At 30.1% G+C, this 1,153,433-nt stretch overlaps 5 protein-coding genes across 11 annotated transcripts; 1 reads left to right on the top strand and 4 right to left on the bottom strand.

Moving 5' to 3' along the window:
• Positions 1 to 124,726: 124,726 nt before the first annotated feature.
• On the bottom strand, positions 124,727 to 141,235 carry LOC142331656 (uncharacterized). Its single transcript, XM_075377677.1, has 5 exons — positions 141,231 to 141,235; positions 137,946 to 138,045; positions 136,366 to 136,467; positions 130,093 to 130,248; positions 124,727 to 124,803 (listed from the first exon to the last, which is right to left on the bottom strand). Exons 1-5 carry the CDS (start codon positions 141,233 to 141,235, stop codon positions 124,753 to 124,755), a joined length of 414 nt encoding a protein of 137 aa, XP_075233792.1. The 3' UTR covers positions 124,727 to 124,752.
• Positions 141,236 to 244,817: 103,582 nt separating this feature from the next.
• Positions 244,818 to 315,393, bottom strand: LOC142331575 (uncharacterized). Of its 2 annotated transcripts, none has more exons than XM_075377577.1 (3): positions 314,457 to 315,393; positions 249,902 to 250,057; positions 244,818 to 244,968 (listed from the first exon to the last, which is right to left on the bottom strand). In XM_075377577.1, the coding sequence occupies exons 1-3, from the start codon at positions 314,619 to 314,621 to the stop codon at positions 244,918 to 244,920; spliced, it is 372 nt and encodes a 123-aa protein (XP_075233692.1). In that variant the 5' UTR covers positions 314,622 to 315,393; the 3' UTR covers positions 244,818 to 244,917. The 2 variants fall into 2 exon arrangements, with proteins under 2 accessions (XP_075233692.1, XP_075233691.1); XM_075377576.1 differs by lacking the exons at positions 244,818 to 244,968; positions 249,902 to 250,057 and adding exons at positions 268,881 to 269,026; positions 273,862 to 274,017 and having other exon boundaries at positions 314,457 to 315,392.
• Positions 315,394 to 403,170: 87,777 nt separating this feature from the next.
• On the bottom strand, positions 403,171 to 796,247 carry LOC142331571 (uncharacterized). Its single transcript, XM_075377567.1, has 6 exons — positions 795,809 to 796,247; positions 717,828 to 717,889; positions 608,794 to 609,008; positions 504,953 to 505,948; positions 411,658 to 412,608; positions 403,171 to 404,846 (listed from the first exon to the last, which is right to left on the bottom strand). Exons 3-6 carry the CDS (start codon positions 608,974 to 608,976, stop codon positions 404,088 to 404,090), a joined length of 2,889 nt encoding a protein of 962 aa, XP_075233682.1. The 5' UTR covers positions 608,977 to 609,008; positions 717,828 to 717,889; positions 795,809 to 796,247; the 3' UTR covers positions 403,171 to 404,087.
• On the top strand, positions 517,019 to 1,139,771 carry LOC142331572 (calcium uptake protein 1 homolog, mitochondrial-like). Of its 5 annotated transcripts, XM_075377570.1 has the most exons (17): positions 517,019 to 517,075; positions 744,318 to 744,383; positions 749,791 to 749,886; positions 870,593 to 870,700; positions 1,019,087 to 1,019,216; positions 1,052,083 to 1,052,244; positions 1,057,073 to 1,057,227; positions 1,060,571 to 1,060,715; positions 1,068,248 to 1,068,422; positions 1,076,521 to 1,076,558; positions 1,099,348 to 1,099,462; positions 1,118,553 to 1,118,713; positions 1,121,776 to 1,121,892; positions 1,124,447 to 1,124,571; positions 1,127,974 to 1,128,101; positions 1,133,609 to 1,133,698; positions 1,136,817 to 1,139,771. In XM_075377570.1, the coding sequence occupies exons 6-17, from the start codon at positions 1,052,116 to 1,052,118 to the stop codon at positions 1,136,969 to 1,136,971; spliced, it is 1,533 nt and encodes a 510-aa protein (XP_075233685.1). In that variant the 5' UTR covers positions 517,019 to 517,075; positions 744,318 to 744,383; positions 749,791 to 749,886; positions 870,593 to 870,700; positions 1,019,087 to 1,019,216; positions 1,052,083 to 1,052,115; the 3' UTR covers positions 1,136,972 to 1,139,771. The 5 variants fall into 5 exon arrangements, with proteins under 5 accessions (XP_075233685.1, XP_075233684.1, XP_075233686.1 ...); XM_075377569.1 differs by lacking the exons at positions 517,019 to 517,075; positions 744,318 to 744,383; positions 749,791 to 749,886; positions 870,593 to 870,700; positions 1,019,087 to 1,019,216 and adding an exon at positions 1,022,554 to 1,022,711; XM_075377571.1 differs by lacking the exons at positions 517,019 to 517,075; positions 744,318 to 744,383; positions 749,791 to 749,886; positions 870,593 to 870,700; positions 1,019,087 to 1,019,216 and adding an exon at positions 1,050,706 to 1,050,815 and having other exon boundaries at positions 1,052,083 to 1,052,238.
• Positions 1,105,341 to 1,116,025, bottom strand: LOC142331574 (carbohydrate sulfotransferase 10-like). 2 transcript variants are annotated; one of them, XM_075377575.1, is made up of 5 exons: positions 1,115,717 to 1,116,025; positions 1,113,065 to 1,113,296; positions 1,109,765 to 1,109,978; positions 1,108,491 to 1,108,873; positions 1,105,341 to 1,106,911 (listed from the first exon to the last, which is right to left on the bottom strand). In XM_075377575.1, exons 2-5 carry the CDS (start codon positions 1,113,254 to 1,113,256, stop codon positions 1,106,666 to 1,106,668), a joined length of 1,035 nt encoding a protein of 344 aa, XP_075233690.1. In that variant the 5' UTR covers positions 1,113,257 to 1,113,296; positions 1,115,717 to 1,116,025; the 3' UTR covers positions 1,105,341 to 1,106,665. The 2 variants fall into 2 exon arrangements, with proteins under 2 accessions (XP_075233690.1, XP_075233688.1); XM_075377573.1 differs by lacking the exon at positions 1,115,717 to 1,116,025 and adding an exon at positions 1,115,285 to 1,115,583.
• Positions 1,139,772 to 1,153,433: the final 13,662 nt, after the last annotated feature.

The raw sequence follows: 1,153,433 nt of genomic DNA, 5'->3' as shown, positions 1-1,153,433 counted from the left end.
GCACTGTTTAGACTGGAAAGTAATAAACAAAAATTATCATTATGAATTCTAAAATCCGATAGGCTAGTTACCTTTTTTCTAGAAATATCGATGCGGCTTATTGGGTGATAAAGGACGATATCGTAAATCCAAGTTTAGGGCATTTTATGTTCCAGAAATCAAAAAGGATAATACTAACTCGTTAAAAAAAGGCCAACTACTTTTGCATGGAGAACGCATTAAGGACAGGTATATATTTACCCAACGATATTTGCAAAAGAGGAAAACAAATTAACAAGTTGGAGTAGTGCAGGTTTTAAGTAGCACATCTTTAAAAAAGCCAAAGTGAGGATGCTAAAGCGTTGCTAAATTTACATTTTAGAAAACAGCGGCAGAATATGGTTGAACTCAGATTTTATAAAGATATTTTTCAGTCTAATGATTCGCTATTCCTTTGGACCATATGATTCTGATTGTGACTTATTACAACATGATGAAAATAATACTAACATTTGATGTAGTTACAATTTTTTAAAGTCATTTAAAAACGTATTTTCATCTAAATTTATCATTTAATTCTATTGTTAAGGTGGTGTTATTATTGACTACAACCTACTCTCAAAAATAAACCAAACATTGGCAAAACATGTTTTGTCTCATCAACATTTTCAAAACGTTTTGTCTTCAAGTGGTTTTTTGTAATTTTATCATAGTTTTTGCTAATTATATTTTTCTAAATGTTGAACCTAAATTCTATGAATACTATCTAACAAGAAATATCACCACCATTTCAAAACTTTCTTTGCTTTACTTGTGACAGTTTTTTTCTCGATAGCTAAAAATTATTTAACGTGGACATAACACATTTTGAAACTGGACAACTGTATATAGTAATTCACAATGTTTGGTTATTGTTAAAGTAATCACTGGAATATTAACAAACAAATTCTAATAATCCTGCGCCGATAATAAGTCCTGTGTAAAATAATGAAAACTGCTTAATTCTATAATTTGCTATTATGTATGTAGATGTAAAAATTTACATAAATGTAATAGTTTTGTATAGTTCATTTTTATTTTCTTATATTTTTTAACAACCTGATGAATTATATGTCTATTTAGATTTTATAAATAGTTTTTACTTACGTTTACCAAGTTTCCTAAATTAACTACGTATAATCCAAAAGGTTTTATCTGAAACGGTGCTGTCGATCTGAACATCATTATAAGTAACATCTTTTTAAACCATTGCGGTTTATCCACCCAAGAACACTCTCCCAAACATCTACGCACTTCATCGTACTGAAAAATGGATATACCTGTATTATTCAAAGTACAATTTGTATGTACTCTGTAAAGTTTTAGATGGCAACAAGCATTAAAATTTGTGAACAAAGCTCAATTATAAAATATTGTTTTGTATGCAGATTAATATGACTTCACAAATTTACCAATTGTTTGAGTCTACATACATGTTTGATTTATAGTATTATTGGTTGTTTCAATTCGTTATCGAATGAATTAGCAATAAAAATATCCCATGTACTCTTATCTAATCTGGTCAACATATGCATTCGTTGGTTGTATCGCTAAACTAAATCTTTTCAGTTAGGTTTTACTCAATACATCCTAAATCTTATTTAGTATTAAATTTGGTTAAAAATTCGTTTAAATATAAACAATTTTGCTATTATAAAACAAAAAATAATAACTGGAAAATCCCGATTGGTAGGTATCCCTATGTTTAGGGAAAAATGCGATTATAGATGTAAACTTGATAGGAAACGATAGATTCATTAAAAAAGACTGTTTTTGTAACAATCGCTAACTGATACCAATTACGGTCTAAAAAAGTTAATAAAATACGCAGGTTTCAAACGGGTAATAAATGAGAATAATGATTCTTAAGGCAGATATTTAAACAAATTATTATTACAAATAATATACCGTTACATACCATAATTGTAATATGGAAAACTTACCTCATCGATAATTTTTTGTCCGTCGTTGCAATAATAGTATAACACAACACATTCAATTAGAGCTAGACAAATGCATGCGACTTTTATTATATTATTATTACCCTGAAAAAGTAATGATTTTATTACTACGGATTTCGAAATTTTCCACGTATTAAAATCAGATTTCGTGTTAGAAAATTTTCCTGAAAAAGAAAAATCACTGAAAATGCACCGGATAACTGCAGATACAGTTACATACATTGGCAAATATTTTACCAGCTTTATCATCTTTAGTTTATTTGCAATTAAAAAAAAAAAATTCACATTTTATTCTTATGTATGTTTAGGTTTACGACGTCGTTTATCAGTCCGAGTTCCACCATATCTTATTTTTTAGAATTCCGTTGTGTTACTTTTTTCCAGAGATCCAGAGTTTTATTAACCAAAAAGCTATATTTCATCTATAAGGTATTTATAATTTTTTTTTAATCAATCTTTTCTTTTTCTATAAATATTAAAATAGTATGATTATAATCCGATTAATTTTATAATTAATGATCACTGCCCAGAATTAATTAATTTAGTTCCCTATTCTCATTGATCAGTGCTTTTCAATAAAGTATAAATTTTAGATTACAATACTAGTTACATTTAGTTATGTATTTACTGTCTGTTGCCCCCTTATGTTGGTGTTACATAACGGTATCTAAATTTTACTGACATACTAATCTGGAAGACTTTTTCCCTTAAATTACTTTTAACACTAAAATAGAACCTTTGATTTTGTATTTAATTTCTTATACAGTAATAAGGAATATAATACTAAGTTTCAAGAACATTACAGGCAGCAATTAACTAAAAGTTTTTTTTAACCATAATTTATACAAATTATACGCAATTTTCACATTTAAAAATGAATATATAAAATATTTTATACAGTATTTCATTACTTACTCTATTTTATATACATTAACTTTATTTTAATTTTACTTTACGTTCATTTTTTTGGGAAACAAATTTGCATGAAGTTGAGTAATTTATTCCTGCCAAGGTTTAAAACATGCATGTATATTATAGAAATATTTTTACGTAAGTAGGAAATCTGAATCATATACGCCTTGTTTTTAAATTTGAAAATAGACCTTTGTATATATAATAGTCGTGTTGATTTTTTTCAACAAAGTTTTTCGTTGAACAGTTTTCTTGATATTTTCGTAGAGCCCATTATTATCCTATATTACTTATATTTTTGTATAAGCAGTTTATTATTAATTTAATTCACCTTTAATTTTAAGTTCTCGTTCGCCGCTACCATGACACACGGCTCTCAGAAATCTTTTCTTTTCCATACAAATTTTGTTTTTTTTGTAAATATTCTACTAATATATATGAATGTCAGTAAAAAAAAAAACAATTAAAAGAAGGATGTATTTTCCCGAAGTTCAAAAGAAAAACTTAATTGTTAATATCAAATTAACCAAATAATCGATTTAAAATACACAATCAAATATGCGACGCCTAAATCAAATTTACATCAAATAACAACTTATGCTATTTTTCTGTAGAAAGAGTAAGCAACGTTAAAAATTTTATTTTATTGTAAATATTTGACCCAAGTGGAATCCGTACATTGAATGTGTACAAAAATTTGAGTTCTTTATCGTTGAATTTTTAAAAAGATTATAGTTAAATAATATTTTTGTATGCTTAATTTTTGTTCGTTATCGCTTACCAGACTTAGAAGGTACTGTAGATAAATTATTTACTATTAAATAATACTTATATGAGGGCTTTGGTTTACCAAGTTTGTTTTCTAGTAAATCCTTTTCGAAACATCAGAAGTCTATCATTTTTGACAATTCGTCCAATTTTTATCCAAAGCTTAAATTTCACAGTAAATTTTACACTTCGTCTTAACACAGTAATTATTCCTTTTCTCCTGTGTTCTGTTCCACGTCGAGCCGTCCGGTGCTGCGATCTAGTGGGTGCTACAGCTCACCGGAGAGTTCCGCTCTACTAGCATTCGGCGCTAGAATCTGATCCAAGGCGGTCACGTGATACTCTTAGTCCGGATGGACTCCATTCTTTGTTCGGATGAACGTTAGCTTTAATGTTTTATTTAATTTTTTATTTTTACGTCAAGTATTACGTTATGTTACAATTCATTTCATTAACTGTCAAGACGACAATTCATTAAACCATTATTCAACAAGCAACAAGGCGTTGTCTTCATTCATCACCTATTAAAATATACAGTCCCAATCTCGCTCTAAAATGTACCACCCTGTTATAAGTAATCCTTATAACCAATATTTTTGACTAATTTTCGATCAAATGCTAATTAATTAACATAAAATAAAGTTAGAATAAAATATTAATTTTTGAAATAATTTGCTTAATTACATCTCAAAATACACTCTGACATTTTATTTCCAGTTGATGATGATTATTTACATGAAAATAGCCTTTAGATTTTTTAACGATATCCATTTATTTTAACTATAATTGTGTCCGGTTTATCTATACAATTAAAATGTATACTAATAAAAATATTAGTGATAGTTATTTGAAAACTGATAAAAGATAAGGTTATTGTATCACTCTCTATAAAAAATGATGTTGTGTAATCTGTTTGTTTGATATATGTACTCACATTTTTATTTTAGCTGCTATTGGTGCAGAGCGAACCACGTGGTGCGCCGAGCAGGTGGGCAGCTGCGCGCAGCGCACGAACGATTGATTCGTTGGAACGATTTATCTAAAATTATATTTATGTTTTGGGGATAAAAAAGGAAAACATTGTGGTTAGAGCTATATTAAAATATCACAACTCAAGAAACAGCTAAAATTGTTCAATATTTTGAAGCTTTTCGTTGTAAAAGTTTTTTTGTTGTTAGTACGCCAAATTCATGATCGTTATTTAGTTATAGTTAACAAAATCATCTGTAATGAAACATAAACCATGTAACATTTTTGCGGTGAGCCGTAGGCCCGCCTTTTTTCTAATTTTTATATTAATTACCTCAATGCTCAAATATAAGAAGATACACAATTGAAAAAAGATGCACTGGTTTGCTGCTGTTATGCCCAGCTGGATGTTTTTATTTATATTTACCATATGCCTTGATTTAAACACAAAAACAATACATTATATTAGTTTAATAAAAAAAAACCTTTTAGAATGTTAGTAATTCACATATATTTCAGTGTATATATATATATATATATATATATATATATATATATATATATATATATACATACATATATATATATATATATATACATACATATATACGCACACACACACACACACACACGCGCGCGCTATAGATATATATAATGTGAATTTATTTATACGTTCACACTCCATTGAAGTTATAGATACTTATTGGAAGTTTTATTACTGTACTATATTTTTATAGTGGCATGTATTTTTACCGAATAAATAATATGTTTTATTGTACTAAACAATAAATACGTCGAACCGTTTACATTTGAATAACGTTTGAATCTCTTACAAAATTTCTAAAGTGAGACTTGTAGAAACATTTTTTTTAAATGTTACTTACTTTATAACACCAAAGAATTCTAGCGATTTAATCTTAAGAAAATTCATATATTTATAAAAAATCGTTTATAAGTAAAATTATATTTATAGATTTTTATTATTTTCACATAAATTTTATGAAATTATTATTATAACAATCTATTAAATTACACACTAAACTTATATAAATCTTACCAATTAAATCTCACACTTTTTGGTATAAGTTACATCAGAATTATAAAAATTAAGAAATAGGATTAAATTATATAGAAGTATTTAAATAACAACTTTAAATAACTTACTATCGAATATTTTGGATGCGGTGAGAAATAAAACAACTTTTTATTACTTACGTTTGACGTATTCTCGTGCACTTGTTTAGAACGGATGTCCTGAATTAAGTGGAGATTGAATTTTTTTCCTAAAGGTAATATATGATCCACTTTATAGCGTTGCATGTTGATACTTGTCCATTATAACTTTTATACATTACATATACATAAATTTACATATTACTTTATCTAACAGATTTAATCATAACGAAAGAATGCGTACTGATTTGTTAATCAGTTGATTTATAATGTGATCCGATGTTGACTTACGGCTTGGACAACAAATAAAAGGACATTCTTCATTCATATGCGTTGTTTAGTTCGGTTTTTTATTACATGTTTTAAGGATGTTACAAGATATAGTAAACATATAGAATATGTATAATATATTAGTGTTAGTAATACTAATTATTTTTAGTATACATTAAAATTTTTTAAATTTATTTTATGAAATAATATATACTTTACTAATATTAGTATTAATTATCCCCGTAGGGGAAAACACCCTCCATGTGACACTTACGGTTGTCACGCCAGTCCCTCCGTACCTAGCACTTACGGGCTTTAACGGAGGTCATCTTCAAAACTTCGGCATTGTCATCTTTCAGTCTAGCCTCAGCCAGGATGCCGCCGATGCAATTGCCTCAAGTGACATTCCCATCGGTGTATTACTATCATGCACTCATAAACAAAGCACAGCATCTTTAATAAGAATGAATGGACTACACGGTAACGATGGAACTGAACTACCTACCCGTTATAGGCAAAAGTGAGTTCAGCCCACAACACGATTATCAACATAACGCCTAAAAAAAGAACTAACAAGCCACTAAAACACAGTAACAGCAATAACAATGACGCTAAACAAATAAACAAAATCAACAACAAAACATAAATAATATAACATAATAACAAAAAAACTTAAAGCGGGAAAATACAAGCAGAACCGTAAAAACCTCCTCAGCAATCCTTTCCTGCACAAGATAAGTTATAACATTTTTCACAATCGCCCATTCGGTCCGGTACTTCCAATTAACACGGAGATCTAACGCCAAACCGATGATATCGAGCCGACAAATAGTCTCTGCTCTCATCAGCTCGTATTTCGCACATTGATATAACATATGGTAAGCATCATCTAGTTGTTCGCATTTCGGACACTGTCCGGAGACTTACCTGGCCGAATTTCTGCAGTATGTCCTGAAAAGCGTGATGGGCAGAAAGAAATTCGGACACATACATATTAGGATGTTAGGGTGTACCAAAGAGGCGTTCCGCAAATCAACATTTGGGAAGAGATGACGCGTATAACGCCCACCCTTTACCTCATCCCATCTGGCCGGCCACAAGGCATCGCCATGTTGTTCAATCTCTCAAATTTTCTCTGAAGTCAGCTCACCGGACTTCTTTGCAACATAACGCCGTTGCTTCTCTGACGCAATTAAATCTATCGGTTTCACCCCTGCAATTACCAAGGTCGCCTCCTTTTTTTTTTTCCTCTCAGCTCTCCTGGGCCGGACCGACTTGTTGGTATTACGCCGCCCAGGGGAGTGTCTTTAAACTCAAATAGGCCTCCCCACCTACCGGCTATATACCGGCATGGCAGGTCGGCCTACCGGTTAGCTCTTTTTGAGAGTTCTTTATTAATATTGCCCTTTTGGACACCACGCCAGACCCAGTTCGCCACGACGCGGCGCCGGGTCCCTTCAGTATTCAGTGTGCTGTTACCTGACTGTTACCCGTGGAGTCCTTGGTGGCTCATCAGTACCAACACACCGCAGCATGCTGGACCTCACCAGCAAGGCTAGCCAACACCACTGTAGAATAGGACCCAGTCCTATTCTAGCCAACACCTTGTCTTCTCTCATCGGAGTATTTCTGCAGAACAACTTGTCTAACAAAACTAGCAAAATTATTCCAGTTTGACTCGTTTCTTAGCATGTAGTCTATTGTTGTCTCTGGAGTTATACCTGTGAGTGCCTTACTATGTCTAAGTGTGTCCCACCTATTGCACTCAAAAAAGGTGTGCTCAGCATCATATATCTCGTTGCAGTAGTTGCAAATTGGCTCTTCTCTCTTGTCAGGTAGTTATTGAAGGAACCATGTCCTGTAAAAAACTGCGATACGTGATGATCAACCTCACCAAATCTTCTCGACAACCATGGCTTGATGTTGGGGATGAGGGTTCTCGTCCATCGACCCACAGCTTCCTGCGACCATCTTTCCTGCCAGATATTATAAACGGCATCCCTGACCTCTTGTTCTGGCTTGCCTTGTGCTCTCTCCACCCTCTTTTTTGCGATTAGGTCAATAGGAGGTGTACCCGATAACACGCACAGGGCGGCATAAGACACTATTCTGTATGCGGACACAACACCTAGGAGCACACACCTGTGCGTCCTCGCCAGTCTCTCTTTGTTGCGCCTGATGGCGATAGAGCGCCACCAGGCCGGAACGGCATACATAAGCGAAGACACGACGGTGGTCGCCAGTAAACGGCGCTTTGAGGCCCGAGGGGCCATCTGCTATGACATAATGATGTTTAGACTTTTTATCATCCTTTCTGCCTTGTTGCATACATTGACTATTAGTAACTATTAGTTTTTCTGGAGGATAACTCCTAAGTACTTGATGTTATTCGCTTCTTCTATAGCATGACCGTTGATGGAAATATTGAACGGTTCTAGCACTCTTCTACCCGTATAGGCAATACACCGGCATTTTTCCGTAGGCAGTTGCAGACCCCTGGACCTCAACCACTCCTGTATAGTGTCGATGGCCGCATACACCCTCTCCTGCACCTCCAAGACCGTCCTTCCCTCTACGAGGACTGCAAGGTCATCTGCATAAGCCAGGACCTGGACGCCGACAGGAAACTCCTTCTGAAGGAGTTCATCTATAATCACCAGCCACAACAACGGCCCCAGAACAGAGCCCTGTGGAACTCCACCGTGCATTTGAAAATGTACTGTTTCTTCCTATGCTTCTACCAGACATCCTCTGTTGGACAAGTAACATTCAATTTGCCTACGCAGGTAGGGGCTGAAGCCCCTAGCCGCAATTGCGTCATTAATGTGACCCCAACCAATAGCCCCGAACGCGTTTTTTATGTCTAGTGACAGCATCAGTGGAATTCTCCTGTTTCGCCAAGTACCTCTCTTCACCTCATCGGCCCATCCCAAAATTCGGCAGATAGCCTGCACGGTGGATCGCCCCCGCATAAACCCGTACTGGTTAGGACTGATTCCGGCTCCCTCTTCTAGTTCTTTGATGATGCGGCCAGCCAGTATCTTTTCTACTAGCTTCCCCATCATGTTAAGGAGGCTCAGGGGTCTATAAGTTATATCTTCCTCCGAAGAGGTGCCTTTAGGTAGGAATACCACTCTGGCCTCCTTCCAGCAGTCGGGGAAGTCTCCGTTCTCCATGCCGTGGCTGGCAATCTCGAGCATCTCCCAGGGAGCCTTCTGAACCAGCCCCTTGATCACTGCCGCGGGAATCTTGTCCGGGCCAGGTCGCCTCCTGTGAAAATTTACGGTAACCACCCGTTACCGATAACAATATGAGGCGTTGAGCCCTCAATAAAATATTCCGATAGCTTCTAAATTATAGCCTATTCACCCAAACTGGCGCCGTATATAGCATAATAGCCTCGCACACGCCCTTATATAGAATACTCATAGTCTTGAAATTAAGACCGCAAACAGGATTAACTACACGTCTAATACCAAAGAAGGCAGTAAAGGCTAGTATTAGTTATATAAAATATTAGTATAATTTTTTATCGTTTTACTAACATATGCATTTCGAGCCAGCAGAAACAAAATTCTTAATTACAACAGTCTAATACAAATTGCTGAATAGTAATAGTTAATCCAAGCGCCTAGTGCTTTTTTTTGGATGATACCTCACCTATTTTGTATTTGGTGGTGTTGAACTAGTAAGTACAAAAGACTTCATTGTTATTCAGATGTCAATAAAAACTATTTTACTAAAATTACAACTTAATGAAATAAAGTTTAATATTTCTTAAACAACTGAATTATCATGAACTGAAGAGGTGCAGTATTTGATTGTTCATTCTCTATTGCCTGGGCAACGCGTCAAGAACTTTCACGGTTCATATAAATAATTCGGGTTTATTAATAAAATTCTTTCAATTAATACTTCACTTACTTGCAGATTAAATCATGTTGAACTACTAAATATTTTGCATATAATTTTAATTTTCTTGAATCAAGTTTACTTTCTAAAACACTTGATTTAATGGAATAGAATATTTCATCTTTACCCTCGTCAACATTCATCCTATCATCTCTGGTATATTTGTCATCATTAAAATGGTTAATCGTACAATATTTATCGATTTCTTTTAATGTAACACAATACAATTTTAAATCAATAATAATCGATCGCGTCGTAGCGCTAAAAGTACCCACAAGAAAAACACCGTGGTAAGCTGCTAATATAAAGTTTAATGAAGATATAAAATCAATCAAAACAAATATAATTAAGGAATGATCGAACTTTTCAGGAATCCAAAATTCAATCGGTAACGGTATCTCTTGATAATTTATGAAATCACTTACATTTTTTGTGAAGTATAAATAAACAATTTTAAAATTTTCTGCAATAAAAGTTATCTTATAAGCAGTAATGTTAAAGTTCATTAGTACAAAAATATGTTTGCCAACGCTTCATAGTCCATAAAAACAAATAAAAGCCGATAAACGAATAAATAGTCAATAAATAATGAAGCAAACAAAAAAATAAGTGATAGCTATCGAAAAAAGAACAAAAAGACTTGTGGTTTAAATAAAACAATATAAATAAAGAAATAACCAAAAATAACATAACTAGATTTATCGATAGTTAACTGCAAACTGTCATTCAGTAGCTCCTAAGTCAAGCACATTGAGACGTTTCAACCTTTGGACGTCCCCACTGTTATCGAGCAGATTGATCGGTAAGTAGATGGCGTGATTTTCAAAACGTTGTTGCTATTTAAGAATGTGTTATCTCACATCCTCACGAACCGTCGGAAGCTTCAGATGTTCGTGAATCTCATCATTCCGTGTGAACAAAGGCGCCGCTGAAATCGTTCTCATTACTTTGTTTTGGAAGCGTTGTATGATATATACGTCACTGTTACTTGCTGTTACCCAAGCTACACGCCACATGAACAGATTATTAGTAGGATAACTTTGTAACTTAAAACTTTATTGGACATCGTAAGGTGAGACTTTTCTCCGCTTCAGCCACTGCAGTTACCTATCCTTCGTGTTCAGTTGTTTTCTTTTCATTCTCACGTGACACTTCCAGGTCAAACGCCGATCTAAGTGAAGTCCTAGGTACCGCATACTCTATTTGTGGAACTAAGACACCATTAAAGTTCACAATGGGACAGTCACCCCTTCCATGGCGAATGTGACGTGGGAAATGGAAGATTAAAGTTAATATTGATATTGAGCCTTTATTTATAAACACCTTCTGTTAAGTCTACGTTTACTTTATTGTCAATAAATGCATGAATTATTTTTTATATCTACAAAGGAAAATGGTTTCTAAACTACAGTCATATAGTTTGATTTATCAGAGGAACAGTATAACTGAAACTATATTTAAGGAAGTGTTCTAAGAAAATAAATCCTTTTTCTAAGTTATGTAGTATAATTTAATGATTCGTAGTATATATTAATAAATTTTATTTTACGCATTTATAAGTTTTATTTTATTAAAACTTATGTATAGATTTAATTGAATGTCTTTTATTATATTTTTATTCTAATGATGTGCAAAAAGTAATTGACGAGGTAAGTTTCAGATTTACAATTGTGGAGTATAAACGTATTTTATTGGTAATTTTTTTTTAATATCTTTTTATGAAACGTTTTATCCTACAAAAAGGTAAATCTAGGCAAGAAAAAAGATTAAAACTGTAATTGATGTCCAATTTTGTAATTTAATTTCTTTCATTAGTTTAAATTTGGAAGTCTTTTAAAGAAATACAATCGACTAAATGCGTAATTTTAGTTTTTTTTTTGTCACGGCTACACTCTTGATGCACCTGAAGAACCCGACGTAAAATTATTGAAAAAATAATGCCACGCTGAAAATACGGCATTAAAAATGTATTAAAATATAAACCGGTATTTAAAAATATTTTTCTGTAAAATATCAATGACATGCATAGAAACTCAGTAATTCAGCATTATGGTAAACCAAAAAAAAAAAAAAAGTTACGCAATCCCAAACAAAAAATAAAATTAATAAAGAGACCTTTATGTCTTAAGTAAATATATTGAGGCAACGAAGCGATTTATTAACTGTTTAACTTTTAATAAATTATTCTATCTTTTGTAGGAATTAAAGATTTAACTTTTCATTGTTTAATATTTCAATCTTTATTACACGTAAACTTTAGAACGTTTGGAGTAAAACCCTCAAACGAACAACATTATTCGATGTAACTAACGGAAGTATAAAAGGGCAAAAAACTGAGATAAGATGTGAGATTTCTGGAATAACAAGTCTTTAAAAAACTTAATCCCCTTGTAACTACTTAAAGGTTTAAAAGGGAAAACTAATGTCATATTAAACCTTTTTGCAAAAGTAAATTCCTTAAGTGTTGCTTTCTCGCCGTGCAATTGTACTACGCATGTATAACAATCTAATTGCTTTATCAAATAGTGTTTATTAAAATTACACTTTGAACAATAAGAATCTACGTTATTTTTCAGTACGTTGAAATGCGAAGGTGTTTGGGAGAGTTGTTCTTGGATGAATAAACGTCAATTGTTTAAGATGTTACTTATAATGATAACAAGGACTAATGCACCTTTTGGATTGTACGTCATAAATTTAGAAAATTTCGTAAATGTAAGTAAAAGATTATTTATTTTAAAAGGAATAAAACACTCATTAGTCTGTTAAGAAAAAGTAAAACAATGAAGAAAAGCGATATATATATATATAAAGGGGAATAATTTACAAAGAATTAGTGTTTTCCCATCCAGTTTGATTAATTTTCATTCATTATTAAATAAATATATAGTATTGTTAAATACGTTATTTTTATGAAATTTTGCTGTGAAAAATGTTATATTTATTTTACCGCGCCCCAACAATTACCCTACCAAAATACAATCATACATATTATATTGTGGGGAGTCAACAAATAACGATTCTGTAACTAAAGGAAACTATAACAACTGCAGAATAAAACCCGATATTATCTTACTACCCGCGGTGTTACATTACGTGTACTATCGTGTGTTACATCGTGTAAGGCAGATTTTGATTTGATGTTTGATTTGTTGAACAATATATTCTTTTTACCCACACGAAGTACAAACATGAGACAAGCATGTTATTTTTCCCTTATTAAAATATATATTATTAATTCATTAATTATAATAAATTATATGAATATGACATACGATATATATAATAATTATAAGTTGGTGCACCTGTCTATCATCTAATTAAAACAAGCGATACAATTAAATTTCTACATATAGATTTATTTATTGTGAATTCAATGATTTAAGAAGCGGCAGAAGAAATAATAAAAACAGTTTAAGGGTAATGCTGTGAAATTTCGTAGGGGAATCGGTAATAAATTGAACTAGTATATGAAAAAATCATTCAATTTGATCCGAAATCTGATGGACAGCTTTATATTTGTAGAGCCTCAAGTATTCCAGTGGTCAGCTTTTTTTGTCATTAGTAAAGTATTTCCTCTATTAATCACATCCTTACCTCTAAACCATAATCAAATTTTTTTCGTGATGCCATAATATACAATGATGGATATAACCATTTCGTAGAATGTACAAAAGATTTTAAAAAATTACGAATAGATTAATTTTGTTGTACTTCATATCAGCTTCTGCAAAACTGAAATGAATATTTTGCAATACATTACTTTTCCCAGTTTACACTCGAGAATGCGAGGTAGCTAGGCAATTCTTCTTCCTGTGAAAATGTTACATTGTAAGATTTTTCACGTTGTTTTTCACCATGAACCACGATAAAACTAAAATGTAACGCAAGTTATTCAAAAGGCAGAAGAAATTTAACCATAGTAAACATATATAACACATTAAATTAATAAGTTGGCACACCTGTCTATCATCTAATTAAAACAAACGATAAAATTAATTAAATTAAATTTGTATAACTGTCACCAGCAGTGAAAAATGGTAGGTCTGATTTAACAGTTCATTATTTAAAATGAAAGTGTGAAGAGATTACTGGTTTCCAAGGATAATGAACAATCCGAAGTTTAAAAAAAAAAAAGATCAACAATGATAAATAAATCGTGTGCCAACGTTCACGTTGTCTGGGCTGTCACAGTGGCAGTCAGTCAAGTTGCGTTACTGAGGAGTTTAGGCTGCACAGCTGCGTAGTATGTTGAAGGAGTGCCACTGTCGGCTAAGTAAGGAGGTTTCCTTTGTGTTGCATCGTATCCCCGTTCTTAGGTTCGTAAGGCCAATTATCTATTCGAACCTCTGGCAGGTTTGGAAAGCGATTTTCACTCCAACCTCCCTGGTGGTCTGCTCTAGGGACTTTTAGCTTTTGACGATTCGAGCGGGGCTACGTGAGAAAAGGTGGCCTTGCTTGAGATAGTTCACTGCTAGACGCTCACCTTGCCTTGTTGTGCAAGGTGACAAGTACGTTTAGACTGTTACTTATTGTAGTGTCTGGCAGTACAGTCGGAGATTGCTTAGAGGACCTTGTTGGCATAGCCAAGGATCTGGTTGCCCCCTTCCTGCCTAGAAGGTCACTTAGTAGGTCTCCACGAAGGCAGTACTGCGCCCGAGTACACCGCGGATTGCACTAAAAATCCTGCCGAAAACTCCGCTACGAGCTGTGTGGGGAAAGATACAGTAGGAACCGTGCACGGAGTATGCAGTAGTAGAGAGAGAAAGTGCAATGGGATCCAAGGCGCTAACCTTGCCTTGGATTCAATCGTTTCGCGACTGTCAGGGAAGGTCAAGCAGGTTGTGGAGGGAGTTTGGGGTTACAAACCGGTGACGGGTGAGGCTCTGGGCGAACTACAGAAATCCATTCAACGATTGAAGGAGAAGGTTAGGAAGCCTGTCTCTTTCGTCTCAGTTTCTGCGACTAAGCGGGTTAGTCCACCGCCGCCACTTCAGGCGTCAGCGGCCAAAATTAGGCGGCCTAATGTTAAGGCAGTCCCGCTTAAATCTGGTCTGGAGGTTTCGTCAGTAGCGACCAAGCTAACCCTTAAAAAAGTTCTGGACCCGCGGATAGAAAGGATCCAAGTCTCCTGGGTCACGAAAACAAGGGACTATGGCGTGATCTTGAAAGTGTTTAGTGAGCGGCAGGCGAAGCAGTTGCTGGAGGCCGACGTTCTGCAGAACAACGGGCTAAAGGCTCACTTGCTGGCCGAGCGGAGGCCATAGATATTGGCATATGATATGCCAAGGGCGATAAGGGTAGAGGAGCCCGAAATCTTCAGGGCCGTGCACGGTCAAAATTCTACCTTGGATATGGCCGTCGAGGACGGAAAGAAAAAATCCCTAAAGAGTCACTGAGTTTTAGAGACCTCGCCTAAGATCTTCCGGTGGACGTCTGTTTCACCCTGCATCATGAGGTGAACCTCATGCAGAGTTGTCAACCATACAGAAGTCGCCCAATGCCGCAAGTGTCAGGGCTTTGGTCACACCGCTCTCCGCTGCAGAGCGCAGTTGGAGATGTGTGATCACTGTACTCTTCCGGGGTCTGCGCCTGCCAAGTGCGTCACCTGTACTTTGGTGAAAGGCAACGATGCTGGACACCGAATCGGGGTTAGACAGTGTATTGCTCGGGTGATAGCTGTAAAGAATACAGCTTTTGGCAACGCCTAAATTCGGGGAAGCCTTTGAGGACGGACTCCACCATATCGAACGCTTGCGCGTAGGGCAGTTAAACCTGCATCATTCCAGGGCGGCCACCAATGAACCCATGAGACTCCTTGAGGAGTGCAACCTTGAGGTCCTCCAGGAACCGTACGCAGTTGCGAATAGGATGGTCGGGTTCCGAGGGGTGGATGTTATTCATTCACGTAGGGGACAGCCGCTCTCCACGAACGTGATTGGCTCAGATTAATTTGGTGTCTTCTGGATGCCCCATTGGTCTGATGAGCAATTCACCGTTGTGACAATCACTAGGGGTATGCTCGATGTCGTACTGGTGTAGGGATACTTTCAGCTTGGATGGAGTATCAATGACTTGCTGATGAAGTTGGGCAGCATTTTGGACGGTATCCCGCGCATTAGAGTGATGGTTGCTCTGGACGCTAACACTTAGTCTCCCGCCTGAGATTCACCACTCACTGACCCTAGAGACGCTGGTTTCGAACAGTTCTTCGAAGCCAGGAACCTCTACTTGATTAACGACGCAGAACAACAGCTAACTTACTCTTCTGAACTGAGAGAAAGTTACATCAACGTCACTTTAGTGATGGGCGACTTGCTACGAAGTAAAAATGGTTGGACTGTCTGGCCCGAGGCCAGTGTGAGCGATCATAGGCTTATAACTTATGAAGTCGTTTACAGAGGTGGTCTAAGAGCCCCAGATTCGGGTTGCTATAACCTTAGGAGCCTGAATTAGGATAGACTACGGCGCGAGTGTGCAGCTGTACGGGTTGGAATAGCGCATGGAGCACAGGGTGGAGGTGAAATTAATGGCTGAACAATTCGGCCGAGCCATCAAGACTGGCTGCGGGACCTACGCAGCCATCTGCTGTCTGTCATAAGAGAGCCGCTTCGCATGCTGTTCTCGGTTTGCCTATGCTGGGGCTGTTTCCCGACTTGTTGGAAAGTAGCTTTGGTGAGGGTACTCTTAAAACCAGGAAAGGATCCTAGTGAGGTCAGCAGTTCTCGACCCATCAGCCTCTTGCCGGTAATCGGCGAGTTGCTTGAAAAGTTGGTTGTAGAACGGCTCTGGGAAAGAGTATTCAGGTGAACTCTTTTCTAAATCGAGGCCAGTATGGCTTGTTGGCACCGAGGATTATATCTTAAATGCTCTTGCCGAGGTGAAAATCACTTACTGTAAATATGTTTTGGTAATTTTTATAGACATAGAGGAAGCATTTCCTTCCATGTGTTGGAATTCTGTCCTGTGTGAGTGGAAACGCCGCAATGTTCCCATATCCCTGCTGGCCGTGGTACGTGACTATTTTTCTAACCGTACGGCGGACCTAGTTGTGGAAAAATCTGTTACTAGCGGATTCCCATAGAGTTCCGTTCTCGGTACCCTGCTGTGGAACCTGAAATTCGACGAATTTCTGGGATTGACATTTCCAGAAGGGGTTGCGGTCCAGTATTTCGCCGATGACTCTCTCCTTTTAGTTCGCGGAAATTCACGACCACAGATAGAGGACCGGATGCAGTCGGCCTTGTCAGGCAAGAGGACTTGTGGACATTCAAGATTCCTGTGCCCAAGACAACGTTTATGCTTTTTAAGGGTGGAGACAAATTATTGTACAGTCGTAACACTTATATTAAATATAAAAGCTGAGTAATCATCCGAGTTAGAATTCAAAAGTACCTAGGTTTTTTGTTTGATGAAAAGTTGCTGTTTAGCAACCACGTTAAGCAAGTAGCGGCGGACGCCTTCTCAGTGATGTACAAACTTAGGAGAATTGCTCGGAAGACTATGGGTTGTCGGGCCGTCAAATGTACATGGTACCGAGATGTATTCGAAAGCATGACCTCTTACGCGGCGCCCGTTTGGGAGCTTAGGTTGGATATGAATAGAGAATTTATTCAAAAATTTAGAAGTACTCAGCCAGAGCCTTGATTGTATGAACTGGTGTTTTTAAAACAACCTCCTGTGAGGCTACCAATGTATTGTGAAAGGCTCTCCCAATCGATTTAGTGATGAAAGTTTGAGCAGCCATGTGGAAAATTTAAAAAGGGCGGGAGGCCGAGGTATTTGGGATGCGGTTTTGAGCTGGGCTAGTACCAGAGCGAAACAGTGTTCACAATGCACCGGATCTAAATTTCGTTCAGTTTCCCATCTCCCGCCTGCGGAAGAGGCTGCACAGGCTCGCGAAGGAAGCATGGCAATTGGAACGGGACACCACGACTAAGGAAAGATCCTTGTATATGTTTATACAGGATTTGAGGGAAGGTATGCCTCGAGCTCGTTTTTAAAGACAACCGTTGTCCGGGTGCTCACCAATCACGCTAACTTGAACCAATATCTGTTTCGGTTTCACCTGACAGCTGATGAGCTGTGCGTCTGCGGGGAGGTCCAGTCAAATGAACACCGGATGTTTGACTGCCCTGCTTTTTGGAGGGCCAGAGACCGGGCCACCTGGAACTTAGAGGTCAAGGGGAAAATTTGACACTCACAAGCGCCGAGTCAATGTGGCGAGAGCCGCATTGTCGGACCGTGTGGGAGTTTATAGATGCGGTTGCTTTGTTCAACCGGCATCCGTAGTTTACTTAAGGGAAAGACTATTACCGCATTGCCGTGGAAAGCTATCCCTGAGTATGGCTGACCACCATCTCAACCCCGTAGGAGGAAGACACCCACCTTGTGACGTTACCGGTCGCCACACCATCGGGTTTGTTCCAAACCCTGAGGGGATTTACCGGAGGTCGTCTTTAAACGATCTAAGTGATTACATCTCACAGTCATCAATGGCTGACCAACAGCCAATTATTATGCCTCTAAGCTCTGTAAAATGGTGGACAGGTACTTGCTGGCATTCAGCGAGCTAGGTGTGGCAACGAATTGCTGCCTAGACAAAATAAATTTTTATGTGTCATATATATTTTTAGTAGTTGACGGGTGCGCCTAACCATTTTAGTAAATACATGACATGTGAGTGATTGGAAAAGGTATGCCGGTTGTGTTTGGCACCGCGCTGTTGACGGGTGCGCCTAACCATTTTAGTAAATACATGACATGTGAGTGATTGGAAAAGGTATGCCGGTTGTGTTTGGCACCGCGCTTAGTCCGCTCTTGCTGTTAGGTAAGCTCTAGCAGCTATTTAGGACAATGGTTGCTAAACTGCTTCGAGTGTCAGTAGCCGGTTGTGGCAAAGACATTCGATCTTATGCTTTAGGGAGACCGAATGGGGTGGTGGCGGGAGAGACGCTAAGCAAACCAATCCCCAAAGTAACGGCATGTCGTCGAGTAGAAAGTCTTAGCGATTGCTAGCTCGCTGCTCTCACCAGCTGCACATTTTCTGGTGTTCTGATTGATCTGCGTCGATCATAAGTATATCTTCTTAATGTGCCACCGGTTTCCTCAACTGCGTAACCCAGGAACGAATTGTGTTTGCATTAGGAAAGGCAATGTTTAACCGTCGCCGAAAAGCTGTTTGCGTCGTGATCACAGATCGGTTGTTTTGAAAATACGCGTGGAAGGCAAAACCACGATGTCCTCTGGACCATACTATTTTGACTACTGACATTTGGTTACCAACGGAATAGAAGGAGACCATGTACACCTGCCTACATCCATCACTATCCAAGTATTGACCCTCCAAACCGCGTACTTAGTTCTGCCGCACCTGTGTGAGACTAATCGACTAGAAAGTTACGAAGACATATATTTTAATATAAACATTGCTTTTCATTTGGATTATTAACAAAGTTAGTTTAAATCATTATTCAATTATTTCTTTGAAATGTTCGTTTCTTGTATCTACTCGTACATTTAATATAAGAAAATCGAATACAAAGACTGTATTGTTTTAGCAAAGGTAGTGAAGGATTACTATTAAATTTGTATTGTATATTTTCAAAAGAAAACACTCTAACCTTTTTGTAACAATAATATATATATATATATATATATATATACACACACATCATAGATGATTTCATAGTTAAAAAATTATGTGATCATCAAAATTAATTATATCAACTTAATATTTTTTGTTTGTTAACAGATTCTGAAGACATTTTACTCATATTTCAATTTAATCCGTTTTAAAATGAACTACAAATGTTAACTTGAATACTGTAAATAAACAATTAAAAGTTATTTAATTGAAACATACAATATATTACGAAGGTTGTAAAAGTAGTTCCAATTAAATATCGCCTGTTAAATTATGTAATACTATTAGATTAGTTGACGGGAAAGATATTTATATGAATTATTTTATTTGTTAAGTAAATTTCGGTTAAATAATTTGTAATGAATTAAATTATTTTGTAATAATTTAAAAGCGAATATGTTTTTAGCATAGGTAAGATATTCCTTTAACAGGACTGTAAGTGTAAGTGGAACAATATGCTGTGTGCTTGCTTACCAGTTTGCGAGCGTCCACAAATTAGGAAATTACTTTCTAATTTTGATACTGCTAAATTTATTTAATAAACGATTGAGTGTGCTCTCTCTTTTTTCTGATCATCCTCCGGAACCACCTTAAGGTATTAATTTAGAGAATGAGGATAATGTGTATGAATGTAAATGAAGTGTAGTCTTGTACAGTCTCAGGTCGACCATTCCTGAGATGTATGGTTAATTGAAACCCAACCAACAAATAACACCGGTATTGTATATTCTAATTGGTAATAACTGCCTATATTATTACGATTATAATAGTTATTAATACTTTATAATTATTCTCTTTCACTTTTAAAATTATTTTTATTTTTCATCATAATTCTTTGTATTTATTTAGTTGTTCTGTTTGAATTATGTTCGTTTGTATTTCAAATTACGAGCAAAATTGTGTAATTTAAGTTGCATTAATATGTGTAATTTTCATGTCATTAATTTTGAAATTTTGTAATTTGAAAAATTTGATGTGGACACCACATGACTTCCTTGTACCACTATTAAATTACATATACACAGTTTTAAATTAAAAGTACATAAAACTTTTATTCATTAATATCTCCTGATATTTTTTCTTATTTTTTTTTTTTAAATCAGACGTTAAAAAGTATTAATAAATCAATATATTTAAATTAAAAAAAGTTAAAAAAAGGAGATGAAGTCCGATGTGTCTTCTTGTAAAATCCAAATATTTCAATAATTAAAATTTTCTTTGGCTGTAACTCTGGAATCGATGAAAATAAGTACCACTTATGATGTATCGTTGATAGGCTCTCAATACAGGTTATTACTGCAGTTAAGAAAAAGTCCAAAGTCCAAATTTATTTGGATTTTAGATGGGGGTGTGTGTTTAAGTATATTATGAAAATCTTATTACAATTATTACATTGATAAAAAATAAAAGAGTAATGATAAAATATAACTGATGGGATTTGTAGTAACAATGTTTAATTGCCAAGAGATTTTTTTGCCAATATTACATATACAAGTCTATTGAATCAATGAAAATAAACTATAAAAAACACGATTAATTTCAAAAAAGGAAACAATTTAAATTATAATCTTAATATTAAAATTAAAAATATTTCTTTTAAAAATACGAATTAAAAAATGAATAAGAAGTGGCTTGCCGTTGAGGTTGAGCGGATTAATGGTTCCGCTAGCGGAAGTGGCTAGCGGTTGAGGTATTACCGGTGAAACTATACTTGTGACAGGAAAATTTTGGATGACAAAAAAAAGTCATTCAGATAGTCGCCTGTCAAAGTCGGTCAGGAACGGTATTAGTGTAATGCAGGTCCTTGGAACAGTCGGATTCAGAACTGCGTTAATATATTTAAATATAAATTACTTACTACACTCGTGACTTTTTTAAAAAGTAATCGCAAATTACTGAATTTTATTGCTTGTTTCTTTTTACAACTAACAATACGTAATTCTTAAAACATCTGATAAAATTGTTTTGATTATGCTCTATAAAAATCGCAAAGAAATTTTAGAATATAGTCGCGTGTTCTCGGCTTAATTAGGACATTGAGAAATTTACAATTGAAAATGTTTATGTAATTACAATTTATTAGTTTAAGAACAAAAATAAAGTAATGCAAACCAATAAGAATAATAAAGGACGATAATAAACAAATAATAATGATAGTAATCACAACCACGATGATAATAATAATAAATATCATCAATAATAATAATAGTAATATTAATAAATAGTGATCATAAATAAACTAGAATTTAAAATTATCGTCAGGATTTTTTCCAGGTCGTTAAGTATTGAAAAGCAGAATTCAGTCCCATTGGCAAAAGACATTAGCATGACCGCTAGTATTAAACTTTTAACCACTAGTCTTGTATTAACGACAATAGTACAATAGATGCAAGTATAAATTTATTTTACTGTAAATACCTTTGCTGTTCACAAATAAAATTACCCCAACAATAACGAATGAAATTTAGTAATCTCTTTTACTTACAGTCTAACAGTAAGTCACCGAACCAATTCTTGTTTTCATGTACTGGAATTACTTGTGACGTCACCTTAATCGCGTTGAACTTTGTACACACTAGAAATTCGCCTTCACTGTCCTCGCAGAATACCCTCTCGGAGAATCTTCTCGCCGACTGACATCTCTCAGTACTGATTTTAACTGCTCTTCCCCGGAGTATTTATACTCCTATCCTCTTTACCTGCAGAACCAGACTCAACTCGAAACATGAGAACGATTGATCGAGTCCTATCATTCCCATGCATTCCTAACCTGTGTCCGGTAACTCTTCTCATGCAACAACATCTGTTTAGGTGTGTCAATGAGCACTATTACAAAGGACGATAGTTATAAGGACCTGTTACCTTAACTAAAAGGGTTTCTTTTAGCCTTTGTCTGGATTCCTCCCATTATTATATTTTCTACTAATTTCTTCTTAATTGGTAGGAATCTGTGATTCAGGCCCGTTATATCGGTTTGTTGCAATATATTTATTAATTATAAAATTCAGTATATATTGGAATCATTGTAAACTACGCTATACTGAATTAAATGTTGCACAAGGAATAAAAGGATTTAATTTAAAATCGGTCCTTTTCTTTATGGAAGCTCAACCAAATCAAGGGTCAATAAGACGTTTTGTTTTGAAATATAAAAAGAAATTCAAGATATATTCAGAGACTCCATGAACACATGAATCATATACTTGGTCTTTAAATACACTGAAAGGTTTTCCGGAATTATTCATATTTAAGACTTCAAGTTTCCATATATATATATATATATATGTATTTTTTTTGCTTTCAAAACAAAAAACGTGTTTCCAATATTATAGCATTATACTTTATAAAAATATTACAAAAAAAAAAATCATTTTGAACGAATTGTTGAAAATTAAATTTGTATTTTAAAGCACGCGTAATAAATTTTTTGGTCTGTTATAATTCTGAAATAAGAGTTATGCTGCTATATTTATTTAAATTCGTCGTCTGCCTCTTCCTCCCCCCACCAGAAAAGATGAAATTAGGGAGCACAGCTCGCAGCAGCTTCCGCTCTTTCTTTTACTCTAACGAAACATCCTGATTCCTTGATAGGAAGGAGATAGGTCGTTAGCCGCTATGAGTAGGTGGGTGTAACACTCTTTTACTACTCGTCTAGTACTGGTATTGGTCTGTATCAGATCATGAAGGCCCCTAATCTCCACTATCATGCCGGAGATAACATCATAGAAACCGCCTAAGAGGTTGAACCCAGGCGAAAACTAGCTTGATTGGCCAGGTTGGCCAGGTCTCACTTTGCTATATTGAAAAATTTATTTCAAATACTTAATTTTTTTAAATTTTATTCAAATTATTTTATTTTGTTTAATTTTGCTTTAAATTTATTAATTATTATTATTTTTTTTTTAATTTGATTTTATTTAATTTAATCAATTAATTCTATTCAAATTAATTTAAGTTTATTTAATTACAATCCTAAATTTATTTATTAGAGTTTCAAATTTGTTAATAATTGCCATTCAATTGTATTAAAAATTATACCCCCTATTCCACGGATAAGTCGACTTGAATTAACAAATGAGTAGTTGTTTAAAAGAACTGTAAGTCATTTGGTAACCAACCATATCAGTAATGTATCAGACATTGAACATTCCAGAAATACAGTTTTTCTTAATCCTAGAAAAGCTTAGGGTTCATATCCTAAAGCAGAAAATGTATATCGATTTATTCCTTGTGATTTATTTACTGTTTTTTTTCTCCGTCGATTTCCCCGCCTCTTGAAGGCGGATTCACAACTAAGTATAAGCTCAACTGTAACTTTCATCATTGAGGCTCAACTATCATCATTGAGGTAATCGTCTCAAACTACCTCTGAAGTGCACAAGTGCCGTCCAGGAAGCCGGTACTCGGTCTTCCTTGCTTGCTATGCCTCAAATGATGGGTTCATAAAAGAGTTCCGTTATTTACTGTTTACCATCAAAAATTTAAACCTCTGCATTTGTAATTCAGAATTCCACTACAATATCAATAAACATCAAATATTAACCTGTTTTATATTTATTGTCAAGCGATACCGTTTATTTTCTATTCTTTACATTTTTCTTAACTTATTTTTAGAAACATGTTTATTTCTATACAGAGGTATTTGTAATGTATTCTCGACCACTTTAGAAAATACGAACAATACTATCCTGTCAGATAGAGAAAAAAAAAACTATTTTTAAAAGTACTTTATATATTCTGTTGGTGTGTGGGCGTGCACGCGTGTGTGGGTGTGTGTGTATGTGTGATGGGTGAGAGAGAGATTATATATGTATGTTATTAAATACAAAAGCCTTTTTAAAAGTGAGCACTCAGTATTGAAGTATAGTATATGTTTCCTTATACATCCAGCAACAACACATACTTCTTATACTGCATATTCCTGTGACAAAACGTCTTTTCTCAAATACATCAATAATTGTAACAATTTCTCGTACTGTACTCGAATCAGGCACATTTTATAGATTTGGTTGCAACAGTAAATATTTTGTTTCTCTTTATATTATATTTTAAAGTCAAATTTGTCGGTTGGATTTGTAAACAGGTAAATACTAATTTACATTACATTTGCATAAAAAGGTTTTATCTCGCTTGTAAAGTGTAATTAAAACGTGTGGTTTATAACTAGCATAAAAATTTATTTTTTATTTTTTTATTCGTAAAAAGCTTTCCTACGAATCGCATATCACTTAAATCTAAACTTATAATTTGTAGCAAATTCATCCGGAATATTGAGAGGATTTATTTGTTTATTATACTATTATTATTGTTATCATATTTATGGATAATCAGTTCCAGGCATACAGAAGGAATCTCATTATGAGTAAAGGAACATCTCTTCAATGATATGTCGAATTTAATACTAAATGGCTTAAAAAATTGTTTATAAATCATTCTAAATTTATTTCCTGTTATGGGCTAAGGGTTAGGCATTAACTACAACTAATTTTTTGAAACATAATCTGTAAAAAATAGTTTTTTCCAATTGTTTTTTGCACTAAGTCTCATTCATGCTCGTGCATAATCTGTTCTAATAAAAAAATTATACACTTATAAAATCCAATCAATAATGGAACTAAATTATCAGTAAACAAATAATGATGTGGGAAATAACGTTTTTATGAACGGTGAAAGTTATATGTGTACCCTAATTAATAAAATTATGAAATGTTTAAGACTATGTAATTGTATTATAAAAGGGTATTTTATGAACTAAAAGTATTTTGAATAGTATAATGTATAGAAAAATTACTGCTATTCTATATCCTCAAATTTGATGTATTAATTAAATAATTGTGACAGCAGTTTCAAAATTTCAAATCTGGGTCTCGTTAAGGTCATAACAGGTACACAAGGAAAAGTTATAGGCGAACCGAAGTGACTTACTACAGTGCAGACATTTCTTAAAGAAATAGTGAATTATCTTCAAATTTTTTTTTATTTTTATTTTTATAAAATCTTCACTGAATTTTTTTAATGATTTTCCTTGATCATACCTCGAAATCCTTGATCATACCGTGAAGGAACATAAAAACGTAAACGTAAACGTAAAGACGTAATATACATGAAGTTATGTGGCGACAAAGATACAAGAAAAAATATCCAAGGCAAGTTTCACTACAATATCGATTAAATTCATGAACATTAAATATTAAATGGTTAAATATTACATCACCATTAAATATTACGTGTATCGTCACGCCGTCATATTTTTCTTACATTTTTTATCGATCACTTACAGGAATATGGTATATATTTTATATAACCGCTATCATATTCGTGGTAATATATACATTTTTTTTGTGTTGTCAACAGTTTTTTTCAATTCGGACAATATAAAAAGTCGGATATAGAAAATACATTTTTAAATATATGTTTTATAAATGTATTTCAGCTGTGAGTGTGTGTGTGCGCGCGCGCGGGGGGATGTGTGTTTATATTTATATACTTGGATATATATGTTAGAAAATACAAGGATTTTTTTTTATCTTACGAGTAGCAGGTAAAGAATTAAGGTAAGAATTGGTTTCTTTTTTTTTAAATGTAAAAATATTTCTGAAAAATTCAAAATATATTTACGAAATAGGTACACTGTTTTTTAATGAATAAAATGTATTAGAAGCATCCACAATTGTAATTTTTAATTTTCATTCTTACAAACAATAAAAACTTATGATTGTAATACTTCCTTACATTCAATCGTTATACTCATGAAGCAGTTACAGACGACTTATCTTATTTTTAACAGTGCTGAGATCAAGCCCAGCTTGACGTATAAAATCATTGTGCGATTCAATAGATATGTAACCAATTTTGTATGAAAAATTTTCACAAACAAGAAAAATAAAAACTTTACGTCGAAGTAATTCTTTGTCCTTACATATATAATTTTTTAATAGAAATATTTATTAGTTCTGTAGACATGTAACATTTCTTCTTGAAATCAGGGACGTTTTGGATTATGCTAACGTGAAAACGACGTCTTCTTTGCCAATAACAAATGAAAAATGGTGTAGAAGAAAAGTATTCCCATTAAATCGTAAACTCTTTGCTATTAAACGTAGGTAGAATCTAAGAATGACAATTACCAATTAAATCTATTTCTTTTTTATTCTTGTCAGAATATAATAAATATTATTTAAATATAAATCGGTATGTGAATCAAAAAGGCCATATTTATTTCCTCGCTTTTAAATTATTTTTCGGATCTAAAAAAAACAGTTGCAGATTATGTAGCCAAAAATGCAATTTTCATCAATTATATAAATGTATCCACAGAAAATAAAACTGTACACGTATAAAAATTTTTGTTTATCATAAATCTTTTACTACAATCGAAATAGAAATCTCTTAACTTTATTTTTAATAGAAACTTTTCATTATGTTTTAGCTTTTTTCACCACTTTATTAAAAAAAAATTATAATTTGGAATCAGAAATCGACAATTTTATCACGGCCCTGGGCTACGGATAGATACACGATAGGAAAGAATTATAAGACACAAATGATATCTACGTGTGGTATCGATACGGGTCTACTTAGTCCGATGGAAATTCAGTTTCTTATAAATCTCCTCATAACATATAATATAACAAAATTCGTTAATTTTTCATCAAATTGGGGTTATTAAAATATATTTAAAGTAACTATTAATACTTATATGGAATACAGCGCACCGGGCTGGTCTAGTGGTTATCTCGTCGTCGGTAATCATTTGTTTAACACATGATTATTGAAATCTTTTGTTGAAAAGTTATTAAAAGTTATTTTAGGGACACTAGATATTTTTTATTGAATACTAAACAGTGGATACCGGTGTACTTTGGTAGTTGGGGTTCAATTAACTATACCTCAGAAATATCGGCCTGAGTCCGTACAATAGTAGAACTCATTTACATGTCACACATATCATCCTCATCTCAGTGGTCCCTGGGAGGATTGCTTATTGTTCACTGGTTGAACAGATTGGAACGAAAATTAAGACAATAAATCTTGAATAATTTAAACAAGTTATAAAAAGTTAAATTTTTTTTAAATTTAATTAGCAGAACTTTTAAAAAAGTATAATTTAATAATCTGAAATAGATTATTTCTGGTAATTAAATATCATCAAAGTAGATTTTCAAAGAAGTAGCGCAAGAAAAAAATAATGTGCGAAGTAATAAATTATCCGATAAACAAATTTCTCACTTTCGAAAATGAAAAATGATATTCTTCCATGAGCCACCATGGACGACTAGACATAGATTTAAAATTAAAAAAAAAATAATAATTTAATAATCTACAACTCATAACTGTATACTTAAACTAATACTCTGCAACACATTTTAGATTATATTGTGCCATTAGGATTTTTCCAAGGTGGTTCACTGTTAATCATTTCTAAAACACATAAAATTCTCTAAAACATAACAGTATTTACACAGTGCCCATAACAACAATTTAAAAATAAAAATACGCGTGCATTTTTATAAAGAAATAAACATATCTTTTAGGATATTTTGAAACCAATTACGAGTAAGGTAATAGTACTCCTAATTTGTGTTTGTCAAAATAAAATACTTTGGAGATTGATTTCCCTCTCCAGCTTTGCTTCCGCTTCATTGCATATTATGATTTTTGGGACTAATGTAGTAACAGAGATAGATTACCGAAGGCCATAAAATGATATTGTTTTGATTAAAAATGAAATAAATAGTTGTGGGACAAATACGAATATATGATAATATTCTAAGGCAGTTAGAAAACTGGTTGTTAACGATTTTCAATCGTTAGAATACAATTTTTAACGGGCACTCATATAAACACGAAGGAGGTAAAAGATAAGTGCTAAAACATTATATAAAATCACATCAGGATGCTTACGTATTCTCTATTAACCCTTCCTTTAAAGGACCCTTAAAGGACAGTTAAAGGACCCTTCCTTTAACTGTTAAAGGAAGGGTCCAAAAATCAGCCGGGATGGATCAGTGGAATACGTGGTAAATACTACAGCATCAGAAAACGCACAAACGATCAGAAAACAAAATAGATGTAGTTAGCAATTTATTAGTAGACTATTCAATCCTTATATCTTAACGAGTAATCTTCTACTCGTATAAAAGACCGGTTTCTTCCGAGTATGGATATAGTTATTGAGCTAGGTCTTCGTGCAACTTTCTACCCTCGCTGTCCCCTTAGTGTTGAACTAGACAAAGGCCTACTGCCAAACTTTTATTCCTAGATTTCGTAATCTCAGACGCCAAATGTTAGAAATAGAGTTAGTTTTTTTTAAAGAGCTGTCACAACCGATATATTTAAGCACAATAGAAATATATCGCATAATAGTTTATTTTGATTCTGCTATTCAGTACTCTCCTTGATTCATTTGTACTAAATATTGTCGTTAAATTAAAATCAAATCTTGAAATCTCAGCTGTAATGAAAACTAGTAATAAGCTAGGATTTCCAATATTCCAATATAACGGAAGGAAAACAATGCTTTCATATCAAACAGAGCCAACAAAAAGTAGTCTTTTGTTATCCATTAGTCATGACAAAGGATATTATTAGTGGCAGAGGTGAACCAAATGTAACTGAATTTTATAACGAGAAAAAAAAATTTTTGTAAATCACTTACACTGTAAGATTTTTATGAATAAATGACATTTTTTTAAGAAATACTTTTTTTCACCTTAACACTCATTATAAATAATGTATAGGGTCTTATCGTTATAATTCTAGGGTTAACTATGACCGATTAAATAAGATATTAATAAATAATTAGTAAGGCTAAAAAATCCGTTTGCTTTCTTGGAACTGTAGCAGAACAATTGGCCTATTTTCTTATTAAATTTTACAGTTCTCATTAATCTGCATTTAAGATATATAGTTTGGATAAAAGATTTAAGTTTTTAATACGGACAACTTTCCCACTTTCAATTCTAGTTCGTAGTTAAGTTAACTTATGAAACTTTTCATATTACAATCTGGCAGTTCCATTGCTGAGGTAGTACTATTTCTTGAAGTGCATAAATTTTTACACTAAGTGGTTGAAAATAATGTTAATAAGAAGCAAGCACAATATCTTATTATAAAGCGAACAAAATATATATTAACAATTTAAAATGAAAGCACGGTACAGCCAATCCATTACGCACTCGGATGCACACACACACATATATATATATATGTGCGAAATCATAGGGAATTTTAAAAGTGTATGCATCTAATGTTTTACACGGAAATATAGCATTCCCTCGTGCTATTTAAACATAGTTTCCAACCACGGATTGATAAAATGTCGGGCTTATCAATCCGAACAACGCTCGGATAAGCTTGTTTCTATCAAAGGCCTATCCAGAATAACATGGTTTTTGACTACCCCGATCTCGATCGCTTCATTTTAAATACAAAGTAAGTAGAAACAAAACGTTTAAATTAATTTGTAATTATTACTTTCTATTGCGTTCTAGGTAAACAGAAAGAATAGTACTACTATGACAGAAACTAACTTATTAACCAGTGTCTTACATGCGCTTGGATTTACCAAAGAAAAAATTTCTTCCAAAACTATAATTTTTAGAATAACATCGACTCTAATGTTCTGTGGAACGATAATGGAAATTTATAAATCGTGGAACGTTGATCTAATCAAACTATTTACTGCGATAAAGGATTTAAATTTTGTATTATCGACTTTTCTATTACATTTGGAAATGATATTAAAACCGCAAACCGTATGGTCGTTAATGGAAATAATCGATAAAGATTTTTATAAAACAGAAACTATCGATAATAGATTAAAAATAAAATTATCAATTGCAAAAGTCAATGTTATAATTTGTAACAAAATCACTCAAAAATTTTATTTAAATATTGTACTGTACACGCTGTCATCGATCGTAATCGTGTCAACAATTCTACCGTTCCTTATAATGATTTATTTATATTTCTCAACAAGAGATGGAGATTCGATAAATTATCAAGATGTACCACTACCGATTGAGTTTTGGATTCCAGAAAATTTCAGTCATTCCATAATTATATTTCTAGTGATAGATTGTCTCTCCTCGTTAAATTTTTTATTAGCAGCTAGTTATGGTTTTATTGGTCTCGGTGGCTTTAGTGCTACGACACGATCAATTATTATCGATTTAAAATTATATTGCCTATCGTTAAAAGAAATCGATAGGTACTGTTTAATTACACAATTTAATAACGATTGTAGTGATGAAAGTAGTGATCCGTATGAACGTGGAAGATCGTCTTATATAAAATTTAATTTGTTTAAAAGTAAAATTGATTCAAGAAAATTAAAATTATATATGAAGTACCTAATAATTCATCATGATTTAATCTGTAGGTAAGTTAAATATTAATTTAAACTTCTGTTAGTAAAAACGAATTAATCATATAAAAGAAAATAATCATTACTCCGGCATTATTTCATGATTAATTAAATATGGTATTGTATAACAAATCAGTATACTTATTACGTTTTACTCGTACAATGTAAAATATTTTTTTTACAATAAATGCTATTATTATAAATAAAAATTAAATATTTTATTGTGTAATTTTTTTTTAAATATTATACCGCTTTAAAACGGATATACACTAACGTTAGTGTAGACTACTGATAAACCAAACACCAATAAAATACAGATAGTCTACTTACATTACTTACATACTTACATACTATTCCAAAACTTAAATCGTAAAAATGTATTTTTAAATGTTACGTTGCAAGACAAATGTTGAAATCAAACAGCGGTTTCAGAACTAACTAGCGAGAGGTGTATAGCGAGTCCCGGGGTTTGCTGAAAACAGTGAAATGCACGAATATTTGGATATGTGGTAAGTCAAGGAAGAAATACGTTTCAGTTTGAAATATGATCTTCGGCTAAATGACTACATTAACCGCTGAACCGTGAACCTTCAAAACAACGGTGAGGATGTTAGAAGACTTAAGCAGCTGCAGGTTCTGAACCTTAATAACTCTGTAGTTAATTACACCTGTTGACGAGATCGTATCCTCATGTTTCTGAGAATATTTTACAGAAATATTTTAAGAAAAGAAGTATTAATTCGTAGAGAATATTTTTCTGAACATTTTGTTGTTTTTATATTGAAAATAAGCTTAAGAAGTGAGTAAGTATAGAATTTAATAGTTTTTAATAGAAAATTATGTTAAACCCTAGCCATATTGATAATGGGGAGTTGGCTCTTTGTTTAGTCTTACGTGTGTTCGTGTGAGGTTGTGTTAGTTGCCGGCCCAGCTGCTATTGGTGCAGAGTAGACAACATGACGCGCCGTCCAGATGCGCGCCATCGACTCTCTTCCGCTAAATAAAGAATCGTTTTTCTTCCTACTAAATATTAACTAATAATCCTTTCCTTTTATTAATAAAATTAAATAAATAAAAATAGAAATATAAAATATAAATAAAAATAACCTACGCTACGCTTAGAAATTAAATTAAATAATCTATAAATTAGTTGATAACGGACTGCTTCTAGGGGAAGAGAGTCGGCTGAAAAAAAGTCGCCGAGCGCAGCCGTCCGGCGCACCACCAAAGCAGCCAAATCCGCTCAGATCCGCTCTGCGCCAAAAGCAGCTAAAATAAAATAAAAATAGCAGCTTAAATAAAACCCATAAATCACCTTTTTTTTGGGAGAAAGGTAGTTTTTTTTTGTTCCTTGAAATAGCAATAAAAACGAGTAGGTATTTAATTTTTGTTTTATTACAGATGTAATTATAATCAAATAATAACGTAAGAAAAAAATGTAATTTTTTTATGTCAGCAATACATGATGCAATTGGTTTTATAAAAAAAAATGTATATATTACTTTTAACGTCTTTTTTTTATTAAGTTTTATAGATTTGTTACAAGTTGTTTTACTGCTGTATGTTACACATTCGAACACCTTAACAGGTTCTGTTGGCCGGCTAGAAAGGATGATGGTTTTTTTTTGTTTAAATTATCAAAATATTCGTATTATTTTGAAGATGTAGAAAACATTTATCTTTTATTTCGTTTTTATTTATATTTTTTTTAGTTAAAAATACATTTTATTGAACTAGGGAGAGTACTTTCTGCTTGTTGTAGGACATGTGCACATATACAAGTGTGTCATTATTGTAATAGAAATTATACTATCAGAGCAATAACCGGCGAAAAATAACAAGTAACAATAAGCCGTGAAGATAAATTTTTCACGTAATATTCAAATTTGTCTTACTGTTTTGTCACTAAAAATTTTTGGTAATAAAAAAATTGGAATTCATTTTTATAAAGAATGGAAAATTTAAAAGAAATTTTTCTTTGCGTCATACAGTTTCAATTTTTAAAGAGGTTCTTTCTTCTATAATGCTTAAAAGATTTTACATTCTCCTAATTCTCTACGGTCAATTCTTTCCACGACCATCTTCTTGTTATTTTTTTTTTAAACTTGTGATTTATAAATGCCTAACTTACAAAAGAAATACCTGTTTAAAATATCATTTTCTGCAATTTCGATCTCTTGGAGTTCATCCTTAATAACAGAATCTATTTTTTTTTTTTAGTATTCTATTTTTACTCACTAAAGGTACGAGAAAAGGAACAAGTCTTCATTTTCTGCGTGCCTGGGAGAAGTTTTCTCAATTTTTTATTAATTTGTTTATTACTTTTTGGGGTGCTGTTATTATTTCTAACATCGGACCAATTATTTACTTCTCTTAACATTTCTCTTTCTTTTTTCGATAATTTTCTCTATTTCCCCCTTTAACATTTAGAATTAAATATCCTGATGGATATTAAGTACCTGTTGTTATATAATATTACCGTGCCTGCTTTGGAACTGAAATTTGCCAACTAACATATATATTCTATTATTCAAACATATTTGCAGAAATTTTAAAAAAATGTGAAAATTTCGCATCATATAACCAACGTATTTTTGGTCCCGTAACTCGTGAACTATCTCCTATTCTGTTGAACATCTCCAACATGGTGTATGTATATGTATATGAATCAGTAATATTATTAAGGTTTAATTTCTTGTATTAGAACTTACGTATTTTACCGTTTGTTTTTGTGTTTTATTTAAGGAATTTGGCAAATGTAAATGAATTCACCCAGCTTACCATAACAACAGCAAACCAGTGTATCTTCTTTCAAGTGTGTCTCTACTTATATCTAAGCGTTGAGGTAATGAATGTAACAATAACAGTATTTAATATAAGTTATCAAATAAGAGTTCATTAAAACTTTTGTCAGAATCAGAATATATTTTAGTCGGATCATTTAAAATGCTATAATTACGTATAAATCAATGAATTTCTTTAAAAATTCGAAATCTATTTCCGTGTGGCTAATAATTACTAGAAAATAAATGCATGATTATTTATTTTAGCATGTATAATTCCTGCAAGATTATGTATTTTACATTCTTAAAAATTAAATGGATTTCAATTTAAATTACATTAGTATTTATTTAATACACAATGTTGTTCTTATTACTGAAAATACTTTATTATAATACTATTAAATTCCAAACCGTCCAGATAAATCTATGTATTCCTTTATTTATTATTTTTTTTTTACAAATACACATTAATATATTAAAATATAAAAAAATCGTATTATAAAACATAATTTTCTGTAAACATTATCTCATTTTATTTGGTAAATAAATCTAGCAGAAGCAAGGCCGTGCGCTGTCGGAATAGAAAAATACAATGTAAAATGGAATAAACAAGAATGTTGGTTCATATCTACAAGAAAGAAAGTATAAACAGAGAAAAAAGAAATACAAGAGAACAATAAAAAAAGTCGAGACTTCATAATATATAGAGTGTTTTTTTAAAAACCGTTATAAGAATTGAAGGGGTGGTTCTGCACATGGAAATAAAGAAAAAAAATTATATATCAGCATATGTCCGGAAACGCTTAGTGGTCAGCTAAGCGTTTCCGGACAGTATGTTATAATACGGTATTAATATATTATTACATTAATGATATAATAATTTAATAATATTGTAAATATTACAATAAAATAAAATATTATTTAACATTGCGTGACTAGGTAACACTCGATGTAAATAATAAATTACATTTTTACGATATTATAAATTATAATAATTAATATTACTGAAAGTATTATAATAATAATAATCAATTAAATAATGGCGCATATTAGCATATTATGCTTTTTTACCTGTAAACAACTGGATAAAACCTGGAAGGAATGGTTTCTAAAATATGTGTTAATACTCCTAAGTATCCTTTTCAGTTTGATAAATTTTTTTCAGAAATGTTTCTCTTAAAAGAAAACTTTTTTGAACTTGTGTAATTTTGAAATCAATAGTAATTCATCTTTTTTTTTCAGGGTTATAATAACAGAATAAAAATTGTATGCATATGTCTAGCGTTAATTGACTGCCTTGTGTTATATTATTATTGTATTGATGGACAAAAGATAATTGATGAGGTAAACTTTGAATATTATAATTATGAAATGCGATGTTACTTGTTATCATAATTTATTTTATATCTGCTTTATGTATTATGCTATTATTTTCATCTACGGCCAAGTATATTTACCTTTTATTTTATTATTTCGTAATTTAATATCTTTTTCAGTCGAATTAAGCTCCTGTCTTTTTCTAGTACAGGACAACAATTTATTTTATGATCTGAGTCAAATTCTCTCATAACCCGCTTCGTAGTTATATAAGCACTGCCGATTTATAAAAAATCAACCATATAATATGTACATTACGTTCACATTTATTGTGGCTTCCTAAAGAGACCATGAGTTAACTGAGCTGAAGTACGCACGACATACGAAAAAATGTTTGTAAAAAAAAATTTTTTTTTTAAATTAACACTTAAAAAAAAGTGTTTCTAAAACAAAATCCATCGTTTTCAGTCAAATATAAATGAATTTCTACACATTTTATTTTAAAAATCAATAAATATCTAGAAAATTAGCTTTTTCGGTACTGTGATGGTGGCTTACTCCTTGACAGTTCGGAATGCATTTTGATCATTTTAATTTATACATGAAAAAAAAAATAAAAAAAATAATATGATATATATATATATATGAGACAACGTCGAATTAATTTTAACCTTTTAGAATCTATTTTATAATTTTTTTAGTAGTAAAAAAAGGTAATGCTTAAAAGTTTAGTATTACCAACTGAAAATTTACGAGGTTTGGACTAAAAATCAAACGAATAAGATTATCCAAAACAACTAGCGGAAGTAAAATTAAAAAAACGTAATAGAATAAGATTATGTGTGAGTTTTAACTATTATCAAATCGCTAAGAAACTTTAGCCACCCATTTTAATAAACAAACACTTGTTTGGACTCAAACGTGAAGCAAAAAATCTTGTCATATATATTTAGAAATAAAATTCCTTTTATAGTTGATTATCTAACACAAAAATGAACTTTAGAAGCATATATCACATTTTATAGATTTTATTAAAATTGCACTTTGAATAATGCAAAGCAACTCTAATTTCAGTACGATGAATTGCGAATGTGTTTGGGAGAATGTTCTTGGGTGGATAAACCGAAATGGTTTAAAAAGATGTTACTTACAATGATGATCAGATCGACTGCGCCGTTTCACTTAAAACCTTTTGGGTTATACGTCATTAATTGTGAAAACTTCATAAATGTAAGTAGAAGCAAGTAAATGTAAACATGTAACTGTGAGTAAAAAAATAATTTGTTATGTACATTTTTAAAAATCGATACAGACCTCATCAGTTTAAGAAATAAAGAAAAAATTGAAAAATCATGTCATGTAAAATTATTATATTCGTTTATATCTCTACATTATCGTACTCCTAATCTTATTTTAGACCGGTTAACGACTACGGACACAGAATTGTTGTAATCTGTCCGTTAATATTGTTGTTGTTAAGATGTTCTGCTAACATCACTATAGTTTTCATGTTTAGTACTGCTTACCTTTCTTAGCTTCATTCATTTATCTCTTGTTGACGTATTTCGGAACCACTTCATTGTCAAAACTTCTTATAATGATATTTTATATTTCTGTTAATCTTTATATAGCTTTTACTTAACGCCGCTCTCTATACTTGACGTCATCCCTTATCCGGCCTTCTTCTTGTTTATTTTTTATTAATGATTATACTTATCTTTTAATTTTATTTATCTATGTCCTGCTTTCAATAAATTAAGGTTCTTGAAAAGGACATCCATTTGATTATTGATCTGTTCAATTCTGATCGAACAAGAAATGTAGTTTAGAAAGAAAATGTTTTACTTTGTGGAAAATACTTTTCTAGAAAGCGGTTGTGAGTTTTGTTGTAGTTTGTTCCTTCTCTTGTTATCTTAACTACATTGAAGTATACTGAGCAATATTTCAGTTAATTTTTTTTGTTTAGTGTGTTATTTACGTATTTGTATTGCTTATGAACAGTACAATATTTTATTAGTTTGTTTTAAGCAATATATTTTATCAAGTTGATTTTAACCTCACTGAAACGTTCAATATTGTATGGGATTGTAGCCTGTTACATTGCTATACCTTGTTTTAGTATGGAAAGTTCTGAAACCAGTGAGAATATAATGCTAAAATCTAGTATTAATTCTGAAACTGAAGAGAAATAGAAAACGTTCCAGAGATGTTGAAAGCTGGAAAAAAACAGTAGCGAAAAAGCAGCGTAATAATCCAAAAAAATTATCAAAAACTGCCAAGTGCTCACATACTTCAAGCAAGTTTAGTTGTGGCAATTTAACCGTGTAGGATATTTGTAAATTTATTCAGAACTTTTATAAAGAATGAAATAAGTAGAATGAAGACAATTTCATTCTTAATAGTACGACCAGTCAATCTCTTAATGGAAGAAAAATAAGAGTAGAACGGGAGCAGGTAACACGGTATCAATTCTTCATTACACATACAAAATTAAAATGGATAAACAAGGCAAATTAAGATATGTCAGAAAGCTTTTTCTAAAATACCAGGCGTTAGCGTTACAGAGAAAAAAATTAAGCGTGTCTGCAGAAGACATTATTAGGGAAGTCTTGCTTCTGAAGTTAAAGATAGTGTCCGCAGATTCCATCTTTATGAAAAAAAAAAAGGCTGCAGTAAACTTTTTTATCGAAACACTAATTCCATTAAAAAAAAATTACTGCGGAGCCTCATGTAAAACACAGAAGTATCTGCCCGGTTAGCTAAATGTTCAAAGCTACATATAATTTATAACAATAATGATGAAAAAGGACCTTCAGTTTCAAGTTTACTTTTATAACGCTTTTGTCACTATAATTTAAGTTTTGGCCCTTCAACAGTGATAAGTAGTCTAAATATTGTGAGTTAAACTAAAATAATAAAGATAAGCAACAAAAGTCAAGGTTAATAATTATTAATGGACTGAATAAAATACTGCAAAGAGCTCTTCAAATAACTTCCACAATATTTCCATAATTACACACCAATAATTTTGAAGGATGGACTACAATAGGCCTGTTTTCAGATGAATGTGATGGGCCGAACCATATTAATTAGTTCAAAAATAATAAGAATTACGGGAAAAGTTACAATTTATTTATTGTAACCGAGTAAAATTTTAGGGTTATATTTTTGTTAAGAATGGCAACCAAAGGGAATAAAATCTGAAAAAAATGGTTTATCAAGACATTTGGAAATGTTTATCAGTTATGATGTACAATAAATTATTACACCCTTCTGGCAAAATTATAGTAAAAACTAATCTGCTTGTCAATTTCGTAGATGGAAATAAAAAATAAACAACGGTTACCGCTTCGCCTAATCGCAAAATTATATTTTAATTATCACTTTATTTCATTAATAATGCTAAGTTTTTGTAACTAGATTTAATGCTATAATTTGATGTATAACTGAACAATGTAATGTTTTAACAAGGATACTGAGCAATTAGAGCTATATTTTTTTAATATAAACGTTTTAGAAGAGAACTCTTAACTTTTTTTTAACGAAAAAAGTTTAGCACAAATCGCTTTCATAATTATGAATTTGCGTGATAAAACATTTGTATCATAGATAGCCTTAATTAATTATGTGCTTCTTTTTTGATGACAGGTATTAAAGACATCCTATTCTTACTACAATTTGATCCGAACTTTAAAGTAAGTTGTAAATATAAAGAAGAATATTGTAAATAGATAAACAAAAGAAAAGGATTACCGTTATAGTAAGGATATAGTTAGAGTTTTGCAAGGAAGGCATCAATAAATGACGCAAGTTTTAAGGAAGTCATTAAAAATTAATAAGAAAAGTAAGACCTGAGAACACTTCACCGTGATCAATTCCCATTTTACATCCTGAAGTGAGAATGTATACTTTCTACAGATATTCTTATCAAAAGATGAAGTTTCAACTCCTGTGGTTACTAACATAAGACTAATCAATTTTACAGTGCTTCTCTAATACCATAGCGATTAAGTGTTTCATCAGCAAAAAATGTGAAAATAAATCGAAATGTTTATTGTAATCCCAACAAAATTGAAAATTGAATATTTTTTCTATCTAAGAAATTGAAAATATTTTACAAATTGATTTATTACAATACGGTTCTCAAATTTGTACCTGAATGATAATCGATCGTGCTTTTTAATGATTAAAACAAATCATTATCTCGTCGGATGTTTTCATATATAAATGATGCTATTACAACCGTAATGAAAGACCGAAAAATCTAGACGTAAGATTGAAAATTTATTTTATATAAATTTATTAAAATATTTTTCTATAATAATGGCCGGAATATGATAATTTTATTTACCAAGGAGATTATAAAATATATTAACCTACTAACAAAAACTCAGTAAAAAGTACATTTGGTATATTAAAAGAATGGTTTGGAAAAAAAATGTTAAATGGATATACACAATGACGTTGGGTTCGTTAGGAACCTTGAGAAAGTTTTTAATAAAACCAGACAATCTATAATTTACCATTAATATTATTTTTAGACTGTCATTACATTTTACAGGATTCATAAAAAATTTTGCCCACCAATACAAGATTATTTTTAATTCTATTAAAATGTATTCCTTAATAAAAATTGAGACTTCATCATTTTTATGCGATTCCCTCATTCGTGTGTAAAAGCTTAAAACTAACTTGTTCAAAAATAGCTTAGCTAGTGCTCCGAAATATTCAAAATCTGATGACACATTCGAAAGAAATACTTCAACTTTTTTGGTTTATTTCTTAGTCATGTGTTTTCAGAACGGCGATGAACCTGGTTAAACGAGTAAGAGCATTGAAACGATTTATTTAACGAGCTTTAAACGGCGAGAATCGAGGTTGGTTGAAATCCATATTTCAACATAATTATGAGAAATTTTAGCATAATTAATAGAAATTCATGTATTATAAATGTGATCTTATTTTCAAAAAAAAAAAATTATTTTAAAATATATTTTCCTATCGACAGTCATCATTAAAACTGAGGTTACTAAGGAAGTTTCATCGGGGAATTTGCTCAACTGAATCCCAGTTCACCTTAAAACGATTAAATAATATTTAAAACTTAAAATGAAAAATTTAGGAAAATATTAAATGCTAAAAAAAATATAGTAATGAGTCAAACAATTTTTTTTTTGTTATACTCAATAATATGTGTTAATAAAAATGTCTGAATTCTTGTTTTCATAACGAAATCACGCATTTGATAACATAATATAGTAGGAAAATAAGTTTAAAGAATGTAAATATTAATAAAGATTATGTAATGTAGGTTAGCAGTACTGGTAATCTTAGCTGTAGAGGTAAGGATTTATGTAAAACGAAAAGTACTTGTGTTATTTAAATAAGTAAATAATAACAAAATCATTCTAACTAGACGGAAACTAAATTTTCACTTTTTATTCTGTAGTAGATTTTACGGCGTGTAAAATCTACTACAGAATAAAATGTTCTCTGAAGCAGTACCTATTGGTGGTCCCGGAGGTTAAAAAATATATATAAATAAATTTTACATATTTGTGTGCATTAGTTAAACATTTTAAATAACCATGATTTTTTGAGTATAAAATGACACTTATATCGGAAATTAGAAATGTGTCTGTATGTATGTCACACATGAATTCGTATCTGCTCGTTTTTACAATGACTAATTAAAAATGAAGCGATTGAGCATTGTAAATGACGATAATAATATTAATATTTCAGGAGTGCAGTTTTAAAACTTGCCTTGAGGATCAGCTATTGTGTGAAACTTAGTAGGAAATTTCACAATAATACTTTTCAATAAAATCATTCGTTTATTTAACGAATTGTAAATAAACGAATGAATAGTTAATTTAACGAATGTTAAATTTAAATTAAAAATTTAAATCATCTTTACAAAGAAATCTTTACATCTTTACAAACTTTACAAAGAATATCAGAAATATTTGTGAATGGATATAAGTTATTACATACTTTATTTTGGATAAGTTTTGGAAGAGTCGTTTTGTAGTAAAGCATTCAAAATAGAAGTTTTATTAAATAATTCAGTTACATTTTGATAATATTACTAAAATAAAAATAAGAAAAAACATTTTGTGAAGAATCCAATTTTTTTAATTCTGTGTAATTTCCTTCTACGTCCAGAAGCTGCTCCTCATTACCTTCAAAAATAAAGTTTTTCACATCACGTTGTTTGCCATCTTTGTAATATGTTAAGAAGGATATTCTCGTAAGATATTGCCAAATGTCTTTTAAGGGAATCGTCTATATCACTCAACTTTCTAGGATTAAAAATAACCAGCTTCCCATTGAATCCATTATTACGAAATGCTTACTTTTTTGTTTATTCCTTGGAAATTACCTCTATCTGAACACACACACTTCATTTAATTATATCAAGGGCTAGATTTTGTTTTCTTAAAGAAAATTCGTTTAGTAGGTTTAGATATAAAATGCCATTTTCGTAGAGGCTTTATTTTTTCAGCGGTAGGAGATTTCCAGTTGGTACAATTATTTTTCTCTTTCCAAACTGATGAACGCTTCAGCCATCCTAAAAGATTGTCAATGTATTCTTTTTGACTAACTAAGTATCTACGCTGTTAGTTATGTTTTCAATGTGGCCGAACATCCTACCTGTAAATTCACCCAGCATAATTAAAGTCAATACGTTCCTTTAGCCTCTTTAAGCCTCTATAGAAATTAAAAAAAATTACTTCAGTTAAATATTTGTATTAAAAATTTTGTTCACTTTTTTTTGGATGTAACAAGTTTTAAAAATAAAATAACAATTTTGGAAAAGATGTACATGTGGAAAAACAAGGATTTTGGACGACAATTGATATTTTTCCGTTAATATATTCAAGTGAACGGACGTTTTTGGGGGATCCTATTAATAAGTTTCATTCAGATTTCATTTAATTTATTTTGTTTGTCTTTTATAACTGCACTCGTCATATTGCTTTGTTATGGTTATTATTGTTATTATTCGTATTATAATTATTGTACTTATTTTATAATATTTCTTTTTTGTAAAAAGTAATTTTTTTTGTCATTATTCGTTTGTATTTTATTTTTAATATTTTACCCGGAATTAATACCTAATAAACGTAATTAAAACGGTAAATCATTTGTATTTTGCATTTTAATACTATTTATTTAATTCATTTGTAGATTACAAAATAACTTTTAATTCAGTGAAAAACAGCAATTATAAATATATATACGATACTTTAAATAATTTTATTATTAATTAGGCTTTCCGTTGTATTATCTGATTTTGTCTTAAAATCATTCTTCCTGTTATACTACTTCGTTATTACCATTCATTTTTCTCACTTCACTACTTCTATTTTTCATACACTCAGACATCTATCTATACAAAACCAGAATGTGTATTTAAATAAAATTAAATATTTCCTTAAGCTTAGAAATAAATTTTTCACCTAATTTCTTACATATCTTTTTAAAATGCATTATTTTATTGCAGTTCTGTCAATGTAAAACAATCATTTCTTTATGAACACTAAAATTGAACAATTAGTGTTTGGTAAAGAAATCTTATGAAAAAATGATTATAGGATAAAAACAAACGAAATTCAAATCTAATTTTGTTTTCTGGATCCCAATTTTCGTACAGCAGTTATTGTAATTCATTAAATACATACATTTATTCTTCGGTTGTGAAATATCCCAATTCATCATTTTCATATTTCTGGTTTTAAATAAATCGCTCGTGTTTGAAAAAATGTTAGTAGCTAGATCATTAGTTAGGCATTAATACAGCTTAATTTTACACAAGGTCTAAATCAAAAACTGAATTTAGTTAAAATTATATTATTTTATTATAAATGCAAAAACAATACAAAAAATGTCTCGAGTTGAGATATAATAGATCTTAGTAGAAATAATTTCATGAGTACATCGGTTGAAAAACCCATTGAGCAACCCTCATTACATATATTAACGTTGACACTCAAATTTTCTTCTTGGACACATTGTTATTTGTACATTGGCTTATGACTGCAGTACCTCCAAGTCACGCTAGACGTTTCGTTAAATGAGTATGTTGGAAAACATTCATTTCAGAATAATAAACACCCCGTCATCACCGAACTCATTTGCGCACAAAATACAAAATAATTACATTTTGAATATGTAGCCGAACACTGAAGATTGTTCGTTTATATTATCATAAGAGCTAAGAGAAATTACTATTCATTGTGCAATTAAATAATCTAATATTACTGACAAATATAAGAAGAAATACTGCAATTAATATTTAAAGGACTCAAATAAAAATCTGTGTTTAGATAAAATATAATAAAATATTTTTAGAAACATCCTATTATTTCTCAAAAAACTATTTTGATGTAATGGTATTTTGAAAGTTATAGGTTATTGAAACATTTTGTGTATAGACTTAACAGTGACTCATCCAACCTCAAATGTTGGGCAAGTTACAGATCAGGATAGGCATATAAAAAAAAATATTCTGAGACTCAATGTGAAGAAGTTATTAAGAATTATAATTTATCCCCTATAGTAAACTATCCTTCATCACGATGTCAGTGCGGTTGACATGGGAATGTAGTTTTATGGCGGATTTTGGAAAGAAAATTTGAAGTAAGGTGATATTACAATTCTATTCGACGAGGTAAAGGTGAAATTTCTGAAATGTTGAAGTGTATAAAATTATATATACGTATATTTGTCTCAAAATAAAATATACAATCTGTTAAATTATTTCAGAAACTATAAGTAAATACGATCACATACAATGACATGTAGAGAGAGGTTTTATCGAAGCTCCTCAAAACTTACACGCTAGTATTCCTGTACAGAATATTAAATGTTGGTTCACACATAAAGTTAGGTCAGAGAACAGTAGTACCATTGGTAGTTGAGCACAAAAAAACCCGATCATGATAATTCATAAACATGAAAAAATGAAAATAAAACTACAGTTAATATTTAAAAGAAAATAACTAACATGGAAAAAAGTAAAATAACGGGATGATGGGTAACACTACGTTGATACAGTTTCACCTCAAATCACATCAAGGTCAAACACATGGAGTCGTTTTAGCCTTCTAAAGTCTTTACTATTGTCTAGAAGTTTAATAGCTAAATAATTCACGCAGTTGTATAGGCGAAAATTATATTTCATACTGAATCGCTGTATTTCTTATCAAACATACGGTAAATCCAGATATTAGTGAGTTTCACAGTTTCTTACGAACCAAGGGGAGTCTGTGGTGCTCCTCAGTAATTTGATTCAGCTGAATAGATGAATAGCTGTATAATCTCTTGAGTGATGCTGATTGCTTGCTGCGTTTAAACTAGTTAATGAAATAACATGTCTTTAATATGTTAATATTAAAGAAAATGACTGAATGCGAACGATAAATATTTATTTACATCGATGTTTAACTGGTAATAAATTGATATCACAGAAAGTATTTTATGTTAAAAATACCTGCAAAATCCGTTTCACCTAATTCAAGTAAAACATCCTTCAGAAAAAAATATATCGATTAAATTTTTGGGATTCTTATACAGTTCATTATTAATACTTTATGTCCACGGTTACTGTACTTCAGAATGTCCCATGTTATCGATTAAACTCGTACTAATGAGTGTATGTGGAACTATTGACCTATTTTATTAGCATCACGTCATACTAGTTGGTTTTTATTTTTAACATTTCATTCATCGATAACTTTGAGAAACGCGTTCATTAATAGCAACATGAAATTTTTATTTGTTGTTGACTACTTACTTTTACTTCAAAAAAATTGCAGCGAACGAGTTATGGGAAAAACCTTTAAGAACAGGTTTTATATACTAATATGAATGTTTGCGTGTGCGCGTGTGTGTAAATAAATATGATAGTAGATATAAGACTCTTTTAAAAATGCTTCATCATTGTTGAAGTCTATCATCCATTTTTACATATGTATATTTGTATCTTTTATTTAGCTATATAATCTATGTGGATATAATTCCAAATGTTGCGTTGGAGCGTTTGAGATAAAACAACCACGTGGCAAAACGGTTGCGTTACAATTTGAGATGTTGAAGGCGTAGATATCAAGTTATGTTTTGTCACCCTTCCTTATATATTTAAACAGCGTTTAATGAAAGCCCTTCTCGGGTCGGCTTAAAAAGTAACCATAAGGACCGTGTTATCGTCAACAGGGAGAGAGTCAACAAATTTAAGTTTTTGAAGCTAATTTTATAAAATTTGTACTATTCATCTACGAACATCCGATCTGTAATTTATGTAAAATGAACTGTGTTTAGCGATCGGATTTTTTGTATGCGAGAAAATAGCAATTAACTATAATAAACATTTTTTCTAGCATTTTTGTAATTGTTTTTCAGCACGTAAGAAATAACCAAGGTATCTATTTATGTCGGGTCAGATGGATTGAATCGTCCGATGGTCGTTACAAGTATGGTATTTTTCCTGATTTCAAAAGCACGCCGGTTATTAGGTGGATTTTTCCCAGTTGCATATTACACAGTTTTTTTCTGGACATGGTGTTTATCGACATAGATTGGTCTGAATTGGCTTGATTAATTCAGGATTATGTCCGGATTGGCCCTACAATCCGGACATAATCCTGAATTGACGATGTGTGCCGTGTCTAATATGTTTAACCGATGCGAAGATGAACATACCATAATAGTTATAATAGATAATTTACACATGTATTAATTTCATATAACTTATCTAAATATGTAATAAAATTTTCTTTATTGTCTGTTGGCTTCTGCAGCCATATTATAATTAGCTTATGTTAGTTTTTTAAATCTTTCAATAATTAGGTAATAATTGAACTAATAGCCGATTAGATAACTTGCACAAATAATTAAACAGTCAATCAGTTATTGTTTTAACACTTATCATAAGAATTGAATTGCTGGAAAGAATCATCCTTGACAAATTTCGTGTTAAAGAAATCACATGAGATTGTTAGGAAAACGAGCCTGCTCATTAGGTAACATTTTTAGTTGCATCATCAAATTATCATTCTAAAATTCTTTCAATGGTTTTTATTTTACTTATTCCCAGAAAAGTAGAGTTTTAAGGTATTTTATCTAATTTTTTTCAGATTTAACAAGGATTCACATGAAAACACAGTCAGAAACAAATACGTTTTTAAACCATAATATTTTTTTTACAATGTAAGAAAACTTATACTTTCTATTTAAAAAAACTAACTCCAATAACGGTCTAGGAATTTTTCATTTGCTACCAAAAGAACAGCAGATTAGAAATCAATAAATTAATCTGTAATAAAGCTAACATTATTATTTTTAATAGGAAATTTTTTAATGGTTTGTAACAGATATTTTTTCATTGAGATATTGGTTCAGCTGTTAAGTAAACTGATCGAATAAGCGAACCAAATATTATGGATTCTTCTTATATTTTCAACGATCTCTTCCAGCACTACGTTTTTCTTAGGCATCTAGCTTTTCCTTTCTAGTTTTTCTATTATACAGACTATTTTTAAAATAGGTCGCCAAACTACTGCACTACTTTTATTATATTAAAATAAAGAAAAAAGGTCCTGTAGGTATGGGACCGGAAGTGCTTTTGTTCCTCGCTAGTCGCCATTTTGTTTTTTTCAGTAAATAATATTTATCTCCGGAATGCTTTGACTAATTACCTTAAAATTTAGCATTGTACTCACTAAGATAAAGATCTACTGTTAGAAAAATAAATAAATAATCGTATCTAATAATAATTTTCAAAATGGCGGCCATTTAAATTTTTAAATCCAAATCAAGCTAAGACGATAAATTTTATTATAAAACTAAAAGAGTGAAAAACATTTTCGTTTTTAATTTTGAACATCTATCTAATTTCATACAATCTTTTATATCTTTCACATTTCATTATCGTTGTTTTATATTCTTTATTTTCTAACTGAGCTTCTCTCCTGGTAATATATCTGTGCCATTCATAATTTCATACAAATCATTTACTGTTTATGCCAAAAAGAACAATACGGTCAGCAAATATTTGTATTTATTCTTTCTACTTGGAAAGTTACACCACTTTTTGAGATATATTTTAATTTCTGTAGTTACTTCTGTATATTAGTTGAAAAACAAAGGGGAAAGACTAAATTCTTGTCTTTATTCAGAAGTCTTTCTAACAGTATTTAAACGCAATCTTTTTTTAAATATTAAGTATTTGGTTCCATTCTACATCCCTATCGATGATTTTAAGTTTCAGAAGAAAACTAACATATTCTTAGAAATATTTTTACAACATAAGTAGTTTTTTTTTTTTTAAATAGACATACATTAGACATCAAGCAGAAAGTTCTCCCTCTCCTGTCTCAATGTGATTCTAATAAATTAACAGCTAGACTCCATGAAAAAAATAATGCTCTGCTACCTTAATACAATATACCAAAATGTAACTAGCACTACGATAATCAAAAGCTTGAAAATAGTTATTCTCTAAAGTACTCAAACTTAGACATTTTTTTTCATGTATGAAAATTATATTTGTTGAGAATTAATTTTTATTAGATTTTTATTTTGATAAGAATTTAGTAAAGTAATTCGATCTTTATTTGTTTTTTATTTATCAGTTGGACTCAACTTTATTTAAATTGAAAGGATGTGTATGATTCATTACTTATATTAAACAATAATAATTGTGTCAATAAAAAGATATGAAAATATAAATATACCACCTTATAAATGTAACTTCAAATCGTATAATTTCAAATTTTACAGAAAAGTAACCAAGCTTGAATGAATAAATTACATTAATATTTTTTTTTAAATTAAAAGTTTACAAAAAGAATAAGTATTTAAAGTGACATTTTAGAAATGTAGTCAAACTTCATTAAAATTATATTGTAAAATAAATATCGATTTCCGTGGCCGTGTGGCAGAATCACGGACATTCGTCCGGGAGTCTCGAGTTCGAGTATTGGTTAGGCATGGCGTATGTTGTACGATTAAAATTCTATTGCCAAGTACGAGCTTCAAACAAAGCTTCTGTCCTGATTTCTTTCATCAAAGCAAAAAAATAATAATGATAATAATAATAAAAAGTAATGTTTAAAATAATTTTAATTTTATTATAATTTATACGTCATATAGACGTATGGCATCTAATTATTCCTAGGTTATGATTGATATAACAATTATAATTATTGATATGAGTATTACTAATAAGCTAGGAATGAAATATTATTTTATGTCACCCAACAACAATATGTAGAAAAGTTTAATGGACTATTGATATAACTATGTATATATATAAGTTAAATTTAATTAACCTACCTTATATACATAAGTTATATTAACTTACCTATTCAGGTTTTCTAATTGTACACTAAAACCTATACTGTTTTTAAATAATATTCAAACCGACCTTAAACACTAAAATTATATTATATTCTCTAAATTTGTTTAATAAATATTTTACGTATTCTTCCCTAATTTTAGGTGATCAATTTCCACTTTTTGTTGTACGCATATATTTATCTCTTTATAACTGTCTTCCTTCATTTTATGTAATACTTACTTTTTAACAATTACTTGATTTTATACAAAACTGAATTTGAAAATATTTGAATTTCTTTACGAAAAAAAGAGGAATCGTTGAGTTAAAGGACACATTTAAGCTGGAATGAAAAGAAGAATCAAATCGACGTACCATAAATTTAATATATTGCGGACGTTCCATTCCATTTGGTATTACATTATTCCAACAGTTCATTCCAATAGGCGAAATTTGGCTAAAGTTATTTATTTATAATTACACGAATTACACTTATAATCTTTACGGTCATTTAGAATTTTTTTAAATTCTAAATGAACGAATATGTAGATCCAGATATGCTGGTGGCACCGCAGAGCAACTGCGTCAGGAGATCTATACAAAGGTGGAAAGCGCAACCACAATCTTGGCGGGGAGAGTGGTCGGAGGGTCCAAATCCTGGTTAAGGATGTGGACGTGCTGACCGCAAAAGAAGAATTCATTGCGGAATTTTGCAAGCTGACAAGGGAGCCGGTTACGATAGTTATGGGAGCCGGTTACAATATGCATGCGGCTGATCTATGTCGCAACGCAGATGGTCACCGTAGCGATGTCGCCCATCCTTACGGAAAAATTGTCAGATGGGCGGATCCGTATTGGGTGGGTGACATGTAGAGTCACACGGCGCAATTTCAATGATCTACTTTTTCGTGCTAGAGTCCGGGCCATAGGTCTCAATCTTGTTGCCGCCTGCACAGGAGTGACCACTGCTTTACGTGTGGAGAGACCGGCCATCTGCGGAAGGACTGCAAGCGGGATGCTCGCAGTCCCTCTTGCATGTTGCATGGACATTCACGCAGGGGTCGAGGTTCACCCGTGTCATGAGTCGGCGGTGCCTGTCCTGGTATGGTGTTAGTGAGGGACAGACTCTTCCAGGATGGGTGGGAGGCTCCGGCATCCCATCATCAATGATCGGGCGGGGACTCCCTTGCACCTTTAGAGGGGGAAGGTAAGACCGTAGTCCCGGTGGGGAAACCTCTGGGGCCCCTCATTAGAGGCATGGCATGACAATAAACGACCGAGTCCTGGCTGCATGGGTTGGTAGGGCTTAGTTCCTGCCGAGGTAGTTTGAGGCAATGGCACCTCTCGGAACTGAGGTTATGTTTGACTGCGTGTCCGGCACCGGATGGCAAGGAAAATAAAGATGCGACGTAAAAAAAATCATTGAAATTGTCTAACATTGGTGATAAATGGTTATTTTTTTTTCTTAAAATTCATTTAATACTTAAAAATAGTCCATGTACTTCAGTAATTTAGTGCTGCAAAAGTTTTAAACTTTGTAATTATGTGACGCAGGAGAAAAATTCTCTTAGATAAATATTTAATGTCTACCTCAAATCATTCAAAATAATTGTAAAATACTTAACGTTTGAAAATTAAGTTTCAACCTTTTTAATTAGAATTCCATTCGTAATAATTTTAAGGTTTATGTGAACAATATTACATGCCATAATTGGGATGTATTATAAATTTTAGCATAATTATACACTTGTAGTTAATGAAATTTATTCGTTATTCCTTTTTTTTATTAGAAGATTCCTTTGATTTTTTCTGTTATGCACCTGCACTTTTTTATACATTATTTATGAATTGTTGATTTATTCCCTACATGATTTTGGAAACTGCGATTATACTAATACAAGAGTTACGACTTGGTTTAGTTATAGTGAATCTAATTTCAATCTTAACTTAATTTTACTGAAACCAATTTTGTCCGAAAAAAATATACTACATATCTAAATTGTTGATTTATGAAATATTTCATGAGGCTGTCTATCTTACGACGGACGTACTCGGGTAAAAGGCGTTTTCTACGAGTAATTTAAGTTGTAACGAATAACTCAGGTTCGAAATAAGGTACGGTAAATTCCAATTTCCAAAAAAATTGGAGCTGAGTTTACAGTTGTATATAATTACCCAATGTAAATCAGAATTGAATGAAAGTAAACAAAACTAAATTATCTGAAAACAATCTATTTTTGGTATGAGAACATCGGATTCCAAACGTCCAATGGGCAACCATGTAGAGCGAATTTTAAAAATGTTTAATTAAAGGGTAGTAGCATTGTTGATCATTATTTTAAAGGACATTGAAATAAAAAATTGACTTAAAAAATTCGATCTTCAGTTCGAATTTTTTAAGTCAATTTGGAAGCCGAATCCAAAATGTAAGCCATTTAGTATTATTTTACAGCTACTTTAAAAAATGGTACATGTTAAATAACTTCTTTGAAATTGTTCCTTCCTCATATCTACTACTTCACATCAGGATACTTTTGAAACAAAGTTTTGAAAACTATCAAATGGCCGCCATTTTTTTAGAGTGATCGTAGCATGATATTTTTTAAAAGTTGTTTCCATGCCGTTTAAAATGATAATGATCCTACCCTTTCCATTTGAAATTTTGAATTGCTCCCCCTCAACATAGGCTTCCTGGGTGGTTGGGTGTGCTAGCCTCGTATGGAATACTATTTTTAACTACTTTTGTACTATTGTTCTATACTTTTTACTACAGTACAGTTATTGAAGAGATAGATAACTTTTAAAACTATTTGAGAAAAATAATAAATGGCTGCCGTTTTAGTTAGGCTATTGAACCCCGCCACTTTTTAATGAAAAATTTTTATTTTTTAATATCCTTTAAAATGATTTGCCACAAGCCTCAACTTAAAATTTACGAATTTTCCCCTCACTGCGTGGAAATTGGTGCTTGGAGTGTAGTGGCTACTGCCAAAAGTTTTCATTTAAAAATTTTTGTTCAAACCACCCCCTAACAAGCCTTTTGGAATCTTAAGATGAGATGGCTACTTAGCGAAAAATCAATTTCCTCGATGTAGAATCATTTACTAATTTTTTCTATTTACATAAATATATATATATATATTTAATGGGAAACAACAATGGTAATAACAAAATTAAAGTATAATTGCCGATAGCCAAGATACCATGTCATAAATTTTACATCGTAAAATCGAACGTAACCAGTTTTATTTTAATTTTATCTGTATTCTTTTGAAATAAATAATTTTGATGAAGTAGTTAAAAGAAAAAAAAATGAAACATATTTTAAAATTTAATGTAATAAACAGGTAAGTTCCTGTTCTAAATATTTTATTGTTTAATACAGACTGTTATTAAGATGCGTAAGACTTGTTTCGTTTTAAAACGAACACGTTCAGACTTGTACAAAGGTAGTTGTTTACTACACCAGACGGCGTCAGCTAGATGCGTCGTTTTCTCTTATTACAGCGTTTCGGCGCATGTTATTCGTCAACTCATTTCTAGTGCGTCAGTCAGGTAGTAGGCTGTTGTTCTAACCTGCGAGTTGTTGGGAAAATAACTTTGTATTAATTAGTGTTGTTATTAATCTAGTATCAGTTAACATATTTTGTATAATTGGCAAGTATATTAAGCTAAATGTTATAGGTACGTACTACGTGTTTGTATTACAGTTGTTTTGTGTTATTTATTTTATTTTTCATGTCCAAAAACAAAAAATTTATAGAAATTTGTAAAATATATTTGAATGTACGTTCATATCGTCACGATATCCATATATCATAATTTTAACTTATTTATTTTTTATTAGTAAACCGTAATTTTTTTAGTTTTGTTGAATAATATTACACCAAATTATTGAAGTAAATCATTACTATAATAAAATAATCTTTTAATCTCCAAATAGCTAGTGGCTTATGCGGCAGAAACTTTTTTTTATTTTAAAGTTTAATTTTTGCTGAAATCTTTTTTCGTAGATACAACAAACTGAAATTAATATTAACCATTAAATATGAAAACGAGTGGACGTACTTTTCGTTTTTTATTATTTTATATACCAACAATTCATTTCATTCTTACATGGTGTTTATTATTATTTTATTATGTTTTTACTTTCCCGCAATATATAATAATTTTGCTACATGGCTTATACAACTAGTACAGCTACTCAAGGAAAAATATAGTTATCTATTTCCAAAAATAATCAAATATCAGTTTTTGTAAAATCAAGGAGACATTTTAGAAAAAAATAATTTTTTTCAGAAATAAAATTTTAATTTTTTATATTAAATTGCAAAAATTATATATATATATATATATATATATATATATAATTATATATATATATATATATATATATATATATATATATATATATTTTAGGAAAAAATCTAGTTTAATTTCTATTTTGCTCAAATATTGTTTTCTTTCGTCTGTTAGGTAAAAATATTTAAATGCATCTTTGATTACTGGTTTGGAATGTTGAATAATATGTAAATGTTTTTCTTATTTCAATGAATTTTATGAAATAATAGTGTTTTGCTTTATGGTGAAAAATCCCCAAATTTCTGATGCATGCTCATTTACACTACGATCTGAAATTTTATATTGTAATTAAAGAAGTTATAACTTTCTAAGGTTTGTAACAAGTAATAATTACATTTTAATTTTACTCGGTTACTTTTATTGAAATAAATTTATGTATTTATGTAGAAGTACAGCCGTAGCTGCATTTAAAAGTTGTGCTCTTCGTTTAATCTTTTAATTCATAAAAAAGAGTCGATTAGCATTCGAGCGGTATGTAAAGTTCTTACGTCAATGAATAACAGCAGCCACGGATTGCGGTTATTGCAGACATGTTCCGCAGAATGTGGAGTGAGGTGGATTATTGGGTTGACGTCTGTAGAAGCGTAAAAGATTCTCGTATTGAGTTATATTAATCGGTAAAGAAAGTTTTAGGCTTTGTATTTTTATGTATTAAAACACATAATTTTAAAATTCTAAATGTAATAATGAAAGTGTAATTAAACCGGAAGTTATTTTCGGGCATCCGGTATTAAGTCATTCAGCCTAAATTAACAATCCTCTCAAAGTATTTCATAATTTCTTTTCATCATTCTCGCATGAATCATTGATTTAATTTTTCACCCTTTGCAGATTTCAGATCCAGTTCATAAGTAAAATTTTAAAATTATAAAATTAAAATATATGATTAATAAAAATATTTTTTTAAATATAATTTATGGTAAAATATTGTTCATTGTATGCGATTGGTTTTTTTCTTGGTGTACGACGTCTTTTATACGTAGCCCAAAAGAAGAAATCCATCGACGATAAATCTGGACTTGGCGCTAGCCAAGCGAAGTCTTGAATATTCTTTTTATAACGATTAGCATAATAAAATTTCGGATTTATGAATTAAGAGATATACATTTCGAATGTCGAGAAGTTTAAGAAATCAGTCACCATGTAGATATAAACTGGGTGAAATCAGTATGAGCAGATTATACTGCCCGTCGGCTTGTTTAAAAGGTATATATTAAAAATGTATAATCCATTATGATTACTGTTTAATTACGTAAAATGACCGTACAGAGTAAAGATCTAATCTTTTACAAATAAGATAGGATTTTTTTTTTAATTACTTTCGTTTTGGAAAACAGAGATTTTTTCCCGTACAAATCTTGTAACATACAACAATTTATATATATATATATATATATATATATACATACCAATTTATATTGAGATCGTTATAATTATTTACTTAGAGTGAATGACTTATTTTAAAGTCCGAATTAAATTGAAATAAGAATAAGATGCTTTTAATACCTGTAAACAAAAAACAGTAAAAAATGTAATATTAGCTATTTGCGGTGAAAATATTTTAATTTGAAAATGTTTATAATACAAAGATTAATTTGCTAAACATACATATATCGGAACAAAATTACCAAAATATTTCTAATCACATCCATCATTATAAAGAAATTGGATTCAAAATATATTAATTAGGTAATTCTAAGGAAATTAAATTAATTAGATTGATAGAAACAAAAGGCGCTATTAAAAACAAAAGTTTAAAGCTGGTACCAAACGAAAAGTATTGAATGAATTATTTTGCCATTCACAAAATACACTATATTATTTTTACGAGGATAATATTCTGATTTTAAATAATAATTGTTAACCACCTTCTGAAATTAATAATACTCTTACTTACGTTTATGAAGTTTTCTAAATTAATTACGTACAATCCAAAAGGTTTTATATGAAACGGTGCAGTCGATCTGATCATTATTATAAGTAACATCTTTTTAAACCATTGCGGTTTATCCACCCAAGAACATTCACCCAAACATCTTCTCAGTTTATCGTACTGAAAAATAAAGGGTCGTTAAATTAATTCGTGTAATTTTAATGAATTCTTTAAATTTTTACAATTAGTTATATATGATTTTGTATCGCATCTTCTTTTAAAATAATTTAAATTTTAAATCATTAAGTTTTTTGAAAAACGAACTCCATAAGAAAACCTGCGTTTCATAACAATCGAAAAAAAAATTAAGTAATCTCTTATTTTTCCTTCATAATTTCTGTTTTTGGTTTCATATTTATAATTAAGTGTAAAATTCGTACCTATCTAATTTCCAATCAAATCTATGCCGGTTTACATTGTGTTATTTTAAAATTGAGTCAGTCGTGTCAGATTATTTGGTTCATTTAATATTCTAGATACAGCTTCTAGGAATATACGTTACTAGAAATAGTTTTAAGTAGAACGTTTAATTTTTTTTTAAATGTTCATTAGTACTTAGTTATTAATTAAAAAAACCTATTCATTTGGGTAAGGTTTCTGCCGTGTTACGGGAGAGCTGGAAGCTGTATACCTAATAATTGGATGAATAGGTATTGAGGATTTTAAAAATTAAAGAGTATTTTGAGAAAAAAAAGTGTATCTTTTGATTATAATTGATCGAGACTCCATTACAAACATGAATTATTAAAACATATATCCTTACAATAGACATTTTTCCTGCTAAATTCGTCGCAATGATTAACTTAAATTTTTTTCCGAAGAAAATAAAAAAATGTTTTTATTTATATTTCTGTTTTTATTTTATCACTGAATATTAAATTTTATAGCCTTTTTAAGGCACGTGTTCTCCAGAAAACCAAAATAACGTTATTGTTATATTTTTATGAATCCAACACTTACAGAAAGTGGCGAACTGGAGAGATTTTATGAATTAAAATACAAACGTTTGCTAGGAAAATTTTAACCAACAAAGAGGTTTAATTTACCCATTTTATTATCTTAATAACACATTAAAATAATATTATCTAAGTGAGATACTGTTAGAAAATTTATAAAGCTCGTAACTTTAGATATCGTAGTTACAAATTTCAAATTTACCTCATCAATTATCTTCTGTCCATTAATGCAATAAAAATAAAATGCAAGAGATTCGAATAAAACTACACATATGCATCCGGTTTTCATTAAATTATTATTACTCTGAAAAAAAAAATTGGCATTTATAAAGGAATTATTCACAAAATGTCGAATGTAATTTTTTAAAAATTCAAACTTTATTAAAAACACAATCTTTTTATTAAAATATTTTTAAGATTAAAGAAAATCTCTGTTATAAATTCGTTGCAAATAAGTCTGTATGTAATCCTAACCTAATGAAGGGCATTTATATGTGTATCTGTGTGTGTGCGTGTGTCCCTTATCTTAGCACATAAAACACCAGTAGTCCGAGTGATGTCTTTCGGTACAAGAAGTAATAATGTGCTCGTATAACATGCACCAGAATGTACTGATCACTAGCGGAAAATACCGATTCGTTAGTACATGTCTCGTAGTGGTTAGGTGTAATACTTGTTATCTTATTATTTATTTATTATTTGTACTTGCTATTATTTATACTTGAAATAAGTATTTTTTTCTTTAATCGATATATATATGCGAAATATATAATAAATGGTGGTGTTGGCGAGGACGGTCGGGTACTAACTAAACTAATGTAATTTCAAGATTTAAGTAGAACAAATTTCGCTAGTTCAGTCGGCAGACTGGTGTAGCTACGTCGCTTAACGCACCAGATACCTAGTCACCGGCGATCGAGTCATGAACTCGATCGCCGTTGACTAGGATAAGATCCAACCAGATCGAGTTAATAATATTTAAAGTGTAAAAAAGTAACTGCTGTTTAAAAAAGTGTGAAAATTCTGTTGTCTGCTATATTAGGACGTCACAGGTGAGCGGTTGAATTACGTAAATGAATAATATTTAAAGTGTAAAAAAGTAATTTATATAATTCTACCGCTGACCTGTGACGTCACAACATAGCAGACGACAGCAACAGCAATTTTCGTGCGCGGGTGTGATTTTGTAAAAATCTATTTTGCAAATATTGTTATTTTTTAATTGTTAATTAATATTCCTAGGAAAAATATGCGAAATCTCGCCTATACTGAAAGTTACTTTGCTCTACAGCCTCACCCTTTTGACCTTTTAAGTTGAAAATGTAATGGCATCAATGACGCATATATAGAAGTAATCTGATAAAGTTTGGTCAAAATCGCTGCAGTAGTTCTGGAGATATAAGGGGATTTAGAGGCCAACATCAAACACACACGTTCTTACGAACATTTACATCCGGGAAATTTCTATCATGTTTTTTTTTTTTGTTTTTGGTTCTTAGGTGTCAGTAAGTCAAGAAAAGAAAAAAACCGCGTATGTTAAATTGGACCGATTACAATAATTTCCCTTCTAGATCTATAGCTCCTTTATAGCGCTATCTAAACGGGAAAGTAATAATGATCACTACAATATTTAGAACTAATATATTTATAGATTATTGTGCCTCACTGAATTTACATTAGTAGATGGGATGCGAACTAGCCCAGAGTAAGTTGGATGGATAAACCAAGATTGTCGATATCATGACCATAACCAAATGGTTTTATATTTCTTGATGTAATCATATCATATCACAACCAGTATTGTACTAGTTCGTAGAATTCTTGTGCGATAAGACAATATGTTTATACACTTTACATTGTTTACGTACATCGTCCGTAATTTTAAAGATGATGCCAATAAAAAAAAAAAAAACATCATTTTACAAACTCACCTTTAGAAGGCTAGAAAAAGATCGTTGTTTAAAATTGTTTCATATGGATTAGGTTTTTTTCCAATCGGTGCCGCCAAGTACGAGAGATATGCAAGTTAGAAATCTAATAAGAGAAATGTATTATTTTTTCTTGGAACTAAAAAATTCCTAAAGTTATTTTTCTTAATTTTAAATAAGGAAAAGAGTTTTATGAATCTGTAGATATAAGTTTTTATAAAGTTACATAAAAAAATTAGTTAAATTTTAGAGTTGAATTCAATGTCATTTTATTTTAATGAATGTAAGTCTACTTCATATTTTTATTACTAGACATCAGTCACAATTGAAACATGAAAGCGTAATTATTAATACAAATTGCAATAAATTTATTTCAATTCTTTTTAAATTTAAGAAAACATTGTATAACTCCTAAAGATCAATGCAAAGATTCGCAACGTTAAATTCGTTCACAATAGCACAGAAAAATCCAGTGCACGTGGCGGGTTATGTTCTTCAACCGATCAGCGTGACTGTTTACGGCTGAAAATGGGAATTTGCAAAACTTAAATTGCTGATGATTTAGTTTGCTCTCAATAGCTTTTTCTTCATTATGGATATTTTCGGTTCTAAAGAAATCTTGTTTAAAAAAATAATGATATAATTTTTTTGAAATGTTAATAGAAATTGCAGTTAATATTTAATTTTATTTGATCGTATTTGCAATTCAAAGGTGTAAGATAAAACAAGGGTACTTACATATTAACGCACCCACAGTCAATTGGATTTCGTTGGAAAATGGGCCGATATAGGGTTTAACATAAATTCAAAACAGTCTCTATTAATTTTAATAAATGGTTATTTATATTAATTTATTTTAGAAATATAATTTAACCAAACTTAACCTACGCTCGCTTCGCTCGCTAACCTTAACTAATATACAGGAGTGTTTTGATTATTTAAATAATAAATAATTGCAATAATTACTGAATTTATTAAATAAATATTCAAAAAATTACGGTGTTAATTAGTCAATGTTAGCGAGCAAAGCGACCGTAAGTTAAGTTTGGTTGAATTATATTTACATAATAAATAAATATAAATAACCATTTATAAAAATTAATAGACTGTTCATTTCCACCGAAATCCTATTGACTTCTTTGTTTTTAAATAAACCTGTAGCTGCTGTGGGGTTAATACGAGAGTACCAAAACAAGTACTAATGTTTACGATAATATTTAGAATTTCCTCAAAAGAGGCACTGTTCATTGAGTATATACTTTGTTACTTGCGGTATCAATTAATGAAATTCTCCATATTCCTTTCTCTTTAGATTAATATAATGGATCCGCTTTCGTTCATTTGTTAAAAAAACGAAAAAATATCGAACGTTTTCTATAATACTAGTGACGTTGGTGTAAATAAACTTGACGATTTCGTTGCCCCTAAATGCAAATATTTTGCTCCTGTTTGTCTTAACTATACCAAAAACAATTTAGTTTATATACTTTTACATTTGAACGTAAAAAATTTAAATCATTAAATCATATGTTGATGTTTATAAAAGGTAATCGGCGAAGGTATATTAATTTGTCATTCCTTCATGTCAGAAAAAAACTAAAAATGTCTCAAACCTTTCATCTGCTTTGTTCATTTTTTTAAATACAAACAAGCCGATTCTTACGTTGATTATTTTTCCAGTCTTATCTTCTTGCGAATTGCCTAACGAAGACATATAAATACAGAACTGTTTAAGTGAGATAAGTAAGAAATCCTTATTATTTCTGAGGATATGCGAAAATAAGTAGCATTTTTTTTCAGTAACTAAATTCACTCTTAATGTATTAGAAATTATACTGACTTTTATATATATGGCGTACATATAAATACTAGAAAAAGATGTGTATATATATATATATATATATATATATATATATATACATATTTGAACAATATAACTTTCAAAATATGTTACTGTTCTAAACTATCTATACTATTCCGATTAATTATAGACTGTTGGAAGTGCTTGAAAATTTAACAGGACGACAAAAATGTTTCTATAGTGGTCGATAAACTATTTTTACATTGCACGAAAAAAAAATTGTTGCGTCACTGGTAATATTTTTCCGGGATAAAAACTTTTTCATGCCCATGAATAACAAAAACCTCTAAAATATTAAAGTACTACTCGTTGCATTAATTTTACGGTGTTCCGTAAAAATGGATTTCTGTTTCCTTTCAGTTTTTCTATTTTTGCAGTCTGAATCTTATTATTTATAATTCTGAACCCTCATTTTTTACGAGAAGAAAATAGAGTGAGCAGCAGAGAATACAGTAGGTACAACAGATGTTAAGTCGCATCATCAATGGACTGTTCCAGGATGTTCAAATTATCGGTTAAGATGATGCTAAAATTTGATGTTATCAGTCTAACTTATTAACTTGATTGATTACCGCTTATTTAAGAGATGTTAAGAAATTTAATTTCCGGTATTGACTTGACTAAAAATCCGTAGGATATTTAGATTAGGGTTTCGTTGATAAACGGTTTCCGTTTCCAGGAAACCGGCCTTGAACACTTTTTCTCAATTACCGTTGACAAAAACGAGCGCGATGCATGAAAATCTACATTCTAGCCTAATTTTTATATTTTTATTTTTGAAATAGTGAACAACGATTAGCCCTCATTTCATTAGCCTGCAATTCATCCCAATTGGGATGAATACGCGGGACTACCTTAATAGGTAATGAATTTTTTGCAAAAAACTTTATTATGAGAACACCAAATCTTGAAGTATTGTCATAATGAACGATCCAATTCACAATTCAGGTTTTTTCTGAACAAAAGCTGGTAAATTATTTTAGTCAGACGTAGATAACTACTAAACAGTTTTATTAAACTGTGCTGAATTTCGTGTATTTCGTCACTTCATCACTTTATTTAAAAGTTTTATTTCATAAATCTCACTTTCCATTAGCTACTGTATCTTTCAATGTACTTTAAAATACTTTACTTTTTTTAACCACCCACGTACTACATTACCTGACAACTTCAACCTCAGAAACAATTTTGTTTCAATTTTCGCTTAAAGTTTTGTGTTATTGGATACTTTAGATTTTGATAACACATTTTCAAACAGAAGTTTAAACGTACATTTTTCTCAAGTAAATAAACTCTTTGTTCTAATCGATACATAATAATACATTAAAAAAAAATTTACAAAAATATAAAAGGTTTTGGTTAATTTTTCTTTAAAATATAAATACATAAATATTAAGAAAACTATATGAAGTTATGAAATATAAGAAATAACTACTTTAAAAATTAAAATTCATAGGGAAATAGAGAAAATTGTTTGAGTACATAGTTACGTACACCTTGAACGGGGAACAGAAAATTCCGAATTATTTTCGATTTTTTAGTTGTTGTTTAAAAATTTATGGACAGAGTAGTACTGTTCGTAAAAAACATAATCTTTTAATTGTATTTATATAAATCAGTGAGAATTTTCTTAATTTTTCGGTAATTTTTGAAATACAGAAATGAAACATTAATATATAATTTTTCTTTATGCCAAAGTATTGTATCAGGTTTCATGAAAATTTTTCTGTTGTCTGTATTTATAGAGGCAGATTTTTCAAGACTTAATGACTACTTTTAGTATGAAAAATCGGGAATTCATAGTGTAAATATAAATAAATTGATAAATTAACATATTTCATTTTATAAAAATCACTCTACTATTTATATACTTTTGATCCAAAAACAATTATCTGAGAGCGCATTTGTATATCTTGAATACGCGTTCTGACTTTTTGATGGTGACAGAGAATGTTATGGTAATTAAGTCGGGAGTGTACGTAAACACAATAAAAGTATATAATTGATAACGTACTTAGCGTTTTATTAAGAGAACCTTTTCTTTTTTTTTTACGTCAGAGGAGGGAAAAGCTATACCAGCCACCGTCGGCCGCACGCATGATAGTGTCGGGCCCTCTCCGACTAAACCCCCTCTGCCCGCCATCTCTGACAAACACAAAAACTGGACCAGCGAGAAACAAAACACAGTCTCCAATTGGAATTGGAGGATCGACTACCAAAAGGAGACAGTTCTACGGAGATCGACTGAGAAATGCTAATCTCCAACCAGACGCGGACCGACGAAACGCACACACCCACCGTAAACTGTTCATCCATACACAGTTTCCTCTCCACCACTCAAATGATGATCATTATCACCAGTCGAGGAGCATGGTCGTCATTCAGATAGTGTCGGCAGGAACTCTGTGGAGTGCCACGGGCATCAACGAACATACAGTTCGATATGCGGACGGGCGCCACTTACAACCGTAGAATCTGTATATAAAGTTAATTTTTAACGTAAATTGATAGTGTGACACAATTTTACAGTTCGTATAATTTATCGTGAATTTAGCAAAAGAGTGTAAAAAGAAATTCTCTATTTAGAAACGAAAAAACCGCAGGTAGTTTTAAAGATATTATTGCGTTAATAGGAACATCATTATTATGAAAAAAATATAATAATAAGATACGACAAAATTGAACTGTATATTAGAACTTTATACGTATAATGAAATATTTTTTTTAACCCACTGACTGGTATTTGGATTTCAGACAGAAGACATCTTTTTTTCAGTTCCATACAACATACAACATTCAACATACATAAAAGATGTTAAAAAGTAAAAAAAAAAAACACATTCAAATTCTCTAGTAGGCAAACAAGGTGGTAAAATCTACTTCTGATGTCAGTTACAATGTTTTCAACAGTGCTAACACATGAGTTTGTTTAAATAAATTTCTTAGTTGATTACGTTAAAATTATCGAAATAAATTTTTATGGTAAAACGTAAAGCTTCAAGAGGCATTTGCAAAGTAACACGCTTTGCGTAACACTACCGTACAAAAGCTAAATCTTTCCAAATTCAACGTCAATCATGTGAACTTTTTTCTGATATCCTGTATGATTCAAATAGAGTAGTTTTATAAACTGAAAAATGTATCTAAAAATTTCACTAAGAATGAAGTTTGATCTACTTTTCGACAAAGAATAATACTGCATGTTTCAATTAGAATAGTTATAGAAAGGTATCCAATAATAAACTTTCTACAGTTATGATATTAATGAATGATTACGACATGTTTCCTAATTTAAAGATTTCTGTGCCCAAGACGGGTTTATCCATCTGACGTGTGCAGAAAATCATCGTACAGTTAAAATTTCCGCATTAAGTGTAAAGGCTCCAAATCGATTTAGTGGTGAAAGTTCGGGAACCATGTGGAGATTTCGAAGAGGCCAGAAGGCCGAGGTATTTGGCTTGGCCAATACCGGGCCGGAACGGTAATCACAATGTATCAGATCTAAATTTCGTTCAGTTGTCCATCTCCCGCCAGCGGAAGAGGCTGCTGATCCTTGGGATGAATGAATTGCAGTTGGAATGGGTCATCCCGGCTAAGGGAAGATTCCTGTACAAGATTTACGGAATCTGGGGAGATGGTAAGGTCGTGAAGTTCCTTGATGCGGTTGCTTTGTTGAAATAAATAAATCACATTGTATTTTAAAACGATGAAGATCTTACGTAAGCAGCCGCTTCGTTCCATTGTTAGTGGATGAATATTATACGGATATTCATTCAATAACTAGTTAGATGTAACAATACTTTTATGGTAAAAAAAAACAAAATAAAACAAAGATTTTGAGCAGTTATTTAAGGTTGTGCTTTATTTATATAAATCGGTTTTCGTATTACACTTACAATAATGATACATGCTAATAATAATTTCAACCACTTTTTTTATATATATAGCAGCTTATTTTAATGTGCGCATCAAATTGAGATAGGAATAAGACACCTTTAATACCTGCAAACAAACAATAATAATTTAATCTATGTTACAACATGTTTAGCTTTTAATTACATAAAACAAATTATGTTCTAATTTAGACATTTATTGAAATAATAAACCAAGATTTCCTTATAACGTCGATTGAATATGTAAAAATACAGGAGTTAAAGGGGAATTCCTTTTGTTACTAATTCAAAGGTAGTGGTTGTTTGTTTATTTGTATTACACGTATGTAACGCAAAATCAAGATATGACTAAGTAAAAATAATAGGCCACATAAAAATATCTTTGGTGCTGATGAGGAGCAGAAATTAAGTTTCCTGTTTCTTGTTTTAACAGTCGTATCAATTGTAATGTCATTTTTCATACACTATAAAATTTGGACTTTTTATTCCTATGCATAGGCTTCGACATTTATGGTGATTTAACCAAAAAACAAAGCTGACATTACAGTTGTAGGTCTTTCCTGCTACGCGGCCTTTTTCTGAACCACGATATACATAAAAAACTTATTTAATATATTTATCATTTTATTTAAATGTAATATTTTTTTTTTAAATTTATTTACACATAGAGTGATCATGCGAGCTATGCATCACTCGGAAGATAAATATGTAAACATTCATGAAATGACGAAGTTAGAAGGCCACGAAGTTAGAAACGTTAATAACATTCTACATCGTCAAACAAAGGAATATATGCCAATTTATTTTGTAGATTTGGAGCCTAAATCTAGTAATAAATACATTTTGCCTTCAGATATCTCAAATACACGCGTGCAAGCTTTAAAGCTCCGTATGTTAAAAAAGAAGTGGTCGAATGCAAACGTTGCCAACGCTTTGAGCATACCTAAAACCTATGCAATCGCCCGCACCATTGTGTAACTTATGGAGCAGATAATGTTAAAATAGTCTCTTCTAAGGCACCACAGATTCCAGCTTCCAGCGTCAAATGCGGCGATCAACACCCAGCTAGTTACAAAGTGTGTAAAATTATAAGCAATATAAAACTAAGGTCTATAATCCCCAAACCAGCTTTATCTTCCAGAGTGGTAACAAATAACAATTCTACTGATAATAATAATTAAACTAACGACAACAGTAATAATCTAAGTGATAAAAAAGGAGATTTTCGTGTACCTAACTCAGTACACTACACGTGTACAGTAACAATAGTTTTCGTAATTATAATAGTAGTAGGCAGGTATAATAGTAGGCAAAATTAAGAACGAATATAATAATAGGTTAAATATTTCTGGCTTTTCCTACGTTGAAAAAAATAAAATGGGTAGTTCCTATGTTCAACAACCAATTGATAACCAAATTTACATGGGCTCATGATTGTCGTGATCATATATTTCAAATATTTCAGCGAGTGCTTGAGAAACAAAAATCATCAACAAAACATGTGTTTCAGACTAGCAATCTGGAATGCTAGCGGATTGTGTGATAAAATAGTAGAATTATCGGCTTTTTTAAATATTCATAAGGTAGAAAAAATGTTTATATCTGAAACAAGTTTTATTGATTGAGATGTTATCAAGTTTCATGACTATATTGTTGCAATATAGCCATTTCAAGTATGGTTGTAATATATTGCAACAATCCCCTATCAGGTCATTCAAACGGCGGTACCGATTTTTGTTATTAAAAGAATGTTTTCTTACTTTATATCGCATGAACACGAAAACAGCTTTTTACAAGCTACTATCGTGGTTGTCCAAGATGAACGATTACAATTTTCCGTCTCATCCGTTTATTGTAATCGTAAAATTCTAAGCTCCTACACTGTGGAACTTGACTAACAAAAGGCAGGCAACTTTTCAGATTAATGACTGAAAATATTATGGAGCGTTGTCTTCTACAGAACCAACCTACTGACCTACAGATCTTAATAAAATTATAGATCTAGATTTTTTAATTTTCAAAGCTTTTTTAAATTCACATGTTGAACCATATTTTGACTTGTCAGATCATGCAACAGTTTTTCTTACGATATCTGTGACGTTATGCTAACTGCTCGATCTCCCACTCCAATTAATAAATTGACCAGTAAACGACGTTTTCAAGAGTTTTTGGAGGAAAGTATAATGTTAGATGTGCATTTAAAATCACCGACTGATATGGACCAAATTGATTAGTCAGAGACCTGTGTCTCCACACCCAATTTGGACTCTGTTCCTCCAGCTCAAAATACATATACGGTCTTCATCAGAGAAAAGATCGCTGAAGACTACGACACGTACGGCAGCGAACTTGTTACCCTCCTGATAAGGGAAGATTTAACACCGCTTCAAAAGAATAAAAAAAGATTAATCAAACTTTAAAAAAAATTCGGTTTCATTCTTCTATTGAAGACACACCGATATTCAGTCTCCAGAATATTCTTTACGAAAAGCTAAAAAGTCGTTCAAGAAACCTCAGCAGTCTATTCATCCCCTCCTTCAAAATAACAAAAAGTGGGCGAGATGTTTTCAAGAGAAGGTGAACTTATTTGCTGAGCACTTTTCCGACGTGTTCCAGCCCAATGATATCGAAACGAATCCAAAACAAATTAAGAGATTTTCTGAATATTTTATTTCTCCTTTTCAAATTTCCTTGCCAATTAAATTCTTTACAATTCACGAGCTTTCTTCAGTAATTAACAAGGTTTTCTTCAGTCAAACAATGGCGCCGGGATATGACTTAATTACCGGTCCGTTTCTTTTGTTACTAGAATTGATAATTTTCTTGGTCCGTGAAAAATGTCACATAAAATTTGTATACCAAATCCGGGAAAGAACCAATAGATGTTAAATGTTATAGGCGTATTAGCCTGCTTCCAATGTTGTCCGAAGTGTTTGAAAAGCTCTTTTTAAAAAGAATGAAGAATTTCGTATATAATCAAATTCCAAAATACCAATTTGGGTTTACAGAGAAACATTCCACTCTGGAGCGAGGAAATTGAATTTTTACCGTTTTAATCGTATTAGGACAACAAAACACTAATGTTCAGCACTTTTCCTCGATTTCAGTTAGGCTTTTGATAAAGTTTGGCATGTAGGCTTGCTCTATAAATTAAAAAAGGTGTTTTCTATGTAGTCCTAAAATCTCACCTAGAATATGTATATTTTCAAGTTAAAGGTAATGACGTTTTAACGAATTGGTCCTTATAAAATCAGGGGTACCTCAAGGAAGCGTTCTCGGTTCTATTTTAAACCTTCTGTTTACGGCCGACTTGCCAATTACGGCATATACAACCGCTGTAGCATTTGCTGACGATACTGCAATCTTGCTGGCAGTGAAAATCTAGCTACAGCATCTCATGATATTGAAGATTATCTCTATCTTCTCTAATCCTGCCTCGCAAATTGGAAAATAATGATAAATGAAACAAATTTGAAGCCCGTCATATTCACCCTTCGAAGGGAAAATTTCCCAACTGTTTCTTTCTTTAACATTCCAATTACAAGTTCACAAGAAAGTAAACCTTCAGCTTTTCATGTTGACTGGTGCCTTACTTAGGTAAAACAAATCAAATCTAAGTGAATGGAGTTAGACCTAAATTTTCAAAAACCTTTACTGGTTAACAGGAGACAGATCTCGGCTCTCAATAGAAAATTAATTATTGATTGATAAATCCATTTTGAAACCAATTTGGATTTGAATTTGGGCTACAGCAATCAATTCCAATAATGACATATTTGAATCTTATCAGAGAAAAACACCGCAAAAAATATTAAATATACCTTAGTAAATAAGCAATCATAACCTCATATATAATAATTTTAAATTACGAACCGTTAGGCAAGAAATTTCTCTGATCAGTCAACGAAGTCAAAATCGTTTGGATCGGCATCCAAATTTTATGGCAGTTAATTTATTGGATAACACTATCAGCGATTATTCAACATTAATGAGAAACAATATTTTCGATTTGATAATCGATTCACTTAAGTGCTTTTATAAACCACTGCGTCTGTAGCTTCTTAATCTTCATTACAACTTTTGCTTATTTACTTATTGTTCAATTTTAATTCTGAACAGTTTTTAAAGTTACTGTAACGTTATAATACAGAAAAAAAATTAATTCTACCACTTATTCTGTCTAAATGACAAACATACTTTATTGTATTGGTATAACATCAGTAGGGTATTGTTTTTCACCACCAAGAAGTTTAACTTAAAATCCTAAAACTTTGATCACAATTTAAAACTTGAAAAAAATTTGAATATATTTTAAAACTTAGAATATATTTTATAATCAATGAAATTAACATATATTATTTTAAATATTATAATTATTTTAAATTATATTTTATAAATTTATACTATTTTTCAAACAATGCTTCTTTTTCTAAGCTTTCTTTCTTCTTTTTTTAATCATTTTTTGTAAATCTTTTTTTTGTGCTAATTGTTTAAACTCAACATACAAATTAAATCACGTATTGTTAATTTTTTTATATATCCCTGTTGTTGTCTTTCTGTCCGTTATTTATTATCTACACATCCCTCTATCACAAAATTAAATAAACCTGTATACCTTCGTGAATGGCTTTTCAATTTGTTTCGTCTGCTATATCATTTTACCATAAATTTTTCTCTTCAGGTCTTAAGACCTCATTTCAAATTTTATCTACCCACCTCATTTTTCAAATTCATCTACATCTGATTTAAAGGCCTCTAGTAATATCCGTTCTATTTTTCTAATCGCTATGTTTTAGTGCCATAAAGTTCTGCATCCCACATACAAATACTTTCAAAAATATTTAATTCTCTGATTCGTTTACTCATGAAAGCTCTTCTTGCTTGTGCTCATCTGTTAATGGCTTTAATGCTTGTATATCCTTTATAAATATTCTACGTAAATAACAAAGGTTCTTTAATGTATTGGTATAACACCAGTAGAGTATTGTTTTTCGACATCTAGAAGATTAATTTAAAATCCTAATATTTTGATTACATTTTACAACTAAAAATGCATTTTTTAATATTTTTAATACGTATATTATATTTTATAAACTAATGAAATTAAATGTTACTTTTTTAACTTACGTTAATTATGTTTTCTAAATTAAGTATATAAAGTCCAAACGGTTTTATGTGAAACGGTGCTAATGATCTTATCATCATTATTAGTAGCATCTTTTTAAACCACTGCGGTTTATCTACCCAAGAACATTCTGCAAGACACCTTCTTAGTTCATCGTACTGAAAAAACAACATATATTCTAATTAATAATATTAAATATTGAATTATATATTGTTTTAATTTTGGTTTCATTAATTTTATGAGTAAATGTATAATACACTGGTAGATAAAAAAATTGTTTAATGTTTCTTTAGTGTGATACCATTCAATAAATTTCTTTTTGCGTACCCCCTTAGCTTTGAATAAATTAAGTTCATAAAAAATTGGGGAAAATATAGTTAAAATTTATAAAAACATATAATTTTTTCGTGGCCATACCTGTGTTAGAATAATTTTGCTGATCCTTTTCTTTTATAAATTGCCCCAGCCACATCCCGAATTATTCCTTCATCATTGTTGTTTATAAAATTTTACATTAGTCCTTGATTGATATCGAGAGGGGTTAAACATAGTTTTTTTTGCGTTCAAATATGGGCTCATGAATAATATTTTTCCGATTTGGAGTTAACTTATCTAGTTTCTTCCACTCTTTGGTAACATAATGTTTATCCCTAGCTCGCCTCTCCCATTCTCCAAGAAAACACATGTACTTAGTATAGCCTAACTGCATGCTTAACAAAATAATTATAATTTTCATTTCACCACGTCTGTTCTAGCTATGTTTTTTATAATTTTTTTTTCAACGACATCTTTCGTACCATCATATGTCTCTTTCAAATTAATATCATAAGCAATTTGTACCGAAGGATATTTGTTATTATTGTGTGGTAGAACCACTTTTAAACTATACATGAACGAATCTATAAAAAACGCCAGTCCTCACATTAATGAACTTGTCCTAGGTGCAACATAAGCTCATCAATATTTGTGTAATAAACCAAATTATTTTCATTAATAAAGTACTGAGAAAGTTTTTTTTGTCGGCTTCGAAAGCCTGAAATTTTTGTATTTTTTAAAAGTAAATTCCAGTCTTGCAGTTTAATCCTAACAGTTCAACTTGATTTTTGATAAATTTAAATTCCAAACCAAGTCGTTTAATTCACCTTGTTAAGTCTTTTAATAAAACCGTTAAAGGATTTCAAAAGTGGTGAGTGATATAAATATTTTCAGTTCATGTTCATTTTCAGCATCAAAAACTAGATTAAAATCATTTATCTCGTGTAGGAAACAAAAGTTATGTTTATCAGTATTAATTTTAGTGTTATTTTTTTGCTTCTTCAGGTAAGCTTGTGGCTTGTTGAATTGCAAATAATTATTTCAGAGTCACTGGTAAGTTTTAACATAAAACTATACTACAATTTTTTAAACCTTTCCTAGCAAAACGATAAATATAATTTTAGAGTATGTTGTAATGTTGAGTCGCTTTCTCTCTCTTAGTATTTAATAGAGATGAGTCTTGTGTGAATTCTTCTAAAGCTATCTAGTGTGATCATTATATTTCTCATCATATCCTCTTTGTGCAACTCATTTTACTTCAACGTGTGCAACACATATGAATTTAATTGTTACATTTTACATAAATAATCTGTCGTGAATTAGTCAGACAATTGTCTCATCTCAATTTAATACTTTTTAGAAAGATAAGCCTTTCTAGTAATTTATATGTCACTGATGGCAATACTATAGGCCAGTAGCCCATAGGTAAGTTTGCTGGTTTCCCTGGTTTTAAAATGGCTACTACCTTCGATCTGTAGGCACGCTACCGGTCTGCATTACGTCAGTGAACAATCTGGCCAGCCAAAGTTTTGTGTATTTTACGCAGTTTAAAAATTCCGAATGGATATCATCTAACCCTGCTGCTTTCCCTGGAGCAACATCTTTGAACGCAGACTCAATCTCTTCAAGTGTAAAAGGGTGGGCGTACTCAGTCTCTCCTCCCTTCCTCATCAAGTTTCTTGGTTCGCGTTTATCTCGATTGTGTGCGCCGAGTCTCTTGGTGCTCTGGATGTTGACACTATGCGGGATGCTACGGCGTTTGTGGAGACACCGTAGCATCAATTGTAAATAACAATTCCTGTTATTACTATACATCTTTCCTCAAAAGAAAAAAGTGAATATCCGTCTCTACGTCTCAATGGAAGCCTGTTATAATTTTTCTGATTAAGAAAATACTTATGCCAGAAACAAATAAAGATTATAGATGTATAAATATTTATGTTTTACAGGATAAGATTTTGATAAATTAATGTTTAAACATATAACAATTATGTTTGAAAAAACGAATGCTCTCTATTTTTCAGTCATTATACAGGAAACATCTTAATAACCAGACAGCTTCAATTAGAGTACTTGATGATTGGATTAGTGCTATGGACGAGAAATTAGTATTCCTTTTTTTGATTTATTTCAAACGTGCATTTAAAATAACTTAAAATATTTAACTGGCTCACTTTTAATTATTTAGTTCTGAATATTGATACATTTGTATGTATCAATATTTACATATCATTAGGTTATAGTAAATTACTGGACTTTGACTATGATTTACTTTCATACATACTGTTTCATAATAAACTCTTAGACAAGAGTAACAGTAATTAGAAATTTGGGATTACACATTGAAGGCTGAATCTGGGGGATTCAAATTACTCACGTCTGTAGGAAGGTATGTCCGGTATTGTTATCACTTACGAAGTTTATCATGTCTCGTGACAAGTTAAAGAAGAAATTGATAAATGTCCAATTATTTCCTCTTTTCATTATAATATCACTGCTTATACCGATTTTGGAAATGAACAAATTTCTGTTATCCAAAGAGCGCAGAATGCTTGCGTACGTTTTATTTATAGTTTGTCACGTAACAACATAGAATAAATTTATGAAGTGGTTATATGCTGTAAGATGAACGGTTATAAGATGAACGCGTTGAGTATTATTTTGCTGTCTAGGCTTTTCATATTTTACTTAATGAGCCGCCATTTTCTTTATTTGTATATTATCAAAAACTTTAGGATTTAAATCGAATGTTGACACGAGCACCTTTTCACTTATTGCAAGTTCCTCATTATTTAACAAGCATTAATAATTAGGTAATTATAATTATATTCATTATTACTATTTATAATTACACGTTTATTCTGTGAGATATAAATAAATTACGACGTATATTGATAGTTTGAAAATTGGTAATGTTAAAAGACTTATAGTTTTCTATAATGAATTATTAATAAAAATAATCGATGTATCTTTTATGTAAAAACATGACATTACATTCGTTAATTTTAGTAATTTCCCTTATACTGTAATTTTGAAAAAAGCATTATTTAGAAAACGAATTGTTTGTATTGTGATGACTATCATGTACGGAGATATTTTGGCTAGTTTTACACATTGATAAATTGATTCCTTTATATTTTTATATGTAGGCTATTTTTTTTGCAATATGTATTTTTGTATATTATAATGTTTGAGTTTGGTTTGGACACTGTATAGGATTAATTTTTCATATACAAAATGTATTTCTAAGGTAACTGTAATAATATTGGATTTCTGTTCTAAGGCTGTATGATTAGATTTGAGGTATAATATTTAATTTAATATTGAAAAAAAAAGTATAAATAAAATTTGAGCATTTTTTCAAAATAAGTAATTTTTATATTTGCATAAAAAAAGGAAAGTTAAGGATAATTTTGGGGTACATAAATTAAAATCTAATAATGTGTTAAACAATGATGGTACACCAATATATAATACGAAAGGTAAAGTCGATAGATGGGTGGAATATATTGAAGAGTTATACGGAGGAAATGAATTAGAAAATGGTGTTATAGAGGAAGTAGAGGAAGTTGAGGAGGATGAAATGGGAGAAACAATACTGAGATCTGAATTTAAGAGAGCATTAATAGATTTAAATGGCAGAAAGTCTCCTGGAATAGACGGAATACCTGTAGAATTACTGCGCAGTGCAGGTGAGGAAGCGAATGATAGATTATACAAACTGGTGTGTAATATTTATGAAAAAGGGGAATTTCCGTCAGACTTCAAAAAAAGTGTTATAGTCATGATACCAAAGAAAGCAGGGGTAGATAAATGTGAAGCATACAGAACACCTAGTTTAACTAGTCATGCATCAAAAATCTTAACTAGAATTCTATACAGAAGAATTGAGAGGAGAGTGGAGGAAGTGTTAGGAGAAGACCAATTTGGTTTCAGGAAAAGTATAGGGACAAAGGAAGCAATTTTTTGCCTCAGATTAATAAAAACAAACCTATGATTAAAGAAAATTAAAGAAAAACAAACCGACATACTTGGCGTTTATAGACCTAGAAAAGGCATTCGATATCGTAGACTGGAATAAAATGTTCAGCATTTAAAAAAAATTAGGGTTCAAATACAGAGATAGAAGAACAATTGCTAACATGTACAGGAACCAAACAGCAACAGTAACAATTGAAGAACATAAGAAAGAAGCCGTAATAAGAAAGGGAGTCCGACAAGGATGTTCCCTATCTCCGTTACTTTTTAATCTTTACATGGAACTAGCAGTTAATGATGTTAAAGAACAATTTAGATTCTGAGTAACAGTACAAGCTGAAAAGATAAAGATGCTACGATTTGCTGATGATATAGTAATTCTAGCCGAGAGTAAAAAGGATTTAGAAGAAACAATGAACGGCATAGATGAAGTCCTACGCAAGAAATATCGCATGAAAATAAACAAGAACAAAACAAAAGTAATGAAATGTAGTAGAAATAACAAAGATGGACCGCTGAATGTGAAAATAGGAGGAGAAAAGAGTATGGAGGTAGAGGAATTTTGTTATTTGGGAAGTAGAATTACTAAAGATGGATGAAGCAGGAGCTATATAAAATGCAGAATAGCATAAGCTAAACGAGCCTTCAGTAAGAAATATAATTTGTTTACATTAAAAATTATTTTAAATGTCAGGAAAAGATTTTTAAAAGTGTATGTTTGGAGTGTCGCTCTATATGGAGTGAAACTTGGACAATCGGAGTATCTGAGAAGAAAAGATTAGAAGCTTTTGAAATGTGATGCTATAGGAGAATTTTAAAAATCAGATGGGTGGATAAAGTGAAGAGGTATTACGGCAAATAGATGAAGAAAGAAGCATTTGGAAAAATATAGTTAAAAGAAGAGACAGACTTATAGGCCACATACTAAGTCATCCTGGAATAGTAGCTTTAAAATTGGAAGGACAGGTAGAAGGAAAAAATTGTGTACGCAGGCCACGTTTGGAATATGTAAAACAAATTGTTAGGGATGTAGGATGTAGAAGTTATACTGAAATGAAACGACTAGCACTAGATAGGGAATCTTGGAGAGCTGCATCAAACCAGTCAAATGACTGAAGATAAAAAAAAAAAATTATATTTTTATAAGATATTTGAATCGGTATAGACTTAAATAAAAATTTTTTCATCAATTGTGCATATGTAAGACAAATTGTTAACAGATGTATTTTTGAGCGATTATTATTTCTGTCTCTATCTATACTATTAAATAAACAGGAAGAGGGTTTTTGTTTCTTCGGTATAAAAAAAAAAATTACTCTATCAATCGCAACAAAATTTGTACCCATATCTCTAGCCATAGCTGTGTATATCCAAGTTTTTGGATATATTTAATTTCGAAAAATCTCGAAAAAAGATATACACATAGTTGTAGTGGAGATTGCCGGTTGAAGCACAAACTAAAATAAATTGAATTGATGAACTGTTAACTGTGAGTCCGTATCACTGAGTGAGCTGGGTTTGAACTGCTTGTTTCGTTTCAATCGAATGAATTTTATTCCAAAAATATGGAATTAAATTTTGGTTGATAAAATTGTATTACATCAATTTAAATATTTATATTTAAGAATAATGGTCTTTTCATGCGGAAATCGTGTTAGGCTAGAGTAATGAGGTATGCAAGCACGTCGTAGGAAGCTATACCAATCACCACCATCAACTGGTAACAAACTAGCTGCCCCAGAAAATGTATAGGGAGGTGCAATGGGGTGCTGGTATAATATCTCTGTATACAACCGTCTGATTTTCAAAATTCAAACGGGGTATTTGTTAGTGGGTTAGTTGTTGAAGGCTAACTTTTGCACGCATCAGGTTCGTTCTCGATCTAATAGATCACGATTATTCGTAAATAACAAAAATCCATTACTGGACTTCTCATTCGGGCTATTAAGTGGCGAGCTGCTAAATTCTCATTCTCCTTCATAGAATGAGCCGCTCCCAAGATATTTTTCAGTTGAGATATTTTCAATAGAGGTCGTATTGAAATTGACGACAACATATAGTGACAAAATACTGAATCATAATCAACGCCAACCAGAAACTACTGAAGATGAGTAGATGAAAATTTGTACACGTGGTCTTCTTTTGGTGAAGCTGCGCAAGAAGGAAGAATTTTTTGAAATTCCTAGTTTAAAGTGGTAAAATGGAGTAAAATGAAATTTATTATTTTTTAAAATTTCTTTTTGGTGAGTGTAATATTCATGTAAATAAAGCAGTCTCTAGATTTTTGCAATTCGACCTTGGAAAGGGGTGAAAAAGAGTAAAAAAAATTATTCGAGCAATGATGGTAAATTTTCCTAATTCCGACTATACTGAACGAGATATTCAGTAGATTTGGGCTTGCAAATACTCTTCAGACAAATAAAGACTAACACTTCAAAAAAATTATAAACCATGTTCGGGTTTCCACCCACGGCCACCACACTCACTGGGTTAGTCTATTGGTGAACGCGTCTTTACAAATTATCTGATTTCGAAGTCGAGAGTTCTAACTTTGAAATCCTAGTAAAGGCAGTTACTTTTATACGGATTTGAATATAAGACAGTGGATATCGGTGTTCTTTGGTGGTTGGGTTTCAATTAACCACAAATCTCAGAAAGAGTTGATCTCAGGCGGTACAAGACTACACTTCATCTACACTCATACATATCAACATCATTCATCCTATGATGTAATCCTGACGGTGGTTGCGGAGGCTTAACAGAAAAAAAAAATCCACTGCCGCCGTTATTTTATATATGACTGGCTGCTTCTGCCACCGGTTACTTAACTATAAAACATAAAATAAAATGATTGACCGCTACGGAAACACTGTAGCGCCGGCGAAGCTGCGACGGGGAACTAGTTTTTGTGTATAATATTTGTGTTTTATTTAGACTAAGTATTTTATATTTTGAATATTTGTAAATTAATTGATAATAGATGGATATTTTGTTTTGTTTGTTAATTTAAAGTTTATGTTTTTTGTATTACCACTATAAAATTACGGCAGTCGTGTAGGTGTAGGTTTATTCCAATAATTTGATAGTTAGTTTCAGATTCTAAGCAAAGAGTTTCTAATGAAAACCATAACCACTACCATTAAAAAAAAAAATTTCTTTTCAAGGTAGAAAATTTGTCTGTTAGTTCTTTGTTTTCCGCCAATAAATATGATTCTTATATAACAATATTAATGAAATTAATAATTGTAACTTATTTGTGGTTTTATGAATTGGCCACCTTACTAAAAACCATATTTATTTAATCTTAAATAAAATATTCCAAAAAATAAATATTTAACTGAAATAATATTTCTATTTGGATGAATTTCTAAATAAAACTAATGTACAAAACGATATATTTTTTTTAACGAACCTGTGTGTGCATATAAATAAATACGTGCTCAAATGATTTTTGTTATTGGCTTCTGAGTTATTTATTTACCAGTTACTTTATTTATTTATTGAATATTTAATTTATTACCCTTTCATTTGAGTATATTTTAAATTATTAAACTGAAATTTTACCACTTTTAGATTTTTAATTTATAATAAATTTAAAAAATAAATGTCAAAAGATATATTAAAACCGTACACTACATCTCATTCTAAACAAGTTTTAACTACGGTTCTATTGATATATCTAGAGTAATGCTGAACTAGTCCCATTCTTATACGCATTGGGATAATCAGTAGGTACTTAACATTTTAATCCGACACGATCGAATTAAAATGTATATTTATTTGTTTATAGTGAAAAACAGTTTTCTTTTACATATAAAAGTAAATAAAATATATTGGAATTTACCTCATCAGTCAGTTTTTGTCCACTAATGCAATAAAAATAAAACACAAGACACACAAATGTAGCTAATAATAGGCATCCAGCTTTCAATAAATTATTATTTAACTGAAAAAAAAATACATTAATTGCAGTACAACAAAACATTAAGTGATATTGTAAAACAGAAAAGTAAAACACTGTAGATTTTTCTAGCAAAACCATCATAGGAAGAACAAAATTTCTCTTCACCAAATGAAAGAAATTCAATTTCAACCTCACTACGAATAACGGAGACTAATAAGATTAAAGGGGAGATGTAAGCCACTAACGCAAACAAAAAAAGAAAATCGATCTTCGTATTGCAGTATAATAAATATATCTATAAGATTTCCGTAGCTACATCCAGCAAACCATCACCTATTATAGGACAGTATTGGTTTCAAAGGTGAAATAAAAGCTACCGAAAGAGCTGTCATTTAAAATTAGATTTTTTAGGAAAATATATGTACTGCAGGACACGTAGAGTAAATTAAAATATTTGACTAAAATAGTAGACAACTCTATCAATAAATAAACAAACATTTTTGGAAATTTGCGGTAGACTTTGATTGTTTGAAAACGAGTAACAAAATTAGTTTATTATTTATAAAATTTAAAAATGTTTCAAAAATGTCCATTAGAAAACAGGAAAACACGGTTTTGATAATGCTTAGTGAAATGATACATAAACGTTAAACTTCGTTGTTGAGAAGAAAGATTTCTAACAGTCTTTCAGATTTTAAATTTATTAAAAGCCATTTTATGAAAGTGTTCAATTATATGAACATTACACGGTTATTCTGTTAATAAAATTTTGTTATATAGAGGGCATAACTGTTCGATTTTTTTCATGCTTTTCAATCTGTTTTAGAAATAACTTTTTAACTTCTTAACAATGTTAATATTATTATACTAATCATAATGAAAAATTTAAGATGAAGTTTCAGTAATTAGGTCGGTTTTAATGGTAGGTAGGCTTTTTGTAAAACCATTGGAATGATAGAATATTCATTCAGCCCCTTAGATAGAATCTCCCCTCCCACATTATAACAAGCGAATTTGACGGATGGAATAATGTTAACGTTCTCTTGACCGTAGGTATAATTGAATAATAAAAAAAGTAGTAATTTATCATCGTTCTTACCGCTGGCAAACAAAAACACTTTATGGAGTACCTAATATTATCTCTTAAATATGTACCGAACTTTATGAATTTAAAGCAATATATCCTTTCGATTCATATCCTTGAATAGAACTTGGTATCTATGACTTATTACTGCAGCTTTAAGTTAAAAACCAACGAGTTTTTGATGACTAATATAAATGAATACTTAAAAAATATTTATATTCCTCAAGATCCGTGAGAATAGCGTTGAAGCTCCCTTTATGAGAACTATTGTCCACGCTTAGTATTTCGCAACTAGCAAAAATTTTCTATTAAATTATTCATAACACTCAACTATTCCTTCACTGTAGGTTCGAATTAAATAATGATATATTATTTTAAATATATTACCTCAATGCTTAAATATAAGAAGACACATAGTTGAAAGGTAACACCCTGGTTAGATGTTGTTACGGTTAATTGAACAAATTTGTTAATATTTATATTATTCCTAAAAGAAAACAAAAAGCTATGAAAACGTATGTTTCATCAGAGATAATGAAAATGTTACAATCTTACACCTACACAATTGCGTGCGCACGCGTGCACACACACATACAGACACACACACAAGCACAAACACAGAGAGAGAGAGTATGAGGCACGCGCGGGCGAACATACAAACACACAAATACATACACGTGAGTAAAAAAGATATGCAACAGCTAAAAAAAAAATATTTGGTTTACCCTAAAATGAACATTTTTCTTAATTTAAATTTAAACTTAAAATTGGTTGCTCATTTTTTTTATAAATATAATGTTTTTTTTTTTTAGTTTTTTAGTTTAGTTTATTTTTTTGGAAAAAAGGATACACTATTTCCCGTCCAAGTTTTGAGCCCGAATTATTTCAATGTAGACTCATTTTAATTTTGGAATGAAATTAGGATGTATTTTTTGTCAGAGATAAATCACAAACATGACGTTTCATGATTAAATTTTTCCTCGTAGAAAATATATCCCATTTTTTTTTTTTTTTTTTTGATATGTCTATAAAGAATGGGGGTGCTTACAAAACGTCAAACAAGACTTCCGTAAATGATTTAAATGTAGAACTGAAGTAATAATGTCCATGTAGATAAAAAAACAATTTATCTCCTGCAGTTAAAATATTTTTAATATAAATTTAGTATACGATTTTTTTCATGAGTTTAAATAGTATTAAAAATAAATCATTAGTAGTCTTTTAAAATCTTTAATGAATAATTTCTTCCAAGTAAGTCATTTATCAACGTAAAACATTGAGTTTCAATGCATTTAACAATATAGTCATTATTTTTAATAATAAAATAAAGTTCAATCGACTTGGAAACAGTGTAATCTGTGTTATAAACCGTCCTGATTGACTGAACCACCATCCCACAGCTCAAACAGCTTAAAGAAATCTTTTATGGTATATAGGTTTTACAGAGTGATATTTAGTCCTGTTACCCAAATTAAAATGTAATTTAAGAAAGGGAAATTTAGGTGGAATAAAAAAAATGGATTTGTTATTTACAAAAGAGATTTAATAAAAAGCTATTACTTACATAATTGTTAAATAATATGCACAAAATGCCCACACCTTGCGGTTATACGCGCACGGACACTTTTCAGCATATTAGCATAAACTTTTTTAAGAGTCGCATTGGAAATATTCGTGATTAAGTCTGTAATATTTACTTTAAGTTCATCAATAGTGTGAGGATTGTTTTTGAAGGCCTCGGATTTAATATAGTCCAACAAAAAGTAGTCAGGAGATGTGAGGTCTGGGGACTATGGAGGCCATTAGCCCTTGTTTATTATTCGATCATCAAAAAACTCTTGCTGAATATCTCAATGGTTTCTCGAGACGTGTGGCATGTAGCGGCGTCTTGCTGAAACCAGCAATACCGTTCTTGAGGTTCCAGGAGGGACACAAATTGGCGCACAATATTCCTATATACTTCACCATTTACTGCCTGTTCGAAGAATATGGGTCCGACTATACGATGACGAGATATCGCACACCACACACAAATTTTTTCAGAATGCAAAGATTTGTCTTGTAAAGCGTTGGGATTTTCAACCGCCCAAATTCGACAGTTTTGACTGTTCACATAACCATCCAGATGGATCCAAGCTTCATCACTAATGAACATGTGTTTAAAAATTCGATTCCGTTATCATTTACGAGAGACCTAAACCAACGGCAATATTGCAAACTCTTTGCTCTATGGTAAAAGAAATTCTATTCGTAACACGAACGGAAACGGCACAAAAGTTTACACAGCTCAAGGAGAATCAACTCACACTGCCGTATCTATACCGGTTGAGTAGCGCTATCAACTTCGTGTGATAAAACAAAATTTCCCTTTCTTAGAAAAAAAATACCAGACATTAACAATTGGGTAACAGGACTAAAAAATCACCTGTATAATGTAGGCGGTCATACAAGGACTTTTAAAAATTCCTTCTATAACGAGTGAAAAAGGAAGCAAATTTTTTAATGAAAAACAGTTTACCCCCAAGACTTGATCAACTTTAAAAGTAAATAAACAAATTTACCATTATGCCCACTAAAACATCAACCTTCAAATTACTGTATAACTAGCAGACCCAGAAATGCTTCGCTATTGCTAGATTTATATATATATATTTATATAATTATATTAAATAAACACAACTGAAAGTTTGATATTTTATTAAAAAAGTGAACACTTTTTTAATATTATTAAATATTTATCAAATCTATTACTTTTCACAGCGCGTATATCGCTCCAGACATTTTTTAGTCTGTAGTGAACAAACACACAGTCATTGCCTATTATATCTATTGAAGAAGAAAGTTTATTTGTATATTATTTATTACGTAAATATCTAGACATCGGCGCCACTTAGCGGGTATAGTTTTTGCAAAACTTTTGCATTTCACGTAACTTACATGTTTAGAATATGAGCAAAATTAGACGAAAAAATATATTTTTTTTTTAAATACCTCGACCTCATCACCAACTAACGGGTTCAAACTAATTCAGAAAACTTCACAGACCTCTACACAATGACTCGCAAAAGTTTCATCGCAATCGGAATAATGTTATAGGAACGCATACGCAAAAAACAAATAATGTTTGTTTATTTGTTTTTTCTGCTTTTTTATATTTATATACAATTTTAACAAAAATTTAAAGATACTCATGAAAACGTATTCCAAAATTTAAGCAACCGAAGGCGTAGCCAACAGGGAGGATTATATAATAATGTTATTTTTCAGGAAGTTGAGTAAATTTCTATAATTTTTTAAAGGACTGTACTTTCTGTACTTAAGTCGGCGCTCATTGTCTTCTTATCTCTATCGACTACTGCTTTTAACCGATAATATATACACTTTTGATATGAGTAACTAAATGAGGAACTAAATGGATTTTTTCATGTGTAAAAAACCATTGAAACAGTTTTTATTATTCATTTTCTTTTTATTATTATAGCAGTCTATTCATTTCTAAAATACTTTAAACTTTTAACTATTTTATTTTTTCTAATCAGTCTCGCGTAAAAACATTCACGCTAATATAAATTACGAATGAACTTATACTACTTCAGTGATACACAATAAAAATTTAATATGCATCATCTAATAATTTTTTGTTGCTGACACAACTAAATCCGTAAAATCTGTCCCTCAAATCAATGAACGGATAATGATAATGAAATAATTTTTTTTCGTCGCTTGTGAAAAACTGCTAAGTCTGAACGGGATCGAACGCAGAACAACCAGATAAAAGGGAATGAAGTTACCAATCTGCAACGAAGCTCGGCATTTAATACGTAATCGATAATCTATAAATTCATAAGAATTTTTTACCGCCTGTTTCATTTATAGTGATTATTGAAAATTATTTACTTAAATAAATATTCAATGAAATTTACTTTGTAAATCATTTACCGGTAACTTGTACGTAAGTAATATAATTTTTTTTTACTGATGAATTAATTCATTAAAGAAGCGTACAAGGAAGATTTTACGTGGCAAATTGAAAATAAAAATTTGTAGCGTGTGAAACGTTCCATGCCTGATCGGGATTCAATCCCGGGCTAAATAGCCGAGACGCTACCACTCCGCCAAGGATCGGCGATTTAACTGTCGGAGATTTATTTTACTATCCCTACTGATGTTAATACAGTTGACAATGCATTTGTAAGATGTATATTTTTCAGTTCTTCTACTCATTTAATAATAAATTATGGAATGAAGGTTTTTTGCCCGTTTTGAATTTTGTCGAAATCCGTTGCAGTATTTTTTGTTAATAGAACTTGGTCGTACGTCTTAAGTATATTCTTTTAATTTATTAATCAGATCGAATAAAATGAAAAAGGCTTAAAAATGTTCAGTTGGTCTAGATTAATTGTAATGTATTTCTTAGTATTTTTTTTACCCCATTTATTTCTATACAAGAGTATTTAACTTACCTGCAAATTAAATCGTGTTCAGATATCAAGTATTTTACGTATAGTTTTAATCTCTTCAAATCTATGTTACTTTTAAAATAGTTTGAATCAAAATAAAATGATCCCTCTTTTTGATCCACATTATATTTACTTTCACAATAATTAATTACAACGTTCTCATCTATTTCTTTTAACGAAACACAAAACAGTTTTATTTCGAGTATAATTGTTCGTACTGCACCAGTAAACCCACCGAGTACAATAAAAGCATAAATTCCTATTAACATTAAATTTATCGACATCAATATATATATCGTAATAAATATTGTTAAAGAATTATTATATTTTTTCGGTATCCAAAATTCAGCCGGTAAAGGCAATTCATGTATATTTATACTTTTTCCACCATTTTCTGATAACATTATATAAAAAATAATACAAAAAGGTGCGAATATTAATGTGCTTATAGTCGATGCAATTAAATAAAACAAATTGTTTAATAAAACTTGCTGTGATTGTTTATTACTTCTTATTATATTAAATTTTTCATTTGACAAGTGTATTCGTAAACTGTTATCAATTATTACATCGTTGTAAAAATCTTTTTCAATTATTTTTATCAAAGACCAAATATGACGCGGTGCGAATATAACTTCTAAACAAATCACTAAATGTGTTATATTAAGATTTAAATCCTTCACCGCAATAAATAGTTTTAATAAATCGCCATTCCACATTTTTTAATTTTCATTATATTTCCGCAACATGTTATTACAGATATTAAAGTGAAAATTATAACTTTGGATGAATTCTTTTCATTTTTATGTCCAAGTAAACGTAATTGTGTTGTTATTCTATTATTTTTCTGCATAATAGTTTTATATTTTCTTTACTTAAAATAAATCTTAAAAAACAAAAAACAAAAGAAATATTAAAGCAGATACTGTTATATGTTTACTAACTTTACAATTTCTGTGCGGTAGTATCTCTAGCACCTATGGGCTTGTTGGTAATAAAGCCCATGGGGCTGATCAATATGTGAAGAGTAATGAAGGATTCTTTGTCGGTTAAACGATTAATATATATATATGTGTGTGTGTGTAAAATAATGACTAAACTTTATTCTTTGGTTGTACAAAAATAAAAAAAAATAAATAAGAAAATAAAATTGTCTAACGAATTCATGAGGTCAACAACCTAACAAAAAAAAAAAAAAAACAAAAAAAAACCTAAAGCAGAAAACTTCAAAGTTTCGTCCAAGATGTAGGACTTTATAAAGTACGACACAAATGACAATTGGGATACATGGGTCCCATATCTTGGGCGAATTTTCGAGGTAAAACATAATTGACACGTAATGAATTACATTAGAAAATTTTATATTAATTTGGATAATTTTCTAACTTACTAAGTTTACTTATATATATAAATATATATATCCTTGTTGGATAAACCCAATCCTAGGTAACAGGAACTCACTGGGAGAATTCCATCATCTGCACAACTGGTTAGAGAAAAATCTCCATAGTTCTTTTGATTATTATTGGTTGAAACCAGAGGTGTTTCAATGTATTTTGAATGCTATAGAGCTATCAACACCAATAATTTCTATTTCCTGGGAGACAATAACACCTGTAGAACGCTTATCTCAAACTCTTTGGTAAAAATATCTATTATTTCTTTAAAACGTTATTATTCATAAAATGTATGAGTGCAAACTGAAATGTAATAATTATTTAGGACATTCAATGAACACTGAAAAAAAAGTTAAATTTAAAAAGCATTATGTATAGAAAAAACTTCCAGTGTAATCGGGAAAAAGGTTGTTCCGTAGCGTACGAGTATTTATAGTAATCCGTAATCTATTTAATGTAGAATTTGGAAAAAACTAGTTTTTACCTTAATCTTCCAGACTTAACGCGTCGGAATTGGGCTACAGATGATAATATTGCAATTGATAATTGTTGAAAACATAACAGAAACAGAAATGTAGAAATGCTTATATTTTTTTCTATTTAGTATAAAATTGCAGATGTAAGCTCGTATTCTGTTATTTCTAACGCTGAAGAAAAGAAGTTAGGTATTTCAAGTGAAAATGAAGGCTCTCTTGAAAGTAGTTTTATATACAATTACAATATATTTAGAGATTTTTCAAAATAATACATATTTTACTTTCTTGTTACCTTTCCAGTTCATAAAAAAAAAATTGTTGACAATTCATAAAAATTCAATACGTTTCTAAAAGTGAACCATGAAAAAAACTATTGTAAGTAAAAAAATATATCGCTTGCGTGACTGATGAAACCATCGCATGACAAAGAAATAAATTATTAACGCTCACGAATAAAGCTTACTCAAAATATCGATTTATCACACTGTTACGTTAGGTTTAACTCTAAATATAAATTCTATAAAGGAAAAAGGAATCTATAGGCTTTTATTATTATTATTTACCTTTTCTGAAAACATGTTACGTTTTGGTCTCCCTCTTTAGTTCATCCCGGCTTACGTAATACCAAAACTCATTCCAGAAGTCAGTTCACTACTGACTTCAGTCTGACTACTGACTTGTAACTGGCAAGATGCCAGTTACAATCCTGATATCACTTAAACGTTAATTGACATTTGCTTTAATTAACATTTTAATAGAATCGGCTAAATATAAATGAAAAAAATTATTCTGAAATTTTTTTGCAATATTTATTGGAAAGGTGACGAAGGATATATTATAATTTTTGTGCTATCGTGTCGGCCTAACCGAACAAAGCAGTCACAAACTCTTTTATTCCCCTTATACACCCTTTTGACCTTTTAAGTTGAAAATCTAATGGCATCAATGACGCATATATAGAAGCAGTCTGATAAAGTTTGGTCAAAATCGCTGCAGTAGTTCTGGCGATATAAAGGGATTTAGAGGCCAACATCAAACACACACGTTCTTACGAACATTAACATCCCGAAAATTTCTATCATGTTTTTTTTTTGGGGGTTTTTGGTTAGTAGGTGTCAGTAAGTCAACAAAAGATAAAACCGCGTATGTTAAATTCGACCGATTACAATAATTTCCCTTCTAGATCTATAGCTCCTTTATAGCGCTATCTAAACGGGAAAGTAATAATGATCACTACAATATTTAGAACTAATATATTTATCGATTATTGTGCCTCACTGAATTTACATTAGTAGATGGGATGCGAACTAGCCCCGGGTGAGCTGGATGGATAAACCAAGATTGTCGATATCTAGACCATAACCAAATGGTTTTATATTTCATGATATAATCGTATCATATCACAACCAGTATTGTACTAGTTCGTAGAATTCTTGTGCGATAAGACAATATGTTTATACACTTTACATTGTTTACGTACATCGTCCGTAATTTTAAAGATGATGCCAATAAAAAAAAATCGTTGTTTAAAATTGTTTCATATGGATTAGGTTTTTTCCAATCGGTGCCGCCAAGTACGAGAGATATGCAAGTTAGAAATCTAATAAGAGAAATGTATTATTATTTCTTGGAACTAAAAAATTCCTAAAATTATTTTTCTTAATTTTAAATAAGGAAAAGAGTTTTATGAATCTGTATATATAAGTTTTTATAATGTTACATAAAAAAATTAGTTAAATTTTAGAGTTGAATTCAATGTCATTTTATTTTAATGAATGTAAGTCTACTTCATATTTTTATTACTAGACATCAGTCACAATTGAAACATGAAAGCGTAATTATTAATACAAATTGCAATAAATTTATTTCAATTCTTTTTAAATTTAAGAAAACATTGTATAAAGACTCCTAAAGATCAATACAAAGATTCGCAACGTTAAATTCGTTCACAATAGCACAGACAAATCCAGTACACGTGGCGGATTATGTTCTTGAACCGATCAGCGTGACTGTTTACGGCTGAAAATGGCAATTTGCAAAACTTAAATTGCTGATGATTTAGTTTGCTCTCAATAGCTTTTTCTTCATTATGGATATTTTCGGTTCTAAAGAAATCTTGTTTAAAAAAATAATGATATAATTTTTTTGAAATGTTAATAGAAATTGCAGTTAATATTTAATTTTATTTGATCGTATTTGCATTTCAAAGGTGTAAGATAAAACAAGGGTACTTACGTATTAACGGACCCACAGCTACAGCTTTATTTAAAAACAAAGTAGTCAATTGGATTTCGTTGGAAAATGGGCCGATATAGGGTTTAACATAGATTCAAAACAGTCTCTATTAAATTTAATAAATGGTTATTAATATTAATTTAATTTAGAAATATAATTTAACCAAACTTAACCTACGCTCGCTTCGCTCGCTAACCTTTACTAATATACAGGAGTGTTTTGATTATTTAAATAATAAATAATTGCAATAATTACTGAATTTATTAAATAAATATTAAAAAAATTACGGTGTTAAATAGTCAATGTTAGCGAGCAAAGCGACCGTAAGTTAAGTTTGGTTGAATTATATTTACATAATAAAAAAAAATATAAATAACCATTTATAAAAATTAATAAAGAGACTGTTCATTTTCCACCGAAATCCTATTGACTTCTTTATTTTTAAATAAACCTGTAGCTGCGGTGGCGTTAATACGAGAGTACCAAAACAAGTACTAATGTTTACGATAATATTTAGAATTTCCTCAAAAGAGGCACTGTTCATTGAGTATATACTTTGTTACTTGCGGTATCAATTAATGAAATTCTCCATATTCCTTTCTCTTTAGATTAATACAATGGATCCGCTTTCGTTCATTTGTTAAAAAAACGAAAAAATATCGAACGTTTTCTATAATACTGGTGACGTTGGTGTAAATAAACTTTACGATTACGTTGCCCCTACCTGCAAATATTTTGCTCCTGTTTGTTTTAACTATAGCAAAAATAATTTATTTTATATACTTTTTCTATTGAACGTAAAAAATTTAAATCATTAAATCATATGTTGATGTTTATAAAACGTAATCGGCGAAGGTATATTAATTTGTCATTCCTTCACGTCCGAAAAAAACTAAAAATGTATCAAAACATTCACCTGCTTTGTTCATTTTTTGTAATACAAACAAGCCGATTCTTACGTTAATTTATTTTTATGGCGTAAATATAAATACCAGAAAAAGATGTGTGTATATATATATATATATTCATACATATTTGAACAATATAACTTTCAAAATATGTTACTATTCTAAACTATCTATACTATTCCGAATAATTATAGACTATTGGATGTGCTTGAAAATTTAACAGGACGACAAAAAAGGTTTCTATAGTGGTCGATAAACTATTTTTACATTGCACGAAAAAATAATTGTTGCGTCACTGGTAATATTTTTCCGGGATAAAAACTTTTTCATGCCCATGAATAACAAAAACCTCTAAATTATTAAAGTACTACTCGTTGCATTAATTTTACGGTGTTCCGTAAAAATGGATTTCTGTTTCCTTTCAGTTTTTCTATTTTTGCAGTCTGAATCTTATTATTTATAATTCTGAACCCTCATTTTTTACGAGAAGAAAATAGAGTGAGCAGTAGAGAATACAGTAGGTACAACAGAGGTTAAGTCGCATCATCAATGGACTGTTCCACGATGTTCAAATTATCGGTTAAGATGATGCTTAAATTTGATGTTATCAGTCTAACTTATTAACTCGATTGATTACCGCTGATTTAAGAGATGTTAAGAAATTTAATTTCCGGTATTGACTTGACTAAAAAGCCGTAGGATATTTAGATTAGGTTTTCGTTGATAAACTTTTGAACACTTTTTCTCAATTACCGTTGACAAAAACGAGCGCGATGCATGAAAATCTACATTCTAGCCTAATTTTTATATTTTTATTTTTGGAATAGTGAACAAAGATTAGCCCTCATTTCATTAGCCTGCAATTCATCCCAATTGGGATGAATACGCAGGACGACCTTAATAGGTAATGAATTTTTTGATAGAAAATTTTATTATGAGAACACCAATTCTTGAAGTATTCATAATGAACCATCCAATTCACAATTCAGGTTTTTTCTGAACAAAAGCTGGTAAATTATTTTAGTCAGACGTAGATAACTACTAAATAATTTTTTAAACTGTGCTGAATTTCGTGTATTTTGTTTATATTAAACTTCATAACTTTTTTTAAAAGTTTTATTTCATAAATATCACTTCTCATTCGTTACTGAATCTTTTAATATACTTTTAAGATACTTTACTTTTTTTAACCACCCACGTACTACATTACCTAACAACTTCAACCTCAGAATTAGTTTTTTTTCAATTTTCGCTTAAAGTTTTGTGTTATTGGATACTTTAGATTTTGATAACTTATTTTCAAACAGAAGTTTAAACCTAGATTTTTATCAAGTAAATAAACTCTTTGTTCTAATCGATACATAATAATGCATTACATAGATCACGTCAAAAAAGGACAAAAGAAATGCCTCCTCGGCTAAAGAAGGAACAGTCCAGGTGATTCCCTGATGTATTAATACAAAACTTGGTAAATGCATTATCATAAAATAAACAAAAATTTACAAAAATATAAAAGGTTTTGGTTAATTTTTCTTTAAAATATAAATACATAAATATTAAGAAAACTATATGATGTTATGAAATATAAGAAATAACTTCTTTAAAGATTAAAATTCATAGGGAAATAGACAAAATTTTTTTAGTACATTATTACGTACACGTTGAACGGGGAACAGAAAATTCCGAATTCTTTTCGATTTTTTAGTTGTTGTTTAAAAATGTATGTACAGAGTAATACTGTTTGTAAAAAACATAATCTTTTAATTGTATTTATATAAATCAGTGAGAATTTTCTTAATTTTTCGGTAATTTTTGAAATACAGAAATGAAACCTTAATATATAATTTTTCTTTAAGCCAAAGTATTGTTTCAGGTTTCATGAAAATTTTTCTGTTGTCTGTATTTATAGAGGCAGATTTTTCAAGACTTAATGACTACTTTTAGTATGAAAAATCGGGAATTCATAGTGTAAATATAAATAAATTGATAAATTTACATATTTCATTTTCTAAAAATCAGTCTACTAATTATATTCTTTTGTCCAAAAACAATTATCTGAGAGCGCATTTGTATATCTTGAATACGCGTTCTGACTTTTTGATGGTGACAGAGAATGTTATAGTAATTAATTCGGGAGTGTACATAAAGATAATAAACTTATATTATTGATAACGTACTTAGCGTTTTATTAAGAGAACCTTTTCTTTTTTTTTACGTCGGAGGAGGGAAAAGCTTTACCAGCCACTGTCGGTCTTACGCATGATAGTGTCGGGCTCTCTCCGACTAAACACACCCCCACCACCTTTGACAAACACAAAAAACTGGACCAGCGAGAAACAAAATACAGTCTCCAATTGGACTTGCAGGATCGACTACCAAAAGGAGACAGTTCTACGGAGATCAACTGAGAAATGCTAATCTCCAACCAGACGCGGACGAAACGCACCCACCCACAGTAAACTGTTCATCCATACCACATTTTTCTCTCCACCCCTCCAATGGTGATCATTATCAAAGTCGAGGAGCATGGTCGTCATTCAGAAAGGATTGGTAGGAACTCGGTGGAGTGCCACGGGCATCAACGAACATACAGTTCGATATGTGGACGGACGCCACTTACAACCACTGAATCTGTATATAAACGTTAATTCTTAACGTAAATTGAAAAGACTGAAATTTATTCTGAATTTAGCAAAAAAGCGTAAAAAGAAATTCTTTATTTAGAATTTAGAAACGAAAAAACGACAGGTAGTTTTAAAGATATTATTGCGTTAATAGGAACATCATTATTATGAAAAATATATAATAATAAGATACGAAAAAATTGAACTGAATATTAAAACTTTATACGTAAAATGTAATATTTTTTCTAACCCACTGACTGGTATTTGGATTTCAGACAGAAGACATCTTGTTTTCAGTTCCATACATACATACAACATACAACATTCAACATACATAAAAGATGTTATATGGTTAAATAATACATAAGTATTTTATATGGTAAAACGTAAAGCTTCAAGAGGCATTTGGAAAGTAACACGCTTTGCGTAACACTACCGTACAAAAGCTAAATCTTTCTAAATTCAACGTCACTCATGTGAACATTTTTCTGATATCCTGTATGATTAAAATAGAGTAGTTTTATAAACTGAAAAATGTAACTAAAAATTTCACTAAGAATGAAGTTTGATCTACTTTTCGACAAAGAATATGCGATAATAATGCATGTAACAATTAGAATAGTTAAAGAAAGGTATCCAATAATAAACTTCCTACAGTTATGATATTAAGGAATGATTACATATTCCTTAATTTAAAGATTTCTCCGCCCAAGATGGGTTTATCCATCTGACGTGTGCAGAAAATAATCGTACGGTTAAAATTCCCGCATTAAGTGTAAAGGCTGTGTAATCAGCCGAGTGAAAGTTCATAAGTACTTAGTGTTTTGTTTAATCCACGGGTTGGTCTAACAAACCCACTGGTGTTTTGTAAAACAATCTCCTACAAGGCTACCAACGTATCTCGGAGAGCCTTTACGGCTCTCCAAATCGATCTAGTGGTGAAAGTTCGGGAACCATGTGGAGATTCCGAAGAGGCCAGAAGGCCGAGGTATTTGGGATACGGTTTCGGGCTGGGCCAATACCGGGCCGGAACGGTAATCACAATGTACTAGACCTAAATTTCGTTCAGTTTCCATCTCCCGCCAGCGGAAGAGGCTGGTGATCCTTGCGATGGATGCATTGCAGTTGGAATGAGTCATCACATTAAGGGACGTTTCCTGTAAAAGATTTACGGAATCTGGGGGGATGGTAAGGTCGTGTAGAAGTTCCTTGATGCGGTTGCTTTGTTCAACCGAGATCACTAGTTTACTTACGGGAGAAATGCCAAGCAAACCAAATAACATGTCCCGTTTCAACATAATCCTCTAGAAATTCGTCATTCACCGGGGCCCTATGAAATCTGTGCGAGCGAATTGTTCTTCTGTTAGTCTTAACTTAAGACTAACAAAACGTAATAACTTGACTCCATTTTGAACAAACTGTATCGTATAAGAATTTTTCTTCCATTTTAACTTGGCCGGGGGCGATATAACATTTTTGTTGAAATAAATAAATCACATTGTATTTTAAAACGATGAAGATCTTACGTAAGCAGCCGCTTTGTTCCATTATTGGTGGACGAATATTATATGGATATTCATTCAATAACTAGTTAGATGTAATAAAGATTTTATGGTAAAAAGACTAAAATAAAACAAAGATTTTTGAGCAGTTATTTAATGTTGTGATTTATTTGTATAAATCTCTTTTCGTATGACACTTATAATCATGACACATGCTAATAATAATAATTTCAACCACTTTTTATATAGATATCTATAACCAGCTTATTTTAATGTGCGAATCAAATTGAGATAGGAATAAGACACCTTCAATACCTGCAAACAAACAATAATAATTTAATTTATGTTACAACATGTTTAGCTTTTAATTACTTAAAACAAATTATGTTCTAATTTAGACATTTATTGAAATATTAAACCAAGAGTTCCTTACAATGTCGATTGAATATGCTACGATACCTGCAAACAAACAATAATAATTTAATTTATGTTACAACATGTTTAGCTTTTAATTACTTAAAACAAATTATGTTCTAATTTAGACATTTATTGAAATATTAAACCAAGAGTTCCTTACAATGTCGATTGAATATGTAAAAATTCAGAAGTTAATGGGTGTTCTTTTTGTTTTTTAATCATAGGTAGTGAGTGGTTGTTTGTTTATTTGTATTACACGTATGTAACGCAAAATCAAGATATGATTAAGTAAAAATAATAGGCCACATAAAAATATCTTTGCTGATGAGGAGCAGAAATTAAGTTTGCTCCATCTTGTTTAAACAGTCGTATCAATTGTAATGTCATTTTTCATACACTATAAAATTTGGACGTTTTATTCCTATGCATAGGCTTCGACATTTATGATGAGTTAACCAAAAAACAAAGCTGACATTACAGTTGTAGGTCTTTCCTGTTACGCGGCCTTTTTCTGAATCACGACATACATAAAAAACTTATTTAAAATATTTATCATTTTATTTAAATGTAATTTTTTTTTTTACATTCATTTAATGATTGTTACTAAAGCGCGCGCGCACACCGTATTTCATTTAAGCCGGTGTGGGGTACTAGCGGCCACTTTAAATACTTGCTTACACTTTACACTTTATTCATTTATTAAAATCTACTTACATAAGTGACTTTTCAAGAAGCAGGAATTGAAAGTGATATTACGGATTTTAGTGAGAAAACCCTCCCAGCCAAGCAATACTCGTAGCTCACATACGAAACTAAAGTGTGAAATTGTATTGGCAAAAATACGCTAACGCAAAAATTTAGAGAAACTAATATTCGCGTGCAATCAGCTGGTCCATATACTTTTGCTGGTACTACGACAAATAACTTAGTCTTCTATAAGAAATTTTGACAACGAAGATTTTAATGCAGAAAAATTAAAAACTGAGCCTTTTTTTGTAACAGGAATTAATGGAATAACTAAATTGAAAAATTTTCTGTGACAATTATTTGCTAACTGTAATGTTATTAAATACAAACTGACGATAATTAAATCGCAGTAAACAATTTGCCAGCTGATATTGAAACGCATAAAATTATTAGGTAAAAAATGGTTGAAATCAATATTCGTCACTACACATATAAACTTAACTATGGAAGAACAAATAGAGTGATCATGCGAGCTATGCAGGACCCGGAAGATAAATCTGTAAACATTCATGAAATGACGAAGTTATAAGGCCACGAAGTTAGAAACGTTAATAACATTCTACATCGTCAAACAAAGGAATATCTGCCAATTTATTTTGTAGATTTGGAGCCCAAATATAGTAATAAAAATATTTTGCCTTCAGATCTCTCAAATACACGCGTGCAAGCTTTAAAGCTCCGTATGTTAAAAAAGAAATGGTCGAATGCAAACGTTGCCAACGGTTTGAGCATACCTAAAACCTATGCAATCGCCCGCACCATTGTGTAACTTATGGAGCAGATAATGTTAAAATAGTCTGTCTCTTCTAAGGCACCACAGATTCCAGCTTCCATAGTCAACTGCGGCGATCAACACCCAGCTAGGTACAAAGTGTGTAAAATTTATAAGCAATATAAAACTAAGGTCTATAATCCCTAAACCCGCTTTATCTTCCAGAGTTGTAACAAATAACAATTCTACTGATAATAATAATTAAACTAATGACAACAGTAATAATCTAAGTGATAAAAAAGGAGATTTTCGTGTAACTAACTCCAGTAACAATAGTTTTTATAATTATAATAGTAGTAATGTTAGTGGCAAAATTAAGAAAGAATATAATAATAGGTTAAATATGTCTGGCTTTACCTACGTTGAAAAAAATAAAATGGGTAGTTCCTATGTTCAACAAACAATTGGTAACCAAATTTTACATGGGAGTATGATTGTCGTGACTATATAATTCAAATATTTCAGCGAGTGCTTGAGAAACAAAAATCGTCTTGAAAAACATCTGTTTCAGACTAGCAATCTGGAATGCTAACGGATTGTCTGATAAAATAGTAGAAATAAAGGCTCTTTAAAATATTAATAAGATAGAAATAATGCTTATATCTGAAACAAGGTTTATTCATAGACATTTTATCAAGTTTCATGGCTATATTGTTGCAATATAGCCTTATCAAGTATGGTTGTAATATATTCCAACAATCCGCTATCAGGTAATTCAAACGGAGGTACCGATTTTTGATATTAAAAGTACGTTTTCTCACTTTATATCGCATGAACACGAAAACAGCTTTTTACAAGCTACTATCGTGGTTGTCCACGATGAACGATTACAATTTTCCGTCTCATCCGTTTATTGTAATCGTAAAATTCTAAGCTCTTACACTGTGGAACTTGACTAACAAAAGGCAGGCAACTTTTCAGATTAATGACTAAAAATATTATAGAGCGTTGTCTTCTACAGAACCAACCTACTGACCTACAGATCTTAATAAAATTATAGATCTAGATTTTTTAATTTTCAAAGCTATTTTTGAAAACTATTCACATGTTGAACATATTTTGACTTGTCAGATCATGAACAGTTTTTCTTACGATATTTGTGACGTTATGCTAACTGCTCGATCTACCACACCAATTAATAAATTGACCAGTAAAAGACGTTTTCAAGAGTTTTTGGAGGTAATTATAATGTTAGACGTGCATTTAAAATCACCGACTGATATGGACAATGCAGTTCACAAATTGACCAAATTGATTAGTCAGCGTCCTGTGTCTCCACACCCAATTTGGACTCTGCTCCTCCAGCTCAAAATACATATCCGGTCTTCATCAGAGAAAAGATCGCTGAAGACTGCGACACGTACGGCAGCGAACTTGTTACCCTCTTGATAAGGGAAGATTTAACACCGCTTCAAAAGAATAAAAAAAGATTAATTAAACTTAAAAAAAATTCCGTTTCATTCTTCTATTGAAGACACACCGATATTCAGTCTCCTGAATATTCTTTACGGAAAGCTAAAAAGTCGTTCAAGAAACCTCAGCAGTCTATTCATCCTCTCCTTCAAAATAACAAAAAGTGGGCGAGATGTTTTCAAGAGAAGGTGAACTTATTTGCTGAGCACTTTTCCGACGTGTTCCAGCCCAATGATATCGAAACGAATCCAAAAGAAATTAGGAGATTTTCTGAATATTTTATTTCTCCTTTTCAAATTTCCTTGCCAATTAAATTCTTTACAATTCACGAGCTTTCTTCAGTAATTAACAAGGTTTTCTTCAGTCTAACAATGGCGCCGGGATATGACTTAATCACCGGTCCGTTTCTTTTTTTATTAGAATTGATAATTTTCCTGGTCCGTGAAAAATGTCACATAAAATTTTTATACCAAATCCAGGAAAAAACCAATAGATGTTAAAAAACCAATAGAATGTTATAGGCGTATTAGCCTGCTTCCATTGTTGTCCGAAGTGTTTGAAAAGCTCTTTTTAAAAAGAATGAAGAATTTCATATATAATCAAATTCCAAAATACCAATTTGGGTTTACGGAGAAACATGCCACTCTGGAGCGAGGAAATTGAATTTTTACCGTTTTAATCGTATTAGGACAACAAAACACTAATGTTCAGCACTTTTCCTCGATTTCAGTTAGGCTTTTGATAAAGTTTTGCATGTAGGCTTGCTCTATAAATTAAAAAAGGTGTTTTCTATGTAGTCCTAAAATCTCACCTAGAATATGTATATTTTCAAGTTAAAGATAATGACATTTTAACGAATTGTTCCTTATAAAATCAGGTGCACCTCAAGGAAGCGCTCTCGGTTCTATCTTAAACCTTCTGTTTACGGCCGACTTGCCAATTACGGCATATACAACCGCTGTAACATTTGCTGAATATACTGCAATCTTGCTGACAATGAAAATCTAGCTACAGCATCTCATGATATTGAAGATTATCTCTATCTTCTCTAATCCTGCCTCGCAAATTGGAAAATAATGATAAATGAAACAAATTTGAAGCGCGTCATATTCACCCTTCGAAGGGAAAATTTCCCAACTGTTTCTTTCTTTAACATTCCAATTACAAGTTCACAAGAAAGTAAACCTTCAGCTTTTCATGTTGACTGGTGCCTTACTTAAGTAAAACAAATCAAATCTAAGTGAATGCAGTTAGACCTAAATTTTAAAAAACCTGTACTGGCTAGTAGGACACAGATCTCGGCTCTCAATAGAAAATTAAATATTGATTGATAAATCCATTTTGAAACCAATTTGGATTTGAATTTGGGCTACAGCAATCAATTCCAATAATGACATATTTGAATCTTATCAGACAAAAACACCGCAAAAAATATTAAATATACCTTAGTAAATAAGCAATCATAACCTCATATATAATTATTTTAAATTACGAACCGTTAGGCAAGAAATTTCTCTGATCAGTCAACGAAGTCAAAATCGTTTGGATCGGTATCCAAATTTTATGGCAGTTAATTTATTGGATAACACTATCAGTGATTTTTCAACATTAATGAGAAACAATATTTTCGATTTGATAATTGATTCAGTTAAGTGCTTTTATAAACCACTGGGTCTGTAGCTTCTTAATCTTCATTTCAAATTTTGCTTATTAACTTATTCTTCAATTTTAATTCTAAACAGATTTTAAAGTTACTGTAACGTTATAATACAGAAAAAAATTTAATTCTGTCTAAATGACAAACATACTTTATTGTATTGGTATAGCATCTGTAGGGTATTGTTTTTCACCACCTAGAAGTTTAACTTAAAATCCTAAAACATTGATCACATTTTAAAACTTGAAATAAATTTGAATATATTTTAAAACTTAGAATATATTTTATATCAATGAAATTAACATATATTATTTTAAATATTATAATTATTTTAAATTATATTTTATAAATTTATACTATTTTTCAAACAATGCTTCTTTTTCTAAGCTTTCTTTCTTCTTATATTAATCCTTTTTTGTAAATCGTTTTTTTGTGCTAATTGTTTAAACTCAACATACAAATTAAATCACGTATTGTTAATTTTTTTATATATCCCTGTTGTTGTCTTTCTATCCGTTATTTACTATCTACACATCCCTCTATCACAAAATTAAATAAACCTGTAATATTCAATTGAGGTTTTAAATAAAACCTCAAAAATATTTAATTCTCTGATTCGTTTACTCATGAAAGCTCTTCTTCCTTGTATATCCTTTATAAATATTCTACGTAAATAAAAGAGGTTCTTTAATGTATTGGTATAACACCAGTAGAGTATTGTTTTTCGACATCTAGAAGATTTATTTAAAATCCTAATATTTTGATTACATTTTACAACTAAAAAAATTTTAATATTTTTAAAACTTATATTATATTTTATAAACTAATGAAATTAAATCTTACTTTTTTAACTTACGTTAATAAAGTTTTCTAAATTAAGTATATAAAGTCCAAACGGTTTTATGTGAAACGGTGCTAATGATCTTATCATCATTATTAGTAACATCTTTTTAAACCACTGCGGTTTATCTACCCAAGAACATTCTCCAAGACACCTTCTTAGTTCATCGTACTGAAAAAAGAATATATATTCTAATTAATAATATTAAATATTGAATTATATATTGTTTTAATTTTGGTTTCATTAATTTTATGAGTAAATGTATAATACACTGGTAGATAAAAAAATTGTTTAATGTTTCTCTAGTGTGATACCATTTAACGAGTTTTCTTTTTGCGTACCCCCTTAGCTTTAAATAAAATATGTTTATAAAAAATTGGGGAAAATATAGTTAAAATTTATAAAGAATTATAATTTTTTCGTTGCCATACCTGTGTTAGAATAATTTTGCTGATCCTTTTCTTTTATAAATTGCCCCAGCCACATCCTGAATTATTCCTTCTTCATTGTTTTTTATAAAATTTTTCATTAGTCCTTGATTGATATTGAGAGGGGGTAAACATAGTTTTTTTTGCGTTCAAATATAGGCTCATGAATAATATTTTTTCAGATTTGGCGTTAACTTACCTCGTTTCTTCCACTCTTTAGTAACATAATGTTTATCCCTAGCTCGGCTCTCCCATTCTCGAAGAAAACACATGTACTTAGTATAGCCTAACTGCATGCTTAACAAAATAGCTATAATTTTCATTTCACCACGTCTGTTCTAGCTATGTTTTTTATAATTTTTTTTTCAACGACATCTTTCGTCACATCATATGTCTCTTTCAAATTAATATCATAAGCAATTTGTACCGAAGGATATTTGTTATTATTGTGTAGTAGAACCACTTTTAAACTATACATGAACGTATCTATAAAAAGCGCCAGTCCTCACATTAATGAACCTGTCCTTGGTGCAACATTAGCTCAACAATATTTGTGTAATAAACCAAATTATTTTCATTAATAAAGTACTGAAAAAGTTTTTTTTGTAGGCTTCGAAAGCCTGAAATGTTTGTATTTTTTAAAAGTAAATTCCTGTCTTGCAGTTTAATCCTAACAGTTCAGCTTGATTTTTGATAAATTTATATTCCAAACCAAGTCATTTAATTCACCTTGTTAAGTCTTTTAATAAAAATGTTAAAGGATTTCAAAAGTGGTGAGTGATAAATATTCTGATTTCATGTTCATTTTCAGCATCAAAAACTAGATTAAAATCATTTATCTCGTGTAGGAAACAAAAGTTATGTTTATCAGTATTAATTTTAGTGTTATATTTTTGCTTCTCAGGTAAGCTTGTGGCTTGTTGATTTGCAAATAATTATTTCACAGTCACTTGTAAGTTTTAAGATAAAACTTTACCACAATTTTTTAAATCTTTCCTAGCAAAATGATAAATATAATTTTAGAGTAATTTGTAATGTCGCTTTCTCTCTCTTAGTATTTAATAGAGATGAGTCTTGTGTGAATTCTTCTAAAGCTATCTAGTCTGATCATTGTATTTCTCATTATGTCCTCTTTGTGCAACTCATTTTACTTCAACGTGTGCAACACATATGAAATTAATTGATACATTTTACATAAATAATCTGTCGTGAAATAGTCAGACCTACGTTGTCTCATCTCAATTTAATACTTTTTAGAAAGATAAGCCTTTCTAGTAATTTATACGTCACTTATGGCAATACTATAGGCCAGTAGCCCATAGGTAAGTTTGCTGGTTTCTCTGGTTTTAAAATGGCTACTACCTTCGATCTCTAGGCACGCTACCGGTCTGCATTACGTCAGTGAACAATCTGGCCAGCCAAAGTTTTGCGTATTTTACGCAGTTTAATAAAAATTCTGAGTTGATATCATCGAACCCTGGGGCTTTCCCTGGAGCAACATCTTTGAACGCTAACTCAATCTCTTCAAGTGTAAAAGGGTGGGCGTACTCAGTCTCTCCTCCCATCCTCATCAAGTTTCTAGGTTCTCGTTTTATCTCAATTGTGTGCGTCCAGTCTCTTGGTGCTCTGGATGTTGACACTATGCGGGATGCTACGGCGTTTGTGGAGACACCGTAGCATCAATTGTAAATAACAATTCCTGTTATTACTATACATCTTTATTTCCTCAAAAGAAAAATGTGAATATCCGTCTCTACGTCTCTATGGAAGTCAGTTATAATTTTTCTGATTAAGAAAATACTTATGCCAGAAACAAATAAAGATTATAGATGTATAAATATTTATGTTTACAGGATTAGATTTTGATAAATTAATGTATAAACATATTAACAATTATGTTTGAAAAAACGAATGCTCTCTATTTTTCAGTCATTATACAGGAAACATCTTAATACCCAGAAAGCTTCAATTAGAGTACTTGATGATTGGATTAGTGCTATGGACGAGAAATTACTATTCCTTTTTTTTTATTTATTTCAAAGGTGCATTTAAAATAACTTAAAATATTTAACTGGCTCACTTTTAATTATTTAGTTCTGAATATTGATACATTTGTATGTATCAATATTTACATATCATTAGGTTATAGTAAATTACTGGACTTTGACTATGATTTACTTTCATACATACTGTTTCATAATAAACTCTTAGACAAGAGTAACAGTAATTAGAAATTTGGGATTACACATTGAAGGCTTAATCTGGAGGATTCAAATTACTCACGTCTGTAGGAAGGTATGTCCGGTATTGTTATCACTTACGAAGTTTATCATGTCTCGTGTCAAGTTAAAGAAGAAATTGATAAATGTCCAATTATTTCCTCTTTTCATTATAATATCGCTGCTTAACCGATTTTGGAAATTAACAAATTTCTGTTATCCAAAGAGCGCAGAATGCTTGCGTACGTTTTATTTATAGTTTGTCACGTAACAACATAGAATAAATTTATGAATTGGTTATAAGCTGTAAGATGAACGCGTTGAGTATTATTTTGCTGTCTAGGCTTTTCATATTTTACTTAATGAGCCGCCATTTTCTTTATTTGTATATTATCAAAATCTTTAGGATTTAAATCGAATGTTAACACGAGCACCTTTTCACTTATTGCAAGTTCCTCATTATTTAACAAGCATTAATAATTAGGTAATTATAATTATATTCATTATTACTATTTATAATTACACGTTTATTCTGTGAGATATAAATAAATTACGACGTATATTGATAGTTTGAAAATTGGTAATGTTAAAAGACTTATAGTTTTCTTTAATGAATTATTAATAAAAATAATCGATGTATCTTTTATGTAAAAACATGACATTACATTCGTTAATTTTAGTAATTGCTCTTATATTGTAATTTTGAAAAAAGCATTATTTAGTAAACGAATTGTTGGTATTTTTTGTTGTATTGGGATGATCATAATGCACGGAGATATTATGGCTAGTTTTACAGATTGATAAACTGATTCCTTTATATTTTTATATGTAGGCTATTTTTTTTGCAATATGTATTTTTGTATATTATAATGTTTGAGTTTGGTTTGGACACTGTATATGATTAATTTTTTATATACAATATGTATTTCTAAGGTAACTCTGTAATAATGTTGGATTTCTGTTCTAAGGCTGTATGATTAGATTTGAGGTATAATATTTAATTTAATATTGAAATAAAAAATATAAATAAAATTTGAGCATTTTTTCAAAATGAGTAATTTTTATATTTGTATATGATATTTGAATCGATATAGACTTAAATATAAATTTTTTCATCAATTGTGCATATGTAAGACAAATTGTTAACAGATGTATTTTTGAGCGTTTATTATTTCTGTCTCTATCTATACTATTAAATAAACAGGAAGAGGGTTTTTGTTTCTTCGGTATAAACAAAAATTTAATCTATCAATCGCAACAAAATTTTTACACGTATCTCTAGCCATAGCTGAGAAAGTTTTTGGATATATTTAATTTCGAAAAATCTCGAAAAAAGATAAACACATAGTGTAGTGGAGATTGCCGGTTGAAGCACAAACTTAAATAAATTGAATTGATGAACTGTTAACTGTGAGTCTGTATCACTGTGTGAGCTGGGTTTGAACTGCTTGTTTCGTATCAATCGAATGAATTTTATTCCAAAATTATGGAATTAATTTTTGGTTGATAAAATTGTATTACATCAATTTAAATATTTATATTTAAGAATAATGGTCTATTCATGGGGAATGCGTGTTAGGCTAGAGTAATGAGGTACGTTCTCGATCTAACAGATCACGATTTCTCGGAAATGTTATCTAAATATGAAAAGTTATCTATTAAAAGTTGTAAATAACAAAAATCCATTACTGGACTTCTTATTCGGGCAACTAAGTGGCGAGCTGCTTAATTCTCATTCTCCTTCTTAGAATGAGCCGCTCCCAAGATATTTTTCAGTTGAGATATTTTCAATAGAGGTCGTATTGAAATTGACGACAAGCTATAGTGACAAAATACTGAATCATAATCAACGCCAACCAGAAACTACTGAAGATGAGTAGATGAAAATTTGTACACGTAGTCTTCTTATGGTGAACTGCGCAAGAAGGAAGAATTTTTTGAAATTCCTAGTTTAAAGTGGTAAAATGGAGTAAAATGAAATTTGTTATTTTTTAAAATTTCTTTTTGGTGAGTGTAATATTCATGTGAATAAAGCAGTCTCTAGATTTTAGCAATTCGACCTTGGAAAGGGGTGAAAAAGAGTAAAAAAAATTATTCGAGCAATGATGGTAAATTTTCATAATTCCGACTATACTGAACGAGATATTCAGTAGATTTGGGCTTGCAAATACTCTTCAGACAAATAAAGACTAACACTTCAGAAAAATTAAAAACCATGTTCGGGTTTCCACCCACGGCCACCACACTCACTGGGTTAGTCTATTGGTGAACGAGTCTTTACAAATTATCTGATTTCGAAGTCGAGAGTTCTAACTTTCAAATCCTAGTAAAGGCAGTTACTTTTATACGGATTTGAATATAAGACAGTGGATATCGGTGTTCTTTGGTGGTTGGGTTTCAATTAACCACAAATCTCAGAAAGAGTTGATCTCAGGCCGTACAAGACTACACTTCATCTACACTCATACATATCAACATCATTCATCCTATGATGTAATCCTGACGGTGGTTGCGGAGGCTTAACAGAAAAAAAAAATCCACTGCCGCCGTTATTTTATATATGACTGGCTGCTTCTGCCACCGGTTACTTAACTGTAAAACATAAAATAAAATGACTGACCGCTACGGAAACACTGTAGCGCCGGCGAAGCTGCGACGGGGAACTAGTTTTTGTGTATAATATTTGTGTTTTATTTAGACTAAGTATTTTATATTTTGAATATTTGTAAATTAATTGATAACAGACGGATTTTTGTTTTGTTTGTAAATTTTAAGTTTATGTTTTTTGTATTACCACTATAAAATTACGGCAGTCGTGTAGGTTTATTCCAATAACTTGATAGTTAGTTTCAGATTCTAAGCAAAGAGTTTCTAATGAAAACCATAACTACTTAAAAAAATTCAACTTTTATCTTCCAAAAAAAATTATTCATCTTCGTCTGAGTATCAATAAGAAAATGTTTTAGTATTTTTTTAAGACATTAAATATTTTTTCAATAATATGATATTTTTATATTTTTTATATGAATAAATATAAAGATATACACAAAAAATTTGATTAAAAATTAATTTATGTTAAATAGTTTTGTTATTAAAATTAAATAAACAAATTTTGTTATTTTAATATAGCAGAATTTAGAATAATTAAAAATAGTGCGATTGTTAAATAACAACTACCATTAAAAAAAAAATTTTCTTTTCAAGGTAGAAAATTTGTCTGTTAGTTCTTTGTTTTCCGCCAATAAATATGATTCTTATATAACAATATTAATGAAATTAATAATTGTAACTTATTTGTGGTTTTATGAATTGGCCACCTTACAAAAAACCATATTTATTTAATGTTAAATAAAATATTCCAAAAAATAAACATTTAACTGATATAATATTTCTATTTGGATGAATTTCTAAATAAAACTAATGTACAAAACGATTTAATTTTTTTAACGCTTCTGAGTTATATCTGTTGTGCATATAAATAAATACGTGCTCAAATGAGTTTTGTTATTGGCTTCTGAGTTATTTATTTACCAGTTACTTTATTTATTTATTGAATATTTAATTTATTACCCTTTCATTCGAGTATATTTTAAATTATTAAACTGAAATTTTACCACTTTTAGATTCTTAATTTATAATAAATTTAAAAAATAAATGTCAAAAATATATTAAAACAATACATTACATCCTATTCTAAACAAGATTTAAGTACGGTTTTTGATACATCTAAAGAAATGCTGAACTAGTTCCCTTTCTTATACCCGTTGGGATAACCATTAGGTACTTAGCATTTTAATCCGACACGATCGAATTAAAATGTATATTTATTTGTTTATAGTGAAAAACAGTTTTCTTTTACATACAAAAGTAAATAAAATATATTGGAATTTACCTCATCAGTCAGTTTTTGTCCACTAATGCAATAAAAATAAAACAAAAGACACATAAATGTAGCTAATAATAGGCATCCAGCTTTCAATAGATTATTATTTAACTGAAAAAAAAAGTACATTAATTGCAGTACAACAAAACATTAAGTGTTTTTGTAAAACAGAAAAGTAAAACACAATAGATTTTTCTAGCAAAACCATCATAGGAAAAACAAAATTTCTCTTCACCAAATGAAAGAAATTCAATTTCAACCTCACTACGAATATCGGAGACTAATAAGGTTAAAGGGGAGAAATAATCTACTAACACAAACAAAAAAAGAATATCGATCTTCGTATTGCAGTATAATAAATATATCTATAATATTTCCGTAGCGATATCCAGCAAACCATCACCTATTATAGGACAGTATTGGTTTTAAAGAAGAAATAAAACCTACCGAAAGAGCTGACATTTAAAATTAGATTTTTTAGGAAAATAATTGTACTGCAGTACACGTAGAGTAAATTAAAATATTTGACTAAAATAATGGACAAGTCTATCATTTAATAATCAAAAATCTATGGAAATTTGCTGTAGCCTTTGATTGTTTGAAAACGAGTAACAAAATTAGTTTATTATTTATAAAATTTTTAAATGTTTCAAAAATGTCCATTAGAAAACAGGAAAACACGGTTTGGATACTGCTTAGTGAAATGATACATAAACGAAAAAACTTCGTTGTTGTAGAGAAGAAAGATTTCTAACAGTCTTTCAGATTTTAAATTTATTAAAAGCCATTTAATTAAAGTATTCAATTATATGAACATTACACGGTTATTCTGTTAATAAAATTTTATTATATAGAGGGCATAACTGTTCGATTTTTTCATTCTTTTCAATCTGTTTTAGAAATAACTTTTTAACTTCTTAACAATGTTAATACTGTTATACTAATCATAATGAAAAATTTAAGATGAAGTTTCAGTAATTAGGTCGGTTTTAATGGTAGGTAGGCTTTTTGTAAAACCATTGATATGATAGAATATTCATTCAGCCCCTTAGATAGAATCTCCCCTCCCACAATATAACAAGCGAATTTGAAGGATGGAATCATGTTAACGTTCTCTTGACGGTAGGTATAAATGAATAATAAAAAAAGTAGTAATTTATCATCGTTCTTACCGCTGGCAAACAAAAACAGTTACTGGAGTACCTAAAATTATCTCTTAAATATGTGTCCATAACTTTATGAATTTAAAGCTATGTATCCAATCGATTCAGTTCCTTCAATAGAACTTGGTATCTATGTCTTATTACTCCAGCTGTAAGTTAAAAACCAACGAGTTTTTGATGAAAAATATAAATGAATACTTAAAAATATTTATATTCCTCAAGATCCGTGAGAATAGCGTTGAAGCTCCCTTTATGAGAACTATTGTCCACGCTTAGTATTTCGCAACTAGCAAAAATTTTCTATTAAATTATTCATAACACTCAACTATTCCTTCGCTGTGGAATCGAATTAAATAATGATATATTATTTTAAATTTATTACCTCAATGCTTAAATATAAGAAGACACATACTTGAAAGCAAACGCACTGGTTAGATGTTGTTACGCTTAATTGAACAAATTTGTTAATATTTATATTATTCCTAAAAGAAAACAAAAAGCTATGAAAACGTATGTTTCATCAGAGATAATGAAAATGTTACAATCATACACCTAAACAATTGCGTGCGCACGCGTGCACACATACACACACACAGACACACACACATGCACAAACACAGAGAGAGAGAGTGAATTGAGGCACGTGCGCCCGAACACACACACACACACACACACAAACAGAGAGAGAGTGAGTGAGAGAGAGAGTATGAGGCAAGCGCGGGCGAACACACAAACACACAAATACATACACGTGAGTAAAAAAGATATGCAACAGCTAATAAAAATTATTTGGTTTACCCTAAAATGAACATTTTTCTAAATTTAAATTTAAACTTAAAATTGGTTGCTCATTTTTTTTTAAATAAAATGATTTTTTTTTGGTTTTTTAGTTAGTTTATTTTTTTTTGGAAAAAAGGATACACTATTTCCCGTCCAAGTTTTGAGCCCGAATTATTTCAATGTAGACTCATTTTAACTTTGGAACGAAATTAGGATGAATTTTTTGTCAGAGATATATCAAAAAACATAACGTTTCATGATTAAATTTTTCCTCGTAGAAAATATATTCCTTTTTTTTTTTGGAAATGTCTATAAAGAATGGGGGTGCTTAAAAAACTTCAAACAAGACTTCCGTAAATGATTCAAATGTAGAACTGAAGTAATAATGTCCATGTAGATAAAAAAACAATTTATCTCCTGCAGTTAAAATATTGTTAATAAAAATTTAGTATACGATTTTTTTCATGAGTTTAAATAGTATTAAAAATAAATCATTAGTAGTCTTTTAAAATCTTTAATGAATAATTTCTTCCAAGTAAGTCATTTATCAACGTAAAACATTGAGTTTCAATGCATTTAACAATATAGTCATTATTTTTAATAATAAAATAAAGTTCAATCGACTTGGAAACAGTGTAATCTGTGTTATAAACCGTCCTGATTGACTGAACCACCATCCCACAGCTCAAACAGCTTAAAGAAATCTTTTATGGTATATAGGTTTTACAGGTGATATTTAGTCCTGTTACCCAAATTAAAATGTAATTTAAGAAAGGGAAATTTAGGTGGAATAAAAAAAATGGATTTGTTATTTACAAAAGAGATTTAATAAAAAGCTATTACTTACATAAATGTTAAATAATATGCACAAAATTCTTATCCCTTGCGGTTATACACGCACGGACACTTTTCAGCATATTAGCATAAACTTTTTTAAGAGTCGCATTGGAAATATTCGTGATTAAGTCTGTAATATTTACTTTAAGTTCATCAATAATGTGAGGATTGTTTTTGAAGGCCTCGGATTTAATATAGTCCCACAAAAAGTAGTCAGGAGATGTGAGGTCTGGGGACCGTGGAGGCCATTAGCCCTTGCTTATTATTCGATCATCAAAAAACTCTTGCTGAATATCTCAATGGTTTCTCGAGACGTGTGGCATGTAGCGGCGTCTTGCTGAAACCAGCAATACCGTTCTTGAGGTTCCAGGAGGGACACAAATTGGCGCACAATATTCCTATATACTTCACCATTTACTGCCTGTTCGAAGAATATGGGTCCGACTATACGATGACGAGATATCGCACACCACACACCAATTTTTTCAGAATGCAAAGAATTGTCTTGTAAAGCGTTGGGATTTTCAACCGCTCAAATTCGACAGTTTTGACTGTTCACATAACCATCGAGATGGATCCAAGCTTCATCACTAAAGAACACCGTGTTAAAAATTCGATTCCGTTATCATTTACGAGACACCTAAACCAACGGCAATATTGCAAACTCTTTGTTCTATGGTAAAAGAAATTATCTTCGTAACACGAACGGAAACGGCTCAAAAGTTTACACAGCTCAAGGAGAATCAACTCACACTGCCGTATCTATACCGGTTAAGTAGCGCTATCAACTTCGTGTGATAAAACAAAATTTCCCTTTCTTAGAAAAAAAATACCAGACATTAACAATTGGGTAAAAGGACTAAAAAATCACCTGTATAATGTAGGCGGTCATACAAGGACTTTAAAAAATTCCTTCTATAACGAGTGAAAAAGGAAGCAAATTGTTTAATGAAAGATTTATATCACAGGAACGGAAACGTTACATCCGTGAAAGTTCGTATTTGAATTTTTATTTAATAAGAAATAAACACGTGTTTCACCATTTTTCCAAAATTAGTTTAGGAGGTCAACGACAAACTAAAATTCTGTATGAAAATTCTAAATCTCAAACGTATGCAAGGAATAATTATTGTATTTTAAGAGATGACTTTGGTCCTTTCTTTTCATTTTTTCGCATTGTTTTCTGCTTAAAATTGGTAACTGCTTAAACTTTTACATTTCACGTAACTTACATGTTTCGAATATGAGCAAAATTAGACGATAAATATATTCTTTTGAAATACCTCGACCCCATCACCAACTAACGGGTTCAAACTAATTCAGATAACTTCACAGACCTGTACACAATGACTCGCAAAAGTTTCATCGCAATCGGAATAATGTTATAGGAACGCATACGCAAAAAACAAATAATGTTTGTTTATTTGTTTTTTCTGCTTTTTTATATTTATATCCAAAATTTAAGCAACCGAAGGCGTAGCCAACAGGGAGGATTATATAATAATGTTATTTTTCAGGAAGTTGAGTAAATTTCTATAATTTTCTAAAGGACTGTACTTTCTGTATTTAAGTCGGCGGTCATTGCCTTCTTATCTCTATCGACTACTGCTTTTAACCGATAATATATACACTTTTGATATGAGTAACTAAATGAGGAACTAAATGGATTTTTTCATGTGTAAAAAACCTTTGAAACAGTTTTTATTATTCATTTTATTTATATTATTATAGCAGTCTATTCATTTCTAAAATACTTTAAAATTTTAAGTATTTTATTCTTTCTAATTAGTTTTGCGTAAAAACATTCACGCTAATATAAATTACGAATGAACTTAGGCCATTTCAGTGATACACAATAAAAATTTAATATGCATCATCTAATAATTTTTTGTTGCTGACACAACTAAATTCGTAAAATCTGTCCCTCAAATCAATGAACGGATAAAGATAATGAAATAATTTTTTTTCGTCGCCTGTGAAAAACTGCTAAGTCTGAACGGGATCGAACCCAGAACAACCAGATAAAAGGGAATGAAGCAACCATTCTGCCACGAAGCTCGGCATTTAATACGTAATCGATAATCTATAAATTCATAAGAATTTTTTACCGCCTGTTTCATTTATAGTGATTATTGAAAATTATTTACTTAAATAAATATTCAATGACTTGTAACTTGTACGTAAGTAATATAATTTTTTTTTACTGATGATTTAATTCATTAAAGAAGCGTACAAGGAAGCTTGTACGCGGCAATTTAAAAATAAAAATGTGTATCGTATGAAACGTTACATGCCTGATCGGGATTCAATCCCGGGCTGAATAGCCGAGACGCTACCAGTCCGCCAAGGATCGGCGATTTAACTGTCGGAGATTTATTTTCCTATCCCTACTGATGTTAATACAGTTGAGAATGCATTTGTAAGATGTATATTTTTCAGTTCTTCTACTCATTTAATAATAAATTATGGAATGAAGGTTTTTTGCCCGTTTTGAATTTTGGCGAAATCCGTTGCAGTATTTTTTGTTAATAGAACTTGGTCGTGCCTCTTATGTAATTTCTTTTAATAGTAGTTAATTTATTTATCAGATCGGATAAAATGAAAAAAGCTTAAAAATGTTCAGTTGGTCTAGATTAACTGTAATGTATTTCTTAGTATTTTTTTTTTTTTTACCCCATTTATTTCTATAGAAGAGTATTTCACTTACCTGCAAATTAAATCGTGTTCCGATATTAAGTATTTTACGTATAGTTTTAATCTCTTCAAATCTATGTTACTTTTAAAATAGTTTGAATCAAAATAAAATGATCCCTCTTTTTGATCCACATTATATTTACTTTCACAATAATTAATTACAACGTTCTCGTCTATTTCTTTTAACGAAACACAAAACAGTTTTATTTCGAGTATAATTGTTCGTACTGCACCAGTAAACCCACCGAGTACAATAAAAGCATAAATTCCTACTAACATCATATTTATCGACAACAATATATATATCGTAATAAATATTATTAAAGAATTATTATATTTTTTCGGAATCCAAAATTCAACCGGTAAAGGCAATTCATGTATATTTATACTTTTTCCACCATTTTCTGATAACATTATATAAAAAATAATACAAAAAGGTGCGAATATTAATGTGCTTATAATCGATGCAATTAAATAAAACAAATTGTTTAATAAAAATTGTTGTTTGTGTTTATTACTTCTTATTATATTAAATTTTTCATTTGACAAGTTTATTTGTAAACTGTTATCAATTATTACTTCGTTGTAAAAATCTTTTTCAATTATTCTTATCAAAGACCAAATATGACGCGGTGCGAATACAACTTCTAAACAAATCACTAAATGTGTTATATGAAGATTTAAGTCCTTCATCGCAATAAATAGTTTTAATAAATCGACATTCCACATTTTATTAATTTTCATTATAATTCCGTAACATGTTATTACAGATCGTAAAGTACAAATTATAACTTTGGATGAATACTTTTCATTTTTATGTCCAAGGAAACGTAAAAGTGTTGTTATTCTATTATATTTCTGCATAATAGTGTTTATATTTCCTTTACTTAAAATAAATCTTAAAAAACAAAAAAAACAAATGAAATATTAAAGCCGATACAGTTATATGTTTACTAACTTTACATTTTCTGTGCGGTAGTATCTCGAGCACCCATGGGCTTGTTGGTAATAAAGCCCATGGGGCTGATCAATGTATCAAGAGTAATGAAGGATTCTGTGCCGGTTAAACGATTAATATATATAAAATAATAACTAATTTCTATTCTTTGGTTAGACAAAATAAAAAAAACTAAATAAGCAAATAAAATTTTCCAACCAATTCATGAGGTCAACAACCATACAAAAAAAAAAAAACAAAAACAAAAACCTAAAGCAGAAAACCTTGAAGTTTCGTCCAAGATGTAGGACTTTATCAAGTACTCCACAAATGACAATTGGGATACATGGATCCCATATCTTGGACGAATTGTCGAGGTTTTCTTCTTTGGTTTCTGTTTCTATTGTTTGTTTGGTTGTTGACCTAATGAATCACTTTAGAAAATTTTCTATTAATTTGAATAATTTTCTAACTTACTAAGTTTACTTATATATATAAATATATATATCCTTGTTGGATAAACCCAATCCTAGGTAACAGGAACTCACTGGGAGAATTCCATCATCTGCACAACTGCTTAGAGAAAAATCTCCAAAGTTATTTTGATTATTATCGGTTGCAGCCAGAGATTTTTCAATGCATTTTGAATGCTATAGAGCTATCAACACCAATAATTTCTATTTTCTTGGAGACAATATCCCCTGTAGAACGCTTATCTCAAACTCTTTGGTAAAAAATTTCTATTATTTCTTTAAAACGTTATTATTCATAAAATGTATGAGTGCAAACTGAAATGTAATAATTATTTAGGACATTCAATGAACACTGAAAAAAAAGTTAAATTTAAAAAGAATTATGTATAGAAAAAACTTCCAGTGTAATCGGGAAAAAGGTTGTTCCGTAGCGTACGAGTATTTATAGTAATCCGTAATCTATTTAATGTAGAATTTGGAAAAAACTAGTTATTACCTTAATCTTCCAGACTTAACGCGTCGGAATTGGGCTACAGATGATAATATTGCAGTTGATAATTGTTGAAAACATAACAGAAACAGAAATGTAGAAATGCTTATATTTTTTTCTATTTAGTACAAAATTGCAGATGTAAGCTTGTCTTCTGTTATTGTTAACACTGAAAAAAAGTTAGATATTTAAAATGAAACTGAAGGCTCTCTTGAAAGTAGTTTTATATACATATACATATATATTTATACATTTTTCAAAATAATACATTTTTTTACTTTCTTGTACCGTTCCAGTTCATAAAAAAAGAAATGTTGACAATTCATAAAAATTCAGTACGTTTCTAAAAGTGATCCATGAAAAAAACTAGTTTAAGTAAAAAAATATCGCTTGCGTGACTGATGAAACCATCGCATAACAATGAAATAAATTATTAACGCTCACGAATAAAGCTTACTCAAAATATCGATTTATCACACTGTTACGTTACGTTTTAACGCTAAATATAAAACTTCATAAAGGAAAAAGGAATCTATAGGGATTTATTATTATTATTTATCTTTTCTGAAAACATGTTACGTTTTGGTCTCCCTCTTTAGTTCATCCCGGCTTACGTAATACCAAAACTCATTCCAGAAGTCAGTTCACTACAGACTTCAGTCTGACTACTGACTTGTAACTGGCAAGATGCCAGTTACAATCATGATTTCACTTACACGTTAATTGACATTTGCTTAATCGAATCGGCTAAATATAAATGAAATAAATTATTCTGAAATTTTTTTTTGCAATATTTATTGGAAAGGTGACGAAGGATATATTCAAAATTTTGTGCTATCGTGTCGGCCTAACCGAACAAAGCAGTCACAAACTCTTTTATTCAGTGATGTGAAAGTAAAAATATGTTTTATATTCTGTTCTGTTTTCATGAACAGTCGTTTTACGACATTTCATTGTTCATACAAAACGCTCAGAAGTAAGAAGTCGATTACATAGATTATTAAAACTGTCTTATTATTTTTTTTTCATTTATATTTTCTCGGTGGAACTGAAATAAAATAACCGAAATTAAAGTAGATTTAAATTTTACATAAAATTTTCTTTAAAATACAGTAAAAAAATTATCATTATAGAAAAACCGATAAAAATTAGACAAATGAACAAGACTATTTCTCTTCCCTATCTCAGATTACATTTATCTTTTAACGCCGTTGACGGTTATTATGTAACAATATAATCAGAATAGAAAAGACGATAAAATTTAATCCCATGTACAAGATTTTGTCTCTTCCGTAACTCAGTTTACAGTTTTCATTTAAAGCTCCCGCCAGATTCTACGGTAACAATAAAATCTGAATTGAAAAGCCGTTAAAAATACACCAATGAACAAGACTTGCCCTACTCCGTATCGCAGATTACTGGTATCATTTAACGACATCGCCGGTTACTACGGTAACAATATAATCTGAACAGAAAAGCCGATAAATATTAGTCCAATGTACCAGACATTTTCCCTTCCATATCTCAGATTTCGCCCTCATTTAACGGCCCCGCCGGTTACTACGGTAACAATTTAATTTGAAAACAAAAGCCGCTTAATTTTAAACTAATGAAAAAGGATATTTCTCTATCGTATCTCAGATTACATATAATATTTAACGACCTCGCCTGTTGCTAAGGGAACAGAATAAACTGCTTATAAAAACCGATAAAATTTAGAACAATTTAAAAAGATATCTTCTCTTTCATATCTCCGATTATAGTTATCATTTAACGCCCTTGCCGTTTACTACCGTAAATATATAATCTCTATACAAAAGCGAATAAAATTTTGCCAATGCACAAGAAAAATTTCTTCCGTATCTCAGATTGCAATTAAAATTTAACGCACTCGCCGTTTACTACGGTAAACAAATAAACTGACTAGAAAATCCGATAAAAAAACAGTGAAAAAGAATTTTTCTTCCGTATCGCTGATTGCAGTTACCCTTCTACGCTTTAGCCGGTTTTTACAGTAACAGTTTAATCTGAAGAGAAATGCCGATAAAAATTCGACCAATGAAAAAGAATTTTTCTTTTACGTATCTCAGATTAGAATTGTCCTTTACAATCACCAAATTCTACAGTAACAATAAAATCTGAATTGAAATGCCGATAAATATTACAGCAATGAAAAACACTTTCCTTATTCCGTAACGCAGATTACAGGTATCATTTGACGACCTCGCCCGTTATAACGGTAAAAATAGCATCTGAATAGAAAACCCGATAAAAATTAACCCAATGAACATAGGTTTTTTCTCTACTGTATGTAAGATTACAGTTATCATTTAACGCCCTCGCCGGTTACTGCTGTAACAATATAATCATATTAAATAGGCGATAATAATTAGACAAATGAAACAGAATATTTCTCTTCCCTATCACAGATTGCAGTTATAGTTTAACACCTTCGACGGTTATAACGATTACGATATAATCCGTGTAGACAATTCTATAAAATTCAAGAAATCTTTCCTCCGTATCTTCTATTACAGTTATCATTTAACCCCCCTGCCGGATACTATGGTAACCATACATTCCGATGAGAATAGCTGATAAAAATTAGAAAGATGAACAAGACGTTTGCTCTTCACTATCTCAGATTACAGTTATCTTTTTTTACGCCGTCGGCGTAACAATATAATAAAAAAAGAAAAGCCTATAAAATTTAAACCAATGTACAAGACAATTTCTCATCCATACCACAGATTACATTACAAATTAATTCCCTCATTGGATACTACGGTAACAATATTATCTGAAAAAAAAACCGGTAAAAATTAGCCCAATGCACTAGACTTTTTTCTTCTGTATCTCAGGTTACCGTTATCATTTAAATCCCTCGTCGGTTAATACGGTAACAATATAATCTGAATAGAAAAGCCGATAAAAATGAGACCAATGAACAAATTTTTTCTCTTCCGTATCACAGATTACAGGTATCATTTAACGACCTACCCGGTCCCTACGGTAACAATATAATTTAAATAAAATGCCAAAAAAAATATCACCAACGAACGATAACATTTTAGATTTAAAATAAACCGTTTAACTTGAAAAAGAATTGTGTTACAAGATTTCTTCCCAAAATTCTAGCCATTGCCCAAAAAGAAATTCCATGTTGCGGTCTCTTACCGAAATCGTTTTAAGGAATATAATTTTCTTTCTTTTAAACGGGAAGTAGCGTGGCCTCCTGTTGTTATATCATTGATATGTAGGTAAACCTCTTCCAAAAAATGTTTTATTTCAGCTCTTCGATGAATAAAAATATTTTTAGAATAAAATAAATTAGTAAATAAAAGTTTAAACAAAATTATTTTACAATTTTAAATCAATAATTTATTTATAAAATCTATTGAAATGTTAAAATTCAAACTTATACATTTCGTTACAGTCTATTTATTTTATTATATCTATCAAATATATAATACTGAAAGAATAAATCATTAAAATAAAAATAATATCAATTTTTTATTATTGAGAAGCATCGATCACGAAGTTTGAAAGAACTTCGACGGTAAGAGTCCGCAGAACTGGTCGGACGGTGAAGTCAGCGAACTAAGTTTACAGTACTAAATGACCTAACCAAAAAGTGAAATGAAAAGGATAAAAAAAAAACATACGCACGAAAACATTAAATATCAGTTCAGTTAGATTTGTAATAAAGAATACATTCAAAAAATACTTCTAATTATCTTAGACAACGTTTGTTTTCTCATTTGATGAACCGCTGGATTAGAATGTCATTTTTTTAAAGTGACCTAACGAAACGCGTCGCTAGATGGTAGTGCTTTATAATAGTAGGTACCGTACAAAAACTTTTAATGTAGATGAAATAATAAAATACTACAGCTTGATTTAATAGAAAATGCTCTTGTGTAAATGAAAGTACAGAACATGAAACAATTTTTTTTAATTCCCGTCACTCCTTTAAAAGAAATAAAAATATTAATTTACTAGAGATTATAGCTGCAAATAAAAACACAAATAAACAGGAACAGTAGGAAAGTGTTGCAAATCTGGCAACAAAGAGTTGTTGCATAAAACAGAAATAAATTCGATCGGTAAAATTTATATTCTACAAATAGAACTATTTGAATTAATTGATGGAAAAAAAAGGTTGATTTAATCGTAATTAGTTGATATATAAATATGTTTATATTTTGTTTCGCATGCGTTCCTGCACCATTTATCCGATTGCGATAAAATTACGTGAGTTGTGCGCATGCACGCGAAGGGTTATAAATTAGATTGTACATGCTAGGTGGCGCTGGGAACGAGATGTTTCGAAAAATTGTATGGCCCGATTTGGCACATATTCAGAACACATATTAGTTACGTGAAAAGAAATACTTTTTGAAAATATGGACCCGCTAGGTGACGCTGGGTTCGGGATATTTCGAAAAATTTTATTCAAGCCCCGATTTGACTCATATTTAGAATATACATTAGTTGTGAAAAGAAATATTTTTGCTAAAAAGGGAAGAAGGGAAAAAGGAGAAGTCCCACTGTGGTCTCTCTCTTCTGGATAGCCCATTCATCAGCTGGAGTACTACCTTTCCCGTCCCGAACCTACGAAGCACCATGTTTGCCTTGCGCACATCCGTGCTTACCCCACGAAACCCGTCCCATCATACCTTGAAGGTTTAAATATGTCTTTTATTTTGCAAAGCGTACCGACTAATTTTTGCTTGTGTTTCGTCAGCAAAATTTGAGATAATTCGTAACTGATGAACCAGTTATTCCTCCAGGTTTTGAAATCGGAACAATCATTTTTTAACAGTGCCATCTGGTTTATTACTAATTTTATATGGACCATTTCGTTGTTGTCCATTACACACTTCTAATATTTAAGTATAAAATATCCTGGAATCTACTACTGTAAAACCCTTTATGTCGTATTTATCTGGTTTGTTTGTCATATACACACAGAAGGAGCAACGTCATCTGCGAAAACATTCCAGTCTTTATCTATGTTACAGTACTTACCAATTGAGTAGTGCATTTGATAGTTACAAAAAATTTATTTAAAATTTCTGAAATAGGTGCAAATTAATCATTTTCTTTCCTACTAAGTCGTGTATTTCGATCATCAAAACGCAAATATTTTAGAAGGAATATAAAACGCTGAAGAAATATTGTAGGTCGGAACTAATCAATTTCGCTAACGTCTGCAAACCACAGTTCTAAGTTAGCACTACTAATTTTACGTATCCCTGATTAGTATAAGAGTCCAAATACTAAAATTTCAGTATTTGCTGCAGGTTTTACAGCATACAGTGTGCATAAGTATCTTCTTTAGGATAAGTTTCAATGTTGGAGCAAGTTACTATACTACCAACCAATCATATTAGGTGTTATGAATGGATCGAAACGCACTTTTATTGTCTTGCTACTCTGACAGAACCAAAAACACCAGGTAAACCGTAATTATGATCAGTCACATTTTATTCATAGACAAAATATAGGTAATTAATAAAAAAAAACTAACATTTGATTTAATCGCCCTCCATTGGTTTAAACGAGTATGCTATTATCAAATACAACCACTAAACGTATAAAAATGATTACGATATATGATATATACATTTGCTAAATTCTAATTAACCCAATAATTTTCAATAAGTTATTTTCCTAAATAAATACAAAACTTTTGGCAGATAGTCAAACTGATCAAAAGGGTAAAGGATTAAGACTGTATTAAAATCGAACAAACGTTTCAGTTAGTTGTATTTTATTCAAAATAAAACCGTCGTGTGGGCTAAATTTAACCGATCGTATGACATGAGAAACTAGAGATAACAGCATTTTAAAATTTTTTCTATTGTAAATCGAAGAAAAATATCATCAGAACATCGTACCAATTTCGATACATCTTAAAATTGTAACCCGTACTCGAAAGCGAAACATTTTTCGAACAAAATTTAAGATAAAAAGATATAATTTTAACCGACCAATTAATATTCAGAATCGATTGACCAATTATGTAGGTTTAGGATTCATTCATTCTGTTAAATTCAAAAGATAATTCTAAGTTAAAAGAATATTTTCTTATAGAGTAATAAAATTAAAATACTGAAAGTCGAGGTACTTGTTATCTCTACATGATTTCTCCTTATTTTGTAGCGTATAAAAAAGCTATGCTTGACTTGTATTCAGTCAGTCATTTTTCACTTATTATTTAATCCAAGTCGTCATTAAAAAATTAAGATTCTCTTCAAAATTAAAGAATAATAGAAATGTTTGAAGCGTTTTGAACATTCAATGTAGAAGCATTTTTATTAGCTTACATATTTTTTCTTTTATTCGCAGTGATCTACGTAAATCAAGTGAACGTAGATCACTTGATTTCTTACGGATGTAGTTGTACACTCAATTAATTTTAGAAAAGGCAAATTATTTGCAGTAAATTTAATTTATTTTGCATTTAATGTAAAATAGTTCGTCCACAAAAATTTTTCATAAGACCAGCATGTCAAGACAAAACTTTATATGGCAGGATTGCAAAAGAACGTTCCACAACAACTTATAACAGCCGAAAGTAGCAGTGATTCACTTCTAAAGGTAAACAAAAAAAACCCACTTTAGCAAGGATTTATGTAAAGCATTGCTTACAAATAATATTCCTCTTCACAAACTTACAAATCCTATCGTCAAAAATGTTGCTGCTTAGATTTATTGCATGATAAGTTATTGGTTGGGACACGTAAGCAGGTGGTGTATGGCACCTCGGTTAGTGCGATCACGCTGTTACGTAAGCTCACTTGAAGCTATTGGGTTATTGGTCGCTAAACGTTTGAGGCTGAGTAGCTGTTTTTGGCACGGACATTTGGTGATATGCTCTAGGGAGACCGAATGGGGTGGTGGCGGGAGAAATGTCAGTTAACCAAACAATTACGAAACTACCGACGGTGGTGGCCGTCGGTAGTGGGTTATCCCAATTTGATTCATCGTCATATGAATCAAATTGCTTTGCTCACAGAGTACATCGACTCGCTGAATAAGTACGATTCACGTTTGGGTATGTAAATAAACTAATTTCATCAACAAAGAAAGTATTTCTTAAGGCAATTGCTCGCAATAAGGCCTATAAAGAAAACCTACAAAACATGCTTTTACCTCTCGAACCATTGCTAACTCGATGGGGAACATGGATTGCAGCTGTGTATTTTTACAGTGAACATTTCGAGGGTTTCAAATGTGTATTAAACAACTTCGATTGTGCAGATGCTATAGCGATTTGTTAGTTAAAGGAACTATTTAACGATTTAGTATTGAAAAACATAGCTGTGATTCGCATTCATTCCCACATGCCTGTGTGTTTAAAAGCTTGAAATTCAAGGTTTGGCGTTGACTGAATCTATTCAGTTACTGAATAAAATCCGCCAAATTTCGCATTTTCTAGATGTATTCCCATGTAGACAAGAAAAATATGAAAACATTTTGAAGAATAAACCTGGCTTTGAACTTTTGTGTCAAATTGATAGTTTTATTAATGGGATTTGTGAAGTGTTATCAGAAATAATAAGTGGTAATACAGCACCCAAATTCAAATACTGTCCAGTTACCTCAGTGGATGTGGAACGATTCTTTTCTACTTACAAAATATTTCGAGAGATTGAAGACACAAAATTACTACTAAACATTGAGAACAGTACCTGATTACTTACGATTACAAAAGTGACAAAATTTTATATAATTGTTAATTATTGAATTTATAGATATGTTATTAATCTACTTACTAATTGTAAGCTGATTTTGAAGTAAAAACCCTAAAAACTACTTTTTTTTATTTTTTAAAGGTTCATATTTGACACTTTTCTATGTTGCTAAGCTTTTTATGTTGTATATAATCTCTAATGGTAATAGATTGCTAATATAAAACAGCGTTTATGTTATTAACTACAGTATATTCACAAGACATCAATTTGGTCGAAATTGGGTAGATAAATAAAAAAGACGTAGCAATGCTGAGGACGTTTTTAGTCCATCCACATGCAAGAGTAGTTGGATTAGAGCGCTCCGATGAAGCATTACGACCCTCAAGATATGTGAGGTGGGCGCGCGATTTGGGGGGGAGGATTGCGTAGGGTGCATACCCGGACTGCGATTAGGGTATAGGAACAGGAGAGGTAGCCTTTCTGCGAAGGGGCGTCGTGGCAATCAAAAGTGGTGGTCATGATGTCACGCCATCAGGGCCGACCGAGGCAGCGTCTTCTAGGCGATTACCGGTTGCCCCTGAGTGGTTAAAAAGGTCCAAAAAAAGATAGAAAAGCGCGTAAAGTTATTACGTAAACCCAAGACTGTTTCGGAAAACTGGAATATCGTTTGGAGTATTTTAATTCATATCATTCAACAATTTTAACCAAAAAAAAACAAAAAAAAAAAAAAAAAACAGAAAAACAGAAAAACTAACATTTTTATTACTCACTGGCAGTGCAGTTGGTGTTTTTCCTTATCAAGACGCTATGGAGTAGCAATCTGGAGGAGATTGCCTGGACGATTTGATTGGCTTAGTCAAGGACCTGGTGACCTGTACATTTGTAAATGTACATTTTCAGATACACCAGTACAGCATATCTAAATGTTTATTTGATGTTATTTTGTAGCTTTGGAAATTTTTAAGCCATAAAGTTTTGTACACATAAACATATATCTAAAATAAAGGATTATATAAGAATTATATTTTACATTACTGGTATATTCGTAATCCTTATTTTATCCAGGGTTTCTGTTAAATGCTGCAGGAATATCTACTCTGTGATGCTGCTCACTTGCACGATATGATCTACAAAAAAAAAGGTTTCTGTATAAAAAGAAAACCTGGAAACATTTTCAATGGGGGAATTTATTTAGAAATTACAGATTATTAAATAAACAAAGTGAAAGATGAACTAATATAAAAGCTTAATCAGAAACAATTTCGAGAAGCAAAGTAAACTGGGTGGGATACATCATCGAAGGAGAAGCGATAATTAAATTTTATAGGAATTATAAAAATAGGGAGCTTAGACAGATTTTAAATTTGTAAACTTTTAAAAAGGGGATTGCAGCTACAAGAATTTCATAAACTTAATCACGACTAGAGATGAGTGGGGACAGATTTGAGACGGACTTGAAAGATTTAAAAGGGCAGATAATAATTTTATTTATATTAATTGATTTAATAATTTGCATCTTAGATATTATTTCCCTTTTAAGTACATAATCTATTCTTTTATTGTATATACAAACACTATGAAAAAGTCGAGAACTGAGATAATATTATTGCACTAAATAGTAGTCATTTAACTAGAGTAATTTTTTATCGATGTTGAATAGTAGTTCAAATTATGTTGGACTCTTAAGTACTTGATAAGTAATTTTAATTTATTCGTGTCGGTTTTTCTGTTACAAAGTTTTGAAACAAAGTAAAATAATCTTTCACAATGTTCCACGTTATCGTTTTGGTAAGTGTTAAATTGACGTTCATTAAAATTATTAATTACATCGTATTTATCGAAAATTATCCAAAATTCAATCGGTATTGGTAGTTCAAGTAAATTTATATTATTACTGTGTTTTACGATACATATAAAAATATTATTAAAAATCGGTGTGAAAATCAATATGATTACAATAGTCGACAATAAATAAAATGTACTTTTCAAATAAAATCGTTTAGATAGTTTATTATTTATTATTATGAATTTTTTTTTGTCGACAACTCCATCTTAAATCTATTGTCAATAGTTTCTTTATTATTAAAATCTTCATCAATTATTTTTATATGTGACTACATGTGATGCGCTACAAACACAATATCTATTAAACAAAGTAATAAATAAATCATTCCGTTTAAATCTTTCACAGCTGCAATTATTTTTATTAAATCGGTATTTCTTTTTTTGTAAAATTTCATTAACTTCCCGTAAGACATAATTATGGATATTATTGGGCAAATAACAGCTCTGAATGATTTTTTTTTGTTTTCAATTCCAAGGAAATGTAGTACATTTATTATTATGTTACATTTATTCATAATTGTATTCTGTTTGCTTTTTTTGATCTAAAAAAATGTAATAATGAAGAATAAAAAAAGCCGAACACACAATCGTAGGATTGTGTGTTCACAATCCTACAATTTCTCGACACACGGCTAAAGCCGCGTCCCGGGAAAGTCCTACAACTGTGGGTTGTTTCTAATATACGACAACACACAATTTAAAATATTTATCATTTTATTTAAATATAATATTTTTCGTTTTTTTAATTCAAAGGTTCTATCTAAAGTGCGCGCGCAATTATATGTAATCCGCGCGTGAGTGGAGGTGTTAGCGAGGACGGTCGGCACTAACTAAACTAATGTAATTTCAAAACTTAAGTAGAACAAATTTCTCTAGTTCAGTCGGCATACTGCTGTAGCTACGTGGCTTAACGCACCAGATACCTCGGCGATCGAGTTCATGACTCGATCACCGGTGACTAGGATAAGATCTAACCAGATCGAGTTAATAATATTTGAAGTGTAAAAAAGTAATTTATTTAATTCTACCGCTGATCTGTGACGTCACAACATAGCAGACGACAGCAACAGTATTTTTAGTGCGCGGGTGCGATTTTGAAAAAAAGTTTTTTGCAAATATTGTTATTTATTAATTGTTAATTAATATGCCTAGGAAAAAAAGGCGAAATCTCGCCTATACTGAAAGTTATTTTGCTCTACAGCCTCACTCTTTTGACCTTTTAAGTTGAAAATCTAATGGCATCAATGACGCATATATAGAAGCAGTCTGATAAAGTTTGGTCAAAATCGCTGCAGTAGTTCTGGAGATATAAAGGGATTTAGAGGCCAACATCAAACACACACGTTCTTACGAACATTAACATCCGGAAAATTTCTATCATGTTTTTTTTTTTTTGTTTTTGGTTCTTAGGTGTCAGTAAGTCAAGAAAAGATAAAAACCGCGTATGTTAAATTGGACCGATTACAATAATTTCCCTTCTAGAGCTATAGCTCCTTTATAGCGCTATCTAAACGGGAAAGTAATAGTGATCACTACAATATTTAGAACTAATATATTTATCGATTATTGTGCCTCACTGAATTTACATTAGTAGATGGGATGCGAACTAGCCCCGAGTGAGCTGGATGGATAAACCAAGATTGTCGATATCATGACCATAACCAAATGGTTTTATATTTCATGATATAATCATATCATATCACAACCAGTATTGTACTAGTTCGTAGAATTCTTGTGCGATAAGACAATATGTTTATACACTTTACATTGTTTACGTACATCGTTCGTAATTTTAAAGATGATGCCAATAAAAAAAAATAAACATCATTTTACAAACTTACCTTTAGAAGGCTAGAAAAAGATCGTTGTTTAAAATTGTTTCATATGGATTAGGTTTTTTTCCAATCGGTGCCGCCAAGTACGAGAGATATGCAAGTTAGAAATCTAATAATAGAAATGTATGATTTTTTCTTGTAACTAAAAAATTCGTAAAATTATTTTTCTTAATTTTAAATAAGGAAAAGAGTTTTATGAGTCTGTAGCTATAAGTTTTTATAATGTTACATAAAAAAATTAGGTAAATTTTAGAGTTGAATTCAATGTCATTTTGTTTTAATGAATGTAAGTCTACTTCATATTTTTATTACTAGACATCAGTCACAATTGAAACATGAAAGCGTAATTATTAATACAAATTGCAATAAATTTATTTCAATTCTTTTTAAATTTAAGAAAACATTGTATAAAGACTCCTAAAGATCAATACAAAGATTCGCAACGTTAAATTCTTTCACAAAAGCACAGACAAATCCAGTGCACGTGGCGGATTATGTTCTTGAACCGATCAGCGTGACTATTTACGGCAGCGTCAATCATGTGAACTTTTTTCTGATATCCTGTATGATTAAAATAGAGTAGTTTTATAAACTGAAAAATTTAACTAAAAATTTCACTAAGAATGAAGTTTGATCTACTTTTCGACAAAGAATATGCGATAATAATGCATATATCAATTAGAATAGTTATAGAAAGGTGTCCAATAATAAACTTTCTACAGTTATGATATTAAGGAATGATTACATGTTCCTTAATTTAAAGATTTCTGCGCCCAAGACGGGTCTATCAATCTGACGTGTGCAGAAAAATAAACGTACAGTTAAAATTCCCGCATTAAGTTTAAAGGCTGTGTAATCAGCCGAGTGAATGTCATAAGTACTTAGTGTTTTGTTTAATCCACGGGTTGGTCTAACAAACCCACTGGTGTTTTTAAAACAATCTCCTACAAGGCTACCAACGTATCTTGGAGAGCCTTTACGGCTCTCCAAATCGATTTAGTGGTAAAAGTTCGGGAACCATGTGGAGATTCCGAAGAGGCCAGAAGGCCGAGGTATTTGGGATACGGTTTCGGGCTGGGCCAATACCGGGCCGGAACGGTAATCACAATGTACTAGACCTAAATTTCGTTCATTTGTCCATCTCCCGCCAGCGGAAGAGGCTGGTGATCCTTGCGATGGATGCATTGCAGTTGGAATGAGTCATCACGGTTAAGGGACATTTCCTGTACAAGATTTACGGAATCTGGGGGGATGGTAAGGTCGTGTAGAAGTTCCTTGATGCGGTTGCTTTGTTCAACCGATATCACTAGTTTACTTAAGGGAAATATTCTACCACACTGCTGTCGCAAGCTAACTTAGAGATATATGGCTGACCACCACCTAATTAAGACTCCAAACTCATTAATTTGGTGGACTGGTACTTGCTGGCCTTCAGCGATCTAGGCGTATCAGCGAATAGCTGGGTAGACAAAGTAAATTTCAATTTATAAATGTCATCTATATTTTTATTATTTGACGTGGTAGGCCTACCATTTTACTAAATGCATGACAATTAAACGGTTGGAGCACGTAAACCGGTGGTTTGTGACACCGCGCTTTGTCCGGTCACGATATAGGTAAGCTCTAGGAGCTATTTAAGACACTGGTAGCTGAACTTTTTTGAGGCTCAGTAGCCGTTTCTGGCACAAACATTCGGTCTTATGCTTTAGGGCGACAGAACGGGGTGGTGGCGGGAGAAATGCCAAGCAAACCAAATAACATGTCCCGTTTCAACATAATCCTCTAGAAATTCGTCATTCACCGGGGCCCTATAAAATCTGTGCGAGCTGGAATGTTCTTCTGTTAGTCTTAACTTAAGACTAACAAAACGTAATAACTTGACTCTATTTGGAACAAACTGTTTCATATAAGAATTTTTCTTCCATTTTAACTTGGCCGGGGGCGATTTAACATTTTCGTTGAAATAAATAAATCACATTGTATTTTAAAACGATGAAGAACTTACGTAAGCAGCCGCTTCGTTCCATTGTTGGTGGATGAATATTATATGGATATTCATTCAATATCTAGTTAGATGTAATAAAAATTTTATGGTAAAAAGACTAAAATAAAACAAAGATTTTTGAGCTGTTATTTAATGTTCGGCTTTATTTGTATAAATCTCTTTTCGTATGACACTTATAATCATGACACATGCTAATAATAATTTCAACCACTTTTTATATGTATAAAAGGAGCTTATTTTAAAGTGCGCATCAAATTGAGATAGGAATAAGACACCTTTAATACCTGCAAACAAACAATAATAATTTAATTTATGTTACAACATGTTTAGCTTTTAATTACTTAAAACAAATTTTGTTCTAATTTAGACATTTATTGAAATATAAAACCAAGAGTTCCCTACAATGTCGACTGAATATGTAAAAATCCAGAAGTTAATGGGTATTCTTTTTGTGTTTTAATCAGAGGTAGTGAGTGGTTGTTTGTTTATTTGTATTACACGTATGTAACGCAAAATCAAGATATGACTAAGTAAAAATAATAGGTCATCTAAAAATATCTTTGGTGCTGATGAGGAGCAAAAATTAGGTTTACACCATCTTGTTTAAACAGTCGTATCAATTGTAATGTGATTTTTCATACACTATAAAATTTGGACTTTTTATTCCTATGCATAGGTCTTTCCTGTTTCGCGGCCTTTTTCTGAACCACGACGTACATACAAAACTTATTTAAAATATTTATCATTTTATTTAAATGTAATATTATTTTTTTTAATTCATTTTATGATTGTAACTAAAGCGCGCGCGCATACCGTATTTTATTTTAGCCGGTGTGGTGTACTAGCGGCCACTTTAAAAACTTGCTTACACTTTACACTTTATTCATTTATTAAAATCTACTTATATAAGTGACTTTTCAAGAAGCAGGAATTGAAATTGATATTACGGATTTTAGTGAGAAAACCCTCCCAGCCAAGCATTACTCGTATGTCACATACGAAACTAAATTGTCACTTGGCATAACGATGAAATTGTATTGGCAAAAATACGCTAACGCAAAAATTTAGAGAAACTAAAATTCGCGTACAATCAGCTGGTCCATATACTTTTGCTGTTCCTACGACAAATAACTTAGTCACTTTAAGAAATTTTGACAACGAAGATTTTAATGCAGAAAAATTAAAAACTGAGCCTATTTTTGTAACAGGAATTAATAACTTGTACTTAATGTTATTAAATACAAACTGACGACAATTAAATCGCAGAAAACGTTTTGCCAGCTGATATTGAAACGTATAAAATTATTAGGTAAAAAATGCTTGAAATCAATATTCGTCACTACACATATAAACTTAACTATCGAAGAACACATAGAGTGATCATGCGAGCTATGCATCACTCGGAAGATAAATCTGTAAACATTCATGAAATGACGAAGTTAGAAGGCCACGAAGTTAGAAACGTTAATAACATTCTACATTGTCAAACAAAGGAATATTTGCCAATTTATTTTGTAGATTTGGAGCCCAAATCTAGTAATAAAAACATTTTGCCTTCAGATCTCTCAAATACACGCGTGCAAGCTTTAAAGCTCAGTATGTTAAAAAAGAAGTGGTCCAATGCAAACGTTGCCAACGCTTTGAGCATACCTAAAACCTATGCAATCGCCGGCACCATTGTATAAATTATGGAGTAGATAATGTTAAAATAGTCTCTTCTAAGGCACCACAGATTCCAGCGTCAACTGCGGCGATCAACACCCAGCTAGTTACAAAGTGTGTAAAATTTATAACCAATATAAAACTAAGGTCTATAATCCCCAAACCCGCTTTATCTTCCAGAGTTTCAACCAATAACAATTCTACTAATAATAATAATTATACTAATGACAAGAGTAATAATATAAGTGATAAAAAAGGAGATTTTCGTGTACCTAACTCCAGCAACAATAATTTTTATAATTATAATAGTAGTAATGTTAGTGGCAAAATTAAGAAAGAATATAATAATAGGTTAAATATTTCTGGCCTTATCTACGCTGGAAAAGTTAAAATGGGTAGTTCCTATGTTCAACAACCAATTGATAACCAAATTTACATGGGCTCATGATTGTCGTGATCATCTATTTCAAATATTTCAGCGAGTGCTTGAGAAATAAAAATCAGCTTTAAAAAGTTCTGTTTCAGACTAGCAATCTGAAACGCTAACGGATTGTGTGATAAAATAGTAGAATTAAAGGCTCTTTTAAATATTAATAAGGTAGAAATAATGCTTATATCTGAAACAAGGTTTATTGATAGAGATGTTATCAAGTTTCATGACTATATTGTTGCAATATAGGCATTTCAAGTATGGTTGTAATATATTGCAACAATCCCCGATCAGGTAAATCAAACGGCGGTCTCGTTTTTTTTTTAAAAGTACGTTTTCTCACTTTATATCCCATAAACACGAAAACAGCTTTTTACAAGCTACTATCGTGGTTGTCCACGATGAACAATTACAATTTTCCGTCTCATCTGTTTATTGTAATCGTAAAATTCTAAGCGCTTACACTGTGGAACTTGACTAACAAAAGGCAGGCAACTTTTCAGATTAATGACTGAAAATATTATGGTGCCTTGTCTTCTACAGAACCAACTTACTGACCTACAGATCTTAATAAAATTATAGATCTAAATTTTTTAATTTTCATAGCTATTTTTGAAAACTATTCACATATTGAACCATATTTTGACTTGTCAGATAATGCAACAGTTTTTCTTACGATATCTGTGACGTTATGCTAACTGCTCGATCTCCCACTCCAATTAATAAATTTACCAGTAAAAGACGTTTTCAAGAGTTTTTGGAGGTAATTATAATGTTAGACGTGCATTTAAAATCACCGACTGATATGGACAATTGACCAAATTGATTAGTCAGCGTCCTGTGTCTCCACACCCAATTTGGACTCTGCTCCTCCAGCTCAAAATACATATCCGGTCTTCATCAGAGAAAAGATCGCTGAAGACTACGACACGTACGGCAGCGAACTTGTTACCCCCCTGATAAGGGAAGATTTAACACTGCTTCAAAAAGAATAAAAAAAGTTTAATCAAACTTTAAAAAAAAATCCGTTTCATTCTTCTAATTAAGACACACCGATATTCAATCTCCTGAATATTCTTTACGGAAAGCTAAAAAGTCGTTCAAGAAACCTCAGCAGTCTATTCATCCTCTCCTTAAAAATAACAAAAAGTGGCCGAGATGTATTCAAGAGAATGTGAACTTATTTGCTGAGCACTTTTCCGACGTGTTCCAGCCCAATGATATCGAAACGAATCCAAAAGAAATTAGGAGATTTTCTGAATATTTTATTTCTCCTTTTCAAATTTCCTTGCCAATTAAATTCTTTACAATTCACGAGCTTTCTTCAGTAATTAACAAGGTTTTCTTCAGTCTAACAATGGCGCCGGGATATGACTTAATTACCGGTCCGTTTCTTTTGTTATTAGAATTGATAATTTTCCTGGTCCGTGAAAAATGTCACATAAAATTTTTATACCAAATCCGGGAAAGAACCAATAGATGTTAAATGTTATAGGCGTATTAGCCTGCTTCCAATGTTGTCCGAAGTGTTTGAAAAGCTCTTTTTAAAAAGAATGAAGAATTTCGTATATAATCAAATTCCAAAATACCAATTTGGGTTTACGGAGAAACATGGCACTCTGGAGCGAGGAAATTGAAGTTTTACCGATATTAATCGTATTAGGACAACAAAACACTAATGTTCAGCAGTTTTCCTCGATTTCAGTTAGGCTTTTGATAAGGCATGTAGGCTTGCTCTATAAATTAAAAAAGGTGTTTTCTATGTAATCCTAAAATCTCACCTAGAATATGTATATTTTCAAGTTAAAGATAATGACATTTTAACGAATTGTTCCTTATAAAATCGGTGCACCTCAAGGAAGCGTTCTCGGTTCTATCTTAAACCTTCTGTTTACGGCCGACTTGCCAATTACGGCATATACAACCGCTGTAACATTTGCTGAATATACTGCAATCTTGCTGACAATGAAAATCTAGCTACAGCATCTCATGATATTAAAGATTATCTCTATCTTCTCTAATCCTGCCTCGCAAATTGGAAAATAATGATAAATGAAACAAATTTGAAGCGCGTCATATTCACCCTTCGAAGGGAAAATTTCCCAACTGTTTCTTTCTTTAACATTCCAATTACAAGTTCACAAGAAAGTAAACCTTCAGCTTTTCATGTTGACTGGTGCCTTACTTAAGTAAAACAAATCAAATCTAAGTGAATGCAGTTAGACCTAAATTTTAAAAAACCTGTACTGGCTAGTAGGACACAGATCTCGGCTCTCAATAGAAAATTAAATATTGATTCATAAATCCATTTTGAAACCAATTTGGATTTGAATTTGGGCTACAGCAATCAATTCCAATCGTGACATATTTGAATCTTATCAGACAAAAAACCGCAAAAAATATTAAATATACCTTAGTAAATAAGCAATCATAACCTCATATATAATAATTTTAAATTACGAACCGTTAGGCAAGAAATTTCTCTGATCAGTCAACGAAGTCAAAATCGTTTGGATCGGCATCCAAATTTTATGGCAGTTAATTTATTGGATAACACTATCAGCGATTTTTCAACATTAATGAGAAACAATATTTTCGATTTGATAATCATTCAGTTAAGTGCTTTTATAAACCACTGGGTCTGTAGCTTCTTAATCTTCATTTCAAATTTTGCTTATTTACTTATTCTTCAATTTTAATTCTGAACAGATTTTAAAGTTACTGTAACGTTATAATACAGAAAAAAAATTAATTCTGTCTAAATGACAAACATACTTTATTGTATTGGTATAGCATCTGTAGGGTATTGTTTTTCACCACCTACAAGTTTAACTTAAAATCCTAAAACATTGATCACATTTTAAAACTTGAAATAAATTTGAATATATTTTAAAACATGGAATATATTTTATATCAATGAAATTAACATATATTATTTTAAATATTATAATTATTTTAAATTATATTTTATCAATTTATACTATTTTTCAAACAATGCTTTTTCTAAGCTTTCTTTCTTCTTTTATTAATCCTTTTTTGTAAATCTTTTTTTTGTGCTAATTGTTTAAACTCAACATACAAATTAAATCACGTATTGTTAATTTTTTTATATATCCCTGTTGTTGTCTTTCTGTCCGTTATTTACTATCTACACAACCCTCTATCACAAAATTAAATAAACCTGTAGTATTCAATTGAGGTTTTAAATAAAACCTCAAAAATATTTAATTCTCTGATTCGTTTACTCATGAAAGCTCTTCTTCTTTGTATATCCTTTATAAATATTCTACGTAAATAAAAGAGGTTCTTTAATGTATTGGTATAACACCAGTAGAGTATTGTTTTTCGACATCTAGAAGATTATTTTAAAATCCTAATATTTTGATTACATTTTACAACTAAAAATGCATTTTTTAATATTTTTAAAACTTAGATTATATTTTATAATCTAATGAAATTAAATCTTACTTTTTTAACTTACGTTAATAAAGTTTTCTAAATTAAGTATATAAAGTCCAAACGGTTTTATGTGAAACGGTGCAAATGATCTTATCATCATTATTAGTAACATCTTTTTAAACCATTGCGGTTTATCTACCCAAGAACACTCTCCAAGACACCTTCTTAGTTCATCGTACTGAAAAAACAACATATATTCTAATTAATAATATTAAATATTGAATTGTATATTGTTTTAATTTTGGTTTCATTAATTTTATGAGTAAATGTATAATACACTGGTAGATAAAAAAATTGTTTAATGTTTCTCTAGTGTGATACCATTTAATGAATTTCTTTTTGCGTACCCCCTTAGCTTTAAATAAATTATGTTCATAAAAAATTGGGAAAAATATAGTTAAAATTTATAAAATATTACAATTTTTTCGTGGCCATACCTGTGTTAGAATAATTTTGCTGATCCTTTTCTTTCATAAATTGCCCCAGCCACATCCCGAATTATTCCTTCTTCATTGTTTTTTATAAAATTTTTCATTAGTCCTTGATTGATATCGACAGGGGGTAAACATAGTTTTTTTGCGTTCAAATATAGGCTCATGAACAATATTTTTCGAATTTGGAGTTAACTTACCTCGTTTCTTCCACTCTTTAGTAACATAATGTTTATCTCTAGCTCGCCTCTCCCATTCTCGAAGAAAACACATGTACTTAGTATAGCCTAACTGCATGCTTAACAAAATAGTTTTTATAATTTTTTTTTCAACGACATCTTTCGTCACATCATATGTCTCTTTCAAATTGATATCATAAGCAATTTGTACCGAAGGATATTTGTTATTATTGTGTAGTAGACCCACTTTTAAACTATACATGAACGAATCTATAAAAAACGCCAGTCCTCACATTAATGAACTTGTCCTAGGTGCAACATAAGCTCATCAATATTTGTGTAATAAACCAAATTATTTTCATTAATAAAGTACCGAGAAAGTTTTATTTGTCGGCTTCGAAAGCCTGAAATTTTTGTATTTTTTAAAAGTAAATTCCAATCCTAACAAAAATTTAATCCTAACAGTTCAGCTTGATTTTTGATAAATTTAAATTCCAAACCAAGTCGTTTAATTCACCTTGTTAAGTCTTTTAATAAAACCGTTAAAGGATTTCAAAAGTGGTGAGTGATATAAATATTTTGAGTTCATGTTCATTTTCAGCATCAAAAACTAGATTAAAATCATTTATCTCGTGTAGGAAACAAAAGTTATGTTTATCAGTATTAATTTTAGTGTTATATTTTTCCTTCTTCACGTAAGCTTGTGGCTTGTTGATTTGCAAATAATTATTTCACAGTCACTTGTAAGTTTTAAGATAAAACTTTACTACAATTTTTTAAATCTTTCCTAGCAAAACGATAAATATAATTTTAGAGTAATTTGTAATGTCGCTTTCTCTCTCTTAGTATTTAATAGAGATGAGTCTTGTGTGAATTCTTCTAAAGCTATCTAGTCTGATCATTATATTTCTCATTATGTCCTCTTTGTGCAACTCATTTTACTTCAACGTGTGCAACACATATGAAATTAATTGATACATTTTACATAAATAATCTGTCGTGAAATAGTCAGACCTACGTTGTCTCATCTCAATTTAATACTTTTTAGAAAGATAAGCCTTTCTAGTAATTTATACGTCACTTATGGCAATACTATAGGCCAGTAGCCCATAGGTAAGTTTGCTGGTTTCCCTGGTTTTAAAATGGCTACTACCTTCGATCTCTAGGCACGCTACCGGTCTGCATTACGTCAGTGAACAATCTGGCCAGCCAAAGTTTTGCGTATTTTACGCAGTTTAATAAAAATTCCGAATTGATATCATCGAACCCTGGGGCTTTCCCTGGAGCAACATCTTTGAACGCTAACGCAATCTCTTCAAGTGTAAAAGGGTGGGCGTACTCAGTCTCTCCTCCCTTCCTCGTCAAGTTTCTTGGTTCGCGTTTTATCTCAATTGTGTGCGTCCAGTCTCTTGGTGATCTGGATGTTGACACTATGCGGGATGCTACGGCGTTTGTGGAGACACCGTAGCATCAATTGTAAATAACAATTCCTGTTATTACTATACATCTTTAATTCCTCAAAAGAAAAATGTGAATATCCGTCTCTACGTCTCTATGGAAGTCAGTTATAATTTTTCTGATTAAGAAAATACTTATGCCAGAAACAAATAAAATTATAGATGTATAAATATTTATGTTTTACAGGATAAGATTTTGATAAATTAATGTATAAACATATTAACAATTATGGTTGAATAAACGAATGCTCTCTATTTTTCAGTCATTATACAGGAAACATCTTAATACCCAGACAGCTTCAATAAGAGTACTTGATGATTGGATTAGTGCTATGGACGAGAAATTAGTATTCCTTTTTTTGATTTATTTCAAACTTGCATTTAAATTAACTTAAAATATTTAAGTGGCTCACTTTTAATTATTTAGTTCTGAATATTGATACATACAAATGTGGATATTTACATATCATTAGGTTATAGTAAATTACTGGACTTTGACTATGATTTACTTTCATACATACTGTTTCATAATAAACTTTTAGACAAGAGTAACAGTAATTAGAAATTTGGGATTACACATTGAAGGCTTAATCTGGAGGATTCAAATTACTCACGTCTGTAGGAAGGTATGTCCGGTATTGTTATCACTTACGAAGTTTATCATGTCTCGTGTCAAGTTAAAGAAGAAATGCATAAATGCCAATTATTTCCTCTTTTCATTATAATATCGCTGCTTATACCGATTTTGGAAATGAACAAATTTCTGTTATCCAAAGAGCGCAGAATGCTTGAGTACGTTTTATTTATAGTTTGTCACGTAACAACATAGAATAAATTTATGAATTGGTTATAAGCTGTAAGATGAACGGTTAGAAGATGAACGCGTTGAGTATTATTTTGCTGTCTAGGCTTTTCATATTTTACTTAATGAGCCGCCATTTTCTTTATTTGTATATTATCAAAATCTTTAGGATTTAAATCGAATGTTGACACGAGCACCTTTTCACTTATTGCAAGTTCCTCATTATTTAACAAGCATTAATAATTAGGTAATTATAATTATATTCATTATTACTATTTATAATTACACGTTTATTCTGTGAGATATAAATAAATTACGACGTATATTGATAGTTTGAAAATTGGTTATGTTAAAAGACTGCATTATAGTTTTCTATAATGAATTATTAATAAAAATAATCGATGTATCTTTTATGTAAAAACATGACATTACATTCGTTAATTTTAGTAATTGCCCTTATATTGTAATTTTGAAAAAAGCATTATTTAGTAAACGTATTGTTGGTACTTTTTGTTGTATTGGGATGATCATCATGCACGGAGATATTTTGACTAGTTTTACACATTGATAAACTGATTCCTTTATATTTTTATATGTAGGCTATTTTTTTTGCAATATGTATTTTGTATATTTTAATGTTTGAGTTTGGTTTGGACACTGTATATGATTAATTTTTCATATACAATATGTATTTCTAAGGTAACTGTGTAATAATGTTGGATTTCTGTTCTAAGGCTGTATGATTAGATTTGAGGTATAATATTTAATTTAATATTGAAATAAAAAATATAAATAAAATTTGAGCATTTTTTCAAAATGAGTAATTTTTATATTTGTATATAATATTTGAATCGATATAGTCTTAAATAAAATTTTTTTCATCAATTGTGCGTATGTAAGACAAATTGTTAACAGATGTATTTTTGAGAGATTATTTTTTCTGTCTCTATCTATACTATTATATAAACAGGAAGAGGGTTTTTGTTTCTTCGGTATAAACAAAAATTTACTCTATCAATCGCAACAAAATTTTTACACATGTCTCTAGCCATAGCTGAGAAAGTTTTTGGATATATTTAATTTCGAAAAATCTCGAAAAAAGATAAACACATAGTGTAGTGGAGATTGCCGGTTGAAGCACAAACTTAACTAAATTGAATTGACGAACTGTTAACTGTGAGTCTGTATCACTGTGTGAGCTGGGTTTGAACTGCTTGTTTCGTATCAATCGAATGAATTTTATTCCAAAAATATGGAATTAATTTTTGGTTGATAAAATTGTATTACATCAATTTAAATATTTATATTTTAGAATAATGGTCTATTCATGGAGAATGCGTGTTAGGCTCGAGTAATGAGGTATGCAAGCACGTCGTAGGAAGCTATACCAATCACCACCATCAACTCTGGTAACAAACGAGATGCCCCAGAGGATGTTTAGGGAGGTGCAATGGGGTGCTGGTATAATATCTCTGTATACAACCGTCTGATTTTCAATATTCAAACGGGGTATTTGTTAGTGAGTTAGTTAGTAAAGGCTAACTTTTGCACGCATCAGGTACGTTCTCGATCTAACAAATCACGAATATACGGAAATGTTATCTAAATATGAAAAGTTATTTATTAAAAGTTGTAAATAACAAAAATCCATTACTGGACTTCTCATTCGGGCAACTTAGTTGCGAGCTGCTAAATTCTCATTCTCCTTCTTAGAATGAGCCGCTCCCAAGATATTTTTTAGTTGAGATATTTTCAATAGAGGTCGTATTGAAATTGACAACATATAGTGACAAAATACTGAATCATAATCAACGCCAACCAGAAACTACTGAAGATGAGTAGATGAAAATTTGTACACGTAGTCTTCTTATGGTGAAGCTGCGCAAGAAGGAAGAATTTTTTGAAATTCCTAGTATAAAGTGGTAAATTGGAGTAAAATGAAATTTATTATTTTTTAAAATTTCTTTTTGGTGAGTATAATACTCATTTGAATAAAGCAGTCTCTAGATTTTAGCAATTCGACCTTGAAAAGGTGTGAAAAAGAGTAAAAAAAATTTTTCGAACAATGATGGTAAATTTTCCATTATCAGATATTCATTAGATTTGGGTTGCAAATACTCTTCAGACAAATAAAAACGAACACATCAGAAAAATTAAAAACCATGTTCGGTTTTCCACCCACGGCCACCACACTCACTGGGTTAGTCTATTGGTGAACGCGTCTTTACAAATTATCTGATTTCGAAGTCGAGAGTTCTACAATTCAAATCCTAGTAAAGGCAGTTACTTTTATACGGATTTGAATATAAGACAGTGGATATCGGTGTTCTTTGGTGGTTGGGTTTCAATTAACCACAAATCTAAGAAACAGTTGATCTCAGATCGTACAAGACTACACTTCTTCTACACTCATACATATCAACATCATTCATCCTATGATGTAATCCTGACGGTGGTTGCGGAGGCTTAACAGAAAAAAAAAATCCACTGCCGCCGTTATTTTATATATGACTGGCTGCTTCTGCCACCGGTTACTTAACTATAAAACATAAAATAAAAAGACTGACCGCTACGGAAACACTGTAGCGCCGGCGAAGCTGTGACGGGGAACTAGTTTTTGTATATAATATTTGTGTTTTATTTAGACTAAGTATTTTATATTTTGAATATTTGTAAATTAATTGATAACAGATGTTTTTTGTATTATCACTATAAAATTACGGCAGTCGTGTAGGTTTATTCCAATAATTTGATAGTTCGTTTCAGATTCTAAGCAAAGCGTTTTTAATGATAACCGTAACTACAATTGTCTGTTAGTTCTTTGTTTTCCGCCAATAAATATGATTCTTATATAACAATATTAATGAAATTAATAATTGTAACTTATTTGTGGTTTTATGAATTGGCCACCTTACTAAAAACCATATTTATTTCATCTTAAATAAAATATTCCAAAAAATAAATATTTATCTGAAATAATATTTCTATGTGGATGAATTTCTAAATAAAACTAATTTACAAAACGATATACTTTTTTTAACGCGTCTGAATTATTTATTTACCAGTTACTTTATTTATTTATTGCATATTTAATTTATGACACTCTCATTCTTGTATTTTTTTTAATTATTAAACTAAAATTTTACAACTTTTAGGTTATTAATTTATAATAAATTTAAAAAATAAATGTCAAAAGATATATTAAAACCGTACACTACATCTCATTCTAAATAAGTTTTAACTACGGTTCTATTGATAGATCTAGAGTAATGCTGAACTAGTCCCATTCTTATACGCATTGGGATAACCAGTAGGTACTTAACATTTTAATCCGACACGATCGAATTAAAATGTATATTTATTTGTTTATAGTTAAAAACAGTTTTCTTTTACATACAAAAGCAAATAAAATATATTGGAATTTACCTCATCAGTCAGTTTTTGTCCACTAATGCAATAAAAATAAAACAAAAGACACACAAATGTAGCTATTAATAGGCATCCAGCTTTCAATAAATTATTATTTAACTGAAAAAAAAGTACATTAATTGCAGTACAACAAAACATTAAGTGTTATTGTAAAACAGAAAAGTAAAATACAATAGATTTTTCTAGCAAAATCATCATAGGAAAAAAAAAATTTCTGTTCACCTAATGAAAGAAATTCAATTTCAACCTCACTACGAATAACGGAGACTAATAAGATTAAAGGGGAGATGTAAGCCACTAACGCAAACAAAAAAATAAAGTCGTTCTTCGTATTGCAGTATAATAAATATATCTATAAGATTTCCAAAGCTACATCCAGCAAACAGTCACCTATTATAGGACAGTATTGGGTTTAAAGGTGAAATAAAACCTACCGAAAGAGCTGACATTTAAAATTTGATTTTTTAGGAAAATAATTGTACTGCAGGACACGTAGAGTAAATTAAAATATTTGACTAAAATAATCTACAAGTCTATCATTTAATAATCAAAAATCTATGGAAATTTGCGGTAGCCTTTGATTGTTTGAAAACGAGTAACAAAATTAGTTTATTATTCATAAAATTTTAAAATGTTTCAAAAACGTCCATTAGAAAACAGGAAAACACGGTTTGGATACTGCTTAGTGAAATGATACATAAACGTTAAACTTCGTTGTTGAAGAGAAGAAAGATTTCTAACAGTCTTTCAGATTTTAAATTTATTAAAAGCCATTTAATTAAAGTATTCAATTATATGAACATAACACTGAGAACAATGTTATGAACATAAAAATTGTATGAAGAATAACACGGTTATTCTGTTAATAACATTTTGTTATATAGAGGGCATAACTGTTCAATTTTTTTCATTCTTTTCAATCTGTTTTAGAAATAACTTTTTAACTTCTTAACAATGTTAATATTGTTATACTAATCATAATGAAAAATTTAAGATGAAGTTTCAGTAATTAGGTCGGTTTTAATGGTAGGTAGGCTTTTTGTAAAACCATTGGAATGATAGAATATTCTTTCAGCCCCTTAGATAGAATCCCCTCCCACACTATAACAAGCGAATTTGAAGGATGGAATAACGTTAACGTTCTCTTGACCGTAGGTATAAATGAATAATAAAAAAAGTAGTAATTTATCATCGTTCTTACCGCAGAACTGGCAAACAAAAACACTTAATGGAGTACTTAATATTAGCTCTTAAATATGTACCGAACTTTATGAATTTAAATTAATATATATTTCGATTCAGTTCCTTGAATAGAACTGGGTACCTATGTCTTATTACTGCAGCTGTAAGTTAAAAAGCAACGAGTTTTTGATGACTAATATAAATGAATATTTAAAAAATATTTATATTCCTCAAGATCCGTGAGAATAGCGTTGAAGCTCCCTTTATGAGAACTATTGTCCACGCTTAGTATTTCGCAACTAGCAAAAATTTTCTATTTAATTATTCATAACACTCAACTATTCCTTCGCTGTAGAATCGAATTAAATAATGATATATTATTTTAAATTTATTACCTCAATGCTTAAATATAAGAAGACACATACTTGAAAGCAAACGCACTGGTTAGATGTTGTTACGCTTAATTGAACAAATTTGTTAATATTTGTATTATTCCTAAAAGAAAACAAAAAGCTATGAAAACGTATGTTTCATCAGAGATAATGAAAATGTTACAATCTTACACCTAAACAATTGCGTGCGCACGCGTGCACACATACACACACACAATACATACACACACACAATATTGTCGTGCGGTTATACGCGCACGACACTTTTCAGCATATTAGCATAAACTTTTTTAAGAGTCGCATTGGAAATATTCGTGATTAAGTCTGTAATATTTACTTTAAGTTCATCAATAGTGTGAGGATTGTTTTTGAAGGCCTCGGATTTAATATAGTCCAACAAAAAGTAGTCAGGAGATGTGAGGTCTGGGGACCATGGAGGCCATTAGCCCTTGCTTATTATTCGATCATCAAACAACTCTTGCTGAATATCTCATGGTTTCTCGCGACGTGTGGCATGTAGCGCCGTCTTGCTGAAACCAGCAATACCGTTCTTGAGGTTCCAGGAGGGACACAAATTGGCGGACAATATTCCTATATACTTCACCATTTACTGCCTGTTCGAAGAATATGGGTCCGACTATACGATGACGAGATATCGCACACCACACAACAATTTTTTCAGAATGCAAAGAATTGTCTTGTAAAGCGTTGGGATTTTCAACCGCCCAAATTCGACAGTTTTGACTGTTCACATAACCATCGAGATGGATCCAAGCTTCATCACCAAAGAACATGTGTTTAAAAATTCGATTCCGTTATCATTTACGAGAGACCTAAACCAACGGCAATATTGCAAACTCTTTGCTCTATGGTAAAAGAAATTCTCTTCGTAACACGAACGGAAACGGCATAAAATATTACACAGCTCAAGGAGAATCAACTCACACTGCCGTATCTATACCGGTTGAGTAGCGCTATCAACTTCGTGTGACAAAAAAAAATTTCCGTTTCTTAGAAAAAAAATACCAGACATTAACAATTGGGTAACAGGACTAAAAAATCACCTGTATAATGTAGGCGGTCATACAAGGACTTTTAAAAATTCCTTCTATAACGAGTGAAAAAGGAAGCAAATTTTTTAATGAAAGATTTATATCACAGGAACAGAAACGTTACATCCGTGAAAGTTCGCATTCGAATTTTTATTTAATAAGAAATAAACACGTGATTCACCATTTTCCCAAAATTAGTTTAGGAGGTCAACGACAAACTAAATCTGTATGAAAATTCTAAATCTCAAACGTATGCAAGGAATAATTATTGTATTTTAAGAGATGACTCTGGTCCTTTCTTTTCATTTTTTCGCATTGTTTTCTGCTTAAAATTGGTAACTGCTTAAACTTTTACATTTCACGTAACTTACATGTTTCGAATATGAGCAAAATTAGACGATAAATATATTCTTTTGAAATACCTCGACCCCATCACCAACTAACGGGTTCAAACTAATTCAGATAACTTCACAGACCTGTACACAATGACTCGCAAAAGTTTCATCGCAATCGGAATAATGTTATAGGAACGCATACGCAAAAAACAAATAATGTTTGTTTATTTGTTTTTTCTGCTTTTTTATATTTATATACAATTTTAACAACAATTTAATGATACTGATGAAAACGTATTCCAAAATTTAAGCAACTGAAGGCGTAGCCAACAGGGAGGATTATATATTAACAGTATATTACATTATATAAGAATGATATTTTCCAGGAAGTAGAGTAAATTTCTATAATTTTTTAAGGACTGTACTTTCTGTACTTAAGTCGGCGGTCATTGTCTTCTTATCTCTATCCACTACTGCTTTTAACAGATGATATATACAGAAGTGTATGGGGTTTTTATATGAGTAACAAAATTATGCACTAAATGGATTATTTCATGTGTAAAAAACCATTGAAACAGTTTTAATGATTAGTTTTATTTTTATTATTATAGCAGTCCATACATTTCTAAAATACTTTAAAATTTTAACTATTTTATTTTTTCTAATGTCTTGCGTAAAAACATTCACGCTAGTATAAATTACGAATGAACTTAGGCCATTTCAGAGATATACCATAAAATTTTAGTATGCATCATCTAATAATTTTTTGTTGTTGACACAAGTAAATCCCTAAAATCTGTCTCTCAAATCAATAAACGGATAATGATAATGAAATAATTTTTTTTCGTCGCCTTTGCAAAACGGCTTAGTCTGAACGGGATCGCACCCAGAACAACCAGATAATAGGGAATGAAGCAACCATTCTGCCACGAAGCTCGGCTTCTAATACGTAATCGATAATCTATAAACTCATAAGAATTTGTTACCGCCTGTTTCATTCATAGTGGTTATTGAAAATTATTTTTCAAAAATCACTACTTACTACTTACTTAAATATATATTCAATGAAATTTACTTTGAAAGTCATGTACCGGTAACTTGTACGTAAGTAAAATAAAATTTTTTTTACTGATGAATTAATTCATTAAAGAAGCGTACAAGGAAGCTTGTACGTGTCAATTTAAAAATAAAAATTTGTAGCGTATGAAACGTTCCATGCCTGATCGGGATTCAATCCTGGGCTGAATAGCCGAGACGCTACCACTCCGCCAAGGATCGGCGATTTAACTGTCGGAGATTTATTTTCCTATCCCTACTGATGTTAATACAGTTGAGAATGCATTTGTAAGATGTATATATTTCAGTTCTTCTACTCATTTAATAATAAATTATGGAATGAAGGATTTTTACCCGTTTTGAATTTTGTCGAAATCCGTAGTAGTATTTTTTTTTTTTTTTTTAAGAAGAACTTGTTCGTACCTCTTATGTAATTTCTTTTAATAGTAGATCATTTATTTATCAGATCGGATAAAATGAAAACGGGTTAAAAATATTGAGTTGGTCTAGATTAATTGTAATGTATTTTTTAGTTTTTTTTTTTTACTCCATTTATTTCTATAGAAGAGTATTTCACTTACCTGCAAATTAAATCGTGTTCCGATATTAAGTATTTTACGTATAGTTTTAATCTCTTCAAATCTATGTTACTTTTAAAATAGTTTAAATCAAAATAAAATGATTCCTCTTTTTGATCCACATTATATTTACTTTCACAATAATTAATTACAACGTTCTCATCTATTTCTTTTAACGAAACACAAAACAGTTTTATTTCGAGTATAATTGTTCGTACTGCACCAGTAAACCCACCGAGTACAATAAAAGCATAAATTCCTACTAACATCATATTTATCGACAACAACATAAATATCGTAATAAATATTATTATTGAATTATTATATTTTTTCGGTATCCAAAATTCAACAGGTAAAGGCAATTCATGTATATTTATATTTTTTCCACCATTTTCTGATAAACTTATATACAAAATAATACAAAAAGGCGAGAATATTAAAGTGCTTATAATCGATGCAATTAAATAAAACAAATTGTTTAATAAAACTTGTTGTGATTGTTTATTACTTCTTATTATATTAAATTTTTCATTTGACAAGTTTATTCGTAAACTGTTATCAATTATTACATCGTTGTAAAAATCTTTTTCAATTATTTTTATCAAAGACCAAATATGATGCGGTGCGAGTACAACTTCTAAACAAATCACTAATTGTGTTATATTAAGATTTAAATCCTTCATCGCAATGAATAGTTTTAATAAATCGACATTCCACATTTTATTAATTTTCATTATAATTCCGCAACATGTTATTACAGATATTAAAGTACAAATTATAACTTTCGATGAATACTTTTCAGTTTTAAGTACAAGGAAACTTAAAAGTGTTTTTATTCTATTATTTTTCAGCATAATGGTGTTGATATTTTATTTACTTAGAATAAATCTTAAAAAACAAAAAAAACAAAAGTAATATTAAAGCAGATACTGTTATATGTTTACTAACAATTTACAATTTCTGTGCGGTAGTATCTCGAGCTCCCATAGGGTTGTTGGTAATAAAGCCCATGGGGCTGATCAATATGTGAAGAGTAAGGAAGGATTCTGTGTCGGTTATACTATTAATATATATATATATATATATATGTAAAATAAGAACTAAACTCTATTCTTTGGTTATACAAAAAAATAAAAAATTAAATAAGAAAATAAAATTGTCTAACGAATTCATGAGGTCAACAACCAAACAAAAAAAAAACACAAAAAAAACCTAAAGGAGAAAACTTCAAAGTTTCGTCCAAGATGTAGGACTTTATAAAGTACGACACAAATGACAATTGGGATACATGGGTCCCATATCTTGGACGAATTTTCGAGGTAAAACATAATTGACACCTAATGAATTACATTAGAAAATTTTATATTAATTTGGATAATTTTCTAACTTACTAAGTTTACTTATATATATAAATATATATATCCTTGTTGGATAAACCCAATCCTAGGTAACAGGAACTCACTGGGAGAATTCCATCATCTGCACAACTGGTTAGAGAAAAATCTCCATAGTTCTTTTGATTATTATTGGTTGGAACCATAGATGTTTCAATGCATTTTGAATGCTATAGAGCTATCAACACCAATAATTTCTATTTTCTGGGAGACAATAACACCTGTAGAACGCTTATCTCAAACTCTTTGGTAAAAAATTTCTATTATTTCTTTAAAACGTTATTATTCATAAAATGTATGAGTGCAAATTGAAATGTAATAATTATTTAGGACATTCAATGAACACTGGAAAAAAAGTTAATTTTAAAAAGAATTATGTATAGAAAAAACTTCCACTGTAATCGAGAAAAAGGTTGAGCCGTAGCGTACGAGTATTTATAGTAATCCGTAATCTACTGAATGTAGAATTTGGAAAAAACTAGTTATTACCTTAATCTTCCAGAGTTAACGCGTCGGAATTGGGCCTACAGGTGATAATATTGCAGTTGATAATTGTTGAAAACATAACAGAAACAGAAATGTAGAAATGCTTATATTTTTTTCTATTTAGTACAAAATTGCAGATGTAAGCTCATATTCTGTTATTGCTAAAACTGAAGAAAAGAAGTTAGGTATTTTAAATGAAATTGAAGGCTCTCTTGAAGTAGTTTTATATACATATACATATACATTTATAGATTTTTCAAAATAATACATTTTTTTTTACTTTCTTATTACCGTTCCAGTTCATAAAAAAAGAATTGTTGACAATTCATAAAAATTCAGTACGTTTCTAAAAGTGAACCATGAAAAAAAACTATTGTGAAAAAAAATATATCGCTTGCGTGACTGATGAAACCATCGCATGACAAAGAAATAAATTATTAACGCTCACGAATAAAGCTTACTCAAAATATCGATTTATCACACTATTACGTTACGTTTCACTCTAAATATAAATTTCATAAAGGAAAAAGGAATCTATAGGCTTTTATTATTATTATTTATTATTTCTGAAAACATGTTACGTTTTGGTCTGCCTCTTTAGTTCATCCCAGCTTACGCAATACCAAAACTCATTCCAGAAGTCAGTCCACTACTGACTTCAGTCTGACTACTGACTTGTAACTGACAAGATGTCAGTTACAATCCTGATTTCACTTAAACGTTAATTGACATTTGCTTTAATTAAAATTTTATTCGAATCGGCTAAATATAAATGAAATAAATTATTCTGAAATTTTGTTTGCAGTATTTATTGGAAATGTGACGAAGGATATATTAAAAATTTTGTGGTATCATATATTGCCTAACCGAACAAAGCAGTCACAAACTCTTTTAGTCAGTGATGTGAAAGTAAAAATATGTTTGGTATTCTGTTCTGTTTTCATGAATAGTCCTTTCGCACGACATTTCATTGTTTCTACAAAAACGCTCAGAAATAAGAAGGCGATTACATAGATTTTTGAAACTGTCTTATTATTTTTTTTTTCATTTATATGTTCTCGGTGGATCTGAAATAAAATAACCAAAGTTAAAGTAGATTTAAATTTTACATAAAATGTTTTTTAAAATACAGTAAAAAAATAATCTTTATAGAAAAACCGATAAAAATTAGACAAATAAACAAGACTTTTTCTCTTCCCTATCTCAGATTACAGTTATTTTTTAATGCCGTTGGCGGTTATTACGATAAAAATATATCAGAATAGAAGGACGGTAAAATTTAAAACCATGTTCAAAATTTTGTCTCTTCTGTAACTCAGTTTACAGTTTTCATTTAAAGCTCTTGCCAGATTGTACGGTAACAATAAAATCTGAATTGAAACGCCGTTAAAAATTACACCAATGAACAAGACTTGCCCTACTCCGTATCGCAGATTACTGGTATCATTTAACGAATCGCCGTTTACTACCGTGTCAATATAATCTCTATACAAAAGCGCATTAAATTTTGCCAATGCACAAGAAAAATTTCTTCCGTATCTCAGATTGCAAATAAAATTTAACGCCCTCGTCGGTTACTACGGTAAACGAATAAACTGACTAGAAAATCCGATAAAAATACAGTGAAAAAGAATTTTTCTCTTCCGTATCGCTGATTGCAGTTACCCTTCTACGCTTTAGCCGGTAGCTTTACAGTAACAATTAATCTGAAGAGAAATGCCGATAAAAATACGACTAATGAAAAATAATTTTTCTTTTACGTATCTCAGATTAGAATTGTCCTTTACAATCGCCAAATTCTACAGTAACAATAAAATCTGAATTGAAATGCCGATAAATATTACAGCAATGAAAAACACTTTCCCTATTCCGTAACAAAGATTAAAGGTATCATTTGACGACCTCGAACGTTATTACGGTAAAAATAGCATCTGAATAGGAAACCCGATAAAAATTAACGCAATGAACTAGGTTTTTTTCTACTTTATGTAAGATTACAGTTATCATTTAACGCCCTCGCCGGTTACTGCTGTAAAAATATAATCGTATTAAATCGGCGATAAAACTTAGACAAATGAAATAGAATATTTATCTTCCCTATCCCAGATTACAGTTATAGTTTAATGCCTTCGACGGTTATAACGATTACGATATAATCCGTGTAGACAATTCGATAAAATTAACACCAATTAACAAGAAATCTTCTCTTCCGTATCTTCTATTACAGTTATCATTTAAACCCCCCCTCCCCACACCCCAACAAACCGGTAACTATGGTAACCGTATATTCTGAAGAGTATAGCCGATAAAAATTAAAAAAAAAAACAAGAAGTTTTCTCTTCACTATCTCAGATTACAGTTATCTTTTAACGCCGTCGGCGTAACAATATAATAAAAAAAGAAAAGCCTATAAAATTTAAACCAATGTACAAGACATTATCTCATCCATATTACAGATTACATTACAAATTAAGTCCCTCGTTGGATACTACGGTAACAATATTATCTGAGAAGAAAATCCATAAAAATTAGCCCAATGCACTACACTTTTTTTCTTCTGTATCTCAGGTTACCGTTATCATTTAAATCCCTCGTCGGTTAATACGGTTACAATTAAATCTGAATAGAAAGCCGATAAAAATTCGATCATTGAACAAGCTTTTTCCTCTTCCGTATATCAGATCACTGTAATCATTTAAAATGCTCGCGGGTTACTTCGGTAACAATATAATCTGAATAGAAAAGCCGATAAAAATGAGACCAATGAACAAACCTTTTTCTCTTCCGTATCAAAGATTATAGGTATCATTTAACGACCTACCCGGTCTCTACAGTAACAATATAATTTAAATAAAAAGCCAAAAAAAATATCACCAACGAACAATAACATTTTAGATTCAAAATAAACCGTTTAAATTGAGAAGGAATTGTGTTACAAGATTTCTTCCCAAACTTCTAGACATTTAATTTTTGTCACAATTGCCCAAAAAGAAATTCATGTTGCGGTCTCTTACCGAAATCGTTTTAAGGAATATAATATTCTTTCTTTTCAACGGGAAGTAGCGTGGCCTCCTGTTGTTATATCATTGATATGTAGGTAAACCTCTTCCAAAAAATGTTTTATTTCAGCTCTTCGATGAGTAAAAATATTTTTAGAATAAAATAAATTAGTAAATAAAAGTTTAAACAAAATTATTTTACAATTTTAAATCAATAATTTATTTTTAAAATCTATTGAAATGTTAAAATTCAAACTTATACATTTCGTTACAGTCTATTTATTTTATTATACCTATCAAATATATAATACTGAAAGAATAAATCATTAAAATAAAAATAATATCAATTTTTTATTATTGAGAAGCATCGATCACGAAGTTTGAAAGAACTTCGACGGTAAGAGTCCGCAGAACTGGTCGGACGGTGAAGTCAGCGAACTAAGTTTACAGTACTAAATGACCTAACCAAAAAGTGAAATGAAAAGGAGAAAAAAAAAACATACGCACGAAAACATTAAATATCAGTTCAATTAGATTTGTAATAAAGAATACTTTCAAAAAATACTTCTAATTATCTTAGACAACGTTTGTTTTCTCATTTGATGAACCGCTGGATTAGAATGTCATTTTTTTAAAGTGACCTAACGAAACGCGTCGCTAGATAGTAGTGCTTTATAATAGTAGGTAGCGTACAAAAACTTTTAATGTAGATGAAATAATAAAATACTACAGCTTGATTTAATAGATAATGCTCTTATGTAAATGAAAGTACAGAACATGAAACAATTTTCTTTAAGTCCCGTCACTCCTTTAAAAGAAATAAAAATATTAATTTACTATAGATTATAGCTGCAAATAAAAACACAAATAAACAGGAACAGTAGGAAAGCGTTGCAAATGTGGCTACAAAGATTTGTTGCATAAAACAGAAATAAATTCGATCGGTAAAATTTATATTCTACAAATAGAACTATTTGAATTAATTGATGGAAAAAAAAGGTTGATTTAATCGTAATAAGTTGATATATAAATATATTTATATTTTGTTTCGCATGCGTTCCTACACCATTTATCAGATTGCGATAAAATTACGTGAGTTGTGCGCATGCACGCGAAGGGTTATAAATTAGATTGTACATGCTAGGTGGTGCCGAGGTCGAGATGTTTCGAAAAATTGTATTGCCCGATTTGGCACATATTCAGAACACATATTAGTTACGTGAAAAGAAATACTTTTTGAAAATATGGACCCGCTAGGTGACGCTGGGTTCGGGATATTTCAAAAAATTTTATTCGTGCTCTGATTTGACTCATATTTAGAATATACATTAGTTGTGAAAAGAAATATTTTTGCTAAAAAGGGAAGAAGGGAAAAAGGAGAAGTCCCACCGTGGTCTCCCTGTTCTCCACTGGATAGCCCATCCCTCAGCTAAAGTACTACCTTTCCCGTCTCGAACCTACGAAGCACCATGTTTGCCTTGCGCACATCCGTGCTTACCCAACCTAACCCGTCCCATCATACCTTGAAGGTTTAAATTTGTCTTTTATTTTTGCAGAGCGTACCGACTAATTTTAGCTTGTGTTTCGTCAGCAAAATTTGAGATAACTCGTAACTGGTGAACCAGTTATTCCTCCAGATTTTGAAATCGGAACAATCATTTTTTAACAGTGTCATCTGGTTTATTTCTAATCTTATATGGACCATTTGATTGTTGTTCAATACACACTTCTAATATTTAAGTATAAAATATTCTGGAATATACTACTGTAAAACCTTTTATGTCGTATTTATCTGGTTTGTTTGTCATATACACATAGAAGGAGCAACGTCATCTGCGAAACCAATGCTCACCAATTGAGTAGTGCGTTTGATAGGTACAAACAATTTATTTAAAATTTCTGTAATGGGTGCAAGTTAATCATTTTCTTTCCTACTAACTCGTGTATTTCGATCATCAAAACGCAAATATTTTAGAAGGAATATAAAACGCTGAAGTAATATAGTAGGTCGGAACTAATCAATTTCGCTAACGTCGGCTGCCCACAGTTCAAAGTTAGCACTACTTACTTTAGGTATCTCTGAATAGTATAAGAGTCCAAATACTAAAATTTCAGTATTTGCTGCAGGTTTTACAGCATACAGTTGTGCATAAGTATCTTCCTTATGATCAGTTTCAATATTGTTGCAAGTTACTATACTACCAACCAATCATATTTGGTGTTATGAATGGATCGTAACGCCCTTTTCTGTCTTGCTCCTCTGACGGAACCAAAAACACCAGGTAAACCGTAATTATGATCAATCACATTTTATTCATCGACAAAATTTTTATTAATTACCTATGTAATTAATAAAAATAAACTAACATTTTATTTAATCGCCCTCCATTGGTTGAACGAGGATGCTATTATCAAATACAACCACAAAACTTATAAAAATGATCACGATATATGATATATACATTTGCTAAATTCTAATTAACACAATAATTTTCAATAAGTTATTTTCCTAAATAAATACAAAACTTTTGGCAGATAGTCAAACTGATCAAAAGGGTAAAGGATTAAGACTGTAATAAAATCGAACAAAAGTTTCAATTAGTTGTATTTTATTCAAAATAAAACCGTCGTGTGGGCTAAATTTAACCGGTCGTATGACATGAGAAACTAGAGATAACAGCATTTTAATTTTTTTTCTATTGTAAATCGAAGAAAAATATTATCAGAACATCGTACCAATTTCGATACATCTTAATATTATAACCCGTACTCGAAAGCGAAACATTTTTCGAACAAAATTTAAGTGAAAAAGATATAATTTTAACCGACCAATTAATATTCAGAATCGATTGACCAATTATGTGGGTTTAGGATTCATTCATTCTGTTAAATTCAAAAGTTAATTCTAAGTTAAAAGAATATTTTCTAAAGAGTAATAAAATTAAAATACTGAAAGTGGAGGTACTTGTTATCTCTACATGATTTCTCCTTAATTTTGTAGCGTATAAAAAAGCTATGCTTGACTTGTATTCGAAATCGGTACGCCAAAAAAAAAGAACGAGACGCTAAATTCAGCTACGGAGATAGACATTTTTCACTTATTATTTAATCCAAGTCATTATAAAATTAAGATTCTATTCAAAATTAAAGAATAAAAGAAATGTTTGAAGCGTTTTGAACATTCAATGTAGAAGCATTTTTATTAGCTTACATATTTTTTCTTTTATTCGCAGTGATCTACGTAAATCAAGTGAACGTAGATCACTTGATTTCTTACAGATGTAGTTGTACACTCAATTAATTTTAGAAAAGGCAAATTATTTGCAGTAAATTTAATTTATTTTGCATTTAATGTAAAATAGTTCGTCAACAAAAATTTTTCAAATAGACCAGCATGTCAAGACAAAACTTTATATGGCAGGATTGCAAAAGAACGTTCTACAACAACAATTTATAACAGCCGAATGTAGCAGTGATTCACTTCTAAAGGTAAACAAAAAAAAAACCCACTTTAGCAAGGATTTATGTAAAGCATTGCTTACAAATAATATTCCTCTTCACAAACTTACAAATCCTATCGTCAAAAATGTTGCTGCTTAGATTTATTGCATGACAAGTTATTGGTTGGGACACGTAAGCAGGTGGTGTATGGCACCTCGGTTAGTGCGATCACGCTGTTACGTAAGCTCACTTGAAGCTATTGGGTTATTGGTCGCTAAACGTTTGAGGCTGAGTAGCTGTTTTTGGCACGGACATTTGGTGATATGCTCTAGGGCGACCGAATGGGGTGGTGGCGGGAGAAATGTCAGTTAACCAAACAATTACGAAACTACCGACGGTGGTGGCCGTCGGTAGTGGGTTATCACAATTTGATTCATCGTCATATGAATCAAATTTCTTTGCTCACGGAGTATGAATAAGTACGATTCACGTTTGGTTATGTAAATAAACTAATTTCATCAACAAAGAAAGTATTTCTTAAGGCAATTGCTCGCAATAAGGCCTATAAAGAAAATCTACCAAATATGCTTTTACCTTTCGAACCATTGGTAACTCGATGGGGAACATGCATTGCAGCTGTCTATTTTTACAATGAACATTTCGAGGGTTTCAAAGGTGTATTAAACAACTTCGATAGAGCAGATGCTATAGCGATTTGTCAGTCCAAGGAACTATTTAACGATCTAGTATTGAAAAACATAGCTGTGATTCGCATTCATTCCCACATGCCTGCGTGTTTAAAAGCTTGAACTTCAAGGTTTGGCGTTGACTGAATCTATTCAGTTACTGAATAAAATCCACCAAACTCTGCATTTTCTAGATGTATTCCCATGTAGACAAGAAAAATATGAAAACATTTTGAAGAATAAACCTGGCTTTGTACTTTTGTGTCAAATTGATAGTTTTATTAATGGGATTTGTGAAGTGTTATCAGAAATAATAAGTGGTAATACAGCACCCAAATTCAAATACTGTCCAGTTACCTCAGTGGATGTGGAACGATTCTTTTCTACTTACAAAAGTATTTCGAGAGATTGAAGACACAAAATTACTACTAAACATTGAGAATAGTACCTGATTACTTACGATTACAAAAGTGAAAAAATTTTATATAATTGTTAATTATTGAATTTATCGATATGTTATTCATCTACTTACTAATTGTAAGCTGATTTTGAAGTAAAAACCCTAAAAACTACTTTTTTTTATTTTTTAAAGGTTCATATTGACACTTTTCTTGCATATTTTGACAATTTTTCATGCATATTTGCATACATATTTCAAGCTTTTTATGTTGTATATAATCTCTAATGATAACGGTCTCTAATGGTAATAGATTGCTAATATAAAACAGCGTTTATGTTATTAACTACAGTATATTCACAAGACATCAATTTGGTCGAAATTGGGTAGATAAATAAAAAAGACGTAGCAATGCTGAGGACAAACGTCCATCCTCTTGCATGTGGATGGACTAAAAACTTAGTCCATCCACATGCAAGAGTAGTTGGATTACAGCGCTCCGATGAAGCATTACGACCCTCAAGATATGTGAGGTGGGCGCGCGATTTGGGGGGGAGGATTGCGTAGGGTGCATAACCGGACTCTGATTAAGGTATATGAACAGGAGAGGTAGCCTTTCTGGGAAGGGGCGTCGTGGCAATCAGAAGTGGTGGTCATGATGTCACGCCACTCAGCGCCGACCGAGGCAGCGTCTTCTAGGCGATTACCGGTTGCCCTTGAGTGGTTAAAAAGGCCAAAAAAAAAGGATAGAAAAGCGCGTAAAGTATTATGTAAACACAAGACTGTTTCGGAAAACCGGAATATAATTTGGAGTATTTTAATTCATATCATTCAACAATTTTAACCAAAAAAAACCAGAAAAACTAAAGTTTTGATTACTCACTGGCAGTGCAGTTGGTGCTTTTTCCTTATCAAGACGCTATGGAGTAGCAATCTGGAGGAGATTGACTGGACGATTTAATTGCTTAGGCAAGGACCTGGTGCCCGGTGACGCCTTCTAGCCGAAAAGGTCAATCGATAGGTCTCTGCTGAGGCCACGGACCACCGTAAAGGAGATCGTGGAGGACTCCACGAGGGGAGCACCTTCTTATTTGTCACCGGCGGTTTTGTACCAAACATACGGTGAAAATGGTAGGAGTTGTGTGATTTATGATTTAAAATTACCCCATTTCTGAAGATATATGTATTCTGCAGTTTTGTCAAAATTTGTCACTGTTGTTTCACTTGTAAACGGTATAATAATTTGCACAGGTATTAATTTAAACCTAAGGAGAGTAATTATATTAAAATAAGTCTATTAAAAATATATAATTATAAAAAAAAACTCATGGTTTAACTTTTACTTTAAGATTCAGTTTGATAAGATAATTATACATATTAATTTATATATATCTACTTGATTTTTTAAATACAAATTAATTTTTTTTTTTTTTTTTTTTTTTGTCTTCAGTCATTTGACTGGTTTGATGCAGCTCTCCAAGATTCCCTATCTAGTGCTAGTCGTTTCATTTCAGTATACCCTCTACATCCTACATCCCCAACAATTTGTTTTACATACTCCAAACGTGGCCTGCCTACACAATTTTTCCCTTCTACCTGTCCTTCCAATATTAAAGCGACTATTCCAGGATGCCTTAGTATGTGGCCTATAAGTCTGTCTCTTCTTTTAACTATATTCTTCCAAATGCTTCTTTCTTCATCTATTTGCCGCAATACCTCTTCATTTGTCACTTTATCCACCCATCTGATTTTTAACATTCTCCTATAGCACCACATTTCAAAAGCTTCTAATCTTTTCTTCTCAGATACTCCGATTGTCCAAGTTTCACTTCCATATAAAGCGACACTCCAAACATACACTTTCAAAAATCTTTTCCTGAGATTTAAATTAATTTTTGATGTAAACAAATTATATTTCTTACTGAAGGCTCGTTTAGCTTGTGCTATTCGGCATTTTATATCGCTCCTGCTTCGTCCATCTTTAGTAATTTTACTTCCCAAATAACAAAATTCTTCTACCTCCATAATCTTTTCTCCTCCTATTTTCACATTCAGTGGTCCATCATTGTTATTTCTACTACATTTCATTACTTTTGTTTTGTTCTTGTTTATTTTCATGCGATAGTTCTTGCGTAGGACTTCATCTATGCCGTTCATTGTTTCTTCTAAATCCTTTTTACTCTCGGCTAGAATTACTATATCATCAGCAAATCGTAGCATCTTTATCTTTTCACCTTGTACTGTTACTCCGAATCTAAATTGTTCTTTAACATCATTAACTGCTAGTTCCATGTAAAGATTAAAAAGTAACGGAGATAGGGAACATCCTTGTCGGACTCCCTTTCTTATTAGGGCTTCTTTCTTATGTTCTTCAATTGTTATTGTTGCTGTTTGGTTCCTGTACATGTTAGCAATTGTTCTTCTATCTCTGTATTTGAACCCTAATTTTTTTAAAATGCTGAACATTTTATTCCAATCTACGTTATCGAAAGCCTTTTCTAGGTCTATAAACGCCAAGTATGTTGGTTTGTTTTTCTTTAATCTTCCTTCTACTATTAATCTGAGGCCTAAAATTGCTTCCCTTGTCCCTATACTTTTCCTGAAACCAAATTGGTCTTCTCCTAACACTTCTTCCACTCTCCTCTCAATTCTTCTGTATAAAATTCTAGTTAAGATTTTTGATGCATGACTAGTTAAACTAATTGTTCTGTATTCTTCACATTTATCTGCCCCTGCTTTCTTTGGTATCATAACTATAACACTTTTTTTGAAGTCTGACGGAAATTCCCCTTTTTCATAAATATTACACACCAGTTTGTATAATCTATCAATCGCTTCCTCACCTGCACTGCGCAGTAATTCTACAGGTATTCCGTCTATTCCAGGAGCCTTTCTGCCATTTAAATCTTTTAATGCTCTCTTAAATTCAGATCTCAGTATTGTTTCTCCCATTTCATCCTCCTCAACTTCCTCTTCTTCCTCTATAACACCATTTTCTAATTCATTTCCTCCGTATAACTCTTCAATATATTCCACCCATCTATCGACTTTACCTTTCGTATTATATATTGGTGTACCATCTTTGTTTAACACATTATTAGATTTTAATTTATGTACCCCAAAATTTTCCTTAACTTTCCTGTATGCTCCGTCAATTTTACCAATGTTCATTTCTCTTTCCACTTCTGAACACTTTTCTTTAATCCACTCTTCTTTCGCCAGTTTGCATTTCCTATTTATAGCATTTCTTAATTGCCGATAGTTCCTTTTACTTTCTTCATCATTAGCATTCTTATATTTTCTACGTTCATCCATCAGCTGCAATATATCGTCTGAAACCCAAGGTTTTCTACCAGTTCTCTTTATTCCGCCTAAGTTTGCTTCTGCTGATTTAAGAATTTCCTTTTTAATATTCTCCCATTCTTCTTCTACATTTTCTACCATATCTTTTTTACTCAGACCTCTTGCGATGTCCTCCTCAAAAATCTTCTTTACCTCCTCTTCCTCAAGCTTCTCTAAATTCCACCGATTCATCTGACAACTTTTCTTCAGGTTTTTAAACCCCAATCTACATTTCATTATCACCAAATTATGGTCGCTATCAATGTCTGCTCCAGGGTAAGTTTTGCAGTCAACGAGTTGATTTCTAAATCTTTGCTTAACCATGATATAATCTATCTGATACCTTCCAGTATCGCCTGGCTTTTTCCAAGTGTATATTCTTCTATTATGATTTTTAAATTGGGTGTTGGCAATTAATTATTATATTACAAATTAATTATTATATTAATTATTTTTATTCATTAGTTAGTTAAGGCTAACAAAACGTAATAACTTGACTCCATTTTGAACAAACTGTTTCATATAAGAACTTTTCTTCCATTTTAACTTGGCCGGGGGCGATTTAACATTTTTGTTGAAATAAATAAATCACATTGTATTTTAAAACGATGAAGATCTTACGTAAGCAGCCGCTTTGTTCCATTGTTGGTGGATGAATATTATATGGATATTCATTCAATAACTAGTTAGATGTAATAAAGATTTTATGGTAAAAAGACTATAATAAAACAAAGATTTTGAGCAGTTATTTAAGGTTGTGCTTTATTTATATAAATCGCTTTTCGTATTACACTTATAATCATGACACATGCTAATAATAATTTCAACCACTTTTTATATATATAAAAGCAGCTTATTTTAATGTGCGCATCAAATTGAGATAGGAATAAGACACCTTTAATACCTGCAAACAAACAATAATAATTTAATTTATGTTACAACATGTTTAGATTTTAATTACTTAAAACAAATTATGTTCTAATTTAGACATTTATTGAAATATTAAACCAAGAGTTCCTTATAATGTCGATTGAATATGTAAAAATACAGAAGTTAACGGGTATTACTTTTGTTATTTAATCAAAGGTAGTGGTTGTTTGTGTATTTGTATTACAACGTAACATGTAACGCAAAATCAAGATATGACTAAGTAAAAATAATAGGTAACCTAAAGATATCTTTGGTGCTGATGAGGAGCAAAATTTAGGTTTATACAATCTTGTATAAAATCCGATTCAATTTTTTTGGATGAATAAGGTGATATATTTATGTAGTTTATAAACATTTTCAAATAAATAAGATAAATTGTTTGACAGATTTAATGCCAAAAGTATAATATTCATTTTAACCATCGTTATGCAGAGAAACTGCTTGCTTCTATATTAAAAACCTGACATCAAAATTTGAAAACACGCGTAACACAAATTCTGTATCAAACACAATTCCCTTCTTTTGACTTTTTTGGCGTTCGTGCAACGTACCTGTTTTGACTATTATTCTATTAAGAGCATTTAACGAAAAATACGTAAACGATTGAGTTTAATTGGATTTAATCAATAACTTATCCCAATTTTAAAACCTACAATTTGGTTTTCTACCTGGTTCCTTACGCTAACTCCGTCTCCATCCATTAATATGTACACTCTTCATTTTTTCTCCTCGTGTATTTTTCAATCTTCACCTCAAATAATTTCACCGTCCTTCTTTTTCCTCATTTTCTTTCTTCTTTTACTGACCGTTTAAATAGTGTTTAGAGTCCTCATCCCCTAACCACACGACCTAAGCAGAATGCTTTACTTTTGGGATCTTCCCTAATAAGTTTAGAATTTACAATTAGCTTAAATTCTTTGCCTATTACTTCGGTAGTTTTTATATAAGGTACAAAGGATTTTCCACGGTAATCAGTAGTTTTTATTTATTTATGTTTATACTTTATCTTCACAAGTTTATGTAATAAATTTTTGAAATTAATAACAAAGAAATCCGGTAGAGCAAGGCTTATATTAATTTCATGTCTTCAGACTTTTTACGAGTTTTATTAATTTGCTTGTCGGTGAAATTCAATAAAGTTAAATTTCGGCAAAATGTTTAGAAAAATAATGTCAAATGTTCTGAATACATTATAATCGGCCGATCTCCTTTTCCGAGTTCTACCATCTCGGCTTTTCATACGGTAGTTCTAGGTTTGAATCCCGCTTTGGAATTTAATTTTTCAAACACTATAAAATTCGGATTTCTTTTTCGAATGCGTAAGTTTCAACGTGGTGGGTTAACTAAAACACAAAGCTTACAATGCACTTGTAGGTCTTTCCTATCACGTACATACATACATACAAAACTTAATTTAAAATATTTATCAATTTATTTAAATGTAATATTTTTTTAAAGTTTAATTTAATGATTTTAACTAAAGCGCGCGGGCATACCGTATTTCGTTTGAGTTGGTGTTGCGGTACTAGCGGCAAATTAATATACTTGCTTACACTTTACACGTTAATCATTTATTTAAATCGACTTGTATGAGTGACTTTTCAAGGAGCAGGAATTGAAAGTGATATTACGGATTTTAGAGAGAAAATTCTCCCAGCTAAACAATCCCAGTATCGTACATACAAAACGAAAATGTCACTTGGCATAACGATGAAATTCTATTGGCAAAAATACGCCTACGCAAATATTTTACAGAACCTAATATTCGCTAACAATCAGCTGGTCCATATACTTTTGCTGTTCCTACGACAAATAATTTAGTCTTCTTTAAAAAATTTTGATTTAAAAAATTGTAATGTTATCAAATACAAACTGACGACAATTAAATCGGGGTAAAGATTCTGCCAGCTGATATTGAAACGTATAAAATTATTAAGTCAAAATTGCCTGAAATCAATATTCGTCACTACACATATAAACTTAAATATGAAAGAACACAGAGTGATCATGCGAGCTATGCATCACTTGGAAGATAAATCTGTAAACATTGATGAAATGACCAAGTTAGGCCACGGGGTTATAAACGTTATTAACATTCTACATTGTCAAACAAAGGAATTTCTGCCAATTTATTTTGCAGATTTGGAACCCAAATCTAGTAATAAAAACATTTTGCCTTCAGATCTCCCAACTATACAAGTGTAAGCTTTAAAGCTCCGTATGTTAAAAAAGAAGTGGTCTAATACAAAAGTTGCCAACGCTTTGAGCATACCTAAAACCTATGCAATCGCCCGCACCATTGTGTAAATTATGGAGCAGATAATGTTAAAATAGTCTCTTCTAAGGCACCACAGATTCCAGCTTCCAGCGTCAACTGCGGCGATCAACACCCAGCTAGTTACAAAGTGTGTAAAATTTATAACCAATATAAAACTAAGGTCTATAATCCCCAAACCCGCTTTATCTTCCAGAGTTGTAACAAATAACAATTCTACTGATAATAATAATTAAACTAACGACAACAGTAATAATCTAAGTGATAAAAAAGGAGATTTTCGTGTACCTAACTCCAGCAACAATAATTTTTATAATTATAATAGTAGTAATGTTAGTGACAAAAATAATAACAAATATAATAATAGGTTAAATATTTCTGGCTTTACCTACGTTGAAAAAAATAAAATGGGTAGTTCCTATGTTCAACAACCAATTGATAACCAAATTTACATGGGCTCATGATTGTCGTGATCATATATTTCAAATATTTAAGCGAGTGCTTGAGAAACAAAAATCGTCTTGAAAAACATCATTTTCAGACTAGCAATCTGGAATGCTAACGGATTGTGAGATAAAAAAGTAGAATTAAAAGCTTTATTAAATATTATTAAAATAAACATAATATTTATATCTTCAACAAGATTTACCTATAGACATTTTGTCAAGTTTCATGGCTATACAATATATTGCACCAATCACTTATCCGCTAATTCAAACGACGGTACTGATTTTTGTTATTAAAAGTACATTTTCTCGCTTGAACACGAAAAGAGCTTCTTTTTACAAGCCACTATCGTGGTGTCCACGATGAACGATTCATATTTTCCGTCTCATCCGTTTATTGTAAACGTAAAATTCTAAGCGCTTACGCTGTGCATCTTGACTAACAAAAGGCAGACAACTTTCCAGATCAATGACTGAAAATAATATGAGTGTTGTCTTCTACAGAACTAACCTACTGGCCTACAGATCTAAAAGAATTATAGTTCTTCTAGATTTTTCAATTTTCAAAGGTATTTTTGAAAATTATTCACATGTTAAACCACATTTTGATTTGTTGTCAGATCATACAACTGTTGTTCTTACGATAACTTTGACGTTATGCTAACTGCTCGATCTCCCACTCTGTTTAATAAATCGATCAGTTAACGACATTTTCAATATTATTTAGAGGAAAATACATGGTCAGACGTGCCTTTAAATTCACCGGCTGATATGGATAATGCAATTCACAAATTGACCAAATTGATTCAGTCAGCGTCCTGGGCCTACACACCCGATTTGGACTCTGCTCCTTCAGCTGAAAATACATATCCGGTCTTCATCAGAGAAAAGATAGAAGATCGCTGGAGACTACGACACGTATGTCAGAGAACTCGTTACCTTTCTAAAAAGGGAAGATTTAACAGGACTTCTCAAGAATTAAAAAGATTAATTCAAACTTTTAAAAATATTTCGTTTTATTCTTTTATTGAAGACGCATGTGATATTCAGTATGCTGAATATTCTTTACGGAAAGCTAAAAAGTCGTTCAAGAAACCTCAGCAGTCTAATCCTCCTCTCCTTAAAAATAACAGAAAATGGGCGAGATATTTTCAAGAGAGGGTGAACTTATTTGCTGAGTACTTTTCCGACGTGTTCCAGCCCAATCATATTGGAACGGCTCAAAATGTAATTAGGAGAATTTCCGAATATTTTATTTTTTCCTTCTCAAATGTCCTTACCAATTAAATTCTTTACAAGGAATTTTCTTCAGCGATTAACAACGAAGTAAGTCCAACAAAGGCGCAGAGATATGATTTAATCACCGATCAGCGATTTAATTACCTCGAAAAGCGATTGATTAAGTCACTGTAATTTTTAATATTATTCAAATTGATCATATGCTGGTCGATAGAAAATTTCATATAAATTTCTTATACCAAAACTTTTACAAAAAGTTCGTAAATAATCAAATTCCAAAATACCAATTTGAGTTTAGGGAGAAACATGCCACTGTGGAGCAAGGAAAAAGAATTTCCATGTAATGCTAAAATCTCACCTAGAATGTGTATATTTTCAAGTTGAACATAATGACGTTTTAACGGATTGTACCTTATAAAATCAGGTGCACCTCAAGGAAGCGTTCTCGGTTCTATCTTAAACCTTCTGTTTACGGCCGACTTGCTAATTACGGCAGATACAACCGTTATAACATTTGGTGACGATACTGCAATTCTTACTGTCCATGAAAATCCAGCTACAGTATCTAATGATATTCAAGATTATGTCACTCTTCTTGATTCTTGTTTTATAATTTGGAAAAAAAAGATAAATGAAACAAAGTCGAAGCGCGTCACATTCACCCTTCAAAGAGAAAATTTCCCAACTGTTTCTTTCTTTAACATTCCATTTACAAGTTCTAAAGAAAGTAAATATTCAGCTTTTCATGTTGACCGGCGCCTTACTTGGGTAAAACAAATATAATCTAAGCGAATGCAATTAGACCTAAATTTTAAAAACCTGTACTGGCTAGTAGGACACAGATTTCGGCTCTCGATAGAAAATTAATTATTGTTTTATAAATCCATCCTGAAACCAATTTGGACTTATGGATTTGATTTGGGCTACAGCAAGCACTTCCAATATTGACATATTTGAATCTTATCTGACAAAAACACTGCAAAAATATTAAATATACCTTAGTATATAAGAAGTACCCTCATATATAATGAAGTTAAATTACGAATCGTTAGGCAAGAAATTTCTCTGATCAGTCAACGATAACAAAATCGTTTGGATCGGCATCCAAATTATATGGCAGTTAATTTATTGGATAACACTATCAGTGATTATGTAGCTCTTAGTCATATTAAGACATCTTACAACTTATAGCTCTTCTTATTTCAAGAAAGTGAAGTAAGAATTTGATTAACAATATCGTAGTAATTGTCGGAATTTTGTTTGACGAGAAAAGTTTTGCAAACGTCTGTAAATGAAGCCCAAGCTGCATTATCTTCATTATTTAACATCAGTTAAATACATCATCATTGACCAACTCGGGACCAACAAATATTTCTTCTTTAATTTTTCCTTTGCTTACATTCGGCTCATGTATAATATTTTTTCCCATTTGAAGTAAAGTTGACTCCTTTCTTCTACTCTCGGGTAACATAATATTTATCCCTATCTCGGCTCTCCCATTCTCAAAGAAAACACATGTACTTAGTATAGCCTAACTGCATGCTTAACAAAATAGCTATAAATTTCAAATCACCACATCTGTTCTAGCTGTTTTTTATAATTTATTTTTTCAAGAATGTCTTTCACCACATCGTATAACAAAAGGCATACACAACATTTACACAATTTTGAGGCATTATAACACTGCACTGCTAACAAACTTAAGGCAGCAATAATACTGAACAACATTCAAAAATCCAGTGATTAATACAAACAACACAGCTGTGTTTTCAGCTGCATGTTTTGACATGCACAGATATGATTAATCTCGTCCATGAAAGCTCACCCTTCAGTATTGAATATGATATCATTATAGGTCACTATGATATGATTTTATTAGGTCAGATTTAGGCACCTAGGTTTTCTCATCAGAATTTAATATTTTGTGCTGTTAAGATTTATAATTATCGGAAGAAATTTAATGTTTTAGAAATACGTGATTTCAAAAATTTTAATTATATTTACTTGTAAAAGATACTGTAACGATTTAAGATTAAGAAGGATAATATTTATAGAACCCCTTATCTTGATGGTAAAGTTGTATATTTGTTAACTGTGTTACAGAATTATCAGATGCATATTCCATTTAAAAGGAATAAAATGAAAAGAACTGCAGTACCTCGGATTAATGATATTAGACATATGATGCATACAGTGATTGCGTACAATCAAGGTATGCATCCCAATCAAAAAATCTATTCTGAGAGTTGCTGAGAATTGGAATAAATAGTGAAAATTCAGAAATAAGTGTAAAGAGATGTTGTGAAATGGCTAAAGTAAGTTACTGATTAATCTTTTCAGTATTAATAGCTCACAAAAAATTGTGCAATGTAATTCCATGTAATCGGTTGTCAAGTTAGCTACGTCGAGCAGATAATAGTCTATTTTGATGTTATAGATTATTATTATTACGTAGTTAAAGTGATCAATCGAATGACTTCAAATGCTGTTGGAGTTGATGGAATTTCTACAAGAATATTTGCTTTTGTATCCTGTTTTATTTATTTATTTAGCATATGGCATCAAAACACAACACCAATTACAGTAAAAATTACTAACATAGATTCAGCAAATTTATATATTCGACTGATTCTGCAGTCGTCATCAGGAAATCTTCAGGATTCTCTAATAAGCTGTCCTAGGGCAAACTTCTGTGATGTGTCTAACAGTGTGATTTTCACCAAACTAAAAAGGGGCGTCGGTGTTTTACCCCATTTATACAGGATATAGGTGCACCTACCATTCTGAGTTCGTATTCTGTTTAGCGTTGACCATGTCTTATGTAACAAGTCAAAACACGGCGGCTTTTCAGTATACGTGGGATTTGGTTATTCTGTTGTGTGGCGTTCTAACTGACGCCAAGTTTCAGTTAGGTTAAATCCGCCCTCTGTGGCAGCAATTGATATTTTGATAGGAGGCTTTTTAGAGGGTCTTCCCAAGTCGAAGGCGACCACGATTGGCATTCTCAATGTCCTCATGTACAGGTAGGTTTCGATTGTCCGTAATCTCCTTGTACTCTATTACAAGAGCGTTCTTACGGCGCAGGTTTGGGGGTGGTATGTAGCTCAATACCGGGAGCCATTCCACGGGAGTAGACCTGATAACCCCGGCAATCATTCTCATAGTGTTATTAAGTTGAAGATCAATTATATGAACATAAAGGTTGTTAAACCACACTGGCACACAATATGCATCAGCCGAGAAGAACAGGTTCAGAGCTGATGTGCGCACTGTGGAAGTCGATGCTCCCAACGTCGTTCCGCAGAGCTTATGTATAATGCTGTTTCTCGCTTTCAATTTCCTTGCAGATTTCATTAGGTGCTCCTTAAAGGAAAGCGTTCTATCAAGTGTCACGCCTAGGTATTTCGGTGCCTCATTGTGAAACTGCCATGTATCCTCGAATAGAATTTTAAGCTCCCTATTAGCAAATTTGTTACACAGATTGAGCATGACACCTCTGTTTTACTAGCATTTGGTTGGAGGCGTCGTCTCCGGAAGTACATTTCCAGTTTCTCCAGGTCAGCCATCAGGACCACCTGAGACTCTTCAAATGATCTACATTTTATTGTTAGCACCCAGTCATCGGCGTAGCCATGCTGTTTAGATCTTGTCTCTGGTATGTCCACAACATAGAGGCTGAAAAGGAGAAGCGCAAGTACCGATCCTTATGGCCTTTTATTAATTTATATGTCACTGATAGCAATGCTATAAGCATTTAGCTCTTAGGTAAGTTTGCTGGTTTCCTTGGTTTTAAAATTGCTACTAATCTTCGGTCGCTTGAACTCTCTAGGCACGCTACCGGTCTGCATTACGTCAGTGAACAATCTGGTCAACCAACGTTATGCGTATTTTCCGCAGTTAATTAAAAATTCCGAATTGATACAATTGAAACCACGTGCTTTCCCTGGAGCAACATCTTTGTACGCCGACTCAATCTCTTCAATTGAAAAATGGTGGGCGCATTCAGTCTCTTCTGCCTTCCTCTTCAAATTTCTTAGTTCGCGTTTTATCTCAATTGTGTGCTCCATGTCTCTGGGTTCTCTCGATATGGTAACTATGTGGGATGTTACGGTGTTTGGGGCGACACCGTAGGATCAATTTTAGCAGTTCCTGTTATACTATATATAACATGTTCATATATATGTATATATATATATATTTTTTTTTTTCACATTTATATAACATGTTCATTCCTCAAAAAAAAAGTGAATATCCGTCTCTACATCTCTATAATTTTTATGATCCTACACGATTGGATTAAAATGTATATTTATTTGTTTATAGTTAAAAACAGTTTTCTTTTACATATAAAAGTAAATAAAACATATTGGAATTTACCTCATCAGTCAGTTTTTGTCCACTAATGCAATAAAAATAAAACAAAAGACACACAAATGTAACTATCAATAAGCATCCAGCTTTCATTAAATTAGAATTTAACTGAAACAAAAGTACATTAATTGCAGTACAACAAAACATTAAGTGTTATTGTAAAACAGAAAAGTAAAACACAATAGATTTTTCTTGCAAAACCATCATAGGAAAAACAAAATTTCTCTTCACCAAATGAAAAAAAATTCAATTTCAACCTCACTACGAATAACGGAGACTAATAAGATTAAAGGGGAGAAATAATCCACTAACGCAAACAAAAAAAGAAAATCGTTCTTCGTATTGCAGTATAATAAATATATATATAAGATTTCAGTAGCTACATCTAGCAAACATTCACCTATTAAGGACTGTATTTGTTTCAAAGATGAAATAAAATCTACCGGAAGAGCTGATATTTAAAATTTGATTTTTTAGGAAAATGAAATTACTACAGGACACGTAGAGTGAATTAAAATATTTGACTAAAATAATGGACAAGTCTACCATTTAATAAACAAACATTTTTGGAAATTTGCGGTAGACTTTGATTATTTGAAAACGGGTAACAAAATTAGTTTATTATATATAAAGTTTTATGTTTCAAAAGTGTCCATTAGAAAACAGGAATTTACGGTTTGGAGATGCTTAGTGAAAAGATACATAAACGTTAAACTTCGTTGTTGAAGAGAAGAAACATTTCTAACAGTCTTTCAGATTTTAAATTTATAAAAGACATTTTATGAAAGTGTTCAATTATATGAACATTACACGGTTATTCTGTTCATAAAATTTTGTTAGATGGCATAACTGTTCGATTTTTTCATTCTTTTTTACCTGTTTCAGAAATAACTTTTTAACTTCTTAACAATGGTAATATTAGTTTACTAATCGTAATAAAAATTTTAAGATGAAAGTTTCAGTAATTAGATAGATTTTAGTGGCAGGTTTGGCTTTTTGTAAAACTATTGGTATGATAGAATATTCATTCAGACCCTTAGATAGAATCTCCCCTCCCAAACTATAGCAAGCGAATTTGAAGAATTCAATTGATGTTAAGGTTCTCTAGACATTAGGTATTTATGAATAATGAAAAAAGTAGTTATTTAGCATCATCGTACTTACCGCAAACCTGGCAAACAAACACACTTAATGGAGTACCTAAAATTATCTCTTAAATATGTATCCATAACTTTATGAATTTAAAGCTATGTATCCATTCGATTCAGTTCCTTGCATAGAACTGGATATCTATGTTTTGTTAATGCAGCTGTAAGTTATAAACCAACGAGTTTTAAATAAATACTTAAAAAATATTTATATTCTTCAAAATACCTGAGAATAGCGTTGAAGCTCCCTTTATGAGAACTATTGTCCACGCTTAGTATTTCGCAACTAGCAAAAATTTCCTATTAAATATTCATACCATTCAACTATTGCTTCACTGTAGAATCGATCTTAAATAATGATATATTATTTTTAATTTATTACCTCAATGCTTAAATATAAGAAGACACATACTTGAAAGCAAACACACTGGTTAAGTGTTGTTACGCTCAATTGAACAAATTTATTAATATTTATAGTATTCCTAAAAGAAAACAAAAAGCTATGAAAACGTATTTTCATCAGCGAAAATGAAAATGTTACAATCTTAAACCTAAACACACGCACGCGCGCGCTCGAGCACACACACACACACACACACACACACACCAATGAGGTTGACCCTATAATGAACAATTTTTCAAATGTAAATTTAAACCTAAAATAGGTTGCTCATTTTTTAAAAATAAAATTTTTATTTTTTAACTATTGTTTTTAATTGACTTCGCATTTATTAATTTCATCGAAATGACTTTTTTTTTAGTAGTAATAATTAACAAATAATTTTCTCAGAAATTACAGGATAAATATTTTTCAAATGGAAAAAAGTATACACTATTTCCCGTCAACCATTTGAGCCCGAATTATTTCAATGTAGACTCATTTTAATTTTGGAACGAAATTAGGATGGATTATTTTGATATGTTTTTAAAGAATGGGTCCTTACAAAACGCAAAAAATTGAATTTCAATGCATTTAACAATCGAATGATTCATTTTTAATAATAAACTGAAGTTCAGTCAAATGGAAACAGTGTAATCTGTATTATAAAACATCCTGACTGACTGAACCACCAACCCACAGCTCAAACAGCTTGAAGAAATGTTTTATGGTATATATGTTTTACAGACTGATTTTTTAGTCCTGTTACCCAATTTCAAATGTAATATAAGAAAGGAAATTTAAGTGGGGGAAAAAATTTATTTTTTACTTACAGAAGAGTTTAAATAAAAAGCTATTACTTACATAATTGTTAAAGAATATGCACAAAATGCCCACACCTTGCGGTTATACGCGCACGGACTCTTTTGAGCATATTAGCAGAAACCTTTTTAAGAGTTGCACTGGAGATATTCGTGATGTAAGACTGTAATTTTTGCTTTAAGTTCATCAATAGTGTGAGGATTGTTTTTGAAGGCCTCAGACTTAATATAGTCCCACAAAATTTAGTCAGGAGATGTGAGGTCTGGGGACCTTGAAGGCTATAAGCCCTTGCTTATTATTTGTTCATCAAAGAACTCTTGCAGAAAATCCATGGTTTCTCTAGACGTGTGGCATGTAGCGCAGTCTTCCGAAACCAGCAATACCATTCTTGAGGTTCCAGGAGGAACACAAATTGTTGCACAATATTCCCATATAATTCACCATTTACTGTCTGTTGGAAGAATATGGGTCCGACTATACGATTACGAGATATTTATGCACAACAAAACAATTTTTTCAGGATGCAAAGATTTGTCTTGTAAAGCGTTGGACATTCAACTGCCCAACTTTTGATTGTTCACATAACCCTCGAGATGGATCCAAGCTTCATCACTAAAGAACTGTGTTTAATAATTCGATTCCGTTATCATTTACGAGAAACCTAATCCAATGGCAATATTGCAATCGCGTGTTTAAATCTGGAGGCTGAAGTTCTTGGACTAATCGTACGCGATACGGATAAAATTTCAATTTTTTTAGCAGCTTTCTGAAAACTTAAATATGATAAACCAACTTGCGTTTTCGTAAACTTACGAAATGTTTTTAACAATATCTGTCTCTCGAAATCGGTTTGCTAGTCTAGAAATTGACATTTTTTCTGGCGGAGGAACACCAACAAATTTAATTTGAAATGATTCTTTTACACTCGCGTACGATTTCGAAGCAAAATACAATATTTTGCTTCGCGTTTCACCATTTTCCCAAAATTGTTTTCTGCTTAAAATTTGTTGCAAAATATTGCTCATTTTTAGTTTACCCAATACTTGATCTACTTCAAAAGTAAATAAACAAATTTACAATTATTCACACTAAAACATCAACCTTTAAATTACTGTATAACTAGCAGACCCAGAAATGCTTCGCTATTGCTAGATTTATATAAATATATTATTATATTAAATGAACACAACTGAAACTTTGATATAATATTAAAAAGTGAACACTAAACTTCAGAAAATTTTACCTTTTACTTTTTTCTGTACCCCTTTTCACCGCCCGTTTATCGGTCCAGATGTTTTTTAGTCTATAGCGAACAAACACTCACGAACTTTGCCTTTTATATCTATTGAATAAGGAAGTCTGTTTTTATATTGGTTTTTACGTAAATATCTCGACACCGGCGCCACTTAGCAGGTATAGTTTTGGAAAACTTTTTCATTTCACGTAGCTAATGTTTCGAATATAAGCAAAATTCGACGATGAATACATTTTTTTGAAATACCCCGACCCCATCGCCACCTACCGGGTCCAAACTAATTCAGAAAACTTCACGGACGTGTACACAATGACTCACGAAAGTTTCATCGCAATCGGATAAATGTTATAGGAATGCATACGGAACCAACAAATAAACAAATATTCTTTTTTATATTTATATACAATTTTAACAAAAATTTAGTGTTTCTCATGAAAACGTATTCCAAACTTTAAGCAAGTGAAAGCGTGGCCAACAGAGAAGATTATATTAAGAGTATATCAGGTTATCGAATAATGTTATTTTCCAGGAAGTAGACTAAATTTCTATTATTTTGTAAAGGTCTGTACTTTCCTCATGGTTTTTGGCGAGCAGAGTCCTTGAGCCCATTTATAATGACCAAATGATTAACACTGCACATCTATTTCTATTTTATTTTTACTTTTAATATTAACATTATTTATAATATTAACACATCATAAAATATGAAATTATTAATCTAAAAAATATTAGTCGGTGGTCATTGTCTTCTTATCATTATCGACCACTGCTTTTAACAAATGATATATACAGAAGTGTTTGGGGTTTTGATATGAGTAACTAAATTACGCACTAAATGGATTTTTTAAAAAAACCATTGAAAACTATTTAAACTTTTAACTATTTAATTTTTTCTAATCAGTCTTGCGTAAATACATTCACGGTAATATAAATTATGAATGAACTTATACTATTTCACTGACACACAAAAATTAAATATGCATAATCTTTTAATTTTTTGTTATTGACACCACTAAATCCCTAAAATGTGTCCCTCAAATCAATGAATGGATATATTGAATGTCTGTAAATTACAAAGCTGAGAAAGTACAATAAAAATTAACTTCTCAAAGTACCGTGTCATTTTAGTTGGTATCTCGTAACAGATGCCGATCGATGATAATGAAATAATTTTTTTTCGTCGCCTGTGAAAAACTGCTAAGTCTGATAGGGATCGAACCCAGAACAATCAGATAAAAAGGGAATGAAGCAACCATTCTGCCACGAAGCTCGGCATCTAATACGTAATCGATAATCTATAAATTCTTAAGAATTTATTACCGTCTGTTGCATTTATAATGATTATTGAAAATTATGTACTTAAATTAATATTCATTAAAAATGATTTACCGATAACTTGTACGTAATTAAGTAATAACATTTTTTTTTTTTTACTGATGAATTAATTCATTAAAGAAGCGTACAAGGAAGCTTGTACGTGGCAATTTGAAAATAAAAAGTTATAGCGTATGAAAAGTTCCATGCTTGATGGGGGTTCAAACCTGGGCTGAAAGGCTGAGACGCTTCCACTCTGCCACGGATCGCCGATATAACTATCGGAGATTTATTTTACTATCCCTACTGATTTTAATAAAGTTGAAAATGCATTTGCAAGATATATATTTTTCAGTTCAAATGAATTTCTCGATATTGAATTTTGTCGAAATCCACTGTAGTATTTTTTATTTTTTAAGAAGAACTTGTTCGTACCTCTTACGTAATTTCTTTTAATTTAAGTTCATTTATTTATCACATCGGATAAAATGCAAAAGGCTTAAACATATTGAGTTTGTCTAGATTATTATTTAGCACTTTTTTGTACCCCAATTATTTCTATAGAAGAGTATTTCACTTACCTGCAAATTAAATCGTGTTCAGATATCAAGTACTTTATATACAGTTTTAATCTCTTCAAATCTATGTTACTTTTAAAATAGTTTGTATCAAAATAAAATGATCCTTCTTTTTGATTCACGTCATATTTACGGTCACAATTATTAATTACAACGTTCTCGTCTATTTCTTTTAACGAAACACAAAACAGTTTTATTTCGAGTATAATTGTTCGTACTGCACCAGTAAACCCACCGAGTGCAATAAAAGCATAAATTCCTACTAATATCAAATTTATCGACAACAATATATATATCGTAACAAATATAATTAATGAATTATCATATTTTTTCGGAATCCAAAATTCAACAGGTAAATTTAAATTCATGTATATTTATATTTTTTCCATTTTCTGATAAACTAATATACAAAATAATACAAAAAGGTGAGAATATTAATGTGCATATACTCGATGCAATTAAATAAAACGTATTGTTTAATAAAACTTGTTGAGATTGTTTATTACTTCTAATTATATTACATTTTTCATTTGACAAGTTTATTCGTAAACTGTTATCAATTATTACGTCGTTGTAAAAATCTTTTTCAATTATTTTTATCAAAGACCAAATATGACGTGATGCGAATACAATTTCTAAACAAATCACTAAATATGTTATATTAACATTTAAATCCTTCATCGCAGTGAATCGTTTCATTAAATCGACATTCCATATTTTATTAATTTTCATTATAATTCCGTAAGACATTATTGTAGATGTTATTGTACAGATTATAACTTTGGATGTATACTTTTCATTTTTATATCCAAGGAAACGTAAAAGTGTTGTTATTCTATTATTTTTCAGCATAATAATAGTGTTTATCTTTTCTTTATTTAAAATAAATCTTAAAAACAAAAAAAAAAATTATTAAAGCAGATACTGTTATATGTTTACTAACTTTACAATTTCGGTGCAGTAGTATCTCGACCTTCCATGGGCTGGTTGGTAATAAAGCCCATAGGGCTGATCAATGTATCAACAGCATAGAAGGATTCTGTGTTGGTTAAACGATTAATGCATATATATATATATATATATATATATATATATATATATATATATATAAACTAATAACTAAACTCTAATCTTTGGTTAGACAAAAATAAAAAAAATTATTAAATTAGAAAATTAAAACAAAAGCAGGAAACCTCGAAGGTTCGTCCAAGATGTAGGACTTTATCAAGACAAACCACAAATGACAATTGGGATACATGGGTCCCATATGTTGGACGAAAAGTCGAGTATTTCTCCTTTTGTTTCTGTTTTTATTGTTTGTTTAGCTGTTGACCAAATGAATCACATTAGAAAATGTTCTATTAATTTGGATAATTTTCTAACTTATTTAGTTTTTATATTTAGAAATATATATATATCCTTGTTGGATAAACCGAATCCTAGGTAACAGGAACTCTTTGGTAAAAAAAATCTATTATTTAAAAAAAAGTTATTATACATAAATATATAAATACAAATTGGAATGTAATAATTATTTAGGGCATTCAATGAACAAAAAAAAATAATTAAACTTAAAAATAATTATGTATAGAAAAAACTTCCACTGTAATGGGGAAAATGGTTGAGCCGTAGCGTACGAGTATTTATAGTAATCCGTAATCTATTTAATGTAGAATTGGGAAAAACTAGTTATTACCTTAATCGTCCAGACTTAACGTCTTCGAAATTGGGCTACAGGTGATAATATTGCAGCGATAATTGTAGAAAACATAACAGAAAATAGAAATGAAGAAATGCTTATAAATTTTGCTATTTAGTATAAAATTGCAGATGTATAATTCTGTAATATCGTAATCGTACTCTGTAATAACAGAATACGAGCTATTCTGTTATTGTTAACACTTGCTAACAGAAAGAAGTTAGATATTTCAAATGAAACTGAAGGCTCTCGTAAAGGTTTTTATATACAAATACATATACAGTTTTATAGGTTTTCCAAAATAATACTTTTTTTTTCATTTTTTGTTACCGTTCCAGTTCATAAAAGAAGAATAGTTGACAATTCTTAAAAATTCAATACGTTTCTAAAAGTGATCCATTAAAAAAAACTATTGTAAAAGAGTATCAAAGTATTATAAAAGTAATATTATAAAAGAGTATCGCTTGCGTGACTGATAAAACCATCGCTTGCGTAAGAAATAAATTATTAAAGCTCACGAATAAAGCATACCCAAAATATCGATTTATCAAACTTTTATGTTCCGTGTAACGCTAAATATAAAAACTCAAACGACAAAAGGAATTTATAGGCTTTTATTTTTATTATTTAAATTTTCTAAAAACGTGTTTTGTTTTTGCCTGCCTCTTTAGTTCATTCCAGCTTATGTAATGCCAAATATCATACCACAAGTCAGTCCACTACTGACTTCAGTGTGACTACTGACTTGTAACTGGGAAGATGGCTATTACAAGTTATGAATATTACCGTTAGTTTATTAAATTTGCAATCCTGATTTCACTTAAACGTTAATTGACATTTGCTTTAATTAAAATTTTAATAGAATCGGCTAAATATAAGTGAAATACATTATTCTGAAAAATCTTTTTGCAATATTTATTGGAAAGGTGACGAAGGATATATTAAAATTTTCTGCTATCAGGTCAGCCTAACAAAACAAAGCAGTCACAAACTCTTTTATTCAGTGATGTGAAAGTAAAAATATGTTTCATATTCTGTTTTGTTTTCTTCAATAGTTCTTTTCCGATATTTCATTATTCCTACATAAACGCTCAGAAGTAAGAATTCGATTACGTAGATTTTTGAAACTGTCTAATTATTTATTTTCTTTTATATTTTCTCGGTGGATCTGAAATAGAATAAACGAAATCAACATAGTCTAATGTAATTTTATACTTGTTATAGTAGTTTATATTTGTAACTTTTTAAAAATTTAAGTTAATATAAGATATTAAGTGTTGATAAAGTACTGAATCCTAAAATAATTTTTCAAATAATTTACCGAAATCTTTTTAAGGAAGATCATTTGCTTTCTTTTAAACGGGAATTAGTGTGGCCTCCTGTTGTTATATCATTGATATTTGTCTGCAACCCTTCCTAAAAATGTTTCAGCTCTTTGATTTTACAATTTTTAATCGATCATTTATTTTTAAAATCTGTGAAAAAATGTTAAAATTCAAAGCTTAACGATTCGGTACAATCTGTTTATTTTATTATATCCTTCAAACATTTAATACTGAAAGAATCAGTCAGTAAAATATAAATAATATGAATTTATTATTATTGAGATACATTAATCACTAAGTTTGAGAGCACTTCGACGGTAAGAGTTTGTAGAAATGGTTGGATGACGAAGTTAACGAACCAAGTTTACAGTACTAAACACCTAATACCTAACCAAAAAGTGAACAAAAATGAGAAAAAAAACAGAAGCGCCAAAAAAAGTATTTTTCAGTTCGGATAAATTTGTAATAAATTATACTTTCAAAAAATACTTCTATTTATCTTAGACAACGATATTTTCCCCATTTGATGAACCGCAGAATTAGAATATGTCATTTTGTTAAGGTGACTTTATGAAAGGCGTCGCTAGATAGCAGTGCTTGATAATACTAGGTAGCGTAAAATAACTTGATAATGTAGATGAAATAATAAAATACTACAGCTTGATTTAATAGTAAATGCTCTTATGTAAACGAAAGTACAGAACATGAAACAATTTTTTTTAATTCCCGTCACTTTTAAAAAAAAATAAAAGTGTTAATTTACAAGAGATTATAGCAACTAATAAAAACACAAAAAACACGAACAGTAGGAAAGCGTTGCAAATCTGGCAACAAAGATTTTTTACATAAAACAGGAATAAATTCGATCGGTAAAATTATTATTCTACAAATAGATCTATTTGAACTAATTGATGGAAAAAAATTGATTTAATCATATATATATATCATATATAAATAAATGTTTATATGCTTGTTCTGCATGCGTTCCTACACCATTCATCCGATTGGGATAAAATTTCGTGAGTTGTCCGCATGCCCACGTAGATTTATAAATTAGAGATGTTTCGAAAAAATGTAAGGTACGATTTGGTACATATTCAGATCATATATTAAGTTACGTGAAAATAATTTTTTTTTTTTTTCAAAAATTGGACCCGCTAGGTGACGCTTGGTTTTGGATATTTCGAAAAATTTTATTCATGCTCCGATTTGGCTCATATTTAGAATATATATTAGTTTTGAAAAGAAATATTTTTTGCTAAAAAGCGAAGAAAGGAAAAAGGAGAAGTCCCACCGTGGTCTCCATCTTCTGGATAGCCAGCCCATCCCTCAGCTCGAGAACTACCCTTCCTCTCACGAACCTACGAAGCACCAGGTGTGCCTACTCACCAATTGAGTAGTGCGTTTGATAGTTACAAAAAGTTTATCTAAAATTTCTGTAATGGGTCCAAGTTAATCATTTTCTTTCCTACTAAGTCGTGTATTTCGATCATCAAAACGCAAATATTTTAGAAGGAATATAAAACGCAGAAGAAATATAGTGGGTCGGAACTAATCAATTTCGCTAACGTCTGCTGTCCACAGTTCTAAGTTAGCACTACTTACTTTATGTATCCCTGATTAGTATAAGAGTCGAAATACTAAAATTTCAGTATTTGCTGCAGGTTTTACAGCATACAGTTGTGCATAAGTATCTTCTTTACGATCAGTTTCAATGTTGGTGCAAGTTACTATACTACCAACGAATCATATTTGGTGTTATGAATGGATCGAAACGCACTTTTATTGTCTTGCTCCTCTGACAGAACCAAGAACACCAGGTAAACCGTAATTATGATCAATCACATTTTATTCATCGACAACATATAGTTAATTATTAAAAATAAACTAACATTTGATTTAATCGCCCTCCATTGGTTTGAACGAGTATGCTATTATCAAATAATTAACCCGTAATCGAAAACGAAACATTTTTCGAAAAAAATTTAAGAGAATCGATATAATTTTAACCGACCAATTAATATTCAGAATCGATTGACCAATTAAATTCTGGTATATTAAAATGTTAATTCTAAGTGAAAAGAATATTTTGTTATAGAGTAATAAAATTAAAATACTGAAAGTCGAGGTACTTGTTATCTCTACATGATTTCTCCTTAATTTTGTAGCGTATAAAAATACCTATGTTTGACTTGTATTCGAACTCGGGACGCCAAACAAAAGAACGAGACGCTACATTCAGCTACGGAGATAGACATTTTTTACTTATTATTTATAAGTGAAAAATGTCTTTCATATCTAATATGAAATGCTTCCATATTATACTAATATGGAAGCATTTTTATTAGCTTCCATATTTTTTTCTTTTATTTACAGTGATCTACGTAAATCAAGTGAACGTAGATCACTTGATTTCTTACGGATGTAGTTGTACACTCAATTAATTTTAGAAAAGGCAAATTATTTGCAGTAAATTTAATTTATTTTGCATTTAATGTAAAATAGTTCGTCCACAAAAATTTTTCAAATAGACCAGCATGTCAAGACAAAACTTTATATGGCAGGATTGCAAAAGAAAGTTCTACAACACCAATTTATAACAGCCGAATGTAGCAGTGATTCACTTCTAAAGGTAAACAAAAAAAAACTCACTTTAGCAAGGATTTATCTAAAGCATTGCTTACAAATAATATTCCTCTTTACAAACTTACAAATCCTATCGTCAAACAGTTTGCTGCTTAGATTTATTGCATGACAAGTTATTGGTTGGGACACGTAAGCAAGTGGTGTATGGCACCTCGGGTAGGGCGATCGCGCTGTTAGGTAAGCTCACTTGAAGCTATTGGGTTATTGTTCTCTAAACTTTTGAGGCTCAGTAGCCGTTTTTGGCACGTACATTTGGTGATATGCTCTAGGGCGACCGAATGGGGTAGTGGCGGGAGAAATGTCGGTTAACCAAAAAATTACGAAACTACCGACTATCGGTAGTGGGTTATCCCAATTTGATTGATGTGACGCGCTTTGCTCACGGTGTACATCGACTCGCTGAAGAAGTACGATCCACGTTTGGCAATGTAAATAAACTAATTTCATCAACAAAGAAAATATTTCTTAAGGCACTTGCTCGCAATAAGGCCTAAAAAGGAAACCTACCAAATATGCTTTTACCTCTAGAACCAGTGGTAACTCGATGGGGAACGTGGATTGAAACTGTATATTTTTACAATAAACATTTCGAGGGTATCAAACGTGTCGTAAACGACAGTGCAGAGGCTATAGCGGTTTGTCAGTCCATGGAACCATTTAACGATTCTAGTATTGAAAAACATCGCTGTGATTAGCATTCATTCCCACATGCCTGCGTGTTTTAAAGCTTGTAATTCAAGGTTTGGCGTTGACTGAATCTATTCAGTTACTGAATAAAATCCGTCAAATAAACTCCGCATTTTCTAGAAGTATTCCCATGTAGACTTAAAGAAAAATATGAAAACATTTTGAACAATAACCCTGGCTTTGAAATTTTGTGTCAAATTGATAGTTTTGTTAATGGGATTGATGAAGTGTTGTCAGAAACAATAAGTGCTAATATAGCACCCAAGTTCAAATACTTCCTAGTTACCTCAGTGGATGTGGAACGATTCTTTACCACTTACAAAAGTATTTCGAGAGATTGAAGACACAAAATTACTACTAAATATTTGGAACAGTACCTGATTACTTACGATTACAAAAGTGACATAATTTTATATAATTGTTAATTATTGAATTTATCAATTCAGTAAAAAACCTAAAAACTACTTTTTTTCTATTTTAAAGTTGCATATTTGACACTTTCCATGCATATTTTGACAATTTTTCATGCATATTTGCATACATATTTTAAGCTTTTTATGTTGTATATAAACCGGTCTCTAATGGTAATAGATTGGTAAGATAAAAGAGCGTTTATGATATTAACTACAGTATATTCTCAAGACATCAATTTGGTCGAAACTGGGTAGATAAATAAAACAGACGTAACAATGCTGAGGACGTTTTTAGTCCATCCACATGCAAGAGTGGTTGGATTAGAGCGCTCCGATGGAGCATTACGACCCCTAAAGGTATGTGAGGTGGGCGCGCGATTTGGTGGGGAGGATTGGGTAGGGTGCATAACCGGACTCTGATTAAGGTATAGGAACAGGAGAGGTAGCCTTTCTGGGAAGGGGCGTCGTGGCAATCAGAAGTGGTGGTCATGATGTCACGCCACTCAGCGCCGACCGAGGCAGCGTCTTCTAGGCGATTACCGGTTGCCCATGAGTGGTTAAAAAGGTCAAAAAAAAAAGATACAAAAGCGTGTAAGGTTTTCACGTAAACGCAAGACTGTTTCGGAAAACCGGAATATCGTTTGGAATATTTTAATTCATATCATTCAACAATTTTTACCAAAAAAAAAAAAAATAATAAATAAATTTTTATTACTCACTGGCAGTGCAGTTGGTGCTTTTTCCTTATCAAGACGCTATGGAGTAGCAATCTGGAGGGGATTGACTGGACGATTTGATTGGCTGGAGGAGATCGTGGAGGTCTCCACGAGGGGAGCACCTTCCTCTTTGTGCACCGGCGGTTTGCACCAAATATACGGTCGAAATGGTACGAGTTGTTTGATTTATGAATTAAAATTACCCCATTTCTGAAGATATATGTATTCTGAAGTTTTGTCAAAATTTGTCACTGTTGTTTCACTTGTAAACGGTATAATAATTTACACAAATATTAATTTAAACCTAAAGAAAATAATTATATTAAAATAAGTAAAATATATAATATAAAAATATATAATTATAAAAAAAAACTCATGGTTTAACTTTTACTTTAAGATTCAGTTTGATAAGATAATTATACATATTCATTTATATATATCTACTTGTTTTTTTTTAAAACAAATTACTTATTATATTAATTATTTTTATTCATTAGTTTTAAATTAATTTATTGTTAATTTTATAGCAGATATGTTTTCAGTTATATTTTTTTTTAGCTGTTAAATTAAGTAAACTGATCGAATAAGCAAACAAGAGAATTTTATCGATTCTTCTTATATTTTCAACGTTCTCTGCCAACAGTACGTTTTTCTTAGGCACCTAGCTTCTCCTTCCTAGGTTTTCTATTAAACAGAGTATTTTTAAAATAGGCCGCTAAACTTCTGCAATGGTTTTACTATATTAAAATAAAGAAAAGGCTCCTGTAAATATGGGACCGGAAATGCTTTATTTGCTCACTAGTCGCAATTTGTTTTTTTCACAAAATAATTTTTATCTCCAAAATGCTTTGATTATTACGTTGAAATTTCGCATGGTATTCACTAAGATAAAGATCTATTGTTAGAAGAATAAACAATATTATCTAATAATATTTTTAAAAATGGCGGCCATTTAAATTTTTAAATCTAAATAAAGATAAAACGATAAATATTACTAAAAACCACATGAGAGAAAAACATTTTCTTTTTTAATTTTGATCGTCTATATAATTTCATATCATCTTTTACATCTTTCACATTTCACTACCGTTGTTTTATATTCTTTATTTTCTAACTGAGCTTCTCTCCTGGTAATATATCTGTGCCATTCATAATTTCATAGAAATCTTTTATTCTTTCTTCCAGAAAGAACAATAGCATCACCAAATATTATAGTATTTACTCTTTCTTCTTGGAAAGTTACACCATCTTTTGGTGTAATACGGGAATTACATTATTAATAGTACGGGAATTAGTTATTGGATATAATACGGGAACAATGGCAGGTGGCATAGGCGGGTTCAGCAGTGGCCGCATGGACCAGAAGAATTATCCTGGACCTGGATGCTTGGCTATATCCCTCTCATGGCGAATTAAATTACCACACAACGCAACTCATGTTGGTACATGGTGCGTTTGAACAATACTTGCATAGGTTTGGCAGGAGAGAGTCACCTATCTCCTGTTACTACGATGCGGTTGACGATGCCGAACACACTATTTTTGTGTGTAGACGACGGGAGGAACATCGTATAAATGCAGGACTGATGCGTACCCTACCGTAGCAACTCTCGGAATGGCATTTGGCTATGTCCGCAGACTGGCATAATTTTGCAAAATTTGCAAGAGCAGTCCTCAGAATAAAAGAAGATGAAGCAAGACGTTGGGATACTGAGGGTTTTAGTTTAAGACAGAGTTGGGCGGACAGCCCCGTTCCTGAGGGCCCTTATGCCCTGGTGTGTGGGCTCCCGTGATGGAGCGGGAACTCCTGGGGTCCGTTAGGTGTGAATGAATGAAAATACCGAGACCCGATCTCCGGTGGGAAGCTGGTAACGGCATAGCCGGGCCTGGTTTCTTCCGTTGGAGATTAAAGGCAGACAACTAAATGATCTGGAAAGGACACGTCGATTCGAGTATACTTAATTGGATGTCCGGCTCGGGGATGTAGGGGGAAAAAAGGATATATATGTTAAAAATATATAATCGATTATGATCACTGTTTAATTACGTAAAATCTCCGTACAGAGTAAAGACCTAATCTATTTACAAATAAGATAGGATTTTTTTAAAAATTACTTTCGTTTTTGAAAATGAGATTTTTTTCCGTACAACTCTTGTAACATAAAACAATTTATATATACGCATATATATATATATATATATATATATACCAATTTATATTGAGTCGTTATAATTATTTACTAATGACTTAACTTAAAGTCCGAATTAAATTGACGTAAGAATAAGATGCTTTTAATAAGCCTGTAAACAAAAAAAAAAACATAAAAATGTTGGTTAATATTAGGTATTTACGATGAAAATGTTTTAATTTCAATTTGTTTATAATACAAAGAATAATTTCTGCTAAATATACATATATGGGAACAAAATATTTCTAATCACATTCATTGTTATACAGAAATTATATTCAAAATATATTAATTACGTAATTGTAAGGAAATTAAATTAAGTAGAACGATAGAAACAAAAGGCGCTATTCGCAAAAATTTTGAAGCTTGGAGCAAACAAAAAATATTGAATGAATTTTTTTTCTATTCGTAAAATATATTCTATTATTTTCACAAGGATAATATTTTGATTTTAAATAATGATGTATTATCTATTGATTAGCGTTTATTACATATAACCTAACTCTAGTTCATTTTATCGTTACATTCAGGTTATTATTTATCAATCACAAGTTTCTTACTGAATTTAAAAACGTAACGTAATTTATAATAATTGTTAACCACCTTATGAAATTAATAACACTCTTACTTATGTTTATGAAGTTTTCTAAATTAATTACGTACAATCCAAAAGGCTTTACGTGAAACGGTGCAGTCGATCTGAACATCATTATAAGTAACATCTTTTAAAACCATTGCGGTTTATCCACCCAAGAACATTCACTCAAACATCTTCTCAGTTCATCGTACTGAAAAATAACGTGTCCTTCAATTAAATCGTGTAATTTTAACGAATTCTTTAAATTTTTACAATTAGTTATTTATGCTTTTGTATTGCATCTTCCTTTAAACTAATTTTAAATTTTAAATCATTAAATTTGCTGAAAATTGAGCTCCAAAAGAAAACCTGCGTTTTATAACAATCCAGATAAATTTAATTAATCTCTTATTTTTCTTTAATAATTTTTTTTTTTGATTCATATTTATAATGAAGTGTAAAATTCGTATCTATCTAATTTCCAATCAAATCTATGCCAGTTTACATTGTGTTATTTTGAACTAATGTTTGTCGTGTCGGAATATTTTAAATACAGCTTCTAGAAATATATATTACAAGAAATAATTTTAAGTAGTACGTTGAAATTTTTTTAAATATTCATTATTACATAGTTATTAATTAAAAAAACGAATACATTCGTGTAAGGTTTCTGCCGTGTTACAAGAGAGCTGGAAGCGGAATACCTAATGATTGGATGAGTAGGTATCTAGGGATTTTGAAAATTAAAGAGTATTCCGAGAAAAAAATGTATATCTCTTGATTGCAATTGATCGAGACTTCATTACAAAAACGGATTATTAAAAGATATATCGTTATAATAGACATTTTTTCGTACTAAATTCGTCGCAATGATTAATTTAAAAATCTATCCTAAGAAAATAATAATAAAAAATATTTATATTTATATTTCTGTTTTTATTTTATCACTGAATATTAAATGTTATATCCTTTTTAAGGCACGTTTTCTCCAGAAAACCAAAATAACTGCGAAAATTCTGAACATGACAACGTTATTGCGATATTTTTATGACGCCAACACTTAATGAACGTGGCGAACTAAAGAGATTTTATGAATAAAAATACAAACGTTTGCTAGGAACATTTTAACCAACAAAGAGGTTTAATTTACACATTTTATTATCCTAATAACACATTAAAGAAATATTATGAAAGTGAGATACTGTTAGATAACTTATAAAGTACGTAACTTTAGATATCATAGTTACAAATTTCAACTTTACCTCATCAATTATCTTCTGTCCATTAATGCAATAAAAAAAAGGCATGAGATTCGAAATAAAGCTACCCACATGCATCCAATTTTCATTAAATTTTTTACTCTGATAAAAAAATTGGCATTTATAAAGGAATTGTTCACAAAATTTCGAATGTAATTTTTTTAAAAATTCAACTTTATTAATAACACAAACTTTTTGTTAAATTATTTTTACGAATAAAGAAAATCTATGTTATAAAACCATTATAAATAAGTATATGTATATAATCCTACCCTAATAAAGATCATTTTTATGTGTGTTTGTCTCTCTCCCTCATACTCTCTCAAACTCTCTCTCTCTCTCTCTCTCTCTCTGTGTGTGTGTGTGTCTTTCTTAGCTTAGCACATAAATCACCACCAGTAGTCCGACTGATGTCTTTCGGTACGAGAAGTAATAATGTGCTGATATAACAGGCACCGGAATGTACATGATATACGAGACGTTAGTATACGTCTCGTATATTTATTCGTATACTTATTCGTTAAAATAAGTAGTTTTTAAATCATGGAAAATTTAATAATTCAAATTGATTTAATATAATTACATTTTTCATAAAAATATTTTTTTGAAAAAAATGACTAATACAATATAAGACTTAGGTATTGTGATAACAGGCAATGAAATTATCAAATAATAAAAAGTAAATATTTTATGAGAAAATTTTAGAACATGTAAAAATCTCATTTTTTGAAAGTTGCTTTTTCTTCTAATTTGTATTAAATCTGGAAAAGGTTTTTTAATCTCTTTTAATACAGTTACTACATTTGATTTTTATTTATTGAATAGAAGAATATACCAGTGTAAGCGGTTAGTTTTTTAAAAGTTGTTTTGGTTTTAGAAAGTGCGATGATTGTAACCCAACTTATTTCTTAATGAGGAAGGGTGCTGAACTGAACCATGACGATTTCAATGGCCCTCATTAGGATCTGTATTTTAAATATAATAGAAGAGTCAAGGTGTTTTGTTTGTATGTTTATTAATAAATTTCTTTGTGTTTTTGTTTGTCTGTTTGATTTTTTATATTAATAAATAGATTTAAATTATACTCTATAATATCATTTTGTAACTTATTCTTAATCCTTATTTTTACTTTTTTTCTGAGCCCCCTCCAAAGAAAAAAAAATTAAACTTCGGCTCCTATGCCTAAACCTATCTTAATAAAATTTGATTGGAAAGATATGCTAATATTTTTCCGCTTTTCTTTGATTAATTTTCGTCATTCAATAGAAAAAATATTTTTATACAAGTAATTAGTTTTGGACAATTAATAATTCCATTTCGAGACGCCGCACGCCAGAGCAACCGGCGCAGAGGGCCTTACTGCGGAGGGCATGCCGGAGACAAATATAAAAGTTGGTTTTTCCTATCTTTTTTAATGATATATACTCGTACTAATAAAAAGTGATAAATTTTCTTGTTTTAATTATTTAACACGTTTTTGATATTTTAACAAACAAAAAAGTTAAAATTACAATAAATTTTTAGCTAAATATACAAAAAACAAGGTTGTGTGTTTAGCTTTTATAATTATTTTTAATTCAAATTCTTAAACTGATAGACTGATTTTCATGATTATGTGTTTATTTTTCACTATATAGCTTCTTTTTTTTATTTCAAGTCGGAGATTTACAACACGCAACATTGTTCTGTACATGATTTGAAGATATTATTTTTTCTGTTAACATTACTTATTATTTGATTGTTATAACATAAAGATAAATCACATATCACTTTCTAGATCCACATCAAACGTTTCCAGATCATCGGGCAGAACTTAGAGAAGCCCGCATCTTGGAGCTTCCAGGTCTCCAGATTTATCTTTTATTATTATTTTTTGGGTAAACTAAAACATTATATATACAAAACTTTTAAACTTTAATGACGGTAAAAGGCTTGCAATTGACAAATCTGTACGTATACCTACAACATGACGCAAAAAGTTATAAACGGATATTATTTAAGGCAATGGACACACTGCCAAGCTGTAGTGGGGAAGCGTTTTGAAAAATTGTATGTTTTCTAAATTTATTGTATTAAATTATTTAGAAGCGAGAAAACTTTAAAACTAAATTTTAAAGGAAATAATATCAGTCAACGTAGCTATTTAATTTTTGTAGAAGTGATGCAGATTATTATTAATTGTATGAGAGAGCTTTTCTAGCAAGGCGCTTTTTCCAACACTTAGCCGTAGATCTACTCCGCTCCGTAAGCGCCTTGCTGTAACTGCTCAACAAGATATTATTATCGTTATTTATTATTATTAAGGTTGTTATTTTTAATGTTTGGTCGTTGATTCCAGCAGTAACTTTTTAGTTAATGAATTTAATTTTGAATGTATTACGAACTATAAAAGTTTAAACGGGGCGTTTTTTTACAACGTTTTGTATCTATCGCGATTTTTCCTTTTGTTAATTTTCTTATAATTTAACTTCCTTTATAGACCTTCCTTATAACTTCCTTTATAGAAATTTATCTCTAAAGGAAGTTTGCCTTCATTTTTGTTTTAAAATATTTAATTAAAATTATACATTACATGTTCACCTTTCTATTTGGAAAAAAAAATTGAATCAACGTAAGGGATCCAAGATCGCGTACAAAACTTTCAAACACATAATAAAGTAGTAATTTTTTATTAAGAGCGGATTTACGCGCTAACTTGCGGTAGCATTTCTAGTTCTTCTATTAGATTTTGAAAATAATAATCTGTACTTCGGTAATTAACATTAACAGGTATTTTTGCTTACAGGATTAGAGCCATTCATTATCTATCGATGATTTTTGTATCGGTTTACGTAAAATATGACATACAGGAAAACGTTTTACCTCCAAGTACCAGAATTATGTGAGAATATATGCAAATTATTCTCTTATCGTAAACCTCCTTTAACTCAAGTATGAACCCATCAAATTAAAATACACTAGCTATTATCAAATGAAGCGATACAAATATTTTAACACGATTTTTTTTTTGTGACGTTACGGGCATCGACTGCTTTGGTAACTAGCCCTATGAGAATGGAAATTTTTATCGTATGAAAGATGCTTCACCTGATCGGGTTTCAAAATTGAGAACCCCGAATGAAATTTTGAGAATACCACGCCACGGAGATCGGTATCATTGCTATTATTATAATTATTATTAACAGTATTATAGATATTATAAAACAGTATAAAGACTCCTAAAGATCAATACAAAGTATTTGCAGCAGAAGCAGTGAAATGATGCGCAACGTTAAATTCGTTCACAAAAACAAAGGCAAATCCAGTACACGTGGCGGATTATGTTCTTGAACCGATCAGCGTGACTGTTTACGGCTGAAAATAGGAATTTGCAACAGCTTAAATTGCTGATGATTTATTTTTCTCTCAAGAGCTTTTTCTTCACAATGGATATTTTCGGTTCTAAAGAAATCTTGTTTAAAAAAAAAAATCATATAGTTTTTTGAAATGTAATAGAATTTGCAGTTATCAAAAGTGTAAGAAAAAACGAGTACTATTGTTTACGATAAGATTTTAGAATTTCCTCAAAAGAGGCACTTTTCAATGCATATATACTTTGCTACTTGCGGTATCAATTAATGAAACTCTCCATATTCCTTTTTCTTTAGATTAGTATCATGGATCCACCTTCCTTCATTTGTTAAAAAAATGAAAAAAAATATTTTCTATAATACTGGTGACGTTGGTGTATAAAACTTGAGGATTTCGTTGTCCCTATCTGCAAATATTTTGCTCCTGTTTCTCGAAACTATACAAAAAACAATTTATTTTATATACTTTTTCTTTGGAACGTAAAAAAATTAAATAGTTGATGTTTATTAAACGTAATCTGCGAAGGTATACTAATTTGTCATTCCTTCATATGACAGAAAAAAAACTAAAAATGTATCAAACCATCCATCTGCTTTGTACATTATAAACAAACGGATTATTAAGTTAATCTCTTTTCCAGTCTTATACTGTGTAGCTGATATAAGTAATAAATCCTTATTATTTCTGGGGATATGCGAAAATCAGTACATATTTTTACAGTAACTAAAATCACTCTTAATGTATTAAAAGTTATACTAACTTTTATGTATATATATATAATATATACGCGTACATATAAATACCAGATTTGATTACCGCATAATTAAGTGATATGATGTAACTTCAATTCCGGCATTGACGTAGAAAACCATCGGATTTTTAGATTAGGTTTTCGTTGATAAACGGTTTTCCTTCCCAGGAAATAGGCCTTGAACAGTTTTTTTCAATTACCGTAGACAAAAATGAGCACGATGCATGAAAATCTACATTTTAGCCTAATTTTTATCTTTTTATTTTTTGGAATACTGATCAAAGAGAGCTGTAGAATAAGAAATAACTACTTTCAAAAATAAAATTCATAAGGAAATAGTGAAAATTGTATGAGTACATAATTACGTACACGTTGAACGGGGTACAGAAAATTCCGTTTTTGTTTCGGTTTTTAGTTGTTATTTAATAATTCATTACCAGAGTAATACTGTTTGTAAAAAATATATTTTAATCGTATTTTTACATAAATCGCTGAGAATTTTCGTAATTTTTGTGTAATTTATAAAATACAGAAATGGAACCTTAATATATAATTTTTCTTTAAGCCAAAATATTGTTTCCAGTTTCACGAAAATTTTTCTGTTATCTGTATTCATAGAGGCAGATTTTTCAAGACTTAAGACTATTCCTTATATGAAAAATACGGAATTCATAGTGTAAATATAAACAAATTGATAAATTAACATATTTCATTTTCTAAAGTCAGTCTGTACTATTTATATACTTTGATTCAAAAACAATTATGTGAGAGCCCATTTATATATCTTTAATACCCCTTCTGACTTTTTGATGGAGACAGAAAATGTTATAGTAATTAAGTCGGGAGTGTACATAAACATACATAATTAACGCATATTATAGATAACGTACTTAGCGTTTTATAAAGAGAACTTTTTTCTTTTGTTATTTACGTCAGAGGAGGGAAAAGCTTTACAAGCCACCATCGGCCGCACGCATGATAGTGTCGGCTATCATCGACTAAACCCCACCCCCCCTTCATTTGCAAACACAAAAACTGGACCACTAAGAAACATAACATAGTTTCCAATTGGACTTGCAGGATCGACTACCAAAAGAAGACAGTTTTACGGGGATCGACTGAGAAACGCTCATCTCAAACCGGACGCGGAAGAAACACACCTACCCACCAACCGTAAACTGTTCATCCATAAAACATTTTCTTCTCCACCCCTCCGATGATGATCATTATCACAAGTCGAAGAGGATAGTCGTCATTCAGATAGTGTCGGCAGGAACTCTGTGGAGTGCCACGGGCATCAACGAACATACAGTTCGATATGCGGACGGGCGCAATATTTTTTCTAACCCACTGACTGGTATTTGGATTTGAGACAGAAGATATCTTGTTTTCAGTTCCATATCATAATTTGTTATTTCGATGTCACATAAAGAAAAGTAAGTAATTTCGATGTCAGGTAAAGTAATCAACTTATATAAGTAGTAGAATGAAAATAATTCAAAATTGTATCGCAGTAGTTTTTTGTCTATAACATGTTAAATGGTAAAAAAAAACACCTTAAAGTTCTCTAGTAGGCCAACAAGGTGGTAAAATCTACTTTTGATGTCAGTTAAAAAATGTTCAACTGTGCTGATATAAATTTATTTTGTAAAAAACGTAAAGCTTCAAGAGGCATTTGGAAAGTAACACGCTTTGCGTAACACTACCGTACAAAATTTAAATCTTTCCAAATTCAACGTCAATCATCGAAACTTTTTTCTGATATCCCGTATGATTACAATAGGGTACTTTAGTAAACTGAAAAGTGTAACTAAAAATTTCACTCAGAATGCAGTTTGATCTACTTTTCGACAAAGAATATGCGATAACACTGCATGTAACAATTAGAATAATTATAGAAAGGTATCCAATAATAAACTTTCTACAGTTATGATAATAATAAATGATTACGACATGTTCCTTAATTTAAAGATTTCTGCGCCCAAGACCAAGTTTATGCTTCTGAAGTTTGCAGAAAATTATCGTAGTCGAAATTCCCACATTAAGTGTAAAGGCTGTGTAATCAGCCGAGTGAGAGTTCATAAGTATTAGGTGTTTTGTTTGTGTTTTTCCAACCAGATTAGGCAACTACTCGGCGGACGCGTACTCGGTGATTCACAAACTTAGGAGTATTGCTCGGAAGGAATACGAGTTGTCTGTCCGTCAATTCACATCAAAACATGGTGTACTGAGGTGTCTTCGAAAGCATGACCTCTTAAGCGGCGCCTGTTTTGGCGCGAAGGTTTGATATGAATAGAGCATTTCTTCTCCCAATTTAAGGAGTGCACAGCGTGGAGCCTTAATTGTACGCAATGTTCTTTTTAAAGCAATCTCCTGCAAGGCTACCACCGTATCTCGGAGAGCCTTTACGGCTCTCCAAATCGATTTAATGGTAAAAATTCGGGAACCATGTGAAGATTTCGAAGAGGCCAGAAGGCCGTGGTATTTGAGATGCGGATTCGAGCTGGTGCAATTTCCAGCCGGATCGGTGTTCACAATGTACCTGATCTAAAATCCGTTCTGTTGTCCATCTCTCGCTTGCGGAAGAGGATGCTGATTCTCGCGATAGATGAATTGCAGTTGGAATGGGTCACCACTGCAAAGGGAAGATTCCTGTACAAGATTTACGGGATTTGGGGGGATTGTAAGATCGTGTGGAAGTTCCTTGATGCGGTTGCTTTGTTCAACCGACATCAATCGTTTATTTAAGGGAAAAACTCCTACCGCACTGCTGTGGCAAGCTAAACTAGAAATAAGAAAACAAAAAAAAAAAAAAAAAAAAAAACAAATAACAAAACGTAAAAACTTGACTCCATTTTGAACAAACTGTTTCATATAAGAATTTTTCTTCCATTTTAACTTGGCCGGGGGCGATTTAACATTTTCGTTGAAATAAATAAATCACATTGTATTTTAAAACGATGAAGATCTTACATAAGCAGCCGCTTTGTTCCATTGTTGGTGGACGAATATTATATGGATATTCATTCAATATCTAGTTAGATGTAATAATACTTTTATGGTAAAAAGATTAAAATAAAACAAAGATTTTGAGCAGTTATTTAAAGTTCTGCTTTATTTATATAAATCGCTGTCAGTATGACCCTTATAATCATGACACATGCTAATAATAATTTCAACCACTTTTTATATATATAAAAGCACTTATTTTAATGTGCGCATCAAATTGAGATAGGAATAAGACACCTTTAATACCTGCAAACAAACAATAATAATTTAATTTATGTTACAACATGTTTAGCTTTTAATTACTTAAAACAAATTTTGTTCTAATTTACACATTTATTGAAATATTAAACCAAGAGTTCCTTATAATGTCGATTGAATATGTAAAGATACAGAAGTTAATGGGTATTCCTTTTGTTATTAATTCAAAGGTAGTGGTTGTTTGTTTATTTGTATTACACGTATGTAACGCAAAATCAAGATATGACTAAGTAATAATAATAAGTCACCTAAAAATATTTTTGGTGCTGATGAGGAGCAAAAATTAGGTTTATACAATCTTGTTTAAAATCCGTTTCAATTTTTTTGGATGAATAAGGTGATATATTTATGTAGTTTATAAACATTTTCAAATAAATAAGATTAATTGTTTGACAGGTTTAATGCCAAAAGTTTAATATTCATTTTAACCATCGTTATGCAGAGAAACTGCTTGCTTCTATATTAAAAACGTGACATCAAAATTTGAAAACACGCATTACACAAATTCCGTATGAAACAGAATTCCCTTCTTTTGACTTTTTTGGCGTTCGTGCAACGTACCTGTTTTGACTATTATTCTATTATGAGCATTTAACGAAAAATACGTAAACGATTAGTTTAATTGGATTTAATCAATAACTTATCCCAATTTTAAAACTTACAATTTGGTTTTCTACCTGGTTCCTTACGCTAAATCCGTCTCCACCTATTAATATGTACACTCTTCATTTTTTCTCCTCGTGTATTTTTCAATCTTCACCTCAAATAATTTCACCGTCTTTCTTGTTCCTCATTTTCTTTCTTCTTTTACTGACCGTTTAAATAGTGTTTAGAGTCCTCATTCCCTAGCCACACGATCTAAGCAGAATGCTTTACTTTTGTGATCTTCCCTAATTGTTTAGAATTTACAATTAGCTTATATTCTTTGCCTATTACTTCGGTAGTTTTTATATAAGTTACAAATTATTTTCCACGGTAATCAGTAGTTTTTATTTATTTAAGTTTATTTGTTATCTTCACAAGTTTATGTAATAAATTCTTGAAATTAATAACAAAGAAATCCGGTAGAGCAAGGCTTATATTACTTTCATGTCTTCAGATTTATTACGAGTCATTTTATTAATTTGCTTGTCGATCAAATTCAATAAAGTTAAATTTCGGCAAAATGTTTAGAAAAATAATGTCAAATGTTCTGAATACATTATGATCGGCCGATCTCCGTTTCCGAGTTGTACCATCTCGGCTTTTCATATGGTAGTTCTAGGTTCGAATCCCGCTTTGGAATGTCATTTTTCATACACTATAAAATTTGGATTTCTTTTTCCTATGCGTAAGTTTCGACATGGTGGGTTAACCAAAAAACAAAGCTGACAATGCACTTGTAGGTCTTTCCTATCACGTACATACATACATACAAAACTCAATTTAAATTTTTTATCATTTTATTAAAATATAATATTTTTTTTAAATTTAATTTAATGATTTTAACTAAAGCGCGCGCGCATACCGTATTTCGTTTGAGCCGGTGTGGCGGTACTAGCGGCCACTTAAAAAAACATGCTTACACTTTACACGTTATTCATATATGAGTGACTTGTATGAGTGACTTTTCAAGGAGCAGGAAATTAAAAGTGACATTATGGATTTTAGTGAGAAAATTGTCCCAGCCAAACCCAGTATCCCAGTATTGTACATACAAAACGCAAATGTCACTTGGCACAACGATGAAATTCTATTGTAATGTTATTAAATACAAACTGACGACAATTAAATCGGGGTAAAGATTCTGCCAGCTGATATTGAAACGTATAAAATTATTAGGTCAAAAACGCTTGAAATCAATATTCGTTACTACACATATAAACTTAAATATGAAAGAAAACATAGAGTGATCATGCGAGCTATGCATCACTCGGAAGATAAATCTGTAAAAATTGTTGAAATGACCAACTTAGGCAACGGGGTTAGAAACGTTAATAACATTCTTAAAAGTACATTTTCTCGCGTTATATCACCTGAACATGAAAAAAGCTTCTTTTTACAAGCTACTTTCGTGGTTGTCCATGATTTACGATTAATATTTTCCGTCTCATCCGTTTATAAACTTAAAATTCTAAGCGCTTACACTGTGGATCTTGACTAACAAAAGGCAGACAACTTTTCAGATCAATAGTGAAAATAATATGAGTGTTGTCTTCTACAGAACTACCGTACTGGCGTGCAGATCTTACTGTACTATAAAAAATTACTGAACTATAAAAAATTACCTCCTCTATGAATCATGAGACCTTGCCGTTGCTGAGGGGGCTTGAGTGCTCAGGGATACAGAGTAGCTGGACCGAAGGTGCAACCATATCGAAGAGATATCTGTTGACAGCCAGACTAAGGAATGATTCCTGAAAGAGGGCAGCAGCTCTTTCAGTAGTTGTTAGGGGCGTGAGACAGGACGACTTAAACGGCCGTATCAACATCACTCAGTCCTCTGAGTACTGCGCAGCTGAAAGCAATGGAAAACTACAGCTGCTTTTTTTCCAAGAAAATGTGGCTCTTTACATTTTCACATAGCAATAATGGAGGCGCCTTCCTTGGTAAAATATTCCGGAGGTAAAATAGTCCCCCGTTCGGATCTCCGGGTGGGGACTACTAAGGAAGGGGTCACCAGAAAATTAAAAAATAACATTATACGAGTCGGAGCGTGGAATGTTAGAAGCTTGAAAAAGGTTGGTAGGCTAGAAAATTTAAAAAGGGAAATGGGTAGGACAAATATGGATATAGTAGGAATTAGTGAGGTTCGGTGGGAAGAGGAAGGCGACTTTTGGTCAGGTGATGTTAGAGTAATTAACTCAGCGTCAAATAATGGGCAGGCAGGAGTAGGTTTCGTGATGAACAAGAAGATAGGGAGGAGAGTGGAGTATTTCAAAACGCATAGCGATAGAATCATTGTAATAAGGATAAAATCAAAACCTAAACCGACAACGATTGTTAACGTCTATATGCCTACAAGCGCCATGATGATGATGAGGTAGAGTGTGTATACGAAGAGATTGATGAAGCAATTAAACACCTAAAAGGAGATGAAAATTTAATAATAGTTGGAGATTGGAATGCAAGCATTGGTAAAGGCAAGGAAGGAAATATAGTGGGTGAATACGGGCTGGGCAAAAGGAATGAAAGAGGGGACCGACTTATAGAATTTTGCACGAAGTATAATTTAGTAATTGCCAACACCCAATTTAAAAATCATAATAGAAGAATATACACTTGGAAAAAGCCAGGCGATACTGGAAGGTATCAGATAGATTATATCATGGTTAAGCAAAGATTTAGAAATCAACTAGTTGACTGCAAAACTTACCCTGGAGCAGACATTGATAGCGACCATAATTTGGTGATAATGAAATGTAGATTGGGGTTTAAAAACCTGAAGGAAAGATGTCAGATGAATCGGTGGAATTTAGAGAAGCTTGAGGAAGAGGAGGTAAAGAAGATTTTTGAGGAGGACATCGCAAGAGGTCTGAGTAAAAAAGATAAGGTAGAAAATGTAGAAGAAGAATGGAAGAATGTTAAAAAGGAAATTCTTAAATCAGCAGAAGCAAACTTAGGAGGAATAAAGAGAACCGGTAGAAAACCTTGGGTTTCAGACGATATATTGCAGCTGATGGATGAACGTAGAAAATATAAGAATGCTAGTGATGAAGAAAGTAAAAGGAACTATCGGAAATTAAGAAATGCTATAAACAGGAAGTGCAAACTGGTGAAAGAAGAGTGGATTAAAGAAAAGTGTTCAGAAGTGGAAAGAGAAATGAACATTGGTAAAATAGACGGAGCATACAGGAAAGTTAAGGAAAATTTTGGGGTCATAAATTAAAATCTAATAATGTGTTAAACAAAGATGGTACACCAATATATAATACGAAAGGTAAAGTCGATAGATGGGTGGAATATATTGAAGAGTTATACGGAGGAAATGAATTAGAAAATGGTGTTATAGAGGAAGAAGAGGAAGTTGAGGAGGATGAAATGGGAGAAACAATACTGAGATCTGAATTTAAGAGAGCATTAATAGATTTAAATGGCAGAAAGTCTCCTGGAATAGACGGAATACCTGTAGAATTACTGCGCAGTGCAGGTGAGGAAGCGAATGATAGATTATACAAACTGGTGTGTAATATTTATGAAAAAGGGGAATTTCCGTCAGACTTCAAAAAAAGTGTTATAGTCATGATACCAAAGAAAGCAGGGGCAGATAAATGTGAAGAATACAGAACACCTAGTTTAACTAGTCATGCATCAAAAATCTTAACTAGAATTCTATACAGAAGAAATGAGAGGAGAGTGGAGGAAGTGTTAGGAAAAAACCAATTTGGTTTCAGGAAAAGTATAGGGACAAGGGAAGCAATTTTAGGCCTCAAATTAATAGTAGAAGGAAGATTAAAGAAAAAAAAACCAACATACTTGGCGTTTATAGACCTAGAAAAGGCTTTCGGTAACGTAGACTGGAATAAAATGTTCAGCAGTTAAAAAAAATTAGGGTTCAAATACAGAGATAGAAGAACAATTGCTAACATGTACAGGAACCAAACAGCAACAATAACAATTGAAGAACATAAGAAAGAAGCCCTAATAAGAAAGGGAGTCCGACAAGGATGTTCCCTATCTCCGTTACTTTTTAACGTAGACTGGAATAAAATGTTCAGCATTTTAAAAAAATTAGGGTTCAAATACAGAGATAGAAGAACAATTGCTAACATGTACAGGAACCAAACAGCAACAGTAATAATCAACAACATAAGAAAGAAGCAGTGATAAAAAAGGGAGTCCGACAAGGATGTTCCCTATCTCCGTTACTTTTTAATCTTTACATGGAACTAGCAGTTAATGATGTTAAAGAACAATTTAGATTCGGAGTAACAGTACAAGGTGAAAAGATAAAGATGCTACGATTTGCTGATGATATAGTAATTCTAGCCGAGAGTAAAAAGGATTTAGAAGAAACAATGAACGGCATAGATGAAGTCCTACGCAAGAACTATCGCATGAAAATTAACAAGTACAAAACAAAAGTAATGAAATGTATTAGAAATAACAAAGATGGACCGCTGAATGTGAAAATAGGAGGAGAAAAGATTATGGAGGTAGAAGAATTTTGTTATTTGGGAAGTAAAATTACTAAAGATGGACGAAGCAGGAGCGATATAAAATGCCGAATAGCACAAGCTAAACGAGCCTTCAGTAAGAAATATAATTTGTTTACATCAAAAATTAATGTAAATGTCAGGAAAAGATTTTTGAAAGTGTATGTTTGGAGGGTCGCTTTATATGGAAGTGAAACTTGGACAATCGGAGTATCTGAGAAGAAAAGGTTAGAAGCTTTTGAAATGCGGTGCTATAGGAGAATGTTAAAAATCAGATGGGTGGATAAAGTGACAAATGAAGAGGTATTGCGGCAAATAGATGAAGAAAGAAGCATTTGGAAAAATATAGTTAAAAGAAGAGACAGACTTATAGGCCACATACTAAGGCATCCTGGAATAGTCGCTTTAATATTGGATGGACAGGTAGAAGGGAAAAATTGTGTAGGCAGGCCACGTTTGGAGTATGTAAAACAAATTGTTGGGGATGTAGGATGTAGAGAGTATACTAAAATGAAACGACTAGCACTAGATAGGGAATCTTGGAGAGCTGCATCAAACCAGTCAAATGACTGAAGACAAAAAAAAAAAAAAAAAAAATACTGTTCTAGATTTTTCAATTTTCAAAGGTATTTTTGAAATCTATTCACATGTTAAACCACATTTTGACTTGTCGTCAGATCATATAACTGTTGTTCTTACGATATCTTTGACGTTATGCTAACTGCTAGATCTCCCACTCTGTTTAATAAATCGATCAGTAAACGACGTTTTCAATACATGGTCGGACGTGCCTTTAAATTCACCGTCTGATGTTGATAATGCAATTCACAAATTGACCAAATTGATTCAGTCAGCGTCCTGGGCCTCCACACCCAATTTGGACTCTGCTCCTTCAGCTGAAAATACATATCCGGTCTTCATCAGAGAAAAGATAGAAGATCGCTGGAGACTACGACACGTATGGCAGAGAACTCGTTACCTTTCTAATAAGGGAAGATTTAACAGGACCTCTCAAGAATTAAAAAGATTAATTAAAACTTTTAAAAATATTTCGTTTTATTCTTTTATTGAAGACGCATATGATATTCAGTATGCTGAATATACTTTATGGAAAGCAAAAAAGTCGTTCAAGAAACCTTCGTAAAAATAACAGAAAATAGGCGAGATGTTTTCAAGAGAAGGTGAACTTATTTGCTGAGCACATTTCCGACGTGTTCCAGTCCAACGATATCGGAACGGCTCAAAATGAAATTAGGAGAATTTCCGAATATTTTATTTTTCCTTCTCAAATGTCCTTACCAATTAAATTCTTTACAAGGGATTTTCTTCAGCGATTAACAACGAAGTAAGTCCAACAAAGGCGCAGTGATATGATTTAATCACCCGTCAGGTTTTTTCAAGTATTACATCGAAAAGCGATTGATTTAGTCACTGTAATTTTTAATATTATTCAAATTGATCATATGCTGGTCGATAGAAAATTTCACATAAATTTCTTATACCAAAACTTTTACAAAAAGTTCGTAAATAATCAAATTCCAAAATACCAATTTGAGTTTAGGGAGAAACATTCCACTGTGGAGCAAGGAAACAGAATATCAATGTTGTGCTAAAATCTCACCTAGAATGTGTATATTTTCAAGTTAAACATAATGACGTTTTAACGGATTGTACCTAATAAAATCAGATGCACCTCAAGGAAGCGTTCTCGGATCTATCTTAAACCTTCTGTTTACGGCCGACTTGCTTATTACGGCATATAAAACCGTTGTAACATTTGCTGACGATACTGCAATTCTTGCTGTCCACGAAAGTCCAGCTACAGCATCTCATGATATTCAAGATTATATAACTCTTCTCGAATCCTGGCTTACAAGTTGGAAAATAAAGATAAATGAAACAAAGTTGATGCGCGTCACATTCACCCTTCAAAGAGAAAATTTCTCAACTGTTTCTTTCTTTAACATTCCAATTACAAGTTCTAAAGAAACTAAATCAGCTTTTCATGTTGACCGGCGCCTTACTTGGGTAAAACAAATCTTATCTAAGCGAATGCAATTAGACCTAAATTTTAAAAACCTGTACTCGCTAGTAGGACACAGATTTCGGCTCTCGATAGAAAATTAATTATTGTTTTATAAATCCATTCTGAAACCAATTTGGACTTATGGATTTGATTTGGGCTACAGCAAGCACTTCCAATATTGACATATTTGAATCTTATCTGACAAAAACACTGCAAAAATACTAAATATACCTTAGTATATAAGAAGTAACCTCACATATATTGATTTTAAATCACGAAACATTAGGCAAGAAATTTCTCTAATCAGTCAACGATATCAAAATCATTTGGATCGGCATCCAAATTATATGGCAGTTAATTTATTGTATAACACTATCAGCGATTTTTCAACATTAATGAGGAAAGATATTTTTGATTTTATGATCGATTCAATTAAGTGGCTTTATAAACCAGTTTTACGAAGTCCTCTTAAATTTCATTTCTTTTCGTTATTTAAGTTTCTTTTCATTTCTTTTAAGTTACAAACCACTGGGTCAGTAACTTCTTAATGTTTATTACAAATTTTGCTTATTTACTTATTGTTTAATTTTAATTCTGACCAGATTGTAAAGTTACTGTAACGTTATAATACAGGGAAAAAATTAATTCTACCACTTATTCTATCTAAATAACAAAGTTACTTTAATGCATTGATATAACATGTAGGGTATAGTTTTTCACCACGTAGAAGTTTAACTTAAAATCCTAAAACATTGATCACATTTTTAAACTTGAAATTGATTTGAATATATTTCAAAACCGAATATATTTTATAATATAATGAAATTAAATCTTCCTCTTTTAACTTACGTTAATAAAGTTTTCTAAATTAACTATATAAAGTCCAAACGGTTTTATGTGAAGCGGTGCAAATGATCGTATCATCATTGTGAGTAACATCTTTTTAAACCATTGCGGTTTATCTACCCAAGAACATTCTCCAAGACTCCTTCTTAGTTCATCGTACTGAAAAAACAACATATTTTCAAATTATAAATGTTAATGAATAATATATGTTTTAAATTTTGGTTTTATTAATTTTATGAGTAAATTTATATTACAGTGTTATATTTTTTCTTCTGCAGATATGCTTGTGGGCTTGTTGATATGCAAATAATTATTGCACAGTCACTGGTATATTTTAAGATAAAACTTTACTATAATTTTTTAAATCATTCCTAGCAAAACGATAAATATAATTTTAGAGTATGTTGTAATGTTGAGTCGCTTTCTATCTCTTAGTATTTAATAGATATGAGTATTGGATGAATTCTTCCAAAGCTATCTAGACTGATGAGTTATATTTCTCATTATTTCCTCTTTGCGCAACTCTCTTGCCATAGCTGAGAAGGTTTTTGAATATATTTCATTTTGAAAAATATTGAAAAAATATATACGTAGTTGTAATAGTGAAGAAGCGGGTTGAAGCACAAACTTTAATAAATTGAATTGATGAACAGTTAACTGTGATGTATCACTGTGTGAACTGGGTTTGAACTGAATATTTCGAATCAATGGAATGAATTTTATTAAAAAATAATGGAATTAAATATAGGTTAGATAAAATCGTATAAGATAAATTTAACTATTAATGTTTAGGAATAATGTGCTTTTCATTGGGAGTTCGTTTTAGGCTAGAGTAATGAGGTATGCGAGCACGTCGTAGGAAGCTATACCAATCACCACCATCAACTCTGGTAACAAACGGGGTGCCCCTGAGGGTGTTTAGAGAGGTGCAATGGTGTGCTCTTTTAATATCTCTGTATACAATAGTCTGATTTTCAAAATTCAAACGGGGTATTTGTTAGTGAGATAGTTAGTGAAGGCTAACTTCTGCACGCATCAGTTACGTTCTCGATCTAACAGATCACGATTATTCGGAAATGTTATCTAAATATGAAAAATTATTTATTAAAAGTTGTAAATAATAAAAAATCCGTTACGGTGCTGCACTTGTCATTCGGGCCACTAGGTGTCGAGCCGCTAAATTCTCATTCTCCTTCTTAGAGTGAGCCGCTCCCAAGATATTATTCAGTAGAGATATTTTCAATAGATGGATTAATGAAATTGAAGACAACATATAGTGACAAAATCCTGATTCATAATCAACGCCAACCAAAATCTACTGAAGATTTTGTATTTGTACACATGGTTTCTTACGGTGTAACTGCGCAAGAAGGAAGAATTTTTTGAAATTCCTAGTGTGAAGTGGTAAAATGGAGTAAAATGAAATTTATTATTTTTAAAAAATTTATTTTTGGTGATAGTAATATTCTTGTGAATAAAGCAGTCTCTAGATTTTTGAAATTCGACCTTGAAAGGGGTGAAAAAGAGTAAAAAAAATATTTCGAACAATGATGGTAAATTTTTCAAATTCCGACTATACTGAACAAGATATTCAGTAGATTTGGGCTTGCGAATACTCTTCAGACAAATAAAGACTAACACTTCAGAAAAATTAAAAACCATGTTCGGTTTTCCTCCCACGGCCACCACACTCACTGGGTTAGTCTATTGGTGAACGCGTCTTTACAAATTATCTGATTTCGAAGTCGAGAGTTCTAACTTTCAAATCCTAATAAAGGCAGTTACTTTTATACGGATTTGAATATTAGACAGTGGATATCGGTGTTCTTTGGTGGTTGTGTTTCAATTAACCACAAATCTCAGAAAGAGTTGATCTCAGACCGTATAAGACTACACAACATCTACACTCATACATATCAACATCATTCATCCTTTAATGTAATCCTGGCAGTGGTTGCGGAGGCTTAACAGAAAAAAAAATCCACTGCCGCCGTTATTTTATATATGACTGGCTGCTTCTGCCACCGGTTACTTAACTATAAAACATAAAATAAAAAGACTGACCGCTACGAAACACTGTAGCGCCGGCCAAGCTTTGACGGGGAACTAGTTTTTGTATATAATATTTGTATTTATTTAGACTAAGTATTTTATATTTAGAATATTTGTAAATTAATTAATAACTAATGGATATTATGTTTCGTTTACTAATTTAAAGTTTATGTTATTTTGTATTACCACTATCAAATTACGGCAGTGTGTAGGTTTATTCAAATAATTTAATAGTTAGTTTCAGATTCTAAGCTAAGCGTTTTTAATGAAAACCATAACTACAGAATAAAATTCAACTTTTACCTCCAAAAAAGGAGTCTGAGTATCAATAAGAAAATGCTTGAGTATTTTTTTTTCTAAGAAATTAAAAATTCTTTCATATGGTATGAATATGATATCAATATATATATATTGAATATCAATAAGATATTTTCATATTTTTTGTATGAATAAATATAAAGTTACACACAAGAAATTTTATTAAAAAATAATTTATGTTAAATAAGTTTTGTTTTAAAAATTAAAAAAACACATTTTTTTCTTTTAATGTAGCAGAAATAAAAATATTAAAAAAACATGGTGTGATTGTTAAATAACCACTAACTTTAAAAAAAAACAATATTTCTTTTCAAGGTAGAAAATTGTCTTTCAGTTCATTGTTTGCCGCCAATAAATATGATTCTTATATCACGATATTTATGAAATTAATAATTGTAACTTATTTGAGGTTTTATGAATTGGCGACCTTGCTAAAAAGCATATTTATTTAATCTTAAATAAAATATTCCAAAAAATAAATATTTAACTGAAATAATATTTCCATGTGGATGAATTTGTAAATAAAACTAATGTGCAAAACGACATATTTTTTTTAACGCTTCTGAGTTATTTATTTACCAGTTAATTTATTTATTTATTGCATATTAAACGTATGACACTCTCATTCTTGTATTTTTTATAATTATTAAACTAAAATTTTACAACTTTTAGGTTATTAATTTAAAATAAATTAAAAAAATAAATGTCAAAAGATATATTAAAACCGTACACTACATCTCATTCTAAACAAGTTTTAACTACGGTTCTATTGATAGATCTAGAGTAATGCTGAACTAGTCCCATTCTTATACGCATTGGGATAACCAGTAGGTACTTAACATTTTAATCCGACACGATCGGATTAAAATGTTTATTTAATGTTTATAGTTAAAAACAGTTTTTAACATACATACAAAAGTAAATAAAACATATTGCAATTTACCTCATCAGTCAGTTTTTGTCCACTAATGCAATAAAAATAAAACAAAAGACACACAAATATAACTATGAAAAGGCATCCAGCTTTCATTAAATTAGTATTTAACTGAAAAAAAGTACATTAATTGCAGTAAAACAATACATTAAGTGTTATTGTAAAACAGAAAAGTAAAACACAATAGATTTTTCTAGCAAAACCATCAAAGGAAAAACAAAATTTCTCTTCACCAAATGAAAGAAATTCAATTTCAACCTCACTACGGATATCGGAGACTAATAAGGTTAAAGGGGAGAAATAATCCACTAACACAAACAAAAAAAGTTCTTCGTATAGTATAATAAATATATCTATAAGATTTCCGTAGCTACATTTACCAAATACAGTCACCTATTATATGATAGTATTTGTTTCAATGATGAAATAAAATCTACCGAAAGAGCTGATATTTAAAATTTGATTTTTTAGGAAAATAATTTTACTACAGGACACGTAGAGTGAATTAAAATATTTGACTAAAATAATGGACATGTCTATCATTAAAAAAAAAAAATCCATGGAAATTTGCGTTAGCCTTTGATTATTTGAAAACGGGTAACAAAATTAGTTTATTATATATAAAGTTTTACGTTTCAAAAGTGTCAATTAGAAAATAGGAATTCACGGTTTGGATACTGCTTAGTGAAATGATACATAAACGTTAAACTTCGTTGTTGAAGGGAAGAAAGATTTCTAACAGTCTTTCAGATTTTAAATTTATTAAAGCCATTTTATGAAAGTGTTCAATTATATGAATATTTTACGGTTATTGTGTTAATAAAATTTTGTTAATTGTTAATAACTGTTCGACTTTTTCATTCTTTTCTATCTGTTTTAGAAATAAATTTTTAACTTCTTAACAATGGTAATATTAGTTTACTAATCGTAATGAAAATTTTAAGATGAAAGTTTCAGTAATTAGGTCGATTTTAGTGGCAGGTTTGGCTGTTTGTAAAACCATTGGTATGATAGAATATTCATTTAGACCCTTAGATAGAATCTCCCCTCCCACACTATAACAAGCGAATTTGAAGAATGCAATTGATTGTAAGGTTCTCTAGACATTAGGTATTAATGAATAATGAAAAAAGTAGTTATTTAGCATCGTACTTACGGCAAACCTGGCAAACAAACACACTTAATGAAGTACCTAAAATTATGTCTTATATTTGTATTCATAACTTTATGAATTTTAAGCTATGTATCCGTTCGATTCAGTTCCTTGAATAGAACTGGGTGGGTATCTATGTCTTGTTACTGCAGCTGTAAGTTAAAAACCAACGAGTTTTTGATGACTAATGTAAATGAATACTTAAAAAATATTTATCTTCTTCAATATACCTGAGAATAGCGTTGAAGCTCCCTTTATGAGAACTATTGTCCATGCTTAGTATTTCGCAACTAGCAAAAATTTCCTATTAAATATTCATACCATTCAACTATTGCTTCACTGTAGAATCGATCTTAAATAATGATATATTATTTTAAATTTATTACCTCAATGCTTAAATATAAGAAGACACATACTTGAAAGCAAACACACTGGTTAGCTGTTGTTACGCTCAATTGAACAAATTTATTAATATTTATGGTATTCCTAAAAGAAAACAAAAAGCTATGAAAACGTATTTTCTTCAGAGAAAATGAAAATGTGACAATCTTAAATCTAAAAACAAGCGGGCGCGCGCCCGAACACACACACACACACACACACACACCAATACATACAGGTGAATATTTGGTTTACCTTACAATTAACAATTTTTCAAATGTAAATTTAAACCTAATATTGGTTGCTCATTTTTTTTTTAATAAAATTTTTATTTTTTAACTATTGTTTTTAATTGACTTCGCATTTATTAATTTTATCGAAGTTACTTTTTTTTAGTGGCAATAATTAACAAATAATTTTCTCAGAAATTACAGGATAAATTTTTTTTTCAAATGGAAAAAAGTATACACTATTTCCCGTCCACCAATTGAGCCCGAATTATTTCAATAATTCACCTATATACCATAAAGGTTTTACAGAGTGATTTTTTAGTCCTGTTAACCAATTTCAAATGTAATTTAAGAAAGGAAATTTGAGTGGAATAAAAAAAATGTATTTTTTACTTACAAAAGAGATTAAATAAAAAGATATTAGTAACATAAATCTTAATGAATATGCTCAAAATGCCCACCCCTTGCGGTTATACGCGCACGGACTCTTTTAAGCATATTAGCAGAAACCTTTTTAAGAGTCGCATTGGAAATATTCCTGATTAAGTCTGTTATATTCAAATATGGTAAAAAACATTCTCTTCGCAACACCACCCGAAACGGCACAAACGTTTACACAGCTCAAGGAGAATCAACACACACTGCCGTGTCAATACCGGTTGAGTGGCGCTACCAACTTCGTGTCACAGAACAAAATTTCCCTTTCTTAGAAAAAAATTCCAGACATTAACAATTGGGAAACAGGACTAAAAATCACTTGTATGATATAGGCGGTCATACAAGAAGAATTTTTAAAAATTCCTTCTATAACGAGTGAAAAAGGAAGTAAATTTTTAATGAAAGATTTATATCTCAGGAACAGAAGACGTTACAGACGTGAAAGTTCGTATTTGAATTTTTATTTTAAAAAAATAAACACGTGTTTCCCCATTTTCCCAAAATTAGTTTAGGAGGTCAACGACAAACTAAAATTATGTATGAAAATTCTAAATCTCAAACGTATGCAAGGGATAATTATTGCATTTTAAGAGATGACTCTGGTCCTTTTCTTTTCATTTTTTAACATCGTCTTGTGCTTAAAATTTTTTGCATAATATTTCTAATTTATAGTTTACCCCCAAGACTTGATCAACTTTAAAAATAAATAACCAAATTTACCATTATGCCCACTAAAACATCAACCTTTAAATTACGTGCTAACTAGCAGACCCAGAAATGCTTTGCTATAGCTTGATTTATGTATTTATTTATATATATATTAAATGAAGACAACTGAAAGTTTCATGTAATATTAAAAATGTGAACACTAAACTTCACAAAATGTTACCTTTTACTTTTTCCTTTACCCCTTTTCACCGCCCGAATATCGGTCCAGATATTTTTTAGTCTATAGCGAACAAACACACACGGACATTGCCTGTTATATCTATTGAAGGAAACTGGCGCCACTTAGCGGGTATAGGTTTGGAAAACTTTTTCATTTCACGTAGCTAATGTTTCGAATATGAGAAAAATTCAACGATAAATACATTTTTTTTTTAAATACTCCGACCCCAGCATCACCTAACGGGTCCAAACTAATTCAGAAAACTTCACGGACGTGCACACAATGACTCACGAAAGTGTCATCGAAATCGGATAAATGTTATAGGAATGCATACGGAACAAACAAATAAACAAACATGCTTTTTTATATTTATATACAATTTTAACAAAAATTTAATGTTTCTCATGAAAACTTATTGCAAACTTTAAGCAACTGAAGGCGTGGCCAACAGGGAAGATTATATTAAGAGTATATCAGATTATCTAATAATGTTATTTTCCAGGAAGTATAGTAAATTTCTATTATTTTTTAAAGGTCTATACTTTCTTCTTGGTTTTTGGCGAGGAGATTTTATTTTTACTTTTAATATTAACATTATTTATAATATTAACACATCATAAAATATGAAATTATTAATCTAAAAAATATTAGTCGGTGGTCATTGTCTTCTTATCTCTATCGACCACCGCTTTTAACAGATGATATACAGAAGTGTTTGGGGTTTGATATGAGTAACTAAATTATGCACTAAATGGATTTTTTTTAAAACCATTGAAACAGTTTTAATGATTCGTTTAATTTTTATTATTACAGCAGTCCATTCCTTATTAAAATACTTTAAACTTTTATCTATTTTGTTTTTTCTAATCAGTCTTGCTTAAATGCATTCACGGTAATATAAATTATGAATGAACTTATACTATTTCAGTGACACACAAAGATTTAATATGCATCATCTTTTAATTTTTTGTTATTGACACCACTAAATCCCTAAAATGTGTCCCTCAAATCAATGAATGGATATAGTAGAGTATTTCACTTACCTGCAAATTAAATCGTGTTCAGATATCAAGTACTTTATATACAGTTTTAATCTCTTCAAATCTATGTTACTTTTAAAATAGTTTGAATCAAAATAAAATGATCCTTCTTTTTGAGTCACGTCATATTTACGGTCACAATTATTAATTACAACGTTCTCATCTATTTCTTTTAACGAAACACAAAACAGTTTTATTTCGAGTATAATTGTTCGTACTGCACCAGTAAACCCACCGAGTACAATAAAAGCATAACTTCCTACTAACATCATATTTATCGACAACAAAATATATATCGTAATAAATATTATTAATGAATTATGTGTTTTCGGAATCCAAAATTCAAGCGGTAAAGGCAATTCATGTATGTTTATACTATTTCCACCATTTTCTGATAAACTTATATACAAAATAATAAAAAAAGGTGCGAATATTAATGTACTTTGAATCGAAGCAATTAAATAAAACAAATTGTTTAATAAAACTTGTTGTGATTGTTTATTACTTCTTATTATATTTAATTTTTCATTTGACAAGTTTATTCTGTTATCAGTTATTACATCGTTGTAAAAATCTTTTTCAATTATTTTTATCAAAGACCAAATATGACGCGGTGCGAGTACAACTTCTAAACAAATCACTAAATATGTTATGTTAAGATTTAAATCCTTCATCGCAATGAATCGTTTCATTAAATCGACATTCCATATTGTATTAATTTTCATTATAATTCCGTAAGACATTATTGTAGATATTAGTGTACAGATTATAACTTTGGATGTATACTTTTCATTTTTATATCCAAGGAAGCATAAAAGTGTTGTTATTCTATTATTTTTCAGCATAATAATAGTGTTAATATTTTCTTTATTTAAAATAAATCTTAAAAACAAAAAAAAGAAATATTAAAGCAGATACTGTTATATGTTTACTAACTTTACAATTTCTGTGCAGTAGAATCTCGAGCTTCCATGGGCTTGTCGGTAATAAAGCCCATGTGGCTGATCAGTGTATCAACAGTATAGAAGGAATCTGTGTCGGTCAAACTATTAATGTATATATATATATATATATATATAAAATAATAATTAAACTCTAATCTTTAGTTAGACAAAAATAAAAAAAATTAATAAGTTAGAAAATTAAAACAAAAGCAAGATACTCGAAGTTTCGTCCAAGATTTATCAAGACTTTTTCAAAACAAACCACAAATGATAATTGGGATAAATGGGTCACATATCTTGGACAAAACGTCGAGGTTTTCTCGTTTTGTTTCTGTTTTTATTGTTTGTTTGGTTGTTGACCTAATGAATCACATTAGAATATTTTCTATTAATTTGGGTAATTTTCTAATTTATTTAGTTTTTTTTATATATATCCTTGTTGGATAAACCGATACCTAGGTAACAGGAACTCTTTGGTAAGAAAAAATTATTTTTTCAAAAAATGTATTATACAAAAATTTATGAGTGCAAATTGGAATGTAATAATTATTTAAGACATTCAATGAACACTGAAAAAAAAGTTAAATTTAAAAAGCATTATGTATAGAAAAAACTTCCAGTGTAATAGGGAAAAAGTTGAGCCGTAGCGTACGAGTATTTATAGTAATCCGTAATCTATTTAATGTAGAATTGGGAAAAACTAGTTATTACCTTAATCGTCCAGACTTAACGTCTTCGAAATTGGGCTACAGGTGATAATATTGCAGCGATAATTGTAGAAAACATAACAGAAAATAGAAATGAAGAAATGCTTATAAATTTTGCTATTTAGTATAAAATTGCAGATGTATAATTCTGTAATATCGTAATCGTACTCTGTAATAACAGAATACGAGCTATTCTGTTATTGTTAACACTTGCTAACAGAAAGAAGTTAGATATTTCAAATGAAACTGAAGGCTCTCGTAAAGGGTTTTATATACAAATACATATACAGTTTTATAGGTTTTCCAAAATAATACTTTTTTTTACTTTCTTGTTACCGTTCCAGTTCATAAAAGAAGAATAGTTGACAATTCTTAAAAATTCAATACGTTTCTAAAAGTGATCCATGAAAAAAACTATTGTAAGTAAAAGAGTATCGCTTGCGTGACTGATAAAACCATCGCATGCGTAAGAAATAAATTATTAACGATCACGAATAAAGCATACCCAAAATATCGATTTATCAAACTTTTATGTTTCATGTAACGCTAAATATAAAAACTCAAACGACAAAAGGAATTTATAGGCTTTTATTTTTATTATTTAAATTTTCTAAAAACGTGTTTCGTTTTGGCCTGCCTCTTTAGTTCATTCCAGCTTATGTAATACCAAATATCATTCCACAAGTCAGTCCACTAGTGATTTCAGTCTGACTACTGACTTGTAACTGGCAAGATGCCAGTTACAAGTCATGAATGTTACCGTTAGATTTTTAAATTAGCAATCCTGATTTCACTTAAACGTTAATTGACATTTGCTTTAATTAAAATTTTAATAGAATCGGCTAAATATAAGTGAAATACATTATTCTGAAAAATCTTTTTGCAATATTTATTGGAAAGGTGACGAAGGATATATTAAAATTTTCTGCTATCAGGTCAGCCTAACAAAACAAAGCAGTCACAAACTCTTTTATTCAGTGATGTGAAAGTAAAAATATGTTTCATATTCTGTTTTGTTTTCTTCAATAGTTCTTTTCCGATATTTCATTATTCCTACATAAACGCTCAGAAGTAAGAATTCGATTACGTAGATTTTTGAAACTGTCTAATTATTTATTTTCTTTTATATTGTCTCGGTGGGTCTGAAATAAAATAAACGAAATTAACGTAGTCTAATATTTCGATAGTTGTAATTTTATACTTGTTATAGTAGTTTATATTTGTGCCTTTTTAGAAATCTAAGTTATTATAAGATAGTAAGTGTTAATAAAGTACGGAACCCTAAAATAATTTTTCAAATAATTAACCGAAATCTTTTTAATGAAGATCATTTGCTTTCTTTTGAACGGGAAGTTGTGTGGCCTCCTGTTGTTATACCATCGATATTAGGGTGCACCCCTTCCCAAAAGTGTTTTGCTCTTTGATGCATAAATATATTTTTACAATAAATAAATTAGTAAATAAAAGTTTAAAAGAATTTTTTTACAATTTTTATTCGATAATTTATTTTTAAAATCTGTTGAAATGTTAAAATTCAAAGCTTAACGATTCGCTACAGTCTATTTATTTTATTATATCCTTCAAACATTTAATACTGAAAGAATCAGTCAGTAAAATAAAAATAATACGAATTTATAATTATTAAAATACAATAATCACGAAATTTGATAGCACATCGACAGTAAGAGTCCGTAGAATTGGTTGAATGACGAAGTCAACGAACTAAGTTTACAGTACCTAACCAAAAAGTGAAAATAAAACGAGAAAAAAAAGCGCAAAAAAAATATTTTTCAGTTCGGATAAATTTGTAATAAATTATACTTTCAAAAAATACTTCTATTTATCTTAGACAACGATATTTCCCCCATTTGATGAACCGCGGAATTAGAATGTGTCATTTTGTTTAGGTGACTTTACGAAAGGCGTCGCTAGATAGTAGTGCTTTATAATAGTAGGTAGCGTACAAAAACTTGATAATGTAGATGAAATAATAAAATACTACAGCTTGATTTAATAGTAAATGTTCTTATGTAAATGAAAGTACAGAACATGAAACATTTTTTTTTAATTCCCGTCACTTTAAAAAAAAAAAATAAAAGTATTAATTTACAAGAGATTATAGTTTCTAATAAAAACACAAAAAACACGAACAGTAGGAAAGTGTTACAAATGTGGCAACAAAGAGTTGTTACATAAAATTGAAATAAATTCGATCGGTAAAATTTTTATTCTACAAATAGATCTATTTGAACTAATTGATGGAAAAAAAAGTTGATTTAATCTTATATATAAATATATATATATATATATATATATATATATATATATATATATATATATATATATGTAAATAAATGGATTTAAAGATCCATTTATTTATTTAAAGATCCAAGGAATGGATGTAAAGGATTAAGACTGTAATAAAATCGAACAAAAGTTTCAATTAGTTGTATTTTATTCAAAATAAAACCGTCGTGTGGGCTAAATTTAACCGGTCGTATGACATGAGAAACTAGAGATAACACCATTTTAATTTTTTTTTCAATTGTAAATCGAAGAAAAATTTCCTCATAACATAAGAACAGAGTAATAGAGTAATAAAATTAAAATATTTAAAGTCGAGGTACTTGTTATCTATACATGATTTCTTGTTAAATTTGTATAAAAAAAAGCTATGCTTGACCTGTATTGAAACTCCGGATCCCAAATAAAAGAACGAGACGCTACAATTCAGCTACAGAGATAGACATTTTTCACTTATTATTTACTCCAATTCTTCATTAAAAAATAAAGATTATATACAAAATTGAAGAATATACGAAATGTTTGAGCCGTTTTGAACTTTCAATGTTGAACCATTTTTGTTCGCTTTTATGTTTTTCTTTTTTTTACAATGATCTACGTGAATCAAGTGATGGTAGATCACTTGATTTCTTACGGATGTAGTTGTACGCTCAATTAATTATGGAAAAGGCAAGTTAGTTAGTTAGTCTTAACTTAAGACTAACAAAACGTAATAACTTGACTCCATTTTGAACAAACTGTTTCATATAAGAATTTTTCTTCCATTTTAACTTGGCCGGGGGCGATATAACATTTTTGTTTAAATAAATAAATCACATTGTATTTTAAAACGATGAAGATCTTACGTAAGCAGCCGCTTCGTTCCATTGTTGGTGGATGAATAATAAATGGATATTCATTCAATAACTAGTTAGATGTAATAAAGATTTTATGGTAAAAAGACTATAATAAAACAAAGATTTTGAGCAGTTATTTAAAGTTGTGCTTTATTTACATAATTCGCTTTCCGTATGACCCTTATAATCATGTCACATGCTAATAATAATTTCAACCATTTTTTTTATATATATATATATATATATATATATATAAGCAGCTTATTTTAATGTGCGCATCAAATTGAGATAGGAATAAGACAGCTTTAATACCTGCAAACAAACAATAATAATTTAATTTATGTTACAACATGTTTAGCTTTTAATTACTTAAAACAAATTATGTTCTAATTTAGACATTTATTGAAATATTAAACCAAGAGTTCCTTACAATGTCGACTGAATATGTAAAAATCCAGAAGTTAATGGGTATTCTTTTTGTGTTTTAATCAGAGGTAGTGAGTGGTTGTTTGTTTATTTGTATTACACGTATGTAACGCAAAATCAAGATATGACTAAGTAAAAATAATAGGTCATCTAAAAATATCTTTGGTGCTGATGAGGAGCAAAAATTAGGTTTACACCATCTTGTTTAAAAAGTCATATAATTTTTTTTGGATGAATAAGGTGATATATTTATGTAGTTTATAATATTTTCAAATAAATAAAATAAATTGTTTGTTTACCCTTAGTGCAGGTTGAGGTTGATCTCCCGACGGATTCCCTCTTGGATCATTGAGACATCACGACATTCCTCCCGGTTACCATGATGATTCTCCCCAACAGGTTTATCCTTCCCTCCCCTATCGTCTAGTCTTGTTCCGGGTATGGACCTCGCGTATTCCCTCGAAGGTCCTCAATGCGTCATCAGAACGTCCTGATTCAGCCGCACCCTCAGCAAAGAGGCTGCCTCTCTGACCTTGCACGTGTCCACGATTCGACCCTCTGACGACAGAACCTTTTTCGCCAGTTCCTCCCAAAAGTTTTTTTTTCAAATTCACATTAGTGGATTTTGATATCCACACAGTATAGTTTTATTAGCTCCAGTCAGTCGAAGATATATGTCATTGCCCTTCAGTGAGATGAGGTATAGCACCTCACTTATTCGTGTAGCAAAATTTATTTACCAACACAATCAGTATACACACAACCAAGTCACTTAACATTATAAAACAGATGAAATATAATTAATAAATACATTAAATTTATTATACAAATTTTCAATAGCACAGCTCTATTAGTAGGTCATATTACACAACACATAGTAATGAGTTTGCACCGTAAATGTTGTACACCAACATACGTAGCATAATAAAACAATATAAAAGTACAATGTAATGATGCTACAAATAATAATAATAATAATAAAACAACAGCAAAATTAATAAACAATGCTAGGTACCTAGACCAGCCCAGACAGTAAATCCCCACTACTCGCCAACATATATAATAATAGAAACATAATAATACTTGATAAAAAATCAATAAACAAGATACAATACAATGCAGTACATAACATCTTCATTACAAAGTATAAAGTTTAGGGACCCTCGTCCCTGACACATACGTCTGCGCCTACCCATGAAGCATTTCTGACGGTGGGATTCATCTCGTCAGGATGCAATATCGAATCACTTATGTATAATATATACAAAAAAAAATTCCAATAAGCATACGAAAAAAAGAGTAATTATACAAAACATCAGTAACGAAATAGATAGGATCCTTTAAACTACAACAAATTGAAGTACGCATAGATGTATATATTACCCTATATACATAACAGCAACACAAGTAACGTGATAGAAATTGCCCAACAAGGTACGGCACAATATATACATTTCATAACAAAGTATAGGGGTCCTTGTTTCCAGTTTAAACATTACTTCATAGACATGATACATGCTATATAGTGAGCTTCATTTCACCAAAGAGCGACAGTACATTTTTATACACAATACAAACAGTAGTAGATCGAACAAACATACAACAAATTTCAAGATACAAGAAGATATGTCACGAGAATTGATATACAAAATTATAAAATGCACTCGGATGAAGTAAGTATTTACAAATTAATTTACATCTACAAATTTCCTTCTCCCAGTACCTGACAGACTTGATGGTTGTCTTGCAGTCGTAAGTCTTGCAGTCTTGTTCCACCCGCTTTAGTTCTGCTTCTCTAGCATTCGTAGTCAAGATGCGGGAGGCCAGTGACGAAACCTCTGCCCATTGCTGTCTTCTCCGGAACATGTAATTTACTAAGTTATCAGGGGTAATCCATAGGTCCCTTAGGTGTCAGAATGTAAAAATACGGTGAATACGTCATATACCCAAAATGGACCTTTTACAATACTTTCCCTTCTAAAGCTACAGCTCTGCTATAGCACCAGTCGGGAACGTAAAAATTTATATTTTCCCTTACTATCTTTGTATTTCTGTACGTTATTTACTATCTACACATCCCTCTATCACAAAATTAAATAAACCCGTATACTTTCGTGAATGGCTTTTCAACTTGGTTCGACTGTTATAGCATTTTACCATAAATTTTTCTCTTCAGATCTTAGACCTCACTTTAAAATTTTTTCTATCCACATTATTTTCAAAATCTTACTACATCTCATTTAAGGCCTTTAGTATAATCCGTTCTATTCTTCTAATAGCTATGTTTTAGTGCCATAAAGTGCTGCAACCCACACACAAATACATTTAATTCTTCAATTATATTTAATTCTATGATTCGATTACTCATGAAAGCTCTTCTGGTTTGTGCTCCTCTGTTAATGGCTGCAATACTTGTCTATCCTTTATAAATATTCTACCTAAATAACAAAAGTTCGTTAATGTATTTGTATAACACCAGTAGGGTATTGAATTTCAACATCTAGAAATTTAATTAAAATCCTAAATTTTGATCACATTATATAACTTAAAATGCATTGGAATATATTTTAAAACTTAGATTATATTTTATAATCTAATGAAATTAAATCTTACTTTTTTAACTTACGTTAATAAAGTTTTCTAAATTAACTATATAAAGTCCAAACGGTTTTATGTGAAACGGTGCAAATGATCGTATCATCATTGTGAGTAACATCTTTTTAAACCATTGCGGTTTATCTACCCAAGAACACTCTCCAAGACACCTTCTTAGTTCATCGTACTGAAAAAAACAACATATTTTCAAATTATTAATGTTAACGAATTATATGTTTTTAAATTTTGGTTTTATTAATTTTATGAGAAAATGTATACACGGATAGAAAAAAATTTAATTTCTCTATTGTGATACCATTTATTGAATGACTTTTTTGCGTAAATTACTGTTCTGAAAATAGGTTTTTCTATCACCCTTAGTTTTAAATAAATTACTCTTCAAAAAAAATTAAGGGAAAATATAGTTAAAATTTTTTAAATTTATAATTTCGAATGACCATACCTAAGTTACAATGATTTCACCGATGCTTTTCTTTTATAAATTGCCATAGGCCCATCCCGAATTAATCTCCAAAAGTAATCGGCTAGGATGTTAGTATTCCATTTCGTTTTAGAGCGGGTTTCCATCACCGTAATGTCTTGGTGGAAATGTTCACCGTTTTCGTCACTTACGTGTCCGAGATTGTCCGGGAAAAAATCCAGGTGTGAGTGGAGGATATGTATTTCCTAAAACATACTACAATCCATAGCTCTTACTCACATTAAGACATATTATTGCAACATATTAACACATATTTCTTCTTACTTTATGAAAGTGAAGTAAGAATTTGATAAAAAATATCGTAGTAATTGTCGGACTTTTGTTTGACGAGAAAATTTTTGCAAACTTCTGTAAATGAAGCCCAAGCTGCATTTTATACATTATTTAACATTGAGTTAAATACATCATCTTTGACCAACTCTCTTATTTGAGGACCATCAAATATTTCTGGCTTACATTCGAAAATTTCTGCCTGATATTAAAAAATCCGGAACTATCCTTCTTTATTGCTTTTAATAAACATTTTCGTTATTCCTAGGTAGATATTGAGAAGTGGTAAACATATTTTTTGGGTTCAGCTAAGAATTCATGAATAATATTTTTTCGATTTGGAGTTAAGTTGTCTAGTTTCCTCCACTCTTTGGTAACATAATGTTTATCCCTAGCTCTTCTGACCCATTCGCAAAGAAAACACGTACTTAGTATAGCCTAACTGCATGCCTAACAAAATAGCTATAACTTTCAAATTACCACATATGTTCCAGCTATATTTTTTATCATTTATTTGTCAAGAACGTCTTTGATCACATCCAATGTTTTTTTTTCAAATTAATACAATACGCAATTGGTATCGAAGGATGCTTGTTACCGTTGTGTAGTAGAACCACTTTTACACTAAACTGGACGAATCTAAGAAAAGGCGCCAGTTCTAAGGTTTATGAATGTGTTCTAAGTACAACATAAGCATCAATATTTAGAAGAAATTTAACGTTTTACAAATACGTGATTTCAAAAATTTAAATTATATTTACTTATAGAAGATACTGTAACCATTTAAGATTAAGAAGGATAATATTTATAGAACCCCCTTATCTTGATGGTAAAGTTGTATATTTGTTAAATGTGTTACAGAATTATCAGTATGCATATTCCATTTAAAAGGAATAAAATGAAAAGAAAAGCAGTACCTCGGATTAATGATATTAGTCATATGATGCATACAGTGATTGCGTACAATCAAGGTATGCATCCCAATCAAAAAATCTATTCTGAGGGTTGCTGAGAATTGGAATAAATATTGAAAATTCAGAAATAAGTGTAAACAGATGTTGAGAAATGACAAAAGTAAATTACTGATTAATCTTTTCAATATTAATAGCTCACAAAATTTGTGGAAAGTAATTCCGTGTAATCGATTGTCAATTTAGCTACCCCGAGCAGATAATAGTCTATTTTGATGTTATAGATTATTATTACATAGTTAAAGTGATCAATCGTATGACTTCAAATGCTGTTGAAGTTGATTGAACTTCTACAAGAATATTTAGACTTTTGTATCTTGTAACAGTTCCTGTTATATTATATATCTTTAATTCGTCAATAGAAAAAAGTGAATATCCGTCGCTACGTCTCTATGTAAGTCAGCTATAATGTTTCCAATTGAGAAAATACTTATGCCAGAAACAGATAACAATTATAGATGTATAAATATTTATGTTTTACAGGAAAAGATTTTGATAAATTAATGTGTAAACATATTAATAATTATGTTTGTAAAAAACATATGCTGTCTATTTTTCAGTCATTATATATGAAACTTCTTAATACCCAGACAGCTTTAATTAGAGTCCTTGATGATGAGAGAAGTGCAATGGACTAGAAATTACTACTCTTTTTTTGATTTATTTCAAACGTCCATTTAAAATAACTTAAAATATTTAAACGGCTCACTTTTTATTATTTAGTTCTGAATATTGATACATACATATCTATCAATATTTTACATGATTTTAGGTTATAGTAAATTATTGGGCTTTGACTATAATTTCTTTCTTCCATACAGTTTCATTATAAACTCTTAGACAAGAGTAACAGTAATTAGAAATTTGGGATTACATATACATGAGGGCTTAATCTGGGGTACTCAAATTACTTGCGTCTGTAGGAAAGTATGTCCGGTATTGTATCAGTTACGAAGTTTATCATGTCTCATGTCAAGAAGAAATTGATAAATGCCCATTTATTTTGTCCCTTTCATTATAGTGTGGCTGCTTTAGGCTGCACATTGTAGTGGGCGACTTAGGAAATGAACTAATTTGTTATCCAAAGAGCGCAGAATTCTTGCGTTCATTTTATTTATAGTTTGTCACGTAACACCATATAATAAATTTATGAATTTGTTATAAGTAGACGAACGCTGTAATTATTTTTTTCCTGTATATGCTTTTAATATTTTACATAATAAGCAGCCATTGTGTTTATTTAAAAATTATCAAAAAAATTTTTAAATAAAAAATGGTTCGAATGGAGATACGTATTTATAGGATAGGATACGAATAGGAGTATTTATAATTAGGTAATTATAATTATATTTATAATTAACGAATATTTATAAATACACGTTTATTCTGTGAAATATAAATTAAATTACGAAACAAGATTTGATAGTTTGAAAACTAGTTATGTTAAAAGACTTAAAGTTTCTGTAGTGAATTATTAATAAAAATATTCGATGCATCTTTAATGTAAAAACATGAGATTCAGTTCGTTAATTTTAGTAATTGCACTTATATTGTAATTTTGTAAAGCATTATTTAGTAAACGAACTATTGTGGTAAATTGTTGTTATATTGGGATGATCTTCATACAAGGAGATATTTTGGCTAGTTTTATAATTTGATAATCTGATACGTTTTTATTTTTATATGTAGGCTATTTTTGAGCAATATGTATTTTTGTATATTATGATATTTGAGTTTGGTTTAGGCTCTGTAAATTATTAATTTTGCATATAAAATATGTATTTCTTAGGTAACTATGTAATGATTTTGGATTCCTGTTTTAAGTGACTAGGATTAGACTTGAGGTTTATAATTTAGTTTAATATTGAAATAAAAAATGTAATTAAAATTTAGAATTTTTTCAAAGTAAGTAATTTCTTTTTTTGTATAAAACATTTGAATTGGTTTACAATTAAAAACAAATCTATTCATCAATTGCACATCTGTAAGATAAATTGATAACAGACGTATTTTTGTGCGATAATTATTTCTGTCTACATCTAAACTATTATAAAAAGAGGAAAAGGGTTATTGTTTGTTCGGGATAAAAAAAAACTACTAGATCAATCGCAACAAAATTATTATCCATATCTCTTTCCGTAACTGAGAAGATTTTTCGATATATTTCATTTCGAAAAATCTCGAAAAAATGTATATATAGTTGTAGAAATGGAGATAGCTGATTGAAGAACAAACAGTAATAAATTGAATTGATGAAACGTGGACTGTCAGTCTGTATCACTGTGTGGGCTGGGTTTCAACACATTGGATTGAATCAATACAATGATTACAAAAATAATAGAATTAAATTAACGTTAAATAAAATAATACTACATGAATTAAATATTTCTGTTTAAGAATAATGGCTTTTCGTGGGGACTGCGGTGTTAAGCTAGAGTAATGAGGTATGTGAACACGTCGTAGGAAGCTATTCCAATCACCACCATCAACTGGTAACAAACGGGGTGCCCCAGGGGGTGTTTAGGGAGGTGCAATGGGTTGCTTTTATAATATATCTGCAAACAATCGTGTGATTTTCAAAATTCAAACGGGGTATTTTTTAGTGGGTTAGTTGTTGAAGGCTAACTTTTGCACGCATCAGGTACGTTCTCGATCTAACAGATCACGATTATTCGGAAATGTTATCTAAATATGAAAAGTTATTTATTAAAAGTTGTAAATAACAATAATCCATTACTGGACTTCTCATTCGGGCAACTAAGTGGCGAGCTGCTAAATTCTCATTCTCCTTCTTAGAATGAGCCGCTCCCAAGATATTTTTTAGTTGAGATATTTTGAATAGAGGTCGTATTGAAATTGACGACAAGCTATAGTGACAAAATACTGAATCATAATCAACGCCAACCAGAAACTACTGAAGATGAGTAGATGAAAATTTGTACACGTAGTCTTCTTATGGTGAACTGCGCAAGAAGGAAGAATTTTTTGAAATTCCTAGTTTAAAGTGGTAAAATGGAGTAAAATGAAATTTGTTTTTCATTTTTCGGTAATAAATTAAAAAATCTACCTGATTTTTCGTAGGTGTAATATTCATGTGAATAAAGCAAAGTCTAGATTTTTTAAATTTGACCTTGAAAGGGGGTGAAAAAAAAGTAAAAAATATTTCGAACAATGATTGTACATTTTCCAAATTCCAACTGTACTGAACGAGATATTCAGTAGATTTGGGCTTGCAAATACTCTTTAGATAATTATTTAAAAACATTTTCAGGACTTTTTTAATTTCGATGTTTTTAAGGGGTGAGAGGTATGCGGCGTATGATTCAACTAACTCAGCCACTACCACCTTAACCCACCGGATGGATCTAGTGGTGAATGCGTCATTGCAAATTTGCTGATTTCGAAGTCGGCAGTTCCAAGTTCAGTGCCTTTTTTCTTTTTCTGAAAAAAGCCACTGCCACGTTTACTGTATGTATTACTGGTTACCCATGCGGTTACTTGAATAAAAAACATAAAATACAAAGATAGACCGCTACGGGAACGCAAGTAACCATATAACGCGGGCGAAGCTGCTACGGGAAGATAGTTTTCGTTTATAATATTTGTGTTGGATTTAGACCAAGTATTTTATATTTTGTATATTTGTCAATTAAATAATAAGAGATGGATATTATGTTTTTTTTAATGGATTTAAACTGATTAGATACAAGAGGGGAGGGAACTTATGGTCACACTCTGGCCAATTAATAAATAAGTCTTCCCTTCACGTTTGTAAATGTGAGAAGGAAAATTATTTTTAAAAATTATGTTAATTGTGTAGGTTTATTCCAATAATTTGATATTTATTTTCAGCTTCTAAGCCAAGCGTTTTTAATGAAAATCATATCTACAAAATAAAATTCAATGTTTAGCTCCAAAAAAAAAAATTATCCATCTTCGTCTGAGAATCGATTAGAAAATACTTGAGTATTTTTTCTCTAAGAAATTATATTCAATAATATGATATTTTCATATCCTTTATATGAATAAACATAAGGATATACACATAAAATTTGATTAAACAAATAATTTATGTTAATCAAGTTTTCTTATTAAATTTAAATAGACAAATTTTGTAATTTAATATAGAAGAATTATACAATATTATAAAAATTATGGTTTTTAAATAACACGGACATTAAAAAAAAAAAAAAATTACAATTATAAATATTACGATATTTAGGAATTGAATACTTTTAACTTATTTGTGTGTTATGAGTTTGCGACCATGCTAAAAACCTTATGTGTTTATTCTTAAAAAAAAGTTCTACAAAAATAAATTTTTATTGAAATAATATTTCTATGTGAATGAATTTGTAATTAAACTTATTTAAAAAACGATATTTTTTTTAAAACAAACCTGTTATATACGTTGCACATATAATTGAATATGTGCTGAAATTATGTTCGTTAATACTGAGTTATTTATTTACGAGTTACTTTATTTATTTATCTTTGCCTATTTAATTTATTACTCTCTCATGTGTTTATATTTTTAATTATTATAATCAAATTTTACCACTTTTACCTTTTTAATTTAAAATAATAAATATAAAAAAACAAATGTCAAAAGATATATTAAAACAGAACTTTACATCCTATTCTAAACAAGATTTAGGTACGGTTTCCATTGATAGATCTAGAGAAATGCTGAACTAGTTCCCTTTCTTATAACCATTAGGTACTTAGCATTTTAATCCGACACGATCGGATTAAAATGTTTATTTATTTGTTTATAGTTAAAAACAGTTTTCTTTTGCATACAAAAGTAAATAAACTTTATTGGAATTTACCTCATCAATCAGTTTTTGTCCACTAATGGAATAAAAATAAAACACAAGACATTCAAATGTAACTATAAATAGGCATCCAGCTTTCATTAAATTGCTGTTACACTGAAAAAAAAGCACATTGATTGCAGTATTAGAGAATTTTAAACAAAAAAATATAATATATATTAACAAATATAAAAATGCACATAAAAGTAAAAAATAAGTTATATAAATATCTAATAAAAAACTAATAAATAAAAATTAAATAATTGTAATAATTTTTAAATCTTAAAATTAAAAGTAATGAAAATATTTAGTTAAATAAAAACGTGGCGCAGTTTTTATAATTTATTTAAAACAACACAACATTTATTTTTACAACAATTAATCTTCATTTTCATTTTCAATAACGACACGAGGAGGCGGAAAGGTCTGCTGGAACCTCTCCAGTTGAGACTGACTAGCTACAAGTAACAATCTGGGAAAATGCATCCACTCGCTTTCTTTGTTATGTGTTTTCACATAGTTCATCTTTAAATTCTGCTTGTAATCTATAGTTTCTCTTTAATCGTTTTTCTAAATTCGTTCCCGGTCCGCATTACTGAAATCCAGGAATTGTTGGTGGATGTGGTTGACGGGGGTGTAGTTGGAGGTGTTGGTGGGGTGGGCGTATATGTGGTGGTGATTTAGGTGTGTATAGGAAGGTAGATAGGTAGGTAAGTGTGTGTTGGTAGGTGGTGTGTGTGTGTGTGTGTGTATGTATCGATGTGTGTTTGTGTCTATGTATGTGTATGCGTGTGTGTGTGTATGTGTGTTAGTGTACAGACTGATATCACGCGTTAAGATTCACAGCTTATTTAGAACATATTTCACGATAAATCAGGGAGTCACTGCAGCCGATTGGTTTAAGGCGTTAGTCAGTCGCGTCCCGTCACGACCGGGTTTTCGAGTCCTAGCCGACCAAGTTTTTTTCCACTGCGAATATTATTTAGTTAATTCAAACCGACCGGTTATATGGCGTCCATATGGATGCCAAAGTGGCGGACGTCTACCAATTTGGATTTGGCTGCAGTTATGCCCTTTTCTGTACTACTACTAAACCACCTCATTAAACAAAAAATATATTCTAAAATACAGCAAATGTGTGTAAATACAACTTATTTGAAAAGATTGTTATAAAAACTGCGCCACAGTTTTATTTAACTAAATATTTTCATTACTTTTAATTTTAAAATTTAATATTTATAAAATTTATTTATTTTTTATTTATTGGTTATTTATTAGATATTTATATAATTTATTTTTTACTTTTCATTCTTATTGAACAATAAACTTTTTACATCCAAAAAAAATATTTTTAATAATATTTATATCTGATCATTATTGTTTGTTCAAGTTTTTTTTTTTTTTATCACTTTAAAGTAAAAATATTTATTTTTACACATGTAAGTTACATACGTGTACCAAATTTCACATGATAGTTCATGAGAAATGAAAATTTTCAACTAACGTATGAATTTAGCGTAGGGGTAGCGCTGGTCATATCACATTCCGAGATCGTAGTGCTGTATTGTCATCGAAGTTATACACGTGTAGCAAATTTCATTGATTTTCATACGATAGATGAAACGATATAGCAGTTGCAAGACTTGATTTTTCCTAAAGCTAGTTAAATAAAAGCTTTGTTTGTTTATTAAGACTAAAAAAAAAAGTAAAAATATTTATTATTACACATCGAAGTTACATATGTGTATCAAATTTCATTGATTTTCATATGATAGTTCATGAAAAATAATAATTATGGTAGGTCTTGGGGGGGGGGCTCAGGGGGGGGCTCATATCCAAATTCTAACACCGTAGTATTGAATTGTCATCGAAGTTACTTGCGTGTACCAAATTTCATTGTTTTTTATACGATAGAAAAAAGATATAGCAGTTGCAAGATTTGATTATAACTAAAGCAAGTTTTTAAGCTTATAAAAAGGAAATTGCTCTACGTATTACACTATAATAAATATATCTATAAGATTTCCGTAGCTAAATCTAGCAAACAGTCACCTATTATAAGACAGGATTGGTTTTAAATAGGAAATAAAACCTGCATTTAAAACGAGATGATTTTTTACGAAAATAATTTTACTAAAGAACACGTAAAGTAAATTAAAATATTTGACTAAAATAATGAACAATTCTATCATTAAATAAATAAAAAATCTATTGAAATTTGCTGTAGTCTTTGATTATTTGAAAACAGTAACAAAATTAGTTTATTATGTGTAAAGTTTAAAAATGTTTCATGAATATCCATTAGAAAACAGGAATTCACGGTTTGGATACTGCTTAGTGAAATGATTTATAAACTTTAAACTTCGTTGTTGAATAGGAGAACGATTTCAAACAGTCTTTCAGATTTTAAATTTATTAAAAGCCATTTTATGAAAGTGTTCAATTATATGAACATTTTACGGTTATTGTGTTAATAAAATTTTGTTAATTGTTAATAACTGTTCGATTTTTTCATTCTTTTTTTTTTAATCTGTTTTAGAAATAAAAATCTTTACTTCTTAACAATGGTAATATTGGTTTACTAGTCGTAATGAAAAAAGTTTCAGTAATTAGTCTGTTTTATGGCAGCTTTGGCTTTTTGTAAAACCATTGGTATGATAGAATATTCATTCAGACCCTTAGATAGAATCTCTTGACCGTAGGTATAAATGAATAATAAAAATAGTAGTGATTTAGCATCGTTCTTACCCCAGACCTGGCAAACAAAAACACTTAATGGAGTACCTAAAATTATCTCTTAAATATGTACCGAACTTTATGAATTTAAAGCAATGTATCCATTCGATTCAGTTCCTTGAATAGAACTGGGTATCTTTGTCTTATTACTGCAGCTGTAACTTACAAACCAACGAGTTTTTGATGGCTGATATAAATAAATACTTAAAAAATACTTACCTTCCTCAAGATACCTGAGAACCCTTCATGAAAACTATTGTCCATGTTTAGTATTTCGCAACTAGCAAAAATTTCCTATTAAATTATTCATAACACTCAACTATTGCTTCACTGTAGAATCGATCTTAAATAATGATATATTATTTTTAATTTATTACCTCAATGCTTAAATATAAGAAGACACATACTTGAAAGCATACACACTGGTTAGCTGTTGTTACGCTCAATTGAACAAATTTATTAATATTTATAGTATTCCTAAAAGAAAACAAAAAGCTATGAAAACGTATCTTTCATCAGAGAAAATTAAAATGTAACAATCTTAAATATAAACACGCGCGCACACACAAACACACCTATACATACAAGTGACTAAAAGAGATATTTAAGAGCTAAAAAAAATATTTGATTTTCATTAAAGTGTAAATTTAAACTTAATATTGGTTGCTCAATTATTTTTTAAATAAAATTTTTCGTTCTTAACTATTGACTTCGCATTTATTAATTTCATCAGAATTACTTTTTTTTAGTGGCAATAATTAACAAATAATTTTGTTAATTAAAATATAATTAACAAAAAAAAACTAGCGGATAAATTTTTTTCGATTGGAAAAGTATACACTATTTCCCGTCCATAATTTAAGCTCGAATTATTTCAATGTAGACTCATTTTAAATTTGGAAGGAAATTACGATGAATATTTTGTCAAAGATAAATCAGAAACATAACGTTTCTCTACACATGATAAAATTTTTCCTCGTAAAACATATATCTCTTCTTTTTTTTTGTTGATATTTCTATAAAGAATGGGTGCTTACAAAAAGTCAAACAAGACTTCCGTAAATGATTCAAATGTAGAACTGAAGTAATAATGTCCATACAGATAAAAAAAAAATTATCTCCTGCATGTAAAATATTTTTAAAATAAATTTATTACACGATTTTTTTTCATGAGCTTGAAATAGTACTAAAAATAAATCATTAGTAGTCTTTTAAAATCTTTAATGAATAATTTCTTCAAAGTTAGACATTTAACAATGTAAAAAATTGAGTTTCAATGCATTTAACAATCGAGTCATTCATTTTTAATATGAAAATAAAGTTCAATCAACATGAAAACAGTGTAATCTTTATTATAAAATATCCTGACTGACTGAACCACCAATCCGCAGCCAAACCACTTAGAGGAATGTTTGATGGAATATTCATTTTATAAAATTGGCGGTCATACAAGAAGGATTTTTAAAATTTCCTTCTATAAGGAGTGAAAAAGGAAGCAAATTTTTTAATAAAATATTTATTTCTAAGGAACAGAAGACGTTACAGCCGTGAAAGTTCGTATTTGAACTTTTTATTTAAAAAGAAATAAACACGTGTTTCACCATTTTTCCAAAATTAGTTTAGTAGTTCAACGACAAACTAAAATTGTGTATGAAAATTCTGAATCTCAACCGTATTCAATGAATTAATATTGTATTTAAAGAGATGACTCCGGTCTTTATCTTTTCATTTTTTCGCATCGTTTTATGCTTAAAATTTATTGCAAAATATTTCTAATTTGTAGTTTACGAAAGACTTCAACAACTTTAAAGGTAAATATAGAAATTTACTATTATGCCCACTAAAACATCAACTTTTAAATTATTGTATAACTAGCAGACCAAGCTGTGCTTCGCTATTGCTAGATTTATATATATATATATATATATATATATATATATATATTTACGTATAATAATGAACACAACTTCAAGTTTGATATAATATTAAAAAAGTGAACACTAAACTTTACCCCTTTTCACCGCCCGTATATCCATCCAGACGTTTTTTAGTCTATAGCGAACAAACACTCACGAACTTTGCCTTTTATATCTATTGAAGAAGAAAGTCTATTTTTACATTGATTGTTACGTAAATATCTCGACACCGGCGCCACTAAGCGGTTATAGTATTTGGAAAACTTTTTATTTCACGTAACTAATACATATTCTGAATATGAGCAAATTCCGACGATAAATACAATATTTTGATATACCTCGACCCCAGCCGCACGCAACGGATCCAAACTAATTCAGAATACTTCACGGACATGCGCACAACGACTCACGAAAGTTTCATCGCAATCGGAATAATGGTGTAGGAACGCATACCGAACAATCATATATATATAACTTTTAAGAAAAATTTAACGTTTCTCATGAAAACGTATTCCAAACTTTAAGCAACTGAAGGCGTGGCCAACAGGGAAGATTATGTTAACAGTATATTAGATTATATAATAATGTTATTTTCCAGGAAGTAGAGTTAATTTCACTTATTTTTTAAAGGTCTGTACTTTCTACTTTGTTCGTTGCGGGCAGAGTCCTTGAGCCGATTAATAATGATTGAATGATCAACATTGCTCATCTATTTCTATTTTATTTTTACCTTTAATATTAACATTATTTATAATATTAACACATAAAATAATAAATTGAGTACCTAAAATTTGCACTAAATGGATTTTTGTCATGTGTAAAAATCCATTGAAACAGTTTTAATGATTCGTTTTATTTTTATTATAATAGTAGTCCATTCATTTCTGAAATACTTTACACTTAACTATTTTATTTTTTCTAATCAGTCTTGCGTGAATACATTCACGTAATTTATATTATGAATGAACTTAGGCAATTTAAGTGATACTAAATGAAAATTTAATATGCATCGTCTAATAATTTTTTGTTGTTGACACATCTAAATCCCTAAAATCCGTCCCTCATGTAAATGAATGGATGTATTGAATGTCTATAAATTACAAAAGCTGAGAAAGTACGATAACAATTAACTTCTGAAAATACCGTGTCATTTTAGTTGGGATCTCGTAACAGATGTCGATAGATGATAATGAAATAATTTTTTTCGTCGCTTGTGAAAAACTGCTATGTCTGACCGGGATCGAACCAAAAAAACCGGATGAAAAGGAATGAAGCAACCTTTCTGCCACGAAGATCGACATCTGTACGTAATCGATAATCTATAATTTCATAAGAATTTTTCCGCCTGATTCATTTATAGTGATTATTGAAAATTATTTACTTAAATAAACATTCAATGAAATTTGCTTCGAAAATTATTTACCGGTAACTTGTACGTAATTAAATAATATAATTTTTTTTACTGATGAATTAAACATTACTCTGCCACAATCGGCGATATAACTAACGGAGATTTATTTTACTATGCCTACTGATGTTAATACAGTTGAAAATTCAATTGTACGATATATATTTTTCAGTTCTTCTATTCATTTCATAATAAATTATGGAATGAAGGTTTTTTTCGATTATGAATTTTGTCGAAATTCGTTGCAGTATTTTTTTTTTTATTAGGACTTGTTCGTACGTCTTATGTAATTTCTTTTAATAGTATTTCATTTACTTGTCATATCGGTTAAAATGAAAAAGGCTTAAAAATTTTCAAGCGGTATAAATAAAAATATGTTGGTTCAGTTGGTATAAATAAAATAAATGTTCAGTTGGTATACATATTAAACAATACATTAATGTTAATGTATTGTTTAGTATTTTTTTTTTTTTTTTACCCCAATTATTTCTATAGAAGAGTATTTCACTTACCTGCAAATTAAATCGTGTTCAGATATCAAGTACTTTATATACTGTTTTAATCTCTTCAAATCTATGTTACTTTTAAAATAGTTTGTATCAAAATAAAATGATCCTTCTTTTTGATTCACGTCATATTTACGGTCACAATTATTAATTACAACGTTCTCGTCTATTTCTTTTAACGAAACACAAAACAGTTTTATTTCGAGTATAATTGTTCGTACTGCACCAGTAAACCCACCGAGTGCAATAAAAGCATAAATTCCTACTAATATCAAATTTATCGACAACAATATATATATCGTAATAAATATTATTAATGAATTATCATATTTTTTCAGAATCCAAAATTCAACAGGTAAAGGCAATTCATGTATATTTATATTTTTTCCACCATTTTCTGATAAACTTATATACAAAATAATACAAAAAGGTGAGAATATTAATGTGCTTATAATCGATGCAATTAAATAAAACGTATTGTTTAATAAAACTTGTTGAGATTTTTTATTACTTCTAATTATATTACATTTCTCATTTGACAAGTTTATTCGTAAACTGTTATCAATTGTTACGTCGTTGTAAAAATCTTTTTCAGTTATTTTTATCAAAGACCAAATATGACGCGGTGCGAATACAATTTCTAAACAAAACACTAAATGTGTTATATTAACATTTAAATCCTTCATCGCAGTGAATCGTTTTATTAAATCGACATTCCACATTTTATTAATTTTCATTATAATTCCGTAAGACATTATTACAGATATTACTGTACAGATTATAATTTTGGATGAGTACTTTTCATTTTTATATCCAAGGAATCGTAAAAGTGTTGTTATTCTATTATTTTTCAGCATAATACTGTTTATATTTTCTTTACTTAAAACAAATCTTAAAAAACCAAAAAAAAAACGTATTAAAGCAAATACTGTACATGCTTACTAACTTATCTAGAGCTCCCATGGGTTTGATGGTAATCAAGCCCATGTGGCTAGTCAATGTATCAACAGTAATTTTGGATCCTGTGTTGGTTAGATGATTATATATAAATTAATAACTAAATTCTATTCTTTGGTTAGACAAAAACAAAAATAAAAAACTGAATAAGTTAGAATATTAACTAAATTAATAGAAAATTTTCTAATGCAATTCATCAGGTCAACAACCAAACAAATAAAAACAAAAGCAGAAAACCTCGACGATTCGTCCAAGATGTAGGAATTTGTCAAGAAACCACAAATAACCCATGCGTTCCATGTGACTGATTATGTCATTTGTGGTTTGTCTTGATAAAGTCCTACATCTTGGACGAAACGTCGAGGTTTTCTGCTTTTGTTTTTGTTTTAGTTGTTGACCTAATGAATTGCATTAGAAAATTTTCGATTAATTTGGATAATTTTCTAATTTCTAATATATATATTCTTGTTGGATAAACCCAATCCTAGCTAAAAGGAACTCACAGGGAGAATTCCATCATCATCTGCACAACGGTTTAGAGAAAGTTCCCCGAAGTTTTTTTTTATTATTTATTTGCTATATACAAACGCTAATAATTTCTATTTTCTGCACTTGAACGCTTATCTCTAACTCTTTGGTAAAAAATATCTATTATTTCTTTAAAAAATATTATTGGTAAAAAGTATGATAGTACAAACTTTAATGTAATAATTATTGAGGACAGTCCATGAACAAAAAAAAAAGTTGAATTATGCACAGAAAAACTTCTAATGTAATCGGGAAAAAGGTTGAGCCTTAGTGCATTTACAGTAATCCGTAATCTATTTAATGTAGGAGTTTGAAAAAGTAACTGATTCTCACCTTAATCGTCCAGATATAGCTTCTTCGGAATTTGGCTGGAGGTGGTACTATTGCAATTGATAATTATAGAAATATAACAGAAAACCGAAATGAAGAAGGGAAAAAGTAAAAAAACTGGCGTAGGTCGTATTCTGTTATTGCTAGCTCTTTAGAAAAGAAGTTAGATATTTCAAATGAAACTGAAGTCTCTCTTGAAAGTAGTTTTATATACATATACATATATATTTATAGGCTTTTTCAAAATAATACTTTTCTTTACTTCCTGTTACCGTTCCAGTTCATAAAAGAAGAATAGTTGACAATTCTTAAAAATTCAATACGTTTCTAAAAGTGATCCATGAAAAAAACTATTGTAAGTAAAAGAGTATCGCTTGCGTGAGTGATAAAAACATCTAGTGCCTAAGAAATAAATTATTAACGCTCACGAATAAAGCATACCCAAAATATCGATTTATCAAACTTTTATGTTGCGGTATAACGCTAAATATAAAACATCAAAAGGCAAAAGGAATTTATAGGCTTTTATTATTATTATTTAAATATCCTAAAAACGTGTTTCATTTTGGCCTGCCTCTTTAGTTCATCCCAGCTTATGTAATACCAAATATCATTCCACAAGTCAGTCCACTACTGATTTCAGTCTGACTACTGACTTGTAACTGGCAAGATGCCAGTTACAAGTCACGAATGTTACCGCTAGATTAATAAATTAGCAATCCTGATTTCACTTAAACGTTAATTGACATTTGCTTTAATTAAAATTTTAATAGAATCGGCTAAATATAAGTGAAATACATTATTCTGAAAAATCTTTTTGCAATATTTATTGGAAAGGTGACGAAGGATATATTAAAATTTTCTGCTATCAGGTCAGCCTAACAAAACAAAGCAGTCACAAACTCTTTTATTCAGTGATGTGAAAGTAAAAATATGTTTCATATTCTGTTTTGTTTTCTTCAATAGTTCTTTTCCGATATTTCATTATTCCTACATAAACGCTCAGAAGTAAGAATTCGATTACGTAGATTTTTGAAACTGTCTAATAATTTATTTTCTTTTATATTTTCTCGGTGGATCTGAAATAGAATAAACGAAATTAACGTAGTCTAATATTTCGATAGTTGTAATTTTATACTTGTTATAGTAGTTTATATTTGTAACTTTTTAGAAATCTAAGTTAATATAAGATAGTAAGTGTTAATAAAGTACTGAACCCTAAAATTTTTTTTCAAATAATTTACTGAAATCTTTTTAAGGAAGATCATTTGCTTTCTTTTAAACGGGAAGTAGTGTGGCCTCCTGTTGTTATATCATTGATATTTGGGTGCACCCTTCCTAAAAATGTTTTAGCTCTTTGATGCATAAATATATTTTTAGAATAAATAAATTAGTAAATAAAATTGTAACCCGTACTCGAAAGCAAAACATTTTTGAATAAAATTTAAGAGAAAAAGATATAATTTTAACCGACCAATTAATATTCAGAATCGATTGACCAATTATGTAGATTTAGAATTCATTGATTCTATTATATTCAAAGTTATATCTATGTGAAAAGAATATTTTCATATACAGTAATAAAATTAAAATAAGTCGAGGTACTTGTTATCTACACATGATTTCTTGTTTATTTTGTATAAAAAAAGCTATGCTTCACTTGTATTGGAACTCGGGACCCCAAATAAAAGAACGAGACGCTACAATTCAGCTACAGAGATAGACATTTTTCACTTATTATTTAATCCAATTCTTCATTAAAAAAATGGTATATATTCAAAATTAAAGAATAAACGAAATGTTTGAAGCGTTTTGAACTTTCAATGTTGAACCATTTTTGTTCGCTTATATGTTTTTCTTTTTTTTACAATGATCTACGTGAATCAAGTGATCGTAGATCACTTGATTTCTTACGGATGTAGTTGTACGTGAGCTCCGTGAGCAAAGCTCACGGAGTACATCGACTCGCTGAATAAGTACGATCCACGTTTGGATATGTAAATAAACTAATTTCATCTACAAAGATAGTATTTCTTAAAGCACTTGCTCGCAATAAGGCCTATAAAGAAAGCTTACAAAACATGCTTTTACCTCTCGAACCACTGGTAACTCGATGGGGTACATGCATTGCAGCTGTCTATTATTACAATGAACATTTCGAGGGTTTCAAAGGTGTATTAAACAACTTCGATAGTGCAGATGCTATAGCGATTTTTCAGTCCAAGGAACTATTTAACGATCTAGTATTGAAAAACATAGCTGTGATTCGCATTCATTCCCACATGCCTGCGTGTTTAAAAGCTTGAACTTCAACGTTTGGCGTTGACTGAATCTATTCAGTTACTGAATAACTTCCGCCAAATTAACTCCGCATTGCTAGATGTTTTCCCATGTAGTCTTAAAGAATAAAATTTGTACAATAACCCAGGCTTTGAACCTTTATGTCCAATTGATAGTTTTGTTAATGGGATGGGTGTTGTCAGAAATAATAAGTGCTAATATAGCACCCAAATTCAAATACTGCCCAGTTACCTCAGTGGATGTGGAACGATCCTTTTCCACTTACAAAATTATTTTGAGTGATTGAAGACACAAAGTTACTACCGAAAATTTGGAACAGTACCTGATTGCTTTGGATTACAAAAGTGACAAAATTTTATATAATTGTTAATTATTGAATTTATCGATATGTTATTCATCTACTTACTAATTGTATTTTGAAATAAAAAACCTAAAAATTACTTTTTTAATTTTTTTTAAGTTGCATATTTTTACAATTTTTCATGCATATTTGCATACATATTTCAAGCTTTTTATGTTGTATATAATCCGGTCTCTAATGGTAATAGATTGGAAAGATAAAAAGCGTTTATGATATTAACTACTGTATATTCTCAAGACATCCATTTGGTCGAAACTGGGTAGATAAATAAAAAAGTCGTAGCAATTAAAAAATCAATATATTAATTTTGTGTAATACATTAGAGTAAGACCAAAAAGGGAGTAGATGTTAGTCATCAGATTTCCTCATAACATTCTATTTGCGTAATGGTGTGAAATGGTTCAGGAATGTAACATTCGAATTACTTTTTGGAGTAGCATTATTTAATGCACCGATTATTTATAAGATATATCCGAGTTATATTATACTATTAAATACAATTCAAGAGAAGGTTAGTAAAGAGTTACTTAATACGGACAATAACAGAGAGGGAACAATCCGCCGGCAAGAGAACAGAACCTTGGCTTCATATTCTTAAGGCCAGATGGTCTGGGGTGAAGCAAACAAAGACACACAGAAGTTGCTACCAAAACGTAAAGGAAACTGTGGCTAGCAAAGAAGCAGGTACAAAAGCGCGTAAAGTTATTACTTAAACACAAGACTGTACCGGAAATCCGTAGTATCGTTTGGAGTATTTTAATTCATGTCAATCAACAATTTTAACAAAAAAAAAACCATAGAAAAACTAAAATTTTATTACTCACTGCTTTTCTATTTAGAATTATATAATTGTAACCATTGAACTAATTACCGGTGGGCGGGAAAATAAAGATGCAACGTAAGAAAAAATTCAATGAATTTTTTTAACATTGTTGATAATTTTTTTAAATTTATTTTCTTATTGATGATTCAGAATATATAATATAGTTTTTATTATATTATAAACTATAATATAATAAAAACACATTAAAAAATATAAAAATTAACGGAAGGTGGGTAAATAATATATTTATTTATTACTTTTATTAATAAAGAAATGATTAATAATTATAAAATAATTATTATTATAATAATGAAGTAAATAATAAATAATATTATATGTACTCGTATATATACTTAAAATTCATTTAATAATTTTAAAAAAATAGCTCCATGTACTTCACTAATTTAGTGCTGCAAAGGGTTTTAAACTTTGTAATTATGTGACGAAGGAGAAAATTTCTACTAGATAAATATTTAATGTTTATCTCAAATTATTCAAAACAATTTTAAAATAGTGAATGTTTGAAAATTAAGTTTCAGCCTTTTTAATTAGGATTCCATTCGTAATAATTTTAAGGTTTATGTGAACAATATTGCATGCCGTAATTGGCGTGTATTATAAATTTCAGCATAATTATACCCTTGTAGTTAATGAAATTTATTTCTTATTCCTTTTTTTTTTAGAAGATTCCGTTGATCTTTCCTGTTATGCGCCTTCAATTTTTATGAATTATTTGTGAATTGTTGATTTTTCCCCTACATGATTTTGGAACCTACGATCATACTAATACAAGAATTACGACTTAGTTTAGTTGTAGTGAATATAATTTCATTCTTAACTTAATTTTACTGAAACCAATTTTGTCCGAAAATAATATATACTACATATCTAAATTGTTGATTTATGAAATATTTCATGAGGCTGTCAAACTTACGACGGAAGTGCTCGAGTAAAAGGCATTTTCTACGAATAATTTAAGTTGTAACGAATAACTTAGGTTTGGAATAAGGTACGGTAAATTCCAATTTTCAAAAAAATCGGAGCTGAGTTTATAGTTCCATTTAAAATTTTAAATTACTTTTCCCCAACGTAGCCTTTCTGGGTGGTTGGGTGTGCAAGCCTCTTATGAAGACATAACGTTAAGTTTTCACAAACCTTAAGTTTTCATTAAAAAATTTTAGTTGCATCCCCTCTTAAAAGCGTTTTGAAACTTTAAAAGGTGGTGGTCACATACCGAAAAATCGGTTTCTTTGCGGTAGGATCAATTACTATTTCTTTATTTTTATTACAAAAATATATATAGATACAGTGGCAAACAACAATGGTAAATAAAATTAAAACATAAGAGCAGATAGCTAAGATACGATGAGATAAATTTTACATTGTAAAAGTCGAACGTTACAAATTTCAGATTAATTTTGCATGTATTATTTTGAAATAAATAATTTTGATAAAGTAGTCTAAAGAAAAAAAGGATGAAATATATTTTAAAATTTAATGTTATAAACAGGTAAATTCCTGTTCTAAATATTTTAATGTTTAATACAGACTAAGTATTAAGATGCGTAAGACTGTGTATTAGAACGCGTTCAGACTTGTACAAAGGTAGTTGTTTACTACACCAGACGGCGTCAGCTAGATGCGTCGTTTTCTTTTATTACAGCGTCTCGGCGCATGTGGTTCGTCAACTCATTTCTAGTGCGTCAGTCAGGTAGTAGTCTATCGTTCTTATCTGTGAATTGTTGGGAAAATAACTTTGTTTTAATTAGTATTGTTATAAATCAAGTATCAGTTAACACATTTTGTGTAAAAGTGAAGTGTATTAAGCTAAATGTTATAGGTACGTAGTACATGTTTGTATTATATAAGTTTTATGTTATTTATTTTATTGTTTTATGTCCAAAAACACATACAACTTACAAAAATTTAGGGAATATATTTAAATGTACGTTCATATCATCACATACCCATATATCATAATTTTAACTTATTTATTTTTTATTAGTAAACCATAATTTTTTTAGTTTTGTTGAATAATATTACACCTATAAAGTAATCTTTTAATCGCCAAATAGCAAGAGACTTATACGGCTAGCAATAAAATTATTATTTTTACAACATAGGACCTTAAAATTTACTTCCCCAGGGGAAAATTATAAAAAGTTGTCCGTGTTACAGTTCTACAGTCTGTGGCAACGAAAAATCTTATTATTTGATTTTTTAAAAGTTTAAAATTTCAACGTGAAATACCCATTGCGTTAAAAATGGCAACATAATAAAAATATTATCATATTATCATATTTGAATTTATTTAAAATTGTACCTGTACTTTTTATTTTTTTTAATATTTTTAAACTTGGTTTAAAAATTTTTTTATAAATTTAGTTACATCATTTTGGGGCTACGTTTACGTTACTCCAACACATTATTTCCCTTGGAGTAAGGCAGTCCTCTCAAACAATAATTATTTTTTACAATTGCTCTATTTAAATGCCTAAAAGTAAAATAAAATCCTCCTTTAATGTGTTGGGAGTTACTGTTTTTTTACAAAAATTATAAAAAGATTGTTGGGATTTCGATTTTAATTTTAGTGGCTATTTTTAAAGATGTTAGGTAACTGTCAAATTATTTCACTAAAAATTTTGATTCTTTTAATTTTTTTGTTTAGCTATTATAATTTTATTACAGTTTAATTTGATCAAAGTGGTGAAAGGGGATTAAAAATAATTTTTTTACAAATAATTTTTATTTTAATATTCTTTAATACTGAAAAGTTTTGGTTTTAAATTTTATTGCATGTGTTTTTTTTTAAAGCATCATTTGATGAAGGAAATTAAATCGGAGACAAAAATGTTTACTTAAAATTTTGAACTTTATCGCAATTTTTATCTATATATTGCCTAATTAAGTCGTTAATATTTAAAAAAAACTCAAATTATTAAATCCCCAAACGTCTGTGGGCAAAGCTGATTTTGTTTTTGCTTTTTATATTGTGATTGTTTTTATCACTTTACTTACGATTACCTTCAGATGGCGGTGATAAACGTCATATAATTTTATAACATTACAGTAGTCTGACAAAGAAGCATATATACTTTCTCTTACCCTGAAATCTAATTGTTTTTAAAAATGTATTTTTAAATTTATTAAGAAGAATTTTATTAAGAATTTTTAAATTTATTAATACTAATAAGAGTACCACTCGTGTTGGCCTCCGTGGTTTGAGTGGTAGCGTCTCCGCCTTGCAACCGAAGGTCCTGGGTTCAAATCCCGGTAAGGCATGGCATTTTTCATACGCTACAAATTTGCATTCGAGTTAAATAATCATAGCAGTCAATGCTCGCATATTTCATTAAAAAAAAAGGTAATTGTTTTTTATTCACGATTTTTATTGTATATTTACGTTTCGTTATATGTTTAAAAATGGTTGTGAATTTGTAATGGTTGGGTGGGAAGTGGAAATAATAATTTTTTTATTTCCCAAGATTGTGAAAGTGTTTTTTTTTTCTGCTATTAACTTTAAAAAAGGAATCCGTGATTTTAAATTAATTACGTATACAGGGATATTGAATATAACTTCTAGTATTACTGACAGCTAGAAGTTATAAAATTAAATGTTTTCAAGAACCAGTAATAAAATAATATTAAATATTATTTGACAGGATATCATTCGTGTTTGAAAACAGAGTCGCTTGAAGTTGATTAATTTAATGTTGCAAATTTGGAAAATCTAAATATGAGTTGTTGACATAAACAGTACCACATAAATATGTAATCTGAATCATTTGTGTCTTTAAAAATTTTTTTAAATTCTAATTGATGAATGAAAATTTGAACGGATGCCTTTATAAAGAAGAATTATATTATAATTAAAAAATTAATACAAACGTAATTGTAGTGTGCCAGAATTGGCAGGTATTCTAAACTGCATTATTCTGTTACGCTTCTCTTGATCTTTTTTAACAAGAAATATAATTCCCCGTCGTTGTTGGGTTAATATAATGGGACCCGATTATATGTCTACTAAGGTTAGTCTTTTTTTTATCATAATTAATAATAATCAACTGAAATTATTATTGTTTACTGTATGTTTATTCGCTTACACTGCCTTTAAGAACGTTTTTATTATCTTATTAGAACAAACCTTTTCGTGGTGTAAGCGTGCTTCATGTAACAATTTTCTTTAAATATTTAAATTTATAAAAAATAAATCATATTTTTCCTACAATGAAAAGAACAACCTAATAATTCATATCCAATAATTAAATTAATATTCGCTTCCGGACATGCGATGACTTCTTTCCATCTAATAACTGCTCTTGAATTATTAAATATTTTCATAACGTGTACTTGCAGTCTGTTCAATTATTAGTGAACAAAGATACCGGAATATGCTATATAAAATTCAAATTCGTAAAAAAGCAAATAAATTTTTCTTGTCTCCCCCGCCAAAATTTGCAACTTTTTCACCAGGAAGTAACTGAAAATAGCAGGAAATATTAATATTAACAATAACCAGGTTGGAGAAATAACCCAACATCCCGGTAACACACTAACAAAGCTGTTTTATGCCTGTCATTTTAAATATTCTTCATATTGACATATTTTACACATTAAAAACATAAGAATCATTAGATAAAAGATTATATATAATCTAACTACACTTAACCTACGCTCGTTTCGCTCCCTAACGTCGATTAATTAACAAGAATGTTTTGATTATTTAAATAAAAAAAAAGTAATTACGTTAATTAATGAATATTTTATTTAAATACTCAAAATATTACTGTTAATTATTCAAGGTTAGCGAGCATAAGTTATGTTTGGTTAGATTATATTTCTAAACCCTCCAGGTTGGTCTAGTGGTGAACGCGTCTTCCCAAATCAGCTGATTTGGAAGTCGAGAGTTCCAGTGTTCAAATCCTAGTAAAGTCATTTATTTTTACACGGATTTGAATACTAGATCGTGGATACCGGTGATCTTTGGTGGTTGGGGTTTCAACTAACCACAAATCTCGGGAATGGTTGAACTGAGAATGTTCAATAATACACTTCATTTTCACTCATACATATCATCTTCTGAAGTATTATCTGAACGGTAATTACCGAAGGCTAAATAAGAAAAAGAAAGAAATGAAAAGGTTATATTTGTAAAATAAATAAATTTAAATGGTTATAATAATAATAATAATAATATAAATTGTTATATCGGTAATTGGGATATTTCTTCAACATAATTATTGTTAATATCAATATATCCTGCTATTTTGAGTTTCTTTCCGGTGAAAAACTTTTGTCGTATATCGTACTTTGTATGTCGTTATTGTTAAGTATTATTTAATAGATTGATTATAAAATACCCAACTTACGTGCAAACCGCCAACTCATTCGTGTTTCCACAAACTCTACAAAACTCCAAAATCTATCCGACCTAAACAGGTATTTATTTTTTAAAAAGTGAAATTATTATCTGCCATCTTTAGGTTATATATTGGACGATTAAGAAAATTCCCTTGAGAAAACATTGTGTGGATAAAAATAGTCGTGCTGCACAAATTTTGTTTACGTTAATTGGTAACCTTGCGTAGAACTAGCGGGTACAAAATGTTGTGTTCCCCGATGAATATTAAGAATTTTGATATCTATGGCTTGAGAAAAGTGTAGCAATTATCATGTCTTGGATGTGTGACGTTTACTTTGCCGGAAAAACGTCAGGATGTTTTTAAACACATCCGCCAACTTTTTTCTTCGTTATGAGCGGACTCTATTAACATCTAATTTCCAATATCAACGTTAAACACCTCTGATTTATCAATGTTCCTTTTTCAATGTGTAGGTTGGTGGACGTTTGGCTGACTAATCATATAACATATTAATCTATCTTCAGAAGCAGTGAGATGTTCTATTAGAGTGTTCATTTAAAAAAGAAAAGAATACGAAAACAAACACGAAGTTACTAAGAAATTTCTTCCTCTCGTTTGGCTTACCTTCGTTTTACAAATTTAAAACGTGTAAAAATTGCCGAAGACTTTTTTACAAATCTGCCTTTGTAAGCAAAGAAAAAATATTAAGTGAAGCTTCAACCAGTGATAAAATAAATTGAACTATTTTTATGAAGAAAATTATGATCTTGCACTACGTGCAAATTATAACAAACAAATTTTAGGCTACTCTTTGGCTAAATCTAACCGATAAAATAATCTGCCATAAAGTTACACCTTAATATTTGTTTTTATTACTGTACTAATCTTGAATCATTCTTAACTTTATGAAGTTTTCTTAATTTCATAGATTGCGAAAAGTTTAATAAGAAATGGTTCATTCGATTTTCATTAATATAAATAACATATTTTTTAAACTATTGCGATTCATGCGCCCAAAATTAATTCTCCAGATGAATTTTATTAAAAGCTCTTAATAACTGGAGTTTTATTAATATATATATATATTTTAGATTAAAAATCTAGTTTCATATCTTTTTTTCAAATATTGTTTTCTTTAGCCTATTAGGTAAAAATATATCAATGAATCGTTAATTACTGGTTTGTAATTTTGAATAGTATGAAATAAATATTTTTTTTCATTTTTCAATGAATTTATTAAGAAAGAATTAATTGTGTTCTGTTTACGATGCAATATTCCCACATTTATGATGCATGCTCATGTACACTACGATCTAAAATTTTATGTTGTAATTAAAGATGTTATAATTTTCTAAGGTTAGTATTTTTTGTCTTCAGTCATTTGACTGGTTTGATGCAGCTCTCCAAGATTCCCTAACTAGTGCTAGTCGTTTCATTTCAGTATACCCTCTACATCCTACATCCCTAACATTTTGTTTTACATATTCCAAAGTTGGCCTGCCTACACAATTTTTTCCTTCTACCTGTCCTTCCAATATTAAAGCGACTATTCCAGGATGCCTTAGTATGTGGCCTATAAGTCTGTCTCTTCTTTTAACTATATTTTTCCAAATGCTTCTTTCTTCATCTATTTGCCGCAATACCTCTTCATTTGTCACTTTATCCACCCGTCTGATTTTTAACATTCTCCTATAGCACCGCATTTCAAAAGCTTCTAATCTTTTCTTCTCAGATACTCCGATCGTCCAAGTTTCACTTCCATATAAAGCGACACTCCAAACATGTACTTTCAAAAATCTTTTCCTGACATTTAAATTAATTTAAATGTCTCGTTTTGCTTGTGCTATTCGGCATTTTATATCGCTCCTGCTTCGTCCATCTTTAGTAATTCTACTTCCCAAAAAAACAAAATTCTTCTACCTCCATAATCTTTTCTCCTTCTATTTTCACATTCAACAAAGATGGACCTTGTTATTTCTAATACATTTCATTACTTTTGTTTTGTTCTTGTTAATTTTCATGCGATAGTTCTTGCGTAGGACTTCATCTATGCCGTTCATTGTTTCTTCTAAATCCTTTTTACTCTCGGCTAGAATTACTATATCATCAACAAATCGCAGCATCTTTATCTTTTCACCTTGTACTGTTACTCCGAATCTAAATTGTTCTTTTACATCATTAACTGCTAGTTCCATGTAAAGATTAAAAAGTAACGGTGATAGGGAACATCCTTGTCGGACTCCCTTTCTTATAACAGCTTCTTTCTTATGTTCTTCAATTATTACTGTTGCTGTTTGGTTCCTGATCATGTTAGCAATTGTTCTTCTATCTCTGTATTTGAACCCTAATTTTTTTTAAATGCTGAACATTTTATTCCAGTCTACGTTATCAAATACCTTTTTTAGGTCTATAAACGCCAAGTATGTTGGTTTGTTTTTCTTTAATCTTCCTTCTACTATTAATCTGAGGCCTAAAATTGCTTTCCTTGTCCCTATACTTTTCCTGAAACCAAATTGGTCTTCCCCTAACACTTCTTCCACATTCCTCTCAATTCTTCTGTATAGAATTCTAGTTAAGATTTTTGATGCATGACTAGTTAAACTAATTGTTCTGTATTCTTCACATTTATCTGCCCGTGCTTTCTTTGGTCTCATGACCATAACACTTTTTTTGAAATCTGACGGAAATTCCCCTTTTTCATAAATATTACACACCAGTTTGTATAATCTCTCAATCGCTTCCTCACCTGCACAGCGCAGTAATTCTACAGATATTCTGTCTATTCCAGGAGCCTTTCTGCCATTTAAATCTTTTAATGCTCTTTTAAATTCAGATCTCAGTATTGTTTCTCCCATTTCATCCTCTCAACTTCCTCTTCATCCTCTATTATCATTTTCTAATTCATTTCCTCCGTATAACTCTTCAATATATTTCACCCATCTATCGACTTTACCTTTCGTATTATATATTGGTGTACCATCTTTGTTTAACACATTATTAGATTTTAATTTATGTTCCCCGAAATTTTCCTTAACTTTCCTGTATGCTCCGTCTATTTTATCAATATTCATTTCTATTTCCACTTCTGAACACTTTTCTTTAATCCACTCTTCTTTCGCCAGTTTGCACTTCCTGTTTATAGCATTTCTTAATTGCCGATAGTTCCTTTTACTTTCTTCATCACTAGCATTCTTATATTTTCTACGTTCATCCATCAGCTGCAATATATCTTCTGAAACCCAAGGTTTTCTACCAGTTCTCTTTATTCCGCTTAAGTTTGCTTCTGCTGATTTAAGAATTTCCTTTTTAACTTTCTCCCATTCTTTTTCTACATTTTCTACCTTATCTTTTTTACTCAGACCTCTTGCGATGTCCTCCTCAAAAGTCTTCTTTACCTGCTCTTCATCAAGCTTCTCTAAATTCCACCGATTCATCTGACACCTTTCTTCAGGTTTTTAAACTCCAATCTACATTTCATTATCACCAAATTATGGTCGCTATCAATGTCTGCTACAGGGTAAGTTTTGCAGTCAACGGGTTGATTTCTAAATCTTTGCTTAACCATGACATAATCTATCTGATACCTTGCAGTATCGCCTGGCTTTTTCCAAGTGCATATTCTTCTATTATGATTTTTAAATTGGGTGTTGGCAATTAGTAAATTATACTTCGTGCAAAACTCTATAAGTCGGTCCCCTCTTTCATTCCTTTTGCCCAGCCCGTATTCACCCACTGTATTTCCTTCCTTGCCTTTTCCAATGCTTGCATTCCAATCTCCAACTATTATTAAATTTTCATCTCCTTTTAGGTGTTAATTTCTTCATTAATCTCTTCGTATACACACACTACCTCATCATCATCATGGGCGGTTGTAGGCATATAGACGTTAACAATCGTTGTCGGTTTAGGTTTTGATTTTATCCTTATTACAATGATTCTATCGCTATGCGTTCTGAAATACTCTACTCTCTTCCCTATCTTCTTGTTTATTATGAAACCTACTCCTGTCTGCCCATTGTTTGAAGCTGAGTTAATTATTTTAAAATCACCTGACCAAAAGTCACCTTCCTCTTCACACCGAACCTCACTAATTCCTACTACATCCACATTTATCCTATCCATTTCCCTTTTTAAATTTTCTAGCCTACCAACCTTTTTTAAACTTCTAACATTCTACGCTCCGACTCGTAGAATGTTATTTTTCAAATTTTCTGGTGACCCCTTCCTTAGTAGTCCACACCCGGAGATCCGAATTGGGGACTAGTTTACCTCCCGAATATTTAGTAAGGAAGGCGCCACCATCATTGCTATATGAAAATGCAGAGAGCCACATTTTCTTGGAAAAAAAGCAACTGTAGTTTTCCATTGCTTTCAGCTGCGCAGTACTCAGAGGACTGAGTGATGTGATATGGCCGTTTAAGTCATTCTGACTCACGCTCCTAACAACTACTGAAAGAGCTGCTGCCCTCTTTCAGCAATCATTCCTTAGTCTGGCTCTCAACAGATACCTCTTCGATATGGTTGCACCTTCGGTCCAGCTACTCCGTATCACTGAGCTCTCAAGCCCCCTCACCAACGGCAAGGTCTCATGATTCATAGAGGAGGAAGGTTAGTAAGAATTAATGTTAATGGGAGTTAGTAAGAATTAATGTTAATGTTAAGGTTACAAGATATCAGGTTAGTAAGAAGGTTAGTATAATATTAAAAATAGAATATTTTAAATTTGAGTCAGTTATTTTTATTGAAATAAATTTGTGTATTTTTATACAAGGATAGCAGTAGTTGCATTTACAAGTTGTCCTTTTTGTTTAATCTTATAATTCATAAAAAGAAGTCGATTACATATTTGAGCGGTATGTAAAGTACTTACGTCAATGAATAATAACAGCCGTGGATGCGATTACTGCAAACATGTTCGGCAGAGTGTGGAATCAGGTGGATTCTTGGTTTGACAGTGGATTATTGGTTTCTATCTCTCACCTGGGACGTCAAAAGATACCAGTCAACCACAACAGCATTTTTGGGGTGCTGGTGCAATTTTGCAAAATAAGATTTTGAAAATATTATTTTTTAATTTTTAACAAATATGCTTACAAAAAATATGACCTTAATTAGGCGAAATCTCGAGATACTGAGAGTTACCTTGCTCTACAGCCTCACCCTGTTGACCTTTTATGTTGAACATCTAATGTCATCAATTACGCTTATATAGAAGTAATCTGACCAAGTTTGGTAAAAATCGCTCCAGTACTTCTGGAGAAATAAGGTCCGGAACTTCCGAAAAATTTCTATACAAATTTTGGTTTTTGGGTTCTTAGGTGTCAAAACGTAAAGATCCGGTAATTGAACCAATTACAATAATTTCCGTTCTAAAGCTATTTCTCCGTTATTGCGCTATCTAAACGGTAAAGTATCAATGATCACTACAATATTTAGACCTAATTTATTTACAGATTTTTGTGTCTCACTGAATTTACAATAATAGATGTGGTTCGAACTAGCTCCGAGAGGCCTGGATGGATAAATCATAAAGTTATATAAATAAATCATAAAGTTATATTATGACCATAATCATATTGTTTAGTGGTTTTTATATATCATGATATAACCATATCGTATCATGACCACTATTGTACTATATCTTATAAATGTCGTGCGATAAACCAGAACGTTTATACACTTCATATTGTTTACATAGTTCATAATTTTAAACACGATGGCTGTCAAAGAAAAAAATATATATATTTACATAATTTTACAAACTTACCTATAGAAGGCTAGAAGATCATTGTTTAAAATCGTTTCAAATGGATTAGATTTGTTTTTCCATTGGTACCGCCAAGTATCAGAGATATGCAAGTTAGAAATCTAAGAAGACTAAAAATTCCTTTATTTTGTTGTAGGATTTAAAAAATTCCTAAAATTATTTTTCTTAATTTTGAATAATTAACATAATTTTATTGATCTGTACATATAAAATTCCTGTTTATATAAAATTACCTAACACAATTAGTTAAAAGTTTTTAAAAATAAAATCTTATAACAACTGTAGACGTGTCTTTATTTTTTTTAGTGTTAAATTCAATCTCATTCTATTCTAACGAATATGAGTCATCATAGACTTACATTATCATATTTTTATTACAAGATATCAGTCATAATTTAAATGTAAAAGAGTAATTATTAATACAAATTGTGATAGATTTATTTCAATTATTTCTAAATTTAAGGAAACACTGTGTTTAGGCTCCCAGAGACCAATACAAAGTAGTCGCAGCAGAAACAGTGAAAAGATTCGCAGCGTTAAATTCATTCACGATAGCACTGGCAAATCCAGTGCACGTGACGGATTATGTTCTTGATCCGATCATCGTGACTGTTTACAGTTGAAAATGGGAATTTGCAACAACTTAAATTGCTGATGATTTATTTCGCTCCCAAGAGCATTTTCTTCACTATGGATATTTTCGGTTCTAATGAAATGTTGTTTAAAAAAAATGATTTAGTTTATTGAGAGGTTATTAGATATTGTAGTTAATATTTAATTTTATTTGATAAATCGATTGTGCATTTCGAAAGTGTTAGAAAAACTACGTACTAATGTTGTTTACGAAGAGATTTAGAATTTCATTAAAACAGGCACTGTTAATTGCGTATATACTTTTTTAGTTGAGGTATCAAAGAATGAAATTCTCCATATTCCTTTCTCTTTAGATTAGTATCATTGATCCACCTTCATTTATTTATTAAAAAGAACGAAAAAATATCAAACTTTTAGTATAAAGTTGGTGTAAATAAGCTTGAGGATTTAGTTGTCCGTTTATCTGTAAATATTTTGCCCCCAGCATGTCTTAACTATACCAAAAACAATTTTATATACGTTTTCTTATGAACGTAAAAAAATTTAAATCATATATGTTGATGTTTATAAAACGTAATAGGTGAATGTATACTAATTTGTCATACTTTCATATGTCAAAAAACTAAAATGTATCAATCCTTTCATCAGCTTTGTTCATATTTTGAAAAAAAACCGATACCTACGTTAATTATTTTTCCACTCTCTCATTCTTCCGAATTGTCCAATGAAGACGAATAAATACAGGATTGTTTAAGTGACATTAATAAGAAGTTTTTATTATTTCTGGGGATATATGACAATAAGTAACATATTTTCACAGTAACTAAATTCACTCTTATTGTATAAGAAGTCATACTTCCTTTCATATAAATACGAGTATATATTATACAAACCGGAAAAAATATATATATATATATATATATATATATATATATATATATATGCAACATTAATGAACAGTTAATGTGGCGTTAAAATTATCTGTTGAGATGATGCTTAACTTCGATACTATCGATCTAACTTCTTAACTCGATTAATTAACGCTGATTTAAGAGACATAAAAAAACCGTCAGATATTTAGATTATTTTTGGTTGATAACGGTTTTCTCTTTCCAGAAAATAGGCCTGCATCTCTTTTTCTGAATTACTCTTGCCAAAATTGAGCGCATGCATGAAAATCTACATTTTTTCCTAGTTTTATTTTTTTAATTTTTTTGGAATAGTGATCAAAGAGGGCTAACTGCGATGAATATACAGGACAACCTTAACAGGTAGTGCAGTTTTTGCTACAAAACTTTATTATGAGATCACCAATTTTATTATTGGAGTATTTTCATAATGGACCATCCAATCCACAATTCAGGACTCTTCTTCCGAACAAAAGCTCGTAATTTTTGTTAGACAAACGTAGATAACTATCAAATGGTTTTATTAATCTGTGCTGAATTTCTCGTATTCTGTTTATATTAAAATTCATCACTTTTTTTAACAGTTTATTTCCTCGATCTCACTTCCCATTCGTTGCTGAATCTTTTACAGTAATCATCTTTTAAGATACTTTACTTTTTTAAACCACCCACGTACTATATCGCTTGACAACTACAACTTCAGTAACAATTTTGTTTTAATTTTCGCTCAAAGTTTTCTGTTAATGGATGCTTTAGATTTTGATAACTCATTTTTGTGCAGAAGTTTACACGTAGATCTTTATTAAATAAATAAATTTTTTATTGTGATCGATACATACTAATATATTACATAGATCACGCCAAGAAAGAGGAAAAAACAAACGTCACCGCGGCTAAAGAAGGAAGTGTCCAAGTGATTACCTGGATCGGATAATAAAAATCTTGATAAATGCATTATCATAAAAAAGACAAAAAATTTACAAAAATATAAAATGGTTTTAGTTTTTTTTAAAAAATATAAATACATAAATATTAAGAAAACTAGATGAAGTTATTAAATATAACGTTAAATAACTACGTTAAAAATTTAAATTCATAAGAAGTTAGTAAAAATTATTTGAGAACATAATTACGTACACGTTGAACGGGGTAAAGAAATTTCATAATTCTTTTCGATTTTTTAATTATTATTTGAAAAATCAACAGAGCAATGCTGTTTCTGAAAAATATAATCTTTAATTGTATGTTATATAAATCAGTGGAAATTTTCTTAATTTTTCGGTAATTTATAAAATATAGAAATGGAACGTTAATATATAATTTTTCTTTAAGCCAAAGTTTTGTTTCAAGTTTCAAAAATCTGTCTATACTACTCATACTTTTGATCCCAAAAAATGTGAGAGCGCATTTATGTATCTTGAAAACCCTTTCTGTGTTTTTGATGGTGACACAACGATGAAATAAAAATTAAGTCGGGAGTGTACATAAATATAATAAATATATATTATTGATAACATACTTAGCGTTTTATTAAGGTGTTCCAAAAAAGGATAGTAAAGTTTGAACTTGTTATAGATACTACCAATCGTAGACTGTCCATCCATATCTCATTTGCCTCTCCCCCCCACCAACATGAGGTGATGCTCATGATCACAAGTTGAACGGCTTGGTCGTCATTCAGAAAGGTTCGGCAGAAACTCAGTAGACTCCCACGGGAATCAGCGGTGAACGCACGTCCAGGTGGATAAGCGGACGGGCGCCCCCTATTCATGCAGAATCTGTATATAAGCGTTAATATTTAACGTAAATTGAGAGCGTATCACAATTTTACTGTGCATACAATTTATTGTGAATTTAGTGAAATAGTGTAAAAAGGAATTCCGTATTTCAAAACGACAAAACCGCAGCTACTTTTAAAGATTATAGTGAATTAATAGGAACATTATTACAATGAAAAAAAGAAAATAATAAGATACTATAATATTGAACTGAAAATTAGCACTTTACATGTAAGAAATATTTTTTTCTAACCAACTGACTGGTATGTGGTTTGGGGCAGAAAATATCTTGCTTTCAGTTCCATATCATAATTTTTTATTTTGGTAATCCATCTTCAGGTAAAGTGATCAAATTACATAAGTAGTAAAACGCAAATAATTTAAAATTATTTCGAAAACTTTTAATGACCATAACATGTTAAAAAGTAACAAATAACTTAAAATGCTCTAGTAGGCAAGCTAGGTGGTAAAATCTACCTATGATGTCGGCTGAAAAATTTACAACTGTGCTAATATGAATTTCTTGCCAACACTTGAGTTTGTTTAAATAAATTTCTTAGTTGATTGAATAATAATTTCCAAAATAATTTTTTTTGGTAAAAGGTAAGGTTACAAGAGACATTTGGAAAGTAATACATGTTTGCGCAACACTACCGTACAAAAACGAAAGGCCTTTCAAAATTCAAGGTCAATCTTGTTAACGTTCTTCTGATATCCCGTATGATTACAATGGATTAATTTTATAAAGTGAAAAATGTAACTAAAAATTTTACTATAATGAAGTTTGATCTACTTTTTGCCAAAAAAATATGCGATGATACGGCACGTAACGTTTAGATTAATTGTAGAAAGGTATCCAATAATAAACTTTCTACAGTCACAAGAAATCGATTATTTGGGGTGATTGCGGGTGATTTGATCTGCCATGTTGATGTATTTTTTAGACAAGATCGAGAAAATACAGTTAATGATATTCATGAATGATTATAACGTGTTCCTTTTCAACATAATTCTCGGAGACATTCGTTGTTCATCGAGGTCTTATAAAAAATGTGCGAACAGGATTCTTCAGTGGCTACAGTTAAGATTAACCAAACGTAACAACTTTACTCCTTTTTGATCGTACTGTTTCATATAGGAACCTTTCTCTCATTTTGACATGGTCGGGAGCTAATTAACCTTTTGTTGTAATAAGTAAATCACGTACGATTTGCAAGCGATGAAAATCTTCAGAAAGCAGTTTCTTCGTTCCGGTGTTGGTGGATGAATAGTACATAGATATTCATTCAATAACATATTAGATGTAATAAGAACGTTTATGGTAAAAACACTCCAAATAAAACAAAAATATTTTTGAGCAGTTATTATTGATTGAGTTTTATTTATACAAAGCGGAAATCGCTTTCCGCATGACCCTTACAATAATTACATATATGCTAACAATAATTTTAACAATTTTTTTAATAAATATATATAAGCAGCTTACTTTAATGTGCGCATCAAATTGAAATAGGAATAAGACACCTTTAATACCTGCAAACAAACAATAATAATTTCATTTACGTTGCAACAAGTTTACCTTTCAATTCCTTAAAAGAAAATATATTCTAATTTAGACATTTATTGAAATAGCAAAACCAAGAGTTTCTTTTAAGACCGTTTGTAGAATGTAAAAATCCAGAAGTAAATGCATAATTATTTTTGTCATTTAATCTAAATTAGTAGTTGTTTGTTTATATGTATTATACGTATATAACGTAACATCAAGATAAAAATAATAGGGCGCCTAAAAAAAGCCTTTGGAAATTAAGGTTACCCCATCTTGTTTAACAATTACTATGAATTTTTTTGGATGAATAAGGTCATGTTATCTAATTTGTAAACATTTTCAAATAAATAAGATTAATTGTTTGAAAGATTTAATGCCAAAAGTATAATATACATTTTAAACATCGTTATGCAGAAAACACCGCTTGTTTCTAGTCAAAAAAATAACGTTAAAAAGTTTTAAAACACGCATAATACAAATTCTGTATCTACCACAATTCTCTTAATTTGACTTTTTGGTGTTCGTGTTACGTACCTGATTTGACTATTGTTACACGATGAACATTTAACGAAAATAATACATAAAAGATTGATTTTAATGTGATTTAATCAATGAAGCTAACTCTTTACCAAATTTTAAAACTTATCATTTGTTCTTCTGGCTGGTTCTTTACGCTATCTCTGTCACCATCCATTTCTATGTATAGCCTTATATTTTTGTCCCCGTGTGGTTTTCAATCTTCACTTCAATCGTCCTTCTTTTTCTCATTTTCAATCTCCTACTGACTGTTCAAATAGTGTTGCTAAAGTCCACATCCTCTCACCACACAAATTAAGCAGTTTCCTTCACTTTGGTGTACTTGCCGAATAAGTTTAGAATTTAATCGTTAACTGAAATTCATTCTTCTTGAAAAAATGAAAAACTAGGATTTTCATGCAGAAACATTAACACCTGAGACTATTTTTATAACAGGCGTCAATACAATAACTGAATTGAAAAATTTTCTGTGACAATTATTTTTTAATTGTAATGTTATTTCATACAAACTGACAACAACGAAATCGGGGTAAATGTTTTGTCAGCTGATATTGAAACGTATAAAATTATTAGGATATAGTTAAAAACAATATTCGTCGCTATACTTATAAACTTAAGCACGAAAGAGTATATAGAGTGGTTATGCAAGGCATGCATCACTAGGAAGATAAATCAATAATCATTGATGAACAGACGAAGTTGGCAAGGAGATTAGAAATGTTACTAACACTTTGCATCATCAAACGAAGCAATCGCTGCCAGACATTATAATGCTTATATCTGAAACGAGGTTGACTGATAGCCTTTTTGTCTATTTTCATGGCTATACAATATATTGCGCCAAACACCCTTCAGGGAATGTACACGTCAGTACTGCTCTTTTATTATTAAAAGTACTTTTTCTTAATCTCTATCACTTGTACATTAAAAAGTGTTTTCTGACGCCACTATCGTGGTTGTCCACGATGAATGACCACGATTTTCTGTCTCTCTTCCGTTTATTGATCTTCAAGGCCTGCTCTGAAGGCGGATCAGTTTACATCATTCTTTAGATGCTTGGGTCCGAGATTCATCTGCGGTGGAGATTGGAATTCTAAGCACTTACACTGGGGATCTTGAATAATAAACGGCAGGCAACTTTTCGAATCGGTGATTGACAATAGTTGGAGTGTTTTCTAGTGAATCCACATGCTGGACTACAGTTCTTAATAAAATTCAAGACCTCCTGGATTTTTTCATTTTCAAAAGGTATTTTTGAAAAGTATTTACATCTTGAACCACATTTTGACTAGTCGTCAGATCAAACACCTATTGTGCTTACGGTATCTTTTGATGTTATGCTTTTCGATCCTTACTCTAATAAATTGACAAGTAAACGACGTTTTCAAGACTTTTTGGAAATAAATAGAAGGTTGAAGATGCCTTTAATATCACCGGCTTATATGTATAATGCAGTACACAAAATGACCAAATTGATTCACTCAGCGTCCTGGGCCTCTACTCCCAAATTAGACTCTACACCTCAATCTCAAAATACTATCGGTCTTCATCAGAGAAAAGATAGAAGATCGCTGGAAACTACGACGCGTATGGCAGAGAACTCGTTACCCTGATAAAGAAAGATTTAACACGGCTTTTAAAGAAATAAAACGATTAATTCAAACTTTGAAAACCATTTCTTTTCAGTCTTCTATTGAAGAGTTCTCTGTTAGGCAGTCTGCTGAATACACTTTATTAAAAGCTACAAAGGCGTCGGGATGTAATTTAATCACCGGCCAGGTTCTTCAATCATTACCTCGACATGCGATACGTTTAGTCACTATAATTTTTAATGCTGTTATTCGAATTGGTCATTTTCCTTGCCCGTGGATAATTTCACAAAACTTTTTATAGCAAAACAACCTAAAGAACCAACAGATATTAAATGTTATAAGCATATCAGCCTTCTTCCAGTGTTCTCTAAAGTGCTTTACAATTTGTTTTTTAATAGAATGACGCAGTTCGTAAATAATTAAATTTCAAATCACGAATTTGCTTTTTCAATGTAGTACTAAAATTTTACGTAGAATATAGATAATTTCAAGGTAAACGTAGAGAAGTTTTAACGGATTTGTTCCAAATAAAATCATGGTCACCTCAAGAAAGCGTTCTCGTATCCATCTTATATATTCTGTGTACTGCCGACTTGCCAATTACGGCAGTTACAACCGTTGCAACGTTTAGTGGCGATAATGCAATCCTTGCTTTTCATGAGAATCCAGTTACTGCAGCTCATTTTGTCAACATTATCTCACCCTTCTCTAATCCTGGGTTACAAGTTGGAAAATAAAGATAAATAAAACAAAGTCGAAATCTGTTAATATTACAAGTTCTCAAAACTGTAAATATATAGGTTTTCATTTTAACCGGCACCTTACTTGAATAAAACATATCAAATCTAAGCGAATGCAGTAAGACCTACAGTTTAAAAACGTGTACTGACTACGCAGGACACAGACATTTGATCTCAGTAAAAAATTAATTATTGATTTATAAATCCATCTTGAAACCAATTTGGACTTATGGTCTTGAATTATGTGGTACACCAAGCATTTCCAATATTGACATACTTGAACGTTTTCAGACAAAAACACTGCGAAAAATTTTAAACATATATTGGTTTATAAGCAATAACCTCATATATAATGATTTTAAAATACGAAACGTTAGGAAGGAAATCTCTCTGATCAGTCAACGGAATGAATATCGTTTGGATTGGCATCAAAATTATATGGCAGTAAATTTATTGGATAACACTATCAGCGACTTTTCAAGATTAATGAGAAACAATACTTTTGATTTGTTTATAGATTCAATTAACTGGTTTTATAAACCAGCTTTAGAAATTCCTCTACAATTTAATTTTTTTCGTTATTAACTGTACTTCTCTGTATCTTTGTAATGTTCATTCTAAATTTTGCTTATTTACTTATTGTTCAGTTTTAATTCTGAACAGATTTTAAAGTTGCTGTAACTTTATAATAACGAAAAAAAATTAATTCTGCCACTCACCTGTAACGGTACTGCATAGAAGACGACTGCAGCAGCTGTATGTCAATGCTGAAATTGCGCTCCTTGTATTTAAAGGAAGTACTAATGACGGAGTATTGGGGTGGGATGCGAATTTGGAAAAATGTTGTTTTTTTGCTAATATTATTTTTTAATTGTTAACAAATGTGCCTAAGAAAAATAAGACATTACATAGGCGAAATGTCAAGTTACTGAGAGTGACCTTGGTTACAGTTCCACCCCTTTCACATTTTATGTTGAAAATTTAATGTCATTAATGCCCATATAAAGAAGTAATCTGACCAAGTTTGGTTAAAATCCGTCGAATAGTTCTGAAGGTATAAGGCGATTTAAATTGCGACACCGATCACATACATGTACATACGAATATCCGGAAAATTTCCATCCAGTTTTATGTGTTCCATAGGTGTCAAAGTGTAAAGATACGGTGAAAAGCGCATATGCCCAAATTGGACCTATGAGAATACTTACCTTTCTAAAATTATAGCTCTGCTACAGCGCTAGTCGGGAATGTAAAAATTTATATTTTCAGTTGCTTTAATTTTTTTTAAATACTGCAATTATTTTAAATTATTTTATTTAAATATATATTTATTTAAGAAAAAGAAACATTTTTTACAATGTTTCTTTTTCTAAGCTTTCTTTCTTCTTTGTTTAATTTTTTCGATTAATTCATTTCATGTAATTCTTCACTCCTTTTTGTTTTGTAATGGTTTTTCTAATCGTTTAAACTCAACATATAAATTAAATCAAGCATCATTAATTGATTTATATAACCTTATCTTTGTATTTCTGTGCATTATCTACCATCTATACATCCCTCTATCAGAAAATTAAATAAATCTGTATACTACTATTATGGCCTTTCAACTTGGTTGGTCTGTTACAACATTTTACCACAATTTTTTCTTCTCAGGTCTTAAGACCTCATTTCAAATTATTATCAAAGTATTATTCTTTCCACTCTTCCAATTGTCTATGTTTTTGTGCCCTAAATTGCTGCAACCCACACACAAATACTTTCAAAAATCCCTTTTAATTCTTCAATTTATATTTAATTCTCTGATTCGTTTTCTCATGAAAGCTCTTCTTGTTTGTGCTTTTCTGTTAATAGCTGCATTACTTGTTTATCCTTTATAAATATTCTACCTAAATAACAAATGCTCTTTATTGTATTGGTATAACATCAATACGGTATTGTTTTTCACCATCTTGAAATTTAATTTAAAAATCCTAAAACTTTTATCACATTTTAAAACTTACATTATATTTTATAATCTAATGAAATTAAATCTTACTCTTTTAACTTACGTTAATAAAGTTTTCTAAATTAATTACATAAAGTCCAAACGGTTTCAGGTGAAATGGTGCCAATGATCTTATAATCATTGTGAGTAACATCTTTTTAAACCATTGCGGTTTATCTACCCAAGAACACTCTCCAAGACACCTTCTTAGTTCGTCGTACTGAAAAAATAATACGTTTTCGAATTACTAATGTTAACCAATTATTTATTTAACTTTTTTTAATAATGGTTTTATTAATTTAATGGGTAAATGATTACACTAATACACAAAAAAAAATTGTTAATGTTTCTATAAGTGTGATACGATTTCTTGAATTATTTTTATGCGTATATTACAAGTCTGGGAATTAAATTTTTCTATCACCCCTAGTTTTAAATAAATTATCCTACTTAATAATTAAGGCAAAATGAATTTAAAATTTGTAACATTTAAAATTTTGCATGGAATTAATGTCCAGCAGTAACCGGCTGGCATGTTAGTATATCATTTTTCTTTATAGTGAATTTCCCTTTCCATAAATGAAATGTCTTGGTGGAAACGTTCACCGTGTTCATCACTTACATCTCCGTGCTAGTCCTGGAAAAAATCCAGATGTGAGTGGAGGAAATGTATTTTCAAAGTCATATTACATCCCACAGCTCTGTATGAAGTAAAAAATTGATTAACACTATCGTGCTAATTGTCGGATTTTTGTTTGGCGAAAACGTTCAGCAAACGTCTTTAAATGAAGGCCAAACTGCACATTCTACATTATTTAACATTGACTTAAATACATCATCTTTGACCGACTCTTTAAATGAGGACCAACAAATATTTCTTCTTAAATTTTTCTTCATTTACATTTGGAAATTTCTGCCTGATGTACAAAAATCTGGGACTATTCTTCTTCATTGCTTTTGCAAAAAATTTTATTAGTCCCAACTTGACATGGTAAGGGGGTAAAAATATTTTTGGGTTCAATTAAGGGCTGATGAGTAATAGATTTCCCATTTTGAGTTAAGTTGTCCCGTTACTTCCACTCTTTGGTAATATAATGTTATTCCAAGCTCGGCTGTCCCATTCGCAAAGAAAACACATATACTTTCAGTATACCCTAACTGCATGTCTACCAAAATAAATGTAACTTAAATCACCACGTATGTTTCAGCTATTTTTTTTATAATTTATTTTTTCAAGAACGTCTTTCATCACATCGTTTGTCTAATTCCAATTAATAGTATAAGCGATTGGTATCGAAGGATATATGTTGCCGTTGTGTAGTCGAATCACTTTTAAATTACACTCGGAGGAATCTAAGAAAAGGCTCCAGTTCTCAGGTTTATGAACTTGTCCTAAGTGCAACATTAGCTCATTAATATTTGTGCAATAAACCAAAATATTTTCATCAATAAAGTACAAAGAAAGTTCTTTTTGTCAGTTTCGAAAGCCCGAAATTTTGTATTTTTAAAAAATAAATTCCAACCTTGTATTCCTGGTTTTAACAGTTTTTAAATCCCTAAGTCGTTTAATTTACCTTGTAAAGTAAGATGAGGCTTATTAGAAGATAATTCAAAATCGAAATCATTGTTGTCTTCTTCAGTACTGCCTGATTCTTCATCGCTGCATTCGAATCATACACTCACAGGTGGCTCAGGAACTGGAATAATTTCACTGTGACGAACAGGCCTGATTGCAGATTGCAATGAAGGATATTTTACAGTATGTGTAGATTTTTTAGAAATACCACACACACTTGTTAAATAAAGGTAACTATCGGTGACTTGATTTTTCGGTTCACGCCAGTCTTATCCTAATCACCAGTTTTACACTGAAAGTACAAATGATACGCTTTTTTAATTAAAGGTATTTTTTATTTGATTGATAACGGTAAACTCACCACATGCACAACAAAAGCATTCACATTATTTTCAATATTTAGAGTTATTATAACACCGCACTGTTAACAAATTTAAGATAGCAATAAGACTTAACAAAATTAATTCATTCCTAAATCCAGTACTTAATACAAACAACACATCTGTGTTTTCAGCTGCATGTTTTGTCTGCACAGACATAATTAATCTTGTCCGTGAAGACTAACTCTTCAGTATTACATATGATATCATAATATGTGACCATGATCTTATTTAAATCTTTGACTAGTATTGGTTATATGTTGCTTACAAATTGTGTTAAAAAAGTTAAACAATAAAAGTTTAGCTAACAAAATACAATGTAGGAACCTAAAATGTTAACTATACGTTGAAAAATGAAAAACTCCTTTAAATAAAATTTAAAAAATTTTCAAAAATGGTGAGTGATAGAGAGATTCTGAGTTCATGTTCATTTTCAGAATAAAAAACAACATTAAAATCACGTACCGCATGTTAGGAAACAAAAGTTATGTTTATCATTGTTATTTTTAGTGTTATATGTTTTCTTCTTCAGATAAGCTTGTAACTTGTTGATTTGCAAATAATTATTGCAAAATCACTAGTAAGTTTTAAGAAAAAAATTTACTGCAATTTTTTAAATCTTTCCTTGAAAAATAATAAAAATAATTTTAAATTATGTTGTAATATTGAGTCGCTTTCTCTCTTTTAGTATTTAATAGAGACATCAGTCTTTTGTGAATTTTTCCAAAGCAATCTAGAACGATCAGTTATATTTCTCATCATTTCCTCTAGGTCCAACTAATTTTACTTCAACGCGTGCAACAGATATTAATTTAATTGTTACACATTACATAAATAATCTTTCTTGATATAATCAGACTTAGGCACACACCTGGGTTGTCTCATCACGATTTAATATTTAGTACTGTTAAGATTCATAATTATAGGAAGAAATTTAATGTTTTAGAAATACGTGATTTCAAAAATTTAAATTATATTCACTTACAGAAGATGCTGTAAAGATTTAAGATTAAGTGAGATAATATTTATAGAACCCCCTTGTCTTGATGGAAAGTTGTATTTTCTATAAATTAGTTACAGAATTCTTAGTTAACTTATTCATATGATGATGATTGTGCAATCCGGCTATTCAAAAATCTATTCTGTGATTTGCTGAGAATTGGAATAAATATTGAAAATTCAGAAATAAGTGTAAACAGATGTTGAGAAAAGGCAAAAGTAAATTACTGCTTAATCTTTTAAGTATTAACAGCTAACAAAAATTGTGGAATGTAATTCTATGTAATCGATTTTTAAGTTAGCTACTCCAAAGTTATAAGTCTATTTTGATTTTGTAGATTATTTTTAAGTTGTATAGTGTTAAAGTGGTGAATCATATCACTTCAAATGCTGCTGGAGCTGATGGAATTTCTTTTGAATATTTAGACTTATGTAGCCTGTAACAGTTCGTTCCTGTTATACTATATATCTTTAATTTCTCAATAGAAAAAAGTGAATATCTGTCTCTATGGAAGTCGGGTATAATTGTTTGGATTAAGAAAATACTTATACCAGAAACAGATAAATATTATAGATGTATAAATATTTCTGTGTTGCTGGAAAAGAATTAGATAAATTAATGTGTAAACATATTAATTCTGTTTGTAAAACACCTATTCTGTCTATTTTCCAGTCGTTAAATAAACTTCTTAATACCCAGACACCTTCGGTTAGAGTCCTTGATGATGAGAGAAATGCTATGGACGAGAAATTACTATTTTGGTTTTAATTTATTTCAAACGTGCATTTGGATCGTTTGCTGGGACTGTGTTGCTTTAATTTTTTTGGAAGGAGCCTGCAAGTTGTTTGAATTACTTTTATCTGACAGATGGTAATGTGTTCTCGCTATTTACAAATTCGGTTACAAGAACGTTATCTACGGCACGATTATTAATGGTATTTGCTGATGACTTCCAAATATATTGACCGATTGGAAATCATTGTAAATAATATTAATGTTAAACTGACTAAAATATTTAAGTGGCTCACTTTTTATTATTTAGTTCCGAATAATAAATAATAAATAATATTTGCATTGCTACATGCAAATGCATCATATTGTACATGCTTTAAAGTTATAGTACATATTGAACGAGTTTGACTGTGATTTACTTTCTTACAGACTATTTCATAATACACTCTTAGACAAGCGTAACAGTAATTAAAAATTTGGGATTACACGTACATGAAGGCTTAATCTGGGGGACTCAAATTACTCGCGTCTGTAGGAAGGTATTTCCGGTATTTTATCAGTTGCGAAGTTTATCAATTCTCATTTCCAGTTAAAGAAGAATCTGATAAATGCATAATTATTCCCACTATTTCATTATAGTGTTGCTGCTTACACCGATTTAGGAAATGAATAAAATTCTCTTATCAAAAGAGCGCAGAATGCTTGTGTAAATTTTGTATGTTGTTTGTCATGTAACACAATAGAATAAATTTATGAATCGGTTATAAATACATGAGCGCTGTGATTATTATTTTGCTGTTTAGGCTTTTAATATTTTACGTAATGAGGAGCCGTTGTATTTATTTGTAAAAAAATATCATAAGACTAAGGATTAAAATCGAGTGGAGACACTAGCACTGGTTTACTTATTGCAAGTTGCCCATCATCTAACGAGTGTTTATAATTAGGTTTTCATGTTTATTCTGTGAGATAAATTAAATTGCAAAGCAGAATGATGGTTATGTTAAAAGACTTAAAGTTCACTATAATGAATTTTTTTTTTAAATATTCGTTGTTCCTTAAATGTAAACACATGACTTTACGGTCGTTAATTTTAGTAATTGCAGTTATATTGTAATTTTGTAAACCAATATTTAGTAAACGAATTATTCTGGCACATTTCAGTTATATTTGAATGATCTTCATGCACAGGAATATTTTGGCTAGATATATAGATTGATAAATAGATTCCGGTTTATTTTTATATGTTGGCTATTTTTGAGCACAATTTATTTTTTATATTATAATACTTGAGTTTGGTTTGGCTGTGTAAATTATTAATTTTACACATAAAATGTGCATTGCTATGATAAATATGTAATGATTTTGGATTTCTATGTTAAGGGTCTATGAATAGATTTGAAATAAATAATTTTATTTAATATTGAAATAAAAAGTATAATTAAAATTGGAAATTTTTTCAAAATAAATAATTTTTATTTTTGCGTATAATATTTTATTGGTTTAGAATTAAATATAAATTTATTCATCAATTATACATCGGTAAGACAAAATGAAAACAGATGTATTTTTGAGTGATAATTATTTTCATTTATATTTATGTTATTATATAAAGAGGAAAAGGGTTTCTGTTCGGGAACAAAAAAACAACTCGATCAATCTCAACTAAATTTTTACTCATATCTCTTGACATAACTGAGAAGGATTTTATATATATTTCAGTGTCTATCACTGTGTGAACTTGGTTTGAACTGATTGATTCGAATGAATTTTATTACACAAGTAATAGAATTAAATATACGTTAAATAAAATAATATAAAATCAATATAAATATTTTTGTTTATGAATAATGGGTTTTCGTTGGGACTGCGTGTGAGGCTACAAAAATGAGATATGCGAGCACCTCGTAGGAAGCTATACCAATCACCACCATCAAGTGGTAAAAAACGTGGTGCCCCAAAAACGAGGTGGGGGGGTGTTTTGGGAGGTGCAATGGGGTACTCTTGTAATATCACCTATAATAATATCTTCCGGCTGAATTTAAAATTCAAACGGGGTATTTGTTGTTAGGTTAGTTGTTGAAGGTTTTCTTTTGCATGTATCAGGTACGCTCTCGATCTAACAAATCGCGATTATTCAGAAATGTTATCTAAATATGAAAAATTATTTATTAAAACGTGTAAATAATAAAAAATCTGTTACAGTGCTGAACTTCTCATTCGGATCACTATTAGCGATCCGATAAATTCTCATGTTCCTTTCTTACTACGAGCCGTTCCAAGATATTTTTCAGTGGAGATATTTTCAATAGTGGCCTTATAGAAATTGAAGACAACCCAAAGCATAAACTAATGAGGATAAATTGATTATAATATGTGCACATGGTCTTCTTATGATATAATTGCATAGAAGAAAGGATTTTTTTAAATTCGTAGTTTAAAGTTATTAAATGGAGTAAAAGTGAAATTTATATTTTTTTAATTTCTCGGTAAAAAAATAGTAAAATTTTGGAAATATTTGGTGAGTATAACCCACCGGGTTGGTATAGTGGTGAACGCGTCTTTACAAATTATCTGATTTCGAAGTCGATAATTACAACGTTCAAATCCTAGTTCTTCAATGCAGATTCGAATGTACCCTTGATAACCGCGTTCTCTGGTGGTTAGAATTCAATTAACCACGTTTTTCATAAACAGTTGACCTCAGATTGTACAAGACTTCACTTCGTTTTCACTCATCCATATCATCTTCTGAAGTAATCCTGCCGGTTTCGGAAATGCGACGGAGAGCTAATTTTTGTTTATAATATTTGTGTTTGAATTAGTCTTAAGTATTTTTCATTTTGTATATTTGTAATAATAAAAGGTGGATATTATAATAAGAAAGATCTTTGATCTTTTTAAAAACCGGCGGCCTTGGCACTTCATAGCACTACCAACAGACCAAGTAGATCACGATCGAGATCGTTATCTGTAAGGAGATCGACTCCTCCCGCTGAGGACACAAGGGTGGTCATACACAAGGCACAAGGTGGTGCCTTCGCCGACCTACTTAAAACCATGAATAAACTATGTTTATTCATAGTTTTTCATACCTTTAAATGAACATGTGCTGAAATTGTTTTCGTTAATGACTTCTGAGTTATTAATTTACCAGCTACTTTATTTATTTATCTTTGCCTATTTAATTTATTTTTCTCTCAGGTGTTTATATTTTAAATCATTGAACTGAAATTTTCCCACTTTACCGTTTTAATATATAAAAAAATTAAATGTCAAAAGATATATTAATATAGTATATTATATCCTATTGAAAACAAGATTTAACTGCGGTTTCCATTCATCGATCCAGAGAAATATTGAACTAGTTCTTTTTCTCATACCTGTTGTGATAACCATTTGGTATTCAACGTTTTAATATAACACGATCGGAATAAATAGTTAAAAACCGTTTTCTTTTACATACAAAAGTAAATAAAATATATTGGAATTTACCTCATCAATCAGTTTTTGTCCTCCAATGCAACAAAAATAGAATAAAAGACATTCAAATGCAATTAAGATTAGGCACCCAGCTTTCATTAATTTACCATTAAACTGAAAAAAATGTACATTAATTGCAGTACAACAAAATTGCAGTGAAACAAAAATGATAATTAGACAATAGAATTTTAATGCGAAAACATCACAGGAAAATAATTTTTCTCTTCATCAAACGCAAGAACTTCAATTTCAACCTTACTACGAATAACGGATACTATTAAAATTAAAGTAGAGAAATAATCAACTAAAAAAACAAAAAAAAGGTAATCGCTCTTCGTATTGCAGTATAATAAATATATCTCTACAATTTCCGTGGCTACATCTAGCAAACAGACCCCTGTTATCAGACAGGATTAGTTTTAAAGATGAAATAAAACCTACCGGAAGAGCTGACATTTAAAATTAGATTTTTTAGGAAAAAAAATTTTACTTTAGGACACGTAGAATAAATTAAAAGATCTGACTAAAATAATGGATAATTCTATAATTAAATATACAAAAATCTATAGTAATTTCCGGTAGTCATTGACTACTCGAAAACAGGTAACAAAATTCGCTTATTACGTTTGAAAGTTTTAAAATATTTCAAAAATGTCCATTAGAAAACAGAAATTGACGGTTTTTATACTGCATAAACGTTAAATTACATATACGTTTCAACGGTAAATTTCTTAGTTGAAGAGGAGATCGATTTCTAACAGCCGATCAGGATTTTCAATTTTTTAAAAGCCATATTATGAAAGTGTTTAATTGTATGAACATTACACGATTATTATGTTAACAAAATTTTGCTCATGAGACGGGACAACTGTTCGATTTCTCATTCTTTACAATCTGTTTTGAAATAAATTCTGAACTTTCTAACAATGGTAATATTCTTTTAGAAATCATAATGAAAAATTTAAAATGAAATTTTCACTAATTAGGTTGGTTTTAAGGTCAGGTTTGGCTTTTTGTAAAACCATTGGAAGGATAGAATATTCATTCAGATCCTTAGATAAAATCTCCCCTCCAACACCACCACAATATAACACACGAATTTGAAGGATGCAATTAATGTAAAGGTTCTAAAGACCTTAGGTATAAATGAATAATGAAAACGGAGTGATTTAGCATCGTACGTACTGCGACCCAGCTAAACAAATTCACTTTACGGGGTACCTCAATACATCTGTTAAAGTATTTATCCATTACTTTATGAATTTAAAGCAATGTATCAATTCGATTCAGTTCTTTGAATGGATCTGGGTATCTGTCTCATTACTGCAGTTATAAGCGAAAAACCATCGAGGTTTTGATGACCAATAAAAATAAATAATTAGAAAATACGTATCTTCCTCAAGATACCTGATAATAGGTATGAAGCTCCCTTAATGAGAATTGTCCCTGCTTACTATTTCGCAACTTGCAGAAATATCCTACTAAACTACACACACATTCATCCAGACCTTCGCTGTAGAATCGATCTTAAATTATGACATATATTAAAGAATATATGTTAAAATGATATTAAATTTATTACCTCAATGCTTAAATATAATAAGACACATACTTGAAAGCATAAAATTTGGTTACATATTGTTAAGCTCATTTGAACATATTTATTCATATTTATTTTATTCCTAAAATATAAAAAAAAAACTATGTAAAGTTATGTTTCAACAGAGCAAATGAAAGTTTTAAAATATAAAATACAAACACCCATACCAAGTGAGTGAAAGAGATATTCAACAAATAAAAAACATATTTGGTTAAGCTTGGTAATTTTTCTACCAAAATTAAAATTGGGTTCGGTTTTTTTAAATAAAATTTTTATTTCTTAACTGTTTATTAATTTCAACAGAATTACTATTTTTTATCGGCAATAATTAACAAATAATTTTCTCAGAAACTAACGGATAAATTTTTTTCAAATAGAAAAAATATAGACAATTTCCCTTCCGTCATCTGAGCCCGAATTATCTCAATATAGAATCATTTTAATTTCGGAACGAAATAAGGATGTCAGAAATAAATCAGGCACGTTTGTTTATTTGTTACACTTGATTAAAATTTTCCATGCAGAACGAACATATATTCACATTTTTTTATGACATTTCTATAAAGAATGTGTACTTAGAAATGTCACCAAGACTTCAGTAAATGATTTAAATATAGAAATGAAGTAATAAGTAATAAAATATTGTTAATATAATTTTAGTATATGAATTTTTTCATGAGCTTTAAATAGTATTAAAAATAAATCAGTAGTAGTCTTTAAAATCAATAATGAATCATTTTTTCAAAGGTTGACATTTTACAATGTAAAAAATTGAGTTTCAATGAATTTAACAACTCAGTCATTCATTTTTATATATAATATATTTTTTCCGATATTTTTCGAAATATTTCGACCCTAGCGCCACCTAGTGGGTCAAATTTTGGCAAAAATATTTCCTTCACATAACTAATATTCTGAATACGAGCCAAATCGAACAATTAAATTTTTTTTTCAAATATATCAATCCCAGGACCACCTAGCGGGTCCAAACTAATTCACAGACCTTCGCGAGGGTGTGCTCAGCAACTCAGGAAATTTTCATCGTAATCGAAGTAGTAGTATAAGAATGCATACGCGACAAACAAATAAACATGAATTTTTATATATATATATATATATATATACACGATTTTAACAAAAATTTAATGTTAGTCGTGAAAACTTATTCCAAAATCTAAGCAACCGAAGACGTGGGCAACAGGGAATATTAAAATTATATGTATATTGGATTATATAATAATGTTATTTTCCAGGAAGTACAGTTAATTTCTCTTATCTTTTAAAGGTCTGTACTTTCTACTTTATTCGTGACGGGCAGAGTCGTTGAGCCGATTGATAATGACTGAATGATTATCACTGCTCACCCGTTGTGATTTATTTTTACTTTTAAAATTAACATTATTCATAATATTACCGCATCATAAAATATTAAATTATTAATCTATCGGTCTACGGTCGTTATATTCATATCGCTATCGACCGCTGCTTTCAACAGATGATATATACAGAAGCGTATGGGGTTTCTATATGAGTAACTAAATTTTGCATTAAATGGATTGTTTTCATTAACGATGTTAATGATTCATTTTATTTTTATTATTATACCAATCCATTCGTTTCTAAAATACTTTATATTTTATAATATTTTATTTTTTCTAATCGGTCTTACGTGAATACAGTCACGGTAAAATATTTTGCGAATAAACTTAGGGCATTTAATTGATACAAAATAATAATTTAATATGCATCATCTAATAATTGTTTGTTGTTGCTAAAACTAAAGCCCTAAAATACGTTCCTGGAATCAGTGAATGGGTGTGTTGAATGTCTATAAATTACAAAACTGAGAAAATACAATAACAATTAATTTCTCATCATTACGTGTCAGTTTAGTTGGCATCTCGTAACAGACGTCGATGAACGGTATGAAATAATTATTTTTCGTACGGTGTGAAATACTATGTCTGACCGGGATCGAACCCAGAACAACCGGGTGAATGGGGTTGACGCAACCATTCTGCCTTGAAGATCGGCATCTAATACGAAACCGATAATCTATAAATTCAAAAGAATTTGTTACCGTCTGTATTATTTATAGTTATTATTAAAAATTATTTACTGAAATAAATATTCGATGAAATTTATTTCGAAAATTATTTACCGGTAACTTGTACGTAAGTTATATAATTTATTTTTTTAATGATTTAATAATTCATCACAGAAGTGTGCATAGAAGCTTGTATGTGGCAATTCGAAAATAAAAATTTGTAGCGTATGAAAAATTCCATGCTTGATCAGGATTCAAACCCGAGCTGAAAGGCCGAGACGCTACCATTCTTCAAATGATCGCGGATTTAACTTACGGAATTGTATTTAACTACCTCTTCTGATTTCTTCTGACAAATGACGGAAAAGGGATTTTGTCGATTTTGGATTTTGTCCGTTGCAGTAATTTTTTTTTTAACAACTTATTCGTACCTCGTATGAAATTTCTTTTAACAGTAGTTAATTTATTTATCGGATCTATTACAAGTAAAAAGGGGTAAAAATATTCAGTTAGTCTATATTAATGTTATTGAGTTGTTAACTATTTTTTTTTTACCCCAATCCTTTCTATAGAACATTATTTCACTTACCTGCAAATTAAATCGTGTTCCGATATTAAGTATTTTACATACAGTTTTAATCGCTTCAAATCTATGTTACTTTTAAAATAGTTAGAATGAAAATAAAGTGATCCTTCTTTCTTATCCACATCATATTTTCGGGCGTAATGATTAATTACAACGTACTCGTCCATTTCTTTTAACGAAACACAAAACAGTTTTACTTCGATTATAATCGATTGTACAGCAGCACCAAACGCACCGAGTACAATAAAAGAATAACTTCCTACATATATTAAATTCATCGACAACAATAAATATATCGTAATAAATATTATTAATGAATTATTAAGTCTTTTCGGAATCCAAAATTCAAGCGGTAAAGGTAATTCATGTATATTTATACTTTTTCCACCATTTCCAGATAAAATTTTATAGAAAATAATAAATAACGGTAACAATATTATTATGAAAACAATCAATGCAATTAAATAAAACGTATTTCGTAAGAAAACTTGTTGAGATTGTTTATTACTTCTTATTATGTTACATTTTTCTTTTGACACGTTTATTCGTAAACTGTTATCAATTATTACAACGTTGGAAAAATCATTATCTATTATTTTTATCATAGACCATATGTGATGCGGTGCGAATACAATTTCTAAAGAAAACAGTAAACATGTTATAATAATATCTAAATCCTTCATCGCAGTGAATCGTTTGATTAAATCGACATTCCACATCTTATTAATTTCCATTATAATTCCGTAAGACATAATTACAGATATTAGTATACAAATTATAACTCTGGATGAATACTTTTCGTTTTTATATCCAAGCAAATGTAATATTGTTGTTAATCTGTTATTTTTCTGCATAATAACAATGTTATATTTTCTTTACCTACAATATAACAAAAAAACATTATTAAAGCAGATGGTGTTGCGTGTTTACTAACTACAATTGCTGTGCAGTGGTATTATCTTGAGCTCTCATGTGCTTGATTACCATCAAACCATGGTGCTAATCATTGTATAAACAGTAATTTTGGATTCTGTATGAGGTGACGATTAATATATATATATATATAATTCAAAACATTAATTACCACATTAAATCTCAAATGTCTAAAAATGTGCGCACACACACACACCCAAACACAAAGAGGGAGATTGAGTGTGAGTGCGAGAAAAAGTAAGTCCAAAAAGCATTAAAACCTTTTAAACCGTTTACTGGCCAATTATTAAACTTTGAGAGATAGTAATGAAAGATTTTAATTTTCGTACCTGGGAATGAAATTTTTTTAAGAGTTGGAAAATATATTGACAAACTTAAACAATATTGTGAACTGGTTGCTGCGCAGATTTACTTTTTAGACGACCCGTCGGAAGCAAACTCGTAAAAGGAAACATCGTTGTTAGATAAACCAATCGTAAGTAAAAGGAACACACTGGGGGAATTCCATATTCTGCACAACGGTTTGAAGACAGATACTCATAGTTCTTTTGATTTTTATCTATAATGTTTTAATCTATGATGTTTCACTGCATTCGAATGCTATATATTAAAGCAGTTAATTTTCTCCACCTGTAGAACGCGTATCACCAACTCTTTGGTAAAAAATATCTATTATTTCTTTGAACAGTTGTTATTCATAAAATGTAGGAGTACAAATTGGAATGTTATAATTATTTAGGACAATCAACGAACAAAATTGAAAAATTAAAATTAAAAAAGGATTAAGCTGAGAAAAATCTAAGTGTGTTGTCTGTATTTTGATTGATATATCAAAATTGACTAACAAATTCTTCCAAAGGACTCAAAAGATGTCTGTCTATATATAAATTATTTAAATTATGAAAAATAATGTAGTCGTTATAAATAATCATTAAAAACGTTTTTTGAAGAGGATAAATACACTTTCATATAGTGACTACCAAATTTATATCAAAGATAAATTTGTAGTAATCCGATATTTAATGTAGAATTTGGAAAAACTAGTTATTACCTTAATCGTCCAGACTTAGCTTCTTCGGAATTGGGATAGAGATGATAAATATTGCAGTTGATAATTATTGAAAACATAACAGAAACAGAAATGTAGAAATGCTTATAATTTTTTCCATTTAATAAAAAGTTGAAAATGTAAGCGTATTCTGTTATTGCAAACCTAAAGAAAAGAAGTTAGATATTTCAAATGAAACTGAAAGCCCTCTTGAAGTAGTTTTATATATATATATATATATATATATATATATATATATATATATATATATTTATAGGTTTCTCAAAATAATACTATCTTTTTAGTTCCTGTTACTCTTCAGTTCATAAAAAAAAAATTGTAAACAATTCATAAAAATTCAATATAATTCTAAAAGTGATCGGTGAAAAACTCTTTTAAGGAAAAAAAAATCGCTTGCGTGACTGATAAAAATATCGCATGCCTGAGAAATAAATTATTAACGCTCACGTATACACGTTATCAAATATCGATTTATCAAATTAAATATATAATATTATATATTATTTAATTAATTTTTTTACATCTTCACTTCCAAGAGAGATAGGGTCTCAGTTTATTAATTAAAAACTATCCTGAGATAACACGAATGCATTCGTCAAATTTGAAAGCAACCGGTCGGTTGGTTTTCGTATTCTTAGCGAACAAACAGATACATAGACACACAGACAGGCAAACAAACAAACGTACGACACTATATATATATGTATGTGTGTGTGTGTGTGTGTGTCTGTGATATGAACCCCAAACTGCTTTGCTTTAAACCAAAAATTTGATTATTAATCTCTTTGTAATTAAAAAAAATTTGAACAATTCTATACCAGAAAACGGTCTTTTTGTTACTTTATTTTTAAAACTTTGTATGTAAATTAAAAATACAAAAGTTAAATAAAATGAAATGAAAAAACTAAAACAGGGATATATTTTTTTTATTTAGTGTTAAATATATTTTTTGTTCGTAAGAAAATTAAATTATTATGTCATAAGTTGATGAAATAATAACACATTGTTTGTACATTATTTTAGGCAATGTTGTCTGCTTTGACTTTAAATTAAGCGTAACTAAATAACAGCTCAACCAATTTTCATAAAACATTCGTAAGTACCACTTCAGATACACCAGTACAGCATATCTAAATTTTTATTTGATATTGACCTTGTAGCTTTGGAGATTTTTAAGCCATGAAGTTTTTTACACTTCAACATACATCTAAAAAAAAGGATTATTATATTAAAATTATATTTTATGTGAGTGGTATATTCGTAATCCTTATTCGATCCAGAAGTTCTCTTAAAGGCTGAAGGAAAATGTACTCTGAGAAGGTGCTCACTTGCAAGATATGATCTTCAAAAAAAAACGTTTTCCTATGAAAAAGAAAACCTGGAAGCATTTGGAATGCGAGAATGATGTAGAGAAATTACAGATTATTAAATAAACAAGATGAAAAATGAACTAATATAGAATTTTAATCACAAACAATTTGGAAGAGGAAAGTAAACTGAATGTGATATATCATCGATGGAGAAGGGTTAATTAAATACTGTTAAATGCAATTTGTATCTTAGATATTATTTCTCTTTTAAGTACGTAATCTATTATTTTATTGTATATACAGACAGGATGACAAAGTCGAGAATTGAGATAATATCATTGCACTAAATAGTAGTAATTTAACTAGAGTAATTTTTTCTAATTGTCGAATAGTATTTCACTTACCTGCAAATTAAATTATGCTGGACTATTAAGTACTTGTTAAGTAATTTTACTTTTTTCGTGTCGGTTTTTCTGTTACAAAGTTTTGAAACAAAGTTAAATAATCTTTCACAATGTTCCACGTTATCATTTTGATTGGTATTGACGTTCTTTGAAATTATTACTTACAACGTATTTATCGATTTCTTTCAAGGTAACACGATGTAATTGTAGTTCGGCAATAATTGATTGTGCGGTTGCACCAATGGCACCGTTTAAAATAAATGCATAGCTTCCTTCTAATGCTACATTCAATGACAATATAAAATATTACAATAAATACTACTACTGAATTATTACATTTTTCCGGGATCCAAAATTCAGTCGGTAATGGTAATTCAAGTAAATTTATATCATTACTATGTTTTACGAGGCTAATATAAATAGTAATAAAAAGCGGTGTAAAAATCAATATGATTACAATAGTCGACAATAAATAAAATGTACTTTTCAAATAAAATCGTTTAGACAGTTTATTATTTATTATTATGAATTTTTTTATCCACAACTTCATCTTAAATCTATTGTCAATAGTTTCTTTATTATTAAAATCTTCATCAATTATTTCTATAAGTGACTACATGTAATGCGGTACAAACTGAATATCTATTAAACAAAGTAATAAATAAATCATTTCGTTTAAATCTTTCACAGCTGCAATTCTTTTTATTATATCGGTATTTCTTTTTTTGTATATTTTCATTACCGTCCCGTAAGATATAATTATGGATATTATTGTAGAAATAATAGCTCTGAATGATTTTTTTTGGTATTCATTTTTAAGGAAATGTCGGTCAGCAGAGTAGTGTAGCCACGAGGCTTAACGCACCAGGTACCCAGTCAGCGGCGATCGTGTTCGAGACCCGACGGGATCGAATTAATATTTAAAGTGTAACTGCTGTAAAAGCAGTACATGAAGTAAAGTGAAAATGTAAAAAATGGTGTTGTAGTCGACCGCTACGTTGTGACGTCACAGGTGAGCGGTAGAATTAAATAAATGAATTATATTTATAGTGAAAAAAAAATCATTTATATAACTCTACCGCTCACCTCTACCGTAATGCTTAAAAGTGTAATATGACGACAAAAAAGGTTCCTTAAGTGGTCGATAACCTATTTTTAAACTGCAGCAAAAAAAAAATTGTTGCATCACTGGTAATATTTTTCCGTGATAAAAAGAGAGTTTTCATGTCCATCCATAAAATTCATGTTAAAATCTTATATATATATATATATATATATATATATATATATATATGTATCTTAAAATTTATAATTGTGAACCCTCATTTTTTATGAGAATACAGTGATTTGAGTAGTGGATACTGCAGAGGTTAAGTAGTATCATTAACGAACAGTTAGTGTTCCACGGCGTTAAAATTATCAGTTAACATAATGATTAACTTCAAAATTATCAGACTTGCTTATTAACTCGATTAATTAACGCTGATTTAAAAGATGTGATGTAATGTAATTTTCGGAATTCACTTGAAAAACAAAAACCGTCGGCTTTTTAGATTATGTTTTGGTTGATACGGTTTTCCCTATCCAGAAAATAGGACTTGAATTCTTTTTTGGAATTACGCTTGCCATAAACGAGCACAATACATGAAAATCTTCATTTTGCACTAATTTTAATCTTTTTTTTTTTTTGGAATACTGACCAAACAGGGCTAATTGGGATAAATACGCAAGACGAACTAACAGGTACCGAAAATTAAAAAATATTTTCGACATTACATTATTATTTAATAATTCATCGACAGGGTAATAAATTTTCTGAAAAATCTTTTAATTGTATTTTATATAAATCGGTTGGAAATTTCTTAATTTTTGGGTAATTTATAAAATAAAAGAAATGTAACCTTAATATATAATTTTTCTTTAATCCAAAGAATTTTGTGACGTTTCAAGAAAACATTTCTTTTGCCTTTATTCATAGAGGCAAATATGGTTATTTTTCATGATTTAAATAACTATTCATTTTATAAAAAATCAGGCATTATAGTGTAAATAATAACACATTGATAAATTAAAATATTTCATTTTCTAAAAATCAGTATATACTATTCATACCTTTAATCCAAAAATAATCATGTGAGAGCGCATTTATATATCTTCAAAACCTTTTCTGACTTTTTGATGGTGACACAAATATGATACAGTAATTAAATCAGGAGTGTACATAAACATAATAAACATATATTATTGATAAAATACTTAGCGCTCAAATAAGGCTCAAATATAAGGCGCTCAAATAAGGATAGTAAAGTTTTAAATTCTTATTGATATCATAGATTTTATTATACCAAGAGAACCTTTTTCTTTTGTTTTTTACGTCAGAGGAGGGTAAAGCTTTACCAGCCAACTGTCGCCGCACAGATGGTAGTGTCGGAATCTCACAAAATAAAACCCCTCCCCACCCGACAAAACAGTCCATCGAGGACCGACGCTGAAACGCTAACCGCAACCGGACGCGGACGAAACGCTCATTACCGACCGTAGACTGTCCATCTGTCCAATATTAGCGTCCCCCTACTCAGGCAGAACCTGTATACAAACGTTAATTTTTAACGTAAATTGGTAGTGTGACATAATTTAATGTTCTGAAAATTTATTGTGAATTTAGCAAAAGAGTTTAAAAAGAAATCCTCTATTTAGAAACGACTAAACCGCAGCTACTTTCAAAGATTATTGTGAGTTAATAGGAGAATTATTATTATTAAAAAAAAATAATAAATAAGATACGATAAAATTAAACTGAATATTAAGACTTTACATGTAAGAAATATTTTTTTAACCAGCTGACAGGTATTTGTATTTTGGATTGAAGATATCTGGTTTTCAGTTACATATCATTATTTTTTATTTCAATGTCACATCTTCAGATAAAATGATCAAATTACATAAATAATAAAGTGCAAATAATTAAAAATTGTTTCGTAATAGTTTTCAGTCTATAACATGTTAAAAAGTAAAAAATCACCTTAAAGTTCTATAATAGGCAAACTAGTTGGTAAAACCTACTTCTGATAGCTGAAAAAATTTCAACTGTGCTAACACATGAGTTTGTTTACATAAATTTCCGAAATAAATTTATGCGGTAAAACGTAAAGCTTCAAGAGGCTTGGAAAATAATACATCTTTGCGCAACACTACCGAACAAAAGCGAAAGGCCTTTCAAAATTCAAGGTCAATCTTGTTAACGTTTTTCTGATATCCCGTATGATTACAATGGATTAATTTTATAAAGTGAAAAATGTGCTACTAAAAATTTCACTATAGTGAAGTTTGGTCTACTTTTCGCCAAAAAAATATGCGATGATACTGAACGTAACATTTAGATTAATTGTAGAATGTATCCAATAATAAACTTTCTACAGTCACAAGAAATCGATTACTTGGCAGTGATTGCGGGTGATTTGATTTGCCATGTTGATATATTTTTTAGACAAGATCGATAAAATACATTTAATGATATTCATGAATGATTACAACGTGTTCCTTTTCAACATAATTCTCGGAGACATTCGTTGTTCATCGGGTCTTATAAAATATGTGCGAACAGGATTCTTCAGTGGCTACAGTTAAGAATAACCAAACGTAAGAACTTTACTCCTTTTTGATCGTACTGTTTCATATAGGAACCTTTCTCTCATTTTGACATGGCCGGGAGCTAATTAACCTTTTGTTGTAATAAGTAAATCACGTACGATTTGCAAGCGATGAAAATCTTCAGAAAGCAGTTTCTTCGTTCCGGTGTTGGTGGATGAATAGTACATAGATATTCATTCAATAACATATTAGATGTAATAAGAACGTTTATGGTAAAAACACTCCAAATAAAACAAAAATAGTTTTTAGCAGTTATTATTGATTGCGTTTTATTTATATGAAACGGAAATCGCTTTCCGTATAATCATTACAATAATTACGTACATGCTAACAATAACTTCAACCACATTTTGTATATATAAGCAGCTTACTTTAATGTGCGCATCAAATTGAAATAGGAATAAGACACCTTTAATACCTGTAAACAAACAATAATATTTTAATTTATGTTGCAACAAGTTTACCTAATAATTATTTAAGGAAATTTTGTTCTAATTTAGACATTTATTGAAATATCATAACCAAGCGTTCTTTTGAAGACCGATTATAGAAAGTAAAAATCCAGAAGTAAATGCGTAATTCATTTGGTATTTAATCAAAATTAGTGGTTGTTTGTTTATTTGTATTATTACGTATATAACGCAACATCAAGACAAAAATAATAGGTCGCCTAAAAAGCCTCTGATGTCAGTGAGGAGTAGAAATTAAGATTACATCATCTTGTTTAAAAATTACTATGAATTTTTTTGGATGAATAAGATGTTTTATCATGTTTTCTAGTTTGTAAACATTTTCAAATAAATAAGATAAATTATTTGACAGATTTAATACCAAAAGTATAATATTGATTTTAACCATCGTTATGCAGAAAAAACCGCTTGTTTCTAGTCAAAACATAACATTAAAATTTTTAAACACGCATAATACAAATTCTGTATCAACCACAATACTCTTCATTTGATTTTTGGTGTTCGTTCTACGAACCTGTTTTGACTATTATTACATAATGAACATTGAAAGAAAATATACATAAAAGATTGATTTTAATGTGATTTAATCAATGAAGTTAATTCTTTACCAAATTTTAAAACTAATCGTTTGTTCTTCTGGCTGCTCCCCCACCTAATGATAACCAAACCTTTCATTGGCTCATAAATCTTGTGGACCATATGTTTCATAGATTTGAGCGAGTATATGAAAATATGATGGATAGAATGATTGGACTATTTATGAATCGTCTTGAGAAAAAATGAACAACCGTTTCAGACTAACAACCTGAAATTCTATCTGGTTGTCTGATAAAAAATTAGAATTAGAAGCTTTTTTAAACATTAATAAGAAAGACATAATGCTTATATCTGAAACGAGGTTGACCGATAGCCTTTTTGTCTATTTTCATGGCTATACAATATATTTTACCAATCACTCATCAGGGAATGTACACGGCAGTACTGCTTTTTTATTGTTAAAAGTAATTTTTCTCAATTTAACTCACTTAACCAAAAAAAAGGGTTTTCACACGTCACTATCGTGGTTGTCCTATCAAAATGTTCTATCTCTCTTCCGTTTATTGCCCATCAAGGCATGCTGTGAAGGCGGATAAGTTTACATCATTCTATAGATACTTGGGTCGGAGATTCATCTGTGGTGGAGATTGGAAATCTAAGCATTTACACTGGGGTTCTTGATTAACAAACGCAGGCAATTTTCAGATCAATGACTAACAATAATTTGAAGAGTTGTATTCTAGTGAATCAACCTACTTGCCTACAGATGTTAATAAAATTTCAGATCTCCTGAAGTTTTTCATTTTCAGGGGTATATCTGAATAAAACTATTTACATTTTGAACCACGGTTTGACTTGTCGTCAGATCATACACCTATTGTGCTTACGGTATCTTTTGACGTTGTGGTAACTTCTCGATCTCCCACTCTGTTTAATAAATTGGCAAGTAAACGACGTTTTCAAGATTTTCGGAAGAATATAATGCAGTACACAAAATGAGCAAATTGATTCACTCAGCGTCCTGGGCCTCTACTCCCAATTTGGACTCTACGTCTCCATCTCAAAATACTATCGGTCTTCATCAGAGAAAAGATAGAAGATCGCTGGAAACTACGACGCGTATGGCAGAGAACTCGTTACCCTTCTGATAAAGAAAGATTTAACACGGCTTTTAAAGAAATAAAACGATTAATTCAAACTTTGAAAAACATTTCGTTTCAATCTTCTATTGAAGATATCTCTGTTATGCAGTCTGCTGAATACACTATATTAAAAGCTACGAATTCGTTCAAGATCCCAGCAGTCTATTCCGCCTCTCCGTAATAATAACAGAACATGTGTGCAAAGTTTTCAAAAGAAAGGAAATTTTTTGCTGACTATTTTTCCGACGTGCTTTAGCCAAATAATACCGAAACGAATCCAAATTAAATTTGGAAAATTTCCGAATATTTGATTTCTCCTTTTCAAATGTTGTTACAAATTAAATGCTTCCCCGTTCACGAGTTTTCATCTGTGATTAACAACAAATTACATCCAGCAAAGGCGTCGGGATGTAATTTTAACCGGCCTGGTTCTTAAAGCAGTACCTCAACATGCGATACCTTTAGTCACTCTAATTTTTAATGCTGTTATTCGAATTTGTAAATTTCCTTGTCCGTGGAAAATTACACAAAATTTGTTATATCAAAACAGGATAAAGAACCAACAGATTTTAAATGTTAAAAGCGTATCAGCCTTCTTTTAGTGTTCTCTAAAGTGCTTGAAAATTTGTTTTTAAATAAAATGGCACAGTTCGTAAATAATTAAATTCCAAATCATGAATTTGGGTTTTCTATGTAGTACTAAAATCTTACCTAGAATGCAGATATTTTCAGGTTAAACATATTTTCACGTTTTAACGGATTTGTTCCAAATAAAATCATGGTCACCTCAAGAAAGCGTTCTCGTATCCATCTTATATATTCTGTTTACTGCCGACTTGCCAATTACGGTAGTTACAACCGTTGCGACTTTTCCTGACGATACTGCAATTCTTGCTTTTCATGAAAATCCAGCTAGCTACTGCCCATCATTTTATTCAAGATTATCTCACCCTTCTCTAATTTTGGCGTACAAGTTGGAAAATAAAGATAAATAAAACAAAGTCGAAGTCTGTTAATATTTCAAGTTCTCAAAATTATAAATATTCAGGCTTTCATTTTAACCGGCACCTTACTTGAATAAAACATATCAAATCTAAGCGCATGCAGTTAGACCTAATGTTTGAAAACATGTACTGACTACGCAGGACACAGATATTGGATCTCAGTAGAAAATTAATCATCGATTTATAAATCCATCTTGAAACCAATTTGGACTTTTGGACTTTAATTTTGTGGAACAGCAAGCATTTCCAATATTGACATACTTGAACGTTATCAGACCAAAAAAAAACCCGAAAAATGTTGAACATATATTCGTATAAAGACGAACCGTTAGGAAAGAAATATCTCTGATCAGTCAACGATATGAATATCGTTTGGATCGGCATCGAAATTATATGGCAGTAAATTTATTGGAAAACACTCTCAGCGAATTTTCAAGATTAATGAGAATCAATATTTTTGATTAGTTTATCGATTCAATTAAGTGGTTTTTTAAACGAGATTTACAAATTCTTCTTGAATTAAATTTTTTTCGTTGTTAACTTTACTTGTCTGCAGCTTCTTAATGTTCATTCTTAATTTTGCTTATTTACTTATTGTTTAATTATAATTCTGAACAGATTTTAAAGTTGCTGTAACTTTATAATACAGAAAAAAATATTAATTCTGCCACTCAGCTGTAACGTTACTGCATAGAAGACGACTGCAGCAGCTGTATTTCAATGCTGAAATTGCGCTCCTTGTATTGAGTGGAAGTACTAATGGAGAAGTATACCCACTTAGCCGCTGGTTTATTTAAAGCATTTTTTGGGGTGGGAATGCGAATATGGAAATTTTTTTTTTTTTTTTCTAATATTATTTTTTAATTGTTAACAAATGTGCCTAAGAAAAAAAGACCTTAAATAGGCGAAATGTCAAGTTATTGAGACTGATCTTGGTTTACAGCCCCACCGCCTTGAACATTTATATTGAAAATTTATTGGCGTCAATGCCCATATAATGAAGTAATATGACCAAGTTTGGTTAAAATCCGTCGAGTAGTTCTGGAGGTATAAGGTGATTTAAATTGCGACACCGAACACATATATGTACATACGAATATCCGGAAAATTTCCATCCAGTTTTATGCGTTCCATAGGTGTCAAAATGTAAAGATACTGTGAAAACCGCATATGCCCAAATTGGACTATGAGAATACTTTCGCTGCTAAAATTATAGCACTGCTACAGCGCTAGTCGGGGACGTAAAAATTCATATTTTCACTTGCTTTAATTTTTTTTAAATACTACAATTATTTTAAATTATTTTATATAAATATATATTTATTTAAGAAAAAGAAACATTTTTCACAGTGTTTCTTTTTTAAGCTTTCTTTCTTTTTTTAAAATTTTTTTTGATTAATTCATTTCATGTAAATCTTCACTCCTTTTTGTTTTGTGCTAATGGTTTAAACTCAACATATAAATCAAATCAAGCATCCTTAATTGTTTTATATATCCTTCTCTTTGTATTTCTGTACATTATCTACCATCTACACATCCCTCGATCAGAAAATTAAATAAATCTGTATACTACTAGTATGGCCTTTTAACTTGGTTGGTCTGTTACAACATTTTACCACAAGTTTTTCTCTTCAGGACTTAAGACCTCATTTCAAATTTTATCAACCAACCTCATTTTCAAAATCCTTCTACATAACAATGAAAGGCCTCTAGTATTATCCTTTCCATTCATCCAATTGTCTATATATTGCTCATAAATTGCTACAACCCACGCACAAATACTTTCAAAAATCCCTTTTAATTCTTCAATTTATATTTAATTCTATGATTCGTTTTCTCATGAAAGCTCTTCTTGCTTGTGCTTTTCTGTTAATAGCTGCATTATTTGTTTATCCTTTATAAATATTCTACCTAAATAACAAAGGTTCTTTATTGTATTGGTATAAAATCAGTAAGGTATTGTTTTTCACCATCTTGAAATTTAACTTAAAATCCTAAAACTTTGATCACATTTTAAAACTAAAAATACATTTGAATATTTTTTAAAACTTACATTATATTTTATAATCTAATGAAATAAATCTTACTCTTTTAACTTACGTTAATAAAGTTTTCTAAATTAATTACATAAAGTCCAAATGGTTTTATGTGAAACGGTGCCAATGATCGTATCATCATTGTGAGTAACATCTTTTTAAACCATTGCGGTTTATCGACCCAAGAACACTCTCCAAGATACCTTCTTAGTTCATCGTACTGAAAAAACAATATATTTTCGAATTACTATTGTTAACGAATAATATATTTATTTTTTTTTTTTATTTTGGTTTTATTAATGTAATGTGTAAATGGTTACACTGATAGACAAAAAAAAAATTTAATGTTATGTTAAGTGTGATACTTCTTGAATTATTTTTTTGGGTACATTACAGGCCTGGGAATTAAATTGTTTTTCACCCCTAGTTTTAAATATATTATGCTTATTTAAATTAACGGAAAATATACGTAGTTAAAATCTGTAAAATTTATAATTTTGCATGGCCATAGCTGTGTTAGAATGATTTCGCCGATTCTTTTCTTTTATAAATAGCCTCAGGCACATCCCGAATTCATATCCAGCAGTAATCGGCTGGCATGTTATTATATCATTTTTCTTTATAGGGAATTTCCCTTTCCATCAATGAAATGTCTTGTTGGAAACGTTCACCGTGTTCATCGCTTACATCTCCGAGGTTTTACAGGAAAAAATCCAGATGTGGGTGGAGGATATGTACTTTCAAAGACATATTACATCCCACAGCTCTGTATGAAGTAAAAAATTGATTAAAATATCAATTTTAATCGTATTTGACCAATTCTATAAATGAGGACCAACAATTATTTCTTCTTAAATTTTTCTTCATTTACATTAGGGAAGAAACTGATAAATGCCCAATTATTTCCACACTATCATTATAGTGTCGCTGCTTACACCGATTTAGGAAATGAATAAAATTCATTCTAAAAAAATATCATAAGACTAAGGATTTAAATCGAGTGGAGACACTAGCACCGGTTTACTTATTGCAAGTTGCCCATCATCTAACGAGTGTTTATAATTAGGTTTTCATGTTTTTTCTGTGAGATAAATTAAATTGCAAAGCAGAATGATGGTTATGTTAAAAGACTTAAAGTTCACTATAATGAATTTTTTTTTAAATATTCGTTGTTCCTTAAATGTAAACACATGACTTTACGGTCGTTAATTTTAGTAATTGCAGTTATATTGTAATTTTGTAAACCATTATTTAGTAAACGAATTATTCTGGTACATTTCAGTTATATTTGCACAGGAATATTTTGACTAGATATAAAGATTGATAAATAATTCCGTTTTATTTTTATATGTAGGTTATTTTTGAACCAATTTATTTTTTATATTATAAAAATTGGGTTATTTTGGCTGTGTAAATTATTAATTTTCCAAATAAAATATGTATTTCTATGATAAATATGTAATGATTTTGGATTTCTCTTTTAAGGATTTATGAAGAGATTTGAAATTAAAAATTTTATTTAATATTGAAATAAAAAGTATAATTAAAATTGGAATTTTTTTCAAAATAAGTATTTTTTTTTTGTATATAATATCTGAATTGGTTTAGAATTAAATATAAATTTATTCATCAATTATACATCGGTAAGACAAAATGAAAACAGATGTATTTTGAGAGATAATTATTTTTATCTATATTTATGCTATTATATAAAGAGGAAAAGGGTTTCTGTTCGGGTTAAACAAAAAAACAACACGATCAATCGCAACTAAATTTTTACTCATATCTCTTGACATAACTGAGAAGGATTTTATATATATTTCAGTGTCTATCACTGTGTGAACTTGGTTTCAACTGATTGATTCGAATGAATTTTATTACACAAGTAATAGAATTAAATTTACGTTAAATAAAATAATATAACATTAATTTAAAAATATTTGTTTATCAATAATGAGTTTTCGTTGGGACTGCGTGTGAGGCTAGAAAAATGAGATATGCGAGCACCTCGTAAGAAGCTATACCAATCACCACCATCAAGTGGTAACAAACGTGGTAGCCCAGGTGGGCTGTTTTGGGAGTTGCAATGGGGTACTCTTGTAATATCTTTTATATTAATATCTTCTGAATTTAAAATTCAAACGGGGTATTTGTTGTTAGGTTAGTTGTTGAAAGCTTTCTTTTGCATGTATCAGGTACACTCTCGATCTAACAAATCGCGATTATTCAGAAATGTTATCTAAATATGAAAAATTATTTATTAAAACGTGTAAATAATAAAAAATCTGTTACAGTGCTGAACTTCTTATTCGGATCACTATTAGCGATCCGATAAATTCTCATGTTCCTTTCTTACTACGAGCCGTTCCAAGATATTTTTCAGTAGAGATATTTTCAATAGTGGGCTTATTGAAATTGAAGACAACGCAAAGCAAAAACTAATGAAGGTAAATTGATTAGAATATGTACACATGGTCTTCTTATGATATAATTGCATAGAAGAAAGGATTTTTTTAAATTCGTTGTTTAAAGTAATTAAATGGAGTAAAAATGAAATTTATATTTTCTTAATTTCTCGGTAAAAAATAGTAAAGTTTTGGAAATATTTGGTGAGTATAACCCACCGGGTTAGTCTATTGGTGAACGCGTCTTTACAAATTATCTGATTTCGAAGTCGAAAATTACAACGTTCAAATCCTAGTTCTTCAATGCAGATTTCAATCTACCCTTGATAACCGCGTTCTCTGGTGGTTGGAATTCAATTAACCACGTTTTTCATAAACAGTTGACCTCAGATTGTACAAGACTTCACTTCGTTTTCACTCATCCATATCATCTTCTGAAGTAATCCTGCCGGTTTCGGAAATGCGACGGAGAGCTAATTTTTGTTTATAATATTTGTGTTTCATTTAGTCAAGTATTTTTCATTTTGTATATTTGTAATAATAACAGGAGGATATTAAAATAAGAAAGATCTATAATATTTTGAAAAACCGGTGGCCTTGGGTTTTCCTAGCACTACCAAGAGATCAAGTAGATCAAGTTCGAGATCGTTATCTGTAAGGAGATCGACTCCTAACATTTTAAAATTACGTTAATCGTGTAGGTTTATTCCAATGATTTGATATTTAGTTTCGGATTCTAAGCAAAGCGTTTATAATGAAAAAAATCAAAGAAAGAATAAAATACTTTAAATTTTTAGAATAATTTCAAATGTTTAACTCAAAATAAAAAATTATTCTACCTTCGTCTAATTATCAATTATAAAATGCTACAAATTTTTTTTCTAAGTAATTACCCATTTTTTTCAATAATATGATATTTTTATATTCTTCACAGGAATATAAAGATATGCAAAAAAAAATTTGATTAAACAAATAATTTATGATAAACACGTGTTTTTATTAAAATTAAATAAAAAAATTTGTTATTTTAATTTAGCAGTACTAAAACAATATTTAAAAAAATGGTGCGATTCTTAAATATCCGCTGACTTTGTTTGTTTATGAATTTGCGACCTTGCTAAAAACCATGTTCATTAATTCTTAAACAATAAAATATTCTACAAAAATATTTTTTTTTACTGAAATAATATTTCTATGTGGATGAATTTTTAAGTAAAACGTATTTAAAAAACTGTTTTTTTTTTTTAAACGAATACGTGTTATTATATATGTTTACATATAAATGAACATGTGCTCAAATTATTTTCGTTAATGACTTCTGAGTTATTAATTTAACAGCTACTTTATTTATTTATCTTTGCCTATTTAATTTATTTCTCTCTCAGGTGTTTATATTTTAAATTATTAAACTGAAATTTATCACTTTAAAGTTTTAATTTATAAAAAAATTAAAAATTAAATGTCAAAAGATATATTAAAATAGTATATTATATCCTATACAAAACAAGATTTAACCGCGATTTCCATTCATTGATCCAGAGAAGTACTGAACTAATTCTCTTGCTTATACCCGTTCTGATAACCATCTGGTACTTAACATTTTAATTTAGCACGATCGGAATAAAACGTAAATTCGTTTGTTTATAGTTAAAAACCGTTTTCTTTTACATGCAAAAGTAAATAAAATATATTGGAATTTACCTCATCAATCAGTTTTTGTCCACCAATGCAATAAAAATAAAACAAAAGACATTCAAATGTAATTAACAATAGGCACCCAGCTTTCATTAAATTACTATTAACCTGAAAAAACGTACATTAATTGCAGTACAACAAAACATTAAGTGTAATTGTAAAATAAAAATCAAAAACACAATAGAATTTTCTTGCGACAACATCACAGGAAAAATTATTTGTTTCTTCACCAAATGCAAGAAATTTAATTTCAACTTTACTACGAATAACGAATACTATTAAGATTAAAGTAGAGAAATAATCAACTAACACAAACAAAAAAAACATATTCACTCTTCGTATTGCAGTATAATAAATACATTTATAAAATTTATGTGGCTACATCTAGCAAACAGAGCCCTGTTATCAGAAAGGATTAGTTTTAAAGATGAAATAAAACCTACCGGAAAAGCTGACATTTTAAATTAGATTTTTTAGGAAAATAATTTTACTTAAGGACACATAGAGTAAATTAAAAGATCTGACTAAAATAATGGATAATTCTATAATTAAATATACAAAAATATATAGAAATTTCCGGTAGCCATTGACTACTCGAAAACGGGGAACAAAATTCGCTTATTAGATATGAAAGTTTTAAAATGTCCATTAGAAAATAGGTGTTCACGGTTTGGGTACTGCATAGTTAGATACTGCAAATGTTAGATAAACGTTAAATTTCGTAGTTGAAGAGAAGATCGATTTCTAACAGCCGTTCAGGATTTTCAATTTATTAAAAGCCATTTTATGAAAGTGTTTAATTGTATGAACATTACACGATTATTATGTTAACAAAATTTTGCTCATGCGATGGGACAACTGTTCGATTTCTCATTCTCTACAATCTGTTTTTGAAATAAATTTTGAACTTCCTAACAATGGTAATATTGTTTTAGTAATCATAATGAAAAATTTAAGATGAATGTTCCAGTAATTAGGTTGGTTTTAAGGTCAGGTTTGGCTTTTTGTAAACCATTGAAGGATAGAATATTCATTCAGATCCCCTCCAACACTACCACAATATAACACACGAATTTGAAGGATTAGATTAATGTAAAGACTCTAAAGACCTTAGGCATAAATGAATAATGAAAACTGAGTGATTTAGCATCGTACGTACGCGAACCAGGCAAACAAATACACTTTATGGGGTACCTCAATACATCTGTTAAAGTATTTATCCATTACTTTATAATTTAAAGCAATTTATCCATTCGATTCAGTTCCTTGAACAGATCTGGGTATCTGTCTCATTACTGCAGTTATAAGTCAAAAACCAACGAGTTTTTGATGACAAATACAAATAAAAAATTAAACAATACTTATCTTCCTCAAGATACATGAGAATAGGTGTGAAACTCACTTAATGGGAAGTATTGTCCATGCTTACTATTTCACAACTTGCAGAAATATCCTACTAAACTATGCATACATTCATCCTGACCTTCGCTGTAGAATAGATCTTAAATAATGACATATATTAAATAATATATGTTAAAGTGATGTTAAATTTATTACCTCAATGCTTAAATATAATAAGACACATACTTGAAAGCATAAAACTTGGTTACATGTTGTTATGCTCATTTGAACATATTTATTCATATTTGTTGTATTCCTAAAATATAACAAGAAAACTATGTAAACGCTCTTCAATATGTAAATGCTCTATCAACAGAGCAGATGAAAGTTTTAATATCTAAAATATAAACACACGCCAAGTGAGTAAAAGAGATATTCAACAAATAAAAAACATATTTGGTTTAACGTGGTAGATAAATGATTATTTTTCTGCCAAAATTAAAATTGGGTTTCTAATTTTTTTTAAATAAAATTTTTATTTCTTAATAGTTGTTTTTAATTCACTTTGCATTTATTAATTTCAACAGACTTACTTTTTTTAAGTGGCAATAATTAACAAATAATTTTCGCAGAAAATAACGGATAAATTTTTTTTCAAATACAAAAAATTTAGACAATTTCCCTTCCGTTATCTGAGCCCGAATTATTTCAATATAGATTCATTTTAATTTTGGAACGAAATTAGGATTAATTTCTGTCAGAGATAAATCAGAGACATAACGTTTCTTACAATTGATTAAAATTTAACTCGTAGAACATATTTCCCAATTTTTTAATGGCATTTCTAAAAAGAATGAGTGCTTACAAAACGTCAACAAGACGACTGTAAATGATTTAAATGTAGAAATAAGTCCAGCTAAACAAAAAAAAAAAGTTTACGTGCAGATAAAACATTGTTAATATAATTTTAGTATATGAATTTTTTCATGAGCTTTAAATAGTATTAAAAATAAATCAGTAGTAGTCTTTAAAATCAATAATGAATAATTTTTTCAAAGGTTGACATTTTACAATGTAAAAATTGAGTTTCAATGAATTTAACAACCCATTCATTCATTTTATTAAGAAAATAATGTATTTTGCTTCATTGAATTTAATTTAAAATACGATGACAAGTGTATATTTTAAAAAATAATCCTTAGTTCTTGTTTTTTTAGGTCATCTCATATAATAAGATTTTATTTTTCTATTTTCTAGAAGATTAAATATTACTAATGAACGTAATTTTAAAAACTATAATATTATTTTGTTTTATCGTTAAAATATACAATATTTTTGCCATACGGATTAAATATAAACTAAATGGATGGAAAATCATTAGAATGGTATTTTTTTAAGATATGAAGGCTAACGAAGTGTGTATTTTCAAATTTTTTACTATATGTTGATTATGAAGCTCAATAAACTAGGAAACAGTGTAATCTATATTATAAAAATAAAGTATAAATAATTTAATATTAAGTAATAATAATAATAAGTATAAATAAGTATAATATAATATTAAGTATAAATAAGTATAATATTCAGTCAGTATAATACTATTATACTGACTGAATTACCTATTGAATTGGTAATTGGTAATTGGCGTTGGCATCTCATAACAGATGCCGATGAATGGTATGAAATAATTTTTTTTCGTACCGAGTGAAATACATGTTTGACCGGGCTCGAATCCAGAACAACCGGATGAAAGGGGGTGATGCAATCATTCTGCCTTGAAGATCGGCATCTAATGCGAAACCGATAATCGATAAATTCATAAGATTTTGTTACCGTCAGTTTTATTTATAGTTATTATTAGAAATTATTTACTGAAATAAATATTCAATGAAATTTACTTCGAAAATTATTTACCGATAACTTGGACGTAAGTAAGTAATATAATTTTTTTTTTCTGATGAATTAATTATTAAAGAAGCGTGCAAGGAAGTTGGTACGTGCCAATTTGAAAATATAAAACTTTGTAGCGTATGAAAAATTCCATGCCTGATCGGGATTCAAACCCGGGCAGAAAGGCCGAGACGCTACCATACCTGAAATGATCGTGGATCATTTCTTCTCATGTTAATACAGTTGAACATAGATTTGTAAGATATATATATTTCAGTTATTCTATTCATTTAATAACAAATTACGGAAAAGGAATTTTGTCGATTTTGGATTTTGTCAGTTGCAGTAATTTTTTTTTTTTTTTAAGAACTTATTCGTACCTCGTATGTAATTTCTTTAATACTAGTTAATTTATTTATCAGATCGATTACAAGTAAAAAGGGGTAAAAATATTCAGTTAGTCTATATTAATGTTATTGAGATGCTTAGTATTTTTTTTTTACCCCAATCCTTTCTATAGAACAGAATTTCACTTACCTGCAAATTAAATCGTGTTCCGATATTAAGTATTTTACATACAGTTTTAATCTCTTCAAATCTATGGTACTTTTAAAATAGTTGGAATGAAAAAAAAAAGATCTTTCTTTCTGATCCACATCATATTTTCGGACGTAATAATTAATTACAACGTACTCATCCATTTCTTTTAACGAAACACAAAACAGTTTTAATTCGATTATAATCGATTGTGCAGCAGCACCAAACCCACCGAGTACAATAAAAGAATAACATCCTACTAATATTAAATTCATCGACAACAATAAATATATCGTAATAAATATTAATGAATTATTAAGTCTTTTCGGAATCCAAAATTCAAGCGGTAAAGGTAATTCATGTATATTTATACTTTACCCACCTTTTTCTGGTAAAACTTTATAAAAAATAATTAAAAAAGGTAACAATAATACTATGAAAACAATCGATGCAATTAAATAAAACGTATTTCGTAAGAAAACTTGTTGTGATTGTTTATTACTTCTTATTATGTTACATTTTTCTTTTGACACGTTTATTCGTAAACTGTTATCAATTATTACAACGCTGGAAAAATCATTATCAATTATTTTTATTAAAGACCATATGTGATGCGGTGCGAGTACAATTTCTAAAGAAAACAGTAAACATGTTATAATACAATCTAAATCCTTCATCGCACTGAATCGTTTGATTAAATTGACATTCCACATCTTATTAATTTCCATTATAACTCCGGAAGACATAATTACGGATATTAAGGTGCAAATTATAACTCTGGATGAATACTTTTCATTTTTGAATCCTAGGAAATGTAACATTGTTGTTAATCTGTTATTTTTCTGCATAATAACAATGTTATATTTTATTTACCTAAAATTAAAAAGAAAGAAAAAATACAATTTTAAAGCAGATGGTGTTGCGTGTTTACTAACTACAATTGCTATGCAGTGGTATTATCTTGAGCTCTCATGTGCTTGATTACCATCAAGCTGGTGTGCTAATCAATGTATCATCAGTAATTTTGGATTCTGTGTTGGGTGACGATTAATATATATATATATATATATAAAAATCAAAACATTAAGTACCCCATTAAATCCGAAATGGCTAAAAATGAGCACACACACGCAAAGAGAGAGAGTAAGTGTGAGTGTGAGTGGGGGAGTAAGTTCAAAAAGTATTGAAACCCTTTATAAACCGTTTACCGGTCAATTATTAAAGTTTTAGCGATAATAATGAATGTTTTTTAATTTCGTACCTGGGAATGAAACTTTTTTAAGAGTTGAAAAAGATATTGACAAACTTAAACAATTTTGTGAACTGGTTGCTGCGCAGATTTAATTTTTAGACGACTGTCGGAGGCAAACTCGTAAAAGGAAACATCCTTGTTTGATAAACCAATCGTAACTAAAAGGTAGTCAATAGGGGAATTCCATATTCTGCACAACGGTTTAGAGAAATATCCTCATAGTTCTTTTGATTATTGTCTGTTACAGCCAGAGATGTTTCACTGGATTTCGAATGTTATATATAAACGCAAATAATTTTTATTTTCTGCACCTGTAGATCGCTTATCTCTTTGGTAAAAACTAACTATTATTTCTTTAAAAGGTTATTATTCACAAAAAGTATGAAAGTACAATTTGGAATGTTATAATTATTTAGGACAATCAATTAACAAAAATTAAAAATTAAAATTAAAAAAGAATTAAGCTGAGCAAAATCGTTTAAGTGTTTTGTTCTGTATTTTGATTGATATCTCAAAATTGACTAAAATAAAGTCTTCCAAAAGACTCAAAAAATATTTGTCTATATATGGCTTATTTAAACTATGAAAAATAATGTACAATTGTTATAAATAATCGTTAATAAAAGTTGTTTGTAGCGGATAAATACACTTTCATATTGTGACCTCCAAATTTATATCAAAGCTAAATTTGTAGTAATCCGAATCTATTTAATGTAGAATTTGGAAAAACTAGTTATTACCTTAATCGTCCAGACTTAGCTACTTCGGAATTTGGATACAGGTGATAAATATTGCAGTTGATAATTATTCAAAACGTAACTGAAAACAGAAATGAAGAAATGCTAATACTTTTTTCTATTTAGTAAAAAATTGAAAATGTAAGCGTATTCTGTTATTGCTAACACTTGAGAAAAGAAGTTAGGTATTACAAATGAAACTGAAGGCTCTCTTGAAAGTAGTTCTACATACATATACAAATATATACAAAATAAATAATACATACATATATATATATATACATATATATATTTATAGGTTTTTCAAAATAATACTTTTTTTTAGTTCCTCATACTGTTCAGTTCATAAAAAAAATTGTTAACAATTCATAAAAATTCAATATGATTCTAAAACTGATCGCTGAAAAACTCTTTTATGTAAAAAAAAAAAAAAAATCGCTTGCGTGACTGATAAAAATATCGCATGCCTGAGAAATAAATTATTAACGCTCACGTATAAAGGTTACCAAATATCGATTTATCAAACTATTCTAATTATTCTTTTGCGCTTAAATGTTAAATATAATACATCATAAAGGCAAAATAAAAGGAATATAAAGGAATAAAATTAACATCATAAAACGAATTCACAGGCTTTTGTTATTGTTTATATTCCCCAAAAACTGTTTAATCTGGCTTGCCTCTTTAGTTATCCCGCATTGTGTAATACTAAATATCAATATAGGTAATTTCGCTCAAAATCATCAAACATATATTTCTTGAGTAAAAATAAATTTTTTTTTTTTTTTTTAATTATACACCTAGGATAAAATATTTTTTGAAAAATATTTTGTTGGCAATATTATATTGGTTCATATTCAAAACATGTATTAGGTACATCTAAATAAATAATTTTTGTAAAAAAAAGACCCGCAAGATGTCGCTGGGGTCGAGATATTTCGAAAAATTGTATTTATAGTTCGATTTGGCTCATATTCAGAACATATATTAGGTACAACTAAATAATTATTTTTTGTAAAAAAAGGACCCGCTAGATGTCGCTGAGGTCGAGATATTTCGAAAAATTGTATTTATGGTTCGATTTGGCTCATATTCAGAACATATATTAGGTACAACTAAATAATTATTTTTTGCAAAAAATGGACCTGCTAAATGCCGCTGGGGTCGAACTATTTTGAAAAATTGTATTTTTGGTCCGATTTGGCTACTATTCAGAACATATATTAGGTACAACTAAATAATTATTTTTTGTAAAAAAATGGACCCGCTAGATGTCGCTGGGGTCGATATATTTCGAAAAATTGTATTTATGGTTCGATTTGGCTCATATTCAGAACATATATTAGGTACAACTAAATAATTATTTTTTGCAAAAAATGGACCCGCTAGATGTCGATGGGGTCGATATATTTCGAAAAGTTGTATTTATGCTTCGATTTGGCTCATATTCAGAACATATATTAGGTACAACTAAATAATTATTTTTTTGCAAAAAATGGACCTGCTAAATGCCGCTGGGGTCGATATATTTCGAAAAATTGTATTTATGCTTCGATTTGGCTCATATTCAGAACATATATTAGGTACACCTAAATAATTATTTTTTGCAAAAAATGGACCTGCTAAATGCCGCTGGGGTCGAATTATTTTGAAAAATTGTATTTTTGGTTCGATTTGACTCATATTCAGAACATATATTAGGTACAACCAAATAATTATTTTTTGCAAAAAAAGACCCGCTAGATGTCGCTGGGGCCGAGATATTTCGAAAAATTGTATTTATGCTTCGATTTGGCTCATATTCAGAACATATATTAGGTACAACTAAATAATTATTTTTTGTAAAAAAAGGACCTGCTAAATGCCGCTGGGGTCGAATTATTTTGAAAAATTGTATTTTTGGTCCGATTTGGCTCATATTCAGAACATATATTAGGTACAACTAAATAATTATTTTTTGCAAAAAATGGACCTGCTAAATGCCGCTGGGGTCGAACTATTTTGAAAAATTGTATTTTTGGTCCGATTTGGCTACTATTCAGAACATATATTAGGTACAACTAAATAATTATTTTTTGTAAAAAATGGACCCGCTAGATGTCGCTGGGGTCGATATATTTCGAAAAATTGTATTTATGGTTCGATTTGGCTCATATTCAGAACATATATTAGGTACAACTAAATAATTATTTTTTGCAAAAAATGGACCCGCTAGATGTCGATGGGGTCGATATATTTCGAAAAGTTGTATTTATGCTTCGATTTGGCTCATATTCAGAACATATATTAGGTACAACTAAATAATTATTTTTTTGCAAAAAATGGACCTGCTAAATGCCGCTGGGGTCGATATATTTCGAAAAATTGTATTTATGCTTCGATTTGGCTCATATTCAGAACATATATTAGGTACACCTAAATAATTATTTTTTGCAAAAAATGGACCTGCTAAATGCCGCTGGGGTCGAATTATTTTGAAAAATTGTATTTTTGGTTCGATTTGACTCATATTCAGAACATATATTAGGTACAACCAAATAATTATTTTTTGCAAAAAAAGACCCGCTAGATGTCGCTGGGGCCGAGATATTTCGAAAAATTGTATTTATGCTTCGATTTGGCTCATATTCAGAACATATATTAGGTACAACTAAATAATTATTTTTTGCAAAAAATGGACCTGCTAAATGCCGCTGGGGTCGAATTATTTTGAAAAATTGTATTTTTGGTCCGATTTGGCTCATATTCAGAACATATATTAGATACAACTAAATAATTATTTTTTGCAAAAAATGGACCCGCTAGATGTCGCTGGGATCGATATATTTCGAAAAATTGTATTTATGCTTCGATTTGGCTCATATTCAGAACATATATTAGGTACAACTATATAATTATTTTTTGCAAAAAATGGACCTGCTAAATGCCGCTGGGGTCGAATTATTTTGAAAAATTGTATTTTTGGTCCGATTTGGCTCATATTCAAAACATATATTAGGTACAAGTAAATAATTATTTTTTGTAAAAAATGGACCCGCTAGATGTCGCTGGGGTCGAATTATTTTGAAAAATTGTATTTTTGGTCCGATTTGGCTCATATTCAGAACATATATTAGGTACAACTAAATAATTTTTTTTTGCAAAAAAATGGACCCGCTAGATGTCGCTGGGGTCGAGATATTTCGAAAAATTGTATTTATGCTTCGATTTGGCTCATATTAAGAACATATATTAGGTACAACTAAATAATTATTTTTTGCAAAAAATTGACCCGCTAGATGTCGCTGGGGTCGATATATTTCGAAAAATTGTATTTTTGGTCCGATTTGGCTCATATTCAGAACATATATTAGGTACAACTAAATAATTATTTTTTGCAAAAAATGGACCTGCTAAATGCCGCTGGGGTCGAATTATTTTGAAAAATTGTATTTTTGGTCCGATTTGGCTACTATTCAGAACATATATTAGGTACAACTAAATAATTATTTTTTGTAAAAAATGGACCCGCTAGATATCGCTGGGGTACTGATAAACTAATTCATTACAGACGATTAAAAAGATGCTTTGACTTGAGAATGAGAAAATGGTAATTTGTAGAGTATGAAAAATTCTATGCATAACCGGGATTCGAACCTGGCACCTCCGGATGATTGAATGTCGAGTCGATACTACTCCGCTTAGAAGATCGGCAATTATTGTATTTACACTATCTAAATCTTAACAATTAATACTACATCGTGTCTCAATAACTTGATGATCTGAGATAAAGCAATTTAGCAGGAAAAGTACGCTCAAATTTTAAGTTAAAATATAATATTATTACTATATATATAATAATATTATTAATATAAATAACAATAAATTAATCAAATTTATAATTTACGTGTACTATGTAAACTACTTTTAATAAAAAAGGTCATATGACGTATGTACTGTCCTATCAATGAATGCTGTTCGAAATGCGATATTGACACTATTATCAACCTCGATACTGTCAGAATGCTGAAATTTTGCCAGCTATTTAGTTGTTTCTCACTAAAAATTATTAATAGATTGTCACAAATACGCCGATTAACTATTACAACTGCCCCAGTACCAGTTCTGTAATCGGTATGAGTTAGTATAATAACTGTACTGTGTAATAACTGTCATTCTTTTTATCCTTTCCCTCATAAAAAATACTCTTAAATAATAATGTGTTATATCGAATGATATATAATGTACCTATAAATAGTCTAACGATCTCTAGTCTTGGCAAACTGCTTATTGGTAAAACTTGCCTAAATCTTTATTCATTATATTGATGTTACATATTTATATTAAAATATTCTTTTCTTTTGAGGAAAGGCTGTAATTGGATTTAAAAGAATGAAGTCAGAAAGTAGGGATAGGAAAAACTTGAAGAATAAATGCATTTTGAAATTAATTAATTACAAGGCTATAAGAATTTTATTAAAAATTTTAATTTAACATACAATATGTAATTCTCTTTTTTTTATGATCCGTAATCTGTATAGTAATAAGGGTTGCAATTCCTAACAAGTAACTTTTATCATTTAATTTAAAGTAATATTTACAAAAGTTAATTTTAAAGTTTTGAGTAGATTGAGGTAAGAGTAAGTGGCCTTTAATACCTATCAACAAACAATTATCAGAGGAAAAAATTATATACTTATAAATATACATATATGATAAGCACATTATTTTCATTCCCTCCCCCCAAGAAAAACAGTTTTTACACAATTTAAACATATTAATAAAATACAATAAATAAATTAGTATAACATAGTTATTTTAAGAATATTCTCAATTAGTAACATATGAATTACTTTTTTTTATTTTAATTAATATTCAATTCAAACTTATGCACAGGTCTTCAGAGCTGACCATCAGAAGTCTTTAAATCAACTGGAACTAATTGGTCAGAACCTGGATAAACTTTAGTGATAACCCCAAATTTCCTTGCATTGGTGAACAATTCTCCTTACAGATTAATACTAAGTCTGCAACAGACATTACATGAAAGAAAACGCCATTTATTTCTCTGCTGGAAATAAATAAGATAATCCCTAGACCATCGTTTCCAGATGGATTGGACAAATTTCTGGAGTAAATGCCAACTGCCAACGACCTAGGCGGTTAATTTGAATTTCTTTATAATCATGTTCAGGTAAAGATATAAGTGAACAACCAATAAGAAAATGTCAAGGCAATAGTGGTTCTGGGTCCATATGATCTGTAAAAATAGTAAAAATGGAACGAGAGTTAAGACACGCTTCAACCTGTGCTAAAACCACAAACAATTCTTCAAAGTTCAATATTGTTTGCCTTACAACACGATGTAGATGATATTTCCTGCTTTTAATTGAGCTCTCCCAAAAACCACCAAAATCGAGTGAAGAGGTGGAATAAATGACCATGATATATTTTGTTTGGATAAAAAGACTTGAATGTTTGATTTTAGATTTTCCAAATTTAAGAATTTAAATACGTCGTACAAAATATTGTTTTTGGCAGAACGGAAGTGGGAACCATTATCGGAAAAGATTTGGGTAGGAATACCTCTTCATGAAATAAATCTCTTGATTGTTGCTATGAATGACTGCGTACTCAAATCAAGACTAAATGAATTGCCTTAGTACTGAGGCATATAAAAGTTGCGATATAAGATTCACTTATGGCTTTAGACTGCTGCCTGACAAATTGAAAGTGAACCTCCATAGTCTATGGTACAGACAGAGAATGGACGGGAAGGTACTACTGTGAAAGGTGATAACTGACCTAATTGTTGCACTTGAGTTTTTGCATAAAAACAAAAACAATACAAACATTTATTAATGATTGATGAAATGTTTGATTTACTATTTAAGATCCAGTATTTCTGGTATAATGAATGATGCGTTATTTGTATACTAGAATGTAAAAGACGTAAATACTCAGCAATAATAATTAATTTAGATATATTTGTCTTTGAGTGTAAGAAAATAGGACGTTTAGCTTGATAATATAATAAAGAGTGTTGTAATCTACCTCCACTCATAGTAGTATGTCATCCAGAAATGGGTCAAGTGAAATGATTTTGCTTTGGTTAGAAATAATTTGATTGTTCTTAATTTGATTTATTTCATCACTATAATGTACATGTTGAGACTGTTTTATGAAAAAGGTAAGGATTTGATTTAATTCCCTTGTAGTTAAGCGACCAGTGATTCGTTCGGTCCAATTTAATTTAAGGTTGCCTTTACATTTAATGCCTTTATGTTTTTCTATATTTTGGATCCTTACCATAGATATTAAAGTCAATATGATGGTTTGGCCAATGAGATGAAAATTTTAAGAGCCAAGGAGTACTAAGCCACCAAAGCAACATATCAATTATTTTACTTGGATTACAACCCCTAGCCAATATGTCAGCTGACTTTCAAAAGATTTAATATAGTGCCATTTAGCATTTGAGATATCTCTTTGAATTTCAGTAATTCTATTACTAATAAATACCTTCCAAGCAGACGGATTTCCATGAATCAAAGACAGTACTATTGTTGAATCTGAATACAAATGTATTTCATCAATATGTATATTCAAAGTATTTATTACCTTACCTAATAAATGTGAGAGTAATAAAAAACCAGATAATTCAAGCCTTGGTAGTGTTATTCGCTTTAAAGGAGCAAGTTTTGATTTGGAACAAAGTAAGTTAGATGAAATTGTTTCATTAGAAAATAAAGTTTGAATGTAGATACAACAGTCGTAACCCTTTATGGAAGCATCTGAAAATCCGTGTATTTGGATTGAGTTAACTCAGCTCCATTGTTGAATTTTATTAGACAACTTATCTTAATTCAATTAAGTGCAACTGATTTTATAACTTTACTATTGAGAAAACATTGTTGTAGATAATATATCATCCCAATTAATTTTAAGTTGCCATAAAGATTGCATAAAACATTTATGAGAGAAAACAACACGACCAATAAGACCTAATGGGTCAAATACTGGTACAATAATAGAGAGAATAACTCTTTCAGTACAAATTTTAGTATCAATAAATTGAGCAATTTGAAATGACAATGTATCTGTAGAATTGTTCTACAAAATGCCTAAGGTACATAACTCATGTTCCTGGGCAAAAAGAATAGAACAATTATGCTCAGGAGTAACAATATTATGATTGTTAGAGAACCATTTATGAATTGGAAAACCATAATGGAGTAAATTAGAAACATCAGTTTTTAGTTGGAGAGCTTCATCTAGATTGTTAGAGCTCAAAATAAAATCAACATAAAAATCATTTCTAATAGCATTACTTGCTAATGAATCTCTAATTTTCATTTGATACTTGGATTAGACATCTAATGGCTAAGTATGGAGCAGAAGTGGTTCCATATGTTGTAGTTCTACGTGCAAGATGTTGCAGTTGTTGATCTGGAGATTCACACCACAAAACGCATTGTAAATTAGTGTCATAAGGTTTAACTAATATTTGACGATATATTTTCGCTATGTCAGATGTAATGACATAGTCGTGGATTCCAAATTTAAGTTTTATTGAGAATAAATCCTGTTGGACAACAGGCCCAACTAATAGTGTATATCATTAAGAGATAAACCATTAGAGGTTATAGCTGAGCCATCAAAGACAACTCGTATTTTAGTAGTTAGACTTGTGGGCTTAAATATTGGGTGGTGAGATAAGTAATATATATCTGATTCATTAGTTAATAAATCGTCAGAATTAAGTAAAGACAGGCAGAATATTCCTCTTTAAGATTAGGATTGTTAGATAATCTTTGTTTCAGATATAAGAACCTATTTTTAGCGTTAATGAAAGAATCACCTAGCCGGAGTTGATGAGATTTACATGGTAATGAGATAAATCTGCCTTGATTGTTCCTAGTGGTATGAAGTTGGAAGTGTGTTTCACAGGTAGAATTTTCATTAACTAAAACATCAGAATCAAATATAGTTCTACAAGTTATTGTTGCTTATAAAAAGGGATGTACTAGCATTCTTATGTTTAAATTTAATAGGAAGACAACTGCTAAGAATATATTCTAGCTTAGTCTCTTGAGTAATAGGATATCTTGAATCTTGAATAAGTTTTCAAGGCAAAATAAGATTTAAATAAAACTGAGCTCTGATTAAAATTAATATTTTTTTTTTTGTCTTCAGTCATTTGACTGGTTTGATGCAGCTCTCCAAGATTCCCTATCTACAGCTAGTCATTTCATTTCAGTATACCCTCTACATCCTACATCCCTAACAATTTGTTTTACATATTCCAAACGTGGCCTGCATTCACAATTTTTTCCTTCTACCTGTCCTTCCTATTTTCACATTCAGTGGTCAATCTTTGTTATTCTACTACATTTCATTACTTTTGTTTTGTTCTTGTTTATTTTCCCTTCTACCTGTCCATCCAATATTAAAGCGACTATTCCAGGATGCCTTAGTATGTGGCCTATAAGTCTGTCTCTTCTTTTAACTATATTTTTCCAAATGCTTCTTTCTTCATCTATTTGTCGCAATACCTCTTCATTTGTCATTTTATCCACCCATCTGATTTTTAACATTCTCCTATAGCACCACTAATCTTTTCTAATCTTTTTCTAATCTTTTCTTCTCAGATACTCCGATCTTCCAAGTTTCACTTCCATATAAAGCGACACTCCAAACATACACTTTCAAAAATTGTTTCCTGACATTTAAATTAATTTTTGATGTAAACAAATTATATTTCTTACTGAAGGGTCGTTTCGCTTGTGTTATTCGGCATTTTATATCGCTCCTGCTTCGTCCATCTTTAGTAATTCTACTTCCCAAATAACAAAATTCTTCTACCTCCATAATCTTTTCTCCTCCTATTATCACATTCAGCGGTCCATCTTTGTTATTTCTAATACATTTCATTACTTTTGTTTTGTTCTTGTTAATTTTCATGCGATAGTTCTTGCGTAGGACTTCATCTATGCCGTTCATTGTTTCTTCTAAATCCTTTTTACTCTCGGCTAGAATTACTATATCATCAGTAAATCGTAGCATCTTTATCTTTTCACCTTGTACTGTTACTCCAAATCTAAATTGTTCTTTAACATCATTAACTGCTAGTTACATGTAAAGATTAAAAAGTAACGGAGATAGGGAACATCCTTGTCAGACCCCTTTCTTATTACAGCTTCTTTCTTATGTTCTTCAATTATTACTGTTGCTATTTGGTTCCTGTTCATGTTAGCAATTGTTCTTCTATCTCTGTATTTGAACCCTAATTTTTTTAAAATGCTGAACATTTTATTCCAGTCTACGTTATCGAATGCCTTTTTTAGGTCTATAAACGCCAAGTATGTTGGTTTGTTTTTCTTTAATCTTCCTTCTACTAATAATCTGAGGCCTAAAATTGCTTCCCTTGTCAGTATACTTTTCCTGAAACCAAATTGGTCTTCCCCTAACACTTCTTCCTCTCAATTCTTCTGTATAGAATTCTAGTTAAGGTTTTTGATGCATGACTAGTTAAACTAATTGTTCTGTATTCTTCACATTTATCTGCCCCTGCTTTCTTTGGTATCATGACTATAACACTTTTTTTGAACTCTGACGGAAATTCCCCTTTTTCATAAATATTACACACCAGTTTGTATAATCTCTCAATCGCTTCCTCACCTGCACTGTGCAGTAATTCTACAGGTATTCCGTCTATTCCAGGAGCCTTTCTGCCAATAAAATCTTTTAATGCTCTTTTAAATTCAGATCTCAGTATTGTTTCTCCCATTTCATCCTCTCAACTTCCTCTTCTTCCTCTATTATCATTTTCTAATTCATTTCCTCCGTATAACTCTTCAATATATTTCACCCATCTATCGACTTTACCTTTCGTATTATATATTGGTGTACCATCTTTGTTTAACACATTATTAGATTTTAATTTATGTTCCCCAAAATTTTTCTTAACTTTCCTGTATGCTTCATCTATTTTACCAATATTCATTTCTCTTTCCACTTCTGAACACTTTTCTTTAATCCACTCTTCTTTCGCCAGTTTGCACTTCCTGTTTATAGCATTTCTTAACTGCCGATAGTTCCTTTTACTTTCTTCATCACTAGCATTCTTATATTTTCTACGTTCATCCATCAGTTACAATATATCGTCTGAAACCCAAGGTTTCCTACCAGTTCTCTTTATTCTGCCTAAGTTTGCTTCTGCTGATTTAAGAATTTCCTTTTTAACATTCTCCCATTCTTCTTCTACATTTTCTACCTTTTTTTTTTTTTACTCAGACCTCTTGCGATGTCCTCCTCATAAATCTTCTTTATCTCCTCTTCCTCAAGCTTCACTAAATTTAACAGATTCATCTGACACCTTTTCTTCAGGTTTTTAAAACCCAACCTACATTTCATTATCACCAAATTATGGTCGCTATCAATGTCTGCTCCAGGGTAAGTTTTGCAGTCAACGAGTTGATTTCTAAATCTTTGCTTAACCATGATATAATCTATCTGATACCTTGCAGTATCGCCTGGCTTTTTCCAAGTGTATATTCTTCTATTATGATTTTTAAATTGGGTGTTGGCAATTACTAAATTAGACTTCGTGCAAAACTATATAAGTCGGTCCCCTTTTTCATTCCTTTTGCCGAGCCCGTATTCACCCACTATATTTCCTTCCTTGCCTTTTCCAATGCTTGCATTCCAATCTCCAACTATTATTAAATTTTCATCTCCTTTTATGTGTTTAATTGCTTCATCAATCTCTTCGTATATACACTCTACCTCATCATCATCATGGGCGCTTGTAGGCATATAGACGTTAACAATCGTTGTCGGTTTAGGTTTTGATTTTATGCTTATTACAATGATTCTATCGCTATGGGTTTTGAAATACTCTACTCTCTTCCCTATCTTCTTGTTCATTATGAAACCTACTCCTGCCTGCCCATTATTTGAAGCTGAGTTAATTATTCTAAAATCACCTGACCAAAAGTCGCCTTCATCTTCCCACTGAACCTCACTAATTCCTACTACATCCACATTTATCCTATCCATTTCCCTTTTTAAATTTTCTAGGCTACCAACCTTTTTTAAACTTCCAACATTCCACGCTCCGACTCGTAGAATGTTATTTTTTAATTTTCTGGTGACCCCTTCCTTAGTAGTCCCCACCCGGAGATCCAAACGGGGGACTAGTTTACCTCCGGGATATTTTACCAAGGAAGGCGCCACCATCATTGCTATATGAAAATGCAGAGAGCCACATTTTCTTAGAAAAAAAAGCAGCTGTAGTTTTCCATTGCTTTCAGCTGCGCAGTACTCAGAGGACTGAGTGATGTTGATATGGCCGTTTAAGTCATTCTGACTCACGCCCCTAACAACTACTGAGAGAGCTGCTGCCCTCTTTCAGGAATTATTCCTTAGTCTGGCTCTTAACAGATACCTCTCCGATATGGTTGCACCTTCCGTCCAGCTACTCTGTATCCCTGAGCACTCAATCCCCCTCACCAACGGCAAGGTCTCATGATTCATAGAGGAGATAAAAAATATCAATATTATTTGATATGTTAAATTTGGGATCTGCAAAGAATAGACTTTGATATATAAACATAAGAAGTTTCAAATGTATGTAATGGAAGTTTTATTAGTTATGTCTGGCAAAACAGCACAATGCAATTTGAATGAAAAGTTTTTATATTGTGAATGCATGTAAGTACTACACTGTAATCAGATTTGACTAATGCATTATTTATTCTTAAATAGGCAAATCTACTTCATTGAGTTGAAGTTCCAATTTGCAAGCAAACTTATATGCGCAAAAGTTTAATTAGCTGCCTTAGTCTAACAGGACTCTAGACAAATGAGAATGACCAAAAACATCATCTACATTACACACAGCAGTAGACAAAATACATTTTTGTTTAATTGTGAATGCCTATCATTACTAAATTTATCATTACTTAATTTATCAGTTTTATCAGTATGAACGAGCGTGTTGTGTCTTTTTTAACATAAATCACATAAGTTATTTGAGTAACATTGCTACTATGATTTTTGTGAAAACATATAAGACAACAATTACGTTCTAAAAAGTCCCTTTTTTCATCACTCGATAAATTAAAAAATTTATAGAATCTTTGTAACTGATGACAGAGCTTATAAAATAAACAATGTTTAAAGTTAGATGTAGAATAATAACTAACATTGTGTTGTTTATGATTCTTGTTAATGGTTGAAGTGGGATGTTTACGATGAAATTTAAATGCATTGTTGTAATGTTGTCCTTTAACATTTCCAATATTGATTTGTGGGGTTGTAGTACTTAAAACTAAGATTTTCCCGGATGTGTCGTCTGGTCTCAAGAAATTCTAGAAACTTGAAAATTTGGACAGCTCTTAATTGTTAATCTTTCCTTCCATAGTCTGGCAGTATTATAATCTAGCTTTGAGGTTGGAAATTGAATTACAATGAATTCAAACATATTAACCGGATGTTTCATTGTTTCAAGTGAGTTAACAAATGAAGAAATGTCATTAATGAATTTAGATAGAAAATCTAATGATTTTCTTTTTGAACAATTTATTTTAAAAATATAATCTGCACTAAAATCATGAATTTATTATCAAATCATTTTATCAATAAATCTAATGCGATTCTATAATTTTAATTTGTTATTGGAAGATTTTTAACAATGGCTGAGGTTTCATCTCTTAGCGATGAATGTAAATAATGTAATTTTTTGAATATTTCTTAAATCTTTTCAAGTGTGGAATAAGTCAATAAATATATTAAAATTGTGAGTCCATTCAAGAATGTCACCTTTAAACAATGGTAAATTGATAGGTTGCAATTGTAATTGTTTAATAGTTGTGTCTACAGAATGTTCTTGATTACTTACTCTATGTTGACTGTCTAATAAATGTTGCAACTTATATTCTATGTTGCATAAATTTTCTTTGACTTGTTCTTGATCTAAAGCCAAACTATCATTATCAACATTCATTTTTAATTGTGACTGAATGGAATCATATTTGCAGTGCTATTCAAGCAGATTTTGTAATTTTATTGTAAGGCGTGGCTGTCACCTTGTTACGCGTCAAATTTGTCTGCGAATGTTCCAATTCTTGTAATAGAGGCTTTAATTGAGTTTCTTTGTCTTAATAATTGTTCTTTATACATAATGATTACAGTAATTAATATGGCCAATAAAAAAACAAAGTAAAACTAAATTACACAAATAATATTATATAGATTTAATTATTATTGTTGATGATCACCAATAAAAATTTAATTTCTAAGCTGTAGTATATTTATATATATTTAGAACTTCACATCTAACTGATATTTCACACAATTATTTAATTATTCGGTCTATCCATATTTTATAAGTATCCCACCTGGAGGACAAATTAATGTACAGCAATTTCAGCCACGATGTAATACATTGGTTGTGGTAATAGCATACACTAAGTAACTGCCGGATAAGTAAGCAATGAATAATTTACAATTCCTTTATTTCTATTTTAAATTACATTAAATTAGTTAGACATTATATTAAATTAAGACATAAAATATTAAAGGTTCTAGCTAGCACAAGTATACATCTTAATTTTGCTTAGATCACACCATAAAGGAAAGTAGTCATATGTTAATAATAATTAACTTTAGCTGGTTCACTATTAAAAAAAAAATAAGTATTAAGAAAATGACAGGATATGTTTACATTTACAAGAGTATGAAGAAAACACATGAATCTGAACATTGCACCACCTGAAGATATAACAAATGAAATTAGTTCTCCAAAATTACCTGAGTAAATCTTATGATGTAAATACATGATTTGCAATAGCATTTTTGCATAAGAACAAGACATATAGTGCTGTTGAAACATTTTCCATAGTCATGAACATCACTTCGATAAGTAAATAATCGTTTCATGACCACACTAAAAATGTTCACAGAGGTGTCTAAGTTTCTGGGATTCACAGTTTGGTGCATGCTAGTAAAAGAAACGGAATTTTATAAAGCTATTCAACCATCAGTAACAGATGATATGGTGTTGGATTTAGGAATCCAACACCATATTGGATATGTTTTGATGGAATCGGCATAACAGAGGTTTCACCTCAAATTATGGTGTAGGGACTGTAATCCATGTAGATTCAGGATTAGTAATAAATTACACTATTTTATCAAAATTTTGTCGGAGCTGTGCATTAAAAAAAAAGAAAAATGTTATCATTCAGCACAATTTAAAAATTTGTATAATAACCATGCAGTAAACTGCTCTTTAAATTATGATGGATCCTCCCCATAATGGAGACAAAACTGCAGAAATTATTTGGAAGAGATCTATTAGTTATAAATTTATATACCTCAATTTTGGGTGATGGTGATTCAAAGGTGTTCCTACATTTACAGGAATTAAACTTTTATGGGAGTCATCCAACATTGAATGAGAATGCATCAATCATATATCTAAGAGACTTGGTATATGATTTGTGCAAACTTGTTGAAACTTGTAAAAAAAAGTTATTATTCTAGTCGGTAAGACACCTGGTAGTCTGAAAATGAGTACTGTCAATAAATTAACTGAATACTATAAAAAAGCAATTTTAGTAATGTAAACAAAGATACTGACTCTATGAAAAGATCAATTTTAGTTACCCTTCACCACTGAGCAGCTACTGATGGACCACTTCACGCTAAGTGTCCATCAAAGATAGTTGGTGCTTCTATAACAGTGCAATAGTACTTAAAAATATACCTGGACTACACCTAAACCGTGTAGGACACCCTCTCGATATGTTAGTATTAAAATATTTTGTGTCAATGAGGTAGTAAAACATAGTCTCACAGGACAAACACAGAATGCAAACGAAAGCCTAAATAATTGTATTTGGAGACGTTGCAAAAAAAGTGGAGTTCTTTTAAAACTAATTGAAATGGCTGTAGATCAAGGAGTTGAAGAGTTTAATTTTGGGTACAGTAGTGTTTTAAATTCTATGTAGAGGGTTGGTATATCTCCTAATAACTAATGTTTTACGTCGGAGGAAAGACAAACGACGAAAGCATAAAATGTTGAATCTGATTGAAGAATTTCAAAAAAGTAGAAAAAGGATAAGGCATCATAAAATTATCAAAGAAGAAAAGAAAAAAGAAGATTAGGGCCTCACATATGGAATAGGGGAGTTTTAGTCAATTTGGTGAGTGGAAGTTTAGTACAATCGTCAAACAACGTTTTCTACAAATTTTGTTTTTTCATGTAGTGTATTGCTAGGAAGAATATATCATTTGAACCGTGATAGATAAGCTATAATTTTTTTCATATTGCTCACAAATATTTATTCTGTGATTTGATAGTCATATTTCCTACTTACTTTTTGTATAATTTTAAAGTAAGCATAATCAAAAAAATTCATGATTTTTTGTTATTTAAACATTTATTGTTTCTTAGCAAAAGTATTTTTTTAAACGCTTCTTACAGATCATAGAACTGAGCTTTGGCACTAGTTTGAATAACGTATCTTATTTATATCTAATTATCTTATTCTTAGATTTAAATTCATGAATATGCTATATTTGCAAAAAAAAGTCATTTTTCCTTAAAAATAATAACAATAAATTTACTTTTATCAACTCAGATATCAGAGTTATTTTCTTGTTAATTAAACACAATTCTTCATCTTTAAAAAAACAAGGATTATTATGTTTCTTGTTACTTTTTTAAATAAATTACTGACCCACCTAAAAAAAAAATTCCATAAATTTAATTTAAATAATTCTTTTTCAAAAATAATACTCTTCTGTCGATAAATTTTGAAATAATAATCATTAAAAATTAACAAAAAAAACTTAATTTATTGCACCTATGTATATAGGTGCAATTGGTACAAGTCACGTGCGTGTTTTTCGTATGTCTAGTTATATGTTTTGTATATCTGATGCATATATATATATATATATATATAATGTGTAGATATATAGATGTTGTATGTATATGTAGACTTCTGTCTATGACATATCTTTAGGTATATGTTTAGTTACAAATCACAAGAGCTTATATAATTTCTATTAATGCCCGTTCTAAAGTTTCTGTTTGTACCTACTCTATTTATTTAGTGTTTTAACCTTATTTTTTAAATATTTATCATTACATGTAACTAAATTTAATTTCATTCTAATTAAAAGAAATTCTTGTGTATTTTGCGGTGCTGTCTTGAGGAAATTTTCACTATAGTTTCCCTTTTTAGTTCCTTGTTCGAAGTAAAGTAAGTATTATGATCGCGAAAAATGTCGGTTTTCAGAATTCAATATAAACATCCATTTTGATCATCCCTGAATCTATTTTGACTAGTTTCGGCGTGACGTCTGTACGTACGTACGTATCTTACATAACTCAAATATGATTAGAAGCAGGACGTTGAAATTTTGGATTTAGGACTGTTGTAACATCTAGTTGTGCACATCCCCTTTTGATTCAATCGACTGCACCAAACGTATCAAAAAAAAATCCAAAATCCAAAACAACTTGGATTTTAGATTTTCTTTTAATTGCAGTAATAAGCCCTCATTGAGAGCTTTTAAATAATATAAGTGGTACTTATTTTCATTGGTTTCAAAGTATTAGCCAAATAAAATTTTAATTAATGAAATATTTTGATCTTACAAGGTGAAGGTACATCGGTTTGAATGCGACTTCATCCTCTTCTTTTTTTTTTTAATTAAATATATTGATTTATTAATAATTATTATTAACCTGTAAATGATTGTAAAAAAATTACAATAAATAATAATTCATTAACAAAAAATAAAACATAAAAAAATATGAAAAATATCAGAATTTATTAATGAAATAAAATTTTATGTACTTCTCATTTTAAAAAATGTATATATATATATAATTTAATAGGCGTACAAGGAAGTCATGTTGTGTCCACATCAAATTCTTTCCTTCCAGATAAATAGTGGGGAAATTCCTCTTTCTTATCCATGGAGTAGCAGAACTACCCAATTTTTGAAGAATTATGATTATTTACCGATTTGAATCTGCCGTTTTCTTTAAACTCTGTTATTTTAAAAAAAGAAAATTCTATTTCGCCCGTCATTAAAGATAGATATTGTTGTTTTTTTATAACGAGTTATGTCTTTTAACAAGTATAGTTAAGGTAATTATATTCTTTCATGATATAAATTATTACGGAATGGGAAACAGCGTTGATCCTGTAACTTTCATTTACTACAAATCTGATTAAATTTACTTGCAATCTCCTGTTAAAAAACAGTACAGTTGCATTATAGCAAAACAATTATACAGACGAGTACAAAGCGTTGTTCACCAAACAAACCTGAAATCTTTTCTAACATTACAAGTAAAAATAATTAGTTGAAAAGATATTTTCTTATATCATTAGTAAGAGCTTTTGTTAAACGGTTGCCAGAATGCGACCGCCATAGGGATACAAATATTTTAATGAAAAATAAACTCTTGTTAAATTTACTTGAACATAAAGGTAAAAAAAAAAAATTTTTTTATTTCTTCCTTTATTTTCCTGTTTAGCCTCCGGTAATTACCGTTCAGATAATACTTCAGAGGATGAATGAATATGATATGTATGAGTGTAGTCAACCCAACCACCAAAGAATATCGGTATCCACGATCTAGTATTCAAATCCATGTAAAAGTAACAATTGCGCTGCAAGAAAACAGGCATAAACATGGAGAAATAATTCTGTATAATTTTCTTAACTTCTGTTAATTTTATTTAAAGAAATCAAACTTTCAAGAATAACATGAAAAATAATAGGATTTAATATGGTATAAAACTTAAGTTTTTTCCACCAAGTGATTTGTAACAAATAGACGTCTTATATGCGATTTTTATCTTTCTTAATAAATGGTGTAAGAATTTATGCGAGAGGAAATCAGGTTAAATGTCACAAACAATGGTAATGGTTTAATAATGGTAGTGGAGAAATATGTGCAGAAATGTTTTATGATGTCAAATATATTTTGGATTTCTAAATATTTAATTTCATATTTATATAAATCCGATCTTTAGTCTAGTAGTTAACTGGTAGTCGCAAATCACCTGTTTAACAGCTGATTTTCGTAGTCGATGGTTCTCAAGTTCAAATCCTAGCAAAAGCTAGTTGCTCTTATGCGGATATGAATACTAGACAGTGAATACCGGTATACTTTGACGGTTGTGTTTAAATTAACTACACGTCTAAGGTATGGTCTGCCTGCGTCTGTACAAAACTATACCTCATTTACATGTCATACATATCATCCTCATCTGACTGGGCTGTAGGTTGGGTTACCTATTGTTCACTAGTTAAACAGATTGCAACGTATACATTAAGAAAAATAAAAATATTTATTTAAGGATGTTTTTTTTATTATTGTTAAATGTCACGAATAAATTTTACAAAAAAAAATGTCTATTTTTATACTTAATTTTTTTTTTCTTGAGACAAGTATTACGAATAGAAGATTCTAATATATTAAAAATGTTGTTAGTTTTATTTAAATTTTTATATATAGATTATATAAAATTTAGTTAGTTGATAAAATAAATACTTATAGCTTTCTCTATTTATGTAGAAAGAATACATCTTCACATATGTATAATAAATAACAAGACATTAATTTAAAATATATATAAGTATAAAAACAACAAGATTAAACGATCAGTTAATGTAGTGAAAGGATCATCGTTCGTTCAACTGGAAATAGTAAAATTTTAATGTATATGACACTTCTGTTTGGGTGTAACATAAATAAATAAATAATAGAAAATTAAAATAATAAATTTCTTGGCTAAAGTTACAAATAATTTAAACGACGTAGTCTCATATTCCCCATTCTTATTTCTACATGATATAGCAGTTTGTTTTATTATTTATCTTTTTTTTTACAATCGAAAATTTCTAATTTTATTTCTGATCTATAGCACAATTTTTAAGTTGGTTTTCTCTATATTTATAAGTATATAAATTTTAATTGAATTTGTCATTTGAATACAAGTAAAAGTAAGATAAAATCTTCTTTTTTTCATTATGACTGAAATATGAGAATGAATTTTTTATTAAATGTTAAATTATTATCATTATTTATCGGTACAGTTTGGCTTTTTTACTCAAAAAGAAAACTATGTATATATGTTAACAGTAAATAAACCTACCGAGTAATTCAAATCAAAATTTATTATTATTTTTTATGTATTTAAGTACGAATCTGAAGGTGGCAGTAAACGTTATTGTTTATTTTTGCTTACTTAAAATGTTTTCTCTTTTACATTATTAAGGAATAAATCTATTAATTTAACATAATATTATTTATCAATGATTTAATCTTAGAAGTTATTCATTCTATTTTAAATTCTTGAAATTTAGTAAAAATTATTTTATGAAATCAATAACATTGTACTTACAGGGTCCGGCATATAAACCAAACGATTTTTGAGGGATAATAATTAAACTGTGTTTCGTATTATTAAAACATTTAATATATCAAATTAAGATCAATTTTTGCAATTTATAGTGAATTACTTACATCGATTTTTTTATTTGAATATTATGTCGTCCAAATGTTTTCCATTACTCCTCACACACTCACTTAACCTCATTCTAAAATTTGACATTACTCGCTCAATCATCACTTGTGGAACCGCTTCAATTTGTCGTTGAATGGCCTCCTTGAGTTCTGCAATTGACTGTGGTCGACTACTGAAGACTTTATGTTAACTCCCACAGAAAACAATCACAAACAGCCAGATCGGGTGAACGCGCTGGCCAAGGAATGTCGCCAAATCGGGAAATCAAACGTCCAGGAAAGGTTACTCGCAGAACATCCATTGCGATTCTCGCCGTATTGCCGGTGGCACCATCCTGTTGAAAACAAATTTCATGTCCTTGAAAGTCATTCGGTTTCGGTCGCAGAAATTCATTCAACATGTTTACGTGTCGGTGAGATGTTACTGTTACTCTGCGATTTAACATAATATATATAATATAAATTTAATTATAGAATACAGTCTTTCTTTTCCACCCCTAGAATCTCATTATTTTCAGCTAAAAGTGAATTTATCTATTTAGATGAATGGCTTAACATAAGACTGATGTATAATATGAATGCAGAAAAATGTAAGGAAAAAAGGAGAAAGGGTTTGTCATTTGAAAATTACCATAATGCTTCAGAACTTACAAACTAAAATTTCACTTGCATAAACTAAAAAAACACTTATGCCAAATATGTTTAAAATTCAATGAGAGCAGCGAGTCTGAAAAAATGAACAAAAAATCTACGAGAATCATATAAATAGAAAAGAAGCTGCCAGAAATCGAAGAGATGAATACAATACAGCGGCAGCAGAAAAAAATAGTGAGTGATGTTCTGGCATTCAGTTTTGAGCTTGAGGCTGTCTTATATACACCAAAAGGTGCTGCTGTGCCATTCTTGTTTGTTCGAAAGCTGGTAGTCTATAATTTAACTATTTAAAATTTAGGAAACGCGGACGTCCACTGTTACACGTGGGATGAAATTGAAGGGAATCAAGGCAGTAATGAAATTCCTTCATGCGTTTTCAAATATACAATGTCGAAACCTGATATTGTCCGTGTCATAATGATGTCCGACAGTTGTAGTGGTCAACATAAGAATTACAATTTTAGTGGATTGTGCAGGTGCATGTTACTACATTCTGTAAACAGCCAAAACAAAAAAAAACTGCAAATTATAAATCATGTTTATTTTGAACCCGAACACTGTCAAATGGAGTGCGACTTGACCCACTTTAAAATAGAATTAAGAGCGAAGCATGTATCAGTTTATATTCAAGAAGATCGGGTACATATAATGAGATCGGCTTGAACAAAGCTTTGTCCGTTTGCTGTTACCAAATTATTACATGATGATTTCTTAAATTTTAATCCTACAAATTTCAGAATAATCGATCGACAAAAAAATGTGAAGAAGGGTAAAAAAAATAACTTCCAAGAAAACAGAGGATGAAGCAAATTCTCAATCTGATGCTCGATTTGATTTTAACGATTGTGTTTGGTTTCAATACCGGAAATCAGTTCAGAATAAAAAATTTGTAAAAACAAGATGATTAAGCCGAATTTAAAATACTAATTTTGAAATCTAAAAGACGACAAAAACAAGTAATCAAACCTGTTGTTGCACATAAAAATAAACTTACTATTTTTGTTGCAAAAAAAAAAGATTTGTTGCACCTATGCAAACAATATTTAATTTCCAAGTCGTACCACGTGTTTTACAAAAACTTCCAATTGTCAGAAGATAAAAAAAACAGGTTACCGGAACCAGATAAAGCCGAGAAAGAAGAAGAAGATAAAAACAGAAGAAGAAAAACAATGGTTTTTAAAAATAAATATTTCAAGTGTCAGTTTTATTCATGTTAATTTTTTATATAGATTTTTAATTTTTTATTACCTTAATTTTTATTTTATTTTTTTAATAAATTTACCAGTACTTACATAAACTATATTAAAAAAGGAAAAATGGAAAATATTATGTTGCACTTAAAACTTTATTATCACAAACGGATGAGTAGTTACCTTTATACGGTAACATATTTTTTAAAGTAAAATTGTGTAACTGTAATTTTTTACAATTTTATTTTTTCTGACAAATTTTTATAATTTTTGGATATTTTAGTATGTCAATTTACTTCTTATAATTTTATTCTGCTTTAATGTTTTTACTTTTATTTAAATTTTCATATTTTTTCAAATATCTTAATAAACTTATCAATGCGAAGAATAAATTCAAATTATTTTATGATTCCCGCAATCCTTTATCAATACTCCTCACTAAACAGAATAATCTTAGCTCCCAAAATGCAGAAAAAAATTGTTTACGAAGTAAATTAACGAATATGGTACATTCGATAGTTTATACTTTTCAATTTATTAACAGATTAAAGTTGTCGCATTAATGCAGATTATTGAATTTTATTTTAATTTACTTTTACAACAATATTAATGTCCGATTAAAGACCGACAAAAAATGAGGTAAGGAATCAGACAAGTCTTCAATAAAGTGAATAAAAATGATGGGCCTATTTAAAATTTAACATTGAAACAGTTTTTTTTTTTGCTGTCTTGAAGAGTAGAAATTTTCACATTCGTTACTTTAGCGTGGTAGGGACGAAATGACAGAGAATATATTATTATAATTATAGTAATAATTTTATAAAATAATTACAATTTAAGGTCATATGTAACGATAATTTATTACATATATATAAAGTGTGTGCTAATAACAAGGCCTGTTGTAATATAAAATGGTGTAACATGATTAGTGGCATTTTAGATGAAGTGTACATGATGTATAGAAATAGTCAGTTGTCGGCTGTAGCAATATAAAAATATGTGTGTGCGCGCGTGGGCACGGGCGCACTTGTGTGTTAAATATCGGTACTATTATGATGACCTTATCTTTTAAAGTAATAAACACTAACGTAACCGATAAAATATAATTTGAAAGTTACAGGTCCCTTTTTAACGACTCGCGCGTCTGATTGAAAAAAACAGTTTTTTAATTTCACAGTATTATAACATTTATATGGCCTTCCTTTCTTCTTCATCCTGTCTGTACCTTTTGCGGGTTCGAGCTGCTGAGTAATTTTAGTATTAAAAACTGTTTAATAGTAGTCACCATCTAACTCGTTAATCCATTGTTTGCGCGGGCGCGCGCGCGCGTGTGTGTATGTGTGTTAAAATTTTAATTTAATTTTCATGTTATATGTTACATTAGTTATTTAGTTATGCATATTTCTTATTCCGTGTTATATCACTGTATAGCCTAATGGATATTTAACATTTTCTTCGATATACAATTTTTTATTAGATTATTTATAATTAATTATTTTTTAACCTTATCCCCTAATTTTTAATTTCACGGTACATTGTATAATACTATTATCATTTAATTTTAAAATGAATTTATTAAAGATATATTTATAATAGTTTTATTGGTTATATCATTTGCATTATTTTATAAATATTTTCATTTTTTTCGAACATAGTAAAAGTAGTTTAGTAAAAAGGCTAAAAAATATAGGTCTGAAACAGGAGTCTTGCATGTCCCCGATTATTTTTAAGTTTTATATAAACAGAGTTTTAAATGACTGGAGACGGAAATGTAAGACAACTGTTGCTATTGATTTGGTTGATAGGAGAGTTGTAGTTTTTTATTCGCTGCTGATCAATTAGTTTAACCGGAAGATAAGGATGACTTAACTATATTTTTAAGAAGCTGAAAGAAAAATATACAAAAAGTGGGCTTTAGAAATAAATACTGATAACGTAAAGGTTTTGGTATTAGGTGAACAAAGGAAGGACCTGAAAGCGGGAAAGGAAATGATTAATGTGTAAATTGATTTGAGTATTTTGGGATTACGTTAACATCAAACGCAAGAGATGAGATTTATATTTTAAATAGATTCAAGGTGGGAAAATTTAAAAATGTATTATTTGCAACTGCATTTTATTCTCTGAAATTCCTGCATATCTTAAAAAATGAAAAAATAGGCTTCATTCAAAGAGGATGATGTTGCGTACGGTGCGGAGTTTTGCAACAAAAACAAGAAACAAAGAATTGCAGCGACGGATGTGGTGTTTTGGAAGAGATGTTTCAGAAGATTATGATGGATCATTCAAGACTCTAAGGGATTAGGAAAGAAACTGTAATAGAGCCCATCGTTAGAGTACATCTGAAATAGAACCACTTCTATGATAAGAGGACATGAGTAGAATGTATGATGGTCAACTGCCTCAAAACATTTTGGAGTGGAACCCACAGTGAAGAAAGGAAAGATTTCGTCAAAAATAAGACAGTTAGAAATTGTGGGTGACACAATATACAGAAAAAGATTAAATGATAAGGGAATCTTTGATAAAGTAAAATTGAGATTAGAATTCGGTAAATTGTCGCAATATAACTCGATAAGTAAATAATTGTTTTCCAACAGATGTTACTTTAATATTGTGAATTGTATTCATCTTTTAAATATATTATTATTTATTGAATTATAATTTGTTATTAGAATGTATCACCTGGACTAAAAGTTACTTTCCCCGATTACTAATAACGTTTTGTTAGTGAAAAACATTTGTTTTTGATTCACGAAAGAAAATGTTTGTCTGAAAATGTATATTTTATAAACTACTTAGTTTAAAACTTGAACTCTGTGTGTGTGTGTGTGTTTGCGATTGTGAACACGTGTGTATTTATTTACATGACAATTCAATGAAGATGTAAGCGACCTTATAAAAAGGGTCATAAGGAATATATGTATACCTTGAAAACCACTGATCCATGCCAGCACGATCTAAAATTTATCCGTAAATTTCATTTATAGTTAAGTAAGCGATAATAAAAAAATAAATAATAATGTAATATTGCTGTCAAGTTTGTAATATAAATACTAATTTAATGTGATATTAAGCAAATAATGGTAAGAATCAACTTTTTGAACATAAATCGCGTTAACAAATTAAATATATTTTCAGCTATTAAATATAGAAAAAAAGAATTTACAAAATGTTCCTACCACAAAACTATCTATTTTTCGGTATGAGACCACTAATTTGGGTGTACTGCAGGCCGAGTTTGAAACAAGCCGAAAAAAATATTAAATGGCCATCAATTTGGTTAGGGTTTTTCGTAAGACGAAGTTTTGTATATCATAATTTTGCTTTTTTTTAATTTCATTAAAATTACATTTTCATTTTTATAATTTTTAGTTGCTCACTGTAGGGGCTTGAGGGTTTTGTTAACTCTTTACGAAAATTTGAATGTTTGCAGATACGAGTATTTGCTCATTTTTTTTTTCATTGGTGATCAGTTATTTAAGAGATATTGTAGAACATTTTTTAAACTGATTGAAAAAAAATAAAAAATTAAATGGCTGCTATTTAGTTTAAGGTTGACGTATCCCGCGTTTAATTTTTTTTTTTTGTATTTTCAATTTCCTTATAATGATGAATCACAAAATTTTTGAGTTGCATTCCATGAAAGCCCCTGGAAATTTGAGGTATATCATATTTAAAAATAGATAATTTCGAGATTGGAATACTTACTAAATTTTATTTTTCTCTCCTTAAATGGTATAGAAGTTATTTAAAGGTTTCTTACTTTTTTAACATACACACACATTTATATATATATATATATATATATATTTATATTAAGCCAGATCAATCTGAAAACTCAAATTTAAAAGGCTGAAGAAAGGTTTAAAGTAAACCATAAATAAGTATTATGTGCAATTAGTAATTTATATATAATTAACGAAGTCTTAATGTTTTGAGATTTGTTTTTACTGCACAAAAAGACTGAATACATCTGGATAAAAATCATTTAAATTTCATTAATGGTTACTGCTATGTACTTAATTAAATATTTTAAAAATAATATGAGAAGATAATAAATCATTAAAGTATTATTTAGCCTACCGAGCAAAATAATAGAATAATGGGCATAATAATAACGGTCTAGTGATTAACTCGTCACAAATCAGTTGTTTAACAGCTGATTTTCGAAGTCGAGAGTTCTGAGGTTCAAATCCTAATAAAGTTAGTTGCTTTTATATGGATTTGAATACTGAACAGCGGATACCGGTATACTTTGTTGGTTGTTGTTATATTAATCACACATTGTAGGAATGGTCGACCTTTTTCCTGTTTAGCCTCCGGGAATTACCGTTCAGGTAGTACTTCAGAGGATGAATGAGGTTGATACGTATGAGTGTAAATGAAGTGTAGTCTTGTACAGTCTCAGTTCGACCATTCCTAAGGTGTGTGGGTAATTGAAACCCAACCACCAATGAACACCGGTATCCACAATCTAATATTCAGATCTATATAAAAGTAACTGCCTTTACTAGGACTTGAACGCTGGAACTCTCGAGTTCCAAATCAGCTGATTTGGGAAGACGCGTTCACCACTAATCATCCCGGTGGAAAAATGGTCGGCCTCAGCCTTACAAGATTACACCTCATTTCATGTCATACATACTATCCTTATCTCATTCTTGGTTGGGGAGATGTTTGTAGTTCACTAGTTGAACAAATTCCAACGTACAAATTAGGAAAAACATAAATAAATAAACATTATTTAAGGTTTTAATCATAAGGAAAAATTTAAAAAATAAAACAAGTTGAAGCTAAAATTATTTACCCTATAAGTTTTGTTTTTATTTTTGGAATGATCGTAATAACTGAAATCGAAATTTTGTTAATATTATTAATTTAATGATCAATTGCTGGATTATTAATTTTTTGAAAAAAACTGTTACGATAATTGAAACCATAAAGTTCATCAATTATATAGTTGTATTGAAAAAAAATATTAGTTTTCACTTGTTGGAAACAAGGAAAATGATTTTCTTTTTTATTGCTATTGTTTTACTATTTGTTAAACATTTTCGGTATATCAAATTTTAATACTAATTCTTAAGATTACCTTTTATCTTCCTAATGAGGGTAATTCTGAGGCAGTTAAAGTCTTCGCGATGTGAATCTGAAGAATAACGTTGATTGTGTTTACGAATAAAAAACTCAGAAGAATTAATAGGTGAAAACTATGAAATTGAATTATTTGAAGAAAATAACAACAAATTCTACATCTTATAATTCAGGGTAAAATTAAAAACGTTTTCCGCAATTGATTTAAGAAAACTATTGACATCAGTTGAATCATTTCCTGTTATGTTTGTCTAGTGTAAAATTACCAATAATTAACGCTTTTTACATTATGGCCCCAAAAGAAAAATGAAACTTCGGAATGAGATTTTACGTAAAAAAATTTGTCGGCTTTAAATTTTTTTTTCCTTTTAATAGCTGAATTGATATACCTTAAAATTTCTGACCATTTACTTAATCATATATAATAATAATAAAGGTAAAAAAAAAAAAATGATATACATATATCAAACTGATTTTATTCTCCTTATAAGCCTATAAAGAAGGATTTTTGATATATTCTTTGCAAATTTCAATGACAGTATTTTAAAATGTTAAAATTTTATTTTAGAAGTCAGACATACTTTATTGAGTAAAATGAAATAGAATATGTTGTTTGATTTTTATTTTGTTGTAAATATTTTAGAATTGTATTTAAAATAATATTTTAATAGAAAGATAAAAATATAATATTTATAATTAATCAAAATATTAAGTGTTTTTGGAAATTTTTATGCCTAAATTTAATTGCTGGACAATTTATGGTTGGGTTGCTTAGTCACGTTAAGCATTTATACTTGGATTTAAATTGTTTCCATTTGTACTTTTCTAGTTATATGATTTTTTTTTTAAACTGATAAATCATTTGCATTTATAATAATGTAATTGTAGATAGATATCTTTATTATTACATTATTTTGTACTTGCGGTTACGATATTTATGCACGTGTAAGGTTACGCGAATAAATTTTTTCTTAATTGTCATGTTTTTCTCATGTATAAATAATGTAAAATAAAAAAAAAAGATTTATTTTATTGACTTGCCTGCTGTAGATACAAATACATCTTTCTATGTAAATATTATGTATTTTGTTCGGATATATGTCATGGTTTTTTTTTTTTTTTTTTTTTTTTTTTATTATAAAAGTAGTTTGTCATGGTGAATAAAGTGCAGTGTTTCATATTGAACTCTTGCCTTTATGATTATTACGATAAGAAAATATTTTTAAATTACGATGTTTAAACCTTTAAATATTATGTTTGCTCAAGTATACACGTACCTCCATTATGAGCTTGAAATAAATCTGTGTTGTGCGTAAATTTTTCACGTGCATCTTAAAAAATATAGGTTGATTATTAGTAGTTGTACGATTAAAAATTAATTTAAGCGCACTGATTGATAGTTATTCAAAATTGTCAATTGCAAGAAATTGCTAATGTAAGCAGTTTCATAGAATATTTGACATCACGTACTAATAATCTTTGCATTTTAATTTTATAGTTTACTGAGCTTATGTTAAAATCATTTAAGCGAGATTAGCACTGATGATTTCAGTAAATTGCCCGTTGAAACTCGTCTGCCATCATCATTATAAAAAGCTGTCAAAACGTAGTCACGTGGCGTGAAAGTCCTACAACTGTGAATTGTTTCTGATGCACGGCTTACACACACAACTTAATTTAAAATATTTATCATTTTATTTAATGTAATATCTTTTCGTTTATTTAATTCAGTGATTCTAACTAAAGTTGGCGCGCAAATCGTATTTAATTCGTGAAGGTGGAGCGGTGTTTGCGCTAATTAAAATAATGTAATTTCGCAACTTACAAAAAACAAATTTACGGTTAGCAGAGTAGTGTAGCCGTGAGGCTTAACGCACCAGGTACCGAGTCAACCGGGCGATCTAGTTTGAAACCCAGCCAAACCGAGTTACTTTTTTACGTTTTAAATACTATTCATTTATTTAATCCTACCACTCACCTGTGACGTCACAAAATAACAGATGACTACAACAGCATTTTGTAAAATGGGGATGCGGTTTTGCAAAAATCTGTTTTTGCAAATATTGTTATTTTGTAATCGTTAATAAGTGTGTTTAAGAAAAACATAACCTCAATTAGGCGAAACCTAATATTTCTTAGTTCTGGAGATATAAGGTGGTTTAGAGATCAGCACCGAACACACACGCATACATACGAACGTTAACATCCGGAAATTTTCCATCCCGTTTTTTGGTTATTTAAATTTCTTAGGTATCAAAACATCAAGTTCCAGTGAAAACCGATTACAATAATTTCTCTTCTAGAGCTGTAGCTCCCCTATACCTCTATTTAGAAGGGAAAGTAAAAATTGAATTGTTTAAATTCGTATCAGAATTAAACTTTTTCAAAACTTATTATTTATTTACACTGAAAACTTATAATAGAAAATACAAAATAAAAAAAACTTAATAAAATTGTTTTTAGATTTAAAAATATGTTTAAATGTTCTCGCTTTATAAATAATGTGACCAGTTTGATGCTATTCTACGTTCCTATTTCTGCTCTAATTTTCAACACATTTATTTACTATATTCCTCAGTATTTCATCAGTAAACCTGAATTATATACAGCCGATCAACTTCGTTCAATTTTTAAAAGATTCATTAGAAAATTATCTAAGTAAATTTTCAACAACCTCCTGTAACATCGATTTTTAAAAACCTCTAATCCTTTCTTTTATGTTTTCCTATAAATTTTGCAACATTAATCATAATATATTTTAAGAATAAGTTCCTAATTCGTAGATTTATATTTCATATTAGGAGAGTTATTACATATTAATCGTACATTCGTCGCAATAACAGTAACCGGAGGTATTTTTTTTTTTTAATATTGTGTCAACACTATACTTTTAAAATTAAGCTTACTAAATTAAAAATATATATTTATATTGCAGCAATCTGATAGATATAAATATAAAGATAAAATAAGAAACCAAAAATCTATATTCTATGTTTTATTTACGAATATATTGTTTCCATCGTAATTTTAGAATTTTAAAATGAAACCAATACTTCTTGGCGTGAATTAATTAAAAAAAAGTGAATTTTTATGGAAAAAGTTTGATTTATATATAGAAAATATTATAGGTTTATAGTATGTATTATTATATTTATATAATAAATATTTTATTATACAGTAGTATTACTGTATCTATATTTTCAAACATTAATAAACACCAAATTTTAAAAAAAAGATTGAACTAATGAGCATCCGTAGTTTTTACAAACGTCTAATAAATAAACTAACTAATTTAAATAATTTTATAAATTATATATATATAATCCACATAAATCTCTACAACATTTATGAAAATCTTCAGCTTTTTATTGGACGTATTGTATCACATTTTATAAAGCTTCTTTATTTTTATAAGCATCTCCGTCATCTTTGTTCGTTTCTCGTCAGATTACAATGAATGTTTTATCAACATTTTGCTCAGTGAGTTTGGCGCTAAAGTTACATTTTCATTTCACCGATTTATTTTTAATATTTATTTTATTCACGTATTTGTCTTAATATTCGACCTGAGACTGTAAAAGACCACTTGATTTAAACTCATACATATATTATCCTCATTAGTCCTCTGAAGTAATACCTTACGGTAGTTCCGGAGACTAAACAGAAAAAACAGATAATAATCCTGAAGTAAAAGGTTACATATATGTTGTTTATATTCTAATGTCGACATATTACAAAATAGAACTATAAATATAAGTTTCAATTAACCATACATCTCAGAAATGGTCGAACTGAGGCTGTACAAGACTACACTTCATTTACATTCATACATATCATCCTCATTCATCTTCTGAAGTAATACCTTATGGTGGTTCCGGAGGCTAAACAGAAAAAAGAAGCGGGGAAGAAAAAGTACCTCTAAATGAATTAATGTACACGATGAACAGGATGCAAAAATTTTTTTTTTGTTTTTTTAATCAGTGGTTTTTTAAAAATTCGGGGCATAGAAATATTTTTTCGGTAAAACAAACGCTTTCAATTTCTTCTTTTTTTTTTTTATTTGGAAGGTGTTTTAAATAATTTACTAAAAATGGCAGCGGAAGCATTGTAGAAACTATCGGCAGGTAAGACTGCAAAAAAATTATTAGCATTCCGCAAACATTTGGCAAGGTACTAGGCCGATGAAAACATTGTCAGATTAATATACATAATATTTATAACCAAAAATGCATACGATGTTATTTAGTTAAAACTAGTTTAATATCCCAAAACAATAGACTTATTTTAAAGTACTTTAAATAATTTGTTTTCTACTCACTTTATTGCTGTAGCTCGCAAATTCCGAGTCGCTATCATCGGTAAATTCTAAAAAGCTCGTGTCCGATTCTAAATTCACATTTATCACAAAATTTTCGATATGCACATCACATAAATGTACAACTTCAATGTATTTTTTCAACGTTGAAAACATGTTTTCAGACATTGTTCCACCTCAGCTTCAGACACTTTATGAAATTCCTCTTCAGCTAACTTAAGAACGTGCGACATGTTAACAGTTGTATTTCTTTTAGCTACTTCCCCTTTTACAACACGAAAATTTATCGTAGAAATTTCATTCTTGCATTTTAATGTCGTGCCGTTCTATCAATATTTTCCGGTTGTTTTCTGGTTTTTTCATCTAAATCGCATTTTACGTAGTATTATCCTGTAAGATCTTTCACTCCCTTTGAAATTAATTTCACTTTCGCGGTCTTTTTGCACAAATTTCTTCACTGTAGGAACGCATTTTTCGGTTGTATAAAATTTTTTTATTAACTGCCTGTAAGCATCCGTGTCAAACGAATCTAAATTGCACACAGTACTGGGGCGATTTACACGTTTTCTCGGCGAAACGAATGGCTTCTCAGTTCTCTTCTGCCATAATTCTTTGTACCGTTCGTTTTGATACTTTTGCCGCTTGTACCACACTTGTATGTTGCACTTTGATTTACCTCACTATTCCGGTTCCGGCATTGTTTTGTAGAAAGAAATTCTAAACATTGAATACAATTTCCCTCGCCTGACTACGAACTACTGTACCTTTTCCTCCTAACTTGGGTATTTTAAAAGAAAATAACCGTATTCAAATATTAAAAATTTAAATGACTAAATTTATGACAAAGCCTTAAATGAAAACAACACAACAATTAGTAAAAATAAATCACTAACAGCTATTCAATTAGCTATTCAAGACATATGATGCTTCACAGCGCAATGATAAGAATAGATTAAAAATAAGGAAATGAAATTCTTAGCTTGCGTGTTGTGTTTACAACAATTCATCAATAACATAATAGTAATGTATGATTCACGAACGATTCTATTATTAGTTGCTATACAACAGGAAGTAGGTCTACATCAGAACACCGATATATAATTTAGAATAAAACTCGGCAATTACATACGCTTCAGCAAGTTTATGAAACCTGTTTTTTTTGTATATTATCATACCACGAAAGAGGTATAATAGAAACTGACAGTAATTTTCATTTATAATTAATAAATAATGCAAAATGCTAGTACATAGGCTTTCAGTCACTTCCCCAACATATGTGCCGATAACACTTTAAAACCCTTTACTGTAGGCTCATGTATTGAGTTGTATTGCAAGAAAATAATCCTGTTATTTAGTTTGACAGACTTGATATTTTTTTTTTTTTTAATAGAAAAAGTGACTATTCATTTTAGCCAGTTAAGAATTTTATAAATAATTTCTATAGTTCTCAATAATTCATTTTTGTATTAATTTTTAACGAATTTATTATTTACGTACTTGTATTACTATTTATATATTTTCTTTTAGACACGGAGCTAATTAGAAAATTCGGTTGAGTGTATTTTAATGTAGTAATTGCTTCTTACTTATTTTTAACTATTCAAAATCAGCTAAAACTATTTGGTTTAAGCTCAGTAAAATAAAAAGAATTAACCTTCATGTAAGAATTACTTTAAATCTATTTCTGCTTCGACCCTTCATAATGCTAAATTACAGATATAAAATTCATTGGTAAAGAGCAGTACTTTTACTGCGGTCTATTCTGAGTTATCCATGGTATTTGTACATAGATTCCTTGCCAAAATGAATAAATTCAGAGTGACAGGCCTGGATCACAGAATCCACTCCAATCGATTATTTTCTACGTTATTTCTATCTCAAAATCAGATTTTCCAATACCGAACCTCAAAGTATAGATAAACTGAAACATCTAATAACTGAAAGGTCGTTGATTTATGTCAGTGGAGAATATAATGGAACATAACATTAGAGGAAACATTTTAGAACAATCTGCATGAAGTATTAATAAAGTTAGATAACTTTACAATGTACTAGCGATTTTATCTCTCATTAATTAACCAATATATATTACATACTTTATATTTTGGAATTTTGATATTAAAATTATTTAAAAAGAAATACAGTTAGTGAAACTTTTAAAGTAAAAAAAAATTGTAGCACGTTTTCTGTCATTATTATTTTTATAATCGGCTATACGACCGGATTTAATTTTTTATAGAGGTAGAAAAAAAATCACCAGTTTTCATATTTTCCTTCATTAAGTGAGAAATTTAAAATCATTTTGGTTATTATTCGATTGGGGTTTATATTTTTAACAGTTATTTTTGTTGCTTACAGAAAATTAATTAATTAATACGTAGAAGGAATTTACCTCATCTGTCAAAATATTTCTTATAAACACTTATAAAATTACAATTTTGTACCTTTATCGGTTTATAAATGATTTATTACTGTTCTAAAATTTTATGGACACGTTATAGTTTTATAACGTATAACATAATATACTCTCGAACACATTTATGGAGTATGAGATAAAAACTAAGGCCTATAGAACAGAATTTTTTGAACCGCCTACAAAACAGAAAGGAGATGAACCGATTGTGACCTAGCAATAACTACTATTATCCTTGGAATATAGAGACTGGCATAAACAATAATTATATATGTTTATTTTCTAAATACAGTTTTTTTTTTTTTCATTTTTCTTTCTATCAAAAATTTTTACAGAAAAAAGAATTTGTTATGAAACCATAATACAAGGTTGATATAAGCATATCGTAAAATATAGATTGCCCTTTTATAATTTTACTATCTTTTCTTCTCGAAAATTTTAGTATAATTAAGAAAATTTATGATCTCCGAACTGTATATTTTTAATTACATCTTGTTAGACCAGCTAAAATTACTGAGATAAATTCGCAAACTTTATCTAATAACAATGATCTAACTTGGTATATAAATATATATGCTTTTTATATAAAATAATAACAGTGTTATTATGTGTTTGTACATAGGCCACGCTTTCCTTGTCGATCTTCCTACAATCTTCTCTACAATCAAAATCATTCCCTCCATTCTCTCAACCCATCTAAGAATTCGGCTATCTAACCATGTAGTTTTAGGACGCTCTTTTCTTCACCTATTAATCAATCCGACTGTAACATTTTCCTCTCATTCCGTCTCACAAAAGATACGCCCATTTAATTAATTCTGTGTTTCTGAGGCTTACGTATAGGTTTCGTTACAACCGTTCTTTTACCCCCGCGTTTCCCGTTGATTTTTAAAACCGCGGGTGGAACTAATAATCCCACGCCTAACCCTTAACCTGGAGAACCAAGCTTTTTGTGACAGGGCAGGGATTTTGTTTACTTAGCCAAAAAGCGCTCGCTTTAAGGTACCAGACCCCTGGACCACGGTCAAGTCAAGGACTTTAAAAGTAAGGTTTGCTGGGACTGATGGTCAACTATTATATAATAGATGCTTTGTTCCGTTCGACAGAAACAATTACCGTTAACCGATATTTAATAGTGGAATCTATCAAACCGATATAAATTCCTCGGCCATTGCCTTTTACCGGGCTTTAACCACTATTTCTGTATTTTTTTTTAAAGTTTCAAACAAATATCGATGAGATATTATGAACGAATCTTGTTAAGTTTTTGAATGTAATTATTTGAGATATTATACGCTTAGTCAGTAAGACTTTTACTTTTTAAGTTGGTCTTTATAGAATTCGTATTACAGGTCTTACCTTATTTTGAAAAGACTATTACAAGTTTTCGGTATTCTTTAATTGTTTAATCAATTAACTGAGAAGTGAAAATCAAATATGCTTCGTTCCGATTAAAGATTGGATCATTTGTAAATACTTTTTAACTTCTTTGATAAATAAATTTGAGATCACTTCATTATTTTCTACAAAGACCAGCAACTTAAAAATTATTGGAACTAGTCTATTATACGAAGCGTTCCAAAGGTTTTACATTAAAAAAACCCGAATGGTGTCCAGAAATATACGCTCATACAAATAAATTATTTCTAGAATCGTTTATAATTTTTTGTGTTGTTTCCAATTCATGATGAATATAATTAATTAATCTGTTTGTCTAAAACGTTAAGTGTACAGGAACGTTTCAAACACATTGAGTAGGTTTTTTTTTGCAGTACATAATGGAATGCATTAAAATCACAATGTATGCAATATTATTAACCACAGAAGTAGTCGGAATAATAGCGTCTTACCTTACATCGATAAGATTCTGGGTTTACCTAATCAAGCGTATAATTTTTAATAAAATTCATACGAAATTCATGTATTATCAAGAAACTGTAATTGAGCTTCAGCCTGTTATTTCTGAAGTAAATAAATAAACATAATCATTTTTTTAATTTTCATCATTTGTTAGTAAAAAAAATGTATGGAATTTTTTTCATACATTTTACTTTAGCTAACGAACTGTAGCCATCCCCTTGTTTCACTTCTGTTTTCTTTTTATTATCTATCAATATGCAGATTTAAAGGGTTTAATTTTCTTTCAAATCTTATTTTATTCATACGAGGAGAAGGTTTTTTGTAGGCCTCCCGAATTTCAAATAAAAATAAGATTTAAAAATGCATACTTTTAAAATGTTTTAAACACAACCAGCTTAAGAAGGCTGGACTAAAAAAAAAAAAAAAAATAACGTGACAAAAAGTTATTGTACTTTTCCTGTTACTTATGTTTTTATTTATTTAATCATATGTAGTACAAAAGTAATCATACACAAAGAAAGTTTTCAAAAATTGATAATTTTAAACTTTGATCGGCTCTCCCATCCGTAATATTAACCTAAAAGTTTTTTTTTTGTTCACTTGCGCTACTACTTCTATGCTTAGGAAGACATAAAAAAAATCGGTTAAATAATATATAATAAATAAAAAGAAAGCTTTTTCGAATTTTGGGAAATGGAACGAATTTGGGGGACAACACTTTTTTTTTAAAATGGCAAGATTCGCATGTACACATGTACTGAGTTTAAAATAAAGTAGGGTTGTGTTTGCAAAAATGTTGAGAAAATTAACTGAAGAAACTGTCTACAATATAAACGAGTCACCGCACCAAATTTCATCAAGATAGGTTTATCTTGTCAATGTTCGTGTACGTACGAAAATTGCCCTACACGTTCTTTTGTTTTCGGTTCCCTGGATGGTGAAACGTCGAGAAACACAAAAAAAACCAGTACTCCAATTTTTGATTGATTACCAAACTTACTTTCTTGCAGCATAGAAGTATGATGCAAGGGTAGTAAAATTATAATATTTTTAAAATTTATTTAATTTTTATTTTTTTAAGCGTGAGGGAGAACATGTTTACCTTCAACTTCTTTTACTTAGGGAACCTGTTGAATTATCTACCCGGATTAGATTTTTAGGATTTTGGTTGACGAACGACTGACAAGTAACATGTTTAAAAAAGCTGAAGATAAAATGATTAAAAATGCTAGATGTGCTGAGAGTTCTATCCACTTTTCGTTGGAGGCTGAGCCAGTACGCATGTTGCGCTTCTACCGACATCTGGTCCGTTCCTACTTGAACTACGGCTGCGTGTCTTATTCACCGCACGGGCCACACCGCTAGTAGAATGCTAGATGCAGTCCATCACTTATTTAAATGATCTGCTCCTACGTAGCTCGAATTAAAGCGTAACCAAATCATCCGACCTTCGACGCAGTATTCTCTAACCCCCACCTTAATCAATGCGAGGAACAGCCGAGATCTATTACCCCGCTAGGCATCAGAGCTGAGCGCCTTTCCTTACTCTAATTATATAATTGCTTCCAGTTCTTACCGTTATTTAATGACATTACCCCCCTTAGCAGAATTCTCTCGTAAATTATTGCTTTAGTCTTTGTCAACATCAAAAACGAACACGATTACAGTTATCATGAAACAAAAATTTCGTAATATTGTAAATAGCATAAATCCTTATGCTGCAGTTTAAGTAGACGGCTCTAAACAAAATAATAGTTCTGTTTTATCGTCGGAAGTAGAACATATATGTTTGGCCTTCCCAGTATCGTCAGCGTTTTCGTCACAGAGCTGTATGCTACTATTAAGGTCTTAAATATAATTATCCTAACATATCGACACAAACCTTTCTGTCTAGATTCCATGAGGCCTTGCAGACGATTAGAGAAATGTACTCCAGATACCCCGTTGTCCTTTAGACACAGTCTATTATATCTGAGATGACTGGGCGTAGCAGAAGAGTGAGCTTCTGCTGGATCCCCATCCATATTGAAATTTTACGGAATGAGCGCGCTGATAGAGCGGCAAAAAATGGTTGTTTCCAGGCTCCTTTCACTTAACACGTCGTTTTGAACGAAACTCTTGTCTACTTTTTGAAGAGGGATGTTGGTGAAGAGCGGCAAAGTAAATGGAATGCTACTATCAACAATAAATTTCGTTCGGTTAAGAACACAGTGTCACCGTGGAACTCCTCATGCAGGAATAACCAACGAGAGGTGGTTATTATCTGCCGTTTGCGAATAAGGCACTTTAGATACTCGTGGACATCTAAAGACTCAGAACAGATACACCTGTTTGTGTTCGCTGCGACTGATAACTGACGATATACTACAAAATGATGTGTGTCTGTTATTGTATCGGAAATTTAAATTATGGCTAGCATTAGAAATAATGTAAGGAAAAAATATGACGATACTATCCAATGTCTTGATGTTTTCCAAGGTCACGCGACTGTATTCGAATATTTAATAATTACTGTGATTTTTTTTTTTCAGAATTTTATAATGTGTTATAGATTTTGGTTATTTTTCCTGTGCTATTGTGTGTTTTGGATTGTTAAGTTTATTTGTTTATATTATTGTTATTTGTTTTATATGTCCCCTAATACGTTCCGTTCGTGTTGTTGCACTAGTTTATTATAGAATCATTGTTTCCGGGGGCTAATAACAAATATTCTTTCTGCGCCCCAAAAAAAAGGGTGTGTGTGTATATATATATATATATATATATATATATATATATATATGTATTTCTAGTTATAAAACAAACAGAAATAGTTACTATTTACTACTACTATTACATTATTTATATTAGTAGTTTTCCTCATTTTACAGTAGTATGGTATAACATGATTGTACCAAGGTTCTCTCTAATATATTTATTTAGCTTATATTAACCTACATTTTTCTTGTAATTTCCTGATGAATGGTGCATTTTGAATCGCTAAATAAATAACTCATTACACACAAGTACTGGTTAAAGTGTTCATTATAATTAGATACTAAAAAATAAGTATTTTTGGGATGATTAATTCACTAAATAAGCTAGAAGCTTGTACTTGAGAGTATGAAATGGAAATTATGTAGCGTACGAAAAATACCATGCCAGACTGAGATTCGATTCCGGGGCTTCCGGATGAATGGCCGAGACCCTACCGCTCTACTCCATATGATGGTACTGTTTTTCTACTGAAATACCTTTCTCCAATCTCTTTTTAATAGTTAATCTGTTATTAAATGTAAAGTAGTATACGTCAAATAAAAATGCCAAATTAAATGATTAAAATTTTTCATTTTAGTCATTATCGCAAGCCATTTCTTACCAAATACTTTGGTAATATATTTCAAATACTGTGTATAATATATTTTAATAGTAATGTAGTTGCATACTTAATTTTCGTAATAAAAAACCGGTTTCATATTTAAAAATATGTAGTATGTTTTAATTACTATTATTAATTGAAATTATTATTTATTATCAGTTTTGGTTAACCTTGTTCAAATAACACAATTTATACAGGTTAAGTTGATAGACTTTATTTTTGTCTCTGTCTAAATAAAATTAAAGAAATACAATTAATGAGGAATAAAAAAGTCATGCAATGAAATAATTACATTTCACAACAAAATTCGAAGAGCGGCTAAAAATTGTCGTGAACTTAAAATTTATTCGTGAAATTATAAGAATTTCATTGAGAAATAGCATTAAGAATGAAAATAAGTAGAGCAACACGTCTATAAATAATATTTTAAAAAAATTTGACAACACAATTGTTGGACTTTCCCGTCACGCGGCTATTTATAAATAAATATAACTAATATATTAATGACATTGAAAAATTCCCATATTATAATTACAAGATAATAATACTAGCTTGAGGGTTTTAAATTTTAAATCTGGTATTACTAAAAATGCCCACCGTGTTGGTCTAGTGGTGAACGCGTCTTCCCAAATCAGCTGATTTGGAAGTCGAGAGTTCCAGCGTTCAAGTCCTAGTAAAGGCAGTTACTTTTATACGGATTTGAATGCTAGATCGTGGATAGCGGTGTTCTTTGGGGTGGGTTTCAATTAACCACACATCTCAGAAACGGTCGAACTAAGACTGTACAAGACTGCACTTCATTTACACTCATACATATCATTCTCATTCATCCTCTGAAGTAATACCTGAACGGTAATTCCCGGAAGCTAAACAGGAAAAAAAGAAAGAAGAAGAAAGTATTAGTAAAAATAAAAAGCTTCTATATCAACAACTTTAAATTTTAAAACCGTTTTTAGCGCCCTTGAAAATAAATTGGTACTTCACACGACCATATTTGTTTCGTTTTGTGTGACCTCAAAGTGGAAGTCAAAGTTAAATTTTATAAAAAAAAAACTTTTATTAAAAGTATTTTGATTACAATAAAATAAAGGGAAAGAAAAAGAATGTTAAAAAATGCATGACATGTTCGGGTCCGGCCACTTGGTAGGGCTTAGGGCTCCCGATTTAATAAAGATTAATTTATTAAATTTATATGCGTAATTAGGCGACAATAGAAGAATATAATGAAAACCAACCATCAAAGCAACCTTCAAAGTTTAGTGCATTTTTTGGGGTGGGGATGCGATTTCAAAAAAACGTTTTTGCAAATATTGTTGACCATCTTGACCGTTAAAGTTGAAAATTTATTGGCATCAATGCCCCATATACAAATTTATATGATCAACTTTGATAAAATTCGGTTCAGTAGTTTTGGAGATGTAAGGTGTGAAACATCGAAAACACACAAGTACATACGAACATTAACACCGGAAAATTTGCATCCGGTTTTTTGGTTCTTAGGCGTCAAAATGTCAAGATCCGTTGAAAACCGTATATGCCCAAATTGGACCAGTTACAATACAGCACTTTCCCTTCTAGAGCTATAACTCTGCTATAGCGCTATCTAGACGGGAAAGTAAAAATAATGCATAAATCTTGCTCTATATGGCACAACAGTTTTGAAATGATACATATATTATTATTATTATTATAATGAATAATATGTAATAATAAATATTAACGGATTAGAGAGAAGTGATGGAGGACCTTTACTAAGATAAAGGATGTTTAGGAGATAAGTAAGCACAAGAGGCCATGCATTAGAAAAAAAAATTATTAATTATAACCAGTTTTAAAGGAATTTTATTATCAATAATATTATTTTATTGATATTATTAGCTGCAGAGCGTGCCTCCGGGCGGGTGCCTTGGCAGGCGACGTCACGGAATGCTATTAGTAGGTATCCAAAATTGAGATTACTTCTTGTGTAAATTTTTTTTTTTTAATGATGTAAATTGATCCAGGTAAAGCGAAGAAAATCAGCAAATCTTCCCAATTAAATTTGGTTTGGATCGGTTTAGGCATCTTTTAATGATTGCACAATCAACATTTCATCAAGATTCATAATATACATATGCAAATTCACCCGATACAAGAGCTGGAAGCTTAAATATAAATAAAATTAATTAATTTATTATTTATATGTTATATTTGATTTATGAAACAAACCATCGTATTACGAAACTAACCTTCCTTGACACAATAACAAAAGAGAAGTTGGCTGCAAAATCAATAAATCGATAAGAAGGATATATAGGATTCAAAATTCTTCTAATTTTGATCTTTATTGTTTACAATTTGATTTGATCTATGTGTTTTACCTTTTTTTTATGTTTTTAGTTTAACTTGCTGGACCACTGCTTATAGCTTCAGAGGATGAAATGAGTGATTTGTAGCGTGTGTGAAAATGCCATTTCTGACTGGGATTCGAACCCGCGATCTCCGGATGAAAGCCCGAGACGCTACCACTCACACAACGGAGGCCGGCACGTGTTTTTCCTATATGTATGTTTAATAAACATATGTACATACTATTTTACGCCTGTATATATGTTCTCGCTTAGGTTTCATTATTCTGCCGGCCTCCGTGGCGTTAGTTATAGCGTCTCGGCCTTTCATCCGGAGGTCCCGGGTTCGAACCCCCTTCAGGCATGGTATTTTTACTTGTTACAAAAATTGACATTCATCTCATCCTCTAAAGCCAATAACTCTAATGGTGGTCCTGCAGGTTAAAAAGGAGAAAAAAAGGTTTAATTATTCTAAATATTTTATTATTCGCTGGTGTATTCAAATAAATTTAAAAAAATCTTTATTTCATTTACGATATAAATTATTTTACAGCCGTTCTGGAATTAAATCCTGAAAAAAAAGATAGAAGATTTTTCTAGTTCACTGCTCTCCTTTTAAAACTGGTTATAATCATTAACCTTTTTTACATTCATTGTATCATGAAAGAAATACAACAATTTCGTGTTAATTACTTAATTACTAGTCGGTGATATTGGAAGACTACATGGAAGACCATGCACAGCCTCTCGCGCTACGTTCCTCCTAAACATCCCGTTTCTTAGTATCCGTCTTCCATCTCTTCTCTCCCATCCTTCTCAAATCATTTCATATCTTCTAACCATCTCTTTCACTGTTTTTTCTCCTTCTTCGCTATTCCGGTTTTCCAGAAAATATTTTTCTAACTGCTCTGTCCTTCGTAATTTTTTGGACATAACCAATGCACCTAATTTTGTCGTGTGACAATAAAAGCTGCTCCAACTCTGTAATAGTTTTCATATCCATTCATTTCTCTCTTTCATTGAGATGTCTAATTTCATTAAAATATTTCTGCTGATCTCCGCGGCGGAGTGGTAGCTTCTCGGACTTTTATCCAGAGATCTCGGGTTCGAATCCCGGTCAAGCATGGCATTTCTCATACAGTAACTAGATTCCATTTCCATATCCTGTTGACAAGCTTCAAGCTTATATGTACCGAGTTTATCAAGAAAAAAAATTTTTCTCTCACTTTCGCAGATAATGCTTATCATTCAGTGTAATTTTTCATGTTTCTGATCCATATACGAGTATAAGTATATGGATCTTTTTATATATATATAAATACTTTTTTTTATATATATTTCAATTTTCCTACTTTAGTTAATGTTTTTTTCGTTCAAAAAGTCATGAAGAAGATAATAACAACAATTTATACTTTCAATGTTTTCCTGTATACCCATTTTGATCTTCTTCTGCTTGGGAACTATTGCATCGAAATATTTAAATTAGTTCACTCTTTCAAACGCCTTCTTATCCACAGTTAATAAATCTTGAAAATTAATTAATTCCTTACGAAAAAAAATAGATGGAAACATGCATTAATACTTATATGTAATCGGTTACATATATATATATATATAATGATCAAATATCTATATCACTGTCCTGTATAAAAAATGACCTTTCATTTAGTAAGCTCTGGGTTCAAAACCCAGTCAAATGTAAAACATTTGGCCCTGTTAATTATTTATTAAAATAAACGGTAACTATATCTGTCAGTTAGCTTGTAGTTAGTTCATAAAAAAAATGAATTTAGCCAATATGTTTTCCCGTTAGGAAACTTGTTTTTTTCTGAAACTGATCCACAAATCAAAGGAAATAATTTATAAAAGAGAAATTCATAAAAACTTGAATCCAGGAGTTCTGTATTTTATGGTAATATAGGAAAGCGTTTTATTAAATCTATTTTCTGCATATAACAAAAGGTGAAGTTAAATTCCAGTGGAGGTAAATAATCAGGAAAACAATTACTATCTTACAGTTCACTATCTTAATTACTCTTTAGTAATTTGTTTATTGTGTGATTAAACTTAAAAAAAAAAAAAAAAAAACATTAAGAAGGCGTTTTTTTCTTTGGTTTTTACTTTAGTAAATTGATAAAATTTTTATAATAGAATCTGTTGTTATTTTTACTTTTATTGAAATTTAAAAATAACAGGTTTTTATTTTATTTTATTATTATCATTCATCAACTCATGTTCTTTTCATTAATTTGTACCTTATTTTATTGTTAATTTTTGTTATCGTTTGATTCACCACATAAGCTCGAAGATTATGTGTGACAATATATCTTGAAATTCGGTAGGAAAAATTCTTACAGTGACTGACTGGGATTTGAACCCAGAACATTCTGGATGAATAATTTTGTCTTGAATCACTTCGTCACGAAGGAATTTGAGGTGATATCAGTATGTTATTTAATTTTACCAATACATTAATTAACCGTTATTATATATATTTTAACCATAAAAATGTGTCCTTTTTCATTTTTTTTATATTCTGTGGAATTAGAAAATAAATCTTGTTAGGTAATTAAGCATATGAGATCTCATGATAAAACATAAAAAAATTTTAAAAAAAAGTTAAAATAACTGAATTATTTGGATTTATGTTTACTGGATGTGATATCGAATAAAAGAATATAAATTAAGTTAAACATAGAATAATATCCCAAAAATTTAGTTAGTTTTGACATGCTGGAAAATAATAATATATTAACAATTAGTGTTATTTAAAAATAAAGAAATTCTTTGCATTTTAATTTCAGTTCGTATTTAACAGTATTAAATTTTTTAATTAACTGCTTTATTAATCTAAGGCGTATAAAAGTTAATTCTAAGAAAAACCGAACTTGCGACTTTTACAGAATTGTGTTTCACTTTACTTGACGTATCCGTACATCAAATTACAGACCAAAATATCTGAATTGCTACATCTACGAGTATATTTTATCGAAATATATGAAAAATGTTACGTACATAACTTGATCTTAGCGATTCTGTACTGAGTTTCCAATTCTCTTCAATGTTTAAATTTAGCTAAAACTTCAAATTTTTAGTCCATCCTTAAAACTCGTGTTGTATAAGGTTTTAGCCTTATTATATTACTGGTACAGCAGACACCGAATGTCATATCTGCTGAAATACAATGTTTTATTTTAGAAATAAATTGACTAGTAGCACCATAATTTCAGTAATCAACATAGAAATCATAGTGTTGTTAGTAGAAAATATATTAATTTAGCATCATATTTAACAATTTAGCATCATATTCTTTCAAGCGATGAAACAAATAATACAATTAGGCTTATATATCACAAAATAATATTACCAAAACTTTAATGATCTTTCCGGAATATACATATATTTATGAAGACGCTGCCAAGTGTTTTTTTTTTTTTTTTACTCTGTTAACTACATTTTTTTTAACGTAAGAATAATCAACGGTTGTTTTGACAAATCGGTTGGAAAAATATTCAGGTTAGGGTGATTGTGATGCTTGGGAGGTGGATCGTGAATAGCTACAGCTGGGCTGCATGACGTGTGTGGATGTGGGAACGAAGTTTAGCCTCACATGGAGTTGCCGTCCGTCCGGGCTTCCTTGGTTGGGTGGTGGAGAAAAAGTGTGAAGACATTGGATCCTTTGAGTCTTCCTGCTCAATAGTGATTTTTTTACATTTACATCTACACAGGTGGGGCAATCTGCAATGACTCTTCTTACTGCAGTAGGTAAATCAAATAACAGAAGATCCAACCGGCGGCCTGACATGCCATGCAGGACGTTATGCCGGTTGGTGGGGAGGGCCGTTTGAGTTAAAGGACACGCCCCTGCGTAGTGCAATATTTTGCTGTTGGTCCCACCAACAGCGGGGGTGTAGGAAGGGCCGGCTTCCGTGGCGCGAGTGGTAGCGTCTCAGCCTTTCACCCGGAGGTCCTGAGTTCAAATCCCGGTCAGGCATGGCATTTTTCACACACGCTACAAAGCATTCATATCATCCTCTGTGGGAAAAAAAATGCTTAACTGCGGACCCGGAGGTTAAAACAAAAAAATAAAAAAAAGGAGTGTAGGAAGATAAGGTTAATGCGATTGAATATTTTCTGGGTTTAAAAGAGATTTTAATTATAAAGAAAAAATTAATAAAATTTGCTTTTATTAGTGGACTACATAACTCTGCTAATTTTTATCGAGGCTTATGATATTTCTCAAATAATAATTTTAGAAAATTACTGTTTATATATAAAATATATGGTTACAATAAGTTATACACCCTCTTAACTATCTCTTTCTTTTTCCTGTTTAGCCTCCGGTAATTACCGTTCAGATAATACTTCAGAGGATGGATGAGGTGATGTGTATGAGTGTAAATGAAGTGTAGTCTTCTACAGTCTCAGTTCGACCGTTCCTGAGATGTGCGGTAAATTGAAACCCGACCACCAAAGAACACCGGTATCCACGATCTAGTATTCAAATCCGTGTAAAAATAACTGACTTTACTAGGACTTGAACGTTGGAACTCTCGACTTCCAAATCAGCTGATTTGGATAGACGCGTTCACCATTAGACCAACCCAGTGGGTTTAAGTTATACATCCTATTGTTATAAAACATTACTATACAATATTGCTGTGAAATTTTTTGCATTTCCCCTACCAACTTTAATTATTTTGCATGTGAAAAAGCCTCAATGTCAGTTAGAATTATAAAAAACAACTAGCTTCCAGTAAGCTGTTTTTTATTCGACATGATTCGCATAAGTAGTTTTTGTTTCAAAAGATAGATGACATTTCTTTTTGCACTAATGTTTGCTTTTTAATGAGAAAAATACAAAAACCCAAGAACAAGCGTTTCTTTTTATGGGCAGATACTATCTGTTAAAATTAATTATAACCGTTTTCAGTAGGTCTTCTGCATCGTAAAATAGTTAGAAGAAAAAGTACATCTCTCTTTCATAGAAAGTAAATTTTAAAAATGATATTTAAAAAAAAATTAAATGAAGGAATAAAATTTAAAAGATTATTCGCAGTCTCTAACATGCTAATTTTAAGTTTATTGTTGTGGGTTGTGTGTAGTATCTCTGTGTGTGCATGTGCCCGCGTACGTATATGCTCTGGGTGCACGTGTTTGCAATGCAGTTACCGTGAAATAAGCAATAAGATTTGAAATTAGGACATGACTTTGTAAGATTGCAGAATTCTTATAAGTGAATCGAGCAGGTATTTATTACAGCAGAATAATAAGACACATAGTCACATGGTTAATTGACCATGAAGTCATAATATGACCTATGACCTCTCATGAACACATAACACTGTCACGTGACGTATTTCATCATTTTTCTTCGCCGCTTCTCTTTATATATATATATATATATATATATACTTATTTTCCTTTTTGTTGCACTCTTCCTTTTGTAAATTTTCATTCTTTTTTACATTTATGTCACGTAACTTATGATAACTTTACTTTTATTTATTGCTGTACGTTTTGATCTCTTTCCTTCCTCCCACTATCTCACATACACACACACACACACACACACACACACACACACACACACACCCTAAACTTTTTCATTTCCCTTGGCCTTTATTTTTTTTATTCCATTTATTTTTTTATTTTTTTTTATTTTAACCGATATTAATATCAAGTATCACCTTCCATTTAACGATTTTGAATGTAAACGTAATACGTTTTTGTGGATTAAATTTCAATCAGGTTTTTTTCATTACCAATGAATTACAAAGTCAATAGCTCATTTCCATTATAACACATCCAGAATTTTTTGTCCACAGATAGTTTTCTAATCTATATACTCGTGTGTATATATATATAAAAATGAATGTTTGTCTGTCTGTATGTCTCTTATGTCTTCCTAAACCGTTCATCCGATAGCGATGAAACTTTGGGGAATGGTTGGACGCATGCCAGGGACGATTTCTGAATTAGTTTGGACCCGCTAGGTGGCGCTGGCGTCGAGATATTTAGAAAAATTATATTTATGGACAGATTTGGTTCATATTCAGAATTTGAATAATAGTTACGTGAAAAGAAATATTTTTTGTAAAAACTATACCCGCTAGGTGGAGCCAGTGTCGAGATATTTACGAAACAAACAAACAAATATGCAAACAAACTTTTTTATTCTATATATATATATAATATATATATAAAAGGCATGTTCGTATGTGTGTCCACTAAAGACCAAAAAACTAATGGACCGATTTACGCGCGGGCAAAAGGGAAAAAGGGGAAAATAGAAAACGGGGTAAATGGGAAAACGCGGATAGGGGCGAGGGAGAAGGGTGAAAGGGAGAAGTTGGAAAAGGAAAAGGGGAAGGATAATAAGTGAAAGATAAAATTTAGAAGTTCAGTTTTTTAATTTTTTATCAAATTTTAAATTGTGTTCATTTATACGCGCTCTCTCCCACTCTTCGGCAATAGAGAAGCATTGCCCAAGAGTGGGAGAAAATTTGATTTAAAATTTGATTTCATGGATGGTATTTGTCTTTGAAAACAATAAACTAAAGAAAATTGAACCGTTTTTTTTTTTTTTGTATTGCTATTTAACAAAAATACATATTTTTAATTAAATATAATATTTTTTTTTTTAAGCTGCACGAGAGAAAAGCCATTTTGGCAACTTCCTAATAAGTATTTTTTTTCTTTTATATGTATATATATACCGAAATAACAATATGATATATAATTATATACCATACTGATAATTCAGTCAGTAATGTAGAAAATGTTTACGTTTGTTTTATTATTTTTATTTTTTTAATAAATATTTTATTTATTCACATGTTATTTTTACATTCGCATCAACAATTGAACAATATTACAAGTCATTAGCGACTTGTAACTGTAACGGTAAATGTGTAGTCTTGAACAAACTCAGGCCGAACATTCCTGAGTCGTGGGATTAATTGAAACCCAATAACCACCAAAGAACACCGGTATTCACGATCTAGTATTCAAATCCGAATAAAATCAATTACCTTTATTAGGATTTGAACCTGTAAACTTCGACTTCGAAATCAGCTGATGTACGACGACGAGTTTACTACAAGACCAAGACGGTGGTTTAAATTTTGAAAATTGAATAATTATCAGCGATACAATAAAGAATTTTTTTTTCATACGTTAATTCATTTATTAAAACGAACGTACCAGTTCAGTAAATTCTATAATTTTATTCCTGACTGAAATTGCTATAATGTAATGACTGAGTGTAATACTATCGGTTGAAAAGCGTTTAAATTAGACGAGGATAATTAGAAAATATTAGTTACTAAGTATTTAGAGTGTATTTTTAATTGCGATTCAAACCGATGTAAAGCTCATGTGATAAATCGTTAAATTATTTAAGTAGTTAAAAATGGATACCTTTCTTTATTTGTAATTCAAATTCCGATCAAATGGTTTTAAATTAAATAAAATTGTGTAGAAAATAAATTTAAGAATAAAATTTGACTGTTCTGAAATTTCTAATCTTTATTATAAAGCAATTAAGCTGCAAACATAAAAATATTTTTTAAATCCCCCATTTTATGTAATTTTAATTTCACTACATTATTTTTTTCAGCATTTGAGAAAGACCCTAAAATCTAATATTCATTTGTCTGGATTTCTTTTAATTTATGTATTTCACATAATTTACCAATTGTAAAAATAGTATTTAAATTTATCCTTTTTCCAAGGAAAAAGTACTTTTAAATTAAATTTTTATTATTATTTTTACATCTATTTAGTTATTTGCGTTTTATTACTCGTATAAATTTAGGTTTTAAACGTTTGGCGGGAGATATAGACATATCAGTTGGTAATTTTTATGGTTTGTAGTGAAACTCCTACTGTTTTTTTAAGTCGAAATATAGAGTTCATTGCCATTCTGATGTTAATAATCTATATAGAAGAGAAGGAAGTAGTTAATTGATTTTAAAAAATTACCCCCTAGAAATTTTTACTTTTTTTTATTTGCCGAGTAAAAAATACTGAAATATATATAATAATAAAAAAATAACCCGCCCGAATTATCTAGAAGTAAGTAAACTTGTCATCGTAAATCAGCTGATTTCGAAGTCGAGAATTTTTAGTTCAAATTCTAATAAACGTACTTTCTTTTATCCGGATTTGAATAGTAGATCATAGATATCAGAGTTCTTTAAATATTAGTTTTCAATCAACCAACTGTCTCAGTATTGGTCGGCCTGAGTTTCTTCATGTTTATACATTTACCGGTACAGTTACATTTCACCGATAAGTCGCTACGGACTTTAGTAATTGATGTGTCTATAAAAAAATATATATATATGTATGTGTATAAAATAAAAAACAATTACCAGAATGTTTAATCTAAAATATTAGATTTACTGTATGGTGTACTGCACATAAGGAGTTAATTAATATAATTTTTTTTTTAAATATCAAATAAGAGGTTAGGAAGGATATGGAGCTGTAGTTTTGGTTTTATGTTAATTTATACTCCTTTGTCTTAGTATGTAAAATAAAATATCATTAAAAACACCACTGAAATACCGTTGGAAATATTTTCACGAAATAAAAAAACCTTTGATTACACTGATCAACATAATTTTTGTTTCCTAACATGCTATACATAATTTTAATCTGTTTTTTGCTGCTGAAAACGAATTTGAACTCAAAATCTTTGCATCATCTACATTTATGAAAAAATTGAAATTTTAAGTAAAGGATTTTTTTCATTTTTCAACGTATAGTTAGCATTTTAAGCTCCTATTTTATTTTTTGTAAGCTCATTTTTTATTGTTTAACTTTCTTAACATGATTTTGACTCGATTGCAAAGTTGGAATTTACTTCAAAAAAATACAAAACTTTCGGGCTTTCGAAGCCGATAATAAGAACTTTCTCAGTACTTTATTGATGAAAAAAATTTGGTTTATTGCACAAATATTGATGAGCTTTTGTTACACTTAGGACAAGTTCACCAACCTGAGGACTGGCACCTTTTCATAGATTCGTCCAAGTAAAGTTTAAAAGTGGTTCTAATACACAACGGTAACAAACATCCTTCGATACCAATCGCTTATGGTATTAATTTGAAACAGACAAACGATGTGATGAAAGAGGTTCTTGAAAAAATAAAGTATAAAAAACATAGCTGAAACATATGTTGTGATTTGAAAGTTATAGCTATTTTGTTAGGCCTGCAGTTAAGCTATACTAAGTACATGGGGTTTCTTTGCGAATGGGACACCCGAGCTAGGGATAAACATTGTTACTAAACAATGGAAGAAATGAGACGACGTAACTCCAAATGGGAAAAAATATTATTCACGATCTCTTAGTTGAACACAAAAAAATATTTTTACTCGTAAATTAAGATAATCTTGCAATGCTATAGTCGTCTGCTATGTTGTAACGTTTCAGGTGAGCGGTAGAATTAAATAAATTAAAAATTTAAAGTGAAAAAAGTATTTAAAGTGGTGCTAATACCACCACCACCCATGCGAATGAGATACGGTATGCGCGCGCTTTAGTTAGAATCACTGAATTAAATAAGCAAAAAATATATTTAAATAAAATTATAAATATTTTTAATTAAGTTGGGTGTGTGTTTGTGCGCGCGCGCGCGCGTGTGTGTGTGTAAGCTGTGCATCATAAAAAAGCCGCGTGACGGGAAAGTCCTATTACTGTTTTATCAGATTCTTTTCTTAACTATCCGTAGAACCACAACTTGTTATTAATAATTTTATTTGTATGTCAAGTCTATTTTTTATCGTTAAACTATGAAATGTTTGGGTGAAAGAAAACTACTTCAATTATCATAAATTGTCACTTCTGTAAATTAATCAATTAATTTATTTTCCTTTTTCCTTGTCCAGCAGATTAAAAAACTCCCTCAAGCTAAAAATTCTATATCTAATTTATTAATTCAATTAGCTCTAAGTTCTTTATTCTCCTTTCCTATAATCCTTTTTCATGAGATCTTTTATATACCGATTCTCTAATAACTAATCTTGCTCTTTAATTCTTGTTTTATTTCTTTCGTTGTCTTTGGCGTTTGACAGCTGTCCGCAACTTTCTGATTTGACCATCATTATAAGTTACTTTCAGGTTTAATTAGTTAACATTCCACGTACTGAAGTAAATATATTACTTATACTATGCTTTACTTTAGCGTATAACTTGTAATAGTTACTGCGTTAATATTATGTGTAACGTACTCTACCTTATTTCTATGAACTTGTTTTACGTTGTAATTATAAATTAGTTGACCATCTTCACCGCCTACCTCCTTCTGTCTTCTGTTGATCTTATCAGTATTTCTTCTTCAGTAATTACTCCTGAACGTCCTTTTGTTAATATAGACTATTTCATGTATGTATCGTGTGTGTGTGTGTGTGTGTGTGTGTGTGTGTGTGTGTGTGTGTGTGTGTGTGTGTGTGTGTGTGTGTGTGTGTGTGTGTGTGTGTGTGTGTGTGTGTGTGTGTGTGTGTGTGTGTGTGTGTGTGTGTGTGTGTGTGTGTGTGTGTGTGTGTGTGTGTGTGTGTGTGTGTGTGTGTGTTATCGCATGATTAATGTTAATTATTATAATTAATTTCAATTAAATTATACCAGTTATAATTGTGTTATGTTCAATTTATTATTAAACTGTAAGTGGATTTTTTAATTTCATGTTGTTTCTATAATTTATCTTATTTTGTAATTTATTAGAATAATTAGCAAAAGAAGAAAAAAAGTAAATATGTTTATATTTCCTTACGAAATACGTGATCCAATTAAGTTGTTTTTTTATCATGACAAACTAATAATTATTATTATAATTAGTATTATTTATGCGTTAAAATACGCAGAGCATACCTGTCAAAATATGATTATTTATAAATATCTCCTTTTACGTTTAGCTGTACATTTATTAATTTGTAATACATTTTCATTACTCTCTTGAAAATCGAGAGTATAATCACATTAAATATAAGACTGTAACATTTGGTATTATTATGGCAATACATTTACATTTTTTAATAGCGGAGTACAAATTTTGATTGAATGGGATGGTCCAATTAATCAGTTCCTCGGGTTGAATCTATCAGCAGGAATCTGATATTTTTCAGCAAAATTTTATCATTTTTAGACTATGTTTATAAAAAAATTATTCTAAAATATAATAAATTATTTTTATTCGTTTTTTCTTGTAAAAATCAAAATATCTTAAGATCAAATGAAGAGATTTACCAGAAGTTTGAAACAATTACGGATTGTATAAGAAAAAGAACATTAGAATTTTGTGAGCATTCTTTGTAAACTAAAAGCTAAAAATAACTGGTGTTAAGAAATAACAAAAACGACCTAAAGGAATTAAATATTAAAGTAGAAAAAAATTTGGATCTAAATACTTTCAAAGATAGAATAGAATATTTCAATAGTTTTCAGGAAAAAATAAGAGGAAAAAGAGAAGAAACGCTTTCCAGAGAGAGAGAGAGAGAGAGAGAGTGATGGAGTTTGTCAACAATGAAAGAGTACAGACAGAAAAGGAAACCGAATACATAGTTTTTTTTTAACTGATTCATAGATGGTCTAATTTTTTTTTTTTCACTTGAATGATGGGTTTGGAAATAATTTATTATAAGTATAAGCATAGTATTCTAAAAATTAGTTTCTTCTGTATGAAGATTTAAGTTCTGTTATAGCTTGGAAATATTAACTTTGTAGTGTACTAAGAAGCAAATATCTTTCAATTTTATATCCGTTTTGATAATAACTAATGGCATTTAAGTAAACAATACAAAAGTTTTTATTGCTTAAATGTTACTGAAAAATTAATGCTACTCCCTTATAAGAAAAAATTTATGAAAATTTCCAAATTATTTCAACATTTTATGATATAGCGAAGTCATTGGAACATTTTGTAGTTTCTCTTTTGAAATCAGAAAAATTATTGACATTTATAAAGGACCTTCATAAATTTCGTGAAGATGATTTTGAGAAAAGTGTGGAATTTTGTGAAGAATAAATGAGTTGTGAAGGAGATCATCAATTCTGAAGCTAATTGCTACGATCTGATCAAACGCGCTTCAAATGAAATGACCTAGGATATCGTTATAATTATTTTTATCGGCATGATATAAATCCTTGTAAAATTACGAAGGGATTTAATCTTTTTGACCTCAAGTTTTGTGTTCGATTGCCAAAAAAAAAAGGAATATTTTAACCTTTTTCTTTAAAGGAAGTATAACAGATGATTCAATCTTAAAATATATTATTTCAAAGTTATTAAACAATCATTTGATTTTGACAGAAATTGAGGAATTATTCAAATTAGAGAATTAATCAATAAAACAACTATATGAACAAATAGGACGTCGAGAAACAACTACATGACTACCACGATTAAATGATTTGACCTCTTGCAATTTTTTGTTCCGAATAATGTTTAATATAATGATTTTTCTATAAATTTTATTGACTTCATTTATCTCAAACGGTCAATTGAAATTAAAAACTAGAACAATATTTTATTTTAATGAATTAAGTATTTCAATTGTTAAACGCTGCTTATATGCATAAAGAACGATAGTTTAAAGACTTCTTTTCACGTGCGTTTAAAAGTTTTTATCGAAATTTATATTAATTTAACTTCTTTTGTAATTGGTTTCTTACTAGTGGTTGACGAAACCATATTTTTAGAACATCTGATTTAGAAGAAAAAATTACCAGTTATAAATAGTTTTATATTCATTTTATTATTCATAAACTTAAGTATCGTATAATTAATTTATCTTCATTTTTATACTTTATACTACAAGACTTCTTCGGATATGAATTAAATGCAAAAATTCTTAATTACAGTTTCGTTAATGTTCTCAAAAGAACTTATAATAAGTAACTCAATAATCTATTTATTTCAAAGTAACTTTAATCTCATGATAATTTACATGTCTCTTTTCTAATGAGCTGTGGTTTTTTTTAACATTACTTCTTATTTTGATATTATCCTCAAGTATCGGGCAAGTAGCCTTTCACAAATAAAACAATAATGAACACGGATATCTCAAGCTATTTTATAAAAAAATAAGAAGTAAACTGACAAAAATATTTATAATCACTTTAGGTTTTAGTCAATATTTCGTTTTATTATGCATTGTCCCAAATCTATAATAGATAAGAATATTTATAAATATGTTATAGATGTATTTAATTTTTATCTGTAGAAATGTATAATAGTAAACAGACTATCGATGTTCACGTGTCAGATTTACCGAACAAGAACTATTTAGACTTAAAATTATATATATATATTCGCTCTATTCAACGCAGAGACTGGCTATTTAATAAACATAACATGTTCAAAGAAAGAAAAACTTTTTTTTTTAAATATTTTTCAGCTTTTCTAAAAGCTTTGTGATTTTAGGTTATTTCATAAGAAAGCTACCTATTGTAATGGGTACCATGATTCGACCTCCGGAAAATTTCGACATATCTTCGTGTTTCACATCCCCCAGACCTCAAAACCACCGTCAGGTCAAAAGTTTATATATATATTTTAAAAGTTTTACTTTTTTATTATACATTTAAGAAAATCAAACATAAAAAAACAGAGTTTTTTACACAATTATTGGTTTTGGTACCAGTATTTTATTCGTTTTTTCAGTTTATGAACAATACGGAGTCACTAATTTTGCTCTCTAATTAAAATCATAAAAATTTCAGTACCATTCATTTCTCCGGGATAGCTGGACAAAATTTATCATTAGCCTTAACTCGCAAACGAAATTTGTTAGGACGTATTTTTATATAAACGTTTCCCAAAATTTTCACAAGTAGAGTAGGTTGTGAAAGTGCTGAGAGAACTTCGCGATACACTCTGTATTATATTTTCACTTTCAACTTAACGGACCAACAGAATAAATGGAGATCTAATTAGCATATCCAAATCAAGCTGAGCATTCGTTAGTAATATATTTCTTTTTAGTTTTAAAATCGATCAGAGTTAGCTCCGAGGTATTGTTAAACACAGGTTTTCTCCTACAATAATAATTATATAAATTCTTTATTAAAATTTTTTTAAATTTTTTACACGTTATCAAAATAAAGAATAAAAAAACATTCATACGACTTTTATGATTTTTTACTTTGTGTAAATAAAAAAAGTCAAATATATATTATATATTAAATTATGTGATTGTTATATCACATTTTGTTTATCATAATTTATTAGAAGTATAACATTGACGTACCTTACTAAGATGCTGCGTTAATTTTTATCTTATTTTATAACGTAGTTATATAGTATCGGTTCTACGAATTTTTCTTTTGGGAAATCCACTGAAGATCTTAGCGATATGGTTATCCTTTTATTAATTATTTTTAGTTTTAATTTAATTTTAATGATTGTATTCGTATTTTTTTTACATATTTCAAAGTAATAATAAATCTCGTTCAATTCTGATTTATTTACATTACACTCGTATTTTTTAATATGATTAATTCAAAGAATTCTTGTAATTATACGTAAGCAAAATATTATTTTAACGTATTTTTTTTAATATATTTGTTTCCTTGGTGGCAAGATTTTTTTTGACCTTGTTACACATTGATATGATCCAATGCGAGTGATTTCTCCTTGAAATATAAGTAGTTATTATTTATTATTTTATATGATTAAATAAAATGCCTGTCCACTTAAAAACCGGCTGCTGATTACAATCAAACGGAAATAATACACGAATTGTAAAAATTACAGTTTTACAGTAATTAAATTAAATTATAGTAATTTTATTATTTAAATTATTTTAGATAAATTAATTAACGAGGTGAATTTATCAATCTATTTTGCAAAGAAAAAAATTATTTTTAGATAAAATTAAACAAATTTATGAAAGTTTAACAAATTTCTGAAGACAGAGCTTATCATTTTGACTCAGATTTTGTCTTTATTTTGAAATATATCTATGCTTTATGGTTCACCAAATAGACTGATTACAATAGTTCATATTTTATTTTGTGACAAAAGTTTGTCTGTGTTCGCGTAATAAGTTTTTTCATATAATTAATAGGAAGATTTTTTAAAATAGACATTTGCATTATCTAAATTAAATGTGAGGATAACATATTTTTATTATTTTGCCATCATTATTTCTTACAACATTAAAAATATTTGTATTCATATAAACCTGAGTTGATCTTGGATTCAAGTTGGAAAAATTAAAGTAAAAAATCCGGCAGAGGATTGCAAAACTTTTCAAAAGTAGACCCTTTAGTTATACAGAATTAAGAAATATAAAATAAAATTAAGTTGTTAATTAAAATTGATTTAATTTTATTATTATTATTTTTATTAAATATTTAATGGCACGAAGTTAATTTAAAAAATATAAAAAATGTGACAGTATTCAACCAGATGAAGAAGTATGGTTTGTTTGCTGTATGCGATTACAATTTTATTTTGAATGAAGCGCTTCTTGGCAAAATGCAACAAAGTAGCAAATTGAAAAATTAGCAAATACTTTGCAAAGTAGCAAAGTAGTAAATAGTATCTTGCTTTATTTTTTTGGAAAATTTTCTTTTTTGTGTTGAAGAAATAAAGCAAATTTATTGCAATGCTTTTTATTACTTTTTCATTGCTGTTGCAATTTTTTTTTTTAAATTATTGAAGCTTTACGTTGTAAATGTTTTTGTTGTTAGTATTCTAAATGTATGAACGATATTTAGTTACAATTGGCAAAAACATTTAACAAAATCATGCGTAACGAAACATAAACCAAGTAACATTTTCACGGGGAAAATTTTATAGTTTCTAGTTAAACATAAGTTATTGATATCAATTATCATTTTTATTAGTGAAAATAGTGGTTTTATCACTTTTGTTGGCCGTACAGGAAAAGAGATTTGATCCATAATTGTGAAAAAGATCTAAATATTCAGAACAAATATTTGCGTGCAATTTAACGTTGTTGATCAAACGACTGTTTACCTTAAGAATTAAAATTCAAAATGTTTTAATAAAAATTGTTATTTTTTTCTCATTTAATTATACTTTTAATACTGTATAACTTTTAATTTATAAATTCATAATTTATCTCTTTTAAACCCAAGAGAATCAAATAAAACCAAGTTTTTTTTAGGAAAACTTTTATCTTTCTCGCACTAGTGACTAAGTAATGCTCTAAATAATTAAAAAGTCTTACGGCATATTTACAATAAAAAATTTCTCAAGTCCAAAGCCGGGAAAGTTATACTGTGAGTTCAGAAAATCGGTGTGCGTTATTCTTTTGAATTATGCGGTGATGCGTTCTGTTCTTTCGGCATTAAATTGTCCTGTGAGTTCATTGGGCGTTGCTCAGTAATAAACCAAGACGTAAGTTGTTGGGTTGTGATTGAACGTGTCTATTTTTGTTTCGTTGTTTCATTTATTGAAATCAATAGTTGCTTCTTTCGGTAGAGGAACGCATTTTTTCGATAGTGATGTCTATCGTGAAGGTGACAAGTATACTGATTTAGTGAAGCTTTCTGTAGTTTCCAAATATTCCTGTTCCACCCCGCAATGAAGTTTGAACCCTTATAAAAAAATTTCGGGCAATAGGCTCTGTTAAAAACGCTGATCAGAGTGGAAGGCCACCTAAACTAAACGAACAGAAGCTGCTTGATATTTCGGATGCTATGACCGAAACTCCATCAAAGTCAATATGCAAATTAGCACTCCCCTAGATGATGTTTCAAATGGCTTCATGATTTTCAACCGGGCCCGGGTATGCTGTTCCCGGGACCCTGCCCCGTCCGCCGGGACTCGGTCTTTTCTCCAATTTTTTTTTTTTACCCTGTGATTTGGAAGTCCCCATGCCTCCTCACCGCTGCACAGCCGTGCAAGCACGGACGAACGACAGCTCAGCAGGGGGGGCTGTCCTTTCCCTCCCCCATCGACTTCCAATCGGGATTCAGTCTGTCCCCATTTTCTGTAATCCTTTTCCTTCCTTTTTAGGATACCTACAGTCAGCTTCTCCATGTGCTACATACTACCTAAAAAGATTTATAAGATGCTACTTAAGAATGTTTTTTTTAATTCAACGAAAATTTAATAAAATTAAACATTAAGAAATCCTAGAACCTAAATTTAATGGAAACCGGGATCTAATGCACATTAACCATATATTCCTATCGTGTAAGATAACAAATTAAAAGCTGTTGTGACTTTCTCTATAAAAAAATTCCATTTATTCAGTATTACTACTTTTAACATTTTAAAGTAAACGATTTAAAAAAAATAAATAAATAAAAATATTTTCTTAGGTTCCATATTTGAAATTACTAAAGCATTTAACCTTTAAAATTTAATGTGTTTTTGGATCTATGTGTGTGTACGGTAGTGTTTTATGTGTAAACATTAAAAAGTGTATATCATTTCACGTACTCTAATACATATTAAATGGCGACGAAGTAATATGAAGTGAACGTCAATTTATTTTTTAAATGGAATGGGTGGAGTTAAAACTTTTAGTACTCCTGAACAAAGTAATGATGTGAAATTTCTTAAGATGCTAATAATAAATATAATAGTAGTAGTGATAATGTAAGAGAAGAATAATTGGTGTAAATTATTTTGACCTTCATATTACAAATCATATTTAGTTTCATACGAGTACACCGTACACCCATTTGTTTATGTACAGGTGTAGAGATTATGATTATTTGCTATTTTATAACAGTGATCGTAAGTTGTGGAGACGTTTGGTATATGTTATTCACAGTAATTGATCTAATATTGCTTAGTTTGTATCGATATTACTTTGATTAAAGTTTAATGTAAACATGTATAGACTAAAGTTAAAGTATAGGATATAACTAACGGAAAAAATATAAAAATTTTATCTTATGTACATGTGCAACAAAAAGGTAACTGTCACAAATTTTAAGATATCATATATACGATTATATAACATTATAAATTAAAATACACACCGATACCCGGTTTAAGAATTGATTTATTAAACCTCCAAAAGTAGATTACATAAGTACTACATATATATATATATATATATATATATATATAAATTTACATATATATTTTTTTAAATTAATAGAGAATATTTCACATGAAAGGTACATTATGTTAACGATCAAATACATTATTATAGCATTTTTGACAATACGATGGGATTTTCACGTGAGTATTTTCAGCAGAGAGATTTAATTTAATTAAAAAAATTAAATTAATAATTAATTAAAGGAAAAGTAACGTCGCTCATTTTATAATTGTTTAAATAAATTGATTTTACACTGAAATTAGATAGAATTAAAAATTAAATAGAAGTGAAATACTTAATCATAATAATTTGTTGTAGAAGATTTAGTGTCAAAAAAGTAATTGTGATTAACAATTTTTTTTTGTAAATAAGTTTTAGAAAGAAAAAAAAGATAATATATAAATTCATCAAGAAAATAAATAAATATATATTTAAGAGTAACCCTTTTTTCCTGGGCGCACAACGAAGTGTCGTTGTCAGCGCCCGGAAACAAAATTACTGTAGAAAATAATTTAAACTACCACCAAACTTAAAAATTAAATACAGTAATAAAAAACAAATAAAACTCCCAATAACATAACGAAAAATATTCCTCATATTAGATTACATTTTATTTACGGCACTGATGTAAATAACGATAACAGAGAGCACGAGACGGTACTGTTCTATACTAAACAGTAATAGGAGAACGATATCAGAAATAAGTTTTATCTTTAAAGACTACAAAAAAGGAAAAAGTAAAGAAACTAAATATTTAGCTGCTGATAGACAGGATATGATGAGAGACTTATCAAGCAGACCGCGTCAGAAGAAGAGGATAGATATATTGATAAATACAATCGAAACTTACCCTTTTTCCCACTTTCCTATCCACCGGATCTAATAAAAACTGTTATCACATTTTGAAATTAAAAATTATACAAAAATTTATCATTCAACTGTCACTCTACCTTATGGCAAAGAACCTTGGTATAAAATTTCATGAAAAACAGAAATACCGTTCGCACGTAATTGTATAAACAACGCACAAACAGATGGAATGGGAAATGGTCGCGTTTAAGTATAACCTCAGTCAATTACAATTAGTAATCGTTGATGTACTCACAGCCAAGTTCAAAAACCTTATAAAACTTCTACCTCTTTGTTTAAATAAGAAAAACAGCAAAAAGCACGATGACTTCTCCGTATGACGAATAATATTTCAATGTTCTGTTTCACTACAGAAAGAGATACATTAATTTCTTACTCAATAACATTTGTTCTCGATTATCTTACGGCTTTAATATGTATAAAATATCTTAAAATACCAATGATAATAGTCACAGTTGATTTGTGTAATTGTAATGCCCGGTATACAGTTAACTCGTATGAAGTACGTAGTAGCATGAAGGTATTACATGTAGGGCTAAATACCACTTCTGTTTAGGCAACCTCCTCCCCAATTTAACAGTCTAAATTTTAAAATATCTCTTGAATAACTTGACGTATATAAATACTACCATTTTGTTTTGTAGTTTAGTCCAATACTTTTTCATTCCATTTTCTCTCAGAAAAGAATTAGCTCATGAGTTTTTTTTAGGAAATCTAATATTTTATTAGGAGAATGTTAAAAATCAGATGGGTGGATAAAGTGACAAATGAAGAGGTATTGCGGCAAATAGATGAAGAAAGTAGCATTTGGTAAAATATAGTTAAAAGAAGAGACAGACTTATAGGCCACATACTAAGGCATCCTGGAATAGTCGCTTTAATATTGGAAGGACAGGTAGAAGGGAAAAATTGTGTAGGCAGGCCACGTTTGGAGTATGTAAAACAAATTGTTGGGGATGTAGGATGTAGAGGGTATACTGAAATGAAACGACTAGCACTAGATAGGGAATCTTGGAGAGCTGCATCAAACCAGTCAAATGACTGAAGACAAAAAAAAAAAAAAATATTTTATTAGCAACCCACTAAAGCAAAAATCTTTTTTCAGAAATGCGATGACCGATATTCTGTTTTAAATTTATCGAAGACATTTCTGTGATAATAAATTGTAGCTGATAAAGAGTTTTACTGTCTGATTTAAATATTAGAGATCAGCATAAATATTTTTGATAACGTGTTCATCTTATATCAGTCAGTCTTGGTTTCAGTTTGTCCTCTCTTTATAAGTATTCATTTTTTCTTACACATGATTCCTCATAGCCCTCATAAATTAAAAGCAATCTTAAATTATTAATTGTTTGTTTAAACACTGAATGATAAAATTCTATGCATTGAGAAGAAGCATATAGAAGAAAACTTTATTTGCTCATATAAGAATACAAAGTGTTAAATATTCATACGTAAATGAATTTAAAAAATATTAAATTCAGATTTTGTCACATTAAATATAACTTTTTATTCGGGTTAAGCGACGTTAATCTACAGACTTATACATTCGTGTACACGTTAGCCATCAGTAAGTTTTCGCCAATTACATACAGTTCTCTTTTAATATTTGTGTTTTTACTTTATATTATTTGAGTAAAGCAATACAGTTTTTATTTTTTATTTATTTACACTTTCATATTTCTATATGTAGGACTTGTATTCTATATATTGTAAATAAGATTTAATTTTATAATAATATTTCTAAGAGTATATTTTACTCACTTTTACGTGTCTAATAATATACGTAGTATAGTAGTGCAAGATTTTAAACCAAATTAATGTTCTGTGATATGTAACTGACCTCAACTAAACACCAGTGATGCGGTTTTTAAAGTACATTACTTTATTATTTCTCTCCCTTTTTTAATTTAATTTTATGTGTTATCTATTTTTTTCATAATTTCTTTCACCTAACAGTTACTTGCGTATGCAAATATATATAGTACTCTTTGTATTAATATACACCTACACCCACATGTTAATTAATGTCTTCAATTTCACAGTTTATTTGGTTGTTTGTAAAGCTATCGGTTAAAATCATTTTAATAAATAATAAAAGTAACATGTTTTTTCTTTGCCTATTATATTATCCACGTTTGTTGATGAACATATTATTATTCGTATATTATATTTTGCTGCTGTAGTTTCAAGGTGAATTTATATACACATAGATGTAGAAAATATATGTATTCTAAAGAATAATATTATATTATTTATATACTGTAATATTACTTCAAAAGAAACTACGGTAGATTATTTCAAGGACATCCTTTAATATATTTTTATTTTTACTATAGTTAAATTTTTTTTAAATTTTATTCTCATATCTATTAAATATTTTTTTTCCGTTGTAAATATAAATTTGTAAGTAAAATATGTATTAAATTTACTTTTTTGTGTTTTTTTTCGTATGTTAATTTGTTCCAGTTTATCTGTACTTAATAATTATGATGAATGAATTCTCCTTCCTGCAAACCAGTTACTTTGGAAGATGAAAACAGATTATTATCTTACAAATAAACCGGTTACCCAGTCAAAATTGTTTTCTTTTTTTTAACCTCCGGAATCACCGCTAGGTATTGCTTCAGAGGATGAGATGAATGAAAATATTTATATTTCCCGGTCCCGGGATTCGAACCCGGGACCTTCTGAAGGAAGGCCGAGACGCTACCACTCGCGCCACGGAGGCCAGTAGTAAACTTAAATTATTTTTTATGGTACATAATAGTGATTTTCTTATGGAAACGTTTGGTTTTATTATTACGATCAATGATGTATTAACATCTAAACATTTATTATAATAAAATTATAAAAACTAATGAAAAACTGAAAAATGTTTGCGCAGTTCTGAACAAGAATATCGAAGTTTCGTTTTCGATGCCCTAACCATTTTACAGTCAGAAACGCTCTGATTTTGAGAATACAATGCACTACATACGTTCGATTAAAGAGTAGACCCTTCATACAAACATCAAGTTTCACCTCTTTCACTACTGTGATTCATTACATAAGCGCGTATGAAAATTACACCACTACACAGTCAACATAACCTCAAATTGAGGTTTGTCGGCCTTCAATTGAGTGCAACTCAGGAACGACTTAACTAATTTTCATCTAATTTCCTTATGCTCAACTTAAGATATACTACTCTGCTACAGCCCATTTAAATATCAATGAAATTGATTTAGTAGTGTTGGAGATGTTCGAACCAAAAAAATTTATACATATGCATAAATAATATATATATATACACGCGTATATCAGAAAACCCGATTTTAAGTGAATGGTATTTTCATACTCCTCATACCTCAAAACGTAAAGAAAACCATTTTTACCCAATATGCAACCGAAAGTAGTACCGTACTTTTCTACGAAAATTTGGTAAAAAAAATTGTCTTTTTTGACTAATTTATAACAATTTGATTATAACGTTCATGTAAACTTACAAATAAATAGCTCTTATATTTATATAAAATTACCGAGACTTATTTTGCGCATTTCAAACTGAGGTAAAGTCGAATATGGTGAAAAGATTGACAGTAACGACGATTCTTCCTTTATACAATGAAATTAAATTAGAAATAATAAAGCAAACTGTTGTGGAATAAAACAATGCGAACTTTAATTTTTTATTACTCTTTTCTTATGAAGCGATTTATTTAGCTTAAATTCATCATCAAAAATGTAAAGTAACTCATAAAATCGGGTTGTATTCATACTTTTCGGGGTAGTTTAATGCTGTCTGATGACTGAAGAAAAGTCACGCGATTCTGTACTTGTATGTGCATCGTAGTGTAACTAAAATAGGCAAAATTATTATCCTTAAGAATATTAAATAAATTGGTAAACAATTCGCAAAAACAATGTTACACATTCCATTTGAAAATGTTGAGTCACCACTCATGTGAACTCCCGGAAATCTGTGGAGGTGTTAATGATCTCTTACCAAAAGAAAAAAAATGGATTGTTTTGAAGTAGGAGAGTTTGTAATACACACAAAACAAAACTTATATTTCTTCTTTTAAAGGTTGAGAATTTATTTATGAAATCCCATTCTTTGTTAAAAACCTAAAATATATGAGTTTTCATCGGGCAAAAATGTAATATGATGTCGTAATATCCGATGAATATTTTCGGTTAAATCAGAGCTACGGTTTTGACCCTCCTCAAAAAATTATAACTTTCATTGATATTATTAAATTATAATAATTATTATTATTTATAAATCTTTGTATACATATCGTTTTGTATAATAAAATGTATATCGGTATAAAAAATGTTATGTCAAATTATTGTTTATTTTTTATTGTTTTAATAATTATTTTAATATCTTCTAAAATTATTTAATATATATATTTTTGAATCAAAAATAAACCTGGAAAAATTGAGGTGATAGATCTCAAAAGTTAACTTTTAAACCGCAATAATAATATCTTATTTTATAATGTTAAACAAGGAGTAAACCAACATCCCAACATTACCCGTTTTGGGATTAAAAAAAATGTCTTTTTAAATGTTTAAATTAAGCATGTTACTTTCTTAATAATGTAAGTTAATAAAAGTGTTTGAATTACATTCAAAAAACCGGTTACTGAATAACTTATTGAATTGTTCATAATTCTTAAAAAAAATTAAATTATGTGGGTATTTCGGTTTAATTGGATGCTAATATACATTTACATTAGTATTCAAATATCATATTTCCTACGTTATAAAAAGCAGGATTTCCTACGTTTTTACTTAATAGCTGTTACTTAATATCATATTTTTACGTTCGAATAACATATGATTAATGTAAAGGCTTTCGTGCACTTTTATTTTAAACATACACCAATAATTTTAGAGTTAAAAAAAAGAGCTCTTAAAATCATTTATGTATAATGATTTTCTGATTTATATGAAGATACAGATTTTTATAACTTAGACGTTTCTTGTGGTCTACTTTTTTTTATACAGAATACGTTTGTTTCAGATATATCCGTATTTCATAAAAATATGAAAAAAAATTTAAAATAAAATAAATCTATAAAAAAGACCCGAAAAAATTACCCGAAATAATAGTTTTTTCTTTTATTGTAAAAATCTATTGGATAATGAAAAGTTAATAGTTTGTTAATAGCAGGTACTTTCCTCTTTCCTCATCGTATATACAGTAACAGTGGCAGTGTCCTGAAGAGTTTTTGCACGCCCAAATCTATTCTCGTTTAGTACTGTCGAAAATGGGGAATATTTGCAATCATTGTTCAAAATGTTTACTTTGTTCTCCCTTTCAAGGTCAAATTTGCCTATTTTGCACTTTGTCGTCTTAAGTTGTAGCTGTAATTAGAAATGTTATATAAAGTAATTTGCAAGGGGGTTAAGTGGGACTTGAATGTTTTACCAAACATTTTTTTATTTTTTTCAGAATTATATTCTACATATTCTTTTCTCTCTGACTATATTCTAAATACAGTATAATATTTTTACGGTAAAAAAGACATTTGTTAAAGAGATCTGATGGAATACAGTTTTTATTACTTTGAATTTTGCTTTTTTTTCAATTATGCTTTATAAGCATAATTGAAAATATGGAATATTATGGAATATTAAAAATTATGGAATATTATAAATATTCCATAATTTTTCAAGTATAAACATCTTTCGTTCAAATGGGTCAAATTTAGCCCAAATCTTTTTTTTATTGAACATATGTTTTATATTTCGCAGTTCTGGGTCAATTCTATTTCCGTTGCCCGGTCAGCGAAGCCAATAAAAACTACTTTCGTTATTAAAATATAATAATAACAATAATAATAAAGTCCTCCATTTGAAGCAAAAGGGATGTGTAAAAGCCGCGACGGGTAGCAAAAAATAAATAATCATACATACGGTAACCACGCAATAAGCCCGATACACTAAAAGAAAGTTTTAGATGGTCTATATAGACTATAAAAAGGCATTCGATTATGTGCCGCACTCGTGGCTGACGAAGGTCTTAGAAATCTATCAAGTTGATGAAAAGACGATTAGGTTCTTGAAGCAACAGTGGAACAAGAAAAATACGAACAGGACCCATAAATGTAAGTAGAGGAATATTTAAAGGGGACGCCTTGAGCCCGCTCTGGTTGTATATGGCTATCAACCCGCTCTCAAGCATGCAAAAGGAGGCAAGATACGGTTACAATATAAAATCGCGAGCAGGAGATTACAAACTGGCACACCTATTCTATATAGACGATTTAAAGACTTATGGAGGGACTGGACATCAGTTACAGCAACTGCTCAATCTTGTCGAAATGTTCAGCAAAGACATTAAATGGAGCTAGAAATAAGTAAATGCAAGATAAACGCCATTATGAAGAGAAAGTTCCACCAGACGCAGAATTACGACCTGCAGGCCTAGGGTAGCATAGAAGCAATGAAAGAAGAGGACGTGTACAAGTACCTAGGATGCGATCAAACGATAAAATTGGAGCACAAAGCCATTAAAGAAAAATTTAAGAAAACTTATGAAAAGAAATTAAAATTAATTTTAAAATCGCAACTTAATGGGGGAAATAAACTGAAGGCAATGAACACATATGCAGTACCAGTACTCATGTATGAGTTAAAATGTAGTAAAGCAGAGTTAGACGAGTTGATCAGATTCACTAGAAAAATATTCTACCAAGAAAAGTCCCACCACATCCACTCGTCGAAAGAAAGATTCACGCTACCGAGAAAGCGAGGTGGAAGGTGGTATACTCGATATTAAAAATCTACGCTACGGCCAGAACGAAAACTTAAGGGATTACTTCCATAGCAGGCAACACCCCTTCCATCAAGCCATCGTAGCGACAGACCAAAACTATACGCCATTAAACCTAGCCAACAGTTCTAACAACGTAAAACACAAGAAAGAAAGCAACGCAGATAAAATTCTACATTGGGAAATCAGAGAGCTGCATGGGAGATATTGACACCGTCTAGAGCAGGAAGGAGTCGACAAAGCAGCTTCAAGTAATTGGCTTGTGCAAGGAAAGTTACATTCTGAGACGGAGGGGTTTATATGTAGCATACAGGATGAAGTAGTAGCAACAAGAAATTTTAAGAGAGTTATTATTAAAGAAAATAACAACAACAAATGTAGGCTATGTATGCAACACAATGAAACAATAGACAATATAATCACTGGCTGTCCAATTCTAGCTCCGATGGAGTACACCAGGAAGCATAACAACGTGCCAAAAATTGTACACATAGAACTCTGCGATAGATACAAGTTAGAGCTTCAAAAATACCATACTATACTTATGAGCCAGCCTCCTTTTTGGAGAAAAATAACACAGAAATTTTCTGGAACCAGAGAATTGTAACAGCAAAACTCGTCAACTGTATTAAGCCAGATATAGTAGTAGTTGATAAAATGGAAAAAATAACTTACCTAATAGACGTAGTCATCCCATCAAGTAACAATATCAACACTAAACACAATGAGAAGCTGTAGAAACATACAGATCTTGCTTTTGAGAAGAAAGAAAGAAATGTGAAATCAAAAAGAAGTTTATATAATCGAAATAATTATATCTGCGGAGTGAATAATACCATCTGCTTTGCACGACAGTCTTGAAAAACTGAAGATGCAGTGGAAGACCCACGGGCTAATGCAAAGGAGCGTGATAATCGACACCTGCCATGTTGCCCGGAAGGCAGTTAGTCAACAATAGCAAGCCTAATCTCGTTGGTATAAATTACTCCGAGTTTAAGGAATGTCACCGGCAAAAGTAAAATCTGTGAATGTGTGGGTTTTTTGAGGAGTGAGGTGGAAATGCATTTACGCACGGAGTGTCGGGCTCCCGCTGATGGTATTATTCAATCACTATCAGCAGGACTACCGACTAAAACCACCCCTCATTCTATCAGGGCTCGACCCGGAACCGTTTAACACATTACTTCCGGTCGAGTCCTCCTATACTAGCCTGTTAGGTGCTACCTAATTTTCAGGACTATCCAGGTCAACCTTTTTGGCCCTGAGTATGTTGCCGACGAATCGGGCTACGCTTTCCCAGTTGCTCAGGTCACGGAGCATCATCGCAATCACGTTGTGGGAACTCAGTGCTCCGTGATCCGCCTCTAGTGTCCCTCGATCTGCCGCCCACCGAGCACATTTGCAAAAGGTGTGCTCAGCGTCGTCCCGTACACCGGGACAATACAGGCAGTCGGGGGACGGCGCTTTCCCTATGACATGGAGGTAAGCGCGGAAGTACCCGTGACCCGTTAAAAATTGGGTCATGTAGTACTCCACTTCTCCATGCCATCGCTCCGTCCACGGTCTGACCAGAGGAATAAGCCTTGCGGTCCATCGTCCTCTGGTCTCGTGGTCCCAGGTCTCTTGCCATGCGAGGAACGTGCGAGTGCGTTCCTCGTTGGCAATGGTCACCCCGTCTTCGCCTGCCCGTCGCCTCCTGTAGATCGCCTGGCGCTCCCTTGCTAAAGTAGCAATGGGTATGTCACCGGCGACCACAAGTACTGCAGGCTCGGAGACCGTCCGATACGCGGAAGCGACTCGCAAGGCTGCGGTGCGTTGCACCTGCGCGAGCCACTTCCGGTTTCTCGCAACTCTTAATGCCTGGGCCCACACTTCCGACCCGTATAACAGGATGGAATGCACCGTGGACATCAGCAATCGCCGTCTGCTGGCCTTTGTGTGGGATATGGGAATGTGTGAGATAATAATAATAATAATAATAATAATAAACAATAATGAATAACATATATTTAACAATATCTTTTTCAATTTTGTTTTTATTTATTTTTTTTTTTAATTTTATTTTATTCATTCATGTTAATTCATTATTAATTCAATTTAACTTCATGGCATTAAATGTTTAATAATTACATTCATAAAAGCCAAACAATAGTAATTATAAAATTTACAATTTTTATTTAAAATTAAATGAATCCTACTTAACAACTAAATTTTGTTCTGTTATTGCCATTTTGAAATTTTATTGAATATAAGTAGTCCAACCTAATTATACTTAGTGAAAAATAAATTGTTACCAGGACTTTTATAAGTGGAAATGGTAAAGGGCTTAAAATAAACTTAAAAAAAATAATAAGTGCCCGGAGGTGTTGATGGGGGATTTGGGAGACTGGTTGTTGAAAAAAAAATTTTCCAAAACAAAAGTTGTAGATCACGAAAAAATCAACATTTTTAGAGGTTAATTTTTAATATAACTTCAAAATTTTCTGAGAAATGCGAAAAATCTTCTTTTTTTTCATTTTTTATTTTTCATTTCCGCAAAAATAATTTAATTTTGATAAAATTTGGTGAAAGTATAACTTCTGTGTTTTAAATCACCATATATTTTAGTGACGTCAACTTTCGCCGGATATCGCAATAATACCATTTTTCACCCCTTTTCAACCCCCTAAATCAACCTTCCACCACCGTCCGCTCACGCATTTATTTTTCTTACATTTATTATAAATCCCTTTACTATTTTCACTTGTAAAAGGTAAAACTATTTTCCCCTCTAAATGAGTTATTTCGATCGGTTTAAAGGGGCACGGTAGGGAATGTTTCGTAATCTTTTGTCGGGTTTTTTTATTCACCATATTTTAGGTATTAAAATTTTAACCCACCGGGTTGGTCTAGTGGTTAACGCGTCTTCCCAAATTAGCTGATTTGGAAGTCGAGAGTTACAGCGTTCAAGTCCTGGTAAAGCCAGATATTTTTACGTGGATTTGAATACTAGATCGTGGATACCGGTGTTCTTTGGTGGTTGGGTTTCAATTAACCACACATCTCAGGAATGGTCGAACTGAGAATGTACAAGACTACTACTACACTTCATTTACACGCATACATATCATCCTCTGAAGAATTATCTAAACGGTAGTTACCGGAGGCTAAACAGGAAAAAGAAAGGTATTAAAATTTAAGATTTTTCTGACATTTTTGTTGAAATGATTTTAAAATAATATATAAATTAGAAAAAAATTTCGTTTGAATTCTGAACTTTTCTTTCTTTGCTGTAAGTTGAAAACTGTATTTATTATCAATTTTGTATTTATGTATTTATTCTGTTACAGTTGTGAAAAATAAATGATTGTCAGTTGAGTACTGTACGTTATTTTATATAAGGAATAAAATTGTGAATGTCAAGATTAACTGATATTGTGTAAAATTTATCACCTTCTTGTATGAATCGAAAAAAATCAGTATTATTGTATCGATTAAAAAAAAAAGAAAAAGACTATTTAGTCTATATTTTACCTTTTTATCCAACTTTATAAAAAGAATAGATCTAACCTCGTCTCACATTTGTTTTATGTGTCGATATATACTACGGAATATCGAGATATTATCAGAATTTTATTCTGTAGACCTGTCAAGTACACGATTTATTTAGATATACGTTCATATCTGGTAAGAATCTGTTACTGGTGATTTATGTTGTGTCATTTATGTTGCCCAATTAATTTATTGGTTTTGTGTTTTACATAAATTGCAACACTAAGTGCGTGTCAAATGATAAATTATAAAATTAGATTCACTCTTTTAAAAACACTTATAATTAAAACGATTAAATAATTTATGATTTTTTAGAATTTTAAAAGCAAAGATTATAAACAAAACTGATATTTTTTTATGAAATTACTTTTAATGAAGTTTTGATGATAATTTTTTCAGCTGTATTATTTATTTATGTCAATAATAGATGTAAATTAATTCTACCTGACAAATTATGATAATTTTTTTATGATTACTTTGCATTTATTATTTTTACAAACTGAATCAAATGAACAAACTATATCGTGCTTTTTTATTTTGTATTGATCCCAAAATAGAGTGTGAAGTAATACTATAAAATTACCAACCGTGTTCTTATCGTGGAAAAATGTTAGCATCTCTCCTCTTCATCCGGTAGGTAATTGGTTTGAGTCCCAGGTAAGTTTTGCATTTTTTACAGGTTAAGAATACATCTTTTATCAGCGCCTTTAAATGAGTAGTTTGAATATAGTACTTAAAAAATGATAACAGTAAATAAATAATTAAGATAATTTGTTGTCTTAGATATTACTCATGAATAAAATTATCTAACGACACACAAAAAAAAAAAACGAAATCTCTTTCAGCGTAATATCTTTCAGGTGACGATACAATCACTCTACCACGATGTGTGGCCATGTAATAAATCACATTTTGTTTTTATTTTAAGGAATTACCTTCATGGAACTTTACCTTATTTTTTTGCTGTCTGATTTTAATATCTTACAGAATTAAGATAATTGGTCAGATTTGGGAATGGGGTCGTTAATTAGCAACCTTGAATAACCAGACCAGATCTTAATTAGCCGTTTAACCTACCTGTACAGCTATTATAATATTTTAAATACAGTATTTACTCAAACCCCGACAAATACGATAAAATCATATTATTTACTTTTTTATATCTCTAACATTAAACAAATATTTCAGTAATAATAATAATCACTAATACCAACTGTACGTTGTAAAAACAATAAAATATTAAAAATAAATAATAAAAAAAATATAAAAATAATTATAAAAAATTAATTTTATAATTATTTTTAATTATAAAAATATTATTATAAATAATTTCATGTAACTTGCTATTTAAGTAATTCGTATCTATAACTATCATTAATACTTTCTTTTTTTTTTGTAGGAGGTTACGGGCATCGACATAGCCCTTTTTTCAAACAAAAAAATAAAAAAGAGGGAAGAGGAAAAAACTTTACCATCCTGATAATAAAAATTAACCGCTTAAAACATTTGTGAAAATAAAATATATGAGATGCCTCGGACACAGTATCTTCATCCTTCTCCGATACCAGGGACGTTCTCGGCCAGAATCAGGTGATAATGAACTAAATGGAGCGGTTAGCAGTATCGTCAAAGTGTTCAAACTTGATACGTTCTCCAATAACATCTTGGGGGGGTGAAGCTCTCTGTTGAGCTCTCAAAGTTTTTGGAAGACCCATAGCTGCACGTTGTACATACTCTGTCTTCAAGGCTTCTCTGATTTGAATCTAGATCGTAACAATCTCAGATTTATTCTGCGCCCTTGCTACACCTTCCTTCGCCTTATGACCGGTCGAAGGACTGGTGTTTTCGATGTCTCCTTTATATCTTTAAATACGACTTCCATCGGAGTCTATTTCGTAGATTTTACTGGATTTTCTGCTGAGGAGATTCCATCCTAGAATTCTATAATTTTCTCAATCGTAGCACCAAAACTTGCCACCAAGAGCACAAACCAACTGCTCCATGTTAAATATGGATAAATAAGGGGAGTAGCCGCATCTGCATAAGTCGATGCAGGGTTTTAAACTCCTGAATCGCCGTTTTTATTTTTTAAACCAGAGTTTTCTTAAACGGAAATTACGGTGCCTTTTACAGTTCGCACAAACTGGAGGGTTTATGTAGTGATCGCCTTCATGAGTTTCCGCCCCACAGACGCAGATTTCTTGCCTTTTACAACTGACTAAAGTGTGTAAGGAAACACTGGCACTTAAAACATCGCATGGGCACCTGCACGAGAGCTGGCACCGCCGGATTGTATATACTAGCGCACACTTCCTCCAGCAGGGTAGGTTTATTAAAAATGGGGATATGAGAGGCAGAAGGTAAAACTTCACCATTCCTTCTCATGATCAGCCTTCGGCACTTTGTTACTCCCTGCGGTGATAACTGCTTCACAATTATCTACTCAGAACAGTTAAGTAGGTCGACCAACCGCAACACTATTTCAGGTACTGAGAGTGCTATGAGCATCGACGCGTACAGAAATCTCACAAGTTTGCTTGAAACAAGAATCTTATGTGACTGGTGTCTGTTGTATTGACGTACAGACTGTTGAAAATTTTCCGTATTTCTTTTCCTGGGACATAACCACAATTTCTTATTTCACAAACGATAAGAAAAGAACTTACGTTCAAGAAATTTCCATCTTCCTTTGTAATCACCAGGTCTGTAGGTCTCGTTTTTTTTTCTGTTTAGTCTCCGAAACCACGGTAAGGTATTACTTCAGAGGATGGAATATATGAATGTAAATGAAGTGTAATCTTGCACAGTCTCAGGTCGACCATTCCTGAGATGTGTGGTTAATTGAAACCCAACTACTATAGAACCGGTATCCACGATCTTATATTCAAATTAGTATAAAAGTAACTAACTGCCTTTAGTAGGATTTGAATCTTAGAACTCTCGATTTTGAAATCAGTTGATTTGCGATGACGAGTTCACCACTAAACCAACCCGGTGGGTTAGATCTGTAGGTCTGGGTGAACAGTTCTTGACAGTAGCTCTCTGTAGGCTCTTAAAATTTCTACGAATTCTTCCTGTTTCAAAACTTTTTTTTCTATTCGGCTTCCTGTGAAACGACCGGTTCTACGAGGATGTTTACGTAAACCCTCTGCAAAAAGGTTGTTTTTATTTTTTTTTTTGTTTTAGAATTTGGATTTCAGTTGCTTTTTTGGTTTCTCTTTATACATTTTATTGTTTTGATTTTTGTCTAATTTTTATATTTTTTGTTCTCAGTTTTTTTGTTTTTTGTTTTTTTAATTTGGATTTTATTGTTGTTGATCTTTCTTTTGTTCATATTGTATGATGAATTAATTCCTTCTGTAGCAACGGTAGGCAGCAGGGTAAACCCCAAACTCGTCAGCTACCAACCCTGGAAGTTCAGTCCGGTACTCCAGTGGAACCGGCATATGTCTTGGCACAAAGCGGATGCATAATCCCATAATCCACTGAGTTCAGGCTACTATTCACGGAAGCTCTCAGGGCTTCCATGCACCCACCGAAGTACATGGTACCGTACCTCATGCTTGCTATGATGGGAATCAGTGTCAACGAAAGGATCTGTTATGATAACGTCGACCCTGGCCGCCACTTCGCCAGTTCTAAAGGTGATATAGGTCTATTTCTAAAAACGTTTGCAAATGTATATGTTCTGCACACGGTCGACAAATCGAGTCCTTATAGTGATCTGATGATAGAAAACAGGTCGAAAAAAATGGTCACATTTCCAAGAAAAGTTTTCAGGGCCCGTTAGCAACCTGTATATATTGTTCTTATGTACAGCTACTACTACCGTCCTGGACCTGGAACGTAGATTGTATCCGGATGTGGAGATTGTCTTAGGTAAGGCCATTAATTATTATTGTTTTTATTATTATTTTATGTACCTATATAACAATAGTAAAGTACAAAAAACGTGTGTACGTATAACAGTTGAGTTGCTGATAAAAATAAGGCAATGTACATAAGATAGCCTACATAAATAAATGTAAATTTCTTTACGTCTATTTGAACCCCTGTATGAGATATATAATATATATATATATATATATATATATATATCCATATTTATATATGGAATCAATTGATTTATTACAATTTAGCCTTCGTTTCACTTTCTCTCCTCAGGAAGATTATATGTATTACAGATTATATAATATTATTATTATTATATAAGTTTAAACATATTATATACTGAATTATGGAGTATTTCGTTAACGCAGTTCAATATGTTTAAATGTAACGTAACATAATTTCGTAATAATTGATTATTCCGTATTATTATTTATGTAAGGAATTAAAAATATATATATTTAATATTTTTCTGTACTTGCCAGAATCTTTTGTCCTGATTTTGATGTATAATTTGTTGAATTCATATAATTTGTTGGCCCACTCACAACTCACTTTCTTCTACGATGTATATATATATATATATATATATATATTTATTTATTTGTGTTTATTACAGGGCCATCAGATACGTGCTGTACGATTGATAACATATATATATATAAGAGAGAGAGAGAAAGAGAAAGGAAAAAAAAGCAATTCTCATGATAAAATATTTCTGTTACATATATGTATTTTTTATTATACGTTGTGTAATATATATCCCTTGTGATAAATCATTGGTTTTGGATTAAGTTATTGTAAAAACAATTAGTGGTATTTTACTTTAGGCTAAAACGGATATTATTATCTGTTATATATTATTATTATTTTAAAGGATGTTTATATTTTATTACGTGTCTAAATAGTCTTATAGTTCAGTTTACGAATGAGAAAGCCTGAGTTAGAATAATCATATTTTTCTAAAAAAAAAAATTATAAAACCTTTTTAAGAAAATAAATCTTGTGTAATAAAAAAGTTAAGCTGTTAAAAACTCACCTGTTATGTATGCAATAAGAAACGATGTTGATTATATTTTTATAGAAATAATAATAATATATATATATATATTATGTAAAATTATTACGCTCTTTTTTTTGTATATTTCCTTTGAAAAACAATTCAAAAAGAAAATGAGTAACATGTATCTAAATACGGATCTTTTTCTACATCTTTATAAAATGTTGCGTGTGTTTTGATGTTTTACAAAATAATTAGTACCTCAGAACGGAGGTATTGAACTTTTTCACTGCAATAAACTTTTTTATTTCTTATAAAAAAGAATATACAAAACTGATTAAAAATTTTGCTGTCTGTGTATTTGAATTGTAAAACACTTAATCTAAAAGGAACCCAGTAGAAAAATGTCTGTTGTTCACAAAAAAAAAGTGGTATCTCATTTACTATTTTTTTATTTTTTTTTTATGGTTTACTGTTGAATCTGAAGGCATTCAGGAGAAAATTAACAAAAAAAAATCCTGTGAGTTAACCAGAAAATTCAAAGCATAATATATGCGTATAAATATTGCTCCAATGACCTTCAATAATATAGAAATAAATGATAACATCGGAATATGTATTCAGTAGAGTAAACCGTGTTTGTCGTTAAGGTTTACACCCCTGAAATAGAAAATATCAGCTGTTCGAACGAATTTCCATTATTATAGCTCTTTTGTTTATTTAAAAATGTCGGCTCCATTTGAAACGCGTACCGTGGAAGAACAACGTGCTTTGATAAGATTTTTATTTTCAGAAAGTGTAAAGAGTATTACAGAAATGGCGGTTGTGGTGCAACCTGGATCATTGACTCCTGAGTTTAGGGTCATAGGCCGGCGGGGTCATAGGGTATAGGTCAAAGGTCACCGGTATAGGTTTGGGTCCGGAAGTGATGGTGTAAGCGATAAGTTAGTATAAAGAGGGAGCGGTTTTCATCGGTAGCATGCATTGGAGCAGTAAAAACAGGTGAGTGACTGAAGGTGAGTGAAACGATTTGGATGCGGATAGTTGCGGTGCTAACTAAGCACTCTAGTTTCTTTTAGTATAAATGTGAGTACTCCATAGTTTTTAGTATGGGTGCGGATATCTGGCGGTGTTAACTAAGCGTTTACTTGTTTATATGTGTAAACGTGATAAAGACTAAATGAGCCATATTTTTTCAGATGATATCAATCAACATCTGTATTGGAAAGCGATCGATAAAGATAGTCCAAGAGAAGGGGTCAGATGACTCCCCAATCAATGTGATCAGAAATCGTTCCGTAAATGAGCGCTTTGAGGTAAACAGTCTCACGTTGAGCAAATCATTTGTAAACTTGAATAAAGCTCGGTGACGTTGTAGGGATGTGACTGTGGTAGATGTAGCACCACATCAGCCCGAACGACCCGGGTGGGTGTAGTTTTACCTCTTCTGAAAGAAACAGGTGAGTGACTGAAGGTGAGTGAAACGATTTGGATGCGGATAGTTGCGGTGCTAACTAAGCACTCTAGTTTCTTTTAGTATAAATGTGAGTACTCCATAGTTTTTAGTATGGGTGCGGATATCTGGCGGTGTTAACTAAGCGTTTACTTGTTTATATGTGTAAACGTGATAAAGACTAAATGAGCCATATTTTTTCAGATGATATCAATCAACATCTGTATTGGAAAGCGATCGATAAAGATAGTCCAAGAGAAGGGGTCAGATGACTCCCGAATCAATGTGATCAGAAATCGTTCCGTAAATGAGCGCTTTGAGGTAAACAGTCTCACGTTGAGCAAATCATTTGTAAACTTGAATAAAGCTCGGTGACGTTGTAGGGATGTGACTGTGGTAGATGTAGCACCACATCAGCCCGAACGACCCGGGTGGGTGTAGTTTTACCTCTTCTGAAAGACGTTGAGCTGGATGTAGGAGTTAGCTCTTTAAATAGCTCCTCATTACCCCCACAACCCCAATCTATGCTCCCTCAGTACAGTGAAATTATAACTTTAAGTTACCATCGTCCCATCAGCGCTATGAGTGAACGCTTATGTATATATTATATTATAATATTATGTAAATTTCATATCCGTCCAAATTTGATGTGATTTTTGTTCATGATGCGTGGGGTGTTGCGCATTTTTAATAATTTGACAAATAATGACGGGGTGTCATGGTGTCACTCCAGGGAATCATCGAGCGCGGATTCCATCGAACGGAGGGCGAGTGCTTCCACTGGGTGTTCATGATCGATGCATAAATAAGATCGCCGTATGTGATCCATCTCTGCGAGTGTGGTGAAGTCTCTACAGTTAAGCGTATTGTGCGCCTTGCCGCCAACGAAATGAGTGAATCGTCCAATGTTGACATGACCACCACCTCAGTATTCGATGCGGGAGATTATGAAGAGACGATCAATATAATTGTCTCTAATCCATTTCTCACGAGTACCAGTGCGCTGCAGGGCGGCCAAATTGGCATCCTTGCTGGAGCAGAGGATGATTACAGTGATTGGGATGAATCTGATTTTTAGTAAATCTGATCATTTCTATCTGAAAGTGTGTCGCAGTTTCCGGGCTCGATCAGATTACATAATAGATACTTTTCCTTTCTTTTTCCTGTTTAGCCTCCGGTAACTACCGTTTAGATAATTCTTCAGAGGATGAATGAGGATGATATGTATGAGTGTAAATGAAGTGTTAGTCTTGTACACTCTCAGTTCGACCATTCCTGAGATGTGTGGTTAATTGAAACCCAACCACCAAAGAACACCGGTATCCACGATCTAGTATTCAAATCCATGTAAAAATATCTGGCTTTACTAGGACTTGAACGCTGTAACTTTCGACTTCCAAATCAGCTGATTTGGGAAGACGTGTTAACCACTAACCCGGTGGGTTAACCCGGTGGGTTTACATAATAGATACTGTTTTTCTTTTATATGCCTCGCTGTATACCATTCATATGAGCAAATAGAGCGTGAAAAAGTTTGAAAAAACGTATAAGCTTTTCCAAAAACCTGAAAAAAGCGTGCACGCTAGCGTACGCGCTTTTTCAGGCTTTATGAATAGTCTGTATGCTAGCCTGTGGAAAATATTACTAACAGACTGTATGCGACGGTCTGTTTCAGGATGGATAATTTACCTCGTTCAAGTAAAGAAGATGATGGATGTGTTATACATCCATACTCTACATCTAAATTTCTCGAATATATGCTAGATTCATCATCTGCGTAGCTTTACAGATTGGCCCGCCTCTACATTGACTAGACCTGAAAATCTTGTAGAGACAGGATTTTTCTACAACGGCAAAGGTGATAAAGTTACATGTTTTTACTGTGGTGGTGGTTTGCATAATTGGGGTGGTGATGAAGACCACTGGATTGAGGACACCCGATATTTTGGTGATTCCTGCCTTTTTACACAAGTAAAAATATGTTTAGACAATATTGCGAACGTACAGATTCAGTTTAAGGAAATGTTGGATAAAGTAAACAACTTAAGGATTGATGAGAAGGATAGGATCGGAGGATCTAGTCACCACTAGAAAGTGATCACCATCGCTTTCAACAGAATAATTTGTTGTGCGAATGAGAAGAATATAATTTTCCTGCCATGAGGCCATTTAACTGTCTACAAATCTTGCTTATTCTCAGTGACAAGTTGTATTATAAGTATAAAATCTTTTAAGTAGTTTGTAGTCGTCTCTACCGACTTAGCGATTAACGATAAGGATATTGAAGGAGAAAGTTTATCATTTCGGGCGAATACAAAAGTCAGAGTATAAAATGGAAACATTCAAATTTACCCGCCAGGAAAAAATTCAAAACCTACGCTTCGACCCGTAAAGTACTGTTAATTGTTTTGGGACAACAAAGGCCCAATTTATTACAGTTATTTGGAAGAATATCTAACAGCGAGTACTGTTGTGAAAATAAAGGGAAAGTTTATTATATTATTATTATATAATTATATAATTATTATTAATATAAGGAAGAAATATCCTGGTTCCCTCTCAAAAGGGCGTAATTCTTCTTCATGATAACCCTCGCTCCACATGTTTAAAAAATACAGGAAGCTATTTAAAAGTTTGTCAGGTGGTGTGCCACATCCAACTTAGCTCCGCTCTCAAATTATCAGGTTATTTTTTGTTTTGGTTCTTTCAAAATGTGGCTCTGAAATCGACAACAAAAAGAAACTAAAAAATAGAGAATTTAGAACGTGAAAAAAGAATGCCGAAACTACTAGAATGAGAAAGGTTACAGTCAGAGGGTCTTGTACTTAAATGTAGTCGAGGACTATGTTGATAAGTAGCGTTGGTTTTATTGTCGTTTGAATAAATAATACTTTTTTTTTTTTTACTGTCATTTGTCTTTTTAATTATTGAACGACTCATGAATATACAAAACAACTTTTAACTAATCTCTTAAGCATATCTTTAGTTTATTTATAATTTTAATTAAATAAATTCACCAGTAAGGATTTATTTACATTTTTTTTTAATAATAAAAGAAGCTACGTTATTTTAAACATATATTTTGTTTCGTAATTTGCAATAATCAAGCATTATTTTGTTATTTAGCTTGCGCAGACTGATTGTTCGCCGTCGTACAGGGAAAAATTGAGGGCAGCAGGTCACGCGGAAGACTGCCGAAAAGATTTTGGACCAGATTGAAGATGCGACTGGAAAAAGTTTAGACGCATCGATTCGATTATCAGAGGACCGTGAGCTATGGCGAGAAATTGTCAGCGGTATATGAATCGGGTCACCGGCTCTCAGACATGAAAGGAAGGATCATTCTTGAGACTGATTGGAGGTTAATAAAATGATTTGAATGCATAAATAAATGTCGGTGAGGTAAGATTTTATGATATTGTTGTACAAACATCTTGTATAACGTAAGTATACTATGATAAAATTATTAAAATGACACCTTAATTAAATTTCAAATAGTTTTATCTAATATTTTCGAGATGGTAAACGTTTTATAAATATATTGCCGAGTACTGGAATCGGTGTAGTTATTAGTTGAAAGCTGGATTGATAAAGAGCAAAGCTATTAAATGAAAGAAAAATAACAGAATAACAGAATGGCAAAATAAAATCTAAACGATCACCAACAAAAATTTATTATCATAAAAAGTAAACTAATTTTAAATTGTTCCCGCTTAAGTATCGTCATGAGTATAGCACATACTCAATACTAGTAATGATTCTGGCGATCATAAAGTATTAGGGACATTTTTATAAATAGGCTTTGCCTAAAATATTGTGACAATTTATGCTGTTACATACGTCGTCTATCTGCATGGTTACCTTATTACGCTTTCCTTTAAAATCTAAAGCTCAAAAAATTGTGAAATTATATTTTCGGTGTTAGTTTTAATTATGATTTTAATATTACCGGTAATCAAATTTTTAATTTGTATTGAAAATTGATTACGGTTTGAGTACGCGGGGTATGGAAATGGAATTATTTAGGATATGAAAAATGCCATTCCTGACCGGGATTCAAACCTAGAATCTTCGGTTGGAAGGCCGAGACGCTACCACTTCGCCACGACGAGCGGCAATTTATTTATAAAACGTTTACCATCTCGAAAATATTAGATAAAACTATTTGAAATTTAATTAAGATGTCATAGAAATAATTATATTTTTAAATATATATATATTTTTAAAAAATCGTTTTATTGAGGATACAGAACAAGCTTAGAAATCATACTTAATAAAAAAAGAGTATGTAACAGTTGTGTTATTGTAAAAATTTAATAATTACGTTTCTTCTTGCTTATTTTTTTTTTTACAAATACATTTTAATAAAAAAATAATTCATTTTTTAATTGTGTAATTATATTTTTTAAAAATCGTTAAAAAATGTGGTAATTTTGCCTACACATATACTTATATAGCGTTCATATCTGTTAGTGACCTGATTTAATAATTAATAGCGTCTAAGATAATTTTGATTTATAATCGTATCTAAATACTAAAAATTATTTTTTGTTAAAAGATTTAATTGAGCTTTATTTTTTTACTAAACACGTATTCGGCTGTCAAAAAAAAAGGTAACCTAATTTATTAAATTTTATTATTAATAAAAATTATGTAAAGGTTAAACCAAGGCGAAAATCTTAATTTTTTTTTTTTTTTTTTTTTTTTTTTTAATTAAGTTTTATACTACTTAAATCTACCGTTCATATGAGTATGTTAAATACATGGATGGAAGGTCGAGTGATATTCTAAATAAAAGAGCTTTGAGCTAACAACAACCTTTTTATCTTAATCGATATAAATTATATCGGTAACATTGTTTTCCGACAGATATATATACTACTTTACTGTATATTACTTTGTACCGATCAAATTATATTAATGCAGAGTCGAATAATACTTTCGAAAATCTAATATGGGTTTAAATATTCAGGATGATTCTGACGAGCCGTAATGAAATCGGTAAGGAAATTCAAAAATGTATACGATCAGGAACCACGTGGATTCACTACTTCATTAAACTAGCTCCTGATTACTATCAGAACTTATAAAATTAGGCTAAATAAAACAACGGGTTTTACACTCTTATCGTTGTAAAACGTGGTCGTTATTTTAGCGGAAGTTTACAATATTTACAAATAAAATTCTGAATTAAATATTTACTCCAATATTTAACAAACATACCGGACAGTAGAGAAAGTGCCATAACTTTGAGCTGTTTAGATTGTATTCGAGTTTGGATAATACAAGTAGAATGATTAATAAGAGTGATAGACTGCGGTTGGTGGGACACGTTATGCGATTGGGGAATGAAAGATTAGTTGTCAGGGTTTTACTCTGCAGACCCAATAGAACCAGACTTTTCAGTAGAATCAAACGTCGTTGGGAAGATAATATTAGATGAAGTGCAGAAACTGCGATCGGGTTGGTTTGGCTGATTATAGGGAGAACTGGAGAATCTTTGTTAGAGCGGCATTGAATTTTAGGATTTTTGGAACAATTGAGTAAGTACCCGTTTAAGTGATATGTTTACTTGAAAACAACTCCTTTAATTTTATGAAATAAACATCGTAAACTCATCGTTTCACTATTACAAAATATTATTTTTCATTAAAAGTTATTCCATTCACGTTACTAATGATCAGGATTGAAAAATTATTTTTACACCCTTAACAAGGAATCCTAGCATTATTTTACTGGGTTTTATTCCTATGTCATAGATAACTATAATAATAATCGTATGATAAATAGAATTGTGATTGATTTAGTGTGATCTATTTTATTAAAATCCTTCATTCTAGTCGTGCTTAAGTAGTCATTAAGTTATGTTTGAGTTAATGTTTTCTGTTATACATTGATATAACTTGTTCTTTCTTTTCTCATTTAAATCAATTCTTAGCAAAATGGAAAAAAAATACAAAAAATGTAGTTATTTGATATTTATTTTACACTGAACGTTTACAAATTCAATTTCAGGGATTTTTTTTATTACGTTATATTTAGATGTATATTTGGCTCTTGATATTAAATTTTCTTTTATTCTAATCATTAATTTAAAGGTCACCGGATGAAGCGTATGCCTTGTTTCCTAAACCAAAAGAAAAATTTTACTTGCTATTAGATTTACCTTAAATAGGAATTATATATAAAAACTTGCATTTTTACTTGTTTTTATGTGTTTGTGTATAAATATATATAAATTAATAAAATTAACGAGACAACACACTCTAGTGATGATTAATGCTTGTAAGAAGAAAGAAAAATAATATCAGTATAAAGTTATTTTCCTAAAGTACTATTAATTGTCTTTATTTTCATCGCTTAATTAATTAATTTTATCTACATGTTTATAAATCGCTCACAAATCAAGAGCGCACGAGTATAAAAACTAGATTGTGTTTTTTTATGTAAAAACATAATTGGCAGTCAATTATGTAATAAATGAAACAGTTCACCGTCTTAGATATCACTTTATTATAAAATTGGTTATTATAACATTTATTAAATGCTCTCTTCCTACTTTAAATAAGATTTAAGCGAGGTAGACATCTAAAGTAAAATGCGTAATTCCTGTTCACCGACCATATGGTTGTACAAGTTTTGGAAAATTCCATTTGACATAATTGCGGCGTAATAATTGATTGGCTATTTTTGGAAAAAAAGAACGATACGTAGAATTTCTTTGAAATAATCATTAATGCGACTCGCGATGAAGGAGTTATTAATCATTTCTGTCTTTAAATCACATGTATAACTTAGGATTAGACAGTGGTATCTTGTCTGATCCGTCTTTTTCTATATAACTGCCTCGTGTATGGATTGTGTAGTAATGCTATATTGTGAACTAATAAACAATTTAACATTTAAGGATCTGTAAATTCAATTTTATTTTTAATAACGATACTTTAACTTTATTAAAGCCAACTTCCGTGGCTGAGTACGTAGGGTCTCGGCATTTCATGCGGAGATCCCGAGTTCGAATCCCGGTCATGCATGGCATCTTTTCATACGCTACCGATTTCCACCTGGCTAATGACCGTAGCTGTTGATGTCCGTACTTTGATAACAAAAAAAAACATTATTTAAATACTATTATTAATATTTTTTAATATTGATTTTTGCTCTCTATGTAATATTACACAAAAAAGTATCTTAACTTCCAAAAAACAAATATTAATTATTAGTATTATTTTACACAGCTTTTTTTGTGGAAATATTAGTGTTCGTGTCGATTTTCTATTTTGAATAAGAATTTTATGCTATTTTTTGAAATTAAGAAAGTAAATGAAGTAAAAGAAAATTGATTTAAAGATTCAGGAAATTGAATTTAAAATTGAACAAAGAAATTGGGTTTAAAATGTAAGTTTTTGTGGCGATTTCAATGATGTAGTGAAAATTTATATAGTTTTACGGTTCTATATTATAAAATAATCTGCCGATGTAATTAGATGTAAATTCTGATTCTAATGTTAGCCGACAATCCACTATACCTTTTTTTCAGCAGAAATTTTAAAATAGATGTAACTGGAAATATTTGAAACGATTTTCCATTTCTTTTAAAAAAAAATTCTTCCAGCCGTAAATTTTTTAAATTATTCTACCGACCTTATCACCACATAACATTGACACATTGGACTTCAGTGCAAAATCTTGATGAAGGTTTACATTATATATAAATTAGCTTTTAATTTACTGAATCTGTTTGAAAAAAGAACAAACGCCCAGTCACAAGCGAATTTTCAGTGACCAACCGGGAGGAAAGCTAGAATAATAGATTCGTCCATACCAGTTATATTTTATTGTTTAGGTAGCCTAAAACAATATTATTTTTGTTCTAAGACACATAATTATTTTCATGGAGGAATAAGTGTTTTTACCCATTCAAAATTGTATACATTATTAAAAAAGCAGATACAAAAATTGTTTACAATAATTAAGTTCTAGTTATTCTGTAGAAAAACGTATCTTAAATTCCATCATATAATATACCACTGTGAAGGTACACAGCAGAATTTTTAAAAATAATTTTTTCTCCCATAAAGTATAAAAATGACAAAAAAGCAAACTGTAATGTTCAGAAAATATAAAATTAACAGAATATGAAAAAATCCAAAATTACGAAAAGTTTTACCCACTTTCTGAATTTTCACCCTGCTGTAAAAGTTTGCTGCTGGAAGTTTAGATACGTTTTACTACCCACCAGGTACCACCGGCTACCCACAAGGTAGTGGTGAACGCGACTTTGCAAATCAGCTGATTTCGAATTCGAGAGTTCAAATTCTAGTAAAGGCAGTTACTTTTATAAGGAATTGAATACTAGATCGTGGATACCGGTGTTCTTTGGTGGTTGGATTTCAATTAACTACACATATCAGAAATGTCGACCTAAGACTGTACAAAACTACACTTCACTTACACTCATTATATATTTATAAATAAATATTTTCTTACCGGCTAAGACTGCTCTATTTCTAGATAAATATCTTTATGCTTTTTAACATATCTCGATTTTTCTATATTTATAATTTTTAAATTTTCGAATCTGTATTTAATAAACTAAACCGCATGAATTATATTAATTCCATTTAATACTTTTTTTCACATCTTAATATAAAATAAACGTGGAACCTTCCCTTCTCCTTTCATTTTAAAGAAAAATATTTTTTTTTTATCATTTACTTTTTCTTGTTACAATTTTACAAAAAAAAATTAAAACATGCAAAATTTGTAAATACCTTTTCTTAAGATTCTTTTTAAATACATTTAAAATCATCCCCACTTGAGTGGATTGTTTTTTGACAAACTAAACGAAATTAACTGACTTTTTTACTTATGTCAAAGTGCTTCAAATCGCTTTTAACATTTTTCTCAATGACGTTAGGAACTAATCAATGGTGTCAGTTGAAATAACCTGCATTTCCTATAACTGAGGAAGATATTTATTTAGAATATGATCGAAAATATAAGTTTTTAAAGCAGCGGTGTTGTTTTTGTTGGTAATATATATTTTGTACAGAATATTGATAAGAATTAATACGTGAAACTTTTTACATAAGAATTCTTAGAATAACAATAATTGTGAATTGTTTCTATATAAGAAATATTGTCCTTCCATACTTGTTTCTAGTTACGACAGTAAATAGTTAATATTTTCTTATGTAACTTAGCCTATCTTTTGAGAAGTGGCTCAAATATTTTAGAGATTAAAATAATTTTATCCTTATCACATGATAAAAATAAAATATGGAAAAAAATGTTAGTAATTCTAGAAATTAAAGTAAATCAAAATTGTTATATCTTTACTAAAATTAATTTTTTTCAGTTTTCGAATTTATATTCCTTTGGAGTGAACGGATAACATTAGCCTTCGGGAATCACCGTCATGTATTACTTCAGAGAATGAATGAAGATGATATATATGAGTGTAAGTGAATCATTCAAGTATTATCTGTTATACAATCTTTTTCTATATTTCAATTACTGTTTATAGGAAAACGTAATTTAATAATTTGTCTTTTTATGACTTACTAAACCGGATTTTAAATAAGAAAATATACACATTTATTTCAAATTTTTCAATTGGTGAATGCTGCCTAATGACACTCTCAGTTAAATGTTTTATATATTTATAGATCTATTATATGCACAAAAGATAATAATAACAGCAAAAAAAGTTATCGTAACTATAGCCATCGGATTCCAATCGATGTTTAAATAAAACTAAATGTCAATGAAATCTATAATTAATTTGCCGGCTTCCCACCTCTTTCTCCCACCATTATCACCAACTCCACGCAGCACTGTTTCTATCTCTTTCAGTAAGTCAATACCTGTTCATCAAAGTCTACTATTACTGTAATTATACTACCATATGGTATATTAACTGTCAGTTACGTACTTCAAGTCTACATGTTCCGTTCCTTTCTTGAATTTGCTATAATATTGTACAAGATTCTTAATTTGGATATATGTCAATGATATATATATATATATATATATATACATATGAAATAATTAATTAAAATTTAAATCTACTAGCTTAATAAAGCGCATTGTTATCGATTACGGTAATTAATAACATATTATTTAATTAGTATTACTTTTGTACCATCATAAATTCTGATTTTAGAAGATATCCAGTCTCTGAGCTACTTGATATTTTATTTTAACTTCATTAGTTCCCGTTTCTTTTTAATCCAAAAATTCAATTTCCTTTTAATAATTGTTCATTTTTCATATTTTGAGTTCGTCGAGTAATATGCTCCATTTCACATTTTCTAATAGTTTTACTTTACCTTTCTTTTTACTGAAACTGCACTTTTCTACTAGATATACTTTGCTCCAAAAAAAAAAATTATTCTCTTTCTTACGACCTTGTTTGTATACACTCATACTTCCGTTTAACCGATATATTTACTAATCAATTTATATTGTCAAGTTTTTTTTCTCATTTTTATTAATTTATATTATTAAATTTTTTTCTCATTTTATTAATTTTTTTTTTTAAATTGACCATGTAGAATAAATATTATTACTGATTCTGACCTTGTAAAAATATATAAATTGGACTAACTGCTTTAGAATTTATTTGATTTTAACATAACCTAAAAAGTAACGGATTTCAGGAAGCTATTAGTTAGTTCTTAAAATTTTTGATATATATTTTAGTCGAATTTTTTATAATAAAAATCATATAAGTAAATAGTATATATAAATATGAGTGATAACGAAATGTTGTCAAATTGGAATCCACAGAACAGAAACTTCTGTACCAAGTTTTTTTTTTTTTTTATGTCAAACGGTTATCGGATTTGACACCTGCAACCCCAAAAACCCCGCAAAGCCGTTTTTTTCAAATTTTAAAACTTTTAACACCCGCATTCTCAATTTACTACCGTTCGGGGTGATGTTTGCAAAAGCAATAATGGAATATTGTATTGTCACCTGACCTTAGTAACTGCAAAATTTCATTAATCGGCAATGTCAGAAAGTATGTTAAATTAAGGATGCAGGATTTGAGAACAAAAATGAAAAAAAAGAAAAACATTCTGAGTTAAAAAAAGCAAGTAAAGATTAAATTTAGCAAATGCTCCAACCTTTAAGCGATCTATTTTTTTCGATATGAGATCACTGTTATACTCAAATCTCCTAATGGTAGCTTACTCAAAATCTTTTAAATAAAAGGAGATGGAATACGATGCATCATTTTAATGAGCATTATGAAACAAAAATTTTTCCCAACAAATAGTGGGCAACCCTAAAAAAATTTCTGTCATCTAATTTTTTCTCAACTAGTTTCAAAAATAATCTACAGTTGCTCTTAAATAACTGTACAGTAAAACTATAATATAGATGAAATCTACTTCAAAAAGATCTATTTTTCAGTATGAAACACTAAACGTTTAAGCCTGATGGGGGAGTCAACTCAAACACTTCAATTGGAAAAGGCAGGACTGTGACCTTTTTTAAAAGTTTGAAAAAACATTTGACAGTAAACCTTTACGCTACAATAATGCTATTCAAACTGGAGGTTATTTAATATTTTTCACAGCTTGTTTCAGAAGTAGTTTATAATGTAACCCAAGCAATGATTTCATACAAAATGTTTTATCATTTCGTCGTAGGAACATTAGCTAAATTTCATTTTTTAAGTTAAATTTTAAAAATTTATAGGTACCTTTAAAAAGGTTAAAATAATATTCCTCCTGTTATATTGTATTTTCAGGAAATTTACCCTGAAATCCTTTTGAAGTCATTTTATTATAAATTTGTGAGATTCACTCGTATTTATTTGTCACAGCGATTTGATTTAAAATGTAGTAATTAAAAAATCTTTGTAATCATCTAAATATTTTTAAAAAATGCTGTTTTTGGTTTTATTACCCTAAGGATTAAATTCAAACCGGTGTAACTCATGTGTTTTACATGAAGCACTAATATAATTAAACACCTATTTTATTATTGCTGAGATCATTATTTTTCTTACTTAGTGTGTTAATTTTGATGTAACGTTTCCACAAATCTTAAATCATTTGCTTGTTCTACTTTTTTTGACCATTTTTATCTTCTTTTTTTTCATGGATTAGGCCTGCTCTGGCGTCCATTTTTTCCTTGGTAATTTTTTTAAAACTTTTATTCTAATTCTTGATTTTTTATAGTATACCAAAAACTTTATTTAATTTTAGTTATATTCAATATCATTCAACCTCTTTTTCTTTCAACTTTCTTGTTAATTTCTTTTCATCGTTCTATACATTTTTTATTGAAACACAATAAAATGGAAATTTAAATATTTATTTAGTTGAATTCTTCTTTCTCTGATTTCAGTATTTGTAATTTAACTATTGAAATGTAATAATCGATCTTGTAGACAGTAACAAACGTTTTAAAAAACTGAGGTATAGAAATTAAAAAAAAAAATTACAATTTTTGCCAAGACAAATAGATCATTTCTGAGATAATCACTATTAATTATACTCTAACGATAAAAATTAACGTTCAATACGAAAATTTACATCAAATAATAGTAAGAAAATTTAATTTAATTTACACGGCAGATCTAAAATGAAATCTTCAGTTCACCGGCCGTATTTTATGTACTAAATATCGTGTACTCTAATGAGGTTTTATTATATTGTTGATATTACTCCTCTAAAATACGCTTATTAACCTTACGGAATTGGTTTGTTAAATCCATCTTTAGACATCAATAGTTGCGTTACGTAAAATAAAAAAAAGATGCATCATCAGTAGTTTAATTTTATATGTTACTTAATTTATAATTACATATCATTAGTAAGATAATTAATTGAATGTACAATTTTTAATTACATTTCATATTATTAGCTACCTGTATCCTATATATATATATATATTTATGATTGATGAAACGTTGAGAGAAAATATTAATTTAATTTAAGGGAAAAGTTTGATTACTACACTGTATATAATATTAATTATAAAATAGAATATGTTACCTTTTCCTTTTTATATTATGATAGACTGATCTAAAATATAACTAGTGAGAGCTCATTAGTTTTCTTGTTACGTATCTTTGAAAGAGGTTTATAAATTAATATCTAGCAAGGTCAACTTCGTTTCTATGAAATGTTTTAAAACTCTACCTATGCCTATTTAATTATTTCGTCTTTCATTAATATTTAACAGTAAATAAATTATATCAAATTGAATGCGTAGACGAAAAATTTGATTAATGTATTGTTTGAATAAATTATTTATTATTTTTTTAAATTTAATGATTTAGAGCGTTGCATTTATGTATCACATTTATGTAAATCAATATATTTGTTCATCCTACAATACATTGTGTCCTGTTTTATTTTACTTATGTCCTCCTTTTCTAAATATATATTGATATATATTTAGTAATTAAGAATTCAATCTTAAATCTTAAATAATAGTACCAAAAACACTTAAATTTATGAAAATTTATTCATTCAATTTACAATCTCTTTTAAAATACTTTGAGCTGTTATTAAAATGCATATGAATGCAAGAGCAAATGGTAGGCATTTAAAATTTTCAAGAGATTAATAATGTTGAATTTAGTTTTGTACAAAATATTTAACTTTCTTAGTGCATTTTTGACGCAATTAAATACTATAATACCGTTTGGCACGTAACCGTTATGTTAAACTTGTTTAGATTTTAGATTAGCCACCCACCGGGTTGGTCTAGTGATGAACGCGTCTTCCCAAATCAGCTGATTTGGAAGTCGAGAGTTCCAGCGTTCAAGTCTTAGTAAAGCCAGCTATTTTTACACGGACTTGAATACTAGATCGTGGATACCGGTATTCTTTGGTGGTTGGGTTTCAATTAACCACACATCTCATGTACGGTCGAACTGAGAATGTACAAGACTACGCTTCATTTACACTCATACATATCATCCTCATTCATCCTCTGAAGTATTATCTAAACGGTAGTTACCGGAGGCTAAACACGAAAAAGAGAGAGAGAGAGATTTTAGATTAGCCGGTCTCCGTGGTGCGAGTGGTAGCGTCTCGACCTTTTATCCGGAGATCCCGGGTTCGAATCCCTGTCAGGCATGGCATTTTCACGTGCTACTTGTCATTCATCTCATCCTCGGATACAATACCTTACGGTGGTCCCGAATGTTAAAAAGAAAAACAAATTTTAGACTGCAATCTTGAAGTTATTTTAGAGTATTCATTAAATATCGTCGTTAGCACGTAATTCACGATTAAGTAAACGTCAAGTCACATACTGACTTTTGATGTAGCCTCAGTATAAGCAACAACTAACTGTGTAGAGAAGAAAACTCCTTTTCTATTTTCAAGAAGGAGAATAGAATTATTAAATGCTGAATTTCAAGAAAAATAACAGACACGATTTCCAGGCTTTACGTCAGTGGACCATTTAAAGTCGAATGTTTACAAAGCCCCTAATCAGATATTGAAAATCTGTATACTATAACTAATGCTATCAGTTTCTTTTCCTTGATATATTTCTTATCCATATCCTTGACATGGATTTTATTATTTACTGATGAAAATTCGGACAGCCATGTGGAGATTGTGAAGAGGATAGGAATCCAAGGTATTTGGGATGCGGTTTCGAGCCGGGCCAGTACCGCAGCGGAACGGTGATCACAATGCACCGGATCTGAATTTCATTCAATTGCCCATCTCCCGCCTGCGGAAGAGGCTGCAGAGCCTGGCGATGGAAGCATGGCAGCTGGAATGGGACACCACGACTAAGTAAAGATCCTTGTATAAGTTTATACAGGATTTGGGGGGGTTGTTATGCCTCGAGCTCGTTTTTAAGGGAAACGGGACTCGTATACTTATCAACCACGCTAACCTGAACCAATATCTGTTTCGGTTCCGGCTGGCAGCTGATGATCTGTGTGTCTGCGGGGCTTACCTGTTAGGTAAGCTATAGGAGCTATGTTAGAATACTGGTCGCTGAACTGTTCGAGGGTCAGTTACCGTTTGTGGCACAGACATTCGGTCTTGACTTTAGGGCGACCGAATGGGGTGGCGGCGGAAGAAATGCCAAGCAAACAAATACTTGTTATACTTACAAATGTAAGGTAAGTATTTCAAGGTAGAATACATTATTGCTACCTGGAGTGGGATGATTCTGTTTTAACCAACTGTACTGTAATTAAGATTAACAAACTAAAATAATTTGTTCAATTTTATTTTTTTATTAACTTCAACTATAAAATTTAATAAAAAGTAATTTAAATTTCAGAAAATTATTTTTATTTATTTATTTTTTTTATTTTTATTTATTATTAGTCAAAATATAAGTATTTAAAATTAATATATAAGCATCTTCAATCAGAACGCTTTTAATAGGTGATATCCTGAAACCGGTTTGACGGTTAGGCGGTGTCTGCCATAGATTTTTTCGCCACATTTTACATGAAATGGATGTCTCATATGAACATTCCAAAATTTAAAAATCAAATATGACAGCAACAAAATGGTGCAAAAATTTTTTCAACAAGTTAAAAAATATAATTTATGTTCAAAATAGACACGTCATTAATTAGAATTCTTTAAATTAACAGTTGCTGAAAAAATTAAGGGGGATTTACTTTTATACGTCCTGTTAAGTACAGAACTCCCCCAGTAGTGGTCTCACAGTGAAAAGATCGTTACAAGGAAAGAGAATTTGTTTAATTTTATTTCTTTCTTACTTTAATGGTAAGGTGTTATTTAAGAGACACCATAGATCACCTAAGTGTTAAAAACATTAAGCGGTAACCAGTTAGATAAGATCATTTTATTCCATTTTTCACTGCCCTTTAAAATGATATGATACAAACCCTATTTTCTGTATTTCAATTCTTTTTATTTACCTCTATCGTTGCTTGACATGCGTTAATTTCAAATTCAAAAAAATGGATCGAATTTTCAGTAACTACTGATGACAGTTGCTTATTGTTAAAAAGAGCCTTTTAAAATAGTTTACTTTTACATTTAAGTAAAAATTTTATAAACGTTGAATTTCTTTTTTCCAAATTATAAAATTAATTATATTGAATCTACAGATTTTCTTGCATAAACTCATAAAATTAACTCTTTATTATTTAGTGTATTATATTTAAACATATTAATTATAATAATAAAAATGATAAGTACTTTTCTAATTGCTATCTCAAGTTCTGGTATCATGTACTACTACCGGTTTTAGAGCCTAGAAGGTATATTACTCATTATTTCATTTATCACACTATTAATGATAAAAATGTAACGTTAGGTTAAAAGACTAAAAATTTAGTTGGTTTTTATGCACTCGGTCTTTGGGCCTTTACAAGTGATAATATCTTAATAACAGCTTTAATTTAATCGGTTTTTTTAGTCGAAAATTTCACCTTGTCTCTTACAAAATCTTCCTTTAAGCAGGTGAAAGGAAGTTGGCCCAAATATAGAATGGACTAGTGAACGGTAAAAAAAAAAACACATTACTAGTAAAACATGTTATTACTAATAACATCTCCGTTTTTATTACATCTGTAGTCAAATAATAATATTAGTAACCGCTCATTTAGCGAATCATCCTTTCTCACCTTCGGAATATAGGGAAATTTTTATCCAAATTGGAGCAGAACATTAAGGATCAGTTACTACTACCTTAAATATATTTACAAGAAAACTAAATATCCATCTCCTCTAAAAAAAAATGTCCATTCGAGAAGAGTTAAAAGATAGCTCAAATTTTCGAAAATTTATATCTTTTTTTTTGGTCATCGGTCAGTTGACTTGTTATGTTTTAATTCTTTCTGTTGTATGTCAATTTTTACTTTAATATATTTACTATTTTCTAATATCCTCAATTATTTGTTTTATATATTCCAATCTTTGTTTATTTTTCTACTGTTTTTACATTATGCATTCAATCTTTTCTTTTTGACAAAATTAGTATTCTTTGAGCGCTTATATATATATACACCTTTTTTTAACCTCCGGGACCACCTAGGTATTGCTTCAGAGGATGAAATGAATGATTTATAGCGTGTGTGAAAACGCCATGCCTGACCGGGATTCGAACCCGAGACTTCCGGATGAAAGGCTGAGACACTACCACTACAATGACCTTTTTTTTTTTTCTCTCAGCTCCCCTGGGCCGGACCGACTTGTTGGAATTACGCCGCCCAGGGGAGTGTCTTTAAACTCAAATAGGCCTCCCCACCTACCGGCAAGGCAGGTCGGCCTACCGGTTAGCTCTTTTTGAGAGTTCTTTATCAATATTGCCCCCTTGGGGATCCAAAAGGGCAATATTAATACACCACGCCAGACCCAGTTCGCCGCGACGCGGCGCCGGGTCCCTTCAGTATTCAATGTGCTGTTGCCTGACTGTTACCCGTGGAGTCCTTGGTGGCTCATCAGTGCCAACACACCGCAGCATGCTGGACCTCACCAGCAAGGCTGTCCACCCAGTCCTATTCTAGCCAACACCTTGTCTTCTCTCATCGGAGTATTTCTGTAGAACAACTTGTCTAACAAAACTAGCAAAATTATTCCAGTTTGACTCTCTTCTTAGCATGTAGTCTATTGTTGTCTCTGGAGTTATACCTGTGAGTGCCTTACTATGTCTAAGTGTGTCCCACCTATTGCACTCAAAAAAGGTGTGCTCAGCATCATCTATCTCGTTGCAGTAGTTGCAAATTGGCTCTTCTCTCTTGCCTATTTTGTGCAGGTAGTTATTGAAGGAACCATGTCCTGTAAAAAACTGAGGTAGGTGATGATCAACCTCACCAAATCTTCTCGACAACCGTGGCTTGATGTTGGGGATGAGGGTTCTCGTCCATCGACCCGCAGCTTCCTGCGACCATCTTTCCTGCCAGATATTATAAACGGCATCCCTGACCTCTTGTTCTGGCTTGCCTTGTGCCCTCTCCACCCTCTTTTTTGCGATTAGGTCAATAGGATGTGTACCCGATAACACGCACAGGGCGGCATAGGACACTGTCCTGTATGCGGACACAACACCTAGGAGCACAGACCTGTGCGTCCACGCCAGTCTCTCTTTGTTGCGCCTGATGGCGATAGAGCGCCACCAGGCCGGAACGGCATACATAAGCGAAGACACGACGGTGGTCACCAGTAAACGGCGCTTTGAGGCCCGAGGGGCATTCTGCGATGACATAATGATGTTTAGACTTTTTATCATCCTTTCTGCTTTGTTGCATACATTGACAATGTGCTCGGTGTATCTACCGTTTTTCTGGAGGATAACTCCTAAGTACTTGATGTTATTCGCTTCTTCTATAGCATGACCGTTGATGGAAATATTGAACGGTTCTAGCACTCTTCTACCCGTAAAGGCAATACACCGGCATTTTTCCGTAGACAGTTGCAGACCCCTGGACCTCAACCACTCCTGTATAGTGTCGATGGCCGCATACACCCTCTCCCGCACCTCCAAGACCGTCCTTCCCTCTACTAGGACTGCAAGGTCATCTGCATAAGCCAGGAGCTGGACGCCGACAGGAAACTCCTTTTGAAGGAGTTCATCTATAATCACCGGCCACAACAACGGCCCCAGAACAGAGCCCTGCGGAACTCCACCGTGCATTTGAAAATGTACTGTTTCTTCCTGTGCTTCCACCAGACATCCTCTGTTGGACAAGTAACATTCAATTTGCCTACGCAGGTACGGGCTGAGGCCCCTAGCCGCAATTGCGTCATTAATGTGACCCCAACCAATAGCCCCGAACGCGTTTTTTATGTCTAGTGACAACATCAGTGGAATTCTCCTGGTTCGCCAAGTGCCTCTCTTCACCTCGTCGGCCCATCCCAAAATTCGGCAGATAGCCTGCACGGTGGATCGCCCCCGCATAAACCCGTACTGGTTAGGACTGATTCCGGCTCCCTCTTCTAGTTCTTTGATGATGCGGCGAGCCAGCATCTTTTCTACTAGCTTCCCCATCATGTTAAGGAGGCTCAGGGGTCTATAGGTTATATCTTCCTCCGAAGAGGTGTCTTTAGGTAGGAATACCACTCTGGCCTCCTTCCAGCAGTTGGGGAAGTCTCCGTTCTCCATGCCATGGCTGGCAATCTCGAGCATCTCCCAGGGAGCCTTCTGAACCACCCCCTTGATCACTGCCGCGGGAATCTTGTCCGGGCCAGGGCTCTTTTTGGTTGCCAAACTCCTCGCCGCAAGTTGTAGCTCTTCCATGGTGAATCTTCTATTGTCGCAAGGATCTCACAATATCAGGCACTGTATGCGGAAACAACCTGGCTACCTCCCTTGCAACACTGGTCTTATTGAGGTTAGGCATACGTCTCCGGAACTATTTGGTCACAATACGATATGCCTGGCTCCAGGGATTGCTGTCAAGCTCTTCGCAGATCCTGATCCAGCAATCCTTTTTACGCCTCTTAATAGCGTTATTGAGCGTTCTTCTTGCCTCGATGTATCTATTGGCTATTTCCTGGTACCCTTCTCTGTTATTTCTAAGAATACGTTGTTTCCTTCTCGTAAGGGCCTGGAGCTCTCGTCTCATTGCTTCAATTTCAGCAGTCCACCAATATATGGAGCGCCTCCTTGTATTGATAGCTGCCATTCTGTCCATTTCCTGCTTTATTATATTAGATAAAGCCTCAGGTGATTGTTGATGTCTATCAGACAGTCTACTTGCAGTCCTGTTGACGATTTTTTCTATTTGTACTGATGAGAATCTCGGTGGGGGGGGAGTGCACTTCACGCCTGAAATCTACGTCTTTCAGATCCAAGATAGAGGCGCGGTGATCGCTCGCTATATCTTCTGAGAGAAACATCCACTGGTACTGATTCTTCCTCCACCTACAGTCCAGGATGGTGAGGTCAAGCACCGACCGATGACCTCTCGCTACGTACGTGGGCGTATCGTCATTAATGCAGATGCAGCCGGCAGTTTCCAGGAGATCGGCAAGGATCTGTCCCCTCCTGTTGATGTGTCGACTGCCAGCCGCCACCATTTTGCTGTTAAAATCACCCAACATCCTCTTGGTTGAATTGGTAATCACACCTTGTAAAGTGTCGATGAAGTTAGTAAAGTCCGCGATTGCAATGTTGGGCGAAATGTACACACCCACGAATAGAGTTGTTTCGGTCTCAACAGACACTACCTCTAAACTTGAAATTCCATTGTATACTATGACTTACGTCCATAATGGCAACATCTCCCGACATATCAACAGTCCATCCAAGTTTGGCAGCTTCATATTTATTGGCTTCGGTGAATACAAGGAGGTCTACGTTCTTGTCTGCAACAACACGTCTAATTAAGTCGTGAGCGAGAATACTCCTATTGGCATTCGCTAACATAGTCCTAATCATGCAATTTTTTCTTACATTGCCATGCTCCAGTCCTGTGTTCACCGCTCTTACAATCAAGGCATTGCTTAGGTTCAAGACAATCCGCTATCTTGTGACCTCTGCTACCGCAGTTGAAGCACAAATCGAGCCTATCTGGGCCCTTACATTCGTGCCTTCTTTGGCCCGTGCCCCAACAACGGTAGCACCTGTCTTCATCTTCCCGGATGTACGCCCGGCAACTAATCCATCCGATTCTTATTCTTTCCTCGACCAGTTTGCATGCCGCTCTGTAAGAGGTCATGACCGTAATATTTTGTGTTTCGCCAAAACCTTTCCTCATGGATGTTATATTGACTTCCTCGCTAGAACCCACGTGATTTATAATGGCAGCCATAACCTCTTGCTCTGTTGTGTCATGCTCGACATCTCGGATGTGCACAACAGTTCTCCTTCCAGCTCTGCTTTTTATATCAACGTGAAGGTCAGCAGCCTTGTCCCTCAGGATAGATGTAAATTGTTCCGCTTTCTCGGCACCCTGTATCCTAACGTGGAGCTCCTCATTACGGCCCTTTCGCAATGAGATGACGTTATTTTCCTCCTCGCTGGTGACAGCATCCTTCATGGACCGGAGGAGCTCCGCGTACATTTTTCCTTCCGCCTTAACAATCACTGTTCGGCTTTGCTCCGCCGGTGGAGTAGCCTTCTTTATCGGGATTTGATTATTACCGATGTGCCTGGTCCCACCATCCCCTTGGAGAGTTAACACATATGCAGGTGTTTCCCTTGCTCTGAAGATATAGGATATGATCTTCTTGGAAAAATTTCCCATACTGCCCGAAGGCAGTATGTACGCTGAATTTGGTGACTGTATAGCTATCTTTTTGAACGCCTTCAATAAACAAGAAAGGGTTTCCTTTTCCGGGGCTCCCGAGTCATAATGTATCTTAAATTTCTTCTTCTTTTCTTCAACGGTTTGGTCTCCTATTAGAGTTATTTCGTGTTTTATGATGTCACCAGCTGCGAGTTTGTTACACATATCCTGTTCACCTACTCTCCTTAAATCTCTAAGAGTACAAGTGTCTTTGACTTCAGGTGGAAGGTCAGTGACCCGCTTTAGCTTGCCCCTAAGTGAGTTAGGCCACCTTTTAGGGAGGAGCTAAATGAGTTCTTCATCACTCGAATCGCTGGTCAAAATATACTCCATGTAATCGTCACCCGCAATAGGGTCCGTTTGGGTAGCTTGGGAAGTCTTTGTTTCTGGAGAGGACAGCTCGGAAAGCGCATTCAGTCCCTCGTATACTCGCCTTAGATCCTGTTCATGGGTCGCAATGTACTTATTCAAACCTGGGCCTAAAGGCTGTTTCAACGATATCAGTATCAGACCCAATTGGTATGCTAGACTGCTCACTGTATCGGGTGCCTCTTCTTCCTCCTCGGAAGATCGTTGACGGAGCCTCTTCTTCCCTTTTAGATGAGTTTTCTTGACAGTCGCCGATTTTGTCATGCTGCTGCTACTTTGGGCGGATGTCCCATCCATAGGGAGTGAACCACGTCTTCGCATGATATAGTACTGTACTCAGGGGGCCGTCCCAAGTTCTACGAATACCCACTCGGGGGAGGGGCCCCAAAAAAAATGGGGGAGGGTAAGAAAAATGTATGTGACCGAAAATGGGGTCAAAAAATTTGGGGGGGGTCGTGGGGGTAGGGGATTAGGGAAGGTTTTGGGACGAATTTATGTCCAGGTAGGAAGGAAATCGAGTGGGTAGTTCTCGAGATATTAGTAGAAATGTAATTCCCTATTAAAACAGCTCTGAGGACTTAGAAAAAATCTCTACTAGTACGACGGTAATACGAGAGAATAATTTCAAGTCCTTGTTTACTACAATAAACATGCCTGTGTATTAACTTAGAAAAATTTCGCTAAGAAATATTATAATATTATACTATTATAACCTCAATAGTATATAATGAAACACTCTAAAAAAGTATCTTCTACTCACTCTTCTAAATTGTATGTAAACTCAGTTTATACTTCTTCACTATTGATAACTTAAATCACTTCAACACCTTATAAAAAGTAAATTATAGCTATTTTAATTCACTAAAAATTCACTGAATAGTTTGAAAACTAAAAAACACTAATAAAAAAGTAATTCCGTGTCCAAAACTCTTCAAAATTTTCAGATGTAGTCCATTAACCATAACACTTCAACATCCAATTAACAAATCAATGAAAATACCGAAAAAACCTATCAAAAAAGCGACAAAACGCGAAGCAATAATAAGACGTCCTCTCAGTATGAGTATCCAAACTCGACTAAAAAAAAAAAAAATACAATGACCTAGTTCGTTTCTTCTTTACAAGGTTTTGCAATAAAATTCCTTTCTGTATTATTCGTGTTTTAACCTCTTCATTTCGAATTTTATTAACCATCCTATTTTCACCATCTTTCTATTAAATTATATTTCATTTTTCTATTTTATTTGTTTTGTAAATATTTCACTTTCAAAATGCGGAACTCTTCACCTAAATATTTTCAAGAATTTTTTTTTTAATTTAAATTTTATATTTGATACAAAAGAAAGATCTACAATGAAATATCTCCTTTTATATATTAATTTTCTTGATGTTTGCAGAATTCTTTATCCAAGCAAAAACATTTTCGATTTTTTGTAAAAAAAAAGAAAATAGAAAAAATTTATTTTTTTCTGCATCTCACTCAATGTGTACGTAAATACGAGTATGTATTCAAATCGTTTTCAATAGCTCCTTTGAATCGTCAATTATTTTGTACTAAACTTTACCCTTTAATGCATTTTAACTCAACTTTATTTCGTGTGCTTGTATTTAAATAATTAATATCGACTTCAATCATATTTAATTTTTCTTATATTTTAAATTAATTTCAACTGTATAAATTTTATTATTGTGTACCTATCGAATATAAATATTTATTTATTGTGTTTCCTAGCATTTAATTTCTAATTATCTATCTTGTTTTCTCAATTTTTTTTTGACTTTCTTGTCACCTTTTACTCTTCTTTACTTTTTAATTAAATTTATTTTCCAAAAATAAATCAACATTTCTACTAATTCATCTTTGTCAAAAGTATTATGTCACTAAATCACCTAATTTTAATTTGGATTACCTATTATCTTTTCTCTTCTTGAATAGTTACTCTAAACTCAATTTTTTACTTCAATTTTTTGTATTCCCTCTTCTACGTACAAATTGAAAAGCCATGTAGAAAGACGACATCCATTTCTAAATTTGCCTGATTTTCTTCATCTTCTATTCCTATAACTTATTCTTGCTTCTTGTGTACATTATACATACTTTTCTAATATTTAAGTCACAATTTTTTATAATTATAAAAACATTTGTATATGTATAAAACCCAAAAATCTTCCGGTTTGCATATGTTATGCGGTCTTGCGTCGTAAATTTAAATTGACTAGGAATTTTCGTGAAATCCTGGGCAAAAACAAAGAAGTTTTGAACCCGATAATTTCACTTCTAAGTATTAGTATTTTGCATAGCTTTAATAGTGTTGTCAAAATTGTTTACAATAGTTGTATGTTTTTTTAACATTTTAGTTTTTTATTTTGTCTATGTTTTTAATATTTTAGATTAAGTTTTAATTTTTTTTTTATTTTTACTTTTGCTCATTTTGTTTTAATTTTTGTTGCAGTTTTATTAGATTTTATATTTTATCTTTATATTTCTTTTTGTTTTCCAGGCGATGATAACACAAAAATTATTTTCGCCCAAAAAGAAAAAAAAAAATCTCCGTGGACTTTTTAAAAGATATTTTTGGGAATTCTTCTTTTTAAATATCTTGTAAAATTAATTTCACAGTAACAATCGCTTCCTTTATTGGCATAATTTTTCTGAAATCATTTAACATATGAAATTTCCACCGGTTATTTTAATTAACGAGTGAATTAATAATTACCGTAATGTTTTACCGGGGTCTTTGTAAAAAAAGAAAGATTTAATAGTAGGCTGGATCTTCATGAGAATTGTTTTTGACAGAGAATATAAACGAAAATATTCTTAAAGCCATTTATTGTTTTTTTTCTCAAACCTGATTAAGATGTGAATAACGTATATTTAATTTTTAGGTATGTTGTCGGAAAATAATAACCGAATTTGTTTGTAGTGAATATAATTTAAAAAAAAATTACTTCTTAATTTATAAACAACCTTGCTTCTTCATAGTTCTTTTTCTGATAAAAATGTACAAATTTTCATTGTTTTTTAAAAAATTTTTTTTTTCTATACTTGTATTAAAGTATTATTAATAAGATTAAACAAGTTCTGATATTTTTCCTCGTAAGATTTAATACAAAAAAACAAATTTTAATGTTAGACCTTAATATTATTAAAATATATATATATTATAGTAGTTAATTTATTTTGTACCCTGTCATTTAGATAAATATATGTTCTAGCTGGTTGTTATTATTAAATATTTGGTGAATATATATATATATATATATATATATATATATATATATATATATATAATGTCCATTTGGCCTTCATCTATGTCGTAAATATGTATCAGGTTGCTATTTGTTGTAACTCAAATGTGTAATTTAATACGTTTGATGCATTGACTTAGTATGTAATTTTACAACATTAAACTGCTGTATGTGTATCCCTTTAAAATGGTCTTATTTTATTAATTTCTAATTGATATTAAATAGTATTATTTTTATGTGTTTTTAATCGTTAAAAAGGTTTAAGGCATACCTACTATTTAATAAGTAAGATACATGTCTCATAATCTTTGATAATACCGTAAAAAATTTAAAAAAATTATTATGAATATATTTATCAGCACTACAAGAAGTTCAACAAATTATCTTATTTTAATTTAAATTGACTGAATAAAATGCTTATTTTGGTATTAAACTCCTATAATTAGTTGAACATATTAAAATTATAAACATTAATATAAAGCTTTATTCAAGGAAAAAGTAAATTTTTTGTAATAATTTTATGTATCCCCTTATATTAAGTGCCCTTATATTTAAAAAAACAAATTAAATATATTCATAGGCACTTGACGGGAAGGAATACAGGGTCATCAACTTTCCAAAAGTTAGACCATAGCACAAACGGAATTAATTTATTATATTAATAAATAATATTTTTTTTATATTCGATTATTAAACAGTTTACATCAAAATTTATGTCATATTTAATAAAAATAAAATCAAATAATACAGGCATAATTAATCTTTTATTTATTTATTTATTTTTTGAGCAGCTGACATAATGTAGATAATTTGTTTATTCCATTAATTTTTAAGATAATTTGTTTATTTTTTTTTAAGAAAAAGCTAAGCATCTTTTTTAAAGTAAACACATGGAAAATATGGGAACAATTTAAGAAATAGTGAATTATGAAGATAGAGAAAAAAATTGAAGTTTATCAACAATAAAACTCTCATAATATTATAATAGAATGCATGATAAACGACTTAGATGAACAAATCATTTTATCCATATGCCTTCTGATGGAATGTCTTATATTTTATTTAAGCGATCGCTAACTGAACGATAACTTCTTAAACTAAATGAGAAATAATGATTAAGTTTGGGTATTGAGATAATTAACGTATATTAGCTATGGGCTTCTGGGGATGTTTGATAGAATTAGCTCAAAATAAGAGTAGGAGATGTAGCGTAATTTTTTCCCATGGTACTAGTGTATACATCAAGGTATAATAAAATCTAATTATTCGGGAACGGATAACGCTGGTCGACATGATTTTTGTCTCACGAGTACCAATAGGTACTTAATGCAGTTTTTTTTTATCTTGTTTTCAAATATGTATTCGGAATTTCTCCATCACCCACAATTTTAAGTATTTTTTTGTTTTTTTAAATATTTTAAAACGTTTTTTGTCCATTTGTCCATTGTCAAGTAAAAGCTTCTAGATAATGTAAATGTGATGGAACGGAATGAGCTAACTCAAAGGGTAGCGTTGCTACTGTTATGCTAGTTTAGACGTGTGTAGACATATACAAACGCGATCTCGTGAAGCACACATTCATCAGAACGATGCCAGTTGTGAGATAGTAGTGACCCAGTAAACAAGTCGTGCTTTGTGTGTCTGAATTATTCTGTACTAAATATTTGCAAATTTATTTCTTTTTATTAGTCGTTAATTACAGAATGCCTAGAATTTTTTTAAATAACCATACAATTTCTGTTATGTATGTGGTGAAGTGACGCTCAAGTCCCAAAGGCGAAACCTTACTCCGTCAGTAAAAAAGTGTTATGAACTTTATTTTGGGTGTAAAGTCGGAAACCAAACAAGGATCTGGGCCCCAAATATCTGTTTTTTAACGTATTCTAGGCATCTAACTCTATGGAAAAATCGCACACGGCACATACTAATTGCTATCCCTATGATTTGGAGGGAACCTAAGATCACGCTTCTGAATGTTATTTCTGCTTAACAAACATTAAAGGAGTTATATCAAAATTAAAACGTACAGTGGTTTAATCTAACTTGCAGTCTGTAATGAGACCAGTTCCACACTGCAAAGAATTGGGCATACAAAAGCCTCCAGAACATGCAAAATTAGATGAAGAGAGCTCAGAGTCTAATGGACGATGAAAAGTTTGAGGAACTATTGAATCCACTGGAGAAAGTAGCTCTACTTGCATTCAAAAATGTTACTCAGAGATTTTTTTGGGAAATCGAAAGGTGGAAAATTTACCTTCTATAATTGTCAACGATCTTATGACGTCTTGTAAAATTTTGGGTTATATGTCCTTAAAAGTACACTTCCTGCACTGGCACCTAGATTTCTTCAAGGTAAATCTTGGCGCAGTGAGCGATGAGCACGGGGAACAATTTCGTCAGGAAAGATTTCAGCTATGGGAAAGATGTATCAAGGCAAATGGAATGCTAATATGCTGGCCGATTTTTGTTGAGCCATCAAGAGGGGTGCTCCACAGGCGAAATATAACAGAAAATCGTCATTTCTTACTTTCTAGGCGAGTCAAATGTTTGAATATTTTATAGTTAAGAATGCAGAAAGTATTAAAATGTTTGAAATTTTGAATTCCTGTCTATCAGAAACCTTACGTGATACGGAAAAACTGATATCATATTTGAATTCAGGAGAAAAAATACCGCCGGCTTCGTGGGGCGAGTAGTAGCGTCTCGGCCTTTCACCCGGAGGTCCTGAGTTCAAATCTCGGTCAGGCATGGCATTTTTCACATACCTAAAAAAACATTCATCTCATCCTCTGCGGAAAAATTAATTAACTGCGGATCCGATGGTTAAACAAAAAAAAAGAGAAAAAAATACTATCAGAATCACATGTTTTCTTCCTGAGGAAAAAAAAAATTTTTAATTTCCCATTTCAATCAAGCTTAGAATTAAGTCATAAATATTAATATTCAATGGAAGCTGAGATATTTATTCCTGATGATGTATATCAATAGTTATATTACTCTAAAATTGGATTTTTTCAAAAAGCAGGCTTATTTTATGATTTTAGTATTTATCACGTCTTACTTGAAAATCTTGGTGTTCACCTTCATCTCTTTTTACAACTACCGTCCTGAATGAAGCCGGGGTATTCTGGAGAAAAAATTCACAATTCGATCCGATTTTGACCACTATTAATGAAATTACCCTGGTAGGTATATTGACCAGAAAGACTCCTTGTTTTCATTCTGCAACTCGAATTACTTGTTCTTAAGCAATCAAGAGTTATTCAACACAGGTACATTCTTAGAGTTCACATTTCTAAAATAGGCCGCCAAACTTCTGCAGTGGTTTTCTTATATTAAAATAAAAAAAAAGGTACGTAAAAACGTGAGACTGGAAACGCTTTGTTTCCCCGCTAGCCTCCATTTTGTTTATTTTCACTCAATAATTATTTTATCCACAATGGTTTGACTAAATAAGATTTAAATTTGGCACTGTATTTACTATGATTAACAAATTTCAACGTAATCAGTCAAACCATTCTGGAGACAAAAATTATTTAGTTAAAAGAAAAAAAAATGATGGCTAGGAGAAAAACAAAGCATTTCCCGTCCCACGTTTACGTAACTTTTTTCTTTATTTTAATATAAGAAAATCAGAGCAGAATTTTGGCAGCCTGTTTTAGAAACACTCTTTGTATTTGAGATCTGATAAAAATTGCAATCAATTTCAAATCAATGAATTCAAATAGCTTATTTTTTAATCGATGTAATGGGAAAAAGTAATCGAATTTGAAAAATATTCAATTCAAATATAATATTAAAAATAATGTAATAATTTTGGAACCAATTTTTCTAGACGTAACAGAAAATTAATTGTGTGCCTCGTAATAAGTAATAGAACATGTATACAAAATTTTAAAAAATTTGGTCAAATAATTTCAAAGAAATTTGTCCCAAGAATGGTAAGTCTGATTTCATTAAACTCTGCTCAGTTAAAAAAAGATAGATGTTATTAAAGTTCATATTACTAATTGTTAATTTCATAAAAAGATTCTACATTAAATACTTGAAAATAAATAAATAACTTACATTTTTTTATCTCAATATAAAATTTTCAGTTGGTTACAATATTACAGAAATCATAAGTAAATATGATCACATATTCATTCACATGTAGAGAGGGATCCATTGAAACTCCTCAAAAATTATACGCTAATATTCCTACACAGAACATTTAATGTAAAGTATACACATAAAGTTAGGCAGAGAATACTACAACACAAAACAAGAATATTCGACAGAATGTATAACAACTAAACTAGAAAGAAATGGATATAATAGTTATCATAAATTGATGCAGTTTTACGTCAAATCATCACGTAGTCACCAAGATTCAACACATAGAGTTTTTGTAGCCTTCTAACGTCTTCACTATTGTCTTGAAGGTTAAAAGGTAAATATTTAACGTTGTTTTTTAGCCGCAATTTATATTTTGTATTGAATCGTGTATTCTTCTCGAACATACGGCAAACACAGATATTCGTTTATGTCTCTGTTTCTTTCGAATCAAGGCGCCTCTGCGATGTCCTCTCAGTAAATTTTGTTTTTGGAATTTACTGAGATCCCATAGATTCAAATTGATTTCAGGATCGTAGTGTAAAATAATTGCTTGTCGGTTAGTGAAAGCTACGACCTCTTGCTCAACAGTCAGTAGATTTCCTTAAACTTAATATCCAATTTTTTTCTCTTTTCACTTACACGGATAATCTACGTTAGACGACGATGAAGATGAAGACCAAGGTACCATACACTTTGAGCACGTGGTATAAGAACGCCATCGAGATGGACCGTGGGCAGTCTCTTCTTCTCATTGCGAACGTCACATGACTGAGTGGATTTCGTTTGATTAGCTCTAATTTTCCATCTTGACCCCCAACCGTTGATTTCGTCCAATTCAGACTGTTGTTACTTGGTAGAGGTGGGTTAACATCGACAGCCAGGACAGTCGTTTCATTGACAAATGAAGCGTTAGTGGCAGTGCATAATCAGAAGTTCTGCTGTGAAGTTATAATAAAAAATAGGTACTAAAACAGATTCTGCGAAACTCCCAACATAGTTTCAAAGAATGCAGACACTCCTTATTAAATTTCACCTTTGAAATCCTTGCCGAAGGATTCCTGAACATCCAACAAGGCAGCCAAACAGTATTTCTTCTCCTCAAGGCATTTGCTGAAAACCTCAAGTCTATGCGTTAGCTCATTACTAGAGTGACCACCTCGGTAGCTAAATTGATGATTAGGAATAACATGACCATTTCCAAGAATAGCCACAGCCTCTGAAGAAAAAGTCTCTCAAACATTTTAGAAAAAATGAATAAGAAATTGAATCCTGCGTATCGGGTTTACGGACTATAACCACTTGTGAAACTTTCCACTCGGTCGGGAAGCACTTCTTGCACAGTATGCCATAACAGTTGTATTATGTTTATGATGGCTATGAAAGGAAGTATAACTAGCACTTCATTAGTATAATTAAGGCAAAGCCTTGTGCCTTCTGCGAATCCTGCTACTTCCAGAACCTCTGTGACAAAAGTGACTTAACAGGAAGACTAGGTGGAATCAGGCTGCTCAAGAATTCAAGAATTTCAGTTTTAACCCTATCCAACTTCTTCTAAGGAGGAAAAATATAACTGCAAAAAATTATTTTAACATTAATTCTGTAAACGTTAGATGCAGTGCCGAAAATTCATTGTTTTATTTATATTTAATTTCATTTTTATTAATGTTTTTTTAACTCGTTAACAAAGTAATACTGTTTCTGTAAAGCTAAATCTTTTAATTTTATACAAATTAGTCGGTCGATTCTATAAATGTGTTGGTAATTAATAAATAATGGCGAAGGATGTGTAATAAGGCCTTTTTTCACGTAAGCCTTAGTATTATGTTGAGTTTGATAGTTCTTTAGTTTGACATAAAAGTTCTGTTGTCTGGTTTGATAGATGGGTAACGTTTTAAATGCGGTTTTTTTTTAAGTAAAGTTTGAACATCCATAAATATTAATATTTTTAATTTACTAAATATCGGTGAACATAGTTCATATTTATGGTGTCCAACCAGTTATCTGACCGCCACTCTTTTTTTAATTTGCTACTATATATAAAATCCTAAACTACTTAGGCCATGTCATTAGAGAATAAGAAACACCTTTCAGATTCAAATAAATCAACATTTTGACACTAAGTCAAACGCTCAGGTATATCATTAAATAGATGACTTAAATACTAGTTTATAATTAGGCAACTTTTATCAATATTTAAATCAAAAAAAAGCAAATTGCTTTGATCAATAATTAAAGTGTTCTTTAATAATTATACATTAAAACATAACTTATGTACAACCTGCAACAACTTTTTACTATTTATTTAATTTTTTTGATGTAGAATGTAAAACCAGTTTGGTAGAATTAACCTGATGTGTAGTAATCATACGATATTAGTTTAAATTAATATAAATCACTATTTATGTGTCAATATTTATTTATTTAATAAGATATATTATTGTGCGTGAAAATTTAAAAAAAATAAGCGTTTAGAAGAAAAATAAAAGTAGATAAAATGTAAAACTGAACTCGCCGATGACTGTTTTTTCTTAGGTGCAAGTATAAATAAGGGAGATAAGTATTAAACAGGAGAGTGTAATAAACACGTTTCATCCTAAAATAATTATTTTTTTGTTATTTTACAGGTTTGATCCAATCTCTATGTTCTTTCTTTTTATATTCCACTAATCTTTTAATGAAATCATGGCTCTAACATCCTAAAATATTTATAAAGAATTATATTCTGACCTTCGTGTTCCGTTTTCTTTTTTAACCCTAGACATTTTCATTTACAAATTAAGACATCTATCCTTGATTACGTTAATATGTTCTTCTTCAACTTCTTTCTTCATTTTATAAGATTATTATTTTATTTCTCTCTTTTTTTAAAATTTATTCGTATTTTAAAATCACTTCATTTTATACTTTAGAAAAAATTTTAATCACTAAATTTTTAATGCGGTTATGGCAAACCGGGTTTTCATGGATTTTTTGGCGTCTTATTATGCTCCTATAAATATTTATCTGTCGATTAACGATTTAATAAATTTTTCATGACTGTTTACCTGATACAGCGATAAATTATTTAAATTAAAATATATAAAATTCCTAATAGGATTATAATGTCGATAAAATAGATTTATTATTTAAATTTTTAAAAATTCTTTCATATCTCTAAATGTTAGTATAGCGTTTTGTCCTTTTTAAGACATATTTTGGCACTTCGTTGGAAGAAAGATTGCGAAAAATTAAAACAATATTTATGCGGTTAATACTATTATATCCATAAGATATAATACATTAAAAATTTTATGTAGCAGAACTAGTTTAATGAGGGAAAGTTGTTAATTGAGCAGATTGTTTTATAATGCGTAAAATTAAATACGGATTATAAAATAAATCAATAAATTATTTTATTCGCTTACATTAAAACATCACTTGATATATTGTAAATAAAATTGGTCCTATAATCGAATATTGTATGATACCTCGTTCCAATTAAATTATGAAATTTGTACCTTTTTATCCATTGCTAACGTATTAAACACACACACAAAGTCATATATGAACAGTTACCTGCACTGGATGTTCAAGAGAAAACCGTTGGTTTGATTGTAAAACGTTTTACTATTTCTTCTTATTGTAAAATTTTATTATTTTGGATGACCGATTTAAAAAATATTTATTATTGATTTTTAATGCATTATTCTTCTTTGTTTCTGGTGTACGAATAACAATACCCTTTTTTTTATATGCCTATTATTTTGCAATTCAAATATAAATGCGCTTTGCCTATTAAAAGTGATGATATCATAATTATAATGGTATTACGGTAGTATAAAGTTCTCGGCCTAATAAAGAAATTCTTTTTCAACATAGTTACCTTGAAATTCAATTCATTTAAAAATTTAGATCAACGAATTTCCAAATTTGTAATACCTTCAGTGCAATGTGATTTGTCCAAATCTACAAAATAAGCGGTTGTTTCAAATTTAGACTTATCATTTGATTTGAATTTTCGTCCAGCGAGACATTTCTTCAGGTTTGGAAACAGGAAGTAATCTCTGGCACCCAAATGGCGCATAAGAGAGCTTATCGAGTTGGAGATTGAGACCCACTCCGCTGAAGTAGAAATGACTTAATGGCTTCATCAGTGTCATCACTCCCTGAGTTGTCGCTAGCCACCGGCGAATAGGCAAGTGAGACAATATCCAAGAGTGAGCTAAGCCACGGGCAGCAGGTAGTATGTATATACACACACAAACTTGTACCTAAATAGTTTTTTTAACAATCATTTAGAAACTTCTAAGACCCCTAGATCAATCTGCAATTTCACACCACATTACCTCTCTTTATTGTTGTCTGTCAGATCAGTTGTTAAAATAATTTATTTATACATCGTTAATATTCTTTTGTATAAATCTTCTTAACGAAAACCCACCGGGTTGTTTAGTTGTGAACGCGTCATCCCAGATCAACTGATTTGGAAGTCGAGAGTTGCAGCGTTCAAGGCTTAGTAAAGCCGGTTATTTTTACACGGATTTGAATACTAGATCGTGGATACCGGTGTTCTTTGGTGGTTGGATTTCAATTAACCACACATCTCAGGAACGGTCGAACTGAGAATGTACAAGGCTACACTTCATTTACACTCATACATATCATCGTCATTCATCCTCTGAAGTATTATCTGAACGGTAGTTACCGAAGGCTAAACAGAAAAAAGAAAAAAGTCTTCGTAACGAACAAAAATCTTTAGCTTTAGCAACTAACTATCGCTACAAAATTAATAGCATTATAGTAATTTATACATTAACTAATAATTCAATATTAATATTGATATGTTTGGTAAATAAAATAATGATTTAATTAACAAAAAACAAATTTATTTAATAAAATAACTTACAAAAAAAGAAAATAATAATAAAGTAAAAATAACAATATTAACAATAATGTAACTTAATTTCTCTTTTTTTACACGTGATAATAAACTAATATACTACGAAATATACCACATAACATAACATATAAATGAAATAATCATAACAAATTAATTTATAAATGAAAGATATAACAAAACAAAACATTTATTTATTAAAATATGTACACTGTAAGTTATAATATCATATACTACTCTAATAATATTTGTAATAAATGCTGCGTGTTAACAATAAATAAAGCTGAATAATAGGATTATATAAAATTAAAGAGATAATTAACATTTACTTTAATTAATGCTTAATGAGCGATTAAAAGTTAATACTGTCTGAGACAAACCTCAGTAGAATTATAAGAGAAAGAGGTGGATGAAAGAGTAAACACTGTATTATTAAGAATTGATTGGACTATGAGGCGGTGACGGGGATGTACTTGTATACCGCGCTGCACAGACGCGTAGAGGCGAGTTCCGAGGTAGTAACATAGTTTTTTTTTTAAGCCTAATCTTTTTATTTCACTATAGAATTTAGTTTATAATACTTTGCTTCGGATAAACAGTTAAAATATATTATATATTTAAAATTCTGATAATTAAATTTTGCTGCGCAAGTGTTATCTAGAGTAGTCGACCTAGAATTCCTAATGAACACTACAAGAAAATGGAAATTAACTAAGTATAAATAAATTTTATGTAGAAGTAATTGTAAATACTTATAACCAACCTGTTTTGCGATAATTATTATCATTATCATTTGCGATTATTTTCATTAGTTTATTTCTTTTTTATTAAAATAAAATAAAAAATGGATAACCAAGCGTGAATCCCGGAAATTTTATATATATTATATCTTAATTTGTTTACTTATAAATTATTTTTATAAGTCTTATTGCCTTTATAAAATTGTATAATAATTTAATAAGTGTGTTGATAATTATTCATTAAAGATATCAATTTTATTAGTTCGCGGTATTTTGGAAATAATCTTGCCAAATTCCTTTATAATAGATTAACACTGACGACATGGTTTAGGTGAGGTACATAGACAACGGGATAGATAGATAGAGAAAGAAAGAAAGTAAGAGAGAGAGAGAGAGAGTAAGAGAGAGATGCTTCTTAAATTGTAATGTTCTAGAATCCAGAAAATTCTGTTATGTGTTTTGAGAGTATCATGTGATTAGATACTCTATAAATTGTTAAATAAAACTTCCAGAAGACTATACAAAATAATACTTTAGTTAGTGAATAGTATTTGAGAATTTTACATAAAATTCGAAGAGAAAGGGTGCATTTTTAATAGTTCGTGAAATGGCCAGACGGTGGCGAGATATTGTAGACAATCGTAATTCACATTTTATGAAAATTATACTATTCATACAGTATGATAGTATGATTTCTCATTTCGGTATTTTAGACTGCTTATCGCTCTCTATCATATCACACGCGCGCGCGCGCACGCATGCATATGCGTACATGCAAAATTAAGAAGCAGTTATTTTTCAGCAATACATATAGAATTCTTGGTATTTATTTAATTTTACATTCATTATAGCTTGCATAATAAAAAACCAGGAGTACAGTATGTTGAAAAGAGCTGTTTTATCCAAATGGTTATAATTAATTATACGCTTTCATGTTACTAACTCCATAGTTAGTTACGACAGATAACAGAGAGTATGATGTTATGCTGCACTTTGGTAATTCTCTCTCTTATCAATACAGAATTTTCAAAGAGGATGTTTGGAAAATTGTGTTCTTTCAAAGAGCGGTTCCAAGAGCATTTTTTAGTTAACAATATTCATGCTTTAACATTTCGATCGCGAATTCAATACGCACAGAGTAGTAGGTAGGCTTTAATACCTGTAACAGCTGTAAACGGTATAGTCGTATATGTAAGCGCTTTCTTAAAATATTCACGTCATCACCGGCATTGCTAGTTCGCAGCTGGCCTTAACGTATTTTTTAGGACTATGCAGAAAAAACACTTCTGACACCCACGGACTTCCCGGATTCTTCCCTTTATACAGATATTTGGCCGTTTCAAACCGGTTATGCCATCAACAAATGTTAATTGGATAGTCATTTCAAGGAACACAATTAATTTTCTTTCGTTGTCAGTAACGATTACTTTTCACGAAAGCGTTAATGGTAACGATTATTTATTTTCGTTACCTAATTATTCTTAGTTCGAATGAATTAGATTTTAGTCAGAGGTAAAATTAATGTATATAAAGTTCATAATTATTTAGAAATAAGGAATCCCGGATGATATTGGAGTCTACGATTTTTTGAATCTGATTGTAAACATTCAGTGTAATTTAATGCAAAATTAAATCATTAGGTCATTCTTTGTTTTGTAAACTCTTCATTAAATTATTCGAACTGAAGAAACATATAAATTAATTGTACCTTTAAAATCTTATTAAGGATTTCATACGGTCCATGTTAACGAGATTCTACTTTATATTAAATAAATATATAAAAATATAATTTGAAATGACTACTGCACTTTGAAAAAATTTCAATTTTTTGAAAATTAAATGCCTCATTATTTTCACTTTTTTCATCTAATATCACAGAACAGTTGTTTTAATGCCGGTTTTTAAAGAAAATAAAAATATTATTGAAAAATTTCAACGGCTTCTAAAAGGTACTAAATTCTAAAAACTTTAACAATATTTAATCTCAGTTTTAGATATTGATAATATTGTTAAGATTTTAAATAAAATACCCCTTAAATTAAGCTCTATTCTTAGAAGTTTTTTATTTTTATTTTTTATTTAAGTCAAATCAACGTAAGAATAATATCCTCATCATAAATCAATAAAACCATTTTTTTCTGTGTTTTAATCAGAATACAGATAGTTCTTTGAGTCAAATATTATCTGCGATAATAATTAAAATTAATATTTAATAAGCATCCAGGAACACTTACTTCTGAGGATGAAGAGTGTGAGGATCATATCAGAGCTATGGTAGATAGCTATAGATTTCTCAGGGAAGAGCGGTGATTCGGAAATTGAATACCTTACTCTGGTCATTAAAGGTAACAGACAGAACTAAACAGTTGTGTAATGTGTTAGTTGAACCTATTGTGACTTATGGATCAGAGTGCTGGTAGGTCAGCGAAAGAGAACGTTTAGAGGCTTCGGAAATGGATATTTTATAAAAGAATAAAGAATGAGGTAATTAGAGAGCGGGTAAAAAGGACAACTTCCGCAGTTAAAAGAATCGAAGAAAAAAATTAGTTTGGTGTGGACATGTTGAACGGATGAGTGAGGAGAGGTGGCCAAAAGGGATGTTAGATTATTGTACTAGTAGAAGAAGGAAGACAGGTAGTTCCAGTAGACGCGGTTAGAAGGGGTGCAGAGGGCGTTGGAAGAGAGAGGAATGACGGAGGATGACTAGATGGGCAGAAAAGTATGAAAATCGTTATGCCGGGATGCGGAGCAATCTGTAGGAACCCCGCTTAAAGTGAAGTAAGGATATTTCAACTCGGTTAAATTTAAAATTAATAAGTATTTATTTCTGAGTCTCCGCTTATAAGTAAGTAAATTTCCATTTTAGATAATTTATTTTGATATCTACAAAATAACAATAGCGATTGACTAATAATGAATAGACGATTCGTTTTTAAATAAAATTACATTAATTTTTTTTTAATTAATGAAACTAATATTGATTTCAGGATTAAGTCATTGAAAATCATTGTTTCCAGTGCAACGGTCATCAGCAGTCATAACATGTTTGAAAATGGTTTTTAATTTTTGGTTGAAAATATATTTCCTTGGAGGGGTTAGTACAAATATTATGTAAATAAAATATTTCATCAAAGGATTCCAGATCGGAATACTGTGCGAAATTTTATCATTTAGTTTTTAAAAGAAACTGGAGTGTCAAAGAACCTCCTGAGCGCGGAAGGTTATCCATCCTAATAAAGGAAAAATTGGATGATATTTCTAATAGCATAGTTCAAAATCAAAAAATACAAAAGGAGTAGTATGCACAGAGCTTTGACTGTTTAAGCAATTAAAACTACACGCGTATAAAGTAGTAGAAGCGCATCACATACACTACACTAATTTACCTTAAAATTTTTAAAATTGCCAGTGGTTCTTGAATTTTATAAATGAAAAATGAGAAAGAAAACTTGATGTCACAATATATTTTTTTTCAAATTTTGATGTAGTGTAACTGAATTTATAAATGCAATTTTTTTTACAGAAGCGTGAATTTTGAAACATGTTGAACCGTGTTCAGACATCCATGGATTATAAAAATAAAAATTATTCCTGTGTCTGCCATATATATATGAATATAATAAATTAAATTTTTTTAAACATTGGTGCGCAATTTCATTTAAGACATCCATTATATCAATAAAAACTAATTAATATATTTTAACTCTAATCTTAAATTTTATTCAACAGAAATTACAGCCGAATTATATTTCGCTCTAAGGTATAAGACCTTAATTAAGTAAGGCCATAATACATAAGACCTTGAGTCTTATGTGAAAGTATATTGACTGAAAAAATATTACGATTTTAAAATGAAATTAATTTTTAAAAAAGTATGTATTAAATATCCAATTTTTGAATAGAGAAGACATTCAAGACTATCAAAACCAACAATATTTTGCATGAATTTTTCACCCATTATTACCAATAACAGTAATAAAAAGAGATTTGTAAGTAGGAAACGTATAGGGTAACAAATAAATATAGAGTAAATGTTTTTATTATCATTTACAACAATTTTTTTTATTTTTTTTTAAGAACTCAAAGAATATTGCAATTTTGTGGACAGGATTTCCTTATACTATTTACTATTATATACTAGCAGATCCGGCAATGCTTCACTATTACTAGATTTGAATATATAAATAGATTAAATGAACCAACTTGAAAGTTTGATAAAACATTAAAAAAATAAGCATTATGGAATTTCATAAAATTTAACCTTTCCCCTTTTACCCTATCACCCTTTTCCGTTTCCGCACTTTCATTTTCCTTTTTTCCTTTTCCCATTTTCTTTTTTTACCGTATTCCCTTTCCATTTCCCTTGTTCCCTTTCCCAATTTGCCCCGTTCATCCCTCTTTCCTTTTTATTTCCCCCATGTTTCTTCCCCCTTATTTCCCTTATCACCTTCATCTTTCCCCATTTCATCTTTTTTCTCCTTTCCCCTTTTTATTTTTTCCATGTTCCCCTTCTTCCCTTTTACTTTTTTAGATTTTCCCTTTTATCCCTTTTCCCCACGGGTAAATCGGTCCAGCAGTTTTTTGGCCTATAGCGGAAACATTGAAATGGAATCGTAAAATATTTAGTATATCGTGTCTTGCTTTCCGTCCTACAGATACCGCTGTTTTTAAAAAAAAGCGTGTTTTTACCTGTCACAGGTGTGACATATTAGATATATAAATGGTTGGTATATAAAAACACGCGCGTATTTGAATGCAACGTTATGTTAAAATTTCAAAGCAATCCGTGAAGAAGTTTTGGAGATTTAAGCTTTTGAACCAACATTTACATTTTTATTTATATCGATTTTTTTTTTCTTTTTTGATGAATTTAAATCAATCCGAAAATTTTAGACTTGTTCAATATTTAAACCAGTATCGTATTAAACTGGTTTTAATTTTTTTTAAACTGCATAGCTAAGTCATTATTATAAGTCATTAGATTATTATGCGTAGAAATTTTGTGTAATTTTAAATAAATTATTAGTTTTTCTTTTTTTTTATGATCAATTTAATTTTTTGACAATCAATGCTCTAATTTTTGTGTAATTTCCTCATGTTACTCGATCTCATTTATAATCTGGTAAATGTTAAGGGTTAGAGGAATATGAATTATTGTAAAAAATATCATTTTTTTGGAAAAAAGGTTTTCCTTTTTCTATAAATTATTTCCTATGTATACTAGATGTATCTTATATAAAAATAAATATCGGTAGGCCAATATAAATAAAATAACGCGCTTAAAAAATATAAAAAATGTATTATTTTATTTATTTTTATTTATTTTTTTTTTTTGAGTAATTATTTTTGTTAAGAATTGGTATTTAATTTAATACAGGACGATTTACAGGAAATATGTAATAAAATCTGTGATCTGATATTCAAAGTCAATTAAAAATTTACATATAATAACTACATTTTTTAATAATAGTTATAAAATTATTGTATAATTTATATATAATTTGTTTCGTAACTTCCTGAGTTTTATGCACATTAAAATCTTATATAAGTAAGCTATAATTTTTTTTAACGTAATATAAAAAAATTAAATATACAAACTAAATATATTTCCTTATATCTTATTAATGTCTTAAAGCACTGTTAAAATATATAAAACATAACGTATTTCTATTTATTTTCTTTATTTCCATTCCATCTATATTTTATGAGTTAATTCATTGCATTGTATAATTCACTAATTAATTTATTACCTCTGCTGTTTGGGATGTCTTGAGTATAACACGAAAAATCGTGGTACTATTTACCTAGACGAGGCAGTACCATTTATACTTATTTTATATAAGAGAGAAAATATCTTATGAAGAGTGGTTCAGTCGTCGTAACTGAATGTTTAAGATTATATTGTATTTTGATTATTATTATTTTATGTTATAGATTACAATAATTCTTGCAATAGAAATTATCGTCTAGACACAATTTGCTTTTTCTACTAAGAGATTCTTTTGCTCTTTAGTTTAATTGATTGTTTAGTAATTATTTTTAAGATTGCTAATTGATAGCGTACCGATGCTTACAATGTACCGATTGGTATCCCTTTAGTTCAGTTGATAATTAACAAATAATAAATTGGTATTTATATCGTAATAATAACAATATTAGTGCATTGTATGTAATAAAACGATCTTAAAATAATACAATGAAATAATGTTTCTATTAAAAATACATGCATATATTACACATACATGTATTAAAAGTACACATAATTAATATATAGTATTTCTGAAAACACTACACATTGCAATAACTATCGGGTAAAAAATAATTAAATTATAAATTGTGACTGAATTAAAAGACAACACATTCAAAGATATTTATAACGATGTATTTATCACGAGAAGATATTGTACTGTACAAGTGTCATCAGATTCATATCTTATAATCACGTCTAGTTCAACAAAGAGCCGGTTGTTGATTGATTTTGTCAAGTATACTTTACGCTCTACAACTTTGCTTAATGACTTGCCCGATGTGGAAATAGTAGATCTAGTTTTAAATAAAATAGTCCATCTAGTATTAAATATTAAATTTTGTCAAAACGGTTTTCTACTCTTTTACATATATAACATGCTCAATAAATTGCTTCATAAATACAATAAAAACAAATAAGATTTTATTTTACTTAAAGATCACGCTTCATTAAAAAGAAAAAGCTTTCTTTTGACTACTTTTAACTTAATTTAATTTTACGCCAATTTTGAACAAGGGTTTACCAAGTAAATTATATTGTTTCAAATTAATCGATGGAGATAAATCGTTCCAAGTATAATACAACAACATCGTATCAGTTAACGAACTGATAATTCAATTTATAAAGAAGTGGAGGGTACATAGATGAAAATACACCGACGAAAAAGTGAAATTTGTTCACATTTTGAAAGATGATAGCAGGAAAATACAGTATTTAAATTAGTTAAAATTATTTTTCAATGGTAATAAAAAAAACTGTGTTTTGGCATGAGCATTTTCATTATTTTATACTGCATATTAGGAAAGAATAAATAAATGTTTCTTAGAGAGGCAAGGAAACCATTTTTTATTAAAATAAAATAGATAAAAATAAAATAATTTTGATACTCAATTTTTATTAATTATTACTAAGTTAAACTTGTACTATATCTAATGATCTATAATTACACTTTAATATATTCGTCTCATGTGACTTAGAACAGACACCATCACTCAGTAGTTTATACTAAAATGCGTGTGTTGGTATGACATGGGTAATATATTGTGGAAGATGTTGGTACTACTGAAGCTGGAGTGGGAAGAACTGTTTAGTCCCAGGGTATTAGAGTATTGCTATGTCAAGCGTTGGCTACTGAACAAGGTTGCGTAATCGTGTGTTGTTGTTAGGTAGATTTCATAAGAAAGCTACCTAAACGAAAGAATGGGTATCATGATTCGACTTGCAGAAAATTTCGACATATCTTCGCGTTTCACATCTCCCAGAACCCAAAACCACCGTCAGTTCAAAAGTTTGTATATAAATATATATATATTTCAGTTTCTTTTGGACACGATAACTGCCGTAATTTTGCGCCAGTCACTTTCAAATTGATACGTAAAACATAACGACCAAAAATCTCGGTCGAGTTCGTTAATGGCCAAACTAGGATCATCGGGTTGGAAATGGGGGGCTTTTTCAACAAAAAAAAATATATCGCTATAACTTTCTTATTAAGTAAAATATCGAATTTGTTTAAACATCATTATCAACATCTGCAAATTATTATGTAAGCGTTTGACTATCTATGCAATAAACTATTATGTATAAACTAAACTAAATACAGGGGGGTCTCTTTTAAGTTGAATACCCTCTAACAGGTGGGATTTAGCTCTGTAAATCTACATATCCTTGGAAATGAATTTCATATAATATTAATCCTAGAGAAACAAACATGTGAACTGATGATTCCAGAACTTTTTCAGTCATAGAATAAAAAATATAACGCGTATTTTTTACCACTGTTTTTATAAAATAGTTTTATTATTGTTCTTTTACTCTTATCCCAAACATTATACTAATTTTATAATATTTCGTAAATAAAGTACTATTACTCGTCTTTATTATTATTATTTTATTTATATTTTTTCATGATTATTTACCGCATAAGCTCGAATTTGTACCATGGGAATATAAAATGGAAATTTTTGTACCGTATGAAGTATATTTGCTTGACCGGAATTTGAACACGGGACCTTTGAATCAAAGGTCTAGATCCTACCCTTCCTTCTCAGAGACCGGCAGATTTATTACTTATTGTACGTACTATTCTCTTATTAACAATTAATGATAATAGTTTACACTGTTTATTTAGAATAGATATGTCCTTCTAATTTTAGGTGTTAAAATTTTTGTAAACGTTTGCAAGCCTTTTAATATTATATAGCGTAAAGAGTAAGCTACTTTTATTTTAATTTACAATTTTTATATATATATATATATATATACTTTATAATAATTAACAGACAATAGTAGTTCTAATATCACAGTAATATGAAAAAAGTTACTAACACTAGTTTTAATTTGTTGGCACAATCTATATATATATGTATATATATAAAACAATTAATAACAATAACATAAATATTCATAACAATACGCATTCTTAAATAAAATATTGATTATAGATAAAACAAACAATATATTCTGTACAGTAATTATTACGTATAATAATCATTAAACTCTATCATAAAATATATTTTAAAAAAATAACGTATACATTTTTATATGTTGTTCTACATTTACAAGACTATTTACATAACAGAAAATGAAGCTTATTAACACAGCGTATTTTTTCGTAATTAGATTATAATTAAGCTGTTAGTGTTTCTATAATGAATAACAAAGTTTATTTAAAGATTAAAACCTCCAAAAATGTTTTTATTCTGGCTATTTTTATTTATAGAGCAGAAGTTCAGAGTCATACATCAATGTATTTATTAATCTTTCATAAATTCTCATGAATAACTAATGGATATGATATTCAGTATCAAACAATAGTTTTCTTTTCTCTACTCTTACGATTCTAAATAAATTTCTTTTGATTTATTTTATATTATTAAATAATTGGTTTTAGAAAATTAAATTAAATTTTATTCCTAAGAAAAGTAATTTATTCAGTGTAAAAGTAGATCATGTACTCACTATGGTGTAAATTTGATTGTAGAGTTATCGGTTATCATAGTCAATTGAAAACAAAAGAAAAAAATATATATATAAATATTTTTAAGTCATGCCACTGTCTTAAAGTAAATTATATATGATTATACTACGTATTATAAAAGTAAACAATTTTCATTTTTAAAATTGATAAATAATTACTTTAATTTACTTATTTTGAACTAAAAAATATTAAATAAAATGAATAATATTATTTAACAATGGAGTGACATGTTTCTCACAAAAATGTTTTTTTTAAATTGATAGCAAGTGTTACTTTGGACGATGTTAACAAATGTTTTCGGTTAGGCGCGGTAGTTATATCATACAAATAGTCTACTACGACATAACTGATTAGATTCATTTAAGTGTAGCTTCATCTTTAATTTTTTGTAGTGTCGATGAAGGGCACTGCGATTCATTCGTGCTGTTGTTTACTGATATCTCTTTGTTACTCGTATTATTGTTCGTAACTTGATGAGACTCTTGCGTTTGCGGTGTAGACGAACATTTTTTAAAATGAGTACGCATATTACTAGACTGACTAAAACGTAGACCGCATTTCGAACACGCGTACGGTTTTACGCCCGTATGATAATTCATATGGGTTTTTAGATGATGTTTTTTGGTAAATGATTTTGAGCATATGTTACAAGTATACGGTTTTATTCCGGAATGTAATCTCATATGTAATGTCATATTCGATCGATCGGCGAAAGCTTTTTGACATACGACACACGTGAAAGGTTTCTCACCCGTATGAATTCTTAAATGTTGTTTCAGTAACATTTTTCTTGAAAATGATTTCGAACAGTGGGGACATACGTGCGGTTTAACGCCCGTATGTATTCTTACGTGCATATTATACGCTACTCTTTGATTGAAGCATTTACCGCAATATTCACACCCGTATTCTTTTCGATTTCTATGTATTTTCATATGCGAACTTAAATACCCGCGATCGTTAAAATATTTACCGCATTCTGGACACGTCGCTGCAAACTCTTTTGTACCTTCGTGTACTGATCTGTGATATTTATAATTTCTAAGTTGACTAAATTGTTTTCCGCATTCATTACAATGGAATGGTTTCTCTCCTGTGTGTGTTCTCAAATGTACCTGAAAATAAAATGAAAATTATTATTATTAACATTATTATTACATATTTACGTACGGTAAAAACCAAGGTTTCAATAAGTAACAATGATGGTTTTAGAAAGAGCGGTAGTAAGGTCGGTAATTATTGCCGTTAGATTAATATTAGAAGACAGAATTTGAAGAATAAAGCTGCTTATATATAAATTGTAATTCGGATAGAAAATATTTAATAATGCAAAACAGATTAAGATGTTAAAAATTTTAAAGAAAATTAGACTGAAATAAAGGAGGAGAGGATTTATATATAATCTACAGAAGAATAAAATTGTTACTTTTAAAAGAGTAGAAAAATCATGCATTCTTTCTGATTCAGAAAGGGGTCAAATAACTAGTAGTATTTTTTCTAATTTATGTTCAGTTTGTTTATAGAACAAGCGATACAATATTTCAAAGAAAACTTTCAGTAGAAGAAACAAGGAGCAGAAATAACAACCTTAGGTTTCGCCAACTACATTGTTCTTTAGACAAAAAGAAACGTGAATTAGAAAATATAATGAATAATGTACGTTAATCATTAGGAAATAATTTAGCTTGGAAATAAATAAGATCAAAAAAGAAAGAAAGAAATGAAGGGAAAAATTTTGTTAATTTGGGAGTAGAATTACAAAGGATAGAGGTTATAGGATAAAAATAAAAATCAGGTTGGCGGAAGCAACACAAAAAAAATTAACGAACGATCAGCATTCACTTCCTTCTTTCATTTCTCAACGAATCCCTTCGAATCCAAATCCAAAAACCGAAAAAAGTTTAAACGTGATTTTTGGTATGATTACCATACTTTCATACAAATTTAAATTAATAATAAAAACTGTAATAAAAATAATAAAAACTGTAAATTATTATGTTGAAACAGTTAAGATGGTTTAATTCATATTTAAATTAAACGATTACAATCTATCTTGTAAATAAGTTTTTGGACTGCTAACTTTGAACTTTGTATCTTTAATACACGATTAATAATCGGGAAAATAAAATGTCATTCATCAATAAGCTGTAGTTTAAATAAATGAAATTTTGAAAAGATTTAGGGAAAAAACAAAATGTATATGGAAAGTCAAACAGGGCGCTATCATTTTTGTTACGCCAGAGAATACATCATAACTTTCGAAATATCATCAAAACTCTTATTCAATTAAATTATATAACAAAATTACTTATAAAATTTATAAAATTAAATACTTATTAATTAATTATAGCAAATTATATAAAAGTGTCCGTTGGAAATTTTGGGTTTGAGATAAAAATCACTTTTTAATGTACTTAAATATTCATTTTTTTATATTAATTCAGATAGAAGTATACAACAGTCTCTTTTTAAATTAAAATTACTTAAGGAACTTGCAAATGTCATTAGATGTTTAATTTATCACTATACAACTTCTGTTGATTGTGTCAAACCTTAACTGCAAATAATCTGTGTAAACGTTTTGGGAACAAGGTAAGTGAAATGCATCTGACAAGATTTTAAATGTCGTTTACCTTTGTATTGCCTAATTGTTAATAGATCAAATTTTTACTCACATATGTTGTAACACATATCTATTCAATTTATTTTTCAAAATATACAAAAAGGTTATAATTAAATCATCGTTATTGTTGCAGTTGATTTAATTTATTAAATAAAACTGCTTAATAGTTTTTATGTATCCCATAGATGCTGTAGGATTTTTAGTTCTATTGTAAAGGGAATTCAAACTACGTATTACTGCAAGTTAGATTTCATGATAAATATGTTCTTATAAAATTATTAAACTAACAGTAATAATTTCAATAGTATTTCAGATAATAATTCAAACGTCTTCGATATCACTCCCTCAGAACGACTGGATGTTAAGTTTAACACTATTTAAATGTCAAAACCCCTTCATCTGTATTGCAAATTATTCACATTATCTTCCTTTTTCTATTTCTGTTTTTCTAATAACTGGTTAAAATTAATTAATAAAGGGTTAAAGGGATATTCATTATGGAGGGATCAATCGTATCGTTCAATCACAAGGATACCCGGTTTGCTGTATACAATGGTTCAGTTTGTTTTAGTTTTAGCGTTTTATTATTATTAGTTAGTATTTTTATAAATATTTCATCGGAATGTGTATTCATGGTTCGTGCATACGCGTATGGTATATAATTATGGAGACTAGAACCAGGAGTTATTAAAGTATTATCGATTAAAAGCGGTTTGTACAAACTGTCATTGAATTTGCATTAATAAATTTCAACCTGTTTTGAAAAAAAAATACCGGATTAAAATTCAAACCTTTTTTACCGATTTTACAAAGAAAATTACGGTATTATTTTTGGTCGTACGGTGGGGACTGAAACTTACGTTTTGAGGTATGAGAAGTATGTAAATACCATTCACTTCAAATGTAATATATATATAAACACACACACGCTATTATATAAAGAGGAAAAGAATTTTTGTTTGTTCGGGATAAACAAAAACTATTCTATCAATCACAACCAAATTCACTAATGTTTCTTGGCATAACTGTGAAGGTTTTTAGATAGATATATTTCATCTCGAAAATTTTCCAAAATATTTACACATATAGTAGAGGAGTTATGCTGGTTGAAGCACAAACTTTAATGAATTGGGTTAATGAACAATGAACTGTAAGTCTTTGTCACTGTGTAGCTGGGTCTCAACTGAATGATTCGAATCGATCGATTACAAAAATAATAGAATTAAATTTACGTTAAATAAAATAATATTAAATCAATTTTAAAAATTTCTATTTGACAGTAATGGATTTCCCGTGGGGACCGTGTGTGAAGCTACAGTGATGAGGTATACGAGCACCTCGTGGGAGGTTAGACCAATCATCACCAACAAATGGGGTGCCCTGGGACGCTGTTTTGGGAGGTGCAATTGTATACTCTTGTAATATCTCTGCAAACAATCTTTCGATTTTCAAATTTCAAACGGGGCATTTGCTGTATGTGAATATATAAAATTGGTCTGTTTGTTTGTTCTTGCATGACGCGATAACATATAGATCGATTGCTTTCAAATTTGCAGAATTTATTATCTCAAAAACGGTTTTCATTCATGGAATGAGCCCGTAGCTTCCTTGAAATTAAGATATTAAAAATATTCATTATTTTTTCACCCCCAAGAAGAATGAATTATGAATTAAAAAGATATTCATTACTGAAAACAAAAGAAGATTAATCCTTTTATTTTTGCCACATGACAAAGAAGTAAGTCATGAATTTTTCATTGTCAAAGGTGTGTGTACTTTAAGTACCATATTAACTACTATTCTGTCTTTTAATATCAGATTACTTTTCAGATTTCTGTAAAGCCTGAATACTGCAATTGCTGTTTATTAGCATTATTCTCACACCCATGAGGATACGAACAGTGCGAGGGTCCAGGGGCAGAGCCTTTCATCTGAGTACACAAAAATGGCGACCGAAGCGAGCTCTGCGGACCTGTGGTAGACCCCGTGGCTCCGGGAGGTCCCGAGAAGCCCCTAAATTAGATCCAGCGTACGCCTGGGCCGACCACGGCCCCGAGGGTCAGGTTCTGGCTAGACGGGACCTATATATATATTACCTATATATATATATATATAAAATAAGGGCCTATATATTAATTTTTGGCTCGAAAAAATTGATAATTTAAGTAAACGATAACTACTTAATCAAATTCTTTGAAATTTAGATAAGCTGTAGTACTGTATCTGAAGATGGAAAACGGTTTTTGTAAGCACTCCGTGTATAAATATATATTTTATTTCTCCTTTAACCTTTATTATTCTGCTTTCGTGAAACGATGAAAATTCCCTATTAAATTATTATCTCGAGAATAATTTTTATTAAATGAAATATAAAAATAAAATAAGAGGTATTTTCTAAACTTCACTTCCGAGTTATTTAAATATACACGTTTTACAAAATATTCAATTATTTACTAAAATACTTCTCCTCGAATAATGACGTTGTAAAATACAATACCGCCTTATTTTAATCCTGACTGTTCACCTAATAACGAATAAATTTATTCCTAAAACTATTCAGAGATTTTAGTATAAACAGTTATAAAAAAGTCATCTCGAAGAATCTTTTTTCTTTCTTTATCGTATTCAGCCTCTGAAAATTACCGTTCAGGTATTACTTCAGAGGATGAATGAGGATGATATGTATGAGTGTAAATGAAGTGTAGTCTTGTACAGTCTCAGTTTGAGCATTCCTAAGTTGAAACCCAACCACCAAAGAATACCGGTATCCACGATCTAGTATTCAAATACGTATAATGCCTTTACTAGGACTTGAACGCTGGAACTCTCGACTTCCAAATCAACTGATTCGGGAAGACGCGTTCACCACACGATCAACCCGGCTGATTATCTCGAAGAATGTGGGGCGTTTTAAGCAAATTTGATTTTGTACGTACAAAGAAATTACTATACACATGAACATGAGTTTTCTTTGAAAATAAAGAACTGTTCTGTTTCATTTTGTATCACACCTGTCCTAGAAAAATATAATCATCCATATTCCAACAAAAATTTATAAAAACACCGTTCTATATTATTCATAAAAAAATTAAAAGTTTGAGGAGGGGAGAATACCTTTAGTAATCAAATTGTACAATATTTTACTAAACAGGTTAATCGACTTGTATAACGTGAAAAAACAGAAAGAATAATAGGTAAAACCTTTCTTTATTTCATACAGCGATATATTATTTTAAGTAAACTGTATGCAACCAGCAGTATTAAATGATAAGGTAACATTATTATTACGATATTACGAAAAAAATTTCTGTTCAACTAACATTCTCACGCTCGCGCTCGCGTTTGAAATCATTTATCTGTATTTATTATTTGTAATTATGTTATAGTCAATAGTTTTATAGTCAGAGTTAATGAAAATTTATGATTTTATTCTTCACGGAAGTTACATTTCAACTCTTTTAATATTTTAGTACATCCTTTTTAAATTGTACATACTTTTAGATTTAGCTCTTTAATGAACATTTTACGTCGTAAAAAATTTTATAGATTAATAAAAAAGTCGTAAATTTTAAATTAATTTACACTTAAACACTTGTAAGTATAACAAAAAAATAAAATATGAAGCAATCACACTTCCACCTCATTTAATAAAATCGTCAAGCATAAAAAAAACTGGTTGATTAGAACAACCGTACAGTATGTTTAAAATGAAATTATCCATTATTATTGTAGAAAATCTTTAAAATAGTATCACTAATTTACGGGTAATAGAGTCCCTCTTCCATTCAAAGAAGAAGTTCTATAATTTTTTTAAAAGTTTTATTGTTTTAAACTACCCACTGTGGAGATTTTTTTCATTTTTGTTTCAGGTTTTATTAGACGGAAATATAATTTTCTATATTTATTTTAAGAACAATAATTAAAGATATAAAGTTTGTTCTTAAAAATTAATTTTCTTTTCAAATTGCTTGAAAATATCATAATTTCATGGTTTTTAATTCCATTTTCTTATTTCTTTTAAACCGTTTTTTTTTTTTGTATTAACCATAAACTTTTCTCCTGGTTTAACAAAGAAATAAATTTACAACAGTTTGTGAACTGGTTTTTACAAATTATCAGGGAACTCTTTTTTCTTTTGATAAGAAAATCTCCTACATATAGAAATTATCTTCAACTTTAATGTTGTGGGAATAATGAAGCTATAAGTTTTATTCAAGTGTTCAGGAAATTACACCAATATTTTTGCCAGCTTTTATTTTTAAATCATTTATTTTTACCATAATTATATATTTTTTAATATTTCCTGTCGTTATTATTACTTATCTTAATTTGGGAATTTTTTTATCTGCGGATGGTCCTTCAACGACCACGCAAATATCATTTCATGTGTTTAACTTCTTTTTCTTTAGAACATCTACATTCTTTCGTACTATTTAGATCTTCTTTCTTTAGTCCGTTCTCCTGTTGAGTTTTTCTATTCACCTATAAAAAACTTTAATTCAAAAACTTTTCTTCTGTATTTTTTCGATCTAAACAGTCATTTTCTATTTTGTTGAATCTTCTGATCTCTTCTTTCATATCTTTAACATAGACACCTTGACCTTCCTAACTCCAGAGTTTATAGGAAATCTGTTTGTTTAGCCTTGACCGTTTCATTCGGATCATGTGTCCATAGAATTTTAGTCGTTTTCTAATTTTTACTTAGGTTTTCAATTTTTTCATATACCTCTTTATTTTATCTCAGTCTCTGGACTTCTAGTGTTTTTCTTGTACCGTAAATCCATTTTTCTATCTTGCGAAGGTTTTCTATTCCAGTTATACTTGTAATTTCCATGCCGTACAAGATTAATGGACTTAATGATGTATTTACAGAAATGTTCTTTTTATTGTAAATATTTTTTGTGTAAAAGTTTACTTGTTCTAATTTGTGATTTTTTGCCTCGATTACTAGTTTTTCTGTTTCGTTTCTATTAATTATTTCTCCAAGATATTTAAAATGGTCCGTGATCTTTATTTTGTCATACTTTGTTTCTATTGTCTAATTGAGATATTTACTGGCACTTGTCATTTTTGTCTTTAAAAATGAGATTTATAAGCCTGTTTGAGAATTCTTTCTATTAAAAAAAAAAAAAATTAACCTATGTGGATCAAAAAACGATCCAATTATTATAATTTTTATGAAATATTTAATTTTTTAAGTTTTATGAAAAACTTTGGTTTTTTTATCTGTGATATGGAGAAATGAAATTTCATTAAAAATATTAAAAATCTGAAAAAAATGATAAGTTAAATGTTTTACATACCTTTAAAGATGCTTTGGTGAGAAACGCTTTACCGCAGTGGCTACAAGAATGTTCCGGATTTTTGAATTCATGATGTAATTTATGATGAGTTGTCAACTGATTTTTTTGTAAAAAAGATTTCTTACATATTGTACAGATAAATCCCGACGATGATGTAGGTATAGTTGTGGTAAGTTTTGTTGTTTGATGTTTGTTATTACCACTGTTATTTTCAATTGTTATTTGCGGTGTTATCGTTGTCGTTTTTAATAATTCTTTATTCTTATTTGAAAATTCTGTATTACAATCATTACATCCTTGCCTGATATTACTATTATTAATGGCACATAATGATGAAGATATGTCTTCATTATGTCTATAGCTGTTGTTATTTCTATCGTTGATTGCTGACATTCTGGTATCATTTACATCCTGTCGTATATTCTGCTCTGGTGTTATTTTATTATTTTCTATTACATTATTACTACTATTATTCATTAATATTTTCGTGTTATTAGTTTTAATATTATTATTATTTATTAATAAATCTTTCTCTTGTTTTTCATAATTCCAGTCGCTGTCGATTTTTAGACTTTTATTAACCGTCGATATTTCTTTGTCATTATTATTTTCATTTAACGGTGGGATATTTAAATTGATTTTATAACTTGGTGATAACGCTTCATCTGGTTTGTAATTCATTCCTTTTGGTGATATTTCAATATTTTTTTGTTCTCTGTAAAATTCTTGTAATCTTCTTTCTTTTAATTTACATAATTTTATTATATTATTTTCGTTATTTTTATTCTGTTGTTTATTTTCATCGTTTTCTAATTTTGGTTGCGATATCGGTACAACCGGTAATGTTATCGGTGGGGTTATTGGTTTTGTTATTTGATGGTTCATTGATAATTCAATTAATCCTTGGTTAATTTTACTTAAATCCTTTACTTCATTCGTATTATCTGTCATCTGTAACAAAAGAAACAGACGAAGTTTTGTAATTATTAAACTTTTAACATCAAATTAAATTAAATTCTATAAAATCTAATTATTGAATTATTTACAATCGTTATCATTTATTTAATAGATTAATAAAATTGGTAGAGTAGATAATGAAATAAGTAAGAATATCGTAGAAAAAAGTGAGTGAAGTCAAAGATTGATTAAACTAAATTATGATCACCAAAATTTTAGCTCGATAGATTAATTCATAACATCGATAAATAATCGATATGTTCTTTCCTATCTCATTCCTATTGCCAAGAATGTAATGGATAAATACGGTGTTAGAGGAAGTGTGAAAGAAAGGGGATGTTTTGAGAGTACTGGAAGAGAGGTGGTTAATGGATCGAGGCAGGTGGAAAAATTTTTGAAAAGATCCAGACCGAGGAAACTTGGATTAAAGGAAACTGAAGATGATAATAATGAAGCTACGTTTCATGTAACGTAACAGTCCTAAAATAAACATGTAGTATATCCTAACACATGATAGAATAATAATAAGTATCATTTCAAAACAGACATTTTTCTTTATCTAATTTAGGATTGTTTAAATTTTGTGAAATTAATACGTTCAATTCATATTTACTGACTTAATTTGAATCAGATGATCTTTGTTTTTCCAATGTTAATAAAGAATTTCGTGTGATGGAATTTAAATAGTATCCTGATCCCCCCGTAGGGGAAGACACCCTCCGCTGCCTTTCCGTTCATAGCATTTACGGGCTTTACCGGACATATTCCAGAAATATTGACATATTCCAGTCCGCCTCGGTCAGGATGCCACGAGTGACATTCCCATCGCTGTACTACTATTTAATGAACTCAAAACAAAACACATCTTACTGAGTCTGAAGTAAGACTGAAAGACCTAACTACACAAAGGAACTTAACTAGCTCTATTTAAATAGTACGGTTAATTTTTCAAAAAATGTATGTTTTTTTAATAAATCGTGTTAAAAACTTACGTTTATAGGTGACTGGCATGTTACTTCCAAAAACTGTATAGTCAGTTTCCTATAAAAACTAAGTCCAGTTCAAGACTTATCGAAACTAAAGGATGAAATTGTTTTCCCTTACTTTTTCACGAAAAAATGTCAAAACTTTATAAAAATCCTATATATACAGAGTTAACTAACTAAATATTAAATTAGAGTTATCTAAACTATATACAGGGCTTATTATGCATGTATGCTCGGTATCAGATTATTAGGTATTTAAGGACAAATTAACGTACAGGACGAGGATGAAAATGGGGACATTCTATTATGAGTTCAAGTTGTAAAAAATTGAACGTGCTGTTCATTATATATATATATATATATATATATATATATATAGTGTTTTATAAAGTTTTGGAACCCTTAAATATGTAAACTGTTTATAAATTAACTTCCGGTTGGGTTAAACAAACCGGTTTCCATAGTAACATAGTGCATCGCAATAGATATCAGTTAAGCTTGTCATACACACAATCAGTCGCCATTTTATTCTGTGCTGCTCGAGATAAACAGGAGAAGATCAATTTGGAGATAAACATATGGAGACCAATATGGGTAAATATGTAGACCATATGTAGACCATTCTTGGGTAAACCAAGAATGTAATGGATAAATACGGCGATAAAGGAAGTATGAAAGAAAGGGGTTGTTTTGAGAGTACTGGAAGAGAGGTGGTTAATGGATCGAGGCAGGTGGAGAAATTTTTCAAAAGATCCAGCCCGAGGAAACTTGGATTAAAGGAAACTGAAGATGATGATGAATATTCAATGACGAGGCCACATTTGATGTAACGTAACAGTCCTAAAATAACACATAATAGAATAATTATTTCTTTTTTTTCGGAATTAACTTCAACGGCATATAATTTATTAGCAGACTGTATTTTATATATATTTTTTTTTTTTTTAGTATTTTGGTTTTCAAATAATTTTAAATTGATGTATCACTCGAGATGTTAGATATATTTTTGGTCTTTAAAAAAACAAAAAACGAAGTGGTTCTTTAAATATTAATAAACATGTTACTTGTGTGATGGAGAATATAGTATGATATTAATTTAATTAAAATTGGTGTAACCGTTCTGGAATTAGGGAAGGTATATAACATTCAAAACGGTAACCAAAATTCGGATGTAGTCTGATATTTTTTTTTAACTCGCAATTTTTTTTCATGTTTGTCCTCAAATCTTGTATCCTTAATTAGGATACTTCCTGACAATGCCGATTGATCAAATTTTGCACAATTACTAAGGTCGGGTGACAGTACAATATTCTACCATTAATTTTGCAAATATCCTCCCGTTCGGAGGTAATATTTGTAAAATATACGAGTACACACACACACACACACACACACACACACACACACACACACACACACACACACACACACACACAACACACACATGTATATATATACGACAAAAAAAAGTTTTGTTAATTTACAATTGTATTTAAGTAATCATAAACTTCACCATGTTACTTTAAATAGTAAATGTTTGAATGAAAAATCTGTTTGATATTTTATAAATACGTATATTACAAATTTTAATATATGATGTTGTCTTTTGAAATCCAAATTAAACTCATGCAGTGTATGATAATAATTTGATTAAAGTATAAAGCAAGTTTTCAAAAACTTTTTGTAATATTATTTTTAAAGAAAATTGGATCTTTTTCTTCATTAAAATAGAGATATTGTCGGATGACAATACAGTATTCAACCATTACTTTTGCAGTCATCCTCGTGCAGGTGTAATAATTTAACATACTTATTTATATGTTTATACTATACTATTTGTTAACTACACTATATATATATATATATATATATATATATATATATATATATATATATATATCTTCTTTTCGCGTGTATGTGACTAAACTCCTCCTAAACGGCTGGACTGATTTTGATGAAATTTTGTGTATGTGATTGAGTTTATTCGAGAATGGTTTAGATTCACAATTTGATCCGACAGACAATGTTTTTTAATTAATTTATTTATGTGTTGTTGTTGATCTTGGGATGGTTAAGGTTCACAATTTGATCCGGTATACAGCGTTGCGATCGCGTTTAGAACTGCACGCTTATTGAGAATATATATTATTATAACGTTTTAAATTGTATTTAAAGAATACACATTGTGCAAATTTGTAAGGTGCAGTATTGAAGAGAGTATTTTACATGATTTTTCATGAATTTTAACTATGTATACAAGTGCATTCAAGAACAATCAACTTAACCTACAAATTTAAATTGTCAGTTCTCATTTGATTCTATGCAACTTATGCAGTATTGAACGGTTCTTTGAAATAAAAATGTAAGTTTGTAAAATAAATTATAACATTTATAAAATTAAAATATAAGTTACTTACAATAATTACAGTTAAAAGTATATTTAAAAAAATTAAAGTTATAATTTTTGTAGCTGAATAATTTTATAAAAAATTTTCAAAAATTGTTTTAATATACAATTATCTAAAATTTGATCAAATCGATATTAAAATAAAGAATGAGAAAAATTATAAAAATTTCTACTAAAATTTTAACTACGTTGCCTTTTTTTTACAGTGCTTTAATTTTTTTATTAATTGATTAATTAAGCTATCATGTGGTTATGAAATTTCAAAATTATTAAATAAAAAAAAAAAAAGTAAAGGATGTACTTTTTTAGAATGATCTTAAGTGAAAATTAGCAGTAATGTGAATGAAAATTTATTATACACTAATTATTAATATTACGGCGGTGCACAAATAGTCCATAACCGTCGGTAGAAGATCAATTGACAATGTAAATTTAAGAGACCAGGTTTCAAACACACGTATAAATGATAGTCAAGATAATCACAATGAACGTCTTTGAGCTGATGCATTCAGACAAAGAGAGGTAACACAACGAGTCACCTACGCACACAGAGCACATGGTCGACAGCGCGTGCAAGAACATCGCGCATTGACACGTGCATCACTTTACCGCCTTGCGTTCGAATATGAGCCGAAAATAAACTATTCGTCACATGCACTAATTGTCATCGGTAATATGGACAAAGAATGCCAACACTGTCATACATTTAAATACAAAGGTGAATCGGCCGGTCTTTGCTGCGCAACAGGAAAAGTTTCACTTCCACCATTTAATTCGCAGCCAGAACCATTGAAAACACTATTGGTTGGAGCCACATCTCAATCGAAATTGTTTTTGCGTAAAATTCGTAAATTCAGTTCTTGCTTCCAAATGACAAAAATCGTTCAGAATGAGGACGGTCGTAATTTTGAATCAACATTTAAAGATTCAAGGCCAAGTGTATCATTAAATCGGTACTTTGTTCTCAATGCCTGATGCCGATCCAAATTTTTTGCAAATCTACTTCATAGGCAATGAGAAGAAACAAATTAACACACGCTGCCAATACAACCACATCGAGCAAATGGAGGAGCGAGAAATAGTGGCAACTTTGGAAACGTTTTTACGTTTGCAATTGCTTAATCAGGCATTGCAGCGACCTTGCTTGATGGTGGGCGGACTGCGCATTTAGCACTATTCGAGTTGCTATTGCACATTCACACACAAACGCAATGCTTAACATAAATAAGCATTCAGGCATGACTGAAGTTTTAAGAAAATGCAAAATTATTATCTGGGGCGAATGCACTATGGCTCGCAAGCATTCACTTGACGCATTCGATAGAACGCTGAAAGATCTCATAGGTCGAGTTGTGATAACTGTACGCGTGGTGGCATCAGGTATTTAAATTTTTTTTTACATATTTTTTCATCAAAGCGGTCAAAACAATTTATAGTTTATTTTAATTTTTGGATTTACAACGTTTGAAGAGGACAACGTCTGTCGGGTCCGCTAGTATGCTATATGTTTTTTTTTCTTCTTTTTGCTATAAAAGAGTAGGAATCAGTAGCTATGGTCATTAACACGGTGGAAATTTGTAGCGTATTGAAAGATGCCATGCCTGACCGGGATTCGAACCCGAGAACTCTGCACGAAATGCCGAGACGCTCTTCCTTAGCCACGGAGGTCAGCCTATCTTTATACTAATTTAAGTCTTTAAAGATTTCTTATGATTATTTTAGTGTTCTTTTTTATGCGTTATAAGCTTCTGTTTGTTGTACAATTTAAAATATCTTTTTCTTGTTTTGAACTAACATGGAAAAACCCTTTATCAGGTTCTTTCTTTCTTTTAAAGTAATAGGCATAGAAAATATTTATATGTAATATTTGTACTCTTCTTTTGCATTTGCAGCCTACCTAGAGTTGGATTTCCTGGATTACTATCAATCTATTTTTAATGTGTCATTTCACTGAATGCGCGTTTTCTTCTTCTTTTTGATTCTATCGTATTATTTATTAACCATGACATTTTATAACACATATAACTTTTCATGCGTTTTACGTGATAGTTTTACAGCACCAAACATGGTGAATTTAATTATCATTACCACTTTATTAATGTACAATTTTAAAAATCTTTAATGAGTAAAATGTTTTATTTATTTTAAAAGATAGATTGTGTTCCTCGTTCAGAAGATGAATATGTTATTATTATTATTATTATTATTATTATTATTATTATCGATGTTGTTGTTAATTTATATTAGATGATGTAATTTTTTATTTTAATCTAAAAAAGCTTCTGCCCACTGCACATGATGTGTATAATTTTTAGGGTAGAGATTAGAGAGACAGAGATAAATGATAATGATAATTTTTTCATCCAGTAGAAACCGGCTGATTCGTATTATTGTTAAACTGCGTATACTTGAGTAGTAATCTGATTTTAAATTATTTAAATTAAGCAGTATTAAAATGTGCAAGTTGCGTTTATTTTATAAGATTTTATCCTCTTATATCCAACCTGTTTTTTATACATTTAGTTTTATTCATTATTTATGTATATAATATATATATATATATATATATATGAAATAGATTATTATCATTGAATATATATATGTAATTTATGTTTTTTTATGTTATATATTATTTACATTATTTATGTAAATATATATTGTTATTTTTCTGTTATTAAATAAAGCATTATTTGTTTTAATATTGTTTTAATATGTATGTACAATGTAGTAGATTATTAATAAACTAGCCAATAACGCCTCTATTTGTGGCTATTTAACATCCACGTGGCTGTTAAATGTTATTTATATTAATTTGTCTACGCATTCAACTGCTTTGTACGTGTGGCGTTTCCAAGAATTTTTTTTTACATTTTGTTGCGGAGTTGAAATTTTTTTGTAGCAGTTATGTGTTTAATACCTCTGATATCAAATCATAATATGTTATGGTTAATACATTAATACCGGTAATGTATATTAAATTTAACCCTCTCCGTGTTGAAAAGGGAATAACAATATTAGTGAGGGGGAAGAAACACTTATATAACAAAAAAGAAATAAAGATAAAAAATATTTTAAGTATTTTTATTAATTTTTTTCGTAAAAGTACCTTAATAATTTGAATCCAAGTGACTCTTATACACATAGAACAACCGGGGTATATTTGGCAACAATTTTAGTACTCATGTATACTATTCGTAAAAAAAAATTCCCATCTTTATGAGTTATGCTACATTTGTATGTTAATTTTGTTTATTACATAAATACAGTTATAATAACATATTTATGTCAGAGTCAAATAACATTTATCTAAATTTAATTTGTAAAACATTATCTACCTAGGCAAATAATATTCTAGACCTTATTTTTTTGTAACATTTGCTTAAGCAGATAATATTTGACTTAGCTGATCACAAGCAAATATAATCATTTAATTACTTACCTGAAATCACTATAGCTAAAGTCTGTCTGTTTAATAGATTATCATATTAAGTAAAAACAGAATCTGAGAGAATCTAGCGTAATATTTACCTAGCAAATATACTCTACCTTTGATCTGATTGAGTTTTGCAAACGAACCAGCTTGTTTATACAATTTTTTTTTACTGTTGCACATTGTATGTAATGGGTGAACATTATCTATTGCAATAAGAGGAATCCAGATACTTGTTATCTTCGTACCAGTCGCCTAATGTCGTTCACTAATAATATTTAAAAAAAATTAAGAAGGTATAACGTGTTTGTAAGTCACTATTCGTGCTCTTTCTTCTTTTTTTAAAATAATTTTTAACATTTAGATATTTTAAATAATTCATCTTTTCAGTACTTATTTGAAGACGAGGTGTCAGTTGTTATTTTCCGTCTTAGTTATCGCATTACACTACAAAGTTCATCGGTTTCAATATTTCCTTTTCATTAGAATTCATTTCAACTAATATTTATTTCGTAATCTCACTCTGTTGTAAATTTAAAGATGACAACGATCATAAAACTGTTTAAACGTTAACGACCGTTTCAGATTCAGAATTGAACATGCTATTCATCAATCCATTCCAAACATTATTACAACCGACGCTAAAAAGTGAATTAGAAAGCATTTGAAAGCGGTTATTTGGAGTTTTTCGATTACGGAAGAATAACTATTGGTTTGTTACAACCAAATAGTATTTCACCGATTACCGGCGAATAAATTACACCCTAAGGTCTATACATGAAATTATATTACCGTGATCGCTTACAATGGTGTTTTAATTTAAATCAGTTTCATATGAAAGTTAACATACGCATTAATATCCAGCTTAAAAATTCACGAATTCGATTGTTACCGTCAAAAGATTCATGTACTATTAGATTGTAAGTCTTACGTCTATACCCAGGTATGAAAATCCAGCGTAATTATCAATGTAATTGAATTGAACAGCTATATTCGAGACGTGTGTGAGTGCATGAGATGTCATTCCAAAAATGATATTTTCAATGAAAACTTACATTCGGAAAGAACAACACGGAACGTATGCTACTTCTTCAATGAATTTTCGGTTGTTTGTTGAAAAACAAAGCTTTGTTTTCTTGTTCTCCAACAAAAAATATTAATCAAGACACAATATTCTAATCCATTGCCGCCAATATTGCAATTACAGATCTACCATTTAGTTCTGGTTAAAATAATTTCGATATTTTTACAAGCACTCTTATCGCTTATTTCAAATATGCGTCAATAGCAACAATAACCTCGTCTGTTAAAAACAAAAACATCCAGTAAACATTCAAGAGACTGCTGTCGTTATTAACGGTTAGTAGCATAACCGGCATTTTTTGCCTTTTTAACAAATAACATAGAAAAAGAATTTGTTATCGATCGGCTTATCATATAGCGTGAATAAACTAACCGTCCTGCCGCGGCAGTGAAATACTTGTTTTGCCGTACAAAGCGGCCTCTCCTTAATAATCTTTGTGCGGTATTGATTTAAAAAATAATGCAGTGAATTTATAGGACAAAAGTGGTAATTTACACGTTATGTCTTTTTTAGTAACATCCACAACAAGTACTTCTATGATTCCGAGAAACATGATAAAGGAACGTTTGATTGCCATTCCATATATATATATATATATATATATATATATTCATGAGCTAACGAATACCCTTAAAAAACACATTTTTTAGTATTTGTAATACTTGAAGTATGCCGCACTTATAGCTCCACGGAGATAATTTTCAGTACATTATTTAAGAGCTCAATCATTCCGCCATGCAAATACAGATTTAAAAAAAATGTATTCTAAAAATTATAAAAATCTTTTTTTATAATGTTTTGTAAATATTTTTCATTTAACAACAACGTTTTATATATGAATACTTTAATTTATTTGTTTACTTTTTTCTTAGCAGTATCTACTGATGATAATTTTTTTATAACGGAAATATTCATTTCAGTAAATAGTTTTCGATCTTAATTTTATTTTCCAATTTACATCGGAATCGTTAAAAATAGAAAGAAAATTGCATGTATTTATTCTTTTACCAGTTAAGAAAAATCTATTTTATTTTACAGTAACAATTGCACTTACTTAAAGTTTGGAGGAACAACAATTATTTATTTATTTTAAAAACTAAGAAACTTTATTTATTTTAGAAGTTGTAGATATTTAAAACCATAATACAAACAATACCAGCACGCAAAGGAAGTCCAAGAAAATGAAAAAAAATTTGCGACTGGTAGAATAAGATATTACTGTTTAGATGACTCGTTTCTTTTTATTGTTTTATTTCTAAAATGAGAATTATATAATTATAAAAATTGCTTATAAAATCTAATGTTCGCTCCGTTTAGGAGCTGTATTATTTAGGTAATTAAAACTCTAAATATTTTCCAATATTATCTGTAAAACGTTTACCTAAAATTTTAAGTTGTTCAGGTGCCATGCATACATACAATTCTCATACCAAAATTTGATCCATTAAATCGAAATAATAATGAAAACATAAAACGCAGCTGGAGGTCACTCACTCTCTTATTTGGCATAGAGCTTAAACAAATGGTATTTTTCTGCTATTTTTCTACTATCATGTTTATATATATGTACGAGGTGATGGGTTTTCTGTGTTTTAAATTATGAAAGGATTACGTTCCGCTTCTCTTGTAGATCGTGATTTAAAAATGTTGATTTAGAGTGGTTCCTGTGGTAGAAAGGTCTGTCTCTTAAGAGATTTTCCTTTTAATTAATTCTTTCAAAATTCATTGAAAATCTTTAAGATGCTTGGATTGAATATGATCCAGCGGGAATGCGTTCTGTGAAAATCATTGATTCTAATTGAGTACAATCTCTCCATATAAAGATACATGTAACGGTTTTAGGGGAGATACTAACTTATCAGTGTTGATGTGAGTAGATTGTGAAAAGTAAACAAAAAATATACTACTCTATAAATATTCTTGATCACAAATATTCCTTCTTATCCGCCCTTCAGAATCCTAGGTAGATGAGAAAATTTGAGAATGCTATTGGCTTATCACTTTACGACTATTTACTGTCCGACTTGTGAAATATAATCTTGCAACACTTGAAACTGTATATAAAAATTCACTTTTATAAAACAGTCTCGTGAATTTTATTTTATCCTACACGTCAATGCCGGTCTGGCCCCGTACGGGGGGAATTGGTGAGGGGGTTAATGTTTAGTCTTTAGGGCGCAGGAACAAATACGAACTTTAATTAACACCTTGCAGAACCTGTGGCGAGTCCGAAATTGCCCCTTTTGGGGTGTACATAACTGGTATTCCCTCTCCTACACCAAAAAAAAAAAATCTGTTATAATTGATTTTTGTAATTTTTATGCGATTATTTTCATGTTTCGGTGTAAATTAATACCTTTTTGTTACTAATACTGGGTTTTTGTATTCAACATTTTCCATTTACTAATTTAAAACTGTATTTTTTCTCACTAACAGTATTAAAAGTGCAGTAACTTCATTTCTTCTGAATTTGTAAATTTATACGGTTTTTTTTGTTAATAACTTTTTTATATTCTTTACCTTACAATCCTCATTGTACATTTTTTTACTAAGTCTTCCTAATTCATCAGGCTTATCTTCAAAATTATGATTACGTGGATTCAATTTCGCTTAAATAATCGATTTTCATAAATATTTCCTTTCTTTAAACTTACTCTTTTTGTCCCATAAAATTTATAAATCTATTTGCTAATCTAGTGAGGTGCCATTGAAGGCTAACATAACCATAACAAGAGGAGGCTAGTAGCGCTTCACTTAATTTTTTTGACAAGGGATGTGGACCTACTCAAATATTTAAATAACATACAACAATGAAAGTAAAATAGTTAAAAGTTATTGTCAGTAAATATTTAATATATAACTTAACAATGCAAATCATTTCATTTTACCTAGAATGTGCCAGATACATTCTAGATATGTTGGTCAACCATCTGGTAATTGTAATCTAATAAAATTAAAAAATTTAACCAATAACAATATAGTGGTATTGCTATAATTAGGTCATATAAAAATTAAAACTCGTGCGTTTATTGATCAAAATTAAACCTCATCTCTTTTTTTTAATATTGCATTTAATAACTGTTACTTGTAAGCAGCAATGCGTTTTGTTGTTTACTTTTTAAATTCTGATAAAACAGATATTTGATAAGTAAATAAAAATAGGCTGACAACAAAGCTGTAATACTTTCCTGGCATTGGTTATTTATTCTTATATAGAGAAAAAGTAATTATAAATGAAAAGTTACCTAAGAAGTATTTTTTTAAGTTAGGGGTATTTTATGATGAAGTTTTATTGTAAAATTATCATTATATGTTTAAATAAATCGAAAGAAGTTTAAAAAAATCGAATTTCTTTTTATTTTCTCTGCTCCATCACCTTCAAAATCACGTTCCAAGAACTTTTTTCAATTTTTCTAAATTTACGGTGTTAAATGGACGAAACTGAAAAAAAAATCCACTGAAGTATGTACAACCAATAAAAAGTTACGTAAAATTTATTTTTGGTAATGGTGGTGAATTATGAAGAAATTTTATTGTAATATTGTTATTAAAAGTTTAAATAAACAAAAAACGTTTTAAAAAATTCGATATTTTAAACTTTCCTCGTCACCCCACTTCCAATATTGCCCCCAAAGTTTTTTTTTTTGGGTCACTTGCACTACTACTATGCTTGGAGAGACTTTAAAAAAATCGGTTAACAAATACACAATAAATAAAAGAAATGCTTTTTTCGATTTTAGGGGAAGTAGGAAATCTTAGGACAGTTTTTTTTATGGTAATATAAACATGTTCGCATGTACTAAGATTGAATATAAAGTGGATTTTGTTAGCAAAATTTTGAAAAAAATTGACCCCAAAAAAGTATTCACTTCACCTTCTGGAGATATTGACCCCAAAACTTTACCAAATAATTGCCCTATATATGTGAGTTTCTGGTCAAAATCATCAAAATCGGTTTATCATGACAAATGTTAAGCTTCAGAGACGCCAACACATGTATATATGTACGAACATTACCCCCCCACTTTTTTTTGTTTTTTTATGACCTTGGGCCATTAAACGTCGAAAATGCAAAAAAACCTACTCCATTTTTTGACCGATTATCATACTTACCTTCTTGCACCATAGCTCTATCTAGAGCTATGATACTAGGAAGGTAAAATTATCGCTTTAAACTTTATCAATCCGTATTTTCATTTTATCTATAGATCCAGAGGGCGCTAAATAACTAAGTTTTAATTTATAGTGAAATAATGATAACTGATTGTAGAAATCTTACGAAATGAAAAGGATGATTTGAGTTTTGCGTACAATTGAGAAGGGGGTTAAAATCGCTAAAAAAACGTGGTGTTCAATATAATCTAATAATATTTGGTGTATCATTTAGTTTTTTATTACAAGTTAAGTTATAATTAGTGATAAAACGCATGACCATACAATTTTTTTTCTTTGTTTCTAGTTATTAACCTTGAAAAAAAAAAGTTTTTTTTCCTTTGTGCAATTAATATTTAATTTTATTCATAAATATCATTATTATTGTTATTAAATGTTATTATTTTTATTTTTTCAGGATAATTATAATGAAATTCATAATTATTTTAATATTAAAGCAAGCTACAATATTAGTGTAGATAAATGACGTTGCTTCTTTGCATGAAAATATAATAGATAAGATGGAAACTGACGATATATAGAAAATAAAATAAATAGATAATATGGAAAACTAACCTCAAAAGCTCAAGAGTTGAATTGTAGTAGAAGTATTTTTTTTATTCTTGCAACAAATATATAATTCTTTCCATGATTTATGCTAATGTTTTCAAAATGTTAATTGAAATCTATTCAGTTGTTACCGGAAAAATGTAAGTATTAACAAACCACAAATTCTGAGATGGTAAGCTGACTTTAAGCTAAGAAATGTAATTTTACTTAGTGCAGAGGTTTAATGATTATTAAACATTATATAATAGAGAAAACACCAATTTACAGGAAAAATGCTTATAGTTTGCCCGTAAATCCGAACCAAGCAGTATCTTGCTCTTTAAACGAGTTTTAAATAAAATTAGAAAACAGCCTTCGATTTAGTTTTCTTTCTTATTATTATTTTACGAAATCATAACAACGGAAATTCAGTGCTTTCTTTCAATAACCAAACTATAGGATTCAATAACAGAAAACAACATTCAGCCGGGTGGGGAAATCCGGAAGACCGCTTCTCCAAGAACTCAACACATTCGACTTATGTAGCTAGATAAGGCTACAGATTTATAATCCGAAATGGGAAAACGGTAACAAATTTAAAGGAGGTTGATATGAAAGGACGATATACCCTCGTAGAAACGAAAATATAAACACCTTGAGAAAAAGCTGAAGACCTCCTCCTGGTAGCGGATATTCAGCCCACCTTTAATCCTTTAGGCCTTTTCCCTCAAATTTGACTAGCAACATTAATGATCCATAATTTTTGTTGATTTTAAAACATATATGGGCTTCAAAAATATATTTTCCTCAAGAATGTAAAGACCCTCTTAAACATTTATCTTTAGATACATTATTTGTGAGTAAATCACTAAAAAACTTACATCTATAAAATTCAAATTGTAAATTATTATAATTACGTAAAAATAGGTAAGAATTTGTGAAATTAATGAAATGAAATTTTTTCTTTCGATATTTAAAGTTAAGACTTAATCTTAACTTCAATAGAAAATACATTTTTCATGCAAGAAAAATAAAGTTTCCATATTTGGAAACGGTTCTACTGTTTTTTTTTTTTTCATTTAAGATCATAAGACAAATTGGTTAAAAAAATGGTTTTATTCTAATCCTTGTGTTATCTTTACTTTTTTTTCTGTTTAGCCACCGCAACCACCGTAAGGCATTACTTTAGAGCATGATTGAAGTGTAGTCTTGTACAGTCTTAAGTCGACCGATCCTGAGATGTATGGTTAATTGAAACCCATCCACCAAAGAATACCGGTATCCACAATGTAGTATTCAAATCCGTATAAAGGTCTTTACTAGGATTTGAACCTAAGAACTATCGATTTCGGAATCAGCTGAATTGCGATGACGAGTTCACCACTAGACCAACCCGGTGGATAGCGTTATCTTTACTTAGAGATATTAATGCATATTACTTACTTAAAGCGATATTATTAATTATTTTTCAAAATATTAAAGACGATTTTAATTAGTATTATTAAAATATATATGTATACATTATTCGCAATAAATTACTATTTATTAAAAAATCTGATGTGGAGACCACATGAGTTTCTTAAACGCCTATTAAATTACATATAACACATTTTTAAAAATACATAACATTTTATTTCATTCATAACTTCTGAGTTTTTTATTTTGTTTTAGTTTTTTTATTGTTATTTATTGTATCTTTTTTTATAAACGAAGGTTAATAATTATTAATAAATCAATACATTTTTATTAAAAAAAAAAAAAGAAGGAAATGAAGTCTGATTCGAATCGATGTGCCTTTCCCTTGTAAGATCCAAATATTTCATTAATTAAAATTTTATTTGGCATAACTCTGGAACCAAAGAAAATAAGTACCAATTATGATAAATCGTTGAAAACCTCTATGAGGGATTATTACTGCAGTTAAGAAAAAGTCTAAAATCCACTTTTTTGGGGAATATTGAGCTTTTTTGGACAATTTTTGTCCAGTAGATTGCAATCAAAAGAGGGAAGTGCACAAGTAGATCTTATAACAGTCCTAAATTCAAACTTTCAACATCGTACTGCTAATCGTTTTTGAGTTATGCGAGATGCATACGTATGTACGTGCAGATGTTACGCCGAAACTAATCAAAATGAATTCAGAGATGGTCAAAATGGATATTTCCGTTGACATCTGAAAACCGAAATTATTCGCGATCAAAATACTTCCTTTACTTCTTACAAGGAAGTAAAAAAAAATAAAACTTTTAGTATATCGCTTAAAAATTATTTTTGCTATAAGAGAGATTGTAGTTTAAAAATTAAAGATTTAGAACTTCGAGGTCATATATGTTATTATAATCTGTATGTAAGAATCATTTTAAACCTAACCTGTAAATTTATTTTATGTATTACGTTCTTTAGTATAATAATAATAATAATAAATAATATCACATTATATGACAACAATAATAATGAAAAAAAATGAAAGATTGAGTACTCTACATATTTTCAATGGAATACACATTATTTTGATTGTTGTGTAATGCGTTGGTTGCATATCTTATATTTTTTGCACGTATTATTATTATAATTTATAGTTTGATATTCCTTTTTCTATAATCTTGGAGGTATATTTATACGTATAATTTTTTTATATGTTCCTTGCCAAATTTTGTAGCACAGTGGATATGAATTTTATCCTTTTTGTTAGTGTTCCTTTTCCGTTATGTTTGTTATGTGTTTATATTATTATTTATGCGTGAGCGGTAAAGAATGCATGAAGTAGAATAGATAAATACAATGTCGTCTAGAAGTGGCAGGTTGTTTTGTCACGTGCTATTTCTGGCTAGATTTGTTCATTGTTGCATTCCATTTTTTTTTTTTTTTATTTGTGGTTTGTGTTATTTTGTTCGTGTCTGTTGTACGGTGTATCTTGTCTTTTTTGCTATACATTCAAAATCTATTATTTTCGGATAATGCTACACACTCAGACATATACACTCGCATACCTCTATCTAACCCAAATTGGTATTTCTTTAGAATTACTAGCCCAGCCCAGTTTTTATATAAAAAACCGGTTTTTAATACCAACTGAGTTATATTGTATTGGACTAAATATTATTTTATTATATTCAATTGTAGTTTCTTACATATTTTCTATCTCTTCAATCATACATTCTTTTCCTTTTTAAACTGTTTTTTAAATAATATTCTGTAATATATAACGGAAACTTTTCCAATACTAAAATTAATCTTGTTTCGGTTTAAAATTATAATACAATATTTTTCTACCGTGATTCCGGTCTGTTTTGTTTTTAATAAAAGACAAATTTTTAAAACTCTTCTTCATGTTCAGTTGATATTATTTAATACATAGATTACCTCAGAATTAAATTAACTAATTTCATTTTTTACTGGCAATTTAATGAAATTATTGCACCTAAAAAATCTTTTCTTTACAAAAATTACTAAAGATGCAGTACTAGAACTGTTTTATTCATTTTTTCAGATAAAAAACCATATGAAACTATAAATTTGACCATTTAATTTAAGCTCCAAAATATGAATATGAATTGTTTTTAATTTTGGAGAAGAAATCAAGTCAATATCTTTCGCAAGATATAACTCGAAAACAAAGCGCGTTTACACCCTCATGTTTATAATGAATCTTTTCCTTTATTAAAAATCTTGTAGAACAAGTCCTAAAGTTATTTTCGTTTCTTCGTGAGACATTATGAATAAATATTTCTTGTAATTAAATTTGAAAAAAATATGATAATTCTAAAATTTTAAAAACATTTGAATTTATTTAAAAAGTACATTCAGCAGATGTTAAATTCAAATTTAAAAAACATAGATTTTTACATTAAATTATTATAATTTAGTAAAAAAATGATTATAAAGAATTTATTACAATAAATGTTTGATTAACTGGTGATGTATTATTTGAAGTGATGAATTATTTAGTGTTTAAAGTTTGTCTGTGATATTATATAAACACATTATGTAATAAAACCGATATGATTTAATCATATAACTTATTTTTCTTTTTCTTGTTTAGCCTCCGGGAATTACCGTTCAGGTATTACTTCAGAGATGAATGAAGATGATATGTATGAGTGTAAATGAAGTGTAGTGTTATACAGTCTCAGTTCGACCATTCCTGTGATGTGTGGTTAATTGAAACCCAATCGCCAAAGAACACCGGTATCCCCGATCTAGTAATCAAATCCCTATAAAAGTAAGTGCCTTTATTAGGAATTGAACGCTGAAACTCTCGACTTCCAAATCAGCTGATTTGAGAAGACGCGTTCACCACTAAATCAACTCGTTGGGTCTAATCATACATCTTAACTTATTTAATATATTACTCTAACATCCACTTACAGTCTTTTGAAATAGAAAATTGAAGCAAAGTTTTAATTTTTTTAATTTTTATGACACTTAATCAATAAAAAATTGTGAATAAATAATTAAAATTTAAAGTAATTGTACCAAATTATAGTTTTATTTTATGTTACTAACTTATTACAGTTTGTAAAAAATAAAAATTTTATTTATCATATATTATCTATGAAAAAAAACATAATAGAATTATTTGTTTTTGAATATTCCAGCTTTTATGTTCAGCGATTGAGTATATTATATTAATTTATTTGATAATTAAAATATTTATAGACTTAAATGTATTTCTCATTATAAACTACCTTGTTTATTATAATAAATTATAACGCTGCATAATTATGCAGTAAATTATTTTATATTTTATGACTAAAAGTTAAATAAGATATAATCTGTTTTTATTGATTTAAATAAATGAGATGTTGGTCTGTTAACATTTATTACTTTTTACGGTACGGTTTTTTAAATCGATATGTTCGTCCGTTTTCATTTTTAACATCATAAAAATATTTTTAAATGTTTTGATTTTTCTCTACTTATTTCTTAACTATTTTTTAAGCTTTATATAATAACATACATAATCAATTTTTCCATTTGTTTCTTTTTTTGATCTTTTGATGATATCGCCACATAAGCATGAAGCTTGTGCGTGGGAAATGTTTCTTTTATTTTGCAATTTTGTCTTTTTTTTACGTTTTTTAATTTAATGAAAACTTCTTTCTTATAAAATTACACTAACTCTGTTTTTCCGTCAGTTATGATACAATAATCTAATTCGATCACTCAATGTGATACTACGGATTATTTCTGAAACCAGCTATAAAAATTTCACATGTTCGCCCTCCTACAGCCATCATGTGCGGCTTCAGGAAGGGGGTTCATTGGACCCTCCACAAAACTAGGGCCCCATCAGGCGCATTCCTGCTAAACCGAAAGGCACTAGCACCGAAAAAACTATCCACCGAAAGTGGATAGACTGAAGGGGTTTAGCGTCGGAAGAAAGACGCAATATTCTGCTAATCTCCCAAGGAATAACCGGATAAATCGTTTTTAACAAACACAGTTTGCAAAGGATCGGAACGCAATCTCAAATTCTGTCCATCTTAAAAAAAATTAACTCAAAAATAGATATATAACAGTAACTAAAATATTAAATACCTGCCAGGAAAATATAAAGACGCTACAGCAAGGAACTGATGTCCCGGTTCTGTAATAAATAGAGTAATAAAACATCGCTCGTATCCTTGAGTTACGTTCCAATGTCCGTCATTTTTTATTTACAAGTCTAATTCGTCGTTGTAATCTGAAGGATTTTAAGTCAAAAAGTTTCAGTGCTCTTTAAAATTATGCATCCTACTCTTTCCGTTTTAAACTCTTTGAGTTACCCCCCTGGGTGTTTGGAGTTCAAAGATTTCTTACCGAAAAATGGATCGTTTCAAGGTACATTTAAGATTACTTTGTTTAACAGTGGAACATTTATTTAAGGCTTTCATTACTCTATGAACATGTTTCATCGGTATTGATGCAAAATCTTCATCGTTAATGATGATAAAGGACTAATCTAATAGTATTTTACAATTTTGTATTTATCAGAATATGTTCCTGGAAGTTTTTAATACTATAATTATTATTAAATGGTCATTAGTCTCCTTAAATTTTATTCATTGGAACGAAGATTAGTTCAAGTTACATCCTACCACCATGTTTGTTGAAATAAATTCTTATTTCCTCAAACCTTATTAAGAAACGTATGATAGTAGAAAATTTGGTAAAAAAATTTTAGCTTAAATAATTGTAAGCGAAGATTTTGCATTCGACTGAGATTACCAAAAACGACAACAGTTGTTGATATTTCTTACTTTTATTCTACGAACTGTTAAATGTAAAAAAATAATTATATAGTTTTTCGTTAAGCACTAGTTATTTATTAATTTAATTTTTCTGCAGATTTCGGTGGCGGAGTGTAGAGCCTCGCCTTTAAACTGATTCTGAGTCGGAGTTTTGGTTAGGCATAACATTTTTAATACATTACAAAATTCGTTATGATCCATCAGTAACTATTGTTAGACGTCAGCCTATAGCTGTATAACTAGTCAGCCTGAAGATGTGTAAATAAATAAATAATTTATTTTTATAATTATCTATTTTTCGTTTATTAATTTTTTTAATAATAATTATTATACAAATATTATACTTCACCTATAATATTAATGATGACTATTTAATAATCAAAATTACCAACTAATTATAGATTTAAAGTAACTCTTTTTTAACGGATTTAAGCTGTATTTTGTTTTCCAATTTTTAAGATCATGGGATGTATTAAATATTTACAAAAAAATGAACACGGAAGAGAAAAAGTTATGAAGATATCTAACACATCAGTAAAATAGGATGACACCCCTTCCCACCCCAAAACAAATTCCGTTTCGGCATGCCGGAAAGCAGAGGGTAGATTTTACCGATGCTAAGTAGGGGGGATAAAAAAGATTGCCACCTTAAAGTTAAGAAAAACTTCAAATTTACTCAATACGATAATGGTTGAATGTGAAAAAAGTTTCACATGTTTAGCGTACGACAAGTCCCATATTCTTACAATTCCAGCAACATTTTGGTCATCCCTTGCCGTAATAGTTGGTTATATCACAGATTGTTTCAGAAAAAAGTGTTAGATGATGTTTACAGGACCAACGACTACTTTAAACCGATTCGATACTGTGCCCATTAAGGGAGGTATGATTTTTTTGTCTTCGAAACCCGGTTTTTCCTCCCCTGGGTCAATGGTAGGTGATATCAAAAAAACTTTACTTAGATAAGTTTTAGGCCCTTATGCAAAGAATAACTTTAAATTGAACTTTAAATGAATTCGATATTTTACTTAATAAGAAAGTTATAGTGATATTTTGTTTTTTTTAAAAAGACCACCCCATTTCCACCCCCCATGGCTATAATATACCCCCAACGGTCCCCGTGGGGTATATGTAATATACCCCCAAATCCTACTATTCTTTGAATAAGGGCTTAAAACTTACATAGGTAATTTTTTTTGATATTATCAACCATTGGCCCAAGGGGTAGAAAAAACCGGGTTTCGAAAACAAAAACATTGTACCTCCCTTAATAGGCACAGTATCGAATCGGTTTAAAATAGTCGTTAGACCTCTAAACATTACCTAAAGCTTTTTTCTGTAACAATTTTTGATATGACCAACTGTTACGGCAACGGATGACCAAAATGTTACTGGAATTGTATGAAGATGGGTTTTGTCATATGCTAAACATGTGAAACTTTTTTCACATGCAACCATTGTCGTATCGAGTAAATTTGAAGTTTTTCTTAACTTTAAAGCGGAAATCTTTTTTATCCCTTACTTAGCACTGTTGAAATCTACCTCCGGCTTAAGGCGTGCCGAAAGGGATTGTTTAATGAAATAGAGGGAATAGTTCCGTGACAGGACGTAGTAAATAGCAAGAATCCAGTAGTCGGTCTAGGAATTCATTCACACCACCTCGGTTGAACTTTCTAAACTTTACAGAGTATGAAGTACAAATAATTTAAGTTTTCAAACTTATATTTCAAACTTGAAATTTTGTTATCGTAAAGAAATATGAGTTTTCTTATAAACATTGCTAATCCCAACAATCCTTTTTACATCAGTGTTCAGTGACAATAGTAAACATACCACTCTATCACTTTAGTATTATAAATTGTGTAAATAAATTTAAAAAAAAAAATGATGGTAAGAATATGGAAGGAAAAATCATACTAGTAAGTGAAAACATTAATTTTGTATATATACCAGGTGGCTGAAACCTAAATTACACTCTTTTCTAACGTTTTTTTTTATAATTTGATGCGTTTTGTAGTATTCTTTCTTGCACCAACGGGCTACTTCAATGAACGTATACTTCACTCTTTTTCATTTTTGACGGCTGGGAGCAGGAGGACAACTCAAAAATTTCAAACGAAACCAAAGTGAATCTGATACGAGAAAAATCATACAATTAATACGAAATTCTGAACGCCCAATCCAAAATGGTCAACAATGTGTTTCTTTCTGTTAGCTAAAATTACGGTTATATTCTCCCTTATTTTTTTTATTATTTGACATATCCCGATTCTCTCTTAAGAAATCTTCTCCGATAAGAGGCGATAACTCAGTAAACTTCAATTTAGAGTATTCGGCTTTCAAAGGGACGGCGGACAGGGACGGCTTAAAAATTCTATCATCATAAAAAAGTCGTCATACGACTTGTTTCTAAAGGTCTTTGTGAGACTTTCAAAATAATTAAATTCTGACAATTTAAACCTAAATGATGCCGGCCTCCGTGGCACGAGTGGTAGCGTCTCGGCCTTTCATCCGGAAGTCCTGGGTTCGAACCCAGGAATACTGTTGTAGCGTATTTTCACACGCTACAAAAGTTATCATTCATATCGTGCTCTGAAGCAATATATAAGTGGTCCCGGAGGTTAAAAAGAAACCCCTAAATGGTGCCCATATGTCATGTCATGTTAATGAAATATTGAAAAATTATTTTTATTAATAAAAAAAACCACCCCCAAACCTGCGCCGTATGAACGCTTTTGTAAGAGAGTACAAGAATATTATGGAAAATCGAAACCTACCAATACATGAGGACATTGAGGATGCCAATCGTGGTCGCCTTCGATCTAGAAAGCTACCTATCAAAACAGCAATTGCTGCCACAGAGGACGGATTTAACCTAAGTGACGCCTGGCGTCAAGAATGGGCCACAAAGCAGAATAACCAAAGCACAAAGCAGAATATGTATTACTCAAAGGCCGCCGGGTTTTAACTTGTCACGTAAGACATGATCAACGCTAAACAGAATACGAACTCAGCATGGTAGGTGCGCTTATTTCCTGCATAAATGGGGTAAAACACCGACGTCTCTTTGTGAGTGTGGTAGTAATCAAACTGTTAAACGCATCACAGAAGTTTGCCCTAGGACAGCTTGTGAAGGGAATCCTGAAGATTTCCTGATGGCGACTCCTGAATCAGTAGCATATATTAGTTTGTTAAATCTTTGTTTGTAATTTTGACTGTAATTGGTGTTGTGTTTTGGTATCATACGCTAAATAAATAAATTAAAAAAATTAATTATGTGTATGTATATATATATATATATATATATATATACGACATATAGGTTTATTTTTAGCGGTCAGTCGTTTTATATTTTCGAAGAAATGAATTAGAATTAAAAGAAAATTAACCGGATAAATTTTTTCATTTATGTAACATTTAATAAAATAGTTTTTAATGCAAATGAAAAATGATGCATTTATGTTGTAAGAAAATAAATTTTATGCTCATTTAGTATTCAAATTGATATGATGGTATAAAGTGAATATTGTAAAAGCGCAGAATAACATTGAAGAAGTGGTATGTAGAATTGCAGTGGAAAATTTTATCCACTATAATCAATAATCATAATTGTTTTCATAAATTGCGTCATTCTGGGACTCAAGGTTCCGACAAGTCAGTAGGATGAAGATCAGAATAATTGAACGGTATGTTTATAAAATGTAAAACGTATACTTTATTCCTATTATTGACTGTGGGTGTGATGGAAGATAATATTACGTTTTTGTAAATTAATGATTTTCTTGGGCTTTCTTTTCTATCCTGTTTTAAATATAGTGTTTTATTTTTATTACCTTACTTCGCTGTGAAACTTCTAAATAAATCAAAGCTACGGTATCTGTTATCACTAAATATTTAATACCCTTATACATTACTAGTATTGTATAAAAAGTTAAATTTACTTTTCATTCAGTTCTTCAAATATCTTTAAATACCTTTTGAATTGATTCCCATATTAGAATTAATAATTTTTTTATATTTTTTTCTGCTGATTCATAAAACTAAAAAAATTAATATTTTATTTTACATTTTTTCTTTACAGTTAGTTAGGAGATTAACTGAAGAAAATTTGTTGGTTTACGGAGAAGTAAGTAACCAAAATATTACATCTTAATGATTATATGTAAGAATTTTATTTATTGTAATCTTAAATATCACGTTTTTTGGGATTCAAATGCCATAAATATTTTTGATAACAATAAATAAAATTGTTAATAAAATCACAGAATACTTGTTCAGTATTATTTAGTAATTTTTTATTAAAATTTTCCGAAGTAATGATATTGGCTATACGTACAGTAATCCTATAATAAATGTGTTTTGTTTAATTCAAGTATTAAATCAACAATTCCCCCCGCCGATATATTCTGCCTCTTTTAAATTAACGCTCCTCATTTGATTTGCTTATAGAACTTATCAATCGATTGTACGTGTTTTAAGTTGTTAAACAATTTAAAACGATTTCGTTTTTAACTCTTTTAATAAATATACATTTTAAGTTTATATTATTACCTCGTATAGACAGATATTAATATTATTGTGTTGGCAAGAAACTAATTTCGGTTTTTTAGTGTGAAATAAAACTCAGTTTTTTTTTACAAAGAGTGAACTTTAATCGATTATATTTTCCATTTTATCCGATAATATTTTGCCACCTTTCTGACAGCTTCATGGTTCTGTGGACGTTGAACGTCTGGTACTTATCAATAAAATACTGAACCGAGTGTTATCTCAGGTTAATCGTCATTTGTTAAAGTTTAACCGTTCAAAGACTTTTGTAAATTTCAAAAGGAATCATAATCAATTGGTGCAAGATCAGTGCTACAAGGGGGATGAAACATCCCTGCTGAGTTCTAGTAATTTTCCACAACTTACCATTGATGTGTGAGGCCTTGTTTTGTCTTGGTGGAACACGCATCCTTTGCGATTTGCCAATTCTAGCCGTTTTTCTTTGATTGCTTTCTCTAGTTTCTTTAGTTGTTATCAGTAAACATTCGAATTCATCGTAATGGTTCCTTGGAAGCTCAAAATTTGCAAAACCTTTGCGATCCCATGGAATTTACAGCACGATCTTTTTTCGACGCCGCTTGTGTTAATTCATCACGCTTGGACCGTCATCGTTTTCGATTGATGTTATTGTAAATGATTAATTTTTTATCGCCGATGATGATGATGATAGTTTCAAAAAGTATCCACTTCATTACTTTTCAGATGCTTATCGAAGATATTGATCTGTTATATTAAGTGAATCTATTTCGATTTACGCGAAACCCAAATATCGAACTTCTTAACTAGTCCAAGACATTCGATGTAATTTTCAATTGTTTTTTGTAATACATTTAACCTCTTTGCAATCTTTTGCACATTTATACGACGATACGGTTCAATTATGACTTTGATTTGATCTCTGTGGACTTCGGTAGGTCGACCAGATTGTTTGTCATCTTTGAGTGAAAAATCTCCAGAACTGAATTTTTAAAATGAAAAATAATAAATGTAAAATTAAACTTTTAAAATAGAAGGGATATGACTAATCATTTTAAAAGGCTTTGAAAAACAAAAATGTTAATGAAAAAATATTAAAGTTAAGATAAGGCTAACCAAACTAGTGTGAATTAATTGTTTTTACCGATAATATCCAAATTGGCCTACCGTTTACTCCAAGAAATGGTCTCAGCGAAAAAAGTTAGACTGTTAGAGTTAAGAGCAGCATTTGCTCAATTTTATTTATTCATTTATTTCGTGTTTCACTGTAGGGCTGTTATTTAAGAGGTATTGTTAACCACGTTCGAAATTAACTGTGAAAAGTATTAAATGGTCACAATTTTGGTTTGGGTTATTGAAGTCCAAATGTTTTGAAGTATAAGTTTTTGTTTTTTAATTTTACTTTAATATCTCGCAATCCAATTTTTTTCATTTGGAAATTGATGTTACCGAATGTCAAATGCGCACAGCCACATAGTTTCATGAACATATATTTCTAAGATCTCATAACAATAAAGGTTTAATTAATTACAAATATGCACTAAAATTTGATAAATCCTACGTTTGAAATTGTCCCTCATTGGAAGCACCCTGACTACTTTGGGGGAGTAGTGGTTTTATTCCAAAAAAATTTTTTGGAGACAGGATTATATGGTAAATTCAATGTTTAAAATTTTTATTACCGTTGAAAGGTTTATTTAAAGGTTCCATGCTTTATTAACACCCTATTTACATATAATAAAAGAAATTTATGAAATGACTACTCCCCTACATACTCTTCTAGTACTGGAGAATCCAAAATAAATAGCGATGTAACTGGAGTACTATTTTAGGTAGATTTCATAAGAAAGCTACCTATTGTAATGGGTACCATGTTTCGACTTCAGAAAATTTTGACATATCTTTAGCGTTTCACATCCCCCAGATCCCGGAAAATCACCGTCAACTCAAAAGTTAAGATATATATATATATATTATATACATATTTCACTTTCTTGTGCACCAATCACTTTTAAATTGTTTCTTAAAAATAACTCGTCCCAAAATCTCGGTCGATTTCGTTAATTGCCTAAATCGGACCATTGGGGTGGAAATGGGGGACTTTTTTGAAAAATCAAAATATCGCTCTACTTTCTTATTAAGTAAAATATTGAATTCCTTTAAAGTTTCTACTATTCTTTGAATAAAGGCCTAAAACTTACGCAAGTAAAGTATTTTGATATCACCAACCATTGGCCCAGGGGGTGGAAAAAACCGGTTTTCGAAGAAAATAAGAATTTTACCTCCTTTAATACGCACAGTATCGACTCGGTTATCTAAACATTATATAAACTTTTGTTTGAACAGTTTTTGATATGACCTATCCATACGGCAAGAGATGACCAAAATATAGCTTGAATTGTAAGATGGGGCTTGTCGTATGCTAAACATGTGACATTTTTTCACATCTAATCATTGTAGTATTGAGTAAATTAAAAATTTTTCTTAACTTTAAGTTGGAAATCTTCTTTATCCCCTACATAGTACCGGTGAAATTTACCTCCACGTTCCGGCGTGCCGAAAAGGATTTTTTAAATTAGGGCCTCCTTTTTTCTATAACTTTTTTATTTTGCTATGGTTTATTTTTGTTTTTCAAAAAATTTGACTGAAAACCGAGCTTATATGAGCAGATCGAATTTTTATCAAGATAATAAGTACGACATTAATTCTATATCTTGATTATAAAAAAGGAGGTAATTATACATTTTATATCTATTTTATTCCAAATTTATAAATTTTAATTATGTAATTTGTTATGAATTAAATTTTAATAATTGGTTTTATATATATATATATATCTTTTAATATTGTTTAAATCATTGAAAAAAAGCTTTTTTGGAGTTGTATAATACATTGTAAATTATGCAGTGTAGTAAAAAAAAAAAAACAGTGTTACTAAATGTCGAATAAATACGTCATGAATATTCAAGTATAAAATAAAAATTTATGTATTAAAACATACTGTTATTATGTCTGCTGAGAGGTTTTTATGTCTCGGTATTTTATAGCTCGGAATAAAATTGTTATTATAATGATCACATAACAATAACATACATTTTTTTTTATTATATCGTATTTGTATATGCTGAAATACAATCCCATACGTTTTTATAGTCTCCATTTAATATTACTTGGAATATACTACTAATGACCGTTGACACAGGAAAGTATGCAGAGTTTAATCTTCAGTGCGCAAGCTCAGACTAGCACTTTTAGCAATTTAGCTGATCTATACCTATGAAATTATGTAAAAAAATGATTCAAGCTATAATATACAATTAAGGGATTGTTTATAATACTGATGAGTATATTTATCTGCATTAAGATTGAAAATTATTATTTCTCACCAAACATACAATTTTTATTTTACTTTTTTTATATCCTTGAAAATAAAATATTTGGCGAGTTAATGTATATGTATATATATTATGCCAAATACTTTTGGTATAGATTATATACCAAAGATTAGTCTGCTTGTGTGTGTATTTATATTGAAATTTTTTGATAAATTAAGTAGTATGATGCAGTTAAAAGTTTAATAGGTTACCAGCTGGGAGCCCTCCACGAAGAATGCCTGTTTACTCTCGCGACAGTCGTGTCCAATGAATTATCTTAAGTGGGCCAACGAACCCTGTCGTTATTCTAAAAGAATAATTTTTTTACAAACTAAAAAAAAAAGTATAGAAAAGAATAAAAAACGGTTATAGATTTTTATTAAATATAACCTTTAATAATATATGACTGAGGAATACTCATAATGTTTAATGAATATTTTATACCTATAATGAAAGAGCTGTGCTTGGTAAATGAAATGAAAGGGATTTTAATATTAAATCATACATAAATAATGAATGAGGAAAAGTACAATTTTCATTTATAAAAATAATATTATGGCAGAATGTTTCCCTTCAAACTTTTCGTTCTGCGCAGCTGATCGATTTGCCCATCTATATTTACCGTTAGATCAACACCTAAACAAGCTATTTCTGTTAGTTGTATTAATTTTTCAATGATTTACAAAATGTAATGATTTTAAACCAACCTTTATTAAAAATAACGGTAAATTGATGAGATCAATAGTTATATTATGCATTAATAATTTTTCACTTAAAATAGTTCGAATTTTTTAGTCAGATTATAAAAAAGTAGAATTTAAAAATAGATTTTAGGGTAAATAATAAAGATATATTAAAACTGGTAGAGATAAATAAATATGATACCTCTCTGTCTTTTTCCTGTTTAGCCTCCGAGAATTACCGTTCCGGTATTACTTCAGAGGATAAAGAAGGATATATATATGAGTGTAAATGAAGTGTAGTCTTGTACAGTCTCAGGTCGACTATTCCTGAGATGTGTGGTTACTACCCAACAACCAAAGAACAACGGTATCCACGATTTAGTATTCAAATCGAAGTAACTGCCTTTACCAGGACTCGAACGCTGGAACTCTCGACTTACAAATCAGGTGATTTGGGAACCACTAGACCAACGCGGTGGGTAAATTTGAAATCTATTGGCTATCTTTAAAGATCTATAATTAATGATGTTTTATCGTCATTTATTTATGGTGCAATAATCAATTTGATGCAGATAAATTTTTAATTCCGTGATAAGATTAGCAAATGAAGAGCTTTTATGCAAAATATAAGTAAAATATCATTTTTTGTAAATCACACGTTTAAATTACGTTGAATTTATCAGATCGTTCTTATCTCCATTGCTTTGCAATCTATATATAGAAAAAGTTGTAAAGAAATAGAAAAACAAATTTAGAGTGAAGAAAATATCCAAGGAAAAGTGGGGAAAAGATTAAGATTTCCTGATAGTACTGTTCTTTTTGCACAAACCATAAATATATTAAAATTAATTTTAAACGGTAAATATTTATTACTAGAACAGAATTTTACTTTAAAAAATAAATAACAGAAAGAATGACAATAGGAAATATTATTAAGATACATCAAAATAATGCATAAAAAGTTATGCAACATTGTAACCTAGGTACTTGAATTACGCCAGCCTCCGTGGTGCGAGTGGTAGCGTCGGCCTTTCATCCGGAGGTTCCGGGTTCGAATCCCGGTCAGGCATGCCATTTTCACACGCGCTACAAATCGTTCATCTCATCTTCTGAACCAATACCTAACGGTGGTCCCGGAGGTAAAACAAGAAAAAAAAGTACTAGAATTACAGAGGATGATCGAAATAAGGTAGGTATCAAAAGCAGACTGTTGTAAGAAAGGAGAACTAATCTTGCAAAATGAATTCTGCTTGTGTAAAATATACATTGTGATTTAAAAAGTATTTTAAAGTTTGAAGATGTTTAATATTTAACCAGAATTTCAGCAAATTCGATTGAGTTATAATTTTATAGAAAAATATGTCAATTTTCTCATAAAAGAGTCACTTTAATTAAACATGAGTTCATCGGTAATGTGATACCATTCGATTTGAAAACGATTTTTACCCAATCTCAGTTCACCAAATCAGGAGTTACTTCGGCAACTGAATAGCGATCTAATCATTAATTTATAAAATTGAAAGATGAAAGGGGAACCTTTAATGAAATCCAGTTTGAAAAAATCGAGTGTTATCAATTCCGGACTATAAGAGTAACCATGGATTGACCGTTCCTTTGATCTAAGAAACAGTTATCAAAGAAAATTTCTTTTTTGTGGTAATACACTGTCTAGACGAAAGTCTAGACAGTGCAGTCTTTTCAGTTCTCAATCGTTTACAAGAACTACGAATGGAATTATTTTCTAACACATCCAAAAACAGGATATAGTTTTTAGTATTCTCAGTCAAAATGTACAAGCAGTTTCTGGCTAACAGCACAAAAAGACATTCATCTAAAACCAGTGTCAGTCATCTGACGACAACGGCAAACAACGAACAAGTTTTTCTTTTATTAGTTTTGGCCTTGTTCTTCTTTTTTAACGTTTAGTAATGTAATGATTTTTTTATTTATTGTTATAAAGAAAAATTAATCGTACATTACGATAAAAAACTTCAATTCATTTCAGTTCAATATTTTTGAGTTGATACGAATATCTTCAAAGATTCGAATGAATTTTCGCTATCCCAGATTCTGCTATTGGGGGTGTCACCATTACTGCTAACGTAAGGAATAATTTTTCCAAGAACGCTTCGTTTCGCTTTATCCGATTTAACTTTTCTACACACTTCATAACTAACTGGCTTACCTGAAACAAATTTCCTGTACAATAGTGTATATGTATGAAATCAAGTTCAAACATTAATGTAACACAAGTAAAAGGGGATTTGTTGTATGACTGATTTCACAAGAAGAATATCGCGTTAATTTATGAAGACTACTCATAAACATTCCATAAAAGCGTCAGAAATAAACGGGCGACTTGCTATTGTTTAATGCCAATCAGAACAACCGGTCTAATATAATTTGGTTTCAAGAAGAAACTATAGATTTGCTAGGAGAAATCTTACTCCGCTGGATGTCAGAATGACTGACTTACAATCGCGGATTTCGTTTTATGAAACTAAAAAACTAAAACACACACCGAATACCCCGCTTGTAACAATGAATGTAACTATCTCGATAGCTAAAGTATTTTCATGGTTAAATACATCGCTAGCTTTCGTGGTGAAGTAACCGCAAATCTTCTTGTTGAAGGGCACTAAGCGAGTCAAACTTAACGACATCATAACCGATGCTTTATTCACAATGAATGAACTACGTCACGCTATTAAAGTTATAAAATATTTTTTCCTTATTTTATAGATTTAAAAATTAGAAAAATATATGAGCCCAGCTGTTTTTAGTAGTGAGAGGTGGAGAATAGAAAAATCAGATAAAACGGACAGACGTCTTTCAAATATGCTGATATAGGTATGGAAAATTAAGTGTTTGGAGAAAGACCTAAATGAACAGGTCATAACATGAATAGGTAAAAAGAGAAAATCGTGTTAAAATTTTCATTAGAACATTCCTCTTTAGAATTATTGTTGTTTAGATCTTTGTTTAGTGGAAGACTAAGTTTTGAATATAAAAACAATAGATTTTGGATTATGTACCACGTAAAAATTTAAAGAAAAAAAGAAATTGAGAAAAGTACCAAACCAGTCCAGTGACTCAAATAAAATCCTTCAAAATAGGATCTCAGCCAAATTTATAAAGTTATTTTTATTCAGAAAAGGTTCACCAAAGACTTGATTTAGCCCAAACTTTCTAGAAAATTAAACACACAAAACAAAGACTACTATACCAAATGCATTTTTCTCACAATGTCTGTTATGTAGTTAAATAAACAAATCAAAAATTATTTTGATTATGAAATCAATTTAACCTCATAAAATCCCAAAAAGTAATATGAATAAATTATACATAACTACAGTACCCCCGTCGCGGCTACGCCCGGGATATCAATACGGCTTCATCCGTTATATTTTTTAAATAATAAACTTATTTATTCGTTTATAAAACAAATTATTTAATCAAGCATATTGTTTTTAGATTAACCTTAAATCTTGATAAAACGGTCAACAGAAATATTTATTAAAAACATAAAATTAATACACGATAAACAACGAATTGTTGTCCAACGCTTAAATACGAGGGTGAATCAAATATAAACGAGCTAAAATTTCCGCGGGTTTTACGCCTTCATTCGTCAAAAACTTTATAATTACACGTTGTGCGACAGACAAAAACACTTCTTGCTCGCTCATGGCTGTACTGACGACAGAATAGAGCAGAAGAGCTAACCAAACTGGTTCCCCCTCTCTAAAACACGGAACGTTAACCGACCACCCGCCATCCAGCTCGGAATCTATTGCTACCTAGAATAGCAAAATTACCGTTTAAATTTGATTTACCCAAGAAAAACAAAAAAAAAGGAAGATAACACTTAACAATATTTTTCGACCAGTCCATCTTATTAATGAACTGAAATAAACCATTATAAACTGATAAGCAAAAGCTCAGTAAAGATTAAAAAAATGTATATTACAATCCCCAATTTATCATCACCACCGCGGTCAGGGGACATTTAGCCGGTAATGGCTCGCTTCGCTCGTTCTTCCCATCTAGCCAGAAAAATCTGTCCTTTGACCTCCATGTGTTCATTAAATTTATGCTTGTGAGAATAATAATGATTAATAAAAATTAATGCCTGTTAAATTTATAAAAACTATCAGTGAATTGTAATTTCTTCTAAGCAACGGTTTGGTCAGTACAGGACACGAAACTTTGATTGATCTTAGAATGTAGGTTTCAGAACAGTCCGCCTCTATCTTAAAAATATTAGTTACAATTGGTTACCCGAACTTCGTACTAGAAAAAATGTATTTTACTCGGTGTGTTATCCGACAAGCACCACTAGGAGGTGACCGTACCGTTTCTCATTTCTTTTAAAAAATGTTTAATTACTTTTATTTTATTTGTTTTAGTCAAGTAACCGAAGGCACAGTCGCGTTGCACGTACAGTAAAAGTGGCTGTATCGGTTGAACCGCCGTGCCGTACACCACCGCATCGTTAAATATCGAAATTTAAAAAAATCCGATTATGGTTTTTAGATATTTATTTGCAGAGTGTTTGCAAGCCCCAATCTAGTGAATATCTCGTATATTACCTAATTTAGTATCTCGTATAGTCGGAAGTGAGGAAAATATTCATACATTTTTCAGTTTTTTTTTTTACTTTTTCTTCACCCCTTTCAAGGTTGAATTTTGAAAAATATAGAAATTCGTTTATATATGTCTACATGGAAATTACATACACACCAAAAATCAAGTTGATATCTTCATTTGTTACCGATAAATTAAAAAGAGATTGAAAATTTCATCTTTACTCATAAATTTTCACCCATTTTAACCCTTTAAACTCGGAATTTCAAAAAATCTTTTCTTAGTGGCTATTTACACCGTAAGAAGAACACGCATACAAATTATAATCAATTTATTTTCTGTTGTTTTTGCTGGGCGTTAATGTATGAGTCAGTCAGGACAAATTAATTTATAGATACAGCTGAATTAATGTAACTAAAGTTATGAATAATTTTTATCATAATCATGCTTTATTCAACATGGTCATAATGTCAAGGTGATAATGATTAATTATTATTTATTTTTATCTTAATTGTATACCTAACAATGATTGTAAATTTTATATTATTATTATTATTATTATTATTATTATACAAATATAAAAAAAACAAATGTGCTCACGGGTTTGCATGCTTCTAAGGTTTTTCCATAGTTAATATGTTAATTGAAAAAGAAATTATTCACTGACGTCAAGTGATAAGATGTTTTGGTTGATTTCCCGGAATTTTCATAAAAATTAAAATGTAATATTTTCCCCAGTGATAAATTTTAAAATTGGTTTAGTCCTACTGTTAATGTCCTTTACTAAATATTAATTACTTAAAAAGAACCTACACAGTTTTCTTAAAGTTGTAATAATTTATAGTTATTATTCCAAATTTAATCCTGAGCCGAGTTATCAATTTCAAATAGTTTTAAAAATATTCTTAAATTTCTTAAACAATAAGGATTAACGACCGTATCGTTTTGTTTATTTTTATTTATTTATTTTTTAATAAGTAACATTATTTACTCAAGAAAAGGTTTTGAATTTTTTTAAATTTTCTCTTTACGACAGAAAAGTTGGAGAGTATTTCCATCTAACAAGATGAGTCGTTAACAAACGCCTCATTAAAATAAATAGATGAAATAAACTTTTTATTATAACTGAATTGGTTTAATAAACGAACAAAAAAATAAAAATAAAATGAATTCTCAAAAATCCGACTAGGTCGTTTGTTAACCTTCCTAGAGTTTAATAACCCTCAATTTTTTGGCATCGACTTCAGCCGAATTTTTTTATGATAAGCCTAAAAAATTGTTGTATTAAAGAAAGGGAATAATTCCCTAAAACTATGAAAACGAATGAACGAACCTGTACTAGGATATCTTAAATTGTGAGAATGTTTTCTTTTTTTTTTGTACCAAGCTTACATAAACTGGAAAACAAGATTATACCCAAAAACTGTTTCAAAGATTTTACTTGAAATATAAAGCTAGAGTCTCAAATGTAGGGAAAAAAGATTAAATAGTTTAAAATACTTTAATTCAAGGCGAAAAATAATAAGACCCTTGTTTCTGAAAAAAGTATGGATGTTGTCGTCTACCCAGAAATTATTCAGTAATAAACTGCCCGGGATGAGAGTGACTGCTGGTTGCAACAGCATCAGGTCCGCGCGACTTACCATATAGTTCACTCTACAACGAAGATGCTACAGAATATGTTCAGCAGAAGAACAATTTGTAAAGTATTGTGGCCACCAAGATCCCCCAAGGAAAGAACTTCTTGCTAACATTCAAGAGTTGAAAAATAAAATTGTGAGAGCATTTAGGGATGTAACTAAAGCAACTTTAATAAAAGTTAGACGTTAATTTCATCAATGAATTTATTATTGTTTACAGGAAATTGGGAATAATTTTGAACAAATGATTTAAAAATTGATGCTTTTATTTTATTGAGGTAAAAAAAAAAAAGTTTCATTTATTATTTCTTAAGGAATGCTATTGTTAAAAACCGTCAAAAAAAATTAACTAATGAATGATTTAAGCATTATTTTTTGATTAAAAATTATTCATTTATGAATTAATTTATATTTAATTATTTAATCATTAAGTTTATCAGGTAATAGATTTTTCAACACGTTACCAGCAAAGAATTAAGTACTTTATTATTGGTTTTTCGTATGTTTAACTGATGCTATAATTTTGTGTTTACTGGTACATTTTTTCAATGTTGAAGAAACCTAAAACCGACATTCTTAAGAAGAACAGACGATTTCAGACCTAATGCTTTGGGTCAGTAATATCCTTTCCCAACATAAAAAAAAAAAAAAAAAAAAAAAAAAAAAAAAAACTGATTTTTAATCATAATTTCAATAACGGTAAACCAAATTTTATTTTATTTGTACCAAATTACTTGTGATCCAAAGGGCCTTCTAATGAATTATTACAAGCTATATCGCCTCATTTAAAATAAAATACGTGTTCAACCCTTGAAACACATCTAGAAAACATTTAAGGATGAAATTTTGTATTGGTAATTTAAAAAATAATTTTCACAGATTATGATTATTTCAAATGGTTTAAGAAGTAATATCATGTAATTATATAGTTATTTTTGTTGGACCGAAATTAAAAAAAAGTACTACCCTCGGTAGGTTTTTCGCTCCTACCAAGCGAAGGGGTGGGCGGATTTAAAATTTTTTTTTCACCGAAATTCATATTTTTTTCGGGTTGTCAATTAATGTAACTAAATTTTACCATTGCCATTTAAGATTTTTGATTTGGGATAGGTGTAGCGGAGTGCCGACCTCCGTGGCGCAAGTGGTACCGTCACGGCCTTTCATCCGGAGATTCCGGGTTCGAATACCGGTCAGACATAGCATTTTCACACACGCTATAAATCATTCATCTCATCCTCTGAAGCAATACTTAACAGCGGTCCCGAAGGGTAAACAAACAAACAAAAAACAAAAGTGTAGCTGAGTGGGTGGGTTCCACCCCTTTGAAAATTATTTAAAAAAATGCTTCCCCCGGGAATGGTAGTTACATGCCTGCAAAAAAAAATACGATGGAACTGATAGCTGTTGAATAATAAATGTGGTAACTTTTCAAATGATCTTTTTTTGTAGGCTCTATATATATATATATATATGTCGTCTACAAGAATTAGCTAATTTGGTAACGGTTAATTTTAACCATCTGTAGATGGTTAGGAAATAATTCCTAGAATATAAACAAAGAAACATAATAATAGGATGTAAGATGTAAAGAAAGAATTATAAAACTGTATCGTATTAAATTACTGAAAAATGAGGAAATCAATTTAAACTTGACAGCCAGATGAGAAAAAAATTTAGCTTCTGTTTCCAGTTAATTATTGTAGTAATTGTCTCATTATCTTGCTTTTCTCTTAGTCACGAACTTTTAGGTATTTAATAGGTGATTAGAGAAATACCAATGAAACAGATGTGAGCAGCATTATAAATACTTAAGTTATATCGCCTAATAAAAAGATCGTTTTACTTTCGGTAAATACATAGTTTGAAAAAAAATATATAAAAAAAATATTATTATAAATTTACTCTTATACGTCAATTTAATTTTTGTGTCTTATCCAATTTTTTAATAATGTCATCAACCAACATCTTTTATGAAAAATAAAAGATTTTTTTTTCTTTATTAAATAACAAATGAATAAACCATATATCCAGTATTTTAGTCTCTTTTCTTTCAGGAAGATTAACAGTCGTTCATTAATTAAACTGCATCTGTGTAAATTTATAAATACAATATTGTTTTTATTTTCTAAAAGTTTTTTTATTAATTTCTGAAAAAATAAACCGTTAAATAAATAAAACTTCAACTTTATAAAAGGATAAGTAAAAGAAAAAACTTGCCGAATTACAAACTCAATTTAATACTAACTTAAAAAAATTTTAAATCTAATTAATTTTTTTTTATTCGAATTTAGTTTGATATTATTAGGACTTAAAAAATTTTTCCTTTTGTAAGAAAACATTTTTTTAAAGAAAAAAATAACATCTTATCGGTTCATTTTTTATTATTTATTTTATTTTATTTTGAACGGAATCCAAATATGGGGTACGACAAGTGAGGGTAACATGGAAGTAGTACAGCGATTCCAGAACAAACTTTTGAGCATTACAACAGAAGCACCTTGATTTGAGTAAAACACTGAAATACACGATTATCTGGGCTTGTCTACCGTTCGAGAGGAGATTTGGTACAAGATACAAATATGACAGCAAATATGTGAACTGGCTCGCGGTCAACCTCCTGTATAACAGCAGTAAGTTAGGCGCCTAAGTGACTGCATAAATTAGATTGTAATTAATCATCTACTCTAGTTTGTTGTGCATCGTTAAAATTCTTCATTTCGTTTCACCGTTTACTTTTATTGGTTCTTTGATTTCTTTCACTGTTTCTTTGTTTTTTATATTCTTTCTTTCTTGTTCCTGTTTAGCCTCCGGTAACTACCGTTTAGATAATTCTTCAGAGGATAAATGAGGATGATATGTATGAATGTAAATGAAGTGTAGTCTTGTACATTCTCAGTTCGACCATACCTGAGATGTGTGGTTAATTGAAACCCAACCACCAAAGTACACCGGTATCCACGTACTAGTATTCAAGTCCATGTAAAAATATCTGGCTTTACTAGGACTTGAACGCTGGAACTCTCGACTTCCAAATCAGCTGATTTGGGAAGACGCGTTAACTAGACCAACCCGGTGGGTTGTTTTTTATATTCTGAATTTTATCAATGTTCCTTGCACTCGCATATGTATGTACTTATTTTGTTTATTTTTTATTTATATATATTGTATAAGATATGTATACATATACAGTTCCTTGAGGGATTTCAGTGGAACCTCCACTTTGCATCTAATTTTTCTTTTGTATTCAAATTTACTTATGATTCCGATAAATTGGAAGCGATTGTAAATTAAACACTAAGGCGAAAAAAAATTGTAAATTCATTCCTGAGCGATTAAATGCATGACCAAAATAAGCTAATTTCTCACGTCTCGTTAAATTAATATGTTATTTCATTCATACATATTACTTTTTTCAAGATAAACCATAAAATTTTGTATTTAAATCGTTAATATCTCCATAACAGTTTATCCTATTTTAATAAATGAAATATAAAATATAATTCGTTGTTTGTTTTTCAAAATTTAAGTCACGAGAACAGTATAGCTGCGCTTTGCAGAACCTAATGAATAAAATATATTACTACACATTAAACGAAACGGTAAAACATTACATACTGTTAATTTATTCTTCACCCAGAAACGGAGTTAAATGTTTAAAATAGCTCCTACTGTAAGCCCACCCTTGGTACTCTCTGAAATATTTCGTAAATGAATCAATTATTCAGTTCAGCCCTGTAGTTCTTGAGTTTTAACTGAACATCGGTAAACAGGAACAACAACCAACAAACAAGCGCACGCGAGCGCGCGTGCGTGGTACGTACGCACGCGCGGACACGACCATTCTGATTTATTTATAAAGATATATTTTTCTTTTCTTTATTCGGTTTTTAGTTTTTTTTTCTGTAATTGTGCAGATGATCTTAAAATGGAATCAAATTAATTTTTTAATTATTATAGTGTTTACTTTAGTTCAAATATTTAAAAAATTTTTAATTTATCTTAGAAAATTACAAAGCAATATTACTTAATTTAATATTTAGTATTTTTTTTTATAAAAATCTAGTTAAAGAAAGACAATAAAGAGTTGAATATCTTTCCTGTCTTTCCAGATAAACGATAATTATTTGACCAAAGAAAATTTCTTAATGAATTCGTAAATTGAATACATAAATAGGTAGTCATACAAGAGTAGGCATTAAAGGGAGATAGCTTGAAAAGAATAGAGAACTTAATTATGTACTCACAACTGGAAAACAAAAAAAAAGATCACTACCGATTTGTCTTTTTAAAAAAATTTTGATGAATTGCGCATTTCATCCGTATACTGAGGCTACAATTAATTAATAGTGAAAAAAATAAAATTTCAACCAGTAGTGTTTAAAACTCCTAAGAGATATCGGTAAAAGGATGTAACTAATTGAGTCAGAAAAGACAATAAAAGAAAAAGTATTTTTTCCCCACCGCTTTTGGGAGAGGGAGGTTTAAATATGAGTTAGCTACCTAAGATGATATTATGTGAAAAAGATGCCCTACCCTTAGAGTAAAAATGATGCAGAACCCGTAAGTCCGATGTAATAAAAATTAAAAGGCAATAATGGCCCATGTACAGAAACCATTGCCCCAAATCTCTTCCAAATTGATCCGTCCTGTCTGGAAATATTAGAAAAAATAACAGGCTACAAACATAATCCTTCAGAAATTTTTGAATGTTAAAATTGTATTTTTTTTTTTTTTAGTTAGATGGGTAGACATGAAAGTCTAGATCTGCAAAACCACCTCTCTCCTTTTCTGTTTAGCCTCTGGAACTACCGTAAAGTATTACTTCAGAGGATGATATGTATGAATGTATATGAAATGTAATGCTGTACAGTCTCAGATTCACTCCTGAGATGTGTGATTAATTGAAAGCCAACCACCAAAGAACACCGGTATCCACCATAAAGAATTAAAATCCGTATAAAAGTATCTGCCTTTTCTAGGATGAAGAACATCCTGGCATCTAAAATTTTATCCGGTTAGTTTACTTTCCCGTTCATAGTATTTTATGTATTTATTTATACAGCTACAAAGTCAGGGAAGTAACAATTAAAACCCTTATAAAATTGTTAAATAGAAACTTCACGATTTTTTCTGGAAGATTTCAGTGACAATTAATTATTCAGCATTGTCAATAAAACCCCGAAGTTTTCTCATTTTCATAAGAGAAAAAGAAAAGATAACTTAAATTTTTAGCGTTGTGCAAACTTATTATTTTTTTTAATTTTATTGATTCGAGTAGATATCTTTAACTATTAAATTAAATATAAGTGCTAAATAAATATTTTTATAACAAATGAATTTATTTAATAGAGGACTTTTATTTAATTTTACGAAATAAAAGTTTTGTTACCTTATTAGGTTATAATTTATATTTATTAGAGTTATATTCTCTTCGTAACATCCTTTAACCTATTAACCTGTGTTTATGTAGTATGTAAGGTAATAGGACACTTCTCTACTCCATTAACATTTTTATTCCCTATAGGTTACTGTATGATAACTTTTTATTTACTATTACATTGATCATAGACTATGTAATTTCTTTACCTGGGTTTTCTATAAAAAGAGTGCGTAAAAATCTTATATTTTTTTACATTTTTTTTTTATTCAATAAAATAACTTAGGTTTGCCCAAGAATTTTTTACTTGAAATAAAAATGTACTACTAAATGCGCATTTTGTTTATTTCATCAACCGGTATTGGTAGGATCATAGTAACTAAAAGATATAAATAATTACAATTTAATAACCAATCAAAAACGAAATAAAAAGGCACAAATTATGAAGAACTACAAAAGTTTAGTTTCATGTGTAAGAAATAAAAATAAAAAATAAATCTTGCTTTGTGTAGTCCAAGTGAAAGCAAAATTTAGTTAACAATAAGAAAAGTTTATACCGCTTAAAAAATAGAAAAATAAAAATAGAAGTACAAAGCCTAAACGAAAATTGAAATTTAACCTTATCATATGATGTAAAAATCATGTATATTATTACTAGCTAAAATATGTGCTGTTTCTCCAGATATCCAGTTTATCAATTAGCTGTTAGAGAAATACTTCAAAATTATGAAAAATATTCTTATAGATGTTTTAGATTTATTCAGTTTATTTCCTGCTCCATGAAAAGTTTTCCTAAAATGTATACGTTCTTAGTTAGATAACAAAAACTGTTTTTTTTTTACCGAGGGTCATAGAACTTCAGTTTGTAACTTTATAATATATCCCCGTCTTAAAAGTCGTTAAAAGTCTCTTTGCCTATATAAAAATAAAGGGATAAAAATTTCTTGAAATTTTAAGCAACATTTATTCATCATTCATGAACAAGTAAATCAAAAAATGTAATTTTATCCTGAGAGAACTAGCTTGCTATCGAAATAAATATTTCCAAAGAAAATTTTTTAAAAGAATTATTTTATTTTTACTTTTTTTTGTGAATACAAAAAAATTATTTTTATTCCCAGAGCGGGACGGTATTCTTATTTGAGTATTTTTTATAAAATGAACTTTAAAAATAATTAAAACCAACTTTTTGAAAACTGGTCTAAACAATAATTTTATTTGCTTTCTTTTTTTAAGATTTCGACATTTTGAAATTCGTATCTTAAATTAAAATCGATGACAACAGTTTAATAACCCTTGATTTCACACTAATTTCAAAAAATTGAATCTTTTTAAATTAAAAATATCTACTGGATTGCAAAAAAGATGTTAGAAAGAAACACAAAAAGGTTAGAAATCTACTTTTAGAAAAAGTAAGAAAAGGAATGCAAACAAATTACGTAGACTGCCACAAAGCGTTAGCTATACCGTCCCACTGGTTCTATGAAGATGTGTAATTTTCTGTTGGTATATTTTAGTTTCAAATAAAAATTAAAAAAGTAATCAATAAAAATGAAAAAAAATATTTAAATTGTCTATCTAAACGATATCTTTCGTTTACAAAAACTTTTACATTTATACAGTGTAATGTGTGTGTAAATGTGAAAAAACTATCAGAGGAACTTCCTTCGTAAAATAAAATAGAGCAAATATTTTTTTCAGAATTTTCCTCAATAGGAAATTTTCTTATCCGTCAAAAATGTTAAAATGAAATTATGTTTGAATCAGTACTAAATGAGACTTATTTTTGTTTGCGGATATTTTAATAAAAATGTGTAGTTATACGTAATAAATACAAAGTAGTATAATTTTTAATACTAAAATGATTCTTGTCGAATGATTCGATATAGTAGACTAGAATAAAATGTTCAGCATTTTAAAAATGTTAGGATTCAAATACAGAGATAGAAGAACAATTGCTAACATGTACAGGAACCAAACAGCAACAGTAATAATTGAAGAACATAAGAAAGAAGCCGTAATAAGAAAGGGAGTCCGACAAGGATGTTCCCTATCTCCGTTACTTTTTAATCTTTACATGGAACTAGCGGTTAATGATGTTAAAGAACAATTTAGATTCGGAGTAACAGTACAAGGTGAAAAGATAAAAATGCTACGATTTGCTGATGATATAGTAATTCTAGCCGAGAGTAAAAAGGATTTAGAAGAAACAATGAACGGCATAGATGAAGTCCTACGCAAGAACTATCGCATGAAAATAAACAAGAACAAAACAAAAGTAATGAAATGTAGTAGAATATCAAAGATTGACCACTGAATGTGAAAATAGGAAGGACAGGTAGAAGGAAAATTTGTGAAGGCAGGCCACGTTTCGAATATGTAAAACAAATAGTTAGGGATGAAGGATGTAGAGGGTATACTGAAATGAAACTAGTAGCACTAGATAGGGAATTTTGGAGAGCTGTATCAAACCAGTCAAATGACTGAAGACAAAAAAAAATTCTTCGTCTACAGTTGACGTTACCTATATAAATTTTATCATAATTAAAGTTTCTACAAATCTAACTGAAAAATTATATTTGTTTACTTGCAATTTAACAAAGTTATTGTGCTTCAAACTTAAAAATAGTGTATTTAGGAAGAATAATTTTTTTTGTTTTACAATAATTATCTCAAACATTACTTTGAATACAGTTCCGAGATCTATTTTATTCAGTTTTTTAAGTAAAAAACCTCATGAAACCGTCAAATTTAAGTTCCAAGAATTTTAATGCGGTCTCATTTTTTTCCAGGAGATAAAAATTAAGGAGAATTTTGGACAAGCTATCCAATAAATTTTCCCGATAAAATTTTCCTATTCTTAATACTTTCCAAAAATTACGTACTCTATAAGAATAAAGTAAAAAAATCATCGAAACCGTTACATTTGGCGATCAAGTAGTCAATACTTACGGATCGAATTGAGAAACTCCTCCTTTAATTTATAATTTATTAAAAAATTCATTAAAAAAATATTAATAAGTTTTTTTTTCTTTAGGGAGCTGCTCCTTGGAAACGGATTAATTAAAAACTTAACCAAGATAAGGCACCATTAAAATACGTTTATCCATTTAAAAACAGTCTAAATTTAAGTGATTCTGAATAGCTGATCACAAATTATTGAGATAAATCTGTTTGCTTAACGCTTATCGATAAAAAACACAATTTCTAAACTTTTGTATAAATGCTACAGTAAGAAAAAAAGACGAAACTCAATTTAAAAGTTTTTCATGAATTAATCCTTTCAGTAAAACCATATATTTTAGTAATTCATTTATTTAATCATACATATATATCCAAATGAAAATCAGCTGATCAGTTGTTCAGTAATTTATATCCTGCAGGTATTAATAGATAATAGAAACCACGATTTTTATCAGAATAAATTTTAACCCTTTAAACTTTATCTTCCGGCATTTTTATGAAATAAATGTAGTAAAAAATCAACCAAAATCAATACTGTTACACTTAGGATAAAATAAATTACGTGAAGACTAATTTGCAATAAGAGTGATCCAAGTAACGGGTCGGCTGTGTATTATGAAACGGAAAACCCTACCGGATCGATAGTTTGATGTAACAACTTCATATTTCGTAATATTGTGGTCTATAGTAAACTTAATGTTATAAATCATATGTAACTTTACAAAAACAGTATTTCTTTATAGGACTACAACTTTTTGCCTAATGAGGGTTTTCCCCGCATGTTTTAGCTGCGTATTATTACTATTATTAGAATGACCTTTTTTATTAATTTATTAATAATCCATGCCATTGGTGATTTCAATGAATCGGTAATATGTAATTTGTTTTTTAATAATTAAACTACCAAGGACAGGTGTATAATAAACGGTTTGTGTAACCAGTTTCAGCCGATTGAACATATATTTTTATGTTTAAATGAAATGCTTCAACTGTACAAGTAAAATTTCAAAATTTCATTTTATAAAAATTGCTCATAAGTCTTTGGTATGATTTTAATAATTTATTTTTTTGTAATTAACCTACTTCAAAAAAGGAGGGTATGTATTCGACCTAGGATGTTGAATATATATTTTTTTTTTATGTTTGTTTGCGCATAACCTATTAATCCGATTAAACTAAATTTTGTTGCAATCGACGCAGCTACCTTTCGCGGTGATACCACAATGTTGAAAAAAAATTATAGACAAAAAATAGTTTTTCACCGTCCGGGGAGGTTGTTGGGAATCCTGATATTCCTATATATATGCGTCACGTTAGATGATGTTATACAGTCTTCTGTAGAAAAGATTATGTGAGTTTCTGCACGAGATATTTAACACCGTTAATAAAATCATTAAAAATCGAGATATCTCTTCTTAAACCTTTCAGAACCAATATATATTATACAGCAACGGTAGGGACAGTGGGAATCTTATAATTCTATTTACGCGCATCATACTGCATGGTCTTGATATATCGGTTCCATTTTTTTAAAAATACTTATTGTAAAGTTTCATATGTTTACTACATGAAATTAATTTATATAAAAGTATTGAAATATAATAATATTTTCTGATTCGTAAAAATTATAAATCTTAGAAATGGATTTCTTGTCAACCTTGTAAATAACTTCTCTGAAACTTTATAATTTTTATTATTGTATAATTATATATTATATTATTTTAAAAATAATAAAGTTTTGATATTTACTGAAAAAAAGTGTATATATATATATATATACAGCTCCTTCGAGTTTCATTATAGCTGACCCCAAAATTACAAAACTGGTTCCCAAATTGTGAGCCGAGATACTCAAGAAAGTCATGGCCACTGAAATTAACTACTGTTTTATTAAACGTTTGTTTATAGATCTCCCTCTTAACTTATAAAAATAAATAAATAACAGTTTGATGGAAACATCAAACTGTAATGGATAGTAACTAATGCAGTAGATCCAGATCCATATAATAACTTCTAGTTAGTACTTTAAAGCTTTTAATACGACGCAAATGTATTTTCAGGTACACGTTGCTCAATTGTCGTTGATCGCTTAGATGATAAACATACATTTTAGCTGTTCTGGATTTTTTAGTACATTTTGGATATTATATATAATTTTTTGTTAGCGGGTTATCATCGTCGTTGGTCAACGATTACAGACAATACAGATAGTAGCAATTATATTTTTTTTTAGATTTTGACCACTTTTGGACTACGTTCCAGCCTCCTCCCAGTACCTCTTCATTCTCCCCGTATTTTTGTTGTATGCGTTCTTTCAACCGTTTAATTTTAACAATTTTTCCTGATTTTTCATTTTCCTTTCTTTTCATTAGATATTCTTCTCTATCATCCATTTTCAGATTTTCCTTTTGTTCTTAGAAACCGTCTAATATTATAATTTTTGTAGTAATGCATCTATTTTTTATTTTTAACGCATTTTATATTTTATTTTTTTCTTATCAAGGAAGAAGTCAAAGATTTTCTTAGTTAACCTACGTTTTTACTCATTCTGACAAAAAAAGATTTACTGACACAGATTATTAATCTTATTTTATTCAAAGTGTACATTACTTTTTTTATATTTTCAAATATATTCTTGTTTCTAAAAGATTAAGTGTGTTTCTGTTCTTTACAGGGCCAATATTTTTTTAATCATTCTCTTTATTCTCTGTAATTTCGGTGTTTCTGTTCTTGTTTGGCTCAACTCTAGTTTTATAATTGTATTATTACGTCTGATTTTCAGGATTTTTGACAAGCATGTTTTATGAATATTATTTTTTTATTCGTTAATATTATAATTATGATATCTACACTGAAAAAATGTATATGTGCGTACGAGTAAATGAATGCAAGTGAATTCAGGACGAGAAGCGAGGGGGTTATAGACAGCCCCCTGCGGAGCCGCTGTTCGCCTACGCATGCGCAGGTGGGCAGAGTCTATGAGGCATGTTGATTCCGGAACCCCTGAGCGTTAAAAGGCCACAGTCCTGGCTGGGACACCTCCTGTTGGATATCTCAGTTAGAAGCAAAGGCATCAAGACCAAATCCCGGCTACTGGGATAGGCGAACAGGGTCGATATAGACGGACCTGGAAATCCCAGCTCAGGGGTTAGAGGCAGGCAACCCCAAACAGCAAGATTTGATCGGCGAACTCAAAGACATCTCCCGGAGTTGTGTAATACTTGACTACGAGTCCGGCCTCGTGATGGAAGTTGGTATAATAAGTAAAAAAAAAGAAAAAAATGAATTCATGTAGAAGCTCAAAGGAGTTGTGGGACATAAAGTTTTGGGAGAGTATCTTAAGAGGTATGCCGCAAGTTTTTATTTCTAAATTTCAAATATTTTAAGTTTTTATATCTATAAATTTCATGAAAGATTTACAGATATTTATGAAACTTTTATTATTTTGTAGTTGTTTTTCTAAAAATTCTCAGATTTAAATATAGTATGTTCCCTAATTCATTTTTTGTTTTTTTATTTATTCTCAGCATATTTATTGCTTGTTTTACTCATTCCAGCCACAAACGCTGATGAAATATAGTTCATCCTCTATTCAGAGGTTCTCACTGATAACGAATCCATACCGATTAAAGAAATATAATTTAAAAGTGAGATAAAAATATTTTTGTTTTATTAATCTGTATGAGCGACGTGCTGCGCAAAGTAGCTTGAAAACTTTAAATTAATTAAATTATCGATTACATACTTACAATTAATCAATATAGTATATTGACTACGTTTACCAAAATATTACAAGACCATTCAAACAAAAACAATTATTTAAAGTTGCAGAAAAGAAAATTGGTGATTTAACCAGTATAAAAATTTATGTACTTTGTTGATAAATAACAGAGATCTATTTTTCGAATTCCATTAATATTTTTATATGGAATTTTAAAATACTTCCGGTTGATATGAATATATATATGAGTATGTTTGTTAATTTTATTGATGGTCGAGTCATATGTTCATTAAAATAAACTTCTAATTAGTTTTTTTTTTTTTTTTTTAATTTGTTTATCAAAAACTTGAATCTTTCTTGCAGATATCTGTCCTATGACCACATTTGCCGATATTTTTATTTTTTAAATTCTTCCCTAAGAAGAATTTAAAAAATAAAATCTCCTGGGTCTGCAGAATTACAGAAAAAACATATTATAACAAATGTTTTGTGACCTTGAAAACCGTGCCCTTGATCAGTACTCGTTTAGCGTATCTGTTATTAATTCAGAAATTAGCTTATAACTCCAGCTTTATAATTATTTACGTGATTCTGCAATTTAATTGATTATAATGCTTAAGAAAGGCTAATGTTTTTATTACTATTATTATTTATCAGTATTAACTTAATCCGATGGTTTTGGTAAAAGATGTTACGTATTCCCTTCTTAGAATTGTATTAACGTCAGTGGTATTTTCCAATCACGTTTTATTTTATTTATATCTAATGTGTTTCAAGTTCATTATTTGATTTTCTTCAGTCGCTTTCTATACTCGGTTTTATTTCTTGATTTAAATTCTGTTTGCGTTTTTCTTTATTTAATACTTCAAGATTTTTCTCTATATTCGGGCGATATTTATTACACCACATTTTAAAAAAAAAAAATATATTTATTGGAATTACGGCATAAATAAGATCAGCGCTTTCATGTATATTGATGTATTTAAAATATATGTACGTATAACATATATGTTTTCATAAAAAGCAAATAAATAGATTTATTTAAAAACGTCTAATTTTGCTAATTCTGTTAAATTGGTGTATATACTCGTATTTTAGCGCACATGTACACAGAAATACAGATTCTTAGTAAGTACAGAAGTACAGATCACTTAAGTTCCGAATAATTCGAAGCATATTTTTAAATTTATCATCTTCGAAAACGTTTCATTTTTTAATCCCGAATAAAAACTGTGCTAGAAACTCTTAGGTATATCGTGGAAAAATAATTGATCGGCATACGTTTTAGTCAACTTCAGTAAAATTAGAAAGATATCAATTCGACTCGAATATTTTGTTTTTGTATATATGTTTACATCATACTCATCCTCAAGCGAGCTGATTATAGTGATTCTGTTTTGTGTTATAAAAATAATTCTCTGGGAACTCTTATTTTTACAGATAACGTAGATGAATTTTTTTTAATCAAGATATTAAAAGTTCTACATTAGTAATTTTCAAGGTAGTTCCCATATCATTGCTTAGTATTGTATTGTGATAACGGAATTTACGTTTATAAAAGCCATTTGATATTTAAAGAATTTTAAGGAAAAATTTAAGAAAATTGATTAGCAAACATATGGTAAAGTAATTATATTTATTACTGTTATCTACTGATTCTCAGTAAAAACAATTTACGTCATTTCTTTGATTTCATTTTCTTAGTTTGCTAGACACACGTTTCATTGCATTAGTTATGAACGTTTTTCTTTCCTCGTTTTTTTTTTTTTTTTGAAGGAACAATTACAAAAATTAGAATCATTCGAAGCAATGAATGCGAAAATAAAGAACTAATAGAAACCATTACGTAATTTTCTTTATAAAAAATTTATCTTTTTATTTTCATATCGTACACTCATTGTCATTCTTCAAATGAGATTAAATATTTGTAATGAATTTAATGGAAATCTGTTCAACCGATACAAAAATACACGGGTATAAATATGAAAGGAGAAAAAAACATAAAATAATACACGCTATCCAATTCCTGGTGTAATGGATGAAATGTAAAAATGAAAAGTATGTATTCCTAGATTAAAATACGAAAAATTATGAATTTAGACTCTAATCCCTGATATGTATATTAATTTAAAATTTAAATTTTTTCTGCTTTCTTTTAAGTTGCGTTTTTAATTTTTATTAAAAATAATCCGGAATACAAATATAACCTTAGGCTTGTAATTCAAGTATACTTTAATTTTTTTAATAATATTAATTTTTGAATATATTAATTTTTGAATTTTAATTAATTAATTTTTGCGGTTAATTTTTGAATATATTAATTATATCGGCCTGTTTCATTAAATTCAACTTTCTTAAATTTGGTTTGGTGATTAAACAATTTTTTAACGATAATTATACTTCTCTAAAATTATGCTATCGGATAATTTTACTCTGTTGTAAGTTATAATGCCACGGTTTTATAATCCCAAGTTTTAATGTTGGTTTTTGTTATAACAAAAAAATTTTATTGCAATAACGACTTTTTTTTTAGAAAAAAGTATATAATAAATTTTATACGTAACATAAAATCATCCTTAAAATAAATATACTGTGTGCAGAGTAGGCTGGATTTTATGAAAGACAAAGGCCAATATTATCATTGTTTTTTTCTGATCACTTAGGAGAGATTGTTGTTTATCCTACATAAGAAATGAAATTTGGTTTTAAAAGAACGAATCGAAGTCTTGTTTAAACTTACCACATTTCTTCATTTGTTTGTGTTTGTATCGTAATTACGATGAAACGCATTTTCCCATTTTTATAAAACTTTACACTAAGGTTTTTTTTCTGTTAAGTGGAGTGACGTTTGTCTTACGTATTTTATAAAACATTTTCCGTTTTACAAAGTGGTTACTATTTATTACACAGGAATACGGGGAAAGTTGCGGTACCGGGAATGTTTCCAACAGAAAAGCCACCAATCTCTCCTGATGCAAACTACTGACGTCATTGAACTATCTTATAACGTCATTAACTATTGTATATCACTGTGGCTAAGGTTGGATATTTAACTCCTTTAGCTTTGTTCTTTTTAAGTCATTATTTTTTTGCCGTTCTTTTCCTCCTACTATTGTATATTATTAGGCCTTTCCCACAACACTGTTAAGTACCGATTCTAACGTTGACTTTTGCTAGTATTTTTCCTTTAAATTAAAAAAAGAAAAATCTGATGCGGACACCACATGTCTTCCTTGTACGCCTATTAAATTACATATAAACATTTTTTTAAAATAAAAAGTATATAAAATTTTTTTCATTAACAACTTCTGATATTTTTTCTTTTTTTTATTGTTATTATTGAATTGTTATTTATTATGATTTTTTTTTTACAATCAGTGTTTAATAATTATTAATAAATCAATATATTTAAATAAAAAAAAGGAGATGAAATCTGATTCTAACCGATGTGCCTTCCCCTAAGATCCAAATATTTCATTAATTAAATTATTATTTTGTTATAACTTTGAAACCGATTTAAATAAGTACCACTTATGATATATAGTTGAAAAGCTCTCAATGAGGGCTTATTACTTCACTTAAGAAAACATCCAAAATTCAAATGTTTTTGGATTTTGGGCTTTTTTGGACACTTTTGGTCCAGTCAATTGCAATCAAAAGGGAAGGTGCACAGCTAGATATTACAACAGCCCTAAATCCAAAATTTCAACTTCCTACTGCTAATCGTAATTGAGTTATGTAAGATATGTACGTACGTACGTACAGACGTCACGCCAAAACTAGTCAAAATGAATTCAGAGATGTTAAAATGGAATTTGCGTTAAAATCTGAAAACAGAATTTTTTTGCGATCACATACTTTCTTAACTTTGTACAAGAAAGTAAAAATATATAGTGGTGTAGTTAAAGCAGCTCCTCAGTAGCTTTCGATCAGTGATGTCCGGTAACCCTGGAAACAGCGCCTACGATACTATTGTTTTATGTTGAAGGGCTAGCTACAGCTTTCACCGTTAATTACGATTTAAAATGTCTTTGTACAGCCCAATATGTTAAGTTCAATACAAAATTAGTGTGTTCCAATTTTTCACAAAACTACCAATGTTTATGAATTAGATATAAGTTTAAAAGAAAACAATGGATACAATGTTGAGTACATTTTTATTATAATTAACCCTAAATTTAATAATATAAAATAAAATAATAAATAATAAAAATTAAAAAAAACTCTAAATTTAATAAATCTTTTTATAGTAACATTACATTACCTCGATCACAAATAGAAAAACGCTAAAATATCTGCTGGATAGACTGAAGGTCAGACGGATTAATTTCCAGGAATTTGATTTACAGTTTTTTAAAACAATTTAGATTCAAATACAGAGTCAACATACATGAAAAAGTTTCAAGGTTATCTGTCTAATATAACACATGTAGTTAATTTCAAGTATAAAAGAATTTATAAATGCATTAGTTATTACCTTGAAATTATCTTGAAAAAACAATTGGAAAACCCGAATTGCTTATTTGATTCCCTGAATTGGCTACCGTTGATCTTTTGAATTATTTAAAATAGATTTCCTTTTCGGATTCATAAATTTTAACTTGTATATCACATTGTAAAAGTTACAATTTCTGGTATCTTTAAGTTTTTTAAAAGAATTTTGTTCAGGTTAATAAAGAAACTTGCTTACCTAATGCACGATACAATATCACCTCAAAGTAGACAAGATTTCCCTAGTTTTTGTAATATGTATATATATTATATATACATAATGTTTCAATGGTTGTCTTAATATCTACTTGTAACTTTAAAAACATCAATCCCTTTACTAATTTAATTTTGTTAAATAGAAAAAATAAATGAAAATCAATAAATAAACCACATTTTCGAGTATAGAGAAGAGACAGATCGATAATTTTATAAAGAGTGGTACAGTCGTTTTTACGGCATGTGTACGATTTGATACATTATACTATGTCCGTTTCCACTCTGTTCTATTCCTAACTAAAATAACTCATATTTTCTTACAGAATATTTATCACTTTTAATTCATTACTCATTTTTTAAAACTAAAAATATTTTTCTAATCTTGATTTCACTTTAATGAAGCGTACAAATATTTTCTAAAAATTCCTTTTATCAAATTCACAGAATTTTATTTGATATTTGCAGATTTGTTTGATTAAAAATGTTTCTTGCTCGAACATATCTTCCTTTTAATGTCTACATTCTTCATCCATCGTTTTTAAATTTATTATTCATTGTAATTTTTTAAATAAAAAAATACGAGTATATACTGTAAAAGATAACGAAATTGCAACTCCGAGTGATTATTGTACTGTGCATTAGGTAAGAAAATTTCCTTGTTAGCCTGAACATAATAAATTTTAATTTTAAAAAAAATTTCCAAATTATGGTTTATTGTGTTCTTATTATCTAATTCTTCATCATCTTTATTTCATATTTCAGAACCTTTTTTTTTTATTTTTTAACTTTTCTTTATTTTCAAGGTAAATCTTTTACGTATTGATATCTGTATATAAAATTATTTTTGACTTCCTAGGGAGAGTTTTACCATCACTGTCTTTCATCTGAAGAACAGAATTCTTGCTAGGCATGATTTCTTCATACACTTAAAAATATTAGGATGGGAATTCAGTCGTAATAATCCAGCCAAATCTCTCCGGTTTAACCTAAAATTAAAAATTTAAATACGTATTCTTAAATCTACTGTAAAAAAAAAACGTGAAAAGTAAATTTATATTTCACTTAATTTTGATGCTTTTGAATTGTAAATGATATAGCCCAGCCAGTATTTTACTTTTTATTTTATAATACTTTTTTTGTTTTGTTTCTTATATTTTTATACTATATTTTTATGCACGTAAATAATAGTGTAAGTTTTGAAATAAAATGAAAGATCAGATATGATAAGAATTAGTTTGTGTAAAACAAAATTATATCTTTGAATTAGGTATTATAAAACAGGTCAAATTTTCCAGTGTTATTTATTATAAAGATATTTATTATTAATGGACAGAATAATTTAAAATAGAGTGCTACATTGTAGCACAATGCAGCACCTATTTAGATCTCTACTATATAACATACGTGTAAGGTACATAAATTATAGTATAACAGGTAGACAGGCGATAATATATTGGTATATGCATGTTCATATGCGTACGTGAATTGTAAGAGAAGAATACTTATGGACTATTTTTTAACCTTACCTTACTTTATGTTTTAGTATGTTATAGATTACATGTAAATTACAGCGGTTGAAATAAAATAATTATATAAATTGTTAGTAAGTTAATATAATTGGAAATGTAATTCTAGTAAATTAGAATCAAGATATCTGAAACACCATCTAGGGTATAACGAAAATTATCTTATTACATTTATTATCATTTCAATATATTTATTACTTTAATTTTATCATAGAACATTATAGCGACATTGACTTGGAGTTACGGCAACATAATCTAATAATTATATTATTATTTTAATTTGGGCATAAAAGAAGAAATACAGAAATTGAAGGAAAAAATTGGGTGTAGAACTCTTCGAACAGAAAAAAATAAAAGAATCGATAATGATACTGTTGTTTTGGCAGAAACCAAAAATTGGTTAGCAGAAATATCGAAGAGGAGAGAATTTCTATATGGAATTAAATAAGAGTAAAACAACAGTAATGAGATTGCGATAGAAAGTAAGGTAATGATGAATTAAATATTAAGGGGAAAAAAAGAGTTCAGTATACCAGAAGTAGAGGAATTTTATTATCTGTTTATTAAACTTAAAGAGAATTTACGGAGTAATGTAGACATGACAAATAGTTGATGTACGTAAGGAAAGGTTTCATACCGAAAATAAATTCAAGAATTATTTATTTATTTATCTTCGTTTGCAATACCAGGTTACATAGTAACAGCATAGTGACATGATCTCTCAACAGGACTCTGCAGATGCCAAGGCATCTGTTCGCAATCTGGAGTGTAAATGTACCGGTAAGTGTGCAATCTTGAACAGACTCAGGCTGACCACTCCTGAGACAATGGGTTAATTGAAACCCGACCACCAAAGAACATCATTATCCATAGTGTAGCATTTCAATCCATATAAAAGCAACCGCCTTTATAAGAACTCGAACCTTAGAATTCTCGACTTAGAATCAGAAAGGAAATCTCAAAAATATAACGTCGTTTAATAACGTAAAAAAAGAAAGGGAAAACGCAGAGGCTTTTGAAGTATAGTGTTACAAGAGGATATTAAAAATAGTCGGGTCGATAAAATTCGAAATAAACAGGTCTTAAGATGGGTCAAAGAGGTTAAAGAACTGTGACAGAATCTTGTAATGAGACGGACGAACAAAGTTGGTGAACTATGTGTTAAGATATCTAGGTTTACAGTCAATTTGTTAACAGAGGAATATGTAGATTATAAAAACTTTAACGAAAGACAATATTTGAAATATATGAAACATATAATCGGAGATGTAGGATGTAACAAATATATGAGGTTAAAAGATTAGTACAGAAAAAAAAATGAATGAAAAATACATCAAATCGTGCAATTTATTAATAAAAAAAAGGATCCAAATCCCATTATTTTAATTTATATTCATTATAATCTCCCAAACCATTATCTTGACTTGTTTGATATTTTTTCTTTTACAACAGGATCATAAATGAATCACAAGCCTGGTTTAATTAAACTTGCCGAATGAACTTATTCTCACCATGAACTAATTGGTAAATAGTTCAGATGAACACAGAATTTCAATGTTATTATGTAAATTACTTATTTAATGAGAAATAAAAAAAATTTTTACTTTTAAAAAACCAGCTTTTATCGTTATTTTTTTAAAATAATAACAAAAACAAAATTTATATTCTATTTTATAACCTGGATTATGAGTTTCCATTATTATAAATTATACCAGTCGTTTATAGTTAAATGAGATGATTACTGTACATAAATTTTAGAAGGTAAATTTACACTACTTATATTATAATCCGGTTCCACAGCGATCTGATCTATTCATATTGAATCCACAGCCAAAATCGATTGCTACATCTTATCGATTCAGCTCCTTTCATCCAGATGATCCCCTTGTATCTCCAACAATTTATATATAAATGTACTATATTAAAATAAAAATATATGAAATTAACAATAGAATATTGTACTGTCATCCGATTTATGTTGCTGTGTAAACTTTCACCATCGTATGAAGTCGGGAAGTGAGCTTTATTAATTAAAGTTACAAAATTTATCAACACGGTTGAACCATTAAGTTAAAGGAAAGCATTTAATAATAATAAAAAGATTTTTGTGATTTCTCAGGAAGATGTTAAGTAAATACCATACGAAATTTAAAAATTAAAACCCGCTTTGTTTTTAAAACTTTTTATTTACATAATAATGATATATTTTTTAAAAATATGCATTTTTCAAAAAGGAAAAGTATGAAAACCTTCCTTGGACGGTTTTTTTCCATTTTTCGGTAACTTTATTTAAAATAATTTATTTAGTATATAAGCTTGCATTTGAGAGACAAATTTAATGATAAAATGATTAAAGCAAATAGAATTTAAAGAAAAACTTAGAATTTATTTTTGAGATTTTCTGCTTTGTTTGTTCTGCAACTTTAATGATTTACTACTACAATTTGTATTTGTATTTTGGTAAAAGAAGTCTTATGCTCATAAAATATAGAAAATAAAATTTGACACACTCTCAAATGGTACGTTGTTTAACCTAAGGATGATTCCGTTCTTTATCATAAATAGATCTTGTACTTTAAGAAAGTCGGTATTTATATTTTCATCTGTACAGAGTTTAAACATCAAATTTTATGTTTTATTTGCTTTGTAATAAAATTTATTGCTAAACTATGTTATTATTTCTAACTAATCATTATTAAAATCAAAATTTGTGATAATTTACTGTATACTTCAACGAACTATGAACATAAGATTGTATTTTTATGAGACAAATAAATTTTAGTTATTAGGTTATTTTAAAAAGAAGTCGAGACCTTCATCTTTCAACCGACTGATTTTGGTTTGAATCCTAGCCTTGAATTGTACTTTTCACAATATGTATACTAGTTCCCCGTCGAAGCTTCAACCGCGCTAAATGCTTACTTGCGTTTCCCGTGACGGTCAATCTTTATATTTTATGTTTATCAGTCAACCAACCGGGTGCACGTGCAGTTAGTCATACATACAGTGACAGTGGCAGTTCCTGTGGTGGTTTAGCCACAGCGCCGTTCAAACCTCTTAAAAAAATCGGAATTAAAAAACTCCGAAAATGGTTTTTCAATTACATTTTTCAAATATTTTAAATATTAAGTGTTTTAAATGCTTATCTGAAGAGTATTTGCAAGTCCAAATCTCCTGATTATCTCGTTCAGTATAGTCAGGATGGGAAAATTTACAATCATTCTTTAAATTTTTTTTACTTTTCTTCGCCCCATTTCAAGATTGAATTTCAAAAATCTGGTTTATTGATATGAATATTATATTCACCAAAAATCAAACTGATTTCTTTATTTTTTAACGAGAAATTAAAAAATATCAGGGTTTCAAAAAATAATTAAAAAATCAATTTTTAATCATGAAACTCAAAAAATCTAGAAATTGATTTTTAGATACTCATAATCAATGAATTCAAACCCAGAGACATTCTTCGAGATGAAATATATCAGAAAACCTTCTCAGTTATGCCAAGAAACATGGGTAAAAATTTTTAGTAGCGATAGATCGGGTAGATTTTTTTTTTGTTGTTTATCCCGAACAAAAAAATTCTCTTTATATAATAGTATATATACATATTACTTCCGTATAGGAGGGCAGAACTCTAAAAGAAGGAAACGATGGAATATGTAAAACAGATAATTGAAAATGTAGATTTCAGTAAATGTTGTGAGAATAAAAGAGTAGCATTGAACAAAAAAAAAATGGAAAATAGCAAAAAACTAGTCAATTGTTTGATAACTCAAAAATTTATGAGCAGATGTCAGTGCCGTACGGAGTTAATAAATGTTGATTGCAATGAAAAAAGTTTTTACTTAATACTGATTGGTGGATCTGACGTTATAGTTTATTCAATTAAATATAGGATGCTCTGAACATAAATATGTAAGAATGGAGAAAGTTTATTTAATGAGGACAGTTAATAATATTAATGCTGTTGTTTTTGCTGTTACAAGTAATATTATTTGCTATCTGATGATTAAGGTAGAAAATGTTTACGTGTAAAATATTTTATTCGAATTCTTCGTGAACGTTTTTTAGGTAAACAAATTTTAATCATTACATCCATAAAACATTCATTTTTTTTGTTATATTTTCTACTTTTACGATAAAACTGAACGCATTAAATTAAGTTTATTTTTGTATTTTTAATTTTATTTATTAATATTTATAAAAAAAAAATTGACCGATTTCGATTATTAATTTTTATATTGTAGAGAAAGTTTGTCTGAAAGACCTCATTTATTATTATTATTTTTTTTTTTCAGATAACCTGAGTTGTTTTAAAATCATAAGATGACTTTTAAAAAATTATACCTCCATAGACAATTTTAAATTATTATAATCTAATCATAATTTAGAATCGGATAATTATAATATAAATTATAGCTTGATATAATTCTGATATACAATATGCAAATTATTTTTACACTAAATTTCAAAAATATTTGTTGGAAAACACGAAATAAATTTAAAAAAAATTATTCAGAAGCCATTAGCTCCCGCTTATTTGAAGTTATTTAACTTCTTTTATATTCATTCCTTTTCTATATTTATATATAGAAAAGGAAAAAAGAAAATATATATATATTCTTTGTTTTTTATCAAGACTGGTTTCTTGATTGCTTTTTTCTGAACTACATTTTTTCATAGGGCGCCATATTGTTTCAGAGTCATTTATATATTTAATACAAATAAAAAAATATGCTATAAGGTTACTAAAATAAATTAAAAAATAAAATTTCCGATCTTGATCGGCGGAGTGGTTTCGTCTCGGCCTTTCAACCGAAAGTCCCGGGTTCGAATCCGGGGGAATGTTTATACGCTACAAGTTTCCATTCGGCTAAATGACCTGCCCATAATCTCATTAAAAATAAAAACAAAAATACGCTCATAAATATATCATTTATCTTTAGAAAAACGTTTCTTAAACTCTAAACATAAATGGCTACTTCGATTGCTAAATGTCATCATCTAAGGGCACTGAGAAAATAGTATATATATATATATATATATATATATACTATTTTCTGAATTTATGTTGTAAATAATGTTATCGGTACAGTTCTACTTGCATGAACCAATGTGTAACAGATCGAAATATAATGGTCGATTAGTTCAGCTTTATACAAAACGGTAATATACGCAGGAAAATAAACGTATTATGATCTATTCACTAACCAAACACGTCTTTTAAGTTCATAAATTTGTCCCTCATATTTATATTTAAGGTTATAATCAATTACCTTTTATTAATATCTTTGTTAAAATGATTAGTCGTTACCTTGAACCTGTCTGATTCGCTTAGAAATGACGTATGTTTTATAAAATGATGAATTGTGTGACACAAATATTCTTTTATGTACTAGTATATAATACTAAATATAGTAATAATAATAAAAAAATACCAGTACAATCAAAGAGGCATTGCCACAGACATTCATTTATTTCATATAGACCTATAGGTTACCCTTCAACTTTTTTTTTTAATTTATGAGCTTTGCTGAGGTTAACATATTTCTATCTTAGCTTAAGCAATAACAATTTTTATGTATTGTTCAATAAATATCTGTTAGTTTTTTGTCTTGATTTATAATTTCTTTTTCTTATCTCTTCAAGGAATAAAAACGAATACAATTATATAAAATGATTCAACGATAATAATAATGTAATATATAATCGTTCTTTGGTATAGCTAGTCAATTTAAATGATTGATTTAATAACAAATAACGCATACACTTTAGATAATACTTAAATCTATAACCTACAAATAATATAAAACACGCAAACCCTCCTATATAATACGCTACTTGTTTAAAACTTTCATATGGATCCCATTAAATACAAGGCAAACAAGTAATATATCGCAAAATTATAAGGCAATTTTTTATTCAATATATATATATATATATATATTAATATGCACACATTTTTTTCTAATTTTGGCCGTTCATAGGTTATAAAATTGTAAATCAGTGATTTCTTTTAATGACTGATTTTTTTATATTGAATAATTTGTAATTGTGTGCTATTATTGAGTTACCTTCGACTTAACTCGCATTGAAATACGTTGCAGTTTAATAGGTACTAAAAGTGAGAAAAAATTGTTTACGATTAAAGATTGTAATTATTCCATCATTTTTAATTTGATACTTAAGAAATAAAACGGAGGTTGAATGATGTTATTTAAGTAATAATTTTTGTATAAAATCAGAAATACAAAAAAAGAACTATTTTAAACCATTATTGGAATAAATTGAAAAACAAGAAATGTTTATAGAAAATGTTTTTTTTTGGTCGTTTTGGAACTCAAAGTCATATTCTTATATTAATTAGATTTATTACTCCATCACATTAAACTCGATCGCCCGGTTGCTCGGTACCTCGTGCTTTAAGCCTTGCGGCTATATAATCTACCCACCATACAAGCGAAATTTGTTCTATGTAAGTTGTGAAATTACATTAGTTTAGTTAGTGCTGACCGTCGCCGCTAGTACCGCCACACCTTTGCGAAATTAAAGACGGTATGTGCGCGCGCTTTAGTTAAATCTTTGACACATTTTTTTTAAACCTTCTGTTTTTTTAATATTAACTAATGAATTGAATTCTCAAATACAATTTAGATTTTACACAAAGATTTAAAAAAAATGTTTTTACCTCTTATCTCGAAAATGGATGACTAAAATAAGCTGAAATTCGACACAAATATTTCATGTTGGGCTATCTCTCTCTCTCTCTCTCTCTCTCTCTCTATATATATATATATATATATATATATATATATATATGTATCCAAGCCAACTTCAGTTATTACTTTTTGTAAGCTATAATTTTTGTTAGCCTTGTTTAATAAAATTTGCAACAAATTGAGCCAATTAATTCTACTAAATAAATCTGTCCAAAACAGTAAATGGGGTGCTAATTTAATTTAGAAAATTTAAATCTCAACTGTATGACAATATAATTTTTAAGGTAAAATGTCACTTGATCGAGGACGTCAAATTGAACCTAATTATTTAATTAACATTTTGTTTTTTTTTTAATTTGACTGTAATATAACTTGACATACAACATATAATTTAACTAATATAGCATAATTAAGTCATTACTATTTTAAAATTCTATAGCATATTAAAAATAAAAAACCAGTTCAGGCCAAAGCCAGGAAAGTAACACGACCCGTTGCAAATCTTTTTTTCATACCTACGAAAATTGATAATAAACGTTAAATTTGAAATACAGAAAATAAACTTCGAAACATTACATATATTTGGCGGTTTTTTAATTTATTAAAAAATAATTAAGTAAATTAAAATACTAATTATTAATAATTTAAAATTTTCCGTTCTCAACTATGAATGAGTGAAGAATTCTTATTATTATAGGAAAACCATAGAATCTATTAAATTCTAGCAGTTACAAAAAACCAACAATTTGTTTAATTTGAAACGAATAAAGAGACATAAATACTATATACAAATAAATAATTGCGTACCAGCTTTAATTTCATTTTCTCTATCGCAAATATTTGAAGTTATCTCCCTCCACCGTTGGTGGTCATATATATGAATATTAAATTACCACCAATATTTTAATAGCAATTAAGTGAACAAATCATTTTTCAGATGAATGAGAAAATTTTTTTAATATAAATCTAAAAGCTTTCTTTTTTAATTTGCATAAAAACATATTTTATTCATCTATATATACTAAAAAAGACTTGTTCATGAATTCCTTTCTTCGCTGGGTACCCGTTTAACAGCAGAAGGTGAGTGAATGCGAAGCATTCTCTCCGGAGCTGTCTGCTCATCACTACTCTCCCTCGAGTAATACAGCTAAGGGACTTTTTTCTTTTTCCTGTTTAGCCTCCGGGAATTACCGTTTAGGTATTACTTCAAAGGATGAATGAGGATGGTATGTATGAGTGTAAAGGAAGTGTAGTGTTGTACAGTATCAGTTTGACCTTTCCTGAGATGCGCGGTTAATTGAATCCAACTACCAAAGAACACCGGTATCCACGATCTGGTATTCAAATCCGTGCAAAAGCCTTTACTAGGACTTGATCGCTAGAACTGACGACTTTCAAATCGCGGGAAGACGCGTTTATCACCAGACCGACCCAGTGGGTAGAGCTAAGGGAATGTAATTTCTGAATATTTCTGTATTTCACCTGAATATAATTTCTGGGATGCAGTCCATATATTTCGTCGGATCCGACAAAAGTCTCAGACTTACTAGATTTCTGTCATCTCGGGTATTTCGCCGATGTACATTGAAGTAAGGAATAGCTTTGATTCGACATCTGATAATTAAGCCGTACTTCTTACCATTAGGAAGAACCTAATGCCTGTGTTACACATTACAGGACCGACTGATACTCATATCAGAGCTGGATTGAGGAGAAATTAAGTGTACCTGTTCCTTTGGAAAGTAGGAGAAGGTTATGGATCTTATCTCTACCAAAAGGACACTTAGCAAGAAGTGGCAGCATTACGGAAGATCTGAGTCTAGAACATCTTTCGTTCGTAGATTAAAAAGAGTGCTGAGGTCTTTTCAAAAAAGATATTTTGAAACTTTCTTGAGAATCTCTCTCCTTTGCAAAAGAATTATTACTCACTATGAAAGGTCACGAAGGACTTCAGTAGATCACCACCTTTGAAAACATTGGATGGGTCTTTCTGTTCATATTTATCCATTTTCATTGTATTCTGTTTATATTTTAATTGAATGTAGGTTTTTAAAAAATAACATTTCATTCAGTTCATTTTATCTGCCTTTCTTAGCTTATAATAGCCTAGATAATCCTAGTATAGCTTAGTTAAATGTATTCAATACAAAAATATTGACGATCTTAGCAGAAAATCTATTTATTTTGATAGTAATTTAAAAAAAATTAATATATTAAAAAAATTAATCTTTGATTTCATCAATTTGAAATTGGATTTGACGTTTAAACCGAGAGAAAAATTATTTATTCTACGTCTTCAATCTATTATTCGTTTAAAATAATATTACGGTTTAGTTTCTCAGTCAAATCAATAATTCATACGTCATAATAATAAAAAAATTAGGTTTCAAATACAGAGATAGAAGAACAATTGCTAACATGTACAGGAACCAAACAGCAACAATAACAATTGAAGAACATAAGAAAGAAGCCCTAATAAGAAAGGGAGTCCGACAAGGATGTTCCCTATCGCCGTTACTTTTTAATCTTTACATGGAACTAGCAGTTAATGATGTTAAAGAACAATTTAGATTCGGAGTAACAGTACAAGGTGAAAAGATAAAGATGCTACGATTTGCTGATGATATAGTAATTCTAGCCGAGAGTAAAAAGGATTTAGAAGAAACAATGAACGGCATAGATGAAGTCCTACGCAAAAACTATCGCGTGAAAATAAACAAGAACAAAACAAAAGTAATGAAATGTAGTAGAAATAACAAAGATGGACCACTGAATGTGAAAATAGGAGGAGAAAAGATTACGGAGGTAGAAGAATTTTGTTATTTGGGAAGTAAAATTACTAAAGATGGACGAAGCAGGAGCGATATAAAATGCCGAATAGCACAAGCTAAACGAGCCTTCAGTAAGAAATATAATTTGTTTACATCAAAAATGAATTTAAATGTCAGGAAAAGATTTTTGAAAGTGTATGTTTGGAGTGTCGCTTTATATGGAAGTGAAACTTGGACAATCGGAGTATCTGAGAAGAAAAGATTAGAAGCTTTTGAAATGTGGTGCTATAGGAGAATGTTAAAAATCAGATGGGTGGATAAAGTGACAAATGAAGAGGTATTGCGGCAAATAGATGAAGAAAGTAGCATTTGGAAAAATATAGTTAAAAGAAGAAACAGACTTATAGGCCACATACTAAGGCATCCTGGAATAGTCGCTTTAATATTGGAAGGACAGGTAGAAGGGAAAAATTGTGTAGGCAGGCCACGTTTGGAGTATGTAAAACAAATTGTTGGGGATGTAGGATGTAGAGGGTATACTGAAATGAAACGACTAGCACTAGATAGGGAATCTTGGAGAGCTGCATCAAACCAGTCAAATGACTGAAGACAAAAAAAAAATAAAATAATAATAATAATAAGTCATATTAGAAACTGACAATTATAATCACAGTTTAATTTATAGAAAAAACTAATAAATGTTACTGATAATAATAAAAAAAAAAATATATACGAGTATTTATTTTTATATAACATATACGACACATCCGGTCTACATTTAGTGTTTACAAAGAAAAATACATAAATTTAACTTACTTTTATTACCTCTTAAGAAATTTTTGTTCAGGTAAGAATTTATAAATAAAAACAAATTTCATTAGTATTTATATCGTTATATAAAACTTTCTGTTCTATTGTTTGATAATATTTTTTTTCACAATTTGTAATATCTGAAATTGAATTTAAATTATTTAAGAATTTTTCCGGTTAACCGGGGTCTCTTATTACTATATTTGAATTGAACTCAATTGTTTCTTTATACTTCAAAAAATAGTTTTTTAATTATAAAATAATGTAGATTTAACCTTTTTTGCTCATCCGTAAACACATGAGTGTGTGATATTCAATTTGTTTTATAAATTAATAATAATAAATAAATAAATAAAACAAATAACTAGAGATTTTAACAAAAATTTATTCTATAAAACACGTATATTATTCATTCACACATAAATACTGTAATAAAATCAAAACGTAGTGTTGTTCAAATATTTATCTGTTTTTTCATAACGGTAACTAGATATTTTTTTTCTGAAAAAAGTGCTAATTTAGAAAAGGCTCTTAGTTTTGTTTATTTTATTAAATGCCTTATACATATGTATGTATTAAAAAAATTTTTTCTTTTTACTGTTCATTTAGATTATAGATGCATTTCTATTATAATTTCTGCAAATAGAGGCCTGTGTATGTATTTCTACTCGTTTGTCTATTTGCAAATAAAGTAAACGCGTATTTTAATTTTTTTTTTTACTTTGCTATTTTTCTCTACAATTATTTGTTTTTGAACGGCTTGTTTTATTCAGTAGTTATTTGTTAAATGAATTTTAAATAATATTTCAACCGTATATTAGTCGTGTTGGTAACAAATTACATCTCAGTATACAATAACATGTAACTAATAATCTATTTACACCGATGAAACGTAATCAAAACATTTCGGATGTTAAAAACTATAGTAAATAATACGGTATTTGTTGTAAATTTATCTTTCTATAAAATTTAAACTGGTAAAATGTATGGTATTAGAAAAATCTTATGCTTTCATAACAGCATTTCATTTCATTTCGAAAATTTTTAAGTTTTATCTTGAATACTAAATTAATTGAAACTAGATTTTAATATTTTTCGAATTTTAAAAATCAATCCACTACAGAATGAACTCAGAATACTACTTAAATATTGTAAATAATAATGTAAAGGAACATTTCATATTGAAGTTTCTGGAGAATCTAAACATGGATTTAGGTAAAACCCGGTATGAAAAAACTGCAGTTATTGACTTAAAAGGGAGGGGATGAAAATGTAACATTTGAGGAATGAAACAAGGTTGCCCACTAACAAAATTATTATCTGATTGTTTCCTAAGTAGTAGACACGTCTTTAACTCAAGAAGTTAAAACCTCTGTAATTCGAAATAAATATAAATAGATTCTGCTCATCTAATCTCAGATTGATTGATGATATTTTTTTGTTTGCAATTTCGAGTACGCGAGTCTTAAGAAATTTTAAAGGAAATGGCTAATATAAGCAGAAAGAAAAGGTTCCTGATAATATCAAAGTGATATCGACTCTGAAAAGTTCCTATACTGACGATGAAATTAAATTTTGAATATGTAGTGGACTGTTGAATAAAAATTTATTGTTTTTTTTTTTTTGAACAGAGATGTAATAATGAGATAGACAACAGAAAAAATTATGGATGGAAGAAATATTGGTTCTTATTGAAAATAATAATAATAATATTGAAGCTCAGACCTAGGTTAGGTACCTAACCTCAGAAAGGTTCTTTTTCCCTACATCTGTCACCATTTTCTTCTTTATTTCCGGCTAAATATTTTAGTTTCCGGCAATTCCCGTTTGCATTTTTCATCATTTATAGATTTAACAATTTAAATCTTGGAATTTTTAAATTTTAAGCTATATGCAAATGCTGAAAATGTTGAGCAACAAGGTTTTTTATTTATACTTCCCTTTCCAGCTTTTTTAAAGAAATATTTGCCTTTCATTTTAAACTATTTTTAATTCCTTTTACGAAGTAAAGGAAGTATTGTGATCGCGAAAAATTTCGGTTTCCAGATTTCAATGGAAATATCCATTTTGAACATCCCTGAATCCATTTTGACTAGTATTGGTGGGACGTCTGTACATACGCGTATGTATGTATAACTCAAAAACGATTAGGCGTAGGATGTTGAAATTTTGGATTTAGGACTTTTGTAACATCTAGTTGTCCACCTCCCCTTTTGATTTCAATCGATTGAACTAAAAGTGTCCAAAACAGCCCAAAATAAAAAAAAATTGGATTTGGACTTTTCTTAACTGCAGTAATAATCCCCCATTGAGAGCTTTTCAACGATATATCATAAATAGTACTTTTTTTTTTATTTTCATGAGTTTCAGAGTTATTGCCAAATAAAATTGTAATTAACGAAATATTTGGATCTAACAAGAGGAAGGCACATCGATTCGAATCAGACTTCAGCTCCTTTTTTTTTAAATTTAAATATATAGATTTATTAATAATTCTTAACCTCTGATTGTAAAACGTTTTTTCGAATAATAATAATAACAAAAATAAAAAAAATATATGAAAAAGTATCAAAAGTTATTAATGAAATAAAATTTTATGTACTTTTTATTTAAAAAAAATATGTATATGTAAATTTAATAGGTGAACAAGAAAGTCATGTGTTGTCTACATCAGATTTTTCTATTCTTTCCTAAAATTTACGTTTTTTTTAATCTGCCTATGATTCCGCATTTTTTAAATTTATTTCCATGTTTATTTAAGAGATATGCTTGGTTGTTCAAGCTACTCAAATTAAAAAAAAACTTTTTTTTTGTTTTATGATGTCATAACCCTTCATTGCGTGAAGACACACAATTACTATGTAGGTATATTTATTTGTTGACAGCTAGTACTGTATTTTTTTTTGTTATTAGAATAATAATTGCCATTTAAGAAGACAAAATAATTTGTAACTAAGACAAGCCGGATTTAAATAATTATTTATATAATATGAATTTTGAAATTAAATGTAGTAAACAACGTTTAAATGATAAGGTAAGCATATAAACTGTTGGCTAACATGAAATCTTTTTGAAATAGTGTTATTCCTCTGGTGTCGGTAAAAAGAGAAGATTAATAATAATAATAATAATAATAATAAAAATAATAAAATAATTATAATAATTCCTTATAATAATAATTACCAGCAAACTGTTTTTAGTTTATTACCACCATAGGTTATTTATGTATTTAAGAAATTTAATAGTTTTACATACAGAATGTAGATTATATTTGTTATTTGTTTTATATTTTAATTAGTTGTACACTTATTAAAATTAATTAAATGATACTTGTTTAATAGTTATTCAAATTCTAGCGCAATTTTTATTTTAATTAATTTTTTATTTCTATTCTCAAACTACAAATTTAATTAATATTTCATGATTTGTAATAAAAATACACAAACACATACACACATATATATATATATATATATATATATATATATAGTCTTTTATAAATTTGTTTTAATATAATGCAAATTATTTTCGTTATTTATTAGTTTTACGTTAGCAGTTATTACTTTTTTTTATGACTAGTTCCCCACTTAAATTCAAAGCTTATACGTTGCGATACGTTATGAAAAGAATTTTGTAGTGAATGACATGATGCAAACCCTGACCGGGATTTGAACGTGGTACTTTTGAAGATATTACCACTATACCACGTCAGTGAAGTGGCATCAGATTTAAGCGATTAAAGACTAATGAAACTTAAAACTACTTATTAAATGGCTAGTCGTAACTTTAATCCAATATAAAATTATTTAATTACTACCTCTCATTTTGGGTTTGTGTGCGAGTGTGGGTGCACACGCACACGCACTGGCACACAAGTTACACGCACACTCGCCGGTAGAAGTAACAGACTGTTCTAGGTGGATATCGGATAGCTATTGTGTAACGGTGTATGCTCATAAATAAAGAAATATTCCACTATCGGTTCATTTTTTGCACTATTTTTCAAATATTACAATAATAAAAATATTATTTGATTAATAATTCGGGTAATTGTCTTGGTTACCTTTAGATTTTCAAGGTTAATAAATACCAGTTTATTTTTATTCTTTGTAATTTCAAACTTAGAATAGAGAAAAAACAAAATATTTAAACCGAGTTATAGTCATACATTACGGTATTCTGGCTCCCATTCTGCTACATTTTACCGGATTGTTCCTCCCCATATTTTTCCGAATTCCTCCTCCCAGAAAATTACCTATCGGTCTTCCTATGCTTCTTCTTAATTGAATCGGATATCAATCTATTATTTTCTTTCACCACCTATAATATAATCATGCTTAAATGGCCTGCCCAGTTTCACTTTCTTATATTTCCTTTACGACACCTTTTATTTTGATTTCTTTCTCGATCCACAACTTAGACCTTTTCTCCCTCCTCTTTATCATTCTAAACAAAGTTAGCGCGCAAACTTAATTTAATATTTCGTTATTTTATTAGTTTATTTTTAAACATCTCATAAATAAAAAAATATATATATTTGCCATTATGAGTTATTGTGAATTTCCTTTTTCACGACCTCAAATAAAAATTAAGAAAAATATAACTTCGCACAAATTCTACGCAGTTTTTTTTCTATTGGTGGTTCCTTCGTTTACAGGCTCGTGTAATTTATTTTGTAACGATTATTTTAACAAAAAGTTTCAAAAGACAAGAAATAAAATTTAAATGCATTTATTGTTTACGGAATTCTTCTTCTGTAATACCTTTGTTGATTTTTACTTCTGCATTACCTTTTATTTAGGTAATAGACAAGAACTTGTACCGAGATAAATATAAATAATTTAGTTTGTTTATTAGAATAAATTAAATAAATTTAAAATAAAGGAATTTAAGGAAACCAGAAATATAATTGACACCAATCGCAGTACAGTGATTCTATGAATATGTATTATTTTTTGTTAACAGAAATTTCAAAATTTAATTAACTATGTAGGTTAATATTTGTTATTAAATTATTTACTAAGGTTGCACCGTTACCGTATTTGGCAATGAAACTGCTATCCTTGCCGTTAACGAAGACCCTGAATTAGTCTCCCGGGAGCTATAAACGGCATTGGACCTTATCTGAGCATGGCAGAAATTAGAGTTAATTAGGATAAATCGAAGCACGTCACATTCTCTATGAAAAGAGGTGACTGTCCAGTGTGAACGTGGATGTCACAGGACGTGGTACCTAGGACTGCCACTAGATCGGCGTTTGAACTGAAATTATCATATAAAGGTAAAAAGAAAACAACTAATCGCGGAGTATAGAGATTTTCACAGGCTGTTACGGATGAATTCGTAACTCACATTCTCCAATAAAGTTCTGATTTATAAAATTATCCTACGACCAATCTGGACTTACGGTGTGGAGTTGTGAGGACAAAAAGTAATAGTAAAGTAGATAAAGTAGTAATAGTAAAGTAGTTACCTTGTTTAGGAAGCGTAACAAGGTAACGAGGTGATAAAACAAGGTAACAAGGACAATTGTGGAGGCGCCATGTTTTACAAGGAACGATGAGATTCACGAATATCTGGAAATTCTGACGATTCGTAAGATTGTGAGACAGTACAGTGTTAAATAACACCTAGAAAATCACGTCAACTACCAAGCGATTAATCTGCTTGGTAACAATGGGAACGTCCGAAGGTTAAAACATCTCCATGTGCTTGATTTAGGAGCTACTCAATGACTGTTTGCAGTTATTATCGCCAAATCTAGTTAAGTTATTTTCGTTTACTTCTTACTTTTACTTTCCCGCCTAGCGCTATAGGAGAATTATAGCTAAAGAAGTGAAAATACGGTAGTCGGTCCAATTTGGACACATGCAGTTTTCACCGAATCTTCACTTTTTGACAGCAAAGGGACCCAAAAAACAAAAGGACCGGATGGAAATTTTGCGGATGTTCTCATGTACGTGTGTATATTCAGTGTTAGGTGTCGCACCATAAATCACCTTATATCTCCAGAACTACCCGGCCGATTTTAATCAAACTTGGGCAGATTACTTCCGTATACGAGGCATTGATATCATTCAAATTTCAACTTAAAAGGTCAAAGGGGTGAGGCTGTACAGCAATGTCATCCTCAGTATCTCTAGATTTTGCCTAATTAAGGTCTTATTTTTCTTAGGCACATATTTTAACCGTTAAAAAATAATAATATTTCTAAAAAAAGTTTTGCAAAATCGCACCCTCACCCCAAAAAATTCTCTAAATAAACTAGCGGCTAAGTAGATATAGTGTGTCATTAGCATCCCCTATCACGACAAGGAGCTCTAGAGTAGCACTGACGTACAGCTGCTGTAGTCGTCGTTGTATAGTCGCAGGTGAACGCTGGAATTAAATAAATGAATAATTTTACAGTGTAACTAAATATTTAAAGTGGTCGCTAGTACCGCCACACCCGCGCGAATGAAATACGGTATGCACGCGCGCGCGCTTTTGTTAGAATCATTTAATTAAATAAACAAAAAATATTACGTTTAATTAAAATGATAAATAATTAAATTAAATTGTGTGTGTATGTGTGAGTAAGCCGTGCATCAGAAAAAAGCCGCGTGTCGGGAAAGTCCTACAACTGTTATCAGCTTTTTTTTGTTTGTAGTTACAATTTGTATTCTTCTTCTCAATTTCAACATGTGTCTTATCGACTCGCATCGCTTGATTATTTGTTTATTTTTATTAACTATTTATTTGTTTATTGGTTATTGTTTGTTTAATGGTCGATGACATGAAGGCGGTATATAATTTTAATAATGAGTTTTAAGAGTATTGCTTACTGATAGCTTTTGATACGTATCAACTTATTATCGGAGTTCCTTAATAGCCCCGTGTTATGTTATTATAAAAAAATTTACTTATGGTTCTACTTTAGGATCCGATTATGAATAAACAGTTGTGGAAAAAATCGCTTATTTATTTATTTTCTTAAATTAACCAGCTGAATCCTCTAATAGTATTTAAATATTTTGATTGACATAAAAAGAGGAAGTTCTGAAACTGAACCGCTCTTTCTGGACTATAAAATATTGAAATGTGAAAGTAATTATTTTCTGATTCAAAAGACCATGAACGTTGTAATAAAAAACCGCTTACTTAAATATAAATGTATTTATATTGACCTCCATTTCGCTTAATACTTCAAAAGGAAGAGGTCGACTTAGATTTAAAATTTTATAGAATGACTTCTATATATGGAGAATTGATGAAATTAAATATCTTTTCTAAAAACATTATAGTGGTAGGGTTGTATATCTCATTCATTTACACTTTTAGGGGGTGGAGTTTCATATCTCAACATAAGATTCAAAGGATAAATCTGTTTCTCATATCTATTTACTACTTTTCAATACCATTAATATACGTACAAAAGCATTCTATCAATAAAAAACACATCCTCTAAAAAGATTCCAAATACGCCAATATCAATGAACATCTTTTTATTTACAAATTTTATTGTAATTTTTAGTTAATTATTAGTGTAAAATATGTTTTATGGATGCTAAAGTGTTAATCTTGCTAAATATTTTGAAACAGGTAACAAATTTCAGTAATCATGATAACCTGAATTTTTATAGGGTAACGTTCATATTTTTTTTTTTTTAAATTCGTTGAGAGGATGGAGTGGTATTTTATCTCAATAAAAATATCTAAAAACTGTTTCCTACCTGTTTCTTGTCATTTCCTTACAAGTAATATTTTCAGATTAAAAAAAAAAAAAAATCGCCCCTCCTTAAAAAATGTTAAATGTGCAAATTTCAATTGACCTTGATTGTTACTAATGCTATGGTAGTAGTTTGTTTTAGAGGTGGAGCCACGAAAGTTATGTATGCAGCTTGCTGCAGTTTTTTTTTTTTTTTAAGTATTTCGATTTCTTGCTACTTGAAAGGTCGTATTAATTATAAACATTCTGTTATTGAATAAATGATCTAATCATCTGGCGGTATAGGTATTTAAATGTTCTTGTTCGAATGATTTTTTAAAGAAAAAAGTTGATTGTTTATTAGGGCATATTTTTCAAATTTTTTTATGTCGAGGTCATTATTTAGTACTGGATATTTATAGCTTAATGACAAATAATCTGAGATCGTTTATTATTCAAAATACGTCCACGGAAAAATTCAAGAAGATTAAATGGAAAATGTGATGTAAAAGAAATATTAATATTTATTTCTTAAGTTACAAATTGCATGCGTGCTCCATACTTCTCTTTACATCATTTCTTTGCTCTCCTTATCCTGTCGCTTTGCTTTTGAAGATGTAGTTTCATATCCTTTATAATCGATAACAACGGATTTTTGTTCGTACGAAAAACTTTATTTTATATGGGTACTCGCATTTAAAAATGAAAATAAACTAAAAACTGTATAATAAAAAAAAACTTGGAAAATTGGTTCAAAATTAGTAAGAAATACAAACGAATTGTTTAAAAATATTATAATCTATTTTTTATTGCTTTATTTTGTTCGTTTCTGAAGTCAGTCTATTATTTTTTACGGTTATTTAATTTCGATGGTACCTAAATATTTAGGGTGTGAAAAATGCGAAACGTGACCGGAATTCGAACCAGAACCTTCTGGATGAAAGCCAGTTGTGCCACTACACCGCTTTGCCAAAGCAAAGGGATATTGGTAATTAAATTTATTAATAACCTATATCAGATAATAATAATAATAATAATAATAATAATAATAATAATAATAATATTGTTATTTAAAAAATAAATAAAAACAAATTAATTTCTTATAGAAATTTATTAAGGATTTATAATTATAAGTTCAACTTATAATGGACCTTTTAGTTGAATTAGTTACACAGATTACTACAAACTAATTAATTTTTATTAGAATTGCTTGTTTTTATCTAATTAACACTATTTACTTTCTTTCATAACTTATTAGCTACAGATTCCAATTTTAAAAAACTGGCTCAATGTAATGGATACTTGTAAATTGTTGTATGTTAATAAATCAAGAATATGGCTGATACTTTTACTGCTTTCTTGTTTCTAATTATGTGTAAAGGTTTAACTTGTTAAGTATAAATTTTATAGCGTAGTAATTTGCAATTGAACATTTTTTATCAACTATTATCGAGGTAAAATATGTTATCTTATCTTACGAAAAATCCTTTCCTCTTTCTTTACCTATGCCAGAAAACATGAGTGTCATAGATAATATAATTTTCGAGATATAGTTCCCTTGACCCAAATAAAAACAGATGAAGAACAGCTGGCGCCAAGTACTGCTTGAATTTCCCAGCTATGCTGATCAACTCGTACAATAACTTTAACAACTACTTCATTGCAAATCCTTTGCACGTCTTTTTCGACGAAAGTCTCTGCAATTCAGTTATTGAAGCCTTATTTTTATTATCGTTATAAACGTTCAATAGAAGTAACAAAAAAAATTTTCCGAATTTTTTAAGATTTCGGATCTTCTATTAATGATTTTTATTTTTATTAATTATAATGAAATTTAAGTATTCACAAAAAAGGTTTGAAGCATTAATAAAAAAAAAACTGTTTAAAAATATAATGAAAAAAATTAAGTAAAACATTTATGATATTCGTAGTATGAAAAGAAAATTGCTTCTAATTTTGGGTACTGGGTATTTTGTAGGGGTCAGAACTACTTAAATTTGAATTGCCATTAAAAAAAGAAACATAAGAAAAAAAGTGTTTAATTGATAAAAGTGTTTAAGTGATAGAGGCAAAAAAACAACATATTTAAAAAAGCACAACACGATATTTCATTTTTTAGAGTTGGAAAATAAAGTTAAAAAAATATTTTCTAAAAATATTCATATATAGATTAAGACCAACAGATTTGTTAAAGTAAATTTTTTTCTAAATCTACCAAACCCTCTGATAAAGACTAAAACAAGTACGTAAAAATTAAAAAAAAATGTTTCTGTATTTAAGGACTAGTTTTAATTTTGAAAAATTATTGAAATTTTTTGATAATTCTGTACATGATGTATAAATGACAAAAAAAGAAAATTAATATTAAAACCAAAGAAACATAACATTTAATTTTAAGAGGCGGGAATTGATTTTTTGCAAAAAGGTTTTTTGATTATTTATATGTGCAGTTTAGATAACAAATTTCCCAAGCATAGTTTTTTCTAAAGTACACTGAAGAAAATCGAAATTGTTTTTCATGATAACTAAAATTGTTTTTCCCCCTTAACGAATTTTGAAAAAATCTGATGTGGACATTACATGATTTCTTTGAACGCCTATTAAATTACATATTTTTTTAAAAGGAAAAATCAAAAAAATTTATTTCACTAATAACTTCTGATATTTCTTAATTTTCTTCTTTTTTTTATTGAATTATATTCATAGTATTTTTTTTTTTTTTACAATCAGAGGTAATAATTATTAAAAAAAAAAAAAAAAATTAAAGAAAGGAGATGAAGTCCGATTTGTACTTCATCTTCTTCTTCCCCACTCCCCTAACATCGAAATATTTCATTAATTAAAATTTTATTTGGCTATAACTCTAGAACTAGTGAAATAAATACCACTTATGTCATATAGTTGAAAATCTCTCAATGAGAGCTTATTAATACAGTTAAGAAAACGCCCAAAATCCAAATGTGTTTGGATTTTGGCCTTTTTTAGACACTTTTGGTTCAGTCGATTGCAATCAAAAGGGGAGGTGCACAACTAGATGTTACAAAAATCCTAAATTTCAACATCCTACGGCTAATAGTTTTTGAGTTATGCGAGATACGTTCATTCGTACTTACAGATGTCACGCCTAACTAGTCAAAATGAATTCAGGGATGGTCAAAATGGATATATCCGTTGAAATCTGGAAACCGAAATTTTTCGCAATCAAAATACATCCTTTACTTCGTACAAGGAAGTAAAAATATATATGATCAATATTTAAAAATCAATATACAAAAGTATTTTAACTATAAAAAAAAAAATCGGTTCGGAAAATCCTGAAGTACAAGGACAGAAGCAGTGCGACACACATACATATATGCATATACTTCTTGGTGTTGATGAATTAGACCTTTAAATGTAGTGATTTTCAAAAAAATTCAATACTCATTTTTTGATAGATTATCATACTTTTCCTTTTTTAATATATGTCTTCTAACTAAATTACCAGGAAATCAAAATTAAAAACAAAAATAAACTAAATAAAATACCATGAAATTGATTAATGAGAAGCCTAAAATAAAAATCATGTGAGGTCTGGTAGAAAACCTCAATGAGGTATCCACATCTAAACATAACATCAGCTTACAAATACGAGGAGTGAGTTAGTCACGAAATATCACTAAAATGGAAGATAAGACAATCTGAAAACAGATTAAATATCATAAAAATTCGGGTCGAGTAATGTGGTTCGTAATGTCATCTTCTTGGAACCATAGTTCTTGGTAGTTTTTCATTTCGTTAAATTGATACTGTAAGTTTCCCTCATATCATAGGGTAACGATCTGCTACAACAAATATGGCTCGTCCATCATCACTCTCAAAGAGATTTTCACTTACTACAATAAATGCTAAAATTTTCTACCATACTATGACTTCTGTGAAGAAAATGGTTTTTATGAATTTATTGTGGGTTGTTTGTATCCTAGTGTAGATAATTTGTTTATTCACGTCAACGTTAACAGAAAAATTAAATTCATCATTTGGAGAAAGTCTTTTGTAGAAATATTCGTAATCACGTCTTGCGATTCAAAAAGAAATTCTGAAAAGATTTAGAAGGTTATTCTAATTACGGTTACTAAATTCTTGTGCGGTTGTTGTCTTGGATAGATGCACTTTTAAATCGTGAAATGTAAGCCAGACAGTAACCTCTAATAACTTAGGAGCGCGTTTTTTTTAATTGAGTGTTATGAATCTTTACGAAGAATTGGAGATTTCCAGTTCGTGGTTTTCACGACGTCCAGAACTGAACCACAAGAACGAATTTTTTTTACCCGCAAAATAATTGAATTACGACTCATTGCACTAAGGGTATTAAAAAACACTCTAAACTACTTTTCTGTTGTAATTTATATTGTGAAAAATTCGACACATGTTACTCAATGATTTCTATTCCACCGACCTACACTGATGATCGACAAACGTGGCTTTTCAATAACTCCCATACTGAGTTTTCATCCCATCTACTTCATAAAACAGTTTGATCAGCCATACTAAAATTAACATCAAAAAGAAAAGTTTCAGTTATTTTTTATTGATATATTTGTTTATTTTTCACAAAACTGACCGTTGCATAAAAAATTAAAATATTTGCACGTTGTATAACAAAAAATTAGTCCCATCTCAGCTTTAAACAAAGAGGGGGATGTACCTCTTATTTTCGAACCAATTTTTATGTTTATTTATGACTTAGTACGGAAAATTTAAAACAAAATTATTTTCTTTAGAGCAGGCTACATACAGGTGGAATTTAAAAAACATTCTTTTACTTTCAGCCAGAAGTTTCTTGTTGAAATTATCACCAAAATTTACCTAAGTCTCATAAGAATATTGAAAAAAGTATAAACCACTTTTTTCAGAAACCACTTTGTTTTAGACTGAATAAAAAAAAAACTTTTGCTCATATTTTTGTTCTAATTATCAAATACTGCTACGGTTAAGTTCTACGGAAAACAATTTTAAGCAAACTTAATAGTTTCATATGCATCTTATATGGAGGACTGAAAAAATAAATTCCGAAACTATATATCCTTTAGTTTCTGATAAAATTGTTGTAAAAACCAAAAAATTACAATGGAAAATTAATCTTATTAGATTTTGTTTATATTTACTTTGCTAATTTATCAATAACCAACAAAAATTAAGGGTTGATATATTTAACAGGAAAATGACGTAATTAAAGCCAATAAAACCCCTAATGTATTTTTTGTTTAAATCGATTTTTATTAAAAATCCTGAATAAAAAATAATTTCTGTAATATCATAAAATAACTGGTAGAACAAATTTTAAATATGATAAATTATTGATAAAACGATAGCAATTTGGCTGGTAAAAACCGTGGTTTTTATCAAATATTGCACATTTGATTATAAAACGAAAAATAAAAGTAGTTTATTGAGAGTGTAGAAGACTACACTTTATTTACATTCATACATATCATCCAGATTCATCCTCTGAAGTAATACCTTACGGTGGTTCCGGAAACTAAACAGAAAAAGAGAAAAGGTATATATATATTAATAATTAAAAATACAAACCCGTGAAATAATAATAAGAAATTACATAATTTGATGAAGCTAAATAAATAAATGAAAAAAATAATAACATTTCTGTAGGTATCGATAAAAATTAATCGGAAAAATATTTATCTATAAGTTAAAAGCAGATAAAGTTCAGGGTTTTGTTTTAATTAGTACTATTTAAGAATTTATCGGCGAGTATTATTTTTTTTGTAAAAGAAAACTTTGTAATTATAATGTAAATAAATTAATAGGAAGATCTTGTTAAAGATGATAAAAAAGGAGTTTCTCAAAAGTACCGTGTAAGTCACACAAAAAAATCTGTTATCTGATTTGATAAGGTGGATATTGTCATTTTTTAAAGAATTTTTTTTTACATGATTTATATATATTAGAAATTCGTGGACGCTTCAAAAAATGTTATTGTATTTCAAGCGGATAGGCATAAAAAAATATTTAATACTAACATGATATTTGTATTTCATTAATAGGCATATCACAGTGAAAAGTAAAACATGATTTTACTTTTTCAAAATGATAAATGGTAAAACATTATTAGCCTTATTTGTATAGAATTACATATAATAATCTCTAATAACAATGTAATAATAGTTCAACGGGTTTTATTTTTTGTTGTGTTTTTAATAAATTTACTCTCAAGATTTCACAATTAATGAATAATGTTTAAGTATTTTTGTTTGTAAGTGTAATATAACTGTAAACAGTGGTATGTGTAGTTGTTTTTATAAATAATTATAAACCCAATTTACAAGAAATCTATGAGTTAATCCTTAAAATACTGTATTAGAATTCTATTAAAACACCTTCGGTGTAACTAATTAAATAAAGTAATAAATTCAAAATATTATTAATATTAAAATACAAGTTTGTTAGTTTATTTAAATAGTAAATTTATTTGACGTGTAATACGGTAATAACTAAACGTGTAGGACGCACACGCATATATATATATATATATATATATATATGTTTTTTCATATGTGAACTTGAATTTTATGTTATATTGAATGTTTTTATTAGCCTGCTTAAACATGGTAATTAAAATTCATATATAAAATTATGATTGCTTTTGAAGTAATTAAAATCATATTATTTTTAAATTGAAAAGTTATAATACATATAATAACTGTTTGCTGCCTATCTAACACGCTTAATTTACTCCTTACTATATAGGAGCTGTACATAGTTTAAAATTTATTATCTATTAAAATACAAGTGCATTTAATTTTATTTCAGTAATGCATATTGTTGCAATTTTAATGAATTTCACACCTACATCAATGTGCATTTCTATTTCTCTTTCTTGACTATATCGTTATATCCTTGTGGGTGTTAAGAGATGTTTATTGACTTGTACTTAATAAACAGGAGTGGAGAATTCGCCTTTTTTGTTTTGTTTTAATTCAAGGTAAATTTCATGTTTCCTTTAAGATCTCTTTTCGGCCAGTCTTTTCAACGCTTTCTATTAATCTTTGTAGTACCGATTTAATCGATCTTTATCTCTTTATGATATGTTTCAGCAGGTTAACTATCCTATACCGAACCGTTGTTGCCAACAAGTTTCTATTCTCGTCAATTCTTTTTTCACTTGGTTTGCCCATTTAATCTTCTCAAATCTTTTCTGTGCCTACATTTCAGCTGCTTTTATTTTTACGTATTTCTTAACCTTCCTCTTTCATTAATTGAATATTTTAACGACTCTTTTTTTTTATCGACACCGTTCTCTATAGATTCAGGAATTATAGATTCCCTTATCTTAATCTGTTTTCTTTTGTTCCCAGTACTTTTTCATTTTGCTTCAGTATTTTTTTCGCCTTTTCTGGGTCCATCCCGTTTTTTTTCTTTTCTTCTATAATCGTTTACATGTTTTGAGTTTTTATCTAAACATAACTCTGTCTCTAATTTCTTCTGTGATACGAAAGCACATCTACCTTTCCTTCTTATGGATCTTCTATAACCTGTTTGAACCATTTTTGGTAGTTGTTTCCGTTGTATCCTGTTTAGTTTGTTTTCGTCAATTCTACAATAGTTTGCCTACCTTCCCGTAAAATTCATCATTTCTTCATAATCTTCCAATCATCGTTTGCTTTTCTGGGTCCAGTGGCTGCTCATAGCTAAAATTAGTGGTGCTGTTGCTCCAGAAAATTTTTTCTGGGTCTTTTCAAGGCCACAGTTAAAATTTTCTGTGAAATAAAAGAACGGAAAAAATGAATCAAATGGAATTGCTGGAAGCAGGATAATGATTTAATTCTACACTTTATCACATTCAAGAATATGGTACATGATCTTTAAGCACATTGTGCTTAAAAACCGTATTCGGTTTAACCGAATAAATAATAAAATGTCAATACAGATAATATTTTTTAGTATTATTAGATAGATAATAAACTTAATAAAATGTCCGCTTAAAAACACTATAGCCCAACAATGTTTAATTTAAATTTCTATGTACAAAGAAACAAACAGATAATTAGTTTTTACTTCTCTTTCGTCCTTTCAGCGTGTTTTTGGACAGATTTGGCGATCAAATAGCCCCTACTTTCCGCTATCTTTTAATCCCTACTGAAAAAACAGGTAAACCGCTTTTATATTCCTTCCACCGACTAAACTAGAAAAGAGAACGAACAAGTAACGTTTCATACACATGTGGAGTAAAAAAAAAACAACCTTCCACCAGCACGCCAGGGTTAGCACTGCGGGAGCTACAGTGCTCTCTCTCACTCTCTCTCTCTCCCCCGCAGTCTCTAGTGCAGCTTCTTATGTGCGCATGCACACAACAACCAAACTCCACACCGCTGGAACTGTGAAGCGCACAAAGATACAAATATTTTTGTATCTTTTTCATAAACTGGGAAGCTATTGATATTAAACTTAAGGATATTGTACAAGTATAAAGAAGGAATTAAAGAAAAAAATGATACATTGTATTCGATAATAAAAAGTGGAAATAGGTGGTGCTGCAGTTCCACAGTGTCTATACGCGAGCCGCCACTGTCTGGGTCGTAATATTTTCCTAATTATTTTTTTTTAATGTTTTCAAGATTGTTTAAACGATAATTTTTTTATTTAATTATACGTTTATAATAGGGTCCAAAAAATTTAAATTTATTTTTGTTTGGGTATGAAAAGGTTTCTGCTCGATGGTGCCACGTTTTTTAACAGTTAACCAAAAAATCATTCTTATGAATACTTCTCAATAAATATGTAAATACATGTTTAAACGTAACTCAGATAAGTTTCTTCAACGTGTTATATTAGTAAATAAAACATACATTCACCATGCTAGAAATCAAACACAATCCAACAGAAACCGAAATGGTTCCAACCGCAGGAAAAGTTTTTGGATTCTCGTGGTGCGGTGCTTATAGACAACCTGGAAAAAAGCACGATCATCATCGGGAAGTATTTTATTTTCCGAGTGAAACCGATTGAAGGGTTCTGTTCAGGCAAAAGTCCACATATGGCAAAAAGAAAGAAACGCCCTCGGTAAAAGAAAGTGATAATGCAAACACACGATTCGGATTTTTGATATGATATAATTATTATTACTAATTAAATTGTGAAGTAATTTTCATAAATAAATATAATTTAAACTTCCAAAATTTCAATATAACCAATCGATCGGAAATTTAATCGTTAATTTCTGTTGAAGGTCATTTTAAAATTACTTAACTGTACATATTATTATTATTATCTGATTGTAATTTACTATTACGCATTTTGTGGTTGAACTCCTCCTCTTTCTAAGATTATTATAATTTTCTTTTTTAGATTGTTAAAAAAATGCTATTTTAAAAACGTACACTTTTTTTACACGATTTAAAACTGGATCGATAATAATAGACTTGTAAGTCGGTTAATGTATTATTATGTATATCAGTTTGTTTCACCATTATTTTATTTTCATAAATAGAAAAAAAATTGTTAAAAATCATAACTGTAGGCAGATGCTGAGTATAATCTTGGAAACCCGTTTTAACTAACGGTCAGCACAAAAGTCGTCGTTCGCTTTTATTTTTATGTACGTAATTTTTTTCCGTTGGCTTGCATATTTGTGTAAGCATGATACGTTACTTTTGATTTCATACTCCTATCTTTGTGGTTCTTAAAGAAAAAAAAAATATTGCTATTACGGTCGAATATTGCCTATTTTCTTTTGTTACATGTTCAGTCGGTGATCAATATAGAAATGTGTATGGAAATATCGTTATATAGATTACATTGCAACGTATTTTTGTGGTTATTAGACCGTAATCTACATGGGTTTTTTAATATCAAATAATTTTTGTTATATTTTTTTAACATTTTCATTAAATTTGAATATTATTTTCAAAACGGTTTTTCTTCATAAATATAACCAATACCATGTTATTTTGTTGCTTTTTTTCTAATTCTAATTTTATAAAGGAATTCAAAAATCACTTATACGAACTTTTTTGTTTCTACTAGCTACTCCTTCTTTAATAAAAATTTTTTTAAACTATTCTCTGTTAATACAAAGAAAGAGCTACGCTAAACAGTTACTAAAATAAAATTAAGAAAGTACGAAAATCGTTTAGAAAGATACTACTTAAAATCTAAATACCGTATTTATTCGAGTACTCCCCGCACTTTTTTTCTTGGAATTGGAGAGAAAAAATAAGGATGCGGACTTACTTGAAACATAGCCTTTAACCAGGATAATTTATGTAAAGTAAACGTTTTTTAGAAGTACCTAAAATCAATCGCATAAATATAGTTACATTAGGCTTTCGATTATCCATACCGGATGCCGCTTATACAGAATACATCCTTAATTATTAACATCCTGTTCATATTATCGATAGGAACGAAGTTACGGTATTTTTATAAAACCGATTCATTCTGTATAGGCTGCATCCGGTTCTAACGACACTACAGTTACCCATCGTCGTCTTGTCAATTCGCCATAGTCATTGTACTGTTTGTATATGTGGACGGTTATGTGCATTTTATCTGTTTAGTTTATCTTGTAAAGTTTAATACGGTGATTTATTTTAATTAGATCATTAAAATGAATACAAAAGGACAGCATCTACGATCTTTTGCAGTAAATAAAAAACTGCGCGTTATATAAGAGGCTGAAAATTGGAAATCGGGCGGCAGGAAGATAATCTGACATAAATGAAAGCTTCATTCGAGACTGGCGTAAGAATAAACAACTTCTGGTAAAAGGCACTGGTAATAAAAGGGCTTTTTGTAGCTTAAAACCAAAATACACAGACATAGAAAAAAAATTGTATGACTTTGTTGTGGAAAAAAGGAAATGCGGTTATGCTGTCACGACAGAAATGTATCAATCATATGCTCGTGAAATCGCTAAATCATTGAATAAAGTTTTAAAGTAAAGATTTAAAGCAAACCGTGGATGGATAACACGATTTTTCGTACGAAATAATTTGTTAATAAAACGAAAGACGACCATTTCTCAACGACTTCCAGATGCTTATGAACAAAAAATACTACATTTTCACAATACATAATAAATCTTAGAAAAGTTAAACACTATTTGCCTTTCACATAGGAAAGGCTGATCAAACCCCCGTATATTTTGAAATGTCATTTGACAAAACCGTAAACAAAAAAGGTGAAAAAAGTGTTACGACTCGCACCGGTGGTAATGAAAAACAAAGGTGTAGTGTTATGCTTTGCATTACTTCTGTTGGATCAAAATTACCTCCGTACATTGTTTTTAAAAGAAAAACTCTTCCTACCGTACAGGTAAATGGAGTTATTATCAGAGCACAGGAATCAGGTTGGATGGACGAAACCTTCATTTTAGATAGATATGTATGGCAAAAGCGATCAGAAGATTTACTTAATAAAAAAAATACCGTTATGTTGTAATGGATAGTTATCGGGAGCATACGACTGATAAAGTGAAAGACATTTTAAAAAAGGGTACGACAGACCAAGTAATAATTCCAGGCGGATTGACATCTCTATTGCAACCACTAGATGTCTGCATTAATAAACCGTTCAAATCTGCATTAAAACAACTGTACAGTAAATGGATGGCTGATGAAAATTTATTTCTCACGTCTAGAAGAAGAATCAAACCCCCAGATTTTAACCGGATTTGTGTTAGGATAAAAGATGCTTTGGCATAGCGATGTGGAGACTACCGGTAACTCTTCTACAGACATTGACAGTGAAAGTGATTAATTAAAAATAAAATCCCATATTAAAAAGTGTATTGAAATGATCCTTTTCAACATGATACTTTCTTCTCGTTTTACTGGCCTACTGATTCTGAACTAAACTAGTACTTACGGTAATTAATTATTAATGTAATATTAATATTGTAATTTAAATTAACGAATTAAATGCTTTACTTTCTGAATATTTTCGTATTTACGTATTTTTTTATCGTATCTGTTGCACTTTAAAATACCGGTATATACCCGATTTTTTTGTTAGATCTTCTGTCCGGAAAATCGCGGTGCGGGGGGTTATGCTGGGGCGGGGGTACTCGAATAAATACGGTGTATTGATAATGTTTAATAATCATTTCGATAATTAAACATTTATCCTCTGTAGATACTACGGAAAAAGTGTATTAAAATAAATAATAAATTTTAATAATAGTTGAGGAAAAAATATAATAATAATCATTAACAAATATCCCAACAGTAGTTTTGTATTTAATTTAAAAATATGCAAATTTTTCTAAATTGAAGATTTAAATAATTTTTAAACTAAAATAGGCCTTCATTGATTACTTAAAAAAAACATCCTGAGAACAGGATAAGAAAAAATTCGTTTTATCATACTTTGTCTATTAATATTGTCTATTAATATTAGTTTAAAATACACGTGCAATATTGCGATTAAACAAATTGAGCTTAAAAATATAAACTTTTAATCTAGAATCAGAATTCTAGATTAAACAAAATTTTTATTGAATTTAATTATTTTTGGTTATTCTAAGCTATCGATCTGAAATTATTACTTTATTAAAATTTTATTTGGTTGTAACTCTAGAACCAATGAAAATACCACTTATGACATATCGTTAAAAACCCCCCGATGAGGGCTTATTACTGCAGTTAAGAAAAACTCCGCAATTCAAATGTTTTGAATTTTGGGCTTTTTTGCACATTTTTGCCCAAGTCGATTGCAATTAAAAGGGGATGAAAACAATTAGATGATACACAGACCTAATTTCAACATTCTGCGCATAATCGTTTTTGAGTATGGGAGATACATACGCAAATACTCGTACGTACGTAAAGACGTCACGTCGAAAATAGTTAATATGGATTCAGGGATCAAATGGAAATTTCCGTTGCAAACTGAAAAACGAAATTTTTCGCAATCACAATACTTCCTTTACTTCGTACAAGGATGAAAAAATCGAGATTACAGTTAATTATTTTAATCGGTCCCAAATTATTTTTTATTGGTAACCGGTTATTGAATTCACTGCTGTAGCAGATCGCGATTTCGCAGATCTTGTATGGTAGCAGGCTTAATCGGTAAACCCACCGAGTTGGTCTAGTGCTTACTCGTCATCGCAAACCAGCTGATTTCGAATTCGAGAGTTCTATGATTCAAATCGAAGCAAAGGCAAGAATATCTTTTTTTACGGATTTGAATACTAGATATTGGATACCGGTGTTCTTTGGTGGTTGGGATTTAATTAACCACACATCTCAGGCAGGAATGGTCGACCTGAGACTGTACAAGACTACGTTTCATTAAATTCATACAGATCATCATCCTAATTCATCCTCTGTAGTAATACCTTACGGTATTTCCGGAGACTAAACAGAAAAAAAGATAATAATCCTGAAGTAAAAGGTTACATATATGTATTTGTTGTTTATATTCTAATGTCCACATATTACAAAATAGAACTATAAACGAGTGTTCCGGTCTAAAGTAATAAAACATATTATTACATTTGCTATTTAAAAATTAAATTATCTATATAAAAATTAAAGAGATAAAACATTTCATTTAATAGAACATAATAATATTATTATAAATATGTATCTTATAAAAACAAAATTTATGAAAAAACCCCAAAAAAATAAACTAATAATACACGTGTAATGATACGTTTATAATAAATTATAATATAAGACAAGGTTAGATTTAATATTATATTCTATTCTAATACGATACGAATAGGATAGGGAAGTTTACACATTAATTTCAATGCATCAATTTATATTTAAATAACTTGAAATTAATGACATGATATTTAATAATTAAAGGTCCAATGTTTACTCTAACATAAACGAGGCCATGGACTTTTATTCAAAATCAATAAAAGATCTTTAATAACTAAAAATAAATTATTGGTTTTATTTTTATTTAAAATATTTATTTTTCAAATCGAATGAATTATCAAATTTTAAGGGGTTGTAAACGGGTAAAATCTCTCAAATTACAAAATATTAATCATATGTACTTTTACTTTTAATAAAATGTTTCCTTGATATTTTAAAAAATCCAAGTGACGTAATCATTTCTAATGTCACCTTCATACTAAAGTATCATAACTACCAGTACTGCCTCTAATTGTGTATTAATTAGCTTGCAAAAAATTAACTTACTGAATAAAAGTTATTAAAACACATTTCAATTTTGTGAACGAAATTTTGTTTCGCTATTTTGAAATTATACAACATGTTTTCTAGAATTGAATTAATTTTTGAAACAAATTACGAACCGTTAATATATTTCCAGCTAATTAATTAATTATTTACAACGATTGAATCATTTGATACCGTAATGAATTTAGAATTACAGAATGATCACTCATATGTTTTGCACTGTGAATTGTCTTTCAAAAGCAAGATAAATAGTAGAACACTCATTTAGGGATCATGAATTATTAGAATTTGTGAAGTTGTTTAAAGTATGAAATCGAACCGGCAAGAGTTTTTACATTTTCAATCAACATATTTGAGAAAATTTGACGAATTTTTCATTATATTATTTGTAGAAGTATATAAAAACATTGTTTATATCCAATTATTTCTCCATGATTACGTATTTGTTTTATATTAAAAAAAGTCTATCATTTAGTTTCAACAGAGAGCAGAAGAAAATATTGAACTATGTTTCTGTGTATGAGAAAACAAAGTAGGAAAAATATATAACAGTTATTATCACGGCTTTCATACATATCTGTACTTTTATGATTCGGACAATTTCATTTTGAAGAAATAAATAAATAAATTGTTGAATTTTGATTTTCGGTTATTGATGTTTTCAATTTTCGATTATTAATGTTAAGGTTTCGGAGAGAAACCTTAACAATTTTATTGTTTTGGGGGTTTTGATAAGTGTATTCACGGAAAACAACAATGACCATAAAAACAAAAAATCCACTTCGGTACGCCGGAAGGTGGAAGTAGATTTCACCGGTGCTAACTAGGGAATAAAAAAGATTTCCGCCTTAAAATTAAGAGAAACTTCAATTTACTCAATAAGACAATGGTTTCATGTGAAAAACAATTTTCACATACAACAATTACAGCTTACATACTTACAATTCCAGCAATATTCTGGTCATCCCTTTCCGTAAGGGTTGGTCATATCAAAAATTGTTTCAGACAAACGTTTCAGGTAATGTTTAGAGGACAAACGGTTCTGGTTAGAGAACTAACCATTTTAAAACGATTCGATACTGTGCCTATTAAGAGATGTACGATTTTTAGCCTTCGAAACCCTTTTTTTCACTCTTTGGGCCAATGGTTGGTGATATAAAAAACTTTACTTAGATAAGTTTTAGGCCCTTATTCAAAGAATAGTAGGAACTTTAAAGAAATTCTTTAATTTACTTAATAAGAAAGTTATAGCGTTTTTTTTTCTAAAAAACCCCTCCATTTCCACCCGCATGATCCGATTTTTCCCATTAACGAAGTCGACTGAGATATTGTGTCGTTATATTTTATTTATCAATAGCAACAGCAACATAACGGAAGCTGTCGTGTTCACAAGAAAGTGAAATATATATATATATATATATATATATAAATGTATATATATAACCTTTGGAGCTGACGGTGTTTTGGGGGTCTGGGGATGTGAAACGCGAAGATATATAGAAATTTTCTCGAAGTCGAATCATAGTACCCATTACAGTAGGTAGCTTTCTTATTAAAATCTACCTAAAATTACATTGACAGCACCCGTGATTAACAACAGTAAAACCGAAAATACATTATAAACAACGACGTGCTTCGTTATTTATAACATAATTCTTATGATTTGCTGGAGGCACTGTGCAGGTCTTTCCCGATCGTCTCCTCGTGGGCAAATTTTAAATTGTTTCTTTATTAGGACTGATTTATTAAAACAGGATAGGTACAAAGTGTAGATTTAAAATGTCCTCGTAAATTTAATATTTTAAACCGTCCACACACAGTTATTTGTTGTGAGAGAGTTCCTTTACATCAAGCCCTCTAATTTTTCCATGGTAAGTCTTCTAGCCTCTCTTTGTACTTTTTATAAATCTTGTAGAACACTTTTAACCAATTCTCTCGCGATTAGTTTAAACCTGTTACGATTAGTTTAAACATTTATAAATAAAAATAGTTTAAATAGTTTACACTATTATAATATTTAAACTTTTTTCTCGTCATTACTTCATTAACTCTCCTCATTACTTCATTTTTCCCTCTGTATTTCTAATTAATTTTCTCCAATTCTCTTCCACACTCGCCTTTCAAATGTCTCCAATCTTTTTCTTTTATTTTTCAATACAGTAAGTTCACTTCAATCGTAACACCTCACAAAATGCTTCTTCGACTATTAACTTCATCTTACCGCATAATAACTGTTTCTTTCTGTTGAATAATTCCTTAGCCATTACAATTTTTTATGTATTTATTTTTTTTTAGATTAATAAAGTAGATGAGTAAGAATTCACCACAAAAGTATTAATCATGTCTGGGATAATGGAACGAACATTTTGTAGCTTACGGAAAATGCCGTGCCTTACGGGATTCAAACCTGTGACTTCCGTATCAAAGAGGAAAACGTTAGCTATACTACAGTGATTAGGGTGATATTTACGTATAACATATAACATTAACATATATACTACATAACATATATACTATTAACATACATACTATTTATAATTTAATTATCCACAAAAAGGCAATTGAGAATGGTTTTGATGTTTTGTCGGCACGGGGACTGAAGCTCTGAGGCCTGACAGGGTCATCAAAACACCAGGAAAGGCTCTCATTGTGGATGTCTCCGTTCGCTTCGAGCAGGGCGACTCCCTCAAGGACGGGGCGAGAGAAAAGCGTAAGAACTATGACAAGATCGCTTCGACTGTTACGGAAAGTATGCGAGTGGAAGATGTGGTGGTAATACCCGTGATTATTGGCGCTAGAGGAGGGTTGATTAGCCTTACGGAGGGCTAATCAGCCCTCCTGCCTCGGATTTCTCGGCCTATACGGGTTGTGGGTAATGGAGGAAATAGTGATGGATGTTGTCAGAGGCTCCATTTCTATCGCTCGGGCCTACATGGACTGTGATTAGCGTCTTGAAGATGGAAGAGAAGGATTGGGACACCCGGTATACCTCCGCCGTGACAGAGAAGTAAGTTACCACATGATAGGGAGGCTCCGCACCAGTAGCACTGCTGGTGCGCCCTATGAACTGGAGTTGATCTCGTGACAGGTAGTGAGTGGTTGTTCTGGTAAAGGACAGCCCTGACAGCTGAGCATGGTTGATATCCTTGTCGATTGTGCAGGGGTGACTTCGGTGCAATGAGGTATTGGGGACTCTCGAGCCGGACGCGGATTGGATAGAATTGGATCGTCATACCATCGAGTTACCCTCGTACAAGGGGAATTTAGTTAACATCTTTTCACCCATTTCTGAGCATTGATGGTTTAAACCAACATCTTATAATTAACTATTCGTATAATTAAACATAGATTATAATACTAAATTTAAGTACTAATATAGTAATTACGTAGATAATTTATATACAAATGCTAATATATATGTAGGTTCCACTTTTTTACAGAATTTTCGAATAAAAGTACGGTAAGTACGGTATTACTTTCTTTCGTATAGTGGGATTGGGGGGAAAAATAAATTTTCTTTACGTTACGATAAATGTTAAATAGCATTTATATATAAAATTGTGTGGCTCAGAAATCTCAAAAAAAAACTATTTATAAAATTTTGTGGCTGGAAAATCTCCAAAACTACTAAATCAGTTTCACTGAAATTTATATATACTGTAGAACAGTACCTGTAGTCGTGCATGTGAAAATTCGATGAAAATCGTTAACGCTCAGTAATGGTCGATAATAGACAACATAATCTCAATTTGAGGTATGTCGACTTTGTATTGGTGAAGTTTTCATACGCGCTAATGCAGTGAATCACAATAGTGAGTTAGTTTAAACTTGATGCTTTTGTGTAGGATCTACTCGTTATTTTAAATTATTTCATCAAATTACGGTTATAAGCAATTAAGTTTATTATAAGTAGGAATTATATTTGAATATTAAATTTTAAAAAATATATATATATTTTACCTTTTCTGATTACCCAGAATTTCGAATAATTGTTTTTCAAATTTTCGGGGTTTTAGTGTACTTTTCTTTTGATAAAAGGTCTAAAGGTTAACAACAATTTTAAATTTTATCGCAAGAATAAAGTGTAAATTTTATGTTATATGTAAATATAGGAAATTTCAACAAATCGTTTACCTTGTTTTTTTAAAATATTAAGTTGCCAATCTCTTGTATTTTTCTTAATTTTATTTATTTATGCCGTATTGTATCTTTTGATTCTAAGAAACTTTTGAACATAAATGAGTCTGTTAAAGATCTTTCTTAATTCTTAAAGATATATTTACAACAAAAGGGAACTATTATGTAAATTTTTAAATGCGTGATAATTTTAAAAGTCTTTAAAAAAAGGTGAATGAGGAATATTTTCTTTATTTTATGAATGAAAGAGCTTAGCCTGAAGATATAACATTATATATGTAGTGAGTAAGTAAATAAATATATGCAGACATTATATTCGTTTTACTACTTGAATGTACAACACGTTGTATATGTCCTGTAGCGTACTACGTGTGGTATGACGGGGCGGCGCTTAACTTGGCAGGCAAGTTGAAGCACGGCGTATAGTAAGGAATTTTAATATATATTTTGAGCAATAATTTTAAACAACCACACTTTCATTTGACATCACAATGGATAAATTATTGTATTCTTATTCATACATACATTAAGAATTTAACATTCTTTGTACACCTCTTCACTTACGAATTACTTTGTACTCTGTAGCTGGCACACGTTGAGTGGGATTTTTTTATACGTTTAACCTAAATATTTATGATACCTCTGAATTTGTTTAATACCTTGTTTGAAAGGTTGCATTATATAGCTAATTTAATTATTTATTACTCTTTTTTTTATTTTATATATATATAAAATAACAGATAATAATTTTTAATAATTTTCATGTTCAGAATTCAGATTAAAAAATTACAGTGATGAATTTTAATTTTTCCCTTAAAAATCCCTTAAAATTTAAAATCAAAATATTACGCGACCGTTGTTCCCTTGATCATCTAAATCATGACATTTCTGAAAAATGAATTATATATTGTTCTCATTTTCCAATTTTTGACTATGTATTTTCAACTAGTAAAGGTATCATATATCAATTATTATTTTATTGAATGATGACTTTTACAGTAATTTAAAACAGTAAAATTTCATAATTGAATTTGTTTCGTTCATCAGTTTTCTATATATTATTAGAGATTTTAATTTTCATTTACCAACGATTCACTTCTGCTATTGAATACGGTTGCTGAATTGCAGCAGAAAGTTAATCTATATATTAAAAACAAAATATTTTAATCTTACTGTGATAAAATTATAATAAATTTACGAAATAATTTCATATCTTTTTGATTTAACAATAAAATAATAGACCGTTATCGTTTACATTTAAAAATTAAAAATAAAATATTTTCGATTGAGGAGTTAGTAAATTTAAAGTACTATTCAATTTCATTATAGTGGTAGAAATTAAATTATATATATTTTTTTTAATTTTATATCTTGATCAGAATTTTTTAGTACAAGGTTAATATATTGTTAATTTTTTGTCCCTTTTTATTATTTGGTCATTTTAGAAGTTTTTTTGTTACTTTCTCTCTTCTTTTATTAGAAAGTAAGGTCATTGTTGTATTAAGAGTTAAATAAAACTTTTATTTCTATTTGTAAATATTTTATATTTTAAGATTGAACTACATTCATGAAAATGTCAACATTGATTCTTTCTTCTTTTAAAAATCGTTCTAATATAACCATTTTTAGTCTAAACGTCATATTTTTAGTTACCATTTTGAACGATTTCAAGAAAAAAGTAGGTTCTTACTTCAACCCGTATGTACTTTTATGTATATTCATACATTTATCTTTCCTAAATGGACAGATTTTAAGGAAACTGTGAAGCTCGACTCTTCGAATTAAAAACAAGCAATAATACCGTGTTTGAAAATCGTACAGATCGTCCGTCTACCTTGTCCGAAGCTATGGCTCGAGCTTCTCCAGCCGGAGGTTCTGAAATCTATAGAAATCTACAAAGCTTCACGAGCTGCAGATAAATTATCGTCGATACTATTAGTCTGTGCGGCAACTCCGTCTTGAGAAAACACATTTTTTGTCGGCGATATATCCCTAGTGGACGTGAAAGTCTAAGCTCATCCATATATATATATACATCACAAAGCGTCGGTCGAGGATGTTATATGTAGTTATTAATCGCTCCTGCCATATTCAGCGAACTTGACAAAATTATTACCAACATCTCGACCAGACTTTGAGACTCCGATCGTTCTCTGTGGCGATTTCAGTAACGATCCACGACGCAACACCTTCATCTTTTACTTGAAGAATAATTCCGGCTCAACTACGCGCCCACAGAACCAACAACACTGGGCATCACCCCTATCGATTGTACGTTCATCAAGGACATTGATGTTGATATTATGACTTATGTCTCTTACTTCTCATATCACTGACCAGTGTTGAACAAAATGGTCGAATATTAGTCGAAAAAATATCATGTACCAACTAGTGTCTTTTTTGTGTTAAAAGTAAATTTAGTACGCAATCAATGTCTCGTTTTTATTTCAAACCAATACATAAAAAGTGACTCGCTGACCGACCAATTTATCTGTACAATTGGCCTAAAGAAGAAACTAAAATATTCCATTGGAGGCTTTCAGTTCTGTTCAAAACAAAATACGATGGTGGCTCTCCCATTTAACTCTACAGATAAGTTGGTCGGTCTGTAGCTCAGAGGAATTTCATCTGAGGTACGTAATGTTTTACGTTAAACACCGTCCTTGCGCTCTGACACAGCCCCACCCGATTTTGTCCTTAAAGGTCTTTTTTTACATTACATTACTTGTTGCAGTTATGCCGATAAGCATCGGTTGCGTGTTATAGTTATTTTATTATTGTTATGTAAAACGGAATAATTTTAAATACGTGTTGGTAAATATCCCTATTATCAGGACGTTGATGACTCATTGAATTTTACGGCTGTAATAAAGAAAAATAGTTCTCCATGGTTTTGAGGTCCATACTCTACAAAGATGCAGGTTTCTTATATTTTCGCGTTGGTTATCGTGTAGTATCGTTTTATATTTTCAATAAAAATAAAATTTAAGTAAAGTTGATTTTTTTTTTAACCGCAACAAAATGCCCTAAAAATAAAAATAATAATATTTCAATTCTTTTTAACTACTTTTAACCGAGTTTTGTTTTCTTCTATTCGTTTAAACTTTTGGACAGCTCTTTACACTCCTTCCTTATATAATAATGATACATATACGTAATTTATCTTTTTACAAATTTATATATTACACAATTTATTTTTCATTATCTTGTATTTTCATTCGATTTAGCTTTCAAAATTATTGACGGTACCTTTACGACTTCTATGTTCTTTACTTTAATAAAACCTACTTCATTATTGCTTGAATTTTATAAAACTATTTTTTGTACTATATTTTGATAGCCCACCTAGTGATTAACTCGTCGTCACAAATCAATTGTTTACAGCTGATTTTTAAAGTCAAAGGTTCTGAGGTTCAAATCCTATTAAACGTCAGCTCGTTTTTTCGAATTTGAATATTAGACAGTAGATACCGGTGTATTTTGGTGGTTGGAATTTAATTAATTACATCTCAACAATGGTCGGCCTGAGTCTGTACAAGACTAAATTTCATTTACATATGATACGTTTCATCGTCATCTCACTCGAACGTGAGGAGCGGATTGCTTATTGTTCATTAGTTGGACAGATTGCAACGTACACATTCGTAGGAAAATAAAATAAATATTTTGATAATTTATTTTATTGGTTTTATATGCCCTTCACTGTTTTTTTTTTTTTTTTTAAATGCTATTAACGACTTTCATAGTAGTTGAGTATTTCTTGTGTTTATCAGGTAATAAATAATAATATGTGTGGATATTAGCCAACAAAAATAAAATTAATTTTGAGTTATTGAAGTCGGGACCAAATTAAAAGTAAGATGTTAAATTTTTCGTTGACTTCAAAAATATCAAATTTAAAGAAGAATTACAGAAAGAAAATTTTAAAAAAGTACGTTTTTTCTACTTTTTTATAGAACTACACAGTTTTTAAACATTGAAGAATGCCGGCCTGGAAATATTAAGAGGTATTCCTTACGAATTAGGTTTAAGATTTTTCTTTAAAAAAAATAAAAAATAAAAATTGTACAGTAATAATAGAAAATTAAATTATGAAATTTTCACTTACCAAATTTTTTGGTTCCGAGATATCAGTATTGCTCAGTCCATCGGATGTTGTTAAAGACGATAAAAGTTTTGTATCATCGGCGGGTGGTTTTCTAGGTGCACCGACAGGAGGTCTTCCGTATTGTGACCACGGTGATGGTGTGAGAATACCGCCTAACGAATGTCTTGAAGAATAATACCTGGTCGTTCTATGTGTCGACGAATAAATTGTAGGCGGTGAATTTATTGAATTTATATTCATGTTCATATTAATAATAGTGTTCGGATGATTAACAACCGGTATAAGTGAAGGGAGCGGTCTTAGCCATTGTTGTTCTAAATCGGATGATGAAGTATTGTTGATAACGAAACGTTTATTATCATCTTTATCTGGATGGTGATGATTATGATTATGGTGTAGATGATGATGATGGTGATGATAAAGGCAACGCAAATCTTCTTGTTTTGTTTTTACATCGTAACAATACGATGGTGAATTCAGTACTTCTAAACCGGAGTCGATCGATCGTCTTTGACTATCTTCCGAAGAATCACTATAACTTGAACATCTACTTGTTGTGGTATCCATTGCGGTTTTTATATCTAAAAACGGTTTCATATCGTTTATATTATTATTGTTGTTATTATTATTATTATTATTCTGTTGTATCGCTAAGTAATCAGGACTGTATTTCATTTCTTCGTTTTGTTTTGATAAATCGATATCTATCGATCTGTTGTTCCATCTATTCGAGCTATCCATTTTTATTAGCGGTGGTACCGATTTATATGCTAATTGCCATTCTTCTGTTGCAGGTATCGTTTTATATAATTGTTTATCAGTTAATACTGTTATATTTAATGCTTCTGCCGCAGATAAAAACGACGGTAATCTTTCTTCAGGTATGATTACACCGCCTGTATAAATGAAATCAAGTAATGAACGCATATCGTCGTACTGCACATCGTGCAATATTATTGTAGTCTGTTCTGTTGTCGGATGGGCTAATAGTAATGCCTGTAACAAACAAAAACAGAAAAAAAAATTAATCGGTTAAATTATTATTAAAAAAATTGTCTGGTGTATATAAATTTTTGGTGTAGCAAAACGTTTTAATATTTTATTTACAACTTCATCTTTTTACAAAGATTAACCAAAGATGCGTTAAACTTTTTTTTTTTTTTTTTTGTCTTCAGTCATTTGACTGGTTTGATGCAGCTCTCCAAGATTCCCTATCTAGTGCTAGTCGTTTCATTTCAGTATACCCTCTACATCCTACATCCCCAACAATTTGTTTTACATACTCCAAACGTGGCCTGCCTACACAATTTTTCCCTTCTACCTGTCCTTCCAATATTAAAGCGACTATTCCAGGATGCCTTAGTATGTGGCCTATAAGTCTGTCTCTTCTTTTAACTATATTCTTCCAAATGCTTCTTTCTTCATCTATTTGCCGCAATACCTCTTCATTTGTCACTTTATCCACCCGTCTGATTTTTAACATTCTCCTATAGCACCGCATTTCAAAAGCTTCTAATCTTTTCTTCTCAGATACTCCGATTGTCCAAGTTTCACTTCCATATAAAGCGACACTCCAAACATACACTTTCAAAAATCTTTTCCTGAGATTTAAATTAATTTTTGATGTAAACAAATTATATTTCTTACTGAAGGCTCGTTTAGCTTGTGCTATTCGGCATTTTATATCGCTCCTGCTTCGTCCATCTTTAGTAATTTTACTTCCCAAATAACAAAATTCTTCTACCTCCATAATCTTTTCTCCTCCTATTTTCACATTCAGTGGTCCATCTTTGTTATTTCTACTACATTTCATTACTTTTGTTTTGTTCTTGTTTATTTTCATGCGATAGTTCTTGCGTAGGACTTCATCTATGCCGTTCATTGTTTCTTCTAAATCCTTTTTACTCTCGGCTAGAATTACTATATCATCAGCAAATCGTAGCATCTTTATCTTTTCACCTTGTACTGTTACTCCGAATCTAAACTGTTCTTTAACATCATTAACTGCTAGTTCCATGTAAAGATTAAAAAGTAACGGAGATAGGGAACATCCTTGTCGGACTCCCTTTCTTATTAGGGCTTCTTTCTTATGTTCTTCAATTGTTATTGTTGCTGTTTGGTTCCTGTACATGTTAGCAATTGTTCTTCTATCTCTGTATTTGAACTATCGTATTTACTATCTGTATTTAAACTTTTTAAAAGAAGTAAAAGAGGGAAATTCACAATACGATTATCAAATTTACCTTCGGTGAATTTTGTTTATTAGTTGGGTTGATTTGAATGATATTTTCTTATTTATTTATATACGTAAAGAAATTCCTTTCTCTAATTCCGTATTAAGTTTTTCAAAATAGCTTAAGAGAATTTTAAACGGTCTGCATAAAGAATAAGACAATTTTTTTTTATTCATCATCGCTTAATACTGATTTGAACTACGATGTAATTTGATGACGTTAAAAATTAATTTACAAGAAAATTATTGTAAATCTTAAATATATACGCGTACGATTAAATGTATCTGGTATATATAATTTTCTCATTCAATAAGGCTTTATCTCATGCTTTGTATTCTTTTTGAGTTGTTCTCTTTTAGCGATTATTTATTAATAAGGGTAAAACTTTTTTAGGCATATCTAAATTTTAAATCCGAATAAAATTAAATTCTGAAACAAATCATAAAATCTATTATTTATACAATAGAATTTTATTTGTTTAAAAATGTATATTTTATTCTAAGTTTCGATATTTAGAATTCGACTCTAAATTAAGGATTTTTACTCTATTTTAAATTTTTGTTTATTTACCGCAAACACTAAAAGTTGAAATTTAAAGACTTACTGAAAAACTTTCATTTTTTAGTGCAGAATTTTTTTTATATTCGATTTTATTTTTTTTATAAAGTGCATTTTATAATAAATGAATCATATTGATTTTTATTCTTTTATTTTATATAGTTTGTTTCTTTTTGTAATTCCGTAAAAGGTTTTTCACGAACGTCTTTTTAAACAAAAAATTACACAATTTTCAAAAAATGACACGATAACATGCAAATAATATTATTTCTGTGTTATCATCGTTTAAAATAATTCTATTAAATTTAATTTTTAAACAGAATGTAGTATAGTCTGTAGCCTACAGTATAGTCTGTAGTCTAAGCATGAGAACCGCTTACAAGTTATGAAAGGAAAGGCAACCACTTCTTAAATTGTATAGTTGTTATCGATGAAACATGGATACGTGATTCTTAACCTGAACTGAACTCGCAAAGTGAATTTACGTGGTAAAAACTTGATCAAAGCAACATCAAAAATTACACAGTTAATTAATTATAAAGTAAAAAAATGCGATTAAAGCCCATGAATTCTGAATTCACAATTCCAAAGTTGTTAAACAAAAGTAGTTCTGTAGTTTCACTTTCTTGAAGACACGATAACTTCCATAATTTTGCGCCAATCACTTTCAAATTGATACATAAAATAAAACGACCCAAAATCTCAGTCGAATTTGTTAACGGGCAATATCGGTCTGTAGGGGGAACGTTTTCTAAAAACAAAAAATATCACTATAACTTTCTTATTAAGTAAATTATTGAATTCATTTAAAGTCCCTACTATTCTTTGAATAACTGCCTAAAACCTATATAAGTAAAAGTTTTTTATATCACCAACCATTGTCCCAGGGGGTGGAAAAAATGGACTTTCAAAGACAAAAAAAAAATCAAACCTTCCTTAGTATCGAATCGGTTTAGATGGTCGTTAATCCTCTAAAAATTATCTAAAACTTTTGTCTGAAACGATTTTTGATATGACCAACCCTTACGACAATGGATGACCAAAATTTTGCTGGAATTGTAAGAAGATGGGGCTTTTCGTATGCTAAATATTTTAAACTTTTTCTCACATGCAACCGTTGTCGTATTAAGTAAATTTGAAGTTTTTTTTATCTTTAAGGTGCAAATTTAATTTTATCCCCTACTTCGCACCGGTGAAATCTACCTTCGCCTTCCGGCGTACGGAAAGGGATTTTTTTTTAAATCATCGATAGAGCGATATTTTATTTATTAATGAAAATATTTTAATTTTTTTTCAAATAAATTGGTGAGAAATTATTTTTTTTAATGATTCTGCAATTTATTAAAAATGATAACGGAAACATAATAAGACCCTTTCTAGTAAGAAGAAATATTATGTTGCCAAACGATAATGAATTAATTGAATAAAAATAAAATATAAAAACTAACAAAGAGAAAATTTTTATTATTTTTTCCCCTGCATGTATTGCATTCTGTTCAACTAGTGCACAATAAGCAACCACCCCACGATCCAATGAGATGAGGATGAAATAATGACATGCAAATGAGATGTACAGATTCAGGTCGACAATTTCTGAGACATGTAGTTAATTCAACCCCAACCACTAATGTACACAGGCATTGTCTAGTATATAAATCCGTATAAAAGAAACTAACTTTTCCTAGCATTTGAAACTCAGAATCTTCGACTTTGATATCAGCAGCCGATTAGTGTTTACCACTTGATCAGCCCGGCGGGCTATTTTTAAAAAAATTTAAATCTATTTTTTTTTTTACTCGTACGTATCTATGAAATGTATACGTTATAGCTATATAAACTTCCCCACAGCTCATTAAAAAAATTATTTGACATTTACTGTAGTAGTATTACCTACAAATACAAATAATTCTGTACGTGTTGTATTATCTACAAACAATTCTGTACTTTGTGTATTTTTCTTTTTTATTTAACTACAAACATGATGCTCACATTAATATTTATAACAGCTACGTTTATGTAACTACAGTACCAAACTGCATTTTAATTTGATTTTATAAACTTTTAAAGTCCTTTTATGTAACTAGTTCATATATTATTTATTTATTTATATTGAATGTTTTTCTTTATTTAAAAAATGTAAAAAAAAAAAAAAAAAAAAACTTTTTATGATGGGAGAATGGAGTAAGAGAAATAAAACAAAAAAGCTTTGTTGATAAAGTAGAGTGGAAACAAGAAAAAACAAGAGGTTGGTAGGGATGGAATTTCTTTTGATTGTTACATTGGTACCGCCTCCAATACAAACGTAATTAAATGCCTGCAGCTGGTCAGTAGATAATAATAAAAGGTAATAATAAAATTAATTTATTACTATAACCTTCGTATCTGGTAACAACAAAAACAAAACGATTATCACTTAAATACATCTGTATTTTATATATATATATATATATATATACGCACACAAACAAGTATCACGAAGTTCTCCCGGTGGTTTCATAATCTACTCTAATCGCGAAAATAATGGAAAAAATAACATAAGCATACGTATTAAAATGCTTATTCGCGAGTTACAGCTAGCGAATATTTTCGCTCGGATTTCAGCTACTCGGTGTTGAATGCCTTCCGCCGTTTCATGAGGATTTACTTCTGCATATGTAAGTTTGTTCCGTAAATTATTGACGCCATCTCGATTGAAATTTGTTTCATCAGTAAAAAAAATATACTTGCAGAGTTGTCGATTTGTATTCCACCAATTACAGAACTCCAAGCGACCCTCTCCTAAGAGTAGATGTTGAACTGGCTGTTAATGAGATGAATAAAACTTGTTTTGTTTAAGTGTCCTCTAAACTGTCGAATGCGAAACTCCGATCCGCTTAGAAAGTCGTCGTATTCTGATGTCTGGGCTACCCTAAATTGTATCGATAATAATTTCATCAGTATCAGCGTTGTTTTAGAAAGATCGCTCGTAGCTGGTACGAATACTAGTAGTGAACCTATTTCCCGATGATTGCGAAAAGTCGCGTTAATTGTTTTGACGACAGCACATTTCACACTATCCTATATACTTAATGTACCTTACAAAATGATTTAAACATTAATACATTATTGCGCTTTGTAGATCAGGTGTTGTTATTTTATTGCCAACTTTGCAATAATAATTTTTTAAATAATTTATTCTAGTTCTGTTGTTAATAAAAAAATAATTTTCTAGGTAATTTCATTTTATTTATTTTTATTTTGCAATTGTCGTATAATTTCCTTTTTTAAATTCTTTAACAGCAACTTTTAACAGAAAATTTTATTTTTACAAATCTATCACATCACCAAAATTGAATTTGATTTTGTTTAAATTAAATAAGTACTTTTCTGACAAATGTAGAAATGTACTATTTCGAAATGAAATTCGAATGTTTAACTTTTCTTTATTTAACTTATCTTAGATCATTTTGTTCAGAAGTATATTTTCTACAAGTATTATTTAATAATATTATGTGTTTATTACCAATTTAGCAAAGTAATTGTGCGGCAAACATTGAAAAAAATGGTTTTTTAACCCAATTTATTGGATTTCTTCCCTTCTCAAAACCTACTGCAATTACGGTTCTGGGACCTGTTTTATTATATTTTTCAGGTTTAAACCATAAAAAGTTTCTAATTTTGTTCTTTAATTATCGTCCTAAAAATTTCATACAACGACATTTCACCGGGATAGCTGAAATCAGAGTGAAATCTTTCACTAACCGTAACTCGCAAAAACGAAGCATTTTTAGACATATATTTATATGAACGTTTACCAGTATTTTCTTGAGTAAAATAGGTTATGAAAGTTTAAGGACAACTTCGTGATACACCTTTATATAACTATTGTAAGTCTCTCCCCCCTCACTCTCTCTCTCTCTGTGTGTGTGTTTGTTTTTTTTACATAGTATTTTGCATCAATGGCGTTTTAATTTTTAATTTTTTTCTTATTTTATTAATTCTATTATCCAATATGTAATGTGGACAGGATAGCAGAATATGTATTTATTTATTAACGCATTTTTTTATAATATTTTCAATCGTTGCTTGATGATAGTCTATAAGGCGTTCATTGAAATTCTAATGTGTAATTTAAAAAAAAAAAAACGAGAAAACAGAATAAAAAATAAATAAATGAATTATTTATGCTCTTATATGAAATAACAGTTGAGTAAATTGGAATGCAATATTGTATTCTGCTCGAAAGAAGTATGAGTATCAGTGTATACACACAATCATTCCGCTTTATGCAACCCCAACACGAGCGAAATTACTAAACCGCTTATTTTTAATTCTAGGTAGCTGTAATGAGGATTTTAAATTTAAAGTTACAAATTACTTTACCGACGAAGATGGGAACGTTAACTATAACCACAATTAAATAGCATCAATTATCCATATTCAGAAGTCAACGTAAAAAAAATTCAATAAAAACCATTTAATCCAGTATGAAAAGATGAAGAAAAATTATAATTTATGAAAAAGACTAAACTAGTTAGACGTGTTATTCCCTTACTCTGAATGAAGTTGTGCAAATACATAAGCATAGTAACTTACTATAAAAATAGAAACTTCTACTTAGTACAAGAATTTGAATTTTATCCAGAAACTAAGAAAAAAGAATAAAGGATTTCTTGCCCCCAACCTTTATGGGTATAAAGGATATATTAAATATATATATATCATATATCCTTTACGAATATATGATATAGTCATATATATATATATATATATATATATATATATATATATATATGCTAGAAAAAAGGCGGGCCGATGGCCCACCGCAAAAATTTTACATGGTTTAAGTTTTATTACACATGATTTCGTTAAATGTTTTTGCCAACAGTGGCTAAATAACGTTCATGAATTTAGCGAACTACAACAACAAAAATTTTACAACGAAAAGCTTAAGTCCTGAACATTTTTAACTGTTTCTTGAATTGGGATTTTTTTACCACACCTCAAACCCCAATGTTTCCCTTTTACTTCCTTGCACGAAGTAAAGGAAGTATTGTGATCGCGAAAAATTTCGGTTTCCAGATTTCAACGGAAATACCCATTTTAGCTGAATCAATTTTGACGAGTTTAAGCGTAACATTTGTACGTTCGTATGTATGTACGTGCGTACGTATATATCTCGTATAACTAAAAAACGATTAGCCGTAGGATGTTACAAATTTGGATTTAGGACTGTTGTAACATCTAGTTGTGCACCTCCTATTTTGATTGCAATCGACTGAACCAAACGTGATCATAAAATCCAAAAATCTAAAAACATTTGGATTTTTAACTTTTACTTAACTGCAGTAATAAGCCCTCATTGAGAGCTTTTCAACGATGTATCATAAGTGGTACTTATTTTCTTTGGTTCCACAGTTATAGCCAAATAAAATTTTAATTAATGAAATATTTGGATCTTACAAGGTAAAGGCACATCGGTTCGAATCAGACTTCATCTGCTTTTTTGTAATTTAAATCTGTTGACTTATTAATAATCATTAAACTCGGATTGTAAAAAAATTTACGATAAATAATAATTCAATAATGACAATAAAAAAAAATTGAAAATATCAGAAATTCTTAATGAAATAAAATTTTATGTACTTTTCATTTAAAAAAAAAAATGTGTGTGTAATTAATATTCGTACAAGGAAGTCATATGATGTAGTTTTTTATTCCCAAAACATAAATATTATTTTAGGTAATCGTTCGTATAAAGAAGTATAAATCATACGAACGAATGAACCGTTCGTGCGCTGGGCGCAGCTGCCTGGCGTTCACGTGGTCCGCCCTGCGCCAATAGCTGGTAAAATAAAAATATGAGCTCATACGTAAAAAAATCTGATGTGGACTACACATGACTTTCTTGTACGCCTATTAAATTATTATATTTACCCATTTTTATTAAATTAAAAGTAGTTACATGAAATTTTATTTTATTAAAAACTTCTGATATTTTTTCATATTATTTTTTTGTTATTATTGAATTATTATTCATTGTAATTTTTTTTTTTACAATGAGAGATTATTTATGAAACAATTAAATATTAAAAAATCAATATATTTAAATTCAAAAAAAGGGGAAAAAAGGAGATGATGTCAGATTCAAACCGATGTGCATTTCCTTTCTAAGATCCAAATATTTCATTAATTAAAATTTTATTTTGCTATAACTCTGGAACCTATAAAAATAAGTACCAATTATAATGTATAGTTGAAAAGCTCTCAATGAGGGCTTATTACTGCAATTAAGAAAAAATCCAAAATCCAAATTTTTATGGATTTTTTGGATAATTCTGGTTCAATCGATTGCATTGAAAAGGGGAGATGCACAACTAGATGTTATAACAGTCCTACATCCAAAATTTCAACATCTTACGGCTAATCGTTTTTGAGTTATGCGAGATACGTACGTATAGACGTCACGCCGAAACTAGTCAAAATGGATTCAGTGATGGCGAAAATGGATATTTCCGTTGAAATCTGTAATCGTAATATTTCGCGATCACAATACTTCCTTTACTTCATACTAGTAAGTAAAAAACGAACATTCAATCAAAACCACGCATCAACGTTTTTGAAAGACACGAAACGTTTTCGAAAGATACGAAAAAGTATAAATAAAAGTAGTGAAAACAATCCATTTGGGGAAGAGTTAAATTTGCAAATACTAACAAGTTAATGCCTCTGTGAACAGAAACGCAACTCATCAAAAGATGCTTTTAGAAGTAGGATTATACCGCGTCAAGAAAATCACGTTAAAAAAAAATTAATTATTTACAAGCGACTGTAATTAAATTAATTTGTGAAATAATCTTATACATCTGTATCGGTTTAAATTAGTTACTACTCGTAAAATAATTAATACATTACATCTACTTAACATTTATTTTCATTTTGTAAGCTATTTTATAGCAAATTTTCCCTTTGTGACTTTCATTCATTAATTTTTCATTTCTTAAATCAGAAATTATAGGATATTGCCACAGTAATTCAATCTGCTGTTCGACATTTATATTTATATTAATTAATAGTATTTCTAATGTAGGAAATAAATAAAATAAGTAATAAACGTAGACGATAATAATATAATACTTAAAATATATAGAGTTATTAAAAGTATATAGTTACGTAGTAAAAGTATTACGACAGTGAAAATAAAAAAAAAAATGTGGTTGCCAACTATTTTATTTTTACTGTTTGTTTTCGTTCTATGTACACAGCAGCACTGTACAGTACTATCACGGACTAGTTTGAACATGTGGATTGCAAAACAAGAAAACAATATTTTTTATCATCGGCATAGGTGGAATTTCACAGTGATGTCACTGTCGTGTCTGACCTTAAAAATACTGTATAGATAAGTAATATTATTTTATTTATTTTTTCATAAAAGAAGTCTTTAAAATATTACACGATTTTTTATTGAATTATAGTTTTGCCTGAATTTATAAATATATTTATGTCTAATCCTATATTTATTAAATAATAATTATTATTTTAAAAATTGGAATTAGGAATTAAAATACAATATATTTTCTTTTGTTTTTCATTAGTTTTTAAAGAGATGTTTTTAAATATTTTGGGTATCCATTAGTATACAACAAAATAATTAGTATAATAATAATATATTGTGTATATATTGTGTAATGAGCCTATATTCATTGCCATTAATGCAAGAGTGCGAAGTAAGTTGTGACACAAGCCATGTCAAGATTTGTAGAGAGATATAGAGATTTGCATTTTATCTCTCATTACAGAGATTAGGCGTATATTTTTACAGGTAAGAAAATATCGGGATTATTGATTTAAATCAATGACAGAATACATCGTTTAAGTAATACTTTTTTAATTTTTTTCAAAAAATACATTAATCAATATATTTCTGTGGCGATAGATTATTAGTCATTAGTTTTATCTTTTCTTTAATATCGATCGGCGTTACAGACATTTCTTCCTCAGAATCCGACTTAATTAACAAAGGGATAAACAGTGTAATGTAGAGACTTCGTTACCGAATGGTACACTTTCAAATTAACCTCTGCCGGCCAATTACAAAATCAGATTAAAATTAAAGTTAAAGAACAGCTGATACATTTAACAATATCCGCTTCTGATAGTTCAGGGGTTGAAAAGAGTAGGCTTTTGACTAGTTGCCTGCGGGACCGTCGTTAGGTATTGTTTCAGATGATGAGATAAATGACAAGTAGCGTGTGAAATTGCCACGCATGACCGGGATACTGGTTGAAAGCCAGTCTCAGATTTTCATCGTGATACAGAAATCTGTTACATAATAACCCTCATTATGAGGTTCCAGCCAATTAAAACATTATAATATAAATAAAGTAATTTAAACGTTATAATAAAACCGTAGGAAAAAATTACTTTAGATTTTTATTTGCATAAACAGTAAATTTATTTGCTTAGTTAAAAATTAATTTTTTATGTTGTTTATTATAATTAATCGATATGTAGATAATGGTGGAGACATGCATTATAACAGGACGTTAAGTCGACACAATTTTAACACATGACGACCACCTGTATATATTTTACACACTTTACATAACAATTCTACTCATGGCGACAAAGTTTTACTTAATAAAAATATTTTAAGTTCCTGATGATGGAATTCGTTTCTGTAAGCGTTACGACGCATTAAAAGATTGTTGGTAAGTGGGTTTTATATTTTAATTATTTATTGTATAATCATACAAACGGGCCATGTTTGATAAAATTATTAAAAATTAATTTGTTTAAAGATTTCACATACAACATGTAAGTTTGACTGGATTTATTAAAAAAAAAAAAAAAAAACTTATAAAATTGTAACCTGTTCGGTATAATTAAAAATAATGAATTTAGTAATATATTTGTTACACATTTGTTTTTTTTATTTATTATTATACATAATATAATATATATATATATATATATATATATACACACACACACACACACACACACAAACATATGTTTAATATTTTCTATCCGGTTAAAAAGTATATGTTAAATTTATTTTTTATAAAACTGTTTTATTCTTAGTTATACTGAATGGTATGACTCATGTTGAAATAAAAAGTGCAGGTGTTCACTTATGTTGAGTATGATAGAAAGATGGGTATAATCGAGACCCCTTCGTAAGTAACGAACGGGTCCGATTATACGCGGAAATTTCCGATCGCTTTTAGTTCATCTCTTGCAAGTAAATCACGTACATGCTCCGTAGTTTGTTAGTAGTGCAAGTTTTTTTTATGTAGTATTCTCAGTATAAAACTGTTTTACCAATGATTTTATATTTATTCAAATGGTAAGCTATATGTGTATATTTGTAATAGATATTAATATTTTATTTTACTTGTAAATTATTGATAATAATTATAATTTTATTTTACTTACACAGAATTAGTCAATAGATTACGACTACGGAAACGAATCTAGACTAGTACACACTTTTTATTTTTACTTCTCATTTATTTCCAAAAATGTATTTAACTCTTAAAATAAAAGCTTAATCGATTTACATGAAACTTAAAAGATTTCTACCCGTTACCTAATATTTAATATAGGCTTCTACGTTTACCTGAAACGTTTTTTTTTCGGAGTATAGGTTAAGGAAAAAAAATATATGCTAATATAACTAAATTATAAACTATATGATATTTATTAAATTTTCAAATGTTTACATGTTTTTATTAATAATAATAATAATAATACAAGGTTCCGAAAAATTTGTTAAGCTTTTACCAATAGAAACGCTGGTGAATTTTGTAAATTTAAGCAATGTATATTTGACTATAAAATTGTTTTAAAATATATAATTTTTTAAGCCTAGTTATAATTACAACTACGAAAATAATTGATATTACTGTTTTATTAGTTAGAAGTTAATTTAGTGTGAGATTTGTTGGAAGGAGATGAATCACAACACATAATTTTATTCTATAACAACGTTAATTTACGTGTAATTTCAATGGATTTGGGGAATACTGTTTTTATATTTTCAATTTCGGCTTATATAGAGTAATAAGAAAATGTTGATTCAAAATACGACACGTTGTAATATTGTGTTTAGCGTTTGTTAATTTTAAAAGTACTTACATTTTGTTAAAAATAGTGTTGTATTCTCGTCAAGGTGTGTATTTCTACAAATATATATATGCCTTAGAACTATTTCTTAAGTTATACAAGTTCTGTATTGACATTTCGAGTTACCTTTTAAAATTTCTTGATCGACTCGTGGAAAAGTTTAACGTTTTCAACTTTAGAAAATTATTGTTAATGTAAATTTATTACAATGATTACATATTTTAGTGCCTATGGATTGTGTAAAAAATAATTTGGTATAAATTCTTTCATATCATAAAAAGAGCTTTTCAAAAGTGTTGTAAGGATAATAATTTTTTCTTAAGTTTTTTAAAATGATTTAAAGAAGCCTTTTAAGGAAGTAAAATAAAAAGTAATGATGTAGGAAATATAGGTTTTTGCTAAAAACTTTTGGAAGTCTAAAATGTGGGGACAATATTTATAAATATTAAAAAAAATAAAATGTGACTGTATTAAATCAATGACTGTATTTTTCTAATATAAAATGCAGTTCCACTTACCAACAATTTTAAAAGTATATATCCGAGTACCGTTACTTCATCATCAGGGATTCCCAAAAGATGTTAATTCATACTCATATGTATAATTGTATTTAAATTAAATAAATTAAGTTAAAGATTAAATTAAAGATTTAATATAGTCGCAAACATCTTACGAACATGACGTTATGGTCTTATTGACGTACAATTTAATTTTATTTCTTGACGACCGACTATTATGAACGTAACAAGTTTAATTTAAATACAATTATACATTTGAATTTGAATTAACATCTTTTGGGAAATTCCTGATGATGGACTAATGCTCCAAAAGTACTCGGATACCTACTTTTAACTTTATTTTATACAATTGTATAAATACCAACGGTACCGAAGTGGCTTAGTAATTTATATTATACTTATTTTTAACATTGATATTTATATATCTTTTTATTTTGAAATTTATTTTGATTTGGAATAATAAAATATAAGATTTGAGTAGAATTAATGTAAGGCAATAGATTATTTTATATACAAATTTTGTATATAATTTTTATTTTTAGCGCTAATTAGACGAGGTTAGCGAGTGAAAAGCGTAGGTTATGTTTTGTTAGACTATGTTGATATACTTACGATTAGTCAGTACACGGAATCAACATAATCTAACCAATCATAACTTAAGCTCGGTAGCTTCGTTTAATTAACGTTAAATATATAAATAATATAAAACTTATTAATAATAAAAGTAATATTTACACTACATACATTAATTAACGAACAAAATAGCAACGAAATCCGCGATTTTTAGTATACATTTTTTTGACTGTGAAATTCGGAAAAAGTGCCTTGATAATATCATTAATCATTAAATTCAAATGTATTTTTATTTTATATGTAATTAATTACAATAGCACACTCTCTTTTAAGTGATGGTCTACATTTTTAATCGATTTAAAAAAAAAAAGAAAGGAACAATTCCAGTTTTTTATATATACACTAATATTTATATATATATATATATATATATATATATTAATGTTCGTTCGTTCGGTCATATAAATAACCTTAGGATATTTTTACTTTCATAAAAAATTAAAGGGTTTTTTTATAGTCATCATTGCTTAGGAATAGATTTTATAAAGTATCGAAGTATAGCCTAAAGTCATTCTGTTTTTTATTTATTTATTTTTTTTGTAAACTCATTTGACTGGTCTTCTCAGTTTCTTTTTGTTTTGTACTAATTTCTTTAATATCAACATAATCACTGTATTCTGCATCCTCGGTAAATTTCAGTTTTTGCGTACATTTATAATTCCAGTTTTTTACCTTCCTCGAAATTTACCTACTGCACCCTGTGTTACCAAATTAAAACTTGAATTATATTAATATGTATGACCAACACCAACCAAACTACTTGATCTCTTTAAAGAATTTAATATAAATATTTCTCTTCATTTATCGTAAAATTTCTCCAGTTGGATATCCTAATATTCAACATCCTCCTGTTACGCCGCATTTCAAAGGTTCTTATAACTTTTATTTCTATTTTTTCCTGTTGAACATATTTCCATATAGTGCTACCTTACACAAACTTATTTATGTTTTTTTACTAGAACAAATTTCAATTTGGAAGTAACGTTTCCTTGCTTGTGTCAGCTTGCTTTTAACCTTTATCTTACCTCTTACTTTTTTACAATTTTACAACATAAGTAAGTAAATTCCCTACTTTAGGTTTATCGTAGGCCTATCATTCGTACTTTCTTCTAGCGACATGAACCATGAATATCCTTTAATAACTCTTTGAACTTACGTAATCCACGATTTTTAACTCTTAAAAACCGGATAAATTCTTAAAAATAACTGTCAAGTATTTTCCGATGGATGCCATATATTTTCTTGTTTTTCATCTTTGTCATACCTCTTACGTTTGGAATTTGCACTTGTGTTTATGGATCAACAAAGTTCGCTTATGATTACAAAATCTGTCATCAGATGACTTTATTACATGAGTCTACAAAAATCTCAGATAACATTTAAAGTCGACATTGTCTCCTTTGTCTTTGTAAACTCCTCTGAATACCCTTCTTTTTTCCCCGTTTAGCCTCCGGTAACTACCGTTTAGATAATTCTTCAGAGGATGAGTGAGGATGATATGTATGAGTGTAAACGAAGTGTAGTCTTGTACATTTTCAGTTCGACCGTTCCTGAGATGTGTGGTTAATTGAAACCCAACCACCAAAGAACACCGGTATCCACGATCTAGTATTCAAATCCATGTAAAAATATTTGGCTTTACAAGGACTTGAACGCTGTAACTCTCGACTTCCAAATCATCTGATTCAATCTGATTTGGGAAGACGCGTTAACCACTAGACCAACCCGGTGGGTTCCTCTGAATACCCACTTTTGTGGGAGAACACGCCTTGATTGTTTCTCCACCTGCTAAAAAGATTTTTTTTCAATTTCCAGTCATCTGTTGTCCCCTGATTGTTGCTGGATTTCTAACAACAACTTAGTACAAATTTTCCGAAGATAACAACTTCAATCAGCAATGGTATCGGGATAATTTTTTTATTCTCGTTCATATAATGTTACGGGTGCGTGATAGTGACTCCACCAGTACCTGAATTTCACGAAAAAGATAATTTTTGAAAAAATCATAATCGACTGTTTATGCTGACCTCCTTAAGAAAATTATATGTTTACCATCAAAATTACACTGTATATAATGTAAAAAAAATTCTAATAAAATATTTACTTCACATTTGACCTCTCGGCAGCTTCATCAATTAAAATCTTTAATAACAAATACAACTTGCAAAACAAATTATAAGAAATTATTTTATATTTTAAAAATCCCTATGAAACCCATTTTTTTTTAATTTTCTATATTTATATAATACTAGACAAATTAATTTTCAATCATGAAAAAAAAAATTGTAAAAAACTGGTATTTTAAGTTTTTTAGGCTTAAAATTTATTATTTATGAGTAAATTATTTACTTCAATAAGTCAGCCCAATTTGGTGCAACATTTTTCAAGAAAGACTAAAAAATTATAGTTTACTATATAAAAAACAAATTCGATACGCTGACGATCCTTTGTTCATTTGGTCAAAAATCGGACCAAAGCTAGAATACACACACACACACGCGCGCACACACACACACACACACACACACAAATATTTATTTTTTTATTTTTTTTTTGTCTTCAGTCATTTGACTGGTTTGATGCAACTCTCCAAGATTCCCTATCTAGTGCTAGTCGTTTCATTTCAGTATTAATTACTCTAAAATCACCTGACCAAAAGTCGCCTTCCTCTTCCCACCGAACCTCACTAATTCCTACTATATCCACATTTGTCCTACCCATTTCCCTTTTTAAATTTTCTAGCCTACCAACCTTTTTCAAGCTTCTAACATTCCACGCTCCGACTCGTAGAATGTTATTTTTTAATTTTCTGGTGACCCCTTCCTTAGTAGTCCCCACCCGGAGATCCGAACGGGGGACTATTTTACCTCCGGAATATTTTACCAAGGAAGGCGCCTCCATTATTGCTATGTGAAAATGCAGAGAGCCACATTTTCTTGGAAAAAAAGCAGCTGTAGTTTTCCATTGCTTTCAGCTGCGCAGTACTCAGAGGACTGAGTGATGTTGATACGGCCGTTTAAGTCATTGTGACTCACGCCCCTAACAACTACTGAAAGAGCTGCTGCCCTCTTTCAGGAATCATTCCTTAGTCTGGCTCTCAACAGATACCTCTCCGATATGTTTGCACCTTCGGTCCAGCTACTCTGTATCCCTGAGCACTCAAGCCCCCTCACCAACGGCAAGGTCTCATGATTCATAGAGGAGGACACACATATATATATATATATATAGCCACATTTCAACGTTTTTGGTCAACGAGTTTCTTACATGTGAAAAAAAAACTATAGAAATAATGCTCATATTACATTATCTCTAAATCCGCTTGACTTAAAACGTTTTGAATTTTATACAACTAAATTATCTACGCCCAGTGAAAAAAAAACTAAAAATGACTGAAGATAACCTTCCTTCCTTTTTTTTTTTAAATTTTGCTCAAGATTTAATACCATCATTTTTTTCAGAAATTTTCAAACAATGCGTGTTGAGCCAGTTCAGATATAATAATTAAAATACATGGAAAAACATTTACATCTTCCGGAAATGTCTATAACTATTTTTACTTTCGCGTACGAAGTAAAGGAAGTATTGTGAACGCGAAAAATCTCGGTTTTCATATTTCAACGGAAATATCCATTTTGACCATCCGTGAATCCATTTTGACTAGTTTCGGCGTGTCGTCAGTACGTACGTATTATTTATATACGTACGTACTGAACGTACGTATATAGGCGTATATTTATATACGCCTAACGACCTGAACTGCGAGTGCGGTGAGATTCAGGACTCTGAACATCTCCTAAAATGCACCCTCTGCCCAACCAAATTTCACAATAGAAGATCTGTGACAAGGAAATGCTTCTGGTGTTTCGGTGGCACAATACTGGTCGCAAAACTTTAATGTCTCATCGCTCGGACACGAAAAAGTAAAGTAAGTAATTATATACGTACGTATGTATCTCGCATAATTCAAAAACGATTAGCCGAAGGATGTTGAAATTTTGAATGTAGGACTGTTGTAACATCTAGTTGTGCACCTCCCCTTTTGATTGGAATCGACTTAAGCAAAAGTGTCCAGAAAAGCCAAAAATCAAAAAAAAACATTTGGATGTTGGACTTTTTCTTAACTGCAGTAATAAGCTCGCATTGAGTACTTTTCAGTGATATATCATAAGTGGTATTTATTTTCATCGCTTCCACAGTTATAGTCAAATTACATTTTAAATAATGAAATATTTGATTTTAAGAGGGGAAAGTACGTCGATTCGAATCGGAGTTCATCTCTCTTTTTTTATTTAAATATATTGATTTATTAATAAAATTAACCTCTCGTTGTTAAAAAAAAATTACGATAAATAATAATTCAATAACATTAAAAAAAAAATTATGAAAAAATATCATAACCTATTAATGAAATAAAACATCATGTACTCGTACCTTTCATTTTAACAAAATATGTATATGTAATTTAATAGACATGCAAGGAAGTAATGTGGTGTACACATCAGATTGTTTTTTGCCGTTTTGGATTATGACGGTCGACATTCGCAAAAACTTTTATAATCAAAATTTTTTCCGATCGCTACACTTTATGCCTGCAGCAACAACAGAAAATTACTAACATAGAATAATGAGGAACATGATACTAAGCAAAAGCGGTTCATATAAAAACTAATAAAGAAAATATAAAAGATTTTTTATTTATCTACTTTTTAACGGTAAACGACTAATAAAAATTAGATTAATAAAAATTTATTTATTTTTTTTCTATCAATAGTCAACATTTTCTTTCTATTTAATATTTTTTATTTGTTTGTATTTGTCATCTTTAAAGAACGTTTGTTCGTTAGTAATGTCTTGTAGTTTTACAGTAGCTTGTTGTTATCAATAATTTATCTTTGATGTAGCAGGCGGTCTGGTTCAATAGAAACTAACGTTTGTTGTTAATCGTCATGTCCGAACTTTAAACCATACCAGTTTATGTTTACTTACGGTGTGTGTGAACACGAAAATAAAATATTATATTAATAAATTTTTTTACCGTAAACATAAATTTGATAAAATATTTTTGATAAATATTTAAATATAGGGTAATAATTTAAAAATATTTATTATTGTTGGTAAAAAAGCGGCAAAATTTACACCGAAATGCTTAACGTCTTATTAAATTTATCACCTACAAGTTTATTAATCATTAAATAAATTTATTTTGCCAGAAAATTATATGTCTTGTGTTTCTATTTATGGTTATTTTATTCAAAATTTTTTTAATCAGACTTACAAAAGGAGGTTCTTTATTCAACCCGTAAGCATTTTGTTCCTTTAATGTTTTGTAATCTCTTACTCTTCACTTAATGAAGTAGAGAAATTTTATATAAAAGAAGTTTCTTTTGCGATCCCATTCTAAGTTTTCCAGATAACTTAAATAATATTGTCTAGGTATATTTTTATCAGTTTACTTTTTTTTTTGCTCGTGCTTTTTTAGTTAGTGTACGATTATTATAGTGATATTATTATTGGATTTTTAAAATTACGATTATGCAGAGCTACGTTACATCTATGTAAATTGTATTTTATATAATTACACTAGCAGATTAACTATAAAAAAATGAAATTTTTTAAACGGTTAAAGATAGAAAAATGAAATTTTACAAATGCTCATATCTCTAAAGATTTATTTTTCGGTTGGGTCTACCACACCTCCAGCACTCAAAAGTCCTCATGGAGACAAATATTCAAACAGAAAAGCCGTTCTGAAGTTATAAATATTATTTTTTTAGCGTATAATTGTAAAGTAATTATTTAAGAGGTAGTGTGCACCAGCTTGAAACTAAAAAACTGAAGCAAAATATTATTACTCGCCATTATGGCTAGAATTGTTGTAATCCGAAGATTCTTACAACTTTTTTATTTTTACGCACTTAAAAATTATTTACTACAACCGTTCCTTTTTATTTAACATTTTTGATCGGTTCGTGATAGAAGCACTTGCTAAAATTTCATTTTATTCTACTTAACTGTCGAAAAGTTATTAAGAATTATCATCTCATATTTGTGTATTATTATAACTAGAGATGTTTCCTAAAAATTTAGGAACTCCTGGACCGATTTGAAAATTTATTTTGGTTTGCCTTTATTAAACCTCGAAAAAGGAAAAGACAAAAAACGAAAAATAACTCGTACCGAAAAATACATCTTTTCCAGGAAGGAGAATTTTTGATAAAAGTTCATTTCTCAATGTTTGATTGTTTAAATAATACAATTATAAAGCTTTAATTAGAATAATATTTCATCCTCTGAATAAAACTCTCTGTCGGAAGATAAAAAATAGAATTTTAAACAGTTAAATATAGAAAAATTAAATTTAGCCAAATGTTCCTACATTGATGTCGAGATATTTTTCTATATGAGATCACTATACCCCCGAGTACCAATGATGAGCATTTTAAAATTTTATTTATTTATTTATTATCTTCTTTAGCGTCTTATTTTCGAACATATTTAATGGTCGCCACTTTGGATCGTAGTTGTACTTTTATGGGAATTTTTTTTTTTTAGAATATTAACAAAAAAATCGCTCTCCTGTAACAGGTAGTTGGAGGAATGTCGTATAATTCAGTTTTATTGCGTGTCAATCTAAACACCCGGGTTCATCTGCATTCCAATCGAAAGCAGTCGATGCAAATTATATAACGTAGTAGGAATAAATTACAGATTCTTTAAAATCTGATGACCCTGGAAAATATTCCAAAAAAACAAAAAAAAAACACTAAAGCTTATTTCGAGATTACACTTGGTACCGTCGTACCACTGGTTGCAACCGACATTGAAGCCTTTTTGGTTACCATCTCAACTTACCACTCCCGGATCCATTTACAGCAAAGGTAATTATTTATTTCAATCCGTCCCGATAGCGTGGCTGCAGTACCCAAGTAACGAGAAAACAAAATATTTTTGTTCGATTTTTTTGGACCCTCCTTAAAATATCATGGCTAGAAGTGAACTAAATCTTTCGGAGGATATTATTACATTCATTTATCAAATTTTCTGTTGTCGGTTTAATAATTAAGAAAAACATATTAATGTACCATTCGTTTTATTTGTTTATGGTCGTTGATTTTAATTAATGGAATAATAAAATGTGATTAAAAATCAACTTATGTGACAAATGTATGAAGAAATTTGTGTATAAGGTTGTTTTGTAGTATAAACTTATTACGTTTTGTTATCGTTATACGTTAGGTGTGTATTGTAATATTATTTACGTATTGAAATAAAAAGAATTGTGTAAATATTTTTTTTTTTAATAGTTTTTTCCTTATTTATTATTGTGATTTGTTTTACAAACACGTTTTTTAAATTTATAATGTTATGTTAAATGAATAATTATGAAACGTTACAATTTTTTAACTGATAAATAAAAAGATTTCTATTTCATAAATATCTTCTAACCTATACAATAAATAAGTTTGTAAGTTATAAATAGTTGTATATGTATTGTATTTAAGAAAAGATTATCGTTAGTCCTTGGCATTTTTCCATATCGAATGCTCCACCTGTTTGTTGCATTAGTAATTTTTAACTTCCTACATTTTTTGATTTAAAATGCTAAAATAGAAATAAGACGTAATCCTATGTTATTTTATAGATAACTAAAATGTCAAACTTGTAACACAATTCCTTAAAAAAACTTTTAACGTTTATTTGTGTTATAATGATTACTTAGTTGTCAACTACATGCGCGTAAGCGATATTAAAAATCGGTCAATGTATTTTATAATGTACTAGTAAAATGTTAAAATCCGATGTGGGCAACATATGACTTCCTTGAACGCTTCTTAATTTACATTTACACATTTTATTAAAATGAAAAGTACATAAAATTTTATTTCATTAAAAACTTCCTATATTTTTTCATTTTTTTTATATTTTTTTTATTGAATTATTATTCGTCGTAAAAGTTTTTTCACGATGAGAGGTTAATTATGAAACAATGAAAGATTAATAATCTATATATTTAAATTAAAAAAAAAAAAAAGTTAAAAAAGAAGAAGGTAAAGTCTGATTCGAATCGATGCCACATTGGGTATTTGATTAAAAAACCTTTCTTTTTCTTGTTTAGCCTCCGGTAACTACCGTTTTTAGATAATACTTCAGAGGATGAATGAGGATGATATGTATGAGTGTAAATGAAGTGTGGTCTTGTACATTCTCAGTTCGACCAATCCTGAGATGTGTGGTTAATTGAAACCCAACCACCAAAGAATACGATGATTCAAAAACCTGGCCAATATTATTTTTTTGATAAAAAACCTTCATAGGACAGACTAATTTAACTATTTATTAGTTAAAATGTGTTGCAAAATACTTTTTAACTAATAAAAAGTGTTGAATAACAAACACTAGGTGTTGAAACACCTAGTGTTTTAAACACTAGGTTTAAAATAATATCAAATAGGTACTTTAATTACAAATGAAATTTATTAGGTACGAGAATTGCTTGCCTGAACGTCCTGAATCCTAATCTTTTTCAAATTGAAGTATGTTGAAAAATATTTTATATAATTAATAAAAATACAAGTTTCAAAAGTCGGAAGAATGAAATTACCTCATTATTCTTCATCAGTTAACCCTTACTGAAGTCCAATTTTTTGCGTATATAAAAATAAAATCATCTATACGTATAACTTGTTGTATATAATATTCATTTTTAACGTTAATCAGACGAGGTTAGCGAGCGTAGGTTATGTTTGATTAGATTATGTCGATTCCGTGTAATGACGTATCGCGCACTATATCAATATAACCTAACCAAACATAACCTACGCTCGCTTCACTCGCCAACTTCATCTAATTAATGTTAAATACACAAATTATATATATATATATATATATATATATATATATATATATATATATATTACCTATTTAGGTGGCCAGTAGACAGCATCATTGTATACTGACTATGTGATGAAGTTGCCCAAAACAGTTGTTAACAACGCTACTGCCATTACAGATTCTGAGGAAGAATACTAAGGTAATTGCACCCTTCCGACTTTTGAAACTTGTATTGTCAATTATTAATTATGTAACATATTTTTCAGCATACTTCAATTTGAAAAAGATTAGAGTTGAGGACTTTCAGGCTCATAATTACCATTTATTACAAATTAAATAACAAAAAAAAATGTCATTAATCTTATGATGACATCCATAGTTCAACTGAAGATTCTTGTGCACCTTCTGCAAGGTCTTCATCATCAAATGAATCTGTTTGACCGCGGGAAGAAGCATTTCGACATTTTCTTTGGGACCGGGTTTCTCATTTTTTTCGGAGTAGGTCGCATGTCTGTTATTACAGAATCCGAGCTAAGTGACAATCTATTTATAACGTCTAGATTGCAGAACTCTCTGCTGAACATTCGAATCAAATCTTGACAGTACGAGCAAAAGTATTTTTTTTTGAGCCGTAGCAGCCTCTTCTGTCATCATTTCTATGGGTAATAAAGCCTTTTCAATGAGGATTAATATTTTTGAAGAGTAGATATCAGTGGATGCTATGGATATAATTCCACGTACAATTTTGCCGTGTTTAAACAAAAGTCTTTGAATTTATCAGTATCTATTTTATGGCCACTATATATAGCCTCTAAAATTAGTTTTTGACGATATATTGGTCTATAATCTACACCACTTAATGCCGCTGATGGATCCATAAAAAATCTTCTACTCGCATTTCCGTCATTTCTATTTCCAAATCGTGCTTTAGGAACATCTTCTATTAAACCCAATTGTGTTCTAAATTCCTCTTGTATCTCCATTTTTCTTTGTTGAACGATTTACTTATCACTTAGAGTTCTTATTTGCCATTTTTCTACTGGCAATTTATACGCAAGAATAAGCAATCCTTCAAACAATCTTATTCTCTGGCATGCAGTATCGATAAGTCGAAATTCAAAGAATCTTCATTTATCTGTTTTGTCATTGTTAAATCGTTAAAATCCTTGGAAGAAGCTTCACAGATGTAGCGTTTTATCACTTATTTAGTGTAAGTCTCAGCATTGCATACTTTTGCGTGAACCACTGTCAGCATCATGACATGTTTTACCAAAAATGTTTTGTTTATTAGTGTGATTCGAGTTGCTTCCAATGAATTTATTTTTTTTTTAGATAACTAATTTCTTCTTTCATGATATCTGTTGTTTCTCTTACAAATCCTATTCGAATTGATCTGCAAAATCGTGGTGATGAAGACAATAAATTGCGCCGTATTATCTTATTTTTCTTTGCTAGAAAACAACTGCAATGGGACAAATGAACTTTGAAAAATGTTGCCATTTGAATCTGAATTGTTAGATTTTTGCTTAAATGTTGCTTGCTGGAACCCATCATATCCCCATTTGTCCACTAAAGTTAATGCGGTCCTTTTTCTTCAATATTCAAATGCTGGACAACTTCAGTCAAATAGAACAAAACCGCGAAGCAATGTGATTTAAAAGATCTTGGATTGACTTCAGCACAAGTATCTTAATTCTAAATGATTCTTTCACAGAATAACAGTTTTTTTTGGTCTTCTATAGAGCTGTATAGCATGAATAGATTTTTTTTTTATTGGAGTTCCTTATAATTCCGTACTGTTTCCTTGACAGCTCAGCTTCATACAACATGAACAATGCTTCTAACGATGTTAATCGCTACTTTTGGTTTCGTTCCTCGTTTTTTGAAGTTTCAATGAAGGATTTTCTATATTTTTTTACGTGCGTTGGAGATTGTGTTAAATCTTTTACGACATTTGAAGCATCCGTCTTGCCTTCATATAAGTGGCCGTAGTTAACTCTGCAGAGGTCACTTCATTTCGAAGAGCTTCTGTTTTTCTTCTTTTGCTCCGTTCACTGGCTTCACTAAAAGACTTCTGTGACGCCCCGTTCGAGTTCTCGTTTGTGGTACTTGAAATGTCCCTTGAAGCCAACTACCATTTCTTTTAAGAAAAAGATTTCTTCCGTAATATGAAGCGATCCATCTACGTTTTATTTCTGATTTTTTGTGTGATAATTTGTGTTTAATTTCTTTTAGTTGGTGCTTTGTATAATCCTGGGAATCCAACAAAGAAGATTCAGCATGATCCAATTTTTTGTTTATATCTTCACCCGGGTGCTCTCTCATATTGTCGTAGAAACGTTTTCGAGTCATAATTTTGACTCCGGAGGGTCAGAAAAAATATAAAAAAATGATTTTTTTAAAGTTTTGTGTTTCATAATAAAATATGATACTACAAAAATTAGTAAAATGTGCTGTACTTACCTGTCTCTGAGACATCCACAGTCTATAATTGGTTAACACTTCGTTAAAACTTCAGAAATCACTTTGATATATATTTGCTCTTGGAACAACCGTCTAGAACAGTCACGTATACAATGATTAACAATCGAATTCCGACTGAAAGTGCTACGAAATGGTGAGAAGTGGTGGCACGAAAAAGATTCGGCTCTTTGTTTACTATCTATTCAATTATCACAGGTATAAGGTGTTATTTTATGATACGGGTAATTCTGTTATATCGACTTTTGGTCAGGTTTTAGAATCAAATACTCCTATGTGCGATGTGCCTTCCTCTAAGATCCAAATATTTCATCAATTAAAATTCTATTTGGTTATAACTCTGGAACCAATGAAAATAAGTATCACGTATGATAAATACATCGTTGAACAGCTCTCAATGAAGGCTTATTATTGCATTTAAGAAAACGTCAAAAATCCATTTTTTTTTGGTTTTTGGAGACTTTTGGTTCAGTCGATTGCAATCAAGAGGGGAAATGCACAACAAGATGTTATAGCAATCCTAAATCCAAAATTTCAACATCCTACGGCTAATATTTTTTTTATTAATGCGAGATACATACGTACGTACAGATGTTACGCTTAAACTAGTCAAAATTGATTCAGGATGGTCAAAATGGATATTTTCGTTGAAATTTGGAAACCGAAAGTTTTCGTGATTACAATACTTTTTGTACTTCGTACAAAGACGTAAAAATCGGAATACTTCCTAATGATAAATAACATTCCTGTTATATTTAAAATCATACTTTATTTTAACGATAAAAAATATAAATTACATTATAAAAAGAAGTGGAATTCAATTCAATTCCTCTTTTCTAGAATTTATTTATAGCTGTAAAAATAAATGAAACAGAGAGAATCTAGTTACGTACAATTAACATGGCTTTAAATGGCTTTGAGTAGGCTGTTCCTCAGCGATTGTGCTCCGACATGGACTTAAACGTTAATTAATTTAGATAAACGAACAAGTTTTAACGCTACATGCTTTATGATACCGCTTTTCCAATGACCTTTCAGTATTCAAACGGTTATTGGTTTGGTCTAGTGTGTCTATGCCGATAATTAATCGCATTGAATAACAATTTAATTTATTCTTTACTTGTACGTTTACGTAAATAAATATCTTCGTTGACGTAAATGGGATACGTAATAAGTGAGTGTAATGAATTGTCTGATTGTTACTAGTTCTCTTGCTAGTTCACAACTGATTCATATCCAGAACTTTCCGGATGGAAGATTGGTGACGCTAACAAATTGACTGAGAGCAGGTTTTTTTTTCTTAAGCAAACGTTTTTCCACGACCTAAAAATTATTAGAAATCTCAAATAATTTAATGGACATAGGCAACCTTAGGAAACAAATACCGGAAAAAAATGATCAGGCTTGCATTATGGTGGCCAAGCGTACTGTCTGGTTAATTGTCTGCAGTGCTTAAATAACTAATGGTTAAAATGCTTAATAACTTTTGCAATAAGTAAAGATTTGATCAAACAAATAATTACAAAGATATTGAAGAGTAAAAGTTAAGATGGACGCCATTTTGACATTTTGAAGGTGACCTTTTTCAAAATAATATATTTTATTTTGTAGAATAAGACACTAGTCTTAGATTTGCCAAATTTAATTAAAGTAAGTTTACCCGTTCCTGAGAAATAATTTTTTTGTTGAAAACCACAAAATGGCGTCCACAACGAAAACAAAGCAAAGTAGGACTTATGTCGATATGGACTTTTTTGGTCTTTTTGGTGTTTTGAATCGGTTCTTAAAGTTACGTCCTGGAACATATATAAAACAAGACTTACTTTACTAAAAAGTATTTTCTTTATTAATTTCTTAGCTTAAGCAATCAACTATAAAAACTTATAAATTAAATTCATTACGTTTCACTTAGAATTCTCTAAGCTTCCTCAGTTGAAAATACACCTTCATACACACTTGATACAAAATTCTCTTGCATGCTGTAGGCAAGAGAACTGTGCATGATGTATTTATGAATGTGTGTTGTCACCTGAAAAGCACAGAATTCTATGTGAAACGTAGTGAATTTAATTTATAAGTTTGTATTTTTGATTGGTTAACGGGAGATTTATAAAGATAATATTTTTAAGTAAAATATGTCTTATTGTATTTAATTTTATCCAATCAAGAGGAAAATAAACTTGAACAAATTACATTTAAGTTAATATTCGCGTATATATATATATATATATATATATACATAAATCATTACTCCAAGTCTACTTAAGTTCAAGTAATATTCAGACTTACTATGACAGCTTTGATCTATTCAATCCTGGTACTAGCTGTAAAATGATAATCATTACTCTAAGAGAAAAATGCTGGAAATGTTAAACAAATATAGAATACAGTGTATCATAATATTTTATATATACTTAGTAGGCAAAAGTTTCTTTTTAGTTCCAAATTATATTGTGTTTATTAATTTTTGTATCTTTAATAGTTTCTCAGAGTTAATCGTTACCGAGTTAAATAATAACTAAAACATTTTCCGTGGAAAAAGGTTGATCTCTTTACAAACAGCAGTCTTTGAAATTTTGTTATTGTTTTCATGTAAAAAACCAATACAGCATCAGTAACAGTATTTTTTAACCGACTTCAAGGAGATTCTCAATTCGACCTGTATATTTTCTTTTTTAGTTTTTTGGTTTTTCCAACATAACTATTTACCAAGTAAACCAGTTTAGGTACGTTTAGGTAAACTTTCTTTTTAAACAATACTTGATGATTCCATGGTAGTTCCACATCATTGCCGATTCGTACTGGACCATTAGTAAAGTGATAGATATAGAAAAATTCCGATCTATCTAGTAGAACGTATCTTTTCGAACGTACGCTTTTCGAAAAGTTTCCGCATTGAATAAGTACATTAGATTATTCTATATTTACGCATTCTCTGAATATGTCGTTCATTGGTTCTTTTGTTTCGCTAGTATATACTAGCAAACAACAGTTCCTTCTGTGATTATTGTTCTTGAATCTCACTTGAAAAATACTTGCATAATAAATTATGTCACCGTTTCTTTTCAGAGTGCGTTTATTTTGATGATATACTTTTCATATATTTCCCCATTTAGACATCCTCTTGTAATATACAATATTAGACCTTTGATTTCAAAACCTACGCATCCTTTCTCTTAGATTTTTAACTCGTCCTGAATGAGATTCTTTTCTCTTACGAGCAGTCATCGATGAACCTTGCTCATAATTCCGCTTCAAATAGATTACAAAACTAAATATAAAAGATAATCAAATGTTTGAAAAAATATTTAATCGACTTCAAAAATAATAATAATATATATACACACGCGCGCGCGCGCACTAGCCGGTCGGGGCTCCGCTCCCTAGATTCCCGGGGTTCAGGTCGGATCAGATGAATCCCGGAGCCGACTCAGGGACCTACCGGGGCACGAGGCCTAACCCAGGGCCGTAAACCTTGGTTCAATCGCTATTCCCGTCTAGCCAGAGGGCTTCGTCCCCTGGTTCCCCGCAGTGTTCGTTATCCTCACGGATATGACTAATACTGATAAATAACAACTAAAGTACTCAGGCTTTATAGAAGCCTGAAAAACAAACTAAATTTCAAAAGATACAAGAGTAGTAACTGTGGTAACTAAACTACACACACCTCTGACGACGAAAAATTAAAATTTTTTTCTGTTGCACAAATATAATAATGAAATAAAATGATTAAGCTTTTTGTCTTTGAGGAATATCTTTAATTGATAAATTCATTCCCAAGGGGGGCTAGGTCGTCGTTATATGGCTTAAAATCTTCTCTGGGATAACACGTAAGTATCCTGCAAATTTGAAAGCAATCGATCGGTTGGATCTCGTGTGTTGCTAGAACAAGAAACAAATGTACAAATAAACAGATAGACAAACTTTCGGCTTTATATATATATATATATATATATATATATATATATAAGATATATTGCACAGAAAAGATCAAAATAATTTTTCCACTACGGTCCAATATAATATTAGAAATTCATTTTTTAAATTCAGCTCCATATTTTAGAATTAATCTGAAATCTGAATTCAAATAAATTTTGTAATCCGAATATCTTGCATTAATAATTCATTTAAAATTTAGCGGCAACTTCAAAAAATAAATTTCAAAAATTGTAGTGCGGATAATTTTTTTTCATTTTCAGTGCGATATGTAAATATATTTTGGAGTCGGTTCAGTTTTTTCAAAAGATTTTTACTATTAAGTTATATGTTTAATTTCACCACAGAAATTCCCCATCAAGAAAAACTGAAGATTCCGTAATTTGTTTTCACTCTATTTTTCTCTCTATCTATCTCTGTCACATATATATATATATATGATGTTGAATAAGCAACTTGAGAAGGAATTTGTCCTCGAAAACTGCATAATACATTTAATTTTATTTACTATTTTCCAGTATTTACGCAAAATAATATGCAATAACTTGTACATACATATTTTACAAGAAAAAAAAACTTAAAAGAGGTCGGTAAACGTAACGTACATAAATAGCACTACGTAATAACACAATGTTCCAGTAAGAAAATGCGTATCACAATAAAATGTAATGTAGTACTGAGTATGGGTGTCTGTCTGTGTGTGTGTGTGTGTGTGTGTGTGTGTGTGTGTGTGTGAGTGTGTGTGTGCGTGCGTGTGTGTTCATAATAGCGATTTGTACAATAAAACTAGATACAGTTTAATTATTATCGTTATCTAATGATTAGGTGGACGAATGCGGGCGTTTACTAACATAAACCTGCCTTAAATAAGTAACCGTTACCAATACATGTAATAATATTCTGTGTTATTTTTCTTTTATCTTAACTATTTGTTGCTCTTAGAATACGTTCATACCATAGTCTACTGAAAATTTATAGAAGAAAGGTAGTTTATGAAACCTGTATGCCATAATTATACTTTATCAGGTAGTTATAATAGGCATATATAATTTATGAATAGAACAAGAAATAGATAGTTATAAAAAGGGAGCAAAGAGAATAATGAAAACTATAGAATGGATATTAAATGAATATACAGTAGTATTTCAGATAGATCAAAATTAAAAAAAGTAATAAAATAAATACCGTTTTCTGTTTATCAGACCAACATATAATAGAATTATTACTATAAAATTGTAACTACATAAAATTTTTTGTTGTAAATATAAATATTTAGCACAGTAGGGGTAATATTCCGTACGTGCTTAAACCGTTCCTACTATATAAGATGAAACCGTTCATCTTCATTATCTTGAAGATAATGAAGATGAACAATAAAACAGAACATTATATTACAAGATTATCTATCATAAACTAATAGTTATATTTCCGAGCTATTAAAGACTATTATATAGATATAGTAATGGGTATCTTTTGATAGTTTTTTAATTCTACTTCCCTGTGTTTTATCTATTTATTTCTTTAACATTTTTTTTTTCATTTCATTATTTTTTTATAATCATAAATTCGTTGATGACAGTTCAAACACAAGTTTGATACCGATACTTTTTTCTTCAGCTTCTCCGCAGACCGGATCCACGTGAAGCATAAGTACGACCCGGAGGAGTGTCCTTTACTCTAACGAGCCAACCCGTGTACCAACCCGTGTAAGGTTGCCAGTCATGCCGGTAGGATCTTGAATTCCTTGCCTGTTTCTAACTCCCAATGTGAAATCATCAGGTCCGACAAAGTCGTGTTCGACCACCTACCCCGGGAGCCGGGACTCGGTCTTGCATTACCTGTCTCAAACAGGCAATCCAAAGATCACCGCCGCTGGGACTCGGTCCTTCAAGTACTTGCCTCTAACAAGCGCAACCCACAAGCCGCACCTGCCGGAACTCAGTCTTACCAGCTCCGTGGCACCAGAGTCCCCATGCTTCACCGCTGACGGACACCCGCACAAGCGTGGACAGACGCCGACTTCATAAGGGGCTATCTAGCACCCCATCGCTACCCCACCTTCACGGTACTAAAATCAGAACGCCTCCATTCAGCAGAAACCAAAGAGCCAGAAATTTAACAGCAACCCCCTCTCCACAACCCCTGTAAACACCAGGACAGCAACTCACCCGCGAGCAGCACACTCCTCTGTCCGATGATCCGAGTTCCCACAAATAACGTATACCCGCGGGTTCCCACAATTGGCCCGCTGATGACCAGGCTGTCCGCAGTTGTAACACAACCCCAATTGAACAGTCCCGCGACAAGTCAAGTACATGTAGCTCCGGGCCCCAACAGCAATAACACGTATCATCAGGATCCTTCACGGAAGCCCGAAAATTCAGCCAGCCGATCCTAATCCGGTATTCAGTCAGCTTCCTCCAACACACGTATTCACAATATTAGCGTTCTGTGTCGCTCCATAAGCCGGAAGAATGAAGACACTCGTAAATCAGCTGTCTCACCAACCACCTAGCGTATGGCCTCAGTAGTCTCCTCCTCAGTCGTGGTATATTTAATATCCCGCATCCCAACTCCGAAGGGAAAGACACCCGCTTTGTGACGCTTCCGGTCGCCAACCCCCCCCCCCCTCCGTGCAAAACCCTGATTGGCTTTAACGGGATTAGATAACCCGCAGGTGAAACACCGACCTGCAACCACTTCTCGTCTTCATGTCGACGAGCAAGTCCTTGGCCTTATCCTGAAGAATGCCTTCGATACAGCAGCCTTATCAACCCCCTCAACTCGAATACGCAAATCTCCAGCAGGCCCCTGTTTCACTGACAGCACATTACCCACTTGAGCATCTCGGTGTAAGCGCGCCCATCCGCCTTAACCACAACAGTACCGCTGTCAACAATCGCCGGGGTGGAATCCCGTGATGCTTGCACTATTTTTTCATGTTTATCACCAAAGAACTAGGGCAACAACACCCGGACCGGGGACCCCATTCGTTCAAAAACAAGTAACACCATACGTTCCAGGCAGGAGCCAATCCGGCTTCCCGGTAAGAAAAACAGCCGACGTGGAATTTCGCTGTCACAGAGACGTCAAAAAATCACCCCCAACGTGGCACGGACATTCATTGAGGAATCATAAAACAAAAAAAAACCACCGATCGACTGAAGGATCGGCGACCTTCACTAAACAGTGGGAGGTGTCCTCCAACACATCCCCGGCTGAAGCTTAGGGAGTCACGACATATATTCTGAGGATAAGGCTCTGGTAAATCTGTAAAACGACAAGTAAGGGCCTTCACACCCAAAGGATCTTCAACACGGACAAGCTTCCTCATGAACCAATCTGGCCAGGGCCTAGTTACTACCTCAAAGTTGCTCATCAGTCATATCTCACTCCAGTAACGGCGAAAATCATGATGTTCCACCGTAATCTGTGTGAACGCCACCCGCGACACCACCTTCGTACGTGTACCCGCATTCACCGCATCAGGCACAGATCCTCCCAAACATCTGTATATCACTTAAACATACTGTATTCCGAAAATCGATCGAATGACGCTGAAGCTCCGGTTCTGCATTAGGATACTGGCGAACAAGATTCCTACAGTCCTGACTTGGCAAATAAATTTCTCTATGACACTCCAGAAGAGTTCTCGACGAATAAAGGAGCCTAGTCCGGCCCTAATCCATCCGGACCAGCCTTCCCACCGCAACTTCCATCCCAGTTGATCCGCCACCGACCCGGACAGACATCCTCTCAAACAGCACTCATAGTAAGCGATTCTGAACCCCGGATCCATCCCGCAACTTCTTCGAGTCTTGCCCTCAATGGGAAAGCCACTCAACTGCCTCTTCGCAGAAGACTCCTCCTGTGACCACACCACGGTAACACTCAACCCTACAACCCATCTGTGATTCCAGAGATAGGGACGGAAGGTCCTCCTTCAAAGTTTCCCCACAGCCTTTATCTTCCGAAGAATCCTTTGGTCACCCATCAACAGCCGGCTCCACCTGAGGTCGAGCAGTACGAGCTCCTCTTGCTTTCCAAGAGTTAGTACCTCGATGAATTACTGATGGCGCAGATCTAGTGCCGCGTGAAGATCCACTCTTGAACTTCCTACCCCAAATAGATTTCCCACCCACGATCGGGGGCCGAGTACGATCACCGCCAGAATAACTTTGCCCAGAACCAGACATCTTCATACAAAAGAATACATAATAAACAAACAGAAGTTCGTAAACAAACCAAAAAATCCAGTTACTTGGGTAAAGGCCTTGGCTAAGACCACAAAGAAACGTAAAAATTAAGTAATAACAAATTGTCTCCAAAGCACACCAGAAAAACTAGAAAATTCTCAAGATCGAAAAATTTTCTAAGGCCGAACATAAACAAACAGCGAACAGCTGATATAAACAAACCTTTCTTTCCACTAATTTTTCGACAAAAAGCAAGTGAAAAGTACCAAAATAGGTCAAGAATAATTATGAAAGTAATGAAATATCTGAAAATAGCGTCCAAAGCCACACAAATTAACTTTTTGGCGGAAAATTGCTAAAAACCGTAGTTATCCTAAGGTTGCTAGGCACAAATTTCGTGCTAACAAAATCGTTAAAAAAAAGTCCCAAGCCTCTAGAACGACACAAAACAGGTCGGAACGTGACGGAACGGCTGTAATATTGTCCACAGGCTTTTATTGTCAACTTCGCTAAAAACAGTCCAATATTAAAAAATAAATACCTTAGCTCACCATTGCTAAGGCAAGAGTAGATTAGCCTCGGGAGGCTTTGAAAATAAGATGTAAATAACATGGAAAACAAACAATTTAAACGAACAACACAACAAAAACACAGGAAAATGAATAAAACGCAACTAACGAAACGGAAACAAGAAGAAAAAACCAATAATAGTAAAAACTGAAAGCGAGTTGTTGCAGACACGTAGAGACTCCATAAGACCTCAGCTGACTTTCTGATACCGGTATTGAGTCGTAACTTAACTAGGCTGCTGCATAAACCAACATTACTCTATGTTTTGTAGATCTGCTTTACAAATATACAGTACACTTGTTCTATTACATGTTTGTCTTGTTTTAAAATGTGCACACTGTATTTTAAAATCTTATTATTATTATGTTGTACATTTTATTTATTATTGTATGATATAAACGAAATTTCTTCTATTTTTCTAAAAAAAAAAAATAAGCAATTCATTTAAATATAGATTGTTTAAGATAATATACCAATATTTAGACAGTATATTAAAATAAAATTACTTAATCAAAAAGGTTGTAGACGATTTTACATAATTTATTACTTTTAGTAAATTTAGAACATTTACATAATAATTACGTACGAAATTAGCTTAGCCATTTCAAATTATCTCATATTAGAATCTTCAAGGAAACTGAGGATTCAGATGGTTTCTAGTTACTTTTTTCTCCGAGCCAAAATTACAAACACCGCTCAAATGAATATTCAAATATTAAACACTAAACTTAATTGTTGATCAGCTGCTATTACCAACCTTTTAAAAAATAAAATTTTTAATATGTTTTAGAAAGATATATTTCAAATTTATTTTTATAAATTTTAGCATTTGTATGTAAATTATTCTATTTAAAACGGTATCACTTTTCCGATTCAGTTGGTGTGTTTTTTTTTTTTTTAATTAAAGTTGAACCTCTCAAATTATCTTTAATTTTAATAGACGTTATCTACATCAATTTTTTCAGAATTAAATTCTCTACAAACTTTTATTTAGAAATTATTAATTTGTTTATTGGTAAATTAACAACGTTATTTTATCTCGTACCTAAAAAGTGTATTTTATGACAAAATAATACCATGTTTTTCTTAAAACTTAAGTAAAATAGAAGTGTAGAAGCATTTTTATTCAGTTACATAGATCAAAAACTACAAAGAAGTATCAAATATACCCCTCGATTTTTAAATTAAGAATTTTAGAACGGTTTTATGTCACACAGGCCAGAAAGCAGGACTAAATGTTTCGCGAGCCGAAACTCGCTTACGAACCATTTTCTGACCTATATTTATATGAACGTTTTTTTCTTATTTTTGGTTATAGAATCATTTCCTGAGAGATTTCCGAGCAATTTAGAATCACTTGTTTAATGATCTATTGATATTACAGTGTCTTAAGTATAACTTACAAGTGCAAGTGTAAATGCTACTTGCCATAAAAGTTCTTTGTAATACTAATGTGTAACTTTTTAGGAATTTCGCTGGAAAATTATCATTTGAATGCAATGTGTTTAAATTTATCCAAGGTTAATGTAAATGTAACTGTGCAAATAAACTTTGAAACCAAAAAAAAACATTTTCTATTATAAAAAAAAAATCTGATGTGGACACTACACAACTTCCTTGTACGACTATTAAATTACATATACACATTTTTTTTAAAATGAAAAGCATAAAATTTTATTTCATTAATAACTTCTGATATTTTTTTCTTTTATTATTATTACTGAATTCTAGTTTATCGTAAAAATGTCTAATAATTTTGTTATTTGTTATAATTTTTTAGTTTTTTTTTGTTTTACCAAAAAAATAAACGAAATAATGATCAACTCCGACTTAGAGAGAATATTGTCGGACAATATCAGAGGAGTAATGATAAAAGATGCAATTTATGAAAGATAAGGTATGCATGCCTCAGTGTATGTGTTGTTCTTGTGAGAGTCTATTTTTCAGTCACTTTGTAGTTAACCTTAATGTAGATAAAATTAAACAGAAATACCAGAATAATTAAATAAGATTAAACAGAAATTAAACTGGAAATCCCAAAATAATGCGATTCTAAATTATAATTTTCTGTTAAAATTAAATAATTACATGTTTCCCCAACTGTATTACATATACACATATGTTGTAATAATGCTTATTAAATCACATATACACTTTTTTTTAAAGTACATAAAATTCTATTTCACTAATAACTTCTGATTTTTTTCATATATATATATATATATATATATATATATATACATATTTTATAGAATAATTATTTATTGTATTTTTTCTTTTCAATCACGGGTTAATAAATATTAATAAATCAATATATTTAATTTAAAAAAAAAAGTTAAAAAATAAAAAAGGAAATGAAGACCGATTCGAATCAATTTTCCTTCCTTTAATAGATCCAAATATTTCATTAATTAAAATTTTATTTGGCTATAACTTTGGAACTAATGAAAATAAGTACCACTTATATCGTTGAAAATCTCTCAATGAGGGCTTATTATTGTAATTAAAAAAAAGTCCAAATATACTATTTTTTTGGATTTTGGGCTTTTTTGGACAGTTTTGGTTCAGTCTATTGCAATCAAAAGGGGAAGTGCACAGCTAGATGTTACAAAACATCTAAATCCAAAATTTCAACATCCTACGGCTTTTTTTTTTTGAGTTTTGCGAGATACAATACATACACTCATTTGTACGTATGTACGTACAGACGTCATGTCGAAACTAGTCAAAATGAATTCCGGGATGGACAAAGTGGATATTTCCGTTGAAATCGAAAACCGAAATTTTTCACCATCAAAGTATTTTCTTTTCGTCGTACAAGGAAGAAAAAAATTAAAGGAGCAACTAAACAAAAATACAATTAAATTTAAATCAATTAATCATCTTAAGAGCTATTACTAAGTTTTGCCTTTCAATACTTTTTAAAATGATGTGTCATAACATTACCGATTTATTAAATGTTTGACTTGTCCTTATAGGTTTAGAGGGTGTGGTGAACTTATATATAAAAAATGACTGAAAAATGAGTAGAAATCTTTGCTTAATTTAATTTGTCTACGTTAACTGATAGAAAAATTTAATTTTTATAGTATACCAAACCGATCCCAATAGACTGTGCTATCAGGTTGCGTCCAAATAGTTGTGGCTTGACCTTTGTTGGTCTGGTTGGTGATTGAGAATAACATCGTTTTCGGGCGTTTCTTTCATTCATTACATTATCACCGTACACAGCAACCAACTGCCTATGAATTTCAGCCGGCTTAAACGTTTTGATGGTTTAAAAAACGTATGACTTCACGTATTTCATAGTCGGGGCTAACATCGATTTTCTATTCATTCCATAACGTAGTAACTTAAACGTAATCAAAGAAAATACAACGCGACAAGTTACAGACAACAGTGCAGTGTGTACATTACTAACGTGGCCATGAACGACACAGGTTCGCCAACCTTAAGGAGAGAAATTTTCCAGCGGTTTTTAATTTATAAATATCCCTCTTATATTCTGCTGGTAAGATGAAATTTATTAAATTATTTGTTCTGATGGGTTTATACGGGAAATTAAGCCGTCACAACTTGCTTTTAGTTGATGCTGTTTATTAGAAAATAGGTCTGCGTAATATATGGTGGAATTTTTGTGGTAACTGGTTGGACACGATCAAAAATCTGTAAGAGTACGGTGGTTTGTAAAACATTAAACTTGTGTAAAGAAAACCGGTACGCATTAAAACTTATACGTAAAGAATAAAAAAAATATTTGGGTTTGATCGGCTACTCAGTCCATTATAATTTCCAGTCTTCTTGATTGCACATAGTGCGCTGATCGATAATTGTATTAAATTGCCTGCCGATCTTCGTGGCGGAGTGGTAGCGTCTCGGCCTTTCATCTGGAGGTATCAGGTATGAATCTGGTTCAAGCTTGGAATTTTTCATACGCTTCAAAATTTCATAATAATTTATTATATTCGATCTTCATGCATTTATATTTTAAATAATTAATATGGACTTAAATGAGATCTATTTTTTATCTTATTATTAATTGTCTTCTCTGATTCTACTCAGATTAAGAATTTGCTACAATTTTCTTTAATCCATTCAGGTAAATGCTGGAGCAGTCTCTTTTTTTAATATGTAGATTAGAATATCTATACATTTCTGATTGAGCTATATCAATAATATGTATTATTACACTGTTCCAATCAGAATAAAAGATATACAAGGACAGTACTTATTTTACCGAATTTTTTTTTTTTAATTTATAGATAAGCTAAAATTCAATCAACTAATAGAATTCAAGAAATTGTTATCTGTGTTATGGCATAAGATTAAAATAACCAACCAACCGGAGTTCAGAATCGTAAAACTGGTTACATAGGTTGAGATTTTTTTATATTATTTTATTCTAGGTGTCAAATCAGATAGAATTTTCTTTTCTAGTATAGAACGTGATAGAATGAAACTATATTAAGTGGTTAAACTTGTTTTTAGCTGCGTTATTATGTTCTCCATGATCATGTCTATAAAATTATTATACCATAACACAGTCATCAAAATTAAATACTCCATTAAATTTATAGAAGCCGATAGGCTATTATTAAATTTAACCGAATTTTAAAACTCTTATAAAATCACTATTTCAAAAGAGATTTTTAATTTAACATTTTTAGTATTATAAGAATTTCCAAATCGGCCAATCGATATTTGGAATCTGAAGACGATGTATTTCATATAAGATATCTTTTTTATAAAATTACCGGTATATACGAATCGTAAACCATCACAAAAACTCTTTTTTCACAATTAGGTCTGAATATAAAAACCTGGAAAAAATCGGTTACGCTATATCTTTCCTCTTTCCAATATTTAGTTTATTTTATCCGGGTTCTTAAAGATTACTCCGTACGCCGCATCTCATCTTCATATTTTCCTGTCCATCCAGTCATCTTCCACCATTTCTTTCTCTTCTCACCATGTCTTTCTGGGTTTGTCTCTCTTACTTCTTTTTTCCTGTTTTTTTAGCCTCCGATAACTACCTTTCAGACAATACTTCAGAGGATGAATGAGGATTTTATGTATGAGTGTAAATGAAGTGTAGTCTTGTACATTCTCAGTTCGACCGTTCCTGAGATGTGTGGTTAATTGAAACCCAATCAACGAAGAACACCGGTGTCCACGATCTAATATTCAAATCCGTGTAAAAATATCTGACTTTACTAGGACTTGAACGCTGAAACTCACGACTTCCAAATCAGCTGATTTGGAGAAGACGCTTTCACCACTAGACCAACCTGGTGGGTTTCTCTTTAACTTCTTGCGACAGTAACACCCTTTTTGGCCACCTTTCTTCGTTCATCCGTTGAACATGTCCGTGGCAAGCTAATTGTTTTTCATTGACTTTTTTTTAATTACGGAAGTTGTATTTTTTTTTACCCTTTCTATAATTACTTTATTCCTTATTCGGTCCAGTTTTGAAAGGTGGCAAACTCTTTGCAAAAAATCAAATAGAACCAATGCCTCCAAACGCTCCCTATTCCTTTTGCTCACATACCAGTATTTCGAGCCATAAGTCGCAACAAGTTCAACCACCACAATATATAACATAAGTTCAACAATTCCGATCGTTATCTTTGCTGACCCCAGTAATCTATTTAATCTCCAAATCGCCGCTCTTCTCTTCCCAATCATAGCTCTGATATCAAATTTATACTATCCACCTTCAGAAATAAGTGTTCGCCGATACCTTTCGAATTCATAATGCAGCAATTAATTTTTAAGATATAATTTTTTCAAACACCAGTTCTTCTTTGTCATAATAACATTACTTTTTATTAATTACTTAATTTTTTATTTATCTTGGGAGTGAAATAGTATTACCTTAAAATATAAAAAAGTACTATTTTAGTTTTTGAAAAAAAAAGATTAATAATGAAATTAAGTTGCAGACAGAAATACAAAATAAAATCTGACACGGACATCACATGACTTCTTTGTACGCTTATTAAATTACATTTGCTGCACTTCATTTAAATTTATTTCATTTGAAAGTGAGATAAGATCCTCCAATTCTTTAATAAAAAGGACAGTTATACAATTGCACTAAGGTGGACACCACGCATCACATTTTATATTAGTTTATATATTAATTTTGTTTCACGTTGCTCAAGCAGTTACGCGGTGTATGTGAGAACGTGTCTAATCCCTAATCATGGATACATCGGTTAGAATATGAAATCATATACATATATTTTTTTAACTTTTTTAAATTTAAATATATTGATTTATTAATAATAATAATCTTATTATTATTATTGTTATTGTTGTTGAATTAAAATGAAAAGTACATAAAATTTTATACTTCACTAATAACTTAAATTTTTTTTATATCTTATTTATTTATTTATTTTTTTTGTTATTGAATTATTATATATCGTAAAAATCTTTTTACAATCAGAGGTTAAAAATTATTATAAATCAATATATTTAAATAAAAAGTTAGAAAAAAGGAGATGAAGTCGGATGAACCGATGTGCCTTCCCCTTGTTAGATCCAGATATTTCATTAATTAGAATTCTATTTGGCTATAAGTCTGGAACCAATGAAAAATGTACTACTTATGATATATCATTGAAAAACTCTCAATGAGCGCTTATTACTACAGTTAACAAAAAGTACAAAATCCAATTTTTTTGGATTGTGGGAGTTTTTTGACTCTGGTCGAAAAACTATATGAGTTTTGGTCCAGTGGATTGTAATCAAGAGGGGAGGTGCACAACTAGATGTTATGACTGTTCTAAATCCAAAATTTCAACTTTCTACAGCTAATCGTTTTTGAGTTATGCGAGATACATACGTACGTACAAATGTCACGCCGAAACTAGTCAAAATGGATTCAAGGATGGTCAAAGTGGATATTTCCGTTGAAATCTGAAAACCGAAATTTTTCGCTATCACAATACTTCCTTTACTTCGTACAAGGAACTAAAAATGATAATGAGAAAATATTGTTCTCGAATTTGAATCGCCATTGTTGTTTGAATCCACTCAAGTCTCCACTGAAAGGTTCAATCTGGGTTAGACCTTTTAGCCGTGTTGTTAATTTTTCAATTTTATTTTCCACTTCATTGAAGAAATGGAAAATAAAGATCGATCAAGCGAAATCGACTCGAATGACATTCACGAGATGCATTACATAGGCGCCATGTTTCGTACGGAACAGAGAAATTCACAAGTACTTAGGGTGACTGCGTGTTCGAGAGGAAGTCGATCGATTTGCAGATCAAGTACGAAATAAGACTTTACGACCACGTAAAGTATCTAACCGTTAACATCTTAGATAATGGTGAAAATGTAAGGCGATTAAAGCGAGTACTGTATTGGATCTTGGTAATAGTGATACTCAGGATGAGGCCTTTCTTTGCAAGTTTTATGCCTCATCGAAGTGTTTATATTATTTTTATGATCATTTATGTTTCTAACGTAATTTGTTCCTTAGCTACTACTTTTCTTTTTATGTTGTTGTTTTATTCGTAGTACTAGACATTATTATGATTTCCAGTTCATTACTGGCGAGGCTTTATCAACGCTTATGCTACCTTTGATTTACTGTTTATGTCAGAATGTATTTAATTAAGGTGTTTCAAGGAAAACTGCTTTATAAGTTTATTATTGTCATAAAATTTACTTATGGATTTTAATCTACAAAATCGATTGTAAATATAATTTGAGATAAAAGAAATTATTATTTGAATTAAGTTATTAAACTTCAATCTCTTTAAGCTACAATATGAAGTGCTCTGTGATTGTTAGAATTTTTTACCAAATGTTTAAGTTATATCAATTTTGAATAGTGTCGGAAATACCAAATTGAAATAAATTTATGTTATATTATAAAGAAGTAGTAAACTTAAGATTTCAATAAATTATTATTCATGTATTTTAAATGTTAAATGAAAATATTCCAAAAAATGTCAACAGGTGAATTAATTTATTTTAAAATTACCATTTTTAGTACGTAACATTATAACATTTTATTGTATTTATTACATTTATAAATTATTACCTACTACACACAATTTTTGTTTGTTGAATGCGTGACTGAGTTATATTTGTAAAACTAGACTATAATGCAACTGCTCGTTTATAAACCTTTCATAGCTTGTTCGTACCTGTAAAATACAAATTTGTGTCAAGTTAACGAAGCTGTTTAAAATTTATGTGACCCTATATGTAATATAGCCTACACAATATTAATTTGGATAACATTTGTTAAAAACATTCGTTAATATTTTTTTCACTTCTAACACAAAGTCGATGGAATCTTGTTGCCGGTAGCAGATGTAATCTAGTTGTTTGCGTTACTGAGAAAAATTAGAAACTAATGTAATTAGATCCCCTTCTAATTGTGTTACTGATTTTCATAAATATATTATATTTAATATAGTATATTTACTGAATTCGCTAAAAAAATAATGTATCGATAACCAGAATTCATACTCATTTTAAATCTAAGTAATGTTTAGTCGAATTAACATAAAAAATTATATAGGTGATAAATAACAAAGTGATAACCTGGCACGCCTATTATGGGCGTAGTTTTACACAAATGAAAAATTAACCTTCTCTAGTAATAGTTTGCCATATAGAGTTAATATTTTTTTTTTAATCGGTTATTTTCATTAAGTTGCGTCTGCCTAAAAGCATGATGATTTGGGATTATTTTTGAAGATCTTAGTTAAATAATCTAGTTACGTTTTATTATATACTTCTTTTTTTTTGTTAAATTATAAAATTTAATTTCGTTAATAAAATTTACCGTTAATAAACTTAAGGAAAACTAAAAAAACACGGTCTTTTTTATACAATTTTAATCTAATTGAAAACACACAAAAATTATGTTTGCAGAAAATTTTCGATTACTGGAAAACAGTTTCTACAAGACTCCAAAATTTATTGAATTCAATGGGAAAAAGAGTTAATCGCTAAATTATTAATAAAGGCATATTTTTAGAATTTCGTTTTGTGTCTTATCAGACATTATACGATTAAGTTTAAAATACGTCAAAATTGCACTTTTTTATATTATATTTGAAGAAAAATTTCAGTAATGAAATTAAATTACTTTATGTTAACAGAATAATTATCTATTTAATAACGCACTCCAGAATAATTTATTATTGTTGTTAAAACTTAAAGCTTAAAGTTGTTAAAGCTTAAAGTTTAATGAGATATTTGTTATGATTATTGATGTTACGTTAATATAAAATAATCGGAAATCAAATTTCATTTTGTTTTAACGACATTATGTACATTTTTGTTATTCTTAAATAATAATAATATCATATTTAGAAATGTACTATAAAAAACAGAATTTATATTCAATAATAAGAACTGTGTAGAAGAAATAATTTTTGAAAAGGGTGAAAAAATACACAAAGTAGGCAAATCTAAGTATGTTGTGAAAATAATTACACCAACCGTAATTGGAAAAACAGGAATTAAAAGTAGGATTAGTAAAATGGAAACGGCTTATAAACAGCGGATGTTTACAATAATAAATTCTTAAGTTATAAAACTACGACGCTACAAAACAGTAATTTGCTCAGAAGTCTTATATACAAGCGAGTATTTATGAAGATTTTAATGTGAGAAATCTTTTAAAAGAAGAACCCTAATGACGATTATGAACCCAAAAATACATAGGAAGGTTATAGGCTAAAATTTAACAAAGAAATAAAAAATTTATAAAGAGAAATGCGAAAAAGAAGAATGAGGTCTTTGGCCATATTTATAGAACGAGTGACAAAACAATTACTTAACTTTTAAAAAGATAGTAAAACAAAAATAGGATGGCACTGGGAAATAAACCAAGACCTGTAAAAATTAAACAAAGATTGGAAAAAAATAGATCGAATAGAGTTTCAAAATAAAACAATTTAGGGTTTCAAACTAGACGAAAAGGAAAAACCAAAGAACAGTTACGTAAAATTTACAGAAGAACAAAAACAAGGACTCTCGCAAAGAATGAAAAAGTACTGGAAACAACTGAAAGAAATGGAAAATAAGAAAGAAATACGAGATATAAAAAGATCTAATCGAAAAAAGAAGAAGAAGAATCATAATTTTATAACTATAAATTATAATTAATAAATTTATTATTGCTCTTTTACGGTCTACGTTTATGAAGTTTTATAGGACTGAGAGTTCACATTTACGTGTGTATATGTCGATTTAGGTGAATATTTATTTCATACTGATGATTAAACGTTTAAAAAGTGCAGCTGGTATGTTTCTTCTTAATTTTATTTATTTATTTTTTTAATGAACTAGGAATTGAATATTCTTTTCCCTCGGTAATATTGCACTTTCTAAACTACACATTTTATGTAAACGTTATTAAATAAATTATAATTTCTTTTATGGTGATTATTATAGGTTGTTATAAATACATATTTCTTTGCGCTTTAAAATTATTATTGAAATTGTATCTAGTAACAAATAAATTGCTCGTGTTCGTGTAACGTTCTACTGTTTTTCTAACAAAGTTCTATATGCAGTTTTAAGTGTGTGTTTAATAAAATCACGATACTGATTGTAAATATGTTTAACAATTTTTTGAAATAAATATTTTATGATCTTCCTCGTCTCTTTTTCTCAGTCATTTTATATAATCGTTCTTCGAACATCTTTTTTTTTATTAGTTTTACTTTATAAATATATTCTGTTTTTTAGAGGAAACATTGTGGTTACCCATTTTCTTTTACAAGCCTCAAATGAACAACGTATCCGCTGTTACAGAATTAATACAGGTTCGGCAATGAATCGGACGATTAAAAATACACCATGAATAATTAAAAAAGGATTAATTTATCGCTTTATTATAAAATTACAAAATAAATTATTTAAAAATGACATTTCAAAGATAGTTTTGTACTTAGGTTACCCATCACATTTTGCAATTTGGCCGTACCAATCGAGCAACCTTTTCTCGGATCTGTTCTTTAAGGTTCTAGAGCATTGATTCTCAAACGTTTTCGCCCACCGGCCACATTGAGAATCAAAAGCTTTCTAGCTACTCACAAAATTTATAAACTTACTATTTGTTAAAAATGATAGTTAAAAAAGAGCAATTGCAATTATTGTGTTTAAATGTGGGATATCCTATTTCTGAGTTGAAATTAACATTTTAAATGAGATCTATTACAAGACATATTTAATCATATTTGGAAGTATTTTTATCAAAATTGCTTTCAAAAAAATTTCAATTGTATCGTAGAGACACATGCAAAAAAATAAATTAAAGCTAAAGTCTTAAGCTTTTAAACGATTTTAAGGCAGTTTACTGAAAATATATCGTTTCCCCTATGTACTCGATCAAACAGGAAGAAAATCTTTCAAATTTTTACAACTTTTCTTTTCACCGATTTTATTTTTAATTTGATGGTTTTTGAAATCTGAAGTATTTTGTCAAAAAGTAGAGTATTCACGGTTTAATTTTTTTTCGTTTCTCTAAGAAATTCTCAAGAAAATTCGCCTCTTGGTTGCAAAGTTAAAATTGTTTGAATACAATCATTTTTTATCATAAAATGTCCCTTTAATTTTTTTTACTAGTGTAGTTTGTATTTAACTACATAAATTTGCCTTTTTTTTAATCATTCCGCATTTCTAGACTGCCTTAACGCCCCCAATTCTCCGTGGGCCTTCTACCGCCTACCTGAAGGCCTCCTGCGCCCATAAGGGGGCGTTATCGCCCACTTTGAGAACGAATGTTCTAGAGGCTCCATTACGGTGGCGTTTAGAATAAGTTCGATTTTAGGAACTTTGAAAAAAGTCTCTTATGACTGTCATGGAAGTCCATGAAATATAACACCATCTGGTTGAAGACACAAGTTTTGTTTTACAAGTTGACCGGTTAATTCAGGCTGAAATGAAAAACTATTTTTGTTCTCGATAGGGGAGGAATGCCACTTACGCACTGAGTGTTGAACTCGCTAACAGGTTCCGCAAGATGTTATTAGAGTGTGTATGTATGCCCCACCCTTAGAACTGAACCACAGCTTATCTCACCTCCAGGTTGGTATATCAGATTCCTCCCGCTGAGGTAACTCCTCAGCAGCCGTCTCAGATACTCACTGGTGTTCCGCCCCCTCAGCACCCGGAAGATAGCCTTCCAGCTGAGGGAACTGAATGCGTAAGAAACGTCCAGGAGAAACACAACCGGGATTCTCATGGTCCTCCAAGTGCCCGCAGCGGCGCAATCCGCACGCCTCCCCACCTCCTTTACTACATTCAACGCTGACCTTCCAGCTCTGAAGCCCTATTGACTTCCGTGAAGTTGGCCTCTCGCACTGATCTCTTCTTTTAGTCTTACCTCAACCATCCTCTCCAGAAGTTTACAAACGTTGTTGACCAGGAAAATCGGTCTGTACGTCGTCTGTCCACCCGCTGATTCTGGCTTTTGTATAAAAATCGGCATCCTCCTTTTCCAAAATTCCGAGATGACTCCATCGTTCAATATCTGATTGAAAACTCGTAACACCGCAGTAGGGGGGCACTTTAACGAGATTCTCACAATCTCTACTGGGACTCCGTCCGCGCTCGGGCTTTTACGTAAACGCATTCTCTTGCATGCGCTTAGAACCTCCTCAACCTAGAAGGGTAGTATCTTCCTTGCGGTTATTTCCTCTTCCCGGTATACCTCGCGAATTGGAAACAGCGCACTCACGTTTTCACGCACTTGGCTCTCATTAAGGACGGGAAGAGACCTGCAAGGCCTTCCGTTCACCCGCCTATACCCTCGGCCTCATCGGTGTTCGTCCACCTCGTTGCTCAGCTCTAGCCAACACTTCCTTTTAGCTTGTTTAATAGTAGCCATGAGGGCGGCCCTGAACTCCTTGTACGCCAGGTACGTATCTGCGGTTCATCTCGGCTCTCTTCTGCGATTAGACCTCTGATAAACCATTTTCTTTTCAAGGGCTTCTTTGTGTAGCCTCTCGATGACTGCGCACCACCAGTACGCATGATTTCTCGTTCTGCGCTCATACGTGACCCTTGATCTCCTACATTCATCGGTCACATTTTCAATGAATTGATCAGGGGATGTAATTCTAACCAACCTTCTCCCTATATTTGTGGCAAACCTCGCACATCCTACTTTGGATGTAGCCAACTTACACCGGGGATCAGACCTGTGATGTGGGATATGGTCGAATCTGATAAGTTTATGATCCGACATATTCTCCTCCTCAAGCAACCGCTTGAGGAGGAGTGTAACTACCAATTGGAATAATTATTGAGCTGCTCCTCTGCGACAAATAGAGGAGCAGACGATGAAATAACACACCAAATTTTTACTTTGACACTATGGAGCGGCTATTCATGTAATCTTTAAGGATTTTACCTTTATCGGTATCGAAATTTTTGTTTCTTGATGAAATCCGAAAGTTGGAAATGAGCCTCTTTGCTAATCAAAAGATTGTTTGGAGGGCCATGTCTCAAAATAATAATGTGATTGTTTACATAAAGGACATGTCCAAACATGATTGTTAACATTTACCAGTCAATAGCATTTTCTTATGATGCGATCAGAAATGCCTAATAATACTGCCTATAGTGTGTGCGGATCGGGTAGGATTTTGCCGAAGAGCAGTCTCCACTCACGCACATTTTCTAGGAACGAACACTTTCAATACTTCCAGTTATGTGGGATCCGTTTCCTCAATTTTTTTAGCCCATGCTTTTATTACGAGGATCATTACGTGACATTTTAAAATGATTCCAAAATCTTCGTGCGTGGTCACGTAAGTCTCATTGATATTGTAATATGCTTTAACTGATAAAGCAAGGCGTAAACCTCTCTCTAATTCCATGGTAATTAAATGATAAAGTAAGGGCTAAAACCGTTTTATTCTTTACGACTGTTTTATTTTTCTCGTTCATCAATGACAGGCCTGATATTGCCAAATCATCCAATATACTGGCCGACCCGTTGCAATTCATTTTACGGTTCTGTATCCGGTTATTAAATCCTGACTGAGAAATTGGTATGTAATACTAGTTACACATGTGTTATATACGTGAACATATAGACTTTAATATTCGATCAATTTTAATAAAGCTGATGCAAAAGACAGGTTAATATTTCCAAAACTTTTATCTGGCAAAATAATAACTTCAACATTCACTTGTTTTTTTGGTTATTATTTGCGACTTGCCTATATCTACAGAAACACGCGCGGCTCGCGTACACCCATATATTTAAACTACGAATATATATAAATATAATATATTTATAGTACACATATATTTAAAATATATATTTATGTGTTTACATAAATTTATATATATAATTTTGTAAATAGAAGTATTCACAATATGCAGATAAAATTTAAAAGAAATAAGTAAATATACATTAAGTCGAGTAGTTTTTTATTGATAATTATTTACGAAAAAACATGAAAGTGTTCTAATAATCAAAGTTTATGTTTACGAAATCCGAACTTTCTAAAAGATTCGAGACACGGAACAGCTGGAATAAGCTGAAATTTTAGATTAAGGTGTATGCTAATTGGCTGCGCCACTTGTAGGCGGGTATTGTCAAAGTAATGTGTTAAATAAAACAAGAGAGCGTTTACCCCGCCGTAGAATGTCTATTGATGTTTAAATTCTTTATAATTGACATCATACTTAATCAAGGTTAAAAAAACATGATGCTAAAAAGTAAAACTACTGATCGCAAGAATTAAAATTTAAAATTGGGTACAAAAAAGCTACTGTAGATGGAGCCTGTTGGTCATCTAACATAACATTTGTTAATCTAAGTAGCCGCGGCCAGTCTGTAAAATAAATTAATTGGGTGGATAAACAGCTATGTTCCTTAAAGCATAAACAAACAAAACCTTGAAGTGTTTAAATCCCAGACGAAACATGGGAATTAACTAATAAGTAAGGATATAGTATAAATAAGCCTGTACAATGAAGTGTAATTCTAAATTATAATTATAAATTTTACCAGTGGTACCGTCTCGGGCTTTGATCCAGAGGTCCCGGGATCGAATCCTGGTCAGCAATTAGGCATCGCATTTTTCACATCCATCTTCATATTCCTACGTAAAAGCTGTTTGTAAGTTCTTATGAACTAATATGTCAGACAAAATTCTTAATATGGATCGATTAAAATACTTATTCTGATATAATAAATAATAGTTTATTTCCTAGACTTTTTTTTTGTTTAGCGAATATGATTTTTAATTTAAACATCAAAAAAGAATTAAAATTTCTGTTAAACCGTTTAACATTTATAGAATGACCTTATTTTTTTTAATTGTTGTATTACTTTTTTGCTATAATTTACCTTATTCATTTTAATTTATTTTATACTCTTTATTTATCTTTTTATGTTATAAATTCTTACAGTTTAACGTAATTAGATGTGAACTTAAAAATAATATATTTTAAAAACTACATTCGTTGTCTGATTTATTTTTATATACGTGCATTCCATTTATATTTTGCAATTAATATTGCATAATAATAATGACCTTAAGTTATATGTTGAACAAATATACTTACTACATTCGTAAGTTAGCAGTTGCCAAACTCATCAGTAATCGCCAATGAATTTTTATAAATATCGTTTGCTATTCTGTTATTTTTTTACTGTTTTATTTTAATATAAGTTATGGAGTGTTATTTTTTTGTAGTTATTATCTATTTACCTGTTGCATTTTTATTTATAATTTGTGCTACGTATAATATAATGTAGTTCATCTACTAATAATACACTTTGTAATGAAACCTCAGCCTATTATGTTAAGATATATTTACTTTTTCTTACATTGGGTAATTACTTTTTATTGATTTTTTAATTGATTTTATAACCAATTTGATATTTTATTATCATACAGTCCTATGACCAATAATTCAAACATTTTATCTGATGTTGTGAAAGGACTTAACGGAAAATACGTAATTTAAAAAAAAAAAATACTTTTGTACTTTTTTGTAATTAAAAATATAAACGACTAACAAGTAAACCATTCTGTTGAATATCAAGTATGCCAAACTTGTGTATTATAATTAAGAAAACCGAAGATTGAAACGTTTTCATGTCATCCTCTTTTCATAAACCCGAATGTACTGTTATTAGTATAACTTTACCACCGAAACATACGAGTAGGTGCTGTTTATCCCTACAAATTATATCTATCATTTTACTCGTCCCAGGCGATTTTCTCGAAAAAATTACATACAATACGAAAAAATGACTTAAACAAAAGTTATTCAGCTTGTAAGGTTTGTAAGCTTACACCTCATGGTAACCTTGGATTATACATTGAACTTGACTTTGACCTTATTTCAATATTAACACGATTTTTTTATCAAATAGAATGATCTACTTTTGACACCACCAATGAAAAGAGCAAAACATTTACATTGGAAGATGTGGTCACACATACGACCTTGCACCTACTTCGAATATCATACTGCTAAGCATCCGAGATAGTGTTATAAGGGTGATAGCGATATCGGAAATAGTGTTATACTAGTTACACGTTTTTGAAGGTCATACAATATTTCTGGAATTTTATATTCCAGGCCATTTATCTCGCAAACCATGGGAAAGAGCATAAAAGTGACTTTACAAATGTTATTTTCATAAGTGGGGGATATCCAACGGTGACCTTGACCTTGACCTTGAGGTCCCCTTTGGAAGTCGACCCAAGGTCATTGAGGTTTTTCAAATGAAATTACCTTTTTCAATAGCACAAATGGAAAGAGCGAAAATCACAATTTACTGATTGAAGACAGTACCAGATGAGAATTACATTCTTCTCACAATTTAGAAACCAGTGACTGTAAATATCTGCGGAAAGAATTCAGCATCCGTATAACACTGTCTCTGAGGGTTAGCCGTATGACCATCAAAAGGGTTACAGCCATATATGTGATCATATATTCCAGTGTAAAATTTGTACGTGGTATCGTTGCATCAAAAAATCATACATTACAAAAATCGCTACTATCACTTAAACACGAAAATAATAATAATACGAAAATTAAAAGAGATATCAAAAATCCAGGAAAATTTGCTTACAGAGGAGGTTATGCGGAACACAATGCTGCCAACCACACGTTACTAAATAACTCCGTTGGCGCGTAATTAAAAATGTTTGGTTATTTTCGGAACAGACCTCATATTCGCCGGTAAAGTAATTAATTAAATAACACATACTTTTGACTATTTTCTAAATACAGTTTCTGTCTAATATATATATAATAATATCTAATATAGTAATATCTAATAATATTATATATATAATATCTAATATATATATATATATATATATATATATATATACACACACATATAAAATCATCAAAAATATCAGGTTGATGACAGTGTAGTACATCGAAAAGATGAAGTTATGTAATATATGATTACAAAACCTTTTTTACAAAATTCCGTTGGGATTTTTTCTTGTAAAATGTTATATTTTTAAAGTAATTAATATTCTGGTAAGCGTTTCACTTCAGTACCACTCAAAATGTAGTATTCTACATATCCATTAAAATGAATGCTATTTTTTGTTTTCTCGAGATTTGGATAATACTAAATTGATATGAATGTTTTTTTGAACAGTTATTTTAAAACAAAGTTTCCAAACAAGGCAAATTGCAAAAGCGGTGTACTATTTAATAGAACGAACTGAAACTGTCTGGCGTTCAAGTTGGGCATAACTGACATAGAAAATTACAAAATATTAGCTTTTTGAAAATAATTTTTACTATCTCTTTTGTTTATTATGCATATATATATATACAGATTTTGAAAAATTTCTGGAATTTGTAGTGCGAATATTGGCATTATCCTACTCCATTATGTATGAAACTGAATAAATTTAAAACGTGTTTAAAGAAGGTTCCGAGATAGTTTAATCAAAACACACACCGTAATTCACATCGTTCGAACGACGTTTATTGGTGGAAGATATTGAATGCTTTTTTATATTGCATAATAACTTGTTATGAAACTTAAATCATCATTTTGAGCTGAACCCAGATATCGTTGTGTAGAACAAAAACATTCGAGTTCATCGTTAGGAAAACACTCAAAACAAACCCGTTTGCCGGTAAAGTGATACTAATAGCGTTTTGAGATCACAAAAGCCAAATTCATTGCAATATCTGGAAGAACAATGTACAATTAACAGCGAGTGCTAATGTGTTACTTACTTTTAGGCGCGACAGGCCGATGTGATCCCTGACCTTCCGAACATAGCTCCGCCATCTATCTCGATCCTCTGCCTGTTATCATAAGTTGAAAACGCCAAGCGTCCCCAAGTAACGCTCCGCATCTTCCGTCCATTTATTTCGCGCTTTTCTTCTTCCATTATTCACCTTTTACCTTCATATCCCCCTTTCCATCTTCTCCTCTCCCGTTTTTATCAGATGATCCACCCATCTAATTCTTCCTGATTTAACGAACATTACAAATCTTCTTTTTTCAATAAGTCAGTGATTTCGATTTTATTTCTCGCTCTCCACTCTCCATTAACACAGACCGACTCAGCGATTTTTCTCGTTATCTTTCTTTTAAAAATTCTCAGCTTCGATTTGTCATTCACCGTCAACACCCACGTTTCAGAACCATAACTTACTACAGACCTTACTTTCATATAATTTCATCTTGGTTCCTCTTGATACGAGGCGTGATTTAAAAAATTCACACCGGCATAAAAAGCTTTGTTACTGCCGTCGTCCTTCTGTCTACCTCATCCGATACTTTTCCACTACTACTCTCAGCATAAATAAATACTCAACACTCTCAACATGCTTGAAAATATAATTTCCTATTTCTGAATCTCCTTCGTGTCTTCAACTTGCTGATAGCGATATCTTCATATAGTTAATCATAGCTTCATTAATTTTAAGTCCTACACGTCTACCACCCTCCTTCAGAAGACCGAATGCCTTCTTCAATAGGATCGGGATCCCGTTGAAATGGGATTGACAATGGGATGGGATCCCTCAATGGGAATATCGTCCTTGTCATAATGACCACGTTATCCGCATATGCACATATCTGCTACAGTCTATTCAATCTCCCACAACACTCCCAAACCCCTGCTAAAGTGCCACATTAAAAAACAGATTTAACCCTGTCTCACTTCTGACCTTATCGCAAAACGCCTTACAAGAAAATTACCCATTTTTAATATGTTTCATCAAGGGTAATCGCGACCTAGTTAACAAATTTTAATGATATACTAAAATCCTTCAAGTGCCTCTATTTTCTTGTTCCTTGATACACTACAAAGGCCCCTTTGTCGTCAGTAAAGAGCAGCTGTAGGTTGGTATCACATATTCCCCACATTTTTCCAGTGTCTGCTTTATCGTGAAGATCTGGTCCATCGTACTCTGTCCCCTTCTAAAATCACGCGATAATCACCGAAGTGCTATTGCGCAATGCTAAAAAATAAAGCGAAACCTGCATTAAGGAGGAAGGGTCCCGGATTTTGTCATAGAAAATGTAACTCTTGAACATAATAATGCCCACCACATACCGTTCAAAAGAAAAGGGAAGCTATTCGGAAGTCGAGTTGGGTGTTTGCCACATCCACCTTACCGTTCCGTCTCGCATCTTCAAATATTCTTTTTTTTTTTTGCCAAAAGAGTTTTTGCGTGACATCGAGTTTGGCAGCATTGAGGAAGTCAAGAATGTCGTGCAAGAATGGCCATACTTTAAAATGAACAATCTTTTATTACTGGATTAAGAAAGCTCACAGAAAGATCTGTTAATTGCCTGTATGTAGCAGAAGGTCTGTTGTAAAGTAGCGTGTGTCTAATGATAAATAAAAAGAAGAAACTCCTTTCTCGCTCTCTCTCTCTCTCTCTCTGTGTGTGTGTGTGTGTGTGTGTACGCGCGCGCGCGCGTGTGTGTACACTATATGTGGTTGCCATTAGGGTTTTTTTTATTTATCTTAGACAGTACTTATATATATATATTTTAATTTTTAATTAGAAATCTAATAAAATTTTACTGATTTTACAATCATATAAACAAGGTAAATAATTATTTGTAGTTTAAATTTATTAATTAATTAAATTTATCTAAATGCGAATATGTTTACTGTATTATTTTATGTAACGTAATAATATAATAGAAGATAATAAATGCTTTTAAACGATTTATTCAATTTATGTTTTAATGGTTTTGTTTGAAACTGAATAAAATAAAAATATTTAAAATCCCTTTTAAAGTATGTATTATATTCTGTGTAGATATACACAGTTCATGGCCTACATTCATGTGATGTGTCATACAAATCAGTTAAAATCGTTAGTGTTTAGAATAGTATTGTTACTTCCAATCAAAACTGCGTAGTTCATTTGATGTTTTCTTCTTGTATATCTTTCTATATAACCAGACATAGGCGAGGCCGATGTGGAGAATCTACAAAGCGTTTGACGTACGTTAGCTAATTTCTTCATTTCAAATTCTTATTAATTTGTTTAAATATCAAATTTTATTACCTAGTCCGTCAAACAGATTTTTCATAAACGCTAATCATAAATATATATATATATATATATATATATATTTATTGACTGATAATATTATTATTAATTGTTTTAAACTTAACGTAAGCTATTTACTTAATTTATGTCTTTACTGTTAAGAGTGTTAGAAAACAAAACTGAAGAAATTTCATTTAGCTTTTTTTTTTTAATCTTATCGCCACATTTACTGTTCGTCGGTTCTGAAATAAAATATGCATTTTATTTTCAAAGTGTATACGAGTAATAACCTACTTACTTACATATTTATATAAAATATTAAATTTTTTAATTGTTCGAATAATTTAAAAAAAATTGTAGATTATATTATTTTAATTGACATAAAATTAATTTGTGCAAAAACCTATCTTTATATTACATTTAATTTTAGTTTTACATGTAGTTAAAAATTTGTAAAGCGATCCAGAATTACTCACCTGTTATTATTTTTTTTTTAATAACTAAAAGAAATGCACAAAAGAAAATTACGTTATTATTATGATTATTATTATTATTTCTAATGTGTACCGGGCCATTGTGTTCAGCTAATGAGCATTAAGCAATCCCGTTCATGACACAATGAGATGATGTGTGTACATGTAATTGAGGTGTATTCATTAACCCACTTACGCCGACCATTCCTGAGATGTGCGGTTAATTGAATCCCAACGACCGAAGTACACCGGTATCCACTGTCTAGTATTTAAATCTATATAAAAGCGGTTAACTTTTACTACGATTTATACCTCCAAACCTTCGACTTTGAAAATCAGCTGTTTATCAACTGATTTACAACGACAAGTTTATCAACTAGACTTGTGGGCTAGAAAAAAAAAAAATATATATATATATATATATATATATAGTTTATTTTTATTTTTTTTTTACAGTCGTTTTCAGCATATAAAAAAATGTATTTGTACTTGTGGCGCGAGTGGTACCGTCTCAACCTTTCATCCGGTAGAGGTCCTGGGTTCGAATCCTAGTGAGGCATCGCATTTTCTATACCCTACAAAAATTACATTTCATATTCAGACGCCACAAACTTCTGTAGTTAATTCAACATAGAAAAAAAAATAGATTACTTAAAACAGAATACTGAAATTATGAAGCAAGATAAAAATTGTTCAACCGAGTTTTTGAAATAAAATTAAAAAAATAATAACCAAAAAAATTACGATGATATTGTAAACCGTACCCGTAAGAGTCGCAGATATCATTTCTTCCGCTCAAAAAACAAACATTTCTATAATATAAATAAAACTGTTTTTAACAAAACAATATTGATATCAAGAAAGGTACGACATTACGTTTCTATTATCAAAATTTCTTATTAATTTATAATTTTCTTTAAAAATTTACTTGTTAAAAATATGTAATAGACAATAGATAATAAACAATGTTTAAGCGTTCCAAATAAGTAAAAAAAAAATTATTGTTACAAAATTTTTGCGGCCCGATATCATTTATATGAAATATATATCACATTTATAAAAATAATACAATTCGTATGATTATTATTCGTTGTTTAAAAAATTAAATCGGGCCAGTAAGAGTTTTGTAACAATTTTTTTTTTTTTCTTATTATATGGAAAGCTTAAACATTGTTTATTATCTGTTATTGTATATCTATTGTCTATTACATATATTTAACATTTATTTTATTTTTTTAATAAAATATAAAATTAATAACAGATTTTAATAATAGAAATTATTAAATTCACATTCCACTGAATGTGAAAATAGGAGGAGAAAAGATTATGGAGGTAGAGGAATTTTGTTATTTGGGAAGTAGAATTACTAAAGATGGACGAAGCAAGAGCGATATAAAATGCCGAATAGCACAAGCTAAACGAGCCTTCAGTAAGAAATATACATTGTTTACATCAAAAATTAATTTAAATGTCAGGAAAGGATTTTTGAAAGTGTATGTTTGGAGCGTCGCTTTATATGGAAGTGAAACTTGGACGATCGGAGTATCTGAGAAGAAAAGATTAGAAGCTTTTGAAATGCGGTGCTATAGGAGAATGTTAAAAATCAGATGGGTGGATAAAGTGACAAATGAAGAGGTATTGCGGCAAATAGATGAAGAAAGTAGCATTTGGAAAAATATAGTTAAAAGAAGAGACAGACTTATAGGCCACATACTAAGGCATCCTGGAATAGTCGCTTTAATATTGGAAGGACAGGTAGAAGGAAAAAATTGTGTAGGCAGGCCACGTTTGGAATATGTAAAACAAATTGTTAGGGATGTAGGAGGTAGAGGATATACGGAAATGAAACGACTAGCACTAGATAGGGAATCTTGGAGAGCTGCGTCAAACCAGTCAAATAACTGAAGACAAAAAAAAAAAAATAATAGAAATGCCGTGTCTATCAATATTATTTTGTTAAAAATAGTTTTGTTTATATTACAGAAGTTTTTGTTTTTTGAGCGGAAGAAATGATATGTTTTTTCTTTTATTTTGTTTAAACTCCGGGTTCACCGTTAGGTATAAGAAATATCAGCTACAATCTTACCGTGCGGTTTACAATTTCATTGTAATTTTTTTTTTTTTTTGGATAGAATTGCGTTTTGTTAATTATTCTTTTATTTATTTATGAATTACTGATTCTTATCTTATGGATTTATTACTAAAATTTATTGCCTTTCTAGATCAAACAAATATATAAGCTGTAGTGTATTTTCTTTTAAATTTTATTATTTCAAGTACATTATTAAGTATTTTTACGCTACCTAGTACTATCAAGTACTGCTACCTAGCGGCGCGATTCCTGAAGTCACATTTAAAAAAATAAAAAAATACATATTCGAATCCCGCGGTTCAGCAAATGGAAAAAGTTATCTAACAAAATTCGAGGTATTTTTTGAAAGTATTCTTTATTAAAAATCTAATTAAACTTTACAGGCATATTTTTAAATTTTTTTTCGATTTTCATTTCAATTTTAGATTAGGTTATGTTTATAACTGTAAACATAGTTCGATGACTTCGCCGTGCCGTCCAGTTTGCGGACTCTTACCGGCGAAGTTCTAACGAACTTCGTGATAATAGAAAATTAAAGGAACGATGCAATGTTGTTGTGAATTGTCCAACCTGAAAGAATATAATGTTGGATTCTTACAAGTATTAATAACTTTAATTCTCGGCCTTAACTTTAACTCGGCCTTGCTACCATACTCCGTTCCAACAATTAACTTGTATAACGTAGAGAAAGTTAAACTTTTATCTGAAGAAACAGAAAAAAAGAATATACATCATACCTTCTAGAAAATTAACTTATTATTTGTATTTGATAATTTTTTTAATTACTTTATTATTGAATTTTTTTTGCCGCAGTGTTTAATTAAATTCGGTTCCAATTTACCGGTACCATAAGTAAACTTTTTCCTTTTTCTTGTTTAGCCTCCGGTAAACTACCGTTCAGATAATACTTCAGAGGATGAATGAGGATGATATGTATGAGTGTAAATGAAGTGTAGTCTTGTACATTCTCAGTTCGACCATTTCTGAGATGTGTGGTTAATTGAAACCCAACCACCAAAGAACACCGATATCCACGATCTAGTATTCAAGTCCGCGTAAAAATAACTGGCTTTACTAGGACTTGAACTCTGGAACTTTCGACTTCCAAATCCCAAATCAGCTGATATGGGAAGACGCGTTCACCACTAGACCAACCCGGTGGGTTACCATAAGTAAACTAGAATACAAAAAAAAAAAAAATATGACGTGCAGAGGGGTTTCCATTGAAATCCCTAAAAAAAAAAACAAAAACAAAGTAGTATATATATATATATATACTGCTTATATATATATATATATATATATATATATATATATATATATATATATATATGTATGTAAATGTATATACATATATATACTGCTTTATATATATATATATATATATTTATTTATTTAGATATTATACAGTATATATAAATATATAATAAACATAAATAAGTGCATATAATGATTAATCCAAGGAACATTAATCAAGCCGAAAATACCGAATTGCTTTAGGCGCCTGACTTTCCAGAACTCTCTCAAGCGATTTCCTTATTAGGAAGATAGCCAGATTACTGGTTCTTGCCTAAATTATTGAAAATTAAAAAAAAGTAATGTGTATCTGTCATAAGAACATATCTTAAAATGTAAGATTTATTTATGTATTTTAAATAACTGTTTAGCAAAACTGATTATATTTGTATTAATTATTTGCTTAGTTTTTACAAAACTCTTACCGACCCGATTTAATTTATTAAACAACGAATAATCATAAGAATTCCATTATTTCTGTAAATGTGATATGTATTATATATAAATGAAATCAGGCCGGTAAGAATTATGTTACAATTTTTTTCTTTTTTTTTCTTATTATATGGAACATTGTTTGTTATTTATTTTGTGTATTACGTATATTTAACATGAATTTTTTTTAAACAAAATTCTAAATTAATAACAGATTTTGATAATAGAAATGTAGGGTCTTACCTTTTTTGATATCAGTATAGTTTTGTTAAAAACAGTTTTATTTATATTACAGAAATTTTTATTTTTTGAGCGGAAGAAATGATATCTGCGAAACTCTTACCGTTAGGTTTACAATTTCATTGCAATTTTTTTTATATCGCTGCGTTTTGTTAGATTATTCTTTTATTTTTTTTTATGAACTACTGATTGTCATCTTATCGATTTATTATTAAAATTTATTATTGCCTTAGAACAAACAAATTGAATTTCACGGCCAATTTTTTTTTTTTGTTGATTGTCATATCATTCACTTCATACCATATTTTTCCTTTTTTAATAAAACTAGTATAATCTCTTGTAAACTAATTCTTTTTTTTTTTATAGTGGTGGGTATTAAAAAATTATCATCTTCAGTATTTCAATTTATATAACAGCATTTGCCATTAAAACAAACTGTAGTATATTTTCTTTTAAATTTTATTATTTCAAGTACATTGTACTTGTACGCTATCTAGTTCTATCAAGTACTGCTATCTAGCGGCGCGATTCGTAAAGGTCCATTAAAAAAATTAAATCTACATACTTCAGTCCTGCGATTTATCAAATAGAAAAAAATACGTTGTCTAAAAAAATTAGAGATTTTTTTTTGAAAGTAGTCTTTATTACCAATCTAATTGAACTGGAAATATAAGGTTTTCAGGCTTATTTTTTACTCAATTTTCATTTCACCGCTAGGTTAGGTCATGCTTAAAATTGTAAACGTAGTCGTTGACTTCGTCGCCTCTTACCGCCAAAATTCTTACGAATTCCTTGATAATTAATTATCAATGTAAAAACACCATAAATTGAATTTTTCAAATGATCCTACCATAAAACGATCTATTTTTCCGTATTAGATTAGTACTACGTATTGTATAGGACGTTTTAGAAACTAGTAGTGAGAAATATTAATCGACCGCGATTTTACTTTGAGTTGTAATTTGGTTGCTTTATGTCAAATTTTTTTTTACTATCTAATAAAATGAAGCGTCACAACCCTAATCTTTCTATTTAAAATTTTATAATTACCCCAATTGGTGCTTGCTGCGGGGAGTGGCGTTTGAGGTCTTATACAGAAAAAAAAAATACTTTTAAGGGACTGCCATTTACTAAGTTTCATGTTTAATTTTGATATGTTATTTAAGGGTTCCTATACTCTATATAAACGTTAGTAATAAATTACATATTATAAATTCTCGTTTTTTTCATTAACTAACTTCGAAGAAAGAATGTTTTTATTAAGCTAGTTTTTTAAAAAATTAAACCGAATATCTCTTAAAATTAAATTTCTAATACGAGTACTTATCTTTTTTCGGCAGACATAATACATAACTCGTTTTTTTTCAGAATGTTTCTTGAGTTTTTTTTTTTTGTAAGGGAAAATGTATTCCCCTTATACGAATTATACTTAAAATACGTTAAATTTTTTTTTGTATAATTAATAATATATATTATTTTTTAATTTTGAAAAAAAGGTTATTTTTTCATTTATGTATTTATTCTGTCAATCTTATTTTATTATTATTACTTTTTTTTTATAATTGGATTTTTTTTGTTGAGATTAATATTCATTATTTTTGAACCTACAGTAGTTTGATTATGGTATCAACAAAGATAACAGAAACGGATTCTTGTCTTGTCATCATTTTAGAATTACAAGAGAAATTTTGTCTAAAATATATTTGGAAGTACACCAAAATCAAAATATCTTTATACAATTTACAGCACCAGCAACGCATTGCACTATAACGCTGTTCTAGTACAATAAACTTAACAGCGTCGCATCGCTGACGGTGATCACCCTCATTGCTCGCAATTCAATTACCACATTATAGACTTACGCCTTACATGTAGTAAATAAACGCACTCGAATATTTCTTCTTGGAATATGTATATATTTTTTTAGTTTTGTAATATTTCGGTACTATTAATGTTAAAAATAAATTGAATTTTTTAATGTCAAAAAATTTCACTACTGTTCAAATTTTGCATGGAGCGCGGTAAATCTTGATACGGCCGGCTTGAATTTGAAAGGGAGTTTGATTGACTGAAAGAAAATTTATGTAAATTTTTTAATGTAATATTACAGATTTTCTACTTAGAAAAAACAAAACTTTTAGAATTAAAAGAAAATTCCTTCTTAAATGATGTAGCTATATGTTCGTCAGATCTTGATGTAAAGGAATAAACATTTCCGTTACTGCTTCGTTTGGCATTCAGGATACATGTAAATAAAATGGTACAAGGATTTACTTTAACAAGGATAATGACGCATCAATTTAATTCAAATTGTCGACTATAATTTTCATTATCTTATAACAATGATTTTTTTTTTTAATTTTATTTCCATGAACACAGGAAGTTCTGTTAATTTATGAAGCTTTGTGTTTTCCCCTTAAATTAATTTTTTTTCTCTTTCGTTAAATTTGTTGAACTTACAAGTATTTATTCTAATTATCAAATGAGGAATAATAAAAGTACATTTTTTCGATATTTCTAAACGCGGTGTAGTTATAAAACTATTTTCTATTTTTTCTTCTGTCGTAGGACACTGAAGACGGTTCCAGTATACATTTTGACAAAACTTAAATTAAAATTTAAGTAATGCATCGAAATTTCTTCTGGCTTAAAGGATTTCTGCAATGGAACTCTTATATTTGCTAGAATATCAGAAAAGAAAAAAAACAGAATGATGATTTTCAAATGAAAAAAAAAATAAAAATATTTAATAGTTATGATATCCTTTACTATAAACTACCTCCCCGTCACAGCTTCGCTCGCGCTATATGATTACTTGCGTTTCAATCTTTTCTTTTATGTTTATTGAAATGAAGATTACACTCACCAAAAGTTAAATTGATTTCTTCATTTATTACATAGAAGTTAAAAAATAAAAGGGTTTCAAAAAAAATTCAAAAATAAATTTTAACCCGTGAACCTCGGAGTGAAACTCAAAAACTTTAGAAATTGATTTTTAGATATCCATAATCAATCGGTTCAAACCCAGCTCACGCAGTGATAGACACTCACTGTTGACAATTTATTGAAGTTTGAGCTTCAACCGGAAAAATTTCCACTACTACATATATTTTAGACATTTTTCGAGATGAAATATATCCAAAAAACTTCTCAGTTATGCCAAGAAACACGGGTTAAAATCTAGTTGAATAAAATCAAGTAGTTTTTTTGTTTACCCTGAACGAACAAAAAACCTCTTCCTCTTCACGTAATAGTATAGATTAAAAATGTACTTAATAAATTTCACTGTTTTCTGATATATTTAATTAAGTATTAATCACAGTAATCTGTACGTGCCAAACAGTCTACTTCTATTTTAGATTTTATAGAATGTACAAATTTTGTATACACCTTCTCTTTTCGTTCTAAGCAAAAATGAATGCCAAACGTCAAAAAATACACAGATTTATTTTGATTAGAGATCAAAAAGATCGTGGTTTTCGATAATTATGTCAAATCAATAATGTATTAAAAGGTTATAGATATGTATTAGAATGTAGATAATATATAGATGCAGTATAATTTAGATATCTATTAGAAGGTTTAAATATAATTATAAAGGATCTTTTTATTTGATAAATCATGTAATGAAAAAGATCATTAATATTAAAAAATTATCATTAGATTTGATAAAAAGGGAAAAATTAAATTGAAAGGGCAGGTAGTTATTTCTCCTTTCATCAATTAATTTTTCAACTTAGAATAAGCAGATACAATTTAATTATATTAATAACAATAGTACAAGAGATCATATCTTTTAACTCTTTTCTTAAAAAAAAAAAAGGATCAAATAAATATATGTATGCGTTACGAATACCCGGAGTTAAATTATCTGTGGGATATGATTTTAGATAACATAGAGGTTAGATGCTTATTATGATTTACAGTAGGCTGTTTGGTACACCCGTGAATATACCTGTGCGATGCGATAATGAAGGACATCAACGGTGTGTGGGAATTTCTAGTCACGTGTATAATTCTCCGTTTTTAAGATGCTAGTCGACACTAATAATGTAATGCAAATTGTTTGTACATTATATACGCTGTATATAATTGTGTATAAACTATGTAGCCTACGTTGTTTGTAACATATATATATATATATATATATATACAGCTTTTACTAAAAGTACATACTCGTACATCATAGCGCAATGTTAAGGTCATTGCGTAATAAATCGTTAGTTACGTAGTCTCGCAGCACTCACCTCGTTTTTTTTATCTTTAAATTAAAGATGTATGCGTTTTTTTGTAACGTAGCGCATATAACTTATTTATTAAGAGTTGAGAACTGTTGCAAACTACTTTCGGGAATATAGAAAGTTCTAATCGGCTGCTGCAGCATGTGTGTTTATTAATTTTCGCGGCCTGGATTAAATTCAACCGATAGATAATTTATTCCTGCCCACCTAGCGGTTAACTTGTCGTCGCAAATCAGTCGTTTAACAGCTGATTTTCGAAGTCGAATGTTCTCAGGTTCAAATGCTAGTATGAGTTAATTGTTTTTATACGGATTTGAATACTAGACAGCGGATACCGGTATACTTCGGGATTTAATTAACCACACGTCTCAGGAATGGTCGGCCTGACTCTGTACAAAATTACCACCTCATCTTATATGTTATACATATTATCCTAATACCATTCGGCTTGGGGGGGGGGGGGAAGGGATGGATTGATTATTGTTCACTAGTGAACGGTTTACATTCGGAAAAAATGTATTCTTAATTGATTTCTTTTCCAAACAGAAGTTGTATTGTCTGTCTGTAGGGAAGAGAACGACAGTATGAAATTTAATCGGTGAAGTTTTTCAGATCGATTGAAGATCAACTCATCTAAATATGAACCTAATATTTTTAAGCAGATAATTCGTATTTTGTGCAAAGTAAAAACACACAACTTCTGTTCTAGATTATTTTACACCCTCTAATTAAATTATATTAAAGAAGGTTTAAAACATTTCAAAAAGATTTGATGTGGACATCACATGACTTCCTTTTACGCCTATTAAATTACATGTAAACATTTCTTTTTAATCAAAAATATATAATACTTTATTTCATTAAAAACGTCTCATTTTTTTTTTTTTATTGTTATCATTGAATTATTATTTATTGTAAATTTTTTTTACAATCAGAGAATAATAATTATTTATAAATCAATATATTTAAATTAAGAAGAAAAGTTTAAAAAAAGGAGATGAAGTCGGATTTGAAGCGATGTGCCGTTCCCTTATAAGAGCCAAATATTTCATAAATTAGAATTTTATTTGGCTATAACTCTGGAACAGATGAAAAAAGTACTACTTATGATATGTCGTTGAAAAGTTCTCAATGAGGGTTACTACAGTTAACAAAAAGTACAAAATCCTATTTGTTTTGCGTTTTCGGCATTTTTGGACACTTTTGGTTCAGTCGATTGTAATCAAAAGGGGAGGTGCACGACTAGATAGATATTACAGCTGTCCTAAATCAAAAATTTCAACTTCCTACAACTAATCGTTTTTGAGTTATCCGAGTTACAGACGTCACGCCGAAACTAATCAAAATGGATTCAGGGATGGTCAAAATGGATATTTCCGTTGAAATCTGAAAACCGAAATTTTTCACGATCACAATACTTTCTTTATTTCGTACAAGGAATTAAAAATAATAACGCAAGGTGAATAAATAATATCACAATGTGAATTTTTTTTCTGTCTTCAGTCATTTGACTGGTTTGATGCAGCTCTCCAAGAATCTATATCTAGTGCCAGTCGTTTCCTCTCGAATGTGAATATGAGAAATAAAAATTTATTAAAAAAATTTTTTTAATTTAAAAATGTAATTTTATAAACACCATTTTTTTTTATCGAAAATATAAATTTCTTAATATTTTATTCTACGCTAAACAATGATAAATCCTTTCTAAAATCCTTATTTTATTTTTGATTCTTGCTCTAAAAATTAGGCTAATATCTAAAAATATTACTTTTTAATAATATATTTATATATATATATATATTCTTTTAATTATTGCATGAATTGAAATAGTTGTTTTTTTTCGTAGAATCTAAAATCCGCTAAAATAGTATAGGTTTTGATATACACAGAGTTATCTTGCAATTATCCTCCAGAAAATTTTCACCCGCAAAATAAAAGTTGTTTTATTTTTTATTTTGTTGACGATATCGCCACATAAGTTTGAAGCTTATTTCACTTATAAACTTTCATTTGAAATACATTTTATTTTTCTTTAAAGCAAACGAGAGCATACATATGCATAAAAAACTTTTATTTTTAGGGAAAAATTAGAGATAATCAGTATATAATCATATCTTTAAAGACTTATTAAATCCTTTAATTGTAGCCACATGAACATTTTTTCATTATAATGAAAATAAATAATATAGCACACAAGAAAAGTTCAATTTATTTTATTCTGGATATCTCCAGAGCATCAGAATACATGCAACATGATCTACTAGTAACCTGTAAGTAGCTGCGTCGTTGGGTCGTAAAGTATCAATGTACTACACGTCTATACTAAGAATCTATCCTTCCCAGTATGAAGCAAACACCAGCGGCTATTAACTATCTGAGAAAGATGTTTTTAAAAATTATTGAAAAAAGTAAAATAGTAACATTTTTCAGTTAGTGCAATAGTATTGAGTTAATGTTAAAAATTATTTTTTAATCTTTTACGACACAAAAAAAAAATTATTTAAATTGAAAAGTGACCCGTCCAATTTTGTAAGTGTCTTGTTTCTTGCCAATTACTGGGCTATATATTGCTTTAGTATAATGATATAAAAAATTTACATCAGTAAGAAATTTCTGCTACAGAGGGTAACTTCTATCGAAAAATGGAGATTATTACAATATATGACCTTGAAAATTCACCCTTTAATGCAGAATACGCTTAATAGAAATGTAGGGGGTAAAAGTTGAAAAAACGTCTTATTTCCTTTGTAGTCATAATGGTTGATTATGAAAGTATAATTTTACAATGCATTTTGACATTTTATTCGACTATTTTTATTACTATTATTATAAAAATTCCAGAACAAGTGGAAACACTTCTCGAGTATAATACAATGCAGTGTTAAATTGATATTTGAATCTATATAAAATATTAGTAGAATGTAATGTGACTAGGATCGTTTTTACGTAAAACATATGTATTTTAATAAATTATATATACATCTCATATTACATATAAAATAAAAAAGGAAAGAAATATAGTATTTGTTTAGGATGAGGTTGATATTTCATTTAAACATAAACGGGCAAATTGTAAATATCTTAACTAGAACTGAAAATGCATCAAGAATAACCTTTTTACCAAATTTTACTTATAATACGATCCCCAAGCATCATCTCACGCTTTAAAAAGATCAATATCAAATTTTAATAAGATCATTTCCTCATATTTAAAAGGTATTGTACGAGATTTCAGATTTCTTTGGAAATACTGATACTGAGATATAACGCAATTTTGGGGATGACGTACGTACATTGAATTTTTAACCAAAAGATCTTATAATGTTCTCCTTTTGAAATCTTTATAACCCAGAAATGTAGAACGTCATTTTTTCCATTAAAATTAATTCTTTACATCCGATAATAGTCAGAAAGTTCAAAGATATGAAAACCCCTCCCTACCATTATGAGGAAAGCTGTGGAGGTAAGGAGTTAAACTTAAAGTTGACCTACCTTCACTTGTGACATATGAAAGCAGATCTATTTCAACGACCAACTAATTGTATGGTAAATAAATAAACTGTTTTTTAACTCGATAGATGGTAACTGTTTACGCTAAACAGGTACATAACAGACTATCATTAATTCCAGAAGAATGTTTTTTCATGCTCTCAGCTATTACTAAATAATATATAGTATTGTAAGTTATTATTGTAATTTAAATAATAATCTAAACATTACAAAAACATAGTAAATTAAATCCGTTTCCTTGTCTTCTTATCTCTAACGAAGTAAATTTTAAAAAAATAATAGTGAAAAAGGAACAAAGAACGGAGTGATAAAATAACAACAGAACACACCACTTAACGTATTAAATCTTCCATGCATAAGAAATACAACACTAACCTTCGTTGTTCTTTAGCCTATTCTAAGAATACCATAAAAAATGATTACGCTGACTTTGTACTTACTTACTTTTAATTGCTTACTATAAAATTTTACAAAACTAATATTTTTTTTGATTGTATAATAATTTTTTTTTGTTTTTGTTTATTTAATTTGAATCTGAAAATATATTATTTGTACGTACCTTAGGAAAAGTAGTTACATCGCTGTACGGCGCAAAATCAAGAATATATTATAATTTTAACAACTTGCTACTTATTTCTTTTTTAAATTTACCTTAAAAATTTTATCATCTCTTAGGGATTCTCAAAAAGTTAAAACGAGTTTTAAAAATATAAAATTTGTTTTCAGACATAAGTATGAATTATATTGATTGTTGTGTGGAAAATGTTAAATGTTGTTTATGAATGGGCAATTCTACTCTTGATTTTAAAGAGTAGTAATTTATTGTTTAAAAATAATAATATATCGGATAACAGAACTGTTTTCGTGTACCTCAACACAGTACTTCAGCTGACGTGATCGAGAAAGTGTCTTATAAACTTCAGTCGCCATTTTAAATAAATTTCCGAAACGTTTAAAAAACGTTTCTCAATAATTTATTAGAATTCAATTAAAGTATGTTCTATTAGAGATGCAGTATTAATCTATCGATTAAATTTTAAGTAATACTAATTAAAAATAATAAAGAAAAAACATAATTTTCTGCAACTGTTCCATTAGTACACAAATATTTTCTTGCTATTCATTATTTGAAATGTGATTTTTTTTTTAAAAATTTTTTAATTGTGAGTTTTTAGGAGAAACGCGCCGAATGAAACGATTGCGAAAATACTAACTGATAAAAGGTTTGGTTGTGGATAAGGATACAGGCTGGTGTTGTACCGGCCATTAGTCGAAAACATTTACGCTGTGAACGATAGGGTGGGTGGCGGAGTGTCCCGAAACCAAAATTCAATGTACTGCAATTGAACATCAAAAAATGCACAGTGCAGGGGGTTTTAACAAAATATCAGCTTCTCCACCGGTTTAAGATTCAGTTAACTCATGAGCTGAATCCAGACGGCTACTTGAAACTCCCAGGCATTCGTCTTTCGGATATTGCAGAATCATTAAATGGACGGAAATTTTCGTCTTCAACGATAAGGTGCATTCCATATTGAAAATCTATCAAAAATGAAAATTATCGCATCGCATTATTTAAGAACGATCTATTGATTCCCATCGACTGACAGACGGTTTGGTTCGGATTTCATTTTGGTAGAGTGATGAGGCGGAAATGCAGAATATCATGAGTTTAAATTCAAAATGTTGTAGTCTCATTTAGATGGCATGGTTTTAGCTAACATGTCTTTCCAGTAGGATGACGTCACTTGCCGTACAACCTGTGAAACATTCGGTTTTTTCAGGAGAAATTTAATGAGCTATTCATTTCGCGCAACACTGAGCCACTGAAATGGCGCGGGTTTTACCTTTGGGAATTCATCAAGTTCAAAGATTAGGCTGCTAAAATAAAAAAAAAATGATTCGTGAACTAAAAGCAAAAATTCGAAGTGTTATTGATGACATTGAGCCGTAGGTATGCGAAAAAGGGACGAAAAAATTTCATTAAAGAATGTCACATTCGTCTTGAAGAGCGCTGTGAGATATTCTGTTTCACAATTAATGGAAATTTATATTTATTTAATAATGTAATAACTTTGCCTACTAATAAATAAATAATAAATAATAATCTACTTGTAGAATACTAACTGGAAATATGAAGTGCTTAGAAGTTGTAACTTGAAATTTATGAAGTGTATTTATTTGTAGTTATTTTTTTTTTTTAAATTAGTTTGTCGATGTGTTTTCAACTTACTGATTTTATTTATATTTTTGCGATCGTAAAAATTAATTGGTGTATAAATGTAAAAATAGTTTTTATTCTTCTAAAAGAAGAATTCTAAAAGAGTTGTAAATTTTCTGTAATGCATAGAATGTATAATTTCAGAGGTATGCTGAGCCATAAGTTCAGTAGGGTAGTAGTCGGTGAATTAAAAATATTATTCCGTCACGATGAATTGACTTTCGTGTGCTGTAAATATAAACTAGTGAACCGTGCACGTATGCAATAAACGGCAAAATTATGCAGTAAACCACAGGAACGTAACTTCTTCTTTAGAAGTTATTACTCGTTTTATGATTGTACTTATTATTCTTGTAAATCTAGAATAATAATATAAACTCCGATAATAGTATAATCCGCATGTAAAAAAAAAAATAATTATTTATATTTGGCCTTATACTTAAATTTATTAAATAATTTTTTTTTGTTTCAAAACAACCCTGTTAATAAAATATATTGTATAAAATTTGTTAAACTGTTCATGTTCCCTTATCAATCAGACAAAAATAATGATTTAATATTTTTGTTGCATTTTCAGAAATCAAGTGAAAAATTTTTAATTGAATTTAATAAAATTCAATTTAAATTTTAATTTAATTTAAAAAAATCTGACAACACAGTTGTTTCTGATGCATGGCTTACACACACAACCAGAGTGGGATTTTGCAAAAGATTTTTTGGCAAATATTTTATGTTTTAATTGTTATTAAATGCGCCCAAGAAAAATATGACCTTAGGTCATTAGGTGAAATCTCGAAATACTTAGGATAACCTTGATCTACAGCCTCACCCACTTGACTTTTAAAGTTGAAAATTTAATGGTATCAATGCCCCATATATAAGAGTAATCTAACCAAGTTTGTTCAAAATCGGTCTTGTAGTTCTGGAGATATAAGGTGATATAGAGGCTAACACCAAACCACACGTACATACGAACGTTAACATCTGGAAAATTTCCTCCTATTTTTGGGTTACTTAGGTGTTAAAACGTCAAGATTCGGTGAAAACCTCATTTGCCCGAATTGGACCGATTACAATACTTTCTCTTCTAGAGCTGTAGTTCCGTTATGGTGCTGTCTAGAGGGGAAATAATATATATATTATCTACAAATATATATTAAGCAATTTTTTCCAGCCAATCCGCCAAGTACAAAATTAAAGAAACATTCTTACTTTTTTTTTATTTTAGTTTAATTTCCTTTACATTAGAGCGCTTTCGGCTATAAGGCCATTCTCAGTAATGCTTTCTGATTTATCCCTATGAGACTTAATTAATTTCAAAACCGCTTCCAGTTATATAATTACCAAAATAATTAAGATAAAATAATTAGAATATAAATACAGTATAATAAACGGTTACGAATTGATTGATAAATTAAATAGTAATAATAAAACCAAAATTATTAGTTTCAACATAACTAATACGTACCCCCATGATTCCCATTGATTATACAATTTCAATAATATAAAAAAAAAACAAAAAAAAAACAGATTAATAAATATAGGAGAAGACCCACAATTTATAAATAATATTATAATAATAATTGGAACATGTAAACAAAATTATTTTGAATTTAACCGAACCCGTTACACACAGGAAAACACTTTACCTACGGGGATTTCCCTTATCCGCTGTAATGTCGGAGATTTATGTGCAAGATTTTGAAAGTAAAATAGTTCATGATGTAAATCAAGTACATAAAATTTTATTATGGGTGAAATACATGCGTGATTTTTTAGTTATATATGTGAACCAATTATAAGTAAAGAACATAAAATAATTTTAAATAAATTAAATTCTTATCAAGATGTTATTAAAATTTACATATGAAGTATAACATAATAGAAAAATAAAACTTTTCAAAATTAAATATTAAAATAAATGAAAACAATCAGGTAATAACTACAGTGTATAAAAAATCTACCTCAATGAAATTACTGCAAACAATAATTCTAACTATCCTTGGTCTCAAAAGATTAATATTTTTAAAAACATTATAAATGTAGCAATAAAATACACAAACGATAAAAAGGAATTGCGTAACGAAATAAAGAGTATAAAGAATGTTACAATAAATATGGATATGATACCTCATTGATAGATAATATGTATAAAAAATATAATTCAATACGTAAATAATACAAACATTACTACATTAAAACTCATAAATGAAACTCAGAAATGCAAGGAAAATATTTATATAGATTACTCCTATAATAATAAAATTATAGAACTTAATTAATGCATATAATGATTAAAGATATAAACCTGCTTATAAACCCGATAACTATGTTATATAAACATTTAAAATATTATAATAAAAAAATTATGATTTTTTTTTGGTATTTATAAAACAAATTCAATAATTGTGAAAAAATATATATTGGAAAAACAAATAGGTCTTTTAAGGATAGATTTAATGAACATTTTAGATCATAAAAATAGGTTTTTCGAATGTAGTTGACCATTTAATAACCAATAAACATAATATAACTAGTTGGAAAATAATTTAAAAATAATTGAACACGAAAATAATAATACAAAATTCAAAATTCCAGAAAAAGTTTACATATAGACAGAATTTGTTGGGGACATTTTTATAAAAATTATTTATGTTGGTAATACGTTAGATAAGATTTTAAATAAAATTAAATAATTGCTTACAGTACTGTATTAACATTACATTGAAAGAAATTTTAAATAAATTTTGGTAAATTTTAGTAAAAAAATTTAATTATTTTAATTTTTAGACATGTTATTAATTTCTTTTTTTTAATTTTTGACTAAAATTTATCTATATATATATAAAAATGAATGTTTGTATGTCTGTATGTCTCTTATGCCTGCCTAAACCGTTCATCCGATAGCGATAAAACTTTGACAAATGGTTGGAGGCATGCCAGGGAAAGTTTCTGAATTAGTTTGGACCCGCTAGGTGGCGAGATATTTCGAAAAATTGTATTTATGGTCCGATTTGCCTCATATTCAGAATACATGTTACCTACATGGAAAGAATTATCTCTGCAAAAACTGAACCCGCTAGATGGCGCTGGAGTTGAGATATTTAGAAAAATTATATTTATGGACCGATTTGGTTCATATTCAGAATATGAATATTAGTTACGTGAAAAGAAATATTTTTGCAAAAACTATACCCGCTAGGTGGGGCCGGTGTCGAGATATTTACGAAACAAACAAACAAATATACAAACAGACTTTTTTATTCTATATATATATATATATATATATATATATAAAAGGCATGTTCGTATGTGTGTCTGCTAAAGACTAAAAAACTAATAGCCCGGTGAAGGGGAAAAGGGGAAATAGAAAACGGGGAAAGGGGGAAAGGTGGAAAGAGAAAAGGGGAAAACGGGAAAGGGTATAAAGGAAACTGGTAAAGGGTAGAGAGAGAAGGGTGAAAGGGAGAAGTTGAAAAGGGAAAAGCGGAAGGAGAATAAGTGAATGGTAAAATTTGTGAAGTTCAGTTATTTAATTTTTTTATCAAATTTTCAATTGTGTTCATTAAACTCTCTCTCTCTCTCTCTCTCTCTCTCTCTCTCTCTCTCTCTCTCTCTCTCTCTCTCTCTCTCTCTCTCTCTCTCTCTCTCTCTCTCTCTCTCTCACTATCTCTCTCTCTCTCTCTCTCTCTCTCTATATATATATATATATAACAATAGCGAAGCATTGCCGGGTCTGCTAGTATTCTATAAATGTTTAAAATTTCTTATATTTTTATTCAATAATCAATAAAGAAAGTACTCAATAATAAAGTTATAAAAAGTAACCAATTTGTCTTTACACATTGTATTGAATAGTAGTTATATGTGTAAATGAAAATAATTCAGAAAACATTACTGAGGATGGGTTTATGTTCAAAAGCGCTCTTATATAAAGGAAATAAATTTAAAAAAAAAGAAAGCTAACAATATTTGTTTAATTCTGTACTTGCCGGACTGTCCGAAAAAAAAATTTTTTCAATATGTATAGGTAAAATTATAGGTATTATATATATAGGTAAAATTTTAACTTGCAGAGGAATTATGAAAATATTAATTTATATAAACGTGAAACTTAAATTTTTAATTATTTCAAAGAATAAATTTCAAACAAACAGGAAAACTCTTAATGTAATTTTGTTGACCGCAGTTCATCAAACTAACACGTGATATAGAAAAATACACCTACTAAACATTTATTAGTGTGTATCTGTTTTATTTATGAAGCTTATCTGAACTTGTTTATTACCTAATAAGGAATCATTCTGATGAAGTAAGATAGATAATGTAGCCTACACGATTTGAGAAGTCATCGAAGAAAATGTATCATGGAATGGAAAGCATACTTTTGAAGAGAGCTAAGTCTTCACTAACCATTTGATGGGAAGTATTAAACCGTATTCTTTTATACGTCATTTTTGAGAGTTTAAATTTATTTAAAGAAAATTTACAGGAATTAGGTAAACACCTTTCTTTCACCTTCTTTCCCGTTTCTGTGTGTAAAAAAAATAATATTTTAAAAATTATTAAAAATCGAAAATAAACTACAGTTCATTTAATAAAATAAAACTTAATTACAATCAGTAATCAAAACATGACTTTTAAAACTATTTCTTAAAAAACCTGCAATTTGTACTTGCTTCAATCCGGTTTTCGTTCATGAGCTGCGAGACCAGGTAAACGTTGTAAACAAAAAACCTGTGTGGAATAGCACTTTTTATCGCTCCAACCAGAGCATAGTGAAGGCAATCATTCATAGCATTTTCTATGACGACCCTGAGTGCAAGTCTTCTTCTTCAGCTATTAGTCGATTGTATTCTCGTTCGACCTCTATGATCTTGTCGTCCCTCAAAATTTGGTGCCCGGAAATGTAAGCATCGGTGAATTTTTTCCATAAATCTTATCGGTATAAGCTAAAACAGAGCCCCTATCAGCCGTTTTACTTAGCCTTGCGGATTTCCCAGGATTGGCGCTTTTCCCAGATTAAATTCAATCACGAATTATCTGAGTTTTTGGATACGAAGTATCCTGGGTTCTAGGACCTGTTCTGTATTTGATTTCACATCATATCATTCTGCTCCAGATGACTGTCGGATCGTTTACAGAAGACACGGCAAACTTAGCTGATGATGAAGATCCGAATCAAGCCTCGGCTAAACTAGTCACAGTTAGACGTGATCGGCGCGTGGCTGATCAAATGGAAATTGAGGGTAAATTTGGGAAGACGCGTTCACCACTAGACCAACCCGTGGGTAGTTTTTGTAATTAAGTGTAGGGAACTAAACCGGTTGTAAAAAATCATAGTTATTCTTATGTTAGAAACTGTAGATTTACAAAATTATCCTTAAACCTATTTGGACGTAAGGGATTCACCTTTCTTTCTTTATTTTTCCTGTTTAGCCTCGGGTAACTACGTTTAGATAATTCTTCCGAGGATGAATGCGGATGTTATGTATGAGTGTAGATGAAGTGTAGTCTTGTACATTCTCAGTTCGACCGTTCCTGAGATGTGTGGTTAATTGAAACCCAACCACCAAAGAACACCGGTATCCACGATCTAGTATTTAAATCCGTGTAAAAATAACCGGCTTTACTAGGACTTGAACGCTGTAACTCTCGACTTACAAATCAGCTGAATTGGGAAGACGCGTTAACCAACCCGGTGGGTTTAAGGGATTCACCTATACAGAGATAATTTAAAGATTCCAAAATAAGTTGGTGAGGATCATAACACAATTGCCGTGGTTGTTTACGGGTTGAGAAATTCATGACTGTCTAGGATTACCTTCTGTTTTTCAAAGAGATCGAAAAAATTGATTCGCGGTAGAAATATAAGTTAGACAAATATGCAAATTATCTGGCAGTAAATCTATTGAACAACTATGATGGAATCAGACGATTGAAAAGTTTTCGTACGTTGGACCTGGGAGACGTAACTAGAGAAGTGATCTGGAGTAGGAACCCATCAATGGAAACGCAGGATGATTGTCACATAATAATTTATAATCTCATATATTGGTATTGTTGACTTTTTTTTTATTCTTATTTTTTCTTCCTAGTACTATGTTATTTATTTTTAGTACTATGTGAAGTATTTAACTTTACTTGTACCATGTACACAAGTGTTTTTCTTATATACGAGGTGTTGAACCTTTGTATGCTTTAATGAGCGGTTTCGTCGGAAACCCCTCTTCACGTTCTTATATATTGGTATTGTTGACATTGTTTTTATTTTTATTTTTTCTTCCTAGTACTATGTTAAGTATTTAACTTTACTTGTACCATGTACACAAGTGATTTTCTTATATATGAGGTGTTGAACCTTTGTATGCTTTAATGAGCTGTTTCGTCGGGAAACCCTCTTCACGTGATTAACATTATTTAAATTTACTTATGGTCTTCTATGAGATACCGATTATAAATACTGACAGATAGACAAAAAAAAATCTTTTCATCAAAGACCTTTTAGGGAAACGATAACGCCTTGATCCATTGATTATATATAACGGACGTAACATTTGGAGATAGAAACATAACATTAAAAAATTAAAATAAATTTCAAATACTGAAATACAATTCATGTTGAAGCAAAGTTTTCCTCGAATAGTATTTTAGATCTTTTCATTAGTGAATTTTTTTTTTTTTTAATTGTACAGATGTAATCAATGATAACTGTACATTTGAAAAATCGTTGTTCTGAGTACGTATTATCTATGCATCTGGAATAATGTAGTTGTAAAATAGATTAAAATTTCATTTTGATAACAAACGTAGAATAGTTAATGTAGTATTATTTAGGTTGACATATATACCAATATGGTTGGTCTAGGGGTGAACGTGTCTTCGCAAATCAGCTGATTTCAAAGTCGAGAATTCTAAGGTTCAAATTCCAGTAAAGGCAGTTACTTTTACACGGATTTGAGTACTAGATCGTGGATACCGGTATTTTTTGGTGGTTGGGTTTCAATTAACCAAACATCTCAGAAATAGTCGACCTGAGACTGTACAAGACTACACACTTCACTTACACTGATAGATATCATCCTCTGAAGTAATACTGGACGGTGATTCTCGGAGGCTAAACAAGAAAAAAAAAGGTAGACCTATATCATTTTTTATAATTTTAATTTCATTTGTTCGTTTATCAGTATGTATTAATATACATACAATATATATTTTAGTATAACTGTATTAAAATGAAAAAAATGAAATTAAAGAATTAGAAAAATACATTATTTTCTAAATTTGTACTGTAGTTGCATCTTTCCGTATCACTTCAGTCTTATATAGCAGACCAGTATTCTCCATTTGGTAATCAAGATGTACTTGTCACTAAAGCCGTCTTAATATAATAAATAACAACCTCAGAGATTCGCTCAGTAATGTTTTTATTTATTGCGTTGTTGTCGTTCTTTTAATATTAATTTTTAATTTAAAATATAATTATATTATTAATTTATCAACTAAAAATATTTAGCTTTCTATCTAATCTTATTCGGGTAGTGAACATCCAGTTTTGACGGTGATAAGAGTACTGACCTCAAAATTAGCGGTTATCCGGTTTGATTCCCGGTGGTAGTTATATTAAATTTCATTTTATTTTTTTTTAAGATTACATACATCTTCATTAGTGATTCTCTAAAATTACACATGTGTCTATCGTAGCGCAGTATTAAAGAATAAAAATAGTAATGACATACCGGTATATTAACAGATCATTAAACTGTATCCGCCGGGTGTAGCCAACGGGTTACCGACTTCATTTTCCAGTGACTGGATTCGATGGTATGGATCATAATATAATTAGTTGTTATGTTGTTGTAAGTTGCAAATTCATGAAGTTTGATTGTACAAATTTTTTTTTATTAATTTGGTTTTTTTTTTTGCTTATAGATTAATCTATTTGTTTTGAAAAGAAAAATTTATCATATTTCGCAGTTAATATTACTTAACTGAAGAATTTTATTATTAAAAATTATTCTACTCAATTTATGTAAAAAGAATGTTCTATGTTAATTCTTTTTATTTTTAATATTATTTATTTTTTTTAATATCCCACTTTCTAAGATAAAATGTCGCTCATAATTTCACGAAATCTCTATATTGGTTGGACTTTTACTTAAAGATCTTTTTTTTCTGTATATAATTACTAGCAGATCCGGCAATGCTTTGCTGTGGCTAGATTTGCGTATATATGTATATATATATATTAAATAAACACAATTAAAAGTTTGATAAGTCATTAACAAAATGAACATTACGGAACTTCACAAAATTTAACCTTTCCCTTTCACCCCTTTTCCTCATTTTTTTTCCTATTTTCATTTTTACTTTTTTCCCTCTCACCCATTTTCCATTTCCATTTCTCAAAATTTTTCCTTTCCTCTCATTTCCCTTTCCTTCCCCATTTCTTTTATTATCATTTTCCCTTTCTTCTTTCCCGCTTTCCACTTTTATTTTTTCTCCTATCCCCTTTCAATTTCGTTTTCTTCGTTTTCTATTTTTTTTTTTCAATTTTCCCCTTATTCCTTTTTTAACTTCTTCTCTTTTACTTTTTTTGATTTTTCCCTTTTCCGATCTTTTCCTTTTCCCCCGCGCGTAAATCAGTCCCGCAGTTTTTTAGTTTACAGCGAGCACACGTATCGGAAACACTGAAATGGAATCGTAAAATATTTAGCATAACGTGTCCATCAGATACCGCTGTTTTTTAAAAAAAGCATATAAAACAATAATTTTGAATGTAAAATTAATATTATTTTCGCTTGCTATAAATTATAATAATTTATGAAAAGGTTAATAACAATTTTTGGTCGATATTTAAATAAAAAATCTCAGAAAAATTAAATATCACCAATTTTGCAGTTCAGTATTGAAAATCTTTCATTTCTTTTGTTTAATTCAAGAAAATTGATGTTTGGTTAGTTTTAAAAACTATAAATCGTATTTATTTTATTAAAGAAAACTTATATGGAACGAAATGATAATTTCCATACCTCAAATACATACAAGAAAATTATACGAGTACCTTAGTGGTCAGTTATTTTAAAAGCAAAAGTTGAATTTAAAAACAATTCAAGTTTTGTAACCTTAATATAGTGGGGAATTTTAATTTTAAGAGATTCTGTAAACATTAAAACTTTATTTATTGGTTTCTGTTGTAAAATTGTAATATATGTATTGAAAGAGAGAGAGAGAGTGAGCAAGTGAGTGAGTGGGGGAGGTATATTTATTAAAAACCAAAGGTGGTTTCCAGGCTAAGTAGAAAGACGCATAAAAATAGATAATAAATAGGGAAATGAAAGGCAGATCTTCCATTTTACTTCCTGGCTTCAGCGATATAAAAAAAATCATTATAAAATAACACACGGTGATTATAAAATAATCTTTTTACATTAAAGTTTTTATTATTTTCTTGCATACATTTTGATGTTTCATAAAGATATTAAAAATTATTTGTTGTAATAAAAAAATTAAAAACATTAAAACACATAAAAACATTAACCGTAAAAAAATAATATCAAGACACCGAGCAAGTAAATATGAAATTTAACCAAATATTCCAATTTAATTTGCTAAATTTTTAATAAATACTAAAAATAAAAAGGAACAAAATAACAATACATTATAAAAATGCATTAGAATAAATAATTACAAAAACGGTTATTACAAATGAAATAAACACTTTCGATAGCTTATAAAAAATTAAACTTGTGTATGTGAATACAGTAAATGATATGGTTTTACAGGAATTGTTTTAAGTTTATGTTGATATATCTGCTCTGCTGCTATTGTCACTGACTGATATGTCATGCTACCAGTCTGGAAAGATGGCCGCTGCTGCAGTAGTGAAACCTTTTCGTGCGCTCGAATTAGCCAAAAGAAACCCGGTTACTGTCGTGCAGCGACGTTTTAGAACAAAATATGGTAAATCGCCATCAATAAGAAAATAAATCTACGACTGGAATAAACAATTTCAAAAAACAGAGGGTCTTTGTTAGAAAACTGCTGGAAGACCTTCTGTTTCAGCTGAACAAACGATCGCCTTCGTGAGATCTATCAACGTAGCCCAGGAAAATCGACTAAATTGGCAAGTTTAGAATTGCCAGTTCCTCAGCCGAATGTGTAGAAAAATCTGCGGAAACGTTTGAAAATGACGCCTTATAAATTAATATTAGTACAATGTTTAAATGTCGACGGTAAAGTCTTACGTAAAACGTTTTGTGTAGAGTTGTAAGAATGCGTTGAAAATGACGATGGAATTTTTCATCGCCTAATTTTCGGTGATAAAGGTACGTTTCACATTAGTGGAAATGTTAATAGACGTAATGTAAGAATCAGCGGTACAGAAAACCCAATAAGAAGTTTACAACGTACATGCGATTCTTCTAATGTGAACGTGTTTTGCACTGTACCTCGTGAAAGTGTGTGCGGGCCGTTCTCTTTTCACGAAGTGACAGTAACCGGAGTAACTTATCTGGAAAATTTAAGCGAATGGATAATACCTCAACTAGAGGAAGATAGTGACAACTTCGTTTTTTTACAAGGTAGAGCTCCGCCTCAGTGGCAGTCAGAAATTATCTGGATGAACGCCTTCCCATACGATGAATCGGCCGTATAAGTGATAAAAACATGACGTTTAAGCGTCGGCCACCCGCAGGTCAGACTTAACACCATGCGATTACGTTTTTTGAGAGTTATGTAAAAGATAAAGTTTTTTTACCGCCCCTTCCTGTTGATAACTCCGACTTAAAACAACGCAATACAAATGCTGTTCCGGCATATGCTTGCACGTGTTGGGACGAATTCATCTACCGTGTTGATATCTGTCGTGTTTTAAACGGTGCAAACATTGAACATTTATAAATAAAAACTTAAAGAACTCTTCTACATAGCTATGTATGTAATTATCTCAACTCTTAAAAAATAAATTTTTAATACGCTATCGAAAGTGTATATTTCATTTCTACAAAATACAAAGAAATAAAATTCAAATACAAAATTGTATTGTGAAGTATTTAAATCAAAACCTTGCATTTATAAAAATAAAAAAGAAGTTTGTTTTTTAAATTAAAAATCTTCTCGTACGTTCTGATTCATAATAATATTTTTTCTTTTGATTTCTAGAATACATTTCTCATTTTTTTTCATTTCTACTACCGGCTATTGAATCATAGTATTCATTAACTCCGTGTGTGTGTGTTGCGTTCATTTTTAAGATAACCGGTTACTCAGTCCTCCCTCTTATTAAAAAAAAAAAAAAAAAATGAGAATATTATTGAAAGACTAGTTGGTCAGATTGATCAGAATTTTTACTTATCCTAACCTCCTAATAACCGTAAAAATAATAAATTCATCCTTGTAATTAACGAACATCGATATATTTTTTATTTTTTAATGAATACACATACACACACACACAAACACATACACACAAACACACACACACACACACACACACACACACACACATACACACACATACATACATATATATATATATATATATATATATGTATAACATTAAACTCTATCTTCCTAGAGTTGATATTGCTTTAAATGTTGACAAGTATTTAAAAAGGTATTTATTTAATTCTATTCGCGTTGTGAAACAAGTACGTGTGTCTTGTCGTTTTGTGATCTGAATAATATAACTCGGTGTGTGTTGTTAACTGTTAACTATACAAACAATTTTTTACCGTAGTTTCTTTAAACTTTAGCTTTCTTGTTAACTTGATTTAACATTGTTGTGCAGTTTTATTTGCGATGCATGCAATAAGGTCATGTAGGTTATAAATATGCATTTACATGCGAACATGCATTTTTAGTTCTTGTATATAATTTTTTCTTTAAAGTTATGTTCAAAATTTCATGCAATTTTTAAAAAACATTTTATCCGATAAAACAGTTTTTATTACACGTTTTTATGAACTCGTGTGGTTATCGGTAGATCTATCTATTATAAAGAAAAGAACACTCGGGAAAAAGTTCAAATGATTTTTCCCACAAAAACTTTAAGAAGAAATTTTATATTGCTCCGTGACGTTCGTAAGGTTAAGGTGTTAAAGTTAAACCTGGCGAAGCAGTAATACAAATAACTTTGCCAGGAAAAGACAAAGTCGTCTTTAGATCTAGAAACGTAACTTTTTTGAGAATTTATTTAAAATTTTTTATTTACCGAGAAATATTTTTTATCAAATCGCATTTTTATAATTTAAATCATACAGAACTTTTTTTAAATGAAATAAATACTAGAATTTTATAATGTAGAATGATTTTTTAAATGTAAATTTAGCGAGATAAGTGTTATAATCTCTATAAAAATCAGATAGTTACAATAATAGAAATTGAAGAATGACAATCTCTGATCCAGAAACGATCTAATCTTTCCTTTTGGCAAAAACCGATCGTGAGTTAGAAGAAATAATAAATGATATAATTAAATTGCTAAGAGAGAACTTTAGTCTAAAATAAATTCTTTCTGAGTAAAATAAAGGTAATGATACGTGTTAAAAAAGATGATAATTAGAGATTAAATAATAAGAGAAGAGGAGATATTATATATAATAAAAAAATTGATAAAATGATGAAAATGTGTAATCAGAAATAAGAGAATTTTATTATTTAAGTAATAACAATGACAAAGATTGAATTAAGTAAGGAAGATATTAAAGGCAAATTGACACAAGACAATAGAGTTTTCATCCGTAAAAGAAATTTTATATCATTAAATATAGATCGAAGAAGTAAAAAAAAATTCTACAATATATTTTGTGGATTGTAGTGATTTATAATTGCGAAATATCACGATAAGGAAAAGAAAAAGAAAGGAAAATGGATGTTTGAATATGTTATGAAAAGGAAGAAATCGTTTTGAAACAGAAGGATATTGAAAATTAATTGGGTTGTTAAAGTACGAAATGAAGAAGTCGTAAAACCAGTAGTAGAAGAATTCGTAGCATTTAAGACAAATTTGGTCGGTGAGCCGTATATTAAGAAATCTTGTTTTAGTTAACCTGCTAATACAGGGATATGTGGAAGGGAATAAATGAAACAGATATTTCAGGATGTAGACTGTGGTGTAAATATGCTACAGATTAAAAGATTTATCACAAAACGGAAAGTAATAATTATATTAAACTCGTCTAGTGGCAGACGACTCAAAGAAAAAAAGGGAGAAAATTACAAATTAACATATTTCTTTCTGATATTTTTATAATGATATTTATATCGTATTGTAATAATCTACTCCTAATCAAAAATAATAAAATAATCATTCTTGTTAGCCTGAATAACAACATAGCACCGGAATTTCTCTTATCCTATTTTACATTCATATATACTTATAACTTTATCTACGGTAAATAATTTATAATCTAAATTGGTATGATACAGATTTGGCCTTCAATGAGAAAAATATTAGTCCTATTATTATGTATATTTATCGTTACACTTATTTTATTTTGACCTTTCTATCCATTGTTCTAAAGGTGTTATGTATTTTTAAAATAGGTGTAACCTTTTTAAATGTTCGATATTTTAAAAAGAAAACAATAAAGTTTAAAAGTAATACATATTTCCATCCATCGGTTTTTATTACAAAAATAAATGTGTTCGTAAATTTGCACGTATCGGTGTAACTTATTTTATAATTTTTCTGAAAGCAATTTATTTGTAGCAAGTAATCTTGTTTTTTTTTTTTTATTTCATCGGAAATGGAAAAATTATGATTTCCTTAATAGTTTATTTATTTGTTTGTTAATGCTAATAATTATGAAATGAAAATTTCATATTTTAAAATAGAAAGTCCTTTAAAAGTTTAGAAATATTCCGTTTCACTTACGGAGTGCTTATCTTTGATGATTTAAAAGTCTAATAACTTGCATCATAATAACGTTAAAAAATCTGATGTTAACACCGTATGAGTTCCTTATACGCCTATTAAATTACTTATACACATTTTTTTCCTGGATTTCATTTAAACTTATTTCATTTGAAAGCGAGATACGTTCCTCCATTTCTTTAATAAAGATAAAGATAAATTGTGTACACAATTGCTGAAATGTTAGATTTTATTAACATCAAATATTTATACGATTATTAATTCAACAATCTTACATGAAATATTAGAATAGAGTAATAGTCTCTTTATTACTCGTATTAATAAGCCAGAGAATGTTAAACGAAAAAAAATAAAAAAAGGAGGAAAGTGTTGCAACCTAAGAAAGAATAAAAAGATTAAAAGAAGCTGATAAATATAAAGTGGAAGAAAACGTTAAGACCAAAGAAATAATAAAACGATTAACAGAGGATGATGAATATAGAGAGAAAATTTGAACATTAGTGAACGTGTACACAAATTAAAATCAAAAGAATTACATCAAACCAAAGAGAGATTAAATGATTGACATAAAAAGAAGAAAATAAACGAAATGATCAAATCTGACTTAGGGAGAATATTATAACACAATATCAGAAGAGTAATGAATTAAAAGATAAGAATTTTTTCCAATTTTTTATAGATCGGACATGTGTACCTCAGTGTATACGTTGTTCTTGTGAGGGTCTATTTTTCAGTCAAGTCAACCTGTAGTTAACTTTAATGTAGATAAAATTAAATGGAAATTCCAAAATAATTAAATAAAATTAAACTAGAAAATCCAAAAATAATACGATACTAAATTATAATTTTCAATAATATTAAATAATTAGATATTTTACCAAACCCATTACATATACACATATATAAAGGTACATAAAATTTTATTTCACTAATAACTTCAGATTTTTTTCATACGTTTTTTATTGTTATTATTGAATTATTAATTATTGTAATTTTTTTTTACAATCACGGGTTAATAATTATTAATAAATACATTTAAAAAATTATTTATATTTAAATTTAAAAAAAGTTAATGAAAAAAAAACAAAAACAAAAAGTTGAAAAAAGAGGGGAGATGAAGTCTGATGTGCCTTCCTCTTGAAAGATCCAAATATTACATTAATTAAAATATTTTTTGGCTATAGCTCTGGAACCAATGAAAATAAGTACCACTTAGGAATATCGTTGAAAAACTCTCAATGAGGGTTTATTACTACAGTTAAAAAAAAGTCGAAAATCAAAATTTTTGGGATTTCGAACATTTTTGGTCAAGTCGATTGAAATCAAAAGGGAAGTTGCACAACCAAACGTTACAGTAATTTTAAATCCAAAATTTCAACATTCTACGACTAATCGTTTTCTAACCTTTATTCTGGTTAGGATAAATTAATACTCTCGCTTAAAAAAACGTAAATATATTATATGCCCATTAGTTCTACTTCGGATGTTTGAAGTAGTTTTAGTACTGCTAATAATAATACTAACGTGCAGGGGATGGTTTTCAGCGATAGGGCCGTGGATATATCAATTGAGTTTTATAAAATTTTACTATTAACTACGTAATATATGTATATATATTAAATAATAGCCAGTAGCACACACTGGGTGGCGTGGGGGTACGAGTGTGTGTATGTATGTATGTGTGTGTGAGCGTGCTATTGGATAATGAGGAAAGCTGTTAACAAGAAAATGATTCAGTTAGTAATTTTCTGGGATTATTTTTGTAAATTACGTTTATTATCGAAAATTAATGAAATATATGATCAGTTTATATTTGTAAATATTAGAAAGGTTTCACCTAATGTGTTTTTTTTCATTTGGCCATATTTTGTTTTACTCAACCAATAATAGTACATATTCTCACTTGGATACATACTTTTTCTAACTTGGCTTGTTAGTAAAAATTCATTAATTTGTTAACTGAGTGAAGCGAGCTTCAGTTGTAAGCCGAAATTTCATTTCATCTTTTTGTTTGTTTCTACTCAGCTGTCTGTAGACAGCCGATTACAATCAGCTGTCAATTTGAAAACAATAAAACGGATTATTCAATTTTGATGTAAAAGTTTTAGAAAGTGGTTACTCACTATTAATCTTTCTTTCGTTTTCCTGTTTAGCCTCTGGGAATTACCGTTCAAGTATTAATCCAGAGGATGATGTGTATTACGTAAATGTAGTGTAGTCTTGTACAGTCTCAGATCGACCATTCCTGAGATGTGTGGTTAATTGAAACCCAACCAACAAAGAACACCAGTAACCGTGATCTAGTATTCAAATCCGTATAAAAGTAGCTGCCTCTACTAGGACTTGATCGCTGTAACACTCGACTTCCAAATCAGCTGGTTTGGGAAGACACGTTTACCATTAGACCAACCCAATGGGTACTTGCTATTAATCTAAACGGCACTATTGTAACGGTTTTTTCATAAGTTTTTTTTTATCTTGATAGGACAGCTATTACTTTTTTTACGTAGAAAAATTAAAGTGTAAGTTTCCATCGTTGAATCACTAACATGTGTCTCCCCTTCATTCTTGAAGCGAGTATTTCCATTTTATCTCTCAATTGTGTCGAGCTAGATACTCTGTTTTATATTTTACCGTTTTAAATTTTTTTGTGATAACCTTTAGCGTCTATTACTTACTGTACAGCGTAGTTTCATTTTCATTATTTTATTATTTTCAGTTTATTAATTATTCGTTTCATTTTAGAGCCAACTTTTATGTATTCGTATTTTAATCTTTAAAAAAATAAACTGAAATATTTATTACTTTTGAAAAATAGATAATGGAAAAGTATTATTTCTATAAAATATATCTGAATGTAGAATAATTTCAGAAATTTTTACTTGTTTCATAAATTTAAGTTAGGTTAAACAATAATTTCAAAAAAGTAGTTATTTTTCTTAAGTTTCCGTCAGAAATTTGGAGGTAAATTTCAGAAACGTAATAATAAGGATTAAACTATAAAAAATTGGGTAATTAAATAATACATTGGTCGATTTTTTTAAATTGTTTTCAGTGGTTTTTGTTTTTACCGTCCACAGTTGTTATTAAGTTATAGAATCATCTCCGTTAACGTAAAAAAAGCACTTTAAAAAATATAACAGTAGAATATTTGGTGCAAAATAATTTTGCTGATTTGTTTAGAGCTCATAAGTCGTTTCATAATGAATTGGGAAAATTGAGATGATTTTATTTTACTTGGCAATCATTTTAACTTAATCGACAATTTCATTTCATTACTGAAATTTTTCAAAGAATGAAAAGTAACAAAAAGGAAATTAAAAAAAAAATAAATTAAAAACTTCGTATGTTCATTCTGCTAAACTGAATTAAAAATGATGCGCTACAAATAAAAGTAAAAATTTTCCAACGATGATAAATATGCTTTTTGTAAAAAAAGAAGAGATTTTTTAAATATCAACTACTTTATTAAATACTGTAGAGAAGAAAAACTTCGTATGTTCATTCTGCTAAACTGAATTAAAAATGATGCGCTACAAATAAAAGTAAAAATTTTCCAACGATGATAAATATGCTTTTTGTAAAAAAAGAAGAGATTTTTTAAATATCAACTACTTTATTAAATACTGTAGAGAAGAAAGCAGTATAACAACTATGTTGTACATGATCTTTCTGACTGGTTAGAGTGCCACCGTTTGTAAGACAAGCAGAGATCATTTCTAGTAAGAATTAATAACTGTGTTTATCTTGTACTAGTGTAAAATATTTAATTATGTCATTTAAATATTACAAATGTCATTTCATTTCGATCGTAATTATTATTTATTTTTTAACAATTACTTACACTTTCTTAATCATCAGTTTATTATATTAAAAGATTTAGTTAAAATAATTACTCTTGCTCAAAATAGCTAAAACTTGGAAAACAGCTGATAAATGAAAAACTAAATCAATCTCATCCATAAACGTGCAAATTGGGTTTGGAAAATAAAAAAGGATTGCTTATTATGCAGCTAATACCGAGTATTTTTAGATTTTTTTTTATTTTGCGTTTCACAGGCGTAAATTGAAGCCTGACTAAAAGTATCAAAAAAGTGAACCTTTCCTTATTACTTTTCTTCGATTGTTTTTATATATAAATTGTGCCGTTGAAATGAATTTCTTCAGGTTAGTAGAGAAATGATTCTGAAGTAATATAAGATGACCCGCCATTATTTTCCTTATTATAAAGTAAGTATTAAGGTTCAAACATATAAACAATAGAGCGCCCTGATTGTAGTATTGGTTTAACAATGTTTAATTAAGGTAAATTTACGTCAAATAAATTCGGATCGTTTCTAGTAGATATCCGTCACTCCAATTTCATTGTCATTTTATTCTAGTTGTAAAATGGATTAAAGAATAACTTACCTACCAAATTTCGACGAAGTGACTTCGTGATAATTCGCAGCTAATACCATTCTGTTTTCGAATTTTGATCTTCGCTAAAGCCAAAAAGGTTTCCCAAAATCGGATGTATGCTCCTGATTTTAAATCTATAAAATTTTCTGATCGATTAACGGTAAGAAGTTTGAAAAAAATATATATATATTTATATATAGGGGAATATGTAACACCGTTTATAATATGTCCTAAAATCTGATATTGTAAAGTAGTTTCTCTTTTAACACGTTTTTAACATTTCTGCCGGGCGCAGCATAAAGGTAATACTCTTTTTTTGTGACATATTCCCCCATAAAACAACCACTACCCATGCCCGACTTTATATTTTCTTTTAATAAATTAAAATTCGACGTTAAAAGGTAATGCGTAAAATATGTTTATCTAAATTATTTTTCCATATAAAGTAGAATTTAAATTTTTCGTAATTGAAAATATTATTAGATATATTTGCTATAGTATTTTATCGTTCACAAGCGATGAATTAGATAAATAAACTTACAGTAAGGTAGAAAACTTAGGCTACATTAATTATTAATATAAATTTTCAGTGATAAATAAATATTAAAAAAAATAATAAGAAAAAATAAGGTTTTTAAAATGAAAAGGTAACTCAATTTTTCAAGTGACAGACTTTTTACCAAAAAAGCACCAAAATTTCTATATGAATTTAATAATAATAAGTAACGTTTTGCATTTAACAATGAATTCGATGTTGAATACATTCGATATGTTTGAAATTATTAAACCAGTACAGTAAAAACTAACTAGTATAAAACCTTCCAGGCAATATGTTTTTGTAATTTTAAAAACTTATTATTTTCTCCCGATTTAATTTTATAAGGTAAATTTTATCACAAGGATAAGTTTGATTAAATAACCGAGTATTTAAATTAACATCTAGGCCATATTTTCCAATAATGATTCTTTTATAAATATATGTAATATGGTTCGGACCAATAATTAAAATTAATGGCAACATGTATAACGAAAAGAAATTTGATTATATGTGGTATCGCACAGATATCTCATATAAATATATGGTATTTATTTACATTTGTATTTGCTCCGACGTATTCGTATACAATTACTACAATAAATAAATCGATTATCAATAAGATTGTAGATTGGGCCAAAATGTATTTTTATATACTTCATGTTTTTTTTGTTTCAAATTTTTATTTAAAATTGGTTAAATATTTGTAGGAACCTTTAGTAAATTATATCATATATATTCACATTAAAAAGGAATCACAATCGAAATCCCTCAGAAATTATATACTTTTTTCTTTCATTATTTTTTTTTTATTTTGGTGGGTGAAAAACGGTTTCACGTTATCATCGCCCGGCTCATACGTAATTTAAAAGGTAAAAATTAGAAAAAAACAAAACAAGAAATGAACTGAAACTAGATTAAAGTTAATGTACATATATAAAAACTTTATTAAAAACTAAAAACTACCAACTAATATCACAGAAAAGATATCACTAGAATTTAAAACTAGTATCACGTAAATCTTGCGACTAATATCACAGTCAGAATCTAACAGTAAAATAAAATTATTTAAAACGATGAACTAAAATACAAATAATTTAACAAAATCCGAAAGGGAAGTAAAGGGCCCCTTCACAGATAACAGAAATTAACGTTCTGAAAAAATACAACTACAAACACTAAATATAGGTATATATTATATTTTTCTATTTAAACATATTTATTTTCCTTAGGAATAAAAGTAGCTGATACACTACTTGCCTGTCATTGCCTAGGATACGGCGAATATTTTGAGATAATTTAAGTTTGTGACGTAAGGCCGCATAACGTATGCAATCTAACAGTTTGTGGCGCACAGTTAAACGGCAAAGAAATTACATACTAGCTCTATGTAGTACCTCTGAGGGTAGAACGTACACAAGATAGTTTGAAGAACTGTACTATCAGTAGTACAGTAGAAAACAATAACAAAAATCGTAAAAATAACAGACCGATGAACACTTAGATAAGAAAAAATAAACCAAAAAGGAAAAGAAATTAAAAATAGAAACAGTGAGGAAGGGAATGGAGGATTGATTATTGCACAACACTCAGCGAGTGTAATTAGACTGCAAAGCGCTAAGGTCCAGAACGTATAGCCGCTTAAGTCTTCTGACATCCCCACCGTTGTCTAGAAGGCTTACGGACAAGTGGTTAACGTGATCATTTAGTCAAAGTTCATATTTCAAACTGAAATGTTGTATTCCTTGACTTACCGTAGACATTTATGTATTTCACTGTTTTTAGCAAACCACAGCGCCACGGTTACACACGTCGTTGGTTTGTTCTGAAACAACTGTATAATTTTAAAATTTATATTGCTTTCCGTGTTTCATAGTTGGATGCCATACGTCCATATTGATTTTGAAATTTCTGAGTGTAAAATCAGCTTATTACACAAAGATAACTAAGAACTTCCTCCCTTGCAACCGATATATTTTTTGAACTTCACTTTAAATTGCTTTCTCTTCTCCTTCACACGATCGTTTAACGTCAATCGACGATACAGGTGAAAGTTTAAGATTGAAAGTTTAAGGTACCCAGGTACCTTAAACTTTCAATCTGCAGGATTAAAATGACATCACAGAAGACCCGTGGGCAGTCTTCACTCCTCATTGTGAATGTCACATGGCTCGACTTGGCTCGATTAACCCTTATCTCTCATGTACCCAGCGACCTACTGCTTATATTTAATTCAGATTGTAGGTTGTAGGTTAGTTGAGACCACATTTGGGGTATTATCAATAGCTAGAGTAGCCGTGTTATCAGCAAAAGAAGCCGCAGTGACTCCATTCTCAACTAGAAAGTCGGCATCGAAGATGCAGTATAAAACAGATCCCAAACTAGTGATGCTCCACTAAATAAAACATATTCCACTTTTGATTATTTAAATGTAAAATTATTCTATAAATGACAAATTATCACTCTTCATGAATGAAAAACAATAAAAGAATTTGTCCCATCGCATGGGGACAAACATTGAAAATGTTTCATAAAACACGAGAAGGTCAAATATAAGACCAATAAGTTACGGCATAATACAGGCCGGGTTAAATAATTCTTGCACTCCAGTTTGTGTAGTTTTGCGCGTGAGTATGAATGTATATGCCCATATAATAAACGTAAGGGCATGTATGAATTTACGCGTATTTATCTATGTATATATATATATATATATATATATATATATATATATATATATATATTTATATATAAAACAAGATTCAACCTATTCCGCACTAAACTCTATTGAACTATGAAACTACATTATTGTGACCAAACACGCAAAACAGTTACTCAGGAAATGATCATAAGTAAACCGTAATAGAATAAAAAATAATTTATAATTATAATAATGCGACCCTTTTTTATAATACGACTGTTTTATTTCGTTTTTTTGTTTTTATTAACTTAAGTTGTAAATTATACAGAGTTTGAGGTAGATCACTATTTGATGTAGATCAAACGCATGTGTTTAAACCGTTATTTCTTTCATAAAAAAAACTAAAATAAATTAAAATTTAATTATATTTTTCTTTGTTGAAGATTTCACGTTTTTTAGTAATTCTACTAACAAATTTACAATTTTCTCAACAGTTTTAACAAACCGCAATAGCGGAAAGATTATTCAGTAGAATAAACTGAAACTGATATTCATGTTAGCAATTCTAACGTAAAAAATATTAGCTGTTAAAAAGAATTTTATTTATTTCAAAATGTCAGTTCCGGTTAAATCGTGTACCGTAGAAGAAGATTAATTTTTTGAGATGATATTTATTTCCTTATGATTTAAAACCGCCGAAATTCACTCAAGGACGTTTGGTAAAAAGTATATATACCTTGCCTTGCAGACATTTTACCACAAAACGTGTTCCACAAGGTAGATTCCGAAATATTCGACTGAAAATCACAAAGATAACCGAACACATATCTGTGTAGAACTTAAACGACGTTTTTAACGAAAGGTAATGCGATTTTAGATAGCATAATTAGTCGTGATGAAACTTTGATTCATCATTTTGAACAGAAATCCAAACGTCAGAGTATGGAATGGAAACAATCCAGTTCACCCGCCAGGAAAAAAATTCAAAATCTATTCGTTAGCCTGCAAAGTGATTCGAACAGTGTTTTGGATCTATAAATGCCCAATTTACCGCAATTATTTGGAAAACCCACGTTCAACAATGAGTATTATCGTAAAATGCAAGAAACCCCTAATGAAAAGTGAAATCCGCAATGTGAGTAGTGAAACTCCCAATGAAAAGGAAACGTCCCAGTTCTCCCTCAAAAGACATCATTCTTTTAAGTCGTAAAGCCCGCCAAAAATATCGCTAAAAAGCCACTGAAACCTACTTAAAAGTCGGAAAGGGTTTCCATATTTACTTTACAGTCCCCATCTCGCACAATCCGATTTTTATTTGTTTTTTTCCTCTCAAAGTGTTTTGCTTGGATCCGAGTTCGGAATAATTGAGCGGGTCAAAAGTGCAGTACAATAACGGCTCAAATACCGAGATGAAGAATTCTTTACTACTGGATTAAGAAAACTCAAAGAATAATGGGACAAGTGCATACATGTAGCCGGAGATTATAGAAAAATGTAGCGTTCCTTTCGTTGTCGATGATTACATAATAATTTTCATATATTTTTCTTGTAATTTGTCCTTTATTTATTGAACGTATAAAAAGACCGTTAAAAGGCAACAAAATTCATTTGCGTACAACGTCAGCACATTGAACGTAATAATACTTAAAGATGTATGCTACTGCTTTAAGTATTTAACTGTTTTTATTAACTAAAATTTAAATTGGATAATGAGTGTAAAAAAGGTGGTGACGCAATTATCATTGTTTAGTAGATTTTGAATATTTTAATACAATATAAATCGTTAATGTTTATTTTATTAATCTAATAAACGCACAAATATATCAACCGAAGATGAAAACTGACAAATTCTAAAATTAGATAGGCTCATTCCATAAATTAACCATAGAAGAAATTTATTTATTAATTAACGTAAAATAACTTAATAAATTTATAATACAAACTATGATAAAACCTCCTTACAAACAATTAAAGAAATAAATAAAAAATTAATTCATTACACGAGAGAAAAAATAAGTTTATTTACATACAATATTTCGGTCAGAAAATAAAAATGCATAGACGAGTGATTGGTTATAATATTTTTGTTCTCGAACCGACCGTTTTGATTGAACACACTGAAATTATATAATCATCACAGGTTATTTTATTTAATTTAATAATTTAATTTAATTTAATGTACAAATTATTCATATAACTCTTCAAAAATGGTATTACAGTTCAACTTCTAATGCGTACATTTTTATGCAAGTTCTATATTATATGTAAACCATAATTAAAAAAAGCAATAATAATAGCAGCATTTGTATTTCAGATATTTTGAACAATATAATTTACTACAATTTAATGCTGTAATATATAATTTAAAATTTTATATAACAATTGCTTATACTAAATAAAAAAAATTAATAATAGTAATTAAATAATATTTTTACATGAAAAATGTATTATATTCTACGAAATATTTTAATTTGTACGTAGCGAAGTTTGTATATACTCGTACCTTAAACAGGAAACCAGATTTTTACATGTTCGAATTAGTTTATTCAAATTAATATTTGTTTTTAACGATTTCAAATTTTTTTATCCGCTCGAGACTTTATTAATTAATTTTTCTGATACGTTGGTTAGTTGATTTCAGAAGAAAATTAAATTAATTACTATTATTTTAAAATTTATAGAACCGTAATCGGTCATACGTAGCAGAGTCGAAAGATTCCGAAATTTATTTTTATTAATATGTATGACTGCACATTTTATGTAAAGTAGTCTTTACCTATTAAAATTCACCAAATAATATTTTACTACTTTAGAAGCGGTTTTTGTTTAAAGCCGCTTTTTACATTGTTTTTTTTAAAATTAATTATTTTTTTATTATTATAATCCCGGATCAGCTCTCCACATTTTGATCCCATGTTGAATTAATGATTAATTACAAGTAAAATAGACCGTAAAATTTAATAGATTTAGTATCATTAATTTAAATAAAATTTATAATTAAGTTTTTTTAATTTAAATAAATATATAACTCGTCAAAATTTATAACGCTCTTAGAATCCTTAGTTGAGAAGCAGGGATGGGTTGTTGCATCGGTGATTGGTTTCTTGCTGCCTATGACGTTGTGTTGGGGTCCACATCCATTCCAGTGTACTATTAAAAGTGCCAACGCTACATCAAATACCCCCAGTAGTTCTACTCCATAGTTATGTATATACGCATTCTAAACTTTGACAAGAAATAATTTACAAGACGCTCCTATTTTGAATGGTGATTAAAAATAACTCTTTATTTTTATGTCCAAACTGTCTACAGGGCGATGCAGTTTTGTTTTATGAATTTTTAATCTCATTTGATTGTATAAATTTTAGAAAAATAATTTTTTACGTCATTAAACCTCTCCACTATCTTACGTATTTTTATGAAGACATTTAACTTTTTCTTATAATCACATTTTATCTTCGGTTAGAAGAACAACTTTCAAGAACAAAGCAATATTCAGCTGAAAAATTATATCAGAAATCTTATGTATTGTAAAACGATTATTATTTTGCTTTTCTTTTGTATGATAGTTGTACAGAAGAACGATTATCTTTATCGATAAACATTTTACACTTTACATACAAAATGTAAACAACTTTTGGAAAAAACAGTTAAACATTTGTTGCGGTCTTTTCCCCCAACTTCATTGTACAAAAAATCAAATTCTCCGTTTTTTATCTAAAACATACAAAAACAAAACGAGTTAAAAGTGGAATTAGAATGATAATTACTAAAATTTGTTCTCCCGATTTAAAATTTACAACAGTTTAAAAATTACGCAATTTTATTTCACGTATTAAGTCTTCTAATTTATTATAGATCTACAAATCTATTTTATTATAATTACTATTTTTTATTTGTAAATGTTGGAAAAGTATTGCACGACATTTTTTTAGGAAAGGGTGGGCATGAACTGATACGGTTATAAGCCCTGTGGAAATTGGTAGCATATGAAAAATGACCAGGATTCGAATCCGGTACCTCTGCGCAAAACGCTAACCTCGAAGTTCTGAATCGCATGACTTTTCGGACTATTAAAAATAAAAATTTAAGTTGGATTCAAAACACACAAAAAAACGAGTATATATATATATATATATTTTATTAGCGGGGAATTAATTTTAAGAAATAGTTCAAAGTTATCAGTTTAACATTCGATTTTGGAATTCGAAGGTTCTAAAGTTCAAATCATAATAAAAATTAGTTGTTTTTATACGGATTTGAATAGTAGGCAAATCTGTACTTTGATGGTTGGGGTTTAATTAACAACACACACATCTCAGGAATGATCCGTCTGAGTCTGTACAAGACATCTCATTTACAAGTGATACCTATTATCTTCGTCTCATTGAGCCTGAGAAGGTTGCTTATTGGTCACTAGTTGAACCGATTGCAACGTACACATTATGAAAACATAAAATATATATATATATGTATAAGTTAAGCTTTACCGATTTGCTAAATAAAGTTTTCTCAACGCTTCCTTCAATAAAGAAAGAAAAAAATTTCAAAAACCTTTCTGCATTTTATGTTCGTGGTCTAAAATTTAAAAAGAAAATGTTATAACTCTTGATAGCTACATACATGAAGTATAAACTTAGAAAATGCCTTTGAATAATGTTAAGCTGAAGGTAGCAAAAGAACAAAAAACATATATTTCCATTTTAAGAGAATAGGGTTGATTTAAAAAAAAAAAAAAATTATTTGGATTATTTATGTACGAGTATACATTGTCGGTAACAAATTTTCTTTCACGCAATTTCTCTAAAATACCTTTGAAGAAAATTTATATTTTCGTGACATCCTTTCTTAAGAAATTTTGAAAAATTTTTATACGATCAACGCCTCATATATAGAAATATTTGTGCCAAATTTGAAGAAATCGGTTTGGCAATCCTGATATATTAGGCCATAAGCAGTACGGTATATACATACGTGCACTTTTATATTCATACATATTTTGTGGTCAAGATGAAGTAGGTGGATCATAAAACATAACGATTTTCTAAAAACCCGATACCCCATTTTTGATAGATCTTATTTAAAAAAAAAAAAATATCATCAGTACCAGAATGTGAAAACAAACATTATCAATAAAATAAATATCCGTCGGATAACCAGCACTCTTTGTAACTATGGAAAATTTGCATGGAGCGTTGTAGGGATAGAGGAGAGGTGTATAGTGAAGGGGATATAAAATAAATGTGTATACATTTAAAATAAAATATTTTACAGCATTAGTCCCGTCATTTAATAGCCACACCTATTTAACAAGATGATTTTTATTTGTGGGAAATTAATCCGTTTAGTTTTTGTCGTAATCGAGATAGGAATTTTAATCGTATCAAGATAGGGAGCATCTTACAGGTTTTATCTCAACATTTTATTAAACAGTAGGTAAATCTTTTCAAATAATAAAAAGACTCTTAAGTAGCTACAACAATTTGGGATGGTGTTTGGTGTTATTGAAATACCCATAAGAGGTGAGGATAAAAATACTTTTTTACATCCTTGTATGAAGTAAAGGAAATAATCCCGAAAAAATTTCTGTTTTCAGATTTCAACGGAAGTATCCATTTTTACAATCCCTGAATTCATTTTCACTAGTTTTGGCATGACGTCTGTATGTGTACGTACTATATTTGTATGTATGTATCTCGCATAACTCAAAAACGATTAGCCGTGCAATGTTTGAAATTTTGGACTGTTATAATATCTAGTCGTGCACCCCCACCCCCTTTTGATTGCAATCGACTGGACTATAAGTGTCCTGAAAAGCAACAAAAAAAATAACAATTTGGATTTTGGACTTTTTCTTAACTGTAGTATAAGCCCTCACTGAGAGTTTTTCAACGATATATCATAAGTGGTACTTATTTTCATCAGTTCCAGAGTTGTAGCCAAATAAAATTTTAATTAATGAAATAATTGGATCTTACAAGGGGAAGGCACATCATTTTAAATCTGACTTCTTCTTTTTTTTAATTTAAATATATTGATTTATTAATAATTATTAATCTCTTATTGTAAAAGAAGTTTTACAACAAAAAATTCAATAATAACAATAAAAAAATATCAGAAATTATTAATGAAAAAATATTTTATGTACTTTTTATTTCAAAAAATGTGTATATGTAATTTAATAAGTATACAAGGAAGTGATGTGATGTCCACATCAGATTTTTTTCTGTCAGTTATCGTACCGCTTTGTATGTTCAGACTGATCAACCGATTTTTTTTAAATTATGGACAATGTTTTCAGAAATATGTGTCGCCGAGAAGTAATTCTTTCCTTTTATCAATAAATATTTCACTACTAATATTTAAAATACATACAAAAATATATTAATGTTTTTGCAATTATGCCAAATTTTCGGTGGGATTTGTCATATATTTTTTCCAGATGTAGTTAGAAGTATATAATAATATTAATAGTAGTTATATGAACTTAAAAATATGTTTTGTGTGCGTGTCCACACACACTCACACGCGCGCGCGTGAATATGGCTGAGCGCGTGCAGTCGTGTAGACTATATGTTACGGTAGTTGATAAAATAAATGTACTGCAAGTAATAAAAATATAAACTTAATATTTTATTTTGATAAACGTATTCCTGTTATTTTCCCTTTGTTATTTTGTTTCAGAAAAATTTTCTACTAGACTATCGCTATACGTTAATAATCTCTTGTTTTAACAAAGTCATACAAATATAAAATAAAAATAAAATTAGAACAGTACAAAAATTTGTAATGTTTTGTTTTTAAAATATTACGAGAGATAAATTATCTTCGGTGAAATGTTAACCTAGCGTTTTCGTATAGTTTTTATTTTTTACATCTATGATTATATTTGAGAAATCTACTTTATAGTAGTTTTTTTTCAAGATCGTTACACAAAATGTTTAGCGTGTTTACTGCGAAGTCAATTTTTTTTTTTGAAGTCCCATTTGTAAAAATAGAATTATTGGTTATAAAACATAAATTTTATATTATGTTTTGCTTGTTGGAAGTAAACAAGTTATTGTTTGCCTTAATTTTATTGTCTTTTCCGCTCTATTGAATTTATTTTATTTAGTTATAGACTGTTTTATTTATTCAAGCTACTCTGTAGTTATTTTTTTATATCTTCACCTCTCTTATTTATTTATTTTTTATAGATATTCATTTGTTCTTATAACTTTGTAACTAAGAAAAGAAAAATTCAACATTTTTGTAGTTATGTCTTTCTTTTAGATTATAGGCTACTTATTTCCTTAGTTTACTGAAAATGTATTCAGTTTAACCTTCTCAATAATATTAAAGCATTATGTATTTTAAAACCAGTATAAAAAGTCTTCTTTTATTTAATAATTGTTCTTTGTTACACTTTCTCAACTCCATGTTACTTTGGTACGGGATTTTATGTAGGATATAATATATATATATACGTATATACATGATTATATATAAACTACAGTACCGGATCTAAATTGAGTAGCCTATATCCTACTAAAGATTTGTGTCTGTACTATAAAGTTTTTTCAGCTAAGTGAACCTATTAAATGGAAATGGAATTTAATTTTATTGTACAATGAATGGGCCATGACTGACCCATCGTTACTGTTTTATTATTTTTTTTTTTATAAAAAATAAACACTTTGAAATAAATTTGTAGTTAAATATAAATGGATTAAAAAAAGGATATATATATATATATATATATATATATATATAAACAAAACTTAGAATAAAATACAAAAGTAAAACCTAAATAATAACGGAAATAACTAATATTTGAATTCTTTAATAAAAAATCACTTTTTTTAAAAACCTGAGCACCCTCATTATGAACAATTTAACGGGAATGCATAGTGAGTAAGTTTAAATGAGAGAAGCCGGTTTCTCTCGGTTACTCGGTTTAGACTGCTTTTAAACTAAGAATAAATTTTCGACCTTTAGTTTGTAAAGTAAAATATTAACTGTAATCAACTTGTGTCCTATTCTTTTTAAATGTTGCATGTTGAAAATTAAATTAGAAATGAAAAGATAATAAAAGGAGAGAAATATATGATTGAATCACGCATATAAGCAAACTAGAATGGTGGGCTGTGTGTGAAATTTTAATTAATTTTTAATGGTGGGACAGTAGAAAAAAAGATTTGTACAGGAAGACAAAGATTGGATTGCATCAAAAAATGTTTCTAAACCTCATTATTTCAATTTATGGTTACTCTTATTTGTAACTCAATAGCGGAATGGTAGGATCTCTGCCTTTATCCAAAGATTTCTATGCTTGAATGATAGTTAAATATGGCATTTTTTCGCTGCATAATTGAGCTTTTATAAGTAACTATAAACGGGCAGTTATTATGTAGTTAATAAAATATTATTTTTTAAAAATATTATATTAATTTCTCTGACAGGTATCAGACAAATCAAATGAATTGACTTGAAATCACAGCTATCTGTTTTGTCGTCATTTCAAAAACTTGCCAGTATACAACTCTTTCTTGATGATAGATTTTTGATATTTAATTACTCACGAAAGCATACATAACTAAATTTAAATTGTTCCCTTTTTGACAATTTCTTAAAATTCATAAGATCATGAGAAATTTAAAAAAATGTTCAATAAATAAAAATATTTATAGAAGTCGCCGGGCTGATCTAGTAATAAAACTCGTCGCCGTAAATCAGTTGATTTGAAGTTCAAAGTTCTAAGGTTCAGATCCTAATAAAGGTACTTGCTTTTATTCGGATTTGAATACTAGTTGGTGGATACCGGTGTTCTTTTGTAATTGGATTTCAATTAACCATACGTCTCAGGAATGGTCAGCCTGAGTCTGTTCAAGACTAACATTTACTGGTACATTCACACAGATATTGGTATTAAGTCGCTAATTACTTTAATTGCTGCTGTTGAAGATAAAAATAAATAAATATATATATATTTATCTATATATTTATTATTTATTATAAATATTATAATATATTATATTATATATATATATATATATTTATAACGACCTTTGTTGGAAGTTTTCTTTTTAATTTTGAATGCGTTATTTTTTTCTACCGTCCTTTAAATAAAATACTTTTACAATCAATTATTTGAGGATACATTATTGCGAAAAAAATTAAAGCAAGCAAATTTCTAACTACTTTTAGAAATAATTATTTTTAATTTTAAACTGGGACTGTTTTTTCCCCTCGCCTACCGACTGGTAGGAAAAGAAATAAATTTGAAACAAAACTCGTAAAATGACTAGTAGATTGATATGATACTTATTATAACTTCCACGTTTTGTTAATTTATCGATTGAAGGACTTTAAGAAGATACAAACAGAAGAAAATAAAATTATAACTGAAGACGTATAAATGTTGAAGTTAAAAGATTACTACAGAATGAAGATGAATAGAATATCAACAAACCAATCAAATAATTGATCGGTGCAAAAAAAAAAATAAACTTTCTAAACTTTAACAAATAATAATTCCTTGTTAAAAAATAAACCTCCATGATAATAATGACGGTGATGATGCTTAGGCCTCGTAAACGATAACTGTTGAACTTAAGCGAAAATTCCTCCTAAAAAATGTCGAGTAGCTCGGTTAGTAGATTTATATTTCTGTACTGTCTTACACGAAGAGTTACACAATACCATTAACGGTTATCCAATGAAAATACTATAAATTCAATTACAATGTCTTCATTTTAATTCTTTACTTCCATAATTAATGGATTGATACCGATAATGGATTGATGTCGTCGGCGGATTGCTTTTATTTGATGTAGTTTATTAATAAGATGTACGAGTAGTATAGTGTATTATTTGTGCAGGCTGTATCTTTTTACAGTACGACAACTTTATGATGAATAAATAGTTAAAACGTGCGTAGTCTGTACTATATTATTACACTCTTTCTACTTTTCTCTGTAATCAATCATTGTTAATATAGGTAACAACATTTGATACCATTAATAACACATAAATCAAGTACCTTACTTGTCCTTCTTCTGCTTTTGCTTCGTTCTTGATATTCCTTTCCAATTAAATATTATTTCTTCACATATTATATCCACTTCGCCTTATTCACCGTATTTTATCACGTATGATTCAGTTATAAAACACGTCTTTATGTAGCATTATATTGTTGAAAAGATGTTATTTCTTTTCTGTATCCCTTTAAATTTGTTTTTATCAATAAGCCCTTTGGTATTATTAAAAATAAAACAAGAAATTCAAGTTTTACCAATTTTTGGTGATGATGTAACTGATCAAGCTGCCGCAGCTCGATTTCGCTCAGCGTTTAAGAACATCAAGAAAATTGAAATTACAACGTGATAACCAACGATCGATACTGGTCATGACGCATGAAAACCCCCTGCTTAAATAGAAATGATATCTAGCTTATAGATAAAATCTTCATTCTGTTCACTAGCGGTATTATCTTTATCATTACTCTCATAAATAGCAACTCTGACTGGTTCCATTTGTGTCTAGGTGATTTAAATACCTCACAGCCGTAAGTACTGAGACATATAGTAGAAATTAACAAATTAATGTATCCCTTTGGTTGGGAAATATACATTCTTCGACTCAGTACGGGAAATATCACAATGTAATAGTGTTTAAAAGACATCTGGTAACGTTAAAGCTAAACTCTAGCTAGCTGGGTTAAGTTAGATCGTAAGAGACCGACCCACTCCTTTGTCTAACTTTCATAAAAAAAATCGCGGGAAAAATGAAAAAATAAAAGTTTTTCCGATTTGTTTTGCAGTACCTAAGAGGAAAGCTTTGCCCCCTTTACCGCTATCTAAATATATTTCTAACTTAGAATGTTGAGAATGTGAAAAGAATTGAATACTGGGATTTTTTTCAACGTAGTGAATAAAGGAAAATTATTACGAACAATATTTAAGCGGTTACTAATATTCTTTAAAATTATGCTAGTAAACTTATCACCAACTATTTGTTTCTAAAAGTCCAACGGTGAAGTAGTTTTTACCAAAATGTATCTATCTTCAAAAAATAAATTATTTCACCCTTTTCCCCAACACAGATACAAATTTAAATTATTGTGTCGATATCCCACGTAAACGAGTAATCATAAATTTTTGTTTAACAGATATATCCGTTCATATAGACTTTCTTTCTTATACAACCTCTTTTTTTACTCATTTTATTTAATTAAGGGTATTCAAAATATCAGTAAATGCATAACATTGGTTAGATCAAATTTCTGATCGATTATAATTATTTCGATATTGTTGCTTAGCATTCTGTAACTTAACTGACGATTATTTTTCCTTACATATTACCTTTAAACTCGTGTTCGCATTAATTTTTTGATCATTTTTACGCTGCACATCTTAGACATTTGATCTGAATCAGTTCTTTTAGTATCTTAGATGCTGTTTAGTAAAACCTACTATTTCAGAATTTCTCAAGTATACGAATTTCAAAATAGTTAACACCCTTCGTAAAGCTAATAGTATTGCCGGTTACCCGTCCTTTATATAGGTAAAAAGGTATTTGCACGGTTCTTAGCCTTAATCCCCGTCCAACACCACGAAAAGGTGACTGTGAAACTTTGTTTCTCAATTTTTTTTGTCTTTTTATTTATTTTTTTTTAATTTTACATTTTTTAGTTAAGAAACCGAAGGCAGGTGCGCCAGTCGCGGTGCGCCTCGTCATATAACAGTAACAGTGGTAGTGTTAAAGCAGCTTAACAGTGGCAGCATAAAACCTTGTTGGTTGAGCCGCCGCACCGGACAACGTCGCACATTTAAATCTATGTTTCTGTATAACTAAAAGAGATATCGTAAAAGACAAAGTGACCTTTTTTGTAGAAAATTTTATTTCATACGTTGCAAATGGTCTCCAAAGTAGATTTGATCAAAAGTTAGGCCATAGTAAAAGTGAATATGGCAAGGAAAAAAATCCGGTTGTTATCACAAGGCACTAATACATCTTGAACGGTGAAACACTTCGTTACGTTCTTAGTCCTATGTTCTTTCCATATTTTCATGTAAAATTTCAGCCTATTTGGATTAGTAGCTTTTGCGTGAAAGAGTAATAGAGTCACAAAAACCACTAGATTTATATATGTACTCGTATATAACCGAAGCTCAGATATATGTACAGAGTATCTCAGTCGATGTTAGCCAAAGTTAAGGAACTAATTCAGGAAAACAAAATAAACAAAAAGTAATGATGTGAACAAAAGAACTCGTTTCATTACCTTCTGTCTGGTATTTTGTGAGTTTTTCAATACAGATTTTAATTTTAAGAATTGACTGAGATATATTAATAAAATATCGTATACGTATTCTCAAAAACACGTACAAGATAATAGATATGAAAATTTTACTTTTGAAAATTACAATCCAGTTAAACTTTTAATTATCAATATATATATTCTTATTTATTTTCTATTCTTATGCTATTTTCAGCTGAAGAATAGCTCCGTAAATTTTTTTTTTCTTTTTAGAAAAATATATTTTAGATAAAACTGCATTTCATTGCGAATTCATTGACAGCTCATTTATTCAAATCAGTTGATAAAAATCTTTGATATGACTGAGATTATTGAAATGAATCTCAAAAATGATGCAATTTTACAATTTTTTTGTTTAATTTCACAAGTAATTTTCACAAGGAAAATTACTTGTGAGGAATTTTCACAAGTAAAATTTTACTTGTTCAAAAGTAAAATTTCGCTTGAACCAAATTTCATGAAAACATCTCAATCCGTTATTTAAATGTAAATTTTTATTGAAAAATAAAAAAAAATTACGGCAATAGGGTTATAGGTAGAGATAGAGCATCTGTCCTCATGAACGTTTTTGCTTATTTTGATGTACTGTACTCTTATTGGCCAACCGGGACGCTCTTTATATATAGAAATCCGGCGCAACTAGCAGGGTAGTAATAGCAAATTTTAACGAAGGATTAACTTAAAAATAGTATGAAATTGATCCCATGACCAGCAGAAGGTCCAATTTTACAGAGTCTGAAATTGCGTTTCATGGAGTACTTATTGATAAGATTTCTTTACAAGTAAGAACTAATTAATTTAAAATATATTATAAAATTTGAAAACCCGTGACCGGTTATTTAAAAATAGTCATGACGATGAAGACGTTAATATCTTTTGTTTAACCAGTATTAAGAATGTTATTCTAATTGTAATTCTTCTCTGTTAACTCGGTTACTATTTTATTATTAAAAATGAAAAATATCTATTTTTAAAAATGTGTAAATCTTACCTGTAAGTAAGGGCTTGACGCAGAAAGTAACACACGATGTGCTTTCAATCTTTTTCCTTGACAGCATAAGGTGACATCAACAAATATTTCTGACACTAACATCTGACGTAAATATGATAAAAGACCAGATTGATGGTGACGCCATCTTACATGCATCATCATCGTGTCTTGAGTTGTTGACATCAATATTTTAATGAAATCCAAACCAGCAAATTCTGAAATTAAAAAAAAAAAATAATATTTAAAAATAAAATTTTTTTGTTGCCTTGAAATTATATATTTTTACTTTTCTAATAGTTATTCATTACGAGTATATACAGTAAAGAAAAAATACTGTTACCGGTACAAATATAATAGAACATTCTTAGATTTTATGTTCCGCCATATTTTTATTTTCCTAAGCCCAAAATATTAGCATCTTTATCAAATTTCTATTATATAAATACAAATAATAGAGTATATTGGCATATATTTTCCTTTATAACTTACAAACATGAAACGTTGTGTTTTAACTTGTACATTAGGATGTACCGATTCCATCAAATTTTTCAAGAATCCAATGAGAAAATTGAACCATATCCTAGATATATTCGCGAGGCTTTAATGTTCAAAACAGATGTCATTTTCACTGATTTATGTAGGAAAATTTAAAAGGTGCTCTTTATTTTAGAAGTACTACTACATCTTTACATCAATGAAAAGTTGGTACAGTTTACTGAAAATATGACTGTAATGTATATGGTCAATGTAAACCTTACCGTTGTATATCTAGAATTAATGATGTCTTGAATGATGTTCGCGTACTTAAACAGTAGCGGAAATTTATTGATCCGATTTCAGAATTATCATGAAAATTATTGAATTTTCTCTCTTTTTCTACATGATCTGATTAAAAGGAATAAATTAAAAATAGGTATTTATTGAATTTTATGTAAATTTTGTATATACAGTGCGGTATCACAAAAAACCGAATTTTCAAAGATATTGTCGGTTTTTGCTTCTCTTGGTAAATTCCTGTGTATTTGTTAAGTGAAATATTCGTTCTTTGATTTTAAGTAGGATTTCTTACGGCTCTATTCATCTTTGTCTCTCTCTCTCTCTCTCTTACTCTGTTTTTCTTCATACCTTAATTCTCGTTAGTTTTAAGTTTTTAATGTTGTCCAAAATTACTTGTTCCACTTTTCCTTCTTCCTGGTGGCTTCACTTCAAAGCATCCTTATATACAAAGCGATTTTTTTCAGTTTCATTAACTGTTGTATCAAGTTTCATCATTCTTCTTCCTTTTCGATATTTCTCATCCCCTTTATGCTTAGATACCATACAACCTCAAAATAAATATTGTATTTTTAATTGTATTTATTCTTTGGTGATCTCTCTAGTTCGTTTCCATTTCTACAAACCTCATACACGTTTGTCTTTCTTCAATAAAGTTAAATTAAACATCTGGATAACGGAATTAATGTTCTACAAAAATTAAGATGCTCAGAAGTGAAATCAAGAAATGAAGATACATTTTTAAATTAATTCTCGTATTTCGTGTTAAATAGCCCAAATAATTCATTTTTTTTTTTTATATTTTTATGAATAAAAAAAAAAAATGTACATATTTATTTATGTAGAGGTAAAACGTAAGTTGGCTTAAAATACTGTATTCCAAAAGTATAGCTTTTCTAGTATTATTTTCCAGTGAGAAGTAGACAATACATAACATTAGACAATATCTCAATAGAATCTCAATAAAATGTATAATGATAATACCTTTTAAATTGATTTGAAGCATCATACAATTTTGTATTCATTATTTTACAAATTTAGTCTGGTTTATGACAGTTTTTTTATTAAATATAGTCAATTGATCAAATTGACGCCTTTTTTAAAACGACCTTTTGGCACTATGTATCTGACAGAACATATACGGTCAAGTGCATTTTCCATTTTTTTTTCTTCCGTAAGGTCCTTCACTGGTAAGCAGAACAAAGTGTATCAAACGTTTTCGTTACAGAATGGAAGCTGCTGTTTGGTTGTTGAGACGTAACGGTGCGGTAATGGGGAAGCTAAATCGTCTAACTACCAATTCGTGGTTTCTCGGTCCTAATACAATCGACTCCTGATTTCACCCATTATTTCTTTCGTTTTGACGGCTGAAGTTCAAAAATCTAATTTTTACCAATTTTTTTAAAAGAAAAGTACGGTATTATTTCGGTTGCATGGTGGAAGAAGGAGGTGAAAATGAATTTTCTTTACGTTTTGAAGAATGGGTGGGGTGAAAAGTTCCGGGCCTCACACAGAAATGGTGTTCGTACGCTTAATTTCTCGATTGAGTCGGATGATTCATTTTTCATTAGTTTTCTATAAGAACTTCAAATCGCTGTATCACTTAATATAGTATTTAGAGTCCGTCCAAGTGGACAATTAGGACGCTTTTTGGAAAATAACAAAACGAGAAATTCTTGCAGTAATTAAATACTACCCACAGGGTTGGTCTAGTGGTGAAGAAGATGTCTTCCTAAATCAGCTGATTTGGAAGTCGAGAGTTCCAGTGTTCAAGTCCTACTAAAGTCAGTTATTTTTACACGGATTTAAATAGAAGACCGTGGATACCGGTGTTCTTTGGTGGTTGGGTTTCAATTAACCACACATCTCAGGAGTGGTCGAACTGAGACCTGTACAAAACTACACTTCATTTACACTCATACATATCATCTTCTTTCATCCTCTAAAGTATTACCCTGAAAGGTAATTATGGGAGGCTAACCAGGAAAAATAAAAGTAATTAAATACTATCGCTTCTCGGCCTCTTGGCTAATATCAATGTTTAGTAATTAAATACTTTTTTCTGAAAGGGTTAAATGCATAAGAAATTAAAGAAAAGCTTCATACAAACAGTTAAACGCTGGGTCGCAGAGTTTAAAATGGGTCGAACACCAATTAGCGATGAACCACGCAGTGGACGTCCTTTTGAAGCGAATACGCTACAAATTAAAGAAAGTGCATAAAATCGTTTTGGCAGATCGTCAAGTGACGATGAATGAGTTAGCAGAGTTTGAATCTGGGTATGAACAAGCTGTGCCCTAGACGGGTGACGCGTTTTCTCATGCCCGACTAAAAGCAATGCCAAAAAACATTTCAAGTGGTTGTCTCGAGCTCTTTCGACGTAATCCAGAGGAATTTTTACGTCGATTTGTGACAGTCGATGAAACTGATCTGGCTTCCAGTATCTATCACATGATTCCTAACCTAAATAAAATGGCTTGGAGGGAAGAAATTTTCGAAAAATAATGAAGTAATTGCCGCCGTAGATGGTTATTCTATGGAATTCGATTAATCGACGTAATGAACTGGCATAAGAGGTCTTGTGAATTGCTGGGATAAGTGTACGACATTAATTATTGAAAAAATAAATCAAAGTGTACCCAGAAAAACCTTGTTTTCTTATCCAGGCCTGGAACTTTACAACCAATCCGCATTTCTCAGTAAACTTTTGAAATATTACATTGATTTTTTTCTGTAACTAATTTTTCATCAATTTCCCCTCAGACCTTATTTTAAAGAAAATAAGAAATAATTCTAAGTTTATTGATCAGTGATGTCCGGTTTCCCTGGAAGTGGTGCTGAAATTTTTTTCCGTTCACAAACCGAAAGCGATTGAAAATTTTATATTTATTTTATTTTAATTTTTATGTTTTAAATTCAGTTTAATAAAAAAGTTTCGTTTTTTTCAATTCAATGCAAAAGCATAAAGTAGTATTTCAAAAGAAACTACTTCTGTTCGTTTATATCATTTATAATAAATAAATTTAAAACGATAAAAATATGAAACTATACATTTTTTATTGTCGTGTATCAGTAAGAAAATCCAATATGTTAATCAGATGACTCGAATCTGTGATTTATATTCTATTGTAAGTTTTATTTTATGTATTTGAATTATCTGGATTAAATATAACTTTGATCCCGTCTGATCCAGATAAAGGGAATTTTACTGTAATAAAATCATCCCTCTCCTCGGTAAAGTACTACTGGTATCTTATCGTGTATTGCGGTTTATTATGTCAATTATATATAAAAAATTATGAAACACGTAACATTATAATTATACTTTTCTGATAAAACAACTAAAATATTTTTCTCTTAAACAAATATTATATTTTTTTTCTTCTCATTATGTCAGATTATATTTATGAAACACGTCCCTGAGTTTTCATATTTTAATAAATGAGTATAAATGATTTTTTAAATTTTAAAAATAAAGTTATATTTATACTGGACAGAAATATATTTACATATAAACCGGTTTATTTTAAATTGTTAGGTTTATTAGTAGTTTCTTGTATATTCTGATAGGAGTAGATGAATTTCCTGTAGTTATTAATTCATTTTTTAGTAGGAGGGGAATCCCACACAAAATAATTTTGAAATATTATTTCTATCACTTTTTTGTTAATTATTTCCCGAGTTAGTAAATAAATTAAAGTAAATATTTTACCTAAAGGAAGCATATAGCTCCCGTTCAACATTTAAATGAAAAAAAATATATATATTGATTTTTTTTAATTTTGCTTTCGCGTGAGATTTTTCCTCAAAATACATCTTAAATATTTTACATGAATAAATTAATATTTTCTCTATACGTAATTTGGAACCGCTATCCAGTATTTTTAAGTTATTTTGTAAGCCAGTATTTAAAAAATAATATTATTATATTCTATTTAAAAGCTCATCAAATTTAAAAATATTTAAACAGTATTACTTAAACAGTTTTTTTTTTTAGTAAACTGAATATGAAATGAAAAAATATTTTTGTTTTAAAATAATTAATATGATAGTAATGAAAGAAAACCAAACAACACCAACATATAATAATAATAATTTAATTATTACTTTTACTAACAAAATCAAGCACACGACATGGATTATTGACATCACCAAGCCATCAAAAGTAGATGCACTGACAATATATTCAAATAAGAGATGTAGCAAATCAGATCGGGAGAAATATGGGTGCAGGAATTTGTTAGGACAGTGTCGGTAATCATCGGTGCAATGGGAGAAATACCAAAACCTCTTCGTGGATCCTTAAAATCTCTTAGCGTATTGCCTAAAATTTATCTCGCAATGCAAAAAGGTAAACACCTATAGTATCGTGAGATGATACGTAATGGTTTATGTCAGGCATGAACAAAACAATTAAACAATGGTTAATCCTCGTTCCTTTTTCATAGGAGCCAGGTGAAGGTTCCCAGACTGGTTTCGGCCGTGATTAATAATAAATTATTATTAGTAATAATGTATGTTCGTAAGAAAGGAAGGAATTGGATATACACCGTAATACGGAGAATATATCTTTACCTAGTCAATATAATCAGAACGCACGCCTCGACAAATGCAGTTTAATTAATTGTGACTCGTGGAGCAATAATGAACAAGGTTTCAGCTGTCGTTCCCCTCTGGGATACTAGAGGATTAAAATTCAAATAAAAAATAAAGATAAAAAAAAATATGAAATAACATCCTCTTTGCATCCAATTCCCTAATTCCCTCCTTGAGTGTGTATTACATAACTCAGATCACAGGTTTGTTAGATGAACACCGGATGGTTAGAGGTGTAATTACTTTTTTAAATTATGGGAATTAAAACGTTTAACACATTAAAAATAAATAAATTGTGCATTTCAAATTAACTAAATCAGATATCTAATTTTGAAGAAACACAAAAAAGAGATTGTCATTAAAAAGGTTGAAATTGGTACCATGCAAGGAAAAATAGAATAATAATAATAATAATAAATAAATAAAAAAAATAATAATAGAAAATAAATGAATTTCATCGTAAGTTTATTAAGTCTTACGTCAATTAATAATGCTATATTATTATAAACATCAATTTAACATACTTCATAAAAATTACAAACATAAATCCCACATTAGGTGGAAAACTTATTTACGAAACATACAATTAAGAGAATAAGTTAAATTAAATTAAAAACGTTATTTCAAATTAAAAAAAAAGAATGTATTGTAAATATACATAAATAATCTATATGAAAGTGTAAACGATCCGAACCCAAATTTATAAAAATATACCTTGACATATGTGAAATAAAGAATAAACTTGAATTCAGACAGATTTTAAAAGATTTAACGTCTATTAATAATTAATTTCTCGAACATGGTACCGCTGATATGTTAAATAAATAATATTAACAATTAATTAAATTGAACAGCACCTTGATATGAACTCAAGATCTTTCGGCTTACTTGAAAGCGATCATCAGGAGATAAAATTATTACATTGAAATTAAAAATTTAAAAGATCACAGTTAACAGTCATGACTGTCCGGTTCTATCAGTACGGTGAAACTATCCGGTACTCCAGTAAGGTGGATTTCATTAATTGTTAATATTATTTATTTACTCTATTAATATTTCAAACTCATCGTTACGTATAATAACGTCAATTTTGTATAGTACTTTGTAATTTCGCTGTATTGCTGCACGCACCCAACCTGATAATTATCGAGCGAGTAGCCTGATGTATCGCTACGCGATAGTAATCTGAACATCATTATGGCGTTAAAGCCGTTCGTTTATTTTGTGGATCCTATAAACAAAAATTATTTTTATCGCGATCATTCACCAAATTAATGCGATCTGTAGTATTTTTTTGATTAAAAAAAAAATAGTTTTATCAAAATTGTTTAGGAGGATTTTTATAAACCAAATATATTTTTTTAAATTTATTTTTTATTTAGAACTGTTGATCTAGATCTAGTAGTAAGAATTAAAATTTATAAAATTAGAGATCTGTAAACTTTTTCATTAGGAACTAAAAGTGATTTTTGTAATCTATTACTCACCTTCTTATATTTATTATTTTAATCTCCGCTTCTCAATTTAAGGAAGATTTTAATCCGTAATATATATTGTTTCATTAGAAAAAGTGAAAAACAATATTACTGAGAAGGAGTCAAAGCACTGTTTATCACAAACCCAAAAAAGATGTTTAAAACAATAATTGTTTGAAGGACACATACTATTTTCTTCAAACTCTTTACAATACACAAATAATTGCCCCTCACCCCTAAAATCGTTTAAATATTTTAAAGCATTTCGAAATTAGTATCCGTTTTCTGTATTTTTTTATTGGCTTGATGACTTACTTCACTACAGAAGCTTGGAAATTTGTACCTGGGAATATGGAAATGACATTTTGTAGCGTATGAAAAATACCATGCCTGACCGGGATTCGAACCTGGGACCCTTGGATGAAAGGCCTAGAATTTACCATTCGCTACGAAAATCTGGCAGATTTAAATTTATTTATTTAGTGACTCATATCGACTTATTATGTTGTAGATAACAACTAGAATCTTGTAGATTCTATTAATTATCAGTATACTTCAAACAGGCTAATATCTGATACGTAATTCATGCTCTGGGTCGCCAGTAACATAAGTTTGATGTTCATACAATTAGACAAGTTCTGTGCATCAAGCTGATGAAACTATTCTCGTTGTGAGAAAAATTGTTTTTTTTTTTTATTATTATTATATATTTTGGCTATTCGTTTTTAAGTAGATTCATATTAAGTAAATACTTTCAGCAAGTCCTAATATTTCTTTTGTTTGGTTGATGAATAGGGTTTACATGATGTTAATAATTGTAAGAACAAGATATGTATTAGTTGTGTAGTAATTGATTTTTTTTATGTCTAATTAATGTTTGGAATCCAAAAATATGAAACATTTAGACCAATAAATAGAAAATTAAAAATTTTAATTTATCCTTGCGTTTATATTTATGAATGAGCAATCTTTCCTAAAAAGAATAGCGACTAATTTAAAAAAAAGTAACGACATTCACTTCTATCAAACTGGATAATAAATATTTTCATGTAACTCAACACGGTAATTCAGCATACAAGAAAGAATTTTGTTAAGCTTCTATCGCAATTTTTTAACAATTACCGAACCATTTAAAAGATCTATAAAATAGAATATAAAGCAACTTTTTCTGACTGACTGATACATCAACGCCCAGAAGAAATTACTGAAGATAAATTAATGAAAATTTGTATTCATTTCTTCTTTTAGTGTAAGTGCATTCTACGAAAGGACTTTTGAAGATTTCGAGTTTAAACGATTAACCATGAAATTTATAATTTTTTTTTTTTAATTTCTCTTGTGATTTTGTCCAGATTACAGTTTTACCGTTGTTTCCCTTGACTCTTGGCTACTTCTGCGACAGCTCCTTTTTTTTGGGGGGGAGTATCTTATCTTTTCTTTTTTAACGTGATCTATGTAATATATTGTGTATCGATCGAAATAGAAATTTATTTACTTATAAATACAAATAATTTAAATACAGAAATAGAATATTACATTAGAGCTGTTCTAAAATACCCCTAAAACGATATTAATTGGAACATTTTTGTGCGTATTGTTAATATATTTTGAGGATTAGAAGAAAATACCATATCTCCCTCCAATAACCGTTACTCTTACTCTAACCTATTTTCTCCACCGTTAAAATCGTATAAGATAATAAGTTTTATAGATTATTTCTTATTAGACATTTTTGTATATACTGTACTGAAGATTTTCCCAGACGTTTCAGTTTAATTTTTTGTTTATATATTATTGGAACGAACAAAATTGAAATGTATTTATCATTCCATATTTCTACCAAATAAATTTATACAGCAAGTTAAGATTAATGGGTTTTTACGAAATATTTGGGTGGTTTGAAGTACATATTTTTAAGCCTGCCAGCAAGACGCCGTATAAAAAATGTAAAATAAAACAAAGTAAATTATTAGGTGTAGATGAATTAATTAAATATTACTCATCACCAGCTGAGAGTTTTAGAATTATTTTGTTAGTATATACATTTATTATGAATATTTGGCCTACTAGTAAATATATACATTAACCGTGTAAGATATAAACAGGTTTATTGACATAAATTATGTTACACCTCAGAATGCTGTTTATGAATAAACATTTTCGTTGTTACTAATTAGCATTAAGTTTAAAAGCAAATTGTCTTTGGAATTCTGACACACCTAAACACTTATCTCGTATATAAAGTCGTATTGTCTTTGACGGTTATCTAAAACAGTTACATAAATTGTTCGATGCTTGTACGAGAGATGGTTCTTGCACTTCCGTAATGTTAAATTAAATGTTTTTGAATTGTAATTTATATGTAAATGTTTCATAATCTAATGTTGAAGATTTGTAAAACCGACTTGAAAATTTCTATCTATTTTAAAATACAGCTCGGTTACCAAATAGAGAACTCAGGTCAACGAGACAGACTAAACACAAGTAATCTTATGGGTTGAGGCTAGTGTAGCCATCTAAACTAAAAAAAATCCCTTTCGGCACGCCCAAAGGAGGAGGTAGTTTTAACCGGTGGTAAGTAGGGAATAAAATAAAAACCACCTTGAAATCAAGAAAAACTTCAAATTTACTCGATACGACAATGGTAGCATTAGAAAAAAGTTTCACTTATTTAGTACACGACAAGCCCATCTTCTTAAAATTCCAGCAAAATTTTGGTCATCCCTTGCCGTAAGGGTTAGCCATATCAAAAATTATTTAAGGCAAAGGTTTTAGGTAATGTTTAGAGGACTAACGACCACTTTAAACCGATTCGATAATGTGCCTATTAATGGAGGTATGATAGTTTTGTCTTCAAAACCCCATTTTCCCAGCCATGGGCAAATCAAAAGACTTTACTGAAATAAGTTGTAGGCCCTTATACAAAGAATAATAGGAACTTTAAACAAATTATATATTGTACTTTATTAAAAACGTTATAGCGATATTTTGTTTTTTTCGAACAGACCCCCATTTCCATTCGCTTAGTCCGATTTTACCCGTTAACGAACTCGACCGAGAAGAAGAACGAGGAATTTTTAAGGAACAATTTGAAAGTGATTGGAGCAAAATTACAGCAGTTTTCGTGCCCACTGTAAGTTAAATACATATACACACGTTTGAGCTGACGGTGTTTCTGGAAGTAGTGAAATACGAAGTTATGTCGAAATTTTCCGGAAGTTGAATCATGTACCCATTATATAGATAGCTTTCTTATGAAATCTACCTGAAACATTAGATTGTCCAAAAATATAATGAAGTAAACTACTTTGTAATTTGGGGAGTTTTACCCATTTACAACCCCTTAAAATTGGATAATTCATTCTGTTTAAAAAATATATATTTTATGCAAAAATAAAAACAATAATCTATTTTTAATTATTAAAGAATTTTTACTGATTTTGAATAAAAGCCCACTTAAAACCATAACCTCGTTTGTATTAAACATCGGACCTTTAGTTATTAATATCACGTTATCATTTTCAAGTCATTTAAATATAAAGTAAAGTGATGCGTTAATATGGGTGTAAGTTGCTCTATGTTATTCGTATTGCATTGCAATATTACATTTAAACTTGTTTTTCATATATAATTTATTATAAGCGCGTCATTACACGTGTATTTTTTTATAAATTTTGTTTTTATAAGATAGGAATTTTTAATATTATTACGTTCTATTTAATGAAATGTTTTATCTCTTTTATTTTAAATTTGTATATAGATAATTTAATTTTTAAATAGCAAATGTAATAATATGTTTTATTACTTTAGACCGGAACACTCGTTTATAGTTCTATTTTTTAATATGTCGACATTCGTATATAAACAACAACAAATACATATATGTAACCTTTTACTGCAAGGGTTATTATCTTTTTTTCTGATTAGCCTCCGGAACTACCGTGTATTATTTCAGTGGATGAATGAGGATGATATGTATGAATGTGAATGAAGTGTAGTCTTGTACAGTCTCAGGTCGACCATTCGTGAGATGTGCGGTTAATTGAATCCCAGCCACCAAAGAACAATGGTATCCACTATCTAGTATTCAAATCCGTAAAAAGGTTATTCTTGCCTTTGCTAGGATTTGAACTTAGAACTCTCGACTTAGAAATCAGCTGATTTGCGATGACGAAATCATCACTAGACCAACCCGGTGGGTTTACCAATTAAGCCTGGTGCTACTCTTCAAGATCTACGAAATCGAATTGTTATAGCAGTGAATTTAAAAACCAGGGACCGGTTACCAATAAAAATAATTTGGAACCAATTAAAATAATTGACTGTTATTTATAAATATCGATTTTTACATCCATGTACGAAGTAAAGGAAGTATTGTGTTCACGAAAAATTCTGTTTCAGATTTCAAGGGAAATTTTGATTTGACCATCCCTGAATCCATTTTGACTATCTTCGGCGTGACGTCTGTACGCACGTATGTGCGTATATATCTCGCATAACTCAAAAACGATTAGGCGTAGAATGTTGAAATTGTGGATTTTGGACTGTTTTAACATCTAATTGTGCAACTTCCCTTTTGATTGCAATCGACTTGACCAAAAGTGTTCAAAAAAGCGCAAATTCTAAACATTGGATTTTGGAGGTTTTCTTAACTGTAGTAATAAGCCCTCGTTGAGAGCTTTTCAACGATGTATAATAAGTGGTACTTATTTTCATTGATTCCAGAGTTATAGCCAAATAAAATTTTAATTAATGAAATATATGGGCTCTTAAATGGAGAAGGTATATTGGTTCGAATCCGACTTCATTCCTTTTTTTTTGAAAGAGAAAAGTACATAAAATTTTATTTCACTAATAACTTCTGATTCCTTTTCATATATATATATTTTTTTTATTGTTATTGAATTATTGTTTATTTTAAAACTTTTTTTACTATCGGAGGTTAATTATTATTAATAAATCAATATAATTAAATTTAAAAAAAGTTGAAAAAGATAAGATTTCACCGGATTTAAGGAGGGGATAAAAAAATTTCCATCTTAAAGTTAAGAAAAACCTCAAATTTACTCAATACGACAATGGTTGCATGTGAAAAAAGTTTCATATGTTTAGCATACGGGAAGCCCATCTTACAATTCCCGCAAAATTTTGGCCATCCCTTGCCGTAAGGGTTGGTCATATCGAAAATTGTTTCAGACAAAACTTTTCGGTAATGTTTAGAGGACTAACGATCACTAGGTATGGTTTTATTTTTTCTTCAAAACCCAATTTTTTCCACCCCCTTGGCCAGTGGTTGGTGATATCAATAAACTTTACTTACATACGTTTTAGGCCCTTGTCCAAAGAATCATAGGAACTTTAAACGAATTCGATATTTTACTTAATAAAATGGTCGTAGCAATATTTTGTTTTTTTTTCGAAAAAGCTCCCTCTATTCCACCCCCATGGTCCGATTTTGGCTGTTAACGAATTCGACGGAAATTTTGGGTCGAGTTTTTTTTTAGGTAACAATTTGAAAATGATTGGCACAAAATTACGGCAGTTATCGTGTCCACAAAAAAGAGAAATAAATAAATAAATAAATATATATATATATATATATATATATGTGTGTGTGTGTGTGTGTGTGTGTGTGTGTGTGTGTGTGTGTCTAAACTTTTGAGCTGACGGTGACTTTGGCTTTTGGCTTTGGAGATGTGAAACGCAAAGATATGTCGTAATTTTCCGGAAGTCGAGTCATGGTACCAATTACAATAGGTAGCTTTCTTATGAAATCCACTAAATAAATTATTTTTGCAATGATTTTAATTTAACCAGTACATATCTGACTGCCACATTTTTATTAAATTAAAAATAATATAATAAAACTAATTTTATAAAAATGTATCAAAATATTCTTCCAATGAAATTTTTATGTACTACTTTTTTATCACCGTGTTGATTATTTCAAATTATATTTTTTTTACTGCGTTGTTTATAAGAGATTTTAAATTTTTAGAGATAATAAATCTTTAGAGATTTATTAATTATACTAACCTTCGACGCGCCCAATGGACGTGTCTCGGCTACTGTCGTCCCTTCGGGGCTCGGGCCGAATTTTTCCTTATTCATTTAAGCGTTTGCTCATAAAACACTTCCAAACAAAAACAAAACATCCAGCCAAAAATCACACCAAACAGCTACATGCTCGCGCCTCCTTCATACAACTTTGATATAAATAGAACCAAACTAAATAACTTTTTTCTTGATATTAAATTATACTCATGGCCGAAAACAACTTTGTCCTGAGTGATACCTATCGTATTCACTTATACCTAACTACTAAAAATTAATCAACCCCAAAAAATTACTAAATCTCTGAGAGTTCAACTCTGACGAAAAACTCGGGACTTTTACTATAAAAATTATTTGTAAATGATATAAATGTCTTATCGTAATGTAATTTGTTGTAAAATATATATTTTTTAATATTTTTATCAATCGTGGAGTAACTTTTTTATTGTTTATGGATTGAAATAAAATTAATTATAAGATATAAAACACCGGTTTTGTAAAATAAAAAAAATCATCGAGAATTTATTTATACAAATCAAATATTACTAAAGTTTCTTTATTAAATCGTAATGTTATTATTTAGCCTTAGGAATTCAAACTAATTTTGTCGTTATTGTAATAATCACACAATAAATATTATATTTTTACATCCCGTTTTTAATGCTACACCGGAATGTAAAAAAACTGTCTGTTGAAAGGATACGAGGGCGTTTAGTAACAATTACGCACTCACTTTTATCAGTCCAGCTATCTAGTAACTGTGGATTTTAAAATACCAACAAGATTACTTTCGATAAAACATCCTGTTATAAACTAACGTAACTTAAGAATTAATTTTTAGTTAGAATGTAGTTTTACATTGGCTTTTAGCAATTAGTTTAAAAAAAAATTAACGATTGGATGGATTGTAATTATCTAGCTTTAATAAGTACGGATAAAAAAGTAAATTAAAACTTGTTTCAAACCAGAAACTGAAAAACTTTCATTATTAGACCTGTAAAAAAAGGAAGTTGTACTTTAGTTTTTAATCTTAATAAAGCATTTAATTATAAAAAAATTGTGGTGAACAATTTACTTAAAATTAAAAACAAAAATTAGTAAAAAAAAAGAAAGTTGTTTCGTCGATGAGTTTTTAAATAATAAATCTGATTTGTTTTTATAATTCCTTTTAATTTGACGCTTTAAAAAGTTTATCAATTATGTATTCAAAGTTATTTCATTCATACAGACTTATTTATTTATTATCTCCATACTGTTGCATCATTATTATTTTATAAAAATAACTATTTTTATTTATTAGCATGGGATGTAACCATTTCTATTTTTTCTCTTTCTTTATTATACTTTCGTTATTGCCGCTAAGAGCCGCGTAAAAACTTCATTTACTTCTCTTTTGTCGTTTTCCTTATCATCAACTATTCTTTCATTTTCCCCTTTGAGTTTTTCCTTTCCTCGGACCACTTTGATTCACCTCTCTTATCTTTCTTACCCTGGAATCGTCATATTTTTCGCACATTCCTTCGAAACAATTTTTTCTGTTATTTCATCCTCCTTTCCTATTAATTATTTTTTTTACTTTTTAATGCTGCTCTGATCAAGTTTTTTTTTCAAAGTTTCGATAGTTACCTCCAGAAAATGTTAGAATAGTTTGTGTAATAAATGATATATTATTACACAAACATTTCTAAAGTGATTTATTTTTACTGTATGATAATTATGTATATAATTAAGTTAATAATTGGACTGTCAATTATTCTTCATTTTTTTAAATGATAATTTTTGTGTTCCGGAGGTAAAATAGTCCCCCGTTCGGATCTCCGGGTGGGGACTACTAAGGAAGGGGTCTCCAGAGAAGTAAAAAATAACATTCTACGAGTCGGAGCGTGGAATGTTAGAAGCTTAAAAAAGATTGGTAGGGTAGAAAATTTAAAAAGGGAAATGGATAGGGTAAAGGTGGATATAGTAGGAATTAGTGAGGTTCGGTGGGAAGAGGAAGGCGACTTTTGGACAGGTGATTTTAGAGTAATTAACTCAGCGTCAAATAATGGGCAGGCAGGAGTAGGTTTCGTGATGAACAAGAAGATAGGGAGGAGAGTGGAGTATTTCAAGACTCATAGCGATAGAATCATTGTAATAAGGATAAAATCAAAACCTAAACCGACAACGATCGTTAACGTCTATATGCCTACAAGCGCCCATGATGATGATGAGGTAGAGTGTGTATACGAAGAGATTGATGAAGCAATTAAACACGTAAAAGGAGATGAAAATTTAATAATGGATGCAGATTGGAATGCAAGCATTGGAAAAGGCAAGGAAGGAAATATAGTGGGTGAATACGGACTGGGCAAAAGGAATGAAAGAGGGGACCGACTTATAGAGTTTTGCACGAAGTATAATTTAGTTATAGGGATAGTGGAGGAAGTGTTAGGAGAAGACCAATTTGGTTTCAGGAAAAGTATAGGGACAAGGGAAGCAATTTTAGGCCTCAGATTAATAGTAGAAGGAAGATTAAAGAAAAACAAACCAACATACTTGGCGTTTATAGACCAAAAAAAAGCATTCTTTAATGTTGGAAGGGCAGGTAGAAGGGAAAAATTGTGTAGGCAGGCCACGTTTGGAATATGTAAAACAAATTGTTAGGGATGTAGGATGTAGAGGGTAGGTATACTGAAATGAAACGACTAGCACTAGATAGGGAATCTTGGAGAGCTGCATCAAACCAGTCAAATGACTGAAGACAAAAAAAAAAAAAATTTTTTGTGTGGTTGGTTTTTTCTCATCAAACTTTTAACCTGCATAAATTATTCTCTTTTTAAGACAAAAAAACATACATATGCGTAATGAATTGGAAGAGAATGTTGGCTGAATTAAAAGAAAGAAGGAAAGAAAGACGTCAAAATAAAACTAGAATTCCGTGAAGCAAACTCGTTTTTAGACTAAAATAGAATTTCTTAGTCGTTATGATTATTTTTTTTAATTATCATGTCTTTATAATTTTTTTATTCTAAACAGTTCTTAGGAGTATAGTTAAATAACACGTCCTGTTTAATTGAATATTAGTGCGTAAATAATAAAATAATAACTCTATCCAGTACTATTTTAAATACTTGACCCGTTAAAAGGTACGGTTTATATAATTGCATGATCAGTAATCAGTTTTTTATTTATAATTTGTAAGCTTTATATGGAGCTTATGTTTTATTAATATATGCAGAGTTGTTTTTAATTATACCGCTTTCTATAAACAAGTGTTTACTTATTTGTGACATAATTTTTTTTATTTACAGTTAAATGCGATTTATTATAGAAAAGTACGTTCTATTAGATTTCCCTATTTAAATATTTTATTTATTCCTGGTTGTAACAATGCAAAAATAAATGAAACGGTTATAAAATAAATACAAAAAATTAAATGAATGATAAAAAAACGAATCGGTCAACATTTTTTTTTTTGTCTTCAGTCATTTGACTGGTTTGATGCAGCTCTCCAAGATTCCCTATCTAGTGCTAGTCGTTTCATTTCAGTATACCCTCTACATCCTACATCCCTAACAATTTGTTTTACATATTCCAAACGTGGCCTGCCTACACAATTTTTCCCTTCTACCTGTCCTTCCAAAGTTAAAGCGACTATTCCAGGATGCCTTAGTATGTGGCCTATAAGTCTGTCTCTTCTTTTAAGTATATTTTTCCAAATGCTTCTTTCTTCATCTATTTGCCGCAATACCTCTTCATTTGTCACTTTATCCACCCATCTGATTTTTAACATTCTCCTATAGCACCACATTTCAAAAGCTTCTAACCTTTTCTTCTCAGATACTCCGATTGTCCAAGTTTCACTTCCATATAAAGCGACACTCCAAACATACACTTTCAAAAATCTTTTCCTGACATTTAAATTAATTTTTGATGTAAACAACTTATATTTCTTACTGAAGGCTCGTTTAGCTTGTGCTATTCGGCATTTTATATCGCTCCTGCTTCGTCCATCTTTAGTAATTCTACTTCCCAAATAACAAAATTCTTCTACCTCCATAATCTTTTCTCCTCCTATTTTCACATTCAGCGGTCCATCTTTGTTATTTCTACTACATTTCATTACTTTTGTTTTGTTCTTGTTTATTTTCATGCGATAGTTCTTGCGTAGGACTTCATCTATGCCGTTCATTGTTTCTTCTAAATCCTTTTTATTCTCGGCTAGAATTACTATATCATCAGCAAATCGTAGCATCTTTATCTTTTCACCTTGTACTGTTACTCCGAATCTAACATAGTCCTAATCTAACATATGTTGACTGTTACTCGGTCAACATAGTCCCTTTAATAGCAATATCGGTGTTTTTTTTTTATTCGCAATATTTATCCCTATCAAACATGTAATTTTTTACCAGATAAAAGGAATTCATGATACAAAGCGATCATCATAGAATACTCAGCGTATTTTAGGTGTTAATAAAAAATTAACGAAGAAATATCTTACGCACGTATTTTATTGTTGAACCGAGCATTTCAAACGGTTTTCTTTACAGCCCTTATTAACTTCAAACAAGGTCTACATGAGGCACTTTTTGTGACGCGTATAATGTTTAGTCGATATTTAATTTCACGTCACACATTAAGAAGAATATCTTGAGTTGTTCCATTAATTACACCTTCGATTCTTCTTTTTAACTTCTTTGATGTCAACAACCTTCTTTGCGTACACCCTGTCTTAGACAAACCGCCTTCTGTCACGGCCAATCCAACTTTGAGGAAATTGTGTATTATGTAGGTACTCACCCTAAGATGTAAACCCCTTAGTGTGGTTGGGCGCCATTTTATTGGAAGTAAACGTTGGGTTGTTGATGTTCAATTTTCGGTACTGCATACTCCTGCAACATATCTAGATAACTAGCGCTAGTTTACTGTTGGCTCGGTTAAGAAAAACGCTCCGATTACTAAGTCATAAGCTGTTAACGCAAACTAAACGTTAACTTTCGGACTATCACGTTGTGTTTGTCGAACGGCATGAGGGTTCTCGCAACCCCAAATCCAACATATTTAACGGTTAACGTGACCAGAAATATGGAAGGTAGCTGCGTCAAAGAAGATTTCTTTTTTAAAAACTTATTATCTTCATTTACTTTATCAAGAATGTCCGCGGCACAGTTACAACGGCGCGGTTTATCGTCATCATCAATCGTATGAGCCGACCAAATTTTGTATGAATGAAACTTTAGGCGCTTGTATAAAACCTTCACGATTGTCGATTATGGTATCCTGTTAAAGCCCATCGGGCTATGAACGAGGGGGTGATGATAGGGTTGCGATGTCGAGTGTGGTATTCCCAGTTCTAAACTGACACGACGAATCGATTTAACCAGGCATCTCTGAAAAGTATCTCTTACTTTATCCACAATTTTTTTGGAGACGGGGCTGCCAGACCTTTTTTTTGTACTATACTTTCTGTATCCTTTAACTGGTGATAAAAAAGTTTTATAGAATAATTATTAGGAGGATCACGACTAAACGGAAATGTCTACGAACATTGTTACAACAGGAGGGTACACATATTGCTTTCTTCTGCACGGTAGCGATTGCGCAACTTACGATCCCCCTTGTTGTTATATCACGCTGGAGTGATCATTCAAAATCATCAGTAATTCTTCATTTTTTAATGAACAAAAGCACTTCTAAATTGTGCTGAATAATTTATGTTTACTCTGTATATTTAGACTCGCAACATTTCATATTAGTTAAAATGAAAAAATAGTATAACCTCTATTTTATATTTTATTTATTTTATTATTCCTATTATTATTTTTTTCTTAATAAAATTTAAGGTGGCTTCCAGCGTTTGTTGATTTAGGAGGCATGTGTACATACCAAGCGAATTTAACTACTTTTCAGACTACCGGATTGTTATTCTCCCAGACTTACAGTGTAGAATTTATTATCATAAAATTAAACTCGCAGACATATATGTGTAAAATAAGATATCTATTAAATTAAATTTGATAAATGATCGGGTACTTGTTTAGTTTTAAAATATATAAGGTGTAAATTAAAATACATAAATTGTATTAAAGACGGACCGGGCATAACTTTCTCTTGTGTGTGAAGGAGGAAGTATAATTTCTAAAAGCCTTTTAGAATTTTTAGAATTTATTAAATATTAATCTTTGTGTTTAAGATTTTTAATATAAGGACATTAAATGTTAAGTCCCTCTCTTAGTTCTGTTCACGGCAAGAAATAGGTTGGTTTAAGATTCATACTCTATTTTTTTGTATCCTATTTATAACATTTATCTTAATAAAAGTAAATAATTATTTATCTTAATTTATATCTCTTTGTAAATAATTTTTTTTTTCTTTTATCCAACCTTATATATGAAAAATACAAACAATATCATTGCGGTAGGTTATAGGTTTCATTGGGTTAGATGTTTTTAAATTTAATTTATCCCCTTCGACTGAGACTTCGTAAAATCAGTCTCATAATGGCTTAGGAGAAAGCGACTTATTGTGCTTCCCTTGCCGTTTTTAATTTAATAAATTACCAAAATTTTTAAAATTACATCCCACCTTTATATTTAAAATACAATTTTAAAGATCTTTATAGAAACAACAAGACACTATTGACGATTATTTTTACATCATTTATTTACTGCATATCCGTTAAACAAGTACGTAAATTGTGCTCAAATATATTTTTTTTAATGCTTTTCCAACTGTGATTTATTTATTGTTATTCTTATATTTTGTATCTTCGTGAAGTTTATGTATTTATATTTTAAATCATCAATATGGTCTTTAAAGTTACAAAATTCCATTTATAGAACTCTTTATGAAAACTCTCTAGGATTTTCAATAACTTTCTTTTGATGTCGTCCTTACTTAAACATAATTTATAATTTTGTTGGAAATATATTGCAAGTAAAAAAAATTTAAAATCAAATTATTTCGTGAGTTCATATCTTAAATAAATAATATGGACTTTTAATTACATCCATTTTTTTATTTTACAATTAATTGAGTATTCTGTGACGCTGTTTTATTCAAAGTTTAAGGAATTCTTAAAGAATTCCTTAAACTTTGATCCATCCAAGCAAATAATCCATCCCCGTGCAAATTCAAGCAAAGACCATCCAAGGGGAAACTTGGATGGTCTTGATCCATCCAAGCAAATACTAGATCCATCCCAAGAAACAAATCCAAGCAAATCCCGTGATCCATCCAAGCAAATACTCGAGAAACTTTGACCATCTGCAAAGTAGCATAAGTGTCCATTCCTAACGTGATTGATATATATATATACTCACACACATACACACACACACATCTAGTCTAATGAGTAAAATATTGCTCATAATAAAGTATTATTACGAATATATACCAATCAGGATAAATTTTCTATTTATTTACTACTATTATTTTATCTTTTGCATACTTTTTTATTTATTTTTTTTTTTTATAAATTATGGTTTAAATTATATTTTATCTACTTATTGCAATTTCCTAAAAAAAAAAAAAAATATTTTAGATTTTATTTTTAATATTTATGGAAATAAATAAAGATTAAAATAAATAAGTTCTAAGGCTAATTATAATTTTCAAATTTCTCTTTAGGAAACTACTGAATTTTTATATTCTTGGAGATGCTGTGAAACTCAATAACGTGGTTAAAGTCATTCATCTCATAATTTTGTAAATTAAAATTTTATTTTTGTAAAAAAGTATAAATATATCTTCTCTTCAAAATATTTAATTACAAAATCATAATTACTCGTAAAAATTTTATACAAAAAGAGGTTAAAATTTCAGATTCTTACATTAAATGTGAGTGTCCGCGCATATGCAATTTTTTTATTTTAATTAAAAACCAGTTGTACATATTGTTCCTTAAGCTATATTTACATATAAATATTTCTGGAATATTTATTTTAAAAAAACTTATTAGGATTTTACCTTGCATGGTTTCCAAATTACATAAAAGAAGGTTGTTTCAGATTAAATATTCTACGCTATAAAATGGAATGGTTATTATAATTGATGTTTATGCATTTTTTCATAGTTATTCTTGTATCTATCTAATGTTACAAATTATGATTATTATCTGTAAAAAAAAAAGTCAGCGGCCTTAGCCGTATTAATTCATAGACCTGTTCATCTAGTAAATGCATCGAAGTTAAGTAACATTGGATATGATCATTTTAATATATATGAAATCAATAATTATTTTAAATTCATCTATTCCTTTTCTATTGTGTATATCGGTTTAATATTTAAAGGTGAAATTAAAAAAAAACTACTTCATGCTTTACTATTAAAAAAAGAAAAAAATTGGTATTGAAAATATTACTTTTTAATTTATCTGGGATAAATTTATTTAAAAAAAAAGAAAAATATTTATATAATGGTTTTACCGCAAAACACGCAATGTACAAAAATTTAGTAAGTTTTTTCATTTATACATTTTAAAAAGAACTTTTTAAAATTTAAAAAGACAGTTTACTGTATATTATTTAACTGTACTTAAAAACATTCTAATTTCTGAACGCTATATTCTGATGGTAGCAAACATTTCGAGTCCCACATTCTTCTTCTGAAGATTTTTCTTTCCATCATACGACGCAACATAACCTCAAAAATTGTGCTAACTTCCTGATAATTTTTTTTCGAGTTCTTCAACATTTTGGGTGAAAACTGATCACTTTATCATATTGGAACATAATAATATATGATATAAATAAGGTCATTATAAGATAAATTATAGATAAAAAACAAATTGTAAGTTGAAAATAAAATGTGGTTGAAGTCCACATTATTTACTTAAATATAAATACATGAAATAATATTAAGGTAAATAGAGTAAATTACAAAAACGAGTAACTACAAAATAATTCACAATTCAGAAGCCGCTGTTTAAAATAATTTTTATTTTATGTATATGTACAAGTTGAACGGGATGTAAATAATCATGTTGTTTTTTTATTCTTTAGTAAGTATTGTTTAAAATTCGCCCAAAGATTTATTAAGGCGTTTCAAACGAAAACGTACGGCTTGATTTTGTTACAAAAATCAATCAATTTGATCATCTCACGAGAACTTGTCATCTAATATAACACCCAGAAATTTTGCTTAAGTAGCATATGTAATAATAAAAAATACGTCAATCACTTAAATACGAAAGTAGATACAATAATGTTATCTACGAGTATTATATCACTAATACCTCGAAAACATATAACTTAATTTTGATAAATGCACTGATAAAACGTTTTGTTTGGAGAACTGAAAAATATATACTTAACCTCAGGTTAAAACCTGAGGTTATATTTTTAACCTGAGGTTTAAAATGTATTTTACACTTGAAGAACCTAAAAAACCGGATGGAAATTTTCAGTATGTATGTGTGTGTGTGTTCGGTGTTAGGTGTCGCACCCTAAACCACCACTCTTTTTTTGTCTTCATTCATTTGACTGGTTTGATGCAGCTCTCCAAGATTCCCTATCTAGTGCTAGTCGTTTCATTTTGGTATACTCCCTACATCCTACATCCCTAACAATTTGTTTTACTTATAACAAACTCTTTCTGCCACTAAAATCTTTTATCGCTCTCTTAAATTCAGATCTCAGTATTTTTTCTCCCCTTTCATCCTCTTCGACTTCCTCTATAACACCATTTTATAATTCATTTCCTCCGTATAATTCTTAAATATATTCCACCCACCTATCGACGTTGCCTTTCGTATTATAAATCGGTGTACCATCATTGTTTAACACATTATTAGATTTTAATTTATGTACCCCAAACTTTTTCTTAACTTTTCTGTATGCTCCGTCTATTTTACCAATGTTCATTTATTTCTCTTTCCACTTCTGAACACTTTTCTTTAATCCATTCTTTTTTCGCTAGTTTGCACTTCCTGTTTATAGTATTTCTTAATTGTCACTTTTACTTTCTTCATCACTAGCATTCTTGCCATTCACTCACTATACTTTATCGCCCAGGCCTCTTGTGATGTCCTCCCCAAAAATCTTGTTTGCCTCCTCTTCATCAAGCTTCTCTAAATTCCACCGATTCATCTGACACCTTTTCTTCAGGTTTTTAAACCCCAATCTACATTTCATTATCACTAAATTATGGTCGCTATCAATATCTGCTCCAGGGTAAGTTTTGCAGTCGACGAGTTGATTTCTAAATCTTTGCTTAACCATGATATAATCTATCTGATACCTTGCAGTATCGCCTGGATTTTTCCAAGTGTATAATCTTGTATTATGATTTTTAAATAGGGTGTTGGCAATAACTAAATTATACTTCGTGCAAAACTCTATAAGTCGGTCCCCTCTTTCATTCCTTTTGCCCAGCCCGTATTCACCCACTATATTTCCTTCCTTACCTTTTCCAATGCTTGCATTCCAATCTCCAACTATTATTAAATTTTCATCTCCTTTTATGTGTTTAATTACTTCGTCAATTTTACACTCTACCTCATCACCATCATGAGCTCTTGTAGGCACGTAGACGTTAACAATCGTGTCGGTTTAGGTTTCGATTTTATCCTTATTACAATGTTTCTATCGCTATGCGTTTTGAAAAACTATACTCTCTTCCATATCTTCTTGTTCATTACGAAACCTACTCCTACCTGCCTATTACTTGAAGCTGACTTAGTTATTCTTAAATCACCTGACCAAAAGTCGTTTTCCTCTTCCCACCGAACCTCGCTAATTCCTACTACATCTACATTTATCTTCTCCATTTCCCGCTTTAAATTTTGTAATCTACCAACCTTTTTCAGACTTCTAACATTCCACGCTCCGACTCGTACAATGTTATTTTTTAATTTTCTGGTGACCCCTTCCTTAGTAGTCCCCAAACGGGGATCTAGTTTACCTCCGAAATATTTTACCAAGAAAGACACCACCATCATTACTACATGAAATTGCAGAGAGCTTCATTTTCTTGGAATAAAAAACAGCTGTAGTTTCCCATTTATTTCAGCTGGGCAGTACTCAGAGGAATGAGTGATTTTGATATGGCCGTTTAAGTCGTCCTGACCTACGCCCTTAACAACTACTGAAAGAGCTGCTGCCCTCTTTCAGGAATCATTCCTTAGTCTGGCTCTCAACAGATACCTCTCCGATATGGTTGTACCTTCGGTCCATCTACTCTGTATCACTGAGCACTCAGGCTCCCTCACCAACGGCAAGGTCTCATGATTCATAGAGGGATTAAATCACTATATATCTCCAGAAGGACTAGACCGATTTTAACCAAACTTGATCAGATTGCTTCTATATATGAGGCATTGATACCATTCAATTTTTAATTTAAAGGTCAAGGGGGTGAAGCTGTAGAGTAAGGCCACTCTCAGTATCTCTAGATTTCACCTAATCAAGGTCTTGTTTTCTTATGCACAATTAAGAATTTAAAAAATAATAATATTTCCTAGAAAAGATTTTTGCACAATCGTATCCCCCCTGAAAAAATTCTATAAATAATCTAGTGGCTACATGTTTGTAGTGTGTTATTTGTATCCTCTGCCACTAAAAGGAGCGTTAGTGCAGCCTTGACCGTTAGTGCAGCTGCTGTAGTCGTCTCTCTCTGTTTTTCTGTTTAGCCTCAGGAACCACCGTAATGTATTACTTCAGACAATGCATGATGATTATATGTAAGAATATAAATGAAGTGTAGCCTTTTACAGTCTCAGGTAGTTTCAGGTCTCAGGTAGGCCCTTCTAAAGATATGTAGTTAGCTGAAACCCAACCACCAAAGAACACCTGTATCTATGATCTAGTATTCAAATCCGTATAAAAGTAACTGCCTTTACTAGGAATTGAACCGTAGAACTTTCGACTTCGAAATCAGGTGATTTGCGATGACGAGTTCACCTCTACACCAGCCCGGTGATCTGCTGTAGTCGTCTGCTATGTTTTTACGTCACAGGTGAGCGGTATGTTTAAATAAATTATTAATATTTAATGTGTAAAAAAGTATTTAAAGTGGCCGTTAGTACCGCAAAATCTGCGCGAATGATAATACCGTATGAGCGCGCGCTTTAGTTAGAATCATTGAATTAAATAAACATAAAATATTATATTTAAATAATATGATAAATATTCTAAATTAAGTTGTACGCGTAAGTCGTGCATCAGAAAAAAGTCGCGTGGCGGGAAATTCCTATAAATTGTCAGCTTTTTTTTCCATAAATAATCTTTCAACATTTTCATGAAATATTGAAAATCTACTACCGGGAAAAAATTGTAAGCGGTCTTTATTTTTTGCATAATTTTCAATAATTAAAAATACGGATGATTTCTTTAATAAATTGAAATAATAAAATAGAATTAACTGAAAAAAGAAAAGATTTTAATAAGGATTGAAATTAAAATTTTTTCGTCAAATGGTTCTTACAATAAAAGTTTTTAAAAATAAATTTTTCTTTGCATGACAGATGTGTTCAATGAAATACACAATTCGATGTGCGTTTAAACACTGATGAAAAAAAACTACATTTTAACTTAATAAATTGTTCCTTATTTAAAAATAAACATGAAATATTCTCGTTAATTAATTGCTTCGACAACCAGTTAAGATAATCAGAATGTTCATGATAAGTAGTTAATTTACAATGTAGATTAAAAAAAAAACACAAATCTAGTTTTGCTTAAAATTAAGAAGAAAGTGCTTTATTATTATTATATTTTTTTTTTTTAATTTTTAATATATATATATTTTAAATAAAAATTGAATTATTTTATTATGAATTAAAAAAAAACTCTAGCACGATGTCTATTTTAAATTTACAACCCCACTTCTCTACTTATAGATAAAAATTAGCATTTATTAATAAAAAAGGACGTACTAATTGCTTGAAATCAATCATTCTCAAAAGTAGTCAATTTAAAACAAGTTATGTATAGTTAATTCTCGAATATTAATACATCTCTTTTAAAATTAAAAGGAACCAAAAAAAAAAAATAAAAATAAAAAACAGTATATATATTTTTTTAGAGGTGGTGAATAAATTTTGACAAAAGGTATTATAAAATTATTCTATATACGTTAAGCTTAACAAATTTTCTTAAGTAATTTTTTGTCAAAATCTAACATCCTCTTCAATAAAGGCTAAAATAGAAAAAAAAAAAAAAATCTTTCTGCACTTTAGGTTTGGGAACTATAATTAAAAACAAACTGTAGAAGACATTTCTTGTTTTTTTTTTTGTCTTCAGTCATTTGACTGGTTTGATGCAGCTCTCCAAGATTCCCTATCTAGTGCTAGTCGTTTCATTTCAGTATACCCTCTACATCCTACATCCCTAACAATTTGTTTTACATATTCCAAACGTGGCCTGCCTACACAATTTTTCCCTTCTACCTGTCCTTCCAAAATTAAAGCGACTATTCCAGGATGCCTTAGTATGTGGCCTATAAGTCTGTCTCTTCTTTTAACTATATTTTTCCAAATGCTTCTTTCTTCATCTATTTGCCGCAATACCTCCTCATTTGTCACTTTATCCACCCATCTGATTTTTAACATTCTCCTATAGCACCACATTTCAAAAGCTTCTAACCTTTTCTTCTCAGATACTCCGATTGTCCAAGTTTCACTTCCATACAAAGCGACACTCCAAACATACACTTTCAAAAATCTTTTCCTGAGATTTAAATTAATTTTTGATGTAAACAAATTATATTTTTTTTTACTGAAGGCTCGTTTAGCTTGTGCTATTCGGCATTTTATATCGCTCCTGCTTCGTCCATCTTTAGTAATTTTACTTCCCAAATAACAAAATTCTTCTACCTCCATAATCTTTTCTCCTCCTATTTTCACATTCAGTGGTCCATCTTTGTTATTTCTACTACATTTCATTACTTTTGTTTTGTTCTTGTTTATTTTCATGCGATAGTTCTTGCGTAGGACTTCATCTATGCCGTTCATTGTTTCTTCTAAATCCTTTTTATTCTCGGCTAGAATTACTATATCATCAGCAAATCGTAGCATCTTTATCTTTTCACCTTGTACTGTTACTCCGAATCTAAATTGTTCTTTAACATCATTAACTGCTAGTTCCATGTAAAGATTAAAAAGTAACGGAGATAGAGAACATCCTTGTCGGACTCCCTTTCTTATTACGGCTTCTTTCTTATGTTCTTCAATTGCTACTGTTGCTGTTTGGTTCCTGTACATGTTAGCAATTGTTCTTCTATCTCTGTATTTGAACCCTAATTTTTTTAAAATGCTGAACATTTTATTCCAGTCTACGTTATCGAATGCCTTTTCTAGGTCTATAAACGCCACGTATGTTGGTTTGTTTTTCTTTAATCTTCCTTCTACTATTAATCTGAGGCCTAAAATTGCTTCCCTTGTCCCTATACTTTTCCTGAAACCAAATTGGTCTTCTCCTAACACTTCCTCCACTCTCCTCTCAATTCTTCTGTATAGAATTCTAGTTAAGATTTTTGATGCATGACTAGTTAAACTAATTGTTCTGTATTCTTCACATTTATCTGCCCCTGATTTCTTTGGTATCATTACTTTTTTTGAAGTCTGACGGAAATTCCCCTTTTTCATAAATATTACACACCAGTTTGTATAATCTATCAATCGCCTCCTCCCCTGCACTGCGCAGTAATTCTACAGGTATTCCGTCTATTCCAGGAGCCTTTCTGCCATTTAAATCTTTTAATGCTCTCTTAAATTCAGATCTCAGTATTGTTTCTCCCATTTCATCCTCCTCAACTTCCTCTTCTTCCTCTATGAAACCATTTTCTAATTCATTTCCTCCGTATAACTCTTCAATATATTCCACCCATCTATCGACTTTACCTTTCGTATTATATATAGGTGTACCATCTTTGTTTAACACATTATTAGATTTTAATTTATGTTCCCCAAAATTTTCCTTAACTTTCCTGTATGCTCCGTCTATTTTACCAATGTTCATTTCTCTTTCCACTTCTGAACACTTTTCTTTAATCCACTCTTCTTTCGTCAGTTTGCACTTCCTGTTTATAGCATTTCTTAATTGCCGATAGTTCCTTTTACTTTCTTCATCACTAGCATTCTTATATTTTCTACGTTCATCCATCAGCTGCAATATATCGTCTGAAACCCAAGGTTTTCTACCAGTTCTCTTTATTCCGCCTAAGTTTGCTTCTGCTGATTTAAGAATTTCCTTTTTAACATTCTCCCATTCTTCTTCTACATTTTCTATCTTATCTTTTTTACTCAGACCTCTTGCGATGTCCTCCTCAAAAATCTTCTTTACCTCCTCTTCCTCAAGCTTCTCTAAATTCCACCGATTCATCTGACACCTTTTCTTCAGGTTTTTAAACCCCAATCTACATTTCATTATCACCAAATTATGGTCGCTATCAATGTCTGCTCCAGGGTAAGTTTTGCACATTTCTTGATGAAATATAAAATTTCACAAAATTTTGTAAAAATATTTAAACTGAAGAAGATAAAGCAAAAAACAAGAAACATATATTTAAATTCTATAAGTGGGGAGTTGATTTTTTGAAATAAAAAATGTTGAATTATTTGTATAAGCATTAGAGGTAACAAATTTGCTTAACAAAGTTTTCTCTAAAATGCTTCTAAAATTAATCGAATTTGTTTTTTTCGCGATATCTCCCTAACCCCGCGATTCTCCCTAACGAACTATGAAAAAAATTAATATGATCAATGCCTATAGTATAAAAATACTTGAGCTAATTTTTAAGGAAATGGGTTTTCGTCAAACCTGAGATGTAAATCTAAAAGCATACTCTTAGGTGCATTTATATGCTTTTTGATTTAGAATCTAGACTAATGAAAATGCATTAAAGATTTTAATGTGATTTTTACTGTATTTTTTTATATTACTTTCCCGGCGAATATAACTGCAATAGTTATATTAAAGGAGAAAAGGAAAAACCCTATACTCCCTTTTTGATATGATCACCGTACTGTATCCTTTAATATAACTATTGCAGTTATATTTGCCGGGAAAGTAAAAATATATCATATTATAACAAACCAATAACCGAATATAGAAATAAAAGAATGAAATTTATCATTAAATAATCTATATTTAGACAATTTTTTTTTAATATCCATTTAATTAATCTAAAAAAATGCAACCTACAGAGTAATTTCCTGTACGAAATAAACAAAAAAAAATCGTCAAAATCAGTCTATTTTTTCAAGAATTAGGCTTAAATATACATATAAAAATAAGAAAAAAACATTTACGGCTCAGACTTACATCTCAGCCTTGACCATACCGATTTTCTTAAAAATTGACTCAAGTATTTTTTTTAACTTGAGCCAAGTAAATCGTATTATTTTTTTCAAAGTTCGTTAAGAGGTTAGGGAGATAACGCAAAAAATACAATTTTGATTATTTTCAGAGTCGTTTCAGATAAAACTTTATTAAAGCAAATTTGTTTACTTTAATGATTATGCAAATAATACAACATTTTTATTTCAAAAAATCAACCCGGACTCTTAAAATTTAAATATATTTTTATTGTTATTTTGCTTTATCTCCTTCGGTTTAAATATTTTTCCAAAGAAATGTCTATAGTTTGTTTTCAGTTATAGACCCAAACCTACTAAAAGCAGAAAGGCTTTTTGAGATTTTTCCTATTTTAGCATTTATTGAAGAGGGTGTTAAATTTTGAGAAAACTTTAATTAGGCAAATCTGTTAAGCGTAACCTATATAGAATAATTTTAAAAACCTTTTCTCAAAACTTATTCCTCATCACTAAAATATATATATATATATATATATATATATATGTTTGTTTGTTCCTATATCATTCATCCGATTTTGATGAAACTTTGGTGAGTTTTTGTGCGCACGCCCGCAAAGGTTTATGAATTATTTTGGAACCGCTAGGTGGCGCTAGGGTAGATATTTCGAAAAATTGTATTTATGGTCCGACGTGTTGAGATATTTACGAAACAAAAAAGAAATATACAAATAGACTTTCTTCTTCTATATATATATATATATAAAAGGCAATGTTCGTATGTGTGTCCGCTATAGACTAAAAAACTACTGAACCGATTTACGCGCGGGAAAAAAGGGAAAAAGGGAAGGGAAAAACGGAAATAGGGAAAAGAGATAAAATGAAAGGTTAAATTTTGTGAAGTTCCGTAATTTATATTTTTTTAATGTTTTATCAAACTCTCAATTGTTTATTTAATTAATATATATATATATATATATATATATACGCAAATCTAGAAATAGCGAAGCATTGCCGGGTCTGCTAGTTCTTATTATTAATAACCGGGAAAATTGTGCAGTACTTTGCCAGCTTTTACCCACGACGGAACGAAGACGTATACGCGTTTAGGTAAGAGGTTATTTGTATGTATGTCTCTTAACATTTCCCTCAAAAATTACTGGACCGATTTCGATGGATTTTTTTTTCATTACATAGGTATCACTTCAGAGTAGGTTCTTAGATTAGTTTTACGGTTATAAGCTGTAGGGGGCGTTGAAGTAAATGTTTTTTTTTCAAAACGGCTTCGTAGATTTAAAAAATTGTTAAATTTATCACTTGTTAAGTTAAAACTTACATTTTACTCTCATATTCTAAAGAATATTAGCTCATGATCAGTCTTTTTACATAACTTCTCATTCATTTTGTCTTATATTTATCCAAGTTTAGGTTTCTAACTTTTTCATTTTGTTTGCAAATAATTTGTTTTCCCGCACGGGTAGCGGTTTTTTGAAGATATATCCATATTTTAAAATGAAATTAGAATATTAGAGAAATGTTCGTTTAAATCTGACATTTTTATATCGGGTCCAATTTAAGAATAAGTAAATTTTAACGTTTTCACCCAACTACGAGAAGTTTAACTTCCAAAAGGTAAAAAAAAAAAAAAAATATGATTTTTTTACATTTTACGGTATTTTTTTAGATAGGTATAATTAAAAAAAAAATGTATATTTATTTTTAAATATATACTTTTTTTTAAATACCAAGTTTGAAAAGGTATTCCAAGCGAAAGGATTACGTACAGTAATAGCTCATTAAAATCTTTAATGCAATTTCAATGACAACGATATAGGAATCTATAAAACTCGTTTTTTTTTTTTATTTAAAACCACATAATGGTTTTTAATATTTTTTTTTTAAATTTAATACGCTATTTTTTTTTAGTTAATAAAACGCATATAATAAAGAATATTTAAAAAAAACGAAAATAAATTAATCATATTATTTTTGACTAAAGCTTATTTAAATAAAAAAAGAGTAATTAAAAAAAAATCATAAACAAAAAATTATATATTTAAATCGCATTTGCTTGTATATACTACGTGACCTTCAGTGAAGTGGTAAAAAAAATATTTATTTTTTTTCTATTCGTATGAAAAAGCTGGAAACCTCGAAAAAAACGTCTATAATGTGTGGATACGAAAATATATAAAGACTGCAGACTGGTTTATTTTGGATTTTAATCTACATTCTGTTTCCAATTTATCTGCTTTAGGTACACTAGCATAAAAATATTTCAAAGTAGAAAAATTTCTTCTTTCATTCTTTAAATTGTTTTCATTTATTAAATAATAATTATAGCAAATAAATATACAACTAGTACCGGTTTGTTTAAATCTTCAATCGCAAATTGCTCGTAAATATATTAGTAATAAAAAAACTAGGTTAATTTCAACATCAGTGTATGTGAAAAAATATAACTTTTATATGTATATTAAATATTTGAACACAAATATTGAAGTATTTCTTCTTATATCTCAAGTTTCTACGTAATAAACATATGTAATAAACAGATAGACCTCCTAACCTTAAAAGATTTATTTCTCAAAATGAAACAATCAGAACCATAGAGAAAGGTAATTAAAAATTTTTGAATGTGAGAATTAAGATTATAAGAAATAATTTAACAAAAATTAAAAAACCCATCCGGTTACGAAAATCCAAATAAAAATGACAGCCATTTAATAACTTTCTTACCTAGTTTCAAAGGTGGCCTAGATTACACCTACGTAGTGATGTCATACCAAAATATAGATCACTTTGAGGTAGGATAATTTACTACATTATTTCACTGTTGAGTAGTTATTTAAGAGTTAGCGTGTTTGGAACTAGCTGTAAAAAAAATATTAAATGGCCGCCATTTTGGTTAGCGTTGTAGCTTGAAATTTTTATGGTCAAAATATTTATTTTTCAATCCTGTTTAAAATGATTTGTCGCTACTCAACCCTCTCTTTAAAGCTTTTCAGTTGCCTCCGGTAGGAGGTCCCTGTGTGGGATATAGAAAAAATAGATCAGTTTCCCTCATATGGAAAAAATGTCGTTTTCAGGTATGAGCAATTGCTAAACTTCATTATTCTACGTATAAGCGTGAACATTTTTTGGGGGCTTGTTGTACTACATACATACGCGCGCGCGTGTGTGTGTATTACAGATATTTGGGGACATTAGTGACAAAGGACTTTAAGAAGACAATGGAAATTAAGGAAAGGATAGCAATGGCAAAAGAACTCTTCAGTAAGAAGAGGAAATTACCATATGTAATAAAAGCCTTCACTTAGGCTTAAGGAAGAGGTTAGCTAAATGCAAAGTGTGAAGTAAGTGTCTTATCGAACAGAAATGACGCGTGTACGATAAGGAAGAAAGAGGAAGAGAGACTGGCTCAAGGGTTTTGAAATGTGGTTATATAGAGGGATGGAAAATACTTAAATCGACAGATAAATTAAGGAATGAGAAAGTAACAAACAGTATTAAATAAGAAAGAAGACATATGCGAGAAGTACACCAAAGAAAAGGGAAATAACTGGTTAGGATATGTAGTTGATAAGGAAGTGAAAAATTGACATTTTCATTGTTTGGAACAGTCTGGAGAAAGAGAAAGGAAGCAAGGAAGAAGAAGGATGAAATTAATAGATGAAGATTGGAAAGTAAGGGGGACGAAGTCGGAGGCTTGAGACAGAAATGAATGGAGACAGCGTTGGCGTAAGTAACCTGGCGGCCAGGCATAACACTAGATGATAACACCAGATATATATATATATATATATATATATATATATGCGTGTGTGTATGTGTGCGTGTGCGCGTGCGCGTTCGAGCGACATATAGTTTTATATAAAAATTTATAAGTTACTCAAGATTGCTACGATATAACATTCGAAAATAAGTTTAATTATAAAACGTTAAACTTTTACAGTTTCAACAAACGTTGGTCAGGCTAACTTAGGAAATGTTATAACACTATTTATAACAAGGAAGCATTTCCGATTTATAAAAAAAAAAAATAATTTACAAAAAGTACTATTCGAATTTTAACGTATGAAAAGTACATTATCGATAACATTTACAAGGTTATGCGACAAGATATTATACGGTTATTGCTGTGTGGGTTGTAATGTAAGCCAGTAGTGTACTTTCATTCTGTGATTATTCTGTGTTTTCTAGGACTTTATTATTATTATTTGAAAATATTATTCACGTTTTTTACGTTAATTTAAAAAAAACAATATTTATTAAATATGACATTAACGAAAAAAATATTTTTGTCGATTGTCTCCTGTAAGTTTGTCGCGGCTGACGATAAGAAACATAATGTAAAGGTTTAGAATGCTTCTAATAATGGAAAATGCGAGGATAAAAAAATTTATGTGGGACACCGCATGACTTCCTTGTACTTCCGTTAAAGCCATTGTTGGCAAGGAACGGACGGGGTGGTGTAGCGACCTGATACGCTACTAGACGGGATCTTCTCCCTCCGAATGGAGGGGGTGGGGGGGAATTGAGATGACTTCCTTGTACGCCTATTAAGTTACATACACACATTTTTTGCTGCTTTTCATTTAAACTTATTTCATTTGAAAGTGAGATACGTTCCACATGTTCTTTAATAAAGTGGACAGCTACACAATTGCTGAAATGTTAGTTTTTATTACATCAAATATTTATACAATTATTAATTCAAAAATCTTACGTGAAATATTAGGATAGAGCAAAAGTTCCTTTATTACTCATGTTATATCAGTATTATCAAATCTTATTTAGTTGCTGGTTAACAAAAGTTAACTTCTGGTGTCGTATAAATAAAAGTTAATAATAATTAAATTATTCCGTTTAGTGGAATCCGGTATTCTCATTACAAATGTTAATTTCGACCTTACGGTGTAAAATATTTAGTTTTTATTATTGGATTATTTGGTGAATAATCAAAAATGAAAAAGAAACAATCATACAGAAAAAAGAATGATAACATGAAGAAATATATCTCAAAGAAACGACAAGAAGATGAATATGAAGAGGAAGAAAATATTAAAAACAAGGGAAGAATAAAAAAATTAAGAGAACATGATAAATATAAAGAGGAAGAAAACGTTAACTCCAATGAAAGAATAAAAAGGAAGAATATGTTACAAACAAAGAAAGAATAAAAAAATTAAGAGAAGATGATAAATATAAAGAGGAAGAAAATATTAAAAACAAAGAAAAAATAAAAAAATTAAGAGAAGATGATAAATTTAAAGAGGAAGAAAACGTTAAGTCCAAGGAAAGAATAAACATATTAAGAAAGGATGATGAATATAAAAAGTGAGAAAATTTTATAACTAGAGAATGTGTACACAAATTAAGATCAGAAGAATTATATCAAACCAGAGAATGTTTAAATGATTGGCTACAAAAACCAAATAAACGAAATGATGATCAACTCGACTTAGGGAGAATATTGTCCGACAATATCAAACATTTAAGGAACTAAAAGATAAGAATTTTTTGCTATTTATTAAAGATCGGGCATCAGCGAATATATTGTTCTTGTGATGATCTATTTTTCAGTCGTCTATAGTTAACTTTAATGTAGATAAAATTAGACAGAAATTCCAGAGTAATTAAATAAAATTAAACAGCTGTATTTAGAAAAAAATCCAAAATCCAAATTTTTTTTTATTTTGGGCTTTTTTGAACATTTTTGGTCAAGTCAATTGCAGTCAAAAGAGGAGGTACCCAACTAGATGTTACAACAGTCCTAAATCCAAAATTTCAACATCGTACAGCTAATCGTTTTTCAGTTATGCGAGACACATACGTACAGAAGTCAGGCCGAAATTAGTTAAATAGATTCAGGGATTTTCAAAATGGATATTTCCGTTGGAATCTGAAAACCGAAATTATTCGTGATTACAATACTTTCTTTACTTAGTACAAGGAAGTAAAAAACAGAAATTTTAAAATCATTGATAACCGATAACTTTAAATAACGATCGACAACGTATGTGTTTTAATTGTTATATCGATAAACAATTAAAAAATGAATTTTTTGGCTATTTCATAAAAAAGTTGTGTAGACGGATTTGTGCAACGGAAATGTGCGGTTTACTGCCGCATGGAAAAAAGAAAAACATAAAATCCCCCCTTTTTATTCTATCTTTTTCTATCCCCTTTTCTATCTTTTTCCGAGTGAACGTGAATTGAATTACGTAAAAAGTTAGAAAATCCATTTATAGTACTCTTTATTTTCTTCATGAAAGCTCTAATTTTTTTTATATCTTTCTTTTGATGTTTACCTCGCTTAGAACATTAATTTTATTATAACTTTGAACGGAAATTTCTTGTAGGTAGAAAAATGTTTAAATCAACTAACGAATGAAACTTTTTCTCACAATGTTATCTTCGCTAGGATTATCGTAATCGATTGAGTGTGCTAAATAATTTTGAGAATGGAGTGACAATGCTAGGAAAGGCAGAATATAACAGTCAAATCAACGAATGAAACATTTAAAAGTAAACGTCGTTGTTAAAAGCCAGATATAAACCGGTCCAAAAGTTTAATAGAATATTAATTTACGAGATTAATCTTAGTTTAAAATACGAAGTTGCGGTCTTGTATTTTTATTTTCGTGAAGCAAATCATTAACATTGAGGTTGGACATACGCGTGCGTTTTTATGAGCTTGCGCGTGTGCACGTAAACGAAGAAGCTAAGGTTTTCTTTTATTATAATTTTATCACTAAATTTGTTAATCGAGTTACATATTTTCCTGCTTCAGTTAACTGTTATCGTTAATGTTTGCCTATTCATGTATAAAATGAACATTTACCTGATTAAAATCATCGTCTAATACTGTAAATTTATATTTTTTAAGACAATATCCGTTTGGATTGCACTACGGTAGGCTTATCTTTACGTCTTCTGTCGTTTTTATAAGAAATATAAAAACTTAATTTTTTATTCTATTCTTTTACGAAGGCCGCATAATATGTAATTACAACATTCGTTTGGACGACACATCGTTTTAATGAATTTTTATAAAACCTGTTATATATATCAAAAACCGTTTACGTTCTCATGCATGGTTGCATAAAATATTACATTAGCATTTTTTTTCCCCCTATTAAGATTACATAGTATATGTTTTATCTTGATTATTAATTTCTATTTATTTTTAATGTATTTTTAATTTAAAAAAATATGTAATTTTTGCCAGTTATCTCGTAATAAATAATTGATTTAATTAGTTTTAAATTATGTAAAAAAATAATATTCTAGGATTAACATATAGCATGTATTAACCTAATATATTTGTAGTACATAAATAAATATTTACAAAAAATATATATGCATATATTATTAAAAGTTAATAACTTAAACAGGATTTTTTCACACGCTTTCAAGGACTATTATCTGACATAATCATCAGTGATCACTGTGAGAAAGTTTAAAATATTTATTAATTAAATTTTTTTGAAATTAATTATTTTTTTTTGTCGCAGTCTTAAATTTACAATATGTTCCATTTTATCGGAACCATAAGTAAATTTCAATACAGTAAAAAAATGACGTGCAACAATGACCGTCATTAATTGATAAGTGGTTGATCTACTCATCGGTCCTGATGCCGATTTGGACCTATGGAGTGCAACTGTGGGGCACGACAAGTGAGAGTAGCGTAGAAGTCGTACAGCGATTTCACAACAAGCTATCGTGAAATATAACAAATCCGCTGTGGTTTGCGAAAAGCACTTACACACACGATTATCTGGGATCGCTAACCGTTTGAGAGGAGGTTCGGCGGTTCAGTACAAGATACAAAAAGTGACTGAACAAATATGTGAATTGACTTGCGGTTAACCTCCGGATAATAGCGAGATCGTAAGGAACTAAAGCGGCTGCAAATATTGTTCTCCGAGATTTGAGGTGAATCACCTACCCTAGGATGTTGTGAAAATTCCTCGTTCCGTTTCGCCACTTATTTTGTTGGTTCTTTTATTTGTTTTCCTGTTTATTTGTTTGATTAGTTACTCTTTGTGCGATTGATAATTCTGTTTTTTGGTGTTTTCTTTGATTTTTATGTTTTGAAGTTTATCAGTGTTCCTTGGACTAATTTTTGTATGTACTTATTTATGTTTATATATACTGAATAAGACATGTATACAGATTCAGTTTTCTGAGGGATTTCAGTGGAAACCCCTCTTTGAATGTGAAAGAGGGGGTTTATTAAAAATAAATTCAATTTAATATTTTTTAAAAGATACTAATTATATAGATCTATGTTATCACTTTCATCTCGCTTTTCTGAATTTTTTTATCGCTAACAATACCAGTAATTTTATATTTTTTCCTTGAATTTATTCTTTAAAATTATTATAGCACTTTGCGAGAAGTAATGTTAAAGTGTGGATTACTGCGCCAACAGCCAATCCCGTTGCAGAATTTTTGGTCACGTGACGCAAAAAAGAAGAAAGTCTACGATTGTTGTTAGGCGTCAAAAGCACCGGTTATATTTTTATTGCGGTTATGATACAGTCGTAGTTATAACGGGAAATTTTATAAATCGGTTCAAAATTTCTTTGTCGGCTTTTTTCTAATATAGACTTTTCACAACTTCTTGAGTACAAAAAATGTAAAAAAAAAAATTGAAATAAAATAAAAATACCATAGAAATTTAAGGAAGATGTAAGTTGTAAGTACGTGCTTTTTGGCCTGCATTTTGACTAATATCTCCAGAATGGCTCAACAAAAATTGTTCAAAAATGCTAAAAGATCTAATTACGCCTCAGTAAATTTTGAACAAATTAAATTAGAGGAAGGGATAGTTTTCACTATTTTGAATTTTTGACTTGTTATATAATGCTGGTAGAAAACTGAGCTTTAGTACGATGAAAATATTAAGTTAAAGTTTTTTTAAGTTTTTTAAGGGATGGGGAATGTTTAATATTCTTTAAAAAAATTTTTTCCTAACATCTCGAAAGCTTGTTGGTCAAAAACTTTAGATATGTACAAAAATTTGGCTCTATATATATATATATATATCTCAGCTTTGGCTTGATTTTCCACCCCATCTTACGTGGATCAAGGGATACATCCTTATATGTACGGGAATATTCCCGTATTCCCCTCCCGCATTAGCTATACAGATTGTCCCGGGAAGTGTTGGCCAAAGATAAGAGACTGATTCAAGACTTTTTTTGAATATCACACGGCTGGCCATCAGAGATAATGTTACACGGGTAACACTGTTATACAGAGATAGAGTTATACGAGTTACACGTTTTTGAAAGTCATATAATACACCTGGAGTATTTTTATCCCAGATATTTATCTCGCAAACTATAGGAAACGGCATAAAGATGAATTTATGTGCACAGGAGATGGATATCCGTCGATAACCCTGACCAAGACCTTGAGGTCATTGAGGTTGAAATGGAATTACCTTTTTCGATAGCACTAATGGAAAGAGCGAAAGTATCAGGTCGACATAATGGAATTTCGCCAAGACGTTTTATGATTATGTCACATGTGTTAATCACATACGGTATGTGATTAACACAATGTGCTGATCAAGACAGTAGTAGATAACAATCCTCTTCTCCCATCTTAGAAACTAGTGACTGTAAATATCTGCGAAAAGTATCCAGCAACCGTATAACATAATCTCTGATGGTTAGCCGTATTATGTTCAAAAAGAAGTTCCAGGGTTATATGTGTGACCACATATTCCTTTTCAAAATTTTCTACTCTTTTCATTGGTGTGGTCATAAATAGGTCATTTCATTTGAAAAGATCGCGTTAACCTTGAAATAAAGGTGAAGGTCAAAGTTAAATCAAAGGTCATCATGAGATGTACTTCTAAAATTTGAGTAAATTTTTTAGGTAATTTTTTTGTATTGTGCGTAGTTTACGAGAAGATCGCCTGGGGCGATTGAAATGAAACACTTTGAATACGAGCCATGTAGAATGTTTTACACAAAAATAAGTTTGGAAATTTTATCTTTCGAAATAAAAAAAAGCGATAAACTTTTTTATTATTTATTAATATTTTCATAAATATCCCATATAAACTTTTGTTTTGGAATGGAATGGAATGCAAAGTTGGCAGGAGTTTATAGTTTCTCCCTACGGATCCCAGAACCTGGACAGAGTTCCTTGCTGCATGATGAATCTATCGGGCGTGTTTTTAAGTTTTATTTAAGTGACGGGTCTAATTTTTCAAGTTTTGTCTTATTTAATATTTTGTGTTTTTAAGGACGGATTTAATTGTATTCCAATCCGTTGTTAAACCAGCGTTATCGAACCCATTTTATGGGCCGACGCGGAAGGCTAGGCTTATGCAACCTGTCCTCCCGACGTAATTCCCCTTCAGACCGTCCACTGAAGTCCTTTCGGTGCTAACGCTTCATAGGCTAGCAGGAATACGCCACAACGGGGCACTAACTATATGGAGGGAGCAATGCGCCCCCTTCTCTGGAGGAGTCGCAATTGCTGATTTAAGTTAAAAACTTTTTTTTCTTAAATAAAATGTTAAACCTTTTATTCTAAACAAAACGACACCTTAATTGTTCAGATTGGTTGACAAACAGAATGTATCACGAAGTTCTCCCAATACTTCCGTATTCTGTTCTATTCGAAAAAGTAATACCCCTTAATAAAGTCTTAAAAATTTCAGTATGTCCTCATTTTACCAGGATAGCTGAAATCCGAGCGAAATCCTTCACTAGCCATAACTCGCATATGAACCTTTTCCATCGTTTCACGAACAGATTGTGAAAGTTCAGGAAGAACTTTGTGATACACTCTGTATATGCTGTGTATGTAAAAATAACACCTAAATAAGTTTTGTTAAAATATTTTTCTTTTATAATTTTATGAATAATTTATTTTTCATTTTATAGGAGTATTTCTGTTTTAGGAAAAAAATTTATATTAAATCTCAAAATGTAAACAAAATCATGTCCACTTCCGGTTAAATATAACTGCAGATTAATTTGAATTTAAATTGAAAACTTAAACAGTGTCTGAAATAAATCATACACAAAATAATTCGCAAAAAATACACAAAACTTAATTGTTGATCATCTGTTACTACCGACTTAAAAAATAAAAATTCTTTTCAATTATTATTTTTTTTTTTTGAAAATATTTTAAAAATTATTATTTATTTTAGAATTAGTTACGTTAAAATTTTTTAATAATCTACCATATTTTGCTATGTTTCGTTTTGAATTAAAATCGAATTTCTAAAACTTATATTTTCCACTGTCTTTATTAACATTAATTTTCTTAGAATTAAATTTTCTACAGATTTTGTAATTAATTTGTATTTATAAGAATAACATTTAAAAAACAAACACATTTGTAAAAACTTTGTAGAAAATTACTGCTACTTATGCTAAATTTCTAATTTAAAAATTCTTTTTTTTGTTTACCAGAAAAATTCTGGGAAATTCAGAAACCTTTTGTCTATCGGCATCTTTTTTGTAATTATATTTTCTAAAGTATCTAAAATAATGTTTTTAAAATCATCTATTTATAGGAATTTTTACACGTTAATAAATACAATCTTATTAAGCGGTTTTTTAGTTCACATTAAAACTAAATAAAGATTCACTTGTGTTAGGTTTTGTTATTCATTAGGTGTAGAAAAATTTTAAACAATCAATATTTTCCTTTTAATTTTGTTTTCAGCAGTTTTAATGTGGTTTAATTTTAGCATTCTCGAAGAAACCAGGGCGAATTATTTCGCTAACCGTAACTCAAAACTAGCGGGACCTGTTAGCGACCCCGACATTGCTTCGGCGTCTGTCAAATGGATTCCCCACCACCACAAAAAAAAAACCGTAACTCGAAAATAGAACATTTCTGGTTGTATGGTTACGGGAACGGGTTCGTATATTAATTTAATTCAGCTTCCAAATTATTGTCGGACAAACTTCAATCATTTTTATATAAGGATTTCTTTTAAATAATGAGGAACTGAAAAACAAATTTTTTTCTTAAATTTTATTATAACTTCTTATTTCTTTATTTTTATTATGCATATTTTTAATAACTTTTCGAAAATACATATATTATTAAAACCTTTCATTTACGAGTATTATTCAAAAATAAATCGTTAGCTAAATATTATGTAGAATTATGTTACAAACCTGTTTCGTGTAACCGAGGCGTTAAACACTTAGTGACGTTTTATATCTTTTTTTTTTTCACGACACAATATGCAAATTAATATCTTTATATATTTAACAACATTCCGTTTGATATTTTTTGTCTTTAGGCGTTTGTATAATAAATCTATAATGTTATTTTTTAATCTTAGTAAAAAAATTATACAATTAAATAAAATTTTAAAGCTTAATTAAAATATACTTAATATATTAAAAGATTTTAAATGTTACTGTATTTTGTGTGTATATATATATATATATGTATATATATATATATATATATGTATATATATATATATATATATATATATATATATATATATATATATATATACACATGTGTGTGTGTGTGTGTGTGTGTGTGTGTGTGTGTGTGTTTAAGACGTAAATTAAAAATACTTGCATATTTATTTAGGTGATGTAGACCATTTGATTTGTTTCTTGATTGTAGATTATGAAATATGGAACTGAATCAAGGTAATTAAAAATACTCATATTTCAAATAAGTTACATATAATAATTAGTTGTTTATTAAACTATAAACAATAAAAATTACAAATACAGAGTAATTACTTCTTATGTTCAAGGTCAAGCGTTCTGTAATCGCTAACGACTTACAATGATTTGCAATATTAAATTCTGTTAACAATATGATCATATTTTCTTAATTTACAACAACGAGTTTTCAGTGTTGGTCTGAATTATTCTGTTTTAATTGAATTACTACTTTTATTTCAGGTCTTTTCCTAATTTTTTAAATCAATTAATACTGTTTTGCTTTACATTAGTTTATAAATTGGTATAATAACGTTTCCATTGAACTTATACAACTCCTTTCTCTTTAACCTAAAAATATTATATCTATGTTATCACTTTCACCTCACTTTTCTAAATTTTTTTTATCGCTAACAATACCAGTAATTTTATATTATTTCTGTGAATTTATTCTTTAAAATTACTATAGCACTTTGCGGGAAGTAATGTTAAAGTGTGGATTACTGCGCCAACAGCCAATCCCGTTGCAGAATTTTTGGTCATTTGACACAAGCCCCGCCCTGTCCAACCCCGCTATGTCACGCCACGCCGGCATCTTGGAATTTCCCTTTTCTCTTGTCTTGTTGGATCGGGAGATTTGAAATTCCACAGGGTTGCCAACGTAATTATTTTGTACACCTAAATAATAATTATTTAGTTAATATTTCAAAGTTTGGTAGCACTCACCGTACAGCTGTTGTTGTCCTCTGTTAGTATGTGACGTCATCGGGAGAATACAGTAACTAAACAAACATATACTATTTAAAACGTAACTTGTCTGGCTAGGTTTCGAACTAGGTACCCGGTAAGCCGAGATACTAGTGATGTAGCTCGCGCAGCCACACCGGCTCTCCGATCGAGTGCGATAAATTTATTGTATACAAGTTGCGAAATTACATTGGTTTATTTAATGCCGACCGTCCCAGCTTGTATAGCTACACCCGGGCACGCGCTTTAGTTAGAAATATTGAATTAAATAAATTAAAAAAATATTATATTTAAATAAAATGATAGATATTTTTAATTAACTGTTGTGTGTGTGTGCGCACGTAATAATAATATAGATTATCTCGAGGATGATACTGGTCGTTGTGCCCATTGTACAAGAAAGTGTCATCCGCTCGGTTGAGGTTTTAGTCGAGGCTGCTGCACCGGGAGTTCACTCGGTTAAATTTTACAGAAAATTACATCGTTTACAATTTTGTATTTTTCAGAAGGAAACTGGTTACAATCTGTGTATTATCTGTTTATAACGCTGCAAATTAATAAGACCAAATAATCAAAATAGTCTGGCAAGGTAATCAGATTGAGGAAAAATTAAAGTTATGTTTTGTTCAGATTCTTAGTTCTTATTTTATTCCTGCTACTTAAAATCCTTTACATTCGTTTTATTTTTATTATTGAACTACACTAACTTGTTTACATAATATTTTCATTTGTAATCGAATTGAAAAAAAAATTGAAAGGTTACACGGGTTAAAATTATTACAAGTCCAATTTATTTGCTGTTTAGTATCTTACCGTTTACAAAATTGTAATTTTTACAAAACAGTACATTTGATTCTAAAATCAAATTTATAATAACAAATAAAAATTTATACAAAATTAAGAAGAGAATACTGTAATAGAATTACAATTATAAAATCAATAAGAAACTTTATAAAAGTATTAATTACTTCTGAGCTTATAATTTTATTAACGGATAATTACATTTTCGTCCCGTGTTCACAATGAACTCGCCGAACAGCTTCTCTTATTTTACCGAAGAACGGAACACTGTCGCACTTTTGTCACAAATTGAAATAAGCTCGAAACACTTTATTTTCGGGTTATAAAACGAACTCAAGTGTTATCGCACACTATTCCACATGGAACGGAATAGAAGTGTGCCGGATGATGCTTTATCCCTCTACATATCGCAGAATCTGGACATTTTTTCCTTGCTGCTGGCTCTTTCTAATTTAATGATTATTGATAAACTTAATGACAAATTATGTTAATTTTTTTTAAATGGACAGAGTTTGAAATTTCTTCCCTTTTCTAGCTCGTAAGCTTTATAAATTTACTGGGATTATTCCTCAGGAAAGTTACTAAATTATGCGTTCTTCTCCCGGCGCAGTTCTTTCTCTGAAGATTATTCATATGTTAGTGCCTTTCGGTCTAACAGGAAGGAATGCGTCAAGTGGCGAATTTAGGTTTTTAATTGATATAATATACTCCACTTTCAAAGATGTTGGTAGAAGGCGGTTCTCTGCCTCTTAATCAGCGATAGGTAAAAGAATGGGAATTTGGGTTTTGTAGGTTCTTCGTCTTCATATTTCATTTTTTCCAGTATTCGGAGCTAAACTTTGTCTGCTTTCGTGGGACCGTTCTTCTTACACAACGACTCTCGGGGTTTGTTGGTTTTTAAGTTGTTTACAGCCGTTAACTTCAAAAATTATGAGTCCTGAAAAGGGTGACAAAAAAGATACTTCAGATCTCTTCTTTTCCCTAGTCGGTGTATTTGTTCTACATCTTCTCTTCATTATTAAGGAACGCGGAATCAAGTAGAAAAGTTTGATATTAGTTTGTGAACCTACATGAAGGTTGTGGCAAACGAAATAATTGTCTGCCATCCATAATAAAAAAATTTTTCACACTCTTCTAGATAAGCGAGTATGTAGGAAAAGATTGAAAGATTGTGGGGGAGACCGCGTGGGTTAAGGTGTCCTTGTCTCTCTAGGCTCTGTTTTTGTACCTACAGTACCTGCAGAAACCCGAAAAAGAGAAAAGGAGAAAAGAATGGTGTTTTGGTAGCGTTTATCTCGAACTTTAGCTTCTTGTCATTAATAATTGGTATTAATTTTCCAAATTTATATTAGGAAGAAAAACTTTAGATTTTATCAGACGAGACGATATCCTCAAAAACTACATTGCGACTTGGACCGATCGCATGAATGAGCAATGTTCCACTCTTTTCCCATCGGGATTATTATAACCCGGGCCTACAAATTGTTCTTATATAACAGTATTCGATCCAGCTTCCTTGTTCATTCAAGCGTGAGAGTTTAAAAAAATCGATTGCCCGAACCTTCTACTCTATTCTACAAATGTATTCCATTTTCTCTTTTTTTTGGATTTTACAATTTTTAAATTTATTTGTCGATTTACATTCTTCGGTTTCTGTCTCATTCGTACGCTCACATTCTTCTTTACTAGAAGTTTCTCTACGCGATTATTTAAACGAATAAAATGATCTGTAACACTGAACATTAAAATTGAATTATTAGGTAAACTATAAAAAATTGATTAATTATTACGACAAATATTATAAGTTTAAGGTTTTAATTTGTATAATTTTTTTTATTTACTAACTATAAGAAATGTCTAAAACGAGATTTTTTCTCGATAATTACTCTAAGTCATCAAACACAGTTTAAATTACAGTAAAAAACATAATAATTATATATTTATGTATATTGTATATTATAAATCCTAGAGACTTATTAACGTAAAACTATGATAATCACGTTTCATTTTTTAATAATCATGTTACCTTTTTATAATAACTGCAAAATGGCTTTAATTCACCAATTTATTAATTAATTCATGTGTAAATATCTTGCATAAACTGATACTACTTGTTTCTTTAACGATGTAGAAAATTATTATTGGTATCGTGAGGTAATATTTTATAGTATTAATGTAAATTATTTTATTTAACTTTTTATGCGTATTATTATTGATTTTGCGTACTTTTTTCTACGTAATTATTAGATACCGTGGCCGCTTTATCTCTTCATAATTATTTTCGTTCGTAATTTTATTCACTTGAATCTATTGAATTTCCTTTTATTACGTTGTAGACTGATAAAATCTACGAACACAAAATATTAGATTTATATTTATTTAATAAACTAAATAGAGAATAATAAAGTATGGGAATTCTTTAATAAACCTTTTAACACTTAAACAAAAAAAAAATTTAGCAGCTGATCATATCGAAAGAACGGTCTAAATTTTGAAACATGACTACCACAACGCAGGTCCTCATAGAAGGCAACCCAAAATTTTAAATAAAAAGGGTAGGTTGCGACACATTATTTTAAAAGAATTGAAAAACAACCATTTTTAGATAACATTTTTCAGGCTACGACAACCCTAAGAAAATTAGTGGCAATTTAATATTTTTCATGTCTAATTTCAAAAGTAGCCTTCAGTACGTACCAAGTAGTAATATTGTAGAGAAAAATACACGTTAAAGAGGCAGGATTATTTGCTAAATTTTATTTTTTTCACAGTTGAGAAATCATTTAAGAATTTATAGATTATTTTTTGAAACTAGCTTTGAAAATAATTAAATTTCTGCCATTATAATTAGGTTATGGCAGTTAAAACTTTCTTTAATTGTATCATTTTTTCAGTGTCGTTTAAAGTAATATGCCACATCACTACCACTATCATTTAAAGTTAATGAGTTGTACTCCCGTGGGCACCCCTTCAGAGTTTTAGATGTGACGTGATCGTTTTAAGATAGCATTTTCTCCTTAAATTTCTTTGAAATGTTATTTAAGTATTTCCATTCGCATTGCTAATATATAAACAATGATACTTGATGGAAGACATAAAGTAACCAAATATTTCCCCTTTGATAATCTTTATTTATATGTGTATATATATATATATATATATATATATACAACTTGGACAATCGGAGTATCTGAGAAGAAAAGGTTAGAAGCTTTTGAAATGTGGTGCTATAGGAGAATGTTAAAAATCAGATGGGTGGATAAAGTGACAAATGAGGAGGTATTGCGGCAAATAGATGAAGAAAGAAGCATTTGGAAAAATATAGTTAAAAGAAGAGACAGACTTATAGGTCACATACTAAGGCATCCTGGAATAGTCGCTTTAATTTTGGAAGGACAGGTAGAAGGGAAAAATTGTGTAGGCAGGCCACGTTTGGAATATGTAAAACAAATTGTTAGGGATGTAGGATGTAGAGGGTATACTGAAATGAAACGACTAGCACTAGATAGGGAATCTTGGAGAGCTGCATCAAACCAGTCAAATGACTGAAGACAGAAAAAAAAATATATATATATATATATATATACTAGCGGACCCGACAGACGTTGTCCTGTTCAAACGTTGTAAATCCAAAAATTAAACAATTTTTCAAATAAACTATAAATATTTTGGATTGTTTTGATGAAAGAATATGTAAAAAAAAATTATTTTTAAAATACCTGACGCCACCACGCGTACAGTTATCACAACTTGACCTACCAATTGCGTGTGGGTGTATCTGTATACTATAAACTTAAATGTGTTGAGTACAAACTTTTGATCTGTAATAAATACACAACACATAAATATAAGTAACTTATTTAAGATACAATTAGCAGGAACGTGGACGAAATTTCATTAATAAACTATTAGTATGACTATTATCAGTTTGTGATTGTTTTATTATTGTAATGGTTTTATCGATTAATTATGTGTAGTATGGTTAATATTTATTTTCACTAAATATTGAGATGTCTGATGAAAATGGAATTAAAAAATGGAAACGTCGCAAAATTAATAATTAGTGTAATTAATAAATTTTCATCCACATTACTGCTAACTTTCACTTAAGATCATTCTAAAAAAGTACTTCCCACATTTTTTTTAATTTAATAATTTTGAAGTTCAATTAATAAAAAATTAAAGCTTCATAAAAAAAGCAACGTAGTTAAAATTTTAGTTGCAATTTTTATCATTTTTATTTTAACATCTATTTTACCATTTTACCAAATTTTAGATAATTGTAAATTAAAAGCAATTTTAGAAAATTTTTTAGAAAATTAATCAGCTACAAAAATTATAACTTCAATTATTTAAAATACTTTAAACTATAATTATTATGTAACTTATATTTTAACTTTATAAATGTTATAATTTATTTTACAAATTTACACTTTTATTTTCAAAGAGCCAATACTTCATAAGCTGCATAGAATCAAATGAGAAATGACAATTTAAATTTGTAGGTTAAGTTGATTGTTATTGAATGAACGTGTATACATCATTAAAATTCATATAAAATACTCACTTCAGTACTGCACCTTACAAATTTGCAGTGTATATTTTTTAATTACACTTTAAAACATTTCAATAAATAATAATATAATATAGTATTCTCAATAAGCGCGCAATTTTAGTACTTAAGAATTTTAATGTAATAACAACACTAAGCTACGACACAAGTAACTGATATGCGAAAAAGCAACAAAATAAGAAAAGTCCTAGAATCCGATCGCAGCACCAACTACCGAGTCTGACTGATATGCCAAAAATTTAAAAAAAGTTTTTAAAACGCAATCGCAGCGCCGCCTACCGGATCCAGTTGTGAACCTTAACCATCCAAGATCAACAACAACAGATAAATAATTAATTTAAAAAAAAAATTCTATCGGATCAAATTGTAATCTAAACCATTCTCGAATCAACTTAATCACACACACAAAATTTCATCAAAATCAGTCCAGCCGTTTAGGAGCCGTTCAGTCACATACACACGGACAGAAGAAATATATATATTAGCTTCACAAAGAGTCTTGGTTCCGTAAACAGGCAAATCGGTAAATGATGTGACTTCATACAGACCAGTAAGCCTGTTACCTATTCTATCAAAGGTATTCTAAAGGTTATTCCTTTGAAGCATGGCCATGTAATTCCTGACCATTTCTGTTATGGGCATTCCATTATCGAGCAAACACACAGGCTTGTAAACGTAATCAACAGAAGTACTGAAGAGAAAATACTACTCCTCTTAAAAATACTGCCTTGTTAGATATCCAACAGGCATTTTACAAGGTACAGCATCCTGATCTTTTGCAGAAGTTAAAGATGAGCCTTTTTCAACCGTACTACCTTATTCTTACTTGCGGTTGTCACAGCTGTTCTTGCAGTTAATGCCAGCTCAACTATAGAATCGAATAACCTACAATCTGAGACGGATTTAGTTGACAGATGGTGGATTACATGGAGAAATGAGTTAACCAAACAAAATCAAACCGTGTGAAATTCACAACGAGGAGAGGAGGTTCCTTTAATTCGTTATGTAGTCCTGAATAAACCTTTCTTGTTCCTGTTTAGCCTCCGGTAACTACCGTTTAGATAATTCTTCAGAGGATGAATGAGGATGATATGTATGAGTGTAAATGAAGTGTAGTCTTGTACATTCTCAGTTCGACCATTCCTGAGATGTGTGGTTAATTGAAACCCAACCACCAAAGAACACCGGTATCCACGATCTAGTATTTAAATCTGTGTAAAAATAACTGGCTTTACTAGGACTTGAACGCTGTAACTCTCGACTCCCAAATCAGCTGATTTGGGAAGACGCGTTAACCACTAGACCGATCCGGTGGGTTAGTCCTGAATAAACCACATTTGACTTTTACCACTCCAATTTTGCATAGTCACTCTTCATTCAAGGCCACTATCATTGCATCATACTGTAAATTTTCTTTCGGATGTGTTGCAATGCGGTATACTATTTTCAAGCTTTTTTTTCATAGTTTGGTTCCTCCTTATGGTTTATCTGTGAGCTTCATTATTAATATTTTTGAGTCGACGTTAGAAGTATGTCTTGATATTCTGGGCAAACCACCAGGGAAACCAATATAAAAACCATCAATATAAAGGCCATTATAAAATCGCTCAAAATCACTTTTGCAATAAGCATTTTCACTTGCACAAAACGCCTTTAAATTAAAATTACTTTTCGTGAGGCTTAACCGGCGGCACCTTACACTCGGCCCTGCTGTGTATCTAAATATAAACAACATATAACAAACAATATGAGCCCACAGGTATCCCATCTTAATGGTATTTCACAGACTGAGAGTACGAAATACATGGGTCTTCATCTCGATCGCCAACATAGATGGAGTTTTTATAAGAGAGTAAAGAAGACAACTTCAGATAAAGTTGAAGGAAATGTTTGGTTGTTGGGTAGAATTTCTCGATTGTCCTTGTCTAATAAGCTGCTGATATATTCAACAATTCTAAAGTCTATCTGTACCTATGGGATCGAACTATAGGGTACCGCGAGCAGAAGTAATGTCGACAGTTTACAGGGTTTGAGAATAAGGTAGCGAGGTATATAACAGAGGCACCTTGGTTTACAAGGAACAATGAGATCAAATTATTTAAGATTACGCTCCCTATGGAAGGAGATACAACGTTTCAGTTCAAAGTGCAAATTTCGGCTTAACTACTACACACGGCAGTGAACCTATTAGACAATGGGGTTGACCTTAGAAGGTTGAACCTATTTTACGTTCTAGATGCCCCTATAGTGTCTTATTATTTCTTTAGTAAGCTTCGGTTGTGAGTATTTGCATTATCTATTAAAGTTTTAAATTAAAACGTTTTACATATACTTTTATTTATTCTTGACGTTGTTTTTTCCTAAGAATTATATCTTATTTTGCATTCTACTGTGATGTGTGTCATTCATTGTTGCTAAATAAAAGTTTGTATAATAATAATGTAAAATTTTTGAGTTTAGCCGAGTACTCCTTATCATGTGATTGGGGATGTGTTCCAATTTATTAAACGTTTACGTAAATGTAAACCAATCACGTACGTAAACTGATAGATAGATTTACTAATTGAGATTAATAGACTTTAAAACAGTTATTTAATTATTTTAAATGTTGAAAGTTTAACTTAAAATTTAATATATATTTTTACTTATTTTAAATAAATTAAATTATATTAAACGTACCAAAGAATACACCGATATAAAATGTATAATTAAATATTGTACTTACTTTAACAATGAGTTTTTAATATTATTAAAATAAGATTCGGTATGAACTAGAAGTATAAATTAATTTCGAATTAATTCTAATAATTTGACTTAATAATAATTGCTTAGACAAGGCAGTATATTATTTATTCAATAAAATTCCTATCTAATAATAAAATATAATTAGTTTTATATAAAATTAATAAAGAGAATAATCATAATATTATCGTTATTACTATTTAAGGTTAAACCAGTTAAGATTGTTAGTTGTTACTTATAAATTATATTGCATGTCTTATAGAATATTAATTTTTAACTGAGCCAGGGAAACTTTACGGTGTTTTGAAAACTTGTTCTCGAAGTATGATTGATGATAGACTTCTAATAAAGGAAAATATAAATTAAATGTAAAAAAAAAAATTATAAATTTAAAATTAAATAAAATTGAATACCTTAGATTTTAATTTTTAAATTTGATCGATTACACATTTTACAATTAAAAAACACGTATTTATTTTATTTAGGAAAAATAGATATAATTAGTGTTATTTACTTTTCAATATTACTTACAAAACAAATAGCCTGAAAAAAGGGTTGCTTTAAAAGAAAGGAATTGCTTACATAGTATTTCGACATCAGGAGAAATAGTCGCACTAAAAACTGTGTCGTTTATTATAATTAAATTGTCTTCATTTTAAGTATACTACGTAGGAACAGCGAAGTAAACAGTTTCTTTCTTTTTTAAATAATAATAATTGAGAAATCATACAATTTTATTTATTTTTTATGTATTTTAATAAATATTAGGGTTTAACAGATTTTGAAATCATAATTCCCAATTTGAGCTTTTTGCAAATTCGCCATTTTTTAATGTAATCCCCGGATCGGTTCGTACTGATAATGGCTGTCCGCGCTAACTCATCCAAGTTTTGCCATAAGAAGTTTTTTATAAATGTACAAAATAATTCCCACCACACCACTTCATCCTTCAAAAGCAATCTTCAAAGAAATCCTGCCGCGCTGACCGTCGTCAACTTGACATTGGAGCGTCCTGAAGGCTAAAACCTTCCTCTTCCAAAATAATTTCTTCTTTAAATTTCTCGATACCATAAAATATTGTTGTACGATGAGGACAGTCCTCTCCAAGCAGGACGGAGTCAATTCCTGTAAACACTGATCAACATTTAAACCGCGTGAAAAATTGCCCGGTATTTAGTTTTCGTCTATGATGACATCACTACATGTTTTCACTAACACGGCTAAAAAGGAAATAACACTGAGACAGTGACTAGAGTGGTTAGCGCGTGTTTAGGCAGTGACCTGCCTACAACTAACTAACTTGTAACCGCCGTTGATGATCCGTTCAATCGTATTGCAAAACTTTCCTAACGCCCTTTGTAGATATCACTGCAAAACAGATATGTAAATCTTCCTGATTTCTAAATTTGGATACCTAAACAAATTAATATTCCCTTAAAAAAGTCAGCAACTGGCAAACCGATATTAATAAATAACTTTCTTACAAATATTTTCTACTGATTTTAAGGAACAGCTTTTATCAAGATAACTCTGAATTACCTGAAAACATAAACAGAGGCGTGTCATTATAAATTCATTTTTCATGTAATCCCTGATTAAATCACCTTAGGGAAGAGTTAGACGTATCATTCCTTTAAATAAAATTTCTAAAATACACAATTTTATTTGTTTTAAATATGTAAACAGAAGTTTTATAGATACAACAGAAAAATTTATTTTTCATTAGTAAATTAAAAAACTTGCAAATTTGCAACGCAAATGCTTCGCGTTTCACAAATTTCGCAGTTAGACAAATATTTTTTTTTTTTTACTTCGGATCTTTTTTAACTTTCGGATCTTAGGCATTCTTCAGAGGATGAAATGAATGATTTGTAGCGTGTGTGAAAATGCCATGCTGACCAGAATTCGAACCCGGGACCTCCGGATAAAAGGCCGAGACGCTACTACTCGCGCCATGAAGGCCGGCAGACGAATAATCTAATCTTTCTTAATAACTTTTATTCATATTTGTATAAGTTTCGTGTTACGGTAAGTTAAATATCTTCCGTTTTTTTTGACTTCAGAAATAATAACAATTGCGCTTTTCACTTACGCGAACGTAATTTATAAGGTTTATTAAGGATGTTAGAAAAAATGATTTCATAATAGGCAATGAATGAACGAATACCTTTTTACACTTAGCTGGAAAATATTTTATTGGTAGCTAAAACATTTAGTTCACATTCTTGTAGAAAATAATTTAAAAGAAATAAATACAGCTTTCGCTGCAAACCTTGTAAGGTATTAAACAAATTGTTGTACGTGTAAGTAATATTACTTACATACGTACACATACATATTACTTACACTGTAGGAGTAATTAAGTTGTAGTTTTATAGAAAAAAAAACAATAATATAGCAATAATTACATTAAATTGACAGTTACGTAAACCTCTTATTGAGCTACTAAAACTTCTGGAAACAGTCCCACTAATTACATGGACATGGAACACTAGCTTAGTGCTCATACCTGAATAAAAACATTTTCTAATCTACGGGTCAATCGAAGTTGACCACGTATCTTTGCAAACACATTGGATCATACGAATACTTTTGATTTCTTTATCTGGGAATATAAAAGCGTTATTATATGAGCGCAAAATGTAGGAGCACGTAAATAAAATTTTATAGTCATGTTTGCCACCGAAAAATCAAAAACCAATCCGAGGTTGTTGGAATGCAACATCACTGTAACATGCCAACTTGAACGCATTCAGGATGATTGCGAACAAATGATATAAAAATTTAATTTTGTAATTAATTAATTCATACAATTTTTTTTTTGTGAGATTGTTTTGAAATTTTTATCTTGGTTGTACTGTCGTGATAATTTTAGTGTATATGTCGTGTTTACCGTTGATTAATTAAATAAACTTGTTCACAATTTAATATTTTACCAAGGTTTGTAATAAAACCACTGTAACTCTCAATTTTTTTTCATAAAATGTGAAGTAGTTTTTTTTTTTTTTTGTTAATTCTTCGATATTTCACAGAAGTTTATCAAAATGTATTCAGCGCTTAAATTTGAGAGCAACGTTTTTGAATTCTACGAATAAAATTACATGAGAATAATAAATTTAAACTTATGAATTACATTCAGGTAAGTGTAGTACAATGCTTTCGATTTATAACCCCAAAGGCCATTGATTTATATTTGAGAACAAGAAATAATGGAACATTTTTGACTAGAAAACAAATCCTTTTCGGATCCTTATTTATACGATTGTTTTTCAACATTTTAATCAGAGGAATAATTAATACATTTTTTTATTTTGATGGGTAGATAGTAATTCGTTATATAAATCACGACAGGATTAGATAGATGTGCTAATTTATAGATAAAAAAATATTGCCCTGGCATTTGCCTGGATAGATCAAGAGAAACCAAATTAAGACTTTGATCAGAGCAGCATCATAAAATAAACAATTAATTATAAAATAAAAAAGCTGACACCAGTTGTAGGACTTTCTTGGAATAGCGGCTAGTGGGTTGTGGGTTCCTGGGAAATAGTGTAGTTCAGGATTGTTTCTGATGGACGGCTTAAATACACATGCATACACAATTTAATTTAAAATAAAATGTTTATCATTTTATTTAAATATAATAATTTTTTGATTATTTAATTCAATGATTCTAACTAAAGCGCGCGCGCACATCATATTTAATTCCCGTCGATGTGGCGAAAATAGCTGCCTGCGACGGTCGGCACTAACAAAACTAATGTAATTTCACAACTTGCATAGAACAAATTTTGCTGGTACGGTTGGCAGACTGGTGTAGTTGCGAGGCTTAACACACCAGATGCCGAAAAAACCAGGCGATCGAGTTCGAGACCAAGCCAAACAAGTTACATTTTTAAACTTTAAATATTATTGATTTATTTCATTCTACGGCTCACCTGTGACGTCACAACATAGCGGACCAGTACCGCAGCTGTACCTCAGTGCAACCAACTTTGAAATATTAACTAAACTAAATAAAATAAATAATTAATATTTAAAGTATAAAGAATAATTTGATCATTTCTTTGGTAGTCCTGTGGAATTTAAAATTTTCCGGTCCGAGAGGACAAGAACCGGGTAAGGGAATTTCAAACAGCAAAAATGGAAATTCTAAGATAGCGAACTGCGATACTAGCGCTCCTTCTGGCGATAGAAATAACCTACACTTAAAACAACTTAAAACGTATTTCTGTAAAAACACTTTCTGAAAAAAAATAATAATTTAACAGTTATTGTTATCTTTTAATTGTTAAAAATAGTGCCTAAGAAAAATATGAACTTAATTAGATGAAATCTCGAGATACTGAGGGTGACCTTGCTGTACAGCCTCATCGCTTTGACCTTTTGAGTTGAAAATTTAATAGCATCAATGCCCCGTACATCGAAGAAATCTGACAAAGTTTGGTTAAAATCGGTCCAGTAGTTCTGGAGATATAAGCTGATTTAGAAGCCAACATCGAACGCACATACGTACATACGAACATTAACATCCGGAAAATTACCATCCGGTTTTTTGTTCCTTAGGTGTCAAATTATATAGATCCGGTGAAAATCGCATATGTCAAAATTGTACCGATTACAATACTATCCCTTGTTGAGCTATAGGGCTGTCTAGACGACAAAGTAAAATAGATGAGAATGATATCTATATTAATTATTTAAAATATTAACTCTTTAAATAATGTTAATGTAATTTCTTGAAGATATTAAAAATAAAAAAATAAATACACGACAGTTCACAATTCATGTATAAACTATTTAACGTACATTTATATACACCTTGAATGAAATGAAAAAATCCAGGGTTTTTATACACAAAATTTAATTAGTATTATATCAAAACTTATCGATGGCGTAATGTTGTTTCAGTAGAAGAAAATCTTTTACTTGAACGTAAAATAAATATATAAATCCGTATATAGGTGGGAAGTTTTTTAAATGGTTCGGTAATTTATTAAAAATTGTAACGAAACCATAAAGACCCTTTCTCGTAAGCTGAAGTATTACGTTGAATTAACCAAAAATATTTTTGTTGCCATGATTTTACATATGAACGCCAAATAATGATCTATCACTTTTTTTTGTATTCTGAAAACTAGTTCTGGCTTTTTGAAGGATTCTCAAGAAATTATGTTTTCAATAACGCCTGTAAAATTCTGTAATTAAACAGTTGCTGTAATTAAAGTTAAATAGTTTAATTAAACATTTATACCGAATGTAATTAAATATTTTAAAACATTTTTGAGACATAAATTTCTTCAAAATCGGGAGAAGCATTGAAAACATAATTTGCATATAAATAAATATATGGGTACTTAAAAAGGATGTTTGATAGCAATATTTTATAAACGTACTTCGTTTTTCCAGGTCTATTTTTCTGTAATATTATTTATTGTTATTATGTTCATGAAATTGTGTACTCTGAAAAATAGAGTAAAAATTATAGTTATTAGTTTCCAAATTTTTACAATAAATCACGCTGATGGTTTAATACGAGTATTGATGATCTAAGCTAAATTTGTATGCGGTGTAACCCTTTAATTAGATAAAAATATTAAATTAGTTTACATTTCAGTTATGGATAAAAATCTATAAGTAAACGCAGATTACTTATTGGTATGCTGATTACAGAAAAAAAAACCATCTGTTTATTGATAATTTATTATAAACAGGTTTATGTATTATTTATTTTAGTAAAAATAGTAAGCTACATTCGCGTGACTTAGTTTATAAGATGCACTCTCTGTAAGATTACCGATCACGTTTCGCGTGAGTAGACTATTTTGTTTAGTGAAATTGATTCATGCTGCCGACTGCTAAAACAACACCAATTTAAATGAAATAATAGTTGATCTGATCCAAATCGATAGACGAAATATCTTGTAGTAAGGTTATTAGGGCTTATTTTTTATTTAACTTAAAATTTACCCTAATATTATTGGTACGAAATCCCTATTGAATTAATTTCAGTTTTTAGTGTAATTTCTAAACTTTATATTATTTATATATTTAAAAAAAAAAAACTAAATGAGAACTCGTACAAGATTTACACCTTTTAAATTAAATCTTATTAAACAAAATATGTAATATACAAGACTTTATATCTAAGAACCGTATCATAGCTGAAGAAGTATCCAGTACTCAAGTGAGTCTTTGTTTTCTGATAAACACACCAGCGCCGAGATACGCTATACAATCTTTAATGCAAGTTAAATAACGCTATAGTGTTTATAAACAAAAAACAAATCATTGGTCTTACGGACAACAGTTTCGTCAGGTATATTGCAATGTTAAATTGCGCATTATGTATGTATCAAGTAACACTAGAGAAATTTATTTACTGGTTTTATGATATAGAATATCGGTCGCTATTTCCGCTGATATAAACAATCGGACGCACAAATACGCATATTGTTATACTCAATGGTAGCAGCCGATATATTTTATAAACTACTGTACATACGATGGTGTCAGGGGTATGAACTGAAGTTGAGTTCGCTAAGGGAACTAGGTATAAATTCGTTGTTGCGAACAACATTTTTGGTGGTATGTTATTCAATCGCCTCGAATTTATGAGACATTTACACACGAATCGGCTCTATAAAATATAGAACTAGGCATGAGGTTCGCTAGTTCAGAGGGCAACGATGTAGGAAATTTAAGATTTCCGGATGAGGCCTGCAGCGAAAACAAAAGCCGAGTTTATAAATCACCGATTTAAATGTCCACCGGGGCATTTACATCAGTGGGATCCCAACAAGGCCTGGCTGATTACAATGAGATGTAAAAAGTTAGAGAGCGAAAGACGACTCCCGTTAAAGCCCATCATAGAGCTAGTAACGGCAGGGGGCGGTATGGCGACCGGAAGCATCACAAGGCGGAAGTCTTCCGGTACGGAGTTGAGATATACATACGGTGGTAGGTATGATGGTACGGTGTCTTGGTAACTGAGTAATAACCGAAGCAATCAGAAAATAAAGAAGGATGTATTGGGAGAATAGAAAGAGGGAAGTTTGGCAACACTGGTTGTTCTACTGACGTATAATGTTATACTGTTTTCTAATCTTTGCGTTCTGTATAGGCTTGTCGTTAATAGATAGCTTAAAATAATTTATCTGTGAGATATTTATTATTAATCCGTAATCAGACTATTATGTTTTTACTTCCTCGAGTAATTACGTAAAATTTCAGTTCATACAAAGATAACATTGTTTAAATATTAAATGTCTCTAATTTAAAAAAAAAAGTTATTAAAAATGTTTAACAAAAATTAAAAATTATGTGGAAGCTATTAAATAAAATTGTTATGCTTTGCTAATGAAATACTGTCAATCACTAAAATAAAATTCGTTCTAAAGGATATAAAAATATCCTGATGTAAATATATGCTGATTTAAAACTGTCCGCTAAAGAAATATTTTTATATCGGATTCCTTTTAATTACAAGCTAGAAAGTAATGAGGCTGACAGTTCCCTAGTAATGAAATCCGGTCTGACTTCTCAGCTAGATAATCTACAGCAGATATAATTTTCAACGATTAAAATCAACACATAAGTGTGGACTAATAATAATATGAGTTGTTAATAATAAAGTGATGTATTATAATAATAAGAGATTTTAACGATAAAATACTATAAAGAGGCGTCAAATTACAAGAGATGGAAATATTTGTTTCGATATCCAGAAGAAAATATAACAATCTTCCTCATAACATTAAGGTTACGTATTTAGGTATGCTGCTGGACAGAACTATCTAGCTAAATATTTAAATCTGTTCAAATGTTATATATACTTTAAGGAACAAAAATCTGCGTGGTAATTTACTACATTTATTTCGTTATACGTAAAACTGATGATCGAATAGAGTAATAGGTAAAAAAAAAAAATATATATATTAACTAAAACTCCTATACGATTAAATTAATTACAATTATAAAGTAATATTTTCTATATTCTACAAATATTAAAAATACAGAAAAGAAGGAAAGGATAATAATTATAAAAACATTAGGACCTGCAGAAGACAAACACACACACACACACACACACACATATATATATATATATATATATATATATATGTTTTTGTCTTTGAAGCAGCAAAGAAATAAAATATGTATGAAACAATAACGGATAAAATGAAAAAAAACCAAGATTTCTTTGCCAACCTTGTTCGAATTAGTAAACAGGTTAACTAAGAAAATTTTTTAGTTCTTGTATAAAAAAAAGATATTGAAATAAACTGGATTAAAAAATATTAAAAATAAAAAACGTTTTTTAAACAGAAACTATGATTTTAGTGGATTTAAGGTAAAAAATATCAGGAAAGAAAATTCGAAAATAAAATGTTCGGAAGAGCACAAAGAACAATATGAGAAAAGAACGATGAGTTACTGAAAAAAGAGAAAACAAAAAAGCTGACAACACAGTTGTAGGACTTTCCAGTCACGCGGCTTTTTTCTGATGCACGACTTAAACACAAATATACTCAAAAGTTAATTTAAAATACTTATTTAAATCTAATATTTTTGGTTTATTTAATTCAATGATTCTAACTAAAGCGCGCGCGCATGCCGTATTTCATTCGCGTGGGTGTGGCGGTACTAACGGCCACTTTAAATATTATTCATTTATTTAATTCTACCGCTCACCTGTGACGTTACAACATACTCGTAGTAAATGACTGCAGCGGTTTGATCTAGTGGTGAACTCGTCGTCGTAAATTTGATGATTTCGAAGTCGAAAATTTTAATATTCAAATCCTAGTAAAGGCATTATAAGTTATTTTTATACGGATTTGAATACTAGATCGTATACACCTGTGATCTTTGACGGTTGGGTTTCCATTAACCACACATCTCCGGAATGTCCGACCTGAGACGTCACAAAACCACACGTCATTTTCATCCATACATATCGTCCTCATTCATCCTATGAAATGATACCTTAACGATGGTGCTGGAGGCTAAACAGAAAAAGAGAGACGACTACAGCAGCTGTACGACAGTGCTACACTAGCGCTCCTTCTGGTGAGAGGGGGGACTAATGATGCACTATACTCACTTGGCCCCTAGATTAAGAGAAAGTTTTTGGGTGGGGGTGCAATTTTGCAAAAACGTTTTTTGGAAGTATTAGTTTTAATTTTTAATAAACGTGCCTAAGAAAAATAAGACCTTAATTAGGGAAAATCTCAAGATGCTGAAGATGACCTTGATCTACAGCCTCACCCCTTTGACCTTTTAAGTTGAAAATTTAGTGGCATCAATTTTCCATACTTTGACCAAGTTTGGTCAAAATCGGTCGACTAGTTCCGGAGATGAAAGGTGTGAATCACCGAACCAACACGAACCAACACACGTACATGCGAACATCTCCATCCGGTTTTTATGTTTTTTTTTTGGGTTCCTTAGATGTTAAAACGTAAAGATCCGGTGAAAACTGTATATTCCCAAATTGGACCGATTACGATATTTTCCCTTCTAAAGCTATAGCTCTGCTATAGCGCTACACGGGAAAGTAAAAGAAGTAAATAAATTTGGAATGTAGTTTATAAAAATGTTAGAATGTAGGTCAAAAACGTATAAAAATAAAAGCAATAAACTATTTTAGTAGAGTAAACAACATACTTTCATGTGGTGGAACATTTTTGAGGCTGAACCCCTTTTCTGGTAAACATGGTTTTAGAATCAATAGTATAAATATGCATCGGATTATATTACATGTTATAACGTGAACACTAAACCATAATAATTTTTACCTGTTGCTTTCCCATTATTTTTTATGTATTCATTTTGGGTGGGGGGAAATTAGATAACATCTTTCTAAAATTAAATTACATTTAATACATTACATTTAAATTACATTTAATAAATTACATTTTTGTACTTATTTTTTTTAACTCCTCATTTAAAGTTTTAAGTTTAAAACTTTTTGACCTTTAAATATTTATAAAATATAAATATATGTTTATATCTTATCTGTGATGTAGCAATTTGTAAACGATTTGTTATTTATTTATTTATTTTTTTTTAAATTGAAATTTTTCTGTTATGCCTGTTTTATTATAGTGTACCTGTCATTTTCATAGTAATAGATTAAAATAAATAAAAACGACTGTTATTTTGTCAGCATTTATAAAACAGGTTTGGTTATTTAAATATAAATAAATGAGAGTCTGATTTTTCATAAGGTAATTTTCAGTTAAGAAAAATATTAAAAAAATTTATCATCTAACTGAAAATATTTTTTTTTTTAAATTGTATATAATTTCAAGGAAAATAAAAATTAAGTTAAAATTACATATTTCTTGAAACTTTTTATTTACTGTACAAAAAAACTTATTTTTGTAGTGTAGAAACAAATGGAGAAGTTTTATCGTAGATAGTTGTTTTACAAGCTTTGCTTTCGTAGTGTTGTGGAATTTTTTTTTTAGTGGAATCTTATAGAAAATCACAATATTTTTTTCAGAATTGTAAAAAAAATAGTTTTATTTTAACGATTTTTTAAAAAAAATAACCAGCTTTTTATATCATAAAAATAAGATAGAAAAGCATTTTCTTTTAATTAATTAGTTTTGTCTTTTAATTCTAATTAATTAGTGATCCATTAAAAATAATTTAGATAAGGTTTTGTAGATCATTTGCCATAAATAGAGTTTTATCACCCTGTTATTATAATACAGTTCATTAATTAACTATTCGAAGTGATGAAGTATTGTAACTATCGATTTTGGTATAATCATTGTGTAACCGTTATACACAATAGTGTTTTTTTTGTTGTAATCTTTATGAAAATTCACTTTAAGAATCCGTGTTATGTATTAACACAATTTTACCTATTTGTAACGAATAATTTCTCGTAAAATTTTCCGTTTCAAAATGATAGCCATTTAATTTGAAAGGTATAAAATTAAATAACAATGTTAACAAAAGTTAAATTTAATAAAAGTACAGAATGACGGAAGTTACGGACTGTGACAAATTATGTAATGATGATGGATCACGTGTATCATTCGCAGGCTAATAATAAATTTATAATTATATTGCTAGATAAACTGACGAACAATCCATTTTTATAATTAGGCCAGTCAAATTAATTTGGTTTCATCTTAACAGTTCGGTTAAAAACGTTTGAAAGTTATTATATACGTCAGTTAACTTGGCGGGTGATTTTTCCATGTAACTGTGTAGACAATAAAAGTCGTAGAAAAGATTTAATTGCGCGTTAGAACCTTTTTTTCTGTAAAATTTATAAAACGATACACGCGTGTTTTCTTTTTATTGTCATGATAATAGAGAAAACACCGAAAAAGGAAATTTAGATGATAAAAAAATTACGTCTGCGATAAAAATGTGGCATTCTAGCATGTTCATTTTAACCTTTATTAATCTGCCTACTACCAAAGTATTTTTGAAACGTCTGTGTTTCTGTTTTTTACAAACAAATAGTATTTCTGGATTTGAGGGTGATTTGCGATAAGTTCGATATCCTCAGCCACACGACGAATTCGTCTACAACAATTTAAAATCGAAGTAAAATTATTGAGATGCGTGATGAACATAGATACAAATTTTCTTTCTTACTACGTAAGTTTATCAAATATATAATAATTTAATTATTAAATTTAAATTTAGAACAATACAATAATATAAATAAATACGTCAATCTTTATAACATATTCATAATACAATTTACTATAGGTATTTTGTCACTCATTAATTATATCAGTAACGAGTTAATAATAATAACTGCAATTGCATACAGCATTTCATCACGCATTTTTGTCATTTTATTTCGATTTAAAATTGTTATATTCGAATTTTTGTTGTTTTGTCGATTTCAAAACTAAAATAATTAATCGCAAAACCCTGTAAGTAAGTTCCCTTAATGAGCTTTTTTGAGAATAAAAGTCATTGAGGGTTTTAAAAAACCTTTAATCGTATTAGTACTTGGGAGAATGATAAATAAGGGCTAGATTAAGAAAATGATAGAATTTCAAGTTTTTATTGTCGTCGATAATTTTTAATAGTTTCCTAAATTTAAATTTTCGGCTGAAAACCCATGTTTTTTTCTGATTTTACGCCAACAAAAATAAAAATGTATTGTTTTGAACATTTTACTAACAAAATATTGGTGAAAGTTTGATGTACTTTTTATAATTTTTTTGTAGATACTAACATATCACAGTTCACGCAAGTTATCTGGCGTTTAGTATAAAACACAAACATTATTTATTATATTTTTTAAATCACCTACGATCATCTCATAGTTCCATTTTCTAACTTATCTTAATTTTATTAATTCGATTTAATTTTAGAGTTAAATTTGTTAAATTTCGTAAAACTATACGTCTGCTGTTCAAAGAAGTACTAATTTAATCAAAATAGCATTATACTAATATAACGCGTACTCCAGTTTATTTCAATATTTATATTTATTAGGATATGTACATTTATGCAATTAATATGGTTTACAGCGTTATAAATTACATTATATAAAATAAAAATTGAAAAATCAATCACAATATAAAAATAAATAAATAAACATTTTTAAATCTGCAGTACCTTTATAAATATTATTGTAAGTATATAATATATAAATACACAACTGTTATTGTCCTTAAAGCTATTATTTTATCATAGTTGTTATTTACCATTTTAATATGAAATGGTATGTGTGGCACGCAATATGTTTTTCTATTTAACATTAATGTTAAGTTGACGGTAATACAAGTCACGTTTGATACGGCCACTGATTTTATAATTAATATGAACGTAACAAAGAACAAATATATATATATATATACACACACACACACACACTCAGAATCAAATAAAAATAGCACTCGGTGTAATATAGACTAACTTCGACTTATAACAATGGACACAGCAAAAAGAGGCGTTTATATGTACTAGTATCTACATTCAAAATAACCTTGGTTTTAAATAAAGTTAACATGTACATGTATATAGTTTTTAGTAAGAAGGTCAAGGACAAATTATAACATTTTTCTCTGTGATTTTTTTTTTTAATTTTTTTGTTTCACTGACAATAGACTGGAACGCAATCAGATTCAATGTTAGGCTACAAGCTGGCTATCTTGCATTGCCACTCCGATCGTAGTCGTGGCCCACCCACCATCATACTTATAATTGACTTCTCCCTGTTATATGTAAGACACGATATGTTTGATATGATATTATTATTCTTTTTTATTTCGCTTGCCGAACAAATATTTGCCGACTTTAAATTAAAAATAAAATGAAATATTATTCATTTATAATTCTTAAAATATTAATCTAATCTGATATTAGATTAAACAATGTGTGTATTCACACACATTAAATTATTTATATGTATACACACACACACACACACACATACATGCACACACACACACACACACACACCCACACACACACACACACACACACACACGCTTTGGTAATTCATTTTTTCTTTCAAGGCTTTGTAATTTATTTCAAAATATTTAAATAATTAATTATAGTTTTTTTTTTAACTTGATCAATTTTAACGAAAATTAACACACTAAATTTAAATGAACATCGTAAATGTCAATTACTTTTTTAAATACAATTAAATTATATAAGTTTTGGATAAAATGACAAGTACATCTTTTAATATTCTTACATTAAAAAAATAAAACATAACTTTTTGGGAAATTAAAAGAAAGTTTATCGATGTAGATTTATAATTCTTTTAAAATAAAAATTTATGATTTAAAAGGCAATCGCAACAAAATTCTTAACATATGGAGTTAAATGTGTTAGTGTATGAGTAACCTCCAGTTAGCTAAGAAATCAAGAAAAAAATCAAGTTTGAACTTTTATAATTAGCAGATTTTTTTTTATAATAAAAAAACAAACCGATAGAAAGTATTAATTATGGAATCAGTAAAACATGTACAAATTTGTCAGTAAGCCTATAGCTTGTAGGTAAATTATTGTATAAATACATTGTATACATTATTGATTCATCTGATAAACATATTCAGGAGACTTTTACGAATATTTTATGTTAAATATCTTGTAAAAAATAAGATAATTAGTGATAATTATACAACAGTATATTATTAACATGGTTGTTCAAAACTAACGTTTTACAGACAAGAATAATGTAATCGATCAAATCTGCATGTATATTTTGTACTTTCCCATTGAATATAATAATTATATTAAAGGGAAAAAAATTATGATCATATCAAAAGTGGGGTATCAGGTCTTTTGCAAATCTTTATGTTTTAGCGTCCAACTAGTTCATCTAGTCTAGACGAAATAAACAACAGATATATGTGCGACCCTATGTATGTCCCACTGCTTTTGGCCTTATATCTCAGAATTGATAGACCCGATTTTCGTCAAATTTGTCTCAAATATTTCTATATATATATATATATATATATATATATATATATATATATATATATATGGAGCACTGATCATATTAATATTTTTTTTCAAAATTTGTTAAGGGGATTATGGCAAAAATATTAATTTCGATTTTCTTCAAAAGCACTTTAGAAAATTTTATTAAAGCAAATTTATGACTTAAATGCATGTATAAATAATCTAAAACGATTTTTAAAATTGAAATAATTTTTTTTCTTTTGCTCTATCTCCCTTCGGTTAAAATAATTTTCAAGAATTTTTGAAAGTTCATATTGCATATATATTTTTGCATATATATATATATATATATTGCATATATATATATATATATATATATATATCCAAAAATGTGTGTAATTTTTTTAAATTATAAATCACGCATTTAAAATTCAGAAAAGTTTTATGAAATTTTTTTTTCTTATTTCAGTCTTTATTAAAGGGGGTGTTAAATTTATAATTTTACTTAAGAAAATTTATTAAGCGTAGCCTATATATAAATATTTTTGACAACCTTTTCTTAAAATTTATTCCCCGTCTCAAAAAATACAAATTCTGTTTTGATTTTTTTGTTTTTTGCTTCTAACTCTTTCCATTTTTTAATATTCATAGCCGGTAAAGTATGTGTAACTTGGTCAGCTTTTTTTGTAAGTGAATAATTGTATATATATACAATATATACAAATAATTTTCCTTCTGATTTTAAAGTATGTTAAGTTTTTTCTCCATTTTTATGATAGTTTATTAGGTATTTTGATCATATGTTTTGTAATAAATTTATTAAATAATTTTACCTTAATGAGTGTAATCTTATTCATTATCGTATTCCTTTTTAAATTTTTTTAACCTATTGCGCAGCTTTATTTTTATTTTTTTGTTTGTTTACTAGATTAATGAAATAGATATTAACATTTTTTTTTAAATATTCAAAATATATTAAACAATTCTTGCATTGTTCTGCACAAGAACATAACTTTTCGTTATTTTAATAACGCATTCTAATGTAAAATTTTATAAAAAAAATTCCTTTGATCCATAAAAATTATCTACAATCAAAAATGCAGAAATATCACTGCTCTGCAGTGAGTGACTCACAGCGTTTTTTTTTGTCTTCAGTCATTTGACTGGTTTGATGCAGTTATCCAAGATTCCCTATCTAGTGCTAGTCGTTTCATTTCAGTATACCCTCTACATCCTACATCCCTAATAATTTGTTTTTCATAGTATGTGGCCTATAAGTCTCTCTTCTTTTAACTATATTTTTCCAAATGCTTTTTTCTTCATCTATTTGCCGCAATAATACCTCTTCATTTGTCACTTCATCCACCCATCTGATTTTTAACATTCTCCTGTAGCACCGCATTTCAAAAGCTTCTAATCTTTTCTTCTCAGATACTCCGATCGTCCAAGTTTCACTTCCATATAAAGCGACACTCCAAACATACACTTTCAAAAATCTTTTCTTGACATTTAAATTAATTTTTGATGTAAAAAAATTATATTTCTTACTGAAGACTCGTTTCGCTTGTGCTATTCGTCATTTTATATCGCTCCTGCTTCGTCCATCTTTAGTAATTCTACTTCCCAAATAACAAAATTCTTCTACCTCCGTAATCTTTTCTCCTCCTATTTTCACTTTCAGTGGTCCATCTTTGTTATTTCTACTACATTTCATTACTTTTGTTTTGTTCTTGTTTATTTTCACGCGATAGTTCTTGCGTAGAACTTCATCTATGCCGTCCATTGTTTCTTCTAAATCCTTTTTACTCCTTTTTTCGGCTAGAATTCCTATATCATCAGTAAATCGTAGCATTTAACTTTTCACCTTGTACTGTTACTCCGTATCTAAATTGTTCTTTAACATCATTAAGTGCTAGTTCCATGTAAAGATTAAAAGGTAACGGAGATAGGGAACATCCTTGTCGGACTTCCTTTCTTATTACGGTTACTTCAATTATTACTGTTGCTGTTTCGTTCCTGTACATGTTAGCAATTGTTCTTCTATCTCTGTATTTGAACCCTAATTTTTTTAAGATGCTGAACATTTTATTCCAGTCTACGTTATCGAATGCCTTTACTAGGTCTATAAACGCCAAGTATGATGGTTTGTTTTTCTTTAATCTTCCTTCTACTATTAATCTAAGGCCTAAAATTGCTTCCCTTGTCCCTATACTCACTGCGTAGCGCAAATGAAAAATACACCACTGCACAGTCAGCATAATTCTTAAATCAGTCATCATAATACGCAAAATAGATAAAGATATCTGAATACGCCGAATAATATTGCTAACAATAGATACGTAGATAAAGAAACGTCAACATTCAAACTTGCAGAATCATAACGAACCACACCTCTAACTGCCCCGCTCAATTGTTTTCGACTATAAATTGAGCGTAACTCCAAGAATGACTCAATGCATCTTTATTAAATTTTCGTGTGCTAGAGTATATATAAATTTCAATGAAATTGATCCGACAATTTTGGAAATTTTTAAGCCACAAAATTTTATACCATTTATATATATGTAAGGAAACCACAATTTAAGTGAATGATATTTTCGTACTCGCCATACCTCAAAACGTAAAGAAAAATCATTTTCATCCCCCCCCCCCAATTCCACCCTGCGGCCATAAATAATACCGCACTTATCTTTGAAAAGTCGGTAAAAAACGATAATTATATCACTACTTATTTAATCTATTATAGTCTATTTGATAAATAACATTTTAATTAACTAAATTATTAGTTATTTCAAATAGCAGCAGTAAGTAACGTCTTAATAATAATAATAATATTTTAAAACAACTACCATTGGTTCTTTAACTTCGGCTTTTGTAATTCTTGGTCCGGAATTCATTGAATACCAGACAGAAAGATCATTATAGCAGATTAGCCAAATATTTGGTAGAAACCACATTACACATTTTGATTTGTATGTAATGAAGGGTTCATTTGTTTTAATACTTTCGTAAAAATAAACTCCCCACTGTTCAAAATCAATACTTCGTTGTCTCAGTCAATAAGATTGAAAAAATCTCCAAGGAATTAATTCGGTCAGTTACAACAAACTGACTAAAGTATTATTGAAAACCGGGCCCTTAAAAACTGATTAACAAGGAAAGGATGGGATATTCAAATTCATTTCAATCACCTACGATTTAAGTCAGAACGGAGTTTATGTGCATACAGAAAGAGAGAAGAAGGGATTAAACGTGTGCGAAGTTCATTCATGATCCTGAAAATGACCCGAAAACAAAGAAAGATAACATGAAGAAATATATCTGTGAAAAAGAGGAAGAAAATTTTAAAACCAAAGAAAGAAAAAAAGAACGAAAATATTACAAAAAAAAAAACAAAGGAAAAAGTTGCAAACAAAGAAAGAATAAAAACATTAAAAGATGATACATATAAAAAGGAAGAAAATATTAAAACCAAAGAAAGAATAAAAAGATTAACAGAAAAGGATAAATATAAAGAGGAAGAAAACATTAAGACCAAGGAAAGAATAAAAAAATTAAGAGAGGATGATGAATATAAAGAGAGAAAAATTTGAGGACTAGAATATGTGTACAGAAATGAAGATCAGAAGAATTATATTAAACCAAAGAGCGATTAAATGGTTGGAAACAAAAAATAAATAAACGAAATTATGATCAACTTGACTTAGGGAGAATATTGTTCGAAAATATCAGAGGTGTAATAAACTAAAAGACAAGAATTTTTTGCAATTTATTAAAGATCGGGCATGTTGTCCTCAGTGTATATGTCGTTCTTTTGAGGGTCTACTTTCAGTCCCTCAAAAGAACTGAAAGTAGAACTGAAAGTGAACTTTATGTAGATAAAATTAAACAGAAATTCCAGAGTAATTAAATAAAATTAAAGAGAAATTAAACTAAAAATTCAGAAAATAATACAATTCTAAATTATAACTTTCAATTAATATTAAATTATCCGATGTTTCACCAAATCTATTTCATATACATATATATATATATATATATATACATATATATATACACGAGTAAATAAATGTCTATCAAATTTCATATATATATTTTTTTTATTGGTATTATTGAATAATTATTGACTATAAAAATCTTTTTACAATCACGGGTTAATAATTATTAACAAATCTATATATCTAAATTAAAGAAAAAAGTTAAAAAAAGGAGACGAAGTTTGGATTCGAACCGATGTGTCTTCCGTTGTAGGATTCAAATATTTCATTAATTAAAATTTTATTTGGCTACAACTCTGGATTCGATGAAAATAAGTACCACTTATATATGTAGTTGAAAAGCTCTCAATGAGGGTTTATTACTGCAGTTAAGAAAAAGTGCAAAATCCTGTTTTTTTTTTTTTATTTTGGGCTTTTTTTTGGACATTTCTGGTTCAGTCGATTGCATTTAAAAGGGAGGTGCACAACTAGATGTTACAACAGTGCTAAAATTTCAACAGTCTACTGCTAATCGGTTTTGAGTTATGCGAGATACGTACGTACATATGTACGTACAGACGTCACGCCGAAACTAGTCAAAATGGATTCAGGGATGGCCAAAATGGAAATTTCCGTTGAAATCTGGAAACCGAAATTTTTCGCGATCACAATACTTCCTTTACTTCGTACAAGGAAGTAACATAAAAGCAAAAATAAAATCTCTCTTTCTTAGAACAATAACAATTAGAACTCTAATATTGCTATACATGAATGAATTTTTTTGTAATATCACAATATAAAATATTTACTATAACATATATAACTGGAATGATAACATATTTAATAAAATGTTTTATGTTAATAAATAAATATTGTAAATCCAATATCACCTTTTATTATTTTGCATTACTTTTTTATACGGCAACATTATTTTAAATATATTTTTTATTGTTAAAAATAATAAATACTCTCTGAAATTGATAGTACACTTGGAAACGGTTCATTCAGTATCCTTTTAGAATTCTTCGGAGTATTTCATTAAGTATTAATCCATGAAAAGTTAAAAAATAATAAGATAATTTTACTAATACTTTTACTTAGTAATTATTTATTAATACTTTAAGCCTTTAATAATGTAAAGAACTTTTCCTTTTTCTAAATTCCAGTATTAAAATGAAATTGATGAATTGTGAAATTAATTTAAACAAGAGGGGAGGGGAACTTCTTTTATCGGTTGTAAAAAAACTTTACAATCTTTAAAACAAGATATAAAAATTATCGAAATTGATAATTTTGATTTGATTTTACATATAAGTGATAACGCTTGTAATTAGAATAATACATATATAAATAGGATCTCCATGGTACGTGATTGTTTGGAATATTCTGAGTTTGAATTCCTGTCAACATCATTGTGAAAAATGTTACTTTAAAACAATTTAGGTGTCAGTCTATATTAATTAAAATAATAAATCAATAGCCGATGAAGTAGTCACGTTGCTTATCATTTTAAAGGTAGTAGTTAGTAATGCATTCTGGTACGAATGTTCAACATGATATGAATTCTTTTATATCATTCTAGGAATTCTGAAATGAAAGATCTCCTCCCACTAAAAAATATAGGAAGTTGTATATATATATATATTATTGCATAACGTAGAGAAAGAAATTAAATTTTGTTATTTTTCATGCTGTATATCCCCTCTTCCTTCTCACCACTCCTTTTTATATTAATTTATTTTGAACTAAATATTATTCTTTTTAGATATTATCAATTGACGTTAAATAATAACTTAGTTAATTTTTATCGTACTTCTGTATTTTTTGATTGAATCTGAAGATACATAGGTGTGGCAATAATTTCAGAGTTAGGTATACATTTTTTTTTAGTTGTATTACCATTAAATCTAAATTTATTTAGATATTATTAATGGTTTTGTCTTATTTTAAATCCGTTTTTAATGTAGCGACAAAATATAATTAAGCATTTTTTTTAGTATCATGGTGGTAGTCATATATTCTTGTTATTCCCAATTTTTTATTGTTGTTCGTGTGAGCTTTGGGTATCTTCCTTATTTTCTCTTGCCGACCGAGCAATTCATACAAAATCTGAATTAGCCTTCTTCACACTTTATTTCTCGTGGGAGGAGGGAAAATCTGCCGTCAGACGCTTAGCAGCCCGTACTACTGGGTGTGTCAGTTTCCCGCCAAAAACTCTCTAAGCGGGACTCTCTAAAAATTCTTCCCTCGAAAAACAACGTGTCCCGGTACCCGTCATGAGGCGCTACCGGGACATGCTGCTGTCATTCATCACGGGACACGGTAATGGGCTCTCAGAAGGACCGGGAAAGCGCAGACCTTAAGGAGTCTCATACGCCTCATTACTGAATGAACGACAACCTACTGGTGCGGACTGCCGCCGGCTCCGCGTACGAGTGGTCCACCAACCTATGCCCCCAACGCCTTACCACGCACTGGCAAAAACCGGTCCTTATCAACCCTGGCAAAACCGGTCTTACAGATTCTCAAAGTCAATAAGAGATTCTCGTCGACATGCCAGCGGTTATCACGGCACCCTTGTTCGGCTCAGAGATGGGTGACCATTTCCACACCGATTTGGAGAGCCACCCGCCAGCAATTATCGACAGCCTGTCGACACCTGTGCGGGTTGAGTTGTAGAATCATCATGATTGTTTAACACAGGAACCGCTGAACGACTTGTAGCTCTCCGCGCCACACAACGCACACGACGCCTTCTCAATGCATTGATGTCGTCGATGTCCAGACCTGCCATAATTACAACAGAGGTAGATCGGTCAGTACCGGAGCACCTCGACGCAACATGTCCTGTATCCCAACACCTGTAACGTCGGGTTTCCATATCCCGGTAACAGTACGGTAGTGTAACCACCCAATGTGCACTCTGTCCCTTGTTCCTACACCACCAACCACAGGTGAGTCCCAATCGAGACGGACAACTTGACCCGCCTAGCTCTGCCATCACGCAGCAGGGAAGAGGCCAGACAAACCCATAGGCACAACGACCTGTGGAGGAATGATGGGGTGTACCCGCCAATTCAACGAGTCGGACCAGCTCCCCAGAGTAAAGTGCAGGCTCATCAACAACTTCTCTGTAGTCGACAAGTAGTCCACGGGTCAGCGCTGGGCTGCCAGCAGCAAAAGGTTCGTCGTCTACAGACGACGGACTTTTGGAATTAAATAGAATTCGGAATTGGTTACAACCAATTCCAATTTCTATTTAATTCCAATCGAACATGGCCGTGGTCTGCGTAGCTACCGACGTCCTGGTACCCGGCGGAGATGTCTTCTCAAATCTCTAAACTTGCCATTCCATGAGCAGATGTGTCACGGCCACCTTCATCCATCGCGGCCGTGGAGCCCGAGACACTCGCCCGGAACTTCATCCCGCTGGATTCCTAGTCGTTCGCCCTAGACTTCTTCTTACATTTTCCATCTGGAGGGGAAAACCGCTGTTTGGTCTTAGATCTGGCCGATGATGGTATTTTACCTCCGTCCATATCTTTCTTCACAGGGGACGCTAAAACAGGTGGAGTCGAGCAAAGGTCCTCAACCTCACTTTTCTCTGGTGAAGAGTCATTGGACAGCAGCTGCCTACGATGTAAAAGCACCGCGTATTTTTCTTCCGCCCTCCTAGCTTGCCGACGGTACACCTCCATCAGTCTGCATACAGTGTCTAATGAAGGAAGGCCGCGCAACTGGTCACTCCCGTCGACGTTAGAATTAACAACCCTGGTTGACCGGGCAGGCGCATCGCGCCGATCAGAGCTTAATTTCTCCTTCGGCGTGAGAAACTGTCCACTCTCGGACAGTGATACACTATTGACGGATATCTCTTTACAGTTAGGTATAAAAACGAAAAAAAAAGTCCAACGTAAAAAAATTAACAGTTGTGACGGTGTAAAAAAACTGCCACAGCAAATATCAATTTGTTAAAAAAGTACAATTATCACTGAACAACGAGAAACTGAAACTTTCCATGTAATAAAGCACCGTATAAGTCCACGAGAGTAAAAAAAAAATACAAAAATTTACAAGAAATATCGTAAGTAAAACACTTAACTTACCGTTGCTAACTTAAAAAGGTAAAATAAATTTTAAAAAACGTAATAAAAATCAGAAAAAACAATAACACGGAACGAAAAGAACAACTAATAAACGATAATAACAACAAAAATACCAAAACAACAAAACCGCGCAAGTAGATCCCGAATACAGAGCATCACAAAATACATCCATCCATCAATCAGCTCTAAATCGACTTAATAAATCAATCTAAACCAATTAACGATATAATATGTGCACTATACATTTTTATAAAACTATTTTATTATAAACTATTTTTAATATTTTTTTAAAACTATTTTTAATATGAGTATATTAATATAACTGTTTACATTACTCTATTTTATATGTCATATTTAAAGTAAATGGTACATAACATTGATCGAAATAACCATTTCTGAGTTTTGAAACCCGTTGTTATAACAGGAAATATATATTCAAAGACATTTGCTCAACACGTATTTTTCCCAATATGTACTTACAAATACAATCAAGAATTTTACGGTATGTTCTAAATTCCCGTTTGTTGCTTTTTTTTTGCTGTGGCACTCATCGACTCGGTTCCAACAAATGTATGACGTTAACAAAGTTTAAAGAAACAGAAAATGTTAACTGCTTGTGGCCACATAATGTATTAACACTTTAATAATGCTCTTAAGTGATAAATGCAAACAATGCTACAAAGTAAAATCTTGATATTAAATCGGGCACAGCATGCAACAACAACATTCCTTCTTCAAATTTCTGAAACTCCCTAGTGTTTATCACTGAAACTCATAGAACAACCTTATTTTTATTGGTATTAATATCTGCCCAACTTTTTGTTGTATACTTACAGCAAATATAATAGGGCCCTTACACTTTATCGTATTTCTACTCCTTTTACCATACATCCTAGAGTTTTAGACTAAAAGGTTAAGTAAAAATCTTTTTACAATTTTTTTGTTCAATCACTAATCCTTCTTCATTCATTTTTAACTTTTCGTCACAGAAATAATTGATTGTTATAACCCTAAACCCAGGAATAAAGGAAAAATATTTAAGTTTCAAAAGCGAGTTTAATTACTTCCAACCTTTTCTAACACTGATTGCGGATCTAAATCCTCTGTTTTACCAGTGTTAATGATAGTTTTATAAAGAAAGTAACAAAGTCATTCCGTAGTTCTTTTGATACTGATGTTCGTTTTTGAAAATGATCCTAAAATATTCTAACGGCATATTGCTAATTTCATTAATCTCTTTAACTTTTTCAAATATGTTTGTGGTATATATTGAGGAAAATACTGGTGTTAGTTAAGAAGACTTTTTTTTGTAAGCGAAGAAATTTGAAAAAGAAACCACTTTCAAAAATAGCAAACAATTTTTTTATGCCGGTAATTTCGCATTTTTAATCTCAAAAATTCGCTGTTATTTCTACTTTATTTTCACTTTCAATGATTAGTAACTTCGTGACGATTGAATAATGGCATCTTTTCTATTTTAGAAAAGAATTTAGAAATTCTTTTCTAAAATATGAAACACAATTGAAATGCATTCATATAATAAAAATATTATGGCCGAGATACAAATAAACCTATTACATTCAATGACGTTCATAGTGCGTCTATTGAAAGCAAGTTTGATATCCATTATAATTTTTGACATCACTGATCATGAGAACTTTAGAAAGATATACTTTTTGGAATTAGATATTAGGAAATAATGAAATTGGATATAGCAAATTGTTTTATACAATTTGCCTAAGGAAATAAAAAAATGTTTATCTATTGTTTATGCTAACAGTTTGGCTGTGGTATGTTGACGTGACTTTGCCGTCCAAATCGTGTCAATGATAAAAAAAAAATGTTAGTAAATTCTTCTGAGAGTTTTTTTAAAATTCTAACACCTTTTTTTTAACAGCGGGAACTTAATCATTCCATTAAATTGGAGACAACTTTTTTTGTGATTTATTAACTTCGGAACCTTTTTTGTGAAAAATTTCAAATGACAAAAATTAGTGTGGATGAAATGCGGTACAACTTTCATAGGACATTAAAACAAAAAAAAAAAATATATCCTGGGTTTCTGTCCTGGTGTCAGATTAGTACTGATTAATAAAGAAAGATAAGTGTTTCCTTTAGATTTAAAATTTTCTGTAATAATTTGTCTAACTTATGACTGTATTTAATATATTATCTGCTATGGAATTAACTGGAATCACATTACAGTATATTTATGAAATATTTGTTGTCTTTTCCAAATCAAAATTAATATTTTTTATTACCTTTACAAGAATTTTTATTACCAAGAATATAATATTTCTTGTTATTTTTAGTATTTAAAGTTATTTTTAGTATATAATGATACATCCAACAAACATATCTATTTTATTATCTATAATCATTCATTTTTATTCATTTCTATTATATTTATTTCCTATTTTTATTACGACTTGTTTTTTATCTATTTTCTTTTTAATTATTGCTGTTACGTTTAATTACTTGTACGAAACTTTTATTTAAAATAAAATTGAAAATATTAGTAGCCTTCTGCTATTTCGATGTTAAATGACGAAATTTAGAAATTATATTTTTTTACCCGATTGAAGTATTCGTTTGAAAATAATAAATTCAATCTTTTTGAAAAACAGCACATGTGAAACATTAAAGAAGATATAAAAATTTCAAAGCTTTAAAGGAGAATAAACTTAAAATGATTATTTTTTTAATTATTCTACCCTTCGTGTAATATCAGAAATCTAGATTTAAAATTTCAGTCTTCTGATATTCGGTTATTGGACGTCAAAAATTATCATAATTTAGACCTATGTTTCTTTTTATCAAAATCGAATTTTTTCATACATTTCTAAATACTTTGTAATAAATAGTTAGATGTAAGTAAAAATATTTATTAATAAAAATGTGTTTAGTACAATTTTTTTTTAATTTGTGAATTTTTACATAACGAATTTCATTGGAGGATGACATGAGGTACTTATGAATATCGGTACCCCTGAAAATGTCTATCAATGTGATCACTGCCTGCCGAAGTGTTGAATAGTTTAGGCCAAGATAGGTTGGTATTACCTTCACAAATTGCCGAGCTCCTACGTAACATAAAAAGATAATGATGATAATAATCTATCTTTCAATTTGAGATGTTATCCAACTCTGTTCAATGTACTCCGCCTTATAGCTTTGCAGGCAGGCTCTTCATAGAGTTTTCGGACTGTAGTGGCAGAATAGGCTTGTGAATGCGCAGTATCGATCAAAATAACGCTTTGGTTAAAATAATCTGCATCATATTGGTCAAAATAAAAGTCTCCCAATTGGCTGTTTGATCTAGATGGCTAAAATAGTTAATTACATTGCGTAAAATGAAAATAAAAGCTTGTGTTGGGAGATGGTCAAGACTGTATTACTACCGAACCTGAAAACATTTACACCCTAATCTGATTGGACAATACTACTGTAAACAAATATGATAAAATAGACTTTTTCCAACCAAGGAAGAATTTTTTTTGTTGAAGTGAGTAGGTTTTACTCAGGTATGATAAACGGTATTAAAAACATATAAAGCAATAATACTGGATTACTACAGATCTACACAGACTCTCTTCTGCTTGTCCATAGTTAAGTTATATAAATTAAAACCATTTTCTATTAATAAATAAATATTTTAATAATTAAAATCAGTTATATTGTATGACGGTGATGTAAATTTCTTTTGTTATTTTTTTTACCTGCACATATATTTATATATTGACAATGTTGTATAACTACCAGAAATTCTAATTAAATTATGAAACAAATGTAATTGGATGAAGAAGATAAGATGTAAATTTTTGAATTTATAACTATTGCTATTAAACTGTATTATTTAATTTTTTTTTAATTATGTGTATTTTTAATTATGTGTACATGTTTATCTGTAATCTTGTATTTATACAAATACATATAATAATAATATAATTGTGTAACATAATTAAAACACCAATTATTCTCATTTTTATGAACTAATGATTAAATTTTGTACTTTTAATTTATATTGAAATTTTAAATTTATATTTACTGTATATATTTTTTTCTATGTACTATTGTGTGATATACAAAGGCTGTAGGTAGCTGTCCTATTGCACAAAAATTACAAACAAATAAAATAAAATAATAATAATAATAATAATGGTTGTACTGTTATTTTTTGAACGTTTAATTTGTTATCGTTTCCATTTTTTATTAATTATAACTAATTGTTTCGTAATTAGTATGAATAATTCAATAAATAAAGATTGCCAGAAAAAAACTAATTAACGTGTATTTTTAAACTAAAAAAATTTGTTTTAAATCTATAAACATCAAAAATAATAATAATAACCATTACATGTGCATATAAATATAACTCAAATGAAATATTTTAGTAACCTTTTTATTCGTATAAAGTGGACATTCAGTTTATGACTCACTTGATGGAGCGTGTATAATAACAATCTATTAATACAAGTAGGCTAAATATTTTTTAAAGAAATTATTGTACGAAACTAAATAAAACGATAATAAATTTTAATTGTGGAAAGAAATTTTGCTATTTATGAATATAGCTAAACGCACAGTATTGCAGAATACTCGGTTTCTGAATGAGCCTAACGTTACGAGAAAAAGGTAATACGTATAATGCCAAGCATAGTGATTGTCTGCCTGTTACAAGCAAGCTTTTATTTTCATCGTACGCACTTATACATAACTGAAATTGTTAACCGATCTTTTCTTACTTGCCATTTTTTGGTGAGTTTTTCGATTACCGGTATTCCAATTGTTGGATATGTTGATCATGATTTACTATAACAAAAGCTATTATAGTAATCAATTACCTTTATTACATCATACGTGAATAAACTAATGTTTGCTATTTAAAAAAAACAAAAAAACTATTATTTAATATTTCGTGCCAGTACGATTAATGGATAGAATGCTAACTCCTAACTTTACCTTTTTCAGCTGTCGTTATGGTATGATTTTTTTTCATTGCTACAGCTACAAAATAATCTAATGTTAATATAAAATATATAGAACAAAAATTAATTGATTTGACAAAGACATTACAAAATGAAAATTTTACTCGTCTCACGACCAGTAGTATATTGAGATTTTCTAATATACATAAATTTTTATTTATTTTTTTTTTTGTTTTCAGTCATTTGACTGGTTTGATGCAGCTCTCCAAGATTCCCTATCTAGTGCTAGTCGTTTCATTTCAGTATACCCTCTACATCCTACATCCCTAACAATTTTACATATTCCAAACGTGGCCTGCCTACATAATTTTTTCCTTCTACCTGTCCTTTCAATATTAAAGCGACTATTCCAGGATGCCTTAGTATGTGGCCTATAAGTCTGTCTCTTCTTTTAACTATATTTTTCAAATGCTTCTTTCTTCATCTATTTGCCGCTATACCTCTTCATTTCTCACTTTATCCACCCATCCGATTTTTAACATTTTTAAAATGCTCCTATAGCACCACATTTCAAATGCTTCTAATCTTTTCTCAGATACTCCGATTGTGCAAGTTTCACTACCATTTAAGCGACACTCCAAACATATACTTTCAAAAATTTTTCCTGACATTTAAACTAATTTTTGATGTAAACAAATTATATTTCTTACTGAAGGCTCGTTTCGCTTGTGCTATTCGGCATTTTATATCGCTCCTGCTTCGTCCATCTTTAGTACTTCTACTTCCCAAATAACAAAATTCTTCTACCTCCATAATCTTTTCTCCTCCTATTTTCACATTCAGCGGTCCATCTTTGTTATTTCTACTACATTTCATTACTTTTGTTTTGTTCTTGTTTATTTTCATGCGATAGTTCTTGCGTAGGACTTCATCTATGTCTTTCATTGTTTCTTCATAAATTTAAAAACTAAATTCTTTAAAACCCTTCTGGAACGAAAAGCATTTTATATTTTCATCCATATAAATAAGGCATCATTATTTAAAAAACAAATATTTAACGCGAAATGATTTGCTCAAATTTTTCATACAAATCGTTGTTCATATTTTTATATGAATAACTTTAATTATTTACTTCGTTGTGTAAGGCTGAATATCCTTTATAAAGAAAGCAGTTTTTAATTTAATATGAATACCTTTATAATTTTTGTTAGATATTTTATGTGAAAACGCTTAGAATTTTAATATTAAAGTAGTTATCCGTTATCTACACAGAGTGATTTAAAACGACACGACAGCCTCTCGGGAGCTGATTCTATGGCAAAAATAAGAAAAAAATTTAAATATAAACATAGACCCGAAAACGCTTCGTTAGCGAGTTACGACTAACGCTAAATTTCAGCCGGATTTCGGTTCTCCCCGGGAAATGAATACTTCCTGAAATTCTGGGAAGATAAATTAAGAAAAGAATTTAGTTGTTTCTTATGGTTTATTGACCTGAGAATATTAAAACAATCGTTCAGTTCTGGAGGTTCAAGAACTGAACCCCTAATAGTTTTAAAGATATCTAACGTAAAATACAAAAGTAGGGAGTCAAAAATAACACGGTTTTGAGTTTAATGAAAAAAAAAAAACTTTGTTAATTGGTTAACTAAGTTGTATTTTTTTCAATTAGAAATGTAGGAAATTTAATTCTGAAAAGATTTTTGTAAATTACTTAAGAAAAAATTGAATACAGGATATTGAAATTTAACTCTAATTCAAAACAGGCTGTATAAATAAAAGGCTATCTTCGTTTAATGAGCCCTAATAACTCAAAAACTACTCAATAGATTTCGCTAAAAATTTCATAATTAATTCTTAATTAATTTTATTTGTCCCGGGAATGTTTACATGTCATTAGTTTTATATATTTTTTAGCCTGGCATAAGATGATTGTTATGTTTAGGAATCACAATAACCATCGTATGTCCCAGAGTATTGCAATGATTTTGATTTATTTAATTGAAATAAAATTAATATTGCAGATTTTATTACTTTGGTAATATAATTTATCACATATAATACTAAATTTATTTAACTGATACACTCAAATTTAACAAATTTAACTTTCACATGATTTATTTCTTCCACATGGGAAGGCTATGAAAGCGTACTCATAAATATTTAAAATTTCCTTTAACTGCTAGTGCCCTACATTATTCGGCATCACGGGAGAAAACACTCATTTACATAGACTGAATGGAACGCAAATTGATCTTTCATTAGTCTCTAGTTTTCAAGTTCCAATCGCGTAATTCAAACGTTATAATACAACCGTAGAAAACCTAGATTGTACTTCAATAATGATGTTAAATGAGAAATTCGTTATTGTTATAATTATTGTAACAACCGAAGCCACTGATGGCGTAAGAAATATGTTCATCCATAGTAAGTAGGTTATACTTAAAATCTTTATAAAACCAGCAATAAAAGAAGAATAGATTTATAAGAACGATCGTTTCTTTATATTAAATTAATCAATATAAATATTTTTATGTCCGGTGTTGATAGCTAACGGGAATGATCACTTTTATTGTCATATCTTCCAGTAGAAAAAAATTTTATAGACGATTATGTTATTGTTTTATTAGTTTTCTTGTTGAAATATAAATTAAAATTATTATTTGTACGATTTATAGCAATAAGTGTTCGTTTCTATAATAAAATTACAGAATGTAATTTCCGTATTGAATTTAATGGAAATTTTCTTATAATAATATATTATTTTTATAATTTTAAATAACTATTTATCCGAATCATTTAAATAATATAAACGAGGGATGTAATAGCCGTCTAATTAAAAATGATTAATAGCTGGTCATTAATGTCTTATTGTGATTTTAAAAGGTACTTCGTTACATGGTAACGATATAAAAAAAAAAAAATCGAATTGTGTTGGAGAGATCAATTCGATACAAGGACATCGTTTTTTTTTCTCAGTATATTATCATCGGAATGATAGACTAGCAAAATATATAATCTATTATATATTTATAGTTTTCTGTAATTATTCTTTATTAGTAACATTGTAACACTCGTTACGAAAGAAAAAGCTAGAAACACTCAATTGAAAAAAACAAGTTTTATACTGTAAAAAAACCCTGAAAAAACCATAGAAAATAGTTCATTAAAACTGTTTTTTTTTATTTCAGTTGTTTTCCTTATAGGACAGTTTCAACGTTTTATAATTATTCAAATAAATTTTATATAAAATATGACAAAAATTTAAATTGTATAAATTATCACTTTAAGAGATTAGTCATTAAAAAAGAGTGATATTCTTATGTATAATACTATCTGTCTAATTTTATCGTACAATTTTCGAGCAAAAAAAAAAAATAATAGTAAGATTTTTGCATGCTTTTCACATAGTTTTTAGAAATAAAATTGTAATAAAATAAACACCAAAATATTATAATAAAATAATACGTTTACAAAATAAAAATGTTAAAACCATTTTGTTAAGGTAAATATAAAAGCCGGGAAAGTCATGCAATACTTTCCCGGCTATTAATGATAGAAGTCTGATGTGGACACCACGTGACTTCTTTGTACGCCTATTAAATTACATATACATATATTTTTTTTTAAATGAAAAGTACATAAAATTTTATTTCATTAATAACTTCAGATATTTTTTCATATTTTTTTAATTTTATTGCTATTATTGAATTATTTAACGTTAATTTTTTTTTACAATCAGAGGTTAATAATTATTAATAAATCAGTATAGTTAAATTGAAAAATAATAGATGAAGTCGGATTCGAACCGATGTGCTCTTCCCTTGTAAGATCCAAATATTTCATTAATTCAATTTGTATTGGACTATAACTCTGGAACCGATAAAAATAAATAGCACTTATGATATATCGTTGAAAAGCTTTCAATGAGGACTTTTAATTGCAGTTAAGAAAAAATCAAAAATCCAGTTTTGTTTTGGATTTTTAGCTTTTTTGGACACATTGATTCAGTCGATTGCAATAAAAAAAAGAGGTATTGAATTAAATGTTACAAAAGTCCTAAATCCAAAATTTCAACATCCTATGGCTAATTGTTTTTGATTTATGCGAGATATATACGTACGTATAGATGTCACACCAAAACTAGTCAAAATGGATATTTCCGTTGAAATCTGAAAACCAAAATCTTTGGCGATCACAATACTTTCTTTACTTCGAACGAGAAAGTAAAAATTAAAAGATTTAACGGTATAAGGTAATGAATAAAATTGCATTCTTTAACGTAAAATTATTAGAAAATTTATGATACAACATTTGATCAAAAGCTAAAAAATGTTTAAAAAAAGGGAGGAAAGAAATTACTATACTTTAAAATCAGAAGGAAAATTATTTGTATGTATTGCATATATATATATATATATACAATTATTCACTTAGAAAAAAAGGCTGACCTTCACATACTTTACCGGGTATTAATAATAAAAATGGAAAGAGTTAGAGAAAAAAACAAAAAAACAGGATTTATATTTTTTAGAGATGGTGAATAAATTTTACGAAAAGTTTAACTAAAAATATTCATATATAGGCTACGCTTAAATTTACTTAAGTAAAATTTTCTAAAAATTTAACACCCCCTTTAATAAAGGATAAAATAAGAAACATAAAATTTTCATTAAACTTTTCTGCATTTTAAGTCCGCGATGTATAATTTAAAAACTGTAGACATTTCTTGATAGTTCTATACATGAAGAATAAACTTCAAACATTTTTGAAAAATTTATAAACTGAAGGGATGTGAAGCAAAAGAAAGAAAACATATATTTCAATTTTCAGAGGAGGAGTTGATTTTTTTTTTTTTTATTTCAATAATTATATATGCAATTTGGAGACAAGCGATATTTGTATGCACACTATCTACAATAATGTTTTCTCTAAAATACCTCTGATAAAATTCGAAATAGGTGTTTTTTCGATATTCCTCCTTTAACGAATTTTGAAAAAAGATAATCTGATCAATGACCCTCGTATATAGAAATATTTGTGCTAAATTTGGAGAAAATTGGTTAGGTCAATAACTGATATAAGATCAAAACAGTAAGATACACATAAATATGCTTGTTTTATCTAGATGAACTAGCTGGATCGTAAAACGTAAAGATTTGCAAAAAAACTTGCTACCTCATTTTTTACGTGACTACCATGCTTTTCGCTTTAATGAACTAGTTATTCCAGCTATATTCGTCGGGAAACTAATACGTCAAACAAGTGTAAAATGAACATAAATATTTATTTATTTTTTATTTAAACATTTATTTTACTGTATACGAACGAGAAACATTTTTTAACGCAAATTTACGGTTATTATTACCGTCTGGAAAAACGTGTTTATAATATTTTTATACGTTCTTCATATAGTAAGTATAACTTACTATATAATAAGATATATCATAATAATTTTTTTTTTTCATATTTACTGTACACCTTAAATATTTTGCGGTAAGATTTTCCAGTTAGAGTATTAGTAAAATTCCAACTAAATATTATTTCATTCTTTAGCTATAATTTGTAAACGTTTTTCAAAAGTTCTAAGTTCTTACCCGCAGAGTAGGCAGAGATATTAATCTGAATTTAATCTTTGTAATGACAGATGAAACGAAATATTATAATAATAAACCGTAAAAAAACAGTTCAGAACGTTTACAGTCGTATTCTGTAACAATAGTTGGTGCTGCTAATTTTGTTATTTTTTACCTTGTTCGTCAGCTGGTATTTCTACTAACGTTTTACTTTGGTAATAGGTAAAAATATAAAAAACGTGTGTCTGATTTGTATTATGTGTGTTCATATTTTGCGTACGTAGCAAACCGAACGTAGTAAACGCGACGTATTTAAAAGACAGAAGGGTGCTTAGGAAAAAATCATAAAATTCAAAGGAATCCAGAAGATGAAAGAATCTGCTAACCTAAATTGGTCGGAAGAAAGGAAGAAGCGACACAATGAAGGAATAAAGGAGATTTAGATAGATAAATAACTAACCAGAAGTTAACTATTCTATATAATAAATGAGAGAATAAAGGAGAATTGGAGAGCTAAAAAACTAACCAGAACTTTTGTATATGGTCTTACAGTGATCGGAGTTGAAGAAAAATAAAATCACAATTCAATTTATTTTTACATTTTATAGCTTGAAAATCGAATATTACAAGGAAATGCATTTTCCTTTCATATCGACAAAGATGTTTCGTTTGAAGTATTTAACATTTACAGAAAAATAATTATTTTTTTGTATGACATTCATTTTAAAAGTATGAAATTATTTTACCATATTCGAATGCGTATCGGTTGTACTTGCATTTAATTAAAAGTGTACATTTATAATTTTATATATAAATAGACATACTATTTTCTCTTTAAGGATTTCAACGAAAGGTTTAATTAAATGATATTTATTGTTGCTGCGTTACAAAGACTGTCTTTTAATTTTTATGTCTACTATTTATGGTACTAAGTAATTTATAATTTACGACTTAAGATTTATGAAAGAGAATACTAGTGTTATTTAGGAGTACGTAACCTATCTATTAATTTAATTTAAATCCGTAAAAGATTTTTTAAATAAATCGACATACGCGCATACTCGTATACAGGAAGATTTATACGATAGTACTTTAACATTTTATTATTAATCGTAGTATACTGGAAATGTCAAATATAATAACTCAATTGTTCCCACTTCATGTTCCATTAAGTAACCTTGAGTGATCAACTGCAATTTTAATTCCGTTTGGTCGGTCGGTTCGTCCCTGATTCTAAAGGTGATTATAAAGGAATCCCGATTCATATGTACTTTTATTGCATGAAGTAGTTTGTCATATAATGTCCGGCATCTATTTTTTAAAATCCTCTTAGTCTGATTCCTTTTAACCTTTGTAAAAATTGTTATTAAAGCCTACAGTTAATTGTGTAAATGTAGAAAATTAATTTACTGCTAGCAAAGTAAATTTAGAAATATGGTGAAAAGGGTTAAAGTGTTTATTTTTAACTTATAATGACACAGATTTTTTTTTTTAAGTATATATTTTTATATTTTACATCAACTTTTTCTTTAGATAATTCGGTGTGCGTATGAGAGCCCGCGCGAGCGGACGCTCAGACGTTTTAATTAAATATACATATATATAATTTTAAACACATGTTATCTAACTAACGGTTTTAGGCGTTTGGAAGAATATAAGTGAAATGCGAAGTGAGTATATATATATATATATATATATATGGGGATTTTGTTTAAACTAAAAGAAAAAAAAATTAGATTATAGTAATATGATAATTTGGTTCGTCATATGGATGAATTATTGACCAAATTAATTTATATTAAGTAATAAAAACATAATGCTTTTGTTTAGCCTTCCGCTTGATTACCACTCAAATTCCTAGATATCCGATAAAAGAAATTTACATAAATTTATAAATATATATATTTTTTTTAATCTTAATATTTCTAATAAAAACTAAGATGAACGAAGAATAAATTTTGAATACATTTTTTTTAAATCTTCATCTTAATCATCATAATTTATACATTGACAGTAATAATAGGTGTAGACGCCAAAACTGATTAAATTCTTGTACTGTGAAAATTAGTTGTAGGCATTGAATTGTTGCTATGGAAACAGACACTTCTAATAATCACTCTGGTTATCGGTTATGTATCCATAGCAACAACAAATTCTACCGTTTGTTCATATAAGTATATTAAATTTCATAACAGTAACTGTTGAAAATAACGGATGTGAGTCATAATCATTCTTAAAAATGAAATAAGTATGTAAAGCCATGCTTAATTCGGGAGATTGGGGAGTTTAGTGGTTTTCCTGTTGTCTTCTTAACTGAGAAAAATGTTCGGTTGCATATCAGTTTGCTAAATACCCCAAAATGGTGATATTCAGTCCTTCAAGCGACAATTTCATACTAATTAGAGTATTACTCAACTGTCGTAAACATCATTACTCTCAGTTAAAGCAACTGGTGTCCCTTGTACGAAAGTTGATATTCAAAATGAAAGAAATGATTAGCCTTAAAAGTTACATTTTTATTCATCACAGGAACTGTTTAATTATCGTCATTGTTTTCAGAGAAATTAATTTTTGACTGTTAGTGTATCCGAGTTGTTTTACGAGTGATATTAACGTAAGAACGACTTAATACAGGAAAGATAGTGAAAATTAACAGATTAATGCGAAACTATGTGTTATATATGTTATGGTAAATTTGATTAATCGGTGGTTATGCACAATTACCTACCGAAATAAACGTCACCAATTTTTGAGAATTTAACCGCTAATTATTTAACAGTAATTATTGAATTTATTATTTATATACCCAAAACATTACTGTTAATTAGTCAAGATTAGCGAGCGAAGCGAGCGTAGCTTATACTTGGTTAGATTATGCTGATTCTTTGTACTGACAAATCGTATGTATATAAACATAAACTTTTTCTTTTTCCTGTTTAGCCTCCGCTAATTACTTTTCAGATAATACTTAAGAGGATGATATGTATGAGTGATAAATGAAGTGTAGTATTGTACAGTCTCTGGTCGACTATTCCTGAGATGTGTGGTTAATTGAATCCCAACCACCAAAGAACACCGGTATCCAAGATCTAGTATTCAAATCCGTGTAAAAATAACTGACCTTACTAGGACTTGAACGCTGGAACTCTCGACTTCCAAATCAACTGATTTGGGAAGACGCGATCACCACTAAACCAACCCGGTAGATCATATAAACATAATCAAACTAAACATAACCTACGTTCGCCTCGCTCACTAATCACGCCTAATTAACGTGAAATATAGAAATTACATTTGTTATTCTCCAATATATACATTGCTTCAACTGAACAGGGGACATGAATCTTCTTCTTTTAAATTTGACTATTCTATGAAACTGCCGAATACTACGGTTACGATAATATAAGCAGAGGCTTTTTATCGTAGTATATGATTTTCTACTCGGTTGAATTTTGAACTTTTGTCACAAGTTTTATCTACAATCTTTTTTTTTTTTTAATTAGACCAGAGTTAAATTTATACGGTAATTTTTATCTACATTTTTAAAACTTTTCCATTATCTGGAAATCCGTTTTTAATTCAATAAAATTTATTGCTTTCTATTCATATCATCAGATCAATCTTTCCTTGTATTTTAATCAGGTTAAACGTTTAAAAAATGTTGATTTGATGATTATAAACATTAAAAAACGATAAAAATGAAACTATAATCACCCTAAATAAAACAGAATGGTCATCATTCTAATGATGGCCATCATTAGTATATTAAAAAATAAACTCCGAGTAACACTTCATTCTGATTAGTTGAGGTAGAGTTCGTATAATATAAATTGTAAATTCTTATTGTTTGAAGAGAAAAAGGGAGGGGAGAATGCTAAATTCTGATTGGTTGAAACGTTCAATATATTATTGAGAAATTTAATTCGATGATTAAAATTACACTTGTGCACTATTTGATGTAAAGATTATTCAAATTCATTTGTTTTCTTTGTTCTCTTGCTTAAATGTAAACATCTTCTTTCTTCTTATTTATTAATGAACAGCTGGTCTTAATCATTGTTAGAAATATTAATGTATGAATTTTTATTTTCCTTTAAAATACTGAAGAAGTAACATAACTAAATTTTACAGCTGTTCTAGCTAGACAGCATATTTATTATATATTTAAAAATGTGACCTAACAAAAAGTATGAATCTATTGTAACACAATGTAAGAATTAAATCAAATTAAATTTAAAGTAAATAAAGGAAGTGCTCGACAATAATTGGTTATCCGGCAATTAATTAATCTATACAGTTTACACAACCAACGAATTACTCCGCGGTTGGAATTGTTGTCCAAAGGTATTACCTCTAACATCTTGGTCGAATCAAGCAAAACAATTGATTAAGGGTAAATCCTTTAGTAAAGTAGCGGTGATAAGAATAAAATTATAATTCCTTGAATTTAGTGAATATTTATTAAGAGTTGTAATAACGTATTGGGGTTGGGAAGAAAGTAATTTTGGTTCTCACTAGTAGATAGCTTTATATTTGTTTTAAAGTATTTCTGTCTATGTTATCATTTTATTTCTTCTAAGATTTGATAGCTGTCACTTTTAACATACTTTAGAAGCAAATTGCGCGTAATTTTATTTCCACCTGTTAGTTTGATTCACTTAACATGCAGTGGAAAAACTAACATCTTCGACATATTTTACTTTTCATTCTCGTAAAGGCAACAAAGCTGCTGAGACGTACAAATAGATGTATGAAGTTTATGGGGTTGATCGGCTATCAGAACGCACGTATAAAAATCACTTTAAAGAACTCTGTTGTGGAGATTTTATTAAATCAAATCAAAACTGAATCGGATCGTCGTATTACTGTGCGAAAGATTGCAAAGAAGTTATATATATCACACACAACAATTCGGTGGGATTACAAAGATATGTAATTTGTGCCGCTTCTAAGGAACCATAACGATCTATTCAGATGTTTACTGTCAGAAACTAATGAAACTGGAGGAAACAAAGAAAATCGGTCAGAACTGGAAAATCGCAAAGGAATCATGTTTCATCAAGACGATGCATAGCCCACACATATTTGATAACTCCTGAAAAATTGATAAATTAACAATTAAAGTAATCCACTTTACTAGCACGTTGATATGTGCTAGTAAAGATCTAGATCTTTCGGGCTACCCGGAAGCCATCATCAGGAGTTAAAATTAATATATTTAAAGTCAAAAAATAAACAGTTAAAAATTTTTAAAAACAGTAATGACTGTCCTGGTCCTGCTAGTATACTGAAGGAGTACACTTATACTTCAGAATACTACTAGGTCTGGGAGAGTCATGGCTGTTTTTTTAACAATTTTTCCTTTTTACAGTTTTCACTTTAAATATATTAATTTTAACTCCTGATGATGGCTTTCGGGAAGGCCGAAAGATCTATAGTACATATCAACGTGCTGTAAGGTGGATTATATTAATTATTAATTTATTCATTTAACATATCCGCAGTACCATGTTTGAGAAATTAATCCTGAAAAATTATTTTGGCTCTATCGGAAGTGATATGACATCCTCTATATTGCACCATAAAATTACCATTTACTGTGAAATTTTCAATACTATTTGAATGGTAAAACTTTCACTAATGATAACGGCCTGAAATCGCGCTCTGTTCAGTTTTTTCCCGATAATAACCTGAAATTCTATGAGCGCGGAATCATGAAGTTGCCAAAAAGATGATGAAAGGCTGTCGGACAAAATGGAAAATATATAATTTATTAACATTCATTCTTTGTATAAAAAAATTAGTTTTTACTTCTAACTACAAAACCGAAAAACGAAATCAATAGTACTTATATTGTATTATGGGGTTTGTCAACACAACAGTACACTATAACTTTTAAATAAGTAAAAAATGATAAACAAAATGCTTTATGTAATTAATGTTTAGAATTTTATTATTATACACTATAATCATATTTTAAATATTTTATTGCTAATAAGAAGAAAAAGGAAAGATACTGTTGAGATTTACGTTCAATGTAGCAGTATTTTATGTTTATTCACATGCCTATTCAAGAAAATTTCCGCAATTGCTTTTAACATTGAAAAATTGTTAATATTTTCTTGGTTTACAAGCTAACAAATAAGCTAGAAAAAAATAAAATTACTCGCACATATAATGATTAACAAATTGTCATTTATAGTAAATAATAATATTAAAATGTTATGCGATGCGTTCTTTTACTATTGTGTAATACTCGTTTAATATTATGTTGTGTGTAATCTTAAATAATGATCCTAGTTATTATATATAGCTTATAATTAACAAAACTGACAGTAATAGTTTATAAGAAAAAAAACTAATTTCACTTTCTAGTATATTATAATTTAATGCGAATTAAAACAGTAATAAATGATTTACTATGGACTATTTAATCACAGAACATTTAGTAATAAATTTGTTATTAAGTAATTAATATTCCAGTCGTTATAAGAACTTTATGATGTAATTCATCAAATCAGATGTAAATACATCAAATAAGATTTTTACTTGTCTGTACGAAATACAACGAAGTATTGTAACCGCGAAAAATTTCGGTTTTCAGATTGCAACGGAAATCCATTTTGACTATCCCTCAAACCAATTTTTTGACTAGTTCGGCGTGACATCTGTACGAACGTATGTATGTACAGATGTCACGCCGAAACGATTGTTATACAGATGTCATAACTCAAAAACGATTAGCTGTAGAATGTTGAAATTTTGGATTTAGGACTGTTGTAACATCTAGTTGTACACCTCCCTTTTAATCACAATTGACAGGATCAAAGTGCCCGAAATAGCCCAAAATCTAAAAATATTGGATTTTAGACTTTTTCTTAACTGCAGTAATAAGCCCTCATTGAGAGCTTTTCGACTATATATATAAAATGGTACTTTTTTCATTGGATCCAGAGTTATAGCCAAATAAAATGTTAATTAATGAAATATTTAGATCATACAAGGGGAAGGCACATCGGTTCGAATCAAACCTGAATTTCTGTTTTTTTTAACTTTTTTTTTTTAATTTGCTTATATTGATTTATTAATAATTATTAACTTATGATTGTAAAAAAAAAATTACAATAAATAATAATTCAATAATAACAAGAAAAAAAATCTGAAGTTATTTGTGAAATAAAATTTTATGTACTTTTAAAAACGTGTATATGGAATTTAATAGGTGTACAAGGAAGTTATGTGATGTCCACATCACATTTTTTTCTTTCTTCAACATGTAATAATCTGTTCAACATAGTGTTGTAATGAATAAAATGTAGGAATCATGTTCATGTTTAATTAGATACTGAATTCCGTCAGATTTATAATAATATATTCAGTTAAGGAAAAATCGAGAGAGAATCACTTAACACATCCGCCGTTGGGTTTGTAATAGGACATTTCGTTATTGTTAGCGAATTATTGCGATATTTATGTGATATCTCTTGTCTGGTCGTCTATGATCATAACTCTATAGTCGTAATATGTTATTTATTATTCTTTTTATGTAGTTTTTCGTAACGGTAAGGAAAAATTATTTTCATTAACAATCCTTAAGCGATTGAATCCTTTAAGACAAATTTATATATTTCTCACTTATCTATTTATACTAGTACTAGCTGTTCAGGGCTTTGCTCAGTGAATCCTCAACGCGTTCGTATCCGCACATGTTTGTGTGAATATTAAGTATTTTACAGAAATATTTTAAGATAAATAAAAATAGTGTGTAGTGAATATTCTTCTGAACATTTTACTGTTTTTATTTTTAAAATAGGTTTAAGGAGTGAATAGATATACAATTTAATATTTTTTTAATAGAAATGTAATGTTTAATACTAGCCATATTGACAACAGGTAGTTGTCTTGGGGATACCGTCTTTTTCGTTTAGTTTTGTGTGTGTTAGTTTGAGGTTGTGTTAGTTGCCATTCTATCTGCTTTTACTGGCGCAGAGCAGACCACGTGATGCGCCGACCAGATGTGCGCAAAAGACTCTTTCTCGTTAAACAAAGAATCTTTTTTACTTAAATATTAACTAATCCCATTCTTTTGTTAATAAAATTAAATAAATAAAAATACAAGTCTAAAATATAAATAAAAATAATCTGAGCTTAAAAATGAAATAATTAATTGAAAACTGACTGCTTCTAGTGGGAGAGAGTCGGCTGAGGTTCGCCGTGCGCGGCGTACCATGATTGGTCCGCTCTGCGCCAGTAATAACTAAATTAAAAATGTCAGCACGTACGAGAAACAGAAACAAACCCACGCACCATCCTTTTTTATGAGAAAAACGATATACCATATTTTAATCAGTAGATCATGAACTTTTAATTAAAAGAGTTCTTTTCTATAGTTTGAAAGAGTTTCATCAACCGCTATGGTTATTAGACCATTGAAAATGGGTAGCATATGAAAAAATGCCACGTCTGATTCGAACCCGGGACATTGGCACGATGTGCTGAAAAGCTATCTACTCGGCCACGAAGGTTGGCTAAAAAAAGTATTAATTCTAAAAACTATGGTTAGTTATTGGAAGCGATAATTTCTTAATTTTTTATCTATTTTTTTTCTTGCAATAAGTAATAATTATTATTTCACATCTTTCAATAATTATGTAATAAAAAATATTTTATGTTTTAAAAATCATAAGAACTTGTATTTGTATTTGGCTAAAAATCAATTAATATTTCATTTACATTTAATTTAGATGTAATTTTTTGTTTTGATAGCATAACCCATGATAGGATTGAGCTATTATTCATTACACCAATTTATTTTTCTCTCTTTTCTTATTGTGCATCCTCAGTCATATGACGTATCATTCATTTTCATATTATTCTGTTCCTCCATCATTATCCTTTCCCCCTTTCTATTCCTGTTCATATTCTTCTTAAAGCAAGCTTTCTGTGGTACTCGCTTGATCGATTTCTATTTACCTCCTGATTTCAACAATTTAAGTTTTTCTTTATAATAAAAATTACTATTTACTCAACCCTACCGATACACCTCATCATATAACATTCATTCCATGTAACTTTATTACTTCCTCTTATGTCTTTTCCTCATTCACCACTACCACTCTCAATAATCCACCCATCCCCATTCGCTTATTTGTATAATATCCAGTACTACAGTGCGTTCGGAAAGTTGCTTGCTGTGCACTGGGATTATGAATGTGTAATGGTGAGACATTTTTAATTATGACTTTATTATTTTTTTAAATTATTTTATAGAAACGGCTATTACAGTAATTGAAATAATTTATAAAGGTGTTGAAAATTACTTCCTTCAATATTAATACAATAGTGCACATGTTTCAATTTCTTTTCAAAAACTCTAACCAGCTGATGCACTGGAATGTCTCGTACGTATGCCGTTATTGAGGTTTTTTGTTCGTCAATCGTAAGTGATCTGGTGTTTCAAACAACACTGCTTGTTGTCTTGCTTGCTGTCTGTTGTTTCGTGCACACTGCTTGTTTCGCTGCCCCACATTTAGGTAACCTGAGAGAGTCAGATCGGACGATCGTACAGGCCACAAACTCCTGGAAATGATTCGTTCAGTAGAAGCATTTCGTAAAAACGTCATTGATCTGTTTGTTAGCTGTGTGCGCTTTGGCGCCGTCTTGTTGGAACCAACCGTAATTGATTTCTATTTCTGTTAACTGACTGATAAAGTTTATTAAAAGAACGCAATAACAATCACTATTAACTGTATTTTCACAATGAGCGTTCTACTCACATCGGCCCAGACTCCAATTTTCGCTTCGTGTAACGATTATTCGTGTAGTTAACGGAGGTAAGTTGACGACCACAGTCGTACATTTTGTGAATAATTGAACCCTCACAGATGAAACCACACTTCATTTGTAAAAATGTAATGTTGATGATACCTATGGAAGTTTGGCCATTAAAATGATTACACCGTTGACAATAACTTGGTTTTTTGGCATGATATGTACGTTTCAGTTCTTGAATACACATTACTTTGCAGGGAAAAAGTTTCAGTTCTTTTCTTACAGCTTTATGTACGATGGTAAGTCCGATATCTTGCTGCTATGCAAACTTAAGCATTGACTTTGATGGACTTGCGGCCGAAATATCAAGCAGCTTCTGTTCGTTTAGTTTAGGTGACTTTCCGCTTGGATCAGCATCTTCAACAGAGCCTATTGCCCGAAATTATTTGATAAGAGTTCAAACTGCATTGCAGTGAGGAATTCACCGTTCAAAATTAGTTTACTTCTCATCTTCAAGAAAGAGTTGTTCAACGAGAAAATAACGTTCCTCTTAAAGATCGATTATATTTCTCTGCATAATTATCTCATAATGTTATCTCATAATTATCGATTACTTTAAACGAAACAACATGAAACGAAGCACGTTCAATCACAATTTAACAACTGATGTCTGGTTTAATACTCAGTAACGCCCAACGAACCCACAGGGTAACCAAATTAACGCCGAAAGAATAGAATGCACCAAATAATTCTATAGTATACTGCACAGCGACTTTCCGAACACTCTATACCATCGCTTCCATAGGACACCCGAACATCGGTCTGCTTTCAAATTAAAAATTCATTTTAGTCTTCATATATAATTGAGGGACGTATTTAAATGGCATTTTATATCTATGTCAGTATAAAAAAATGAAAAAAAAATATGTAATTTATTAAATTAAAAATAAAATTTCATTGAAACAAAATATATATATATATATATATATATATATATAATTATTAGTTCCTTTAATTTGCATTTCGTAGAAAAATCTAGTTTCAGATCGATTTAAATTAGGATAAACTGTACAATAATTTGTAAGCACACAATGCATTTTTGAGTTCTATATGACAAAAACATATAAAAGAGAGATTATGATAGAATATGTATTTGCCCGTGTGAAAAATGAGTATTTTATGAAATAAAATATACGGTTTAATTTTATTTGGTTCATACATTTTAGTCGTATTTTACTTTTTTACTTGATTTATTTATCTAAGTAACAGGGTACAGAGTAACACAGAAGAGCGATATGATGTCTATAGTACTCCGCGAGATGCCAAAGCATCTGCACGCAGTCTGACGTGTAAATGTAAAGGTACTATGTACAGTCTTGTACGGGCTCAGTCCGAACACTCCTGAGACCTGTGGTTAATTGAACCCCAACCACCAAAGAACACCGGTAGCCACGATCTAACATCCAAATCGGTTGAAAAGTAACTTCCTTTACTAGAATTTGAACCATAGAAATCTCGACTTCGAAGTCAGCTGATTTACGAAGACAAATTTAATTCCCCCAGATCAACTAGGTGGGTTTGTTTTATAAGTACTTTACTTTTTTTTAGAGTTAATTACTGTTAAATACAGAATTATATGACAATATTACCATAAATGTTTATGTTATGGTTATACTAACAATTATGCTATTGATTAACAAAGAATAACTGTATGCTGAATAAAAAATATATAATTTATTCCGTGATTTTGTAAACAGCAGAACTAGTTCATTAGGTGAGCATAGAAATGTTGTGTGTATAAAGAAGAATAAATATTATACTAACATCAAGTTTTAATCTAGGTAATGGATTTATTTATTTATTTTTTTTTTTTTACTTGCATAAACCTTTTTAAAAATGGTAAATAAATAAATAAATATATATATATATATATATATTTACCATTTGTATAACGTTTATAAGTAAGTATATATACTTATTTAAAAACAATTGTAATATATATACATATTACAATTGATTTTAAATAAATTATAATGATGATTTTTCAAAAGGTAAAACAAGTTTAAAGAAGTGTAATTACTTCATTCATTACACAGGTTAGTTGTATTTCTGTAGTAGAAATATCGTTTAATAACAGGTTTTTACTGTAAGCAGATTTTATTTATGTTAATAATTTCATTACATAGATAGATATTTTCACTACTAAGATTTTAACTGGAAATCCTAATTTATTTTTTAATGAAATAGTTAAAAAAATAAGAAATAAATATAATGTATAAGCCTACATTAATTTACATAATTGTTTATTTAAAAGATGTGTTTATTATATTCAACACTACTTACGAAAAAAATTAAAATAATTGATAATAATTGTTTGATTCTTTACGATAGTTCACTTTTAAAGAGCTAAACATAAATATCCTGTAAAAACCAGTCTTGTTCTGGTTATAATAAGTTAAAAATGTCGTTTGTTTATTTTTAAATCTTTAGTTGATAAAGAAAAAATTGTCACAACAAAGTAAGCGGTATAAATTAATATAATTATCTAATCCTATTAGTTATTTTATAAAAATTATATAAAATTAAGAAAATAAGCCGGACAAAATTTGCATAACTATCCCGGTTTCGCCCTTGACAGAGTTTAATTTCAAACACGCCATATAGATTTTAAATACGTATTAATTACTTCATTGTTATTATTTTTATTAATTAAAATCGATTTTTTTTTGTCTTCAGTCATTTGACTGGTTTGATGCAGCTCTCCAAGATTCCCTATGTAGTGCTAGTCGTTTCATTTCAATAAATCCCCCCCCCACAACATCTTACATCCCTAACAATTTGTTTTACATATGTTGCCTGCCTACACAATTTTTTCCTTCTACCTGTCCCTCCAATATCAAAACGACTATTCCAGGATGCCTTAGTATGTGGCCTATAAGTCTGTCTCTTCTTTTAACTATATTTTTCCAAATGCTTCTTTCTTCATCTATTTGCCGCAACACCTCTTCATTTGTCACTTTATCCACCTATCCGATTTTTAACATTCTCTCCTATAGCACCACATTTCAAAAGTTTCCAATCTATTCTTCTCTAATATTTTCTTCTTCTCTTTTCTTCTCTACTCCAAATAATAATAATAATATTATTTTTTTAAATCGATAAAATAAATTAAATAAATAGCAAAGTTAAAAACGAATTTGTAAATCGATTTTAGATAATGAATTTAGTTAACGATTTCATAAAGATTTAGAAATCGATATCTAAAGTCGTTCCTAATGATGTGCCTAAAGAAAGGTTCTGGCGTTTATTTTATAAAATGTGCTATTGGGTATTATCTTATCCACTTATATAATTAAGGTATCATTCACACAAGTACTTGAACAAAAATTTGGTACTTAATCTTAAAATCTAAACTACTTATTATTTTGTATACAGCGATATTTTTATTAAAATTTAATAGAAATTAGAACTTATACCAAAGAATATTTTTTCTGTGTTTTATTTATTAATCCATTTTAGAGATATATAATAAAAACTCTGAAAGTTATGTTTTTACTGTAAGCAGACTTAGAGGGTAACGATTATATCGTTACTCTATAAGTCGGTTCGACTTATAATTTCAGTATTATAAACAATCTATACTATTAAAACCGTATCGAATTTCAAGTTCTTACATTGCTTCCACAAAAAACTGAAATTTTAAAGCAGCTGCTAATATCCTACTCTCTTGTTTGTTTAAATTCAAAAAAATAATGTCATCACGGCACCATATGTTTTTAGTGAAGATTTAATACTTAGACAGGTTAGGGTTTCTTATCAAATTACAAGAATATGTATATCCTTCCGAAATTTTCTATAAACGAATTTTCATGAAACGTCGAGATTTGGAAAAATCCATACCCAAAAGTTTTACGATCATCATAATTTCCCTTATTGCTTTACCTACTGCACTAAATATATTTTACGGTGAAAAAACAAACTAAAATTATCACCAAATATCCAATTTATATTATGTATCCAACTTCCGTGGCTGAGTAGGTAGCGTCTCGGCATTTCGTGCGGAAGTCTGTGGTTCAAATCCCGTTCAGGCACGGTATCTTTTCATACGCTACCAATTTTCACCGTCCTATGACTATACCTGTTCATGCCCGCTCTTTCCTAATATATATATAATATAATATTAATATATATTAATATATTTCCTAATATATATATATATATATATATATATATACTTTGTTGGTCATATAAAATAATGAGATAATCCATTTATAGGAACTTTTCCGATACTTCAGAGATTTCATTCAAAAATAAATGTTAATTCTTTATTAAAAACTCATTTTGGTGTATAACCTCTCATAATTTACTCCTACAGTAAGTAAAAAAAATAAAAATTTCAGCACTGTGATTAAAATTATAAACCTATAAAAACTACAAATGACTACGGTGTAAAATGTGTAGCAGAGTTTAACAATTAATATCTAGATAAAGTGGATTAAATAATTACTCGTATAAACTGGATTATTTTAACAATTAATCCACAGCTCATCGATAAACTTTAAATGAATGAATACCAACTGTGAGCATCTTCTACATCAACACATATTTAATGTTCTACGAAGAAATTATAATAAAGCATTATTATTAAGATATTTTACTCTAGCTGGAGAATGTAATTATTTATAAAATTAATCTTTTTCTTTCACTTTGTTGGTTTTGTTTTTACTTCTCCGTTTAGTAAATTTTAGAAACGTTTACTTTTTTTTTTTTTAAATTAAAAACCAAAAATTTTAAATATATAAAACAGAAATTAATTTACACCATCGCAATAATTAATATGAAATCGAATAATCTGTTGCTATTGCTATCTATTGGAAGATTATTAAATTATTGTGTGTTTTTGTACTGAAATCTGAATATATGTTATTAAATATAAATGTTAATAATTAATAGATTATATCCCATATCAGATGATTATTGTCAAATTTTATTTTTTCGTTGTTAAATATATTTTAATTCCTGTTTTTTATGTATATTTCTTCAATGTTTTTAAATTTTGATGCTAATTATTTATAATATTTTGTTTTATTTTTATATACTTGAAAATAATTTTTATTTTTCCCTCATATAATTAAATTTTTTTTAATGCTTTTATTCACAGTCGCATCAACAACTACAGTCATTAGCGACTAAAGTAACACTACACGGTCATATACAACAAAAATAAGCAATAAAGAAACAGGAACAATAAAGATTAAACATAGACAAATAAAAAAACAACAAATACAAACTGAAGAACATAAAGGAGACTGGTTTAGTAGAAATTTCATATCTGAACCAGGTCTAATTTTTGTCGGATGGTTTCAAAAACCGATCAATCAGATGACCATTTGACCTCTTAAGCCTCGCAGATCTTTTGAGGAGAGCCAAATAGATGAGCGTGGGTAAGCCTGGTGTGTCCAATCCATATCCGAGTTAAGATGACTTGGTCTCTTCTGTTGCCGGGGAAAGAGGTTTCTCGAGCACGTTCTCCCGGATGTTATACAATGCTGTGGGAGGAAACACTAGCCAGAACCTATTCCACTGATCCCCAAATATTACACGGACTGATCTCATGAAGTCTGTCTCACATGTCGATTGTATTCGGATTCCATTTATTGCGGCTTTCTTGGCAGCCTCATCGGCCCGTTTGTTCCCGAGGATGCCACAATGACCAGGGACCCGTACCAGTACCACAGTGTTCTTTATCCTTGAAAGGATATCGTGAATAATCAGGACAATGGATTCAGAACGTCTGCAGCTCAAGCTGTCAAGTGCACTCCTAGGGTCGGTAATTACTAAGAAGCTGTCATCACTACGGGTCTCGATAATCTTCAAGGCAGAGTAAATTGCGTAGACCTCGCAAAAGAACACAGAACATCCATTAAGCTTTATTTAAATTTTTTAATAATATTTTTATGCTTTTAAATGTTCCAGAAAGATTAATTTTTTTATTTTGTTCGTCGTTCCTAAGTAATTTTTTTTTTATAATTTTGGCTTCGCATTCTATTTCATAAATTCTTTATTAATTTAATTACAATAATCTTTTTATCTTAATACATACGTTGCGATCTGTTCAACTTTGTGAACATAAGCAATCTTATATATATATATAACCTTATATATTATATGGGCTAATTATATATTAGCTCACCGGCTAATTATTATAATAATTAGATGGGCTATTTTTTTATATTTAAGATTGTTCTTTAATTGGTTAAATATTTCTTGGAAAGTTTTTTCGTATTAAATATTGTAATTAAAACAATTATGAGAACTGCTTTTTTTATTTTTGTGAAAAAACTGATCTGTTTTAATATTATGAATGAAATGACATGTGTTAAAAATTAAATTACTGATGTTTTTTGCATTATAACTATTTTTAGTAGCTATATATTTTATTTACCTCAATTAATTTTTATGTAACTCAACATTATCTTCTATTTAATTTAAGACGCTATTAACCACACTAAAACAAAGTATTATTTTTCGGTGGTACATATGTATTGAGTTATTACTAGTTATTGTTGCTGAACAAAATGATTTTTGATGTTAGCTACACCCACTGTTAAATTTTCCATATAATATCGACATCTAATTTTATTAAATTAACAAATGAATTTAGATAACTAAAGGTTTATATCATACACGTCATTTAAATAATTAAAATTTCGTTCAAAAAGGTACATTCAAGTTCTAATAAAAAAAAATAATTTTATCATCAAAAGATTACAATAGCAACAAAATAGTTTTTTTTTTTTACGCTCCGCCAAGGAAGTCGTTTTTTATATTAGTAAAAAAAATGATAAACCTACCTCTCTATAATTTTAATTTACTATGACTATTACAAAAATTATGACTATCTAGTATTATATTATGTTATAGTATTGAAACGGAACTTTGTGAATTCAATCACAAACAAGGAAACTGCAAAGGTGTGCCGCGTTATCAGCAATAAATTTTATGACTATTACATAAATATGAAAGCGATGATTTGAAATATCTTTTTTCACGGACTCTAGCCAAATTTGAATTAAATCATTTTAAAAGTCTTCTCAAGAACAAGGTCCTAAAATATTGATTTGAGTGTTATTTTCTGCCCTTCCTAGCACTGTTACTCTAACATTCTAGTTGATCTTTTTTGGAGTGCCTCCACTTTCAAAACTACTTTTAGACACTATTTACTCAAGTGTGAAAACTGTAATCTGATCAGCCAGACTATGTTAGTAAAGAAAAAAAAAAGGAAATTTTTAAAAATCCTAAGACATATATTTCTGTAAATAATTTACATTACAGGAAACTTTTTACGGTTTACAATTTGATGCTACGATACAATACATAACGGTTGTCTTATCTAGGCAACATGCTTAATTTACAGTTTTGACGCCCTCTTACACGGTACTATTTTCAGTATAAAACGAACCCGTATTCAGTTTACGATATAATCGCCAGATAACCTTAGGTTATACTAAAGTCGATCTGATTACTACTCGGTCATCAGCTTTACTATTTCCTTTCCACAAGGCTTTCCACCTTGTTCTTTCTTTTGCTGACTTCTTTGTTTCAGCATATTTTCGCTCTTCCATAATCCTATCTATCATTTGAAATTTCTTCCTTTCTCATTCCATTCAGTAAATCTTCTTCTACCGCATCCACTAATAAACACCTTTTTCTCATACAATGTTCTAGTAAGTTTTTTCCTGTATTTAATCACGTTTAGCACTTATCCTATTCTCTCTGATGCAAAAAAAAGTATTTCACTTAAATAAATTAAAGTTGTACGAGGTGATGAAGGGACTCAAACAGTTTTTGTTAAAATCTATAAATGTTCAATATGCGCTCCTTTGGTGACACGGCACGCATCAACACGAAAGTCTAGCTCTTGCCAAACTCGTTCTAACATGTCATTTTCGATAGAGTTGATTGCATTGATTATGCGATCCTTTAGCTCAGCGATATCGTGCGGGATCGGTGGGATAAACACCGTATCTTTCACGTAGGCCCAGAGAAAGAGATCACATGGCGTAAGGTCTAGTGATCTTGGTGGCCACAGCATAATGTGTTGGTCTTCTTCAGACGCACGTCCTATCCAGCGCCGAGGTAATGTTGTGTTAAGGTACTGTCGAACCTCGTTATGAAAACGGGCAGGAAAACCATCTTGCTGCAAAATGAAGTCGTTGAGTAGCTGAGGCATAAGCCATAATTGTAACACATACAGGTATATCGAGCCGGTTACTGTCGTTTCCATAAAAAAGAACGGCCTATACACTGCCTTACGAGAGATCGCACAAAAAACGTTTACTTTCGGAGAATCCCGAATGTGTTCCACATAAGCGTGTGGGTTTTCAGTTCCCCAAACTCGCACGTTATGACGGTTTACTGCCGCTAATATGGAAAGTAGTTTCATCGCTGAAAATTATCTAATTTACAAAACCTTCGTCTAACAAAATCTTTTCCTGTAACTGTAAACAAAAATCGAGCCTATTTGTTTTATCTCCATCAGAAAGACGCTGGATTAATTGAAGTCGGTACGGTTTGCATAATAAACGTTTACGGAGAACTCTCCACACTGTTGTTTTCGGAATTCCTAATTCTCTGCCTGCAGCCGCAGTCGATTTTGACGGGTTGCGAATGAAACTTGCACGCACACGTTCGACATTGACTTCTGAGGTTGATGGACGACCGGTTGATTTTCGCTTGCACAAGCAACCGGTTTCACTGAATTGTTTATACCACGCACGAATTGAATTGTCACTTGGTGGCTCCTTATGAAATTTCTACCGAAACACACGTTGTACAGAAATTACTCACTTTGACAAGTGAAATTCTAACACACAAAACGACTTCTTGCTTACCGTGGCAGCCATTTTCTCTACTGTCGACGCCTAGCGAGCAAATGGTTTACTAACTGCCTAGTATATGTGGAAAAACCTATTTGAAGTACTCTTTCGTACAGTACAGTACTTGTTTTATCCTTGTGAGTGAAATAGTTTTTTTAATGAATTTTCGAAACTCCGAAGAACATTATGAAACGCCCTGTATATATGTATAGTTAAATATAGTTTCTACACATGACATTTAAATTTTTATTACTCGGGCAGTGTAATGAATTTTATCTTTTAGGATACTTATCTTTAAAGTGTTTTTGTGTATTTTTTGTTTTAGTATTTATTTTATTAATCGGTCATTTCCTTGCAATAAGAACATGTTTTTAAAAGTAATAAATATATATTTCTTTGATTATATATATATATATTTACAAGGCATTTACGAAATTTTTGGAATGTCTGATTTGATCTTTTTTCGTACTTTTTTCTAAATTAATTTTTTTTTTTTAATTAAAAATATATTATTTTAGTAATAAATATTATTGTTGATATTTTTATAAGTAAACAAGTTCTGTAGTTTTCCATATCAACCTATATTTGTACATCTAAATTTGAGGTTTCTTTGTAATGTTTGTTTTATTTTTATTATTATATTTCTGTTTCATAAAAAACTGATAAACAAACCAAACGCATACATTTATATATGTATATATTTCTTACCAGTACGCATCTAAAATATTAAGACTGAATAGGCGGAAATATAAAATACTATCAAACCAGTCAGTTGATTAATAAAGAAAAAGAAATAAAACAAATCCCATCTTCGTAGTACATAATAATAGGTTGTAGTAATTAAATTTATTGAGTCCTTGAAATTTCTAAAATATTTCTATTTTGCAATGTTTATTTATTTATTATTATATATATTTTTTTAAATAAATTCACTATTTATTTAGATTTTAACATTATTATTTCTTAAGCATTAAAAGATAAAAAAAATATCTCATTGCATTTTTTCTTACAAATGATATAATGGTGCACGTTAAATCTCTTGTACTAGATTTAGCTTAAATAATCAATTATATTTGAGCAAACATATATTATCTGTTTAGTTATTATAAGTATTTTTTCTTAATATAAACTGATAAAGCATTATTACGAAATAATTTAATATATATATTTTTTTTTTCTATCATAAAAAATAACTTTCCTGTTATTCATACTTTCAAGTGTTCATGTTATATCGTCGACGAATCACTGTTACATGTTACAAATAATTAGTTCTGCATTATTTAGTTATGTTAAATAAGTTAAATTTTACCTCAAAAGGAAATTCAACATATTTTTATATTAATTAATTTAGTTTTATGGAATAAATATATATTACATAGATTATAATGAATAACTAATTGCAGATGAAACAACACTAAATATTTTATTTATATTTATATATATATATATATATAATTATTATTTATTATTATAAAATTTAATTTGTAGTAATAATTACTATACATGGAATTCATTAGCTTATCTGTTGATTTACTCTTATGGAAATTATTGAATATTCAAACATAAAATCCCATACAACCAATAATTTATTATATAAATTTACTACATTATCTATGTATTGTACTTCGCCGACTATTATGTAATATAGAAGTTGGAATGTATCGATAAAATTTTTTCGACTCAGCAGGACCATCAATGGTTGAGATCCGGCAAAAAAAAACACGAAAGTTGTTATTTATCTTTGGCTCTACTTTTCTGTATATCCCAGTTACAGGTTGATAAAAATACTTCAAATCTGCTGTAGACTTACATACGTATGAGACCCTGATGTCAATATTTTTTAAATCCGCCTAGTGATGGAAGAGATACAATAATAAAAACTCTCTTATATTGATTTAAAATATTCAAATGTTCAAAAAATATTTTTGATAAAAATGTTATTTTTTTTGTAATTATTTCTTTTTAAATTTAATTAATTACGTGCAATTCTTTTTATCAAGCAATCTCTCTCTCTCTCTCTCTCTCTCTCTCTCTCTCTCTCCCCTTCCAAAAAAAAGGCACGAATGTCAATGAATGCTGGTTTTTAAAAATTCTATTGTAATTTAATAGTTGTGATTATTTTTTAACTATTAAATTACAATAGAATTTTTAAAAAAACAATGTTAAAAATACAAATATATTTGTATGTAAATAGGGATGACGTGAATATTCTTTTTTGATAGCCATCAAACAGTAATGGCCGATAACTACGGAAATAATATTATGTCAAATTATATTATTTTTTATATACGCTTTTATTTAAAATGTATAAAATACTAATGTATGCACTAAAAAAAGAAAAATATTGCCATTAAATTATTTATTTATAAATTCATCTATGCTAATCGAAACTACAGACGAATTTAGTTTCTTTACGAGAATCTCTAGGTTTGTAGAAACAAGGAATTAAATAATTTTCAAAACAAAATTAATCTGTGTTAATAAAAAGAAGGTTAGTAAATATCTTCTATTTTTGAGGATTTGAGGTCACAATAGACCGCTTTAGTCAACCCTGGTTCATCTTTTCTTTTTATTTATCTTCTTGATTTGCTTCCCAATACTTCATTCTGTCAGCTCTTGCTTTTCTGAGTTCTGAACAAACCCTTGTTCTTGTTTTCTTTTCTTTAATTTTAAATCTTGAGTTTGCTTCTTTTAGTATTTTTATATTGTCAGTTTTGTTTCGTAAATCTATTGTGATTTCTAGTTCTTGCATATTTTATTTAATTTCGGTTATCCAGGTCGGTGCTTTGAACATTTTCCAGTATTTCTCGACCAGTTTCCTCACGATTTGTTCGGTTCTGTTCTTAATATGTGTCCAAAGAAGGAGATTATTTTCTTTCTAAAATAGTCTTAGAGCTGGTTGTACGTCTTTATGTACCTCTTGGTTTGGTATGAGTCTCCATTCTCCCCCATCAGTAAGTCGTCTTTTATTTATACATGTTCTTAGAATTGTTTCTATTCTTAGCATCACTGCTGAGTAGAAAATGTTGGATCTTAGTTTGAAGAGTATTTCGCTTTCATATGGTTTTATAGGTTTTATTACAGTTTTGTAATGTTTGAGTTTGGTATCTAATGAGATGCATCTTTTGTTATAAGCTGTTTTGGTGGTATTATGTGCATAACTGAACTTTTGTGTTCTTTCTTTTCAGTTTAGTTTTTTTGAGTTCATGTTTATATCTTCTTTATTTATATTCATCTACAATTTATTTTCATGAAAATAAAATATTGGGGCGCTGTCAATGATAACGTAGAAATAAGTATTAATTACATTTTTTTTAGTAACAATTGATTTTATGTGCAATAATCTAACAGTCATTCTGAACAAAGTTTCTAAAAAAGTTTCAGTCAACTGTCGTTTCTTGGAAACGATAGTTGACTGTTCCAATGTATGATTAGTCTCAGTTAGTTGTTTTATAAACGTCATAATTTATACTTACAAAAACTTTGTTTTTGTAAGTATAAATTTTTATTTATTAAATTTCTATAGAAGGAATAAAAGAATCTTTTTAAGGATGAAAGCCAAGAAATATGATCGCTTACTATATATTTTTTTCAAAATCCTTATTGCAAATAATGGAAATATATAAAATTTAATCAAACAATAGCTTTCATGTACTGGAGTACATTTTTTTGTATGATATGATGAATAGATACAATAGTTGGTAAATCAGAAAAAAAATAAAATTAACATAATCAGATATTCACCTAAGCAGATTTTTTTTTTTTTTTTTTGTCTTCAGTCATTTGACTGGTTTGATGCAGCTCTCCAAGATTCCCTATCTAGTGCTAGTCGTTTCATTTCAGTATACCCTCTACATCCTACATCCCCAACAATTTGTTTTACATACTCCAAACGTGGCCTGCCTACACAATTTTTCCCTTCTACCTGTCCTTCCAATATTAAAGAGACTATTCCAGGATGCCTTAGTATGTGGCCTATAAGTCTGTTTCTTCTTTTAACTATATTTTTCCAAATGCTACTTTCTTCATCTATTTGCCGCAATACCTCTTCATTTGTCACTTTATCCACCCATCTGATTTTTAACATTCTCCTATAGCACCACATTTCAAAAGCTTCTAATCTTTTCTTCTCAGATACTCCGATCGTCCAAGTTTCACTTCCATATAAAGCGACACTCCAAACATACACTTTCAAAAAACTTTTCCTGACATTTAAATTCATTTTTGATGTAAACAAATTATATTTCTTACTGAAGGCTCGTTTAGCTTGTGCTATTCGGCATTTTATATCGCTCCTGCTTCGTCCATCTTTAGTAATTTTACTTCCCAAATAACAAAATTCTTCTACCTCCGTAATCTTTTCTCCTCCTATTTTCACATTCAGTGGTCCATCTTTGTTATTTCTACTACATTTCATTACTTTTGTTTTGTTCTTGTTTATTTTCATGCGATAGTTTTTGCGTAGGACTTCATCTATGCCGTTCATTGTTTCTTCTAAATCCTTTTTACTCTCGGCTAGAATTACTATATCATCAGCAAATCGTAGCATCTTTATCTTTTCACCTTGTACTGTTACTCCGAATCTAAATTGTTCTTTAACATCATTAACTGCTAGTTCCATGTAAAGATTAAAAAGTAACGGAGATAGGGAACATCCTTGTCGGACTCCCTTTCTTATTAGGGCTTCTTTCTTATGTTCTTCAATTGTTATTGTTGCTGTTTGGTTCCTGTACATGTTAGCAATTGTTCTTCTATCTCTGTATTTGAACCCTAATTTTTTTAAAATGCTGAACATTTTATTCCAGTCTACGTTATCGAAAGCCTTTTCTAGGTCTATAAACGCCAAGTATGTTGGTTTGTTTTTCTTTAATCTTCCTTCTACTATTAATCTGAGGCCTAAAATTGCTTCCCTTGTCCCTATACTTTTCCTGAAACCAAATTGGTCTTCTCCTAACACTTCTTCCACTCTCCTCTCAATTCTTCTGTATAAAATTCTAGTTAAGATTTTTGATGCATGACTAGTTAAACTAATTGTTCTGTATTCTTCACATTTATCTGCCCCTGCTTTCTTTGGTATCATAACTATAACACTTTTTTTGAAGTCTGATGGAAATTCCCCATTTTCATAAATATTACACACCAGTTTGTATAATCTATCAATCGCTTCCTCACCTGCACTGCGCAGTAATTCTACAGGTATTCCGTCTATTCCAGGAGCCTTTCTGCCATTTAAATCTTTTAATGCTCTCTTAAATTCAGATCTCAGTATTGTTTCTCCCATTTCATCCTCCTCAACTTCCTCTTCTTCCTCTATAACACCATTTTCTAATTCATTTCCTCCGTATAACTCTTCAATATATTCCACCCATCTATCGACTTTACCTTTTGTATTATATATTGGTGTACCATCTTTGTTTAACACATTATTAGATTTTAATTTATGTACCCCAAAATTTTCCTTAACTTTCCTGTATGCTCCGTCTATTTTACCAATGTTCATTTCTCTTTCCACTTCTGAACACTTTTCTTTAATCCACTCTTCTTTCACCAGTTTGCACTTCCTGTTTATAGCATTTCTTAATTGCCGATAGTTCCTTTTACTTTCTTCATCACTAGCATTCTTATATTTTCTACGTTCATCCATCAGCTGCAATATATCGTCTGAAACCCAAGGTTTTCTACCGGTTCTCTTTATTCCGCCTAAGTTTGCTTCTGCTGATTTAAGAATTTCCTTTTTAACATTCTCCCATTCTTCTTCTACATTTTCTACCTTATCTTTTTTACTCAGACCTCTTGCGATGTCCTCCTCAAAAATCTTCTTTACCTCCTCTTCCTCAAGCTTCTCTAAATTCCACCGATTCATCTGACACCTTTTCTTCAGGTTTTTAAACCCCAATCTACATTTCATTATCACCAAATTATGGTCGCTATCAATGTCTGCTCCAGGGTAAGTTTTGCAGTCAACGAGTTGATTTCTAAATCTTTGCTTAACCATGATATAATCTATCTGATACCTTCCAGTATCGCCTGGCTTTTTCCAAGTGTATATTCTTCTATTATGATTTTTAAATCGGGTGTTGGCAATTACTAAATTATACTTCGTGCAAAATTCTATAAGTCGGTCCCCTCTTTCATTCCTTTTGCCCAGCCCGTATTCACCCACTATATTTCCTTCCTTGCCTTTTCCAATGCTTGCATTCCAATCTCCAACTATTATTAAATTTTCATCTCCTTTTACGTGTTTAATTGCTTCATCAATCTCTTCGTATACACACTCTACCTCATCATCATCATCATGGGCGCTTGTAGGCATATAAACGTTAACAATCGTTGTCGGTTTAGGTTTTGATTTTATCCTTATTACAATGATTCTATCGCTATGCGTTTTGAAATACTCCACTCTCCTCCCTATCTTCTTGTTCATCACGAAACCTACTCCTGCCTGCCCATTATTTGACGCTGAGTTAATTACTCTAAAATCACCTGACCAAAAGTCGCCTTCCTCTTCCCACCGAACCTCACTAATTCCTACTATATCCACATTCACCCTATCCATTTCCCTTTTTAAATTTTCTAGCCTACCAACCTTTTTTAAGCTTCTAACATTCCACGCTCCGACTCGTAGAATGTTATTTTTATAAGCAGATTTATTTTATACAAATAATATTAATTGTAAACATACACCAAATTTGTGAAGATGGCTTACCTTTTTGGCATTTCGATCCGATCAGTAGAATTGCTTATTTGGCACCCCAGCTTTTATTACTCCTGAAATGAAATCATTGATTAATATAGTGAAGAAAATTATTCAAAAACATCTTTCCATTCACATAGATTAATTTTGTAAAGAAAATTATATAATACTTCTGTTTCCATGAACGTACATGATTTTCGTGATTTAAGTCGTTTCATATGCACTTGTAGTTTTCATTAGTACTGATGAATTTTATAAAGATAATAATTGATTATTTTGTTCATATTAAAACAAATAATCTTATTTTTAACATTTTAGTGCAGATATTAGTTTATACGTTTTATATAAAAGCGTATTTAATTTTTATTTTTAGTCATTATTTCTTGATATGAATAAAATTATTCCCTAAAAATATTATTCTACGTAATGAATTTGGTGTTTAGTCGCAGCATAATCCTGAAATGTATAAAAGCTACAATGTTTTGTCATAAGTAAAATTCTTTTCGGTTAAATTAATAAAGGTAGAGTTTATTTTATTTGGATTTAGTTCTAGATTGTGGATACTGGTGGTCTTAGGTGGCTGGGTTTCAATAAACCACTCACCTCAAGAATGGTCGGCCTTAGTTTGTTCCAAGACTGTACATCTACCGGTACAATTACATTACACCGATAAGTCCGTAATGACTTTAAATGTGGATGTGAGTATAAATAAACAATAATAAATAAAATACAGTCTTCATGAGAAACTACCTTTATATTCAAAACAGCAATGATGATCTGAATCGCGCATAGGTTAACAGAAACAGAACAACGTGAAGCTAGATTGGAACGCGATCGTTTTCATCATTTGCGAATTTGACTGAATGTTCTGTAAAATACAATCCAGACAGACAATCTGAAAAATAACTCATCATCCTGTTGAGAAGATGTATAGAACATCAGTATACATTTAGCATAACACCACTATACATATCATTAAAACCAAGGAAAGGTTCTGTGGAGCGTGCGTGAATGCAAACGTCGAGGAATCAAGCTAATTACATAGCGGCTGATGATGTATATTACCAAGCAATAACACACTCTCAATATTCCACTCTCCCTATCGCAGCCAACTTCAAGTGTATACATTTGAAATCGTAAATGTTTGAAAAAACTAATTTTCTACTGAAAACAATTATTTGTGAAAATCTTTTGCACTGTACTGCATTGTCATCGATATTGAATATGTATGCAAATTTTGGGCTCGCTAGCTTGTCGGAAGTACGAGCATATTAAAAATGGATGGCAACGTTTTGACCACCTCGCTACCGACAAAACGGTACACACGAAGAGTAAGTAAAATAAAAATTATAAAAAAATAAAGCTGATTAAAGTATGTAAATTTACTTTTCATTATTATTTTTATTATTATTTGCATTATTTAAATGAAAATACAGTTAATAATGTTAATAACTCGTGAAACAAACATTAAATGTAAAAAATTATTACAAAATAATTTGCAATATAAAAAATCTCTTTCGGAAGGCGGAAACTGGAGGTAGATTTCACCGGTGCTAAGTAGGAGATAAAAAATATTTCCACTTTAAAGTTAAGGAAAACTTCAACTTTACTCATTACGACAATGATTGCATGCGAAAAAAGTTTCACATGTTTATCTTACGACAACCAGCTTCATCTTCTTACAATTCCAGCAACATTTTAGTCATCGCTTGCCGTAAGGGTTGGTCATATCAAAATTTGTTTCAGACAAAAGTTTTAGGTAATATTTAGAGGACTAACAACTACTTTAAACCTATTCATACTGTATCTATTAAGGGAGGTATGAATTTTTGTCTTCAAAACCACATTTTTTCCACCGCATGGGCCAATTTTTAGTAATATAAAAACTTTATTGAATAAGCTTTAGGCCCTTATCTACAGAATAGTAAGAACTACAAACGAATTTTATATTTTACTGAATAAGAAAGTTATAGCGATATTTTATTTTTTCAAAAAAGCCCCCACCCCCCCATTTTTCTCTCCCATGGTCCGATTTTGGCCATTAACAAACTCAACCGAGATTTTGGGATGAGTTATTTTAGGGAACAATTTGAAAGTGACTGGCGTAATATTACAGCAGTTATCGTGTGTACAAGAAAGTGAAATATATATATATATATATATATATATATAAAAGTGTATATATAAACTTTTGAGCTGACGGTGGTTTTAGGGTCTGGGAGATGTGAAATGTGAAGATATGTCGAAATTTTTCTGAAGTTGAATCATGGTACCCATTACAGTAGGTTCTTGTGAAATATACCTAAAAGCGCTATTGAAAATTATTTTGAGCTCCTATATATGTAAATAGTGACGTTGAATGGGATTGAAAAAAATAGTTTTTTTTTTATCAGTATTATTTAAATATTCATCGACATAGTAATATTGTTTCTGTTAAAGAAAACATTTTAATTGTCTTAATATTGTTAAGAGGAGTACGTAGGACTAGTTTTAAAACTGGATAAATTTTCCAATACTATATAGACAATTTATTTCGTACTTTTGTTACAATTCCACTTAATTAAATTTTAATGTAAAGATAATTTTTTTAAATTCAATATAAAAGTGATGTGGTCACCACATGACTTCTTTGTACGCCTATTAAATTACATATACACTTTTTTTTTTTGAATGAAAAGTACTTAAAATTTTATTTTATTAATAACTTCCGATATTCTTTCATATTTCTTTTTATGGTTATTATTGAATTATTATTTATCGTAATTTTTTTTACAATCAAAGATTAATAATATATTATTAATAAATCAATATATTTAAATTTAAAAAAAAGGAGATGAAGTTTGATTCGAACCTATGTGCCTTCCACCTTGCAAGATTTTCATTAATTAAAAATTTATTTGACTATAATTTTGGAACCAATGAAAATAAGTACCACTTAAGATTTTCCATTGAAAAGTTCTCAATGAGGACTTATTACTGCAGTTAAGAAAAAGTCAAAAATCCAATTTTTTTTTAAATTTTGTGCTTTTTTGACACTTTTGGTTCAATCGATTGCAATCTAAAGAGGTGGTGTACAACTAAATTTTACAACAGTCCTAAATCCAAAATTTCAACATCCTACAGCTAATCGTTTTTGAGTTACACGAGATACGTACGTGCGTGCATACATACGTACGTACAAACATCACGTCGAAACTAATCAAAATGGATTCAGGGATGGTCAAACTAGATATTAATTAATTGCATAATAATTTCCACTTACCAACTATTTTTATTATTATGTCCGAGGGCTTTCGGATATTAATCCATCATCAGGAACATTTATGTGCTATGTATTATAATTATTTCCTTCGCAAATTAATATATTAAATGAATTTTGATCACAATACTTCCTTTAGTTCGTAGAAGGAAGTAACAAAAGGGAGGGTTTACTATTCACAAAACCATACAGTCCGAGCAAAAAATATTTTCAATGAAATTTGAGGATTTATTAAAATGAAACCAACCAGCTAATTTGCATCACCTTTTAGATTACATTATTGTGAGTTAGATGATATTAAAATTGAACTTTTTATTCATTTTTAATTTGTTATCTCGGTGAGAACGATAGAAAGGCATCGTTTTTTTTACTGTGTCACGTAGCTTGAATTTTATTATTTATAACAAAAAAAAAGTACCGAACTAATTTAACGGCATTTAAATTTTTCCACAATCAAGCTCATTATATATTTGTGTTCTGAATAAAAAATAAAATACAGAAGAATTAAAATTATTTAAATTAGGCCTGCTTAATGTACTCGGGCACCGCCGGGTAACCGACTTAGTACTTGATATCACAGGTACTTATTTTGTGATTTAATGTTTTATTTATTTTACCTTTAAAGGTTGTTCTTTAAACCCATATTAAAGCTATATGTATAATTACTGTTTATAAAGAATAGTTACATGAATAAAACCGTTAAAACTTTATGTAATATTAACTGATGCATTAATTATTTTTTAATAAAAAATGAAACTGGAATGTATTATACACAATTATTATTTTAATTATTTATTTATTTATATATGCAGTTTATATATATATATATGTAGACGAGATAATAATCCAACTGCAGTTGCAAAGTAATATTTAATAATAATAATTTAATATTAAAATTAGATAATATTATGTTTTCTATTTTATTTTCTAAAATAAAGAAATAAAGGTATGCACGAGTATGTAATAATGTTAACATATTTCCTTATGTTGTACATTTTTATAAGAGTATACAATGTACGTTCATTTATTACGTACTGTATATTGAAGGTTTTTAAAAAAATGAAGGTCTTTGATATTAATAATCTTACAATATTAAGAACTATTATTATATTTTACTATTACTACTTTACGTATTGTGCTGTCAAACTGTAATGTACTTAAAATCTAATAAGCAGTAACAGTAAATGCCTAATAAAATGCGTTTAACACAATATGTATACATTGTTATATTTGTGTATAGTTTATATAATTAAAAGCCTATTTTATATTTATATAGTACCATTAATTTTAAAGGAATAAGAAGGACATTAAAAAAAAAAAACTATTTAACTTTCCTGCAGTTAGTGGCTACGTTATGAAAGCACAAGATACAAGGTTTGTATATATAAACCTTGTGTAATTGTGTGTTTTCTTTCCTAGGCATGTATAAATATCACCTATTATTATTTATTACGTACTTTTATATATATTTAAAAATGTATAATGTATGCATTTTTTCATATATTTATAAAAATTTTTATCTTATTAACCAATTCTTTTTCAAGTTTTAAATATATATATATATATATATTTTTTTTTTATTCAGTCATTTCCTAGATTTTATTTATTAAATTCAATTTAAGTATTTTATTAATAAAAATAAAGATAAAAATTCCGTACGGTATTTACACTGTAACTTCATGTAATATTTTACATTCTCATTGACGCGCACAAGGACATAATATTTATATGTTATGCCAGAAAGTTATTATGTCACTATTTGTTTATTATTGACTACCATAAATAACTGAATTTTATGAATCCTATGATTCATTAAAATATAGTTAATAAATGTTTATAGTTAACTTGTTTATTCATAAGAAAATGGACTGGCATTGCTGCGTGTAGCTGCTAGTTACTGTACGGTATCGTATTACGCGCTGTGCGTACTGACCGGGGTCCTACCCACAGACCTTCAGATAAAAGCCAGAACCCTCAGACACAGCGGTATGTCGAAAGAAGAGATGGAAGGGATTATAGAACAAGAATGGCAAGAAGAGTGGACAGGGTCCAGAGTGGGAGAATGGACCAGACGCCTAATCCCTAATATTAAAACCTGGAATAACAATAGACTCGGAGATGTCAATTTTTACATGACACAATTACTGACGGGGCACGGCTCTTTCGGTCAGTATCTGTATAGGATCGGGAAGAGAGCCACCCCGCAGTGCATCTATTGTCCAGAGAACGACGATGCCGAACATACGTTGTTCATATGTCCAAGATGGGCCGTTAACAGAGGTCAAATAGTAATTAATGGTCTTACACCAGAAAATCTCATAAACCGGTTGGGGTACAACAATGAGAACTGGGAATGGTTCCGCAGGTTCGCCGGGGAGGTCCTGCGGGCCAAAGAGGATGAACACAGAAGAATGGGAGTATAAACAGTAGGGTAGGGCGGACAGTCACTCCATGGAGGGCCTGTACGCCTTGGTGTGCAGGTACCTGAGAAGGGGGTGAACTCCAGGGGAGTTTGAGTTTGGGTTAAAATAAAAGACCAAGTCCCGGTCGGCAGGGTCGTCCCTGCGGGAGCCTAGGCTCTTTGTGGGATCGGCGCTATCGATTAGAGGCCAAAGGCGTAAAGACCGAGTCCCGGTTCCCTGCTGAGGCACTGGGGGACGGCATAGCCGGACCTTGGCTCTAAAGCGGGGGATTAGAGGCAGGCAATGTAAAACAAAAGATCCGAGACCGGGGAGGCCAACCTGCCGTGCCGGACGTATAGCCGGCGGGTGGGGGACGCCTCCTTTGAGAGTAAAAGGACACTCTCCCCGACTGAGTATACTTAATTGGATATCCGGTCGGGGGAAAAAAAAAAAAGTAAATGGTTGAGATCTGTGAGAGTAGAGACGTGTTATTTTTGCTGTCTGTGGATGCTCACTGTGTCTTCGTTTTCACGTTTTTTTGTTATTTGTTGTTTTGTAATGTTTCGTTTTGTTATTTTACGTTCTTATGTTTTTTTTTTGTTTTCTTTACTTTGAGTTAGTGCCGTACTGATAACTTTTCTTTACGGGCTAATTGGTGACCTGTGTCATTTGGCTGGTCTGAAATTTCATATTAACTCTCTTTTTTGAGTTATTTGCCGTTTCGTGGTAATATTTAGTGTTTTTTTTTTGTGATATTGAACTTTATTTTAATACTTTGGCCTAGGGTAACTAAGGCTTGTTGATTAGTTACCCAGGTGCTTGTATTATTTTTTTCGGTTTGTTTACGAGTATGGTTCGAGTTAGTTAGATAACTACCTAACTAGAACCTAACTCGGCCTTTCATCCGGAGGTCCCAGCTTCGAATCCGATCAGGCATGACACTTTTACACGCCACAAAAATCGTCATTCATCTTATCCCCTGAAGCAACATCTAACGATGTTCCGGAGGTTAAAAAAAAAAATAATAAATGGGAAATTCTCTCGTTATTCTTACACTTCCAAGATTGATAAAGAGGTGAAATTTTGTAAATTTTGAATCTAAGAAAAAAATAATAATTTTGATTAAAAATCAGCTGAGAAAATTAGATATTAGAAACGATGCTAAACTAAAATTGCTAAAAGCATGAAAACTGGCTTGTATTTTATCACAAAACTATAGCTTACTACATAGATTAGTAAACTTAAACCGGAGCTATAGTATTCAAGATTAGTAAGTTTTAGTTATGAAGGGACTTTTTTTTATCACTAACGATGAAGAGCTCTCTGTTGTTTGTTACATAAGGGGATAAATTTATCCCTTTTTTTGTTTAAATAGTCGAAATCGTTGATTTTCATTTGAGATTTTTTTCTCAAGTACAATAAATTATGAGAAATTCGGTTGTATCAAAAGTTTGAATTTAAATTAAATTTCTAAATTTTTTACTATTTTAACAAAACCTATTAGAATATTTCTTTGTTATTGTTTTATAAATAAAAGAAATTATTAATCTAAATTATAAAAGTAAAATATTTTTCAATTTTAATTGGTGTAGCAGTTTTCTTTGTAAACGCTCAATTATGGATATATAAATACCACAGAAATCTTTCTTTGCTATACGAGCTGGAGGGAACATATTAAGTTAATTTTTATTCTTCGTAAAAAGTTTTTTTCTGAAATTCTCTATCATTATTTATTATATATTTTAAAAAACCTATTTAATGGTTTTAAAAATACCAAAGGCAAAATTAAATAGAGTATTAAAGTACATCAGAAAATTTAACATCAGAGTTATAGTTTCATATATGTATCGTGTAACTGTAACCATGGTTAAAATCTGTAAAGATATAAAGATTATATCTTTACAGATAGATTAAAGATATAATGAAACACATCTATAATTTCTTCAAGTCCATACTTCCTAAATATTTCTTTGGAATTTTTTATGCTAAAATATATTTTATTACTGCTTAATTAATATTAACCTAAGAAATATTTACAATTTTATTTTTTCCCCGAATATTCCACCTTGGAACGCGTTAGATAATTTATTTACGATTGTTTCTTTTTTCTGTTTTTCTATCTGCCCAGTACCTTTTCATTCTTTTTGATATTTCTTTTCTTCGTCCTTCAGAAAGTTCAACTCTGTTTTGCATTTGTCTTGCGTTTTGTCCCTGTGACCTGATTTCTCAGTATTTAAACTTAAGCACTCTATTTATTTCTCCATAATTCGTGGTCATTTTTGACGGAGTTTGTTTTCTGTTTAATATAGATTCTGTTTTCTCAAAAAGAATTTGAAAGTACGGCTTCAAATTCTTTTTCTTTAAGTTCTTCGATCTGTCTTGCGGACGCTACAAAGTTATCTGTAATAATTGCAAGATCGTCTGCAAATGCTAAGCAGGCAATGTTTAATTGTCTTTCTGCACGCCCCATTTTCAGTCAGTGGTCTCCACAAGTTTTGTTTTATTTGTTATTTTTCCCATTCTTATATAACCTTTATCCAGGATTATGTTAAACAGTAATGGGGATAGTCCGTCCACTTGACGGACGCCAATTTTTTTCAAAAAAGTTCTGGAATTTTCTCCCAAGAATTTCACTTGGATTTTATAACATTTAATGTATATTTTATACGATGTGTGGTTTTCCTGTCCAACCATCGTTCTTCTAAGGTATTTATTAGGGATTTTCGGTCTGTTGAGTCATACGCTTTTTTAAAGGTCGACAAAAGTGCAAATGGTATCTTTTACCTTGCTTGATTGGTTAATGTGGTTTATAGATTGAAGATTTGCTCCGTACAGGATCTGTTTGGGAGAAAATCCTCTTGGTGTTCACCTATTTTGTGTTCCAATTGTTTTTGTATTCTTTTCAAGAGACTCATGAAGAGGATTTTGTAGGTAACTTGCAGTACAGATATTTCTCTGTAATTGTTACAGAGTATTTAAGGTTATTAACTTTTACTAGGATTTGAACCCCAGAACCATTGACTTCAAAAATCAGCTGTTAAACCAGTGATTTGTGACGACGAGTTTACCTCTAGACCAGTGGACCAATTTAAATTTAAAAAAATGTAATTTACTATTTAAAATAATAATAAAATGTATTTTACTGTGACAACTATAATTATCTTTTTTTAAATTACGACGTTTAAAAAAGTGTTTAATGACAGTTTAACTATAGGTATATACTCGCGTATAATAATTTTTCAAACTGCTATGTTGTAAAATGTAATTATTTTTCAAAGTGAATTCGTCTAGAATTATTTTTTATCCCAAATTTCTCTGTACCTTCCTGTGTTTGGCCGTTGGTTTCACGCTTTTGAATATCGTGGAAGATTAAGTTTTAAACCATATTAAGATACCAAAAAGCTCACATCGTTGAACGTTTTTTTTTTTTAATAAACTACGACTTAAAACTAAAAAAAGTTGCTTATAAAAAATTTATTTATTTAGCGGTTTATTACTTTCAGTGAATCGATTTATGAAAATTGAATTTCATAAATTTTAATGCATCACAAAATAAATACTAAAATATAAATAGTTATTTAAATTTTAAATCATAAATATAATAGTCTTTGAAGATAAATACCATTCTTTTGAAAAACTTTACGATTTTTGTCGTTGATGTCGAAACCATCAACGACATGCAAAGCCAGAAAGTTTTGGCGTTGAAGAAGATCGGTGAATTTGCGGTTTCTGTCCAACCGCATAGCACACTGAACTCATCCAGAGGAGTTGTTGTTTGTCGCGATCTTCTTAATTGTACAGAAGAAGAAATTGTACAAGAAATGTCGAGTCAGGGAGTAACTCAATGTCGCAGACTTACTATGAGAAGAAATGGTGAGATTCTTCCTTCGGCCTCGCATGTTTTGACATTTAATAGGCCGAATCTTCCTGAAAAGGTACGAGCTGGCATCCATCGGCTTGATGTACGAGCTTTCATCCCGCAGCCGATGAGATGTTTTAAGTGTCAACGATTCGGACACATAGCAGCAAGATGTGAAGCGCAGGAAATATGTATATGTGGAGAGAAAACACATGAGGGTTACTCATGTAAAGACCCTCCAACCTGCGTTAACTGTAAAGGGCATCACAATTGTCGTTCAAGAAACTGCCCTACATATAAATTAGAAACAGCAATTCAGGAAGTTAAAACGCTTCAGAAGGTAAGCTATCCTGAAGCAAAGAAGATTGTTAATAAACGTACACCACGACGATCGACTTCTTATGCAGAAGCAGCGGCTGCCCCTTCCACATCTAAAATTAATGTGGAGCAGTTGCTTAACACGATGGCACCAAGTCTTGCGACGATGATTGAAAGAATCATTGATTCAAAGATTGAGTCGACTCATCAGAGAAAACAAAGTAAAGATGAGAAGGCTCATCCCCGGACTGACGCCGTTGACATGAGAGACACACCAGCGCCGTTTAAAAAACCAGCTAAATCTGCGATTGTAAAGTCACCAACTTGTGTAAGAATTAAAAATCTTGATTTATCTGACAAAGAGAAACAGATCGCTCCGTCGTGTAGTCACAAATCTAAAGAAATTGTGACAAGAAAACCTGAATCTGCGGAAACGGAGGTGCAAGTTATTATAGAAAAAGCATCAGGCGCAGATGAAATAAAACCTGTACCAATAGAGCCTCCCAAAGCGCAAAGACCAGCTTCGGTGAGAGCATCTATTTCAGCCGGACCCAGTACTGCAGTAGAGATAGAGTCCGGCTCATCCGCCGCGGAGACATCATCGCACATTAATTTAGATTCTTAAGCAAAGATGCTAACAGCGCCGGCGAAAGTTTCATCAACTGACGTCAGCCGAAGAACGTCACTGGCATCTGAAATAGAGGAAGACGATGCCATGTCTGAGGCCTCAGATACGCTGTCATCAGAGGTTGAGGCCGTCAGAAGAATGGAGAAACGTAAAAAAGGATGGCCGAAAGGAAAGCCTAGAAAGTAATTTTATTGGATCAGAAGTTATAAGAAAAGTAAAATTTTGATCATTTTTTTGACACATGAAAATGTGAAATTTTGAACCCTTTTTTTATTTTTTATTTTTGAAATGGGATGGGGCTAATGACCAAAGTAGTCGATGCCCCTAAAAACCTCAAAAAAAAAAAAAAAAAAAAAAAAACATTACGATTTATCTATCAATTTATACCTCATCTGAATTTCTCTTTTCATTTTAACTGATAGCTAATAAATTCTATAAATATCTAAAAAAAAATAATTGAATTACAGAATTTACATCGTTTGCTACGTAAATAGACCTCCCAGTAAATATTTTATTACTGATAATTTTAATTTTACTGCTAAGTAGTAATCGGAATTAATACTATTTTTTAATTTCTGCTATAGAAAAAAAATCATTGCTAAACTACTTATGAATTATTATAAGTTTACCGTTACGAGTGTAAAATAGTAACAAAAATATTTTCTATCGTCCTTAAAGGATTTATTAATGTTTAAAACTTACTGTAAGGAGACTGTAATTTTTACTACATTTTCTGTTTAAAATAGTTTTAAAAATAATTTATGTATTTAATGTATAAAAAGGAATAACTTTTTAAGCAGTTTTTCAATAAAATGGAAAGCCCTGACAATTTCACCGTTTACACTTTGCTTAAGTAATTTTATATTAAATTGATTACGGTTCCTGTAAGGGAATGAATTTTTATTTGAAATTTTACAAAATGCGAAAATTTTAATTTTTTAAAATTAAAATTTGAATTTCTATCCTTTAATTTAATCTGATTATGAATTACCTTAGCTTTTTTTTCATTTATATGTAGAGATTATCAGTTTTATATAAGATTATATAAACGGCTAATTTTTAAATAACATGTTTTTGTGTAGAGTTTTTACGAACCCTTTTTGCAATTTTTGTGTTATCAGAAACATTTGTTTTTAGTAGGCTGTATTTTTCATAAATTCTTAATGTTCCATTTTTTCAGGAAAAATGGTCCAAAAAAAAAGAAACTTATATAATTTCTTAAAAAAGAAATATCAAATTGGGACACTTTTAAACACATACCTTAACTTAAAAAACTACAAAATTTTTATATCAAAATGTAAATTACGAGATGTTTGTTAGAGAATTAAAAAAAAAAGACTATTAAATGGCCAATGATTTTCTATTTCTACTTTGAAAATAATTTATTGCCTTTTGTAAACTTAAATAAATCAACTTCTTTCCATTCCAGTCAATCTCCTCGTACCATTTCGGTCGATGTTCGTGTTTCATCTAAGATACTGTTTGCTCATATATCATGTTACACAATTTATTTTTCAATTTACTTTCACTGCAGAAAATAAAATTAAATAAATCTTTAAAATGTATTTTACAAATGCCAAAAATAATTTAAAAAAAATTTAATTCGTAAAAAAAAACAGAAAAAAATATATATACAAAAAAAATTATATTAAAACATATATACAAAAACACGCTAAACGGGTTACTTCCCAAGGAAGAACATTTCTTTGTTGGGAGAATTATATCCTGCAATCGCTATCACGTTAAATGTTTTAATAAAAGAAGCTGCCAAAAACAGTTTTCTAAAACACGTTGTATTTTTTCAACAATGGGCTTTATTGTTATTAAAGCGATAACATTAAGTTTCTTATAGTTTTAAAACACTATGAGAAAAATTACCAGCATGGTTTCAGAATAAATACAATTTTTTTATTAAAAATTAAAAAATATTACACTGCTGGTTAGCGTAAATATATAACGGAATAAAAAGTAAATAATTTATACATAGATAGAAAAAACAAGAAATCGCTCACAAACTAGTCTGTCAATTCGATTGTTAAACAATCATCATCAGTAAAACTCAGAAATAGTATTTACAAAAAAAGTATTCTTTTCTATTATAATTATACTACAATTAATTAATTTATCATATTATCTTGAAGTTGATGCTTACGGGATACAGAATGAAAATTTTTAGCGTATAAAAAGTGTTTTGGATAAGTAGGATTCGAACACGGGACCTTCCGGATGAAGTTGAGACATTACTATTCCAACAGAGAGTTCGAAGGAATATGAAATTTTTTTTTTAAACTTGTGAGGCTGTAAAGCAAGGTCACCCTCAGTATCTCGAGATTTCGCCTCATTAAGGTCATATTTGTAAATATTTAAAAAATAACATTATTTTCAAAATAAAGTTTGCAAAATCGTACCCGCACTCAAAAAAATGCTCTAAACTACTTTAACCTCCGGGTCAACGTTAGGTATTGTTTCAGTGGATGAGATGAATGTTTTACAATCCTTCATTTTCAGACATTCATATTTTTTACACGCTGTAGCGTGTGAATGATTTAGCGAATGATTTATGGAAATTTTTGCTCAAGTCGATTGCACACAAAAGGGGAGGTGCACAACTAAATGTTACAACAGTCCTAAATCCAAAATTTCAACATTTTACGGCTAATCGTTTTTGAATTACCCGAGATACATACCTACGTACAGACGTCACGCCAAAAATAGTCAAAGTTGATTCAGAAACGGTCAAAAGGAATATTTTCGTTGAAATCTGATAACCGAAATTTTTCTCGATTACATTACTTAAGGAAGTAAAAAAGGAAGGGGAGAGGCAAAATTAAATAAATGAATAATATTTAAAGTGTAAAAATGTAACCTGGTATTGCTGGGTCTCGAATTCGATCGCTCGGTCGACTCGGTACCTGATGTGTTAAGCCTCGCGGCTACACCAGTTTGACGACCGTACAACATATTTCAATTTTCTTTAACAATTTTTGCTCTTTTCATTGGTGGGATCAAAAATAGGTCATTCCATTTAAAAAAATCTTGTTAATCTTGAAATAACGGTCAAGGTCAAGTTCTAGATCATATCAGAGGTCACCATGCAATGTCCCCTTCCAACGTTTTTAAAGTAATTTTTTTGTAGTGCGCATAGTTTACGAAACAATCGACTGGGGCGATTAAAATGAAACGCTCTGTATATTACACATAAAATATATACAAAGTGTATCACGAAGTTCTCCCGTGACTTTTTTAACCTATTCTATTCGTGAAAATAACGGAAAAAGTTCATATAAACATATGTCCTAAAACGCGTCGTTTGCGAGTTACTGTTAGTGAAGGATTTCGCTCGACTTCAGCTACCTTGGTGAAATGAAATCACACTAAACTTTTTACGAAGGTTATTTATTAAGGAGCAGAATCAGTGATTTATTATGGTTTTTGACTGAAAATTTTGGGACCGTGCCATTTTTAGTGATAAAAATCGTTTTTCTTTTGTTAAATACTAAAAAAGCTCTTATTCTAATAGATGTGGTGGGGTTAGGTTTCTGTTCAGATCTTGTTAAAGTTATAAATTGTTTTAGTTGACTTAAATATGTATGTTGCTAGTTTATTTTCCTTGTTGAAATTCAATTAAGCATTCTTTTTCTTTTTTCACTTTTTTTAAATATATTCAATTTATATAATTTCAAAATTTGCTTTTGTATCGTATAGATCAAACGTTTATTCGCTATGTCATTGATTAAAATCCTAACGATATATTAGAATATATTGAACCGGCATAAAATTCCTTTAAATTGTTCTTCAGAATTATTAAAATTCTGTAGTAATAGTTGATTAATAGATAGATAACAAACTACTCATTTAATCAGAGTTCAATTTTGCGAAAGATTTTTCTGGTTACTTTCATATATATGTATTAAATGCTCAGTTCGAACTGGAATTTTTCTCTTTTTCATATATTGTTCATCTAATGGATCTATTCGTTATATGTTTTTCCACAACCAGAAGTTTCTCCTGCAGTTTCCGTTTTTACAACGCAAGATTATTCTGACAACATAAAGACGATCTGAAAATATCTGCTTTGTAATTATTACTTGATATTAGATTATTGTAGCATAAAGATATATAAAACCAGATTATTTTCTGTTAATTTTTTTATACAAAAATTCAAGAAAAATGTTTACTATTAGGTGGAAAATGTAAATAGAGTTATATCTATACCTACAAACGAAGATGTCCTGATCGACTGATCCATACATTCATCAACGCCCAACCTAAAGCATTCAATTTAGATACACAAAATTTTGAGGGAATGTTTTTGTTATATAGTAGAGGTGTGATAAGAAAGGATTTTGTGAAATTCGACCTCTAAGGGAGCTGAAATGGGGTAAAATGATATTTTGCGATTTTTTTTCGATTTTCTCAGCTTCTAAAAGATATTCACTTGATCTTTGTTTTAAAATATTCCTTATACAAATATATAAAAACTAATTTCTGAGTTTTTTGATATCATATGTCTGTGGCGGTGAAAGGTAGTGAAATGTCATTGAGAAAGAATTTTAAAAAGTCGTCGATCACATATAAAATCATGTTTTATTCAGTCGGTTCTAAGTTATAAATATTCCTGAGGTGAATATTTGAAAACCGATTCTGGGTTCTGCGAAATGCTATGGGGTTAAACTGAATTTCGCCTTTTTTGGAAATATTTTATTTATATATGTCAATACATACATATATGGCATTAGATGAAGTTTGTTAACGGCAATTTTTATAAATACGTTTGTTTTTTTATGAATAAGTAGGTATCTCATCTTTTCGTTTCTCACAAAAGGTTTTTTATTATACTGCCAACGATATTTAATAAAAAAACAGATCTCAATTAAAACCATTAATTAAAATGGATAAAAACGCTCGCGCGCGCGTGCGTGTGTCTGTTTGCGTAGAACGATTTTTAATTAAGGTTTAATAAAACTGACCAACTAATGATGAATAGGTTATTTACATTTATTGCTAATTTGATGCCGATATAAAAAGAAATGAAAGAGTAAAATTCTTTTAATATTTTTGGACGGTGTATGTTTTTTGTTTGAACTTATTTTATTTTTCAATAGAAAGGAATTATCCCCTAATGTTTAAAACTCGTATCGGACATAGTTTTTAAGAATCTTGCTTTGATTGGATGTTGAATTAATTTCCTTTGTTCTATTTTTTTTATTTTTTCAGAAAAACTCATAATAATAGTCAGCTAGTGTAAGTAAGGCTAACTAGCTGGATATAATCATCCAGTAATGTGAGTGTATGTAAAATATTTTTCTAACAACTACAGTAATGAACATAATTATAGAAAACGTTTTCTTTTTAAAAAAAATACATCAGACTTCCTTATACTAATAATTTTATATTATATATATATATATATATATAATATATTTTAGTGTATGTATGCTCGCGCGTTTTTATATTCGTAAGGTCAAGCATGTACTCATTTTTTCGATAATATTATAAATATAATTCCAACAAGTCTCTTATTAATATAATTATTATTTTTTTATTCAATGATAACTAAACGTAGTTTGAACATTAACGCACATATGTTGTTGAACAAACATTAACAAAGGGTTTTAATTTACCTCAAGAAATGACTTGCAATCTTATTTTACCTTTCTTCAATTTGTTACTAATTACAAATTAATTACTAAACATGTCGAGGCCATTTACCTTTTTTAGCCTTGAATGAACGTCAGAAAAAACTAATGTACATCATAAAATGTTTATAAAAATCATGCAATTCATACATTATAATTATTTATTATTTTTTTTTAGAATAAATTAACATTGCAGATCCTATATTTATATAATATATATACTATTTAAATTTGTTTAAATACTTACGAAAGAAGGATAAGAAAATTTGATATCTTTTCTGTGCGAGGATTAGTAATAATAATAACAATAATAAATAATTCTTTCAATAAATACTCTAGTAAGCCAGTGATATTTATGTTTTATTACATTCTTGAGATAAATTTTATATAGATTCAAAAGGTCCCGTTGTTTCCATGAGATCTAAATCTAGAATTCCGAATCCGACAGGTAGTGTGGTGTGAAAATCTGATGAATTAGTCGTAAAATATCTCTCTAGTGACAATCCCCTCAAATAATGATTTTAAACAAGTATAACTTTTAATTGAAATAAAAATAAACCAAAAAGGGGTATATTAAGGTTTTTAAGGTCAGCGAAGTGGTAACATCAGCCACTCTGCCGATCTCCGTGACATTCAGGGTTGCAACCCCGGTGAGGCCTGTCATTTTTTGATACGCTACAAAATTTCATCTATCATTAAGTACTGTAATTGGGTGTTGTTACTGGAGGAAATAAAAATAAATAAATTTTAAAAAGGTTATTCTATGAATGATCGGGTGAGGGGTTGAAACAGCAGTAAAATGGTATTTTGAAAACTTCTAACAGAAAGTTATCAAACAAATAATATTTAAAAAATTGATTGATATGGAAAAAATATAAGAGCGTACGTAATCATGTTTTTCCTGATAACTGATACGGAGATATAATAAAAAAGATTTACATTTAATTTATTAAAATTTTTATATTTATAAGTTAAAATAATCAAAAATTAGTACAAGTAATGTTATGTGATAATTAATTTTACACTAATACGTTAGACATATCTAATTTAGACAATTACAAACTAATTTTAATTTATATATGAAATAGTTATAAAAAGCATTTAATTAACATAAAAATAAATTAATTTACACTGTAACAATTAAAAATTCATAAAATTTTCGTTTTATACGACTTACGGATTAAGACTGGGCATACTTTATAAAATTTTGAGACATATACATATATTCGTTATGAATCTACTAGTACTAGACTCAATTTAAATTCTCTAATGGTGATGAATGTTGTAGCTTGTGAAAATAATCTTAAAATTTACCGGAACTCGAACCTAGAAACTTTCGCACGAAAACCATGGATGCTCCTTCTCAGCCACTGAGATCAGTACATTTATGACAATTTCTCTTTACTCACTCACTCACCCACTCTCTCTCTCTCTCTTTCGCTCTCTCTGTCTGTCTCTCTTATATATATATATATATATATATATATATATATATATATATATATATGTAAAAATATGTGCGATTATATAACATTCTATAACTTTTTTGAAAAGAAATTGATAGTAAGGGAGATTCAGTAATACGGTGCCGAATTTTAACAATGCAAGGAAAAAATTAGACAATAAAAAAAGTTTGTTTAAGAAATGAAAGGAGTTTTAGTTTTTCATCATTTTTATCGTCAATTTAATTGTAAATTTAACAATTTACAAACTAATTCGTTGACAAATAGACAGTGACGTATAATACAGTAAACGAAATTAATTATTCATGTGATAATATTGAAGGATATCTCTTTAGTATCAATTATCTTACTTTAAGGCCTAATTAAATAGAATTTACAATATTTATGATAACAAGGGTTTAACATAAGTTAAATTATTTTAAAACAGATAATTCTATCTAAGTCGTCACAAAAATTACTTGCATATTTAAATTTCTTTCGTTATAAATGAAATTTCTTTGATATTTTTTTTACTATATCTTTTTATAGCGTGCCAGTATTTCTTAAGAATATTTTTCAAAGTACATTTCTGTATTCCTCGAGTAATAGTGGCGAACGGGTTGTGAGAAATGTACCGCAAATAATCGGGTCTTAACAGCAAATGACGAACTATTGTTATTCGGTAATGTTTTGCCTATAAATAATTTTAATTATAACTTGCAGACCCGGCAATTCTATGCTATTTTTAGATTTGACTATATATATAAATTAAATGAACAGAATTGAATGTTTGATAAAACATTACAAAAAACTGAACATTACAGAACTTCGCAAAATTGAACCTATCACTTTATAAACGTCAGAATTTAAAATAAATCCAATCGGCAAAACAACAGCCCTACCTATCGGATTTAATTCAAACCACTCTCTAAACACAGTAGTCGGTGGAAAATATTTTTTTAACGGAAAGAGATATGGCTGCAAAATTGAGAAACATTACAAAATGTTACATTAAGAAACTTACAAAATATTACAGAACTTTACAAAATTTAACCTCTCACTTCATAAAAGTCAGAATGCAAATAAATCCAATTCTCAAAACAGTATTACCTATCGGTTTTAATTCAAACTACTTTTAAGCACAGTAGTCGGTTCAAAATACCCCTAACTTTCTTTCTATTGGTCAGATTGAGAATCCCAATAGCTTTAAACCTTCTCCGGACAACGCAGACTATTTTGGAAAAACCCGCGCGTAAATCGGTCCAGTAGTTTTTTATTCTATATCGTACATATACATACATTGCGTTTTATATATATAGAAGAAGAAAGTTTGTATTTTGTGTGTTTTTTTCGTAAATATCTCGACACAGGCGCCACCTAGCGGGTGTCATTTTTGTAATAATATTTCTTTTCACGTGACTAATATAAATTCGAATATGAGCCAAATTGGACCATAAATAAAATTTTTCGAAATATCTCGACTCCAGCGCCACCTAGCGGGTCTAATTTTTGCAATAATATTTATTTTCACGTAACTAATTATATTCAAATATGTGCTAAATTGGAACATAGATACAATTTTTCGTAATATTTCGACGCCAGCGCCACCTAGGAGATCCAAACTAACTCATAAACCTTCGTGAGGGTGCGCACAACTCAGTAAAGTTTCATCGCAATCAGATGAATGGTCCAGGAACGAAAACTTTGGAAATCTTTTTTATCTCCTACTTAGCACCGGTGAAATCTTACTTCCGCCTTCCGGTGTGCCAAAAGGGATTTTTTTCATATTTTTTTATTGTTATTTTTGAATTATTTATTATTTATTGTAAAATTTCTTTTACGATCAGAAATCTTTTACCTCTGATTGTAAAAATCAATATATATTAAATCGATATATTTAAATTAACAACAAAAAAAAGGTTAAAAAATATATCTATATGATGTCGGATTCGAACCGATGTGCCATCCCCTCGTAACATCCAAGTGTTTCATTAATTAAAGTTTTATTTGGCTATAACTCTGAAAAACAGATCGTTGAAAAGCTCTCAATGAGGGCTTATTACTGCAATTAAGAAAAAGTCCATAATCTATAAATGTTTTTGGACTTTGAACTTTTGTGGCCACCTTTGGTTCAGTCGATTGCAATCAAAAGGCGTGGTGTACACCTAGATTTTACAACAGCTCTAAATTCAATACATTCTTCAATTTTTACATCCTGCGGCTAATCGTTTTTTGTGTTATATGAGATACGTACGTACAGACGTCATGCCGTAACTAGTCAAAATGGATTCAGGGATCGTCAAAATGGATATTTCCGTTAAAATCTGATAACCGAAATTTTTCGTGATCACAATACTTCCTTTACTTTGCACAAAGATGTAAATAGTTAAAAAAAACCTATGTGTGCATGGTTACGGATCCGACACGTTTTCATTTACACTACATAACTACTTGAGTGACGTGAAACAAAATTAATATACAAACTAATATAAAATGTTGTTACGGATACCACAAAAAAAAATGCACCAAAAAATTTGTATATGTGATTCAATTGGCGTACAAGGAAGTCATGTGATGTCCACATCAGATTTTTATATGTGTAGAAGATAAGACTCAAAGAAGTTAATAAATAAAAAGTAATAGAAATAAATAATGTAAGTGTAAAAAATTCCAACATGAATTCCAATAATTTACTTGAATAAATATTTTATTCTGTTGTAATTATGATGGAAAATTATATGAAAGAAATAATCGGAAAACTTAACTGGTATAATGATTTTTTTCTATTCTGGTTATACATTCTTGTTACGCACTAATTGTCATTATTTGGTGACAAAAAAAAAAATTACGTTAACTTATATTCAGTAAAATTATTTTCGAAGTGGTGTACTTAGGGTGTCGACAATATTTTTTCTTTTCCGTATTCCCTTCATATCCTCAGAGTGCACCCAATTTTACTGCTTTTCTTTAACTGACATTGTTTTTCTTTTTCATGATTGTCCTCAAATCTTGCATCCTCCCTAAATTTAACGTACTTCCTGGCATTGCCTATTGAAGAAATTTTGCAGTTACTTAAGTCACCCGACTTACAATACAAACTAATGGTGACAATACAATATTCCACCATTACTTTTACAAACATTCCCCCGTACGGGGATAAATTAAGGAAGCAGGTGTAATAATTTAACATACACAAAATTTTTTAATATCACAAAATAGTGATATTTATAATACGATTAAATAATACTCGTACAATTATATTCACAAAAGTGTGATAGATAATTAATATTAAATGAAACAAAAACTTCACTATTTCGTTACATTCTATAGTAAATGTTCCATTGAAAATTTGTTTTATATTTTATAAATATATTCAATTTAAATATATGATATTATCTTTTGAAATCCAAATTAACCTACTAATTAAACTCATGATAAGTTGATTAAAGTATAACTATATAATCTAACTATATAAAGTATAATAGTAAAAATCAAGTTTTTAAAATTTTTTTGTAATTTCTTCTTTTGTCCATTTTCTTCTGGTGATTTTTCATCTTTCAGCCTCAAAAATCTTTGCGTTATAGATTTTCTATATTTAGTACTGCTTATCTTTTTAAGCTTCATTCATTTATCTCTTGTTGACGCGTTTCGGAACCGGTTCATCGTCATAACTTATTTCACTGATGCTTTTAATTTTTGTTAATCTTGTGTTGTAAACAAGACGGCCGGATACGCCATGACGTCAAATAAAGGGAGGGGCGTTGACTAACGCTATGTAATGAATGATTAACAGAAATTTAAAGCATCAGTACAATAAGTTTCGACAATGGAGTGGTTCCGAAACGCGTCAATAAGAGATAAAAGAATGAAGCTAAGAAAGTTTAGTAATATTAAACATAGAAACTGTAGTGATATTAGGAGAAATACTTTATAACGTAATTTCATCAAAAGATTATTTTTTATCAAAATGTTTTATTTTTATGTTAAATAATTTTATTATTATTATTTTTTTTACTTTTATAGTATACGCAACATTATTTCTACGCATAAAAATATTTTTTTCTTTTATTGTGATTTATGTACTTTTGGTATCGCGTATGTAATACAATAACTGGACACCATTATAAAATGCTTCCTCAGTTTTTTGTTATATGATATTGCGATAAGTTTATCATTTGAGATATCTTATCTATTTCTTTGTTTGTTTTTACAAAATAAAGTTTAAATATTAACGATTTAATATTTAAATTTACTAAACATAAATACTTTTCACACCATTTTATATGCTTATTTTTTAGTATACCTATTAAATTGAATAATAAAACATATAAATACACACATATATTTTAAAAATATCTTATCAGATTTACTAAAATTAAAAAACTTTGGATGACCTCGAAAACGACATTTCGTTCTCACAAAAAATGTACATTCCACAATTAATGTTAATATATAAAACTATGCGAGACAAACATTCTGTTTGAACAAATTAGTTTAAAAATGTAAAAATATCTTCATCGATTATTATTTTATAAATAAAACATAGGCAAAATAGTATAGTATCGGTTATAAAAATTACCCCTCCCAATTTTTTTTTAATCTCGACTTTTAAAGATCTCCTTACTCCAAATACCTTGGTTAAAGAATTTCGTATATCGGTTTGTTTCGTTTTATATCTTGTAAAGGATTTAGTTTAAAATCATCAAAATATATTTATTTTTATCATTTTTTCTTTTTACTCCTATTATCGTCAATTATCGAAACGATATGAAATTTTATGAGGATAAAAATAAATCTCCATTTTTTAAATTTGTAAACTAATGTTTTTAAAATTATTTTTTCATCTATGCTACGGTGATAAGCTTGAAAACAAACAAATTTTTGTGTGTAAATGAGGTGTATTCAGATGATAATGTTAAAGCAATTTTCTGTTAAAGTGTAAAATTTAATTTTAATAAATTTTTATTAAAAAATTAATAAGGAAAAATTATTATTTTTTTTTATATATTTTTAATGAGATATAAATTTAAGCTGAAACCTAAAAATATAGCCAATTCACTGTATATTTAATCTTTACATTGGCCTTGGAAAACTTTTGATATTTTCAACAGACGGTTTTTCTTTTGTCGATCAGTTTTAAATTATCAATTTACTTTAGGAATATTTATTTGGAAATTTAAAAAAAACAAACAAAAATACAACCGTTATTACATTGTGGGTAAAATATTTGTTAAAAATATTGAAAAAGTGATAAATATTTTGCGTCATTCCGGGCGATAATATAATAAGAGTAATCGTATGCACAGCTGTTTTGACCGAATGGTCTATAGTGTCGATCTGTAGTAATAGCAATCACAAATTTACCGTTAACTTTTAACGCGTGGAATTATATTGCAGTCTGATCGGGGAAAGAAAAAGAGGTGTGTTCGATAAAAGATATAAAAATGTGCGAAAATATTTTTTTTAAATTAATATATAATAGCAGGAAAAAAATAACAAACAACAACGAATATGGATTTACCCATTCGGGAAGATAAGAACAGGAAAAAAAATCATTTACACGGATGTCAATAGCTACTTTTCACGAACTATTTATGATATTTTCTATTCTTCCAATTATTTTAATTACTCTAATCTAATTAAGTTGAAATAAAATATAATCTCCAATTTAGTTAAAAAGGAATGTTTAATGAGGAAAATAATAAAAGATAGATAAATATATAAAGGAATAAACGGAAATTATAAAAAAAACTGCTATTTTGACACGCTAAGAAAAAATTAACCATGGATCTCTTGAAGTATTGGTAGATTCGTGTATTCATCTTTTCAACCGACCGAGTCGATTAGAAAACCGCCAGGTGGTTCTCATCGCTGTATGTATCTTAATAAGCGCATCATCAGTCATTTCGTTGCGTTGCAGAATAACTGAATGATGTATTGATTTAATTATCAATTTGCTAAACGTTTCGGTTAAAATATCTGTGCCTGTCCATCACTTTAAGTTTCACAAGAAAACCATAGGAATGATGCATTGTCTTTAATAGTAAAAGTACTCAACAGCAGACTAATTAGAGATATTATTACTTTACCTTTATAGTACATTTACTTTTTCATCATTAACCGCACTAATAATGGTTATTTTCTTTTTCAGTTTATTAAAATGAACATACCATTTTAAAAAAAATTATCATTCCTAACTGAAATATTATTGCTATGTGAAAATGCAGAGAGCCACATTTTCTTGGAAAAAAAGCAGCTGTAGTTTTCCATTGCTTTCAGCTGCGCAGTACTCAGAGGACTGAGTGATGTTGATACGGCCGTTTAAGTCATTGTGACTCACGCCCCTAACAACTACTGAAAGAGCTGCTGCCCTCTTTCAGGAATCATTCCTTAGTCTGGCTCTCAACAGATACCTCTCCGATATGGTTGCACCTTCGGTCCAGCTACTCTGTATCCCTGAGCACTCAAGCCCCCTCACCAACGGCAAGGTCTCATGATTCATAGAGGAAGAAAAGGCTTTCGATAACGTAGATTGGAATAAAATGTTCAGCGTTTTAAAAAAATTAGGGTTCATATACAGAGATAGAAGAACAATTGCTAACATGTACAGGAACCAAACAGCAACAATAACAATTGAAGAACATAAGAAAGAAGCCGTAATAAGAAAGGGAGTCCGACAAGGATGTTCCCTATCTCCGTTACTTTTTAATCTTTACATGGAACTAGCAGTTAATGATGTGAAAGAACAATTTAGATTCGGAGTAACAGTACAAGGTGAAAAGATAAAGATGCTACGATTTTCTGATGATATAGTAATTCTAGCCGAGAGTAAAAAGGATTTAGAAGAAACAATGAACGGCATAGATGAAGTCCTACGCAAGAACTATCGCATGAAAATAAACAAGAACAAAACAAAAGTAATGAAATGTAGTAGAAATAACAAAGATGGACCACTGAATGTGAAAATAGGAGGAGAAAAGATTATGGAGGTAGAAGAATTTTGTTATTTGGGAAGTAAAATTACTAAAGATGGACGAAGCAGGAGCGATATAAAATGCCGAATAGCACAAGCTAAACGAGCCTTCAGTAAAAAAAATATAATTTGTTTACATCAAAAATTAATTTAAATCTCAGGAAAAGATTTTTGAAAGTGTATGTTTGGAGTGTCGCTTTATATGGAAGTGAAACTTGGACGATCGGAGTATCTGAGAAGAAAAGATTAGAAGCTTTTGAAATGTGGCGCTGTAGGAGAATGTTAAAAATCAGATGGGTGGATAAAGTGACAAATGAAGAGGTATTGCGGCAAATAGATGAAGAAAGAAGCATTTGGAAAAATATAGTTAAAAGAAGAGACAGACTTATAGGCCACATACTAAGGCATCCTCGAATAGTCGCTTTAATATTGGAAGGACAGGTAGAAGGGAAAAATTGTGTAGGCAGGCCACGTTTGGAGTATGTAAAACAAATTGTTGGGGATGTAGGATGTAGAGGGTATACTGAAATGAAACGACTAGCACTAGATAGGGAATCTTGGAGAGCTGCATCAAACCAGTCAAATGACTGAAGACAAAAAAAAAAAAAAACTGAAATAATTTTACTTAAAATAAAAGCCGATAATTGGAAATTTGTGGGTTAAAAAAAATTCAAATTCGGCAACAACAGTAAAATTAAATTGGTTTAAGGCAGTTAGTTAATGGGGTATATATATTTTTTTTAATTTCTTTTTAACATTCACACAGAAGATAATTCAAAAAAATTTTTAAAAGTCAGTAAACGGTACGCTTCTTTAATTCAGTATTTCTATTTATCTACTTTCACGTAATTATAGATGAAGGTAACAGACATCAACTCAAATATACCTTATTAACATGAAACGAATACATAGTTTCTCTATAAAGTACTTCTAGAAAAAATAATATATATAAAAACAAATAGATTAAAAAACAAGCAAAAATTAATCAAGAAAATAAAGAAAAAAGTAGACGAAGAAGTATAAAGATGGTCCACTTAAAGAAAAAATAAAGAACTAGCTAGCTCAGTGCTTCTAAACGCCCATATTTCTCTCTCTATTTTTTCTGTTTAACCTCCTGAACCCCAGAAGGTATTACTTGAGAGGATGATATGTATGAATGCAAATGAAACGTAATCTTGTACAATCCCAGGCCGACCATTCCTGAGATGTGTCGTTCGTTGAAACCCAACCACCAATGAACACCGGTATCCACGATCTAGTTTCAGATCCGTATAAAGATAACTGCCGTTATTAGAATTTGAACCTTAGAACTCTCTACTTCGAAATCAAATGATTTGCGATGACGAGTTCACCAATAGTCTAACCCGGAGGGTTTGAATACACATATCTGTGTAACTACACAAACTATCAATAAACAGATCAATATTCCAGTCAATTAGGTTCACAATATTGAATAGTGTAGGGAAGAATTTAATGGGAAATTGTCACGCTATAAAGTACAGGATCTAGGCATAAAAAACGGAAAAAAACCACCTCCAGATAATTTAGGCAAATAAAATACTAATCTTTTTGAAATAGACTGACAGTCGATTAAATTTTTAGTTACCTTATATAGTATTAAAAATTGCAATAATTCGCGTCTAAATTTAATAAGCGTGATATTTAACATTGTAAGTAACTGAGATGTAGAAAAATTATTGGGAAAAAATTCATTATTGACCTTAAAAAAATAATAACTTAAAAAAATTGTTTTGGATTAACTTTAATTGGTGCAATCGATAATTTTTGACTGTCCATATCTGTACAGAGTACTAAAGGCGACTTCTCAGGTAGCATATTTAAAAAAAAAAAACATTAGATATAAAAATGAGATTTTATACATTAACTGAAAATTGTTTCAGGAATAAAATAATTTCCTTCATTTATACTTCCTTGTATGAAGTAAAGCTAATATTATAATCACGAAAAATTTCTGTTTTAAGATTTCGATGGAAATTTCCATTTTGATCATCTCTGAATCCATTTTGATTATTTTCGGCGTGACGTCTGTACGTATGTATATATCTCGCATAATTAAAAAACGATTAACTTTAGAATGTTGAAATTTTGGGTTTAGGACTATTGTAACTAACATCTAGTTGTGCACCTCTCCTTTTGATTACAATCGACTTGACCTCCGAAAGAGCCCAAAATTCAAAAACATTGGATTTTGATTTTTCTCTTACCTGCCAAGTAAAATTTTAATTGATGAATATTTGGGTCTTACAATGGAAAGGCTTATCGGATCAAATCCGACTTCATCATCGTTTTTAATTTTTTTTTTTTTATATATATTGGTTTATAAATAATTTTTTTACATTAAATAATATTTCAATAATAATAATTTTAAAAAAATCAGAAGTTATAGTGAAATAAAATTTTATGTACTTTTCATTTAAAAAATAATATGTATATGCAATTTAATAGGCGTACACGGAAGTTATGTGATGTTCACATCACATTTTGTTTTACCCTCAATTCGTATTTTATTTATTAATGTTGAAATGTATCGACAAAGATGTAGCAGATCGATTAGTTTTGATTGTTTGTGTAAAACAGCTTTTTCAGATAAAATTTATTTTATTTTAATTACGTAAAAAAACAAATTAAATATTTTTATTTGAAAAAATATAAAGAGAATATGTATTAGTAAGAGTTCTTGATGAATTAAAAAAGGATAAAAATGTTATTTTATTGTGTTGGTATTTTTATATTATTCTCTCTTTAAATCATTCCTTAAATGGTAAGTTAGCCATAACACCTTACACTCTAAATGAAATCAAGTCATGCTGATAGTTCATGTTTGTGCGTTCATTATTTATTTATTTTAATACTTCATTAAAATCAAGGTCAAGTTTGACCATTTTATATAATAGTTAAATAATACATTAAGTTGAACAATTTAGATCGTTATAACCAAAATTATCTTGGTAAATGGTATTTTTTTTATATATATTTTTTTTATTAATCAAACACGTGTTAAATGAGAAAAACAAATAATCGAAAAAACTACTTTGTTTTGATCAATGCTAAAAAAACCTGCTATGATGGAATTCCCTTTACGTATTCCTTCTTTCAAATTAAGTAAAAAAACAAATAACAAACACTATTTTGCATTACAGGCTTGATTACTATGTTTTTATTTTTATTTTTTTGATTATCTGATTGTGTTTTTTCATAAAAAACACGTTGCGTATTTTATATATATTTGATTAATTTTACCAAAGTTACACGAACTTAATCCATTTACCGGAAGAACACAAAGATACCTTTTCCCCAACCCCAATATTATTTTAGTTTGATCTATCAAAGAAAAGAAAACTGTAAAATGAATTTCACGGTCTAGATTTATCGATTAGTGTGGTTTCTTTAATTTAAAAAATATTCTATCGAATATAGTTGTATAAGGTCAAGTTATGTGTACATTATAATTAATTATTAATAATTATATTTTTCTAATCTTTTTATCTATTAGAATAGTTTAACGTGTGGTATAATCAATGATGGTTGCATATAACCTTGATAAATACAACTTTTTTTTACCGACATTCGTATTAAATTAAAAATACATTAAATAAAATTATATGATTTATTTAAAATTAAAAATAAAGAATTGTGCAATTTTTTTAAATATTAGTTTCGTGTTTCAGTAAAAAAATAAAAATAAATAAATTCAATTGTGGTGTGAAAAAAAATTAAATAACTTGTAAGATAAAATTTATATGTCACACATGTTTAAAAAAATCGAAATTGAAGGATAAAATGTAACTTTGTGGAAAATACATAACAGATAACGTAGGTACTGAACTCAAGGTCATAGAAGGGATTGTTAACGTTAGATTGATATACGTTGACCTGGTGATTGCGGTACGGGGAGTATATTAACAACCAATATAGACGATATATCAATTTAAAATAGCCTTTGAATTAATCAGTCTTATAAAAACGACATTGCACATTTTTGTCTAATAAAATTTTACTTAAATCTAATTGCTGAATAGGTATTTGAAAATTTAATTTAAAAAATCCGCTTTTATAAAAAAAAGCAACCAAAATGATGTTTTTATCTACGATTACTAATTCAACCTTAAAAAGCAGTGAAATTTATTATGAACATTCCTGACACTTTACGAAGGATATTAATTTTAATTTACATATTTAAAGAAATATAGGCGAATTTTTCGTAGTATTGATATATGAGTTGGTATCAGAAAGTCGAATTGTAGGAAAATTTCGGTTCGTAAAAATTTTTATACAAATGCTACGGATTTAATGTACAATAAAGGTTGAATTTATTTACTCAAAACGTTTTTATTCAATCTAGTGGTCTATTCATATAATCGAGGTTATAAACGTCATGTTTGAGAAATGAGTATCACCTGAATAAGGAAATATCGAACTAGACACGTATATCCTAGAAATGTAGTAAAGTTTCTTAAGGAATTGTTCGTAATAATATGATTGATACCGATCAATTTATAACGAGTTGTCCAGCTTAATTTAGCACAAAATCAATTTTATTGCCTTATAATTTTTACCTCCGACATCTTTGGTGGTGAGTTTCTTTAACTATTGTAGCCAATGCCCGTTTAGATGTTATAACGCATAAAATATTATTCATCAAATCTTTCTAAATACATCACGTAACTTAAAATGCCTTTTTTGGGGGCAATTTACGATTCTCATTTAACAAAATTCAAAACCCTCCGAGATCCATTTCTTTTCAAGATTCATATTTCGGACTCGTAACAGAAACATCTCCAAACTCAGGTCTTTAATGGTTTTCTTTTTTGCATCTAAATCGAGGTTCTTTAAAGCGAGTAGTTGTCTTTTATTGTAAAATATTACCTTGACTTCCCTAATTTATTATCTCAGATCTTTCTTTAATTATCAGTGAGCTGCCCAGATCGATACTTTCTTAAAGATATTGTCATCTAGTTTAATATTAATCATTTCAGAGGACCTTAGAGCAGACATTTTTTTCCATACTCGTAACGCTTGGAAAGATAAAAAATGAACTTTTTTAACTAAATCCAAAATGTTCATACATTTGTAAAAATCCATAATTATATTTGATGTTTAATGAAGTGTGTCTACAAGTTCCCAGAAGTAATTATTTTGTGGTAGTTTAGTTCTTTACTGACATCATAACTGCTGCTAATGAGACCACTCATTAGTAGAATGGATTTTTTCTGAACTCACTGTTGGATTTTTTCTATGGTTTTATCGCATTTTTCAGTCTTTGGCCGAATAGAACGAATTGCATCAGTGTCATAAAAATTTCCAGATTGAAAACACTTGAATCAGCTATGTGTCTCACAGATTAGTACTGCCCCATGTTCACAAATATCATAGATCTTTTTAGTAGTCTGAATCACATTATTTTCTTCTTTTTTTTATTATAATTACAAAATGTTTTGAATTTCTTTTCTATTTTCACTTAATATTTAAGACTCGGTGACTTTTTAATAAACAAACTAATACACTATACATTTACGTCTGTGTATTTCTAGAAATACACAATTACATGTCTTTTTTTCAAAAACATACAAATATTGTCATATTTGATTAATAATACCAGAGTTACGCGGATCTAAATCCATCTACCAGGAGAATACGAAGATACCTTTCCCCAAATTCCAGCTACTACGTTATTCAGATAATTTACTTTTTAATTTCCTTTTTCATCCACATCTCCTTCAAGACGTTTTCTTATATTCTTTCTTCTATCCAGATATATATTTTTTTTATTATTTTTCCAGGAAACTCGTGATGTTTTGCAATTTGTTTCAAAGTAATAAACTTTCTTTCATGTTTTCTTGTTTTATTTTCAGCTCTTCCGTGTCTCTTTCAGTTTCATTGATCCAGTTGATTTTTAAAATGAGTAAGTAGAATGTTTACCAACCTGTTACACTTCATTCTTTGCAGGTGACTGTAGAAGGCAATGCGATTTTTCTTTTTTATTATATCCGATATCTTCTTTATGTTCATCTATATGTTAAAGTTTTTGATGGGTCTTAAGGTCCTTTCTGATTATTCTTCGTTCTTTTGTTTGTAGTATCGGAAACAGATCGTGTATTTAGATTGACTGGTCTTATTAAAAAATTAATTCTTTCCGTTTTCAAAGCAGATAAATAGTTAAAATAGTCCTGCATAAAGAATATTGGGTATATTCATACGTAATTTATATTTACATATACTATTTTAAAATAACGTTTACATTTTTTTACTTCCTTGTACGAAGTATTGTGATCGTGATACATTTCAGTTTTCATATGTCAACGGAAGTATCCATTTTGATTGGTTTCGGTGTGACGCCTGTATGTACATACCCTATGTATCTCGCGTAACTAAAATACAATTAGCCGTAGGATGTTGAGATATTGGATGTAGGACTGTTGCAACATCTAGTTGTGCACCTCCCCTTTTGACCAATCGACTGGACCAAAAAGACTGGACTGACCAAAAGTGTTCTAAAAAGTCTATAATCGAAAACATTTGGATTTTGGACTTTTTCTTTACCGCAGTAATAAGCCCTCATTGAGACCTTTGCAACTATATATCATAAGTGGTACTTATTATCATTGGTTATACACCTATAACCAAATAAAATTATAATTAATGAAATAATTGGATCTTACGAGTGGAAGGCACATCGGTTCAAATCCGACTTCATCTCCTTTTCTTTTTTGTAACTTATTTTTAAATTTAAATAGTAGATTTATTAATAATAATTATTAATCTCTGATTATAAAAAAAATTACAATAAATAATAGTTCAATAATAACAATAAAAAAAAAATACAATATATCAGGCGTTATTAATGAAATAAAATTTTATGTACTTTGCATTTTATAAAAATGTGTAATTTAATAGGCGTACAAGGAAGTCGTGTGGTGTCCACATCATTTTTTTTTTACCACCTTATCTACATTTATTTGCTGTAAAAATCTTACAAATTTCATATTTAAAATCATGTTTGATTATTTTTACTTAATGATACATAACCACACATCATTTTCCTATTGTTTGTTTATTTTTATGTCGTAATTCAAGAAAAAGAAAACCGAATTCAATAACAAAAAAAAAAAAGGTATACAATTGTTTTTTGTAATTATTGTTTTAAAAAAAGCGTTAATTAAATCAGATAATCAAAAATAAACTTATAAATGTATTGCCAACTTAAAAAAAAAATCGAAATATGCCGAATTGGAAGAGTAATTTTTCTCTTTTAAATTTTAATTTAAAAGTAAGAAAGTTTCTTTTGTAAAATATCGTTTATTTATTACGTTATAAATGAGTATATAAAAGGAAATACTAGTTTTATTTTTCTTTAAGGTTGCTTTTTATGTACACTATGCTCTATAATCTGATAATTGTTATTAGTAGCAAATTACACTTATTTTTTTTTTGTAGGTCACGAAAAAAAAATGATTGTTCTATTGAGTAATATGCTGTTTTACCCTTGAAATTTATGGCGTACTCGCATGCATTCATGTAACACTTGCGTAGGTATGTATAATCAGTAATAGATTTACGTACTTCATTAAAATCAGCCATTGTTTAATAGCATTTTAATAGCTTTTTTAGTTTCTAATTTGTTTCAACTGATTTAAAGTAAAACGATTTGAAAAATTTTATAGCATATATTTAACGATATATTCTACATTATTTTAGATTATATTATAACTTATATATAACTTGTTATATTATATGTAGGTTATATAATAATAAATATTCTGTTTAATAAATAGATGAAGTCACAGAAATTCCAGATTATTTACGTTTCAGAAAAATTATTTATTTTAAACATAGAATTTCATTCATTTAGGCGATTTAAACAACGAAATAAAAAATATTACTTTTAAATATTAGTAAATTAAATAATATGTATTTACTTGCGATGTTTCTTTTTCATTCTATTATTCTGTTCTCACTTGTAGAAACATAATAAAAGAGTTACATGGATTTTTTTAAATATGAAAAGAAATCCTAATCTGTAGGGAAGAACAATTTAAAACATTTAGATGGAAAATGTACGGTTGTGATAAATTACTTTAAAGCGTAATGATAAACCAGACTTTTGAAGCAAAAAATTTAACGCTACGAAAACCCTAGCAAAAGATAATTTTTCATAGGTAGATTCAAAAGTTGCGACACTATCTCTTAAAATGGATGTGAATGAATCTTTAAATCTTATTATTTCCCATATAAAATGACTCACGTGTCGAGGACATGAGCTGATATATGTCAGGAAACCTAAAATAACATGTCTAAGGATGACAAACCTGTTATGAATATTTCGAAAACTGTTCATTTGAATTTTTGAAGAAATGTTTTTTTTTCTATGTTCGATGAATCGAAGATGTAAGGTTTTGACAAGATTTTCAATTTTATTTTTTAATTTTATTTATTTAAGCTGACCGGAAATAGGTATTGGCGCGCCCAATTAAAACGTAAAAATCAAATAATTCATACATTTATACACGAATTTGTTATTTTCAATAAATATACGTTTTATTTTAATAATAATGATCTACGAGTATATGAGTAAAACTAAGTTACCTGACTAATCGAGTGACACTACTCACAGCATCTCAACCCGCTTAACCGATGGAAGTGAACTTTGAAGGGAACATTGCTTTTATAATGTAGTTACTTACTAAGGAAATATTTAGGAAAAATCCGTTTATAAGGGAATGCAAATTTTTTAACGAAATTCCATATCTCGGGAACTGAATGTGTTACAGTCGTTAAAATTAGTATTTACTCTTCCTTAAAAACGAAAAGGCACATTTTTAAAAAACTTAATTTGTGGTGACAAGAGGGCAGACCAAAATGTGGTCAAGCGGGAGTTTTATCTATATTCTGGAACTACATTTTACATCATTTGAATATCTTTAAGCGTTCAAAAGATTTCGTTTTCCCCGAAAGTTGCGTTTCGTAATATCAACAAGTCCCAGGGGCAAACTCTTATAGGAGCCGGTATTGACTTACAGGATAATTGCTTTTTCATGGACACTTGTATGTGGTCAGTTTTAGAAAAAGCTCACCTAAATTTCTGGTCATTTTCACCTGAAAGGAAGACCACTAAAATAGTTTACAAAGCAGTGTTTCAATAGATTTTTTTATGTATTTTCTATTCGCCTAATAGAACACATCGTCCGCGAACGCTAAATTTCGCCGATCAACAAAGTCTGCACGTATGAACATTCCCAAGATATCCCTATGCGTAGAAACAATTTCATAAGATCAAAATCTTCGTCAGAGTAAATAGATCAATTTGTCAGTATACCCATTAAAACAACAACATTTTAATTAATATTTACTTTTTTAAACTTATTTTTAGATACAAATACAAAATCTACCACGAGTGAACCTGTGGGAAAATTAATTAAAAAATAATATTACAAAAAATAATTTTTCAAGCGTAATTATCAGTTCTGATTTCTTTTAAATTTGAGCTCGAAAATTGACTATAACGGCTTTGTTGGACTTTGGTTTCAATTAGAAATTTTTTAAAACAGCACTATTAATGAATATTACACAAAATTAATTGACTCGGTTTAGGATTATTTATTGAAATTGGTTTTTAAAAAATATAACTTCGTCCATTACATAAAAAAAGTCTAGGATTTTTCTGTTATCTGTAGATAAGGAGGAGTTTGAAAAGCTATTGAAAATATATTTTAAAAACACTTTTTCTTTTTTTTGGAATAAATTACAAAATAAATTTGTTCAAATAAAGCTTAATCTATTTCTACCATATTTTGACCGACAGTTACTTATAACATTATGTTTTTGACAGTTATAAGGTTATAATGTATATTAAAAAAATATTTATGAAAGAAAAGTGCCTACGGATAGAAATCATCTTGACAAATTAATAAATATAATTCTTTTTAAGTAATATACACTATAATTTATTCTGACATCATTTTTTTTTATTAAAGAATTACTTTACCGACTCGCATTTTAAATGTGCAAGTAATCGTTCCTATGGCACATTATTCTACACATTTTGATAATACGTGATTTACTTCCCAAGTTTTTCTTTTATTATTATTTTTGTTAACAAATGGTAATAAACATATGTCTGTCTACGTACTACGTTTACAACTTGTTATAATATACGTACAATGGTGTACCCTATATTTTATTCTAACTATAATTCGTATTATAAAAAAACAAAGATTACCTTGCGTTAAAATTTTAACGATCTTTCAAATTATAAAACGTTTATTTTTTTAAAATACATAGTCAAATCTAATCTGTCTTGTTAAATAAAAACTTGCATTTATTGCGCTTGAGGGAATAAAGGCATTAACTTTATACAGATTACGTACGTTATACGTTACTACGTTTATAAACCGTATACGTAGTTATTCATTGGTTACATTTGTATTGTGTAGTATATCCTATGATCATTCCCACCGTTATGTGTTACACTTACTATTATAGTAAATATTATTATTACACATTATTTTTTATTATAGAGTTATACAAGTATCATATGACTTTTAAACATATATGTTTTTACGTAATAAAAAGGCATTATATAATTATTATTAATATAATTACCACATAATTATCCATCGGTTAAAAAGAAATTGTTATTACTATCAATTAAAAATTCATATTTTATATGATAATGTCATTAATAAAAACAAGAATTGTAATAACTATCACTGAGAAATCAGTACTTTTAATCACTGACACCACCTTCGTAAATGTGAGGCAGTTGAAAAATCAACTTGAACAAATCTATCCCACATAATATAAGAGATTATTCTAGAATTGATTTTTTCTTTTGACTATTTACTTGATATATTTACCTCATCGTATTTTGTATTCAAATTTGTATAATGTTACACTTTTTATATTTTTCATCAATGTATTTTTGTATTTTTCAAAGTTTTTGAAGTCCTCTTATTCAGAAGTACAGTTATTAAAGAAAATTTAGCAATTGTTTTTTATTTTATATACTGTAAATTTTATATATGTAATACAAATGTAAGAAAATAATTTTTAAAACCCCGATAAAAAATTTTATTTTTTTAACCGCATTTAGATCAAGGGTAATCAGTCTTTTTAATTTCATACTTCTAGGACAACGAGAAATGTCCTTTTTCACGAAGATGTTGAGGCCAAGAATTTGCAATTATATATAATTTTCTATTAAAACTTGATTCTTTAAATATGTTTGTATACATGTTTGTATCGGTTATTATATACGTTGTGTAAATTAGTTATAATATAATGATGGTAATTATTTTAATAAGTTAACGTATAGTAATTACATAAGTTAGAAATGAAATGGAGAATGTGTTTTAAAAGATACAGTGATGGAGAAACGAAAATAGAGTCTTATTTCATTGCCCACACCAGTAATTTAGATTAAAGACACTGGTCAATGTGAATATATAACGGTATCGATTATTGAATTATTCGGGTTTTTTTTGGGGGAATAATAATTTTAAATTTCTTTCGTAGTTAATAATTTTTTATTCCTTCGCAAAAAGAGCGTAATATTCATCTACCTATTAATTTTGAATGTACTTTCATAAGTAAAAATAATGTATCTAAAAAGGCTTAATAGATTTTAATGAATAAAGTATCAAATGATTCGGCTCATTCAAACGGCCGTCTTATTATCATATTATAATGATTCCAGAATGCATTCAAACGGAAATCACAGAATGATAAATCTTTGTTGTTATTTTTCACAGTTTAAAAAAAATTATAAATATCAAATAAATAGAAAAATATCTTTCTACAACTCTTAGCATAGCGCCTCTTAACCAGAAAACATGACAAAAGTTGGTCATGTTTACCCATTCCGCGCATTCCCATTTTATAATCAATTGCACATAGAGATTTAACAACTTAAGGGATTTCAGTTTGATTTTTCTTTTTCTTCTTCTGACTGTTCCAGCAGCAACTACATCAGATTTAAAGTGTAGTTGAAAGAACTAAAACATAATTTTTATTACGCCTCTTTAAACAAAAATGACTTCTAACCCACCGGATTGGTCTAGTGGTAAACTCGTCATCGCAATTCAGCTGATTCCAAAATTGAGAGTTCTTAGGTTCAAATCCTAGTAAATACCTTTATACGGATTTGAATACTACATTGTGGATACCGGTCTTCTTTGGTGGTAGGATTTCAATTATCCAGGAGTAGTAGACCTGTGTTTGTTCAAGACTACAAATTTACCGGTACAGTTACATTACACTGATAAGTCACTAATGACAATAATTGTTGATGCGACTATAAATAAAAGTTTTTTTTTTTTTAAATTAAAGCTTGTACTTTGGTTATATATACCAGTTGTGTAAATAGATTTTGTAAATCTTTATTAAGTACGAGCTAAAAAAATAAAAAAAAACATTGGTATAGCTTTTATTTGGATGGATTATGAAAACATTTTGTCACGTTATGCAATTTTTATTATTATATATTTAAAGGTAACAAATTTATTTATTTATTTATTTTTAATTCATTGATTTAGAATTTAATTCCATTTCTTAACAAATTTTTATTATGCTTTTAATCCTGTTGGTTTATCCGTTTCTATATGTCAATGTTCAGAAAACATTAATTCAATTTCGAAATTTGTATCCATGCTTTTCTTACAATGTAAGGTTATACTAAAGAAAGGTTTTTTAAATTGTGAATGCAAACGGTCAAAATTGGGTAACATTACATTTTACACATTTTTGATTATCTCGACAGAAAATGATGATAAAACTTGGTTTTTCATTTTGGAATCTTCATGTAAATATCTAAAAATAAATTTTTTTTTTCTCGAAATTCGAATAAAAGGACAGAATTTTAAGATTGATTTCAAATTTTTCCATTTCTGCCAATAATAAACGATATATTCACTCGATGTTGGCTTGTACATACGCTTCAGGTATATATCTAAAAACTATTTTCATGGTTTTTTAGAATTTTGATTTATAAAGGTTACGAAGTTGTATGGAGCGGCAGATCAACCAAATACAGTCCCTGAAAAAGAAAGAAAAAATACCAGCCAATGTCACTGTTTTTGAGCGTGTGGCGCGACAGGCTGAACCTGCCTTAGGCACTAAAAGACATAAAATAAAAGATTAAATTTAAAAAAGATGAGAATCTAAGTACAGTTACCTACCAAGTGGTGCTTGTCGGGTAACACTTAGAATCAAACGAAATACATTTTTACTCGTACGAAGGTCGGATAACCAGCTATAACCATTATTTAAAAGATGGAGGCCGACTATTTTGAAACCCTCATTCTTCAGATCACTCAAAGTTTCTGGTCCTGTACTGACTAAACTGTTGCTCTGAAGTGATTACGATACGATATAGTTTTTATAAATTGAACTGGCTATAATTTTTATTCATTATTATTATTATTATTATTATTATTATCATCACAAACATGAGTTTAATGAACAGAGTGAGGTCTAGGAGGTAGAGCCCCCTGTTGGACGTGAAGTGCTAGCGAAGCGATCCCTGGCTAGCTGTCAGGGATCGTTAAAAGTACTGAAAATGTTGATTTAAATTTAATGAGTTCTGAAATAATAAAACGTACGTTATTTTATTAACAGATGGAAAAAGCTTCGACTTTGTTTTGGAATCGTATAATCTCCATATTACTAGTACTAGCCGTTCCCCGCAATTCCACACCGTACGTCCAGATTGGGCGCAGGATAGTCTTATAAATTAAGATCTTGTTGGATAACGTGAGGCCTGAGTTCCTCCATAGCAACCAATGAAGTTGGTTGTACCTTGTGTTCAGCTGTTTCCGTGTCACGTGAGGATGAAGCTGTTTCCGTGTCACGTGAGGTCTTCATCCTCACGTGACACTTCCAGGTCAGACGCCAATCCAGGTGATATACCCAAGGTGAAAAAAAGGCAAGCAAATCCGGGATTTTCGTCAGGCCCCTAGGCTAGTATGTCGGCTGGATTTCCGCTATCACGTCCAGGCACAGATTGTGGACACACCTCCTCAGCATTCTATCCCTCCTGATTGTTAACCAGTAAACCCACAATGGGTCTTTCGCGTTCGAGTCTCCCCCGGCAATAAATCTAAAACCCAGAGTCTCAAAGTGATTGGAAAACAACTCGTCAGATACTGTATGGCGCGGGGTTAAGTACGTCGCAGACAGCCTAATAGGCCCCAACCAGTCTGAAATTTCAACCGTAGTTGCCTGAATCTGATCAGTGCAGAAGCCCGGAAGTTGGTGATGCCACAGAGAATTCCTAACCAGAATCGCGGTTCTTCCATGGGCCCTTCCATCTGGGTGATTTGTCACAGAAAAATGATTAATTCAGTATGAAGATATCAAACATAAATAACTGACAAATAGAAAAAAATTGCCTTGAATGAACTTATCCTGAATAATTTTCCCATATATATTATCAGATCGGCATAACGTCATGGAATCATGTAATCGGTTCTTAAAATATGACTTTTTGTCCAGAAATGACAAAAAAGTGGATTTTTTCGGGAAATTCTTTATTGAGATTTGAATTTGATCAAAAACCGATGGAAAGTACCTTAGCTACCTAAGAGACACTAAATTACATAAAAAACTTACTTACCATTGTAGGAAAACTTTGAATTACGGGTCCGACAAGATCCGTTGCTCCTTACAAGGATTAAATCTAAAATTAAACGGTACCAATGCTGCATATACTGAAATCAACGTGTCAAATTTCATCTCAATTAATCGCTCAGTCTGGAGATATTTAAATATACTTACGTAATCCAGAATTTTTTAATGGTAAAATTTTTTTTTTTTTGTTTGAGGGTGAATTATATAACTGCATTAAGAGATCTACAGAAACTAGGTGATGTAAAATTTGAGGCTGACATATTGAATTTTTATACTTTTTTACATAGTTAATTTATACCTAAAATTACACATATTATTATTAATTTTCCAAAATACAATTATTATTACTTAAATCGATTTATCTCGACAAAATGTAAACACAAACACACGAATGACCGCGCTATCACGTCTAAGTCGTGAGCTACACTGAATGGAAATGAGCGAGAGCGCCAGTTTTGACCGATTTGCACTGTACCCCCTCCCAGACAACCAATTCACCAGTGACGCAAACTCAAATTCGTATCGACGAGCTGATCATGGAAGTTATAAAATTACCACGCATATACTTCTCTGAGAATAATAGTTAACTATTAGTATATAATAAAGTAAAGTAAAGGTGTACATCGCAGGACGATATACACCTTTTAGTTACGCTACAAATTTCTGTTCTGGTACCCGTATGTTTCGGTGTGATTTTAAAGAGATTTCACGTCAAAATATGAATATTACATTATAATGCATTTCAGTAAAATTGAAGTGTAATTCAGTTTCTACCGCATGAAATACCGTTTAAACAAGACTGGTCTGAATATTTATTGTACTTCACTTAACAATAAACATCACATTTAGCGTAAGTGGTGGTAATAAAAAATAATAAATAAAGTGTACCTGTACGATAAAGACCATGATGATTTAAACACAATAAATAATTGATGTTTTTTTTTACTTTTAATTTTTATTCTAGGGATTTCTTCTGTTTTAACATATTAGTCTCTCCGTGTACAATGAATATTTGGGAGGTATCGTGAATAGTTTATCAAAGTTATTTACGTTTAAGTATTAAATCTTATATTTAAAATTTAAAATTGTGTGTCTGTGTATTTTTTAAATAGTTTAATTTATGTGTTATTTATCTATTGTTTTCAAATATATAGTTTACATTTAATAGATTGGATACGGTACATATTCTGCGCCTATAAAATTATCATACAATAGAATATTGTATTCAAAGATAGCTTTTATTGACAAATAGGTAATTAAATAATTATTTTAAGAAATTTATTTTTGTCCTCTAAACATAATTATTTTTAGCTGAAGGATGAGTTGTTCGTTTACCACTCCATTAGATATTTTCCGGTATTATTATAAGTAAAATTGAAGTATTGTTTTTATATAGAACAAAATAACTCTCCTCTTCCCACTCGTTACTTTCCAAGTCGTTACAGTATATGTAAATAAATAAATAATCGATTTATTCTGATCAGTAGGTAATATATTGAATAGATTAAGTCAGAACGGGTAGATATGATACTCTACGGATTAAAAAGAGAATTGCCTCAGCAATTACTTAGATAAATCAAACCGTGATAAACGCTTGATCATAGCAACATTATAGAATACACATTTCATTTGATGAAAATTATATTAAATAATTTATGAAATAATATTAATGTTTTGATACGATGCATAAAAAATATCTACCAAATAATTCACAATTAAGAAGCCGTTAATGAAAATTTATATTAAACGCATAATCGTACGGACGTTGAATGCGATGTATAAATTGTAAGCTTTGAAAAAAATTCTGTAAAAGATAATAATTAATTGTATCTTAAATAAAGTAAACAGAAGATTTTACTGAATGGTTTGTTAATTTATTATTAGCAAGAGAAGTATAAAATAAGGTCGATTTATAGCGCATATTAAGGCTATTAAATATGTCGACTTATTCTTAGAGTACATATTTTTGAATGTACAACCTTTGCTAAAAAGTATGGTTAGTTATTTTTTAAAAATAAAATGTTCATCTTTACCGGACTAGACGACTGAACTGTCATAGTATAATTCGATACATTAGTTTTGTTTGCGAGAAAGGGCTTCCCGCTAATTTATTTAAAAAACCGTATTTATTTAGAATAAACTATTTTATTTAATAAAGTTCGACTTTATTAAATACAAGTACAATATAAAATACAGGTACAGAATATGGAATAAACCGCTCATACCCAAGTTAGACCGATTACAATAACTTTCCCTTTTAGAACTATAGTTTTGCTATAGCGCTATCTAGACGAGAAATTAAAAATATACTCGGGAAAAAGATAACTGCCAGTAAAGCCTGATATAGTGCAGATGGTTGGAATACCTCTTCCATTGTGGGCCTCTCTGTCTTCGTGGCCAGCTTTCCTTTATAGAACCACACTGGAAAGATTCCCTGTCATTTTCAAAATTTTATTCAGATACCCAGTTGCAATCCATGGATCTAATAAGCTATAGATACAATCATTACAAGAACAAGGGACTCAGCTACATGTGGGGTTCGAATTAAGGAAGATGCACTGCATATCTGGAGATTTCCGAAATATCATTCAAAGAGTAACTACAAAAGAGTATTAAAAGAGTCATTCAAAGACTATTAAAAGAAATTATACAGAAAAAAGTTATGCAATAACTTTTTAAGGAGAATTTATTGTATTAGTGACGTCAAATTCATATAACAATATTGTTTTTTTATCAGACGGTTTATCAATTGTCTTTGTCTTGTTGTTCATCCTGCAATAACTGTGAATAGTTTTACCTTTAAATCTGCTATAATTTACCTCAAAAAAAAACGAAAATGATTCCTGTCATTTTGTTTAATCTCATTTCCAATATGCCAGCTATTGCCGTCGGTTACCATAAAACGTTCACGCGTGCGTGCTAGGGGAAAGCGACCGACACTCTGAAATACACAAGCAACTAACTAGTTGTGAAAATACCCAACTAATAATGTAATTATCCACCCAGTATATAATTTTTTTACGTTCAGCATGCGTAATGAACATTTTGATAATAAATCCGGTAAAATTTTTATTCTTATGATCAAATATTTTTTAACGTTTGCGTGCACTACCCGGCTATCTTATTAATTTAAAAATTTGTTATAATGGAATATTTTTTTCAGAAAAACACCGACCTCATTCTGGATTCCGAACAATTTTTTGGGGAAATTATTAAATTTTAATTACGTTACGAAAAACTTTTGAAATGAATCAATTTTTCTATAATGAAAATCTATATGAAGGATCATGTATTTTATTTTCCCAGCATTCAATTGCTCCATAAATTAGATTTTTATAATCTAGTTTCCTTAATTACCTCCACGATTTGACATCACTTTTTTTTAATCATTTTAATCCCGTAAAATATTATTATATTAAAAAAAAAGATAAAGATAAGTTTATTTATACATCTATGTACTCATACATATTAATAATACGTTTCATAATAATAATAATTAAAAACATAAAGCAGTAAATCTAATGTAAGAAATTCTCTAATAAATTGTAATTACATACTGCAATATCATTTTTTAAATAATCAATTGTAATTACGTCATTGTTCTGTTGTAGATAGTACTACAACGATACTCCAAAAGTACTTATTTTAAAAGGTAATAAACAAAAAAAAAAAATGTTTCTAGGTAAAAAGAAGTGATTTTGACCTTTAGATAACTTGACATTGTGCCTATCTAATGAAACAATGACGTCCGTTTTTCTCGTTCACGCCGTCTCATGTAATGTTAATGCAAATGGTCTACTGCATTAGTATGAAATGAAATGTTATATATGAAATAATTTGTTATTTAACAAAGAAACTATTTTTATTTATTTATATTTTCTTTAATAATAGAATAATAATAATAATAATAATAATAATAATAATAATACTTGTTATTAAAGTTTATCTTATTGGTGTCATTTTCAAGGTTAAATTTTTGTATTTCGGATAGTCATGAATTTGTCCTTGAAAATGTCACTTATCCGATTTAGTTTTAACATTTGTGCTGAGTAATTGTTGCTTTCTTGTAATGCAATTAAAATCTCGTAACGTAAAGCAGTTTTTTCTAAATGCTAAAATAATTACTTATTTTGTATAATATTGTCGTGTCTAGTATTTTTAATAATTAGATATACGTAAAAAATAATTTATTATATGTAGGTATGAAAATATCTACAAGTATTTCTTGTACTGCGCACGTGAATGAATACACACATCAGGATAGATACTTTTAGACTTCAAAAATAAAAATATTAGCCGATTTATAAGGATAAAATTAATTTTAGTTATATAAATAACTTTTTTTAAAAGAAATAATACATGCTTCCTACAAATTTACTGACCTAACGGTAATTTTATTTGTTGCTTTTTTTTGTTATTTGGTTTAATTTGGCGCCGACTTAATAAAAAAAATTAAGTGAATATTTTTACCAACTTTTAGAATAAAAGTACGCCAATGGTGGGAGTGGGTGTGAAATTGAATTTTCTATAAGTTTTGAGGACGAAAATAACATTCATATAAATTGTACTTTCCTTATACATTTATTCACAGACCTTCCTATAAATTATTGTGGCGAAAGATTTGAAAACCACTGGATCAATTTCATTGAAATTTAGATACGTTGTACGTAGTACTTTATTTGAAGTTGTGCATGTGAAAACTTGAAGAAGATTGGTCGATTAATTCTTGAGTTACGTTCAATTTAAGGTCGACAACATTTGAGCTACAAATTCCGCTTGTACGGTGGTCAGACTGGTGTACCCAGGCTTAACACACCAGGTACCGAGTCAACCGGGCTATGGAGTTCAGACTCGGCTAGACCGAGTTACTTTTTTAAACATTAAATATTATTTGTTTATTTAATTCTACGGCTCATCTGTGACGTCACAACATAGCAGTAGTTTAGAACATTTTATGGGGAGGAATCGATTTTGCAAAAACCTTTTTGCAAATACCGTTATTTTTTAATTGTTAACAAATCTGCCTGAGAAGAATATGACCTTAATTAGGCGAAATCTCGAGATACTGATGTGACCTTGTTCTACAACCTCACCCCCTTGACCTTTTAAGCTTAAAATTTAGTGGCATCATTGCCCCATATATAGAACTAATCTGATCATGTTTGATCAGAATCTGTCCAGTAGTTCTGGAGATATAAGGTGATTTAGAGGCCAACACCGAACACACACGAACATTAAAATCCGGAAAATTTACATCCGATTTTTCGGTGTTTGGGTTCCTTAGGTGTCAAAACGTCAAGATCCGGTGAATATCGAATATGCCCAAATTAGACCGATTACAATAGTTTCCCTTCTAGGACTACTGTTCTGGAATAGCTCTATCTAGACGAGAAAGTAAAAGTAGTGTATTACTTTCTGTCTTTCTATCTCATGGTGGGAGTGAATGTGAAAATTAATTTTTCTACTTATTAAGGTATGAGTACGAAAATACCATTCACTAAAATTGTGGTTTCCTTATATTTATATATATATATATATATATATGTAAATATATCCTAATCTACTAAACATCATTTGTATATGTGCGTGTGCGTCCCCCTTAGCTTAGCACCGGAATGTAACGATCACTAGCGGAAAATCCCGATTCGTTAAAAAAAATCGGGAAATCCCGATTTTCGTTGGGAAAATTTAGTACTTTTTAAGCGGATCCGAATTTTAGAACGAAAATCGCAAATATATAAAAAAACGGTCGGTCCTAGCGCTCTGAAAAATTGTTTCACTCCCTCTGGGCGGCATCTTATCCGCTCCCAATGGTACCCATCGGATGATAATATTTTCAAGTCCCCCGGGGCGCCGTTTGGAAACTGTGGAGAAGAGCGATGGGGGAACCGCCGTAATATCTTGGCAACCGCTCTTCCGATTTTCATGATTTAAACGGCGTATGTACCAGAAGGTCGAGCGCTAACTGTTTAACGTATCGGGTACACTCTTGATCGACCGGATCTTCGTTATCCAGAAATTAAATTGGTTAGCCCTATGTTTTGATTGCACTCACCCATCGTAAAACGTACCGATCCGATCTTTCGCTAAATATGCTGGAACCTGTCCGCTACCGCAACTGTGAAGTATAAACTTATGAAGAGTAAAAAGTAGAAAATAAAAAATATGTAAAAACAATTCTTAAAACACCACTCTTAAGTTAAACAGACTAACATGTAAAAAGTAATTATAGGACGCATCTCAGAATGGATTTGACAACAAATCTTGATGGTGATATGTAAGATTATGTGAAAATCATATTCTCAGATTAATAATTTGATGTTTTTGCTAAATTTTCTTACGCGTGATGAATGACTTAGTGAAGTGAAGAGTGAGGTGCAAACACGCATAAGAAAAAATTGGCAAAACATGAAATTTTTAATTTGAAGCTATAAATCACATAATTTTACATATCATCATCGAAGCTTGTTGTCAAATCCATTCTGAGATACCGTCCTAAAATTATTTTTTACCTTTTAGTGCGTTTAATTTAAGAGTGTATTTACATTTTTTTTTACATGTTTTTTACTTATTTATGTGATTGTTTTTCTTCATAAAATAATGAACTATTACCATAATATAGGCATCAGAGTGTACCGATCACTAGTGGAAAATCCCAATTCGTTAGTATCAGTTTCTAGAGTTAAATTTGTAATTTAACTTTCATTACATCAATTTTCATCATTCAAAAAAAATATTTTTACACAAGAGGTAATCAATTTTGGACACCTAATAACCCCATTCCACGACGCCGACCGCCAGGAGAACCCAGCTGTGCAGGCAGTCCTACAGCTAGTATATATATATATATAAATATATATATATATTGTTTATAAGTCTATCTATAAAATTTTGCGGCTCGACAATTTACAAAACTACTAGATGAATTTCATTAAAATTTAGATATGCTGAAGTAGTGCATGTGAAAATTTGAATAAGATTGGTTGAGTTGTTCTTGAGTTACATCCATTAGAGTCGAAAATATTTGAGCTCGGCTAGTTAGAAACACGGTTCGTTTTGATGCTGCAAGTTGGAACGTAGTAACATGGCAAATAACAAATTTCTTACTCAGAACCGCGCAAGATTTTTTTTTAATCATAAGTTTTTATACTAATTTTCTTGAAAAAATGGCAACCTCTGTTTCCTCACAACTGTTCACAAAACTCCATCTGAAATTCTCTTTTTTCTCTCATTTTTCCCTATTACTTACTCCGTCACCACTCCTCTTCCAATAAGAATCCAGCCGTAATTACGGATACCAAAAACGATCTTGTCCCTCCCATACCTTAATACCCTATCACTGCACATAAGTATCAGTGTACTTCATAAGTCCGAAGCTGCAAATTTAATTCTTTCACCGCGTTGATATTTACAAGTCAATTAATATTTAATAAGCTTAATAAGTGTAGTATTGTACAGTCTCACGTCGACCGTTCCTGAAATGTGTGGTTCATTGAAACTCAACCACAAAACCCAAACCCCCCCCCCCCTTCCCACGGTACCTAGTCTGCGTTACTAGAGAGGAAGGTTTTTTAGCGGGTAAGAGCCCAGCACTTGCCGTGAGAGCGGGCCTGCCGGCTGGCAGAACGTTTTCTTCCTCCTAGGGAAAACAAAAAAATATACCCACCAAAGAAACACCGGTATCCCCACGATCTAGTATTCAAATACGTATAAAAGTAACTGCCTTTACTAGGATTTGAACCTTAGAACTCTCGACTTCGAAATCAGCTGATTTGCGATGAGAGTTGGTTCCAGAGGCTAAATAGAATAAGAAAGAAATACTAGATACTGGATACCGGTGTACATTGGTGGTTGGGGTTCAATTAACTGTACGTCTCAGGAATGGTCAACCTGAGTCTGTACAAAAGTGCATTTTATTTACATGTCGTACATATCATCATCTCGTTGGGGGGACTTAGGGGGGGTTGCTTATTTTTTACTATTTGAACAGATTGCAACATACATTTGCGACTGACATTTTTTTGCGCAGAAACTTAGACACCTGACATTTACAACTGACATTTATAACTTAAATTTAAAAAACGAGGTTTAATTTTATTAAAACAAATATATAAGATTTGGGCGATAAACGTTTTTTATACAAATACTTAAAATATTAGTTTTAAAAACTGTTCCAATTTTTTTTTCTTGAAAAAGAAACGTCTGTTTAATGAATGATAATTATTTATACATTTATAACATAAGAAATTTTATTAGATACACTTAATCGCTTTCTGTGAATTTTAGTCTCAAAAAACTTGTTTAGATAGACACAAAAAAAAAAGATGTTTCCTGACCTATGTTTACATGATTATTTTTTTTATTAGTCTGTGAACACTACCGAAATATTGGTCAACTTTTTCTTTATGTAATACATTTTGTATAAGTTTTCACATTTTATAAAGGATTAAAACAAGTTTCTACGGTTACCCTATTTGGTTTAACCTTGATACCACTGTTATAGTTCAGTTTTTATAGTAAGGTATGAGAGATTATTATATGTTTATAACAACGTGTAGTTTTATTCTAGAATAAAAAAAAAACTAGAAAATATATTGTAGAGATCAGCTTGTATTATCTGAATTAATCCATCATTTTCTTTACTTTCTAAGTATGTTTTTCTTTTTATTTTATTTAACACTTCCATTTCTAATAAATTAATAAAATATTTCAATGTAAGAAAAATTCTTTTATACATTATATATACATTTTCTAACGCGACAAACATAAATTTATGTCTGTTGTTTTTAATTTAGTCATTAGTCATTCTTTTTAATTAATTTTGTAATAATTAATTTAAATAAAAACAGATATATAAGAATAAATTTTATTTGGATTTTTTTTAATTTAAAAAAAAATATTTATTATTTTTAATTAATTCTTTTCAAAATTGTAAATTATTCCCACAATCATTTTGAATTTAATTACTGATCTTTAATTTTATTATATAAAAACATGTGCTTGGTAATTCAAGAAGAATGTAACAAATTTTTACATGTTCTAAAGGTGAAAATAGAGAAGAACGGTCGTATAAGCGTAGTGTCGAAAACGCTTCCTTAGTACGTGTCGGCTGACGAAAGAAGTCGCCCTGATTTCTGCGCCTTCGGTAAAATAAAACGGATATGTAATTTTTGAGGTCTAATTTGAGAGGTAAATTTACTTGGTTTTTAACCTGAAAAACTGAAAAAAAAAAAATAGGACCCAGAACTGTATTTTTAATGGTTTTCGAAAAATCTGTGGTAAAAGCCAAAAAATTTCCGTCAATAAACAAATTATTTTATGTTTGGCGTAAAATGAATTAGTTAAATGGGTAATAAACAAACAAAGGTATTAAAAAAAAATTTGATTTAGGGTAAGATGTCGTGAACATAGTCTAAAGATACTAATACAAATCTAAGTTTATCAAAAACATATAAAAATTAAAATTCAGAAAATTTACCGAAGACGCATAAGGACGAAATCTTTCGCCAGCCGACAGTCGCTAACAACGCGTTTCCTCCGAACTTGGGTTTATATGAAATTTAATGTTTATTTTTACCATTACAATATATATATATATATATATATATATATATATATTTACGTATGTATATATCATATACATGTTCTATCTGCGAATATGTATGAACGTAATCAATACAAGCACCGGAAAGTTCGCTTACAACTCAACTGTTGGGCCAATCATAATTACATTTTCCCAATACATTAATAACAATTTTAAGGTAGTGATAATTGTACTTATTCCGATAACTCCCGTCATTAGTTCAAAAGTAAACCTTAAACAAAAAAGCAGTTCGCTCATATTTTACTGCGTTTTTTCATATAGTAGTAATATACAGAATGTCCCATATAAAACGCAACCCAACCTTATATTGGTAGGTATTGAAATAATAAAAAGGAATGTGTAAATGTAAATGTAATTTTTATTATTACCATCCATTACCTTACATTTAGAGTAAATGTTGGAAGTGGCCGCCATCTTCTTGAATACAAGCTTCAATTCTTTTTACAGCGTTTCTTGCAACTTTTTTCAAAGTTTGTGGCTGGATGTTTAATACAGCTTGTTCAATATTGACTTTCAATCGTTCAAGTGTTCGTGGTTTGTTGCTGTAGGCTTTTTCTTTGAGATAACCCTATAGAAATAAATCCGCCGCAGTCAAATCTGGTGACCTTGGTGGTCACAAGCCTCGACCGATAACTCGATTACCAAAGAATTCCTCAACGAAATCAGTAGTTGAACATGCGTAGCGCGATGTCGCACCGTCATATTGTAGCCAGCAGTGTCTGTTTTCCTCTTCGAAGAGTGCGATGAACTGAAATAAAATATCCTGATATCGTTCTGCATTAACGGTTTACTCGAAAAAAATATGACCGATTATTTTCTTCCGCGATATCGCGCACCACACGCCCAACTTCTGCGGGCGTAATTTTTTTTCGTGATAAACGTGGGGATTTTCAGCACGCCAAATTCTACTGTTTTGGCTGTTTACGTAGCCATCCAAATGAAACCGTGCTTCATCAGTAAAAAAAAACGAATCCATAACATTAATTCCCTCACGCAGAAATCGACGGAACCAATGACAATATTGTAGCCGTTTTTCTTTGTCGGGCTCATGAAGTTGATGAACCGTTTGAATGCGATAAGGTCGTAATTGTAATCTTTGGTTGCCCGATGAACAGTTGATTTAAACAAATTAATTTCAGCAGACAAACGTCTGATCGATTTATTTGGCGAGGCGAGTAATCGATCTTTGATTTCAGTGACTGTATCTGTATTCAACACTGACGCAGATCTTTTGTGTTCCTTGTTATTAACAGAACCGGTCTCTCTAAACTTTTCAACTAGCCTTAATACTGATGTTTTGTTAGGGGCTGGTTTATCTGGGTATTTATGGCGAAACAAATCTTGCACTGCAACCTCTGATTTCGTACTGAAGTACAACTCAACAATGAAAACACGTTCATCTAGCGTAAACACCATCTTGCCTCTAGCAAGACACTGAACGTTATGATTGCATTGTTGTTACTATCGGCAGTGTTCTACTCCGTCACCGCGATGTTCAGATGTTGGACGAGTCCATTTCAGTAATGAGTAGGGGAGTAAGCTTGACTTTTGAAATTTCACGGATGAGTGATTGATGGGTTGCGTGTTATATGGGACACCCTGTATATATATATATATATATATATATTGTCACAGATAGTTGTAAAACACCCAATGTAAGATTTCAAAAAATTTCAACAAAAAACTTTTTTGATTCCGTCTTGCTTGTCACGCAAAGCCCTTTAAAACAAAGTATCACATGACCATACGTTCCATTTAAAATTTTTGAGCCAACCCGCGCCGTCCTTGAAGGCCGAATACTCTAATTTACTGAGTTAGCCTAGCTTATGGGGAAGATTACCTGAAATAACAAAAAAACTTTTATTATTATTATTTAATGAAATGTGGGGGTTTCGACTGCTATGATCATTTAGTCCGAATGGAAATTTGTAGCGTATGAAAATACCATGCCTGACCGGGATTCAAGCTCAGAATCTCCGGGTAAAAAAGCCCACTTGACTGGTATAGTGGTTAACTTGTCATCGAAAATCAGCTGATTTCGAACTCGATGGGTTCTAAGGTTCAAATCCTAGGCGGTTAATTTTATACGGATTTGAATACTACATCGTGGATACCGGTGTTCTTTGGTGGTTGGGTTTCAACTAACCACACATCTCAGGAATGGTTGATCCGGGACTGTTGAAGACTACACTTCATTTACATTCATACATATCATCCTCATTCATCCATTGAAGTAATACGTTACGGTGGTTCCGGAGGCTAAACAGGAAATAATAGAAAGCACCTCCGAATGATAGGCGGAGACGCTACCATTCATGCTACGAAGGGCGCAGAAAAAATTACAAGAGGAGCATTCAACCGTAGTTCTAGCTATCTGAAACAAACATTTTGGATTGGGAGATCAGAATTTAGTTCTAATTGTATCATTTTTCATATAGCTCTTTAAAATGATGTATCAAATGATGTATCATTGGTTCTATTTGAAATTTTTTAGTTGCCTTCCACCCCACCCCCTCGCCGTAAAAACAAATCAAAAAGGGTGAAATATACGGTCATTTAAGTAGTCGCTCGATACAAGGAAAAATGCTGCAAACCGCATCTAGTTCTCAATTTAAAAAAAAAAAATGTTAAAGAAGGGTGGAAAATTACTTTTCAGCCACCTTTTCTTTCTTTTTCTATATAGCCTTTGGAACCACTATAAGGTATTACTTCAAAGGATGAATGAGGATGATATGTGTGAATGTAAATTATGTCTTCTGCAGTCACAGGTCAACCGTTCCTGAGAAGTGTGGTTAATTGTGTGTGGTTACTTTTCAGCCACCCGGTATATATAAATTTTATGAGACCGTTACTTTTGAAAATTGCTCAGAAAAATATTAAATGTTCGCTATTTTGGTTAGAGTTGTCATGGCCTGAAATATTTTCACTAAAAAACTTTGCTTTTGAAGACCCTTTAAAATAATGTTCATAACTGCTCTTTCTATTTAAAGTTTTTGAGATGTTTCCTCTGGTATATGGGGTTGCGGTGGTCTTGTACCGAAAATTAGATCATTTTGAAACAGGTGAAATTCCTAATTTTTTTTGTATTTCATTTTATGAAACTAACCGTAAAAAAAGTAAATTGCTGCTGTTTTGGTTAGGATTATCTTAGTTGTATGTTTTGTAACACAAAAGTTATGTTTTCAATATCCTTTAAAATGAAGGCAAATGTGGTGGTTTGGTGTGTATTATACTAAAAATAAAGTTTTTTTGTGGTACGAAAATTTGCTTATTTCATTTTTTTATTCTCTGTTTTAATTATTGAATATATATATATTTATATAGGTAGATAATACATTTGCAAATAAGGGAAGGGAAGAATTTTAACCACTTATGCTGTTCGTGAAATAAAAACGCCGGGAAATCACTCTTAAAATTTATCACTTTCTTATTATTTCTGATAAAATCTTATTCAGTTTGAATAAACGAACATACCATATATTTTTTTTTGTATTTAAATAAATTATTATTTCTCATTAAAATAATTATTACTTGAAACCTAATCTACTCAACAACTCCTAGATTGTATCAAAACAACGGAAAGACTTCCATTAGGTAGTTAAAGCCATATTTTAAGGTTTATTTTGCTCATTTACAAAGGCACTTAAAAACAGATTTAAAATTTAAAAATAGTCAAAAAGTGTGCTTTATACTTTATTAATCCTATTCAGACCAAAAACAACAATATAGCAATGATTTAAAAGAAAAGTAATAACATCATAATAAATAGCGCTATCTTTGATTACTACCTACCGTTTTATTAGATTTCGCTAAACATATTTATGACTTTTATACCACCTATACTGTATTATTTGTTTTATATTTTTACTTCCTAACATCATAGCTGTAGATCTATGCTACAAGAAGGAATGTATTGAAATCGTTCAAAAAAAAGGGATATTGTGGTTTTTTTTTCATTTCTCGATATTTCACGACCCAGAGACCTCAAAAAATCAACAAAAAAATCTAGGGGGGTATTGATCGTACGTACATACGTTGGTTTCTTTGAAGCTCAATAACTATTGACTGGATAAACTGATTTTTATGAAAGTTTGTGCAGACCAGGGCATTTGGGATAATTTTTTGGTAAAATTTTGCGGTCAAATCACCAGGAGATGGAGAGGTTTTTTGGGAGTTAATTTTCTCAAAATTTTGAAAATATAACTCCACTTCATATTAAGCTCATACATGCGTGCATGCTTAATTAACTTCTTTTTTTTATAAATTACCTTAAAATTTTCGCTACCAAAAAATCAAAAAAACTATTTTTTTTATCGAATATTTTATAACCGAATTTTTTTTTAATATCATCCTAAGCGTAATAGAAGTAATGCAAACGATCAAACAAGAAAAAATAAATAAATACTTTGGGGGCAAAATTGAGAGGGAGGGAGCCGATCGAAGTTTAAAAATATAGTTTATTTAAACTTCTAATAGTATTAACTTTTAATAATTATATTAAATAAAATTTCATAATAATTCCATAATACGAAAAAAGAATCTTAGGTTATTTTTTTTATTTGATCTAAATTTTTTAGTGAAATTATTTTTTCACGTGAAATAATAAATAACTAATAACAGGAAAGTGTTACAACTTTTTTGATACACTTTTTTATAAAGTAATGAAATTGTTCTTCAAAAAACAATTCCAACGTGCTATATACTTTAATTATAATGTCAGATTTTAATTTAAAAAAAACTAAAAAAAAATAAAAAAAATAAAAATAAGGTTATAAAATATAAATATACGTCTTTTCAAAAGAAAACTATTTCTTTTAAATCTCAAGGACTTTTTTTGTTACTTGTATTTTCATATTATTATTTTCTAATTGGTAAATGTACGATTTTATGTTTTTTTCAATTTATTTATTTATTTTTTTAATTGTATTTGCTTTGTTTAACATTCTCATTTTTATTATTTCTTTTGCGTAGGATAACATTTTATCTGATTATAGATAAAAAAAAATCCCACGCAAGCAAGTATTCTTGTATATATATTCTCACGCACGCTCACATACGAATGTTGTAGATAGAAGTAAAATAACTTTTTGATTAAGTAGCGCTAAATTTTTTTTATAATAACTTGTTGTTTTCACTTGAATAATTTAACCTTTAGTTAAAACTTAAAAAGAAATAACCTTCCACGGTATTTCGTATTAATGCGTTAAAAAAAAAAAACAAGGTTGAATGTTTAGTTTAAATTTTACTTTTCCTTTTGTTCTATGAGATGATCATTAACAAGTAAACTTAACGTATCGAAAATTAAATGAAATTTACTTCAGTTTTGTAATTTATTGAATTCTATATTCTTAAACCTGTTTAAGAAATAATTATTCGCGAAAACATAATGGTGATATATTTGTCTACATTAATTTGATTGTTTGTCTATGACCAACACGTCTGAATCACCCAACCAAATATAATGAAACTGAAAAAAATGGTTTTACGAAATTTAAAATTTCGAAAATTTTGCCCAAGGGCCGTAAAATTTAGGAAATTCGAAATTCGAAAACTGTTGAACCAATTGTTCTTATTTTTGGCAACCTCTCTCGGTCTTTGGTAAATTCTCTTGGGCAAAATATAGTGATTATGGAGGGATATTTGAAAATTCAATATTTTGTTACACGTATTGAGTACGATTAACTGTTGATTTCTACATTTCAAATCCATCAAACTCGCTAGGCCACAAAATTAGGAAGAGGCGTTTTTAAATTAAAAAATTATCGCACCAGTTGATTCAGTACCAAGTATAAAAAACAGAAATTAATAAAATATTCCTCTTACAAACTATATCTTCTTAAGTGAGTTTATTACGACGGAAATTAATTTTACCCTAGTTTTACATGTATATTTTTATGAATTCATAGAAATACTTAGACTGAGATGAGGGACAATCCGAGTGAAGTCTGGCTGTAGCTAATGAATATATATTTTATATATTTTTTTATGGAGTTAAAAAAAAAAATTATAACATGGATGAAAACAAATTTTGTGTTTAAATATTAATAAATACATATTTACTATATACATATAATGTATATATATATATAAATTTATAACATCGAAAATTTACATATGTGCACGCGCAATACACACACACACACACACACACACACAAAATTTAATTTTAAATATATATATATTTAAACTTAGGGCATTAACAGAGGAATATAAAAAAATCATTAATCCAGCCCTTTTAAGCAGGTTGTGATAATTCAATTAGCAATGTTTTTTAAAGTAATTGATTCAGGTTGTCAGAGAATGATAAGCAGTTTAGTAAGATATAGCTGAATGCACGTATATATATACGTGCATTCTGTTAAACGTTTGTAATATTTGTCTGGGTAACATTCCCTGATTTCTTGAATTAACAGGAATTCTTTAATTGAGAGAATTTATACTAGGAATAAATTCTTATTACATTTTTATCGTTATGTATTTATTTATCTTTATACTAGATTAATTATTGTTATTTTTTCGCTACAGATATTTCATTCATGTTTATAAATAAGTGACGTGTTATTTATATTAAAAAAGAAGTAATTTTTCTCTAAATTATTATTAGTAACTGGTTTTTTTATACTAATTTTATACTAATTTGACAATGATTCGTTTCCTATCAATTTTAAAAAGGAGGCTACCTTACTTTTATCCTACCCTACTAATGAGCATTTGTATGTGTCTATCTGTGTGTGCGTCCCCCTTAGCTGAGAGAATGCTTACATGATCTTACATACTGCCCGTCAAAAAAATCATATAATTTTTTTTTCTTAAATGTTTATAAACAACAACAGCAATAATAATAATTATAAAATAAATTAATAATTTTACTACCGTAATCATTCATTCTATAACGTAGCAGATCCTAAAAAAAAAACTATTTTCGATACTGAAAATATTATCGATTATTTATTTAGATTAACTTATTTCCTAATGAGGAGGGTGCCTAACTGAACGATGACGACAGTAAGGGGTGCCGTAGGCACGCCCTACAGCTAATTTTAAATAAATTCGTATTTTTTATACGTTGTAAGTTTATTATATTATAAATTATTTGTTAATTTATTGAGTAATAAGTAAATTGAAATACAAATTTATATAAATTTAAGCTGAACTAATCGGATGTTCTACGAGTTAACGGATCTTGTTTATCGGTGGCTTAGAATTGTGCACCAAATACGTGGATATTAAAGTCATTACATGAAAGTAAAGAAAATTTGTTTATTACTAAATTAAAATATATTACAAATAATACAATTTTACTAATAAAATTTAAGATTCAAATTTAAATCGTACCTTAAAAATTATTGTTTATTAAAATTCCCCAAACATTTTAGTCTGTCATAACGTTTTCTACTTTTACTTTTTTAAGAATTAATTTTGGCGTCTGATTACAACTTCCTGACTTTCAACAGATTTGTTTACCCTTTTAAACCGATAGAACCATCTGTTTTAGCTGATCTCCATGGCGCGAGTAGTAGCGTCTCGGCCTTTCATCCGGAGGTCCCGGGTTCGAATCCCGGTCAGGCATCATCGGATTTTCACACGCGCTACAAATCATTCATCTCATCCTCTAAAGCAATACTTAATGGTGGTTTCGGAAGTTAAACAAAAAAATAAAAAAGCATCTGTTTCAAATTCTAAAAGAATATTATTTTTAGATTATTTAAAAATCGGTTGCTTTGTAAAACGTTTTATTAAATCGTCAGTGAAAAGATTCGCAGTAGTTCGTCATTCTTTCTAAACTAGCTGTGCAACTGGCTCGTATATCTTGGCGGAAACGATGAATTTTCCGTTATGTATGGAAATAAAGAAAATATAAATGTACAAAAATATATCAAATAACAACGGGTTATTGAACAGTGATAGGCTTGGTGCGCTATTCGTGTTTTCCTCTACAGGCGCACCTACAGAAGGTTGTAAAAGGGATAAAGTAGTGCACAGTTCGTAAACGTCCATATTTATTAGCTGGAAGTGAATCCGCCTCTACAGGCACACCTACAGAAGGTTGTAAAAAGGGATAAAGTAGTGCACAGTTTGTAAACGTCCATATTTATTAGCTGGAAGGGAATCCGCAGTAAAATTTAAACAAAAAAGTTCATTTAAAAGTTATTTCTACTTTTGTTTGGTTTAATTATTTATTTTAGCGGTTTATGGTCAAAGGAGTTTTTAAAACAACCTTTATTCCGATCCTCAAAAACCGATGAGGTAAAATGTCAAAATTATAGGACCAGTAGTATAATTTCACATTCAGAAAAAATTCTTCTGTAAATTTTGTACAAAAGGTTGTTTAAAAAAAACGAAAACGTTCGCATTTTTTGGATGAGGAGATATGACGATTAATTCAACATTTAAACTCAGAACTTACGCATTTATACGAAATAATATGGAAAAGGATTTTTTTGCACATAAAAAATACCATTCTGACTAAGATTCAAATCGGGAACCTTCAAATGAAAATTTGACACGCGTTACAATTCAACTACGGAGATCAAAAAATTAAAGTAATGGTTAGTTATACGAATAAACTGTATAATTAATGTCTTCGTGTTTTTAGTCTTCTACTGACACTCTTTTTTTTTATTCTGTGAACAAAAATGTGACAACATAGTTGTTATATTTTCCTGGCATTGGTTATTTATTTATTGTGATCAAGTGGAAAAATCATGATTACATGAAAAAAGTTACCTAAGATTTCTTTTTTGGGATGGCAGTAATTTATAATGAGGTTTTACTGTATCATTTATGTTCATATAAAGCAAAAGAAAGTTTTAAAAATTCAAAAAATCGGTATTTTTTAATTTTTTCTGCTCCCCCACATGCAAAGTTACCTTCCAAGAATTTTTTTTTGATTTTTCTACGTTTACAATATTAAATGGAAGAAACTAAAGGAAATTCAACTGAAAAATGTACAACCAGTATAAAGTTACCTAGAATTTCTTTTTTTGGGAGTGGGAGTTGAGTTATAGAATTATGAATAAATTTTTAATGTAATATTATTATTAAAAATTTATTTAAAAAAAAGATTTATAATAAAAAAAAATTGATATTTTTAAACTTTGATCGGCTCTCCTCCACCTTCAAACCTCTTCTTTCACCTTCCTGTTTTTTGGGGTTTCTTTCACTACTACTATATCTAGGAAAACGTAAAAAGATTCCTTTTAAAATGTGCAATAAATATAAAGCTTTTATATAAATATAATAGCTTTTTACGATTTTTGAGAAAGGAGGGAAGCTTTGGGACAAAAGTTTTAAGAAGTGGTAAGATAAGCATGTACCAATGTACTGAGATAAATATAAAGTCGGGTTATGTTCGGAAAACGTTTAGAAAATTGACCCCCAAAGAAACCATCTATTTTACCTCCTAGAGTTAACTCTGAAATTTTACCAACAAATTGCCCTACATACGCGAGTCTGTAGAAAATTTCGTCAAAATCGGTTTATCCAGTAAAAATGATTAAGCTTCAAACAAGCCAACACACGTATAAGCCAATATTACTCCCTTTTTGTTTGTTTTTGAGGTCCCTGAGTCATGAAATATTAAGAAATATAACAAAAACCCCTACCGAATTTTTTCCGCACTGAAAACCATCTTACGCTGAAGACACAATCTAAGAACCTTACATGCCTGTGTCGCTCTGAGCTCTATTTCGATACGCGAATTGGTCTCGACCAGCAGCAACCATTGTCGGCATAAACCACGATGCGGCAGCCACTGGGCATCTGCAATCACATGACAGAGTCGAACTCAACGACCCAGACGAGTGGACCTAGAACATTGCCCTGTGGACAACGTTTAATCAGGGTCGTTCTTACTTCCGAACCGCCGTCACGAAGGATGACGCTTCTATTGCTGAGTAGCTCGAGAGAGTTCTAATCTCATCTAGCGTGCACCCAAGCTGCTGAAGTTGAAACAAGGCAGAGGGTCACCACAAGTTATTGAAGGCCTCGGATATGTCCAAAATAAAAGACGCCAAGTACATATAATTGCACTCGCTGGACGAAGCCAGATACATCACATTAAGAATTGCGTCCTCCGTCCCATTGCTGGGGAAGCCGGCTCCCCAACCGTGAAGAGGCATGAGCACGCCCCATCCGCACTCCGCTCAGCATCGGCCAAAAACAGATCGCAGTCATGATTCCGAGCCCCGCCGAAAACACTGAAACCGAGAAGCACAACCAAAATCAGCCAATCCCGTACTTCACAGGAGAGTACTCGCTCACTCCGGACGTGTGCGTAGATGTGTTGCACGGTGGTGGGGTTGGGTTTGGTCTGGGGCAATTTTGTAGTTATTAATTTTAAAATGTTTGTAGAACTTAAATCACTTATTTCCTTATGGGTACAGTTTATAAATATTAAAATACACATTTATCAATTATTCTTGTTTATCCTAAATTTATTTTGGAATTCTATTATCATAAATTAAATTTTTTTTAAAAATAAAACTGATTTTTACACTGTAGGTGCTGCGTTCCCGTTATTCTTATTGGAAATTTTGCATTTTGTAACAAGGTATTAAAGAATTACATCTCGCTATAATTTTAGAAATAAAAACTTCGTATGTTTTTCTTTTTTTGTTTAATATGTTTATAAGTGGCCTTTTATAATTTATTGATAAAGCATTTGTTTACATAAAATAACTTGTATCTTTTACGTTAATTTTTATTTAACCATTAAAATAAATTGTTACCTATGCAATTAAGTTATCTGATAAAACCTTTTTTTAATGTGTTGTTTTAAGCATAAAACAACATTAAATCTTAACATTTATGTTTTCTTCTTTTATTCCCGTTTATAATAATTAAATATATCTTTAGATTGATGGTAAAATTATTCTAAATAGCCTACTTTAAAATAAAAGAAATATTTTTTAAAATCTTGACTAGCAATTGTTATCTTAAATGTTTTGCTTTTAACAACTTAATGGTAAAAAGATTCTTCTTTTAAAGAAAATATTTTAACAGGAAACTTTTATAATATAATAAATTAAAGATAATACATGAGCTACATTTTATTTGAACGAGATCAGAACCTTTATATACCTTTATATATATATATATGTATATATATATATATATATATATAATTTAAAAATTATTGGATTTTATTTATTTTTTATCGACTTTTCCAAGAAAAGTACGGTATTATTTTTTGTCGCATGGTGGAAGGGTGAAAATGAATTTTTTTACGTTTTAAGGTGTGAGAAGTAGGAAAATACCATTCCTTAAATTGGGATTTGTTTATATATAGGTCTACGAGTAAAGGTTTTTGGCTCGAAAATCTCTATTTCATTAAAATTTAGATATACTCTAGTAGTTATTTGAAATTGATTATATGGAAATTTGATAAAGTTTAATTATAATTCTTTCTTGTTTCCTTTTTAGCTTTTAAGGTAAATTACCTTTCAGATAATACTTCAGAGGATGATATGTATAATTGTAGTCTTGTACAGTCTCAGTTTGACCATTCCTGAGATCTGTGGTTAATTGAAACCCAACCACCAAAGAAAACCGGTATCCACGATCTAGTATTCAAATCTGTATAAAAGTAACTGCCTTTCCTAGGATGTGAACGCTGGAACTGTCGACTTCCAAATCATCTGATTTGAGAATACGCGTTCACCACTAGACCAACCCGGTGGGTTAGATTAATTGTAATTAGGTCGTGCTTGTGTTACGCTTAATTTAAGAAAATTGTGCTCCAATGTTTTGGCTGAAAAATCCCCAAAACTGCTTAATCAAGTTGATTGAAATATAGCTATGATGTAGTGGTGGATCAGAAGTTATGTATGTGATAATTTAATGAAGAATAGTTGAGTCACAATTTAAGGTCGAAAAAATTTGAACGGAGGAAGTTAGAAGCGTGATTCATTTTGACGGCTCAAGTTGGAATGTAGTATTTATTTGCTTTATTTATTTTTAGCAATAGTGAACCAGATTTTTTTTTTTTTGTCTTCAGTCATTTGACTGGTTTGATGCAACTCTCCAAGATTCCCTATCTAGTGCTAGTCGTTTCATTTCAGTATACCCTCTACATCCTACATCCCTAACAATTTGTTTTAGATATTCCAAACGTTGCCTGCCTACACAATTTTTTCCTTCTGCCTGTCGTTCCAATATTAAAGCGACTATTCCAGGATGCTTTAGTATGTGTCCTATAAGTCTGTCTCTTCTTTTGACTATATTTTTTCAAATGCTTCTTTCTTCATCTATTTGCCGCAATACCTCTTCGTTTGTCACTTTATCCACCCGTCTGATTTTTAACATTCTCCTATAGCACCGCATTTCAAAAGTTTCTAATCTTTTCTTCTCAGATACTCCGATCGTCCAAGTTTCACTTCCATATAAAGCGACACTCCAAACATATACTTTCAAAAATCTTTTCCTGACATTTAAATTAATTTTTGATGTAAACAAATTATATTTTTTACTCAAGGCTCGTTTCGCTTGTGCTATTCGGCATTTTATATCGCTCCTTCTTCGTCCATCTTTAGTAATTCTACGATTACTAATCTTCTTTTTCTAAGATTAAAAAAAATATATTAAAACCAAATTAAATTAATGAAAAGTCGTTCTTCTCACGTAAAACTGCTCAAGATTCTTTTTTTTATTATCTAAGAAAAATAAATTTTCCGTTCTAGGGATTTGTTATCGAGTAGTAATTTCATATCATTGACAACGGTACATAAAATATGATTACACTATTTCCATATTGATAATAATTTAAGATATTACTGAAATGTTTTAAAATACATAAATAGTTAATATAATTGAAAAGTATAATGCGTCATTTATTTTGGCAGGTTAATAAATAACTTAAAGTAATATATTTTTATTTTTAGAAATATAAACTTTAAATCTTATGGTTATTATAGATCTGGTTGTCTTATTTCAATGAAAACAGTAAAATGTAAGCACTCCCAAGATTAAGTGTTTGAAATTGACAAATTTTTTTATTATAAGTTTTTTTTTTATCTAGCCAGTTTAATATTCTATATTTTTGTGCACAAAAATGTATATACAACCGCAGATGTGTATTTTGAATTTTTTTTAAATTGAATTAGACAGCTAAAAAAACGTGTGATTTCCTATTACATAAAGTGTATTCTACATACATAAACTAGTATAAATTGAATATCAGTAAATAAATAAATGTTTTATTACATATAAAAAAATACGGAAACATTATAACAACATAATATTAATTTCTTAAGACATTCATATGTGGGAAAATTTAATATTTTATAACGAAATTTGTTTAAATTTTATGATAATAAAAAGCATTTTTAATTAAATGTTTATTACAAAAAAATTGTTCATCAATGTCAAAATTAAACAGTACATTACAGTAATTAAACCTGTCATTCTTTATGGTAAGGAAGCAGTTTTCTTTAATAATTTAGAAATAACATTAAAAACTGAAAAAAATTCTCAGATAAATATACGGACCTAAACAGGAACAAAATACTTATAAATTAAGATCAAATAAAGAAATTTATCAAAATATCAATACACAAGAAAAGGTTGTAGAAAAAGAAGAATAAAATTTTTTTGACGTATAATGAAAATGAAATAATCAAAATTGCCCAAACAAATCTTTGATCAAATTTGGAAATACAAAAACCAACAAGATTACATTAAAAAAGTGAAAACAGAAATTAAAAAATTTAATCTTGCTCAGGAAAGTTTCTCGAACAGAGACGACTTAAACAGTTCTTATACAATTTTAACATACATGTGAAACAGAAAAATCCCAGTTATAGGAAATGAACTGAAAAAGATAAAATGATCAAATCAGAACGATGGGATTTTGGGAAGAAAGAAATCTAAGGCCTTTAATCCGAAGGGCCCCAGTTTGAATGCCGGTAAGACATGATATTTTTCACTCGCTACAAAATTCCATTTCCACATCCTGCGCAAAAGTTTTAAGCTTATGAAATCTCATAAGCTTAAAATATCGTTAAGCTAGAAAAAATAAAGATATTTCTTTACTTTTTGAGCGAATAAGAAATGTTACAATTTTAAGATGAAGTTAAAAAATTTTATAACATCTTTCAAAAATTAATAAACAATATAATTTTTAATTTTACTTTAATTTTTACTTTTCAGTCGCTGGACCCAAATTAAAAATGAAAAATCAATAAATTAATTCTTTGCTTGACGCTGACGTTAAAAAAACTGAAATTAAAAAAGTATAGGTTTTTTTTCTTTACTGTTGCTTTTATTTTAAGTAAGAATGATTTTTTGAAAACAGTTATTATATTTGTAGTTTTATTTTTATTTAGGTTGACTACCCTATAAAGAGAAAAGAAACAAGTGTAAAAAATTATTTAAAGAATAACACGACTGCCAAAAAAAATTTTAAAAAATCAGAAACTCCTAGTCACGTAGGAAATTCGTATTTGATTTTTAAATGAGCGCATTCAGAGCGCGTTAAGCGTGCAGGTGACAAACATTACCCTTTAATATAGGATAATTAAAGAGGGGTGCGGGTGACACCCGCACCCTATTTTGTATATAAATAATTTGTTTTTTTAAATTTATTTAAACATATACATTTATATAGCCTATGGCTCTCCCGGTAACTTAAGGATTCCAACGTGAGGTCATGTATCTAAATCGGTCCAGCCGTTAAGATGCTTCGATGGAACAAAAAAAAAAAAACGCGAATATTTTGCTTGCTATGCATTTAGGGTGTATTTTACATATTTAGGCGTTTGGATTGATACAAGGCTGCGATTTAGTAAACATGTGGTAGATGCGAGTAAGAAGGCGGACAAGGTCATGGGACTAGTTGCTGCCCTGCTGCCTAACTGCAACAGACCAAGGTAACACCGACAATATATCCTAGTAAGCGTGGAAAGGTATGGGCGGGAGCCATGGTGTACGTCAGATACAGGGGAATACTGGCGACACCACAGACGGTGCTATCTACGGGTCATATCCGGATACCAGACCGTATCACAAGCGGCTGCAGAGGTGCTAGCGGGACTTCTTCCTATCGATCTGGTGGTTGAGCAACGGAGAAGGATGTGGGAGATTAGGGCTGTTCCACTAGAAGAGAGGAGGCAGAAAAATAATAACATAATGTTCGAGATGACAACGTATGGCAGCGGAGATGGGACCGGTGCGAGAAGGTACACATCGGATGCTTGATGATGTCAAGCGATGGAGCGGCAGACGCCACGGCTCCTTAGATTATTACTTACGCATTTCGTGACGGGCCATGAAGGGTTCAGATCCTACCTGTTCAGGTTCTGCCTGGACCATTCCGATGAATGTCCTGTCTGCCACAAGGAGGAACCGCTTACCAAGATACGATCGTGAGAGAAAAGATCTATTAGATGTTTTACAAAAAGAGAATATGTTCACACCAGAAGAAGTGAAAGATATATTACTGCACTCGGAGATAAACTGGAGGGCTGTTGCTGACTATACAAGGACAATCCTGCGGGACCTGAATACCTGGGAGGAGACCTGCATAAGAGCTAGGCGTCGGAGGACATGTGGGTGGACAGGCCCTCGCCCGAGCACCTAGAGGGCCCCCCCCGAGCTCGTGGGAGTCGCATTGGCGCGATGAAGCTGCGGACACTTTGCACAGGTGTTGGATGACGGGTGGTGGTTGGTACTTCAGGTGTGTATTGTACCTGTGACACGAGTAGCTGTGTACAGCGTGTGTGGATTGCGCTTCTGGTGTGACATACTTTGTACATTCTTATTTCCTATTATGTATACGACGTTTAGTTTTAAGTATTATGTAAATTGTATGTATTCCATTTTGTATGTGATAATATGATGAAAAGTTTTAGGTATTACGTAAAAAAAAGAAAAAAAATTACATTGTTTGTTGTATATATTATATTTTTTGATTAGCTGTATTTGTACATGGGTGACTGGTACTATGGTGCAGTCTGCTGTGTACTGATGCTGCTCACTACATTGTTCATTTGATGTTTGTATTGTGTTTTGTTCTGATTATTTAATGATCTCAGGTAAGAATTTGTATTGTATTTTCAACTTATGATCTTTGCTTATAGTATGATGTGACGTATGACTGTGTATATGGGCGAATGCGTTATTACCTATGCCACGGAGGGCAGATAACCAGAGGTGAAGGTTTAGTCGGTAGTGCGCAGGTATACATACGCTCTTCCAAAACCTAGCGGGATCTGATAGCGACCCCGATACTGCTTCAGCTTCTGTAAAATGGATTCTCCACCTCTACAAAAAAAAAGAAAAGAAAAAATGATGCATTTTACAACCTAAATGCATTACATTCCTTTTTGAGCAATCGTTTAAAAATTTATCTTCAAGAAAACAAGCTGTTCCAGGAAATATAAATATGAGAAATCTGTTTTTTTCTTTTTGTATTTTTTGTAGGTTGATTAATAATATTTACTACGTAAGTTCGAAGCTTGTTTATTGATATATGGAATTCAAATTTTGTGGCATATGAAAAATGCTCTGCCTGAACGGGTTCGAAACTAATATTTTCAGGATGAATGGATGACATCACTACATTTTACCGCGCAGAAAAAATAACATGATTGGATTGTTGCTCTGGTGTTACGATCTTGTTATAGGTTTTTAATTGCTTCTCGAATATAAAAATTCAAGATAGCAAAAGTAACTGGCTACTTGGCTACACATCCGTTTCTAAGAACTGGAGCTTTCCTTTCTTTCCTTGTTTTCTACTTTTTTTATTGTCTACCTGATTCTTGTATGGCTTACAAATAACTCTTTAAGATTTATAACTAACTGTTACTCAGTTATCTTTATTTTTAATCGCCTTTTGATTAAATAATCGGTTGGATTAAATTGCTTTAAGTGTTATTATTATTAGAGTAACTTTTTAATTATGTCGCTTATTTTATGTGAGAAGTAGATTAATTAGTCTAATAATTAATGTATAAATAATGTATAAGTAATGTATTCCATTACTTCGTAATGGAAGTATTGTGATCATTATTTTTTTGAAAAAAAATGTTTGATCAAATCGGAAAAACTTCGTTTTTCAGATTTGAACGGAAATATCCTTTTTGACCATCCTTGAATCTAGTTTGACTACTTTCAACGTAACCTGCGCGTATGTATCTCGCATAACGCAAAAACGATTAGCCGTAGGATGTTGAAATTTTGGATTTATGACTGTTGTAACATCTACTTGTGCACCTCCCTTTTTTATTGCAAGCGAATGAACTAAAAGTATCCAAAAAAGCCCAAAAACCAACAAAAAAAAATTGGATTTTGGACTTTTTCTTAACTGCAGTAATAAGCCCTAATTGAGAGCCTTTCAACGATAAGTGGTACTTATTTTCATCGGTTTCAGAGTTATAGCCAAATTAAATTTTAATTAATAAAATATTTGGATCTTATAAGGGGAAGGCACATCGGTTTGAATCAGACTTCATATCCTTTTTTCTTTTCTTTCAATTCAACTACATTGATTTATTAATTTATATTTATTGATTTATTAACCTCGGATAGTAAAAAAAAATTACGATAAATAATAATTCAATAATGATAAAAATAAAAAAATATGAAAATATATCATAAGTTATTAATGAAATAAAATTTTACGTACTTTTCATTTAAAAAAAAAATGTGTATATGTAATTTAATAGGCGTACAATGTAGTGCCCACATCTGATTTTTTTTTATATTCATATTCTTTCACGGACGTGAAATAGGAAAGAAATTGTTTTAATTATTTTCTAAAATTGTAATGTATAATTTTTTTTTGTAATAGGGTACAAATTTTAGTTTTTAATTTAGTATTACATTAATTTAACATATAAACTGTCTAATTAGTTTAAAAAATATGTATCCTGTATTATTGATGCAAAATATGAGTTCAAGTAATTATCTATTTAAAATACTTGAAGGAATTGAATCAATGAGCAGAAAAAATTAAACATCAGATTATAAATTTTTTTCATTTTAATTATTTTCCTTCAGTATATAATTTTTATTATATAAGACAAATAAATAATTTATTTTATTAATTATAATATATATAAATAATTTATATTTTTTATTAATTTCTATTCGTATTAGTCGAATAAGTATTTTTTCTTGAAGCATTTTAAAAAAAATTTTTTTTTTTAAAAAGTAAGGTTTGAAATGTGATTTTTTTATATGAAACACCCGTTTGCTGTTATATGCGTATATACACGATTATAGCAGTTATTTTAGCAGATTAAATTTATAAATGTATAGAGTCATATATAGTGTGCATATCTGATTTGGTGAAACATCTGATTCTTTAATATTAATTGAAAATTATAATTTAGAATCGTATCATTTAATTTAAGTACACTGGTTTATTTATGGTTATTATTAACCTCTGACTGTAAAAAAATTTACAAATTATGTAATAAATTCAGTAATACATAAAAAAATGAAAAATATCAAAAATTACTAATGAAATAAAATTTTATATAATTTTAAAAATGTGTATATGTAATTTAATAGTCGTAAAAGTAAATCATGTGGCCGGCCTCCGAGGCGCCAGTGGTAGCGTCTCGGCCTTCCATCCGGAAATCTCGGGTTTGAATCCTGGTCAAACATGACGTATTCACACGCTACAAAAATTGTCATTCATCTCATCCTCTGAAGTAATAGTTAACGGTGGTTCTGGAGGTTAAAAAGAAAGTATAAAAAACAGAAATGTAGGTCATGTGATGTCCACATTAGATATTTTTTGTAATAATACCACTGATTTATGTACTGTAAATCACTTTTAAAACTATCTGTGAAAAATATTAAATAGCCACAACTTTGGTTAAGGTTGTGTTAGTTTGAAATCTTTTTCTCATTAAGATATTTGTTTTTCAATGTCCTTTAAAACGATGTGTCAGAGCCCCAGACTTTACTTTTATTTTATTTTTATTTATTTTTTTATTTCTCTAGCGTGGGAGCTTGGGTTGTGATGGTCTCAAACAAAAAAAATAAATTGTTTCGAGGTAGAGATCGTTTGGTAAATTTCCTTTTTCTCAGTTTAACAGATAATATTGTTAAAAAATATAAATATTAAATTCCCATTTTGAAAAAGTATTGAACTGTCTATAAATTCTAGCTCGGGTAATTTTAAATTGTATATACTGTTACTATCAGTGAACTTAAAAAAAAAAGACTGACAACTGTGGGTTGTTTCTGATGCACGACACAACAATATAAATTAAAATATTTATAATTTGATTTAAATATAATATTTTTTCGTTTAATTCAGTGATTGTAAATAAAGCATGCACTCATACCGTTTTTAATTCGCGCGAGTGTTGAAGTACTAGCGGTGACGGTCGGCACTAACTAAACTAATGTAATTTCACAACTCCATAGAACAAATTTTGCTTGTACGGTCGGCAGACTGGTGTAGCCGAGAAGCTCAACGCACCAGGTACCGAGTCAACCGGCCGATCGAATTCAAGACCCAGCCGGACCGAGTTAATTTTTTACATTTGAAATATTATTCATTTATTTAATTGTACCGTTCATCTGTGACGTCACAACATAACAGACAAAAGCATTTTTCGGGGGAGGAGTGAGATTTTGAAAAATGTTTTTTTTTTCAGATATTGTTATTTTTTAATCTTTAGCAAATGTGCCTAAGAAAAATATGACTTTTATCAGGGAGAAATCTCAAGATACTAAGGGTGACCTTGCACTACAGCCTTACCCATTAACCTTGTAAGTTGAAAATTTAATGACATCAATGCCCCTTATACAGAAGTAATCTGACAAAATTTGATTAAAATCAGTCCTGTAGTTCTGGAGATATAAGGTGATTTAGAGGCTAACACCGAACACACACACACACACACGTACGTTAACTTCTGGAAAATTTCCATCTGGTTTTTTGTGATCTTAGCTGCAAAATGTCAAGATCCGGTGAAAATCGCATATTCCCAAATTGGACCGATAACATTACTTTCCCATTTAGAGCTATAGCTCTGCTATAACGATATCTAAACGGGAAAGTAAAAATGTAAGAATTGAAATATTACAAAACTTGAATGATTAGGCGCTTAATAAAAAGGAAGAAAACCAAAGGTTATAAAATAAAAATCTGTAATTTTAAAAATATAGGGAAAAGGCATGAATGTAGAAAATACTTTACTTAAAAAATCAAGTTCATAAAAAAAATTAAATAATATATAAACTTTGATTATACATTTTCAAACAAATTGTAAATTTTACAACTTGTAATTTTTGTAGTAATATATTAAAACAATTTTAATTATGATATTATTTGATATGATATAAATAATTTATATAAAAAGCAGGTTGAAGGCCCAATTACAATTATTGATGAGTGATAGGATATTTTATCTTGCGTGTAAAATTGTGTACCTGACCGGGATTTCAACCCAGAACCTCTCCAGATAAAAGGCAATGAATGTATGTTCTAATATAATAATCAAAAGATTATGCGTAAAATATTTTTTTTTATATTTAAAAATAATTCTATTTTTTACGAAAGTGGTAAAAAATTGAGGCTAATAAAAATAAAAAATAAAAAATTTCTGTAAAAACTCAGTTTAGTTCTATAACTCAGTCGCTCAGATGTGCTGTTGCTGTTTATGTTAAACATGATTATTCGAGTTCATTGAACACTAACTACAAGATTTTAGATTATTTATGGTTCTATTATGGCTTTAGGTGCTGGCCAACCGATTCTTGTACCGGTTATAATGCTGGTTTTTTTGCCAGATAGTCTCAGGTTCAGTTCCAAGTAAGGGTACTATTTGTCATATGTAATTTGATCCATCTTTTTTTAATAATTAAGTACTGATATAACACTCCCAACATCGTAATAAGGAAAAAAAATGTTTCTTACTAGGTCAGTACAATTGAAATATTACAGAAAGAAAAGTACTAGGATATAAACAATTTATTTCTCTTCCAAGAAAATTAATTTTTTATTACTCTTAGAGTAAAACTAATACAGAAAACGTTCTACAAAACGTTAATTTTAATTAAACTAAAACTAATTTTCAATAAGTTGGGTTAAAAAACCACCAGTTTATTTAACTATATTAATAAAACTAAAATAAATTTAGATGGGCTTCAAAAATACCGGAAAATTAAAAAATAATACTGTTTTTTAATTCGTCTTTAAATTTCGACTTTTAGAAAAATTAAAAACGAAAAACTGCAAGTAGTTTATTAAATCTTAATTTTTATAGAATTCTTAAGTATCGAACTTCAGTGGGGGTGGAGTGCTAGAGTCTTTCTTTTTCAGCCGGACGATTCTGGGTTCGAATCCCGATTAATTTGATGTTTTTCAATCGTTACTAAATTCGTTATCACGAAGTGTTTATAACTCGGCTAAGCTTGCTGTTGGTTTTGAAATAAATAAATTAAATAAAACTTATGCTACAATAATTATGTAAACCAATATAGATGGCAAAATTTATATCTTCTCTTTAAATTTTCTCTCTAGTCTACATAGTTTTAAATCAAAAACCTCTCGTTTACTTAAATCTTATGGAAAAAATTTATTACGAAACTACCAGAGAAAAAAAAAATTTAAATCAGTAATAAAAAAAAAAAAAAATCTAAAATATTTTAATCTTTTAATGTGTTTAAATAAGATTTCGGATACATTTATGTTGCAATTTGCGTTACTTTTTAACATAATTTTAGTAAAAAAAAATATGATTGTACTACATGTATTTCAAAATAATCGTGTAATTTTAAATATTATTTTCACAGATAACAAAATTTCGTATCAAAACATTCATCTTGAAAACAGGTTTTATACCTGTTTCATTATTATTTATTTTTTGTAAATTAATTTTAGAAATTACTGTAGTAATAAGTGATAATTTATATGTTTTTAAAATTAACTGTTATCGATCATAAATGAGTTCACGCAGTTCTTACGGCTTTTTTTTGGTGAATATTTTAAGTGTACCAGCATAAAGGCTACTTGTCTGTGTTTACGGAGAAATGTGCTCCCTGATCAGTACATTAATCGCCATTTATAAAAATTCTGCTATTTTTTTTAATTTATTTATTTATTTTTTGTAATAATTCACCCTCCTTGTGCGAACTTTGTATAATGCGTACGTCAGAACTACTGAATGCTTTGCTCTATTGCCCTTAAAAACAACGGGAATTTAATTTGGGTTGTAATTAATTAATTATAAAGTTGTTAGCTTTTTTAATTTTATTTTTATTAAAATGAAACAAATACTAAACGATTATTTCAACAAAATCATTAACAAAATAATTTTTACAAGCCATTTTCTTAAAAAAAAAAAAAAAATCATCAAATTCTAAGGTGAAAATTTTAGTTGTTAAACAAGTTATTATGAACTGAAGTAATTATGGTTTGTTAATATTTAAAACAAAATGTAAAGTAAAAGATTTATAAACTTTAATTGATAATAAAATATTATTTACTGTTACTTTTCTATTATTTATTTTTAATATGTTTACCTTTTCTAATTTCATTTTTCGATTTACGATGTTGTTTTTTTAACAATCGAAAAATTCGTTGAGTTTTTTATATAATTTTGAAGATTTTATTTTTACCGATTAAATTTTTTCAAATTTCAGTTAAAGTTTATTTTTAAAATAGAAACTTACCACTTAAAAGGTGAAAATAAACGTTCATATGAATGAGATAATTCAAAACGTGCCATGATTCCGGAAATTTTTATCCTACTTAACAAATTTTTGAATAAAAAGTCGAATATTTTTGTTATATATATCTTAATTATTTAACTCGCTGAATAAAGATTAAATGAGTATGTGCAGTTACATATTTTATATATAATCAAATGGTACCACAAAATCAGTGATTAATCAAATTAATTAAAAAATAAGATAACAGAATTTAATCCTTTTTTGGAGTGTAACTGCAGCGCTAAAAAAATTATTAGGAATATTATTTTTATTAAAACGTGATAAATATTGTTGTCGCAAGTAATGTATATCATATTTCTTCCGCTCTTAAATTAAATAAAAATTTTCTTTTAGCTTGTTAAAGTGTTATTTTATTTCTTTGAAAATTATGTTTTTTAAAAACACATATAAATTGAACTCTTTTTTATTTAAATAAAACATATTATGTGGTATGTATAAAGTTGTTTATAATATATATATTCGAATAAAGATTGCCGCTTTATTAATAAATCTAATAATAACTTTATTTTGCCGTCTTAACTGATATATGCTTGTAATAATAAAAAAAAAACTTGTCGGACCTTACCGCCTTTTTCTGATGCACGGCTTACACACACGACTTAATTTAAAATATTTATCATTTTATTTATATATAATATTTTTCGTTTATTTAATTCAATGATTCTATCTAAAGCGAGCGCACTTACCGTATTTTATTCGCACGAGTGTGGCGATACTAGCGGCCACTTTAAATACTTTTTTGTACCTTAAATATTATTCATTTCTTTTAATCTGCCGCTCACCTGTGACGTCACAATATAGCAGGTGACTGCAATTGCTGTACTTCAGTGCTACACTAGCGCTTCTTGTGGTGAGAGGGGGTACTAATGACGACTCTCTATGCCCTCTTAGCCTTTAATTTATTTAGAGCATTTTTTTGGGGTGGGAGTACGATTTTGAAAAATTTTCTTTTGGAAATATTATTTTTTAATTGTTATCAAATGCGCCTTAGAAAAATAAGACCTTAATTAGGCGTAATCTCGACATACTGAGGATGACCTTCCTCTATAGCCTCACTCCCTTGACCTTTAAATTAAAAATTTGAAATTTTACATGCGGCATCAATGCCGCATGTATAGAAGTAATCTGACCAAGTTTAGTCAAAATCGATCGTGTAGTTTTGGAGATATAAGGTGATCTAGGAAGCGACACCTAAAACAGAATACATACACGTACATACGAACGTTCGGAAAATTTCCATGCGGTTTTTTGTGTTCCTTAGGTGTCAAAACGTAAAGATCCGGTGAGAACCGCATATTCCAAATTGGACCGATTAGAGCGCTAGGCGGGAAAGTAAAAATACACGAACGATTTTATAAATTTATAAATAATTAATCTAATTAAAATAAATCTTTTAAAAGACAGGTTATAAATAATTTTTTATTTTGTTATGAAAGGGCGGGTATCAATAGTTACGATCATTAGGCCGATGGAAATTGCTAGCATATGAAAGTATGACCGGGATTCGAACCCGGGACCTCCGCATGAAATAGCAGGACGCCGCTAGAGGAGGTCGGCTTTATTTAATTTATTTTTTATTTTTAATATATAAGTTATTCAGTTAATTAGGTTTATAAATTAATTTAGTTTTGTTTTAATAGAAATTTATATTTACAATAATATTTATTTATTATTCTTCCCTAATTATAATTTTAATAATAATTTAGAATTTATATTTTTTATTATTTAGACCGTGTTAAAAAATAGTTATAGTATATAACTTATAGTACATAATAAATATTTTATTTGTTGAAAAAGAATATTTTGTTCAGAAAAATAAATTAGTTAATTTAATTTTTATGTGGATATTATTTATCCGAACATTATTAATAATTTATTTAAATATTTTACCATTAATTATTATCTAGTTAATTAATGAACATCATAAAAAAATTTTCCTTTTTTTTAAATATATTTTTTTAAGAGAATTCGCAAAAAAAGGAGGGTCGTCCAAACCGTACGAACATTTTTTATGTACAATTTTTTCACTATCAAATTATTTATTTATTTTTTTTATAGAGGAAGTTCCGCTGCGTTCTAGTTATTATTTAAAGTAACATAAATAATTTTTGTAATATTAAAAAAAAATGTTGACCGACCTGGAACTCATCATAATAGTTTCGTACAACAAAAAATTTATATAATTAGTTGGTTTTTATTTTTAGACAACGTAAGACATAAATAAATTATCTTATATATTTTTCCCGCATTTCAAAGAAACTTAGCTCATTCTCAGTAGTATATATTCAATTAGTTTCTCTATATCTCTTTAGTTATTTATATCGTTGTGATTTTCAGCTTTGTTTCGGATAGATATATTTTCCACGCGGATGGTATCTTTGTAGCGCTATCCGTATTTTAATTAAAATTAATTAATATGAAACGAAATTAACAAAACAACCTCAAGATTTTCCTTTAAAAAATTCTGGAAAAAGTAAAAAAATATTTTTTTAAGTATTTTTATTATTTTTACCTTTTTCCCTCTAAATTAAGATTAAATTTATGTTGTCGGTCTTATAATTTTTTTTAAATTCTGATATACATGTATTAAGCATAAAAACTATACGCATAATTTCTCTTTAAAATAATATTATATATACTATGGATCGGTATATTATTAATTAATTATATATATTAATTTATTAAAAAGTAGAAAGTTCCATAATTTTGTGGTGTTTGTTTTTTTTTTAATAAGAAAATATATTAAGTAAACATAGATTACGTTAAATAAATTTATTAAAACCTTAACAACAAAAGCATAATTATTTATCTGAGTTTTAAATACGTTTACATCAAGAAACTAACTTTTTTTATAGCGAGCATCAACTGTTATGGTCATTAGCTCGAAGGAAATTTATAGCGTATGAAAAATGCCATGAATCCGGGGCCACCGGATGAATGGCCGAGACGCTATCACTCGGCCACGGAGATTGGAGAGAATAATTAATAATTATAGTAAGAATTGAAAAATGTTGAAAAAAGTTTATTTTGCTTCATTTATGTAGCTTCTAGCTTTATGTATATGTAGCCACTATATGAATTTTATAGAGCGTGATTTTTCTTTTGCGTAAAAATGATATAATTAGTGGTAAACCGAATAGTTATTCAATATTTTTGTGTAATTTATTATTATTATTATTATTATTATTGCTATTAATATTACTATTAGTATTTTATACACGTATCTTTAATTACTGAATAAAAAAGTAATTATCTAAATATATATTCATCGAAATAAATAATGTATTTATTAAATACTGTATAAACAAGTATATTTAAATATATATTTATTAAATTACCTTAGCGTTTTATGCATTAAATTTTTAGTTCTAAAAAGGTTTTATGTTTGTTAAATCGTATTAAACAGATTTTATAATTTGAAAAGTCTTCGAGAGATTCCCATACATTATTTTTTTTTAAATACAAAAATAATATTTTTCGTACATCGTTCTCTTACAAAATATAAAAATAAAATTTATCTATATTCAAGATTTTAATCAATTATTTATTTGATTGAAAATTATTATTTTTTTATCAAAAAAAAAATTGTTATATTATGTCCATAATGAATATGTAAGAGGTATTCTAAAAAATCCAAGTGTGTTTACTTTTTCAATCATAAACATCTATTTCAGAACTGTTTAATTTAATTTGTATTTAATATGTACTATATATATTTTTTTATTAATAATAAAATTATTAAAATCCCGAGATTTACACATCCTTTGGAAATATGCCTGTAAAACATTCTTATTTTTATTTTTTCGAATATTATTAAAACTAAAAACATTGTAGATAACAATCAATCATTTTTATTTAATTCCTAAAAATTTAATTGAAGCTGTCTTTTTCTTTTAAATATTTAATAAACAACCCCAAAACAATGTACAAGGGATTTACTTCCAAGGAAGGTGACGTAGTTTTATTTTATAATTACGGGAGAAACACAATTATTAATTTTTAATAATTGATGTTTATTTTTTAGTAAAAATTTACAAAAATTAATCTACTTAAAGTATGTCGTTACTGCCATATGTTATTTAAAAAAAAAAACATTTTCTTGCTATAATTAATAAATTTCTGAATTTGCGTAACTGGACTGTGCTATGTAAGATATTATTAAAATACTAAAAATAATGGTAATAAATCTAATAAAGTATTTTTAAAATATAATTTTATTTTATATTACATTATGGGTATAATATATGACAAACGAATATAAAAAAAAAATTGTTTTTGTGTTATTAAAAATTAATGAAAGTAGACGTCTTCGTTATTATATATACATATGTTTTAGTTTCTATAATTATTAAAGAGTTTACTTTTTTTTTTTGTTCATTTTATAATTTCTGATTAAAAATAAATACCAACTGTTTGGCAATATTAAGAGTATTTCATGTTATTTCGGTAAAATTTTAACAATAATTAAATGTAATTAAGTTTTAAAATTTATGAACTACTTCTCTAAAAACCAAAATTTTCTGGTAACATTGTCAGTAGTTATTTTTTAGGCAAGGATTTTTTTTCTTAGTTAACACAGTCATATTAAAAAAATATTAATTTTTTATAATAATATAATTTTTCTATTGAAAATCATAGTTTTCAATTTTTATTATTATATGTATTAGAAAAAAACTTGGATGTGATAAGTTAGAATGATTTTTTTCAAAGTCCTAATATTTCTAAAATATTGCCATAAAATGTCATCAAATTTAATGAAATTAAAAATAATTTTTTTTTTTTTTTTTTTTTTGTTAAAGTTATTTAAACAAAAACATTATATTTGTCTTTTTAAAAAAGACAAAAAGTTTACAAAATTATATATATCTTGAAGTTTATTGAAGTCATTATGGTGTTTTTATATAGTACATAAACAAAAGAGGTGTTAAATAATTTTTTTTCCCACAACTACTTCATTTGCAATCGCCTCCTCAAGTGCAACCAGAAGTAAATCGTTTGATAATAAGCACACGAATAAGGGATCCTTAAGGAACTCCCATAAGCGAGAATTCATAATAATAGTTATCAATAAACAGTAATCTTAAAGTTCTAAATATATTTATCGAACGATTTTTTTATTACAAAATATAAGTAAAAAGTACGCTTTTTAAATTTATATCCAACTAAATCTGATTTCCAGTTTATTCGTGTGAACTATTGACTTTTAAAAAACAATTTACGATTTTATTCTTTCCAGAGTAAGCATTAAAAATACATATAAAGATATATAAATACATATTTTTCAAAAATCTCACTAAATTTTGGCTAAATTATTTTAATTTAACCTAAAGTAATTTATATTAATTTTTAATTTTAAAAAATATTATTGACAGAAAAAATATTTCTGCCAACACTTCGTAGTCGATAAAAACAAAATATTAACAAATAAAAACCAATAAATAAATAAATAGCCAATAAAAAAAAATAATAAATTTCTTTTCATTGGTATAAAGTAATAAAAAAGGTTTTTCCATTATCCTCTGTATAATTTACGAAGCATCTATTATAAAAAACAGGTAGGGTTTAATGATTTTGGTTGATTTTTTTTTAAGTAATTACTCAGTCATACTTTATTAAATATAAAAAATACACAATAATAAAGAATATAAAATTAAAAATTAATATAAATTACTTTAGGCTAAATTATAATAATTTAGCCAAAAATGAGTGATGTTATTGAAAAATATGTATTTATATTTCTATATGTATTTTTAATGCTTACTCACGAAAGAATAAAATCGTAAATTGTTTTTTTAAATTCAATAACTCACAGGAATAAACCGGAAATCAGATTTAGTTGGCTATAAATTTAAAAAGCGAAAACCGTTTTAAGCCCCTATATTTTCTTTTATTTTGTAATAAAAAAATCGTTCGATATATATATATATTTAGATCTTTTCTTAGAATTTTATTATTAATACCAGTGTTTTTTGAATGGTAGTGTATTATCCAAATTACTAATTCACCTAAGAAAAAAAAAATTGAGGAAAGTGTTGTTATCTTGATGATAATATAACTTTCTTATATATTAAATAATGCATTTTTGGAGGCTATCATCAGTTCTTCATGAATTTTTAATTAAATATTTGTTAAATTTATAAAATGATATTAGTCAAGAAAATAAAGTTTTAGAATTTAATAACTTATTTTTGAAAAGTTTTACTTAGAATTGTGTGTAATTTAAAAAAAAAAAACAAATTAATATTTTTTTATAATACATACAATTGATGATGAAGATATTTTCGAAGCACGTTTATTAATTAAAGAAAAAAACGATTGTCATTATTAAGGGATGAATATTTTTCCCTTAAATTTTTTTACTGATTCGGATTTATAAAACCTTAAAGAGAATTTTTATGATTTTTTTTCGGTAGATCGTCGTATTAGATGATTGATTTACGAAGATTGAATACGATTAAATTAAATAAATTTATTACACAGCTATTAAAATTATTATACTATGATTTTATTAGAATTTTAATGGTAACTTACTTTGGTAAATTTTAACGTAGATGTAAACAACAGCGTCTCGTTCCGTAGAAGAAGTGTAGGTGGGCTTAAAACTTTGTATTTAGTACTATCATGTATGGTTTTTTGTTTGTATTTTTTTTTTTAAATAGGAAGATTTATTAATAAAAAAAATAAACACTATTGTTTTACACAACACTTTAAAGTTTATTAAAATATTATGTACATTAACATTATATATTATCTATTTATGTATATATTACATATTAGATGTCCAGATTAACTGATCATGAAATCAAGACGAGTACGGCGGACGGTGGTGAAGACGTACCTCGTAAGGATTGTCCCGACATATCAGCGGCGGCAAATATTATTCCTTTCTGTTTGATAATGTTACGGACCAGAAGTCGGTAACAGACTGAAATGATCTCAGTCGGTTAGTTGTGGAATACCGCAGCCACAGTTCTTTCTGCACCGACTTGAAAACCGGTTTCTTTAGTAGCATAACCTGCAGTTTGAATCTCCTCCCTTCGTAGTATACGAACATTACTATAAGTTTTATTATAATAAGAAAAAAGCGTCGAAATTATTATTACTTTTTGTACATCAAAAAGCATTGTTTATTAGTAAATTATTACATATATGTTGTTGCATATACGATTCGACTGTTTTTAAAGATTTCACTGTACATAAATCGGAATATATACATGTGACAATGTTAGTCGTGATTTATTTCGTAAAAAAATGCTTCTTTTAATTTAAATTATTTATTTTTCTTACGATTAAATTCGTACTTTCGATACCCGCCAAATTTCTTCTAGTAATGCTTCAAAAATCTTACTATCTAACATAGTTTTAAGTAATATCAACTAAGTTCATTAGCGATTGCATTAGGTTTGACCGGTTATAAATATTCAGACCCTGAGTGGGAATTGAACGCGAGATCTTCAGTATTACTGGAAACACGTCAACTCTGTCTCACTGAATCCTTTATAACTAATTATTTCTTGCTTAAGATATGGTATCTCGTTATGGGAGATACCATACTTTACTGAATTTTAACATCAACTCAGATTTGGAACCGATTTTTTTTTACTACCTTGACGAAGTACAAGGTATAAGTACGATGTACATCTGTAGGTACCGTAGGTACATCTGATACGTACGTATATCGCATAACTCAAAAACGATTAGCCGTAGACTGTTGAAATTATGGATTTAGCACTGTTGTAATATCTAGTTCTGCACCTTCCCTATTTATTACAATCGACTTGACCAAAAATGCCCAAAAAAGCCCAAAATCCAAAAACAATTTAGATTTTGGTCTTTTTCTTAACTGCAGTAATAAGCCCTCATTGAGAGCTTTTCAACGATGTATCTTAAATGGTACTTATTTTCATTGGTTCCAGAGTTATATCCAATTGAAACTTTAATTAATTAAATATTTGGATCTTATAAGGGTAAGGCACATCGGTTCGAATCAGAGTTCATCACCTTTTTTTAATTTTTTTTTTTTTAATTTAAATATATTGATTTATTAATAATTATTAACCTATGATTGTAAAAAATTTAGCAATAAATAACAATTCAATAATAACTATAAAATATTTTTAAAAATATGAAAAAATATCAGAAGTTTTTAATAAAATATGTAAATTCGTTTTAAAAAACTATGTAAATGTAATTTAATAAGCGTTCAAGGAAGTCATGTATTATCCACATCAGAATTTTTAAACAAAAATTATTATAATCTTGAATTAATATATTTGCTATTAGTTTAACATTTATTTAACTTTAATTCCTCTACTTTTTTTATTTTATTTCATTCCTTTTTTTTATTTATTTTTAAATTGAATTTTTATATTAGCAAGGAGATTACGTTCCTTGTTTGCATTTTTTCTAATCAATTTTAATTTTCTGTTGTAGAATAATGTCCCCTGAAGCAATATTATCATAAATTTATTTTTATTTTATGTTTGTCGAAAAGCAACTGAGTTAATTAAAATTCTTATCTTACTTCTTTTCTATTGAATTTTTTTTATTTAGTTGTATTTATTATTATTATTATTATTCAGAGCTACTTGGTTCTCTCACTGTTCATAAATATATATTTCTTGTATTTCGATTAGATTTTCTTAAAACATTACTTATATAATTTTTTCCTTTCGTCGTTGTATACTGCCTTTTAAAAATATAGTTTATAATTTACAATGAAAAGGCTTTGCTTATATATTATCCATTTGTAGTATTTATTGTTGTTTATTAAAAATAAAATTTACGGAAATGAGAAGATAAATATTTTATTTATTCAAGTTAGAAAATAATTATATATTGTATAGTTTAAAAGTAAAAAAAGTTGAATGAAATTTTTAAAATGTTAATAAGTTGAATTTTTTGAAGTTCCTGGAAGAATTTAGCCATTCGTCTCTTTTAATTTTTGAATGAAACTGTGCCAAAAATTTAGGAGGTGTTTTATTTCAAGGAATACGACGAGCAACATGAATAATGTCCTGTTCGTAATCAACACCGATAGAGTTTGCTACAAGACTCAACGTTTGATTAATATTTTCATTATCAACTGATTATAAACCATGAATTTCTATTCACTCGTTGACTATATTACTCCAAGTTATTTATCTCATCACATAAAAAGATTTGTTTCAATCGCCGTCTAGCAGAACTTTCTTATTCTTTTTAAATCCCAAATTTTCATTCATAAATAGTAACAGTTGCTTAGAGATTTTATCGTACTTTAGTGACGGAAATTCTTAAATTTTATCAAGATTTTATACACTATCCTTCATATTAATAAGACTGTCGATTTTGTTACTTAAAATTTGTAAATATTTGCGTACATCAGTATGTAGCTGCCGGGCTGGTCTAGTGGTTAACTCGTCGTCGAAAATGAGTTGTTTAACGGTTGATTTTCAAATTCGAAGGTTCTGAGGTTCAAATTCTTGTAAACGTTGGTTGATTTATACGGATTTCAATACTAGGCAGTGGATAACTGTATATTTTGGTGATGTTTTATCCCTACATCCCCGAGCCGGACATTAAATTAAGTATACTCGCCTCGGGGACGTGTCCTTGCGACTCTAAGAAAGCCTCCCCATTCACCAGTTATCAACCCGGCACACCAAGTCAGCCCCCCCGGTTGCGGATCTTTTAATTGCCTGCCTCTAATCTCCGACGGAAAAACCAGGCCCGGCTATGCCGTTCCCAGTCCCCCGCCGGAGACCGGGTCTCGATCTTTCCTTTTGCCAGCCTCAAACCGATGGCGCAGGAGCCGTAGCCGCCGAAGTGTGTCTGGGAACCCACACCGCCGGCGGATTTTGGTCTTTTCATTAATCCACACCTACCAGACCCCAGGAGTCCCCGCTTTATCTCGGGAGCCCACACACCAGGGCATGTGTGCCCTCAGGAACGGGGCTGTCCGTTCTGCCCTGCTATAAACTAAAACCCTCAGTATCCCAGTCGTCTTGCATCATCTTCTTTTATTCTGAGGATGCTCTTGCGAATATTACAAAATTATGCCGGTTCCCGGACATAGCCAAGAGCCACTCCGAGAGCTCCTCCGGTTGGGTATGTATCAGTCCTGCATTTATACAATGTTCCTCCCATCGCCTGCACACTAAAATAGTGTGTTCGGCATCGTCAACCGCGTCGCAATAACAGGAGATGGGTGACTCTCTCCTGCCAAACCTATGCAGGTATTGTTCAAACGCACCATGTCCTGACATGAGTTTCGTTGTCCGGTAATCTAATTTGCCATGAAAGCGATCTAGCCAAGCATCCAGGTCCGGAATAATTCTTCTGGACCATGCGGCCACTGCTGAACCCGCCCATGCCAACTTCCGTTGTACCCGTATTATAGAATTGGTCTCATCTTTGGCTACACCGGACGCCCTTAGATTTCGTCCTTTGATCTGCAATTCAATCGTGGGCACCGAAGAAAGCACACACAGTGCATCGTACGATAAAGTTCGGTACTCCGAAACTACGCCCAGTAGCGACTTCCTATTAGTGCAAATTAATTTGCTTCTGTTGCGCTTGACATTAACCGCATCGGTCCATACCGAGGCGGCCTACAACAGAGACGACGTTATCACCGAGGTGATAAGTTGGCTCTTCGACACACGTGGAATTCCTTGTCCCGCAAAGAGACCTCGCAAGGCACGGATTGTTGTTTCCACTCTGTCGCAGATCATACTTTGGTGATTTGGATCATTTAACCGCACGTCTCGGGAATGGTTGGCTGATTCCGTACAAGATTACACCTGATTTCCATATCATATATATCATCTTTATTTCATTGGGTTTGGGTAGTTGGTTATTCTTCACTAGTTTAACAGATTGGAACGTGCACATAAGAAAAATAAAATAAATAAATCAGTATATAGTAAGCCAGTATCATAGACAGCTGATTGACAATTATTACATTTCCATTGTTGCTTTTTTTTTAACATAGCATAAGTTGAGGAATTTAAATTAAACCTTACTGATAATAACCTTTATACCAGGTGCAAAAAACAAAGTTACCGTCGTTAGAAACAGAGAAGTCACATTTAGAACACGAAAAGATTTTTAGATTACATTACAGCTATACCGGAACACAGCTTTTGTCAAGCACCATGACAATAAAGATAATAATAATTGTTTTCTTTTTTTTTTACTTGATTCACCTCCAACAGTCCTTTTAGTGAACCACTTACCAATATAATCGACGAGAAATAAAATTCCAGGCAACTTGGACACTATGGAACATAAGTATACGTGACACAGCTAAACCCATGTTACGCTGTGTGTACACAAAGACTAAAATAGAAATAGTCATATACATGTATATATATATATATATATATATATATATAAACTCTGTCTCCTTGTTTCCCCATAAATTTATGTCTGAATTGAATCTACTAACGATATCTGTTGTGCGTTCATCAGGAGATGCACAGTGAGCAACATAAAACCAAACCTACAACGTAATTGCTGCAGAATCGGTAGATTATGTTGGACTGAGATTTTACGAATGATACGGATAAATTAAATATGAAAACCCTAAAACGTAATTTATATGTTGCATTTATTTACCTTATTGTTACAAAAGATGTTTAAAATGAACATCCTGGACATCGATTCACTTTGGTGCTCCACTCAGTCGTCTGACGTCAGTTGCGTCAGTCGTCTGACGCAAAACGTTGCTGTTAATTGCGTTGATTCTCGTTGAATGTTCATTTTCAGTTCATCAGCATTGGGGAATTAGATGCATTTAAGTAGCCCCCCCAAAAAAGGGAAAAAATCGCAAGTAGACAACTCTGGGGAACGGGGAAGCCACCGTCTTCTGCTGACAGCTTGTTCATTTGTGAAAGCTGCATGAACACGATTCAGTGAAACGTTTTATATGCGATACGTTGCTTCGTCTTGTTGGAAAAAGCTGTATTCTTTTTCAATATCAGTTAATTCCGCATAGAATTCTTCAAAAATTGTGAGGTAAACATATATATTGACAGTCCGCTCAAAAAGTATCGGTCCCACTATAGGATTATCGGAAGTAGCACACCAAACATCAATTATCTCATCGTAAAGTGGAAGCTCGAATATCTCGTGAGGATTTCTCGCCATCCAATACCTGGTGTTCTGCGAATTAACACGGCCGGATAAATGAAACCGTGCCTCGTCTGACGTGAAATATGACATCGGTTATATCTTTCCTCCATCAATCTTTTCGAGAAGCCAGTTGCAATAATTAAGTCGTTTCGGTTTGTCTGTCTCCTTCAGTTATTGCACAGTTGTAACGCGGTATGGTTTCAATTTTAATTCGTGGAAAATTTTACAAGGTGTGTATTTAACACCAGATTGATGGTATAACTTGTGTAATGACTTTTTTGGACGGGGAGTAATTCTGCTTTCAATTTCGGTAAGGGCCTGTGAAGTCCTAACGGAAGGTTCCCTATTTCGTTTTGCATTTGAAATCGAACCTGTTGTAAGCCATTTTTTAACTAAATCGTGTGTGCTACTCTTCGCTGGGATTCGGACATTTGGAAATTTTCCTACGAATAGTTGACATGATTCTTCAAACGATCCAGAACGAATATAGGTCTCAACTATAGCTATCGTCTCCTAGATTGAATAAGGCGTTTTACACAAACACAACTTCACTCATAATACCTCATTGCAACTAAACGTATACTGCACTGATATGTAACCACCTGACAAACGGCAGTAACAATCAGTAGTAACATACACATCCACTAATCGCGCTAGTTGTGTGAGAGTCTTTCATAAGTATTGTTGGGTAGGGGTTTCATTAAGCGTTCGGTTTTATATTGCTTACCCTGTAGTTCGGTGCTGATATATAGGTGAAAGATTTGATGAGCCGTGTAGTTACTAGATACTCCTAAAGAGATAGAAGCATTGCCACAAAGCAAAAGATATAGTGCAAGTCAAATATTATTCTCATTGATAGTAATTTATATTCTGATTATTTTTTTTGTAATTTTGATGGTAATACTGTTCTCATTCTCAAAAATGGTAATTTGAACTGTTTTTGAAGGGAAAAATTGAAGAAAAAGTCGGCAAAAAAATGTTTATACTTTCCTGGCATCGGTTAATTATGCCTATGTAGTGAAAAATTAATGATTAAGTTTTTCTAACAAGACACAACGGTGTCTTGTTAGATTTGTCTTGTATTTTACTAACGAGTAAAATACATTATATACAATATATACTGCTTACCAATATATTATTTGTTTCCTTCAAGAGCTTTCGGCTATTCTTCCATTTTTACGAGGGATTAAAATTTATTATTGAAATATAGAAATATATAAAACTCACATATTTAAATTATATACATAACAATTGATCGTCATTCTGTAAAAGTTAGTCATAAGTCATAAGTCAAAGTAAGTACGTCCGTATTGCAATAGTATCGCACTTGCTATGGTTAATAATAAACTTAGTGCTAGCATATGAGTTGCGATACTATTACAATTCGGATGTATTTACTTTGACTTAAGGCTTTAACTTTTACAAAATTACGATCAATTGTTTTATATATATATATATATATATATATAAATTAAATTAAAATTAAATTAAATTATATATATATAATTTAAATATGTCAGTTTTATACATTTAAATACTTCAATCAAAAATTATAATCCTTCCTAAAGGTGGGAGAATAGCCCAAAGCGCTTGAGGGAAACGAATAATATATTGGTAAGCACTCGATATTATATATGTAAATAAAAATGTAAATGTTTGTTCAAAATTTTATATCTCCGAAAATTCTTCACCTATTGCTTTGAAATTTTGACACAACGTTGCATTCAAATACGCGCGTGTTTTTATATACCTTCTATTTATATATCGTAAGATATCACATCTGTGACAGGTAAAAAGATGCTTTTTTCTAAAAACGGCGCTACCTGTTGAAATAAAAGCAACACGCTACACTAAATATTTTACGGTTTCAATGTTTCCAATATGTGTATCTGCTATAAACTAAAAAACTACTGGACCGATTTACGTGTGGGGAAAAGAAGGAAAGGGAAAAATCGAAAAAGGAAAAAAGAAAAAAAAGGAAAACGGGAAAAGATAAAAAACGGAAAAAGGAAATGGAAAGCGGCGAAAGGGAAAGGGGGAAATATGAAGGAAAAGGGGAAACAAGTAAAAAGAAATGGGGGTAGGAAAGATAAGGGAAAATGGGGAAAGGCAAACAGGAAATGAGGGAAATTGGATATGGGAATAATGAAAATGGGGAAAAGGGAGAAAGGATAAAAGGGAAAGGTTAATTTTTGTGAAGTTCCGTAGTGTTAATTTTTTAATGTTTTATCAAACTTTCAATTGTATTCATTTAATCTATATATATACTCAAATCTAGTAATACCATTGCCATAAGCATTGTCGGGTCTGCTAGAATATAATAAAAATCTGATGTGGACACCACATGACTTCCTTGTACGCCTATTAAATTATATTCACATTTTTTTTAAATGTGAAGTCTAAAAATTTTATTTCATTAATAATTTCTGATATTTTTTCATTTTTTTTTTCTTTATTGTCATTACTAAATTATTTTATTTATTGTAAAAATATTTTTACAATCAGAGGTAATAATTATTAAATTACTAATAACAATATATTTATATACGAGTATATAAAAAAAAGGAGATGAAGCCGAATTAGACCGATGTTCCTTCACCTTGTAAGATCCAAATATTTCATTAATTAAACTTTCATTTGTCTATAAATCTAGAAGAAATGAAAATAAGTACCACGTATGATTTATTGTTGAAAAGCTCTCAATGAAGACTTATTACTACAGTTAAGAAAAAGTTAAAAACCCAATTTTTTTTTTATTTTGGGCTTTTTTGGACGCTTTTGGTCCAGTCGATTGCAATCAAAAGAAGAGGTACACAATTAGATGTTAAAATAGTCGTAAATCAAAAATTTCAACATCCTGCAGTTAATCGTTTATAAGTTATGTGACGCATACGTACATAAGTACGTACAGACGTCACGCCGAAACTAGTGAAAATGGATTCAGGGATGGTCAAAATGAATATTTCCGTTGAAATCTGAAAACCAACATTTTTCGCGATCACAACAGTTCCTTTACTTCGTACAAGGAAGTAAAAACAATGATGTTTGAAAAAACCAAAAAAGATTTTAAAAAGTTCACATATCAACAATTTTAATAAACTTTTATCGGCTTTCTCATCCCTACAATTGCCCCCTCCCCAAATTATTATTTTATTCTTTTTTTTTTTAGCTACTTCCATTTTTACTATATTCAGGAGGACATAAAAATAAAATCGGTTAAAAAATATGCAATAAAAAAAAACAAATTTTTGATTTTTGGAAAAGGGGTGAATTTGAGGGAAAATTTTTTTATAAATGAAAAGATAAACATGCGTGAATGAGTTTAATGTAAAGTGGAGTTATGTTTACAAAAGTTTGAGAAATGTGACCCCAAATAAACTATCTACCAAACCAGCTGGGATATTGACCCCAACATTTACTAACAAATTGCCATATATATATATATATATATACATGAGTTTTTGTGTCAAATTTCGTCAAAATCGGTTGATCCAGCAAATTTTATTAAGCTTTTTATATCATTTTCGTGCTTTTGTTATCCGAGAATGGGCCTTTTACACCCATCTCGGACTTTCTTAAATTGTTTTGCTTTTATTTTTTTATTTTTTTTTTTTTATTATTAATTTTAAGTTTTACTTTTACGTAGTAGTTTTAATTAGTTTTATTTATTTTTTTTTTCAAAAAAAAAAAATCAGGGCGATGATAACGTACGACGTTTTACTCCCTCAAAAAAAAAAAAAAAAATATATATACTGACGGTTCAACTTAAAAGAGGCCCCATCTTTTAGTTTAGTTTATAAATAATAGTTTGTTGGCACACATAATAATCTACAAAAGGTGTTGAAAATGATGTCCATCCACTTCTATGCGCTTTTCAACATGTTTGACCATGTTCCTGGTTGTCTTGTTAGCTGTACCCAGACTATTTCCTGGAAGGCATTGGTAATGCCTTCAATTTCTGCAGGGTGTATGGATTGTTCCTGTAAACAATTTCTTTTAAGTAACCTTAAAGAATGAATTCTAGACTATTCGGATAGGGAATCGATACTTTAGAAATAATTCTTCTACCGAAAAAATCCTATAGCATAGCTGTGTGGCAAGTGGCACTTTCCTGTTGCAACCAGCCTTCACGCTCATCCTATTGCAGTAAGGCTAAGAACTGTTGAATAATTTCTTGGTAGACTCTACAGTTTTTGCAAAAAACAAGAATCCAATTATTCGTCGTTTTCAAACCGCACAACTTACATCTGTTTTGTTGTTGGTATAGGGGAGATTCAAATAAAATCGTGGGTTATACTACTCCAGCTTCGGTTGTTCTGACTATTAACATACCCACCAAGGTGCAACCACAATTCAGTTGGGAAGAAGTCTTCATATAAAATGCCAATGTTGCCTCTAATGAAGTTGAACCATTTACAATGTAATGAATCCTTTTAGAATAATCAGCATTAGTTAGCTCAGTGAAATTGCATTTCATACAGGTAACATTTTAGCATTCTCCTCATTGCAGTGTGGGCTGAATTTAGTGTTGTTTTCCCGGCTTAGCCTCCGCAAAAATTTGTGAGGAGATCTAATAATTGTGTACAATTAATACACTTTAATATTCTATACGACATGCGTCGTTAACATTAAAAAATAAATATATCCTAAAAATATTTAAAGTAAACCAATCAAAAATAAATCCCAATCTGTGTCGGGCATGTTTCTGATCTGCCCATTCACGTTTCTGATTGGCCCAATCTGTGTAGGGCAGGTTTCTGGTCTAATGCTGTTTTACGAAAAATTTTTTTAATAATTTTTGAATAACTCTTTTCACTAGTGCTTCCTAGTGAACTTCTGCCAGCACACATCATGAAATCGTCTCTAAATAATTTTCCATTACGATTGCAAGTTCTCCAACACTTATCCGCATTTTAACAAACAACAGCCCACGACTACACAATCTTGTAAAAAGCCAACTCAATAAAGACTGGCAATACTCAAATTTGCTGGCAATAAACAGTCCTCCCCGCTCCAGCTCCAGTCGTACCATTATCTTCCACATTATTTTACCCATCTCACACTAATACATGTGATTTAGTAAAAAATGCATTTGGTATATACTACTGAGTAGAACACTGTATGTAGAGTCAAATGTTTGTGCCAAATATGAATAATTTGCTGTATGTGTTTTCAAGAAATGAGGCAAAAACTGTTTATAAATGATGATGAATACCCTGCAATCAGAAAATCGATTGCTTAAAAACTTTAAAAGTTTCTGTAACTTAGTAATACTTTCATCTTACTAAAGCTCAATTCTCTACCCAATTCGGAGATAATAATCAAAATACACGTACGTATACATATATCTCCGGAAATTCTATAACGTTTTTGTGGTTTTGAACTATGGAATTCTTAAAACGTCAACATATGCAATAACCCCGGTGCGAAAATTTCAGCTTATTGATTTATTTTCCTTTTAGACTTATGATGATACAGCTGGAAAATAGTTTACTATAGCCGGGAAATTAAAAATGTTAAATAAAAATTCAACAAAGTTACATAACATTAAAAATGAAATAAAAAAATAAATTAATAATAATAGTTATAATTTACTATTCAGTTTTTCATCAGATCGACGTTTTTCAAGGGAGAGTAAATTATTAATTGCTGATTTAAATTTCTATGTTTAGTACTGTTTACTCTTGCTTAATTTGTTATCACTTGTTGACACGTTTCTGAACCACTCCGTTGTCAAAACTTCTTGTACTGACTTTATATTTCTGTTAATCTTTATATAGCTTTTAGTCAACGCCCCTCGCTATATTTGACGTTATACTTTATCTGATATCTTCTTGTTTATTTGGTAATGGTTATACTTATCTTTTAATTTTATTTATCTATTTCCTGTTTCCAGTAAACTGAAGTTCTTAAAAATGACATCCGCTTGATTGTTGATCTATTCATTTATGATTGTTTTATTGTTAGTTTTTCTTTCCTTGTATGAAATAAAGAAAGTATTGTGATCTCGAAAAATTTACCTTTTCAGATTTCAACGGAAATATCCATTTTGACTTGTTTCGGCGTTAATTCTGTACGTACTGTATCTCACATAACTCAAAAACGATTAGCCGTAAGATTTGAAATTTTGGATTTAGGACTGTTATAACATCTAGTTGTGATCCTCCCCTTTAGAATGGACTCAACTGAACCAAAATTGTCCAAAATTGTCCAAAAAAGCCCAAAATCCAAATTTTGGATTTTGGACTTTTTCTTAACTGCAGTAATAAGCCCTTATTGAGAGATTTCTACGATATATCATAAGTAGTACTTATTTCCATTGCTTCCAAAGTTATAGCCTAATAAAATTTTAATTAATGAAATGTTTGGATCTTACAAGAGGAAGGCACATCGGTTCGAATCAGACTTCAACTCCTTTTTTTAACTTTTTTTAATTTAAATATATTGATTTATTAACAATTATTAACCTCTAATTGTGTAAATTTTGATTTAAATTAATAGTAATTCAATAATAACAACAAAAAAATATGAAAAAATATCAGAAGTTATTAATGAAATAAAATTTGATGTACTTTTTATTTAAAATTTACTTTTTATTTAAAATGTGTATATGTAATTTAAAAGGCGTACAAGGAAGTCATGTGGTAGCCACATCAGAATTTTTGAATAAAAAATTATTATAATCCTGAATGCACATCAAATTTTTGATTTAAAGATTTCTGGAATTTCTAAAATGTTCATTCTTCTTCCTTTAACGCATTTCTGAATTAGTTTCTTTGATTCTTCAGTTATCTTTGTGTTATATTTTTATTGGGTTCGGTTGTTTACGTTCTATTGGGTTGTGCTGATTTTAATTTGGCGCCTATTTTAAATGTTGAAATTTAAATGATAATTAAATTGCGGTCATTTTATTATTATAATTTTAGCGATTAAACTCTTCATCGCAAAATCAGCTGATTTTAAAAGTTGAGACTACTAGGTTTGAGTCCTTGTAAAGGCAATTGCTTTTATATGCATTTGAATGCTAGGCTATGGATACCGGTGTTATTTGGCAGCTGGATTTCAATTAACCAAACTTCTCAGGATTGGTCGACCTGAGTCTGTTCCAGACTACATATTTACCGGTAAATTTACATTTGCACTGTACTACATCTGCATTATTGTCAGGCCTAGCAAGCCGGTAGTAGTAATTCCATTTGCCAACACGGTTTTTTTTAATGGGTGCATTGAAATCTGTTTTATTAATTTAATTCTATTTTATTTTTATTTATTATTCGTATCTAAATGATAATCAATTTAGTTAAGCGGTAAAACATTTTAATGACTAAATTTAATTCAGTGTTATCGAAACTTACTCATATTTTATTTTAAATTTACTAATATTCGTAAACTAAATTAATTTATATATATATATATATATATATATATATATATATATATATACACAACGAAAGAAAATTTTAATACTTCTTTTAAATTTTAAGTTTTATGAGGCAAAATTATCAAACTTATTTTTGATAGAGTTCAAACTTGTTAAACATTGTTTTTTAGGTCTAACTTATAAAATTATGTATTTTATACCTCCAATAAGTAGATTATAACATTTATCGAAACTAAAAGAATTATTGCAATTATTCTATTGGTTACATGTAATTTTACGTCGTGATATTCGTTTTAAAAAAAAAGTAGTATTCCTGATTTAATTTAAACTTCTCAATTGTAAACTTCTAAGTTGTACTCTCACATTGGTAATAACAACTTATATTGATTTCTTTTAAATGACTATAGGCTTATTCATCGTGTCTTCTTTGTTGCTTATTCATTTTTTAAACGTTTCTTTTTATTGAATAAAACAAAGGAAGACGACTTTTTAGTACCCTGTTTGACTTTATATTGACTTTTATCATACTATTGTAGTCTACTTTATGTATACATTCAGAGCAGATCATAACCAAACGTGATTAACTTTTAAATTTACTTTATTTATACGCGCGCGCGCAAACACACACACACCGTTGTACATTACTATTCTTATCTATTTTCTGAGAATTTTAAGCTTAATAATATAAATAAAAAATCAGCATGGTCTTACTTTTGTTGTAGTATACATAATTCCAATCATTTCTGAAGAATTTTTTTTCAAAAAATGTTTGCTTTTTTTATTGTGTACATATTTATCGTAAATAATGTGCATGGCCAGTTGCTGAGTTTATGTTAGTGACTGCGCAGAAGATAGTGTTAGAAAATAAACCTTTTGTGCGGATCCGTTTATTCGCCGTTACAATAAGCAGGACAAAGCTGTTGGATTATTCTAACATTTTACCCGTACGGGGAAATTAAAAATAATATAGAATATTAGTTTTGATAATCTGAGTAAAAAAATGATACAGTTATTAAATAACTACCGAGGAGAGTAAAAATACTGTAACGTATATATAAATACATGGTGTAACTTGTTAAATCTTGCTTATAAGACAAGATATTAAGTCTCTTTTGCGAGGGTTGCAGATTAACAGCACTGGCGCAAAATAATTAATCAAAATTTTGTTTTTTATTATGATTTAATATTGGAAGTAATTATGTTTTTTTTTTTTCATTATTACATATATTCTTATTCAAATAAACTAGAAAAGAGATTATGCTAAACAATTTTATTAAAAATCAAAAACTAGATGGCATTTCGATTGTTAAACAACCATCATCAGTAGGCAGTGTGAAAAAACATATTATACAATAAAATAAGCAAATAAAATAAAAACGAAGAAATAATAAACAATATTTATTAGTGAATCTACAATACTTACATACATTACAAAACGCTTGTTTTTTACCCGTCGTTGGGTTATTGGAAATAGATGTTTCAATGATTTAGATGTTTCTAAGGTAAATTTACGCTTTATATTTGGATTGCCTAAAAGGAGAATAGTTGAGGAGACCTCGATAGAGATTAGCATGAGCAAATTGTTGATAGATTTGCGAAAGGAACGACCGAAGAGACAGACCGGTTCAGTTCTGCACAGAGGAAAATATGTTTATGGCTAATATCTTTTTCCAATTACCAGACAGAAGATTTTGTATATGGACATCTAGTAATCAGAATTATTTTGTCCTTCTTTAAAAACAATTCAAGAAAGATGTACAGACACGCCCTGGTGCTGATGTGAATTGTAATTACAACGCGGTTGTTATTACGTTAAAACTGCGTTTTCAACGGGTAGACAAATGACCGTCACTACAACGAATCGATATTCGCAAGCCGCTGTAAAAAAAGCAAAAATGAAAAAAGTAATGGCGGAATTGCAGTTTGGTAAAAATGGAAGTAAGAATTCTGAATTAGGTATTAGGCACTGTGCAGCGTTGTAAAAGTAATGATGGATGACTACTGAAATACTAGAACTTATAAATGATATGAGATTAAGAAAAGAGTATAGAGATGCGTACACGAGACGGAATAGAACTATTTGCAGAAAGATCCGTGAAGCCAGTGATGAATGGCTGAAGGTAAAGTGTCAAAAATTGGAAAGCTGTAGTCTGAACACGACTCTTTCAGTGTCTATAAGAAAGTGAAAGAGTTCACGGTTTGAATTTTAAAGTGGAACCAGGTAAATTGAAAGACAGGTACACTAAGGATAGAAAGAGTACATTAAAGAACTATTTGATGGTGCAAGGCCTTCACTGTTCTGTACGCTTAATAATATCAATTCTGCTTGTCAAAATGATGCTTGTTAAGAGGAAAATAAGATAAAACAAATGATATACATAATTAAGAATATGCAGACGTTAACTGTTTAGGCTTGATAAATGCATAGCAAATTATTAAAACAATTGAAGGACGATCAATTATCGATTGTGTTTCAGCCCAATTTTTCAACTCGCTGAAGGATAAATAATATTGCAATAAAGTGTGGCGACTACAGAACCATTAGTTTAACGTCGTATATGTTAAACTTTTTCCTTAAAATAATTCATCAAAAGAGTGTGTGATAATGTGTAAAGAAAGCTCCGGTTCCCAACAGTTTGGTTTGAAATATGTTACGGTTGCTGTGAAACCTTATGCTCCATCATTGTGGTAGCGAAAAGACGCAGCCATGTAAATCTCAACCTTTTTACCCGCTTTATCCACTATAAGAGGAACACGAAGATTTGATGAAGGTCTTGTAAGACATTGGTATCAGTTCTCGTATAAAAAATTTCGTATATAGCCTCTAATGGAATCAAATGGCAGTTATTCGTTATAAAGGAGTTGAATCGGAGAAGATTCTATCAAGTTCTGTTGATCTATTAGATCTGATAAATCTATTGATCTATCAAGAAGGATGTGCGACAAAGCGGCATCCTGTTCCCGGCATTCATTAATATGTACTCGGAAGTCATTTTTAAAGAGCAGTTGGAGATGACGGTGCTATAAAAACCGTGAAACGGTCTGGAAATTAACATCAGGAACATACAGTATGTTTATTTAATTTATTTAAAATTTTTATTTGTGATACCAAACATTTTTTGTAAGGATAAGCTGTGTTTTTTTTTGTTGTAATCTTTTTCAATAATCGATAAAATTAAAGTGAATGTTGTGGTCATCGAAAGAGTTACTAAATTTCAATATATTGGTACTTGGCTACAAGTGGAGACAAATCAGTCCATCATAATACTTTCGAAAATTGAAAAAGTTAAGAAAGTTTTTCGAGTATGAAAAATCTACAAGGATTTAACCTTAAAATTGCGTATGTGGCTCGCACGTTGCTATATACGGTAAACGCTACTATACGATCTGGAGAGCTGGGTCCTCACTTGCACGCTGGAGAGGACAATATAAGCTCTGGAGTTGTACATATATCGAGGCATGCTGAGAATTTCGTTTCGGGACCATTTTGTTAACGCTGAGGTGTTACTAATGATGTTTAAGGAGTCAGAGCTACTCAGTAATATTCGTCAAAGGAAGCTTGAATATTATGGGTACGTAATATTATATTGAATACTATGGGTAAGTAGAAATTTTGAGAAATATTTCAACTCTTCTTACGCGGTAAAATAGTCGGCAGAAGAGGAAATACTGGAAAAAGAAAATCGGAATCGAATTTAAAAAGATGGTTTAATTGTTCACCGACAGAATTATTTAGGGCGGTTGTGGACAAAGCCAGGATAAGATAGCCATATTTATTACCAACCGACGGACGGAGATGATGAAATCAATAAGAAGTGGAAGAACAAAAATTATATTTTATTATTGTGTCTTTAAAATACAATGTTATATATGTTGTCGTTTATGTTAATTTTCTAACTTTTTCTGACATCATCATTCTGACTCCTCTTTGTGACGCCATCATACTCAAGAAAAAAAAATGGAAAATTTATTGTTAAAAAATTCCAACCTGTACGGGTTCGAAACAGGAACGTTTTTCTGAAGTACGGTAATAAATTGCCTATCGAGTTGAAAGAATATTTATGAAAGTGAAACAGAAGGCTTTTTTACTATAAATAAATACATTTCTTAATCATTCTTAGGATTGTGATAAATATAAAGTACCTGATGTACGAGAGTGATTAAATCAAAGTTAATTTTTCTGAGAGTACTGATGTTTACAGCCAATTCCTCTGCTAACCCGTCACAGTATCCTTTTGATACTGGGACGGGGTTTATGTGGGGAATACTGCAACTGAAATATCGTGAAACGAGGGGGTGAGGGACAGCTCCGTACGGAGCTGCCGTTCGCCCGTGCTTGCACGAATGGACGGTGGTGATGAAGTGCGGGGACTCTCGAGCCCCCGAGATAAAAGACTGGGTCATTTAGGGGTGTCCCCGTTAGAGGAAAAGTGCGAAGGACCGAGTTCCGGTTGCTGGGTGATGGTGGCCGGGGATGGCATAGCCGGGCCTGGCATTTCCCTCGTCTGGCGACTAAAGGCAAAGGCACCTCCTGGAACCGTGTTCATGCTTGATTGGGGTTCTGGTTCCAGGAGGCAGGGGAAAAACTCCTCTGGTAAAGAGATTGAAGGTGTTACGTAAAGGGCTGAAAATCGATTGAATTTAGGTGGGATTGGTATAACAATACCCAATTGTTATTTTGCTCGAAAACAGTATTGTGCGTCCGTGAGCGCACGCGCGCGCTCACGCACGCATGGAAGCAACACACCTGTACACACGAGGTGTGATCAGTAAGTAACGAAACGTTTTTAATTCTACGCGCTATATCTTTTCAAATGAATTCGCCATTTTCTCACTCGAAGGCAACACTGTTTATAATTTTTATCGATAGTTTCAGCCATATTAATTGTGTAGTTCAGATTATGCGCATTTTAATACGTATTTTATTGCAAGTGGTGATTTTTTTTTTTATGAAGGAACAAAGGATTTACGTTATATTTTGCGTTAAAAATTGAATAAAGTGCAGTGAAATCGTGAAAATGCTAGAGAACACTTTTGACGACGGTATTATGTTACACCATAAAAATTTTTGTATGAAAAAAAAGCTTTCCACAAATGTTTTGAAGATTGGAAGAAACGCAATATGTATCTCATCCCTGAGAGGACTACTTTGATGAGGGCTACATCAATTTCATATTACATAAGCAAATTTGTTTTATAAAATTGAAAATTCTCGTTATTTCTTGATCATACCTGTGTGTGTATATATACGACTTATTAAAACAGTAAACTGAAATCCGCTTAATTCATCTCTTTTCTTGTTATTTGACTATACTGATAGTGTCTACATCGAATGCTTGTTATTCTTTATAATAGTGATGTCATATTCAGAAACGATATGTAGTTATCGTTTTAAATCTTTTATAACCCTGAAGTTATAACAAATAAAATGGGACACTTAATAATCAAATGAATATTTATGTTTATTCTTGGGATTTGACACGGGTAATTTGGCTGTGTTTTTTTACCACCGGATACCTTATACACAGATGGTGTACTGAATACAAAAAACAACACTACAAGATGAACTATACATAAAACGTAAATGGGAGGTTATCATTTATTGATTAATCAAACCTAATGGCACTTAACTTCGATTTTAATTTGGGAACCAGTGAATCTACTCAGTTAAATCGCAGACCCTTTCGTTCATATCTTTTTTTTAAATAATTTTTTTTAAAACTAAGAGAATAGTAATTTCTATATCTTGTCAATAACTTCAAGTTTTTCTGTTCTTTGTTATATAATTTATTTTATTACTATATAATAACAAAATAAATTGTACTTATTTGTTTATCATTTTTATTACATAACTGACCTAACCTGTCTGTTATTAGTGTTTTTTTTCTTTCTTTATGTAATTCTTATTATTAATATTAATTAGAAATGTGATATTGTTGAATGTGGTTTGTTATATTGTTTAGTTTTATTCTATGAAAAGCAAGTGTCGTGAATAGCGTATTATGTTGTTGGGTTTTTTATTTGCCACCATAATGACTATTAGATTACAATTACTGTATAATTTACTTCTCACTGTTAAGGTCAGTTATAAATATTGATGTACTTTATTACATTGTATATATATATATATATATATATATATACAGAAGAAGTCACTTCTTATGCAGATAATTCGCGCGGTTTGACCTTCATGAAGTTCTTCACTCGATATCGTGACATCAAGCGTTATAATTTCCTACTACTCCCTTATAGGGTTTATAATTACACTTGTTTAAATATCAACATTTTTCCCTCAACTAGATATAAATATGTCTACCGATTAAACATTTTTTCGCATCATCCCCATCATGGTTGATGTCTTTATGAGAAAAACAAGCAGAATTATTAAGTGAAATACCCGCTCTTAACACAGGTAAATATTAAATTTAATAACCCATCTTTTTTTCTGTTATTTAATGGCTTAAACTTCTCCTAATGATCAGAAAATACTAAATATCAATTTCTTTTTATTAGTGGATATAAGACTGAATTCTGCTACAGTATAGATTTAGTACGGGATTGTTAAAATTTTCCTCAATTTTCGGAATAGAATCTAGAAATCCTAACTCGTTTATTCAGTTTCACCCGTTTAATGATAGTATAAATGAAATAGTCAAATAAATTTTCACGTTCTTATTTTTGGTTTGGAAAATTTTTAATCAACTATTAAATTGTTGAACGGAACGGAACGCAAGAACTGCGTTATCTCCCTATAAATCGCAGAGCCTGGACGGACTCATTATAAATTTAGTGGCAATTTATTTCGGACGGTTCATTATTTATTTAGTGGAGATTATAGATTTTTGTGTTTTATTTATGGAGTTATTATTTGCGCTCCGGTCCTTTAAAGCAGTGAGAAATAATTGACTGGGGCTGATCGTAGGAGACTAGGAGTGTATGAGCTCCGTACTCCCGGCGTGATTTCCCTTCAGTCCGTCCCCTGAAGTCGTTTCGGTGATAGCTCCTTTCAGCCTAAAAAGAATACGCCTTCCGGGGGTCCTAGTGTTTGAAGGAAGCAATACGCTCCCCTTTCCGGAGGGAGTCGCATGTGCTGGCTGGGGACATAATTGTAAGAATTAGGTAAAGAGGATGGTGGATGATTGGTGAGGTGAAGTTGAAGTTTATAATCTTCCTTCACTCGGGCTGTCTTTACTACTGCTGGACTCCGTAGTGCCGGATTCCACTTCGTGTTGGCGGGCCGATTTTCATTCTTCATTTTTTTCTTCTGTAGCCTGCCTTTCCGTAAACCGGCTGTAAATAATTTACAAACCATAAACCTTAATAGTCCCTTGACCCGGAAAGGGGAGCACGATTGAAAGGGCAGAGCTCTTCTGTCTTCTGTCGGGCGTTTCGGGCGGCTGCTTGGCTTTTCTTCCACAATCTTTGCTATCCTTCGGCGATCTTCTTCTTCTTCTTGGATTAGGAAATGTGATGGTTGGTGTTTTACAATTTGGCATCAAACATTTTGCGTTCGCGAATGTCGGGGGGAAAGTCGATTACATCATTTTATTTGATCAAATGAAGATTTCTTTTAAAGAAAATTTAATTTTTAAATCATCCAGATACATTGTCCGGGAACGGTTTGGTGGGACCGCGAGTCAGGCGTCGTTGATCTGGTTCACCTGTTACAGAACTGAAAGACAAAACAAGAAAACATTGCAGGGGAATATTTGTATGTAGTATAACACAACAAACCTTATTACAGACCTTACGACAAACCTCACACGCAACCTCCAAAGCGAAACAAAGCAGTGTCATGTTTAAGCCTACGTAAGTTTTGGGATTTCATAAAATTTAGCTTATAAATTTGGTGGGGATTTATATTTTATATGGCAACATGTGATAATAACCTCGTACGCACATCTAGCGCTTTGGACGCTTTGACAAAATTGCGCTTTTGACGCGAACAAACCAACCCGCCGTAGCATTTCGGAGCAAAAGCGTTCCCGCGCAAAAAAAATTAAGCTGTAAGGAGTCTCCACTGAAATTCGGAAATCAATGCTTATCCTGTTGCATTCATTCATTATTGGATTGCGTTTAGATTCGAATTTTAGTTTATATCACGAAATGTTGATGATCAACTTTTCAGAAAAAATAGCAATATTACCCGTGCGGTTCAAATCTAACAGCTTATACGGAAAGAGTAGGATTGTGATCTATCATTTTAAAGGATATTTTTAAAAAAGGTTTATAAAAAAATCGGGTGATGACTAACCAAAATATTAAATAGTCCCCGGTTAGGGCTTGATGTAGCCCATATTTTATTATGACAAAAATGGTTATTTTCAATGCTCTTTATAATATTTTGTTACAATCGTACCCTTTCCATTTTAAATTTGCTTGGTTGGAGGCTCCCTATGTGATAGGAAAGTGGTAGTCATTCTGAAAGATCAATTGCGATAGAAGTAGGAGCAGTTGCTTATTTTATTTTAATTTTTATATCTGTTCTATTTAGTATTTTTTTTTGGTATTTCGCAGTTGAACAATTATTTAAGAGTTTCCATACATATTTGGGAATGTGCACATATGTGTATATATATATATATATATATATATATATATATGTATCTATCTATGGAATCACGAACCCCGTGCCTAGTTCTACCCTTTACAAAGCTTCATATATATTTATATACATACAGGAAATTCAAAACATAGCAATATAGATTGCTGATGTACAGCTGATTCTATATCAGCTGATATACAGCTGAAGCTGTATATAAAAGTATGAAAAACAAACTTTATTCAAATATAGGCCCGAAAATGCTTCGTTAGCGATTTACGGGTAGCGAAAGATTTCGCCCGGATTTCCTTTCCCTCAGGGAAATGAGGACTTCCTAAAATTCTGGGAAGGTAAATTAAGAAGTGGATATAGTTGTTTATTATGGTTTTTGACCTGAAAATATTAAAGAAACTCTGTAGCTCCAGTTTCTTCTATACAACGTCTCAATTATTCTTGTATGCCAATACAAGATTACAAGATTATCATCGCAATACAAGATCATCATCAAGACCTTACCACACATTAAATGTAAAATTGCGTTGGAAATAACTTCTTCATTCAAAATGTGAATGTTTCGATAATTTTCAATGTCATTTCTTGTAAAACATGATTCATCAGTAATTAGAATATTACTAAGGAAATCGGAATGATATTCACATTTTCTAATTAATTATCGTCAGAATTTCATCCGTAAATCAAAATCAGGTGGTGATAACCGCATCCAACATTGCTTCTTCAGGGTTGGTATTTCTGGCAAAACGTTCAAGACCAGCATCAAATTTTTAAGGTTTATGCTTACCTGTTTCTCGAAGTTGCCTCTCTTACACTTTAACGGTTTTTATAAACACTGTCCGTTTATATATGTACACGGTGTGTGTGTGTATGTGTATGTGTATGTATGTATATATATATATATATATATATATTTGCCAGTTCATTAATTTGGCTTAATAAATATATATTAATAATATTATTAATTAATAAATATTAATTAGAAATTAAAGTCGTCTTCTTTAATTTGATATTTAAAGAACTGAAAAAGTATTATGTTTTATTTTTAGTACAATATTCTGTAATAATAATTAAAAAAGTTATCATTTTTCTATAACTGAATTGTTAGAAACGTGAAAGTGAAAATGTTTTGAAATATATAAAGGATAAGGTAATATCATCCCAACCATTAAAAGGAAGCTTTTTTTTCTAGGTACATAAGACCGGCCGCGCAGCACTGTCCTACTCGGTCTTGGGAGGGGTGCCTTTCTGCCTGTTTTTATTTGATAAGTATTGCAGCGTACAATTAATTTATGATATATTTTATAAAATTTTAATTAATTAAAAAGTGATTACGAATTAGAATCTTTAATTTTTTTTTAAATTATTTTTTTAAAACCTTTAAATAATATATAAATAATTAATTCTTTACTTTCTTTAAATAGAGAAAGAGAAGAATTATTTTAAGGAAATTTAAAAAAATTTAAATATTTTTTTTATATTTGAATAATAAAATAATCTACGTTCCAGATAAATAGTTTTTGATACATATTATATTTAACATGTGTCAGAGAATGTATTCAGAACGTTCGTTATACCGAGTACAATTTACACAGTTAAGAATTAATTATATGGATATATACAGAAAGTAGCATTTATTATTAAGTTCAATTCAACATCATTGTAGCCTACATACTGCATTTTATGCACAGGGCTCCAATTTGCATAGAAATAATGATTATATTATACTTAAATGATAGCATGTAATAAATATTCAATCAAGTTACATATCCGACTTTACCCGTTCCATATTTATATACTTTATATATATATATATATATATATATATATATATATATATAAAATCTGTATGTTTGTGTATGCGCGCGTGCCCATGCAGTCATATTTCACATTGAATCTTATTCACCTGTTATTGTAAAATTATAATTAAATTTATTTGATCCAAGCAGTATAATTAAATTTATTTTATCCAAGCAGTATAATAAAATATATGACCAAGTCTTTTATATCCCGGAAGTCTTTCGGTTATATACTGTTAAGCATAATTTAGTCAAGTAACTGAATTACTTTTCTGCAGCGTTAAGGCATAAATAATGTATTAAACTTACATTAATTATTCCATGGTGTCACATAGCCCATAAAAAGAAGTAGCCGTTAAAGGATCCAAAGAATTGATTCATTGAACTCAATCATTAAACAGAGGGCTCGATTTAATGATCTTCATACAAAAAAAAAAAACATCATTTATCCACTCTTAACGAAAATATTAATAACGAAAAAAAGGCCGCCTGGTCGCGGTTTAATCAATGTTCCTGGGGCTTGCATATACAGTTGATAATTTATCGTTTGACTATGATATTAGTCGGTTATTTAACTTATGATGATATTTCTTTCTTATTCTTTTTATTTAATAAATATTCTGATCGATATATAACATTGATCACTTGAGGAATATACTATTGCATGTAAAAAAAAGACTAGTAAAGCACCATATGACATACTCGTCTACGCCAGTCAGATCTTACCAACTTCCGGTATGTTCATTCCGGTTTCACCGGACTGCTTTTGTGTAATTGAAACATTAAGGGTCTGGCTTTCATTTTCATAATAAAATAATTTCATTTTTTTATAAAACAATAAGAAAAATCTGATGTGGACAACACATGACTTCCCCTATTAAATTACATTTACTCATTTTTACTTCCTTGTACGAAATAAAGGAAGTATTGAGATCGCGAAAAATTTCGAAATAAGATAAATAAAAAATAAAGTAAGATAAAGGGAATTTTCAAAATAATTTTCTGCATTTTAGGTCCGGGTGTATAATTTTTTTTAAAAATTATACATTTCTTGATAGCTTTATATATAAAGTGTAAAATTTAAAAAAATATTTAAATCGAAGGGAAATCGAGTAAAAAACAAAACATTTATTTCTACTTTAAGAGGTGGTGAGAGTGTTTTTTTGAAAAAGTGTTTTTGGATAATTTATATATGCACTGCAGGCAACAAATTTGCTTTAATCATGGTTTCTCTAAAATGCCTCTGAAGAAAATAGAAATTGGTTTTATAGAGTTATTCCCCACCCTCTTACAAACGTTTTAAAAATTAATATTATCAACGCCCAATACATAGAAATTATTTGATCGAGAGTAGTAAAAATCGGTTTGATCAATCTTGAGATATAAGGCCAAAAACAGTGCGATGCATATTGTATATACTAGTCCATACATACATATATGTATGTAATACATATCAATAAATGTATGTACGAGATAAATACCCGATACAACATTTTTGACATAATCATCATACGTTCTCCTTTAATTTAGCTATTCTAACTACATTTTAATTTTTATTTTTAATTCCTTTTAATTTTCTTTGAAAATTAAAAGGAATTGTCTTTATATAATTAACATTTTATGATTAAACTTTTACTAAGGAAAATACTTGAGTAAGTTTTTTTAACCTTGGAACCACCCATTCCTGACACACTAGGGATTAGATATATCCATATCTACCCACCTCTGAAATGATCTTTAAAATGGGTTGATGTAGGGTAAACATAGTTTACTTTGATCGCACAATTCAAATTTAATTATAAAATAAACAATAAATTTATTAATATTGATGAAATAATGCTACGGTAAATACACGAAGAAAATAATAATTAACAATTCAGCTTTAGTGAAAATTATTTGAGAAGATATTTATGTATATATTAATGAAGTATGCAGAATATTCAAGTTTTTAAAATTATTATTGTTTAAAAACTAATTGCCGATATCCGTGGCGGAGTGGTGGCGTTTTGTCCTTTCATCCGAAGGTCCGGGGTTTTAATCTTGATCAGGCATGACATTTTTTATGCGCTAAAAATTAAAATTTAATATTTCCATGCACAAGCTTTCAAAGCATAAATTGTGACTTATTACAACAAATAAAAAAATAAAAATATAGCATCCAGTATCTAAAATTATTTAATATTTTAAAAAAAATTAATTAATTTTATTTTAAATAGACTGGTGGGAACAAATTTTAAATAATAATAGTAATCTTTATTCCACAAAATATAATCAGATTACAAGTGAAAATAAAATTATTTACAGTTATAAATTCTTAAAACATAAGCTTAATAGACATACAACCAAACAATAATATAAAGTAGTACTAAAATAAAAAATTTAAACATTTATTATGTAATCTTGTGTAACTAGATACCCCGTTTAGTAATAATTGTAGCGAAGGTTACTATTCATTATTTTTCAACGAGTAAAATTATATAACTAATTATTTATTGAACTATTAAATTATTATTTAACTAATTATTTACTGAAAAATGGTTAAGTGTGTACTTACTTCCAAGTAGATTACATACAGACTAAATAATTCAGCCCCATAAATACAATAAAAGAATAGTGATCAAATTAAAAATGAAATTAATCCTAGATAAAATTAAAAGAAAAAATTCCCTTTCGGCACGTCGGATGGCGGAGGTAGATTTCACCGGTGCCAAGTAGGGAATAAAAAAATTTCCACCTTAAAGTTAAGAAAAATTTTTAATTTACTAAATACGACAATGATTGTATGTGACAAAAATTTCACATATTTAGCATACGACAAGCCCCATCTTACAATTCCAGCAATATTTTGGTAATCCCTTGCCGTAAGGGTTGGTCATATCAAAAATTGTTTCAGACAAAAGTTTTAGGTAATGTTTAGAGAACTAACGACCACTTTAAACCGATTTGATACTGTTCCTATTAAAGGAGGTATGATTTTTTGGTTTTCGAAACCCCATTTTTTCTACCCCCTAGTTCCATGGTTGTTGATATCAAACAACTTTATTAAATAAGTTTTAGACCCTTATCCAAAGAATAGTAGGAACTTTAAACGAATTCGATATTTCAATTAATAAGAAAGTTATAGCAATATTTTGTTTTTTTCGACAAATCCCCCCCTCCCACCATTTCCATTCACATGGTCTAATTTTGCCCATTAACAAAACAGACCGAGATTTTGGATCGTTATATTTTATGTATCAATTTGAAAGTGATTGGCGCAAAATTACGGCAGTTATCGTGTCCACAAGAAAGTGAACTATATATACAAACTTTTGAACTGTCTGTGGTTTTATGGTCTGGGGGATGTGAAACGCGAAGATGTGGTGAAATTTTCCGGAAGTTAAATCATGGCACCCAATACAATAAGTAGCTTTCTTATGAAATCTAACTAAAAGACATATAAAAACAAAGGGAAACCATTCCTTCATTTCAGTTGATTACAATTTTTTACTCCCGTATAGAGCTTGACCTAAGATGCTTATTATTCTTTTAATGGGTTGTATTTACAACTATTACGGTTACGGCTCCTGACGTTGATAAAACATCCTTTCTATTTGTAGTATAACAAATAGATAAACGACAAAAAATCCTGCTCGTACCCAAAAAACTGATTTGATGAGAAAGGCAGAAAGCCTACATCTTGAAAAAAATAAATAAAGATGGATCAAATAAACGACATTACAGTGTACTGCCACGGTTGAGCTAAGAGTTAAGGCTCTCTGGAAAGCGTAAATGTGTATTATATTTTAGTCTTAAGCTTTGTAATTAATTGACAAACCTGTGTGAGCAAATAATACTTTGATTATCGGAGTACATATTACGATATTTTATTAATAGAATACTAAACAAACAAATGCAAAATATCTTCAGATTGCCTACACAGATGACGTAATTTTTCAGTAAAATATTTTCCATTTAAATTATCAATTCTCATTACCAAAACTTTTGCGATGAAGACAACGAAAAAAGATTCTTCAAATTGTCTATAAAGATATTAAAACATAATTATTTTTCTATAACATAATTAAATAATCATCGAAATCGGTACATTTGGAAAATTAAATGATTTGTGTATACAAAAAAATAAAAATATATTTAAATCGAATTGAGAAGCTCTCCTTTTTTATTTTGATTTTCAGAACTGATAAAAATATCCACTTATTTTACTCAGAAACATTAAAGAGTGACACTGAATACACAATAGATTTGCCAGACATCTGTTCATGGAGTTTATAAACTTTAAAATGAAAAGTAAGAAATTAAATTAACTATTATCGTGAACGAAAAATTCAAACATTCAGGATTAGATTATTATATATTATGTAAATAAGTTATTTGTTTCTGTAATATTTTTATTATATATATATATTTTATTACGGTCAAATATTTTTTTTTCTTCAATTTTTACATATATAACAGTTTATATCAAATGTAGCGTTAAATATTAGTGAAAAAAAAAATTATTTAGTCCTCTAGTTAAATGGTTCATGTTACCTCGTACGTTTAGAAAGTCAGAGCAAATTATCATCTCAGAATATACAAAAAAAAAAAATGCTAATCTATAAATCTGAATATCTTCAAAAAACTACATATGTTTTAAAACATTTTTTTCATAATTTTATATAATTTACATACCGTAAAAACTTAATTACAAAAGAAAAAAATTGTTATTATATACTTTAACGATTATTTTTTCTATATTACATATATCTGAGTGTAAAGAGTTTTTGTATTTAATTTATAGTACCTGTTTTAATCTGATATTGTATCAATAACGAAATTTCACGGACTATATATATATTTTTTAAACAGCAGCCGATACATAAATAAAGTCTTGTTTAAAAAAAAAAATTGTTATTTTCTGAAATTGCCTTCAAGTGCTATAATTAAGTGCATTAAATGCAATAATAATTCTTTTAGTTTTGCTTTGCTGGTGTAATTATAGTAAAAAAAAGTTCTTTTTTTATAAACAAATTACGTACAAAACTTTTAAGTAATTTAATTTTAAATTAGGTAAGCATATTTGTTTTGTTGAAATATTTAATGTAATATTATAACTTGTTATATATTACAAATATAATCTTTGTGTTGTGTAAATTCATTTTTATTTTTTTGTTAATGATTATTAAGATTTCATTTTCAAACTGGTTATTTATTATTTTTTAGACATTGTATTATAACATTAGTTTGTATGTATATTTTTTTCTTTTATTTGTTATGGCTATTATTATTACTATTTTTTTTTTTTTTTTGGAAGTTTGGGCATCAACTACTGTACATTAGCTCCCGTTATATAATATTATTATTAATAGGGAAAAAATACCGTATTCCCATTCATCAAGCACACCCAAGTTTGGAATAAAAATATTGTTACTTTTTCCATTTTATTATCAAAATCCCTATAAAATATTGAACGTATAGTAGTATTTGTTAACGTCAGTTCATCAATTTATTCTGTAAACATATCATTAAAAACATAGAAATTACAGTAAACATTTACCTTAAGTACTCCTGAACCCTAAGGGGAAGATTCCGCCATGTGACGATTATGGTCGCCACACCAGCCCCTCCTGCCATACCTAGCCCTGATGGACTTTACCGTAGAACATCTTCTGAACCCACAGACTGAATAACATCTCTCAGTTAACAGCCTGGTATCCTTCAGGATGATACCGATGTAAATCTTCGAATGACATTTCCATCGGAGTAAGAACGTACTATCAATAAACACAAAACAAACTACACAAATGAACAGAACTGAGTAGAAATAGAATATAGCAGTATTAAATGGCTACACTAAATACCTAATTAACAAATTATATTTTAAAATCAAAAATAAAATATGTATAAAAGACAACATAAAACTATTAATGATTTAGAAAAATCTTACGTAAAAATAGAATTCAATCCATTTTATAGATACTACGATAAAACATACAAAACTTATCTAACATACACCACCAGTAGTAAAATAATAAATTTTATAAACAACAAAGATCCTACTAAAATAATAAATTATATAAATGTTGACAATCACAAGAGTCTATAGTTTAAAGTATGAGGACTGCCATCTAGAATATGAACAACCGTTTTTTTTCTCATTAGAGCTAAATAATCATAATTGCAACCCTGGTAATTTTTTAAAAATATTATATTTTTCCAATGATTTTTATAAAACCAGCATTCTTGAAAAATATCATATATATATATATATATATATATATATATTAGTATATATTAGTATATATATTAGTATAACAATAAATTGATAAATGAACAAACCAAGTTTGAGGATGATATTTTATTTAAACAAATAATAATAATCAAGTTACCTAACGTGATTATCTTCCTCCAACTATTACTACTAACGACTGAGACACTCTTACTTGACGGACGTATTTACTTTTATACCATGTCGACCAGTTGTTGTGATTTTAGTATTTTATAATTTTAATTTCCGTTTTTTTATTTTTAATGTTTTAAATTGAAAAAAAAAAAAAATCTCCTAAGGATGGTCGAATGACTGAAATTGCTAGAGAGGATTAATATAGATTTGTTGGTAAGGATGATTTTTATTTAATTTTTTATATAATAAAAAAAAAATATTTGTATTTTGAACGAAATAAAACGAACATCACAAAACAACCGAATAAAAACAAACGCCTATCGGAGCCTACGAAGCGTCTACTTTGGCGACAAGAGAAAGCCCAAACGGTCCCTATTTTGATTATCTTCATATATTGAAGGATGATCTTTAATCATCTTCAAGGATTGATTATCTTCATATATAATAAAAAAAAATTATTTTCTAAGGATATTAAAGAAATTTAAGAATAGGGTCAAATTTTTTAAGGACAATATTTGTCCATCTTGGAATTAAGGACGATTTGGTGAATAGTTAAACAGTTGATCCACTTATTAACTTTATATGAGTTTCTATATTAACGTTCTATGAGATGAAGGTCGAAGTTTATTAAAGTTACATTTATTTCTAAGTTAAATTTGAAGTTTAATTTAAATCCTCGTATTGAAATAGAAAATATTTATCGTTAGGGTTCAGATTACGATTTTGTCTCAAAACTAGTCGGCTTATGATTGGAAAAAATTAATTTTCAATTTCTTAATTATAAGATAAGCTTCCTTAATTATAAGATCCATATTAAATTATATTATCCATATTATCCTTTTTTTTTATAAATTTAAATAAATCTCATAGGAGCATTTACGTGTACTTGTGTACACATACAAAAACCTTTTCTGATTTTATCAAATCAGTAAAACGAAAAAAAAATTGTTAGTCTTGTCTAATAGTATTCTATTTATATAGTTAAGACAAATTTTTACACCAAAACAAGTTTAACATGCTCTAATATAATTCAATTTGTTTCTGTAATATCTAAATTTTTCCTTTAAATCTAAAACTTAAACTATTCAAATCCGGAAAAAAAAGAATATAAAACCTAAACAAAGAAGTACAAGTTAATTAGGAAGTATAAATCTTACACAGGTTCAACAATAAAGAACTCCAGTATAAAATTGTGGAGGGGGTTATAGAATACAGTGAAATGAAAGGGAGCCATTAGATTTGAAACAACTGAGCGCAATTTATTTATAATTTTTTTTCTTGTTAAAAGAAATAAGGGGTATATTCTGGTGTACGATCCTGTATAAAAATATGGTACCGGAACATTTAACAATATGCGTGACATATTTTAAAGCCTACAACTAATGTCATTTGGAGAAACCCTTTACTCGTTTATTTATTTGAGATAATATCTCAAAGTCGATGAACTAAGCTTTACTTTATTAAGATTTTCTACCGATCTAACTAACAAGTGGGGCTCAGCGAATGAAAAGAACAAAGTAAAATTTCAATTATAACCGAAATACAAAGTCACAAGTCACTTAACAAAATGACTTCGACTCGGAGACGTAGAAGAATAAATGGAAACAAATATATCGACGAAAGAGTAGAAGAAGAAGAATAAGGAGCAAAAATGCACAGGTAAAAATAATAAGATGGATAAAAGGGAACATTTAAATTTTCGTTTATTTATTTTTTTTAAGATTAAAAATACTGTTTGTAGGTTGATGTTGTATTTATTATCATGCACAGAAGATTTAATTGGATATTCCTTGTGTTTTTTTTTTCTTTTATTGCTTGTGTATCTATATACATATTTATGCTACTTATTTTAAGATAAGAAAAGAATGAAGTGAAGAAAGAAGGAAAAAGAGAAATCACGATTTCGTTTTGAATTAGAATTATTGTAATATAATAATCCTATATAAAAGATAAATATTTTTCTTGAAATTCATTTTGTCGGTGATGTTTTTTTCTTTTATCAATACAAGCATAATTCTTTTTTTAGTTACTGGACAGAATATTTTAAAAATAAAGCCTAAACAAATTAAATATAACAAATGCAACTTAATATAAAATCATATCGATTAATTCTTATATAAAGAACAAAAAAATTAATAACAGTAAAATGGGATTTAAAAAATCGATTAGGGTAAAAGTTTTAATACAAAGAAGAATTTTAAATATTAAGATCAACCCACCGGGTCGATCTAATGGTAAACTCTTTCTTGTAAATCAACTGATTTTGAAGTCACAATAAGCAAAAAGTCTAAGGTTCAAATCGTAAAAAGTTTCTTACTTTTTGATATTGATAAACGTGTGAATGACAATCGAAAGATTGTCATTTGGTTATTGTTATTAACCGATGTTAAATTAATTCACTCCCATCATACTCTAATAAATATGACAAACAAATATAATGGTTTATCAAGGATGTTGATTGGTAATGATAAAAGATTTAGAAAATGAATATTGCCCCTATTGTTTGCATTGTTTTAAATCTTGGTCAAGTGAACGGGAAGCTAAAGAAAAGCTTGCAAAACATATTGAAGATTGTAAACAAGGAAAGGTTCAGAGAATTACAATGCGAAAGAAATGGATTGGTGTAGGAGAGATCGTAGACGATGTAATTAAGTATCGTTTAAAGACTATTCTTCAACATTACCCGTTCCGTTTATTATATATGCAGATTTCGAATCGTTTATAATTCCAAACCATATTGCAAACCCCGAACCGGGTACCATTAATACTCATAAACCATCTGGATATTGCTATGTATTTATCGATGGAAACTGTAGTATTGTCGATGCGAAATTATACAGGGCCACTACAGATGATGACAAGGTAGTTGAAAAGTTTCTCATTGATTTATGTAATAAATATGAATATTTCAAAAAGGAATTGTCAACTAATAATATAATAATAATAATAAATTTAATAATTTAAATTTAATAATTCTATAATAATAGAATAATTAAACATATCAAAGAGGATGAGATTGCAAGCAATACCAATTAATAGAACAGATTACTGTCAATTTTTAACAGTTAGCCAGCATTTTAGCTATTCCACTTAAACGTTTAATTTGTCTTAACTATATAAATAGAATACTATTAGACAAGACAAACAATTTTTTTTTCGTTTTACTGATTTGATAAAATCAGAAAAGGTTTTTGGATGTGTACACAAGTACACGTAAATGCTCCTATGAGATTTATTTAAATTTATAAAAAAAAAGATTTAATATGGATCTTATAATTAAGGAAGCTTATCTTATAATTAAGAAATTGAAAATTAATTTTTTCCAATCATAAGCCGACTAGTTTTCAGACAAAATCGTAATCTGAACCCTAACGATAAATATTTTCTATTTCAATACGAGGATTTAAATTAAACTTCAAATTTAACTTAGAAATAAATGTAACTTTAATAAACTTCGACCTTCATCTCATAGAACGTTAATATAGAAACTCATATAAAGTTAATAAGTGGATCAACTGTTTAACTATTCACCAAATCGTCCTTAATTCCAAGATGGACAAATATTGTCCTTAAAATATTTGACCCTATTCTTAAATTTCTTTAATATCCTTAGAAAATAATTTTTTTAAATTATATATGAAGATAATCAATCCAAGATTATCGATCAGCAATACGCTGTTGTCATACTGGGTTAATATAGATAATTTTAGATAAAATGTAAACTTTAGTAGTTTTGAAGTATTCCTTGCGATTGGTCTTCCGTTCCAATTTTTGATTTATCTGTAAAAAGAAGATCTCTTACTTGCTATCCAGTACCACTTCCTTATTCTAAAACCTTCTTCCCAGGAGGTGTTCTCTGGATTTTGATCAGACATTTATAGTACATTGATCCAAAAATACATTTATAATTATTTGTTCTTTATATTTATGTAATTTTTTTAGAACCTGATCTGTCCAGTGAATCTGTTCCAAATATGATTGATGTGTAAAAAATTTTCAATAGGTACTTATCTGGCAACGTCCTTATCAACCTCTAATATGGATCACTCACTGGATAGACGGGTTGTATAGAATGAATATTTTTAAAAGCCTTTTTAATGAAACAAGTAAATACGAATTACTTATTTTCGTATTCACGATTAAAATACAATAACAAAATTACGCGTTTCAAATTATTTCCTAACAGGATATCCTGAATTATGATGGTATAGTTATTAACAGACTTCTTTGGGAAATGTTTACTTTTTCTAGAATCAAATATTATACGTATAAATAGATATTTTTTCTAATAATCACAATTATATTGTATAATTCAAATACTATATAAATGTTATTTACCGTTAAAAAGTAGGCAGTGATGTTGTTGAACTTTCCAATCGTTGAAAAATTATAAAAAGATTCTACAGTAAATGTTTCCTCGGTTTCATTTTTACGAAATTTTTGTATTTTTATAATTTCATTTTTGTTATTGTTGTCTCTAAAACAGGAGAAATTATCGAAAAATGGGTTACAGTATTCAAATTTTTCCCATCAAATTTTATTTGAAAATTATGTATCATGTCCATCCTAGTAATTAAAAAATTAAAGTTATATTCTAAATAGTGGCAAGAATTTTGGCGAAAGTATTTGTGGGATCATACCCAGTTTAATAATATAAAGCATTTCCTAGAACTTTTAACGTAAGTAATTTGTTTATATATAAACAAATTAAACAAATTAAATGTTTAACACCTTTCTGGAAATTCTCTGTATCTTTGTTTATTTTATACCCATCCCCACAAAAAAAATATCAAAATTATTTAATTTTAGTTTTTTTTTAATAATTTTATTTCTATATATATATATATATATATATATATATATATATATATATATATAAAATGAACTCCTTTAAATAGATTTTTTGAAAACTATTTGAAGAAGTTAAACTCGTCCAATTTGGACGACAAGCAATCGTCCAAAAAAAAAAATGGAATTTTACTTGCAGTAGAACTTTGTTAAATCGAAGCTGAATGGATTTAACAATAAAATGTATATTTTCTTTTTAATTACTCTCTTTGATTCAGATCAAATTGATGCTTTTAAATATCTTGTTTGAAGTGTACGTCAGCTGTTTTGTTTTTGAAAAAACATGATTTTATTTGATAATAATAGTGATTGAGACGTTTCATTGTATTTTTAAAAGTTTGAGTATTCTCTTTTTTTGTTGATACTTCTGCCAAGCTTCGAGCATTTAATCAATTTCCAAACAAATCGCCAAACCTTTTGTTTTCCTGTTCATCCATCTTAATATCATCGATTTAGTGAATTTTCTTGTTTCACGTCTTTGTTTTACCATACCTTCTAGAATCTCGACCAGAATACATAATTTTTTTAACTAGTGTCAAGAGTTTACCGTTTCTCTTTTTTTTTATTTATTATTTTAATCTACACCTCTGTTCTACACTTCACTTTATTTGTATCCATTTTATCCTATCCATTCTTTCCCATATCCATATTTCTGATATGGATATGTACATATCGTCGTAGTCCAATCTTTCCCTCATTAATTACATTTTTATTCGTGTTGTTATTACGAGATTATACAGTGTTGAACAAGGTATTTATAGAATTATGCAAAATTGAACTACTTTGTACTTAACAATATTATATTAACGTAGTTTAACTATTAATTTTTCTTTTACTTTTTAAGATTTTTTAATCCGTTTAATTGACGTAATACCACACTGGTTAGAAGATAAATATCTGTGAATGCAATAATTATGTTATTATAGTTGTGTAATCGATACCAATTAAATAATTCATTTTATTCAATTACCGAAGACAGCTGGAGTCTACGTAATTTATGAAAAAATCTGCTAATTATAAGTTACAATGTACATGTACTTGTTTCTTATTTATCTAAATAGCACACGTATTATATCCTTATACGTATTATTAGTATTACGTGTATTATAAATAAAATTATATTTGTTTTGTTTTGTAATTAAAAGGTATAAATTAATAGTGGGATACATTCGTTAAAAGTTCTGTGCGGTTCGGTCCCATAATCATTAAAGTTTGAATGGTAGCTCTTATACGTGAAAAATTGATTTCGCCTTTTTTTTTACTTTACATCAATATCATAACTGTAGAAAGCTGTCTTTGTTTACTTTAACTGTTTTAATAAACAATAGAGGTATAACCGGGAACATAACAACCATTAAAAAAAAATAAAAATGAATGTTAGATGTAATAAACGTAAAACTTATTCTCAATCTGACAAAACAAGCGCATGATTCTTGTAAATAGCAAATATCTCATACTCGGCATACAAAGAAAAGTAAGGAGTGAAGTGATTTCTCATTATTTAGAGAAAAACAAAAATACTTTTTTTTCTTTTAACATCCGGAGCTACCTTTAGATACTGCTTCAGAGGATGAGATGAATGACAATTTTTGTAACGTGTAAAAATTCCATGCCTGACCGGGATTCGAACCCGGGATCTCCAGATAAAAGGCCGAAACGCTACCACTCGGGCCACGGAGGCCGGCCAAAAAAAAAACTATCGCATAAAAAAGGTAGATGAGATATTCAGCCCCTTGTAGTACTACCTTTTCCATGTTCATCAGTTCGCACCACTATTTGGAGTGTAATGTAGGCCACTTTTGAAACTAGTCATAAAAATATAATAAATGGAAACTATTTTGGTAGCCATAAGTTTTTTACGTCAAAACATTTATTTATCAATGCTCTTTAAAATGTAACAGCCTCTTTATTTGCCATTTTTTGAGTTGGTTTCTCGTAGGAATTGGAGGTGTAGGTCTAATGCCGAAAAATATATGGTTTTGAAATAGGGCATTTGCTGAATTTGATTTTTTAGTGTTTTCGTTGAACATTTATTTAAGACGTACTGCAGAACACTTTTTAAACTATGTGTGAAAAATATTAAGAAGCTGACATTTCGATTAGGGTTGTAGATTGAATGTTTCTTTACTTCAAAATTTTTGTTTTAAAAGTTCTTAAAATTGATCTGTTACAAACCTATTCTTTACTTTAACTTTTTGAATTGCCTCCTGTGGAGGGTTCCTTGATACTTGGATAATAGTGTCATACCAGAAATATATATCATTTTTATTTAAGAAGATTTAATTAATATTTGTTTTATTTTTTTATGTTTAAGAAAATCTATTTAAGAATTAATAAATATCAAAGAAATTTAATTTTTTGATGATATTAGAGGAAACAAATACGTATTTTCAAATGAAGATACATATTGAGTTTAGAAATCAATATAATTTGAGAGTCCTTGTCTTTGAAAAACAATTACTGTACTTAAAAAAAAAACCATCAATGAGAATATAATTAATTAATGAATAAATTCTGATTATTGGAATGACTTACGTAACAAATTAATTTACATAATTTAAATATAAAAACACTTGTATAATTTTTTTAAAAAATTGACACTTTTTTAAATAAAAACACTATATACTTATTTCGATTCCAACGGAATCATCTAACGTAAACAAAATAAGAATTTTTAACATTAATAAACTATAAGTAATTTTGAAATACGGAAAGGAGAACATGTAGATTCTGCAAAGATCTATATATTTCTGACGGCAAGGTTGAAGAAAAGCTGAATACAAACCCCCACCAACACTTATCTATCTTCTAGCAACTTTCTTTAACCTTGTCCTCAGAAACATGTAGATCTTTCCAGAGGCTACATGTTCTCCTTTCCGTATTTCAAAAATATTGATAGTTTATTATTGTTAAAAAGTTTTCTTTGTTTATGTTATAATATTGATTCCAATGAAATCGAAAGAGCTATGTAATATTTTTATATGAAATAAAGTGTCAATTTTGAAAATTTCTACAGTTGTTTTAATTTGTAGTAATTACTGGCAAATCAAACTCAAGAAGTTTAAAACATTTTAATTCAACAATGATTAAATTTATTTTTGAAAATATATTTAAATACACTACTAAATTCGTTATATACTAGTAGATAACAGTAGCAGTTGAGTCATTGCAAACATCTATCTATATAATTTTAAATTATTTATTCATTCATGTTTTAAACAGAAAAAAATGTTTTGAAGAAGCAGAGATTTCCTTTTAAATATTCTACGGAGGTATAAAACAGGAAAACCAAGATTATAAAACAGGAAAACCAGTAAGTGCAATAACTGAGAAGTAATTTTAATAAATTTCATGTACTTGTATACCTAGTGGTTTTTACAATAAAGTCTTAGCGTGAGAATATGAAAATGGAAATTTATATTGTATAAAAAAATGCCATGCCTGTCAGGGATTCGAACCCGGGACCTCCGGATGATAGGCCAAGACGCTAACACTGTGCCACGGAGATCGGCAAAGTGGCGATTTATACAGCTAAATCCGTTTTACCATCTTTTTATTTTTTACTAAAATCACTTATACAATTTTTATTATCGTTTTAACCATACATTTGTCATAAATGTACGGTAAAAACCTACATGTTTCCCCGCATTAATGTATCAGCATCATCAGGGAATGAAAATATCCACAATTACGTTTCCCCAGTCTTAGATACAACGAACACGTACACCACCATCACACCACAATATTACATATTAAACTATCTATTTACAAGAAGCACGCAAACAAATTGCCTTGTTATCCGGTCTGAGTTTAGGCCTGAACTGATTAAAATTCTATTAGTCTTTTCTTTTATCGCCAATGCAGAAAGTATATTACCAGATTCAACATTTATTTGTTCATTGATGAGTTTTTTTATTTTTATATATTTGTAAACTTTCCCACGCATTCATATTATAGCCCTTATCTTCATAGTTTTATCAACTACATTATATTCATGTAACGTGTTCAGAATATGACGTGCAAAAATTTTATTTTTCTGGCCGATTCAATCTTATAACAGCTCTCTTTTTATATTATTATTCTTTTTTTTTATATCATACATACATACACATTTATAAAATTAGTTTTTTTTATAGTATTTAAAAAATTATTTTGCTTTGTTACCACATATATGCCTAATTTAATTTCAGCGGACGAACACAGTAGCAGCTTAGATATGAACTGGAGCACAGTATACATACGGGCTGGTACAAGCATCACTCCCGCCACGGAGATGACCGCGTAGTTTTCCCAACATAAGGGCTCTACGGCCCCCTCACTCTCAGGCTCCAAAAAAAGAGCGTGCAATAGAGTGAATATTTAATTAATCGTCGACCACCACCTGGAGAAGAACAAGGAGAAGAAGGAAGAAGACAGAAGAATTTCTTTGGCCACCTCAAGCCCAGCGGATGACAATATCCTTGCCGGAGCAGCAGACCAGGCTGCCCACCGAGGGAGCCGCTGGACGCTACTTTCCTTCTCCAACTCGTCGGGCTGCAATCGCCCTGGCCGGCGGACTCAGCAGCAGGTGCCGGCCCAGCGTGGAATTGCTCGGGGAGAACCGCCTCCGCCGCACCGGCGAAAGACGACCGACTCCAACCCGAAACTGCGGGGCTCTGGGAGCTACCATTGCTACGCTGTAGTGGGTACCCAACTGCCGCTGAGGGGAAGCCCGGTCTTATTTCAATGGACGAGCCGCAACTCCCCGACGTCGCGGGACATCAAAATTTCCCCCGAGGGGAGAAGATCCTGCCTCATAGCGTGTCAGGTCGCTACACCACCTCCTCCGTTCCTTGCCAGCAATGGCGTTTAACGGAGGACATCTTTTTGCCCTCAATCGACTTCGCGGGACAATTCCCCCCGAGGGGAGAAGATCCCGCCAACGTAGCGTGTCCGCTCGCTACACCACCCCCTCCGTTCCATGCCAGTAGTAGCTTTAACGGAGGTCATCTTCTTGCCCTCGTACTGATCACATTCCACAGTGATCAGTCCGGACTTCGCGGGACACCAGTTTCCGGACCCAACAGCTCTTCTCAGAGCTAAGGCAAGAAAACGGCCCTTTTCAGGGCCACTACAAGGTTAATTACGAGCCGTCGAAGCCATTAGACGACAACAGGGCTTCCCTTAGAGCTACCGTAAGGTTTTTTCGTTACTGTTTTGCTTGGTATTTCTCCCGCCACCACTCCATTCGGTCGTCCTAAAGCGTACGACCAAATGTCTGTGCCACAAACGGCTATTTAGCCTAGTTTAGCGACCAGTATCCTAAATAGCGCCTAGAGCTTAAGTAAAACCGCGAGCGGACTAAGCGCGGTGCCATACACCACCGGCTTACGTGTCCCAACCGCTCATTTCATATATTTGCTAAAATGGGTAGGCGCATCCCGTCAACTACTAAAAATATATATATGACATCCACAAATTAAAATTCATTTCGTCGAGACAGCAATTCGCTGCCACGCCTAGGTCGCTGAATGCCAGAAAGTAGCTGTCCCCCATATTAAAGCGCTTGGAGCCATAATTAGCTGGTGGTCATATCTAGGTTAGCTTCCCACAGCAGTGCGGTAGGAGTTTTTTCCCTTAAGTAAACTACTGATGTCGGTTGAACAAAGCAATCGCATCAGCGAACTCCAACACGGTCCGACAATGTGGCTCTCGTCATATTGACTTGCCGCTTGTAAGTGGTCAATTTTCCCCTTGACCACTAAGTTTCAGGGTGGCCCGGTTCCTGCCCCCCCTCACCACCCAAGGCAGGACAGTCAAACATCAGATGTTTATTTGACTGGACTTCCCCGCAGACGCTCAGCTCATTAGCTGCCAGGCGGAACCGAAACAGTTATTGGTTTAAATTAATATGGTTGGTGAGCACCTGGGTATCCGTTCCCCTTAAAAACGAGCTTGAGGCATACCATCCCCCCACATCCTGTATAAATATATACAAGGATCTTCCCTTAGTCGTGGTGTGCCATTCCAGCAGCCATTCTTCCATCGCGAGGCTCTGCAGCCTCTTCCGCAGGAGAGAGATGGGCAACTGAACGAAATTTAGATCCGGTGCATTGTAATCACCGTTCCGCTCCGGTACTGGCTCGGCTCGAATCCGCATCCCAAATACATCGGCCTCCTGACTTCTTCGCAATTTCTACATGGCTGCCCGAATTTTCATCACTAAATCGATTGGGAGAGCCTTTCCCAGTATGATGGTAGCCTCGTAGGAGGTTGTTTTAAAAATACCAGTGCATGCAATTAAGGCTCTGCGCTGGCCACTCCTTAAATTTTGAACAAGTGTAAAAGTGTAAATGAAAAGTGTAAATTCATATCCTACCTACGCGCCCAAACGGGCGTCGCGTAAGAGGTCATGCTTTCCAAGACACCTCAGTACACCAACTAAATTTGACAGCTTGACAACCCATAGTCTTTCCGAGCAATCCTCCTAAGTTTGTGCATTACTAAGACGGCGTCTGCGGCTACTTACTTAATGTGGTTGATAAACAGCAACTTCTTATCAAACAAAATACCTAGGTACTTATGAACTCTAACTCCGCTGATTACACAGCCTTTATACTTAATGTGGGGGTTCCGACTGTACGATAATTTGTCTTCACCCTTCAGAAGCATGTTCTTCGTCTTGGGCACAGATATCCTTAAATTTTGCATGTCCATCCACCCCTCCGCGGTTGACAAAGCTGCCTGCGCCCGGTCTTCTAGCTGCGGTCGTGAATTACCACGAACTAACAGGAGACAGTCATCGTCGAAAGCCTGAGCCATGACCTTTTGTAGGAATTTCAATCGCAGAAATACATCAAACACCAGGTTTCACAGCAAGGGACGTAAATGGAACCCTGTGGGTTTCCCCTGGTGATGGACTTTTCCACAACTAGGTGCGCATCTTTAAACAGAGCCGTGCGGTTAGACAAGTTGTCACATACTACGGCTAGTAGGGCTGCGGGAACATTATGGCGTTCCAACTCATAGAGGACAGAACTACAACACAAGGAAGGAAATGCTGCCTCTATATCAATAAAAATTACCAAAACATATTTTCGGTCGGCGCTTTCCACCTCGACAAGAGCATTTAAGATGCAATCCTCAGAGCCAACCCCTTTCATGAAGCCACATTGGCCTCGATTTAGAAAACAATTCATATCGATGTTTTCCCAGAGCCGTTCCACAACCAGCCTTTCCAGCCACTTTCCAATAACCGATAAGAGACTGATGAGGCTGATTCCTAGTAGATCTAACTCTTGCGCGCAGCACACTAAGATCAGAGGACCACCTCGGGTCCTCCGAGGGGTTTTTCCCGGGTTTCCGCCTACGCCTAACAGACGGCTCCCGGAGGCGGCGGTCATGACGGCTGCAGGCTACCATAAGGTTATTAATTATAACGAGCTGTAGAAGCCAATCGACAACACCAGCCCTTCTCAGGACTGCTACAAGGTTATTAAATGTCACGTGCCGTCAAAGCCATTCGGCGACAGCTTATTTTAAATTTAGTAATTTTTTTGCTAAATTTAAACATATCTTCGACCTTGGAATGTAATACATAATTTAGGTATATTAATGTCATTCGCTGCTATGCGCTTTGCAATCTTTTTTAAATACTCATTAATCGGATTGGTGAGTTAGGACTAAAAATAATTTCAGTGTTTCATTTCTGGCACGATTACAAAAATAGCTTGCCAAATATTCAGATTTAAAAAATAGCAGTCACATATTCGATTTTTTCGCATATTTAAGTTTTAAAAAAATTACAACTACATGTTATGGTAACGGACCTTGACCAAATATCTTCATTAAAACTTAAAAAAAAAAAAAATTTAATGCATTATGCGGACTGTTCTTATAAAAATAAACTTTTTAATTAATATTAAAAACATTTTATATCTCATCATGTAGGAAACTTGAGCAAGTACGAAAAATGATCAAATATTGTTTAAAAAAATTGAATATAATAAAATTTTTTTTCAAGCTTGCCTTCCTTTCTTATGAGAAACTCAGCTTCCAAAGTTTGTATATCAGCGGTTGATTCCTTCATGTGTTATGTTCGTTCATAACTTTTTTCTTATTAACCGGATTGAAATAAATCTTTTTGCAATCTACCAAACTGATTTTCGATATGGTACCATGATGTTGAAAAAGTTTTTGAACATAGTAATTCGGTCTGAAAATTTACAAAAAAACGTTTTTTGCCGTCCGACGGGTACATAGTGCGATAGTGGGAATTTTGATATTCTATATGTATACGTCACGTTAGGTGATGTTATATGGTCTTCTGCACAAGATATGTAAAATCGTTAATAAAATCATAAAAAATCGATATATCTCGATTTTTTTCCAATATACATTGTATAAATTATACATCGTCGTCGGTAGGGACAGTGGGAATCTTATAATTCTACATACTTGCAATCACATTACATGTCTTGATATCGGTTCCATTATTTTTTTTTAAATAATTATTTTTACTTGTATTCGGTTGATTTTTAATAATTCTCTCTGAATTATTTGTTCATTAAAGGTCAAATATTGGTTCTTTTTAAGCTTAATAATTCATTTTCTATTCTCTTGGAGAATAATCCAACTAATTTTTCAACCTTTTCCTAAAGCTTGTTTTAGAAATAACTATCCCAATTTTCGTTTACCATTTATTCAATAAATGGAAGAATAAGCAGTGAATTAACTATTTTTTTTTTTAAATATATAAAAATTAAAAAATATAGGTTAAAACGTTCCTATTAGTAAATTAATAACTATCAATAAAAAATTATTTACCAGTACATAAATACCAAGTAAAACTTCCACACTTGTGAACATCCAACAGGAGAAAAAACACAAAAAAAAAAACACTTTTGGACTATAATTAGAAACCTTTTTTCACCAGTCTCATCCTCTTAAAGTTGGTTTAATTATTGATATGGGATATCCAAAAATATGTTTAATATATTTATATTATGGAATATACTTGTGGAAGGTTTATAATCCTATTTAGCTGTTAGAGATATCTTCAGGAATTAGGAAATCCATATTTATCTTGTATCTCCCATTTAGAGATACTTAAAATGAAAGTCTCATTTTTTCAACTATTGTTGGGGGTTATTTTCAAAATCAAATTTTAAATTTTAGCAGGAAATACGCAAAAACAAGAAATTTGATTTCACCCAACTTTTAAAAATGGTTTAAAGGGAAACCAAAAAAATTGTTTTCATAGATGGTTGGAATCTGATTTTAATTTCAAACTGTTATTCTACAGGATCAGAGTATGTATGCAATAAATTATACAACTTTAATGTCTTATTTTCCTTTTTTGAGTCGATTTTTAAGAGAAATTCCTAAAATTAGAGTAAATTACGTTACGCGAGAACAAGATGTCGCAGATAGCGACAGGTGTTGCCATCTTGTAATTTTATTCCCCTATTACTAATACACCAAAAATCGTTGACCAACGAATTCTAGTTTTATGAAGTCAACTAGTTTCTAGTTTTACTTCTAGTCATTGTTATGAAGTCGAGTACGCCTGCTACATCCGTGCGTCTAAAACATTGTGCAATGATTTAATTTTTAATAGCGGAAAAAGTGAACACTAATGACACGCATCGTCGTTTTTTCATGTAAAGACTATTTACGATGATAAAACTACTGATCAAAGTACTGGCGAATAAAATATGGTGCATCAAAATCCGATAAAACAATGTTGAAACTGAACCTCGCAGTGTCGGTCACTTTTTGACTGATGTGAAACACTAAACGCTTAGGAAGATAAATTGATTCAAAATGACCGCATCACACATCAATGCATTGCCAGATCGGCATATCGATAGAATGAGTAGTACAACCGTAAAATTTGTTTGCGGTGAATGACACGTATACAAACAGAAAGTTGAGATTCGAATCTTTTTCTTACTCTTCATACCTTTTACTCTTCATACTCACCAGATTTTCTGCGATTTTCACTTCTTTCCACAATTAACGAGGGATATTAAGGATATTCATTTCATCATAGATGATGAAATAAAGGATTCAGTAAGGTCGTGGATTAAGGAAATGCCGCCACCATTCTTCATTGATGGAATGAGAAAACTAGTTAGTTGGGAGAAATATAAATTGTAATAAACAATGTAAACAGTATTGCAGTAAATAAATTGAATTATTCCATATTTGTTTCATTTGAGTAATTTTTTTTATTTGTAAGTTATTTGCGATTAGGTGTTACATTAGTATTACCTGATATGTCAGATTTCCAGCCGGTAGGTGGGGAGGTCATTAGAGTAAACAGACACTTCTCTGAGTGGCGTAATACCAAACAATTGGACCGGCCCAGGGGAGTAGAGAGGAAAAAAAGGCATTAGATTTTAGCCACCCCTAGTATTATTCTTAATGTATTAAATTAAAAATTATTTTTATTAAATTTTAGAATCGCATCTCAAATGAAAAAAATAATATCTTTGTGAAAAAAAATTGGTTTCTTTTCTCGACCTCATTATGGATGAAGAAAACAAATCCCTTTTTAGCGGTACCTTTAGTACTTAAAGAGTCTTTTAATATTCGAACCGTGGCAAAGAATAAATATTCCTGCCGCAGTTCAATTATAAATTGAGTTAGCAAGTTAAGAATTACATATTTATTTTAAATACATAATTTCTCAATTTTTGTCCATAATTTTACCGGAAATTATTTTTTTATCGTACTTTATTTTTCCACAAAGAAATCCTGTTATCAATTAAAAAACATTTATAGCTAATTACGCACGATATCGAAAATCCTTGTCAACTCATTTTTTAAATTAATTTCTTAGGGTTTGTTACTCGAAAATTATTTTCAATTTTCCTTTGTACCCCGTTCAGAACAACTGACTAACTATGCTAAATTTCTAATTTAGGCACTCGAGAAACGGTAGAATACCTCATTCTCTTTAAAACAACAGATCTAACAAAATCTGTTAATGATAAAATTTTAACGTGTTAAAAATGTCGAATTCAATCGGGAATCGAACCCAAAACCTTCCAAATGAAAGGTAGAGAAACGCTTCTACCGTGAAGGTCAACGAAGTTATTCACTATCTGCAGTGTGTAAAAGTTTCGTTATCAATAAATATAGTTCAGTTTGGACTTATTTACTTTCTTACAGGGTTATTGAGGAAAATATTATTTATTGCGATCGCTTACTCTCTAAGGTCAACATATCTTCTTTTTTCCTGTTTCGCCTCTGGGAATTACCGTTGAGGTTTTACTTCAGAGGATCAATGAGGATGATATATGTATGAATGTAAATGACGTGCAATCTTGTACAGTCTCAGTTCGACCGTTCCTGAGATATGTGGTTAATTGAAACCCAACCACCAAAGAACACCGGTATCCACGATCTGGTATTCAAATTTATATAAAATTAACTGCTTTTACTAGGACTTGAGCGCTGGAGCTCTCGACTTCCAAATCAGCTAATTTGTGAAGACGCGTTCACCGCTAGACTAGCCCGGTGGGTAAGGACAACATCCCGTCAAATTTAATGTTTTCAGCTCTTTTGGTTTCTTAAAACTTCTATTTAATTTCATTCTCTAGATTTTGTTGATAAAAATGTCTCTTTTTTACTTTTTATAAATACTCGTTTTTGAATGTTTTAGAAATAAATATATTAAATTTTAGTTTTCTAACCGTGTAGGAAATGAACGAATCTGTAAAAAATAAAACCATTTAGCGTATTTATTTATATATGTATGTAGATGTGAATGCGGGTGTTGTTTATGTTGATGTTTAGAAATCAAAGAAATGTTTAGATTTCTTATGATGGTAATTGAAAAAACTATCGAATTTTATTTTTGAATATTTAGTAATTTTATACGTATTCGATTAATTATTAACACAATTCTTCTTTTTACTTCTTTAGAACATAAGAAAAATTTTAATTTTTATTTAACATTAAATTTAAAAAGATAGGTATCTGACAGATAAAATTAATGTTTATTTTCTTTTCAGTTAATTTTACATAGTCATAACTGTCTTTCTTAACAGTTTTTTAATATATGGTGATTTTTTTTCTTTTGGGTTATTAACAAAAGTATAAGGTACGCAGACAGTAAATTTGGATTTCATAGCAAAAGTTATTTATCTTTATTATGTAATCACGAAATATAATCAATTATTGTCAACAAATACGCCCTTTTTTTTTATTAAATATTACCTCTGTACATTACGGAAAATTACAACAGGTAGCCGATAATAAAATTTAATTGAGTTAGTATTTTAATTTTATTTAATTTTGATGATAACTCTATAGATTAAATTGGTATTTTAAACAGTCCGGTGTTGTTTTTTATTATTATTCTTAAAAAACAAAATAATAATAAAAAAGACAGCTCTTCCGGTAGACATAAGAACGTCCTATGGCCAATATTGTGCTATTTGGGTGTGTCTCCCAGAACACATTTGCATAACAACCTGTGTCTACCCCCCGTCAAGTCTTAGACCTCCTGCTAGCACCGATATGTTTTTTTTTTAATTCTTTATCTTAAAAAAATTTACTCTTTACTTTTTACACATTAAATTCTTTTATTATTATTATCTTTTGTCACAGTTTTATTTATAATATCTTTTTATCATTTTTTTGTTTGTTTTTATTTTGTCCTAATATTCTAAACACGTTCCGCCGCATGAATGTCACAATATTCATTGCAAAAAATCCACATAACGGTATTAGTTATAAATTATCATTATAATAATTTAATAAATGGAATTATTTCCTTTTTGTAATACATTTTTACACGAAAGATCTTTAATCCTAAAACAGAAAAGTATTTTAACCTACGCAAAAAAAATTGAGATTTGGACCACATAAAAGGTATTTAAACTAAAACCCTTTTAATCAAGGAAACATAGAAGCTGATATTGTTAAATTATTCCGATATTTTTATAGAGACAGAATTGTCCCTTTCCCTAAAAATTATGTTAAAATTGTTTTATTATCCTTTTAACATAATTTTTATAATTAAAAAAAAAAAATATTCTAAGAAAGAATTGTAAATTTATTGAAAACTTATTTAAATTTGTATATATTTAATAAGACTTAATAGTGCGCCCTATATTTTTTCAGAAGTTAAGTACTTATTTTTCAGAAACTGCTTGGAATAATTTTCATCTGTTTTTTATAGACCTGGGATTTCATGGAAAAAGCTTAAAATGTAAATAACTTATTATTTCAGTTACAAAACGATTGTGCCGTTTTCTAATTGTTTTGTTTACTGTTAGCAGAAATATTTAAGATTTTTATCGATTTTTCTAAGAAAAACTACAATAATACTTTCCGTTACATGGTGTGTATGGGGGGGGGGGGATGAAAATGAATTACTTTACGTTTAGAGGTCTGAGAATTCAAAAATACCATTAATTTAAATTGTGACTTCTTTATATATAAATATATATATTGTTTTTTTTTTTACATAACAAGGTATTGAGGAAAGTGACCCACCGCCTTGGTTTGTCAGGAATTCTAAAATACATGAATACCTGGGGATCCCGTTTGTTTGGGATGAGATTGACCGTTTCAGTTTTAAATACGTAATCAAACTAAATTGATATTTAAATCCCCTTGCTTTAAACCTGCTAGACAACAGTGATTACATTAGACGAATGAAAACGTTTCATGTGCTATTCCTGGAGCGATGGTCGCTGAAAATACTATATTTTCATGTTTTTCTTTTTTCTCCGGTACTATTACTTGTTTACTGTTATCGCTTACTTTTGTTTATTGTAAAAAATAAATTCCGGCCTCCGTGACGTAGGTGGTAGCGTCTAGGCCATTCATCCGGGTCCCGGGTTCAAATCCCGGTCAAGCATTTTCACATAATACAGAAATACCTAACGGTGGTCCCAGAGGCTAACAAAAACACATGGCTATGTTAGAGCTGCTCTGTTTGCCTAATTTGTTAGCAGAAAATTAGGCAAACTTCGTTTACCATGTATCTATTTTATATAAAAAAAATTATATGATAACGATTTTTATACAACAGTTATTTCTATCAGAGTAAGTTAGTGTGGTCGAGAGCTACCGAAAAAATTCAACACGGTGCAACTAGTAGAGCATATTAGTGTGGACGAATGTAACCGAAAACTTAACCACGACTCAACTCGCAGGGAAAGGTAATGTTGTGAACAACGAGTATCAAATTTTATCACACGCAGTTTATATTTGGATGGATTGTGAAAATCTTTTGTCAGGTAATTCAGTTATTAGTCTATTATCAATTTAAACATAACAAATTTATTCTGTTTTTTAATTATACTCCATTTCTTAATTTTTTTTATTGTTTAACTCTATTGTTCTTTCTGGGTCAATATGCCAAAAGATTTTTTTCCTTCAGTTAATGTTCAGTGAACATTAATTTAATTTTGAAATTTGTATCCGCGCTCTTCTTACGGTGCACACTAAGTAGGTTTTTTTTTTAATTCGGGGTGTAAACGGTCGAAATGGGGTAACATTACATTTTACTCTTTTTTGATATTTTCGGTAACTAAAGAAGATATCAGCTTGATTTTTGAGTTTGTAATCTTTATGTAAATATCGAAAAATTAATTTTAACTTTTCTCGGAATTCGACTTGAAAGGGGAGAAGAAAGTTGCGTAATTCTTGGTATAAAAATATAAACCTAAAGGTACTCGCTCAACTGAATGGAATATCGATCCTTCTACATCCAAGTCTATTCGTCAGTAGAATACGACTTTAAGAGAGGCTGCAAATTTGGTTTCACAAACTAGAAATCATCGAAAAATTTCAATCAGTGAAACTTTTGAATGGATCCAAAGTCTGTAAATCCATATGAGATTGTGGATCGTGTAAGCGAAGCATTTACTGCCAATCCTGGAAAGTTAGCAAGGCGGTCTGGTTATAAATTGAGAATTCCTGATTCCATTGTTCACAACATTTTCCATAAGTGTCTCCGTTTGCGACCGTACAAGTTACAACTCCATAATCACATTAAACCAAATGATCGCCGCCTATCTTATCAGTTTTCCCCAGAGATAATGCACCGAGGTAATGCGCAGAGATAATGCCGCAGAAGTAATACAGAGATAATTAGTTTACCTCTGCTGCAAACTAATTATCTCGACGAAAATAATCCTAATTATTCTGATACGTTGTTATTAATAACAGTATCACAATGCGGGAACGTTAACAGACACAATGTCAAATTTGGGGTCCTGAAAACCCCAATACAGTAATCGAAAAGGAAAGGGACACATCAATAGTCATTTTGTGATTAGGTCTGCACAAAAAAGGCGTCATGGAGCCCACTGTGACAGGACACAAGTACCTCGACGTTCTTGAGAACTTTTCTATTTCTCACATTCCTGCAGGCTACAGTTCCCAAAAAGATGGCGCTCTACCACCAAAATATTAAAATGTTCTTAAACAACACTTTTCCTTGATGTTGGATCGGACGAGTAGGTCAGACTGCATGGCATCGTGTAAAATGTCACATCCAAATATGACTAATTTGGATTTATTTGCTTGGCAGTTTAGTAAAGGTTGTGTATACTAAAGAAAATTTCGAGAATACTTTTAGCAACTTTTAGCAATTATTTCTCCTAGAACTAGCCTCTCTTCTTCAATATTTCATCAGCATCGATTCCAGATCCGAAATTCAAATTTCACTTGGAACCGTGATAATTTCTCGTTATAAGTTCATTTAATCATTTATTAACTCTTCAAACCATTTTTTAAAGTTTTAAACGATTTGTATCGTATATTTTGTTAATTTCGGGTTAAATTTAAATCTTTTACAATCTGAACACTTTATTTCTAAACTTTTTTTTCAAAAATGTACTTTCAACAAAACTTGAAACTGTTCTATAATTTATGATAGTTTTTTTATGTTCAAAAAGCTGCCATTTAAATATTTTAAATTAATGATAGGATATGCCAACTTATGATGCTAGTATAATCATGTATACGCATACACACGCGCGCGTGTGTATGCCTATACACACGCATACACGTCTATGCATATCGTCATAGTTCTAGCGCTATGTTGGAAGAAGGTAATTATGGTAATCATTTTGAGTATGGTTTTTTTTTGCATTTCTCGACGTTGTACAGTACCAGTGACACCAAAAAACAAAAAAGTGGGGTAATGTTCGTACCTACGTACATACTGTGTTGGCGTGTTTGAAGCGTAATAACTTTTGACCGGGGAGACCGATTTTGATTAAATATTGTACAGATCAAATTTCAAATTTCGTGTATAAGGGATATGGGACAATTTGTTGGTAAAGGTTTGGAGACAATATCTCCACGGGATGGATGGGGTAGATAGGTTCTTCGGGTCACTTTTATAAAAATTTTGCAAACATAAAACTATTTTAAATTAAGCAAAATATGTGCGTACATATTTTTATTTTACCACATTAAAAAAAAATTCTTCTTCAAAATTCCTCCTTTCTCAAAAATCGAAAAAATAATAATCTAAGGTTCAAATCTTGGTAGATACAGTTACTTTTGTACGGATTTGAATACTAGATCATGAATATCGGTGTTGTTTGTTCTTGGGTTTCATTTAATCACACATCTCAGGAATGATCGACCTGAGACTGTGCAAGACTACACTTCATTTACATTCATACATATCATGCTCTGAAGTAATACCTTATGGTAGATCCGTAGGCTAAACATAGAGAGAGAGAGAGAGAGAGAGTGAGAGAGAGATGTTTCAGGAGAGACACAATTATAGTGTGAGAGAGAGGGTCGGGAGGGAGTGAGGCTGCCTTTTATTTATTCCTTCTCTTTTTATTTATTACATAATTTTTTAACCAAGTTTTTATGTCTTCCTTGGCATAGTAGAAGTTCAAGTGACTTACAAAAATACTTTGCGAAAATATTAGGGTTGGAGAAGCCGATGAAAGTTTAAAAATATCTAATTTTAGAACTTTTAAAAGATTTTTGGATTATTTTTATGCATCATTAATTTTCCTATATATAAGAATAAATAGCTAATGCCAAGAAAGCATTACAACGTTAATTTGTATATATATATATTTTATATATTAAGCTGTATATGACTTTTTTATATATCTTTTTTTTTATATACTGTCAATGTTTGGGCCATGGGTTTCAAATAACATTAATCAGGAGTAGTCAACTTGATGAAAGAATGAGATTAAATCTCGGAAATAATTTTCTTATTAATGTCATCATATATAACAGCGTTTTGTCCCTACTGGTAAAAAAAAATTAAATAAACTATAAAAAAGAGAGAATAAATAGAATATATCGATAAAAAATTGTTGGAACAAAATATTTGTTCAATAGATTAATATAATTTCATGATTTATTAATATAAATAGTCTTTCAATTAGTAAAAATCTTCATTTATATTCTCGTTTAACTGGTTAAACTGTCTTGGTAGTAAATTGTTCTTTGGCTGTATAAAAAGGGGAAAATCAACTTTTACTTTTTTTCTTTCACATTCGTGAAAAAAGCACTTTTTACGCATTTTTTATTCACTGATACCACTATTATTATTTCATACCGTGTTTAAAACTTTTTATCGTAATAAAAAAACTTCAAATCATGTTATAATTTTAATAATTACCGTATTTTTATAAAGAATAATTACTTTTATTTAAATACAAAATGTCAAGGTTAAAGAAGTTTGCTTGATAAATAAAATCATCAGTAACTGTATAGTTACTTACTAACGATTTAGGAAAAAAAATATATTGCGTGAAAATAAAATATGATTAATTTTGAAAGGATCGGTTTTAAAATAATACGCATTAACCCTTTCGAAATTTAAGTACGTGAAATGAAATGTTTTTCACATTACACAACGTAATGAAATTAAAATTGACAGAATAATTTGTGGTTGGCACTGTTTTAATCTTAAGAATATGTATCATATTAAGAAACCTAAAGAGGTGATTTTTTTTTTTTTTTTTTTACATTTTTGCAGAACCTTTTTCTATCATTTTCTTGTGTGAATGTTATTTTAGATAAAAAAAATGATTGTCTAATCACCAGATAGTTTATAATAGACTTCATTTAATTATTTTAAATAAAGTTATATTTTGAGGAGAGTATATTGGCAATTCTCCCTCTCCCCATCGCCACCACGCAACCACTACATCCCTTTTCCACTATCTCCCCTGAAATCTCTCTCTCACTCTCTCTCTGTTTAGCCTCCGGAACTACCATAACGTTTTACTTCAGAAATGAAATGTGATCTTGTACAGTCTCAGGTCGACCATTCCATGAATCTACCGGGTTGGTCTAGTGATGAGCGCGTCTTCCCAAATCAGCTGATTTGGAATTCGAAAGTTCCAGCGTTGAAGTCCTAATATAGTCAGTTACTTTTGTACGGATTTAAACACTAGATTGTGGGTACCGGTGTTTGTTGGTGATTGGGTTTCAATTAACCACACATCTCAGGAACGGTCAAACTGAGACTGTACAAGACTACACTTCATTTACACTCATATATATCATCCTCATTCATCCTCTGAAGCATTATCTGAACGGTAATTACCGGGGATAAAACAGGAAAAAGAACGGTCGATTGTTCCTCTGAGATGAGTGGATAATCGAAACCCAACCACTTAAGAATACCGATATCTAAGATTTACTATTCAAATCCGTAAAAAAGTAACTGCATTTACCAGGATTTGAACCTTAGAACTCAGCTGATTTCGAAATCAGCTGATTTGCGATGATGAGTTCCCCATTAGATCAGCCCAGGTGGGCTTGCAATACTGTCGGATCAAAGGCCCACACTATCATTCTGTCAACTTCCTGTCATTCTCTTGCAATTCTGCTTTGTCGATGATTTATTAATTTAATGTTTTCATAATATACTACATATATATATATATATATATACAAATGTGCAAATATATAAATGCATTTATATATTTTTGCATTCAGGTATTACAATTAGAAGATTAAAGCAAATTAAAAATGCTTAATAATTCTACATTGCTTCCTGTTATTAAACTGAGTGAAGGTAATATGCTAATAAAGATTTTCATATTAAATGGCACATTTTTTAGGAAATATCCCGCAGACACAGAAAACTAAAAATGTCTTAAAATAATCGAGATGTACATTGAGTGGCTGCGCGATCTGTAAGTAGGCGGAGATATAGTTGTCAAACTAACTTGTTCCTAGAAGTAAAGAGCATCTGTGCTACACTCGAGATGTAATGTAAATAATATTCGGTTCCATTTCAAGCTGATAAACCAAACCAGCACAGATGTAATTCTTTTGCTTATCTGACGTTGTGACAGAGGACATGACCTTGGGGCAGACTATAAAAAACCAGAAGCTCGTTTCATAAAATTTGAACTATTTTATTTTGCTTCACATTTGTACACGGTGAATACATCTAGTACTTCCGAAGAAAGTATTAATTATAATCTCAACAAAAAAAAACGAAGAATTTGAATTTACGATCTGTGCCAGGGCCACAGCGATGACGAATGCAATAAATTGTATTATATCTAAGAAAACATCTCGAAAAATTTCAAGAGTATTACAATATAAATATAAAAACATTTAACTACATTCTCCAGGCTGCTAAAACTGATTTAAGATGATCGTTGAACTTCAGAACTGCTGCAAAAAAATGCACTACTTATTTTTATGCTCGGTACAACCAGCGGTCTGTAGAAAAACGAATTCTTTTGCTAGTTGACAGACGGTTGAAAAGAGTAAATTCGTCTGAACTGATCTCATACGTTTAACTACATCCACTCTGACAGTATTGTTTTTTATAGCTTTTGTTGGCGTAGGCGGTGATTTTCTTGTCTGGTCCTATACACTTGCAAAGAAGCCTTATCCTAAGAAGTGGAAACCATAAGGTAAAGTATAGCCGCCTTCTTTAGTTTTCAAAAAATTAATTTTAGATTGTCATCATCATCTGTTGATTTCCTGGCGGCAGTTCCCTTACGCCACCCACCGCTGCCTCAATCCATTTCTGTTCCAACCCTTCTCCTTCGTCCCATTGTATTTCCAATCTTCATCTCATCTATTAACTTCATCCTTCTTCTTCTTTTTCGTTTCTTTTCTCTTTTTATTGACCCTTCCCAGTTCAGCAGTCAAGATTTCACTGTCTTTTACCAAATTTCCTGATCAGTTTTTTTTTCTTTTGTGTACATCCCACATGAGTACTCTTTCATCCATCATAATATTATTCATTACTTTCACATTTTTCACTCTACTTTTCCATTTTATTTTCTCCATTCTTCTCCATATTCACATCTCAGAAGCTTTATCCGGTCCTTATTCCTTTTCCTCATCGTCCATGCTTCACTACAAGACATACATATTTTTAACTACCTCTTCCTTAATTCTAAGTCAAATGTCAAAATAAAAGTTTTGTAATTAAAGGTAAAAATAAATTAGAAAAAATACAAATTCTAATGCTAAAAATTAAAAAAAGGAAAAAATATAAAAGATGTTGTTAGCCTAATTCCAATAAAATTAAATAATGTTTAATCGTACAATTTGGAAACCGCTACTGCCTCCACATAAAACTTATTCTGTAGAAATATTTTTGATATATCAAAATAATAATTTAATTCAAAATATTTATCTCAGTTTAAATTATTATAATTTCATTAATTCTACTTCGCTGTCGCTATCGATACACCTATCTCAGAAATATACAATGAAACTTGTAGGCAGTCTGTAAAACATTTATTAAAAAAAGGTTAGTTACTAAAATTACAAAATGGATAGAATTCAATAAAATAAACAGATACAAGCTAGAGGAGCTTCATGAAATAAAAGTCAAGTAGTATTAATTATAAATCTAAGAATTAAAAAGATTTTATTAAAAATATTTTTGTGGATAGTGCTTTGGGGTAGCAATAGAAATAAAAAAACAAGTAAAAGAATATTTATATTTGATATTATAGGGAACGTTAAATGGTAGGAGAGTCAAGAAAATTCGAAATTTAGGTTTAAGATGAATAGTGGACCAGAGAAAATTATAAGTTGATAATTAAAATGGTGGTTCAAGTATTAAGATATCCAACTTTATTTAATTTGGTGGTAGAGTAATCCATGTAAGGTAAAACTTATAAGATGAAACAAAGTTTGGAATGTATAAAGAAATAACTGAAAATTTTTGAAACAATAAATATTTTCTAGTTGAAGATAAGTATAGCTAAGAAAGGAACTGATGGCCAAAAAAAAAGACATTTGACGAGTTGTAATCCCGGTCAGGGTTAAAATGTTATGTTACAAAATTTTCGCACCATATTCCTAAGCATAAGCAAACTTTTTTAATATTATGTAATAAATTAAATATCTAAATAATTAAAAAGTAACCCTGACAGAAAATAAAAATGGTTTTAAAATATTTAGTAAGTAAAATTATTTGGAAAAAAATGAATAAACATATAAGAGAAAAAAAACTAAAAAAAAAAAAAATCGTTTTACAATTGATTATATTTTTATAAATGTCCTGACTAATTTTCAAGGACGCATTTCTACTCTAAAATAATCTTTTTATATCAAAAGGATTATAAGCAAGGTTAATAAAATCTCGACTGAGATTTCTGATCATCTCATTCGAGATCACTTGACTGAGATGATCAGAAATTCTATAATGAGAGGGGAAAAAATGATAAAAATGTTATAAAAGAAAATAAATGAATATTAAAAGATAAGACACAAGAAACGATTAATGAATAATATACAAAGATTCTGGAGGCTTATTAATACGTTATGAAGAGATAATATCTATCGAGAAGTAATGGAATAAAAAATGTGAACTGAGATCATATAACTTATGGAAAGAGAACATAAAATATGGTATAATATTTTCTGTTATCCATCACAAATTTATTAAGATTTTTGTAATAAAGAATTCCATATAGTTAAATATTAAGTTTATGAAAATAAAACTGTCTATCTATATGTGAGACAGAATAAATTAAATTAAAATATGTCAAAGGTCAAATAAAACAGTACAGGTATAACATATCTATTTCAATATATCTCATTAATACACTCGTATTTTTGTAAAAATAAATAATAATAAAACAAAAACCGTTATTTCATTAAATACACGGCAATTAATTTAGCAATGAAATTGGATAATAATAACAATATTTCTAATTATAGTTGGTGCGAATAAAACAACAGATCATAAAATAAAAGTGTTAATAAAAAAATATATTAGCTATAAAAAAAATTCAAAATAATTTTATAATAGTTAATAAACCAATAAGATTTATTATAATGTAGTTTCTTTGATATAGCTTTCAATTAATAAAATATAATAAATAACAGGTTTACATATTCAGATAATCGGATAAAAATAAAATTATAACACTATATCGATGAAGAAATTCGATAAATAATTAAATAATAAACAAGAAACAAACAAACAAAAGAGATAAAATATAGAATGATAAAAAAACAACAATCAAACATCGTAAGATTACTTATACGAGTAGCAATTAAAAAATTTATATGCGCAGATAATAAAAAATTAAATAGTCTGCGCATATAAAAATGCAAGATATGGTAATAGGAAGACGTATATAGTAAAGTAATCTAAGTTGTTTAACGTAATATTAGACTTCATTATTTAAATAATCAAAGTTTAGAAAATAGTACATAGGTGTGAATGTGTGTGTGTGTGTGTGTGTGTGTGTGTGTGTGTGTGTGTGTGTGTGTGTGTATGTGTGTGCATATACATATTTGTGTGTGTATATATATATATAATATCAGTGTGTTAAAAAAATATATAATTAAAATCGATTTAATGATATCATAAATATAGTTGAAAACAATTTTTTAATATGTACGAATTAAATAATGGTGTACCTAATAAAAACTTAAATGACATATATTTCTTTTTATATTACCTTTTTATATAGATATAGCAATAAAATATATTTAACTTGGAGAAGAAAAAAAACATTATATTTAAATTTTATTGGTAGTTACTTAAAAATTTATTTTTAATATCTTTCTTTGGCGATGTGAAAGTAGTTTAAAATATCGTCATCAAAATAAAAAAAAAATTTATATTACAGGAAGTGGGTGGTGAAATAACTGTAAATAAGCGCCTAGTGGTTGTAAATTGTAGTAGGATTAGGTCTATATTACACATTAATAATAATAATAGTAATATTATAGTAGGTAGACAAGCATGAACCGCTAGCATATATTTGAATCGTTCATTTTGATCGTACACTTTAGGAATCAACTATCAAAAGGACAGCAACAAGTAGCATTTGATGGATGTTACGAAGCTATATTGTAACAGCGATGTAGAGAAGCTTGCAGGTGGTTTTTTTTTTAAAAACTACGTACGGTTAGGTTTGGTTTGATATGTTAAAATAGGGTTGGGTTCACTATCAGCTAAGTATATTAGTTATAAATTATTATTTTATCCGACGCTATTCACACATACACACACGTTCTACATAGAAATATAGAAGAAGAAAAAAGAGAGAAATATATTCCGAGAGAGCTAGAAAGAAGGGAAGTTATAATATACAACCATTACACGACATTTTAACTATTATTGTTATACACAGAATAGTTAATGCATCTATTCTGTATCATGACATCGGTTGGATCGGTTCGGTTGGCTCACCGGCACAACTCACCTGTTATATTGAATTGGCAATTTTGTATTTTATTTATGAGACTAATATCTTTACTGTTATTCACTGTCAAGTTTATAAAACTAAGCGGCAGTGTTTCAGTTACATTTAATATTTATCGAGTAATTTGTTCCTTAATATTTATGTATATTATGTATTTAGATAATCTTGATCTATATAAAAAACAATTTTTTAATTGTATTTCAACTGGAAACGTGTATATATATATATATATATATATATATATACATATAGCTATAAATAATTCGTATTTAAATATAAATATATTTACTTAAATTTAATTACCAGGGTGTTGTTTTATTAATTATTGTTTATTATTAAAGTATACTAACGGACTAACAGGGCTGGGCACTTGTTTTATTTTCCTTTAAATGTACACTGTATAATATTATCATACGTTATTTGTTTCATTGGATTTATTTACTGACATTTACGTACATTATTTATTGATTGACAACAGCAAAAAATATTTAATAACACGGAAGAACAATAACAAAAAATCATCCATGACATCTTGCCAGTATTAGAAATCCAATAAATTATGAATTTAAATGACCAAATCAATGCTATTTATTCCGTCATTTTGCACTTATGTACAACATAAATAATTTGCTTAAGGGTAACGTTATCTAGATCAATATAATTGCAACTACTTGTATTTGACTCTGAAACGTTAGGAGTACACCTGCGCGTGCATATATATATATACTTATGAACATACATGCAATATGTTAAAAAAAATATATAGAGCACCCTAAAGTAATTTTTCAATAATTAAACTTAATAAAATGAAATTTAGTAAATGCTTCATCTCAAATGATTTACTTTTCGACATAAGCACCACACCCCTAAATCGTCATGGAGTCCCGTGGAAGGACCTTAAACATTTTAAATTGATAAAGTAGATATAAGATTCATCATTTTAAATACCGGGGCTTTCATCCGGAGGTCCCGGGTTCGAATCCCGGTCAGGAATGGCATTTTCACACACTACAAAAATTTTCATTCATCTCATCCTCTAAAGTAATACCTAACGGTGATCCCGTAATATAAAAAAAAAGAAATAAATAAATAAGAAAAGAAACACCACTGACAATAAAAGTTTAACGTTAAAACCTTCAACTACTGTAACAAAAATGGCGGCCAGTTAACAATTTTCACAACTATTTTCAAAAATGAAGTACAGTACAGCTAAAGTTGAAAAAACCAATAAATGTTATAATTTTTTTGTGTGTATGTGGGTGTGTGTGTGTGAGCAGGTCAACTAGGAACCGCGCAAAGTCAATCCTTTTGACTATCTCTTCTTTCTTTCTTTTCTATAGGTTTTTCGTTGTTTGAGATTGAAGTGCATTCCTTTGTGCTTAGTTAGATTTGTGCAACATCTCTTCATTTGTCACTTTATCCACCCATCTAACTTTTTAACATTCTCCTGTAGCATCAGATTTCAAAAGCTTTTAATCTTTTCTTCTTAGGTACTCCGATCGTCCAAGTTTCACTTCCAATAAAGCGACACTCCAAACATATACTTTCAAAAATCTTTTCCTGACATTTAAATTAATTTTTGATGTAAACAAATTATATTTCTTACCGAAGGCTCGTTTCGCTTGTGCTATTCGGCATTTTATATCGCTCCTGCTTCGTCCATCTTTAGTAATTCTACTTCCCTAATAACAAAATTCTTCTACCTCCATAATCTTTTCTCTTCCTATTTTTACATTCAGCGGTCCATCTTCATTGTTTCTGCTACAGTTCATTACTTTCGTTTTGTCTTGTTTATTTTCAAGCGATAGTTCTTGCGTAGGACTTCATCCATGCCGTTCATTGTTTCTTCTAAATCCTTTTTACTCTCAGCTAGAATTACTATATCATCATCAAATCGTAGCATCTTTATCTTTTCACCTTGTACTGTTACTCCGGATCTAAATTTTTCTTTAACATCATTAACTGCTAGTTGTATGTAATGATTAAAAAGTAACCGGGATAAGGAACATCCTTGTCGGACTCCCTTTCTTATTACGGCTTCTTTCTTCTGTTCTTCAATTATTACTGTTGCTGTTTGAATCCTGTAAATGTTAACGATTGTTCTTCTATCTCTGTATTTGAACTCTAATTTTTTTAAAATGCTGAACATTTTATTCCAGTCTACGTTATGGAATGCCTTTTCTAGGTCAATAAATCCCAAGTATATTGGTTTCTTTTTCTTTAATCTTCCTTCTATTATTAATCTGAGCCCTAAAATTGCCTCCCTTGTCCATATACCTTTCCTGAAACCTAATTGGTATTTTTCTAACACTTCTTCCACTCTTTTCTCAATTCTTCTGTACAGAAATCTAGTTAAGATTTTTTATGCATGGCTAGTTAGCTAATTGTTCTGTATTCTTCTCCTTTATCTGCTTTTGCTTTCTTGGTATCACGAGTATAACACTCTTTTTGAAGTCTGACGAAACTTCCCCTTTTCCGTAAATATTACACACCAGTTTGTATATCTATCAGTCGCTTCCTCACCTGTACTGCACAGAAATTCTACAGGTATTCCGTCTATTCCAGGAGCCTTTCTGCCATTCAAATCTTTTAATGCTGTCTTAAATTCAGATCTCAGTATTTTTTCTCCCCTTTCATCCTCTTCTTCCTCTATAACACCATTTTGTAATTCATTTCTTCGGTACAACTCTTGAATATATTCCACCCAACACATTCAGTTCGCACGTGATGTCTTTTATAAAATAGAAATTAAACACAGGTAGACAAACGAACGTATGAAAACAGCGTTAAACAGTAATAGCGTTAAAACAAAATAAATAAACAACGGTTAGGAATGTCATATTTGGGAGAGAGAAAATTTTTTTACAAATCTTTATTTTATATAGTATATATTGAAGATAAAAAATCTTCAGTAAGAAAAAATAGTGTAACTCTACAAATTGTCCTATCATTTTACAAGTTATGGCAATCAAATTTTGAAAAATTAGAACTTTCAAAATTTAATTACAAAAGTAATTAAAAAAAGCTTAAAAAAAATTAGTTTCACTAAATCATCGCTAGTATTGCTGAGAATACATCTCGGGGATTAATGAGACAACACTTAGAGCTACATATTTGAAATATAGGTGAAACTAATAATTTATCGATATTATTTATTTAAATGCTCCTGATTTAAGTGATAAATTTGTTTCAATAGTAAAACCGGTGAAAAATTTATTTTAAATTAATTAGTCCAAGGCTACACTCACAATAAAATCAATTTATGCTTGACAAATTGCTTGTTTTGAAATTTATACATTATGCGATGCATAATTTTTTCTCATGTGTACCGAGTAAAAGATTTAATGTATTTATTTCATATTTGTATTTATTTAGTTGTATTGTACGTATTTGATGTAGAAATTGAGGTCACAGGAAGAATAAAAGTAATCTACACAGAAAAACGTAAGTTGGAATTTTATGTTAATTATTAAAATTATTGCTACTCTGATACGATTTATTCATCAATTTAATGCAATTTAGGGTACAAATTGTTTAGTTTATATTATAGGCTTTTGATAAATAACTAAGCTAGTTGTATTTTTGTATCAGAATGTAACATTTCATTCATTTTCAATTTTTTTACTTAGTGGTTTTCCGTTTTAATAAATCTTCGTTTCGATGAATATTTCTGCAGAGATCTTTGCTTCTTACTTCTTTAGAAGCAATTGTTATTTTTGTTTCCAGCTAGGTAGTTTTGCTTTATGTATGCTTTCTCATAAAACACTTAAATTTCAACATCGACCGAAAATGAAATTTCAACATTGACCGAAAATGCTTAGTTTACCGGCAAATCACCATTTTGTATTTTTAACGTAAAAATTTATTCCTCAGGAATAGTTAATCGTATCGATCTGAAATTTTATATACTGTTAGGGTACCTAAAGGTTTACTAATATAAAAATAATGAGCCTGATCTCTCAATGTGTTTTAAAATGGCGGCCATGGAAACTGTTTAATTGGTAATATTGTTGTAACTGCAGGTGTTCAGTTTTTGCTCAAGGTTTTATTCGACCTATCGGTGGACCCTTTATTTCAGCAGATTTAAAACTGAATTCGAATTTTTTTCTTTTCGGTTGGCATGGTTGCATGGTTTTTGCTTTATTGATACACTGTAAATACAATGCTCAGTTTTATTTTTTTGGGTAATCTTCTCAGTTTTTGTTACTTGATCTATAATTATTTCGGTAATTTTAATTTATGATTTTTATTGTTTTGTGTTATTTATGTATATTTATTCATAGTATCTAACGTAAATATTAATTTTTTTTTTTCTATATTTACAACTGTATTTGTGTTCAACTTTTTTATAATACGTTTTAAAATCACTATTTCTCTCAAACATCTGGTTTATTTAAATGTTATTTTACTACAGAAAAGTTTAAGCGCTTTAAGACAAAGAAATTGAAAACTTATTTATTTAAATCCGATCATGAATAACAAATCCATGGAAAAAATTCGTGAAGTCAGTCACTTTAATTAAAAAACCACTTTTCATTTCCTCCTGAATAAAGTAAATAGCTTGACACGATCTCATATGTAATAAATTTAAATAATTTAGTAATATTGAAAATATTACATTAAAATAAAATATTATAGAAATCTTGAAAATATTATAATAAAAAATATTAATATTTGAAAATAATTATTATTAAAACAGATTTTGTAATTAACAAGTTCATTGTTGTAAATATAAATAAAACTAATAACCTTTTTGTTACTGATCATGTGAATATATTGATCTGTGTTGTGCTTATATTTTTGTAATAATATAATATTAAATATACCAGCGGTTACAAAGATATTAATAATGAAAACGTTTACTTGGCTACCATTTTGAAATAGATTGAGAGACGGGTTCATTATTTTTGTAACAGAAAAATCACTAAGTATCTTAGAAGGATACGAAATTTCAGCTTCATACGTTTAACCATTCCTGGGAAATAATTATTTTTTTAAATATAAAATACAATACAGAAAAATTACCTAAAAAAAGGGTTACTTAGATTGGACGGGGACACTTCATGGTGACCTTGTATTTTTCCTTTAACTTGACCTTGACCGTTATTTCAAGGTTAACACGATTTTTTTAATGGAATTACCTAATTTTGGCCCCGCCAATGAAAAGAGTAGAAAATTTTACATTGGAATAAGTAGTCACACATATGACCTTGGATATTTTTTGAAGGTCATACGACTAACCATTAGAGATAGTCTAATTTTTTAAACTCCGGGACCACCGTTAAGTATTACTTCAGAGGATGAGATGAATGTCAATTTTTGTACCGTGTGAAAATTCCATGCCTGACCGGGGTTCGAACCCGGGACCTTCGGATGAAAGGCCGAGACGCTACCACTCGCGGCACGGAGGCCGGCCGAAATGACCCGATTTGAATAACATCTTTTTTACGATATGGGGCTCTGATGACATTTAGTTCTGATCATAATCAGTCAAGGAAATAGGGAGATACGCACCTTGTGCGTATCTCCCGTTTTTCAAACTTTTTCCTAAAGATGGATAAATTTTTTTACTTAATTGCCCTTTAAGTAGATAAGATACTTTCTATTGGATTTGGTCTTATTAACCTCCTTAAAAGGTTGAAGCTAAGACATTTATTTCTTTATTGTCGTGTTTGGGCTCGAAAACACATTTTTGTATTAGTTAGATGATTCCTTTAGATTATGTCACTTTGATATGTATTTTGATAATTTTAATCATAGGTATGGGAGACAGAAAACAGATCATTATTCGTCAATTAGTTTTGATATCTTCAAATGGATTAACGGATTTTTATGAAATGTTGTATCATGACTTCTGAATTCAAATCATTAATGATATTTAATAACGGTTACAATGATCAAGAGGTTGAGAAGATACGGTCACCCTCGTTCCCATTTCTCAAAATTTTATTCGAAATGTAAAACTGTTTTAATAATACAATATCTCTTAGAAAATTTACAGATTTTTGGTTCGGATTGTGTCCCATCAGATCCTAAATTAAAATGACGAGGACAAAAGACCTTTTTCCCCTTTTTTCATTTATTATAAAAATATTTTTATTTATTGACGAAAATAAGTCATACGATTAAAACATTTACTTGATTTTATTTTGAAGTAAAACGATTAAGAGGCGAGGTGAAATAATCTGTACCTGAAACTTTTTAAATAACTTGATAAACGGTTGTCATATAATTTTGAAATTTTTCACAATGAATTGGTTATTAAAAATGCAATCGATGAAAATTTTACGAGTAAACAAACAAGAGGGTGGGATAATTTATATATGTAGGACTAATTTTGTATTAAAAAACGGTTAGTAGTAAAAATTTTAAATTATTTATTGTTAACGAAAGATGCATGTAAAAATTGTAACGCTCATAAAATTTTAGTTCTCGGTAGCTCAGTTTCCGAAAAAGTTTTGTAATTTGCCATCTTTTTTTTAATAAAAAAATTATCTAGAAACATCAAAATTCTATAGGTAGATGTTTATTTTCTCAATTACAGTAGATTTAAATAATCCTATCTTCGAGTACTCAAACGGATATTATAAAAAAAGGTGGTAAATCAGCAACTGAAAAAATGTGAAATTAACTACTTAAATAAATAATGTTTAAACATTTTAGGTTGCAATAACAACCGGGTTGGTCTAGTGGTTAACGCGTCTTCCCAAATCAGCTGATTTGGAAGTCGAGAGTTACAGGGTTCAAGTCCTAGTAAAGCCAGTTATTTTTACACAGATTTGAATACTAGATCGTGGCTACCGGTGTTCTTTGGTAGTTGGGTTTCAATTAACCACACATCTCAGGAATGGTTGAGAATGTACAAGACGACTACACTCATACATATCATCCTCATTCATCCTCTGAAGAATTATCTAAACGGTAGTTACCGGAGGCTAAACAGGAAAAAGTAAAAAGGTTACAATAACAAGAGATAAATATTAAAAATAAAAAAAACACTTCTGCCAAAAAAAATATTCCTCTTTAAAGAGCGTGCACATAACAATTTTGTATATAGTATAATTTTTTAAATTTATTTATAAATGTATATACACATTTAAATAGCCATGACAATCCCGGTAATGTAAGAATTCCAACGCGGGATCGTACATTTAAATCAGCCGTTGAGCTGCTATGGTGAAACAAACATGCAAACATACATACACCCGAAATACATTACACTCATTTTTGGGCAATCGTGTAAAATGAAAAAATTAAAATTTTATACTGGACTTCATTAAAATTTTATTTTTAAATATTCGACAAGTCATTATATACTTTCTACGATATATTTACTCTTATCTTCAAATCTAACGTTACAAAAAGGCGATTGTTTTATACATTTTTTAATTACTATAAAAGAAGCAAAATTTCTTGCCAAAAAATAAGCGCACATAAATAAACTCAACTGAAAAGGAATTTTAAAGCAGATCACTTGTTGAGTTGTTGCCGAATTCTCAAAGTATTCGAATAAAGTTTAATATTAATTTCTTCCTCCAATGATAAAATTGAAAATTATTTTTTTCCTTTCCATCTTTTTTATAATTGTACTTTTTTACCTATTTTTATAAAAAATAATAATGCATTTATTTTGATTTATTAATTAAAGACTAACCGCATTAAAGACTAACTGCATTTATATATTAAAGATGAATTTTGTAGCATACGAAAAATGTCAAGCCAAACCCAAAATTCAAACTCAGAACATTTGGATAACAGCCAATGTTATTTTTTGTCCGCGGGTAGGCCTTTAAATACTACTTTATTTTGCGAAGTTTCTTTCTTTTTCTCCAGAAATTCATCATTCATTCGGACTGTTCAGCTGCTTTTTCTTAGTTGATTCTTCTTTGTTATTTTTTTCATTTTACCTACAGGAACCTTAATTCAAATATATTGTTTCTGTATTCTTTTCGACAGTCATTTTCTGTAACGTTGAACTTTTTAATGTCTTCTTTCATCTGTTTAACATAGCTACCTTGACCTTTATGATTCCAGAGTTGAATGAAAATCGGTTTGTTTAGTCCTGAATTTTATTATTGAAAAAAGTTAATAAGATATACAGTTTAATTATTAAAAACGTAGTAGTAATAAGGAAAAATATTAGTAAAAATACAACTGTGTTCCAAGGTAAACTAAGTTAAAAACAACACAATTATAATATATTTTTTTTTAAATACGTGCATAAATAATTACTAATTAAAAGATTAGGAATTTTTACTAAACTTTTAAGATAAATGTTGAAGATTATTTTCACAATCTAAAAAGAAAAACTAATTCCAAAATTTTTAGTCGATAAATTTGTATAGAAAAATCTAATACCAGTCGTATTTATTTGTGTGCGAGTTCTTCCTCTCTAATCTTTTAAAAAAATTGAAAAATATTTCAACCCATATAATTCCACGTTTATACAAAATTAAGAAAAATTAATTTCAAGTCGATAGTTTGAGGATGTTGGGAATAAAATAAATATATTTATAAAAGTCAAATTTTTTAAGGAAGAAAATGTTATAATTTTGATTGATTCATATAATAATACTGAAATCTCAGAATATTTAATTCAGATTTCTTGATTCTGGGCATGTATTATTCCTTGTTGATTCAACGTGTCCACCTGTTTGTTAAACCTGTAGATTGAACCCCAGGATACGTTGAAAATTTTTATAATACAGAATCCGTTTTAAAAAATGGTCAATACTATTTATGATGAATAAAAACGAAACAAATAATACAAGTTTATCTTTATTCAAAATTTAGCATAACTCAAAATCTACCATTCTACCATTTAGCTTTTACTTGTTTTTGCACCACTGGCCAAAAAGGAGTGTAATGTATTTAGGGTGTATGCATTTATGTGTGTTCCACCGTAGCAGCTGAACGGCTGAACCGATTTAGATATATGATCCCCACATTGGAATCCTTAAGTTACCGTGAGTATAGTAGGCTATATATACCTGTAAATAAATTTTTTAAATTTGAAAAAAATGATTATACACATACAAAATTGTCACCCGCACGCTTTTTAATAATCCTACATTAGTAATTATCCTATATTTAAGACCAGTGTTTGCTAGCATAATATTTTTGACAGTCGTGTTTTTTTAATTTTTAATATTTATCTCTTGTTTCAATCGTTTAATAGAACGATTTACATTCTGCCTGTTGAAACTACGAAATTAAACTTTTACGGTTATAAGACATAATTTCTTGAGATAATGAAATTAAGAGGCCAATATACTCGTGCACAAAATGTCAAGGATATATTTTATATACTACATAAAAACATTTTTAAGATCAAAAATTTCAAACATTTAGAGAAAAAACCGGACTGAAGATTTTTTCTGATTTTATCGGTAGTAGTTTTATTCCTCACAGAAAACCAGTGTACTATATGTAATTCAAGATTTTTTGAGCTTTTTATTAAAAAAATTTAAAAAAAACATTTGAAAGCGCATTTATTTTTTCACCAGTTGTTAATTACTCGGTTGTAAAAGAATATATTAAAGAGAAACCTATGATGTAAAAAATGATACATCGAAATAAGTATATTTTTTGACCGAGGGAATCATGCATGTAACATTGAGATCCGGCGAAAAACGGCTTACAAAATTATATCTCAGCTGGCTTTGTATGTAGAATAGGGGAGCATTAGATTCAAAATATGAACATACCGGGGCAAACTTTTCCTGTCGATCAGACTAGATGGAAATGGTTCCTAATCATGCCTCAGTTAACATAATAAAAGTCGACAGCCTCACTATTATTCTGACACTTCTTTACAAACAAAATAAAATCTAAGAACTATTTTTTTCCCACTATTTTGACTGTAGGTCGTTAATTATTGATTTTACAGAAAAAAATAATCATTATAAAAAATTTAGAGTAAAAAATTCTACGCAAAAAGGTCTACGGACACATTAGGATCAAAACATAAATAAAGGAGCAAGCGCAATATACAGTAGCTCTCTTTAAACTGTCTATACGGAGAGGTATGATGTAGCCGGCGGCATCGTTTCAATACGCGCGCGCGATAAACAAATATTTATAGCTTTTGATCTACCATAGATAATGCAGAAAATCACAATTTGATCAATAAATAATACCTACAGTAATAACTTTTGGTAAATTTAAAAGAATTTACTATCTTTAGGCATAACATATTAAAGTATAATGTTGTCAGGTCGAAATATTTTCCCATTTGTTTATCAAAGACCTGCAAATAAAACCCAAAGGCAAAAAATCGAAAAAACTATGCGAATATATTCTTAAAGTGATTAATTATGAATGTAATAAGTTTGGTAGTAAAATATATTGGTGTTTTTAAAAGCGTTTATTTAACTAGCTTTAGGAATAATCAAATCTTGCAGCTGCACTGGTATATCTTTTAATCTATCGTATGAAAATCAATGAAATTTGCTACACGTGTGTAACTTCGATGACAATACAGCACTACGGTATCGGAATCTGATATGATCCACCCTCACCAACCACCCCCCCCCCCCACCGTACACTACCGCTACGCTAAATTCATGCATTTAGTTTTAAATGTTAATTTTTCATGAACTATCGTCTGAAAATGATTGAAATTTGGTACACGTATGTAACTTCGATGTGTAAAAATAAATATTTTTACTTTTTTAAAAGCTTTTATTTTTAGTCTTAAAAAAATATACAAAAATATATTTGATTACATATAAAAAATTATTTTTTTAAAAAAGCTTTTATTTAACTAATATTAATATTAGCATTAATAAAAAAGGAAACAAATTAGAAAAACCCTCTTAACAAGTAAAAAAATAAGAATTAAATCAAATTGAGAATTTTAAACAAAAAAATATAATATATTAACAAATATAAAAATGCACTGAAAAGTAAAAATAAATTATATAAATATGTAATAAATAACCAATAAATAAATGTAATAATTATTAAATTTAAAAATTAAAAGTAATGAAAATATTTAGTTAAATAAAAGCGTGGCGCAGTTTTTATAACAATGTTTTCGAATAAGTATTTATAGACATTTTCTGTACTTTAAAATAAATATTTTGTTTAATGAGGTTGTTTGGTATATGTATATACTTTATTTCTGTAATAAAATAACTTAAGTTTTAATTCTGTGACGGTTCAAGTTTGCACCGAGATGACCTTTAAGGGTTAATAAGATTAAAAATAAAAATTAAATTTAGAAATCTTGCAAGTTATTATATTTTGACGGTAATCTGAAAAATTATAAATTATTATCATTATTATAATTGTAATTGTAATTATGAATTCGTTAAATAAAAATTCATAATTAATTAAAATTAAACTTTTAGCGGAAAGAATGCGTTCAATTTGGCTTAGATTACAAGCAGAATTCGAAGATGAACTTCAACTATGTGAGAACACATAATAAAGAAAGCGAGTGGATGCATTTTCCCAGATTGTTACTTGTAGTCTCAACTGGAGAGGTTCCAGCAGACCTTTCCGCCTCTTCGCGTCGTTATTGAAAATGAAAATGAAGATTAATTGTTGTAAAAATAAATGTGTTGTTTTAAATAAATTATAAAAACTGCGCCACGCTTTTATTTAACTAAATATTTTCATTAATTTTAATTTTAAAATTGAATAATTTTTGCATTTATTTATTTTTTATTTGTTCGTTATTTATTAGAAAATTTATTTTTTACTTTTCAGTTCATTTTTATATTTGTTAATATATTTTATTTTTTGATTTAATTCTTATTTTTTTATTTTTTTGAGGGTTTTTCTAATTTGTTTCCTTTTTTTTGTTAATGTTAATATTAGTTAAATAAAACTTTTTTAAAAAATAATTTTTTATATGTAATCAAATATATTTTTGTAATTTTTTTTGTTGTATATTTTTAAATATTAATAATTTTAAAATCATTATGTTTCAAAAAACGTATTTTGGGACATTCAGTAATACAAAAAAAAACCTGTCATAACTTATTAAACTTTTACGAAATTAAATTCCGTTATTAAAATAGAGTTAAGGAAAAATATTGACTTTTAGTTGGCAATATCAGTTTTATGTAAATTAAAATTTTTGACTGAGTTATGTGCGCGTAATGTTTGTAAACTGCCTCAGAGCGCGCCAAACAGTGAAAATAGCAATATAAATAAATGTTTGAAAACGTTAATAAAAACAGATTTTTATGTTAAACTTCGTAAAGTAATCCAGAAATATGTACTTTATCGAGTGTTACCCATCGATTTCATTATTTTTCAAAATTTTCAAAAAAATTATTTGTTTCATATAAAAAATGAGTTGTTTTTTTCATTTTTATGTAACTCATCATTCTCACATTTATTCATGGCCTTATGAAATGTTTCTAGAAGTGTTTTGTGTAAAAGTTTTCATTCTGCAACTTTACTTTGAAAAGGTTTATGGTAAATTCATTATTTAACTATTTACTATGAAAAACAGGAATACTACACGTTTACATCGATGTAGAATAGCCCATTTTACTAGATCTTGCCCGATATCTCAAAATTGATAATGGGGCGGAATAGTAGTGAGGCCCTCGACTATGTTAATTGACGTATGCTTAGGGACCTTTTTCACCTGGTCTGATAGGCAAGAAAATTTTGCGTCTATATTAATATTTTGAATCTAATGTTCCTACTCTAATATGTGACCTCTATTTCCCTGAATATCTTAAAAAGGGGTTCACGTAAAATTTTTAAAATATGTATGATTTCCTACATAGAAAATTATTTCTATTTTTTTTTATCAAATTCATCTAGGATTTGGTGATACAGTGATAGGAAATATCACATCATGATAAAAATTTCTTAAGATTCAGATTTTTTCTTACGATTTAATTTTTTTATAAACTCGTAATTATCGAAAATATGCAAAATAACTTCTTTTTTTTTTTTTAAAAAAAACCATCCTTTCTCAAAACATGCCAATGAATGGTTTTTTATACAAATTTTGTAGTTAATTTTTATTTTAGAATTTATTTTTAAAATGTTAAACTCTTATTTTGATAATTATTCTAAAACTATTGTGGAAAGTAAGGAATTTCAGTTACAGTATACATCTTCAAAAAATCGTGGATACCGGTGTTCTTTGGTGGTTTTACATTCATACACAACATCCTCTGAAATAATACCTTACGGTGGTTCCGAAGGCTAAAAAGAAAAGTATGCATATTCGAACTATATTTGAACTTTTAATTAGATGACTAATTTATGAGAGGATTTTTTCTCGTTTAAAAACTGTTCACAAATATTACTCGTATTAAAAACAGAAAAGGAAAGAAACTTGCTATCCATTTCACCAATGTATTTTTTTTTTTTTTAATTTAATGATACTAAACATTGAAGAAATGGTGAAATACATAGGAAGTTTCATAGTTCTAGTAAAAAGCTGGAAAATTTATTTATTATCAGTTTCTTCGTTTTTAACACATGTAATATGCGAGAACAGTTTTGTAAACTTAAAAAAAATTCAAATAATGTTTTTTTTAATAATTAAGTATTTCTGTTTAATATATTTTAGGGTAAAGCCGAAAACTTTGTGGGAATGGTTGTTTTTTTCGTAAAAAACTGCTACTTTTGAAAAAAGTTAGTTTATATCTAGATAAAATCTAATAGGATAGTCGAATGAAACACTGGTAATTTATTTAGTTATTTGTAATAAATAAATACTACTCCACCTGTAATAAATAAATGTTCACTAGTGATTTATAATGAATATCTATGTTACCGTATAATCGAAATACCCGATCTATATGCGTAGGGAAATGTTTTAATACGAGTCTATGGAGAAAGTCATATAGACCGAAGTTATCCGAGCTGATATTAATTTATATCTTTATTTATTTTTTATACTTGTATATAATCAGTTCTACATGTTTAAAGAATTTATTACATAAATATTAACAGTTATAAATCTACTGCAATTAAATATTTTCATCACGAGCTATTTAAATGTGTATTCAGTATATTTGTAAGTGTTGATAGTTGAATTTCAATGTGTACTTAGTAATGCTATCATGGTTCACGGATGAGCGTTAAAGATGCCAACACATTTTACTAACAGTCGGCATTCGTTTTTCTTGCTCTTCTTATTTTACTACCCTTACAAGGCTGTACGCAACACAACTGAGATTACTTGTGTTCAAACATTTTCTAAATGCAAGTACTACTACATGTATTTAATATAATATATAAAATATATCTAAATAAAATAAACAACAACACGCAATCCCTACCATGTCATTTTATAAACCTAGGTGCGACTTGTGTAGCCATCTTAGAGGCTATCTATCTTTCATTTAGCGTGTACCAACTTATTTAACTTGGCAATAGTTAATAATAGTTATTACTTATGCACAGTTAATACCTAATAAACAATAATAAAATACGTTATCATATTAATTCATACCTTCCGGTCTTTTTTACTTCAGTTTCTTCCTCTTAGTTTCTGTATTTCTATAGTAATATCTAATACATTTTAAGATACATCATTTATTTTAATTTAATTATATACACTCGTAACATTATTATTTATTATGTTTATCTAATTATATATTTTAATATCTAACTAAAATTTTTTAACCTAATTTTAAAATATTACCTTAATTTTTTTGGCCTAATAAAATAATTTTATTTACTACTACATTTATTTTATACTTTCCGTATGATACTTAATTAATAGATAAAATTCTAATTCCGCTTTCTAATTCAAAGTAATCGAATACAGGAATAATATATTTATTAAATAATTTTCTTAGTTTTCTATTAAATATGTATGTTTTTATATTAATTTATAGATTAAATAAAATTATTTTATGTGTCATTTTTATTATTTTTTTGTAATGAAAAGTTTTGTTATTATTTTTGTTCTTTTTTTCATTAATAGTCCTTTTTTGTGATGTAGCTATTAATATAATAATCCATGTAGTACTCCAATAAAATAATACAATGTAAAAAAAAAGGTAATTTTTAATGGTTAATGCTAGAAAAAAAAAAAAATTATATATGCCAAACATCATAACTTTTCACTCGTTTATTTTGTTTCCTGAAACAAGTCAAAGTGAAAAAATTAAAGTATTGAACATCAGAAAAATTGGCCACAGCCGAATATTATTTAGAAATTGGTAGTAGAGTTCATTTATTACAAACAAATTTTTTTAATATATACTTCTACAAAAAAAATAATGGATTTTTATTTCATTTATTATTATTATTATTACAATTATACAATATAATTGCAGGAAATTATTACTAGGATATCAAAAATGACTAGGGTATCTAACTATATATAAATATATATACATATTTATTTTTTTTTATACAGATTGATTCAAGAAGATTGTAATAAACTTTCAGGACATGGTTCTACTGGTGAAAATAAAGAAGAATTTTCATATAAATACAGGTTCGAAAATGCTTCGTTCTAGTGTCTGTTAGTGAAAAATTTTGCCCCTTCTGTAAAATTAAGCCTGACTGTTATTCTTGGTAACCTAATTAATTGGTAAATTTAGTGTTTTTATTTGAAATCTGACCTGAAAAAGCAGGTTCCTGAACTGTATTTTTAATAGTTTCGGTAAATTTGGGATAGAAGACAAGATTGGGATAAAAAACGCATTATTTTATGTATGGCTAAAAATAATTTGTTGTTATATGGTAAATAAATAGAGAAAGATTTTACAACAAAATTTGTAGAGAATTTAATTCTGAGTAAAATGGTATGAATGAAGTTCACAAAAAAAAACAAACGTAAGAATTTTGAAGTTTATTAAAAACCAAATATTCAAAATATCCCATATTTTAAGAAGGTATTAAACAAAACCATATTTCAATATTACAAATCAAAGATTTTAATATTTTTGAAAAATAAACAACCATAATTAAAAAAACAGATGTTTACAATTAAATAAAAAACACCTCAATAAAACAATTAATTAGATATTTTTAAAACCAATTAAAAATTAATTTTATCTAAATTTGTTTGAAATAATTGATTTCATAAGTTAGTAACACTAACAGCTGATTCCAGCAATTATGGTTTTTATTGCATTTGAACAGCAATAAACATTTAAATAAAGGACAAACATTTAAATGTTACTCTACATTTTCCAATGAAGAATACGCAGACATCATTTTTGTTTATAGATTCTGAGATGAAAACGCACCTGCTACTTAGCGAAAATATTATCAAAGATTTCCGAATAACAAACTACTCCACGCCACAGAACCTTTGGTTCAATTTTTCGATGATTTTGTACCACTGGATTATTGCCGTTGTCTTTTGAACGGAAGGAAAAAGACATCCTGTCGGGGAAGAAGAATTCATAATTCACCACATTGAATGTAGCCCTTGCGTCAGTACTGGAAGAATTTCATACTACAGCGGTTTAACATAAAGTAACGTAAGGTGAATACTTCAAAAGTTAAACTAAAATTTTTATTCAAAATTTTTTCCTAGAGATCTTCCTTTACTTTTAAATTTGTTTTACTATCTTTTCTGGAATATATTTTATAGATTTTTTTTGGACAATGTTATAAAATAAATTCTATTCTGTTTACAGATAGCCACATTTACTCAAAGTGGAATTTTTAATTCAAAAATCAGTCTCATGTGGAATCATGACAATCTACACGGTACCATCGAAACCGGATACCAACACAAATTTGAGGTAAGTGTTTGGTATGGTATTATGAACTAAAAAATATTGGGACCATTTATTTTCAATCAGATTCTTCTGGTTGTATCTTTGTACTCTTGTATTCTTTTGTACGGTTGTATTCTTTTGGTTACTTCAAATTTTTGTAGAATAATTTGCCAGTTCTATCGGAAGATTTTCCTCTGATAGCGAAAAAGCAGATGATTTTCCATCACGATGAGGTAATTCTACACTTTTCTCTAGCCTTTAGAAAACACTTAAATGCGATTCTTTCTCGGACAAGTACCTCAGACGTGGTGAACCTATCAAGTAGCAAACTTGGCTTATGTCTCCCATCAGCACCTTACACACACTACACGGTTCCTGATTTTATTTCAGTATAAATATTCTGATATAACTCTTCAATATCTTCTTATTTGTAATTGGATGTTGGCTTATATAATTGAAATTTAATCCTACGAAGGTTTAAAGATAAACTGTCAGATAAACCTTCTGATTTCTATAAAAGAAAAAAATTAATTTCATCAATGGTCTCCAAGTTGACGGGTCACCACACCTAATTTCGTTATTATACACATTCACCCGATCCAGACTTCGTTTAAACTTAAAATAATGTAGAAATAAATTCTTAAAATTTTGACCTATTATAATACGAGTAATTTGTTTTAATACCGTATTCTGTATCATAATAATCGGGAAAGTAATAAGATTTGTTAATTAATAATAGGAGGCCATCATTTAATGTTCATTTAATAAAAAAAAATTAATTTCCAAATTTCATTGATAATTTTTTTTTTTATTGTGTTTTCAGTTCCTCTTTCTTTGTTTAACCTTTTAATAAAAACGTACTTTTATGCGCAATTATATTTTATTTATAAAAAAATCATTTCTTAAACTGCGTGTGCAGCCTTTTCTGATTATTCTGTTTTTCAAGATTTCTCAATAATCGTGTGATATCTATTTTTATAACTTGTACAGTTTATCCTTATTATTTCATCGTATTTAATTTTTAATCATGTTTTAGCTTAAGTTGTGAACTGCTATCAAATATTTATGTTTTACTATACTTTTTCCTCCAGATTTCTAAGAATTCACCTTTGTAAAATACAAGAATCATAACTTCGGGAAATCCCATTTCATAATATAATTTTTTTAAAAATAAATAAATAAAATAAACTTAAAAACCCATGTAAAAAAGTAAAAATCAGTACTTTTATAATCTTTTATAAGTATTACCTTTTAAAACTGGCACTAAATTGAGAATAAAATCAATAACATATTAAATCCTTTATCATACCGTGCGTTTGGAAAGTTGCTGTGCACTGGAATTATAGAAGTGTAATGACGAAACATTCTTAATTATTACTTCGTATCTTTATTTTATAGAAATGGGTATTACAATAAGTGGAATAATTTATAAAAGGTGTTGAAAATTACCTCCTCCAAAATCAATATAACACTGCAGTCGTTTCCATTTGTTTTTAAGCACTTTAACCAGTAGATGTACTGGAATGTCTCATACGTATGCCATTATTGCGGTTTTTAGTTCGTTAATCGTGCGTGGTCTGTTGCGATACATTGCTTGTCTTACTGCTCTCCATAGAAAGTAATCTGAGGGAGTCAAATTGGGCGATCGTGCATGCCAAAAACCCCTCAAAATGATTCATTTACCATTTCGTAAAAAACTCATTGACCTGTCAGTTGTGTGCCCCTGTGGCGCCGTCTTATTGGAACTAACCGTGATTGATTTTTCACTTCTGTTAATCGACTACTGGAATTTTGTTAAAACAGCACAATAACGATTAATATTAGCTGTATTTTTTTTAAATATTGGATCCACAAGGCGCGTTCTACTCGTACCGACTCAGACTCCAATTTTCGCTTCGTGAAAAGATTGTTCATGTAATTCACGGGGATTGGTTGTCGATCGCAGTCGTGTATTTTGTGAATCAATATACCATCCTAGATGAAATCAAACTTTATCTGTAAAAAATGTAATGTCAAGGATATGTTCGGAATTTTGTTTCACAAAACGTTTAAAGCTTTAGACCATTGACAGTAATTTAGTCTTTTGGCATAATCTGTTAGTTTCAGTTCTTGAACGCACAATATTTTGTGGGGAAAAAATTTCAATTCTTTTCTTACAGTTTTATGTGCGATAGTAAGTCCGATATCTTGTTGCTATGCTAACTTACGCACAGACTTTGATGGACTTTCAGCCATAGGATCCGAATTATCAAGTTGCTTCAGTTCGTTTAGTTTATGTGGTCTTCCACTTCGATCAGCGTCTTCAGCAGAGCCTGTTGCCTGAAATTTTTCGATAAGAGTTCGAACTGCATTGCAGTGAGGAAGAGGAGCTTTTCGAAACTTTTCAGAAAACTTGTGTTTCAGTAAATCAATATTCTTGTCACCTTCACGAAAGACGTCTTCAACGAGTAAAATGCGTTCCTCCACCGAAAACCCCGTTTAGTTTCTCACAACTATTGATTCTGATAAACGAAACAACACGAAACGAAACGAAGCACATTCGATCACAACTCAACAACTTACGTCTTGGTTTATTACTGAGCAAGGCCCAACGAACCCACAGGACAACTAACCTAACGCCGAAAGAACAGAATGCACGATATATTCTAAAACTTACTACACAGCGAGTTTCCGAACGCACTGCTCGATGTTTGTGCCTTATAATTTTTTTTTTTTAAATCAAATTCAGAATTCAAAAATAATGATTTTAGTCAAAATTTATAACTTCTACTAAATTTTTCGTTCAAATTTCTAGCCTATATAATATGTTAAATGTTTTTATAGATTGCAGTTTTATTAGTTCGAATGTAAGGGTAGTTCATTTAGGATTAATATCTAAGATTGTTGAACCCACATCTAATTCATATTATTAAAATGAGAAATCAGAATTTAGAGGATAGAAATTGAAGGATTTTTGGCTAAAAAAAAATATATATTTACCGAGAAAGTTTTAATAGTGCTGTTACAGATATTTATGCAACTACGTTAAATTTTTAAATTCATTAAAAACTTTTGTCCAAATAAAAAAAGATATTCACAAGAAACGCAAAAGCGTAAAAAAAATAAATGCAGAGAAATTAAGAATAAATACTACTACAGGTCGTGAGCTAAGGTTCTGTGGAATATGAAAGTATGCATTGTTTTTTCACCCAAAATATTATCTTTTAAGAAAAAAATTAAATGGCCTCCATTTTGATTAAGGTGATAGTCTGACACGTTAAGTCAAAATTTTTGTTTTTCAATTCTCTTTAAAATGATGTACAATTAACTTTCCATTCCAAATTTTGAGTTGCTCTTCACTATGACTTAGGAGTGGAATAACCTCATAGAAAAAATAAACTATTTTCAAGGTAGTACACACGCCAATAATGTTTTAGTTATAAAATGGTCATCTGATTTTAGTTAGATTTTATGTAACATTTATGAAAATGATTTTTGAGCTTTTTGAATAACCGCTCAACATACATAGCTCTTTACGTAAAAATATTTGTATCTATTAATTAGATGAAAAAATATTCTCAGACAAGTTCAATGATTTAGTTATTATTACTAACCCTTTAAGTTAATTAACCCATTAAATCGTTAGTTTCTTTTTCGATAATTCAGTTGAATTACAGAAATATATTTATTGATTTCCAATAATAATCACTTATAATAATTTATAATAATTTTGTTTCTTTTTTACTTCGTTGTAGGAAGTAACGGAAGAATTGTGATCGCGAAAGGTTTGGTTTCCAGATTTCAACAGAAATATCCATTTTTACTAATTTCGGCATGACGTCTGTACGTACGTACTTATGTATCTCGCATAAATAAAAAACAATTAGCCGTAGGATTTTGAAATTTTGAATATAGAACTGTTGTAACATCTAGTTATGTAACTCCTCTTTTGATTGCAATCGACTGAACCAAAAGTGTCCAAAAAAGCCCAAAATCCAAAAAAAATATAGATTTTTGACTTTTTCTTAATTTCAGTAATAAGCGCTCAATGAGAGATTTTCAACGATATATCATAACTGGTACTTATTGTCATCGGTTCTAGAGTTATATTCAAATAAAATTTTAATGACATATTTCAATCTTAAGGAACAATCAAACAACAAATGGAAAATCGATTGGAACCAATCAGACTTCATGTCTTTTTGTTTTAACTTTTTTTAAATTTAAATATATTTATTTATTAATAATTATTAACCTCTTATTGTAATTTTTTTACGATGAACAGTAATTCAATAATAACAACAAAAAAAAATTAAAAAATATCACACGTTTGTAATGAGATAAAACTATGTACTTTTCATTTTAAAAAAGTGTGTAAATGTAATTTAATAGGCATAATGTGTTGTCTACATCAGAATTTTTTTTTTTGTTAAACTGTGTAATTTTTTACATTTTAATTATTTTTAGAAAAACTCATTAATGAATAGTTGTATAACTGATAAATCTATTTTGTTTTTAATCGTTCTTTTTTAGTTCCAAGATATAGTTAGTAAAATCGTTTAATAACGTGTATAATTATTGGACTAATATTTGATTTTTAATGGATTACAATACATCCCCAACTTAGTCTTGGAAGTTACCGGATAAATAAATTTTCTTTATACAACAAAGATGAAACACTTCTTTATTAGATAATTTTATAATTCTGAATACTGGATAGCAGTATTTTTTGATTTCGGATAGTTTTATTTATTTATTTTTAATATATTAAGACATACGTTAAATTTATTCCACCATACGACCATTATAAGTTAGGCTTGTTTAATTTTACTTTGTTAAAGGTATTTTTATAATGTTATGAAACATTAAATTTACTGCTAATTATAAGATGTCCTTTTTCGTTAGGTATAGTGCGGCACAATCTTCTGGCTATCGGGAGTACAAGGGCCTCCTGGGATTGGAGTTCCCAGGGGCATCCAGGCAGTCACCCACGCTGATGATGTGGCGCTCCTGGTAGCCGCATAGACAGAGAAGAGGTTCAAGGTACGGCAAATAAGGCGGTCGCATGGTAAGCAGCTGGCTGGAGGAGCGAGGAATGAGTCTGGCCTCCCGGAAAACAACTATGGTGGCGATGGTTGGCCGCAGACGAATCGGAGAGTTGGAAATAACGGTCAAGGATACAAGAGTTCGCACGTCTAGGAATCTTAAGTATCTTGGCGTGTGGTTAGACAAGTCAGGCCTCTTTAGTCATCATCTTAAGGAGGCGGCTGGCATAGCAGGAAGGACCCTTGATGGTCTCACAAGACTAATGAGTAACAAGCAGGGACCTCGGGCCGGGGACACTGGAGAGGGCGAGGAATGAGAGGCTGCTCTCCTCACTTCAGAGGAGGGCAGAGATCAAGGTGGCCTCTGGGTATCGTACGATTTCGGGCAATGCGGTAGAGGTCATCACCGAGGTCCCCCTGAATCGTCTGGGGCAACACAGTTGACGAAAAGGTACGAGGGACCTCGTACTTTTTCGTAGCCTTTTAAAGGCTGAAACGTGGGGAATGCTACTGGAGGAGTGATAGACCAGGTGGGATGCAACCGCTAAGGGCCCCTAGACGAGGAGACTAATCCCCAGGATTGGGCCGTGGTTTGGAGAGGGCTTGGGGAGGTGGGTTACTATCTCACCCTTTTTCTCACTGGCCACGGGGACTTCATGGCTTACTTATATCGGTTCGGAAGAAGAGCCTTCCCGGAATGCACATATTGTACACTAGTAGATACACCAGAGCACACATTTTTTTAACTGTGCTCGATGGGATCACGTCAGGGTGCAGATGCAACGACTCACCCCAGATAACATCGTGGGTTACATACTCCTAGGCAGGTGGGTATTGTCGGCGTATTGTATAGACAGGCCTTGGAGAAAATGGTCGGCAGAATTCTGGGCACGAAGGAAGAGGAGTGCAGACTCGGGGAGGCTAGGAACAGGACTTGATGAGGAATTCTTGCTGTAAGGAAGTAACGGCCATGCGATACTTGACGACGCCGCGATCAAGAGGATTTTTATTTATTTTCTGTTCTTTTGTTTTATTTTATAGGAGAAATAGGATGAGGTGCACCCATGTATGTGTGAGCGACGGAATCTTGTAATTTAAAAAAAAGTCGGGTCAAAGCGTGGGCGACGTGCAGGGCCAGGGAGTTACTCTTTTTGCCTAGGGTGTCGGGTCTGCCCATCTTCAAGAGTGGGGGGTCGGGACTCCTCGATGATGACAAAAAACCCTCAAAGTATGAGTGGGTCGCGAAATAAAGGATGTGTGAAACGCACATTTTGAAATGTTAGTGTAGGGACAAGATGTGTAGCTCCTTAGCGGAAAGGCATGTCGGCTATCCGGAAGAGGAAGTCGGTGTGTCCTAGTGAAGTTGGGGAGACCCCGGTGGGAAAGCCCCAGAAGGGGGGGTAGCTAGAGTGCGCAGAGACTGCTGCCACGACACTCCGAGGTGACTGTGACCAAGGCAACCGGTCCTCGCCGGTTGCCTTGAGAGTGTTTAAAGGGAAATAATCTGTTAAAATTAATGTCACATTTATAGAAATCATCGTACTAAATATAAATTTCTACCTCGACCTGTTCCTAAGATATTAAGCGAAATAGAGGCCTATACATCTTCTTTAAGCCAGTTTTTTGGCAGATGTCTTATTTTAATAATATCCTAAACAGAAAAAAAAATTATATTTATGTATATATGAGTGGAGTCATTTTTGACACAATAGCAATAATTTCCTTCTTCTATAATCTATTATTATTATTAAAGACGGAAAAGTAAAATTTATGTTTTTCTGATTATTCTTATCACTTAAAAATGAATTCAACAGTAATATTGTTTCTTAAAAATACATTTTTTATATAATTTACCCGTTTAAGTAATTATTAATAATACTAAATTGAAACGTAGTGTGGCCCTCTATCGCAGTAAGTTTCATTTATTTATTACTTTATTCATTTTTAATTCTATTTTATTTTTGTTTTTTTTTTATTTAAAAAAATTATTTCCGGTGTACTGAAAAGTTAGTCTACGTAAATTATATTTACTTGCACTAAAAAAAAATGTGACAGCCGATTTTTGTATCCTAAAGACAAGTTTGAAGTTCATAAAATTTCTATAAATGTTAGATTATACTACACACAGAAATATACATAAGCTCAGTTAATTTAATTCAAAAAATTACAATGAATTGTTAACCGTACGGTAAGAGTCTCGCAGATATCATTTTTTCCATTATTACAAATTTCTGTAGTATAAATAAAACTGTTTTTAAAAAAATGATACTGATATCAAAAAAGGTAATACACTATATTTACATTATGAAAATGCGTTATTAATTTAGAACTTTGTTTAAAAAAAATATATGTGTTAAATATAAGTAATAGACAATAATCGATAATAAACTATGTCTAAGGTTGGCTATGTATAATAAGCAAAAAATATAAAGATTTGTTACAAAACTCTTACCGGCCCGATTTGGAATAACATAACATAATAACATCACATTTACAGAAATAATACTATTCTTATGATTATTTGTCGTTTAATAATTGAAATCGGACCGGTAAGAGTTTTGAAACAAATTTTTATATTTTTTGCTTATTATATGGAACGCTTAAACGTTGTTTATTAACAATGTTTCGCCATTGCTAGATTTGAGTATACGCGTGTATATATATATATATATATATATATATACAAGTAGATTAAATGAACACAATGAAATTTTGATAAAACATTGAAAAACTGAGCGTTAGGAATTCACAAAATTTAACTTTTCACATTATCCCTTTTCGCTTTTTCACAGTTTTCCCTTTCACCTTCCCCCTTTTTTCAATTTCCCTCTTCCCCTTTTCCCCTACAACTTTTCCCCATTGTTTCCTCCTTCTCCCTATTTCCTTTCTCCCCTTTTATCTTGTTTCTCTTTTCATTTTTCTATCCCTTTTTCCAGTTTTCCCTTTTCCCTATTTCCCTTTTTTACCCTTTCTCACTTTTTCACACGCGTACATCGGTTAGTAATTTTTTTAGTCTATAACGGCCTTACATACGAACATTGCCTTTTATATATATATAGAAGAAGAAAATCTTTTTGTACATTTGTTGGTTTATTTCGTAAATATCTCAACATCGGCGCCACCTAGCGGGTACGGTTATTGCAAAACAAATTTCTCTTCGCGTTACTAATATTCATATTCTGAATATGAACCAAATCGATCCATAAATACAATGTTAAATACATAAATACAATCGAGAAATATCTCGACCCCAGCGCCACCTAGCGGGTAAAAGCTAATTCAAAAACCTTCGCGGGCGTGCGCACAACTACTCACGAAAGTTTCATCGCAATTCGATGAATAGTATAGGAACGTTTACGGGACAAACAAAAAGATAAACGTACATTCATTTATATATATAAGATTGTATATCTATTGTCTATTACGTATATTTAACTTGTATTTATTTTTAAATAAACTTCTAAATTAATAACACATTTTGGTAATAAAAATGTAGTGCCTTGCCTTTTTTGATATCTGTATAATTTTGTTAAAACCACTTTTATTTATATTATAATTTGTTTGGTTTTTTAAGCAGAGGAAATGATATCTGCGAGATTCTACCGTACGATTTACAATTATATTGTAATATTTTTTTGGATATCACTGCGTTTTGTTGGATTATTCTTTTATTTTTATAAATTACTGATTCTTATCTTATGGACTTATTACTATAATTTATTGCCTTTCTAGAACAAGCAAATATACATTTTTTTTAATTTCTCGGCCAATTTGTTTTGTTGACAGTCATATCATTCACTTCATACCATATTTTTCCTTTTTTAATTAAACTAGTATGACCTTCACGAATCGAAGATCCGTGATATAATATTGCACTTCACTTTGTATGTGTAACCCTCGATTTTTATCGTATCCGTGGACACACTTTTTTTATATTATTATTAAATGAACTTCGTTTTATTTCTTCATCAATCAGTTCAAATAGTTCTAATTGTAGAATAAAAATTTTACCTATCGAATTTATTTCTGTTTTACGTAACGAATCTTTGTTGCCACATTTGCAACACTTTCCTACTGTTCGTGTTTTTTGTATTTTATTACCAGATAATAAAACCTCTTGTAAACTCGTACTTTTATTTTTTTTTAATGAAGTGATAGGAATTAAAAAAATTGTTTCTTCTTCAGTACTTTCATTTACATAACAGCATTTACTATTAAAACAAGTTGTAGTATATTCTCTTTTAAATTTTATTATTTCAAGCCATTATCAAGTTTCTGTACGCTATCTAGTACTATCAAGTACTGCTACCTAGCGGTGCAATTCGTAAATCGACCTTTTTCAGGAAAAAGTGACATATTCAAGTCCCGCGGTTCTCAAATATCTAACAAAATTCGAGGTATTTTTGAAAGTATTCTTTATTAAAAATCTAATTGAACTGAAATATAATGTTTTCACTCTTTTTTTTTCCCATTTTCATTTCTTTTTTTAAATTAGGTCATGTTTAGAACTCTGAATATAGTTTAATTGACTTCGCCGTGCCGCCCAGCGGATTCTTCCAACGAAGTTCTAACGAACTTCATGATACTGATGATGAACTTTAAGATTGATTAAAACGTTGTGCAACAAAACTGTACGATTTGATCGTATTGAAAACTACTTCAATTTGAACTCGTGAAAACGTATCATCTACCGCAAAGATATCAACAATTTTTTTATATTATATAGAAACAAAAAATTCACCCAAAAAAAAGAGAAACCACCCAAAATAGCAGCAAGAAGGCAGAATGAGAAGAAAGTAAGAAAAATAATTATCTTGCTACTTTCTTGCTATTCCACATAAAGTATTTCGGCTATGATCATCGAAAATTTGTTCCATTTTTGAGCATACTAATTTAACGTGTGAGAATATTTAACTATTTTATCAGTGTCATGGTATTGTCACTACGAGCGCACGTCACTATTGTTGTGTTTGAATACATATTTAGAAGACTAATTTTTTTTTTGGATGATTTTTTCTTTTCTTACTAAAATTGAAACATAATAGCACTTTCTACATTAATAATATATTTTGGTTTAAAAAAACTGAAGAGATATTACACTTTATAAAAAAAAACTTAATGTTGATAAAAATAAATTCCTTAGAATATTGTAAAATGCGTTGTTACACATTCAGTTTACTGAATATATAATAATAAAGTAGTTTAGTAAAGTAGAACTTTAATAGAAAAACAGGTTACCTACTGATAACTACCTTGATGATAGCTCTGTTTAAGGCAAAGGAAATTAATGTTTTTAAATATTCTACTTATTATACTTTGTATACTACAAAGTTAACATTTAAACCCATTTGTCTTAGCACAGAATCTCAAACATTAATCATAATTTACGAATTAATATTTCTATTTAACCACCGTTACAATTATTTCACTGTTTTCGCAACAATAAATGCTTCAAAAATAATTAATATTGTTAATAATATGTAGTATTATTATATTATTTAGTTTATTAGTAGGCAGAACAGAATAGAAGAGTGTTATAAAAATATAGAAAGAAAATATAGAAAAATATAGAAGAGTGTTATAAAAGAGTGTTAGTGTTATAAAAACTATTATTCATAGTGCTAGTAAAAAAACTCAATTAATTTATACAATTTTCACTTCATATAACGATTATAATTTCCACTTCGTCTTATTAACGATTAACGCTTAAACTCGCATAAAATTATTATAGAACTGCAGTTTTGTATTCCACTGGATTGAGCAGCAATTATTAGAACTTTTTGTAGGCAAAACCTTATTTTTCCTTTACGGCTTAAATCATGTATTTTTCATTTCCTAAATCATAAATTACATGATGTTTTACATTACATGAAAGTAAGTATTTATAAATAGTACAGGGTCCGGCATATAAATCTGACGATTTTGTAGTAATTGTTATGTTGGCACCACTGCCAATGAGAAGGCGGGAGTGTTGTACATCGACAGGTTTATTCATGCTATTTCAGTAGCCAGTATGTCGTTGTCGGGTGAACAACGAGCGTTTGTGATCGAAACCTATTTTAAAAATAAAGACTCGGTATTGTAACACAGGGTTTATTTGGCAGACATTTCAATTTAAATCGACACGCGTCCGCCCCTGATAGGAATACGATAATATTGTGGGCGAAGAATTTTAGGAACATACCGTCTGCTTTAAAAATGAAACCGACAGGACGAAAACGGACAGTGAGAACGCCTGAAAACATTAACGCTGTAAGCTTAGTTATTACGTGGTCTCCACGACGTTCAGCAACGAGACATGCTGCTGCGCTAGCCGTTTCTGATCGAAGTGTACGACGAATTCTTCATGCCGACCTGAAATTCCATCCGTATAAGACGATGTTAGTGCAGCAACTTAATGCAAATGATTAGGCGTCTCGCAAAGCAGCTTGCGAGGTCATCCTCAAAAATGTCCACCAGGATGCCATTATTATTTTAAGTGACGAGGGGCATTTTCATCTGTCAGGATTTGTGAATAAACAAAATTACCGTTACTGGGTTTTGCATAATCCACGGAAAATTCTTGAAAAACCACTTCACAGTCGATATGTTAGACAGGTTTCAAATTTCAGCATAATTGGCCCGTATATTTTTGAGGAGTTAAATCGCAGAGTAACAGTAATATTTCATCGATACGTAAACATGTCGAATGAATTTCTGCGACCGAAATCGAATGATTTTCAAGGACATGAAATTTGGTTTCAAGAGGATGGTGCCACCGCCCGTACGGCGAGAATCGCAATGGATATTCTGCGAGAAACCTTTCCTGGACGTTTGATTTTCCGATTTGGCGACATTCCTTGGCCAGCGCGTTCACCTGATCTGGCTGTTTGTGATTTTTTTCTGTGGGGGTATCTCAAACATAAAATCTTCAGTAGTCGACCACATACAATTGCAGAAATCAAGGAGGCCATCAACGAGAAATTGAAGCAGTTTCACAAGCGATGATTAAGCAAGCAATGTCAAATTTTAGAATGAGGTTAAGTGAGTGTGTGAGGAGTAATGGAAAACATTTGGACGACATAATATTTCAATTAAAAAAATCTATGTAAGTAATTCACTATAAATTGCAAAAATTGATCTTTAATTTGACATATTAAATGTTTTAATACTACGAAACAAAGTTTAATTATTATCCCTCAAAAATCGTCAGGTTTATTTGCCGGACCCGTTATTTTAAATGTAGTGAATAAATTTAGATTATTATTATTAATCGTATAAAAAGTTATTCAGACAAATATACTATTTAAACAACAGTAATGTCGGCGCTAGCACGCATTATTACGGTAGTGAACACTGAAAAATATCGTTGGCAACTAATTTTATTTTAATTTTCTGCACGCGTTTTTCTCACCGAGTAGCATCGTACGATTTTGTTGCGTTCCAGTTTAAACAAGTCGAAAACAACAACGATATTTTTTATTACTTGTACCGATGGAATTTCATTTTACTATTGGAACATGTCACTGATGAATCTGAACAGAGCTTAAAGGAACAGCGTTGTACTCCTTAACTTACGAAACTTTGAATTTGCATTTTAAATCGGTTAGCAAGACGTTTCTTCGGGTTAAATGTAACTATTACTTTAGCTGACGAACGGTAATTCTACCTGAGTTTACAACTTGTTATCAAGTACTTAATATAATAAAAAAATATAATAAAAACTCTCTTAAAATTCATCAGCCTAAGATTTAAATCTGTGGTATTTGATATAATAAAAAACAAACTTTATTATTAAATGACTGTAATCGCATGTTCTAAAATATTTATATCCTCCTAAGAAAAAAAAAAAGAATTTATACCTTAAAATAAACTGGTTATTTTCAAGGTTATGTTTACATAAGGATTTTTTTATATAAAAAAATCGTGTAAATTTAATCAATGTAACAATGTACTCTTATATGCATACGGTGTTAGCCTATATGTTGCAGGTAGTTGCGTCCGCGTGTATCCGCGTTGTATTAGTTTTCATTCTTGATTGTGAAATAATAATTTTTCGTCTTTTTTTAAAGGACATACTATATAAGTGCGTCGTTATGTAAGTTATAGTCTAACTGTGAAGATTTAATTATCTTTAGCCATTTTCATGTAATGTTATCATATTACTGTGGCCTAATTATAACGGCATTATTTATTTCTTTTTTAACTTTATTCAAATTGCAGTCTATCGGTCTTTTTTATATGGAAATTTAAAATGAAACTATCAAATAATTGTTTTTTTTTTTTGTCTCAGTCATTTGACTGGTTTGATGCAGCTCTCCAAGATTCCCTATCTAGTGCTAGTCGTTTCATTTCAGTATACCCTCTACATCCTACATCCCTAACAATTTGTTTTACATATTCCAAACGTGGCCTGCCTACACAATTTTTTCCTTCTACCTGTCCTTCCAATATTAAAGCGACTATTCCAGGATGCCTTAGTATGCGGCCTATAAGTCTGTCTCTTCTTTTAACTATATTTTTCCAAATGCTTCTTTCTTCATCTATTTGCTGCAATACCTCTTCATTTGTCACTTTATCCACCCGTCTGATTTTTAACATTCTCCTATAGCACCGCATTTCAAAAGCTTCTAATCTTTTCTTCTCGGGTACTCCGATCGTCCAAGTTTCACTTCCGTATAAAGCGATACTCCAAACATATACTTTCAAAAATCTTTTCCTGACATTTAAATTAATTTTTGATGTAAACAAATTATATTTCTTACTGAAGGCTCGTTTCGCTTGTGCTATTCGGCATTTTATATCGCTCCTGCTTCGGCCATCTTTAGTAATTCTACTTCCCAAATAACAAAATTCTTCTACCCCCATAATCTTTTCTCCTCCTATTTTCACATTCAGTGGTCCATCTTTGTTCTTTCTACTACATTTCACTACTTTTGTTTTGTTCTTGTTTATTTTCATGCGATAGGGCTTGCGTAGGACTTCATCTATGCCGTTCATTGTTTCTTCTAAATCCTTTTTACTCTCGGCTAGAATTACTATATCATCAACAAATCGTGGCATCTTTCTTTTCCCCTTGTACTGATACTCCGAATTTAAATTGTTCTTTAACATCATTAATTGCTAGTTCCATGTAAATAATTTATGTTGTCGATTTATTTATTCAAAAATAATTGTTATAAATAGTGTTTATTCAATATAAAATAACTTTCGATCGAATTCTGTGATTGGGGGTGTAAAGTAAATTTTCATTACGTTTTAAGGTATGATAAGTACGAAAATGATCATTCATTTAAATTACGGTTTCATTATGTATATGTAATAATTTATATATAGGCTTACAAGTATGTATAAAATTTTATGGCTTGAAAATCTCCAAAACTACTAGATCAATTTCATCGAAATTTAGATAGGCTGTAGTAGTCTATCTGAAATTGTGCCAGTGAAGATTGGTTGAAAAAATTATGAGTTACTCCAGTTTAAGGTGGACAACGTTTGAGCGGGGCAAGTTAGAAGCATGGTTCGTTATGATGCTGCAAGCTGCAACGTTGATATTTCCTTATCTGCATTCTTAACAATATTTTTCTGCGTATTCAAGATCATGATGTCCCTCAAGGATAATCTGTTACCCCAGTTAAACATAACATATTTTTCCAAGTACTGAAATTTTTATTTTTTATTGTTATATGTTTTGACGTATAACAGAGTTTTATGAATCATGGAAATTTTTTTTAATTTTTGATAAGAATCATATATATATATATATATATATTAATGGATATGTATCTAAAAAATTGAAACTAGAATAAAGAAGGATTAGGATTGTTAAAAATTTAGATCGTCATAAATTCTTATTGAGAAGAGACCCATTACGGCTCCGCAAGTATCGCGAGAGATCGGTAGACTGGAATGCACAAGGAAGGCCCCAGGATTTGATGTCATGACTGATAAAATATTTTAGATGTTACTATCTTCGGGATTGCTTTATATAATCCACCTGTTGAATGCGATACTTCGGACCGCATGATTCCCCTAGGATGGAAGGTTACTTTGATTTTGGAGGATGATTTTGAAGCCGAATAATTCTTCAAATTATGTGACGACACGGCGATTTAGCGACAATTGGTTAACTGTAAGCTGCACTCGACCTTTTACACAATGGCTGCGTAAATTGAGGGTGAATGTCAACTCTGCTAAATCTAATCATGCGACTTTTACCATGAGGAGGAATAATTACCCTTCGGTTCAACTGCTCTCTTACGCGGACACAGTACGCACCTACACCTACATCTAAATCGTCGTTTGACCTCGAAGGATCACATTAGAGAAAAAAGAAGGCAACTGAATGCTAAACTTGTATGAATGGCTCCTTAGTAGACTTATCTCGTTTGTCCTTGACGAATAAATTGTTACTGTTTAAGATTTCCTGGAACCAATACGGAAGTATAGTGCAAAAGTACGGGGGATTACTAATAATAGTAACGTTGAAATCATCCATTAGTTTCAAATCAGGTGCTCAGAGTGAAATCAGGGACTGTAATGTTCGCTAGGAACGATGAGGTGCACTGGTATCTTTGGGTGCCTCGTGATCGTGAGGAGATACCAGTAGGGACAGCATATCAAAGCTGGCAAAGTATGTAAATTATCTGGCGCTAAATCTACTTGACAATGTTGAAGAAGTAAGACGATTTAGGAGATTGCATGTACCGGACCTCGCTGGTCTTGGGCATGAATAATTATTGGAATGCAAGACCTGTGGAATGACAGTGATTATGTTATAATAAAGACAGTTTAAACTTTAAGAATCTATACAGGAATTTGACATACGTTGAAGAAGCTGTGGTTGACTCTTGAGTAGGCAGTCTGATTCTCTGCACCGAGAATTCGGTGTCTTTATTGTTTTGAGACTCTTATTGTTTTTATCTGACTTTAATAATTTGACTTTACTTGGATGACTTCAATATTTTGTGCCTTTATTATTAGTTATCTGTTACCTTTGTTTTTGTTAACTAATTGGTTCGTTTGTGTCATAAGATTTGATGAATATTATTAATATTGTATTCGAGGTAGGCTATCTTTTGATGGTCTCCTGACACATTACTCTTAGTCAAACATTTTACTTATAGTTGCAATTCTTTTAGCGACCGATTGTAAAAATAAATTGCTCGAAAAAAAGGGAGGATATCTCGAAGGTTGGGATACAACAGTTTCCCACGCTTACTGAAGAAATGTTGAATTTATATATATTGAAAAATATTGAATTTATGATTTAAATTGTTAAGGTATAAAAAGGATACGTCGTAGTCTTGAAGTCAATTCCCACGTGAGTGTGATGGAGTTCTGTGAGAACTAACTGATGCATTGAAGTTGGTTCGACTACTCGTTGTCTTTTAAAGATTATGCCATTTTGAAGGTAATATTGAAAACCATAATATTCGCCGTTCAAAAGATCTGATTTCAGTTTTGATAAGTAGTGTTCATCAGCAAGTAGTGAATAAGTGAATAAGTAGTGACATTTTTTTACAAGAGTTTTGAAATTTAATGTTTCGTTGGAAATGTATAGATTACTTCATTAGAAATTAGAGATAATTCTTCTTCCGTATACTGCTTGTCTTGAGAAATATTTTCTTGAATAGGAGATCGGGACAGAAAATCAGCATTGATATTTTCTTTTGCCCTTTTATGTCGGATTTGATAATCGGTTTGCAATCGGCATATCGAACGTTGGGATACAACAGCTGGAAAGCCAACAATTAGGCGGGCTAGTTATGAACTGCAAATTTGACGTTCTTTTGGTCACTACATTATTGCTAAGTTCTTACTGTCTGCGAGCGTACAAGCCTCAATTCGATAGAATTGTCGCTTGTACGCTAAGGTGATGACCTTAAACCAAATGATCGTCGCCTACAATATCAGTTTGTTACAGAGAAAATGCACCGTGTCGAAAACAATCCTAATTATCTTGACACGTTGCTATTTAGCGATAAGACGACCTTTAATACGTGTGGGAGAATTAATAAACACAATTGTCAAATTTTTGGTACTGAAAACCTCCATATAACAATCAAAGATAAAAGGGACACACCGAAAGTAAATATCTGGTTAGGACTAGGACTAGACACATATACCGTGAGATAAGAACTTTGCTGTTCCTCAGATTCCCAAATGATTCAGTTTTCAACAAGATGGTGCCCCACCACATTTTCATCGAGATTTTTCCATGTACTTGAACAACACTTTCCCCGGATGTTGGATCGGCCGAGGAGGTCAGATTGCACGGCCACCTAGATCTTCAGATATCACTATTTGGACATTTTTGCTTGGGATTTAGTAAAAGTTGTGTATACTAAAGACAATTCGAGATTTGGACGATTTAAAACAAATAATTGTTTTATCTGTTGGTCTAATAACGCCGCAGATGTTCCTAAACACTATCAAGAATTAGATTACCATCTACAACTCTGCTGAGCTATAAAAAATGCACACATTCAACTTCTAACCTATATTAAAACTTTGTGAGTTTCTGTGTATATTAAAAAAACTTATTAAATTAACTGGTTCTTTTAATATAAGCTGCTGCTACGTTTGGATAAATTTAGCACGAACACCATAATACGGTTAATTAAATAAATACATCAACTTACCTATTTATTAAATCTTATTTATTAAAATTTACTTATTTTTAAATTCCTATCTGCAGTTATTCATTTCTCCCATCACTCTACTAATTTTCTACATAGCACCAAATAATGTTTTTTCTTTTCTTGAGTTATCTGCATCCACAACTTGAGAACCCCCAAACCAAAAGAAGTCTTATAAGGTGAATGTTGTAGAATCTATTCATCTAATATTTCTACAGTTTCACGTTGTGATTGTTTAATACGTCGTTGAGTATTATCCTCTAGAAAAAATACTCCTTTTTTATATAAAATAAATTTTTTATTTACAGTATCACTGGCTTAGTATATTGTCAAGCGTATCTCTGTAGTACCGACTATTGACAGTAGTTGTCCTTGTAGTACGTGACCTAAAAGTTTGCAAAATATTTTTACCTTGAAATTCTACTATAATTATTTTACTGGCAAATGGTCGAATCTTGAATTATTTTCATGATTTGAGAACTGGAGCGTTTATATTCTATGCTTTACGGCTTAGATTTTAGCTCATAAACATATATAAATCGCTTGTCACTGTACCCGAATTCAAAATCAAAAGCATTTGTAAAAATTCAATAGTCATAAAATACTATCACATTTATTTAAATACGAATCCAAACAACCGATTCCACAATGTACTCTTCAAAATTTAATTTCATATACTTCCAAAATGTTATCTCATTTAATCAAATAACGTGGTTTAAATTCAATAGATACCAGAAATTTTGTTTCTTTATGGTTAACACTAACTTGTTTTGAAATCCATTTTGTTTATATCTTAGGATATTTCAGTTTGTTACGATCGATTGAGTTAACTGCATCAGTATTTTCATAACAACTTTCAGTAGTTGTTTCTCCTGATACTAGCCAGTCTTCTTCAATATTACATCAGTGTCGATTCCAGACCCGGAATTCCAACTTCACTTGGAGTTCTGTCTCGTTATAAATTAATTTAATCATATTTTACTCTTCAAACCATTTTTTTTTTTTTTTTAATTTTGAACAATGTATATCATATTTTTTGTGGTATTCGAATTAAATAAAAAATGTTTACAGTCTGAACATTTTATTTTTGAACGTTGGTTTTCAGAAGTGTACTTCAACAAAACTTGGAAATGTTGAGTAATTTATGATAATTTTTTTATGTTCAAAGAGCTGCCATTTAAATATGTTAAATTAATGATAAGGTAGCCAAGTTATGATTTTGAAAGTTCATACATTTTTTAATGTTGGGGTAAAAAGTGTTATTATTACTATCTTATTAGTGAAATCAAGATTTATTATTATTGCTAATATTAATTTTGTATAAAATAAATTATTCCATTAAATAAAACGCATTAGCAAGTCAAATTTTTTTTTAAAGTATCTTTTAAATGAATTTTAACTGGATAAGGAAATCCATTTAATTTTGTAATTTTTCCTTCATTCTGATGAAGATCTTTTGAAATAACTTTAAAGATTAAATTACTTTAATATATATTCATAATATATATATTCATACTACAATTATGACCTCTTTTTCCCTTTTTAATGCTAAAATTGTACGTATATAAATGTTTTATATATAAATATAAATACAGAATTTTATATTACGAAAATCAGAAGATATAATTTTCTAGCCGGTTTTTTCTTGTTATAAGAAAACTAATGATTATTTATTATTTTTTAAAAAAACTAGAGACAATGGTTTTTTTAGATATTCTCCACAACTCGGTTGTTTTAATTGTTATTTAAATAATAAATATGATTATATTTCATAACTTGTTCGCACGAAATGATTCAACGTTTGGTTTTGTTAAAAAATATTTATTTGAATCATAATACAAAAAAGTAAAATTCAACGTGTTTACTATATACCTGGAAATTATCTTCTGCTTATCACGTGTTCAGTATGACCACCATACCGTCTAGCAACTTCTTCAACACGAACTCCTATGTTGTTAATAACTCGACGACACATATCCTCGGTTACCTCGTTGCACGTCTTAATTACAGCTCTCTCTTCTCTCTTTTTTCATGTTTAGCCTCCGGTAACCACCGTTAAGATAATTCTTCAGAGGATGAATGAGGATGATATGTATGAGTGTAAATGAAGTGTAGTCTTGTACATTCTCAGTTCGACCGTTCCTGAGATGTGTGGTTAATTGAAACCCAACCACCAAAGAACACCGGTATCCACGATCTAGTATTCAAATCCGTGTAAAAATAACTGGCTTTACTAGGACTTGAACGCTGTAACTCTCGACTTTCCAAATCAGCTGATTTGGGAAGACGCGTTAACCACTAGACCAACCTGATGGGTTAATTATCAGCTCTCGCCGTTCCATTACTGCACGAGAATTCTTTAGGAAAAATCTTTTCCTTTAGAAATTCCCAAAGAAAATAATCATACGAATTCAAATCAAAACTGTTCGGGGGCCAGTTTTGTCCACACACAAAACGATTAGGAAATCGGTTTCAATAAAAGTTTCACGCAGAAAGTCTAAAACAACATTAGCTGTATACGATCTGGCTCCATCGTACATGAACCACTCGTTTTCTAATTGAAACCTTTTTGTAAGAAGCTGAGGAACAAAATTATTACGCAACATATTTAGATAACGTTCACTGTTCACTGTCCAGAAAAGAATGACCCTATTACTTCATGACTTGAGGTAGCGGCCCGTACCGTAATTCTTGGAGTGTGATACACCTTTTCATGAAGCACGTGTGGATTTTCGGAAGCTCAAAAACACAAATTTTATTTATTAACAACCTCGTCTAGGTGAAAATGTGCCTCATCTGAAAACCAAACAAAGTTCAAAAATGTATTGGTATACAGCCCGTTCTGCGAATGCCATTCTTTGATATTTATTGACAACCGTTAATTTAGGCAAAACTGTTAATTTTTTCGGATACAAATACAGATAAGTTTTTAAAATCCGCGGCACAGATCGCCTAGAAATCCTAAGTTGTGCTGTTGCTTTTCTTGTCGATTTTCCTGGGCTCCACAGCAACACTGCTCTGACAGCTTCGAAATTCTGTGACGAACGAACATCAGCAGGCCGTTCACGCGTACTCTCGCGTACTGAACCATCATTATTAAATTATTCTAAGTCTACGTACTGTTTTAAGTGAGGGCGGCCACTGAATTACAAAAGGGAACGAAACCGTCTTTGTGTAAGCACCACGCTTTTCGTTTCATTTAAAAATAACAGTCTTTACGCGCTGTTCAACAGTCAGTCTTACTTTGTCACCAATATTGGAACGATATACAAACAGCGCACTCGGAAAGAGAAGAAACTAGTATTCATGAACTGCTGTCACCTCTGTCTTCATAAAACACGTTAATTAACGTAAACAATTATTGCCAAAACAAATATTGGATCATTTCGTTCGCCACCTGTATATAAATGCTTATGATTTTACATAATTCGAAAAAATAATATCTGTATTATTTATCTACTTTTAAATAAAGGCTAATCGATCATAACAATTCTTGATGGATAATAATGAATTTTTATCGTGTTAATATTTTAAAGGAGTTACTTAAATGCCGTGCTTTGTCGGGGCTCAAACCCGGAACTTCCGAATAAAAGGCAGAAACGCTGTCACTTCTTTATGGAGATCGGAGAAAAGATATTAATGATTTATTATTTAACTTGGTCTCTATTCTGAAATTTCAAAACGAACGAAAGCCTATTATTTTCCCTGGTTATTAGAATATCTAATACAAAAACCACTATAACAAAAAAAAGTCGTATTTTACTGTATTTAAATCTTAAATAATGACCTTTTAAACTTCTGTACAAACTTTTATTAAAATCCTTCCGGAATTCTCTTTTTGTGATTGAATTTGTATAAGATAGACAGACAGACAAATGGAAAACAGAATATTTTTTCTTAATAAAACAGATGTTTTTCTTAATTATTCATTCATTTCCTTAAATTTGGTTTTGTAATTTAAAAAAAAACATTACATACATATATATTATTAAAAGTTCACCTAGATATTCACTGACTAAATGTTAATTTACCTGTTATTTAGTGAATACAGACTGAAAGATTTATACTCCAACAGATGATTAATGTATAATCTGCATTTTTTTTTTATGGGTTACTAGATATGTCTCAATATTAAAATGGACATGGTCAGATTAACCTTATTGGTCTAAATTATATACGGTGTTTTGAATTTTTAATTTCTATCGATCGTATACACATACGTACGCCCATCCATAATACTCGCGCGCGCACGTGCACAAACACAGAGAGAGAGAGATATACAGACACACACACACTTCTGTTCCCAAGCCGTTATGTGTGTATACGTTTGTCTGTTATCTTAATACATAATATATATATATATATATATATATATATTAGTTATTTACTATAATAAAGTTTAATATAGTGTTTAAAATTATTGCTAGAGGCAATTGGCCAAATCAAAGTTACTTCGTTACACACCATTAACTATTAACAGTCTCATTACATGCATTAAATAATTTGCCTACAGCAAAATTTGTTTTTTATTATAAGGCATAATTCACATTAGTAGCAACTAGTAATCTATGTACTGTTTATGTGGTCTAAACTATACTGCTTTATAACAATATATTTAATAAGAAATAAATATTCTGTACGCATCGTTATATTTATGCTACTGGCCACGCTATAATATCATATCTAAATTTACGAGTCCTAATTTTTTTTTAACACATACCATCTGATTGAAACCATATGTTGTTATTGTTTTTATTATTGTTGTTATTATTATTTTTATCGTATTACTTTACTAATTTTACTTGTTCAAAAATAACGATTTAAACCATATCAGTGTAAAAGAATTTATGATTTTGAAAATCGCTTTATGATCAGGATTTTTTCGGAATCGGTACTATTTATTGATTTTTGTTTTACTTATTTTTTATTTTACGCTTTACAATTAGCTAATAATTCCCGACAAATCATATTTTTTAAATAATATTTAGTCTTAGTCAATCTTTTGTCGATCAGTTTTGAAACCGTACCGTTAATCGAACTTGTAACTTAAGCGTTATTTAAATACGTATGCATAACTATGATTTAACCTTTATTAATTGAATTAAAGGATATAAATCAGTGTAATAAAGACATAAACGTTTCCTTAAAATTCGTTTTTTAAAATATCCTTTCGATTACAATAAAACAAAAAAACAAGCTCAAATTAGCTGACAAAACAAGCGCAGTTGTAGTACTTTGCCGTCACGCGTCTTAAGCGGCGTTACGGGAAAGTCCTAGAACTGTGGGTTGTTTCTGATACACGGCTTAGACACAACTTATTTTAAAAATATGTCATTTTATATAAATATAATATTTTCTCGTTTATTTAATTCAATGATTCTAAATAAAGCGCGCGCGCATACCGTATTTAATTCGTGTGGATTCGGTCACTTTTGTTAGTGCCAAACCCGCACGAATATATGTGTCATATGTTCTGTGTAAGATGTAATTTTACCACTTAGATACAACAAATTTCGCTTGTACGGTCGGCAGAGTGGTATAACCGCAAGGCTTAACCCACCAGGTACTGAATCAACCGGACGATCGAGTTTGAGATCCAGGCACTCCAAGTTAATTTTTTATTGTGTAAATATTATTAATTTACTTAATTGTACCGCTCACCTGTGACGTCACAACATATCAGAATTTTGGAGCATTTTACGGGGTGGGGTCGCGATTTTGCAAAATTTTTTTTTGAGAATTTTGTCACTTTTTAATTGTAACATATGCGCAGAAAATAACTATAAGCCTTTTAAGAGAAATCTCGAGGTATTGAGGGTTGCTCTACAGCCTCAATCCCTTCACCTTTTAATTTAATAGCATCATTGTCCCATTTATAGAAGTAATCTGATCAAGTTTGATTAAAATCGGTCCAGTAGTTTTGGAAGTATAAGTTGATTTAGAGACGAACACCGAACACACGTACATACGAACATTTAACCTACGGAAAATTTCCATTCTGCTTTTTGGCTTCCTTAGGTGTCAAAACGTCAAGATCCGGGAAAACCGGATATCCCAAATTGGACCGATTACAGTACGCTCCGTTTTTTAGAGTTATAGCTCTGTCTAGCCGGAAGTAATAACAATTCAGGAAGATCAAGTGCTAAATAGTGTTTTTGTTTTTACATTTTAAGTTTAATAATAATTAAAAGACGAATTAGTAAAATATAAAACTTTAAAATAGCTATGCATTTCAATTGTTAGACAATCACGGTTTAAAATTAATATTAAAAATTAATATAAATATTAAATTAAAAAATGCAGGAAAAGAGATGTATTCACCGATAGAGTGAGAAAGTTGTTACATGCGTCTTAAAAAAATGGTGAAAATCTATAAATTAACATACCTCTTTAAATAAGAATGCATTACATATTTTCGCTCATAACGTAAGTAAAAACATACAACTTGCCGGTAAAAATCCGGCAAAAATTTGCAAAACAATATTTCGCTGCTTCACCAAGAAAGTAGTGCGACTCTGTTACCGCGTTCTTTGTCCCCAATAGACTAACGCTTAAAAAAGAAATAAGTGGAATATAAAAATAAATAAGTATGCACGTAAAAAAATTATGTAAAGTAAGTATAATTAAACTTATATAAGGAAATAATCTAATTAGTTAAAGAATGTGACATTGAGTCCATAAGAATAACGAAGAGAAAGGGTTTTTTGTTTCCACCTTTGGTGGTGGTTTGAATAAGAGTAATCGCTAAAAAAAAAGAGAATTGAGAATTTTACTTTCGGTAAAAGTTTTAGGTAAGGGAACCGTGGCGTCCAAACAGAAATTATATCGCCAAATTTTTCACCACTATGTCCATCATATGCCACCAGCAATATCTCTTATCCAGAAATCAGCGTGGAAAAAAAATCCATCCGGAATTTTTTAATGCGAGTATTTTTTGTTGAATCTGAATTAATCACTTATTTCTCGGTGATAAATAAGATTTATTAAACCAGTAATTAAACCAGTAATATATAAAATTAAAATCATAATTATACAGATAAATTAATTTTAATTTACATAATAATAGCCTTTTATAATAATTACACAGTTTGTAATAAATAAAACAAGACTTATTAAAAAAAAATATTCTGTAAGTGAGAGGAAGCAAATCTGATCGTAAAAAGGTCAATCGATTATTTCTCTGATGTTGTATATATGGCCTAATTTTAATCGACATTGATGCAAAGCATGGATAAACTTATCGATTATACATAATTTTACGATAACTATATTAGAGAAAGGCTAGAAGCAATGATTTCATACATATTACACAGTATTCATACATAGGCTTATGTATGGAATAGTTTATTTAGCATGTTTAATTTTATTTACAAATTGTAATCTGCGTATTATTATTATTATTTTAAAATTACATTCCAACAAAATAAAATTTAATGAAAACCAAAATTAAAATTTTTTATAAGATTATTGTATGGAAGTAGTCTATAATATACTAAAAAACGTCTTTAAAGAATTTTAGAAACTCAAAACATTTTCATCGTTTTCATTTCTACATAATTCATTTTTTTTTCTAATTTTATCAGAATGAGAAAATTAAAAAAAGGTATCAAAAGATCCTACTCCTTCCTTATTCTTAAAATCCTTAAGTTTAGGAAAATCATAGATTTCAAATTTGAACAGCCTGCTGCACGTTTTATATAAATCAGTTTTTCTTCATGTATATGCACCAACAGATACAAAGTAATTGATATTTTGCTTCAGTCTTGAATATCAGTTTTAAATATACAATGAAAAAGCCGGCAAAGGATTGTACACCCTCCGGGCATTGTCCTTAAAGGATTTGTTTTCATATACGGTATATGATTTTTAAATATTAATGACTTAAATCTCCTCTATGAATCATGAAAACTTGCCGATTGTGAGGGGGCTTGATTGCTCAGTGATACAGAGTATCTGGACCGAAGATGCAACCATATCGGAGATGTATCTGTTAAGACCCACAGTAAGGAATGATTCCTGAAAGAGGGCAGCAGCTCTTTCAGTAATTGTTAAGGGCGTAGGTCAAGAGAACTTAAACGGCTATATTAACATCATTCAATCTTCTGAGTATTGCGCAGCTGAAACCAATTGAAAACAACAGCTGCTCTTTTTTCCAAGAACATACAACTCTTTGCATTTTTATGTAACAAAGATGGTGGTGCCTTCCTTGGTAAAATATTCCAGAGTCTTGGTAAAATATTCTTGGTAAACTAGTCCACCGTTCGGATCTCCGGGTGGGGACTATTAAGGAAGGGGTCACCAGAAAATTAAAAAAATAACGTTCTACGAGTAAGAGCGTATAATGTTAGAAGTCTAAAAAAGGTTAGTAGGTTAAATTAGGAAATTTAAAGAGGGGAATGGATAAGTTAAACGTAGATGTAGTAGAAATTAGCGAGGTTTGTTGGGAAGAGGAAAACAACTTTTGGTCAGGTGATTTTAGAATAAATAACTCGGCTTAAAATAATGGGCAGGCAGGAGTAGGTTTCGTAATGAACAAGAAGATAGCATAGAGAGTAGAGTTTCAAAATGCGTAGCGATCGAATCATTGTAATAAGGATAAAATCAAAACCTAAGGCAACAAAGATTGTTAAGGCTACACGCCTAAAAGTGTTCATGATGATGATGATGATGAGGTATAGTGAGTACATGAAGAAATTGACGAAACAGCTAAACAGATAAAAGTAGATGAAAATTTAATATAAGTTGGAGACTGGAATGCAAGCATTGGAAAAGGCATGGAAGGAAGTATTGCGGGTGAATACGGGCTGGGAAAAAGGCATGAAAGAGGAAACCGACTCGGTAAATTGTGCATAAATTTAGTAATTGCCAACACCCAGTTTAAAAATCATAAAAGAAGAATAAAAAGCCAGGGGATAGTGCAAGGTATCAGATAGATTATATCATGGTTAAACAGATTTGGAAATCAACTGATCGATTGCAAATCTTATCCTATAGCAGACATTGATAGCAACCTAAATAAAAAACTGAAGGTAAGCCGTCAGATGAATCGGTAGAATTTATAGGCGCTTGAGGAAGAGTGGGTAAAGAAGATTTTTGAGGAGGACATCGCAAGAGGTCTGAGTAAAACAGATAAGTAGAAAATGTAGAAGAAGAATAGGAAAATGTTAAAAAGGGAATTCTTGAATCACCAGAAACGAACTTAGGCGGAACAAAGAGAACTGGTAGCAAACGCTGGATATCAGACAAAATATTGCAGCTGATGAATGAACCTAGAAAATATAAGAATTCTAGTGATGAAGAAAATAAAAGGAACTATCGACAATTAAGAAATACTATAAACAGGAAGCACAAATTAGTGAAAGAAGAGTGGTTTAAAGAAAGGTGTTCAGAAGTGGAAAGAGAAATGATCATTGGTAAAATAGACGGAGCATACAGGAACATTTAGGGTGAATTTTGTGGTACATAAATTAAAATCTAATAATGCGTTAAACAAAAATGGTACACCGATTTAATATGAAATGAAAGGTCGATAGGTGGGTGGAATATATTAAAGAGTTATACGGAGAAATGAATTAGAAACTGGTGTTATAGAGGAAAAAGAGGAAGTCGAAGAGGATGAAAAGGAAAAAACACTACTGAGATCTAAATTTAAGAGAGCATTAAAGATTTGAATAGCAGAACCGCTTCTGGATAGACGGAATACTTGCAGAATTATTGCCCAGTGCAGGTGAGGAAGCGATGGATAGATTATATAAACTGGTGTGTAATATTTACCAAAAAAAAGGTTTTGTCAGACTTCAAAAATAGTGTTACAGTCATGATACCAAAGAAAGCAGGAAAGATAATGTGAAGAATACAGAACAATTAGCTTAACACTCATGCATCAAAAATCCTAACTAGAATTCTGTATAATTGAGAGGAGAGTGGAAGAAGTATAAGGAGAAGACCAATTTGGTTTCAGGAAAAGTATAGGGACTAGGGAAGCAATTTTAGCGCTCAGATTAATAATACATGGAAGATTAAAGAAAAACAAATCGACCGACTTGGAATTTATAGAGCTACAAAAGGATTTGATAACATAGACTGGAATAAAATGTTCAGCATTTTAAAAAAAATTAGGGTTCTAGTACAGTATAGAAGAACAATTGCTAATATTTACGGGGAAACTAAGAGCAACAGTAATAATTGACGAACATAAGAAAGAGCCGGAGTAACATTACAAGGTGAAAAAATAAAGATGCTACGATTTGCCGTTGATTTAGTAAATCTAGCTGACAGTAAAAAAAGATTTAGAAAAAACAACCATTGGCATGGATGATGTCCTACGCAAGAACTACCGCATGAAAGTAAACAAGAACAAAACTAAAGTAATGAAATGTAGAAATAATGTAGATGGATCATTGAATAAAAAAATAGGAAGAGAATAGATTACGTACATAGAAGAATTTTGTTATTGGGAACTACAATTATTAAAGATGGACGAAGCAGGAGCGATATAAAATTTCGCATAGCAGAGGCGAAACGAGCCTTCAGTCAGAAATGTAATTTCTTTACATCAAAAATTTATTTAAACGTCAGTAAAACATTTTTGAAAGTATACGTTTGGAGCGTAGCTTTATATGGAAGTGAAACTTGGACGATCGGAGTACCTGAGAAGAAAAGATAGAAGCTTTTAAAATGCGGTGCTATAGGATATTTTTAAAAACCAAATGGGTGGATAAAGTGACAAATGAATAGGTGTTGCGGCAAATCGATGTAGAAAGAAGCATTTGGAAAAATATTTTTAATTGAAGAGACAGACTTATGGGCCCATATTAAGGCATTCTGGAATAGTCGCTTTAATATTGGAGGGACAAGTATAAGGGAAAAAATGTGCAAGCAGGCAACGTTTGGTATACGTAAAACAAATTGGTAGGGATGTAGGATGTAGGGAGTAATCGAAATGAAAAGACTGGCACTAGACAGGGAATCTTGGAGAGCTGCATCAAACCAGTCAAATAACTGAAGACCAAAAAAAAAAAATTAGTTAATTAAGCATTATTTAAGTACAATGCAAAATGATCAAAATTTTCCATAAAAAAAAACGATTGACCCCTCTTGGTCAAAAAACGATTTTTTCTTTTAAAATTAATGCAAGGTTAGAAGTATAATTGAGAAAATAAAATCAAAATTCTTACTAAAAAGCTCTGGGTCTCAGTTAACTTACAAAATTAAATGAAGACAAAGTCTTGTTATAAAATTAAATGACTTATTAATACAGATCAACATAAATTATTTATTTAAATCAGGATTAGTAATTTAAATATAAATCACCTGATGCATTTCAGAAACGTTAAATTTATCAATTAAAATGAATGTGCGTGACCGTCGGTATGACAGAAACGGATAAAGTCACATTCAAGATTAACCTACTTAATTAATCCTCATTCAAGATTTATCTATTATTAAAAAGAATTTTTTTTGAGTCAAAACTTATTTATTTCTATTACTACTTTTTTAAATAAATGTTTACTTTTTTCTAATAATTTTTGTTTAAGCAAAATTGAAAAGATAACTTTATTAATAATGTACAGATCTGACACTCGAGTATAGTTTTATTAGAAATATATTATTTGTTTAACGGTGATAGATTTTCTAACACAGAACAAATAACTAATCAGTTGTGTTAAATGGTTTAAAAAAACCGGTATTGTAAGTCATGATACTGTCTCTAGTAAATCAAAATCTACCACCTACAAGGAAATATCATTAGCAATTTATTGAATTCCATGAATTCAACGATTCCGAGAACTTCTTTTGCGCTTTATTTTTATTTTTTTTAAGTCCTCAGTCAGTTGACTAATATGATGTTATTTTCCATTCCTTTTTTTTGTACTAATCTTTTAACTTCCACATATTTACTGCATTTCACATCCTCAAATATTTACATTTTTTTTTTTTTTTTTGAATTTCTCTTCAGTTTTTATTTTCTACATGTCCCTTCACTAACAGAGTTAATTATACGTGGATGTCGTATTATGTGCCATAATTTTCAATATCCTTCAATAACACCACATTTCAAAGATCTTTATTATTTTTATTTTTCTTATTGTCCATTTTCACAATAATAAAGTGCTACAATTTCTTTGTGATCTATGTTTTATACAAGTCAATTTCTTTTACTGGTTTAAAGATTTCCTTCCTTATATCAATCTCTTTTTAATGTCCACATTACTTCATCCATCCTTTGTAATTTTTATTACTATATAACAACAATTTTTACGTGGTAAATTATGCTTTCTTATCTTAATATTTAGTTCCTCACTACATCCTTTTCTGTCACATATCATTCATTATATCTGTTTTAGTCTTATTTACTTTTTAGACTGATGTTCTCTCCTAGCATTAAGTTCGTATAATTCAGTATTTCTTCCAACTGTTTTATGGCTTTTGCCAAAAGTCAGTCGCCGAATCCAACGACATCAGCGAATTTTAATTTTTTTCTTCTTGATTAGTTTTTGTACTCTCAAACTATTCTTTCAATTCCTGTAATTTCTGTACTACTTCTTTCATGTAAAGGTTGAAAAGCAAAGGGAACAAACTTTATTCTTGACTCACTCATTTTTGAAACTCAGCTTATCTTTCTTTATCGTCTATACTAATTTGCACCCTGGTCCTTGTGTTTTATGTTATTAATATCTCTTCTCTTCCTACATTTAAATCCGAATTTTCTTCATATGAAATTAAATTGAAAAGATTTTAAAAATAATAAATTACACCCTTCCAAAGAACAATATGTCCAAGAACTTTCGTACGATGATTTTGATAATCGGGTCAAGTATAGCTGTTTAATTGCATAATGTAAATGTTTTATATAAAACTGATTTTTTAACCTATCAGGTTAGTCTAGTGGTTACACTCGTCATCGTCACGTATAATATCTTTAATCATATTTTCAGATGCAGCTACGTTTACCGTAATGAAAGTCATGTTAATGAACGTAACTCTCGACTCTAGAGCGTGTCAATTGTGAGTACGGCGGTTTAGTTATTATCAAATGACTCTCATGAAGCTTTGTCAGACGTTAACAGTGGATGTAAATTGAAATTGAAAAACATATATTACGAGTGCTTTTTTAATTTTCTTTTTTAATATGTCAATCTCAGTTTAAAAATATGCATTTCATGCGTATATTTTATGTGCAAAAAATTTTATACTTAAACAACTCTCAGACAAAAATCCCATTTTTCCGAGAACGCGCAAACAGACAGAGGTCGTATGGTCTATGAGAAGTCGTAGTGAGTGGTGTGGTGTGAGTGGATGAGTAAATAGAGTGAAAGAGAATGATAGAGAAAAAAACAGAAATGATGATGAGAGCAATATATATATATATATATATATATATATATATATACGTTGAGTTGGATTATTTAGGAAAAGCTCCTACCACGAAATGATCAATCATTTTTTATATACGACACCTCACTACAAGCGCTCAGGGGGTCCCCACTGGGAAGTAATACAAAAATGTTACATAAAAGTCGTAGGACTGTGACAAATAGTTTCCAAGGGAATTGAAAAAAAATGCTGACTAAAAACATCAGATTTCAACAATCTTAACCGAATTAGTGGTCGGTTAATATTTTTCGTTATTCCAGATTACCAGTTCGGTTTCCGTTGTAGGCACTCCACTATTGAGTAAACGCACACATTTGTTAACGTCAGCAGGAGCTTAGAGAAGATGTACTGTTCGGCACCCTTCTTAGATATTAAGCAGGCCTTTGATTAGATCTGGCTGCCTGAGCTTTTATACAAGTTGAAAAAGACACGTTCTATATGTCGCAGTGTCGAAAAACGTTCTACGTTCGAACAAATCGAGAATTACACAAGATCCAGTTTTGGGTCCTGTCTTATATGTATCTTCACTGCTGACCTTCCGGTTGAAAATGGAGTCACTTTTGCCGTAGCGTCTTTTGCCGATGACACGCTATTCTCGTAGGGTATCTTCAGGGCGAAACATATGGTCACATTTCAGGTTGCCGAGCATCTCTCAACGCTCTACGGCGAATCGCGGACAAAAAAGAAAACATGTTGGGGGGTCTCTTCCACCTCGCACTCCGGACAATTTTCGGATTGATCGAGCCCGAATCAATTCAAATAAGACATGAATCCTCCATGACCGGCCAGGAACTGCATTAACTCAAAACTCAGCGTGCCATGGGTCCTTCGGCACCACGCCCTGATGTCCCCAATAAGGCGATGGGTCCACTTAACCTTCGTGGCCCGATCACACCACTTCTGCCATGTTTGTGCGATCTCTTCTTCTAGTTCTTCAGCAGAACGCTTCCTTTCCTCTAATGGAAGTGTTATCGGTTCCGTAGTACTGCTACGCCGCATTACCATCAAGTCTTCAGGCGGGAATGCAGCAATCACCTCAACCACCTCTCTGGACATACAGGCGGCCGCTACTCTGATGCAACACCTCCTATAGATGGATTCCAATTTACCCCTGCACTTGGCAAATCTAACAAATACCCGCCCCCAACTCGGCACCGTATAGCAGGGCTGAATAAACTACTTCAGTAAGCAATTGTCTCCTTTGCTGGGAGGGCCCTCTTGTACTCGGGAGTAGGCTAGCAATAAGCCTCCTCGTTTTCTCCGCCTTCTCACAAGCCCGGAATACGTGAGTATTAAATCTTAGTTTGAAGTCAACCCAGATTCCCAAATATTTTATAGCCATCTGAGACACAATTTCTCTGCTATCAAGGATCAGACGTAAAGTCGGTCTTCTCCTGGCGGCAGAGATCGCCACCATCTCCGTATTTTCAGGAATCAACTCCAGTTTTACCCCAGTCATCCCCTCACTAATTCTTGTATACGACTCAGTTATTTTACCTACAACCTCGTACCTTATTTCCGCCTCCAAATACAATTTACTAAAATGATTTACAGAAATGTAACCGATTGTAAATAAAAATTTGAAAGAAAAACAAATTAATATTTTTCACAACTCAAAAGTGATCACCAGCATGTGTTAAATAACTCAACAGTTAAATACAAAAAAAAAATTAATTTTAGCAAATTCTCAATTTTTTTTTGTATGAGACTATAATTTTGGGTGCGCTGTATACCGGTTTTGAAACTTGCTATAAAAGCTTTTAACGGTTACCATTTTGAATAGTGGGTGGAGGATGAATTGATAACGGAAGGAGAATGAATGGTTGGCGGGTGGTGGGTGGGTTTGATAGAGGTCGGAGGGTAGTGGATGGTGAGTTATTTTAGGTTAGTGGGTGGGTGGAAGCCCCGAACAAATTTAAGATAAATTTATTGTGTCCGTTGTTTATAAAGAGCATAAAAAATTTGTTTATAAAAAAGCTTCGTATTCACGCTCGTGAAATAGTTAATTTTGTATACGATTTTATGAAGAAAGAAGTTATAGAGCTATAAAAATCGGAAGATACTTGGGAAGCTGGGTTGACTCCAAACTAAGATATAATATACTTACGAAAATGTGAAGATAGAACTGCAGCTTGTGGGGGTTTTAAGATCACAAGTTCGAAAACTCCGAAAAGAAAAGCAGGATCTTCTTAAATCTAAATCACAGTTGTTCAGCGCATCAAAAAAAAGTATAAACAATGATGAAAACCAGTTAGTGGATTGTAAAAAGAACAGATAACGAGTTTCACGCAGAAAATAATGAACTGCCTGCATTTAATAAATTACATGAAGATCTTCAAACGAGTATTCAATTGAAAGGTTCTAGAACTACCCTAGCAGCTGTCCTGAAAGAGTTAGGGTTTAAGCGGTGTAAAACTGATAATAATAGAAAAATTTTAGTCAAGACATTTAATCGGATGCTTTCTCAGTTTTGCATGAAGAATTGCAAACCTCCGTTTGTACTTAAATTGGATGTATCCACTTCTTTTTCTTATTTTTCATATAAAATTGTCGAAGTGGGCAAATTGATATCAATTTAAATATTGTGAGCAAATTATGAAAAGAATATCCAAACTCTATTAGCAAATATCGAGTCAGTCAGTGAAATGTTATTCAATTTTTAATTAATTAATCAAAATGTACATACTACATTATATTTTAGTTTATTAATATATCTATGTAAAGTATAGCATATTATTGACAAGGAAGACCGACATGGAAGACCATGTTAAACCGACACATCGGTTTAAATTACGTGAATTTCTTAAAATCACATTTCTATTGCGATGGGTCAACCGACAAGATGCATTAGTAAACGGTCAGGTCTCCGAGTTTGATTCTAGTCGACTGTTTCTCTGTGATTATCTGCCAACCAGATAGTCAGATTATTTTACGATCAAGACGCAAATTACGACCAAGGTTTTGATTGTAACTGATGAGGCGCGGTTAATTTATAGCAAGACACTGTAAAATGTAAGGAACTTTATTATTACAGATAGCACTCTGAAGTCGGAAGCTATTTTCAAGCGAAAAGACTTTGCTGCTGAAATTACTCAGGATTAAAATTAGTACATTTTAAATATAGAAATTCCCTAAGGAAGGGAGTAGTGTAGGCCCTGGTATTTCTCCTGCCTGTTTTAAGAGGCGACTGAAAGGTGAGTAGTAGAACTGTAAGATGCTTTGCAGATTATGCTTCTGTCCAGAAGCGTAATTACTACTTTGATGATCAGGTACAACTATGGTCTTTCGGTCGCACATATAATAGCATTTAATGTTCATCATGGCTAATAGTGCAAAAAGTTGTCATTACAACCAAAACAAAAATAAATAAAATATAGAAAAATAGACTCGCGTCGTCCTTCGTGGCGCGACTGGTAGCGTCTTGGCCTTTCATCCGGAGATCCTGGGTTCGAATCCCGGTCAGGCACGGCATTTTTCATACGCTGCATTTCTGCATCCCACGCGCAAGCTTCAAGCTTACGTGGCGATATCATCAAGCAATCAAAAAAAAAGTTGTACACTATTTAAACGAGATTCTTATTAATTCAAGCATAATTAATTCAAAGTTAAGCTAAAAATAATTTTCATCCATCTCATGACATGATTTAAATACCTATTTTTGTTTTTAAAATATTCCGGAAAAAATTTTATTTTATATGAAAAGGTTTAGTGTTATTATTTTCTTAATAAATTTCGTTGCTTTTATGTTGTTGGTTTTTTTTGTGGTGGTGGGGGGGATTTCATTTTAAATCAATAAACTTGTATCGTGTACGTGATAAAGGAAAGGTGCGGTAGGTTGCGAGATTAGGCAACTAGCAGTCAACGCCATCTACCCACCACACCAATAAACATATATCTATTAATTCGTTGGTAGGTGGAGCTAATCTGTGAATTCACCAATAAATTTATTAGTCTTGTGAATATTTTTTTATTATACCACTATATCTCTTTTATTATATTTATTTATATTATTTTACTTTATTGCAAAAGATACTTTTATGAAATTAATGATATTTTGTTTGTCAACATTAGCTTCTTTATAATATTTTTTTTTGCTTTTATTTATTTACAGATATCAAATCTTTTTTTTAGTTATTTAGCATGTTTGTTGTTTATATTTTTAGGTAATATTTTTGTCGATTTAGGAAAAGAGTATATATACAACGAATAATAATGTTAACTGATTTATGTATTTTACGGACTGGTTTATTATGAAGTTTTAATAGTATTACATTTCAATTTTGATTTGAAATCAGGATAATTATGCAAAACAGGTCTACTACTCAACCCTTTTCAATGCTATTACCAGTCATTATTGCATCTTTTTCTCATTGTATTATTAATAGAATTAAATTTTACAGAAATTTTTCATTATCTTTATTTTAAACAAGTTTTTTCTGTTGTTTGAAACACAACACGTTTTCTGAACACAACACTTTGTTCTAAAATTAATCGTCTGGAGTTAGCGTTAGAAAAGCTGAATGTTTTTTAATAGAACAGAAAATTGAAAAAAAAAGAATTATCAAAATCTTAATGCATCTTTTTAATTCATAGGTTTATTTATCTGACACGATGTTTCTTACAGATGTAACAAATTTAAGGTAACTGAGGAACAAGACGGCGTAATTAGTTGATTTCTTTGAGAGTGATGATGTTATTTCATATAACTAATCTCTCAAACGAAAGTGTTACTTGTAAATCATAATATCACTTTTTTGGTTCTTGCTATGTTGCTGTGCAACAGTATATTTCGTTTAGCGATAAAGAGAACGGTAAACTATTCTGTTCATTCCTTTATCTGTTGTAAACCTGGATTGGGATTTTATTATTTTTGAGAAAGCCTATATTATTTTCAAGGGTGAATTGTATCTCATGTTACGTGAAAAAATGTATAAATGGAAATGTTTCCATTTAACCTCAATGTTTTCCTTTTTTATTCCCAAAACACAAATATAGTTTTTAATAAATCGCCTGCATCAAGAAGTATAAATCGTTAAGACGAATGAATCGTTTGAGAAGTATAAATCGTTCGTGGGCTGCGCATAGCCGTCCGATGTACCACCATTGGTCTGCTCTGCGCCAATAGCAGCTAAAATAAAAATGTGAGCACATAAAACAAACAAACCGATGCACCATCCTCTTTTATGGAAAATGATGATATAGACTGTTAAAAAACTCTTTTAACTTCTATAGTAACTGAAATCGATTGATTGTAATAAAATATTTTCATAATTAATTAGAAGTAAAAATTGTTCATCGAAATGAGGAAGAAGTTTTATAAAATATTTTTGAGGAGTAAAGTATTACATAGTAAGTGAATTTACACTACACGAAATATAAAAAGGTAATTTTGAAATCCAAACTTATAGTAAACTGGTAAAATTAACCGTAAATTTAATGTTAAAAATGAAGAGGTTTCATGAAGAATTTGAAAATGAAATCGGTTACAAAATTTTGTAAAAATAAGGACAAGGTTGGTGGGTTATTAAAACTATCAGGATTAGTTGGTAAAAAAATAAGTATGTAGATTTAAAAACGATTAAAGAAAGAAAAAATAAATAAAATTGATTGGTAGAGCCAAATATTGAAACGTTGATGTAGGAATGTAGCGCATAAATAGAATTTAAAAAATTACCGAAAACAAAAGAAGTGTTTTACTGTATTGTATTATATTACATATTACAAAATCAAATTTATTTGGAAAGCTTTACAATGAAAATTATAATTGATGATATCCCGTTTAAATTTATTTTTTTTTTTATAATAAAAATTTAAATATAAACAATTTAATATTGTGCACGTAAAAACAGAAAATGAGATTTCAGTAAAATCTATTTTTCTTCTATCAGTTCAAATTTATAAATTTTTAAATTTAATATCTCCTCAAATCTGGACCATAATTGATTACATTTTATAAAAACAAAAAAAAAACAAACACTGTTTATAGTAATATACATATATATTAATAAAATAGTGAAAACAACTACCGTAAAAATGTTTATGCTATTGATTCTCAATTCCTACATTTTTACTCGGAAAAAATGTAGAAATTACATCATTAGAAATATGGAATTTTTGTTTACCCTTAATCGTGCAGTTTTAAGAGACCTGAAATAACTTATTCTCGAAAACCACATATTCATTGTCGTGAATTACCAACACGCTAGAACCGGCTTACTAGAAAAAATGTTGAGTGAAATAGTTTTCCGTTATTGCCTTCTTTAGTGAATTGAATATACTGTATCAATAAGATAAGCTTTACTCTGTTCATCACAGAAACTAACTAATTTATACAGTTATTATTAGTCTTCGAAAACATTGAAAAAAATTGTATGCATTACAGTCAGAAGAAAACTGCGACAGTTGGTATACAAATAAACTAATTTCTCTCTTTCGTTGAGAAACGAAAGACATTCTCTTTCCAATTTTACCTGTTGAGTTTCAAATTTGTGTTAAAATATTTTCCCAACTCATCTGAGGAAAGTGAAGAATTATTTCTGACAATGTAAATATTGTTTTACACAATCCAGGCTTACTTATCGTAGAACCGTAATACAATATAAATCAGAATTAAAAGGTTTATTACACAGAGCGCCCCATAAGTAGTAGACGATATTTTAACGCGCTGTAACTTCTATCGGTGTAGACATGAAAAGAAAACAGGCAGCTTATTTTGTAACACAAACGTTCTTTAATATCGGTCTTCCATTGTGTGATACAGCGTCAATATAAGGCTTTCAATCGTCGACACACTTCCTCACGTTTTTGCATACAGTTTATGAGGAACAGTAGTAAATTCCTCAGTAATCACATCCTTCAGGCCGTGTAGGATGTTGATATTGCGGGAATAAATTTTGTTTCTTTAAATTTCTCCGCAGGAAAACGTCTGGTGGGGTGAGTCAGGAGAGCGGGCCGGCCATTCAATTGGCCCGCGACTTCAGATCCAACATCCAGGGAATGCCTGGTCCAACCAACTCCGTACTGTTGTGGCGTATTGAGAGGGAGCTCCATCCTGCCGCCACCATAAGTGATCAAGAAGGTCTCTCTGTTGTAGTAAAGAGTAAAATGTGTCCCTAATGAGAACCAGGTAATTCTCACTATTGAGCCATCTTCAAAGAAGAAACGGCCATTGACTCCTTGGTACGTAACACCTCCTCCTTGATACCGGGAGTTTTATCATCATAATCGATTACCATATTTGGATTCTACGTAAGTTATTAAACACAATTATATCTATTTACAGTAACGGTCAGGTGAAATTTGGCTTTATCAGTCCGCACTACACTGTGTTCAATGTGTGGGTCCTCTTCTAAGTTGGTGAGCCAATCTTCAGAAAACTGCGCGCGGCGATCAGTAACAAACAAAAAACCCTTTTGGAACATTGCAATATCATACCTCTGCTATATGTTAAAAGTTAAATCCGTCAGAAAATGTACTTCCACTAGACGTTATGGAGATTCAAACTGTGGTCTACTACTTCTGGGCCACCCTATACTAAATACAAATAAGACCACTAGGTTTTAAAATAATACTTGTTATTTGTATTTACGTGGTAAGTTTGAAGTTCACAATACTAATAGGTTTTTCCAAGATCAATTTTTATGATATTTATGATGCGTATACAATTTATGCATTAAATATAAATGGAAATGCTTTCTTGTTACTCGGAGGTTATTGTAACACTAAACTATATAAATTCAGATGTATTAAATTAAAAAGGAAGTGCTCTCATGTCATTAGAAACTTACTGAAACGCTAGTCGATAGAAAATATGTCAGGCATTAATTTATTTACAGTTATTCGTTAATTGAACATATTTTAAAAAACAATTTGGAATTTATCTTCACCTATTCAGATATTTATCTTTTATATTATATATTTTTATCACATATTCTTTAATTTTAAAATTCAATCCAAAGATATATATCGATATAATAAATCTTCATATAAAGAATATTTGCATCGGTCGAGCTTTCTTTTTTTTTTTTTCAATAAGGAACCAATAAATTAACGAAAAGAATCTATAAAAGAATTTAAATGAAAGATTTGTTTATTTATAGGTATGCAATAAAATAAAAAAGATCGAAGAAATAAAATTATAAACAAAGGCAGGGTTGTTTCTTTAGATGCTTATAAAGCGGAGGGGGAAGAAGCAAAGAAATATTTAAGATCGTTCTTTTACTTTATGTGGGCGACATATGGCCATGTCACATTGGTCTAGACAGCAAATATAGTAGGACAGGTTTTTTGTTTTTTTTCTTTACGCAACGGACAAGAAAGAAGACGAACGTCAGGGAAGTGACACGCGTTTTTACAACGTCTTGCACTTTAAAAAAAGTAAAGATTCTTCGGATTATACATGAAACAACGCAACACACCGATATCTGTGTAACAGACTAACGAATTAGACCGAACAAGTTTTATACTTTTATTTATTTTACACATTTACAAGCGTGCATGCGTGTACACGCGCGCGCATGTGTGTGTGTGTGTGTGTGTGTGTGTGTGTGTGTGTGTGTGTGTGTGTGTGTGTGTGTGTGCGCGCGCGTGTGTGTGTGTGTGTGTGTGTGTGTGTGTGTGTATCTGAGAATATAGTTAAATATCTTCACAACATTAATCAAGTCGGTTAGTAAATAGAATAGCAATAAATGAAGTATTAACTTTAAGATAACCATAGATAAGTAATAAATGTAAGCAGCCGTAAATTTTATAACCGAGAATAAAATTTTATAAATAAAATTATAAATTCTATTTATAAAAAAAAAAAACAGTTTCTACAGTACTGAAATACGAAACATAATATAACAAGTATTTTTGGTCCGAAATTTTAGAATAAGAATAAAAAATTAGACTAAAAAACTACAAATAATAATTGTTGTTCTAGGCAACCTCTTTTATTTATTAAAAAAGGTAAATTTAGTTTAAAAATATCTAAACCATTTAAATCTTCAATTTAGGCTTCCCATCTCACCTTTGTGCACATCCTGACCCCTGCAAGGGTCGATCCCGGTCGCCACAACACTCCCTCCGTTCGTAGCCCTGATGGGCTTTACCGGAGGTCGTATTTTAGACCCTCTAAACTTGATAACACAATAAGTCATCAGTTTGGCCTCGTTCAGGATCCCACCGACACAATGCCTTGACATACATTTCCATTAGTGTACGAGGTCTTCTTTCCTGTTTAGGCTCCGGTAACTACCGTTTACATAATTCTTCAAAGGATGATATGTATGAGTGTAAATGAAGTGTATGTCTTGTACATTCTCAGTTCGACCATTCCTGAATTGTGTGGTTAATTGAAACCCAACCACCAAAGAACACCGGTATCCACGATCTAGTATTCAAATCCGTGTAAAAATATCTGGCTTTACTAGGACTTGAACGCTGTAACTCTCGACTTCCAAATCAGCTGATTTGGGAAGACGCGTTAACCGCTAGACCAACCCGGTGGGTCTGTCAGAAAATAACCGAACTCTATTTTTTTAATCTTTATTATTAATTTTGCAGATTATTGGTCCTTGTCCCATTCAAAGTAATCCCCTCTCCTATTCACACACTTTTCCACAAGCGGTATTTCCGCTTTGCGAAGCTGTGTTGGATAGTTTTATTAGAAATGGTCTTTAAGGTACATGACGAATTTGCTTAATTGTCATCAGTAGTCTCAAAACAGTGTCCTTTTAGCACTGATTTTATTTTCGGAAATAAGAAAAAAATCACAAGGAACAGGTCTGGCGAGCAGGGAGGCTGAGGGAGGGCAGTCATCTGATTTTTTACTACAAAACTGACGAATTGACAAGCTGAGTGTGCGGGCGCATTGTCGTGTGAAGGAACCATGAGTTGTCTCGCCACAACTCTGGTCTTTTTCTGCGGATTTTTTCACGTAACCGTTGTAAATCGTCTTGATAGTACACACAGTTTTATGTTTCACCGTGAGGTAAGAATTCAAAATCCATTAAAATGAAATTCCATTAAAATCAAAAAAACAGAGAGCATCACTTTGACACTGGATCCAGACTGACGTGCTTTCTTGGGGCTTGTAGATCCTTTGCTAATCCATCGTGGTAATTGAACTTTTGTCTCACTGCCGTAGCCGTAAGCCCAGCTTCCTTCTCCCTTTTTGATCCTTTGCATGAACGTTTCATCACCATCGGCTTGTAGAAGAAGTTGCTACCAAATGTCAACTCGGTGTTTTTTTCTTTTATCGGTATCAAACGAGAAACAAACTTTGCTGCAACGCGATGCAAGTTTAGTTTTTCTGTCAAAGTGTCATGGTATGATCCAACTGAGATGTTAACCTCTTCTGTAAGTTCTCTGACAGTCAATCGGCGATTTGCGCGCTCCAGATCGTTGATTTTCTGAATGCGGGTGTTACCAGTTGAAATTCGGGGTCATCTTCAACTTATTGTCGACCACTTTTAAATCCTAAAACTACTCGTAACATCGCGTAAGACCCAGAGCATCATCTCCTAAGCTTGCTTCAAAACGTAGCTGTGAAAATTTTCCCCAGTTTCACACAAAATTTTACGTTTACCGTCGCTCCCAAATATCAGACCTCGTATTTACACAACCTTCTTCCAACCACGACCACCTGCCATAACCACACTATTAAATTAACCGATTCGCGGAAGCGCGTTTCTAGCTCCTTCCTCTAATACTGAAGGTTTTACACAAAAACCTTTCCTATATCTAACTTCAGTTAGATTAACCATTCAGATCAGTAATCGTTTGAGTCTTTAAATACCAAAAATATTATCCTCATGCCACCAAAACAAGATTTGATCCCAACAACGACATTTTTTCCTATTTTATGCACCTTATTATAGCTTGGGTAGGTAAAATATATCTCAAAAAATAGAAAATATATTTACCGACGCAATCTATAAGATATGTGCTATGATTTAAGACGTCGTTGGTAGATTGGATTTGAGGTTTAATTGTTTTAGATATTTTTTAAATGAAACTTACTCTTTCTTCTGGGATTGCCTGAAACCACAACTTTTTTTTGCCATCGGACTTCCTAAGGAACACACTTGGATAGTCCTGACTTCATTCATTTTAAAAATATTCTTTCTCTTAATTTTTTCTCTTTTCATTGGTCCATCCACTATGTTTCCTTTTCACTGTGTTCTGGAGATTTTAGATTAATCCGCTAGTTTTCTGAAAGATAATTAATCAAGAATTATTTCCTCGGAAATATTTAATGATTTTACATATTTTTCAATTTCTTTCAACCGGCTTATTTTTTATTTTTTTTTTTTTTTTGAAAAAATTAATTATGTTTTTATTAATTTAGTTTCATACATTTTTTAAGCCACTATAAAATTTGAGTCTTTTTGTATTGTATGGTCTTATTTTTTTTTTTTTAATTTCTTCTGATTTGCATAACAAATATCTTGAAAGTTTAATAATTAATAATCATATTATCTTCGCGTTTTGGGCCGTGAATTTTGTTTTTTTTAGTTAATTTTCCAACTTTTACTAGAAGACTTTTTTTACTTAAATGGTATTTTTTATCAAATAATAATATTGTTTCATTTGATTTTCATTCAAGCAATTTTTTCTGAACGGTGTATATTTTGACCGATAAGAATTTTAAACTTTCTGAAATCAACCTTACAGTATACATTGAATTTATATGCATTATATTAAAAAAAATTAAACAAAGAGTTTGTTTTGTTGTTCTGACTGTACGTACGAAAATTCTTTTTGATTTTTTTTTTTTTTTTTTTTTTTTTTTTATTATATGCATCTATGAAAGAGGAGTGTACTAATTATTGGTGAGAAGTCTGGATTGGAGGTTTAAATATCTAATTATTTTTAAACTGAACTCTATTTTTTATTTCAACTGTTTTAACCGTTTGTGTTCTGACTTGAAAATTATTAAATACTTGAAAAGAATACATAATTTCTTAAAGATATGTTGCTGGCGAGCATCTTCAATAAACCGAATTTCTTTTTTAGTGTATCCAAAAAATGTTACAAAAAATAAATGCATTTAACAATTTTTGTTGTTTTGTAATTACGATGACAACTGAAATTTTGTGAAAAAATTTGTCTCATAGGGTTCTGTTTTTATTTTAAAATTAACTTTAACATCGTATTCCTTTCCGGTTCTTAGGATAACAATATTTTGATGGAATTTTCATACAACACATTGGACTAATGATATTATTTAGAAAAACTGAACTTTTAAATTACATATCTATTACGATTTATCAAAAACAGACTCTACTATTAATCTTTGTGTGCATGATATGTATATATATATATATATATATATATATATTACAAATTTTTACCCGTATTTTAACGTCACTGTGATTATATATCTTAGACGTAAATTATTAATCTGCATAAACACATACTCATGTGTATTCATACATATAATATAACATACAATTTGCAAAATGTTAGTGTAATATGATCCCTATATATTTAGAAGCCGCTATCAAAGATAAAAAATCTATATAATACATGTTTTAAGCTATATTATTTTTGTTTACAAAGAATAATCGTTTAACATTAATTCTTCGACACAGATTTAAGATTTAATCCCCTTTTTTTATCTGGTCGATTTCATGTACCCGGGCTTGGTTTCATATTGCGTACCATTTTTCTTATTATTACAGGATTCTTTAGTTTAGTATTTTTTTTTTTTTTTAATTTCATTAAATCAGATTTTATGTTGCGATTTTTTTTAAACCTATTATAAAAAACTCTTCTTCATACTAGCTGTTTTATATGAATTGTTATCTCTTCCTTTTAAATATAATTATTAGAATTCCAAGCCCTAGATTAATATTTAAATCTCTTTTCATAAATTTTAACTTGAAAGTATTTTATTTATTTGTTATTAACATTTTTGTTTAGAAATTTATTTGGAATGTAGAAAATTTTTTTAAACATATAAACCTTAAATTAAACCATTATATATATATATATATATATATATACCTATAATGAAGTATCATATGAAGTTTCCAGGGTTATTCACAAATAACTAAGAGCATTTGTTATCCAAAACGTTTTCTGTATAGTATTACCAAAGTTTACAAAGGTTAAATCAATTAATAATTAAAAAGTTAATTTATTCCTCTGTAAATTATAGTAGTTGATGATTTATTCATTAATAATAAAATTTTATAAAAATATGTAAATAAATATAAGAAATAAATTTTTCCTTACAATATTATATGAAAAAAGTTTTTTTTTTTGTTATTTGAAACCTCTTTAGTAGAAGTATATCTGTTATTTATTTAAAGTTAGTAAAATCTTTTGAAAAAAAAATTAAACCTATTCCAAAAAGAAAAAAATATATTTTTTAATAATTTTTTATTACTCTAGTTAGGAAAAATAATCTTTCCACTTCGCCCTCAATACAATGTTTGCGAAATTTTTTTTTTTTTTAAATCAGTGCCACGTTTTAATTGAATTATGAATGCATGAGATACGGATTACAAAATTTATTTGAATTAAAACTTCAGGTAGTTCTAAAATTTTTCGCCTATTTAAGAAAATAAGTTTAAAATATTATTTTGAGGGTTTAATGAAAAAAAAATTTTTTTTTCCATTTCACTGCAATATTTGTTATTATTTAAAATCAAATAACAAGTAATTTTATTTAAGACAAGTATTCAATTCAGAATCTTTTCGAAAAGCTATAAATGCATTATACTGTCTAGATCAAAGTTTTCGCCCAGAAAAAGTTTTTTAATTGTTCAATAACGCTCGGTAATGGTATGGAACCACCGTGGGATCATCTTATATATTATTTAAGAAAAGTTCATTCAAATGTGTTCTTGGCAAAAGGTTATGTCCGCCACACACAAACCAAGAAATTTACAGATGAAATTGAGAAGTTCCTACTCTTTGTTATAGGTTAAAAAGACTCTTTTTAATGGGTAATTTACATTAAATTTAACAAATTTCCTTAGAATTTTTAAAATAAATTAAAAAATTATTAAAATTCCATAACCCATTGATTAAATAATTTATTAAATGACTTTTCAAAACTACATTAAGAAATAACAAGATTATTTTCCTGAAGTATTATTATTAAAAGTAAAAAAAAATACTTATAAAGTAAAAAAAAAATCAACATTATTATTATTATAAAATTTAATACTTATAGAAACGTTTTTAGCACTTATAGAAACAATTATCATCCTGTTAATAGATAATCTACCAAAGATTAAAAGATGCCAATAAAATTCTCTAAGATATCTCCCGCATTGCCCAATCTTATGGCCTGAAAATAAATGCAGAGAAGACAGATTTACTAACCACACACGATTCGAGTGCCATCGTCCAATCGTCCAATTTTTTTTATATATAAAAAAAAAATTATTTACGTATACAGATTGTAACAAAAACGTATTCATTTTCGAATTCTACGTACCGAAACGAACAAAAAAATTATTCTATGAAATGGTAACTTTCCCTTCATTTTGCTTCTGTCAGCCATTTTGGTGAACAGAATAGCGTGTTAAATTCATTACAATTACAAATGTACATCTGTAAAATTATGTTAAAATTATTGAAAAATTTATTTTATTATCAAATATTTAACAAATATTTATAATTCATATTTAATTATTTAAATTTGTTAGTTAAAAATATTTCAGTTTGGTATGTTTTTATTAGCGGTGGAGATGAAATCCGATTAAAAATTATGTTATTTTCTTCAGTAACTCGGTTTTTTGTCGACCGGTTTTCAAAATAAGGTGTCATTTTATTTATAATGAAAGATTTCACTTTTAAGCTAATAGATTTTATTTTGATAAAATGAATTATAATTGAGATACAGAAGAATAAAGATTTGAAGAAGCCGCTATTTTTTAATATGCGAACTTGTTTACACCGTAATTTTTTATATATTAGAGAAAGTTCGTATAAGCATGTGTACCAGATATTACGAGTATAATGGTTCTTCATTCCAGCTTGAGTTATAAATTTTCTATTTAGATAACACCACAATATGGAGGACAGAAGGATAACAGAAAAGAGTGCTTTTTTCATACAAAAATGTTTGTTCATTTTGATACTAAATCCAAAAATGAACAGACGGTTTGAGGGTTTTTGTTACATATTGTGAAGTGGCAATAAAGGATATATTTCACATTAAGAAAATAAAAAAAAAAGGTATTTATCAATAAAACTACACATAAAACCTACAGTAAGATTAAATCATCACTATGTATAAAATAATTGTGATTATGAACCATACTGATGGGTTTTTGAACACATAATCAAATATCTATCATATTTGCTGAAAGTTTTTTTTAAATAATAAAACGGTATACAAAGTAATGCTATTGCTTTGTCGCGGCTGTATTTACCTTTTAAAATTAGAATTAAAAGAAAATCTTAATTTGCCTGAATCTTTTGAAGAAATATAAACCTTTACGATAATTCTAAAATAAACAGAAAAAATTATAAAAAATAAAAAATAGTTCTCCATTATCGGTAAAGATCTAATATATATAAAATATTAATTATTAACCACAATCTTTCTTCCAGATTGTTCTGAGTTTAATCCCGTTCAGGCTAAACGTTTTTCAATAAATAAAGGTTAACTGTGGAGACATTCATAATAATAAGACGTTTAAGTCGACACGATTTTAAACACATGACTACCGCTGTTATCTTTTATACACTTTACATAACGATTTTATTTATGACAATGAAATTTTAGTTTTATTAAGAATAATAGAAAAAAAAAATTTAATTCCTGAAGATGAAATTCCTTTTTTGAAAGCGCTTGAACCGTAATAAAAAAATTTTATGTCGGAGATTTTATAATATTTGTTTATTTTAAGATTTTATAATCATACCAACGGGCCATGTTTCATAAAATTATTTATGTATTTCATGCGCTACAGAATTTATATTTATTACGAAACTGTTATTGAGCGTCACCATGATTTTTTTAAAGAAAATAAATAAACGATATTAAAAGCAGTAAAATATAAGCAAATAAAGTATAAACAGTTTATTACTTATTAAATAGAATAAATGTATTTAAATAAATATTCATACTTGAATAAGAAATATATGTTTAATAATACATTAATAACCTACAATAACCAATAGCCAAAATACAATTTAATATTTTTAATTTAAAAATCGTAATCGTAAATACTTTATTTACAATCAACAATTTGTGAAATTTTACTGAATTTTTATTTTATCTTAAAATTTCTAAAAATTATTTTTAAAATGATGATGAAATGCTTAAAATACTCGCCGCAAAACATATTTTATAATAAATTAAATTGCTTTGATAACGTCTGAAAAACGTAAAAAAAAATTACTCTTATCTATCAGTACGAATTGCGTTTTTAAATACAAAAAAGGGTAACAAAAGTATATCAAAGATTGAAGAGAGGTGGGTGGGTCATAATCATGATTAGCTATTTTAATTGTATAAATTATTGTTTTACAAAAGTCAGCGCGAATTAATTTCCAATTAATATTTATCATTGACCGCCAAGTTGAGTATTGTGATATTATAATGCAAAAGTTAGTCGTAGACGCAAATTTTCCTGATTTAATAATATTTAACGGTTGAACAATTTTTATGTTAAACGGCCATATTAATAAGCAAAACTGTATATATTGGAGCGATAATAATCCCAAATGGATGTTGGAAGCTCATACACAGCACCCTCAAAAAGAAAAACGGGTTTCACCATTGTTTTTATTATAAAATTTTTAATTGAAGTCATACGTCATACCTTCCCGTTTAAAAAAAATTAGGTTTAATTCAATGTGGCAGATTCAAGATGACAGACAAAAATTAAATTCCCACCAAAATGCAGATTTTTTGACTGTGTAGAATCTCATTTCTTTCTGCCTCCAAATACCTTTCAGATATGCTGTATAAACCTTTTTCCATACTTAAATATAACTCTGTATATATATATATATATATATATATATATATATATATATATATATATATATATATATATATATATATATATATATATAATTATTATTATTATTCTAGTACATAATTATTATGATAACCTTGAAATAAATCTAAACCTTGAAATAGATTTATTTCAAGGTTATATTCGGCTAATATTCAACTCCCTTACTGTTAATTATGACTCGATAAAACTTCGCATCTAACTACATTTCTTTCCACTATAATTTAATAGTCTCTCCATTACTTGTTCTTTAATTATTTCTGTACATTGATCTCGCATTGTTTTATTCTAATTTCCGTTCAATGAATAAAAATAAAAAATAAAAAGATTCATGTATCGGTTATGGGGCTCTCTATTCACGTATTGCTAATATTAGTTGGCTTATATAGATTTACTTGTTATGGTTTGATAGGAATATGCGATATGGGAACTGCATACACCATCACTTCTCTTGTAAGATCTATGCGGAAATATTCACACGTTTGATACAGTTTTTTTTCTCGCGCGAGTGTGTGTGTGTGTGTGTGTGTGTGTGTGTGTGTGTGTGTGTGTGTGTGTGTGTGTGTGTGTGTGTGTGTGTGTGTGTGTGTGAGTGTGTCTTTGTGTTTATGTGTCTGGGTTGTTTTTTTTTTGTGTATTTGAAATTGTAGTAACAGAATATTATATTTCATCTTCTTCTTTTTCTTTTTGCAATTTTATTCTAAATCATTATTATGTATTATTTACAAAATAATATTCTCTAGTTTATATTTAGTATGTTAGGAGCACATTTGTGTTGGGTAATTTTTTCTAACATCTTCCGTTTATAAACGGACCAAAAATAAAAAGAGAAGAAAAAATAGAAGAGAAGGAAAGTAGAAAGTGAAGATCTACTTATAAGTAGATCTCTTTCTCAGTTAAGTACCCGTTTCCATTTACCATGTATCCTTTTTTCCCCGCTGTATTTTACAGGCATTTCCTAAACGTCCATTTATTCAATACTTATGTAGTAAAGATTTTTAGATTTCTTTGTTTGTTTGGGATATCCGGTTAGAAATTTTCTGTATTCCAACCACATCTATGAAATCGTAGCTTTTAATGATTTTTATCGTTTTTTTAACATGCCTTTTGTTAAAAAAAAAGTGATGATAAAATTTTTATTCAAAAAAATTAGATTAATTTAGACAAAAAATCTGATGTGGACACCACATTACTTCCTTGTACGCCTATTAAAATACATATACACATTTTTTTTAAATGAAAAGTACATAAAATTTTATTTCATTAATAACATCTGATATTTTTTCCTTTTTTTTTAATTGTTATTATTGAATTATTATTTATGGTGAATTTTTTCACAATCAGAGGTTAATAATTGTATTAATAAATTTATATATTTAAACTAAAGAAAAAAAGTTAAAAAAAAAAGAAAGAGAGAGGAAGTCACATTTGAACCGATGTGCCTCCCCTCGCAAGATCTAAAAATTTCATTAATCAAAATTTTATTTGGCTATAACTCTGGAACCAACGAAAATAAATACCGCATATTACGTATCGTCGAAAAGCTCTCAATGAAGACTTATTACTGCAGTTAAGAAAAAGTCCAAAATCCAAAAAAAATGGATTTTGGATTTTTGGACGCTTTTGGTCCAGTCGATTGCAATCAAAAGGAGAGATGCACAACTAGATGTTGCAACGGTCATAAATGCAATTTTTCAATATCCTACGGCTAATCGTTTTTGAGTTATGTGAGATACATACGTACGTACAGATGTTACGCCGAAACTTGTCAAAATAGATTCAGGGATGGTCAAAATGTATATTTCTGTTGAAATCTGAAAACCAAAATTTTTTGTGATCACAATGCATCCTTTACTTCATACAAGGAAGTAAAAATTGTATGAGTTAGAACCAAAAACAAAATAAAACAGAATATTACATTCGTTAACGGTTGGGAATAATTTTTTTTTAAATTCTAAAAATATTCATTTATAGGTAAGGTTTAATTCGATTTTCTCTAAATCTAACAGCCCGTCTAATAAAAATTAAACAAGAACGTACTGATTTTCTGAACGAAAAGCTTTTCTTTCTTTAAGGTCCTGGATTTACAATGGAAAATTGTAAACATTTTTTGATAGGTCTATATAATATCACACACAAAATACCAAAAAATTTAAAAAAGATATCTTAAAACTGAAGGGAGTTGGAGAAAAAGACAAAAAATATATATATTTATAATTCAATTTTAAGAGCTCGGGATTGATTATTTTGAAAAAACAAATATTTTTTTTGATCTATTTATACAATTTAGATACATAATCTGCCAAAGAAAACGGTTTTGCAAATTTTGCCTATGAAGATAATCGAAATTGTTTTTTTCACGGTATCCCCATTCCCCTAAAAGAAATTTGAGAAAAAATTAACATGATCAATATTCCACTTTTAGAATTTCTTGAGCGAAAATTTGGAGAAAATCGATTCGGTCAATCTGAAATATAAGGCCAAAAGCATGCGATAAAATTCCTGCAATGTAAATTGCGATGTAAATTCCTACATGCGTACGCATATACATCCTTACATCAGTATGTTTTTTTTTTTGTGCAGGAACTAGATGATCCCTAAAATGTAAAATTTGAAATACCAGTTACCCTATTTTTGATACGAACATCATAATTTTCCTTACAATATTGCTATTCCAGCTATATTCGCCGGGAAAGTAATACATACGCAAGAGAGTAAATCAAAACGTAAAGCGAAATTAAAAAAAAACCCGTTTACTTTTATTTCCACTTCACAAAATTATGCTTCTTTTTCAATATAATCCTTTCTCCTTCCTCCAGTCTACTTTTCAACAAGCTTTTAATTTCCTTCTTGAGCCAAATCAGGATTGTACGACCGATAATCCAGCAGTTCAAAACTGAAATCTTGAAGGCGAAAATTTGTTATTATGGGTGTGAGGACAATCGTTACCATGAAACAAAATCAAACCTTTTAATCATTTACAGAACTTTCGGACGTGCTTTTGCCTTCATTGATAGCAGTGACACAGTAGTTTTCAGTTTTCATGGTTTTACCTTTAGGCGTGGAGTAAATAAAAAGTAATCTTACATACCGCAGAATATTGTCATAATTAACTTTCAAGCTGATGGCCTAGCTTTCAGTTATTCATCGTCATCAAAAATTCTAATGTTTTTAACCGATCGGTCCATTCCAGGATCTTTGTTCCACTCAAACAAATCTTCATATCAGTAAAACTAATTTATTTATCTCTTCTGGTTTCATATCTTCTGAAATAGAAAACACTGAATTAATTTCCCTTAGTGCAATCGGACAAAGGAGTACTCCATCTTAAATTAATTTTTAAACATAACCACAAACAGATAAAAACGAAACTATACTGCAAATCAACAGATTCTAAATTATAATTTTCAATTAATATTAAAGAATCAGGCGTTTCACCAAATCTGATGTGGACACCATATGAATTCATTGTACACCTATTAAATTACATATTCACGTTTTTAAAAGTACATAAAATTTTATTTCGCTAACTTGATTTAAAAAAAAAATTTTAATTGTTGTTATTGAATATTTTTTATTGTAAAACTTTTTACAATCACGGGTTAATAATTTGTAATCAGTATATTTATATAAAATAAAATAAATAAGTAAAGAAGTTAAAAAAACAAAAGGTGATGAAGTCTGATTCGAACCGATGTGCCTTCCCTTTAAGATCCAGACATTTCATTAATTAAAATTTTTATTTTAATTTAGACTGCAATCAATAAGGGAGATGCACATAGATGTTACAACAGTGTTAAAATCAAAATTTCAATAACCTACGGCTAATCCTCTTTGAGTTATGCGAAATACATACGTACGCATAGAATTAACGCCAGTCACAATACTTCCTTTACTTTGCACAGGGAAATAAAAAGATATCTTTTCTTTGAAATATTATTACGAGTTTACCGTTTTAATGTAATAATTTACGTAATAAACTGTCATTTGATAGCATTATAACATTTTACATGACATCTTAAAAGAAAATTGTTTTGGAAAAAAATAGTTATGCTTTCTTTTGCCGTACCACGGAATAATCTAAATAAGTACTCTTTCAAGAATCTTTAAAAAAATGTTCGATTCAGTCTGGGTATGTTCCGCAGTATTCAGTCTTGAGCCTGGTATTATATTCATTCTATTCTGCCGATCTTCCTAGCACGGAAGATACAACTTTATTGATGACACGGCGATTATGGCGGTTGACGTTAACCCAAAAGTAGCGTCGGAGAAACTGCAATCGGAGTTAGAGCTTCTCAGTGAATGGCTAGTCAAATGGAAGGTTCAATAATATTGCAAAGTGGAGTCATGTGACGTTTGCGATGAAAAAGGGAGTTTGCACACGAGTCTACCAAGATGGAGTTCTCATCCCTCATTCGGAGAACGTACGATATCTACGACTTCATTTGGACCGCCACCTATCATGAAAAAATCATGTGAGAGAAAAGAAGAAACGATTAAATACGAGGCATGTTTTTAAAGTAAGTACCGTTTTGAAATTCCGCCGCTGCTATGCTGCGGTCGGCATTCCACACATGCGCATTGTATATCCGTATCTGTTGACAAGCCACAGAAGCCATTACGGAAATATTCGTCTGTTTGTGAGTATTTAAAATGAATCCGCTGATCGATAATCCCGCCGACTGTAAAATACGTGGTGGGATTCGTTTTCTTAGTGGTAAAGGCGTGAAAGCGGTTGAAATTCATCGTCATATCAGTGAAGTGTATGGAAAAAACATTACGAGCGATGGAACGGTAAGAAAATGGGTTAAAGCTTTTAAAGATGGCCGCCAGAATGTTCATTATGAGGATCGGAATGGACGACCTTCTGTCATTACTGAAGATTTGGTGCAGAAAGTTGATGATTTACGCAGAGAACTGACGCTTTACGATTTCTTTGCTATCTGAAGAGTTTCTTCAAGTTTCAAGAAGTGTTATCTATGAAATTGTGACCGAACGCTTAAATCATCGAAAATTGTGACCATGTCGCAGTGGGCATTAAGTCAGGCGACAGACTTCTATGACGATAGTGTTCAAACGTTGGTTACACGATACAAGTGTATCGTGTATTCCATATATTGATGGAAGTTATGTGGAAAAGTAGACTACAGTACAGGCTTTCACGTAAAAATAAAATTAAAAGTAATTTCACGTAAAAATATTTTTAAATCTTTTTTTGGTGAAGTTTTTTTTTATTTTCAAAATAGTACTTTAAAAACACGCCTCGTACCAAGCTTAGACGATTGAACTGGTTATTAGGAAGAAGATTCGTGTTGTCGGTAAATAACAAACTGTTGTTGTGCAAGGCGTTTCTAAAGCCAATATGAGCCTACGGGATACAACTTACGGGTACGGCAAACTATAACAATATCGAACTCATAGAAAGGTTCCAGAACAACTTTCTGAGGAGCATTTGGAAGGTTTGGGAAGAAGAACACTCACGATTACCTAGAGATGCCATCTATTCTACGAATAGATGGATTTCGTTGAAGAAATCCAACAAGTTAAAACTTTGTTCTTAAGCTTAACGCGCACGAAAACCATCTCCGGCTGATAACATTTTCGATAATAATGAAGTGTGACACGGCTGAAGAGGTTGAATGTATTTGATCTAGAGGCCGTTAAGCGTTGAATATCATCCCTTTGTTACTGAAATTTTGGTGACTCTATTTATGAATTATTTTAATTTAGTGATAAGATTTTTTTTTTCATTTGTTGTTTATTAATTGTTTAAGTTTCACGGTTTTAATTTTGTTTCTTGTATGTGGTCAGTATTAATCTGTTATACGTCTTCTTTTTTCTCGTGCATGACTTGTGACAATTCGTTTATACTCAGTTGCGTGTTCTGTTGGTTCTCAATACGTATTTTATGTTACAATTGAAATATTTTTTTGTTTTTAACAGTTAATTTTCGAATTGTGTGTACTTTGTTACGATTAGTAATATTTTTATTCATTATACTTTTTATTTCAAACTTAGTTTAAACCTTGTCTTAAAGGTATCACTGGATGCCTCCCTTCCATGTCATTATTGTACTATATAACTTTTTTTTAATCTCCGGGACCACCGTTAGGTATTGCTTCAGAGGATGAGATGAATGATTTTTAGCGTTTGTGAAAATGCCACGCCTAACCGAGATTCGAACCCGGGACCTCCAGTTGAAAGGCCGAGACTCTACCGCTCGCAGAATGAAAGCCGGGATACTATACAACTTACTTATAGTTTTATCGTTCAGGAAACTGATTTTAAATAAAACAATACACTCAATAAAAAAAAAAATTGAAGAAAATAAAATCTTAGCTACAATTTAGAATTAAATGATACTGATATTGCAGAAGTAATTAAACATGATAATCCGATACGGGAAATCAAAACGGGAAAGTAAAAGTACTGAATTTTTAATCTCATTGAACGTGTTTATAAATATATGCTCAAATAATTTTTATTAATTCCTTTCGAAATGTGGTCTATTTTGTAATTCCTAATTTTTTTTGTTTTTAAATTTAGTATTTTCATATATTTATCTTTCCAATGCTTTACATGTTTAAATTTTAAATAATTAATGTAGAAATAAATGACGTGTGTTTAAAACTTATTATCGATTCTGTACTTTATGATGTTATTCTGATTAGTATCTTATCATGGTTTCCCTTGATCCATACAGAAAAATGTTATATTCCGTTTTTTATATGTGGATTAGTATTTCTATCCATTCCTGAAGTATTCTATAGAATCTATTATTATGCACCGATCAATATAAAAGAATTTTTTTTTAATTATTTTTCTATTACCTGAAAAAAACAATTCATACTCTAATTTTTTTTTTTATACGGAGATTATTTCAAATGTTATTTGTTCGTTATTTCTGGTTCTTTTGTAATCACTTACTAATAAGTTCATTCTACAAGTTTCATCAAAACAAATTGTTTTGTTCATTTGAAATCTCATACAAATATAAAAATAGGAGTAAATGAAATAATGTTATTTAATACGAAAACAAAACGATTTGTTACTAACTTGTAAACAATTTTAATTATATATTCAATTACATAAATATTCAAAATCCAAAAATCATTTAAATCGCTTAAGTTGGTCCTATAAAATGGTATAAGTTAAATGAAACCGTTTAGCAAATGAAATCTTAAGTAGTATTATCTCCGTCGCCATGAGTACATACCTAGGCAACCTTGTACACGATCACAGTAGTCACTAATTGGATTTTTAGTATTGAAAACTCTACGGTAATCGATTGGCAATCGCTAATATCTTATTAGTTATGTAGTGGATTATTTATTTTTTTCTAGAATTAATTAACAAACTTGCTATTAACATAACATTTCTATACCACATGAAAAAACAGCCTTGTTTACAAACATTTTTTTTTTTTTTTTTTGTTTTATGGTCTGAAAGGGAAAAGATTTTGTTTTTTTGTAAATGTATAAACTTCTAAACATCTACTAATGAAAGAAGCCTATTTACATGTAATCAGTTTTTTTAACAGATTAAATCCAAGGTGTTTATATTATGCTAGAATATATTACTATTTTTACGTAATTAAAAAAATAAACAAAAAAAAAAAATATATATATATATATAAGTAATTTTTTTTTAAATATTCCGTATATTTGTTGTTTATACCGTATTTTTTTCTTGTTTCTCGTAGTAGCAGGAAAAAGTACTGCCAGCCACCGCCCGGCCTCAACAGACGGTAGTGTCGGACTCTCACCGACTAAAAAACCTCCCCCGTCTTCCCATAGGAACTATACCTGGCCGCGAGGTCAGAACGCGGTTCCCACATGACTGGTGCGAGATACACGTACTGCCGGCTTCTGAGCAGCAGTATCTGACGTTCGCCAGGAGTTATCGGCAGGCGACAACCCGTGTGGATCCTCGCTGCCCATTCTCGGAGACTGGCCGTCACCCACTCACAATCCGCGCCAGTTTACCCTTGATGATGTCCGTAACCATGCACCATCCGCAGCCCAGCTCCTCCTGAACCTGTGCATGCAGCTCATAACGTTTTCAGGATTTAGATGTCCCAGAGTCTGATAACATTCTGCTCGCGATTGCTCCACGTGGTGGTAGTTGAACACGGTATGTTCAACGGAGACAATCTGTCCACAGTAGACTCACAGGTCTACTGTGGTCTACACACGGGTTTATACTGTATCTATAACAATTATAATGATTTAACAACATCAAACAACGTCGGTTTTATCAGAAAATACGCTCTTTGACCTTCGAATTCAGAATCGTTTTCATCTGTTAGCTAACATTTATCATTTTAGCTTCCATACGACACGCGTTTAGATACGCGTCTTTTTTTTATTGTTTCTGACATTCCGAAATCGGTTTTTATCTATCGCTATGTTTTTTAATATCGTAAAAAACTAGTATTTGATCAACAATGAAAAGTTCTGATGAATCGTAATTAAATTTATACTGGATTTTAATCCTGTGTTAAAAAATCAAACCACATTACGTCATCATTTACGTCTTCCGTATTTCTTCTTTCTGCAGTACGTCAACATTTATGATGAATTTTTAATGAGAAATTATAAAAAAAAAAAAGTTTTATCAGTTCCTAGTATTATTAAACCAAAAGGTGTTGGTTTTTGTAAAGTTGTTACATTTCATAAATTACATAACTCGCTTTCTACCTGCTTTAAATATAATAATGATATATTTAAAAACGAAGCTGCGATCCCCGTCGCAGCTTCGTCCGCGCTATAGGGTTACTTGCGTTTTCCGTAACGGTAATCTTTTTATTTTACGTTTTTAGTCTAGTAACCGGAGGAGGCACAGTCAGACACAAATACAGTAACGGTGGCAGTGGCTGTGTTGGTTGAGTCACAACGCCGTATACCTTTGCACCCCTTAAAAAAAAATCAAACTTTAAAAACCCAAAAATGGTTTTTAAATATTTATCTGAAGTGTATTTGCAAGCCCAAATTTACTGAATATCTCGTTTACTATAGTCGGGATTGGGAAAATTTACAATCGTTGTTCAAAATTTATTTTATCTTTTTTCATCCCATTTCAAGGTCGAATTTAAACAATTTAGAAATTGGTTTATTGACATGAAGATTACGCTCACAAAAAATCAGGTTGATTTCTTATTCTTCACCGAAAAAATGAAAAAGATAACGATGAATTAAAAAGATAATTAAAAATTTCAATAATCCATTTTCACCGTTGAAACTCGAAATTACAAAAAATCTAAAAATTGGTTTTTAGATATATAATTTTTTTTCGAAACTTTTCGAGATGAAATATATGTAAAAACATTCTCAGTTATGACAAGAAGCAGGGATAAAAATATGTTTACGATTGATCGAGTAGTTTTTTTGTGTACACCGAACAAACAAAAACCCTCTCAACTCTTTATAAAATAGTATAGATTAAAGTTATAGTTAATCAAAAAGCTTAGACTAAAATATTTTATTAGTAAGTATATTTAAAATTGCTTTACGATTCTTGAACGTACAGTATATTTTATTTTTCAATGATATCTTAACATCATTCGGCCACTGTAAAGCTTGTTTATCACTATAAGTACTTAAAAAATCATAATTTTGCTTTATATATTTATTCAATATTTTCTTTCTGCAGTACGATTTTCATTTATATTCGCGAAATATTAAACTATCCACTGCGAAATTATTGTTCCTAAATTTATTTGAATTTGATAATTTATTTAATAATGTAATCACTTGTATATCTAATAGACTAAAACATAAAACTCTGTACTGAGAAAGATGTAAACAAATATCCGTATATTTGAAAATTCAGTACAGTTTCCAAATCTTGATCCTTGTTGCCTGACGAAGCGGGGAAGTGAATAAAGGTTTGTTGACTCATACACTTGGAAATGGTTTAGCGTATCATGCTTCTTAAAAACGTCAGTCATCAGCATTTCAAAAGTATCTTGTATACTCATCTACCATGCGCATCATTTTGTCCGGAATGACGGTTGCAAATCTAGCCTGCACGTCGTACATAGATTTAAAATTTTCATATTTATGATTTTCATTTATTATGATGATATATGTTAATTAAATCCGTACAGAATTATAATACAAACTGCTTTTTTTTACTACTGCTTTTTTTACTGCTTGTTTTTTTTCAATAAAAAAAAAATAATTAAATAAAACAAATTTGACTATGATAATTACCGATATTAAAAAATTAGACTCTTATCTACGACGTGGCGCTAGACTTATAGGAAGCTTTCATCAGCATTTTTCTCCTTTATATCATTAAAGTATACCTTCAGTCATTTTATGTTAGTTTTCCCTTTGCATAAAAATGGAAATTTATAGGAGAATACGTTTTTTGGAGTTTTGGAAACATGTTTGCGGGAATTATTCTTAATAGATTAATGAACTTTGTAGATAAAAGTAGGATTTTAAATGAATATCGTGAGGGCTTTAGAAGGGATTATCCACAACTGATAACATTTTTAATCTGTATTGTACTATAAAGATAAAAGTTAACACGTCCAAATATAAAGTTTATTGTTTATTCGTCGATTCGGCTCAGCTTGATTCAGTAGATCAGGAGGCACTTTTCTATAAATTACAAAACTATGGAATTTGTATTAAATATATTAACATATTACGTGGTCTGCATAGAATTGCAATACAATATATTGTGGAGTTTAAAACCTTAAGCGGATTAAAACAAGGTTGCCTGCTCTCACCAATTTTATTTTATTTGTATTTAAATGGTATATATAAAGAGTTGGCAGGGGGATTTATATATAGATAATTTAGATGTAAGGTTACTTACGTATTCAGATGATATTGTGATCATGGCTTCACATTTGGTAGTACTCCAAAAAATGATTAATAACCAGAAAATGTGTTGCGGTCATTCTACAGAGAGAGAGAGAAAGCAACAACTGATAAATTTATTATGAACCGAGTACGGGATAATTTTCTAAGTAAGAATGAGGTGTCATTCCACGAAATGAGCAGTTTTCCGGACAGCATGTAGATCCATAGTTACATATGGTGCACAAGTTTTGGGTCACTTAACATGTAAGATTTTTCAGCGTTACTTTTTAAATAAGCTGAAATAGTCGCCCTTTTGCGACTATTATGTAAACTGGTAATTGGTTTCCGTGATTGAATTGAGTTAGCTGAAAGGTAAGGTTGTGAATTATACAATAGGTGCGTAGAAGTTCAGCAGTGGAAGATTCAGGTCGAACAGATCTGTGGAAAAACAAGGAATAATACTCGATCCCGTTGGATTGAAAAGCGGGGCAAGTCACACTTTCATTATGTCTATTGAGCCCTGAATAAGAACTTGGAGATAAGTCGTACTTTACTGATAATTTCGAGCGTTGGTTTATAAATGTAATATTTAGACTAGAACAGGACAACTTTGGTTGTTCTAATGAGTCCAGTAGAGAGGAAAGACAACGTATACGCTCTCTTTGTAGCTCATGGTAATTCTGACGGTGTTTACTCGAAGTCGGACACCATATGGGTAGGTATCCGATTTTAACAGAGTAGTGTGGTTGGGAAAGTTAGGTTGTCCGGCCAACTGAAGCAATACTACCTAACGGTGATTCCGATGGTTAAACGAAAATCAGCTTAATGGGTAAAATCGGAAAATTATAGCAAATATCTTAAGGAACCACTAGCTTATAGGAAATAGCTAATTTTTCAAATATAGTAATTAGTATAATTGAGTTGTATTATTTTGACAATTTTTTTGTGAAATAATCTTGGCTTCGAGCTTTATAATTAATTTAGTATTATTTAATAATTACCAATGAAACTGAATAATTTATATTCAGTTTTATTGTGTTGCTAACCTGGCAAACGACTTCGGTCATGCAGGTAGGGTGGTAATATTTAATAGACAGAACAATTTCATCAGACGTATTTTATTTTTTTATTTACGTTCTTGTGTTCTTTTTATAATTTTATTTTTTTTATGTTAAACATATTATTAAAAATATATCGAATGTGTATTGGATACAATTTCTACAGAAATGTGTCAGATGAAAGCTCTAGAAATCGCCGATGAATTAAATATCGGTAGGGAGAATTTAAAGCTTTTCTTAACTGGATACTCTGATTTCTTTGCCGACATACTTTTTCTATTCGAAGAAGGACAATAAATAGCACAGTGGCTTAAGAAGCATACGAAGATAAACCGACAAAGTTTCAAAGATATGTCACAAATTTACCAAAAAGGAACGGTTATTTTATAAATCAAATCGGGGATGCCGACCAGATACCGGTGATTTTTGAAGTCCCATCGACAGTAATTAAGGTGCGAAGAGTCTACTAACATAAATTGCCGGTTACGAAAATCAATTTTGCTCGGTGATACTGACAATTACTTTCGCGAACGGTAAAAAATTTCCCCGTATGTAATTTTTTAAAAGAAAACATTTGCCGAAAGCTGAAAAATTTCACCTTAACCTCTAAATATCTGCGTAAATCTACAGTTTAAAACCAAACTCTGTAAACTGTACACAAACTGAATGACCAAACCGACATACGAGACTGACTACATCATAGATAAAATTAAGAAACCGTTTTTGATATAGATTTATCAGTGGATTATTGCGCCTTGATCAGAAATACCGAATAATTTGATTAAAATCTTTTACAAGAACTGTATTTCGAACGCTATCGATTGAAATGAAGGCGATTATTTGTAGTAAGTTATTACAAAGATAATTGTAATACTGCGGATGACAGAAACTCGAATACTGCTGACAGTAATTAAATACCAACTATAATTTTTATGCTTTTAATTAAATATTCACAGTACTGACCGATTTACTGACATTATGCAAATAAATAGTATTATACGTTTAATCTTCAATGGTGGATTTGCGAATAAAATGCAAAAAAACGTAACAAATGTTTGTAAGAAATAAAGGAAATTATAAGAAGTTAAGTATTGTGTTCGCGAAAAATTTCGATTTTCAGATTTCAACGGAAATATCCATTTTATCATCTCTTAATCCATTTTGACTATTTTAGGCGTGACGTCTGTACGTACGTACGTGCGCATGTATCTCGCATAAAAACCATTAGCTGTAGGATGTTGAAATTTTTTATTTAAAACTGTTGTAACATCTAGTGGCGCACCTCCCCTTTTGATTACAATCGACTGGACCAAAAATATGTATACAGTCAGAGCTTTTCAACGATATATTATAAGTGGTACTTATTGTCATTCGTTCCAGAGTTATAGCCAAATAAAATTTTAGTTAATGAAATATATGGATCTTAGGGGAAGGGACATCGGTTCGAATCCGACTTCATGTAGATATATTTTTTTTTAACTTCTTTTTTAATTTAAATTTATTAATTTATTAATAATTGTTAGCTTGGAAAAAAAAATTACAATAAATATAAATTCAATAATTAACAATAAAAATATATATATATATATAAAATCAGAAGTTATTAGTGTAGTAAAATTTGATGTACGTTTCATTTTAATTCAAAATTTTTACAGGGACTAATAATTATAAATAAATCAATATCTTTAAATTAAAAAAAAAGTTAAAAAAAAAATAAATGCGCATAGGAAGTCAGATTCAAACCGATGCGCATGCATGGTTACGGATCCGACACGTTCTCACTTACACCACATAACTACTTCAACGACGTGAAACAAAATTAATATATAAACTAATATAAAATGCTGATACGGGTATGATAAAAAAATGTGATGCAATGTGGTGTCCACCACAGTGGACTTATGTAACCGTCCACTTTATTAAAGAATTGGAAGATCGTATCTTACTTTCAAATGAAATAAGTTTAAATGAAGTGCACCAAAAAATGTGTATATGTAATTTAATAAGCATAAAAGGAAGTCATGTAGTGTCCACATAAGAATTTTTTTTTAATTTTCCAATCCTGGGTGCACGTCTTACATGGTTGCGCTTGTTACATGGATTTATAGGGAAATTTTATTTGAAACATGTGGTGCTTTATTGATTAGAAACAATTTTTTCAAATTTTTGACGGTAAATAATTCGCATTTTGCTTCCGTTCAGTATTTATTATTATTTTTTTGAACTTGGACTCTTATTTTAATTGAAAATTTATTTTCTAAAAGTAACAAATTAAAATCATTTTGAAGGGTGTGATATTATTGCATTATTTTTTAAAAAGTATGATGAAAAATCTAAAAAAACATTTGCATAATAGGATCCTCCAAGAAAATAAAAGACGTTTAGACACTTAGGCCGGCCAACATTTAAATATTCCAGAGAAAGGATTAAAGTTTACATTTTTCAAGTACATGAAACTGTCCACAAGTTAAACTATCGAAATTATAGAATGTTATATTTTTATTTTTCTTATGTAGTAATTTAAAAACAAAAAATGTGTACTAAACGATTAAAATAGCTTAAGAGAAAGCATACATAGTAGTCTAAACGTTATTTTAAATGAATAGTAAAAAGGAGTGTTTCGATCTCCTGTAATATGAAATGTATGACGCCGTCAAACATTTCTCGTAGCGCTCAAGAATTCTCGCGGTGATAGTAAACGTATCCGATTTTATTTTTCTGAAACAACCTGCATTAAACGTAGGTATTTATATGAATTGAAAAAACTCGACTAAATTTCGGGTCTTTTCTGTTTTTACCCCGCAATAATTTTTTTTACGTTACATTTTACGGGTTATATTTTATATTTTTTCTTCAAAACCAGTGACTATTTGGAAATAATTGCAGAGAAATTAGAAATTTAATCTAGCCAAACTTAATCTACGCTCGCTAACTTTTTTTTTTTTATTTCTACTTGTCGATTTTATGCAAACATGGGTCTTCCAAATGTACCTGAGGGAGATCCAGTTTAAGCATTATGCTTAAGTTATTTATATAATCAAACGAACGCTCGTTAACTTTAACTAGCAACCGTAGGTTAAGTTTAATTAGATTATAATTTCTCTACAAATAACTTCAAAAAAATATAAAAATAAAATACGTAATATGTAACGTAGTAAAGCCATTGTGGAAGGAAACAGAAAAGATTCGTAATTTCATATATATATATAAAAAATTACGCCCGCTTTAATTCATTGAAACTTATAAATTTAATAAATAGTAATTTGAAATACATTACTTATTTTTTCTCCTAAAATCGGTCAAAAAATTAGGATATGCAAATTACAAATTGGTGTTAATTACAGCAGTAAATACTGCAACACAATACTAAGTTTTTTGTTATAATAGAAAAACTGCATACGACCATTTTTAGACAAATTTACCATTTTTCTCTTGTTTATAATTTTATTATTAACAAAATCTAATGTGGACACTATATGACATCCTTCTACGTCTATTAAATTACATATACACATTTTTTTGCTGCATTTCATTTAAACTTACTTCATTTGGAAGTGAGATACGATCCTCCAATTCTTTAATAAAGCGAACAATTAAACAATTCCTGAAATATTAGTTTTTATTAGCATCAAATATTTATGTAATTATTAATTCAACGATCTAACATGAAATAATAGTATAGAGTAAAAGTTCCTTTATTACTCGTATTACTAGATCATTATTATTAGTATCTTCGTGAGTTGCTGATTAACAAACGTGTTAGATTTGTGGTGTGTCGTATAAACTAAAGTTAATAATAATTAAACTATTCCGTTTAGTGAACTTATGTATACCGGTTACAAATGTTAATTTCGACCTAACGGTGTAAAATATTCAGTTATTATTTGATTATTTGGTTAATAATCAAAAATGACAAAGAAACAATCGCAGAGGAAAAATAAAGATAACATAAAGGATATATCTCAAGAAAACGACAAAAAAATGAATATGAAGGGGAAGAAAATGTTAAGAACAAGGAAAGAATAAAAAGATTAAGAGAGGATGATGAATATAAAGGGAGAGAAAATTTGAAAACTAAAGAATGTGTACACAAAATAAGATCAGAAGAATTTTATCAAACCTATAGGCGATTATGATTGACAACAACAAAAAAAATGATCAACTCCGACTTAGGGAGAATATTGTCCGACAACAACAGATTAATTAACTAAAAAATAAGAATTTTCTGCAATTTATCAAATATCGGGCATGCAGTCTCAGTATATATGTTGTTCATGTGAGGGTCTATTTTTTAGTCACTCTGTAGTTAACTTTAATGTAGACAAAATTAAACAGAAATTCTAGAATAATTAAATAAAATTATACAGAAATTAAACAAGAAAATCCAAAAATAATACGATTCTAAATTATAATTCTTAATTAATGTTAAATAATCAGATGTTTCACCAAATCTATTACACAAACACATATGTAAAGCCTAGTAAATTAAATTTACACATTTTTAAAAGTACATAAAATTTTATTTCACTAATAATTTTTTTCACTTTTTTTATTATCATTAAATTATTATTTATTGTAAAAATTATTTTACAATCACGAGTTAATAATTATCAATAAATCAATATTTTTTAATTAAAAAAATTTATAAAAAAGGTGATGAAGTCTGATTCGAACCGATGTGCCTTCCCTTTAAGAACCAAATATCTCATAATTAAAATTTTTATTTTAATTTCGATTGCAATCGAAAAGGGATCTGCACAACTAGATGCTACAATAGTGGTAAATCCAATCATTTTTGAGTTATGCGAGATACAAACGTATGTACGTACAGACGTCACGCCGAAACTAGTCAAAATGGATTCAGAGATGATCAACATTGATATTTTCGCTAAAATTTGAAAACCGAAATGATTCGCGATCACAGTACTTCCTTTACTTCGTACAGGGAAGTAAATTGACATCCGTGAAGCATTATTGCAGCCATTTTTTTTCTTTCTTTTTTTTTAATACTGTCCTTTCCCTTATAATATTTCATACAAAATTTTTTTGTCCTTTTCAGGTTAAAAGATTATGTAAGTAAAAAAAAAAGCTAAACTTTTCTTTACATTTGTGAAATAAAAAAAATTATTTAGATTAAATAAACGAGGTTTAGTACTACGGACTTCTGTTTATTGTCATTTAATCAAGTTTAATAGCTTTTTCTTCTGATTTTTTTAAATTAAAACTTTACTACTTTTATTAAGTATACATTACTATATTAATGTAATTGTATGGATATAACTCGTCAACCTCCCGTTACTATTTATTATCTTTAAATAAAAAATAAAATTTTGCTTTTTTATCACAATAAATAACCAATGACATTGCCAACGCTATAAAAAAAATTACCGTACAAGTTTTTTTTATTGAAAAAATAATTAAAACATTAGATTTTTCAAAATAAAAATTTATTAAAAAAAAACAGCCGCTCCCAAACAAAGAATTTTTAAATTACATGTTACAAACGCCTTGTGACGGAACAATATTTATTGTTAGAAGTCTTTAGATCAAGGACTATGATGAATTTAAAATATGTGCGGCGACATAAAATAGCAACTAGTGGAAAAAAAAGAGAGAAAATAATTCAGAAAGAAAAAGACCAAGCAATAGAAAAAGAAAACAGAAAAGAAAGTGATATTTTCTGGTATATCCACATTTTAAAATGTAAAATCAAAATACGTATGTTTAAAATTTAAAAAAAAAATAAATAAAACAAATATCGAATCATGTAATACAAAAGCTGTGTCAACCGTTGGAATAAATATAAGTTGCTATCTGGGTCGCGGCAAATAGCAACAGCTATAATTCTGTTGAAAGTGTACACACACATATACATAAACAAGAGACCGAGTTAAGGAGAAAACATATATTTATATATATATATATATATATATATATATGTATAAACAATGAATGGTTCAGAAGAAAAGATTTGAAGGATATCTGCATTTATCGTTCGCTTATATTACAAAAAAAAAGTACATCTTTGATGGCCTCTTACAGTAATACAGACTAAAAACGGTTGTTGACAGTTTTAAAAAATAAATAAATAGAATAAAACTTGAATTATAAACCTATATCTGTAAACAGTTTACCCTCTGTCTGTGTGGCCATCAGATATAGGTATGTTAAACACTAAGTTATAAATCAGTTGGTTTTTATTTCGTATTTCAGAACGAATTTAAAAACAATAATATATAAATTAACATATGGGGACATGTTTTATGTATTAGTGTACGTATATATATACATACATATAATTTAGCAAATTGCATTCTAACACCAGGATTAATAATAATTTTGTTTAAAGGTTAATCAGAAAAATGATTTTCCTTTTTGCTTCCCCGAAGCAAAAATGTTGCAGCTCTCGAAGGAAAAATGTACGAACACCCAAAAGTTTGGATATTGAAGCTGTTGTAAGTATCGACGTTTCATGAACCCATTTAGTCCAAAAAACATAAAAAAGGTAAGAGAAATTTTCAGAAGATATATGTACGTGTGTTGACGTGTGATTAAATGTATTTTGATTAATATATTTCCGGATTATCTAAACATAAATTCTTCAAAAAACGGCCCAAAGAGTTAGATGTAGGGAATTAAATTTTGAAAAAATAAAAAATATTGATGTGGACACCACATGACTTCCTTGTAGGCCTATTAAATTAGATATACAAATTTTTAGAAGTACGTAAAAAATTATTTCATTAATAACTTGTGATATTTTTTCACTTTTTTGTTGTATTAAATTATTATTATTTATCGTAAATTTTGTTTTTAGAATCAGAGGTAATAATTATTAATAAATCAATATATTTAAATTAAAAAAAAAAAACAGTTAAAAAAAACGAAGATAAAATTTTATTCGAACCGATATGTCTTCCCCTTGTAAGATCCAAATATTTTATTAATTAATTATAATTTAATTTGGCTATAACTCTGGAACCAATGAAAATAAGTACCACTTATGAAATATCGTTGAAAAGCTCTCGATGAGGACTTATTACCGCAGTTAAGAAAAAGTTAAAAATTCATAATTATTTAGAGGTCTGACTGTATACACATTTGTATTACAAACCCGTGCTCGTTAGCAAGATATAAAGCTATGCTGTTCATCATATCTGTGCCGATTCGGCTTGGACTAGCTATACCACTTGTTGAAAAGCTTTCAATGAGGGCTTATTACTGCAGTTAAGAAAAAGTCTAAAATCCAAAAATAATTTTTGGATTTTGGGTTTATTTGGACACTTTTGGTTCAGTCGATTGCAATTAAAATGGGAGGTGCACGAGTAGATGTTACAACAGTCCTAAATCAAAATTCCAACATTCTACGGCTAATCGTTTTTTTAGTTATGCGAGATACGTACTTAAGTACATACATACATACGTACGTACGTACAGACGTCAAGCCAAAACTAGTCAAAATGGATTCAGGGATGGTCAAAATGGATATTTCCGTTGTAATCTGAAAACCGATTTTTTATGCGATCACAATACTTCCTTTACTTCGTACAAGGAAGTAAAAATTGATTACAAATTTGTTATAATAATTTCTAAATCATTAACTCGTCGTTTTTTTCCTATCGATATGTATTAAGAATTTATATCCAAAACAAAAAAAAAAAAATATTTTTTCATAGTTAATAGAAAAGAACATTTTAAAAATCAAATTAAAAAATAAACATTAAGTAGAAGTAATTTATGTATTTATTTTTACAACTCAACAGGCTGATGTTCTTGTAACAGCTGCCGATAACTATTAATGTAGCGTGTAAAAAATTGTGTACCTAACCGGGACTCGAACAGGAAATAATTACAGATAACTTCGCTGTGGAGAACGGATAATAATGCAACGAAATGGATGAACTTTTATTTCCAACAGTTTTTTTTTTTTTTTTTTTTTTTTTTTTTTTTATAAATGCCGTTTTTTTTTAATGTTCAGTGTAAATAACATCAAAGCAATAAAATGATTACACGCTGAGTATTCAATCTTAATAGAAATTTTTATTTCATGTTTGGGGTATACGTGAAAGGAATATTGATGTAACATTTTAAACTTCTGTTGATAAATTATAGTTTTAAGTTGGATATATTCGACCAAATTAATATTATTCTTTTTTTTTTATTGTATTAAATAATGTTAATGTATCAATTTGTAGTTTTATCTTTACTTAAAACGAAAACATAATGTTACAATAAATATATACTTTTATGTTCAAACAAGGATTAAATTATCATAATTTGTTTTCGTAATATTCTAAAGCAGTTAATATAATATTTATATTGGTTTTTTCTTTGATCGGTTTTTTTAAATATACACACTGATTCCTTTTTTCCACCGGCTACGTCAGTAACAGTATACTTTTTATTAGCCGATATATTTATCTTCCTGCTATTACCAAATTACTACTCCGATTATAATAAAATAGCTATAAAATAATTATTCGGTTCAACTACTCGAATATTAATGAGTCCATGACGATCTATAAAACAACAAAAACATATAAAAACGAAATGTGTATACTTCTTTTGTCCTGTACGAAATAAAATGTTTTTTTCTTTTTTCAAGTGAAATATCGAATTAAAATTAAGATGAATTTTAAAATACATAATATTAATTACTTTGGAAAACAGGACAACGGTCTAAAACCGTTTATATAAATCTTTGTATGTAAATTTACAACCTTCATGGCGGAGTAGTAGTGTCTCGGTCTTTCATCCAGCGGTCTCGGGTTCGAATCCCGGCCAGGGTTGGGATTTTTCATACGCTTCAAAATTTTAATTTTCATATTCCTATTTGCAACCTACGAGCTTCTGTAGGAAATGTAATTCATCAAGCAAAAAAACCAATTAATCATTTTATAATACGCCTCCGGGCTGGTCTAGTGATTAACTGAAATCGATTATATCCTAATCGATCCACTAATGAAGCGTATTACTTCCCGGTGGTGATTATCCCTTTTTCCAGTATGCATCAAACCACGACAATTTTTTTAAAAATGTAGCTGTGACTTTTCCTGCAGATGATACCGTTTTCGCTTTCTGAAGCGCGCTCTCATCTCTAACCGCTGTTTGATCCATTGCTCCCAACCATTGTTTGGACTGCTGTTTGGAGTCTGGCGGCGTATAATGGTGGGTTCATGTCTCATTATTATTATAAATAGTCGAAAAACTTTAAACACGTTCGACAAGTGTTCAGTCGAATGCGTTTTTGGTCGATTATTAACAAACACGACATCAATGGAGCGGAAAACCTTTTCATACACAGATCATCGTATACAATGTAAAGGGAATTATCTATCAGGATGTTTGCAAGCTCGCGTACCTTCAGTCAGGGATCATTAATACTGTTGTAGTAGACTTATGGCGATGCAGCGTTCATAATCTTGAATAGATGTACGATCATGCTTAAATTCTGCACCCCACTTTTCTACCTTAAAAAAAAAAGAAAAAATCCTTTAAAGTGAATTATAATTCTTTTTATATGTTCGTCGGGATTAAACATTTAAAATTTTTTTTTTCGAACTTCAATGTTATTAATTTTTTAGAGAATGTTAAAACTTGTTTGCTTTAGTCGATCGCCACAAACAAGGAACTTTTTTTTTAACCTCCGGGTCCACAGTTATGTATTACTTCAGAAGATGAGATGAATGATTTGTAGCGTGTGTGAAAATGCCATGCCTGGTCGGGATTCAAACCCGTGACCTCCGGGTGAAAGACCGAGACGCTACCACTCGCGCCACGGAGGCCGGCACAAACAAGGAACTAAACACACGCATCTGAAACTTCTCAGCACGCCATCTAGTATCATACTTGAAAACTTTATGGCCATTTGGTTACACTTTCACCATCTTTAGTTTTCCTCTTTATCCTCCGGAACCACCGTAAGGTATTACTTCAGACGATGAATGAGGCTGATGTGTATGAAGTAACTGAAGTGTAGTCTTGTACAGTTTCAGATCGACCATTCCTGGATGTGCGGTTAATTGAAGTCCAATCACCAAAGAACACTGATATCCGCGGTCTAGAATTCAGATCCGTATAAAAGTAACTGCCTTTTATTAGAATTTGAACCTTAGAACTGTCGTTTTCAAAATCAGCTGGTCTGCGATGATGAGTTCACCACTAAACCAACCTGGTGGGGGGGTTAGCTCCACCATCTCTGTGACAAACCAAGAACTTTCCAAATGACCGTGACATTAAATGATTTGGTAAATTATTAAAATTAGCAATGAAATATAACAAGCCGACTTCTTTACTTTCTAGTAAATCAATATTGTATAGCGTTACACAAAAACAGTTCTGTTGTCTAATTTGATTTGGGTAGTTATTGTTATTTTTTTAAGAATTAGGTGTTTATTCTTTTTAGATAACATTAAACATTCAAAAATACGAAGACATACTTATGTGTGCCAAACAGTATCTGACAGATTATTTTTGTATCTAAAATATTTCTGATTTTTTTTTTTTTTCAGGGAACTCCAGATAATGCTATTTATGCTTTGGATGGGAATATGAGTAAGCATAATAAATATTAATGATGATGGTAAGGTAAGCGTTTTATTAAGGTTCTTCAAAGCAAAACAGTACGGTTTGATTTTATCGCAAATGAAATCAATTTGATATCATTCCAAGAATACTTATCTAATAAAACACCCAAAAATTGTTCTTTAAGGGTAAAGTACGCTGCCGTGTGTCTTAAGCTAGTTATAACGTTAAACCGTTACGAGAATCCAACTTTCGTTTTCACACTGTAGTTATACTTTTGGTATATTGATTCTTTTTACCTTCTTTATCACATTATTTCTTTGTTAAGCTCTAAATAATACTCTTCTTAATACGTATCATATGCCTTCTATATACCCAAGAACAAGAATCAACAAATCCTTATTAAATTCTCATATATTTCCCACAGTCTTAACGGCGAAAATTATAAAATTATCTCTTTCAAAGTTCTTTCTAACTATCTCTTTCTCTTAATTATTATTTCACCATCCAAATAGGTTTTCTGATTGACAAATCAGAAAACCTCTGAAGGTTTTGACAAATCAGAAGTACTCTGGCAGAAATTGTGTTGTATAGAAAAATTACGTAAACGTTAAAAAATAAATATTTTATCACTGGAAATTCTTTAGAAGAAGATAAAGGTAATTATTTATTCGATAATTACCTTTCTGCGTACTTATTAATTTTTTTTTCAATAGGGAAATTCATTTTAATAGTACTTAATACTTTGATTAAAAAAAAAACTTTTTTTCACTAGGCTTAGTCATGTAAATTATGGTTTGGGCTTAAAAACAAAGGAAAATATTAATAATTTTTTTTTTCTATTTTATTGCTCGTAGGTTTATTTTTACGCGTATAATTCAATTCTGAGAAAATTTATTTTATTTAAGATGACTTTTTATTTGTTTATTTGTAATATTATTCAAGGACTTCTGATATTTTAATCATTGTAATATAACTTTTCCAATATAAGATTTATATGATCGTTACATAATATATATTCATAATTTATGTACTTTTTTACATCATAGTTCATTATGTATATTTTTTGAATATTATTTTTAAATAAATCCGTAGTAAAACATATTCAAAATTACTTTAGTTTAACAGATTATTAAATTATTTAAACACTTATTTTTAACACGCGATGTTTTTTGTTCCCGAAAAAAATTTCGTTCGTTAGATGTTGATTTTTATTTTATGCTGTATTTATGTATTAATGTTAAAAAAAAAATATTTGCCCTGCCTTAAACTTCTTTTAAATTGATGCCAATAATAATAGCTTAGTAATAATTCTGTACAGGTTCCATTAAGTTTTTCTAACTATTTTTTATTAACAGAAGGTCATCTTAAATTTTAAACAATCAATGTCCTTGGTCTAAAATGTAGTGCTTTTTTTCAAAATATAAACTATTATAGAATACTTGAGGAAAGTAGATCTTATTTATTTCTTACTGTGAAGGAACAAAGTGGAGTGCGCCACGTTGGGTTTTTATTAATTTTACAATGCGATTATTTTTTTGTTATTTGAATTCAATAAAATTAAGTGCTTACCAATTTTACCCGTATTTCTTTCTTAATGAATGATCTTATTTTACCGATTTTTTTTCTCCTTTTTTTGAACATTTTATTCTGGTCGCTTTATTTATTCTTCCGAATCGCCTTTTTTCATTATCATTGCTGAATATTTGATTAAATATATAATTATATTTGTATTAATGTGATTTTAATATTCAAAAAGTATTTACGCAAAAATTTAAGAAAATTAATTTTAAATTTATTAGAATAAGAGAATAATAAATATTCTCCTACATAATGAAGAGTCTAAGCTCAGATTTGGTAACAGTTTACGACATTTCTTTAAAATGGATGCCGTTTAATTGCAATAATTTTTTAATCTTTTTTCTACATACTTGTAGACGAAATTTTCTTGACTTTTCGTTTTCTTAAAAACTGTATTTTTTCTTAGGGTAACCCTTTTTAAAATACAACTTAAAAAAAACTAATTCTTGTTTTAATTTTTAGTTTTTTGAATCGGCTACAAATTTAGGGGATGAATTGCATTTAGTTTAGCGCTAATTCTAAAAGTCTAAATAAAGTTTTTTTTTTTTTTTTAATGTACGAAGTGTATTTTATACCATCTTAAATTACAAGGTCTTCATAAAAGAATAGTGGGGATTCAGATAAAGGCAGTAGGGAAATTTTGAGAAATTATATCTATAAACCTGATAGACCCCAACCCAAAAGTTTGTTTAACAGCATTTCAAACCATCATATCAGTTTTGTACTGTTGTTGAGGTGTGTTTATTTTGTTACTATTTCCACTGTTCAAGAAAGCAAAGTGTGTTTTGTGGCAGACTGAATTAAAGTCCGTAATTTTAGTTCGACGTGCATTTCGACGTGAATGTGGAAAAAAGCTACCGCATGAAAATAATATACGACGTTGGTTCAAACAGTTTGAAGAATTTGTTCTCAATGAAAAATCAACTGGCAGACCGCGAATATCAGACGAAACTGTTGAACGAATTAAACGATCTGCAATCAGAAGTCCTAACAAATCCATCTCTCGTCGAAGCCTCCAGTTAGATATTCCGAAAAGAACAATTCACAAAATTTTTTCACAGTAGATTAAAATTAAAGGCATATAAAATCCAGCTACTGCTGAAATCTGATGATGGAGAAAAACGTTTTAATTTCGCTGTGAAACTTGCCTCAAAATTAATGAAAACGAATCATTTTTAGACGATATAATTTTTACGAATGGGCGCGTTAACAGACACGATTCACGAATACGGGGATCTGAAAATCAAGAGGTAATTTTCGTCAAACATTAACTTTAGGCGTGTCGCCTAAAGTTAATGTTTGAAGTAGTGTGATGAACAAACGTGTAATTTTTTTCTTCGCTAAAAGGGATATTAATGAAAATTTTTATCTCGATATGTTAAATAATTACTACTTCTCTCAACCAGATAAATTCGAAAACATACTACGAATTCATTCCCAAAAACATGGTGCACCCCTTCCCACACTTTGGTGCATTCGTCAGCCAGATTTGAACGGAAAATTTAGTCATCGATGGATAAGCCGGCAAGAACCTATACCCTCGCCTTCAAGGAGTCTAAACCTGACACCTTGCGATTTTTTCTTGTGGGGGTGTATAAAAAACATTACTTATTCGCAAAAAATACGCGACCTACGTCATTTAAAGGAATTATTAATGAAGCAATTGTAACCATAACAGAAAATATTTTAATTTGGGTACGGGCAGAAAATGAATATCGATTGGACATTTTTCGAGCGATTAACGGTGCGCATATTGAAATTTATTAGTTATATAAACGAACTGTATGAGATTTGAAATACGAACATCAACTGTAATTATTTTTGTTTTCATTTAATCATATTCAAAACTTCACGACCCTTTATGAACTTTGTATAGTAATTTTATAGAATATTATTTCATATATTTATATCTAATAAAAATTTAACCTAAATTAAAAAATTAAATATTTATTAAAAAAAAAAATCTTTTATGAATTAACCATAAGATAGCGTGAAAATTTTCACCTATAAATAATTTGTGTATATAACCCATCGGGTTGGTCTAGTGGTAAACTCGTCGTAAATCAGCTGATTTTGAATTCGAAGTTTTCAGGTACAAATCCTAAAAAAGGTAGTTAGTTACTTTTATTCGGATTTGAAATCTAGATCGTGGATACCGGTGTTCTTTGGTGGTTGGGTTTCAATTAACCACACGTCTCAGGAGTATTCGACCTGAATTGTTCTAGACTACAAATTTACCAGTACAGTTACATTACACTGTTAAGTCGCTAATGACTTTAATTGTTGATGCGACTATAAATAAAAGTAATAAAATTAATTTGTATATAAATGGTATAAATCTAAAATTAATGATTTTATTTTTTGTAAGGAAATAGTTCAAATTTGTCGATCTGAATATAGATGTTAAGGCAGTTTACCCGTATGTTGAGACACAGCTCCTGGCGGCTCAATCGGCTCCATCCACACTGTAAAACCTGGCTTCGCACTAGAATAAAGCAGTCTCTGCTCATCCTTTGAAGACTCATTATGTTTTTTACAAATTTGATAATGATATATTAATTACAAAATCAAGATTATAATAAATATAATTTTCATGATAATTGAAGAAAGGCTTTTTATTTATTTGAATGAACTAGCGAACAACATAAATTATTTAGAATAATATAAACCCAACCGAGATAATAAACGAAGGTGGCGTATTAATCGACATTGTTTGGTCTTCCGACCACGGATATCTTCGGAAAATCTGAAGAACCATCATTTGGTCATCCAGAACCGTGGATATAATCTAAAATTTCTCAAGAATCTTCATATACAGCAAACTTCATACGACCAGGGACTGCAACAATTATCTACAACATTATTTATCGTAATATCTTTTAATTTATTTTACGTATAATTTAACATAAGAATTATGGTTTTTTCTTTGAAAAATCGTGTTACTTCAATCACATAATCCAAAGTAGATGTACATTTTCATAGTAAATTGAATTTCCCAGAATTTTAATGTGCTACATGACTTAAAATATTTTTTTTTTATTTGATAGTTTGTACATTTATTTCTCAGATACTATACAGATAAGTATTGTAGGCCGCTTTAAACCATATAATAGAAAATATAATTAGGCAAATTTACAGGAAAATCTAGTACTAAAAAAACGTAGTAGTTACTTATTTTTAATTTATTTATTTATTTTTTATAACAATTAAATATTAAGTTCTTAATAAAAACAGATAAATGTTTCTTAATTTATATCATACTAGCTCTACCCGCCACGCTTCGCTGTGGCACATTGTGGTTGCATGGATGAGAAATGAGATACAAAATAAAGCATACGTTTCATAGAAGTTTAATTTTGCAATACTTGTGGATATACATTTTTTTTTTCCACTGTCTGCGAAGATATAAAGGCTATCTGGTTTGCCGACTCGGGAACACGCAACATACAGTTGTCCATGTGAGAAGCAATCCGCATCTAAATCTAAACCACACAATTCTAAAGATTGACCTTGAGCTTTATTAATTGTGATTGTAAATGCCAATCGAATTGGGAATTGCAATCTTTTAAATTAAAATAGTGTATCGGTCGGGATCATGGGTATTCGAGGAATGAGGACATCTTCACCTTTGAAAGGCCCCGTTAAAATCGTTGCTTCCACTACGTTATTCATCAATTTCTTAACTGCAAGTCGCGTCCCGTTGCACAGTTTTGGCTAATTAATATTCCGCAACAGGATAATTGTCATTTTTTGATCGAACCGTTGCTAGAATCAATCTAATGAGGAATGTTTTCCCAGTTCCTCCTGGCGCATCCAAGGAGAAGGTCCCCCCAACTCCGTCATTTATCATTTGCGTTATGCGATCATAAATGCCTTTCTGTTCACGCGTTAATTTGGGAATGTTTGATCGGACACATGACTGAAGATCACCGATGTTGTAATTCTGTTCACGGCGTAAATCCACATCAAATGAAGCAATCGCAGCTCGGTTGGGTGCTGTCATTCCCAGTTGACTAAGAACTTTATTTGCAATAGCTAAGCACTTGTCTTCAATATTTATCGATGCTTCGTTGTAAATGCCTTCTAAAAATTCCACGGTCATATTGGTATTTTCTAGGCGTACTCTATGAAAAATATCCTCAGTCATATGCGATCGATATCTTTCCCGTAACTCTGTGGGAGATGAAGGGAAGCAAGTGGTCAATATAATTGCGAATAATGCGCGAATTTGGTTTGGATGTGCAGTGTTGCACGAGTCATTAATACATATATCCCACTGTTGGTCTTTTTCTAATAAATTCAGAGGTTGGTGAAAGGCACAGCTCAATCACGACACGATCACACAAAAAGTACCTCGATTAAAGTGAATATTTAATTCAGATTGTATAATAATCTGAATCAGATGCAAGTGGATACGTTTTTTTTTTTTTTTTGTTAATAAACAATGTAATTGGGAACAGGTATTGGTTTCACATGTGACTGCGGTTGTCGTTAGCTAGTATAGCGAGTGTTCTCCTCGCTTCCGGCAGATTGCGCGGTCACTGGTACACAGCTGACAGTTAAAAAAACTGTTTTCTCGCGGTCGCGGGTATGTAACTGATGCGAAAAATAGATAAAAACAATATTTGATGCGGGTTATATATCGTGCTAAAATTTGAACTCAATCGGTGCAGAACATTTTGAGTTTTTGAAGCGTACACAAACGAACTTAACATTTTTATATATAAAGATTTGTGGGCTGGAAAAAAGCCCTTTAGCGGTGTATTATGTCCTTTGGAAGAGAATTCGGTTATTGTCTTCGACATTAATTCTATTGTCTTCGGTTATTGCTTCTTATCATTAAACGAAAAGAATTCCAAACGTGTTATAGAAAAACAATGATATCAAAATGCGGCTTAGTTCAAAAGGAATAATTTTTGAAGAGGTTTAAATTAATGTTCAATCATTGCAAAGGGTTTCGCGTATTAAAAGTAATTATAGTCCGTATAAAATTGGTTTGACACACAACGCCATATTGGTAAGTCGTGTTTTTATTCGGCTCCTAACGAATATGTATGCCGGCCTCCGTGGCGCGAGTGGTAACTTCTCGGACTTTAATCCGGTGGTTCCGAGTTGGAATCTCGGTCAGGTATAGCATTTTCATACGCTATAAATCATTCATATCATCATCTGAAGCAATGCATAACGGTAGTTTCAGAGGTCAGAAAAAACAAAAAAAAACGAATACTTAGTTTTGTGGTTTTAGTGTTACTATTTGTGAATTTTGTTCTTTGCTTTTACATAGCAAAGAACGCTAAATGAGCAAAAAACGATTGTTTGGTCATATATATGTAAAAAAAAACCTAACAAAGGATTTTTTGGTCATTATGTAGGGATATTATTTTCAGGGTATTTGGTTATTTCGACTTATTTTGTTTGCATAATAAGTATATCTGGGCTATAAGAAAGTTGGGTGTTTTAATTTATTTACTGTAAGTCATCCTTCTTGGTGGCTTTTCTTTTTGTTTTGATTTTTTTTTTTTAATAAAATACAGATGTTTTAGCTGTTAAATATAATTCAAAGAAATTTGGTCGTTGTGTTTGACAGCGGCCATCTTGCATTGATCTGATTGGTTTTCCTTTGTTTACATTTCCAAATTAAAAATGTACAAATTAAAAATAGATAGATAGATTTATTAAAAATAGATGAAAAAATCTTTGATGCGGGTTATATATCGTGCTAAATTTTGAGCTCAATCGGTGCAGAACATTTTGAATTTTTGAAGCCGTGCACAAACGAACTTAACATTTTTATATATATATATATATATATATAGATTACATACAGCCAGAAGAAGAGAATTTGCGGTCCAACGGTAGAGTTTGCAATCGAATAACTGGATTTATTTTTTACATTATTATTAAACTAATTTATTATATGCTAATATTATAAACTGGAAGAGAATATAAAAAGTTATATTTTCTTAATGAATACGAATTATTTTTGACTATTTGTACAGCAAAAATATAATAAAAATTTGGAATATTACGGGAATAAAAAATATAAACAAAAATAACTCTTCATATTTCTTAATATTACAATTCTACCAAATTTATAGTAAAATAAGAAAAGGTATCAAAACAGAAATAAAGAATGTACGCGTGTTGGCGTTTTTGAAGCTTAATACCTTTTTACTGGATAAACTGATTTTGATGAAATTTGACACAAAGACTCGAGTATGTGGGGCAATTTTTTGGTAAAATTTTGGGGTCAATATTTCCAGCGGCTGGAGTACGTAGTTTTCTGGGGTCATTTTCTCAAAATTTTTCAAACATAACCCCATTTTATATTAAGCTCAGTACATGCTTACATGATTATCTTACCGTTTTTTTTTTAAATTTGCTCCAAATTTTCCCTCTTCCCCAAAACACGAAAACACTATCATTTTATTTATTGCATATTTTTAACCGATTTTTTTAACGTCTTCCTAGGCTTATAAATAGTAACGAATAAAGAATAGTTGTTGTCAAGACAAAAAGCAATATTATGAATGTGTTTTAAAAACCGATAAAAATTATTATAATTTATTAGTCTTAATTTGCTAGTAATAATTTAAATTTATCTTAATTCATCAATGAAATTTATTTTTTTGCCACGTATAAAACATTAATAATTTTTTTAAATATAATTTTTCATTTAAGTCATCTATTTGAACGTTTTTTATTTTTTATTTTCCTTTCAAAACATTATTAAAATAATGTTAGCCAATCAACGCCTAAAAAAGCTTTCTAATATGTTAATATCATTTTTTATGAAGCAGTTATTTTCCTTTCTTTCTTTTAAAAAATATATTATATTTTTTAAATTATGATCTAAAAAATTATAATTTTTGAAAATAACCTCTTTTTTCTGTCCGTAATTTCCTTATATACTTTGCATCCTCTATAGATAGCAAGATTGTCTAACTGGCAGTGCGCACAAACTACCGGAGTGTTTCTATCTTTAGGAAGATAAAATTTCTTATTTGATTTTTTTTTATTACTTCTTTATTCCCTTGAACGAGGAAAAGAAAGTTTTGTGATCGCGAAAAATTTCGGTTTTCAAATTTCAACGGAAGTAACCATTTTGACCATTTCTGAATCTATTTTGACTAATTTCGGCGTGACGTCTGTACGTACGTTTGTATCTCGTATAAGTAAAAAACGATTAGCCGTAGGATGTTAAAATTTTGGATTTAGAACTGTTGCAACATCTAGCTGTGAACCTATCCTTTTGATTGCAATTGACTGAACCAAAAGTGTCTAAAAAAGCCCAAAATCTAAAAAAAGTTGAATTTTGGACTTTTTCTAAACTGCAGTAATAAGCTCTCATTGAGAGGTTTTAAACTGTACATCGTAAGTCGTACTTATTTTCATTTATTCCAGAGTTATAATCAAATAAAATTGTAATTAATAAAATATTTGGATTATATAAGGGGAAGGCACATCAGTTCGAGTCAGACTTCATCTCCTTTTATTTTTTACCTTTTTTTTATTTAAATATATTGATTTATTAATAATTATTAACCTCTGATTGTAAAATAATTTTACGATAAATAATAATTTAAGAAATAATAAGTTATTAATGAAATAGAATTTTATGTACCTTTCATTTTAAAAAAATGTGTATATGTAATTTAATAGACGTACAAAGAAGTCATGTGGTGTCCACATCAGATTTTTAGAGAGATATAGTGAGACATTTCCCAATACAGAAAAAAACTTCTGTAAAATTCTAGGTAACTTTGCCCTGTAAGATAAATCAAGTAAAAATCTTTGCACTAAAAAAAAAGAAAAATAATACGAATAAAACATTTATATAAACAGTCTATTGAATTCATGAGTTACTTTTTTTTTGGAATCTTTTTCTACTTATAACTGTTTTTTAATCTTATATCTTTTTTTAAATAATAAAAATAAACAATTCAATTGATTCAACACATTACTTTTAACAACCAAAAACATTTGCTACTGAATTCATTTTATATATATTTTTTTATTTATTCTTTTTTTGACGTTTGCACAATGTTTTTTGTACAGTAAACATACCCACGTTATCTTGATTTTTAAAATAACTAGTTTATATACACAGAAGTTATCTGGGTTTATTTTCCCTTAATCTTGAAATTAGATTATCTAATGCTGGATTAAACCGTAATGTTAGGTAATTCTCTTTCTCTCTTTTTCCTGTTTAGCCTCCGGTAACTACCGTTTAGATAATACTTCAGAGGATGAATGAAGATGATATGTATGATGAGTGTAAATGAAGTGTAGTCTTGTACAGGTCTCAGTTCGACCATTCCTGCGATGTGTGGTTAATTGAAACCCAACCACCAAAGAACACCGGTATCCACGATCTAGTATTCAAATCCGTGTAAAAATAACTGGCTTTACTAGGACTTGAACGCTGGAACTCTCGGCTTCCAAATCAGCTGATTTGGGAAGACGCGTTCACCACTAGACCAACCCGCTAGGTTGCAGTAACTTCACCCACCGGGTTGTTGGGTGAAGTCAAATTAAAAATAAAAATATATGATTAAAGTTCATTTTTTTTTTTAAAGCGTGGAATTCTACCCACGCTATCAGCACAATGTAACGGTTTTAACCATATTTAAAATTAGATAGTTACAAGTCATATAGTTATTAAGTTTTAAAACTGTCGTAGAATTTTCAATTCCTTTTAAATAATTATCTTCAAATATAGATAAAAATATTGTCTGAAAAAATAACTTCTCAAAAACTCTTTGAAGAACCCATATCTTATACCCCACTTTTTCAACGATTGAATCGTTCACCTATATAGTTCTATTTCCAATTTTCTTCTGTCGTATTTGTTCCTTATCTATTCACTACTATCTTAAACCATATTAATTTTATTTCAGACGCCGTTCTAAAAAAATTAAACGTCCTAAATGCATTTATTTTTATTGCTTGAAATATTTTGCTAAAATGTGTAGCAGAAAATTTATGCTTTGGGTAGCTAATAAATCATACAAAATTATTTCGTCAAATTTAAGGTGTAAATTATTTTGAATTTGAAAAGAAAAAAAAACTTTAGAAAAGAGTCAATTTAATCTTCGTCCTTTTTGTCAGAATGGCAAGCAGTTTCTGAATTTTAAGCCAACATCGCGGTATAATTTAACATACATTCTGATTTCTGTACAAAGATAATCTAATGTAGGCAATTAAACATTAGCTAAAACTTGTAAAATTACAAAATGAATAAAACTAATGCGTAATTTTAACATACTTTAATTAATCTTGTGATAATTATCTACTTATTATTCATTTCTATCAAGCATAGGACAAGTAAGAATTCGCGAAATGCGAGTTAATTTTTTTTTATTTTTTCTATAAACGCACGATATTATCTAACCAGCTTCCATATAACGCCTTAACAATAATTTACGCCTATAAACCATCGTATAATTGTTTAATCCTTGCAAACACGATAAATTTATAAAATAAATGTTTAAAAAAATGACATTAACATGTTTTTTTAGCCCTTCCCATTTATAAACGCGTAAAAATATTTGAAAAATCTTTTTGATGTTATCTAAATTTAATTAATACACTTGATTTACCTTTATGGTAAACATTCTTTAAAAACTGTGAAATTAAAAAAATAATAATAAAAAAAATTAGACATAAATAAAATCAACCACCTTTTATCATTTATTTTATTTAAGCTCAGTATGTTAGGATTCTGTTGTATATTTAACGTTTATTTAAACAATAACCCGGAATTGACTATAAATTATAGTGACTTGAATCATGTATTTCTGTTTTTAAATGCACATGTTTAAATATATATATATATATTTGTCCCATCGTCTTTTAAAACTCTCCACTTTTAAAAAGTAGAAAGCTGGTGAAGACTTACATGTATAAATAAATAAAATCAAAATTTATTTTATTTAAGCTGTTGAAAGAAAACAAAAGAAAATAAAAATAAAAACTAAACAAAACAAAACACAAAAACCTTCTTCATCGTGATGTATTGTAATAACTTAAAGAATTGACAAGCCATTTGTAAAAACAAAAAAAAAACAAAAAGAAAAATAGGATTGAAATGAAATGATATAAAAAAAATCGAATATTTTCCATCATTGTTCTTTTCAGTCTTTTTCTTTAAGGATAAGAAACAACTAAATGAAAACAATGCTAAACAAAAAAGATTAGATTTAATTTTTAACTTTTGTGTGATTTTTTTTGTAATATTTTACTCTCTCTTATTCTCCTTCTTTCTCTCTCTCTCTCTCTCTCTCTCTCTATATATATATATATATATATATATATATATATATAAAACGAGGGTTGTTAATAATTAAAGAGGCAAACTATAACGACAGAAAAACTACTTAATACAATAAAATTGTCAAATTTCAAGTTGGCACACGTGACAGAAAATATCAGCTATTCGAAAAGAATTTTCATTATTATTATTACTTTTGTTTATTTCAAAAAGCTACTTCCGCTTTAAACACCGTGAAAAAACTGCATGCTGTGGTAAGATTTTTATTTCCAAAGATGAAAACCAGCCGAAATTTACTTGTAGAAATTAAAACAGTGTTATAAAAAAATGCATATCAATCGTGCAAATTTTGATTAACGGTTAAAATAGTTTACATTAGCCATAACAAATGGAATCGATTTTCATTACAGCAAAAGGCCGGTAGAAGTTTCAATTGACATTTTTGAAAAAAGCATTAACTATCTTATTCGCCAGGACAGACGCATAAAAATTTTTGAAATTCCTGAAATTTGCGGTGTGAGTTTCGATGCTGTCTATTTTATTATCCACGATAAGCTGAATTGCAAAACGTGTTGAAGATGGGTTCTGAAACAGTGGATTCAAAATCCCAATCCCACCCGAATGTTGAACGAATAATTTTAAGTGAAAGTAATTCTTTTTGTTAGATCGCATAATAACTTGAGATGAAATACGACTTTCTCATTTTAACCGGAATCCAAATGTCAGAGAATGGAATGAAAACATTCGAGTTTGCCGCCCGCCAGGAAGAAATTCAAAACCTACGCATCAACGGGTAAAATGATCTAACTGTATTTTTGGTTTAAAAAGGCTCAATTTATTACAATTATTTGGAATAACAACGTATAATCAACTTTGAATTATATTGTGACATGCCAAAAAATAAAATTAATTTCGCAGTAAGAAAGAAATGTTGTTCTCTCTCAAAAGACGAAACTCTTCTGCATGATAACGCCCCGCTATATCCACCTTACACTCCCACACCATCAGATTTTTTTTTTATCTTCTTTAAGAGTTTTTACGAGTCACCGAGTTGAGAAAAATGAAAACTTCAAGAATACGGTGCAAGAACAACTTAGACACCGAGATGAACAATTTTTTACTACTGGATCAGAAAGCTCACGAAAGGTGAAATAATTACCTGTATGTAGCAGGGGGTCTATTGAAAAGTAGCGTTAATTTTATTGTCATTGAATAAATAGTAATTTTTCTACAGACATTTATCTCTTTGTCTATATAAATAAAAGATAATATTCGTTTTGTATGTGCCCTAATAATTCAAAAACTACATAACCGATTTCGCTGAAAATTTTACAATTTATTATTTGTCCCGCGAGTGTTTACATGTTATTAATTCCATCATATTTATTCCTATTCTATCAAAGGGCATTTTTATGTGGTTCTCTCTCTCTCTCGCGCTCTCTCTGTCTCTCCCTCGCTTTCCTCTCTCTCTCTCTCTCTCTCTCTCTCTCTCTCTCTCTCTCTCTCTCTCTCTCTCTCTCTCTCTCTCTCTCTCTCTCTCTCTCTCTCTCTCTCTCTCTCTCTCTCTCTCTCTCTCTCTCTCTCTCTCTCTCTCTCTCTCTCTCTCTCTCTCTCTCTCTCTCTCTCTCTCTCTCTCTCTCTCTCTCTCTCTCTCTCTCTCTCTCTCTCTCTCTCTCTCTCTCTCTCTCTCTCTCTCTCTCTCTCTCTCTCTCTCTCTCTCTCTCTCTCTCTCTCTCTCTCTCTCTCTCTCTCTCTCTCTCTCTCTCTCTCTCTCTCTCTCTCTCTCTCTCTCTCTCTCTCTCTCTCTCTCTCTCTCTCTCTCTCTCTCTCTCTCTCTGTGTGTCCCTTACCTTAGCACAGGAATGTGCCGATCACTAGCGGAAAATCCCGATACGTTAATATATGTCTCGTGGTGGTCAGGTGTATACTTATATGATATCAAAAAAGGTAAGATATTACATTTCTATTATCAAAATTTGTTAATAATTCAGAATTTTGTTTAAAAAAATGCATTTTTAATATATGTAATAGACAACAGATATACAATAATAGATAATAAACGATGTTTAAGCGTTCCATACAAAAAATATAAAAAATTTGTTACAAACTCTTACCGGCCCGATTTCATTTATTAAGCAACGAATAATATACATCACATTTACAGAAATAATACAATTCTTATGATTATTCATTGATAATAAATGAAATTGGGCCGGTAAGAGTTTTGTAACAAATTTTTACATTTGTTTTCCATGGAACGCTTAAACGTCGTTTATTATCTATTACATATATTATTTTTTAAACAAAATTCTAAATTAATAACAGATTTTATAATAGAAATGTAGCGTCTTACCTTTTTTGATATCAGTATCGTTTAGTTAAAAACAGTTTTATTTATATTACATAAATTTTTGTTTTTTGAACGGAAGAAATGTGTGTGGGACTCTTACCATACAGTCTACAATTTCATTGCAATTTTTTTTGTATATCATTGCGTTTTTTAGATTTTTCTTTTATTTTTTTATGAATTATTGATTGTTATCTTATTGATTTATTATTAAACTTTATTACCATTCTAAAACAATCAAATATACATTTTTTGAATTTCACGGCCAATTATTTTTTTGATAGTTATGTCATTCACTTCATACATTATTTTTCCTTTTTTAATAAATTTAGTATAATTACCTTCACGAATCAAAGATCCGTGAATTAATATTGCACTTATTACTTTGTAAGTGTAACCCTCAATTATTTTCGTTAAATTCGATTTTACCAGTCGAATTTATTTTTATTTTATTTATTCCTTTTTTAATAAAACTATGTAGTATAATCTCTTGGAAACTAATACGTTAATTTTTTTTTTTAAGAAATGATGGGAATTAAAAAAATTGTTTCATTTTCAGTACTTTCATTTACGTAAGAGCATTTACTATTAAAACAAGCTGTATTAATTTTATTATTTCAACTACATTATCAAGTTTCTGTACGCTACCTAGTACTATACTGTCAAGTACTGCTGTCTAGCGGCGTGATTCGTAAGTCACATTAAAAAAATTAATAAAATGACATATACCAGTCCCGCGGTTCATCAAATGAAAAAAAAAAACGTTGTCTAACAAAATTCGAGGTAGAAAAAGAATTCTTTATTACAAATTTAATTGAACTGATATATAATGTTTTCACTTTTATTTTTTCCCATTTTCATTTCACTTTTAGGTTAGGTCATGTTTAGAACTGTAAACGTATTTCGTTGACTTCGCCGTCTGCGGACTCTTACCATCGAAATTCTAACGAACACCGTGATTATTATATATCGATATATCACATACATATCGATATATATGCGAAATATATATTAATAATATATATTTTTTTTTATTTATGTGATCGTTATTCTTCATAAAATAATGAACTATAACTAAAAAGTAGGCACCGTAATGTACCGATCACTAGCGGAAAATCCCGATTTGTTAGTATCAATTTCTAGAGTTAAATTTCTAATTTAACTTTCGTTATATCAATTTTCATCATTCAAAAAAGAATATTTTTACCCAAGAGGCAATCAATTTTGGACACCTAATAATCCCATTTCGAGACGCCGCCCGGGTAACCTGCCCGGAGGGCGTGCCACGCGTACGGCACGCTTCTGCAGCGAGTAATATAATTATTTAATAACATAATAACTGTGTGAGGAAGTCGATGTATACATAGACAACGATCGATATAGACAATGACAATCTATATAGACGATATCGCTCGATTTGTATGCAACAACATTGAATTCATAGAAAGAAGTTTAAGGTTATTTATTTTTTGACTTTTTTTTAGGATTTATATAGTATTGATGAGGTTTGAACTGTATATGCAACAATTATTTTAATTGTTGCAAGGAATAAGTAATTTTTTAAAATATCATGATAGAAATTATGTCCTTCAAAAATAATTATACTTAACGGGAAAGAAAAATTTTAAAGATATGTTCTAAAATATTCATAGTAACACCTGTCCTAAGAGTACATTATTCGGTACGGAGGAAATTATCTTCGTTGTTAATTAGTAAGAAAATAACACTTTTTTTGCGAAAATTGCCTTTTTATCCAACTCAAAAAAAACTCTCAACTCTTACTTTTTTTTTAAATCTTCATTTTTAGTTCATGAATAGAGATGTAATTTTAATTGTATTAAAATAGAACGTTATTCGGTACGGAGGAAATTATCTTCGTTGTTAATTAGTAAGAAAATAACACTTTTTTTGCGAAAGTTGCCTTATTATCCAACTCAAAAAAATCTATCTAACACTTACTTTTTTTTAAATCTTCATTTTTAGTTCATGAATAGACATGCAATTTTAATTGTATTGTAAGACGTTTTAGTTTTTTAATGGGTTTTATCTATATATATTATATTGATTTTTATTTTCTGTAGTGATTTTTTTTTAAATTAAAAACGTAGCATTTACTGTTTACCTATTTACTCACTGTAAATGATTTCTTAATTTTTACTAATTTTTTCTTCAAATAACTTTAAAAATTTTAAAGGTTTTTAAATAACTTTATTTAATTCCTATTCCTATTTATTATCGTTTATAATATTTTATTTCCTTCCTTCGTGTAAGCTCTTTTTAAAAATGTTCAGTTTTCACCATATTATTGATTATTTTGAACCTCCCGCTCCAAAGAGAACACTTCTTTGAGTAATAAATCTACAATGTTTCGTGGTAGCGTAAAGGTTGAGCGTTTGCATCTCTTGAGGAAAGATAGTTCGAAGCTCGGATGGACCACTTATATTGTAACATTAAAAGGCTGCTCTTTGATACTTTCTCAGGCACCAATTCTTTTGTAAGTTCTACTCAATAGCACATTCTGGCCTGGCGATCCACGGATGTAACAAGCTCCTAGTACACTAATTATATAATCAAGAGAGGCCTTCGGGCTCCAAGTCCAGACAGTTGCATTAAATATCATACGAAACAAATTAAAACAAGTTAAGCAGTATATTTACTCCTTTATTTATCTATTTTTATTCCTGTTCTATGTTTTTTGTATGTAAAAGTTATTTTCACGTTTATTTTTATTCATTCTGATTCTTATTATTCATGTTATTATTATCATCATCGTCATCATCCTTTGCTTGTATCCAGTTGTTATTAGGTCAATGTGCCGAACCTAGATCTGCACTTATTTCTGTCTGTTCACCGTTCCTCCTAGAAAATCTTCTCCAAATTTGTTCTCTTTTTCAGTTATTTCTCCATGCCTTATTTCTATTTATATTCAAATCAAAATTTTCATTTGCTGCTCTTCCTCTTGATATTCTGTATGTCCACACGGTTCAGTTTATCCTGCTTAATTATTTACAGTAGATCTTGTATATCCCAGATCTTCTATTACTTCACCGACATTTTTCATCGTGTTTCTTCTCATCTTTCTTTAATGCTTCTTAAAAACTGCACTGCAATCACTGTATTTTACTGTTTCGTTTCTTTTTAATCACTGATCAATCTCTAAACATGAATATGTTAAAATGGAAGCATAGTAAACTTATAGATATTATCTGTTTGCATTTCAATGACTTCATTGTAATTTTTAACACTTTGATAAAAACCAAATCCTCAGGCATTCCGCATCTTAAACCTCTAAACCTTTATAAATGTCTAGTGCTTTCTTTATTTTTACAAATCATCTATTCAATTTTAGTCACTCCTTATTACTACTATTAACGTTATACTTATCTTCATGCTTATTTGAATTCCCCTTAGAGTTTGGTTTCGTTTAACAAGTAGTAAGATAACTTTGAAATATAATACCTTATTTTTCCCCAAAATAACAATATCATCAACGATTAACCTTATTCTTGTTTCTTAGTATTTTATCTTTAATCCTTTATACGTTGTTTCACAAATTGTTTTTTCAAGAAAAGAAAATTACTGTAATAAAAAAAATAATTGGGTTATTTTCGTTAGTACGTACCCTATGGAGTATAATAATATTTTAATGGATTATATCAAATTTAATATTTCTTTTATTTTTATTTGAGCTTATTCAAGTGTTATTTGATTTTTTTTATGTTTTATTGTTTTATCCGATATAAATCTATGTATAGCTCAGTTACAAGTTTAATACACCAGAGAAGTTCATATTATTATAACAATAATAAAAGTAATAGAAAAGAAGTTATGAAAATTATTGCTCTCATTTGTAATACATTATATTCCATGCAATTGTAGTATGATTCTTTTGTACTACATGTACATGCTATAATACTCTCAGCTTCTTGATTACAGATTCGCATGTGTTCGTTACAGTTGTTGTTTATCTGCACTTATTTCATGTTTTTGTTTTATCAGAAACTTAGTGTATTCTTTATTTTATTTCTCTTTCTAATGAAGTTTTCGTGATCTTTCTTTTAATGTTATTCGACATGATCACCTTCAATTATTTACTTATTTTTATTTATTTTTTATAATGTATCATATATATATATATATATATATATATATATATATATATATATGTGTGTGTGTGTGTGTGTGTGTGTCTTTGTCTGTGTGTGTGTACATATCTTACCTTGCAATTTTTTTTTAATTTTTTTTTTACTTTATTAATCATGAAAAAGGGAAATAATTTTAAAAAAGTATTTACTCTAAGGTTATATGAAGGTATATATGATTCTCGGGAGATGATTTAGTCAAAAATAAAAAAAAATCATATAAATATAGATCAGTAACATAGGTCTTACCAACATAGGTTCGTTAGTTAGTTTCGGCACGCGAAATATTTAGCCCTGCTCTCTGTTCCCTCTGTGAAGTTAACCGTACTAAAATTCTTGTGGCACAAATCGAGGAGTAAATATGTTTCCTTATGTTTATATGAATTTTTTTCTTATTTTTGGATATAAAATCATCTCCCGAAAGATTGCCGTGCAATTTGGAATCACTCTGACTACGTTGAATCAGTTGTTGAAAATTCCTAGAAATTTATGTTCTAATAATTCTTTTAACTCTATCATTTTGAATTTTATTCGTTATTTGAACGCTGCCGTTCTTGTCATCGCCGGCGTTATACTCGTTGCTCTTCTGGAAAGGGAACAAACGCCAGGCTGCCTGCAGGAGGTGACGGGCAGGCGAAGACCGGGAGATTATCGCCGAAAAAGAATTGACTCGCATGTTCCTTGCCTGGCAAAAGACCTGAGAGACCGTATGACTGGAAGACGATGGATCGCAAGGCTTATCCTTCGGGTCAGACCGTGGACAGAGCGGCGGCATGGAGAGGTGGAGTATTACGCAACCCAGTTTTTAACGGGTCATGGGTACTTCCGCGCTTATCTCCACGCCTTAGGAAGAGCGAGACCTCCGACTGCCTCTATTTTCCCGATGTGGGATGACATCAAGCATACCTTTTTTTAAATGTGCTCGGTGGGCGGCAGATCGAGGGACACTAGAAGCGGATCTGATGGTGCTGAGCCCCCACAACGTGGTTGCTATGATGCTATATGACCTGAGCAGCTGGGAGAGTGTGTCCTGATTCTTCGCGAGCACTCTCAGGACCAAGAAGGGTGACTTGGATAGTCGTGCAAATTAAATAGCAGCCTTCTCAGGCTAGGATAGGAGGACTCGACCTGAAGTAATATGTTAAACGTTCCGGGTAGAAAGGGGGTTGATTTTAGTCGGTAGTCTGCTGATGGAGGTCGGATAATAACACTTCGTGCGTAAATGCATTTCCACAAAAGCAAATATATTTCAGATCTCAGTTACGAATGAGATATCACATAAATGGCTTTACAACTTTTTTCTGCAATTTTATTATTTATTTTCAATATTGATAATATATTATTACTACTAAGTGTGCAATCTTTATTAAAAAGGATAACTTACTCGCATTCTTAGAAAAAAAACTTAATTTCTATTTTGTAATTCAACACAATACTTCAGCTTACGAGAAAGGACCACCTTATAAATTCGGTGGCATTTTCTAACAATTAGGACCGTTTAAAAAATATTCTAATTTATTTAGAATTAAAAATTTTTTTTTACACAAACAGTATTTTAACAGTATATTTTTACTACTTTGTACGAAGTAAAGGAAGTATTGTGATCGCGAAAAATTTCGGTTATCAGATTTCAACGGATATATCCATTTTGACCAACCGTGAATCTATTTTGACTAGTTTCGGTGTGACGTCTGTACGTACGCATCTCGAATAACTCAAAAACGATTAGCCGTAGGATGTTAAAATTTTGCAAGTAGGACTGCTGTAACATCTATTTGTGCATCTTCCCTTTTGATTGCAATGGACTGAACCAAAAGTGTTCAAAAAACCCCAAAATTAAAAAAAAATGATTTTGGACTTAACTGCAGTAATAAGCCTTCATTGAGAGCTTTGCAACGATATAAGTGGTACTTTCACTGGTTCCAGAGTTATAACCAAATAAAATTTTAATTAATTAACCATTTGGATCTTACAAGGGGAAGACACATCGAATGCGACTTCATTTTCTTTTTTTTTAACATTTTTTTTTTTTTTAATTTAAATATATTGATTTATTAATAATAATGATTATATTAACATCTCATTGTAAAAAAAAAATAATAATAATACGAAAAAATGAAAAATATCAGAAGTTATTAATGAAAGAAATTTCTATGTAATTATCGTTTACAAAAAACTTGTATCTTGTTTAAATGTGTGTATATAAGTAAAATAAATCTGTAATCTAATAGGCATACAAAGAAGTCACATGGTGTCCACATCAGATATTTTTTTTACATTTAAAATATTGATGAATCTACCTTCAGGTTATTTTTCGCGTTTGTATTTTAAATAATTAATATGGGCTTTACTTACGTATATTTTTCATTTTATAATTAATTGTGTGTTATTTGTTGCTGTTATCAAGATTTTACTACGTTTCCATCATTCCATCCAGGTTAATGGTAGGCTAGTTCTTTTTTTTTTATCTGCGGAGTTTCCTTTTTTGACGTGATCTATGCAATTTATTTATATACAGATCAGAATAAAAGATTAACTTATTTATTTTCCATTCGTAAAGAGAAAATGGGAACATTCAAAAACGGGCCCGACTTCACTGAGCAAACGTGTTGTGTTGAAACGGCATAGATTTTTTCCGAGATTATATTTCAAATGGTGTTATTAGCAGAATTCTTTAGGATTATATCTATGTGAACTGTGTAATTGTAAAATAGTATCGGACGTAAAATAATTGGTGGTAGAATAGATTTGTTTTATTTAGGTACTTATTGGAAATTCAATTTATGCAGCGACCGGATTCATTTCGCTTCTACTTCTCGGCTGGTGGCAATGAATTTCAATATCCGATTACAAGTCCAGAAGGTCTGTCGATAACCAGGCTACTTAACTTAACCAGTAAGATGTTAGGAGATAAAATACGGCTACCATTATCGCCAGTAAGCTAGATATAGCAGATACGACTGGAAATATCCCCTACGGTAAAGATCTTCAGCGTTCTTATGCACGTAAACGAAATCATTTTATCGATTGTAATATTTGTGAAAGCTGCTTCCATTGAAATAAAATCTTGACAGCTTCATTAATCTTTATATAAATTTTCAATTGCAGAATTTCTTTTAGTCATTTACTTTTTTTACACTAGTTTGTTATATTTGTAATATTGAACAGCTACCTAAACGTTATGTTCATAATTTTTCTTTTTTTTTCCGAAATTAAAAGCAGTATGAAAAGATTTATAGAACATCCTTATGGGAATATAAATAAATCGTTTATTCTGATTGATGCATAATATAAATCGTATCAGGAGTGAATAGGTATGCTACTCGACAGATAAAAAAAATAATAACTGCCTCCAATATTTACCTCGACGAAAATCTTACCTAGAAAAGTATTCATTAAACTTTATTTATTCAATTTAAAATAACCTTTTTATAAATATATGAACGTAAGAAAATAATAATAAAACTAAAACAGCATTTAAAAAATAATAACTCTTAAATTCTTCTTTAACTTTTTTTAGATATTGGCGTCAGATTCAAAACATCTACCGACAATCTAATAACCCTTAATTGAAGACTAATTCAAAAATCAAAATTTACAGAATTATAAAACTAATATTTTTTATGTTTTGTATTTTTTTCTGATCGCTACAAATCCTACAGTACGTCAGGAATGACTACGTATGCTACTCCAAGGTTAGAAAAAGGAAATCCCCATAAATTTTAATTGCCCGATCAAGATAAACCATAGTAAAAACCTTGATCAAAGCAGCATCACAAAGTAAGCAGTTAATTATAAAATCAAACTTAGATGTAATTGAAGTTTAGATTAATTATATAAAAACATGAAATAATGTTAACGAAAATGTATTACTGTATTAAATTTAAATAGAAAAACAATAACTACAAAATAATTCAAAATTCAGATTCCGTTAATGAAAATTATTTCAGCATATAATGTAACATTATATTCATGCTGATTGATTGCAGAAAACTAAGGAAATTTTTTTTAACTATATTTAAAGATTCATCGAAAATGTAATATTGTGTCTGAACACATACAACTTAATTTAAAATATTTATCATTTTATTGAAATATAATAGATTTTCGTTGTTAGACTCAATGATTCTAACTAGATCGCGCGCTCATACCTTATTTAATTCGCTCGGGTGTGGCGGTACTAACGGCGACGATCGGCACTAACTAAACTATGTAGTTTCACTACTTACATAGAACAGATTTCGTATAGACGGCTAGTAGAGAGGTATAGCTGCGAGGCTTAACGTACCAGGTACCGAGTCAACCGGCGATCGAGTTAGAGAATCGGCAAGATCGAGTTACTTATTTACACTTTAAATATTATTAATTTATTTAATTGTACCGTTCACTTGTGACGTCAAATTATAGCAGAAGACTACACATCATTCTTTGGACTGGGGATGCGATTTTTCAAAAAACGGTTTTTGCAGATATTGTTATTTTTTTATCTTTAACGAATGTTTTTGAAAAAAATATGACCATAAATAGGCAAAATCTCGATACTGAGGGTGACCTTGCCCTACAGCCTTACTCCCTTGACCTTTCAAGTTGAAAATTTAATGGCATCAGTGCCCCATATATAGAAGTAATCTGACCTAGTTCGGTCAAAATCGGTCCAATAGTTCCGGATATATAAGGTGATTTAGAGGCCCAACACCAAACACACATACGAACATTAACATTTGAAAAATTTCCATTCGATTTTTTTGGTTTTTTGAGTTCCTTGGGTGTCAAAACGTCAAAATCAGATAAAAATCGCATATGCGCAAATTTGACCGATTACAATACTTTCCCTTTTAGAGCTATGTTGTAGAACTATCTAGACGGGAAAGTAAAAGAAGATCGTTCAATTGTTTTTTATATAAACGGGTGAGAAGATTCTATTTTAGATGGTTCTATAATTTATTAAAAATAGCAATGGAGACGTCATTTTTTATTGTTTTAACACTCATTCGCCATTATTGCTTTTCATTACTTCGATACCTTCTATGTAACAGTCCAGTTCGAAGTTCACGTAATCTTTCAGTATAAGATTCTCAAGATTTTTTTTTACTTTGTAACATAATCCATTATTTTTAAAATAGGTAATTTTTCTGTCATTTTAAAAGGTTTTACTGGTTTCTGGAAGTAACTTTTGAAGTATTATGTTGAGTTACGTAAAAAATGTTCTGTTGTCATTTGAGAGAAAAAAAATTGTTTTTTTTTTCTCTCTCAAATAAATGACCATTCTTTATACAAAAAATTGTAGATTTCATAAACATATATGTTTTCTAAATATCGGTGAACGTGGGTTTTACGTATAAGCGTGAAACAATGATCTGACGGTCCATTTTTTAAAAGAGTATAAGACAAAATATTGTAGACAGGAATATACGTAAGCCCAGTAAATATTAAATAATTATGAGACGCTTAGCGTTTTATTAAAAGTGCTTCAAAGAAAAACACTAAAGTTTGATTTTAGTGCAAATTGAAATGAATTTGATTACCCATAGTGAATCTGTCATCAAAAAAAAAACCTAGAAATTTCGCTTTTTAACAATAAAATAATATTTTATTATTAATGGGAATTCTATCGACATCAGTTATAACGTTACATCAATATTGTAGAGGTAGAGGAAGAATTTCGTGGCTTAAAAAATATAATAGTGGTTTTGCGTGGTTTTTAGCAGAAACTTTGACCCAAGTATGTCTTGGTAAGATTATTATAAATGCGGGAGTCGGTATGATAGAGAACGAACGTTAACAATCACACTGTATTTAGTGATAAATTTATCTTTTTTTTTTGTCTTCAGTTATTTGAATGGTTTCATGCAGTTCTTCAAGATTCCCTATCTAGTGCTAGTCGTTTCATTTCAATATACCCTTCCCTCTACATCCTACATCCCTAACAATTTGTTTTACATATTCCAAACGTTGCCTCAATTTTTTCCTCTACCTGTCCTTCCAATATTAAAACGACTATTCCAGGGTGCCTTAGTATGTGGCCTATAAGTCAGTCTCTTCTTTTAACTATATTTTTCCAAATGCTTCTTTCTTCATCTATTTGCCGCAACACCTCTTCATTTGTTACTTTATCCATCCGTTTGATTTTTAACGTTCTCCTGTAGCACCACATTGCAGAAGCTTCCAATCTTTTCTTCTCAGTTACTCCGATCGTCCAAGTTTCACTTCCATATAAAGCTGCGCTCCAAACATATACCTTCAAAAAGGGTTTTTGGGTTTGTTAAATTTTTAATTTTATTTTTTTATAATATTCATAATATTCAGTTTTTCTTGGATTAAATTAAAGACTACCCGTTGCTCTTAATTACTAAAAAAAAAATTTATTTATCGCTTGGAAGCAACACCGTCAAGAATTTATAAAAAATATATATAATTTTAGTTGCTTTAATATAGAGGACAGTTCTTTGATTAATACTCCTAAGTTAAAAAATATCAAACTATAAATTGTTGACTCTAGATAAATTACGTCATTCTTCAATTTATTAAAATAAAACTTGTCTCGTTCGCACGTAAACTTGTAAAAATAAACGTGTATCAGATAACAGAGATAAATTAAAATAAACAAACCAAATTTATTTTAAATTTTTATTGAAAAGCAGATATTTAATACGCATAAATAATAATAATAATTCTATTTCCAATTAAATCAAGTATTAAAATTCTAATTATTACTCTGTCTTAGAATCAAAATTAATTTACATTTTTTAATAATTTAATTTGGACAACATTCCAAATTATAGATATCTCTAGAGGTAAGCATGTTTCAGAGATTACTAGTAATATAATTAATATGAATAGAGCAAAAATAAAACATCAGTTTAATACTAACTTGAAAGGTTTATTCACTATAAACTTATCGCATAATGAACGTATTTCCTATTAAAGAAACAATGAATTTCACTAAGGCTACATATTGATCTCCTTATTGCTTAATCAGATTCAATAATCTACCGTTCAGATATCTTATCACGATCGATATCATCGCATCAGTTGTATATGCATATATTAAACAACATGAAAAACCAGAACAATATTCGTTAAACAACTCAAGTAATCGTGCAATAAAGTTACAAACCATCAAGCCTCCTTCTTTTTTTTTTGAATTCATGACAGTTATTTTACAGTCAACTCTACTGAATTGTGTAATTACTGAACCAACCAAATATTTCCGTTTTCAGATTTCTCAAATAACCGTAATTAAAAGAAGATAGTATCGTTTCAAATGATCATGTTATTATAACGTAGGTACTTTTCAAGAAGATGCCCGCCACAAGATGATTAAAAGGCGATCTTTAGTTACTCACTAAGTCGCTGTAGTTAGTCAGTTAGTTTATAGATGGCGCCAAAAGTGCCAGAATAAAATTATAAATATAATTTTTTTGTATTACCCTGTTTAGCCTCCGGGAATTACCGTTCAATTTTTACTCCAGAGGGGATGAATGAGGATGATATGTATGAGTATAAATAAAGTGTAGTCTTGTACAGTCTCAGGTCGATCGTTCCTGAGATGTGTGGTTAATTGAAACCCGACCGCCAAAGAAAACCGATATCCACGATCTAGTATTCAAATCCGTATAAAAGTATCTGCCTTTACTAGGACTTGAACGCTAGAACTCGCGACTTCCAAATTAGCTGATTTGGAAAGACGCGTTCACCACTAGACCAACTCGGTGAGATTATAAATGTAATCTAACCAAACTTAACTTACGCGATTACTTGACTAACGAGCGTAGATGTAAGTTTAGTTAGATTATATTTATAATTTTATTTATTTTCTTATTCCAATATAGTCTTTCGGTGGCCCCATCTAACAGCTGACTAACTACAGATCGGCTTTCTTTGATGAGCATACCGTAACGTATTTAACTTCTTTTTTTTTTAATTTTTAACATAAAATAGAAAAAAAAATGAGGTGGATATTTGATAAAAAAGACACAATAAATTATTTGTGTGTGTTTCGTGTGCGTGTTTTTTTATTTACTTGAATATGTATGCAACTGAAAGTCTATACCTACAAACAATATTCATGAGCATACAAGTACTTTTTTTATATTTATTTTACAAGATATTACAGTCTATTATTACATACGAATTAAAAACAATATAAATTTTTACGTTACAAGTGTTACTCGCCTTCCTCTATACCACCCTTCATCATAACTAACGTTGTAAAATCAACACCAAGAAACACGCGCGCGCAAATTTCACACATATACATTTAAATTATAAGAAAGAACTTTTTCAATTGGTAAAAATGCAAAGCTGCAGCAGTCTGTCTACACGTTGTCTCTCGTGTTGTTTAAAATATATATATATATATTATAAGATTAAATTTAGTGTCACAGATAAGAAATTTTATGGTACAGCCTGTTTGTTTGGCGGTTATCTTTCGCAACAAATGGGTGTGTTCGAAATAAATAAATTAAACAAAAAAAAAATACAACTGTTTGTTCGGTTTGGTTTCTCGTTAAAAAAAATACTAATAAATAAAACATTATAATATATATATATATATATATATATATATATATATATTATATATATAATTTGGTATAATAAACTAGGCATGTCCTCATCATGGCCCTTCACAAATAAAAAAAAAACAGATGAGAAGTTCTGATATCAATACTTATACGTACTACATTCAAGTACTAATCATTATTATATGACTTTTTAACGTGCGTTTAAATACATTATTAGCCCCTTTAATAACAGTCATAATAATAAATATATTGTCAGAATTTCGACGGATTTCATTATAATTTCTCTTATTCTACTTCTCCATCTTGTTCACCTTCTCCACTCCTCCTTCTACATCCACGGTGTATTAGTTTAACGAATATTATTAGCCGGAAAAAATTATTACCCGATTCTTATTTAATGTCATTGAATAATGAGTATAAAAATAATAATTATTATTTTTCATTCGACATTATTTATTGGTGAAATTTAGATTTTCATATTATATTGTTTATTGCTCTTCTGATGATACGAAAATTAATTTTTATCGTTAGATTTTGTAATTAATTTTGTATAAGATGGCGTCTTTGATTATAATTATTTTAATATACTTACTGTTAATTAATTTTTCCTTTCTAGTAATACATAGCAATGTGTGTATATTTATATATTGGCCAACTTTTCAGATTTTTAACCGAATTCAACGAAAAACAGAAGGAGGAGTCAAAAAAGTTCAAATTGTCTACGTGACATGTAATTTTTCGTTTAAAACATCTTTTATTTAAGTTATCTGAAAGGACATTACAGAGGGAACACCCGTTATAAAATAAAAAAATAAAATTATACATCGAATCGAACTGTGTGACTAATTTTATTTTTTTTATTTTATAACGGGTGTTCCCTCTGTAATGTCCTTTCAGATAACTTAAATAAAAGATATTTTAAACGAAAAATTACATGTCACGTAGACAATTTGAACTTTTTTTTCCTTTTTAATATTTTATCATTGCTTAGTATAGGATTCTTTTAGCGTAATGATTTGAAGCCCGAACCTTGATATTCTTTCCTTAAAGATTGTTTTTACAAAGCTTTTTCTCTTTCATTATTTTTGTTTCCCTTATGTTTTTATTCATATCTTATCTATTTTCCTATCTTATTACATTCGCTATTACGAACCGTTGGTTTTATTTTATTCTTTAAAAACCTCTTGACCATCTCCAAACTTCATTATTTAATTATTTTCTTCTCCCACTATAACATAATCTGTTTTATTTTCTAAGTTTTTGTACTTCATCTTTTTGACATATAGGATGGAAAGTTTTTACGATACACAATATCCTCTTCTTACCTTTACAAAAAGTTAGTTATCAATAAATTATCGATCTTTTTATTTCAGTACTTACCTTTCGATTTTAGAATGAAAGCTATTAAAAGTTAAACTGAGATAACAGTTCAGAGAAATACAGTTTTTTTAATAATTAAATTAAATTTTAACTCGACTGGTGTTATGAGGTGCAGTTAGTACAATGAGTTTTAAAAATCCCTTAGCACCCTGTTGAAGCTGGGTATAACATCCAGTATTGACTGATGTATTTAAAAATAAATAATCGCTTTTTAGAATCTGTTCATTACTATTTTCTAAAACTATTTAACCAAGTATAAGTACAAAGCTGTAACATAGTTTCATACCAGGAGTAATGTTAAAAAGAGAAAAATACGTCAGTGACATTCCCCCACCAAACATAACATCGTTAATACGCAGACACGCTCGCTTATAGAAACCAAGCATTACTATCGACCGATAGGTTGATAGTAAGGTCGATATAAATTTCCTAAAGTAATTCATACATAACATTCAAAATTACAAATAATAATTTATTTTTTATTATTAATGATAGTTCTGTGAATTGTAGTGAAAAACGATTCCTAAGATAATTTATCAAATTTTTAATAACCCATCGTCAATGGAAGACTAACATCCCTACTCCCCGGGCCGGATCCACAACAAAGCAAAGTACAGCCCAGGGGGTTGTCTACTCAAACGGGCCTCCCCGTCCCAGGCCATAATTCTAATCCGATAAGTCAAAAACATGTTTACTACGTTCGAACAATACGTATCTACAATCGCGCGCGCGCGCGCGCGCGTGCGTGCGTGTGTGTGTGTGTGTGTGTGTGTGTGTGTATGTGTGTCAAACTCCAGCAAAAGTGTCTTGAACGGTTTCTAGTTCACGATAAGGATTCAAGATATTGAGTGCAACTTTCTTTATTTCAGACTTTTAGGTAGCTGTGTCTCTTGTACAAGTACTTGCATCTTATTACAACTACGGTTAGTCAAAGTTGTGCTAATTATAATTCAACAGTAGAATAATGCCCAAGGATATTATCGATTAGCAGCTCGATTAACCCGAATTATTAAATTCCCTTATGGGAAGATAGCTAAAAACTCCAACCAGGGTCTTTATTAACTAATGAGCTTAACTGTTTTCCCTCCACCATCCTGACTCTCGTAGGAGAAGAACCCGCTTTAAGACGACCCGGTCGCACACCATCCCCCGTTCCTATCTCTTTTTCCGCTTATCATCCGGAACCACCGTAAGGTATTATTTCAGATGATTATATATACGAATCTAAATGTACAGTCTAATTGTACAGTCTCAGGTCAATCATTCCTGAGATGTGTGGTTAATGGAAACCCAACCACCAAAGAACACAGGTGTAAACGATCTAGCATTCAAATCCGTATAAAAGTAACTGCCTTTACTAGGATTTGAATCTTAGAACTCTTAACTTCAAAATTAGTTGATTTCGAACCCCGTCAATTCCTGCCTTTACCTATCTTTACAGGAGGTCGTCTTTTAAACTCTCTAAACCTGATAATACATCATAGTCAACAGTTTGGCCTCTGTCAGGATACCATCAATGCAAATGGCTCGGCAGACATTTACATCATTGCATTTAGATAACGTATTGTCGCCTTTATATGGCTTCTTCCAACCATGGACCACTATGACTTAACAATCTTCAAATATCAAATTGACCGATTCGCGGAAGCGCGAATCGCCTTCCTCTAATACCGAAAGTTTAACAAAAAATCTCTTCCTATATCCTAACATCAATTACACTAGGCACTAGATCATTACTTGAATGAGTATTTTGAAAACTAAAAATACTATTCTCGTGAGAAAAAAAATAAACAAATTTCGATCGCAACCATGACAATTTTGTCCTACAATTCAATTTTGTCCTCTTGATTTTTTTTGTCATTAAGATAATAATTGGTATTATATTTTCTGCTAAAAACACTATGATCTCCATGTTCAGTACTTCTTTTCTTTCTTAGTTTCATTCTTTTATTATATTTTGACGCGTTTCGGAATAACTCCATTGTCAAAACTTATTTTACAAGTACAATAAGTTTTAATTATTTAGTATTATTTAATATATTAGAAGTTTTAATTATTTAGTACAATAAGTTTTGAAATGGAATTATTCGGAAACGCGTCAACAAATAATAGAATGAAGCTAAATAAGGTAAACAGTACTTAACACAGAAATCCTCTTGATATATTCAAGAATCAAAAAAAAATTCAAAAATCTAATAAGCTTCTATTGGAAATACACCCCATCTCTCTCTGTTTTGATCTGCTTCCGGGAGCGGGGCTTAAAACCCCCCACACCGCAGCTCCATTACGGAGTTATCAACACTTCCATTCTCATCCTAACTGCTAATATCTCAGCTAACCCGCCTCGATGCTAAAACGCCTATTTTGGCGATGTATTTTATCGATTTTTATCTTTATCGATTTTTGTGTATCATCCAAACATAAGTTTACATATTTGTATAAATTTTTAATCGGTATCATTTTCAACATCCTGACCCCTTAGGGGAAGACACCCGCCTTATAACAATCCCGGTCGTCACATCTAACCCTCCGTTCCTAGCCAGGATGGGCTTTACTGGAAGTCAACTTTTAGTAAAGCCTCAATAGCTGATTGCATATTTCAGCCATCTATCAGGCAGGATGGCCTCTATCAGAAAAGGCACCGATGCAAATGCTTCGAAAGACTTTTCTATCGATGTTGAAACCCTTCAATTGACAAAGATATTTTTCAAATTCACGTAAACCAAATCAATAAACTGATAGCCAATAAAAATTTACAAATTGAACTATAACAAAATATTTATTTCATACTCTCATAAATAGTCCGCAACATCGCAATTTTGATCTACCATATCAAAGCATCCAAAAGTACCGATAAATCTCCCACGAATATACTAAACAACAACCGGACATAATTGCCGAGTGTGCCTATTCTGGCGGAAAAGCATCCAGGTGGGTCTCTAGTCACCTAGGCTACTATTCTATACTAAGCACCCTCTGCAGTTCTTCGAACGCCAAAAACCTTATAAATCGTTCAATAATGCGCCACTCATCTCTCTCTAACTTTACAGTAGCCTCGCAGATCCAGACTCGAACCAATACCTTCACTCTCTCTGACATCTCTGTACGCCTTAAGTCACATTTTGAGCAGACATACAACACATGATGTGAATCATCCGATACTAAGCATTTAGGACACTTGAGTCAGTCAAGCCAAATCGAGCCAGCCTGTTCCGAAATCTGCCATGCCCTGAAAGGAATTGAGTCACGTCCCGATTCAGGGAGATCCATGAGGCGACTCCCAACGCCTTTACATCTGGAAAAAGACCGTGTGTATACCGCCGTTTGCCATCTCATCCTACCTGTCTTACTGAGTACCAAAACCTTTCTCCTCTATTTTCCGAATACGCTGTGCAGTCAGCTAATCCGACTTTTTCGCAGCGTAAGGTAACTGGCATTCCAACACAAGTACGTCAGTTGATTAAACACCCACGATAACTAGAACTGACTCGCATGAAATAGTCCTATTGCCCCTCGTCAAAGCATCAGGAGACGCTGAGCTCTCAACAGAATATCGCGCTAGCTTTTATACCTCAGTTCTGTTTGCCCAAACAGGTGCTGCGTAAAGCATAATCGCCTCGCATACACCTTCTCGCCTAAACAAAATTCTCATTGTTTCAAAAATTATACCCTAATCGTGATGGACCACCCTACGAATGCCCAAGAAGACATCACACGCTTTCGTAGTGACAATCTGAAAATGCTCCTTAAATATGAAATTCTCATCAAGGAGTGAGTATATCTAAATACTGTTTTAACGAAACAACGAGTAGGTTGGTCGATCGAAACACGGGCTCGCTGCGTAGCGGCTTAATGACTCCTCAGCAGCATCATGGTGTCTTATCAGGGCTAAATACTATTTTGCGTCCATTGCTCCACACCTCTTATACACAACAGTACACTCCTGGTTTTATCGTTGTATCATGATAATTTTGTTTTAAACCTTGCATTTTATATATATATATATATATATATATATATATATATATTATATTTTAGCACAATCATTTAACCGCCACAATTTCTTTCCGTGTCTCGTCAAAATTTCTCCTCCTTTTAATAGAGATTAGAATAACGTGTGATTCAAAAAGGTCTTCACAACTTTAAAAGCATATAAATGTTTTTTTTAGATAACTTACAGATTTAGTAGAGGTCTTATTTCATAGAAAAATACATCAAATTTGGCCACCAGTGTTATTAAAAATTGATAGCTTACTGGTGCAAAATGTGCTCGCTGTACTTTGTACGATTTTCAGTAGTACCCATTAACTAAATAATTGTACAAGATGTAAAAAATCGAAATATTTTGAGAACTATTGTTCTGAAGATATTTAATCAAGAACAAAGAAACGACTAACGGAATTAACTCTACGGAAATAAACTGACACCAGGAAATTTTTCTATAAGCGCAAGCCTATTGGATTAGTCGATCACTACTACCACGTCAAGACGGTAGTGGAGAAAAATGACGAAAGAGAATGGAATATAGTTGCTGGCTTCCTTTGATTCTTTGCTCTGCGGAAGATGGCGGAAAGGGTCTGATGCTGTTACGGACGTAAACACAGATATTAAAAAAGGTTTACGGTCTGATAAGTATTGTAGGGGAATATGTACAAATAAGAAGCCAGATTAGCTAATAAAGAGCTGGAATATTAGAAGGCTTATTAAATTATATAGAATCGATTGGTTGGGTCATTTTAAAAGAGGATAGGAAAAATAAAGGGGGGCCTAAAAGCAGATTGCGGATGACGTTTCGAGGGATCTTAAACATACAAGTGTGCGAGTATCGAGGAATATTATGGAGGATTGAAACGCCTGAAGGAAGATCGTCGAAGTTAAACAGATGTAGTGCAAAAATATTAAAAAAAATAAATTTAATTCTGATGGATGTTCCATGTACCCTTTCCGTACAGCAATTTCGACGTTTAATTCTGCTTCAATCATCCTGCAAAAATCTTTTTAGGTTAACATATCTTATTTAACAACGATGAGCCTATCCAAAAAAACATGCAAGTGATAAACGATAAATTACACAAATACAGTATTGCAATTTTTCTCCTCTTTATAAGAAAATTGATAAGAAATGTCTCATTAAATTAATCAGCGTCATAAAAATTCTTAATGTTGTAAATTCACTATTCGGAATGAAACCGTAAAATTCATAAAAATTACATACGAAATATAATCATTGAATAAATTCGATAGTCATTTTATAATAGAAAGTAACGTCGACCACTTCTGTGACATCATTGTTTAAGCAATCAAACCCATAGTTCCCAAAGAAGCTATGTATAATTTCAAGAAATATATCGAACCGAATAAAATATTTATTTATTTTTTAATAGTCTTTATATTATCGATTTATATTACAAAATTGTGTTTTATAAATTATACTAAAGTATTAACATAAAAGCGTATAAGGTATTTTACAAAATTTATTACTGTAACCAAAATAAAATAAGTATTATACGATGTTTTATGAGAAAATTTAGGATTCACTTAATATAATAGGTAGTGAGAGAGTGAATAAACATTTTTAAATTTATCGTAATTCGATTGGAATATAGTAAACTATTGGATTGGATTATAAAATGTTTACGCACAGACTGTATAAAATCAATTCGTTTAGTTATAAAGCATATTTCACAATCTTGGTATTTTGACCTTTTGAATAAAATAAAACGTTAAGTGCTTGCATCCACTAGTATAACCTAATACAGTAAAATGGCATAATACAATAATTCTATTTATTTTTAACTGTATATGTCTTTCAAATCTCCCGTTAAGAAATCGAATATAATTATAATTTATATATATATATATATTTTTTTTAATCTGCTATAATTATTGTTTTAAAATATATTTTTTTTTCTTTTTCTTAACAAACTGATGAAAATATTTTGTAAATTATATTTTATTAATTTAAAATATTTTTTTTTTTTTATAAATTTTAAATATAAGTTAACTTTAAAAAATAATAATTAAACCAGATCAACATTCAAAAAATAACAATTTTTAAATTCTTCTTTAAATATCTGTATTTAGATGTTGGCATCAAATTAAAAACACCTACCAATAAATTAATAAGCTTTAATTTGAAAACGATTTCAAAATTTTAAATATAAACAAAATTAATAAATAATTTTTTTTATATTTTTGTCGAGTTTTTTCACGTAAGTTTTATTCATTTTTGGAAGTCTTTTTCATTTTAATCTCTTTCATTTTCTTTCTTATAATAAATGAATATTTCTTTTATTCTAATCAGTACGTAATACAGTATTTAGAAAAATATTATTTCTGGGAAAGAAAAACTTTTAATTGTATTTTAAATAAATTGGAAACAACATTTTTCAAACGGTCAGGTTATTTATTAAAAATAACATCGAAGTAATAATAAGTCCGTTTCTCGTAAACCGAAGTATTGTATTTAGTTACATGAAAACAGTTCTGCAGTCTCATTTGGTAGAAATGTATACTGTTATTTATAGATTTATTATTGTGTTTTTTGTTTCTTTTATTTATGACTAAGCGACTGACCATTCTTTTTGTCAAAGATTACGTATTTATAAATACAAGGATAAGTTGCATTTTTAATTTTCTTAATTTCAGTCTATATTATTCAATTATAAATTTATATTATGGGTTCCAAACAATGATCTGACAACGCTTTTTTGTATCTTAAACACTCGGTTTGGCTTTTTGAGCGGCCTCAAAAGATGATATTATACCTAAGATAGAAATATACTAGGGTCATTCGGACACTTCTCTTCCTGACACGGTCGTGGGGTAAGTATGACTAAGTGAATAAAATGAATACGATATTTATCAAGAATTATTCTTCAGATTGCGTTCAGCGAATGTTCAGACTCTTACCTTTAATTGCTTGTTTGGGAAGATCAAGGAAAGCAAACAAGTATTGGCATTTTCTGAAAAATAGATCAAATTTAAGTTCGAATTACTAATAAATAATTTATTTTAAAGGGTTTAATCCCCACCGATAAAATAATTATACTCTACTTTAAAGGATTCTTCCCTTCAATAAAAAACAATAAAAAATGCGGGTTACTGAATTTAAACGTGGGTAGTTCATCCTTTTCAGATGATGAAGTTCGAGAAGCTCATAACCGACGAAATTTTCACAAAAATCCACAATGCCGAATTAAATGATCGCTGATTGAAGATACCCGAGCTGGTGACAAAGCAGCACCCATCGAGCTTTCCGCTCGATTGTTGCCGCTTTGTTAACAGTCGACCAAAAATACAATCGGCTGAACACTTCTCGAAAGTGATGATACTTAGGTAAACTAATTTAAACGTCTTATGATTCCATTCAATTTTTTGACATTTTAGAATATTATATGAAACACGGATTCAACATTACAACAAGAGACCGAACAACAGTTCAAATAGTACATGAAAATGATTCCGGCTGCAGTAAAATTCACGGCTACGATTTTTCGGGATGCTCTTGATGGGGGCTCGTAGAATAAATGGAAAAAGGGCAGGACCATCTTCGGATAATATTGCGGTTTACTACTGGACCGATTAAAGTGTGCTATTCTGGCTAAATTTCCACATCTCGCCAAAAGAAAAGTGTTCGTTCATGACAATAATGCTTCTGCACCCACGACTCTGGTTGTTGCTGCAAAACTCCATGATCAACGCTTTGAAATACTTTAGAGATTACTTATTCTTCCAACTGGAAGAACAGGCTCGCTGAACGAAGTTTCACTTCGATGCTGATTTGACCCCATTGTTTTACAGAGTTGGATAAATCGCATTATAATGAGAGTATTAAAAAGTTGAAAAGTCATAAGTGTAAATGTATCGCATTGCTAGGTTCAGTTTTGGTTTTAATAAAAATATAATCTCTGAAAAATTTTGTGTTTTCTTTGTCAGGCCGAGAATTTTACAACAGCTCTTGAACATAAGTAAAATAAATATTTAATAAAAACGATAACATTTATGTTTTATTAAGGCGCTTAATGATAAAGGATAATAAATATAATCGCAGGGATACAATTAATATTTAAAATATGGATAGGCCTATTAAACATACTGCCGGATTAAAAAACCGTTCGCGAGTAATGCTTCAAAAAGAAACCTATAATTTTATAAAAATATAAAAAATAATGCAGAAATAATCCGACCGAATACGTATGACTTAAGAATATCATAAGTTTTAGTAATTTTCCCTTAGATTTCCAATTAATTTTCTTACAAAAATCCTATGAATATCAGAATAATGTCGAGCTATGTGAATCTTTGTTTAAAAATAAAATTATATTCAGACCGAATGGAGAACATGTCCCTTTATTTTAAATCGGATAAATATCACATTTTACAAAATATTTCTTTGAAAGAAAATTATTTTACTATTCCTTTTTTTCTTTTCGTTATGAAAAATCAGGCATCAACAGCTAATCTAGTAGCCCGGTTGAAATTGATAGCGTATGAAAAAATGCCTTGCCTGACCGTGATTCGAACCAGGGATTTTCGCGCGAAATGACGAGACGCTACCTACTCAGCTACGGAGATCGGCAATACTAATCCTTTGATATTTAAAATATGCGTAAATAATTTAAATGATTAAATTCGTTATTTCACATCCGAAATTTTTATGTATATTCTTATACTGATAGGGGCTGTTGAAATGTAATATTTAAGTTATTACATTGCTCAGTCCGTATAATAAGATATACGTTAACGATGCACAATATTAGCTTTTGAGTTGCACACATCTCAAACTATACACCGTATTATTAAGTATAAATGAATAAATTTTTAAAATTGTTAAGCTTAATTCAAACGTATATATGTTTGTTCATGTTTAAATAGACAATAATTTTTGAAATAAATAAACCTTTTATATTGCTGAAAATAATCGTTAAATAAACTTTCTTTTTTTTAATTGTTATCGTTGAAAGTTTTTATATTCTTTTATAAGTACTCGTTTCATAGATTAATGGTAATAATTAAAAAATGTTTTCTTTTTTTCGTAAATTTTTTTCATGGAGTTAAGTGGCGTAGATTTTAATCTGACAAGAACCTTATACAGAAATATATTGTTTCGATTCTTGAATTCACCGTTACGTCTTTTACGATTTAAGTAAATATATATATATATCGTCAAATTCCAATTCCATACAGCAGACAATAAACTTAATTACCGTTTTAGTTTTATTTTTTACTTTATACTTTACTTCAGATGGAAAATTCTGAGACAATGCCGTTAATTAGATCACTTAAACAAAAACATCTGTATTAAAAGCATCTGGACGAGTCCTATGATCCATTGTTGGCCAAGATGACATACTATCCAACATGAAACTTAATTACGATGTTTAAATTTTCCGGAACAATCATCAAGCGCAAAATTTACTACTTTTCTCAGTAACAAATTTGAGAATTATTATTTATACTTAGGCTCTAATTACTTTGTTACTTAATTATACATATATATATTTTCTCCTACCAGTTTTCCAGATACTGCCGGGTAGGCAGATGCAATTACTGCTACCGGCTGGCCAAGCCTGACGTATCCACAGGTGTAGTGAGTGCAATGTGCGGGTTGGCCTAGTGGTGAACGCGTGAGTTCCAGCGTTCAAGTCCTAGTAAAGTCAGTTATTTTTACACGGATTTGAAACTAGATCGTGGATATCAGTATTCTTTGGTGGTTTGGGTTTCAATTAACCACACCTCTCAGGAATGATCGAACTGAGAATGTATAAGACTTACACTTCATTTACACTCATATATATCATCCTCATTTATCCGCTGAAGTATTATCTGAAAGGTAATTACGGGAGGCTAAACAGGAAAAAGGAAGATGGTGTAAATGTATCGGTAACATGTAGTTTGGGCTCAGGTAAACCACTCTTGAAATGTACGGTTAATTGAAATCCAACCACAAAAGAACACCGGTACCTACAATCTAGCATTCAAATCCGTATTAAAGCAACTGCCTTTACAAGAATCCGAACCTTAGAACTCTCGGCTTCGAAAATCAGCTGATTTTACGATGACCAGTTTAGCCACCACACCAACCCAGCGAGTATTCTTAATTATTTATTCATAATCGTAAGTAATTAAAAAAAGTCATAAAATGATTTGGTTAACAAGTAAACGGCTGTAAAAATTTATTTAAATAACTTTCTCCCAGCGTCGGAGTGGAATTGTGTTCCCCTCCAGCTCTTTAATCACGATTATTTATACGTATTCCTTCTTTAAAATTTCGAAAAATTTAATCCCTGACAATTCAGATAAATTTTTTTTTTTTTTTACAGAATAGATATTTGTTAACCCTATTTGAAATAGTATTAAAAAATATTCCAGTGAAATTTTCACTGAATGTAACCTGGACAAGTCAGTAATGACAGAGGAGTCACTTCATCTTTCTTTTTTTTGTTAGATTGGCTGACTCAGTAAGGAACATTTTCTTTCTTTATTCATTTCTCTTTCTTTTCTGGCCTTCCAACAGTTCTTTATTTTTTCGCTTTGTCAGTTTCATTTTCCTTTGACCCACCGGGTTGGTCTAGTGGTGAACGCGTCTTCCCAAATCAGCTGATTTGGAAGTCGAGAGTTCCAGCGTTCAAGTCCTAATAAAGTCAGTTATTTTTATACGAATTTGAATACTAAATCGTGGATACCGGTGTTCTTTGGTGGTTGGGTTTCAATTAACCACACATCTCAGGAATGATCGAACTGAAATTGTAGAGGACTACTTCATTTACACTCATATATATCCTCATTCATCCTCTGAAGTAATATCTGAACGGTAATTCCCGGAGCTAAACAGGAAAAAAGAAAGGTTTCATTTTCCTTCTTTTTCTTAGAAACCCTTGAAATCTAATAACAGTTTTGTGAATTTTGTTCTATCTTGTAATATTTCTTCAGATATTTTAATCTCTTTTAAATCTTTTTAAATTATTGAAATCCACTGATTTTTGTAAATTTGTTTAAGATTTGTTTTTTGAGCCTAATAGCATTAATTCTAATACAGTGGCCGAAGAATTATTGGGCTCTTCTTTTTCTGATGAAATCTAACTTTTTCTTAGTTTCGCTGTATTCATAAAGATCAATATTACTTCTGAATTGTGTTCTTTTTTTTACATATTTTTATTTGTCCTAGGATTTTTCTGAAGGTTTTCCTTTTTTTTGTAATGCATTTATTCCACCTAATTTGATACTAAAGATCTATTCTGTTGCGTACCGGCCGTTTGGTTTGATAATCGTATTCTCATGCTGATTTTGGCTTTTATTGAAATTTTTACAGAAAATATCTTTTATTAGTTAGTAGACCGATTCCGTTTTTCTCGTTCTTGTTTGATTGGTTCTTTTATGTAGACAACCTGGCTGCTTTATTGGCAAAGATTAGATTTCATACGTATTAATATTATTTATTAATAATACATTATTGATAGTAATTTATATAAAAATGCCTCGTACATGTATAAATCATCCTAACAATTTTTGCTGATAAGTTTTTGTTTGATGAATTAATTTTCAAACCTCAGAGAAGAAATATTTACTCTTTCGGTTAAAAAATCATATAAACTCTATTTTGAGTGTAAAGTAGGAGACGAGGACAAGTCTTGGGCACCTCTTATCTGCAGCAATTTTTGTGTAACTTTACTAAGTAGCCGGCTAGGAAAATGGTTGTTTCAGCTTAATTTTTTTATGGAATTATGGGTTCAACTGCTATGGTTATTAACCCACATGGAAATTTATAGCGTATGAAAAGTGCCATGCCTAATCGGGATTAGGGTTGGCATTTTACCTTACGGAATTGTTTATAGATTCCTCTAAAACGAGTTTTAAAGTCGTACTCTTTCTCAATGCAAATGAGAAACCGTCAATTATTCTTGCGTATAAAGCACAAATGAATGAGACGTATGAATATGAAATTTTTACTGACGATGATAGAGTACGAAAAATATTCTTGGCACATATATGGAGCCCTAGAGCTGATAACAATTTTATTAGGACTGCAGCTCGGTTATATTAAGTACTGTTTTTCCTTATGCTAGTGGAACAGTGGAGACAGGAAAAACTACTGCATTAAAAAAGACTGGCCGAAGAGAGAACTAATAGCCGGGAAAAACGTTTTATTTGTCGATCTTTAGTGAATACGAAGAGTATGTATTTTCCAGCAAAACTTTGATGTAAAATTTTGTCAAACCAATGGATTGTAATGGCGAAGGTTTCTTATCGAACAAATTTTTCAGATTCAGCCAGGCAAAAATCAAAACAGGAATATTGTTAGACCATCACACATACGAATGAAGGATTTGAACTTTCAGAGGAGTTTGAATGAATTTGAGGAAGCACTTAGGATTTGATTTCAAAATATTGTTAAATCATTCCCGATCAAAAGTATAGGCTGAGAATTTTGTTCGTGAATAAACTTCTTGAAAACTTTAAGAAATTGGATACCTATAATTTTAAAAATACATATATGTTGAATTCACATTTGGATTTTTTTCCATCTAACTTTGGCGATGTAAGCGATGAGCATGGTGTACAATTTCACCAGGATATATATTGATATATCAATCATCATTGCATGGGAAACACGCTACCAGACAAATCGGAGCCCGAATATGCTTTCCGAGTGCTACTGGAGGTTGAGAAGGGACATCTTAGAGGCTCAATACAGGAGAAAACTGAAGCAAAGCAGATATTAGGTAAGTTAATATTATACTATAAGCTACATAATTCCTTTAAACAAAATCTTATCTTTAAATTCGTATAACTAAAAAGCACTACATCGATTCAATTTCGAATTGCAGATCTGAAATCATCGCATTAAATATATGAGATACCTTATTGAATATATATATATATATAAAACAGAAAAAAACATTTTATATAGTGTAATCACAGATAACCGAGTTATTAACAATAATAATCAGTCGATTATGTAAATACATTTTTTTAATAATAATTTATTCTGATTAATTGAATAAGGGAGGAGTGGTTTTATAAATTTGTATACATTTATTTATATTTTCAATTAATCAAATATAAATATACTCAAGATTTATTCTAGTATATCATATATAGATAGAATAATCAGTTCCTTTTTTATATAACACGTTCGTTTAAATATTAATTCAATAATTACAACATAAAAAACTAGCGAAAAAAAATTCATGGTAATTCTGCAAGTATTCGTATACGACATTAATGAATCTGACTTCTACTTTTCTTTTTTTAATTTATTAATTTTTTTCTTCTTAATGAAAACATTTAAGCTTCATTGTATTTAAAACAGTGTGGGTATGAAAAAACAAAATGGTTGGTGGTATTCTATTCATTTTTCAATGGCCTACGATGATTGTGTACGCGCATTCTGAAATTAATAATAATAATAAGCAATTCAGCAGCAATCACAGTTTCGTTTGTTATTAAAAAAACACACCTCTTGTTAAATACTATGAATAAATATTTCTATAAATCTTTTATTACAATAATTATTTAAATATTCATATTATTTTATACATATGTTTATTTTTCATTAACGTTCATTCAACTGTTTTATATTTTATGTCATTGTTAGATTATAATTTATTATTTTAATTTGGCCTACGGTACTCGTACTTAAGAATAATGAATGAATGCACATGATTAGAGCCCACGAGAGGTACGGACCACAAAGTCTTTACAGTGACGTCACAATAATGGAGAATTTTTCTTGTTTCTTGATTTACATTAAGCGCAATATAAACTTTTGACTAACTTAACCGTGTTACTGTGCAGTAAAAAAAAAAGGATAAAAAATTTTTCTATATCATTACAATTATAATTTTTTGCGAAAAATTTATAAAACATTTTAATTTTCTTTTAACTGTGTGAAAATAAATAAAAAATTAGACATGCTTATTCGAATTTTTAAAAAGTAAAATGTAGACAGATTTAAAAAAAAATAATTGATGATAAAAATTTGATATTATAAAATATTGTACATTTAATGGTTTTTATATCATTATGTCGAGTACCATGTACCATTTCGATTAAATGACTTTTAAAAGCCTCGTAACAGTTTTATTTTTTTTTTAAGAAACTCATTCCGTGATCAAATGGGAACTTGACGATTAATTTGTTATTGAAATTGTCAGTGCAACACTAATTCGGCTATTACCATGGAGGGATGTAACGGAAAATGAATTTAGTTAATTTTATTCGATTTTTACTTCCTTGTACGATGTAAAAGAAGTAAAAATCGGAAGTAAAATTCCTTGTACGAAGAAAAGGAAGTATTGTATCGCGAAAAATTTCGGTTTACAGATTTCAATGGAAATATCCATTTTCACCATTCCTGAATCCATTTTGAATAGTTTCGGCGTGACGTCTGTACGTACGTATGTATCTTGCATAACTCAGAGACGATTAGCCGTAGGATGTTGAAATTTTGGATTTACGACTGTTGTAACATCTAGTTGTGCACCCCCCTTTTGATTGCAATCGACTGGATCAAAATTGTGCAAAAAGTTGTCCAAAAGATTTTGATTTTGTACTTTTCTTAACTGCAGTAATAACTCCTCATTGATAGCTTTTCAACGGTATACCGTAAGTGGTACCTGTTTTCATTGGTTTCAGACTTATAGCCTAATAAACGTTTAATTAATGAAATATTTGGATCTTACAAGGGGAAGGCAAATCGGTTCGAATCCTACTTCTCCTTTTTCTTTTAACTTTTTTTTTAATTTAAATATATTGATTTATTAATAATTGTTAACCTCTGATTGTAAAAAAATTTTACAATAAATAATAATTCAATAATAACAATAAAAAAAATCAGAAGTTATTAATGAAATAGAATTTTATGAACTTTTCATTTTAAAAAAATGTGTATATGTAATTTAATAGGCGTACAAGGAAGCCATGTGGTGTCCACATCAGATTTTTATTTTATTATATCACGAGTATCTTAAAGATGGTCCGCAACGTTATGTTCATTTGCTGTAACGAAAAACGAGCTCAAGACGTATTCTAAAACCCTGAGCGTCATTCTCCGTGCTCTGAATATTTATCCTATTTTCATGAAGATCATCATTTCTCATAACGCAGAGTGATCAAATTGTTCAGCGCGTATTACATTTTATTAAGAAAATAACCAACCAACTTACTTACATGCATGTTTTATTGTTGAACAAGACATTGCAAACAGTTTTGTTTTCAACGCTCATTAACTTCAAACAAGTTACACATGATGATTTTTTGCGACGCGTAAAATATCTAGACGATATTCATTTTCACGCCGCACATTACTAAGAATATCAGGGAATTATTCCATTTATTACCCCTTCGATCCTTCTTTTTAGTTCATCGATGTTGACGACCTTCGTTTCGTAACTTTGTCTTTGACAAACCCCCAAAGAAAAAAATCGAGTGACGTAACGTCAGGGAATCGAGGTGGCCAGGAAATCGGTCCAATGCCGCCGATCCAACGTTGAGGAAATTGTTCATGTAGGTAGTCCGTGGTATCTAAAATCTAGTGTGATGGTGCGCCATCTTATTGAAAGTGTTCAATTTGTGGTTCCGCGAACTTCTGTAATATTTTTTCTAGATAACTAGTGCTAATAAAGTTACTTTTCTGGCCATCACGTTCTGTTTTCAAACAGCATGAGGGTACTCACTACCCCAAGTGCTAAAATTATGGCGGTTAACGTGACCAGAAACATAGAAGATAGCTTCATCAGAGAACATTACTTTTTCTAAAAACACATTATCCTTTGGTTACTTTATCAAAAATTCCCACGGAAAAATTGTAAGGGCGTGGTTTATAGTCATCAAGATTTACTCGAGCTTCTCTGAAAAGTTTCTCTTACTCGATTCACAACTTCCTTGGAGACGAGAAGTCTGCTAACACATTTTGTATAATTCACTTCCTGTATCCTTAAACAGCTGATATCAACCTTTTTACTGGTTTTTAAGTGTTTATGAGGAGGATCATAGACGAACTCTAAACGAAAACGTCTACGAACAGTAATAGCAGATTCTCTTTCGTGAAATCATAGTAAACATATTCCTTTCTGTTGCACGGTAGCCATTGCTCAACCGATTATCCCATTAATTTTTTATTAACCCTTAAAATTCACAGAATAATTTAAATTCATCTGTACATTTTAGTTTACAATCAGCCTCGTACAAAAAATTTTAATTATAGTTAGTTCGGTTGTTATACCGTGAACACGTGTTATTTTTAAGTTATTTAGTTTCATTTTTGGTTTTATTTTTAAGTAATTTTTATTTTATATTATTACTAATACGAGTAGTACTAAGAATGAAGGAGGGGATAGAAATGCTCAGTCTAAGAAAAGTAAAGGTTATGACTTATTAAGTGATGTTAGTAAAAAGATTAAATTATCAAGTCATGAGTTCTGCACTGAGATAGCTGATGGAAACGAATAAAATGTTTTGAGGCTGTTCTAGTTGAAGATAGAGACTGTAAAATATTTTAATGGGATAAATAGTATTGACGAACAGAATTCTTATTTATGTGAGTTAATTGCTGTTATCCAACGAAGACTTAGTATGTGAAAACGATTCAAATTTTAGAGGAACAGATTTTCGTTGTAAAGTACGAGTAGGATTTAATAATGAAAAAACATTTAAAGTGATTGAAGTCTCTAAATTACAGCTACTTCTGGAAAAAGAGGCGCCTAATAAAAGAGCTGAACTATAATCTGAAGAATAAATGTGAGTGTAGGAGGCGAAATGATAGGAACAATAGGGATTGGAAGTGGTGTAACGCAGGGATGCTGCATGTCACCAGCACTGTTTGGTATAATAACTAAATTATAGTTTTTCCAGCACTATCTGGAAGAAATAATTAAACGGTGTCTGAATAGTAAAAGAGGAATAAAGAACAGAGAAAAAAGAATAGAATGTATACGTTTTACTGATCATATGGTGGTTCTGGCGGAGAGTTCAAATAAACTAAATGAAATGCTTAATGACTTAAATGAAGCTTGGAAAAGTCAGAATATGAGGATAAACAAAAAGAATTAAAATTTACGGTGTTAGGTGGAAAAGAGGAGAGAACTGAGATTAAGATAGGAAATAAAGTTGTAGAGCAGGTGAAAAAATTCCAATACTTAGGGAGCTTTATAATTGATGACCTGACTTGCACGGTAGAAATTAAAACAAGAATATCAAGAAGTAAGGAAGTGTTTAATAAGAGGAAAAATTGCCGTATGGAAAGTTAAACTTACCGTTAAGGAAGAGATTAATGAAATGTTTTATTTGGAGTGTGATGTTCTATGGAGCTGATGCATGGACGATAAGAAAGGCAGACAGAGCGAATTGAGGCTTTTGAGATGTGGGTGTGGCGCAGAATGATAAATGTGAAATGGCAAGACAATGTAACAAAGACGTATTAAGGAGAATCGGAGAGAATAGGAAAATGCTAAATGTGATTGAATATAGGAAAAGGAACTGGCTAAGACATTGTATGAGAAGAAGGTGTTTCTTAATGGATGCGATAGAAGACTTGGTGAATGGAAGAAAAGGAAGAGAAGAGATTTCAAATGGTGTATGGGATTATGGAAAAAGAAAATTTTGCGAAAACAGAGTTTAACAAACAAGATGGAGAGCAGGAGCCGTGACAGGACCTGCCTTAATAGCAGAACACTATGAATGAATAAATTGAAGTCTGCAAAAAAGCGTTTATTTCTGTATTCATGGAATAAGGTAAAAAAATTGAATTCTTGCAGAATTCGATTAAATTTATCTATACATCTACTAAATACCAACAAGATAAACGCAAAAATAGGCCAAACTGACTAAGTAATAACTCTATTGCTAATGTAGAAAATCACAATGTCATTTAAAGGTCGAACTAATCAATATAGAGTATATATTTAACGAATATTATTTTTTCAAAATTTTCAATTTTTAACATTTTTCAGCGCAACTACAATTACGGCATTTAAATAATATAACTAACTTGTTTCATTTATTACAAATCTGTCAAAGTGAAAAAGGTGTTAAGTAAACAATTTAACCTCTTTTTTGCGTAAATTTGTATCAAGGTAAAAAGTAAAAAATATTTTTATGTTTTTCCGTATTTGATTTATGTTTCTCTTGGGATTGGTATTTAAAAAAAAAAAAAAAAAAAAAAAAAACATTTGTTAATTACCAAAAAATACATTTTTTAACATCTATATGAAAAAGGGTTTTCTGTAAAATTGAAAAAATTGACTCTTTTCTCCTTTACTATTCAATTTTAAATCAATATAAAATGATCGAGTTACGTAGTAGACGTAAGTTGAATGTAACTATTTTATGAATTGAAAAGGCAGTCCTCGTACCTATTGGAAAAAGATATACTTCCTCACCTTTTATTTTTAACGGAGGAAACACTATTTTTGATACCCCAAATAGAACTACTGATCAACTATATGTTTACGACTTCTAAAATTTGACGAGTAACAATGCAATCATTGAAAGCATTTTAATGTTTGTATACAAATTCAGAGTATTTATGTGTGCTTGAACCGATAACTTTTAAAATTTGAGAACCGCTTTACCGATATGAATTATTCTTTCATGATTATATTTGTTCAACTCGAAGAAGATTTTAGACTTAAATTTATTTCGATATCTACATTATTAGGTGTATAGTATTGCATTATTTATTTTATAGTAATATTTCGATTGCCGACTGAATTACGATCAATAAGTCAATAGATAAATGTTTCATGCAAATAAAATTTTAAAGTAAAATAAAATTTTCTCGAGATGTCACAGATAATACAAAAATACGAAATCTATGAATCAAATCTGTGAAGATTTTTATCGTTAATAAAACTCTTTACTATGGATTAATAATTAAATTTGAAGGGTCCGAGGTTGTTTCTTATTAAATTGACTCAATCTGCCATCAATTTGTATGTCCTTTTAGATTTTTTACGAGTCTGTATACATTAATTGATTAAGCGTCTAAACGAATAATTAAATTTGATATTTCTTCCTCCTTTTTATTAATCTACTACCTGCTTACTATTAGTCATACGTTTAGAAACAAAATTGAAACCAGATGATTATATGATTATTTTAATTATACATTAATATTAGTAAGAGTTGAGTATGAGCTTAATTAATTAATAGAGCTTAAATTATTAATTAAATCTTCATAGTTTAGCTTGTCACATCTTGCTGAACAAATACTTTAAAACTAACAATTCTGTTTTTCATTAATCGATCAATTTTTATTTTAATAAATTCTACTATAAAACCTTTAAGAAGATATTTAAAAAACGATGGCCTATCTGTAAAACCGGTTAACGATCTTAGCCTTTTGTAAACTTTATTGAACGCAAAGAGTCGATTACATGCAACAGTATATACTACTGTACTCAAAAGATATCGCATTTCAAATTAATCGATACACAAGAGAACACTTAGACGTTGAATTTTAAGCTAAAATAAATATTTCTTAACATTTTAAGAATTTTATTTACGAATACGATTTATCCCGCTTTCAAAACTTATCGTAAAGTTACATTATTTCAATTTCCTTCGAGTTTAGACGTAAAGATACTAATAAATAAATTAGGATTGAAAATAAATAAATGTATGACGCTGGCATCGAATGTAAGTAATTTTTTTAAATGTTATCTATGTACACTACAATGAAAATATTGTCTTCCTAAAATGTGTTTCATGTCGACGAAATGTTTTATGCTTTTTGAGAATTCTTGAATCCATTTCATAGGAATCAACAAATCAGTCTTATAATTTGAATTGTATGTATACGCGCATATACAGTATTTATATACTATATATATATATATATATATATATATATATACGCTTAAATATCTCCATCAGTTAAACATAGAAAAATTAAAATTTATCAAAAACTCCTATCTCGAAACGATCAAAAAAATAATTAAATAATATTACAAAAATGTTCAAAATTTTTAAAAATTTACTTTATACATTTTAATCATAATTTAATCAAATTATTATCACACATTGCATGAGTTTAATTTGAATTTCAAAAGATAACATCATATATTGAAATTTGTAATATATTTATAAAACATCAAACAAATTTTCTATCAAACATTTACTAGAGTAACAAAATAGTGTAGTTTTTGAATAGTGAAGTTTTTATTTCGTTTACTTAATTAACTATCACAATTTTCGACAAACGTTTTCATGAGTTTTTATAAAAGACTTCTCATTCGATCTATCTCTGATAATATATCATTATTGATGCATAATTAATTGCATTATTAAATTTCCACTCTTAATTTACCCCTGTACGGGTGAATGCAAAAGTAATGGTGGAATATTGTATTGTCACCCGACCTTAGTAACTGTGCAAAATTTTATCAATCGGTAATGTCAGGAAGTATGTTAAATTAAGGATGCAAGATTTGAGAACAAACATGAAAAAAAGCATTGTGAGTTAAATAAAAGCAAGCAAAAATAAAAAAATGTTTACCTAACACACCTTGGAGCTACTACAACTCCTACTGAAATGGAAAACAGTTAATATTTTTTATACCGAGTTTCAAAAGTGGTCTGCAGTACTTCTTAAATAAATTTTCAATGTAGAAAAAACTTTAAACAAAATACGATTCGAAAATGGAAATTATAACTATTTTCATTAATGTTTTTTTTTTGTAAGTCTTTTTCAAACGGTTTAAACCATATTGTGGTAGTTGTTAAGTTCGTTACTGATATCATTACTGTTAATCTACCGGTTTCGCTCAATGTTTTCCATATTTCGTAGAATTTTTCAATTATTGGGCGACCAGAGGTAGTAGCATCAGCGACATCAAAATTTTCACTTAAAAACGCTTGAATTAGGTTTACGCTACACGTAATGATACTGCATCATATCCATAAAAATTGTAAATTTTTTTAGTAGTCTGAGTCGCATTCTCCCCAGTTTGGAATAAAATTTCAAAATATATAAAGTTTCTTCTTTATTTTCGTACATCTTCAACACGCAATAACTTTTAAATAAGTAAATTAATGTAATCATAACGTTTCTGAAATTATTCATTGATAAACTGCCTTTCAAAAGAACGTACGTGTTGTCAGATTTGATTAATATTATTAGATTTATGCGATTCTAAAGCCATCTAACGAAAGAATACGAAGAAACTTTTCCTCAACTCGTAACATCTATAATCTAACGATGAATAGATGTGTTGAATGTCTAAAACTGACTTGAAGCAGAGAAACCCCAACAATAATTAATTCTTATATAATTCTTTTTATTTTAGCTGACATCGTATAAATAGCTGCCTATGGATGATAATGAAATTAATTTTTTTAGCGTATGGAAAAAGTGCAATATCTGACCGGAATTCTAACCCACTGAAAGGCAGAAACGACTCCGCCAGGGAAATCGGCTAATGCTAATCAAAAAACATTTTTTTTTTTTAAATTTGTTAAATATTAAAAAAATACCAATATTTGAATGTATTTTAACACTTTGTAATGTATTATTAATATATATTATTTAGTTTAATTTTTTAATTTATACAGACACGTAGGTGTATTGTTTAACTGTAAATTAACCATATCTAACATTAAGAAACGGGCTCCGTAAGCCTTAATTTATACTCCATTACTTTTCAATTTGTATATCCACCGCCTGTCACAGACAATGTTTAGGAAATTTGTTTATGATGATATCACCCTTGTCACTTAACGATAAAACTATGAAGAAGAATTTAGAGAAAACTTTCCACATATGCTTTAAAAGATGGAGGCCGATTAAATTCTTATTTAAAACGTATGCAACACGCTTTAAATCGTGCTGTCTAGGCCAAAAAAAATCAATACAAGACCATATTGTAACTGAATCACAGCCTTTTTACAAAACGTATGGATTTTGAATGTATGAATTATTTAAAAGAAAAAGCGTTTAGAAATAATCCTTGGATAATTGATCGACTCAAATGGAACATTTAAGTCGAAATGTCTGCGCTGCAATCAATAAAAAAGTAGGTGCTAACATGAAAAAACGTGTTGTTGATAATGCCTGTTCTACTGCAAACGGGTGATATTTCGAATATTTATTATAACAAAATTACTGTAAATTATGAAATTATTCGATATTTATTTTTTTCTTAAAATTTAATAAATTCTTTTTTATATGTATGTTTTTTTTTCTACTAGTTGCGTAATTTTTCGCTCACATGTATATTTTTGGGTTATCTTTTTTATTTAACAGAATTATTTTTTTTCTTACTATATATATGTATAAATGTCAGATTAAAGTACTTAAAATGTATTACTTTTCTTTGTATTTTTCTATATAAAAGCCGGAAAATTATAATTTTCAAATTAATAAAAAATTGAAATATTTAGTCCACAAATTTTATAAAACAAACAGAATATGTACTGTTTTGAAAAAAAAAGTTAAATTTCTATTGAATAGAGTAGATTTTTTTTTTTATTGTTTGTTGTTTGTAGGTTCCCATGTAAATTTGTCACCTAATTGAATATTTCATAAAACGTTATATCGTATTGTATTAGTGTCTGGGAGTGAAAGAGATGGGAGAGCTGAATAATTTAAACGTAAAAAGGAATTCAAGTTGGCCATTAAACAGCGAATACTTTAAACGTTATGTTTTTTCGTTTATTTAGTTATTTATTTTTTGTAATAAGAAAGAGAGAGCAAGATAGAAGAAGAATTGTTAAATATAGAAAGAAAACAGTGTAAGAGAGATAAATATGAAACAGGGAACCGGGAAGAGAATACCTGGTGGTCAGTTAAAAAAGAAAAAAGTTGACAAATTGTCGTTTGATTTATTGTTCGATTGTGTTACGCGAGCCATGAATGTCACCTCGGCATAGCATGAAGGCTACTACATGTTACAGGTCGGAGGACCCTATTAAGCGATCAATTATAAAAGATACTTCTTCCGTTCCATCCCCCCCCCCTACATTGACTAGCTTTCTTACCCCTCCACAAACCCTACCATCTCACCATTTATTTCTTTCATCACAAAGCTGCCGCTATAACCCCACACACACGATTATCGCGTTTTGAATTTTAATAGTCTTTAAACAGTATTTAATTGTATTGTATTTTTTTTAAATATTTAATAAACACGACAAGTATTTTATTCCACTGTTCCACCTTCTTATTCCCTCCATTCTGATTTATTTCGTATTCTTTATACAATATACCACGATTTTGAAGTTGTTTGTTTTTCTTTTAACTAGGAATAAATCTTTTTTTTCAAATAATATGTACAGAGAAATCTTTTAAAATTATTTAATGTGAATGGTAGTTGAATTTTGATTACATAAAATACAAATAAACAAAAATTTGATAGGTTTCTTTATTAAATTTAATTTGATTATTTTAAATAACTCTTTGAGGGGAGGAGTTCTTCTTTAGTTATTAAAATGATCATAACGATAAAATAATTTTTTAGTTAGGTAATTTAATAATTTTTCCTGGAATATTTTTTACCACCTCATTTCCCCCTATACTTAAGTAACAAATTTTAATTAAAATATACTCATATGTATAAATAATTATAAACTAAAATATATTTTATAATAAATATAAATATACTTATAAACTGTAAATTAAAAAATTTAATTTTTAAAATTATAGATTATTTATATTTATAAATTAACCCACCCGTCTAGCGGTTAACTCGTCATTGCGAATCGGTTTTCTAACAGCTGATTCGAGAAGTCGAAGGTTCTGAGGTTCATATCCTAATAAAAGTCAGTCGATTTTTTACGGATATGATTTGAACACTATTACAGTAGATACCGGTGTACTTTGGTGATCGGGATTCATTTGACCTCACATCTCAGGAATGGTCGGCCTCAATCTGTAAAAGACTACATCTCATTTACATGTCATACATATCATCTTCATCTCATTGGGCCGTGATGGGGTAGCTTATTTTTCATTAGCTGAATAGATTCCAGCCCAAAATAAAAAAATTAAATATATATATATATATATTACTTTATAAAATATTTTTTTCATAAATTTTATTTAATTTATCTAGATGTTTCTCATAATGCGTGAATGTATATATATATATATATATATATATATATATTTTAATAAATATGTTAGTTTTCATTTCGTAACTGATCAAAGAAAACTATGAAGTTAGAGAAAACTCACTAAATAAATAAAAAAATCCGTTACTGACGACCGAAAATTAAAAATAATAAGATATAAAATTTTATCCAAATCTTTATAAAAACAGAATTGAAAAAATTTCGGATGATAACTTTCGGAGGACACCAAAGCGGTTTCAGGAAAGGAGGATTATGTTCCGAACAAATTTTTATCTTTAAAACCACAGTTAGAACGGAAATATATATGACTGTTTTAACTTTTATAGACTTCAAAACGGCATATGACTATAGATAGGATAACTCTGTTTATTATTTTATAAGAATTCGGAGTAGATCAGAAAACAACAAAATTAGTTAAAGAAATTCTAATAAAAACTCCGTCAATAGTGAAATCACGGAAGAAATCTCAGAACCGTTCGTGAGAAATACAGGTGTTCGCCAAGGAAATAGCCTTTCGCCGATTCTATTAAACTGTATTTAGGAAAAAATAACTAGAGAATATAAAAAGGAAAATTAATAACCTAAAAATTGACAAAATCCGCTTTGGAGACAATGAACAAAATTTAGAAATAGAATGCTTAGCTTTCACAAATAAAAAATAGCCTTTCTAGCAGAACATTTAGTAGAAACGCAAAAACGCATAGAAATTTAAAATAACATCGCAATGAGGACAGGTTTTCCTGTTTCCAACAAAAAAATTATACAATTAATTTTAATATACTAACTTTAAAACCGCATCAAAAATTTTTAAAAAGGAAGTAAGAAAAATAAAAAAGTCAGTTGAATCAAATACCTTGGGGAAATAATAGAAAAAAATTGACCAGAAAGGAAGACGCTAAAAGAAAAAATAATAAAAGTAAGTAAATCCCTACACTTTACCTAAAAACTTAAATAACAAAAAATCCTTAGCCAAAAACTCAGAATTAGGAGTATAATTCTATTTTAACTATAATTATATTAACTATACTATGCTCTCTCTCTCTCTCTCTCTCTCTCTCTCTCTCTCTCTCTCTCTCTCTCTCTCTCTCTCTCTCTCTCTATCTATCTATCTATCTATCTATCTATCTATCTCTCTCCCCCTCCCTCTCTCTCTCTCTCCAAATTTCACCGGAAATCGCAATAATACTAATAAAGGGATAACATTTTTATCCCTTTTCAACCCCCCCCCCCTCCACAATTCAACCTTCTACCGCCCCTGTTCTCGCATTTATTTATTTTTTTACGTTTATTATAACCTTCTTTACCATTTCCACTTATAAAAGTCCAGCCAACAATTTTTTCCCCTCTAAATGAGTTATGTCTATCGGTCAATATAGCTAAAATTTCCTCCCGCCTATAAAAACCGAAGAAGGTTTGAAAATACAACCCGATGATAAACTACATGAACAAATAGAAAAATCTTAGATATAATTAAAAGGAAAAGACTCCTTCAATTTTACGGTTACTTTTATAGAACTAATCATAATAGATTAACAAAAAAAAAATATTCGACCACTTAGTGGATAAAAAATTAGAACATGTTTTGTAAAAATCTCTAAAGATTTAAAAGAAAAACAAGTAAGTGCAGAAGATTTTAAAAGTACAGGAAAAAGTTCAAAAATGAATAAAAACATGAAAGGATTTCGAAAAAATCCCTTCCAAATAAAGACGAGCAGATTGTACAGAAGAAAGAAGAAAAACCCCTCGAAAAAATGGAAGAATGTTATAGCAAATCTCGACATTTCTTACGTTTTCTAATCGAAAAACACAAAAAACTTATAGAACATTTTGGATGGATATATCTATGTTGGCCTGTAATTTGATAAATATTTTTGTGCTTCCTGAACATTAATATTTGAAGTTTAGTTAAAATATATTTAAATATGAGGTATTAATTCTATTAAATTCTGAACTTAATCAGACAAGCGAGTAGGATATTTACCGCCATTTTAAAATTTTTATTTTTTACGGGAATGTTGAAGGATCTTGAAATTTAGTACAGTGGTAATAATATGAGATGTTTACAGTATTGATATTTTAAGTCGATTAGACTTAGGGGCAGAGATATAATTAGGTTAATTTTTGTAGAGATTTTGTAATGTATTTTTTAAACAGGTCGCTAGAAATTCATGGAATTTGGGATAAAATATATATTCGTCTATGGAAGTTTTAACCTCGACAAATTTTATTCCTTTCCGACAACGATGTATGGTTATATATAAAATAATCGTTTCTTACACTTTTTTTAATATTTTTAAACCAGCTTAACCATTAAGTACCAAATTAGAGGAAATTACTTCTGTGTATGAGATCTTAATTTTATTAATTTTAAGACCCGTATACACAAAAGGATAAGACGATATCCGATATCACATTTATTATTTTTTTCTTCTGATAACATTAAAAAGATTTTATATTAAAGCGTAAAATTTAATTAAAATGTTTCGTAACAAATAAATAATTAAACTGTTTATTAACTTTTACATTTTACTTATTTATATAACTTTTGGATTTTGGAGCCCTATCGGGCATAAGGGGGAAAACAAGACCCAGATCTTCTTTAATATAAATATTTTTTTTAAATTTAATGTCTTAAATTCACGCTTAACCTCTTTCCATTTTCTTCATGAGATGGTTATATTACTATTTGCTTCTTTTTGTCTATTATTTAATGATGTTATAAATTATTTTTGTTTGCTTTATATTAGATCTTTGTGAACTCTTGTATTTATGTGGTGTTATTCAGTGCAGGTGTGTTTATACATATAAACTTTATACATTTATGTGTGTATGTATGTACTTTATATGTCTAAGTATATTATCGCGTGTTTCGCGGTTCGATCAGGATTTAGAATATTTATATAATTACAATTTATTGATTTAAAATGTTCATAATTACAACCAGACAAATTAATATAATAAGAATGATAATGATAATAATAATAATTTTTATTTTTTATTTTTTTATTTTTTATTTTATAATTGTGCAACAGAACAGTTACAAAACCTTTGTATGCCACACAATATCACATAAAGTCACAAAAGAACACCCACATATAAATTAAAAATACAATATTCAAAACACAATAATAATAATAATAACAATTATGCAGTCAAATACAAAAAATAATTAGAACTCTAAAAACGGTAGCTACGGAGTGATAATAAAAACACATAGATGAAAACATCCAAAAACAAAAAGACAACATTACTAATACAATCCAAATAAAACAAGTTATAAGCAATAATCCTTAAAAAAACAACAATAATTTTAAAATCATGAAAGTGAGCATCACACCAAGGACAATGATCCATCGCCACGTAACCCTCTCAAATTTTTAACGAAGGTTGCCTCATCTTCCCAAAAGCTTAGCTTATCCTGCAACTCCACTGCAACACTGGTACACCGCTCAATCGGAGACACGGTGGAACCAACCGGCGTCACAAATTGCCTAAAAGACCTCACTGACCTGGCCTGGTTCCGCAAGACAACATGATAACGCGTCGGAAGTCTGTTGTGCAGAGCTTTATAAAAGAAAACCAAGTCAAAGTACGTTCTTCTATCAGATAACCTGGTAAGGCCTAATCGCCTCAACATATCCTCTCTATTAGCACCGACAAAACAATCTCCAAACTTAAAACGCATCCAGTTCAAGAACCTATCCTGAACACCCTCAACCAGATCAGAGGCAAAACGTCGTGTACTATTCCACACTACGGTCGAGTACTCCAAGCGACTCCTCACCAAAGACTTGTACAGCAGGTTACAAGTGGAAATATTGCTAAACCGTCCACAAATCCAAAGGACAAGACCAAGGTCCCGGCGTGCTTTACTGACAATCCGAGCAACATATTCGTGAAAATACAACTTCGCGTCAAATAAAACCCCGAGGTCCTCAACCAATGTCTCAGCGACAATAACGTGCGTACCAATCCTATAGCTGAAAACAGAGCTCGACGTCTTACGAGACAAAGTCAAATGTTTGGTCTTCCGAAAATTCAAGGGCATACAATTGCGGTCAGCCCACTCAACAACCTTGTTAATATTCAATTGTAGCAACAGGTGATCCATACTATTTCTGATCGGACAATATATTTTGACGTCATCCGCAAACATCTGAAAATTGCACGTCAAAAGATCCCCGATATCATTTATAAAAATAATAAAAAGAAGGGGACCCAAAACAGAGCCTTGCGGCACTCCAGACTTAGCCAAGAAGGATTCCTCAGACATCTGTCCACCAAAAAGAACCGAAAAACGCCTGTCACGAAGATAAGAGGATAGCCAATCATTAAAACGATCGCTGAAGCCGAAGCCCTTGGTCTTTGTTAACAACAAATGATGGGGTATCTTGTCAAAAGCTTTGGTAAAATCAAAATATATCACATCTACTTGACCCCTACGCTCAATTGCATTAACTGAATCCTGCAAAAAGGCGGCCAAATTAGAAGCTGGTGAACGACCTTTAATAAATCCATGCTGAAATGACGACAACATCGGGAGAACATGGTCATAAACATGTCTAAATAAAATCCTCTCGAAGACTTTGGAAAAAGTACCGATGATAGAAATAGGCCTGAAGTTATCCAGGGAAGGGACACCAGGCTTAGGTGTAGGAGTAACAACTGCGTGTTTCCATAGGGACGGAAAAGAAGAAGACGACAAGCTCCAATTAAACAGGGAAGCAAGGATAGGAGAAACAATCTCATTCAAACCTTTGATAACAAACGCAGGAATCCGATTCAAGCCGACCGCCGATCGAGCGTTAAGAATTCCTATAGCACCGGATACGTCAGAAGATGAAATTATTATTATAATAATAATAATAATAATAATAATAATAACTAACAATTAATGAACACAAATATTAATATAATAATTACAACCACAATAATAATCAGGATAATAATCTAAACGACAATAATCTTACATGTCAATAATAACAAATCAAATAATTAATACATAATTATTCAAAACACTAAATATGACGTAAAAACAGAGCAAAATACATAACGTAACCAACAAAGAATAACAATCAAAGAATACACATCAAATATGTCAACAATAAATAATAATAAGTACAGATTATACACAAGATAGAATTCAAAATAAATATTCGTTCGGTACTTATTCCAGATAGATAAATACAAAACTAGAATTCAGACCCGTTAACAAAAGTATCCGCTAGCCTTAACCCTTTTTAACCACTAGTCTTGTATTAAAAAACAATTGTGTAGCGTTCACTTGCAAATACCTTTGCTATCTACCCTAACAGTTTATGAATGAGATTTGTTGCATTATTTCTTTCACTTATCACTTATAGTTTTACTGTAACTCACCGATAGTATTTCTGGTTTTCTGGAATTCCTCGCGACGTCATCTTACTCGTATCAAGCTGGATTCAAGACTTCCGCGCTGGACTGACGTCTCGCAGACATAACTGTGACTTTCCTCGCTAAACAAATTGTAAGAAAAAAATAATTCATGTCATTAGAGATGTGTATTTCATTAAAATTAATATTTGATATTGTGCATATAGGCATCTAGCGCTGAAAGGGGTAAAACAAGGCCCTTCGCCTACTGAAATTGTTAAAAGTTTTAGAAATACTTAGAAATTTCTATAATCGTTTATTAAATTCGTTATCTAAAATTCATTCGTAAAATTATTTTCCTTTTGTATTTTGTAATTCATTATTTAGATTTTAAGTAATAAAGTCATTAATATTTAAAAATCCTATGGCATATTTAACAATCAGTCGAGGAAGAAGCTGTGAAAATTTTGAAACCCATTACTGGCTTTTTTCTTCCTTTCAGTTTTTTTATATTTTAAAAAACTATAGCATTATAATAAGACTTATTTATCTAATTATCGATTATTTAAATTAAATTATTTGAAACATTGAATAAAAATACTATTAGTTTAAATTGATAAATAACAATACAGTTTGAACAGGAATAAATTACATGTGGTATTTTTGAACATAAAATTTTATATCCTATTCGGCTATAATAATTCGTTAACGTGTGAAATAAAATTAACATAATAAAACAACTTTAAAGAACTGGTGTACGATTTAAAAGTGCTACTACTTTTGAATTTATAAATAAAATTATCAAGTATAATTTTTTTTCTTAAATAAGTAATATTTGTAGTTAGTTATTCAGCTATTAATTATTTATTCTACGTTTAACTAAACACACATACGCACACACAATCACATAAATATTTATTGATTAAAATAAGTACGGTATTTAAATTGTAAACTCTTTTTCGAGTTGTAATTGTCTAATACTTACTATGTGAAACTCACATGTATGGATCTATTAAAGAATGTAGAAGTAATTCAATTTCTCCCCTCAGTTGTTACCATATGTAACCAAATAGATTGTAAAGAAGTGATAAAAATTATTCCTTCTTACATAACCAGCCGATCCACGATAATGAATACTAAATAACTCTTACTAAATTCATTTTTTAAGTATATATTTACCAAACTGCCTCCGGTGTGAATTATTTAACATTAACAAAATAATTTCAACTGAAATTTTTTTCTTCGTATTTTATCGCTTTTCACGAATATAAGCTTGATTCTTTTCAAATTTTTATTCTCTTATTATAATAATTGTTTTATTTTATATTCAAAAAAATAATAAAACGTATTGGCGTTTAATTTATATTATTATTTCTATCACTTTTTTATTAATTTATTCGATATTTTCATATATATATATATATATATATATATATAAAACATGTACACATAAAAAATGTATGGAACACTCAAATTTAAATTATAATTGATTATTTATTCAAAAAGAAAACATGAAACAAGTAATTTTTATACACTATTATTTTTCAACATACACGTATTATCCCTCCTTTTCAATGCACAGGCGCTATCTTTCGGGTACCTTCCGTATTCTCTTAGAAACTGCTGGCAAATTCACTCTCGAAAAGCTTCAATAACCTTTTCATTGAAACAAAACGTTTTACCCCTAGAGTTTTTTAAGGGTCCAAATTCATAGAAGTCAGAGGGTGCGAGGTACTGACTACAAAAGGGATGTAGCAGAATAGAACACATTAATTAACGGAATGTAAGCATCGTATGAGCGGCTACATGAGGGCGCGAATTATCCTGTTAAAAAAACAGACGGAAACTGACTTTTTGCCGCTTTTCGGATAGCTGTTTTTATTGAACTTCAGTCAATTTTGGTGATACTCGGTGTTAATGATGCACAGCTTTGTTAAGAAATCGATGGTAGAACACCCCGCATATCCCAAAAGAATGAAACCGTAATTTTTCCGGCTGTAAAAATGATTTCTGCTTTTTTCGGTTTCAAGATAAAGAATGTCCGATTGCATGGATGCTCTTTTAAAGTCCGTGAACTAATTTAGACTATTTTGTAACATCCCCCTTTAGTTCTTACCTCGCATTTTCTGACTTCTATTGTTTAGAGCCTTGAACAAAGCTCTAAAACGTTTTGTTCCGATGAAGAAGTCGTTGTCGTTGAAACTGCTCGAGTATGGGTTCGTCAGCAGCCACGTAATTTTTTTCTGAGGGAATACGGAAGGTACCCGAAAGATAGCACCTGTGTATTGAAAATGTGGGATATTATGTCGAAAAATAATGGTCAATAAATTACTTGTTTTATGTTATTTTATGAATGAATTATAAATTAAATTTAAATGTTTATCTAAATAATAAATTTAAATCTGATTGTTCCCGTATTTGTTTAGTAGATATGCTCTTTTGGTTTCCGGGGTAAAATAGTGTATCAAAGTTTCATCTGCAGAGACAATTGACTAAAAATTAATCGCCCTTTCCTTCATATTGTACTAACAGTGTGTGAGCCACTTGCAGGAGTGTATGCCTGTGTTACAAGATTTATTTATTATTTAATTGATCAGAATGAAATTTTTTTTTTTTTTTGTCTTCAGTCATTTGACTGGTTTGATGCAGCTCTCCAAGATTCCCTGTCTAGTGCTAGTCGTTTCATTTCAGTATACCCTCTACATCCTACATCCCTAACAATTTGTTTTACATATTCCAAACGTGGCCTGCCTACACAATTTTTCCCTTCTACCTGTCCTTCCAAAGTTAAAGCGATTATTCCAGGATGCCTTAGTATGTGGCCTATAAGTCTGTCTCTTCTTTTAACTATATTTTTCCAAATGCTTCTTTCTTCATCTATTTGCCGCAATACCTCCTCATTTGTCACTTTATCCACCCATCTGATTTTTAACATTCTCCTATAGCACCACATTTCAAAAGCTTCTAACCTTTTCTTCTCAGATACTCCGATTGTCCAAGTTTCACTTCCATATAAAGCGACACTCCAAACATACACTTTCAAAAATCTTTTCCTGACATTTAAATTAATTTTTGATGTAAACAACTTATATTTCTTACTGAAGGCTCGTTTAGCTTGTGCTATTCGGCATTTTATATCGCTCCTGCTTTGTCCATCTTTAGTAATTCTACTTCCCAAATAACAAAATTCTTCTACCTCTATAATCTTTTCTCCTCCTATTTTCACATTCAGTGGTCCATCTTTGTTATTTCTACTACATTTCATTACTTTTGTTTTGTTCTTGTTTCTATATTTCTATATTTGTATATTTCCACATGCAGAATGAAATATAATAAACAAAGTATGTACTTATAGCAATGGTTAGGTAAGGTAGTAGTGGCGACCAATGTTTTTAGGATGTCAGTATTGTGAAACTATACTCTACCCCTTTTTTGTTTCATTTATCGACTTGTCTATTGTTCCAGCAAACAAAGCAGTGTAAGTATTTTTATATTAGGTACAAAACTTTTCCTTCAACTTATTCACCGCATTCAGTAAATGAGTACATTTGGAATGACAAAAAATACTGTTAAATTTATATGAAAAAATCATTCTTTTAATCATTCTCTGATAACTCAGTTCTGAGCAAGGCAGAATTTTAACTTCATTTTTGTTGTTTAGATGATTTACTACATAGCTAAAAACTTGTGTATGGAATACAAATAGGAAATATTTGTAACATAAAAAATACTAAGGCAGACCAGGGTTCAAACTGTAATAACAAACTAAATCAGTTTGATATTTCATTTTTAATAATGATAAACTTCAGAATTTAGTGTAATCTGATTGGGCCTTTTTATAAAGAGAAATATACATTAAAAATATGTAACAATGCAGGGAAAATAAATTTTTAGAAATTGCAGTTTGCAAGATCAATTGTGTTTCAAAACAACTCTAACCTGCCATTTTTTATCAAATGCTAATATCCATTTAATACTCTCGAGAACACCTTAGGGACTGCAAATGAATATATCAGGAATATTCCATTAAATTCCTTGTGATATTTTTAGGATGTCTCAGGAATAAAGATATTAGATCTCAAAATGGTTCTTAGTTACATATAACTACGAATACGTACAACTAAAGAATACATATATCCTGTATCTATATCTCCAAGACTGGAGTATTTTTATAGACTAGAGATGTTCTTGTAATATCATTAGATTTGACAGGAAACATTCCAGATATCTACCAGGACATTCATCAGCAATCTTGAGACGTTCTTATACTGTATGGGATTTTAATGAGAAGAAAAAGAATTCTTCAATGGAGTAAAAGTTTGATTAAAAACTGGTTTCATAGTTTCTGTATTATTACTGGTACTAACATATTTATGGTAACTTATTCATAAATTTTGCCCCTATGTAAGATTGCCATATTCTAAATAATGTAATTACATAAATTTTATTTTATATGAGTATATCATTTCACAAATAAAAATAAATAAATGGTTATATTTGAAATTTGAAATATTTTCATAATTTTTAAAATTAGAAATCATATAAGTACATAATGCTTTTAGCTTATAAAAACTTTTCTTTATAACATTATCAAAAGATTTAGTGATGAATAATACTTACTATGGAGTATAAGTTTTTGAAAGGGATTAGGAGGCCCAACTTAACCTGATTGGTTCTTGAGACATTAGGCTTATCGTACAACCAAAGAAAGTGAGCTGACAACCACTCTCACTAGATTATACCACGACTTTATAGATTCTGATATCCTCAGCACAGGCATAGCACAAGCCAGTCGGGGAATAAAAGATAAAGGATAAGAAAGAGAGTGTTAGCAAAAAAGGACAATCTATCAGTAAGAGTAGATCAGGCAGTTTATCATCTCTCCCCAGGATCCAAAAGTAAATATAACAGAAAGCAAGTAATACGTATAAATAATCTTATTTTACAAAGCTCATAATAAAAATTTATTGGCTAAAGGTTTATTTTTACAGAAGTACTATGTTTCAAAAAATATCAGCTAAATTTAGTAAGTGCTAAAGTGCTAAATCTAATGTGGAAATTCTTGTACCTGTTTTACCAGTATAATTCTTCTGTTTGTATCTCTATTACCACAATCGCTGAAATGAGATACAAGTCATTTGTGAAAATTATATGGTAATTCTCAGAAATAATAAGCATCTCATTGTGAGCTTACTGAGGAAAATAATACGTGAAGTAATTTCCTGTTGCCCTTCACAGAGTCAAATAGCCAAATTCATTCCCTATTGCATATTAGTTTCACAAGTCACCAGATGCAATTGTATCTGTATACAATTGCAAATGTGGTTAGGACTGTTCCTAACCACGTTTTCTTTTTGCTTACTACTGGATAGTATGCATATTCATTGTCATTAATCGTGAAGGAATGATTTTGATCGGTGCTTCTTTATCTAAGTATTTTATATAAGTCAGTACGCCATAAATAAGACTTCAATGGAGAATTTAAAGTACAGATTTATACACTTTAATAAACCATTGTATTCTCATATTAATTTAATATGATTCTCATATGCTTATTCTTCAATATCTCTGAAAATGGTTCATATATATTTATGGTAATTATAAAAATGAAATAAGAAAAATCTATTATGCTAATGGCATTAAGAGCAGCTTATAACCTGTTTTTCATTTAATATTTATATTAAAAGAAGTGACCTGCTACCTACAGAATCATCAAATTCATGTATGCAGATGATATTACTCTCTCTGAACAATGTAAAATGTTCAGGGAGTGTGAAATGGTGATTGAAGAGGATCTAGATTGCTTGGTATGTACTTCAATAATTGGGGTCTGAAACCTAACCAAACTAAAACAGAGGATAAGCTGTTTTCATATAAACAAAAGAGATGCCAGAAAGTCAGTAAAGGTCTCATATGTAGCGAAAGAACTGCGACTAATCCAACGCTGAAGTACCTCTGCATGACGGTTGACAGAATTCAGACTTACAAACATATTATGAATACTGCTGCAAAACTGAGAATTCAAGGTAACAATTCATAAGCTGGCTGAAAGCATCTGGAGAATGGATGCAACCATACCTCAAACATCAGCATTAGCCTTAGCCTATTCTGCGGTCAACTGCTGTGCACCTGTAGTCAAACCACCTGGAGTTGAATAGTTAAAAAAAATAGATGTCAATTTGTATTAAATTTGTAATTATACCTATGTAAATATTATATATACATTTGCTATAATAGCTGTTTGAATGTTTAGTTTTAATATTTTGGACACAGCAGATCTTTGTATCATAAAGTAAATAAATAAATTTAAAAAAGTCTAACCCAAATTTACAACCAATCATGTTCTTATACTTTGATCACAAATAACTTTTAACAACAATTTATCACCAAAAAATATTTTTTTTATGGGAGTTGAGAGACAAATAGGAGAATTACTACTCTTATTAACAGATAGGTCTTAAAAGAATTTCCAAATTTATGATGTAATGAAGTCCTTCAGTCAGAACTACCTTATTATTTAATTAGTGTAAATGACCTGTTGAAAAATTAATATTAGACTTTGTTATAGTCCTTTGCTGATGATGTGTGTATCATTAAAATATTATGGTTATAAATCTACTATTAATCATGCTAGGACAGCTCCTTTTTTTACCCATGGTGCATATTTACCAATTTCTGATGTGAAATATATTAATGACTACTATCTACCAATTAGAATAAAAGATTTATTTATGTTTTTAATCAGATATACTAATATTTTACTAAAGGCCAGGACCCTTTGCTGGGATTGGTTTTCAACAACTGCAATTATAGGACTGGTCTTAGTTTATCTAGTTCTAGCTTCATCATCATCGCTACAACCACTGAAATGGTTTGTACTTTTCTGCACACCAGAGGTCGTCTTGAGACCCTCTAACTGATTACATCTCACAGTCATCAGCCAAACGTCGGTCGGAATACCACCGATGTAAATGCCTCGGCAGACATTATTTGCATCAGTAAATACGTATCAAATTTCGCCTTTACGTAGGCCTCAAACGGACATCTTCACATCCAACCTAACGTGATTCTCTCAAACAAACTAACCGAAACCGCGGAAGCGCGAACCCCGCGCCTAGTACATATTTGACAACACCGTTCGTAACTGTAAATGCCTCAGAAAACGAACGAATTTAAAGTTAATTCAGTGCTACACTCAAACCTACCAAAATTGTGTTTTACGCAACATAGAAATTCAGACCTACACCCAATAAGTCGACCAGTTTAGGTCACCTAACAAGGGGAACGCAACCTCATTCCGGTCCGCGTAGAAGCCAGGGACAAACCCTGCACCACCATCCGGTCCCATCATCCTGTTTCGCGTGGCATTACGATCAGGGCCGCCACCGGTGGAGGGAAGCCAGACTCCCTGTCGCACGGGTTAACATACGCCGACGACACGGTCACCCCAACCAGCGGAAGTCTCAAAGCGAATCACAAAGAATACCAATATAACCGTGGCACGATGCCAATGCGCCTACCTCCAACAAATCTAACAAAGCCTAAGCCGGAACCCTAGTCACACGGGATCCTACCACGATCGAGTACCTCGATGAAACTCCCTTTGCAGACCTACACACAGCAAGGGCGTGAAGGAAACCAGCCACTTATAGACCACTCATCGCGGATCATTCAGTTATTACAGATCCAGAAAGGAATGTATTCTTTCAAGTTCCCTAACAGCTCGTGAACGTTCGACCTCATATCGGAGACAGACATAAAGGACGTGGTCCACAGTATCATCAATCCCGCAATCCGGGCAATGACTTGAATCCAACAAACGAAACTAGCCAAACTTGCCCGAAAGGCACCATGCCCGGAGAAAAACTGTGTGATATACTGATTGGGGGAGACCCGTCTAATTACACCTAAATTAGACACTATAGGACTATACCATGCGTGTAGCGACCTGTGGGGGATTCGTCCTACCTGACCTGCCAAGACGCAAGGCCCCTGCCTTCAATCTCCTGCTTTCGTTCTGACGTCAATAGGATATTTACATTGGAAATGAAGCGTTCCTTACGCTCATTAGCCAAGATATGTATTGGATTGACTCCGGGTATAACACAGACTGGCTCTCGCGAGACTGTTCTGTAACTGCTTATAACAGCCAGCAAGAGGAGTCACTGGGCCCATTGCAAAATGTCTGTGCAATACCTAAAAGCCATGCGGTGAGCTCAGACAGGCGCAGCATACAACATAATAGCTTCGCTGACACCTTTGTAAAGGATACGCATGGACGGTAATTCAACTCCCAATCGGGATGAATGACTACGGATTCCATAAAAAGTATCAGCGGCCTTTGTGCTACATACTTTAGATATTCCTTAAACCGAAAATTCTCACCAAGGATAACAACCAGGTATTTTTGAATCGTAACGTACCGAATGGGAAGACCAGCCATCCGAACCAGGATTCGTCGGGAAACAGCCAATCGGCCCTTAAGCAATATCATTGTGGTTTTCTCTGAGCTGAAAATCATCTTATGTTGGAGACTCCACAGTCGGAGTGTCTCACAAGCACGAGCAGCTCAGAATTCTATCTCGTTACCCGAATCCCCTTCAATCAGAAGCAGCGCGTCGTCAGCATAAGCGACGACACGACAACCACATGGCAGACTTAAACGCAACATCGAATCGAATACTATGATCCAAAGAAGGGGATTCAGAACACTGCCTTGAGGGCATCCTTTAGTTAAGGTCTTACGAACCTCCGAGCCACCATCACACTGGATATTATCACATACCTTAACTATTTGTTTATTTGGTGCAATACATACGTATAACAGTAAATAATAGGTAACCTGATTTAAGTCACTCCAAAATATAACACAGCCACTCTCAAAAGTAACAAGCACTCCACGCTAGCCTTATTAAATAAAGTGAAAGTTGGAGTTGTTTTCTTTTTTTTTTCACTAAGCAAAATTTCCTGTCATACATCAACATAATAAGTCAAAAAACTGCTACGTTAATCTAACAGAAAGAAATTCTGACAGGTCTCTTTTATCTCAGATGTTAACCGTGTTAAAGCCATACTAAAAACTTTTTAATAATACAAAGTAACAAATTGATGCTATATTTTTTGTTGTGGGATAAGTAAATCACTACAATAATAAGATTTTGGATATTTTATTCTGATAAAGCAGGAAGTACAGATGGAAAGTTAAATATTAGTTTATTAAACTAAACAAATGGTTCCCGTTTCACCCTTTTGAAGTTATTGCTTAAATTAAACTTAATATTTTTTTTTGCATTTAATGTTTAATGATACAACGCAACAATTTCAAACGATCAAACGATTACTTTCTGTAAAAAAAAGAAAGGAAGTAATATACAAAAAGTTAAAGACAACTTCAAAAAACTAAAAAATGTATCTTGTTAGAATGATCAGTTGCTAAAATCTATTGCTTTAAAAAAAATCTGTTAGCCTAATAACTTCTTGTGATCAGAAATTCTCCGATCAGACATGCCGATCACCATTAGAATAATAATATCTGGGCTACTTTTATTTCAGTAAGATAGGATTAGTTCAGAAAAATTGCTTATTGCAATCATAAACAAAGCAAACATTTCCACATGCAGTATTTTATGATTTCTGGTTAAGGTTTCAATTACCCTTGAGAAGGTTATGCAGTGTTCAGTAGTAATTTTTTACCTATATTAGATGATCTACAATTTTATTATGATTTTGGCTCATAATAAATTAAAATTAATCATGTATGTGATCTTACATATGTCATCTACATAGAAAAAATGACTAAAATGCATTAAAAATTAATTTTTCACCGATCTGAAATAACTGAGAATTAACTTCAGTTGTTTCACAATTATAATTCATTCTTAATTGGAATAAGCTTAATAAATTAATACTTTATTAAAATTGATCTACATTGTAAAATGCAGTAACGTTTTCCCTAAATCGACTTATTATATCCAATAGATTGTTTCACAATAGAAAAGAACAAATTAATTCTTTGCTTTATGCCATTTCTCAAAGTCTTATTTGGCTGTTTAATCCTTCCTGGCCAACCAACAGTTGATATAATGGAAATACATTAATGACTTTTAAATTCGCTAGTCTTCGGTTCATTAATTGCCCAATATGTCACTTCATATATCTCATATTCTCTCTTAAAATACACATGTAACCTACATCAGGTTGTAATACTGAAATAAGATTTAAAAATCTACGGATTTGAAGTGTATATAAAATATACATGGAATGATTTCAGGAGGATCAATCAATAAATTTCATATTGTTGATTAAAGAAGCAAGAGAACTTTTTTAACTTTTTCATTTATTTACAAGACTCATAAATCTAATTGAACTGAAATAAAATGTTTTCACGCTTATTTTATTTTTTTCTCCCGTTTTCATTTCACTGCTAGGTTAGGTTATGTTGAGAACTGTAAACGTAGTTTGTTGACTTCGTCGCCTCTTACCGATGAAGTTCTAACTAATCGAATGATAAATATTTTGAAAAATGTTCAAATGCCATAAGCAAAGAAAGAGGCCGCAAACGTAACTTCAATGTATTTTTTCGCAATAGTATTTATAATCAAAAAATAATTTAACGACCAAACACAGTAAGACAAACCAAAAAAAAACTATTACCAATAGTCAACATTCGCTGGATACCACATCATTAGTCGATACATAATTCTACAGTTACATCAACAAACCACAAAAACAAAATAAATAAATAAAAACTTAAAATTTTAGGGTTTACGTTTTATAATTTTTTTAGTTTTTATTTCCTTTTTGTTTTTATTATTTGTTGATGTAAATATATAATTAATTATTTACTGATGCGGGATCCCACGTCATAATTCATCATCAGTTATGATGATGCGGCATCTCACAAAAGTAGACTATTGGTATTGATTTTTTTTTAGGTTTTTCTCTTACAGTACTTGGTGGTTACGTTTTTGTTTTTTGAGTTTACATAATTGGCTCAGTGATCAGTATGTTGATGAATTATTTGATTTTACAGAAAGTATTTATAATATATATTTTTTACTATTGTACATTTATTAAAATGCAAATTTTAATTAATTGAAATCCTTTTTAGCAACAACTAAATGAATAAATAAATAAAATTAGGATATATCAACATTTTGTTTAGCAAAGAAAAAAATTACAATTAGCCGAACATCAGTACAATAAATTATGTAAGTTAATAGAAGAAACGTGCTCTCAAATTGTTTTCTGTTTGGTTATACGATGCCACTTTCATAAATTAACTTATAAATATAGTAAAAACAGAAAAGGGAAAAAAACCAAAGGAATGAATGAATATTAATTATTTTAAACAGATGATACTGTATTTTATGATAAATAAAAATTAAATAATTCATTATGTTAGTTTTAAATAAAGTTTTTACATCACGATTAACTTTTAAATATTTTAATTTATTTATCTTATGCTTTCACAGAATGCTCATATAATTCCAGTACAGAAATGATTAAATAAAATTTAACAAGAATGTTAACAAAATGATTTTTCGAAGGGGAATCTGACTTCCTTATTAGACTGAAGAAAAAATAAATCTACCAAAAAATAACTAATTTTGCCCGAGTAAAATTTTTTATGCATATCTTTATGAAAACAAACGTGCCTAAAATAAAACTATGATTAATATTTTTTATATTCATATGTTAATTTACACGATTCTATTTTGATAAGAATTAAAAAACTACTAAAATAGTCAACTAATTTTTCACCAACTATTAAAAAAGTGAATTCATACCTTAGTATGCTAATTTTATTACCATTTACCGTTTTTAACAACAGAATGTTATTGTCATTAAGGTTATGTCATACTGATCAATTGTACGTATAGCGTTGTGGAACATTTTACATTCCCGACTATAGTTCTGTTGCTGCTGAAGCAGAATACCTATAAAAATGTTGCATTCGGTCAAAATTTTCAGTAGCAGGTCTTTGCAAATATTGTCTTTTTAAGACCCCTTAGTCCAAAAATACAAAACATTTATAGAAATTTCCAGAAGTGTGTGTGTGTGTGTGTGTGTGTGTGTGTGTGTGTGTGTGTGTGTGTGTGTGTGTGTGTGTGTGTGTGTGTGTGTGTGTGTGTGTGTGTGTGTGTGTGTGTGTGTGTGTGTGTGTGTGTGTGTGTGTGTATATATATATATATGTATAAGAGAGGATTATTCACAGTATAGGCCAATATGCACACATATTGGCCTATGTTTTGAATAATCCTCTCTTTTACTGTTTAGCCTCCGGGAATTACCGTTCAGATATTAGTTCAGAGGATGAATGAGAATATGTATGAGTGTAAATGAAGCGTAGTCTTGTACAGTCTCAGTTCGACCATTCCTGAGATGTGTAGTTAATTGAAACCCAACTACCAAAGAATACCGGTATCCATGATCTAGTATTCAAATCCATACAAAAGTAACTGCCTTTACAAGGATATGAACGCTGGAACTCTCGACTTCCAAATCAGCTGATTTGGGAAGGAGCGTTTACCACTAGACCAACCCGGTGGGTTTGAGTAATATACTTGGACTGGCACAACATAAATTCTTCAAAAATGGCTAAAAAAAAGTTTATCAGATCATTGATAGGCTTACCATACATCTGGGATTAGCCCAGAGAGTACTGGTTTTTTAGTGCTGTCCGGGGTTGCAAAAATGTCCAGGGTTTGAGAATTGTATGACTGGCTGGGATTTTTTTTTTAATTTTATACCGATATAATCGACATCACGTTTTTAAACATTCTCCCTCGGTCTAGTGGTGAACGCGACTTCGCAAATCAGCTGATTTTGAAGTTGAGAATTCCAACGTTCAAATCCTAGTAAAGACCTTGGAGGAAGCGCTGCTGTCGATTTTGACGGAGGCATGTCTACCAGTCACACCACAACTTTTTACTTAGTCATTTAGCAGCACAACAGGGACAATGTGTTTTTGTTTTCATGTGTGTAGTAACTCGCCTACACCTTTTTAATATTATCTATATTCGTTTTTGCCTCATCGTTTAGCAATGGCCAAAAGAAAATCTGTGTTTAATGTTAACCTGCAACAGGAATAAAAATGTTAAAAACTGTGTAATGACAGTAACAATGAACGTGTTTATTGCACACTATGTATATAAAGGAAACCATTACTTATAAAGGAAAGGGTAATATTGAAGACCATGTGAAAACAGGTAAACATAGTAGTGCTATTATTAAAGTTACAGCTTTAGCAAACATAAGAGGTTTTTTAAAGCCAAAGATGGAAATAACAGCATCTGGAGTATGCTGCTAAAGACGCTACATTTTCATACCACACTGCTAAACATGAACTCAGTTTCAAAACATCAGACTGCACATCTAAAGTGGTTAAAAAGTTATGACCCAAAATTTTCATCTGCTAGAACATTATTTCACCATTTATATTTGATAATGCATTGCGTTCTTTGGAAACCATTAATTGCGTAACAGTAACAATATTTAAGATATTTCAACAGGAGGAGGTAACTCAAGTTAAACTTTTTTGAATTTTGATGAAGTGTCAGGTAAAACTGCTCAAATTTTGAGTCAGTATCTTTTGCAATATGTGAAAAAATACAAACTTGAAGTTTGTTGTACTGCTGATAACACTAACAGTAATTATGGTGGAGTGAAGAGAGAGGGGAATGAAAATCTGTTCAGAAAACTTGAAAGTGATTTAGATAGACCTATTTTAGGAATCGGTTGTTCAGTCCACATTGTACACAATTCAGTACAAACAGCATGTGATTCTCTATCCCTGGATATAAAAGTTATTGTTATAAAAATTTATAAATATTTTCACATATATACAGTAAGAGTAACGAAACTTAGAGTTCTGTGAATTGGTGGAAACAATTACAAAAAAGTATTATTTCATAGCAGCACAAGGTTCCTTAGTTTGTTACCTGTAATAGAATTCTTTCCATTTTTGATGGCCTAAAATCATACTTCTTATCTTGCAACAAATGCACAAAATTATTATTTGCTTCTTTTTTTGAAATCTAGAAAGTGAACTGTTTTTGAAATTTGTATATAGTACTCTACAGTTATTTAATACTGTAGTTCTGAAATTGGAAACTAATTCTACCACAACAAGAGAAGCATTTCAGACATATTAGTTAATTTGTCAACTCATGAAAGAAAAATCCACAAATTTATATCATCTTCTGCCAAAGAATTGCTATGCACTCTAAAAGAAAATAATAAATGTTCAGGAACAAAAATTCTTCTCAAGCGTAGACAACTTTTATAATTCTAGTATCCAATACTTAGAGTTGTGGAGAACCAGTTTTGATAGTAAGTTTCAGTGCATAAATTTACAAACTAAAATTGATTAATCTGATTTAGAAGAGAGTGCACAAGTTGTTAATTAAATTATAAAATATCCCATAAATATTGATGACCTATTTGTGAATGTACGTTGTTGAACCAGGCAATTCAAAACCAAAGGAAGAAAAGTGTAAAGCAATTTTTAAGGTGTTTAAAAAGACTGATATTTCATGTTGCAATATTTCTAAAATGGTTGAGTTTGCGATGTGTCTTTGCCTGGGACATCTGCTAGAGTTGAGTTTTTTTCAATTACGGGGAACATTTGGCCTGCAGAAAGGTAGACTTTCAGTATATACTGTTAAACATCTGCTGAATGTTAAAATTAATTCAGAACTTTTTTGTGAATTTTATGATGTAATTAAAACAAACAAACCATTTCTGAAAGAAGTCATGTCTAGTGAAAAATACAAGTGAATAAATAAAGTTTAATGTTTCAGTAAACTGTTAAGACTTTTAAGTAATTTCAAAAATATGTCCTGGGTTGGACCCAAAAAAATATGGCAAGCCTAATCATTGATGAAATTAAAGTTTGACAAAATAAAAAATCAGGAAAATAGTTTTTATCATTTTGAATTTCTGACTTTTTATATAGTGGTCGTGGAAAATTGAGCTTTAATAAGTACAATGAAAATACTTAAGTTGATTAAAATTCCAAAGTCAATTGGCTTCAGGAGTGGGAGGATATTTCTAAAAAGTTTTTGCCTAATGTTTTGAAAACCAAATGACCAAAAGTTTTTAAATTTGTATGTACATCACCACTTTGACCTGATTTTGGATCCCATTGAACAAAAGGTCATCATAGTGCGCATATTTATTTCTATTAAACTATTTTTAAATTAAAAATTTTTAAATTTTTTTTTAATTTTGTGGGTAATATAGCATCAAATTAGGCCACCTTACTGAAATATGTAATTACTCCAATCAATAACAATTCCCAAATAATAAGGAGGCTGAATTTTAATTTTTTTATAATTCTTGATAGTACTTCATCTTTTTCAAGAAACAAGGGAGTCAAATGGGAACCAACAATTTTTTACTAAAAATTTTTGACTTTCTTCTCAGTTATGCTTATTAATAATGCATCATTTTTTAATATATATTTTGAATTAACCATACATAATTTTAAATCTAATGTCATCCTGCAAATTAGTTCTACACTTTTATGATAGTAATATTGCATTTATTAAACATTTTTTAGAAGTATCCAAAGTACTACTAAAATCATCGTATTCACACCAACAATCTTTATAAAAAAAAGCACAGTCTCATTTGCTATTAAAAAAATAACAGTTTCCATCATTAAACCAGACAATAGCATTATTTTCATATAACTAAACTCAATACTTTGGTTAATGAAAAAATACCTAGCTATGCTTCCATTGCCAATTTTAATTACTGAACCATTTAAAATACACTCCCCAATCTATTTTTAAGATAAAATTTTCTTTTGTGGAAGCTTTATTTACTTTGTTGATGAATTTTAAAAAAATTTTAAAATACCTGAATTGTGTGTACCCTACCCACCATGTATATAAATGCATTCAAATTTATGGATTTATCTTTATTAATTGTTTAAAATAAAAACATATAAAGTTTTATCACATCTATTTTTATAATTAATTATCTTCTGTGATGCTGTGCTTATCAAGATTTTTTCTATAGCTTTCCTAATCCATTTATTTAAATTCCGGGCACTTCCTTTTTAGGTAGATTTCATAAGAAAGCTGCCAGTTGTAATGGGTACCATGTTTCGAATTTCAGAAAATTTTGACATATATTCACATTTCACATCCCTCAGACCCCAAAAACCACCATCATTTCAAAAGTTCAAAAGTTTATATATACATTTATATATATATATAGATATATTGTTTTCTTGTGGACACGACAATAACTGCCCTAATTTTGTGCCAATCATATTCATATTGTTCCTTAAAAATAACTCGTCCCAATATCTCAGTCGCGTTCATTAATGGCCAAAATGGCACCATCGAGGTGGAAATGGGGGAGGTGGCTTTTTTGAAAAAACAATATGTCGCTATAACTTAATTATTAAGGAAAATATCGAATTCATTTTAAAGTCCCTACTATTCTTTGGATAACAGCCTAAAATTTATTTCAGTAAAATTTCTTTTATCACCTACCATTGGCCCAGGGAGTGGAAAAAATGGGGTTTTGAAGACAAAAAATCATACCTTCCTTAATAGGCACAGTATCGAATTGGTTTAAAGTGGTTATTAGTCCTCTAATCATTACCCAAAACTTTTGTCTGAAACAATATTTGATATGACCAACCCTTACAGCAAGGGATGACCAAAATGTTATTGGAATTGTAAGATGGGATTTGTCATATGCTAAAGATATGCTTTACATGCAACCATTGCTGTATTGAGTAAATTTGAAGTTTTTCTTATTTTTAAGGTGGAAATCTCTTTTATCCCCTACTTAGCACCGCTGAAATCTACCTCCGCCTTCTGGAATGCCGAAAGGGATTTTTTTATTCATGGAGTAGCACATCAAGCTATTCAAAATGTAATCTATTTAATGTATTTTATTTACCAATAAGAATAAAAAATCTATTTATTAACTGAAAAATACTTTCAAATTATCTTCAAAAAACTAACAGCATTTTGACAGTTGATATTGCACATAAATGTATGCACATAAATGACAAAGCATACGTAAAAATAATTCTCAAACAAATTTAATAAAATATTATTCAAGTAATTTAAAAAGTTCACATTGTTTTAATCTTATTAGTTACGATACATTAACAGAAAAATATATATGACTGTAAACATGGTTTTTTCTTTCTTTTTTTCACAGGCAATTAAATTAGATACTTTTTTTTTTAATTCTAGTTGAAGAGACAGATAAAAAAGGTTCCAATTATAATCACTTTGGGTTATTTGTGTTATTTATTATTTGTGTTTGGATACATGCAAACATCAAAATCGTGGATTTATTTTTACGCAAACTAACACACTCGCGATGTTTTTTCAAATTTTATACTAACTTTACGAAAAGTGTTTTAAATAAACATCGCAGTTATAATTGGCAATAACATAGAAATGCATATTATCGTAGTAAAAATAATATATTTATATGTAGTTATAATGTTTCTTTCTCACATAGGTCAACGGAGCAGTTAAGCAGTTTAAATCGAATAAAGTTCATTCTGTTAATAATTATTTTTTAATTTGTAAATGTTTTCAACGCAATGCAATTAATCTTAAAGTAACTCTTTTCTTATAACAATTCTTGTGTGTGTGCGCGCGTGCGCGCGCGCATTTAATAATTTAAAAATTTAAATCGTTACTGTATTCGATTATTGTTTCTGTATTATGTTCGATACGTATTTTTAGATAAGACAAAATAAATCTGTGATTTTTTTTCCCTAATGTGTACATTGAAATCTGTTCAATTAGTGAACAGCCCAACCCCGTAGGGAAAGACCCTACCCTAGTGATGTTCCGGCCCCCCACGCGTCATTGCCCTGATAGGCTTTAACGGAGTCGTCTATCGCCCTCTAACTTTTTACGTCTCTTAGTAATAAGCCTGGCCTCGTTGGGATGCCACCGATGCAAATGCCTCGGTAAACATTTGCATCGGTGATTTGATAACTCAGCTTACTGCCTTCGCTGTTTTCAGATGATGTAGGACATTTAAGATGTCCTGTTAACTAACTAACCGAGCTCGCAGAAGCGCGAACCCCGTGCTTAGTTCTACTTATTATGAGCCAATTTCGTGAATGTCTCGTAATTCGAGGCAAAACCAACACAACATACCACCAAACATGTTGATCGCAACAACGAAATTTAGTCCTAGTTCCATTAGTGAAACTCAGCTTACGCTTTAATAAACCCTGACTTAATCAATTAGTGAACAATAAGCAACCCCTGGGTGTCTAAAACATGGCCCACCAACCTACATCGTCTCTAAAAAATGATCTTTCCTTTATAATTTCTTTGAGCCAACCAACTCTGTATTTCCAATATCTTTCTGAAATAATGTTTCAAAGGCTTCTACTTTTCTGTTTCACCTATTGTCCATGATTCCCTACGGCAAGCTTTGCATACATTATGTTAACTACCACAGCTTAAAGCAGCCATGAGAGCAACTCAAAAATTTAAGTAGAAACTGTAAGGTTATTTAAAGAGCATTAAAAACATAATAATTTTGATGTAAGAATTGATGAAGTGGCACATCGTCTACAAATTAGTCACGGTACTGCCTATGAAATCATCCACAACAAACTTGGGTTTCATAAAGTCTGCGGAAGATGGGTCTCAAAACAATTCACACAGTTGCGTAAACAAAGAAGCTCTTGGACATCTGCCAAAAACATCTGGATCGCAATCGTAACAAACGGGACATCTTCAGACAGAATCATCACTGGTGACGAAACACAGATCCATCCTTATGAGCCGGAGAGTAAACAGCAGAGTATGAAATGGAAACATCCAAATTCGCCCTGCAAAATAAGTTTAAGACCCAACCATCCGCAGGAAAACTGATGTTTACGGTTTTTTGGGACTCACAAGGCCCAGTACTGAAACATTATGAGGAAAGGGGCACGGCAATAAACAGCGGGCGTTACAGTGAAATGCTTTTTGCCAAGCTGAAGCCTGAAATTCGAAGTAAACGCCGAGGACTGCTATCGAAACGTGTTGTGTTGTTGCACGACAATGGCCGTCCAAGTACTGCTGCCTACAAACAAATAAATTTAAAGTAACTTTTTTAACATATTTATATCAGGTTGCTCAACATGTTTCAAAATTTTAATGCTACATTTTTTTTAACTAGTGTAAACGAATTAAATATTACAAGTACAAAAAAAGTCATTCAAAATATTTTATTACTTTCAACAGAAATTGAAAGAACTTTTATAGCAAACTGAAGTAAAGTTTTTAATATAAGATTTTTATTTAAAATCTATATATATTCCATGTATTATATCTTGTTTCTCATTTCTTTGCATTTTATTTATTAAAAAAAAGAACATTATTTTACCAAAAAATGGCTCAGTCATGTTTTTGTAAACCCCAGCTTAAATGCCATTTCTGTAAACACCATTTTATTTTTATGACCATTTAATAAGATTCTGTTTTTCTTAGTAATAATTTTTTAATGGCAAATGACTGAAGCAGCTAGTACAACTTTTCCAAAAAGCATTTAGTGAAAATCTGTAAAATTACCTTATAAGGTTCATACAGTAGTTAACACCTTCAAGATGTAAATTCTATGATTGCTGTTTTGAATGAAGATTGGAGCTGATGTCTAATGTATGTTACTCAATATTATGATTAATTTCTAGATGTTCAACATGTAAAATAAACTTAAAATGTTAACTATTAATTATTTTAATAGATTGTTTACTGACAGCAGGTTTTTTATCCTTAATTTTCATCAGAAGGTGAATTAATAGGTAGCAGAACTAACTTACTTTAAAATACATACAGTAATTTATAATTTTATATTTTGCATCTTCAGCTCTTGATTGTTACTTTAATTTATTAAAGGTGTTTATTGTTACTCTCATTACACTCTTACAACCGTTTAACTTTGGTCATTTATGAGAACCATTTTATTGAACATGGCAGTGGTAGGCAAATATAGCAAATTGTAGGTTTACTTGGAGTGTAATGTAAGAAATGTGAAAAGTTGTTTGTAACTGTTAGTTTCACATTTTTTATAAAGTATTAGAAAAACCTAGACTTATTTATGAAAAAACTACTGAAGTAAGCTGGCATAATTGCTGTAAATATCTGTTTAGGGATTTCTTTAACAAGTGTAATGTAAAAATGAGCTGTTTTAAGTATTTATAAATGGCTAAATAGGATTTTTCTCAGCAATACAATATTTAAAGTTATGCTTTTTAGTTTTTATTAGCTGGTATTTTTGTTGCAGATATCCATATTTATAATAATTTATCTTTATATTTACTGTTAATAATTTTTATTTATTTATACATGCAGCTGATGCTGGAGAGTTGGATCAAAGCTTATTCTGTGATTTTAAGCAGCATCTACAAGATTCTTCAATGAAATTAGTCTGTGCTGAAATAATTGGTGAAGCATTTGATTCACAGCTTGCTATACGAGTTTGGTAATCGTTATTTATACTATTTTATTCTTTAGTGCAGTATATTTATTTTTATACAACAGATAGGAAATTCTGGTTATGTTCATGATTAAATGCAGTAAACTCTATGCATTAGTAATTAAAACTTGCACACATTTGATATGTACTTTGAATCAATTTATGAAAGCACAAAAGTAGGAATAAAAATAACTTAATCTGTAAATCTGTCTTTATATATCCCATTAACAGAAGCATAATAAAATAATTCATATAATTAATTTAGTAAAAAAAAAATTATTTCCTGGGTTGGTAATACAAATATTTGTTTAAAAAAATAACGCCTTTCCTAGTACAGTCCTTATCATTAATAATAACCGAAGTGTATGATTTTCCAGTTGATTTATAAAAATTTTTATGCCTGTAAAAACAAAGAAAAGTTAAATTAGAATGATTGAATGTTAAAAATAGAATAATCTAAAGTGTTAAATTAGGCTTGCAAATTAATCCAGACAAGGATGTTATTTAATAAAAGTTCAAAATGAAATCATACTTGTACAATTTGTGAATATCTAATATAATTAATATGTTTTTCTTTATTCTTAATCACTCAACGTATGTACACGATTTGGCATCCATGCAACAAACATTTTTTTTTTTATTTCTTCATCATGATACCATACCAATGTTATGGATTGATGACGTCAGTTTTTGTGTATGGGTCGTTTTTGACTCTTGCCTAAAGATTTTCATTATGTTACGGTGACAAATCTTGGTTTAACACTCTGTTGCCTTGCGGCAATTGATTTTAAAATTGTGTCAATCTTGAGAAATCCATTACTTTTCAATATACCATATATTAGAAGTAATGTATGAACCTGAAACAACACCAAAACATTTTTTTCTGAGGTTGTTTAACTGATTGTTGGATTTCAGCTGGTGATGTATTTTCATCTAATTCTTTTCTTATGTACGGGTACCCATTCCCTTGAACATAAAAATTTGTGTTTTTCCAGAATTCTTTAGCCCACAAGAGCAGTTTTTTGCACATTGCTGAAGTTAAAAGCCACTTTTCAGCTGCCTTATAAGCTTTGCATGCTGCTGCAAGAATTCGGCGTATATCAGTTGTCACAATTAAAAATTTAATTCTACAGCAGATGATGTTGGATCAAGTTTATCTGTCGTGTCAAACTGATATGCTTAGAAGGAGAAACAATTGTCAAACGCATTCTAGCAGTTTCAACAGAAGAATAATATGAAAATATAATTTTGTAATAAAAGGTGAAATAATTTTGACTAAACATGAAAAATTAATAACCTCACATTAAACAGACAACTTACAAGAATACGTGCGGTCGAACAGTGTAGCCATAAAATAGAATTACAAAAACTCCAATGTGTTTGAACTGATCGGAACACTACAATTATGAGGCTTATTGATTTTATCAGTTTACTTCTGGAAAATAATCTGACATCTGACATTATGGAAAGATAGAATGAAATTTATCTTACACAAAATAAATAAAACAGGATGTGAATCAAAAATTATATAAAAAAAGTAGTTTCATATTTATAAAAATTATAGTAATAATTATTGTATAATATCCGTCAGCATAAGAAGGTTTTATGTATTATTCAAATAGTGTTTAATAATGAAAATACTGATTCAACTTAAGCATATAACATGGCATCTACCTTCAATGTTTTCTTAAAGAAAGTAAACAAATATAATTCTAAATAAAGTAAATAAGCATTTAACTTAAGCTTGAACTTTCAAATATTTTCTCAGTCTTTTCTTAATTTTCTTGTATTTAAGTAATTGCCACAACTTTTTAATAACACAATGCTTGTGATGTTTGTCGTTTCCTATAGTTTATCCTACATGTATAGTACTACATTTGATAATTGCAAGAATAACTAGTAAAACCGAAAGAAGTTTTCATCAAGTTATCTGTAAAACTTAAATTTGTCACTTTAATGAAAATTTCATTATATTCAACATATATTTATCAACTTATGGGTGAAAAATAAAAAAAAAAAAAAATTGTACAGATAAACAGATTAAATTTTAAAAACAGATACAAACAGAGTACAGGGAATTAGGGGCAGTTTTGAACATTTCACCTATCTTTTTTTATGTAAACTATCATTATATATAATATCATAAGTAAAGAGGGAAAAAAATAAAATGCAAAGTTTCACATACCTTTATACTTTTAATAAATATTCTTAATTTTTATCACATATCAAAATTTTGTCCATTCACGAAAAATTTTGAAGGCTGTAAAATACAAAGAAAAAGAACATTATTAGACAAAAAAAATGTACCTAGAAATTTAGAAATAGAATTACACCTTTTATAGTTTAATCTAGTATTCGTCATTTCAATACATGAAACTTGTGGAGCAATTTATCACTTACAAAATTTGAAATAATGCTTAAGGAAGAATATGGCTTTTTTATCATTAATTATTACTGTTCAGGCAAGCAATATGGTTCTTTATATTTTTCATGTATACCTAACTGAAGGTTAGTATTTGGCTCCACCTTCTAGTGAAGATGATTTAATAACCACCTTTTCATGTGAATGACATTCATTAAACTGAATTAAAAATTTTGTTCATAAGCGAAAACCACAGACAGGTCACAGCAGTTAACCCTAATAATTTACAGTTTTTGCTAGTTTGTGATAGCAGAAAGCATCTGATATATGCTTTAATAGCTACATCATCATATTAAAAATAATGTAGAATAGTATTGCTATAGAAGTAGTTTTTGCAGGATTATACTGTATAGTCATCATATTATATTATCATTTCAGATTCAACACACTTCAATACATTTCTCAATTCACCTATTTGGTGATTGTCCACTATTCGTATTGGATAACTGCCACTGGAATACTTCACAACTCTCTATTTACTGATATGTTCTGCGGTATTGCCTTGTAGATTTAAACAAATATGATGAAAGAATAAGAATAATAATCTAATAAAGAATATCAATATATGAACAAAGAATTCGCTTCACACTGGGATAATTACTGTACTTAGCGTTAGTTTCCAATCCAAAGGCAACTACGTTATAAAATTTTACATGTCAACTGTTTCATCAAAAGATGATCATGTTAGACATAGTGTTTAATAAATTATATGATTAAACCAAGTTACAAAAAACAAAATAAACATTTAAAGTAAATAAGCTTTTGTACTGGCATGTACAAGGTTAGAAGAATCATGTAGACCTTCCAGACCTTCAGAGAACAATAAATTTATACTTATTCAAATTGAAATTTACTTATTCTTAATTATATTAATAATTTTCCTCATAATATGATATTATTTAAATATTAGCTTACCGTTTTTGGAAGAAGCTAAATGTAAATTATCTTCTCCCTTATTGCCAGACAGTTTACTTTCTTGCATAAAGGACAGATGCCAATTGGGTATATTAATCGACGTGGACGTGTGGGAGGTGTTGCACGACTACGTCTTGTTCTGCAAATAATACACATGAATTCAGGTAAAAAGATTTGATCGTAACATTACATGATTTAAAAAATACATTTTGAGATAGATGAGATCTAAAATAACAGAAATATCTATAATTTTAATCAACTAATATTTTTAATATAAATTATATTTTGTGTAACATTAATATATTTGTTATCAATAAAGTTGTACGTGGGAAAGGACATCAGTTTGGGATTAAAAACGAGAAACTGTATAAAAAATTATAATTATATCTATAAACAATACTATGAAAAAATCTCCTTACTGTTTTTCTTATGAATACCTTAACTAAAATAATAGTCTAAATCCACTGCAATATCCCTTGCCACTAAACTAGGTTCTGCTTGCTAGTTTATATACATGATAGAATGATTATGAAATCACATTATCTTTGCGTTTCGGTGCGACGGTTGACACTCCTTATCAAAATAATGTAATTCCACAATTTGCATAGAACAAATTTTGCTTCTACGGTCGGCAGACTGGTGTAGCCACGGGGCTTAACGCACCAGGTACCGAGTCAACCGGGCGATCGAGTTACTCTTTTACACTTTAAATATTATTCATTTACTTAATTCTACCGCTCAGCTATGACGTCACAACAAAGCAGATGACTTCATTTTTTGTGGTGGGGTGCGATTTTGCAAATTTATTTTAAAAAAATTTATATTTTTTAATTTTTAACAAATATGCCTAACAAAAATATGATATTAGTTCGGTGAAATCTCAAGATAATGAGAATGAGCTTTACAGCCTCACCCCTTGATCTTTTTAGTTGATATTTTAATGGCATCAATGCCCCTATATATATATATATATATATATATATAGAAGTAATCTGACTAGATTTGGTCAAAATCAGTCCAGTAGTTCTGGAGATACAAGGTGATTTAGAGGCCAACACCAAACACACAGACTTACTAACGAACATTAACATCCGGAAAATTCCCATCCGGTATTTTGGGTTCCTTAAGTGTCAAAACGTCGAGATCCTGTGAAAACCGCATGTGTCCAAATTGGACCGATTACAATACTTTCCCTTCTAAAGTTATAGCGCTATCTAGATGGGAAAGTAAGAGTCTTTAATATATAATTATAGGCAACAAGAATAGGCCTATAATAAAATACTGTTATCGTGGTAATTGTGGACAGTAACAATTCTGCATAGCGACAATTCCGTTCAGCTGAATTTTCTACTAGGCCTAGCCATCGTTTCTTGGCAGGCTTACTCTCTCATTTACAGGATTTATTTAGCAGTTTATACTCGTATTTATATAACCTTTTCTCCTTAATTTACATTATTTTTACATTGCTTTTATTTAAATAATACTAACATTTAAAAAAAAGAAGATATTTACGTAGTATTTGATTAATTATTATTTTCTAGGCTAATTCTGTTTAAATTTTTCAAAGAAAAGTAGTGTGGAGTGGCTAAAAATTGAGACTAAACATTTTTTGGGAATTTCTTTCGATTTTAATGTCTTAGATTTTAATTCTAAAAATATAAACATTATTGGCTTCTATTTTGATCATATTCTAAAGTGGATGATTTTACAATAAAATTAAAAAAAATCTGGTACTGTGAATCATGTATACAAAATATTCATGTGTGCATTATTTTTTCATGTAATAAGGACAATAAATAATTATAATTATAGTCTATAATTCCCCCTTTCTTTCTTGATATAGCTTCATTTTGGTGAAAACATTTTGCATAATTACCGGTAGTTTCTTTCAGTTAAATAGAGTACGTTTTACTTTACCGTCTAGAAAGCGCTATAGCAGAGCTATAGCTCTAGAAAGGAAACTACTGTAATTGGTCCAGTTTGGGCATACCTGGTTTTCACCGGATCTTGACATTTTGACACATAAGGAACCCAAAAAATCCCAAAAACGAATCAAAATTTTCCGGATGTTAATATTCGGCTGTACGTGTGTTTAGTGTTGTCTTCTAAATTACCTTATATCTCCAGAACTACCAGACCGATTTTGACCCAAACTTGGCCAGATTATTTCTACATACGGGGCATTGATGCCAATGAATTTACAACTTAAGAGGTCAAGGGGGTGAGACTGTAGAGCAAGGTCATCCTCAGTATCTCTAGATTTCACCAAATTAAGATCATATTTTTCTTAGGCACATTTGTTAACAATTAGAAAATAATATTTTCAAAAGAAAATTTGAAAAATTGCACTCTAACCCCAAAAATTACTGTTGTAGTCATTTGCTATGTTGTGACGTCATGGGGGAGCGGTATAATTAAATGAGCAAGGTCATCCTCAGTATCTCTAGATTTCACCAAATTAAGATCATATTTTTCTTAAGCACATTTGTTAACAATTAGAAAATAATATTTTCAAAAGAAAATTTGAAAAATTGCACTCTAACCCCAAAAATTACTGTTGTAGTCATTTGCTATGTTGTGACGTCATGGGGGAGCGGTATAATTAAATGAGCAAGGTCATCCTCAGTATCTCTAGATTTCACCAAATTAAGATCATATTTTTCTTAAGCACATTTGTTAACAATTAGAAAATAATATTTTCAAAAGAAAATTTGAAAAATTGCACTCTAACCCCAAAAATTACTGTTGTAGTCATCTGCTATGTTGTGACGTCATGGGGGAGCGGTATAATTAAATAAATAAATAATATTTAGTGTAAAAGATTAACTCGGTCTGGCTGGGTCTCGAACTTGATCGTCCGGTTGAATCATTACTTTTAGGTGGAGGAACCCCATTTATGGGCGCCGAAGCAGTGTCGGACTCGCCAACAGGTTCCGCAAGATAGTAAAAAAGGTGTATGTATTCCTGCGCACTACCGACTAAACCTCCACCCCGGTTAAATCAGCAGTACCTGGTGCGTTAAGACTCGCGGCTACACCAGCTTCCGACCGTATACGCGAAATTTGTTCTGTTTATAAGTTGTGAAATTACTCTAGATTATTTAGTTCCGACCTAGTAATCGCCGCTAGTAATGCCATACCCACGCGAATTAAATACGGTTTGCGCGCGCACTTTAATAAGAATCCCTGAATTAAATAAATGAAAAAGTAATATATTAAAATAAAATTAAAAATATTTAAAATTAGGTTATGTGTGTATGTCAAGCATTAGAAATAACCCACATTTGTAAGACTTTCCCGGAATTCGGCTTAGTCACTTGACGGGAAAGTCTTACAATTGTGTTATCTTTTTTAGAATCTTCTCTAAATCTATCTCTACCCCCAATACAAAGATATACATATAAATTATTTTAATTTAAAAATTTTCATGTTAAAATAGAAATTTATATAATGATTTTGGAAGTAACGGTCTGCAATCCAGAGTATGGGCACAACGCCCATGCTGGATTGTGTTATAGTGGGATAAATGTTTTTTATTTATGGAAACTGGGTGAGGATTTTTTCTTAAAAATTTACTGAAAGTATTAGTTTAAGTGAAATTACTAAATTAGTTTAATTTACTGAAAAATTTATTGTGAATCTTTTTAAATTATTTCCGATATTTAGGAAATTCTACGATTTGCCCAAATCTTGTTTTGCTGTTTTTCTTCCCCCAAATTTTATCTTGATCGCTGTTTAACAAAATACCATAACTTCGTAAGCGTTGTATAAGAATACGAGATTAAATTCTGCCGATAAATGCATCAACGCTACCAAACTTTTGAAATTAAACCTTAACAAAAAAACTTTAAAAAATAACCGTTTTTATTTTGCCGGTTTATCACATCTGTATCACTTATAATTCAAATATTAGATTATCCAGAAAATTATTTTAAGTTATTTTTCATCATCATATATTAATTTATTTAAATTATTTAATTGCAAGATCTATTGATATTTATATTTCTACTTATTTTATGCATTATATATTAAGTAAATAACACATTTTGTATACAACCGTACTGTTTATTGATAACAGCTTTGTAGTGTTACTATACCTTAGTAAAAGAGCGCGCCAGTGATCATGTTTGAAAGTGTAATAACCGCTTAAATCTACCTGTTTTTTTTTCTTTTTTTCTAGCTTAACTTTCATTCTAAAATAAGTTATCTAAAGGGATTATATAACACCTCTGTAATATTTGAACAAAAAAAATCACAATTCAGATTGGCAAAATGAAAAATAACCCCGAAAATAGACTCAAAATATAAATTAGTTATCTTGATTGGTAACATAATGGGATCAAGTTTACACGACTACCCTAAAAGGAATGTAATGTATTTAGGGTGTATGTATGTTTGTTCCATCGTAACAGCTCAACGACTGAACCGATTTATATATATGACACTGCGTTGGAATCCTTACATTACCGGGTGTATATATATATATATATATATAAACAAAATTGTCACCCGAACGCTCTTTAATTATTCTATATTAAACAGCAATGTATTGTTTGGCGTGATTTTTCATTTTTAATAATTATCTCGTGTTAATTGAGATTTAAAAATTAAACATTATATATATATATCCAGTATTTAATTTTCTTTTTAAATGATGTGTTTTATAAAATAAAATAATTTTTCCACCAAAGTAGTTCAGGAATTAGAAGATTAAAAGAAGATAAATAAAAAATCTAACTACACAACATTTTACGGAGAAAACTAGCGCTTTTTTTAAACACAAATTGTGTTTAGTAAAAAAACCGTGCTTTGAAAATTATTTTTCACTTCTGATATGAAACTTTATTTATTTATAAGAATAGTATTGTTTTAGTATTTAGCTAATACAGTGAAATTTCCTTCTGTAGTCGCGGCTAAAATTTTTCGTATTCGCATACATTATATTACGTAATGATATTAAAAAATAAAAATATTAAAAGATTGAATTGCGGAGATAGAGAGAGTATGAACATGAAAAGGTAGAAGATCCCTGGAAAAAATAAAGCTTACCGAAGGCATTAAACTATCCCATGATATTACCAGTTTTTTGTAGATGCCGATCCATTTTTGAATAGAAGCTTAATCTTTAAGCGCAAAATTGAAATGCCATGCAAGATTACACAGAAATTCACACGGATTTATTAGAAGAGCAAGACAAGGAAAAATTACAATTTTTTGTAAATGAAATCCAAAATACTGTAGGTTAGTTTTGTAAATTTCCATTACAGTAATTTTAGTTTTACCATACGCAGTACTGCAGTGCTGTTTTCTTGACTTAATGCGATTACAGTACGATTTGAACATGTAATACAGTTTTCTAGTACAGTACGTACTGTAGTGAGTTTTTAAATCAAACAGTTTGGTACGCGCTTACGAGTAAATTAGTAGGTATCCTGTATTTTATTAAATATTTTTTGTGTAGTGTACCTATGTACTGTACTTTTTCTTTCTTTTTCCTGTTTAGCCTCCGGTAACTACCGTTTAGATAATTCTTCAGAGGATGAATGAGGATGATATGTATGAGTGTAAATGAAGTTTAGTCTTGTACAGTCTCAGTTCGACCATTCCTGAGATGTTTGGTTAATTGAAGAAACCCAACCACCAAAGAACATCAATATACACGATCTAGTATTCAAATCCGTGTAAAAATAACTGGCTTTACTCGGACTTGAACGCTGTAACTCTCGACTTCCAAATCAGCTGAAGACGCGTTAACCACTAGACCAACCCGGTGGGTTACCTATGTACTGTACTAAATCGATGCTTATAATTAATGTTGCCGTCTGTATTTCATCAATAACATTGCCCTAAGAAATTACGCATGATTTTTTTTCATTTTTCATATAACATAACCATTCTTCCTTAAATGCGATTAGTTCCATTCTACATTCGTAGCATTTTTACAGTCTAATCCCCGCGAATAAGGAAATTTTACTGTACATAAAAAATTTAATATTTATTTATTATAATAAAAAATGGACAGTGCAGTTAAATATGATTTAAATTTTGAAAGAGCTATACTACTATACAACTCTATTCAAAAACTTTTCTATAATTGTAAACGAATAACCCAGTTAAAAAAGTAAAGAAAAAAAAATAGTTAGTGATTCTTACAAATAGATAAAACACCTGTAGAAAAAAAGTTCCGCTTTATTTATCTAAATACATGGCTATTTAGATTAGGGTATATTGTTTAAATAGAAGGAAATATCTTAACGTAAAAAAAAAAAACATTCAAGCAGAATAATCGATGAAAAACTTAACTTAAAAAAAAAAATAGAGTTTACATTCGAACGAAAGTGTTAATATTATATCACACGGTAAGTAATTAAATAAAATATTACATTGCAAGTAATTTTGCAAAATATCGCAAGTAAATTTTACAAAACTATTAAAATATAATTATTTCCTGACAGGTAACTTCTGAAAGGTGTTAAGATTAAAAAAAAGTAATTTTACGATTAAGTACTTTGCCCTAATTTCATTACTGTATAAAAAGATGTCATTTACGTTTGAAAACTGGTGAACCATACGAAATTTTTAACTGTAGCTTTCTTATGACCTCCGGAATCTTAATCACTGTTCAAACCTTATCAATTACTACTATATACAGAGTGTATCACGAAGTTCTCCCGGGACTTTTATAACCCTATTCTACTCGTGAAAGTAATGGAAAAGGTTCATATAAATATAAGTTGTAAAACTCTTCGTTATGACAAGTGAAAGATTTAGCATGGATTTTAGCTCCCCTGGTGAAAAGAAGTACTAAAATTTTTAGGACGCTAATTAAGGGGCAGAATTAGTGATTTCTTATGATTTCTGACCTGAAAAATTGAAAAAAAAAATATGTCCCAGAACCGTATCGCAGTAGTTTTTGAGAAATATGAGGTGAAAACCAATAAATTGGAGTAAAATTGTGTAGTAGCGATGGGATATAAACGATTCATTTTCAGGAATCGATTCTCAGAAAGGATTCGTAAAAAAGAATCGTTCTTCCGAATAAATGATTCTTCTCCTTCCCATCCCTACCAGTACTGTATTCTGTAATGCGCATGCTCTCTATCAACTTCAGCCAAGTTTATACCGGTTCATCTCCTTCATACTACTGTTCGACACAACTAGTTGCATACATACTAAATGCCTTCGATTCGAAAGTCAAGTAGTATTTGACATTTCTGTATGGTTGAATAAAAAAAATGCACTTACTTCACATTGTTTAGACTCATTGAGATTTAGATTTTGGTAATCTAGGTTTAGAGCTGATTTAGAGCGCCTGAGATCCACGGCTGGATCTTGGGCGCAGAGTAACAGTTTTTTTATACGTAACACAAATCATATAATAAAATATTTGTCAAATTTTCTCAAATATGTTGAATGAAAATGCAAAAACTCTTGCCGGATTGCAAAATTTACAATCGTATTCAGACGTATTTTAAACCACGATATATAATATCTATTGACTAAAAAAATGTTAACATTATGTTATTTGCAATAGTGTATTTCATTTTATAATTATGTTATTTTAAGAATGTATGTTAGTTTAGTCTTGTATCACTAAATTGATTTTTAAAATTATAATAAATTTTTTACTTGAAAAAATATGAACTGGACGTATAGTATGTACAATATCAACCTAATAAAAACCTAATTAAAATACATTAAATATTACTCATTGTTAATGTTACTTATTTTTTCAAAGGTAAAAAATAAATGATTTATAATTAAAATTATATTTAATTAAAAGCTTTAATTTATAATTAAAATTACCTATGAAACTAATACTATGCGGCTGATGTTCAAGTTGAAAAAACGCACTGCAAAACATTTAACTTAAATTGAAGAAAACGTTCCACTCAAGTACTACAGCCAACAATATACTAAATCTGTATCATGCGATTGGTTGAATAATCGATTCATCAATCTTGTCAATAACCATGTCATCTGTTAATAAGATTCTTCTTATTTTTATAAAAAAAACAACTTCAAAATTCTCATCAAATAAATCACTATCTTCATGAATAAAAATCTTTTTTTCATTTTTTGCAGAAATATATATTTTCACGTAACATATATATTCCGAATATGAACTAAATCGGACCATAAATACAATTTTTCGAAATATCACGACCCCAGTGCCACCAAATAGTTCTAATTGTAGAATAAAAATTTTACCAGTTTATTTCTGTTTTATATATTCCTTTTTTAATAAAACTAGTATAATCTTTTTAAAATTTTACATTTCTTTCTTTTTCCTGTTTAGCCTCCGGTAACTACCGTTTAGATAATACTTCAGAGGATGAATGAGGATGATATGATATGTATGAGTGTGAATGAAGTGTAGTCTTGTACATTCTAAGTTCGACCATACCTGAGATGTGTGGTTAATTGAAACCCAACCACCAAAGAACACCGGTATCCACGATTTAGTACACATTTCAAGTAAACGCTACGTATCATTATCAAGAACTGCTATCTAGCGACGCGATTCGTAAACGGGTTAATGGATCAACATTTGAAATTACAAATATTTATCGAAATTTATTTCACATTTATCAAAAAACCTGTATTCATTAAGAAAATCTTTTTCTGCGATGATATGTAGCTTTATTTCATCAAAATTATTATTACGACTTGATTAATTTAAAAGTTTTAAACTGAAAAAAGATTGGGCAGATTTGTCCGTACAATGTACTGTCGTTAAACTATGTATTGTCGTTTCTCTAGCGAAAGACAACTATATTTTACTTATAGGTGTAAATTATTTTAACATATATTAGTAAATTTATTTAATTTTAGTAGTTTAAATGTCAAATTTCTTTAATTAATATATTTTTTAATAGCAGTTTAATATTTTAGCTAAATATGTATTGATAATCTATTGATTTTTAAATCTTAGATTGTAACTTAGGTAGTTTTTTCAAGAGTTGAAAGAATATTGTTGTTCTTGAGTGTTCGGATGGGTCGTCCTATCCGGTCTAGTACAGTCTGTCACCGGGTGCTGCGACCATCAAGGCAGCATCCGGGACCACGCACGTTGTATATTCCGTGAGATGAAACTCCGGGTGTACAATTTTTGAGTTTGGGGACGGCGTTTCGGCGCTGTCCCTGCGCATAAAGCTAAATTTATAATTTCTAACATACAACTTGTAAACAATAAGTTTAAGAAATACGACGTACATAAAATGTAATGTTACAAAGTTTATATATATTAAAAATTTTGTGAAATTATATTTTATGTACGACGTATTTCTTTAATTCTCACTGATTACAAGTTATATGTTATAGAGTATGTTGCTTTAATAACTAATTACTCACCACAATCATCCTTAGTTTTCATCATCTTTCACAATAACTTTTGATTGGTATTTTTATACTAAAATATTTTTTTTTATTTTACATTCAAACTGGCTATCGACATATAATATCAAGAAACAGCATTTTCCATGATGATACTTCTACGCTTATTCTTTTAAATTATAGTGTCCCTCATTCAAATCATCCAGCATTCCTCAATCATTCACTTTTCCGTAAGTCTTCCAAAGCTTCCACAATTAGTTAGTCTTCATAAATACTAAAAAGGACTGGTGACATGCAACATCACTGTCTAATTGCTCTTCCCATCTTTACTGCTTCTGTTTCTTCTATTAGAACCTGTTCCTATTCTATGTATAATTCCATAATAAAGTTATTCCTACTGTCCAATTCTCTTTATTCAAATTTTTCATTATTTTATCCCTTTTAACCCTATTGAAGGCTTTCTCTCAGTCAATAAAACAAATGCACAAAACTTTGTTTATAGCTATCATTCTCTCCCTCAAAACTCTCATACAATGTATTACATAATAATTGCTTTTACTGTTTTCAAAATTAACATATTTAATCATTACATCCTCCTCTATGAATCATGAGACCTTGCCATTGGTGAGGGGGCTTGAGTGCTCAGGGATACAGAGTAGCTGGACCGAAGGTGCAACCATATCGGAGAGGTATCTGTTGAGAGCCAGACTAAGGAATGATTCCTGAAAGAGGGCAGCGGCTCTTTCAGTAGTTGTTAGGGGCCTGAGTCACAATGACTTAAACAGCCATATCAACATCGCTCAGTCCTCTGAGTACTGCGCAGCTGAACTCAGAAATTTGTTTAATTTTAGTAGTTTAAATGTCAAATATCATTAATTAATATATTTTTTAATAGCAGTTTAATATTTAATAATCTAATAATTAAAATTTGATAATCTAATAATTTTAAAATCTTAGATTGTAACTTCTCAAATGTAAGTAAGGTATTTTTTCCAGGGTTGAAAGAATATTTCTGTTCTTTAGTGTTCGGATGGGTCGTCCTGTCCAGTCCTCCAGTCTATCACCGGGTGCTGCGACCATCAAGGCAGCATCCGGGACCACGCCCGTTGTATATTCCGTGAGATGAAACTCAAGGTGTAGAATTTTTGAGTTTGGGGACGGCGTGTCGGCGCTGTCCCTGCGCATAAAGTTAACTTTAGAATTACTAACATACAACTTGTAAACAATGAATTTAAGAAATACGACGTACATAAACAGTAGTGTTACAAAGTTTTTATATATATATTATATATATTTTTTCATTTATTAATACCTACCAGTTTTTCTTATATATTCGTGCCGTTCAAGAAAAACAGGTATTTAAAAAAAAAATAAAAAACACCCTGTGTAAAAAACAAATTAATATGAAAACTAACATATTGCCAATATATATATACATATATATATATATATATATATATATATATATATATATAACTTTGTGAAATTACATTTTGTGTACGACGTATTTCTTTAATTCTCATTGTTTAAAAGTTATATATTATAGAGTATGTTGCTATAATAGACATTATCACTCACCACAATCATCCTTAGTATTTTTCATCCTTAGTGCATCTTTCACAATAACTTTTGATTGGTAATTTTATACTAAAATATTTGTTTTTATTTTACATTCAAACTGGCTATCGACATATAATATCAAGAAACAGCATTTTCCATGATGATAGTTCTAAGCTTATTCTTTTAAATTATAGTGTCTCTCATTCAAATCATCCAGCATTCCTCAATCATTCAATCATCCCTCACTCCAATAATTTTCCGTCAATTAGTACTTTTTGAATACAATTATGACTTAAGCTGTGGCCTATCGCCATTAGCATTCTTTGTATTGCCTTCATCATACTCACATTTATAGTTGTCAAGACCTTACTATTAATCAGGTCTTTCTCTTGCAGTTCTCTTGCATTTCTTCCACAGCTACATTTCAGAACTTTTCACATTACGAATTACTTTTCTTTATTGTCCATGTTTCTGCACCATATAATATCACACATCTTACAAATCTCTCAGACCAATAGGTATACATTTTGTTATAAGCAGATTTCTAATTTCCACAATTTCTTCCCTCAAACTATTGTGCTTACAAGGTATTTAAAACAACCTATACCGATTGTTTCACCTGAATAAAAATATTTGTTGCCATGTATTCCCTCAATATTCTCATTACTTTGAATTTATCAGTGTTTATTCTCATGCCATATTTTCTCCTACCTTATTTATTCTACCCCTCATTTGTGGCAGCTTCTCTTCAGTTGTAACCATTATTACTTGGTTATCAGCATATATAATTGTCTATTTCTTCTCCTACCTCATAATCACTTTTCCGTAAGTCTTCCAAATCTTCCACAATTAGTTAGTCTTCATAAATACTAAAAAGGACTGGTGACATGCAACATCACTGTCTAATTGCTCTTCCCATGTTTACTGCTTCTGTTTCTTCTATTAGAACCTGTTCCTATTCTATGTATAATTCCATAATAAAGTTATTCCTACTGTCCAATTCTCTTTATTCAAATTTTTCATTATTTTATCCCTTTTAACCCTATTGAAGGCTTTCTCTCAGTCAATGAAACAAATGCACAAAACTTTGTTTATAGCTAACATTCTCTCCCTCAAAAATCTCATATAATGTATTACATAATAATTGCTTTTACTGTTCTCAAAATTAACATATTTAATCATTACATCCTCCTCTATGAATCATGAGACCTTGCCATTGGTGAGGGGGCTTGAGTGCTCAGGGATACAGAGTAGCTGGACCGAAGGTGCAACCATATCGGAGAGGTATCTGTTGAGAGCCAGACTAAGGAACGATTCCTGAAAGAGGACAGCAGCTCTTTCAGTAGTTGTTAGGGGCCTGAGTCACAATGACTTAAACGGCCATATCAACATCGCTCAGTTCTCTGAAGACTGCGCAGCTGAACTCAGAAATTTATTTAATTTTAGTAGTTTAAATGTCAAATATCATTAATTAATATATTTTTTAATAGCAGTTTAATATTTAATAATCTAATAATTAAAATTTGATAATCTAGTAATTTTAAAATCTTAGATTGTAACTTCTCAAATGTAAGTTAGGTATTTTTTCCAGGGTTGAAAGAATATTTCTGTTCTTTAGTGTTCGGATGGGTCGTCCTATCCGGTCTTCTCCAGTATATAACCGGGTGCTGCGACCATCAAGGCAGCATTCGGGACCACGCCCGTCGTATAATCCGTGAGATGAAAATCCAGGCGTAGAATTTTTGAGTTTGGGGATGGCGTGTCGGCGCTGTCCCTGCGCATAAAGCTAACTTTAGAATTACTAACTTACAACTTGTAAACAATGAATTTAAGAAATACGACGTACATAAAATGTAATGTTACAAAGTTTTTATATATATATATATATTATATATAATGAAAACCTGCACATATATATATTATAACAAAGTTATATTATATATTATAACATATATATATTATATATATATATAACAATATATATTTTATAATGTTACAAAGTTTTTATATTATATATATATTATATATAATATATTATATATATAATGATGATAGTTCTCTAAGCTTATTATTTTAAATTATAGTGTCTCTCATTCAAATCATCCAGCATTCCTCAATCATTCAATCATCCCTCACTCCAGCAATTTTCCGTCAATTAGTACTTTTTGAATACAATTATAACTTAAGCTGTGGCCTATCTCCATTAGCATTCTTCGTATTGCCTTCATCATACTCACATTTATAGTTGTCAAGACCTGACTATTAATCAGGTCTTTCTCTTGCAGTTCTCTTGCATTTCTTCCACAGCTACATTTCAGAACTTTTCACATATCGAATTACTTTTCTTTATTGTCCATGTTTCTGCACCATATAATATCACACATCTTACCAATCTCTCAGACCAATAGATATACATTTTGTTATAAGCAGATTTCTAATTTCCACAGTTTTTTCCCTCAAACTATTGTGCTTACAAGGTATTTAAAACAACCTATACCGATTGTTTCACCTGAATAAAAATATTTGTTGCCATGTATTCCCTCAATATTCTCATTACTTTGAATTTATCAGTGTTTATTCTCATGCCATATTTTCTCCTATCTTATTTATTCTACCCCTCATTTGTGGCAGCTTCTCTTCAGTTGTAGCCATTATTACTTGGTTGTCAGCATATATAATTGTCTATTTCTTCTCCTACCTCATAATCACTTTTCCGTAAGTCTTTCAAAGCTTCCACAATTAGGTAGTCTTCATAAATACTAAAAAGGACTGGTGACATGCAACATCACTGTCTAATTGCTCTTCCCATCTTTACTGCTTCTGTTTCTTCTATTTGAACCTGTTCCTATTCTATGTATAATTCCATAATAAAGTTATTCCTAGTGTTCAATTCTCTTTATTCAAATTTTTCATTATTTTATCCCTTTTAACCTTATTGAAGGCTTTCTCTCAGTCAATGAAACAAATGCACAAAACTTTGTTTATAGCTATCATGCTCTCCCTCAAAAATCTCATAATGTATTACATAATAATTGCTTTTACTGTTCTGAAAATTAACATATTTAATCATTACATCCTCCTCTATGAATCATGAGACCTTGCCATTAGGGGCCTGAGTCACAATGACTTAAACGGACATATCAACATCGCTCAGTCCTCTGAGTACTGCGCAGCTGAACTCAGAAATTTATTTAATTTTAGTAGTTTAAATGTCAAATATCATTAATATATTTTTTAATAGCAGTTTAATATTTAATAATCTAATAATTAAAATTTGATAATTTAATAATTTTAAAATCTTAGATTGTAACTTCTCAAATGTAAGTTAGGTATTTTTTCCAGGGTTGAAAGAATATTTCTGTTCTTTAGTGTTCGGATGGGTAGTCCTATCCGGTCTTCTCCAGTCTATAACCAGGTGCTGCGACCATCAAGGCAGCATTCGGGACCACGCCCGTTGTATATTCCGTGAGATGAAAATCCAGGTGTAGAATTTTTGAGTTTGGGGACGGCGTGTCGGCGCTGTCCCTGCGCATAAAGCAAACTTTAGATTTACTAACATACAACTTGTAAACAATGAATTTAAGAAATACGACGTACATAAACAGTAGTGTTACAAAATATAATATATAATATATAATATATGATATATATATATATATATATATATATAGTATATAATATATATATATTATATATTTTTTTTCATTTATTAATACCTACCAGTTTTTCTTATATATTCGTGCCGTTCAAGAAAAACAGGTATTTAAAAAAAAAATAAAAAACACCCTGTGTAAAAAACAAATTAATATGAAAACTAACATATGGCCAATATATATATATATATATATATATAAGAAAACTATGTGAAATTACCTTTTATGTACGACGTATTTCTTTAATTCTCATTGTTTACAAGTTATATGTTATAGAGTATGTTGCTTTACTAGACATTATCACTCACCACAATCATCCTTAGTATTTTTCATCCTTAGTGCATCTTTCACAATAACTTTTGATTGGTAATTTTATACTAAAATATTTGTTTTTATTTTACATTCAAACTGGCTATCGACATATAATATCAAGAAACAGCATTTTCCATGATGATAGTTCTAAGCTTATTCTTTTGTTGTTCTTGAGTGTTCGGATGGGTCGTCCTATCCGGTCAAGTCCAGTCTATCACCGGGTGCTGCGATCATCAAGGCAGCATCTGTGACCACGCCCGTTGTATATTCCGTGAGATGAAACTCCGGGTGTACAATTTTTGAATTTGGGGTCGGCGTTTCGGCGCTGTACCTGCACATAAAGCTAACTTTAGAATTACTAACATATAACTTGTAAACAATAAATTTAAGAAATACGACGTACATAAAATGTAATGTTATAAAAATATTTGTTGCCATGTATTCCCTCAATATTCTCATTACTTTGGATTTATCAGTGTTTATTCTCATGCCATATTTTCTCCTATCTTAATTATTCTACCCCTCATTTGTGGCAGCTTCTCTTCAGTTGTAGCCATTATTACTTGGTTGTCAGCATATATAATTGTCTATTTCTTCTCCTACCTCATATTCACTTTTCCGTAAGTCTTCCAAATCTTCCACAATTAGTTAGTCTTCATAAATACTAAAAAGGACTGGTGACATGCAACATCACTGCCTAATTGCTCTTCCCATCTTTACTGCTTCTGTTTCTTCTATTAGAACCTGTTCCTAATCTTTGTATAATTCCATAATAAATTTATTCCTACTGTCCAATTCTCTTTATTCAAATTTTTCATTTTTTTATCCCTTTTAACCCTATTGAAAGGTTTCTCTCAGTCAATGAAAGATATGCACAAAACTTTGTTTATATCTTTCTCTCCCTCAAAACTCTCATATAACTTATTGCATCATAATTGCTTTTATTGCTCTCAAGATAAACGTATTTAATCATTACATATAACTTTGAATAACAATTTGTTTTTATTTTATATTAATTACAGATGTATCTGAAACAACTTATTAACCTGAATAAAAACCTTATTCGCTTTCTTTTTCATTTCATTCATAATTAATATGAAAGAAAATTATTAATATCCTGAAAAAAAGAAATTATGTTAAACAATAAACATAATATAAGTTGACGCTCACCCTTTGTAAAATATACAAGTGGACTTTTATTCTTATTTTATAGCTTTACCATTTTATATTACTTTCATAATCAACACCATTTAAGAAGCTTTTCATAATTACTTTGAACAATAATTTCATATTGACTAACTTTTTTTTTGTAATCTACTCAATGTTAGTACTGGAAAGATACATTTTAATTTCCTTTTTAACATAAGATCTGAAAAAAAATTTAAATGAATAACTTGAAATAAATGAAGATAGTGTAAAAAAAAATAATAAAACTAAATAATCTTTATGATCAAAATTATTACAGTTTTTTATATTGAAAATTACATAGTTCATATACCTTTTTATTAATAACTTTACATTCAAATTTTTATATTCATAATTTTTTTAATTTAATAATTTGAGTCATAATATGGATAATTATTATTTTTAATCAATACATAAAAATTATATTCAATAGATAGTTAACATCTGAAGAACACTTAAATATTAGCTAGAAACATATTTATTATTAACAGAAAATTTAAAATAAGAATAAACATTTTTTAATCGCCTTTCTAAAATATTTTATTTTTGAACTGTAATTATTTATTTTACTCATATGATTATGATTATCACTGAATGTTTCATATAATTATTTTTAACATATAGTTTGCACTTGTAAAATACCTAAAAACTGTACTCTGAACAAAAATCAAGAAAAACTTTGTTTCGTAATGAAAAATCATAATTAAAATATAAGGAAAATATGTAAAAGAAAAAGTAAGTTTCTAATCTGCTTTTCTTGATTTTTTTAAATTCATTGTTGTGTATTATTAAGTTATATCATTACTTCAAGCCAATTATGTATTTTTTTAAATATTTGGTGATACTTCTATTACAAAAAGATTTTGTAATAGTTTTATACAAATAAATATTTGTAATACTTATAGTAAAAATACTTTTTGTCATTCTATTATTAACTATTTCTTTCATGGTATCGCTTTTTATGTTTCACTTATTAATTTGAAAATAATTTCATATTTAAAAACAGCATCTTTTAAATTACATTCAATGTTTAAATGAAAAATTTGAACAGAGATTAGTGATTTAAAGACAGATGAAATATAGTAAAAAACCTTTTAAATAAAATAAAAATGTAGAATTATATTATAAATATATTATTAAATATAAAATATGTAAAAATCACTCTTAAATTAAAAACACTAAAAGGTAAAAAATAATTTTAGGATGGTATTTCAGAATGGATTTGACAACAAGCTGTGATGGTGATATGTAAGATTATGTGAAAATCACAACTTCAAATTAAAAATTTGATTCTTTTGCCAATTATTTTATATGCATAATGAATAGGCAAAAGATTGGGGTGCTCATGTCAAAGTTCAAATCTTTGTACCCCACTCTTAGGCCATTCATCACATATGAAAAAAATTGGTAAAAAAAATAAATTTTTAATTTAAAGCTATGACTTTCACGTAATTTTACATATCACCACCAAAGCTTGTTGTCAAATCCATTCTGAGATACCGTCCCAATTTTATTTTTACCTTTTAGTGTGTATAATTTAAGAATAGTGTTTTAAAAGTTTTTTTTTACATATTTTTTATTTTCTCCTTTTAGTGCTTTTAATATGAGTGATATTTAAAAAGTTTTTTTACATATTTTTTAATTTATACTTTTTAGTCTTCATAAGTTCTGTTGGCAGCAAAATTACTTTATTTATTATTTTTTTGTACTTTTTTGAACCTTTTTAATGTTTTTTTTTTTTTCAATTTTAAGCTGATTTTGATCGCTCAAACACAAGGAAAATGTGCACTTCTCATTATTATGATTGAAGAGGAGTAATGCATTTTATTTACTAGCTCATAAGTATCATGACTCATCAGATATAAATATTGAACGTAATGGTTTATATGAAATTTGAATTTCTGCCTCAGCCGTAAAAAAAATAATTTCGTACAATTTAATTTCCTGACAATATCACAAACATGGATAATTCCTTCACTAAGAAAATATGCATGTAAATGAAGTTACTTAAGTTCAAGGGGCATTTTTTTCACTTAGCAATTTATGGGCATCTTAGAGACTTGAAAATGTTGCTAAAATGCATTATCAGGATCAAACTTGTATGCAAAATTTCTGAGCAAATGAACAAACAGAAGTGCTTCAAAATTGGACCAAAAGGTTCCATACCATGAATCTCACTTACATAGCCCAAGAGCAAGTTAATATAAGAGTGGTAAAAATAAATCTGTTTGCTCACCCATAAAAATTTTATAATAGTAGACTTATTCCAGATTGCAGTATTCAACATTTCCTGTCAGCTTTAATTAAATATGTCAAGTCACTATTCTATTCTTCTTGATAGATTTAAATAAATATTTGAAATATAATTTTTATATGGTTGCTATGAAAATGAACTTTATAGTTTTTATTGATGCATTAATAATACATATTCATTTTATTTTATTGTTTTATTACTAATTAGGTAACTATGGAACATTACTTTTTCTTTATTTATAAAGCACAATTTCCATATATAATCTGTACAGTCTCTACATCATTATGAAAAATTCTGTACTAAAATCATTCATAAAGCTTCTGAATTTCTCTTTTGTAGTTTTACTTAAAAACAAATTTGATTGTAGTAATTTTACAATAAAAACAAAATTAAACCTCCTGCAGTTTTGTTTCAAGCCACTTCCAGTATTATGATATTCATCTTCTAATAAGGGTTGGTTTATAGAGGATAGTCATTTAAGTCATCAGACTAATTGTCAATCACTACAGGAAATTTAAGTTCCTGAAATGATTTATAGGAAACCACTGTTTGTCAGATAATACCATGTTTACGGTGGATTTCCAAGTCTGGTGTAAACCCGATTGTGGTATTCTAAATTCTGAAAATTTTGATGAATCATTTCTGATGTTCTTAGAATGGAACACACCATGCCAATGGTGTGTTCCATTCTAAGGAGCACACCATTGTGCTAATTGTATTGGGAGAAAGGGATAAAGAATCTGGAAAAAAATTACCAGAAATCTTTGCATATTAAGTGTATTCTGACTTCTGTGGGATATCCCAAGTTCAATTTCACTTGTAGTTCTTTTTTGTTAAAGCAAAATAACAGAAGTTGCTTACTTGGATATGATGCGTACATGGTTCTTTCCTCAAATAATACATTTTGAGAGTATATCATTTGTTTGAAATTTTCATAAAAATGAAAAAGTTTGAAACGCATTTAAATATGCAGATATGAATAAAGGTAAATTAATAGTTATTGGATAAGTAATTCAAAATTGGTACTAAATAAAGATCAAATATGTGCAATGTAAAGTTAACTACCAGAAAAACTAAATTCATGTTTAATTTTTGGGAGTCCCCTACCCATTGTAAGAGTTGATGAGGATTTTCTGACCGTCAGATATTAACCGATTTAACTTTTTCTCGAGATGAAATGTTGACTCATCACTAAAACAATATCATCAAGAAAGTCAACTTCCTGTTGCAACATTTCGATCATGAAGTCGGCAAGAACTGCGAAGTTGGAAGGCTTGAAAGTCCGTTACAGTTGTAGATGATATAAACATATATGTAAGCACTTCCTTAAAACATTCACACTATATCACCTGGATTGATAGTTTGTAGCATACCTTCTTAACAGATTTTTTAGGACTACACAGGAAAAACCCACTTGAAAAAACCCACTATATTGAAAATTTTCTTTGTTCACTCTCAGTAGTCCCATACTCTTCCCCTTGCACAGACAGACGGTCGTTTCAGACTGATACATTGCCATCAATAGATATTACTTTTTTTCTTTTTGGTTTCCATAGGGGAAGGAAAAAGCTCTGCCAGCCGCCATCAGGCTCGCACTGATGGCAGTACGGGGCTCTCACCCACTAAAAAACCTCCCTTCTTATCATGCAGTGGCCGGATATAAACCATCTGGTATGTACAGGCCCTGCGTGATCACTTAGGCACTCTAATCTTCGAATCTGGATAACCGGAAGGCTACCCAGGAGGGTGATCAACGAGCAACGACTTTGAGGAGCCCCCACCCCCCACCTTCAGAAGCTGGTCGCCTTTACCACCTGTCATCATCCATCATCAAACTTCATGTCTCTATCGATCCGCATCTCCTCAGCCTGTCATCGCCTCTCTTCATTGGCCTTCTCTTATCATTTTTGCGATCATAGTCGATACAATTCCCATTTGTCGCTATTGCTGAGCATCACCTCCATTATATTGTTGGTCCCCTTCACACCCTGATCCTTGAGCACTACTCTTATGTCACGCCATCTAGGGCAAAGAAATCCACATGCTCTACTTTATCCAGCCGCCACAATCATGATAGCGACTTTTATTGAATCTGCCCATCCTCTACAGATAGTCCCGGAAACATCCATGTACAGACAGGAACTGGGTGAATCCGTAGCCTGTGTTACCACCCATTTCCTGACGTCGCTGATGAGCCTATTGGTCCACCTTCCTTTGTCCGAATCCAACCATCAGTCATGCCATGAACATACCGTCAGTTTCTTCCTTTCTGTCCTGTCCGGCAACTACTGAAGCTCTCATTTGCGCTTGATAAAGTCGATAGGATTCAAAGACTGTTACAGTTGTGAATGATATGGACATATATGTATGCACTTCATTAAAACATTCACACTACCACCGGGATTGATAGTTCATGATGCATCTTCTTAACAGATTTTTTACAACTACACTGGAAAAACCCGCTTATATGTTGAACATTTTTCTTTGATCACTCTCAGTCGTCCCAAACTCTTCCCTTTACACAGACAGCCGGTTGTTTCAGACTGGATCGTAGTCAAAACACATTCCCATTTGTCACTATTGATGAGCATCACCTTGATTATATTGTTGGCCCCCTCCACACCCTGATCCTCGAGACTATTCTTAAGTCACGCCATGTACGGCAACACCACATGTTCTGCTGTATCCAGTTCACCACAATCATGACAGCAACTTGTTTGGCATTGCCCATCCTGTACAGATAGTCCCGGAAACATCCATGTCCAGACAGGAACTGGGTGAATTCATAATCTGTGTTACCATGTTTTCACTCCACCCAGTTCCTGATGTCGCTGATGAGCCTATAGGTCCACCTTCCTTTGTCCCAATCCTGCCATCTGTCATGCCAAACCATGTAGAGACCGTCAATTGTTTTCTTTCTGTCCTGTCTGGCCACTATTGAAACTCTCATTTGCGCTTGTAAGTCTATGGGCGGCATCCCAGCTATAATCGATGACCCCTCGTTGCTGATCGTACGATACCCTGCGATGATACGTATATTTAGCCTACGGTGTTGCATAACCAAACGTTAAGGCTCAAAAGTACCTGGGTATTATCCTTGAAGAGAATTTTCGGTTCAAGGAACATCTACAATTTGTAGCTAAAAAGGCCACTGATGTCTTTTATGCAATCCCTAGTTATTCATTCCGATTGGGGGTTGAATTACTGTACCATGACAGTCTCACTGACACTTTTAAAAAGGTGTCAGTGAGACTATTATGCTATATGCTGCACCTGTCTGGGCTCACCGCTTGGCTTTTAAGTGTTACGCGGACATTTTGCTGCGGGCCCAGCGACTCCTCTTGCTGGCTGTTATAGAACAATCTCGCGAGAGGCTGTCTGAGTTATAGCTGGAGTCAAACCAAAAGATATCTTGCCTAATGAGCGTAATGAACGCTACATTTTCGAGGTAAATAATCTATTGACGTCAGAACGAAAGCAAGGAATTGAAGACAGGGGCCTTGCGTCTTGCTAGTCAGGTGGGAAGAATCCCCCACAGGTCGCTACACGCATGTTATATTTCGTACAGTGTCTGATTTAGATGCGATTAGATGGGTTTCCCCCAATCAGTATATCACACAGTTTCCTCATGGTGCCTTTTGGGGGAGTTTGGCTAGGTTTCGTTTGGTGGATTCAGGTCAATGCCCGGATTGTGGGACTGATGATACAGTGAACCACGTCCTCTATGTCTGTCCCCGATATGAGGTCGAACGTTCACGAGCTGTTAGGAAACTTGAGAGAATACATTCCTTTCTAGATCTCCGTATTAACTGGATGATCCGCGAGGAGTGGTCTATAGTGGCTGGTTTTCTTCGCGCCCTTGCGGTGTTAAAGTCTGCACAGGGAGTTTAATTGAGGCATTTGATCATGGTAGGATACCGGGTGGCTAGGGTTCCGGCTTAGGCATTGGACTGGTTGGATGTAAGCGCATTGGCATCCTGCCACGGCTATATTGGTATTGTTTGTGAATCGATTTGGGGTTCCCACTGGCGGGAGTGGCCGCGCTGCCAGAGTATGGTAGCCCGTTCGACCGGGGGCGTGGTGGCTTCGTTCCACCGGTGGCAGTCCCTGATTGTGACTTGTTAATACCACGCGAGACTCCATGATAGGTTAGGGTGGGAATGCAGGGTTTGTCTCCGGCTCCTGCGCGGACCGGAAGGAGGTTACATTCTCCTTGTAAGGTGACCTAATTTGGTCGACTTATTGGGTGTAGTTCTGAATTTCTATGTTGCGTAAAACATAATTTTGATTGGTATGAGTGTAGCACTGATACACTCATACCAATCAAAAAAAAAATTGGAAAATACGGTGTTGTCAAATTTAGAGTAACAGCGGGGTCCGCGCTTCTGCGGTCTCGGTTAGTTAGTTTAAGGGAATCATGTTAAGTTGGGTGTGAAGATGTCCGTTTGAGGCCTACGTGAATGCAAAATTTTATTTGTATTTTACTGATGTAAATTTCTGCCGAGGCATTTACATCGGTGGCATCTCGACCGAGGACTGGCTGATGACTGTGAGATGTAATAAGTTAGGGGTCTAAAGACGACCTCCGGTAAAGCCCCTCAGGGGCCGAAACGGAGGGGATGGTGTGCCGATCGGTAACGTCACAAGGTGGGTGTTTTCCCCTATGGGGTTGGGATGCCTTAGAACATTATCGAAAGCAATTTTCCTCAGAGCCGGACCCAGCATCGACCTTGAGGGACACCCTTCTCCACCATTTCGTTTTACCACCTTCTGACCTGGCCACCACGAATCTGTCTTTAAATATTCGTGCAACCCCATTCGCAGGAATGCCGGGACGTCTGGCTTTTAGTTCATAAAATATAACTTCCCATGGCAGCTCATTAAACGCATTACGTATATTTAACATCATGACTTCTCCTATCTCTCTCGTCCTCCACGTTCCCTACGTAGCTGATCGAATAATATTCATCACTCGCCTGATCTCATCAATCGACGAGCGTCCGAGCCGAAAACCAAATTGGTCCTTCTGAAGTCTCCCTGCCATATCTGTATCATCGTTTAATCTCCGAAGAACTAGTCTTTCAAATAACTTCGCGAAGCAATTTAATAAACAAAGTAGTTAAACGATATCTGTGCTTCAATAGAACCAGCATTCTTACTCAGCATCACTAATCTCGTATCCCTCCACCATTCAGGTATCCATTCCATCTCCAATACATATTCATTGTACGCAATACCACACCAGGTACGGTCTCGGCCACAATTTTTACGACCTCCGGGGAAATCCCATCCAGCCCCGGAGTCTTACTGCCTTTAACCAACTTAGCTGTCTCACTCAGGTCCTGCAGCGAGAAAGGAACTATTGATTCCACCACAATCTCCTCCTTTGAAAGACTCCATTCCTTTTGGAAACAGTTCGTCATTGCCTTTCTTCAGTACATCTTCGGATAGGAGGGGCAGCCTTCTTCCAAACCTTTTTCTGACGATACGATAGGCGTCACCCCACGGATCAACTTCAACAGCATCACACAATTGCTGCCACTTGCGTTTTTTGGACGCAGAAATTGCTCCTCGAAAGTTCCGTCTCGCAAGTCTTAACCTTCCGAGCTCTTCTTCGATGTTCTCGCCCCACCTCTGCGCTCTCTTGAGGCAGCGCCTACTTGTCACACATCTTCTTCTCAGTTCGGTGAGTTCGGGATCCACCAATATACTCCTACATGCCCTGAAGTTACTTTCTTAATTACACCCGTTTCCACCCGCACCTACAACTCTGAATAATGTGTATGTTAACTCATTCAAGTCCGTGTCTTCGTTATAGCCAAGTTCAACATCAATAGCCGCTCTGAATTGTGTGACACTGCCTGGATGAAATCTTACTCTCCTGGTGCCTGCCTGTTCTTCCTGAATAATGTCGGCAATTTCAAAAGTGATTAGTCAGTGATCACTGAGGGTCTCCTCCCCCAACACCTCCCATCACATAAGTCTCTCATGCTGACAAATATCAGATCCAGTGATATCCCACCCCTACTATCTCGAACGTCATTTCGCTTCTTCGATTGATGCACTGAAGATCCACTGAAGCCATAGCGTCCTCAAGAACTCTGCCACTTTGATCATCGATGGTTCACTCCCAATTTCTTGTCTTAATATTGAAATCTTCGCCCACCACAACGATTTTTGACCTCCATCTGGCAATTCCCTCTACCAAATCCTGCATTAAAAAGTCGATGTTAGGCGACAGATATACACTAAACATCACTACCCTCGCCTCTTCCACCCATACATAGCAGCCGGGCTCTGCGCACTTATTATGTACTGCTGTACCACAGGAGACTAATAACACCACACCAGAATAAGCCGACACCACCCATTTATCATCAGCGATTGTTCTTCGATCTGATTCACTCAGTAATATAATCTCAAAACCCCATCGGACAGCTATTTCCCAGCAGGCACCCATAGCTCTGCTACTCCTATCAACACAATTTGATTATCTATGTTTATTAGCAACACTATAATTTAGATAGGCTGATTTTAATTAACAGTTTAGTTTTCTGACCACGATTAAATACAATTTTATTTTCATTAAGGTTTTTGCTGAATTATTTAAACATATGTATTTTTTTAAAATTAGGCTGAATTAAAACGAAAGCATTATTCATATGACAATGATGTTTTTAAATGCAACACTATATTTTTTATCAATTTTTGTTTCATTATCTAATAATATCAGTTTTATTTGTATTTTTTTTATTGTAATATAATTTTATCTAATAATCAGTTTTATTAGCATTTTTTATATTGAATTGTAATATAATTTTATATCTTAGTCCTGACAAGATACATTATTTAAAAACAAAAATTCTACTCTGTCTATAAATAATTATCACTTTTATATGAAATTAATACATATGACAAAAATGCATGACATTCAAAAAAATATAGAAAATAAAAAATAATTTAGATGCACCACACAAGTGTGAAAGTAATCCAGGAATGTGACCTGAAGCTGACATCCTTCTGTTGGCCAGTTGGAAAGGGACAAGTATATTAATCATAATTACATGAACCTTAAAAAAGCAATAAGTTGACTTTTTGTTATTAGTAATTGAAAATGTGCACACAATTATTTGCTTTATAAAGAACCACTTTTTTTATCCAACTACTTTTAGTTCTTACAGGAACGTTACATCTTAAGAATCAGTTGAAAAATCATTGATTGTAACTTATGGGTAATTAACTTTGTAATTTATGGGTCCTTTATAAATTGTACCAAAAGTAAAAACTAATTTTAGATGGATAAATACCAGGTTACATGTGCAGAGGCATACCATTAATAAATATGTAAAACAACTCTAGCAGATGTTCTTCTTCAATTGATTGTGCTTTTGATATTTTTTTTTTAATTTAATTTCTTGATATCAGCTATTTAAAAACAATTTAATGTAAAATATGTAATGTTAATCTAAAATTTATTCACATTATTCTTTTAATATAATATTGAAAAATTTTACTACTTACATTTCTTTAAAGACCTTGACTTTTCTCACAATTTGCTTTCACTTCCACTGACCCTCATCTTTTTCCACTATTTTCCAGAACATTTTCTACATTTTGTGTACATCTTTTCCTCAGTAGATCTTATATCATGCTCTCCATTCTTTCACATTCCTTTTTTTGTCCTTCATGCTCATTTTTCCTTATTTTCTAAATTACTACCATATCCAAAGAATATATAATTTCTTCACTAGTCACTTGATAAATTTTCTTGGTTGAAACATTTTTATCATTTAACTTAAACCATTTTTTGTTATCCAATTCTGTTTCTATTGTACCTGTTTGTATCCTGAGCTTTCCTTCTTTGAGGTTTCAGAATAATAGGAATTTTATTGTAGAACAATAAACATTTACTTGTGAAGCTCTCCATACCGTGACAACACTGCCCCAAATTTAGAGGACCAAAGACTTTGGTTTGCGATTATCATATCATAGCTGAGAACATTAGCTGGGAGGCACTAGATATTTTCCTTTACCCTTACCCACTTGTACTTAGGATTTGCTAGTTGTTTAAATCTCCTAACAAGAACATTTCTTGGAGTTTAATGTATTTTTCTGTTTGACATCAAGAGCTTTTATCAACCATTTTCACATCTAGTTCAGAGTAGTTCAGAGTTTTCACATCATTTTCAGATTATAGTCAACCATTTTCACATTTTAATAATACTTTTTCGAAATAATTTCAAAACTACGAGTAAGTCAAAAAGTAAAGAGAAATTTTTGATTTCCCTCCCAATCACATATATGGCAGCAATTGTTTTGCTATAACTCATAACCTCTATTTGCTGTTTATTGAAAGTATTGTTTCATTGTTAGCTATTTGCGTTTAAAAGTCTGTTTAAAATGAGTGCTCCTTTGTCTGATCGCACCAAGGAAGAAATGCGAGCAGGGTTCAAATACAGAGATAGAAGAACAATTGCTAACATTTACAGGAATCAAACAGCAACAGTAATAATTGAAGAACGTAAGAAAGAAGCCGTAATAAGAAAGGGAGTCCGACAAGGATGTTCCCTATCCCCGTTACTTTTTAATCTTTACATAAAACTAGCAGTTAATGATGTTAAAGAACAATTTAGATCCGGAGTAACATTACAAGGTGAAAAGATAAAGATGCTACGATTTGCTGATGTAGTAATTCTAGCTTAGAGTAAAAAGGATTTTGAAGAAACAATGAACGGCATGGATGAAGTCCTACACAAGAACTACTGCATGAAAATAAACAAGAACAAAACGTAAGTAATGAAATGTAGTAGAAATAATGAAGGTGGACCACTGATGTGAAAATAAGAAGAAAAAAGATTATCGAGGTAGAAGAATTTTGTTATTTGGGAAGTAGAATTACTAAAGATGGACAAAGCAGAAGTGATACAAAATGCAGAATAGTACAGCTTTCCAGTCAGAAATATAATTTGTTTACATAAAATTAATTTAAATGTCAGGAAAAGATTTTTGAAAGTATATGTTTGGAGCGTCGCTTTATATGGAAGTGAAACTTGGACGATCAGAGTACCTGAGATGAAAAGATTAGAAGCTTTTGAAATGTGGTGCTATAGGAGAATGTTAAAAATCAGATGGGTGGATAAAGTGACAAATGAAGAGGTGTTGCGACAAATCGATGAAGAAAAAAGCAATTGGAAAAATATAGTTAAAAGAAGAGAGACTTAAAGGCCATATATTAAGGCATCCTGGAAAAGTCGCTTTAATATTAGAGGGTCAGGTAGAAGGAAAAAATTATTCACGCAGGCAACGTTTGGAATATGTAAAACAAATTATTAGGGATGTAGTTTGTATACCGAAATGAAACGACTAGCACTAGATAGGGAATCTTGGAGAGTTGCATCAAACCAGTCAAATGACTGAAGAAAAAAAAACATTATAATGAACAAAAAATTATAAGTTTAATTACAGAGGTTTTTTTTAGTTATATGGGCACCGACTTCTAATCGAATGCTTAATACTTTTAGAAATACCTTCAAAAGTCGATGACCGTATTATGCTACATTAGCCCAAAGGAAGGATGTTGTTTATTGTATTTAACTCGATTACTCTCTACACGACAGAGAAAATTTAGGGCGACAAATGGAAATTGATTTTTAACCTATTTATTTATTACAGTTTTGTTTAACTGCTGTCGTACCATAATAGGAAGTAGTGATTTACTATTATAGCCAGATTCTAATAACGACCAATGCGATTACCGTCATTACGTAGAATTATATTTTCATTCATTGAAAGATTATGACGTCTCTCGTATCTCTCATTTTTTCGGTTTAACAGATAGCAGCACTTATGATTTTAATTCTATTGAATCAGCTGTTAATTTAGTGCTGCAGCTTAACTGCGGAAGTGTTGGTTATGTGATTTAAATTCCTATACTGTTTATTTTTGTTTTACGATAAAAGCAGATTTCGGGTATGTTTTGTGATTATTTTAACTATTAAATTTTAGGTTTACTTTGTGTTTCTTATTCATTTGTTTTATATCGGGAAATTAATTTTACTGTTGAGTTATTTTTAAAAAAAGGCCTTGGCCAACTTAAAAGTTATGCTGTTTCGGTTGTAAATACTGTATAACAGTTTTTCATCTACACTGGTATTCTAATTTGATATTATAAAGCTATAGGCCCTCGTTACTATCAAAGAATTGGTCTCCTGTGGTGTTGTTTGAAATGGAAATACTTATCATTTATCATGATCATTGCTACATCAGTTTTTCAAAAATAAAAAAAATAAAAAAATAGGGGGAAAATTTTGTAATATAACTTTGAAAATATGCTAACTTCAGTTTTGGCTGGGATTTTATTCCAGCTGTTAGTACAATTTAATTCATGTTGTGAAACTTATTTGGATAACTGGCTTTATGCCATTTTTTTTTTTATTGAGATTAAACAGTTCTATGAACTGTATTTGCTATTATAGTAATATATCTTGATCTTGACTGTGTTGTGGCAAAATTTTACAATTTTTAGACCATAATTGTAGCAGCTAAGAAATAATCAGTTGGGTTTTTGTGTGATTTGTACGATTAGAATGTGTTGGTAGTGGATGAATTTAAATATATTGTAATTAAAATTGGTATTTTCTGAGTACTAAAGATCTTGTAAATTTGATGAGAAGTTTTATGTTTTCCTCAAATTAATTCTCTTTTAATTGTGTTTATGTTTCATATAAAAAATTGTATTGTGTGTGGTTAATAATATACATAACAATATAACAATGCATTTTTTTTGGTAACAATGCATTTTACTGCCTTAGATAAGAGTAAAATACATTGTTACATACAATATGTGATTGTCAAAAAAACATTGAAAGTTGTATTTAAAAATTTTGTTACTAAACCGAATTTTTATGTGTAATGAGGTTGGTAAGTTTAATTGTTTGTGAGCGTGGTATTTATATAAAATATTTTAAAAAAATCATAATTACATGCTGTATGTTTTAATAAATTAAATCAACTCATAGAAAATGTCAGAGATTCTTCCAGAAGAATGGTAGTGTACCTGCAATAATTCTATGATTGAAGAGCTGTAATTAGTTGTTAGAGTATATTTTGGAAGCACAATCCCAAATATTTTTAGACAATTTTGTTCTTGTTAAGTTCTTTTTTTAGTATTTAAATTAGTATTTTTACATTTGCCAATATTTATTGCATTTTTCTATGTTTTTTATTGTTCTTATAGGTTAAGTTGAACTGAAAAAAATTATTGGCAGTTATGTGGAATTCAACACTACTAAGATCTAATGGTAAATGTGTTACAACTTATATATTTCTAAAGCATCGTTATTTATTAAATAAAAATATTCAGCGTTCATTTAATATATTATCTCCAAAGAAGGTTGGTGTGAGTAATAATATTTTTTTTCTATTATTATTTATGATTTTGAATGATGTAAAAAGGTGCAAGAAAAAAGTGTTGCTGTACTGTAGTTTTTAAATTTTAACATCTTTTTGTTGAAATAATAATGATTTATTTTTTTTTACTTTTTCTTAACATATTATATGAGAATAATTATGTCACATTATGACATTATGAATAATTATGACATTGTCAGGTATGTCACAAAAATTATTATGTGGGTAACTATATTTTTGTATACTCTATTCTTATGGAAATGACTCGCGTATAGCATAAAAAAACCTGTTAATAAGACGCCTTTCAGCCGAGTTACGTATCTCATAAGTTACACAGTACCTTCACCAAAAGTTTTGTAATTCAGTACTTTACAAGTTAGTATACATTATTTTCCAATCAAATAATTTGTTATTGTATACAATTATTGACTCAGCCTAACAATCGGGCAGCTTAATATTTAAGGTTAATTAGATTAGGTTAGCGAGGATAAGGTTATGTTTGCTGATATTATACAAAGTTCAGTGAGATCAAAATAAGACTCATTTAATGAAATTAAAAAAGTTTCTAATTTCTTATGATATCAACAAACATAACCTAGGGCCTGCTTTGCTTGCTAACTAATTTAATTATGCTTCATTCAGTCTTAAACTGAAATCAGTTGACACAGATTTTTAGAAAGTATATTTAAGAAGAAATAATAAGCATTAGATACAGATTATATGAAAAAGAAAAAATGTAAACAAAAGAGAATTTATTAGACAAATAAAGAATTTTACCCTTGCCACAACGGGGATATGTAATTTATTGATTTTGCATTTTAAAATCTTTGAAAATCAAAAACTATTGTAAAGCAACACCTTTTTTTGTATGTTTATAATCAGTGAGGTGAAAGCAGCAATATATGCCAGATGATTGACTTTCGAATGTACATGATCTTTCTAAATAATTTACCTGTGTTTATAGTAAAGTTTCTGTTAGACAAGCTTTAGTCATTTTATGCCATAAATTTAAAAAATTCTTTGGAACTCATGCAGGTGGAAAATTTTACTATTCAGTTATATCTCTTCAAAATACCTTGAACTGAAAAATAATATTTTGTACTTATAACCTTGCTCTGCTTATTATCCCTCATTGATATCTCAGTTGATGTAACTGTTTAGCATGTTGTCCAGTCTTTCTTCACAGAAACAGCTCATTACTTATAACCATGTAACAGACCAAATAAACTATCTTTTAGATTTTAGTAGTCTATCTTTTAAGATTTTAGTACCCTTCTATCCTTTAAAGTGCCTGACATGATTTGCCATTTTAACCAGTCTGACTTCTCTACATAGAGCATCCTCCACCTTGCTTAAGTGTTTTTCTTAATATTTGAACATAACAACTGTGCTAATTACTCTGATTCCTTTCTTGTTACTATATTCTATTCACTTTGTACCTAAAAATCTATTGTCTGTTGCACTAACTTATATTTTTTCCTTTAGAAATAATGTTGATTGAAAAGTTTATTATTACTACTTCACATACAAGTAAGAGAATGAACTGAAGGCCAGGTCTTTTTTTTAAACCTCTTGGCTCGCCGTTATTGCTTCACAGGATGAGATGAATGATTTTTAGCATGTATGAAAATGCCAGGCCTGACCGGGATTCAAACTTAGGATCTCCGAATGAAAGGCCGAGACGCTACCACTCGCACTATGGAAGCTGGCGAAGGCCAGGTCTTAGGTAGAACATTCATGCACCGTCATTTTTTTTTAATATATTACCTTCAGATGAAAACTGTATTGTTAGTAGACTAATTGGTTAACTGTAACTGTTAGTAGCCCAACTGTGAGGACAACCGCTTGATGCACCACAAACATACATTTTTTACACTACAAGTTGATTTAAATGAGTTCAGTAAATGAGTTCACATGTAGGAAACTTGCTGATTTTGTTATTATACTATTGAACAGAAAAAGAAAAAAAAAATTTATAATTAAAATATGGTTACAAAAATTAGCCAGGTTGTTTCACATACAATAGGTAAGCAAACTAAGGATGACCTTAGTGAAGGTGATTTAAAAAAAGTAATTTGCTCATGAATAATAATTGTTTTCAAAATATTATTACATGTGGTAACTCTGTTTACCTGATAACAAAATACCATACTGAGAAGTACTGTTATCAGTAAGGATTGATGCTGATTACAGTACTGCAGTTGTAGCAACAGAATGTAGTTTTGAGAATCTCAAGTTTAGCAGACTTATTGGTGTGGTAAAAATAAATAGAGGTACTTGTACATGTTTATTGACTGAAGGCAAGATTCCATTTATTACTTTTCTGGATAGAAGATTTTGATTCAATTAATTGCCTTCAGGCTTACTTCATACAACACATATGTAGTTTTTGTCTTCAGTTGTTTAATGACAGGCTGTTGTCTTCTGGCAAGCTTCACATATTTGGTGAAAATTGGCCTTTATTAAATGGCCCCTTTGAAAAATAAATAAAATTTATATGTATGTGGCTACCATTACTTACCTGAAATTGTTCATCTAACCCAGTAGATGTGATTCTTATTCTAAGTGGTTCTAACCATTCTTCCTTCAAACCCTCCATATTAAATCTCAGTGAAATCCTGTCAAAATTCTTCATGTTTCACTAAGGTTTAATTCAGTGATTGAACCTTCTGCCTAAAGTTCTCTGCAATAACTGTTGTCTGCTGTAAAGTTCTCAGCACAGTACAGTGCCATTTGTAGTACTCCCTTTTATATGATCCAAATTGATTTTGTGTTGTGTATATTCCTAGTTGACTCTTTATTCTTGCCTCTGTTACTTGTTCTACTCATTTCTAAGCAAAACTTGTCATCTTTTTGATTGTGAATAGGAATTATGTTGTTTTGCCACCTGTCTTGAATCCTACCCTTAATCAGAAGTCCATTTAACAATTTTGCCATTAATGCTAGTTTTTCACCTTCTAGACCTTTTAATTTCATCATCTTACCATCTCAGTCCAGTCTCTATTTCTGAATCCAATCTAGGCAATTCTCAATATGCCTTTACTTCATCCATCTGTATCGTTTTATTATCTCCAAATTCTGTAAATTATGGAATATTAATTTTTTTTTTTTTAATTTGCTGACTTAAATCTTTCTTCACTTTCTTAAATTATATTAATGTAGGTGGAGTCAGTAGTTATTCTTTAATTTAAAGTGGTTCATTAATCTTTTTGTTATAAATGTGAATGTACAGTAGGTTAAAATTTACTTTTCATATTTTCTACAATTTTGTTTATTTAAAGTTAGTGCTTTAGCTGAAAGAGTTATTGCCTTTTATTGACTAAAATTTTACTTTAAGAAAAAACTTTGGATATTTTAGTACAAAAATCTCAAAATGAATATTAGAAACTCTGTATTTGTGTTTACCTTCACCGTTGTATGAAAAATTGAAATATTACCCTTTTAAAATTATATACATTACCTTTTTTAAAATTGCATTTTTCTTTCAAGATAGATTAACCAATAATGAAATATAATATATCTTTACTAATAGGAAGATTAATTTTATATAATTAAAAAAAAAAATAATTGAATTTTTATAGTATATTTTTCAAGGAGTTTGGAATTTATAAACATTTCTAATTGTGTTTAACTTAAAGTTTTTGTGTAAGCGATTGTTAACAAATTTCATTTAAGCTCTCTTATAATAACGTTACCTTGACACATTTTCTACTATTTATTGTTGTTAATCCTACTGATAGAAAGTAATTATGTTCTCTTCTATTTTTGAAAAAAAAAAAGAGGTATCATTAGGTAATAGGAAACTGTTTTTTTCCCACATACGCTTTTGCTTATAATTCCTATTTATTGGTTTTGCAGAGATCTTTGCTTCATCAGATTGTTGTTTTATATAATTTAATGTACCTTTTAAACGTGACTTGTTTCTTATTTGAACATCATTTTTTTCTCACCACCTTTGTTTGGCCGTCATCCACATGAAGATTATAAAAGAAAATCAAGCATATTTGTAATTCTTTTGGAAAAATGTCTACAAAATTTCAAAACTGTATTTTAACTATAGTAACTGCCAACAGAATTTGAAATGTAACTTTGCAAAATATTGACTTCACCTTATTTGTACAACATGCGTAATATATTTAACTTTTATACCATATGAAATTACAAGAAATTAGCTAAAAAATTTTTTTGGAAATTTTAATTAATTAGTTATAAAATTTATTACAGATATTTCAATTTTTCATAAATGTTGCTGGTTTTGAGTAGAAATGTGAATATGTTCAGGACTGTAATATAGCCTTCTTTATTTACGCATAAATTATGAAAAAATTGGAAAAAAGTGTTGTATATTTATAAATTCTGTAGAAAGATATGTATAAAGTTTGAAAGATTAAATTAAATTTTTTGGGTAGGAAAGTAACATAAATTTTAAAAGTACAAAAATTACAAAAGTAATCAAAATATTTTCATAAAATGACTTACTAAATAAGATAATAAAATTTATTATTTTATAGTTTGTATTTTATGCCAGCCCTCTCCTTTGTTCATTACAATTGTCATTTACACTGATAAATCGCGTTAGACGAATCGGCATAAATTGTAAAAACTATTTGTACAGTATCAAATAGGTAGATATAATAGATTTAGAAAAACTGTTTTTATAAGAATGAACTTCATTTAAAATTAAATTTGACACTTTGATATTTGTTTTTAAAAATTTAATTACATTCTTTGGATCTTAATATTAACTAGTTAGTAGTTAGTTTAAAAATAATTTTTGTTTAGTTACTAGATTAATTTAAATAATTTGTTTGTTTTAGAATAAAACAGGTTCTAGCAATAGATTTTTAATACAAAATACCATTCAGCATTACAAAACAAATTTTAATGAGAATTCATCATATTACAGTTTTAGAAAATTATGGTACATTCTTATTGCAAGCACTGTAACTGGTTTTGTAATCACTTTGCCTGTGTAAGTATAGAATTTAATTTTGTGACTATAATTTATTTTAATAAGAACTTTTAATAATGTAATAGAATTTATGCTTTTTTATTGTTTGTGGTTCTTAAGATTTTGTGCAAGAATATTAGTTTAATGTTGTAATAATAAAATATTAATGGAATTGAAAATAGTGAATTATGAACTTAGGGTCAAACCTATGGCCGGTTTTTTGGTAATCAATAGGTCTATAGAAACCAAGCTACAGACCAGACAGTTATGTTAGATTAGTTGTGCAAAATCTTTGTAGTGTTTATTAATTATTCTATTGATAAGTACTGGCTTGTCTCAAATGCGGTCATTTTTGTTGTTTTTCCTAGATATATTTTCTAATGTGTGAAAAATTACAAATCTCATAAGGTTTTGTAACATGAAAAAGGGAAGATTCAAGTAATTTTATTAATAAAAAGCTTTTAAGCCGTAAATGGTTTAAGAAGTGACAAAGCCACCATACAAAAAATTAAAATTAATCAGTAGTTCTGATACTGTTGAGACTTTTGAAATGCATGTTACTTTAGTCAAATAGAACAGTAAAAGTGAAATTTTCACAAATACTAAATATTTTGTAATAAAAATAATAAACCTTTGAACCTTTTTAATAAATGGTGTTTTAGGTTATACTGTTCTTGATTCTAATTTTAAGTTTCAAGTATGTATGTTATTTAACATCAAAATAGAATAATAAAGTGAAATTAATTGCATAAAAGCATCTTCTTATATTCTGTCTTTGTTATTTATCTGCTTATTCTTTGAAATAAAATGTATGTGCTATTAAAATTAAAATATAAAATGTAACTAGTGAAATGAGAATATTGGTTAGTAGTATTAAGATAACTGACTGATGAATAATTTGTAAAATAATTAATAGATTTCTATAGTGCAAACTTTTTAATGAAAGTAGACCCATAAAAAAAAAATCCTTTCGACATGCTGGAAGGCGGAGGTAGATTTTACCGGGGCAAAGTAGGGGTAGGCGAACTCGGATTATACAAGCTCATATCAAACATTATTTTTTATGTTTTACAGACACTACATTTTCTCATTAGACTACAAGCTATTACTAAATTTATCAAGACTTTCTTATGATTCTTCCTGAACTGCTTGACAACACACCTATTTGAGGATTGGTGGGAGATTCTAGGTTTGTCTATTTGCATTAATACAAAAATAGAACGTTTTCAGAAAGTCTTATTTAACAACATGTATAAATATAACAACAGTAATGTTGAGAAGATGATTTGAAAGTACAATAGGCCTACGTTACCTTTATTAAGTGTTACAACTTACGTTAGATACCCTACCTTGTTTGAATATACTGAACTTTTCTCCTTAAGTCTAGGCTTATTTACACACTTTCACATTAAGCAAGGATATTTACACACAGAAAAATCCAACAAAAATAAAAATTTATATAGTACTAAGTCATTTCAGTTTAAATGTGTTCATTTCAAATTCACTCAATATGACAGTGGTTTCATAAGTTTCACATCTTACTATTCCAACAATATTTTGGTCATCCCTTGCTGTAAGAGTTGGTCACATCAAAAATTATTTCAGACAAAATTTTTAGGTAATATTTAGAGGACTAACTATCACTTTAAACGGATTCGATTCTAAGCCTATTAAGGGAGCTATGATTTTTTTTGTCCTTGAAACCCCATTTTTTCCATCCGTAGGCCCTTATCCAAAGAATAGTAGGAACTTTAAACAAATTCGATATTTTACTTAACAAGAAAGTTATAACAATATTTTGTGTTTTTGAAAAAGCCCCCCCCACTTCCACACCATGGTCCAATTTTGTCCATTAACAAACTCGACTGAGATTTTGGGTTGTTTTATTTTATGTATCAATTTGAAAGTGATTGGCGCAAAATTACAGCAGTTATCTTGTCCGCATGAAAGTGAATTATATATAAATATATATATATATATATATATATATATATATAAACTTTTGGACTGATGATGGTTTTGGGGTCTGGGGATGTGAAACACAAAGATATGTCAAAATTTTCTGGAAGTTGAATCATGGTAGTCATTACAATAGGTAGCTTTCTTACGAAATCTACCTAATTGGTAAGTAAGTTGAAAGAATATTTTATCTTATAGGATACATAATAGATATTTATTTCATAGTAAACAGGATTGTTGAATAATTAAAGAAACAAATGATTGAAGAAAAGTTATTATTTAGTCAATCACAATGATTTTAACTTAATCTCTTGCTACATTATTGCTACTGGCCCATCTTCCTGCGAACTTTCGTACTCCAGTTGTAAAGAGTTGTTCACTTTGTTCTCTGTTGAAATAGGTACACTATGTTTCATCCTTATCACAGTTTTATTTTATTTTCTAGCATGTTACAGTAGAATTTACTGTTCATTGTACTTGTTCTTCCGATTAATCGCAATAGGTTGGACGTTTATAGTCGCAAAACATCCTTAGTATCAGTTCATTAGCTGATAAACAGAATTTGAAATTTTCCTGCAGGATGAACTCTTATGTTTCCATTCCATTTCTGATGTTTTTATTCTGTCTCAAAATGATGAACCCAAGTTTAATTTCAAGTTATTATGTAATCTAAAAATGCATTACCTTCCACTAAAAACCATTGTTTTATTCCTTACAAATGCAAATTTGGGTATCTTTGTGATTTTGAGACGACTGTTTCTGAAGACACTTGGAACACAATTTGCGGTAATTTAGCATACTATGGCTACTTTAACGGACAGTGTCATTACTCACACTAGAAATTTCAGCAGTGTTCCAAATTTTTGTACATCTATATACTCTTGCAAATATCATTAAAGCAATTTTGCAAAGCATCAGTTCAAATTTCTATTGGTCTTCTGCTACAATGAAAATCTGTGACGCTTGTTATGTCCAATCTATGCTGTTCATTCCAGTTTTGCATAATTAGCACACTTTTTTACTATACCGTTTTAACATCCACACAAGAATTTCGGCCAATTTTTCACCTTCAGAAATTGTTATTAATTATTATTATTATTTAGAAATTATTATAATTATTAGCACCCTTTTTCTACCACAGTACATGTTTAAAGTGGAGCCAAAATTTTGAAATAAAAGAAATTATAATAATGGAAATTATTTCATAATAAGTAACAGCTATTATTTTCTGTCAGGATTGTCAGTTTGAATGTTGGACAGTTTTAATTTATTTTTCTAAAAAGTTTTTCTATTGTTATTATTTGTTTCTTTAATTATTGAATGCCACTTATATAATATCTTGTTATTTAGCATAAATAAAATGCATTGTAGAATGGATATTATAATTTTATATAATGTTTTATAGATTTCCAAATTTGCTTACTGGAGTTAATGCTGCTTCACAACTGTCAGAAAATAGATTAGATGAAAATGAAAAATCTGGTGATGATGATGATAGTGTTAAGAAGAAGAAGCGTACAAAAGAAAAAGTTGGATTCCGTGATAGAAAGGTATTATTTTTATTATGATGTAAATTATTATATATGCACCCCATATGTATATATATGAGGTCTTATTTTGATGGATTGTGTTGATTATAAATTTCAGTAATGGGTGAAATAAAATATATAATTTCCCATATGCAGTACTTCTGTGCTCTACTTCTGGATTTGACTCCAATTAACAATCGTATTGTAATTGTTAGTGTTCTTTTAAAAATAAATTTACACACTTAAATTTTATCATTATATTTCATAAGGGGTTGCCTGTTAATTATATGATGCTATCTTTCTTAATTTTTTACTCTTCACCCTATTTGTCACAGAAATGAATGAAAAGTCTTAAAATCCCAAATGTATGTATTGATCTGATCAATTCCCATATTTGTTTCCATCTGGAAGGTAATTTCCTATAATAAGAATAGCAGAATTCTGAGTTCAGTTAAAACTTATTTATTCTACAAACAGGTCAAAAAATTTATTTTTTACCTACTTTTAATTTCTGGATTTTCCTGAATTTCTTTGAATAATTTTTAAAATCCAAGTATAACTTAAAAATTCATTCTATCATTTCAATAGATCACAGATTATTTTATTTTCAAAGCTTTCATCCTCCCCTACGTACTATAATTTGTGGAAGGACTCTTAAGTCGTTGAAAATTAAAACTAACTACATCGAATTTAAAAGATTGCAGAATATTTTATATAGAAATAAAAGGTAGAAAAAATTGCAAATTATGGATAGAATTAAGAAAGATAGATTACTTTACAACACTAGCCAGGATTACTTTTATTCAGAAGATGGGTAAGCTAGCGAAGCTATACTGAATTTAAAAAGACATTAATAATTAGGAAGAATTGTTAGAATTTTTGTATAATTTGCAATATTTTATGGTAATACATGGACAGTAGGAAAGCCAAAAATAAAAATTTAGGGTTTAAAATGTTATGTTATAGGAGAATTTTGAAAGTTACATGGAGTAATAAAATACAAAATGCAAAACATATTTAATCACAAATTTTAGTATAGAATGATTATTGGCCTTATTAGTATTTTTTCGCAAATAATACCTGCCTTCAAATATTTCATTTTTTATTTCTTAAAAATTTCAATGCGATAAATAGTAAAATAATTTTGCTGATTGTTTCCTTTTTAAAGATTTTTTAAGTAATGGATTGTGGAAAATTCTGTGATAAAGCTGCAGTGTGGAAGGGTGTAGGCATTGACCTTGCCCCTGAAAGCTGACCATAGCAGAGAGAAATAGGATGTACTTTTATTAGAAACTTATTAAATTTGTAATTTTATTTCTTGATTTAAGTCAATCAAGAGGACTTTGAGTTAATTGTATTGTAGTACAAAATTGTCATTGTTATGATCAGCACTTGTTTTGTTGGTATGAGAATAGTATTTTTGGTGTTTAAAGATGATAGTGATAATCAAGTAATGATCTGAATCATAGTCTAATTGAAGTTAGATATGGGAAGAGTCTTTGCGTGAAACCTTTGGTGAGAGGAAAGCATGGTGATTGCATTTCTGCGAAGCAGTTAATTTGATAGTTGAGGGGTGTAAGTTACAGTAGGTGATCGTGGTTGGAAGAAGCCATATAAATGTTTCTCTCTTGTAAGTTGCGTAAATGCAATGTTTGCAATGTCTGCCAAAGCATTTGAATCTGTGGCATCCTGACAAAGGCCAAATTGTTGACTGTGGATGTGTTATCAGGTTTAGATGGTCTAAAAGATGACCTCCTGTAAAGCCCATCAGGGCTATGAGTGGAGGGGCTGGTGTGGTGATCAGGATTGTTACAAGGTCATCCCATGGGGGTAAGGATGGTTGATTATCAGTTATTTGAAATTCTCAAATTACACTCTATATATGCATGAACAAACAACTATTATTGATTGCTTAACCACAGAAGGGTGATACTTTTGAAATAGCTCCTCAACTGGAGATTAATCACAAAGAGTAACATTATACGTTACAGAATCGCTTATTTACCTGGGCAGTACTGAGATTTCACGGTTATTTAAATAGTTTGGAAACTTTTTTCTGTAGACCTCAAACAAACATAATTCATTGAATTGTACAAACAATTTATCCTACCTAATATCAATAGTTTATTTTAATGCATGAAGCGAACTTGTGCAAATTTTGCAATATAAATTTTATAAAAATAAAAACAAATCATGTAAACTGCAGCAATAATTTTTTTTTAATCAGAGGAAAAGTAAATACAATGATTGAAATGTTTTTAAAGAAAAAGAAATTGAAATGCATTTGCATCATAATTTCCATACATCTTATGGAGTAGGTGTAGAGAATTTTCACTATAATATTAAGCTTTTGTAAACTGTAAGCAAGAGGCCCCAAAAATGTTGACCGACGAACACAAATCAAAGGATGCTATCTGCATGTGTATTTTTGATTGCTGCAAGGGAGAGACAGATTTTTTCCCTTATTGTAACTTGATGAAATATAGATTCCAAATTTCGTACATAAATGTTGGGTAGTCCAAACAACAATCCACATAGTGACATCATTCGAGTTCAATGAAGACATAATATTAGAGCTGCAAACCCACTCAGCTTGGAAGAACATGGTGACTATTTTATGTGGACAAAAATTCATAAAATTGTTAGAATTTCAATGGCAATTCCTCATTTATCTTATAAGCAGAGGAATGAATTGTCTATCATTTCATAACGTTTCCCATTAGGAGTGGAAAATAAGTCTCTTTAATCATATTGTATAAATCTGATATTTCTAAATATTCTTTCAAATACTTATACTGCTTGAATATTTTTAATATTCGAACTATACCATTTCAGATTTGAATTTTAGTTATGTAATATCTTAAACAAATATCTTAGCCAGTTCGTATGTTTAAAAAAAGTAAAATGTTAATAAATAAATAAAAAGATATTTCTGTAAACTCTTTTTATTTTATCCCTAGCCAGTTTGAGCAATTAATAAACTGTATATTTATTTGTCATACTGGTTAAAACATTAATATTAATTTTTTTTTTTTTAATTGATTATACTATTTTTGTTTTTGCCTATTCCAGATAGTTAATTTTTTAAGCAAAAGTTTTTTTATTTAAAGAAAAAAAGAAATAAAATTCAGTTGTAATGTATTTTAATCAATATAGATAATTGAATATGAAAACCGATTACGAACATTTGCAACACCCGACAAGATATTTCGATATTTTGCAACAGTCAAAGTAATTACACCTGATGGGTGGGAAGCTTATATGACACCAGCTGATATGATGCGTTCTATTACACCTGATGCCAAGCAGCCTGATGGTAAAACTAATAATTTTTTTTTTAAATTTTTTTAAATGTGATTGAATTGTAATGATTAATTAATCAATTTGATAACAGTGGTTTTGGTTTTTCAGGTACTTTTAATTTACAAAGGTTTTAATTATGCACTGCTTCATTTTTTATCAAAAGATGATTATTTTAAAGTAATCTTTATATGACTGTTTTGTATTTGTTGTTATAATTAATAAATAGCTTTTTTTATGTAAACATAAACCAAGCTTTGTGATTTATGACATTTATTTATTTCCAGGAACTACTTTAAATTTAATGCTTATTAATAATTTGTCATTTATAACTTGTGTATATTTTTAAAATTATTTTTAAGATTTTTAATGTAACGTTTTTAAACTGAATAATATCAGTTTAAAAATTTATTTATTTTTTTTTAATCACTAGTTTGTTTTATTAATGTTTGAAATTATAATGGTGTATCTTTTTCTGCTATTTCTTTTTTCTTGTTTTTCTGTTTTTTTATTTTATATAACATTCTAATATACTTTTTTTAAGCAGTGATGCCAATTGAATCCCAACAACCAAAGAATTCAATAACATGAATGTTTAATTCAGATTATAAATAGTTATTACTAAACTGAATTTCAGTCTTAATCATTAACAGCTATAGTTAAATTATTTTCTAAATTGTATGAACCGTTTTGAAAAAATTTCTGCTGATGTACTATGCTTAAAAAGTAATTATTTTTCAATAATTTTGTGACATTAAAATTTTACAGATCACATATTATCCATTTTTAGAAATTCAGCTTTATAAAAGTGTGTATTTTAAATAATAACATCCTTAAAACATAACATCCTACATTTATAAGCAGAAACTCATACCGGTTTGGGTTTCTAGCATTCTGAATAATGAGTCAACACAATTTGATCAGTTGATGTAAAATTCATGTGACCTATCATACTAGGAAATAATATTTAAAAAAATATTAATTATTTTGTCTTGTCTACCATATGTTATTGCTCTGCAAGGATTGGGTGACAGATGTTTTGATAAACCTTATGGTTTATCTTGGATATTTAAACAAGTGAATTAATTACTTACTACATTCTTTCAGTAAAATCTTATCCATTAATTAAAATTTTTCAGATTTAATACTTAGCTAAATATTCCTGTCAGTTATGTTAACAACAAATCAGCTGATTTAGAAGTCAAGATTTCTAGCATTCAAGTCCTGGTAAAGGCCATTACTTTTATACAGATTTGAATACTAGATCGTGTTCTTTGGTAGTTGGGTTTCAATTAACCACACATCTCAGGAATGGTTGAACTGAGACTGTACAAGACTACACTTCATTTACACTCATACATATCATCCTCATTCATCCTCTGAAGTAATACCTGAATGGTATTCAAAAATTCCCAGAGGCTAAACAGGAATTAAAAGAAAAGAAGTTATGTTAAAAATGAATTTATGTTCATAAACGTTGAACTTTTCTGAAAAGTAAATTAATATCACTGTGAATAAATGGATAATTTTTTCTTAAACCATAATTTTTTTTTTTAATTTTTAATTTTCTTGTAAATTTATGATTATATATCTTTTTTGGCTGATGAATTAATTAACTACAAAAGCTTACAAAAAAGCTTGTACGTAGGAATACAAAAATGGAAATTTGTAGCATATGAAAAATGCCTTACCAGTCAGGATTATAACCCAAACCCAAAACCCAGAATGGTAGATGCTACCATTCTGCCATGGAGATTGGTTTATTTAATTATAATATTATATTTATTATCCATATAATACTTAATAGCTGATATTTTAATATTATTGTTATAGACTCATTAGTTTAAAATTTTTTAAGTAAGATAATTAAACTATACAACTTTTAAATAAATGATCATCAGATTGTAACATTGAATCCTTTTAATGTTCATATCGGTAAAATTGTCGCAATTTTTTTTTGTGAAATTAATGTATTTAAATATATTTATTTTATTTATTGTTTTTTTAATATATACACATATTTTAATTAATAATTATTTCTGTTGTATGTTTATTTACTTTTTTATTTGTATATATATTTTTAAAAAGTGAGGCTGTTTCTATGTGTTTAAATATTGTTGTATTTGCTGGGGTTCTTTCATTCTTGTTTTCCCTGTCGCAAGATAATTAAGTAAAAATTTGTTCTTTTTTTATATTACTGTAGATTTATTATTAAATAATTAAAAAATTAATCTATTTTGGATGATTTTGTGGTTAATAATGAGCTCTGAAGAAATAACAGGAATGGATGAAATTTAATAAAATTAAGGATTTAATTTAGTTAAATGGATAAATATCAAACGTAAAATTTTAATAAATTTAGACAAAGAAATACTTTATATAACTTTTTCAAACATTTATTTGTGTACAATAAAAAAAAATTATCTCCATATTGTATGATTTTATCAATCCATTCAATAACAAAAAAACTAATCTGTTACATTCTATGCTGACCAAAAGTGGATAAAATCTAATCGATTTTAAAATTTTTCATCTATCTAGTTATTAGTTTTGTGTAATATTTTTTTCAAATAATTACACAGGTCAACAACAAAAAAATAATAATTGGAACTAAGATAAAAGTAAGTGAATTAGAATGTATTTTTTATGTGAATTTTAAAATGAAATCAGTTTTTCTTCATCACCCTCAGATTTTTAGTTATGACCCTTTAAAATATTGAGAAACTTTTTAAATAATAAAATACAAAAATAATAGTAATTACAATTAAAATTCCTACCTTTATTTTGCAGATATTTACATTTATCTTAATTTCTTTTTTCTTATTTTACTTTTGTGTTCAGTGAAGTCTTTTCTTTTTATTATTCAGCACTAGTCGCTCATAATATTATTCACCCCATCTGCTTCGATAACATTGTTCCTTTTGCAATATATCTTGGTGGAACTGTTCTCCTTGTTTGTCGCTGATGTCACCCAAGTTTAAAAGGAAAAAGTCCAAATGTGAATGTAAAAATTGAATTTTGAATGGCATTCCTAAATTTTTGTAGTTGATTGAGAGTTCATTTATAAGCTGATCATGATTTTCAGCTGTTTTGTTTTTAAGAAAACCAGTAACGACATCTTTGAATGACTTTATGCCACTAGTTCTTTTCAATTCAATTTCATTTGCTGTCAAATATATCTTCACAAATCAATTTTCTTATTTGTGGCCCGATGTAATTCCCTCTTTTAATTTGCGTTCACTTAATTGTGAAAAAACCTCAGCCAAATATTTAAAGTCATTTCCATCTTTATCTAATGCTTTTACAAAATCCTTCATCATGTCTAGTTTTATGTGTAGAGGTGGTAAAATAATATGATCTGATTAACAGTGTGATGTGTTAAAAAAAAGACTAGCACTGAAGTTTGAATGCTATATGGTGTTTCATATGTAACCAAATTTTTAAATAGATAAAAATACAAAGTTGCTGTAATGAAACAAATTACTTGGTATATTTAAGGGGTTAAAACACACAAAAACTGCACAAGTTCGAATTTAATAATTGCATTTTAAATGCAAGTCTTCCAGACTTATTTTTTAATGCTAGTCTTCCAAACAGTGGGTTCCTATCTTACTAATAATTCCCCAAGCAATCATAATATTATCTTTACCTAAGATATGGTAGCATCCCATTACTGAATAACCATGTTGCATTGGCCAACTAAGATGTATAACTTAATGTTTTTCTTAGAAATTTGAGATTAAGTTCAGGCTTCACTAAGGAATAATGTTCATCTATTGTCAGGATTATATTATGTGTTGAATGCATTCAGCTGGGAATAATCCATTTTGGTCAGATTTCTAAAGGAGGGTGTAGAAAAAAAGATGTTTTGGGTTTTGGAATCTTTAGAGAAACTATGATTTCTCTAATCATAGTTAGATTTGTATTAGATTCAACTCTAATTAGAGGCTTAGTGAAAATGTATGACATACTTTGGTAGAAATTTCTCATTGCTTTCAAAGGATTTTTTTTCTAAATATTAAAAATGGTAATAATTTTTTTTAAAACTCATTTACTTTTTTAATGGAATGATATTTATTCATGTTAAAATTTTCTTTTGTATTAAAAATTAATAATTGTGTAAATTTTTTGTTTATTTTGTAAAAATTATATATTCAATAATTTGCATGGATTACTTACTTTAAACTATGTGTTGGTTTTTAAAATTTTTTTTCAACATTATATTTACACAAATATGCATGCGATGGTGGCAGATTATAGAATATGAAAATAGAATTCGACACTTCTCTACTCCGGATAAAGTATTTCGTTATTTTGCTACGCTTCAAGTAACTCATGTTCACACTTCTGGTGCAGAAACACATGAAGTCTTCATGACACCTGATGATTTTCTTAGGTCAATGACCCCAGGAATTAAACAACCGGATGGTAACATAAACATTTTTGTTTTTACATGTATAAACCCCTATGCATCTGCACATCTGCTTTTTTGTTTTATGTGTGTTTTGCTTTCATTTTTCATCCATATTTTTTTATGCAATATTCTTGAGTGATTGTTGTTAATTTGTATATAATTGTATTTTCTTCATCTTCTGTTACTTGAAATCCTGTGTTCCATTGCCAACACCAAATTACCTTTAATTTTTACAGTTTCCATCATCATTCCATATTTGGGTCGATTGGGAAGCTTGTATTTTATCAGCCTAGTTCTTAAGTCCCACATAGGACTTATTGTATATTCGCTGGAGAGAAAATAGTTTTCAGAGGTCTATAGGACTTTTTACTAACAATATGAATTACAAGGATATAATAAATCTAAAGGTCTCCTCTACATCCTCAGCATAAATCTATTTGTGAAAAGCCTATTCAAAATGATTTGTAATGGTAAAAATCCTTTAAAAAAATAAGCAAATCCACTTTAAGAAATGTTTCAGAGCTCCTCCAGAGTATGGATACACAGTGTTGACAGCTTCTCTTGAAAGCAGGGTTTCTCCATCTGGAATAGGATATTAACCGCATTGCACTACTGATCGACCATTTACTATTACTGGCTAAAATAAGTGTTACAATAAATTAAATTTGTTCAGATACTGTAGCATTTCCCAAGGTCTGGCTCAGGCTGTTCTTGGTTGAAAATTCTGTTTTCATAAGGAAAAATTATCATTCTTATCTCTAAAATTCTATAATATATGAAATTATGAATAATTGAACTATATATTCAGTCACATTCCCCCTGAGAAATTATTTGTTTTCAAAACATTTTCTGTGAATACACTAGTAGTTTATGACAATTTTTGGACTTTCAAAAATATGATACTAACTAAAACTAATAAGTAACTAAAAATCGGTTTGATTCAGATTAGTTTTCAAGTAGATCCCAGTTTTAAGGAAATAAGATTTAACTTCGATTTAATTTTAATAATTTTCAAGAACTTGTTCATTAAACGTGGCTTTAGTTGTTGATGTTTTATGTTTTTTTATTACCAGGAAGCTGATCGTGTGTTGTAAAATTATCAGGTTGGAAGGAAGTGCAGTAAATGATTTTATTAAAAAGTTGATTTGACTGTTCTATGTGTTGCTTTCTACTATTTATTGCACCTAGACATAATAGAATTCAACTCTGCAATTTCAGATTTAGTTAGCTAGTTTAACCAAAAATTTTATCAAAATCTAGACGGAATTAGTTATAATTTTATGTATTTTTTTATTTATTTATACTTTAGAGTCTTTTATAATTACCCAGATTAATTTGGGTTAGTAATCAATAAATGTAGACTTCCAGCCAATTAGCAAGTATTAATATTGATTTTTATTGTCTGTATACTAAATCAGCAAAAGTAGTTGTTTTATTGTGGTCTTAGTTTTGTAATATATTTTCTTTAACACAAGTAAATCATAAACATAAAAAGTTTATTTCTTTTATTTGATTAATCCAACAGATAAGCTCAAAGCTTGTGATCATTGGATGGAAATTTTGTTGTGTATGAAAATGTCATTAATTAAAGAGCGTATTATAGGACTGTCTGTATGTAACCTCTGTTACTTAAACAAAGGCAGCTTAATTTGTTTTTTTTATTTTTTTTCATATCATTCAATAATTAGAAGTCTTTTATAAACATTTATTATAAACAGTTTGATACAAAAGTTATTAATATAACTTGTACATTATAACATTATTAATTAAGGATGCAATCAGTAAGATAAGTATGATATTCCCTTTTGTGTTATTCTACAGCCCAGATATGATAAATTTAACCGTAATTTAATTATAATGTTTTAATAAATTTTACAAAAACAGTATTTGTTACTTTGTGGAAGGATGTTCATTACCAGTCTTGAGATACGTTAACATGCAACTATGATTCTAAATGTTACATTTGCCCTAACACCCAATCTTTAGAAAGATTGACTGTCCTTCAAAATATGTGATAACATCATTATGCCCAGCCTACCATTGGGAAGGCTATCTGCTATTGTTGATTTCCTTTTTCAAGTGTTTCTTTATTCAGTTTATAACCGTTTGGGGCCATTGAAGATAAGAAAAATCCTATATATTCTACTTATATAGCATTTGTATTTTTAACTTTGTGGCATCTCAAAAACAAATTTCTAATTTCATTATGGTTGTTAAAATTTATTAAATATATAAAGCTAGCCATACTGAAGAGTATAATAAAACTAGGTGTCAAAAATGTAATAGAATTTTAAATGTAATTTTTAAATCCATTTTTTAAAACTCCAAATTTTTTTAAATCCAAATTTTAGAACTCGAGCGTATTTGAACAATCTTGGGATAGTTAAAAGATATGGATATTTTTATTTATATTTAACTTTTATTTACTTATTTATTATCATTTTTAAAAAAATAACTTTCTGACGTGTTGCCTGTATCACAGTAATTAATATTAACTTTATCTTGTAATAAAACATGATTTTTGTGTTATATTTACATTTATTAATTTTTATGTTTCCCGTTTTCTTTATAAATTCAGTGAAATTTGTGAATTTGCCACTCTGATTGCTTTTATAAGTAGGGTGGCTGTACAGATGACTTGCAGCTCAATAAAAAAATAATGCTTATAGGAATTTGTACCTTATTTTTATTTTTAAGTAAATATATTCTATTCTGTAAACAAATTTACCTCTTTACTACTTTTAAAATTAATAGTTATAAAATAATTTGTAGACAATAAAATTTGATCAAACACAAAAAGCCAAATGGAAACAACTTGATAATTTGATCAGAAAAGTATTAAAACAAAGTTCTAATTAACATTGTATTTAATTAAAAATTATTTTCTTGAATAATAAAAGTTTAATAGCTGTTAAATGAACAATCCAGATTTAATAATTAATAAATAATCTGGTCTAATCTGATTCATGGGAGTGTTTGAAGAAAAATTTTACAGGAGTAAACTTCTTTTGTTTTTTTGTTACTAATTGAAGTCATATCATTCTAAGGTGCTGGCTATTCACCTTTTACCCTTTTCCATATGGAGATAGGTTTTTCTCATTACAAAAGCATTTTTTGGGGACTTTTCAGAAACTAGTCTGTTTCTTACTTCATGATCTTAGTAATTGCAGGCTGCTGTTTCTTGAGACATTCCAGGTAGTACATATAGTTTCATTTTATCATCTTAGTAACATTAATAATAGTAATAATAAAATATATTGAACAAACAGCCGCTGAAGTAGATTTCTAATTTTTGGGTTACTGGTGAATGGTCTGATAGTATTTCATTTAGTCATAATTTTCATCCTCAGACGAGCACATTTTTTGTCTTCTGTTACAGGTGGTATGCTCTTTGTAAAAATTGTGCTTCAGTTTGATCTAACCAGTTACTTTTATCCTATGAATTTTATTAATGGCAGTAATAGTACTCATATTACTGGTTGTGTGGTCAGTGGAGCTCAGTTACCAAATATTTTCAACATATATTCTGCTCTGTTCAAATATATTTTGTATTATGTTTTTTACTTACCTTCACACCTCAATAAGTTCTGAACTTTTTTTAAGATGTTCTTTGGCTTTAGGACAAAACCTTTTTCCAGATCAGTTCAATTAATTCAGTTTCTTTTACTGAATCATTTGTTTTCTTTTTCCTTTTAATAAAAGTTAAAGTGACTAAAATCTGTATTTGGTTTAACAGATGGTATTTACCTTTAACAAATGGTACTTAATGGACCATTCCCTGTCAACCGATCTTTTACTAACTGGTACTCCGCCAGGATAAAAGTCTGTTGTTTTGTCAGAGACCTGTGATTATTTTTCTAGTAGAAAACTTACCTTTTTCCTATGTCCTTTTTTAAGTTTCATTTATTATAACTCGGTGTGCTTTTTTTTTCAGTAATGTTTAGGCAATTCATCTATCATTGAAACCTTTCTTGTAAATATAAATTACCATTTATGTTTTTTTTTTTTTTTTTTCATTATATACATATCTTTATTCATCTTTATAATACATTAAAAATAAAATTAGTCTAGTAACATAATATTATTTAGGTTATAATATGAATTTTAAATTTGCTTTTATGTGTTTATGTTCTTAGTTTTATGGTAGTGTGTATGGTGGTAAAAAAAATTATAACTGTTGTATTTTTGGGTAAAGTATATTATTGTACAACATTTAAGGTGACTTATTAGTTTATTTTTGTGGTTTACTGTCCCTCTTGGTATGACAGCTGTAGTCGTGATCTCTCACATTATTTTTGTTTTTTTTCCATTGTATTAATCTAATATTGATATATGATTAATCCAAGCCTAGGGAATTATTTTCATTTACTAGTATATAACAATGAATGGGTAATTAAGAAAAATGGAATGCAATGTAAATATTACTCTTGTTTATTGTATTTTGATAAACATTTTCATTCCTTCTTAAGATTACTGATGTTCAGATGAAATCTGTTACTAAACATAGTTGTTATAGGAGGCTGCCCTCATTACAGAGATTCATATTATATATATAGGTAGCTAATGGTACTATTCTAAATTTTGAAAACAGCTTTCTAAACTGCAACATGACAGATTACTCCTCAAAATAAGTGCATATTTAGAATTATGTAATATATAATGAAACACGTGATACTGTTGATTTACAATTAAACCGAGATGTTACTTAAACACGTGTAAAGTTTAATTGGGTTAAACGGCTTAAACATGTTCATCTTAATTAATGTATTTATTGGGAGAAACTTTGCAACATATGAAAAAGTACCAAGGTTGACCAAGTTTTGTGCTTAGAAAAAATAATTGCTTGTTAATCCTAAACTATCATGGGATGTGAAATGTATTTTACAGAAATGTACAGCTAACATATTCACTTAGAGATTACATATAAAAAGAAGCCACCAGAGTCTGAACAGTCATCATTATAGAAATCATACACAAAATTAAAACACAACTTTTTTACGTTATTATTAAAATCATATTTGAAAAAGAATTTGTCCTATGTAATTTTTTAGCGCCATAACTTTGATAAGACAGTTTTAAATAATTTGTAATTAAATTTATTAAAATTAAATTTCTGTCTTTATTTAATTATATTTCACATTTTTTCATTCATTATTTTGATGATAGGCCTTTTTAAAAAAATTGATGCCTTTTCTGTAGATTTCATATTAAAAAAATTTTGCTCTATAAATAGCTTATAGCAATAATTAAAAAAAATTCAGTCATTTAAAAATGTGGACTGATCGTAAGAATAAAAATAGTTAAAAAAATTAATACTTTTTAAAAATTCTTAAATCAACTTCTTGGTGTATTTTTAACAGCATTAAGTACTAGTGTTGCATACTTGATTCTTTTCCACCTGTAGAATAATTTCAGAATTTACAAAATTTTAGATTTTTTTTTAAGTTCTGTTCTAAGAGTGAACAGGTTGAAAATCAAATATATAAATATGTTTCATGTTTTTATTTAGACATGAAATAGTTGTTCTTATTGTTTAACTGAGTTTTTAATAAAACAGTGTAGAAAAGAATATACTGATCTAGTTGGGGACTGAACTTAATGGTTTTCTTTTATTGGCCAAACTGTTTTAGATTGATATATCTTGATCGAATGGATATCCAAAGTAATATGAAATTACGAGGTCTGTAAATAAAGTAATGAGACTGGTTCAGAAAAAACTTTTATTTACAGTTCAATTATACATGGACTCTTTTCACCTTCAAAATAGTTCCCTTGGGAAGCCACGCTTCACTTCAAATGATTTTCCCACTCTTCATAGCAGTGTTGGAACACAGAAACCAGAATATCCTCATGGATGGTTGGTTACATTTTTTTAATGTTTTCTACTGTTCCAAAATGGTGTCCTTTGAGGTGTTTTTTAAAGTCGGGAACAGGAAAAAGTCGCAGGGACTTAGTCAAGTGAATGAGGTGGTTGAGGAACTACAGGAATATTTTTCTTTGCCAAAAATTCATTAATTGAGAGTGCAGTGAGACAAGGTGCATTGTCATGATGCAGCATCCAGTTGTCTTTGATGGCCGGTCTCACATGGGCAACTCTTTTCTGCAGTCTCTGACAAATTTCTCGGCAAACATATTGATTTACAGTAGGCAAAAACTCCTTATGGACAATGCCTACTATCGAAGAAACTAATTAGCATGCTTTTGATTTGCTCATTTTTGCTTTTTTGGGACTTGGTGAGTTTGTTTTTTTGTTCAACAGTGAGGTTTTTGGACCAATTTTGCACAAACTTTTTTCATGTCCAATTTGTTTGTCAAAATTTTATGGACTGTGGTATGGTTAAAATTCAGTTCTGTAATCATTCTGACAGTTAATCACCGGTCATTCCATATCAAGTCTGATTTGCTGAACATTGTTGTCACTTTTTGATGCTATTGGTCTTCCAGAGCATGGATCGTCTGCTACTGATTCCTGGCCATCTGAAAATGCTTTAAGCCACCTAAAAACTTGGGCTCATGATAGAGCGTCATCTCCATATGCCCTTTTCAGTTTTGAAAATGTTTCAGTAGCATTCTCACCAAGTTTAACAAAAACGTGATTGTACAATATTACTCATAATTAGTATCACTCAGTTTTGTAACGCACAAAAACTGTTTTCACGAAATTTTGTTTACGTTTCACGTGGCAACAGTAGACTAAAAATATTAATACCGAATATAAATAAGTTGTTCATCATATTACCACATGTTTACTAGTAACTTTACAGTGTTGCCTCCTTGGCTGCGAAAAGAAAACTAGTCTCATTACTTTATTTACACACCTCGTACAATTTTTACAAACAACTGATTACTGGTAACTAGTTTATTTAAAAAACAATCTCTGAATCGAAAGATGTCTCAGATTACTTATTTTCAGTATTTTCTTTAATCTCTCCAAAGAAATTTTGTCATTTTTAGTAGTAACAGGAGTTTTTATTCTGTTTCTTTAATCTTAAATTTTTAAATTAAAATGATAATAAATTAAGGATAGTAAAATATATCTTAATGCTCTTCATCATTTTTTGTTCTATAAATCGTTGTTAATGTTCTTAATAGTTATTTTATTTATTTCTAGACTGCTTATTTAATTGTATTGGTTTGCTTGACATTTCTCCCGCCACCATCCCATTTGATCGCCCTAAAGCATAAGACTGAATATCTGTGCCACAAATGGCTACTGAGCCTCGAAATAGTTTAGCAACCAGTGTCGTAACTAGTTTCTAGAGCTAATCTAAACGCATGAGCGGAAAAAGCGTGGTACCATACACCACTCGCTTGTGTCCCACCACCCACTTGTCATATATCACTAAAATGGGTAGGCGCACTCTATCAACTACTGAAACATATATGACTATCAATAATTAAATTTATCTCGTCAAAGACAGCAATTCGCTGCCACGCCTAGGACGCTGAATGCCAGCAAGTACCTGTCCACCATTAATGCATTTAGAGCCTTAATCTGGCTGGTAGCCAGCCATATCTCGGTTAGCTTCCTACAGCAGCACGATTGGAGTATTTTCCCTTACATAAACTACTGATGTCAATTGAACAAAGCAACCGCATCAAGGAACTCCCACACTGTCTGACAGTGCGGCTCTTGCCACACTGACTTGCTGCTTGTGAGTGGATAATTTTTCCCTTGACTTCTAAGTTCCAGGGTGGCTTGAGTTCTGGCTCCGCCAAGAGCTGGTCAGTCGAACATCATGTGTTCGTTCAACTGGATCTCCCCACAGACGCACAGCTCATCAGCTGCCAGGTGGAACCGAAACAAATATTGTATTTAACTGAATGTCTTGCTAATAGTTAGTAGTTATAAAAACATTAAAAGTGTACTTTGATTTTCTATTAATCAGTTCATCATATATTGTAGTCAAATACTTAGCAAGTAAAAAGTGAGATTGGAAAAACTGTTTCATATTTTAATTAGATTAAATCAACCCAAACTAATATAATAAAATCATTTAGATTTTTGTATTATTTTAGTTTCTAATAATATTTATAGAAATGAATTTTTACTTAAATAATTATTTACTTCTAATGCTCTCTTTTTTTTTTTGTTTCTGTTGCTGATTACAGGACTTGGATTGGACCAGTATAAACGATATGACCCGAAGGTAATTTGTGAATACGTTTATCATTGTTAACAAAGTTATCTATTCTGTTTTCTCATTCACTTAATTAATCTTTGTTAAAGATTTTTACACAGAGTTAATTATTACATAAATATTTAAACATGATTATGGATTTCTTATTAATGATTAAATTAGTTAAACCGAATTATATTTTTGTATTGTTCAGAAAATGTATTATTCCTAAAACAGAAATTTAATCAGTTAATCTATAAATTAAATTTACATAAATCTCTTATCATATTATTTTCTTGTTAGTCTTAAGTTATTAGGATTAAGTTGGGCTCTTATGGTCTGGTAAAATGGAATTAAAGAAACAACCTCTGATCAGGTTGTTCACAAGTATACTTCTCCTGTTAAAGCCCAATAAGGCTAGGAACGGGGTAGTGGTGTGGCAACCAGAAATGTCACAAAGCGAGGGTGTTTTTTCCTATGAAGTTGGGATGTTCATAAGTATATCCTTCGATCAAGCCACTCAAGGCTAGGAATGGAGGGGATGGTGTGATGACCAGACACATCACGAGACGGGTGTTCTTCTCCTTCGGGGGGGGATTGAGATATTCATAAGTATGCCCTGGTATGAGACTGAACATACCAGAGTTGTTAGGGAACTCAAGAAAGTGAATTCCTTTTTTGATCTGTGAGTCAACTGGAAGACTCACAGAGAATGGACTATCGTAGTTGGCTTCCTCCGGTTCCTTGCTCTGAGCAGAACGACTGAAGGGGTATAAGTAGAGTAGCACCCCAGGTGGCTAGGGACCGCCCGGGTAGTTGATTGGCCAGAGGTAGGTGTGTTGGCATCAAGCCATGATTAGTCAGTAAAGTAATGGTGATTATTATTAAAATGTTAGCTGTTGGCGGAACGACGATTGCACTGCCGAGGGTATGGGTAACCATGCAGCCATGAGGTGTTGCGCCATCTGGATGATGTTAGTAGGTGAAAGTAAATGTCACATGGGACTCTGCGATGGAGCTGAGTGGGAATAGGATTTCTGTCTGCCTCTCCCTAGTAGACCAGACTGGAATCCATAAATGAAACCATGTCAGGGGTATGAACTGAAAGTTAAGTTCACTAAGGAACTAGAAATAAATTTCATTGTTGCGAACAACATTTTTGGTGGTATGTTATTTATTTAATTGCCTCGAATATTATGAGACATTTATGCACAAGTTGGCTCTATAAAGTGTAGAAATAGGTGTGGGATTTGTGCTTCTGTGAACTTGGTTAGCTAGTTCAGAGGGCAACGATGCGAGACATTCAAGATGTCCGATGAGGCCTACAGTAAAGGCATACGCTGAATTATAAATCACTGATATAATGTCTATCGAGGCATTTATATTGGTTGCATCCCAACGAGGCCTCACCTATTACTATGAAATGTAAAGAGTTAGAGGGTGAAAGGTGACTCCTGTTAAAGCCCATCAGGGCTAGGAACAGGGGGGTTGGTGTGCCAACCAGAAGCATCAGAAGGTGGGTCTTCCCCTACGGCCGTTGGGATGTTCATAAGTATGCCATTCATTTCTGCTGCTACCTGCCAGTTATGCTATTTTATCACTCTCCATTGCTTTGCTTTAAATTTGGATGGTCAGCCAGATCTTTTTCCCACACTGCTACACAATTTTTTTTAAAAACCAACTTTAATAAAAGAAGGAGGGTTTTTAATTTGTCTTTTTTTGTATGTTCTGACATTACTGTTCACCAGATGGACCAAATCTGCTCATTTTGTTTTATTTTGTATACAAAGTTTCTCTGATGCGCCCATTCATTTTAGATTTTAAATAAACAGACTTAATTAGTAAACAAAATATATTGTTATCTAGATGATTGAAGATATTTTACATTTTTTTACCTTGATGGTATGTACAGTTGGGCCAGGTAAAGCTAGCCCCAGGAAAAAAAATGTAAAAATGAGACACAAAAAGTAATGTTAAATTACTTTGCACTTATCAGACTAGTGCTTTTGAAAAAAGAAATGTTTGTAATGTTACAATGTAATTTTAAAGTGCCTGTTAAATATGCCCATCACCAGCTGCTACATAAAGTTCAGCACGGTAAATCATGTTCAGAAAAACGTTTTGCAATCTCTTGACATAGTTGTCTTTCAACTCTTCCACTGTCTGTGGATTTTTCTTAAAGACTATCCCTTTCAGATAGGCCTAGAGGTAAAAATCGAACAGTAATAAATCTGGGTTATGGTGCTCATAAGTCCTTATTGATTATTCTGTCCTTTGTGAAATTTTGTTGGATTCAAGTGAGAGACCGATCAGAAGTGTGGCAAGTCACTTTGTCTTGTTGGAAGTATCCATATGAAAGTTTTTCTGAAATCAAGTTACACTTAAATTCTTCACACAGTCATAAATAGACATCGATATTAACAGTCTCCTCAAAGATTATTGGTCCGATGATCCTGTTTTCAGAAATTGTACACCTAACATGAATTTTTAAATCATGGAGTGGTTTCTGATGGGTTTTATTTGGGTTTTGTATAGCCCAGTGCTGTATATTCTGAGAATTAATGTAGCCTGATAAATGGAACCACACTTCATCTCTTCAAATGAAGAGAAAAGGATCAAGGAATCCTTCGCTAATATTCTGTGACAGCCACTAGCAGTAATTTACTTGTTTACTCTTATCATGTTTTAATTCATGCATAACACGGACACGATAGGCTTTCATTTGTTAACCATGAATTATATGCCGACAAAATGTTTGAGAAACTCCTGTTTGTTGACTTGTAAAGACTCCTTCCAATATGATGCGCTATTTCACTGACAACTTCTGGAGATCGAAAAATTGGTTGTTTCACTCTCTTTGCATTAGTAACAGAACCAATTGTTCACCACTTTTTCACTAAATCTTGATAGTTGATTTTTCAAGGATACTTCCCTTAAAACCTTTCATGAACCAAATTTATTGAAGTTGTGCAAACATATTTCTCTACAATAAAAACACACTGTTGAATTGAATGTACCATGACACACAAATATTACAAACTCATTGAACGGGACAGGAAGGCTGAAGACATATTAGTGAGTCGATGACTTTGACCTAATTTGCATGTGTGACAAACGTACCATCTTCTGACACAGTATGTGTCAGACGGCTGGGACACTTATTGTGTCCCAGTCACCAGTTTTATATGTATAGCAATTAAGTTCAGAGTTGTTAATCTTTGGTTATTTGCAAGGAATTATGGCTTCAGCTGTTTCATCATTGTTTCTCCTTTATTACTTTGTATAAATTTAAATAGATTCTTTGCAGGTATAATAATTGTCTACCGTAAAAGAGGAAGGGAGTATTGAATTCCCTTACGTGAAATTTCTACCGTACAATAATAAATTTAAAACTTTATAATGAAAAATTATTATAAGTTTTGATGAGCCAGTAACAACTTCATTTGAATATTTAACTGATAATACTAAATTTGTAAAAGCCAGCACAATCAGTTCATTGTCTCTGTTGGTTATAATTGCAGAAATATTGTGTTTGCTTGAGAAGCTAAAAAAATTTAAAAGTGTAAATTAATTTTGAGATTCAGGAAGGCTATTTAAAAGATGTGGTGACATGTAAAATAACAATTCAAAATTTGGAATGATGTCGTTCTGGATTTCACTAGTTATAATCAACAAAAGTAAAGTCTTGGAAGTAAGGTTTCCTTTTTTACCAAATAAACCTTTCAAATAACCCATCAGAACGTTTTTAAATGACTCAGCAAACTTAAAAAAGCAGGTTAAATTTTAATGCATTTCTCATAAAAATTTCATGGCTCTTGACAAGAGAAATTTATCTACAAATTCAGTTGCACATAGCAATTAATCGAATAGTGATTCAGTGAGTTTTGTAAGTTTTAGAATTTTTGTTTATTTTATTAGTTAGTATATTTATTATTTCTTTTAATTTTGGTAACCATTGGTTTGGACCATCCAAATTTTTACGCTGACTGTGTTGCACTGCATCAGTTTTAAGAGATATATTAAAAAGCAAGGTTAAAGAACTCATTTCATGTACATTAGTGAAGAGTTTTTCTTATTATTATTTTAATATTTAACTATAATATTTTTGTTAACTGTAATTGATATAACAATGCTTATGTGAACATTTTTAATTTATAAAATAATTAACAGCAACAGTAAATGACTACACATGATACATTTCATCCCTCTTTTATTGTGTTAGTAATAATTTATCTTTCAGAGAAAGAGAATTAGAGGTCAGGAAAAAAGTATTTATGTTTAATTTTTTATTGAAATATATCATTTCTTTTATTGTACTGTTTTGCATGGAGTAGCCGATGTTAATAGTTTTGTAATTTTACTTCTTAAATACAAAATAAATAACTAATTAATGCGTATATATTATAATTAAAAAAATAAAAATAAATCACCTGTTTTCTGTAAATTTATATACTACAAAATTATATATTAATTTTTATTAAATTATATAATTAATATATATTACGTATAGGTTGTTAAATCAATTTAACTGTCAGATTAGGTATTATATGTAGAAAATAACCTAATTTGAGCTGGATTTTTACTATTTCAGAAAGTACAATATTGTATTTGGTTAAAAAATCACCTCTCCTGGAATTTTATATTCTCTATATTTTGAGAGCCTCGATTTCAAAAATACTGAACTGTTGACTATAAAATAATGTGTAGCTGCTTGCTTGTATGTTATTTGGATTGAGCTGGTTTAATTTTTTTTTTTTTCTTAATTTTGTTGAAGTGACAAATGAGAAGATGTTGAATGTTATGTGTTGGAGGTTTCACAAGGTTATCTCACATCAAAAACTGGATTAAACTTTGTGAAAATTAACTTCTTCATTTTAGTTAAAAAAAAAAAATAAAACTCTCATTCAAAATAATACTATTAAGAAATTTTGAAAAAGTATGTAAATGAGATCTGCCCCTAAAATTTTTATTTTTGTAAAATAGACAATAGGCTTTATTTGGATAAGAACAGTTTTTAATCATGAAACATTTTTAAAGGGAATATAAACCCTATACTCTTTTATTTTATCAGTTGACAATAAATTTTTTAAAATTATTTTTCTCTGAATGAGCTCTTATATTGTAAGAAACAATTTTCATATATTACAAGGGGTGGCTAATAAATAATGTACAGTTGCTCATAACAGGAGATCAGAACATCATATAAAGTGTAGCGTATGCTGCCATCTTGTACTTGCAATACTATTAAAGAAATAGTTCGAGAGATAATTATCAATTTTTTTTTTTCTTCCAAATAATTGCAGTAAATCAGACCTTTGTTGTCCCAAAACACCATTAACATCTCCTTACTGGCCGATGCAGATGTTTTGAATTTTTTCTTGTGTTTCAAACTCAGATGTTTCTGCTTCATATTCTGATGTTTGTATTCCAGCTCAACATGATGAATTCAAGTTTCACAAGTTATTATGAAACCTAGAAACGCATTATTTTTCCTGAAAACAGTTGTTTAAGTTATGTACAAATATGAATTCAGATGACTGTGATTTCAAGTCAGCTCTATTGAAATCCACCTTGAACACATTTTGTGGTAATTCAACTTATGATACCAATGACACTTTTTTCCAATTTAAAATCTATGTAGAAAAATTTGCACTGTTAATAGACTTATAATACATTTTTAACATTCAAAACAGAATTTCAACTGGTTATCCTTCAGAAAATAAAAATCTTTTCTCAGCATGTTGTTTTTCCATGCTACACGTTTTAAGCAGAGTCAGCCTATTAAAGTAAACAAAGGAGGTTATAATAATGAATTTCTTTCTGAACAGCTAATATTTTCTATGTTTGGGTTGCCAAATTGACTGTCAGAGAGTTTCAGTTTATTTTATTAAAGTTAATGGTTTTTCCACTGTTGTCATATGTTTCTCATTATTAAATGACCTTTGTATGTTCCCCCTCAATAAACATACGAGTATTATTGAAATTTTGCTCAAACTTTTTCATTAGCTGTTTTCATAGAGTTGAGTGTGTGCCTGCTGTGTCAGTGTATTTAAATCTGTGTCCAGTGGTTAAATTTTAAAAACCAAAACAGGAGAACCCTTGTGACATATACTGTAATTTTTGGTAATTAAACAATTGCGAAAAGGTGCGTAGTAAAGTATTCTGTATCTTGAAATAATATTTGGATTTATTTAACCCACTTTTATTTAAATATGAGTGAAGGATACATTGAGGTCATTGGTCAAGGGTTGCCATAATTCTTCATATGAATGAAAATGCTGGTGCACCGTTGGAACAAATGTGAAGCTATAAATACTGACTACATTGAAAAATGAAAGCAAACTCTTGTAGCCAATAACATGCAGTTTCATTCTAATATCTTTTTCTATTCACAAGTTATTAGTGTCTTCATTACTTTTCATCTATCCTTGTATTTTGGGAGTTGAAGTACAATAAAAATTCCATATTCCCTTACTCATAAATAAGGTGCTGTAATTTTTCTTTATTATTTCATCCTTTACCAGAAAATTTTACTTCTTATTTATTTATTTTTTAGAGAGCTCTTACCAGTGTGGAAATTAGTGCAATGTTTATTAGAAGTAAAGCTTTACAGTCCAACATATTGCATTTGAAATATGAGGATGAATCAAATATAAATGGTAATTTTTTTTTAATAAATTTATTGATTAATAATATACACAATTCATACTTTCATCATTTCTCTATATAGTCTCCTGCATGATTTACACACTTTTGCCTACGATTTGGAAGCATGAATATTCTTTGTTTATAAAAACTTTGAGAATATGTTGTCAACCAGTTGCTCATGTGCTCCTCGATGTCTTCATTGTTTTTAAATCATTCCCCTCCAAGCTATTCTTTCAAGGATGCAAATAAAAAATAATCACAGGGTTAAAAATCTGTACTGTAAAGAGGTTGTCGAGGGTTTCCCAGTGCATTTTTTCCAATTATTTCTTGCCAAAATCATGGTGTATGGTGTTGTCATGGAGAAGGATGACATCTCTGATGAGCATACACCATCTTTTGTTTTGGTAGGCGGCTTTTGTTGATGTTAGCAGCTGTCAATAGTAAATCGCATTCACTGTTTGTTGATTGTGGAGAAAATCAATGAGTGAACCTCCCCTTGAGTCAAAAAATATCGTTGCAAGAACTTTTCTGGCTGACAGACGGGTTTTTGGCCTTTACTGGGCAACCCTCATCCTTCCTTTTCCACTCCTTACTTGACATTTTTGACTCCAGAGTGTAATAATGGACCCATGTCTCATCTTATGTAATGGTGCGCCACAAAAAATCATCCCCTTTTTGCTGAAATCTATTGAGAAGTCTCTCACAGATCTCTTCAACCTGACCTGTTTTTGATTTGCAGTCAACAACCTCAGAACTCATCGAGCACTAATTTTTCTAAAGCCACCATGATCAATGATAATGGATTTAGCACTCCCATAGCTGATATCCATTTCTGATGCGATTTCCTCAACACTGAACCAGCGATCACAGATGTTGTAAGCTGTGAGACTTCACCTCCGACGTCGACCATGACTTTCGTTTTCTACACATTGTTGCCCACCCTTAAATTGTCTGGCCTAGGTACACACTTGGTTCTGGAACAGTGTAGCGTCCCCAAACTGTACCTTTAAATGAGTTAAAATTTCCACGGGTTTAACGCCTTCATTAGTTAAAAATTTTATGGTTTTACATTGTGCAACAGATGATGGAACTTCTTGCTGTCTCATTGCTGTACTGACGGCAGAACAGAACAGAGGAGCTAGCCAAGCTGGTTCACCCTCTCTAATACACTGAACATTAATCCCCACTCTGCTGTTTGGCTTGGAACTGCTTGCTGCATAGAACTGCAAAATTACTGTTTAAATTTGACTTAACCTTGTATCTTCATTATTTTATAATACCTTAAACCAATACATAGTATAAGATTGATTTATTGATAGTTTTTATAACCATTTACAGGTTTAACAACACATAAATATTCTAGTTTTTTTTTTACATTATTTCTTTTCAGTCCACAGACTGGGCTAGTGGTTAACTGATCATCACAAATTAGTTTTTTAACAGCTGATTTTTGAAGTCGAAGGTTCTGAGAATCAAATCCTAGTAAAATTTAGTTGCTTTTATTCTGATTTGATTACTAGACAGTAGATACCAGTGAATTTTGGTGGCTGGGTTTCAATTAACCAAACATTTTGTACATGTACAAGGCTACACCTCATTTGCATGTCATACATATCCTCATCTCATTGGGCCACAGGGGGTTGCTTATTGTTCACTGGTTGAACAGATTGCAATTTGCACATTATTTATTTTCTAAAATGGAAAATAAATAAAAAATGTATTCTCTTTAGCTAAGAAAATAAATAAATAAGGGGATAATTTATTGTCACTAGATTGACAATAAATTTCAACTTTATAACTGAGGACAATTTAAATTGTATGCAGATTGCTAATTCCATGAAGATTTGATGATTAATTGTCAGGTTTTCCCAAGTGGCTGTTCAATTTCTATTCCATTTAATGGTAACTATTAATTGTCTTTGCTAAGAAATGTTTATAAAAAAAGAGTAAAGACCCAGTTCATTATTGATTATTTCATCTAATTGTCAAAATCTTATCTAATCTGATTAATTAATAATGAATATAGTATATTTAAATATCACAATAAATTGTTTATAATAATTCTTTGGTTATTATTGTTATATTTAATTATTCTTAATTGCAACAATTAAATTGTTTTTCTAATTAATATCAACCTATAAATTTGTTTTAATAATCTGAATAATGAATTAAGCCAAATTTAATTGAACTTAATAAAATCCATCTGTCTGTATCTATGTGTCTGTCTGTCTGTCTGTCTGTCCACATGTCTCTCTCTCTCTTTCTCTCTAATATATATATATATATCACTTGTGTTAATCCATATATATATATATAATTATGTATTTGTCTCATAAATTTGTGTACTGCTGTATGTTTGTTATGTACTGATTGTTTTGTAAAAACATCTATTTAAAATAATTATTTGTTTAAAAATATGTTTAATTGTAACAAAACACAGAGGTCTTGTTATTTTAATTATTTACTTAGTAATCTAAAAGCTACAGATTTGATAGCAAATCATGTATTATATCAGTTTAAATCCTACCGAAAGTAAAATTACTGCTTTTATTGTTATTATTATTTGGTGTTAGAACAACTTCTATTAACCGGTATACATTTAAATTTTAGAAGAATGACAGCCTCTAATGTGCAAAATATTGCCAGTTGAGAGGAAATATTATCTGGAAAGAGTCTTTCTAATAACTACTCAATGGTATTGAATGTTAAAAGTGTTGAATTTTTTACAAACTATTGTTTAAGTAAAATTGGGCCTCCTTTATCGTGCATAACCTAATATAGGTTAATTATAATGAAAGTTATTTTTATTTTTTGCTTGTTTTTACGGGCATCGACTACTAGGGTCATTAGCCCTCGTCACATTCTTTAAAAGAAATTGGTATCACCATCTGGATCGTCATATGTAAGGGTGTAAAGGGCCCTTACATTTTATTTAAAAGCACAAACTTCACAAAATACATTAAGACAAAAACAACAAAGACAAACACAACACTTACGGGGTGTAAAGGGCCCCGATATTAAAAATTGAGATAAAAATCTCAATGAACATGAAGTTAAAAAATATATGTCTATACAATACCATACCATATCATTATTCTACCTGTCTCGTTTATTAATTTGTTTAAGCACCCTCGGGGCGACAAGAACTGCCGTGAAGCAGTATATTAGTCGCGCCAGGATGCCGTGGCAGTTGACTCCTTATAAACAGGCTACAGCCATCCATTGTGCTTACCCATAGCCTCGCGCCCTCAGTTTACCCTTGAGGGTCCCCTATGCCATCATTGGACACAGCCCGACTCACTGCTCTTGAATGCAGACGAGCCAGGATGGCCTAGGCAAGAGGGCTACCTCCCGTCACTACACGTGCCACGCTTCGAGATTCTCATATACATAATGAATTCCACTTAGAGATTCTTTAACACAGCTTTAAAAATTTTTCAACTTTTACAGACTCTAAGAAGTCCACTGGCGTGTAAAAATGCCAAAAAATCTTTTCTTCATTTCCAATATCCAGATCAGCAGTAATGTCACTTCTTAGGCGGAACCTCTTTCTGAGGCCCTCATATATTGTACACTCTTCTATTAGATGTTTAATTGTAAGTGTTTTATTGCAAACACCGCACATTGGTCTCTCTTCGCCGGTTAACAAATATGAATTTGTCAATCGCGTGTGACTGATTCTAAGTCTGGTCACCGCTACTTGTTCACGGCAAGTCAACTTAAAGTCACTTTTCCATTTATATGGAGAAGTTTTCACTGAGTTTAATTTTGTATTTAAACTCCTCCAATCAGTATTCCATTTGTTTCTTACTATGTTCGTTAGACACTTTTTAACATCTGCCACTCTTACAAGAAATGCATCCAAATCATCGCAGACTGTAGGCAACAGTCTGCGATGATTTGGATGCAGCCAGAAAGGCATTCTGGCAGCTTTGTCTGCGGTTTCATTACCTGTAATACCAGCATGCCCTGGAGTCCATACAAATACGCATCGCCGTCCTCGTAGGTTTAGAACGTACAAAATGGACAGGATGTTTGCAATTAGGATATCCTTAAATTTCTTGTTTCGAATTGTAACAAGTACACTTAGAGAATCGGAACATATTAGCACTCTCTTTTCGCAATAATGTTCTATGTAGCGAAGAGCTTGCTGAATGGCAGTAAGTTCTGCCATGTAGACACTGGCCATATCTGGCAGTTTCCAACAATGGGCTTCTCCATTTATATATATGGAGCATCCAACACCATGTTCGGTTTTAGAACCGTCAGTATAAATTCTAATATGTTCTTCGTAACTATTGACGGTTGCCAAAAATTCCTGTTGGATGATAACTGCTGGCTTCTTTTTTATTTCTCCCTGAGAGAGACCCAACCTTGTATTTACCACTGGCAAAAGCCATGGCGGTATTTCTCTAGTAGAAATTGCTAGTTTCTCTGGAATAGCAATTTTGTATTTCCTTTTTAATTCATGGTACCTAATTCCAGCTGGTCTGGAATAGGTAGCACGACGTTTGTTTAATGCAGCCATAGGATGTTTGTTGAAAAGTTTGTTATTTATATGGGCAGGAAAAGCCCATGTATTTGCTGCGTATCTTCTATAAAGGATCTCTCTTCTATAATGTGGCAGTATTCCGGCTTCAGACATTAGACTAGTTGCTGGACTTGTGCGGAAAGCGCCTGTCGCATATCTTATTCCACTATTATGAATTACGTCTAACTTTCTTAAATGTGACTTTCTAGCGGATGAATATACAATACATCCATAGTCGAGTTTCGATTGAACCAATGCCTTATACAATCGCAATAATATATCTTTATCTGAGCACCAATTAATGTTCGATAAACATTTTATAATGTTTAGGGCTTTTTTGCATCTAACACTTAAGTCCTGTATGTGTAATCCCCACGTAAGGGATTTATCCAATACTAGTCCTAAAAATCTAACATTGTCTTTATATTGTATTGGATCATTGCCAATTTTCAACATAGGACTTTGATGAGGAATTCTCTTCCTACAGAAGTGTACACAACAGGTTTTTTCTGGTGAAAATTGGAATCCATTATTCCTCACAACTTCATTTAGTGTTAATTGCCCGTTGCAATTTGTACTTCACGATAGCAGTCTTGTTGCTAGCATACACAATTGCCAAGTCATCAACATAGACGCTTTTGCTGATTTCTACTGGAATGGCTAATATCAATTTATTAATGACAATGGTAAACAAGATCCGCTAAACGGCGAACCTTGTGGTATGCCATTTTCCAACATTCTTTCAGATGAATATTCATTATTGACACGTACTTGGATGAAAGTTATTATATTGTACATAATGAAACTTGAATCTTGCTTTAGAATCCTTCACCTTACCTGTATAGAAAAAAAATTATCAGAATTTTTGTTGTTCAATGTATTTCTATAAAATCACTCTTCTAAAGAAATGTTCTCACTGTTTTTTAAGAATAGCAAAAGTTTGTATAACTAATTGTAATGATATTAATTTATTTAATAAAGTAATTAACAAATTATAAGTAATGTTGTATTCTTCCTCTTAACTTTTCTTAGTAAATGTAAAAACATATTAGATAAGAAATAGGGTCTTATGTACTCCTATATAATACTGCTAGATAACAATGCTCAATGCTCACTACCAGACAGATATTATATTTGAGCTTGTGTGAGTTTTTTTGGCAGAAAAGTTACCATGAGAACAACATGCTCAGACAAATTGTGCAGGACACTGTGGCATTCTGGTCACCTGCTGAAAAATCTTTCAAGATTGTGAAAGACAGGTTGAAATTTTCCAAGCTTATAGTTCCTTATAAGTCAGTTGAATAATATTTAATACATCATTTTTTTGAGAGAATCTACAGTATGGGAAAGGCTACTGGCTAACTTCACTTTAAACCAAAAAGCTCTTGTGTGGTGAAATAGTGTAATTGCTCATCAAATAAATTTCTTTGGAAAATTTCATTACATATTAGACTGTCAACATTACAAGTCTTGCAGCTATAAAATTCTTGCTCATCATAACTTGTTCGTCAAATTAAAGAATCCAACCCTAAAAAACACTTCAAACACTGTCTCATTTGAGTATTTTGTTGAAGAATATGGGATTGAGGTGCTGAATCGTCTTTATCTTAGTGATGAGGCTTGGTTATATGTAGATGGATGTATGAACAGTCAGAATAGTGGGATACTTAGTAATGAAAGTCATTACACTTTATGTGAATAATCATTACAGACCCTTAAAATTTAGGTTTTTCAAACAATCCTCTTTGCTTTTTAAGAGGTTCTTTATTATTTGATAAAACTATAGATAATAATAACATGAGAAAATGGACAACAAAATAAACAGTGATGTATTCTTTTGGAGTTCTTTCATTTAACATTCCACTCTAATTACCTTTGCTTAAAATTGCAGCACATGTCTATATTAATGAAGAATGTGGTAATTCCAGGTTTCATGTTTTTTTATAAATATGTAGTGTGTGTGTGTGTGTGTATATATATATATATTAGTATTATGTTTATTTCAATAGGGTATTATTCTGCCCCCAACAGACATCAGTAAATTTTTGTATCTGTCTGTATGATAATTGCTCCTTTTGTTTGAGATAAGTTACATTTTGTATGTATTATCTTTTAAAGAATTTTTTCTTAAGATAAACTGCACTTATGTTATTTTTAAGAGGGGGTATCATTTAGACCTCTGTGTTTGTATTTTTGGTGTTTTATTTTTTATTATTTTTCACTGATTTTTGCCATAAATGTTCACTTTACTTCTTTCATCACTACTTTGCTACATGGATACTCTCTGTTGTTCAAATCTTCACAACTATTTTTTTAACATATTTATTTATTGTTGTTAAACTAAAATAACACTGCGAGTGTACATTGGGTTTTAAATTTAATTTTTTACCAATTTTTAATTAGTAAATTAATTAACTCTAGTTTGTTTTTGAGTTATTTATTTATTTTTTAATTAAGAATTGTGTTATCTAAAATAGAAGTTAAATTTGAAACAGTGCATTTGTTCCTTTTAAGCAGTATTATTTTTTTTAAATAAATAATTTAATTTTCATTCACCAACTTTGTGTAATATAATATAAAAAATAAAATATACTATTTTTTTTTTTTTTTTTGTTTTAGTGACAATAATTTTGAAATTTCATTTTCATCTTTTACACAGTAGTATGTTGTTATTAATTTGTTACTAGTTACTAAATTTGCAGTATCACTTTAGATTGTTAATATTTGAAATGCCAAGTTGTTCTTAAAAACAATTTGGTGTTTCCTTTTTGAAATTTTAAATTTCAGTATTTTAACTACGAGTTGTTTCTTAATAATACAAAGTTTTTAAATAAATAAACCCATCAGGTTAGTCTAGTAGTTATAATTCATTATTGCAAAATCAGTTGATTTTTGAAGTTCAGAGTTCTAAGAGTTGAGTCCTTGTAAAGTCAGTTGCTTGTGATATGAATTTGAATGCTAGACTGTGGAGATCGGTGTACTTCAGCGGTTGGGTTTCAATTATCTACATGTCTCAGGAGTGGTTGACCTGAGCCTGTTCCAGATTACATGTTTATCAGTACATTTACAATTACATTACAGCTATGTCAGGCACGGCAAGTCGTATCAGTAATTTCGCTTGCCTATACACACATCCTGACCCGGCAATAGCTGGAAAACTGGTTGGAGAAAACAAAACAAACTTTCTAAATAATATAATTTTGTTACCATTTTTTTTTAAGTTGTATGAAGAAATATTATTGTTATTTTGCATTTGTCGACTGACTTTATTTTGATAAAACACATTTTCTCAGAATTTTCAGAGATGGTTATCTAAAATTTGATGTATGTTTTTATTAAAGGAAATAAAAAAGTTATTTTTCACATTAAGATGTCACTTATTAAAAAGGTATCTGAAATTTTATATCTTGAAAGTTTTGCCAAATATTGAATTATACAGTCTGGAGTAGACTTATCTAATTGGGTTTCAATTAACCACACATCTCAGAAATGGACAACCTGAGACTGTACAAGACAACAAACAGATCATTTACTTTCATACATATCATCCTCATTCATCCTCAGAAGTGGTTCTGGAACAGAACAAGAGAGTGTTACTTATGTAATGAAGAACTTATGTATTTGAAGAAAGTTTCACTTCTTTTTCTTTTTTTGCAATCCAATCAGCAAGACTAGATTGTTAGGTATGAAAATTACACCCTAATTTGCTATTTGGTGCACATAAAAAATGTTTGGTGGGTGGGAGAATAGACATTTTTTTTGTATACCAGTATTAATTAATTTACTATTATGAACAAGAGAGAGTGTCATCACATATTTAATTTGTTATCTATCACTGTTTTAAAACATCTTTATTATGTGCTATACATTTATACATACTCTACATTTGTTTTATGTAAACGTTTTTGTTTATAAGTTTCGTTGTATTTTCTTAATTTTCTTGTTACAGAATCATGCAGAGGTATTACAGCTATATTCCTTCTTCTATCTCACTCTAATATCTACTACCTGTTCTATCTTTTTAATCTCTGTCTCACTCGCTCGATGGTTACATCCTTTATTTTTTTTTACTTTCTTCTATTGCTTGTTTCTGAATTTCCTTTTTACTTTCACATTAATTTTACCCTATTCCTTGTTTTATTCCTCTTTAGGTCTCTTTTTTACATATACTTTAGCATGTGTATAAATTTATTAAGTTACTAATATATTCTAAAAAAAATTTACTTTGCTTTTTAAATTTGATTTTTCTAAATGGAAATTTATTTTGCATAACATATATAATTGTTTAAAAATAAGTGAAAGTTTTATTTAATATTTCATTTAATTAATCTAGTTTTATTTTTACATTTTTTATAGTTATATTTCTTATGTAACATTTGTTTATTGTGTTGTGATCTTCAGTAATCTTTTACTATCAGCATACTTTCTACTTCCCACAACTTCACTTAAGTCAGTCTGTGATTATTTTTGTTTTCTCTAATGAATTTTACTTTCTATAATCCCTTCTAGTAAAAAAATGAATAACTAACCATGTGTGACTTATAGACTATCAACCGTTCATTTATGAGATTTTACCTCAAATTCTCTCTTTGTACTGGTTTATTGTAGGCTAATTGAATATTCAATATCATTGTTGTACAATAAAAATTTTAAATGTGTGATAGTTATTGGTCCTTGCTTTTCCTATTAAAAATTTTCAACAGTAATAAAATACTAATATAATTTTCATTGCTTATAATTTTTGTAACAATTTATAAGTTTGTATTCAATTTTATAAAATTTTCTTTCATTGTGGACGGTCTCCTTACTTTTATTATATATTTTGTTTCCATGTTTTTGGGTTCATCCTTAATTCATATATCTGTTGCAATTTTACTATGTAAGTCGTGCATCCTTAGTTACCTTGTCTATTACAATTTTTGCCTTTCTCTTGAATCTTTATTCTCTAAATCATCTTTTTCAAATCAACTAAACCAAGATATCTTAATGACCCAACACTGTTATTTGTCTCTTTGAATGTTTCTGCCAAAAACTTTTATTTACTTCTGTTTATCTTAAGACATTTTCAGTTTGTGCTTTATCAGACGAAGTATATGATTGTAACATCATATACTTAATTATCCTCAAATCTTATCAAATTTTTCTTTAATTCTACTTATTTTAAAACTGTATTCTTCTGATTCATCTTTTGTTTCATTTGTCTCGCCAAGTTTGGTCAGCATAAAGCATTACTTTCCTCACAAATTTCTTTTTTTAAGAGTGCTTGCCTTTCTAATCTTTTGATCTACATGATACTTTCTTTGCTGCTTGAAACCCCTCCTTGCTTATCCCAGTCTGTATTTAATTTCCATCTTATTTCATCCGCTCTTTGTAATTTTACTACCAACTTCTTATATACTATTACTCCCACCTCAAATATGTTTTCTATTCATGTATTGTTTCTTCTGAGACTGGGGAAGCTGATGCATCAAGTCCTCTTCCCAAGTTAAAGAGCAGATAGAAATAGAGTCTTGTCTTACACATTTCTGAATCACAGTTTATACCTTTCTTAATCTTCTCTTGTCACTGCTGCTTGATTGTTTACAGATATAGATGTGTCTTTATTTCATACAGTTTAATTCAGTTTTCTTTAAAGTTTAAATGATTTGATCTTTATTATACATTACGGAATTACTTTCTTTATATTTACTAATGTTATGTCAGTGGCTTTGCTCTAACCTTCCTTTTAAGATTAGTCCAAGGGTCAGAAAGGCTGTTTTCCTTGTTCTCCTTTTTACTTTTACTCCCTCTAATTATTAATTCTCTTAATTTTTTTTTTTAGATATTCTTGGTGTCTTTTCTTGTCATTGTCTTGTACTCTTTCCTTATCTTCACCACGTATGAATTAATAATTGCATTTGTATTAACTTATTGGTACTTATAAATGATATACTTTTCATCCATGTGGTTTAAGTAAATTTTGGTTTATACTTATGTGTATAAACCTACATTTAAAAACCAATCTCCTCATCTATATTTATTTATTTATTTTTTTTTCATAACATCTTTTTATGTGTATGAATTACTTAATACTAAATGGAGACTACATTAAATGTTTATTGCAGTAAATTTCCATTTTGAACATTAAAATTTTGTATGTTGATAAAATTTATCCAAAAAGTGCATGTTATGTGTGAAATTTGTATCTCTTATTAGTTCCAATGGATGATTTAAGAATGTTTATTTAAATGAAAGCTAATTTTGTCAAAATTCAATTACCAAGATAAAAGATTAAATAATTTATATGGCCACCAGTTAGAAATTTATAAACATATTTACATTGTAGTTTTTATTGATTAGAAAAAGTAGATGTAAAATTATATACGAAATATCATGGTGATTACTCAATCTGATTTTTATAAATATTTATTTTAAAAACCCAAATGGTGGATAGAAGATAAACTAAACAGAATATTGAATCTTTTCATAAGATACTTTTTGTTCATTTTGATAAGTAAAATTCAAAAATAAATAACTTTTTTTTGTTGACGAAATAAGTCATACAAAAAAATGTGCAACAACATTTCTGATTTATAACCTCCAAAAAATTCCACCCTGATTTCTGTTCTAATTATATGGTAAGGCTGTAGTTATAATATAGTATAATATAATATAAATGCATTCTTTCATGATATAAAGGGGGCATTACTCTGCTAGCTTACCTTACCTGTACCAGCCGTTCTTTTGGCTGTGACACTTATCAAAGCCTTTGGAACAAGAGGCACCAGTTAGAGATATGATGTTCACTTTACAGCTAGCTTCTGCTAGCAGAATGAATGTGTTACATTTATGGCTGTGTATCATTTTCATTTAGGTGAGTTTAGTACACTTTATGTAATTGTATCCGACTCTGTGAAGAAGGTAAAGGGTAAAAATGTCACTTTTCTTAGTAAGTCTAGTGTGAGATGTTGGCATTATTCTTTAGAATTGCTTTGTCATTTTCAGGAGTGACTTGCTAATTCATGTCATGTCGCCACAGCCATTGTGATTTTAGCAATTAGCATACATACTTACATATACAGGGAAAGTTTCCTTCAGATAATGTTAGTATAAGATTTTTGAATGAAAAATTAATCCTGTAGAGATTTGAAGATATTTTTTTAATTTATTTGTTGTCGGATAACTTAATATTAGATTGTTTTTTGTGATTATACGTAGTTAATGTCGTTTTGATATTCAAAACTAAAAGGAAAACTTAAGATAAAGAAAGAAAATTATATATTTCCCTTGCTCCAGACAGCCTAAAAACTAAACTGTAATACAGTTCTTGTTTAAATTTTTATTGTTTGAAATCTGCATAAAATTAAATTTTAATAAATTACTTGTCGTCATTTGATTTTTTTATTTGGTTGTTATTGATTTGTATGGACTTAAAGTTGAATTTTAAAGGAGAATTGATTATTATTATTTGTAATGTTTTAGTCTGATTTTCAAATTCAATTTCATTCAGATTTTCACGAGAACCTCCATATTTTTATATATCATCCCTTGGTATATCCTACTTGTAGTTGATTGTCTGCATCTTTACTTACAATTTTTAATGTTATTCTCTGTCTTAATTACAAATTATTCTGTATGTTGTGTTTTATATTTGTATATTTTGTAGTATTTGTGCATTTGGTAGTTTTGTTTATTGTATTATTCATTGCATGTTTTTAGATGTTTCTTGTTTTTATTTTGTATATTAACTTTCTGTTGTTATTAGAATGTTCCATAAATTTATGTGTGTAATACATTTTTATTTGCATGAATTATACTTAAAAGAATTGAAGTAATGATTTTGTTATTTTTTTAACACTTAAATATATTATAATATTTATTCCAGACATTGAATGAAAAATAAACGTAAAAAATGATTGTTTCCTAAAATATTCTATAAAAAGAGACATTAATGAAAAATTTAATTTTGTATTTACATGTAGTGTATATAAATACATGTTTGGTAATTTTAAAGTTAGTCATTTTATATTAAATTTATACTATTTTTGATAATTATTATTTAAAATTTACGTATTTTAAAAGTAGTCCTGTAATGATTTCTTCAGTAAATAATTTTTAACATTACAATATTTTAAGTGAAATTTTTACTTATTTATTTATATGGAGCAAATTATAAACTAACATTTTATATTTCCTCTGATATGGATGTATGTTAACTTCACTTTAGTAGTATACAATGTCTGTAAATAAAGTAATGAGACTAGTTTTTTTTGCCAGCCAAAGTGGCAACACTGTAACATTACTAGTAAACGTATGGTTATATGAACAGGTAATTAATATTTATAGTCTATTATTGCCACGTGAGACGTAAACAAGCTTTTTGTAAAACGAGTTTTTGTTGTGCGTTACAAAAATGAGTGATATGACCAATTTTGTGCAATCGCATTTTGTGTTAAATGCTACTGAAACTTTTCCAAAATTGTAAAGGGCATATGAGATGATGCTCTGTTACGAGCCCAAGATTTTAGGTTGTTTAAAGCATTTTCAGATGGCTGGGAATCAATTGTGTATGATCCACATTCTGGAAGACCGTTAATGTCAAAAAGTGACGACAGTGTTGAGTGACTCAGATACTTGATACAGTACGACCAGCGATTAACTGTCAGATTGATTGCAAAACAATTGAATTTGAACCGTACCACAATCCATAAAATTTTGACAAACAAATTGGACATGAAAAAAGTTTGTGCAAAATTGGTTCCAAAAACGTCATTGTTGAACAGAAAAACAGAAAATCAGGGTGAAAGTGTGCTGCGATCTTCTAGGATGAATTGAAACTTATCCTGATTTTCTAAAAAAAATGTTGTTACTGGTGATGAATCTTGGATATTTGACTAGGATCCAGAAACAAAACACCAGAGCAAGGAGTGACATATTTCAAATTCATTACATCCCAAAAAAGGAAAACAAACCATGCTAATTTGTTCCTTTGATAGTAATGGCATTGTCCACAAGGAGTTTTTGCCTACAGGACAGACTGTAAATCAATGTGTTTACCGAGAAATTCTTGAAAGTTTGCAGAAAAGAGTTGCCCGCATAAGGCCAGGCATCAAAGACAACTGGACACTGCATCTTGTCACACTGCACTCTCAATTAATAAGTTTTTGGCAAAGAAAAACATTCCTATAGTTCCTCAACCATCTTATTTACCTGACTTTAATCCCTGCAACTTTTGCCTGTTCCCAACTTTTAATAACACATCAAAGGACACCATATTGGAACAGTAGAAAATAATTTAAAAAATGTAACCGACCATCTTAAGGATATTCCGGTTTCTGAGTTCCAACACTGCTATGAAGAGTGGGAAAACCTTTTGAAGTGTTGCAAAGATTCCCAAGGGAACTATTTTGAAAGTGATAAGTTCATGTATAATTGGATTGTAAATAAACAGTCTTTTGGAACCAGTCTCATTACTTAATTTACAGACCTCGTAGTATAATGGTAAGTAAAACAGAAATTCTTTTTGCTTAAGTAATTTTTCTTATTAATGATGTAAAAAAACAGTTAATATAAGCAGTAGTGTATTGTATTTAAATTGTATACTACATTGCACAGCGCATCTTGAAAGTGATTCAATTGTTTATATCATCTCTGTAAATAGAGGCATTAAACTTGTAATACAATTACATCCATTGAGCTGTTAATAAAAACATTTTATGCAGTATATTTAATTTGAATTATATATGAAGAATGCAGTAATTACAATTGAAATTTTAAACTTATTTTTAAAGTGTGTCCACAGGATACTAAATTACTTTGATTTAATAAGAAAATACAAAGCTTAATTTATTTTATGTAATGAATTTCAACATATAAAATTAGTAATTACAAATATTTTTTTTTAATATTTAAAGAATTAAAACTATCCAGACATTATAAATACATTTATTATGTGTGATTTACATTTCCGTACTGTATTTTATATTGCACCATTATTCAATCTTATTTGTTTTTAGTTAAACATTACAAACAATTGTACAGTATTACATCTTTGAAGATTGTATGTTTGGGCTAAAAATTCATATAATGTGTTTGGTAAATTTAAAAAAAAAAAAATATTTATACTTATTATCTATTAAATTGTAATTCTATAGGGTCCAGTATAGAGCCATTTCATTATCTAAATAACTTTTAAGCACTAAATTTTATTTTCACATTTACGCTAGGATTATCATTATTGATTTGAATATTATTTTCTGTCTTTCCTAGCATTGGCACTAACATTTATAGTTGACATTTTACAAATGCAGGTACTTCAAAACATATCAACTGCAAATGCTAAAGTGCTAATGCTAGGAAGGACTGAAAATAACACTCAAATCGTTACTGAATTCAATGTTTCGTTTAATTATTATTTATTTTATAAAAAATGGATTATATTATTTTATTTCTTTATACATTTTTTTTTAACTTTATATTTCACTGTAAAATTAAATGATGTAACAATTGGGAAGGAAGAATTAATATTTTTTTTTTTACTTTTTCAGAATTTTTGCAATTTAATCACTTGTACAATTGTATTTTGAAATTCTCTAATGTCTTAATGTTATCGGTATTTCTTATTTAATAACATCAGTTAAACACTTTGCTTGTATACATTTCAGAAGGAAGTGATCATAAATTGACATATCAAGTGAATGAGGCCATTGTCTTTAATAACATTATGCAAGCACGACAATTGTATTTTATTGGGAGTAAAATTCTCCAGTGATTTGGTTCCAACAGTGCTATGTAATTTCCCACACTGCATAAACTCTAATAGAGGTTGTATCTGAAATATTTCTCGATGATAACTTGTATTACGGTAATCAACTTATGGTCTTTCCTCTCCCTGATTTCGTAATACGTGTTTACTTACTTTAGATGTACATTATATTTTCATTCCCAGACATCAAATAATCTTCTTTTTTTTAGATGATTTTGCTTCTTATCAACCATCTTTTATTCAGCCTCTTCCACTGATCTATTTGTGTGTACTTTTTATAACTTATCTTATGTTCATGCTTAAATAAATCCCTGATCTCTACCAGTCTGTCTAGGATCAGATGGAACTAGCAGTACTAGTATTAGCCCAGACTAAGTGTTTATTTCCCTTTTATTGTATATTTCTAGAGAAAATTTTTCTGTTCATCATCTGTAATATTCAGTGGAGAACTAGCAGATTGACAGATGGCAAAGTTATAATTAACTAGAATGTGATTTTGCTTCAAAAATGTGGTGAATATGTTTATATTATAATTTCTGTAATAAAAAATAAGATTGAGTGAAAAATGAACTTTTGTTCACTTTTCATAATGAAATTATAAATTGATCTTTTATTTTAAGTGAAAAATAAAGTTAAATGAAAAGTAAAAGAAAACAATATTGTTTACTTTCATTTTTAAATGACCATATTTCTCTACTGGATCCCGTGTTTTACAACCAGAATCCATTGATATTAATTTCGATTGATTTTTTGTTTAAGAAAGCACAAGTCTTAAAGCACAAACACTTTTCTCATATTTAATTTTTGTAGTAACTGTTCAAAGTATATATATGTGTTAACATTAAGTAAATTGATTTAAAATAAAGTTTTAGATTTTGTTCTATTTATTATTTCAGAATGTTCACATGAAGCTGGAATTAGCATTAGATGAAGATAGTATATTCTACAAACTTGGAAGTTCAGGTTTAATCACATTCTCGGATTATATATTTCTATTAACCGTTCTGTCAAGTAAGTTTCACATCATTATTGTATTACTAAGTTATAATTATTCTTTTGCTGATTTTAATTAATTTTTTACTTCTGTTTTCTATAATATTATACAAAGATTGTTATTTCTAGATTAAATATAGTTAAAAGAAGAGACATACTTATAGGCCACATATTTAGGCATCCTGGATTAGTCGCTTTAATATTGGAGGGACAGGGAGAAGGAAAAAATTGTGTAGGCAGGCAACATTTGGAATATATAAAACAAATTGTTAGGGATGTAGAATGTAGGGGGTATACTGAAATGAAACGACTAGCACTAGATAGGGAATCTTGGAGAGCTGCATCAAACCAGTCAAATGACTGAAGACAAAAAAAAAGATTCATTTTATTAACTCTAAACTGATTTTAAAGATTCTAATTTCTTAAAACTGTACACTTCTTCCTGATGACAAACTATATTTAAATCAGACAATTTAACAAGTATTATGATTTTATGTAGAACCCTTAGATAGAAATAAATTACTGTCTCATTGTGGAAGACTAAATCAATATGTTGGCTGATGACATGATTTCTATCCAGGAAGAAGAAATGGCAAAAGGGACATTTAAGGGTGGGAGTGATGAATTAATAGAGAAGATTAAACACTAATCGAGCGATCACGGTAGTGAGTAATTTGTCATTGTGCTGAGGATTCTGTATTTGTATTTTATTATGTATTAAAAATTTTCTTTTCCTTTGCCTTTTTAATTGATACTCACTCAAGTTACAGATTACTCTCCTTTCTCTATATTTTACATTTTTTTTTTTTTTCACTAAGTCTGTTAAAGATGCAACTTTTTAATGCTATTATCTTTTCCGTTGAATGTAGACAGTGTGTACAATGCATTGTTTCCAACAAAGTGTTTACATTTGTTTGTTACGTTATGCATATCACAATCTTTCTGTAGCTATGATATATATAAATCAACCGCTTTAAAAGTGTCAGTAGTTTGTGTTTCTTCTGGTTAGAGTAATGGTGTGCAGTACATCATCTAGAACCTGTAAAATGCAGAGTGATAGTGTTACTTGCAGGGGTCAATGTCATCTGTATTTCAGAGGGTTTGGCATGCTGATATGTGTATAGTATCTTGGGTTAAGTGAAGACAGCAATGAGAATCCACTTCAATTATTATTCTTCCATCGTAGATATATGCACACCAAACAGCAACTGTCTGCTCTCCATACGTATGCTAAAATTTGAAGCTTTATATTAAAGAGTTTAGCCTACTAATCTGTTTAGTTTACTATCTCAAAGTTTGAAATAATTATTAAAAAATTTCCCGAGTTAACATTAATTTTCTGAAACATTTTTTTTCACTTCTAAGACTATGATTGTTCATGATTCTTTATTTTACTGTGATTGGAATAATGAAGAAATTAGGAGAAAAATGTAAGGCACTATTGAAATTCAGTTCTTTCTTTGGTTGTGATAGAGCGAATTGCCAAACCTGCTATCATGCAGTATATCGTGATTCATTAATCTACAACAAAAACTATATCTATTAATAATCATCATCGTAACTAATTGTTCAGTATGTATTATTTTCTGTATATGTTTGGACTCGATTGAAAAGAATATGGGTCAGTCCATTTGAAGTGTCCCAAAAAAACATGTTGATTGACCAATTCAAAAAAAATTGAACCTTACCCACTTGTTTGCTATGTGCCTCAGGATCATAAAACAATTTTTTTTTTTTTTTATTTAAGCATTTTACCTGTGGCGGCCATTTTTGTTACGGTGCACATACCTATTTTTGTGACTATGGGTTTACAGAAAAAAATCATAACTAAAAAACTATTGGTCCTGAAATGATGAAACAAAAAGCAATTTGTTCATATTTTCTCAAGGTAAAAGATTGGTCTAGTGGTTTATTTACCTTACTTTCTTCTTTCTATGAGAAAATTAACAATAAAGCTGAACATAAAAAAACAGTAAAATTTCACTTTTGGTAATTTTTTTCAAGAGGCAGGGATAGCAATACAGTTTGAATTATTTTTTGTATATGTTATTAGTTTTACTATAAATAATATTAATGGTGATATACTTACCCCTAAATTTTTATGAATTTTTGAAAACTAATCTTTTTTAAAAGATTCGAATTTTGGCTTCAAATAACTCTGATGGAGCTGATGATAAAAATTTTTAATTTGCACAACTTGCAGTGTTTTTGTAGATGTTTATGGCAAATATTTCTTATCTTCTTTGCACTTTACATTTATTTTTAAAATAATTGTTTTAAAATTATTAATAATAGGTTGTAATTTAATGATAACTTAACCAATACAGTAACGTAATATAATTTTGATTCAAAAATGTTTGTAAAACTAACCCAAACTAAGATTTTAATGAGTAACCTACATATTTTTGAAAAAAATTCATTTTTATTTTTATATTGATTTATTTTTGTATACACTATTGAAGAAAAAATAAATTGTAGCAAAATTTTAATTATTCTTGAATGAAATAGACTTATTGTTCAATATTGTGATGTGGAGCAATGTATTGCTCTTGGTCTTCGCATTCTTATAGTTCTTTGTTCTACTGAGAAAAAATACAACAGTTAACACAGAGAGACTTTTCAGGAGCTAAATTTAAATTTGGAAAAATATGTTCTTGAAGAGCTTGCTCTAACGTTATTTGTATTAAGTTTCTTTTAACTGTTTTTTTTATAAGTTCTCAAAGGGTCACAACAGAATTGTCCATACATGTGACTGAATTTTGACCAAAACTTTTTTTCATGATATTTACAAACACTAGTGACATCTGAATTAACATGTAAAAAAATAAGTTGCTGGTTTTCATCACTCACTAAATTCACAAATTTTAATGAGTTCTGGCACTGTACCATACACTGTTTTATGACACTCTTCATTTACATAAATTCCTACGGAACATTGTTCTTCTATTGTTTTACATGAAATTACTTGAAAATAATGTAAAAATTTAACTGATTTTAAAATTTTCAATTATAATATTATTAATTAAAACTTATTTATTTAATAAACACTTCCAAACAGGATGAAATTTGAGACACTTGGTAAAGATGTGAACAGGTCACTGACTAATATCAGACTGACCAGTCTGTAACTGCAAAGCTAAATGATGTAATAAGCATAAATGAGCATGATGCAACATGAATTTTCTTGGTAATGACTTCAAGCACCTGTTGTAGTATGAACAATGCAGTTGAATGCTTCAAACAAGTCTATTTCAGCTATAGTAATAAGTATAAAAATATTAAAGTGCCAAGAAGACAAGAAACCCCCTTGGAGCACTTATTTAGTGAGTCAAAATGGTATTGCTTTTAACAGTTTTTTATTTTTTTTGAGAGCTTATAATTTTTTTATTAGCTCAATATACAAGAAACTTTTTTATTTGCCATAAATATCTACAAAAACACTGTAACTAATGCAAATTTGAGATTTTTATCACCAGCCCCATCAGAGTTAGTTGAAGTCAAAATTTGAATTTTCTAAAAAAAATTAGTTTTCAAAAATTCATAAAAGTTTAGGAGTAAATAGATCACCATTGTTATTATTTATGGTAAAACTACTAACGTATACCTAGATATAAAAAAATAATTCAAACTTTGTATGCTATCCATGCCTCTTGAAAAAAAATTACCAAAAGTGAAATTTCACCATTTTTCATGTTCAAATTTATTGTTAATTTTCTCATAGAAAGAAGAAAGTAAGATAAATAAACCACTAGACCAATCTTTTACCTTGAGAAAATATAAATAATTTTTTTTTTGTTTCATTCTTTCAGGATCATTATTGTTTTAGTATAATTTTTTTCTGTGAACTCTTACAGTCACAAAAATAGGTATGCACATCATAACAAAAGTGGCCCCCACAGGTAAACTGCTTAAATAAAAATTAAAAAAAAATAGTTTTAAGGTCCTGAGACATGTAGGAAACAAGTGGGTAAGTTTCAATTTTCTTTTAATTGGTCAAGCAACCATCCTTGGGCCACATACATAGACATGAACTCTGAATTTATTAATAATAAACTCGTACATTTTTATATTTTATCATTCATTAATTTATCTATAATGATTAATGTGTTGCAATTATTACATTTTTCCCAAAAAAAAAATTGTTAAGTTGAAGAAGTACTAAAAGAAAAGCAATATTGTGACTTACTGGGCATAAAAAATGAAGTTTATGAAAAACACTATAAATATTATGGTAACTATTTTAAGAAAAAAAAATTACAAAATGAATGGAATTATTTTCATAAAGCAGATATTGAATGAGCTTAAAAACTAATCTTGATGGAAAATATTTTGTTACGTAATCATTGGATAATATTTTAATAAAGTAATTTAATAAAAACAATTAAATTTGTGAATTTACACGTTGTATTTTTGTAATATATTTAAATAAACAATGATAACTTAATTTTAAAAGTAATGCATTACTGTTATAAAATTTTATGCAATTATTAGAAACCAATCGGAATAAGTTACATTAATAAAATTGCCTCATGCAACAGAATGCTTCATGTGGCTAGTATAAAGGGGAAAACTGGTTTCATTTCTTTCCTCAAATGAGGTTAAAACTATCATTTTTACACTAACATTTTTTTTTTTAATATCTGTAAGCTATTAACCATATAAAATGGTTAGTGTATTATTTTATTTTGTGATGAAAATAACAAAATGAATCTTCAGCCATTATTCTAAGTAACGTAGAAGCGAAAAAAGGACTTTCAAAGAAGTAAATATTATTTAGAAATTAAAGGAAAAGGATTTTATGTTTCTGTACAGTAGACTAAATAGTTAGACGATGTATAAAAATTTTAGCAAATTGAGATTAGTAGTGTTATAAGTCAAAGTGGTGGTAGGCATTGAGACGGTAAAAATGGAATTATTTTCATTTTTACCCCGATAACATACTTCAGTAGGACAGTAGGTTAGGACTATAGGTTCTAACATGCGTTAGGTTTTGTGGTTATGCTGGTAATCTGAAGTACATACTACATCGTAAAAGTGGCTGTCGTAAAACGTCAAGTTGTTCTTGTAAAATTTACTATTTTTTAATACTCACCAGCTTTTTCATCAATTGAGTATGGACTCTGACAATTGAACTCAGTTGTTTGTCTTATCTTTCAGTTATTGAATGAATGAATTAGTAAAAGGAAAAATGAAATATATAATTTTCAATAATAATGATAAATTTATTGAATTGTGCAAAGAATATAATGTATATATTATAAAAATAAGCTATTAATTGGAGCAGTTTTTTATTAGCTTTATAATAAAAATATATTAATATTATAATAATAATTAATGTGGTCTAATGTAATGTGAGCTTTGCAATTATTTATTTCTAGCTTAAAAGTGCAATGCTTAAAAATGATTATAGTACTCATATCATATAATATTGCTAAAAATATTTATGATATTCTTATTATTTTATTGCTTACCTGAAGCAGTCCATTAAAATGAAAAACATTATTAAAATATATTTATTTTATATTATTTAAATTTAGACTTTCTTTTATTGTCATTTTATTTTAATAATCATTAATAATATTTATATTCAAAGCACTTTTTTAAAAAATATTATTTTCTTATAATAAAGTTTATTATGGTAAAATATTTTTAATGAAAAAAAATTAATTTTAATGTTGCAATATGAATTTTATTAATTAATTATTTAATTATCTTATTTGGTTTTTTTTTACATAAAGTGATAATAAACATTTTTGTAATTTTTACAAACTATTGTTTGTGCATTTTTTAATGTCTATGATTTTCATAATTTTTTTAAATTATTATTTTTTTTAATATATAAACTATATCAATGAAAAACTAATTTTTACTTAGCATTATTGTGTTCAATGTTTTATTTTCTAATTTTTTTTTTTTTAAAGTAGTTATTAAACTTTGTTAATACTGTTCTTAAAACAAATATCTAATTAAATAGTGGGATGTGTAAATATTTATTATTGCATTACTGTTATATAAAGTGCCTTTGAAAAAAAAAATTGTGTATAAAATTTTACATGTCTTGCAATAAATATAATGTTTAATTCATATAAACTAATATTTGATACATTTACACTGATTAAAGTAATGAAATAAATCAATTAATATATATATTTTCTTTTTCATCTTTATTTTGATTTGTTAGATTTAATTTATATTAATGAATAATAAGAGATTAATGAATATCTCAAGATTATATCTTGAAATATAATCTTATCTCAAGATTTTGATATTTTATTCTAATTTGTGATTTATTATATTTTATTTTTTTTATGTTATTCTAGATTTTTTATTGAACCATTTCTTATTGAATTTGCAGGATATTAACTGGAATTTGATATTGGGATTTATCTTATCTTTTGGTTTCCACTATTTTAAATTAACCCCGTGTTTCTTTAATAAAAACAATATTGAGATAAAATTTAAATTCTAATGTTTATAATAGTTATATACTTTTATCTTGTTTTTAAACTTTGTATTTCTGGGAACACCTTTAATAAATATTTTATTTTTTATGAAATTGGAAACCAAAAATATTTTATAAGGCTAAGAACGTTTTTAAAATTCTGATTAGGGTAAATACTAGTTTTTTTCCTAATAGCACTATATATATATATATATATAGTTCTTTTTATTAATTTTGTCTAGAACCTTGACTTTTCTTTACGGAAAAGAACTGTTATGATATTTTAACTTGGAAAATATTTCTTCCCCCTTTTTAATATTTCCTTTTAAACATCAATTTTAAAATCTTTAATTTTATTTTGTAATAGTTTATTTAATTTGATTTTTATAATAGTATAATTTCTACATCTTTTTTAAACCTAATATATACTGAAAGTATATATTAGGTATACTAGGTATATTAGGTATTTCAGTATATACCTGAGTATATACTGAAAGATTATACTAAATCTAAATTTTTAATTAAAAAAATAATGGTTCTGAACTAATTGGTATATAAATTATTACTCAATCATATAATTTATTATAAAAATTTCAATTAAGCACTTCTGCACAACTTTTAAACTAGATAAGCTTTCCCTGCATTTTAATTTTGTCATAATATGTTTAAAATTTATTCATGCTTAAGTGGCCGGATTCTTTATTCTAATAGTAGTAGTAATAATAATAATAATAATAATAATAATAATAATAATCGTAGTAGAATTAATTTTAATTTGTTCATGTTTTTATGAGCTCATAATATTTTGTAGCATTATATCCAAACATTTGGAAATCAATTCTATAAATATCTACTAATTTATCTAGTAGTTCTTTGTTAAGTTTTGAATAATATTTTTTAATTAAATCTTTTGTATGTAAACCACCTTGCGATTTATTATGAATTCTCATTCTTTTTGGTGTTAAAATTTTTTGTAGTCCCTTGCGTTGTATTATATATTTCTGGTCTCTTGATAATGTTTCCAACTGAAAAAAAATTCTGATTAGAATATTACTTTTAGTTTTAATAATTCTTTTCTACTGTACCTTATTTGATATATATTATATTGAAAATAAGTGTATATAAATTGAGGAAGAAATTCCAGTAATTGAACCTATATTTTATGAAATAGTTAATAATCATATATAATAATATATAATCATAGTTAAATTATGTAGAGAACTGTTTCAATTTTTTTTAGGTAATTGAATTCTGCTGGAATTTTTCCTGATCATTATAGTTATTAAATCTTTTAATTATAAATAAAAAAAGGAATTAGAAAAATGTGGGACATTCATTAACTTAATTAACCTGAACCTAAAATCATGTAGTATGAATGTCATTCGGAAAGTTCTTGATCTGACAGAGAAATGGTGCAAGTATGACTCAATGATTTGGATATTTGTATAGTATGATCTTTTGGATGGCATGCTGCAAAGTTTCATATGCATGCGTTTTGTTATTTGTTTGTGGTGATCAAGTAAAGCAAATGAGTTTTGCTATTTTTTTGAAAAATGGATAAAATTGAAGTTTGAACTGTTTTAAAAGGTTTAAACCCAATGGATGTAAAAAAAAAGTTAGATTCCACTTTAAAGGAGTCATCATCACCTTCATTTTCGACAGTAAAAAAGTGTGCTGCTGAATTAAACATTCAAGATGATGTACACATGCATTACCCAAAAGGTACTACAACTGATGAGATTGTCATGAAAATCCACAATGCTGTGTTAAAGGATAAATGATCTTGTATACTATAAGTATATCTTATAAAAGTCTTGTAATACTATAAGTGTAGTATTTGGAGCTTACTGACATAGCAAATATTTTCTCTATATACCTTTCAAGGGTGTTTAGTCTTATTTAAATATGATTCTGCTAAGTTTCTTCAGCCTTTGATAACTATAGATGAAACATGGATTCACCATTACAGCAAGAGGCCAAATAGTGGGTGAAACAGGTGAAAGTGTGCCAAAAAAAAGCAAAAGCAATTCCATCTCAGGAAAAGTCATTGTACAGTTTTCTGACTTCTTGTGACGTGGTTCTTATAGACCATCTAGAAAAAGAGAAGACAATACCGGGGAATGATACCCTCCACTACTAGACTGATGTATAAGGGTGCAGTTCAGGCTAAACATCCTATCAGGCAAAAAAGAAAATGTTCTTTCACCAGAATAATATGCCTGCACACTTGTCTTGGGTTGTTGCTACTAATCTCCATGACATATGTATTGAAATTTTTCTATGTGCACCGTATTTGATTCATAGCGATTTCTTACTGTTTCTAAACTTGAAGAAATAGCTCGCTAGAAGAAGACACATTTGAAATGATAAGGTTAAAGCTGGACAACCACTTATTTTGCAGTGTTAGACAAATCACATTGTACAAAGGATATTTAAAAATTGGAAAGTCATTGTTCTAAATATATCAAACTGCAAGGTTACTATGTTGAAAAATTAAAAAAATTCTGGAAAACCTGTCTTTTCTTTGTCAGATTGAGCAATTTTTGAATTTCTATTCATTTTTAAAAAGAAATAATTGTAATCAATTTTCCTAACTATACATACCTTTGCAATGACTGTAAAGTTTACAGCACATGGTGTACAAAATTTATAAAACGGAGCCCAATGTTCGTCTGGCCTTTTACTTGTATTCGCTACATAAGTTACAAATTCTTTAAATGTTGGTCCACCTCTTACTTTCCCATTCTTATCTCTATAACGTGCAACGATTATTTTAGCTAGTTGTTGATAATACGGTGAATGTACTGTTTCAAGTTTATTACGATATGCAGATAACAACCGGTGAAATGGATCTCTTACAATTAAAAACGATAACGATTTAGGTAATGATGTTTCTAATTGGTGTAATGTTGGCCGTGGAAATCGTCCTCTTAATAATGAAATTGGATTTTTTTTTACCATTTGAAGATAGGAATCAGGGTAACCACCTGTACAGAAAGTGAACAATCAAAATTTTTCAACGCTGTGCTTTCTTGCTAAGAGTATATTTAAAATATCACAAAATTTTTGTATTAAAAAAATTAATTCCATTAAGTTTTAAAATTTTTTTTTTTATGTATTATATTTGTAAATATTGTAAAGTACAACCAAATGCCAGTTTAATGTAATCATTAATCTGCTGCTATGCAAAGATTGTAAACAGCACCTAATAGATGAACCAGCTAAGATCTGTAAGGTAGTGGTTAGATCATTTTCCAAAAAAAAAATCATATATTTCCAGCCATTGATTACCACATTAATCAGATAATTAAACACTATAGTACTGGTAACTCTGCATCAAGTTATTTCTGAACAGAAACCTGGCAAACTGTTGGTTTATTAGTAACATGGAGGTGATAACTAATTTTATATTATTACATTTTTGAATAACTACCTGTTTAGGTCTAAGACTTTATAATATAGTTATAGCTGATTGTGTTTAATTTAAAAAAACTGTCAATTTGTTTATTTTTGGCCACATAGGTTATGGTTACTTATCCAGTCGATGATTCTCTGTACTTTCTATGTACTCTGTGAGGATTCATTATAATTTTTAATTGACCTACATCACCAATCTTGTTCCTATTACCAAATTCTTTCTATATATATTTTTTTATCATTTGTGTTAAGACTTCTTCATTTTGTATTTAATCAGTTGTCGTATTTTTTTTTATAAATCCTTCCAAATCTGAAAAAATTTCTTTATTTTTAATACTTTCTTACCATTTATTTTGTTAAAATATTTTTCAATATTTATTCTATTGAATAAATATTGAAAAATATTTTAATATTTTATAAATTAGAAAATTTAAATATTTAAGATAATTATCCAAATTTACCTAACAAATTAAAATTGTACATCCAGGTAGAACTTGCTGCTTTAAATATATTACACCAAATCAATGAATGTTTTGCATCGATAACAAATTCCCAAGCATTCGGTTTCATTTGTGGTACAACACCACTTTTGCATACATTATGTAATCTTTCTTTTCTTTCTGCTAATTCTTGTTCAGTTTTTGTCCAATCTATGCTCCCTTCTGTTGTAGGAATCTGGAATAAAAATATTTTTTTATTACTATTTAAAATTTTTTTCATTAACTTACATAATTATTTTCTGTCTCTTAGATGTACAGTTCATTACATTTGATTTTATATAGCTCTTCCATTACATTCATTTGCTAGAGTTTACACTCAATCAGGTCTAAAAGATACTAATGTTTTTTTTTCCATTGTCTGGTCGGTATACCATTAACTTACGATCAAAGTGGATATAATTTTTTATTCGATTTTACTGGAATAATTTTGATTCAGTGGATTTTTCTAAACAAATTTCTAAAAGCTTTGAAAGCTTTGAATTATCATAAAATTTATTAGTGAAGCATTGCAAATTATAATCCAAATTCTGTAAGAGAATAGTATATCAACTGAATCAAATTATTGTATTATTATTATTTAGCAAAAACTTATTATTAAGCAAAATTTTTCTTTTCTTTGGAAAAGAAAAACTTTTATTATTCTGGTGTTTGATGTGTATGTATTCATCTATTATTTTATTTCAATTTGATGATTTCATTACGCTGTTGGATTTGTATAATAAATTATATATGAGTATTTGTAGAAATCATGACTGCATAGCATGAATTATTGATTTTTGTTTTCATAATAACTAATTTGTTATTCAGAAATAATTATTTTATTATACGTACTTTTTTTATTTTACAAATTTTTCATGCTTAATAGTTACTATTATTTTGTCATATTAATTTTATATGTACAAGTTATTTATTATATACTGGTAAAGATAACATATAACAACGTATACATTTACATTACATACATATTTCATTTCATGTCCACTACATACATTGCTACATACATAATATGATAAAACATATATATATATATATAATGTTTACAGCATGATGCAAGGTTTATAAGTATTACATTCATTTTAATTATTGTGAAGAACATATATATGATACAAATATAAGTCTTTTTGGTAATAAGAGAGAGTGATAAAAAAATATTTATATAATAAAAAATACTTTTATTTTAATCTACTACTGCAAAAAATACTGTATTTTTATAATATCTTTTTATTTACAGAAATTAAACTAATCAGTTGTCTAAAGAATAATTAAAATATTGGTTATGAGTTTTATAAAAGATTTATGGGAAGTTCCATTCTAAGAGTTTTTTGATTTCATTTCATCAGAATGCATAAAATTTTTAAAAAAGATTTTTAATTTTTAATTAAAACTATGTCCCTCTTGACGAGACAGATGTTTTTCCTTTATAATTTATTCATTCAAGTTGAATTTTAGCAAACATTTCAAAATACAAAGATACATATAATTTAATCAACGTTTATTTGAAAAGATCTTTTACCTATCAAAAAACTTAACAGTTATTCCTGTTATTGCATTCTAAGTCAAAGTGATATATTTTTTTTTCGGGCCAAAATATCCTTTATTTACAAAGAGATGTTTGTTAAGCAGAGAGCAGAACCTGGGTACACCTGTTCTTAAAAAAGAAATGAATTATCCCATCTGCAAACATGTTTTATTTTCAGCTTCCTTTGTAGTTTTATTCAAAGTTGCATACCATCAGCCTTTACTTCAAAATTAAACGGTAAATATTTTCTGTTTTAATCCTTTTTTTATTTTACATCTACTGCATTTCTGTTACGTACTTTTTAAGTTTTTCATTACTGCTTATTCTAGTGTAAGCTATAATTTCTATTTCTGTCATATTGCATAAATTCCCTCATCAGGCCATCACCTTTTTTTTTTTGTTTCTAATCAAAAATTATTTGTCCAGTTTTTAAAGATATATAAACAAATTTACTAAATAGTTAATTAATAAACAAATTTACTAAATAAAATCATTTTTATTTCTACTGGGTAATAAAAAGATTTCAAGCTAACGCTAGGATTCTAACTTTATATCTTTGGTACATCATTCAATTGTTCTTGTACCGGTTTACTAACCAAGGTGTAACTGATTTTAAACTTTGGCTCCAATTGTAGAATACTTTATAATAATAATAAAAATATATTTATGTTTTTTTTTATAAAAACTGAATTTTATCAAAATATTAAGTTGAACTTTATTATCAATGTATTGAATGAAATTCATACTGTCAGTCTAATGGAAACTAATAAAAATCTCATTCTGATAGCAATCCATACATATAGAGTAATTATTGGATAACTGAAATTGTATGTTTGTCTCGTTTACTTTGTTTTTTGCTATAATATACAGAATCAGTCTGATTAGCGATTGGCACTTAGCAAAAATAAGCAAAGTCCATCTAATTATATTTTAGTGCTGAAAAAATTGAAATTCTAATAGTTTGTTTTAATTTGTGTTCATGGTAAATATATGTAAGAATAATAATATAAGAAGTTAAAGATATAAAATAGTTATAATTATCAAATGAATGTTTATTGTTCTTGTTACCACGATCATATAAAACGGATAAAATTTAATTAAATTTTGTCACCAATAAAATATGTTTGTTGGGAAACTTGAATGAGATAAGGAATGAATACCAGGTATTACTTATTTATTTTTTAATTTGTTTTAGAATAGGAATTGAATAAAGCAAGTTTTCTTTATTCATGCAACAAAACACTAAATATCTCTTGTTACATATTAAATTTGAATTGTTTTGTATAATATCTGCATGATCCAGCATCTCCTGTTGCAGTGCGTTTTAATGCTAATTGTGATTTTTTTTCACTATGTAATGTGCAATTTACTCACATTGAAAAAACCAACTTGGAACATAACCCTGTAGAAACATAGGCCTCTATTGCGTGAGTGATAGCATCTCAGTCTTTCATCCAAATGCCCTGGGTTTGAATACCAGTCAGGAATGCTATTTTACATGCTACAAAACTGCCATTTCAACACATTCTCTGAAGCATTACCTAATGGTGGTACCAATGCTAAAAAAAAATAAAATCATAATGACCCAATTTTTTGTAAAGATATTGAAGAAACTTCCTTTGAATAATATACAGGAAAAAGTTTCAATTTTATTAATACATAGATTGAAAAAAGAGTCAAAATTATAAATATTAATTCATCTAAAATTTAAAATATAAATTAATATTTAAATAATTATTTACTATTCTAGTTTTGTTGATCTGATGAGGATGTTGGTTACTTGTTGTTGTATGGTGATGTGAGGAAGCTCGTGATGGCATTGATAGATAAGAGAAGTAACAATAACCTGCTGTAAATAATACGAATAAAGTAAATTTTGCTAACGAACTCGAACGAGCATATCTTATTGTTGGACATGTGCTGCGTACAGTCATGGCATTCTGGGTTTTCAATATCTTCTTTTTTACACATATTCTGCAACATAGAAATCATGAAAGATAATATTAATTTAAAAATAATAATAAGTTGAATGATTTTAGATTAATTTGTTAAATTTACTGAATTCAATTGATGGTTATACCCGGTTTATAAAACCAGTTCCATTATCATTAACGTTAAATAACATCAGATATAATAAGTAAACTGATGGGTAAGCATTCATTTCATGTATTGAACTATATTTATTTTAAAATTCCTCTTAAGTTAAGGGGAAATAAATGAACATCTTTTTTAATTTCATCGAACTACTTATATAGTAGAAACTCTTTCACATCAAGCTATAAGTTAATTCTTATTTTTTTGGAGCATTCTGAAAATTTACAATCATACTATTAAATACAGATATATTTTTTTCATACATTTATTTTTGTGTAATTCATCAGTTACGGTTGTATATGTTTTACAGAAAAAGGAATTGGTAAATCCAACTTACTACTCTAGTCTCAGTTATCTTTAGACTAATAACTTATTTATATACATAAATTAGCTATGTTACCATTTGTATGAATGTAAGCCATGCATTAACAATTTGTAAAAACTAACTTAGAAATTAAAGTTGGTTGTAGGTTGGGTATTTTAAAGATGTAAAATATAATAAAAGTAAGATTTATTAAAAAAAAATTCTACAAAAAGAAAAAAGTAATTTGTTACTGAATTATAATATTTTATTTTCTGGATGTCAATAAAAACTATCAACTTGAATTAAGAAAACCATTTTAATATATGACTCATTCATTGGAATTCAATGTACATTTCAAAATAGTATTTAATGTACTATTTGTCATAATGTACAGTACTATTTGTGCTATTTATAATGCCAGTTTGTACCTTATGTATGTATATTGTCATTTGTACCTGCAACAGGTGTAGTGATGTTTCATAAGTCATTCTGAAAAACAGCACAGCTCTTCCTTAAAAATAACAATATCCATGTCGGGCTTATTAATAAAACTGAGGAATTAGGTAGTTTCCTGTTTTTCTTCTTTTCTTAGTATATGATTGCATGTCAGCATCCCAAACCCACTGAAATGCGAATGATATTCAGCCCTACAAATGATCCTTTCACTCTTGTCACCACAGAGAATGGCTGTGTCGTGACCACTATTACTCTGACCAGTGCCCATTGTACTTGACTTGCTTCAGACGCATGAGAAAGGCCAGGACAATTAGTGTAATGCATTTAATTTATGTGTACTCCTTTGAGTTTTGAGAGAATACATTATAATAAAACATTGTTTCATTTCAGTTGGATATCCAATATTTTATCTAATTAAAATGTAAATTTTAAAATTAATAAATATATTTAATTTTAAATTATTAATATGATTGAGAATTTTTAGTTTTAAAAATGCTTTTGTTCCTTATAACTAAATTCAAACAGAATTCAATAGAACTGAAATAATTAAACTTGCGTTCATATAGGCTGTCACATTTTCTTACTAAAGAGAAGTTTATTATGAAATATTGTACGAGATAAAGCAAAGAATTGTTTTCTTCTTTTTTTTGTAGTGGTTGTTTGAATGATTAACAAGAAAAACTAAATTACTCAATTTTCTTTAAAGTTTTATGTATTTTTCAAGAAATGTCACAAAACTTTTTGTTACAGATGAATAATTTTATTACTGATATTAAATAAGAATCTTCTACGTTTAATGTGTTTTTAATTTTTTTGTAAACAAACAAATAATAATCATACACAAAATCCTTACGTATTGTATAGCTTTTTAGCTTGATCCTGTAAAACTTATTTACAAATGATTTGAAATCGGTTATATATTTAACTTCTAGAGTATACATTTATACAACATACATACATCTAAATATATAAATAAGCATACATGACAAATGTCAAAGTTAAAACAAAACCTTACGTTTAATAATTCAGCCATATAAATTAATATTTATTTATAAAGTGAGAAAAAAATTCTATATACGTATATATATATATATATATTTGTACTTACCACGCTTTGGTTTTTCAAAATTAAATTTTTGTTGACATTCACGGACATATTCGGTTGCAATTTTTATAATTTTCTTAACAACTTGATGAAATATTTGTTTTGAATTCATGATTATGATTTTGTTATATTGTTTACGTTTTATTAATAAAGAAAAAAATTCTTAAAATTTGGTGATTATTAGAAGAAAAGATAAAAATGATTGATTATAAGGTGTGTGTGTGTGTGTGTTTCTAAACAAAATTGATTGTGAAAATAAACTGTTACATTAAATATAAAGAAAAGCGTTACTAGTGAATATAGTGTAGCAGTGGTAATAATTAAATTTTATTGTGATGATAGTTAATTAGTATTATAGCTAATTAATAATAATTTAAATTGTGATAACTTTTGTTGTAATTATAATGATACTTATTATAATTAATCATAACTCACTCGTTTGTGAATTTAAAAAAAAAATTTTTTAACCTTTTATGAAATATAATTTTTGTGGTTTTTTAATCAGTTAATTTGTTGTAATCGTTTTTCAAATATTATGTGATTTATAAACTGCGTGGAATGTACGTCGATAATACAACAGTAGAATATTTCATTAATAAATTTAATATCTGTACTAGATTTTCATTTTTTTTCTTTTTCCCTAGTGGTTTACATGTCGTCTTCTGAAGTGGACTACATTATTTAGATTAAACAGCTGCTTCTTCGTTGGGTTGTTCGTTCATCGGTTATAAACCTCAATACCATTTGGAGCATTGCACCAGATTTAGTGTAGGGGGGATGTTTACGTGTTATGGTGGTGGTGGTGGTAGTGGTAGCAGGAGGGTGTTATTGTAGTGGGGATAAAGAATTCCCTTTTTCTACCTCCCTTCCTCTTTTCTCCATCTGTATTAACAGAGAGGGGTTTTTCCTCTTATCCCTTCCCTCTACCCTGTTTTAATACATTGGTTAGGGTGGAGTTAAAGAACTGTGTCGGGATCAATAACATAAGAAAGCAGCATTTTTTTATGTAGCACTATTGTCTTTAACATAAACAATCACATATTTTTTTTTGTTTTTCTATTTCATTTTTGTAATTGCTACATGCATTATTCATTGAATATAATTATTTTTCTCATGTACCAATTATATATTATAAAAAAAATCATTGTAGAGCATTAGAAAAAAAAATTAGATTCAAATTATAAAAACTTCAGTGGAACATTATGTTTTGTGGTCCTAGAAACCGAAAACATTTAAAAAAAAGGTTTTATTTAAATTTTGTTTACATTATCAGAAATATTAACTCTATTCGCTTTGTCAATTTTACTGCCTTAGTCGAACTTTTAGGTAATCAGCCACTGTATTTTTAATTTTTAAACAAGAGAATATCGGACAATTTTTGGATATCCCTAAATTATATTTGTTTGAAATACAGTCAATTAAAACAGAAAAAAGGGTAGTTATAATGATAGAACAATGTTGCACTGTCTGTTGTATGCTATTCCTTTTGGATAGTAATTTTTAGATCAATCTCTAAAACCTTAAAAGTGTTAACTTTTCCTGACCTCTTTAAAGAAAAAAATTTGTTCACTTCTGTTGAGGTCTGTATTATACCAACTGGTATATAATGATTACGTATTTATATATGTGTATCACATCAGAGATTTTAAAAAAAAACCCATTTATAGAAGAATTAAATTTTATAAAAACTTAAAAATATTGTTTGAAAATATGGATGATTAGATTTAAAAGTAACATCTATAAATTTTGTTTGAGAAAACAATGCTGTAGTGTAGAGGAGTTCAGCGATAACAAGATGTTTTGTTGCACTGGATGGCTCAGTTTTTTCTAATTTATTTTTCTAGCATTACTGTGATAGGTTGTGTTTTAATATTGTTCTGAATTACCATTGATTTAAAATTTTTTGTACATCAAAATAATTATTATAATCTAATATATTACTGAATTCTATAACAATATTTGATTTTTTTTTACTTTGGATGCCTTGTTAGTTTTCCATAACTCAGTTGAACAATTTTAATGATAATGCTCTATGAACAGATAAAATACAATCTCAGAAGTATCTTCTAGTAACAAATTAGTCACAATAATTTAAAAGTCAAAAGGTATGAGAATATAACTAAAAACAGTATTGAAAAGTGTAATTATCCAAAAACAAACTTTTCTTTCCCAGAAATATTATCTCATTTCACATTAATCTTAACACCCTAGACCATGAGATAGAAAAGGCACTCATTAAAATTAGTGTTTAGTGTGTAATAGAAGAATCTCTAAAGAGCTTTTTCTATTATAACCATCAAGAATAAATGTAGAATATGTAAATAAGAAATTAAGAGTCTGTAACATTAATATTATTAAAATAGTAAAAAATACTCAAAAGTAAAAAATTTTAGAAATGAAGAATGGTGGATGTATTTATCATCTCTAAAAGAAATATAAAATTTAAAAAATGGTCAAACTAACATATAAACATGAATCAAAAGAATAGAAATTACTTGGGAGTATTAAAAACCTTAATGGTATTTATATTCCTTCTTAATGGTCTCAGATATCCTTGAATTTGTTTGTAGTCCTGTTGCATCTATTGATTGGCAGACATTATAAACTGAATAGGAATTATCACTAAGTGCTCTAAAATATCTCATGAAATAATCAGATTATGTAGTGGAATTATTGAAATTGTAAGAAAAATAACTTAATAGAATGGAAAAAATAATCTAGTCACGCAATAAATTTAACTGCAATTTATTTGCAAACTTTGACAATGACATGTCGTGTCATATTATTCAATGATAATGAAAATATATTTATTAAAATTTTATGATAAAAAATAGTGAACTACCTTAAAAAGGCTTTCATTGTGTAATATGCTTATATTTTTATCTATTTATGTATTTTTTTTCTTTAATATATGAAGATGAAAAACAGTAGTTCTTGTGACTAGTTCATCTTACTGAGTTAGAGCCACAAAGAGTGTATAATATTGTACTTAAAATAAATGTAATCGGTGTAATTTTTTTTTTCAAATCTACAGGAGCTAATTCTAAAATGTATGAAAATTTAGATTACTTAGAAATTCTAGGTGTAAGTCCTTCTTCATTCATATGAAGGACTTACACATAGAAAAGGGATATTTTGTTATCTATAACAAAATATATAGGTATTTTGTTATAAATACATGCTTAAAAATAAACATTGATATTGAAAAACATTATAAATACATGCTTAAAAGAAAAAAATATATTATGATTATTCTTTTTTTATGTTACAGCTTCTCGTAGGCATTTTGAAATTGCATTCAGAATGTTTGATCTGAATGGTGATGGAGATGTAGATTCAGAAGAATTTGAAAAAGTTGCCACTTTGATTCGGCAACAAACATCAATTGGTAGCAGACATCGTGATCATGCAAACACTGGAAATACTTTTAAAGTATGTATTACTTATTATCACTGGAACATATATTTAACAATTTGAACTGCTCAGAGTTCCTCTGGTCCTTTGGACCAGATCTGTTTAATAAATAAAATCCTGAAAGGGAATCCTCAGTCAAACCTTCAAAATATTCTTTATACAAAAATTGTTTAAAATTTTAGTTGCTCTAATTCTTATTCTTTGAAATATTACTAAAGCTTGAACAGTATCTAATTCAAAAGATTCTGCCCACAATGTAGAAAAAGGAAGTCCTGTTTGAAATCTCAAATACATTTCTTCGAAAGTTATATGTAACTCTGTTTGTTTGAAATTTGTTTTAAAGTGCATTCTAAGTGCGTTAATTAAAAAAAAATGTTTTATGAAAAGCAGATTGGTTTTTTTTACATCCTGCACAATAAACATCAGAAATATATTTCTTCACAACATTCGACACAATGCTGCGTGTGTTCGTCCGTCAGTTTGCATGGTATCCATTGTGCACAGATTTAATGATAACCCAATTGCACGATAATATGGCCTACTTGTTCTTTAGATATGCCTAACTGAATAGCGATGTGTTGGTGGGTGATTCACAGATCACTTTGAAGCAAATTATCCACCTCCTTTCGATGTTTCTCGTCAAGTCACAGAAACTTGTCATCTGCTGCGAGGTGCGTCCTCAATTGTTGCTTTACCAGCTTCACATTCGCAAAATTTTAATGTCCACTTATTCACAGCACTCGTGTCAACAGTTTCACTACCATAAACCACTTTTAAACAATGAAAAATATTCATAGGATTCACATTTTCTGCTGTTAAAAATTCTATTACTGCATGCTGTTTTAATCGTATTGTCATATTGACCATACTCTACTCCATTTTAACTGCTACTAAAAACAAACTGGTAAACAGATTTTAACAAATTATCTTTGGTTTGTAGAGGGAGATTTTAGCTATCATGTGCTACCACACCCAACTCAATAGTTCCTTTTGTCTCCGTGTAGCACGCTAGGTGCAAAATTTATCAGCCGAGCCTTGTATTTAGTTGTAACTACACTGCCTTAACTAAGGGCTCATAGTGCATGGCAGTAGGGTGAGGTTAGCTTTGGGAATTGAAGCCTTCTCTTAGAGATTAAGCATCGTATGAAAAAAGTACATAGTTTTAACCAGAAACCAATTTAAAAGATAATGATATAATTAAATTTACAAATTGAAAATGTGCAAGCTTCCGTTGATGATGAACTTTAATTAATTTTCACGAAGTTCTCCCAGAACTTTCCTAACCTATTTTATCATTAAAATAATGAAAAAAGTTCAGATAAACATATGTTCTAAAATGCTTCGTTTGCAAGTTACAGCTAGTGAAAGATTTCACTTACCCCGGTGAAATTTTGTCATACTTAAATATTTAGGAAGTTAATTAAATGGCGGAATTAGTGATTCCTTTTGGTTTTTGACCTGAGAAATCAAATAAAATAGTTCCCAGAACCACATCTGCAGTAGTTTTTGAGAAATCTAGGGTGAAAACCAATAAATTCGATAAAAAACCTTGTTTTTTATGTTTGACATGCAATAGAATTGTTAAATGGGTTATAAGCACATAACATTTTTAAACAAAATTTAGAGAATTTAATTCTGAACAAAATGGTGTAAGATAAGTTGAAAAAAACAAGCAAAAGTTTGAAAAATTCAAATTTTATTTAGAAACAAGAATGGGTTATGTAAGTCCTGGGAGTACTTCGTGATACATTCTGTACATATATTTATTTAAATTCAATTAAATATACCACCTAGCATAAAATATTGAGATAAGACTTGTCTTTCCTTAATTTTTCATGAAAGTACTTTTGCAGGATACCGCATCCTTAATCAGGATTGAAATAATTCCATTAATGGATTAATTATATTATATTGAATATATGAAAAATTAAGGTAAGATATGTCTTATCTCTGTATTCTGTACTAGCTGGTTTATTTAATAGTTTACATATAATTTAATAGTACAGAGGAATAATATGAATTTTAAAAAGATTAATTTCAGTAAAGTAATGTATATATATATGAAATATAAACCACCAAAACACAATAAATAGAAAATTAAACTTACCATATTAACTTACCTAATTACTATGTTTTGGTGGTTTATATTTCATATATTATTAAACTTTATTAGCGCAGTGGTCAAAATGTTACTGAATTATTTGAATATTAAAAAAAATATATTTGTGTTTATATTCATTAGAATATTAAATAGATGCTACAACATTAAATCATCATTTGAAAGTATGATTTAATTAAAAACATTATAAAAAAAAAATAGTTAAACAGTTGGTAATAATGATAATAGAACAAAGGAAAATCCAACATTTTAAATATTACATCATTCCAGTACTGGACAGCATAACTTTTGTATTTGTCCGTAATAAATTTCAAAATTTTCAATTTTAAAATTATAATTATAAAACTAATTATAAATAAATATGTAGGAACACATCTGTGATAAAATATTTGTATATTTAGAGTGTACAAGAGGTGGTGGAAATTTATCAGTGTGAACTTAGCACTTGGAAATATCACTTAGACTGATTCCATCAAAGATCAGAAAAAAATAAAACTTTTCATATACAATGATGAAAGTATGCTTAGATTTTATATTTTGTCAGCATTCTCTCATTTAAGCTTTACAACCAGAAATTATTAGTAATATGTTCAGTAATGTTTAAAAGAGTTCAACTTTATCAAGGCTGTTATGTCTGATATTTTTTAATGTATTATGGACAAAATGTCGCAACATGAGTACGCAAAACTTACCCCACATTTTTCGATGCTCAGACAGTAAAAATATTGTGATCTGTTTATAAGATATTATTTTGCATCATAATATGAGCTATGAAAACTGCATAGCTTGAATTTTCCTGATAACCGATTCAGTGGGTTAAAAAAGTATTCATGTACTTTTTTCAGTATTTAAAATTTTTATTAAAGAAGCACAATTAAACAATACAGGTCAGTAAAGTTTCTGTTTTGTTTATATTATTTGATTATTGCCGTGATTGGACTAAAATAGACCTTTTTTTCAGGGTGTGAATTCTGCTCTAACTACATACTTTTTTGGTCCACGAATGAATCAGAAGTTAACGATTGAAAAATTCCTTGAATTTCAACAGCAGTTACAAAGAGAAATTCTAAATCTTGAGGTAAATTATTTGTTTAGATATCTGTTATTTAATGTGCTTCACCTTTTCTTTCTATTCTCTATATTCTCTTAACCTCTACATATCGATGTTCTACATCCTCAGTCATCTGTTTTATGTATTATGTAATCTTTGTCTTTTTTTTTTTTGAGTTTTACAATCTTCTCTCACTTTTGTCACTGAAGCAGCTAACCTGCCCTAATATATGGATCAACAACTATGATTTTTATCTCTCTCTCTCTCTCTCTTTCTCTCTCACTCTCACTCTCACTCACTCACTCACTCACATTCTCACTCTCACTCTCACTCACTCACACACACACTCACACACTTACTCACTCACTCACTCACTCACACACTCACACACACACTCACTCACTCACTCACTCACTCACTCACAAAGCTAAAAGACTCTTTGATTACTTTGTTATTTTATTGTGTTGAATTATACCAGGTAATATTTAAGTTTAGAAACAGCTTTATATTGCATATCTGAGAGGTATTTAGAAACAGAAAGAAATAGGGATTTACATAATTTAAAAAAATTTGCATTATAGTAGTGGATTTTCAATTTTTGATATGCAATATTGATTCTAGTTAACAATAAAATGAGGTTAAACATGCTGCATCAAAACTTTTATTGCATTTTACTTTTATTATATACATAATATCAAACTTTAAACAGTGCTCTAATATTGATAATAATAAACAATAACTAATATTTAACAACACAATAACAAATTAAATGGCTATATCAGCTGATAATGTTACTTACTTTAAATATTACAATATTTATTTAAAAATTTTAAATAAATGTTTTCAATTGTAAATTACTAATGAAATAAATAGAGGATGTCTATTTGAAAAACTGTCATAAATCAGGAGAGTTGTATTTAATTCATTAATTATTGACTCCTTTTTTTTAGACATAAAGCAACATTTCCTAAAACCTGTGTTCAAAAGCATTCCAAACATTGACACTTAGCTTTATCATCCTTTAAGGATCCGTGAAAATATTATAATTTATGGGATTTTAATTAAAGGTATTGGTTAAAAATGGGTTTTTAATTTATTACTAATGGATTTTTATGAAATTTGACAGGTACAATTTAAATTGTCTGCTCAGACATTTGAAATATCAGATGATGCACTATTGAACAAGATCAGAAATAATAATGGATGTAATATCGATGATGTGATTAATGTATGAACATCTTCATATTTTTCGTAGACTGTCATAAATGTTCATATACCTGCAATTCTGCCATATTAGTGCAATAATATTCAGCTATTGAATAACTTAAAATTGCAGTGATTTTCTGAAAATTTTTACATTTACACTCCACGGCGTGTTAGTTTGTTGATGAACTACCGGTTCTGGTTTTGAGTTTCATGAAAATTTTTTTTACAGTTTAAAAAACAGTTTTTTGTTAAATATATCTACAATATTTTTTTTTAATGATGATTAATCACTACTAAATGGAGATGGTGGTAATCATCACCACAGAAGCTTAAAGCTTATGTATGTGGGAATATGATAAAGTGTTGTAACATATTAAATAAAAGACACCTGACCAGGATTTAAATCTCAAACTTGCCAATGAAAGGCAGATATTCTACCATTCTGGTCCAGAGATCAGTCTTATGAACTTTAAATGGCATAACTTCTTTTAATATTATAATGTTAATGTATAATTTTAAAATTAAGACATATTAAATCAGAAAAAGATTGTACTTAACAACCATTTACAGAGATTTTATTTGCAATATAAAAACAGATTGTCTTCTCAATTGTTAAACAATCATCATTAGTAAAGTATTAAATCAGTAGATAAAAGTATTCATGAGAAAATAAATAAATTAAATGAAAATAGTATTTAAATAAAATTAAACAATTAAATTAAGAAATAGTAATAATGTTGATCACTGTGGCAGAGTGATAGCCTTTCATCAAGAGGTTTCAAGTTTGAGTCCCAGTCAGGTATGACATTTTTCACACATTACAAAAATTTTATTATCCATCAGTAGCTATTATTGGGAATGGAAAAATTTGTTTTATAGAATAATAAAAAAATTTTAATTGCCCAATAAACAGTATTTACTCTATATAAAATGAGTTATTTTAGCAGTGGTTTTTAGATTAAAAGTAATACAGTTTTTGTTTTTTCTTTATGCAGTTCAGTAGAAACCATAAATTTAACTTAAAAATATATAAATTATGAAACCTCCTGTTAGATTACCTACCATGACTAATGCATGCTTCTTATATCAAGCATTTGGTTTTAGGTTTTTCGCCCGGAAAAACCAAAAAAAGAATTCTTATAGCCATCTAATTTTAAATTACAAGTAAAATTTTTGTAAACTGTGTTGAGTGTAGTCTGGTTTTCCTATTTATTTCAGTTCACCTTTTTTTATATATTTTTAGTTCATTCCTTTTTATATCTTTTAGACATATTAGTTCTTTCATATTTATAAATTAAATTCTGTTTTTAATTATCATTTGCAGTTTTATACAAAATGATGAATTTTGTTTTTTTTTTTCATTTTAAATGATTAGTTCCAACGTAAAAATCCAGATGAAAATGGTAATATATCGGAAGCTGATTTCACTGAATTGTTGTTGGCATACGCAGGTTACGCACCAAAAAAAAAATCTCGTATAATTAAACGTGTTAAAAAAGTGTAAGTATTTTATTAATTTATTTTGTAAATTGCATTAATATCTCATATTTTTATAATTTTATCATTCATGTTATTAAATAATTAAGCTGAAGGCTTTTATTATTTTTAATTGCAGTATTTGTGTATATTTCATTATTAACACTTTAATACCAATATACGGTAGTGTATATTGGGTTTTATATTGGTCTATTACTTAGATTATACACCTTGTTTATTAAGGTTTTAAAGAACTTAGTACTTACTATTCTTTTCAAGGAAATTTAATATTCATATACTTCTTCTGGAAAAGCAGGTATTAAATATAAATATACAACTTTATTGTTAATACCGTACTTATTTGAAAAAAAAATTTATGTAAAAATTTTAATTTATGAGCAAACTTATAAAGCAATAAAAGTAGTGGAAAAAAGAAAAAAATCACAAATGATTTTTAATGTTTTACAATCAAGAACCATTTTTACAAAAATATTCTAATGTTTTATCTCCTAAATGATTGCAAAATGAGCTTGTAAATATAAATATGGGGTGGGCGGAAGTCTCTTACTGATATTACCCACTGCTACTGGAAAAGGCGGGCAGAATAAGCTGTGGTAGGGATCGTTCATAGTGAGATGATGTTTCTCTGGTCGGATCTTAGTTGGTCGAGTGTGGAGCAGTGGATACAAGTGCGTTGACTGTTGAAGAGCATTTCTTAGCTTATGTGTGAATCCACAAACATTCACACAATGGTAAAACATTAGAGAACATTATGAATGACTTCTTTATGCGTTTTGGGAAATTGCCACCATCACGGCAAACATCACTGACATGGGAAAAGAAGGCTTTTGCAACAGAATTGTTTTTGATGTGCCATACAGTGGGAGATTGAGCACATATGCTGCTGTGGAGGCATCAATTCAATGATCACCGATAAAATCAACGTACATTCTGCAGAGTTAGGTATTCCACGATCGACATTGTAAGACTATATGTGGAAAGACTTGAAAGTTAAATGTTTTCATTCAGCCACAGTTAACGAGTTGAATGACAATGACCTTGATTAACATAATGCATGTCAGTTATTGCTTGAGTACTTTCTGAGATCAAGTGGTAAAAAGAATGTCATGTTTTCAGATGAGAATGCAATTTATCAAAGCTCTCCTAACCTAATTCTTTTTTTCTGGGCGAAAGACAATCTCACTTTTTTGAGGAAATTGAACACAATCCACCTGATGTTATGATTGGGGGGATGACATCTGAACATTTCCTTTATCCTTATTTTTCATTGGCACAATTAATCAACATAGTTATCTGAGAATGATCAACGAGTGATTGCTTCCAGAATTAATGGCAAAAGGGATTGCTGAACATCATTATGTTTCAGCAAGATGGTGCCCCAGCCCATTTTGCTTTGAATGTCTGCAAACGTATCAATGATATTTTCCAAATCACTGGATCAGACCTGGGTCAGAAGAGTTAACGACATCATTGCCTTGTCCAGCAAGAAGCCCTGACTTTACCACACCTGACATTGCACTCCACGGTTTCGTAAAAGAAGAGATCCAAAAACGCAAATACTTCAACAATGACCAGCTCCAAGATGCTGTTTGGTTAGCATTTGAAATCATCACCCCTAATATGCTTTTGCGAATAAATAACTGTACATGGAGGCACATACAGCTGTCGTTAAACATGGTGGCACTCACTTAGACATTTTAGATCCATAGAAGGTAAGAAGCTGCACCTATTATAATAATTCCATAACTAGCATAAAGGAACTTCCTACCCCACCCCAAACAAGGTAGGGTCAAAATCAAAATGTTTCCAACATTGCCTCATACAGTTCAAAATAGCGATAATAATGAGGAAAGTTTTGGTTTTTATATTAGAGTAGTACTCATTACATCATAACATAGCTGGATCACATATTTCTTATTTCATATATTTATGTTGGGTCAGCACTACAACAGTTTATCAAAGTTATATGAAAGTTCAGTATTCAAGGACAAACACAAAAGGAGAGATATCAAATAGAGAGTTGAATGCAATCTGGGACAATACATCACCGGTTAAGATTAATGTTTCAAAAAAGGTCCAAAAAGGCCCTACAGTTAGTTTTTTTACAAACTGCTTATGTAAAAAATTTTTGCAGTACATTTCCTTTAAAGTATTTTCCTTCACCAGCTGCTCACTTGCAAAAGCCTATAAGTTTTTGGAATTATTCCTAAACCCGTTTTGAGATATTGTCCTCAGCTGCTTCATTGCAATGACCATCACATCACTGGTGTATGTGTGTCTTTTCCCCTTTAGAACATTTTTTTAGTGTTCTAGTGAGGAAACAAAAATCAGTTTGGGAGAGTATGGTGAATGTACCAGCCGTTGTTACATTGCGTTGTGCTTGGTAATCTTTCATAAGCATGGATCAATGGCTAATGCATCATCATCGAAAAGAATTAAGGTCTTTGTTTTGTATTTTCAAGATGGTTTCCTCTTACTGCATCCTGTGACTAACTTTTGTCATTTTTACGGAAAAACCCAAAAATATTTCATCAATTGCAATTTAAATTATTGGCTGATTTATATTAATTTAATCCTAACTCATTTTTGTTTAATATAAGAATATTAAAAAAAAAGTAGATAAATGCTATTAAGGTTTCCTAAAATCATGCTAGTAATGGTAATAATTCTTTATTAAAAAAAAATTATTTACAATTTTTTCAGTATGTGCCCAGTTACCCCATGTTACAAACAGAATTATTAACACAATAATAACAGAAAATCAAAAATCACAACATAAATACTGTTAGTTGACTGATGGCAGCTTCTGTAATTAAAATCTTTTATCTTTTAGAATAAAATTCAATAGATTATGTTAGAAATGGAGTTAAACATTTTCAGGATTCAAACATTTGAAAATGAATTAAATGATTTCAAACAACCAAATAAAATGAATTTATTTTAGTGTAAAATTAATCTGTAGTCAGAGCAACACTCTGACTTCTACTTGTTCTGCCTGTTATTTATTACCCATAATTAGTAATTATTGTCAACCTGAGGCAGTCCATAAGTAGTAATAGCTGGAAATGGCATAGCCTTGTTGAAGAAAAAGTATCTGGGAAAGTTTATTATTTAAAGAGAACAGTGGAAGATGGATTTCTCCATTAACTTTGGATTGTTATGTTGGTCTTTAATTTTCCTTATTACTTCATCCATATATATATTAAAGAAACATCAGAAACATGTTACATCTTTGACTTATTCCTTTGCTACTGTAGTTTTTCTCCCGACCACATTTAATGCATTTTTGTGGCTATCTGATTCTTACACACTGTATAAATACCTACTCTTTCTCTGTATTTTTTCTTTATTTATGTACATCATGTTCTGTTCCATATTTATAATTTACATTATTATTAATTACAGATTCAAAGAAAATGCTCAAGGGATCAGTAGAGATGATTATCTTAAATTCTTCCATTTCCTAAACAACATAAATGATGTTGATACAGCCTTAACCTTTTACCACATTGCTGGTGCTTCCATTGATCAAGGTAAATCTTGTTATTTATGTAATATCATAATTTTTTCTATTAATTTGTGTTTGTGTGTGTGTGTGTTTTTATATATAATGTTACAATTACAGAATGATGAATATACCTGAATATTATATATATGAATATATGTTGTATGTTGTGTAGTTTACATATGTACAATTTAGCTCCATTTCAGGTGTTTGGAAGGTTTTGCATTTTCTTTTTACAATTATAGTCAGAAGAATTGCAGAATTAAAGAATTATGATAAGTGTCATTTAAGTAAGCATTGTATCGGGGATTAGAATATGTTGTCACATTTACCTGTTACATCAATATGGATAGACTGTAAATCAGGATTTTCTATGAATAAAGGAATGTCCTCTTATAGAAGTGTTTCCTGGTAACTTTAGTGAAAGATTTTTTTTTAATAAAAAATGATATCTACATAAATGGATAGTTAGATGATAGTTTCTTATCTATCAGAGGTATTCGACCATAAAGTTTATAGCCTGATGTCATCAGTATATTAAAGTCTTTTCCATTTAAAAATTTCAAAAATATTATTTGGAAAACTAAGAATAAAAAAAATTATATTTCTACATACTCACGACATTAACCTGTTTTCTGTTAATCATTCGTATCAATTTGTAGGTTTCTTACCTTTTTATTCCTTAGTATTTTTATGGGCATTGCATTTTTTGGTAGGTTAAGAGATAATCCATTTTTGCACGAATTATATTAATTTAGCACAGAGAACAAAAAGTTTAAATATAAAGAATTGAAAAATCTTTTTTTTTTGTATTAAGAAAAGTAGTTTTTTTAGTTGATATTACTTTTAAGTTAATTATGTGACTCTTGACTAAGTTAACTCACTTTGATGACAACATATTTTTATCAACATATAGCTTTGATATTTATGAAATAAAAACAAATCCCTCATTTTTAAAATTCTTTAATTCTTTTGACTTTAATTGTAATTGAAAATGTGTTCTCTCACTGTGTAAAAAGTGATAAATTACAAGGGAGGTTCAATAATTAACAAGACAAATTGATGTAGAGAAAAAATGGTTCATTCAATGAGAATGAAACTTTTTGAAGGTGAAGTTAGCAGCCTTGGGAACACATTTAATCGGCTGTTTGATCATAATTAATCTAAACATAACCTCTTTTGTTGATTTCAGAATGTCAGCTCTGCTAGAAATGTGTATGCTGAAAAAGCAATATTCAGTAATAAGATTTTTGCTATCAGAAGGTGTGAAACCTGTAGGAATAGTATGGTGAAAAGTGTTTAAACTACAGTAACGTGTATAAATGGGTGGAACAGTTTAATTCAGACAGAACAAGTGTTTCTGAACACCATTGCTCTGGAAGACCAATTTCGACTACCATGCTGCAAAATCTTATAAATGATCTTATTTACGAAGACAGGCGAGTCAGAATTTCCCAAACTGTTAGTTTGTGTGTTGTTAGTGTTGGAACTGCACTTTCAATCGTTCATGATGTGCTGAATTATCACGAAACGTGTTCTAGAGGGGTTCTAAGACAGTTGATTCAGGCCCATAAAGACTTTATTTGCATTTGTTCTGAGCTTAGGGAACAATTTGAAGTGGAATTAAATTATTAATTTGTGACTTTCTAGATCATATCCACATTTCACTTCTGATGAAACATGGATACACTGTTTCAAGCCCAAATCCAAACAGCAAAGTCTTGAATGTAAACATCCTGATTCGCCCATCAAAAAACATTCAAAACTCATGTGTCAGCGTAAAGTGATGTTGATGGTCTTCTGGGATATGCAAGGCCCCTATTTTTAGTGACTATTTTGAAGAACAATGTACTATGAACAGTGAATACTATTCTAACATGCTTCAACAGAAAGTGAGACCTACGATAAGGCAAAAACTTCAAAGAACTCTTTTAAAAGGTGTGATTCTCTTGTATGACAATGCCTGCTGCCTGCCCCCTACACTGCTACAGGACAGAAGCTTGAGAAGTTGGGTTGAGAGGAGTTGTCACATCCTCCTTACAGCCCAGAACTCACCCCATCTGTTTTTCATTTGTTTGGCCCCACTCAAAGACTTTTTACATGGCAAGAAGTTTGATGACAACAAAATGGTACACAAATGGTTCAAACAGCAAGGTTAAGAAAGACCTTCACGCTGCAGAATTCAGAAAGCATACAGAACAGTGAGACAATATTGCTGGAGACTGTGTTGAAAAGTATTGTTAGTTTCATTGTCATTGAATAAATTGTTTTTCTCTACATCAGTTTGTCTCGTTAATTATTGAACATCCGTTGTTTATATCTGTTTGGAGTGGTATCAGAAGGTTCCCGGTCGAGCCTAAATTACTAATTTGTGATTACCTTTTTTATACATTAATTCCAGTGCATCTTCCAATCATCAAAGCATTATTAAAATCCCTTTCTTGGAGACCATCTCGTATTGTTTGCCATTTTTTTTTAATGTTTGCCCCTGAAAACGAATGCATGTTGATCATGCATTCTGTTGCACTTCTGATTTCAATTGTTTGAATTGTTTCTACAATGATTTCTTTTTGCCTTTTGCCAATTCGCTCAATAATTAGAGCTTTTTCAAGAGGTGTATTCTTGCACAAAACAATGAATTGAACACATATTATTGGTGGTTCATGTTGTTGCTGCAAAATTCATGAATATAATTTTGAATAGTATTACAGAGAGCTGTAGAAATCCCTAAAAAACTCAGAATTTTTATTTTTCTTAAAAAAAAATTTGGGTATTTATTACTAGATTAGACCAAATATTAATATTAGTGTTATTTTGATTGCTAACATCTTGAAATACTCGTATGGAATCTATTAAACAAGCAACAGTGTAGGAATAATCAAACAGATGATGCAGTAATGCTGAAACTACTCAACCATGTTTTTATATTATAAAGTAGGTATGGCTCATCTGTAGTTGGTTTTATTTTTTAATTACTACGTTGCTGTTGAAATATATGTGAAAATTTATTTTGTTCATTCTTCCTCTTGCAGGATGGGCAGTGGGTCTTAATAACCAAGGTTCTAGATTGTAGAGCACCAAATCTTCATTCAAAGGATTTTCTTTTTCTTATTGTGTTGCTGGGGATCATGAATAATAAAAGATCTTCTAAATAGCTAGAAAGTAGTTGGTTTATTAAGTTGTTTACTAAATGGTTTATAAATAGTTTGCTGAAAATAATATCTTTCTCTGTGTTTAGTAATACCAGAAACTACATCACAGAAGTGACCATCAGTCTCTTTACAATTTGGAGACATTATAAAATTGTTAAACAGAAATGATTGATTTTTTAAAAATGAAATGTAAGAGACATCACCTATTCCAATGTAATTCTATCAGTGTAGTTAACAAAGGAGACATATATTGAATCAAAAATTAGTAACTCTTTATTCAAAATTTATAGAGTGTTCTAGAATTTCCCTACAGTGAATTAGTGTGCTTTTTACTTGCTATATACTGTACATAATGATGTATGTACATATCATCTCTCCCTGATGCTCTATTGTACTATACAGCTGATGTTTGTTAGATTTATGTGCAAGGTGTATTTCAAGCTACTAGCAGTTAGAGTACCCAAATTTTGTAAGAAAAAGAAAATTACTGAAAGTTTTCTAGGGATTCCTACAGCTTACTATAATACTAATCAAAATTATGTTCTTGAATTTGCAGTAACAATGTAAAGCACCAATAATAAGTGTTTGATCCATAGTTTTGTGCAAGATTATACCACTTATTAAGTGGTATAGTACAAGTGGAAAAAGTTTTATTAAGTCTTTCAAATTATTGAGGAACTTGGCAAGAGGCAGTATTAAAAAATAATATGCTACATTAAAAAAATTGTTTTGATCTCATTCAAGAATGGAATTAAAGCTTACAATGTCTTGTGTATGATAGTTAATAGTGAAAATTAGGTTAAAATCACCTAATTAGGTTGCGACGTTTTTGATAAATCAAATTTATATTAATAGTTTTTTTTGTAAGCTTACATATTAATTCTTTCAGTTGGACTTGAATATATATTTAGTGATTGGTGCTGATATTCTCAACCTTGTGTCTGCTGATATTTTTGGAGGTAGGTGTTTTAACTTAGGAAAGGATTTAGAATGCATAGTAAAAATCTGTGCAGAGTTTCAGTAGTGTTTTTTCTTTTAGTTTAGTCGCTTTATATGGAAGTGAAACTTGGACAATCGGAGTATCTGAGAAGAAAATATTAGAAGCTTTTGAAATGCGGTGCTATAGGAGAATGTTAAAAATCAGATGGGTGGATAAAATGACAAATGAAGAGGTATTGCGGCAAATAGATGAAGAAAGAAGCATTTGGAAAAATATAGTTAAAAGAAGAGACAGACTTATAGGCCACATACTAAGGCATCCTGTAATAGTCGCTTTAATATTGGAAGGACAGGTAGAAGGAAAAAAATGTGTTGGCAGGCCACGTTTGGAATATGTAAAACAAATTGTTAGGGATGTAGGATGTAGAGGATATACTGAAATGAAACGACTAGCACTAGATAGGGAATCTTGGAGAGCTGCATCAAACCAGTCAAATGACTGAAGACAAAAAGAAGTTTTGAATATTTCATATTGTTCAAATGCATTAAGATGTGGTCCTTTATTAGATGTATAAAACATAAAGTTGTAAATGGTGAATTTTTGATTCACGTGTAGGATGGTTGGCAAATGTTAACTGTACTTTGCTATGGAGATCTTTTAACTGTTCATTGTATCTCTAATCTACGTCAAAAATATAAAAGTGACTACTTTCAGCAAGGTAGCATTACCCTTCACAAATCTTTGATTTTTTTTTTTAAAGATGTCTTCAGTAGTAACATAATTTCAAAAGGACTTTTAACTTCATGATCTCCAAATGTTTTCTTCTGGGAAGCTGTACATAAAGACCAACCAAGGGATCCTTAAGAAAATTCTCATTTCCATGCTTACCATTCCATTAGTCAGAAGTCTTTACAATATGCATTTGATTAAAAATGTAGAAACTTTTATCGGTTAATGTAAACATAAATTTCATTCTGACAGGATTTTCTTCCTAAATATTACTCTCAAAACTATTTTAAATTTTTAGAAGTAATATAACCCTGCCAATTTCCATATAAAAGTGATTCCATCTTTACCTTTCATTCGGATTCGGATTCCTGGTTCTTATCCCAGTCAGTTACACCATTTTTCACATGCTACAAAAATCATATCATCCCTCATATTGATTATTATTTGTCTTCAGCCTGTTGTCAATATTAATGAATAAATAAGAAAATATTATCACCAAAAAAAATTGTAACATTTTTTGCTATATATGTTCTAGCACTTTATAAGTTCATTTTAAAGAACCTTCTGAATTCACAATGTTATTTGAATGAACATTATTAGATCAACTGTTCCCAAAAAAAAATTGTTATTTACAATATTAACTACTTCAGAAGTGAACTTTGCATTTTAATTTTAGAAATATATTAACATTGTTGTTTTATTTTCATGTTTTAGCTACTTTAAAGCACGTTGCTAAAACTGTTGCTCATGTCGATTTAAGTGACCATGTGATTAATGTTGTCTTCACTATTTTTGATGAAAATTGTAAGTTAATAATAAATTCTTTACTAATTATATAATTATACTTAATAATATACTATATTTTTTATTGAATTCTTTTAATACTGATTTAATTATTTTGTTTAAGATAAATCAAAATCCTACACTTGTTTTGAATAATATGATGCAAAAGATTTGAATAGCGGGTATAAAATACATATAATTCTCAATGTTATGGCACACAAATAATTTTTCTTTCTTATAACATTGAACCAAATAGTATTTTATATTATGTTAGTCAACCCTGGAAGAAATTTATCAAGCTAACAACCCTGTAAGAAATGGTGATGTTATGTTTTGATAAACCGTTAGCTTTATCACACAAGCAAGGGTTAGCCATTCTATTCTTTCATTTAAAATTGTTTTTTTCTATAATAAATAGCGAAAAAATTTTCACAATTTATAATTTTATCTGTGTTCATGGATTTTATGTGTGTGTATATATATATATATATATATATAAATTCTATTTCTTCTGGCTTTCTTCTTATTTTCAAATCTAGAAAGTTTATCATATAGTTTTCTCTTTTTCCATAGTAAACTTCAAATTTTTATACATCTTGTTAATTTAATTTTTAAATTAAATCACCTTTCTTTATGTTTTTTATCCTTTATTATTAACAGCAAGTCATATATGTATTTTACATATTTTAAACTGTAATAATATTCTAATATCCCCAATATGATAGTATATTTTTCTTCTATTTATTGAATAAAACATTCACTTAAAATTTCTGATAAAGGGTTTCACATTCCTAGTCCAACTTGTGATATATATATGAGGTCTATTCAGAAAATAACTGAACTTTATTTTTTTAATCTTATTATTAATTTTACAGATTATTGATACTGTCCCCTTCAAAGTACTCCCCTTTGCTATTCACACAATTTTCCCAAAGGTGTTTCCACTTCACAAAGCAGTCCTGAATTGCTTCATTTTAAATGGCCTGTAAGTTCCTTGACAAATGTGCTTTAATGTCATCAATAGTCTCAAAATGGCATCCATTTATCACTGATTTTAATTTTGGAAATTAGATAAAATCGCAAGGAGCCAGGTCTGCCAAGTAGGGAAGCTGAGGGAGGACTGTCATCTGATTTTTGGCACAAAACTGACAAATTGACAAAGCTGAGTATGCATTGTCTTAATGAGGTTGTCTCACCACAACTCTGGTCTCTTTTAGTAGATTTTCTCACGTAACCGTTGTAAAATGCCTTGATAGTACGCATGGTTCACTGTTTCACCATGAGACAAGAATTCGAAATGACAACAATTCCATTAAAATTCAAAAGAACAGAGAGCATCACTTTGACATTGAATTGAGACTTGACATTTATTCTTGGGCTGTGGAGATCCTTTGCCAGCCCATTGTAATGATTGAACTTTTGTCTCAATGTTGTAGTCATGAAGCTTTGTCTCCCATTATGATCCTTTGCATGAATGTTTCATCGTCGTTTCAAAAAGTTGCTGACAAATGTCCACTTGATGTTCTTTCTATTGTTTGGTCATCAAACTAGGAACAAACTTTGTTGCAACTCGATGCTTGATCAATCTTTCAGTCAAAATGTCATGGCATGATCCAACCAAGATGCTAAACACTTTTCTGCAAGTTCTCTGGCAGTCAAAATTGGTGATTTGCATGCACCAGATCGTTGATTTTCTGAATGTGGGTGTCATCAGTCGAAGTCGAAGACCTTCCTGGTCAGACTTCTGTTCTATTTTTATTTTTGGATTGAAAGAAATAAACAAAACATTTTTAGTTAACAATTTTAGTTTTTTCTAATTTTGTCAATTTACTTTTGTAAGGAATTTTTGGCAGTTCCATTACTGTTGATTATATCTCCTAAATATTTAAAGGTTTTTAGTTTTTTTTTATATTTACAAATTTGGTATGGATTACTTTTTTGTTGAAATTTTTTTATGTTTGCCATGAATTCAGTTTTGGTAAAGAAATTTGTAATCAACCTACTCGACTGTAATTTTTAGGTAGTTAATTTGGGCAGTTGCATCTTCTTCCAATCCTGCTAGTAAAGCTAAATCATCAACAATTGCTAAACATTTAACTATTACTGCCCCGTTTTGGGTACCCATCTTACACATTTGTTATTCTTCTATTAAAATGTTTTCATAACTTTATCTAATACAGTTTTGAAAAGTATGGGTGCTAGACCACCTCCATGTGTTAATTAGAAACAGTTTGCTGATTCCTCCCCAGAATTTAACTTTGAAGATTGTATCAGTAAGAGTAAGATTTAAAAGATTAAATTTGTTTTTATCAATTTCATATTTCTAATACCTTTTCTAAATCTCCCTTGATATTTTCCAGTTTTATGGTCAACTTTGGTTCTAGTCTGTTTAATAGGAGTTTGAAGAATATTTCATATGTTACTGGAACTAATGAAATTTCTCTGTAGTTGTTTACATATTCTTTTGGATATTTACTATGTACAAGATGGACTAAAACAAATTTTATCTTTATGATATAAATTCTTTTTCAAAAAATTTTCTCAAAGAGTTTATACCTGATACAAATTTATCATCTGTATGTTTCCATAATTATGCAGTAATTCCACATTCACTGAAGTTTTATTATTTTTCGTGGGTTTAATAATTACTATAATTCTTGTTTGGTGAGAGGTTTTGAGTTCAAATGTTGGGGATTTTTAATTAAAGTTTATCTGTCTTTAGATGTTTTGTAATTTAAAAGTTCATCAAAATAATTGGCAAGAATTTCAAATTCGTTTTATTGTAAGTTTTTATGTACTCATTTTTGAAAAGTTGTCATAAATATGAAAATTTTTTTATATACATGGAACAATACAAGCGTAATCGAATCTATAAATTTCATTTTCAAACAAATAAATACATGAAAGACAAGAGCTTTTCACATCTGCTGCAGTAGGGTTTTTATTTTTATTTATAGATTTATTTTAAAATAATTTTTTTAAGTTGAGTCGCCTTAAAATATTTTGAACCATGATAGATCAAAAAGTCCGGGAGGGTTTAAATATTAAATCATGTAGCCAAGTAGTAATATATTAAAATAAACTATAAATAAATTAAAATTTAATTTATAATTATTTCTGTTCAATCATTCTGTTACAGTGGATGGCCAACTCAGTAATAGGGAATTTGTTGCAGTTATGAAAAATCGATTATTAAGAGGTTTAGAAAAACCAAAAGATACAGGATTTGTTAAATTTATACAGTCAGTTATAAAATGTGCAAAGGAATCAAGGCCTGTCATTTTAGATATTTAAATATTTTACTCTACACCATTTAACTTTCTTTTTTCTTTTTTTGTAATCATATAACTTATTTATTTACTTTTTACCTTAATAATTTATTCTATTACTATTTTACTAATATCATTATCTATAAAAATCGCGTTAACATTTCATGTTTGTACATAATTATTTTTACCATTATTATATTGTAAAAATGCACAAATTTATAAATATTAAACATCACAGATCCTTTGTCTTATTTATAATTGAAAAGAAATAATGATTTTTTTTTTAATTGAAAGAAGACAGTAATTATAATTAAATCCATTCATCTCTTTGATGGTTTTTTTGTAGCGTTACAAAAGCGAGATACTGTCATGACTACTTTTTTCTTATAAAATAAATTTATTTTTTTATTTAAATACTTTCAAATCTTAAAAATTAAAATTTGTAGAGAAATTTTTTTTTCAGTACTGGTTTGCCATACTATAAAGCGATACAGTATTTTTCTATGAGCCTTCTTTGTAATGGGACAAAATTATTATTATTACATTACTGTATTGGTATAGACTAACCTGTCTATTAAAATAGAACAAAAAAAATAACATAAAGAAGTATATAAAAAAATAATGCAGTAAGTTTTATTTATGTATATATATTATAATCATGATGAATATAGAAGGTTCAGACATTAATTAAACAAACCGCTAGAAAAAGAATTAAATTTAGTAAATTATTACTTTAAATATTTTTACTACATGTATGTTATATAATAAAAATCAAATAAGAATTGAAAAAAAATCATAGATTTGAAAGAATACATAACGATAAATGTACAACAGAAAATGGATTTAATTAAACATATTCAATTTCTCTTTTGCTGGATTCTTAATGAAGTTGCCTCTTTTCTTTCATGAATCACAGAAACTAAATAAAAAGAACAGGCAGAATATATTACATCAAAAGTTAGAAGCATTTCCTCTATATGCTCTTGATAAATTGTTTATCTTAATGCTAATTTGGTTGGAATTAAATATTAAGTTATGACTCAAAAAAAATTGACTTAACTGTTTATTTTTTTTATTTTAAGAAGTTTTTATTATGAAGGGAAGATAAATAATAATGATAATAATGTTTTTTAGTTACAATAAGGTTTGAATGTAAATATATATATATATATATATATATATACATTGGAAAATTCCATTAAAAAATTACTAAAAAAAAAAAAATAATGCAATTATTTCCCTTCAAGAACGAAACAAAAATTGATATTTACAATATTAACGAATTCAGAAGTGAACTTTGCATTTTAATTTTTAAATAGTATCAACTTATTATTAATATAAGTTTTGTTATACCGTATCAATAGTATAAATTTTAATGAATATATTAATATTGTTCTTTTTATTTTCATGTGTTAGCTTGTTTGAAACATGTTGCTCATGTCGATTTAAGTGACCATGTGATTAATGTTGTCTTCACTATTTTTGATGAAAATTGTAAGTTAATAATAAAGTCTTTACTAATTATATAATTATACTTAATAATATATTATATGTTTTATTGAATGCTTTTAATACTGAATTAATTATTTTTGTTTAATATAAATGAAAATCCTACACTTGTTTGAATATGATGTAAAAAATTTGATCAGTAGGTTAAAATACATATGATTCACAATGCTATGGCAAACAAATAATTTTCTTTTATTTTAACATTGAACCAAAGAGTATTCCATATTATGTTAGTCAAGTTAACAACTGTGGAAGAAATGGTGTGATTTTATTTTTTGATAAATCATTGGGTTTATCACATTAAGCACGGGTATGAGTCATTCGACTAGTTCAATTAAATTTTTTTTTTCTATAATACAATTTGAAAAAAATTTTTACAATATTTTATATATTGTTAGAATTATCATAATTGAGTGTTATTTTCTACCTTTCCTAACATTGTCACTCTTTACATTCATAGTTGACACGTTTCAGAGTACCTCATTCTAAAATTAGTACTGAATCTTCCTGAGTTGGGATCATTAAATAAATAGCAAATTTAAGCTCTTTCCTCTCCCCACCCTTAAGGTCGTGGCATCTTCTGATTTGTTCTCCCACTCGGTTCTACAATTTCTTTAACTAATCCTTTTTTCTTTTTAACAATTTCGGATTTTTAAACATTGCAGTGAATAAAAGTTATTTGATTTTTCATTATGTCCTGTTCTTTTAATTTTATCTTGATTATTTCCATGTTTTCTAGAATATTTAAACATTTTCCTTTTTCTACATAATGTAATATTTTTATATATTCTGTGATTTCATTGGGAATATATCCTTTTTCCATTAAATTTGTTGCATAATTTAAATTTTTTTATTGCGACCTTATATGTGTTTTTTTTTTATGTGACCTATGTTCATTAGATCTTGTTTTACATGTTTGTTTATCCTCTACATCATACTGTTACAATCACATTTTGTTTGGCATACTCCATTGTTATTGTAATTTTCTTTTTCTTCTGTAAATTTATCAGTGATGTTATTTGTATTTAGAGCTATATTTACGTTATATTTCTTAATTGTATTTGAATAAATTGACTAATTTAAATAGTAATTAAAATAATAGTAATTATTACATTAAATTATTTATATATATTATAATAATTTTTATAAATAATAGGTTTGTAATTTTACTAGTGTGGAGGGAATTGCTCCACTCATGATTAGCCCTGGTATATTGTGAGTAGCCAGACTTTGATACGTTTGCAAAATATATGTCATTGTTAACTATAAATGTAATTATTTAAGAAGTAAATAAATTAAATATATTACGTACTAAATTTTTTCTATATTAGATTTTAAGCATCACTCTTTAAGTTTTTAATTTCATGCGTAAATGTTATAATATGAAATAATAATTTTAAAAAAATGTTTAAATATTAACTTAGAAGTAGTTTTCTCTATGGTGTAATAATATTAATTGAGGCTGTTTATTTTCATTCAGTTTGGTATTAGTGAAGATCTGAATGCATTTTTATTATACAGTGTCATTCATTTATGTTCATCCATGAGCTACGGATTATTCATCGTTTCCGTTACTAATAGGATTATTTATTATTTCTAATTAATTTTTTAAAAATTCACTTTTCATTGAAATTTCCTCTCTTTAGTGCATTTTTTAAATGGAGAAATTATTTTTTTCATATCACTTAATCATTACAAAAAAAAAAACACAAACAAAAATTTTATCCTGCGATTATTGATATTTCATGACCTCAGATCATTAGGGTTCCATTATAAAATAGTAAAATTTTACTGGAGAGCAATTTTAATCTTTTCAAATCTGCATAATAAGACCTTGAGCATGTTATTTATTTATAATCTTTACCTTTTTTTTTTCCTTGCTACCCTGGGTCGGATCTTTTATTCACCTCATTCGCCTGCCTCAAATCACTGAGGCGGGGTAACCAGAACTCGCCACAGTGACTGGGACTAGGTCTTGCCTCTTGCCTGCCTCAAGCCACCAGGGAAGAAAACCAAGTCTGGCTATGCCATTCCCAGATCCCCCCAAGTAGCTGGGTCTCGATCTTTCTTTTCCTTTTTTTTATACTTGCTGTTAACTGTTCCAGTCACAAAACTATTTCTTTCCTCTGAAAGAATTTCCATGGCCAAACTGTCTATAGCATTCCATTCTACCAGCCCTTGTATAATATAGCTTACAGTGTTTTCAAAAACAAGAATATAAACTTTACCTAAACAATTTTTAAGGTTGTTTTTAATAGTATGTCACAAGAATTGGTTTCTTTCTTACTCCAATTTTTCATTATTTCCATTTTGCTTTTGTGTTGCTCTATTTGGAATTTAAGAAAATGAATATACTTACCGTATAGTAAATTCAATAAGGTTCCATCAACAATATTTCCAATAGGTACACTGTTTTCCTTTTATTGTATTAAAATTTTTATTAATTTACGTACTAGTTATTAAGGATCATGTAAGCAACTACATAAAACTTATCTTTAAAAATATAATAAAATGTTTTGAAAACTGGGCTAAAAATTTATTTTAGACCTAACTATTAATTTTCCCCTTAGATATAGAAATTAATAATAAGGAAACAAAAATTAAATTGCAGGTTTCAAACTTGGGCTTACCAAACTGAAAAATTTATTTTTCTAGTAGCCCAGTACTTCTAGATTATATCCTAAAAAAATCTAAGTACTAGAAATTAAAAAAAATTAGAGATGATTACAGAGTCAAGATTACAAATTGTTAAATTAAAACTAAATTTAAATTAGTTACTAGAACTTAATACCTACCGAGGTATAGTTTTTGGGTATGGTGAAACATAGACAGAGGGCAAGGGTTGGGTATGTTAATACATGGCCAGAGAGCAACTTCTTGTCTGCATACTATTATGTACAAGACCTGCCTCAAAAGTATCATCGCTGTGTGATGATTTTAATTTTACAGACAACCTTTGACAAAATTGCAGTTGTAAAACCTTTGAAAATGGAACAGTGGTATCAGATTGCTTTGTTATTGTGCTGTAAGCCTTAAACTCTGTTGCTGTCATTTGTATAACGCAAAATGGATTCTTGCGGTTCATTTTAAGTAATCTTCTTATAAAAGGTAGAGAAGACCAAACTCTGATTTTCTTAATTTTTTAATCTGATAGTGATTATTCTTGTATACATTAATGTCCAGGTGTTGAGTAGGTAACCGTTTCTATGTGTTTGTGTCATAGTAAAAATTTTGTAATAGCTACAGAAATTAAACTGTTCCTATTTTGTAGAATGTAACTGCCATTCTATGTAATATCTTTGGTTATAATCCGCTTTGGTTATAATATGCGGATTATCTTTCGATAATCCGCAGATTATCGATCACTATTTTATCTAAAATCTTAATAACAGTACTAGGTAGTCAGATCGCCCCGTAAAAATCTTACTCCAGACAGCACAGTTCACCTTCTTTGAACCTGAAACATATTTTTTGTTGTAGTTTTTTTTTATAAAATACAATACTGATGTCAGAATTCAGTAATGGTATTACATTTTCTAAATCAAAATGGATTAATATTTTTGATCTGTTGCCACCTTTAAATTTCTCAATAATGTTTTTTTTTGATTATATTTATATTTTACCCACATCAAACCTTTCTCTAAAATGTATCTTTCTTGTCATCACCATATAAACTGTTTGTTTTTCTCTTATCCCCAAACAACTCACATTTTTCACACCTGTCACGTTTAGGAAGCAGGAAATCCAAATTGAATTCATAATTAAAAATATGACTATACATAGAAATCTTTACTAGTTTCAAGCCATCTTCTCAGACAGTTTTCTACATACCGATCATACATTATTGAGATATTTAGTGAAGATGAAGAATCCACGTATTCTTTTGAAGAAGAACCTCTGCAATTATGAGATGAAACCTTAGGAAAAGATTTTATGTAATTTCTTACTTCTTCCTGATCTTCAAATGGAACCATTTTCTTTTTTATTTCCTCTCTCATCAGGTTTTGGTGTTCCAGAAATGCTCTTATTTTTGTGAACATTGTAGATGGGTTTTTGACTTATGCATAAAATATTTAAAAAGAAGTTCTTATATATCCTAATGTTAATATCAGTTTTTTGAAAAAAAATATTGAGAACTACATAACCGCTTGTTAGTTTTAGACTTTTTAGCATTTTCAGTTGTATTATTTACCAGAATGAACTTTTTTGGTTTAGAATCTAATTTGTAATAAGAACTAAAAATCATGGCTCCGTCTTCATCAAAAACATGATTACAACAAGTAAATTTACAAGAATTATTACAATTTTTTATAGTCTTAATCATCTTTGCAGGTTTTACCTTGCCGCTGCTGCTAGATATATATATTCCTTTAGGTAGTTTCTTTTATTTACATGTTTTTTTCCAGTTAAGTGGATTGTGAGACCTTACTCTGGTTTTTATTGAAGTTTTCTCTGACACTAACTTGGTACTTTCATTGCACTATATGCAACCAATGATTTGATTGAAGTATTGTCTACGTATTTCTTCTAGTATATTAGGAAATGAAAGTTTCTTTAGAGGCAGAGCGACTGCCTTCAGAATCATCAAACAACCTAAAAATAAAATACTTTGTAAACTGCAGGCAATATTTCATTAAAAATTCATATAAATGTTTTATCACTTAAAAATACTTGTAATAATACAAAATTAATTTAATTTACAGTAGTAGTTCTTCTGTAGTATTTAGGCATATTTAGAATGTAAGAGCCTTTCCTTTTTTCCAATACATTCATCTTCTGACCTTTATTAGAAATAAAAGTAATAGTATAGGTTAACAGGATTATTTATATGAATCATACATTTCTTTTTTAACATAAAATAAAAGCGGGGGAGAAGCAACAGAACAAATCTAGGAAAAATGACATCAAAGACACTAACAGTACAAAGAATCTGTCATTTCAGGTTTGGTACAGTACATTATAATGCCACTGTTTAATATTCTAATGATATTTTTTAAAAAAGTGACATAATTAAAAAGAGGATAATAGATTAAAAACAGGTCCTAAATCTGAGTAATAATACACTAATAATTAAAATAATACAAAAATCTAAACTTTCATCAAAACTATGAGGTTAGTACGCAAAACAAAAAGGTTATTGAAGTCAGTTACTTTAAATGTTCTGTATTAAAACAAAGATGCAAAAGACAATATAACAAGCATAGGTCTAAAGCCTCCTAAGTATGAGTTAATTTTTGTTTACTTGAAAGAGTGTACTTTATTGTTATTCAACTTACTTTCGCTTTGCAGATGGTCCAGTATTTTCTTTATTGGTATCATCATCTAGGGTTATTTCTTTACTTTTTTCAACTATACAATAATTATCATCAGAACCTTTTGCAGATTTTTAATTGCCATCAGTATCATTGTTATCACTAAAATCAATCTGCTGTATTATAAAAACACAGTTTTTTCTTGCTATTTTACTACTTATTCTTTTTTATCCAATTCTGCATGAATTCATTATTTCTTGCTGACTTTTCTTCAAAACATGTTTGAAATATTTGTTTTCACTAAATCAAGAATTTTTTGTCCACTACTAGAAATTATTTTAACTAAAAACTATCACTGCCGTACAATTTGAACAGATACCAGAAAAATTTAGGTTATCACATACACTAGCTAGCGTTATACCATACCATACATATATGGTTATATGTTATACCATACTAACCATTTAGATGTGAACAGTCATAGTGGCCACAAGTTTTGAACAAAAACAAAAGAAAATTATACAGTCTCCAAACAATTCTTATCCAGTTTACGAATTCAATTCAGTTTCTATAATTGAGAAGTATTGTTTACAGAAATGTACTGTATTGCTTAATAATAAAGAAGATTAACTTATTTTAATGAAAAATTTTACAAACATGTGAGTGGCAATATTGATAATTTAGCATGCTTTAAAATAGAACCTTAAAAAACAAGATTTATTAACAAGCTTGAAGATGGAACTTTATTCGTCTAAATTTTTGTTATGAAGTCCAAATAAAACCATAATGAACTGAGATTTTTGTAACATTAAGTTGGAATTAACTATAAAAAATTAAGACTACACAGTAAGAAATCATGTTAAAGAATCTTTTATTCCTGAAATCTCATTTTCATTTTAAAAAAAATTAAAGATTGGACCCTGTTGAACTGAGGTCAGATTTATTTAAAAGGTAAAGTTAAATTTTTTTTTTAAATTGTTTTTACAATTTAAATTATTACTAAAGAAAAATTGCTTTATTATTTTCACTAATCCTCTAAAAATAAAAGAAATATATATACATATTTTAAGTAAATTTAAGACTCTTATTCGTCTGTACTATTATACAAATATAAAAGTAACTTGATCCGCCAAGTACAGAATAAAATTAAATTAGGTAGAATGACACTTACTTTATATCATTATATTTACACACTAGTATTTTCACGATTTTCTTACATCTTCAGTTGATTCAGTCTTATAATTGTTCATGTAAAATTACATATTATAAATACACAACATTAACAAAATAAAATTTTGATAAATATAATAAAACAAAATTTGTTAAAACTTTGGGTATAAACTTTAAAATCAATTCAAATCAAAATGGAATAAAGTTAAAAGTTAAAAATTTCATACATAAAATATGTCATCAAATAATAAAAATCTAAATTAAACTTTAAAATGATAAACACATTAAAAAAGAATGAATATGTGTGTTTGAACATGTGGTCATAGTAGAAAATATTACAAAAGTTTATGATAAAAATAAGTTTAAACCTACATATCAGACAATCACATAATAAAAACATTTAAAAAACATTAGACATTGATTTACATATTGTATATAATTTGGGTAGAATTTACAAAAAAAAAGGGACAACTGTGACCATATTTGTATAGGAAAGACCACTATATCTTTCAAAACCAGATTTTATGAACATTTCAGATATTTTAATATTGGAAAATTGGGTTTTTCTAATGTTTCTGACCATCTTATTGATAATAAATATTCAGTATCTGATATTTACACTAATTTAGAAATATCTGAAATTAAAAATGTAATAATAATAATAATAATAGAGGTTTAGACATTTTAGAGAGATTTTATATATAAATATAAAAATGGATTCAGCTTGATCAACCAACAGACTATGAGGATGACACAATTGTAAAGGCTGCAGTATGTAACAGCACTTATCAAATACTGTTAATTTTTAGTTTAATGTATTTAAAATCTTACACAGTAAATATAATGTGTTGGCTAGCCAAACCACACACATATTCATTCTTTTTTAACATATTCATCATTTTAACTTTTAATTAATATTTTTATTATTTGACAATATATTTTTAGTATGGAAATTTTAAGTTTAATTCCATTTTGAGTTTGAATTGTTTTTTAAAGTTTATATCCAAAGTTTTAACAAATTTTGTTTTATTGTATTTATCAAGATTTTATTTTAAAATTATTTTTGTTTTAAATAATTTATTTTGTTAATGTTGTGTATTTATAATATGTAATTTTACGTGAACAATTAAAAGATTTGATCAACTGAAGGTGCGAGAAAATTGTGACAGTACCCTTGTGTATATATAATAATATAAGGTAAGTGTCGTCCTACCTAATTTAATTTTATTCTGTACTTGGAGGATCAAGTTTTATATATATATATATATATATATATATATATATATAATTTTTTTTCTTTCTCTTGGTATGATCTCAAGCATGGGAGCATACCAGGTATACTAATGAAGTCTTCTTTTTCAATGTTGGAAGAACGCAAGAAGGAAAATGTCAGAAAGTAAGATGAATATGGAGTACTACCACATAGTTCAATATTTTTAGTAGCTGTATTATATTAATTTCAAGTGGATTATTAATTCATTCTTAGGTTCTGCCAACTCAGTATTACATACAAACTTTCACCACTATTCTTGGTATAAGGAGAATTATTTATATCTGTAATGATGTCATTCATTGTCTGTGTTAACATTTTTCTACTGAATGTTACAAATTTTTATTATAACAATCGCAAACATAATATATCAAAAAATATACTGTTGTTTCTTTACTAATGAAACTAACTGAATAAGTATCAAGTAATTCAAGTAATTATTGGAAGATAACTCTGTTAGAAATCAAAATAAAAACTTAAAATCTTTGAAAAATCACGGGTAGTAGCAATATGTACAACAAATATAATGAATCAAACTGATAAAAATGTACTCTAAATGAATTTTTTTCAAAGTGAATTTATTATATATATAATAAATGTTTATTATGTATGATACATGTTTAATTTATATTTATTTAATTATTAATTTATTTTAATTTATAGTTATGGTATTATATATGATAATCAATGGCTTAGTAGTAATATTAAAAAGTTTAATAATAGGATGTTAATAAAGTTTTATTGAATAAATCAGATAACTTATGTTTTTAATTAATTGCAATACAAGGTTTTATTACTACAATACAAGGTTATTTTTTTATAATCACCACATCCTATCCTATAGGAATTATCCAGGAATTTTCATCAAATCCTGGGCAGTAATAAGAAGTTCTGGACCAGGTGTTTTTGTTTCTCTGGGGTGCTAATATTTTACATACTTTAATACTGTTTTTAGATTTTTTTACAGTAATTGTATGTTTTGTGTCAACATTTTAGTTTAAGTTTTTTGTTTTGTATTTGTTTTTAATATTTTAGTTTGTTTTGATTTTGTTTTTAAATTTCTACTTAATTTTTTATTTTGTTTTAATTTTTTTATTCTATTAGGTTTTGTTTTTATATTTCATATTTTGTTTTCTGAGCCTTTTTATTTAATTTTTAATTGTGTATTTTAAAGTTTAGTTTTTTTAAACGCATGCATACATTGTGTTCGGACAATGATAACACCAAAGCGTTTTTCGCCCAGAAGAAAGACAAATAAAAAAAAATTTTTACAAATAGCCACTGTTTTGTCAAAATTTTCAATAATATCTGAACATAATTGTAGTTCTTACAAATTAGGGGTCAACTTTTAGCTCATGGATTGTTGATGCATACTTTACTTTCACATTATTCCTTAGAAAAATAATCTAGGAGTGTCAAATCACATGACCATGGAGGCCAAATGGTATTGCCACTTCATGAAAGAATTCTGCCTCTAGAATTAATTCACAATAAACCCTTAGTTTTGTCAGTCATTCAGTAACATCATCTTGGGATCACATGTGGTTCAATTATATTTAAATTAAACTTGCCACAAAAAATTGTCATTGTGGGTTAGCATATCCTGCTCATCATAAGTATGTGGCCATAATTTCAATTTCAAAAAAATAAGGCCAAATGCCTCTAGCCTAATAAATCATGCCAAGCACTAACTCATAGTGAATGAATTGCCTATTCGTGCAATTATCTTCAAAATTTTCATCATTTCCTGATGCAACAGTTTCACTTGTTAATATACTCTTTTAGGTGTAAATACTTCATTGCTGAAAATAATTTTCTTGCAAAAATCATTGTCAGCTGCTTTGTTTCCAAGTACCTGATCAACAAACATACAACACTGCCTATTGACTGCTAGCTTAGATTTTCCTGTTAACTAAATTTTATATGCATATAGATCCAAATCTCTAAATTAAAAATGTTACATCAGACCTCTTGACAATGCCCAATTGCTGAGAATGGTTTAGAATTGACTTTCTTGGATCTACAGCAACAGTTTCACAAATTGGGGCAATTTCTCACCTGAATGTGCTCATGCAGACACTTATTGAACATTTATAGATGTATAAGACCTCAAATTTATGGTATGATTATTTACTCTAGGTAATTATGTAGACTAAAAAGAAATAATTATGCTTCCAAAATGTATTTTTCATAGAAAACACATTTTCATTATATATTGTTGTTGTTCTGCTGTGTAATATAGTTATTACACAGCAGAACAATAAAATGTTGGTGGCAGATGTGAAATACTACAATTGAACTTACTGCTATCCGCCAACATCAGGTAGCTTTTTAATGGAAAAACATGTCATATATCAAATAAATTAAATATATTTCTGAATTCTTTTCCTTCCCACTATACATTTTATAGTCCCCGACGGGGAGTATTATTATTTAAGACACCAAATTATTATTATTATTATTTAAAAAACCACCAAATCTAGTCTTGTGAAGAGACCTCGGTCAGCTTTGTCTGACGAGGATAAAAGTCCTACTGAAGAGAACTGCAATTCATTAGACTTGGATTCTAAAAATATTAGATTCATTGTACTCCGAAATAGTCAGGAAGGTGGCTCCCTCCAAAAGGTTTCACCTTTCTTAATAAACAAAATTGAAACAGTTGCAAGTGGTTTCCCGAAGAACATCAGGAAATTACGTGACAAACCGATTCTGATTGAAACATTCATCGATGAGCAGAGTCGATCTATCTTACGTCTCCGTAATATGGGTGGTATAAATATCAGTGCAGAATGCCACAAAACGTTAAATACAAGCTGGGGAGTAATTTTTTGTTGAGACCTTTTAGATATTGATATCACTGAAATAGTTGATGAGCTTCGTCCCTAAGATGTTGAAGTGAAGCGTATAATGAAACAGCAGAGCGGAACAGAAGAACCGATACCATCTCTTATACTGACATTCAATCTCCCTGTTCCACCAGCGAAGATTATAGTGGGTTATCTCTCGGTTCGGGTTATCCAACCCATGGTGATGTTTCAGATGCCAAGGATATGGTCACACTACAACATCTTGCTTGAAAACGAAGATCTGTGCTCGATGTGCTTAAGAAGATCACAATGACACTAACTGCGAAGAAGAAAAATGTGCGAACTGCAGTGGTTCACATACAGCCTGCACCCAAGATTGCCCAACCTTTAAAGAAGAAAAGGCAATTCTCAAAAGCTGTACTGAGCAGAAGCTATCTTTCCTGGCTGCACGCAGAGAATATAAAAAAATAATAACTCACAGAACCTGGTTAAACCAGATGTATTTTTTGCCACCACTACATTGAAACAAACTCCTACAAATGTTAGTAATCAGCAGTGCGGATCCTGCAATGAACTTTAAAAACGTGTTCAGATGCTTTCTGACCAAGTTGCTTCACTTTCAGCCACTATTTGATGAATTTGAAGATGAATATAAAGTCCTTCGTCACAGTTAGTGAATCCAACAGTGTGATACCTATGAAAGTTCCTGTTCCCAAAGTCTTACCATTACAGGCAGGGATTATCACAGCTGGCAGTAAGCCACCTAATAAGCTCCCCGTAAAGGAAGCCACATAACCACCCCCTCTGGGATGTCAACTGTGGCATCCCATTCTAATAAATGTCCTCCACCATCACCTCATATACTGGAGGATATGGTTGAAGAACCACCCGACCTCAGGACATCAGAGTTCTTTAAAATAAAAAATACAAAAAGGAAAAACCAAATCACATACAACTAATTTCTATATAGTTTCCTAAATTTATTTATTTATTTTTTATTTTTTTTTTTTTTTACACTTATGAACATTATTCAGTGGAATGTTAGAGGTCTTCGATCCCGCATTGAAGATTTTAGAGTACTAGCACATGCACATGATCTACTAATCATGTGTTTCCAAGAAACTCATCTTCTACAACATGATCCAATAACACTCAGAGGGTACTTCTGTGAGAGATACGACTGTCTAGTAGACAGTAGAGAGAGTGGTAGAGTGGCTATTTTCATGAAGAATGGGGTGTCGGCTACAAGGATTCAACTAACCACTATCATTCCTGCTGTTGCAGTAAAGGTTTCTATCCCCTTCAAATTGCATATCTGCAATTTGTATCTCTCACCAAACATTGAGTTCAGTGCTCTAGATGTCTCAAATCTCCTCGCGCAAATACCATCTCCATCGTTAATAGTAGGAGACTTCAATGCCCACCATATTTCCTGGGGCTCAACCTTCTGCTCCACTTGAGGAAATATAATAAACAGAGTGAGACAAGACTTGGACTTTTGTCTTCTGAATAATGGATCACACACACATTCATGTCTTTATCTCTGGTACTGTATCTAACATCAATCTCTCCATATGCTCACGGAATTTACTCCCTCATCTTAATTGGTCTGTTTGTGATGACTTTCACGGCAGTAATCACAGACCAATTATTATTGGTTTTGGTGGTGGCGAGGTTGAAAGAAGGCCACGGAGATGGATTGTTGAAAAGGCAGATTGGAATGGATACCATAAAGCCTTCCAGTCACAGTACGACGTCAAGGATGTGCGAACATCCTTGACGTCGTATTTAAGAATGCCAACAGATATATTCCACAAACATCGGGTAATCCTAGACGTCCCTCCGTTCCATGGTGGAATGATAATTGCAAATATGCTATTAGGAATCGGCGGCAGGCACTACGCAAATTTAATCGTGGGTAACTACAACTGAACATCTAAATTTATATTGCAGGGCTAGAGCGGTATGCCGTCGAGTATTCTTGAACGCTAAGAGGAGTTCATGGACGAAATATGTGAGCACTACCTCACGCACTACTTCCTCGTCTACTGTGTGGATAAAAATCCGTGCAATTTTCGGATCTCCCAAACAATCTATTTTCGGTCTTATTGATGAAGGAGAACTCCTTTCATCATCTAAGGCTGTGGTAAATACCTTAGCAAAATCTTTCCATTCGGTGTCTTTCACTTCATTATATAATAACGATTTTCAAAGGTACAAGATACAGATAGAAGTATTATCGTTAAACATTGGTGATTCGGTTGGTGAATTAAACACTCCATTCGTACTTAAGAAATTGTTACACGCACTTAAAAATTCACGTGACACTTCACTTGGACCGGACAACATTCGCCTTGCCATGCTTTCACACCTTCCTAATTCGACACTACATCTTTTGAATATTTACAATGGTTTACTCTCCGAAAAAGTCTTCCCACCCGGCTGGTCAGAAGCTTTTATTATACCAGTACTCAAACCTGGTAAAGACAAAACCAACCCCTCAAGCTACCGCCCTATTTCTTTAACAAGCGTTTTGTGTAAAATAATGGATAGAATGGTAAACCGCAGGCTTAAATGGTACTTGGAGAGACATGGCTTTCTATCTCCAGAACAGTGTGGTTACCAACAAGGACGATCTTCCATTGACCATTTAGTGTCGATGGAAACAGCCATACAAAACGTTTTCCTAAACTGCCGCACCTCGTCGCTATCTTCTTTGATATAAAAAAGGCGTACGACACGGCCTGGCGACGTGGTATTCTTAGCACCCTCAAAGAATGGCGAATCAAGGGCAATATGCTTGCTTTTATCCGGGGATTCTTAAATAACCGAACGTTTTGTGTTCGTGTAGACGATTCGCTTTCAGGTAGTGTCATCTTGGAGAATGGAGTGCCTTAAGGTAGTGTATTAAATGCCACCTTATTTTCTGTAGCCATAAACAGTATTACCAATTGTGTGCAGGCTCTTGTCTCATGTTCTCTATTTGTTGACGATTTTGCTATTTACATTGCGAGCCGTTCAACACCTGCAGCAGAGAGACTACTACAGAACACTATACCTCATCTTGAAGCCTGGTCCAGGATTACTGGTTTCACATTTTCATCCGACAAAACAAAATGTGTAGTCTTTTCTCAGCCACGAAACCCTTCTATTCCGCAAGTTTCTCTGAACGGAGAGCTTATCGCTATATCTCCTTAGGTCAGGTTTTTTTATTTTTTGATAGCCGTCATACTTGGGTGAAACATATAAGAGAATTAAAAACAAAATGTTCCAAACTTTTAGATATGATGCGAGTCCTTAGTAACACCAATCTTTCCAACGTATCCGTGCTTATATCCTCCGTGGGGATTAAACCTTATAAATTTTACCTGACCTTACGACATACAATAAACAATCAACACTACCTACTATCTTCCAGCAAATGTTTCAGGTGTTCTCTCCAAGGTGAACCCAGACGCGGTGGTATACACTGATGGAACGAAACAAAACGATACCGTCGGTTGTGCATTTGTTGTCAGTGAAAGAACTTATATGTTTGGTCTATCAGGTATTACGAGTGTGTTTACCGCTGAACTATATGCTATAAATAAGGCTCTAAATATCATTAACCCTAACTATAGAAAAATTCTTATTTTCAGTAACTCGTGTTGTGCTCTCCAAGCCTTAAAAAACTTTTATTACAAACATCCTATCGACATTGAAATTTACAGCACTATCGCTGAGTTGAATAATCGCAACACAGAAATAAGTTTTTGCTGGGTCCCTAGCCACGTAGGGATTCCAGGTAATGAACATGCAGATTCCGCTGCCAAAGACGCATGTAACCAACCTCCTTTCACCATCCGAGAGTTGTTACTTCTGACTTTACTAATTATGTAAAACAATCTCTAAGATCAAAGTGGCAAGGACTGGATGGCTACCGTAGATAATATATAAGTTTTCAAATATAAGAGTATGCCTGAGCAAGAGACTTGTCAGAAGTAATTGCTTTCAGGCAGAATTATATAGAAATAACAAAAAATACATAAAATATAAGAAAAAATCAGAAACACATATATTTGCCAGTAAATCTGTAATTAAATGCTCACAGTAGTTACTTAATAACCAATCGCCTATCTTGTCTCACTATATTCTCAAAGAATTCTTCTGCAGAATAAAAACACTTTTCAATTAGGGATATTTTCAGTTTATTTTTAAAGCTTTTTTTTCACTTTAAATACTTTCAGGTAACCAGGTAACTGCCAATAAAAAACCTGATTATATGAGAAACATGTACTCAGGTTTTTTTCTCAAATAAAATGATGAGACTATGATATTCTGAATAACCATTCCTATTTCTAGGATTATGCTAGCGATCGATTTTTACATTAATTATGTTTGTATTTCTTACATAATTTATAGTTAAAAAATATTACAGACATGGAACGGTAAATATAGGAGTTTTTTTAAAAAGAGGCTCACAATGATTTCAGGGTTGCA

The sequence above is a fragment of the Lycorma delicatula genome, chromosome 10 (assembly GCF_047948215.1).
Source record: "Lycorma delicatula isolate Av1 chromosome 10, ASM4794821v1, whole genome shotgun sequence".
Taxonomy (NCBI): domain Eukaryota; kingdom Metazoa; phylum Arthropoda; class Insecta; order Hemiptera; family Fulgoridae; genus Lycorma; species Lycorma delicatula.
Note: the sequence above shows the minus strand (reverse complement) of the source record. Positions and strands in the feature narration are given on the sequence as shown.

What these genes read in the sequence shown, in the direction of transcription:
- LOC142331574 (XM_075377575.1), bottom strand. Translation starts at nt 1,113,256, where the DNA reads ATGACTGTACGCAGCACATGTCCAACAATAAGATATGCTCGTTCGAGT. An exon ending in AGATCAACAAAACTAGAATA is followed by an intron (nt 1,109,979 to 1,113,064) that starts GTAAATAATTAT and finishes TTTTTATTCCAG; the next exon opens with ATTCCTACAACAGAAGGGAG. An exon ending in ACTTTACAGTCATTGCAAAG is followed by an intron (nt 1,106,912 to 1,108,490) that starts GTATGTATAGTT and finishes ATTTTTTTTCAG; the next exon opens with TTGGAAACATTATCAAGAGA.
- LOC142331571 (XM_075377567.1), bottom strand. Translation starts at nt 608,976, where the DNA reads ATGTCAACAACTCAAGACACGATGATGATGCATGTAAGATGGCGTCAC. An exon ending in TCTCGGAACCAAAAAATTTG is followed by an intron (nt 412,609 to 504,952) that starts GTAAGTGAAAAT and finishes CTTTTGTTACAG; the next exon opens with ATGACAGATAATACGAATGA. An exon ending in TCACCAAAGCATCTTTAAAG is followed by an intron (nt 404,847 to 411,657) that starts GTATGTAAAACA and finishes TTTTATTTTCAG; the next exon opens with GTACATTTGAGAACACACAC.
- LOC142331656 (XM_075377677.1), bottom strand. An exon ending in TCTTATATTTAAGCATTGAG is followed by an intron (nt 136,468 to 137,945) that starts GTAATAAATTTA and finishes CTTTTTTTTCAG; the next exon opens with TTAAATAATAATTTATTGAA. An exon ending in GACAAAAACTGACTGATGAG is followed by an intron (nt 130,249 to 136,365) that starts GTAAATTCCAAT and finishes TTGTTTTTTCAG; the next exon opens with TACGATGAACTAAGAAGGTG.
- LOC142331572 (XM_075377570.1), top strand. Translation starts at nt 1,052,116, where the DNA reads ATGTGGAATTCAACACTACTAAGATCTAATGGTAAATGTGTTACAACT. An exon ending in TATCTCCAAAGAAGGTTGGT is followed by an intron (nt 1,052,245 to 1,057,072) that starts GTGAGTAATAAT and finishes TGTTTGTTTTAG; the next exon opens with AATAAAACAGGTTCTAGCAA. An exon ending in TTGGATTCCGTGATAGAAAG is followed by an intron (nt 1,060,716 to 1,068,247) that starts GTATTATTTTTA and finishes CGATGGTGGCAG; the next exon opens with ATTATAGAATATGAAAATAG.
- LOC142331575 (XM_075377577.1), bottom strand. Translation starts at nt 314,621, where the DNA reads ATGTCTGAAAACATGTTTTCAACGTTGAAAAAATACATTGAAGTTGTA. An exon ending in TTGCGAGCTACAGCAATAAA is followed by an intron (nt 250,058 to 314,456) that starts GTGAGTAGAAAA and finishes TTATTTTTTCAG; the next exon opens with TACGACGAACTAAGAAGGTG. An exon ending in ATTTAGAAAACTTTATTAAC is followed by an intron (nt 244,969 to 249,901) that starts GTAAGTTAAAAG and finishes GTTTGTTTGCAG; the next exon opens with GTATTAAAGGTGTCTTATTC.